Raw genomic sequence first — 923,201 nt, forward strand, 5'->3', positions numbered from 1 at the left:
GTATTTTGCGAAAAGTCCGTATTTCGATTTTTTACAATTTCCCGAAAATCTTGAAATTTCCCTAAAAATGGGGTAATTTTTTTCCTCCAATCTATACCTCGAGCCTATACGTATAATCGCTTGAAAGAAGCCGAATCGCTCCGATGTTGCCAACTTTGAGATATTTAACTTTTAAAATTGCGTTTTTTCGTACCTCGAACAAAACGGCCGCCATGACAGTCGCCATCTTGAATTTTTAAAAACCACTCCCGTTCTGTCAAAATACAGGATAATCATGGGCGAAACAAAAAATAAATAATTATCCTCGATCACTCCGTATCGGATCTGTGGCGCCGCGGTTTGGGGTCGAAAAATCAAAAATTTTAAAACGCTACGGCTCGGCCGCCATCTTGTTTTTCCAATTTTTTTCACATATTCTCTTAACCGTTTACTACATTCTTTGATAATTGCGAGTTTGAACGGAGTCCCTTAAAAAACAAAGGAGCTGCAAAAATCACATCGGCCGCCATCTTGTTTTTCCGAAATGTCATAATTTTTCCCCAGAGGGTTTTGGAAACCAAACACAACTCCCCTACATCATTATATCATTTTCCGTCTCCTTCTAGGAGAACAATTATGTCAATGAGTGAGTGGTAATCGAGCTATATATAGTATAATAACTAGTATTTTGCTCGGTGCGCGAGCTGCTAAAGCAGCTCGCGTGACGTGGTTAGGTTTATGAGTTGTATTAAACCGATTTTTTTTATTAAGATACACAAATTACCCCGAAAACCCCATAAAACGACACTTATATCAATTTTTTTCTTAAAAAGTGCACGCCCGCCATCTTGGATTTAAAAATAAATGTCGTTATCAAAATCAGCACCCTGGAAAACTCTGAAAACAACATCCATATCATTTTTTGTAAAAACGGGGTAGTTGAGGTTAATAAAGTAGGGTGCGTGGGTGCGCGGACCACTAAAGTGGTCCGCGAGCATGCAGAGTTTGTTTCACCGAGTAGACCTTCGGACCCTGATCATCTTTTGCCAAGAAACCACTCTTCCATCTTTTATAGCCTCCGAGATAGACACCGACGAAATTTGTACGGCGGCCATCTTGTTTTTCCAAAATTTTCCACTTTTTCTATTAATCGTTTACTACATTCTTCAAAGATTGCGAGTTTCAACGAAATCGGTTGGAAAACAAAAGAGTCGCAAAAATCATACAGGCCGCCATCTTGTTTTTCTGAAATGTCATAATTTTTGCCCTACTCGCCTCCCCCACCCAAACACATCTCTCCTACATTATTGTATCGTTTTCCGTCTCTTTCTAGGAGAATGAGACATTCAATATTCGCCATACAAAATGTATGTAAAAATAAATTCCGCCATTTTGAATTTTTTTTCTATTAATTGAGTAGACCTTCGGACCCTGATCATCTCTTGCCAAGAAACCACACTTCCATCTTTTATACCCTCCGAGCTGGACGCCGGCAAAATTTGTATGGCGGCCATCTTTTTTTCGCCATTTTGAATTTTTTTTCAGCTTTTTGGCAATTGGATGACGTCATAAATGACATTTGGTCGAGCACCCCCCACCTATCTTCAATACCTTGAGCGGACCCATCACCCGTCTCCGACATCCTCGATCATCAGCTATTTCCAAATTTTTCCTCGATTTTTTTTTTGTTTTCTATACGAAACCATCAGTGGGAAAAAAAATTTCATACAAAATTTTACAGGAGGAGTTTTTGGGGAGAATCTCGAAAATCTCCCCAAATGTGGCAACACTGTTTACATATTTCGATACTGCTGGTTGAGTCACACAATCGATTCATACATGTCGACTTTCCAAAATGTTGCCAACTGCCTCAAAAACGTGATCAAAATTTCGAAAAATTAAAAAAAATACAATATGGCCGCCAACTCGTTTCACAGAAAGATTTTAGACGGTTTCATAATTTTCCTATTAACTACAGGATATACCGCGCCCGATGACGTTTCAATCTTTCCTCTCGCTCGCACCCACGCGAAAGGGGATACCGTGAAAAAGACCGTGTCGAAAATCACTTTTACTTTGATAAATTCCAGTGTTGCCAGCCTCCGGCAGTAAAAATACCCAAATGTCATTTGTACGAGCAAAACACGTAATCACTCATACTTGAGTTTTGCTAAAAGTGCGTATTTCGATTTTTTACAATTTCCCGAAAATCTTGAAATTTCCCTAAAAATGGGGTAATTTTTTCCCACCGATCTATACCTCGAATCTATACGTACAACCGCTTCATAGAAGTCGAATCGCTCCGATGTTGCCAACTTTGAGATATATAACTTTTAAAATTGCATTTTTTCGTACCTCGAACAAAACGGCCGCCATGACAGCCGCCATCTTGAATTTTTTAAAACCACTCCCGTTCTGTCAAAATACAGGATAAACGTGGGCGAAACACGAAAAAATAGTTATCCTCGACTACCCCGTCTTGGATCTGTGGCGCCGCGGTTCGGGGTCGAAAATTCAAAATTTTCAAAACGCTACGGTTCGGCCGCCATCTTGTTTTTCCAATTTTTTTCACATTTTCTATTAACCGTTTAGTACTTTCTTCAAAGATTGCAAAATTCAACGAAATCGGTTGGAAAACAACGGAGCTGCAAAAATCACGTCGGCCGCCATCTTGTTTTTCCGAAATGTCATATTTTTTCCCCAGAGGGTTCCCGAAACCGAACACAACTCCCCTACATCATTATATCATTTTCCGTCTCTTTCTAGGAGAACAATTATGTCAATGAGTCAGTCAGTCAGTGAGTGGTAATCGAGCTATATATAGTATAAAATAACTAGTGTTTCGCTCGGTGCGCGAGCTGCTAAAGCAGCTCTCGTGACGTGGTTAGGTTGAATTTATTATATTTAACCTTTATTTATTAAAGATACACAATTCACCACAAAAACCCACAAAACGACACCCATATCAATTTTTTTCTTAAAAAGTGCATGTCCGCCATCTTGGATTTCAAAATAAATATCGTTATCAAAATCAGCACGCCGGAAAACTCTGAAAACGACATCCATATCATTTTTTGTAAAAACGGGGTAGTTGAGGTTAATAAAGTAGGGTGCGTGGGTGCGCGGACCACTAAAGTGGTCCGCGAGCATGCAGAGTTTGTTCCACCGAGTAGACCTTCGGATCCTGATCATCTTTTGCCGAGAAACCAGTCTTCCATCTTTTATACCCTCCGAGATAGACACCGACGAAGTTTGTGTGGCCGCCATCTTGTTTTTCCAAATTTTTCCACTATTTCCATTAATCGTTTACTACTTATTCCAAGATTGCGAGTTTCAACGAAATCGGTCAAAAAACAATAGAGTTGCAAAAATCATATAGGCCGCCATCTTGTTTTTCTGAAAGATCATAATTTTCCCCTACTCATATCGCGCATCCGAACATATCTCCCATACATCAATGTATCGTTTTCTGTCTCTTTCTAGGAGAATGAGGCATTCAATATTCGCCATACAAAATGTATGGAAAAATAAATTCCGCCATTTTGAATTTTTTTTATATTCATCGAGTAAACCTTTGGATCCTGATCCTCTTTTGCCACGAATCCGCACCTCATTCTTTTATACCCTCCGAGCTGAACGCCAGCGAAATTTGTATGGCGGCCATCTTTTTTTCGCCATTTTGATTTTTTTTTCAGCTTTTTGGCAATTGGATGACGTCATGAATGACATTTGCTCGAGCACCCCCCACTTATCTTCAATACCTTAAGCGGGCCCTCCACCCGTCTCCGAAATCCTCAATCATCAGCTCTCTCCATAATTTTGGCTTACTAACTTTTTGTTTTCTATACGACACCATCAGTGAAAAAAAAATTTTTCATACAAAATTTTACAGGAGTTTCTTAGTTGAAAATCTCGAAAATCTCCCCAAAAGTGGCAACACCGGTTGCATACCTCCATACTGCCAGCCGAGATACACAATCGATTTATACATGTTGACTTTCCAAAATGTTGCCAACTGCCTCAAAAACGTGATCAAAATTTCGAAAAATTCAAAAAAAAATACAAAATGGCCGCCAACTCGTTTTACAGAAATAAATTACAACGTTGTACAACTTTTCCAATAACTACAGGATATACCGCTCCCGATGACGTTGCAATCTCTCCTCTCGCTCGCACCCACGTGAAACGATCGCCCCTGAAAAAACACCACGTCGAAAATCACTTTTTCTTGATAAATTCCAGTGTTGCCAGTCTTCGGCGACAAAAATACCCAAATGTCATTTGTACGAGCAAAACACGTAATCACTCATACTCAGATTTTTCAAAAAGCCCGTATTTCGATTTTTTACAATTTCCCGAAAATCTTGAAATTTCCCCAAAAATGGGGTAATTTTTTTCCTCCAATCTATACCTCGAGCCTATACGTACAATCGCTTCATAGAAGCCGAATCGCTCCAATGTTGCCAGCTTTGGGATATTTAACTTTTAAAACTGCGTTTTTTCGTACCTCTAACATAACGGCCGCCACGACAGCCGCCATCTTGAATTTTTAAAAACCACTCCCGTTCTGTCAAAATACAGGATAATCGTGGGCGAAACCAGAAAAAATAATTATCCTCGATTACCCCGTTTCGGATCTGTGGCGCAGCGGTTCGGGGTCGAAAAATCAAAATTTTGAAAACGCTACGGCTCGGCCGCCATCTTGTTTTTCCAATTTTTTCCACATTTTCTGTTAATCATTTCCTACTTTCTTCAAAGTTTGCAAAATTCAACAAAATCGGTTGGAAAACAACGGAGCTGCAAAAATCACGCCAGCCGCCATCTTGTTTTTCCAAAATGTCATAATTTTTCCCCAGAGGACTCCCGAATGTGACCACATCTCCCCTACATCATTATATCATTTTCCGTCTCTTTCTAGGAGAACAATTATGTCAATGAGTGAGTCAGTCAGTGGTAATCGAGCTATATATAGTATAATAACTAGTGTTTTGCTCGGTGCGCGAGCTGCTAAAGCAGCTCACGTGACGTGGTTAGGTTTATGAGTTGTATTGAACCGATTTTTTTTATTAAGATACACAAATTACCCCGAAAACCCCATAAAACGACACCTATATCAATTTTTTCTTATAAAGTGCACGCCCGCCATCTTGGATTTCAAAATAAATGTCGTTATCAAAATCAGCGCTCTGGAAAACTCTGAAAACGACATCCATATTATTTTTTGTAGATTAGGATTATAATTTAGTAGGGTGCGTGGGTGCGCGGACCACTAAAGTGGTCCGCGAGCATGCAGAGTTTGTTTCACCGAGTAGACCTTCGGACCCTGATCATCTTTTTCCAAGAAACCACTCTTCCATCTTTTATAGCCTCCGAGATAGACATCGACGAAATTTATACGGCGGCCATCTTGTTTTTCCAAAATTTTCCACTTTTCCTATTAATCGTTTACTACATTCTTCAAAGATTGCAAGTTTCAACGAAATCGGTTGGAAAACAAAAGAGTTGCAAAAATCACGTCGGCCGCCATCTTGTTTTTCTGAAATATCATAATTTTTCCCTACTCATATCGTGCACCCGAACATATCTCCCGAACATCATCGTATCGTTTATTGTTTCTTTCTAGGAGAATAAAACATAAAATATTCGCCATACAAAATGTATGGAAAAATAAATTCCGCCATTTTGAATTTTTTTTCTATTCATCGAGTAGACCTTTGGATTCTGATCCTCTTTTGTCAACAAACCACACTTCCATCTTTTATACCCTCCGAGCTGGACGCCGGCAAAATTTGTATGGCGGCCATCTTTTTTTCGCCATTTTGAATTTTTTTTCAGCTTTTTGGCAATTGGATGACGTCATGAATGACATTTGGTCGAGCACCCCCCACCTATCTTCAATACCTTGAGCGGACCCTTCACCCGTCTCCGACATCCTCGATCATCAGCTATTTCCAAATTTTTCCTCGATTTTTTTTTTGTTTTCTATACGAAACCATCAGTGGAAAAAAAAATTTCATACAAAATTTTACAGGAGGAGTTTTTGGGGAGAATCTCGAAAATCTCCCCAAATGTGGCAACACTGTTTACATATTTTGATACTGCTGGTTGAGTCACACAATCGATTGATATATGTCGACTTTCCAAAATGTTGCCAACTGCCTCAAAAACGTGGTCAAAATTTCGAAAAATAAAAAAAATACAAAATGGCCGCCAACTCGTTTCACAGAAAGATTTTACACGGTTTCATAATTTTCCTATTAACTACAGGATATACCGCGCCCGATGACGTTTCAATCTTTCCTCTCGCTCGCACCCACGCGAAAGGGGATACCGTGAAAAAGACCGTGTCGAAAATCACTTTTACTTTGATAAATTCCAATGTTGCCAGTCTCCGGCAACAAAAATACCCAAATGTCATTTGTACGAGCAAAACACGTAATCGCTCATACTCGGATTTTTCAAAAAGCCCGTATTTCAATTTTTTACAATTTCCCGAAAATCTTGAAATTTCCCCAAAAATGGGGTAATTTTTTTCCTCCAATCTATACCTCGAGCCTATACGTACAATCGCTTGATAGAAGCCGAATCGCTCCGATGTTGCCAACTTTGAGATATTTAACTTTTAAAATTGCGTTTTTTCATACCTCTAACATAACGGCCGCCATGACAGCCGCCATCTTGAATTTTTAAAAATCACTCCCATTCTTTCAAAATACAGGATAATTGTGGGCGAAACACGAAAAAATAATTATCCTCGACTACCCCGTCTCGGATCTGTGGCGCCGCGGTTCGGGGTCGAAAAATCAAAATTTTCAAAACGCTGCGGCTCGGCCGCCATCTTGTTTTTCCAATTTTTTCTACATTTTCTATTAACCGTTTACTACTTTCTTCAAAGTTTGCAAAATTCAACGAAATCGGTTGGAAAACAACGGAGGTGCAAAAATCACCTCGGCCGCCATCTTGTTTTTCCGAAATGTCATAATTTTTCCCCAGAGGGTTCCCGAAACCAAACACAACTCCCCTACATCATTATAACATTTTCCGTCTCCTTCTAGGAGAAGAATTATGTCAATGAGTGAGTGAGTCAGTGAGTGGTAATCCAATGGTGATTGCCAACTGCCTCAAAAACGTGATCAAAATTTCGAAAAGTAAAGAAAAATACAAAATGGCCGCCAACTCGTTTCACAGAAAGATTTTACACGGTTTCATAATTTTCCTATTAACTACAGGATATACCGCTTCCGATGACGTTTCAATCTTTCCTCTCGCTCGCACCCACGCGAAAGGGGATACCGTGAAAAAGACTGTGTCGAAAATCACTTTTACTTTGATAAATTCCAGTGTTGCCAGTCTCCGGCGACAAAAATACCCAAATGTCATTTGTACGAGCAAAACACATAATCGCTCATACTCGTATTTTGCGAAAAGTCCGTATTTCGATTTTTTACAATTTCCCGAAAATCTTGAAATTTCCCTAAAAATGGGGTAATTTTTTTCCTCCAATCTATACCTCGAGCCTATACGTATAATCGCTTGAAAGAAGCCGAATCGCTCCGATGTTGCCAACTTTGAGATATTTAACTTTTAAAATTGCGTTTTTTCGTACCTCGAACAAAACGGCCGCCATGACAGTCGCCATCTTGAATTTTTAAAAACCACTCCCGTTCTGTCAAAATACAGGATAATCATGGGCGAAACAAAAAATAAATAATTATCCTCGATCACTCCGTATCGGATCTGTGGCGCCGCGGTTTGGGGTCGAAAAATCAAAAATTTTAAAACGCTACGGCTCGGCCGCCATCTTGTTTTTCCAATTTTTTTCACATATTCTCTTAACCGTTTACTACATTCTTTGATAATTGCGAGTTTGAACGGAGTCCCTTAAAAAACAAAGGAGCTGCAAAAATCACATCGGCCGCCATCTTGTTTTTCCGAAATGTCATAATTTTTCCCCAGAGGGTTTTGGAAACCAAACACAACTCCCCTACATCATTATATCATTTTCCGTCTCCTTCTAGGAGAACAATTATGTCAATGAGTGAGTGGTAATCGAGCTATATATAGTATAATAACTAGTTTTTGCTCGGTGCGCGAGCTGCTAAAGCAGCTCACGTGACGTGGTAAGGTTAACTTTATTATATAAAACCAAATTGATTTATTAAGATACATAATTCACCCCGAACAACCCCATAAAATGACAGGCATTTCTATTTTTTGTAGAAAATGTAAGTCCGCCATCTTGGATTTCAAAATAAATGTCATTATCAAAATCAGCACCCTGGAAAACCCTGAAAACGACATCCATATCATTTTTTGTAAAAACGGGGTGGTTGAGGTTAATAAAGTAGGTTGCGTGGGTGCGCGGACCACTAAAGTGGTCCGCGAGCATGCGGGGTTTGTTCCACCGAGTAGACCTTCGGACTCTGATCATCTTTTGCCAAGAAACCACTCTTCCATCTTTTATAGCCTCCGAGATAGACACCGACGAAATTTGTACGGCGGCCATCTTGTTTTTCCAAAATTTTCCACTTTTTCTATTAATCGTTTACTACATTCTTCAAAGATTGCGAGTTTCAACGAAATCGGTTGGAAAACAAAAGAGTTGCAAAAATCACGTCGGCCGCCATCTTGTTTTTCTGAAACGTCATAATTTTTCCCTACTCATATTGTGCACTTAAATATATCTCTCGAACATCATCGTATCGTTTTCCGTCTCTTTCTAGGAGAATGAGACATTCAATATTCGCCATACATTTTCTATGGGGAAAAAAAATCCGCCATTTTGAATTTTTTTTCTATTCATCGAGTAGACCTTCGGACCCTGATCATCTCTTGCCAAGAAACCAGACTTCCATCTTTTATACCCTCCGAGCTGGACACCGGCGAAATTTGTATGGCGGCCATCTTTTCTTCGCCATTTTGAATTTTTTTTCAGCTTTTTGGCAATTGGATGACGTCACAAATGACATTTGCTCGAGCACCCCCCACCTATCTTCAATACCTTAAGCGGGCTCTCCACCCGTCTCCGAAACCCTCAATCATCAGCTCTCTCCATAATTTTGGCTTACTAAGTTTTTGTTCTCTATACGACACCATCAGTGAAAAAAAAATTTTTCATACAAAATTTTACAGGAGTTTCTTAGTTGAAAATCTCGAAAATCTCCCCTAAAGTGGCAACACCGGTTGCATATCTCCATACTGCAAGCCGAGATACACAATCGATTCATACATACTGACTTTCCAAAATGTTGCCAACTGCTTCAAAAACGTGGTCAAAATTTCGAAAAATAAAAAAAAATACAAAATGGCCGCCAACTCGTTTCACAGAAAGATTTTACACGGTTTCATAATTTTCCTATTAACTACAGGATATACCGCGCCCGATGACGTTTCAATCTCTCCTCTCGCTCGCACCCACACGAAAGGGGATACCGTGAAAAAGACCGTGTCGAAAATCACTTTTTCTTTGATAAATTCCAGTGTTGCCAGTCTTCGGCAAAAAAAATACCCAAATGTCATTTGTACGAGCAAAACACGTAATCACTCATACTCGGATTTTGCTAAAAGTGCGTATTTCGATTTTTTACAATTTCCCGAAAATCTTGAAATTTCCCTAAAAATGGGGTAATTTTTTCCCACCGATCTATACCTCGAGTCTATACGTACAATCGCTTCATAGAAACCGAATCGCTCCGATGTTGCCAACTTTGAGATATTTAACTTTTAAAATTGCGTTTTTTCGTACCTCGAACAAAACGGCCGCCACGACAGCCGCCATCTTGAATTTTTTAAAACCACTCCCGTTCTGTCAAAATACAGGATAATCGTGGGCGAAATCAAAAAAAATAATTATCCTCGATTACCCCGTTTCGGATCTGTGGCGCCGCGGTTCGGGGTCGAAAAATCAAAATTTTCAAAACGCTGCGGCTCGGCCGCCATCTTGTTTTTCCAATTTTTTCTACATTTTCTATTAACCGTTTACTACTTTCTTCAAAGTTTGCAAAATTCAACGAAATCGGTTGGAAAACAACGGAGGTGCAAAAATCACATCGGCCGCCATCTTGTTTTTCCGAAATGTCATAATTTTTCCCCAGAGGGTTCCCGAATCCGAACACATCTTCCCTACATCATTATATCATTTTCCGTCTCTTTCTAGGAGAACAATTATGTCAATGAGTGAGTGAGTCAGTGAGTGGTAATTGAGCTATATATAGTATTATAACTAGTTTTTGCTCGGTGCGCGAGCTGCTAAAGCAGCTCACGTGACGTGGTAAGGTTAACTTTATTATATAAAACCAAATTGATTTATTAAGATACATAATTCACCCCGAACAACCCCATAAAATGACAGGCATTTCTATTTTTTGTAGAAAATGTAAGTCCGCCATCTTGGATTTCAAAATAAATGTCATTATCAAAATCAGCACCCTGGAAAACCCTGAAAACGACATCCATATCATTTTTTGTAAAAACGGGGTGGTTGAGGTTAATAAAGTAGGTTGCGTGGGTGCGCGGACCACTAAAGTGGTCCGCGAGCATGCGGGGTTTGTTCCACCGAGTAGACCTTCGGACTCTGATCATCTTTTGCCAAGAAACCACTCTTCCATCTTTTATAGCCTCCGAGATAGACACCGACGAAATTTGTACGGCGGCCATCTTGTTTTTCCAAAATTTTCCACTTTTTCTATTAATCGTTTACTACATTCTTCAAAGATTGTGAGTTTCAACGAAATCGGTTGGAAAACAAAAGAGTTGCAAAAATCACGTCGGTCGCCATCTTGTTTTTCTGAAATGTCATAATTTTTCCCTACTCGCCTCCCCCACCCGAACACATCTCCCCTACATTATCGTATCGTTTTCCGTCTCTTTCTAGGAGAATGAGACATTCAATATTCGCCATACAAAATGTATGGGAAAAAAAAATCCGCCATTTTGAATTTTTTTTCTATTCATCGAGTAGACCTTCGGATCCTGATCACCTTTTGCCAAGAAACCGCACCTCCATCTTTTATACCCTCCGAGCTGGACGCCGGCGAAATTTGTATGGCGGCCATCTTTTCTTCGCCATTTTGAATTTTTTTTCAGCTTTTTGGCAATTGGATGACGTCATGAATGACATTTGGTCGAGCACCCCCTACCTATCTTCAATACCTTGAGCGGACCCTTCACCCGTCTCCGACATCCTCGATCATCAGCTATTTCCAAATTTTTCCTCGATTTTTTTTTTGTTTCCTATACGAAACCATCAGTGAAAAAAAAAATTTCATACAAAATTTTACAGGAGGAGTTTTTGGGGAAAATCTCGAAAATCTCCCCAAATGTGGCAACACTGTGTACATATTTCGATACTGCTGGTTGAGTCACACAATCGATTGATACATGTCGACTTTCCAAAATGTTGCCAACTGCCTCAAAAACGTGGTCAAAATTTCGAAAAATAAAAAAAAATACAAAATGGCCGCCAACTCGTTTCACAGAAAGATTTTACACGGTTTCATAATTTTCCTATTAACTACAGGATATACCGCGCCCGATGACGTTTCAATCTTTCCTCTCGCTCGCACCCACGCGAAAGGGGATACCGTGAAAAAGACCGTGTCGAAAATCACTTTTACTTTGATAAATTCCAGTGTTGCCAGTCTCCGGCGACAAAAATACCCAAATGTCATTTGTATGATCAAAACACATAATCGCTCATACTCGGATTTTGCGAAAAGTCCGTATTTCGATTTTTTTCAATTTCCCGAAAATCTTGAAATTTCCCCAAAAAATGGGGTAATTTTTTCCCACCGATCTATACCTCGAGTCTATACGTACAACCGCTTCATAGAAGCCGAATCGCTCCGATGTTGCCAACTTTGAGATATTTAACTTTTAAAATTGCGTTTTTTCGTACCTCGAACAAAACAGCCGCCATGACAGCCGCCATTTTGAATTTTTTAAAACCACTCCCATTCTGTCAAAATACAGGATAATCGTGGGCGAAACACGAAAAAATAGTTATCCTCGACTACCCCGTCTCGGATCTGTGGCGCCGCGGTTCGGGGTCGAAAAATCAAAATTTTGAAAACGCTACGGCTCGGCCGCCATCTTGTTTTTCCAATTTTTTCCACATTTTCTGTTAATCGTTTACTACTTTCTTTAAAGATTGCAAAATTCAACAAAATCGGTTGGAAAACAACGGAGCTGCAAAAATCACGTCGGCCGCCATCTTGTTTTTCTGAAATGTCATAATTTTTCCCCAGAGGGTTCCCGAAACCGAACACAACTCCCCTACATCACTATATCATTTTCCTTCTCTTTCTAGGAGAACAATTATGTCAATGAGTGAGTCAGTGAGTGGTAATTGAGCTATATATAGTATAATAACTAGTGTTTTGCTCGGTGCGCGAGCTGCTAAAGCAGCTCGCGTGACGTGGTTGGGTTAACTTTATTATACTAAACCAAATTTATTTATTAAGATACACAATTCACCCCAAAAAACCCCAAAACGACACCCATATAAATTTTTTCTTAAAAAGTGCATGTCCATCATCTTGGATTTTAAAATAAATGTCGTTATCAAAATTAGCACCCTGGAAAACCCTGAAAACGACATCCATATTATTTTTTGTAAAAACGGGGTAGTTAGGGTTAATAAAGTAGGGTGCGTGGGTACGCGGACCACTAAAGTGGTCCGCGAGCATGCAGAGATTATTTCACCGATAGACATTCAGATCCTGATCATCTTTTGCCAATAAACCACTCTTCCATCTTTTATAGCCTCCGAGATAGACACCGACGAAATTTGTACGGCGGCCATCTTGTTTTTCCAAAAAATTCCACTTTTTCTATCAATCGTTTACTACTTTCTTCAAAGATTGTGAGTTTCAACGAAATCGGTTGGAAAACAAAAGAGTTGCAAAAATCACGTCGGTCGCCATCTTGTTTTTCTGAAATGTCATAATTTTTCCCTACTTGCTTCCACCAGCCAAACACATCTGTCCTACATTATCGTATCGTTTTCCGTCTCTTTCTAGGAGAATGAGACATTCAATATTCGCCATACATTTTCTATGGGGAAAAAAAATCCGCCATTTTGAATTTTTTTTCTATTCATCGAGTAGACCTTCGGACCCTGATCATCTCTTGCCAAGAAACCACACTTCCATCTTTTATACCCTCCGAGCTGGACACCGGCGAAATTTGTATGGCGGCCATCTTTTCTTCGCCATTTTGAATTTTTTTCCAGCTTTTTGGCAATTGGATGACGTCATGAATGACATTTGCTCGAGCACCCCCCGCCTATCTTCAATACCTTAAGCGGGCCCTTCACCCGTCTCCGAAACCCTCAATCATCAGCTCTCTCCATAATTTTGGCTTACTAAAATTTTATTTTCTATCTGACACCATCAGTAAAAAAAAAAATTTCATACAAAATTTTACAGGAGTTTCTTAGTTGAAAATCTCGAAAATCTCTCCAAAAGTGGCAGCACCGGTTGCATATCTCCATACTGCCAGCCGAGATACACAATCGATTCATACATACTGACTTTCCAAAATATTGCCAACTGCCTCAAAAACGTGGTCAAAATATCGAAAAATAAAAAAAAATACAAAATGGCCGCCAACTCGTTTCACAGAAAGATTTTACACGGTTTCATAATTTTCCTATTAACTACAGGATATACCGCGCCCGATGACGTTTCAATCTTTCCTCTCGCTCGCACCCACACGAAAGGGGATACCGTGAAAAAGACCGTGTCGAAAATCACTTTTACTTTGATAAATTCCAGTGTTGCCAGTCTCCGGTGACAAAAATACCCAAATGTCATTTGTACGAGCAAAACACGTAATCACTCATACTCGGATTTTGCTAAAAGTGCGTATTTCGATTTTTTACAATTTCCCGAAAATCTTGAAATTTCCCTAAAAATGGGGTAATTTTTTTCCTCCAATCTATACCTCGAGCCTATACGTATAATCGCTTGATAGAAGCCGAATCGCTCCGATGTTGCCAACTTTGAGATATTTAACTTTTAAAATTGCGTTTTTTCGTACCTCGAACAAAACGGCCGCCATGACAGTCGCCATCTTGAATTTTTAAAAACCACTCCCATTCTATCAAAATACAGGATAATCATGGGCGAAACAAAAAAAAAATAATTATCCTCGATCACCCCGTATCGGATCTGTGGCGCCGCGGTTCGGGGTCGAAAAATCAAAAATTTTAAAACGCTACGGCTCGGCCGCCATCTTGTTTTTCCAATTTTTTTCACATATTCTCTTAACCGTTTACTACATTCTTTGATAATTGCGAGTTTGAACGGAGTCCCTTAAAAAACAAAGGAGCTGCAAAAATCACATCGACCGCCATCTTGTTTTTCCGAAATGTCATAATTTTTCCCCAGAGGGTTTTGGAAACCAAACACAACTCCCCTACATCATTATATCATTTTCCGTCTCCTTCTAGGAGAACAATAATGTCAATGAGTCAGTGAGTGGTAATCGAGCTATATATAGTATAACTAGTGTTTTGCTCGGTGCGCGAGCTGCTAAAGCAGCTCGCGTGACGTGGTTATGTTATTTTTTTTTTGTATTAAACCGAATTTATTTATTGAGATAGACAATCCACCCCGAAAAACCCATGAAACGACACCCATGTCAATTTATTCTTAAAAAGTGCATGTCCACCATCTTGGATCTAAAAATGAATGTGATTATCAAAATCAGCACCCTAGAAAACCCTGAAAACGACCTTCACATTACTATTTTTAAAAACAGAGTAGTTGAGGATAATAATTTAATAGGGTGCGTGGGTGCGCAGACCACTAAAGTGGTCCGTGAGCATGCAGAGATTGTTTCACAATTAGACCTTCAGATCCTGATCATCTTTTGCCAAGAAACCACTCTTCCATCTTTTATAGCCTCCGAGATAGACAACGACGAAATTTGTACGGCGGCCATCTTGTTTATCCAAAATTTTCCACTTTTTTTATTAATCGCTTACTACTTTCTCCAAAGGTTGCGAGTTTCAACGAAATCGGTTGGAATACAAAAGAGTTGCAAAAATCACGTCGGTCGCCATCTTGTTTTTCTGAAATGTCATAATTTTTCCCTACTCGCCTCCCCCACCCGAACACATCTCCCCTACATTATCGTATCGTTTTCCGTCTCTTTCTAGGAGAATGAGACATTCAATATTCGCCATACAAAATGTATGGGAAAATAAATTCCGCCATTTTGAATTTTTTTTCTATTCATCGATTAGACCTTTGGATCCTGATCCTCTTTTGCCACGAAACCGCACCTCCATCTTTTATACCCTCCGAGCTGGACGCCGGCGAAATTTGTATGGCGGCCATCTTTTCTTCGCCATTTTGAATTTTTTTTCAGCTTTTTGGCAATTGGATGATGTCATGAATGACATTTGGTCGAGCACCCCCCACCTATCTTCAATACCTTGAGCGGACCCTTCACCCGTCTCCGACATCCTCGATCATCAGCTATTTCCAAATTTTTCCTCGATTTTTTTTTTGTTTTCTATACGAAACCATCAGTGAAAAAAAAAAATTTCATACAAAATTTTACAGGAGGAGTTTTTGGGGAAAATCTCGAAAATCCCCCCAAATGTGGCAACACTCTGTACATATTTCGATACTGCTGGTTGAGTCACACAATCGATTGATACATGTCGACTTTCCAAAATGTTGCCAACTGCCTCAAAAACGTGATCAAAATTTCGGAAAATTTGAAGAAAATACAAAATGGCCACCAACTCTTTTTGCAGAAGCAAATTAGATAATTTTACAACTTTCCTATTAACTACAGGATATACCGCTCCCGATGACGTTTCAATCTCTCCTCTCGCTCGCACCCACGCGAAATGATCGTCCCTGAAAAAAGACAATGTCGAAAATCACTTTTTTTTTGATAAATTCCAGTGTTGCCAGTCTCCGGCGACAAAAATACCCAAATTTCATTTGTACGAGCAAAACACATAATCGCTCATACTCGGATTTTGCGAAAAGTCCGTATTTTGATTTTTTACATTTTCGCAAAAATCTTGAAATTTCCCGAAAAATGGGGTAATTTTTCCCCACCAATCTATACCTCAAGTTCATACGTACAATCGCTTCATAGAAGCCGAACCGCTCCGATGTTGCCAACTTTGACATATTCGAATTTTAAAATTGCGTTTTTTCGTACCTCGAACAAAACGACCGCCATGACAGCCGCCATCTTGAATTTTTAAAAACCACTCCCGTTTTAACAAAATACAGGATAATCGTGGGCGAAACACGAAAAAATAATTATCCTCGACTTCTCCGTCTTGGATCAGTGGCGCCGCGGTTAGGGATCGAAAAATGAAAATTTTGAAAACGCTCCAGCTCGGCCGCCATTTTGTTTTTTCAATTTTTTCTACCTTTTCTATTAACCGTTTACTACTTTCCTAAATAGTTGCGAGTTTAAACAAAATCGGTTGGAAAACAAAAGAGCTGCAAAAATCACGTCAGCCGCCATCTTGTTTTTCCGAAATGTCATAATTTTTCGCCAGTCATCTCCCTCACTCAAACACATCTCCCCTACATCACTATATCATTTTCCTTCTCTTTCTAGGAGAACAATTATGTCAATGAGTCAGTGAGTCAGTCAGTGGTAATTGAGCTATATATAGTATAACTAGTGTTTTGCTCGGTGCGCGAGCTGCTAAAGCAGCTCGCGTGACGTGGTTGGGATGACAAGTATTAAAACGATAGTATTTATTAAGATACAAAATTAACCGCGAAAACACAATAAAACGACACCCATATCGATTTTTTTCTTAAAAAGTGCATGTCCGCCATCTTGAATTTCAAAATAAATGTCGTTATCAGAACCAGCACCCTGGAAAACTCTGAAAACGACATCCATATCATTTTTTGTAAAAACGGGGTAGTTGAGGTTAATAAAGTAGGGTGCGTGGGTGCGCGGACCACTAAAGTGGTCCGCGAGCATGCAGAGTTTGTTTCACCGAGTAGACCTTCGGACCATGATCATCTTTTGCCAAGAAACCACTCTTCCATCTTTTATAGCCTCCGAGATAGACACCGACGAAATTTGTACGGCGGCCATCTTGTTTTTCCAAAATTTTCCACTTTTTCTATTAATCGTTTACTACATTCTTTAAAGGTTGCGAGTTTCAACGAAATCGGTTTGAAAACAAAAGAGTTGCAAAAATCACGTCGGTCGCCATCTTGTTTTTCTGAAATGTCATAATTTTTCCCTACTCGCCTCCCCCACCCGAACACATCTCCCATACATCAATGTATCGTTTTCTGTCTCTTTCTAGGAGAATGAGGCATTCAATATTCGCCATACAAAATGTATGGAAAAAAAAATTCCGCCATTTTGGATTTTTTTTCTATTCATCGAGTAGACCTTCGGATCCTAATTATCTCTTGCCAAGAAACCTCACTTCCATCTTTTATACCCTCCGAGCTGGACACCAGCGAAATTTGTATGGCGGCCATCTTTTCTTCGCCATTTTGAATTTTTTTTCAGCTTTTTGGCAATTGGATGACGTCCTGAATGACATTTGCTCGAGCACCCCCCGCCTATCTTCAATGCCTTAAGCGGGCCCTCCACCCGTCTCCGAAACCCTCAATCATCAGCTCTCTCCATAATTTTGGCTTACTAACTTTTTGTTTTCTATACGACACCATCAGGGAAAAAAAAAATTTTCATACAAAATTTTACAGGAGTTTCTTAGTTGAAAATCTCGAAAATCTCCCCAAAACTGGCAACACCGACTGCATATCTCTATACTGCCAGCCGAGATACACAATCGATTCATACATATTGACTTTCCAAAATGTTGCCAACTGCCTCAAAAACTTGATCAAAATTTCGAAAAGTTAAAAAAAATACAAAATGGCCGCCAGCTCGTTTCACAGAAAGATTTTACACGGTTTCATAATTTTCCTATTAACTACAGGATATACCGCTTCCGATGACGTTTCAATCTTGCCTCTCGCTCGCACCCACGCGAAAGGGGATACCGTGAAAAAGACCGTGTCGAAAATCACTTTTACTTTGATAAATTCCAGTGTTGCCAGTCTCTGGTAACAAAAGTACCTAAATGTCATTTGCACGAGCAAAACACATAATCGCTCATACTCGGATTTTGCTAAAAGTGCGTATTTCGATTTTTTACAATTTCCCGAAAATCTTGAAATTTCCCTAAAAATGGGGTAATTTTTCCCCACCAATCTATACCTCAAGTTCATACGTACAATCGCTTCATAGAAGCCGAACCGCTCCGATGTTGCCAACTTAGACATATTCGAATTTTAAAATTGCGTTTTTTCGTACCTCGAACAAAACGACCGCCATGACAGCCGCCATCTTGAATTTTTAGAAACCACTTCCGTTCTGTCAAAATACAGGATAATCGTGGGCGAAACACGCAAAAATAGTTATCCTCGACTACCCCGTCTTGGATCTGTGGCGCCGCGGTTCGGGGTCGAAAAATGAAAATTTTGAAAACGTTCCATCTCAGCCGCCATTTTGTTTTTTCAATTTTTTCGACATTTCCCATTAATCGTTTACTACTTTCTTCAGAGTTTCCAAAATTCGACGAAATCGGTTGGAAAACAACGGAGCTGCAAAAATCACGTCGGCCGCCATCTTGTTTTTCTGAAATGTCATAATTTTTCCCCAGAGGGTTCCCGAAACCGAACACAACTCCCCCACATCACTATATCATTTTCCGTCTCCTTCTAGGAGAACAATTATGTCAATGAGTCAGTGAGTGAGTGGTAATTGAGCTATATATAGTATAAAATGTATGGTAAGTACTGTTGATTCATCCTCAAAATAAGGAATATTTTATTATTTCAGATGCCACCAAAGAAAAGAACTCGACCAAGTAAAGAAACCACAGAGGCTGCTGTTATGTAAGCAGCTAAGGGAGGTAATAGAAAAGAAGCAAATAATTCGCTCAGTAGCCAAATTTAATGTATCAAAGTCATTGCAGTGATATAGTAAAAAAGCCTAGGAAAGTTCAGAATTGAGAAGCTGGCTGACAAGAAAAGAACTAAAGCTATTATTTAAAAAAAAAATGATTCAGATTTACTCCAGGAATGTGGTGATTCTGAACTAAGGACACTTGATCTTGCCAGGTTTATCGAGGCACATTCACCCATACCAAAGAATACAAATGTGAAGGTTAAGGGAATGAGCAAAGTATGTAAAAAATGATGATATTGTGCTGTATGTAAACAGTTGTGTGTGGATTGATTGAAGTGTGCTATGAGTAGGTACATCTTAAAAGCCTACAAAATTGTTTTTGCAATAATTACAATGAATAAGACCTAATGAAACTAAATTAGTTATAAATTATATGTTGATCTCAGAATATATTTAATTTAAATTTCATTAAATTTTAATTTGTAATTAATATATCACATTTGTTATGAAAATCAAGTCTGTTTCATTGTACCCACTGTGCTTTTCAATGCAAATAGTGTCATGAAACAAATAAAAATGTTTTTTAATAAAGTTTTTTTTTTAATTTCCTGGTATCATTTTCATGAATAAGATAGTAGTATAATTAATTTCATATCTCCCCTTGGAGTAACGTGGTTAATGGAAAGGAGAGTCACCAAGTTGGCTCTAGCCCATGTAGCCCGGATGCAATTAATACCATGGCAATACAAACGGAATACACCTGCACTAGAACCTTAGAGCTAGCTCCAAGCTAACATTGGCAGACAATCACCAGGGCACTAAGTTGCCCTGCGTCCCACCCGGGTAAGGAGGCCCTGCCTCGAGGCCCGTACCCGCACCGCCGGCATGCGGATTGAATTAATTATTAATTTTTAGTTATCTGTTTTAAGGCTGAGTTCACGTTGAAGCAAAAGTCATTGTGTAAAAAGTGAGGAATGCGATTATAAAAATGCACTTACTTCGTTTAGGACTCGGCCTGGTATTGGGAGGGCATTCACAACCAAGCCATGCTGGAGCGAAACAGGTGCTGCATTTGCAGGGTCTAAGCCCATGTTGCATTCGTCCTTTTATTTCTTCATAAAGTCCAGCCATGGAAATGGCGGCAGCCATGGAAATGGCGGCACCCATGCTTGTCAAACTGGCAGCGAAGCCGGGTAGGTTTTGGCTGAAAATGGCCGTAACACATTACTGTTATTGTGCTAAACTACAATTCTTTAACTCTTATTTTATTTTTTCCTTCGTTACAAAGCGCAAGTAACACTCTTTCACTTTTTGTAGAAGCACACATTGTTTGTATTGGCCTGTTTCTGTTTCTATATCACACTCACTTCAAAAACAATATTATGTAGATTATTGTGAAAAACATTTAGTTTTTGTAATCGTGATTGTAAGCCAATCATTACAATCAAATTATTACTTGAAATTATAGGCGACCGATTAAAACGTAATTTTAACCTCGAAACGACTCGCGATTATCAAACTAAATGTATAATTATGAAGTGAATTGACAGACAAATAATTATTTTTTTCAACTACCCTCATTTTGTCCAATAAAATACGCTTTGCATGAACTAAACCTTACGTCTACGAGTTAAGGTTCATATCACAAGCATCCTATTTTTGTATTTGTCATTTTTAAATAGGAACCTGTCAATGTCACTTGTTTTTGTTTGTATAATTTTACCCATCGAGCACCTTACAATTCCAATATATTTTAGTCAATTTCCAAACACTGTTCTTGTATCCGAACTACATACGCTGTTCATTGGTATTTCATAGACATAAAGACGTTGGTCGATTGCGTAAACGCTGCATTTTAGCCAATAGCGACAGAGTTCAACCAATCAGATAGCGATTGTCATGGAAAAAATACCTGAGTACAGATTCATGTGACTGTCACTTGGTATAATTATCTTGCTTTGAAAATTGAAAATACTAATTAAATTATTTATTTGTTCACGAACACATTTTAAGTTTCTAGGGTTCTGTACCTCAAAAGGAATAACTGAACCCTTATAGAATCACTTTGTTTTCTGTCTCTCTGTCTGTCCGTCCGTCCGTCCGTCCGTCCGTCCGTCGTGTCTGACAAGGAAACCTATAGTCTACTTCCCGTTGACCTAGAGTCACAAAATTTGGTAGGTAGGTGGGTCTTATAGCACAGTAAAGGAATAAATCCGAAAACTTAAAATTTGTGGTTTATATCACAAAAAAAATTAAAATGTGTTAAAGAATAAAAATTAATGTACAAAATCACAAATAGATGGCGCTGTTGTCATGAACTTGCTGTGTTGCACATCAAAATATCTTGTACGATGGTATGGAACCCTTCGTATGCGAGCCCAACTCGCACTTGACTATTATTTTTTTTTGGTCATATAACCACAAATTCACGGTTTTCGGATTTTTTCCTTTACTTGTGCTAGGTATAAGACCTTCCCACCTGCTAAAAATTCTAGGTCAACGGAAAGTACCCTATAATTATTTATGTAATAAACAAGATAAAGTTCAAAACTAAAACTTGGCTACTCCTCATAATGAGAACCGGGAGATTGTGCTAGTAGTAGGTATAATAGGTACTATGTATACCTATTTAAGTACATACATACCTACACGCTGAAACATCTACGGTAAAATTGTTTTTCTGTCACTTGATACCTATGTACACCGAAATCTCCAAGATTACAACAGGTAAGTAATAATAATAATCCTTTTATTTAAAGCTACTATGGCTCAATTTGTTAGTATACAGACACTTAAAAACCTAATGTTAGTACCTTAAACTATATGCGTGGCAACAGACAGAATTAATTACAAAGGTGGCCTCACCAACACTTTAACTATGTGTTTAAGCATTGGTGAGTCCATCTTGCTGAGTGCAAACATGTTCAGGATGCTGTTGGAGCCTGAGCGCAGTCTTTTCAGCAGTGATGCTGACTTCTTCCGCATTATTGCAAAGAAGACATCAGTCCGCTCGTCTGCGAACATGCCTGAGGCTAAACAGAACCGCGGCAAGCCCAACAGCATCCTAAAACCATTATTATACTGCACCCTTAGGGTGTCTATGGCCTTTTTTGAAAAGTTGACCCACAAGCTTCCCGAGTTGAAGTTTTGGCAGTATGCCTTGAAAAGCGTGATTTTTGTCTCTTTACTACATCGGGCAAACCTGCGGGCCAACATATTACATTTAACTGCCAAGGCCCTTCTCTCTCTCTCGATGTCGACATGATCTTTAAGGTCCTCCGAAACGTAGTGACCCAAGTATTTAAATTGTTGCACACGTATGAGTGTAGCTCCGTTCAATGTAATTTTTGGTTTGTATGTCACCTGTTTACGAGGGGCCTTAAATATAAGACCTACCTACCTATCAAATTTCATGATTCTAGGTCAACGGGAAGTACCCTATAGGTTTCTTGACAGACAGACAGACAACAAAATGATCCTATAAGGGTTCCGTTTTTCCTTTTGAGGTACGGAACCCTAAAAAAAACAAAATTTCCACAAATATGTTTTTTCATTTAACATAAAAAAGAGTAAATAAAGTATCCTAAATATATAAGAGTAATAATAATATTAGGAATTAACATTAATGTATACTTTAGGATGAACACAATTTCAAGGGCCGGTTTGGAAAGTGCTATTGAAGAACAGCATTCACAAAGCCATCAAGTGGACCAAGGTCTGCTTGAAGGAAGGGCACTGCAGCAGGCTCTCATCAACAGGCGGTGGAGAAATGCATAAAATTAATAAATTAATAATTATTGAAATAAATGATTTTGAATTTTGATTAGACTTTGATTAGATTTTTAAAGAAAAAATTTCTTTTCTATAATCTGCATAACTGTTCAGCGATTAATTTTTCTTTAAATATCATGGAATTCCGCAATGTAATGTTTGTTTCTATTCATTATTTGATTAGTTTAATATTGGAAATTCCAAGCTTAGTTATTGATAATAATAATAATTTGCTGATCTGACACCATTACCAGAGTATTTTCCATTTAATTTCTTTGAACAGACCTAAATGTTAAATTGTACCTAGAATGTAGTTAACAGGGGTCTCTCTGTCACTCGCTTTATACAATCGTAGTTCCAATTTTATTTGAATATTAAGCAACCAAAGTCCATGAAATTTTGCAGACATATTCTAGAAACTAATATCTGTGTCTGTGGTGTTTTAGATTTTTCTAAAAATATGTAGTTTTAAAATTACAGGGGCTCAAAGATTTGTATGTAAATTTTTAAGACCGCGTATTTCTAATTAGAAGTCACATTGTTTAATTTTTCTAAAGTCTATGATAAGAAAAACTGTGTTTGTCTTACAATTTTTTATAGCAATGTTATATAATACTTAATTAAGCATAGTAGTATAGTAAAGCAACATCGTGCATATCAAATTCAGTGCCCAAACCTCCCTCACACCGGGAGGTTTGGGCACTTTGGACATGTGTTCGAAGATCTTTTGTAACTTTGAGATTAATTATAATACCTACCAAAACTTTTCTTAGCAATAATTACTGCCAAATATGTGTGCTTGATATATTTGGAATACAATTTTGATTATAATTTACAAACAACTTTGAAGCCCTAAATCTGTCCTTAGAAATCATCTGATTTACTGGAAAAAAATATTTAAATATTAGAAATATAGTCTTATTTACACATAATGAACTAAAATATGGATTTTTAATCACATTAAGGAGTAAAAATGAACTGTTGCCAATTTTTGCAAATTATATGGCCAGTTTAACACGATTTTTTGTATTGAATAAAGCTGGCATAACTTCATTCAAAAATTTATGTGAAAATAAACTATGTTCTTAACGAATCTCAAGAAGTGCAAGCCCACCTCGCACACGAAGGGTTCCGTACCATCAAACAAGAAATAACATTACTTTTTTGTTTTTTTTTTCATGTCAGCCATTTTGAAATTTTTATTATTTGTTGTTATAACGGCACATTTTGTGAAAATTTCAACTCTCTATCTATTACGGTTCACGAGATACAGCCCGCTGACAGACAAACGGACGGACGAACGGACGGACGGATGACAGCGGAGACTTAGTAATAAGGTCCCGTTGGCATCCTTTGGGTTCGAAACCCAAAAAAGGTCCATATTCACATGAGATCGAAACTGCGATGCAGTATATTTACTCTTATCTCGAGCAGACTTCTGAAGAGTGTTAGTATTCTCTGAACGAAGTGATGGCTTAAATTGAAGGTGACTGACTACCGTCTCCTGGAGATACCATAAAAAAAAATCACGCCACTCACTCTACCGCATGGTGGTGTGGAAATGAGTTATTTAACCAAAACGAGTGTTGGAGTGGGCTTTGTGGCGCTCGTACACTGAAACTATTGAGTCTACAAAAAAAGGTGACTACACAAATTGTAGGAAATTGTCTCTAGTTTAATTGTTACATAGCAATTTTTGTCGTAAAATGAATGGGAAAGAAGTTATCGTGAGAAAACTGTTTTTGGGCGCCATTTTTCCAAGATGGCGGCGCGAGCAGCAAAGGTACGAGGTGGCAAAATAAAAATTCGGAAAGAGCACATCAAAATCTATAAAACCACCAATTTGCATAACATTCTGAAAACTTTCCAGATAAGCCCCTTTTTGACGCCCAAATTACTGGTCTATATACCTATATTCCAAAGCAGCGGTAAAGATAAAAGAGCTAGGGAGAGTCTACCTGTCGCACTTCCCACTGAAATCATAAAATACATCTCGGTCTAAAATAATAATAAAAAATTAATATGTAAATAAAATAATAAAAAAATTAATAAAAGAAAAATGGTTGTAATAAAATATTTTTATTTTCTCTTAATCCTAAATGCTGACAATAATGTTAGTGCGCGAATTAAATTATTTGACAATTTTTCTGGCAGGAAGCGCATACATTTTCAGTTACATTCTGTTGGTCGAGACAACATGTTGCTTCGATCATGCTATTTAAAAAGACTAGTGTAAATTGGACTTAAAAATTAAAATACATTAAAAAAATTACACTATACTTTTCGGTTAAAATAATCTAATTACCAACCTTTTTGGTTACCAAGGAATTTTATATTTAAAAAAAAATTAAATTGTTCCCTCAGGTTGGTAATTAAAGAAATTATTTTCTTTTTAACCCGCGACCCAAAAAGAGGGGTGTTATAAGTTTGACGTGTGTATCTGTGTATCTGTGTGGCATCGTAGCGCCTAAACGAATGAACCGATTTTAATTTACTTTTTTTTGTTTAAAAGGTGGCTCAATCGAGAGTGTTCTTAGCTATACTCCAAAAAAAATGGTTCAGCCGTTTAAGAGTTATCAGCTCTTTTCTAGTTTTCTTGTAGAAAAGAAGGTTAGATAACCGTTAGGTTCTTAATATTATGTCAATTGACAAATTTATGTCAAGCTGTCAAGATGCCTTCACTTGTCGGGGGTGTTATAAATTTTTAATTTACACTTGTCTTGAATTATTTGAGACAAAAAACATTTCGGTGTCATTATCAGTGTTTCAGAAACTGTACGCAATTAGATTGAATAGAACACTCGGTCTCAGCAGATTTAACTTTGCACATCCTGCTTGCTTCGCCATTAGGTAATGGACTAAGAGTACGCGAGGGCCAGACCTTCGTTATTTTATAAAAGCTGAAAGTTTCTCTGCGTATTGTCCCCAACACAGGGAGGAACGATTAGCGACTATGAAGTTTGGATCGTGGTGGCTTAGTGAGATAACAGGTAACAAAGTTGTAAAAAATCTTACGTCAAAGTATTAAGTGTAATTTTGTCATGTTTTGTTCGGAGCAACTTTCAGCTTTTATAAAATAACGAAGGCCTGGCACGCGCTGGCTCTCTCTCTCTTTATCATTATGTGTAACTCATCAATATCCTCCATCCTAATTCCTCCATCTTAGGGAATCTTATGAAAAAGAAATTTCTTTAATTTTTTTTTCATCAAGGTGATTAGAAAGGATCCAAAATCAATAATTATTGTATTTCTATAAGTCAGTGTTGTCCCGTTCAAATGTTGGATTTGTCGTGCCTTTTAAATCTCTCATTCGAGATATTTCAGTGCGGTTATTTTTCTGTAACAGACAATTTTGTGGTTAAATTTTTTTTTTTTTAATAAAAAAGAATATTAGCCACGTTAAATGACTAATATTCCCCTTTCCTCTCCAACTAAGCGTCAGGCTTGTGCCAGAAGTAGGTACGACAATAGTGCAACGGGCGGGGTTTGAACCGTCGACCTTTCGGTTTTCAGTCCACTCCCTTACCGGTTGAGCTATTGAGGCTCTAAATTATTAAAAGTAAGTATTGCTTAAAATACCTACTAACAGTTTAGTTTCATATTTTAAATTCATATTAAATCTGTCAAAGCGATTTGTTGGGATCGAAATTGACCCCTGCTACCTATCTACTACGAAATGTTTGGTTTGCAATTTAATTTAATTTTTCATACCTTGGAGCGGTATACTCCTTTGGTCAGATGTTTAACGCCAGTGAAATGATTTTCAATGTCGTTTAGTTTTTTGCCTTCCGTTTCTGGTAATATGAAATATAAGACTATGCACCCCGTCAAACTGTAAAAAAAAATGTATTATAGTTACTTTTGTTGTTATTAGGTAAGGATAATTTGATTTCTCTTTCTACGCTTAGGTATGTATATTGTATACATCACTAATTTTTAATTAGGTATACATATACCTACTATAAAAGATCTCCTTAGTTTGAATTCGATATAGGTATAACATGTTTAAATGTATTTTAAAAAATAATTCAAGTGTCCAAAAATATCCATTATTTAGTGGCCCCACTGTAACTACTATGCCCAGTTAAAACCCTACTGTTTACTAAGCTATTACACTTATCGCGAGCAATTTGCTCTTAGCCATTGAGGAGTTCTGTTCTCCATCTCCAAGATATTCATCAGATCTTCGCCAAATTTATATGAGATCACCTGCACAATATACCCTTTCAAACGAAAAAAATTCCAAATAGGTCCAGGGGTCTTTGAGTAATCGGGGAACATACATAAAAAAAAAAGATTTTAACGAATAATTGAGAACCTCCTCCTTTTTTTGAAGTCGGTTAAAAAAGAACATAAATTGGTTTCGTTATTCATAGCGTAAGACTACATCTCTTCATATTTTCAAATCAAAATAAACTTTTAACATTGTTCAATTAAAATAAAAAAAATATCTGAATGCATATTATTTAAAAACGTAAACTTTTCGCCTATTCGCCCTTTAAAGTTGTATATGGTTGTATGGTAAGCAATTGAAAAGTACGTAGGTATGTATATTAATTGTCTATCTGTTACCGTTCCACGGTCCATCCGTTTAACCGATTTTGGGCACAGGAGATAACTTGCATCCCGGAGACATTAATTCGCAAGTGGGAATTATCCAGTAAATAATAATCTGAACATAACTTCCTTCGGCGCCTGTTATCACTAGATTTTAACATGGGAATGACATAGACATTTTTATCATTTGTTGTTCAGCAACAGAAATACACATTTTGTAAAAATTTCAACTCTCCAAGAGACACACAGCCCGCTGACAGACAGACGGACGGACAGCGGAGCGGATACAGAAACCTAAAGAGAGAAAAAGTAGAATGATAAAGTACCAAATAAATCCGTAAGAGCCGTATGTGCCCCAAATGGACAGTTTATCCACCATAGTGATGTACATTTTGTTTGTGAGAAACCCAAAGACATAACCGATAGCACTTGATAAGCCTGCTGCACCGGATCTAGTTTTTGCGCTGAATACCTGCAATTAAAAAAAATAAGGATGTGTCTAGATGACCATAAGCGGTTGTTTGATTATTAAAACTATGCGGCCTTAATTAGCTTTTAAAATAAGATTCAATTTTTAATACACGCATGGTAACGAAAGTAAATATAGTATAAATATATAGCGACCGACTATCACATAGTGAGTTTTTGGACAGTGCCCTAAAGGGCTAAATAAAGACCTTTTATATTTTTTGAATTCGTTCATTTGCAATAACGTTAGGCAAGCTTTATTTAAAACAATAATTTTATTTCATGTTGATATTTTAAGCTAATGTAATAGACAGATAGACGGATATTCGGTGGAAACCGCGTCGCATCAAGACTCAAGAGGGTTCCCTCAGGGAGCGAGTCTAAAATCAATGAGAGTTCGTTTAACCGATTCATATGAAATTTGGTTCAGAAATAGCTGCAGTCCCAAAATTGACAAGCTTCCTAAGGGGAAACTCAAAGAGATCCCACAGGATTTTTAAAAAATCTAAATCCACGCGGACGAAGTCGCGGGCGTTATCTAGTTAAATATTACTAAGATTTCTGTGAATTCAATACTTGCCTCTCCAATAAGAATCCATGGTAGAAGTCGTATGCCTGTGTGTGTAACTAAAGCAAGCAACATCAATAATGTCGTGGGAATCCAGGAATAGGGATTGTCCTGAAAGAGAAATATTGAATTTTGTATAGGTAGCGGAAGAAAGAATAAATAGTGCAGTGAATTTTCCTCAAGATTTTCATTTCCAACCAACCCAGCAACAGTGAATGTACGAACCCGTACAAATTTGCATTATACTCGTAGCTGTTAAGTAAATATCAGGGTCGTCGTTCATTGGCTGCAATTGCCAACCTATTATTGGCGTCACTCAGAAAAGCAGGTATTATTTAAATATTTTTATCGAATTATTGGAATGTCTCTCAAAACCAACACAAAAAACACCAGGTTCAATGTGTAGAGGTTATCCGAGAGTTTTAATCTAAACAAATTAATGCCAAAATAAATAATTTAATTAGAGCGTGATTGCTATCACAACATCTAATTATCCAGTTCACAATCCAAATACCGAAAATATGCGATATCGCCCCGAATCTCGGAAGGAGACTAAACTACAACCTTCGAAACACCCGTATTTATGCAAGTTCAATCTTGTTGGCCTCCTAGCAACAGATTGTATGACATCGAATGAGCGAAATATCGATTTTATCAATCTACCTGCATTAGATAAATTAATAATTTTATATTATTTTTGACAACTCAAATCAATTTTTAAAAATAACCTTACAGTTCGGCCGTCCTGAATTTAACACGTCCTCGTGTTTCTAATCAATCTTGTCATGTCAGTCGCGGGCTTCCTTGCCCTAAGTCAAATCCAAATCATGGGCTATCCTGCCCTCCGTCAAATCATTAAAACCTACCCTTGAACTGCCGAACTCTCAGTTTTAATATCCAGTCAACAATAAATTCAAACGACTAACTTCTCATTCGATGTATACAAAATCTGAACCACTTATTGCAAATTACTTTCAACTTCACAAAAGACTAAATTCTTTAAAAAAACTAAAAATTTTAATCACCAAATCAAACTCAATAAAAATTTTAATCAAATGTGGGTTGTTTACAAAAAGATACCAAAGCGAAATTAAGGCAACGTGAGACACGTCCCGCTTCTGAATTATTGGCGTCACTCAGAAAAGCAGGTATTATTTAAATATTTTTATCGAATTATTGGAATGTCTCTCAAAACCAACACAAAAAACACCAGGTTCAATGTGTAGAGGTTATCCGAGAGTTTTAATCTAAACAAATTAATGCCAAAATAAATAATTTAATTAGAGCGTGATTGCTATCACAACATCTAATTATCCAGTTCACAATCCAAATACCGAAAATATGCGATATCGCCCCGAATCTCGGAAGGAGACTAAACTACAACCTTCGAAACACCCGTATTTATGCAAGTTCAATCTTGTTGGCCTCCTAGCAACAGATTGTATGACATCGAATGAGCGAAATATCGATTTTATCAATCTACCTGCATTAGATAAATTAATAATTTTATATTATTTTTGACAACTCAAATCAATTTTTAAAAATAACCTTACACTATGTTGGAAGCTAGGTACTTGATTTTTGTCATTTTGACGCTGATATATGAATATCAACGTGATTATGGCAAAAATCAAGTCGGTAGCTTCAAAAATAGGTCGGCAATCGCGGGCCCAGCGTAAATTTATTGTATGACAGTATTTAAATAACATCGCATAACCATGGAGCAGCTGAGACCCAGAAGAATACTTATGTGTATTTGGAATAAAAACATTAACGGACTTACAAAATTATTACTGTTGACTCCGATAGTTGCATTGTGTACGTTGTCCCAAGTAGTTTTGTTTAAAACATCGTGCTGTAACAGAAGTCTTGTTAAATATCCCGAATGTGAATTAAAAGTGGTACATATTGAGACAGAGTCAGCGCGTGCCGGACCTTTCTGTGTTTCTCTGCGTATTGTCTTGTCCCCAACACAGGCAAAGCACAGGGAGAACGAAAGTTTGTTGGATCATGGTGGCTTTGACAGATAACCGCATGGATAACAGGTGATAAAGGTGTAAAAAAATCTTAGGTCAAAATATAAAGTCTAATTTGTTTTATATTTTCTTCGAAATAGTATTCGAAATCACGTCATGCATCGTCTGGCACTTAGTATCGATCGTGGCAACCCATTGGCAACCCCCTGCCCCCTGCCAGCCACCCACAACCAGCCAGCCGCAACTTTTAAACTAGCTTCGGATTTTTTCTTTACTTGTGCTATAGGATTATTATTGTTATTATTTTTTTTTTAAATTATATAGACTAGCGCTTGGCTGCAATCAGACCTGTGCTGTGCTAGCAAGTGACGCTTGCCTAGAAGTTGCCTATTCACTCTTGACTTGAAGGTACCCATATTATAGGTGGAAGGGAAAACTGATGCCGGAAGGGCGTTCCATATTCTAGCAGTTCGAATTAGGAAAGAGGAAGCAAATCGTTTCGCACGTGTTCGAGGAATTTCGACTACGTACGGATGCAGACCTTGACGATGCCTGGGCCCTGGCAGTACGATGGTAGAAAGGTGAAGGAGGAAACATGTCAAAGAGTTCTTGTGCACACTCTCCGAAATATATCCCGTAGAATACCGATAGACTGGCAACTTTACGCCGATGTTCTAAACTTTGGATACCTGTCAAATTTCATGATTCTAGGTCAACGGGAAGTACCATATAGGTTTTCTTGACAGACAGACAACAAAGTGATCCTAGAAGGGCTCCGATTTCCTTTTGAGGTACGGAATCCTAAAAATTACTTACCGTTTTAAAGTACCCATCGTAACCAGCAACCAGTACACAACACACTCCAGCAGCAGCGGTAGAGAAAAAGGTTAGCGGCCTCTTCCCTGTATAATGGACAAGTACAACACAAACGCCCGACCCAAATATCTGCAGAATGCCTAGAATCAGCGTTGCATAGTACTTGTCAATAGGCGCTTCTAGCATTTGGAAGATTGAAACTGCATATGTCTGGAACAATTGCAAAAATCAATAATTAGGTATAGGTACGTTCTTTCTTTTCTTTCGCCTGTCTGGGTCTATACCTTCCTCTTGAATCATTCTGTCTATTGATGACAACCGCATTAAAATCCATTGCGTAATTTAAAAGATCTAAGCGTGTATAGGGATAGAGGCGGGAAGCCGTTGTTTTATACAATGTAGAGATAAAACGGACCTGTAACGTAGTCATTCCACTGAAGTGGCCGACAAAGAAGGTGTAGGAGACCAGGAAAAAAGGCACCAAAAAACTTCTATCCAGGTACAGTGATATCTTTTCCGATAGAGTTTCTTCTTGATCCCCGGTTTCAGCTAAAAAAAATGAAAATTACTGATAAAGTTGGTTGCACCGTTGTATCATCAAAGTCATGCTAGGACCTACTCGTAGGTACTTACGTAGGAAGAAACAGAATTCTTGAAATGAAAAGAATTTTGTTTCTTCTGTCACATATTCTGCACTACATAGCTTTTCCTTTCAGCAAAGGTTGCCTAGTAAAGATTGCTCTAAGCAATAAGGCCGCCTTTGCTCACAATTGTTTTTTCCGTTTTCTTCTTTCTGTGTTGTGTTCCTTTGCATATGTTTTTTGTGTGTTGGAGAAAACCAGAGCTTAAGTAGTAGGTACCTTTTTTTCGTTTGAACAGTGCTTGGATGTCTTTTAGCTCTCCTGCAACAGCTTCAGGATTTGTCCAACCACGTAACCACTGTAGGCTCTGCAATTAATTAATTAATCATTAATCTTTATTCACCGAATAGCCATTTTAAAATAGCTAGATAACAAATGCATTTCGAGTAAAAGGATTATGTGAGTGATTCGGACGTCAAGATTTGTTCTGTCGGGTTTGAAACTCATTATGTCAGACTATAGCTTACGATACACTTTCCATCAGGTGTGATTGTAGTCATAATTAATGAATTTAAAAAAACAGAATTTGGAACGATCTGGTGTTTAGAATGGCCAAACACAATTAGCTACCTACAATTTTATATTCTGAGTTTTTGTACATACTTACGCGATATTTAAAAACGTTAGTTAAGCATTACCACAATAAGTTACAATAATTTTATAAATCACTATATCATTGACGTAAGTTTCAGAAGTCCAACAGGCTATACCAAAATCAACGATATACCTTTCTTGCATCTTCTATTCTTTTTCTGGACACCAGCCAGTGAGGTGATTCAGGAACAAAGAAGAGTGCCAAGACGGCTATCACCTGAAATTAACGGAATTATTGACAAAATGCAAACAGTCACTAAAAAATCGGTTAAATGCAGTCGGACTCGTACACGAAAGGTTACGTAACATCGTAAAGAAATAAATCTTTGAATTTTATTTTTAACTACATGATGCCCCCGACTTCGTCCGCGTGGATTAATTTTTTTTAAATCCCGTGGGAACTCTTTGATTTTCCGGTATGAAAAAATGCCTATATGTCAATTTCCGGAACGCAAGCTACTTCTGAACCAAAATTCATATAAATCGGGTAAACGGATGGACCTTTAAGAATCCCGTAGGAATTCTTTGATTTTCCGGGATAAAAAGTAGCCTATGTCCGTCCCCGGGATGTAAACAACATTTGTACCAAATTTCATCAAAATCGGTTAAACTGTTGGGCCGTAAAGCTAGCAGACAGACAGACAGACAGACACACTTTCGCATTTATAATATTATTATAAATATTATAAATATGGATATACAAATGAGAAGCTTGGTTTTTTTATAGAATATTAGCCATGCTAATCATAACTTTTACTCGCCTTTGCCCTCCAATTAAGCGTAAATCTGCTAGGAGTGGGTACGACAATAGTACGACGGGTGGGGTTTGAACCGGCGACCTTTCGGAATTCAGTCCGCTCCTCAACAGTTGAGCTATCGAGGCTCTGAGGGTTTATAGGGAGAGTGTGGGAAATTCTCTAGGAAAAGTGTTGTACCACCGAATAAGGTTCATTTTATCATCTTACCGTGAATATAATATTAACCAGTGCCACAGTCCGCCAGTACATAAACAGGCCGAAGAGAAACTGCGTGAAGACACCGATGATTATGCACATGGAGCTGGTGGCAGCGAGCGCGCCGCGGATGTGTGGCTGTGTTATCTCTGCCACATATGTCAGCACCTGCATCATAAGCATAGCACATCACTAGATATATACAGTGTGTTTTTTTTAACTTGGACAGTATGGGGAAATCGGAATCCGTAGAAGATACAGGAAAAGCGTCTTAGGAACCGATTATTTTCTTTCGATACAATGAAATGATCATTACATGAAACTGAGTAGATCGTTAAAAACAAATTTGTCAATTTGATTGATTTTTATGGACAACTCACGCTTGGCCAAAAAATTGACTCCGTCAAAAATGTTTCATAAAAAAAGAGCAAATGGTTCCTAATATGCTTTCCCTGTACCTGCTATGGTTTCAGATTTCCCCATACTGTCCAAGTTAAAAAAAAAACCGGCCAAGTGCGAGTCGGACTCGCGCACCGAGGGTTCCGTACTCGGGTATTTTTTTGACATTTTGCTCGATAAATCAAAAAATATTGTGCATAAAAATAAATAAAAATCTGTTTTAGAATATACAAGTAAAGCCCTTTCATATGATACCCCACTTGGTATAGTTATCTTACTTTGAAAATTTAAACATATTTTAAGTTTTTATGACGTATTAAAAAAAAACTTTTCGGTGGAACTTGCATGGTAATAATGTACATCATATATTTTTTTTAGTTTTATCATTCTCTTATTTTAGAAGTTACGGGGGGGGGGGGGGGGGGGGGACGACGACACACACATTTTACTCCTTTGGTAGAGTCTCTCGCGCAAACTATTCAGTTTAGAAAAAAATGATATTAGAAACCTCAATATCATTTTTAAAGACCTATTCATAAATACCCCACACGTATGGGTTTGATGAAAAAAAATATTTTAAGTTTCAGTTCTACGTATGGGGACCCAAAAAATTTATCGTTTTTTTTTTCTAATTTTGTGTGAAAGTCTTAATGCGGTTCACAGAATACATCTACTTACTAAGTTTTAGCAGTATGGGTCTTATAGTTTCGGAAAAAAGTGGCTGTGACATACGGACGGACAGACAGACAGACATGACGAATTTATAAGGGTTCCGTTTTTTGCCATTTGGCTATGGAACCCTAAAAACTACACTGTATACTTAGCTGTACAGTAGGTCAGCGGTGTAGGTAATTACGTGTCTGATCGAAAGACTTTTTAAGGGTTCTGTCTGTGCCTTAACAGGAACAAGATAAAGTTGAAAACTAAAACCCGACTACGCTATGATCGTCTTAAGAAAAGCTGAAATGTTCACACCTTAATCATCACTGAATCAATTGACACTTCATTCATCAAAATCGGCCCAGTAGTTTAGGCGCTACGGTGGAACACACAGAATCTGTATACAAACATACATACATACTTTTGGCTTTGCCGCAGACGCCGCAGGTAAAAAATGAACCTATAAAGGATCAATTTATTGTCTGTCTGTCGTGTCTGTCAAGGATGAATGTATATACCTACTTGTATTATACACCACAATACAAGTGCCAAATTATAACAGAATAAAAGCACACATAGCAAAATAACCTTTTGTTCCGATCACAGAACACCTCATAATCAAAATAGTTATAAATATCGACGGACAAAGGGTTGTCTTTTATCGCAGTAAGCACATAATGAGATAGAATCTCAATGGCTATAAAGTGATATGCAAAATTGTAACATCCACTTATCCTTTCACTTTTGTCTGAATAAGATATCTTTGTAACAATAAACGGGTAGACCGTGCATGGCTTATCTAAACAAATACGCAGTTTGTATACCTACCTATTTAAGTCAGATACTTGAAGATTCAAGCGCAAGACCGAACAAAGTAGGCTAGAACAAGATTTAGTATAGGTATAGTACGCGACAGGTCGATATGGCAATCGGGGTATGAGGCGAGGGGACGCCCCGCACACCCGCACGTCACCCGCGCCATCGCGCAAACGGCTGTGCGGATGTGTGGGGCAACCCCACCCCATCTCCACCTGTCGCGAATTATAGGTAACTATCTACGCTGGGGTGAATTTCATTTTTAAGACTTGGCGCCCTGGACCCAAAAATTTTGCCAGTCCATAAATTAACGAAAAAACCTAGACCTGATTTTCAGTGTATTAATTTTGGAAATCAATCCAATAATTTCATCAACCAATCAATAATTTTTCAGGAGACGATGTTGTTTCATTTGTATGTTTTTTTGATGAGTTTTCTTTAATTTCACAGAAATACAGACGGACGGATAGACGGACAGCGGAGTCTTAGTAATAGCTGGGTCTCGTTGGCACCCTTCGGGAAAATAGGATCTGGAGCCGCGTCAGCCGCCATTTCAACGCGTACGAACTTACGGGCACCAGCTAGTGTTGCAATATATCAAGCTATATTGCAACACTAACTGATGCCCACAGCTTTGCCCGTGGATTTAGGTTTTTAAAAATGCCTTGGGAACTTTTGATTTTCCAGGACCAAAGTAGCCTCGCCGAATAGCCCATCCCCGGTTAAACGTATGATCTTTAAAACTGCCGCGCGGCAGTGACGTAGGTACGTGCGTCGCGGCTGGAGAGAATATCGTGCGGGGCGCTGACGCGACGCGACGCGCAGTTCCGCTGCAGTGCAGTTGTGGTGCGTGGGCACCTTAAAGAAGCGATATTTAATTACTTAAAACTCTCATAGCTCCAAAAAGTTAGAGGTGCGTGCACGGAATCGAACCCCTGACCTCCGATTAGAATGCCGTCCTTACCACTAGGCTATCACAGCTTATTAGTATTTATGTACCTGATTTCTTAGACGAACTTACTGGTGCCTCAAGCAATCCTCCCGCTAACCCTGTGAGGAACAGTGCACCGTAAAGATGTCCCACGTTGGCTGAGAAGTGGAACATTAGCCAGGCGATGAAGAATGGTACGTTCACCATCTGCATAGCCCGTCGGCGGCCCACCGGTGTCGTAACCACGCCGGACAAAGCGCAGCCAATCGGAACAACGATCAAATTTATCGAACCTGTCAACAAAGACGGATGGGATTGAAACTTGGAAAGGTATGCACTATGCAGATAGGTATTATGACATCCGAAGAAGTCGCAGGCAGGCTTAAGCTAGTACCCATTAGATGCCTGTGGGCATCATCAAAGTTGCGTCATCACCAGCACTATAGGCCCTATACACATAGGTCCTATAGGGGCTCAGGAACTGATGATGATGAAAGAATATTTTAGGGGCCCATAGTAGACTTTATTATTAGAACAGTTGAAAAGAGCAACCGTCGAGTTTCTTGCTGGTTCGTCTCGGTAGGAACGGCATTCCGAACCAGTGGTAAATTATTTTGACGATTCAAAAGCACTTGTAAAAGTCCCAACTCTATCACCCAATGACAACCCAAGTCAATGCTGATGCTGCAGGATTACTGCCCAACTTATTTATGAAGATTTTGATAGTAAATTGATATTCTAAGTACTAAGCAACGACGGCGTGATTGAACTTCAAGTTTCAACTCCTGATTTTTAAAATATGTACTTACTTCCAATCAATCTCTACCTATATGCGAAAGTGTGTCGGTTTGTCCTTCAATCATGCCGCAGCCGATCTACGATGGCGATAATATTACTTATTTCAAGACCTAGTGAATTACATTACTAGTTTTTAAACCGGAAAATCAAAGAGTTCTAACGGGATTAAAAATCTGAATCCACGCGGCGGCCCAAGTCGCGAGCATCAGCTGGTTCATTATGAACCAATGAGCGAAAAATCGGGTACCAAACCGAAAAGTGAAAATACTTACTTAGTAAGTAGATATTTAATAAAATATAGCTATCAGTGTTTCAAATTCAAATTCTAATTCAAAATATTTTTATTCAAATAGACTTTTACAAGTTCTTTTGAATCGTCAAAAGCATCTACCACTGGTTCGGAATGCCTTTCCTAATGATTCGTTTTGTTTTGAAGAGAACACTTCCGTAGAGGTGTAAAACTTCAATTAGCTTTTTTAATACATAGTTAGGTACCTACAAGAACTAAGTACGAAGAAAAATAATAGGAGTCTCTCAAGGTTGAATCTTGGGGCCGAAACCATTATGATCGACTTTTTAACAATAGCTCCATTGGTGGATAAAAAGCAGGTAAGTAGGTGTAGGTATGTACTTAATTAAATAATTTGGCTGTTTGGAATGGTGATAGATTATACCCTGGATTAGCACATAGGCTACTTTTGATCCTGGAAAATCAATGAGAAAATTTAGAAACCTTTGTTCACGGAATGAAGTCGTGGGTATAATATAACTATGACCGAATTTCTTGTTGGATCATTTTGCTGAAGAAGACGTCATAAGCACACTGACTTAAGCAGTTTATCACACTAATATTATAAAGGAGAAAGTTTGTATGTGTGTGTGTGTGTGTGTGTGTGTGTATGTTTGTTACTCCTTCACGCAAAAACTACTGGACGGATTGGGCTGAAATTTAGAATGGAGATAGATTATACCCTGGATTAGCACATAGGCTACTTTTTATCCCGGAAAATCAAAGAGTTCCCACGGGATTTTTAAAATCCTACATCCACGCGAACGAAGTCGCGGGCATCAGCTAGTATGCTATAATAATAATTTGCAATATAATATAAGACACAATCAGAGTTTAGCTGGTACTTACTTATCCATGATATCTCTGAAGCTTGCAAATGTAATATTTCACCTTCTTTAGGACTCTGTACAGCAGGAATGAGGATGGTCGGGAAGCCGAGTGTCATTCCATAGCCTGAAAAACAAACAAGCCTTTAAATGCTTTTTTTGGACATTCCCATAATTAATGTTGGAAGGTAGAATCGCAGACAAAAGGACTCCATGGTTGACGATATAAGGAGGATATACATTCTCCATTACAAGTTTCAGCAATCAGTTAATTACTTGTGGTGTGAAGAAGAAAAAATCCAGTCAAGTGCGAGTCGGGCCTCGCTCTTTTAGAGTTCAGTACATAATTATTATGAACATCATATTTTGGCCGTATGATATACACATTTCTTTTCCGAGCTAGAACATTGCAATTCAAAAAGAATAACCCAATAATAACAAGTGTAAATTGTAACGTATATGATACATATTATTCCGAAATTTCATATTTCTAAATAGTTTAGTTTTTGAGGTAATCCATTGATAGAGCGTAGTGATTATATTCTCTTTGGTAGCCCTCGTCACAAAAACGGCCTAAAGTCTAACATTTTCATGGAAATCATCGTGCCTCTCTCCCAAAACATTCGAATAAACGCGGATGGTGGAGGGAAGAGCCAGCCGGCGCATCTTTATACCAGGGATCTCTTCTCACACAGTGTTAGGTGAAATAGGAAATAGATTACCCACTTGCGCTGTCAATTTCAGTCGAGGGTACTGCATCCCCATTGTAATTAAAATGCTATAAAACATTAATGAATAATTTATATTCTATTCTGAGATAATAATTCCCACATAAACGATTGTTATATTATGATAACCTTATATGTTTTGCTTATCCAGTTAATTATTGTAATTGATATATTAAAAATATAAAGTAATAAATGTTATTTAATCAAAATGTAGCTGTATGTAGATCAAAATCTATTGCATCAGCTCTAGCCTCTGAGTGCAAGTTTTGAAGTCAAACACGATTAGGTAACTACTTAAAGAAGAAAAAGGGTAGGTCTAAGTACCTATCTTGTTCTACTTGTATACTTTTTGACCCAGAAAATCATAGAACTGCGGGATTAAAAAAATCTTAATCCACGCCGTTGAAGTCGTGGGCTTCATCTAGTGTTTTAATACATTAAGTATAAGAAATTTTATTCGAATCGAATTCCTTTTTATTAATGATAGTAATAATAGCAGTCATAATGTAAAATAAAAATAAAACAGTCAAGTACGAATAAGATTCGCAGACGAAGAGTTCCGTATGAATCATACAAGAAATAAATTAATTTGCATCACAAAAAAAGACTAAAATGTGGTCATGAACAAATAATAATTAGTATTTTCAACTTTCAAGGAACCATACCAAAAGGTTGCCAAGACTCACAAGTTCATAATGTTTTCACTGTTAAAAAGTTATGAGATCTCTAGTAGAGCCAAGCCCTTAGCTGAGCTTAGATTTGTGCTGGCCATGGGACCTATCCCAAGTCCAAAGTAATATAGCTCTTAAATGCTCTTGACTATATCACATTTATAACAATAAATAACAAATCACTCTTCTTACAAGCTCTGATTCTACAAACCCTACATCTTGGTAAAAAAAAGTACGGCTTAATCCCAAGGTCATGATTCTATCGACATACCTATAAATGTACTTTGTTAAATATTATGTAATGTAGGTGCCTATCGAATAATACGAGTATAAATTATTATCTCCTATGAACTATTTTTGGTGATTGTTTCATAGGATATAACAATTTAACGTAAAGTTAATTGGGTTTTTAAGTTAGTTAATAATTTTCATAATTTAGGTAGTTTTTAGGATTCCGTAGGTACCTCAAAAGGAAAAACGGAACCTTTATAGGATCACTTTGTTGTCTGTCTGTCTGTCGTGTCTGTCAAGAAAATTTATATATAAGGTACCTACTTCCCGTTGACCTAGGATCGTGAAATTTGGCACGTAGGTACCTAGGTCCTAATTTGTGGTTACATCACAAAAAAAAAATTAAAATGTGTTCACGAACAACTAACAAGCAAAAAGCTAATAAGTATTAAGGTGAATCAGCTCTGTATACCTATTTAATATGAACACACTCCTACAAGGAATGGTTGATATAAGTACCATGTTATTAGTACTTAATTTTTGTTGTAAATATATAACAAATAAAATTAAGTAGAAGCATCATCTGCACTGCACTGGTAACCTACGATTAGGCCGATAGGTACCTAACTGCAAATACTAGAAAGTTTGCTTACGTTACTAATGAAACCATAACAAGCACAAGCAAGAGAGCAATAACCTCTATGGTTTGCCTCCACTGTCGGGATTTGGTAAATGATTCGTGTTATCACGATTTGTGTGACCGGCGGCAATTGCATCGTTCCTCACATTCGCGCTAATCCGAATGGTAGGTTTTTGAAAATCCCGCGGGATATATCTAATCTAATCTAACCCGTCACAGGGAGGTCAATTCGTTGTCACTGAAACCGCATCTGCCGACTGGCTGATTTGCCAAACTTATTAAAAACCCGACCAAGAGCTAATCGGGTATTTTTTCGAAAACTAATATGCATAAAAATAAATAAAAATGTGTTTTAGAATGTACAGGCAAAGCCCTTTCATATGATACCTCACTTGGTATCTAGTTATCTTACTTTGTGATATAAAACTCGCCAAACATACGAGTAAAACATTCGCGATAATATCCCGAATAGTGCGGCCAGTCCAGTTGATTAGCCAAATGCCGAACTATTAGAGCCCGAACTCGAATCATTTAAGTACCGAATCTCGATAGTGGAGCCGTCCCATAGAAATATTTCACACAGCAATAGATACCTATTAGGTAAGTAAACAAAGAATATAGATAAATATATTACCTATGAATAACTGCTACTGTTGTAATTTATTAGCTAATCGGCGTGTCAGCATTTTTTTTATTTTTTTTAAGGTTTAGGATTATTTTGTACTGAAGTCTCGAAACCACAGAGCTCTATACTCTTTAAAATCTCAAAAAAAAAAAAAGTGTTTTTTCCTTACGTAACCCTTCCTGGGCGAGTCCGATTCACACTTGACCGGTTATTTTAATTACGACTTAATTACTTACTTAATAATAGTAGATTCTTTACGCTCACTGCTAGGAACTGAGGAAGAGCCGTCCGGAAGTCCTTCTGGTAGCCGTAGTGGTACATTTGATCTGAAGGATTTTCTTTAGCCGCTGACGCCATCTGAAAAGAAAATATTCTTATTTTTTTATCCCGCGGACGTCCGACACATTATCACGCAAGACGACTTTCACGTCATATCAGTCGCGGCTCTGAGCAGCAGTTAACGGACGCGTCCCATAGTTTGTTCCACGCTATTATCGGATGCGAGCGGACGGACTTGTACATCTGGGTAGTACATTAGTACACTGAACTGTGCAAACTATCGGATGGTTGCGGACGTAATATTGAGCGCTTGGAGATATTTCACAAGCCACGTCCCAAACGACTGTGCACACCTATCAAACATTTGAACTGATTTTTAAACAAGTTCAACAAAGGCAGGAGATCCTTAATTCGACTGTGTGTATTTTTTTTTGGATATTTGTTACGCGATTACTCCAATTATGAACCGATTTTGATGATTCTTATTTTTGTTTGATACATCATACTTCAGAGGTGGTTTCAGTTTAATTTGGTGAAGATCTGATAAGTATCTTCGGCGATGGAGAATGGAACTCCCCAATGGATAAGAGTAAATTGCTCGCAATCAGTGTAGTAGCTTGGCAAACAGTAGCGTTTTAACCAGGCATAGCATATTTTAATACATGACCACTAAAAATGGTACAAGTGTAAATTTAAAAATTTATAACACCCCCGACAAGTGAAGGTTACAGTAACTAGAAAAGACCGAAAAGACCTGATAACTTTCAAACGGCTGAACTGATTTTCTTGGACTATTCCGCGCCTACGATCTAAAGTATCTGAGTTTTCCAAAACATCATTTTCAAATAAATAATTATGTATTTAGGCAACGTCCATCTTGACAGCTTGACATTTGTCAATTGACATAATATTATGAACCTAACAGTTATCTTACCTTCTTTTCTACAAGACAACTAGAAAAGAGCTGATAACTCTTAAACGGCTGAACCAATTTTTTTGGATTATAGCTAAGAACACTCTCGATCAAGCCACCTTTCAAACAAAAAAAGTAAATTAAAATCGGTTCATTCGTTTAGGCGCTACGATGCCACAGACAGATACACAGATACACAGCTATACACACGTCAAACTTATAACACCCCTCTTTTTGGGTCGGGGGTTAAAAATAAAAATAAATAAAAAAAACTGACCCCAAAAAATATTACTATAGAACTATATACTACTCTTGTAACATATTCGGTAATAAATTAAATTATTTTTTAATTCCTAGTTTTTATGGATATTGAAGTTGGTGTTTATTTTTTATAAAGTTAAAAACCCGATTACGAAGCTGAAATATTATGGTAAAATTTCTGTCGCTTGGTATATTTTTATATTTATATCTATGAACTCAGAATATTCTCCTCTTTCATTTGACATCCCATTCGATACAATAGCGAAAAAAATTGTGAAGATCCCCACTTTTTTAGATGTAACATCCGTTAGGTCAACTTTTTGGTATAAAATATAACCTATGTCGCCTGGACCTTTACAATGAATCAATTGACAACTCATATAACAAAATCGGCCCAATTTAGGCACTACGGTGGAACACGCAGAATCTGGATACAAACATACATACGTAGTACATACATACATATTACATACATACATACATAGACTGCTAAAATCATAACCCTTCCTTTGGCTTTGCCGTTGTCGGGTAATAAAAAGGTTTAAACGGTTTAACTTACCACAATATTTTCCACTGACTCTAAGGTTTAAACTAGACATATATTATTATTTTTTTCTACGTTATTTTTGTCAACGATGTGTGCCAGTTTCCGCTGAAGGTATCAACTTGTATACTAAACAGAATCTCAGCTGATGCGTTTGCACAATCCCCTTCACCGCAACCTTTGTAAACATGTATTTAAGTCGATGTTTGCAAAATACCCCGTTATGATGTTAAACATTATTACTATTAATGATCGCGACTTTGTCTGCCTGGATTTAGATTTTACAAAAATTCAAAAGTTTTTTTAACTATACACCCTAATCAGAGAAATACGATTCCTACAAAAACTAGGGTAAGTGGAAAGTGGAAATATTGGGTTTAACAGGGCTCTCTCCGTCACTCGTTTCCACTCGTTTCATACAATCGTAGTTCTAATTTCATTTGAATATTAAGCAACCAAAGTCCATGAAATATTGCAGACATATTCTAGAAACTAATATCTGTGTCTCTGGTGTTTAGGATTTTTCAAAAAATATGTAGTTTTAAAATTACAGGGGCTCAAAGATTTGTATGACAATTTTTAAGACCGCGTAACTTTGAAACCGAATATTTTAACAGAAATCTGGAAAACTACAGACATAGATATTAGTTTCTAGAATATGTCTGCAAAATTTCATGGACTTTGGTTCCTTAATATTCAAATGAAATTGGAACTACGATTGTATGAAACGAGTGACAGAGACAGCCCTCTTAACATTGTCATTCTAAACAAGTGTTTACCACACGAAGTGCAAAGAGGTCATCAATGACTAGGGCTACCACCGTTTTTTAATCAAAATTTAAAGTAGGTATATTTATTTTTAAAAGGTTAACAAGTGTAAATTAAAAATTTATAACACCCCCGACAAGTGAAGGTTACAGTAACTAGAAACGAGCTGATAACTTTCAAACGGCTGAACCTATTTTCTTGGATTGTAGCTAAGAACATTCGTGATCAAACCACCTTATAAACAAAAAAAAACTAAATTAAAATCGGTTCATTAGTTTAGGAGCTAGGATGCCACAGACAGAGACACACGTCAAACTTATTACACCCCTCTTTTGGGTCGGAGGTTAAAAAATAAATTAGGTACATGGCAAGGTGTGATAGTAAAGTATTATTTGTTCATCTTATTTTTCCCATATAAGTATATTTTTATTGCTTTTAGCAACATCTAACAACAATAAAACTGGTGGATGGAAAATAATTAGGTTCTCAACTTCACAAAACAACGACGCACGGATTCGCGGAAAAAAGAATCTTATACCTTACCCTTTTTAGCCTTAGCATAGCCAGAAAGAAACTAACAAATTGACAATTGATACTGGCGTATAAGCTTACGTTCAAAAACCTTAAAGAAATCGGTGCTCATCATTGTTGCCAATGGGCTCTGCTCTGATCCGTTACACGGAAAAAAGCACTAAACACTTTCGTTACTGTGTTATAGAAGCAGCGTTATTTTGCGGAAGTTCATGATATACAAGGGACCAAAAGCTTAATTTGCTATAATCCGCCAAACCAACGAAATCTGTATGGTACGCAGCACCACACAAATTCCAACACCACTCAAAACTAACTTTCGTTACTTTAAGTAAACTATAGAAAAAAACCTTCGAGTACTAAATAATGTATTTTCACGTACTTTAATGCTTTCATTAATGTAAAGTTCGGTTGCCCGAAATGAAGTTGGCACAATACTACAGTATAAAGTACGGGTGACAACCCTAGACAGTGACCTTAACCATAGTACAAACAGAACAGTAGGTTAACTTCATACAAAGTGGCCGCCGCCGGTTTGAATGTATGCGTGAGCAGCGGGCGCCGTGTACGCACGGAAGTTTCACGCACACATTCGCATAGTCTCAACCGGCTCAATCGGCCGGCAGTACGGGCCGCGCCGCCATGCTAATCGCGCGCAATTGCGTATTACGTTGCACGCTCGCTCTTTTTTGTTTTGTTAATAACAATTATGACTTCAAAAAAAGCCAAAATTTATTGTGGTGTCTTCGGGTGTCTCAATAACGACTCCAACAAACCGGACTTATCATTCTTCAATATACCTACTGAATGTACCACCCGATGATTTTGTCGCCAATATCGAAAGGATGGAGCAGTTGTTTTATAATGAGTAAAAAGGACCATGTTAATATTAAAATCGGCTCGTCAATTTACGAACGTCTAAAAGAAGTAGAGTTCAAGATGCCATGCCCATGCTTCCCTAAAAGTTTTTTGCAAAAGTTATACGTTAGGATGAGAATTTATTTTACATTAACGGCGAACAATAAAGCGTTCCGAACATCTCGAAATCGGAGGAAATATTTTTCAGTAACAAATTTATAATTTTTAAAATTTTTCTTTTCTTTTTAAAACGTCTTTTATTTACACCCCATTTATGAATTGGTAAAACATTTCATTATTATTATTACGAAATTAAAAACCTAGTGCTATCATACATAATACGCAAATAATATTTAATTAAAAATAAAAGTGACAACCCTAGGCGTCAACGCAGGAGTAGGTAATTAACTCGCCGATCGGCCTTAGTTAGCCTACTATTCTGTTTGTACACTACAATAGCCGATTGCATAAAGGCACAGAATTGTATATATGTCGCAGTTATATTGTCAAAGCTGTGATATTACAATTTTACTAGTGATATTATAATTAAACGGTAGATTGTCAGTCGACTTCATTTCTTGCAATTTAACGTTCTGATTTTAGTGTCATTATAATGTCACGGGGACACTACAGTGATAGTGTAACGCAATAATACTTTGACAATTTCACTGGTCGTTAGATTATGAGGCCGCCTCTGATTGGTCCTTTTCCGATGTTTAGAACGATGGTTGAAAATGAATTGATCAATCAGAACGCTTGACTTCTCCCACGGTCAACTTCACTCATAATTTACCTAAATTTTTTATAATGTCACTATAAAGACGTGACATTACAATGTCATTAAAACCTGGCCGATAATTTATAAATATAATATCACTAGTGAAATTGTCATATCACGGCTTTGGCAATATACTTGCGACGTATATATATTACAGTGCTACCACAGTTCGCAACAGTTATGAAACTTTAACAAAACCTTTTGGCTTCACCTACGCTAGCAGGCATCAAATTGTAGACACGACTAGGAAGACAACCAGCGACTGCATTGAAAAGCAAAAATTTACTCAATCTAGAAAACAATTTTTATACAATAAAAGAACTCCTTAAATTTAGAACACCGAAAAGGTAAAAACAAAAAATGATTATACCCGATGGAGTGCTTTGACACCCGTACAAGGGAAACCTGCGTTACGGGCACCACAGCCTTCCCTCGTAAAATAAGTTGAAATGACAGAGGCCTGGCAAAGGTGAGGGCAAAATTTACATTAAGTCGGTAACCGATGTTTAGCAGTTCAATGCACGTTAAGTCGCTGGCCGAATTCTTTAATCGATGTTTAACAGTTCAATGCACGTTAAACATCGGTCGACGAATCTAGCCAACCGCCTTAATATAAATGCGCCATTACAGAAGAATAATTTTTGATAACAACACAGATGAGACCGGTTTGACCGATGCGACAGGCGACGAGAGTGGTATAATAATAATCGACTACAATTTTTACTAACAAAAATATTAAAATACAATTGTCTTATAAAACTATTAACATAGACCAGCAATTTTTGATATGTAATTAAAGTCATTTACCTGATTTTGTAACATTTTGTGCCATTTGTAAGAAGAGACTTCATCCGCTAGATAAAAGGTAATCATTGATTTCGGATTTTAGCGAGCATATTTACTTAGTGAATCTTACCCCAGACGTTCGGAAATGTTGAAAAATAACATTAAATGTTTAGACGACGTATAGGTCTACTAAATTGCTACACCAGAAGATTCGCTTCGTCATTCAATCATTCATTCAGCTTTACATTTATAGGATTTTTGTTTGAATTCGAACTATTCCATAATTGAATGTCACTGAAACTTTGACTCCAAACAGTTTTGTCTGCCCTACACTCAAAATGTTTCTAGCTAAAGTGCTTACAAAGAAGCGATCCTTCGAGGCCGACTGGAGCGAAGCGAGCCGTAGCTGCTTAGTCAACGAATAGATTTTGATGACATTTTAAAACGATTGAGCTGTGGCACAGTTCACGACAGTAATGAAACTTGTAACAAAAAATTGTAAAAAAAAAGTCGTGCCTAGAGCGGAATTCACATTACGAAATTAGTGGCACGAAAGTAATTTCACATTAATTATTTTTTTATTTTTTTTTCTTCAAGAATATTAGTCATTTATAATCATGACTAACATTCCCCTTTCCCCTCCAACTAAGCGATGCGGGTATGACAATAGTGCAACGGGTGGGGTTTGAACCGCCGACCTTTCGGATTTCAATCCGCTCCTATACCCGTTGAGCTATTGAGGCTTCATTACCAATTGCACGCGTAATGCATGCATCATGCATTATGAAATTTTTAGGCTTATATGAAAAATAAATTTACTATAGAATAGAGCCTACTAGCCTACTTAGACGTGGACGTGGCATGCGTGCTGAGAGGGTAGGTTAACAGGGCTCTCCCCGTTACTTACTCCATACAATCGTAGTTCCAATTTCATTAGAATATTAAGCAACCAAATTCCATGAAATTTTGCAGACATATCCTTATCTTTGCCTGTGGTGGTTTAGATTTTTAACCCCCGACCCAAAAAGAGGGGTGTTATAAGTTTGACGTGTGTATCTGTGTATCTGTGTGTCTGTGTATCTGTGTATCTGTGTATCTGTGTATCTGTGTATCTGTCTGTGGCATCGTAGCGCCTAAACGAATGAACCGATTTTAATTTAGTTTTTTTTGTTTGAAAGGTGGCTTACTGTGATCACTTAAGGTGATCGAGAGTTTTCTTAGCTATAATCTAAAAAAATCGGTTCATCCGTTTAAGAGTTATCAGCTCTTTTCTAGTTTTCTTGTAGAAAAGAAGGTTAGATAACCGTTAGGTTCATAATATTATGTCAATAGACAAATGTCAAGCTGTCAAGATGGACGTTGCCTAAATACATAATTATTTATTTGAAAATGATGTTTTGGAAAACTCAAATACTTTGGATCGTCGGGGGTGTTATAAATTTTTAATTTACACTTGTTATATGTACAGGTATATTTGTACAGATATTTGATGTATATATAGCGCCGTGTTCTCTACCAGGGTAGTAATAAAAACAAAAGAAATGAACACTAAAAAAAATATATATTATAATTCACAATTTTAAGTTACAATTTGTAAACGTCAACATGATACAACGGGCTAGATGCAACTAACCAAACTTGCTACGGCTCACACGGCGTAGCTCGAAAATGCCTATTTACTAGTGCCTCTACATCACACCACCCCAAATTTTTATCTTAATAAAAATTAAACAAATACAAATTTCCGCAACCTTAATTTTATTTCACAATATTCGTTCTTTATTTTTCGACAACCCTAACAATGTTTCCGATCCGCTTACCCAACAAATCATAATTTAAACACGTCACCCAGTTAAAGTGTTCCTTTGATTCGATGCATGGTACATCTCTTAACACATCATACTTGAGATGAGGTCACTACAACTTGAGCGGGTGGCGACGGGGTCGCTGTGGCAATACCACGTTCAATTGTTGCTATTCCCACGCCATCCAGCCTTCGTTGCACTCAACGCTTCGAATGTTGGTTACATTACATTTTACATTTACACACTATCCAATAAATTATAACAATCGTCAACCACTCTAACACTCTCAATAATAAGGTTTAGTTATGACTTCTAATAAAAAATAATACATGAATAAAATAAAAAATAATATATGCGGATCGGGGCCATTTTACAATACTTATTTCGTAATACTTATTGTTTAATTGCTAGTTGATACTCAAATTATTCTACTGATACCTAACGGGCGTTTTGCTGACTCTCCCACTCCGAGTAGTACGGATTGTATGAGTCGGCAAAACGTCATCGTCGCTAAATCTACATTTTTTCTTACATGTCGTTTCAGCCGGTGTTTGTCGTGGATTTTTGATATCCAAGACAAAAGCCGGTTTTAACCTGTCAATTGAAATAAGTGCTTGTCTATTGGGTAACTGTACTAAGTATGCTTTTTCCAACCGCTTTATGACGTCATAGGGACCGTCATACGGTGGTTGCAGACACTTACGCATTACATCGTTTCTAACAAAAACTTTTTTACAGTCTTTTAAGGCAGGGTGCACAAAAATAGTTCGAGAGTCTCTCTGTGTCTCGGGTTTCGGTCTTAAATTACTAATTACCTGTTTCAACTGCTTTAGGTACTCCTCACCGTCCGTTATCTTACTATCCGATGGTTCGAAAAATTCTCCAGGGAGCCTCAGAGTTCGCCCAAAGGTTAATTCCGCGGCACTTACCCCTGTGTCACTGCGTGGTGCTGCACGTAGTCCCATCATAATGGTGTGCATTTCTTCAACCCACGATCTATTGTCCTTTAATCTCGCCATTAAGGCGGCCTTAAAACTACGATGCCATCGTTCGATCATGCCATTACTTTGTGGATGGTACGGTGTCGTCCTAAACTTATGAACCCCTAAATATTTCATTAACTGTCTAAAGAGACTGCTTTCAAATTGCTTTCCTTGATCTGAGCTCAAATTAATAAAACACCCATGTCTAGTAATCCATCCTTCATACACGAGTTTGGCTACTGTCTTCGCACAAATATCTTTAATTGGAAATGCTTCCGGCCAACCCGTTTCTCTATCGATCATTGTAAGACAATACCTGTAGCCTTCCTCTGAAATAGTGAATGGACCTGTAATGTCAATGTGTAAATGACACATTCTATCTACTTTTGCAAATTGCCCTAAAGGTGACATAGTGTGTCTGTGAACCTTTGCTTTTTGACACTCTATGCACGACCTAGCCCAAATACCTATATCTTTATTCATCCCAGGCCAAAAATAATTATTAGTTACCATTTTCCTTGTTGTTCTAATGCCAGGATGGCTGATGTTATGTATTGCTTCGTATGCGATACGCCTAAACTGTTTTGGTAAGTAAGGCCTAGCCTTATCGCCTCGCAAATTACAAACAATCGGCTTATTTACACTCGGCAAGTCTATTTTTATTAGTCTCGTATTACCGTTTCTTGTTCCTAGCAATTCTGTGAGCTCTTTGTCGTTCGCTTGCGCAATAGCCACTTCTGTGAAGTCAAGTACAGACGGGCACGAAATTGTTTCAACTCGCGATAACGCGTCCGCGGGCGCGTTTTCTTCGCCTTTTGTATAGCGTATATCCGTCGTGAACTCACTAATAAATAATAACTGACGGGTCCTTCGCGGCGTTTCTTTACTACTACTTAGCTTTTTAAACGCAAACGTTAACGGCTTATGATCTGTATACAAAACGAGATCTCTACCTTCGAACATGTTCCTAAAATATTGCACTGACAAATAAAGCGAAAGTAACTCCCTGTCGTAGGTACTGTACTTTTGTTGCGTGTCAGTCAATTTTTTCGAAAAATAACCTAACGGAACCCATTCGTTATTTACTCTTTGTTGCAATGTGCCTCCAACGCAAGTATTTGACGCGTCTGCCATTATAGCAAGCACTTGACCTGTTATCGGATACGCTAACATAGCAGCGTTCTGTAAATTCAACTTGCATTGTTCGAAAGCTTGAACAGCACTTTCTGTCCACACTATACTACTTTTGTCACGTTTCTTTGCTCCGTGAAGATACTTATTTAATTTATTGGTATAAACGAAGAGAGGTTTCTTGAAATAAAATACTTATTTCGTATGCTAGTCTCTGGGCTGACTTGGGCTGACTAATTGGTCTCGGCTCATGGAGTGGTATTTATATCATGAAGCCAGTAAAATATTCCCACACCAATGAGTGAACCCTTCGAGACCCTCTTTATTTCAAGTTAAGTTTCACACACTTCTAAAAATATGTAGTTTCAAAATTATAGGAGCTCAAAGATTTGTATGTGAATTTTTAAGACCGCGTAACTTTGAAACCGAATATTTTAACAGAAATCTGGAAAACCACAGACATAGATATTAGTTTCTAGAATATGTCTGCAAAATTTCATGGACTTTGGTTGCTTAATATTCAAATGAAATTGGAACTACGTTTATATGGAGCGAGTGACGGAGAGACCCCTCTTAAGGGAAAAACTAACACAACTAAAGAAAAAGATAAACTAGAAAATTTCTAAAAAAGAATTGCTGTTAAACAAACTGCTTTACCGTGCAAACCGTGCGTTGTAATGGAACATCTTCTTAATTTTAATGTACTTAGGTAGGTACCTACCTAACTACTTACCTGCCTGCTGTATCTACATAATTTGAACAATGCGCCGTTTCAATGTTATTGTAACTAAATGTGAATAAATTCGCTACACTTATGACTCCAGTCCAAGAACACCAAAACTATGACGTTCCGGAAATGTTCGAATATAATCGAACGTTACAAAAAACATGTGAACAGTTCACACGCAGAAGAAGTGAAACCTTCAAAAGTAACCTGATTAAAAAAACCGGCCAGGTGCGAGTCGGACTCGAGCACTAGGGTTCCGTACTTGGGTATTTTTTTCGACATTTTGCACGATAAATTAAAAAATATTTTGTATAATAATAAATAAAAATCTGTTTTAGAATGTACAGGTTAAGCCCTTTCATATGATACCCCACTTGGTATAGTTATCTTACTTTGAAAATTGAAGCATATTTTTTATTTTTTAATGATATGACCACAAATTCGCGGTTTTCAGATGTATTCCTGTACTTGTGCTATAAGATCTACCTACCTGCCAAGTTTCATGACTCTAGGTCAACGGGAAGTAGCCTATATAGGTTTTCTTGACAGACACGACGGACGGACGGACGGACAGACAGACAGACAGACAACAAAGAGATCCTATAAGGGTTCGGTTTTTCCTTTTGAGGTACGGAACTCTAAAAAGTGACGCATAGCTCCGAAAAGTTAAACCCTGGAACCCTGGACTCCCTGGCTAGGAAGCCGACCGACGTCTTAAACATTATCACTGCATTTGTATTTAGTTTGTAATTTATTTGTATATTAGCTGATGCCCGCGACTTCCTCCGCGTGGATTTAGGGGTTTTAAAAATCTCGTGGGGAACACTTTGATTTTCCGGGATAAAAAGTAGCCTATGTCACTTTTCAGGTTATTAACTGTAACCAGTGTAACCATGCAAAAACCCATCCGTTGCTCCGTTGCGATGTGATTGAAGGACAAACCAACTAACACACTTTTGCATTTATAATATGTGTAGTGACGTAGTGATAGCTATAGTGCAATTGTACTTCCTATTTCTTTAACAAGGGTTACTTTCGAGCGATTAGATAACAAAGACGGCTTGCTCAGATATTTACACAAGATCTTCAGTCTAGAAGATTTATATATTATGTGGAATATCTACGTATCTAATTCATAAAGATTGTTATTAATATTACACTTATGTGTTCAAGGCAAGGTCTCTGTATTTATATTATACTAGCTGATGCCCACGACTTCGTTCGCGTGGATATAGATTTTTTTAAATCCCGTAGGCATTCTTTGACTTTCCGGGATAAAAAGTAGCCTATGTGTTAATCCAGGGTATAATCTATCTCCGATCTAAATTTCAGCCAAATCCGTTTAGTAGTTTGCGTGCAAGAGTAACAAACATACACACAAACTTTCTCCTATAGAAGAATATGTGATTAAATAAAATTATGTCAGTGGTTCACTGCTATTACATAATTATATTATTTACTTACCTACATTTTATATCAAACTAATAGCCACTAATCCTGAAAACTCCATGTTCGCGGATTTGAAATTTTTGATTAAAAAAAAACCGACTTCAAAAACCACTAACACTAAAAAGTAAAAAATAATTTTTGTTTCTACACATGTAATGTATGTATGTAGTCGAGCGAGCATAATAAAAGAAACTAGAAATCCAAGTGTGAAGCTCGACTTCACACGTACATTACACGTGTAGAAACAAAAATTATTTTTTACTTTTTAGTGCTTGTGGTTTTTGAAGTCGGTTTATTTTATGTTTTTTTTTTATTTCTCAACTTTTAGTGGCCCACTGTACTATAATATGCTATGCCCAGTTAAAAAACTACTGTTTAATAAGCTATTACACTGATCGCAAGCAATTTACTACTACTGAAGATATTCATCAGACCTTCACCAAATTTATATGGGACCACCTGCAAACCCTTTCAAACAAAAAAAAATTCCTATCTCGTCCAGGTGTCTTTGAATAATCGGGGAACATACATAAAAAAAAAAGATTCCGACGAATTGAGAATCTCCTCTTTTTTGAAGTCGGTTAAAAATAAAGTTGATAGATAACGAATTAATTATTTTCATACCATGTAAAATGTAATCTTGTATGTAAAGTGAACTCGTTTCATTGTAATAATTAAAACTAAGAACTACTTACGTATTTTATGGTGGGTGATTGTTATACCTTTTCACTAAAAACTTTTAAAATATACATATGGTTGTATGGAGGTTTTCAACTCGTCAGTTTTTTTTATAAGGGATCTCCTCTCCCAATCTTTCAAGTTTTATCTTCGCTTTACTCAGTTGTATTTTCCTAGTATACCGTGTATATTTTCTTAATACCGTTTATCCAACTACCTGGCTCATTTTTAGGGTTCCGTACTTCAAAAGGAAAAACGGAACCCTTATAGGATCACTTTATTGCTGTCTCTCTGTCTGTCCGTCAGTCCGTCTATCCGTCCGTCCGTCGTGTCTGTCAAGAAAACCTATAGAGTACTTCCCGTTGACTTAGAATGACGTTTGGCAGGTAGGTAGCACAAGTAAAGCAATAATATTATATAACTAGTATTTGCTCGGTTCGCGAGCTGCTAAAGCAGCTCGCGTGACGTGGTTAGGTTTTACTTTATTATATTAAACCGAATTTATTTATGAAGATACGCAATTCACCCCGAAAACCCCATGAAACGGCACCCATATCAATTTTTTTCTTAAAAAATGCATGTCCGCCATCTTGGATTTCAAATTAAATGTCGTTATCACAATCAGCACCCTGGGAAAACCCTGAAAACGATATCCATATCGATTTTTGGTGAAAAGTGTAAGTCCGCCATCTTGGATTTTAAAATGAATGTCAGTATTAAAATCAGCACCCTGGAAACCCCTGCAAACAACATCCATATCAATTTTTGTAAAAATGGGGTAGTTGAGGATAATAATTTAGTAGGGTGCGTGGGTGCGCGGACCACTAAAGTGGTCCGCGAGCAAGCAGAGTGTTTATTTTTAGTAAAAAGTATAAGTCCGCCATTTGGGATTTGAAAATGAATGTCATCATCATAATCAGCGCTCTGGAAAACCCTGAAATCGACACCCATATCAATTTTTTTCTTAAAAAGTGCATGTCCGCCATCTTGGATTTCAAAATAAATGTCGTTATCAAAATCAGCGCCCTGGAAAACTCTGAAAACGACATCCATATCATTTTTTGTAAAAACGGGGTAGTTGAGGTTAATAAAGTAGGGTGCGTGGGTGCGCGGACCACTAAAGTGGTCCGCGAGCATGCAGAGTTTGTTCCACCGAGTAGACCTTCGGACCCTGATTATCTTTTGCCCAGAAACCACTCTTCTATCTTTTATAGCCTCCGAGATAGACAACGACGAAATTTGTACGGCGGCCATCTTGTTTTTCCAAAATTTTCCACTTTTTTTATTAATCGTTTACTACTTTCTTCAAAGGTTGCGAGTTTCAACGAAATCGGTTGGAAAACAAAAGAGTTGCAAAAATCACGTCGGTCGCCATCTTGTTTTTCTGAAATGTCATAATTTTTCCCTACTCGCCTCCCCCACCCGAACACATCTCCCCTACATTATCGTATCGTTTTCCGTCTCTTTCTAGGAGAATGAGACATTCAATATTCGCCATACAAAATGTATGGGAAAATAAATTCCGCCATTTTGAATTTTTTTTCTATTCATCGAGTAGACCTTCGGATCCTGATCCTCTTTTGCCAAGAAACCGCACCTCCATCTTTTATACCCTCCGAGCTGGACGCCGGCGAAATTTGTATGGCAGCCATCTTTTCTTCGCCATTTTGAATTTTTTTTCAGCTTTTTGGCAATTGGATGATGTCATGAATGACATTTGGTCGAGCACCCCCCACCTATCTTCAATACCTTGAGCGGACCCTTCACCCGTCTCCGACATCCTCGATCATCAGCTATTTCCAAATTTTTCCTCGATTTTTTTTTTGTTTTCTATACGAAACCATCAGTGAAAAAAAATAATTTCATACAAAATTTTACAGGAGGAGTTTTTGGGGAAAATCTCGAAAATCTCCCCAAATGTGGCAACACTGTTTACATATTTCGATACTGCCGGTTGAGTCACACAATCGATTAATACATGTCGACTTTCCAAAATGTTGCCAACTGCCTCAAAAACGTGATCAAAATTTCGGAAAATTTGAAGAAAATACAAAATGGCCACCAACTCGTTTCACAGAAAGATTTTACACTGTTTCATAATTTTCCTATTAACTACAGGATATACCGCTCCCGATGACGTTTCAATCTCTCATCTCGCTCGCACCCACGCGAAAGGGGATACCGTGAAAAAGACCGTGTCGAAAATCACTTTTTCTTTGATAAATTCCAGTGTTGCCAGTCTCCGGCGACAAAAATACCGAAATGTCATTTGTATGATCAAAACACATAATCGCTCATACTCGGATTTTGCGAAAAGTCCGTATTTCGATTTTTTTCAATTTCCCGAAAATCTTGAAATTTCCCCAAAAAATGGGGTAATTTTTTTCCTCCAATCTATACCTCGAGCCTATACGTACAATCGCTTCATAGAAGCCGAATCGCTCCGATGTTGTCAACCTTGGGATATTTAACTTTAAAAATTGCGTTTTTTCGTACCTCTAACATAATGGCCGCCACGACAGCCGCCATCTTGAATTTTTAAAAACTACCCCCATTCCGTCAAAATTAAGGATAATCGTGGGCGAAACCAGAAAAAAATTATAAGTTTCAATTTCCCGTTTCGGATCTGTGGCGCCGCGGTTAGGGATCGAAAAATGAAAATTTTGAAAACGCTCCAGCTCGGCCGCCATTTTGTTTTTCCAATTTTTTCTACCTTTTCTATTAACCGTTTACTACTTTCCTAAATAGTTGCGAGTTTAAACAAAATCGGTTGGAAAACAACGGAGCTGCAAAAATCACGTCGGCCGCCATCTTGTTTTTCTGAAATGTCATAATTTTTCCCCAGAGGGTTCCCGAAACCAAACACAACTCCCCCACATCATTATATCATTTTCCGTCTCCTTCTAGGAGAACAATTATGTCAATGAGTCAGTCAGTCAGTGAGTGGTAATCGAGCTATATATAGTATAATAACTAGTTTTTGCTCGGTGCGCGAGCTGCTAAAGCAGCTCACGTGACGTGGTAAGGTTAACTTTATTATATAAAACCAAATTGATTTATTAAGATAATTCACCCCGAAAAACCCCATAAAATGACAGGCATTTCTATTTTTTGTAGAAAATGTAAGTCCGCCATCTTGGATTTGAAAATAAATGTCATTATCAAAATCAGCACCCTGGAAACCCTGAAAACGATATCCATATTATTTTTTGTAAATTAGGATAATAATTTAGTAGGGTGCGTGGGTGCGCGGACCACTAAAGTGGTCCGCGAGCATGCAGTGTTTGTTTCACCGAGTAGACCTTCGGACCCTGATCATCTTTTGCCAAGAAACCACTCTTCCATCTTTTATATCCTCCGAGATATACACCGACGAAATTTGTACGGCGGCCATCTTGTTTTTCCAAAATTTTCCACTTTTTCTATTAATCGTTTACTACATTCTTCAAAGATTGCGAGTTTCAACGAAATCGGTTGGAAAACAAAAGAGTTGCAAAAATCACGTCGGTCGCCATCTTGTTTTTCTGAAATGTCATAATTTTTCCCTACTCGCCTCCCCCACCCGAACACATCTCCCCTACATTATCGTATCGTTTTCCGTCTCTTTCTAGGAGAATGAGACATTCAATATTCGCCATACAAAATGTATGGGAAAAAAAATTCCGCCATTTTGAATTTTTTTTCTATTCATCGAGTAGACCTTCGGATCCTGATCACCTTTTGCCAAGAAACCGCACCTCCATCTTTTATACCCTCCGAGCTGGACACCGGCGAAATTTGTATGGCGGCCATCTTTTCTTCGCCATTTTGAATTTTTTTTCAGCTTTTTGGCAATTGGATGACGTCATGAATGACATTTGGTCGAGCACCCCCTACCTATCTTCAATACCTTGAGCGGACCCTTCACCCGTCTCCGACATCCTCGATCATCAGCTATTTCCAAATTTTTCCTCGATTTTTTTTTTGTTTTCTATACGAAACCATCAGTGAAAAAAAATAATTTCATACAAAATTTTACAGGAGGAGTTTTTGGGGAAAATCTCGAAAATCTCCCCAAATGTGGCAACACTGTTTACATATTTCGATACTGCCGGTTGAGTCACACAATCGATTCATACATGTCGACTTTCCAAAATGTTGCCAACTGCCTCAAAAACGTGATCAAAATTTCGAAAAATTAAAAAAAATACAAAATGGCCGCCAACTCGTTTCACAGAAAGATTTTACACGGTTTCATAATTTTCCTATTAACTACAGGATATACCGCTCCCGATGACGTTTCAATCTTTCCTCTCGCTCGCACCCACGCGAAAGGGGATACCGTGAAAAAGACCGTGTCGAAAATCACTTTTACTTTGATAAATTCCAGTGTTGCCAGTCTCCGGTGACAAAAATACCCAAATGTCATTTGTACGAGCAAAACACGTAATCACTCATACTCGGATTTTGCTAAAAGCCCGTATTTCGATTTTTTACAATTTCCCGAAAATCTTGAAATTTCCCGAAAAATGGGGTAATTTTTTCCCACCGATCTATACCTCGAGTCTATAGGTACAATCGCTTGATAGAAGCCCAATCGCTCCGATGTTGCCAACTTTGAGATATTTAACTTTTAAAATTGCGTTTTTTCGTACCTCTAACATAATGGCCGCCACGACAGCCGCCATCTTGAATTTTCAAAAACCACTCCCGTTCTGTCAAAATACAGGATAATCGTAGGCGAAACCAGAAAAAATAATTATCCTCGATCACCCCGTTTCGGATCTGTGGCGCCGCGGTTCGGGGTCGAAAAATCAAAATTTTTAAAACGCTACGGCTCGGCCGCCATCTTGTTTTTCCAATTTTTTCCACATTTTCTGTTAATCATTTACTACTTTCTTCAAAGATTGCAAAATTCAACGAAATCGGTTGGAAAACAACGGAGCTGCAAATATCACCTCGGCCGCCATCTTGTTTTTCTGAAATGTCATAATTTTTCCCCAGAGGGTTCCCGAAACCGAACACAACTCCCTTACATCACTATATCATTTTCCGTCTCCTTCTAGGAGAACAATTATGTCAATGAGTGAGTGAGTCAGTGAGTGGTAATTGAGCTATATATAGTATAATAATAACAAATTAATATTATAAACAAGTGTAAATTAAAAATTTATAACACCCCCGACGATCCAAAGTATTTGAGTTTCCCAAAACATTATTTTCAAATAAATAATTATGTATTTAGGCAACGTCCATCTTGACAGCTTGACATTTGTCAATTGACATAATATTAAGAACCTAACGGTTATCTAACCTTCTTTTCAACAAGAAAACTAGAAAAGAGCTGATAACTCTTAAACGGCTGAACCAATTTTTTTGGATTAAGTATAGCTAAGAACACTCTCGATCAAGCCACCTTTCAAACAAAAAAAAACTAAATTAAAATCGGTTCATTCGTTTAGGCGCTACGATGCCACAGACAGATACACAGATACACAGATACACAGACACACAGATACACACGTCAAACTTATAACACCCCTCTTTTTGGGTCGGGGGTTAAAAGTATATTAAAATTATAATAATATAATAACAAATTGATGGTTTTCGGATGAAAACCGTCAATTTGTGGTTACATCATAGAAAAAAAAATTAAAATGTGTTTCAATTTTCAAAATAAGGTAACTATGCCAAGTGGGGCTTAAATACGAAAGAGTTTTATCTGTATATTCTCTCTTCAATACCTTAAGCAGGCCCTTCACCCGTTTCCGATATCCTCAATCATCAGCTCTCTCCATAATTTTGGCTTACTAAGTTTTTGTTTTCTATCTGACAACATCAGTGAAAAAAAAAAATTTCATACAAAATTTTACAGGAGTTTCTTAGTTGAAAATCTCGAAAATCTCCCCAAAAGTGGCAACACCGGTTGCATATCTCCATACTGCCAGCCGAGATACACAATCGATTCATACATGTCGACTTTCCAAAATGTTGCCAACTGCCTCAAAAACGTGATCAAAATTTCGAAAAATTAAAAAAAATACAAAATGGCCGCCAACTCGTTTCACAGAAAGATTTTACACGGTTTCATAATTTTCCTATTAACTACAGGATATACCGCTCCCGATGACGTTTCAATCTTTCCTCTCGCTCGCACCCACGCGAAAGGGGATACCGTGAAAAAGACCGTGTCGAAAATCACTTTTACTTTGATAAATTCCAGTGTTGCCAGTCTCCGGTGACAAAAATACCCAAATGTCATTTGTACGAGCAAAACACGTAATCACTCATACTCGGATTTTGCTAAAAGCCCGTATTTCGATTTTTTACAATTTCCCGAAAATCTTGAAATTTCCCGAAAAATGGGGTAATTTTTTCCCACCGATCTATACCTCGAGTCTATAGGTACAATCGCTTGATAGAAGCCCAATCGCTCCGATGTTGCCAACTTTGAGATATTTAACTTTTAAAATTGCGTTTTTTCGTACCTCTAACATAATGGCCGCCACGACAGCCGCCATCTTGAATTTTCAAAAACCACTCCCGTTCTGTCAAAATACAGGATAATCGTAGGCGAAACCAGAAAAAATAATTATCCTCGATCACCCCGTTTCGGATCTGTGGCGCCGCGGTTCGGGGTCGAAAAATCAAAATTTTTAAAACGCTACGGCTCGGCCGCCATCTTGTTTTTCCAATTTTTTCCACATTTTCTGTTAATCATTTACTACTTTCTTCAAAGATTGCAAAATTCAACGAAATCGGTTGGAAAACAACGGAGCTGCAAATATCACCTCGGCCGCCATCTTGTTTTTCTGAAATGTCATAATTTTTCCCCAGAGGGTTCCCGAAACCGAACACAACTCCCTTACATCACTATATCATTTTCCGTCTCCTTCTAGGAGAACAATTATGTCAATGAGTGAGTGAGTCAGTGAGTGGTAATTGAGCTATATATAGTATAATAACAAATTAATATTATAAACAAGTGTAAATTAAAAATTTATAACACCCCCGACGATCCAAAGTATTTGAGTTTCCCAAAACATTATTTTCAAATAAATAATTATGTATTTAGGCAACGTCCATCTTGACAGCTTGACATTTGTCAATTGACATAATATTAAGAACCTAACGGTTATCTAACCTTCTTTTCAACAAGAAAACTAGAAAAGAGCTGATAACTCTTAAACGGCTGAACCAATTTTTTTGGATTAAGTATAGCTAAGAACACTCTCGATCAAGCCACCTTTCAAACAAAAAAAAACTAAATTAAAATCGGTTCATTCGTTTAGGCGCTACGATGCCACAGACAGATACACAGATACACAGATACACAGACACACAGATACACACGTCAAACTTATAACACCCCTCTTTTTGGGTCGGGGGTTAAAAGTATATTAAAATTATAATAATATAATAACAAATTGATGGTTTTCGGATGAAAACCGTCAATTTGTGGTTACATCATAGAAAAAAAAATTAAAATGTGTTTCAATTTTCAAAATAAGGTAACTATGCCAAGTGGGGCTTAAATACGAAAGAGTTTTATCTGTATATTCTCTCTTCAATACCTTAAGCAGGCCCTTCACCCGTTTCCGATATCCTCAATCATCAGCTCTCTCCCTAATTTTGGCTTACTAAGTTTTTGTTTTCTATCTGACAACATCAGTGAAAAAAAAAAATTTCATACAAAATTTTACAGGAGTTTCTTAGTTGAAAATCTCGAAAATCTCCCCAAAAGTGGCAACACCGGTTGCATATCTCCATACTGCCAGCCGAGATACACAATCGATTCATACATATTGACTTTCCAAAATGTTGCCAACTGCCTCAAAAACGTGATCAAAATTTCGAAAAATTAAAAAAAATACAAAATGGCCGCCAACTCATTTTGCAGAAATAAATTACATCGTTGTACAACTTTCCCATTAACTACAGGATATACCGCTCCCGATGACGTTTCAATCTCTCATCTCGCTCGCACCCACGCGAAATGATCGTCCCTGAAAAAAGACAATGTCGAAAATAACTTTTGCTTCGATAAATTCCAGTGTTGCCAGTCTCCGGTGACAAAAGTACCTAAATGTCATTTGTACGAGAAAAACACGTAATCGCTCATACTCGGATTTTGCGAAAAGTCCGTATTTCGATTTTTTACATTTTCCCCAAAATCTTGAAATTTCCCGAAAAATGGGATAATTTTTCCCCACCAATCTATACCTCAAGTTCATACGTACAATCGCTTCATAGAAGCCGAACCGCTCCGATGTTGCCAACTTTGACATATTCAACTTTTAAAATTGCATTTTTTCGTACCTCGAACAAAACAGCCGCCATGACAGCCGCCATCTTGAATTTTTAAAAATCACTCCCGTTCTGTCAAAATACAGGATAATCGTGGGCGAAACCAGAAAAAATAATTATCCTCGATTACCCCGTTTCGGATCTGTGGCGCCGCGGTTCGGGGTCGAAAAATCAAAAAATTTAAAACGCTACTGCTCGGCCGCCATCTTGTTTTTCCAATTTTTTCTACATTTTTTGTTAACTGTTTAATACATTCTTTAATAGTTGCGAGTTTGAACGGAATCCCTTAAAAAACAAAGGAGCTGCAAAAATCACCTCGGCCGCCATCTTGTTTTTCCGAAATGTCATAATTTTTCCCTAGTCGAATCCCCCACCCGAACACATTTCCCCTACATCATTATATCATTTTCCTTCTCTTTCTAGGAGAACAATTATGTCAATGAGTCAGTGAGTGAGTGAGTGGTAATCGAGCTATATATAGTATAATAACTAGTGTTTTGCTCGGTGCGCGAGCTGCTAAAGCAGCTCGCGTGACGTGGTTAGGTTGATAAGTATTAAAACGAATTTATTTATAAAGATTCAAAATTCACCCCAAAAACACCATAAAACGACACCCATATCGATTTTTTTCTTAAAAAATGCATGACCGCCATCTTGGATTTCAAAATAAATGTCGTTATCAAAATCAGCACCCTGGGAAACTCTGAAAACGACATCCATATAATTTTTTATAAAAATGGGGTAGTTGAGGTTAATAAAGTAGGGTGCGTGGGTGCGCGGACCACTAAAGTGGTCCGCGAGCATGCAGAGTTTGTTCCATTGAGTAGACCTCCGGACCCTGATCATCTTTTGCGAAGAAACCACTCTTCCATCTTTTATAGCCTCCGAGATAGACAACGACGAAATTTGTACGGCGGCCATCTTGTTTATCCAAAATTTTCCACTTTTTTTATTAATCGTTTACTACTTTCTTCATAGGTTGCGAGTTTCAACGAAATCGGTTGGAAAACAAAAGAGTTGCAAAAATCACGTCGGTCGCCATCTTGTTTTTCTGAAATGTCATAATTTTTCCCTACTCGCCTCCCCCACCCGAACACATCTCTCCTACATTATCGTATCGTTTTCCGTCTCTTTCTAGGAGAATGAGACATTCAATATTCGCCATACAAAATGTATGGGAAAATAAATTCCGCCATTTTGAATTTTTTTTCTATTCATCGAGTAGACCTTTGGATCCTGATCCTCTTTTGCCAAGAAACCACACCTCCATCTTTTATACCCTCCGAGCTGGACGCCGGCGAAATTTGTATGGCGGCCATCTTTTCTTCGCCATTTTGAATTTTTTTTCAGCTTTTTGGCAATTGGATGATGTCATAAATGACATTTGGTCGAGCACCCCCCACCTATCTTCAATACCTTGAGCGGACCCTTCACCCGTCTCCGACATCCTCGATCATCAGCTATTTCCAAATTTTTCCTCGATTTTTTTTTTGTTTTCTATACGAAACCATCAGTGAAAAAAAATAATTTCATACAAAATTTTACAGGAGGAGTTTTTGGGGAAAATCTCGAAAATCTCCCCAAATGTGGCAACACTGTTTACATATTTCGATACTGCTGGTTGAGTCACACAATCGATTCATACATGTCGACTTTCCAAAATGTTGCCAACTGCCTCAAAAACGTGGTCAAAATTTCGAAAAATAAAAAAAAATACAAAATGGCCGCCAACTCGTTTCACAGAAAGATTTTACACGGTTTCATAATTTTCCTATTAACTACAGGATATACCGCGCCCGACGACGTTTCAATCTTTCCTCTCGCTCGCACCCACGCGACAGGGGATACCGTGAAAAAGACCATTTCGAAAATCACTTTTTCTTCAATAAATTCCAGTGTTGCCAGTCTCCGGCGACAAAAATATCCAAATGTCATTTCTACGAGCAAAACACGTAATCACTCATACTCGGATTTTGCGAAAAGTCCGTATTTCGATTTTTTACAATTTCCCGAAAATCTTGAAATTTCCCCAAAAAATGGGGTAATTTTTTCCCACCGATCTATACCTCGAGCCTATACGTACAATCGCTTGATAGAAGCCGAATCGCTCCGATGTTGCCAACTTTGAGATATTTAACTTTTAAAATTGCGTTTTTTCATACCTCTAACATAACGGCCGCCATGACAGCCGCCATCTTGAATTTTTAAAAATCACTCCCATTCTGTCAAAATACAGGATAATTGTGGGCGAAACACGAAAAAATAATTATCCTCGATTACCCCGTTTCGGATCTGTGGCGCCGCGGTTCGGGGTCGAAAAATCAAAATTTTGAAAACGCTACGGTTCGGCCGCCATCTTGTTTTTTCAATTTTTTCGACATTTCCCATTAATCGTTTACTATTTTCTTCAAAGATTGCAAAATTCAACGAAATCGGTTGGAAAACAACGGAGCTGCAAAAATCACGTCGGCCGCCATCTTGTTTTTCTGAAATGTCATAATTTTTCCCCAGAGGGTTCCCGAAACCAAACACAACTCCCCCACATCATTATATCATTTTCCGTCTCCTTCTAGGAGAACAATTATGTCAATGAGTGAGTGAGTGAGTGAGTGGTAATTGAGCTATATATAGTATAACTAGTGTTTTGCTCGGTGCGCGAGCTGCTAAAGCAGCTCGCGTGACGTGGTTAGGTTGAATTTATTTATTAAGATACACAATTCACCCCGAAAACCCCGTAAAACGACACCCATATCGATTTTTTTCTTAAATAGTGCATGTCCGCCATCTTGGATTTAAAAATAAATGTCGTTATCAAAATCAGCACCCTGGAAAACTCTGAAAACGACATCCATATCATTTTTTGTAAAAACGGGGTAGTTGAGGTTAATAAAGTAGGGTGCGTGGGTGCGCGGACCACTAAAGTGGTCCGCGAGCATGCAGAGTTTGTTCCACCGAGTATACCTTCGGACCCTGATCATCTTTTGCCAAGAAACCACTCTTCCATCTTTTATGGCCTCCGAGATAGACACCGACGAAATTTGTACGGTGGCCATCTTGTTTTTCCAAAATTTTCCACTTTTTCTATTAATCGTTTAGTACATTCTTCAAAGATTGCGAGTTTCAACGAAATCGGTTGGAAAACAAAAGAGTTGCAAAAATCACGTCGGTCGCCATCTTGTTTTTCTGAAATGTCATAATTTTTCCCTACTCATATCGCGCATCCGAACATATCTCCCATACATCAATGTATCGTTTTCCGTCTCTTTCTAGGAGAATGAGGTATTCAATATTCGCCATACAAAACGTATGGGAAAATAAATTCCGCCATTTTGAATTTTTTTTCTATTCATCAATTAGACCTTTGGATCCTGATCCTCTTTTGCCAAGAAACCGCACCTCCATCTTTTATACCCTCCGAGCTGGACGCCGGCGAAATTTGTATGGCGGCCATCTTTTCTTCGCCATTTTGAATTTTTTTTCAGCTTTTTGGCAATTGGATGATGTCATGAATGACATTTGGACGAGCACCCCCCACCTATCTTCAATACCTTGAGTGGACCCTTCACCCGTCTCCGACATCCTCGATCATCAGCTATTTCCAAATTTTTCCTCGATTTTTTTTTTGTTTTCTATACGAAACCATCAGTGAAAAAAAAAATTTTCATACAAAATTTTACAGGAGGAGTTTTTGGGGAAAATCTCGAAAATCTCCCCAAATGTGGCAGCACTGTTTACATAATTCGTTACTGCTGGTTGAGTCACACAATCGATTGATACATCTCGACTTTCCAAAATGTTGCCAACTGCCTCAAAAACGTGGTCAAAATTTCGAAAAATAAAAAAAAATACAAAATGGCCGTCAACTCGTTTCACAGAAAGATTTTACACGGTTTCATAATTTTCCTATTAACTACAGGATATACCGCGCCCGATGACGTTTCAATCTTTCCTCTCGCTCGCACCCACGCGAAAGGGGATACCGTGAAAAAGACCGTGTCGAAAATCACTTTTACTTTGATAAATTCCAGTGTTGCCAGTCTCCGGCAACAAAAATACCCAAATGTCATTTGTACGAGCAAAACACATAATCACTCATACTCGGATTTTGCTAAAAGTGCGTATTTCTATTTTTTACAATTTCCCGAAAATCTTGAAATTTCCCTAAAAATGGGGTAATTTTTTCCCACCGATCTATACCTCGAGCCTATACGTACAATCGCTTGATAGAAGCCGAATCGCTCCGATGTTGCCAACTTTGAGATATTTAACTTTTAAAATTGCGTTTTTTCATACCTCTAACATAACGGCCGCCATGACAGTCGCCATCTTGAATTTTTAAAAACCACTCCCGTTCTGTCAAAATTCAGGATCATTGTGAGCGAAACAAGAAAAAAATAATTATTATCGATTTCACGTTTCGGATCTGTGGCGCCGCGGTTCGGGGTCGAAAAATCAAAATTTTGAAAACGCTGCGGTTCGGCCGCCATCTTGTTTTTTCAATTTTTTCGACATTTCCCATTAATCGTTTACTATTTTCTTCAAAGATTGCAAAATTCAACGAAATCGGTTGGAAAACAACGGAGCTGCAAAAATCACGTCGGCCGCCATCTTGTTTTTCTGAAATGTCATAATTTTTCCCCAGAGGGTTCCCGAAACCAAACACAACTCCCCCACATCATTATATCATTTTCCGTCTCCTTCTAGGAGAACAATTATGTCAATGAGTCAGTGAGTCAGTGAGTGGTAATCGAGCTATATATAGTATAAATAATAATAATAACAAATTAATATTATAAACAAGTGTAAATTAAAAATTTATAACACCCCCGACGATCCAAAGTATTTGAGTTTCCCAAAACATTATTTTCAAATAAATAATTATGTATTTAGGCAACGTCCATCTTGACAGCTTGACATTTGTCAATTGACATAATATTAAGAACCTAACGGTTATCTAACCTTCTTTTCAACAAGAAAACTAGAAAAGAGCTGATAACTCTTAAACGGCTGAACCAATTTTTTTGGATTAAGTATAGCTAAGAACACTCTCGATCAAGCCACCTTTCAAACAAAAAAAAACTAAATTAAAATCGGTTCATTCGTTTAGGCGCTACGATGCCACAGACAGATACACAGATACACAGATACACAGACACACAGATACACACGTCAAACTTATAACACCCCTCTTTTTGGGTCGGGGGTTAAAAGTATATTAAAATTATAATAATATAATAACAAATTGATGGTTTTCGGATGAAAACCGTCAATTTGTGGTTACATCATAGAAAAAAAAATTAAAATGTGTTTCAATTTTCAAAATAAGGTAACTATGCCAAGTGGGGCTTAAATACGAAAGAGTTTTATCTGTATATTCTAAAACAGATTTTTAATTATTTTTGTTAACCCCCGACCCAAAAAAAATGGGTGTTATAAGTTTGACGTGTGTATCTGTATTCCTATTATATCCTGTATTGTAGCTCCTGACCTAAACGAATGAACCGATTTTAATTTAGTTTTTTTGTTTGAAAGGTGGCCTGATTGAGAGTGTTCTTAGCTATAATCGAAGAAAATTCAGCCGTTTGAAAGTTGTCAGCTCTTTTCTAGTTTTTTTATAGAGGTTTTTGTGTCGGGGGTTTTTAAAATTTTGAGTTATATTATGCATAATAGTTTTTGATTTATCGTGCAAAAAATCCCCGAGTAGGTACGGGACCCTCAATGCGCTAGCCTAACTCGCACTTGGCCGGTTTTTTATATGTTCCAAAGAATGAAACGCTTTGCTATAATATATATCTAAATGCTAGCAGTACCAGTTTATTGTATTCCCTAGATTCCTCAATTACCTACTTGTTTAACCGTATGTAGTATCTAGGTACATTGCACCCGTGCGAAGCCGAGGCGGTTCTTAGTCTAGCCATCCGCTATATTAAAACTACAAGACATATTTTGTTCCGTTTTATCGAGTATGTAAGTAAAGTAAGTATTCAGATATATGACGCTATTTGCTAAAACTGGGTCAGGGAGGACCGGATTTGATAATATTGAATGGCGAGTTTTAAAATTCTTTCCTCTTCACGAAATATTAAGTTACCTATCTACATACATAATCTTATAAGACTTTTCAACCGAATTCCAAAAAGGAGGTGGTTGAAAAGGTTTTTTTGCGGTTTCTGGACCGATTTACAATTTTTTTTCTTCTAAATCAACAGAAGTTTCTGTGGTGGTCCCATAAAAAATTCTGGATCCAACTCCTTAATCCTGATCACAGAGCAAATGTGATCCTGATGCTGCAGGGTTACTGCCCGCCTAAGTTATCAACACAGGAAGTGTTCCTTGGAAACTAATACTGGAGGCACCGACCAATAAGCACCGACTAACTACCTATTACACACACACGCACACACACACACACACACACACACACACACACACACACAGTTTTAATTTTTGTACATCTCTTTGTTTTTATTGTTATTCTTTATATTATTGTATACTCTGTTAAAATACTTGTCAATTAATTTTAAGTAGGTAATCCCATGTGGCCTTAAGTTTAACTTAGATTTTTTATAATAATTATGTTGTATAACGCTGTTGATTACAATTGAATAATAAAAATAAAAATAAAATAAATTACACTGAAAAGCTTAAAAAAAAGCTTGACGACTACGATCGCCTTAATTAACGCTAAAAGTTTATAGTAAAATTGTTTTTTTGTGGTTTGGTATGTTGTAGTACATTTATATAAACGAATGAACAGAATTTTCTCCTCTTTCATTTGACATTCCAATCGATACAATAGCAAAAAAAAATTTTTTTGGAGACCGCGACTTTTTTGATGTAACAACATCCGTTAAGTCAATTTTTTCATGTAAAATATAGCTTATGTCACCCGGACCTTCACAACGTATAAATTGACACCTCATTCATCAAAACCAGCCCAGTAGTTTAGGCGCTACGGTGGAACACACAGAATCTGGACGCAAACATACATAAATACATAGACTGCTAAAATCATAACCTTCGTTTTGGCTTTGCCGTAGTCGGGTAAAAATATCAGATCATTAAAGGAAATGAAGACGTCTCAGACGCATGCACGAGTGCACTTTAATTGTCTCAACCTGGAAGTGCTTTATATAAAGATTAAACCGACAACCGCTCAAGGACAGTTACAGTTCGTGCGATACCGGATTTACAACACTACTTACAATTAAATAAAACCGGTCAAGTGCGAGTTGGACTCACACAAGAAGGGTTCCGTCACTTCCGGAACCGTACCATCGTACAAGATATATAACACTATGTCTTTTTTATTTTATTTTATTTGCATAATGCTGTAAGGAATTGCATTCCTAAATCCTGGTGATCCCTTGGGATTTTTAAAGGATCATCCGTTTCACCGGGGACAGGCTATTTCGGAGAGACTAGTTTTTGCCTGGGAAATCAAACATTCTCACAGGATTTTTAAAAACCTAAATCCACGCGGACGAAGCTGCGGGCATCAGCTAGTATATAATAATATATTCAGTAATAAATTAAATTATTGTTTACTTTTTAGTGTTTGTGGTTATTGAATTTGGTTCTTTCTTTTTTTAGGGTTCCGTACCTCAAAAGCAAAAACGGAACCCTTACAGGATCACTTTGATGTCTGTCTGTCTGTCTGTCCATCCGTCCGTCCGTTCGTCGTGTCTTTAACAGTGCTCTCTCCGTCACTTACTCCATACAATCGTAGTTCCAATTTCATTTGAATATTAAGCAACCAAAGCACAACCAAAGTCCATGAAATTTTGCAGACATATTCTTGAAAATAATAACTGTGCCTGTGGTGTTTTAGATTTTTCTAAAAATATGTAGTTTTAAAATTATAGGGGCTCAAAGATTAGTATGTAAATTTTTAAGACCGCGTAACTTTGAAACCGAATATTTTAACAGAAATCTGGAAAACCACAAGCATAGATATTAGTTTCTAGAATATGTCTGCAAAATTTCATGGAATTTGGTTGCTTAATATTCAAATTAAATTGGAACTGTGTTTGTATGGAGCGAGTGACGGACAGACCCCTCGTTCCCGTTGACCTAAAATTATCTTTGGCAAGTAGATAGGTCTTATAACTCAAGTACAGCAATAAATCTGAAAACCGCGAATTTGTGGTTACATAATTAAAAAAAAATTAAAATGTTTTTAAATCAAAGTAAGATAACTATACCAAATGGGGTATCATGTGAAAAGGCTTTACCTGTACATTCTAAAACAGATTTTTATTTATTTTTATGCATAATAGTTTTTGATTTATCGTGCAAAATGTCGAAAAAAATACCCGAGTACGGAACCCTCGGTGCTTGAGTCTGAGTCTGTCCGACTCGCACTTGGCCGGGTTTTTTTATATGATTTGAAAAGAGCAACTGCTAAGTTTCTTGCTTGTTCTTCTCAGTAGAAGCTACTTTCTGAACCGGTGGTACAGTCACACATGTAGCATAAAAGACAGTAGCTGTTGTCTATACTAATAAATAAAATTGGAGTGTCTGTCTGTAATTTCGAAATAACTACCACATATTAAGCTCATATGGTTATTTGAAATATACCAACACTGAATCACACGTTTTTAAAATTTTTGTCTGTCTGTCTGTCTGTTTGAAAAGGCTAATCTTTGGAACGGCTGAACCGATTTTGACGGGATTTTCACAGACAAGTAGAGGATTGACCAGAGTGTAACATAGGCTACTTTTTCAACCGACTTTCAAAAAGGGAGTTGTGTTTTTCTACCTATACACACCGAAATCTCCGAGATTTCTGAACCGATTTGCGTCATTTCTTTTTTAATCGATAGAGGAACTTTGCGACATTGTTTCATAAAAAATTTGGAGTCCAACTCCTCAATCCTGATGCTGCAGGGGATCTGACCAATCCACGCGGGCGAAGCTGCGGGCATCAGCTAGTTCTACATAAAATACCTAGATGAATTACGCTGTGTTTATTTTGGAAGTTTTATTATTGAGAAAAATCGCTTGCAAAATACTATTTTAATAGTAAGCAGTATCGATCTACTTAAGTGGACAAAGCGACAAAGTATGGCAATGCTTAACACATAGGTATTAAATTGTTTAGTTTTATAGTCTTCTTCGCAAATGCAATCAAAGAAAAACAATTACCTAAATAGACCGAAAAATATTCGAGCGGCCTGTGGGTCAGATATACAAAGAAAGTATTGAATACACTGAGAGTGCAGTATAATAATGCATTCAGAATGCTGTTGGGGCTGCCGAGGGACTGTAGTGCAAGTGGGATGTTCACAGAGACCAGGATTGATGGCTTTCATGCCATCATCCGTAAAAAGATGGTCTCTCTCCTACAGCGCCTGATGCAATAAGGGATAGGATGGGCTGCCCAATAACTAAACATTGGGTAGCTGTGGCCACCGGGCGACTAGAGATGCCACGGCCGGCTACTTTATTTACTTTGTACTAAACTTACTAACATAAATATAAGGAACTAGATGATACCCGCGACTTCGTTCGCTTGGATGTAGGTTTTTTAAAATTCCCGTGGAAACTCTTTAATTTTCCGGGATAAAAAGTAGCCTATGTGCTAATACAGGGTATAATCTATCTCCAGAGCCTAATCCGTCCAGTAGTTTTTGCGTGAAAGAGTAACAAACATACACACACACACACACACACACACACACACACACACACACACACATACAAACTTTCTCCTTTATAATATTTATACGGAATTATTTCTACTAACACACTAACTTTGTATAATGGACCTATTTGTATAAACATAATATGTGGGGCTGAAATAAAATTTTATTTATTTATTTATTTAAAGAAACCGAAAGTAAATGTATTGTATATGTATTATTATTCATTTTTAAAATTAAGTAGGTACAAATTCGCAATTGTTCTTTTTGTTTAGTATAATTTTTAATTAGTCAAAAAGATCAATAAAACAAAAATGTCTATCGCATACAAATATCATTTTATAATACTATGTGTATTAAATGACCTCTAATACAGTCTATAATCCGTATTATGGTCATTTAATAGCATGTGACCTCCTCTACAGTCCTTTACATCGTGAAGTTTTACCAGTTTCTAACCTTGTGCAGACAGGTTGATACTAAAATAAAAAGTACAAACCCATTTGCCTCAAATACATGTGAATAAGTAATACAAAATAGGAACAAAACTAATCGAGTGGCCTAATTTAAAATGAGACTTGAGCACAAGCCTGGGTAAGATCCGTATTTCATGGTTCCGTACCCGGATTGATGCCAATGGGACCCGATTATTATTAACAGGGCTCTCTCCGTCACTCGCTTCATACAATCGTAGTTCCAATTTCATTTGAATATTAAGCAACCAAAGTCCATGAAATTTTGCAGACATATTCTAGAAACTAATATCTGCGTCTGTGGTGTTTTACATTTTTCTAAAAATATGTAGTTTTAAAATTACAGGGGCTCAAAGATTTGTATGTAAATTTTTAAGACCGCGTAACTTTAAAATTGAATATTTTAACAGAAATCTGGAAAACCACAAACATAGATATTAGTTTCTACAATATCTCTGCAAAAATTTCATGGTTTGTGGACTTTGATTGCTTAATATTCAAATGAAATTGGAACTTCGTTTGTATGAAGCGAGCGACGGAGAGACCCCTCTTAAGCCTCCACTGTCCGTCCATCCATCCGTCCGTCTGTCTGTCAGTGGGCTATCTCGTGAACCGAATACATAAGTAGTATTTCTTTATATTGCCACTATAACAACAAATACTAAAAATTTCAAAATTGCCGCCATGAAAATTAAAAAAAAAAGTGTTGCTTCCTTTTTGATGGTACGGATTCCTTCCTATGCACATTTCGCACTTGACCGATTTTAATTAACCGACTTCCAAAAAAGGAGGAGGTTCTCAATTCGTCGGAATCTTTTATTTTTATTTTTATGTATGTTCCCCTATTACTCAAAAGACCCCTGGACCTTTGAAAGGGTATACTGTGGTCCCATATAAATTTGTTGAAGATCTGATGAATATCTTCGGAGATGGAGAACAGAACTCCTCAATGGATAAGAGCAAATTGCTCGCGATCAGTGTAATAGCTTAGTAAACAGTTGGGTTTTAACTGGGCATAGCATATTATAGTACAGTGGTGCCACTAAAAATTGTAAAATAAAAAATTTTCAAAAAGAAAAATAAAACCGACTTCAAAAACCACAAACACTAAAAAGTAGAAAATAACTTTTGTTTAGCTACACGTGTAATGTACCTAGGTATGAAGTCGGGCGAGCTTCACTCTTGGATTTCTAATTTTGCTCGACTTCATACCGTTTTAGTGTTTGTGGTTTTTGAAGTCGGTTTTATTTTTCTTTTTGAAAATTTTAGAACACACAGTCATACGCCTCGCAATAAATGTTTTTTGGCAAATCCCTTGGACACAAATATCTTTCAAAAATACTATTTTTTAGTTCTGTCACTATTGTATACGTACAATATTTATAGTGGCGTGCGAAATATTAAGGTTGGTGCCTACACAGTTGTTTCCAATGTTGACGTTCGCATGCAATTGAATATTATTTACAAGTACTTACGATTGTACACTAGGAGTTAGGAACCATGAAGGTTTGTTAGCAATTACGTCCGGTGTCCGCGGCAATCTCGTAGATTAAACAAATCGCTTTAAATATAACATCACAGCAAGAACGCAACCGACGACTTGTCGCATCGGAACCAATGCTCTTTTAACAATTCAATTCACACTACCGATGCTTTAAAGGACTTTCCATGCTGAGGAGTGACTTCACATTCACTTAGCAGTGACGTTATTTGAAAAAGATAAGTACCTATTGTGCGCGAATTTATTTTATACTTATCTTACGGCTATCTTACCACAAGCGTTTACCTGCAGTATCATCCGCCGAGCTCAAGGTCTCTAAAATCTCCCTCGAGTTTTTCCTTTTCCCTAAATAAACCGGTCAAGTACGAGTCGGGCCTCGCTCTGTTAGGGTTCCGTACATAATTATGAACACCATAATATTATGGGTGTATTATATATTTCTTTTCCGAGCTAGAACATCGTAACAAATCTGAAAAAAAAACCTAAAAAATGTTCTTTTGGTTTGGTTACAGCTTACAAACTACATATTTTTTTAATCGTTGTTTTCAATAGGAAATTTTGATATTTCTTCAGCCAATTTTCTCCTACATGAATAAATTTAGTTGCCTGATGTTTTTTTATTTTGCTGCTTGACTTCATTCAAGAAGATTAGTGCAAGTATTCAATATTTCAGTTTTCGATTTTGGTTTCAAGCCGGTTTTTATTTAAATAAGGGCCTAATTAAATGATCAAGTGCAAAGGGTTTCATAGTTCGTACACAATGTGGTACAAGATTATGAGTAATTATAGCTCTGTACTTTTAATTTTTTTAATTTACATACATTATATAATATGTCGTTATTTTTATATCAACGCCATCTAGTTTTATGTCTTAGAACTATGTTGGAAACAATACTATTAGCGCCATCTAGCAATATATCCTAGAACTGCGTTGTGAATGCTTTAGGTATTTTTTTTCTTCCTGTACGCTTCAGGTATATCTTGATAGATATATATATTATATAAACCAGTGTTACGAGGTAGTTCATAGTAAACCGTGTAGGTGGCGCTATCACGAATATTGAAAGCAAATTGCGTTTTTATTAATTTTATTTAAACTACCTATTTGTTATAATAATAATAATAAACATTTATTTTCAGATACTTTGCCAGGGTGCTCAATCTTAGTACAGAATGTAGGGAAATGTATTCCATACTATACTGCAAAATTACAAAGTACGCACAATTCTGCGTTGTTACTAAAAAGTAAGAATATTTTTAATTTAGCAGTATTGTAATCAAGTTGTGCAACCTTCCATGTGCAGAGGTCAGTAGTGCTGCGTAGGTTTTCAAAAATCTTCAATAGATGGCGGTATGTGTCACATCGTAGATGTACCAGCTCATGAAAAAAATACTAAAGTGGTAGCTTTTATAAAAAGCTTAATTTCATTTTTAATTTTTCATAAAAGTAATTTTTAATTTTTTTTTAAAGAAATTATTTTCTTTTAAAAAGAATAGATAAAATACTAACTATCACGTTGTTTTCTTCACCAAGTTGATATTGTGGATCACAAAAACCTCAGTATAAATAGCAAAATAGAAGAAAAGAAGAAGAAGTAAAATATTAATATATTTTGTACGGCTATTTCCAGAATTCAATATTATTATATTCAATATTTTTTACTCTGAACCAATTTTTTATTAGTAATATTTCTGTTAAACCATACTGGCAGCACTGGCTATTGTCAAAAACCGAAAACGACAAAAATCTTTTGTTCAATTTTGTTTTTATTAAGTAGGTATAGAAAATATAAAGCATCCTAAAAATAACTTTATTTTATTTAGAGCTGATTTTTTTCAATGGTCAAATAAAATGGACGCATAAACTGTCAAAACATCAAAATTCCTCCGTTAATTGGGCATTGAAAAATCGGCCCAGAACCATAGTGATTAAATACTCTTTGCCCAGAACTTAAGGGGCTTGGGTGAAGGATTATAAAGGGGCATGAGACGGGCCTGCCCGCGAAATTTAAATTTAATTTGGTTTTTCACAATTTGTAAACTAATGCGACAACATGGGCTTATGGTAGTTTAATTGCGACAATGGCAGTATCATCTTTACAGGTTTATATAAAAATCTTTATTTGAAAGGGTCCAGTTTAAAAATTAATTCTAGTACTATTTTCACAAATTAGTCGATACTAGAACTAATTTCTTAAACTGGACCCTTTCAAGTAAAGATTTTTATACTTAACTATCCAAATCCTAAACTATAGAAAAAGTACATAGTATAGTATATGTATATGTTACGGGCAACGTGATTAATTGGTCATTATTAATAAGGACCGGCCATTATTAATAATGCCCAAGAGCGATGGGCAAAGTGATTAATTTATCACTTTGACCGGCCATTATTAATAATGCCCGACGGCCCGTGGTCCATGTAATAAATCAGTGTTCGACATAGCTTGAATTTATCACTTGGACCGGGTTGTATGAATAATTCCCTACTTGTAGCCGGGCAATGTGATAAATTGGACCGCGGCCGTTGGCAGGGGCGCGTACGTGCGGGGGGAGGGCCTTAGGTTAGGTTAGGTTAGGTTAGCTCCTCTTCCATTGGCAGAGGAGGCTCGAGTCACCCACTGCTGGTCATAAGATTATCGAAGCTATCCATCCCATCCTCGAGGATTGGACGAAGAGGAAGCATGGAGCACTCACGTTCCACCTTGTACAGGTTCTTACGGGGCACGGGTGCTTTGGAAGATACCTGTGCAGGGTGGCGCGAAGAGAGCCCACAGAGGAAAGCCACCAGTGCGGTAGTGTCTCAGACACGGCACAACATACGCTGGCAGAGTGCCAGGCGTGGACGAAGCCTCGCCAGTCACTGGTGGATATTATGGGGCAGGAGCTCACATTTCCCGCCGTGATTAAATCCATGGTGGACAGTGACAGAGCCTGGCAAGCGATGGTCTCCTTCAGCGAGGAAGTAATGACGCAGAAGGAGGCAGCGGAGCGGCTGAGAGAGGAAGCCGAAAGCTCTCATCCCATGCGCTGCAAGAGAATCGGGCGCAGGCGAGCTGCACACGACCGTCACTTGCCCCCTTGAGTAGGGCCTCCGGGTAATAGACACGGGGAGTCTGTTACCCGCGGGAGAGTAGGTCCTCGAGTTGGAAGGCAAGCCCTTGTTTCCAGCGAGCCTTAAACGGTGTTGGGGCCCCTTTTAGTCCCAGAGCTGTGCCTGCCTTGGCGGGCACCGTTAGCCGGGTCGCAGTTCAAAACGCTCGTGTCCCTGTGCCCAGCAACAACGATTGAGACGGTAAGCCGTGGGGTTTTAGTCGTTAATAGTCCGACATAACCACCTCGCCTCGCCGAGCACGGTGGTATCCATGAGGATTTTCCCACGTATAAAAAAAAAGCTTAGGTTAGGTTAGGTTCTTTCATTTAATTAACAAAAACACTACAGTTCACCTATTTTATTACTTTGCCCAAGACAGGGTGGGCATTATTCATAATGGCCGGAAAAAGTGATTAATTATGCTGTTTTAATCACATTGCCCAATTGAGTCGGGCATTATTAATACAGACCGGCCCTTATTAATAGTGCCCGGACTTATCAAATTGCCCGTAACATATATATACGTAGGTACTACAGCTATAATACCTATATATATATGTATTACGTAGGTATAGGTTAAACTACCTTAGTTCAAACTTTAAACTATGGAGGCGCTAGTGATGCATTTCGAATTTTAGGGTCGAAGCTCTATTTCCTATATTTACAAAGTACTCAGTGGATACTTGCCTTATATGCCTTGAAGATTATGCTGAGCGTAAGCTAACTATAAATTACGAATCAAAGTTTAAACTTAGCATACGCTCAGCCAAGTTTTTCTTCAGCACTGTACTAAGTCAAAGTACGCTTTATGGATCTCACCAGTCAGGGTCTGAGTGGTTGAAGGCAAAAATGAAAGAAATTTCACACGGGTAAAAAGAAGTTTATTTTCTCTGAATGTTAGAAGTTAAAAAATACTACTTAAAATTTTAAAAAAACATGCCTTAAATTTTAGCAGAACCATAATAATCATCAAAAGAAACAATCTGTTCCTGCACGTCTAGGCTTCATCCATATTCACAATCATTGCAATAACTCACACAAAGGCATAGTGTAGGTTCAGATTATATTCATTAAATAATATCAATGAAGTGCTACATGCGAGACTTCATACTAATAATGATTGTAAATACGAGTTTTAAAATTGCAATATTAATAATAAAATTCATTGATTTTCATTAAAAAATTAAAAATATAAGATCATTTTGGGGCCTCAGGACCTGCATATCATTTCTCATTTTGCCATAAAATAAACAATATAATTTATAAGCTACATGCGAGACTTCATACTAATAATGATTGTAAATACGAGTTTAAAATTGCAAGATTAATAATAATTCATTGATTTTTATTAAAAAATTAAAAATATAAGATCATTTTGGGGCCTCAGGACCTGCATATCATTTCTCATTTCGTCAAAAAATAAACAATATAATTTAACATTGCACATCTTGATTTGATTTAGATTTTATATTATCTTTTTATTTATCCAATAGTTCATTCAAAACATTTTAAATATAAAACGCGCAATAGAGGCAAGGGCGCGCGGCGACCCATAATACATAATATTAAATAGTAAATCATCCTCCCATATTATCGCTCGCCGCCCGGCGGCCATATGGTGCACAATACAACACATTATTTTTAAATAAGAAAAAATATCACATCTCTGATCCATGATACTATGCAGTTCCACTCTCATCACCCCCATTGACATGTACAGATAAATGGTGTATAGTCGATTCAAATAGCACACATGACATGTATGTATGTGTGTGAGTATGCAATGTCACCATTTATTGCATACACCAAAAACAAGTTGTGACAATAGCTGTATACAATACCACTAATTTAAAAAAAATACAATACCACTAATTTTTTTGAAAGAGACAAAAGATCTGTCTGCGTTTTGTATTCTTTAATGTAATCCTTCTTGTGGTTGTGCAAATAAAGTGTATTTATTATTATTATTATAGAATTGGTCTGAAACAATGACAATTGACATTTATCATTTGACATTTTGTCGACAGAGAGTGTGACGTCAACTCGTCAATGTAAAGTAGGGTTTTTAAATGGTTGTGAAAATAGGAAAACCTATTTGTGTGTTTAACATGGCAATACTATGTCAGTTATCTGCTGAAAAACTGAGGCATTGCTATTTGAACCGACAGTACAATGTGTACAATGACCTGATCATCGATCGCCGTGATGCAAGGAAACACTCTTTAGTTGAATAGCTAGAGCAGTGATGGTGCGCGGCACGGCTGGATGCACTACTACTGGGCGTGCCGCGTGTCGCCGGCGGCTCAGGCCTGGCTCTCGTTGGTGGTGACCTCGGTGACGTTGCACGGCGCCGCGGGCTTGGCCTTGCCCTTGGCGGGCGCCGGCGTCGCAGCCGCGGAGGCCTGCGCCTCGCCGTCCGGTCCGTTCTGGCGCGGAGGCTGCCCCTGGCCCGGCGGGTTGTTGCGCGGGCGCACATACCGGTAGCCGCCGCGATACATCGGCCGGGGCCCGCCGCCGCGCCGCCCGCCGCGGAAGTTACGGCGGAAATAGCTACAAGCGAATTGTTTCCCTTTATACAAACTGCTTAGCAATCATCATCATGATTGACGCATCGCTGGCTCACTACACAGCACGGGTCTCCTTTCATTTCACACTTGGCCAAAACCCTTCTCGGTTTTGGCCAAGTGTGAAATGAAAGACACACATCACATTACACATCTTTGAGAATATTATGGAGCGAGCATAATAAAAGAAACTAGAAATCCAGGTGTGAAGCTCGCCTGACTTCATACATACATTACACGTGTAGAAAAAAAAATATTTTTTAGTTTTTAGTGTTTGTGGTTTTTGAAGTCGGTTTTATTTTACTTTTGAAAATTTTTATTTCACAATTTTTAGTGGCCCCACTGTACTATAATATGCTATGCCCAGTTAAAACCCTACTGTTTACTACGCTATTACACTGATCGTGAGCAATTTACTCTTATCCATTGAAGAGTTCTGTTCTCCATCTCCGAAGATATTCATCAGATATTCGCCAAATTTATATGGGACCACCTGCAAAGTATACCCTTTCAAACAAAAAATAATAATTTTCAAATAGGTCCAGGCGTCTTTGAGTAATCGGGGAACATGATTCCAACGAATTGAGAACCTCCTCCTTTTTTGGAAGTCGGTTAAAAAAGTATATAAAACAACATTTTACTTGTAAAAATAATTTTACGTACATGCAATCTTAACACGTGTGAACATGAACTTAGCGAAGTCGAATGATTCTGATGTTATATGTAAATACTGCAGTAAAGTACGTAGATTAAAATGCAGAAGCGATGCGATACTGATTAATCTACACTGTGGCGATTCGCAACCGGTTCAGGGGCGTCTAAGAGAGATGCCGATACAATGTGTATCTCCATCTCTAGATTTGAAATTATGGCTGGTATACCTAGGGGCCTTAAAAAAAAAGAAGATTCCAACGAATTGAGAACCTCCTCCTTTTTTGGAAGTCGGTTAAAAAAGTATATAAAACAACATTTTACTTGTAAAAATAATTTTACGTACATGCAATCTTAACACGTGAACATGAACTTAGCGAAGTCGAATGATTCTGATGTTATATGTAAATACTGCAGTAAAGTACGTAGATTAAAATGCAGAAGCGATGCGATACTGATTAATCTACACTGTGGCGATTCGCAACCGGTTCAGGGGCGTCTAAGAGAGATGCCGATACAATGTGTATCTCCATCTCTAGATTTGAAATTATGGCTGGTATACCTAGGGGCCTTAAAAAAAAAGAAGATTCCAACGAATTGAGAACCTCCTCCTTTTTTGGAAGTCGGTTAAAAAAGTATATAAAACAACATTTTACTTGTAAAAATAATTTTACGTACATGCAATCTTAACACGTGAACATGAACTTAGCGAAGTCGAATGATTCTGATGTTATATGTAAATACTGCAGTAAAGTACGTAGATTAAAATGCAGAAGCGATGCGATACTGATTAATCTACACTGTGGCGATTCGCAACCGGTTCAGGGGCGTCTAAGAGAGATGCCGATACAATGTGTATCTCCATCTCTAGATTTGAAATTATGGCTGGTATACCTAGGGGCCTTAAAAAAAAAAAGATTCCAACGAATTGAGAACCTCCTCCTTTTTTGAAGTCGGTTAAAAAGACCTGTCATTTGTGTGGAAGTGGAAATAGTTACCGCTGCGGCGGCGCCCCGCCGCCGTCCTGTCCCTCGTCTCCCTGCGCGCCCCCCGTGGTGGGCGGGGGCCCGCGCCGTCCCATGCCGCCTCTGCGTGGAGCCCCCTCACCGCCGCGTCCGCTGCCTTGCCGAGGATAGTATCTGCGAACAAACATTGTAGCGTCAATGTGTGTAATTGTCCTACTGCTAATCTAAGGCCTCATTCGCACGAGCGTTAAAAAAGCGATAATTTGTGGTTACATCATTTAAAAAAATTAAAATGTGTTTCTATTTTCAAAGTAAAATAACTATACCAAGTGGGGTATCATATTATGAAAGGGCTTTACCTGTACATTCTAAAACAGATTTTTATGTGTAATAGTTTTTGATTTATAGTGCAAAGTGTTGAAAAAACTACCTGAGTGCGGAACCCTCAGTGCACGAGCTGACTCGCACTTGGCCGGTTTTAATAATAATCAAACAACCGCTTGTGGCCATCTAGACACATCCTTATTTTTTTTGAGTGTTTCAAGGAAAAATACATAATATAGAAAATTTAATCACAGGTAAAAACTGATTGCGATACTCAGGTCTGTCCAAATTGATTTATATTTATGATGGAAAAAACTGTTTCTTTACTAACTGGCGTGGGAATCCTCGCCGCTTGTCGGCAGCATAGGGCGAGCCTTTGACTGGCTCGCCGCCGGGGCCGGTCACTCCGGCTGCCTCGTAGCCTTTCTCGCCGGCCACGACAGCAAACTCCACAGCCTCGCCGTCACCGACCGAGCGCACAGCCTTGCGCGGGTTGTTCCGGGCGATCGCGGTTTGATGTACGAACACATCCTCCTTGGTGTCATTCCTTTTTGATAGCAAATTAAAAATAAAATAAAATTTATAACTTTATAAGGATTTAAAAAAGTTCACATAGGTCTACTTATGGTGCCTACCCCCGATTGAGCAAGCAAATTCTACTATACTAAAGAGGCAGCAAGAAACCATAGTCACTCTTGAACACGAAAAAAAAATGCAAGGTTATTAATGGGAATGAGCATATCTTTAATAATAAAATCCTGAAATCACATTTGAGAGTTGCCTTTTAACAAATTCAAAGATCTATTCGAAGTAATATGCATCTGATAAAAGCATTTATTATTAATTATTATACAATCAAAGAAAAAGTGTGGATTTGATTCGCCCCAGCAAAGAAGAGGCAGACAATTGCAATGTATATTTACCTGTTTATGAAACCATATCCACTCTTGACGTTAAACCATTTGACAGTGCCCGAAACTTTCTCAGCTGAAAAGCAAATTTTCATTTTTTTGACATTTATCTTTAATCAACAAAATAAGAAGCCATTGTGCACTTTGAATCTTGCCTTATTTTTAACAGCCATCATATTCATTTGCCATATAATTTTGCTAAATAAATTTCTAATACATAAGCTACCTATTCAATGTTACGAATGGCAATAACTCTTTCTAACAGTCTAGTATACCTAACAGTAAATGAAATTCAATGTACATGATTCAGAGAGAAACAATTTTGGGACACAGACAATTATTGATGTCATAAAAATTCAGCAGTGCAGCAAACAATTGTTACAAACAATAGTAATGTTTAGCTAAATGACAAATTAGAACACAAAAACAATTCACTAGAAATTAGAATATGATATGTTTGTATAATTGTTTAACTATAACAAAAACACTAGTCCTAAACAAACAGCTAACAATAGTGTGATACAAACAATCACAGGTCTATGATTTGACTGAATTAGATGATGCATATATTTTGCTAACAAAAAAATCCTGAACTTTTTTAGTACCTAAAAATCTTAGGAATAATTAATAGCTTAAGACAGATAAAAAGCACACAATGGATAACCTGATGGAACTTATCAATAAATTCATTTAAGTTTGGGTATGCATTATCGGACAATTTATTGCATAATTTATTGGAAATGCTTTCACATTCATTACAAATCAATATTCCCTGTGCTGTGCCCGAATCAGTGTACAAAATGGCGGTAAGTCATGCTAATGATTCTGCAATTTGTGCACGGTAAGTACCTATAGTAAAACGCAAGCATTTTTTACAGGAGTTTGGAGACTTTACTAGAAAGCTAAAGGAAAAACCAGGCTTTAAATAACCTCAAACACATTCAAGATGAAATTATGTATAGCTCTAAAATAAAATCCGTTCCCTAGTTAATCGCTAGATAGGCAGATAACGGTCTATGAAATTAGACGCCCCTATGCCATGGCCAAAGATCGATATGAACGCTTGGTTAACCTGCATCTAAACCAGAAAAAAAATTCATACAAAATAGATTACTTAGATTGGATCATTTTAGCGCTAAAGTATTATGCAAGTAAATTACTCAAAATAAGTTAAACATTTAGGACCCATGTGCTTTTGAAACACCGGGACACGCGAAACCATTAACCAAGATGGCGGAGCGATACTTACCAATGACCTGCTTTTGTTTTTGCTGGGGTTTTGATGTTGGTTGTTGGTCCTGTTGGGGCTGCGGCTGCGGCGCCTTTTCGCTGTCGGTGTCAGCCATGGTGTTTTTGGCGAACGGCGATGGTGGCTAGATGGTAAATTCCTCCACGACCTCTCCTCGATGTTCACCCGCTTCGATCGTTACAAGTGGACTGACGCAGTGTTGCCAACCAACGTCGTATCAGTCAGGTTTCCATTTCGTTACGTTTGCTACGGATAACTTTAGAAACGTTTCAAAAAAAACATTCTTCGTTTCTTCTTCGTTACAATGTAGCACCGGATTGAGAACAAACAACGAAACGGATTTTTACTTGGGTATATATTAAAGACCTGGAGAGTGACACATGCTACTTTTATCCCAGAAAATCATAAAGGTCCCACGGGATTAAAAAAACTATATTTACGAAATTGTGGGCATTGGCTAGTCTGTAATAAGGCATCGGAGTGTGTGAAATAGTACATTACTGCACGAGACCGGGAAGTTAGCGTTTTCTGGTCGAGTGTGAGTTAGACGGCCGAGCCTTGGCGAGGACGTCCATAACACGAGGCCAGAAAAGCATTCACGGTCGAGGCGTGTACCGTAGCACTTTTCTAAAAAAGGAAACAAATAAATTTAAAAAATATAGATTTTGCTGGAACCTCCGCTCTCAATTAATTAAGTGTGCAATCAAATTCCAAACTATCCTCACTTGAATTCACTTTATCCAGTAGGTAAGTAACTTCTTTGAGAAATAGTCTTAGAATAGAAATAGAAAACGAACAGTCAATTCGCGCCTTTTAATATGAAGAAAAAAAAGATAACTTTTTAAGAAATATTCATACTCGTCCTGGACGAACCGAACGACCGACCAACCGACCGACTGACCAACTGACCGTACGACCGACCGAACGACAGCCCGACCGACTTACACAGTTTTAATACTGTCCAGAAATGAAACTTCATACTTACTTTTCTGGACAGTTGTAATGCCTACTGTCCAGAAAAGTCATACTGTCCGAGAAGTTTAACTTTCGAACCAATCAGGGTATGAAATGTGCACATTTCATATCATTTAAAAAAAAAAGTATTTTCACACCACTCACTCGACGATGTGTACACTACACATGTAATGTATGTATGTATGTATGTATGAAGTCGGGCGAGCTTCACACTTAGATTTCTAGTTAGGGTTCCGTACCTCAAAAGGAAAAACGGAACCATTATAGGATCACTTTACAAAAAAATGTGACTTTATAAATTGTAGGGAATTGTCTCTAGTTTAATTGTTACATAGGTAACCATTTTCATCGTAAAATGAGTCGGAAAAAAGTTATCGTCAAAAACTGTTTTTGGGCGTCATTTTTCCAAGATGGCGGCGCGAGCGGCAAAGATACGAGGTGGCAAAATGAAAATTCGGAAAGGGCACGTCGAAATCTATAAAACCACTAATTTGCAAAACTCCCGGAAAACTTTCCATCTAAAACTACCAAATGACTGGACTATTATTGTAAATAGCGTTTGACCGTTATAATCGAACGATATCTACATCGGTTTCGGTTTCGGCAATTGTACTGTCGATATGGTTATTCTGAATTGAAAATAGGTACATCTTATCGTACGATAACTTATCATATCGATCGATAGTAAATAGTTATCGAAGTGTTCTGAATCACGGCCTGCAAATTGGCCAGGATTCCTCCATCATCACAGCCGTCATTACGATGAGAGCCTCCATAATTAACATGTTCAGGAAAAAATTATGAACGCCTGTCCGCACGTTCATTAGTACCATTTGCACGCTTTGATCCGTTACAACACTAAATAAAATGCAGCGGTGATAAGTAGACCTTGTGACTTATTATCTCACTAGCCGATGCCCGCGACTTCGCCCGCGTGGAGCCCGTTTTTCAAAATCCCTTGGGAACTCTTTGGTTTTCCGGGATAAAAAGTAGCCTATGTGCTAATCCAGGATATTATCTATCTTCATTTCAAATTTCAGCCAAATCCGTCCAGTAGTTTTTGCGTGAAGGAGTAACAAACATACACACACACACACACACACACACACACACACACACACACAAACTTTCGCCTTTATAATATTAGTGTGAAGTGTGATAGGCTGTCTCACCCCGGCTTTGAATTTAAAGAAACGGGCCTCAGACGGAAGTCAGACTCTCGCACCTCTGTGCGCAAATTATCGGGAAAACACCTGAGTACGGAACCCTCTGGTTCCATACTCGGGTGTTTCCCCGATATTTTGCATGATAAATCAAAAACTATTATGCATAAAAATAAATAAAAATCTGTTTTAGGCTGGTTTTACAGTGACGCTTACCGTCCGCGCGGATGGTAAGCGCGGTGGCCGAATAGCCGTCAGCGCGGGCCATCCGCGCGACTAAGTAACGATCCAAGAGACACAAAGCTCGTGGCCCACGACGCTCACCAACCGCGCTGGCGAAAGCGTCACTGTAAATCCACACTTAGAATGTACAGGTAAAGACCTTTTTAACCCCCGACCCAAAAAGAGGGGTGTTATAAGTTTGACGTGTGTATCTGTGTATCTGTCTGTGGCATCGTAGCTCCTAAACTAATGAACCGATTTTAATTTTGTTTTTTTTTTTGTTTGAAAGGTGGCTTGATCGAGAGTGTTCTTAGCTATAATCCAAGAAAATCGGTTCAGCCGTTTGAAAGTTATCAGCTCTTTTCTAGTTCTTACTGTAACTGGGGGTGTTATAAATTTTTAATTTACACTTGTATATAATATCCCACTTGTATAGTGTAAGTACCTACCAACTACCTACCTTTAGTCAAGCACTATAAAAAGCGAATTGTCAATTACTTATTTAAATAAATCAATAAGTAATTAATTAATTAGACCACGTATCGGTATTTAACTAGCCTCTTTTTAATTTACAATAAGACACTTACGTAGTAGGTACGTAGCTGGAACGAACCTAGTACACATAATTTATTTAATTACTAGCTGATGCCCGCAGCTTCGCCCGCGTGGATTGGTCAGATCCCCTGCAGCCTCAGGATTGAGGAGTTGGACTCCAAATTTTTTATGAAACAATGTCGCAAAGTTCCTCTATCGATTAAAAAAGAAATGACGCAAATCGGTTCAAAAATCTCGGAGATTTCAGTGTACATAGGTAGAAAAACACAACTCCCTTTTTGAAAGTCGGTTAAAAAGTAGCCTATGTTACTCCCTGGTCAATTCTCTACTTGTCTGTGAAAATCCTGTCAAAATCGGTTCAGCCGATCCCAAGATTAGCCTTTTCAAACAGACAGACAGACAGACAAAAATTTTAAAAACGTGTGATTCAGTTATAGTATCGTTCAAATAACCATATAATCTTAATATGCGGTAGTTATTTCGACAGACAGACACTCCAATTTTATTTATTAGTATATAGAAATACCGTGTACATGGACCTAAATTAATATGAGTCATACGAACAAAATAATAATATGATTTATTGTGCAATATTTCTAGAATGTAGCAGCTGCAGTGGAAAAATAAGAGGTAAACGTACTTAATACACCTACCTACCTACGTAATTAATTGCTTGTTTCCTTTGATGAGTCTCTTTGTTTTATCATTAATGCGTAGAACCGTAGAACCACAGTTTTACAATGTACTATCAGTTGGGCAACCCTTTGATGTCGAGCGAAGCCGCCGCTCGTGTAGGTCACTGTTGTGTGTTGTGTAGGACACTGTCCTACGCAAATATGCTAGGGTTGTCACAAAATTGGGATTAAAATATATTTTTTTAAAGTAATTTTTGTTGTAATTATTCTCACGTTATTTTTATTAGCACAACTAGCTGATGCCCGCGACTTCGTTCGCGTGGATGTAGGTTTTTAAAATTCCCGTGGGAACTCTTTGATTTTCCGGGATAAAAAGTAGCCTATGTGCTAATGTAGGGTATAATCTATCTCCATTCTAAACAGCCCAATCCGTCCAGTAGTTTTTGCGTGAAGGAGTAACAAACATACACACACACGCACACACACACACATATACAAACTTTCTCCTTTATAATATTAGTGTGATACTCACACAGGTTAAAAAATAATAACTAATCAAAGACAATCTTTTTTGAGTTCAACTCGCAAAGGGTGCCAAACGGGACTTTTTTTCTCTCTCTTCTGGCTTTACAAAGATTAGCCAATGTCAAGTTTGTAGTTATTTGTAACAAGTTAGTTAAAAAATACAAGTATGGACCCCGTCTGTGCCGACACTCGCCGACATACCTACGCACGGCAAGCCTTTAGAGCGCTTTCCAGTCAGTTTTGACAAAAAAAAAAACACTCCGAAAAGGCAGAGCACGCCAGCCAGCTAACACCAACACAGACGAAGTCCAAACGGGACTTAGATATTTAATAAAGTTTTGCATGGGTGTAGTTCAAGATCTGGAGAGCGACATAGGCTACTTTTTATCCCGGAAAATCAAACAGTTCCCACGGGATTTAAATACCATAATCCACGCGGACTAAGTGCGGGCATCAAGTACTTAATTAAATCAATTAATAATCGCTGGAGATAAATTCCGCGAATTCCACTTGAATGTAGTGTATATAAATCTAAGAAAAGTTTTATGCTTATAATAATAACGCCGGCTTTATGTTGTAGCGTCGTGCGGTTGATACTCGTGCAGTGCAGGACATGTAGGACTGCGAAAAAGTTTAGAATGTAGATTAATTTTGGGTGCCTAATAAATAAAATAATAAGGAGAGGTTGCTAGTAGGTATGTGTATAGGTAAGTAATTATACCGAAAACTGAGAAACTTACCTCGCATCGCGGGGAAATCTGTGAAATTTTAGATCCTTGTTCTGTTTACTATTCGTAAAACATCCGTAGACAAAACAATTGATTTTACGACAGAACTTACTAAACGATACTTAAAATATATTTTAAAACCACGCTCACGTAAACCCTAGTCCGGCGGGGCGCCGATCTACGCTAGTGCCCGGTTCCTATAACCTAGTTCGACAAACGCGGGCCGAGCCGCCCGATCCCCCACCGTTGCTCTGTACAAGTACACTCGTTGCTTAACTGATAGTACTTCGTAAAACTGTGGTAGAACCAAGTTTTTAATAAAGGAATAAGATACACTTCCGCTCTTTTCCATACAAACGTAGGTACCTATTACGCCGATTATTCTAAACTAGCTGATGCCCGCAGCTTCGCCCGCGTGGATTGGTCAGATCCCCTGCAGCATCAGGATTGAGGAGTTGGACTCCAAATTTTTTATGAAACAATGTCGCAAAGTTCCTCTATCGATTAAAAAAGAAATGACGCAAATCGGTTCAGAAATCTCGGAGATTTCGGTGTACATAGGTAGAAAAACATAACTCCCTTTTTAAAAGTCGGTTAAAAAAGTAGCCTATTTTACGCCCTGGTCAATCCTCTACTTGCCTGTGAAAGTCCCGTCAAAATCGGTTCAGCCGTTCCAAAGATTAGCCTTTTCAAACAGACAGACAGACAGACAGACAGACAAAAATTTTAAAAACGTATGATTCAGTTATGGTATCGTTCAAATAACCATATGAGCTTAATATGAGGTAGTTATTTCGAAATTACAGACAGACACTCCAATTTTATTTATTAGTATAGATTACATATTTGTAGTTCGAGATATGAAACTAAGCCAAATATCGATTTATCTCTCCGTTATCTAGGTAAGTGTTCTGTGTCAAAGCCCGAAAACATACAATAAAATATACCTACCACTTAAAATTATATTTATTTTTGACCTTATATGACCTTGTTGAAACATCTTTATTTAAAGCAAATGAAACCGTTTGAGCTTTCTTAATTCTTTTGAAGTTTATAACAATTATAACAAAACTAGATGATGCCCGCAGCTTCGCCCGCCTGGATTGGTCAGATCCCCTACAGCATCAGGATTGAGGAGTTGGAATCCAAATTTTATATGGAACAATGTTGCGAAGTTCCCTTAACGTTAAAAAAAATACGCAAATCGGTTCAGAAATCTCGGAGATATCAGTGTGTACATAGTAGGTGGAAAAAACAACTCCATTTATCAAAGTCGATTAAAAAAGACGTAGCCTATGTTACTACTTGCGTAATCCTCTACTTGTCTATGAAAGTCCCGTCAAAATAGGTTTAACCATTCCTATGATTAGCCCGTTCAAACAGACACGACACTTTAATTTTATTTATTAGTATAGATAAGCACACTTACACCACATTATTATAGTATCTACATTGTACCTACCCGTGGTGCAAAGCCAGGGCGGGTCGCTAGTGTATGTACAATATAAGCACGAGTCGCATCACAACCATGCGGCATCAGCTAATTAAGCAAATAATTTTAAAATCCATAAAACCGCAGAACGTACAAAAGGTCACATTTTGTGAATGTCATTGAAGTAAGTATTCTACCTAGGACTTACTTACATAATTATTATCTTCATTATTTTAATCAAAGCCGATTTTTTCACCCAAAGACGTCAATTGATGAATTTAAATGCGACTTGTCGCGAACTACATATAGATACCTAGTGTCCTATAGCAGGTACCGACACAGTTCACGACATGAATTATTGTCAAAACGTCGAGGCTTCGACGTCCGCGTCACTGGCAGGCGTCAAATGTTCCTGTCCATTTGACGCTAGCTAGCCTATGAAATAAATCGCCTATTTTTAAGTTTGACGTGTGTATCTGTCTGTGGGATCGTAGCTCCTAAACTAATGCACCTATTTTAATTTAGTTTATTTTGTTTGAAAGGTGGCTTGATCGAGAGTGTAGCTATAATCCAAGAAAATAGGTTCAGACGTTCCCTTTAATTAGACCGCGGTAGGAACTTTTATTTATTTTTGTGTTAAGTACCTACCTAGTTAGTTATTGTATAGCACGTAGCACATAACGCGTAGTTACTTAGTAGATAGCTAAGTCTAAGTACCTACTTAAATTGGAATAATTTAAAATAATCATAAAATAATCTGACAAGGTTATTATGATAAGTTAATGTTATTGTTAACGTGGTTGTACAGTATTCATATGTCCTAAGTACCTACCAATAATAATTATACATACATAGGTACAGCTACACCTAATTAGTTAATTTTTCAATTTTTCCTTCACCTAGGAATTTATTTTGAAGGTCATCATGTCAATAGAGCCTCAATAGCTCAACCGGTAAAGGAGTGGACTGAAAACCGAAAGGTCGACGGTTCAAATCCCGCCCGTTGCACTATTGTCGTACCTACTCCTAGCACAAGCCTGACGCTTAGTTGGAGAGGAAAGGGGAATATTAGTCATTTAACATGGCTAATATTCTTTCTAAAAAAAAAGAAAAAAATTAATAATGATAAGATGTAAGTAATATTATAATTTTGAACAAGAAAAGTCATTGAGATAACATTTACCTTTTCACTACTTATTTTAAACTTGACTTTCCCTAGCTTATACCTATCTATTCCATAGGCAAAATATAAAAGTGGTAGTTTTATTAAACAAATTACAATACATATAGGTACTTACAACTACTAGAAACTATAAACATTCCTCGTTATAAAATTTCAAAGAAAAATAAATCCGATTTCAGTAGCCACAAACACTAAAAAGCAAAATATAATTTGATTTATAACTGAATATATGTATTATGTATACAAGAGTAATTTAATGCAGTTCTATAATAACATATTTTTTTTGGCCACTCGCACTTGACCTTTTTTTTTTGTCCGTTGTCCGATAGACAAACAGACAAAAATTAAAAAGATACTGTTTTGGGATCGACAATAATAATGTTTTCTACGATTAAAATTTTTGAAAAATTAAATCTTAGATTACAACACTATTATGGATATTATTACAAGGATTGGTCCCCGCAGTTTTATTGTAGGTGGGCAGGTAGGTAAGTACAGATGGATAACACATTCATGTTTATGTGTCTATGGAACAGGGCGAAGCCGGGGCGGGTCAATTAGTTTACTGTAAAACTACGGTAATGGAGAATAAATAGGTATTTAATCCGTAACCCTAAATACATAGCTATACTGCCTACTAACCTACTATAGCTATTTAACCTACACGATATAATTGGTTTACTCATTCGAATAATATCACACACTTTAGTTAGAAGTCGTGATAGCCTAGTGATTATGACGTGCGCTTCCAATTCGGGAGGTCGGAGATTCGATTTCGATCTCGGGCCTATAACATCTCAGAGCTTAATTTATTTTAACCGTGAAGGAAAACATCGTGAGGAAACTGGCACGCCTGTTCTCTATAGTGTGAAAGGCGTGTGAAGTCTCCAATCCGCACTTGGGCATGCAGCTGATGAACTACGGCCAATTCCTTCTCACTCTGAGAGGACTGAGGAAATCCGTGAGCCAGTAAGAGCCGACAAGAGTTGTTCGTGATAGTTAGCTAGGTAAAGTAATACAAAACCGGCCAAGTGCGAGTCAGACTCGCGCACCGAGGGTTCCGTACTCTGATCTTTTTCCGACATTTTGCACGATAAATCAAAAACTATTGTGCTTAAAAATAAATAATAATCTGTTTTAGAATGTACAGGTTAAGGCCTTTCATATGATTCACCCCACTTGATATTAGTTATCTTACTTTGAAAATTGAAACACATTTTAGTAGGTACCTGTCTTTTTTTTGTGATGTAGCCACAAGTTCACGGTTTTCGGATTTTTCCCTTTACTTGTGCTATAAGACCTACCTTAATGCCACATTCATGATTCTGGGTCAACGGGAAGTACCGTATAGGTTTTTACAGACGCGACAGTCGGACAGACAAACAGACAGACAATAAAGTGATCCTATAAGGGTTCCGTTTTTCCTTTAAGAGGGCTCTCTCCGTCACTCGTTTCCACTCGTTTCATACAATCGTAGTTCCAATTTCATTTGAATATTAAGCAACCTAAGTCCATGAAATTTTGCAGACATATTCTAGAAACTAATATCTATGTCTGTGGTTTTCCAGATTTATGTTAAAATATTTGGTTTCAAAGTTACGCGGTCTTAAAAAATTTCATACAAATCTTGGAGCCCCTGTAATTTTAAAACTACATATTTTTAGAAAAATCTAAAACACCACAGACACAGATATTAGTTTCTAGAATATGTCTGCAAAATTTCATGGACTTTGGTTGCTTAATATTCAAATGAAATTGGAACTACGATTGTATGAAACGAGTGGAAACGAGTGACGGAGAGAGCCCTGTTAAGGTACGGAACCGTAATAGGTTTATCAACTATGATATCTATCTCAGCGATACTGCTGACAGATATGTCAGCAGTATCGCGCAGCATACCTACTCAAATCCGTGGGGTATCTACTTACGTACTTACCTAGTACATAATACATACTTATTACTTGTTATCATGATAACATTATCGTGTTTCATGCCATATCTTATTCCAGCTATTTATTGATATAAAAACAAAACACAATTATTTATTTAAAAAATAAAATAAAATGATCCATATGCCAATATACAATCACGTTTTGAAAAAGTACTCTCTACAGATTTGCTTTATTGTGTCAACCGGTGTATTCCCGAAAACCTGCATCAATCATTACTATACAAACGCAATCGTTGTGATTGGCTGAATTTATGGTACTTTAATTGAATCCCGTTGTCCCCGTTAAAGGGGGACACGGTTAACGGGGCCAACGGGGCTACACGTCTATTCGCAACAATACATTGTAGCCAATAGGTGCCAATAGTGAGCGAGCATCAACCAATAGATGATTGCGATCGTGACATTGTACCGCAATCGAGCCGGCCGCGCCGCGTCGGTTTGTGTAGGCATGGCAGGCACGATTTTCACTCGGGCCCGAAAGATTGGATTTAGCAGGATAGATATTTTCTTGCTAAAATTATGTTTTTATCTTAAATTAGCTGGTTATAGTAGGTAAAGTGGGTAAGTACCTACCTACCTTCTAACTTGTTGTTACTGTACTATGTATAACGTGGTATAAGTATTTTCGCTATCGGTCAGTGAACTTTATACCTAATTTACCTACTATCTAATGTTGTACTGAGGAATCTCGAAAAATATAGATGGATATACCTACCTAATTAAGATTGGAATTCGGAACACTAGGGTGGCGGTAAGTAGGTATTTGTATTTTGCACTTTGTAGTCATTGATTAGAACTTGTAGTGCCCATGTAGTGCCTAGTTAAAAATTAACGTTCAATGACCTTTGACGTTAAACCCAAAGGTCATTGCAACAAAACGACCGTGTAAAACTGTCATAGCTGTCCAAGTCATAGTGGTTCCCGTAGACCTATAAATACCGAGATGTTTTTGAATAGATACCTAGGTATATCATTGCCAAAAAATATCGATGTAATAAAAACAGAATATCGATACCTAAATCGGTTATCGGTTTATTTCATGTCCCGTGGAGTCGAATGTCGTTATATTAGGAAAAAAGTGCCAATAAATCACGATATATATTGATATCGATATATAAAAAAATATCAAATATCGACATTAAATCTTCACAAATAGAATAAACACAGACAGAACTTTAGAGTAAAAAAAAAAAAAGGTAGGTTTATAAGTAATTTGTTTGTCGGTCCAAAATAAATATCGATTTTTATACTTTTTCGATAGTTGGTATTTTATATCGTTAGGTATATCGAAATATTTAAATATCGCTCAAAAATATCGATATATCGAATAAATAATACCCATATATCGATGTATCGATGGTTTTTCGACAAGCCTACTTCCTAATCAATGTCAACGTGTCATAGACTAGTATAATAGTGGTCTGTGGTTCCAATCGTTCCAATCTTTGTGCATACAGAGCGACAAGGATCTTTTGGCGCGTGGCCAAAATCGGAATTAACGTCGCCATCTTGTGAAGTGTATCTTTTTGCTTTTTTCTTGTATGTGGTGTTGCTAAGTAAAAAATCTGAATTTCCCTATTTTTTTAATATTGATGTCACTCAATATACATAGATTTACGATAAATCTACATCTTATAATTATATTTAGCACTACGTAAATAGAGTATTTGAGCCGGTCAACGTGATAAGTTGCAAGTCCATGGCATATCAATGATTTTTATTATTCTTTCTCGCTGTAAAAACAGGGATGGCTTCCCCAATTTCTCATATTACAGTTAAAATTAGGTGAAACTTACTCGGTTTTCAACATTTGCCACATATTCCCTAAAATTGAGAAGATTTTATTTGCTGGCAGTCTTTGTTGTACAACTGCGGGCCCCCCCCCCCCCCCCCCCCTCCCCACCGGTCAATGTCACAAATGTGCTAAAACATCCTTGTCGGACTGTATGTACCTACCTACCTATTGAAAACTTATACCTACTTAGTACTTACATACATAATTCATATCTATACCTACTTACTTAATTCATTTCAGAAGAGAAATATCAAGTAGCGGCAAAAAAGATTTTAAAATTAAGATTTACGTAAATGTTGTACAGTATTTGACCATTTAATTGTCCATTGTTTTAGTTAGATAGGAACCTATTACTTGTAAGTAGGTAGGTATGACTTAAATATACTTATTACAGTATCTTTGCAAGGTCTTTGCCTACATATTAGTTATCAATTTTGGCCTTATGTCATCTGATATCTACTTAATTTGTTTGTTAACTTATTATTATTATTAGGTAGGTATATAGTATGTGAGTCCAAGTAATCTACAGCGGTTCGCTGATAGTTGTTTATCGCAAGCGAATCTATATATATGGGTGTGGTGTGTGGATTTTGCAGTATTTGAGAAACGGTGTGCGACGCGGTCACACAGTTCACGCGGGCACAACAAAAACAAAATGGCTTCAAGAGGCGCCGCATCTGATCAACTAGTGGACTTCAAGAAATCAGTTAAGGTACCTACCTACTTAGACCATTTACCTCTATTAGTCCTGATACTCAATCTTGGTAATATTCCCTCATTTGCTCTAGTAGTTTTCCATGTTCAATGTAGGTAACCATTTATATAAACTTTATTAAATTTCAAGCTAGTCATCGTCAACTTAGCTCATTAATATTCTTACAACAATTTGAAACAATTAAATGTACCTACCAATATAATAATGTAGGCAAGATATAGTTTTTGCAGTATCATTGCAAAAATTACTATTATTACTTAGTTAATTCTAATTTTTACTATTGATAAATAACCAGGTCATTACTTACTTTTAATAAGCTTTTAACAATAGGTTGTGTATTTAGGTAGACTTGCAACATCACTAGAGTGAACTTTGACTTTCTTTACTTAAGTAGGTAACTAGATCCTACATTATTATAATTACAATATAGATTGTTTGATCTTTTTAGGTAGGTAAGTAATTAAATATTTAACTAGCAAATACCCGTAGGTAAGTATGTTGCAATGCGACTCGCGCGCCATCTACTGAGCATTGATGATACCTTTGTGTAAATCCCAAAAACAATTGTACAAAGTTTAAACTCAATCAGATGAACAATGTTTTGTTGCAACAGACAGACAAACATTAGTTTTTATATTCATACTAATATTATAAATGCGAAAGTGTGCGTGTCTGTCTGTCTGCTAGCTTTTCACAGCCTATCTATTTAACCAATTTTAACGAAAGGTACAGAGTTAGCTTGCATCCTAGGGCATGGACATAGGTTACTTTTTGTCCCACAAAATTTTTCCTCAGGATTTTTACCTTGAACATCATCTTTTTGGAACTAAAGATAGCTTGCATCCACTATACACTATATATATTAGGCTAGGTACTATTTATTCCAGAAAATCTAAAAGAGTTCCCTTGGGATTTTTTAAAAACCATCCACACAGGCATCATCTATTATTATAAAAAAAGTTACTAGTAGTTATCAGGATTACAATATGTAATACTAATACCTAATCTTTTTTTATGAATGTTGGCTCAGCGGTGTCTCCATATTATTTTACCCCCTTAGGAGTTGAATTTTCAAATTTTATATATTATATATATGTATACAATGTTATATATTTAGATAAATGCAATTCTCATACTTCTAGATATAGGTATTTAATTTTTTGAACTTTGCTATGTGCCATAGTAATATAATGCTTTGCGAATTTATATTCTACTATACTTGCTTTTGTCTATGACTTCACTCACATGGATTTAAAAATCCTATTATAATCCTTATTTTCTGGAATATATATTTTCTATAGATCTAAGTTATTTTTTTGTGACAAGTTTTGTCAAGATGTCAGTAGTTTTATTACAAAAAGGCAACAGAAAGATGTTTACTTGTAAAGTACTTATATAATTATTTGGAACTCAAAACAAATACGAAGTTTTCCTCAAGTTGGTTTACTTAAGGAAATTAATACTAATGAATTATTATTCAAGACAGGTTTGGAGTTTTGAACTGTATTAATATCATAAAAACTTTAGGTAGATTCCTCCTACATCAAAGATAAAAAAAACTAATTAACATTAATATAACTAAACATACATTAACATAACTAGAGGATGCCCGCGACTTCGTCCACGTGGATTGAAGATCCCGTGGGAACTGTTTGGTTTTCCGGGATTAAAAGTTGGCTATGTCAATAACATGGACGCAAGCTACCTCGGTACCGAATTTCATACAAATCGGTTGAGCGGATGTCTTTAGGAATCCCGTGGAAACTCTTTTATTTTCCGGGATGAAAGTAGCCTGTATGTCCCCAGGATATAAGCTAACTCTGTACCGAATTTTGTCAGAATCGGTTAAACTGTTGGGCCGTGAAAAGGTAGCAAACAGACAGACAGACACACTTTCGCATTTATAATATTAGTATGAATTAGGAAATAAGATAAAAAACAAACTCTGTTGTTTCAGGACTCACCGGGGTACATCACCACCAAGTATGGTGCACCGGTTGGCGTGAAGACTGGAGTTCAAACTGTTGGAAAGAATGGACCAGTTCTCCTTCAAGATGTCGAGTTTTTGGATGAGATGTCTTCTTTTGATAGAGAGCGCATCCCAGAAAGAGTCGTACATGCTAAAGGAGCAGGTGCCTTTGGTTATTTTGAGGTGACTCATGATATCACTAAGTACTCTGCAGCTAAGCTCTTTGAGAGCATTGGCAAGAAAACAGATATTGCTGTTAGATTCTCAACTGTCGGAGGTGAGAGTGGTTCAGCTGACACTGTCCGTGACCCCAGAGGATTTGCGGTCAAATTCTACACTGATGATGGAATCTGGGACTTAGTCGGTAATAACACTCCCATCTTCTTTATTAGAGACCCCACACTCTTTGCCAGCTTTATCCATACCCAGAAGAGAAACCCAGCAACTCATTTGAAAGATCCTGACATGTTCTGGGACTTTATGACTCTCAGACCAGAGACCATGCACCAACTGATATACATGTTTGGAGATAGAGGTATTCCTGATGGTTACCGATTCATGAATGGCTATGGTTCTCACACATACAAACTTATTAATGCCCAAGGAGTAGCACACTGGGTTAAATTCCACTACAAGACTGACCAGGGTATCAAAAATTTGCCTGTGGATAAAGCAGGCGAGCTGGCTTCGACAGACCCTGACTATTCTATCAGAGATCTATATAATGCTATTGGAAGAGGAGAATTCCCAACCTGGACTTTTTACATCCAAGTAATGACAATGGCCCAAGCCGAGGGTTGCAAGTTCAATCCGTTCGACTTAACAAAGGTGTGGCCTCACAGTGAGTATCCTCTTATACCTGTTGGAAAACTAACATTGAATAGGAACCCTAAAAACTATTTTGCTGAGGTGGAACAAATAGCCTTCAGCCCATCTAATTTAGTGCCTGGAATTGAACCCTCCCCTGACAAGATGTTGCAAGGACGCTTATTTGCATACAGCGACACCCACCGCCACCGGCTCGGCGCTAACTATCTACAGATACCCGTGAACTGTCCATTCCGGTCCATTAGGATCGCTAACTATCAGCGCGATGGACCACAGACCATAGACAACCAGGACGGAGCTCCTAACTATTTCCCCAATTCATTTTCTGGACCGCAAGAGTGCCCACGCGCCCAGCGTCTTCGAGCGAGGTACAATGTGAGCGGGGACGTCGATAAATATGACAGTGGCCAGACCGAGGACAACTTCTCGCAGGCAACAGTTTTGTACAAACAAGTCTTTAGCGAAGCTGAAAAAGAACGCACTGTAGCCAACCTCGTGGGCAATCTAAAGGACGCTGCGGGCTTCATACAAGAACGTGCTGTCAAGCTGTTGACGCAGGTCCATCCAGACCTGGGCAGCAAGGTCTCCGCTGGACTTGCTCCATTCAAGAAATACCATGCCAATTTGTAAATTTGGATTCGTTTTTATTTTGGAGTCTTTATTATTTGACTGATATAATTATTATGCCTTAAGCTACAGTAAACAAATCGCTGTGTCTGCATATGCTGTTTGTACTTTGTACATTTTATAACCTATTTATTTGGGTGATTTAGAACAACATGACATAACTTTGGGAGTAGGTAAACAGATAATAATATATACATTTTTTTAATCGTTATAAATAAAGTGTTTATTATTTATGTGATTTTTACTAAAATAATTTTATCCCTTGCAAGTCCTAATGTTACTTAGATATATTCATATAGGTGATATTCATCATCATTGTTATCATCAATCCATCGTCGGCTTACTACTGAGCACGGGTTTCGGAATGAGAAGGGTTTGGCCATATGCTGGTCTGTCACGCTGACCAAGTGTGGCTTGGTAGAGTTCACACACCATACGACGAAGCGAGACAGCCATAGCAGCATGGAAACTCCTTGGAGTAATTGTATTCTGTTGACAAGCGTCCTTAAATGCTACATTACACCCCTTAGTTAAAATGGATTTCAGTACAACATTAGAACCCGGCTAAGTCATAAGAATGTTATGACGTACTTGACCTTTAGATAACAGTTAATAAGGCATCGTCGAGCGAGTGGTGTGAAAAATGTATTAAAATAATTATCTGGAATTTTTACATTAATTAGTTAAGTATTGATAATAATACTTAATATCAATAATTAATTAATTATGACCGCCATTTTTCGTGAGAAGTCTATTATAGCTACTTGATCGGGTTGTAGCGGGTCAACATTCCTTATTCTGTGCTCAAAATAGAGTGGAGTCAAAAATGCCTGAAGTTAATAAGAACAGCAAGAAACTAGACGTTTACATGTGCAATTGATAATGAAATTAATGTCGTGAAACTAATTTTCGTGCCACTAATTTCGTACCGTCGTGTCCCGTTACTTCGCCTGGTTTTTGACAGTTTTTGTCTTATTGGATAGAATCAGGCGTAACTTTGCGGAAGTTCATGTTTAGCAAGAAACAGTTAAAAATTATTTTGCTATAATCCGTCTTATAAGTTTTTGTCTTCCCGCCTAGAGAGTGCTTTTTATTTCAAGTCCTGCTTTTAATATATGGTGACCTTTAGACATGACTATAAATTAAGACTTTTACGAAAAGTAATGCAGTTTTTAGAATGCCTCAAAAACTGTTTTGACTGAGCTAGGCGAAGTAAGGGCACAATTCCTAACTTCGCCTAGCAGCGTTTCTATGTTTATTGTCATAATAACTGTCTCCGAAAAAGCGAAAGACCTATAGATTATGCCGCAAAATCATTTTTAAACGTATATGGCAGAAAACAAAGTTCATTTTAGAAAAAAATTATCGGTAGGCGAAGTTAGGAACCCAACTGCCGTTGTTTCCATACATTTGTTCTTTTTTGCTAAGGGTTGTCTAAAGAAAGGAATCATAAAAAATATATATTAATACTGAACATGGTTTTCATTAAAAAAAAAATACAAATCCTTAAAAGTTTTTACATGGTTTTTATGAAATTTTTAATGAGAAAACTAAAACCAAAATTAAATCTAAAAACTAAATCAGTAGAAGCACCATAAAAAATCAGGCTTTTTTAGAAGGTAGGAAAGCGCACAAAACAAAAAGTGTTGCAATAACAAATAGAAACAATAATTTTTGAACAAATTAAGTGTATATAACACAATAAAAGTAAGTAGTAAAAATTTTGATTGCCTATATTTTATATACAAACAGAAATAAATCAATATTTTTTCTTCATGAACAGTACAAAGTACGAACCCACGAGACAGTTTTTTTACAGTTTTTTTTTTAAATTAAGATTTGTTTGTTCAGTTGTGTTGTTGTATTCAGTTGGATAAGTGCCTATTGTTATCTATCTATACTAATAAATAAAATTGAAGTGTCTGTCTGTAATTTCGAAATAACTACCTCATATTAAGCTCATATGATTATTTGAACGATACCATAACTGAATTACAATTTTTGAATTGTCTGTCTGTCGGTTTGAACGGGCTGATCTTCGGAACGGCTGAACCGATTTTGACGGGATTTTCATAGACAAGTTGAGGGTTGACTAGGAAATAACATAGGGAACTTTTTAACAGACTATCAAAAAGGGAGTTTTGTTTTTCTACCTATGTACACCGAAATCTCCAAGATTTCTGAACCGATTTGTGTAATTTTTTTTTTAATCAATAGAGGAACTTTGCGACAATGTTTCTAAAAAATTTGCATTCCAACTCCTCAATCCTGATGCTGCAGGGGACCTGACCACCAAAACTGATAGGTACAAATGAATTCATCAAAGATTAAGTGACAACCCTAGGGTTAGGCGAAGTACGGTACCATCATGGTGGCCGCAGTTACCTTGTTGATAAATCTTGATGTAACTCATTATCTACATAAGATATATTGAAAACAATTTGTTTGTTTGTTTGTTTGAAAAATGTCTTTATTATCAAATATATACACAGTTTATGTCCCGGTAACACACACAGGATAAACACAAAATAATAAATCTAACACAGTTTGACAGGCTATACACGCCCCTTTCAAACTTACCAATATCATAGTTAACACTCCATTCACATCATAAATATCACAATAGGTTAAAATACTAAATATGCAAACCTTAGTACACGGTTAACACTTCTACACATATTTTATTACATTTAAAGCTCTAAATTCTAAATTATCATAAATACAAAACATAGTTAACTTTACTAATCACTATTTTTATTTTTATTCATCGCTAGATGAGGGTAAGGCGCGGGACTAGTGATTCACCGCGCGGTTACTCAAAGATCACGTTCAAGCGTTCAATACATAGTGATGTGGGAGACGGTATCGATTGTACTTATCGATGTATGATAAGTCTTTCGACCGGCTCCTACCAATTGCGTTCACAAGCAAATTTTTATGTTTAATGTTAGTAACAAGATAAAACTTTCTGGATTGCTTTAAAATAAATGTTTTTAATGTAGGTAATTTTATACGGTTATGTAATGAAGAAAGATTTGCGCGAAATGGCGTATTATAAGCTGATTTTAGTCCTTTATTTTGCACTACTTGTAGTTTTGTATAATTCGAGTTACATGTACTGCTCCACACTGGGCACGCGTAAGTAATACAGGGTCTAATCAGAGATGTATAAAGTTTAAGTTTAATGTTAGGACTTAGGTTTGATTTCCGTTTTATTAGTGAATGGATTGCACTCAAAGCTTTGAAACCTTTCACTCTTAGGTTTGCTAGGTGTTCGCTCCAGTTTACTTTTTTTTTTTTTTTTTGTCAAGAGTGACGCCTAAATACTTCACGGATTTAGTCCACGGGATCTCGTGACCGGCAATTTTAATTTTTCTCCTCGGGACCTTACGGCTTCTTGTGAAGAGTATTGCTTCTGTTTTACTGTCGTTTAGTTTCAATTTCCATGTGGTGAAATAATCGCTTAACCCTTGTATGGCCCATTGAAGTCTGCTAATAATTATATCCACATCTTTGGATGATGTGTAAGATGCAGTGTCATCAGCGTAACATGCCAGGTGTGTCCAAGGTTGTATAGGAATATCATTCACATAGATGAGAAAAAGTAAGGGACCGAGGATAGAGCCCTGGGGAACACCAGCCGTTACTATCCTTGGAGTAGAGTGATATCCACCAATATGAACACTAAAACTACGACTGTCGAGGTACGATGACACTAATTTGGTCAGACTAGGTGGAAAACTTTGCATGTGCATCTTATAGAGAAGTCCCTTGTGCCAGACTGTGTCAAAAGCCTTTTCTAGGTCCAAAAGAAGCATTCCAGTTGAACAACCAAGGTTTAAGTTATGAGCTATGTGTTCAGCTACTCTGGCGAGCTGCTGAACAGTAGAGTGGTGTTTTTTAAATCCAAACTGTTCATTAATAATAATGTCTTTAGCAGTACGGCATAATAGCTTATGGATAACTTTTTCAAACAATTTGCCCATAGTAGGAAGTAAGCTAATTGGCCTATAACTAAGCGCTGAGGCGGTATCTTTACCAGGTTTATGTATTGGGATAACTTTAGCACTCTTCCATACTTTGGGGAAATAGGCCATGCGCAAACATTTATTAAATATTTTGGTCAAAAGTACTACAGCTTTTTGTGGCAAATTGCGCAAAAGATAATTATTTATCCCGTCTGCTCTAAAAGACGATAAAGTAGTGATTTTATTTTACAATAAAATTTAGCCATACTTGTCGTAGATTCTTGGCGGCACGTAAAGTTTTTGACCGGTAGAAAAAAACATCTCACTTCCCGCAGCAGATAAATGGCTCTGGTCGCTCTTGTTGTAAAGTTAGTTACAAATGGTCAGGAATAGTATTGCCGTAGATAACACTAGTATTGTATTTGGTAGGTTTTGAGCTGTTCGGTTCCCAACTTTAGCAGATTTTTCGATGTTTTTAAAATTAGGCGAAGTATGGTTTAGCAGGCGAAGTCAAGGGACTCGACGGTAATGTAAATTCCTCTTAATGCAGGTAATTTAAAAGAAAATCTATAGACGTATATCGAAAACAGTTGTTAGAATATATTTTTTGAATCCCGCAGTCCAGCGAACTGGTATTACGTAGTACTGGAGTAGGTAACTAGATAAGTAAATAGAGCAACTTTGGGCCAATGACCTCTACCGTGTATAGTAATATAAATATTATTCTAAAGATAAAATATAACATACCTACCCAAGCATAGAATTAAAGTGCTCAGGAAATGTAATAATTAGTGCTTCAAATAGAAAAAAATGCCAATATGAGGCTTATTTCAAATTACTCTTTTTGACTTTTATTTTATTAACTAGGAATTAGGATAAATATAATATTTTTGTTCTCATTTGAAAACTTCGAATATTTATGACAAGAGCTCTTTTTTAACCCCCGACCCAAAAAGAGGGGTGTTATAAGTTTGACGTGTGTATCTGTGTGTCTGTGTATCTGTGTATCTGTGTATCTGTGTATCTGTCTGTGGCATCGTAGCGCCTAAACGAATGAACCGATTTTAATTTAGTTTTTTTTTGTTTGAAAGGTGGCTTGATCGAGAGTGTTCTTAGCTATAATCTAAAAAAATTGGTTCAGCCGTTTAAGAGTTATCAGCTCTTTTCTAGTTTTCTTGTAGAAAAGAAGGTTAGATAACCGTTAGGTTCATAATATTATGTCAATAGACAAATGTCAAGCTGTCAAGATGGACGTTGCCTAAATACATAATTATTTATTTGAAAATGATGTTTTGGAAATCTCAGATACTTTGGATCGTCGGGGGTGTTATAAATTTTTAATTTACACTTGTTATGTTCAAGTATTAAGGTTTATGATAAACTGAAGTTGAACTTTTATCTATAATTCGTAATGAGACACGCATGTATATAATACTAGCTGATGCCCGCGACTTCGTTCGCGTGGATGTAGTTTTTTAAAAATCCCGTGGGAACTCTTTGATTTTCCGGGATAAAAAGTAGCCTATGTGCTAATCCAGAGTATAATCTATCTCCATTCTAAACAGCCCAATCCGTCCAGTAGTTTTAGCGTGAAGGAGTAACAAACATATACACACACACACACACACACACACACACACATACAAACTTTCGCCTTTATAATATTAGTGTGATGTATGCCTTGGCCCTTGGATGAAATGTGTGCAAATCAGGCAACCAGGGCACTTGAGCTATTTCATATTGTTTGTGAGCCTTCGTCTACACGTACCTACTATTTTAAGTCAATGTACCTGCTACATCTATAAATGTAATCTATAAATCTATGAACATAACATAATATATTACGCAATATTTTTAGGACCCCTGGCTTTATTGACAATAAAGTATCTTTTGTACCACCTATTGTAAAACTTGTATTTGCAACTAGCCGATGCCCGCGACTTCGCCCGCGTGGATTTAGGTTTTTCGAAATCCCGTGGGAACTCTTTGATTTTCCGGGATAAAAAGTAGCCTATGTGCTAATCCAGGATATTATCTATCTCCATTCCAAATTTCAGCCAAACCCGTTAAGTAGTTTTTGCGTGAAGGAGTAACAAACATACACACACACACACACACATACAAACTTTCGCTTTTATAATATTAGTGTGATGAATAAATCAATGATAAATCATGATTATGAAAAAAAAAGTTTTGATAATTTAATCTGTAATTGCAAGTGCTATAAAATAATAATATCCCAGTTGGTATTAGCTGGTGATATTGGGCCAGTTAGGTAGGTACCTACTTGTAGAAATGTGCAGCTGTGAAGTCTACTAGGTAGGCACAAGTTTACCTTGCTTAAAGGACATAATATTATGTAACGTGAGTTTATATGTAGTTCGATATCGGTACTTGCACATGTCTATAGGTGTGGATTTAACATTGAAAGTCGTCGCAATGAATAACCCTGATCTACATTAGGATTTAGGAGTTCTGACCATTCAACAGGTTGAAATATCGGACTCCGGAAATATCATTCAACAGGTTGAAATATCCGATAGAAGAAAGTAGGTAGATAGGTATCTTCATAAGTACCTAGGTGAGTAAGTACTTACATACAAACAAGCCATAATAAACTAGAGGTTCGCCCCGAACTGAGACTTCGCGGTACCGTATCCCATAATTCCCATAAGATAGTTTCAAGTAAATATTTGTTGTACGTGTAATAGTTAACTTTTAACAGTCTCCACTTTTATTTCGTTATGCAATATTCGGCTGAAGGCCATGAATTTACATATTACATTTTAAAGAAGTAATTACGTTCAGTAGTTCAGAAGTTATAAGGCTGTGACAGACGGACGGACGGACACGTGCAATTTCACTCAAGTAGACCAAGAGATCACGCTTCGCTCGGTCAATAATAACTATAATAACTTAATAATTGTTAGTAAAATAATTACCTACTATTTTCAATACATGTAGGTACCTAGTACCCACCTATCTTCGACGTCAACCCGTTCCTAATCGTCAAAAATGGAAAAATGGCTAGATAACATCAAACAGATAGCTTTAAGTACCTACCTACCTAACAATTTGGCCAAACCGTCATGTAATGTTGCTTTATCATGAGAGTAGTTATTATCATTTATCACAGAATAATAATATATTAATATTATTACCATACGAACAGAAGTCTCACTCTTTTGTTAAATAACTTGCGACGATTTAATAGCCTATCAAAATAAAGAATAAAAAAATAAATCGCGCATGCAAGCTAAATTAAACTTTCCTATGACTTAGCCGTGTTGTAATGTTGTATTATAGCTTAAGGAGTGTAATGTAGCTTCCAAAGAGATTTGATATAATATGCTGTTATAATAACTGTCTCGCTTCGACGTATGATGGCGTCCCTCTCAATCGCGTGATTGTTAATTTTCTATTCTATTTCTATTGAAGTTAATAATTACAAAAACCACAAACACTAAAAAGTACAAAATAATTTTTGTTTAGCTACACGTGTATGTACCTAGGTATGAAGTCGAGCGAGCATATTAAAACAAAATTAGAAATCCAAGAGTGAAGCTCGCCCGACTTCATACCTAGGTAACTACATTACACGTGTAGCTAAATAAAAAAATTTCAAAAGAAAAATAAAACCGACTTCAAAAACCACAAACACTAAAAAGTACATTACATGTGTAGCTAAATAAAAGTTATTTTTTACTTTTTAGTGTTTGTGGTTTTTGAAGTCGGTTTTATTTTTCTTTTGAAATTTTTTTTTGGAAGTCGGTTAAAAATGTCGAGTGACGACGATAATGACAGCAGTAATCTAACTCCGGAAACTACTAATGCTCAAAGTGTAATAAACGATTTGCTCCCAGATATTTCTAAAGACAATAGGTAGGTACCTATTTAAGCATACATAAGAATTTGATTTATGAGGGGTCTCTCCGTCATTCGCTTCATACAAACGTAGTTCCAATTTCATTTGAATATTAAGGAACCAAAGTCCATGAAATTTTGCAGACATATTCTAGAAACTAATATCTATTTCAGTGGTTTTCAAGAATTTCTGTTAAAATATTCGGTTTCAAAGTTACGCGGTCTTAAAAATTTACATAGAAATCTTTGAGCCCCTGTAATTTTAAAACTAAATATTTTTAGAAAAATCTTAAATACCACAGACACAGATATTAGTTTCTAGAATATGTCTGCAAAATTTCATGGACTTTGGTTGCTTAATATTCAAATGAAATTGGAACTACGATTGTATGAAGCGAGTGACGGAGAGAGTCCTGTTATTGTCTCGTGAAAAGTGAAAAGCAGAGTATTCAACATGTATCCAGACAAGAAAAAAAAAAAAAAACATGTATCGTATCACGCCCTCTAGTGTACATTATCAAAAATGTGTTGCATGATGAACCCGTGGTCTACATCTTTCTGTCACGTTGAATGCAACGTTGCGTGAGTACTTTATGAAATAGTACAAAGTACAAAAAGTAGATGGCGCTAATTTTTTACAATGTCTATATTCTAATCCAAGTTTCAGGTTTAAATATTTAAATATAATAATAATCAATAAAAATATTAGGTAGGTATCGTAATTCGTAATCACAATACTGTAATAAATAATATTATATTATCTAATATTTATTATCTTAATATTATATATCTCCAAGATGTACGCGTACCTACATCAACTGTTTTTGTCACACGAACTTTGCGATGATTTTTGTTCATGTTGGTGCTTGTTGGTGTTGGTTTTTGTACAGGGTAGAATTTTGTAATGCCACCGGAAGAGAAAGTACCTTAATACTGTAGATCGAAAATTTTACTCAAGGAAAACACCTTTTGTTCACTCCAGCCAGTTGGCATGGGTGAAGGGGTTCGAATCGCTTCCCGATGGACTGTATTTTCGAAACGAATACCTAGTTTTAACGCGACACCAGTGAGGAGAAAATATGAAAACTCGACTCACCAGCGCCGTCGCCGTCTCTCCTCCAGTCGGTACCGACACAATGCACTTCACTGTAGCACTTGGGATGGCCCCAGCGTGATGGATTTAGGGCTTAGAGCGCCGACGACGTGTGTCGTCTGTCTTCACGCGCGAGCGACTCTGCCAATGAGCGGTAACCTATCTACCCTCACTGGCGAATATATTTCTATCAACCCGACGAACGATTCTAACGATATACCTATTGCAGCTAATTGATCTGCCGCTAAATTCAAATGAACCTATCTAAAAACTAAAACTAAATTCTAAAACTAAACGAAATAAGGTTATCTAGTCGATGGGGATTGAACACCTTTATTACCCGACTACGGCAAAGCCGAACACCCTGTATATTACTTCAAAATTTGACAGGTATCAGTTTTCATGTGACAAACTTGTGACAAAATAAAGTTAAAATTTTGTTAACCAGTGTAATTTATAATCTTTAATCACACTAATACCACTTTATACTTATTTAAAACAATTGCGGGATCACGCGGGTGTGCGGGGCGTCCTCCCACCTCAAAGTACCCCTATTGCCATATCGACCCTATCGACCTGTCACGTACTATACCTACCTACTAAGTAGATAATACGGTACCATAGATATGTTACGGTACCAAAGGGGACTCTTCTTACTTCCATGATCTTAAAAAAAAAAACAGTTGGCTCACGGACCATGGACATTATTGAGACCATAGAGATTGACATTTTATATTATTTTTATCCTTTTTTATCATGGAATTTTATATGATTTATTTACTTTTTATTGAGACCATAGAGATTGAGACATTTTATTATTTTTATTTACTTTTTTTACATTTTCTTTATAGGTAATCATAATTATGATTATTTTTTAATGATCGTGTTGATTTAACTTTTCACTCCATTTATATTGTATTACCTACCGAACTTTTATTCAATTTGGGAACTGGATAAATAAAGCGTGAATCTGGCAGACTAGTTTAGCATGCCCAGTTAATGGTTATTATCATGATATGTCACCGCTGTCAGAAATCACTGCGCATCTGCGACGGCATCAGGTGTGAAAAATGCAACTCAGGGTACCACCTTACGTGCGTCGTCGGTGGCCGTACGAATATAGAACTAGAGTCAGGTGACAAGGCTGTCCGCTGGGTTTGCGCCAGTTGCCAAAACCCTACGAACAATAGCAAGCTCGAACTCACCGATGCTAAATCTTTTCTTAAAGCCATCAATGCTATCACAGAAAAATTCGAACTGGTCAACAAAATCCAGCTGCCAAAAATAAACAACGATCTGTTACAGATAAAATCCGTAACGGATCGAATCGTCAAACAAAACGAGGAGATACTGTTGAAAATCGAGGAGGTTAAGAGTAAAAAACGTGGAGAGCAGTCGAACTTCATTCCACCGAATCACTACCGGCGCAGGAATCTGAATTTGTCTCCTAGAACGAGAACTTGTGAAGAACAGGCGCCAATTTTAGGCCCTGATAAAATTGTAAGGTATAAAACACGCAGGAGATCGTATTCTCTACTAAAGATGTTGCTTCAATTAAGTAGAAAATTACACAAAGGGAGGACAACAAGAAGATAGCTGTTAATAAATAAAAGTTTTATTTCTTCTATACCCGTTTTTTGAGTCTATCTTGAGAAGGCCTAGGGCAAAGTTCACTTTAGGTTTTTGAAAATCCCCTGAGAACTCTTTAACTTTCCGGGATAAAAAAATCTACCTATGTTACTCCAAGTCTTTAGCTATACCTACTTATGCAAAAAATCGTGAATGTCAGGATCGCCGCTGAGGTGCTGGAAAACTAATGAAATATCTTCCAAATAATGTACTATTTAGTACCTATATAGAAATAATTAGTACCTTGATCAATTAAATAATAAATAAAGAATCTTATATACCATTCCTACTGAGAAGAACCAGCAAGAAACTCGGCGGTTGCTCTTTTCAAGTATTCAATTTGAACCTCAATAGCTCAACCGGTAAAGGAGTGGACTGAAAACCGAAAGGTCGACGGTTCAAACCCCGCCCGTTGCACTATTGTCGTACCTACTCCTAGCACAAGCCTGACGCTTAGTTGGAGAGGAAAGGGGAATATCAGTCTAAATGACTAATATTCTTTTACAAAAAAAAAAAACACAATAATATGCCATACTGTATACAAGCAATTGCAGCGCCGTGTATTGCTGGAGCGAGTCAAATCTAAGCTTTTTTGTCATTTACATAATCTTCGATTGTATAATAGCTTTTCTCAGGAGCTTACTTTTAATAGATTTTTAACCCCCGACCCAAAAAGAGGGGTGTTATAAGTTTGACGTGTGTATCTGTGTATCTGTGTATCTGTGTATCTGTGTATCTGTCTGTGGCATCGTAGCGCCTAAACGAATGAACCGATTTTAATTTACTTTTTTTTGTTTGAAAGGTGGCTTGATCGAGAGTGTTCTTAGCTATAATCCAAAAAATTTGGTTCAGCCGTTTAAAAGTTATCAGCTATTTTCTAGTTTTCTTGTAGAAAAGAAGGTTAGATAACCCTTAGGTTCATAATATTCAAGTGTCAATTGACAAATGTCAAGCTGTCAAGATGGACATTGCCTAGATATACATAATTATTTATTTGAAAATGATTTGTCGGGGGTGTTGAAAATTTTTAATTTACACTTGTTTAAACTTGTGTAATGGCAAGTCTACAATCAACTGAGGAATCTATAGGTACTTATAATAATTTTATTATAAAAAATATTACACTCATTCCCACAAATTACTTTCCCACTTTCCTGAGGCGGAGCATAGGCTATTATGCGAGCCTATCAGGGGGCACGGCAGTGCCCCCGCCAAGACGAGCCAAACGGCGGCCGGGGCGCTACGTACCTTTTTCTCGAAGTGTTTCGCCGTATTTTCGACCCGTCATAACTTCAGTCTGGATGACGCTAGAAAGCTGAAATTTTCAGTATAAGGTGTCCTTAGCAAATTTACCAAATATACTAAGTATCAAATATCTAGCTTTTATGGTTACAGATTTATTGATACCTAAAATACGCCGTTTTCGTCCCTCACTGATGATCATCACAATTCATAGTCTGTAATTCTAGGGTACTTCCCGAAGTCCTAGAAAGCTGAAATTTGGTATGTAGACTAGAATATGCATACAAACTACAGGAAAATTAAGAAATTGCAATTTCCCCCCCTCTACACCTCTTATGAGAAAAGCAAATCTGTAAATTCTGTCGCTAGAATGCTGATATTTTCAGGATAAGATGTCCTTAGCAGATTGATTAAACGCATTGAGTATCAATTGTCTAGCTTTTATAGTTTCAGATTTATTGACAGTCAAAACTTCTAGTCTGTAATTCTAGGGTACTTCCCGAAGTCCTAGAAGACTGAAATTTGGTATGTAGACTAGAAATTGCATACAAACTACAGAAAAATTGAGAAATTGGAATTTCCCCCCCTCTACGTCTCTTATGAGAAAAGTAAATCTGTAAATTCTGTCGTCCTTTTTTTACCAAGATGTAGGGTTTGTAGAATCAGAGCTTGTAAGTAGAGTGATTTGTTATTTATTGTTATAAATGTGATACAGTCAAGAACATTTAAGAGCTATATGACTTTGGACTTCGGATAGGTCCCATGGCCAGCACAAATCTAAGCTCAGCTAGGGGCTTGGCTCTATTAGAGATCTCATAACTTTTTAACAGTGAAAACATTATGAACTTGTGAGTCTTGGCTATCTTTTTACATGAAATGTTTTTGGTGGGATTACGGTTTCTAAAATATACAATTTTTGCAGTTTCCCTGTCAGCTGTCTGTTTCGTTTGCAGCTTGCCTGTACTCAGTAGATGACATCCATTATTTTTATTATAATCTATTTTATTTTCGTTTATAGAAAGGAGTAATGGGTGTAAGGAAAATAATTAGGCACTGTGACCGCATAAAGTCGGGTCCGCTGCGCCAAGTTATCGTGTTTTGCTAAAAAGGGCTCGTTTTTTTGAGTTACTTATCAATAACGTTTTGTGATTTTCAGAAGACATACGTAAACTTTTTATTTAGTTTCTAAGTGGCAGAGATCTCAATTAATGATTATGAGTACCTACTTAAATAAAAATAATCCCTAACTACTATATTGTTTGATTAGTTTATCTTTCAAACACGCCAGTGAGTTACATAGGCTCTTTTTATACCGGAAAATCAAACTGTAACGTTCAGAGGGCGAAGGGAAATAAATTAGGCACAAACTATATTTCCGTAATCCATTTTACTTCGTGGCGATTACATGACTGACGCGGGTACTCCAGTTTTCTATGTACCCACATTACACCCCCACACTTAATAAATACTTAAAATCTTACATACTAAGCTATAAAAATACTAAACTCTATTCTAAATACAAAATAAAAGCAAATCAAAGTTTATTAAAAGGTTTCCTTATTCTACATTGTCTCAGTGGACGCGGCTCCGGCGTTATTGCGTGAGCCGGTGAGGTACTGCGGCGGCGGGTCTGAGCCGGAGACTCGTTACTCTCCACGGCATCTTGGAACTCCGGTGAAGCCGGAGTATTCGTATGGGCCTTATCTGACCCTGTCGAGCTACCCGGTGTAACTGGCGCTTCAATGTCACCTCGTGTGGACCGCTCCGGCTGGACCTGCTCCGATAAAGCCGCCGGCGATTGAGGATCTGTGCTAGACTCCTGATTTAAGCTTGTAGTAGGACAAGCGAGAGAAAACCTGGTGGACCGTTTCTTAAGCTGATCGATGTGCCTATGAACTAAGTCTCCATCCTGACCTCTGACCTTATAATTGCTTGGACCGGTACATTCCACGACCTGACCCGGGACCCACTTTTCTCTCTTAAGATACTGCCTATACCACACTTCATCCTCTGGTTTTACCTCCCTTCCTACTCCTTTCGCCATTTCTCTTTGATGTTGCTGTACCTTGGCTACTTTCCTCTCCCTATCCGGTTTTAAAGCGTCTAGTTTGGTCCGAAGCCGCCTACCTAACAGCAACATGGCGGGGCACTCCCCGGTGGTCGAATGTTCCGTATTCCTATAATGCATCAAAAAGGTCCAGAGAGCCCTGTCTACGTTCTGTCTCTCTGACACCGCTTTCTTAATCACGCGTTTTAGTGTTCTCACTGCGTTTTCCGCTAAACCGTTCGAGGCGGGGTGGTACGGAGCCGTAAAAATATGCTCGATCCCGTTACTTTGTGTAAAGTTCCTAAACTCCGCGCTGGCGAAATAGCTCGCATTGTCCGTTATTATCTGTTTAGCTAACCCGAATCTACTGAATAACTCCGTAAGTCTGTCAATAACTACCGTAGACGCCGTATTCGGCACCTGGAATACTTCTATCCATTTAGACGTTGCATCTACGATCACTAAATACGTTTTTCCAAAAATAGGGCCCATGAAATCCAGGTGGATCCGTGACCAAGGTCTGTTAGGCCACGGCCACATACGTACGGCTTGCTTCGGCGGCGCGTCCGCCTGCGCCGCGCATACCTCGCATCTTTGGCATACACGTTGTATAGACTCGTCTAACGAAGGCCACCAAACGTAACTGCGTGCTAAAGACTTAGATTTCACTATTCCCATGTGAGGCTCATGAATCATTTTCAACACTCTATCCCTACATGTCTCCGGAACCACTAACCTATGACCCCACATCACGCATCCCAGCTCTTCATATAACTCATTTTTGCGATTAAAATAAGGTTGCAAATTAGTAATACTATTCTCCGTGGGCCAACCGTCCCGTAAGTAACTAAGTATTTTCGATAAATTTGGGTCCCTAGTCGTATGTTTTTTTATCTCATTGTAATCTAACAGCAAAGCTTCCTGGATAAAGTGTAAGTAGGTCTGCTCCGGTACCTGCCGAGCCGCGAGTTGTTTACCTGTCATCGGTAACCTCGACAAACCGTCCGCCCCGTTCTTATCGGTACGCACGTACTCGATATCGAATGTGTACGCGGATAAAATAATAGCCCAGCGCTGCATACGGCTAGCCACCATCGTCGGTATCCCCGTGTGTGGGCCAAAGATCGACACTAAAGGCTTGTGGTCGGTACGCAAGGTAAAATGCCGACCATATAAATATTGATGAAACTTATGAACGGAAAATATAATTGCAAGCGCTTCGCGATGTATTTGGGAATAATTTTTTTCTGCATCATTTAGTGTCCGCGATGCGTAGGCCACCGGTCGCTCACAGTCCCCATTCCGACTCGGTTGAGAGAGGACTGCACCTATGCCCTTCGCGCTCGCGTCGCATGTTACGATAAGTGGCCGCGCGGGATCATAATGCGATAACACCTCTGCACTAGTTAATAAGGTCTTAACTTCTTTGAACGCCCGCTCGCACTCCTTTGACGAAACCCATTTCGTATCTCTTTTCAACAACTCATATAAAGGTACTAGTCTCGCACTCATATTCCTAACGAATTTCGCGTAAAAATTTACCAAACCTAAAAATGAACGTAGTTCAGTTACATTGCTGGGCCTAGGTATCTTTGTTATGGCTTCAATTTTATCTGGGTCCGTTTTTATGCCCTCCTTATTTAATACATAGCCTAAATATTTTATCTCATCTACCAGGAAAACGCACTTATTACTTTTTAATTTTAACCCGTAACGGTGTAACCTACTAAAGACCGACTCGACCGCCCGCAAATGTTCCTGCCTGTTCTTTCCTCCAATTACTACGTCATCCAAGAACACTTCAACATTAGGTATATCCTGTAATAAGTTAGACATTATACGTTGAAAAATTCCCGCACTCGACGCTAGTCCATAAACTAATCTATTATACCGGTATAAACCCCTATGAGTATTTATTACGGTAATATTTTTGGAATCATCCAGTTCAATCTGATTATACGCTTGCGACAGGTCTATCTTCGAAAAGTAATTCGAGCCGCTTAAGCGAACGATTAAATCATCGATCCTAGGCAAAGGGTAACGATCAACTAACAAAACGGGATTCACTGTAGCCTTGTAGTCCGCACAAATCCTCAAAGAACCGTCAGCTTTATTTACCGGTACAAGAGGCGAAGCCCAGTCCGAACAGTCCACAGGCTCGATGACTCCATCCCGCAGCATCGCGTCGAGCTCGGCATCGACGCGATCGCGCAGGGCGTACGGCAGGGCCCGAGCACGGTGGAAGACGGGAGTCGCCCCCTCGCGCACTCTTAGGGTTGCCTTGCCTCCGGAGTACCGACCCAGACCGCCGCTAAACAGTTCTTTATACCTGTCAACCAAATTCCTTAATTCATTATCCAAGCAACCTAATCCACTGGTTTCGCTAATTTTATGACAATTACTAAATAAGGGGATCTTAATTTTTAACTCTGTTAACCATTGCCTACCTAAGAGAGATGTAGTCCCGCCTTCGATAACAAATAATTCTAAGTTCTTCTTTATTTTACCGTAACTCACGACCGGCTTGATAACCCCTACCGGTTTAAGCACTGAGCCATCATAAAAATTAAGTCTTACACTCGTGGGTTCTAATCTTATTTTACTAAAATGTTTCTCATATGTATGATTATTAATACACGAAACCGCAGTTCCCGTATCTACCTCCATCTTGACCTCAACATTATCTATAAGCACTGGCAAACTCACCGCCTTGTAATCGTTCAAACAGAGATGGTGGAAATCACTTTCCATTTCCTCCTCACTGGCTATTCCTTCCGCGTCCCCGTAGTGCACCGCATTGAACCTACCCGAGCCAGCGCCGGCCTTCTGAACGCAGGCGCGCCGAATATGGCCCCGGGATTGACACCGGGAGCACACGTAATCCCGGAATCTACAGGCTTCATAGCTGTGGAGCGTGGACGTGCAACCTTTACAACGGTACCCTGTCCCCTTCACACTGCTCCTGGTTCGCGCTCCCGCGCCGTTCCGCGCCGCACTCTGGTCCTGCACACTTCGGGCGCGCGCGGCCGACCGCCGCCACCGCCCGTTCTCCGTCCCGGCCATCGTATGGAGGGCCGCGGCCGCGGCGCCGTCCGCGCCGCGCGCTGCCCCGGCGGCCTCCGCCGCTCCCGCCGTGTCCACTGCCGCCGCATCCCGTTCCGCAGCCTCTAACGAGTTGGCGAGTTTCACCGCGTTGGCGAAACTAATCGTTTCCTCCTCCGCGAACAACCTTTGTCGGATGAGATCGCTCCTCAATCCGCACACGAACTGGTCTCGCAGGTTCTCGTTCAAATTATCCCCCAGTTTACAATGGCGCGTCAACTTCTTCAACTCGGCGACATAGCTGGCTATATTCTCGTCCGCCGCCTGTCTTCTCTGTCTAAATCTGAATCTCTCTGCCAAAACTGAAGGAGCCGGTTGTAAATGCCGACGTAATAACTCGATTGCGTCCTCATATTTCAACTCTGACGGTTTCTTTGGGCTGGACAGGTTGACTAGAAGCTCGTAAGCCTCATCTCCCATCACCGCTATCAACGTAGGTAGCTTGAGGTCACTCTTAACATTATTAACTGTAAAATACATCTCAAGCCGCTCGACGTATGACGACCACACCCCGCTTTTTATATCGAATTCCTTCACTTTTCCGATCGACATGATGGAGGATAACCCGACACAGACGCACTCCTCGTTTTAAACTAATCCTCGTTCGCCACTGTAACGTTCAGAGGGCGAAGGGAAATAAATTAGGCACAAACTATATTTCCGTAATCCATTTTACTTCGTGGCGATTACATGACTGACGCGGGTACTCCAGTTTTCTATGTACCCACATTACACAAACAGGCAATCAAACAGTTTTTGAAAAATGATAATCCACGCGGATGAAGTCGTGGGCATCAGTTAGCTTATAGTATTAGTATGGTCTAGGTTTGGATTTACATAAGGGCTACTTTGTTGTGCAGCTCAGCCGCGCGTGCTATCTCTTCACTTGGCCGGGGCCTGCATTGCGGTGGTGGCTAGCCCGGGCACATCGCCCGCCGACTACCGCGCAATGGTTTTACGTCTCGTCGACATGCTGCAGGTCTGCACGTTATACATGCGAATCCTGGTAAACGTGATAGTGGAGTGGATACTGCCCCCAGATCCGGCGTGGGAGGGACGCCGCCACCCCATTAATCAGCAACTGTTTAATCAGGAAGAGCCCCAGCCCGGGTCATCCAGGGACCCGTACTAGTTCCACTAAACTACAATACATATATACTATTGATATATATATCAATAATTTGCTTTTAAAGCTCATTTCAAACCACGGAAATATAATCACACTAATATTATAAAGGTGAAAGTTTCTGTATGTGTGTGTGTGTATGGTTGTTACTCCTTCACGCAAAAACTTCTGGACGGGTTGGGCTGAAATTTAGAATGGAGATAGATTATACCCTGGATTAGCACATGGGCTACTTTTTATCCCGGAAAATCAAAGAGTTCCCACGGGATTTTTTAAAAACCTACATCCACGCGAACGAAGTCGCGGGCATCAGCTAGTATAATATACTAGATAACGCCCGCGACTTCGTCCACGTGGATTTAAGTTTTTTGAAATCCCGTGGGAACTCTTTTATTTTCTGAGATAAAAAGTAGCCTATGTGCTAATCCTGGATATTATCCATCTCCATTCCAAATTTCAGCCAAATCCATCCAGTAGTTTTTGCGTGATGGAGTAACAAACATACACACACAAACACACACATATACAAACTTTCACCTTTATAATATTAGTGTGATAAATATCGCTCACCCTACTTTGAAATGTCACTGTCACACACAAACTGTAATACTTATTATCACAGAGTAATATTATATTACATCGCAGTGTGAACAGTGGCATTTCAAAGTAGGGTGAGCGATATTTATATATTATATTATATTATATTTCCGTAGTTCGAAATGGGCTTTAGTAATAATGTTGGCTGTAAAGCACGGCATTCAGTGAATAGGAGTACGGGTAGGAGCGGAGTGTAGACGTGTGTTTTCGACCAATCAGATTTGAGAGATAAGATATGATTATATTTTCTTAAATTCTGATATTTTTAGGGTTCTTGCCCTACCGGTAAAAACTACACATGATAATTTTATAACGTCAACAACCTGATTGGTTTGTTGAACATGTCTTAACTCCGGTCCGTTTCAGTGGAACACACGCTTCACCTGTATAGCTAGTACTGACATTACTGGTTTGTTTAAGAAATTAGCTCTAGTATCGACTATAACTCACAAACTAGTCGATACTAGAACTAACTTCTTAAACTGGACCCTTTCAAGTAAAGATTTTCGTAGATTAAGTTAATGTTGTTACTAACAGATAATTAATTCTGTTGAAATAAAAGTTTATTCAGTTAATTATTTATTTTATTTAAATGGCCTGACCCTATCCAAAAAAAGTATAGGCTGTCGGGATCTGATCTCGTCCTGGTACACTATAGTGGCCAGTTTATTGTATTTTTAACCCCCGACCCAAAAAGAGGGGTGTTATAAGTTTGACGTGTGTATCTGTGTATCTGTGTGTCTGTGTATCTGTATATCTGTGTATCTGTGTATCTGTGTATCTGTCTGTGGCATCGTAGCACCTAAACGAATGAACCGATTTTAATTTAGTTTTTTTTTGTTTGAAAGGTGGCTTGATCGAGAGTGTTCTTAGCTATAATCTAAAAAAATTGGTTCAGCCGTTTAAGAGTTATCAGCTCTTTTCTAGTTTTCTTGTAGTAAAGAAGGTTAGATAACCGTTAGGTTCATAATATTATGTCAATAGACAAATGTCAAGCTGTCAAGATGGACGTTGCCTAAATACATAATTATTTATTTGAAAATGATGTTTTGGAAAACTCAAATACTTTGGATCGTCGGGGGTGTTATAAATTTTTAATTTACACTTGTGTTATTGATTAGAAAGTTGTCATTGTAAGTACTAAGTATTCGTGGATTTGATCCGGCGGCCGACTACTTACAAGTAAACAAATAATTGTTAGAATTGTACCTAAAAATAATCACACTAATATTATAAAGGAGAAAGTTTGTACGTGTGTGTGTGTGTGTGTGTGTGTGTGTGTGTGTGTGTGTGTGTGTGTGTGTGTGTGTGTGTGTGTGTGTGTGTGCGTGCGTGCGTGCGTGCGTGCGTGCGTGCGTGCGTGCGTGCGTGCGTGCGTGCGTGCGTGCGTGCGTGCGTGCGTGCGTGCGTGCGTGCGTGCGTGCGTGCGTGCGTGCGTGCGTGCGTGCGTGCGTGCGTGCGTGCGTGCGTGCGTGCGTGCGTGCGTGCGTGCGTGCGTGCGTGCGTGCGTGCGTGCGTGCGTGCGTGCGTGCGTGCGTGCGTGCGTGCGTGCGTGCGTGCGTGCGTGCGTGCGTGCGTGCGTGCGTGCGTGCGTGCGTGCGTGCGTGCGTGCGTGCGTGCGTGCGTGCGTGCGTGCGTGCGTGCGTGCGTGCGTGCGTGCGTGCGTGCGTGCGTGCGTGCGTGCGTGCGTGCGTGCGTGCGTGCGTGCGTGCGTGCGTGCGTGCGTGCGTGTGTGTGTGTGTGTGTGTGTGTATGTTTGTTACTCCTTCACGCTAAAACTACTGGACGGATTGGGCTGAAATTTAGAATGGAGATAGATTATACCCTGGATTAGCACAGAGGCTACTTTTTATCCCAGAAAATCAAAGAGTTCACACGGGAATTTTACAAAACCTACATCCACGCGAACGAAGTCGCGGGCATCAGCTAGTCATAATTATATTAATAATACCTCCCCCCTCTCCTCAAGGGGAATCTCAGTGCATTCACTCTAAATTAATAAAAAATAAAAAATTGGAAGTTTTTATTCTGGACAAAATATTGGTACTTGGATATAAGTACCTATATTTTAGGCCAGGCTTCAAGATATCGAAGGCGCCGGACGGGGTGAAATTATTGTGTCATACCCAAACATAGAAGTCATTGGTCATACCTGCCTCCTCTTGCCCAATATGGTCAACGCTGCAGTGCCACACTGGTAGGTAAGTACATAACATAAAATATACATAGGCATCCAGCCGATTCGACACCAGCCAGGTGTAATGATTCCGGATTGATAGTATTCCGTAATAGTAAAGGAAACTAATGAAGTAGCTAACTAGTTACCTACTAATATAGTTATGTTTTCTTTCGAAGTAACTAATAATAATTGTTTAGTGGAGAATAATTTATTGTAGCCAAAACCAGAACTTCAACCCTTTTATACTGATGCCAGCCGCTATGTTTGATTTGGTAAGCCTTCTTTTTTAGAGTTCCATACCCCAAAAGAAAAAAAGGAAGCCTTATAGGATCACTGTAAAGTCTGTCGTGTCTGTCAAGACCCGTCAAGGGAATCAAAACGTATAGGATACTTCCCGTTGATCTAGAATCAGAAAATTTGGCAGGTAGCAATGTGTTACAGCACATGTAAAGGGCAAGCTCTGAAAACCGTGAATTTGTGGTTACACCACAAAAATAATTTAAAAGTGCTATTTCTCGTATGATGGCATGGAACCCATCTTATGGCTCTTCACCAGTTTTTTTAAATCTTAGTGTTCTGCATAGTCTATAAATTGAAAATCTCACTTTGCCCTCAGGTGGCCACTTCTACAATGTACATAGGGCTTAACTTAACATATGCGAGCAGCTTCCAAATGTTCCGCGGGTCCGTCATAGTCTTCGTAGCATTGCTGTCTTCAGTTTCCTCGGCAGGATAATCACCAAGAAGCAAGTGCTTGGAATTGGTAAGTTTTTTATAACTCTCACTATAGTAGTATTCCTCATTACTGAAGGTCGTGGACCCTTTCCATTAATCTTATAGTGGTAGTTCTCTTGGGATAAATAATATGGTGGGTTCCCAGATCCCTCTGCATACAACTCGACTAAGAGAATGAGATTTCGACAGGTAAATTATCAGATGTTAGCAATGATAACCGGGACCGACGGTTTAACGTGCTCTCCGAGGCACAGTGACAACGAAAAGGCCAAATTCGGACCTCTGATGTCGGTCACCCATCCAGCTACCGACTTGGGTCCATGTTGCTTAACAATCACAATCGATTACAAGCAATAGGGCCGAATTTTTTTTGTACTTGCTCTGTATGTGCTTTTAAGGTGCTATACCCGAAGGATGTCAATTGCCAACGGTATGCTCTTATTAAGCCTCCGCTGTCCTTTTGTCCGTCTGTGTGTCAGCGGGCTGTATCTCATGAACCGTAATAGAGAGTTAAGATTTTCACAAAATATGTATATCTATTGCCACTGTAACAACAAATGATAAAAAACCGGCCAAGTGGGGTCAGACTCGTGCACTGAGGGTTCCGTGCTCAGGTATTTTTTCCAACATTTTGCACGATAAATCAAGAACTATTATGCATAAAAATAAATAAAAATCTGTTTTAGAATGTACAGGTATAGCCCTTTCATATGATACCCCACTTGGTATAGTTATCTTACTTTGAAAATTGAAACATATTTTAATTTTTTTTTTGAATGATGTGACCACAAATTTACAGTTTTCAAATTTATTCCTGTACTTGTGCTATAATACCTACCTACCTACCAAATTTCATGATTCAAGGTTAACGGGAAGTACCCTATAGGTTTCTTGACAGACAGACAGACAACAAAGTGATCCTATAAAGGTTCCGTTTTTCCTTTTGAGGTACGGAAACCTACAAATCGTGAAACACAAGTTCTTCATTTTAAATTATGAAATTTGGCAGGTAGGTAGGTCTTATACCTACCTACCTGCCAAGTTTCATGATTCTAGGTCAACGAGAAGTACCCTATAGGTTTCTTGACAGACAGACGGACTCCAAAGTGATCATATAAGGTTTCCGTTTTTCCTTTTGAGGTACGGAACCCTAAAAATTGAAAAATGTCCGCCACGAAAAAAAATAAAAGTTGTGTTATTTCTTGTACAATGGTATGGAACCCTTTGTGTGCGAATACGACTTGCACTTGACCTATTTTTGTACTCTTTGGACTTTGAATTAGATTTTTGCGCTGGGGAGGGCGTCAAAATATCATAATACAAGTATAAATTAAAAATTTATAACACACACAAGTGAAGGTTACAGTAACTAGAAAAGAGCAGATAACTTTCAAACGGCTGAACCGATTTTTTTGGATTATAGCTAAAACACTCTCGATCAAGCCACCTTTCAAACAAAAAAAACTAAATTAAAATCGGTTCATTAGTTTAGGAGCTACGATGCCACAGACAGATACACACGTCAAACTTATAACACCCCTCTTTTTGGGTCGGGGGTTAAAAATATCATAATATTCATGTTATGATAATAAGTTCCAAGAGTATATTTTATGAGTCATCTCTGACAAAGGGACATGTTTTGCATATTGGGAATGTGTCGTGTAAACATATCAATTCTCAGTACACAGTACAGTAAAGTACAATCTATGTGTTGCCAGAAGTATGGCAATTTTATTAAACCACTAGAGGATGCCCGCGACTTCGTCCGCATGGATTTACGTTTTTTAAGATCCCGTGTGGCCTATGTCAATTACAGGGACGCAAGCTACCTCGGTACTAAATTTCATACAAATCAGTTTAGCGGATGGGTTTTTGGGAATCCCGTGGGAACTCTTTGATTCTCCGGGATAAAAATTAGCCTATGTCCGTCCCCGGGATATAAGCTAACCCTCTACCGAATTCCGTCAGAATCGGTTAAACTGTTGGGCCGTGAAAAGGTAGCAGACAGACAGACACACACACTTTCGCATTTATAATATTAGTATGGATTATTAATAAATCCACTGGTGGAAGGGCTATGTCGATTTTACTCTTAATGTACGCTTCCATCATAGATTAAATCATGATCACGTCATATTTTTAGTCAGGCGAGATTGCAGTCAAGTTTTAACTATTGCTATCGAATAAAATAAAAATATATTGAGATCGGGGTATGAGGCGGGGGGACGGTCCGCATTCCCGCACTATCCCGCATCGGCTTAGATTGCCATTTCGACCTGTCGCGAACTATAGGTACTTACGTGGTATTTGGCAATTTGGCATAACAATAATAATTAATATAATCGCATGTTGTCATGACACACAGTTCTAATAAGTTGGATCGCTCTGGTTTCATTAGGTATGCATTTGTTCCCAGACTGACGCGATCGTGTTTTATTACCTAAGTGTTATAACTTGCAGAAGTTACCTTGCACAGTTTAAGTGATCATTTGATCAATTTGAATAGCTGAAAATATATCGACCTACTGAAATTTTTTATAATATATACCTACTTGGACATAGGCCTTCCCTATAGAGCGCCACCACACCCGGTCCTCAGCCTTCCTCATCCAGCCACTTCCCGCCAGCCGCTTTATATCGTCGGTCCATCGTGCTGGAGGGCGTCCCACACTACGTTTGCTTAAACGCGGTCTCCACTCAAGGACTTTCCGGCTCCAACGGCCATCGCCTCTACGACAGGCATGGCCTGCCCACTGCCACGTATATAGGGAAGGCCTATGTCCAACAGTGGATGTCCACAGGCTGATGATGATGATGATGATGATGATACCTACTTGTCTTAAACATGTATATTTTATGAAAAAAATTAAAGATTAATACAATTCAAGGAAAGTTTACTTATCGAAAGCAACTTTATGATTATTGACTAGCTGATACCCGTGATTGTATGCGTGGATATCGGTTTTTAAAACCCCATGGGTACGAATGGCTCGTCGAGGCTTCGACGTCATTCGCAGGCGTCAAATGTTATTACTTTTGACGTAAGTAGCCCGAATTTTTCTTTGATTTTACGTCAATATAGCCTAATATTTGACATATCGTCGGTTCAGGTTCAAACCGAGAATTTCTCAGTCTAGTTCATTCTGGCGATGCCATCGAGGCAGGTTGAGCTGTCACATTGTACCTAAAGTGTTTGATATACGAATTACAATGTATTTGCTTACTTGTGATAAGTAACAATACATATGGGGCTCACGCGGTGTCAGCTAATAAATCTACACGTGTATTGTATACATATCGATGAAAGTATGCGATACCTAGATGAAACAATTTATTTTAATAATTATATGTAGGTACCAATGATATCCATACTTAAGAGGGGTCTCTCCGTCACTCGCTTCATACAAACGTAGTTCCAATTTCATTTGAATATTAAGCTGTACTAAAAAATAATTGAACTGAACTGAACTGTATTAAAAAATAATTTTTAATACAGTTGCTCAAAAAGTGACGTATTGCAGGGACGTATAGCGTTCGGGATGTGGGCTATTACATAATCGTGCTTTTTTTTTACCTTTCCCGCACTCGTGCGTTTTCTTTCCCAACTGTCAAAATAATTTCTATTAAAAAGAAAAACCAACCATGAAGTTTTTACTAAAAAAATTCATAGAAGTTTTTATGATTCATGCAAATACGTATATTTCTAAAAAGAAGCTACTAATTTGTTTCAATATCAGATTTAATGATTTGATTGAATGAGTTTGGTTAGGTTTCATTTCATTTCATCTCATTAAATTTCATTTTCATTTCATATCAATAAAAAACTTCTACTGAAGACTTGGCTGTATAGTTCCCTTTGCCTACCAGAATGGGTGAAGAAAAAAAAAACTCTGCTTATATCCTACGGTTGGCGTCATTTTTCAGAAATTTTCTTTGCGTTTGAGTTGTTTGTTGCACAAAATGAGTAATTCCGACCCTAGTTTTTTTCTATCTATTAACAATAAAGTTGTTTTAAATTAAATTAAATTAAGTTAGTTGAGTTCATTGTGTTTTTATTATTTTATTAAATTGCTTCAATTTTTCGCAACTGTATTAAAAATAGTCGTTCAGTACACGTGCGGAACCGTCATTGCAACTTGTTCCGACTGTCAACCCTCGCCTTCGGCTACGCCTCGGCTCGGGTAGACATTTGTCAGAACTCTTTGCAATGACAGCCTTTCCACACTTGTGATGAAATATACTATTTCAGGGCGGCTCGCATACGACGAGACGTAAAAAATACTTTTTTCTTACCTTTTCATTGAGTATGGGGTTTCATTATAATCTTATAATTTCCAGTGAACGTGATACTTGGTCTCGCTATAGTTGGCATCACGGACGCCATCTATCAATCGGACGAGGGAAAAGGCAGAAACAGCCTGATCACGGGGGACCTACTCATCATACTCGCTCAGGTCATCACAGCGTGCTAGATGGTCTATGAAGAGAAATACGTCTCAGGTATGCACATAAAAGACGACGAGAAAGGCAGAAGCAGTGATCACATCTGATTGGCCAACACTCTCTCACTATTGGCTAAAATGCGTGGTAGGAGCAAGAATACCAGTTCAGCCAATAAAAACAATGAAGATTGTAGCATTGATAGATGGAGCTTTGCAGTAATCGACCAGCCGTAGGTACTTAATATTCCTGTTAGTGTCCACTGTCCAGGGACATCCCATCTCTGCACCACCACATCTGATTGACCAATAATTTCTCAGTATTGGCTTTTCATTGTTGGAGCAAGAATACTATAAATTCAGCCAATAGTAGCAATGATGATAATTAATCAGTGCTGTATGCTCTTGTGTATCAAGGCATACAGCATTATGCTGAGCTGGAATCTTTTTTGTTGTGCTAGATATGTCACAGATTGTATCAGTGCTTCTTCTGCTTGAGTCTGTTGATTTTTTTTTCTTTAATGCACAAGCGCCGGAATAGCCAACTCTTATGTACATGTAATGTGTAGCTTAATTTGAGAAATTGATATTGTAGCAATCTATACTAATATGTGTTATAAATGTGAAAGTGTGTCTGTCTGTCTGTCTGCTACCTTTTCACGGTCCAACAGTTGAACCGATTCTGACGAAATTCGTCGCAGGGTTAGCTTATATACCGGGGACGGACATAGGCTATTTTTTATCCCGGAAAATCAAAGAGTTCGCATGGGATTCCCAAAAACCTATCCGTTTAACCGATTTGTATGAAATTTGGTACCGAGGTAGCTTGCGTCCCTGTAATTGACATAGGCAACTTTTTATCCCGGAAAATCAAAGAGTTCCCACGGGATCTTTAAAACCTAAATCCACGCGGACGAAGTCGCGGGCATCCTCTAGTGATTCATATAGCTTTTCCACAATGCAGTCTCTACTACTCTTGTTTGTGTCCAGGGTTGAACATCCCGGCGCTGCAGGCGGTGGGATGAGAGGGAGTGTTTGGGTTCAGCGTGCTCTCGATGCTGCTAGTGGTGTTCTACTGGATCCCCGCGCCTGCGCACTTCGACCAGAACCCACGCGGCACTGTGGAGGACTTCATCGACGGCCTGGTGCAGATCGGTGAGTTTGATCCCTGTATTTGAAGCGAAATTTCTTGCTTCAGAGCTTGAATCACTACTCTATCACTACCACAGTTAGGAAACTTGTAACAAAAGGTCGAGGCTTCACCCACACTAGCAGGCGTTAAATGTTACCTACATTTGACGCTAGGTAGGCTATGAAACGACTAGGTCTGGCGGAAGTGGGACCTTGGATCATTAGGTATGTGGCGTGCGCGACGGCAGCGTGTCAAAGGGCTTTAATTAACATTATAATATTTATAAATCCTTGATTTCACATCACCTCTAGTGTTAAAATACCTAATATTTGTCAAGCGTCGATTGAAGATTCAACCGAGAGCTCACTCACTAGTTCCATAGTGCCCCGTAAACACTTGAGCATTGACGCGAATGGCGGGTGCATGCGATTGGTTGATACGTAGACTTTCGCTTCCCGGATTCGCTAACTTTTTCCACTACGCTGCTTCAGGTCCAAGTTGTTTGTCGGCCACTATATCTGACTTATGTTATTCGTATTTTTACCCGACTACAGCAAAGCCAAAAGGAAGGGTCATGATTTTTGCAGTCTATGTTTGTATGTATGTATGTATGTTTGTATGCAGATTCTGTGTGTTCCACCGAAGCGCCTAAACTACTGGGCTAATTTTGATGAATGAGGTGTCGATAGATTCGTTGTAAAGGGCCGGGTGACATACGATATACGAGTACTTTATACGAAAAAAGTATGAAAAAAATTGACCTCGGTTGTTACATCAAAAAAGTGGGGGTCGCCAAAAACTTTTTTTGCTATTGTATCGAGTGAGGTGTCAAATGAAAGAGTAGATAATTCTGAGTCCATGAATATAGATGTACTATAACATTAAAATATACCAAGCGACAGAAAAACAATTTTAGTATAATGTTTCAGCGTTTATTAAGACGATCGTAGTCGGGTTTTAGTTTTTAACTTTATATGTTACTAGCTGATACCCGCGACTTCGTTCGCGTGGATGAAGGTTTTTTAAAATTCCCGTGGGAACTCTTTGATTTTCCGGGATAAAAAGTAGCCTATGTGCTAATCCAGGGTATAATCTATCTCCATTCTAAATTTCAGCCCAATCCGTCCAGTAGTTTTTGCGTGAAGGAGTAACAAACATACACACACACACACACACACACACACACACATACAAACTTTCTCCTTTATAATATTAGTGTGATGTGTTTCAGGTAACAACTCGCTGTTGTTGCTAGCCATCCTGGGGACGATAGTGTCCATCGCGTTTTTCAACTTCGCGGGTATTAGCGTCACCAAAAAGATGTCCGCCACCACCAGAATGGTTCTGGATTCAGTCAGGTACGAATACAAAACATCCTGAGGTCTATTTGTAGTTTGTAGGCTGGAAAGGACAAAACCGAGATGGACTCGCACACATAGTTCCATACCAACCATCGTAAAAAATTACACTTTATCAGTTTTTTATAACAAAAAGCAAAAAGTCACTGTTTTTGGATTTTTCCCTTTAATTCTGCTATAACCAACCTACCTACCAAATTTCATGATTCTAGGTCAATGGGAAGTACCCTATAGGTTTCTTGACAGACAGACAGACAACAAAGTGATCCTATAAGGTTTCCTTTTTTCTTTTTGAGGTACAAGTAAGTACAGGGTTCCTAAAAAGGAATACTTATAGGATCACTTCATGGTCTGTCTGTCAATTCGGAGGAATCAAAACCTATAGGACAGGAATATTAAACCCATAGGTATTCCCGTTGACCTAGAATCATGAAAATCGGCCTGTAGCAATGTCAATGCAAGTAAAGGCAACAATCCGAAAATCGTGAATTTGTGGTTACTTCACAACAGAAATTAAAGATTTGTGTTCCCGACCACATAATTAGTTTACTCAAGCACATTATAGATGGCGCTGTCCGTTATTAACTTCCAATTTTGTACAGCTATCGGAGTGCAAAATTTTTTTTACTGGTTTAAAATTCCGTGTGAATGATAAAAACGTTTATTTTCAGTCATTTTGTTACATTTTATGTTTTGTAACAGAGAAAGTCAGAATTCCGGAATTAAAAATCTATAGACTGTAAGAAGGGATTTCGGAAATTCCAGCCTAAGGGTTAAATAGATCAAGGTTGAGATGAGATAAATAGATAGATAAAAACTTTATTAAATATACACACAAAACATGAAATAATCAAGACAAAACGAAGGAAACAGAAAAAAAACTATAAACAATTGTATGTAAAGGCGGCCTTATTGCTCAGAGCAATCTCCACCAGGCGACCATTGGTGAAAGGAGAAACTAGGCGTGTTGGATGGTACTTACACGCAATACACAGAATCTTATTTAGTAGTATTATATATTGTGTATGTGATGAGATGAGATGGTGATGATGCGTTTTTAATTTCAGGACGATAGTGATATGGTCTGTGTCGATCGCAGTGGCATGGCAAGCCTTCCATTGGCAACACCTGGTGGGCTTCGCGGTGCTGATATTCGGTCTTTGCGCTTACAACGGTCTGCTTCCACCACTGATTTGCTGCAAAAGGCAACCTGATGAGGACGAACGACGGATCGTCATCGATGAACCGGAGAGCTATGAGGACGCTACGTCAGTAGCAGTAGTAGCACCGTAGACAGAATCCTAAGTTAAACATTATGATAAGGCTACCCGCAACGAACAGCAGATTGTTACTTCTGAACCGGAGGGATATGACAACGCTACGTCAGCAGCAGTAGTTCCTAGTGGTACTTCGACCTACACGACTCCGCTGCCACCCAACCAAAGTATGAGCATTCAAATATGGACTTAACATCGTGCTCTGGAGATGCAATTTACAGTAACAACACAAAATACCAGACAGCGCGCGGTAAGCGAGCTTGCCGAAATCTTGCCACTTAATAGTTGACGTCTTGCGTACTGCACACTTGAAGACAGCGGTCCGCTCGCTGTGAGCACGGCCTCTGCTCGCTTGAAGCGTGCTAAGCTTCAGCGTACTTGCAAGGGTGGAGAGAGGCCGGCCACCGCCACCCGTCCGTCGCACTAGAGGACGGGGGCAGCGAATTGTCTGCCAGCTGTACCTACAGGTAGTGTGTAGGAGCTGTGTAGCAACGGTGTCGTGTAAGTGGGCTACGACCTTTACACAGAATCCTGAGTAAAGTTATAGAATAAGGTAACCCGGCGACGAATAACGGATCGTTACTAATGAATTCGATAGCATTAGTAATAGTACTTTACACTGAATCCTAGGTAAAATTGTAGAGTAAAGAAAGACGGTTACCGTTACTAAAATTTTGAGGTGCCGTAGACTTAATTCACCTGGGTTCACTTGTGAATCAAGCACACTATTTTGTAGACTTCACCTAATGCAACTTTTTTTACTCTGATACAAGTTAGCCCTTGAATGCGATCTCAGCTGTTGGTAAGTGATGCTGCAGTCTAAGTTGGAAGCGCTGACCTGGAAGCAGCTAGGTGAACCAAGTATACTTAGAATTTCTTTAGACGCTTCGACGAATTTCTTTAGGTGATTTTGGAGTCAGTTTGTGCAGTTGATCGATTAACAACGTCCACGAAGCGTTCGAGAAGACGCCAACTTTCAAGCGGTTGATGACTGCTTCAAGCTGCTCGCTCGTGACTGTTTTTACCGTGTATTTACATATTCCACTCGCTGGAAAGTCATTAACATGTTGCAGATAATCTCGTCTCTGTGCGGTTTCGGGACGTTAACAAATAGCTCGCTTGCCTGTGTAAGAAAAACGTAGGTATGATCGGTAGTAAATTCTGCCCCTCGATTGCCTGTGAAAAAATGTAAACAGCGAATCTATCAATCAAAGGGCAGAATTTATTGTCGATTACGATAACGATGAGCATGTTTTTCTTACACAATCGTTGTGCTGTCTTTTACGAATATGTAAATGCACCGTTGAACGATATAGTGCAGTCAGTTGGTGCTCGAAAAGGGGCTTACCTGAAAAGTTTTCCGGGAGTTTTGAAAATTGGTAGTTTTATAGATTTCGATTTCAATGAAATCTATAAAACCACCAATTTTCAAAACTCCCGGAAAACTTTCCGTCCAAAACTACCAAATGACTGGACTAATAGGTTTTGATATCAGTTTGACACAGTTACCATACATTTTTAACCCCCGACCCAAAAAGAGGGGTGTTATAAGTTTGACGTGTGTATCTGTGTATCTGTGTGTCTGTGTATCTGTGTATCTGTGTATCTGTCTGTGGGCATCGTAGCGCCTAAACGAATGAACCGATTTTAATTTAGTTTTTTTTGTTTGAAAGGTGGCTTGATCGAGAGTGTTCTTAGCTATAATCTAAAAAAATTGGTTCAGCCGTTTAAGAGTTATCAGCTCTTTTCTAGTTTTCTTGTAGAAAAGAAGGTTAGATAACCGTTAGGTTCATAATATTATGTCAATAGGCAAATGTCAAGCTGTCAAGATGGACGTTGCCTAAATACATAATTATTTATTTGAAAATGATGTTTTGGAAAACTCAGATACTTTGGATCGTCGGGGGTGTTATAAATTTTTAATTTACACTTGTAAACGTCATACGATCATATCTGTAATCTGTCGGTAAGTCAAAGTCAAATCATTTATTCAAGGTACTATTGCACTTCTTTTGATGGTCAGAATTGTTAGATTTGTAAAATGATATAGTGGTGATAATTAATTATGTAAACTTAAAACTAAAGCTAAGTGATATCCAACGTAGCGCGCTGAGGGACTATAGTTTGTTTAGCAAAGTTGTTATTTTTTAAAAATTGTATTGTTTTTGACAAATAACAATGTTGGTTAGTAAAATATCGACAGATACAGGTTAGACTAATAGATCTCTAACATTTATTTTAATAAGGTATTAGATATTGTAAAACTGGCAATGTTAACCAACCGGTGCCTTAAGTGTATAGAGAGAGCCAGCGCGTGCCAGACCTTCGCTATTTTATAAAAGCTGTTTATCTGCGTATTGTCCCCAGACCAGGGAGGAACGATCAGCGATTATGAAGTTTAGAACATGGTGACTTTGGCATATAAAGGTATAAAAAATCTTACGTCAAAGTATAAAGTCTAAATTTTTTATTTTTTCTTCGGAGTAGTATTTGAAATCACGTCATGCATCGTCAGGCGGGCTGAGATCAATAAAGCGTCCTTTGACTTTGACTTAGTTTCAGTTAGAACGAGACAGATTTATGCCAGCGATATAGCGCTGTCTCGTTTTAACAGTGCCTTAAGTCTGAGCAAAGTCAGAGTGCGCTCTATAGATTACAACCTTAGTTTCGCGGTAATACCACGTAATATTTGTCAGACACCTTTAAATTTTAAACTTTGAATGCACCTGGCAGGCGGTTGCCATGTTATCTCTCAAAGCCACCATAATACAAACTTCATAGTCGCTGATCGTTCCTCCCTATATTGGGGACAATACGCATAAAAAACTTTCAGCTTTTACAAAATAATGAAAGCCTGGCACGCGCTGGCTCTTACTCCAGTAGATTTTATACAAGAATTTTTTATATTGTTTCATTTATTTAACCAACCTTATTGAAAGTGGTTTTATAATTTGACGTAATTTCCTTTTGACTTTGTAATTTTATTTTCTTATCATAATTTAATATGAATTCATCCAAGAATATGAATTAATATTGTGATAAATCTGAATTTCTATTTTAAAAGTAATTTATTACTTATACTTTTATAATAGAAACAGTACATACCTATCTAAGTACATGTAGGGACATATTTAGGGACATATTATTATTTTATACCAGATGTCTATAAGTAGAATATTAAATTTAGTTTAAGTAAGATATTATAATAATTGAAAAACAAAGAATATTATTATTTTAATAAATATAAATAAATAAATCAAAATTGGGAGTTTGATTAATTTACCTTTAAATTGTACGTATTTTCTGAAAAAAATTATTATAAATTAAATATAATTTTTTTTTTATTACGAATTAAAAACCGGTCAAGTGAGATATGGAACCGTAAAAACAGATTAATACGCCTACAATTATTAATTGTAGTCCATACTTCGAAAGTTTGCTGTCTGTCTGTTTGTCCGACTACTAGCCTTTCACGGTCCATCATATTAACGAAATCTGTTACAGGGATAGTTTGCATTCTGATGATGCACATACGCTATTATTTTTTTGTCCCGGAAAATGAAAGAGTCTTCACGGGATTTAAAAAACTCAAATCTACGTGGTTGAGGTCGCGGTCTTCTTAGTTGGTATTTGATAAAGAAAGCTTGCATCTTGGAGACGGATAGGATATATTATATAAGTGGGATACTTTTTATCCCGGAAAATCAACATATCCACGCGGACGAACCGACGAAGTCGCGGGCACCATCACGCGACATGTTGACTTGGCTATCGGGGTATGAGGCGGGGATACGCCCCGCATACCCGCCCGTCACAAGTACTGTCCCGCACCGGCCGGGCGATTCAGAACACTCGATTCGGTAAGTTATCGTTCGATAAGATGTATTTTTCAATGGAAAGTACGTCTTATCGAACGGTAACTTTCCGAATCGAGTGTTCTGAATCGCCCGGCGGGTTAGCGAGGGGGCGTCCCATCGCCGATTGCCATGTCGACCTGTCGCGAACTATCATACCTAGTACTTTAAATTTAACTAGATTATGCCCGCGACATCGTCCGCGTGAATACATGTTTAAAAAACCCCGCAGGAACCATTGACTCCTACGGGATAAAAAGCCGCCTATGTGTTATTCTAAGGCACCTTTAAAACTTTTTTTTTAAATTATATAGACTAGCGCTTGGCTGCAATCAGACCTGCTAGCAAGTGATGATGCAACCTAAGATGGAGCGCGCTTGCCTAGGAGTTGCCTATTCACCCTTGACTTGAAGGTACCCCTATTAATATTAGGTGGAAGGGAAAACTGATGCCGGAAGGGCGTTCCATATCCTAGCGGTTCGGATTAGAAAAGAGGAAGCAAATCTATCTTCATTCTAAGTTTCGGCCAAATCCGTCCAGTAGTTTTGGCGTGAAAGAGTAACAAACATATACACACATACAATCTTTCGCCTTTATAATATTACTAGCTGATTAGGATTATAGTGTGATTATTATTTCGTTATTCAAAAGCCCAATGTACTTAAAATATTCTTACACGATTTTGATTCTCACTTCACGGATCGCTCTGGAAGTTAAATTCTCATTAAAAAAGTGATCCGATAAGGATTCTATTTTTCCTTTCAAAGTCAAAGTGAAAGTTAAACTCCTTTACTCGATTCCAACTCGTCCACTATTTTCGTACGATGTTCTGCTTTTCTTATTAGAAAAGCATGTCAAAAATTATTACAGGTTAAAGATACCTATACTAGAAATTTTGCAATAAGTACGATAGTTGTTGTGTTTACATGACTTTATATTCCGTAAGACCACAAAATAAAGCGCGATAATAAAAGTAACCAGCGCCATCTACCTTACTTTGTACCTACTATGTGTTAATATCACAATTTTTTTCATAATATAAAACTAGGCCGCTTCCCTCTATCTGTTCCTATGTATGCTTAGATCTTTAAAACTACAATATGGATTTTGATGCCGTTTGTTTTAATAGATAGAGTGATTCAAGAGGAAGGTTTATATGTATAATACATGCATAATATACTAGAGAAACACTGATAATTTTAGAGGTTTCTAATGAGATGTAAATAAAAACATTTTTTTGCGCTTACATTGCAAACGCTGGCTGAACCCTACGAGACAGATCAAAGTAATGTACTACAGTATTGTACACCTTAAAAAGGTTTACAAAAAATCTGCGAAAGTTTATGTCTATCTCTTAGGGATAACCCACAATAACCATTTTTTATCCTTTACTTTTTGATAATAATGACTTATTTACGAAGCGATTTTATGCAATACAGCATTAATCCTTATCCAATTAAGTACCTTAAATAAATTGTACATGTAATATAGATCAATATGGTCCTTTACAGCATCTAATTTAAATTAGTATTTTCGAAGATATTACAAATTTAAAATGCAGGGGCATAGCGGTTGCTAAAGAAAATAATATTTATAATATTATTATTATATTATGTTTGTATTGTCTAACTAGTTACCCGCCCCGGCTTCGCACGGGGATCCTATGTATTCCATAGACAAAGTATGGGTATGAATATGGTATACTATATATGTTTGTATTATGACTGAGAGTCTACTTTGTACTAAGCTATTATACTGAACGCGATTGTTTTGCTGTTATCCATTGAGGATTTCCGTAATCTAGTTCCGAAACTGTTCATCAAATCTTCACCAAACTTACATGGTACCAACTGGCAGTACAATCTTTGTGAAGAAAAAATAACTAGAAAACTGGTTCTTTGACGGAGTTATGGAGTAAAATCGATCCCCTTTCCCGAGGAATCCCTAATTTTTTCGGCATAAAACTACACTATATAGGTAATAACCCGGAGTATCAGCTGCTACTGTATTCAGTAGTTTTCGCGTGATATCGATAATAATGTTTTATCCGATTAAAATTTTCAAAATAAGTATTTTAAACTAGAGGGTGCCCGCGACTACGTCCGCGTGGACTTAGGATTTTAAAGATCCCCTGAGAACTGTTTGATTTTCGGGGATAAAAAGTTGCCTATGTCAATTAAATTATCAAACAATAACTTCCAAGTTACAATACTCTGAAAATTGCTTAACAGTTATTAAACATTAAATTAAAAACTCGAAAAGTTATTCTGTTGATGTATCACAAAATTAAGTAATCAGTCTCAAACTACAGGGACGCAGGCTACTTCGGTACCAAATTTCATACAAATCGGTTAAGCGGATGGGTCTTTAGGAATCCCGCGGGAACAGTTTGATTTTCCGGGATAAAAAGTAGCCTATAGCCTCCGGCTTATAAGCTAACTCTGTACCAAATTTCGTCAGAATTGGTTAAACTGTTGGGCCGTGAAAAGGTAGCAGACAGACAGACAGACACACTATCGCATTTATAATATTAGTATGGATGTATTTCTGTACAGTTAAAGTTTTATTATATTGTATAGTGTTTCAGATACTTAATTAGTGTTACATTACATACTAATTAATCCTAATCCTACTAATATTATAAATGTGAAAGTGTGGATGTTTGGATGTTGGATGTTTATTACTCAAACACGCAAAAATGGCTGAACGGATTTGGCTGAATGGAGATAGACGATATCCTGGATTAGCACATAACCTACTTTTTATCCCGGGAAATCAAAGAGTTTCCACGGGGTTTTGAAAATTTAACTAGTGTAATAATAAAATTGACTCTAATATAATAATAAAATTGACTCTAAAATTACTAATTAGTCTTCTCTTTTTCAATTATTTTTGGTTTTTCGCCGTGAGCTGAAAGTAAATTAAAAATATATAACACTATTAGTATGGATAAATTCACTATTTTGCGTCTCACTGAAAGAGATCCTAGCAGAATAACTGATTTTTAAAACAGATTTTTATTTATTTTTATGTATAATAGTTTTTGATTTATCATGCAAAATGTTGGAAAAAATACCCGAGGACGGAACCCTCAGTGTGCGAGTCTGACTCGCACTTGGCCGGTTTTTTTTTGTACTTAGTAGGTTGATAATAATTTGTATAAAGTCAAGGTTTCTGTACTTACGCAGTTGGTTCCCATTGGCCCAATAAAAGTATTTAATGAACGTCTGGTCCCGCTTCAACGCTTCGTCCTTCAAATTGGATTTTAGGGATTTTCTTAACGTTTTCGCCGCTATGTTCGAATAGTTTACGTAACTAGAAAATAAAGCCAGTCAGACTCGCAATACGTTGGAAGAAAACATAACATATACGTACCTATTAAGTTATAGTACGCGACAGGTTTAAAAAAGAATATTAGCCATGCTAATTATGACTAATACTCCCCTTTGCCCTCCAATTAAGCGTAAAGCTTGTGCCAGAAGGGGTACGACAATAGTGCAACGGGTGGGGCTTGAACCGCCGACCTTTCGGAATTCAGTCCGCTCCTCAACCGTTGAGCTATCGAGGTTGAGAAGTCAGCCGGGGCGTCCCTACCCCGGTTGTCATCTCAACCTGTCGCGTATTATAGTTAGTCATCATCATCATCAAACCATCGCCGACAGGTGACCCAAGCGAAGTCAGGGGGGTCGCTAGTTATTTTATTTAAATAAATTAAAAAAATATGCAGAGGAAACTAACTTTAAACCTGCCATTCGCCATGTGCTCATTTTTTGTGGATTTATGGTAACAATCGACTATTAATTAGATAGATTCTTAGGACAACAAATTAAATAACGCAGATTATATTAGTTAGTTTTTTTTAGTAATCAACCATTAATCAACGCAAAAAATAATTTACGTTTATAAATCACTTAATTCGCTACTCTGATAATGACAAAGAGAATTGAAACTCAAAAGTGTCAAATGTCATTTTTTCCATAAACACTGACCTAGGCATTGACTTATATTGGACCTAGGCCTATTTCCTGCCGGGTACTGTATAGTGCGCGACAGGTTGAGATGGCAACCGGGGTTACACCATATAGGGTCACACAGCCTAAACCTGTGCTTATACTACGAATAACAATATATGTATATCATTATGTATATGTACTTATATTGCTTTGATTAAATATTGTTATTTTTAGTAGGTACCTACCATAATTACATAGATATTTTTATGTTCAAATCTCAGTAGCTACCGCTTTTATGACCCCATTTGGGTCATGAATACAGAACCTCAAGATCTGCAGCCGAAAGACCTTAGATAGTTCGCGACAGGTCGAAATGCCAATCGGGGTAGTTATGAAGCGCGGGGACGCCTAATAATTTTAGAAAGAGATTGCGGTTTCGTAGCGCGTTGTCTCTGTCGTTGAGACCGACAAAACGTCACATAGGTATGAGTGACAGAGACAACGCTATACGAAGCCGAAATCCCTTTCTCAATAAAGGTCGATGTACAATACTTCCTGCGCGCTACTGTAGGTAAGAACCGGAGTAACCAGTTTAGTTGCTTCTATTCATTCCTCAGACTTAGGTCGTGACATGACATGAGTCAGTGATTCATTCGGCTACGTGCACCAATGCACGCTTGCAGTACGAATTGCATACGAATACACAGTGTATTTCACTAGGTATATCTTACACATCATAAGACTTGTCTTACTCAAGATGATGATAGCGCTAAGCACCTATCTTGTTTCTTTCTTTTTAGTTTATTTTACTTGTACCAAATCGGGTTCAAGTTGTTTCATTTTCCCGTAGTCGGGTTATAGTTTTTTCAACTTTTTTTGTAATCGATAGAAGAAGTTTTTGTGATGGTCCCATAAAAGAGTCTGGTTCCAACTCATCCCTGATGCTACAGGGGTGCTGCCCACCTAAATTTTGAACCTCTTCTGTGGCAGCGTAGTGAGGAATATCACCGGAGAGTAGAGGTTGCATGCCTCTACTCTTGGAAATTTGGATTGTGAATAAAATTGATATTGTAAGTGCCAAGCATAGACTACATCGTTGAACTTTAGGTCTCAGCTCCTCCATCCTGTTGGTTTCTTGTTTTAAAAAGAGTGTTTGACCTTAATCAGTCAAAAATATACGTATTAATCAAATTAACGATTAACGACAAATGGTTAATTTAATTAATCACGATAAATTTAATTTAGTTTAAATTTTGATTTGCTCATAAAATGAATCGATTAATGCCAACACTGGTGCGGAACGTTTGTCACCTGCCACACAATTCGCCATATCAGGAATCATTAGCTGAATCCCGATAGTGGTGCCGCACAATCATTAATGATAAATTCTTATCAGGAGTACCCATTTCCTATCAGATAAAACTGCAGCGGTCCGATACCAGTGTTAATAACGCATCTATCACATGTGCCTACAACTTTGCAACAAACAATCGGACTTTACTTGTGCTATAAGACCTACCTACCAAACATGATTCTAGGTCAACGGGAAGTACCCTATATGTTTTCTAGACAGATACTACAGATGGACAGACAGAAACAACAACGTGATCCTTTAAGGGTTGCTTTTTCTTTGAGGTTCGGAACCCTAAAAAACCTCCCTGAAAATTTGAGAACCTTTTTTGGAAGTCGGTTAAAAATTATTGCTCTACCTACTTTTAACAACAATATAATATATTTACTTAATCAAATATTTTTTATTGCGATTTACGATCAATGATTAAAATAATTTTAATCGTTAATCGTAATCGTGAAAGTTTAATTAATTCAATTCATTTTAAATTTGATTGATGAAATTAATTAAATTAATCAAACTTTTTAATCGTTAATCAGATTAACTTTTTGCCAACATTTATAGAAACTAATAATTTACAGCCAGCCATTACAAATCTTTTTTTTCAAAAATCAAGTTTTTGAAATTATACATTGTAGTTGCATACGCGATGGAGATTGGGCCACCGCGCCATGGCCGAAAGTTGGTCGGGACAACGGGGCTATCATATAGATGCTCGAAGTCTGCTGACGTTGCAAGAAGTCAGCACGTCTATCAAAGCTGACGACATAGTATGAAACACTTTCGATTTCATACATTACTCACTATGAATTAACGCGCCGCTCCCATTATCCTGTATCAAAATTGCATGGTCAATCTAAATTCGTCTGTTTCTGTACAAGCTAGAGTGGATTTCTGCATGGCTGGTTACATTTTACAAGCATGCGCGATGGCGTGGCTTCTAAAACGAATTTGTTGAAGGTCACCTTGACTGAGCGCCGCCGGTCCGCCATCCATACAACCACCAATCGTCGTTTCTACGTGACCTGTGGCACGGGCGACCATACATTCGACCATACAACCTGTAAGTCGTACACACGTAATATTTACACGCACCGGCGAAATACATTCGATACTTAATACTTGAATTAAATTGTGCAATGGCTTTGTTGCACAATTTTATTTTAATTTTGATTTATTTTTATTGAAGATGAAAATGAAAACTCTTTAGCTAATATGGAGGTATTATTTTACCTTCGAAAAGTTTCGCTCATGCTTGTTACAAAATATTTATCTTTTTAAATTTTATTAAACTCTTTGTTTCATACATTATTTAGTTACAGTACTTTTTGAAAAGTTTCACTTATTATATTAGTATCTAAGTTGTTACAAAATGGTTTTCATTTAAAGTTTCATTGAACTCGTTCTTTGTACTTATATTATATTATTTTACAACACCCAATTTCAAATTATAATTATTTAGTGCAAGAGAGTGTTAAAATAAAATAAGTATCACTAAAATTAATTTCTGCAATAAGGGGTTAAAATAAAAACAACCATATTTATTGTGGTTACACATTTTTGAAAAAGTTTTTTTTTTCAAAATTGTTTTATTTTAGCTTTTAGTTACATAATATCAATTTTAGTAGGTATTTATTCAATAGTCAATATATTAAAATTAAATTTTACCAGAAAAAATAAAATATTCCTAATATTTAAGTATGTAGGTAGGTAGGTACTTATCATTTTACCTCAGAATATATAAGTAGGTACCTAGGAGCATAATGAAAATGAAAATGAAAAATATTTTATTAACAAAATATAGTCTTATACAATAATTTCCCTGTGTCTGGTGGTACCCACACTAGGTAATCCTGTGTCGTTACAATATAATATTACATAGTTAGTTACTGTACCAAAACCCAATTATTAGTCTTGTTACTTCTTCTTCTTCTTCTTCTTCTAGTGCCGTCTCCTATCGGAGGTTGGCAATCATTAAGGCTAACTGGATCTTGTTCACCGCTGCTTACTTATGCTTGTCTTGTTACTTACTTATGCCTATTACTACATCCTTTGAGGAATTTACTCAGTACGTAGACCGTACTACATAATAATTCAAGTACCTACGTTGCTACGTTACTATGGGTACCAATCACATCACATTAGCTACCTATTACCTGAAATATTTTGTTGCTTACGTCGTCTATCACATCGTCTATCGTTTGAGATCAATGTGCTTGACCTTGTCGCGCGAAGTCATTGAGGTCATTGTTTATGAACATCTTTTGGTATGTTTCCTATTGTCCAACTATGTCGATTTCTGGCCTTAGCCAAAGCTAAAGCTATCGCCACAATCTTTGACCAAAGACGAAGCCGAAGCTTTAAATAATCATATTAAAATCAGTTCAAAATTGACTAAAATGCACAAATTAATGTTTTTAAATTTATATTGACTGTTTTTAAGTTATCATAAATATTAACACTTTTGAGTATAATATTTATTAGCTTATTATCAGCGTTTGCTAGAAACCGTCGGCTTTGGCCAAAACTTCGGTCAATTTTGGCAGAAGCCATAGGTAAAGGAATCCTCAGTGTGTTGATGATGAAATGATTAAACGACACGAGTTCCTTCGTAAAAATTAGTTTTTATTTTTCTCACAACATGAAATAAACAACATTAACAAAACCATAGAACAAAACAGTCTTGACGTATATAATCTGAGTGAAGGTTTTTTTCTTTTTTCAAACATTTATTTTTAAATAAGTATGTGTGTACAGTGTAACCTACAATAGGTTTGGCCGGAGGTGGTTTTTTGGGTGGCCAAAACCAAAGGTTCAGTCGGACCATTGTTATTGCTAAAAAACCTAACAAGGTAGGTCTATTTATAACACCGCATATCCGTCGATTGTACTGAAAAGTAACATTGTCCCATGTTGTTAATTGAATGGGTGACCAGTTTTGACTTTTTTGTTTCCTTAGTGACTAGGAGAGCCCATTAAGCCAGCGGCGGCCTCCTTATGAATAGTTAAACCTAAGAGTCAAACCCCTTACTCTTCTTTGAGTCGCATTCAGAAACATATCTACATATAATGGTAGGGTGACCCTCAGAAATGGGTAATACGATGCACACGACGCATTCCCAAAATCTTATATCTAGGTCATGAGTTTATTGGTATTTTGTATTTTGTATTTATTTATTCTTCGTTTCAGACTTATAAAAGCACTAACGAAAGTCAAGATCAGTACAATACACTGAAAAAATAAGTCTACAAAATATGTTGTAGGATCTAAATAATAATATCAAAATGTAACAAATAACAGTAGTAACAATAGTAAATCAAATTTAGTAAATCCTGTAGGTATTTCGTTACCATACAGTTCAAACAATATAGCAATATTATTTTTTATTATTCAAACGTTTTATATTCAAATAAGTATTGTTATCCAGCGTACCTATAAAGCGAAATAAGCATGAATAGGTATTAGTCATAGGTATTGTATAAAAATCTACATGTAACCATAAATACTAAAAAGTAAAAGAATAAATTATTTTATTCCCGAATAGGTATAATTATGTAGGTATAGTACTTGCAAGAGGTACCTAATGTAGTTCTACAAACATTTTTTAATTAGGTATCTCTTGCTTTAATGGTGAAGGAAAACGTGAATAAACTTGCATGCATACCTCATGCATGCAAGTTTATTTAGTTTCTTACATGCTTGCATGTGGTAGGTGTGTGAAGTCTGCCAATCCGCACTTGGCCATCGTAATGGTACCTAATAGTGTTCTCATTCCGAGAAGAGTCTCAGTAGTGGGCCGGCGGATGAGTTGATAATGATGTGTTAAATGGAAGAGATCGCGACCATCAGCAATGGGCACTACAACGTAGAGAAAGAGAGGGCATGACCCCTATTTGATCGCACTTGACCGCACCTACTACTACGCCCTTGACAATGACCTTCAGCGAAGTGCGAGAGCTTTAAGCTTGCACTACATACGCGCTTCTACGTAATAATAACAAAAAGCTTTATTTAATTCCATACAAAATTAATACAAGTGTTCGATAACATATTTAGAGAACTTAAAAATAGTTGTGATTAGTGAGTTAGTATTACAAATTAAATTATGGTTAGCTAGTGCAAATTATTTACATAGGTGACGTGTGTCTACAGTGTAATTTGTTTCTTTGTATGGGACCCCTTTGAGTAAAAGCCTCCTCCAAGGTATTCCACTTGACTCTATCTGTAGCTGAGGCTTGGCTTCCACGTTAAATGTATTATTTTATTCTAGTAAGTATTAACGATATCTCAGGAATAGTGGTTCTTAGAAAAAAAAAGTACTAGACAATGTTTTGTAGATAATTTTATGATCTACAATTTTTGTGACCTATTTTATGATAAAACTTACCATTTAGCTGGAAAATGCAAAAATCCCATTTTTGTGAACTTTGCCTTGAATACATACATTTTTGGCAAATCTGGGATCAATGGGGACTTTTCACAGTTAATTTATACGGGTATTCACAACATTCGTACCAATTTTTACCTCTATGCGAATTATTGTATCCTGGAATGTCTATTTTGACCCGACTATAAATCTATTATATGCCATAGTCTGAAATGAGCTTGATCTTGAGATACCTCCCAGTACTTAATGATACGCGCGCGCTCGATTTGGAGCGACCATAAAGAGCACTCTTAAGCTCCTATTTTCGTATCTGCGTATTTTAAACCGCCCAATTAAAAGAAAATGTCTCTGAATGTCTTTTCTAAAATTTATTTCCACAGCTGCATGCAAAATTATTTTTACTTCCTACGGATTAAAAATCCTACATGTCCTAATTCATTCAGGTCAAACTAAATATAACTTCTGGAAATATGCTGATTTCCTTGGCCTCGAGTCGATTTCCATTTGGGTGTTATATTTTTAGCTGACGATGTTTATTTTGTTGTCCTAAATTAATAAAAGCGGCGAGACCTCTAAGCGATTTAGTGTAGGTACCTACTGGTACGACAGCAAATCATCATCACTAACCCATCACCGGCCCGCGACTTTGTCCGCGTTGATATAGGTTCTTTAAAAATTCTGTAGGAACTCTTTGATAAAAAGTTGTCTAAGTCAGTTTCCCTGATGCAAGCTATCTCTGTACCAAAGAAATTACATATGAATCGGTCAAACGGATGGGCCTTTAAAAATCGCGTGGTAGTCCTTTGATTTACCGGGATAAAAAGTAGCGAATTTGTACCAAAAATCATCAAAATCGGTTAAGCTGTTGGGCCTTGAAAAGCAAGCTAGCAGACAGACAGACACACTTTCGCATTTATAATATTGAGTAGGTATGAATTACACTCATTCCCGCAAATGACTTGCCGATTTTCCTGAGGCGGAGCCTATTACGATTTCTAGTTTGTCTGTCGTGTAAATCGCTGTACTTACTTATTCTAAACCAGATGGTGCCAAATTGCAAACGTGCTTCGCAGCATGTGCAACAATCGAACCCCGGCGTGCCCTGTTAAATTTGGATCATTCGTTGAACTAATATTCCAAGAGCTGGTAGATAGATCGAATAACCACATCCACACTTATTCATCCACAGCTTCAGTTTATGTCAGCAGCATAGTGCTGTCTCGTTTTAACAAGTCTTGTCTAAGCAAAATCAAAGTGCGCTCTATAGATCTCAACCTAAATGAATAAAAGGGAAAACTGACTGACTGACTGATCTATCAACGCACAACTCAAACTACTGGACGGATCGGGCTCAAATTTAGCATGCAGATATCTATTTGATATCAACATCCGCTAAGAAAGGATTTTTGAAAATTCAACCTCTAAAGGGTTAATCAGTGGTCTGTTGAACACGTCCCCGCTCCGTTCCGCTCCACTCTTATCCACTTAAGTGGATACCGTACCCTAGTCGAAGTAGCTGCCAGCTCTTGGAATATAATCTTCACGATCCCCACCACCGAACGAAAGCTGCATTTAACAAAACTGCGCTGTACACTCATCCCCGTATTTGATCCGGCTATTCTTTACTTTCAACACGCATTCAGTGTGCAACACTGCTTTGAATTACTTCAGTCAAGTGTACTTCATGTATATTTTTTTGAAAAATATAAAAGTGTGGTGATTTTAAAATTTAAATTTTTTTTTAAACTGTTTTTTTTAAATTGAAAATATTACCTACTATAAAAATTAAAAAATAACATATAATTATTATAAATATAAATAATAATATAATAAATAATTTAAAATGCCTGCTAATGGTTTAAACAATTGTAATGGTTTTCCTGGCTCTTATAGGGATACAAGTGAGTATTAATTACCAATGTTATTAAAAGTTGAAGTTAGTTTTCCAAGGTTCCGTGCCAATGGGACCCTATTACTAAGCCTCCGCTGTCCGTCCGTCAGTCCGTCTGTCAGCGGGCTGCATCTTGTGAACCGCAATAGTAGAAAGTTGAAAACTTCACAGAATATATTATTGCCGCTATAAAAAATAGTAAAGATTTCAAAAGAGTGAAAATTTTAAAATATTTTTAAGAAAATTAAAAAAATTAAAACGTGTCATTTCTTGTACTTTGTTAACCTTGTACTTGTTTATATATTCATGAACTCAGAATTTTTTCCTCTTTTATTTGATATCCCACTCGATTCAATAGCAAAAAAATTTTTGGAGACCTCCACTTTTTTGGATGTAACATCCGTCAGGTCGCTTTTTTTCGTGTAAAATGTCGCTAATGTCCGATTATTATCTGAACATTTTTTCTGGTCGCAATACAAAGTGGTGATAGCCTAGTGGTTATAACATCGACCACTTAGTTAGGCGTCCGTGGTTCGATTCCGGGCACCTCTAACTTTTCGTTTCTAAAGGTTTTTAAGGAACTCTCGATCGGTAAAGGAAAACTTCGTCAGGAAACCTGCATGCCTGAGAGTCCTCAATAATGTTCTCAAAGTATAATAAGCGCATATATAGTACCCAAATTATATAATGCAATCGGCTGGGCTGAGGAGGACAGCGATGGGCTCAGTGAGGGAGTCCTTAATAAATTACAACCATACTATAAATAATTAAAAATTAAGAAGAGGTTAAAGAAACACCTACTTAGGGACTCCCTAACGGAGTAGGTTCATGCTTCATAATTTGTAATTTGTGTTTTGTGTTTTCTTTGATTTTTATAGTAATGTGTTTTTGTCTGTTTAGTAAAGTAGGTAGGTTTAAATAAATATTTACTCGCAGTATAGTTTATTATAAGTATAGATTAAGGTGTATGGATAAGTTAGTTATGTACGTTAAAATAAGAGCGCCACCTCGCCAACAAACTGGCCCACCAGTTTGGCGAGCTATAATATTATGATTAAATAAATTAAAAAAAAAGTGTGTGTCAGTCAAAACACATACCTGGCCAGCGTGGTGGATCATGGCCAAGCCCTTCTCATTCTTAGAGGGGGCCCGTGCTCATTAGTGAGCCGGCGACGGACGATTATGATAATGATAAGAATGCAATTTTACAATTAAATTTTTTCCTTGTTTTGTGAACGTGCCTTTTAAATAATTATTGTAAAGTGACTAAACATTAAACAACCTTAGCAGATAAAGTAGGTAAATAGGAACATTTTTTTTCTTGTCGCAATCCAATTTCATGATTCCCTGTTTTGTTACTTCATCATTTAATAATTTGATACGCCTTTAGAGCACTAAATTTTATGAGTAACTATCGGCCTTCACAGTAGGTAAATACAGGAAAATATAAAAATTTTTTCTTGTTGCAATCCAATTTCATAATGATTACACCCCTGTTCATTGATCGCGCCTTTATGATAATAATTTGCTACTAAACGCTAAATGAGTATCAGCCAGCAGCTTTAACAGAAGATACAGGAAAATATGATCGAGGGATACTGATTACTGTACATTTATTTTTCCTTGTCAAAATGCAATTTCATAATGATTACACTTAAAAGGTCTTCGCTCACTTACACGACACCGTCCCCGCACGGTAAAAGGATAAACATTCAAATATGGGTTTAAAGTTTACAGTGTCAACATACAATTGCAAATAACGCACAGCAAGCGAACTCGCCGTAATCTAGCCACTTGATTGTTGACGTCTCGCTTACCACACGCTTCCAGCAAGTGGCCCACATGTCAGCGTGCGGGCCACTCGAGCTAGTTGTAACGTGTGCAGTAGAGAGACACCATACCTACTGATGGCTGTCAACGCTTGGACAGCGAGTTTTCTGATAGCTTTCGGCGTGCGGACAGCTAGCAGCCGATTTGAGCCGGAGCCGTGCAAGTGTTGTGCGGGAACGGTATCGTGTAAATGAGCTATGACCTTAAGGCTTTAGGAAAAATGACTAAGCAAACTATAGTATTAACATATACATATGAAAACATTTGTTAGGGTCGTATACCTACGCGATTTTTGTGTAGAACGGGTCCTACCTTGCCACAACATGCAACAGTCGATTCTGTGGATCAATTGTGAATTGATCATGTAATCTAGTCGAATATGACGAATATTCGCTAGATTACATGATCAATTCACATTTGATTTGATTGAGACGCCGTACTGCTAATAGTTGTGCTAAAAAGTTTTATCGTTACTTAGTGTTTGATATTACCACAATGTTCAACATAGTATTGCGTCAGCAGCATCTTAGGATATTGTTTAATAGACAGTATCGAGTTGCGGGTATTTTTTTTATTACTTCTAGATAATAATATGTGTTGTGAGAGCCTAATGGTTAAAATGTTCGCCTCTAGAGTTCGAGGAGTTAGACCTCTAAATTTTCGGAGTTAATATTTGCGTTGAGGGGTCTCTCCGTCACTCGCTCCATACAAACGTAGTTCGTCTCTCATCAGAATACTAACCAATCATACTCAATAGAGCTTTGTAGAAACGTTCCGGGAACTAATATCTATGCCAGATGGTTTTCCAGATTTCCGTTAAAATATCCGGTTTCAAAGTTACGCGGTCTTAAAAATTCACATGCAAATCTTTGTGCCCCTATAATTTTAAAACTACATATTTTTAGAAAAATCTGAAACACCACAGGCACAGATATTAGTTACTAGAATATGTCTGCAAAATTTCATGGACTTTGGTTGCTTATTATTCAAATGAAATTTGGACTACGATTGTATGGAGTAAGTGACGGAGAGAGCCCTGTTAAACGGTGAAGGAAAACATTTTGAGGAAACCTACATACCTGGGAGTTTTCCATAATGTTCTCAAAGGTATGTGATGTCTGCCAAACCGCATTTGACCAGCGTGTTAGACTACGGCCTAAACCCGTCTCATTCTGAGAGGAGACCCGTGCGACCTAGTGGGCCAGCGGTTGGTTGACCATGATGATAATGATGATGAGTTACAATGCTGCTTCAGCCACCTTATTCTGCGTTGATGTGACTATGTCAGAAACCTAACCTTCCGCAAGTCCCAACAATGACTGCACAAACTCAATCAGATCAACGCTAAGTATTCTTACTCATAAATATTTTTTCTGAAATTGCTTACTAGTTACTAACATACCTAGTCCGGGAGGCAGCGATGCAAAAAAAGCACGATCATATTTTCATCCCTCGTGATTCCATCCAGAATTATGGGATACCGCGAGGTCTCAGTTCGGAGCGAACCACTACTAAAAATTATATGTCAGCTTCCCCTACAAACTTGAATAATGGGGGGTTCTGCCAACGTTACGCTTTCCCATCCGTAGGTAGTTTCCATATTAATTATTTTCACCACATTGGCTTTGAGATCTCTTGTGTTAGTGAGAAATTGCCGGAATTCGGTCAATCGAAATGTTATTAGAGTTCCGTACTCGAAAGATGCCAACGGGACCCTATTACTAAGCCTCCGTTATCCGTCCGTCCGTTTGTCTGTCTCCATGTCTGTCAGCGGGCTATATCTCAGGAACCGTAAAAGTAAAAGTAAAGTAAAATATTCTTTATTGTACACCAACAAGACAATAATAATATATAAATAGCATTATAGATTTATGTACAAAAGGCGGCCTTATCGCTAAAATAGCGATCTCTTCCAGGCAAGCTTAGGGTGAGGAGATAATAAAAATTAAAGAAAGTGGAAGGGGTGTACTAATAAAATAAAATAAAGCAAATAAACATAATATATATATATATATATATATATAAAATTTAAAGTAAATAATTAAGAAAATAATAATAATAATACTATAGTAAATAAGAAAGGAATAAGGATAGGAATAGACGACAGATACGAGGAATAAAAAGTAGAAATAAATAAACAAACACATCCGATTGAGGATAAATAGAATAGTTTCAGTTTCGTTTTGAAAATAGCCAGTGATTTAGACTGTTTGATATCTAAGGGGAGAGAGTTCCAGACCGTAATAGGTAGAGAGTTGAAATTTTCATATAGGTAATGTGTATTGCCGCTGTACATTAATTATCTTGTATGGTACGGAGCGGTTGAAGCCTTGACGTGCGTACTACGAGCCCAAATCGCAGTTGACCGTTTTTTTCTTGTTTTCAGCTAAAATGGCGACGTTAGAGCAGCTCTTCCAGCCGGTGCAGCCGAAGGCCGAAGACAAGGGCAACAAAGTGACCGTGGTCGGCACCGGCCAGGTCGGCATGGCGGCCGTGTTCTCCATGCTTACACAGGTAACTATCATCCATACTTTTTTTAATAAAAGAATATTAGTCATGCTAATCATGACCAATATCACAGTTTTACGATATACTACTCCCCTTTCCCCTCCAATTAAGAGGATTCATTAGCCCTGAGTCAATTTTTAGCAATTTTGACCCCTTATAGTTTAGTTAACCTCCCCCCCCCCTTTTAATTTAGTTAAAAACTTATTTATACTGAAAATAAAACCATATTTCCTTTCTCGAGTCAGACTCGCGCACCGAGGGTTCCGTACTCGGGTACTTTTTCCGACATTTTGCAAGATAAATCAAAAACTATTATTCATAAAAATAAATAAAAATATGTTTTAGAATTTACCTACTGGTAAAGCACTTTCATATTATGGTACCCCACGTGCTATACTTATCTTACTCTGAAAGTTGAAACACATTTTTTTTAATGATTTAATTTAATGATGTATGTACTTGTGTTATAAGACCTACCTACCTGCCTAATTTCATGATTCTAGGTCAACTGGAAGTACTCTATAGGTTTTCTTGTCAGACACGACGGACGAACGGACGGACAGACAGACAGACAACAAAGTGATCCTATAAGGATTCCTTTTGGGGTACCCTAAAAAAGCATTTTGAACCACTTCGATGCAAAAGCACTTTATGTTATATTCTAGACTAGAGGATGCCCGCGGCTTCGCCCGTGTGGAGTTCGGTATTTGAAATCCCGTAGGAACTCTTTGATTTTCCGGGATAAAAAGTAGCCTATGTCCTTCCCCGGGATGTATGCCAAGTCTGTACCAAATTTCATTAAAATCGGTTCAGCGGTTGGGCCGTGAAAACGTAGCAGACAGACAGACAGATAGACACACTTTCGCATTTATAATATTAGTATGGATTCTATCGATTTCAAACTCCTCAGGGTGTGACCAACAATATCGCTCTCGTCGACGTGATGGAGGATAAATTGAAAGGAGAGATGATGGACCTGCAGCACGGGTCTGCTTTCATGAAGAACGCGAGGATCCAGGCCAGCACAGGTTAGATATGCGCAAATTATGGCCTAAAGTGGATTGGATAATATGGAAAGGTCTCTTTGTTTATACGAATCATGGCCGGGAACCATGTTCGCGGAACGATTTAGTTTCTCTAGATAAATTTTCAGTTCGGTTAATAGTTCTGCAATTTAAAGAGTTCTCACAGATTTTTTTATGATTAAAAAAAAATTTGCCATGCTAATCATGTCTTATACTCCCCATTCCCCTCCAATTAAGCGTAACGCTTGTGCCAGGAGTGGGTACGACAACAGTGTAACAGGTGGGGTTTGAACCGCCAACCTTTCGGAATTCAGTCCGCTCCTCAACCGTTGAGCTATCGAGGCTCTATGGCTCTACATAATATGAATAAAAGGTTTCAATTGTAGCTACAAAATTTCATTCATAGATATAAAAGTGTAAATTAAAAATTTATAACACCCCCAACGGCTGAACCGAATTTCTTGGATTATACCTAAGAACACTCTCGATCAAGCCAAGCCACCTTTCAAACAAAAAAAAAACTAAATTAAAATCGGTTCTTTAGTTTAGGAGCTACGATGCCACAGACAGATACACAGATACACACGTCAAACTTTTAACACCCCTCTTTTTGGGTCGGAGGTTAATAGAATAGAATAGAATAGATTTTTATTCAAATAAACTTTTACAAGTGCTTTTGAATCGTCAAATAATTTACCACGAACTTTCACTTTATTTTTAAATCATTATATTTTTTTTACGATTTTGAGCCTAGTTTCATGTCCTTTGGATTGATTGCACTAATTTATGATTGGGCTCATGGTATATTGCTCTCCTGCCTTGCATGTTTCAGATTATGCAATCTCTGCTGGCTCCAAGATTTGTGTGGTGACAGCTGGCGTGCGGCAGCGTGAAGGTGAATCTCGGCTGGACCTCGTGCAGAGGAACACTGATGTATTGAAGAATATTATCCCCCAGGTACCTCTTTCTTTTTAATCTATACTCCTATTATACAAGGTGCAACCAGATCGCTATCAAAAACGAATACATGTAAAAGCACTGATGAGCAGGTAGGTACTAATCAAATAAAGTAAATACACAAATAATGTATATTTAATATAATATTATATGTATATAATATAATAATACCCTACTCCCCTTTCCCCTCCAATTAAGCGTAAAGCTTGTGCCAGGAGTGGGTACGACAATAGTGCAACGGGTGGGGCTTGATCCGCCGACCTTTCGGAATTCAGTCCGCTCCTCAACCGTTGAGCTATAGAGGCTCTAAATAGAAGCTGTAATTTTTTTTCTTTAATTTTTGGTGGGGGTTTATTCCAAGATGACTATGTCACCCCCGTAGGTTCAACAATTACAATATATATTACATAAAACAGAAGATAAAAGATAAAAGACGCCATATAAAAAATCGAAAAAAAAAACAAAAACCATATAAACATAACAATATTAACACATTTTAAGAAGCGACCGCACGTCTCTTGCCAGCGGGGCAGCTAGTATGCTATTGCGTAGTTTTATTGATTTTTGGATGTCCTAATAAATACAAATATAAAACATAAATGTTTCAGCTGGTCAAATACAGTCCAGAAGCGGTATTCATAATCGCAAGCAATCCAGTAGACATCCTCACCTACGTCACGTGGAAGATCAGCGGTCTGCCCAAACACCGCGTGATCGGCTCCGGGACTAACCTAGACTCGGCTAGGTTCAGATACCTGCTGTCAGAGAAGCTCTGTGTGGCTGCCACATCCTGCCACGGTTATATCATTGGGGAGCATGGAGATAGTAGTGGTAAGTAAAATAACCGGCCAAGTGCGAGTCTGACTTGTGCAACGAGGGTTCCAAACTCGGGTATTATTCCTACTTTTCGCATGATAAATCAAAAAGTATTATGCATGAAAATAAATAAAACTCTGTTTTAGAATGTACAGCTAAATCCCTTTCATCCGATATCCCACTAGGTATAGTTGTCTTACTTCGAAAATCGAAAATATTAATTATTATGTTTAGTTCATGAACAAATTTTAATTTTTTTGTGATGTGACCACAAATTCACGCTTTTTTTTATGAAATCCAAGCGTAATAAAATTAATCTTCAGCGTCTCTTACCAATTTTGGAGTTGAAATTTTGTGCTCTGCTATTTTACGCGTATATTAATGGAACTTTTCTCTTCAGTACCCGTGTGGTCCGGCGTGAACGTAGCCGGCGTCCGCTTGAGTGATCTCAACCAGAAGATAGGCACAGACACCGATCCTGAGAACTGGCAGGAACTACACGACAACGTTGTGAAGAGTGCCTATGAAGTCATCAAACTGAAGGGCTATACTTCATGGGCTATTGGCCTCTCGCTCTCACAGCTTGCGAGGGCTATCCTGTCCAACGCTAACAGCGTGCATGCTGTCTCCACTTACTTGAAGGTAAGAACTGGCAGGAACTTCAAGACACTGTGGTGAAGAGTACCTACGAGGTCATAAAGTAGTTAAAGGATACTTCATAGGATATTGGCTTCTCGCTCGCACAGCTTGCGATAGCCACACTCGCCATCCTGCTCAACACTAGGGTATATGCTCCACTCCTCCTTAAGTCTTCACTTATAAGAACTGGCAGGGACTCGAGGACAACCTGGTAAAGAGCCTATAAGGTTATTATTAGCCAGGCTGGTAGGAGGCGTGAATGCGTGTCACATGTGTGCCACCAAGTGATTTAGCATTCCAGTAAGATGCTGCTTAAAAATCGATTAGGGGTATAAGTTCAATAAAATTGCCATTGCAGACAACTAATTCTACTCGTCCGTTTCGATCGTTTTAACAAATTATTATTCGTTGCAGGGAGAACACGGCATAGAAGAAGATGTATTCCTCTCCCTTCCGTGCGTGCTGGGCTCCAACGGCGTTTCTGACGTCATCCGCCAGCCCCTCACTGATAAGGAACTCGACCAGCTCCGCAAGTCCGCGCATCTCATGGCCCAAGTGCAAGTCGGCATCAAGTTCTAAGTCAGCAAGAAGTCATACCTGACCGGTTCTTGCCATGGCTGCATGGCGAACTGCGATCTTAGGTTCTGTTCTGCCTGGATGTAGTGGGATCTTAGACCGTTTCATTGTCATATACGAGACCACTTAAGCAGTTGAATACATCCATTGCTTGAGTGGTCCGTGTTTTATTTATTTGTTTACCCAGTTTGTAACCCAGTTTGAAAATGATCAACGGCCTTTAGTAATAAGGCGCCTCGCCCACGTCATACTTTTTGTAGGCTCGATAATCAGGCCACCATAAATTGAGGCATGGAATCAACATTTGGGCTAAGTGCCAAAATACATTTTGATGATAAATAAAATAAAACTGTATTTATTATGGATCAACATTTATTAAGACACATTATTATGTGCAAATGATTACAAATAATACTGTTTATTCACACACCTGTTAAGTATACTAATTTAAAAAACATTTATTTCAAAAAAGACATTATTTAAAAACTAATTTAGAAATGGGTCAAAATGCAAGGTTTTTGTAATTTATAAGGACTTAAGTGCCAATACAGTTTTATTATCATTGGGGCTAAGTGCCATATTAGAATTTTTTTTGTTTATGTTTGTTTTAATTAATAAATGCAATTTTTCCAGGTTTTTTTTTAATGATCAGCACACAAATTCCTGTAGAATTCTTGGCAGTTGTCTGGCAAGTATTCGATCATACTTTCTAGATCCCTCATTTTTTCTTTGCTTATTGTGTTGTGAGTCAAAAGTCTATGTAACTCCACATTTTTTAAATCTGAAATAGATTTTCCTCTTTTGAAAACATTAACTACCTTCCATGGTTCTATGTCTGTGAAATTTTGTTTTATGAGAACTTCACCTGGCTTATCTTTCGTTACTAGCAACCTTGATGCTGTTGAAATATTCAACTTTTTTGTCACAATTATGTCATCTGCAGCAGCTTGGAAGTTGAAAAAACATTCACTTGTCATATCAAGAACTTGGAAAGGTTGTGATGTATTTTTCGCACCGGTAATCACTTTTTTTAGGTCTTCAGGAACATAACTTTTCATAACCTTTTTTCTTTTTTCTATAATTCCGAAATCCCTGTCGCACTGTAAGAAACTGTGGCCTGTTATAAGAAATTTTTGTTCGATTGATTGGAAGTGACCATTTGCTACTAAAAACATCAATAGGAACAGAATCATTCTGTTTTTATTTTGGCCGGCACAGTTATCGCACCAAATTATCAGATGGTCTTTGTTTGTATTTCTTTTATTTACAAAACTCAAAAGGCATGATGCTATTTCATTGCCTCCTCTGCTACAGATTCCTTCGTGCCAAAGACACATGTAAGAGTTCCCAATATCAGCTACATTGATGCACAAGTTATAACAGCTAAGCTGGCGTTTGTAGAACATTTCTGAGTGTGTTAATGTAGGTACAAACAGCACCTGCTGAAGATCAATGGCTATTGTCATAGTATTGCTGCCTGGCAGTTGAGATTGCTCCCTATCTGTGGCCATAATCTGCCGAGATGATTCAGCTTTTCGATGATGTAATTCCAAAGTAGCTTTTGCGGACCGACTTTGTGCATTTTGAGATCGCACTACTGCAGATAAGCGATCACAAACTTTACACGTATCTGTTCTGGGCCTCTTGAACTTTAAATCAGGAAAATATCTCCGAAATACTTTTCTGTAAAATTTATATGTTACTTGTTTACCAGGGTGCAGTTCATTAAAGGCTTTATAACATCTATGTATGTTTAAATCAGGGCTAAGGTATTCTTTTGTGCTTTTTGCTCTTGTGTAATGGCTTTCATCCCTGGGGAACATATTAATATGTTCTTTAACTCTAAGCACATCCTCTTCCGTATACTTTAAACTTTTATGTGAAGTTCTATTATCACGAAAAGACGTATCACCATGTTTTTTTTTGTTTATCAATGTCTCTATTTCTTTTTTAGTAATTGCAAAAATGTCTGAAAATGTTTTCTTGCATACTGGTATTAGTGTACCATCACCTTTAGGCACAACATATGTAATGGTCGTTTGTCGTCTGCTATCAGATGGTACGGTATAATTACCATGTCGACGACGCTTAATATTATGCAATTGAAGCAAACCCATCAAATACGTTCTCTGTGTTTTTAAGTCTTCACGGTAGAACTTTTCAAATAAACTCAACTTCATGTCATGATCTAATTTGTGGCACTGATTTTTACATTTGCATATTTTCTGTAACATAAATATTTATTTAGCGTTGTTGTAAAATCAACTCAAAATGAAACAATAATAAACTACATGGTTACTGAGATACTAACCTCCATAGTCGGTGGCATTTTCGCCGGTATCACTTTTCCTTTCCTGTTCATATAACTTTTTCCCTGTACCTTCAACGATTTTCTTATTATAGTTTTATTTTTTGTTCTTTGTTTTGTGTTATCGTCCATTTTGAGATGCAAATTATTTCAAAGAAACAATAACGCCCATGAAATGACCATTGAACGAATCAACGAATGTTATTTTGACAATTTTGACATTGACATTTCTATGATCGGATACACGCACGACCCATTTGTAAAGAAACAACATTTGGCACTTACTCCTAACGCCATCTACCAAAAACTCTCAAAACTACAATAAATTTTACTGGGCACTTTGCACCTTTGTAACGGAATGGCTAACTAATGTAGCACATTTGACAGGCAAAATTCCAACTTTGATTTTTTTGGCACTTAACCCAAATGTTGATTCCATGCCTCAATTGTTGACAGATTTTTTGTAGGACGTCTGCGTTTCAGTACCTATTGCAATCTGTGTTTCACTTTTTCGAGAAGAAATCAGTCACCCTTTGTCGGATGTGGGCGGTGCGCCTTGTTAATCCGGTCTGTAATCTCTCGATAGGTTGCTTAGCAACGTTATTTGTCTAAAATTGTATGGTTTTTCCGTTAACAACTGATTACGTATTATTAATTTTAAAGTATATTTAATAGTTATCACAACCGCGGCGTGTAATAATTAATTATAGGATCAGTGTTCCAAAATAGTTCAAAAACTGGTAAACGTCATCTTTATAGAAAATTCAAATTTTTATAAACTTTTGCTATGTGCCAACAAAATCCATGAAAATTCACCGAAACGTGCGAGATTTTCAGTGTACTTCACAAAATTCGTTAGGATATAATGATTATAGTAAGGATATTATTAGATATTAATTAACTATTTATTTATTTATGTTACATAAGTTTAAAGCATTTTAAAACGTATTATTTTTGTAATGGATTTAATAACGGATATCACTCACAGTTTAAACGCTAATAAAGAAGATTCTTGCGACAGATAAAATAAATATAGTTACGCATACAGCCCTGCGGCATGCATCAATGTTGCAATATCTTACTCTGGCGTAAAACAGCCTATTTGTCTCTTCGATGTTCGCTTTATTCATGTTTATTCGAGCAATGTTCCTAGTATTTAAAACTTCTTAATATATTAGTATAAAGTTGCATTTGATATGCATTTCAGTTGAGAGGACCATCAGCAAGGTACTTAAGAGGGCTCTCTCCGTCACTCGTTTCATACAATCGTAGTTCCAATTTCATTTGAATATTAAGCTACCAAAGTCCATGAAATTTTGCAGGCAAATTCTAGAAACTAATATCTGTGTCTGTGGTGTTTTAGATTTTTCTAAAAATATGTAGGTACTTTTAAAATTACAGAGGCTCAAAGATTTGTATGTAAACTTTTAAGACCGCGTAACTTTGAAACCGAATATTTTAACAGAAATCTGGAAAACCACAGACATAGATATTAGTTTCTAGAACATGTCTGCAAAATTTCATGGACTTTGGTTGCTTAATATTCAAATGAAATTGGAACTACGATTGTATGAAACGAGTGACGGAGAGAGCCCTGTTAATGCTCGGCTTGGCGTAGGCACCTAAGTACTTACCAGGCAGGTAACCTCCCCGTGTGCCTGAGTGTTGCGGGTAACAGCATCGCTTGCGCCGGTGTATCCTGGTAACATGGTTGACATTTCTCTTCATGGGATATTGTTGGCCACGTCTAACTGACCTGGCAGGGAGGGGGTGTTGTCCGCGCATCCCACTGAGTGTCCCGAGCAGAGGGCGCAGTAGACGCACCCATGGGGCATAGCCTCAGGAGCACAGGGTGTGGCTGTGTTGGGTGGTTGGTGATAGTGTTTCATCACCCATCCAATCACTCCCAATCCCGAGTTTTGTATAATTATCTAAACTAAGAATTTCTTTAAATGTCTAGTAACTACATAATAGTATTAATTTTTTTTATTTGTATCGATTTTTGTACTTTTTAAGAATAGCTAAAGAGTTCTAAAAAATAAAAAATGAATGAAAAAGTTTCAGTTTTTATTTCAATGTTGCATTTATTTCTTCCCTTCACTAAAAAGAATGAATGCACTGTTGCACAAAAAAAAACTAAATCAAAATCATTTTATTTGTTTAGGAGCTACGATGCCACAGACAGATACACAAACACACAGATACACACGTCAAACTTATTACAATCATCTTTATGGGTCGAGGGTTAAAACCGATTATCTTCGGATATTTCAATATACGAGGTGGGCTTAGTTCTAATCGTAAGGGTTCCGTTTTAGGGTTCCGTACGGAAGGGCGCCAACGGGACCCTATTACTAAGACTGCGCTGTCCGTCCGTCCGTCTGATAAGGGTTCTGTTTTTCCTATTGAGGTACGGAACCCTAAAAAAAGTATCAGATGGGGTTAGTGTAATAATTTAGTAATAAAGTAGGTAGTTTAACTGTTGGATCAAGGGTAAGATACAGAAGGCAGTAGGTACTTGAGACGGCACGCATTGTGAGGAGGTTCCAACCCACCTCGCCGCTAGTGGGACCCATCTTACTATATTTTTAATTAATGTTTTTCTTCCGTTACTTTAGTTTTCTGTTGTTTCTGTTATTTTATTTCTCTTTTGTTTCTGTTACTTAATTTTTTGTTGTTTATGTTATTTTTTCTGATAATTCTGTTATTTTATTTTTTATCTAAAGGATAGGTACCTCTAAAGCGTATCCTTACCTGTATCATAAATTCGCCATTTCACATACGCGACCGTGTGGCCTAATGGATAAGGCGTCGGACTTCGGATCCGAAGATTGCAGGTTCGAGTCCTGCCACGGTCTTCCATTTTTTTTATATTGTTACATGTGGATGTAAAAATATAAAAAATGAGTGGATTTTGTAAGTGAAACTAAATGACTACTATGTATGTAAATACTTCTTTGATAAATAAAGATTTGAACTACGAATTTGTCCGCGTGGATTTAGTGTTTAAAAATCTCGTGGGAACTCTTTGCTTTTCCGGGATAAAAAGTTGCCTATATATTTTTTCCTGGACGCAAGCTACTTACCTCTCGACCATATAAATCGGTTAAAGGGTTAATAATCCAAAATCCCGTAAAAAAATTGGGTTGAAAATCCCGTAGGAACGGGATTTTCAGGGATAAAAAGTCTATATCCGTTCTCAGGATGTAAGCTAACTCTGTATCATCAAAATCAGTTAAACTGTTGGGCCGTGAAAAGCCAGCAGACAGACAGACACACTTTGCCAGTCATGTCTAAGCCTCGACGTTTCGTTAGAAGTTCTTTTACTGCCGTAAACCGCGATATTATGTTCTCTGTATTAAAGAGTTAACGTCTCTCAATCGTGGTAGATCAACATTTATACTACTCAGCAATTTACGTACATTTTGATTTCACCTTGTTATCTTTGAGTGCGTCGAAGCCCAAAAGGAGAATTTTGTGTTTGTCCTGCATGTATGTATGCCCGCTCCTATGTCCACTCGTTACTACTCAATTGTTCAACCGATTTTGATAAATGATACGCCATCAGATTCGTCTTCATGATGCAATTGTTATTGGATAAATACAATTCTTACGAAATCAAAATGATGGATTTTATTCGCTTTAATGTGCTGCTGAAAAACCGCAATTGGGGTTTTTTGAAAATCTTTTAACTTACTTGTAGACCCAGCGGTCCAGTACTTTGGTTGTGGGAACTGTTGCGTTCAGCTTCTCTCACTTGTGAAAGTCGTATTTTTTTTGAATAAAAGCCTTTGTTCTAGAAAATCAATTAACTCATACAGGGACGGTATTTATATGGTATATATTATGGCATGGTATCGAACGGCTTGATTTCAACGCGACATCAAAAGACATCAAATCTCGCACCGAGAATTTAATTATACCTATACGATAATAATAGTGGTGATGGTGGTCGACCTGCAGTTTAAAATTCTTGGTAAAATATGCTATGCTATGCTTTAAGGTAATAACTTCATCATGATCAACCCATCGCCAGGTCGCTACTGAGCATGGGTGTTTTCTCAAACGAGAATGATTGGGCCATTGTTCACCACACTGGCCTAGTCCGGATTGGTACACTTCACACACCTTTGAGAACGTTATGGAGAACTCTCAGGCATGCATTTCCTCAGGACGTTTTCAAGAGATTGAAGGCTGCATCGGAGGTAACCAAGCGTGTGTTTTGACTTCTAAATCTAGTTTTGGCACCCAAAGACTTTACTTTTTAACTAAATTAATTAAAAAACCTGCCACAAATTAATTTAATATACCAATTAATTTCTGCACAATCGAAATACATTTACTAGGCCGCCTTTGCATACAATTGTTTTTAGTTTTCTTTCTGTTTCTTCTTTTTGTGTTGTGTTCTTTTTTGTTCATGTTTTGTGTGCAATAAAGTTTTTAGCTATCTATTTATCTCTAATTTATAATAACTATTATGCGGACCACGAATTTTAATGACAACTTATGTATTAGTTATGCAGAATACCTACGATCTTATTTAATTTAACAAGGGACACACCAATCAATGTTGATCAGTCGTTTTCATTTAGAACCTCACAAAATGGACTGTGGAAGTAATTGAGAGGTGTAATTGCATGAAATAAAATTTTACAGGAGGAGGCAAAAAAACTGAAATGACAGAGACAAAAATCTCAGTGGGTGTGACCAACCAATCACAAACATAGGTTGCGTTTGCCGTACTAAGAGTAGTACGGTTTGTGATTGGTTGGTCACTCAATCACTTACCACCAGTTGAGATTGCAGTGTTAAACTGAATAAAAATTAAAAAGTAAAATATTAATAAATCTCTTTGATTTGGCTAGAAAAGTGAAAATATCTGATTTTACTACGGCAGTTTTACTAAACCCATACCCCTGATCCGTTTCTACACCGTCGAAACCGCCCACCAGACCCTGATCGATATTACCCACATTCGTAACATTAAGCGCTGCAAAGTGCTACGAAGTGCTACAAAACGCTACGAAACATTACGTAGGTAGAAAAGGCAATCGACAGACCAGAATTCGTCACATGCTAGTTACAGGGTCGTATATGCATATAAAAAAAAGAATACCCGGCTGAGTTTGTTGTGGGCTCTTCTCAGACTTGGGCGCGTTTGGAGCCCTCGTAGCTTTTAAGTTTACCTAATTAATTATTATCACCACTATATCATCTTTCAAATCTAACAAATCAGACCATACTTTGAATAAATGATTTTGATTTTGACTTTATCGTATACGCAAAGTGCAGAAGTTCTTAGTCGGGTTAAGGAAGTACTTACACGCTTTTTAAATCGCATGATTCGTCGATAAGTCGTCGTGTCTCGCAACGAAACGCCACGAGACCGCAAGGGATCGCTGCGTGCGGTGACAGCAACCTCTAAGTTTGAAATCTATAGGGCGCACTATTTTTTCTCTCTCATCTGGGTTTTACAAAGATTAGCCAATGTCAAGTTCGTAGTTATCTCTTTCGTTCGTAGTTCCCTGCTCAGACGTGCTGGGTATAAATAACGAGTATATAATGCGTAAAAAATGACTTTTCACGCGCCATTTTAACTTTATGTGTCAAATTTTATATGGAAAGTATGACTTCAGTCCTTATATTAAACTTTTATTTATTTATTTATTTAATAATAATATCTCAGCATGCTTACAGTGAAACCAAAACGCATACTGATTCAGACGTTACAATACATACATATTTTGTTGAATTCGACAAACATGATAGACTGATAGTTGATATGAGACTTTTCACATCAGTCTTGGTGGTCAGGTCCCGTGCAGCATCAGGATTGAGGAGTTGGAATCCAAATTTTTTATGGGACAATGTCGCAAAGTTCCTCTGAAGATTAAAGAAAATAACGCAAATCGGTTCAGAAATCTCGGAGATTTTAGTGTATATACTCGTATGTAGTAATCCGTCCGCGTGGATTTAGGTTTATTTAAAAATTCCGTAGGAACTCTTTGCTTTTCCGGGATAAAAAGTTACCAAAGTTTCCGGGACGTAAGCTACCTCTTTTCACATAAATCGGTTTGACGGATAGATTCTTAAGAGTCCCGTAGGAACTCTTTGATTTTCCGGGATAAAAAATAGCCTATGTCCGTCCCCGGGATGTAAGCTAACTCTGTACCTTTCATTAAAATCGGTTCAGCGGTTGAGCCGTGAAAACATAGCAGACAGACAGACAGATACACTTTCGCATTTATAACATTAAAATAATTACCTAATAATATTAGTATGGATAGATTTACGATCTAAACACCGAAGGTATTCCATAATCGTTCCGAGACTCGGAACCATAATTTTTTGCAGCAGATTCTAAAATAATCTGAAAATGACTAAGTTGAATATTTATTTTTATAAATTCTAAATTTTCTCTTTTTAGGGTTCCGTACCTCAAAACGACAAAAAAACCCTTGTAGGATCGTCCCTTCGTTGTCTGTATGTCCGTCAGTGTGTCTGTAAAGAAACCTATTAGGGTACTTCCCGTTGACCTAGAATCATGAAATTTGGCTGGTAGGTAGGTATTATAAGTACAAGTAAAGGAAAAAATCTTAAAAAACGCGAATTTGTGGTTATATCATTAAAAAAAAATGTGTTCCAATTTTCAAAGTAAGATAACTACACCACGTTTAATTTTTTTTTGAAAACTTAAAACGTGTTCTTAAACAAATAATTTGTATTTTGAATTTCAAAAGTGAAGTTATACCAAGTGAATACCAAGTGAAGTGGAGTATCATATGAACATTCTAAACGTTCTAAAACATATTTTTATTTATTTTTACGCATAATAGTTTTTAATTTATCGAGTAAAATGTACAAGAAATACCTGAGTACGGAACCCTCGGTGCACAAGTTGGACTCGCACTTGGCCGGTTATCACTTCTTAGTTCGTTTTTGTTAAGCCCATATCCCTTTGGTTTCTATACAACATCGTACCGGAAAGCTAAACTGCTTTGCGGCACGGCTTCGTTGGTAGGGTGGTAACCACGGCCGAAGCCTCCTAGCTGACAAACCAGTTTTTGTTCCTAAGTATTTAATAAGGTGTGTATAGGGATCTTGGCTTTCTAACCTTATAATATTATGTAAGGTAGGCATATTGTAACTATCAGAACAATAAATTGCTTTAGATAGGTACTTCTCTAAACAAATTTCAACATAATTCAGGCACAAAGCCTTAGTTCTACAAGTAGTAGGGTGTATGCGCACGCAGTGGCTAGTCGCCGCGACTCTATGCGCATACACAGGGAAGTATAGATTCTCACGTTCGCCGCCGACCGAGTCGCCGGGCGACTAGTGAATATTCTAAGGTCGCGATCACATCTATAAGTTTCACTCACGTAAGTAGATTACGTAATTAATTGATAACAAATTTACTAAGGTAAATAAATGTATTTACTAGAGTGTTTACATTAGTAAAGTCGCAAGTTACGTGAGTAAAACTTACTGGTGTAATGCCGGCCTTAGAACATTTAAATATGATATTTTACTACTAAATAAAACAAAATAAGTATATTTAATCAGCAAAAGTTTAATCAGAAAATATACAGGCTTGATTAGCAAACAACATCTGTGAGATTTGACATCCTAGCAACAGACAACATAACTACCTTGGACGCAAGGCTTTTGGTGAAGCATTCCATTTGCATTTATAAATCAATAAAATAAAAATAAAAAACATAGTTAATGAAGTTGCATGATAACTCCACTAATAAATTTAATTTTTGATATGTTTTAATTTTTCAGTACAGTAAAATAACTGAGACTTTCTCATACTTTATAATTATAATGCTTAAAATCTAATGAGATTAATGGCTATTTCGATGAGATTTCGATAGACATCACACTAATATTATAAAGGAGAAAGTTTGTATGTGTGTGTGTGTGTGTGTGTGTGTGTGTGTGTGTGTATGTTTGTTACTTCCTTCACGCAAAAACTACTGGACGGATTGGGCTGAAATTTAGAATGGAGATAGATTATACCCTGGATTAGAACATAGGCTACATTTTATCCCGGAAAATCAAAGAGTTCCCACGGGAATTTTAAAAAACCTACATCCACTAGTTAGCAATATTTCAAAATTTTTATCATACATGTAAAGTTTTTTTTTCTCATGTCATTAGTCTAAACTAATATTGTATAGAGGAAAGATTTGTTTTTTTGTTTGTTTGTAATCGATAAACTCAAAAACTACTGAACCGATTTCTAAATTCTTTCCCCAGTAGAAAGCTACATTATCAGCGAGTAACATAGGCTATATATTTTTTTGGAGTCGCTTAACAAACATACAAAAAAAAACGACATACTGTCGAATTGAGGACCTCCTCCTTTTTTTGAAGTCCGTTAAACTTAGAAATGAAAAAATCAAATTCAAATTGCCCCTAGAACTCCTACTTACCTACATACAGACCTACCTATAGAGACAGTAAGAGTATTTATACCGGCTTCCCACGGTGCGTGATATTGCGGACCAGTTGGCACCGGCGCAGCATGAGAAGTTTATCGTCCGTATGGTATCGCAGACAAGTCGTCGTCCGAGAGTTGTGCGCGGCTGCCCGTGGTCGTTGGCCGCGCGTATTACGCAACCGCAATATCATGTACCGTGGGAAGCTAGTATTATAACTCCAGATAAGTGTATCGCTTGTGTCTGGGAGTATTGGCGACATATTTTTAAGGATATTGCCTAAAATATACGTAAAAATCAGTTTGGAGAATTTACGTGAGGTAAGTAATGGTTTTATGTACCTTGATTATCAGATACCTGAAAATTGGCCGTCTAAGCAAGCTAGCACGTAGGCTAGGCATGCTTTCTTAGTACTTACTAACACTACTCAATCGTACATATTTCCTGTGTCAGAAAATACGTAACCTCTGGTGGTCCTGGGATAAAAGTAATAAGAAAACCAGAAAAGAGCTGATAACTTCCAAACGGCTGAACCGATTTTCTTGGATTATAGCTAAGAACACTCTCGATCAAGCCACCTTTCAAACAAAAAAAACTAAATTAAAATCGGTTCATTAGTTTAGGCGCTACGAGGCCACAGACAGATACACAGATACACAGATACACAGATACACACGTCAAACTTATAACACCCCTCTTTTTGGGTCGGGGGTTAAAAATAGGTTCAGCCGTTTAAAAGTTATTGACAGCTCTTTTCTAGTTACTGCAACCTTCACTTGTCGGGGGTGTTATAAATTTTTAATTTACACTTGTCATACTTTTATCTTAAAAAATAATGTAATGGGGGGCCGTCAAGTTGTCAGTTTTAGACCAGTTTTGGGACTATCTCAAAAACTAAACTAGATAGGAATATGAAATTTTGGTATATGATGTACCATTGTAAGGAAGTGGTGATTAGGTCGTCGGTCTTCTTTATGGGAGGGCGGGGGTTCGATCCCAGACACGCGCCTCTAACTCTTCGGAGTCATGTGCGTTTTAAGCAATTAAATATCATTTGCTTTAACGGTGAAGGAAATATCTCCCGGGCGTTACCCATATCACTAAGGGAGTTGGCTAACTAACGGCTTATGCCATTTCGCTGCGACATCTATACTAATAAATAGAATTGGAGTGTCTGTCTGTAATTTCGAAATAACTACCGCATATTAAGTTCATAATATGGTTATTTAAACGATACCATAACTGAATCAAACGATTTTAAAATTTTTGTCTGTCTGTCTGTTTGAAAAGGCTAATCTTCGGACGGCTGAAACGATTTTGACGGGATTTTCACAAACAAGTAGAAGATTGACCAGGGAGTAACATAGGCTACTTTCAAAAAGGGAGTTGTGTTTTTCTACCTATGTACACCGAAATCTCCGAGATTTCTGAACCAATTTGCGTCATTTCTTTTTTAATCGATAGAGGAACTTTGCGACGTTATTTCATAAAAAATTTGGATTCCAACTCCTCAATCCTGATGCTGCAGGGGACCTGACCACCCAAAAGCGATGGAATTTAGAAACTGTCGGTTATAAATTGATTGATATTGAAGGTATCTGTACCAAATAAAGACTTTGTCGTTGACCTCGAGGACCCAACTCCTCAACCCTGATGCTGTAAGGAATTGCATTCCTAAATCCTGGTGATCCCTCGGGATTTTTAGGGTTCCGTACCTCAAAAGGAAAAACGGAACCCTTATCGGATCACTTTGTCATCTGTCTGTCTGTCTGTCTGTCCTATAGGGTACCTACTTCCCGTTGATCTAGTATCATGAAATTTGGCAGGTAGGTAGGCCTGATAGCACAAGTAAATGAATAAATCTAAAAGTAAGAAAACTATATCAAGTGGGGTATCATATGAAAGGGCTTTACATGGACATTCTAAAACAGATTTTTATTTATTTTTATGCATAATGGTTTTTGATTTATCGTTCAAAATGTCAAAAAAATACCCGAGTCAAAAAAAAACCGTCCGAGTCCGACTCGCACTTGGCCGGTTTTTTTAAAGGATCATCCGTTTAAATGTTTTTACGTGATACAGAAACACGTTGCATCCCGGGGACGGGCTATTAGGTACGGATAGGCTACTTTTGTCCTGGGAAATCAAAAGTTCCCACGGAATTTTCAGAAACCTAAATTAAATCCACGCGGGCGAAGCTGCGGGCATCAGCTAGTATTATATAAGTAACAACCCTGCGAGGCTTCGATTTTTGAGAAATAAACTTGTAGGGGCTGACGAAACCTGTGTCATTTAAAGAGAGAAGCTGGAACATTATGGCGTTATGACGATCATAGCATTCGTAATAATCGGTGCAGCGTGTTTTCTCCTGTTTTGCCGGTTCTGCAGGCGGAAAGTACACGGGAAACTGGTGGAGGACATCATGTCAACCTTGGAACAAGGACGCGGTTCCCAGGCTGGACCAGCTCGTACAGCAGCCCAGCCAACCGCTCAACCAGTGCATTATTAGTAGCAGTGACGAACATTACCTATTTCACTTTTAGTATAATACGATTAGTTATTACAAGTATATATCCAACAATTGAATGTGTTAGAATTAGGCCGTCCCATAAGAGAGACATATGTTAATATTATACAGCGCGAGTAGGTACGCAAAGTGATCAGGTTACGAGTGAACAATGCGCTGACGCTTTGTTTTCTCGTAACGTGCGCACCTACTTGGCGATGTACAAGCGGTATTGTGTATTTAAGTAATGCTGTACCATTTTCGAGACAACTATTGTAAAATTGGTTTTTTTTTTTTTCAAAAAAAAGGGGGGAATATTGTAGGGGCTGACTAAGCAGAAACGCATCGCATGACTTGTGGGCCGATGCGCGACGCTAGCCAGTCCCTACCTACCGGCCGTGGGTCGAACACGTAGAACAGGAATAAAGGAAACACAAGTTCAACAAGTTTTTAATTACCAACCCTGAACATTAACCCCACAAACTCATTAAACCTAAAGCTAACTTCTCAAAGCACATGAATTCTTTAATGAAGTTGTTACGACCCACTTTTGCTCTCTAAAGAAAGTTATCGTTTATAAATTTACAAGTGTAAATTAAAAATTTATAACACCCCCGACAAGTGAAGGTTACAGTAACTATAAAAGAGCTGATAACTTTCAAACGGCTGAACCGATTTTCTTGGATTATAGCTAAGAACACTCTCGATCAAGCCACCTTTCAAACAAAAAAAACTAAATTAAAATCGGTTCATTCGTTTAGGCGCTACAATGCCACAGACAGATACACAGATACACAGATGCACAGATACACACGTCAAACTTATAACACCCCTCTTTTTGGGTCGGGGGTTAAAAATTAAATATGCGCGATAACTCTAAATATATTATTCACTAGATGGTGCCCGCGACACCGTCCGCTCGGATTTTGGTCTTTACAAATCCCGTACGAACTTTTTGATTTTCCGGGATAAAAAGTTGTAGGTATATATCAGTTTCCGGGATGCAAGCTATCTAAGTACCGAATTGCATATAAATCGGTTAAACGGATGGGTCTTTTAGAATTTTGTGGGAAATTTTTGATTTTCCGGGATAAAACGTAGCTGCGTCCTTTTCTGATGTAAGCTAACTTTGTTCCAAATTTTATCAAAACCGTTTAAACTGTTGGGCAGTGAAAAGCTAGCAGACGGATAGACAGACACACAGTATTAATATTATAGTATAATTAATATTATAGTATGGATTTCACGTTATGATATTTAGAGTAGGTAAGTATAAATAGCTTTAGAACCTATAGTCTGTTCTAACTTATCCATGTTCATAGAAATCTGCATCTGAAGCCGATTACGATTCACAGGGATACCGATTTTCGTTGGGTGATTGTTGTTAATATCAAGCGGTATTAATGTCTAGTGGTACATTTATATCGCTGATTTGTTCCAAGTTGAACTAAAAACATAGAAATAGGTCAAGTGCATTGAACTCACAGGGTTACTGGTACGGGATTACCGTAAGTGGCAAGTCTTACAGGTCGCGACCTCATAGGTACAGACCTGCGCGACCAAAGCATCTACGAATAGGGAAGGTCAGACGCTCGGTGATTGCCTCTCACTATAAATCATGAAAGTGCAGGCACGGGTCCAGACCTCAAAAAAGGTTGTGGGTACAGCCACCCGAAAATCGGCCAAGTGTGAGTTGGAGTATGAACTCGCTCATAATCGACACAGTGCATTCCTACAAAGGAGATGTTTACAAAATATGTGAATCGCTGACCAAGATTTTGTACAGTGTATAGTTCCAAGTGGGCAAAGTCGTAGGACGAACACTAGTAAGTTAATAAACCTATAAAAGATTAGTTTTTGTTATTCCCAAAAATTACAAAAATGCTTCCCTGTCCACTCTTTCTTTCTTTTAGAATAGAATAGATATTTATTCAAGTAAACTTTTACAAGTGCTTTTGAATCGTCAAAATAATCTACCACTGGTTCGGAATGCCGTTCCTACCGAAAAGAACCAGCAAGAAACTCGGCGGTTGCTCTTTTCAAGTGTTCAATTTACAATAGTATGCCATGCTATACGAGTAATGGCAGACCCGCGCATTTTTATCATTTACATAATCTTCGATTGTATACTTGTGTATGATTGATATGATTGTGTGCTACTCAAAAATATAGTTTTAATAGATTTTTTAAACTCTTAACTTAACTTTTTTAAACAAAGGCAAGTCCAAAATTGATTGCGCAATTGTTATAAATTATTATAAAGATTATTCGCATTCCCACAAATGACTGAAATAAATAGAATAGGGAAAATATATTGTAGTGATGGCAAAACAAACATGAAAACATATACGCCATATTTGTATTATTACAGAGGCGTAGCCAAGTATGGCCGATTTCCATCCGGCGAGCGAGGTACTCGTAACAGATGTTATTCTACGAGTTCGATGCACTTGACCTGTTTACCTTCAATACCTACTAGAACAGGGATGTATACCTACTGTAACAAATGAGGAATATAGCTTTGGAGTTCTTTATCCCATTACAAGTTAGCTCTTGACTGGGATGTCACCTGGAAGTAAGTTTTTGACGGCCTCCCTATAACACCAAATCATATCATTACATTACACATAGTGCATCAACTATTCTTACTTGAAACATGGGCTTCATTCAAATGTGGTTTTAAAAATATTGCCTAATACACTACCTAGACATACCACGACTTACAAACGAGATTTAAGTATACTGTTGTACAAGATGTGACACTAACAATTTGTTTTTGTCAAAGTTTGAGATCTTGCACACACAACATAGTTTAACCACATAACTTACAGAATAAGAAAATATAAAAAAAATCAGTTCTGATACCACCTTACACTAATGATTAATTATAAGACGTTAATGAATTAAACGCGAGACGAAAAGAAGAGATAGAATTTGTCTATTCGGATTACAAATAATTTATGATTAAAGTTACAACTAAAGCTAATTTAAGCGCGTTCTCCACGGATTCGTCTTGCCAGCTGGATGTCTTTAGGCATGATGGTTACACGCTTGGCATGGATGGCACACAAGTTGGTGTCTTCAAACAGGCCCACGAGGTAAGCCTCACTTGCTTCCTGCAGAGCGCCAATGGCGGCAGACTGGAACCGAAGGTCGGTCTTGAAATCTTGAGCAATTTCTCTCACCAGGCGCTGGAATGGCAGCTTACGGATGAGCAACTCGGTGGACTTCTGGTAACGACGGATTTCTCTGAGCGCCACTGTACCAGGACGATAACGATGGGGCTTCTTTACGCCACCAGTGCTTGGCGCCGATTTTCGCGCTGCTTTTGTGGCCAACTGCTTACGGGGAGCTTTTCCTCCCGTGGATTTACGCGCGGTCTGCTTGGTACGTGCCATTGTTTACTTGGATAGAGGTTTAGCGAAATTACACAGTTCTTAGTAAGAAGTTCGAGGGGAATGTTATTTATTCAAAAATTAAACAGAGATCTAACAACAAAGATCATATGCTCGAGCTCACTTTACTTCAAGATGGCGCCGAGAGATATAGGCGCAGTAGTAAGCGCTGTGGTCTTATTAGTGGGAGGAGACTTTTTCCCGGGGCTTGGAATTTTATAATTTCTAAATTTCTGATCTAGTCTGGTGGTTTTGAAACGCAAGCACCCACTAAGAAAGGATTTTCGGTAGTTCAACAATGAATTGAATCCGTATTGAATTGCACTGAGAAAAGACGCTTAGGCCTACCAATTTTTTTACTGCAATCAAATAACTATGAATTGAAATGGAAATGTTTTGTATGTTATATATTAGGTATTATGGTTAAGAGTCTACTTTTTATCAAGCCATTCCTATACTCATCGCGACCGATTTGCTGTTACCCGTTGAGGAGTTCCATCTTCCATTTCCAAAACTGTTCATCAAATCTTCACCAAATGGTACCAACTTGACAGTACAAGCTTTCAAATAAAAAAAATCAAAAGTCGATAGCAGTCCGTTGTGAGCGCGAGATCGCTAACCAACTGCTTTTTACAGTTTGGCGAGGCATAAATTGAAATATTATTTTTGTTTGCGCATATAAAGATTTAATTGAATTTAAAAAAATAATTGTAATATATCCTGCAGTTTAAACTGTATCCTATGTACTCCTATGTACTATGTACTATATTCATATATTAGTCACTTAAATTCAATTACGTTGAAGGCTTAATACAACAGATGGCACTGTATAACTTTATCCCGCGCTGTCCCATTGAAATCTATCCGTATATTAAAAGGATGCTAACTTTATAATAATTACTTACTTGTATCATAGGAAGTATTACTTACTTTAATTTTTTAAGCGCTTTACTTCTAAAGCGTCAGGTCGACATGGCAATCGGAGTATGAGGCGGGAGGGACTCCGCGCACACCCGCACGTCACTCGCGCTGTCCCGCACCGGGTTATCGCAGGGGCTGTGCCTCCCGCACAGCCCCTGCGATAACCCGGTGCGGGACGGGATAGATATTAAACGTACTCATTTAGGCCTAGCCCGCACTGCGATTTTTATACTCGCGAATTTTATTCGCGCGATTTATTTTACGCCTGCGGAATTCCACCTACTTGCACTGCGAATGCGGTGAGGGTGCACAAAATATTCGCGCGAACTTAACACCGCACCGCGTGAAATTTGTATCAAATCACAGATTTTTTCCCCGCGCGAATTTTATATCGTAAATGCGGGTATCTTCATATGAATTGTAACAAAAAATCGCGCGATTTTTATACGCTATGCGGGCTAGCTCTAATATTTTGGAATTTGGATACTGTGATATCAGGTCACCATAAGCAGTGGGGCAATTCGATAATTCAGTAATTAACACTGAATGGATAGCCATCGAGCTCATTTCACATTTATTTTTAACCTATTGATCGTTTTATAAGAATTATTATTTTAATATCACTCAGGTAGAACTACAGAACCAACCGAACCAACCAATGTCAAATGAGCACGGTGACTATCATAGTGCTGACAAAATGAACTAGAGTGAATAACCATCAACTTTTATAATATAGCACTAGGGTTGAAGTGAATTAAATACTTATTTAGAAATAATAAATATTCAAAATATTTGTACTCTTTTATGTGTAGTAATATTATGTATTTATAAGTTATGACCGTGATCCAATCACTTACATGAGAACTTAACTTTACATTAAAATTAGTAAACCAACTTTGACGTTAGGTGCATTTAATTAAAATTGATTTAAGAGGGCTCTCTCCGTCACTCGTTTCATACAATCGTAGTTCCAATTTCATTTGAATATTAAGCAACCAAAGTCCATGAAATTTTGCAGACATATTCTAGAAACTAATATCTATGTCTGTGGTTTTCCAGACTTCTGTAAAAATATTCAGTTTCAAAGTTACGCGGTCTTAAAAATTTTCATACAAATCTTGGGCCCCCTGTAATTTTAAAACTACATATTTTTAGAAAAATCTAAAACACCACAGACACAGATATTAGTTTCTAGAATATGTCTGCAAAATTTCATGGACTTTGGTTGCTTAATATTCAAATGAAATTGGAACTACGATTGTATGAAGCGAGTGACGGAGAGAGCCCTGTTAATGCAATTATTAATAATTTACGAACAATTTTAGTGAGCAAAATAGTTATTAGAGGTTTTTCACTATTAGAGGTACATTTTTATAGTTATGTTTGAGGTTAGGTATGGTGAGGTTTATTTATTTGTTTTATACAACTTTTGTCATGAACACCAGTTACTGATTGGCACTTTTATTTGCAAAACTATTTTCTAGCGACGCCAATGTATCCGTGACATAGTATGACAGTTACGGAACTTGTGCAAGCGACTTGTAAGGACAGCGGGCAACTGGCGCCCTCTAGGGAGTACAGAGGGAATTTCTTGATCAAAAAATTCCCATTAGATTCTCAATACCTAAATCGATGAAGTTATGGACTTTATTTTTTATTAAAAAAAAAAAGTAATTTAGCCATGCTAATCATAACTAACACTTCCCTTTCTCCTCCAATTAAGCGTAAAGCTTGTGCCAGGAGTGGGTACTACAATAGTGCAACGGGTGGGGTTTGAACCGCCGACCTTTCGGAATTCAGTCCGAAGCTATTTTGATGATTCAAAGTGCTTTATTTAAAATTTTAGTCGACTAATTATGGAAATATTAGCTGATTCGCTCGACTTTGTCGTAAAAAAATATATTTTTAATACAAGAATGCAACAAACTCCTGCATCGCGCTATGAGAGTTTTTACAGTTTTAAGGTATATATACAAGTTTCTCGGCAGTACCCTCGGGTGTCCGACGCCTACGTCGGAAATCAGTTTACGGAAGCTGTTCTAAATTCCGTTGCATGCGCATGCGTGAGACTATTGTAGTCTAATTAGAGTTCTGCATGCGAGCTCGGCCCCACGATCGTAGGCACTTTGACACCCCAATATGGCCAATATGACAGAACAAAGTGATATTGGTCCATATTGCTTTTGTTTTTGGATTTGAATGTCGTTTTTTTACCCGACTGCGGCAAAGCCAAAAGGAAGGGTTATAATTTATTTTTAGCAGTTTATTTAGCGCCTAAACTACTGGGCCGATTTTGATGAATCAAGTGTCAGTTGATTCGTTGTAAAGGTCCGGGTGATAAAGGCTATATTTTATACGAAAAAAATTAACCTAACGCTTGTTACATCAAAAAAATGGATGTCTCCAAAAAATTTTTTTGCTATTGTATCGAGTGGGATGTCAAATGAAAGAGGAGAAAATTCTGAGCTAACGAATATAAATTTACAACAACTTTCTTTACCAAGCGACAGAAAAACAATTTACTACAATTTATTTCAGTATTTATTAAGATGACCTCAGTCGGGTTTTAGTTTTCAACTTTATTTATCACTACCCACAGTATGCATATAAATATGCAAGTGTGTTTCTTTCTTGGTTTGTTGTTTCATTGCTTAGTTGGTTTGTCCTTCAAATCACTTCTTAAAGGACAACGATTTGTACTATTAAAATAGAATCGGCAATATGTTAGGCTAAAAACGTGCAAGTCTAAATTCGTAATGTGAACGGGCCGTATACAAGTATGTAATTACACGGTGCGGGTATTAAATAATTTTCAACATTACAAACCCAAGCTTAGGTATAGCCAGAGAGTTGCGGGCAATTACAGTATCCAAGTGGCCAAGTGCCAGTCAGACTCGCGCACTGAGGGTTCCGTACTCGGGTAATTTTCCGACATTTTGGACGATAAATCAAAAAGTGTCATGCGTAAAAATAAATAAAAATCTGTTTTAGAATATACAGAGAAAGCCCTTTCATATGATACCCCACTTGGTATAGTTATCTTACTTACACATTTTAATTTTTTATGACGTATTAAAAAAAAACTATTTACTGGATCTCGTTCGAACCAATTTTCGTTGAAAGTTTGCATGGTAATGTACATCATTCAGTTTAGAAAAAAATGATATTAGAAACCTCAATATCATTTTTGAAGACCTATCCATAGACCCATACGGGTTTGATGAAAAAAAATATTTTGAGTTTCAGTTCTAAGTATGGGGAACCCCCAAATTTTTTTTTTCTAATTTTGTGTGAAAATCTCAATGCGGTTCACAGAATACATCTACTTACCAAGTTTCAACAGTATAGCCCTTATATTTTTGGAAAAAGTGGCTGTGACATACGGACGGACAGACAGACAGACAGGCAGACAGACAAACAGACATGACGTATCTATAAGGGTTCCGTTTTTTGCCATTTGGCTACGGAACCCTAAAAAGTGTGTATGCTTGTGGGTACATTTTATTTATTTGTTGGTTGATTGGTTTGTCCTTCAATCAACAATAATTTGCATTAGAGCAACCGATTGATTTAATTTTTACATGAACAAGAACTGGAAAGTGGCATAGGGTACTTTTCATCCCGGATAATCAAGGAGTTCTCATGGGATTTTTAAAAATCTTGTATCCACGCGGATGAAGCGTGGGCATCGGCTAGTCCTTTATAGATAGATATAAATAGACTGGTGGATGTGTTAGAATGTATATGAAGAAATAATATGATCAAAAAATTTAAATGTAGGTATGCCGAGATGTTACGCCTAGCCCAATACAAAAGCGTGAACGACAGTGAATGTCATCAGTGAAAAATTACCTCAAAAGTAAAAAAGGAACCCTTATAGGATGACTTCATTGTTTGTCTGTCTGCCTTCCGTCCGTCCGTCTGTTTGTCCGTCCGTCATGCAATTGGGTTTAAATATTCATATATGTATATATGATAATCCAATTATCATCGTACAAATCGTGGTACCTACTACCCGCTTTTTTCAGTATAGGCACACGCTTTACCATCGATCACACTTGATGGGGTCTAACATGGGACGTGCTTGCCTTAAAGGTGCATATTCTTCTATATCACATTATGGTAAGTCGTAAAACCACTAAATAAGCCTAAAATCATTAATACGGTTCGCCCCGAACGTTCCTTTCGGAGAACGTTCGCCTGTTAAAACGCTGAGAGCAATAACGCATGAAATTCACTTCACTATTATTTCTTTAAAGGTTATGTTAGATGAGTATATCTAGTCTGGCGCCCATTAATTAAAAATGAAATAATTTCGTTTCTTTATAATGCTTATCTAATTTTAGTATTGGTTGTTTAAGTGCAGGATATAACTGAAATTATACATAAGTTTCAGTTTCTAATGTGTAGCCATTTTTTCTCAGGAGAGCCCCCTGAAATAAAGCTTTTTAATTTTTTATGCAATGTTCGGCTGAAGGCCATCAATTCACATATTATGTTTACGTTCAGTAATTGAGAAGTTATAAGCTGTAAAAGCTGTGGTAGTTAAACAGGCATCTTCGGCATGTTTTTACCCTAAGTTTTAGTAGTTTTAGTTACAACTTTCTATTTTGTTAACCCCCGACCAAAAAAGAGGGGTGTTATAAGTTTGACGTGTGTATCTGTGTATCTGTCTGTGGCATCATAGCTTCTAAACTAATGAACCGATTTTAATTTAGTTTTTTTTTGTTTGAAAGGTGGCTTTGATCGAGAGTGTTCTTAGCTATAATTCAAGAAAATCGGTTCAGCCGTTTGAAAGTTATCAGCTCTTTTCTAGTTATTACTGTAACCTTCACTTGTCGGGGGTGTTATAAATTTTTAATTTACACTTGTTGTTTAAGTTATTACTTTTATTTTATATCCTTTGGCTTACAAATACAAAATTTTACATTTACTTTATTTTTAGGGTTCCGTACCTCAAAAAGAAAAATGGAACCCGTATAGGATCCCTCACAAATACGAAAAAACAAAAATTTTGTGTCTGTCTGCCTATTTGCCTTTCTGTCTGTCTGTCTGTCTGTCTGTCTTTCCGTCTGTCCGTCTGCCAGTCTGTCCGTCAGTCGTGTCCGTCAAGAAAACCTATAGGATAACTTTCAAACGGCTGAACCGATTTTCTTCGATTATAGCTAAGAACACTCTCGATCAAGCCACCTTTCAAACAACAAAACTAAATTAAAATCGGTTCATTCGTTTAGGAGCTACGATGCCACAGACAGATACACAGATATACACGTCAAACTTATAACACCCCACTTTTTGGGTCGAGGATTAAAATTAGTGTTATACTTTGTTGTTCCGACCTGCACTCGACCGCTTTTTTCCCTGCGGATCGCCTCCTAGTATGCGATGAGCTTAAAGCAAACCAGTTGCATCTGGTTTTGGAGTAGCCAGCCAAAAGTTTCGGCCGCGCCCGGTTCACTGTCCATTAACATTTCGGACTCATGTTTATCCTTCGTCACCGCCCGCGCCCGCTTTTCGTGGTTCCGTACCTCAAAGAAAACCCGGCCAAGTGCGAGTTAGGCTTCGCTCTTTTAGGGTTCCGTCCATAACCATGAATTTAGACATTGATAAAAATTGGGTTGGTGGTTTGGTACTCTCGTAGATTTAGTTTTAAGTTGCGTAATTAATTATTATCATTACTATATCGTACAAATATAACAATTCCGACCATCAAAAGGAGTACAATAGTACTTACATTGAATAAATGATCTTGACTTTAACACATCGATGACTTTAACTTATTTCTGATTTAAAAGTACTAGTTATCAATAAAGTTGATAACAGTTTGACAAATCGCTGCTTCCACTGATTCTATTTGCGTCTATCTCTATGGCGTCCACTCATTTTACCATGGCCGTGAAAAAATGAACAATACGCAACAAAATAATATGTATTACAATTTACAAAATATTATAACGACATTGTGATGATGGAAAATTGCAATAAAACCGTCAAGCTCCCGTGTTGTACTGTAGACAACGCCATTTTATAACCCCCGACCCAAAAAGAGGGGTGTTATATGTTTGACGTGTGTATCTGTGTATCTGTGTTTCTGTGTATCTGTCTGTGGCATCGTAACTCCTACACTAATGAACCGATTTTAATTTAGTTTTTTTTGTTTGAAAGGTGGCTTGATCGAGAGTGTTCTTAGCTATAATCCAAGAAAATTGGTTCAGCCGTTTGAAAGTTATCAGCTCTTTTCTAGTCACTGTAACCTTCACTTGTCAGGGGTGTTATAAATTTTGAATTTGCACTTGTTTAACATCTTAGTGTCGTACTTGCTTACGTCACGTGGAAACTTGTAATATTATTTTGTCTACAGTACAACCACGCGTCTGTGGCACCACCGCCCCCCAGGTCTCAACTTATCGCGCACGGGTAGTAAGTACCTATATCTAATCTATTTTTGAAGTGAAATTTCTTTAGGCGCCTTGGGCGATTTTGGGAAGGGTAACTTTAAGGTTGCGTCACCGACATGACATGACTTTATGGTTGCGACACCGTCATCTATAGACTGCATCATCACTTACCACCAGGTGAGTTAGCGGTCACGGGCTAACTTGTATCTCAATTTAAAAAACAAACATATTTAGTTCAAGGTTCTGATACAGTACAAATCTGTTTAATCAGTTTCAAAATTTACTCTGCACACATTACCTACCTACTTACATAATTATAGAACTATCAAAACTATTGTCAATGTAAAAATATTTCTCTACGAGCTCTATGAGCTCTCAAATGCTTCTAAAAAGGCTTAAGAGAACCTTTAGTTAGGATTCAGAGTAAGGTGTATTAGAGTCCCTACATTAGTAGCTGTTCTCAAACTGGCTAAGGAAGGATAATTTAGGTATATAATTTTTAATTGACACCATTGTAGAATAGAACAAAAAAATTCAAAATTATCATGAGCATACTCGTATAGTAGACGTATGAAGAATTTCTTATTATATGTAATAAGAAATGGAATTCCATGTCACATGGAATTCCCTTCAAGACCACGAATATACCTTCGAAGGACCCAAAAACTCATTCATTCAAAACCACAATACCCATCATGTACCAAAGTCAAAGTCAAAATCATTTATTCAGGTACAATTGTACTCTTTTTGATGGTCGAAATTGTTAATTTTGTACGATATAGTGGTGATAATTAATAACGTAACTTACGTCCTTCCACGAATCTCAAATTTTGCACAGGTGGACGTAACTCTACGCAGTAAGTATATTGCAAACTCTTGAAGCTACAATTACTGGAATTTTTTATGTTTATTATAACTTACAAAAACAATACGTTAGGTGAGAAAATGAAATTGACGCCTGCTGTGCTGACGATTAGCAGAATTACGAGTTCATATTGTCACGTAGGCCCACAAATCAGTAAAATGTCTTAAGAGGGCTCTCTCCGTCACTCGTTTCATACAATCGTAGTTCCAATTTCATTTGAATATTAAGCAACCAAAGTCCATGAAATTTTGCAGACATATTCTAGAAACTAATATATATGTCTGTGGTTTTCCAGATTTCTGTTAAAATATTCGGTTTCAAAGTTACGCGGTCTTGAAAATTTTCATACAAATCTTTGAGCCCCTGTAATTTTAAAACTACATATTTTTAGAAAAATCTAAAACACCACAGACACAGATATTAGTTTCTAGAATGTGTCTGCAAAATTTCATGGACTTTGGTTGCTTAATATTTAAATGAAATTGGAACTACGATTGTATGAAACGAGTGACGGAGAGAGCCCTGTTAAGAAGAGGCCATTCCGATGTAATGAGAATTTAATGAATTTTGACAATTTAACCCCAATTTAAATATAATGATAGGTACTTTTCAAAATTTTACCGAAATTTTATTGTTCTCCAAGGCTTGCTAATATCCATAGCCTCATTACAGGAACACTTACACAAAAATAATCATAAGAAAGAGGCTTCTTTGGAGGAAGACTGAAATGTGTGTTATTCGTATTCAACCTTTATGCAATGCATTAACAGGGCTCTCTCCGTCACTCGTTTCCACTCGTTTCATACAATCGTAGTTCCAATTTCATTTGAATATTAAGCAACCAAAGTCCATAAAATTTTGCAGACATATTCTAGAAACTAATATCCCACAAAAAACATTTCATGTAAAAAAGTGGCCAAGACTCACAAGTTCATAATGTTTTCACTGTTAAAAAGTTATGAGATCTCTAGTAGAGCCAAGCCCCTAGCTGAGCTTAGATTTGTGCTGGCCATGGGATCTATCCCAAGTCCAAAGTAATATAGCTCTTAAATGCTCTTGACTATATCACATTTATAACAATAAATAACAAATCACTCCACTTACAAGCTCTGATTCTACAAACCCTACGTCTTGGTTAAAAAAGTACGGCTTGGCCGTTTAATGTTCGTATAACTATTACATGACATAACATATTTTAAGGCCATAAGGAATAGTTTGTTCGTCAATTACTAATTTGTATTGTACTTCGTGATGGTCGCAGAAGCTATTCCGGGCTTAAATGTCATTTCAGATAAAAAATCCACGAACTGTAAACGGCCAAGCCGTACTTTTTTTACCAAGATGTAGGGTTTGTAGAATCAGAGCTTGTAAGTAGAGTGATTTGTTATTTATTGTTATAAATGTGATATAGTCAAGAGCATTTAAGAGCTATATTACTTTGGACTGGGGATAGATCCCATGGCCAGCACAAATCTAAGCTCAGCTAGGGGCTTGGCTCTACTAGAGATCTCATAACTTTTTAACAGTGAAAACATTATGAACTTGTGAGTCTTGGCCACTTTTTTACATGAAATGTTTTTTGTGGGATTTCATTTCTTTTTGGCAGGTGCCCTAGATTTTTTTGGATATATTTCTTGTAGGTACATCATTTTCATGGCCCACTCTCTATCGTTACCTCTTTTTTAAAAGCTTTTATTAAACTTGCAATGTACTCGTATGTAACTATGTTTGTTCGGGTGGAATCTTGCAACTCAATTTTGAAGCAGATATACCAAATTTCAGTCTTTTAGGACTTCTACAAACACAGATACTTGGTACGTTTGATAAATCTGCCACAGACATCTTATCCTGAAAACTTTAGTATTCGAGCAACAGATTTTACAGATATGCATCTCATATACGAGGGGATGAAGGGGGACCCGATTTCTTAATTTATCTGTTGTTCATAATTCTTGAAATTCCTACTTAATGACTTCGGGAAGTACCCTAGAATTACAAACTAGGAGTTTTGATTGTCAATAAATCTGAAACTATAAAAGCTAGACAATTGATACTCAATGCGTTTAATAAATCTGCCAAGGACATCTTACCCTGAAAAAATCAGCATTCTAGAGACAGAATTTACAGATTTGCTTTTCTCATAAGAGGCGTAGAGGGGGGGAAATTTCCAATTTCTTAATTTTCCTGTAGTTTGTATGCAATTTCTAGTCTACATACCAAATTTCAGTCTTCTAGGGCTTCGGGAAGTACCCTAGAATTACAGACTAGAAGTTTTGACTGTCAATAAATCTGAAACTATAAAAGCTAGACAATTGATACTCAATGCGTTTAATAAATCTGCCAAGGACATCTTACCCTGAAAAAATCAGCATTCTAGCGACAGAATTTACAGATTTGCTTTTCCCATAAGAGGCGTAGAGGGGGGACATTTCCAATTTCTTAATTTTCCTGTAGTTTGTATGCAATTTCTAGTCTACATACCAAATTTCAGTCTTCTAGGACTTCGGGAAGTACCTTATAGGTTTTGATGATCAGCAGTGAGGGACGAAATCGGCGTATTTTAGGTATCAATAAATCTGTAACCATAAAAGCAAGATATTTGATACTTAGTATATTTGGTAAATTTGCTGAGGACACCTTATACTGAAAATTTCAGCTTTCTAGCGTCATCCAGACCGAAGTTATGACGGGTCGAAAATACGGCGAAACACGGCGCCCCGGCCGCCGTTTGGCTCGTCTTGGCGGGGGCACTGCCGTGCCCCCTGATCTGTGTCTGTGGTGTTTTAGATTTTTCTAAAATATGTAGTTTTAAAATTACAGGGGCTTAAAGATTTGTATGTAAATTTTAAAGACCGCATAACTTTGAAACCGAATATTTTAACAGAAATCTGGAAAACCACAGACACAGATATTAGTTTCTAGAATATGTCTGCAAAATTTCATGGACTTTGGTTGCTTAATATTCAAATGAAATTGGAACTACGATTGTATGAAACGAGTGACGGAGAGAGCCCTCTTAAGGTTATGTATGGATACATGATGTCGTCTAAATCGTCCTTTAAAGAAGCCCCTATTCACTCTAAAAAATCAAAATCATACTAATATTATAAAGGCGAAAGTTTGTGTGTGTGTTTGTGTGTGTGTGTGTGTGTGTGTGTGTGTGTGTGTGTGTGTGTGTATGTGTGTGTGTGTGTGTGTGTGTATGTTTGTTACTCCTTCACGCAAAAACTACTGGACGGATTTGGCTGAAATTTGGAATAGAGATAGATAATATCCTGGATTAGCACATAGGCTACTTTTCATCCCGGAAAACCAAAGAGTTCCCACGGGATTTCGGAAAACCTAAATCCACGCGGACGAAGTCGCGGGCGTCAGCTAGTCTGTTATATTTTCAAAATCGAATAGCCAAAAATTCACCTTACTGACACTACCTACACAAACTCACCCAAGATTCCTGAAATTCCTATCGAAAGTTTAATCGCATCACACTAATATTATAAAGGCGAAAGTTTGTATGTGTGTGTGTGTGCGCGTGTGTGTATGTTTGTTACTCCTTCACGCAAAAACTACTGGACGGATTTGGCTGAAATTCGGAATGGAGATAGATAATATCCTGGATTAGCACATAGGCTACTTTTTATCCCGGAAAACCAAAGAGTTCCCACGGGATTTAGAAAAACCTAAATCCACGCGGACGAAGTGGCGGGCGTCAACTAGTAACATAATATAACAATGAAGTTATTATGAAAGCAGACTCATCATTTACAGAATTGAGTCGTAGCCGGTAGTTCGGTTACATTTGATGTAATTTATTAGCTTAGCTAAATCACAATAAGTAACTTAATACTATAAGACTGCACATTTCTTTGACAACCAATTCTAAGAATTTTCTTTACATCGATGCCGAATGCGAAGGTCAATTCTGCAAAAACAGAACTGATCACCGATTACTAGGTACTTATCGGGAGTACACAAGATCTACTAAAATCATACTGGTAGGTACCTATGGAGATAGATGAAACGTGATAATCTACGCATATCTCCCTCTCTAAAGTTGAAATATATAGACTACTAGAGGATGCCCGCGGCTTCGCCCGCGTGGATTTCGGTTTTTTTAATCCCGTAGGAACTCTTCAGTTTTCCGGGATAAGTAGCCTATGTCTTTCCCCGGGATGTATTCTAAGTCTGTACCAAACACTTGAATCGGTTCAGTGGTTGGGCCGTGAAAACGTAGCAGACAGACAGACAGACACACTTTCGCATTTGTAATATTAGTATGGATAGAGCGCACTCCTGATCTTATAATTAGAATCTCATAAAAACTATAAATAGATGCTTAAGTAAATATTTCTAGGTGGAGATGTAAAATTTTCCGTGGTAATTTTCCAGTTTTTTACCCAGGCTGTGTGAGGTTGCAAATATCTAGTAATATTATATGAAGGAAGTAGCGTACACTCGTAACTGCACCAGCGTCATCATCATCATCAGCCTGTGGACATCCACTGTTGGACACAGGCCTTCCCGATACAGCGCCACCACACCCGATCCTCAGCCTTCCCCTTCCAGCCAGTATGATACCAAGAAACCAAAGTGGAATGGATTTAAGGAAAACTGAAATACCCCTTCCAGGTTAGCCCGCTTCCATCTTAGACTGCATCATCACTTACGGCCACCATTACACATACCAACTAAGAGGATTCCTCGCTTTACTAAGGAACTCTAAAACGTAAGAAGAGCGGTATCAATGTCGTTGCCATTGAGACTGTGCGCGTGTAGCGGTTTACAAAAATAACACGCCCAGCAATATAATGTTCCTCTATAAGCGGCGTTTTCAGGGGGCACGGCAGTGCCCCCGCCAAGACGAGCCAAACGGCGGCCGGGGCGCTACGTACCTTTTTCTCGAAGTGTTTCGCCGTATTTTCGACCCGTCATAACTTCGGTCTGGATGACGCTAGAAAGCTGAAATTTTCAGTATAAGGTGTCCTCAGCAAATTTACCAAATATACAAAGTATCAAATATCTAGCTTTTATGGTTACATTACAGATTTATTGATACCTAAAATACGCCGTTTTCGTCCCTCACTGATGATCATCACAATTCATAGTCTGTAATTCTAGGGTACTTTCCGAAGTCCTAGAAGGCTGAAATTTGGTATGTAGACTAGAAATTGCATACAAACTACAGGAAAATTAAGAAATTGGAATTTCCCCCCCTCTACGCCTCTTATGAGAAAAGCAAATCTGTAAATTCTGTCGCTAGAATGCTGATATTTTCAGGATAAGATGTCCTTGACAGATTTATTAAACGCATTGAGTATCGATTGTCTAGCTTTTATAGTTTCAGATTTATTGACAGTCAAAACTTCAAGTCTGTAATTCTAGGGTACTTCCCAAAGTCCTAGAAGACTAAAATTTGGTATGTAGACTAGAAATTGTATACAAACTACAGGAAAATTAAGAAATTGGAATTTCCCCCCCTCTACGCCTCTTATGAGAAAAGCAAATCTGTAAATTCTGTCGCTAGAATGCTGATATTTTCAGGATAAGATGTCCTTGGCAGATTGATTAAACGCACTGAGTATCAATTGTCTAGCTTTTATACTTTCAGATTAATTGACAGTCAAAACTTCTAGTCTGTAATTCTAGGGTACTTCCCGAAGTCCTACTAGACTGAAATTTGGTATGTAGACTAGAAATTGCATACAAACTACAGGAATATTAAGAAATTGGAAATTTCACCCCTCTACGCCTCTTTATGGGGGAAGCAAATCTGTAAATTCTATCGCTAGAATGCTGATATTTTCAGGATAAGATGTCCTTGGCAGATTCATTAAACGCACTGAGTATCAATTGTCTAGCTTTTATAGTTTCAGATTTATCGACATTCAAAACCTCTAGTCACAAATTCTAGGGTACTTTCTGAAGTCCTAGAAGAATGAAATTTGGCATTAAGTAGGAATTTCAAGAATTATGAACAACAGATAAATTAAGAAATCGGGTCCCCCTTCATCCTCTCGTATATGAGATGCATATCTGTAAAATCTGTTGCTCGAATTCTGAAGTTTTCAGGATAAGATGTCCGTGGCAGATTTATCAAACGTACCAAGTATCTGTGTTTCCTGAAGTCCTAAAAGACTGAAATTTGGTATATCTGCTTCAAAATTGAGTTGCAAGATTCCACCCGAACAAACATATTTAAATACGAGTACATTGCAAGTTGAATAAAAGCTTTTAAAAAAAGAGGTAACGATAGAGAGTGGGCCCTGAAAATGGTGTACCTACCTACAAAAAATAGATCCAAAAAAATCTAGGGCACCTGCCAAAAAGAAATGAAATCCCACCAAAAACATTTCATGTAAAAAGGTAGCCAAGACTCACAAGTTCATAATGTTTTCACTGTTAAAAAGTTATGAGATCTTTAATAGAGCCAAGCCCCTAGCTGAGCTTAGATTTGTGCTGGCCATGGGACCTATCCGAAGTCCAAAGTAATATAGCTCTTAAATGTTCTTGACTGTATCACATTTATAACAATAAATAACAAATCACTCTACTTACAAGCTCTGATTCTACAAACCGTACATCTTGCTAAAAAAAGGATGGCTTGGCCGTTTAATGTTCGTAAAACTATTACATGACATAACATATTTTAAGGCCTTAAGGAATAGTTTGTTCGACAATTACTAATTTGTATTGTACTTCGTGATGGTCGCATAAGCTATTCCGGGCTTAAATGTTATTTCAGATAAAAAATCCACGAACTGTAAACGGCCAAGCCGTACTTTTTTACCAAGATATAAGGTTTGTAGAATCAGAGCTTGTAAGTAGAGTGATCTGTTATTTATTGTTATAAATGTGATACAGTCAAGAACATTTAAGAGCTATATGACTTTGGACTTCGGATAGGTCCCATGGCCAGCACAAATCTAAGCTCAGCTAGGGGCTTGGCTCTATTAGAGATCTCATAACTTTTTAACAGTGAAAACATTATGAACTTGTGAGTCTTGGCTACCTTTTTACATGAAATGTTTTTGGTGGGATAGTAACATGTCCCAAAGAACGCATACGTGCGCACTCCTGTCAATCTAATCCGCTAGAATCAGTGAGAATGAACTAGTGATGAAACCATAGGATGACACACTCGGTTTATCCTAAAATCGACATATAGATGTCAAATATTAAGGGGTGTCGTGAAATCAAAGATACCTACCTAATCGTTTCAAAGCCTAGGTAGTGTCAAAAGGTAACATTTGAGGCTTGCCAGTGTAGGTAAAGCCTCGTAGTTTTTGCGTGAAAGAGTAACAAACATACATCCATCCATACATACAAACTTTCGCGTTTATTATTTTAATAGGATCGGATAAAGCTAATTAAATTGAAATGAATTGAATCTCTGTGCCAAATTTCGTCAAAATCAATAATAGGGAATAGGGATAGGGCCGTGACACGGATATGGACACGGATATGGGCTATGGGTTTATGCATGGATATGGCCCAAACCAGTTAGAGAGATGCGCAAGTACATATTAAACAATATGGTCTAATTGTTTCAGGAAGCGGAAGAATGGGCTCGCAGACAGAGTGGGCCCATGGTCAACCCCTCCTTCGAGCCAGACGACTTCCTTCCACAAAGGTATGTAAAGCCCCTGATTGACGAGCGATACAAGCTATAAGCTAGACCCTAGTTGACATACCAGCTAACGCTAATTACGGTTACGAGTTCATCATCATCATCACATTATTGCCAACCCATAGACGTCCACTGCTGGACTTCCACACATCAGGCTCTTGCGCCGCCACCATCCAGCGCTGCTACTCCCTGCGAGTCTTTTAATATCGGCTGTCCACCTATTAGGGGATGGCTTCCAACGCTGCGCTTTCAGGTTCGAAACCGACATTCTGGCACCAGGACTCCAACGTCTTGGCATTTCAAAATTCAAAATTCAAAATTCAAAATGTTTTTATTCAATTAGACTTTTACAAGTTCTGCCATTTCAGCTTCGCAACCCGTTGAGCTATGTCGATTACTTTGATTCTCTTTTCTTGACTTCTTTATAATTGTCTCCATCCACAGAACAGACGGAAACGTTTTAGTGCGGAAACCAGCCCAGAAAGAAGAAAGAAGAATTGTCTCCATCGTCCGCTGAGTACCTAACTCGGAGCTTTTTTATGAGGTCCATAGTTACCGACCATGTCTCGGGTCCATATAACATCAATGTTCACACACACTGTTCGAAGACTTTGACAGTCGTCATGCACTGAGGAATTTAGAATAGATGTTTCGCACTTCTCGCAGCTTCCTGAACGTTGCCCGATCGTGGTCGATATGGCGGGTAATCTATTTCTTTGATTACGTTTTTAAGTGAAAATCATCGCGAGGAAACCTGATGCCTAAGAGTTTTCCATAATGTTTTCAAAGGTGAGTGAACTCTGCTTTTCCACATTAGGGCAGCGTGAAAGACTATAGTCGTAACTCGTACCCTTATCATCCTGAGAGGAGACCAGTGCTCAGTAGTGAGCCGACGACAATAGGTCATGATGATATTATCATAGATACGTGATAGCGATCAGCAGCTGGATCATAATATAAGTAAATGACTGGATAGATGACATTCTGATTACTGACTACTTCATTTATATACTGTCAATACTTTCTATGAATACGTAATGGTTAATAATTATATAGAGGACTAGCTTTTAACCGCAACTTTGTCCGCGTGTCCGCGTGTGCTCCGTGACATAGCCACGGAGCACACGGAGTAATGCGGATATCAGTAAGTATAGGAATTTTAAGAATTGGATTATTAGTTACACACTAAACTAAACTAAATCTAAATTAAAACTATAAAAATAAATATAATTGAAACCTAAAATAAATTAAATTAAATCTAAAACCTCATCGAGACTACAGTTAAGCGAGGCATTGTAATTTGTACCCAAGATGCTGGCAGCATTACCCCTTTGGATGGCTTATTATATTTATTCTTCTGGACAGCTGGATGGTTAACTTATTCTTTGCCCAATGTAGCTGCCAGCTCTCGGGTCCCCGGTTAACTCGATAACCCTTTTCCAAATCTCCTCAAAAAGAGCTCGAAGCCCTAGGTTTGGATAAAGGTTCAATATCTTCTACCCAGATTCTTACCTTGTAACCCAGGCACCTTTTTAGGGTTCCGTACCTCAAAAGGAAAAACGGAACACTTTGTTGTCTGTCTGTCTGTCCGTCGTGTCTGTCAAGAAACCTATAGGGTACTTCCCGTTGACCTACAATCATGAAATTTGGCAGGTAGGTAGGTCTTATAGCACAAGTACAGGAAACCATGAATTTGTGGCCACATCATTTAAAAAAAAATTAAAATATGTTTCAATTATCAAAGTAAGATAACTATACCAAGTGGGGAATCATAATATGAAAGGGCTTTACCTGTAGGTACATTCTAAAACAGATTTTTATTTATTTTTATACATAATAGTTTTTGATTTATCGTGCAAAATGTTGGAAAAAATACCCGAGTGCGGAACCCTCAGTGCGCGAGTCTGACTCGAACTTGACCGTTTTTTATACACAGAGAATGCCTACGCATACACACCTTCGTCATGGGAAACGGAGGGGGTATGCGGAGCTTACACCCACTAAGACCTGTGTTGTGTTTGTCACCTACCTGTAGTATCACTAATTAGTATATTCACTGCGGTTCGCCAGGTTCTGACCTACCATCAACTTAGAGCTCTAGACTTTGTATCTGCAAACATTTACCGTTTCCAAGCAATCATGACTGATGCCGAGTAAGTTGGCCGTCCAAGCGTCCCTTATATTAAAAAAAAAAATCCTAGCTACTAGGTACCTATGCAAAACTTTAACAAATATCCCCTAATTTTTTTCCCGTTATTGCACGTCGGTATTAACTTTTTAACTTTTAATTAACACGATAACTTCTGAATAAGTAGGTACCTACAATAATTTGATTGTTACTGACCTAATTCAAGTGTTATAACTGAATTACTTAACTTATTTAGGCAATTCAAAATGACGAATGAGTTATTTAATTGTGTTAAACTTAAAGTGATATGAATGTTATGAAGTTAATCTTCAGAGTTGTGTTTGTGATGTGATTGGTGATATTTCTAAATATCTTTAGAGGTGTTTTTGTGATATGATTTCTACATAAATAATGTGCAATTTTCCGGAATTTAAAACTAAGTATTACTAGTTATTAACTAAGTATTATTAGTTAACTTACGTAAGCTTTTTAAGTATGAATTTGTAATAATAATACAAACATACCTTCTAAGTTTAAATACAGGTAATGTAAGGACAAATAAAAATACTTAGATATCATTTAGATATATCTATCGGAATTAAATTAAATTAAATTAATTTAAATTAAATTAAATTAAAAATAAAATTAAAGTGAAATGAATGTTATGAAGTTAATCTTCAGAGTTATGTTTGTGATGTGATTGGTGATATTTCTAAATATCTTTAGAGGTGTTTTTGTGATATGATTTCTACATAAATAATGTGCAATTTTCCGGAATTAAAACTAAGTATGTGCATGTTTTAACTTACGTAAGCTTTTTAAGTATGAATTTGTAATAATAATACAAACATACCTTCTAAGTTTAAATACAGGTAATGTAAGGACAAATAAAAATACTTAGATATCATTTAGATATCTATCGGAAAAATTAAATGTTCTTTGAAAATTGCAATTGTAAGAACAGTTGTTGTTATGTGGCCTCAGTTTAGTTTGAAAGCCATAATAAAACAACCTTTCCCATTTTTAGGGCTCCTTACCTAATGGGTAAAAACGGTGCCCTATTAATTTTACTCTGCTGTCTGTCTGTCATCTGTCTGTCCGCGTGTCACAGGTCTCTAGCTCGGAGACGAAATAAGTTACAAATCTGAAATTTTGGTATTTGACTCAAAACCAAATGTTAAATCAAAAATTTAATAATATTATTTTTCAGGGTGGCTCTCTGAAAAATAATATTATTAAATTGTTAGTGTTAGTGTTAATATTTGTTCGCGCGGATTTGAAAAATCCCGCGGGAACTCTGATTTTTTCGAAACAAAATGTAAACGATTGAAATTATAACAATAATACAGCTTTTCCGATCCAGCAAGTATGGACAACATATTATTATAACATACTATACATAAATATCAGTGCTTAGGATTCATGCACGGGCAAATGCAATATTGGCCATCAAATGCCCTCCCCAACCTATAACCTACACCGTAAGTACACGGCATCTATACATATAATATAATTACAAATAAAATCGATAGGTTGTGTTTTCAACATTCCTTATTCACGGCTATTTCATAGCCGCACAGGATATGGACAGCTACTTTTGGTACGTCAGTTCATGATTATCACCATAACCTCTACCCATCACGGTTCACTACTGAGTACGGTCTCCTCTTAGAATGAGAAGGGTTTAGGACTACGCTGGCCAAGTGTAGATTGGCAGACTTCACACACCGCCGAGAAATTTCATGGAAACTCGCAGGTTTCCTCGCGACGTTTTCCTTCACCCGTACATCAAGTAATATTCAATTGCTTCGAATGCACATTTTTCCGAAAATTTAGATGTGCACGCTCAGAAATTCACACCCCCGAATAAGAAGCTGAAATCTAAACCACGAGGCTACTGATTTATTAATTTATTGAAGAATACGAATCCGCCTCCCTGGCGCAGTGGTAATCGCTGTGGTCTTATTAGTGGGAGGTCTCGGGTCCGATTTCTGGCAGGGGTTTGGAATTTTAAAGTTTCTAAATTTCTGATCTGGTAGTCGTGGCTAGTACCCTACCGGCAAAGCCGTGCCTCCAAACGATTAAGCGTTCCGGTACGATGCCGTGTAGAAACCAATGGGGTATGGGTTTAACAAAAACTACCATACCCCTTCCAGGTTAGCCCGCTTCAATTTTAGACTGCATCATTCTTACCACCAAGTGATATTGCAGTCAAGGGGCTTTTGAATATACAAGTGTAAATTAAAAATTTATAACACCCCCGACAAGTGAAGGTTACAGTAACTAGAAAAAAGCTGATAACTTTCAAAAGCCTGAACCCATTTTCTTGAATTATGCCTAAGAACACTCTCGATCAAGCCACCTTTTAAACAAAAAATCTAAATTAAAACCGGTTCATTAGTTTAGGAGCTACGATGCCACAGACAAATACACAGATGATACACACGTCAAATCTTATAACACCCCTCTTTTTGGTCAGGGTTTAAAAAAAAAATACATCGCCGCTTTAAATATGTCAGTTGTTATCAGGTAAAATGAATTCTTACATTGAATCAGCGCAGTAGATTATTTATCGATCTATCTATTATTTATCGGTATGGCTAAAAGGCGGGGGTGGCTCAGGCGCCGTGCCGTGGTGGTGGTTGGTCCTTCTGTTAAATTTTCGCTATATAACTTATAGGGCAATTGTTTCAGCCTGTCACCCGTAAAAGATGAAAAGAAGAAACCCGGCGACAAGAGCATCTTCCTGGTCAACTTGAACGAGAACAACCTTGACCAAATCGAGAACTATGAGCCCTATGACCACCGCGTCATAGGGCACCCTACAACGTAAGTACCCAAGTTGACTTAAGAGGGGTCTCTTCGTCACTCGCTCCATACAAACGTAGTTCCAATTTCATTTGAATATTAAGCAACCAAAGTCCATGAAATTTTGCAGACATATTCTAGAAACTAATATCTACGCCTGTGGTTTTCCAGATTTCTGTTAAAATCTGGAAAACCACAGGCGTGGTTGGTCTATGTTATCAACTCTAGCGGTTGATAAGATAGATATGTGTTGATAATGATGATGGTTGGATACCTAGCTTTATGAGACCAGATAATACATCTAGTGGGAGGCTTTGGCTGTGGCTAGTTACCACTCTACTGGATAATTCACTCTGCTATGAGCAAAGTCCTACAGCTACTCAACTCAGCGCGTAACATACACAAACCGAAATAAAAACATACTAAATAGAATCTAAACAAAAAATATGGCGTCTATATATCGCTAGGCATCTCGAACATAGACAGTATAGACTGAGGCTATGTTGTACTCTTGCCGATAGAAATGAATCGATTCGACTTTCATCGCCTATTTTTAACCGACTTCCAAAAAAGGAGGAGGTTCTCAATTCGTCGGGATCTTTTTTTTTTTTTTTTATGTATGTTCCCCGATTACTCAAAGACCCCTGGACCGATTTGGAAATTTTTTTTTTGTTTGAAAGGGTATACTATGCAGGTGGTCCCATATAAATTTGGTGAAGATCTGATGAATATCTTCGGAGATGGAGAACAGAACTCCTCAATGGATAGGAGCAAATTGCTCGCGATCAGTGTAATAGCTTAGTAAACAGTAGGGTTTTAACTGGGCACAGCATATTATAGTACAGTAGGGCCACTAAAAATTGTGAAATAAAAAATTTTCAAAAGAAAAATAAAACCGACTTCAAAAACGACAAACACTAAAAACTAAAAAGTAAAAAATAACTTTTGTATAGCTACACGTGTAATGCACCTAGGTATGAAGTCGGGCGAGCTTCACTCTTGGATTTCTAATTTTGTTTTAATATGCTCGCTCGACTTCATACCTAGGTGCATTACACGTGTAGCTAAACAAAAGTTATTTTTTACTTTTTAGTTTTTAGTGTTTGTCGTTTTTGAAGTCGGTTTTATTTTTCTTTTGAAAATTTTTCTTCGAATTTTCTAAGTACCTACATTAAAACGTGTTATTAATTACTCCGCATTTGAGTAGCATTATAAGCATGACTACCTTCTTCATGAACTTGACCTTATACCTTCGTATTCTCTGACACGCGCCTAACCAGTTATTCGGTCGGGAGTCAATTCGAGAATGAACAGGCGTCTTCTAGGCAAGCGCTTCATCTTAGGCTGCATCATCACTTGCCAGAAGGTCTGGTTGCAGCCAAGTGAAAGTCAATAAAATTAAATAACGTAAAACAATTCCATTATGTTTGGTTTCAGAAACACAGAAACCTTCCTGCACTTGTTGAAAGGGAGCCTAGGAACTGGCATCCTGGCGATGCCCCACGCTTTCGCCAAGTCAGGCTACGTGGTCGGCACAGTGGGCACTTTGGTGATAGGTGAGTTCTTGCACTCTATTTTCATTCTTGTATGTCTTTTTGACTATGGATTTTTTGTAACTTTATTTTTTTAGGGTTCCATACCTCAAAAGGAAAAACGGAACCCTTATAGGATCACTTTGTTGTCTGTCTGTCTGTCTGTCCATCCGTCCGTCCGTCGTGTCTGTCAAGAAAACTAATAGGGTACTTCCCGTTGACCTAGAATCATGAAATTTGGCAGATAGGTAGGTCTTATAGCACAAGTAAAGGAATAAATCCGGAAACCGTGAATATGTATTTACATCGTTAAAAAAATTTATATGTGTTTAAATTTTCAAAGTAAGATAACTATACCAAGTGGGGTATCATATGGAAGGGCTTTACCTGTACATTCTAAAACAGATTTTTATTTCACCAGTAGATAGCTAATTTATTCCAGGGTGACATAGGCTATACATATTTAATTTTCAAACAAATTAGAGATCCCTACAAAAATTGTAATAAGCTACTCGTGCGAGGCCGGGGCGGGTGGCTGGTCCCGTATAAAATAGAATAGAAACTAGAACACACTCTTAGTTTTTGGGAACCAGTTCTTTTCCTGCAGAACCAGATGGCCATGCGAACGGGTGTTACTTGCATTTTTTTCTTTCGCGTTGAACAGCCATGTTGATTTTAGGTGCATGAATGAGTTGTTTTGTCGCAGGTTTTTTGTGCTCATACTGCATCCATGTGCTGCTGGACTCGTGCTACGAGCTGTGCAAGCGGCGGAAGGTGCCTTCCCTGACCTACACCGGTGCAGCAGTGGCCGCGCTCTCCGAGGGACCTGCTTGGTGCAAGGCATGCGCACCTTATGCTGCGTAAGTTATACAAGTTTGACCTTATAATAATAATAATAAGCCTTTTATTTTTCTCTCTTCATTTCACATTTGGTTATTTTACAATATAATTTATACTAATCGTTACGAACAACATCATATTAAACAATTATAACTAATCAAATGCAATGCAAAGAAAACTAAGTGTGTCGAATTCGCATTGCCCAATACTAAGACGGCAAATGATTTTAATTTAATGGTAAATAATGATATGTTGAAAGTAGAAGAAACTACCGTGTTCCTGGGGATAACTTTAGATGCAAAGCTTCAATGGCACGCCCATATATCAACACTTGCTGGTAAACTCAGCTCTGCTGCTTACGCTGTTAGAAAGATTCGACAGATAACTGATGTGGAAACTGCAAAAATTGTATATTTTGCCTATTTTCACAGTATTATGTCTTACGGAATCTTACTATGGGGTAAAGCGGCGGATATTGGAAAAATTTTCGTAGTACAAAAAAGGGCAATATACGCGCAATCTATAATTTAAAACCGCGCGATTCCCTACGAGAGAAATTTAAGGAAATAGGTATTCTTACAGTAGCTTCTCAATATATTTACGCTAATATAATTTTTGTACGACAAAACATCCATAGTTACAAAAAAATCGGTGATTTCCACGACCGGCAAACTAGAAACCGCACATAGGCTCGCATATCCTACGCTCCGCCTCAGGAAAGTTGGAAAATCGTTTGTGGGAATGAGTGTAATATTTTATAATAAAATTCCACAATCAATTTTAGACTTGCCTTTACACAAGTTTAAAAAATCTATTAAAAGTATGCTCCTGAAAAAAGCTTATTATACAATCGAAGATTATGTAAATGACAAAAAAGCTTGGATTTGATGCGCTCCAGCAATACACGGCGCTGCAATTGCTTGTATACAGTATGGCATATTATTGTAAATTGTACATTTGAAAAGAGCAACCGCCGAGTTTCTTGCTGGTTCTTCTCGGTAGGAACAGCATTCCGAACCAGTGGTAGATTATTTTGACGATTCAAAAGCACTTGTAAAAGTTTAATTGAATAAAAATAATTTGAATTTGAATTTGAATCTTACAGTTCATTATTATTTTTAGATAAACAAAAAATTACAAAAACTAAATTACATTTTTAAAATAGTATAAAGTAGTATACCTAAAGTTATTATAGATATTGTTTAAAATTACATTTTAATTCAATTTATTTTACTAAGTCTTATTAAGTATTCCTATTCAGTAATTACTGTTTATAATATGTACATTAAAATTGATTACTAATCTTACAATAATTTACATTCCTTTTATAAACAAAAAAAAAATTATCTATGTGAAATTACATAACAACAATTCAATTTATCTAGTTATGTCAAATTACATTACAATAATTCAATTCATCTATGTCAAATTACATTAAACATACAATAGAGTAGTATAATAGAGAGTATAATTATTATTTATTATTGAATTTATTTCAAATGATTTTCAATTTAATTTCTTTTACTATTATTCTTATTCTGTAATTTATCGCTCTATTATTCTATCTCTTTCTACTTGATTTTTTTTTCTTTTTTTAATTATGTTTACATGTTTATTAATTTTTAATATACATATATATCTGTTAGTGTGAAGATGAGAAACCCTCTTGGGTGTAGGCCTCCTCCAAAACTGACCAGTTTTTCCTAGTTTTTGCCAACTCCTTCCAGTCTCTGCCCGCAACGGATATGATATCATCTTCCCATCTAGAGTTAGGTCTTCCACGTCTTCTTTTGCCTTGAGGTCCGATCCACGTAGTGACTTTTTGAGTCCATCTCTCGTCCTGCAGTCTCGCAATATGGCCGGCCCATTTCCACTTTAATGAGAGAGCATGTTTTAGGAAATCTATCATATTTGTTTCTTCTCTTATATCTGATGCCTTAAATTTTTGAATTTTTTTAATATTTAAGAGACTGCGCTCCATAGCTCGTTGACATACTCTTATTTTGTTTCTTATATTTTTGGTAAAAACCCAGGTTTGAGCGCCGTAGGTAAGGCACGGAAGCACGCAAGAGTCCATGGCAATTTTTTTGAGAGTTACTGGCAATCGATTTTTAAAAATTTCTTTCATCGACCAGTACTTATTCCAGGCCATTGTTATTCTTCTTTCCACCTCTTCGGCATTACAATGTGGCTTAAAAGATATTTGCTTTCCTAGGTAGATATATTTTTCCACATACTCTAGGATGTTTTCGCCCACATAAATGGGAAATTGGTTTGCGTTTGTCATAACTTTTGTTTTCCCTTCGTTAATTTCCAAGCCGAATCTTAGGCTGGCTTCATGTAGAGTCTTTACCATGTATTGCATGTCCCTACTATTTTCGGCGAAAATCACTAGATCATCTGCAAATCTTAAGTGTGTTAGAGAGGAACCTTTGATTTTTATGCCCAAATTTTCCCAATGTAGAGTTTTGAAAATTGATTCTAATACTGCTATAAATATTTTTGGAGAAAGAGGATCTCCTTGTTTGACGCCTCTATTTATTTCAAATGGCGGTCCAATTGTTTCCAACTTTACTCTACTTTTACTCCTTTTATAAATATCCTTTATTATATTTATATAATTACTATTTATTTTGCAGTCTTTGAGGGCATCCCATATGCATGTATGGAAAATTGTATCGAACGCTTTTTTATAGTCAATAAATGCTACATATAGAGATGCTCTTTTTTCTTTGTATTTTTCTAGTATTTGCTCTACCGTATGGATGTGGTCCATTGTGGAAAAACCCTTGCGGAAGCCAGCTTGTTCCTTGGGTTGGTTTAAGTCAATCTGGTCGCTTATTTTACTGAGCAGACAAGAAGAAAAAAGCTTATAAAGACAGCACATCAAGCTTATTGGGCGGTAATTTTGTACATCTTTAGGATCTCCTTTTTTGTATAGTAGAGTAATGTGTGATTCTACCCATTGATGAGGGACTGACTCTTGAATTATTATTAATTTAAATAGTTTATATATAGGGGTTATCAAGATGTCCGCAGCGTATTTGATGGCCTCATTTGGTATGTTGTCCGGACCTGTGCTTTTTTCGGTTTTCAGGCGTTTAATTGCATTGAGTATGTCAAGTTCGTTCCACTCCTCTCTTATTGTATTCCCTTCATTCTCTATGTTGTGTATGAAGTGCGTTTCCGAATTCATGCTTGTGTCATAGAGCTTTTTATAGAATTTAGATGCTGTCTCTAGAATAGCTTTTCGGTTGGTAGAGATTTTTTGTTTCTCTTGCAAGCTAGGTATCCATGTTTTGTAAATTGCAAGTTCCCTATTGGCTCGCTTCATACCACGTTTCTCTCGAAGGGATTTTTCTATTACCGAAAATCTATAATTTTTATAATCTTCTTTAATTTTATTATTTACAATTTTATAAATTTTTGTCAGTTCTTTTTTTATCTTAGGAGTCTTTGGGTACGTATTCTGAAGCTCTAGGCGCTTGTTTATAAGATTTTTTGTCTCTACCGATATAATATTTTTACCTATACTTCTTACTTCGTTATTCGAGAATTTTATGCCATTTTTAATGTAGTTTTCTATTTTATTGTAATAACTTTGGACTGTGTCTTCATTTTCAAGAGCAACATCTGTACTATGCTCTACAAGATACTTTCTATATGCCTCTATCTCTTCGTCGTGTCTTAATATTTTTTTGTTATTTGAAAAGAGAGCTCTACTTTTTTTGCCGGAATCGAGAGAGACAGTTGCTCTAACTAGCCTGTGATCCGATGGGTATGGTACTTGGTTCAAGATTTCGATGTTATGAATTATCTTTGGAATATCTGTTAAGACAAAGTCAATTTCGTTCCTTGTTTTCCCATCAGGCGAACACCAAGTCCACCTGGAATCAGATCTCATTTCATAAAAGAAATTCATTACTGAGAGATTATTTTCATATGCATAGCTTATCAGAATTTCTCCCCTCTTGTTTCTTTTTCCTACTTTACTTACTTGTAGAAACTTTCTATACCACCCTAAAAAAAGCTCAGAACGAGGCTGGGAAAAAATGTATTATCATGGGAGACTTTAATTCTAAAATTGGAATACCAAGCCAATTAGAACGACGTATACTGGGTAAATATGGACTAAGTTTGACCTTACATGATGATTATTGATGATGCAATCAAACATGGAACGGGTCAACCTGAAATGGGCGTAACAGACCGTCGTCGCAGTCATTAATCGATCGACGTCCATTGCTGGACATTCTCGTAGGTATCTGGAGCGATGTTGCACCACATGAATTCAACAGCTTCCTGCGACTCGTTTGAACTTTGAAGTAGTCTATCCACTTAGTGTGGGGTCTACCAAAACAGCGCTTGTGGCTTTACGGTGGTCGTCTTCCCAGCACCTTCCATTGCCATGTTAAACTTCATGTTAAACCCATATCATACTCTTGATCGATTTCTACTCGCCACGGCCAGCCAAAGCCTCCCACCAGACCAGACGAGAGATCGAATTATTTTCGAGTATATGTGTGAGTGTGTATGTGTGTGTTTGTGTATTTGTGTGTATGTTTGTTACTCTCTCACACAAAAACTACTGGACGGTTTTGGCTGTTTGGAATGGAGATAGATTATACCTTGGATTAACATAATAAACTACTTTTTATCCCGTAAAAATCCATGGTTTCCGCGGGACTTTTCAAACACATTTCCACGCGGACGAAGTAAATAGTCCGCGACAGTTTGAGGTGGCAATCGGGGTATGAGGCAGGGGCACGCCCCGCACACTCGCATGTCACCCGCACTCACCCGCAGCGGGTTAGGGCGGGGGTTGTGCGGGTATGCGCGGTTGCCATCTTAACCTGTCGCGCACTATAGGTAGTCATCATCTATTGTTACAGACACGTCGTAAACGCATTTCTACTCATCTACCAGATCGGCGCGTGCTGCGTGTACGTGGTGTTCGTATCTGAGAACATACAGTACGTTCTGACCAAGCACTTTGAATTAGAGGTCACAGTCATACAGGTTATGACCTACATCCTGATCCCTCTGGTCATGATAAACTGGGTGCGAGACTTGAAGTATTTGGCGCCTTTATCGGCGATCGCGAATGCGGTGACGTTTGTCAGCTTCGGGATCATCATGTACTACATCTTCCGGGAAGCCCCTTCGTTGGAAGGAAAGCACCCAGCTGGGAAGATCAGAGACTTTCCTCTATTTTTCGGAACGGTGTTATTCGCTTTGGAAGCTATTGGTGTGGTAAGTAACTTTAACAACTTGGAACTTTAAATTGCCCTTCCGGTTTCCGTTTTCCTCACCAGTTACAATATTGGGACCTTCAAAAGAAGAGTGAATAGGCAGCTTCTAAGCAGGCGCTCTCTAACTTAGGCTGCATCATCTTCTACTTTTCATTTGGTACGAAAGCTCACAGCAGTTAAGCGCATACTTTATAGAATTGAACTTTTCTTAATACAACACTTTTTCTCACTGAGTGGTTTTAGACAGCAAAGGCGCCCTTGTTGAGCTAGTGAAGTGAAAAATAAATTAACACGTTCACTGCGTAAAAAATAAGAATGACTTTCAGCTGGTGCGGTGGCAGTCCAAAAAAGCCCCCACTTGACTTTCTTGATGTGCGTGGCAGGCCCTTTCGACCCGACAGCTCTGAGAGGTGTTAAAGCTCTATTATCTTCGCCAATCCATAAAGTATATATATTTTTTTAATAGTTTTGAAATCGTGATGAATCATTTGACTTTACATTGACCTGGTGCCTGGATTCTCTAAACAGAAAATGAGAAATTAGCAATCGAAAATGTCAGGTCGATCAGGCCTGATCCCGCACCCAACTGTAATTTTTATAGTGATGGGATAGTGAAAAAAAAAATATCGAGTCATTAATTATTATATTTAATCTTATAAGCACTAAGCCAAACATAATAATAAAAACAAAAAAAAATCTTTTTATATTACGTATTTAACGGGTTCTTACCACGATATTATTCGTAACCAAGTTATCATGGTGCTTGTAACAGGACCAAAACCATGAATATCGCTGTGAAAACCCGCTAAATAATAACAGTTACCTACTTAATTGTAAAAATAATTGCAAAGTAACAAAACAAGTACAATAGTTATTTGTTCAACAAGATAGCAAAATTCATTTTTGCTGCGAGTGCCTAGTTTGAACCCCGAGCGGGCGAAGGATTCTATAATAGAATCACGAGCGTAGCAAGTGATTCTAAGTTAGAATCCTGAGTGTAGCGAGGGGTTCAAAGGCACAAGAAACAAAAAGTTTGCTATCGTGTGATACATACAACTTTTCACCTCAATAGCGAAAAAATACAAGATGTAAGGAAAATAATTATTTATTGAAACACTAAGAAATTTTTACATTCTTGTAAGTATATTACGTGTTTATATTATGATGAAACCAGTTTTTGAGTACGTATTCACAATTTCACACCTTTAGCAAATTTCCAATCGTTAAATAATTCAAAGGCTTTCAAGTATTTTTACGTGACTGTTCCAGAAGAAAGTTTAATTCAGCGTTAGACACTGATGGTGTTAAATTATCACTAGAATCACTCATATTATTATTATTTCTAAAATCAGGGTAATCATTTTTTTTCTTTTGGGGAAAATTTCTTCATCACTTTCACTTTCGTCGTCGATAGTATTTCGACTTTTATAATTTGATAATCTGAACTTGACGAGCGTGGATCCTCCTTCCGTGACTGCACAACACTAGTAGCGGCTCAACGCGTACGCATCTGCACAGTGCGGTAACAGGTTGCTACCGGTCACCCACCGAAACAGGCCCGCCTCCGCACTGAGGTAACTTTTTTAAAGTCCTGTGCGGCGGAGGTCGAAAAGGACCTGCCGCGTAAATAAACTGCCTATATTACTACATTTCTTGTCACAATTCGAAAACTATATTTGTCTCTGTCGTGCTCGTAAAAATGGCCATAAAACGTGTCCCGCACAGGCGAGAAAGACCTGTTTTTTCCGTGCGCACAGTGATTTGGCACAGCACCAGGCCGATTGTGGGTGATCCGCAGTGAACGTGAGTAGGTACATATATTTCGATGACCGGTGTCACAATCCACGACAAGAAAACGTCGAATGAAAAGTAGAGCCAGTAACAAAACTACCCCAACTACATACTCACTTCTCCTTGCTTGACAACTCGTGTTTATAAGATATTGGACGAAGAGACAGATTTTTGTCATAACTGTCTTGTTTTAACCCAAAGTAAAGTCTGGGACTTCGTCTGTGGTGGCGTTTGCTGGCGCGCGTGTTGTGTCTTTTTGGAGTGTTTTTTGTTAGAAGTGGCCGGTTTTTGTGTTCTGCTGGTGTTTATTAGTGGTGGAACTGACTAAGAAGCGCTCTAAAGGGGCGCCGCGCGTATGTCGGCGGGCGCCGGCACAGACGGAGTCCATACTTATACATATAGTTTCCCTAACTTGTGAATAACTACAAACTTTACATTGGCTAATCAGTGTAAAGCCAGACGAGAGAGAGAGAGAGAAGTGAAGTCTGAGTATAGTCGAAATACGCTCTTTAGGTCTGCCGTGTCAGACTCTCTAGTCTCTCTATTATTATTGTCTTGTTTGACAGTAGAGCGCACTTAGACTTTGCTCAGACCTAAGACATTGTTAAAACGAGACAGCGTTATACCGCTGCCATAAATCTGTCTCGTTTGACTTAAGTCTAAGCAAAGTCAAAGTGCGCTCTGTAGATTTTGACCTAAAGTTAGAACCTTGGCCCTCCGGACTAGGAGGCCGACGTCTTAAAACCACTAGACTATCACCGCTGAACATAATATTATACTTACTTGAATATTTACTTTTATTTATCACAGATTCTGCCCCTGGAAAATGAGATGAAGAACCCCAAATCGTTCGTAGGAACGTTCGGAGTTCTGAACCGTGGAATGGTATCCATCATCATCTTGTACGTGGGCATGGGTCTCTTCGGATATCTTCAATATGGGGAGGCGGCAGCTGGCAGTATCACGCTGAACTTGCCTTCACAGACTGAAATGTAAGTTTATTTTATTTTTAGGGTTCCGTACCTCAAAACGAAAAATGGAACTCTTATACCCTTTGTTGTCTGTCTGTCCGTCTGTCGTGTCAGTCAAGAAAACCTATAGAGTAGGTACTTCCCGTTTACCTAGAATCATAAAATTTGCAGGCAGGCAGGTAGGTAGATCTTATAGTACATGTAAAGGAATGAATCCGAGAACCGTTAATTTGTGGTTACATCACAGAAAAAAAAATGTGAAATTGACATCTTTTTATCTCGGGAAATTCAATAGTTCATGCGGGATTTAAAAAAAAACTAAATCCACGCGGGCATCATCTAGTTATATGTAAATATATGTGAAATGGGAATAAATATATAAAATGGGATTTTTCAGTTTGGCGAGCGTGGTTCAATGTCTGTTAGCGTTCGCGATCTTCATAACCCACGCTCTGGTCTGCTACGTCGCCATCGACATCCTGTGGAAGGAGTACGTGGGTGTTCGCCTGCTCAACAGCAACCACAGGTTCCTGTGGGAGTATATGCTAAGGACCGTCATCGTACTCGTCACGTGTAAGTTACATTCCTACCTTTACAGGTTTACTTTGTAGGTTTTACATCATGGTCCAACGGGCGACTTTTTGTGAAAAACTTTGGTGGGTTGGAGGCTTTGATTTGATTTTGGAATTATGATCTCCTTGGTGCTGTAGTGAGCGCTGTGGTCTTCCGAGGGAGGTTCCGGATTCGATTCCTGGTGGACGCAATACTTTGTAAATTGTCTCTGGTCTGGTTTGGTGGGAGGATTCAACGGAGACTGGTTACCATCCTGTCGGCACAGCGTTGCGACTTGCGGCACGAAACCGCGGAGGCTCGCCCACGCACCGAGAATAATGGCGCGTACGTGAGGAGGTCCATGTCCAAAGACAAAAATAGGTTTAACAAAAACTGCCATACTTCATCCAAGTTCCTCACAATGTTTCCTTCACTGTTACAGCAATCTCTCAATATTTAACTGCTTGAAACGCACATGACTCCGTAAAGTAAGAGGTAGCCCCAATATAAGGCCAGAATCTTAACCACTAAGCTATCAGTGTCTTTTCTATTCACTAAGTTATGAACTACGTTTACTCGTCTTATCCAAACCCTTGTTTTACAGTTGGACTGGCAGCAGCAGTACCCGAGCTTGACCTCTTTATCTCACTGTTCGGCGCCCTCTGCTTATCTGCCTTAGGCCTGGTTTTCCCTGCCTTCATCCGAATCTGCACCTACTGGTACTACGTCTCAGACTCGGAAAGAATCCGTATGATCATCAAGAACGCTATAGTCGTAGTTTTTGGAGTCCTTGGCTTAGTTGTAGGAACCTGGACGTCTCTTGAAGGCATTATCGTCAAATTTTCAGCACACTCCGTAGTATTAAATTCTACTGACGCAGGCCAGAGCCTCGCCAACACTACGTCCAGTATAATGCTTTGAAAATAGTTTAAATAATTTTAAAGAATAGGGTCATCTACTGCCTCCGAGAACATACAAAGTTGATGGGCCTTAAAAATATTGGAAAAGTGAAATGGTGAAATGCTCATAATCTTCAAGTTATCGAAAGATAGAGTGGAGCAGGAGTAATGAGTGCGTCTTAGTTTTAAACTGATCGCAAAACTAGTAGTCCAATCTGATGTAGCAAGACCATAGACTAAGGATTAAATAAATAAGCACAGCTGATATCTATTTTTGTACAGCGCGCAATCATTCGCCTCATATTCAGATTAGACTAGTATTTTGCACGCACTAAACAGATGGATTATTTCAAGCATTTCGAGAACCCACAACACAAGGAGACCTGTAAGGACGGCCCTGATCTTGTTATTGTGTCAGTGCCATTTTCTAAAAATATTCCGTGGCATAACTAAGTAAGTACAATAGATCAGACGATTTTGTCGAGATGATCTACACTTATAGGTATATAGACTTCATAGATATTTTAGTAGTTTTTAATTTTAGTCTAAGACTTCTCCGTTCATGGTTGAAAGATAATATTAATAATTTGTGTAAATTACCTATTAAGTGATGAAATAAATAAAATAGTAGATTGTTCAACATGGGGGCAATGTAATGTCTTATATTATATCACGGGCGCCGCGCCGGATAAATGCCAAGCGTACCGAGGATTTTACTTTTAAATTATAAGGCATTACCCCCAAGTTCAATACTCTACTTTCACACCTCGCGAGACAGTAAAATCAAAATCTTCGTATGTTTAAATAGGTACCTACCTATCTGTCTTTAGAAGTTTCTGCGAGCAAATCGTTTATTACTCTTTGAACATTATTAGTTTCCGGAGGTAAATTACTGCTGCCATCATCGTCACCACTCGATATTTTAATTTCAAGTTGAATAAGTAATTAATTTCAATATAACAGATAATTTTTGCAATCTTTGAAAACGGTTTATAGTTGATAAGTTATACTTAGTATTAAGCCACGACCACATATGCGCGTCATGAACGCGGGATGCGGGATCCACGGTGGAATCTTATGTGACTGTTGTAGTCACGTAGAATGTAAATGGCGCCATTACAGTAGACCGCCGCGCGGCTGACGTTCCCGCTTCGTAGTCGCCTTGGTCGCGCAGGTTTGGATGAACTATTAAACTGACAGTGACAATGTCATATTAGGGCATTCGTGAGGGAGAAAACCAGCGCCAAGTTGAAATACGCCATGAAATACGAAAAAATTAGAATAGTTTTACTTTAAACTAGGCTTTGCACGGGGAGCCTGTCTACTCCATAGACAAAATATGGGTATGAATTTTATATCTATGGTATGAATGAATGGTCCTATTAGAATCTATTTACTTAGGTATAAATAACTGCCCCCCACTGTTTTTATACAAATTGAGCAGTGGTGAATTTGATAAATTTATTTGTTCGTTCAATAATATTTAACGCACAGAAGTCCGTTAAATATTAGTCCGTCCGACTAAGGATCCGTTTTTACTACGTCGTGAATATTTTAATTCATTATAAATATCGACACGGCGTGAGTTAGCAACGGAGCGTAGGCAGGGCGCTTTAAAATATGACTTTCCCACCACAAGGCGAAAGATATCCCTACTTGCGAATTAAAACTTAAAACTTATGGTGTTTCTTCCCAAACGAATGAACGCTTAATGTTATGGCATTTTAATAGGTTAAGTAAATAAGTACACTCAGAAGTTGTTTGTTAATGTTGCCGAAGCCGAAATGCCATCATAGTGCGATTGGCCTAGAAAGTGTCCAAAGTCCAAAGCCAAAACGGCTATGCCTGGTGAACTTTTCCTCTCTTCGCGGACTGCCACTCTTCATTTTCTTTTTAACCCCCGACCCAAAAAGAGGGGTGTTATAAGTTTGACGTGTGTATCTGTGTATCTGTGTGTCTGTGTATCTGTGTATCTGTGTATCTGTCTGTGGCATCGTAGCGCCTAAACGAATGAACCGATTTTAATTTAGTTTTTTTTTGTTTGAAATGTGGCTTGATCGAGAGTGTTCTTAGCTATAATCTAAAAAAATTGGTTCAGCCGTTTAAGAGATATCAGCTCTTTTCTAGTTTTCTTGCAGAAAAGAAGGTTAGATAACCGTTAGGTTCATAATATTACCTATGTCAATAGACAAATGTCAAGCTGTCAAGATGGACGTTGCCTAAATACATAATTATTTATTTGAAAATGATGTTTTGGAAAACTCAAATACTTTGGATCGTCGGGGGTGTTATAAATTTTTAATTTACACTTGTTAAAATACTTATTAACTATGCGAAATCGTGTGTTAACAATAAACATGGAATAAAAAACGCATAAACTGCCTAGTTTCAGCTGAATTGAAAATTTTTGACTTCGGTATCGTTGTCGCGTTTAAACTTTAAATAAAACAATCAAGTATTTATTTTCCATGTTAACTATTAATACAAAATTAAACTTAATTAATATTTTTTAAACTGCAGGAAATCCACAAGGCTATTTGGCTAGGCCATAGATTACTTTACTCTATGGACGAGGCCTAATCGTGAATTTGTGACGGTATTTCAGCTTTTAAACTATATTTTGATAGTTTAGTATATTTTTTTTATTATTCGTCTTTTTGTTTGAGCTCTATGCACTAGATGTTTAGTATAACCTCGCCAAATTGGTTACCGTAAATATGTATTATTTACACCCAAATGGTTAAGAGGATCATTGTCAACGATCCCCCGTCGATTTCCTACGTATGATATTATTGTTCTCATCTCTATCTGCCCTGGTTCGTGTATTCTCGGTTCCTAGATCGGTGCATTTGTGATAACCAATTCTAATTGCTGTGATTGGCTGAATTTACCATGTTCTTGCTGCGACAGTGAGTTTGAGCCACTAGCGGAACAATGTTAGCCGGTCAGAAATGATTGCAATTAGTCAACCTGTATGACGTCCGTGTTCTGTTTTTGATTACAAAAAAGAAAAAATTGTTGTTGCAATCATCAATTTTAGCAAATAGTGAAAGAGAGTCGACCAATCAGAGGTCACAACTACCGTCACACTTTCTGTGAAACTATGGCAGTAGGCTTACCGAGTAATGAAAACAATTTTTCATTCTGTAATGTCATGTGGCAAGTAGGGTTGCCACCTGCCTCTTTTTGATTTACAGGCTACCACCATCAAAAATACGGGGTTTAGATTTGAAGAAATTTAAAAATTTGAAGTATTTGAAGAAATAGGCGGTGGTTCTCTCTGAAATGCATGGAAAGCCTATTTAGATATTTCAGTTTATTTGTAAGTTTTGTATTTTTTCTCTGTATGTTGCCGTGTCTTGATTGGTGAACTGTGTTTGCAATGTGATTTTAAATAAAAGATTTATTTATTTAAATAGCTTTTAAAAACTCTAGTTTTGTAAAGCAAAATGTTATACATTTCATGCATACAATCTTTGCATTTTAACTTAAATTTACATTTAACTTGTAATTCCACCTTCACAGTATCAATACTATGGCCGTAGCCAGGAATCGATTTCGGGAGAGGTTTTATCAGGGCCGGAACTGAATGAATCCTGTCATGAGGAAAATAACATTCGCTCAACTTTATGGGCTAATTACCTGGTTAGTGGAATTTCGCCTTTCAATTTGACAGTGAGATAAAATACAACAATAAAAAAGCGCGAGCGCAGTGAGCGTAAGTGTTTTTGGTTCAATTACAGAAAGAATTAAAGTGAAAGGGAAACGAGTTTAGCCATAGCAAGATTTTATTTTTAAAGCTCCCTATCCATACTAATATTACAAATACGACAGTATATCTATTTGCCTATCTATTTGTTACCCTTTCACGGCCCATCTTCTTTACCAAAATTTTGGTACTTACTATTCAGAGGTAACTTGCATCCCAGACATAAACTTTTTAGCCCGGAAAATCCCCCACGGAATTTTTAAAACTCTAAATTCATGCAAACGAAATTGCGGGGCTTACACCAAGTAATACAAATTCAAAGCGCGAGTGAAGTGAGCGCGAAATGTTTGATATATTTCCAAAAAAAAATTGGTAAGCAAATGCAAGAAATAGTGTAAGTATTATTTTAGGCTTAGGTTTTTGACGGCTTCCCAGGCGCAGTCGCCATTTCTAAATTTCTGGTCTGGTGGGAGGCTTCGGTCATGGCTAGTTATATGGTTAGTATGGCCCTAATGGCCAAGAAATTAGACTGCATCATCACTTACCACTAGAAAAGATTAAAGTCACGGGCTAACTTGTATAAAAAAAGGCTAACATCCTCAAACCAAGCCCCGCCGCCTTGGCTACGACCATGATCAATATCGAGTGGGTTTCGGCTACGCATTGCCGCAAAAGGAAAATATTCTTTCTACTGGACATAACGTCAGTGTTCGGTTTCGCCAGCCAAGTGCGAGTCAGACTCACGCACCGAGGGTTCCGATTCGGGTATTTTTTTCGGCATTTTACACGAGAAATCAAAAACTGTTATGCATTAAAAAAAATATGCATAAAAATAAATAAAAATCTGTTTTAGAATGAACAGGTAAAGCCCTTTCATATGATAACCCACTTGATATATGTAGTTATCTTACTTTGAAAATTGAAAATACTAATATTTGTTCATGAACACATGACAGACGGATAGAAGGACAGATGGACAGACGGACAGACGGAAAGACAGACAGACTAATAGACAACGAAGTGATCCTATAAGAGTTCTTTTTGCTTTTGAGTTACGGAACCCTAAAAATATTTAGTTTTATTTGCCCCGTATTTTATTTTCATAATTACCGGTTTCTCTATCCTGACATACGGGGTAACCAGTAAAATACGGGGCCTCTGGCAACCCTATTCGGAAAACACTGTCACATTCAAGTTAATGTCAAATATTTTGTTTTCAATTACAGAAAGCTGCATCAATCATTATTACAATATTTTCTTTGTTGTGATTGGCTGAATTTTTGAGTTTCAGCCAATAAACAGACTGTTTGCCAATTAAACGTCATAACAATATAAATGCCAGAAAGTTTAACCAAATAAAACAAACTTAATGAGAACCTAGTGAGAATGCAAACGGCACACAATTTATAATACATATTATGTTAGTCGTATATAATAGATATTATAGTAGTCGTTCACTTTGGTAATAGTCAGATTGTCATCAGTAAAATTGATATTGGTCGATGTATCGTAAATTATTGTTTCGGTGACAAATATTTTTATTATCTATTTATCTTTGAACAGAATGGAATAGAATGAAATGGAATGGAATACAATGATAAATTTTTATTCCTGTAAACTTTTAGGTAAACTTCAAAGTGTTTTTGGATGGTCAGAAAAATTTACCACTGGTTCGGAATGCCGTTCCTACGTTTTCTAGGGTTTCGTATCTCAAAATGAAAAACGGAACTCTTATAGGATCACTTTGTTGTCTATCTCTCTGTCTGTCGTGTGTGTCAAGAAAACCTCTAGGGTACTTCCCGTTGACTCAAAACCATGAAATTTGGCAGGTAACCTAACTGCGTAATTTTGGGTAGTTTTTTTAATCGATAAAGAAAGTTTGCGACATTGTTCAATAAAAAATTTGGATTCCAACTCCTCAATCCTGATGTTGCAGGGGACCTGACTACTAAAGCTAATGGGATTTAAAAAGTGTCGATTATTAATTGATATTGAAGGTATCTATACCAAGTAAACACTTTGTCGTTGACCTCAACCCTGATGCTGTAAGAAATTGCATTCCTAAATCCTGGTGATCCCTCGGGATTTGAAAAGGATAATCCGTTTAAATATTCTTACGTGATACAGAAACAAGTTGCATCCCGGGGACGGGCTATTACGGAGAGGCAACTTTTGTTCTGGGAAATGAAAGGATCGGGATTTTTAAAAACCTAAATCCACGCGAGCGAAGCTGCGGGCATTAGCTAGTTGTAAATATATTTAGAAGCTACTATAAGATAATAGATAAGGTACTTATTTCCTTATATTTTTATTGTATGGCAGCGCGCGGTTTTAAATTATAAATTGCACGTCCTGTCCTTTTCTGTAATACATTTTTTTCTCAATATCTACCGCTTTATCTCATAGCAAGAGTCCGTAAGACATAATACAGTGAAAATAGGCAAAATATACAATTTTTGCAGTTTCCACGTCAGTACCTGTCGAATTTTTCTAACAGTGTAAGCAGCAGAGCTGAGTTTACCATCAAGTGTTGATATGTGGGTGTTCCATAGAAGCTTTGCATCTAACATTATACCGAGAAACACGGGGTTCTCCTTTATTTTCAACATATGATTATTTATCAATGAATTTATGTCATTTAAGGTCCTGGTATTGGGCAGTGTGAATTCAACACACTTAGATTTCTTTGCATTTGGAAGTAAATTCTTAGCAATAAATCAGAGAGTGACCTGTGATATGGCATTACATATAGTATACATTGTCAAAAATTATAATATTAAAGCTGTGCGTATTGCGTGAGGAATAGGTTGCAAGAGAGTTGCAACTTGCAGGGTTTGATGCATACGCTATTGCCAGCAAACATGAGACATATTTTTATCTACAGGCAACGTCTGAGTAGGTAACGCATACGTCTAACGCAAGTTGAAATGTATTTAGTTAGACCTATCGACAAGTTTGGAGTCGGGTGCAGTCTAAATGTGGCCCGTGTGTTTAGACTGTCCGTTTCTGTCAGTTTCACGTGTCGTCCCCCGCACTTCACCACCCCGCTTGCACAAATCGAGACAGCACGAAATTTTCAAGATTTCTGGGTGTAATTTCTGGTTTTCGTAGTTCCCACATAATTATAACAATATAAAATATATAACGATAATTTTTTTACTACATAATATTCATTAAATTTTCTAGGTCTGTGGTTTTTCCAAATTTCATTAAATTGCTTCGTTGTCTAGAAAAACGAGCACAAAGTTGGGCCTTTTTTTAAAGAAAAATACAAATCTTTGAGCCCCTGTAATTTTAAAACTACATATTTTTAGAAAAATCTAAAACACCACAGACACAGATATTAGTTTCTAGACTATGTCTGCAAAATTTCATGGACTTTGGTTGCTTAATATTCAAATGAAATGGGAACTACGATTGTATGGAGTAAGTGACGGAGAGAGCTCTGTTAATCACCTGATCAATATTTTATAATGTAGGTAACCTAGTATATTATTTCGGGTAGATACCTTAAATAAGTACCTACATACATTATGTATATTAAAATAATAGTTAACCAAATCAAAGATGATTCCTATATATATGTAGACCACCTACATTAAAAAAATATACATAATATATAAATAAATAATAATCTAAATGCAAACATTTTAATGTTTAATGTAATTTTTAAATAAATAGTTTAATGTAACAAACATGTTTAATTTCCTTTCCTCCTGCCCTCCGGTTTAAGCTGTGCATTGATAGACCAGTCAGTTAGCTGTTCCCTTTATATGAATATAAGGATTTTTATTAGGATTTAATAGGAAAGGAACTTATTTAAAAATCAAAATGCTATATTTATTCAAATATTTATTAAAAATATGCATTCAATATAATACCAATTTTTAATTACAAACTTCGAAAAAAGTATTATATCCGCCATTGAAAGAAATTAAATAACAAACTTTACAGTTATAATAATAAAATAACAAAAACATAAATTGGTATTTATTTAAAGGGGCATGAGACGGGCCTGCCCGCGAAATTCAAATTTAATTTGGTTTTTCGCTATTTGTAAACTAATACGACAACGTAGCCTACGTTTGGCCTATGGCATTTTAATTGCGCCAATGGCAGTATCATTCTCACAGGTTTATATAAAAATCTTTACTTGAAAGGGTCAAGTTTAAGAAATTAGCTCTAATATAGACTATAACTCACAAATTAGTCGATACTAGAGCTAAGTTCTTAAACTGGACCCTTTCAAGTAAAGATTTTTATATAAACCTGTGAGAATGATACTGCCATTGGCGCAATTAAAATGCCATAAGCCTACGTTGACGTACTAGTTTACAAATAGCGAAAAACCAAATCAAATTTGAATTTCGCGGGCAGACCCGTCGCATCCACCAAAAGGTCGACGTGCAACCTTTCCTACCGGTCTGTATCCGCCATTGAAATTGGTTCAAACATCTAAAATAATATGTTATCTATAAACGTAGGGGTTCCTGTGCGTATGAGAGCTACACATGCCAACTACGTACGTCACAAACCATGCATTTTGTCTTCAGAGCGACCATCAAGGACCTAGGGCAAGGAGAATTGATGGCCGATTTTTTGTCGACAAAAAATGAAGTATATAGATTGCAATATTGAAACATACATCTTACAAAAAGTCTATGATAAAAGTCGGCGGCCCGATTATATCGGACCAAAAAAAGTGTGAATGGGCGGAGCGCCTTAACGTTAAGCGATACAACAAAGACATAACACTAATATATTAAGTGCTCGTAGCTTCATACGCAACAAAGATAATTTATTATTTATAAACTAAAAAAATACTATCATCTCTCACAATTACTATCACTTCTAAAAGTTATATGCGACTTATAAAATATGTGGTAATACTGTACACGCATATTATTCGGCTCCTGCCAGCCTAACAGAGCCTCTAGTCTATGCTTTGTACTATCAAATGCTTAAAATACGTTATAACAACATAAAACCAAGTTATAAGTTTGAAAAATTATTGCAATAATTAAAACATAAATATCAATATCAATTATTACAGAAATGATAATTATCATTTGTTGAATTCTAACATAATATACTTACATTTATTGCAATACTTAAAACATAAATTATATCATTTTCACCTCACTAGCTCAAAAAGGGCGGCTTTGCTGTGGAAAACCAGTGAGCAAAAGTCGTTTTAATTTTTTAATAAAATGTCTCAAGAAAAGTTCAAAACTTTTTCTCACTGAGAGTGCAAAAACGACTTTTGCTCACTGGTTTTAGACAGCAAAGGTGCCCTTTTTTAACTAGTGAGGTGAAAAGTTGTATGTATCACAAATAGTAAAATTGGAACATAAACAATTGTTTCTATATTAAAAACATAATCATAACTAAGGTAACTTCAATTCAAGTGTCTACTTTGACGGCTAAGTCACGTATAAATAAAATGGAAACAACACAATAAAATTATTAGTTTAGGCCAACGCCCAGTTACACCAGGGTTGTATTATAAGTATAAAGCCTTGTTTCGGCCACGGCGGCACTTGTCCTACTTCTGTCCCGCGTCATAGCCCGGCAGGATGGTGCGGAGCGCGGTCCGGAGCTGCGCGTTGCTAGTGGGCTCGAAGCCGGACAACTTCTGTCGGCAGTACGGACAGGATTTTGAATCCATCACCTTGAATGCCCTCTTCATGCACGACTGTAACAATAATTAATGATTTTAAGCTTAATTCGTGGTTAAACGACATTTTATATTGTGGACTAGATGATGCCCGCAGCTTCACCCGCGTGGATTGGTCAGATCCCGTGCAGCATCAGGATTGAGGAGTTGGAATCCAAATTTTTTATAGAACAACTAGAGAATGCCCGCGGCTTCGCCCGCTTGGATTTTGTTTTTTTTTTAATCCCGTAGGAACTCTTCAATTTTCTGAGTCCGTACCAAATTTCATTAAAATCTGTTCAGTGGTTGGGCCGTGAAAACGTAGCAGACAGACAGACACACTTTCGCATTTATAATATTAAGTATGGATGTCGCAAAGTTAATCACATAATGACAGGAGTTCTCTTGGTATAATAATGCGGTGGGCTCCCAGATCCTTCCGCATACTAGGAGAACGAAATTTCGATTCTTAGGTTTTTACAGTTATTATGAGATGTTAGTGATAATAACCTATAATAACTGCCGCTAGGGGAGAGAAAAATATACTCACCAAACAGAAGTTGTGCAGACACGGTGTGGTGACGGGGGAAACGGCCAGCCCCTGGCAAATGATGCAACGGAACACTTGCATCACATGCTCTATGAGCTCCTGAAACGAACGAATATATTTAGAGCTCAACCGTCGGATAGTGTCTAAGGCGCAATGTACATCGACAGAGCCGAGACGCGACGTCTTCCATAATAATAAAAATTCCTCAGTGGCGTCGATTCTGACGTTTTCACCTTTTACTTTTTAATATAGCTAGAAAGGACGGAAATGAATTTTAAATTCCATTCCATTCCATGCGTCCACTGCTGGACATAAGCCTTTCCAAGAGCGCGCCACCAAACACAGTCCTCCGCTTTGGTCGTATTTTGTTTTAGGGCACTCTACAAAATATTACATCAGCATAAAACATCATGACTGACACCTAATGTCACGAGGTTTGACAGTTCTGGTTCTAGGTTCGTCTGTCCTTTTCTTTATTACATTGGTAAGAAAAAGATGCGAATAACCCTAAAATTTAGTTGCGCTCAGAATCAATAGGTACCAGTATCTGTGTTTGGGTCACAGAATTTTATTTATGTACCTTTCAACTTAATCGATCTTGTAGATTCGGAGTAAATTGGCTGTAACAGACGGAAAGATATACGAGTGATCCTCCATTCCAATTTTTACATTCGAAAGTACGGAATTCTAATTTATTGATAAAATTGTCCTCGGTATTCTTACACTTACGTCAAGTCGCATATTTTACCAAATTCATTAAGACTTATCACTACCCATAACTATTATAAATGCGAAAGTGTGTTTGTCTGTTCATTTGTCCTTCAATGACGTCGCAACGGAGATTTTTAAAAAGATAAATCACAGGCACGGTCTTAGTTACGCGCGTTAACCCCTAACACACTGGGTTACGCATATGTCCATGCTTTACGCAAGCGGTGTACCATGTTTCATACAGTTCTATACATTACAACGCAATGGTACGCGCTACGTTTATGCTTACGCAGCCTGTGTAAACGAGCTATTAATCAAGAAATAAGGGTTGCATTTGTTTGTTCTTATATTTTTATTGAATTTCACTTCTGGTATGTTAATATGTACCTTTTTGGTGTGTTGGTCGCAGATCTCGAGGCACTCTGCCCACAGCTTGGCGTTCTGTTCGTCCGCTCTGATCGCCTTCAGCTCGCTCGCTGTTAGCTTCGTCAGCGCGTTTTCCTTGTCAGAGTTCGAGTTGGAATCTAAAAGCAGTACATCATTGCTCCTTGACATCCCTACTATTACAAATATCTATTCTATTCTAATGTGTTTTGAAACTGTTGAACCACCTATTTCTGTCGTGTATCTAAATACATATATAATAAAAAAAGATTCTGACGAATTGAGAACCTCCTCCTTTTTGAAGTCGGTTAAAAAGAAAGGGTGGCTGAATGACAGATCTATCAACCCACAGCTCAAACTATTGGACGGTTGGGCATTGGGAAATTTGGCACGCAGGTGGCTATTACGAGGTAGTCGCTAAGGATTACCTCATAACAGCATAGAAGTACTCCCAAGGGAGTAAAATAGGAACGGAAAAAGTTGTGGAAATAAGCTACTTTGCAATAAATAAAAATACCTACCTTCATTGAAAGATATCTTGGGCTTTTTCGTGACTGGAGAGAATGTGAGCTTTGTCTGAGTTCGGTTGTCTCCGGGAGAATTTTTTCGTTTCCTCGTTTTCTTCACGCCGCTAACACTTTGCTGCAAACTTTCGTCTGCAGCTTGGCTTACAGCAAAGCCAAGTTTAACTTTCTTTTTACATGAGTCTGAATTCCCATCAGATTTGTCCAGAGAGTTGTCGAGTAATACGTCGATTTTCTTTACAGACTTTTCGTTGCTGTCTATAGTTTCCTTTTTAGGGGATTTCTTGCTAATTTTGATCGAGTCTTCGCTACCTTCAGAACTGTCCGTATCGTCCTCACTAGAGGAAATCTTGCGTCTTTTGCCCGAAGTTTTGCTCGCACCATTTGTCTTCTTGCTTGTCTGTTTGCTTTTGCTTCCATTAATGGATTTTTTGCCTTTGCATATTGGTTGGTGGTTACTTTCGAGCAGTGCCGGTTTTGTTGAACTGGATGGAACATTTTTCATGTCTTTTGGCTTGTTTTTCTGTTGTTTCAGTTTCAGTTTCTGGGCTTCGGCTTCTAAATAGCCATCAGGGTACTGGAATGATAATACTTAATTATTTACACTATATTTTAACAGTAGTTTGTGAAAATGTTGCATAATAGGGGTTATTAAGCGATTTAATGTATTATAGAAGCAGGCGTTATTTTGCGGAAGTCCATGATAGCAGGAGATGTAGAGATTCTCCTGAGGATGTTCCAGTGTCGGTGCGAAACGCGCGTCGAGTGGTGTTGGGATTTGTGTGTGGTGCTGCGTGGTGGTGGTACGTGTGGCTTGCTTGGTGGCTGGCTTTTCCTGCATGTTTATCAGTGGGAGGGCGGGTGGTGCATTTCGCGTGCTGCATGTTGCACCATACAGATTTCGTTGGTTGGCGGATTATAGCAAATTAAGCTTTTGGTTCCTTGTATAAGCGATTTAAATTATATCACATGAGGGTGCAATTTGGCAATGCTGCGCGGTACACTTACGACAATAGTGAACTGTTTCGCGCCTGGCTCCCAGGGCGCGGGGCTGGGGTCATCCCTCCGCAGCAAATACTTGTACACGCGGAACCCTGACAAACCTTTTTCCGGATAGTACTTCACCACTTTGTAGATGCCATCATATCTGAAAACAAAAATTACACATGTTACTCAAACAATCTGAAAAGCTAAAGTTTTCGACCCACTATCAACAGATTAAACATATGTCCTTCCATTTACCCCTGTTTACATTTACCCCAGCGGGCTGGAGTTCGTCCTACACTGCGGTACGCGGTCTCCTCCAGAACATGTCTGCCCCATCGGCCGTCGGTTCTACGACAGACATGAGCTACCCATTGCCACTTCATCTTGCTAATCCTTTGAGCTATTTTGTGGATGAAGTCAACTGTCAGTGTCCACGTTTCCACTCTATACGTCGTTCACAGGTAGAACACACACAATAGTTTTTGATTTATCGTCGAAAATGTCGAAAAAAAAAATCCGAGTACGGAACACTCGGTGCGCGAGTCTGACTCGAACCTGGCCGGTTTTTTATATGTATTTAAAAATATTCAGAACTAGCTAATGCCCGCAGCTTCGCCCGCGTGGATTTAGGATCTGAAATCCCGTGGGAACTTTTGTATTCCCCGGGATGCAACGTGTTTCTGTACCACATAAAAACATTTAAACGGATGATCCTTTAAAAATCCCGAGGGATCACCAGGATTTAGGAATGCAATTCCTTACAGCATCAGGGCAGAGGAGTTGGGTCCTCGAGGTCAACGACAAAGTCTTTACTTGGTACAGATACCTTCAATATCAATCAATTTATAACCGACAGTTTCTAAATCCCATCAGTAGTGATGGTGAGGTCCCCTGCAGCTTCAGGATTGAGGAGTTGGAATCCAATTTTTTTATGAAGCAATGTCACGAAGTTCCTCTATCGATTAAAAATAAATTACGCAAATCGGTTCAGAAATCTCGGAGATTTCGGTGTACATAGGTAGAAAAACACAACTCCCTTTTTGAAAGTCGGTTAAAAAAGTAGCCTATGTTGCCCCCGGTCAATCCTCTACCTACTTGAACCGTCAAAATCGGTTCGAAGATTAGCCTTTTCAAACAGACAGACAGACAGACAAAAATTTTAAAAACGTGGATTCAGTGTTGGTATCGTTCAAATAACCATATGAGCTTAATATGTGGTAGTTATTTCGAAATTACAGACAGACACTCCAATTTTATTTATTAATATATATTATATATATAATATTAGTATAGATATATTTTTTTTTTTCAAAGAATATTAGCCATGTTAAATGACTAATATTCCCCTTTCCTCTCCAACTAAGCGTCAGACTTGTGCTAGGAGTAGGTCCGACAATAGTGCAACGGGCGGGGTTTGAACCGTCGACCTTTCGGTTTTCAGTCCACTCCTTTACCGGTTGAGCTATTGAGGCTCAATAGCTCAACCGGTAAAGATCATATTCACCTTATGCCTTCGAGCGGTGCGTACTTCGGGAACGCCTTGCGCATCTTGTAGGAGCGCATGACCCGCACGGGTTTCCCTTGCCGCCAGTTGTCGCCCGCGTCGCCGCCGTTTTCATTAACTGACTTTGCAGCGCAGTTGCGAGCTAACGCCCTGAAATAATTCAGTTTTATCGTTTGTTTCCTGTCACATAACCTAAATATCTTCATAGAGTACATGGGCCTTTCTAGCCAAGCGCGCTTCTCCCTAGATTTTATGTTTGCTGTTTATTAAGCATCGTCGACAAACGCAAACTACTTAAATCATGAAGACGCCTAATTGCTATATCGGCCGAGATTTGTATAGTAATAATAATAATAATTTCTCAACCTGTCGCCCTGACCCCCGGCCGCTTGGTCTCCCCGCAGGGGTGTAATATGGGTGTAATCCTCCGCCCGGTACAAATATGTATTTATGTAACGTATATGTAGGTTGTGTATGTGTGTAAGTATATTATATCCTTTGGCTTTTATATATATATATATCTCTATTTTGTAACCGGGCGTGAGAGTAAGTTCTATATTAATAATAAATAGGCTTTATTGTTTTCTTATTGCAAGTTACGTAAACATGTGTTATTAATTATATCTATAAAATAAAAAAACTAACAAATAACAATAGGCCGCAAACTCAGCATGACCGAACATTGATAGCAATGCTCAGCGCTGGTTTTCAGTTTGCTCCAAAAAATATTGATTAATAAAATAAAAATAGTACTTTTCTCTCGTTTGTGCGGAAGCAAGTAACAAATGATTACAAGAAAAAGTTACAGACAGCAATATAGCTTTCGCTACCTCGTGAGCTCGTACCCGTTGTCTACGTCGTCTTCGTACCCACTTATTAGCAAACAACAGTCTCACCGGTTCTCGCGGGTGAACTTCTGATCGCAAGACTGCTCCGCTGTGCGCTTGTTGCCGGACAGGTCCCGGCCGCCGCTACCCGTGTATGTGAACTCGACCCCGTGGTCCACGTCGTCTTCGTACCCACCTAATATAAAACAATAGAACTCAGTGTAAGCATCACTCAAAAACGCAGGTATTGAAGTAAACTTGCACGGGGACACAGGCGACGATGCGTAGAGGTTTATGGCCGATTCACACTATTGCGTATGCAGCACGTACACATGCGTAGTGACGCGCGTAAACCCGATGACGTCTACGTGAACGTTCACGCCACGCAAGCGGTATGCCATGTTTCAAACAGTACCATACATTACAGCGCAATTGTACGCGCTACGTCTACGCAACGCTCACGCAGCCTGTGTGAACAGCCTTGATTTTTTTTTCACATCTAATTGGAATGGCAGTGCCACTTACACTAACTAGATGATTAAAATCAATTATTATACAAACGACATGTTGGTAGATGTTCCCTAAATGTCATGAACTGTGCAGTTGTCAATTTTTACAAAACTCTTATAACACAAAAGGCCCGCGCAGACAAGGGTCTTATTGTCCCGGAGGACTAAACCCCTCATATTTTACTACGGTGTTCCGCCGTACTATTAGTCCATCGTATGGCTTATGAGTTGAATAGAATAGAATAGAATATATTTTTATTCAAGTAAACTTTTAAGAGTGCTTTTGAATCGTCAAAATAATTTACCGCTGGTTCGGAATGCCGTTCCTACGGAGAAGAACCAGCAAGAAACTCGGCGGTTGCTCTTTTCAAATGTTCAATTTACAATAAATAGCCATACTATACAAGCAATTGTAGCCCCGCGCATTGCTGGAGCAAATCAAATCCATGCTTTTTTGTCATTTACATAATTATTGTAGTTCTTTGTGACCCATTTTTCAATTTTTGTCCTCCCCGGACAAAAGTCCCTCGTCCACGCAGACTGTACATCAGTACTTACCTGACAATACTATGCTGAAAGCACCGATTGCATCTCGGCCGTGTATTCCGGACACACTGGGTCTGTGCAGTCCAGTTTCTGATAGCTGGCAATACAAGAAATTTCATCATCATCATCATTATAAAGTACGGCCCACTACTAAGAATGAGAAGGGTTTAGCGATAGTACGCCACGTAGGCCAGTGGAAGACATGTCACTTTAGAGCATGCGTTCTGTGAAACCAAACGTCATTTAGTGACTATTTCGAGATGTCAATGTCAATATACTTGTATGATTGTATTACACATTGTCTGTGGTACGTAATATGTGGTGATATGCTTTAACTTTGTGTACAGTGCTGTGCTGGTCTTTTTTGGATGTTATTCCTTTTATTATTCTACATTTACTACAATTCACAGATGTACTCGCTGCTTTAGAGTTACTTTACACACCTTTTCTTCATTTTTTACTAGTTTCATGATAAACTGCATATAACCTAGAATCATTTTGTGACTTAAACTGCGTAGATTTAATGAAAAACCGCATGTTCTAGAGGCGTTAAAGCCTATATTATAAAACAGCAACAAAATGCTGCAAATGCATAGATATGTACAAATGGCATAATAATAACTGTAAACAGACTTTTGATATACGGGTCACAGTTCCATAGACATTTTGATGTTTTTCTTTTTTTCACAGTTTCGCGACCTAAAGTCACGAGGTTTGACAGTTCTAAATTAAATTAGGTTCGTCTGTCCATCTTTTATTACATTGGTAAGAAAGGGATGGGAATACCAGTGCCCTTAAAGCGTCTTACCTGCATGCGGTATCGCCAAATCATTCCCACTTCCATGCCCGGAATGGGACCAAAGTGATCAGCTGGCATATCACTGTCTTTCGTTTTACCTGAAACAATTATTTATTCATTATCAGCATCTCAAGGCTCACGTGGCCGGTCCACTACTGAGCAGTCTAAGTGCTTACCCGGGATCGGTCCTTGTACTTCCCCAACGGGAGGCCGAAGATCCATAGGAGAACCAGACAACGGGGCAAGAAGAAGACGCCTACCGGTTAATGATGATGATGATGTACAATGTACATTGTACATATTAGGGATGTTATGGATATATAATTTCGGATCCGGATATGGATATGGATATTGGTAAAAAATAATATCGGTTTCGGTTACGGTTATGGATATTAAATTATTTCGGATTATCCGATAGTTTCGGTTACGGATATTAATTTTTTAAGGAACTGTAAAATGTGAACTGATGAAGGTGTCGCATTCCAGCGGAGTGCACAGTTAATTCGTACGAGTGTAGTATTTAGTTAGACTCCGCCCTATCCGAAACTATCCAAAACTTTTATTACGGATTCAGTTACGGTTACGGATATTTTTTTATTTCGGATATCTGATAGTTTCGGTTACGGATATGGATATCCATAACAACACTAGTACATATGTCAGTAATAATGCCATTGCCTACCACTATTTTTAAATTTATAGACTCGCGCTTGACTGCAATCAGACCTGATAGCAAGTGATGATGCAGCCTGGTTTTATTATTCACTCTTGACTTGAAGGTACGTATATTAAAAGTGGAGGGGAAACTGACGCCGGAAGGACGTTCTATATACTAGTGGTTCGAATTAGAAACGGGGAGGCAACTCGCTTCGTACTTCGTACTAGGGGGGCAGAGCTTGACGATGCCTTGCGGTACGATAGTAGAAAGGTGAAGGGAGAACCAAGTGAAGTGGAGAAGAAGTACATACCGACACAGGCCATCCCGCGTCCCCAGTCTCGCGTGGTCTCCGAGCCGGTGGTCTTCTTGGCCTGTCTCGCGGCTCCTGGAGCCACCACGTCGTTGGGGTCTCGTCTACACGAGTCGCAGTACCAATCCTCGACTGGTATAGCTTCCAAAGCTGGTTTCAGGCATTTCAGGTGAAATCCGTTGTCACATTCGTCGCAGAGTATTATCTGGACAATCATATTATACTATAATTATATGTAAAAAATAGAGTAAGTAGTTGACGAATTTCTGAATGAAAAGGTTGCATGGAAACAGTCGGCTTTGCGTTCAGCAGCGCTACATTAGGCTTAGTATTAGGATACTACTGGCAACCTGCATGCCCAAGAGTTCTTTATCTGTCTGTCTTTCTGTCTATTGTGATTATTCTGCCTGTTTGTCTGTCTGCTAGCTTTTCACGCCCCAACAGATTTACCGATTTTGATCAAATTTAATACAACTTTAGCTTACATCCCAGGGGCGGATATAGGCTACCTTTATCCCAGAAAATTAAAGAGTTACCATGGAATTTTTAAAAGCCCATAAGTTTATACGAAATTCGGTACAGAGATAGCTTGTATCCGGAAATTGGCATAGGCAACTTTTTATCCCGGTAAGTTAAATACATAGTTCCCACGGCATTATAAAAAATGTAAACCCACGCGGACGAAGTCGCGGGCATCATCTAGTTATAACATGAATTGGAAAGTTGATAATGAAAATATCTTACTTCCCCGGGCGAGTCTTTGGAAGCGCACACATAACAGCCACAACGTCTGCAGGGCCTGCTTTCGTCATCACCACACTTTTTACAATGAATTGGCTGCCTTCCTGTAATACACATAAGGTACCATTATTATTTAGGCAAAGATATTATAAGCGGTGATATCGTAGTGGACAAGACTTGGTCTCCCATTCAGGAGATTGGGGGCTCCATCCTGGGCATGCACACGGATGGATTTTAAGCAATTAAATATCACTTGCTTTAACGGTGAAGGAAAGCATAGTGAGGAAACCTGCATGCCTGGGAGTTCTTCACAACGATCTCAACAGTGTGTGAAGCCTGCCCATCTGCACTGGGGCAGCGTGTGGAAGCTACTGCCAAACCCTTTTTATTCTGAAAGGAGACCCATATTCAGTAGTGAGCCCATGATGAGTTGCTCAGGATAAGGGTATTCCATTTTTCCATATTATTGGATAAGAAGGGTATTCCAAACCATAGTGGTAGATTGAGTGACAATTCAAAGCAGTTGTAAACATTCATTTTCATTGTCTCTATAAAAATAATAAAACTGTACCAAACAATAAATTAAAAAAGATTATAGTCGTACATACTTTTTGGCGGTGGCACTGCAATACTTTGATTATACTCCTCTGTTCTCCTTGACAAAGGCACTGGCTCTTCTATAGCAAATACTTTATCTTTCACTACAGTGCTTGTATTATTTTGAGGCACTGATTCTGGTCCCAAGTATATTGTTCCCGTCAACTCATAGGTTTTTCGATGTTTCTTTATTTCATCTACTTTAAAATCATACCTATGAACAAATTAAGTAACTATTGATAAAATTGAAATAATTAATAAAGGTTAGAATCTCATTGTTAGTTCGCGGTAAGTACTAGCGATGGGCGATTGTGGCAAAAAAATAGTCGAATGAATTGAACAATTAACTGTCAATTTATTCTTTTTTAACCCCCGACCCAAAAAGAGGGGTGTTATAAGTTTGACGTGTGTATCTGTGTATCTGTCTGTGGCATCGTAGCGCCTAAACGAATGAACCAATTTTAATTTACTTTTTTTTGTTTGAAAGGTGGCTTGATCGAGAGTGTTCTTAGCTATAATCCAAAAAAATTGGTTCAGCCGTTTAAAAGTTATCAGCTATTTTCTAGTTTTCTTGTAGAAAAGAAGGTTAGATAACCCTTAGATTCATAATATTCAAGTGTCAATTGACAAATGTCAAGCTGTCAAGATGGACGTTGCCTAGATATACATAATTATTTATTTGAAAATGATTTGTCGGGGGTGTTGAAAATTTTTAATTTACACTTGTTTCTTTATTAATTAATACATATCTGAGGAGACATTACAGTTGCCCAATTCATCTCCCCAGGCTACAAATAAAACCAATTAAAGTTGATACAATCGATTGTTTAATTTTGCACCCCCGACCCAAAAAGAGGGGTGTTATAAGTTTGACCTGTGTATCTGTGTATCTGTCTGTGGCATTGTAGCTCCTAAACTAATGAACCGATTTTAATTTAGTTTTTTTTTTGTTTGAAAGGTGGCTTGATCAAGAGTGTTCTTAGCTACAATCCAAGAAAATCAGTTCAGCCGTTTTAAACTTATCAGCTCTTTTCTAGTTACTGTAACCTTCACTTGTCGGGGGTGCTAAAAAAATTTAATTTACACTTGTTGGATGCCGAAGTATACGAATGTGGAGCGCAAAATCCAAATAATTCGCGCATTCGCATTCGATTTTCGATTCATTTGTCCCAAGCCCGCGGGCTAGTAAGAATTTCCCATCACTAGTAAGAATTACTTGGGCACCTTTTAAGTCACTCAAGAAAAGATACATCAATTTTTAATTAAAAGATAAACAAACAAATTGATGATAGCTTACCAGTTGCCTATTTCGCCAGGATCATCAATATTATAATTTATCATTACAGTTTGTCCTATTTGTATGCTTTCAAGGTTGATTTCATTTCTTGCTCTTGGTCTAACTTCTGTCGGTTTACAAAATATCTCTTCTTCTGTACTGCAATCATTAAATAACCCTCATCATCATCTCAACTTAACACTGAACATGAGTCTCTTCTCAGAATGAGAAGGGTCTAGGACATATCTAACGCCTCAGCTGAGTGGTTCTTGGTAGACTACACACACTGCCAACATTATGGAGAATTCACAAGTATACAGGTTTCCCCACAAAGTTTTCCTTCAGAGTTAAAGCAAGTGACATTTATTGTATCCATTTTTATAAACTTCTGTCATAATACTTGTTACTAACTACATAGTATGATGATGCCAATTGATGTTCTGGTCATGAGATTATAATCTATAAGTAAAAATACTTACTCCTGATCCAATCTAACTTTTAGAAGAATGTTTTCATCAGAAATTATTTCGGGATCATTTTCTGAGAAAATGTTGTCTTTTAGTACTTCGGGATCAAAAACTATCCTCGTTATAGAGCCCTCCAACCAGTATCCACCTTCCTTTTGCTTTGTGTCAATGAAGTCTCCCACTTTATACATTGAACTAATGGCATCTGAAAGTTATATACTTGAGAGTGTTTCTTTAGAGTCACTGTGACTCTCCTAAGCCTACATAATATTATACAAACACAGATTTAAATACTATTTACAAATTATTTTTACAACTTATGTTACTACGGACCATCTTATACGAAACTAACCTTTATATTGGATGTTCTTCTTCTCAACTTGTTGGGAAGCTGTCTCATCCTCCTGACTCTTACTTTCCACATTATCTGTTTTGTCTAATGGCTGTACTCTCTCCATCAGTTGTATGACATCATTCAGTTTTATGTTATAGTCATGGAATGTATAACCATCTTCCAGCTACAAATTTGAAAATGAAGTTACATATATCCAAAATAGTTGTAATTCTATCTTCAAAAAAGGAGATTATGCAATTAACCTATATAGTAATACTATAATACTACTAGAAGTATAATTAGTGCCAGAAACCTGCACCTAGTGGCAACAAACGTTGTACAAAGTTTCAACTCAATCAAATGAAAGATGGTGAACAAATAGATAGTGAACAAACAAAAAGTCCTGTGTCAGTCATGAACAATTCGTTCATTTGACCTAGGTCTCATAAAAGTAGCAGTGATTGCAATCCTTCATTTTGAATGATCAGGTTCAACCAATCACTAAGATTGAAGAACAAAACTAAAACGTCACAGATTACAGATCATTCTAGGTACATACACTATAACAGTGCATACAAACGGTAACAATATTACAATGATTTTGAGCCACCAAATGACCAATGATGAAACGAATACTCGCAATAGAGACTTTAGTCTCATAGTCCCATTCAGGATTAAATCATTATTCATAATGAACCAGGAGCCATCATCATTGATTGAACCAAACGAACCAAATGATCAAATGACCCAAAAGATCCGGGTTGTGGCACTAACCAATACTATATAACATATAACGAATCGTAGACAATGAACGATTGACACAGGACTACAAAATGAAGTATACATATAAAGGAGATATTCTGTCTTTTAGTTCAGGTCATGAGTGTAATAATATCCGGCCAGTGTTAAGGTTATGGTCGTTACGCACAGGACATCATATAGCCGCTTCGATATATCTGACAATGTCGTTAATTTAGTTAAGGAATACATTCCTCGACTTGTCGAGTTAGCACAATTTAGTGTAATAATTGGATAAATAGAAGCGGGAATTTGACTCGAGCATTCTATTATTGCTCTTATTGGTGCTTTTACAATAAACAAATGTTTTGCTTGGTGCCTGCTGAGGAACTCACCAATTTTCCACCGTATATTAACCGTTGTAACTTTGGCTCCACTTTGAATGTTTCTTCAATAACTCTTCTGAATTGCTCGATCTTAGTTAGTTTGGATTCAACCACGAGTATAGCGTCGGGGTATCCGAAAAACCGCACTCGAACATGCATTTTTCTAATATTGAATCAAGATTAAAACTATCTAAGTAACCGTCGTTGTATTTTGCTAATCATTTACCGATGACCAGTGTCTCGAACACCGACCAGAAACAAAAGGTCTCGAAAGCCCGAAACCACCCCGAAACCCCGCCAAAAATCGAAGTCGATATGACATCTGACAGCTGTCACGAAACGACAGACAACAGGCACAGTCACAGAATTAGTGGCGAGGAAGATAGAGTTTGGCCATTATGAAAAAGATGACACTCGGCTTTTTTCCAAACTTTTTAGTGGGCAAACCTAAAACTTCGATCAACGTCAGCCATTTCTTATGTAAGAATGACAATTTAATTTTGATACTTGGTTTAAATTCGTAACAGATATTAATATTAATCATGTTGTCTAAAACCATGTCTCTTATTAGCACATAGTTAGCTCTTATTATATTACGATTGTAAGCGATACGATATTACATCATTGGTTATGATTTGTGATTTTAACACAAAAAATGTTTTCTTTGACTATAAAACTGGAAGATGTATTGATGAGGTCTAAAAACTTAGAGGTTTGTAAAACCGTATATATATGTGAAAACATATTTATGCTGTAAAATGTAAATTAACATTAAAAAAATTAAATAATTGCAAGTATCAAATTGAGTTATTCAAATCTTTCCACTATAAGTTTGGGGATGAATTTGCCAAAATATGAGCCTTGGGTCTTGTCGGACGGGTGATAATTTTTAACCGACTTCCAAAAAAGGAGGAGGTTCTCAATTCGTCGGAATCTTTTTTTTTATGTATGTTCCCCGATTACTCAAAGACCCCTGGACTGATTAGGATTTTTTTTTGTTTGAAAGGGTATACTGTGCAGGTGGTCCCATATAAAGGTGAAGATCTGATGAATATCTTCGGAGATGGAGAACAGAACTCCTCAATGGATAGGAGCAAATTGCTCGCGATCAGTGTAATAGCTTAGTAAACAGTAGGGGTTTAACTGGGCATAAGTTAAAACTCTACTTATTTCACAATTTTTAGTGGCCCCACTGTACAGTGGGGCCACTAAAAATTGTGAAATAAAAAATTTAAAAAAAAATGTACCTAGGTATGAAGTCGAGCGAGCATACTAAAACAAAATTAGAAATCCAAGAGTGAAGCTCGCCCGACTTCGTACCTAGGTACATTACACGTGTAGCTAAACAAAAGTTATTTTTAACTTTTTAGTGTTTGTGGTTTTTGAAGTCGGTTTTATTTTTCTATTGAAATTTTTTTGACGTGACAACGTCTTATAATTCGATAGAGCCGGCTGCACGCACGAAAAAACATGACTCATGCGGCGTTACCTCGCTCTGAGGCGTTCCATGTGCCAACCTGCACAACCTGTACCAACCTGCGATATGGCAAGATTTTTCTTTTGATCCTTTATACACTCAATTCCTTACACTCCCTTTTGTTCATATTGGAAGATAAGGAAAAATTCATAATTAATTGATTATATCATCACCATCCACTTACTCGTTTTGGTGTGACTCGTTGGGAACCCACAATAAATTAAGATAAATCTTCCCAACGAGTCACACCCCGAATAACAGTGTGAGTCGTTGGGAATTACAATGGATAAAAAAGTTGCAACGAGTAACAGTGTGACTCGTTGGGAATTTTTTTCCCAACGAGTCACACTGTTACTCGTTTTGGTGTGACTCGTTGGGAACCCATCGCAGATTTCCTCCAGAGGTTTTCCTTCTCCGCTTTATTAAAAGCAAGTAATATTTTTATGCATAGAACGTAGGTACTTACCTTAACGAACCAATTAATATAACAAAGTTAACTTTTTATTGCAAAGCACTGCTAACTAGGTAACTACAATAATATGTAGGTAACGTAAGTACATTTGTATCAATTTTCTTATCTTAATTGAAAGTGAAATTGTTCGTTCGATTCTACATAATGCGTATTTAAAGTTAAAGTGATTGTACAAATAGACGACCCGTCATGAAAATAAATTTTATTCTCCTGATTGTGCTTGTAAAGCATGTTTGTGCTAGACACGCATCTTTAGTAAGTTTTCTCTATTGTCGTCTTTTATCTTAACTAGTATATATTTTAATTAATTTTTTAATCATTTACCTATCGCATTGTTTCAAGCATCCTGTCTTGGTAGCTCGCTCGTCCTTAGATTGGATGCCGAGCAGAGTCAACTCCCTTTATTCCGATGTGGGCGCTTGGAGTGGTAAATTTGTAAGTTTGATCATCTCAATCCATCGCCGGCCCACTACTGAGCACAATTATTGTCCAGTTCTCTGATGGTATGACTCCACTGTCGAGATTCGGCAAATGATACGTGATATCCCGATTTGTGTGGTCGGGCGCCGGGCGGCAATCGTATCGTTATACACTTACTTAGCGTTATTATTACATCATCTTAGCACAATCCAATACCAATAACCGTTAGTCTGTCATGTAGTTTTAGTAATTTAGTATTTTTTAAACCCGCATTATATAGCGTGCAAAACTTCGAGCGACCTATTTAAAGAACGTTCGTTGACCTCTAGCGTCAGTCAGATGTTTTACTTGCAATATACTGTGAACTTTAAAAATACATGAAATTTTTTCATAGTATTGTTTATGGTGTCTTATCAGTAATCATCAGTAGGTAGGTACCTGTCTTCGTTTTTGCTAGCATTTTGGTTACACCCTGTATTATTCAACACACCACAGGGAGAACTATTTGTTGCAAGAGAAGTATAAGGTACCTAGTTAGTAGTTAGTCCATAGTTCACATACGTTTGAGAACATTACAAGGACCTCATAGGCATGCAGGATTCCTCTCGATGTTATACCTACTTTATCTATAAAGCAACTTGTGATATTATTATATTTTAATAGCTAGAAACGCACATGACTCCAAATAATCAGAAGTGCGATTATTTTGCCAGTATAAGCATTTATGAATAATATGATTAAGTATAATATACTTTAATAAAATTTGCAGAGGCCAGTGATGGATGAAATTGAATCTGATGAAGCCCTAAGATTTTATCAGTTCTTGAATTATTTAGACGGAGGAAGTTTTGGAACTGGTAATGAACGTTGATCGAAATAGAAGTACATATTTTACATTTTCATGGAATTTATCTTTCACTATAACTTGTCCCCTGACGTTATCTTGGCACTTTTGCAAATCACACAATAATAAATCCACAATAAACCCTACAAAGCAATGGTGCCAATATGACGGCAGAAGACAATAAATAGTGAACAGTCTAACTAATTATAATTCCGACAGGGCCAATAGACGAATTTGTAGACGCAATGAATAGACTTGCCACATACATGAAGCAACAAAACAGTCGTGAAACGCAAGTGAGGGGAATGCGTGAGTTAGAAGCGATAAATGGAGAGAAGGGTAACAGTATAAAGACTGTGCTCGAAGTCAGTACAGTGATAATGAGAAAAAAACGCAAGTTCTTTTGCACTGGTGAAGTTAAAGAGCCTATTGTTAATAACAAAATCATATGCAAGGTGAGCTTTTTAATATAGGAATATCAGTACCCAATAGTATATCACTGTCAACTAGGTACCACCTATATTATTGAAAAAAAAAAAGTTGTAAAACTATGACCCGACTACGGAAAAATGAGACAACTTGAACCCGAGTTGGTACAAGTAAAATAAACTAATAAACAAAGTTGAAAAAACTATAATCCGACTACGGAAAAATATTTTCTTTTTGCTGTCGACAACGAGAGCAAAAAGAAAATATTCTAATTTGGTAGACAAATAAAATCATTGGGAATGCCGTCGATCAAGGATAAGAAATACGCTGTCGACAACGCACGACCACGGCATTTGTATTGAATCTCACTCAAGACGATGATAGCACTAAACACCTATCTTGTTTCTTTCTTTTTAGTTTATTTTACTTGTACCAAATCGGGTTCAAGTTGTCTCATTTTTCCGTAGTCGGGTCATAGTTTTTCAACTTTTTTTTATTTGAAACTTTTCTGTTTGATGCGACGACTAACCGAGATCTCGTGAATGGCCAATAGATGGCACTGTATGAGAAATAATAATTATAATAAAATGGGGCTTCTGTAGCTTGGTATATTTTAATAATAACTATATTTATATTTATAAACTCAGAATTTTCTCCTCTTTCGTTGGACATCCCACTCGACACAATAGCAATAAAAAAAAATATAAGACCCTCACTTTTTTGTTGTAACATCCGTCTGGCCAATTTTTTTCGTATAAAATATAGCATATGTCACCCGGGGCTTTACAATGAATCGATTGACACTTCATTCGTCAAAATCGGCCTAGTAGTTTAGGCACTACGGTGGAACACACAGAATCTGGATACAAACATACACACATACATACATACATAAATACATACATACATACATACATAGACTGCTAAAATCATAACCCTTCCTTTCGGCTTTGCCGTAGTCGGGTAAAAACCAGCCAAGTGCGAGTCAGACTCGCGCACCGAGGGTTCCGTACTCGGGTATTTTTCCGACATTTTGCGCGATAAATCAAAAACTATTAAGTATAAAAATAAATAAAAAACTGTTTTAGAATGTACTAGTAAAGCCCTTTCATATGATATCCCACTTTGTATAGATATCTTATTTTGAATTTAAAACACATTTTAAAAATATTTCAGTCAGGGATTTGATTCCGGGCACGCATTTTTCAAAGTTATGCATTTTAAGCAATTAATTAACTTTAACGGTGAAAGAAAACATCTTGAGGAACCTGCTTGCCTGAAAGTTCTCCGTAATCTCAAGGTTGTGTGGAGTCTGGCTATCCGCAGTTGACCAGCGTGGTGGACTATACTAGTGCCTACATTCTGAGAGGAGACCCATGCTCAATACTCAGTAGTGAGCCGGCAATCGGTTTAGGATGACAATGTGCTGCCCGGACTCAGTTGGTTGCATGGGCATCACGAACTGCAATCAGCACATACCGCATATCTAGTGCCACCAGCTGTTCCTGGTTGTGACGTTATGAAGCCGCCAGCCCAACTCATCAGCACTAACTCGCTGGGTCGGCGCTTGTGTGTGTAGTGCTTTTCTTTTCCAGGACAGAATATTACTTCCAATCGCCGGCACATCTTGTAGAGATGCAATCATGTATTGGCATCCAAGTTTGACAGAAGAGCACTACTGTGTTGGCGCTTTGGAGTCGAGGAGTCCAGTTCACATTATGGATATTGAAGGTGGGTAAAAAAGTTAGAGTACTTAAATGTATTATGTCTTTGTAATTAGAAATAGCTTCTTCTGGCTAATGAAAGAAGAGACTGAATCCACCCGGCAATTTAAAAAAAAATCGGAGGGCATCCCCAAAATTATAGTAAAAAAAAAATTGAATAACTCAATTTGATATTTGCAATTATTTAATATTATTTTTTATGTTTCACAGTAATGTTTTCACGAATTTAAACCAAGTATCAAAATTAAATTGTCATACTTACCGACGTCGATCGACGTTTTAGGGTTGCCATCTAAAAAGTTTGGGAAAAAACCGAGTTTCATCTTTCATTATTTATTTATTTATTTATAAAGAAGAATATTAGTTATTTTAATCATGACTAACATTCCCCTTTCCCCTCCGACTAAGCGTAAAGCTTGTGCTAGGAGTGGGTACGACAATAGTGTAACGGGTGGGGTTTGTACCGTCGCCTTCGAATTTCAGTCCGCTCCTGTAACCGTTGAGCTATTGAGGCTTGAATCTCTCCCTCAGTGATATGGCTAACGCTCGGGCTTAGAACGATAACTCAATTAGACTAACTATTTCAATAAACAAATCTACTGATATCATATAGTTAATACTGAGCATCTGATAATATTAATATAATATAACCCGACAGAACCTAAATGAATATTTATGTTTTAACATAACCTAACGAAACTTTAGATTTTGGCGCCCTTCTTCTTCGATTCGATTTTACGATTACATCGAATGTGGTTCCGAATGAAATACCACCAACCAACCAATCATCAAGTAAGGTCAAATTAGATTAGAATATAAATATTCATGTGCCCGGCCGCAGTCGTTTCCCGGGCGTTAGCCATATCACTAAGGAAGTTGGCTAACTCTCGGCTTATGCCATTTCGCTGCGACATATAAATATTATATTCATTTATATCATAAATGTTAAAGGTATTATTTTAATTGCAGGTGAAATGTTTTGCAAAGGAGACGATTATTCGAAGCGTGAATATTTGTTAGCATGTGATTTTTATGAAGATCAAGAAGCGCCTGTTGCAGATTTGCTACAGTATTATCCTGATCCTGATCCAGAAATAGCACCCAAATTGTTTAAAAAATAGATACCTAATTTTTTTTTCAAATACTTACTCAAATAAAGGGATGTGGGACTTGGGAGAGACTTATTTTACGTACAACTGAATCCGTAGTCTGTATTTACATAAATGTTGTAGGGTTTTTTATGCATTTTTATGGGTTTTATCTCTGGGTACCTCCGGGTTACCTAATATAAAATGCAAGTACAAACTTTATTACGTAGTCAAATAAGTCCATTGTAGTCAAGAATAAAATGCGCACTGTGGAGTATTCTCAGTTTAAATTAAAGATTCATAAAAATTTATAAAAGATTCATATTTAAGATAAGTCATGATTAGCATGGCTAATATTCTTTAAAAAAAAATTAAAAGTTCGAAAATTAAAATTCATTAAACTACATTAAATATATCACATGTCAAATTATAATATTACTTATAGTAAATGAACAAGTAATAGTAGATTATGCAACATGGGGATAATGTAATGTCAAGCGTCACGGGCACCTGGATAAATCCCGGGCGTAGCGAGGGTGTTGCATCTAGAATCCTGAGTGAAGCGCGGGGTTTAGGGGCGCCCAAGATAGCAATATCCCCAAGCTGCTTTTCACACCTAGCGAGACAATAAATTCAAAATCTTCGTGTACCTAGTTAGAATTTTCAATTTGAAAAGTAGGATAACGGTATCAAGTGGGGTATCAGTAAGGGTTTTACCTGTACATTCTAGAACATTTCATTTCATTTAGTTTTATATATCATAATAGTTTTTGATTTATGGTGCAAAATGTCGGAAAAAATGCCGAGTCAGAACCCTCGGTGCGCGAGTCTGACTCGCGCTTGACCGGTTTCTATATATTATTATATTAAATCATTAACGCCTGCAACTTTAACTTTATAGGTACATGGCTGCCTAAAAGTGAACGCCCACGCACTTATGTGCCGAAGGCGTCGAACGAAATGGATTTTAGAATTCTATATGAAATCTTCCGGTTCCGACGATTCGACGCGGGGAAGTGTGCGAGGTTTCATGAAATTTCATATACAGAATTCTAAAATTCGTTTCGTTTGACTCGTTCGACGCGTACGGCTCGGTTATGTGCGTGTTTATCTTAAAACATCTCTAGACTGGTGTAATGCACGTGTAATGTAATATTAGTTACCGCCGCAATTTACACATCTAAGTCACCAAAATTATGTAGTGGGGCACGTCATTTCAAAATAGACAAGCTCTACCTGTATTTGTGTTAAAAAATAAAAATTTGCATTGGCAACACTGGTTCTTGCTAACTGTGGCTCATGGAACTAGTTGTACGTAGTACTTATTAGTTCCATGCTGTGGCTTTTTCTAATATTCTGTGCTGGTTCCACAGAGTACACGTAGTGATTATAATGGTTTCATCGAATAGTACCTATGGCGTTATGTTGGCTCCCCTGTCTGTTGGGTGGTCATTGGCACCATATTCGCATGAGAAGACGCAGATTTTGTTTATTTTCATTTGATTTTCATTTCATTCATTCAGGAAAATCAAATAAAAATAAACAAAATCTGCGTCTTCTTATGCAAATATGGTGCCAATGCCAATGACTTGGACAGACAGGGGAGCCAACATAACGCCTTAGGTACTATTCGATGAAACGCACTATAGGTACATACTCTTTGCAGAGTTCATTGAATATAACGTAGTGATTATATTCTCTTTGGTTCTGTCCACATGTTCTGTCGGCTTGTTGCAGCTTGTTGTAGCGAAGTGGGAGCCATCATAACCTCACTCAACAGGATATTTAGAATCTAAATCTAAATTTTAGATTTTCACTTTATTATAATGCCTCGAAACAAACCAATCAACAAAAACGTGACGTGGCTGAGTAAGATAATACCAAATGAACAGAAGTTCACAACCTTTCATTACTACAAGTAAATGCGTTTGTTTATTCATTTACTTACTCAAAATTCCTTCATAAACTTTGAATGTACAAAGTATAAACTATTCTTTTCAGAAAGTTCCAGTTTAAAAAGATAGTTGGAGAAATAGGCGATTTCGTGCTGATATCGAACGCGGATGCTGCAGGACCTGATACCGAAGGTGGTTGTGATGCAGCTAAAATATTGGCGTTATATGAAGACAGTTCAAATAATAACAATCCTTTTAGAGCAAAAGTGCAATGGTATTCAAAGCCTGATGCCTTGCCTAAGGGCTGCTATAACCAAGCTGAACCTATTAATTTTTACTGTAGAGAGGTAAGTAAATTAAACTGTCATCTTTCATCCTTTTGCAAAAAAGTGGCTAAGCCCAAAAATTTGTTTTTAAGTTTTCGCTAAAAAATATGAGAAGAATAACTTTCCTATGTTTCTAAAAAGTTTTCTTTTAGGACTAAATGAAATGCTAACTGAACTCCTATCCCACTTTTTGACAAAATTTTCCTTAAATATGTAATTTAAACTATATGATGTCAGAGACAGTCGGTGGATATAGGTTTTAGTCCTGTGTCAATCGTTCATTCTCTGCGATTCGGTCGTTCAAGTACTGATTACAGCAACGACTGAGATCTTTTCGGTCGTTCATCAGTCATCAGTCATTCGGTACTTCGGTCCAATCAGTCTCTTCGTTCCTCACAAATGTATCGGTATTCGGTACTCAGTCTCAGTCGTCAGTCGTGAATCGGATGATGAGACTCCAAGTCTCGATTGCGCACGCTCGTTTCGTATAGTTTCGCGTTTCGTTATAGGTCGTCCGACGACGCGGGTTCAAAATCGCTGCATTATTGTAATATTTTTCCCGATTGTATGCACTGTTATGATGTAATTACCTATCTTTTTAATTGAGCTTTTATTTTTAAACGTGTTTAATCATTATGTTAAGATTTATACATACTAAAAACCTTATGCATCTCATATACACGTGTTGCCTAAATGAAGTAGGTAGATACCTACGATTTTACAATGAACATAACAACAAGGGTAAATATTGGGAAAATATACCTACCTAGTCCATATCTATATATTATTACTTACTATTACTATTTTACTTTTTCCATTCCATTCCATCAGCCCGTATGCGTCCACTGCTGGACATAGGCCTTTCCAAGAGCGCGCCACCAAACACGGTCCTCCGCCTTCCGCATCCACCCGCTCCCCGCCACCTTCTTCAGGTCATCGGTCCAGCGGGCAGGAGGTCGTCCCACACTGCGCTTACCGGTACGCGGTCTCCACTCCAGAACACGTCTGCCCCAACGGCCGTCGGTTCTGCGACAGACATGACCTGCCCATTGCCACTTCAGCTTGCTAATCCTTTGAGCTATGTCGGTCGCTTTTGTTCTTCTGCGAATTTCCTCGTTCCGGATTTTATCCCTGAGAGTGATACCCAACATAGCTCGCTCCATAGCGCGCTGAGCGACCTTTAGTTTGTGGATGAGGCCAACTGTCAGTGTCCACGTTTCTGCTCCATACGTCATCACAGGTAGGACGCACTGATTGAAGACCTTAGTCTTAAGGCTTTGCGGTATCGACGATTCGAAGACCTGACGTAGCTTTGAAAATGCTGCCCAGCCCAGCTGAATTCTTCTGTCAGCCTCCTTGTCGAAGTTGTTCCTGCCGAGTTGTATAATCTGGCCGAGGTAGTTATATTCTTGAACAACTTCGATGCTAACATTCCCGACGGTTCCCGACTATTTTACTATAAAGTCTAAATTTCGTTTAAAAAGTCAAGACACCGAGACGAACTTGAAAGACGCTTAAAAATCACATGGAACAAATTCTGGGCCTATAAATACATACTCAAGTCAGATTTACCTCTCAATTTAAAAACAAAAATAATGGATTCATGTTTGCTACCTTGCCTTACCTATGCTAGCCAAACCTGGATATTCAACAAATATACAAAAAATAAAATCCCAAACTGCTCAGAGGGCAATGGAACGGAGCATTCTTGGTCTGCGTAGAATACACAAAACTAGAAATGCAGTTATAAGAAAAAAAACGAAAGCTATTGATGCATTAAAACATGCCATGAAGTTAAAGTGGAATTGGGCTGGTCATGTTATTCGACTCACAGATAAAAGATGGACAAAGACTGTGACTGAATGGCGTGGCCCAGTTGGGAAACGAAAGAGAGGTAGACCTGTCGAAAGCTGGGAAAATGAAATCAAAGAAACGGGAGGCATAAATTGGAAAAAAAAGGCCCTAGACAGGAAGACCTGGAGAAATCTGGAGGAGGCCTTTACTCAATGAGAGGTCCTTAATATTAAAATGAAAATTATTATTTTTTTGTCAACCAATTCTTTGTTTAGAAATTTATTAAGGATAAATATAAGGCTTTTTATTATTATATACTATTTTACTATGATCTGTAGACCAATCATTTCTTTCAATATTTTTTAGTTTCATTCTTCGTTCTCGGTTTGTGGCGACTGGTTGAACCGGATCGGTCAAAAACGACTGATTCGTTCATCAGTACTTTTGCGCGACCTCAGTCAAATGACCGAATCGGTCGTGACTGACACAGGACTAATAGGTTTTAATCTCAAAGAAACTCTTCGATTTACAGCATAAAAAGTGGCATAAGTAACATGAACATCCAAACTGTATTAGTAAGTTGTAAGATAAGTATGTACATACCTACCTAATTATTCATATTTTTAAAGGTATTTGAAGACCATCGACCATTTGACACAGATGTATCAATTGAAACATTTTTTAAGAAATGCTCAGTAATATGTACCTTTACAAGAGATACAGATGACATACTGCACAATCAGAAATACGCCTACATCTGCAGATACAGACTAATGCCACTAGGCAGAGGGAAAACTTACTTGGAACCAGTTTTAGAAGAAGAAAGAAAAGCTATAGAACTTTTATGTACTCCTAGGAAAAATATTACACCAAATACCCCTAAAACCCCTAATAGTTTGGTGAAACGTATGAGTCGAGTTTCTATTTCAGACAAAAATTGGAGTGTTCCTAAAAGTGATGGCACTAAACTACTTCATAAAAGAGCTATATCAGCTGACAAGACTGAAAAAGATACACCAAAAGTTACTACCCGAAAAAGGTCCAAATCTACATCCGTAATAGTAGTCACAGCAAGCCCAAAAAGTTCTAAAGAGTCTGTGGAGGCAAAAAGTCCAAAAAAACCTAAAAGATACAGTGTTGAGGAAAAGCTTCGTGGAAATAATAAACCCAAAAACGCTACGCTAAAAATATCAGCTGACAAGACTGAAAAAGATACACCAAAAGTTACTACCCGAAAAAGGTCCAAATCTACATCCGTAATAGTAGTCACAACAAGCCCACAAAGTTCTAAAGAGTCTGTGGAGGCAAAAAGTCCAAAAAAACCTAAAAGAGACAGTGTTGAGGAAAAGCTTCGTGGAAATAATAAACCCAAAAACGCTACGCTAAAAATATCAGCTGACAAGACTGAAAAAGATACACCAAAAGTTACTACCCGAAAAAGGTCCAAATCTACATCCGTAATAGTAGTCACAACAAGCCCACAAAGTTCTAAAGAGTCTGTGGAGGCAAAAAGTCCAAAAAAACCTAAAAGAGACAGTGTTGAGGAAAAGCTTCGTGGAAATAATAAACCCAAAAACGCTACGCTAAAAATATCAGCTGACAAGACTGAAAAAGATACACCAAAAGTTACTACCCGAAAAAGGTCCAAATCTACATCCGTAATAGTAGTCACAACAAGCCCAAAAAGTTTGGAGGCAAAAAGTCCAAAAAAACCTAAAAGATACAGTGTTGAGGAAAAACTTCGTGGAAATAATAAACCCAAAAACGCTACGCTAAAAAGTTTGAAATTAGCAGTAGAGACTCCAAAAAGTTCGAAGAAACTTAATAAAAATAACATTGAAGAAATCCTCTCCATGGAACTAAGAGAAAACTCACTTATTATACAACAAAATGCTGTGACACCAAAAAGAAAGACTCCACAACGTAAGATATGCAATGAAACTCCAAAGAAAGTTCTTGTATTTGAGAATGAGGAAGATACTAATATTCCTCGTGAAACCCCTACAAGAAGATCTGCACAAAAGAGTTCTGAAAGCGAAGATGACTTTAAATCTTTACCAAAAATACCTAAAGTAGCTAAAACGCCCAAAACTCCTAAAACTCCTAAAACATCGATAGCTAAAACCCCTAGGACTCCAAGAACGTCAATTGCTAAAACTCCTAAAAGTGGCACGAGAAGAATAAATATTAGCCAACTTACACCAACATTGCAAAAAAGGGCACATCCTATTGAAAACATTGATAGTAAGTATCATGATATCAAGCAGAAAATGTATCTAATCATTCTGTGCTTAGTACTAACAATCTTCATATATATAAAAATCAATGTTTGTATGTTTGTGTTCTATAGGCGGCTAAACCGCTGATCAGATTGTTATGAAACTTTGGTAGGGTGTTCTGAGGGCGCCCGAGATGGTTCCTGCATCAAAAAACTAGAATAAAATAATATATATATATATATATATATATATATATATATATATATATATATATATTATTTTATTTTATATATATATATATGAATAAAAAAAGTCATGTTTGTTTACGGCATTGCAACGCATGCCGGGTACAGCTAGTAATGAAAATAAATATCAAAGTAATATGTTGTACTTATAATAATTTTTTAATTAATTATATAACAAGAATCGTTTTTATTTTCAGAATTGATAATCGAGAACAAATCATTACCAGGAAGAGAAAGGCACTTGAGGGAAATATTAACATTTGTGAGGATGCAATTGCTGCATGGTAGAAGTGGGTAAGTATTGATTTTTTGCTGTAAATCAAAATAGGAATGTACCTATTCACAAAATAGCAAAAGCCCTTATAAAAGTTTATTTGAATTAAAAATCCATTTCCGTTTATAAAAAACTAGATGATTCATGACTTCATCTGCATGGATTTAGGTTTCTAAAATCCCATAGGAACTCTTTGATTTTCTGAGATAAAAATTAGCCTATGTCTTTAACTAAATCCGTGGCTCTGTTGTGACGTGATTGAAGGACAAACCAATAAACTAATAAACAAACACACTCTCGCATTTATTAACATGGGTAACTAATTGAAGAATTTGTTAAATTTGCATCAAAAATAATAGATAATTTTATTCTTCTTTACTCTTAAAATCGTCATTAGAGCCTTCATAGCTCAATGGTTGAGGGGCAGACTGACTGAAAGGTCGGCGGTTCAAACCCCACCCGTTGCACTATTGTCTTACCCACTCCTGGTACGAGTTTTACGCTTAATTGGAGGGGAAAGGAGAGTATTCGCTATATAAAATAGTCATGATTTGCATGGCTAATATTCTATAAAAAATTCAACATTCTCAACTCATGACTAGTCCTGTTGGAAAAGCTTGTGAAAACAATCTTTCCCAGATTTTAATTTGGTGTATATTTTGTACAGATGCATGTACATATCAGGCGTGCCCGGGACAGGCAAGACTGCGACCGTGGAGTTTGCCCTAAAGGCTCTGAAGGAGGAGCAGGAGGTACCGGAGTTCCAACTAGTAGAAGTGAATGGCATGATGATTGCGGAACCCAGGCAGGCCTATGTGCAGATTTACAAGCAACTCACACACACAGGTTTCAAAAATATTTTTATTATTTTTTAGCTTTCGCTGATGTGTCTATAACAGAAGTGCTTCGAAGAACTTCTTTTTTCTGAAAAAAAGAAAACTTTTTCTTGATCACTACAATGAATCTTAAAATGAATTAAATTAATCTACATAATATACTTATAAGTAAAAATATACTAAATATAGTGTCATTTGTGTGTTTTAGGCAAATCGGTAGGTTGGGAGCGAGCTTGCGCCCTGTTGGAGAAACGTTTTACAAACCCTGGGCCGCGCAGCACACCCACTGTATTAGTTGTCGATGAGGTAAAATTTAATACTACAGTTTTCTTTTATTTTCTTCACTTTGGGCTGGTTTCCGCACTTAAACGTTTCTGTCTTTCCGAGTTGTATGTATGCGAATTTCCGAATGTGTATTGCCCCTATCCACCGAAGTCTTCACTTCAGCCATCCAAGCTCACCCCGGAAGCTGAGGAGACCGCCCAAGTTACCGAGGAGTGACTAAAAGACACGCCGCAAAGGTGCAATGTATCAACGTGATTTTTGCATGAATACAGTAAAAAACTAAAAATCTTAGTACTTGAATCCATACAAAGTCACGAGCAACATTCATGATCAACCCATTTCCGCCCCACTTCTGAGTACGGGTCCTTTCTTAGAATGAGAAGGGTTTAGGCTACCACGCTGGCCCGATGCGGATTGGCAGACTTCACACACCTTTGAGAACATGGAGAACTCTCAAGCATGCAGGTTTCCTCACGATGTTTTCCTTCACCATTAAAGCAAGTGATATTTAACTGCTTAAAACGCACATGACTGAAAAGATAGTGGTGCGTGCCCGGGATCGAACCCCCCATCTCCGATTAGGAGGCGGACGTTCTAACCACTAGGCTACCACAGCATATACATTACGTACAACAATGACTATATTACGCACTTTATAATATTAACATTAGTAATATTGTTTTACAGCTAGACGCGTTGTGCAACAGACGACAAGATGTCCTCTACAGTATAATGGAGTGGGCAACTCACAATACCGCCCTGCTGACCGTGCTAGCTATAGCCAATACTATTGACCTGCCAGAGAGAGTGCTGAAGCCTAATGTGGCCTCCAGACTTGGCATAACACGGCTATCCTTCGGTCCGTACTCGCACAACCAGCTACAGTGCATCGTTGCTACCAGACTAGTCGGGGCTAAAATAATACCAGATGCTCTGCAACTAATAGCCAGGTCTGTATAGCCGATTTGCTTTCTCTTTTCTAATCCGAACCGCTAGGATATGGAATGCTCTTCCGGCATCAGTTATCCCTTCCACCTATAATATGGGTACCTTCAAGTCAAGAGTGAATAGGCAACTTCTAGGCAAGCGCGCTCCATCTTAGGCTGCATCATCACTTGCTAGCAGGTCTGATTGCAGCCAAGCGCTAGTCTGTGTAATTTAAAAAAAAAAAAACATCTAAATGAGTACTCAAAGCAATGATGGCCTTGAGACAGGCTAACAAGGTTAACTTTATAGCACTTACACAGCCAGCTACAGTGCATCGTTGCTATTAGACTAGCCAGAGCAAATGTAACACCAAAATTTTCAAAAGAAAAATAAAACCGACTTCAAAAACCACAAACACTAAAAAGTAGAAAATAATTTTTGTTTAGCTACACGTGTAATGTACCTAGGTATGAAGTCGAGCGAGCATATTAAAACAAAATTAGAAATCCAAGAGTGAAGCTCGCCCGCTCGCACTGACATTTGTAACTAATAGCTAGGTTAGTATAATCAGTGTTAAATAGTAAATACTGTAGCAAGTCCTGGCCACTAGAGTGGACTCCAGACTTGGTGTAACGAGGCTGGCCTTCCCTTCATACTTACATATCTAACAACAGTGCATTGTAGTGTAGCATTATATTTTTTGCAAAAAAACTCCACAAACTTATAAAATTGACAAACAGAATTGTTTACACTTTTTATAGAAATTAGCTTAAGAAATTAGCTCTAGTATCGACTATAACTCACAAATTAGTTGATTCTGAAGCTAATTTCTTAAACTGGACCCTTTCAAGTAAAAATTTTATATAAACTTGTGAAGATGCCAGAAGTCTAAGTTGTCGTATTAGTTTACAAATTGCGAAGAACCAAATTAAATTTGAATTTCGCGGGCAGACCCGTCTCATGCCCCTTAACGCTATCTCTCTGGGCTGGTTTCTGCACTTAAACGTTTCCGTCTGTTGTGCACTTAAACCTATATTTACTTATACAGAAAAGTAGCAGCAGTGTCAGGTGACGCTCGTCGCGCGATTTCTTTATGCGAGCGCGCGTTGGAGTTGGCCGCGCCCAACTGTGCCGGGCTCAGGGAAGTCCAGCTTGCCTTAGAAGAAGCGACCACAAGCGACACTGTGAGGGCTATACGATGCTGCGCCCCCGCTGAGAGACTCATCCTGCGAGCCATGGCGGCTGAGGTAAGTCTTATATACTGTATACTATAAGGATAAAGGGTGCCTGGTGGGATTGCTCTGAGCAATAAGGCCACCTTTTTAACCCCCGACCCAAAAAGAGGGGTGTTATAAGTTTGACGTGTGTATCTGTGTATCTGTGTGTCTGTGTATCTGTGTATCTGTGTCTCTGTGTATCTGTCTGTGGCATCGTAGCGCCTAAACGAATGAACCGATTTTAATTTACTTTTTTTGTTTGAAAGGTGGCTTGATCGAGAGTGTTCTTAGCTATAATCCAAAAAAATTGGTTCAGCCGTTTAAAAGTTATCATCTATTTTCTAGTTTTCTTGTAGAAAAGAAGGTTAGATAACCCTTAGGTTCTTAATATTCAAGTGTCAATTGACAAATGTCAAGCTGTCAAGATGGACGTTGCCTAGATATCTTAGATATACATAATTATTTATTTGAAAATGATGTTTTGGAAAACTCAGATACTTTGGATCGTAGGCGCGAAAGCTTCGAAAGTTATCAGCTCGTTTCTAGTTACTGTAACCTTCACTTGTCGGGGGTGTTGAAAATTTTTAATTTACACTTGTTTTTAGTTTTTTCTGCTTCTTCGTTTTGTCTTATTTCATGTTTTGTGTGCAATAGTTTTTATCCATCTATCTATCTAAAAGCTAAAAATGCTAGGTCTAAAACCTTGAGTTAGTACATGTAAAATGTAGATTCTCTAAAATGTAGACCCAAAATTTGAACATGATTTTTAAATACTAAAACTTAAAAATTTCCTCGGGAACCACGCGGACCAAGTCGCAGGTATCATCAGTCTTGTCTCATATCTATTTTTACCCGACTGCGGCAAAGCCAAAAGGAAGGGTTATGATTTTAGCAGTCTGTATGTAGTATGTATGTATGTATGTGTGTATAATTGTATCCAGATTCTGTGTGTTCCACCGTAGCGCCTAAACCTGTGCCTAAACTACTGGGACGATTTTGATTAATGAGGTGTCAATCAATTCGTCGTAAATGGTCGTAAAGGTCTGGGTGACATAGGCTATATTTTATACCAAAAAATTGACCTAACGTATGTTACATGAAAAAAAGTGGGTTGTCCAAAAATATATTTTTATTTTTTACTATTGTATCGAGTGGGGTGTCGAATGAAAGAGGAAAAAATTCTGAGTTCATAAAAATATAATTGTCCTACAACATTAAAATATAAACCAAGCGACAGAAAAACAATTTTAGTTACTATGATATTTAGCGTTTATTAAGACGATCGCAGTCAGGTTTTAATTTTCAACTTTACCTTGTTTCATTGATAGAGTTTTTTGTCCTAGGTGGAACGAACCGGCTCAGACGAGACAACCATGTCCCGCATGCTAGTGACCGCAGCCACCCTCGCAGCTCTCGACGGCCGACCGTATCGATCTGCTCCCGATAGCCGAGGTCCCACTTGCTCCCAGGCTCACGCTCTATGCGCTAGTCTCTCTGCCATGCAGCTGATACATATGGAGCGTAAGCGATCTGAACCTAGGCTGATGCTCAATTGTAGCGTTGACGATGTTTACTATGCTACTAAAAAGATTACTGTGTGATACGTTCATTATGCTACTTAACAGATCACAGTGTGATATGTTCATTATGCTACTTAACAGATCACCGTGTGATGTGTTCGTTATGCTACTGAACAAATTACTGACAGTGTTATAAGACTGTGTTCATTATACTACCTACCAAGGCTGATTACTGGGTAAGATAAATAAAACACTAGTTTAATTTACAAGCTAAAATTACATTTCGGTTGAGTGAATACAATATTTTTGTCAACATTATCGTGTTTCATTAAATGTCGCCGACTTGTAGTATTTTCACTAGAGCTTCCACGTTGTTGTCGCTTACGGCTTTTCTACACGCTGTCACCACTGCTATATTTTCCCACTGAAAATACTACTATTATAATTTATAATAGTTTCATTGTAGGGTAGGTACCTAACATATTTAGTCGTATTGTAAAAAAAATTTATTAACAGAAGGGCCAGCTCATTTTTTGCGCAATGGATTAATCTGGCTATTCAGTGACGAAGTCGCGTACAAAATGTATACTCTATCCACGAAAAGAAGTTAGTATGCTCTCTCTGTTACGTAATCCCTTACAAATGACAGAGCCAAAAATATTTGAGTTCAGTCTCAAATAAATATTTTATTATTGTTTACCTCTTAGTCTGGCTGCCTGTTGAAGAATCGTGTGTAAGCTTTTGAGTGAAGCCACCGCTTGCTCCTGAGTAGCGCGTCGCACTTGACTAGTAGTAGTAGTAGGAGTAGTAACTCCTCGTTTAGAAGAATCACTTCTTTGTATCTGTTTAACATCTCTTTACTGAAATGTAAGGACAAGCGGTTAGATAGCCTGCGGTCAAAACAACGGCCTTCCATTCGGGGGTGTCATCTAACTTTTCAGATTTATATCTACCTAGGTATAGGTAATATGTGCGTTGTAAGCAATTAAGTATATGTTACTTAGTTTAGCGGTGAAGGAAAATATCGTGAGAAAACCTGCACACGAAAGTTCTCCATAATGTTTTCAAAGGTGTGTCAAGTCTGTCAATCCGCACTTGCCGTGCCTAGACGGTGCCTATTCACTCTTCTTTTGAAGGTCCCAATATTGTAACTGGCAGGGAGAGATTATGTATCCTACCAGTGTATATTAGAAACGAGGAAGCGAATCGCTTCGAATGACTCAGTAGAATTTTGACCACAGTACTCGGACGCCTTTGATCTTGTGGTAAATGACGACCACAACGACTCTAGTCATATAGGTCCCGGAATTACTGGGGCCGTCTCTGGTTGCTCCCTTACCCCAGAATTGCTCTGTCTAGATGGCTTCGTCGAACTTCAGGTAGGTAAAAACATACAAGTTAGCTCAAGATTGCGATCTCACCTGATGGTAAGTGATAATGCAGTCTAATATGGAAGCAAGATAACTTGAACACATATCCCTGATCGGTTTCTACGGCATCGTACCTACCGGAATGCTAAATTGGCCTTGCCGGATAAATATAAAACTAATAAGTACTTTGTGTTTTATTTTGACTCTTTAAAATCCAAAAATGAAATAATCCGATTTGTAATTAAGAGCGATTTTCCATATAATATCTGAAAATCGATCTGAATTATAAAACGGATTATTTTATCCATTGAAGAAAGTTTACTTTAGGTAACTGGCAAGCGCCATCTGTCGGTCAATCGGGTACTGAATCATGGTTCTACAATAACGCCATCTGTCGAAGGTGGAGGGAGGCTTTCAAATAAAATCCAACGCAGTGTTGCCAGATGTACGATTACGAGATTTAGCAGTCTCGAGATACGAGAAAAATAAAATCTCGTACACTTTTGTACGAGTTTTTAACTATGATGACTGCATGCGCCATGTTTTCTAGCCAAAATAATTACAAAATGAAAATAATAAAATAAAAGATCGACTAAGCCCATCACTAGCTTCATTACCTAGATCAACCTTATAGTAACCTTGTTATAGTCAATACTCAATAGTATTAAAATGTCTATTAATTAGATGGCGTATTAATTACTGTACTATTCGTTTCATTTGAAAGCTACGCCTTCAAGGAATGAATATACCTACTCTTTGAGCCCCAATAGCTCAACCGGTAAAGGAGTGAACTGAAAACCGAAAGGTCGACGGTTCAAACCCCGCCCGTTGCACTATTGTCGTACCTACTCCTAGCACAAGCCTGACGCTTAGTTGGAGAGGAAAGGGGAATATTAGTCATTTAACATGGATAATATTCTTTTTAAAAAAGAAAATAAAAATCGAAAGCTAGTAGGACCCACAGATTGCTATTGCGCTGGAACCATATCTCATTAATATCGAAATGACGTCATTTTTACGTCAGCCAAAATAAAAATATAGTTAACTACCATCAGCTCAAAACTTCAGTCTAGTACTGACGTCACTAAAACGGCGGCCAAGCGCAGTAGTAATTTGCGGGACTGTGTAAAATGCAGATATTAGGAGATTTTTAAATTTTAAACTATGATCTTCATTAATAAAGTTGTACGAGATTATCTTCCAAAAGTACGAGATATTTGACATCCATGGTACGAGAAAACACTTTCGACATCTGGCAACACAGGCATTGGCCTACATTCTGCATCACAGACCATAGAGTAGGATGTATATAGGGTATAGAGTTATCGCTCCCACGTAAATGGAGAGATATGGAAACCAGCGCCCCTGGTGGTTCGTTCCTAAACTAATTTTCTTGTGTATATAACTATAGCTATTTATGTATAGCTAGGCAGGCTATCTTTCATTTGAATTTTATTTTTCTATGTAAATGTAAATTTTGCGGATATTTTGAAACACGTTTAAAGCTCTTTTTAGCTTTTAAAAAATATATTTAACTTTCTAAACAAAAGAGCATAAAACGTGTATCAAAACGAAAAGAAAAAACAAAATTCATTTATTTCATTTATTATAATAATCAATACAACTTTTTTGTATAATGTCTTGAACATCTACGTCTTTTTGTAGTTAGATTGAAAATAATGATGACATAGTTACTCTCCGATACTTAAAAATAGTCTTGTTTTCCAATGCCAGTATATCTCCACCAATTGCATAGAGCCAAGTCCGAAACCGGTGTGGTACTTTTTCAGGATTGGGAAAAATGTATAAGATTGTTCCATCCAATCCTATAAAAGAAACATGTCACTTTTGAATAAACTATATTATATTAAAATTTCACAGAAAAATATATGCTCTAAGGTTTTGTAGGTTAGTTAGGTTATGTTTAAGTTTGCATTTAATTTCATTGCATACGTATTGAAATATGAAACGTAGGTGCTAGTGATAGTCACAGACCACGAATCCGGAGATTCTGCATTGAAGACCGGCGAAATCGCATCTTATACAGTAATCTTTTCGCCACCATTCCGCTCCACTTAAGGTACCCGACCTTTGCAATACCTACCTACTTTGGAAGCGAAGCTCAACAGGCGTATTCGATGGGGACCAAACTAACAAAAAGTTAAATGAACGGAAACTGCTCTCATTTAAAAAAAAATACATTTTGATGACAAATTTTTCCGAAAACGTTATGAAGTTGTTTTTTTACAAACTTAATTTGGTTTTTTGCTTCCGTCGGAATCGATTTGTTTTTTGCCATCACTTATGTAGTTGGACGAAAAAGTGGTGGCAAAATAATGAGTCGATACTATACTTCTCACATTTTTACCAATAAATCACTTATAGCACGTTATCTACAGGAAAAACGAGTCTAAACATCTGAAAGTGCTCATACAGTTTAAGAAATAAAAAAAAAACCGGCCAAGTGCAAGACTCGCGCACCGAGGGTTCCGTACACTGGTATTTTTTCCGACATTTTGCACGATAAATAAAAAACTATTATGCATAAAAATAAAGAAAAATCTGTTTTAGAATGTACAGGTAAAGCTCTTTCATACGATACCCCACTTGGTATAGTTATCGTACTTTGAAAATTGAAAATAACAATACCTAATTTTTTTATAAACACAGTTTAATTTTTTTTTGTGTAACCACAAATTCATGGTTTGCGGATTTTTCCCTTGTGCTATAAGACCTACCTACGTTCCAAATTTCATGATTCTAGGCCAACGGAAAGTACCCTATAGGTTTTCTTGACAGATAGACAGACAACAAATTGATCCTATAAAGGTCCGTTTTCCTTTTGAGGTACGGAACCCTAAAAAGCAGGAAAATCGGCACTTTTTGTTAACCGCTCAAAGCAAATTATTGCTTATAAACATCTCTCTTATCGACTCCACCAAATCAACAACATCCTTAACTTAACCAAACAGAAATGTATTTATTCTCTATCACGCCTTTCAAACACATTCGCACACCAACAGTCCACAATGAAATCCGCAAACTTGCTGTTATGCCTAATACAAACAGTAACAGTGTTGTCAGTCAAAGTCAAAGTCATCATGCATTCCGAAGAAGATTCCAGAGTAGAGGACGAAGTACAGACAGAATCCTGGGACTTCAAGAAAAAGGTTGAAGTCACCATGTTACCGTTCCTAAGAAAACGACACGCGGAAAAGCCGATTTTCGAGTATGAAGAAGAGAAGTCTACCACGGAGAAATCGAGACAGCACCCGAATGAGCTGCTGTTCCCACTTATATACCGACAGAGTCATATCAACAGTATGTTCAAGTTTGGTAAAAATTGGTACACTTGGTCCACGGAGAAGAGGGCAGACGGCTCAAAGGCGATCAATTATTATATTTGCTACGACGAGCCGAAGCAGTGTGATGAAATCGGATGGGTAAGTATAGATACATATTTCAAATTCTCTAATTAGATCAGTTAGTTTTCTATATTGTAGTTTTCCTCAGTTTGCTTAAAAGGTAAACAAGTGCGGAGTGCCTAAGTAATGTCTCGCTGAAATGCATAAGAGGGCGCACTACAAGGTAAAACCAGAACGCTCGCTATATATCATTCAAAAGGAAACTGTCATTTTTATTATTAGTTTAAAATCACTACTGTCTCAATGTTAATAATATTAGATGTAATTTTTTGTACTAAAAATCGAAGTTTTAGTTAATTATTACATACTTAATAATAAAATATTATATCCAAGATCGTAATAAAATAAGTAATATAAGCAAAAACTTATACTACCTAAACACAATCCAATGCCAATAACTATTTGTCTTATCTTGTAGTTTTAGTGATTTAGTATTTTTCAAACCCGCATTGTAAAGCGTGCAATACTCGGGTCGATGCCCTACGACGCGGCATTGATATCGAGTGACCTATTTACGTAACGTTCGTTGAATTCCCAGAGTCAGTCAGATGTTTTATTTGCAATAGGTATATTGTGAACTTTTAAAAAATACAGGCCTTTTCAACTTTTTGTTGTTGTTTTTTGTTTTTTTTTTTTTATGGTACCTTATCAGTAATCATCAGTACTATCATGTATCGTTTTTGCTAGCGTTCTGGTTACACCATGTACCTATTATAAAATATTTTCGTTCTGCGTAAGTTCTCAAAGGTATGTGGAATCGGCCAATCCGCACTTGATCAGCGCTGGTTAAGTTTACCTTTATAATTCTTAAAAGAGACGCTTGTTCATTAGTGGCGAAGATTGAGATGATGATAAATATTTTTAATCATATTTCATAGGAGCGCGCAGATACAATACCGAAATGCGCGTTTCAAATAGAATCCCTGACGGCCGACGACCGCGCCTGCATCAATAGCTTCGGCGTTGAAACTCGGCAGAGTTCCACGTGTGACGGCGGGGAGCTCATGAAGGTAAAATACCGAATAACCGGTATTTTTTCATAACGTTACCAAAGTACCCTTAAAAAGTAATGAAAAAAATATTGACATAATCACACACATTCACTAACGTTCTTTATTAATACCGGTAAAAGCGACAATACTATACCAGTAGTCCAATCAGTGACTTTTTATCAAACGTCAAAACGATCGCTTAGTAAGGGAGCTTGTATGAAATTCACAGATGTGACGTCATTGTGACGTCATAGACATTTGACATAATTGGACGTACTTTTTAGTTAAATCGATAGTTTAAAATAATTAGCAAACTTATAACTAACAGCGGACGTGGGTCTTACTAATTTTGGAAGACTCTCTATTTAATAATTCCTAAGAAATTATTTATTTTTCACATAGGCATCATCCCAATTATAAACTTATCTCTAACGACGCTGTGTACGTGACGACAAAAATAAGTATAACATCTATAACATTAACTAATAATGGTATACCGCTTCTATGTAACTAAGTTATTAGCTTGGAACTGTACCACCTTGGCGAGAGAATCGCTTACTTCGTCAAAAGATTTTTAATACTGATTATTTTTAAGTAAAAGTGATATATAATCAACAAACAATACTTTGTCATGATTATGCTTCGCGTGGAGGTAAAGGAGGTCGTTAATATAAATGAGGAACAGAAAAGGTCCTAAGAAGAACCTTGTGGGACAACTATTTTTACTATAGGCGCCTATGTCCTTCCCTGGTATACAAGTTACCTTTGTACAAAACTTCGTCAAAACGGTAAACTATGAGGCCGTGAAAAGCTAGCAGACTGAGAGACAGACACGCTTTCGCATTTATAGTTACCTAAATATTAAGTATGGATATGGAATTTAAGTGAGTGAGTAAGGTATATCAGCTATTCTTATTTTATGCGTGATAGGTATGTGAGCTATTGCTATTTTAGGTGAGCTAGGTAAATTAGCTATCTTTATTTTAGGTTAGCGACATAATCCACGCGTGCGGGCCGCGCGTGCGTTCGTTGTGGCGCTTCGTGCGCGCGGCCCGACGTCCGGTCGCTGCCGTCAAACCGGCCGACGTCAACTCGCTCGTGTGTGAGGACGAGGAAGAGTGCAACCTCACCGTGGAGTACAGGGTGAGTAGCTTTAGTAGTACGTTTAGTAGTAGCTTTAGTAGTAGCACAGAACACAACAGGATAGGAAGGAAGGTTCAGGCTTTAACGTCACAGGCAGGCGTCAAATCTCAGTGGCTAGTTACCACTCAAAGTTGTGCCGCCAAGCGATTTAGCGTTCCAGTACAATGCCGCGTAGAAACCGATAAGGGGTTGGTTTAATGAAACTGCTGTACCCCTTCAAAGTTTTCACATCAAGCAAAAGCCCGCTTCCATCTTAGACTGCCACTCACTCACCACCAGGTGGGATCGTAAGCAAGGGCTCTGACTTGTATCGGAATGAAACAAAATTTTAAAAGTACTTATTCAGTTAAAATAAGTTTAATATCAACAGATACACCATGACCGAATCACCTTCTCCTTATACGAACCGGTACGAGGACAGACGTTCAAGAGCTCCTTAAAACGAGACGTTGACGACGAAGACCGAACTACCACCGAAACACACGCCAAAGTCCGCCGAGGCAAGAAACTCCAAGAAAGGCCAAAAAACAAGAAAAAGAACATGAACACAAGAAAAATTGAAGGCAAAGGCGTTATGAAGGAAATTAATGATTCTGGTTACTCCAAGAGAAGACACGTTAAAAATAATATTAAAGTTAAGGAGGACATTTCCGAAGATGTATCAGGATAATATTTTTATTTTATTTAGACAGTTTACATAGAATAATTATTGCGACTGCTTTTTAAAATAAATTAAATCCAAAACGAAACTTTTTTTAATTAAAGCTTTTTATTGATTTTGATTTCTTTTTAATACTGTACCTATTGCATGGAGTATCGAGAGGCCACTAGTACGCTATAATACCAAAATTTTATCTTCAGGATTGACCGGCTTTCATTATTGGCGAGTCCTTTTACTTTTTTTAACCCCCGACCCAAAAAGAGGAGTGTTATAAGTTTGACGTGTGTATCTGTGTATCTGTGGCATCGTAGCTCCTAAACTAATGAACCGATTTTAATTTAGTTTTATTGTTTGAAAGGTGGCTTGATCGGGAGTGTTCTTAGCTATAATAATAGTTAATTGAAGAAAATCGGTTCAACCGTTTGAAAGTTATCAGCTCTTTTCTAGTTACTGTAACCTTCAGTTGTCGGGGGTGTTATAAATTTTTAATTTACACTTCTTAATAATATATATATAAATTCTTTAAACTAATACTCATTTTTTTTATTTGTATGTATCTCAATGTAATAATCTCAATAAATAAAATATGGTATGATAATATGATTTGCGTGTTATAAATTTTAAATTTACACTTGTTTAGTATTTGTCCTTCAATATTGGGAATTTTGACACGTACGGCAACACCAAATCAGATAATGGCAAGGATAATGGACGTTTAGGGAATGTTGGCCTCTCCTAAGGTGGAAGATATAAAGAATGCTACATCTCCCTTATAATCTCGTTTATTATCAACGCGTGTTACCAATACAGGAACGTAGTACAGACTGTGTTAAAATATATAGAATAAAATTATAATTCCACGGCAGCCGCGGTGGTCCGCTGACTCAGGCGCGGGCATCATGTTACTTGCCAAAAAAAAAATTTTTAAAAGTTAATTTCTCTTTTATACAAAAAAAATTAGTAGGCATCTCCGGGAGACTGCATATGTTACGTGCACAATGCAACACTTCGCTCGCCTGCCGCTACAATCGCTGACACAAAAGTATCACATAACATCTTGGATTAAACTATCTCTATGCATAACATAAAATGAAACATAACAATACACAAAGTAGGTAACATTTAGAATAATGAACATGTAAGTACTCATATTACCGCAAACACACATATCAAAAAATATTATATATTACTATCTATTAAACAATATAAAGAGTTGTGCTGCGTAAGACAATTGCATCGTTCTACTTATGTATACCTATTAGCTAAAATTATGAAACCAATACAACATTATAATACTTATTATATACTGAACACTAACTTTAGAAATTTTAATACTATAATATATAATCGAATCATTACAACTACGTTTCCATGAAACGAATTGGTTTCTTAACTACTCTTCCACTCCGGGTAGTTTTTACCAAATTGTCGTTTTCGGGAATGTCCATACTTACCGATTCATTTTGTAGATACGCCGGTTTTAGTCGATTGATCGATACAGAACTCAACCTGTCACCTATCTGAATAAGAAATACTTTACCACTGCGCTTCGCAACTCGATAAGGACCGTCGTAAGGAGGCTGCAGTGAACGGCGTACGGTGTCATTTCTTAGGAAAACATACTCACACACTTGTAAATCTGGATGAACAAACAACGTTCTACTATTACCGTGCGATTCTGGTTTGGGCTTAATTTTACCAATGGAATCTTTTAACTTATTTAAATATTCTGACTCGGAGATTTTTATTGTGGCGTCATCATAAAAATCTCCTGGTAACCTTAGGGTTCTACCAAACGTAAGTTCAGCTGCACTTATCCCGGTATCACTCCTTGGTGCCGCTCTTAAGCCTAGCAACACTGCGGGTAATTCATCTACCCATGAAGTACCTACCGTAAGACGTGCCATTGCTGTCGATCTATCTCTTTGCTTTGCTTTGCTCAGTTGACCTTCTTATTGATAACTTATCAGATGAAGACAGTACAGTCCTTTACTACGATAACTTTGTCAAAATTTTGAAAGATTCAGCCGACCTCCATATACCACTCAAAACTACTAAACGTGATTTTATGGCATCTCCTCCCTGGTGGGATGAGGAATGCACCAACTTAATAAAAAAACGTAAAGATGCAGAAATTTCCTACACGATGTTAATGTCCCGTGAAAACTTTTTGGAATACCAGCGCACCGATGCCAAAGTCAAGAGATTGGTATCAAAAAAGAAAAAGCGAGGTTGGATTACTTTCTGCGAGTCTCTGGATCCCCGATCCCCATCTACCTTGGTATGGGATAGAATGAAAAGATACCGGCAATCTGTCTCCTCTAGTGACCCAACTTCCAATAACGCATCTGTTTGGTTAGATGCTTTTGCTGACAAACTTGCTCCACCATTTGTTCCATGCGAACATTCCTGTCCTCATCTAACTCCACTTACTTCCTCAGACACTATGGATGCCCCATTCAGTTTCTTGGAGTTGCAGTGTGTTCTCTCGGACCTTAAAGACTCAACTCCAGGGGAAGATGGTATCCCATATTCCTTTATTGTAAAACTTAACAATAAAGCGAAACACTGCTTTCTTAACATGATAAACAGGTTTCTAGAATCAGGAATCATCCCGGGACCTTGGAAAACGCAAGTAATAATCCCCATTAGGAAACCTGGTAAAGATCCTTCTGACCCAAATGCTTACCGCCCGATTGCCCTATCTTCAACTTTGGCCAAAATTATGGAGCACTTGATTAAAAACCGCTTGGAATGGATAATAGAAAGCAGAGGCTTAATTGCCAAGTCTCAATTTGGCTTTAGAAAGGGCCTTGGTACAATGGACAGCCTTGGAGTTCTTTCAACAGACATTCGAATAGCCCTAGCTAAAGGAGAGTACCTTGTGGGTGTATTCCTAGATATTGCAGCAGCATATGATAACGTTCTTCTCCCGGTACTCAGGCAGAAACTGCAACAGCTGAGCATCCCACCGAGATTAACTCAAATAATATGCAATCTTCTCTCATCTAGAACCATTCTGGTGAGAACTAAATCCCTAAATCTTCCCCCCAGAATGGTCTGGAAAGGTCTCCCTCAAGGTTCTGTTCTGAGCCCACTGCTCTACAATATTTATTTTTATTTTTTATTTTTATTTAAAGGTTTACTAGCGATTTAACATAAACTTAATAACTATAATAAATACATTGGTTTTTCTATCATGCTCAACTATGTTAAATCATTTAAAAGTAAACACTACATGCAAATTCCGTACAAATACCACAAAGAGTTACAAAGAGGATATTATGCTAACTAACGATTTTTCTAGTTCAATGCAGTATGAAAGATACATATTATATTTAAAATGAATAAGCAAGATAAAAAATTAAAATTAACTAGGTACATTATCTAATGATACAATTTTTAAAGTTTATACTGTTACAGTTTTCTTATATTTTAAACATACTAAGGTCTTATTTCTAAAATAAGTTTACAATTCATAAAACCTACTTTCATTTTCTAATGGTAGTTAAACAAAATATATACATAAATTTTGAATAGTGACTAAAATAACAATATGAAAAGTTAAAATATAAATTCATTAATTTTAAGAATACAAAAATAAATTAATACCTTATTTACACTATAATATATATGTTCAGTTTCGTGTACATTTACACCTATGATCTTGAAATGTCTGTTGAAAGTTTTTGTAACATCCTGCAATATGCAGATGACATAGCTCTGTACGCCAGCTGCAACTCCATGGACGAAATTTCTACCTGTTTGAACTCTGCTTTGTATTATCTAGGCCAATGGTTGTCAGATCATGGGCTTACACTGTCAATCGATAAGTGCAAGGCAGTCATCTTCACAAGAAGAAGACAAATTTCAATACCCAATGTTATGTTTGAGGATCAACACATTTCTCTTGCATGCAAAACCAAATTTCTTGGCGTGGTTCTAGACTCCAGGCTGAACGGTGTAGCTCACTCCGACTATGTTACCCGTAAATGTGAAAGCAATATTAATATCCTGCGAGCCTTGTCAGGGGTATGGTGGGGTGCCCACCCTTACACCCAAAAGTTATTATATAACGCCATAATCCGTAGTCATATGGACTATGGATTATTTATTTTAGACCCTATAAATAAGTCGGCTTCAGAAAAATTAAATAAAATTCAATATAAATGCCTAAGGCTCATTCTTGGGGCCATGAAATCTTCTCCCACCAATGTATTGCAAGTTGAATGTGTTGACCCTCCTAGACTTCTACGGGCTCAATATCTCAGTGATCACTTTATCTGTAAAGTATTACAACTCTCTTCCCATCCTTTATTGGATAAGCTTCATAAGCTTTCCTCCGTCTTAAGGCCAAACCATACCCGTCCATGCCTTTTAAAAAGTTTTGTCAAATATACTCAACTGCCACATCCACTCTACTCTTCTCCCAAACTCCCCTTGTTCTCCTCTTCATTTGCAGGGTTAACATATAACCCACCGATTGCCAGTCTAGGTCTCCATAAAGACACAAGTGAGGCAAATGCAAAATTTAATGAAATACTTCAAAACAACTGGTCCGATTCCTTAGCAATATATACAGATGCCTCCAAGTTATCCAACAATGGTTGTGTTGGTGCTGCCTGCTGGATTCCAAAATACAAGATAGTCCTTCAATACAAATGCCCCCCTGAAACATCGGTATTTACAGGAGAGTCTATTGCTATATTAGAAGCTACCCTTTTTATAGAGTCCCATAACGTACAACAATCAATTATACTGACCGACTCTTTAAGTTGCCTGCAAGCACTTAAAGGAAATCCCTTCCGTAGTAAAGCTCTGATCTCCATCATCTTTAAAATCAAAGAAACTCTATACTCCTGTCACCAAAAAGGTCTCTCTGTTACATTGGCATGGATCCCAGGTCACTCTGGTATAAAAGGTAATGAGAGTGCAGACTCCTATGCAAAGCTCGCCACTGAATCAGGTTCTCTAACATATTTTAAAAATCACTCGCAGGATCTGCGTGCTCTTGCAAAAACTGACCTTATTAATTCTTGGAACACATTGTGAATTGAATCAAAATCGGTTAAAGGTAAATATTATGCTTCTTTACAATCTGAAATTCCCCGAAGACCGTGGTTCTTTTTTCATCAAAATATGGTTCGTTGGGTTGCTTCAACTATCACCCGGTTACGTATCGGGCACTCTTGCACTCCAGTCCATTTGGCCAAACTGAGAATTAGAGATCACTCTTTGTGCGAATGCGGTTTGGATGAAGGGTCACCCTCCCATATCCTCTTCTCCTGTCCAAGACTTGTATATAAACTTTATGATGTTCTCCCTCCTAAGATCCCTCGTCCCCTAAGTGTTGAATGTCTCTTAATGTTTGTGTTTAGTCCCTATGTAAAATTTTTGTGTAAATATATTAAGTCTAACAAAATAAAATTGTAAATTAATCTATTAAGTTTAAAATATTCTGTATATATTATTGTTTATGTAAGTACATGTACATAATATTTTTTTTTGTGTTGTTGTAGGTTATTTACTAACATCATAACCCATCTAGTCCAGTTACCACAAATCGGACTGGGATTGTCCAGAAAAGACTTGGATGTAAATAAACCGTTCAACCTCCTTTGTGTTTTCTCCAAACAACGCGTCTTTGGCGAAGTGAATTGTGCTGTGTGGCACAACAAAAAGCCACTAAAATAAACAACAACAACAACAACGTGCCATTAAAGCTACTTTTAATGACCTATGCCATCTCTCCACCATACCGTTACCTTCGGGATGGTAGGGAGTAAGTACGTAGTTTTTCTATCCCTAAATATTTCATAAGCTGAGTAAACAAATTGCTCTCAAAAGATTTTCCCTGGTCCGTTGTGACCTTGGAAACTGTTCCGTAACGAGATATCCAGCCAGTAAAAACTACTTCAGCTACCGTCTCTGCTGTCATGTCGCGTGTCGGAAACGCTTCCATCCAGCCTGTGAAACGATCTATCATGGTTACACAATATCTGTAACCGTCTGCAGTGATAGGTAAGGGTCCCACTATATCTATGTGTAGATGCTGAAAACGATCGACTTTCGGAAACTTATTTATCTCAGATTCCGTATGCCGATGAACCTTGACGCGTTGACACTTGGTACAAGATTTCGCCCAACGATTCACGTCCTTGTTCATACTAGGCCAAAAGAATTTTTGTGACATTAATTTTCTACTAGCCCGAATTCCCGGATGACTTAAATTATGCACCGAATCGAAAGCTAAACGTCGAAATTCTTTAGGTAAATATGGTCTCACCTTACTTTCCGATATTTCGCAATAAATAGGTTTACTACACAATGGTAAATAAATCTGCTTAAACTGCAACTTACCGCTGTGTGTGTTCTGCAACACTTGCATTAGATACTCGTCGCTTAGTTGCTGGGTGGCTAATTCTTCGTAATTTATCGAAGTAGGACATGTTATTGTTGTAATCCGAGACAACGTATCCGCTACCACATTGTCTTCCCCACCTATATGCTGAATATCGGTGGTAAACTCGCTGATGAAAGCTAACTGCCTAACTCGCCTAGGGCTGTCAACATTACTATTACTTTAAGTAAATGCGTACACTAAGGGCTTATGATCCGTAAAAATTGTTAGAGGTCTACCTTCATATAGATTCCTGAAATGCCTCATAGCCATAAATATAGCCAAAAGCTCCCTGTCGTACGTACTATATTTTCTCTGAGCTTCCATCAACATTTTGGAAAAATAACCTAATGGTTGCCATGCGTTGTTCACCTTTTGTTGCAAAACGGCTCCGACGCACGTGTTAGAAGCGTCCGTCATCAGAGCCAAAGGTACATCACGTAACGGATACGATAATGTAACCGCGCTTTGTAAGCTGCTTTTACATTTCTCAAATGATTCGATGGCTTTTTCCGTCCATTGAATCGTAGTCTTGTCCTTTTTCTTAGTATTATGTAAGTAAGTATTTAGCTCACCTTGATATTCTATCGCCTTGGGAATGTGTGACCTGTAGAAGTTCAACATACCTAAGAATCTCCTGAGCTGCTCCACCGTTTCCGGTCGGGAAAAATTGACAATAGCCTCAACTTTCTCGCCCAGTGGTCGAATACCTTGAGTGGGAACTTCATAACCTAAAAATTCTAAATTATCTAAACCAAACTTACATTTAGCTACATTAATAGTAATTCCGTACTCATTGAGTCTTGAGAAAACGGCCTAAGATGCATTTCGCCGCTGACTGCACCGCGTCTAGTTATCCGGCGTGTTTTTCTTCCAATTACATGGATCTATGCACTTATTAGCTTTTGCTCCGAATTTGAAATGGTAAAAGCACAGCCATTCAGGGCTTTTACGTGATCTACTTTTCGACCTGCTACGGGGGGTCCGGTCGCGGAACCTTGCTGCTGATGACATGCGACGATAACTCCCGTCGCGCCGTCCTGCGCGGCCTCGTTCCATTGCCTCTACCTTGAGAGTAAGCTTTGCCACCTGTGTCGCCAGGTCCGGTTTCTGGGCGTTATCCGATTGGATCTCACTTATTTCAATCGGTTTTGTTGTCTCCATAATTTTGTCAGCCACCACCGCAAGCGCATTGAGATCAACGTCGGTAACCGCTAGCACAGCCCTAACGGATGACGGCAAATGTCCGATCCACAGCATTCGCAGTGATTCTTCGGCTATCTTTCCTTTGGCTAAGTCTTTCATCCTCCGTAACAGCTGAGATGGTTTTTGTGAGCCCAGTTCCATTTCACTAAGTAGTTGTCGGAATTGGCGCTCTTTGGTTTCTTCAAAAACCTGGAGCAGACGCTCCTTGAGTGCTCCGTATTTATTGTTTTCCGGCGGTTCTAAAATCAAATCACTGATCTGTTCAATGGCACCTTTAGTGAGCTTTGTAACCACTAAATTTTGTTTCGCCGCGTCCCCCAATTTCTGACCATATATAGTGGCTTCGAATTGCGCAAACCACAATTTTGGCTTATCCATCCAAAACTCAGGGATCCTTGAGGATATCGTCACAGCTGCCAATCCATCCTGTTTTTCCGGGGCAATTCGGCTTAGTTGCGCCGCTGCTTTGTGGTCAGCAGGGCTGGGCTGGGCTGGGGACTGCTGCTGTCCGAACATGTTTCTGAGTCCTTGCACTAGTTCACTATTGAGGTTGTCGGGTCACCACTTTAGGGAATGTTGGCCTCTCCTAAGGTGGGAGATATAATATAAGGTGCACTAGACAACTCTGCCCGTGAAATCCAAATTTAATTTGGTTTTTCGCAATTTGTTAACTAATACGACACCGTTTACTCTTACTGTACCGTAAAGCCAACCTCCCTGCCGCCGCCGCCATATGAGCCGCGCCCATCACGTAGACGCATGGACTCAGTAGACGCTATTCCGGGATCTCCTTACGTGAGTGGGTGCTATATGCTTCAGAGTCCCCCATCAGCAGTGGCGCAACAATAGAGTGGCAAGCCAGGCAAAATGCCACGAGCCACAGGCCAGCGAGCGATTTACTCTTATTCGTATAGAAGTTTCTATTCTCTATCTCCGAGGATTTTTTTAATCGCCTTCAACAAAAAAGGAGGTTCTCAATTCGACTGAATGTTTTTTTAATGTTTGTTACGCGATTTCACCGCCAAATGAACCGATTTTGATAATTTGTTTTGTTTTGTCATATTTCAGAGGTGGTATTTTAGTTTCGTGAAGATTTGATGAATATCTTCGGAGACGGAGAACAGAACTCTTCAATGGATAAGAGTAAATTAATCGCGATCAGTGTAATAGCTTATTAAACTGTAGGTTTTTAACCAGGCATATCATATTTTAACACAGTGGGGCCACTAAAAATTGTGAAATCAAAAAAAAAAACCGACTTCAATTACTAAAAACATTATAACATTTTTAGGAGACAGTGCCAATGTGGTGCCAATATTATGGCGTTACAAACAATACGAAGAATAGACAGTTCGTGCTATTTGGCACCGGCTCCAACAAATGTTATTATAGAACTACATTTAACACTTGAACGTAAAGTTTATTAACGATTGTAAAATATTTACATTAATGACCTCTTGTCATCGACAACAAGAAAAATAAGTAAGTACCTACTCGAATTTTTCTGTTGAACTCTATTATGGCAATCCAGCATTTCTTCTTTAGGTTATCTGTGGTCTGCTTGCGTGCAATGCAACCATGTTTTGTCCTGTAAAGTGTCTTTAAATAAGCTGAAGTTTTCCTGGCTGAAGGTGTAATCCTTCAAGTTTACGTATCAACTTGCTTTAACGATGAAAGAAAACATCATGAGGAAACCTGTATGTCTGAGATTTCTCCATGTATAACTGCTCCAAAGGCGTGTGAAGTCTGCCGACCCGCATTGGGCCAGCGTGGCAGACTGGCCCACTCGGAGTGAGCTCCGAGACCCTGCTCACTGGTGGGTCAGCAATTGCTTGATCATGATGATGATGATTTCATTTGATCATTTTATTCCTATTTTGTTACAAGTTTCCTAACTGTCACGAGCTGTATGTATACTCTGTGTGTTGGACGGTGTGGAGATATTATACGACTGCCGCCGTCGTAAGTGCAGTCACGACGCCGCGCTTCGGTACCGGCATCTACTAATAAATCACAAATTCACGGCCTGCGTCACTGCTGTGGACAGGCAGTGCCGGCTGTGCCCCGTAGTTCCAAACCTCATGACAAAGGCCCCTCAGCTCTTTTAGGGTTCTGTACTCAAAGGGTAAAAGCGGAACTGTCTGTCTGTCTGTCCGTCCATCCGTCCGTCGTAGAATCACGAAATTTGTTAGGTAGGTTTTTAAAAAAAATTATTATCACCATTACATCATTGTTTGACAATCAGAAAGTATATAATAGTACCCAATTCGAATAAATAACTTTGACTTTATACAACTCTAAAATCTAGAATAGAATCTTAATTTAGCTGAAAGACATGCCTAAGCCATGTGGATTTGGAATGTTTTGGTGGTTAATTGACATTTTAGGTCAATGTATACCTAGATAGACTGATTACAACATTTGAGTCAGTGCCCTACATACAGTACAACATTACTGCCCGGATAAGTCATAGCAATGTCATGACGTATTTTATCTTTAGATAACAGGTCAGTAATAAGACATTGTGTAGTGTATGAAAAATTTATTTATTTTTTTTATTTTATTTTTTCTCTCGTCTGGCTTTACACTGATTAGCCAATGTCAAATTTGTAGTTGGTACAAGTTATGGAAACTATATGTATAAGTAATCAAAAAAAAAAAAACAATTTTGGACTTCGTCTGTGCCGGCGCCCGCCGACATACACGCCCCTGAAGCGCTCTGAAGCTCTTCCCAGTCAGTTCCACCACCAATAAACACCAGCAGAACAACTTCTCACAAAAAAACACTCCGAAAAAGCACCACACGCGCGCCAGCAAACGCCACCACAGACGAAGTTTAAAATTGATTTATTACACTTATAATACTAAATAACATACTAATTTAAAAAAAAATGGCAGTGTGTGCCAACAGAAAACTTAAAATTATGAATGTACAGTTTTTTTTAAACAACATAATAATTGTAGTATCAAAAATTTATTATCGAACGCGTACATCATACCCGCCTTGCTTATAGCTATAGGTATACATCCACATAATTATATAACATACTGTACATTTCATAACAAAGGTTATTTTTATGAAAACTAAATACATGTATTAACCTCTCGTCTGTAAAAGGTATGAAAAAAAAAGTACCGTCGTCTGTGTGAAATTACGTCACCTGCGCGCGTCTCCAGTGCCTTTTTGTTTGGTTATGAATTTTTCCATAAAAATGTTCTACTCACATGTTTATTTTAATTTATATTGATAGCCAGATAACTAAAGAGTGTTTTTGAATGAATAAAACTAATGATAGATCTTATGAAAGTATTTTATATACACATTGGTTACAAGATTTGATCAACTTTCACCCTACATATGAAATAATGAATTTTTCTACATTGTTTCACTTATTATGTTATATTTATTTATTGTTCCTTGAGCTGTAATATATACTGAATCCAATATCAAAAAGACTTTTAGTTTTACACTAAGAAACACTTCCAAAATCTAGTTCAAAATAAATAAAAATAATCACGAAAACTGTCATCTTGCAACTATAGACCAACGCACTTGTGAAGGTTTTTGACCTATATTTGTAATGTCCAGGATAGTAGGTTTATGGTTTTTCAACAGAAAATATATCATTTGTTACTTATAAACCATGAAATAAACAATAACTGCTCTGAAAATTATTTTAGAAGCCGAAAATACTAGAATACCACAATTTTGGAAGCACTCATGTCATTGCATCTTTTTGACATAATGCTATTGTCTATACCGGAAATAAAGCTATTGATGATAAAATAGATAAAAGAATCTTTCTAGAAAATGTAGCACACATTGACGTCTTCATTAGAAAAAACATAGAAATAAAGCTGTAAAGTTTATACTTCTTCTAAAAAAATATTTATTCGTTTGTAACTATTATTTGCATGTGTGCGAAAATATTTGTATCGGCAGTCTGTGTAGTCACAGATCCATGACAAGAACAATGACGCTCATCTGTGTTGTCAAGGATCCATGCCCACTATACATCATGTTCCAAAATCGATCTCTGATTATTGCAGTAAGCATATCATGAGAATATATTTTTATTTACTATGGTTTTCTATTTTTAGGTACTATGGGGTGAAATAAAAAGCGCTATTACATGAGTATAATTTATTAAAAGTATATACAATAAGTAGTTACCTAACCTAAAACAAAAAAAAAACCTTTATATATATATATATATATATATATATATATATAAATCCTATATATATATACAGGATATATAAGACAATATATATAAAGGAGTGAGGATTTCCCTTTGTGGAGAAGTCTGAGATACCTAGGTCGAATACTTTCAAAATCGATATCTGATCATTACAGCAAGCAAAAAAACCGGCCAAGTGCAAGTCAGACTCGCGCACTGAGGGTTCCGTACTCTGGTATTTTCCGACATTTTGCACGATAAATCAAAAATTATCATGCCTAAAAATAAATAAAAATCCATATCCTATCCATAGATTTCCCACACGTATGGGCTTGATGAAAAAAAATAATTTGAGTTTCAGTTCTAAGTATTGGGACTCCCATTTATTGTTTTTTTTCTATTTTTGTGTGAAAAATCTTAATGCGGTTCACAGAATACATCTACTTGCCAAGTGTCAACAGTATAGTTCTTATAGTTTCGGAAAAAAGTGGCTGTGACATACGGAGGGACAGACAGACAGACAGACAGACAGACAGACAGACAGACAGACGGACAGACAGACAGACAGACAGACAGACAGCCAGACAGACAGACAGATAGACAGACAGACATACAGACAGATAGACAGACAGACAGATAGACATGACGAATCTATAAGGGTTCCGTTTTTTGACATTTGGCTGCGGAACCCTAAAAATGGAATCTGTAGTCAATATATTTTAATAAGTGGCCGCAATTATGAATTTTTTTGATAATAGACCGATTTCTTTCAAAATCGATATCTGACCTAAGCATAAAAATGGAATCTGGTTAAAAATTTAAAAAGTGGGCGCCATTTTGAACTTTTTTGATAATAGCATGGCGCTTGATAGACTTCCACACGCCACGGTCTTGCCGTCTGCGGAGCATATCGCTTGATTTCTATAACTGATATGAGACTAAGAATAAAAGAGAGGCATCAACGCAAGTAATAAAAGTAATAAAATTATGAATGAAAGAAAATAATGCGTGTGTAATTATTGTGTGTATGTAAAAAAATGTGTAGAAAAAAAAAATTATAAATATTATGTTAAACTTTCCAGACTGTGATACTCACGCCAACACGGGCCGACGCACAGAAACACATTGCACTGCGAGCACACTATGTTTGACATCTTACGCACATGTTTTTTTGCGCAACGCGCACACCGTCCGTTTAAAGCGATTTTGCTTTACGGAACGCTCCACCGTGTCAGTAGCCTGATGGTCAGGATAGTGACCCAGTGAAGCGTTTAACCGCGCAATATCAGGAACGGTGTTGCGGTTGCGCGGAGCTGCGTTCACGCCATACGTCTGGATCAGCTCATCGACCAGACGATAGCGGAACATTCTGTGCGTCAGCTTTTGACCTGGACCCGCATTGGCGCAATGTATCACGTAAGCGTTTAATATGCTTACATTTATAAGCCGCCTAAATACTTTTATATACCATTTGATGCCTCTCTTCCTTTCTAATAAGTACATGGATAATTTTTGATCCTTTAGATCAACACCACCCATGTACTTATTGTAGGTGTGCACTAATACGGGCTTTGAACAATCTTGGCCAGCAAGCCGACCTGGTGGTGACTAGTTTTACGTCTTTCCACGCTAAAACTGTAACGTCACCGCAATGTCGGCTCACCAACTCCCCCCTTGCCATATGCCGCTCGTTCACATCTTTGATTGCTTGAGGCGTATCAGTCCTGCGCCTGTTCAAAGTCCCGACTACGTCCGTTTTGTGTAGTTTTAAAAACCTACACAGCTTCACTGAATTATAAAAATTGTCCATAAAAAGGGTGTAACCCTTCCCCAGAAAGCCTTGCATGAGATTTATGACAATTTTTGCAGTGGCGCTGGTAAAACCTAATACAGGTTCTGGGCTGACGAGACCTTTTCCTGTATAAAAAAAGAATTTTACACAGTACCCCGTTAAGGCCTCGCACAGCTCATAGGATTTTAGACCAAACCGAGCCGCTTTAGAACGGATGCACTGTACCCAATTTAGATGTCCTTTCCATAAGAGGAGGGATTCGTCAATGGATATTTCTTGGCTCGGGGTATATATTTCAGAAAATTTACGGTTTAAATGGTTCAGCAGCTTTGCTATTTTTTCTAATTTGCGATCGGGGTGGTCGCGCGGCGATGAGTATTCATTGTTGAAAAAGTGTAAAAATCTCATCATGAGCCAAAATCGGTCCAGAGTCATGAGCTCCTTTTTGGGCATTCTTGTAACCCCTGAAAGCCAATATTCATCGACCCTACCTCTTACGCAAAGGCCCATTAAAACCATCACAGAAATCAAGCGATAAATTTCCGCGACAGACGTTTCGATCCACTTGTTCCATCGGCTTTTTGGGCCGATGCCTACTTCCGCAGCCTTTTCAAGTTCCTGCCTGGCATATCTGTTTGTCTCCTCTACTATTGTGTCCATTATGGGTTGGTCCCAAATTTGAAGGAACAGCTCCATTGGACCCGTTCCTTCAATCTTGGGACCAGGTGTTTCGGAAAACACTTCCCGCTGCCCGCGGAACATATTAAAATCTGCGGTCCATGCGTATTCTTCCGCTTCCGCTTCCTCTTCGACCGCTTCTTCGTCTTCGGAAGCATTGAAAATCTGCCGAAGCTCCTCCAACTCGGCCTCGTCCTCGTCCTCATCCTCACTTGCCGAGTTTGTCGGAAGGGCTTCGGCAGTCGGGGTCTCAAAGTCTATGAATTCTTCTTCATCCTATAATTTCCATGCACATCCAAACCCAAAAAGAGAAAAGCAACACATGCAACCAAAATGTTTAACAGCAGCCCAAATAATAATAATAATGATAAAAACAGTAGGTTGGCATGCTCCTCTGGCATGCTTTCATGCTGACTTATTTCCCCAACCAAATATAACCAAATAATAATATTGCAATCAATAAATACATAACAGTACATATCTCCTCTGGCATGCTTTCATGCTGACTTTCTCCCCCAGGAATTTTACAAAGCACAATAATAGACGGTAAATTTTTTCATCATTATCATATCATGTCTATCATATTAGTATAGATAATAGAGAAAATATGCTGACCACTCATAGCACTGAGCATCATAACGAATTCATTATATTAGTAAAAATAATTCCAAAAATAATTAGTAATACAAATGTTTACACGTTGATCGATGACTTCAATGTTTTCATCTTGTGTCTCTAGGAACTCAGGATCCCATCTCTAAAACAAATTCATAGATTACTTATTATGTTTACAAATTAAAAACTTTATAAGTACCTACATAATATATTGGTGATTACACATACAAGACAATATCTTGAAAAATTTACGTAAACTACATATGCAGTCCTATACAAAATCTAGTATGAACATATTGGCATTTTTATTATCAAACGCAAAGAGGCTGCCAACCCTTGAATGAATTAACAATTTTTGAGGACAGACCTGATGGTAAGTAAAGATGCAGCCGAAGATGTTATCGTACTAACTTAGAAGGGGTTACAATTATTATAAACCCTTATGGTTGCTACCAGCATCGCACCGGAACGCTAAATCGCTTGGCGGAGCGTCTTTGCTCCAGTAACTAGCCATGGCCGAATAAACCTCCCATCACCCTAGACCTGAACCAATTTAAAAATTCTAATGTGGTTCGCGCCAGTATTCGAACCCAGGACCTTCCGCTCGAAACCGAGTGCACTACAACTGCGCCACTGAGGTTGTCGAACAACATCAACATCTAATATATTAAAGATCGAACGAAAATAAACATATATATAGTACAACTTACATGAAGCCGCCCAGACTCGCTCCTAGCCAATAGTGTGCTGTCCAGCACGTTCAGCGCCCCCTCCGCATTCCGCTCAACCGTGAAGGCTACCACAAGTGGCCTGGCGTTTGATGTTGTTGGTTGGCTATTATCCAGATCCATTTTACTAAAAAAATGGTGGGTGTTTATAGAAACTATTTTTTTTTTCATCTACGTGTATTGTAACTAATCTAGACCAGGCATGGGACCATAATGCTGGTCACCACACTTATGACTGTGGAGACGAGTAAAATGAGCCCAAACTCGAGGGGTTTACTATGTGCCGTTGCGGAGTTCCAGTCACCACCTTCCGGCTCCATCATCACACCCTGGTCACCACTTATGACTAATTAAAATAAGTACACAGTGACAGTTTACTTTATGAAAATAAATAGTTATTTTTTTTTCTAATAATAATAAATAATAGGTAACAACTTTCGGTTTCATTTTTCAACATACTGTAGATGTAACGATATTAGAAGCGTTTCTACTTGTATACAGACAATGCAGCGGCCATTTTTTTTTCTATGTGTGCGTATATTATCGGTCCGGTCATACTTTTCTTACTTTTCAGCGAAATATGTGAAAAGAACCATGAAACTGACTATAAATCTAGAAACTCAATAAAATTTCCTTCACAGTGATATAAACTACTATTTTGTTACAATAAATCAAAGTAATAACAAGTTTAAATTAAAAATTTATAACACCCCCGACGATCCAAAGTATCTGAGTTTTCCAAAACATAATTTTCAAATAAATAATTATGTATTTAGGCAACGTCCATCTTGACAGCTTGACATTTGTCTATTGACATAATATTATGAACCTAACGGTTATCTAACCTTCTTTTCTACAAGAAAACTAGAAAAGAGCTGATAACTCTTAAACGGCTGAACCAATTTTTTTAGATTATAGCTAAGAACACTCTCGATCAAGCCACCTTTCAAACAAAAAAAACTAAATTAAAATCGGTTCATTCGTTTAGGCGCTACGATGCCACAGACAGATACACAGATACACAGATACACACGTCAAACTTATAACACCCCTCTTTTTGGGTCGGGGGTTAAAAACAAGATAAATGCTTTCCCAGTATAACGTCAACGAATATTGCTCTTACTTTGAAAGTGGAAATGAAACATTGTTAGATATATTTTCGCTTTTATAGAAGTCAATTTATGTTCTAAACTGAATAATGAATAGCAATACATAAACTTTTACTCACCTTTTTCGGTTTATAATCCTTATATTCACTTATTTACGTGCACTGGTCGAGCGTCGTGTAGCGCGCGCGGGAAGCGAAATTCAAATGGACGTACCAAGCGACGCTTACTTTGAACGAAATGAATAACGGCTGTTTTTTGTTCGTTATTTATCTGTGTATATTATGACATTAGACTTTAAACTCCTTTACAATCGAATAAAGCTTAAAATCGAATAATAGAAGGCAAGGTAGCATAGACATGGATCCATGCCAACACAGACATGCCTACACAGACGAGAGGTTAAGTCTATACACTAATACCCTGCCACATGCCATATTACGAGATCTACAACTCGCCTTCAATATCCATGATTAGGCTCTTGATTTTGTATTTCTTAAAAACTACTCATGAAAACAAATCGAATGTTTCTATTGTCCTATCAAACGCCATTACAATGTCAACTTCCCATCATCAGAGACGGGCGATCGAACCATAATCACCAAACATCACTGTCGTATGCATTTCAACTCATTCGGACAGTTGGATGAGCGAAAAATCACTTACACTACTACCACTTTTATAAGTTGCATCAGCAAACAATTTTACAACCTGATATATACCAAATCAAGACCTTGTTGCTAGACGTTAAGATTTTAAAGACAGAGGCTCTTGCTATCTAATTAATAATATTGCCATTGTCTGCCATTGTCGCAATTAAAGTGCCATAAGCCAACGTTGTCGTATTAATTTACAAATTGCGAAAAACCAAGTTAAATTTGAATTTCGCGGGCAGACCCGTCGCTTTCACTTTAAGACGTCAGCTTGTTAATCGGGGGGCCGGGGTTCTATTCTACGTCTCTAATTTTTCTGAAAATCTCTACTAAATATTGCTGTGCCCAAACGGGGTTCCAATATTGACATTATAGAATAATAATTAGAGGTATCATGATTATTAGTCAAATCAGCGACTTTTTATCAAACGTCAAAACGCTCGCTTAGTAAGGGAGCTTGTATGAAATTCACAGATGTGACGTCATAACATTTGACGTAATTTAACGTACTTTTTAAGTTAAATCGTAAAAAAATGGTTAGCAAACTTATAACAAGCATCGAATGCGAATGTTGAGTTTGACGCTTAGTTAAGGCCGCGCTCTCACAAAAATCAAAAAAATTAAGATTTCAGAGACAGATTTAGGGCTTCAAAATTGGGTCTGTTACTGTTTTTATTAAAACTAGGCGCTGGAGATTGATCACTACAAAATAAATAAAAGTTTTCGCGAAAATGTTACATTAACTGTCAATACGAAAGATTGATTTATTTTAAACATGTATTCAATTATGTGGAAGTCTTTCCTATGATGGTTAATTTTGAGCTCGAAAACTCGCATTTTTTGGTTTAAATGTAAGCGCGCCCTTAATAAAGATTATTTATTAGCCATGCTCTAACCATGACTAATATTCCCCTTTCCCCTCCAACTAAGCACAAAGCTGTGTTAGGAGTGGGTACGACAATAGTGCAATTCAGTCCGCTCCTCAACCGTTGAGCTATTGAGGCTATGTTTGATTTGAAAAAATAACAAAAAAAAGACACTACGTCTTTTTTTTGTTATGCCACTTTTTGTTATTATTTTGCCGATACTGAGCCTGTGGTGGCGTAGCCGATGGCCCGGCGACATTACTTGAAGCCGCCGTCAGTGCTTCCTGTACTTCCTGTACTCGTACTTCGGCATTCCGCCTAAGGAGGGCCGGCTGTAAGAGATTTGTTTTTTAAATATACACGAGAAGATAAATCTTGCTACAGACATAATGCAAAACAGAGGAGGTTCCCGGGGTAGTGGAGAAGTGCGGAAGAATTTTAGGACGTGACGCGAGATCTCAGAATCATCAACTTGTGACATCTGTCACCCCTCCGCGCCGCTCCAATACTGCAGGAGTCTACTCAATCATGCGCTATACCTATAATTTTTTTTTTTTGATGGTGTAAACTAGGTGTGGATCTAGGCTTTTAAAAATCCCATGGGGTTTTTTTGATTTTCCGGGATAAAAAGAACCCTATTTCGCTCTCCAGGTCTTTAACTATATCTATGCAAAAAACACGCCGATTCGTTGCTCCGTTGCCGCGTGCTTGTAGGGCAAACCAAAAACTTCTCACTTAACACTTTCTCATTTAAAATGTAGTAAAGATTTGCGTTCCCGACAAAATTTAGTTTACTAAATCACATCAAGACGGCGCAGTCCGTCATTAACTTGTGAGTTATTGTTAGACTGATTTGAAATTACTTGTAAGATGATGCGGAACCCTTCGTGTGCGGTGCCGCTTCGCACTTGACCGGGTTTTGGACGTACCTGCGCTATAATACGGTAGTTGCTGTGTCGGACGAAGGGCGGCACGAAATAATATGGCATGAAGACCGAAGGTGGTGCCTGAAAGGAAACAGTTTTTGATTAATAACTTTTATTTTTGATTAATTTGTGTTACCGTTGCGTTAAATCTAATATGCGGATTGCGGTCCTACTAATATAATATTATACCTAGTGTATGCAGGGAGAGGGCTGGTTGTCCTTGACACAGATCCTTAAAATCTCTAGCATTATTAAGAAAACTGTTACATCTAACCAAACACTTATTGACGATGTTTTTGGAAATAAATTATTTGATTTCATTTGAAACAAGTTTTGAAATGAAATTATTTATTTAAGATATTATAAAGATATCCCCTCGGGAGCTCGGTCTCGAGCACGAACCTCTAATTTTTCGGAGTTATGGGCGTTCTAAGCAATTAAATGTCATTTGCTAGTGAAGGAAAACATCGTGAAAAACCTGCATGCCTGATAGTTCTCCATAATGTTTTCAGATATATGTATGTATGTATATGCTTTATTGCACCACAAAACATAAATGACAGGTTACAAACAAGTGTAAATTAAAAATTTATAACAACCCCGACAAGTGAAGGTTACAGTAACTAGAAAAGAGCTGATAACTTTCAAACGGCTGAACCGATTTCCTTGGATTATAGCTAAGAACACTCTCGATCAAGCCACCTTTCAAAATCGGTTCATAAGATTAGGAGCTACGATGCCACAGACAGATACAGACGTCAAAATTATAACACCCCTCTTTTTAGGTCCGGGGGATAAAACGAGAACTTAAAATGTAAGCACAAAAAGGTGGTAAAGGTGAAGGTGTATGAAGCCTGCCAATTCGCACTTGGTGATCCAGCGTGGTGGACTACGGCCGAACCCTTCTCATTCTGAGAGGAGATGCGTTCTCAGTACTGCGCCGGCAATGGGTTGATAATGGCGAATGCGGTTATATCTAAAATTTATTAATGTAACATCTTTTGTTGTAATCAGAGGAAAACCGTATTTTTTACTGGCGGATCCTGCTCCATGGTGACGAGTAATCGTTTCATAACTGAACAAAATTCATCAAGCTCATTTGACATTTATTTTTAGTCCATTCCAGGTTTACGAAATACTACTTTTATATCAGATCAGTGAAGCAGCAATGTACAACTAACCAATGTGAAATTATTTAGTGATGATCACTGAGTCACACGTAATTACGTATTTTCCGTTCCTTTGTATGGTGTGAAAACTGTATGTTTTGCTGGCAATCCTCCGACATGGTCATCCGAGACTTTGTATAGCTTAGCACAGCATTTCTTTAACCTTATTCTTTTTAGATTGTCATGAAACTGGTCCATTTATTGTACTGTGTTCATGATTTCTAAGATAAAGCCTTCGTTTTTTACCTATTCAAACTGATTTTTATATGCATTTGTAACTTACTTTGTAATTATTCCAATAATATATTAATGGAATAATATGTCACATAATTTCCTAACCTGGACACTTACGGACACTTTGTGTGAAAAAATTGGAAGCCATTGAAATGTATACAGAATAATGTTGAGAATCTCTTGGGTACAGCGTGTCAAGAATGCAACAGTATTAGAAAGGCTAAGCAAAGTTCTTGAAATCCTGAAGACCTTAAAAAAGTATTAACTAAATTTGAAATTATTATTCAGTAAAGTTTGCCATAAAGGCGATAGCAGAGTGAACTAGAATGAATCAAACTCTCGGTTTGATCCGGAATCGATGATATGTAAAATATTAGGCTATGGGTGACGTGAAATCAAAGGAAAATATAGGCTACCTAGCGTCAAATGTTCCTAACATTTGACGCCTGCCAGAGACGTCGAAGCCTCAACGTTTTGTTACAAGTTCCCTAAGTATCGTGAACTATGCCCATAGTTTTACAATCTTGCATGGTTCATTTAGCATGATGAAGTCCTTGTCTAGCTTTGACAGCAAAAAAATTACTTACATTTTCGCTTTTGTCCTCCATAACAAATATCTTGATATCGGGAAGGCTTACCTATAAACAAACAACGTAAATGTTGGTTAGTCTCTGAATAGGACGGGCGCATATTATCATAAAATGGCGATCCACAGGCAAAACTGAACTCAGAGGGCACCACAAGAGGTTGGGCAATGCAAGCTGTCATCTTCATAATTTCTTACTTAGCCCTAATTCACACGAGCGTTATAAAAGCGTTGCGTTAAAACCCGGCGTTGGGAGGTACTAACGTTGTATGCGTTAATTATTTGAACGTTTAAGCGTCAAAATAGAACAAATGCTTTCCCAAGAATCTTTTTTAACGCGCACTTTATATTGTCAGCGCAACGCAAGGTTGGTTTTAACGCAACGCTTTTTTAAACGCTCGTGCAAATTAGCGCTTAAAATTAGGTTTACGTTTACATGCCAATATTTTTTTAACTATGGCGTTTGACAGTTCAGTATAGCCGACCTCTTAGATGATACTACCTCTATGGATGGTTCGCTTATGCGCCACCTATTGGGATAAATTGGCAGTGTGGATCCCCATTGTCTGTCAGAAAACTTCTGTCGCACTCAGTCTGCTAGCATCAGAAGCGTACGTCCGATCCGGATACATTCTGAGATCTATAGAGCGCGCTTACTTCGCTCAGACTTAAGTCAAAGCTATAACGAGACAGATTCATATCTACCATGGATATAAATAATAATATTATTATTTCTATGGTGGATTTAAATCGATGTAAATCATTGCCCCATTGCGACGTGATTGGAGGACAAACTACAAGCAAACCAAACAAACACACTTTCGCATTTATAATAATATCAGCATGAAGTAAGTGACAACTGCAAGAGACTATAGCATATTATGTAATAGTATTATTATGATATCTACTTGTAAATTTGTCTCGTTTTAACTGTCTTAAGTCAGAACAAAGCAAGAGTGCGCTCTCAACATCTCCAGCCAAAGCGCCCTATACGATCTTGTTACCGCGTACTGACAATGAAATCATGATACAAGTGAAAAACTTAACTCCAGAAGGTCTAAAGCACCGTGAAAATCACGTCGCTTAAGCGTTTCTCCAAGGTTTCTGCGATCTGTTAAGCTTTTAAGCGTATAAGCAAAGTGCCTTCGGTGAGCGTCAGAAATTTTTGTGACAGACATTTCTGATAATAATGCTGGCTAGCCTTACTTATTACTATTATTACTACTATACTATTATTTTTAAAACTAAACCTTAGCGTCTAGATGTTTACATTGGTACTGATTCTGAGCAAAACTAAATTTTAGAGTATTAGCCTCCTCTTCTTACTAATGTAGTATGAAAAGGACAGACACAGTTTAACAATTTTAAATTTAATCTAGAGCAGTCAAACCTCGTGATTTTGCCTGACAGTCTCGAGTCTATTGTTTAAATTTGTAGCGTGCACTAAAATTAACCATTTCAATTTAAAATTCATGTTCCGTCCTTTTTTAGCAATATTAAAAAGAAAAAGATGCAGATACTCTAAATTTAGTTTAGATAAAGACAACAGAATCGGCGCCATTATAGGTATACTAATACTAAAGTTCTAACATACGTGCTTTATGTAGATTCTATTGTGTAATGAATAAATTATTTACTATAGTTAAAAGCGCCTTACACTACTTAAAATCTAGGTACTCAACTACTTTCCAGAATCTCAAAGCTGCCCCGATGGCACCGCTATTTGACGTTACGGAGTCAAACACCTGTCTAGGAACCCACGGCGTCTTGTTCCTAAAGGTAATTCAGGGCCGTCGCTGGACGCTACATTACTGCCGCTATCTGGCGGCACTCTCCTTAGAAACTTACGTTGCAAACGCTATACGTTGCAACGTAGGTATAGCTATACGTTGTGAACGCGGACGTGAAATATACCTCTTCGGGATGGTAAGAATTTATTACTAATGAATAATATTATGTTAATTTTGTTTTAATTTGTAGGAACTCTTTGATTTTTCGGGATAAAAAGTAAACCTTGTACGTCCCCAAAATGAAAGCTACATCTTTATCAAATTTCTTCTAAAACAGCCATGCGGTTAGGCCGTGAAAACAGGAATCAAAGCTTTTACTAATAGGAAAGAAATGGGAATGTTTTAAGCTTTTTACTGATCGGGATCGGTTTGCTGTTACCCATTGAGGAGTTCCATCCTCTATTTCTGTAACTGTTCATCAGATCTTTACGGAAATCGGACTAAACTTATCTGATGTTACACACATTTAAGAATTATTAAAATCAATTCAGATTTGACTAAAATCGATACGAAATTTTATCCCGTATCCCGAACAATCCCTAATTTTATTCGGGATTAAAACTATCCTGTATGTTAGTTATGTTAACCCGGAGTATCATCTACCACTGTACTAAATTCATTTTTTTTTTTTTTATTATTATTTACATTAAAAATATACAGAGAGTTGTTGTTGTTATTATTTAAATCCGTTCAGTACTTTTCGCATGATGCGTGTACATACAGACAGACAAAATTCCAAAAAAAATGTTTTGGGGTCATATCGATAAAATGTTTGCTCCGATTGAAACTTTAAAAAAATATTTAATGTACAGAAATCGTGAAGTTACAGTTTTATTATAAGTATAGATAGCCATCCCAAAAATACATTCTAAGAATGAAAGAATCCTCTAGTTAGAACCATACAAACAAACAATTAAGTTAGCACGAACGTCTTCATAACACTAGTGTAAATGTTCTAAATGACGATAATGTAATGACTGGTATGTTATGTTGTTAAAATTATTTAATAATGGCATGATTTATTTATTTATTATTGACAGTCGAAATAATGTGCAATCTATTTCTATTTTACCTCTGATTTAAGAGGACACTCAAGAGTTAAGTCCAGGGAAACCGTGGTCTGACGGCCAAGGCAGCAATTCCCGGTGGGAAACATATTTAAAAATTCATTAGTTTGAAATAAAAGTTTTTGAGGATGCGTTTCCACCGACGCAGAGCTGGGCGGAGTGGAGCGGAGAAGGGCAGTGAAAAGTGGTAAGTGTTTCTATGAAGTGGAGCGGGACAGAGTGGCGCTCAGCTGAGCAGATTAGAGCTGCTTTGTTCCGATCAGTGAAATATGTCTACCCTATCCACCGCGTCGCAGCGTCCCATCACCCTCCGTTTCTTGCTTCATATATTTTATTTGAAAATCCGCTCAGCTCCACTTACAGATTCATCTGATGAGTAGAGATTTCGAGCACTGGGATTGGCCAATTCACGGTCCGCTCCGTTCCACTCCGCCCAGCTCTGCGTCAATTGGAACGTACTCTTGGGCACGCTTGAGTGTAACTCAGATCTTTTTCGGACCGAAGTATCACTCCAACGACACTACCGCAAAAAAAGTTTGATATTTCATTAATTTTTTTTTTTTACTTTTTTTTATTCAGATACAATTTAGCCCCTGACTGCAATCTTACCTGGTGGTAAGTGATGATCGCTATATTTTACTATTTTGTAGAGTTCCGTACTAAAGGGAACCTTATAGGATCATTTTATTGTCTGTGTGTTTATCTGTCTGTCTGGTGTGTCTGTCAAGAAAACCTATATAGGGTACTTCCCGTTGACCTAGAATGATGAAATTTAGCAGGTAAGTAGGTCTTATAGCACAAATAAAGGAAAAATCCGAAAACCGAGAATTTTTGGTTACATCACTAATGGATAGGTTACACAGTGCGAGGAGCTGATGTGACAGTAGACAGCTACTGTGTCTATGTACTCGTATGACAGTAGCTCGACTCGCCTCGCTCGGTCACACTATGAAAACTGCTGGCGTCGCACAAGACAGCTACTGCATCAGTGTACTCGCATACTTCGTCTGTATCATGTCTCGTGCAATGTTGTTGCAAAATACACGTTTAATAAAATTCAATCGTATTTTGTAAATTACATTCTCAGCGGATGTATTCAAACGACGCTTTACGCAAATCTCTGTTCTTATAATTAGGATCCAAACAATTCCATAAGTTCGTTTGATCCTTGTATAGCTCCACAAACTTAATATTTTGATCGGATGTCCACCTGTCCGCCATTTTGACGCCGAAACAAGAAACACTGCACCTGGGGTGGACCCGAGCGTACGAGCTGCTGTCATTTCGCAAAATCGTGCGAGTTGACGACCGAGCGGCGTGCGAGTGGCGCGGTGGGGGAAGGCGAGTAGCGAGTAAAAACAAAAAATGTTGAAGTAACTCGGACGCGAGCAACTGTCCCACTCGCACATGACAATACTCGATATGATGCGGTCACACGGTGCGAGTAGCTGCACCTCAGTAACTGACTCGGTCAGCTCGCATGCCAGCTCGCACTGTGTAACCTAGGCATAAGTTCTCAAAGTAAGATAACTATACCAAGTGGGGTATCATATGAAAGGGCTTTTTTTACCTATACATTCTAAAACAAATTTTTATTTATTTTTATGTATAATAGTTTTTGATTTATTATGCAAAATGTCGGAAAAAATACCCGAGTACGGAACCCTCGGTGCGCGAGTCTGAATCGCACTTGGCCGGTTTTTTTATCTATCCTTAAAAAGTAAGTAAGAAAGTAATAGAAATACTCACCTGATAATAACAATCCATGCGTCGATGTAGAGCGCCATTTCCGTTTAATGCCACATCAACTCTGTCGTCCCTGTTGATACAACATTTTGATGTATAAGTTCTACTAGCAGATACCCGCGACTTTGTTCGCGTGGATGTAGGTTTTTAAAATTCCCGTGGGAACTCTTTGATTTTCCGGGATAAAAAGTAGCCTATGTGCTAATCCAGGGTATAATCGATCTGATATTCATTAAAAAGAAAGCCGCGAATGATCGCAAGACAACCGCAGAAGCGCAGTTCCTAACCAATCTACTGACCGACAGAGCTTAGGAGGAGTTTATTCGTAGCGCGCCCCACACAAACATAGTTTGGTTCTTAACCAAACTTTAGAATAGTTATATATTTCATTCAGACTAGTTATTTATGTTTATACAAGTACGAGGTGTGACATACGAAGTGATGAGGAAGGCTGAGGACCTCTCTCTTTAGGGAAGGCCTATGTCCAACAGTGTACGTCCACAGGCTGATGATGATGAACTTTAACAAGATAAAGTTGAAAACTAAAAACCAACTGCGATCGTCTTAATAAATGCTGAAATATTAGAGTAAAATTGTTTTTCTGTCGCTTGGTATATTTTAATGTTATTGTACATTTACATACATGTGCTCAGAATTTTTCCCTCTTTTATTTGACATCCCCGTCGATACAATAGCAAAAATAATTTTTGGAGACCTCCACTTTTTTAATGTAACATCTGTTAGGTCAATTTTTTTCGTATAAAATACAGCCTATGTCGGACCTTTACAACGAATCAAGTGACACCTCATTCATCAAAATCGGCCCAGTAGTTTGGCACTACGGTGGAACATAGAGAATCTGGATACAAACATACATACCTTCATACATACATAGACTGCTAAAATCATAACCCTTCCTTTTGGCTTTGCCGCAGTTGGGTAAAAAGAGATAATGGTTTCGCAGAGCGTTGTCTCTGTCGTTGAGACCGACGCAACGTCGCATACTTACTCGTCCTCCTCATGCGGCAAATCGTGGACGGCGTACTCGGGGGCCGGCGGCTCAAGGCGGGCAGCGGTGAACCTGGCGCCGAAGCCATCGTCTAAGTGTACCTGGCGACACTGGAATACGAGACAAGTTCAACAATTAAAACTAACCAAACTCCAACCAACGAGCGCGCTCTAACCTATAGGCTGTTAAAAAGAAAAACGGAACCTTTCACTCTGTTGTCTGTCTGATCGTCCGTCCGTCCGTCCGTCTGTTGCAGCACAGACAGGAAATGATGTATACGCATTTATGACCGATTCACACCAATTGCGTATGCAGCACGTACACGTGACACGTGCGTGGGGTCGCGCGTGAACCCATAAACGTAACTGCACGCATTACGTCTACGTGAACGTTCACGCCACGCAAGCGGTATGCCATGTTTACATTACAACGCTACGTCTACGCTTACGCAACACTTACACAGCCTGCGCGAACGAGCTCTTAATTATGAGAACCTCTTCTAAGTTTCACCATGATATGGCTACGGCCAAGGATACATGGCCGTACCATGTCATAGTGGAACTGACGCTGCCAGCACAGCGGCAGAAGCATGTATATGTGATTACGTGATGAGATATTTGAAAGCTCATATCTCCGAAACGAAATGGTTAGAACTTCTCATTTAGGTAATACATATTAGTATTACTAAAGTAAATATAGATACAAATCTTGGTGGGAGGCCGTGGCTAGTTACCACCGTACCGGCAAAGACGTGCCGCCAAGCGATTAGCGTTCCAGTACGATGCCGTGTAGAAGAAACCGAATGGGATTAGCCCGCTTCCATCTTACCAACAGGTGAGGTTGCAGTAAAAACCTAACTTGCATCGGAATATAAAAATTGAACTCACGGACATCAGTATTTGACAAATTTTTTCGACATTCTGCCGCACAAAAGGCGGCATTGGTTGGCATAAGGCGGTCACGCCTTGTGTGTCTCGCGGGAGGACTTCAGCAAGCGACAAAAGCATATGGTTGGGCAGAAGATACCTGCAACAACATTACACACCCATTAATAAATTTACATCAAGAGAGAAAAAAAATAAAAAATGTATATTGTATAAACAAGATAGTGTTAGCAATACTTAAGCAATCGAAAAATGTTAATTTCAGTTTATAATGTAATGAATTTTATAATTCATGTTAAAGTTTTCCCTTTTTTTTATCTATTCCACAACCAAACGCATAAATATTCAAAACGCACGAAACTATAGCCGCCATGATGAATCCTGACGTCACATGGAAGAATTGTAATGTATGTCACTAACAAATGCCGTCGTTTACCAATCCGTGTGACGTCATGCCTTTACAAAATGGCGGCTACAGATTCCGTGGGGTTTGAAAGACAAAATTTAAATTTTGGTACAGAGGTAGCTTCTGCCCCGGAAATTGACTCTGGCAGCTTTTTATCCCGGAAAAGCCGAGTTTCCAACGGGATTATTAAATATCAAGTGCGAGTCGGACTCGCATACGAAGGGTTCCATACCATCGTACAAAATATCTGAAAATTTTTATATGGAATACTGCAAAATAATGACAACAGCGCCATCTGTATGTGATTTTGTAAATATCATATAGATGGCGCTTTAATAATAGCCACACATTTTAATTTTTTTTTGCGTGTTTTAACCACAAATTCACGGTTTTCGGATTTTTTTCCTTTACATGTGCTACAAGACCTGCCAAATTTCATGATTATATATTCATGATATTGCTCTACTCACGACGTGCTCTCGTCCATTCTTCTCGCTTCCTCATCTCGCCACAGGTATAAACGTTTCAAAGCTTCCATTTGCTGGGCGTTAAATGGTCTACTGTTTTGATACAGCTTTAAGTGACTATTTTGGTCCACAGCAGGTTTGGTGTATGTCTGCGAAAGGGTTTTTTATTTATTAATTTTATTTTATCTATAGAACTCTTATAGATATTTATATAATGTGTTCTTAAACCACCCTTGACCATCTTAAGTCTTGTCGACTGGTCTGGGCGCTGCACATTCCTCTGTATAAATATTTCATGAAATATTATACGGATGACACAACTACACAGAACAATCACATGTCCGTAGGAATAAAATAAATGAATGGCAGTCTATGTGTGTATGTTTCAATGCTATAAGCACAGTTCACGACAGGGGAACTTCTAACAAAAAGCCCAGGCTTCACCTTACACTGGCAGGCGTCAAATGTTACCTACATTAGGCTCTAGGCAGGATATGAAACGACTAGGTATTTTTGATTTCACCTAACCCCTAGCAGAGTGAACTAAAGTGAGGGAACTCTCGGTTTGATCCTGAATCGAAGATATGTCAAATACTAGGGCTATGGGTGACGTGAAATCAAAGACAAGATAAAGTTAAGCAGCACTCAAACCTGACATCGGGTAAAAGAGTTTGGGGTAAAAAGTAAAATGAACCTTATTATCTTTGATTTAAAAAAGATTGAGTACCACAGATTTTAATTTGGCAACGTTTTGCGCTGACTGTAAACCTGGCACTAGGTACTCTATCCCGCACATTTTATTTCTCAGAATATAGGTAACTCTGGCGGTCCTGAGATCCTGTACCATTTATACACCGAGTGTAGTCTTACCCTCCCGGACACTTCTTGGCTTCTCTTAAACACTTTTTCGAGCAGGTGAGGGTCGCCGTTGCCCGCCCTTATTAGATCTGCACGCATTTTCTTACATATATAGGGCAGAAAATGAGTATCAGTTCGCGCATATGTAATAAGTTCGGGCGTCAGCGGACGCAGGCGCCAGTCAGCCATCTGGTGTCTATGGACAATAACAAACCAAATGATTATGCTAAAGTTTTTTATTAAAGGCAAAGAACCCAGTATACTAATGGATATAATAAAAATGTGGACCACCCAAAAAACTCAATCATTTATTTTATTAAATATAATTTAATGTTTATTAGAAAACATACGTTTTACAGCGACAATAGTGAATAGAATGACAGAATGATCCTACAAAAATAGAACATTATTTTCCTTTCTTAACTTTTTCTCGATGTAATGAGATTACATAAAATATGTATTATGTTGTAATAAATAGATACGTCACAAAATATACTATTGTGAAAAATATACTATGTATAAGTAAAATAAAATAAGCTTTAGGTATTAGGTACATAAAACATATAAACTAACTAGGAATGTTAAAAAGCACTTCCCTACAAGTCATGGGCATCTGCTAGGAAATATAAATAAATACATATAGAGGTCCAGCGTGAGTTAAAATATATACTCACGTTTTGTCTGCATCAACTCCGCAGTATCTTTTGAGCAGAGCGGCAAGAGACTTTATGCTGAAATTGAGTACTTGGGCTGCGCGATAAGTGTCGAAGATACCGAGGACATACAGGCCAAAATCTTTCTGCAACCATAGAATGTCGCAGTCGGACCCGTGGAAGATCTGAGTACAACGAGTAATAGCTTGTTAAAAACAATTTATAAACATGAATAGAACCTTAAGCATAAACGACATGAGACTCTTTAAATGCAAGCAAACATTATTGTAGCTAGTTTTGTAATTAATCTAATCTATAACGATACGAAAAATCTATTAAATGTAAAAATAAAAATTTAAAAGCGATTTCAAAACAACACACACACGAACACACGCACGCATGCACACACGCACGCATGCACACACACACGCAGGCACGCACTAACGCACGCACGCGCATATACACACTAATTATTATTATTAAAATACTAATTTAAAGTTTGCTAGTATATATATGTTTGTGACTGAGGAGGAAGAGCGGGGATCCTGAGACACCGGTTTTTTAACACCTACTTCAGGGTTGTCAACACAATTTGTAAAAAGACAACTTTAAAAACCAATAAATTTTCAATTTTCAAACGTGGGGGGTAAATGCAAATATAACTTGAATTTAACTTGTCTGGTGAGAGCCTTCAGCCGTGGCTAGTTACCACCCTGCCGGCAGAGCCGTGCCAGTGAACGACTTAGCGTGCCGGTACGATGCCGTGAGGAAAATGCCAAGGGGTATGGGTTTAATAAAACTGCCATACCTCTTTTTGTTCGTGACTCAAAAATCAAAATGATTAACGCCCATTGAGATCTTTGTGAATTGTATGGGATTACGTAATGTGTTTGGCATTCTAACTTTTTATTTTCAATTTATTTACTATAATGCACAAGGATTCCTTAGAACCTATATCTCGCCAAACTGCACAGCAGTTTGTTGGCGAGTTAGCGCTCACAAACGGTTACACCGTGCATTTATCTGTAGGTAATTACTCTAATATATTTTAAATAATACTTACTCTAATATATTTTAAAACTTTATTAATTTATAACCTACTTAAATTAACCTAGCTTCTTTATCCAATACTAAATATATACTTTAAACTTGTTCTTTTCGTAGAGTATAGGAATCATAAAAGGGGAAAAATTACTCACTTTTAATATATTCGGATTGGTGAATACCTCGTTCAATTTGTATAGATATTCGCGGCAAGCTATGGCGTCTATAATGAAATCGCCAGCTGTTGTTGTTAATTGCACAAGGCATGTGAACCCTGGAAGCAAGACATAGTTTTATAAATTAGATTTGCAACAGTTTCTAAAAACTAAGGTGTATTAACTGATTATGTTGGACTGTGTTCAAATATGTTGCTGTCACCTTTTGTGCAAACGCGGTCACTTGAGCGATGACATTTTGTTCAGGACCTGTTCTATGACTACGATAATTATTATATGGTTTTCGACGTTAAATCCACACTACAATAATATAAATGCGAAAGTGTGTCTGTCTGTCTGTCTGCTACGTTTTCACGGCTCAACCGCTGAACCGATTTTAATGAAATTTGGTACAGAGTTAGCTTACTTCCCGGATGAGTGTAATATTTTATAATAAAATTCCACAGTCAATTTTAGTCTTGACTTCACACAAGTTTAAAAAATCTGTTAGAAGTGTGCTCCTGGAAAAAGCATATTATACAATCGAAGATGATGTAAAATATAACAAGTGTAAATTAAAAATTTATAAAGAGCTGATAACTTTCAAACGGCTGAACCGATATTCTTGGATTATAGCTAAGAACACTCTTGATCAAGCCACCTTCCAAAAGAAAAAAAACGAAATTAAATTAGTTCATTAGTTTAGGAGCTACGATGCCACAGACAAATACACAAGTGCTGCAATTGCTTGTGTAGTATGGCATATAAATGTAAAATAATACCTTGATATGAACGATATGAATGGTGCTCCAAGTCGACACCAAGCTCCTCGACAGTTAGTAGATGCTTGACCAGTTCGTCCAACTGCTTTTCATCTGATACAAATGTAAAATTTGTCTCAGTTACTGCTGGTGGCATAGCAGGCTCTTCATTATCATATGTAAGCCACTCCGGCCTTGGTGTGAACTGGTCTAATTCGATGCGATAAGGATGTTCAAATCTGGAATATGACATAAATAACATTAAATTAATTAATATAGTAATGCACTCTCTATTCCCTCACTCTGATAGCCCGATGGGACAGAAATTCGACACGACCGGAGTACGATCAAGCGCAGGACCGACAGCTTTACGTGCTCTCCGAGGCACGGGGGTAGAACATCGCAAACTTGCTAACACCGGGCTAGTAGTGAGAATTTCTGTACAGTACCTATACTTTTTGGCCCTACCCGGGAATCGAACTCAGGACCTCGTCATCTGCAGTCGAACATGCTAACCATTAGACTAAAGAAGCAGTTAAGACAAGGTCTAAAGTAAATACAAAACCACTCACCCAATATGCCTGCCATCTTCATCGTATATCCTTTCTAATGCCAAAGGTTTAGTATTATTCGGTTTTTCCTTAATTTTTGGCACCCACACAGCAGACGTATTATCAATCTGGTCTTTGAAAAACAGCTGCGGCCGAGTTATGTTTCTGGCGGCCGTAAAAGTCGTATCACCCACCTGAAAGAAACAATATTCTATTCTATCCACTGAAAGGGTTAATACGAGTATAGCGCGCTCTCGGTAACGGTATCTCATACAAATGACATACGAGAATCCCAATGGGCACTAACCATTTTGAATCACCAACCAATCACAAACATTTTACAAAAAATTCAATTCGAAAGTGTTTTCACAACACACACACCACACACGCAAACGCACCTGCGTGCACACACACGTGCGTACACACACACACACACACACACACACAAACACAAATACACGTATATTGATAATGCTGATAATGTTGTAATGGAAGAGCGATATCTTCTGACTAACAGACATAGTTCTCCTACTCCTAAAAGTAGTTTTATTGTATTTTATTCGAAACTTCGAAAATTGGTTGATGTCTCAATATGGTAAACGCCCACTGGGATTTTTGTCTCTGTCATTTGTATGGGATAGTGTAACAGAGAGAGCCCTATACGAACTTATTAATATAGTGCATAAGCAATATCCGAGTTCGGTCCAAGTTTTTTATATCCGTATTTGCACGGATTCGGATCGGATGAGTGCGGAGCCGCTCTTATATTGCCATTTTCCCTCCAATTAAGAGAAGTTTATTCATCACACGCTGCAAATAAAATTAGTTTGGTTTTCATTTCAATATTAACCAATCAACTCAATGAAAATTTGTAGACGCGTAGAAAATTATATTTTAATTTTTATTGTTGCATTAGTTCTGTTTTTACGTATTTTGTCTCTTTGTGTTTGTACAATAATTCATCTTTAATCATCTAGTTAGTGTAAGTGGCACTGCATGCCGTTACAATTAGAAGTAAAATAAATAAATAAATATTTGTCTGTGTTTTCCATCTTTCTTTTCAAATGTAGTTTATTGTGTATTTTAACCGACTTCAAAAAAGGAAGGAAGAAGGAGATTCTAAATTCGTAGGAATCTCTGTTTTTAAGTTTAACAGGCTCAAAATTTACATAGGAATCTTTGAAAGTTACATAACTTTGAAACTATATTTTCACGGAAATCGGGCCAACCACTGACACAAGTTTTTGTTTGTAGAACTTATATAAGTATATCGAGTTTGATTGGTTAATATCGAAAAAGAGAACTAGACAACGTTTGTATAGAAGGGGTAAGCAGCGCGCAAGTTACTTTTCTTAATATAAGCACAATAATTAAAGCTAAACCCCCCGGTTGTGTAAGCGTAGACGTAGCGCATACCATTGCGTAGTAATATATGGAACTATATGAGACATGGCACACCGCTTGCGTAGCGTAAATATATACGTAGACGTAATGCGTGCAGTGATGAAGAGTGTAACGACAAAGAAGAAGAGAAAGCATAATTTAATATAAATATTATGATATTGTTTTCATTCATTTTAATAATATAAAAAAGAACATTAAACAAATTGCTAGTCTTTTTCGTGATCCAATAGCTTTTCTATAGTTGGCGTCCTGTTTAAATATACGTGCTTCACTATATCATGCAATTTGTCAAAAGAACTTCTTGACATGTGGAAATACAAAAAAAGCGATCCTCGTACAGGGCATATAATTATAATATTCACTAGGTAGGTATAATTTATATCATGAACCTATATCTTTTTGCACACAGGAGTATTCTGACACCACAATAGTATGAAATATTGCTTCTTAGTGAACCCGCCAAGTTAGCCCGCTTCCATCTTAGACTGCATTATCACAAGGTGAGATCGCAGTAAAGACTAACATCAGAATAAAAATAAAAAAACTTCTTCATCAGATGAACTACTTGGTCCATTCCCCTAATCTTCGTCAGACGTCGCGCACAAGAGTACCTAACTATGAATAACAAACAGCAATATGGCTGCCGCAGCGGCTAAATACGCAACGGTCGGCCACGTATGCGTAACCTGGTGTGTCAGGGGTTCACGCGCGTCACTACGTATGTGTCGCGTGTACGAGCCGCATACGCAACTGTTGTGAATCAGCTCTTATTCTCCCTTGCATATGATATGTAATATTATGCGTAAGCGTTTCGTGGATGCCTCAAATAATCTTTTCATAAGCGTTAGTCTAGTGTGCTAGTTGGTTAGCAACTGTTTTAAACCGTCAATCTTTTGATTTTAAATAAATAATCTTAAAATCCTGATTATTTAATCAAAATTTATATTGGCCTACGTTATTCACATACATCTATAATATTTAAAAAAAAACATTTTATCACTGTTATGTTAGCAAAATATTGAAAAATAATGCTTTAAAATATATTTTTTCATCATGGTAGAGTTCGAACTCTGGGTTTTTGGCTTTTTATTTGGCTCATGGCTGCCGGCGTATTAACACTACCATAATTGACCATTAACAATAGACTTCTCTTGATGCTGCACGCATATGCGCAGTTGGCAACTGAATTTTGGCGCCATACCCTATATTATTTAACTATTTTATTTAATATTTATTGTTTTTGTTAGTCAAAAGCAAGTAGTTTTTGAGGCTTAATATCGTATAGCAGTGATACTGAAAAGAATTTAATTCCACCTAACATTCTAAAAATATCAACGAAAACGACCAACACTCTTTTTCAAGCAAAAGAAAAACTTATGATAAAATATGTTACCAAGATTTTATGGTTTGGATTTTAAGATACGAGTTTTGTTAAAGTAGAGTTAGTGGCGTGCACAGGGTTTAAAGTCAGGGTAAGCAGTAGTTAGGAGTAGTTAAGTATCCTACTTACTGGCAAGTCAAAAAGGGTAACTAATAGTTTATGACCCCGACTTCACATCGTCCGCGCGTAGGCACACAAAGTACACAAATTTCAAACTCCTCTTTTATCCCCTTAGGGATTGAATTTTCAAAAATCCTTTCTTAAGAGGGCTCTCTCCGTCACTCGTTCCATACAATCGTAGTTCCAATTTCATTTGAATACTAAGCAGCCAAAGTCCATGAAATTTTGCAGACATATTCTAGAAACTAATATCTATGTCTGTGGTTTTCCAGATTTCTGTTAAAATATTCGGTTTTAAAGTTACGCGGTCTTAAAAATTTTCATAGAAATCTTTGAGCCCCTGTAATTTTAAAACTACATATTTAAAAAAAAATCTAAAACACCACAGACACAGATATTAGTTTCTAGAATATGTCTGCAAAATTTCATGGACTTTGGCTGCTTAGTATTCAAATGAAATTGGAACTACGATTGTATGGAACGAGTGACGGATAGAGCCCTGTTAACGCATGTCCACGCCATAATGCAAGCCAAACGGCCCGATCATCCACTAGTTCGAGCTGTGCGTTGATAGATCAGTCAGTCAGTTCGTCAGTCAGCTTTTCCTGTTAGATATTTAGAAGAAAAAGAAGAAGACGAAGCATTGAGTTATTGTCATCAACTAGGGTAACTATTTCTTGGGTAAGCAGTGCTTTTATGCCTATATTAGCTGCATGCCACTGCTGTAGTGTATGAAACTCTACATAATTAGGTATATCACACAAGTGTTTTAAACACTCGTGTGATATACTAAACAACTCGCCTGGCAGCTCGTTTTTAAACCCGCAATTGTGTTTTAATAACCTCTTTTATGCAACCATTTCACAAACTACTATTATTCAGCCAAAAACACCAAGATAATATAAAAAACCAGCCAAGTGCGAGCCAGACTCGCGCACTTTTTCTTTTTGAGGTACGGAACTCTAAAAAAACAACCAGAGCGCCATAGTCGCCATGCATTTCCGCTGAGAGCATAATGAAAAAAACAGCAATACATTTAGAAATTTTAGTTTAGAGATTGTATTCAACAGAATTAGCTACAATAGGTAAAGGGGCATGACACGGGTCTGCCCGCGAAATTCAAATTTAATTAAATTTAAATTTGAATTTCGCGGGCAGACCCATCTCATGCATCTTAATTCAGAATTTTTCTTCGGAAAGAGCAAGTTTAAATACGAAGGCGACAAAATATTCGTGTCTACGTGTAATAATTTGTGCCCAGCCACATTTTTAAATTTGGTTTGTTTGTGGTATGACTGAAAAGACCCTTAGAACTATATTGCCAAATTAAAATAAGCAGCATGCTTTGTAAGATCATGCAAATAAAGTGCATAGCATAGCAAGTGCGGAAACCAGCCCAGAGGGCAGAAAGAAAGAAGCATAGTTAGTGGAAGTTACTACTTATCTGTATACTGAAGGACATCCCTTTTTTCAGCTTCACCTTTTAGTTCTTGATTTCCTTATGGAGGTGATCTTGCGGTTGCACACAAAAAAATCATGATGTTTACGTTTTATTGCCTACACTTACTTGTATTTTAGTTATTTTAGGCCTGTAGTAACCGCCTGGACCTATCACGGCATTATCAGTTGGTCGATTTGGTTCAACTCCTTTGTTAACGCAGTCAATATTATTATATACGCGATCCAGTATACTGTCGTTGGCATCAACGAGCCGTTCCATATTGTATTCAAAGTCATCGCTGTTAGAAACAAAGAAAACATCATCCTATATTTTCGTTATAATAACCGAGAAATAAAAATTAAATTTAAAATTTAAGGAAACACACAACACAAAAACCTCTAAAAAGTAAAAACATAAGTAAGTAGGTATGTATTGGCAATTTAAGTTTAATCTAATTAGTAAAGTTTTTATCAAAGCGTCGGGGGATTGCTAAAGGTAACAGAAACAGCTTTGAAAGCCATCTCTTTTAGAAAGAATAGGTTCTGTTATCTTTAGTGGTCCCCGGACTCAACGAGCACTTGGAGAAAACTTTACTAATTTGATTAAACTTAAATTGCCAATACATATACTTACTTATTATGTTTTCACTTTTTAGAGGTTTTTGTGTCGAGAGTTTTTTAAATTTTTAATTTAAGTAATTTTTATTTCAAGCTTTTTAAACTTTTTATCATGAAATGTGCAATATATACACATTACGCACTACCACTACCATGCCAGTGGGTCGCCTTATTGTCTTTATTAGAATTTGGCTGGATACCAACATATACCTATTGGTCGGATAGTAATACCCGGTCTAATAAGAAAACTAGAAAAGAGCAGATAATCTTCAAACGGCTGAACAGATTTTCTTGGATTTCTAAGAACACTCTCGATCAAGCCACCTTTCAAACAAAAAAAACTAACTCAAAATCGGTTCATTCGTTTAGGAGCTACGATGCCACAGACCGATACACAAACACACAGATACACACGTCAAACCCCCGACCCGAGGGTTCGAGGGTTAAAAAATAAACTAGGTAGAGGATGTAACCTTTCTAGGCATGAAAATACGCAAACATTTAATCTGGAAAGGAAACTGGAAATAGTTGCAAGTCTATAAAAATCGCAAAAAGTAATGTTAGTGGGTAATAATTTAATAAACCATATAGATTAGTTACTAAGGTATGACCTTAAATGTGGAAATTGGGGAAGTGTGACAGAAAAGCATAGCTCAGAAGAAATGCATTGCATGATTCATGCAAACCTTTGTAAAGTTTTAGTTCACCATGCATGCTTTTTGAAATATGTACATATCTCAAAAAGCGGTTTTAGTAAAAAAAAAAACGATGAAATGGAAATTGCACCCGCACATGAGTATAATATTGTTCCATGTACAAGAAATAACAATTTTTTTTTTAATGTTACCACCAATTTACGGTTGTCGGATTTTTCTCTTTACTTGTGCTATAAGGCATTGCTACCTGCCTATTCTAAATCAATGGGAAGTTCCCTATAGATTTTGATTACATTGATGGGTCTTAACAGACACTACAGACAGACAACTAAGTGGTCTTGTAAGTTCTTTTTTTTTTACGGGAACTCTAAAAATATGCACCAATTTAAAAAACCAGCCGAGTGCGAGTCAGACTCGCGCACTGAGGGTTCATACTCAGGTATTCCAACATTTTGCACGATTGTCAAAAACTATGATACATAAAAATAAATAAAAATCTGATTTAGAATGTACAGGTAAAGCCCTTTCATAAGATACCCCACTTGGTATAGTTATCTTACTTTGAAAATTGAAACACATTTTAATTTTTTTTAAATGATATAACCACAAATTCGCGGTTTTTAGATTTATTCCTGTGCTTGTGCTATAAGACCTACCTACCTACCTGCCAAATTTCATGATTCTAGGTCAACGAGAAGTACCCTATAGGTTTCTTGACAGACACGACGGACAGACAGACAACAAAGTGATCCTATAAGGGTTCAAATTGTACTGTGTTACCACAAAAAATAAGATGAACTGATGACTGAATTAATGTTTCAGCAAACAAAAACTATCTAATCCAAAAAGTGCATACTAGATATTTAAATTAAATAAATGAAACTGGCAAAAAAGCAAACCCACTTTTCTAGCAATAAATCATCTACTGGAAAATATCCAATTAACTTACATTCTAAATGTGTAGGGCGCGTTCCCACTATGTCATCACCATAATGTTGTAGTATTGTTGTTGAATAAAAAAAATATTTAAAAAATCGACTTCGAAAACAACTACAAAGTAAAAAAAATATTTTTGTAAACTTCCACTGTCGATTACAAAAAATTTTGCAAATCGGCCCAGAAACCTCGAAAAAATCAGTCTACACACATTAAAAAAAAGGCCTGATGCTGTAAACTTTTTTAACACAATCATTTCTCATCGCGACAGAGTGGGAACGTGCCCTAGAAGAAGGAGGATGTTGAAAAAAAAGGAGAATTTTATGAAAACAAAATTTTATTAATATGATAATAATAATTTAAAAGGAATAAATGAACAAAGGAATAAATTAAATCACTGAGTACATATCATGACCATTTGTACTTACCCCTTTAGCTTGTAGGATGCCAGCTCAGTCATAAATATACTATTCAGCTGGAAGACCACATTATGACTGAACCGCTGTGCCACAACATCAAAGTCGGTAACTGAGCTGCACTGCTTGTACGCCCCACCAACAGGCAGGTTGTTTGATAGTTTTATAGTTTTATTCATTGTCACAAATCCTTTCTAAAAATCAAATAGTTAATTTTTTTTCAATCAAAATAAACCCTTCAGGTCCAAAATGTTGAATCCCAAAATGTTGAATCTTAAAACAAACAAGGGAATCAAAGACTTACTGTCAAAGTTGTCAGTTTAGACCATTTTTGTGACAGGGGATATCTCAAAATCTGAACGCAATAGGAATATCCAATGGTAAAGTTAAGTTTGTTCCTGAATCTAGTTTATCTTTTCGTTAGAGAATCATTTACATACCTAAAACTTTGTATGGAACCCTTGGTGTGAGAGTCTAACTCTCACTTGGCCGACACATTTTGCAAATTCAACATTATGAGAATTCAAGAATTAAATTAAAGAAGAATTCAATTTTAGGAATTCAAAATTTTGAATCTGAAGGAAATAAACAAAACATGCATTTGATTGACAAGTCCATGAGATTTGTACAGTGGATTGTGGAATATCCGCATGTACAAATCTCATGTGGTTTTTAAAAAATCCCGCATGTACAAATCTCATGTGGTTTTTAAAAAATCCCATTCAAACTCTTTGATTTTTTGAGATAAAAACGCTGTCTCCGAGCTGCAAATTGTAATTGTGCGCGACATTATAGTTTATAAGTTATGTTACAAGTTCAGTAGAAGCTTCCTGTATCTTCATAGCTGGATTGTTTGCTTGTTACATTAATGATAAAGAGATAAAATCAAAAATGCTGTTATTTTAGATAAGTTTTTATACTACACTAATAAATTCTGTATGATGTAGCTGACACCACAATGATGCAACACGCAGTGGCAGAACTACTGCTATACACAATAAGTTTGTTCTAGGCTTGCTTTGAATATAATTTTTAAAGATATAATAAAATTCATAGGCATGTATGACTTATGAGTGCCCGTACAGTTATCTTTGTGCCAGACTTAGTAGGTGACAGACAGACAAACATTAAGCGTTCATAAAAACTGTCAAGATACACATAGTAACTTATTGTCAATACCAATTACCAACCTAACCTAACCTATTATTATCACTGTAACCACCCAATACTCACAAATGTGAATGTGTCTTTGTTTGTTAGATTGTCCCCCAATCACACTGCAATGAAGCAATGGATTGACGTGATTATTTGCATGGATATATTTAAATATCTGGAGACAGGTATAACTAACTTTTTATCCCGGAAAATCAAAGAGTTCCCACATGATTAATGTTAACTAAAATATAAACTAACTACTTTATTACTATATTGTATTGTATTATTTCTACTGGCTATCACTATAACTTGGTCGCGCTAAGTTTGCACTTCGCTGGAATGTGGCGCCTTCCCCGGTCACCTCCCCGTGGTCGTCTTGTCGCGTCAGTATGGTTCGCATGCCGTAGGTGCCTAAGAATCAGTGTGGCATCACCGACGCGAGGTGCAAACATAGCTTGACTGAGTAGTAACTACAAAAAAAATTTGTAGTTACTATTTATGTATGGTGTAAGTATAAAAAAAATACAGTTTAGTTTCAGTTTATGACCGTTTATGAAGTACAAGAGTTAATAATGTAATTCCATGCTAACATTCTTTGGAGCCGGTGCCATTTAGCCGCACGAAACGTTTAATATTCAGATGGTTTGAGACTCCACATAGGCACCTCATTGGCACCGACTCTTCTTGAAATACCAGTTTTTGCCAATTGCCATCAATTTAATATCAATTGCCATCGTCATCAAACAAATCTTTACCTGAATGGACGCCATAACCTCCGGCGGCAAAAATCCTGCAGCTGTGGATTGCATTGTCAACTTTAATTTATTTTTCCTCTGAACTTTACTGAACTCACTTTTACGGTTAAATAAGTATCTAATCAGCGGAGACTAGTAAATAGAAATTACGAACACGTGAAAAATTGAGACCTTTAAATTAGACCACATGTACCACATGTAAATCATACACAATAACCGACAAAGCGACAAAGCAGTGTTGCCAGTGGCAGATAGTCAATTGTAACACGAGACATCTCAAAATGTAACATTTTCACGAGAAAAGTAACATTTCCTTATTTTTCGTGGAAAATAAAAGTAATAAGGTACACAGGTTAATATGGCACTTTATTATACAAAAATTTAAACAGTTTTCTTGTCCCATTAGTTAAGCTTAAAAAGAATCGTAATAATAATTGTTGATTGAATAAATTGACTGCTGATCCTAAAAAAGAAAAACAAATCAATATGTAAAATAATAATATACCAATGGATTTAGAAATGTCTTTGAATAGCTATAACTTATTTTGTTAATCAATTTATAATACAAGTGTACTTAAATTAAAAATTTATATCACCCTAACAAGTGAAGGTTACATTAACTAGAAAAGAGCTGATAACTTTCAAACGGCTGAACCGATTTTCTTTGATTATAGCTAAGAACACTCTCCATCAAGCCACTAAATTACAACTAAATTAAAATCGGTTCATTAGTTTGAGAGCTACGATGCCATACACAGATACACACGTCAAACTTATAACACCCCTCTTTTTGGATCGGGGGTTAAAAAGATTAAAATCGTCTTATATCGGGCGATCTGGCAACACAGGACTGTTTGAGTTTGAGAGGCTACGCACTAGGTGGACTTTGTCTGTGTAGCGTTTGATGGCGCGCGTGTGGTGCCTTTTTGGAGCGTTTTTTTTTTTTTTTTTTGTTAAAAGTGGCTGGTTTTTGTGTTTCACTGGCGTTTTTGGTGCTAGAACCATGCTGGAACTAACTGGGAAGCGCTCTAAAGGGGTGCCGTGCGTAAGTCGGCGAGCGCCGGCACAGACGATGTCCTTACTTATATAGTTTCCCTAACCTAAAAATATCTTCAAACTTGACATTGATTAATCTCTGTAAAGCCAGACGAGAGAATAAAAAAAAACGCACTAGGTAGGTACGCAGTGAAGAAAATTACGCGGGAATTTCAAATTCGTTTTGTTAACTGAACAATACTAGGTAGGTACCTAACTACTTACCTTGGTCTCAGCAAAGAGATCGATAGATTCGATAGCAAAACTCAAATTTTAGGTTACGCCGGCCGGTATCTACTCAGCTCGCTCTCATTCCTGTAAAGAAAACCGAAGTTACCTACAACAATAACTAAGTAGTAAATAGCTAAATGAACTTCTGGAAACTAATGTGACTTAATAATAAGATGACAGTCAATACAAAAACGAACTGCTTTCAGTTGCAAATACTATGACTTTGTTTTTGCATTACTGATTCCCTAATTAGTTAACTACTTACTTATTTACTTAAAACTACATTGTATACAACATTTACTTACCAAGCAAGTAGTGTTAGCAACACATATACACAGTCGATAAGGATAACGAACAAACCAATCACTTTCGAATTTTGACGAAATAAAGATACAATTTTTTTTTGTACTTAGATACCTAACTACCTACAATATCACTACCCCGCAACGAATAACTTTTTTTTTTTCTCTCGACTGGCTTTATACTGATTAGCCAATGTCAAGTTTGTAGTTATTTACAAGTTAGGAAAACTATATGTATAAGAATGGACTTCGTCTGTACCGGCGCCCGCCAACATACACGCGGCGCCCCTTTAGAGTGCTTCCCAGTCAGTTCCTTGGTCAGTTCCACCACCAATAAACACTAGCAGAACACAAAAACCGGCCACTTCTAACAAAAAAACACTCCAAAAAGTCACAACACGCGCGCCAGCAAACGCCACCACAGACGAAGTCCACGAATAACTTTATTAGCCAAAACTTGGCCAAAACAAAGTTGAGTCACAGAGAAAAACAAACAAAACACTTTTTTAATCACAGAGTAATTACAAAACAAAGTGAACTTAGACCAATAACTTAGAGAAAGTGAAATAAACTAACAAATGGGCCAATTACGACAAACGAAAACTGTTTTGGATGCGTTCCGTTTCACGATTATTTTTGGTTTGCTGGGAAAAATTTGAATATTTTTATGAAGTCCTAAAAGTAACGTAAAGTAACATTTTGAGTCGTGTAACATAGAGGAAACATGAGGGGGTCAAAAGTAACGTAAAATGTTACAAAAGTAACATTCTGGCAACGCTGCGACAAAGAGAAGAGTATGTAGACGCCAGTGTTGCCATGAAGCAAAGAGAATATATGTATTCTCTATGTGCGACAAGGATCTTTTGGCGCGTATGTGGTATTGCTAAGTAAAATCTGAAAAAAATCTGAATTTCACTGTTTTTTTTAAATAATAGATCCATACCTTATACATAACTTGTCGATAAATATAATAATATCATAGATGTGTCTGCATCTTATAATTATATTTAGCACGACGCAAATATAGTATTAGAGCAGGCAAACATGATAGATTGCAAGTACCTATATCAATGGTTTTTATTATTTTTTTCGCGGTGGAAGTAGGGGTGGCTTTCATAATTTCTCATTCAGTTAAAATAAGATAAAACTTACTCTGTTTTCAAGATTTGTTAGATTTTCAATATATTCTCTAAACTAGAGGATGCCCGCGACTTCGTCAACGTGGATTGAGACTTTTATAGATCCCGTGGAAACTGTTTGATCATCCAAGATAAAGATATGCCTATTTCGATTACAGGGACGCAAGCTACTTCGGTATTAAACATACAAATCGGTTAAGTGGACGGGTCTTTAGGAATCCCGCGAGAACTCTTTGATTTTCCGGGATAAAAAATAGCCTATGTCTGTCCCCGGGATATAAGCTAACCCTGTACCAATTTTCGTCAGAATCGGTTACACTGTTGGGCCGTGAAAAGGTAGCAGACAGACAGACAGACACACTTTCCTATTTATAATATTAATATGGATTTGAGTTTTTTTGCTGGCAACCTTTGTTCTACAACTATGGCCCCTTTTCAATGTCATTCAAGCATTCAAGTTCCAAAAGATCATCAAAAGATCCTTGTCCTTGTCGTACAGTAGAGTTGCCGTATTCGATACTTCAGATTGCCGTATTTACAGACAAAAATCATGAAATTGCAGTGTTACGTATTTTTATTCATTAATGGACTCAGCAGATCCTCATTTCTAGTGCCAAGATGAAGCTATGACCAAAGTTTCATTAATATACATATTTTGTCTCCAAAATATGCTATTTTACCTGTACGTACTATAATAGCAAAGCCATGCCACCAAGCTATTTAGCGTTCTGGTACGATACCGTGTAGTAGCCAAAGGTGTATGGGTTAAATAAAAACTGCCATTCCCCTTCCAGGTTAGCCCGCTTCTATCTTAGACTCCATCATCACTTATCACCAGGTGAGATTGCAGTCACAGGCTAACTTGTAACTGACTTTAAAAAAAATACACTCATCTTTATATAATCAATTATTTATTTTTATATATAATATAGAGCACAAAAAATAAATATAGAAAGAACTTACATATTATAAGTAAAAATTGTAAACATAGCTAAGCATAACATAGCTTAAGTAACACATTAAATTGTGATTAACATTCTTTTCCAATACTCAATCTTTTTATCCTTTGTTTTATTTATGTATAGTGATACTGTGAATCTATACTAATAAAAAAAATTTAAGTGTCTGTCTGCAATTTCGGAATAACTACTTAATGTTAAGCTCATTATTATGGTTATTTGAACTGTATCATAACTGAATTACAGGTTTTTAAAACTGACAGAGAGACAGACACACAAAAAATTTAAAAACGTGATTCAGTTATGGTACAGTTCAAATAACCATACGAGCTGAATATGAAGCAGTTATTTCGAAATTACAGACAGACACTTCAATTTTATTTATTAGTAAGTATTAGTATAGTTTAGTATAGGTAGTGTACCACCCAGGTCTCCAGCAATATTTAGCTCTGTGGCAATTTCTGTTATTTGAAATGTCTTTTTTGACTTTTATTGAATCCAGTAACAGAAACGATAATTTTTTATCTTAACAAAGAATAAGGTTGAGCAGTGGAAAGGTTGGATAAAATATCAGAAATGAATTCCAGTTCGAGTCTCTGAGTATGCCTGGCTTAGGGGGGATAAGTGGAATAACCCCAATGTTATAAAGAAGACAGTCTTGTTTGTAGTTGATAAACTCTCAAGCTACTGAGTCTATTTTAATAATTCTTACACCATTACAAATCTACTTCATCCAGAAGTAACATGAGTTATACACTTTGAATACATAAGTAATAAGTGTACACAGCAATGCACTTTCACACTTACAAGCTATAAAAGAGTAAAAATCTTAAACTATGTTAATATAACTGTGTAAAAAAGGTTCCATTGGACGGAATTGTGAAATTAAGACGGATTAAATATGTGATTATTTATAAATATTATTTAATTTTGGGTACTCATGAAAGTTTACATATTATTATTAAAATAATGAGTAATGTCATCACTTCATACCAACTAATACTCTATCCAAAGAAATAGTATAGGGCTGTCTCTGTTATTGAATTCCATACATATGACAGAGACAAAAATCCTTCTGGCCGTTAACCATTTTGAGTCACCATTAATTTAACAGCCTTTTAAAAATAAGGCAGTAGGTAGTTTTGGACAGTTCACGACCCCAAAATTAATTAATATATTGGTGCCAATTTGGGTGTGGACAATCTCTAAAGTGATTTGGCAGGTTACATACATTATCACATTTGTGCAGGAAACATTGGGTAATACTGTGTATAATTTATACCAAGGTCTATGTAAGCTTATGTAGTATGCATTACTGCCATTTTATTTACACTAAAAACAACTTTTGTGACAGATAAACATAAAACTTGTATTTTTAGCTCTAACTTGCTTAACTATTTTCTAACACAAGGGAGGAAATATGACTGAAGCAATGATAATACATCTTTTGTCAAAAACCAGTATGACAACATGTTTGTTAGCATAAACTAATGATAAGGGACACTACAAAACATTATTTTAGTTTACTTTAGAGATTGTTTACAACGGAATTTGCACCATCATCAACCTAACCTAAAATGCATCAGGCATATGAGACTTTCTGCTCATAAGCTTCCTCCTCATTCCAAATCTCCTGATCTGCGAATGTTGTGTGTCTCAGCCTGCACCAGCGTGAACCAAATCTCAGTATCAGGATGATAACCATCAACACAAACAGAGATAGAATGGCTACAGCTGGGTACATCATGAGGAACGCCATATTGGATTTGTGCAGTCTTTTAGAGTAAAATATTCTAGTGATGTAATCTTTTTGTGCAACTTATTCTACAGTACTTTATGCAGTGGATTTATATGTCGCTCTCTCTTTTATGTAGTTCAAGATATTCCTGTGATGCTGTCAAAGGCTGCCTTGAAACTGAGGCAGGGACCTCGCGATACTCTGTGCGGTCTTCAGGGTAGGAATACTGAACATACTGGTACTGACTTTCAAGTTCTGTGAAGTCCAAGGGTGGCTGCTTGTGTGGTGTCGCTGACCATATCGACACTATCCAGCGGTTCCCTTTTAAAAGAAAATTATGCATAAGTTTTTATACTTTGATGAATAACAGTGGATAGGTATTACGGTGAAATGACAGCTACAATGTCACGGTCGCTATCATTTCTGATTGGTTGAAGCTCTCTCACTATTGGCTACAATGCATTGGTTCAGCAATATCATAAATTCAGCCCATCATAAAAATTGAGAATGTAATAATGATTGATCCAGTTTTTCCACAATCAACCAGCAGGAGCTTATATAGGTTCATAAGCAATTTCTACCGAGAAGAGCCAGTAACTCTTTTTTTTACAAGTGTAAATTAAAAATTTTCAACACCCCCGACAAGTGAAGGTTACAGTAACTAGAAAAGAGCTGATAACTTTCAAACGGCTGAACCGATTTTCTTGGACTATTCCGCGTCTACGATCCAAAGTATCTGAGTTTTCCAAAACATCATTTTCAAATAAATAATTATTATGTATCTAGGTAACGTCCATCTTGACAGCTTGACATTTGTCAATTGACACTTGAATATTATGAACCTAAGGGTTATCTAACCTTCTTTTCTACAAGAAAACTAGAAAAGAGCTGATAACTTTTAAACGGCTGAACCAATTTTTTTGGATTATAGCTAAGAACACTCTCGATCAAGCCACCTTTCAAACAAAAAAAAGTAAATTAAAATCGGTTCATTTGTTTAGGCGCTACGATGCCACAGACAGATACACAGAAACACAGACACACAGATACACACGTCAAACTTATAACACCCCTCTTTTTGGGTCGGGGGTTAAAAACAAAATGTAAGAGTGTAACACACAACCTTGTGGGCTGTTCAAGAAGTTTTACAATATAATGTTTAAGCTTATATACTTTTTGGTGCTGCTGTTAACAAAATAAAGCCAAAGGAACACATTTTTTGTCAGAATGAAAGTTTTCCATTCTGCATTGCATAATTAGTCACTACTAATAAGCTAAAGTAGGGCCAATTTAATAGATCTCATTTGATAATTCTGTCATTTACATATAAATATGAGGGCACACAATATTATTAATATATTTGTACTTTAGACTTGTATTAATTATTCATATATGAGACAGAGATATTATAATTTGAAATTGCAAGAAAACTATGACCAAACATCTTCATGACAAGATTCAAGAGTGAAAGTATATTATAATAATAATAATTATTACTATGCACCCTTAAACTGTATTATGAATTCATTTTTTTAGGGTAATTTGAGACAAATTTCTAAGAAACTAGGGTGAAACATAAATAGTAAGTGGAAACATTGCTATCCATACCTGTATGTCTATCCAGCCAGTATTCAGAATATCTTGAACAGCAGCACACAACGTTCAGTATTATAAGCAGTCCGAGAAAAACAGAGCAGATGGCAATGACTACGTAGAACTTTGTGAAATCTCCCACTTTAGAGAGGATGGGGTTTATTTCTTTGTAGGTCCCATTCCCTGTAAAGTAAGCGAGAGTTTGATTTGCCGACATTTCTTTTTATACCTGCCAAAGAAAAAGGACCCTTCAAATATTTAAATCGCAATAAATCCTATAATCCTCAATAAGTCAACTAAGAACTAGAAAGACTAAATGCACAAGCCTGGCTAAGATCTGGTTTTCAATGTGCTATCATTGGACTAATTATTATTGTTTAGGGGCAAAACTTTTAAAATTCTTACATTTTTACTCAAACCTGACAAACCACATACAGTTTTTAAAGTATCCAAAAAAAAAATCTTTGACTGGTTGTTTAAAAACGAATCAAACTATGTTTGTATACATAACACTCAGAATACACTCATCTATTCTCTGTCCTTTTGCAAACTAGTTTGAATAACAAAATCTTACAAGCTAATGCCAAGAAGTTTGTCTATGTGAATTCAGATTTTTTGATATTCTGACTTAGGCGTAAGTCCTAGTGCCTCACTAGGATAGAGCGAAAGCTGTGCCAAACGTCGTCCGTTAAGCGGTTAAACAGAGAAAACCACCAAACAGAATGCCGTCAGCATTTATGAGTATGGAATGGATATGCCGGATGGATCCATCCCGATAGAAGTAGGGAATAATGGGAGTTAAAGAAGCCGTTTTATTTGATCGTTTTCACCGTTTACATGGGCGTGGTTATCTGATTTTTAGAAATTAGAACGCGTCAAGCAAATTACTTTATTCACAGTACATTAGGTAAAGGTATTAAAATACTAGTTAATATAGCAAAAAATTACCTTTTATGATATAAAACTAATTTTTAACTCCAATTTTCACAGTATAAGTACGTTGGTAAGTAAAACAAAATGAAGTGGCATTACCACAGATTATAGAGGATACACAGACCTGAGACCAATGAACAATTAAATCCATAGATTAAATCTCTATGGGGCAGTATGACATTGACACTTCACAAGATTGCGGCGTTAGTTCTAATTTTGGCCACGCGCCAAGAGAGCCTTGTTGGATCGTAGTGATCGTACGTCATAGGATGACAATGACTATGAAGGTGCATTACACGGTTCGGCCCACGAAATTCAAAAATTTGGTTTTTTGCAATTTATTACAATTTACCATGGTTCCATGCCATTAACCAATTATTATTTAACCGACTTCAAAAAAGGAGGAGGTTCTGAATTCGAAGGTATGTTTTTTTTTGTATGTTTGTTACGCGATTACTCCGCCAAGTATGAACCGATTTAGATAATTGTTTTTTGTTTGGTGAAGACCTAATGACTATCATTTTATCATAGATATGTCATTTTATATAGACATTTCTTAAACTGGACCCTTTCAAGTCAAGATTTTTATATAAACCTGTGAGGATGATACTGCAATTGGCGCAATTAAAATGCCATAAGCCTTCTTTGTCGTAATAGTTTACAAATAGCGAAAAACTAAATTAAAATTGAATTTCGCGGGTAGACCGTGTCATGCACTTTAAAATAAAATAAAACAACAGGTCGTGTTATAGTTTTTATTTGTACAGATATTCCTTTACAAAATGATAAATATCTCAGAAAAAAGAAAGTGAAAAACACAACATACCGACATGTCTCGACACAGTCAAGAGTAGAAAAGTCTTCAGTAGGTATATTTTTGATTCGTTAAACTTAAACAAATATTCACTATACTTATTATAAAGAAATGCGAGCACCTACGACTTCATACGGGTATTAAAAAATCTGTGAAAATCAATTTTCATACAACATTTTGAAAGTGGAACAGTTATTCCTATAATATTAGGATTGTACCGATCTCTTCTAAATTCAACGGTACCGATAAACTTATACGCGCTACATCACTCGAGCGCATCGACAGCGTAGTTTGATGAATTTAAACAGACTCATGTTATTTTATGAATTAAAAAATGTTAACTGTAATTTAAGTTCTAACAGATAGTTTTCCGTACAAAAATATACAAAGTAAGTGTAACAAATTAAAAAGACAAATATAAGCTCAATTGCCGTGATTATTTCGTTCATTTTTCAATCACCATTTTTGAGAACGCACCATACGAAAGCGGTGCTACACCGGTGTGTACCCGTAGGAAAGATTACACATGGAACTTTAGAACGAGATAGTTGGCAGCTTCCTTATCTCTGTCATTGAGATTGACAAGTCAGGAACCATACATTTAAATAGAGTGACAGAGACGACGCTCTACGAAGCAGAAGCTGTCGATAATCTCTTTCTAAAGTTCGATGCGTAATCTTTCCTGTCGAGTACTGGAACTTCTCAAGTTAAAGACACATTACTGCGATGATGTCGCAACGCAATCTGGTGCGAGGAACGACCAATCAAAGCCCGCTTTGAACGTCATTCAGAGCCCCAGAGCACCACGACTTATTAAGTAATATGGACTTCGCACCTTAATTGCATTGGAATTCGGATGAGCAGAATAATATACCTTATTCATATGATGCTAGAAACAAAATGCTACGTCCGAACAAAAAGAGCAACCGCCGAGTTTCTTGCTGGTTCTTCTCGGTAGGAAAGGCATTCCGAACCAGTGGTAGATGCTTTTGACGATTCAAAAGAACTTGTAAAAGTCTAATTGAATAAAAAATATATTTTGGATTTTGAATTTTTGAAAGCTGAGGTCTATACCATAGATCGTTTCTCGTTTTAACTAAAACTTAAGTCTAAGCAAAGAAGTATTTACGCCATAGTTAACTCTGCGTACGCTCTATAACTACACCTCAGCCGAGAAAATCGAATGCGTACCTACGAGTATGTACCGCGTGATTTCAAGATTATTATAAAAACTGATTTTTAGTGCTAGGTAATTAATTGAATACCTAGCTACTTATTAAAGTTCCTAAAAACTGCCATAATTAGTATTGTATTATGTACCAAGTACCTACCTAATGGTTTATGCATAGTTTGGGAGCTTTATTAACTTTTAAATAATTACCAGCTGTACATTGATTGTATACGTTGTACAGGAATATCGTTAACTAAAAAAGTAATAGGTACTTACTTAAGGGTAAATAAAAATTAACTTTTTGTAGGTACGTTCAATTAGGTGCCTAAATACCTACTTTAATGAGATTCGTTATTCGATAACGTAAAATATGATACCTACTTAGGTCAACAAAATTTAATACTAGGTATCTATCTATAATCTTTGTTGCACTTCCTGTGGTGATCTGAAATAGAACAAGTGTAAATTAACAATTTATAACACACCCGACAAGTGAAGGTTACAGTAGGTAACTAGAAAAGAGCTGATAACTTTCAAACGGCTGAACCGATTTTCTTGGATTATAGCTAAGAACACTCTCGATCAAGCCACCTTTCAAACAAAAAAAAAAAACTACATTAAAATCGGTTCATTAGTTTAGGAGCTACGATGCCACAGACAGATACACAATACACACGTCAAACTTATAACACCCCTCTTCTTGGGTCGGGGGTTAAAAACAGACATTATTTTTGACCATATCCCTGGCGCAGCAGTGAGCGCTGTGGACTTATAAGTGGGAGCTCTCGGGTTCTATTCCCAGTAGGGGCAATTTAAATTTATAATTCCGTTTTTCCTTTTTAGGTACGGAACCCTGTTAATTGGTAGTTCACTTACTGATCAGTGGTCTGCGTGCCGGGCCAAGACTGGTGTCCGTCTAGAGTTCGATTCACTGTAAATCAAACGTTAATAATTATTATAGTACTTGTCTTTATTTTCATTTTAAGTGATTATCCTCCTACGTTTGTATGAAGAAAGCACCGATCGAAACATCCTCTTAACCATCTATTTTGTGTCATACATTCTAATACATTTTGTTGATTATACTTAACTAGCCGATGCCCACGACTTCGCCCGCGTGGATTTAGGTTTTTCGAAATCCCGTCGGAACTCTTAGATTTTGCGGGATAAAAAGTAGCCTATGTGCTAATCCAGGATATTATCTATCACCATTCGAAATTTCAGCCAAATCCGTTAAGTGGTTTTTGCGTGAAAGAGTAACAAACATACACACACACACATACACACAAACTTTCGCCTTTATAATATTAGTGTGATAATATAATCATACCTACTTCTAATACATTTTGTTGATATAATAATAATTCGCATAGCATTTTATCAAATCGCCAGAAAAAACATCAAAAGTTGTCAAAGTGTATTGATTTAATCTTAGGTCAGATTTTCTTCGCCGATTTCCCGTGGTGGTGAAACCATTCCCGCCACTATATACTATCTAAGACATACTCTATTAGTTTCTCTTTTGTGGTAATGTGTACTTACAGCTTTTGCGGTCGGCTAGACGGTTGCGGCGACGATCTCGAGCTAACGGCCTTCGTTTGGAAGTGGCGCATCTCACCAGGCTCTCTATGATCTCATCTTCTCCGCTGTAAGAGATAATACATTGTATAGGGTTAGCTCTCCATTGTAAGTTACGATAAGAACTTACTGCATTTCTTTCTACACGAGCAACTTAGCTAAGTGTAAGTAAGCTAAGTTTGCATCTCGCGTCGATTACGTCTCACTGACGCTTAGGTACGGCATGCGAACCGTACTGACGCGACAAGACGACCGCGGGGAAGTGGGTGAGGCGCCGCATTCCAGCGAGGTGCAAACTTAGCGCGATCGAGTTATACAGTGGTCAGTATAATAATGCACTCAAGATGCTGATGGAACTGACAATACTGCAGCGGCGTCGGGTATGTTCGTCGGTGCTCATTAAGGTTACTTGCTACGCGTCAACGGAGCTCATACCTAGTGCGCAGGACCCTGCTGCTACGACCTGGTTTACTGTGCAAAGAGCAGCAAGAATGTCTCTTTCAGTTCCCTCAGGATACGAATCTCACTAACGTTGATAGTATTTGAGAGTCGGAACACTTTAGCGTTAAAGTAAAATGACCCTTAATTACCTCGTTTTAATGCTCAAGTTTGTACATATAAGTACTTAAAGCGCACCAAGCGGAAACGTTGCGAAATTAAAATCAAATGGTACTGAATTTTTGAAAAATCAAGGATCATTAGTTTGCTTTTACTTGGACCTACTTCTACTAACTAGTCCTTTGACGTTATTTTGTTTCGACTCTCGAATACTATCAAAATTGGTGAGGCAAGAAGTCGAATCTCGTACTGAGGGTACTTTCTTATAAGTAGCTCTAGCGTAAGATGGTGCACTAACTTGGGCAGACTAGGCGGTGGCTTGCGTCTATCGGCTAGCAAGTCGGCGTCTGCATCGCTCTTTAATAGTTCTTTCAACGCGCTGTCCGCTGTATGCTCGCCGCTCTTGGTCGAATAATTGCCCACCTGAACAACACAATCATACAATTTACAAGGTAGAAAGAACTTTGATTTATCGATCTATTATCCATTTGATGGAACGAAGTGAGACGGGATCTTTAGTTAAATTTCTCGAATTGTAGAAAAGTATTAAGCACAGAAAGGAACAGTATTGGGCAGATTGCCCTTTAGATGGATATTAGACCTAGTGAGATCTGCGGGGAATGTTCCCACCAGAGCGACGTTAGCGCTATCCACAAAAGGCATTGTCTTCTTGGGAATCGAAATCGGGTTATATGGGATTGTTACTCTCTTTCCACCTTCTTGATCGTCACCCTCAACTCTTGATGAGAGGCTTTGGGCTCAGCAAAGGAATTATCACCAGTAGAAACGATCGGTAAGAATCTCTGGTAAACTCACGTCTATGATCATCTTCCCCCTAGTCTTATTCCTCTCGCGGTGATTGGCTCTCTTCTCCAACTGCTGCAACACTCTCTCCCTCGTAGTACGATACTCCAACGCGAACTCCGCGATGACTTTCAACAGCTCTGCTGGTTTGGTCTTCGGAGCTTCGATTGGAGGCACCCCGAGGTAAAGGAGGAACTTGTTGTATCTGTAACAATGGGAAGAGTTGTTTTTGTGTCACCCGTCACGGTAATGTGACGATATTTGATATACAAAAATAAATATATACTTACAGACTTTATTTACTGAGAGTTCAGTATTTGGTGTATTGTAAACATTCGCTTGCACTTAAAATTAGAACAATTATGCTATCAAACAAATACGCAATGCAAATACACAACCAAAAACATAAAATACAAATATTAATGCGTATAAAGACATCATTCGCATCCGATTTCGCATCGCATATCATGATTTGACAAATATTTTCGAACAAGATCCAATAAAGTGGGTGAATATCAAACTGACAGATCTAAAAGTAGTGATAGTATCTTTATCACGATAAAGTTAGTTTTATGACGATAAAACCGTGAATGCTAGATATGTCGAGTTCCCAGTGAATGGTCAGGTTTATCAGCGCCTCACAGTATAAGAGAGCTTACCTGCTCATGACCCGCTTCTTGATAAGGGTCAGCAATATGATGCGCTCGGCCGCATCTGTCAAAAACTCGTTGATCTTCGTCTTGAAGATCTGAGAGCCGTCGTGTTTGGCGACGCGCTTCATGTGGTCCCAGGATGCCTTGCAGTCCGTCTCCAGTTTCATCAAATTCACGTTCAGGACGTCGAAGTCTACTTTCGATGCCCGGATGACAGGACCCACCTGGAGTTGTACCGAGAAATAATTTAAGTAGAACAAAATAAAAACCGGTCAAGTGCTAGTCAGACTTGCACAAGAAGGGTTCCATGCTATTGTACAAGAAATAACACTTAGAATATTTTTTGTGTTAGATTTTTACAGTTTGTTGTTAAAGCGGCTACAGAAATATACACATTCTGTAAAAATTTCAACTCTCTACCTATTACGGTTCACAAGATGCAGCCCGCTGACAGACGGACGGACGGATAGCGGCACCTATTGGCGGTGAGCCTAATGGTAGGTAATAACTTCGGTCTCTTATTCGGGGAGTCACAGACAGACACCTTTAACTTTTCTGAGATATGTGCATTGCACACCTAAACACAAAAATCGAACTCCAGAAGATCTAAAGCGATGGGCAAATTGCGTCGCTAACGCTTATCTCCAAGGTTTCTGCGATTTGTAGAGCTTTGAAACTGTTCTGTTCTGGTGGCAGGCTTCAGCCCTGGCTAGTTACGACCCTACGGGCAAAGCTGTGCCGCCAAGCGATTTAGCGTTCCGGTACGATGCGTATAGAAACCAAAGGATACCCGTTCTAGGCTAGCCCGCTTCCATCTTAGACTGTGTCATCAATTACCACCAAGTGAGATTGCAGTCAAGGGCTAACTTATACCTGAATTAAAAATAAAAAAAACTAAGGAAATGCGGTAAGATGCTTATTCTGTGGTAGAACTAAATTTACCTCGCTGAAGAAGTCTGTCGTATCTGGAAACTTCTCTATAATCATTTCACAGATGTGGTACAGCAGTGGATGCTTCTGAACCGTATCCTTCACCTCCATGACCTTCGACAGGTATTCCAGACGGAACCCTTTCACCTGGTTGCCGTTTAGGAAACTCCCCACGGATCTCAACGTCGACAGAATCACTTTGAATGTCTTATTGACCTTCAGCAGCTCGATGCCTTGCTTCAGGTCCATCAGAGGTTCTGCTATTTCTTTCTGGAAAGTTCCAAAAAAATTAGATGTATTTCGGTGTACCTACCTAGCTAATAATTTATTAGCGTTAATACTATCCAATGCCAATAACCATCTGCCTTATCTTGTAGTTTTAGTGATTCAGTATTTTTCAAACCCGCAATGAATAGCGTGCAAAACTCCGGTCCCCACCTACGACGCGGCATTGACTTCGAGTAACCTATTTACAGAACGTTCGTTGGCCTCTAGCGTCAGTTAGATATTTTATTTGAAATATATTGTGAGCTTTTAAAAAATAATCGAATTTCTTAATTTTTTTTCGTAATGGGTGTATCTAATAATTGATTACCTCCAAGTTGTCAAAGTCCAACTTGAACACCCACAGCTTCAGTCTCGAAGACAGCTCGTTTATGGAAGCCAGGGTAAGCAGGAACTGTTCCGCGCTACCCAGGGGTAGATCTGGATTAGCATACTGTAAAGAAATTTAAAAAAAGGTAATAGCCTAGTGTTTAAGACGCCAGCCTTTTTTAAAAATTATTGGCACTTGGTCGGTTTTTTATTTTGATACAAGTTAGCCCCTGACAGCGATTTTACCAGATGGTAAGTGATGATACAGTCTAAGATGGAAGGGAGCTAACTTGGAAGGGATATGGAAATTTAATTAAGCTCATAACCCTGATTGGTTTCCAGTTTCTTTGGCGACACGGCTTTACCGCTAGGAAGGTAACTAGCCAAGGCCAAAGCCTTCCACCAAACCCTACCAAATACTATTTAGAAAATATAGATTTCCAACTTGTCCCTGGGGAATTGAATCCGGGACCTCCCAAATTTCACAGCGCTTACCACAGCGCCAGGAGGTCGTCGCCGTAGCTTTAAAATTCAAAATGTTTTTATTCAATTAGACTTTTACAAGTACTGTTGAATCGTCAAAAGCAACCAAATCGTCTTCCACTCTTTTGGAATGCCTTTCCTACCGAGAAGAAGTGAAACATTTCTACAATGTATTTAATAACACCTAACTGTAAACAAAAAATGTTTCTGCAAATAAAAATCTTGTATCTTGTATCTTGTAAGAACCAGCAAGAAACTCGGCGGTTGCTCTTTTCAAAGATTTGATATACAATATTATATGCCATGTATACAAGTGATTGAAGTCCCGCGCATTGCTGGAGCGAGCTGCAGGTAAAATCCACGCTTTTTTATAATTCACATAACCTTCGATTGTAAAATATCCTTTTCCCAGGAGCGTAGTTTTAATCGATTTTTTAAACTTGTGTAAAGGCAAGTCCGAAATTGATTGCGGAATTTGGTTATAACAGATTACTCCGACTGACCTGGGCCTCCTGTATCTTGACCTTCTCCTCTTGGGTAGGCAGCATGGTCAACAGCTTCTCGATACCCTCTCGGCCTATCACCGTTGCGTCCATCTTCATGATGGCCACTTTGATCGTCTGCGGAGTTGGCAGCTTCTTCATTGCTATGTTGATCGCGTTGGAGCGCTTCGTGTCCAAAATTAAGTTTCTCTTTGGTTCCATAAGTTTCTGGAACAAGAAAAATCACGTAAATAAAGGCAAACTCTTTTTCGGTCGGGAGTTAGCAAGAAGGAAAACAATTGTGCTAGGGTGAAAAGGCTGCCTTATGACTGTGGTGATCTTTTAAAGGCAAACCAAGCGTGTATATTAAGATGGCAAAATACAAGAGATTGATGCATGAAGCAGGGTAAAATATGCAGGAAATATAATGATAGTTTTGTTTAACTAATTTTTTTTATGGCAAATCATGTCGAAAAGCTGTGAAATAAAAGATAGATAATGATTATGAAAGACTCCCAAAGTTGACCAAGCGCTGTCTGCCGCCCTGAGTCATGGCCCTTATTGCCGTCATATTCACCCCTTAGGTACCTACGTGTTTATTTTTTGCCTTGGGTCGAACAAAATTGATAAATAGGTAAGAGGTGAGGTACCCTAGGGGTAATAGGGGCTATGGCCCGGGGCACATGACCTCGTCATCCGCAGACGAACGGGTTAACCACTTCAAGGCAGTTACCACACACACATGATTGTGTATTGAAACCAAGAAATCAAAGCGAAAGAGAACACGTGCTAAAATTCATTACTCACTTCCTGTAGAAATCCAATGATGAAAAAACGCCACATGAAACGAAACAATTAAACAAGATTTAGTAATGGTACCTGCACTTAGCCAGATTTTCCAGGATGTCTATTTGACGACATCATATTATATCTTCTGCAGTTGATCAATCTCCAGCCCAAACGTCTCTATAATAGTAGTATGTTAGGGGTTCGAAAATTTTAGTATGTAATCAATGATAGAGCGTGGCCTATGGCCAACCACCATTTTGATTTTTTTCAAAATAAATCTCGCACCTTGAATGCTTTGTAAATTGAAACAGATCACATCGATGCAGATTACAGATGACCACGAAACATAATAAGTAATTTAAGTTTAAATCACCAATTTCGTTAACAATGCTCATAGGATTTTGTTGAAAAGTTATAAAGAAACGGTAAGTATGTAGGTAAGTTAAAATAAAAATATTATAATATTATGATGTAGGTACCTATGATATAACCACTTATTTTATTTTCATTAGTTTAAGTTTCAACACTGTTTTAAACAAGTGTAAATTAAAAATTTTTAACACCCCCGACATGTGAAGGTTACAGTAGCTAGAAAAGAGCTGATAACTTTTAAACGGCTGAACCGATTTTCTTGGATTATAGCTAAGAGCACTCTCAATCAAGCCACCTTTCCAACAAAAAAACTAAATTAAAATCGGTTCATTAGTATAGGAGCTACGATGCCGCAGACAGATGCACAGATACACAGACACACAGATACACACGTCAAACTTATAACACCCCTCTTTTTGGGTCGGGGTTAAAAATAGAAAATCAAGATGGCAGCGTAGCATTATGACGGTACCTATCCATTGAGTAGAGGTATCACAAAAATCAATTAAATAATATATCTTTGTAACCGGCGATGTCACAACCATAGACTTACGATTTTTTCGACAACAATGACTTCTATTTTTGATTATCTAGATATATTCTATTATTGATGTAAACCAAGATGTAAACAGATTCCATCTGCAACATTTTTGTGAAAAATCAAAATGGCAGCCGGACCATAGGGGCATTAATTTTCGAACCCCTTTAAATTATGAGAAATTCAAATCTCCAAATAAATAAAACGTTTACCTTAATAATTAAATCGTTTGTTCTCGATTCAAACAGATGTTCCAAGGAGGCTGTATCGAGATTTACTTCGGGAAGGTCGTCCCATATCGACCCACCAACCTTTGCCTTGACGGGTGTCGGTAAAGGATTCTCATGAATCTCCTTCCAGAATAATTTAACAGTCTTTTTACTCTTCTTTAGCGTGGAGTTAGCTGATTCACACGAGAGTTCCGAAGAAATTGAGGAACTGGGCAAATTTTTTGGTAAACTTAAGAAACATGTGGGTAAAGGAGGAGGAATTCCCAAAGGAGGGAGCATCCCAGGAGGAGGGGGAGGTGGTCCGTTGGAAGCGTTGATTGCTGGAAACACGGCATCGTCATCGGAGTCGTATTTAAGGTCCGAAAAGTCTAAATCGCAAAGGTGGAATTCTCTGTTTAGGCATCCTTTCCTCAATTCTTCCCAGTGTAGATCGTTTTCGGATACTTTGATGTCGTGTATTTTAGGGCTAATTTCAATAGCGGGGCTTTTTATGATTTCTGCAACCAAAATAAATGTGTAAAGTAAATATGTACCTACCTACTTATCATAATTATTTAAAAAAAAATATTTTTTTGCAATCATTACTTTGCTTTTGCAGTTGGATAGCAACAAAACAAATACACGAATTATTTCAAGGTACGGAACCCACCGTACACTAGTCCGACGCGCACTTGGTGGGTTCATTTTATTTGTCTAAACCCTTTTAAAGATTTACCTATTTTTTCCGTAATATCATGAATGACTCTTTAAAAGCTTTTTAGGGTTCCCTATCTCTAGAGAAAAGATTAGGAACACACAGGATAAGGTATCTATCGCTTCGTTGTTTGTTTGTCATGTCTGTCAAACCCGTCAAGAGAATCAAAACCTATAGGGTACTTCCCGTTGACCTAGAATCATGAAATTTGTCAGGTAGGTAAGTAGGTACGTAGGTAGGTACTTATATCAAAAGTAAAGGCAAAAATCCGAAAACCGTGAAAATGTGGTTACATCACAAAAAATATATTAAAATGTGTTTAATTACAAATCAATAATATTTTCAATTTTCAAAGTAAGATAACTATACCAAATAGGGTATCATATTATTATGAAAGGGCTTTATCTTTACATTTTAAAACCGATTTTTATTTATTTTTAGGCATAATAGATTTAGTTTATCGTGCAAAATGTCGGAACAAACCCCGAGTACGGAACCCTCGGTGCACGAGTCTGACTCGCAATTGGCCGGTTTTTTTAAACTTAGGTAGGTAGTTAAGTATAGGCACTGCTAAGTAATACTTGTAATAAATATAAATGTAACTAATCTCTGCTTTTATTAGATTGACCTGCACATCTATATATCGTATGAACACAATAATTTGTCACCAGCATGTCATGTAGCGCCATTGTATTCACAGTTCACACACGTGGCATTCCACAAAAGCGACCTTCCTGGCTTTCACAGGGCAAGAGTCATACCGTCTGATCTCTTGCCATCACTGTGTGTCCAACCATTTGGTTCTTATAGGACAAGGAAGCATGACATGACGGAAGAAGCCACTCGACAAATTCAATTTTTAAAAGTAGTAGGTATACGCACCTGATAGTTCGATGTTTGAAAATCAAAATAAATTGTTAACAATATGCACAATAGATTAACAAAATTTACCTTCCATCTTTGCGTTTTTCGGCAAACCCAATCAGTTTTTACACCACGAACTCAAAAACTTATCTTAAAACACTATATATAAATAATATTGTAATAAATACAATAGTGATTATCACTTCATGATATTTGCATCACGTTAGCCTACGTTACTTTGAGCCGCCGCAAATTATTAACCTACCCAGCGTATTTTCATGTGCCTACTGCCTACCCTCTTTTTAGTTGTAGTACTGTATATTCATAGACCATTGATAAATATTCCGTATATTATGTTCTTATCTTTTTTTGTTTTATGACTTTTGTGTGCTAAACCAAAAATCAGCACTTCACCACTAAAAAGTAGCTTGAAGGAGGCGCGATAGAGATTAGTCGGTAAAAATGTGCCAATTTTGTATGCCATTTATTTAACGTAGGTATGTACTATGTACCTACATAATTATATGACTGCAATAAATGAATTTGAATTTTCTGGATATTGTTCAGTAATAGTCTAAAATTATTCAAACGGAAAGGGATTTCTTGAACTGCTATTGGATAGAGCTGATAATAACAATACGTTACAAGTGTAAATTAAAAATTTATAACACCCCCGACGATCCAAAGTATTTGAGTTTTCCAAAACATCATTTTCAAATAAATAATTATGTATTTAGGCAACGTCCATCTTGACAGCTTGACATTTGTCTATTGACATAATATTATGAACCTAACGGTTATCTAACCTTCTTTTCTACAAGAAAACTAGAAAAGAGCTGATAACTCTTAAACGGCTGAACCAATTTTTTTAGATTATAGCTAAGAACACTCTCGATCAAGCCACCTTTCAAACAAAAAAAACTAAATTAAAATCGGTTCATTCGTTTAGGCGCTACGATGCCACAGACAGATACACAGATACACAGATACACAGATACACAGATACACAGATACACAGATACACAGATACACAGATACACAGATACACAGACACACAGATACACAGATACACACGTCAAACTTATAACACCCCTCTTTTTGGGTCGGGGGTTAAAAAACGGACGTGACGTTATCGCTATACATTTTTTATATGAAACTTTGTCAAGAAGTCGTCCCGTTCCGTCCGGCATGAAAAAAAACTTTCCGTATGTAACGCCCTTTACTTATTTTAGTTTTACAAAATAATTTCTTGAAAATGTTATGTGAAATTATTATTGGAATAATTATCACACTAATATTATAAAGGCGAAAGTTTGTATGTGTGTGTGTGTGTGTGTGTGTGTGTGTGTGTGTGTATGTTTGTTACTCCTTTACGCAAAAACTACTGAACGGATTTGGCTGAAATTTAGAATGTAGATAGATAATATCCAGGATTAGCACATAGGCTACTTTTTATCCCGGAAAATCAAAGAGTTCCCACGGGATTCCAAAAAACCTAAATCCACGCGGACGAAGTCGCGGGCATCGGCTAGTTTATAATAATTACAAAAACAATAATATGTTATAATCTTTTAAAAGTATCATAATCGCAAAATAGTATTTAAAATTACTGAATTCCATATTTTATAAATTACTTAACTTTTTTTGAGCTTACATATTACATATAGATTTCTTAAGAGTCACGTATTTTACTACCCTTTGAGAGATTTTTTTCTATACCATTAAAAGTACATTATTAGCTTGGAGTAAGAAGCGCGAGCGAAGCGAGCGTATAATTTTGAATTATTCATAAGTACCGAAGATGAACGATTGCTTTTTGTTATTTATGCAGGGTGGCGCTTCCAAGATCAATGTTTATACAGAATAGATGCTAAATACCTTAATTTATTATTATGTTTGGAATGAGAAAATCACAGATTCATACATGAACCCTGAAAACATTAAATTCAAAAAACAAAAATTGTGCTTACCTTTAGATTTCGATTTGGCTAATTCTTCTTTGGCTTTCGACACAATACCTGCCATGTCCGACACCCTCAGCGGCTTCTCTTCTGTGGAAGGGCTCACGGAGCTCGTCAACCTCTGCGCTAAGTCTTTGATACTGTGTTCTCTGTGTAACAGTATTTCCCTGTCATCTTTCGGTTCAGCTGCGAAGTCCAGCTGCCTGCCGGCCGCTGCCAAAGCATCAGCTGCGTTGACGCTGTGGCCTAGTGTACCATTCTGCATCCTCTGTTTCAGGCCAGTAGTATATCTTTGGTTGCCTTAACAAAAAAGTGTGTAACTTTAAAAAAGATATTTCAGGTGGAAAAATTATGAAAGCTATGGACATGCATTAACTGACTTTCTTATGGTACGGCCCCATTATCGAGATTCCGCAAACGATTTGAGTTCGGGCAATTTTACGATACAGTTTCTCAAACCCGCAATGTATATCGTGCAAAATTCGTGTCAATTGACTCCAAGTGCCCTACTTATGCAACGTTCGTTCGTACCTCTAGCGTCAGTCAGATGTTTTATTTGCAGTGTATTATAAACTTTCAAAAAATATAGGGTTTTTAATTTTCTTTTTTGTAGCTTTGTAAGGTATTTTATCAGTAATCATCAGTACTTATCACCTGTCTTCGTTTGTGATAGCGTTCTGGTTACATCTGTTTATCCCGGAAAACAATGAGTTCCCGCGGGGATTCATAAAACCTATATTCGCACCAACCATTCGGATTAGCGCGAATGTGCGGTACGATACGATTACCACCGGCCGCACAATTCGCAATATCATGAACTATTTGCCGAATCCCAGAGGCGGTCTTAGCCATTGCGAGGCTCCGGGCGGCAGGTCTTGCGAGGCCCTAGTTTGTTCTTCGTGAAAAGTATGTGATGCGAAAGTAGGTCTGTTTGTTTGTTTAGGTATTTTTCATGTTTGAGGAGAAATGCTAAAGTTATACAAATAAATAGAGTTTTAAAATATTTTACATTGAAAGATTTTCAAAATTAACAAATACAGAGATGATAAATTTTAAAATTGATATAGGTAAATGGCTTTTCCTGGAACTAAAATCTTTAATTAAAGCGCAATAATCTAACGAATGATAAGACGAAAGATCCACGTAGATTTACCTGCTTTCTTTTGATACCTCGTTTCCTTTTTGAACTACCTGACTCAATTTTTCTGCCGGCATCACGATCACGCGAACTCATTTCGTGAATCTTGTTTTGTTTCGCACAAACAGTCAGAAATAATTTTTAAGTATCACACAGTTTTTTTTACTTTTACCTTACTCAATACTTCAAATACTTTAATTTACACATGTCCAGCTCACTCAATACTAGAACGTAATCTTGGATACTTAGAATAAAACTGTAACTGGACGATTTCTGTACATTTGATATATTTTGAAAATTTTAATCGCAGAAAGTATTATTATCGATATAGATCCCAAAACAATTTTTTTTAGAATTTTTGTCTGTCTGTCTATCTGTCAGTCTATCTGTCTGTACGCGCATCATGCGAAAACTACTGAATGGATCTAAATGAAAGGTGCACTGAAAGTGCTCCGGGTTAATATATAGGGTAGTTTTCATTCCAAAAAAATTAAGGATTCTTCGAGATACAGGATCAAACTTTTTATCGATTTTACTCAATGACTCCGTCAAATTTAAACCGATTTTCACAATTCTTTTTTTTTACAAAGGTATAGTACTGTCAGGTTGGTACCATGTAAGGTTGGTGAAGATCTGATGAACAGTTTCGGAAATAGAGGCTGGAACTCCTCAACGGGTAACAGCATAACGATCGCGATCAGTATAATAGCTTAGTAGAAAGTAGACTCTTAGTCATAACTAGTTGACCCGCCCCGGCTTCGCACAGGGAGTCTACCTGTTCCATAATACCACCCATATTTTGTCTATGGAATAGATAGGCTCCCTGTGCGAAGCTGGGGCCGGTCAACTAGTATCTATACTTATAAATAAAATTGGAGTGTCTGTCTGTAATTTCGAAATAACTACCACATATTAAGGTCATATGGTTATTTGAACGATACCATAACTGAATCACACGTTTTTAAAATTTTTGTCTGTCTGTCTGTCTGTCTGTCTGTCTGTCTGTCTGTCTGTCTGTTTGAAAAGGCTAATCTTCGGAACGGCTGAACTGATTTTAACGGGATTTTCACATACAAGTAGAGGATTGACCAGGGTGTAACATAGGCTACTTTTTTAACCGACTTTCAAGAAGGGAGTTGTGTTTTTCTACCTATGTACACCGAAATCTCCGAGATTTCTGAACCGATTTGCGTCATTTATTTTTTAATCGATAGAGGATCTTTGGACATTGTTTCATAAAAAATTTGGATTCCAACTCCTCAATCCTGATGCTGCAGGGGATCTGACCAATCCACGCGGGCGAAGCTGCGGGCATCAGCTAGTATTCAATAAAATTGAAAGATATGTAGCGAGCGCAACTTTTTTGTTTAATACAGATAAAAAAGAGAAATATAAACGAGCTCAGCCATAACAAAATTTTATGTTTCAAAGCACCTCACTCTACTTTTCTCATGTTTTTTATCCCGGGAAGACAAAAGAGTTCCTAGGGGGATTTTCAAAAACTTACCATGTGGATTAAGTTCCGAGTATCAAATAATATACAATAAAAGCGCGAGCGAAGCGAGCGCGAAATTTTTGATATATTATTTACAAAAAAAAACCATATTAATATTAGCCAAAGTCCTTTTCAGGGCCCATCTTCTTAGCTAAAATTTGGTATAATTCAGAGATAGCTTGCGCACAGATACTTTATCCCGAGTTTCCACGACGTTTTTTAAAACCCGAATCGATGGGAGCGAAGTTTCGGGCATCAACTAATACAATATAAAAGCGCGAGCGAAGCGAGCGCAAAATTTTCGATATATTTAAATAAGAGAATGGTAAATTCGAGCCTTCAGGTCCAAAATGTTGAATTCCTAAAATGTTGAATTCTTATAATGTTGAATTTGTTGTGTGAATGTTGAAATATTTGATTTATCGTGCAAAATGTCAGAAAAAAATACCCGAGTATGGAACCCTCGCCTCGGTGCGCGAGTCCGACTCACAATTGGCCGGTTTTTTTTTGTGAATTACGTATAAGCATATGCGAATTAAAAGCTTACTTTTAAGATTCAACATTTAATTTTGGGAATTCAAATTCAACATTTTGCGAATCCAACATTTTGGGATTTAACATTTAGCAACTCCGAAATTCAACATTTTGCAAATTCAACATTTTACGAATTCAACATTTTAAGCCTGAAGGAATTCGAGAATTAGTCTATTTTAAGCTTTCTTTGACTGGGAGTTTGAACCCCCAAAACCTTACCAGTAACAATTTTGTAACTCATACTACAAGCAAAATAATTCTAAGGTGACAAGAACTGACGAACGAAATAAAATACGGGGATTGCCCGAGCGATGAATTAGTTAACTAACTTTATTTTAATTTACCGTTATTTAAAAACCTTAATAAGTAATTAAAGATCAGAATCAAAAGTTTTAATTAAAAAATATGTTTAAAAAATGTATATTTTTTATAATTTGCTTGGGTTGTTGCGCGAGGCCCCTGCAAGAGCGAGGCCCCGGGCGATTGCCCCGTTCGCCACCCCCTAAGACCGCCACTGCCGAATCCTGATAGTGTAGCCGTAGCATTAGGAAAAATGTGATAAGGCGAAATCAGTGGGTTAGTAAAGGCACAAACCATTCAGCAAAATATCTGGAAGGTTCGAAGCTTTCACTCCATTGCTGTCTGCGTGTCCGTTCATATCATTGACATTGTACTTGCTTCCATTGAGATTACCGTTCGGAGTGGAGTATCTATTGGGAGTACCGTTGAAGTTCGAATAATTCCTGGGCGGGTTGGTGTGCCATTCCCCGTTTTTATCATGATTTGCACTTGCGTTCATTAGTTCCTGCTGCTGCATTATATGGTGGGCTTGCCTCGCATACCGATCTCTTCGTCTCTTCAGCGCTGTACTGAGTTCTTTGTTTTCTTTGCTGTCTAATATTGAGGGTAGGTGCGTAGGTCTTGGCTGTGCTATTTTGTCGGGCTCGCTCGGAGTCTTAACTGGCGTCTTCGCTGTTGATTGTTAGTTAAATGCGACGTATAATTGCGGCTTTAGATTTAAAGCAAATGCGAAAAAAAACATTTAGTAGTAAGGCCATGATTAGAGGTGAAATGCCCTTAACGAAAGTAATTGCTCTGATTTTTATTTGATTGAATGTTAGTATTGCAATAAGTAACAGAAATATTAATATAGGTTCCTATATATCTGCTTTTATAGTTCATTTGCATTCTTATCAAATAACCATCATTTAAAATAATTAATTTTGTGTTTTATCCTTCTCTAAGTATGGCCTTAACTGAAGGTTACATAGGAATGGTTCAAAGACAAACTCAATCGTGATGGTGATAAGTAATTCGTTAGTTGACTAGAATAGATGGTTACCGTGAAATCTAAAACTGTCTAGTCAACTACCGAATCTAGATTTTGCATGCATTAAAAAAACCAAAACATAAGGCTAAAACTATTCAGTATCGGAATGCTCGAGGTACCTTTTTCTTTATCTTCTTGTTTTTTGGATTTTCTTCTTTCTGAACCTTTCAAATTGAGACTTCTCCTTCTGACTGAGGTGATGATTGATTCGTCTAATTGTCTAAAATTTAAAATCAAATAAATCAGTACGTAAAAAAAATGCGATCGTCCCCCACCCCGATTGTAATCTCGCGCGTACTATAATTAAATTAGGCATTGTTTTTTTTGTAAATTTTTCAATGTATTTGGTGGGTAGGCGAAAATTATAACTTTATGGTAGATATTTTTATTTATTTATTTGTTTATAAAGAATTTTTAAAACATAAACTCGGTTGAGTTTCGCTGTGCACCATTATATTATAGTGCCTATACTCGTAACTTAGTTAAAGGTAAAATAGGTTACAAGTTAGTCACTTACTTAAGAGCAGTACCACTTTCATCTCCATCCTCATACAACAGCACAGCCTCGAATATCTGCAATTGCCTCAAGAGATCCAAATCCGTACCCTGTTTGGACATGTACAGTTGGACTATATCATCGATCCCTTGCTCTTGCAGAGAATCTACGTGGTCATAGTACATGTCTCTATCAGGCAAGCTGTTCAAGCAACGGTTTATGAGGGTAGTAGCATAAATCAGGAGTTCCGTATCCGAAGCGTCAACGTCTTGGAGGATTTTCATGACGTTGAACCAGAAAGGTCTGCCGTTAGCGCTGTCCACGACTGTTATAGCCTCAATGAGGAGAAGGCAGTTCTTGTCCGTGTACTCCACGAATACTAGTAAGAGTTTGAGCGCTGTTTTGACGACGTGGCGGAAGCGGCTGGATATGAGGGAGTACATCCATTGGATGCAACGCTTATGGTTCATTACGCCATGCATGCCATCCACGTACAGCAGGATCTGTTCGAACAATGTAAATATAAGCGTATGTAAGTATTTTTCTAAATATAACAAGTGTAAATTAAAAATTTATAACACCCCCGACGATCCAAAGTATTTGAGTTTTCCAAAACATCATTTTCAAATAAATAATTATGTATTTAGGCAACGTCCATCTTGACAGCTTGACATTTGTCTATTGACATAATATTATGAACCTAACGGTTATCTAACCTTCTTTTCTACAAGAAAACTAGAAAAGAGCTGATAACTCTTAAACGGCTGAACCAATTTTTTTAGATTATAGCTAAGAACACTCTCGATCAAGCCACCTTTCAAACAAAAAAAAACTAAATTAAAATCGGTTCATTCGTTTAGGCGCTACGATGCCACAGACAGATACACAGATACACACGTCAAACTTATAACACCCCTCTTTTTGGGTCGGGGGTTAAAAAAGGCAAAGTTGACTGACTTACTGACGGATTGATTTATTAACGGATCGGGCTGAAAGGCATTTAGATGGCAATGATGACGTAGACATCCGCTAAGAAAGGATTTTCGAAAATTCAAACGTTAAGCGGGTAAAATAGGGGTTGAAATGGTTCAGTCCACGTTACATTTTATATCCACGATAAGTAGTTAGCTGAGTTCGGGCCTTTTCATTGGCATTCAATTTTCACACATAATATTAGACGCTAGGTATTTAAGTTACATTTTAGTCTTAGGTATGTATATTGTGTCTAATGTCTGATATTGATCAGACAAATAGAAAATAGAATAGAATATGTGTTATTCATTGGAATAACACATATTCTATTCTATTCAATTTATTGGCGCTTTTTAATGTTTAAACTATCGATTCGATAGTTCGAATGATTTCCATTATAAGTATAAAATGTAACGGCTATGCTCACATATAATTAGTCGATGTAAGCCAGAATACTTTCGAAACCATCCGGGGTCCATTTTTCACGCAGCGAACTGATTCACTATGAAGACTCCGGATGGGTCGGGATGAGTTTTATTGTATATTTATTGGTGCTTACTTGTCCTAGAGCTCTCAGGATGTAGTCGAGGTAGTTATGCACAGCGGTGTTGGCCACCTGCATGAGGCAGTCCAGGCCCTTGTTGGCGACGAACTCGTGCACCAGGTCCTTGTCTGACTGCAGGATCTGCTTGAGAGTGAACAGGGCCCGTCGCAGCTCCCGCCCTTGAGAGTGCAGCAGCCTTTCTGAGTTACGAACAGACCAATAAACATACAAGATTGAAAATGTATTACGGCTCAGTGGTGTAATATAGAGGTACGGAACCCTTCGTGTTCGAGCCCGACTCGCAATTGACCGGTCTTTATATAAGTAGGTAAATATTTTTATTGGTCAAAATTATCAACTCACCAATGATGGCGTGTACCCGGACCGACAGCTGTGTGCGTAGAACCAATGCATTTTTGCGACTGAAAAGAAAAAAAACTATTATTAGGTAGTCCAGTCGCGGTCGCGGTTAAAGCGGTGACAGCCTTTGATTAAGCAATCGGCTTCTTATTCGGGGAGTCCGGGGTTCGGTCCCAAGTACGCATGCACCTTTAACTTTTCGGTCTTATGTGAGTTTTAAACAATTACTTAAACATCATCTAAAAGTGAAGGAAAAAAGCTGAGGGAACCGTCATATCTGAGATGTCTCTGTCCACATAGTAATGCGAAAATCGCATTAAAATCAGTCCAGTAGTCTTAAAGAAAATGGTAAGAAAAAACTCCCAAACCTACACATTTTCTAACGCCAAATGCATATTATATACCATGAATATCCCTCACGTTACACGTATCATTTTTTTTGTTTTTTTTTTTTTATTTGTACTAGAAAGTTGTAACAATAAAAATAAATATAATTAAGTGGGCAGGGAAGCACTTATTTCTATTAGAGATCTCTACCAGTGACCCTTGGCAGTGCGAGAGGTTGTAAAGGGAGTAGAATAGGTACAGCAAAGATAGACAGTAATTATAAAAATATTCTTTCGATCCTGAGTTATAGTTACACAAGGACTCCGATTCGAAATCTCTCAACTCAAATCGAAAAGGAACGCTGGCAATATTAAGTACCTATGAAAACATCCCCGGATTCCTCAAACAAGAATCCGAAGTCTTAACCAAGTTTGATGCCCTACGCTACGCGCTAATAACTTCTTTCCGTCACTATTAAATGTACTATTACGAACCCAAGGATTAGTGCGACCATATCCGATATTCATCAATTCTCCTGCTTCGATACACCATCTTCCGAATCCAGCGTGAAGATGATTCTAGCTTCATGACCTTCCACCGCGATCGACTGAGCCCTGTCTGATGATGTTGTCGCCGGAACAACCGGACATACTCACTCATCGAGTTCGTGGATGTAGTCGCACGCGTCCTGGAAGTCCTCCTGCTCCGATATGTCATCTTCCGAATCCAGGGTGAAGATGTCTCTAGCGTCGTGGCCTTCCACCGCGATCCCGGAGTCGACTGAGCCCTGTCTGATGATGTTGTTGCCGTAATGACCGTACATACTCACTCATCGAGCTCGTGGATGTAGTCGCACGCGTCCTGGAAGTCTTCCTGCTCCGATATGTCATCTTCCGAATCCAGGGTGAAGATGTCTCTAGCGTCGTGGCCTTCCACCGCGATCCCGGAGTCGACTGAGCCCTGTCTGATGATGTTGTTGCCGTAATGACCGTACATACTCACTCATCGAGCTCGTGGATGTAGTCGCACGCGTCCTGGAAGTCCTCCTGCTCCGATATGTCATCTTCCGAATCCAGGGTGAAGATGTCTCTAGCGTCGTGGCCTTCCACCGCGATCCCGGAGTCGACTGAGCCCTGTCTGATGATGTTGTCGCCAGAACAATCGCACAGTCTCGCACGGCCACCATGGGAATCGTTCACGTTCGATTGCATCTCGAATCATCACTGGCTATACAGGGTGTAACAGTTCTTTCCCCTGTTTTTATACGTTACTCGCGTTTGAATTTGAAGTAATATGTTTGATGCTCGTTAACTTTTACTTACTAGAAAATATGTCGCTGACAATATTGAGTGGTCTTTAATAATCTTAATCGATCCCAAAATTCAACATAACTGCTTATCAAAAATCATTTATTTAAGTTAACCAGCCAGTTAAAGGAAGCCAGTATTCTTGGCACCATTCCACGCGGGCATGATTTGTATAGTAATTAGATAAGGCTAGCTTTAAGTTTTATTGTAATATTAAAAAAAAAAAAAAAGTTAACCCAATAAACCCAATATGAATTAACTACATAGGTATATTCCGCATGATTAAGTGTTCAAAAACAAGTTGGATAAAAAATACCTACACCTAATGTTGCAAAAAAATACTAAGTAATTCTTACTATCATATAAATTAGGAATATTTATTTTCAGTGATAAATCTTAATTAATTAGCAGGTTAGCACTTTTACCTTCTTGTAAGCACTTTTATCAGTTACATGTTAAAAAAGTTGGAATTTCCGTGAACGATTTGACCTGAACTTGTGCCTGTTCAATAGGTGTTACAAGATTGATAGCCGCGCGAATATAGAGCGGCGCCTGCGCAGGCAGCCGGCGTTGATTCACAACTAACAAGGAACAACCATCCCGCGGGAACGGCCACGCGGGAATTAGGTACACTGATTTTATTGACATTTCCCCATTACTAAATGAAACCGAAGCAGTAAAAACGGTGATAGCTTAGTGTTTAAAACACTTCTCCCTTTTTTGGGGTCCAGGGTTCTTTCCCGGGTACGCGCCTCTTCCGAGATCCTTTATATGATGGTTATAAGCAATTGAATAGGTATATTTGCTTTAACGGTGAAGGCATCGTGAGGAAACCTGCATGCCTGAAGTTCTCAATAATGTTGTCAAGGGTCTATGAAGTCTGCGGATTCACAATTGGTCAGCGTGGTGGACTATGTTGTGAGAGAGACCTTTGCTTAGTGTGAGTGGTCTATCAAATAATATGTGGAGACTTTCAACCTCTTTACCACAGTGGTTTGTGACCTTAATTGTGAAATACTGTCATTGATGCCCGGCTTGGTTTGGTTATTTAATGATGTTGGGTTGACTCGAGGATGGTGGCTGGAGGGAAAGAAAGAACTAAGAGATAGCAGACCTAGTTGGCCAAAGTTATATAATACTAGCTGATGCCCGCAGCTTCGCCCGCGTGGATTGGTCAGATCCCCTGCAGCATCAGGATTGAGGATTTGGACTCCAAATTTTTTATGAAACAATGTCGCAAAGTTCCTCTATCGATTAAAAAAGAAATGACGCAAATCGGTTCAGAAATCTCGGAGATTTCGGTGTACATAGGTAGAAAAACACAACTCCCTTTTTGAAAGTCGGTTAAAAAAGTAGCCTATTTTACGCCCTGGTCAATCCTCTACTTGCCTGTGAAAGTCCCGTCAAAATCGGTTCAGCCGTTCCAAAGATTAGCCTTTTCAAACAGACAGACAGACAGACAGACAGACAGACAAAAATTTTAAAAACGTGTGATTCAGTTATGGTATCGTTCAAATAACCATATGAGCTTAATATGAGGTAGTTATTTCGAAATTACAGACACTCCAATTTTATTTATTAGTATAGATATAGATTACTAGCTGATGTCCGCGATTTCGTTCTCTCATATTGGAACTCTTTAACTTTCCGGGATAAAAAGTAGCCTGTGCGCTAATCCAGAGTGTAATCTATCTCCATTCTAAATTTCAGCCAAATCCGTCCAGTAGTGAAAGAGTAACAAACATACACACAAACTTTCGCCTTTATAATTTTATATAGTTATATATTATAATATTTTTTTTATATTATTTTTGTGATAAGGATTCAACAGCTTTCATTCATTTTTTATTCACATATTTAAAAAATATTTCGTGCAATTACTAACACGGTTTTGTTCACAAGCTCCTCAAGTGATAGTGAAGCAAAATTGTGAGCCCCCTGTATATTGAGTGCATAATCCGTGGTAGTGCAAGTTCATTGTGAACGCTCGCTAGTTTTTATTGGCCTTTAACTTCACCGCGAATGAAATGTTCGTCTAAAAACCTTAGGACACACGGTTTCGCTCGCAGTTGTAGTTTTCTATAGATACTTTCTACACTCATTAGTTCTAAAGTAAAGTCCAAGGGCAGATCCGCAGGATCCCAGCTGTCAGATCTAGTTTTAGGGTGCCGTATCCAACAAAGCAAAGCGTGCCAACGGGTCCCTATTACTAAACTCCATTGTCCGTCTGTCCTTTCGTCTGTGCATCCGTTTGTCTGTCAGTGGGTTGTAGCCTGTGATGAACCGTTATTACGGTTCATCACAGGCTACATATCTATTGATAGAGAGTTGAAATTCTGTATTGTTATTATTTTAATAGTTGGGGGTGGATTTTCTAATTTGTAGGCTTCACAGTTCCTGAGATTTCGCGATAAGTCAGTAGTGAGTAGTATTTCGCTTTTTCTCATTTGCCTAAACTTACCTAAAAGTTAAACTTCGGCTTCAGATTGGGCGCTGAAACTATTGCATGAGAAAATCGGGTAGCAAAGGTCGGCGCACCATTGCCATGGGACAGAAATAATTTAGCCGAATTCTCGCGAACACAATATTTGGGTTACTGTTACGTGTAACCGGGTAAACATAGTACTACTGGGTAATTTGTAACAGATTCGTCGACAAATTTAACTATCAAGTATCGACTTGTTGACATACCTACATCTTCATTCAATCCACCGCGGACTCATACTGAATACGGGTCTACTCTCAAAATTAGAATGGGTAAGATAGGCGGTAAGGATAGCCACCTACAGGAGGTCGGTGGTTCTTTTCAGAGTTATGTGCGTTTTAATTTATTAAATATCACTTGCTTTAACGGTGAAAGAAAACATCGTGAGGGAACAGGGAAGTAACTAAATAGTAAATTGCTTTTATTAAACTGCAGTGGGGGACACGGGATGTGATGAAGGAGGGTGGATTAAACTATTGCATCGAGGTAGGTACCTACTTATTGCGCATAATAACAAAGACTTTAACACTACATATATACTTACTCGTAATATTGACAAACCTACACATCTAGAACATCGTGCGAAATCCTGCATGCCTGAGTTCGCCATAATGTTCTCAAAGGTGTGTGAACTCTGTGAAAAAATGTAAGAGGTGCGTGCCCAGGATCGAGCACCCGACGATGCCTACAGAAACGAACCTGTCTTGGAGGTCTTCCAGCTCTTGGTCCTGTTCGCTCAGTTTAGAGTCCAGCTGAGGTAAGGCTGTAGTTGAGTATTTAGGGTGACTGTTTATAGTTACCCTGAAGACAAAACTCAGTGGTATGCTTATAGACACGCACCTGTCTTGGAGGCCTTCCAGCTCTTCGTCCTGCTCGCCCAGAGTGGAGTCCAGGTCGAGGTACGGCCCGTAGTCGCCATCTTTAAAAACTTGCAACGTTGCATCATCCAACTAAAACAATATTAAGAATTACGTTAAATTACTTAAATTAATTAATTTTATTTGTGACTATTCCCTCTCAACTGTTGATAGGAAGTCTTTGTCAGAGAGAACTAGAGTGAGGGGACTCTGGGGGATGTATGATATGTCAAAATTAGGCTATGGTGACGTAAAATCATAGACAAGTGTAAATTAAAAATTTTCAACACCCCCGACAAATCATTTTCAAATAAATAATTATGTCTATCTAGGCAACGTCAATCTTGACAGCTTGACATTTGTCAATTGACACTTGAATATTATGAACCTAAGGGTTATCTAACCTTCTTTTCTACAAGAAAACTAGAAAATAGCTGATAACTTTTAAACGGCTGAACCGATTTTCTTGGATTATAGCTAAGAACACTCTCGATCAAGCCACCTTTCAAACAAAAAAAAACTAAATTAAAATCGGTTCATTCGTTTAGGCGCTACGATGCCACAGACAGATACACAGATACACAGATACACAGACACACAGACACACAGATACACACGTCAAACTTATAACACCCCTCTTTTTGGGTCGGGGGTTAAAAAATAGGGCTACATTAGGGTTATTGCGGCAAATGTACCTACTAAGCCAATGACGTCAACGTTTTGTTAGAGTTCCTCAACTGTCGGGAACTACGCTGAGACCTGGTAAAACTTTGGCGAGTTCAAGATCGTACTACCTAGTCCAAAAATCGATATTTAAAAGATTAGGTAGGTACCTAACATCTAGAACGTATGTATATTACGCCTATTATTCTACTATTCTAGATCTAAAACTAAAGCAGATAGAATATATAGATCTATCCTTCCATTATCCGATAGCAAAAAATTATATTTAAGTATTTTGAATTTTATGACCCCTGAAACATCTCTGTTTAAATAAATATATAGAAATATTTTTTATTAAATTAAACTTTTACAAGTAGGTAGGTACTTTTGCCACTGGTTTCTAGGCCAAATGAGGCAGTGTATAAATAAACAATCTAAAAACTACGAAATTGCATAAATAATAATTTAAAATGTTTTAAGTTTGTTTAAAAAATAATAACGTCAAAATAACGTATTTGCGTTGTTAAAACATCGTCTATCTCAATGTTGAGTAGGAATGTGCCGCCCATAAATGTTAATTGCAACAGCATTGATGAAAAAAAACATTTAATTAAAACGTTCATTATTTTTTTCGCAATAATATATTAATATTATAAATATTTAAATTTTATTGTTCAATTATTATACCAGCGGCATCTATTTATGCTTACATACACTACGTTGCAGCCTAGTTAAGTTTGAAGTTCTTATCTAGATAATATTTCTGGATGACGCGAACTTACGATGATAGATGGCGTTATTTTTCCCTTTAATTCTATGAGATAATATATTTATATATTACACATACAGCTCCGAGAATATTGTATAATTATGTATTACAAGTGTAAATTAAAAATTTATAACACCCCCAACAAGTGAAGGTTAAAGTAACTAGAACAGAGCTGATAACTTTCAAACGGCTGAACTGATGTTCTTGGATTATAGCTAAGAACACTCGCGATCAAGCCACCTTTCAAACAAAAAAAAGCTAAATTAAAATAGGTTCATTAGTTTAGGAGCTACGATGCCACAGACAGATATAAGATACACACGTCAAACTTATAACACCCCTCTTTTTGGGTCGGGGGTTAAAAAGTACGCTAGGAGCATAAAAACAATAAAAACATAGCCTAAAACATATTATACAATCGAAGATTACGTACCTCTATTTCATTGATAACAAAACCAGACAAGTGTGAGTCAGATTTGCACATGTGGGGTCCGTACCATCGTACAATGAATAAAAGTTTAATAATTTTTTTTCCATGAAATTTTCATTACTTGTTGTTGTAGAAATACAAATTCGGCTAACGAGATAAGACAGCTCGCTGTCAGACAAACGGACGGACGGACAGCAGAGGCTAAGTAGTGGGATCCCGTTGGCACCATTCGGGTACGGTACCCTAAAAAACGTGCTGCAATTGATTGCCCAGTATAACATAAGTACTTATTTATTTTATATTATATTATATTGTCATATATAGCATATACATATATATTTATATATTATATATATATATAATTACTTTTATGTTTATTAGTATATATATAAATCTTTAAAAAAAAATTCCTTGCGACTTGGTACTATCCAACCTCCTTCCTAGAACTTAGCTCCTTTCAGCAAAGGTTGCCTGGTAGAGATTGCTCCAAGCAATAAGGCCGCCTTTGCACACAATTGTTTTTTTCTGTTTTCTTCTTACTGTGTTGTTATCCTTTACATGTGTTTTTGTGTGCAATAAAGAGTTTCTATCTATCTATCTATCTATCTATAAGTACACTATTATTGTAAATTAAACATTTGAAAAGAGCAACCGCCGAGTTTCTTGCTAAAATAAAAATATTGTTCTATGGATTTACATACTGGCGCGCAATCTTCTCGTTAGTTCCGCCGAGCGCTCCAGTGACTAAGGGTTGTCCCAAAACAAGAGTGAATCACACACTCGAATAAAATTAGAAATTAGCCAAGGTGTACACGCAACCGTAAGAATCGCTGTAAATGTCAACACCTGCGAGTTGCGTCCCTGGCGAGCGGCCAACTGCTGCGTGGAAAAATATAAATCCTATTTTTTTAGGGTTCCGTAACTCAGAAGGAAAAATGGAACCCCATTCAGAGGGTTCCGACAGACAACTTTGACGGCCCCCCACTTCCTTATTTTTAAGATAAATTAAAAATAAAAATATATTCGTACTCGACTCAATGAACTCTAAACAATGATACTCCACATGCTAGGGTGAAAAAATTATGGGGGCCTCCCTGAAAAATAATTTAATTGGATTTCTAATTCAATATTTGGTTTTGGGTTAACATTCTACACCAAATACCAAAATTTCAGATTTGTTATTCATTTCGTCTACGAGCTAGAGAGCGACAGGCGGACAGACAGATAGACAGACAGACAGCAGAGTGAGTTTAATAGGGCTTCGTTTTTATTTTGGTAGCGGGACCCTAAAACGCACATAAAGTCCGAAAAGTTAGAGGTGTGGTCCTCGGATGCAACCCCTGATCTCTCGAATAGGACGCGGACGTCTTAACCACTTGGCCATCACGGCTCAAAATCTGCGTAGAGATATCGATATCAATTGAATTTAATTGAATCGAATAGAATCAAAAGGCATTAGTTTCGGGCGGATTAGTGCCGGTCATTGAACGAATCTAAATGGTCAGACGGACACGCGTAGCAAAACTATCAGAAAAAATCAGCCAAGTGCGAGTCAGACTCGTGCACCGAGCGTTCCGTACTCGGGTATTTTTCCGTAATTTTTTTGTACAATAAATTAAAAGATATTATGCATAAAAATATATAAAAATCTGTTTTAGAATGTAAAGGTAAGCCCTTTCATATGATATCCTACTTGGTATTGTCATCTTACTTTGAAAATTGAAAAGACAAATTTAATTTTTCATGAACACTTTTTAATTTTTCGCTCTGGTACTACATATTTACCTCATTTTTAACCCCCGACCCAAAAAGAGGGGTGTTATAAGTTTGACGTGTATCTGTGTGTCTGTGTATTCTGTCTGTGGCACCGTAGCGCCTAAGCTAATGAACCGATTTTAATTTAGTTTTTTTTTTTGTTTGAAAGGTGGCTTGATCGACAGTGTTCTTAGCTATAATCCAAGAAAATCGGTTCAGCCGTTTGAAAGTTATCAGCTATTTTCTAGTTATTGTAACCTTCACTTGTCGGGGGTGTTATACATTTTTAATTTACACTTGTGTCATATATGATTTATCAAGCACGCAGTACCAGTACATCATCATTATCATGATCAACCCATCGCCGGCTCACTACAGAGCACGGGTCTCCTCTCACTATGAGAAGGGAGTCGGCCTTAGTCTACCACGCTGGGAAGCTTTTGAGAACACCATTCGGACCCTCAGGCATACGAGTTTCCTAACAATGTTTTCCTTCACCGTTTTCTTTTTTTTTTTAAAGAATATTAGCCATGACTAATACTCCCTTTTCCCTCCAATTAAGCGAAAAGCTTGTGCCAGGAGTGGGTACGACAATAGTGCAACGGGTGGGGTTTGGACCGCCTACCTTTCGGAATTCAGTCCGCTCCTCAATCGAGGCTCTAAAGTAGTAGTTCTAGTTTTAGAAAGTGATACTTAATTACTTGAAATCGAAACGCACATAGCTCCGAAAAGTTAAAATGCGTGCACGGGAACCCCCGACCTTCGATTAGGAGGCAGACGTCCACCACTAGGCTATCACAGCTTCACGCAGTACCTACTTATTTATTACTAGCTGTGCCCGCGACTTCATTCGCGTGGAATAGTGACTTTTCGGGCAGCATATACTCTGTACGTTAAAAATGTTCGCCGTGATTCTTTAAATTGACATAACTTTTTTATTTATTTATTTATGAACCGATTGACATGAAATAAACACTAAATGTTAATTGAAGCTTACTACAATATATTAGTGAAAACCGTATCTAAATCGAATAAGGCGTTTCTGATATTAGCGTGCACAAACACACAGACAAACAGACAAACAGACAAAAAATAAATAATTACAATTTCGGGTTCGGCATCGATTTAATAACAACCCCTGCTACTTTTTTTTATATATTTCCATTGTACAGACACCACTTTTCTACAATTTTATTATATGTATAGACTAGATGATGCCCGCGTCTCCGTCCGTGTGGATTTAGGTTAGGTCGTTAGTTGGGAAAAATCCCGTGAAGAAGACTTTGCTTTCCCGGGATAAAAAGCTGCCGAAGTCTACCGGGATATAAGTAAGTGTAAGCGCTGTGTAACTACCTCTGTACCAAATTTCATCTAAATCGGTTAAATAGACCCTTAAGAATTCCATGGGAACCCTTTGATTTTCCGGGATAAAAAGTAGCCTATGTCTGTCCCCGGGATGTGCTAACAGCTAACTTTGTACCCATTAAAATCGGTTCAGCGGTTGAGCCGTGAAAACGTAGCAGACAGACAGACAGACAGACACACTTTCGCATTTATAATATTATAGTATGGATCTAAAATGTAAATGGATAAAGATGTAAGTATCTCAAGTGGCCAGAGGAAGCCATGTAACATGACATCATTGCCGTCAAGATCACAACAATAATTCTATTAGCACTTTACATAGCACTATTTGCGGATGAGTGTTATATAAAGATATATTTTGTAAACATGTTATAACTTATAATGCGTACAAAGTAACAATGGGGACGCCATAGTGCTCTATCCGTCAACTCTTAATTGAAAAATACGGTTAAAAATAAATTAATAATAGAAATAACAGAAACAATAGAAAAAAAAAAACGAAAAAAAAAAAAAACAGAAAACTAAAGTGACAGAAAAAACTATGGTAAAAATGGGTCCCACTAGATTCTAGAAGGTATTTATTATTATTACAGTCCCTCACTCTCTACCTACCTCTACCCGTGCAAAGCCGGGTCAAGTCAGCTTATAATAATAATAATAATATGTTGTACCAATTTAATGACGGCAAAAAAAGTCTGGTCGAACATAACGGTACAGACTTGTAGCCGTCGAGAGGCGAGTGGCGACAGGTTGGCATCATTATAATAACTATAACTATTAAGCGCATAACACACATCCAGTTAGGTAGGTCCAATTTCGAGAAAGGTGAACCGCCGATCCCTTAACTTTCTTAACTCTAACGCCGGTTCCATGACGAGGAAATCCGAAGGAGAACCAGAGTGACCAACATAGCTCAACGAATTAGCCAGTTGAAGTGGCAGTAAGCAGGCCACGTCTGCCGCAGAACTGATGGCCGCTGGGGCAGACGTGTTCTGGAGTGGAGACTGCGTATCAACAAGCGCAGAGTGGGACGATTTCCGACTCTCTGGACTGACGACCTTAAGAGGATAGCGGGAAGTGGGTGGATGAAGAAGGCGGAGGATCGTGTGTGGTGGCGCACTCTTGGGAAGGCCTATGTCCAGCGGTGGGCACAAACAGGCTGATTGATTGATTGATAACCACCGATTCCAACTCGGCTGGGCTGCGTTGCAGAAACTTTTAGATATCTTCTTGTCCAAATGATCAGTGCTTGGAGAACAAAGTCTTCGAACATTGCGTGCTACCAGTGATCCCATATGAACATGGTCATGGGCCTCATAAGAAAGCTCAGAGTCACTCAGCAGGCGATGGAGAGAGCTATGATTGGAGTTTCTCTTCATGATCACACTAATATTATAAAGGCGAAAGTTTGTGTGTGTGTGTGTGTGTGTGTGTGTGTGTGAGTGTGTGTGTGTATGTTTGTTACTCCTTCACGCAAAAACCACTGGACGGATTTGGCTGAAATTTGGAATGGAGATAGTTATTATCCTGGATTTGGACATAGACTACTTTTTATCCCGTCAAATCAAAGAGTGCCCACGGGATTTCGAAAAACCTAAATCCACGCGGACGAAGTCGCGGGCGTCAGCTAGTCAAATCATAAATAGCAGATCAGTACGTACGATCAGAGTAACCGACTTAGCTCAACGGGTTGCGAAGCTGAAGTGGCATTGGGCAGAACATATTATAGTTTGAAAAACCGATAGATGTTGGGGTACCAAGGTGTTAGAATGGCTTGGAAGACCTTCCCCTACGGTATACAGACGACATCGCAGCCCGCCACTGGATTCAGGCAACACAAAACCGTCGCGTGCGGAATTCCCTACAAGAGACCTATGTCCAGTAGTGGATGATATTGATTAAGCGCATACACACTAGCGCAGATAAGCTTCGAAATGAAGAGATCCGCAGTAGAACCACGGTCACGGTTGGCACGTGTGTAGATGCCTTATAATATAAGCTGGGCGCACCATACATAGCTACATCGTGGCGTCTCAAAGAACTGGTTACCATTGTGTTTTGCCTCGTCTTGCTCTAATAAAGCCTGGCGCACAATTGATGTTATTACCAACTTATAACAGCCATGTAAATTGTCACACAAGCGTATAATGAGGGATTACTGATCACCTAGAATCTTCTTATTCTTGTCCTTTATCACAAGCAATGTGGCACAACATATTATATTTCTTAACCCCCGACCCAAAAAGAGGGGTATTATAAGTTTGACCACGTATCTGTGTATCTGTCTGTGGCGTCGTAGCTCCTAAGCTAATGAACCGATTTTAATTTAGTTTTTTTTTGTTTGAAAGGTGGCTAATCGAGAGTGTTTCTTAGCTATAATCCAAGAAAATCGGTTCAGCCGGTTGAAAGTTATCAGCTCTTTTCTAGTTACTGTAACCTTTACTTGTCGGGGGTGTTATAAATTTTTAATTTACACTTGTTATCTTCCACTGAGTTCTGTAATACGTCAGCGAATTTTCCACCCCTTTTACACGCATATCCTTTTTCACGCAATCCATCTACCTTTTCTTTGATCGTCCTCTCCTCTTTTTTAGGATCACTTTGTTGTTTGTTGTGGTGTTTTTCTTATAGGATCACTTTGTTGTCTATCTGTATGCTCATCTGTCTTTCCGTCCGTCTGTCCGTCTGTCGTGTCTGTCAAGAAAACCTATAGGGTCCTTCCCGTAGATCTAGAATCATGAATTTGGCAGGTAGGTAGGTCTTATAGAACAAGTAATGGAATGAATCCGAAAACCGTGAATTTGTGGTTACATCACACAAAAATATTTTAAATGTTTCAATTTTCAAAGTAAGATAACTTTACCAAGGCCGGTATCATATTATGAAAGGGCTTTACCGGTTAATTCTAAAACAGATTTTTGTTTATTTTTATCCCTAATATTTTTTCATTTATCGTGCAAAATGTCGGAAAAAATACCCGAGTACGGAACCCTCGGTGCACGAGTTTGACTCGCACTTGGATACATATTTAACATTCTTATAGTGACATGATTTTCTTCCCTCCGCATTACATGCCCATACCATGATAATCTACTACTTACCCCTCATCTTTTCTACCACTGGCGCTACTTTCAAACTTCCCCTTATATATTCATTCCTTATCTTATCCATTCTTGTCATCCTACTCATCCATCTCACTGGTCAGTTGGAATATCGACGCGATATTAGCATTATTGAAGTGAAACCTCTACACGTCAGGAGACAGAAAAACGTATAAATTTGCATAAATTAATATATTATGATCATACACGTTTATTATACATCACCAAAGATACAGAAACAAAGTAGGCAGAGTAAATTAAGAAAAAGTAGCGTTTGGCGATAAATATATGTACTAGTAAGTTTACCTACTATTTATAACTTATTTGATAAATAAACATAATGAGAATGATGCCTATGTCAAAAATAAATTATTTCTTAGTAATTATTAAATAGAGTGTCTTCCAAAATTCGTGAAATCCGCATTCGACGCTAGTTTTAAGTTTGCTGACCATGTTAAAGTACATTAAATTACGTTAAATGTTATGACGTCACATCTGTGTATTTCATACAAGCTCCCTAACTAAGCGAGCGTTTTGACGTATGATAAAAAGTCGCTGATTTGACTAGTAGTCATCATACCTGTTGCGAGACTTGGACAATGCACAAAAGCTCATAAATAAAGTTCGTAATAGTCGTGTTACTCATCACGGTATTTGGCTAAAATTATCCGTTCCAGATATTTGCGCTGCTCAGGTGAGGCGCTGGTATTCTAATCTACATGTAATGTAACTATCTTATGCCCGCGTCTTCGTCCGCGTGGACTACACAAATTTCAACCCCCTATTTTACCCTCTTAGAGGTTGAATTTTCAAGAATCATTTCTTAGCGGATGTCTACGTCATAATCTGCATGCCTTTCAGCCCGATCGGTCCAGTAATTTGAGCTGTCCATTGATAGATCAGTCAGTCAATAAGTCAGTCAGTCATCAGTTTTCTTTTATACATTTAGATGATGGCAAGAATCTCACTAATATAATTATAAACGCGAAAGTTTATGTATATGCATGGATGTATGGATGTTTGTTACTCTTTCACACAAAAACTACTGGACAGATTTGGTTGAAATTTGGAATGGGGATACAATATACCCTGGATTACCACATAAGCTATTTTGACCCGAAAAATCAATGAGTTCCCACGGGATTTTTAAAAACCTATATACACGGGAACAACGTTGCGGGCATCAGCAAGTACATAATATATCTTTCTTATGAGACCCATATCTACTTAGTGACCATATCTCGGATCCCTGATATGTCATCACTAGCAACAAGGTGTATTCAGAGCCTTTGCTTTTCAAGGACTGAGGAACTTTGGACGAAAAGACATTTCGAAGCTTTCCGAACGCTGCCCAACCTTGCAGCCCACCCGCGTTGGACTCGGCGGCTAACCTCTTTCTCGAATTGAGCCTACTTAGCAGAATTATGTGCCCCAAATATACATCCTTCGAGTGTAGAGCTTTCAACGATCACTTAACTGTATGGGACACAGATATACAGACAGAGTCATTCAGCAGGCGAAAAAAATTTTTTGGTTTGAGTCTCTCTACATATACGTGATTACATAAGAAAATGAGGAGAACCAGAGTAACCAACACAGCCCAATAGGTGGCGAAGCTGAAATGCTGAAGGACCGGGCACATAATATTTCGAAAAACCGATAGACGTTAGCTGTTAGTAAGCACCTAAGTAATAACGAATTATATTTATGCCCATCGGTAGGTTGGTAACTGTGGTAGGTAATCAATTCATCGTATAAAATATTATGTCTGCTATATTAACAATAAGTATGTAGGTACATTCTCTGTAATCTGCAGACATGGTGCATTGTTTCAATTATAAAAACATCTTAGGTTTCAATGTTTTTGTTACCGAGCTTTACGCAGAATGCTGACTTGTTAGGCCTTGAGTGCAACTAATATAACTAATTCAATAAACACCCGCGCTTTTGGTATACAAAAACGTTGTGAGGAAATCCGCAATTATTTTGGAACACTGTGTTATGAGTTGTGAACTGTAATCAGACTGTAAGGTGACTTGTAAGCAAAAAATATCCAGAAGGTTTCGAAGGTCTTGTAATTCGGAGCTTTCTTATGAGGTCCATAGTTAGCGACTATATGACTCGGATCTCAAGTTGCTAGCATGGGGACCTCGCACTGGAAAAGCGTTGGAAGACCCAAAGGAGTCGCAGGGAGTTCTGAACTAAGATTCAGGCAGATTCAGACATAGCAAGACCGTGGAGAGTGAAGACAAGTGATCTATGCCCAGCTGTGGACGTATGTAGTTTGATAATGATGATGATTTGTATGATAAACCTTTGTAAGTACAAGTGTAAATTAAAATTTTATAACACCCCCGACATGTGAAGGTTACAGTAACTAGAAAAGAGCTGATAACTTTCAAATGGCTGAACCGATTTCCTTGGATTATAGCTAAGAACACTCTCGATCAAGCCACCTTTCAAACAAAAAAAAAAAAAAATTAAAATCGGTTTATTCGTTTTAGAGCTACGATGCCACAGACAGATACACAGATACACACGTCAAACTTATAACACCCCTTTTTTGGGTCGGGGGTTAGAAAAAATTTACTGGATTGTTACGCAGGCATAGTCAGGCCGCAATGCTAAATGTGACATCGATGTAGATGTGCCTGCTTAGCGTTCCCACGAAACCGACACCTGACGCGGCAGAATTCGCGAGCATCGTGTGCAAGAACTGGCTACCGATATGTCGCAGCGAAATGGCTTATGCCGGGAGTTAGCCAACTGCCCTCAGTGATTTGGTTAACACCCGGGAGATGTTAAAACAACTGCGGCCGGGCACATGAATGTTTATTTTCTAATCTTATTTAACCTTACTGACTTTGGTACTGAGATTTCGTTCTGAAACACATTCGATGTAATCGTAAAATCCAAAGTTTGGTTAGGTTAGAACATAAACATTTAGCACTTAGGTTCTATTGGGTAAAATTTTCTTAATATTATCAGAATATATGCTCAATATCTATATCATTAGGTTTGTTTACTGAAATAGTCTAATTGAGTTGTCTTTTTAACATCTCCCGGGCGTTAGCAATATCCCTAAGGGACTAATATGATAGCAATACAGGCTTTTTTTATATTGCCTCCGCCACAAAACGACGGAGCAATTAGAATAATTTTATGTAATAGTTAGTAATATAGTATATACTATATTTTTTAGCAATAAAATTAGGATTTTCGCACCCCCTACAGTTGTCTCAAATATAACTAGACACATAAATATTATTTAGCAGACCCCGGGGGGTATTGTTCCTTACCCTATAGGCGGATGTAGTAGCCGGTGCTCTGCAGCGATTTGGTACGACAGGGGTACGACCGGATAGTGGTGTTGAACCTTAAAAGGTATTATGGCTTTCGATCCGCTTTGGCAAATACCAAACCTGGTACCAACCACCCATAACGGGCCCCCGAGAAAGACAGTTGAAAAATGTTGTTGCTTACCCTATGCGGCGCTTGCAGGAGCCTGTGCACTGCAGCGATCTGGTACGACAGGGGGATGGTGGTGTTGAAGGTGTGATAGAGAGCGCGGGGCGGCTCCCGCACGTTGTACTCCATGAACGGGTCCAAATCATTCAGGTACTGGACTCGGCACACGAACGAGTCCTCCCCCAGTTCGCGCACTGGCACCCCCACCCTGTTCTCACCCACTTTCACTAATTCGATCATTATTATTTATTTAACACGGATCACAGTTTAATCACTGATTTATTTTATTCATATTTACATTGTTACACTAATTAATTATAGACAACTGGAATTACAGTTACACTATAGAAGTCGTAGGTAGATTTAGGTATTCAATAGCTGGGTCCAAACTCCAGTCGAAATGTGGCAACCTCGTGAGGCTTTGCTTGGATGTGCATTTGCCTCGGTTGAGGCGCGTCCACATCAACCGCGCTGCCACGGAAAAGCCAAAGCTAAGCTTTGCTATATTAGTCATAAATTGAATTATTATATACTAGAATAAATATGTAATTATACAGTGGGTAATAAAAGTTATTTTATGGTGATAAGGGACTCTTTGTAATTAATGTAAGTGTAACAAAAATCATGGAGTTCGTAAAGTGCAAAGCCGATTTTTTTAAATTATAATTCAAAGTAACTATGGAAGTAACAGAGTAATGATGGCGATTCGTGCATATACTGTCTTTATTAGGAAGGACGTATCACTTCGTTTGTTATCTTTTCTTTAGAAAAAATAGATCCCAAAGACTTTGGTCCGTGGCTATTAAGAGCACAAAACCGCTGATTTAGGGACGTGATTTTTTTCCCATGAATATAGATCGGGACCTGGAAAATGACATAGGCTAGGCTACTTTTTATCCCGGAAAATCAAAGAGTTCCCACAGAGTTTTTAAAAATCTAAATCCACGCGGACTGCGTTTCACTGCTAGGGGCATAATAAAACAACATTCCCTGAAATCGTTGCATACTGAAACTCCCATTCACTGACTGAACACGAAATTGTATTTCAGATGACCTTGAAATTAAAAAAAAAATGATAATTCTAAAAATCATTGATTTAAAATTAATTAATAATAATATTATGCAAACCGTAATAGTACGGAACCCTCTTAGGCTGAGAGCCGAACCGCACTTGACTATCGTGTTTTTAATTTGTTATTTTATGTTATTTAACGAAATCGGTCACTCGGACAGACTGGAAGGAACGCGCGAAACCGCAAGCCGCTCGTAGCTAACTGAAGATTCGCGTTGAGTAAACACACGTGTTCCCACCGTTGATATACATCTTACAAACGCAAAGATATACAATAACTATCCACGCGGACAAGTTCTCGGGACTTGACAGCTGATAGATAGAAAACGTTACTAAACTGCACACAAACATGAAATAAACAAGAAAAAACAAAGAAACTAAAAACTAAAAACAGTTGTATGCAAAGGTGGCCTTATTATTCAAAGCAATCTCCACCAGGCAACCTTTGGCGAAAGGAGAAACTAGGTGGATTTAGGTTTTAAAAAATACACATACCTACACTGGTTTGGGATGCCTTTCCTACCGAGAAGAAGCAACGCTTTTTTAACGCTCGTGCGAATTAGGGCTTAAAGCTATAAACATTTCTTTGGTTTTTTTTATATCAATGGTTTTCACATACCTTCGGGAAATTCAAGATAACGTACGTGATGTTATATGAAGTATTTATGATTAGACTTTTAAGAAATATGAATGAAGCAATGCGCGAAATGCCAAAAATACCTATGTTATGATTGCTATGACAAACACTCACACTAATATTATAAAGGTGAAAGTATGTGTGTGTGTGTGTGTGTGTGTGTATGTTTGTTACTCCTTCACGCAAAAACTACTGGACGGATTTGGCTGAAATTTGGAATAGAGATAGATAATATCCTGGATTAGCACATAGGCTACTTTTTATCCCGGAAAATCAAAGAGTTCCCACGGGATTTCGAAAAACCTAAATCCACGCGGGTGAAGTCGCGGGCATCGGCTAGTAATTAATAATAATTTAATGATAATGTCAAAACCACACAGCTACGGCGGCTTTACATAAGATTAGCTATCTGGGTGGAAGATAGGTATTTTAGTGCAGTGTATAGTGTGCACAAGCAAACAAGGTGCACTCTCTATTCCCTCACTCTCATAGCCCGACATACGACTTTATTTCCTAGATCCAATAGATATCGGTTGAAGAGAAAATCCGGTCAAGTGCGTGTCGGATTCGCAGATAAAGGGTTCCGTAGTATCGTAAGGAATAACACCTTTTAATTTTCTTTACATGGCGGTCATTTTTAACCCCCGACCCAAAAAGAGGGGTGTTATAAGTTTGACGTGTGTATCTGTGTATCTGTCTGTCTGTGTATCTGTCTGTGGCATCGTAGCGCCTAAACGAATGATTTAGATATTTTTTTTGGTTGAAAGGTGGCTTGATCTAGACTCTAGAGTGTTATTAGCTATAATCCAAGAAAATCGGTTCAGCCGTTTGAAAGTTATCAGCTCTTTTCTAGTTACTGTAACCTTCACTTGTCGGAGGTGTTATACATTTTTAATTTACACTTGTGTTTGTTGTTATAGCGGCAGTTGAAATACGGATTCTGGTTTAGTTTCAACTCTCTATCTATTACGGTTCATGAGATACAGCCTGCTGACAAACCGACGGACAGCGGAGGCTTAGTAATAGGGGTCCGTTGGCACGGATAAGGAACCTTAAAAAGTGTCATTATTTTAAAGATGTTCGTGACTCGGTAGCGGTAGTCCCTGAACTAAAGGCGTGATAAATTGACCGAAAGGGGACGTGGGTTCGATGACCGAGTCGACCATTTCCCGGCCGCAAAGAATGTTCCAGTGGTCTACAGCTAGGTATCGGTTTTCTGTCAGACCACAATAACACATATTAATATTATAAATGCGAAAGTATGTCTCTCTATTTGTCTCTCTGCCTTTTTACCACTCCCGTAAACCGATTTTAACCTTTGGTACAGAAATAGCTTGTATCCCGGAGAAGGATAGGTATAGGCTAATTTTTATGCCGGAAAATCAAAATTTGCATGCGCCTTATCACTGTCGCTGATAATAATCATTTTAACTACCGAGAAAGGTTAGCCTAGTCGGTACTTAGTGGGCAGTTGTCATTCTGAGAGAAGACCCTATAGGGTCAGTTTAGAGGCCACGCTGACCAAGTGCGGATTAACAGACTTCATACACCTTTGAGAACATTACGGAGAAAACTCAGCATGCAAGTTTCTTCACGATGTTTTCCTTCACCGTTAAAGCAAGTGATATTTAATGGCTGAAAACGCACATAACTCTGATAAGTTAGAGGTGCGTGCCCGGAATCGAACCCCTGACCTCTGGAATAGGAGGCCAACGTTTTAATTACTAGGCTATCACCGCTCTTAGTCGAGACAATTAGTAAAGCATTTGTCGGCACCTATGGTTTGGTGTCGGCGAATACAATAGACCTTTTCGGACGGACACACGCCTTGCGACATCGGCGCACGACCTAACCGCACGGACACCTTTGTGCAATCGACACACGCCTTTATTTATTGGCTTAGGGTCAGCGCATACGCACGGAGTAGAGCCGAGTCTTTTTTTACACAACTGCTCAAGAAACGAAGGATAATGATTCTAGGGTTCATGTGTCTGTATATCAACTAAGTAGCCTGAAGACACGGCCGCGATACCGAATTGTATCCATTTGTCACCCTTCGTTCGATGGCCATATAAACTTTGGGCCAAAAACTGCCGCTACATTGGAAGATTAACAGAATCATTGGCTTATCCTAGGATTAAAATATCAGACACCAGTTGATCACGGATTAATCGCGCTCTGAATATCTGTGTGATTAGTCTTCGAGGCAACGACACTTCATTTATCTAAATCTAAAGAGGCTATTTCAACGTCCTCTCTGTTCCACGCACTACATGGATAAGTTTTTTGATAAATTTCGAAAAAAAACCGGTCAAGTACGAATCAGACTCGCGCACTGAGGAAAAAATAGCCGACGAGGCACTTGTCGGCTATTTTTCCCGACATTTTGCATGATAAATCAAAAACTATTATCCATAAAAAAAGATATAATTCTGTTCTAGAAGAAACAGTAGGTATGTGTGGTAATACGTATTTAATTAGTTTTTAGTTTTAAGGCCAACGGGACTCTATTACCTATTTTAACACAGAAGTAGTTCACCTACTCCTAAAAGAAAGCTCCAAACTCCTAGAAATACTGTAAGATACTTGAAATAAGCGATTTTTTTATTAAAAAACCTTCGCTATCCGTCCTTCCGATTGTCTCTGTCTATCTGTCAGCGGGCTGTATCTCATGAACCGTAATAGGTAAAGAATTAAAATTTTCACAGCATATGTATTTCTATCACCGCTAGAACAACAACAAATAATAAAAAAATCGATGCCGCCATAGAAATTACTAAAACTTAAAAAATGTTATATTCTGGTACGGAACCCTTGGTACGGAGTCTGACTAGCACTTGGCCGTTTTTTAAACTTGAACACTAGGGCCTCAGGCGTTTATAAGAATATGGTCTATAATCTAGATTCTAGACCGTCAGTTAGTAGCACAGAGCAGCAAGGCGGCAGAACTTTCTATTAGTGGAAAATCCGATGGCGGCGACGTGTCGGACTCTCGCAATATCTCTAAATTGGTGTAATGACGTGATATGTGGCACTAGGGACTGGACTTATCGACCTCGACCAACGACTATCGACCGGGAAACTATCGACTAATGAGAGATGTGATGTTGGTGTGATGAATGGGTGGAGTGTACTGTGTACGTAATGTACCTACCTATGAACTTATGAACTATGAATGTAAGGTATAAAGATGAACTCAATATCTCTAATGACGGGTATGTATGTGGCTCTAGAGGCTGGACTTATCGACCTCGACTAACGACTATCACACTAATATTATAAAGGCGAAAGTTTGTGTGTATGTGTGTGTGTGTATGTTCGTAACTCCTTCACGCAAAAACCACTGGACAGATTGGGCTGATATTCGGAATGGAGATAGATAATATTCTGGATTAGCACATAGGCTACTTTTTATCCCTTCCCTAATTCCCTATTGGAAAATCAAAGAGTTCCCACGGGATTTCGAAAAACCTAAATCCACGCGGACGAAGTCGCGAGCGTCTGCTAGTCGACTAATATATTATTATGATAGTGAGAATGGTATGTTAGGTATGTTAGGATGTATATGTGTGAGTTTTCTTTTAGCTATATATAAGAAAAATAATTAAATTTATAAGTAGGTACATCTGGCACCTTCATCTTAAAAAAGATGGCAAAAAAATATATAGGTGGTTGTTAAAATTTAAAAGTAAGAGCGGCCGTACACAGGCATTGCAGTTCAAGATGCGAGTGTTTTTCCCTATTCAATATTCATATATTCAAAATTCTGCAACCTTTTGAAGATTTTTATTTAAAACTATAAATAAGTAACTTACAATATTTAAGTGTTTCAATATATTCCTCATGAAATAGAAACACGATTGGGTACAATGTCTTCTACAGAAAAAAACTAAAAACTGCTCCAGATATCTAGATTTTTAGTTCAATCGCTAACGGTAATTAATTTCACTTAGTTTTTTTTTATTATATGTTTCATAAAGTCGTGTACTAACATGTTATAGTTTATTTTACAACGTTAAATTAATTTTTTTGATCTCGTGGGCGCTAATGTTGATTTATTGCCGTATCTTTCTCGGTGCGTCTCTACAATACAGTGAATAACATAACACATTTTTGCCTAAGTTATAAATAACCTAATCTTTTGTCTTCATTTCACAAGAAACAAAACTAGACGAGTGGTCCAGCTGTCAACTCATCATGATCAACCCTTCGCTGGCTCACTACTGAGCACGGGTCACCTCTCAGAATGAGAAAGATTTGGCCATAATCTACCAAGCTGGCCAGGTGCAGATTGTCAGACTTCAAACACCTTTGAGAACATTATGGAGAACAATATGCAGATTTCTTTACATCGCGAAGTTTTTCTTCAGCGTTAAAGCAAGGGATATATTTTAACTGCTTAAAATGTATATAGCTCAAAAATGATAGAGATGCTTACCCGGGATCAAACCCTGGGCCTCCGGACTGGGATGCCAACGTCTTAAAACCACTAGCTTACATTGCTAAAGCTGTCGACTACTCTGACGCAGTTATCCCTCTCCTAGCAACTCTAGTTGGAATTGTCAACTGCTTGAGTAGTTGACAACGACTGCTCAAGCGGAACTGCCCAAACTGCCCCTGTGCGGCCGCTCTAAGTACCCAAGTAAGTATTTGCGGTATCTATCCGGTCCCACGATAAAATCGACATTCCTACCCGATGGCCGATGGTATTTTTATGTTGATTACCAACATCGACATGTGTTAAACTTGAATTGATAAAACTAAGATTGTCCTTGAGGAATTTCTTTTGTTCTGCAAGCTGTATCGATCCTTTGTGTCCTTGAAAGATGAAAATCAAGTATAAAAATAATACCTTATACTCTTAGTTCCTTACTCTTTAGGCAAGTCTCGTAGGATATAATGAACGGCAGAAATATTACAGACTAGCTGATGCCCGCAGCTTCGCCCGCGTGGATTTAGGTTTTTAGAAATCCCGTGGGAACTCTTTGATTTGCCGGGATAAAAAGTAGCCTATGTGCTAATCCTGGATATAATCTATCTTCATTCCAAATTTCAGCCAAATCCGTCCAGTAGTTTTTGCGTGAAGGAGTAACAAACATACACACACACACACACATACAAACTTTCGCCTTTATAATATTAGTGTGATTCTCTTCATGTACCGGCTCCAAAGCATGGTCGTGAGCTAGGAAGCTCAACACTGGGTCACATCGACCTCACGAGTGATGCGCGTGCGCCGCCAACACACTTTTATGATTTTTAAGGTTCCGTAACAAAATAAGAAAAGCCATGTAGCCTAGTTGTGACATTACATATCAATCAATTATTGTGATGCTAAGCAATGTTGATCCAAGTCATTGACTGGATGGGGGGCCGACTTCGGAGGTCTGAAATTAGACTTTTCGTTTTCTCCCTGCTATGGAGAACAAGGTAAAGCCATCGTTGTCTCATGTCTAATAGGTCTCCGGTTGCCGAAATATTGTCGTCCCTTTGAAAGTGAGGGAATAGAAAGAGCACCTGAGTTTGCGCACACTCTTCCGAGGAATAGCTTTCACGCTGAATGATTTTTTTTAACTAAATAGGCTCGCGCTTGGCTGTTATTACACCAAACTGTAGGTGACTGATGACGCAACCTAAGGTAGAGCGTGCTTGGCTATGTGCCTTATTCACTCTTATTTGAAGGTCCCAATATTGAAATTGGCGGGAAAACGAAAGCCGGAAGAGCATTTCCATTGCAATTCTGTGTATTTCGCTCAATGGGCATATAGGTAGGTAGGTACGCATCAGAACTATAAGCAGGTTAAATAAAAGCCAATTAAGCGTTGCATTCGCTTGATAATCCTTCGAGGAACACTGTCTCAGCGAAATGTTACATGAGAGCTGAATTAGGTTGTAGAAGTGCTTATGCGTTAACCTGAATACCATTCTAAATAAGCATTGATATAAATGTAATATATAAGTCTATGTCTCCGAAATTAAACATTTTGCAAATCCAACATTATGAGAATTCAACATTTTGGACCTGAAGGGTAAATAAGACATATTTTAATACGCACATGGGTATTTTTATGGCTCCGTACCTCAAAAGGAAAAACGGAACCCTTATAGGATCACTTTGTTGTCTGTCTGTCTATCCCTCCGTCGTGTCTGTTAAGAAAATCTATAGGGTACTTCCCGTTGACCTAGAATCATGAAATTTGGCAGGTAGGTAGGTCTTATAGCACAAGTAAAGGAAAAATCCGAAAATCGTGAATTTGTGGTTACATTACAAAAAATATATATATTAAAATGGGTTTCAATTTTCAAAGTAAGCTAAACTATACCAAGTGGGGTATCATATGAAAAGGCTTTACCTGTACATTCTAAAACAGATCTTTATTTATTATTACGCATGATAGTTTTTGATTTATCGCGCAAAACGTCGAAAAAAATACCCGAATACGGAACCCTCGGAACGCGAGTCTGACTCGCACTTGGTTGGTTTTTTTCTTAAGGGACCAATAGTTTAGGGTCTAGGAGTTTATTATGTTTGCCTCCTAACGAATTCAAACCTATATAAGTACTTAGATCAAAAACTGTGCCCCGCTGTGGCCAGAATAATAGGTGCAATAAAGCTCCGAAATGACAGATCTTTTTATGCCGATTCGAAGCTTGCTCAGTTCCGAGTAAGCTCACATGATGCTGACTGTTGCTATTGTATCAGTGATTGACCAATACTTTGGCACTCCAAAAATCTGGCATTGTCTTTCTTGTCAGCAACGTCAGCATACAAGTAACCAGCGCAATCGCTTACATATCGTATAGCTACGTGCGCGGAAATCGTGCGCTTTTATTTCGTCAGCTCTAAGTATCGAGCGGCAAGCGTCTTACTCGACATAAGTTATATCTACAAGTTGGTTGGGTTACAGTTTTTTTTCCGTAGTTGGGTTACAGATTTTAACTTTTATTCTCTTTTTTTTTTCTCTCTCGTCTGGCTTTTACAATGATTAGCCAATGTCAATTTGTAACAAGTTAGCTAAATTATACAAGTATGGACCCCGTCTGTGCCGGCGCTCGCCGACATACGCACGGCACCCCCTTAGAGCGTTTTCCAGTCAGTTTTAACAAAAAAAACACTCCAAAAAGTCACAACACGCGCGCCAGCAAACGCCACCACAGACGAAGTCCACTTTTATTCTTATTTTTAAATTAATAAAAGAAAAAGTGGTTGTTGCAGCGGCTACCAGCGCCGAACGAGCCAAGTGGCGCAAATATGAAAACTTCGGTGGGAATTTCATATTTGTGCCTTTTGGCGTGGAGACCTTGGGGCCATGGGGGAAAAAGGATTATCGAGTCAACCGGGGACCTGAGAGCTGGCAGCTACGGCAAAGAATTAGTTTGGTGATCCAAAAGGGGCCAGCATCTTGGGTACAATGTCCCGCTGCGGTCGTCTCGATGAGGTTTTAGTTGTAATTTAGTTTATTTAAATTTTAATTATCAATTTTTAAATTAATTATGGAAATATCTAAGCCAGTTAAGTTTCTGTTAAGGCACAACCTTAATTTGACAGTGACCACACCATATATAGCGCGGCAACACTGGCGGAATGTTTTTTCTTGAATTTTGTTACTTCGTCTTTCTCTTCTGTCAAAAACTATGTCACGAATTACACCATGCTCAAAAGGACAATCTTTTCACTCCATCTACCTGACTTGCAACATGAAATATTGGCGGAGACAGTTTCTATTTAGGTTATTTTCTAAGATAGACCAATATTGGAGATTTTCAAGTTCATGCTTTTAGTTTCTTGCCGAGTATTATACTTATTAACAAATTAAGTGCATGGGTTGCCTTGAAGAGATCACTATACAGGTCGCCCTTAGTTTGTACTGAAATCTTGCCTGTATGTTATTCTTTGTCATAGTTTTAAGCAATAAAGTTGTAAATCTCGCTATAGCTCGTGACTTGAGGCAGTGTTGCATTAGCATGGCAGCCGTATTCTCGCGTGGTTTGGAGCATCGACAGGCGACAGCGCGGGCGCACGTTCGATACTTCCGCTATTGGATAATAGTCGTTAAATTCACTTTTGGTGGTTATTGGAAACTTGCGCGACTTCGTACGAGTAAAAATTACCCACCAATGTATCAAGAAGTGGTGATAGCCAAGAAGTTAAGTCAGCCTAGTTGGGACACGGCGTTCGATCCGAGTGGACTTAGGTTTCTAAAACTACTGCGGGAACTCTTCGGTTTCTCTCCGTCACTCGTTGTAATATATTGTATTTGTATATTGTAATTGTAAAATATTGTATGGGGTGACGTGACAGTCACTGACTGGCGCGAAACTTAAGAGGGCTCTCTCCGTCACTCGTTTCATACAATCGTAGTTCCAATTTCATTTGAATATTAAGCAACCAAAGTCCATGAAATTTTGCAGACATATTCTAGAAACTAATATCTATGTCTGTGGTTTTCCAGATTTCTGTTAAAATATTCGGTTTCAAAGTTACACGGTCTTAAAAATTTTCATACAAATCTTTGAGCCCCTGTAATTTTAAAACTACATATTTTTAGAAAAATCTAAAACACCACAGACACAGATATTGGTTTCTAGAATAGGTCTGCAAAATTTCATGGACTTTGGTTGCTTAGTATTCAAATGAAATTGGAACTACGATTGTATGAAACGAGTGACGGATAGAGTCCTGTTAACTATTTCCATGTCAAAAATTACGTAACCGCGCCATTGCGATTAAAGAACAAGCAAAAAGCGCTTGCCTATAGTGAATAAAAAAAAACAGTTACTCAAGTAAGCATATAATATACTAGCGATATAATATACTAATAATGTACTAGCGACCCGCCCCGGCTTCGCACGGGTGGACATTTATTTTTTCTATTTTCCGGGATAAAATGTAGCCTATACGGATTCGGAAGAATCCCTCTAAGTAATGGTAAAAGAAATTTTGAAATCGGTCCAGTAGTTTTTGAGCCTATTCAATACAAACATACAAAAATACAAAGGTTTCCTCTTTATAATATTAGTATATTATAAAGAGGAAGTAACATGGTAAATTTTAAATTTTTATTTTGATTTTTACTGTTGCCACCACATATTTATGCTAACAATTAATTTGGTCATGGGCCCTAAATAAGATTACATCGCTAGATATCGCTCATCGTATTAAAATGTTATGCAGATAGAAGATCACTGTGATGATTTCATCCAATGTAGGTTGTGGTTGCATCACATTGCTTTATGAACATAGATATAAATCAAACTAACGATTAAAACTCGACACAAGCGAGTTGAATTTTCAGCAAAAACACATAATAGTTAAACATTTATAACACGTATGAAGACACTACTGAGTAGGGTTGCCAACAATTTGTTTTCATGTTTGTGAAAGACTCATTAATCCATTAATCATCATCATAAAGACCCATCGATCACATAATGGTAGGAGTTCTCTTGGGATAATAATGCGCTGGGTTCCCAAATCCTTCCACATACAACTCATGAGAAGGAGATTTCGTTTCTTAGGTTATACAGTTAATGTCAGACGTAGGTGATAATAACCGGGACCGATGGCTTAACATGCTCTCTGAGACACGGAGGTAACGAAATCGCCAAATTTGGACCTCGAAAGACGGTCACCCATCCAGGTACCGTCTTGAGCCAACGCTGCTTAACATCGATAATCGCAATCGATTGATATGCGTTGTCACAACTAGACCACACGCCCTTCTTATTTTATAATTATAGTTATTTACACGTTACCAAGCACCCACGCCCAAAAAGATGTTATAAAAGATTCTGTTCAAATACTTTTTACGTAAATAGGTATACAAAATCCACCGCGGGTAACACCGCGCAGAGCAGCTAGTACTATAATATTATCTTGCTTATTTTGCTAGTGGTGGCAACCCTAAAACTGCGCGTGAGCTCTGACAATGGGAATATTTTTTAACCGCGCAGGTTCATTGCGCAACTGCGCTTATGTCACGCTCACAGATGATCGTTGATCATTGATCAATCATCAAGAGTACCTAACAATCAAGTCGGTATGCTGCGTGCCTTTTGAACTCGGTAATCACAAAATCAAGTCATTTTTAGGGCCCGTAGTCCGTACATTCTCAACGTTTTCCGGCGTCCGTGTTTCCTACCACGGAAGCAAGAGTGAATACACATCTTCTAGGTTCTAGGCATGTCGCTCCAATTTAGACCTCAATATCATTGCTTGCTCTAATACCTGACTATGTTGAAGCGCCTACAGCTTCATCTCGGCAAATGCACTTTGTTGCGAACAGTTTTAATAATGTTGACAAAGACCATAAATAATTGTTTATCCTATTAGTATTTTTTGTATTGTATATATTTTAAATATAAATTAACTAACTACATAACATATATTTCATGTATTAAATTCAAATCTTACTTATCTAAAATCATACATTTGTTATCTGTTTGAAATGTCAGTTCATACAACATATTTTCTTTAACAACCCTCAATTTTGTATATTTCTAGATTGTCATTTTACGTTTTTATAATTTTCCTTTGTTCTCTTCTCTTTGTTAAAAACCCAAACGGTCTGCGCGCTAATAAATTCATTTTTAGAAGAAATATCTTTAATTTTATCATCCACGCATCAACAGACTAAACTCCCCTTAATTAAGTTTTGTAGGTTTCGTTATTATTTAATAAATAATAATTATATTTTTATTATAATAATACCTATATTATAGCATCTACTATTTATCTATAAATAATTAAAACTAATGGTTAGGCCTGGTCAGTACGAAAAAATAGGTATAAGTACCTACTATTTATAGGAGTAAAAGTGGTAAAAGAAAATTCTTTGCATATATTAAAGACAATTTTCTAAAGTGCATGCATATTTTAGTAGTAACATTATCCAGAGAAGTATGCACTGAGCACATAAGATTTACCTTCGGGCCACGGGTGAGTCGCATAAGCGAGAAGCGAGGGATAATTCTGATATTTCAACGCAGTTCTTTGCACCTACGAGTATTACAAGATCTAGTATACCTACTTGGTAAAAATAATTTGTGAGAAGGTCATAATAAACAAGTGTAAATTAAAAATTTATAACACCCACGACATGTGACGGTTACAGTAACTAGAAAAGAGCTGATAACTTTCAAACGGCTGAATCGATTTTCTTGGACTATAGCTAAGAACACTCTCGATCAAGTCGCCTTTCAAACAAAAAAACTAAATTAAAATCGGTTTATTAGTTTAGGAGCTACGATGCTACAGACAGATACACACGTCAAACTTATAACACTCCTCTTTTTGGGTCGGGAGTTAAAAAGAAGGAATTGTGAACGTTACTTCCCTCCGAAATATTTGATCTGAGTTACTAAATTCATGCCTAAAGAAATTTCACTTGAAAAGGCAACACCAAAAGCCATGGCTCTCTAGTAAGAGCTGTATAGATTGTTTAAAATTCAAAGCGCAGTGTGGTTAATGGTGTAGAGACACTTAATTATGGGCGCAGGAACTTTGCGGTGTCAATTCTTCGCAGAAAGTAGAAACGCGCTGCTAAATACCTAATCGTAGTCCGAATTCTCTATGCGTCGTATTCCTTGCTGAGGGTCGTAACCTCCTTTCCATTAATTACATAGGTAATGGTAGGGGGTTTCTTGGATGTAATAATTCAGTGGATTGAATAATGCGGTGGATTCCCAGATTATTCGCATACGACTAAAACGATCATTACGCACATGACTTAAAGATTTTTGATTTTTATTAACAGGTTCATCATCATGATCAACCCGTCGCCGGCCCACTACTGAGAATAGATTTCCCCTCAGAATCAGAGGGGCATAGGCCACAGTCCGATACGCTGACCAACTCTCAGGCATGCAGGTTTCCTCACGATGTTTTCCTTCGCCGTTAAAACATAATAAGTATATTAAATATCTCAAGTTAGAGGTAAATATGTGATCCACCAATTTACCGTAATGAAGTATTTAAGAAAGTATAGAGTAGGTAGTAGATACTTTTGATGATTCAAAAGTATTTGTAAAAGTTTAATTGAATAAAAATATTTAGCATTTTGAATTTTTTTTAATAGTAGGAAGACGTCTTGTTATCCACTAAGCTATTACGGCTCTTATTAGCAGATCTCTAATATCTGCCGCTGCGCAGGTAAGAGGTCAGAGTTCTTTTTAGATGATGCTAGCAGCTGTCCTATATTAGAATGATACAAAAGTGAAGCCAGCTATTCACGTCCTAAATTACCTAAATATCTCGACTCATTTTCGCGGTAGGTATTTCCCAACGTCGCGAACGAAACGCGTTTTGTGTTACATAACTACATACTTTACAAACCGAATTAGAACAACAATATTATTGTATTTCTAAATTAAAACTAAAATAATAATAATAATAGTAAGTTTATTTATTTTTATGTATGTAGGTATATTATATTCCCATTGGCTTTTATATTAAGTATACCTATCTATTTTGTACCCGGGCGTGAGAGCTAGTAATATATAGGATAATAATAGTTATATTAAAAACTCAAAATGAATTAAATTAAATCTAAAATCTCATCGAGACCACCGCAGCGAGGCATTGTACCCAAGATGCTGGCAGCATTACCCCTTTGGGTGGCCAAACTAATTCATTGCCCAAGTTAGCTGCCAGCACTCGGATCCCCGGTTGACTCGATAACCATTTTTGAAATTTCCTCAAAAAGAGCTCGCCCCGGCGCTCCACGGACCCAAGGTCTCCACGACAAAAGGCACAAATATGAAGCTCCCATCGAGGTTTTCATATTTACTACGCCTCTTGACCCGTTCGGCGCTGGTGGCCGCTGCACCCGCCACAGATGAGGTCGCCTCTGTATTTAGGTAGGTTTAGATAGAAGGTGGTGGTATGTAGGTACGTGCGAGTGCAATGAAACGATCGTATGCCTTCGAAGCTAGTTTATTACTAGCTCACGTGATCCGAGTGCAATCGGGTATACATCAGGTGGTCATTGGAACTCTCTGATGGCGGGATCTGACAGGACAATCGAATAGTTTATTTACATAAACTGTTACCTTTCAAGGAATATAAGTCAAAAGTCTGATGATGTGTTAATGGAGATTGAAGGTGGGTACTGGAATTCCCTAATAGCATATATATATTTGTGTTTAGACCTACATAGTATGTATTTTGTTTTCATGATTAAGTTTGAATTCTTTTTATGTTTTTAATACATTAAGTGATATTTAGGTTAAGGTTTAAACAGTTTATTTTCTCAAAAAAAAACTAAATTTCAATTTAAATATTTATATTTACAGTAGATAACATAACCTTTAAAGGAACGGTGACTTAATACACCACCTTTCTAACAAAAAAAAACTAAATTAAAATCGGTTCATTCGTTTAGGCGCTACGATGTCACAGACAGATACACATATACACAGATACACACGTCAAACTTATAACACCCCTCTTTTTGGGTCGGGGGTTAAAAATAATTCAAAACATATCTTTCGGCTAGTCACTGAATAGTAGCGCTCCCTCAAAAAGCCAGTTTTCGTAAGAGCTACTCAAACTAAAACCGATTATAATCTAATGTGTATCCAGCGTAAAAAAATCATTATTACTCTAAACATCGTTGCAACGGTAATTATTATACCCGTAATTAATTATGATGCAACCTTATTCATAACATAAAGTATAAGTAGATTATATTTTAGTTACGAGTACATTCTGTGTTCGTTACCAAATTAAAATTGCAGAAACATTATTTTGAAAATGTGGAGAAACGGTAAATAATTTATCATACATCACTATGCATGCAAATATGTGTTTGTTTGATGGTTTGCTTTATTTGTTTATCATTCAATCACGCCACAATTGAGCAACGGATCGACGTGATTTTTTGCATAAGTACCTATAGATTTGGAGAATGACATTACGCTACTTTTTATCGCGGGAAATCAAATTCACGGGATTTTCGAAAACCTAAATCCACGCGGACGAAGTCGCGAGCACCAGCTATTTAAAATATATTTAAATCCCCGATATTTTGTCAAATTAACATTTTGATAGGGAAAGTAGTGGGGAAAATAGCCCAGCTTGGAATTTTTGGTGCTTCAGATTAAAATATTTTAATAAATGGCCACTTCAGCTTTGATATGTCGGTCTCTCTGGATCTAATACGGATCTTCTCATTTCTAATTTGATTATATAGAGAAACTACGCCCTGTGCATCGCGAGTGACTCTGACTTTGACTTCGAAGGATATATTTTATTATAGCGATTTAATTAAATCCATACTCTTGATTGGTTTCCACGCGACCGTACCGAAACGCTAAATCGCTTGGCAACAAACCAGACCAGACCAGAGACGATTTACAAATTATAATTTCCAAACTACCTCTGCCAGAATACAACCCAGGACCTTCCACTCATATAAGATCACAGCGCTTACTGCTTCAGGAAGGTTGATATGAAACATATTTTGGGGCGAAACCATGGACGAATTTAATTCACCGAGGGCAAAACTTACCAACACTAAACACTAACATTATGTTTAAGTTAAGTTAGTTTTTAAGTTTTATTTATTTTTTAAGTTTTATATTTTAAGCGTGTTTTGTATTACCTGTGTGTTGATCCAATGAATAAATTTAATTCTATTCTATTCTATTCTAACATGACGCGCAACGGAAAAGATAATCCCGCCACCATCGCCCCTCATTTCGTGATTCCTACCACCAAGTAGGTCGATAGATCGCCCACTGCACAGGTACAGGTCAGAGTTCTTTTATACACGATCGGCTATTTTTTAAAATGCCGTTGTGGTCTGTAAAAGCATTGCATATAAGTTGCAACATGCAGTAAAGTCATTATAATGTAAAACACTTTAATTTCTGCACTATCTGATGCTACTCAAGGACTGTTTATTCGGTTTATCTACAACAATCTAACGGAAACGCTAAAATATAATATACCTACTGTTATGAAAATATAGTTGAAGGTCTAATTAGTCAGCCGATGTTTTTAAAGCAACATATAGTTCAAAAACTATTTAAATATCAGAGATAAACGTTCGTTATTTGATACATATTATACTAGGGACCCGCCCCGGCTTCACACGGGTGCAATGCTGATACTAAATATACTACAGAATGTCCTTATATACGTACAACGTTTGCAGCTTATTACAAAATACAGACATGTTTTCTATAGAGGTTACTCTTGAAAGAGCGACATATAATTAACCATATGAAAAACACACTTTTTGTTTTTGCAAATTATTTACTATCGCGTTATTTATGGATCTTTTTAAGGTGAACAATACTGTGACACATTATATTGATCTACCTCTATCTCGTAGGGTCCAGCCAGCGTCTGCTATTTTATTCTGAATATTATTGTAAACTAGCTGATGCCCGCAGCTTCGCCCGCGTGGATTTAGGGTCTGAAATCCCGTGGGAAAGTTGTCACAAAGTTCCTCTATCGATTAAAAAAAAAATTACGCAAATCGGTTCAGAAATCTCGGAGATTTCGGTGTACATAGGAAGAAAAACACAACTCCCTTTTTGAAAGTCGGTTAAAAAAGTAGCCTATTTTACTCCCTGATCAATCCTCTACTTGTCTGTGAAAACCCCGTCAAAATCGGTCCAGCCGTTCCGAAGATTAGCCTTTTCAAACAGACAGACAGACAGACAGACAGACAGACAGACAGACAGACAGACAGACAGACAGACAGACAAAAATTTTAAAAACGTGTGATTCAGTGTTGGTATCGTTCAAATAACCATATGAGCTTAATATGAGGTAGTTATTTCGAAATTACAGACAGACACTCCAATTTTATTTATTAGTATAGATTGAACAATTGAAAAGAGCAACCGCCGAGTTTCTTGCTGGTTCTTCTCGGTAGGAAGTAGGAACGGCATTCCGAACCAGTGGTAAATTATTTGACGATTCAAAAACACTTGTAAAAGTTTATTTGAATAAAAATCTATTCTATTCTATTCTATTCTGCAATGTAATCTAAAAAAATGTGTTTATATGTGTTGAAATCTCTGAATTGATGTGTTTCTCAACTATATTGTACATGTATTATACATATAAACCGCAAAAAAAACCGCATCAAAATCCGTAGCATAGTTTAAATATTTTAGGACACATAGGGACAGACAGCGGGAAGCGACTTTGTTTTAAACTGACTCTAAAAAACCGGCCAAGTGCGAGTCGGACTCGCGCACTGAGGGTTCCGTACTCGAGTATTTTTCCAACATTTTGCACCATAAATCAAAAACTATTATTATACATAAAAATAAATAAAAATCTGTTTTAGAATATATAGGTAAAGCCCTTTCATATGATACCCCACTTGGTATAGTTATCTTACTTTGAAAATTGAAACACATTTTAATTTTTTTTAATGATGTAACCACAAATTCGCGGTTTTCATATTTATCCCTGTACTTGTGCTATAAGACCTACCTACCTGTCAAATTTCGTGATTCTAGGTCAACGGGAAGTACCCTATAGGTTTCTTGACATACACGACAGACAGACTGACAGACATCGAAGTAATCCTATGAGGGTTCCGTTTTTCCTTTTGAGGTACGGGACCCGAAAAACGAAGAGGTTCTCAATTCATCGGAATCTTTTTTATTAACCCCCGACCCAAAAAGAGGGGTGTTATAAGTTTGACGTGTGTATCTGTGTATCTGTGTATCTGTGTATCTGTGTATCTGTGTGTCTGTGTATCTGTGTATCTGTGTATCTGTGTATCTGTCTGTGGCATCGTAGCGCCTAAACGAATGAACCGATTTTAATTTAGTTTTTTTTATTTGAAAGGTGGCTTGATCGAGAGTGTTCTTAGCTATAATCTAAAAAAATTGGTTCAGCCGTTTAAGAGTTATCAGCTCTTTTCTAGTTTTCTTGTGATAAAGAAGGTTAGATAACCGTTAGGTTCATAATATTATGTCAATAGACAAATGTCAAGCTGTCAAGATGGACGTTGCCTAAATACATAATTATTTATTTGAAAATGATGTTTTGGAAAATTCAAATACTTTGGATCGTCGGGGGTGTTATAAATTTTTAATTTACACTTGTTATATACTATGTAGTGACAGAGAAGTCCCGTATTATGACACGTATTACACGACCCCTAGCCTATTCTACTCGATAGCGTAAAATGTATACGCATGGGAAACGTACGGGAACATGACTCCATAAATGGATACTACATACTGTACTGATATTCTACATTGAATGTTCTGTACCAAATTGTCACAGTTACTAGATGAAGGCCGTCAAGACCATCAGTAGGCAAGTAGGCAAAATATAGTGCGTTTCAACGAATAGTACCTATGGCGTTATGTTGGCTCCCCTGTCTGTCCAAGTCATTGGCACCATATTTGCATGAGAAGACGCAGATTTTGTTTATTTTCATTTGATTTGCCTGAATGAATGAAATGAAAATCAAATGAAAATAAACAAAATCTGCGTCTTCTCATGCCAATATGGTGTCAATGACCACCCAACAGACAGGCGAGCCAACATAACGCAATAGGAACTATTCGATGAAACGATCTATACCTGTCAACTTTGTAAAATGAGCAATAAAATTAGTAGGTGCCTATTAGGTATAGTCGTACCGGCCGGCTAAGGGCTAATAGCAATAAAACTTTTTAACAATAGTGTTTTATATTTTGCACGGTCATAAGTCCATTAGGACTCATTAGCGTGCGAGTTAAATACAACCTAACGACAGCTAAAAATTTATTATATTTCCCGCAAACAAAAAAATCTACGACTGCATAGGGTTGTCAAATATGTAGATGTATTTTTTAAATTGCCTTTTTCATAACTGCGCATAATAACTAATAATAATGACAAGATAAACTTAGTTTAATTATAATTTTTAATTTAAGTTTAGGTAGGTAACGCGTGGTTATTTTACCAGTTCTAAAGAAGGACTGATCGGGATTTTCGAACTTCCGAGTTCCAGTCGCTTGTTGCAAACCTGTTGAAAATATTTGATAAATCTGTTGTGATTATTGACGGCATTTGACTTTGAAACTTAACGTAAACAGTTAAGTTAGCGTTTTGAATGTGTACGTACCTACTTATGATCTTTTGGAATATTAATTAGTTAACTTTTATGGCTTTTAGCTCCGAGCCGGGCGATTTGACTATACCTATACCAGGAACATTATTTTATTCCTCTTGCTTTGAAAAAACAAAATATCAATCGGCTTTTTCCAGCAATTTAACATGACAATTATTATTTAATAGAAATTGCTGGATATTTTCATATTGGCAACGAGGTTTTTCAAATGCACAGTACATGCATGCAACATAAATTAGGTGTTTTTAACCCCTGACCCAAAAAGAGGGGTGTTATAAGTTTGACCTGTGTATCTGTGTATCTGTGTGTGGCATCGTAGCTCCTAAACGAATGAACCGATTTTAATTTAGTTTTTTTTTGTTTAAAAGGTGGCTTGATCGAGAGTGTTCTTAGCTATAATCCCAAAAAAGATATTATTATAAATATGTTATTTTACGTTTCGCAATTTTTTAAATCAATTTTCGTCACTGTGCACTTGAAATTTGAATAAAAATATGATTTTTTAAACTAATAGACAATCTGAGATTATTCCTTTGACCTCGCTCGAAATAATTTTGTAATTTGAATAATTTAGACGTTTCGACAACATTTGGCTACAATGATTTTAGCATGACTGCATTTGACTGCATTATAATATTCGTAACTCCTGAGATAGGTATAATGCGATACATATCATCATTATCAGCAACCAATTGATTGATGGATTTCAGTCGACTATTGCATACAAAAATATGAAAATCTTTATTTCAGGTGGGGGCTTTAAAGTCAATTCAGCGCTATATTATGTCGAAAAGGGCAATTAGAAACTGAACGTGTGTATAATTTCAGTTATATGATGTGCTTGAACAACAGATACTAAAATGAGATATACAGAAACGAAATTATTAAATTTTTATGGGCATAAGTATTATTCACATGACTTCACAAAATGTCGGAAAAAATACCCGAGTACGGAACCCTCGGTGTGCGAGTCTGACTCGCACATGGCCGGTTTTTTTTAAATTAAATCTCAGTTTTCCACCGTGTTGGCACCCTACCCGTGAGTCACGTCGTGGTTCGTGAGGAATGGTCAGAATGGGGATAGGCCATTGCTGCAACTACTTCCCGTGACCGCCTTGTATTGTTTATACCTTGTACTTGTAGGGAGGCACACGTCATCTAAAATTATACTTCACCAATAACTGACTGAAAGAAGCGGTAGTTGTAGTACAGTACTAGTGTGCCAACTACGGACCCCTCGGCAAAGGACCCTATGCAAATAGGTACAGTGGACCCCCGGTAATCTGACAAACATTTCGCAGGGCATTCGAATTTGTCGGATTATAGAGTACTGCCTAAGACCCCCTACAGTCTGGAATTTTTTACAAAAGAGTACCTTGTAATCCGACAAATTACAGATCCGATAAGATTTTATATGTTATGCATAATCTGAAGTACAAATCATGTATGTCAAATTTAGTAAATTCAATAATAATAGACATGTCGGATTACAGGGGGTACCGGATTGGACGGGGCCGGATTACCGGGGGTCCACTGTATTGCGTTCCTGTGCCGTCTCATTATGGTGTAGACGGGTTCGCTGGGTTTTAGTGGGTAGTCCCACATACCTGCCCCGAAAACATTACACTCCTTTTTTGCGCAGTCGTGCAAAGGAAAATACATGACTCTCAGAAGAGAGTCATGCTCAGTAAGGCACCTGCGCAGCGATGGTTTGATCATGACGATGATCGATTAAAATTGCGTGTGGCAAAGGAGATCATTATTTTTGGGCCTTTTCTGAAAGTGCCGGCCAACGAAAAAAAATGGTACGGATCGTTAGAACTAGCCATTTGGAGTAATAGTTAATATGGCAGAAAAGTTGTAGGATTGCTCTGAACCAAGTTATACAAGGTCGAAGATTCGTCATTTTCATACATTTTATTGATTTCTAAAAGTGCTGGGAAACATAAAATAATGTTAGATATTGCTAGAACTAATGATTTGAAGCAATTGTCATTATGACCCGAAGGCTGTGGGGACGTTATATGTCGTGTTATACAAGTTATACAAAAAATTAATATACTTTGTATAATTAATTGTAACCGATTTTAAGATTTTGTTACTGTTCTGATTGTTTTATACGAATTTGAATACACGTACAATTATTTTGACTCCCACGAAGTGCTGGATCAGCTGCAATGTGGACAAAATTCGTTTATACATACCTGGATTGTATGCGGCCTTGTAATACTAGGTGATCTCATCCAGCCATCTCCCAAACTTCTGCCACTGGGATATCTCCGGCGAGCTCTGTGATGAATACACTATTTGGTAATAAGTACTGTTCACCATATAGTAACTACGGGCTTGCTTCAGTCGATAGCTGCCCAAAGCTTCGATTCTTCTGTGAATCTAGGAAAGTCATTGAACGGAGGATGTCGGCTTCCATAGTCTGGAAATGAGCTCTTCTTCTATTATAATTATTGTGTGTGATAACAAGTTCTGCTAAACTGTTTTACTCATTGACCAGTTCATGGATTTTGTCAAGGAAATCACGTTATTGTCTATCAGAACATGATAGCTGTTTAGCGATGTTACCGCGATCATGAAATAATCGATCACGTTACTTAATGCCCGGTCACTCTGATCAATCCTGAGCAAACGAAAATCTCTTTTCAAGCAATTGTTCATCACTTCCACCATCCAGCGGCAAATGGTAACAAGCTTAGATTTATTGGTTTGGTCAGTAATTAGCTGGGTTTCATTTAAATATTTTGTTTCTAGCATTTGTGTCACATAACCGCATGCCTCAAGAAAGAAAGGCTATCTATAAAGGGCATGTACAGACAGATACAGGCGTGTATATATATCTTCAGAAAAGCACTAATTACTTTTTTCAGTGAAAATCATACCCTAACCACAAGTTCCGAAACCACTAAAAGCCTTTATATTTTTTGCGATGGAACAATAATCTACACGCTGCAGCAACTTACAATGCCTAGATTTTAAATGATACTTTAAATGATATAGAAGAGTTTTACTGGATTTTTATCTTAGTCCATGGTTTTAGAGATACCATAAACAATCATGAGGTAATCTTTCTTTCTTGAGGTGTGCGGTTAAGTCCACAAATGCCAGTAACAAAACATCAGTAAAAACCCAGCTAACTACTGACGAAGCCAATAAATCTAGACTTTTTACCATTTGCTGCTGGATAATGTAAATGATTAACGACCGCTTTGGAAGAGATTTTTGTTTACTCAGGGTTATTCAGGATTTGTAACCGGACATTAAGTAACATGATCGATTATTTCAGGATTTTGTCAGCATTGCTGAACGGCTATCATGTTCTGATAGACAACAACGTGCATGCACGTGATTTTCTTGACGTAATCCATGAACGGCCAGTGAGCAAAACAGTTCAGCAGAACTTGTTATCAAAAACAATATGTAATTATAATAGAAGGAGAGCTCATTTCCAGGCTATGGAAGCCAACATCCTCCGTTCACTGACTTTCCTAGATTCACAGAAGAATCGACGCAGGTTGCTTTGGGCAGCTATCGACTGAAGCAAGCCCGTAGTTACTATGGTGAACAGTACTTATAACCAAATAGTGTATTCATCACAGAGCTCGCCGGAGATATCCCAGTGGCAGAAGTTTGGGAGATGGCTGGATGAGATCACCTAGTATTACAAGGCCGCATACAATCCAGGTATGTATAAACGAATTTTGTCCACATTGCAGCTGATCCAGCACTTCGTGGGAGTCAAAATAATTGTACGTGTATTCAAATTCGTATAAAACAATCAGAACAATAACAAAATCATAAAATCGGTTACAATTAATTATACAAAGTGTATTAATTTTTTGTATATCTTGTATAACACGACATATAATGGCCCCACAGCCTTCGGGTCATAATGACAATTGCTTCAAATCATTAGTTCTAGCAATATCTAACATTATTTTATGTTTCCCAGCACTTTTAGAAATCAATAAAATGTATGAAAATGACGAATCTTCGACCTTGTATAACTTGGTTCAGAGCAATCCTACAACTTTTCTGCCATATTAACTATTACTCCAAATGGATAGTTCTAACGATCCGTACTATTTTTTTTCGTTGGCCGGCACTTTCAGAAAAGGCCCAAAAATGTATGGAGCTAGAATGATCTCCTTTCTAAACGAATGTGGACGAAGTCGCGGGAAGAAGCTACTAGATACAATTAAAGCCTCAATAGCTCAACGGTTATAGGAGCGGACTGAAGTCCGAAAGGTCGGCGGTTCAAACCCCACACGTTGCACTATTGTCGTACCCACTCCTAGCACAAGCTTTACGCTTAGTTGGAGGGAAAAGGGGAATGTTAGTCATGATTCACATGGCTAATATTCTTTAAAAAAAAACCATAACCCTTCAGTCTTAGTCGCGGTTGAGTTAGTTAAGCTTAGTAAGCTAATGTTCGAAGCAATATTCGAGGCGCCTACGCATACCCTTTGCGGTATTTTCCCACGTGTATATTGTGTACTTAGGTACGCATAGCCTCATTTACTGTACACGATTACGATGCGACGACGATACGATAATTTTTATTACAGTATTAAATGTATGTCTTGGCCCCCTATCCAAGCGACCGGCGCTAGAAATCGCTCGTTGCGGTCACACACTTGCTCATAACCCAGCCACAAAACTATCCCAACTACACACTCGCTTCTTGTTGCTCGCTAACTCGTTTCAAATTTTAACTCAATTCGTTCTTCGCTAATCGGATTGGCGGTCGGTCAAGTGCCTAGTTAAATAAAATTGATAATATTGATTAAATTTAATTTTTATATAGATTTTTGAATATAAAATTGAAGTTCTGAAAAGAGCAACCGACGAGTGTCTTGCTGGTTCTTTTCGGTAGGAATAAGGCAGGACATTCCAAATCACTGGTAGATTTGGACGATTAGAAAGCACTTGTAAAAGTTTAACTGAATAAAATACCTATGTCTTTTCGTCTAGCCGTGACGTCCGCCTCTTATTCGGGAGCTGGAGGGTTCGATCCCGGGCCCACACTTCTTACGTTTCGGAGCTAGGTACGTGCGTTTTTAGCACTTAAACGTCACTTGCTTTGGCTTAGAAGGAAACATCGTGAGGACACTTAAATGCCTGTGAGTACTATAAAATGTTCTCAAAGATGTTGTTCTGCCAATGATAGCCAAAGCCTTCTCATTCTAAAAGCTCCCGTGCTCCGTGTTCTAGCGATCATGATTTCTGTTAATATTTGTCGTGAGGTGTAAAGGCGTCGAATAAGGCAGTGTTATGTTACTATTAGACGAGCCTTGTAGGTAGGATTTGTGTTGACCTGTTTTTGTATGCACGCGGGCTGCCGTAGGTAGTCTCTCCTTGAATATCATGTGGACATGATATTAGTATGGGAACGTAAAAATATGTGAACTTTTTTTATTCAATCATAAGTTAACCCTTGACTGCAATCTCACCTGGTGGTAAGTGATGATGCAATCTTAAGATGGAAGCGGGCGGATGGAACCTGGAAGGGATATGGCAGTTTTTATTAAACCCTACCCCTTTGTTTCTACACGGCATCGTACCGAAACGCTAAACCGCTTAGCGGCACAGCTTTGCCGGTGGGGTGGTAACTAGCAACGGCCGAAGCCTCCTACCATCATTTGGATTTCTGTGCTCCTACCATTTAGCGAGCCAAGCGATTTAGCGGTTCGGCATGATGCGCGTAGAAACCGATCAGGGGTACGGGTTTAATGAAACTTCCATAGTCCTTCCAAGTTAGCCCGCTTCCGTCTTATACTAGGTACATCATCACTTACCACCAAGTGAGCTTGCAGTCAAGGGCTAACTTGTATCTGAATAAAATAAAAAACAAAAATCCCAAGTGTATCTTCGTTCAATTCTTCAGTATTCGTAATGCTCTGGTTCTGTACATGTGTGGTGAGGAGTCTAAAGACCCTCTCTCTCGGCGAGCAGGGACCACTTAGTGAGATTGCAGTCAAGGGCTAATTTAATGTATAATGGAATAAAAAAGAAAAAACCGTAAGCCATTTTCCAGGTCAAATCCCAGCCCGGCTCTAGTCTGGTAGCTAAAAGGGGCACAGATCATTTGCAAATAATGGAATAAATACATTTGGAGTGGCTCTTAGACAAGGCAGCCTAGATTCATGACTGTGGCTTCGCGGCTCTTGAATAAAATATACCTACTGATATACCGACCAATCGCATACAGTTAGCAACAAAGCTAAGTTTGCAGTTCCATCCATAGTCGCTTGTATTGGCGCGTGTAAACCTAGCATTGTTGTTGACTGTACATAGACGTCACATAAAAAGAGCTCAGAACCTCACAAAGCCGTAATAGCCTATAGTGGTTAACATCCGCCTCCTGTTCGGGATTTGGTGCCGGGCATATCATCAATCAATCAGTCAAACAATCCAGTGTTTGCGTCCACTGCACACGATCCTTCACCTTCCTCATCCCACTACCTTGTTGGAGGTCGTCCCACATTGTGCTTGCTAACGCGCGGTCTCCACTCCAGAACACGTCTGCCCCAGCGACCATCACCTTTTGAGGTGTGGACAAGTTTAAAAAATCTATTAAAAGTATGCTCCTCAAAAAAGCTTATTTTACAATTGAAGATTATGTAAATGACAAAAAAGCTTGGATCTGACGCTCCAGCAATACACGGCGCTGCAATTGCTTGTATACAGTATGGCATATTATTGTAAATTGAATACTTGAAAAGAGCAACCGCCGAGTTTCTTGCTGGTTCTTCTCGGTAGGAACGGCATATCAAACCGTAGATAATTTTGACGATTCGAAAGCACTTGTAAAAGTTTACTTGAATAAAAATAATTTGAATTTGAATTTGAGGCACAAGTGGCCTGCTCACTGTCACTTCGGCTAATTCGCTGAGCTATGTCACTCTAATGACCCGGGCATCTCTAATTTTTCAGAGTTGTGTGCTGTTTAAGCTATTAAATATCACTTGCTAAAACGGTGGAGGAAAACATCGTGAGGAAACCTGCAGGTTGCATTCCTCAGGGTTCTCCACAAAGTTCTCAAAGGTGTGTGAAGTCTGTCAATCCGCACTTGGCCCTCATTCTGAGAGGAGACCCGTGCTCTGTAGTGAGCCGGCGATGGGTTGATCATGATGATAGAATTTGCATTCCACCAGTGCATAGTAGAGTTACCTACAAACAGACACGACAACTTAATTAAACTTAACCGAAGATTTATAACTTTATAAGGCATCTTTCACTTCGTGGTCGTCTCGTAAAAAGTGGAGTTTGTAAGGTTGCAGTTTTCTAAGAACTGTGCAAAAACGATTGAAGTCCTATCGATAATACAGGTGTTGTCGTTTAGTTTTTATACACTGCAGTTTTTAGGGTCACATAGTAGCAGTAATTAAACACCTGTGCACAAATTTCAACCCCTGTCTCATGGCTGTATAAGTCTTTTCTATTTTTAACCCCCGACCAAAAAAGAGGGGTGTTATAAGTTTGACGTGTGTATCTGTGTATCTGTGTATCTGTGTGTCTGTGTATCTGTGTATCTGTGTATCTGTGTATCTGTGTATCTGTCTGTGGCATCGTAGCGCCTAAACGAATGAACCGATTTTAATTTACTTTTTTTTGTTTGAAAGGTGGCTTGATCGAGAGTGTTCTTAGCTATAATCCAAAAAAATTGGTTCAGCCGTTTAAAAGTTATCAGCTATTTTCTAGTTTTCTTGTAGAAAAGAAGGTTAGATAACCCTTAGGTTCATAATATTCAAGTGTCAATTGACAAATGTCAAGCTGTCAAGATGGACGTTGCCTAGATATACATAATTATTTATTTGAAAATGATTTGTCGGGGGTGTTGAAAATTTTTAATTTACACTTGTACACACTGCAGTTTTTAGGGTCACATAGTAGCAGTAATTAAACACCTGTGCACAAACAACCCCTGTCTCATGGCTGTATAAGTCTTTTCTATTTTAAACTATGATCCTGGCGTGTAATTAGATAAATTGAGGATTGGCAAAACAGGGACTCGAATCTGAGACATGCTTGATGCATGTAACTTGGCTGACAGTGTACCGCTGCACTAGAGTGAATAAAAAAAGCAAAAACGAGTAAAGTTGGACAGGTGCGCGGGCGCAGACGAATTGGGTCCATGTTTCGATATCCCAAGCATCAGCGTGAATACACACTAGCGCCTTTTTGTCGTACAACTATTTGTCACAGCGAAATCGTAAAGGAAAGTATACCGACATATATGTATGTTGGCTCGGGTTTGTTCTAGCGAGACGCTTTCGGCTTTAGCCGAGGCTATTTACTACCTTGCCACCAAAGGAAGTATGGTTTCGTATAGAAAGAGAAACGGAGTGTGGATCGACGTAATTTTTTGCGTGGATATAGCCAAAGCCACCAGCCGCTTCATAGTTTCGTGACTGGGCGAGGAAGGCTGATGTCCGGGTGTCTTGGTGCTCTTTAGAGAAGGCCTTTGTTCATCAGTGGAAGTCCACAGGCTGATGATGATGATGACGATAGCAAGAGACCTGGCGAGTGGCATAGGTTACTTATCATACCGGAAATTAAAGAGTTCCTACAGGATTTTTATAAACCTAAATCCACGCGTCTAATATCGTCGATTTTTTTCGTATAAAATATAGGCTATGACATGCGGACCTTTACAACAAATCAATTGACATTAATTCATCAAAATCGACCCAGTAGTTTAGGCGCTACGGTGGAACACGCAGAATCTGGATACAAACATACATACATGCAGACATACATAGACTGCCTAAATCATAACCCTTCTTTTTGCCGTGGTCGGGTAAAAAACAATAAAACATCAGGAAGATGTCGCCGGTGCGGCCTTGCCCTTATAAAGTTAGTGGGCAGGAGAGTGAGGTCAACGCCTGCGCATTCGTCTCTGCCATCTCCACACTCGTTACGTTTCGAATTGATCACGAAACACAACAGTTTTTAGGGTTCCGTAGCTGAAGGCTGCCAACGGGACCCTACTACTAAGCCTCCATCAGTCCGTCCGTATATCTGTCAGCAGACAGTATCAAAATTAGGTCGGGACTTGAAATTTTCTACATACTACATAATTTTCTATATCTAAATTGAACAAAATGCGTATTTATTTCTACTTTCGTTTTTAACAGGGCTCTCTCCGTCACTTACTCCATACAAACGTAGTTCCGATTTCATTTGAATATTAAGCAACCAAGTCCATGAAATTTTGCAGACATATTCTAGCATTTATTTTAACTATTATATTAGCTATTCTATATGTCTGCAAAATTTCATAGACTTTGGTTGCTTAATATTCAAATAAAATAGGAACTACGTTTGTATGGAGCGAGTGACGGAGGGACCCCTCTTTCGTGTACGATGGTACGGAACCCTCCATGTGCGACTCCGACCCGCACTTGACTGGTCTTTATTTTTAATTGCTTATTGTGAATAGCTAGGTAGGTATTACAAAGTTTTTCGGTCAACTAATTAATGCTGCGAAATGCCATCTGTCCGTAAACGACTGTGTACCATTATCATTTCAACTCATCGTCGGTTCACTACCGAGCACGGGTCTCCTATAAAGAAGTAGATTCAAAATTCAAAATATTTTTATTCAATTAGACTTTTACAAGTTCTTTTGAATCGTCAAAAGCATCTACCACTGGTGCGGAATGTCTTTCCTACCGAGAAGAACCAGCAAGAAACTCGGCGGTTGCTCTTTTCAAAGATTTGATATACAATATTATGCCATGTATAAAAGCAATTGAAGTCCTGCGCATTGCTGGAGCGAATTGCAGGTCAAATCCACGCTTTTTTATCATTTGCATAATCTTCGATAGTATAATATGCTTTTCTCAGAAGCATATTTTTAATAGATTTTTTGAACCTGTGTAAAATGTAAAGTTTAAAATAGTTCACCATGCTTCATGTCTTTTGATGCCCTGCCTGACGCAGTGGTGGCTGTGGTATTAGTGGGAGGTCTCGGGTTCGATTCCCGGCAGAGGTATGGAATTTTATAATTTCTAAATCTCTGGTCTAGTCTGGTGGGAGGCTTCGGCCGTGGCTAGTAACCACCCTATCGGCAAAGCCGTGCCGCCAAGCGATTTAGCGTTTCGGTATGATGCCGTGTAGAAACCTTAGGGGTATTTAGTAAAAACTTCCATACCCCTTCCAGGTTAGCCCGCTTCCATCTTAGACTGCATCATAACTTACCACCAGGTGAGATTACGGTCAAGGGCCAAGCTGTACCTACCTGAATTTTAGAAAAAAAACCACACACCTTTGATAACATAATAGAGAACTCTGAAGCGTGATAGCCCAGTGGTTAAGACGTCCGCCTCCTATTCGGAGGGTCGAGGGTTCGATTCCGAGCACGCACTTCTAAATTTTCGAGCTACTTAAGTTAGCTACTTACGTTTTGAGCAATTAAATATCACCAGGTTAAACGATGAATGAAAACATCGTGAGGAAAACTGCTTACCTAAGAGTTCTCCATAATGTTCTCAAATGTGTGTGAGACTTCACACACATTTGAGAACAATGTGCCAATCCGCATTTGACTTTTCATTCTGAAAGTATTCTCAGTAGTGGGCCGGCAATGGGTTAATGATGATGATAGAAAACTCTCAGGCATGCAGGTGATGCCGGTTTTGTCACGATGCTTCCGTTGACTGTTCAAGCAAGTGATATTTAATTGCTTAAATAACAACCTACCAGTCAATAACCTAATTAATTGCTAATATTCCGTTCGTCTTCCAAACAGGATCCTTTGCGAATGCATTCCCATAGTTTTTACGAACAACTATTAATAGCAACAAAAATATACCAAGGACTCAGGTTTGATGAAAAAGTAAACAATTAAAGCTAGTTTTACTGGTCGATTGGTATGACTGCCGGGCCACAACCTCGTCGCATGAGCGACAAAGAATGGACGTATTATATGTGTAACAGCGAAATGGCATAAGCCGAGAGTTAGTCAACTCACTTAGGGATATGGCTAACGCCCGCAACTCAATTAGACTATTTCAATAAACAAATCTAGTGATATCATACAATACTGAGCATCTAATATAATATTAAGATACTACATATACTACTAGATACTATTATTATAGATATTTACGTGGCACGTGAATATTTATTTTATGTTCTAGCGGCTAGCCTAACCTAACCAGACTTTACATTTTGGTGCCCTTCTTCTTCCTCTGGGATTTTACGATTACATCGAATGTGATTCAGAACGAAATCTGAATACCAAAGTCTAAAGTAAGGTTAAATTAGATTAGAACATAAATATTAATGTGCAGGGCCGCAGTCGTTTTAACATCTACCGGGCGATAGCCATATCACTCAGGGAGGTGGCTAACTCCCGACTAAAGGTGCCCACGCACTCGAACTGAACTGCAACTGTACTGCTGCTGAACTGTGCGTCGCGGTAGCGCGCTGCACGATATTCTCTCCAGCCGCGACGTGCGGCAGTGACGCCCTACGCGGTACGCGCGTCGCGGATGGAGAGAATATCGTGCAGCGCGCTGCCGCGACGCGCAGTTCAGCTGCAGTTCAGTTCGAGTGCGTGGGCACCTTTATGCCATTTCTCTGCGACATAATATGTGCGGTGAATCGTGGGCCGTGGCCTTTTAATATTGCTGACTCAATGATCTCGCTTCGTTCAATCTACAAAATGTTCCCACTTGCTGGGCTTCTCCAAAGTTGTGAGGCTTTCGTCAAAGTCGTGGCCCCGTAGAAAAGCTATGAAGCGATAGCAAGCTAAACTTGAAAGTCTGCACATCACTGTGCACATATATTTGAGGTCGCCTGTTGCACAGCACCGCTGTCACTTTTGAAATAGAGTCGTGGCTCTACAGTGACACAGTAGCATTCGAGAGGAAAACCGGCCCCGAGTAGTATCTCTCTGGGGTAACACCGACGGACCGACCCATAGCTCTATTCCTTCACAATCGTGCTACGCCAGGGACTGCCTGGCGTCCCTGACAATGCACCGGCCTTATAACCATAAAGTTGAAACTAAAGCCCGACTACAATCATCTTAGTAAACACTGACATATTATAAAAATCGTTTTTCTTTCGCTTTCTTTATTTTAATGTTTTAGTACATCTATATTCATGAACTCAGAATTTTCTCCTCTTTCATTTGACATCCCAATCGTTACAATAGCAAAAAAAATTTTGGAGACCCTGAAGGTAGTTTCACACCAGGAAGGCGAGGAGTTGATTGGATGTACTAAAATTAAAATCTCACAGGTGGTTTCAGAGGTCACCATAATATTCTTACAGGTGTATGAGGTCTGCCAATTTACACTAAGTAGGCCAGCGTAGTGGACTGTGGCCTAAACTCTTGCTTAGATACAATTGAACGTATTTGTGAAAACTTGTCTTACGAAATAATTTTACAAGGTGTCTATCCAACTATGTTTCCCCCGGCCGGGTCTAATAGAGTTCCGTATTTAATTAAATTAAAGAGTTTGATAAGTCTAATAACTATGGAAGCACCTATTTGTTTATCATAATATTTTAAAAAATACGGCACTAACTCGCTATTAATAGCAACAAAATATCAAGGTCCCATTTTGATAAAAAAGTCAATATAATTAAAGCTTGTCCGACTGGTTTGACACAGTGGCAGTTGAAAAGAAAACCGGCACCGACCGCCTTATTGCTTAGGGTGACCATAACTGCCCATAATACCGATAATGACCGAATTTCGGCCTCGACAGCCGGTCTCCATAGATGTTATACAGATGTCCATGACACACAAGGAAACCAAAGCTCAATTTATAATAATTAATAATTTTGATGTCATTCTCTTACACTCATAGCTCGATGGGACGGAAATCTGACACGACCAGAGAATATCGAGGCAGTTCACTACCTCGATATTCAGATCGACTTATTTTTTGCATGGATATAGTTTACCACCTGTTACTACATAATAATATATTGACTTGGCTTATACTTTGTACAGTTTGCATCCCAGGGAAGGACATGGGCTACTTTTGGTCCAAGAAAATCAAAGAGTGGCATTTTTTTGTGTTTAAACTATCGTGAGAGATTTCCATTATAAATATGTATATAAGAATCCGGCTTTATTCACGTATTTACTCACTAGTCAGGCTTACGTCGACTAAATACGTGAGTAAAGGCTCATTGTTATACATTTATAATATTTTAGTGTGTAGGAGAAAACAAAATTATTTCATTGAATTGCTCCCAATCCCAACCCGTTTCTTGTCATAATTTTGTAATGGGTTGGCTTCATTAACGGGAAACGCGTTAATGGTTGTAGGTATGGCCACTACCTAACGCGTTAATTTTACAACAGCATTCAATTTGCCTTTTGGTGTTAGACGAGTTTAACCCAAACTCATTTGGTATTAACGATTCAAGTGTAGCCACTCAGTTTAACGCGTTGACTATTGTTGGGCATTGACTTTAACCTGAATGTGGCCCTAGTTATAGTTGTCATCTTGTCTCTTACCTACCCAGTCGTCTAAATTGACATCAGCGACAAGATAACTGGTTCTAATGATGACGACGCGATGTCTCTACTGTCTTATATCCTGAATCAATTTACTTTCTTATGGTAATGCTACAACTTTAAGAATTGAGAACAAAACGTTTAAAAAGCGATCGTATCCGCAAAATAAACAGCTTGTTACCCGCTCTGAGATGACGATGGTGCAAGTTTTTAAGGATCCTTATCTCCAGAGAAAACAAGGATCACTTTATTGTCTGTCTGTTGTCGTGTCTGTCAAGACCCGTCAAGAGAATCAAAACCTATAGAATCCGACCCGTTGACCTAGAATCATGAAATTTAGTAGGTAGCAATGTCTTATAGCTCAAATAAAGGGGAAAATCCAAAAACCGTGAAATTGTGGTTACATCACAAAAAAGTGTTGGTTCTTGTACGATAGTGCGGAACCCTTTGTGTACGAGTCCGACTCGAACTTGCCCGGGTTTTTTTCAAATGAATTAGGTATTAACAAGGGAGTAGAAAGCTTGTTAATGAGATTTCACCTTTGGAAAGGTCCAAGGATTATCGTACATCCAATTTATAATGCACATGTGGTTGTTGCATTCGACATGTTTAATTCAGAAGTAAATGAATTAAACGATTGAATTAAATGATTGAAAAAAGTACTATGTTCCCTTTCGTCAATACAGGTAAAACGGATGGGACATGAAAAGCTAGTAGTCAGACAAACACAGACAGACAATTTATAATATTAGTATGGATAGTGGCAATGTTGGTCTGGTTTAGTAACATTCCTGTACTAATAGTCATTTTCCATTTAATCATTTTACAAGTCTATTTCAAGAAAGACAGATTACCTCCATGTTTGGCTCTCAAACAATTGAAATTAATTCGTAGTTTTCGACCGGTTTCTGATACTCTTAACGGTGGTCCCTCCGTCACTCACTCCATACAAACGTAGTTTGGGTTTCATTTGAATACTAACCAATCAAAATGAAGACACGTGATAGGACTGATGACTACTGATAAGGTACCACAAAAAACGTGATAAAAAAAATCCTGTATTTTTCAAGAGTTCACAATATATTGCAAGTAAAACATCTGACTGACGCTAGAGGTCAAATAGTCCACTCGGAGTCAATGCCGCGTCATAAGTGGGGCATTGACCCATTGAGTTTTGCACGCTATACACTGCAGGTTTGAAAAATACAAATCACTAAAACTACAAGGATTAGGTTTATTGCCATTATATTGTGTTTAGGTAGTATAATAATAACCGTAAGTTTTTGCTAGAGTTCTGGTCACATCTTGCTTGTAAATCCATTTCATGAAACTGAAAGTGAATATTTTAACAGAAATGTGGAAAATCATACTTTCATTGAGTTTGATTGTTTAACTTATGCAAATGAAACCCGAATTACGTTTGTGTAGAGGGAGCGACGGAGAGAATCTTAATAATTGGAGTAGCATTACTAATATGGGAGTAGTTAATTGCTACTATTTACTGAATTTTATTGAATTATTCTTTAGAAAAATGTATTTTTTTCATGTATGACAACCTGTGCTACTTTAATTTCAAGACTTTACCATCGCTCGGAAAATAAATTCTTGTGAGAAGAGCCGGTAAATAGGTACCTACCCAAAATTTTATAACCATCTCCTTTCCGAACGGGTGGTAGAGTCTTGATATATGTATTATCATAAGTGGCACACGTTGTCCGAAAGAAATATACAGTGTAAACTCTATATAACGAAATTGAAGGGACCGGGTTTTTTTGCGTTATAAAGAGTTTTCGTTAAACGAAGAGTAAAAGAAAGCGATATAATTTAGCGAATAAGTGGCTGGCAATATGTCTAGTAGGAAGAATAGTAAGAAAACACGTGCTAGGCAATTACAAGAAACAATTTTAATGAACACATTTCTAAGAATTCCATTGTGCGTACGAAATAATTACGTCTCTATAATAAACCTCAAAAAGAGCCACAATAGCTCAACCGGTAAAGGAGTGGACTGAAAACCGAAAGGTCAACAGTTCAAACTCCGCCCGTTGCATTATTGTCGTACCTACTCCTAGCACAAGCCTGACGCTTAGTTGGAGAGGAAAGGGGAATATTAGTCATTTAACATGGCTAATATTCTTTTTATTAAAAAAAACAGTATTTTGTTTGTAGGTCAGTGAAATTAATGTTTAATGGGATCTAAAAATATCGTATTATTTCGCTATTGAGAGAGCTTGCTACGCTATGTATGATATATATGTACATATATAAGGGTAACAATGTAAAGCAAGCAAACCTTAGAAATTACTACGTTTTAAGGAGTTTTCCGTTAAATATAAGTTCGCAATATAGAGTTTAAACACTGTATGCAATTTCAAAAAAAGAAGCTGTAAATCTTTCTCATATCTACCTACTTCATATTATTATTCTTATGACCATTATGAGAGCTGAGGCAGACAAAGTCTGGGTATTTTTTAGGGTTCCCTACCTCAAAAGGAAAAACGGAACCTTTATAGGATCACTTTGTTCCGTCCGTCCGTCTGCCTGTCTGTACGTCTGTCGTGTCTGTTAAGAAACCCATAGGGTACTTCCCATTGTCGTACCGGTTGACGGCACGGCTTTACCGGTGGGTGGTAACTAGCCACGGCCGAACCCTCCGTGGAAGACCAGAAACAGTTTAGAAATTATAAATTCCTGAATTGCCCCTGCCAGGAATTGAACTCGAGACCTCTAACTAATAAGACCACATCGCTCACCACTGCGCCAGGGAGGTCATCAAGATCTAATAGCATGACATGAATATCTTTGTTGACTCCATGATCAACCCGTTGTCGGCCCACTACTGAGCACGGGTCTCTTCTCAGAGTGAGAAGGGGTTAGGCCATAGTCTGCCACCCTGGGCCGATGCGGATTGGCAGACTTCACACACCTTTGAGAACATGGAGAACTCTCAGGCATGCAGATTTCCTCACGATGTTTTCCTTCACCGTTAAAGCAAGGGATATTTAATTGCTACTAGGCTATCACAGCTCCTTGTTGACTCCGAAATTGTAAAATCATGGGTGCCTACCCAAGACGTGGTAAAAAGTTTTGCTCAAAGAACATCCGTTTTAGGGGAGGTAGGAGTTTGTATAAAAACGTCTTTGTGCGTGTTATCTCAAGATGGTCCCAACGGAAGTATGGCGGAAGGACTCAGGTGTTCTGGACTTGACAAAAAAATTATATTGCAGATGTTCGTGTATTAAATTATATTTATGTTCATATAATATCGAATAGTTCGCCTAATCTTATATTATAGTTACTTTCTTTGAAACTTATTTCAAAATTGATTAAAAATACCCAAATAATAAAATATCGGATTAATGGAGTACCTACGTTAAAGTTGCAATCAAGAAAGCCTATAACATAAACAAATATGTAATCATAAAAAATGAACTTTCATGTAGGTTTCAAACTTAAAAGCTCTCATTGAACTGGAAGGCGTTGGAGTTTTGGATGAAAATCCAAAATAAAAGGTAAACTTCCCAGGCACAACAAATCTAAGGATAACACTCTCAACGAATACTGAAAAGCGCCTTGAAAGTTATGAAAGTCTTTCGTTTTATTGGCATTTTATCTGTACAAAAAATGCTGATGCTGAAATACAGTCGCTTAGTAGATACAGATAGGTATTTTAAGCTTTAAACAAGTGTAAATTAAAAATTTTCAACACCCCCGACAAATCATTTTCAAATAAATAATTATGTATATCTAGGCAACGTCCATCTTGACAGCTTGACATTTGTCAATTGACACTTGAATATTATGAACCTAAGGGCCTAAGGGTTATCTAACCTTCTTTTCTACAAGAAAACTAGAAAATAGCTGATAACTTTTAAACGGCTGAACCAATTTTTTTGGATTTTAGCTAAGAACACTCTCGATCAAGCCACCTTTCAAACAAAAAAAAGTAAATTAAAATCGGTTCATTCGTTTAGGCGCTACGATGCCACAGACAGATACACAGATACACAGATACACAGACACACAGATACACACGTCAAACTTATAACACCCCTCTTTTTGGGTCGGGGGTTAATAAAAAACTTTTTATCGCCCAACTTCTCAGTACTCACTATTCGTCGGATAGAATAAAATTTGTCAAAATGGAGTCTGGACTCTATAGTCTCAACATGATTCTATAGGCAAATATCGACGGTCGCTATTTTCAGACATTATGACTATTCCAAAAAACCTTATAGATGTATAGAAATACGTAGACAAATCTTTAGACAATCATAAAACCATTCACAACTCAACACAAGGCATTAATGTTATTATTAACTAAAAACCAAGAAAAAAACAACTAAAAACCGGCTTTGCTCGTAACGTTACTTATTATACCTATCTTAAAATTTCAGCTAATTATATATTATGAATACCTAAAAATACCTTCATGAGATCTTAGTACAGTCTTTGAATCACTATGTTATCACTTTAATTGAACAAAACTTTTTCGAGCTACGTTAACTTGTTAACTTAACGTATGATAATACTACACTTTAGACACGGCCTTCAGCACCGGCTTTGAATGAGGCTTATGTATTACTGAAGAGTGAAGAGGTTGTTGCGAGACAACTTGCCTCAGGTATAATTTTCACGTTTTTATAACCCAACTAATTTCAAAACCAACGTTTTCCTCAAGCTGTTCAGAGCAGTTGGGGATTTTTCATTCGGACGCGTTATATCTCGAGAAGAACATTGTATCATTTCGTTTGGTGTGCAAGAAAGAGACGAAAACTGAATGACTTAAAGCCTTTTACAAAGACTACATTATGCAGAAACGGCGTTAGGTATTACCACAGTTATAAGATTTTCTTTGACGAAATAAATATTTTTTAACTGACTAAAATAAATATAAATAATCTAACTAATCGATGGAAATAAATAATAAAAGTAATCCTAATTAATATGCGCATGAGTGATCCTGACGCTTCTATTACTCTGAACAAAGCATAAGCCAAGAATGGCAGGCCCAGTGGAGGCACTAAGTTGCCCTGCGCTCTTCCAGGGTAAGGAGGCCATGCCCCGAGGCCCCTTACCCCGAAAAGACCTGACATTATGACGTTGTCGTTATAATGTCTATTGGTTGAGACGGCGACGCTAGAGCTTTAAAGTCATCATAACTTAGGTCTTAGTTCAATAACCGTGTGGCGTTTCTTATTCTTTGCCTATGACGTCACCTCGGTACAATGTAAGCAACAGGTAGGTGCATACATCCGTCCCTCTCACCCACTCTCTTCCCATCGAGGAATGATTCAAGGATGTGCTCTCTTCAGTTCAGTGCTCCCTCTCTGGCGCGGAAGCCTTAAGGCCTGCGAGTTACAATATTAGGGCATCGACAACTTTTTAAAACGTGGCTAACTCCAAAAACTAGTTTTTGAGTTATGGCCAAAATACGGATCGGAGTTTTCGAAAACTGATGTTTTAAGGGAGGCTACGGCCGTGGCTATTTACCACTCGATATATATATAGCTATAAGGCGATAGCTCCTAAACTCCTTTTGGGGTTAGCTGCTTTTTAGAAAAAAATGGCAGGACAGTTGGGCTAGCTTTTTGGCAAGTTCTAGATGCGAGTGAACTTATAGCAAGAAAGTTATCTTAATCACATGCAGAAGTCCACTGTTGGACCTTTCGTCTTCCCCCATGACTGTCAATACACTCGGTACTGTCCAGATGGCACTATCCAGCCACTTTCCCCTCTCTGTAGTTGGTCCAACGTCCAAATATCGAAAAATATTACTAACTAAACAATAATAAGTAGTAGTCACGTATCTAGAACTAGATCTTGAAACGGTTGTAGCAATGTCTGCTTTATCTTTATACCTAATCTATTAGTTTTATTCAGAAAAAGTTTACCCTGAGATCGTCTCAAACCGCTATCCCATTTTTAGAAAGATATACAAGTAAATATCCCAAGCGAACATATTATAGGTTCCTAAAATATGTAAATTATTCCGTATACGGTTACATTAGGATATTTATTAGGTTGTTTATTACAGGGAAAATAGACTTACCTGATCTTCGTCTCGGCAATCGATTATTTCACTTCTGCAAACAAAGGAAAATGGGAATAGTTAAAAATCTGATCAAACTGAGATCTATAGTATAATGTTTAAAAAGTAGATGGGTAACATATTATTTTATTAATCTAGGTACAATCACAATAAAAACTGGTAAAACTGTACCATCGTGCAACGTTAAGTACTTTTTTTTAATATTTTAAAGTTTCAACTACAACCTATTATGAGATACAGCCCGCTGACAGACAGACGGCCGGATAGAAAATGGATGGACAGTAGAAGCTTAGTAAAGGGTCCAGTTGGCACCCTTCAGGTACCTATGGAATCCTTAGAACCAATAATGAGGTCCAGGTGCGCTTCTATAGAAGATGCTTATTCACTACACCTCATATTATTATAAATGCGAAAGTGTGTTTGTTTATTGGTTTATTAGTTTGTCCTTCAATCACGTCACAACGGAGCTACGGATCGACGTGATATTTTGCATAGGTACGTATAGTTCAAGAGCTAAAGAGTAACGGCTACTTTTTATCCCAAAAAATCAAATAACTCCTGTTGGATTTTCAAAAACCTAAGTCGCGAACGTCAGATAGACTGGCTGTAAATAATTATTTCACGCGGATGAAGTCGCGAGCAAAAGCTAGTCTAAGATAAAGGGAATCAGTCAGCGAGTGATGTATCAAGTTACCTGCATCGTAGCTTCTTGATAACGGGCATCTGCGCTGTGCTGTCATGGATCCTAACTTGGGTGGGATCTATCTCCTCGCATTCGTCATCGTCAAAAGGTAGCTGACCGGTTCTTCGCGCCAATATGGACTCCATGAATGGGCTGTAAATCTGGCCCGAAGTGCCCAATATGTCGTCGATATCCGTATAGCGTGATATGTATTTCTCGGCCCCTTTCTGATACGGTAAGTTGGTCGATTCGCGCCTGTACTGACGGTTGTTTTCATATGGAGAGCTTCGACCCCTTGTAAACTCCTCGGTATCTTTAGGAGTTTCCAAACCTTCTGGGCTTCGTCTAGCCCCAAGCGGCTCATCGTCAGGCAAGTGTAGTGGAAACGGAGGTATTTGGCTGGGAGGAATATAAACTTCGATTTCCTCCGAGTCAGAAGAGTCGCTGTCTTGTGGAGGTGGTGTCGGTAATTTTTCTATACCTTCGGGAATATTCTGGTCACTTGACAACCACCAAGGGCGCTCTCCAGATTCGATATGGCGTATCCGCCTTATAGGAAAGGTTCGCTGATCAGAACCGGACTTACTGAGACTTAAATTGTTTTGTGATTCTTGTTTATTAACATTAGATGAACTCTCAGTATTTACTACGCGCCAGTCATTTCGTTCCCCAGATTCGATGTGTCGCACTTTAAAGAAGTTGAATTTTTCACTTTTATCACTATCACTTGAGGATTTCTTTGGGGGCGATAACCGTTCTATGCCTTCAGGAATATTAGCATTGCTGTCTAGCCACCAAGGTTTTTCTTCGTCAGCAAAACAATTAGGTTTTAACGATCGCTTCAAATCATTCGAATTATTCCGGTCATTGTATGACTCTTGCTGAAGATCTTTATCATTACTTGCTTTTTTCTGATCGGTGTCTGAATCTAACCACGAAGTGCGATCACCTGATTCAATGTGTCTGATGGCTTTTAATTTTACCACATTATCGTCGTTGGATGCTATAATATTGTAAGTGTTATTTCTACTTCGCGATCCGTTTTCAGTTATGAAGTTCGTATTATCTTTAGCTGAGTCTGAATGTGATATTACAGTTGTGCGATTAATTTCATCATTGTCTTGATGTTTTTGCTTAAAGAGATTAGTAACAGGAGCTAGAGCCCTTATCAAGAACGATTTAGCTTCTTCACATCCTTCATTTTTAATCGATGGGCTCTGCTTTGAAGATTGATCGGAATTTTCATTTATTGTAAGTCTTGGAAGATTGTTAAATTTTGTTTTTGGTACAGTTTCATCTTCACTTATTGATGATTGTGTTGACAATGTTATACTTGATTCTGGGCTGGTGCTTTCTCTCGATTTGGAATATTTTAATTTTGAAGGACCATTTTGTAAACTTGTACTTGAGGAATTCCTACTTAAATTTTTACCTGCAATTTTGCTAGAATCTTTAGGTTTTCCATTTTTGTCGTTGTTTTGGTCGGAATCGGTTGAACTTACAGATTTGCTTCTCTTTTTGACAATTTTTTTTGAAGATGTTGAATCTGAGGATGAGTCAGTACTTGATTTCCGTATTTTTACTTTTCTAACTTTAGTAACACTTTCAGATTTTGGAGGTTGTGGGGGAAGTTGATTATTGCTAGAAATTGTTTTTTCTGAACATGTTATTTCATTCGATGTAGGCGTAGATGGGGGACTTTTAGCTTTTTTCAACTTGAAGTTTACGTTGATTACTATTTCAGAGGGGTCGTCTTCTTGCTTTTCTGCACATAATATTTTACTAGTGTCCTCATTTGGCTCTAAGTTATTATAGTGAAAAGGGTTTTCTTTATTTTCTGTATTAGGACTCAAACCTTTATTTTCTATTGGAGCAGGTTCTTTACTTCGACTTCTACTACTTCTGTCATTGCAGTTAGTGTTGTTTGACAAATTTGAATATTGTGTTAAATGTCTACCTGCATATCCTGTATAACTATTTACATTGGGCGAGTAATAGGTCCAATTTGTCATGCTAGTTCTACTAGTAGTGCCAAACCTACTGGATCGTGTTGGATCATCAAGTCGATCGGATTGCATTTCTTTATCTATCATTTCTGGTCTTTTTCTTGTACGGGTGACTACTTTCTCAATAGTTTTTGCCATATCAGCTCTCCTCATTCGCACATAAGCTGAGGACCCAGGTGGAGTTGGAGACGTATGTCGTGTGACAACTGTGACGGTTTCAATTTCATTATTTTCATCAATGGTGCATTCTGTTCCATTCCCAAAGATTTCTGTTTTATTCTCTTTTTCATTTTTCTCTTCTGCTATGCTATGTGGGATAGTAGGTTTATCATTTTCGGGTTTATTTACGTCGTGGTGAAGAATTGGCGATTCAGTTGATCTTTTGATTGGTGTAGGGCTTCTTAAATAACTTGAGGATGACAGACGATTAGCTATAGCATATCGGTTCACTGTGATCTCTGGTTTGGCATCTACTCTAGGAGTTGGTCGTGAATAACTGGATGTGCGTGGGTATAGTTTGTAGTTTGAGAGACTACTGTAACTAGAAGCCTTATCAGTCTTATTTGGAATGTCTTTGTCACGATCGATAGGGCTTATGTCTTGACATTTTTCTTTGTAACTTTTGGCTGTCCTTCGTTCAGGGCTTGACGTTCTTGCTGTTCGACTAAGGCTATATTTGGATGTCGTTGAGACTGGACTTACATCTCTACTTCTGGTAACTGAAGGGACTGAGAGTTTAGAAAAGTCTTTCTTCTCGTATTTGGATATTGGTTTGTCGGCTTGTTTGTAGCTTGCGTATCGGCTGGCTATTGCGGAGATCGGGGTTTCTTCGCGGGTTGAGCGGTCGTTAAGCACAGGTATGCTGGATGACTTGTAGGATGGGGTCGTGGTGTATTTAGCTGTGACTGTTGACGGTCTTTCTGTGGTGGCTGCAGTTCTTTCTGTACTGCGATTTTTGCTGTACGCAGATGATGGTGAATCATACTGAAATAAAGATAGGGTAAATATTAGCATTTTTTTTAAATACGCCCAATAAACTTGTGCGTGCCCCTTGGGTAGCCTACACAACTGTCGCAGTTATGAAGATAATAACTTTGATATAACTAATCAATGAGATGGTCGCAATCTTCTCATTGGCAGACAGTTCAAACATATAGATAGCAAAAGTGCCATAAATTCTACCAATAACAAGGATTACGATTATATAAATGCCATAAGTATCGAGCTAAGCTCAATTCGTTGAATCGTTTGGACGAAAACCATGAATACAATAAGTACTTAGGTATATTTAGTGACTTTTCCTGACTGACTGATCTAGTTCAAGTTAGGTTAACTTAATAAATTCGCCAATTGCTTCTGACGGGAATCGGATCCGGGACCACCTATTTTTATAAGATCACAGCGCTCACTATTGCAAGGGTGGTCGTCAAAAATAAATTTGTTGTTATCAAAGTACCAGGAGTTCATAGCCAGCACGAAGTATTCAAATCCATAATCCTCATTCAACACTATCAGACATAAAGTTGTTCCTTTCACCGCTTTATAAATAGCAGTCGGAATGCGCGCCCGGAGATAACATACAAGGGTTTTATTGAGCCCTTCGCTTATACAGTGGCTGATTAATAGCAGCTGAAGAATAGAATTCAGCGCCAGCTTTATTTATAATCCCTTCGTTTATGGAAACTACGAAAAATTCCGATTTCAAACGTTAGTCATCATCATCAACATCAACTTACTGAGCAAGGATCTTCTCTTTAGAAGGGTTTGGGTATCTACCATACTGGTCAACTGTAGATTGGCAGACTTCACCTACGTATGGAAATATTATGCAGAACTCTCAAGCGTGTAGATTTCCTCACAATGATTCTCTTCACCGTTAAAGCCAGTTATATTTATTCGCTGATAGGTATCTCAGAAAAGTTAGAAGTGAACGTTGAACCCCTGAACTCCCAAATAGGAGACCGACTATCACGACTCTGAAATGTAGTTACGGTACCCGACAAACAACTTAAGTATGACGCGATTGGCTGGCAAATGACGGGTGCACGCGATTGGCTGATCAGTCGGCGCGAGTGCACGCGATTGGTTGATACGTCGACTTTCGCTTTTCAGATTCGCCAACTGTTTCCCACTACGCTGCTTCAGGTCCAAGTTATTTGCCGGGCACAATATAGTAGGTAGTAAAAATTACTTACATAATTCCTAAATGACATTTTAGCTCCTTGTCACCTATCTTCCATAAGTTTGTGAAATAATTTGGTCCGATGTAGTCCTGAAAGAAAAAAAAAAAACAGTTATTTTCAACATAGGTGAGGTTGATAAATTTGGAATGCACTGACTCTCTCGGCAAAGGAGTGCCGGTAGACTAAACTTAGGTCCTGCGCTTGATCTCTCTCCGATCGTGTCGGATTTCTGTCCAACCGGGCTATGAGAGTGAGGGAATAGAGAAAGCAGATGTATTTGCGCTTTAACGCATGAAGATTGGAATCCGAGGTCGAAATTCAGTCGGGTATTTGCCTATCTTAAAAATAAATTGTTTCTCAGTGACTATTTAATAGAGGATCTTCCGAAATACGCCCTTTGTTAGTTTTAAGTGTAACAAATTATCAATTAAACCAAACGAGCATGTCAAGTCATTGTGACGTCACCTGCCAGTATTTCATAGAAGCTCGCATATTAAGCGCGTGTTTTGACGTTTGATAAAAAGATCTGATTTTACTATCTGTCAAACACCGGATTGTTGAGGTTGTTGACTTCCAGATCGATGTGCCAATATATGCCTACTATTATGAAAATCACTAATCATATTTTATTACCATTATCTACTAGCGTTTCTTAATAGTTCAAAAATAGTCGTAACGATTCGATATTTCCGGACTAACCTATATCGATTGAGCCACAAACCGTGCAATGGAATAAGTTCAGTACCCTTAGTAAAAGTGTTTGAAAAGTAAGTAAATGAACAAGGCTTGAGGAGTCGTGGGACGAGCATGGGTCTCTTCTCAGGGTAACAAAGGTTCGGGTACAGTCTGCTACGGTGACTAAGAGCGGATTGGCAGATTTCACATACTTACCTTTGAAAACTTTATGGAGATCTCTCAGACAAATTTATGGAAAACATCGTAAGGAACCATGAAGGAACCTCACCATGGAAGAAAACTTCGTGAGGTAGAGCAAGTAAAACGTAATTATGTCTTTGTACTATTATATCAACGAAATTTAGGTTACGGTTTTTCATAAGCGTGTCTACGGAACCCTAAAATATGCGTGATCAGATCTTTACCAGTTATTCAAGGAAACGAGCTAAAAGGATTATGGTCTATGAAGTGGGATTGTGTTATAGATTCCGATATCGTCGCAGCCCGCGGCGCGGCGTGTTGGAAAGCGAGTGAAAAGGGCCCAGAGGTCAGCTGCGAACCCTTCCGGCGAACGGTGGCCAACTACCGCTACTATATTGATAACTAGCTGATGCCCGCGACTTCGTCCACATGAATTTCATTTTTCTGAAAATTCCGTGGGAACTCATTGATTTTCCGGGATAGAAGTAGACTATGTCCCTCTCCAGATCTTTAAATATTCATGTCTAACTTTAGTTCTTTAAGGATTGGACCATTTTAGCAGAGTGGACTAGTTTTTACCTCATAATCCATCAACCGATAGAGTCCACTACTGGAAATAGGTCTCTTGTGAACTAGTTTTAACCTCATCATCATCAACCGATAGACGTCATCGTCCACTGCCAGACATAAGTCTCTTGTAGGAACTTTGACACGCCACGATCATGCTTGCCCGGCCTAATCCACCGGCTCCTTGCGCCTCGCTTGATGTCGACCGGCCACCTATTAGGAAGTCTTCCGACGCTACGCTTTGCGGTGTGTGGTTTGCATTTCCAGCATCTTGGGACCCCAACTTCTAGCGGTTTTCTGAACTACGTGTTCTGCCCATTGTCACTTTTTGCGTCACAACCCGCTGAGTTATGTTCACCTTATTTCTGATTTGACCACGTAGACCACCTTTCCATCGCCCGTATTGTTATAGCGTCACTGTACGGTTATCAAACAGTGGCCGTAGAGTGTCGGGAAGCCGTGGCGACCCCATTTCTGCGGAGCGATCAACCCATACCGCGAGTCTTTGACACTTGCCGAGAGTAGGGCATTTATTTTCGTGATGTACCGACGTAAATAAATCTAACGGCTCCTATATCGTGATTGTGTGTCGGAGTCATGGACTTGGAATAGCCTAGACGCTGCATTAAATAGTACGAAAAATTGAAAACCAATCGAGCTTATTTTTTACCCTACTACGGAAAGCCAAATGGTTAATTGACTTTAACCAACAGGTTAAATGATTTTAGCAGTCTATGTATGTATGTTTGTATCAGATTATGTGTGTTCCACCGTAGCGCCCAAATTACTGGGCCGGCTTTCCGGGGCCCGGCACGACTCGCCCGGCAACTCGGATGTCTATGCGCACGAAATTGCGGCGACTGCGCGCGTGTACACACGACTACAGCTTAGCTACATAGTTTACAGATTGTAACGATCGCCGTTGACCGAGTCGCACGGGCGACTAGTCGCCTGGCAACGTAATGGGTCAAAATGTAAAGTAAAATCTTCAAAAGTTTGAGATAGGACGTGTTGCCAGTCCACAGTCGATATACTTGACTCTAAAGACATATTTTTGACTACAGTAGAGAGGAAGTAAGTAATTAACGGTCTAAAAATAACAGGTATTAATATACAAAATACTTCTGTGTTCGTTCGTCAAACGTCATATTTTCGAGTAAGACTTGTATGGTTGACCCCGTTGGCACAGCGTTCTCTTTGCATCTGCCAAGAAAGTCGCTTCTGGGTTCGACTCCCTTCGTGTTTATTTTTTAACCCCCGACCCAAAAAGAGGGGTTGTTATGTGTAAAACTGCATTTATTAATCGTGCATGTCAAATAATGATTCAGTAGCCAATAAACCATGAGTTAAAGTAGACGTGTTTCCTTTCTTCTGAAAGCCAATTCAAGTGAACCTTATTACCACAACATATGGTTGAAATCGAGCCGGATCGAATTCGCGAGTTACGATTCTAAAAATACATTCCTACCGGCGATAATACATTTTTGTTCGAAGCGTGGACATTTACTTACCTACGTAATTCTTACTCACGTTACGTTATTCATTACTTTGCGAAGTTATACAAAAATTATGCTGTTTTAGAAGATAATTTAAAGTGAACGTGTGTTTGTAGTGAAATACAATGAGTGTACCACTAAGTAATGAACAACAACAGTTGGTAAATGCATTGGAAGACACGTATAATTTATTACAAAAAGCACAAACCAACTTAAAGAAATGTTCAAAGCAGAGATTAACGCGAGGATACATTGAGGCGCGTCTGCAAAGTATTGAGGGATACTGGCAAAGTTTTAAGACTACGCATCAAGAACTGGTGAAATGTACACCAAAGTGCAAAAGGAACGAAATTCCGTATTTCCTCAACGAAGATTTCTTTGTCGTCGAAGATTTGTACACTTGCACCGTGGGGGATTTAAGGGATATGCTTTCATCGCCGTCACAGCTCTCACAACCAACAGCAAGTATGAAACACAATGAATCTATTGTGAAATTACCTCGAATAGAAATACCAAAGTTCACCGGATCTTATGAAGACTGGCCTACATTCAGAGACCTATTTACATCATTAGTTCACAATTCATCATTAAGTAAGGTTGAAAAGTTACACTACCTTAAGACAAGTGTCGTCGGTGAACCTGCTGAACTCCTTAAACATGTTTACGTATTGGAGTCAAATTACGAACAGGCTTGGAACATACTGAACCATAGATATGGTAACATAAGATTAATCGTAAATTCCTTACTGCACAAATTATTTAATTTGAAGAAACTCACTTCACCCTCCGCTAACCACTTAAAAAACTTATTGGATACCACCACTCAGTGTCTGAACAATCTTAAAAATCAAGACATACCTACGGACTCCTGGGATCAAATTATTATTTATCTAGTTGTTCAAAAATTAGATACGGACACTCACAAAGATTGGGAAGAGTACTCATTTCGAGAAGACACGAATAGATTACCTGCCTGGGTTGAGCTAAGGACATTTCTGGAGACAAAATTCCGATCATTGGAGATGGTGAACCCCACAACTATTAAGGCGAAATCTTTCCATGTGACCACTTCAGAAGATAACGACTTTGCCTCACCACCAAGAACGTGCTATATGTGTAAAGCTGATCACAATCTATGTCACTGTAAAGAATTTTGTAGCTTACAACCATCAGAACGATGTGAATTTATTAAGAAAAATAGGCTTTGCTACAATTGCATGATGATGGGACATTCAGTGATAAGATGTAGGGTACCGACATCTTGTAAGATATGCCATCGCCGACACCACACATTATTACATACTAGCGACGGAGCAGCTGAAAATGTAGAATTACATCACAGTCTAATAGAAGAAGAAGAAGAAGCAGAAACTAAATCAGAAAAACCAGAGCAATCAGACATTGCAATATCTACACACTTTGCTTCCGGAAAGTCGACATCACTACTACCTACTGCCTTAGTCATAGTAAAGGATGATGAGGGTCATAATACAATTTTACGAGCTTTAGTGGATCAGGGTTCTCAAGCCAATTTTATTACCGAGAGAGCAGCACAACTATTGAAGATAAAAAGAATACAAGCTAAGGGAACAATCACAGGGGTTGGTAATACACAAACAACAGTTAATCACATGGCACAGCTCGAGATCTTATCTAAATATGAGGAGGAATTTAAGCTTAGCATAAATGCGTACATAATGCCGACGCGATTAACGACCCAATTGCCATCAAAACCTATTACAAGTACAGTCTATACGTCACATATACAAGGAATCACTCTAGCTGATCCAAGCTTCAACACACCAGGGCGAATCGACATGTTGTTAGGAGTTGAAGTTTATGCTCAGATATTGAAGGCTGATATTCTGAACGGTCCTCCAGGCTCTCCATGTGCTCAGTATACAAGCCTCGGCTGGATTTTATTCGGAGATATACATGAAGAAACTTCACAAGAACAAATACTTGTAACGCATCATGAATTCAAGGTAGATGACATGAGGGACGGAGATACAGATATAACAAGAATGTACACTAAAGATAAAGAAGATTGTGGAAACATATACAAGGAAACACGTAACAGAAATGAAGATGGGCGATACCGAACAGAAAATCCAAAATCAAAGAGGCTATTACAGCTAGAAAGGTGTTCCAAGAAGGATAAGAAATTAAAGGTTAAATATACACAAATAATGAATGAATACGGTGAAAAGAGACCTAATATAGAACGAAATCCTAAAGACGAAAGAAACAATCCAGGCTTTTATCTAGTTATCTTTTATTTTATTTTTTATCTTTTAATTCATCGTCCAGTTTTTAAATACGATATTCAAACTACGCAGACTAGTTCGATATTCGATACCTCATATATAGGTACAAAATATAATGTAGCATTCAACATCGAATTGCGTTTGAAAAATGTAGAATATGTCTCAGACATACAAAAGATAAATCAACAGTTTCCCCAACCAACCACCAAGGAAGATAAGGATTTTCAACGCATTCTTTGGCACCCTAACAACCAATATCCAGTTAAGGAGCACCGTATCGTTATGGTGACGTTTAGTACTGCATGTGCACCATATCTCGCGGTAAAAACTCTTCACCAAATTCCCAGTGATGAAAAGCAGATTAACTTGGGAGATGACATGCTGAAGTTTCATATAAAATTACCGCCTGTGTTGTTTATCATAACAAAGAGAAAAATATTGTCTGATATACAAACTCGGTTTACTCCTCTTGGTTGTTTGGCTCCTTCACTTGTACCTGCAAAATTAATTATACAAAAGGTATGGCTTCGAGATTTACAGTGGGAAGAAGAACCGGAACCTGAAATTAAAAATGAATGGTTAGAAGTCAGAGAAAGTTTAAATGGCGTTACACATACAAAGGCGAATAGATCGTTAGACACTTTACAAAAAACTTTGAAGGAGGTTACTATACTTGAATATTGTGATGCTTCGATGAAGGCTGAGGAAGCCGTTCTCCTCTTCAAGTCACTGAAACAAATCGGCGAGGCGATGCGAATGTATATGACCCAAATATTCCAACTCTATGATCGTATTATCAGAGCTACAAGGAGACCCTAATAGACGGGCCAGATCTTTGTTAGAAATAGGGCGATCACAATACTCGAGAAAGTTGAAAATAAATGGTACCACATGCAATACCAAAACAGAAGAATTTAGCTGTAGAAAGATTAAATAATGAAGATACCGAACAAGAGAAGGTAAAACCAATGGATACGTACTTGAGCTGAGTGTTAAGGTTGTAGATACCACTTCAGTTTGTAAAAAAAACTGAAGGAAAGCCTCCAGGAAAGGGACATTTAGGACAGATAGTTAATATACATCCTGATCCCGATAGACTCACTAGAGTTTATAGTGTGAAAAGTGGATACAGCAATGTAAACCGATCTATTTCTATGTTTTGTTTTATACCAGTTGATCTAATTAAGTAATGAATTAATGAATTTTGTATACCTATTTGTTTTACACAATTTAAAATTTAATTTGTCTATATTTAAGTATGATGCGAGAAAACCATTTTATTGTCAGCGATAAAATAGTTGCTTAGATGATTTATACATGCTGTAATGGACCTAATTTCGTGAAATCATTTAATATGTTTAAAGAATAATTATTTAATTAAAAGGTCTCTTAGAGCCCTTTTGGCGGGCGGCATGTTATGTGTAAAACTGCATTTATTAATCGTGCATGTCAAATAATGATTCAGTAGCCAATAAACCATGAGTTAAAGTAGACGTGTTTCCTTTCTTCTGAAAGCCAATTCAAGTGAACCTTATTACCACAACAGGGGTGTTATAAGTTTGACGTGTGTATCTGTGTATCTGTGTATCTGTGTATCTGTGTATCTGTGTATCTGTCTGTGGCATCGTAGCGCCTAAACGAATGAACCGATTTTAATTTAGTTTTTTTTGTTTGAAAGGTGGCTTGATCGAGAGTGTTCTTAGCTATAATCCAAAAAAATTGGTGCAGCCGTTTAAGAGTTATCAGCTCTTTTCTAGTATTCTTGTATAAAAGAAGGTTACATAACCGTTAGGTTCATAATATTATGTCAATTGACAAATGTCAAGCTGTCAAGATGGACGTTGCCTAAATACATAATTATTTATTTGAAAATGATGTTTTGGAAAACTCAGATACTTTGGATCGTAGGCGCGGAATAGTCCAAGAAAATCGGTTCAGCCGTTTGAAAGTTATCAGGTCTTTTCGGTCTGTTCTAGTTACTGTAACCTTCACTTGTCGGGGGTGTTATAAATTTTTAATTTACACTTGTCTACTTTTTGTAAAAGGTCACTTTCGTTCACGTAGACAAATTAGCTGTTATTTTAAGGAAGTAAAACTAAATAAAGCAAGTAGAAAGGCTCAAGTGGGCAAAGTTTTGGATACAGTCTTTTCGATAGAATCTGCGCAAAATGAACCTATTAATTATATTCTAGGTACCTACTTAATATTATAAAGAGGTATAAGTTTGTTTGTAAGAGGTAATCTCTGAAACTATTGAACCGATTTTGTGAATTCTTTCACCAGTAGAAAGCTACATTATTCATGAGTGACATAGGCTATATTTTATTTTCCAAAAATCAGAGATCTCTGTGAAAATTGTAAAAAGCTCCCCAAGCGGAGCCGGATCAGGTCCAATTTTTGAACTACAACTTCGTTAACAAAATAGCCGCCAAACAGAACAGCTGTTATGAGGTCGAAAGAAGAGTGAATAGGCACCTTCTGAGCAGGCGCGCTCCACCTTAGGCTGCATCATCTCCTGCTTGGTGTGATTGCAGCCAAGAGCAAGCCCACTTAGTTATTTAAAAACATGTCCAGCTATGGACGTCTATTAGTTGATATGGTGGCGGCTCCCGTTGGTAAATGCAGAGACATTTTCAAAAACAACGCAAAGTCTAGGGTTGCAAAAACACAATAAGCGCATAAATAAGTTGATCATCTTGTCAGCAAGCTTGTTTTTTACTAGACTCGTGTACGAGCTGGTTCGGGCTAAATGCGCGGCGCTTGACACAAATGACAGGGTGAATTAGGGTTGCCATCCTTGCCACAGAGATGGACACGGATAGCAATTAGAATGTTACCGACAAAGCCGAGCCGCTCCGGTATTGCCGTGTAGAAACCGCAGTTGTAAGGATTAAATTAAAACTGCCGTACCCCTTCCAGGTTAGCAAGCTTCCATCTTAGACTGCATCATCACTTACCCTTACTTAGATGAGATTGCAGTCAAGGGCTAACTTGTATCTAAATAAAATAGAATAAATGTCAAAAATCGCGTGAAAACCCATTTTATATGTAACACAGTTTGCTACCTCCCTTGTGAAAAATTACTTATTATGTAAGATGATTCTTCTTTATTGCTTACATTCGCGTGCGCATGGTCATTGACCTGAGCTAAAGACCACGCGACCGAGAACACTCGCATCGCGGTGTTATAATATGATATTATTATATATAATATGATGTAAAGTAATCATTTTATAGGATTATAGGATTTGATCGCGTATCGCACAAAGGCGAAAGTTTGTATTTGTGTGTGTGTGTGTGTCTGTGTGTGTATGTTTGTTACTCCTTCACGCAAAAGCTACTAGACGGATTTGTCTGTAATTTCGAAAAACCTAAATCCACGCGGGCGAAGTCGCGGGCATCGGCTAGTATATAATATGATGTAAAGTAATCATTTTATAAACAAAAGGATTTGATCGCGTATCGCACTTTTCCCGGCGCTTTAGACCTTCTGGAGTTTGATTTTCACCCGTATCATGATATTTTCACTGTCAGTCTGCTGAGCGAGGCCCCATTGGCAACCCTACTTGATAAGTACCTACCTACTTTATTATGTCCTATGAATTACTAATATTTTTGAACTCTATACGTTTAGTAATACAGCTATGAACTCGAACTGTTGTCGTGTGTATACGTGTGTTTGTATGAATGCAAGAATGTATGTATGGAACCGCCGCGTATAGTTAAAAATAGCGAATGCTGCATTCGATGCAATGGGATATCCTGACAAATTATTTATATATAAATAGGTGTGTTACCCGTTTGTCCTTATGTCCGTTTGGTTGGAAGTTGTTCTTATGCACAAATATGGTTTATTAGTTGAAATATCTACTGCCGAACCGCTCTTACCGAGTCACTTTTTAGGGTTCCGTACGTACCCAAAGTGTGAAAACGGAGCTCTATTAATGACACTCTACGGTCTGTCTGTCTGTCCGCCTGTCTGTCTGTCGGTCACAGGTCTCTAGCTCGTATTTAGCTCTAGGGTTGCGAAGCTGAAGTGGCAATGGGCGGGGCGGGACTTAGGCTAAGATCTTAGTGAAATAGTATCTAAAGTTTCAGTTAAAACGAGACAGAATTCTGCCAGTAATATAACACTGTCTCGTTTTAAAATCTAAGATAAGTCAAAGTGTGCTCTATAAACAGCCTTATAGTTCGAGGATAGAAGTTGATATTATGTCAAGTGACAAGGTGCTGGAAGGGCGACCTCACACGGAAATTGCAGCATTGAGAATATCCAGCAGGGGACATAAACATGCCATTTTGATATTTTACAGTAGTGACTAACAAGTGACTCCTAAACTTTAAACGGGTGCGTATTGAACATTTAAAAGATCACTATACAAGTGTAAATTAAAAATTTATAACACCCCCGACGATCCAAAGTATTTGAGTTTTCCAAAACATCATTTTCAAATAAATAATTATGTATTTAGGCAACGTCCATCTTGACAGCTTGACATTTGTCTATTGACATAATATTATGAACCTAACGGTTATCTAACCTTCTTTTCTACAAGAAAACTAGAAAAGAGCTGATAACTCTTAAACGGCTGAACCAATTTTTTTAGATTATAGCTAAGAACACTCTCGATCAAGCCACCTTTCAAACAAAAAAAAAGTAAATTAAAATCGGTTCATTCGTTTAGGCGCTACGATGCCACAGACAGATACACAGATACACAGATACACAGATACACACGTCAAACTTATAACACCCCTCTTTTTGGGTCGGGGGTTAAAAATATGCGAAAGAGTGTTTATCTGTCTGTTAGCTTTTCACGCCCATCCACGTAACTGATTTTGACATTTGGTACGGACAGAGCTTACATCCCGGAAATGGGCGGTAGCTACTTTTTATCCCGGAAAATCAAAGAGTTCCCACGGGATTTTTAAAAACCAATGTCACTCACCAGGTCTTTAATTATACGCATGCAAAAAATCATGTCGACCCGTTGCTCGGATGCGACGTGATTGAAGGACGAACCCACAAACTAACACACGTGTTTTCGCATTATTTATAACAATTAGTACTTACGTATGATTATATGAGCGAAATTTCGTGTTTTTCAATCGATGTCAGTGACGCTCAAATCGACGATTTTTTTTTTGTTTTCCAACTATAAACCTGAACAATTTGTTTTGGACCATAGTTACGTACTAATAGGAGCTATTTTCCTTTAGTTTAAATATTTAAATAATACTTGGTTGGTGTGCGGAAATGGATAATGGCTTCTTTAGCGAATTAAATTAACAACCTTTGTTTAGCTTTGCAGACGATTATTTAGTTATTTATAATTGTTACGCAAACGACGTAAAGCTCTGGTCATACACAACGTACATAATGGAAATGGGATGGAAAAGACTTAAAAATATTAGTTTAAAACATGTTCAAAATTGTTTTTTTAAATAAAGGACATGTTTAAAACGCGAGTGTTAAACGTTTGTTTAAAACAATGCCAACCCCAAATTCAAAGAGTTCCCAGGGAGGCCAAGACGATATATTTTTACCCAACTGCGGCAAAGCCAAAAGGAAGGGTTATGATTTTAGCAGTCTATGTATGTATGTGTGTATGTTTGTATCCAGATTCTGTGTGTTCCACCGTAGCGCCTAAACTACTGGGTCGATTTTGATGAATGAGATGTCAATCGATTCGTCGTAAAGGCCCGGGTGAGATAGGCTACATTTTTTACCAAAAAAATGACCTAACAGATGTTACATGAAAAAAAGTGGGAGTCTCCAAATATTTTTTTTTGCTATTGTATCAAGTGTCAAATGAAAGAAGAGAAAATTCTGAGTTCATAAATATAAATGTACCACAACATTAAAATATACCAAGCGACAGAAAAACAATTTTACTATAATATTTAGCGTTTATTAAGACGATCGCAGTCGGGTTTTAGTTTTCAACTTTATTTATCCAATAAACTTGGAACCTGGATTTTCATCATACATTGGAATTTAGAACCCTTTTGGGCCACAGCCGGACGCGAAAATAGTCGTTTAAAAGGCACGGCATCGTACCGGAACACTAAATCATTTGGCGGTACGGTTTTGCCGGTAGGGTGGTAACTAGCCAGGACCGAAGCCTCCCACCAAACCAGACTAGACTTAGAGACAATTAGAAAACATTTTAATGAACTCATATTAATAACGATATATCCACGATTTGTGAACATACGAAACTAGAAACGTTATGTAGTACTAGCAGCTGATGCCCGCGACTTCGTTCCCGTGCATATTGATTTTTTTTAAATCCCTTGGGAACTCATTAATTTTTCGGGATAAAAGTAGCCTATATGTTAATCCAGGGTATAATTTATCTCCATTCCAAATTTCAGACAAATCCGGTGAGTAGTTTTTGCTTGAAAGAGTAACAAACATCCATACATACAAACTTTCGCGTTTATGATATTAGTAGGTAAGTAGGTATGTACGTATGTTTACGTTATGTGGATTGAGTCACGGTTTTTGCTTGGCATTGAGGGAATTAGCTTTTATTGTTGTAGAGTGTGTCACCAGAAGTGACGACGCCGTCTTTCGGTATACGGAGTAAGTCATTTTACTATTACGTAAAGTTTTGCGGAGTTTCTTGCCGGCTCGTCGCAGTAGGATTTGTTTTCCGAACCGGTAGTGCCGGTAGTATAGTTTGAACGTTGTTGTGGCTCTCTACCACTGTCTAGAAAACACGGTTTTGTGCCCGCCATTTGAGATTTTAGAACCATATCATCATCATCAATGTCAAAGGGGTTTCAGGGACAAATTATATTTTACTGTACCTACCCTTTCATAAAAAAATTCTCGTCAGTAATATTTTGAAAGACATTGGGGTCCCAAGGCGTAAGAATAGCAACCTAACGCCAGAAAACGTTAGAAGACCCACACTAGTAATTGGATAGACGATATCAAACGAGTCGCAAGGACTAAGAAGCCGCTGGATTCGAAAGCGGCGCAAGATCGTAGCATTTAGAAGTCTCTACAAGAGACCTATGTCCAGCAGTGAACGTTTGTCGGTTGACGATGATGATCCACAACAAGATAAAGTTAAACAGTACTAAAACCCGACTACTACCCGCGAACTGCTGATAGACAGCGATAGATAATATAATAAAATTCTGTTTCTTTCACCCGGTGCATTTTAAAACTGTAGGTACTATATTTATATTTATGAAGTCAGTATTTTTTAACCCCCGACCCAAAAAGAGGGGTGTTATAAGTTTGACGTGTATATCTGTGTATCTGTGTGTCTGTGTGTCTGTGGCATCGTAGCGCCTAAACGAATGAACCGATTTTAATTTACTTTTTTTTGTTTGAAAGGTGGCTTGATCGAGAGTGTTCTTAGATATAATCCAAAGAAATTGGTTCAGCTGTTTAAAAGTTATCAGCTCTTTTCTAGTTTTCTTGTAGAAAAGAAGGTTAGATAACCGTTAGGTTTATAATATTATGTCAATTGACAAATGTCAAGCTGTCAAGATGGACGTTGCCTAGATACATAAATAATTATTTATTTGAAAATGATGTTTTGGAAAACTCAGATACCTACTTTGGATCGTAGGCGCGGAATAGTCCAAGAAAATCGGTTCAGACGTTTGAAATCAGCTCTTTTCTAGTTACTGTAATCTTCACTAGTCGGGGGTGTTATAAATTTTTAATTCCTCTTTCATTTGATATCCCACTCGATGCAATAGCAAAAAAAAAATTGCAGACTCTTTTGGATGTAACATCCGTCGGATCAATTTTTTTCGTATATATAACAAAATTCAAAAAAACCAAACAAAAACCTCTATAAGAAAACTTATAGCTAAGAACACTCCCGATCAAGCCACCTTTCAAACAAAGAAAACTAATCTAAATGCCACAGACAGATACACACGTCAAACTTATAACACCCCTCTTTTTGGGTCGGGGTTTAAAAATGTAGTCTTTGTCATCCGGACCATCATAACGAATTGATTGACACCTTAATTATCTAAATCGGCCCAGCTGTAATTTAGACGCTACGGGGGAACACACAGAATCCATACATAGACTGCTAAAATCATAACCCTTCCTTTTGGCTTTGCCGAAGTCAGTGGGGTAAAAAACTACTTATACCACGTAAATCTACAAGTGTAAATTAAAAATTTATAACACCCCCGACAAGTGAAGGTTACAGTAACTAGAAAATATAGCTGATAACTTTCAAACGGCTGAACCGATTTTCTTGGATTATAGCTAAGAACACTCTCGATCAAGCCACGTTTCAAACAAAAAAAAACTAAATTAAAATCGGTTCATTCGTTTAGACGTTACGATGCCACAGACAGATACACAGATACACACGTCAAACTTATAACACCCCTCTTTTTGGGTCGGGGGTTAATAAAGAAGCCGGTAGGAAAAGGCGATAACGTAAAATAATCATTACATTCTACATTACATCGGCGAACTTGACACATATGCCGGCACTAGGTACTGCTTCCTGCCAACTCGCTTTATTTATGATTCTCAAATACAATGAACACGTGAGTTGAAACATAATAATTGAAAGATAAAGTTAATCGGAGCTAAGTATTCGCTTTTATCACAGACATGAATTTTTAACCCCCGACCCAAAAAGAGGGGTGTTATAAGTTTGACGTGTGTATCTGTGTATCTGTGTGTCGGTGTATCTGTGTATCTGTTTGTGGCATCGTAGCTCCTAAAGTAACGAACCGATTTTAATTTAGTTTTTTTTTGTTTGAAAGGTGGCTTGATCGAGAGTGTTCTTAGCTATAATCCAAGAAAATCGGTTCAGCCGTTTGAAAGTTATCAGCTCTTTTCTAGTTATTGTAACTTTCACTTGTGGGGGTGTTATAAATTTTTAATTTACACTTGTTATAACTAAATTATAGCACAAGTACTTAAAGGGGAAAATCCGAGAACCGTGAATTTCTGGTAACATCACAAAACAATTAAAAAAGTTATTTCTTATATACGATGGTACAGAGCCCTTCTTTTTTGACATCGGTCGGAATACAAAACACTCTATTTTAGCTGTGTCTGTAACGGGCCTAAAAACTGCAAAAGCCGCCCGTTTTAGTTAATTACAGTCCCAACATCCAGCGACATGCATTATGAAAATGCACGACAAAAATAGACTGTTGGGCTACACTCTAAAGCGCACTATACTAGAGACTATTGAGTATATGTAATAAAAGTTAAAACCGCTGGCATTTTTATAGTTATATGGTGTAATAGTAAATGGATTTAAATGTAGGCCTAGTATAAGATTTTTCATTTCACCAATGTTGATAGTATTCGAGTTCTGAAACACTTCAGCGTTAAACCAAGATGGATCTTAACTGCCTTAGTTTAATGCTCATACTTGCCCGTATATCTGAAGCCAGCGCTCCAAGCGGAAACGTTGTGAAATTAAAATCAGTAGTACTGAATTCAAAACTTTATATCAATGAGTTTAAGGTCTATTTTTCTTTGACGCTACTTTGATTCAATCTCGCATTCTGTTAACTTTAACTTTATGATCAACCCATCGCGGATCCGTTACTGAGCACGGCCTAACCCTTCTCGTTATCCGCTCATAAGGAGAAGAGTTAGGCCACAGTCTGTCACGCTGGCCCAGTGCGGTTTGGTAGACTTCACACACCTTTAAGAAAAATATGGAGAATTCTCAGACATGCTCTTCAACTTTGGTGAGATGTAAAATCTGATAGTGATCACTAACCTGGTTTGTTGTAGTGCGTGCGCGATGCAGGGCGGGCGGCCGGCGACTGGGCGGGCGGGGATGCGCGGGCGCCGTCTCACGCGTCAATACGTTTATATATGACTACACGGACACGATACGACTTAATGTCGAATGTAATAATTTTTAAATTCGACTACGATAGCAATTTCATAAGCGAACGAAACGCATCGGGTTTCCCGTACAGTTTATATGTAGTTACTAAGTATTATGTTAAAAGTTCAGTTAATAATAATAGTTAGTTAAAGTTCCCCTTAACTTAATATTGCATTAATAAACACTTCTTGTTACGTTAAAACATTGATTTATTCTGCGTTAAAAAGATTAATAAAGAATGTTACTAAGGCGAGTGTTTGTGTTGAACTGAGTAATAAGTTCTGTGATTTAGCCGACAACGCAACGATGCAACGCGCAGTGTCAGCCTTATTACTAAACATATTATAATTTGATAGGATTTGCACTATAATATTATAAAAGCGAAAGTTTGTGTGTATGTAGGTATGTATGTGTGTGTATGCTTGTTACTCTTTCACACAAAAACGAATGGAAATAGATGTTTCCCTGGATTAATACTTAAGCTACTTTTTATCCCCACATATTGGCATTAGACGTTAACCGTTCAAGTATAGCCATTCAGTTTGAAGCGTTGATTATCGCGACAAATTTTTATTTATTTTATTTATTTATTTGAACTTAAAACTATCATTACAGGCTAACCTAATGCGATAGCTAAGTTAACTTAAATTATTTATATCTACTTACTTATATTATAACTAACTGACTTAAACTTAAATAACCTACTTTGTTTAATTATGGCGTTGTTGGGCATTGATGTAGCCGCAACATGATACTTGGGAATTGGGTCAACGTTGGGGCGTCAATTATAAATTGAACTTTACCTCTCTATGTAATAAACATAATGGTTATATCTGTTAGGAACAAATTCAGCAAAACAAAAACAAGACGCATCATTCGCACCTCTTTTTACCTCGAACGAGCGTAACGACCTTGCTTAGACATATTTATTTAGATTGAAACCAGCAACTGGCTCTAGTCTTTGCCTCCTTACTTGATATTCCACGTATATTGATTGCTTTTTAACCCCCGACCCAAAAAAAAAGGGGGGTTGAAAGTTTGACGTGTGTATCTGTGTATCTGTCTGTGGCATCGTAGCTCTTAAACGAATGAACCGATTTTTTAGTTTATTTTTGCTTGAAAGGTGGCTTGATCGAGAGTGTTCTTAGCTATAATCGAAGTGAATCGGTTTAGCCGGTTAAAAGCTCTTTGCTAGTTTTCTCATAAAGGTTTTTGTGTCGGGGGTTTTTAAATTTTGAGTTATATTTGTCAAAGTAAAGCGCGCTGCCCAAGTCTCCAATTAAATGTAGGTAGGTACTTATAGTTCGCGGCAGGTTGAGATGCCAATCGGGGTATGAGGCAGGGGGCCCGCACCGCCCCTAAGCTTTACATTCAAATCATTGAGCCCGTGTGACTTTGTCGTGTGAGGTTTGCCTTCTCTATACTTGCTATTTTCATACGCCTGATATAACTGTTATAGCAAATACGTATATAGCAGATAAAGGTGTCATTAAACAGTGTGGCACAACCTGAAAAACACCGGCCAAGTGCGAGTCAGACTCGCGCACTGAGGGTTCAACGAATAAGTATATTATACTTATACGTAATTTATAGAACTATACCTATCTATTTCTGTAGTTGTATGATTTACATTCAAATCTATGAGCTCGTGTGACTTTGTTGGTCGTGTGTGGTTTTCTTTCTATATACTTACTTGCTATTTGCATACGCCTGATAAAATTGTTATAGCAAATACGTGTATAGCAGATAAAGGTGCCAATAAACAGTGTGGCACAACCTCAAAAATCGTCCAACACGAAAGGTTCCACTCCCACCCTTGATAAAAAATATACCTAATACTTTTAAATAGAACACTGCAGGTTAATGACGGACTGCGCCATGTATATTTGATTTAGTAAATTAATTTTTTCTTTAACACATTTTTTTTGTGATGTAGCGTGAAATACACGGTTTTCGGTTTTTTTAACTGTGCTATAAGAACTACCTATCTGCCAAATTTCATGATTCTAGGTCAACGGGAAGTACCCTAGGTTTTCTTGACAGACACGACAGACAGACAGACAACAAAGTGATCCTACTCATATAGGGGTTCTTTTTTTCCTTTTGTGGTACGGAACCCTAAAAATGTCTCAGCTCAGCATAAATAAAGGTCGCGCTGCGTTGCGGAGCGCTGTGCGAAGCGACATGACGCAGCAGCACATTGCTCCATACATATAAAAAAAAAAGCCTTAGGTATATTTATCCTTAATAAATTACTAAACAAAGAAAATAATTTTTATTTTTATTTTTAAGGACCTCTCATTGAGTAAAGGCCTCCTCCAGATTTTTCCAGGTTTTCCTGTTTAGAGCCTTTTTTTTCCAGTTTATGCCTCCCGTTTCTTTAATTTCATTTTCCCAGCTTTCTACAGGTCTACCTCTCTTTACATAATATATTGTATTTAAATTATATTTGCCGCGCCGCATCGAGCTGCGCAACTCAAGTGGGTTGACCCCTTAATGCTATGCTCTGAATGTATAAACGCAAGAGCATACAGCTTTTCGTCATAAGCTAGCAAGCAAGAAAAAAATCGCAGTCATACATAAAAGAGGGGTGTAAAACTTGACCCGTATCTCTGTCTGTGCCATCATAACAGTCAAACGGATGGACCTGTTCACACGCAGCTTTTATGCGATGGTGGATTCAATTAGGATAGTTCTTATTTATTAACTTCCCCCTCTTCCCAGACCATCCATCGTCTCCACCCATTGCAAGGCCACTAGAAGTATGGGTCTCCTCTCAGAATGAGAAGCGCTTGGAAGGCTATAGTCCACCAGGCTGGCTCAGTGCAGATCGGCAGCCTTCACATTTACACATACTTATTCACGACATACCTACTCGTACATACAGGTTTCCTCACGATGTTTTTCATTCACCATTAGTCTGAGCAAAATTAAAGTACGTTCTGTAGATATCAGGTTAAGATCTATGGAGCGTACCTTCAAACAAGAGATATTAGTCTTGTCTCGTTTATGAGCTGCTATTGCTACTAGCCGATACCCGCGACTTCGTTCGCGTGGATGTAGGTTATTAAAATTAAATTCCCGTGGGAACTCTTTGATTTTCCGGGATAAAAAGTAGCCTATGTGCTAATCCAGGGTATAATCTATCTCCATTCCAAATTTCAGCCCAATCCGTCCAGTAGTTTTTGCGTGAAGGAGTAACAAACACACACACACACACACACACACACACACACACACACACACACACACACATACAAACTTTCTCCTTTATAATATTATTAGTGTGATGTTATGTATGATCAAAGTTCTCTACATCTCAGGCTGGTATCTATAAAGCGTATTTGATTGTGTTAGACTTCTCAAAAAAGACGGATTTGTCTTGTCTCGTTTAAGCTCCTTCGTCTAAGCAAAGTTAAAGTACGTCCTCTGGATCTCAAGTTTCGATCTATGGAGCGTACTTTGACTTTAATTCTATTTAAGACAAAATGAGACAGGTCTCAGGACAGGACATAAATCTGTCTCGTTTTAGCTCTAAGTCTAGGTACAATCTATAGATCTCACACACTAATCGATTTGGTCTTTCTTTAAATGTTTTATGGCCTGTGCAGACGAGAGACTAATGTCTGCGGAGGACAAGAGTGCGCACGATGTACATGATGGACTATAAGTATAGCGGGTAACTGAGTAGGCTCCTGCGGTGGTGAGGCGGTGCGGGAGGGGTGATAGTTGTCACAAGTTGACGAATCACTGAGCTCTCGCGTCCCGTCCTCACACCCCTCCCGCACCAACCCACTACCGCAGGAACAAGACAGGAACCTACTCAGTTATGCGTTATGCCTATAATGGAAAGAAACACCGTAGTAAAAGATGAGGGACTTTTCTCCTCCCTGGAGAATAAATGAACGGGTCATTTGCAGAGTTCCTTAGGATAACAAGTGTAAATTAAAAATTTATAACACCCGCGACGATCCAAAGTATCTGAGTTTTCCAAACATCATTTTCAAATAAATAATTATGTATTTAGGCAACGTCCATCTTGACAGCTTGACATTTGTCTATTGACATAATATTATGAACCCAACGGTTATCTAACCTTCTTTTCTACAAGAAAACTAGAAAAGAGCTGATAACTCTTAAACGGCAGAACCAATTTTTTTAGATTATAGCTAAGAACACTCTCGATCAAGCCACCTTTCAAACAAAAAAAAACTAAATTAAAATCGGTTCATTCGTTTAGGCGCTACGATGCCACAGACAGATACACAGATACACAGATACACAGAAACACAGATACACAGATACACAGACACACAGATACACAGATACACACGTCAAACTTATAACACCCCTCTTTTTGGGTCGGGGGTTAAAAATAAAATCCCATTTTGGTTTTTGAATTTTTATTGCCTTTTTGGTTTTCTTTAACTCTGTAACATACTTAAATAGCATTTATTTTCACATGATCATAAGTTACAGTTACAAACGTACGTTAGATACGCGTTTTACATTATAATATGTAATAAATAATAAGACGTATTATAAAATAGTTCTTTACTTTAAACTACTGCTAATATTACGGCAGGTAATTTCAAACGCCGGTGACCTTAAAACTTAGATTATAAAAAAAGCTTGTTGTAGTTTTGGTTCCTTTATTGATTTGATTTATGTTTAGCATTATATTAATAAAAAAGTGTTAAGGGGACGAACGGTTGGCTTTCGGCACCGAAAGTGTAAAGACACGATACACGGGTTTAGGGCGCGCCAAATGGCGAAGCGCACGTCCCCGAATTGCGATTCCAATTATAATATCTAGATGGCGCCACTGTGCAATCCAACTGAGGTAAACTCAGTAGCGCAATCTAGCTTTTTGTAATTCGTACGCTTTTTTAACCGTTCAACCCACAGAAGACGCAAATTCGATGAACATTTTTTAAAATCACTAGCGGATACCCATAAAAGAATGTGCCTAATGCATTGTTTTAGTGGTCCAAAACCATTGTCGCATTATTACCTTTTTACCGGCTTGGGGCACATCGGTTGGATAGTTTTAAATTCTATAACGGGCATGGGTAAGGACATTTTTGTGATTTATTATATTAAATTATTATGGGGGTAAGGATTATTTACTTTCAATTAATCTTTGTTGTCACGTTATTTGGGTGAGAGCATGCTTTTGCAATCAACATGTATGGACAGGACATACTCAAGAGTGGATGAACGATGTTTTAACAACAAATGAACGTTTGGTAGTACGTTTTTGTTGTCGGGCATTCCTAATAAATAATAGAAAGATTAATTGATATCTGGCTTAGTTGTCTCGAACAATAAGTATTAGAATAATCGTCTTATTCCTTTGAACACTATCACAAATATATTTATGAGCAATTTTTTTAATTATGTTTGTTCAACTTATTTATTTATTTAAATCATACACTTTTACAAAACATATTATGTTCATCGAATCGCGGTAAGTACTGTGGGTTGGATGGGGAAGCTAAATAACTTAACGAACGACTAGGTTTATATAGCTCGTGCCAATATACAATCGAAATGACGCGTCGATTATTCCGTCCTACTCACACATTGTACATAAGTGTAGTGTGTGAGTAAGAGGGGATGATTAACGCCACCATTGTGCAAATAAGCGGTAATCACTCCGTTCTACTCATACACTGCATACAAGTATAGTGTATGAGGGAGAGGGGCTGATAAACGCGGTCATTGTCGATTAACTGGCACGAGTTATACCCGACCGGAATCGCGCCCCGATATCGAATGGAGAGAAATGCTGGTGTTGCGGGGCTTTGGGAGGGTGCCTCACTCCGTGCTGAGCGCGCGGGACTCTTGGACGAGGTATACTTGGGAGCCGGGGACGGTGGAGGTGGTGACGAAGGTGCGGTGCTTGGCGCGAATGAGTGAGAGATTGCTCTCCGCGACGTCTGCGCGGTCTTCGGCGGCCTCGAGCTCTCGCTGGAATCGTCGCACCCGGGTCACGCTCTGCTGCGATACGCCCTCCTGTTGTGAATAAATAAATAAATTAGTACGTGTAACCTTAAGCCTTTTTATAGTTCCGTATATCAAAAGGAAAAAATCAACCCTATAAGGGTTCCTTTTTCACTTCGGTTCCTTTTTTCACTTTAAATGGTTTAGGTACAAGAGTTAGAAGAAAAAATTATTTCATACCTGTTCGTTCAACTGCCTCTTGTAGATGCTCATTTTCTGGGTGCACTTCTCCAACGAGTCCTGAAGAAGCGAGATGTTCTTCTGGTCTTCCTCGCACTGGATGATGATCTCCTTCAGGGAGCGCTCCTTCTTGCGGAGGATCTTGATGGTTTCCGCGTGCCTCCTCTTCTCCTCGTCCAGTTCCAGTTCCATATCCTTGATACGAGCCTCCAGTTTGCTGATGATGCGCTTGCCTCCGACGATCGCGTTTGCCTCAACTTCCTCCAAACGGACTGAAATGTTCTGAAAAAGATTTTATATTTTTAATAAAAAGCTGCGCCCTGTCTTGCTCACTCTTACCCTGTAACACCATGGTATGTTTGCACTAAATCATGTTGTTATCAGTTTTACAACAACAATTAAGGATCCTGATGCTCTGAGGAAATTAAATGAGTTTACGTAGAAAAAGCGTTTCTCAACGTCAAAAAATGTCCATAAAGTCTAGTTTATCCAATACCGCTTCACGACCAGGCAAATCGAAGGCATTTTTACTAGTAACTTTTGTTTTACGCTCCAAATAATCCAAGCTTAGGCTACGAGTAGTTATAGCGATAGTGCAATAATCTGGAATGTAGTGTAAGTTGTAACCACTTAAATAAATAATCTTTTAAATATTGGATAGAATCAGGCGTTACTTTGCGGAAGTTCATGTTTAGCAATAAACAGTTAAAAATTATTTTGCTATAATCCGCCAACAGTACAGTCTGTTGGCGGATTATAGCAAAATAATTTTTAACTGTTTCTTGCTAAATAATCTTTTATTACAAACTAAAGTCAGTTTCAAGTAAACAAAGTAGTAAGTAATATTGCGTTTGTTACCTTGACTTCAATTTCGAGCGACTTCTTGATGGCTTCAATCTTGACGATCCTCTCTTGTTCCTCGTGCAAGTGTTCAACGGTGTGTTTCAGTTCAGTCTGGAAAATTACATATTATTTAAAATTTTATTTTTTATTGTTCTAAAAGATGATGGCTATACCTGGACTCACTGATACCTTTATCAGTGATGCACAGTTCACAGTTCTCTCATCATAGACAGCAGGCGTATTGAGGCAAACATATGGACTAAGAGCCAGCGCTTGCCAGACCTTCGTTATTTTATAAGAAGTTGAAAGTTTCTATGCGTATTATACAACAGGGTCGAAAGATCAGCGAATATGAAATTTGGATATATGGCTTTGGAGATAACAGGTAATAAAGGTGGAAAAAATCTTACGTCAAAGTATAACAAACTTAGTTTAAGGGTGTCTGGTATAATAATAATCTTAAGTTTTTGGTAGCGTTCTAGTCACACCTTGCATGTCAAGCAGAAGATGTCTATCAGTTTACTACGACGATGTAAAGAGGAATATGACTAGAGATAGAGAGATGGTTATACCTGGACTCGCTGGTATCTCTCGTCAGCAATGCGCAGTTCCTTAGTGATCTCGTCGTAGTCAGCAGCGACGGCGCCCAGCTCTTGCTCAATCTTGGCCTTGCTGCTCGACAGGTTGACGTTGATGACTGTAAGCTCGTTGATGCGGGTCTGAGCTTCCTCGAACGACTGTTCCACGGAACGCTTAGCGCGGAGGGCCTGGTGGAAAAAAGTAGTATTATAGTTGAGTCATAACAAAGTGCGAACTGAGACGTAAATCATTTTTATCGGCTCTCTCGCACGCATTATGAAACTGCAACCTAATGCTCTGGTGTTGGGTCTACCTACCCTCAGTATAAGATTTTACTTCTCACCAACGTTGATAGTATTTGGCCCTTAACTATCTTGTTTTAATGCTCAAGTTTGTACATATACAGCCAGCGCTCTATATACTAGCGGTTCGAATAACAAACGGGGAGGCAAATCTCTTCGTACGTGTCCGTGGAATTTTTACTGCGTACGGATGCAGACCTTGGCGATGCCTTGCGGTACAATAGTAGAAAGGTGAAAGAGGGACCAGGTCAAAAAGTTTTTGAGCACACTCTCCCAAATATATCACATACCGATAGACAGGCAACTTTGCGCCAATGATCCAATCGTTGGAAATTAATAATACCTGTTCGTAGTTGCCACGGATCTCCTCAACCTCGCCGGTGAGGGACTGGATCCTGCGCTGCGCGACTCCAAACTGGTCGAGGGTCACTTGCAACTGCCTTTGGACCTCATCGTAATGGGTCTGGATCTCGGTCAGCTGTGAACATGAAGGTTTTACATGAGTATCACTTAACACTTTCATGAACACTGAGTGAACACATGAGTATCACTTAACACTTTCATGAACACTGGTGAGTAACACTTTCATGTCGCAAGTCTGAATCTTCTCTTTCTGAATGTAATTAAGGCAGTGCAGCACGAGACGCTACGCGAATCGCACTCATAATATCAATATAATTTATCATATAAGTATCATATCATTTAGAATCAATACCAATCAGCTATCGAAAGAAAATACAGTGCATTATCGATTTATCAATTTTATCGTTCTCAATAACTCCCACATTTTTTGGTCCTTCGAGCCGGATCTGAACCAGCAATCTATGAACGATGTTGCATTGTTATATTGCACCATGCAGCACTATGGCATGCCGCAATATCGCAATGTGTTGCGGTGTTGTAAGACTGACTTTACGATGTGAGTTTATTGAGTGTGCGATTTGAAACCATTCGAACCTGGAGAGATTGCTTCTTGATGGTCTTCTGCAGATCAATGTTGGTCTTGTTGGCGACGTCAAGCGAAAGCTCGAGCTCCGTGATCTGGATCTGGAGCTTCTTCTTGATGCGGGTCACCTCAGTCTTGAGCCTAGTCTCTGCTTCTACTACTCGAGCGTTCAACTGCTCGATTTCAATGCTGGTCTGCTTGCTGTTGACAAAGGTAAATAAAAAATTAGTGCATATAAACTTTACGCGTAATTGAAGTAAAACTGGATATTTTTTTGGACATTTACAGAGAGGAGGACAATTCCAATTCCCAAGATTAGTGTTGAAGGGAGAATTGCAGGCAAAAGAGCTCAAGATCACCAAAGACGCAAATGGTTGGACGATATAAGGGTGTGGACAGGGATTAGTTACCCGAAGTTGAAAGAAGCGGCTTTAAATAGAGAAGCTTTTCGGAAGATGATCGCCAAACTTCGTTTCGAAGAAGGCACGCGATGATGATGATGAAGTAAAACTAAGGCGATTGTTTCGTTTCTGGTTACGAGACTCCAAAATATTCACCAACACAATAGGCCAGAGGTAAAATAATTGTGAACGACCTGTACTTGGTACTTAAATCTCATCCAGCATCATCTGCATAGAACCGAGATCCTTTTTATATACCTTTCATCTTCCTGCTTGAGAGGAAAGCACTAAATTTACACCCGTCAATCTAATTTAGTTATGATAACTACAGACTTAACCATAATGCTGGCCAAGATGACCCATTAGTTTAATTTTAAGTTTATAAGTGTATAGTCATCAATCAATCTTCACCTACATCCATCATCACAATTTTAATTTAGTTTCGGTTTCATTACCTTTGGTTATATAACAGAGAGGTGTCTAATTGTTCAAACTGTTTTATTGTACTTTTCAGTTCGTTAATTTTTTCTATATAGTCGGTATTTATCGTAGGTATTTCGGTTTCGATTTGTACGACGCACACTTTTGGCGTTTTTCCCGTTTCTATCGCTAATTCGTTTAGCTTGTCTTTGATCATATTCCGTGTTTTGAAATCAGCGATTTCTGACAGTGAATGCCCTGTCACTTTGCCAACAGTTCCATCGAGATTTACTTTACCAACATTCAGTTGCATTTTTTTAATTTTGCCTTCTGCGAGGTTTTTATTGCTCTCTTCTAATAATACTTGGGCGATGGCTTTCGCTGACTTTCCTCTGTACACTTTGGCTTTCCCTTTTAATTCACTTCCCAGTTTTAGATCTGATCCGACAAAATCGGTTTTCCTTTCTAACGCTCGACCTCTGACGCTTTCAACCGTACTAATATTCTCTCTCTCAACTTTTTTCCTTCGAGTTTTGACCGTAATACTCTCTGCTGCGACGTGTTTAGTCAAGTTAGTGGCAGCAGCTGTAGCTACCACTGAAAAGGGGGATCGTTTTGCAACTTCGAAAGTATTGAGATCATTTCTTGCTTTCTCTGCAACTTCTTTCGAGATTTTTAGTAAATCATTTTCAGAGTATGTCTTAACAGGTTTGTCGAATCTGTATTTTTCGAGACCTCTCTCGTTGTTCCACGGTAAATGAGGAGGTTTGACTTCAGCGCCCATTTTTTTCGCTGTAATATAATCGAGCATCGGTTGATAAAAATTGATTCCGTAGCCATAGTTGTTTTCGTAAATGGCAGTTGGAGGTTTACTCCACTTATTGAGGTCAGGAACTTTAACTGGCGCCATATCTTGGTGATTCCTTTTTCTTAATGTAACGAACTAAATTAAATTTTCACCATATCGTTTTTTTACGACCGTTTTCTAGACTTCAACGCGTAGTACTGGCTTGTTAGGGCTTTGATAAACACTAAAAGCGTCGACGTATTCGGTGACGCTCGTCCAATTAGCCAATCAGGAAACCGGATATATTTAAACGAGATGCTTGCCAATAAGTCGAGTTATATTGGGGATGGACGTAATTGTAACGAAATAGAACTATAATGGGTATAGCTATGCTTAGCTTTAACACGTTTAGTTTTGTGACAATTTCTTTTCACTAAACAGGAATTTTCTAATACAAACTGCCGCAAACAGATCAAGTTGAAATACAGTATTGTTCTTGATGGGAATTAGGTATGCTAGCTAGGTGACATCTTGAAGATGATAATTACATAATGCATGAGAGGAAAAGAGAAAGGTAACATTACCTGGAGATTTTTTTAATGCGTGATAAGCTTGCGCTAGATGCTTAAAAAGCAATGCTCAGGGCCAGGATAGAGCACGTTTGCCTAGATGATATCTATTCAATCTTGCCTTGAAGGCATTTATGTTATACGTGATACGCCGGAAAGGTATTTCACACCTTAGCGATCCACATCAGAAATGTTGATTGAAAACGTTCCGTGCGAGTAGATTGGATGTCGGCCACATAGCAATGCCAACGTTCGCGGTTTCTCGCTGTTCTGTTGTAGAATGGTGAACGAGAAACAAGATTGTGAAGTTCCTGAGCAAACTATCCAAAGTATATCGGATAGAAGACTCATAAGCAGACAACATTTTCGGTGCTGTAAGCTGTGTATCCTTCGGGTGCAGCGATCTATTAAATCTAACGCAAGAGTTGGTACTTGACAGAGCCATCCCAAAAGCGGCAGCTATGCCAGACCAAACTTGAGCTTGATATAGAATGAGGCGCTGTTTTGATGTGAAGAATCGCTTCACCTTGTTCAGGATACAGTTTTTGGCAGCTATTTTAACCTTTGATTCGATATATTTTCCGAAATTGAGCTTGGATGAGATTTTGAGGAGAGGAAAAGTATCATTGTCTAGAGATCCTTACCGGATGGCTTCAATTTCTTCCTCCTTTTCTTGGATGCGGCGCTCCGCTTCGTGGCGGAACTGGCCGAGTTCAGCCGTCAGCCTCTGAGCGCGTTGTTCCTCGGCTTTGCGGCCCTGAAGAACAAGAGGTAGATAAGACACTGCAAAGGGTTTTTTTTAATGCGTTACGCTGGCAATCCTCCGACATGGTTATCAGAGACTTAGTATAGCTTAACACGGCATTTTTCGTAACTGTCAACGATTACTGGATATTGTTATAGAGATAACTGCTTCCCTGTCAATTTTTTAGGGTTCTGTACTCGAAGGATACCAACGGGACTCTAAAAACATGTTCCAATGAAGATCGATGTCATCTCCTATAAATCGTAATCCGCTTTAGATGTAGTCCATTTGTAAATTAAACTTGCGCGTTAACTCTAAACTCGCGATATTATTCACGTTATATTTGAGTAGGTATAGACTATAGAATGGCTGATAAAATATGGTCGCCTCGAAACAGCTGTAACGAACGTTACAAACTTAACGTGTGATAAGAACGGAATTAACGTGAACGTTGCTTCCGTGGTCTTGAAATCTTACATGCACAAGTAGGTATCATTTGCTTACATACTTTTTTGAGTATGTAGCTTTATCTTAGTCCTAGGAAAAATCTGCTATTGGACACTGCTCAAATATAATTGTAATTAATACACTTAATGTTTATTTTTAAACAAATCTCAGCTTATTTCTTACTTTGTAACGAATGATTTGGCATACAAAGACACCATTAATGTAACATGTGTGTCATACGTTAAGAAGTTGGCAAAACTCTGCGACGGATCACGATTGATTGATAAAAGTAAATAGAAATTCATAGAATTAGAAGCACTTTAATACAAGAGCCAAAGTGATGATAGCTTGCGTAATTGCTTGTCTGTAGTCTACTATGATTAAGATCATCTAAGACTAACAAAATTTGCAATTTCATGAATATGTTTTGTAGGAGGATACGGATGCATCTGATACAAGGTTATATACGGAATGAGGTGTATCAGCTACGGTGCTCGTATATCATTTAGCACCCAAACTGGTGACAGTGATATACATCGATGCCATCCGATGGAGATCTTGCCCCTCCAATGATAATCATAGATAGATGATGATGGGCGATGAGTCACATGACGATGATAATGATAAAGGAGATCTTGCCCCTCCAATGATAATCATAGATAGATGATGATGGGCGATGAGTCACATGACGATGATAATGATAAAGGAGATCTTGCCCCTCCAATTGTGTTAGAAAAACGTATTCAACGATATCGGTACTTATCGGTAATTTCTGCCCCTTGATTGGCTGTAAATAAAGGTACACACCAAATCAACCAATTAAAGGGCAGAATTTGCTGACGATTACGACAACAGTTAATACGTTTCATACACAATCAGTAGCTGATTTTTCGATCGTCAAATAACTTTTATCTGAGGAATGCATTTGAGGTATTGACACTTTTTGTATAGGAAATCTGTCAAAATGTCAAATTTATTCCCTAGATAAAATTTATTCGGTGGTTGAAAATCGCTTCTAAATCGATATGTGGGCTAAGCGTTCTTCATAGAATGGGTCGCTTCTCTTTTCTAGCATTGGCATAACTTAATCAAATTTCTTTAGTTTTACTTATTCGTATTATTTTAACTTAAATATTATTATCAATTCGTTTGAAGTGTGAATTTTGTCTTTACACATTGCCTATCGTCTTAACTAGAATTCAGGCTTAACTTAAATTAGAGCAAATGTAACAGGGAAGGCACTAACTCCCATGACACAGTTTTTACTTTTTTTAGAAGTTAGGGGTCCAAAGCATACCTATGTCAACATAAGTGTTTGGTAAATAAACATTATTATTTTTATTGGTCTCATCATGAGCGGGCATTCGATACTAGCAGTGGTATACTCACAGCCTCGGCTTCCTTGTAGGCAGCGGTGAGTTCCTCTCGCTCGTTCTCAAGACGGCGCAGCTCGATCTCGAGCTCGTGAAGACGGCGGGTCAACTCCGTGAGATTGGCGCGGGCGTCGTGCAAGTCATCTACCAACAAACATCGAACGTCATTTTTTGTTTTTAATACTAAATAATAATTTTTAGTACTAAATAATAACTCAAAATTTAAAAAATCCACGATACAAAAACCTCTATAAGAAAACTAGAAAAGAGCTTTATAACTTTCAAACGGCTGAACCGATTTTCTTCGATTATAGCTACGAACACTCTCGATCAAGCCACCTTTCAAACGAAAAAACCAAATTAACATCGGTTCATTCGTACTACGATGCCACAGACAGATACACAGATACACACGTCAAACTTATAACGCCCCCTTTTTTTAAGTCGGGGGTTAAAAACATGAGAATACAGAAATATATTTAAAAGATACTTGTGCGAGACATGAGGACTAAAAGGATTAGTTTAAATGCTCACAACAACCCAGCAAAGAGCTGATCGCGGAAATGAAATCGTAAAAAGTTTTTTGTGAACTTGAAGGACCTTTTGAACATTGTCAAGTAACAGAGACAACGAAAGAATCTATATATAGCACTAACGACTACATATTTCATTTGTTATGTTATATTTTTATCAAGCACGCTGTATAATAAGTTTTCTAAAATATCCGTTAACCAGTCTAACAGTCAAGATAATATCTGTTATACCAGTATGCAGATTACCAGATGCAGATTTATTTCAGCTCAGTAAAGGCAAATTGTCGCAGCTAGAATTACAGTGCTTTGCCTTTACACATCGAAAGCGGGTAGTTCGATAACGATCATGAAAGTTCCAACTTCACCCCTATAGTCTCGTCGTGGCCTCTACTGATATAACTGGGTCAAAATATCGATAATTCAGAATCATTGGTATGTACCCGCCATTTACATTGTAATATGATAACTCACCTCCCAGTTTCTTGTTCTCGCGGCCCAGAGCGTCCTTCTGTTCACGGGTCTTGTCAAGCTCGTGCGAAATGCGTTGGATCTCCACGATCTTGATACGTAGGTCACGCTGGGTCTGTTCGTAAAGCTGCACCGTCTCTTCAAGTCGCGATTTGATCTCGATGTTGACGCGCTCCAACTGCTCCGTCCTCTTCTGGAGCTCCCGAGCTGTTCCGTTGGCCTTTTCAAGGTCGATGATGAGGACTTCAACCTAGAATTATTAAAATAATGATTGCCTAGAAGTTAAGACGTCGACCTATTAGGTAGAGCTGCAAGAAAGTCGGAAAATCATTTGTGCTAATGAGTGCAATCGCTACCCATATTATAAATACTAAAGTGTTTATTTGTTTGTTGGTTTCTCCTTTAATCAGGCTGCAATGGAGCAACGGCTCGACGTGGTTTTTCGAACATTTTACAAAGTCAACAGCTGACCATCAAAAAGTGTACAATGGTACCCAATTTGAATAGATGATTTGACTTTGACTCTGATTCGGAGGACCGCGTTAGAAGACTCATTGGTGACGAAGCGCTAGTAAACATCGGCGCTCCATGTGAGGCTGCATCATCACTTCCCAGCTGATTTGATTGCAGCTGAGCTTTTGTGTAAAATTTAAAAAAAGCTTTGCTTACCTCACTCTGCAGGCGGGACTTCTGCTTCTCAACACTGCTGCACTTAGCGATGAGCATCTCAATCTGTTCCTCTTGTTCCTGGATGCGGATGGAGTACTTGCGACGGATCTCTTCGATCTCCTCAGCCCTCGCGGCGGCTTCGGCCTCGAACTTCGAGCGCCAGTGGCCGATTTCACCGTTGGCCTTGACGAGTTGACGTTCAAGGTCCAAGCGGGCCTCGGATTCTTCTTCCAGTTGCACGCGGACAGATTCCAGGTCGATTTCAACCTGAGATTTGATCATTTTTAGTGCAAGACTAAGTAATATGTCAGACGAAATATGAGGAGGGACGACCTCAAACCCGCTGGACTGTAGACCTTAAGAAGATAACGGGAAGTGAGTAGATGAGGAAGGCGGAGGATCGTGTGTGGTGGCGCACTCTTGGGAAAGCCTATGTCCAGCGGTGGGCACAAACAGGCTGATTGATTAATTGAAGTAATATGTCATGTATAATACGGCAAGTTCCGTCGCTTCTTCTGCTTGAGGCATGTTGGCTTTAATGCTCAAGCGAGGAAGCGCTGGGATAACCAACGCTTAGTTATAACATATGATGTGTGATACAATTTAAGAAATAAACGTTTTTCTTTCTTTCAATAAATTTGAAGTAAAGATTAGAACCGTTTTGTTTGAAAATGAGTTAAAATTTGTAGGTATTCAGGGAATGAAATCATGAACTTTAGACTCAATTTTAGTAGTTTTAGGTCGTTTTACTTGGAAATGAGTTCAGATTTGTATTCAGTGGCCTAAAAACATCCAGACTGGAAAAAAAAGTATTTTGATCAGAAGTATGGTCATTACACCGTTTTGTTTAATAGCGCCTCAATTGATGGTTCGTTGTGGATGCCCAAGGTTGTTTTTTAATGTGGAGAATTGAACGTTGTAAGATGATAATGGGACAAGAGGGTTTCCCTCTTGTCCTTAACTATAACTTCAATAAAGAAGCCAAATAACTGTCTGGAAGGAAGCTTCGGCCGTGGCTAGTTACTACCATACTGGCAAAGCCGTGCTGCCAATCGATTTAGCAATCCAGTACGATGCCGTGTAGAAACCAATCAAGGGCATGGCATTGGCTTGGAAGAGTCAACAGGTAGGGCAAAACTGCCGTACTTGTTGAATCTTCCAAGTAAGCCCGCTTCCATTTTAGACTGCACAAGGTGAGGCCGCAGTCAAGGGCTAACTTGTATCTGAAATTAAAAAAATAGTTACCTGGTGAAGGTTGGCCTCAAGGATGGAGCGCCTCCTTTCCTCATCTTCAAGCCTGCGACGCGCGTCCTCGAGCTGCCCAGCCAACTGGCTCTTAAGGTACACAACGTTTTCAATGTTCACCTGGAAATTCACACTGATTTAGTACACTGGTTTAATTATGGCTAAAAATTTTTTTAGGAGGAGGAAAATCACTACGTACTTCTGCCTGTCGTCAGGGTGTATTCGACTCGCACGGACTAAAAGAACCTCCCCCTCTGCGAGATCAGCATGGGACCGTATTATGTTACTTCATGCTTATTCTCTGAGTCTCTACTCGTTCTCTCCTTTTTTTCTTGCCTTTCTTAGCCGTCCTTTCTTATCATTATGACCCTAAGCTCTAAACCTATGATTGCCTAAAATGTTGCGTATGGGGATAATTGGACAATTAGTCTAAAAAAATTTGGAACCAATAATTTTGCGATCTTTCCGTATCATGACTCTTTAGGACATTCTTTGTTCGGTTATATGTATGTTCTCAATCCAATATGTTTTAATATACAACTCGATGAAAATTAAACATGATGGCGAATCCTCTAGTATGCTACCCTCAATACGGAAATTCCTAAAACATTTTTTCTTGTAATGTTGCTTGTAAGGCTGACTCTCAGGTTCAGACTTACGACACTGTTAAAACGAGACAGCGTTATATCGCTGGTACAAATCTGGTTCGTTCTAATTGAAACTTTAACCTGAGCAAAGGCAAAGTACGCTCTATAGATATCTTAGTGTCTCTAAACCCTCACCATACTTTACGCCAACTTTCAACCAAAATTTTTGAGTAAACAAAGGCTTGACTTCACTCACCTTAAGGTCCTGAACTTCCTTAACGAGCTCAACATTCTCCTGAGATAGGCGCTGCTTGTGCGATGTGATGTCAACAATAGTGCGGTTAAGCTCCTCAATCTTAATATGCAACTCGCTGATTGTGATCTCGAGTCTCTCGCAAGTCTTTGAGATTGTGATCTTCTCCTTTGTCACATTCTCCACTTGGGCCAACAGCTCGTAAACTTCGGCTTGGAATTTGGACTTTTCCTTCTCAACTCTGGTGACAAAGAAATGGACTATGCAGTCATAAACAACTCAGGTCTGTTATTCGAGACCAGCTCAGAGGGGGCACCAAAGCTTTGTTAAGAAATCTCGGAGCCTTTGAATATGCACTGTGGGTGGACAACGAGGTGGTTTTAGTAAAAAACCTACATCAAATAAAATTACAGTAGGTATTGTAAGATTTACCCCTCGTTGACACAAAAATCGTGACAATTTCGTAACTATAATTTAAGACTTCAAACTTTACAGATACGATTTGTCACAATTCCAATGTTGATGGAACACCAGGCTCAGGTTTATAGAAACAACTATAGTAATATTTACGTTATAATAACGCACAGCTTAATTCGCATATAATCGCAAAGCACTTAGAACTAATAGTATTAGTTTTACACAAATAAGTTTAATTGTAAGTAACAAGATAAAGTCGAACAATTTATACCCGACTACGGAATTTTTTGGAATCTACTTAATTTCATTCCACATCAAAGATGTTTTTGTTTCTTTATTCCTTACCTTGTTTGCGGATTTTATTTGTCATAGGTGTACTACTTGACTGAAACGGATAGGATGCGGATTGCAGGAGGGCTGTAGTGACGTTATGCCTTGATTTTTACGTCAACTATCACCCTCTGTAAAACCACGCCGTTTCACAAGCTGTCTCAGGAAAACGAGATACCTGTAGATGCTTACTTAACATCAAAGATGGTTTTTATGGTCCAATGCGTTTTCCAAGAGTATTGGAATACCCATGTTTGATCAGTGATACTGGTGGGTAGACGAAGCCAAAAACATCTCATTTGTATAAAGAAAATAAATATGGGGTTAGTGGATTACCTTGGTCCAATCGGGTATACATGCTATTTGGCATTGCTAGTTTCATGTATCTCACCTGACTTTGCTGTGGGTAAGCTTGTCGATCTGGTCCTGGTAATCGACCACGATCTCCTGGTGTTTCTTCTTAAGAAGATGCGCGGTCTCCTCTGACTCCAGGTGTACATCTTCTAGAAGCTTCCGGAGCTTGGTTAGTTCTGTGTCGCGTTTTCTGTTGATCTCGAACTGAAAAATACGGGATTATTTCAAATTGCATCCCCCAAACTGTATTGGGGATCACATTTGAGATTCTTATTCTATTACCAATTAAGTAGACATACTAAACTTTAAAGTTTAAATTAGTTACTTTTACTTTGATGCCATTAGTTATTTATTATTATTATCAGTGTAAAACAGAAATCTACAATTAATATTTATGTAATTGGTAAAATTGTTGCTGAAATAAAAACAGTGTTATAAAAAGTAATTACATAAATATCGCTTCGCATAGATCGCATTAGCATTTTAGAATAATATAAACCATTTTCGCACAGCAATATATCGTTAGTATAGATTTAGCTCTTCTTTATTCAATATTTTTGATTTTTGATTATATTCTTCTTGTTTCTGACTTTAACTGTCCATGATTTTTTCTTGTATTTGATTGCTTGTAGTGGGCACAAAATATTAAACCGTTTGATTTTGCTTTCTTGTATTTTGATTTTATCATACTCTTTTTATCTGTCTTTTTGTGATACTCCTGCGTCTTCTTTTGTTTCTTGTGCTGTAATTTCATGAATTGCTGAATTTTTTCGTGAATTTTCTTCTCCATTCATTCATTTTTCTGCTTCACGAAATTCAGGTAAATCCAAGTTTACGAGTCCATGATTCTTCGTTGACTTTGGATCACTGTTCCAATTCTTGCTGCTTTAGTTCATATTCTTTTTTGGAGGTTCATAGACTGAACTGTGTAACTATGAAGAGGAAAATATCTAAAAATGTACATATTCTGCTTACCTGACTTTCTGCTCCGCCCTCAGCTTCCTCAAGCCTCTCAGAGAGCTGGATAACTTGCACGCTCAGATCTGCCTTCTCCCTTTCGATCTGAAATACAATTCTTGTGTTATTATTATTTACTTCATGAAAGTTATTGATATTAATGATCATAACATCTCCCAAGATTTTTGGTTCAGGGCATAGCGCGGACGAATAAGTTTTGAACATGCATGTAAAACATGTATTGTTTTACATGCATATTCAAAACTTATTCGTATTGAGGATTTGTTGCGTGAATCCGAATTTTTGATGAAATGAATCGTGGCTTTGGGCTAGCGACTGATTCTATAACATAGGGATGTTAGAACTAACTTAAACACTTGAATGCATGTGAATGATTGTCAAGGAGTGATGACAATAGAGAATTTGTGTTTGTCAATACAACAAATATTCAAATATGCATTGAAGAAATGAATAAAGTGGGCAGTTGTGATCTGAATAGCGATCAATCTGTACCTTTATATTCTAGTTATACGAGTATATCTGTCAAATATAATAACTGTAAGAAGGGCTAACAATTGCAAGGGTTGGCAACTTTAAAAGTAATGCGAGAATGGTGTTCAGTTGTGTAACAGCCCCGTTATTCTATAGTACGTCCTTCGCATATTTCAATATTATGCTTGGTTATAATTAGAACGGGTTCGTGTCTCACGGGAGTGACTAAGGCGGATATTTTCGCCACTTTACCACGTTCTATTATTATATTTCAATATTGTGGCATTCTGAGCAGGAACGAGCATCATTTGGCCCAGTTTCAAATGCGGGAGCGAGAAGATTGGTTTCAGGGAATGCTTTTGCTATGAGTCTAAATATATCGCGACTGCGCTCGCGCTCATCTCGAACGGTCGCGCGGGCGTCAGATGCGTCCGTGCGTGCATGCGTGCGGACATGCGGCTCGCGTGCGTGCGATATGCATGCACTCGGCACCGTTCACCGGTGCAACTGACTAAAATAGACCGACATCGTCACTAATCTATGACGATCAAACCCGACCTCGGATAGATAGCGGATTGATCTGATCAAATGGTACATTGATGATGATGACAGATCAATTAAGAAATTGTTGGAAGACTTAATAAAATCCAAAAAAGTCAATTAAATTTTTTTTTTGGATTTTGAATATATTGGTTTATGCATTTTAAATATTCGTCAATAACAATAGATTTTTTTTGGATTATGCCAAATATTAAAAAAATATAAAATGATGATGATTGTATAGGTGTTACATGAAAAAATTTAAATTAGCTGAATAGTAGAATTTTTTAAATATATTTTGAGAATTGCATATTTTTAATTGTTTAGTTGAAGACAGTTATATGTTTGTGTTTTAACAAAATCCAAACGCAGGACAGTTAGCAATATTAGATACGGAGAAGCTTTTCAGACTATTAGTCGTGTTAGGATGAGCTAGAATATGTTATTTTGAAAAATGAAATTGGGAAATTTTCCTTCTTGTGTGAAGGGTGAAGGGAAACTCGGGCGGCGGTATAAATAGAGGCGTGTGCGGCCGCCCGCCCACACGCGCGCCCGCTAAGGCGCGCGGCCGCACAGATCACGTTTCGCACGGTCGCTTACCCTCTGACGTAGCTCCCTTTCGGATTCCAGATCATCGTGGAGGAGACGGATCTTGTCCTGAAAAATACAACATATTGGAATCAAGTCCGCAAACACTTCACAAGCACTGCACTGTAACGGCCGGTACCTCCAGCCTGGAGAGAGCACTCAGGTCGGCGCTGTACTCGATGTTGACGTCGGTGGTGCCGCCGCCGCTGCTGCGGTAGGTGTACTTGGAAGTCTTCGCCATGGCGGACATTGTCGCTGGTTCGTCTTCGGTCGGCAGTCGGCGCTACGTTACCGGTCGGGCACCGTTCGACTAGTGAGAGCGGGAGCGGGCGCCGCCGGCGCTCGAGCACCCCCCCGCCGCGCCCCGCGCCCGCGCCGCCCTCGCCGCCCGCGCTCCAGGGCGGCCGGCCGGCTGGAGCTCGCGGATCGTGTTACCACCCCCGCGCACCCCTCTCGGCCTTTTATAGACACGCCCGCCTTAACGCCGCAGCGTTCTCTTTTATTTGTTTTGTCCAAAAATTTGGCGAATCCCTTCCTGCAGGTACTCCGGTGCTGAACCACTCGGCGTATTCTTGTAGCGGTTGCAGGCCGCCCGGGCGTGCGAGGGCGGTGCACTGGCGGGCAGACGCGGCTACAGACTTGCCAACTGTGAACTCCGACTTGGGTCGGCTGCCTAGTTCTTAGTTCGTCTGCAGGACAGTCGGTAACATTGGAAGGAACTTATCGGCAACCAACATTTCTGCTAGTCCCTCGATCTGTCGGCCTAACTCAGGCGCTGGCTCAACTGTTATTGACCAGTCTCACATGGACAGTCGTAGTCAACTTGTTGGCACCTCTGCGGATGCCAGGAGTCTTGCCACTGGCAGGCGTCAGTGCGGCTGAACTTAACAATGAACTTTCTCCAAACTTTTAATTAAACCCCAGACCGCACTCAGTGCTGGGATGTTTACAAACATCAAATAAATCTAATTATAACCGGACGGCTTGATAGTGACCGCTGCGATAACCTGACAAGCAATAAAGCTTCTAATTTTTTGTCAGTGTCAGTGATCTGATAACCGCCTACTATGAAATTTTGGCTTGAGGTTAGCGCTACCTGGTTGCGACAGCAGTTGATTGAGCTGGTCATGCCCCAATACTTTGTCATCATCAGCCTTATAATCTTCCACGGCTGGGCACTCTCTCTTACAAGAGAAAGAGCTCTCTCTCTCTTACAAGAGGAAGGGCTCTCTCTCTTATAAGAGAAAGAGCTCTCTCTCTGTTACAAAAGGAAGGGCTCTCTCTCTTACAAGAGAAAGGGCTCTCTCTCTTACAAGATAAATGAATAGTCAGCAGTTGACTGCGCTGATTATCACCCAAAATGTCATTTCAAAACTATGTTTTCGCGACAGCTAAGCCATACCACGTATTTCCATTGAGGGTTGACTTTTTACACGTCTCAGCCCTCTAGATTATATTATGTTTGTGCCTAAGAAAGAGCAAGATGTCTGTTACAATTTTTGATATGCAAAAGTAGTTCTTCATTAGGGTCAAATATCAATCAGGATTGAGATTTTTCTTTATTCATATACAAGTTAGCAAGTACGTATACAAGTTAGTCAACTGCAATCTTCCTTTGTGGTAAGTGATGATGCAGTCTAAGGTGGAAGCGGGCTTATAGGAGGCTTAACCTGAAAGGAGTATGGTAGTTTTTATTAAGCCCATACCCCTTTGGTTTCTACACGGCATCGTACCGGAACGCCAAATCGCTTGGCGGCACGGCTTTGCCGGTAGGGTGGTAACTAGCCACGGCTGAAGCCAGACCAGACCAGTGATTTAGAAATTATAAAATTCAAATCTCTGCCGGGAATCGAACCCGGGACCTCCCACTAATAAGACCACAGCGCTTACCACGCACCAGGGAGGCCGTCAAAGTATTATGGGTAGTGATGGTTAGATAGGTAGATGGATAGAGATATATAGGAGAGCTTGTTGTTTATTTAGTCCAGTAGCACCTGCTCACAAATGCAATGGACAGCTCTCGATAGGTACATCGCACTGACTTCGTATCTCGCCCAACGTGCGTTGGTCTTATTAATCATACTTTACATACAGTCGCGCATAATATAGACTTTATTACTGACTAGAGGATACCCGCGACTTCGTCCACGTGGATTTAGGTTTCTAAAGATCTCGTGGAAACTGTTTGATTTTCCGGGATAAAAAGTACTAAGCTTATATCTGTCCCCGGGATATAAGCTAACTTTGTACCGAATTTCGTCAGAATTGGTTAAACTTTGGGCCGTGAAAAGGTAGGATACAGACATACAGACAAACTGACACACCTTCGCATTTATAATATTAGTATGGATTTAAATATACTTTTACAGCTTATTCAGGGTGCTTTGTCCGTACGTTGCACGTTCATCATCATTATCAACCGGTAGACGTCCATTGCTGGACATATTTTGGTCTTTCACGCGGTCTTGCGCCGCGCCGCACGAATCCAGTGACTGGTTTGATGTTGTCGGTCCACCTGGTGGGGGTCTGCTCAGACCTGGGCGCGTTGATGTTGTCTGTCTACCTAGGGGGGCTCTTCTCAGAGCTGTGCGCATTTGGAACCCTCGTAGCTTTAGTTTCAAGTTTATCTAATTAATTATGACCACTGTATCATCATATTTGAACTTAACTCCAACCAAAGGACCGAAGACCTTAAGAAGGTAGTTGGAAGTGGGTGGATGAAATTCCTTTTCATTACATTAAGTATTATCGAAGTAAAAAATACAATTGAAGAGCTTGAATACAATAGCAGAAATGGCAACATACAAACAAGTGCACTTATAAACGATCAAGTGTGAGTCAGACTCGCACACGAAGGAGTAAAGGTGCCCACGCACTCGAACTGAACTGCAGCTGAACTGCGCGTCGCGTCAGCGCCCCGCACGATATTCACTCCAGCCGCGCCGCGCGGCAGTGACGTAGGCGCGTCGCGGCTGGAGAGAATATCGTGCGGGGCGCTGATGCGACGCGCAGTTCAGCTGCAGTTCAGTTCATCAAGTGCGTGGGCACCTTTAGGCCACCATCGTATACCACTATGTACTTTTTATTTTGTATTATTTTCATGGCGGCCATTTTGAAATTTTTATAGCGGCAATAAAAATACACACTCTGTGATTTTAACCCTCTACCAATTACGGTTCATGAGATACAGCACGCTGATAGTCAGACATACACGAACAGACGGACGAAGAGCGGAGGCTTAGTAATCGGGTCTTGTTGGCATCCTTCGAGTAGGTACCTACGTAACTCTTGTACGCTTCTATGATTTACGTGCGCGATTTTCCTCGGTCCAATTTCCTCGCACAGGTGGGAAAATATTCAGTTATATCTGTATCAGCGCGAAGTGGGCCGAACGTTTTCCGTGTAGCCTCCCCCCCCCCCCCCGCTCCTCCCCCTTTTGTCCTCCATCCCCCTCCGCGGGACTGAGTCAGCCGCAGCTGAAATTATAGTGAAACTCATCTGTCGACTGTCTAGATTCCTGATATTGCTCTATAGCCTGCCTACGGCACCACCCGACTGCGGCAAAGTCAAAAGGAAGGGTTATGATCTTAGCAGTCTATGTATTTATGTATGTATCTGTGTATGTTTGTATCCAGATTCTGTGTGTTCCACCGTAGCACCTAAACTACCGAGCCGATTTTGATGAATGAGGTGTCAATCAATTCGTCGCAAAGGTCCGGGTTACATAGGCTACATTTTATACGAAAAAAATTGATCTAACGGATATTAGGTAGGTACATGAAAAAAAGTGGGGAGGTCTCCAAAATTTTTTTTTGCTATTGTATCGAGTGGGATGTCAAATGAAAGAGGAGAAAATTCTGAGTTGATAAATATAAATGTACTACAACATTAAAATATACCAAGCGACAGAAAAACAATTTTACTATAACATTTTCAGCGTTTATTAAGACGATCGCAGTCGGGTTTTAGTTTTGAACTTTATCTTATGTGCATATTAAAAGTCTTATTAAAGTAGCGCCTATTAGAACTTAAACTCTATAATTCTTGCGAACTTCTCTGTAACGAAAAACTCCTGCTAAGGTTATTTAATCATTGTTAATCTTTTACTCTCCGTTTAACGAAAACCCTTTATAAAATACCCGGTTCCTTTCGTTATATATACCTAAACAACTGCCCAAAAAATTGGTCAAGTCTGGCTCTCACACGAAGACCGGAATCCTTCCATCATAGACGGTATAAGAAGAGATAAGTAGGTAGGGGAAGTCCGGGAGACTTGCTCAGGTTGGAGAGTTGAACCACCTTTTAAAATTCAGCTTAAATTTCGCGCTAATGTAACGTCAAGACGGTCATTGGTAAAGCGTGGGAGGCCAATAACCAGCACGCCGCCATTTTTTACAATGGCCGGTTTGTTTGGCTATCAGGCTCGGAAAAGTGTTTTTGTTACGACAGAGTAGATTTTATTAATTTATGTATTTTTGAGATTACGGCCGTGTTTATAGAGTTACGTATTGTGTGTTATTACTATTGTACTGCCTGATTATTGTAGTTTGACATGTGCTAAGTATTTTTTTGCTAAGATTGATTGTTTTTTCTATGAGTAAAATTTAATGTCAAAGTAGTATATGCGGGAGAGTTGAACCATGGCGGGTGCGGGAGATATGACCAGTGGTTCATGTCTTCCTCTACAGTGTTTGCATGCAAAAATTTGAAGTTTTATTTAATAAATTTAGAAATTTAGAAAGAAAACTTTGAAAACTAAACAAGGTTCGAAACAAAAAGCCCAGAGAAAGAAAACTGGAAAAGGCTAAAAAAAATAAAAATGTTAATGATGATAGTGAAACCGAGTGTGAAGACGTATATGAAGATGTTGCCTACGCTGATAGTTCCAGTAATAGTGATTTTGCAGAATTCCTGACGTGAATGATCGTTGGTATTGTTTTGTTTGCACATCAGAAGAAATTATGACTATACGTTTATGTGGTTTATGCCGAAGATATTATGTCTATGAGATAAGCGTAGGAGTTACACAAGATATTGATGAAAAGGTTAAGAAAGACCAACAAATTTGATTAAAGAAACGTTATATATTTAACTACCAACAAAATTGATTAAAGAAACTTTATATATTTAACTTTGTTGGCGAAATGTTTAATAATAATTATGTTGATTGTGGAATGTTAAAGAATATGTTGAAATTTTCTTTTTTTTAGGGTTCCGTACCTCAAAAGGAAAAACGGAACCCTTATAGGTAGGTCTTATAGCACAAGTACAGGAATAAATCTGAAAACCGCGAATTTGTGGTTACATCATTAAAAAAAAAAACTAAAATGTGTTTCAATTTTCAAAATAAGATAACTATACCAAGTGGGGTATCATATGAAAGGGCTTTACCTGCGCATTCTAAAACAGATTTTTATTTATTTTTATGTATAATAGTTTTTGATTTATCGTGCAAAATGTTGGAAAAAATTTCCGAGTGCGCGAGTCTGACTCACATCAGTTTTTTCTTTATTAGAAAAGCAATAGCTATGTTTATTTATGATTTAATTTCATTTTGTGATGTTTTGTTTAGTATATCTGTAATTTAAGCTACAAAATGTTTTTATTTTCCCCTTTAAAATGCTATGTTCAACTCTCCCCAGACCCCGGTTCAAGTGTCCCTCGGGGTGGGGAGAGTTGACCCAAATCCCATTTTTCATTCAAGTATATATAACATATTTCAGTATTATAAGTTCGAAAAAGTAATTATGCATAAGTAATCCTAAATAAATAAGCTACTGTTTATAATTACAATTGAATCACTAAGCCTCATTTATAAGAAAATACGACACTTTAAGCAAAAAGCGGTTCAACTCTCCCGGACTTCCCCTACTTTTTAATTATTTTAATTTGCATGACGGCCATTTTTAAATTTTTATTACTTTGTTGTTATAGCGGCAATTAGAAATACACACTGGAATTTTAAATTCTCCACTTACTACGGTTCATGAAATATAGTCCACTCATGGACAGACTGACAGAGGATGGACAGCAGATGAAAGCTTAATAAGGCTAAGCTAAATAGGCTAAATAAATAAGTTTTGATTCATAATATAACTCGTATGAGCTTATAATTTGTCATGTGGTAAGAAGAATTTTTCACAGATCACATAGCTCAGAATAAGGTGTCTATTTTAGTATGTTTAGTGTGTTTAGGCGGTTGTTTGAATCAATGGTGTATGAATCAGAAGTCTATAAATAAAATGTTGATATTCGAGTGCATAGTGATTCATATGTCTAGCATTACTAGACATAAGACGTGTACGAATTCTTTTTATATTTAAGACCTAGTAACTAGCTGACCCACTCCGACTTCGCACGGGTGGAATTTCTAGAAATCTTACTAAATTGTTGTCTTCTGTGTTAGGACGCTTGTTTCGTCTCTCTCTTGAAACTGCTTAAACCCCCAAGATTTGGTTACAAATATGCAACCAGTACCTTTTTTATTCCATTACAAGTTTGTCTAACAGTGGAGTTCCACAGTTTGATGATGATGATGACAAGTTTGCCCTTGACTGTAATATCACCTGGTGGTAACAAATAAAATTTTAATAGGTTAACATTGAAGCGGTATGGGAGTATGATTCAACCCATAGATAACAGAAACTCTTCTCAGTGGTTTAACCCATACCATGTGGTTTTTACACAGCATCGTACCGGAATCCTAAATCGCTTAGTATCACGGCTTTGCCAGTAGGGTGGTAACTAGCCACAGCCGAAGCCTTGCATCAGACCAGACCAGACTTAAAAAGGGGAGTCGTGCTGATCCAGCTAATTACAGATCAATTGCCATCACGTGATCCTTTGTAAGAGTATGTATATATAAGAGTAGTATATAGTACGTGTACTGGCTACAGGAAAACGATTTTTCTCAGACTATCAGTACGGCTTTCGTGAAAATCGGTCAACAGGTGAACTTCTAGCTCAATTGGGGTACAACCATTGAGAAGCACAGAGATCCAACTTACCACTCGCCATCTCTCTTGACATTTCAAAAGCTTTTGATCGGGTCTGGCACAGCAGTCTTCTCAGTAAGCTCCCAGCATACGGGATACCCAATGACTTTTACAACTAAACTGAATATCTGATTTCTTGAGAGAGGTCTTTACGAGTAGCTCACCTGATCTTAATGGCTGTCAATGCAGGTGTGCTTCAGGGCTTTGTTTTCTCCGCAACACGTTCTCTCAAAACCATTTACTATGTGGTTACTCTGATTCTTCTACGGATCCTCTCATTTCTGATTTAATCACGTAGAGCAACCCCAAGTACTTATAGTTCTTTCTATCGCCCGCTGATTGACTCTGAGAACCCCTCAGATAGGACCATATTTTTGCCGAGAATCGATCGCGGTATCTCCCACCTATAACATCTAAGAACACATCGTAAATCTTTACGCGAGGGGAGTTCGTGAAAAACGACACAGGTCACAGGGCTGATGAGGTGATGATTTTTGATATCAATGAGTTGTTTGTCCGGTATTTTCAATCACATATAGGGTTACCACTTGCCAGGTCTGAAAATACAGACATTTTGCACAAACAGCCGATTTTTGTCAAACAGGTTACTGGGAGCGGAAGAAACAACCTTTATTGGTTAAAGTATATAATAATGTTAGAGAACAGAAAGTTTATTCATGTAACCCTCTTCTAATGTTTTTGTTAAATATTTGGACATCAAAAATTGATACAAGTTTTATAATATTTACGGAAATTGAAGATGTAACAGGCTCTAAGAAAAATAATTGTAGTTATAGTTTAAAATATAAAACGCTAGATATGTTACATTCTAAATATGAGGGGTGGCATAAAATATACATAGACGGGTCTAAAACCGGTAACGGTTTTGGAGCAGCGTTTTTTTGATTCTGGTCACAATGTGAAGGAAATGTTTAAAATAACATCCGATATTACTATTATGTCCACCGAACTCTTTGCAATCTCGGAAGCAATTGCATATGCTACTAAGAGTGCATTGCAGCATATCGCTCGATGCGCCTCCTCTGGTGTAAGAGGTGTTTCGATAGCATATGGTATTATCAGGAAATTTCTTCAACTTTCTAGCAGTGGTCTGTCTATGAGTTTGCAATGGGTTCCGGCTCATACTGATGTGAGCGGTAACGAGGAGGTCGATAGAATAGCCAAATGTGCTACTTTATCCGGAACTGAAGTATTTGTTATTCCAGATCAGACAGAAGTTTTATTAGAATATAGATTAGAGATCTATAATAATTGGAAAAAATATTTTAACGAAACATCGATATCAATGGGAGTATGGCACAAAAGAATACAAAAGGAACCTCCTCGTATACCTTGGTTCTCTAATAAGTTGCGTAGAAAGTTGATAGTGGTGGCTCTCAGACTACGTTCCGGGCACACTCCACTAAATAGTTTTAAATACCTACTTGATGAAAAAATCGGACCCAAAAAATTGTTCAACTTGTTGTTCAATAGAAGATACCCACCATTTATTAGTGGAGTGTGTACGGAGTGAAGAAATGCGAGCCTCAATGAGGACTCAGTATTGCTTAAATTTAACAGATGTGGGTATTTTCCAAAGTGTTCTCGCGGTGCCTTTTTCTTCGGCCGCGAGAACTCTTTTTGAATTAATTATAAGAATTATAGAATCTTAAGAATTTAATTGTATTAAGTTAAGATAGATCGTAGTTTTATTAGGATATTATGGATCTGGCATAATCACATTCGTAAATGATTAAATGATTCCAAAAAAAAAACTGAAACAAAAAAACCTTATTAAAGCCATTTTTGAAACTGAACACAGCTTTTATGAATAACTAACTCAATAAACTCCGTTTCGTATCAGGAGGATTGAGCATTTTCATATCTTTCAAAAGGAATATCAAGTTTTCGGCGTTATTCCAAGCAGCAAAATCGTGCGTCAAGCATTGGAAGGTGCCCAACAAGAAGTGGAAATGATCATGGCATTCAAGCAAGATCGGCTCAACCGTCAGACCTAACAGAATCCAGAAATGTATGGAAGCCATAATTCAAAGAAAGGAGAAGGATGAAAGAGAAGGACAGACAGACAGACAACAAAGTGACCCTATAAGGGTTCCGTTTTTCCGTTTCAGATACAGAACCCTAAAAAAGAGACCTAACAACCCTAGACACACACATAGCTGGGATAGTTGGCAGCGCGCGCGGCGCACGGCGACTCTTTATGACTGTATCGGGAGTAAGCCGTAAACACTCAAAATAAACTTTATCGGCAGCGATCGCGCTGAAAGCTCGCTTGTTATGATTCCAGAGGTATTTTAAAACTACTTGGGAAATACATTTAATTTACGATAACGTTCGAGCTCCATCTATAAAGCCGAATTCACATTATGCATTTAGTGGCACGACATTAGTTTTGCGACATTACTTTCATAACCAATTGCACGTGTAAACGTCTAATTTCGTAATGCATGCATTACTTTCACGACTCTAAAATACTTTCGAGCTCAACGCGATTTTTAGATGAAACTAGGTGTAGTGCAACTAATTTCATAGTATAAACGTGCTGTAAATCTTCGAAGACCTGCCTGGCGCAGTGATGAGTACTCGAGATGTGGTTTATCATAAGTACCTTTTCTAACCGATGCCCGCGACTGCGTTCAGGTTTTTGTAAAACGTTTTTAGGCACAACTTGAAAATCATCATCATGGTCATGATAATAAGCACGGGTCTCTTCTCAGAATGGGAAGGGTGTAGGCCATAGGATTTATGATTGAGTTTTTGATTAAATGTCAGAAAAAATACCCGAGTACGGAACCCTCGGTGCGCGAGTCTGACTCGCACTTGGCCTGTTTTTTCCGACTGAAGTAGCGTTTTGCGTGAAGGAGTAACAAACATACACACACACACACACACACACACACACTTATACACAAACTTTCGCCTTTATAATATTAGTGTGATATATTAATTAAAAATTTCTCTAATTAAATCTGGTTCGCGGTGGCATCAGATGGGAACCGTCATCGAATCCGAGGTATAATCGCATTCCAGGTCGGAAATAGTCGGACGTAGGCGTCGGCGCACCTTTACCTACCGGCCACTGGGTTATTTAGAATTGTGAAAACAGGCCGCCCGCCTTCCCGCCCGCCTAAGGCGCCATCTCCACGGACGAGGGATTCGCTACGAATCCGTCCTATCGTCGGATAATCCGCCTCGTTGGGCCTTTCATCGGCGTGACGGGACGGTACAGCTTGAGGCTTGACAACAAACAGCTGATCTCGAAAATGAACTCGTAAAAACTCGAAGAACCGTTTGAACTTATGTCAAGTAGCAGAGACTACGAAAGAATCTATGGCACTAACTATATACTCATTTGACATAGTAATTATAATATATTTTACTAAACACGCTGTATAACCCTCAGATACGGAATAGCAGTATCTAGATCTTTCGACATTGTTAATGTTACTACATTTTGGGGTGAGTCGATGCAGCTGCTCTGACTCACTATGTTTATATCTACTCCTAAGGCTCGGTGCAAACGGGTAACGTACTCAGTTCCAAATGACCTGACGACTTCAGACAGGTAGGTTTGCCAACTTTTGTACAATAAAGCAACTATCCACAGTAAGAAAGTATACCATCCATCACTGCCCATATTGTAAACTAGCTGATACCCGCGACTTCGTTCGCGTGGATGTAGGTTTTGTTTAAAATTCCCGTGGGAACTCTTTGATTTTCCGGGATAAAAAGTAGCCTATGTGCTAATCCAGGGTATAATCTATCTCCATTCTAAATAACAGCCCAATCCGTCCAGTAGTTCTTGCGTGAAGGAGTAACAAACATACACACACACACACACACACACACACACACATACAAACTTTCTCCTTTATAATATTAAGTGTGATGCGAAAGTGTATTTGTTGGTTTGTCCTTCAATCACGTCGCAACGGAGCAACGGATTGACGTGATTTTTTGCATGGCTAATTTTTTTAAATCTAAATCCACGCGAAGTTAGTTATAAATAATGGTAACTAAAATTAGGTACTTCATTGTAGGAGCTGTCCAACTGTTGATCTACTGTGTTTATCGCCATTATAGCATTGTAATGGTAAAGGAAAACATCACGAAGAAACCAGCAAGCCTAAGAGTTCTCCATAATGGCTAGCTACCATAGCCAAAAGCTATTTTCATTCTGCGAGGAAATCCGTGCTCAGTAGTAGGCCAGTGTACACTTAATATTATAAAGGCGAAAGCTTGTATGTCTGTGTGTGTGTGTGTGTATGTTTGTTACTCCTTCACGCAAAAACCACTGGACGGATTTGGCTGAAATTCGGAATGGAGATAGATAATATCCTGGAATAGCACATAGGCTACTTTTTATCCCGGAAAACCAAAGAGTACCCACGGGATTTCGGAAAACCTAAATCCACGCGGACGAAGTCGCAGGCGTCAGCTAGTGAAACATAAAATAATGGACACGTTGTATGAAATCTAAATAAAAAATATTTGTTCATATTCCAATGTAGGTACTTACTCGAATTCGCTGCAAAATCGGTTTTAAATATAACTAGCCGATGCCCGCGACTTCGCCCGCGTGGATTTAGCTTTTTTGAAATCCCGTGGGAACTCTTTGATTTTCCGGGATAAAAAGTACCCTATGTGCTAATCCAGGACATTATCTATCTTCATTCCAAATTTCAGCCAAATCCGTCCAGTAGTTTTTGCGTGAAGGAGTAACAAACACACACACACACACACACACACACACACATACAAACTTTCGCCTTTATAATATTAGTGTGATTTTCTTGATAAATGTGTCTAGCATTTCGTATAGGAAAATCCAACTAAAAATGCATTACACCAAGTATTCTGGCAGTGCAGTAGGTATTGAGTCTTATTATTGAGGGTATAACTCCTTAGTTATACCCTCAATAATAAGAGTTGAAACTTGAAAGTTAAATCATAAAGTCATTGCGTGGTACTTACAGTATCAATTTATAGCCGAATTTTCCCGAATCCTTACAGCTTAGGAGCTCAGTACTTTGCAGCATCAGCATTGAAGAATTATGACTTGGAGATGAATAATGTATTATGTTTGATACTATAAATATTATTTTACCAGGAGCAGTACCTGAATCCCTAAGGTTTAGGAGTGCTGTATCCTGCATCATCAGAATTACAGAGTTGATATTTGAAAATTTACTCATAAAGTCGTTGCTTGGTACCTACAGTATCAATTTATAACTGGAAATTCCCGAATCCTTGCGGCTTAGGAGGTCAGTACCTTCCAGGATCAGTACTGAAGAATTACGACTTGGAGATGAATGATCACACTAATATTATAAAGCCGAAAGTTTGTATGTGTGTGTGTGTGTGTATGTTTGTTACTCCTTCACGCAAAAACTACCAGAGGGATTTGGCTAAAATTTGGAATGGAGATAGATAATATCCTGGATTAGCACATAGGCTACTTTTTATCCCAGAAAATCAAAGAGTTTCCACGGGATTTCGAAAAACCTAAATCCACGCGGGCGAAGCCGCAGGCATCGGCTAGTATAGTCTATTATTGAGCACTACGTCAGACCCCCTTTCGCGTGTCTCTCGCGCACCTGTAGGTAACTTAAGAGTTCCCTTCCCCCCGCCGCCCTATCCCCCTCTCTGGTGCGGGACCCGCACCAGTTCGTTCCCGACTCTTGCGCATAGCTGCGGCGCTTACGAGGAGTACCTAGTATATTTTTTGCATAAAACGGAAAACCGCCAACATCCAAAATAACAAATTCAAGAGACGTCAAATTGACATAAAACGTCATTTTTAAACACAGACTATAGGTTTTAGATAAAAAATTAACGAAATCGGTGTTGCAACATTAGAATATCGTATGATTTTGTGAAACCGCAACATCGGTTTGTCTACGCGATAAAGTCAAGTCTTCGACGACAAATTTGTCTCTCGTGTCGACCATGTTAGTGTAAACGAGAAAACAGTCGACATCGACAATATGTCTCTCTCTCGTCGCGAGATATCTCGTCGGCCGTATGTTAGCCCAACTGGTGTAACAACATGAATCGTGCTTAAAAAGCTTAGATATGCCAGTTTGTGGTGTTTGGAGCTCTTACTAGTCAAATTAATTAATTTCATTTGAATTGATGTAGTATAGGTACACATTAATAATTATTTTATATGATATTTTGTGTTTATACCTCAGGTGATTAATACCTATTGTCTTTAGTTACTGAATGAAGTCTTATAATAATTATAAATATAAACAATATACTGTTTCTATTCTTTTATTTTAAACCTATTCAATTTCAAAAAAAAAAGTTAGAGCTGCTTGTTTGGTTATGTTGGCAGTACTGTGAACTGTCTTTCTGTCAGTGTGACTGATATAATGTTGGTATTGAAACACTCCATAAACTTCATACATTTTCTTAATTTTCGTTATTGTACTGCTGCCTCTTATATCGTAGTGATTACATACTCTTTGTACGGTTCGCTTGAACAGAATTTGGGCCTCGATGTAAATTTTTTATTTTATAAGTGAATTTTTAAGAATCTCAATAGATGTCGTGAATGTTATTTTATTCTAGATCTTAAAATCCATTTCAATAATTTTCTAGTGCGATACGTGATTATCTAGTTTCGTACACGAGTAAGTCACTACCTACTCTCGCTATGTCTGCTCAAGGGGGCAATATGCAAGGGAAGAAATCTGTTTTTCGTGCGTACGTTTTGTGGATAGTCGGTGGGATATACGGGCTGCATCATTTCTACTTGGGTAGAGATTTCCAAGCGTTTGTTTGGTGGTCCACACTTGGCGGTTTCGGCGGGTGGTTAGCTGACGTGGTGAATCTGCCGCGCTACGTGCGAGACGCAAACGAAGAACCGGGGCATATGCAAGCGCTGGTGAAGAAGATGCGCCAGTGTAAGAAGGTAAGCAAATTATAATTAGTTCACACCTTTTTTTTGTAACCGGGGAGGAAATTATGACAACCTGACATCCTATTTAATGTTTGGAATAAATAATAAATTAAACACTTGGTTCATCATTAGAAATGTATGTAATTGCAACCTTCCCACTTAAATTAACTTTATTCAAACAGCAAAGTAGCATCTACACTAAAACACAAACCTTATAATATGCATAACATTAATAAGGACATCAAGTTATTGTACAATCTATACATACTAAAACCCCCATGGTAGCCACCCTCAGCGTATATTGGGATTATAATTATTTATTGAACTTTGAACTCACACATACATACTACAGTAATTGGGTTACAAGATCTTTTATCACAACACACAGGTGCCTCTCTAGCCCAATGCTCAATAGGCTCAACCCAGACAAAATAGCTACCAAAAATAAGTTTCTCAATTCTGGAATAACCTTAAAAAAATTATTAGCATAGCAAAATTTTACTCATTCAGATTAAGCAGTTTAGTGTCTTAATATCGAAATCTAAATCTAAACTTCCTATTGAATGAGTAGAAGGCTGACACTATGATTTTATAAAGACCAATAGCCGAGTTACTTGCTGATTCCTTTTGATAGGGAAAGCATTCCAAACAAGTGGTTTATTCACGATTTCAAAAGACCTTGTAAAACATTGTTTGAATGAAAATAAACAGTACTTTTTTAGTATCACAATCTCAATAGTACTTCAAACAACTGCTTCTGTATAAGATAAGAGTGATTTATTTTTGATAACCTCAAAGTATCTGTGAGATATTGACTTTTGATTGACTGAGCTCACAGATTGATTGTTGAGTCTTTAGTTATATTTCATATCTTATATGATAAAAATCTTATATTTTTAAGGAGGTTTCCTACCGAGAAGATCCAGCAAGAAACTCGGCGGTTGCTCTTTTCAAAGATTTGATGTACAACATATAGCTGTTGCAACTGTATCACTGTCAAAAGTAGCTGTGGGCGACCTCTAGGGTGGTCCTTATTCCTAAGAAAAAATTTTTTTTTCTTAAATTTCGCGGGGCACCACGTTATTTGATTATATACCATTAGAAAGTATTTCAGTATTTTTTTTGAATTTTTTAAATGACATTTAGAGGTCGCTACCAAGGTTTGAATTTTAAATAAGTAAAAGGTCAAAAAAAATTTTTATATATTTTTTTTTAAATTTATTATTTTAGGGCATAGATAATGGAGAGATATATCGATATGTGGCTTAGTAATAGATCTAGAATAACAAATAATAATAGAATAATAGGCGTAATACGTTAATTTGGAGAAGTGCTTATGGCTTATGATTTTGTTTGTATGATCGGTCCAAATCTCGACGCGTCGGTACAGATGAGAGGTCGAGGGGAGGCAGGGGAAGAACTGATTGTCTATGTGAGCGCGTAAAATGTAAAATAAACACCTAAATGAATCCATAATTTGAGCTGTCCTTCAACGTTTTTGTAAAAATTTTGACAGCTGGTAGCGACCTCTAAATCTTAACAAAACAAAAAAAACTTATTTCATATTTAGAGGTATATAATCAAATGAGAAAGTGCCCCGGGGATAATTCAAAAGTCGAAAAATAAGGACCACCCTAGCGACCTCCCTTAAGATCATACATTTTTTATAAATTGGCAGCTTAGTAAACATTTTCTGCAAGTGTCCAAATGTCATACTCACACATGCAGTTTGAAATACAACGACACTTTATAAAGTGTGTCACACTGCAGATGGATAATTCTTTATTCTTAACTAGCTGACGCCCGCGACTTCGTCCGCGTGGATTTAGGTTTTTCAAAATCCCGTGGGAACTCTTTGGTTTTCCGGGATAAAAAGTAGCCTATGTGCTAATCCAGGATATTATCTATCTCCATTCCGAATTTCAGCCAAATCCGTCCAGTAGTTTTTGCGTGAAGGAGTAACAAACATACACACACACACACACACACACACAAACACACACACACACACACATACAAACTTTCGCCTTTATAATATTAGTGTGATTCTATATGGTACAGAAATGTATGGAGAGAATCTGAGATAAGCGACCACAACAGCATCCCAAGTCGTCACACATTGCAGACCCATGTCACAAAGTCTATTTCAACATGCAATGTGAATGCAGTCTATATCTTGTATTACAACTTTCAGAAGCAATGTTGCCATCACATATTGTGTTTTCACTAATCACCTAGTATTGGCTTTCTACTTATTTAGAATAAGTTTGTTCTGGGTCTTCATGTCTAATACTTTTATTACCTTTTATTGTCAAAAATATCTGTGAAGTCACAGCAAAAGTTAGGCTTAGAGCGATAGGCGATTCATTTAAAAAACTATAGTATTGTTCGATTGTTGCAATTATTTGATAACATTTGATGTCACAATAGTGACGATGGCTTGACACAGGTATTTCTGATTCCTTCCTTAAAAATTATATTATGATAATTGTATATTTTATGTTATATTTATTTATTGCTAACTTATCTTCAATGATTTCTAAGTAATAAGTAAAATAATTGTGTTTCTTTTTCAAAGACTTTCAACTGGGGAAAGGATCTTTTCGGTGAAGGTAAATAAAAACAGCTACAGCATGTTTAGTTTGTATTTATTTATTTGTTTGGTTTTTATATCAATTTCAGTATATCACAATATGTATTAATTGTACATCTTATAGTGTGGTTACTAGTCAAAGTATGTAAATCTAGGCTTACCGGCGTTCACTTAGATTACCCAAGATCTTTGTGTAAAGTAAGAACAATAACTAAATTAGTAACCCAATAATAATAACCCTAAGTTCAGATCAAAATCTGATCACCTGACTCCTTGTCTGCTTATCCCTAAGGTGATTTATAAAGTGCAAAGCCAGAAGCTTGCAAAGGTCTCAGATGAACTGAGTACGAGACTTAGTGGAGTGGTGGAAGAAAGTACCAAGGGAAGTTAGTCGGTGATATCCGCAGCGAAATGAGGATTGAGTATGTGAAAGTGAATGAAGGGATGAGAATGACGGAGCAAAACTGGTGCAGACCATTTAAAAAACATGCTCTAAAATTACACAAAATCTACCACTATCCAACAAGTGTTAGGTAAATCTAAGTGCACTGGATCAAAAAAGAATTTTCACACCACTCACTCGACAATGCCTTATTACTGACGTTATCCAAAGATAAAGTACGTCATAACACTCCTATGACTTAGCCCGGGTTGTAATGTTGTACTGAAATCCATTATAGCTTAAGGGGTGTAATGTAGCTTCCAAGGAGGTTAGAGTTCATGCAGCAACATTAACTAATTAATCAATTCTAACTTAATTTATCAATTATATTATTTTAATTAATCAATTATAGCAATAATTGATGTCTCGCTTCGACGTATAATGGCGTCCCTCTCACTCGCGTGATTGTTAATTTTCTATCTCGCTTTGATAAGTGATGGCGTCTCTTTCACTTGCCAGAAATACGAACCATAGAGTAAGGACTATTGAAACTATTAATGCTCAAAATGTATTAAATGATTTGATATTTTCAAAAGTCTGTTAGGTAGGTACCTATTTAAGCATACGAAGATTTTGATTTTATTGTCTCGCGAGGTGTGAAAAGCAGAGTATTCAACTTGGGGGTAATGCTGTCTTAGTCTTAGGCGCCCCTAAACCCCGCGCTTCACTCAGGATTCAAGATGCAACACCCTCGCTACACTTGGGAGTTACTTTAAAATCCTTCGTTACGCTTGGGATTTATCCAGGTGCCTGTGACGTAAGACTTACATTACCCCATGTTGTATAATCTAGTATTAAAGAATTTAATTTAATTAGGTATTATTCAGACTTTACTCAAAGACCTTGGGCAATGCTAAACTTAAAAGTAAAGGTAGATACCTAGGTATGCCTGTTCTTCTAGCTTTGCCGGTAACTATTCACATATTGGAGCTGATTCTGAGCACAATTACATTTTAGAGTATTCGCGAAATTAAGTCAGTCCAGTTATTAAATCACGATTATAGCTGCCACTCGCGAGCTTCTTGTTTAAATTTGTAGCATGCTCTATTTGAGTATTTAAACGTAAAATTCATGTTACATCCTTTTTTAGCAATAACAAAATGAAAAAGGTGCAGATACTCTAAATTTACTCAAAGTTTAGAGAATCGGCGCCAATATTTGCTTATTTTGTGTATGGTTTAGTAATTGACAACTATTATCAGCTGCTTTAGTTTTAGCTAATGTACTGTCTGCCTAATTAATTTGCATTAATATCATTAAATGTTTATTTAATATGTACGAACAGTAATTATGTATTACTGTGAACTGTCAATATATGTAAAAATACAGATAATAAGTACAGTAGAATCTCAATAATCCAGCACTATTAAAACTAGAGGATGCCGGATTATTGGAATTTTCGAATTACTGGATTGTATAGAAAAAATCGTAATACATAAACAAAATAAAGCATTTCATAAAGGTAAGTTTTTTATAGCTGTAACATATCTCACAATTAACTATTATACTATATATAGCTCGATTACCACTCACTGACTCACTGACTCATTGATACAATTGTTCTCCTAGAAAGAGACAGAAAATGATATAGTGATGTAGGGGAAATGTGTTTGGGTGAGGAAGATGACTGGGGAAAAATTATGACATTTCGGAAAAACAAGATGGCGGCTGACGTGATTTTTGCAGCTCTTTTGTTTTCCAACCGATTTTGTTTAAACTCGCAACTATTTAGGAAAGTAGTAAACGGTTAATGAAAAAGGTAGAAAAAATTGCAAAAACAAGATGGCGGCCGAGCTGGAGCGTTTTCAAAATTTTCATTTTTCGACCCCTAACCGCGGCGCCACAGATCCGAGACGGGATAGTCGAGAATAATTATTTTTTCACGTTTCGCCCACGATTATCCTGTATTTTGACAAAACGGGAGTGGTTTTTAAAAATTCAAGATGGCGGCTGTCATGGCGGCCGCTAAGTTAGAGGTACGAAAAAACGCAATTTTAAAAGTTAAATATCTCAAAGTTGGCAACATCGGAGCGACTCGGCTTCTATCAAGCGATTGTACGTATGAAATTGAGGTATAGATTGGTGGGGAAAAATTACCCCATTTTTCGGGAAATTTCAAGATTTTTGCGAAAATGTAAAAAATCGAAATACGGACTTTTCGCAAAATCCGAGTATGAGCGATTATGCGTTTTGCTCGTACAAATGACATTTGCGTATTTTTGTCGCCGGAGACTGGCAACACTGGAATTTATCAAAAAAAAAGTGATTTTCGACATTGTCTTTTTTCAGGGACGATCATTTCGCGTGGGTGCGAGCGAGAGGAGAGATTGAAACGTCATCGGGAGCGGTATATCCTGTAGTTAATAGGAAAGTTGTAAAATTATCTAATTTGCTTCTGCAAAAAGAGTTGGTGGCCATTTTGTATTTTCTTCAAATTTTCCGAAATTTTGATCACGTTTTTGAGGCAGTTGGCAACATTTTGGAAAGTCGACATGTATCAATCGATTGTGTGACTCAACCGGCAGTATCTAAATATGTAAACAGTGTTGCCACATTTGGGGAGATTTTCGAGATTTTCCCCAAAAACTCCTCCTGTAAAATTTTGTATGAATTTTTTTTTTTCACTGATGGTTTCGTATAGAAAACAAAAAAAAAATCGAGGAAAAATTTGGAAATAGCTGATGATCGAGGATGTCGGAGACGGGTGAAGGGTCCGCTCAAGGTATTGAAGATAGGTGGGGGGTGCTCGACCAAATGTCATTCATGACATCATCCAATTGCCAAAAAGCTGAAAAAAAATTCAAAATGGCGAAGAAAAGATGGCCGCCATACAAATTTCGCCGGCGTCCAGCTCGGAGGGTATAAAAGATGGAGGTGTGGTTTCTTAACAAAAGAGGATCAGGATCCAAAGGTCTACTCGATGAATAGAAAAACAATTCAAAATGGCGGAATTTATTTTCCCATACATTTTGTATGGCGAATATTGAATGTCTCATTCTCCTAGAAAGAGACGGAAAACGATACTATAATGTAGGAGAGATGTGTTTGGGTGGGGGAGGCGAGTAGGGAAAAATTATGACATTTCAGAAAAACAAGATGGCGACCGACGTGATTTTTGCAACTCTTTTGTTTTCCAACCAATTTCGTTGAAACTCGCAATCTTAGAAGAACGTAGTAAACGATTAATAGAAAAAGTGGAAAATTTTGGAAAAACAAGATGGCCGCCGCACAAATTTCGTCGGTGTCTATCTCGGAGGCTATAAAAGATGGAAGAGTGGTTTCTTGGCAAAAGATGATCAGGGTCCGAAAGTCTACTCAGTGGTACAAACTCTGCATGCTCGCGGACCACTTTAGTGGTCCGCGCACCCACGCACCCTACTTTATTAACCTCAACTACCCCGTTTTTACAAAAAACAATATCGATGTCAATTTCAGGGTTTTCCAGGGTGCTGATTTTGGTAATGACATTCATTTCGAAATCCAAGATGGCGGACTTACATTTTCTACAAAAAATTGAAATGGGTGTAATTTTATGGGTTTTTCGGGGTGAATTGTGTATCTTAATAAATAAATTTGGTTTTATATAATAAAGTTAACCTAACCACGTCACGCGAGCTGCTTTAGCAGCTCGCGCACCGAGCGAAACACTAGTTATACTATATATAGCTCGATTACCACTCACTCACTGACTCACTCATTGACATAATTGTTCTCCTAGAAAGAGACGGAAAATGATATAGTGATGTAGGGGAGTTGTGTTTGGATTCGGGAACCCTCTGGGGAAAAATTATGACATTTCAGAAAAACAAGATGGCGGCCGAGGTGATTTTTGCAGCTCCGTTGTTTTCCAACCGATTTCGTTGAATTTTGCAAACTTTGAAGAAAGTAGTAAACGGTTAATAGAAAATGTAGAAAAAATTGGAAAAACAAGATGGCGGCCGAGTCGTAGCGTTTCAAAATTTTTGATTTTTCGACCCCGAACCGCGGCGCCACAGATCCAAGACGGGGTAGTTCAGGATAACTATTTTTTCGTGTTTCGCCCACGAATATCCTGTATTTTGACAGAACGGAAGTGGTTTTAAAAAATTCAAGATGGCGGCTGTCGTGGCGGCCGTTTTGTTCGAGGTACGAAAAAACGCAATTTTAAAATTCGAATATCTCAAAGTTGGCAACATCGGAGCGATTCGGCTTCTATGAAGCGATTGTACGTATTGGCTCGAAGTATAGATTGGAGGAAAAAAATTACCCCATTTTTCGGGAAATTTCGAGATTTTCGGGAAATTGTAAAAAATCGAAATACGCACTTTTCGCAAAATCCCAGTTTGAGCGATTACGTGTTTTGCTCATATAAATGACATTTTGGTATTTTTGTCGCCAGAGACTGGCAACACTGGAATTTATCAAAGAAAAAGTGATTTTCGACATGGTCTTTTTTAGGGGCGATCGATTCGCCTGGGTGCGAGCGAGATCAGAGATTGAAACGTCATCGGGAGCGGTATATCCTGTAGTTAATAGGAAAATTATGAAACCGTGTAAAATCTTTCTGTGAAACGAGTTGGCGGCCATTTTGTATTTTTTTTAATTTTTCGAAATTTTGATCACGTTTTTGAGGCAGTTGGCAACATTTTGGAAAGTCAATATGTATGAATCAATTATGTATCTCGGCTGGCAGTATGGAGATATGCAACCGGTGTTGCCACTTTTGGGGAGATTTTCGAGATTTTCAACTAAGAAACTCCTGTAAAATTTTGTATGAAAAATTTTTTTTTCACTGATGGTGTCGTATAGAAAACAAAAACTTAGTAAGCCAAAATTATGGAGACAGCTGATGATTGAGGATTTCGGAGACGGGTGAAGGGCCCGCTTAAGGTATTGAAGATAGGTGGGGGGTGCTCGAGCAAATGTCATTCATGACGTCATCCAATTGCCAAAAAGCTGAAAAAAAATTCAAAATGGCGAAGAAAAGATGGCCACCATACAAATTTCGCCGGTGTCCAGCTCGGAGGGTATAAGAGATGGAAGTGAGGTTTCCTGGCAAGAGATGATCAGGATCCAAAGGTCTACTCGATGTATAGAAAAAAAATCCAAAATGGCGGAATTTTTTTTTCCATACATTTTGTATGGCGAATATTGAATGCCTCATTCTCCTAGAAAGAGACGGAAAACGATACGATAATGTAGGACAGATGTGTTTGGCTGGTGGAAGCAAGTAGGGAAAAATTATGACATTTCAGAAAAACAAGATGGCGACCGACGTGATTTTTGCAACTCTTTTGTTTTCCAACCGATTTCGTTGAAACTCACAATCTTTGAAGAATGTAGTAAACGATTAATAGAAAAAGTGGAAAATTTCGAAAAAACAAGATGGCCGCCGTACAAATTTCGTCGGTGTCTATCTCGGAGGCTATAAAAGATGGAAGAGTGGTTTCTTGGCAAAAGATGATCAGGGTCCGAAGGTCTACTCGGTGAAACAAACACTGCATGCTCGCGGACCACTTTAGTGGTCCGCGCACCCACGCACCCTACTTAATTATTATCCTAATTTACAAAAAATAATATCGATATCGTTTTCAGGGTTTCCAGGGTGCTGATTTTGATAATGACATTTATTTTCAAATCCAAGATGGCGGACTTACATTTTCTACAAAAAATAGAAATGCCTGTCATTTTATGGGGTTTTTCGGGGTGAATTATCTTAATAAATCAATTTGGTTTTATATAATAAAGTTAACCTTACCACGTCACGTGAGCTGCTTTAGCAGCTCGCGCACCGAGCAAAAACTAGTTATATACTATATATAGCTCGATTACCACTCACTGACTGACTCATTGACATAATTGTTCTCCTAGAAAGAGAAGGAAAATGATATAATGATGTAGGGGAGATGTGGTCGGATTCGGGAACCCTCTGGGGAAAAATTATGACATTTCAGAAAAACAAGATGGCGGCCGACGTGATTTTTGCAGCTCCGTTGTTTTCCAACCGATTTCGTCGAATTTTGGAAACTTTGAAGAAAGTAGTAAACGATTAATGGGAAATGTCGAAAAAATTGAAAAAACAAGATGGCGGCCGAACCGTAGCGTTTTCAAAATTTTGATTTTTCGACCCCGAACCGCGGCGCCACAGATCCGAAACGGGAAATTGAAACTTATAATTTTTTTCTGGTTTCGCCCACGATTATCCTTAATTTTGACGGAATGGGGGTAGTTTTTAAAAATTCAAGATGGCGGCTGTCGTGGCGGCCATTATGTTAGAGGTACGAAAAAACGCAATTTTAAAAGTTAAATATCCCAAGGTTGACAACATCGGAGCGATTCGGCTTCTATGAAGCGATTGTACGTATAGGCTCGAGGTATAGATTGGAGGAAAAAAATTACCCCATTTTTTGGGGAAATTTCAAGATTTTTGGGAAATTGAAAAAAATCGAAATACGCACTTTTAGCAAAATCCGAGTATGAGCGATTATGTGTTTTGATCATACAAATGACATTTCGGTATTTTTGTCGCCGGAGACTGGCAACACTGGAATTTATCAAAGAAAAAGTGATTTACGACACGGTCTTTTTCACGGTATCCCCTTTCGCGTGGGTGCGAGCGAGATGAGAGATTGAAACGTCATCGGGAGCGGTATATCCTGTAGTTAATAGGAAAATTATGAAACAGTGTAAAATCTTTCTGTGAAACGAGTTGGCGGCCATTTTGTATTTTTTTTAATTTTTCGAAATTTTGACCACGTTTTTGAAGCAGTTGGCAACATTTTGGAAAGTCGACATGTATCAATCGATTGTGTGACTCAACCAGCAGTATCGAAATATGTAAACGGTGTTGCCACATTTGGGGAGTTTTTCGAAATTTTCCCCAAAAACTCCTCCTGTAAAATTTTGTATGAAATTTTTTTTTTTCACTGATGGTTTCGTATAGAAAACAAAAAAAAAATCGAGGAAAAATTTGGAAATAGCTGATGATCGAGGATGTCGGAGACGGGTGAAGGGTCCGCTCAAGGTATTGAAGATAGGTGGGGGGAGCTCGACCAAATGTCATTCATGACATCATCCAATTGCCAAAAAGCTGAAAAAAAATTCAAAATGGCGAAGAAAAGATGGCCGCCATACAAATTTCGCCGGCGTCCAGCTCGGAGGGTATAAAAGATGGAGGTGCGGTTTCTTGGCAAAAGAGGATCAGGATCCAAAGGTCTACTCGATGATTAGAAAAAAAATTCAAAATGGCGGAATTTATTTTTCCATACATTTTGTATGGCGATTATGAATGTCTCATTCTCCTAGAAAGAGACGGAAAACGATACATTGATGTATGGGAGATATGTTCGGATGCGCGATATGAGTTGGGAAAAATTATGACATTTCAGAAAAACAAGATGGCGGCCTATATGATTTTTGCGACTCTTTTGTTTTCCAACCGATTTCGTTGAAACTCGCAATCTTTGAAGAATGTAGTAAACGATTAATAGAAAAAGTGGAAAATTTTGGAAAAACAAGATGGCCGCCGTAAAAATTTCGTCGGTGTCTATCTCGGAGGCTATAAAAGATGGAAGAGTGGTTTCTTGGCAAAAGATGATCAGGGTCCGAAGGTCTACTCGGTGAAACAAACTCTGCATGCTCGCGGACCACTTTAGTGGTCCGCGCACCCACGCACCCTACTTTATTAACCTCAACTACCCCGTTTTTACAAAAAATGATATGGATGTTGTTTTCAGAGTTTTCCAGGGTGCTGATTTTGATAACGACATTTATTTTTAAATCCAAGATGGCGGGCGTGCACTTTTTAAGAAAAAAATTGATATAAGTGTCGTTTTATGGGGTTTTCGGGGTAATTTGTGTATCTTAATAAAAAAAATCGGTTTAATACAACTCATAAACCTAACCACGTCACGCGAGCTGCTTTAGCAGCTCGCGCACCGAGCAAAATACTAGTTATACTATATATAGCTCAATTACCACTCACTCACTCATTGACATAATTGTTCTCCTAGAAAGAGAAGGAAAATGATATAATGATGTAGGGGAAATGTGTTCGGGTGGGGGAGTTGACTGGGGAAAAATTATGACATTTCGGAAAAACAAGATGGCGGCCGACGTGATTTTTGCAGCTCCTTTATTTTTTAAGGGATTCCGTTCAAACTCGCAACTATTAAAAAATGTAGTAAACGATTAACAAAAAATGTGGAAAAAATTGGAAAAACAAGATGGCGGCCGAGCCGTAGCGTTTCAAAATTTTTAATTTTTCGACCCCGAACCGCGGCGTCACAGATCCGAAACGGGGTAATCGAGGATAATTATTTTTTCTGGTTTCGCCCACGATTATCCTGTATTTTGACAGAACGGGAGTGGCTTTTAAAAATTCAAGATGGCGGCTGTCATGGCGGCCGTTTTGTTAGAGGTACGAAAAAACGCAATTTTAAAAGTTAAATATCTCAAAGTTGGCAACATCGGAGCGATTCGGCTTCTATGAAGCGGTTGTACGTATAGACTCGAGGTATAGATCGGTGGGAAAAAATTACCACATTTTTAGGGAAATTTCAAGATTTTCGGGAAATTGTAAAAAATCGAAATACGCACTTTTAGCAAAATCCGAGTATGAGTGATTACGTGTTTTTCTCGTACAAATGACATTTGGGTATTTTTGTCACCGGAGACTGGCAACACTGGAATTTATCAAAGTAAAAGTGATTTTCGACACGGTCTTTTTCACGGTATCCCCTTTCGCGTGGGTGCGAGCGAGAGGAAAGATTGAAACGTCATCGGGAGCGGTATATCCTGTAGTTGATAGGAAAAATATGAAACCGTGTAAAATCTTTCTGTGAAACAAGTTGGCGGCCATTTTGTATTTTTTTTAACTTTTCGAAATTTTGATCACGTTTTTGAGGCAGTTGGCAACATTTTGGAAAGTCAGTATGTATGAATCGATTGTGTATCTAGGCTGGCAGTATGGAGATATGCAACCGGTGTTGCCACTTTTGGGGAGATTTTCGAGATTTTCAACTAAGAAACTCCTGTAAAATTTTGTATGAAAATTTTTTTTTTCACTGATGGTGTCGTATAGAAAACAAAAACTTAGTAAGCCAAAATTATGGAGAGAGCTGATGATTGAGGGTTTCGGAGACGGGTGGAGGGCCCGCTTGAGGTATTGAAGATAGGTGGGGGGTGCTCGAGCAAATGTCATTCATGACGTCATCCAATTGCCAAAAAGCTGAAAAAAAATTCAAAATGGCGAAGAAAAGATGGCCGCCATACAAATTTCGCTGGTGTCCAGCTCGGAAGGTATAAAAGATGGAAGTGAGGTTTCTTGGCAAGAGATGATCAGAATCCGAAGGTCTACTCGATGAATAGAAAAAAAATCCAAAATGGCGGAACTTTTTTTTCCATACATTTTATATGGCGAATATTGAATGCCTCATTCTCTTAGAAAGAGACAGAAAACGATACATTGATGTATGGGAGATGTGTTTGGATGGGGGAGGCGAGTAGGGGAAGATTATGACATTTCAGAAAAACAAGATGGCGGCCTATATGATTTTTGCAACTCTTTTGTTTTCCAACCGATTTCGTTGAAACTCGCAATCTTTGAAGAATGTAGTAAACGATTAATAGAAAAAGTGAAAAATTTTGGAAAAACAAGATGGCCGCCGTACAAATTTCGTCGGTGTCTATCTCGGAGGCTATAAAAGATGGAAGTGTGGTTTCTTGGCAAAAGATGATCAGGGTCCGAAGGTCTACTCGGTGGAACAAACTCTGCATGCTCGCGGACCACTTTAGTGGTCCGCGCACCCACGCACCCTACTAAATTAACCTCAACTACCCCGTTTTTACAAAAAATGATATGGATGTCGTTTTTAGAGTTTTCCAGGGTGCTGATTTTGATAATGACATTCATTTTTAGATCCAAGCTGGTGGACATGCACTTTTTAAGAAAAAATTGATATGGGTGTGGGTTTTATGTGTTTTTGTGGTGAATTGTGTATCTTAATAAATAAATTTGGTTAAATATAATAAAGTCAACATAACCACGTCACGCGAGCTGCTTTAGCAGCTCGCGCACCGAGCAAAACACTAGTTTACATATAACTTTAAATCATCCTTAATCGATGTCTTTTTTTGTTTAACTTGTAGTCCTTAGGTAGGCCTTGTAGGTATTGGATTACTAGGCGTGTCAGTCTCTTGAAGTGTTGGATTAGTGAAATACTACTGTAATATTGTTTAGTATACGTATTTTTTTACATTTACCGAATTTGACTCGAATTCGCACATAGTAATCTCGTTAGTCTCGTGTGTTTTAGTTATATAAGAATCTTATTACTTCTCAAAAGTCAATAAAAAGTAACGTGAGTTGCAAGAATCACTATTCATATGTCTATAATTAAAGATAAAATTTTATTCCAAAGTTAGCAAACTTTGACTGTGCATCCATTTTGCATTTACTGACGGTTAAAGTTTACAGTCACTGTAATGTAACTTTAACCACCTGCCATGCTTGTCCAGAAGAAAAATCAAAAGACAATGCGGCTAATTCTTCTAAAACTGTAAACTGACAGGTCTAAATATTATATTGCTTCCTATTGTAAGGAGTAGTAGAATAAAACACTATTGCAACAAAATAGAACATATACACAAAAATAAAACAATTGTGCCATTTGCCAAACGCCTACAGAGACATTTTAAAGGTAATCCAAGGAACAAAAATGCAAGCAGTCAGTTTTGTAAGAATTAGCCATAATGTGTCTAATGTAAGCGTACTTTGAGTTTGCTCAGGCTTAAGACGGCTCTCTCCGTCACTCGTTTCATACAATCGTAGTTTCAATTTCATTTCAATATTAAGCAACCAAAGTCCATGAAATTTTGCAGACATATTCTAGAAACTAATATCTGTAGTACTAGTATCTGTTTTCCAGATTTCTGTTAAAATATTCGGTTTCAAAGTTACGCGGTCTTAAAAATTTTCATACAAATCTTTGAGCCCCTGTAATTTTAAAACTACATATTTTTAGAAAAATCTAAAACACCACAGACACAGATATTAGTTTCTAGAATATGTCTGCAAAATTTCATGGACTTTGGTTGCTTGATATTCAAATGAAATTGGAACTACGATTGTATGAAACGAGTGACCGAGTGAGCCCTGTTAAGACACTGTTGTTATATCACTGACATAAATCTGTCCCCTTTTAACTGAAACTTAAGTATGAGCAAAGTCAGAGCACACTCTACAGATCTCAGACTTAGGCATAACACCTGTGTTTCTTGCAACAATTGCAGCCACCGTTTTCGGTGAATCGTTTCACTGGCATGCTTGCTGTTGGCTACACGTGGGGCTGCTTGATGCAGTCTGCAGTACCCAACGATGAGGTTTGGGGCATAAACTTCAAGTTCCTGAACCTTCTCGTACCCCTGGCTGCTACTTTAGGTGAGTATTAAATTCCACATCATCATCATCATGATAACCGTCGCCGCCGCACTACTGAGCGTGGGTCTCCTCTTACAATCCATCACCCTAATATTATAAAAGAGAACGTTTGTGTGTGTGTGTGTGTGTGTGTGTGTGTGTGTGTGTGTGTGTGTGTGTGTGTGTGTGTGTGTGTGGGTGTGTGTGTGTGTTTGTTACTCCTTCACGCAAAAACTACTGGACGGATTGGGCTGAAAGTTAGAATGGAGATAGATTATACCCTGGATTAGCACATAGGCTACTTTTTATCCCGGAAAATCAAAGAGTTCCCACGGGAATTTTAAAAAACCTACATCCACGCGAACGAAGTCGCGGGTATCAGCTAGTATACATATATAAAAGCAAAAGGTCACTGACTTACTTACTTACTGATTAAACACGAGATCTCAAATACTATTGTACATGTAAAGCTATAATTTAGCAAGTAGGTAGTTGATAGTTAAGAAATGTCAGCTAAGAAAGGATATTTGGAAATTCTACCCCTAAGGGGGTGAAATAGGGATTGGAAGTTTGTATGAAATACCTTTGTTTTTGGAGTTAGGGACCCAAAAATTCGCGTTAAGATTAATAATAATAAATAAAAAACCTATGTCGTATTTCGGCCAATCCAATAATATTATAATTAATTGTTTCTACTGCATGGTTCAGTTCAATTAGATGTTCTAGTGTTGACAGTGATCTTACCATAGGTGTCAAATATGGTTAGACTGCAAAAAAATAATTGTATGCGCTGATAGCACCATAGTGTAGGAAAGCGGACCCTACGGACGGGTGGAAGAAAAATATGCTTAGACCTTTCCGTCTGTATATGTTTCAGGTGTGTGGGCAGTGGGCAATATAGGCCGGGAGCAAGGCAGCCTGAAGTGGCCTCTCCTGGCAGCATACGCTACGTATCCCATCCGCTACTACTACTACGACAAGAGCGTGTGGATTACACTCATGGTTCTCGCTTCGTCACTCGTCTTTGACTCGTACGCCAAGGAGTGGAGGCGAACACCGCCCAAACGCCGTCATGTTGTCAAGTATGATATCCAACGTTATTGCTTTAATTTTAACCAGTACTTACAATTTTAAGGAACTGGTAACCAAAACGCCGTAGCTACGCATCTGATCAAAATACATTTTTTTTCATCTGGATCATTTTTGGCCCTCTGTATACAACTGCTGCTGCTTTTGAGTTCAATTCAAATAGTATTAATTCAAATAAAAATCGTGGTTGGGGAGATTTTTCACGGAGTTGTTTTGACATTTCATCTTAAAAAGCCCAGTTCTTTTTATAATGTAGACAAGGAATAAGGCCGGATTTTGCCAAATCCCCAGGGATAGAGAATAAAGAGGAGATATTTTTACTTATGATTGAAGTGAGAACTGATCAAGCAAAACCAGGCTGGGTTTAGTCCGTACTAATATTATAAATGCAAAAGCGTGTCTGTCTGGCTAGCTTATCATGATCCATTCGTTTAACCGATTTCGACAACATTTTGGTACAGAGATGGATTGCGTCCCGGGGAATGGACTACTTTTTATCCCGGAAAATCAAACAGTTCCCAGGAGATTTTTAAAAACTTAAATCTTTATGCACTAAGTCACAGGCTTCATCTAGTTCTAAATAAGCTTAAAACGTTTTCAAGAGTGACACACATGTTCACAGGCGTCTGGCAGTGCTGGCAATGTGCGCGAGCCTCTACCTGGCACTATGGGGCAGCTCACTGTACTTCAACGACACCTTCACAGACGCCGATGGAGTCAGAATCCCCGTCTTTGAGGCGCTGCAGCAACTCGTCTATGGCGAATGGTAAGCTAAATTCATATTCTTGAGTTTTCCTAGGCTATTAGCAATCCCAGATTATCCTTACCCTAATACATAAAACAAAAACAGTTTCTGCCTATATCCGTAACAGACTTTCAAATCAAACCGGTTCCCCAAACCGTTTTAATTAGAAACGCAATAATGTGAACATGGTTTTAGACCACTAAAACAAGGACTAACAAACATTAGGGCACATTCTTTATTTAGCGGGGTATCCGCGTGTAGACAATAGAATAGAATAAACTTTTATTCGAAAGAAACTTTTGAATCGTAAGAATAATTAATTTACCAATACTTATACTAACCTATACTTATTATGGAAATCACTCACGATAGTTTAAACGTTAAAATTCAGGAGCTCATTGTATCTATTTTGTTATTTATACATTTCCATGTCTTGGTGTACAATAAAGAATATTTTACTTTTTTACTTTACTCACTCCCATATGTGTGTCTTAACTCTATATGTAATACGGCAGGTGGGCGGACGTTCAGCAGTTCCTAGTGGATCTGTACCAGTTCGCGCAGCACCACGGCTGGTACGAGGTGTGGAAGCAGGTCGTGGAGCTCTGCGACCCTGAGGACGAGCAGAACGCGTACAAGGTACGACTGGTCAGGTGGGACGGAGATGTACAAAATATGCGAGTTGGACTCGTTTAGAAAGTGTTCTGTACTGTGAGTATTCAGGTTTGCTCTTACAAGCTGGCAAGCTGCGAAAAGCAACAGTGTAGATAAAGATGACTAGAAAAGTACACACTGAAGTCTTACATTGAAAGATGTTGAATGATTCTTACAATTATTTATAATATTTTAATTTTATTTTCCGTGGGGTATGGCAAATGTACCTGGCTCTTATAAATCCTACTCAATACTACCTCTCTATGTCGTAAATATTGATTGCAGGTGCTAGGAGTTAGCCCGGATGCCAGCCAGCAAGAGATCACCCGTCGTTGGCGTCGTTTATCCCGTGAGAACCACCCGGACAAGGCCAAGTTAGAAGACCGTAGAGCTGCCCAGGAAAAGTTCATGGAGATCCAACAAGCATACGAAATCCTCTCCGTGGGCAAACACCGTCGCTTCTCGCGTAACAAAAAGGACAACTCCGTACCAGACGGACCCATACACGCGTGAACTTAGCCTTAAACAACAACAACAACAACTTAGACAATACACGCCTGAACTCAGTGTAAACGCTTCAAGTTAATACTGACATACACGGTAAAGACATTACTGCACGTGTGAATGTAGACACCTATACATGTGCCAACTTAGACAATACACCTGTGAACTTAGACACCAATACTCGCGTGAACACCAATCATTGTGTCAGCTTAGACAATACACGCTTGAACTTGAAACCGACAAACGTGTAGTTAAGAGCCCAGCGAAGGATGAATTGCCCATACAAACGTAATACTAATTTGTAATTCGAGAATATCTCCACCGTATTATGCGGTTATTTGGGTTCAAATTGTATTTACCTAAACTTTCCTGGATAAATATATTTTCAAAATACTTTACTAAAATGAAATGTAAGCGAATCGCGTTTTGCATATTTTTACGACATAAATGACATGTTTTCTTTCTATTTTTATATTAAAACCAACGATATCTTTGGTGCTAATTGATCAGGAACATAGTTTGTAATGTTAAGTTAATAAGTGAAAAACAACAAGTTTTCATTCACCATTTTTGGTATTCATTCACGGAATTAGACCAAACGCATTACAAATCGTAAACGCTCACACTAGCGCAACGTGTATTTACGTGGGCTCGTATCGTAACTGAAACTCTCGGTTAGATCCTGAATCGATGATATGATATGTCAAATATTAGGCTAGTGACGGAAAATCAAAGGAAAATAGGGCTACTTTAGGGCTACCTGTGTCAAATGTACTAACATTTGACACCTGCCAGTGACGTCGGAGACTCGACGTGGTGTTAGAAGTTCCGCTATCGTAAACTATGTCCTAAGCTTGAGACTAGGCGTAGAGATAGTGTAAAACATAGAGGTAGTCAAAACTTATTGACGCTTTTGTACATCCATGTGTCAACCACGTATTGTTATCTCCTAAAATCGTCAAAGAAACCGATAAGTTATTGTTAAACGGTGTAATAGAGCTGTTTTAGATGAATTATAAGCTGTCAGAGAGTTGGTGTGCGCGGGGCTTAATTTTTCTGATAATGATCAATCAATAAAATAAGGTATAATTTTTTTTTCTGTACCGTGTAATCTAAAAGATTGTCTAGTCATTCGAACCTTCTTTATTTTGAGGTAGAATTCAACTAAGTACTTCACTAATAGTAATAGCCTTTAAAAAATAATAATGTAATTATTATCTCACCTACATTACTAGTTAGTAAAGAATCTCATAATTCGAGTAGAAATCTCAGTGTTGTATATTAACCGGGTTAGAAAACCGCAAGTCTTAGCAAAATTGAAGTAGTATGCCAACTGAAGTCTGATATTGTGATGATAGAATTGGAGCCACATCGACCAAACTACCATATTCATACGACATTCAGATACATTAGCTCAGGATTGTAAAAAAATGTATATGGAAGCTTAGCTCGAAAAATTAGGCACTGTTTATACAGAAGTGAAATTAGCAGAAAATAATTTTGGAAAACTTTGTGTGCCCTTTGCGAATACCAGACTTTGCATATATCAGAGGTGTACGTCTGATCCGGAGACAGTCTACGGCTCTAGGCTTACATTTCACGTCATCCTTGGCCTAATATTTGACAGATGCGATTCAGGATCAAAACCGTTTTACCGATTACTCATTCTAGATCACTCTGGTTGAAGGAAGATTTTAAAGTACAATAAATTAAATTATAACAACAATTGACACCGATGCACGCGTGAACTTAGATACGGATACACGAGTGCACTTAGACACCGATACACGAGTGCACTTAGACACCGATACACGAGTGCACTTAGACACCGATACACGAGTACACTTGGACACCGATACACGAGTGCACTTAGACACCGATACACGAGTGCACTTAGACACCGATACACGAGTACACTTGGACACCGATACACGAGTACACTTGGACACCGATACACGAGTGCACTTAGACACCGATACACGAGTGCACTTAGACACCGATACACGAGTGCACTTAGACACCGATACACGAGTACACTTGGACACCGATACACGAGTACACTTGGACACCGATACACGAGTGCACTTAGACACCGATACACGAGTGCACTTAGACACCGATACACGAGTGCACTTAGACACCGATACACGAGTGCACTTAGACACCGATACACGAGTGCACTTAGACACCGATACACGAGTGCACTTAGACACCGATACACGAGTGCACTTAGACACCGATACACGAGTGCACTTAGACACCGATACACCTACACTTAAACACGATACACGATGTACTAAGACAAGGATCGTGTGCATACCTACATACCGATACACGTGTGAACTTTAACAACAGTACACGCATATTGTGTTCTTAGAATGATGATATTATCACAAATTTCGTGTTAGAGGAGCGTGTTAGTCCTTTGGTGGTTCTATTTTATTGCTCTAAATCAAAACGGCATTTATTATTATAGTGTATTTATTAATATTCATAAGTTAAATCGAATGATTACGTTAAGCAATATATTAGCTTTAAGTTTGCATTTAGATACCTTACACGTATTGAAGGATACCAAATGTTTTTCAAATGAATAAAAAGTTAATTTTATTGTTGTGTTAGAGATAGTTTTATAAAAAAAAAAGTGTTTTATGTTTTTATTGTATAACATATAGTTTATTCATTGTGATGGCAGAATTGGAGTCCAAGCCGTGTGAATTATTCATACAATACGATACGATACGAGACAGAACTAGACACAACTCTTGAAGCAGTATCATGAAGTTTATTCTTGAAATATTGTATTGGGTGATAACGTTTTTACCCCCTTTTTAAAAATTATGAAAATTGGACTACATTGACGGGGAAAAAAACGTTATCGCTTTTTGTATGAAAATTTACAACCAGAGTCTAGAGTGTAGCTAGACGATCCTCTTTATATTTTAATTGTAGTTTAACGGTATAGAGGCAGACTGAAATTCGCATTCAAATGCTGTACTATTTTGTGTCTAGCTTTGTACTATAAATCTTATTTTTTGTTATTTTATCCGTCCATAGCAGATAGGTTCTTTTATAATAATGTATTGAATTGACAGCCCTGTCAACAAATATCTATTAGTTCAATATTAAACCGTCCAACTCCTAAAAATCATGTTTTTAAAATCTTTATGCAGTCTTTATACAGGGTTAAATAAAAAATATCAGAAAGTAATTCTCGGCACGTAATAATTGTTATCATTGAAACTAACAACTTTTGTTCTACGATGTTATAAAGTAGTAGTTACAAGGATAGAATTTATGTAAATTATTGAATATTTGATATGCCACAAAATATCAAGTTTAAAAAGTCGTCCAACAAAAATTGTTACTTTCAATGATAAGAATTACGTACCGTGAGCTTTCTAATATTTTTTATTTAACAATGTATAGGTTCTCGACCACATAGTTTGGCAATATGGGGGAAATTTGAGTCGACTAACATAATAGCCGTGCCATTGTATTCATTTATTTTTTAACTTGGTTTTTCTTTGTTATTTTAATTAATACGGAAGGCAGCCTTGCGTTTTTGATCGTGATTCCATGTCGATTATTTCTTAGTTTGTTACACTATTTTATAATAATAAAATAATAATATTGAAAACACGTCTGCGATGCAGTTTGGTTTTTTTTTTTAAATTATAGCCAATGTCACTCGGGAAAGATTCTACCGATACCAGATACATTTAAATCTGTTTAGTCATTTGTCCTGCAGCTTTGAGACAGAGCGGTTACTCATTCGATCAGAGTCCATAAAAATATGAATATGAAAAACCCGAACCGAACTCGGATATACTGCTTAAGCACTAATCCGACCTCTGATCCAAATCCAAGCTATTCACGGGACATATACGAGGCACATCCGAGATATTCTTTTTTTAGTTAATTATATTTTTTATTCGTTTTGATGCATATAAAGGTAGGTGTAGGCCCAAGAAAACTTTATAATATTAGTAATTATTGATGAAACAACTTTTTCTTATTTGCAAGGCTGCTTCCCGTGCTTAATGAAAGTGTGAATATTATAACTTATGTACTTAATAGTTTATTAAGAGCCTCAATATTTATAAAGAATATTTAGATGCCCATTTTTTTCTACGTCATTTAATAAAAGTTTAAGTGAAGTTTTTTTTATTTTTTTTAACCCTTTTACATACCACTTAGTCTAAAGTTCTAAGGAAAAGTACCTATCACTTGCTTTAACGGTGAAAGAAGCCTGCAGGCCTCCGTAATATTCTGAAAAGAGTGTGAAGTCAATCTGCACTTTGTCAGCATGGTGGACTGTAGCCTATACCATTCTTATTCTGAAAAGAGACCCGGGATAATGTGTTTAGAAGATGATGATGTTCTCTGGCACCGCACCCGCATCCTACACCACGAGCCGTCTCAGTCAAGCGATACACTTATCTGGAGTTATCATACTAGCTTCCCACGGTACATGATACTGCGGTTGCGTGATACGCGCGGCCAACGACCACGGGCAGCCGCGCACAACTCTCGGACGACGACTTGTCTGCGATACCATACGACGATAATCTTCTCATGCTGCGCCGGTGCCAACTGGTCCGCAATATCACGCACCGTGGGAAGCCGGTATAAATACTCTTACTGTCTCTATAGGTAGGTCTGTATGTAGGTAAGTAGGAGTTCTAGGGGCAATTTGAATTTGATTTTTTCATTTCTAAGTTTAACGGACTTCAAAAAAAGGAGGAGGTCCTCAATTCGACAGTATGTCGTTTTTTTTTGTATGTTTGTTAAGCGACTCCAAAAAAATATATAGCCTATGTTACTCGCTGATAATGTAGCTTTCTACTGGGGAAAGAATTTAGAAATCGGTTCAGTAGTTTTTGAGTTTGTCGATTACAAACAAACAAAAAAACAAATCTTTCCTCTATACAATATTAGTTTAGACTAATGACATGAGAAAAAAAAACTTTACATGTATGATAAAAATTTTGAAATATTGCTAACTATGGATGTAGGTTTTTTAAAATTCCCGTGGGAACTCTTTGATTTTCCGGGATAAAAAGTAGCCTATGTGCTAATCCAGGGTATAATCTATCTCCATTCTAAATTTCAGCCCAATCCGTCCAGTAGTTTTTGCATGAAGGAGTAACAAACATATACACACACACACACAAACTTTCTCCTTTATAATATTAGTGTGATATCTATCGAAATCTCATCGAAATAGCCATTAATCTCATTAGATTTTAAGCATTATAATGATAAATCGAGCTATATATAGTATAAAGTATGAAAAAGTCTCAGTTATTTTGCTGTACTGAAAAATTAAAACATATCAAAAATTAAATTTATTAGTGGAGTTATCATGCAACTTCATTAACTATGTTTTTTATTTATTTTTATTTTATTGATTTATAAATGCAAATGGAATGCTTCACCAAAAGCCTTGCGTCCAAGGTAGTTATGTTGTCTGTTGCTAGGATGTCAAATCTCACAGATGTTGTTAGCTATATATCTTCTATATATAGTTGACTGACAAGTCACAAGTGACAACAACAATTTTAATGTACATACAACCTACAAGAAATTAATTCTTTATTACAAGAAAACTGCAGTTTATGAAAATTACTACACATATTATGAGAGAAATACCATAGAAATACTTAGAGCAACATAAGTAAGCTGCTATGAAAAGATTGCAGCACTTAGTATTGTATAAAAGTAATACATTGGTATATAGGTTAATGATAGGTTACCTATTTTTAACTGTCCTTTTGGACCTGGAGGAAAGACTGGCAGTGCCCTGAGTCAGAGGTTAAGAAGACTGTGGTATGCATTGGAGGTCAGCCTTGCACTCAGCTGGGTGATACGAACCATCCGGGGCTATAATATGAATGCAGAAATCTCTTGTCCAGCACTTGTTGATACTGAACCACTGCCTTGCCTCCATCATCCAAAAAAGCCAGGCTGCCCTATACTGAGGCACTGGATACATACACATATGTGTATATGTGTAGGATATATACATACTTAGTCCCTCAGTGCCTACTGGCAAGTATTAAGGTTTTATTTTATTTTTACCCGACTGTGCAAAGCCAAAAGGAAGGGTTATGATTTTAGCAGTCTATGTATGTATGTGTGTATGTATGTTTGTATCCAGATCCTGTCCGTTCCACCGTAGTGCCTAAACTACTAGTTTTCAACTTTATCCTTAATTATTTTTATGTTAAGTTATACTAACATACTATTAAGTAAATATTGTACTAACACCTTAAGAGTCAAGGTCTGAAATAAATAAATTTTACTTTTTAAATTTAGTTTATTGATTATGTAATTTTTTATTATCCTTCGTTTCGGTCTTCGGATTCCTTCTTCATTACGGATTCTTTGTTCATTTCGGATTCTTTATTTGTTTCGGATTCTTTCATAGTTTTGGATTTCTTGGAATCTTCGTGGATTTTCTTGACCTCTTCACTGAAAAAGAAAATAATATTGCAATATTTATTTGGTACATAGTCCACATTTATTTATTTATTTTATTTAAATACTTTATTGCTTAAAAACTATGACACAAAGTAAAGTACAGGAAATATTCGCAAACAAAAGGCGACCTTATCACTGTTAGTGATCTCTACCAGGCAACCCACACTTATGAACTTATAGAACTGTAGGACGGAGAGTCGCATTACAGTAGGTAAGGTATACATAATACACAATATACATACAACATACAATATTAAAAAGAAAGTTTGATTTCAGGCACAGCAGATTGGTCCAGACCCTGTATGCTGTAAAATCCTGTATGCCTGTGTGCGGTTAAATCTTTCAACAAAAAGGTGGCCTTTGAGACGAGTTTACGACGAACGACGTTTTTAGTAGTAAAAATCTTTTAGGGATCTTATTATTATAAAATTCTTACTCTAACGCCCTGGTGAACGAGTCCTCGACTTGGTCTTCTTCCCAGTCGTACACCCACATTTCTTCTTCAACTTCTTGTAAGTCAGGCTGTGAGCCCGCTTCTGTGTCTGATGCTTCTGATAACAAACAAAATGTGATTTTAGGTAAGAGGTAAAAACAACAAGTTTTTCATGCAAAGAAATGATAAAACTTCCATCCATCCATCCATCAGCCTGTATGCGTCCACTGCTGGACATAGGCGCGAGCGCGCCACCAAACACGGTCCTCCGCCTTCCTCATCCACCCGCTCCCCGCCACCTTCTTCAGGTCATCGCTCCAGCGGCTTGGACGTCGTCCCACACTGCGCTTACTTGCACACGGTCTCCACTCCAGAGCACGTGTGCCCCATCGGCCGTCGGTTCTGCGACAGACATGACCTGCCACTTCAGCTTGCTAATCCTTTGAGCTATGTCGGTCGCTTTTGTTCTTCTGCGAATTTCCTCGTTCCGGATTTTATCCCTGAGAGTGTTACCCAACATAGCTCGCTCCATAGCGCGCTGAGTGACCTTTAGATAAAACTTACCTTCCGGGAACTCATCATCGTCTTCTAGAATCTGAGTAATATTTTGTCGCTCAACTTCTTCTTGCTTTTCTGCCATTTTTAAAATTAATTTTTGGTTTTTACTAAGTTTTAAAAAATAGCACGTGAAAATCACAATATGGAAGTTCGAAAGTTTTAAACTCAATGGCGGTGCTACTTAGTGTTGCAAACAGACAAAAGTGTAAAATTAAATATCGTTAAATTGGTCAGCTAAAAATCGGATTAAATCGGAAAATTTTTATTCGGAATAAAACAAAAGAATTGTACTATGATTAATATTATATTTTACGTTGATTAATTATATATGATTATCGATTATTTATTGTACATTGATTGAACGAAAAAACTCGCGCAACAATTACTAGGTAACTAGGTACCTATTAGGCTATGTTCACATGTAACGCGCGTTAACGCGCGTCAATGCGCGATCAAATTTGAAGAGAGTTCAGATGATGAGCGCTCATGCGCGTTGCGAGAGTTCTCGTCAGTCTAGTTCGGTAGAACGTAGAAAATGGACGTAGAAGAGGCTATTATTTTGTGGTTATATTAAAAAGAAAAATATAGACCTTTTTGGCCTGGCCTTTTTTCTACTTCATCGATTAGTAAGCCGATGTCAATATCTTTAATTTCACTCATTTTAAATGCGAAAACAAAATATAATTACGAAAATTAACAAAATTACATTCGATCGCGATGAAAGCGCGCGCTCAACTGAATAGCAAACGGACATTACATTAATATCAAAGCGCGAGTCAACGCGCGATTGTCTGCGTCTAGAAACTTTTCTCTGTGCGCCGCGTTGACGCTCGCTGACGCGCGTTAACGCGCGCGCATTTGAACGGTTGCTAGGTATATATTAGGATGTCTAAGCGCGCGATTTGAAAACGCGCGTCACAATTGAGCCATCTGAACATAGCCTTACAGTCCAGGCCTGAAATAAAGCGAATAATTGCCGAGGCGAGTCTTTTTAAACTGAACGAGGTCGATAATTGCTATTTCGGCCGGGACTTGTATAGTACTTTACCTCTATTTGCGGGTAAACAATAAAAAACTAAACTCTTAAACAACACCCTCTAAAACACACTAATTCAAACGTGATAATCTTGTTCGAAAAAGAAAATTAAAAACAAAATAAAGTATTTAATAATCAAAACGAAAAACAAAAAAAGATTATTATTAAAAAATTAAAAACAAAAAAAAAATTAAAAAAAAATACTTAATTAAAAATAAATAAATTAATAAATCTTTATTGAGAAAGAAACTTAAGTCATTTTGCCATAGTATAAAAATTAAATAAAAAAAAGATAGAATAAATAAATAAATGAAAATAAAAAAATATTAATAGAAACAAAAAAAAATGAAAAAATCAAACATGTTTATTTAAAAATAACTTTAAAATATAATTATTTTACCTTATGAAAAATTATGAAAAAAAGCATAAAATATAATTTAAAATTAAATAAAAATATTGGTAGAAAAATTAAAAAACTCTTAAAATAAGAAAAAGTTAAAATGAAAAAAAAAAATAAGTGAAAAAATTAAAAACAAAAAATATTAGAAACAAATCAGAAAAATAATACTATATAAAAAAAAATGAAAAAAAAAAAAAAAGTTAAAACAAATTAATAATAAAAATGAAGACAATTTTAAAAAATCAATAAAAATTTAAAAAAAAAGTAAAAACAAAAAGGTAAATAGAAATTAATATATAAAAAATAAAAAAAACATTTAAAAAATCAAAATTAAAAATATTTACTAAAAGCAAATTTATAAAAAAAATCCGGCAAGTGCAAGTCAGACCCACGCACTGAGGGTTCCGTAACCGTAAAAAATATTAATATTTTTTTAAAAAAAGAATGAAAAATCATACGCTTTTATTTAAAAATAACTTAAAAAATAATACTTTATAAAAAATAAAGAAAAAAGCAAAAACAAATATTAAAAATAAAAAAATAAAAGAAAACAAAACTCAAAAATACAACCTAACTAACTACAATCCTTCGATTGACCTCGTCATCAGTATGAAACTGTCCAGCAATTTCCATTACCAGTAAATACCCGATTACAATCCTCTATAGTGAAATCCTTTCTTTAGTAAAGTAGCAATTTACGATCAAGTGGAGGTAAAGGTAAAGTACGTCATAACACTATGACTTAGCCGGGTTGTAACGTTGTACTGAAATTCATTACGTCTTAAGGGATGTAATGTACTAAAATCGATTACGTCTTAAGGGATGTAATGTAAACTTACAGGGAGCTTTTAGTGGTCATGCTGCTATTGCTGTCTCACTTCAACGTATGATGGCATCCCTCTCACTCGAATGATTTAATTTTTTTATCTAGCTTAGATGATGCTTTTCTAAGTGACGCCAATAGTTATATTGTAGTGTTATTGAAATTAATTATTTATTTAACTTGAAATTAAAATGTCGAGGGACGACGATGATAAGTAGCAGTAATTTAACGTTGGACACTATTACCAGAAATTTTTCAAGACAGATAGGTAGGTAACTACCTACCTTTTACGGCATATGAGGATTTTGATTTTAATGTCTCGCGAGGTGTTAAAATTAGAGTATTGAGCTTGTATGCTGTCTTTATCTTGGGCGCCCCTAAACCCCGCGCTACACTCAGGATTCTAGATGCAACACCCTCGCTCCGCTCGGGAGTTACTCTAAAATCGCTCGTTACGCTTGGGATTTATCCCAGCGCACGTGACGTAGGACATTACATTACCTCCATGTTGAATAATCTACTAAAATATTAGATTGATAGAATGCTCCAAAAACCTTAGAAACTAATAATTATGTTTTGTTTCACTCATACTTATGTGATGCTAGTGAACAATAATTGAGTAAGATATACGTTTACTCAGTTTTTATTTTAATGTCGGAATTATAATCGTAATTTCGATTGTTCCGATTTTCATTGTTCCGATTCCGAGGTTAAAAATAAAGAAGTTTAACATCCAGTGGCACGGGTAACTTTAGTAAAATTGTGAAAACATCGCGAGTCTATGGTTCAATGGGATAGTGGCACAAAAATGAAAAAAATCGGAAAGTAATTTTAAAATAAGATAAAAGCGTCCTTCTTTTATGCATTTCCACAAAGATTCAAGATTCTTTATTTGCAGAACAACAAGTCACACTGTTACTCGTTTTGCTGTGACTCGGGAACCCATCCACATTGCTGAAGATTTATGAAAAAAGAAAATGAAAATTCAAAAGAAATTAAACCAATAGTTTATATTAACTTGCTTACTTATCGGTCTGTTTGTTTGTTTGTCTGTACGAAACAAATCTTGCAATCGATTTTAAACTAACATCCGATGAGCTAGAGACTTGAAATTTTAAACCTTTTAAACTTAGATGTTGGAACTGGATGACAATGCAACGTTAACTTGATTCTTGTATGTCTGCTTGTTAATTTTTCTTGTCGGTCTGTATGTCGAGAAGTTTGCGATCGAACTTAAACTAACTTCCGGTGAGCTAAAGCCCTGAAACTTTAAACATAGATTGGAATTGGATGATGATACAATATTAACTTTTACTTGCTTACTTTCCAGGACAAAAGTAGCCTTTTACAAATAGGCTACTTTTTAGGCTGGAAAATCAAAAGTGCCGGGTCAACTTTTGATTTTGAATTTTTAAGAATCTAAATCTGAAGATGTGGGCAAGAAAAACATCATTTTAACAGTTTATTTATTTATTAAGGTACATGTACCCATTTCATCACCTGTATCTACACGTCTACACATCCAAAATAAAATTATGTTAGCCACTAAACAAGAGTTGTATAAAAGTTTGTCTTTTTCTTGAAGTAGATAACTAGGTACATCACAATGATATATAAAAGTAATTAAGATAAATAAGTAGTTAAGTAAATTGAAATTGCATTGAAAAAACGATAGTCTGTAACCACCCTTAAGAGACTTTGCGATTAGTACGTACTACATACTATATTTTTACATACAAATGAATTTTATAATTTTAAACATGTTTTGCGCACAACTTACAATTTAATGGCGGTAGGTAGGTACCCACTTGCAATTCATTGATTCATACATAAATAAATTGGTAAAAAAAGTATACAAAAAAGGTAGGTAATTTCATTTAAAAAACTTCGTTTAAAATGATTAAAATAGTACTTAAAGGTAGGTATACATACATTTTCACTAAGACGGCTCATGCAGTAGGGTGCGAGTAGCGGTAGGGTGATAGCTTAAAGGAAAGAATTCAACGTCGCTGTCACCCTTCTATAACAGCACCCTACCTTACTGAGCCGTCTCAGTCAACCCGCACACCCATAGCTGCTTTTACGAAGTACAACGTTGCACGATTTATTTTTGTAAGGTTTTTTTACAAAATGCCTACAAGTATTACATAAAGATCATATAACGTCATGTTAAAAAACATGATTTTGTTTTTACTGTCAAAAAACTAGTTAAGTAATTAATTTTTCATTTATTAAGTAAATAAGTATTTGATGACATCCCCCTGTTAAATAAACAATAATCAAGCTGTATCAATAAAACTTCAAAGTAAAATAAACTTAACAACCTTGTTTTAAGGGGCATGAGATGGGCCTGCCCGCGAAATTCAAATTTAATTTGGTTTTTCGTAATTTGTAAACTAATACGACAACGTAGGCTTATGCAATTTTAATTGCGATAATCGCAGTATCATCCTCACAGGTTTATATAAAAATCTTTACTTAAAAAGGTCCAGTTTAAGAAATTAATTCTAGTATCGACTAATTTGTGAGAATAGTTCATACTAGAGCTAAACTTCTTAAACTGGACCCTAACTGGATATAAACCTGTGAGTATGATACTGCCATTGTCGCAATTATTTAGTTTAAACATGTATTCAATTATGTGGAAATCTTTCCTATGATGGTTAATTTGGAGCTCGAAAACTTGCATTTTTTGGGTTAAATGTAAGCACGCCCTTAAGGGTTGAGTTCGGCCGCATATCCCCACCCGAAGCGGAAAACCAAGTACATATTATTTAATTTAAGATTCTAAAAAATTAAAATGAGCTCACTGAAAAAACGACTTTGAAACCAGGAACATTAGGTTCGTTTTACTTTGCAGCTAGTGTTTCAATATTCGAGATGTGAGAAGTTGTACTAAGGATACTGCAAAATGAATTAAGTAAAAATACCTACTATGAAAAATATTGAGATTAAAAACATTGAATATAAAACAATTTATTATATTAATGGCACAGTGTACAGCTCTTCAGCTCTGCCCTGTATTACGAAACTTCGATGCCAACATTGCAATAATCGCAATCTTATTACAAAAATTAATTACATAACTCGTGCCAGTAAAAAAATGGCAGCGTGGCAATAAAATGTTTAAATTTATACACCCTTTTTTATTTGCTATGATGCCCGAGACTCCGTCCGCTTGGATTAAGGTTTTTAAAAATCCCGTGGAAACTCTTTTCCGGTATAAAAAGTAGCCTATGTCACTTTCCACTTTTTTAACTATTGCTATGCCAAAAATTACGTTGATCCGTTGCTCGATTGTTGATTGAAGGACAAACCATTAAACAAACACACTTTCGCATTTATAATAGATATTGTAGTGTAGTGAAGGGTAGTGATGAAAAATCACTCTATCAATTATTGATGAAACCTGCATTAAAATCCATTGCATGGTTTCAAAGATCTAAGCGTGTAGAGGGACTGCCGGCGGGAAGCGATTTTGCTTTATACTATGTATAAATGATTTAGGTCTATCAACCCACATTTTGCAAGCGTGCGTGGTAAACTATGGTGGTTTATGGTGCGTGTGATTTAGCAAGCAACAAGTTTCGTAATACACCAGCCGATATATCTTTTGTTTTAATAATATTTTGTTATGTACAAAGTTACATACATTGATGCATTATATCTACAGATCGTTTCACGTAATAAGACCGCTCGGCGAAAGTGGAGGAAATCTCTGCACATGGGTACAGTGCTACCATTTTTATAAGTTACGCCGATGTATTTATCCGATCTTATTTCAAAAATCGAAAAGCGTGTCCGTCCGTTGTTGTCTACGCGTCATGTTTTGTACGCGCGAATTATGATTGAGTCTCTATTCTTGCGGTTAAAATCTTAACATCAAACAATAAGGTCTGTAATTCATTGGTGTACTGCTTTTATCTACAGCCCCCTTTAACGAAAGCTTGACCTATTTCCGCAAAAATGATCGATAACTCGCCTACTGCGCTGGTATAAGGCCAGAAGTCTTTTTATTTGAAACGAACTGTATCTATGTTTTGCACTGCTCACATCATAATAATAATAATAATAATATCTTTTAACTTAATCTATTTAATGTACAGTAAGATACATGATAATCATATAAACTATTTACATTTCTCATGGCAAACGAGGGTTTGGTCAAATATTAAATAAAAACTATTAGTACATTTGTCTGTTTGTTTGATTTTGAGTTTTAGTTAGGACGAAATAACAATTAATGGCTTATTCCGTTTATCCACCCTTAAGCAGCTACCATAGGGTGCATACTTGGAAATATGTGACCATCTTGTCCACGACGGAGGTCGAATTTGTATATCATAATTTTTAGTTCGTGGTGGATGTACAGGCACACGTTTCCGAATATTCACCCTAGGTTAATTATATTAGGGTGCATAAACGGAATAAGCCAAAAAATTAAAACAAGCATTCAGATCTGCACCGCGTTTGACGCAAACCGGTCGCGCGATTGTCTGGTGTCTGACCAACGACATATTACATTATGCAGTATTTTGGCACTTGATTTGAACTGTAATGTTGGTATAGAGTCCATTAGGCATCAGGTTCTGCATCAACTTTAATTTTGAAAAAGTTAAACTTTAATCATGAGTGATAAAGCAGAAGGGCATATGGATCATAGAATTATCCAGATAATTGTAATGCAAACACCAGTCATAGAGTATGAGACGGTAGGTTATCGATCAGTCATAACTCTTAAGTACTGGCTAAAGGCTAAACTGACAACAAAATCTATCGTCTTGACGAGGAAACAAACAATTTCATGCTGATTTCTATCGAGCAACAAACGTGCGACATTTACGTCGTATGTGCGTCAGTCGTGCGACAAGTGCAGTTATAGATCTACCGTTCAACTGAGACGGCACGAGGGATAGATACGACTTGCGGGAGGGAGCCAGCGTCTTATTCCGAAAATGCACCCTAAAACAGTCATCCTAGGGTGTATACTCAGAACAGGGTTACCGTCTATGCACTCCCTCCCGCAACCCGCACCCTATGGCACGAGCTGTTTCAGTGAAACAGTATACCTACGTATAACTTTCAAAATGTTATGTTGTAAATCGCAACGCTCGGAACGCTTTTAATAATATACTTAGAGTAGTACATTATTTTGTGCTTAATATAGAAAGTGCCTACTCTCACTTTATAGTAACATTTATTAATAATAATTAATCTGTACACCACAAAATTAGTACAGAAAAACACATACAAAGCTCAACAAAATATAGGTACAATTTGGCGGCCTTATCCGCTACCTAGCGATCTCTTCCAGGCAACCAAAGTCTTATATTTATTATTGTCTTTTATTGTTCCGTATTTGATATTCTTTAATATAATAAAACATTTTCCTGTTGCATATATTCGAAATTAAATATAATATTACAAACTTTTTCTTTGCCCAATACTTATGCCATTCATTATCATGATAAAGAAGTATATGGAATGGCTTTAATCCATGAATTGTTATGTATGTAAATATAAGAAGCACGGATTAACATACGACGTTAACACACGTTTATGAAATAAAAATATAATCGTTGTGGGCAAGATAAAAATATAAATCATTAAAACCATTATAATATAACGGCTAGACAAAATTGGTCCCAAAGTTTGGCAAGATCACACAATATTTTATATATATTGTACAATTTATAATACACATGATTATTGTACAATATTTTGTATATTACAACTCTATTAAAGAGAATTACTATCAAAATATAGTAACTTTATAAAAGCACGTTTCTCAAAGGTTAAACCCCTTTTTTGGCCAAATTAATTCGATTTCGATGTACTGGCAATGGTAGAGTAAATTGTATCTTCAACTTGCCAGTATCAGGCACTAATAGGATTAAAGACGTCACCCACGGCGACTTTATGTACCTAGTGATATCGCACGCATGTATCTTGAACGCGATTTTGAATCACGACAGAAGCGATATAGAATCGTGAGCAAAGATACATGGACCAGGGACGCATCGCTACTGTATAGCGAACCTTTACGCATACAGTATGCTAAAAGTCGCGATGGACGATCTCCTTTGTTTTTTACAAAAAATGCATGTTGTATATGATTTTTTTTGAAAATAACATTAATAATAACAGTGACAGTCGTTTCCGATATTTGTTTCTTTGAGCCAAGAAGCTATTTTCAAGGTATCGTAATTAGGTATTAATCTAATTATCACAGTTTAAAAATTAAAATAACATTCACTTATAATTAAACATTCGGGGAAAACGTAAACATAGCCTTTCTTAAACTAAATTAATAAATAACTTAATATTTTTCAAAGTGCTTCTCGTTATAAGCACCTCAAAAGAATTGAATTTTATACAAAATTATAGTTTTATAACAAGTTTTCTTTTTTACAATAATTAAGTAGAAGAGATAACAAAAATTGTGTAACTATAGATAATAATCTAGTAACTACAATAAATTTTTTAGTCAAAAGTTTGTCAACAAGCTAAAACACTAGCCATCGCATACATGGCACTTTTTAAGTAAAACAGTCATAAGTTGTAAAATATCAGCGTCTATTTCGTCGCTTTAATCACTCACACCGTGGCGTATCTAGCGCAGGTTTATCGCAGCTCGGCAGTCTCTCACACCGTCGTCTCGTTGCGTCGCAGGGGCTGCAATTCTCGCTGCAAGTCGTTGTAGTACTCATGATCTGACATCGACTCCTCCTCCACTGATCGCTGCGGCAAGTACTTGCTCGGTCCCGGCTGCGGCGGCGTCGAGTCCCCGGCACTGCCTTCGCATGTGCTCAAAGACTCAAGCGTCACAGGCTCTGTGGGTATACCAATAGTTTGAGGAGGTACCCCCTGGTCAGACATCAAGTACTCCGGATTGTCAACACATCTCTTAGAAGCAATAAATCCATTGTACCGCGCATCCTTCGCCTCCTGCCCTTCTCCACCTTCGCCTATTAAATCCATATACGCTGACGCGTTCTGATTGTGCTGCGGAGAGGGCATCAGATAGTCATCTTCATCCAACGGCAGGTTCAGTTTTAAGTTGCCTACTTGTGCTTCTTTGACTTTGGACATGCTGTCGAATTTGCTTTCCAAGACGTCCGCTCTGACCTTCATAGGGTCACTGCAATATCGTGAGCTCGAGCTGTCGGAAGCGCACACTCCATTGTTGTAGTAGTGACGTTCCGTGCCATCTGGACTGATCGATGAGTTGTATCTCATGAGATCTGAGTCCCAGTTTTCTGGCCTCGCGCTGTCGGCTGTTGCCCCTTCTTGGCCGTTCGTGTTGTTCACCCAGGAGGATGAAGTCGCAGGTTTTGAGATGCTGGTCTGCATCTCAAGTCCGGGTGTGACTGTGGAGTTCGTCGTAGCTGTTCCGGGAGCTGCTTTAGATTTGGGTTGTAGATATTCATCCGCTTCTATTAATGGCTCTGGGCCGTCCATGGCTGACGATAAATTCCTTATCATTTCCTTTTCATCCTGAAATGCAATAATTTGATTCATCATTCATTAAAATTATGTTGATCAATGGCTATAGATTTTTTGTAGAATGTGGCACAAGTTGTCGTGCCTAGACGCAAGGTACATGACACCAGGAAAGTATACGCCCAATGGGCGTCGCCCAAGTGGAACTGAGGATGGCCACTGAGGGGATTCTAGTGAACAAAAAAGTCCATATAACCTTTTCTGTCCCCAAAAAGAATGCGTATGTTAAGATTTCCCACCGTCAACAAAAAAATATGTACGGCCTGCGTAAGTTGTGCTAGTCATAAAATTGTATTCATAAAATTCTCAATTATAGCGGATAATTGTGTTGTAGATAGACAATCGCATAATCTCTTCAATTGAACTGATAATTGTGTTGAAATAATAAAAAGGAAAATTACCTGAGTTGAATAGGATGGGAGTCGCATAAACTTGTCACCGGGAATGACTAGATATCGTCCAGGGTCTCGAGCCATTTCAGCAAACCTGTCAGCTAGCTGCTTGAACGTCGGTCGACTGTCTGCGTCGAGCATCCAACAGGAAACCATCACGCAATAAATGTCTAACGTGCAAATACTGGGCTGTGGCAGTTTCAACCCGTTCTCTATCAGTTCAGGTACATTTCTCGCTGATATATTGGCATACGGCCTCGCACCATAACTCAATATCTCCCAAATCGTAACTCCGAATGCCCAGACGTCACTTTTATGTGTAAATATCCTATGCTGCACGCATTCCAAGGCTAGCCACTTGATAGGCATTTTACCTCCAGCTGCCTTGTATTCGTCTTCATTTATATCTAATAGTTTCGCTAAACCGAAATCGGTTATTTTCACACAATTCGGAGTTTGTACGAGAACATTTCGAGCTGCCAAGTCCCTGTGAACCAATCTTTTCTCTTCCAAATAGGCCATACCTCGTGCTATTTGTGTGCACCAATTCAAAAAAGCTTTTGATCCTATTTTTTCCTTATGAGTTCTCACGTAGTCCAACAAACACCCGAGAGGCATGAGTTGAGTGATCAGCATCATTTGGTTTGTCATGCAAACTGCGAGCAATTGCAACAAATTCGGATGTTCTACACTGGCCATTATGTATGCTTCTTCCAGAAATTCTTTGCTGGTATTCGCACCGGTTCCCTCTTTTAAAACTTTGATTGCGACTGGAATCTTAACATTTTCACCTTCAGGTACCCAGACACCTTTATATACTTTTCCAAAAGCGCCAAAACCGAGCATTCCACCTCTTCGAAGCTCAGCTTCTTTTACGATCCTCAATTTAGCTAGATTTGGTTTTACATTGGTAGGTCTGAGTGGTTCATTGTCTTCACAACCTGTGAGAACCCTTGTCATTTTGACGGCTTCCTTCTTCGCTTTAGCTTTTTGTCTGCACGTGTATCCAATAATTGCCAGAATGACCAGAAGTATAAAAGCTAATACGAGGATAACTACCAATACGATAGGGATTTTTGCAGTAGCCATGTTAGGGAGGCCACTTGCTAACGCTGAGCAGTATGGCTCATCTATTGTATTTTGAATCTGCTCGTCAAAATAAATTTTATTCGGTATATCATCTGGACAATTTGCTGTACAATTGAACGTTGTGTCACTGAGGAATACCTTCAGATTTTGGCATTTGATGCAGTCTGTTGAGGATGGGCCGGTGCATCCTCTACATTCGTGATGGCATGGTGTGCAGAGGCGATTGACTTCGTCGGTGTAATGATCTCCTGGGCATTCATCTTGGCACTGATCTCCTCTTTTAAATCCGTTGCAAACTTTGCAAACCTGTTCGTGAATGCCGAATCCGATGCATTTGATGCACAATGGGTGGCATTTTCGACAGACAACTTTAACTTTTCCTTCTAATAGTTTAACGTTGCCGACCCACTCGTTGTAGTATCCATCTGGGCAGGGTTCATTTTCTTTGAGGCAGCTTTCGACGGTAGCTTCTACACTGATGATGGCTTTCTTGCATGAGTTGCATCCGCCTTCACCAACGGTGTTGGCAGGGCCCGTGCATCCGTTGAAGCAGTTTTGGTGGCAGGGCAGGCAGGTACCGTTTTCTGAGACGTATCTGGAGTCGGGACATTCCGCCATGCAGTAGGGTCCGTCTCGCACATGCTTGCAGCGGGTACAGTTGCCCCTGCTGGGGCCAGTGCAGCCATCTGCGCACTCCGGGTGGCAATGCTTACACATTTTCGGTCCCGCCTTATATAACCTGTAAAGTAATTTGTTTTTGTTGATCGATTGATGCTTAAACAGTTGAGTTTTGTTATGTCCACTATTAGTAATTACTTTAAAACACCTTTAAAAGCTTTTATGATCACTGTGAGGTCATACAATATGTTTGAATAGGTTTCGATGGCCCTGTGATTTTAATTTTTTTTAGTGAACTTCCGTTAAAAAGTCAGAGGATATAACTAAGGATATAACAATTATTCCTTTTCGGTAGTCAAATTTTCCTTCAAATCAGAAGAAATCAATAACAATACGTTCCTACATGCTGAATTTGGATAAAGACGATAGTTATGACGGCAGCCTAAAAAGTAAGTGCGAGACAGCAAAGAGGTTTGAAGACAACATTGGGCACTGCTTTTTTTATAACTTAGGAATATACTGATCATACTGACCCAGGCAGCACTGTACAATTTTGTATGCAGGTTTCTTCAAGAATATAGTTTTCACATGAGAGGCACTGGTCAGGCCCCGGGCCCCAGCAGCCGTCGGCCGAGCATTGAGGATCACACACCAGATTCTGTTTCTCTGTTAGAAAATAAATCACAGAAAAATGTTACGACAAGTACAGTTTAAGTAATTTCTCTTAAATCCATCGCTTGGCATATAGGGCATATACTTGCGTAGCTGTTTACTGTGGTTAGTGCGTGTGTGTTACTAATCACATAAAATTCGCTTGCAAAATCTTTTACATTAAAGTGATAGTTAGAATTGCATTAAATAACAATCGGAATATTAAGATGATAATGAAAGAAAAGAGAGACATATATAAATAGTTCCGATCAGTAAAGAGCAGCTAAAAATGTAATGAACAAAAATTTCGTGATTTAAATTTCAACGTCGCAAATGCAAGATTAAACTAAAATGAGGATCCCCATAACGTTAAAGCGCACCGCAAAAACTCACCACAAGTTCTTTGGTCTCCGTTCTTTTGGATAATTTGCTTATGGTCTTTCGACTTGACAAGTTTGTGCCAAGCAATCTTTTCAGCGAAACAAAGGTGGCGGTTCTCCATTATCGCAATCGCACCAGACTTCACTCTCTTCAGGGATTTCAATCCGAGCGATTTGAGAGAAGTTTTGACGATGTAAAGAGAGGCGAATAAGTTCTCGACCACTTGGCGTCCTCCTATCACCTCTAGGTTTCTAAAGTAGGAAAGACTGGTGAAGTTCGGATGGTGCGCCTGGACGTTCAGATAGCCGGTCACCTCAGTCACAGTGCTGAACACCTCCAGCGCATCGGGTTCCATTTTCGGGTAACGCTCGCCGAACGAATAATCCGGATTAACGTGTTGAAAGCCTGTGAAAGTCATCTCCAAAATCTCAATCGAACCATCTATTATTGTGCAATCTTTGAAGCTTTCTATATTTCCCGCGTGAATTGGTTTTTCCACGCGGCATTTCTTGGGACACGTTACATTGCAAGGGATGCATTCGCCGTTCACATCGGTTTTGTTTGGCGGACAGCTCCTCACGCACGCTCCGTTATCTTTGAGCAAATGTTCTGGACAGTTGCGGACGCAGGTCGCCCCATACGCGTACTTTCCGTTCGGGTTCGGCTCCCACGAGTAGGTCGTGGGATTGTATTTCTGCATGGGAGGACACTCTTGCGAACAAGTTCCCTCGTCGTAGAAGTTTCGGCAGGCGAGGCACTGGCTCGGCAAGGGCCCCGTGCAGCCGCCGGCGCAGAATGTGTTACAACAATCGCGCGGGTTCGGACCGAAACATCTACCCTGATCACATTGTGGACTACAGTTCGTTTTGGAAAACTTTTGGCAGTTATGTGCGCCATCACCCCAGCAGCCTGCTTCGCAGCTCGGGTGGCACGGCGGACACTCCCGCTCGGGCACGTTGAACGTGTAAACGAAGACGTACGTCGCGTTCACCCCCGTGATTATTTCATCCCAGTTTATTGTTTTAACGTGGCACAGATTGTAGTTATTGTAAATGCCGACACTGCCGCGCAGCACGTCGCGCAAGGCCGGTAGTTCGAGAGTGAACGCCGAAGACATGGTGACCAGAAGCGCGAATTCTTCCTCTCTCACTTTGAGCTTGAACAACGTCCTTCCGCGAATGATTTGCAGCTGGGGTAGCCTGATGTTCTCGACTTGGACGTAGGCGATCAGAACGTAGCCGGTGACCTCCCTGATGTGTTCGAGGAAGGTGAGATCCATTGACTTGTTCTGGAGCCAGGTCAGCTCGAGGTTGCCGTCAACGTAGGTGCAGTTCGTGAAGCGATCGCGAAGGTTCCTATAGTGAGTGTCGCGATTTGACGGCACCGACATCCGCCCGTTGGTGCCGATGCAAACTGGAAACAAAGAAACGGTATTTGTTAGTAAAGATAAGTAAGAAAGAGGCTAAAGGACAAACAAATTGTATAAGTATTAAGAATAGAAAGCTGAATTGGATGTATCAATAGAATATTTAAAGCGAATCTCATATTTGGCTGCGAATGTGGGAAGAAGTGATAATTTTCTGTATTTTAAAGTAGTGACGCAATGAATTATGAATAGCAGTCGGTAGGTGGGTACATCTAAATTATATTAGCATATTTTGAAACATCGGTAGGTAAGTAATGCCTTTAAATACAAAAAACTATTAAAGGTAGGTAGGTTTCTACATACTTAAGTATGCAAGTAGTCGTACACACAAACAATTGTGAGATGTCACGATTCTATATTGAAAAATGTACACATATATGAAACATATTTTAACCCCCGAGCCAAAAAGAGGGGTGTTATAAGTTTGACGTGTGTATCTGTGTATCGGTGTATATGTGTATCGGTGTATCTGTCTGTGGCATCGTAGCTTCTAAATTAATGACCTGATTTTAATTTAGTTCTTTTTTGTTTGAAAGGTGGCTTGATCGAGAGTGTTCTTAGCTATAATCCAAGAAAATTGGTTCAGCCGTTTGAAAGTTATCAGCTCTTTTCTAGTTACTGTAACCTTCACATGTCGGGGGTGTTATAATTTTTTAATTTACACTTGTATAACGTATGTACTTCAATAACGATCGATATTTGATAAATCCTGTTGATGTCTCCTACAAGTTACTTATAGTAATTAAACTTTTACAAGTGCTTTTGAATCGTCAAAATAATCTACCACTCGTTCGGAATGCTGTTCCTACCGAGAAGAACCTCTGTCATAACCCCTTCTAACTGTCATAGACCTGAGGAGTGAAGAAATTATCATTCCATTACTGGAATGCGCCTGTTCTTTTTAAGGTTCCGTACCTGAAAGCTGCCAATGGGACCCTATTACTAAACTTCTGCCGACCGTACTTCTGTCAGTCAGTCAGCAGGCTGTATCTCGTTAACCGTAATTGTAGAGCGATGAAATTTTCAGTGTGTGTATTTCTATCGCCACTTTAACAACAAAAGATGAAAAATTCAAAATGGCCGCCATGTAAATAAAAAAATAATACATAACGCTGTACGATGGTACTGAATCTTTCGTGTACAAGTCCGACTCCACTGGAGTAGTTTTAGACTATTATAGGCTTGTGCTTGAGTGCAGTCACACCAAATAAAGATCATATATGAGTATTTACGCGACAGGTCGAGATGGCAAACGAGGTGGGATCGCAACGAACACCCGCACAGCCCCCGTGCTAACCCAGTGCGGGATGCTACGGGCGACGTACTGGTGTGCAGGGTATCTCAACCTGCCGCGTACTATGACTGGTGACTGATGACACAGCCTAAAACGTGGGATCGTGCCTGCCTAGTAGGTGCTTATTCACACTTACTTGAAGGTACCAAATACCTACTAGCGGAAAGACGGAATTCCGTATTATATAGCAATGCGTATAAGAAACGTGGACGCGAATCGCTTCTTACGAGTCCGTGAAATGTTAAATAACCTGCCAATCTCCATGCAAATAATATCAAACTATACCTAAAGTCAAGTTTAGTGTTCAATCGAAACAACAATGTTATATTTTGAACAGTCATAACTTCAGTAGGAGGCAGCGAGGCTACGGAGAGAGCGCGCGTGGGCGGGCAGGTTGCGCGGCCTGTTCCCTCTACTACGAGGTACGCGCAGCACCGCTACTTGAGATTAACTTAAACGTGAACTTACAGACTTGCTAGATGATGGGGGAGGTCCTTGCCCGCATTTGGGATGACCTCTGAATAAACAGTTTTTACTTAATTTGAAAATAAAATAAAAAACACATCAAAATATATGTACCTACATATACTTAATATTAAGGGAAAAACAAAAAAAAAAGGTACCTATGTAAATGGCAAAAGAGCGTGGATTTGACTTGCAGCTCGCACCAACAACACAAACAATGAGCTTTACTGCAATTACTCCTATATCAAAATGGCATTATACTATGACTTGTGTTTAAATGCGTACCAGAAAAGTACCTATTTTACTGCCAAAAAATTCGAAATACCTGCCAGAATGGATAAATTGCTCACCAAATTGTGTTTCATAAAGTATTTTATAAATTCGTTGGCATTATTCAAACCTAATCTTTGAAAAGAGCAACCGCCGAGTTTCTTGCTGGTTCTTCTCAGTAGGACAGGCATCCGCATACCGCATTTGACGATTGAAAAGTACTTGTAAAAATTGGTTTGAATAAAAAAAACATTCTATTTCTACAAGCGATAATAATCCGAATTTAATCTTTTAAATTTTTTAAATAATTTTTCTCTTGGCATTCCACTTGAAAATATTTCCATCAAGTGGTTGGGTAGGTAAGTATCGTACTATTGAAATTTTACCTGCGTTTTTAACAAAGGGTTTTTTTAGTGAGCATTGTTGAATGCGCCTGCGACGTCATCCGATATGTTTTTGTTTCAAGACGCAGGTTTTTTATAATATTTGAGTTTATTGGCACCTACGTATTGCCTACATAAAGTGGGCTGAATTAATTAAAAAAATCAATATTTCCTATTTCATGTAGGACAATTATTATAGTGTCTCTTATGTTTCGTCGGTGACTCTACTACTGGCTCGGAATGCAGATTCTACTGAGAAGAGCCGGGAAGAGACTCAGCAGAGTTGCTCTATTCAAATCTTAAAAAGCTATAATATGTAACATGCACATACAATGCACTATCCGTCTTGTGGGCATCTAAAAGCTCAGCCGGTTGCTTTGGCAACTCGGTTTTGTTTCAAGTTTCAACCTGTGTTTTTTAACGAATGCTTATATTTCATCTAATCCTCATCGTTGTTCATTGCCGATCCACTTTTAAACATTTCAGAATGAGTATATAGACCATAGTCCACCAAAAAACCTGAGTGCAGATTGGCAGACTTTGCACATCTTTATGATTATTAAGGAGAGCTTTCAGGTATGTTGGATCCATCACGATGTTTTCTTTCACCGCCAAAGCATGTGATATTGAATTGCTTACAAGTGTAAATTAAAAATTTATAACACCCCGAAAAGTGAAGGTTACAGTAACTAGAAAAGAGCTGATAACTTTCAAACGGCTGAGCCAATTTTCTTGAATTATAATATAGCTAAGAACACTCTCGATTAAGCCACCTTTCAAAGAAAAAAAACTAAATTAAAATCGGTTCATTAGTTTAGGAGCTACGATGCCACAGACACACCACAGATACACACGTCAAACTTATAACACGACTCTTTTTGGGTCGGGGGTTAATAATGCACATAACTTCGAAAAGTTAGAGGTGTGTGCGCGGGCTCGAATTGCGACCCCTGGACTGGTGCGTATCATTTTTACATGTCAAATCGACAGCCTTTACCATTCAGATCTCAAATCTTCGAAGTTTCCATGAAAGATATTTAGGCATAGAAGTTATCTTGAAATTACACTAAAATCTCTAATGTTGACTAAGTATAAGTCAGTCATAAATATTTACAGTATCTTTACAGTAACACTCTGGTTATCATAGAAGTATTGGTTATAGTTTGGTTATAGTCTATAGGTAGGTCACTGTAGGTATGTAAAAATTGCAAATTGTCTAACCAGAGCTAGTTGTTATGGCGAATGCGCTAATTTGTGTTACCTACTTTCCCAAGGCCCGTGCCACGGTAGGTATTTGAGATGACGCGATGCTATTGGCAGAATGTTAGAGCTATTAAAACTAGATATTTCTAGATAAGTAAGTTAGAAATTCATCTACACAAAAGATCTTGAGAGAAGTAAAGAAAAGTTCTATGGATGGCTAGACATTCCTACATAAAAGCCTATTGAAGATTCAGCTAGAGATCCCAGAGCTAAATTGGCTCGACACTGTACCGAAGATACGGTCGGATCAGATCAGATCCCGGACATCAATCTATGCCTCCAAGAATAGTATGACTCTCAAGCAACTTAAGAACAACAAGAGACCAGGTGATTACGATTTAGGTTTTTAAAAATTACAAGGGAACTTTTTGATATTCTGGGATAATAAGAACCATAAGTCCGTCTCCAGAGTGCAAACTATCTGTATACCAAATTTCGACAAAATCGGGTAGACAAATGGGCCATGAATAGACAACGACAGGTCACTTTCGCATATTCTTAACCCCCGACCCAAAAAGAGGGGTGTTATAAGTTTGACGTGTGTATCTGTGGCATCGTAGCTCCTTAAGTAATGATCCGATTTTAATTTAGTTTTTTTTGTTTGAAAGGTGGCTTGATCGAGAGTGTTCTTAGCTATAATCCAAGGAAATCGGTTCAGCCGTTTGAAAGTTATCAGCTCTTTTCTAGTTACTGTAACCTTCACTTGTCGGGGGTGTTATAATTTTTTAATTTACACTTGTATAATATTAGAAGGTATGGATTAAAGTCTTATTATATATAAAAATTACTATAAAGTGGAATCACACTAATGTTATAAAGGCGTAAGTTTGTGTGTATGTGTATAATATGCTTGTTATCTTTCTCGCAAAAACTACAGAACAGATTTGACTGTAATTCGGAATGGAGATAGATTATACCCTGGATTATGGACATATGCTACTTTTTATCCCAGAAAACCAAAAAGTTCCTACGGAATTTTGAAAACCTAAATCCACGCGGACGAAGTCGCGGGCGCCAGCTAGTAAACTTATAAATCCAATCATATTCGTATATAACATCGATATTTACGCCATTATTATTTGGCCATGGCGCCCCCCACGTATGAACACAGCCAATTTCAAATGTCACAGAACAGTGTTGATACACACTAAAATAAAGCTTTCGTTACACAAAACGTGGATCGATAGCGGCGCGGGCAAAAATATTAAACTTGCTGATGTCCGCATGGAATTAGGTTTTTAAAAATCCCGTAAGAACTCTTTGAATCTCCTGAATAAACAGTAGACTGTCATTCACCAGGCAAGTTTTTAACCCCCGACCCAAAAAGAGGGGTTTTATAAGTTTGACGTGTGTATCTGTGTATCTGTCTGTCGCATTGTAGCTCCTAACGAAGCTTAGTTTTTTTGTTTGAAAGGTGGCTTGATCGAAAGTGTTCTTAGCTATAATCGAAGAAAATCGGTTCAGCCGTTTGAAAGTTATCAGCTCTTTTCTAGTTTTCTTATAGAGGTTTTTGTGTCGGAAGTTTTTTTAATTTTGAGTTATAATAAATTAATATCTATATGAACGTAACACGTCGATCCGTTGTGGGACAAGGAATATAGGAATGAATTTCCGCATTATAATATCCATGGATACCCATGGATATTGCTGTAGATCTAAATCCCATGCGCAATTGCAAAGTCAACTTTGGAATTCTTTAATATAGATTTGGAAAATCTATATTTCTTGAGAATGCTTCCGTGTCGTGCGCGAGTGTGTTTTGGAGGATTTGTATGGTGTAACGTGGTGGTGGTTCGTATTGCTTGCTTGGTGGTTGGCTTTTCTTGCATGTTTAGCAGTGGGAGAGCGGGCGGTGAGTATCGCATGCTGCTACTTGCATCATATAAATTTGTCTGTTTCAGCGGATGAAGCGAATTAAGCTTTTGGTACCATGCCTTAACAATATGTTAATAATTATATTATCCTCGTAGCTTTAGTTTTAAGTTTCCGTAATTAAAATTATCAGCACTATATCATCTTACAAATCTAACAATTCTGTCAATCAAAAGGTGTAAAATAGTATCTACTTTGAATTATAAATGAGTTTGAGTTTTTGTTTGAGTGTATTCGCGCTCATTCCACACCGCGTTTAGAGTGCCCAAAGCTTGGCATCTGTTTTTGGGTTTATTGTGTGGGCAGTAGAAATCCGGTGTCCGGTCGACCCAGTTGCGGCGATGACACGAACGATAGTATTGACGGTGGATGTGGCGACGCGCTCTCTGCCTCCCAGCTATGTGGACCCAGGTCGATTCCGAAAAACCGGCCAAGTGCGAGTCAGACTCGCGCACCGAGGGTTCCGTACTCGGGTATTTTTTTCACGATAAATCAAAATACCTAATATTTTATGCATAAATTACCCGCTGAGCTATGTCAGCTACTCTGGCTGTCCTACGGATCTCCATGGTTTGACATCGCAGAGAAACTCCAAGCATAGCTCACTCCATCGCCCGCTGAGCGACTCTGAGCTTTCTTATGAGGTCCATAGTTAGCGACCATAATTATTAGGGATACTAATAAAAAATTACGCACTGATTACCTACTATACTAAACTCTATGCACGGAGAGGAATTAGTATAGGACTGTGGCAGTCACATAATCCCATTAAAAACGACAAAGATTAAAAGGTAGTTAAATATTTTGCTAGAATTTTTTTTGCTATATTGGCTAGAATAAACCCGGGAATTAAATCAAAAGAAAGACGAACGTTATGGAAAAGTTACCTTGGGTCCTTTTATTGATCAATGTAAATTCTCGAATCGAATGTGCCAATCCGATTATGTAGCATATAGATATGCATGCTTAGAACTCCCACAAACAAAGAAACAAAGATAATATAATTTATAGGCTGTTTAACTAATATCTACAAGTCTTTAGTGAACGGGACGTTTTTAGTTACGATTCTAACAAGTTGTGTGTCTCAGGTTTTTTGTTAGCAATGTTTAGAAGTCCCGCGAGTATTGAGTCAACTCAATGTTGCTTGGCTCGACGACTGGTTTGTCTTGCCAGTGTTTTATCCACTCACTATTATCACAGTTTAGCGAGCATACAGTTCCGAAATGAACTGTGCAGAGCAACGGCTGTTTGGTTCCCGGAAAGCGGCCACGGGCGTCGTGTTTACGCCGTCCACATATTTTATTAGTCTTAGAGTGTAAATATTTTCATGAAAACTACCAGTTTTATTAGATAAAAAATTGTGGGGTGTAGGAAAATGACCAGTGTCGCTTAGCTTGAAGCCCTGTTAAGCCATAACGATAGACGTAACAATCTATAATCAGACAAATACGACGCAGTGATTTGAAATCTTCATCTACAATCTCTGGCGATACGTTTTTTTATCATGAAACTTACATATACATATATTCTAGGCACTGAAAACTTTAATTCAACTTCGTCCGAATCTGATTCGAAGTCCGACCGGAAAAGGATTGGTGCATTCGAAATGTGGTGCTGTAGACGGATACTCAATATTTCTTGGAAGGAGCACAAGACCAACGTCTCGATTTTAAGCAAATTGAAAATAAAGATGCAGTTATCCAACATCTGTCTTCGACGGATGCTTAATTACTTCAGCCACATTGCTAGGAAAACGCGAGTAGCATAGAGATACTCTTGGCCACTGGGAAGATCGGAGGAAAGAGGCCCCGCGGATGCATGATGCCCGTTGGTCCGACCAGATCAGAGATGCGGTCGAGACACCATTCTGCAATACCTTCCGTAGGGACTCTAACAGGGAAAAATGGCGCAACGTCGTGAAGAAGGTGATATCTCGAGGGAGATCACGATCCTCAAAATTGAGGGACCGACGGAGGATTATTCTTGATGAGTCAAAAAATATTGACCTCTCTTTCATCATCATCATTATCAACTGATAGACATCCACACTTGGACATAGGTCTCTAGGGACTTCGAAATGCCACAGTCTTACGCCACTTTAATCCAGGAACTCCCATGTCTATCGTTTTTAGTGTTCCGTACCTCAAAAGGAAAAACGGAACCCTGATCACTTTGTTGTCTGTCTGTCCGTCCGTCGTGTCTGTCAAGAAAACCTATAGGGTATTTGCCGTTAACATAGAATCATGAAGTTTGGCAGGTAGGTAGGTCCTATAGCATGGCCTGAAAAAACCACAGCTGTTTCGGAGCTGTATGGTAGCTAAACTGTGGTCGCATTCTGTGGCGTTGGAACCAGTTTTGATCCACTAACATTTCGTTACTGCGTTGCTACAGTACTCGGCCTTTCACTACAATCCGTCATTGTGGCTAACTCAAAGTTCAGTTTGACCACAGCATTACCCGACTACGTCAAAACCAAAGAAGGGTTATGAGTTACTAGCTGACGCCCGCGACTTCGTTCGCGTGGATGTAGGTTTTTTAAAATTCCCGTGGGAACTCTTTGATTTTCCGGAATAAAAAGTAGCCTATGTGCTAATCCAGGGTGTAATCTATCTCCATTTTAAATTTCAGCCCAATCCGTCCAGTAGTTTTTGCGTGAAGGAGTAACAAACAAACATACACACACACACACACACACACACACACACACCCACACACACACACACACACACACACACACACACACACACACACACACACAGACAGACACACACACACAGACACACACATACAAACTTTCTCCTTTATAATATTAGTGTGATGCAATTTTTAGGTCGGTAGAAATTAGCTACCAGGAACTCTCGGTTTTATCCTGAATCCACGATATTATGTCAAATATTTAGGCTAGGTGAAGTAATCAAACAAAAATAGGGCTACTTTAATACCTACGTCAAATGCAAGTTTAATTAAATAAGGGGGGAAATCAAGGGGCCTGAAATTTCACAGTAAGACAACTATAGTGAGTGAGGTATGGTATGGTGGTAAAAGAGTACAGTTTAAAACAGGTTTTTATTTATTTTTATTAATTTATCAATTTATCGGGCAAGTTTTTGATTTATCGGACAAAATGTCTAAAAAAATACCAAGCCATCGCCCTTATCTCCGAGTTTACTAATTGAAAAATCGGAAATAATTATGGTCAATAGCAATTTACGTATATTTTACAGAAAAAATAAAACCAATGCTCTAACTAGCATAGTTTTTTTTAATAAACAAAGTTAGTTTTGCAGTTCGTTAAATAAAGGTATTCTTAAAGTTTTACTGCTTTTGTAATACGGAACCCTTGGTGCGCGAGTGTGACTTAGCCTGTTTTTTTACTACCATTAAATTTTAACACATTGATAAGCATACTAGCATTTTCTAGAAACGTCCTGACGGAAGAATGTTCGTAGTTAGGTATTAATGAATCTAGATATGTTAATAATAATTCTTACGAACGCCATTGATGACACTAGTACCTATTAACATTCTCAATCAATTAAAAGTCCGTTGAAATTATAATCTACTAGGGACCAGTCCTGGCTTCGCACGGGTGCAAAGTAGGTACCTGTTAATTTGGTGACAGTCTGGTTATTTTGTTATATCTATACTAATAAATAAAATTGAAGTGTCTGTCTGTAATTTCGAAATAACTACCTCATATTTAGCTCATATGGTTATTTGAAATGTACCATAACTGAATCACACGTTTTTAATTTTTTTTATCTGTCTGTCTGTCTGTTTGAACGGGCTAATCTTCGGAACAGCTGAACCTATTTTGACGGGACAGAAAGTAGAGGATTAACGAAGGAGTAACATAGGTAACTTTGTACAATTTTCAAAAATGGTGGAGTTGTGTTTTTATACCGAAAAATATCCGAGATTTCTGAATCGATTGGCGTAATTTTTTTTAAGATAGAGGAACTTTGCGACATTATTCCATAAAAAAATTGGATTCCAATTTTGATGCTGCAGGGGATCTGACCAATCCACGCGGACGAAGCTGCGGGCATCATCTAGTCTACATCACACTAATATTATAAAGGAGAAAGTTTGTATTTGTGTGTGTATGTTTGTTACTCCTTCACGCAAAAACTACTGGACGGATTGGGCTGAAATTTAGAATGGAGATAGACTATACCCTGGATTAGCACATAGGCTACTTTTTAACCCGGAAAATCAAAGATTTCCCACGGGAATTTTAAAAACCTACATCCACGCGAACGAAGTCGCGGGCATCAGCTAGTAATATATAAAAATAAAAGCTGACTGACTGATCTAATCAACGCACAGTTCAAACCACAGGATGGATTGGGTTATTTGGCATGTAGATAGGGATTACGACATAGACATCCCCTAAGAAAGGATTTTTGAAAATTCAACCCCTAAGGGGTTAAAATAGGGGTTTAAAATTTGTATACCCACGCGAACAAAGTCAAGGGAATAAGCTAGTATTTCAATAAAATAGGAGAGTATTTTCGATGAAAGCTCTCTCAGAACAAGAAAGGGGCCTTAGGGGATAAGGCCATAATCTGCTACGGTGGCCAGGTCTCAACAGACGCTTGAAATCCTAAACATAATATGAAAGGAAAAGCAGACTGACTGACTGACTGACTGATCTATCAACGCACAACTCGAACTACTGGACGGATTGGTCTGTTTGGCACGCAAATAGTTATGAGTATACATCCGCTAAGAAAAGATTTTTGAAAATTTATCTCCTAGGGGGAAAAGTAGGGGTTTGAAATTTGTGTAGTCCACGCGGACGAAGTCGCGGGCATAAACTTTCAACCAATAGATAGGAGAGACGATCAGGTGCGATACCGGTTCCGATTTCGACATTTCGACACTTAACACCAACCTATTCTATTCGGGTCAAAAAACTCTTGGGAGAGAAACATGCATCTCATTATGTGATTGACTGTAAAGTAAGTGGGTAGGTATATATTATGTTAATTCTGAGCACAGTTAACTTAAAACTTAGATATTGAATATAAGTATCTAAGTTTTGAGGTCTATGTTTCCTGACGATGCTCCGGTGTCGGAGCGAAACGTGCATCGAGTGTATTCTGGTGGATTTGTGTGGTGTGTGGTGGTGTGGTGGTGGTGGAAAATCGGTTTGAAAGTTATCTGCTCTTTTCTAGTTTTTTTATAGAGGTTATTGTGTCGGGGGTTTTTTGAATTTTGAGTTATTATTCAGTAATATTATATACAATAAAGTGGTTTAAATAAATAAATAAAGTACCTAGTTAAAAATATACTTAGGTAAGTATGTAACTTAAAACGGTTGCAGGAAAACTCGCAACTACGCTTGTAATAAATTATTTTTATGGCCCGTATAAGGAAAACTGGTAGGAGGCGTAACGTATAAGCAATAATGTAGCTTCGATACCTATATACCTACCCAGTCCACGAATCAGCAATCGAGCTTTGGTATTAAATTGTAACTGCCAGTTGCCATTGATTTCTTATCAAGTAACCCACTAAGTAAGGTTAGGACGGGGGTTAGATCCCGCCCGGGCACGCAATTTTAACTTAGCGGAGTTTAGTAGGTATGTGGGTTTTAAGCAATTAAATATCACTCGCTTTAACGGTGAAGGAAAACATCGTGAGAAAACCTGCATACCTAAGAGTTCTCCATAATATTCTCAATGTTGTGTGAAGTCAGAGAGATCCCCAACATAGCCCGCTCCATAGCACGCTAAGCAACTTTGCTGACCGGTACCTAGCTTATTTTCGCAAAATGTTCATAAATTAGGTATAGTATTTATAATAACCTATTGTAATTTTCTTAGAAAGTTAATCCATCTTTCGGTGCGGTGTCTTCTGACACAGGTAGTTCTCCTACCTCTAAAAGAAGGCTCCAACGTACTACACGAAAATAAACAATTTTGAATTTTGAATTTGAATTTAAAAAAATAACTATGAAAATCCATTCAGTAGGTAGTTTCTAGGTAGTAGGTAGTAGCCCGGAAAAACACGAACTCAGCGCGACGGGGATCTTTAATTTATAAATATGTAGTGATAATAAAATGAAAACCTGTACTAGTATTAAAGTATGCAAATCATTTGATTAATATTTTGTGTTAGCGTTCGACTAACGACTCGCTTCGTCACTAATATCATTTTGATCATCATACTAATATGTCAAACTAGTTTCTGATGACGGTATTTGAATAACTAAATGATCAATTTAAGTTTTCGTACGGTATTTACATACTATCTTGTATTAAAAAGGCGAATGTATGTAATCTTTTAGTAAATTAACCGATATTTGGCACGGATAAAGTTTGAATTTCCAAAGAAGAAAACAAGCTATTTTTAGGGTTCCCTTAAAAGGAACAACGGAACCCTTATAGGATCACTCTGTTGTCTGTCTGTCTGCCCGTCTATCCATCCGTCGTGTCTGTCAAGAAAACCTATAGGGTACGTCCTGTTGACCTAGAACCATGAAATTTGGCAGATAAGTACCTTTATAGCACAAGTAAAGGAAAAAATCCGGAAACCGTGAATAACATGTGGTTACATCACAAAAATAAGAGTTACAATGTGTTTCAATTTTCAAAGTTAAACAACTATACTAAGGGGGGTATCATATGAAAGGGCTTTACTTGTACATTTTAAAACAGATTTATATTTTATTTTTATGTATAATACTTTTTGATTTATCGTGCAAAAAGATGAAAAAACCCGAAAATGGAACCTCGGTGTGTGAGTCTAACTCGCACTTGGCCGGGTTTTTACCTTTTTCATCTCAATCCATCACCAGCCCAATACTGAGCACGTGTCTGGTGTCAGAATAAGAAGGATTTAGGGCTTAGGCCATAGGCATGTGCATAGAAAACGTCCACCACGCTGAGCAGTACAGATTGATAGATTTCACAGACCTTAAGAGGGCTCTCTCCGTCACTCGTTTCCACTCGTTTCATACAATCGTAGTTCCAATTTCATTTGAATATTAAGCAACCTAAGTCCATGAAATTTTGCAGACATATTCTAGAAACTAATATCTATGTCTGTGGTTTTCCAGATTTCTGTTAAAATATTCTGATATTAGTTTCTAGAATATGTCTGCAAAATTTCGTGGACTTCAAATGAAATTGGAACTACGATTGTATGAAACGAGTGGAAACGAGTGACGGAGAGAGCCCTGTTAAAGAATATTTTGGCGAACTGTCAGGCTTGTGGAAACCTGCATGCACCAGCCACACCGGCCCCTTGGGATTTGGGACTTTAAAGCATACTTTTCGTTGAACTATATGCCCGGCCCATTGTCACTTCAGCTTCGCGAAATTAGGATATGTCGGTTCTGCTAGGGATCTCCTCATATGTGGTTTGATCTCTTAGATAAATTCCGAGTTCTCTCCATTGTCCGCTGATTCTAAGCTTTCTTATAAGGCCTACGACTTTCGGATCAGTATGACATCACTGGCAACACTATTCGAAGGCTGTAGGTATGAGCCCGGAAGTCCACAGTTACAAGAACAATAAAATAGAACAATCGAGCTTTCATAACACTATAAACGTATGGGAATCAAGAGCTGATTACACTGTCAGCTTATATTTTTAACCCCGACCCAAAAAGAGGGGTGTTATAAGTTTGACGTGTGTATCTGTGTATCTGTGTGTCTGTGTATCTGTGTATCTGTGTATTTGTATATCTGTCTGTGGCATCGTAGCGCCTAAACGAATGAACCGATTTTAATTTAGTTTTTTTTGTTTGAAAGGTGGCTTGATCGAGAGTGTTCTTAGCTATAATCTAAAAAAATTGGTTCAGCCGTTTAAGAGTTATGAGCTCTTTTCTGGTTTTCTTGTAGAAAAGAAGGTTGGATAACCATTAGGTTCTTAATATTATGTCAATAGACAAATGTCAAGCTGTCAAGATGGACGTTGCCTAAATACATAATTATTTATTTGAAAATGATGTTTTGGAAAACTCAAATACTTTGGATCGTCGGGGGTGTTATAAATTTTTAATTTACACTTGTGATAGTTAAATAAACAATAAGTTCTATGAAACCTCAAAACTCAAAACAAGTTTTATTTAACCGAAATACTAAAGGCCAACTCATACAGACGGAGTAGAGTCGGCGTCAACTAGAGTGAGGGAACTCTCGGTTTGATCGCCATTTTATCGAATATTTGACTATGGTGACGTAAAATCAAAGAAAATTGCGTACTTTAGGGCTACCTACGTCAAATGTAGGAACATTTGACGCCTGCCAGTGACGTCGAAGCCTCGACGTTTTGTTAGAAGTTCCCTAATTGTCGTGAACAATGGTAGAGTCAAGTTAATTAAACAACTTTATGTACTTTGACAAAAAACGGTACAAATTCATCATCATCAACCCATTGCAGTCACACTAGTTGAGCACGGGTCAACTCTCAGAATGTGGCTGTGTTAGACTAGAGACTAAGAAGCAGACTTCACTCACCTTCGAGGACATAATCGAAACCTCTCAGATATGTAGGTTTTCTCACGATGTTTTCCTTCCCCGCTAAGCAACTGATACAAATTAGAGGTGCGTGTCCGGGATTGAAACCCAGACTCTCAGACTAAAGGCAAACGTCTTAACTAACCACCGGTTGGTTCAAATTGGTATACTGATAATAAAACACAGAGGGCGACTACGCCACGGTAATGGTCCGTGACTACGCGCTGCCACTTTAGTAACAAATAAATAAAGCTTCGTTTGAGTTCGAAATAAAGAAAGCTTCTACCCTTGGCTCCACTCCACCCTATCGGTGAGCGTTGCGCTTAAGGCAATTAATCAAACAATGTAGCATAGTGATAAGAGGCAAAGTAGGTACCTAGCTACTTTTTCCCATTGAGATAAAAGATTGTTTACTTTAACGGTCAAGGTAAATATCATAAAGAAACCTGCATGCCTGAGAGTTCTATACCATGTTCGTCAAGGATGTGAGAAGTCTGCCAGTCTGCACTTGGCTTAGTGGACGATGGCCTAAGACCTTATCACTGAGAAGAAATCCGTACTTAGTAGTGGGCCGACGATAGGTTGAGATGATAATTTCGAATGCATCGGTGCAAACACGTAAAGGCAATGGATTCGAGGGCTTCATGACAAAGGAGCGTAAATGCAAAATTCCATTTCACGTTTTTTTGCTGCAATGGATAGAACAAAACAAGCCTTCACATAGTTTACGACTTAGGTCTCATATTTAGCTAGTAAGAGACATGTTCCAAACATAGATTTTAGGTATATTAGATAGATAGATCAGCTAGTTTTGATTTTATTCACTTTTTTGTCCTAGTTGTAAAATGTAAGATAGGAAAGAGACATGATCCAAAATCATCAATCAAGTAGTGAAATATATAAGGCTCATCAGACATTATTTTAACATATTGTATCTACATTTTATTGAATAAATCATTCATTGCTTCATTCATTCGCGACAGCTCGAGACGGCACCCGCACGTCACCCGGGCTTTTACACAAGGGGTTAGTGCGGAGGCATTGCACGCGGGGCGTCCCCACCCCGATTGCCATCACGACCTGTCGCATACCTACTATAGTTTTGATGTAGAACAGCACTTTTGACTATACGCTCTTTCGTTACGAAACCCTCGAATTATTATTTGTTTTCGCGCCAAACGAGTGACAAAACTTGGTTATACAAAGAATTACTTTCATTTTGGAACGTTCCCAAAATTTATGTGTGTGTCTGTAATGTGTATGTGTCTGTAAATCGGCATAAGCGGTACGCCCACGTAGGTACCATATTACATCTCGCTTCTACGTCCTGTTATACCTTTTAAGAGTGGTCTCTCCGTCACTCGCTTCATACAAACGTAGTTCCAATTTCATTTGAATATTAAGCAACCAAAGTCCATGAAATTTTGCACACATATTCTAGAAACTAATATCTATGTCTGTGGTTTTCCAGATTTCTGTTAAAATATTCGGTTTCAAAGTTACGCAGTCTTAAAAATTTACATACAAATCTTTGAGCCCCTGTAATTTTAAAACTACATATTTTTAGAAAAATCTAAAACACGACTGACACAGATATTAGTTTCTAGAATAAGTCTGCGAAATTTCATGGACTTTGGTTGCTTAATATTGAAATGAAATTGGAACTACGATTGTACGAAGCGAGTGACGGAGAGAGCCCTGTTAAGAGTGCTCTCCATGGTACCCGAAGTCAAGCGACGTTTAATCTTTATTGCAATCAACATTTACGGGCGGAACATAGGTACCAAAAGCGAGATGCGTGATGCGAGAACAACGCGAATCAACGTTTGGTATTACTTTAATTTTTTTTCAAATTAGTTAACTATTTAAAAAAAACTAAAGACTGAAATCATTATTAAGTAAAGTAGGTATATCTAAAGCTCAGTTTTGCAATTTTGTAAGTTCTTACATGCGCACGAAGTTGCTTCCTTTGGCTTAAAATGGTTTCAAGGGCTTACCTTTCAAAATAAATGTAATTTTACTGTATTTATTGTTTTTGGAAAAAAAGGAGAGATAAATCGATATCTGGCTTAGTTTTAAATCTAGAACAATAAATAATAGAATAACACCTATACGTAATACGTGTGTATGGAGAAGTACATAAGAAGTGTAATCTTAAGTTAAACTGAAAGAAATGCTCTAAGGTACCTACTTGTATAACTTTTCAAGTTTAAGTTAATTTAAGTTTAAGTTTAAGTTAGTTTAAGTACGTAAATCTGTCATTTAGTATGAATGGGAAAGGGGCATAAAACTTTTCCGTCTATTTTTCATCCATAAGCAATACCTTTAGGGTGTCAAGCTAACATAGTGCGCTCTCTCTTGCACAATTGTATACACGTAAAAAGGACACACTATGATCGCGATTGGTCAATGAGTATGATCATTCCCTAAAAATATAAGGGTACATCTATATTGCTCACCACAAAATATAAGATTGCTAGCTTCTGCTTTTGTCCATATGGCATGAACATGGTCGTATGACAAAATCTCGTACATCATATTCTAGTTAGATTAATATATTATGCACTAGAGTCCGCGACTTCGTCCGCGTGGATTTAGGTTTTTAAATATCCCGTGGGAACTGTTTGGTTTTCCGGGATAAAAGTTGTCTATGTCAATAACATGGACGCAAGCTACCTCGGTGTACCTACCTACCTTTCATACAAATCGATTGAGCGGATGGGTCTTTAGGAATCCCGTGGGAACTCTTTGATTTTCCGGGATAAAAAGTGGCCTATGTCCGTCTCCGGGATATAAGCTAACTCTGTACCAAATTTCGTCAGAATCGGCTAAACTGTTGGGTCGTGAAAAGGTAGCAGACAGACAGACTTCGCATTTATAATATTAGTATGGATAATATGATTTCTGTACATTTGTTCATGTGTGACTGTACTTTAGAAGTATTTTGGCTGTCGAATCAGTACTGTCGAGCTTTACAAAATGTACAAAGAGAGACTGATTGTCTTTCCTGACAATGTACCTACATTGTTCTCACATGCCGGGAGCCCCTATGGCCGCAGCTTTGTAAAATCATAACAAAAATAAAAAATACGGTCAAGTGCGAACTGCATTCGCACGCGAAGGGTTCCGTACCATCGTACTAGATGTTATACCACTTTTTAGGGTTCCGTACTATGTACAATATATACTGTATTTAAACAAGAAAAACTGAAAACATCGATTTATTAAATAGTTTGTAAGTTGTGAGTAAAACAAACGAGTATTTTTTGAGGTTTTCTTTCAATTCATTCTAGCTCGGAAAAGAAATATTTCATACACCCAAATAATAGTTATATACAGAACCCTAAAAGAGCGAGGCCCCACTCGCACTTGACCGGTTTATTTTTTATTTTTCAAGACAGCCATTTTGATTTTTTTACTAAATATTTGTTATTAGGTATAGTGGCAAGGGAAATACACATTCTGCGATAATTCGTTGGACCGTTGCAGCGTGATTGAAGGTCAAACTAACAAACAAACACATTTTCGCTTTTATAATATTAGTATGATTTAGGCTATTTATACCTACTATTACTATTATATAGTTGGCTACCTCTCCTCTAGCTAGCGTAGTTAACTATTTAACGTTTGTTAACCTGAGATAAGCACTGTTTAATCTAGAGATTAGCACATGGCTTGTTGTTTTATACCGTTTTATATCTAACTATTGCTTAGAAAACGTGTTATTTATATTCTATATGTATATAATATAATATAATATAATATAATAAGAAAGTTATCTAATAATAAGAAGTCTATCTATCTGTCTGTCGGCTAGCGTCGTTTCACGACTCCTTTGTTTAACCGATTTTGACGAAAGGTGAAGAGGTAGCTTGCATCCCGTGGGAGTACACGGCTACTTTTTGGCCCGGAAAATCGAAGAGTCAGACACACTTTCATCTTTATAAGGTTAGTATGGAACTAATTTTTCATTATGTGTAGTAGGCCTATTCTGACATCATCTAAAACATGTATGTAGGAGGGTGACCAAGTGTCCGACGACGCAATGCGGGACTTGTCATATTATAAGACCGGATAAATGGATACAATTGGGTCTTAGACTGTAGTGATAAAATGATGTTATGTTTTGTATAACAGTATGAAGCTAGAGTTCATTATTAAAGAGAATAGTTAAATATTTGTCGTTTATCGCCTTGTGACGTCATTGATCGCTTCCGTACAGTGTGACGTTAGTAATTAATTATTTTAAAAATAAATAAACATCATGATTTTAATCTAATTATCCTCTTTAGTAATTAATTGTAGCCCCATAAACTACCGCTATACAAAAGATCACATCATTTTTAACCGCCGACCCAAAAAGAGGGGTGTTATAACTAAGTTTGACGTGTGTATCTGTCTGTGGCATCGTAGCTCCTAAACTAATGAACTGATTTTAATTTAGTTTTTTGTTTGAAAGGTGGCTTGATCGAGAGTGTTCTTAGCTATAATCCAAGAGAATCGGTTCAGCCGTTTGAAAGTTGCCAGCTCTTTTCTAGTTACTGTAACCTTCACTTGTTGGGGGTGTTATAAATTTTTAATTTACACTTGTACAGTCCAAGACCCTATTCTAACAGTAACACAAGTTAACTATGTAAGTACAAATAGTTACATTTTGAGTTATAAATATTAACTTGCCACACATTAAATCTTAAACTTGCTATTCAAAGTAACTGTAAAGTGTGGTCAGGTTAATGAGCAAAGCAATATTAGTGGTGCAAAACATAGGACACTAGTTTAGGCCCTTATATTGATATTAAAATCTTCGATTTGTAATACCGAACTTTAAAATACAGGGTAGGTACAAAATCTTCACTTAAACTGTGTCCGAGCTTAATTATCCCTTAACAAAGGCTTAATTTTGATCAGTATCTTAGCTTACGTTTCTCACTACATACATGGTCGAACTTAATTTTTCATGGTGGATCCTAATTTTTTTATGTCCGAATCAGGTCCGAACTTACTTTACCCCTGACAAACTGTATGGTCACATTAAATGTCAGAAATTCATCACACAATCTATATTTATAAAGACGTAAAGTATGTTAGTTTGTTTGTAGGAAAATTATTTCCTACTCTGAAACTACTGAACCGATTTTGAAAATTCTTTCACTAGTAGTAAGCTACATTATTCCTGAGTGATATGGGCTGTATTTCACTATCTAAAAAAATTGAGATAATAAACTACCCGTGCGAAGCCGGTGCGGGTCGCTAGTATCACACTAATATTACAGAGGCGAAAGTTTATGTGTATGTGTCTATGTTTGTTACTTCTTCACGCTAAAACTATTGGAAGGATTTGGCTAAAATTTGGAGCGGAGATATAAAGGCGGAAGTTTGTGTGTATGTGTGTATGTTTGTTACTCTTTCACGCAAAAACTACTAGATTTGGCTAAAATTTGGGATAGAGATAGATTACACCTGGATTAACAAATAGACTACCTTTTATCCCGGAAAATGAATGAGTTCCCACTGGATTTTGAAAAACCTATATCCACGCGAACGCAGTTGTGGATCAGTTAGTACAATTATACATCACAAAATATTCGAGTTGCGCCAAAAACCAGATAAAAACCTTTTCCAGCGATGAATTACATTATGGTCACGTTAAACATCAGTGAATGGTCACACAATGTTTGAGAGCCGCTAAATATGTGGTACAAAGCCTTAATTTGATCAGGATCCGAGCTTACTTTTTCCTTTGACGAACTCGGAGTGTTTGTGCCTCGCCGGCACTACGTGGTGCAAGCGGTGTCCCCGCGCGGCGCCCGCCGCCTCGAGGCCGAGGCAAAGGCACAGACACCAGAACAAGGCGCGGGCCAACATGCTGCCACATCACTCGCGAGGCCACAACCGAGCGCGGCTAACTTCCATCGTGTACTGGCCCGCCCGGTTTTACGGACTACGGTGCGCGGACGCAGCTACAGACGTCGGAGATGGTTAGAGGTGTCAGTCAAAACCTTTGTTTTTTTTTTTGAAAATTTTCGTGTCCAAAGATGTATTTTGTAGTGTCGTATAAAACCAAGTCCCTATAAATTCTTACGGCCACACACAATTTTCAGAAATAACAGCGTCATGAAGTACCTATTAATCTAATATCTATAGCTACATAGATACATACACCAATTTTGGTTGCCTGGAAGAGATCGTTAGATAGCGATAAGGCCGCCTAATTGTAGCTACCCGCCTATACTTTGTTGAGCTTTGTATGTGTTTTTTCTGTAAGTACCTACTAATTTTGCGGTGTACAAGAACAGTACATTCATTCATTCATACATTCATTCATACCTACCTACTACTTACTAACAGGATTGATTAAGTACATTTATTTTGTCCATTTATAAGGAAGGCGAGCTTCCTTTATAAGGAATCCTCAAGTTCTTTGGACACATCACGAGGAAGAGTGGTACTATCCAATAAGTACCTGGTAGATCGAGTGGAGCACACGTTCACATGATCAATCCCCAACGAGGTGGACGGACTTAATCCAATCCACAACGAACACGCTTGTTTCCATGTGTGCATTTTAATACCACCAAGAGAAGTTGCTGGAGATAGATCGCACAAGCAGCAGTGAAGGAGAATTCACAGTCACGACCACTCTGTCAAGAGTTAACCATTGAGAAGAAGGCCACATTTATTGAAACGGTGATGATGCCTATGTCAAAAATAAATTATTTCTTACTAATTATTATTAAATAGTGTTTTCCAAAATTCGTAAAATCCATGTTAGTTTTAAGGTTGCTAACTATTTTGAATTATCGTTTTGACTAAAAAGTACGTCAAATGTTATGACGTCACATCTATTAATTTCATACATACCTTACTAACCAAGCGTTTTGAATCAAAACTTTTGATGTTTGATAAAAGTTACTGATTTGACTAGTAGTTAACATCCCTATTCCCACGGGAGAGTGGCAGTGGACGGTCGCTTGTATTCAAAAGCTCAACAATTTAGTGTGAAAAGCCAAGTAGGAAATGCATCTATTCTTGTTACCATTCCACGCAAACCCGGCTAGCATACTAATGAATTGTAAATGAATGAGATTTAGCTAATAATTGAATTAACATAGGACTAAGTGGAATCACAAATGGCTATGAAAAATACTAATTCAAAATATCTTTTATAAATAAAAGCTGTAAGTAAATACCATATTTTTTATGACTTTAAAATAGTTAATAGGTGCGATATTCAATTTGTGACGTCGAAGTTGATTTGGTTTTTATTTGAGAACTGTAAATACAATAACTATAGTGTTTCTATAATAAATCGTGATTTTAAGAGTTTTCGTTTCCGTTCCTTCGTGTGCGAATCCGACCTGTACTTGACCAGATTTTAGATATTTAATCTAAATTCTCTGTCTGATATGTCTATTTTACTGAATACTAGAAGACGCCCGCGACTTCGTCCGCGTGGATTTAGATTTTTGTAGATCTCGTGGGAACTGTTTGATTTTCCGGGATATTAAGTTGCCTATTTCGATTATAGGGACGCAAGCTACTGCGATACCAAATTTCATACAGATCGGTTAAGTGGATGTCTCTTTAGGAATCCCGCGGGAATTCTTTGATTTTCCGGGATAAAAAGTAGCCAGTGTCCGTCCCCGGGATATAAGCTAACCCTGTACCAAATTACATCAGAATCTGTTACACTGTTGGGTCGTGAAAAGGTAGCAGACAGATAGACAGATAGACAGACAGACAGACACACTTTCGCATTTATAATATTAGTATGGATTTTTCATAAGTAGAAGATTATAATAAAACGTAAGCTCTCTTACGTTTTATTATTCTTCTCGTTGTTAATTTTACTTAATTTGACATACATAATAAAGTATGATTTGTACTTCAGAGTAGGTATAACATATAGAATCTTATCTTCGGATCTGTAATCTGTCGAAAGGTACTCTTTTGTAAAATAAATCCAGACTATAGGCGGTCTTAGGTAGTGCACTATAATCCGACATATTCGATAGTTCGACAGCCCTGCAAAACGTTTGTCGGATAACCGGGGGTCCACTGTATTTCAAAAATGCCGTGTCTACGCATGCGTCGGTCTACGCGGAGTGGTTTTGCCCTGTTACGAGCACAGGTAAACGCGGAGAAGGCCGCAGGTATGCGCGCCGCCTCGACTCAACTCGGAAAAAAGGTACGCAACAAAAGTTTAATAAGTACGCATTGTAGCCCGTGCTGCCTCGGATACGAATAATAATTGAACTCTGTAAAACTGGAGCTCGCCTTTTCAACCAACTTCCAGAAAAACTTAAGATCACACTAATATTATAAAGGCGAAGTTTGTATGTGTGTGTGTGTGTGTGTGTGTGTGTGTGTGTGTATGTTTGTTACTCCTTCACGCAAAAACTACTGATCGGATTTGGCTGAAATTTGGAATGAAGATAGATAATATCCTGGATTAGCACATAGGCTACTTTTTATCCCGGAAAATCAAAGAGTTCCCACGGGATTTCGGAAAACCTAAATCCACGCGGGCGAAGTCGCGGGCATCGGCTAGTTATTTCAATATCAACACCATACTCGTATTTCAATATCAAACCAGTGCAGCATTTGACGATTCAAAAGTACTTGTAAGAGTTTATTTGAATTTTTTTTAAATAAAAAATAGCGAACCGCTAGATCGCCGCCCATGAATATTTGAAATACCTAAGTATTTCTATTCTATTCTATATATAAGCCTCAGATGCACCCAGCAAGTGATAGAGAGAGCTATACTTGGAGTTTCTCTACGTGATCAAACCAGAAATGAGGGGATCCGTAGGAGATCCAGAGTAACTGATATAACTCAACGTTTAGCAAGAAACAGTTAAAAATTATTTTGCTATAATCCGCCAACAGAAAAAATCTGTATGGTCAAACATGCAGTTACAAGCTAATAGTAGTAGTAATACTTGACAATACAGCATTGTAAAGTCGAAATCTCCTGAGGATGCTCCGGTGTCGGGGCGAAACGTGCGTCGAGAGTAGTGGAAAAGTCTTGTGTGGTGGTGCATGTGAATGGTGGTGGCAGTGCTTGCTTGGGAACTTGGCTTTATTGCTTGGTTGGGGAGGTAAGCGGTGCTTAGCTTGTAACTGCATGTTTGACCATACAGATTTTTTCTGTTGGCGGATTATAGCAAAATAATTTTTTTTAACTGTTTCTTGCTAAACATGAACTTCCGCAAAGTAACGCCTGATTCTATCCAATATAACTCAACGTGTTGAGAAGCTGCAAATCCGAGGTAGTGCACATGCTTAGTTCGATAAATGATAGACTTGGGGTCCTAAGGTGCTGGAATGGCGACCTCACACCAGAAAGCGTAGCATTGGAAGACATAACGGATACTGGATGGCGGCGACGACGCAAGACGTGAGAAGTCCCTAAAAAAGATAAAACTTTCTGATTTTCGTGACTGACTCACTGATTTGTAAAAAATCCACTTAGGCAAAGCTGCGGCAAGTCTATTTGTACTCAAATATAAGCGCAGGGGCTGTGCGGGTGTGTGGGGCGTCCCCATCCCGATTGCCATCTCGATTTGTCGCGTACTATACTAAAAACCGCTCCAACTCAAAATCGAATTCGTAACTGCTTTCTTATAACCGTCTTCGAAAATGACTGCAAACTTATTCAACTCGAAAATTATAATCTTGTTCTTACAGCCTCCTTCAAAAAAAAAAAAAAGAAAAATAAAGAACTATAAATGTTACAAAACCGTATTTACTCTACTATTTATTTTGTGTACTGAAGCTCGCACGCGCGTTGAACTCTATACGAAAGTCGAGTACCTAACCACTACGATCGCGTGACTACGAGACTACGAGATGATTAAACCACCAGTAACAAATCCCTTGCGCGTTCTATACCAAATTCCTAGCTCCAATCTCATACTACGAACGCAATGTAAATGTTGTTATTTCTTGGATCTTACAGAAAGTGGTAAAATAACAAATGTCCGAGCGTAAAAGCCTCAGCTCACCTCGCATTCCAGAAAGCTTCATTAGATTAGAATGTTGTTACGAAGGTCTTAAAATATACGGGGCTTAGGAGAAGTACGTATATTTAGTAATGTGTCAGTTTATGAGTTTAACAGGGCTCTATCCGTCACTCGTTTCATACAATCGTAGTTCCAATTTCATTTGAATATTAAGCAACCAAAGTCCATGAAATTTTGCAGACATATTCTAGAAACTAATATCTGTGTCTGTGGTGTTTTAGATTTTTCTAAAAATATGTAGTTTTAAAATTACAGGGGCTCCAAGATTTGTATGAAAATTTTAAGACCGCGTAACTTTGAAACCGAATATTTTAACAGAAATCTGGAAAACCACAGACATAGATATTAGTTTCTAGAATAATATGTCTGCAAAATTTCATGGACTTAGGTTGCTTAGTATTCAAATGAAATTGGAACTACGATTGTATGAAACGAGTGGAAACGAGTGACGGAGAGAGCCCTCTTAAGTATCTTTTGATTTATTCATTTAACCACTGTTTGGCCAAGACTTTGTTTAACAACTTATTTTGTGACTTGGGAGCGTTTATTTGTGAACTATAAATACAACAAGTATAAATTAAAAATTTATAACACCCCCCGACAAGTGAAGGTTACAGTAACTAGAAAAGAGCTGATAACTTTCAAACGGCTGAACCGATTTTCTTGGATTACTTATAGCTAAGAACACTCTCGATCAAGCCACCTTTCAAACAAAAAAAAAACTAAATTAAAATCGGTTCAATAGTTTAGGAGCTACGATACCACAGACAGATACACAGATACACAAGTCAAACTTATAACACCCCTCTTTTTGGGTCGGGGGTTAAAATACAATACGAAACGTTAATATTTCAATGTATTTTGTGTGTTTTAAGTATTTAAATAGTATCTAGTAGTATCACTTGCTTTAGCAGTGAAAGAAAACATCGTGAGGAAACTTGCATGCCTGGAAGTTCTCCGTATTGTTCTCAAAGGTGTGTGAAGTTTTTCAATCCACACTTGCCAGCCAGCGTGGTAGTCTATAGCCAAAACTCTTCTCACTCTGAGAGAAGGCCCGTGCTCCGTAATGAGCCGGTGACGGGTTGATCATGATGACAAGCGTAAAAGACAGTGTTGTAACGGCGTCGATATGTCCACAACTGGACTGGGCACTTGAGCCCACGCGAACAAAGGGCCTTACAACCACCACTTGAATGCTTTGTGTTTGCCACAATGACGTTTTGATTCCACTATTGTTCCGAACAGGTAGCCGTGCGAGAGCTTTAGGGCCTGCGCAGACGACGGACTATTACCCATACTTATATTATAAACTAGCTTATGTCCGTGACTTCATCCGCGTGAACCACACCAAACCCCTATTTTATCCTCTTAGGGGTAAAATTTTCAAAAATCCTTTCTTAAAGGATGTCTACGTCATAATATCTATTCGCAGACCAGACCAGAAGTTTGAGCTGTGAGATCAGTCAATCAGTCAGTTTTTCCTTTCATTATTTAAATACAAAAGTATGTCTGTCTGTCTGCCTCTGCTTGGAGCTTTTCACGGCCCGTCCGTTAAATCAATTCTGTCTGGTAGTTGGTACAGAGACAAGTTTAAGCTTACCTAGCTTCCATCTTAGACAGCATCATCACTTATCACCGGGTGAGATTGCAGTCAAAGGCTAACTTGTAATTGGATAAAACATAATCCCTTTCTCTTTTACCAAACCCGTGCGTGTTTCAGTTCAGTAGGTGCCTTCTATTACGGAAATGTAATTACACGCCCGGGATCGAACCCCCGACCTCCGATTAGGAGACGGACGGTCTAACTACTAGACTATCACAGCTGTTTTTAACCCCCGACCCAAAAAGAGGGGTGTTATAAGTTTGACGTGTGTATCTGTGTATCTGTGTGTCTGTGTATCTGTCTGTGGCACCGTAGCGCCTAAACTAATGAACCGATTTTAAGTTAGTTTTTTTTGTTTGAAAGGTGGTTTGATCGAGAGTGTTCTTAGCTATAATCCAAGAAAATCGGTTCAGCCGTTTGAAAGTTATCAGCTCTTTTCTAGTTACTGTAACCTTCACTTGTCGGGGGTGTTATAAATTTTTAATTTACACTTGTGTCAAACACAATTTACGCTTGCAGTACAAAATAATAGTAATAGTAGGATAGTAGAAGAAAGGAAACATCGTGAGGAGTCTTGGTACATAACGCTCATGCTACGTCAGTTAAATTTTAAGGACCATATAACTGAAAAGTCATGGGGTCTCAGAGCGCAGAGGAATTGACGTTATTTCAAAGATCATAGAAAGAATATTTATGTTTCTACTCAAAAAAACCAGTTAAGCGCGAGACGGATTTGCACATGAAGGGTTCCGCACCTATTCTTTAGAAGACAAATCTACATACCAACCTAACACTTTTATGTAAAGCAAGTTAATGTAATGTGGTAAATTATTTTTTCATGAACACATTTTAATATTTTTTGTGATGTAACCACAAATTCACATTTCTTCATATATTTTCGTAGTCACGTTTTCGGATTTTTTCCTTTCCTTGTACTTTAAGATCTAAGTACCTTATTTCATTGGTGTGTTACAAATAAAAGATGGATGCTCTTGGATTTGATTTTATTTCCATTCACACGACACAGACAGACATTGTATCAAGACAGCGATAGGTGACAAGTGACAAGTATGTGACAAGTGACAGATGACGTTAGGATATTACACAGACTAATACAATACCGTAACATCTCCCTTTTTTTTTTTTTTAACACTAGGTACTAACTGTTAACAATTTTATTAAATTATGACAACGACAGATTTTTTATATTTTATAAACACAAGTATATACATAGTACAAGTACAACATTATTTTTTATAACACCACAAGAAAATCACTTATGACTATCCAGGCTGCATGGTTTACAACCTTTGCCTTTCTCGATACATTGACAGACTACTACTAAAATTGACATTTGTTTTTGAACCTTTACCTTTCCTGAAAAATAATTTAAATACTAACATTTTGTTTACATCTTTAAATAATTGAAATACTAACAAACTTACTAACAAATAACAATTTCATTTTGTTTACATCTTTATAGGTATACTGACTGTGTTGTGTGCTGTGGAAAATGATATTATGTGTGTACTGACTGTTTAATGATAAACTGACGGTTTCTCCTAAACTGTCCTAGTTCACTATTTATTAGATAACTTCTAGGTTCAGGACCTATCTGGATAATAACTCCAGGAACCCATTTTTTGTGTTCAGGTTTGTGTTTAAATAAGATTTTATCACCTACATGCAATGGTTTAAGAATTTTTGTATGTTTATTATAATAAAATTTTGTGTATGACTTTTGTTTTTCATTTAATTTCTTTATTTTATTCATATCACAAAGCTTAGGTAGCAAGTTTTCTTTTCCAGTAGGAACTACTGTACGCAGTTGTCTAGACATACATAACTCTGCTGGTGAATATTGACTTTGTTTAGGGGTATTTCTGTACAAAAGTAATGCTAAATACATATCAGATTTGTCAGTTTTACACTTAATTAACATATTTTTTATAGTTCCAATAGTCCTTTCAACTAAACCATTTGACCTACTTAAGTATGGACTAGAAGTTATGTGTTCTATGTCCCATTCTTGAGTGAATAACTTAAACTCTTTGCTATTAAACGGGGGGCCATTGTCTGTTATTGCAATCCTGCAAATTCCATGACGGGCCAATATTGACTTTAAATGTGTAATTACTTGGCTAGCTGAATAGCCTGATGTTAACTTGGCAAGTTCTATATACTTTGAATAATAGTCAACTACCATTAAGTATTTAGTTCGTTCAAATTCAAAAATATCTATACCAATTTTGTACCATGGTATGTTTTCATACTCATGTTGCATAATTGGTTCTTTACTATTATTTCGACGGTAAGATAGACAAATGTTACATTGACCTATATATTTTTCTATATCATTTTGCATATTTGGCCAAAAGACTGTAGTTTTTGCTAGACGGATTGAGCTGTTTATACCTTGATGGGCAGAATGAATTAGTTTTAATATATACTCTCTCATTGACTCTGGGATTATAATGCAGTTAGATTTGAAGACAACATTATCAATGACATATATTTGATCTTTGAGACTATAATAAGATTTGACTGACTGACTAACTGAACGCTTATGTTCAGGCCATCCGTTGTGACAATATTGAATTATTTGACTTAATGTTTGATCTTGGACTGTAGACTCTTGAATTTCTTTTAATTTCTCTGGACTGACTGACAAATTAGACATTATTATATTGACATGTAAATCTATATCTTGATCAACTTCTGACAAACAAGTTTCACTTAATGCTGCTCTAGCCAAAGTATCTGCAATATATAAGTAACGACCAGGCTTGTATACAACAGTTAGATCATACGGCTGCAATCTAAGCATGATTCTTTGCAATCTTGGGGGAATGTCATATAGAGCTTTTTTGAAAAGAGTTATGAGAGGTTTGTGGTCTGTCTCCACTGTTATGTTATGACCATATATGTATTGGTGGTACTTAGTACAACCAAAGAGGACAGCTAGTAGTTCTTTCTCTATCTGCGAGTAGGACTGTTGTATTTTACTTAGAGAAGCAGATGCATATGCAATGGGTTGCTTGTCATGGGATAACACTGCACCCATGGCATCCTTCGATGCGTCTACAGATAAAATTATTTCCTTTTTAGGGTCATAGTATGTTAAGACAGGTGTTGAACAAATAACTTTTTTAATATTATTAAATTGAGACTCATGGTGCTCTGACCAATACCATTCAGTATTTTTTGATAAAAGTGCTCGCAAATGACTTATTTGCTGTGACAAATTTTTAATAAATGGACTAAGATAATTGACCATACCTAGGAATCTTTGAAGATCTGTTATATTTTTAGGACTTGGCATGTTACAAATAGCTTTTACTCTAGACTTATCAACTTGTACACCTTCTTCACTAAATATATGGCCTAAATATTTGACTTCTTTTTGACAAAACACAGACTTTTCTTTGTTAAATTTTACATTAATTTGACGTGCTCTTTCTAAGACTTTTTGTAACCGTTGATTATGTTCTTCTACAGTTCTACCATAAATAAGAAAATCATCCATCATAATTTTAACACCTTCAATATCACCAAATCTTTTTATCATTTCTCTATGAAATATTTCTGGAGCTGCATTAATACCAAAGGGTAACCTAGTGAATCTATATCGTCCAAAAGGTGTAATAAATGTACAGAGCTTAGAAGAAGCTTCTGACAACTTGAGCATCCAATAGCCTTTATTGGCATCTAATGTTGAAAAATACTGAGCTCCAGCAAGACTAGATTTAATTTCATCTAAGGTTGGAAATTGGAAATGTGATCTTAAAATTGACTGATTTAGCTTTCTAGGATCAATGCACAGACGTAATTTACCATTCTTTTTTGACGTTAAGACTAGAGCGCTTACCCATTCAGTAGGCTCTTCAACTCGTTGTATGACTCCACTTTTTTCCATAGATTCTAGCTCTTGTTTTAGTGGTTGATGAAGACGGAATGGAACCCTTCTGCATGCCTCTATAGATGGAGTTGCATTAGGCTTCAAGGTTAGTTCGCATTGAAAATCTGTTAGACAACCTAAACCTTCAAACAAGTCCTTATTTGTATCAACTATATCTTGACATGTTAAATTCTGGAAAGAAACACTATTAATTTTTCTTATTAAATTTAAAGTTTTACAGGTATCCCTACCTATAATATTTTGACTTTTCATGTCGACAATATGAAAGTTAACTGTATATGACTTATTTTTATGAATCACTGACAAATTGCATTGACCTACCAGAGCGATAATTTCTCCACTGTATGTAGAAAGTGTGTTCTTACTTTTGTGTATGTTGGAAAGTGGCAGATTTAATGAGTTGTATGTGTGAATGGATAGAATATTTGTGTCTGCTCCAGTATCTAATAAAAAATTTACCTGTATTTGGTTTATACATAGATCAATATTCCAAGGTTTTGACAAATTAGACTTATCATCCTGTATACAGTAGACAGAACCAACATAAAACAAAGATTCATTATTTACAGACTGATTTTCACAATTGACTACTTTTACTTGATGTGAACGGCAAAACTGAGCGAAATGATTGGACTTATTACACTTTCTGCACTTGACACCTTGAGCTGGGCACTTGAATCTATGTACCTGACCGCACCGACCACATGATGTATTCCTCTGACTTGACGTTGATGGTGTGCGTTGACGTGTTTGCTGTGACTGGTGTCTGGACCTGTTTCTATGGGAAGAGTCTCTGCGACTTGGTGATCTTGACACGCGTCCTATGAAATGTAATGATGCGTCTTCCAATGCTTTTGCTTGTTGTTTAGTAGACTCACAGCGCTTGGCTATGTTTATTGCCTCCTCTAGGGTGTTCGGTTTTTCAATTAGAATCCTTTCTTTATAGTAAGTGTTGTTGCAGTTCCAGCTAAATATGTCTCTGAGCAAGCTTTCACGTATGTCACCAAATTCACAAGTGTGACTTAAATTTTTTAGATCCGTGACATAGGTGTCTATAGATTCATTTGGTAGTTGTTTCCTGCTAAATAATTTATGCCTTTCTATCGTGACGTTTATTTTCGGAGTGAAATACTGTGTAAATTTGTTACAGAGATCACCAAAACTAACTTTTTCGATATCTAGATCAAATGAGTAAAAAATTTCCAGACAATCTGATCCGATGAATTGCAAGAGGATGGCTGTTTTACGTGCATCTTCGGCTTCATCTAAATTATTTGCCTTTAAATAGACTTTCAGTCGTGTGAGCCATTTTTTCCATAGCAATGGGACGTTGTTACCTTCAACGATGAACGGCGGCAGGGTCATGCCTACTGGCAATGGCGTCATGGCGTGGCTGGTTGACGACTCGCTGTGACCTGGTGGTCTTCTAGGCTTTGTGTTCACAAAATCTTCGTCCTGCATTGTTTTTCTTTATTGTGATCCCTGTTCTGGCACCATATTTCATTGGTGTGTTACAAATAAAAGATGGATGCTCTTGGATTTGATTTTATTTCCATTCACACGACACAGACAGACATTGTATCAAGACAGCGATAGGTGACAAGTGACAAGTATGTGACAAGTGACAGATGACGTTAGGATATTACACAGACTAATACAATACCGTAACATACCTAACTGCCAAACATGATTCTAGGTCAATGGAAAGTACTCTATAGGTTTTCTTGACAGACAAGACAGACGGACAAATGGACAGACAGCACAGTGATTCTATGTATAAGGGTTCCTTTTTTCTTTTTGAGGTACGGAACCATAACGAGGCTAAAACATGCAAGCAACAGACGCGCCGCCACCTAGGGACATTAAAAAGTTTCTGGTCATTAATATAAAACATATTAAAACTGTTAGTAATTGCGGCGAATCATAAATGGTTAATAAAAAACGCATTCTTGGTTCCCGGCCCGCGGCCCGTAGCTTCGTACCCCGTTGCGATGGTTCGACTCTACATCATCTGGGGCACTGTTTAGCTAACATACAGTTCCAAAACAGCCACATACCACACACCGAGTTATACGTAACGTGCACGGGACGCGACGAGAGGATTTCTTTAACCTCTATATGACAAGCAACCTCTTGGTCACGCAACCCCTGAAATATTTTTCTACGGTAGAGCACCCCTTTGACGGCGCTAACGTAACATATCTCAGAAAGAGAAAAGAACAGTTTAAGCGATAGAAAGAGAGGCTTTTTTAATTTTAAGCTGCAAGCGGTGCGAAATAAATAGCTTTTTATTGCATCGTAACAAGAATCGCTATTTGGCGTTATTTCAGTGGAATTGCACTAAATCAATTTTGTCACTTCAAGCTAGAGCTGTCAAGATCCATTGAAATAGTGATTTTACAGTCGGAGATACGCTCGATTCCACAAACAACGTGTGAAGGATTCGCCCTTATTATTCGACGAAAGGACAGTCAAAGGCCATAAGTCGTTTAACACACTAAAGATTTTAGTACTAATATTCGCGTGGCACGGTTATGCACATACGTTAGATATGTGTGCCGTGTTTCAAGAAAAAGGTCATAAGTGCGACAGGTTTTTGATGCAGTTTCGCGGAATTGCTACTCGAATTCTGAAGCCGACCGCACATTTGTTTCTAAACTGTATGATTGCTAAGCTGTGATAACCCCAACCCGAACATCACAGGTAATTTCGACAGTCCATTGCTATTAATAAGATTGAATTTTATATTGACTATGCTTTGTTATTAAAAAAAAAGAATAAAGGCATATAACGTAATAAAGCCTTTTTTTGTTATCGAAATCCTAGGTGCAGTGGACCAGCAGATGAACCCAACTGAGTGTAAGACAACGATATAAATGTCGGCGCTTCATAGTAAAGACATGTACCAACGAACATTGGTGTTCGCACTCTTGTCATTTTGCCCATTTCTACGAACATAGATAAGATAAGATTCATCATCATCATCATCATCATCATCATCATCATCATCATCATCATCAACAGCCTGTGGACATCAACAGGCGGACATAGCCTTCCCTAAAAAGCGCCACCACACCCGGTCCTCAACCTTCCTCATCCAGCCACTTCCCGCCAGCCTCTTTATATCGTCCATTGTGCTAGAGGGCGTCCCACACTACGCTTGCTTATACGCGGTCTCCACTCAAGGACTTTGCGGCTCCAAAGGCCATCGCCTCTACGACCGGCATGCCCTGCCCACTGCCACTTCATCTTGCTAATAGTTTGGGCTATATCAGTGACCGTGGTTCCGCAGGAGAACCAAGGCCTTTGAAACTACTAACATATACAATACAAACGCAGAGAAACTTTTAGCTTTTATAAAATAACGAAGGTCGGGCACGCGTTGGCTCTTAGTCCATAATATGTACACCTCGGTGTAGTTCAAGCCTAACTTCACCACGAGTCGTACGATTTATCACTCGAGCATCGGCACTCGTTTATTAATATCGATACCTTCAATCCGATAGCGTTCCTTTTTGTTTGTTTGGAAAATGATGTTGCGTGGTTTTTTTACCTCTTTATAATTACAGAATCGTGACGCTGCGTCAACGTATTTGGCGTTTACGAATCAGATGTTGAGATTAGTATACAGTTTAAATGGAAGGCATTGTTGCTTCAAGCTTCGGCGAGACGCTTCGAGAGCTTTTTATTAGGGTTCCGTACCCGAAGGGTACCCAACTAGGCCCTAATACTAAGCCTCCGCTGTCCGTCCGTCCATCTGTCTGTCTGTTTGTCAGCGGTCTGTATCTCGTGAACCGTAATAGGTAAAGAGATGGAATTTTCAGAAAATGTGTATTTCTATTACCGCTGTAACAATAAATAATGAAAAAAAAAGATTCCGACGAATTGAGAACCTCCTCCATTTTTGGAAGTCGGTTAAAAATTGCCACCATGAAAATTAAAAAAGTTGAAAACTAAAACCCGGCTGCGATCGTCTTAATAAACGCTAAATATTATAGTACAATTGTTTTTCTGTCGCTTGGTATATTTCAATGTTGTAGTATTTAAATTTAATTCAAATAGTAATAATACAGATTTTCACAAATATTAAAAATACTCAAATATATAAAAATTATAAAACAAAAATATCATCTAATTCACTGTAACATTGATAAATTTATAATTATGAACTCAGAATTTTCTCCTCTTTCATTTGACACCCCACTTGATACAATAGTAAAAAAAAAAATTTGAAGACCATGGCGGTCTTCAAATTTTTTTTTCATGTAACATCCGTTAGGTCAATTTTTTGGTATAAAACGTAGCCTATGTCACCCGGACCTTTCCGACGAATCGATTGACACCTCATTCATCAAAATGGGCCCAGTAGTTTAGGCGCTACGGTGGAACACATAGAATCTGGATACAAACATACACACATACACAGACTGCTAAAATCATAACCCTTCCTTTTGGCTTTGCCGCAGTCGGGTAATAAAAATAAAAACGTTCTTTCTTGTACGATGGTACGAACTTCTTGGTGTGCGAGTCCAACTTGCCCTTGTATTGACTGGATTTCTATTTTACTTTATTTAGGTGGAAATTCGAAGATAGGATCACTATGTGCCTCATACGATAGCTCAGTTACTCAGTGGGCGATGGAGAGAGCTAGGCTCGGAGTTTCTCTACGTGATCAAATCAGAAATTCGGGGATCCGTAGGAGAACCAGAGTAACTAACATATTAGCTCAGCGATTGCGAAGCTGAAGTAGCAATGCACATGGCACATAATTCGAAAAACCGATAGCCGCTGGGGTCCCAAGGTGCCAGAATAGCGATCAACTTGCATCTTCTAGGCAAATGCGCTCTAGCCTACACCTCATTGTTTTTTGCCGAGCATGATTGTCTTCAAGCGTAAGCCTAGAGTAAAGGTGCCCACGCACTTGAACTGAACTGCAGCTGAACTGCGCGTCGCGTCAGCGCCCCGCACGATATTCTCGTACGTCACTGCCGCGCGGCGCGACAACTTTTTAACAGCGCCATCTGGTGACAAGAAGATGGCGCTGTTTCAATTCCATACAAAACGCAGTTAACTTTTACGCGATCGAATAGGTTAAAAATCTCCCACTAGGCACACAGTTCGAGTGCGTGGGCACCTTAATAGGGAGTTCAGGCAGCTCAAGGCCGTGGCGAGTGGAATCCCATACAAGAGACCTATGTCCAGCCGTGGAAGTCGCTCGGTTCTATCGACAACCACTAACCCTAGTGTCCTAGGAGTATAGCAGAGATAATGTCATCATCAATCTGTCGCCAGCCCACTACTAAGCACAGGTCTCCTCTTAGAATGAGAAGGGTTTGGATAGGGACATCCACTAAGCTGGTCAAGTGGCAGACTCCACACACCTTTGAAAATATTATGGAGAACTCTCAGACATGCAGGTTTCCTCACAATGTTTTCCTTCAAATCAATTCAATTCAAAATATTTTTATTCAATTAGACTTTTACAAGTACTTTTGAATCGTCAAGAGCATCTACTGGTTCGGAATGCCTTTCCTACCGAGAAGAACCAGCAAGAAACTCGACGGTTACTCTTTTTACGTATACAAAAGCATTGCATCGTAACTTCGAAAAGTTAGTGGTGCATGCGTGGGATCGAACCTCGACCTCCCGATATACACTCAATGAGCTGATAAAAACTTAAAGAAATACTTGACAACTGCAACATTGTGTTCACAATAAGGAAGAATGACGTATACACGTATACTTGCATCTTCGTATTGTTGAAAAATGAAAATAATTCTTATGTTATGCTAAATATCTTCGCCCGTCGAGATACTTATACATGCATCCAGCTTTCTTTGAAAAGTAGCTGGTAGCAATTCACATGGTAATGTCTAATCTTTGAAGAAGCGTCTTCTCATAAAATAAAATGAAATGTAAAGTCTGCCAATCTGTACTTGGCCAGTGTGGTGAACTTTATCACCGGTTCGATTCATATGGTTCTCAATCTGAAAGAAGATCCATGATTAGTTATAGCGGCGATATGTTGAGAAGATAAAGCTAAGCGCAGATGTAGTATAGAAGCAGGCGTTATTTTGCGGGAGTCCATGACATACAAGGAACCAAAAGCTTATTTTGCTATAATCCGCCAAACCAAAGAAATCTGTATGGTGCAACATGCAACATGCGACATGCACCGCCCGCCCTCCCACTAAAAAACATGCAGGAAAAGCCAGATGATAACTTGTCTCAGATAAATCAGTACCTACTTATTCAGATCTGAAACATCGAAATAAAAGGTTGTATTGCACTCCAGTGGGGAATTTGGTTTACCCAAAAATTTACATCTAAACAGTGAAAAATCTTCATATCGGATAAAAAGGGAAGAGTCTACGCACTTTTAATAAAGAGTGGGTAACTAGATGCTGAGAATTAGGCGAAAAAATGTGGGAACTCTTTGGCTTTCCGAGATAAAAAGTAGTCTATACCCATCTTCAAGATGCAAGCTATTTCTATAGCTTTCGCCGAAATTATTTTAACAAATGAGCTGTGAAAAACTAGCAAACAGACAGTCAACTTTCGCATTTATTACGAGTATGCATATGGAATAGGTACAGATAGACTACCTAATCGTATTTAGAGAAGAGGAAGAGTAGAAGTTGGAAATCATCGGGTGTCTTATATCGAGACGCTGAAATGATAAAGATCCTTGCAGATGCACTCTCGAAACAGTAGGTGAACAAAAGCCAGGCTCGCAGTCACACGGTCGTCACAAAGGATCGTTTTTTGCGCTCAAAGAATCCCGGACGGAATCTAAGAGCGAATCGCATTGTCGAAGAGGAGGACCGTGTTTCGAGATCAGTGTGCTTAGTACGAGATTTCACATCTCGCAAACGTTGATATAATTCGAACGTCGAAACAAACTGAAATGGTCCTTAACCACGTTCACAAGCCACGACAGTTAGGAAACTTGTAATAATACGTTGAGGTTTTAGCCTCGTCCTACCTTTACGCTGGCAGACGTCAAATGTAGGAACCATTAGGGTATGAAACGACTTGGCATGACTAGGTATTTTTGATTTTACGTCACCCCTACCCTAAAATTTGACAGATATCGATTCAGGATCAACACCGAGAGTTTCCTTACTTTAGTTAGCTCTGTTATCATTTCGATTTGTCGGTAACTGCCTTTCGGCTACTTCCAAAAATTGTCCGATGCTGATGACGAGCAATCCAAGCAGAAACGTTGCGAATGAAAATCATTGACACTGTATTTTTTACTTTAAATCGAGGAATGTTTTCATACTAACCCTACAGTATTTCGACGAGACTCGCCTTGGCTTACATCTTCGCACGATGTGTGGTAACCTAATACCTTCATTTGTACCTTTAACTTTTTCACCATGAAGAACATCTACATCCATCTATACCAATACCTACTCTAAAAGGTGTGTCTGTTTGTGTGTTACCTTTTTACAGATTAGTACAGAGGTAGCTTGCATCAAGGAGACGGATAGGCTACTTTTTATAGCGGCCAATCAAAGCGAAGTCGCAGCAGATAACGTACCTTTCTATAGGTATATAAACGGAGAAACTGACTGACTGTCAAAAAATAAAGTTACAGTCCAAATAGCTCTAGAGATTTTGCAAGTAAATTTTCTCTATAACGAAGAACCTCTCCAGATAAAGAGTTAAGAACAAAAAACAAACAAATCTTTCACCCGATTAAGCTAACCACTAAACCAACGAGACAAACTATCTATAATACCTAAATACATATGTGACAGGAAATATGACTGACTGACTGACAGCTGCCTAATCTATCAACGCACAGCTCAATAATGTACTGGACGGATTGGCCTGAAAGGCATGCAGATATCTATTATGATGTAGACGTCCGCTAAGAAAGGGTTTTTGTAAATTCAACCCCTAAGGGGGTTAAATAGGGGTTTGTAATCTGTGTAGTCCACGCGGACAAAGCCACGGACATAAGCTAGTCAGTATACAATACACATCACACTAATATTATAAAAGAGAAAGTTTGTATGTGTGTGGGTGTGTGTGTGTGTGTGTGTGTGTGTGTGTGTGTATGTTTGTTACTCCTTCACGCAAAAACTACTGGACGGATTGGGCTGAAATTTAGAATGGAGATAGATTATACCCTGGATTAGCACATAGGCTACTTTTTATCCCAGAAAATCAAAGAGTTCCCACGGGAATTTTAAAAAAACCTACATCCACGCGAACGAAGTCGCGGGTATCAGCTAGTAATATATCATTCGACGAAATCAAAAAAGAAACTACACTAAAAATTTCAAAAATGAAAAACACCGCGTCTCTCCGGTACAGAACTACAAAACGACTAAAGTGGGCGATTAAAATCAAAAATAAACTACTGCAAAGGTTGCTTTGTCTCTCGTGTCCACGACAAGACAAGTATAGCGGCCGGCGCGAGCGTCTGACGAAAAACCTTCTAAGGGCCGGTCCACACTTTGCATTTGACGATTGAAAGGGGTTTGAATATTTTAGCATGATGCCTGACCTACACATAAAACCTGCATTAATAATAATCAATAGCTGGCATCAATACAAACAAGTATTTTATGAGACATTAATATAATCCAAAGTCTCACGTTAGACTATTTGTACTGACGACTCCAGCCCGCTTCCATCTTAATTTTTATTTTTATATCTCTAAGCCCAAACAGTTAACAAATTACTTTAAAAAAAAAAACATATAGGAAATACGTACACCAGGTAATCAGGTGTGTGTATTTTCTGTTAAATCTCAGACTGCATCATCACTTACCACAAAGTGAGATTAATCGAGGGCTGACTTGTATCTAAATAAAAAAAGAGTTGTTAGGATGTACAAGTGTAGAATTCCTCAGTCCAGCTCCTCGCTCAGTGTGAACTGGTCCTAAGGTAGAGTGGCGCGCGCAGGTAATACCGGCCATTTTGGTTTGAACTTTTTTACCTTTTCTTGTTCCTTTTCAATAATCCGCATGTTTTACGGCTTGTTAGACAGTTTGTTACGATTAAAGTTCACTAATTAGGCAACTAGCGGGTACCCCGGTGGCAGGAAATGTTAATTATTGGCTGTTTTAAATTGAACTTCAATTTAATATGCTATGTGGATCGAAAAAACGTGTTAATTACATCTAACTAGTTAATTAAGGGTATGATTTATGTCAATTTACATTATATAAGCCTACCTGTAAAAGGAGTAAATGGCTAATATGGATAGTGTAGTTGATAACATATTTACTAATATTTTACGATAGATTTAAGTTATAGTAATATGTAATGTTTATTGTCCCAAATAAATAAAATATGACTGATTCTCTGATAATAGCCCATAAAAAAGTCGTGTCTTTAAGGGCTACGCCAGAATACGCCCTCCAGCGTCCCTTCATTCATCTTCACCTTCTCAACTTAAGTTTCGATGTCGCTGTCCAGCTTATAACTTGCGGTGGAATATCATTATTTCTTAACTCACCACTAGTGGCCGATTATTGATTTTTATTTAACAATCACTTGTGGCCGCCCAGACAGAAAACAGCTCAAACTACCAGATGGATCAGTCTGTTTGTCATGCAGATAGCTATTATGACATAGGCATCTGCTAAGAAAGGTAAAATAGGGGTTCACTTGTATAATCGAAGTCGCAGGAATAAGCTAGTAATTAATATAAGATAGAAACGAAATTATCTACTAATCTTAGTCACGTTCGTCTTAACATATGTTTGTTCACCGCGCGGGTACCTAGTAGTTTGTACTTCTGTCAAGATTACGTTATCTTGAAGATTTAATCCCTCTTCATTTAATGTTTGTCTCTTGATCCTTGAACTTGCACGGAACTTACTCTGAGCGTGGCCGGAGAGGGGTCTCTCCGTCACTCGTTCCATACAAACGTGGTTCCAAATTCATTTGAATATTAAGCAACCAAAGTCCATGAAATTTTGCAGACATATTCTAGAAACTAATATCTATTTCCAGATTTCTGTTAAAATATTCGGTTTCAATGTTACGCGGTCTTGAAAATTCACATACAAATCTTTGAGCCCAGTGTAATTTTAAAACTACATATCTACGTATCTAACTACATAGAAAAATCTAAAACAGCACTGATATTTGATTGCTTAATATTCAAATGAAATTGGAACTACGATTGTATGGAGTCAGTGACGGAGATCGAGCCCTGTTAAACAAAAAATAAATAAATAAATCAGCCATAGCAATAGATTTTATTTTCGTAGTACGCGATTCACAGTCAGATACAACTGTAAATTAAAAACTAGAGTAAACAACATCGGCCGCATTTAATCGCATTCATTTGGTAGTAATTTCCTGTATAGAAGTCAAGAAAAAACGACTTCCCTTCCACGCAATTAATGAGGGAAATAATTATATAAATAAGGATAAAAAAATATACAAACCTGTACCGATGTATGTAAAGTATTCGATTTTTTTATGATGCGAGCACCTGTGATTTTCCTATCGGGTACATACCTGTAAAAAACAAAGACTAACATTAATTGATTAATTATAACATAATACATAATATCTATAAAGCTTTTTTCATGAATACTTTCTATCTTTGTTGTACCTATTCCACTCCTTTCACAACCTCTCGTACTACCAAGGGTCACTGGTAGAGATCTCCTAGATGAGTGCTTCCTCGTCCACTTTTTATTTCCTTTTCTCTTTATTGTTACAACTTTCTAGTACAAATAAAAAATAAATAAATACACATAAAAGTAGTATATAAAATAGTAGTACTAAGCACCACTATAAAATGTTATGTATAATCGTAACTTCCATAAAATATATTTTGTGCTTCTAGGTACTATTTGATAATTATTTAACGTTAATTTCATTGAAAACTAACACAACGTGTTTAGAGTAAGTATGAGTCATGCTAAAACTGTGTCAAAAACCTAAACTAAAGTTAAGTAGGTAACCAAAATATGTAGTAACAATTTTATTGTTTTAGGATAAAATTCTGGTCACATAGGATTCCCAAAAGGCGCAAAACAAAGTTATTCTAAATACTTGAAGAGTAATACAAAATCAGTAGCAAGTACGTGGTAGTGATGAATTTTAATGTTGTATAATTTTATTTGTAGGTACAGTAGGTAAATTATTTTTAGTATCACTAGCTAATGCCTGCAGCTCTAACCACCTTTTTATCGTGAGGAAAATTCATCATGGATACCACCGGCCACGGGGAAACATAGTAGATAAGTCGGACTCCTACCGATTAAAAACCTCACGAAGTTCCATCCCACCGCTGAGGACGGAGCACAAGGGACCGACAACGCCTCGTTACTCCACCAGCGGATGTCCGCCGCAGCAGACCCACCACTGGGACACTACATGCCCCCGAACACTGTTAGAGCCTTGCCGGAACAACAGCACACCAACTAACCCGAGGACCATACGGGAACGACGGACCGCCCCGCGTTTATCATCCACAGGTCCTCCCGAGGGCTAGGGTTCACGGGGAGGGCAATTCCCTTTCCACGTTTCCCATCTTCAACATCTCCCTCGCTCATTACCAAACTGGACAGGCGAGAAATTGGCGCGGTGGGGCAGCCAACAATTGGATAGGTGATGAAACACTCATCAAGTCATCACCAACCACCCGACCCTCCGCTCCTGAGGCTATGCCCCATGGGTGCGTCTACTGCGCCCTCTGCTCAGGACACTCAGGGGGACGCGCGGACAACACCCCCTCCCTGCCAGGTCAATTGGCCATGGTCAGCAATATTCCATGAAGAGAAATTGTTAACTATGTTACTTAGGGTACACCGGCGCAAGCGCTGCTGTTACCCGCAACACTCAGGCACACGGGGAGGTTACCTGGCTGGTACCCACGTCTCTACAAGCCTATATTATGGGTCTCGTGGATTTCAACTCGCACTTGTCCAATTTTTTGACTTTAGCAGTAGCCTTTAGTTTACTCGTAAAGGTCATTGATCGCAAAATTGTGTATGCCAATGAAATAAGTAGGTATAGGTACAATGCTTGGCGCCACCACAGCGCCACTTCGTCAAATGTGACGCAGTGTACCTCTAGAAACAATGGGGGGCAAATGTTAAAGGCCAATGAGAGTACCCACGGTGACATCCACAGCACGTGCTTGTCAACATAAAGGTCCACGCATAACCACGCCTGAACTTATGGTTGTAGGGTTCCGTACCTCAAAAGGAAAAAAGGAACCCTTCGTTGTCTGTCTGTCGTGTCTATCGAGAAACCTATAGGGTACTTCCCCTTGACCTAGAATTATTAAATTTGGCAAGTAGATAAATAGGTCTTAGAGCACACGTAAGGGGAAAAATCCGGAAATCGTGAATTAGTGGTTATATCGTTCAAAGTAAGATAACTTTACTATAATACCAAGTGGGGTATCATATGAAAGGGATTTATCTATACATGTTATAACAGTTTTTATTTATTTTTATGCCAAATCGACATAGTTCTTGATTTATCGTGAAAAATTACGAAAAAATACGACTGTAGAATGGAACCCTCAGTGCGCGAGTCTGACTCGCACTTGGCCGGGTTTTTTTTACTGAATGCGTTGTAATAGAAGCGAGAGAGTGTCAGCCAATCAGAGGTGATTGCCATCGTCACATTGTAGCTGTCAAATGAGCACGGAATTTATGTAGCTTGCCTAAATGTCATACTACATTTATATTGCTCTGGCATAAAACAGGCTTTACCATCTCTTAGATATACCTACCTGCTCAATTTACTCTAGACTCCAGCCATTCAGTATTGCCACTACATGGCGCCATTGCTATTATTTACGTTCATAATACCCCTTATTATTAGCATACCCAATAAATAATTTAATAGGTAGGTATATTGCATAGTTTGCCTCGTTTTTCTACTAAAACGATTCTACATTTAAATATTTGTGACTTATCAAGTTATTAAGCATACATTTCTATTATAATACCTACTATAAAAACTGAGACGGTGTCTTGTCGGTGTATCTCTGTTCTCTAACTTAAAAATTCAGCGATGTAAATGTTCCACTTCAATTATATTTCACTGCAAAAATCGGATCTCATCGGAGATTGTGTCCAAAAATTTTTTGTCCTGGTTCCTCCTTCACCTTTACATTATCGTACCGCAAGGCATCGCCAAGATCTGCACCCATGTAGTCGAAATTCCACGGATACGTACGAAGCGATTTGCCTCCTCGTTTCTGATTTGAATCGCTAGGATATGCACGCTCTTCCGGCATCAGTTTTCCCCTCCACTTTTAATATGGATACCTTCAAGTCAAGAGACATCTTCTAGGCAAGCGCACTCCATCTTAGGCTGGATCATTACTTGCCAGTTGCCAGCATATCTGATTGCAGTCAAGGGCTAGTCTATGTATTAAAAAAAAGTCATTGATGAGTTGTTCATACTTCAATCCGATTCAGGAACTGTTAATGGTGAATTGGCCTTGGGAAATGGGAATTGAACCTGGGCAGTGTGGTGTATGACCTATGCCCTTTCCATTCACACAGGAACAGGGCTTTCCGGACAGGGTTCAGTACTACGCCGGCAATATCTACTGCGCATTTCGTAGAAGTTAGACAAAATGGGTTGTGTAGAGCCCAAAATTGACTGGAATCTCTCACCTACAGATTGACTGGAATCTCACAGGTACAAAGCCGCGGGCAAAAGTTAGTATTTCTGAACACAATAAAAAAAAATCATAATTTATGAGGGAATTCGAATCTTGCCGTGTCTGAGAACCGCAGTATCTTAAAAACTTAGTAATTATTAATAATTTTACATGCCCCATTAAGAGTGGACCGCGGCGTCCCGGGGCCTCTAAAAGTAAAAGAAAAGAAACCACGACTCGCATTCGTTGTGCCACTGTTTAGCTACAATACAGTTCGGAGACGCATACTTCGCATCTTTTCACCTTCGACTCGAAACGACTGCGTTCTTTATTGTAAAATAACATCCCACCAAAAACATTTCATGTAAAAAAGTTGCCAAGACTCACAAGTTCATAATGTTTTCACTGTTAAAAAGTTATGAGATCTCTAGTAGAGCCAAGTCCCTAGCTGAGCTTAGATTTGTGCTGGCCATGGGACCTATCCCAAGTCCAAAGTAATATAGCTCTTAAATGCTCTTGACAAAGAAGAAAGGTGGGATTTCATTTCTTTTTGGCAGGTGCCCTAGATTTATTTTGGATCTATTTCTTGTAGGTACCTACATCATTTTCATGGCCCACTCTCTATCGTTACCTCTTTTTTAAAAAGCTTTTATTCAACTTGCAATGTACTCGTATGTAACTATGTTTGTTCGGGTGGAATCTTGCAACTCAATTTTGAAGCAGATATACCAAATTTCAGTCTTTTAGGACTTCAAGAAACACAGATACTTGGTACGTTCAATGACTTCTATGTATTGGGTACGTTTGATAAATCTGCCAACGACATTTTATCCTAAAAACTTTAGTATTCGAAAATGTGGAACAAATGAGTTTTATGTAAGTATATCATCGAATGTTGTTAAAGAGATGAACTTTTTTAACATTAAATGTGCTTGATAAGACAAACTATGCTGCGACCACTTTTAACTTTTACCTACTGTTCGATTGCTGAGCTGAGGGATTAGCTTTTAAAAATTGTCAGAGGGCACTTCTAAAAGGAGATAAGAGATTTTAGTGTAAAAAAAAATTGGATCCCACTTTGTAAACTGGTTGTAAACGATCTTGTAAAGCGTTGTGTTTTCGTCCCAATGTGCCGAGCTAAGTGGGAGTGAATCACTAAGCAACATTCAAATTATGCCCCGATGCTTTTAAGTTATTTCGTCTCCGTCGTTTCAACCGACAAACATCCACTGTTATCAAAATGAAAAATCACCTTTTCAATACACTAGCGACCGCCCGCGGCTTCGCTCCAGAGGGCATTTCGAAAAATGCAGCCGTATTCCTTGTCTATATTTTGAATGTGCAAAATTACAGCTTTTTATTTTTTTGAATTTCACTGTTCTTTATTATTATATCTTCACTTTCGCATATTTCTAATATGATGTCTGCGACTTGATCTGTGTGGATTAAGGGTTTAAAACTCTTTGATTTCCCAGAATAAAAAAATATTCTATGTCCTTCCCCGGGATTCAATCTGTTTCTGCACCAAATTTTGGCAAAATTGAAGGGATAGATTTTTAAAAATTCTTTGGGAACTCTGATTTTCTGAGACCACAAGTAGTCTAATTTCTATTCTAAGCTAATTTCCTTCCTCGGAAAGCAAACTATGTCTCTACCAAACATCTTAAAGTAAGTTAAACGGATGGTTGACGAAAAAACTAGCAGTTAAATTGGCAGGCATTATTAGGATTGTCAGATGCCCCCTATTTTACGGGTGACACCGTATTTCAGGGTATGATAATACAGAACCCCGTAATTGTGAAAATAAAAAACGGGGTAAATTAAAAAGTAAAGCCCGTATTTTTGATACTGGTAACCCGTGAATCAAGAAGTGGCAACCTTTAGCATTATATTCATCAATGCGTATTGTTAAATCGAACGTAGGTACTGTTTATTTATTCTACGTCTTGAACTGAGGAACTCTTGTTTGGCCCACCCGTCCTTGTAGGTACTAAGTCGCATATAAACACAATGATACACAACATTCAAGATATTGCTTCACGGATAAAGTTCTATTTGAAAAACGGTTAAGTGCGAGTAACACTCGCGCACCGAGAGTTCCGTACTCGCGTATTTTTTCCGACGTTTCGCACGATAAATTAAATACTATCATGCATAAAAATAAATAAAAATCTGTTTTACCATATACAGGTAAAACCCGTTCATATGATACCCCCACTTGGTAAAGTTATCTTAATTCGAAAATTGAAAATACTAATTATTTTTTCATGGACGAATTTTTTTTGTGATACAACCACAAATTCAGGCTTTTCGGACTTATGTGCCAAATTTCATGATTCTAGGTCAACGGTCTAGGGTCAAGTACCCTATAGGTTTTCTTGACAGACACGACAGAGGACAGACAGACCACAAAATGATCTTATAAGGTTTTTTCTTTTTGAGGTACGGTTCCCTAAAAACAAGATAAAGTTGTAAAACCTGAGTACTTCATGAGAAACTGAAATATAGTAAAATTGATTTTCTATAGTAAATAATATTTTCGATTCCGATGTAATCATTCTTGCAAGGAAACTTATTTAGTTACGTTATGTTTTACACGGAATCAGAGATGACTGACGGACGGACGGATCTTTGGTATTTAATATCAATGGTGGCACAGTAAACATGCTGTCCACGTAAATTGGGACGCCAGATTTCTGAAGGCCATCACCCAACGATATAGTATATTAATACTTCATAATAATTTATTATTCCCATATCAAAAATCAATACCTCGATTGTATTTTAACGGATGTCCTGTGTACTTATCAAAATCTTACCTTCCAGATCTCTTATCATTTTCTGTACTTATCTAAAGCTCTATTTACGCCAGAGCAACATAGTCTAGAAACCGATAGAGCTTGGGGTACTGTTGTGGGTATCTAACAATAAAGTTCTGTCATCCGACACGCGTTTCATTAACACAAGTGTAAATTAAAAATTTTCAACACCCCCGACAAATCATTTTCAAATAAATAATTATGTATATCTAGGCAACGTCCATCTTGACAGCTTGACATTTGTCAATTGACACTTGAATATTATGAACCTAAGGGTTATCTAACCTTCTTTTCTACAAGAAAACTAGAAAATAGCTGATAACTTTTAAACGGCTGAACCAATTTTTTTGGATTATAGCTAAGAACACTCTCGATCAAGCCACCTTTCAAACAAAAAAAAGTAAATTAAAATCGGTTCATTCGTTTAGGCGCTACGATGCCACAGACAGATACACAGATACACAGACACACAGATACACACGTCAAACTTATAACACCCCTCTTTTTGGGTCGGGGGTTAAAAACATGGTGACAGCGGTGGGATACCAACCTACGCCCTTTCGGACTGGCGTTAGATGTGAGGTGATAGAATGGCGACCTCGCACGGGAAAGCGCAGCATTGAAAGACCCCCAATAGCCGGACAGACGATATCACCAAGGTATGGTCACCACCGAGGGTTATCACGCTATCACGCTAATATTATAAAGGCTAAAGTTTGTGTGTATGTGTGTATGTTTGTTACTCTTTCATGAAAAAACTACCGTTCAGATTTGGCTGAAATTCGGAATGGAGATAGGTTTGACCCTGGACTTTTTATCCCGGAAAATAAAAGAGTTCCTTTAAAAAACCTAAATCTAGTTTGATATAAACTATACCCACACTGTAGGTATAGCTTACCGACTGAATATTTTTGTATTGAATTTAAACCGCGCCACGCCGGACATTTTCATTAATATTTAGTTGGGTATTGTGATGCAGGTCAATAGACCATGTCCACTAAGTGACATAACTTTCACTGCTTTTTTTTTGACAACAAGGATAACTTACCTATACCTTGTTCACTGAGTCGAGCTAACTAATGGTCGAGGGTTCCAAACGCTCTATACGCAAATATACTCTTCAGCGCTGGAGATCGGAACTCCTCAATGGATAAAAGTAAATTGCTCGCGATCAGTTTAGTAGCTTAGTAAACACTAGGTTTTAACCAGGCATAGCATTTAATACATATAAATCATTAAAAATTATAAAATATTTTTTTTTTAATAAAAAATGAAAATCAATTTCAGTAACCACAATATTTTTTGGAGTCGGTGCCAATGAGGTTCCAATATGGAGGCCCAAAACAATATAAAGAATAAACGATTCCTGTAGCTTATATGTAATAATTGGCATCGACTCCAAAAAAATTTGTGGTTACAGAAGTCGATTTTTATAAGTTATTTCAATTTTTTTTAACCCCCGACCAAGAAAGAGGGGTGTCATAAGTTTGACGTGTGTATCTGTGTATCTGTCTGTGGCATCGTAGCTCCTAAACTAATGAACCGATTTTAATTTAGTTTTTTTTTTTTGTTTGAAAGGTGGCTTGATCGAGAGTGTTTTTAGCTATAACCAAGAAAATCGGTTCGGCCGTTTGAAAGTTATTAGCTCTTTTCTTTCTGTTATTACTGTAACCTTCACTTGTCGGGGGTGTTATAAATTTTTAATTTACACTTGTTTCTTTTTTATTTATTATGCAATTGCTCGAAAAGATACATCAGGGTCATTTCGCACGTACCTACTCATAGACTAGGTCGGCAATCGGCATTATTTTTTAAATTCGACGTGGGTTGCCGCCCACTGGCGACTTTGTTGTGAAAAAACCTAACGTGGGCAACACGGGCATACGAACAAGTTGTAAATATCGTATAGCGACGCCGATGCGACTGGCTCGATGCGTGTGATAAGGCTGCTCGCGTACGGATATTGGTGGAACCCCAATGACCTCTACTAATACAAATACGCTGGAACTGCGATTGTCAACCTATTTTAGAAGCAATTTCATATGCGTCTCTGACCACCACGTCAGGGAAAGCAGCCGCTTCCTGTCATACCGACAAAAGAGAAAAAAAAACAGCAGTGAGTGACCGTATTTGGAGCTAAATGCTAGTGACAAGATATCTGTCAACATAGTGTCAACACGAATACACAACACTTAAACACAATTCAATTTTAACAGTAGTATAGTAGAGGTAGATAGGTACGTTTGGTGTGACGCTTTGAATCGGCACATAATTTAACTGTTTAAATTTTTCGAACCCCTGCTAAGCCGGGGTATCACACTAATATTATACAGGCGACAGTTTGTGTGTGTGTGTGTGTGTGTGTGTGTGTGTGTGTGTGTGTGTGTGTGTGTGTGTGTGCGTGTGTGTGTATGTGTGTGTGTGTGTGTTGTGTGTTGTGTGTGTGTATGTTTGTTACTCCTTCACGCAAAAACCACTAGACGGATTTGGCTGAAATTCAGAATGGAGATGGATAATATCCTGGATTAGCACATAGACTACTTTTTATCCCGGAAAATCAAAGAGTTCCCACGGGATTTCAAAAAACTTAAACCCACGCGAACGAAGTCGCGGGCGTCAGCTAGCTAATAAGCTCGTGTGTAAGAGTCCTTATTTAAGATCGAGCTTAAAATTGGTAAGGCCCTCATTAAGGCGTCCCACGTTACCCTATTCGATATTTTATTTCGTAATTAAAGTGAAGGAGACCTGCTTTCATTTGATACTCAATATCTTTGTAACTTTAATTTAAAAATTCTCCTTATAACACCTTCCTTCAGAGGCTCCATTGAATATTACCTTATTACTTGAGCCCCTAATTTAAATTTTCAAAGTATCCCTAGCGCGCACTCCGGCCCAGTGCTTTTCATACAAACGCAATTTGGTTCTCCTTTGATTTTTAGGGTTCCGTACTTCAAAAAGGAGAAAAGAATCACTCTTCACTTTGTTGTATGTCTATCTGTCCATGTGTCTGTCAAGAAAACCTATAGGGTACTTGATACTTCTCGTTGACCTAGAATCGTGAAATTTGGCAGGTACGTAGGTCATACTTAAAGCACAAATAAAGGCAAAAATCCGAAATCGTGAATTTGTGGTTACATCACAAAAAAAATGAAATGAACAAATTGTCATGTCATGAACAAATTTAGTGTTTAGAATTTTCAAAGTAAGATAACTATACCAATCTATCTATATGAAAGAGCTCTTCACCAGTATAATAGTTTTTTATCTATCGTGCAAAATGTAGTAGTGTCAGTAGTGAGCCAGTGATGATTGTTAGACAATGAACGATGAACAATAATATAATGTGTTAACAGTATAATATTTTGTTGCAGCTTTTTCGCAACCGCCCAGCCGTAGACCGCAGGATTGGAAAGTGAAACTTGTCCAGTGTGTTATGACACTTTCGATTCAGTATTGACTAAATGTGGTTCAAAATTTCGTGGGAAAGTACCTACTGTACTTGATATTAATTGACATAACAGCCGAGCTTTCCGACACCGACGTTTCTTGCTGGTTCTTCTCGGTAGGAAGAGCTTATTAAATTACAAGAGATGCCCGCGACTTCGTCCACGTGGATATAGGTATGTTTAAAAAATCTCGCGGGAATCATGGGTTTTTACGGGATAAAAAGTAGGTTTTATAAACTATCTCCATTTCTTTCAGCCAAATCTGTCCAGCAGTTTTTGTGTTAAAGAGTTACAAACATACACGCACGTACACACACACACACACTTGTATACCAACTTTAACCTTTATAATATTATTAGATTACCAGGCTACTACCAAGTTACGGGCGATGGGACCCTGGAAGGATGGTTTCCCTGGAAGTCCTGGAACCTGGAAACCTGGAAGTCGTGCCTACATGCAAGGTTCATGCGGCCACGGGAGTGCAACCTCCAGGATGAGCCCAATGGGCATCGTGCAAGACAGGCACCGGCGTATGTTCGTTAGAGTTCCCACAGCTTCCTAATATCGTCGCTTTGGTGGTGAAGAGAGTCAAGCCACAACTTGGTTCAAAATGAGATAAGTATTCTATTATAATTAAAACAATATGATTTTTACGGTGGTGAATAGAGCTAACTGCCTGTAGTTTAGTTACAAAAAATAATCAAAAAGGTGAAAAGATGTTAATAGAACTACTATACATTACTTTTTTTATAAAAAAGAATACAATCCGCATAGATTAGTTAACTTCTTGAAATAGTTCAGTGGTTGTAATCAGTAGTGAACAAAGTCAAGCCGCATAAATCATTAGTTTTTGAACGAACTCTGCATTTAAAGCGCCATTATGTATGGCTTGACATCTGTCATGATCTGTCAAAAATGCCTTATATCGCGCGTCGGCGTTCCTTGTAATAAGCATTATGTGCTATGAGTTTGCGATTTTACTGTTTTATGTTGTCTATTTTGCTTGTTAAGTTTCTTGGATTTGTATTAAATCTATTGAACAAAAGACGAGACGGCAAAATGTCCAACTATAATAATTATCGCTCAAAGTTAATATTGAACATGGTAAACAATTCCAAGAACTCGAGTGATCGTGATCAAGTATGTAATCAAGACGGCAAGCATGACTTAAATTTGTGCCTGCAGCTCGATCAGTACCAAGAACATTACATTGAAACCCCTGTCTACATGGATCTGGATGTAATCACAACTGGTGAGATACGTAGACCTTTACGTAATTAGAACTTATAATTGTTATTATGCCTTTCTTTTAGTAGCTACTTACATCCTTTTTTTTTTCAAAACATACCATTCTCTAAAATCAGAATCTCAGTTTTATAATTTCGAGGTAAACCACAAATAATTCAAGAATAATATTTTCACTGCGTCCACCTTGTTCCTGCTAGTATCTTCATGCCATCAAATAAATAAATATATATGTAGTTACATACTTAGTTCAGTTTTAAATTTAAACAGGTAACTGATTGTTTTTCTGTTTTTAGTAAGCGAAGCAGCTTCTTATGAATGTCCTGATACAAAGAAGTCAAGTGACCATGTTCAAGTATGTGATCAAGAAGCCACACATGACTCTTTGTGCCTGAAACTTAGTCAGTGCCAAGAACTTGACGGTGAAACCCCTGTCATGGATCTGAATGTAATTACTACTGGTGAGATTATTACTCTCTTTGAGTGATTATTAAGTTATTATTATTTAAGTATAATAAATAAATTTTGGAAATACTGGTGTGGTTCCAGCTTATTTTAGACCACCCCAAATCTTCTTGTGAGTATTATTTAAGGTGACTAAGGGAATAAAGATTTCTTATGTAGTGTCCTTGTGGGCAAAAAGATAGCTACTTATCTCCACTTGACATGCCATTCCATCCTAATAATTTAATGCTTATTGCATTGCTATAACTTCATTCTTAAACATTGAGCTAGTTGTTGTACCAATGACAAGGGATTACAGTCATGAGTTTATATAATATGCATGTATGTTATTCCGTTAATAAATACTTCATTAATAATTTTATTTTTTGTTTTGTTCTAGCTGCACAGCAGATTGATGTAGATTCAGTTGATCCAGAAACAAAAAGCTCAAACAGACGTAATAATACTCCAGCTTACTCTTTTGTAGATGCTGAACAAGTATTATCAGATTCTGACCCTTTCGCTCAATCAGATTGTTCAGAAAATGATCCATGTTATATACCAGAATCAGAAACTTCACATTACAGTGATAGTGAACCTGAAATAGTACAAAGAGAACAAGAGAATTTAAGAAATAGTAGCCAAGATCTTCAAGAGGTTGAAAATAGTAATAGTGAAACAGTGGAAAACATAAACAGCCAAGAAAATAATACCCTGACACGAAAAAGGAAATGTGAACCTCAAACATGGAAGAGAAACAGAAATAAAATACTGAGACTTGAAGGTAAAGAACATACTTCTCAGTCAGGTAAAAAAGTGAGAGCAAAAGCAGTTAAAGAAGTACTCTGTAAGTGCCATTATAAATGCAATGATACATTTACTTTGAATGATAGACAGAAAATATTTGCAGACTTTTTGACTTTAAAAGAAGATAGAGCCAAATGGGCTTTTATAAACAGCTCAGTTCGTAAAGAGCTACCAAAAAGAAGATACAAGTCAAAAGACTCTAGTTCAATGGCAGTTGATGTTCCCGATAAGAGAAATTATACTCATGTTTACTTTTTGACATTAAATAACAAAGCTCATCAAGTATGCAAGATGTTTTTTCTTGGTACTTTAGACATATCAGCTAAAAAAGTTGAAACTGCTCTCAAAAAGAAAATGGATAGTGGTGTTACTGAGCATGACAAACGTGGATTGAACCCTGCACCAAATAAAATTTCTGAAGAACGTAAGGATATAATCCGTGATCACATCAAGTCCTTACCTGTAGTAGACTCTCACTACTGCCGAAGTTCTTCTATGCGAAAATATCTACCATCTGGCCTGACTGAAAATCGCTTGTATCAAGACTACATCAAGTATTGTGAAGAGAACGGAGCATTACCTGTATCATCTTATTATTATAAACATATTTTTACTACTGAGTTCAATTATGGCTTTCATAGGCCAAAAAAAGACCAATGTGATTACTGCGCCCAATTTAAAAACAAATCACCAGAAGAGAAACTCCAGGAACAAAGTAACTATGACTTACATTTAATCAGAAAAACAGAAGCTAGAGAACAAAAAAGAGAAGACAAGGCAAGAGCTAAGACTGATCCAACGTTTCGTGCTTACACTATGGATTTAGAAAAAATTTTACTTACCCCGCAATTAGAGATTGGTCAACTGTATTATAAGAGAAAATTGAAAACTTATAACTTTACCATATATGATCTTGCTAAAGGCACTGCAATTAACTACATGTGGCATGAAACCAACGGTACAAAAGGAGCATCTGAGATAGCCACATGTATTTGGAATCTTCTTTCTGAACTACCACCAGAGGTGACAGAAGTAACATTTTACTCTGATACTGCTTCAGGACAAAACAGAAACCATATCATTTCTGCCATGTTCATTAGAGCACTTTGTTCATTTCCAAATCTGAAGATTATAAACCAAAAGTTCATGGAATCTGGACATTCCGAAATGGAATGTGACAGTGTTCACTCTGCCATTGAATCAAGGGGTAGAAAGATTAACATTTTTGTCCCAGATGGATGGTATACTGTAGCAAGAACGGCGAAGACCACTCGACCTTCATACGTCGTAAAGGAGATGGAATTTAGTCAATTTCTTGATTTTAAGTCATACAGCCAAAAATTAATAACAAATAAAAATAAAGGAGATAATGGAATCATGAAATGGCTTCTTGTTAAATGGCTGCAATATAGACGTGAAGAGCCCATGCATATTTATTACAAAACTCAGTTAAGCCAAATTGAATTTGAACGACTATTTATTCGCCTCAAATCAACTCGAAATAATGAAGAAATACTAGCCTCTGAAGTAGCTAATCTGTATACGTGTGGCTTAAAAATAGATGCCAAAAAACTAAAAGATTTACAAGATCTTTGTAAAAAAGGTACAATCCCTACCTCTTACCACGAATATTACATGAACCTTATTGCTTCAGGTGATGATATTGATGTTACAGAAGATGATTGAATTTCTTTATTGCAGATTTTTAACAATAGTGTATTATTTCTGATACAAAAATATTTAAAAAATAAAGCTATTAATCTTTTTTTATGTCTACCAATTACTACCAACCAACCCTGAACCTATCAACTATTTGTATATATAAATAGATCTATGACACTTGTATCTTTTTACCTCCCTGTTAGTAGATTATTTTCAAAATATCTAAATGGTGAAAAGAGCCAAGTGCAAAATAACAATTAACAGAAAAACTAGTTTAATAACAAAAACGATTTATGTACTGAAAATACAAGAATCATGTTAAGCAAAACCGATGCCATTCTTATTAAAATCTAACTTACGGTTTGGAAGATATGGACTAATTATTATTTTTTGTTAAACCTTGCCACTTAATTGCTCATTATTTTGGAACTTGTTATGTGTGGGTTGACTCTCTTCACTACCAAAGCGACGATATGAGGATGACCACCGAAACCAAAGATTATATCACTCACATCTAACTATGGTACCCACTTCTTACATCATTTGTTATGTTATACGATTTATCAAACACTCTGTATGTGGTATTTAGTAACTCAAAATATCTATCTACATTTTTCCAACCTAATATAAATCATGTCTTACATACTTAGACATTGTTTTCCATTTATCGTGATAGGTATAGTCATGCAAGCCTATTAAAAAAAATTTCGTCGTTCGCGAACGCGGGCGAGTTCACAAGGGCCGAAAGAGCCGAAAGTGTAAAACACGATGTAAAGCCCGCCTCCCCGCGACGAATTACGGGGAATTATAACGACCGGTCGGACGAGTTTCGTCACCATGATGCGTGTGCCCAACGCCCTAAACGAGGCCTTCGCTTCACGCGCTGATTGATTCAAACATCTGAGTGCAGTATGCAACCTTCTGTACATAATACTATCGGCATAGCACGGGTAACTTATTACATTTTTCATAACACACAGAAGTGATACAAACATACATAGGTACATTATATACAAACATACATAGATTGGTAAAAATCATAACCCTTCCTTTGTGTTTGCTGTAGTCGGGTAAAAACCAATCGTGCAGTAGGTAGGTAGGTATACCTAGTTGGAACATAATTCCAGGCTGTTCTAAAACAAATTCAGAATACGATTCTCATGCGTCGTATCTATAGGTAGTAATTTTTTGCTCGGGTAACGAACCGATTTGATTAATTAGGTATTAAGTTAGGTATTCTAGACTGGTCTGTGGTCAGCTTCAGTTCACATGAGAGGACTCGATTCATTTGCATCTTAGCTCTGATTGGCTCTAACTTATCTATACTAATAGTGTAAAGAGGAAGAATCTGTTTGTTTGTAATCGTAAACTCTGAAACAAATTAAGTAATTTTAATAATTCTTTAACCATTTGCAAGCTACTAAATTGATTTGATTTAAAAGTTTATAAAATAAATAAATAATAATTGGTAAAATTGGTTATTATAACCCTAAGTGCCCTGAGATGCAGGTTTTGCAAATTTAATAATAATAATAATAAATCTTTATTAAGAGCAACCAGGGCTCACTTTTAAGATCAAATTTTTCAAAAAATTATAAAAAAAATTGTTTTTGTTCTAAGTATAGCTCACAACTCAAACGTGTGTTATCATAACATATTAACCGACAATTTACGACCAACGTCGATGCACCTTAAGTAGGTACATAAAATGTCTCTTATGATGGACCTAAAAACTTGAAGCCCGTAATACTAAAATATTCTCGCCGCTCGGGTAACATGAGATTGGGAGATACGAGAAATTATGACTTTTGGATGATATCTCGAGATGTTTTGGTCGAGTATAATTTGAAAATTATAAAAATACTAGCTGAGCCACCCCGGCTTTCTGAAAATGATTTCTTGGTGGGAGTATTCATTATACATAAAAATATATATTTTTTTTAAATATTTGATACTTGACACGTTTATATGCAGCTGCTTACAAAAATTTAAATCGTTGTGTCCTAAAATATCCATGAAAAATAACGATAATTGGTCAATATAATATTTTTAGTACTTATACCTTTAGTATGCGACAGGTCGAGATGGCAACCGGGGTATGAGGCGCAGGACGGTCCCAACCACACAGCTTTCGCGCTAACCCGGTGCGATATTATAGCACAGGCGTGCGGGGCGTCCCCCCGGCTCGTTAAACTTTTCTTGTATCATAATTCATTATTCTTAAAAATATGATAACTAAAAAGTATAAAATAATAAATATGTAAGTATAAAAAACTTACATTAATCTACTGCCAACAGCAACATTTACATAAATATCTTAGAGTATTCTGTATCGATTTACATCAAAAAATGTGGTTTTGATTCTGACCTGCAAGTATACGTAGTATGTGCCTATAAGAAGTTTTGATGAATGATTTTCTTTAAAATCGACGTTATGGTTCCAACCAAATTGGTTGAGATGATGGTGAGATCTCCCACGGTAAAACCCTGCTTTAAGACTTATATAGAACTTCATGGTTTTTGTCTGGTAAAAAAGGCCAGTTTTATTTTGTTTTACCCTTAATTAGAAAAAACGTCAGTACAATCTCTCAGGTTGCATAGCACAAGCTAAAACACTCTAATGCCTCGTTCCCGACTCTCGAAGTGAAGTTACAAATAAGTTGCTCGTGCCGAAGCTTTTAGATAAACGTTAAAGAGTTCTAACGTAAGTAAGTACCACTCTTGTGACCATGAGGCATGAACTTTGGTTTTTTCCCCGCCTTTTTCTTTACTCCTTTTTACCCGACTACCGCAAAACCAAAAAGAAGGGTTATGATTTTAAAAGTCTATGTCGGTTTGTATTTATGTGTGTTCCACCGTAGTGCCAAAACTACTAATCTGACTTTGATCAATGAGGTGTCAATCGATTTGTTATTATGGTCCGGGTGACATAGACTACGTTTTATACGAAAAAATACAATCTGACGGATGTTACATCCAAAAAGTGTGGGGGTTTTGCTATTGTATCGAATGGGATGGGATTTGAAATAAAAGAGGAAAAAATTATGAGTTCAGAAATATTAATGTAGTATAATGTTAAAATATACACCAAGTGACAGCAAAACAAATGCACTATATCTATCGCTATCTATGGGCAGTTCAAGTTTCAGTGCTGTTTAACTTTATCTTGTATAGTGTTGAATACTTGAGAAGGAAAAACAGAAAATTCCGGTGTATGTATGCCTATCACAGCCTATTCTAAAACATTTGTTATGAAGCGCACTTCATACAAACGTAGTTTGTTTCTCTTTTAAAGATTAATCAATCAAACTAATGAAATGCTATAGACACGTTCTAGAACGTTTTTAAAAACCCTTTAAATATAAATACATACATAATTACTGAATTTTAGAAGAAGAAAATCGGTTGCTTCGGTCTTGTAGAGCGCTGAAAACCTAGGTGTGTGTGACAGAGACGACGCTTTACGAAACCACTTTACTCTTTCTTTTTTCGTTATAATAATTTATCTTGACACGACAGTTGACACATAAAGTAAAATGGCGCGTGAGAACTCATTTTGTACACTATTTATAGTATATATATATAGTATAGCTAAATAGTGTACAAAATGAGTTCTCACGCGCCATTTTATATAGTAATTTAGCCGATGGAGAATCAGTTCAGTCAGTATCCGTCCTCAGTCGCGGTAGAGTATGCGCAACCTAGTGGCGAGACAGGAAAAAATACCTCGACCGTTGAGTTGAGTTGATTTACAGCATTCATTCGTTCTCCGATTTCACGCTCGCTCCATACACGTTCTGACCACTGTCGGCCATACTCAGAGACTATTTTAATAAACTACTAGCTGATCCACCCGGCTTCGCTTGGATGGTAACTCTTATAAGTCAGCCCGCTTCCATCTTAGACTGCATCATCACCATCGATGTATATATCTTGGACTGATTCACTTATTTTGGCGACAAAAGCACTTGTAAAAGTTTATTTGAATAAAAATCTATTCTAATCTATTCTATTCTATCACCAGCCTGGCTAGCATGGGCAGTAGATAAAAATTATATCCCCGATTATATCCACTGATTTCTATGACATCAGTGGATATAATCGGGGGATATAATTTTTATCTACTGCCCATGCTAGCCGGGCTGGTGGGGTTGCAGTCAAGGTTTAACTTGTAATGTGATTTTTAAAAAAATGGAATTTAAAAAAATTGCAAACCCCAAACCCGCTAACCCAGTGCGGGTGGTCGCCGATGACGTGCGGGTTTACGGCGTCCGTCCGCCTCATACCCCGATTGCCATCTCAACCTGTCGCGTGCTATACTTACGCTTCAAGCTGAAATTATTAAACGGTTTTGAATGCAACTTGACATCATCGTTATCAATCATATCATAGGGAATAATCATTTTTGTCAAATTTTACCAGATTTTGTGACAATTCTTTCTTTATGCAAAAGCTATCAAGTAAGTCTCGTATTAATTCAATGAAGATTTGATGATTACGTCGCTGAGCTAGTTTTTTTTCATAGATCTTGTCGTTGCGACAAACTAGGGGAGAGAGAGAGCGGTCGCGGCAGTTTGAACAGTGAGTGACATTCAGCGATCAACTTCTTTCGTTGACAGGGAATCATACTGTACGATGGTACGTTTCTTGAGCGAGAAAATAGCTAAGTAGCTTCCTCGTCGGCGGTGGGACAAGTGCTTGAATGACTTCAACAACAACTGTATCTAACAGCTCTATATTTTTCCCGCGTTAATTGTTCGAACACGCACTGGCACCTCTCTGGGTATCCAATTTTAAGCCGCAGACTATAATATATATAGATCATGCATTCACGGTGTGTGCTCATAAAAATGAAGCCAATTCTGCCACGTATAACCTAAATACCTTAAAGGCAAAAGAGAATAGGCATCTTCTTGGCAAGCGCGCAGCAACCTCATCACCTCATCATTGCTTTTTGTCATCCAGCGCAAGCCTATCTTGCAATAAAAAGTTGCGATATAGCTATTTGCATGCCAAATTTCAGCCCGATCCGTCCAGTAGTTTGAGCTGTGCCTGGATAGATCAGTCTGTCAGGCAGTCACTTTTTCTCAAGTCTGTGTTCAATGCTCTTACATTGGTATTCAATCCTGTACGCGTTCCAATCGTAATGTGGAACGTGATGTTTTCGTTAATGCAAATTTGTCAAACTACACCCAAACCGTTTAGTCTACGCGGGGTTCTTACTTCTAGTCGATCGAAATTATATGGATTCACAAGGCTTTGCGGCGAAGGCGCCCTTAATCCTATGTGTAATATGTACATGTGTTTTAATGTCGCTTTTTCGTTTCATCGAGTTTCAAACCACAATGTTAGTAAAAAAGTTTTCACTCCAAACAATGTGTGGCTTTCAACTCGCGCCTCAATAAGTTTTCCTTCGAAACCAGAACCTGTGCCAGAACTATCATAACCTGTACAATAACAGCGTGACTACATCACAGCAGCCTGCAGCATGGCCGTGATTGTCCCGAAAGTGTTGAACGGTCCACAAAGAGAGCTTGTTTGTTTTGTTCATTGTCAGAGCTCGGGCACGGTTCGTTAGAGGCTTAGGGCTCATATACACGAGCAGCACGTTGCCAACGCAAACGCAACTGCAGCTATCGTCGCGTCGTCGCCAGATTGACGCAAGGTACGCGCTGTGGTCGTGTGATGTATTAGTGGAAGGTTCCGAGTCCGATTCCCAGCAGGCGCAATTTGTAATTTTATAATTACCGAATTTTCTCTGGTCTGGTTGGTGGGAGGCTTCGGCTGTGGCTAGATATCAACTCTTTCGTAACGGATAGCTGCAAGCCGCAATGAGTCGCTGCACAGTTGTTTAACAAAAAAAGAAAATGCTGCCAGGAGGTCGCGTTTCGCGGTGAGTGCGTTGCGTGTCACTGACGCTTTGCCGTCATTGTCACTCGTCCCATAGCAGCGGCGATCGCATCGCCGTATGACGACACGTTCATAGTCTTCATTACACGACAAAACTATCGTGTTACACTCGCTCATAGAGACACGGCCTTAGGCGCCATCTCCAAGTACGGGAGGCTTGCTGAGTGACAAAATTCGATACAAACTCTATCGACCAATGTTCATAGGGCGATTGTCACACACACACACACACTTTTGTCACACGGCGACTATCGCCGCGATTCTCTCGTCCGTGGAAACGGCGCCTAAGCGCGTCGAATGTCGAGTGTCGACATCGCGCGTGCCTGCCCACGTGGCACTTTCTCTCCGAATCTATTAATCCGACCCCCTTCTGACCTCTTCGTTATGGGTCGATTTAGTTTAGACGGGGCCCTTGTACGAACGGGGCATCATCTGTACGAAACCTAGCTAAGTCAGCTATTGAACAATAATATACACGGTATATAATGCATACAAAATAAGATCTCACTCGCACTTTTACTTTATGTGTCAACAGCCGTCATGTCAGAAGTACAAGTTCAGTCCTTATTATAAAGGTGGACCTTACTTTTGACAGTTGACTCATTGAGTTAAAATCTTGGCATTTGCCCATCGTCCATTAGTTAGGTAGGAATAGGAACCCATTTACTCTTTAGGTCTTATGAAAAATAAGCATTGAGCATTACAAACAAGGTAAGCAGTCCAGAAAAAGAAACGTTGGAGGACAACCATCTAGATTCTAGTTGATCTGATGACATCACCAAGTTTGCGGGTAATACTAGGGATGTTATGGATGTTACGGATCCGGATATGGATATGGATATTGGTAAAAAATAATATCGGTTTCGGTTACGGTTATGGATATTAAATTATTTCGGATTATCCGATAGTTTCGGTTATGGATATTAATTTTTTAAGGAACTGTAAAATGTGAACTGATGTCGCATTCCAGCGGAGTGCACAGTTAATTCGTACAAGTGTAGTATTTAGTTAGACTCCGCCCTATCCGAAACTATCCAAAACTTTTATTACGGATTCAGTTACGGTTACGGATATTTTTTTATTTCGGATATCCGATAGTTTCGGTTACGGATATGGATATCCATAACAACACTAGGTAATACTCATAGAAGACTAGAAGAATGGCGTGCACTTGAGGAAGCAGGACATAGGCATGTCAGACAATGAAAAAGTAAAGGCTGATAAAAAGAAGTACAAGAAGCAGTGCCTTTGTGCTTCTATGACCTGTACTGGTCGCAATAACATAATATTTTGGGTCACCGGTATTAAGCGATGTCATGATGTTAACTCTTGGTCATTAGTAAACTTATCTAGGAGATAGCAAGCCCGGTGGTAATGACGTCATACTTCCCACATTGCAGCCAACACACTTGCATATACGTTCTTATGTACTTCTATATCAACACCGAAAATATAGCGATGTCTCAAAGGAATTTACACTTTACACTGTACATAATTAAGTTTAATATTTATCATCATCATCACACTTTGGAGTTGGCACGCGTCGGTTTCGACATTGCTAGTCCCAGAGACGGTTGTAAGAATTCACTTTTGAGTGCTGAGTTTCTTGCCCACACATCGGCAACACCCGACGCCACCCACGTCACGCGATTTGATGCATGATGTTGACGAGTGATGACTCTTACAACGCGATGTGTTGTTGAATGTTGACACTTGACAGGGAGTTTCTGAGAATTCAAAACATGCTTAGGTAGGTTACGTAGGTTTTGATTTAGTAAGGTGTTGATAATGTTTGTAATAAGTATTAGTTTTATTAGAATGATAGAATCTGCATTCTATACCAGTGGTAAATACTTTAAATATAGATAACCTTCTGTTGCCTTCAACTGTTGCAACTTTAATTTTGACAAATTATTTATTTTGCACGCACTTACCTACTTATTTTATAATTCATATAGTTCTACTACTACATCAAATTGTAAGGATATCTAGAATCATATTTTCTATTCAATCATCGTTGCGTTAGTTAATGGTAACTTAGCCAATAAATTGTTAATTTTGTTTTGAATGAGGCCTCTCGGTGATCTCTTGGAGTATTCGTTTATAATAGGCTGTAATTCCATTTTCCAAACGGTATACCGATAGCTTCCAAACAAGATTATACTATATACTATTGCGATAAAGTTGACATTTGATTGAGCCTGATTAGGAGAGGATCACCCGGTAACTAACGCAGCCTACATGGTAAGATGTGGTATTAGGCAATTTGGTGTTAACACGTCTGAGTTAGAAGGTCTTAGGATGCTTTGAAGTTGTATGTGCTTAACAACTTTTTTTTTTGGCTGGATTGTATGACATTGCAAAGGCGATGTAGGTGGATTTTGTTTATTAGAGGCTTTAAAGGCTTTTCGGGGCGCGGGGGCGATCTTCATAATGCAACAGTGTCAAAGGCCGATCGATTGACGGCTATTAAAATCTGTCTTTCCCTTTTATGTTTATTAATCTAAATATATAAAGGAAAATATTAATTAAGCTAGTTAATAGTTAACTAGCACGGGCCTGCAACTTTCTGCGCCTTTACACTTACCTAGCCAAATATATACCTTTTAGGATTCTCAGATGCCCCGTATTTTAGCGTTCTTCCGTCTTTCAGCTATGATATTACAGAAACCCGTAATTGCGAAAATAAAATACGGGGTAAATAGGTCAAATTCCGGTGTTTTTATCTCATTTTAGTTGTGCTGATGTTTTGTCTGGCTGGCTAGCGGGTGTTGTGTTTTTGCATCTATCATATTAATCCCGTAAAAATATCTAAAACTCGTATTTTTGATGCTGGTAACTTTTAAATCACAAATTGGCAGGTGGCAAGTGGCAACCCTAGATACCTGTTCGTCTTCCAGACGTATCGGTCGTAGACAAACAGCACTTTGTCCTGAGTCCTGATATATTTGTAGAAAATTTGGTTTCGAATTGTTTCTCAAATCTCAGTACCCAAATTATTCTAAATACTTATTTATTTATTTATTATTTTATTTATTTAGGTAGAGACAATTTCGACGAGAAAGCTGCACCGGTGAATTTACTCTTCTCGTCGTCAACACCTCAATGAAAGACTATACTTGACCAGTGTATTCTACTATTATTTCCTTTTCTAGGCTCCGTTGTGCTTGCCCAGGGAGACTTAGGTTCAAATCCTGCCGGGTCCGCAATTTTTGATATACCTAGTAGGTATTAAAAAAAAATTTAGAAAATGATATAATTATTGGCTTGAAACACATGTAACTTCGAAAAGTGCGTGCCCGGTATCGAACCCCAGATCTCCCTCTACAAGCTCTAAACTATCATCACTACAATCCGCCCCAGCTTCGCACGGGAATATTTTCGTACGGATCTCTATTTTTTATGATAATAAAATATAACCTATGTTACTCGGAAATAATGTAGCTTTCTACTGGTGAAAGAATTTTCAAAGTCGGTTCAGTAGTTCCAGAACTTCCTTATAACAAACTTACGAACTTAACCTGTTTATCACACTAATATTATAAAGGCGAAAGTTTGTATGTGTGTGTGTGTGTGTGTGTGTGTGTTTGTATGTTTGTTACTCCTTCACGCAAAAACTACTGGACGGATTTGGCTGAAATCGGAATGGAGATACGAGTAGATAATATCCTGGATTAGCACATAGGCTACTTTTTATCCCGGAAAACCAAAGAGTTCCCACGGGATTTCGAAAAACCTAAATCCACGCGGACGAAGACGCGGGCGTCAGCTAGTTATTAGTATAGATAGATATACAGGCGTGCGATGCCAGGCGAATCAGCTAGTCAAGATAACAGATAAATAAAACGAGTTCATACAACAGGTGGTCCAGCCACTGGCCAAGTAAATAAATAACACTCTGACCTTAATCAATCCAGTACATAGTGCACACTACTTCTTAGGTAATGCCTTGATCTGTAAACGGATACAGCTTAATGTACTTATTTATCAAAATAAATATAGTAAATAGTAACAGTCTGATGCCCGCTACTTAGGTTAACTACTACTACTACTTACTACTACTAAACTACTACTTAGGTTAGGTTAGGTCTACTTAGGTTTAAGTTTGTATAATGAAAATTCCGTGGGAAGTCATTTATTTTCCAGGGTAAAATGTTCATCAGCAGCATCACACTAATATTATAAAGGCGAAAGTTTGTATGTGTGTGTGTGTGTATGTTTGTTACTCCTTCACGCAAAAACTACTGGACGGATTTGGCTGAAATTTGGAATGGAGAAAGATAATATCCTGGATTAGCACATAGACTACTTTTTATCCCGGAAAATCAAAGAGTTCCCACGGGATTTCGAAAAACCTAAATCCACGCGGGCGAAGTCGCGGGCATCGGCTAGTAATATATAAAAAGAAAAGCTGACTGACTGACTGAATGATTTATCAACGCCACAGACATGGATTTACATAATTTACATCATGCATGAATTTTGGCATGCCGATAGCTACTATGACGTAGACATCCGCTAAGAAAGGATTTTTCAATATTCGAACCGGGGATAAAGTAGGGGTTTGGTGCAGACGAAGTCACGAGCACAAGCTAATAATTACATACATAACTAAGCCGATGAGGAAACTATACCAGCTATCGACTATTTCTTCGCTCAAGAATCTACAATCGATGTATGATTTCATATCAATAAAAGAGATAAATAAATAAATAGTTGATCGCAGTGCCCCGGCGAGAAATCTCTCTCCACTAATTTGTCGCAGCGACAAGTCTGAGTCTAAGAAAAACTCGCTCAGCGACGCTCACACTCGCGCAGTGTAGTTCGCATAGGGATTGTATGAGTCGCCCGTCGCATTCGCAAGTAACCCAGCGACAACTACCACAACTACACACTCGCTTCTCGTTGCTCGCCGACTCGTTTCAACTCCTTTCTAACTAATCTTCGGCGGTCGGACAACTGCCTAAGCTACTACGAATATATCCACTAACACGCTGTCATCGCATGCACATAGTTAGTACCTACTATGTATATTTAGCCGTTTATACTGGATTATTTTTATGGCTGGCGCCGATTATGTTGACAACAAGACAAAAAACACTTAATCATGCAAACTAATTAATATTAGTAGGTGTATAAAATCCTTTGCGACGAGACTGCATTCGAAATAAACGGTTATTATGATAAAAACAAGCAATCTAATAAATATCTATAATAATAAAAGTTGTTTTGGTAGGAGTCAAGTTTTTAAGTACCTAACACTAATTATAAACGTAGTATGGACGATCTCCTCTGCCTTATTTAGGTTACCACCGGATAATCCAAGAAACCCCTACAAATTACGTATTAAAAAAAAAATAAGGATCTTGCACATTGTACATACCTATAATAGAGAGTTTACTATAAAATAAAATATCCGGAAGGAGAGCTGGAGAAAAACAAGAATAGATCTAATCAATACTAATATTAATATATATATAATAATATAATAAATTGAAGGGCACTTTTGGTCCAGGGGCAACCAGGGGTGGTCTTTTTGGCGACTATAACTAATAGGAATATTAATTATTAACTATTTATTATTGGTGTATTAAATGAAAATAATAAAATAAAATACTAATATTATAAATGTGAAAGTGTGTCTGTCTGTCTGCTACCTTTTCATGGCCCAACAGTATAACCGATTATGACGAAATTTGGAAAAATTAAAATTAAAAAAAAACTAAATTAAAATCGGTTCATTCGTTTAGGCGCTACGAGGCCACAGACAGATACACAGATACACAGATACACAGATACACAGACACACAGATACACACGTCAAACTTATAACACCCCTCTTTTTGGGTCGGGGGTTAAAAACATTGATATTATGATATAATGTAAGTGTGATGTTAGTAAGTATTCCCTTATCGTGCAATGACGTTTACAATCGTGTGTGGAAACATTGAGGTGTTTGCGCACTGTTCTGTCTGTATCGCCAGCACTCGTTGTACAGTTATTGAGGTTGCCCGATAACTAGCATTATTTTGTTTACTTTCAATTATAATATTATACTGACTGATGCCTGTGATTTCGTTCCCGTTGATATAGGTTTTTAAATATCCCGGGATAAAAAGTAGCCCATGTGTTAATTCAGGGTATTGGCTATCTTCTTTCCAAATTTCAGCCAGATCCGTTCAATAATTTTTGCGTGAAAGAGTAACAAACATACATACATCCATCAATTCATACAAACTTTCGCGTCTATAATATTAGTAGGATATTACACTCTAAACTCTTATCCGGTCAAAACTACTTATAACTAGACTTACGCACCGAGGGTTCCGTACTCGGGTACTCCGTAGTCCGTACTTTATGAATCTAGCGGTATGAGAGATAAGCTGACCATTTTATAAATTATCGATTTAACTAAAAAAAGTACGGCAAATTACGTCAAATGTATATGACGTCACATCTGTGTATTTCATACAAGCTCTCTCACTAAGAAAGCGTTTTGACGTTTAATAAAAAGTCGCTGATTTGACTAGAAGAACATCATCCCTGTTATCTAATAACAGGTAGGTTATACCTACCTATTCAATAAACAACGCATTTTTCAAGTTTTTGCATTTTAATGGCATCTTCATTCATGAGCTATCTCTAACGAGTTTCTAGCGTTTACGCTGGTGCCAATTAATTAAATGTCATTTTTAATTTATCATAATAGAGAGAGAGACAGCGCGTGCCAGACCTTCGATATTTTATAAAATCTGAAAGTTTATTTGCGTATATTGTCCCCAACACAGGGGGGAACGATCAGCGACTATGAAGTTTGGATATATGACTTTGGGAAATAACTGGTAAAATGTAAAAAATCTTACGTCAAATTATAAATAATTTTTTTTATATTTCATGAAAAATTGGCGGTGGGTGCCCGGAATCAAACCTAGTCAAGGTTTGATGAGGTAGGAGGCCGTTGTCTTCTAGGCTAAACCGCTCATTGTGCATTACAATTACTGTAGATTACGCCTGTATTACTACAGAGCTTGGACTATTTCGGTAGAGTTTACGCTTTCTCAGAATCAATCTTGGAGCCTTCTAGGAGGCTGCGTCAGGTGGGACAAAGAGGGGCACATTTAGCCACCGAGGGAGTAAGCGAGATGCAATACTAGATTGCCTTCACGATTCTCGTATGTACATTAGTGTTATTTAAACACGAACATGGCCAGTCGAGTGTTATTATTACTCGACTATGGAAAAGTTATAATTTGACCACCTCCCTGGCGTAGCGGCGAGGTCGTCTTATAAGCAGGAGGTCCCGGGTTCGATTCCTGTCAGGGGCAGTTTCGGAATTCATAAATTCTAGAATAATAATTTTCTCCAGTCTGTATGGAGGCTATGGCCGTGGGTGGCTAGTCACCACCCTACCGGCAAAGCCATGCCAAACAAAGATATTTATCTATACTAATATTATAAAGGCGAAAGTGTGTCTGTCTGTCTGTCTATCTGTCTGTCTGTCTCTCTGCCTGCTACCTTTTCATTCATTCATTCATTTCATTTATTGCATGATTGTAAGTAAGAAAGATGTTACATAAATTTTAAGTAGGTACGTATCACAATCTGCCATGACATGGCGTGCAAAATTTACTATCTTTACATGGCCCAACAGTGTAACCGATTCTGACGAAATTTGGTACAGGGTTAGGGGACGGACATATTTTATCCCAGAAAATCAAAGAGTTCCCGCGGGATTCTTAAAGACCCATCCTCTTAACCGATTTGTATGTTTGGTACCGAAGTAGCTTGCGTCCCTGTAATCGAAATAGGCAACTTTTTATCCCGGAAAATCAAACAGTTCCCACGGGATCTATTAAAATCTAAATCCACGCGGACGAAGTCGCGGGCATCCTCTAGTTCTAAAAGAAAACTTAACACCTAAGCAATATGTCTAATTTGAGTAATTTGGAACAAACATATTGATTGTTAGTTTTCGCGCCGCATTTGAAGCACTTATACTTATTTCATTTCTTGAGCATTTTATTTCTATGGTTTACGATTTACGTCGAATTTCTGAAGACGTTTATGTAAATCAAGTGGCCGCACAGCCGTAAGCCCATGTTTTCCGCGTAGCCGATATTTTTATCGTAATACAAATACTCAGGTATCATTTAGCCTATGCAAATATTGAATACTTGGAATGTGTTAAGATTGAATGCCACATGAAGCTATAAGACACAGTGCCACCAACTTATCAGTTCAGATAGACAAAATTGGGACTAGAGCCGCGTCAGACGCCAATTCAAAGTCATTGGTATTGTAGAAGGAAATTTATTTCATTTTCTCATCGTAAATTTCTTAAAAGGCGATACCAAATTCGCCACTCTAGCGACGATGTCACCTGAACAGATAAGATTGAAGATGCTTTATTAGCTGAAACATTTGTTACAATGAGATGTTGTTACATATTACTGTCCAGTACAAATGTTTCACCTTAAAGGCATGCAAAATTTTCTTAAATATCTAAAAGGAAAAGCTGACTGACTGATCTATCAACGAACAGCTCAAACTATTCAACGGACCAGGCTGTAATTTGGCCTGCAGATAGCTATTTTGACGTAGACATTCGCTAAGATTTTTTTTTTGTAAATTCAACCCCTAAAAGGATGAAATAGGGGTTTGAAATTAGTGTAGTCCACGACGAAGTCACGGGCATAAGCTAGTTTACTTATAAACAGACTACAGAAGGGATTATGTTAGTTCCGGTCAGTAGATAATGTCATAATATTAAAAAATCATATCTTTGAGTGGAGACCTAGCTTTACGTTGCTTATATTATTATCAAACGGTTAAACGTGTTTATCCCGATTGTCGCCCCATTTCGTGTGTACTTCCAGATAGTACGCTCATCGATAGCCGACATATCGATATTTTTAGAGTTCCGTATCTCCAGAGAGAAAGGAACCTTTACAGGATCACTTCGTTGTCTGTCTGTCTGTCGTGTCTGTCAATACCTGTCAGGGAACAATTCGTGTCAAGGGAATGGAAACCTATAGGTTAGATACCTTGTTAGATACTTGCCATTCCTAGAATCTTGAAATTTGGCAGATAGCAATGACTTATAACACAAGTAAAGGGGACAATCCGATAACTGTTAATTTGTGGTTACATCACAAGAACAACTCAAAATTTAAAAAACCCCCGACACAAAAACCTCTATAAGAAAACTAGAAAAGAGCTGATAACTTTCAAACGGCTGAACCGATTTTCTTCAATTATAACTAAGAACACTCTCGATCAAGCCACCTTTCAAGCAAAAAAACTAAATTAAAATCGGTTCATTCGTTTAGGAGCTACGATGCCACAGACAGATACACAGATACACAGATACACACGTCAAACTTATAACACCCCTCTTTTTGGGTCGTGGGTTAAAAATTGAAGTGTTATTTCTTGTACGATGGAACGGAACCTTTCGTGTGCGAGTCCCACTCGCGCTTGGCCGGTTTTTTAGATAATGCTCCGAATCTTTTATCGATAAACAAACATTGCTCCCGGCTCTGCCGTCCGTATTATTCTTGGCAACAAAATTCAGAAAATGGACTATTATAAAATTGTAAGCATACTTAACATCATCATCATCACCGTCAAGTGTCAATCGATAGATGTCCACTGCAAGCCTGTATCTTTGACGTTTTACGTTATATACTGGACCTATAAGTCTCTTGTAGGGTCTTCCACATCCATGGTCTTCCTGCGCCTGAATTCAGCGCATTTCTTTTTTTTTACTTAACTACGGCAAAGCCAAAAGGAAGGGTTATGATTTTAGCAGTCTATGTATGTACGTTTGTATCCAGATTCTGTGAGTTCCACCGTAGCGCCTTAACTACGTATGAATGAGGTGTCAATTGATTCGTCGTGAAGGTCCAGGTGACATAGGCTACATCTGGGGTATCTACAATTTATTCGATATGTTGCTCCGTTCCGACGTGATTGAAGAACAAACCAACATAGAAACTCTTTCGCGTTTGAAATATTAGTAGGATTCTAGAAACATCGCACATAGATCAAAAACAAGTATTTCTAGTAACTAGGTAGGTATTTCAGGCCATTAGGTTGCCTAGAGTCTAGATTAGGTATACGAGGTACTAGCAGCTAATAACCAGCTGGCGGTTACGTAAAGCATTCTACGGCACGAAGTATATTACACATAAATTGGTATAGACACTACTTAGCTTAGCTGTCTTGAATCTGAATTCTACGACTAGGTATTCAAAGTTTTAACTAAGGAATTCTTATAAGAATTAAAGACTTGTAATTGAAATTAAAAATTGAAATAGGTATGCTTTATTGTACACCATCCTAAAAACAAACGTATACCTAAATAAAACATTGCACTGCAAAAATATGAGTAGTACAATTTGGCGGCCTTATCGCTTTGGCCGCCCGCTAAGTCTTAAGTTGGAGCAAGCTACGTCTGGTTTCTCAACATTCCTGCTTTACCTACCAGGAATCATGGGCCAGGGTATAAACTGTTTTAACTTGATGGCATTACTTCGCGGAACGAACTCGAAGGTGATAAGTTAAGTAAGAGTACTCTAGTACTCCTTGTCGCTAAGGGCCGATTCATATGAGGAGTTTTACGAGCGTTCACAGTTTTATATTTCAAAAAACTTTGTTTAATCACTAGAACCACATGCTTTAGTTTTCCTTAGCTGACTTAAAATATAAACAATTCGCAGAAACCTTCTCGGAGAAACGCGTAAGCGTCGTAATTTGCTCAGCGATTATGACCTTCTGGAGTTAAGTCTTTCATTCATGTCATGATTTTATTCTCAGTTTGCGGCACCAAGATGCTATCGGTCTAGTATAAATAGTGCGCCTCTTGAGTTATATTAATTCTATCAACTCTATCAGCTCTATGAACTCTTTAACCAGCTCTACCAACTCTATGAGCCCTACCAACTCTGTCAGCACTAAGTCTATCAACTCTACCAAGTCTATCAACTCTACAAGCTCTATCAGCTCTACCAACTCTATCAGCTCTACCAACTCTACCAGCTCTACCTACTCTATCAGCTCTAGGCTCTAGAAAGCTGGGAGCTCTAGGAGCTCTAGGAATGGAATAGGTAGACTCCCCGTGCGAAGCCGGGGCGGGTTAACTTGTATTAAAATAAAAACTAAACTTGCGTTTGAATATTTCCATCTAGACAGGCTTTATTCCCGTCTAAACGTCTCTTATATCATTATTTTACTGGTTTAACGATAATTTTTCAAGTCGTTTACTCTTTATGACGCCTAGTTTAACACTTGCCCAAAATTCGTGTAAATGTTTAATGTTACCATTACCAAGGTATTTTTATGACGGTTATGTCCCAGTCACATTAACGTCCAACAACGCGATGTTCAACGGCGTTTCCCGTTAAACGTAGATGTAGCTACGATCAACGTACAAAGGCAATCGCAATGCCATTTGACGTAAGACGATTTTAATTCCAATTCGATTGGCGTTAGACGTTAACCGTTCTAGTGTAGCCACTCAGTTTAACGCGTTGATTATCGCTATAATTATGGCGTTGTTAGGCATTGACATTAACCTTAATGTAGCGCAACATTAGAGTACTAAGTCTGAAACAAACTTGTCCCACGAAGCTTATAGAAGTTGTAATACAAGATACAAAAGCGGTGATGGCTTAGTGCTTAATAAGATGTCGGCCTCCTACTCGGCAGCTCGGCGGTTCTATCCCGAGCACGCACTTAAACTTTTTGGAGTTGTTGTACGTTTGAAACAATTATGTAAATATCACTTGCTTTAACGGTGAAGAAAAACATCTTGAGGAAATCCGCAGGACTGACTCTATAATGTTGTCAAAAATGTGTGAAGTCTGCCAATCCGCACTAAGCCAGTGTGATAGACTATGGCCTAAACCACTATCATTCTTAGAGGTGGCCCGTGTTCAGTAGTGGGCCGGCGATGGGTTGCTCATGAGGATGATGATGATGAAAACAAGATACAAGAATACTTTCTTTGCGACATTCACAATGGAAAGGTTTTTCTGATTTGCCGACACTTTCTCACCATACATTGGCTTAAATGCATTGTTGCAACAAGAATACCACAAATTCAGCCAATCACATCAATTGAGGTTGTAGTACAGAACATCTGTTGCTTGTCGCAATGATTGATGCAGATATTCCGCAATTAACCAGTAGGTTAATGATGAAAGAGTATGCAGGTAACTTTATAACCATAGTTTATAACATTATATTTTTGCAGTTAAAACACTTCAATCACATACCATATCAATAAAAATAAAATTACAATACGTGTGGAAATAAAAATTTATTCGTAAATTCTTGTGAAAGATTGGTAAAAGATGATCACACATCAGTTTCTATAGTCACCGTACGCCGCACGCTCTACTTCAAAGAACTTATGCTGCACGACGATTCCGAAAAAGCTGCTTCAATCATTATTACTGTATTGTGATTGGCTTTTTACTGCCCTATTGGAATTTATAGTATTTTTACTGCCCCAATGCATTTTAGCTCATAATGACAGAGTATCGGCCAATCAGAGGTGATTGCGATCGTCACACGGTTGTCGAACTGTCGAACAACAGCGGTAGGGTTATATTTTAACAGCTACAGTACGACGATTGCTAGATTTTTTCAGAAGCATTTCAGGCACTCATTTATAAAAATTTACTCAGTATTTAGTCCATACATGTCAAATGTATGAGAGAAATGCGATGTGTGCGTAGTATATTAGAGATTTTTAGTAGTAAGACGTACAGAAGTCAGAGTTTAATCAAGAATATAAGTTTATATGAATAAATGTAATTCTATTCTATTCTATTCTATTCTTTATCATAAGAAGTTTATCATTTGAGATGTTCGTAGAAGAGACCGAAAAAAGTTGTTACAGTTTTATCATTGCATATCTTGGCAAGTAGCCTAAGCTGAATAAATCTTTAATCCAAAATACCTAATTCTATAAACTATAATATTCAAATGTAATCATAGGTAAAAGCACTATAAGAAAATCTTAAAAAAATTAAACAGGCTCCTAGACGTGTTGAGGTGAGTTGTTACATCAAGGTAAGTTGTTGCAGAAGTTATTAAAGGCATATAAAAAATTAATTAAATGTAAATGATCGACCTACATTGCACGAGCGGAAATTGCGGATTATGTATGATGTGCGAGCAACCTAATGCATTTCAAGAGCGTTGTACATGTTAAAAGGCATGTTAAGAGAATTGCGTGCACTAAATTGCCGATTTCGATGGAAACGACCGGGCCCGTGCCGAATCGCACGTGAACATTAAAAAATACCTCATGAAAACGATATGAATTTGAAAAATTAACTAACAACATTCCTCGGAGTTTAACGGCCTTATGGTAATCGCTATCAACGAACGTCATTTCGATCATCGCAATTGTTTTTTTCCACCCGACTATGGAGAGTATGGTCCTTCTCTTAGAATGAGAAGGTTAGATACTATATAGTATATACCTACCACCTGACCAAGTGCAAATAAGCAGATTAAACACCTTTGAACACATTACGCATAACTCTCAGGTAAAGAGGTTAACTGATATTAAATATTAATCAACTAGCTGATGCCCGCAGCTTCGCCCGCGTGGATTGGTCAGATCCCCTGCAGCATCAGGATTGAGGAATTGGACTCCAAATTTTTTAATGAAACAATGTCGCAAAGTTCCTCTATCGATTAAAAAAGAAATGACGCAAATCGGTTCAGAAATCTCGGAGATTTCGGTGTACATAGGTAGAAAAACACAACTCCCTTTTTGAAAGTCGGTTAAAAAAGTAGCCTATTTTACGCCCTGGTCAATCCTCTACTTGCCTGTGAAAGTCCCGTCAAAATCGGTTCAGCCGTTCCAAAGATTCAGCCTTTTCAAACAGACAGACAGACAGACAGACAGACAGACAGACAGACAGACAGACAGACAGACAAAAATTTTAAAAACGTGTGATTCAGTTATGGTATCGTTCAAATAACCATATGAGCTTAATATGAGGTAGTTATTTCGAAATTACAGACAGACACTCCAATTTTATTTATTAGTATAGATTCTTTAAACGCATATAACTCTAAGAAAAGTTATTTGAACCTCAGCCACCCCGGAACAGGAGGGAGATCCCACTTATAAGGGAGGTCATCGCAGTAGGTAGTTAGAGCAGTGGAGGGCAATGGTGAGCGAAAAGATGCTGCGATAGGGCAGGCACGATGCGTCGCCCACGACCACCCTATCTGTTATCTGCTCCGGGCATGGGCTAGTAACACCATGAAGACTGATGAACCGGGGAGTCCCACTATAAGACAGCTCCCACCACTGGAACGGGAGATTGTCTCGGTGTGTAGAAAGAGCAATGGTGAGCGAAAAGATGCTGCGATAGGGCTGACACGATGCGCCGCGAGCCCACGACCGTCCTATCTGTTATCTGCTCCTGTGACTGTCACTAGTGACACTATGAAGACTGATGACCCCGAGAGTCTCACTATAAGACTACAGCGCTTACCACAGCTCCAGGAGGTCTAGAGAGAACAGTGGTGAGCGAGAAGAAGCTGCGATAGGGCTCTCACGACCGCCCTATCTGTTAGCTTTTCCTAGGCTAGCACTAGTTTTTTTTTTTTTTTGTTCGAAATAATTTTACACATCTTTTACATTTTGTAGCTCGCCAAACTGGTGGGCCAGTTTGTTGGCGAGGTGGCGCTTTTAATTTTATGTACATAACTTACTAAGTACTATATTTTTTAACTATCCATACGCCTTAATCTATACTTATAATAAACTGTACTAAATATTTATTTAAACCTACCTAGTGATACCATGAAGTGCGGTGCAACTGAGACGTGTCACTTTAAAAGCTGATACTCGCAACTTCGTCCGCGTGGGCTTAGTGAAATCCCGTGGGAATTCTTTGATTTTCCGAAATAAACAAGTGTAAATTAAAAATTTATAACACCCCCGACAAGTGAAGGTTACAGTAATAACTAGAAAAGAGCTGATAACTTTCAAACGGCTGAATGAACGATTTTCTTGAATTATAGCTAAGAACACTCTCGATCAAGCCACCTTTCAAACAAAAAAAATTAAATTAAAATCGGTTCATTAGTTTAGGAGCTACGATGCCACAGACAGATACACAGATACACACGTCAAACTTATAACACCCCTCTTTTTTGGTCGGGGGTTAAAAATAGCGTTTATCACTCTTCAGGTCTTGAACTAACAGATTAAAATGGTAATTTTTTTATTAATTTGTTTGATCCCCAAAGTTTCATAATACATGGTGACCCTACGAAGACCCTGCAGGCTCGGAGTTGTTTTGTTGTTACCGCATAGCGTGCTGCGTGCTCTTTTCATGCTAGCCGGTATAATTAATCATGGCTTGGACTGGCACTGAACGCGCGCGTACGTGTGTATGATTTTTGAAGCGAAACTTTTTCATAATATCTGGGTGAGTGTTTGGTAGATGAGTGTCGGTACCTGGTATCCAGTGGCGTGCAGCTCATATAGGTATAAAAGTACTGCCTACCCTAGTTGTAATGAATCAACACTTATTTTCCATCATGACCTGCCAGAAAATAAGTGCTTACCCTGGCTTTAAACTCTGTGCACGCCATTGCTGGTATCATACTATAAGCGTCAGTCAGAAACAGCAAGTATTATTTAAATATTTTTATTAATACAGTTTTTGTGAATATAATCTACGTATAGTACGCGACAGGTCGAGATGGCAATCCCACGTTACTCACGCTATCCCCGGGTTAGCGTGAGGGCTGTGCGGGTGTGTGGCGCGTCCCCACCACGATTGCCATCTCGACCCGTCCCATGCTGTATCTACCTGGACCTTCAAAAAAACCGATTTGGAAAAACACCAATAAAAAAATATTACGCTATTATTTAGGTTGTGATGATTGTGCAATACGCCTTATATGTAGTTACAATGTGAAATTATTTAAAACCGCAATTGCAGGACTGGTTACTGCGGCGTGGCCGCTGGCGCCACCCTGATGTTAGGCCGGGTACGCACGGGCGAGCCCCGACACCATCATCATTTACAAGGAACCAAAAGCTTAATTTGCTATAATCCGCTTAACCAGACTTTGTATGGTGCGACTAGCGCATGCGATATGCCCCGCCTTCACACTGATACTTGACCGATGTTGCACCATACAGATTTGTCTGGTTTAGCGGATTATAGCAAATTAAGCTTTCAGTTTCTTGTATATCATGGATTTCCGCAAAGTAACGCGCGTTCCTATACAATCATCAACATTATCAACCGAGAAGCGACTACAGCTGGACATAGGTCTCGCAAAGACTTCCACATACGGTCTTAAGCCGCCTGATCCAGCGGCTCCTTGCCACTCGTTTGATGTCCTCTGTCCGCCTAAGGGGGTCCTACTCCTGCGTTTTCCGTGCGAGATCGCCATTGGGAGTTGGGCCCCTCTAACGTTTATTGTTTATGTGCCCTGCCCATTGCTACTTCAGCTTCGTAACGCGTTAAGCACATCGGTTACTCTGTAGACCGAACTATACTCTATCCACGGCGAGAAGTTAGTATGGGGCTCTCTCTGTTACTTAATCCTATACTTGAATGGCATGCATAAAAAACTCAGTGGGCGTTAACCGTTTCGAGTAACCAACCGACCACAAACTCTCTTATGTTTTCGAATTGAATTCCAAATGTTTTTTTTTTTAAATAATGCGGAAAACATTGTTTGGTTACTCAGAACACCATCGATTTTGGAGCGCCACCCGTAGTTAACACCCACTGAGCTTTTTGTCTTTGTCATTTGTAAGGGATTACGGAACAGAGAGAGCCTATACTAACTTCTCTCCGTGAATAAAGTGTAGAAAATTACCGCGATTTAACAACAGTTTGCACGTGTGTATCTCTGCCTTTATACGACACTCGCCGCAACTGAGAGACCGCTGCCATATAAGCGCTTATGATAAAACCTTAGGTAATTTTCTATTTGTATCCATACCCACTAGCAGAACACGATGAGATGTGATTTAACAGCTCGTTCACACAGGGTGCGTAAGCGTAGACGTAGCGCGTACCATTGCGTTGTTACTTGTTATGTATGGAACTGTATGAGACATGGCATACCGCTTGCGTGGTGTGAACGTTCGGGTAGACGTAATGCGTGCAGTTATGTCTACGGATTCACGCGCGTCACTACGCACGTGTCACGTGTACCTACGTGCTGCATACGCAATTGGTGTAAATCGGCCTTAAAAGATGCACCATTTTTTTTAAATAAAGTATAGCGAACATACGAGCAGGCGGGTCTCCTGGTGTTGTGTTAACCGCCGCAGCACCAGAGGTACCGCCGATAAGAGTTTTTTTTTTAATTTGAGTTATTTTAATTTAGTTTTTTTTTTATTGGAAAGGTGGCTTGATCGAGAGTGTTCTTAGCTAAATCCAAGAAAATCGGTTCGGCCGTTTTAAAGTTATCAGCTTATTTCTAGTTACTGTAACCTTCACTTGTCGGGGGTGTTATAAATTTTTAATTTACACTTGCCAATTTAAAAAAAAATCCTTAAAACATAGATGGGTATCTTTCTTTTTGTTTCAGTTTTTATCCAAGGTTTTTTCCAAGTTGGCAGCCCTAGGTCGCAGCGACCTTCACGCAGGCCCGAGGCCGGTAATAACGAGCTATTCGATAACGAAAAAGGGGCAAAAAGAAAGGGATCGTGCGTGAGCGGGACCCATGTTCGGCTCTTACCAATTTGTAGCCCGTCTTGTCCAAACGAATAAAAATCGACACGACCATTAAGCTAGCCGCTGACCAAATCATTTCAAGTGGTGGTCCTGCTGTGTCTGCGATGAAAGTGTCGATGAGTCGATCTTGCATCTACTCATCGATTACCGAATTCGGGAGGACCAACACCTGTAGCGCCTGTTAGCAACAACAACTGTACCAACAAATTCAAATAGAACTGTGCAGGGGCTCAGCTCATTCCCGCCAAAGTGGATCACAACAAATTGGAGCTTAAAATTAATAACCGTATTTATGTCACTGAATGCAGTGTGTTGTTTAGGTTTGAACACGATACTCCATATGACATTGTTATAGTGTTCAAATCTTTACAAAGCAAAAAAACAGGAGATCTATGGGGGATATCGGTAAAAATAATTAACAATATTATTGATATTACTGTGCCATATCTAGCCTTAATTTTTAATGAGTCTGTGGACACAGGATTCTTTCCAGACCTTATGAAATGTTGTAAATTGATACCTCTTTTCAAATCGGGTAGCAAAAGTGACCCAAACAATTACAGACCAATTTCAATTTTGCCAACACCGAGCAAGACATTTGAGAAAAAGAAAAATAAAACCGACTTCAAAAACCAAAAACACTAAAAAGTAGAAAATAATTTTTGTTTAGCTACACATGTAATGTACCTAGGTATGAAGTCGAGCGAGCATATTAAAACAAAATTAGAAATCCAAGAGTGAAGCTCGCCCGACTTCATACCTAGGTACATTACATGTGTAGCTAAACAAAAAATATTTTCTACTTTTTAGTGTTTTTGGTTTTTGAAGTCGGTTTTATTTTTCTTTTGAAAATTTTTTATTTCACAATTTTTAGTGGCCCCACTGTACTATAATATGCTATGCCCAGTTAAAACCCTACTGTTTACTAAGCTATTACACTGATCGCGAGCAATTTGCTCTTATCCATTGAGGAGTTCTGTTCTCCATCTCCGAAGATATTCATCAGATCTTCACCAAATTTATATGGGACCACCTGCACAGTATACCCTTTCAAACAAAAAAAAAAATTCCAAATCGGTTCAGGGGTCTTTGAGTAATCGGGGAACATACATAAAAAATAAAAAAAAAAATAAAAAAAAAAAATAAAAAAAAAAAAGATCCCGACGAATTGAGAACCTCCTCCTTTTTTGGAAGTCGGTTAAAAATCATGCTCAACCAACTGCTTCAGCATTTTAATCTAAATAAGCTACTCCATTCTGTGCAGTATGGTTTCACTACAGGTCGATCAACAACACATAGGTCGTGTCGTGTCGTCACGCATTCTGTCGTTGCGCCGACTGCTCGCCATCGATTGGCCAGAACAGCGGTAGGGGCGGTATTGGGTTATGACGCGACACGACAAGGCAGGCAAATGTGTAAAACGCCTGAAGGTTTCGCGCCAACGGAGCCTGCGCCCGCGCAGCGAATCTCGCACGCGTCATCTTGAAATCGGGTTATAGCAAGCCCTCGACACGTTTAGAAGAAATAATACCCACTAGTCCGAGAGCGTGTAACATGTTCAAGACGTAGGTATCTATCTCCTTTTCTATATAAGTAGGTTTTTTAGTTGTCTTTAGTTTAGGTACCTAAAAGGCAAATAAATAGATTTTCGCTAAAATGTGTCTCCTTTTTTTAAAAAAAGTTTCGGAAGTCCTCGGCTTCGCATCGCCCTTCCAATATTATCCAACAAATTTACAAAGTTATCGCTCAAATTGATTGTCGGTAGAAAAGAAGTGCTTACGTCCCATATTATGTTGTTGTAGAGGCAATAGAAATTTATTTATTTACATCTATACAGTTATGACTATATACCAATTAATTGCAGTATGGTTGTCCATTACAGGTGCACTAATACACATTCTGTGAAAATTTCAAATCTCTATAGATACATGAAATACAGCCCGGTGATAGTCACACGGACGGACGGACGGACAACGGAGGATTCTGTGGTAATATGGTTCCGTTGGCACCTTTCAGTTACAGAACCCTAAAAAATGATGCCGTCTTGTATCAAAACTGTTCTAGGGTCATGAGAGGAGCTCTCTGACTATAAAACCTACGTGCGATACGATAGCTCCGTACAAAACTTATTTGATCGGTCGTTCAACCATGTCGATGCTCCGACTCCCTCTAGGCCGTATGTGCCTCTCGCTCGCTCGTACCGTTAAGGTGGTATCTGAGTTATAGCATTCCGAAGTTGCCACCACCACTCGGAGGCTGCGTTTACCACGTAAGCGTAGTATAGCAAATGTACAGTAAGGCAACGATGGCACTACAGGCAGAGTGAACTAGAGTGAAGAAACTCTCGGTTTTGATCCTGAATCGACATATCTGTCAAATGTTAGGGTAGGGGTGACGTGAAGTCAATGATACCTAGTCGTTTCATAGCCTACCTAGAGTTAAATGTAGGTAACATTTGACGCTTGCCAGTGTAGGTGAAGCCTCGACGTTTTGCTAGAATAAATAAATAAATAAATTGTTTATTGCAGCCAAAATTTTACAAAAGTTACAACTTATTCTAGACAAAATTACAACTAAAACAACTAAAATATAATTTAAAATAATTTAGTATAACCTAATAAAACTGACAAAACTAGCACAAATTATATTGTTGTCCCTAAACTCGGTAAACCTGTATCTTAGGCGACAGTGCTCTCCTTTACTAATTGAGTCATAGTTAATAGTTAATATGTAATACATAATTTACTTTTTTAATTTACATAAAATATTTCAATTTTTTATATTATTTTTGTATACAATACAAGGTGTGCTTGTAGTGTGTAAGTGTGTAAGTGTGTATGTGTGTGCGTGTGTGCGTGTGTGTGTGTGCGTGAGTGCGTGTGTCTGTGTGAAAGTGTGCAAGTGTTATATATATTATATATGTAATACGTTAATTAACGAAGTTCCCTAACTGTTGTGAACTGTGGTATGACAATGGTGCCGATACTCTTGTCTCTTTCTTTTTAATATTACTAAAAAAGGACGGCACAATAATTTTACATTTAAAGACTTAAATCTTAGTACACGCTACAAAAAATAATAGTCTCGCGACTGACAGCTAAAATCACGAGGTTTGACAGCTCTAAATTAAATCTAAAACTGTCAAACTGTGTCAGCCCTTTTCATATCACATTAGTAAGAAGATGCGAATAGGTACTCTAAAATTTAGTTGTCAGAATCAGAACCAATATTGAGTAGAACCAGTATATTTTCTTTAGATTTGTTTAATGGAACTGGCCATGGTTACTAAGGCGCGCGCGGATCACCTGTAAGTTTTACTCGCGCAAGTAGCTTACATGATTAACTTACGACTTTACTAATGTAACACTCTTAAAAGTACACTCACAATTGATTACGTAAGTTACGTACGTGAGTTTACAGTTGTACCTAATCGCCGCCTTATGTAGAGGTGTTCGTGAAATCTGAACTGTATAATAGCTAAACCGCGACGCAAGCTACATGTGGTTATGCCTTCCTTGTTTCTCTGAATAAGTTTCTTGTTACGTGTGAACGCCCTCTTTTGGATTAGAAAATTAATTTCATCGATAGAATGCGCTATTTTTTTATCGCTAGATCGCTGGCGATTAATATTTATTTTTATCGATGCATTCCCGAGGCTCATATTTTGAGGAACCATAGAAAAATTGACGTTTCAGTTTGATAAGTTGAGAGAGAATGCGCAACAGTTCGATCAATTTTTAACCCCCGACCCAAAAAGAGGGGTGTTATAAGTTTGACGTGTGTATCTGTGTATCTGTGTATCTGTCTGTGGCATCGTAGCGCCTAAACGAATGAACCGATTTTAATTTACTTTTTTTTGTTTGAAAGGTGGCTTGATCGAGAGTGTTCTTAGCTATAATCCAAAAAAATTGGTTCAGCCGTTTAGAAGTTATCAGCTATTTTCTAGTTTTCTTGTAGAAAAGAAGGTTAGATAACCCTTAGGTTCACAATATTCAAGTGTCAATTGACAAATGTCAAGCTGTTAAGATGGACGTTGCCTAGATATACATAATTATTTATTTGAAAATGATTTGTCGGGGGTGTTGAAAATTTTTAATTTACACTTGTTAGCCTCTTATGTCTCTATCGTCCAATAAATATACCTATTATTCTTTCACTTTTCTTTCCGTAAAAAGCTCTGCCCAGCCTCTTATATCGTCCAAAAAATCTATTCTTTCAATAAGTAACAAGTTTCATACACTCTGCACCCAAAATATGGTGTTCATAATGATTATGTACGGAATCCTACGGTTTATTTTGAAAACCTACGAGTGAATCCACGCGGATGAAGTCGCGGGTATCATCTAGTGTTAGGCATAGATTTTGATGGTCAAATCGGTAAGCCTACGTAACCTACGCAAAAATGAAAGGAACAGACGAATTACGTCATCTCGACTGATCTCCTCTTATGGAGCGAAGCGATTGCCGTTTTGTTTACCTGCCTTGTTGATTATAATAATATTAATCCTAACCTGACCTTATATGGAAGCAGCTCCAACTATTAGCTGTTAACTATTTATGACCGATGATCTACAATTATTTTATTTTATTTCAAACTATGTATTCTTGAGCTGCGTCTGCTTCTATTTCCTATACATATAAAAGCCGGCCAAGTGCGATTCGCATTCGCACACAAAAGGTTCCGTACAATCGTACAAGAAATAACACTTTTTCGTTTTAATTTTTTTATGGTCACAAGTTCACGATTTTCGGATTTTTTCCTTTACATGTGCTATAAGACATTGCTACCTGCCAAACTTTTTGATTCTAGGACCTAGGTCAACGGCAAATCCCCGATAATTTTTTTTAATAGTCATGGCGATCATTTTGAAATTTTTATTATTGGTTGTCATAGCGGCAATAAATACACATTCTGTGAAAATTTCAACTCTCTATCCATTACGGTTAATGAGATACAGTCCGCTGGCAGACAGACAGATGGACGGATAGCACAGGCTTAGTAGTAAGGTCTCGTGGCACCCTTCTGGTAAGGGACCGTAAAATAGACTTGTTTATGTACCAATATCCTTAGTATAAAGAACTGTGGCTAAGACCGGGCGAAGATTTAAAAAAAAAAGGTTTGGGGGGTCCGGGGCACGCACCTCTAACTTTTCGAAGATAAAAAATAAAATATCACTTGATTAAACGGTGAAGGAAAATGTCGTTAGGAAACCTGCATGCCTGAGAGTTCTCATATTGCTTGTTTGTATGTTCATCCTTTTTCTATGTTGTTAATTATTATTATAGTAAAGAAAAATTTGTACATTTTGTAGTGGTATGCAATAGAGTAACTTTTAAAAACTAAATACCACTATAGTACTTAATAATTTATTATTATTAGTGCTCTACCAATTTCAAAAAAATAAAATAGCTCTAGATTTCGATTTTGAATTTGCATAGTAAGAAATGGCGCCATCTAGGAGATGTACGTAGTACTACGTGAAGACGACGTTAAGCGCCATCTAGCGCAGAACCACATTATCACGTGAAAAGTCACAGCGATGTTACAAAAGTCCGGTAGATGGCGGTAAAAGCTGTAATATTTTCATTGCTCGCTAGGTGGCGCTAATAAATTGAAAAGCAATGAATATTTTTCAAAATATATAGTGTTTTAACTATTTGTTGGGAATGTAGTATGACTACCATTCGAGACGATCTTGTTACAATAAGGTGACACAGAATGACTCGTAGTGTGTGTTTGTATAATACCTATCATTCGAGCTTTTACTCAAGTGTGCTTCATTTTTAATCAAAATGGGAAACCTTTTTCTTTTTTCTTTTTTTTCGTAAGGATAATCCATCATGAATACCACCGGCCGCGGGGGAGCACAGTGGTTATCAATCAATCAATCAATCAATCAATTTATTAACCGGACAACACAAATCCATATTGTGTTAGTAACAATAAAAACTTAAAAACTATGTTAGTACTTAAGAGTGGTCTCTCCGTCACTCGCTTCATACAAACGTAGTTCCAATTTCATTTGAATATTAAGCAACCAAAGTCCATGAAATTTTGCAGACATATTCTAGAAACCATAGATATGTATAGAAACTAATATCTATGCCTGTGGTTTTCCAGATTTCTGTTATATTCGGTTTCAAAGTTACGCGGTCTTAAAAATTTACATACAAATCTTTGAGCCCCTGTAATTTTAAAACTACATATTTTCAGAAAAATCTAAAACACCACAGACACAGATATTAGTTTCTAGAATATGTCTGCCAAATTTCATGGAGTTTGGTTGCTTAATATTCAAATGAAATTGGAACTACGCTTGTATGAAGCGAGTGACGGAGAGAGCCCTGTTAAACACTAAGTAGTTAGTAACAATAAAAAAATTAAAAACTATGTTACTAAGTACTTAATTACTAAAAGGGATTTAGTCCTCTGCATGAGTTTTCCCAGCAAAGGACCATCTATCTTATTACTAATCATGCGCAGGATGCTGTTGCTGCTTCCACGGACTCTGCACAATAGTGAGGCTGTTTTCCTGCGCCAGACGGCATCAAAGCCGTCTGTCCGCGCCTTGGTAAACATAGCCGATGCACTGCAGAACCGAGGTTGCCGCAACAGAATCCTGAACGCATTATTGTATTGGACTCGCAGAGCATTGTAAGCCCTTTGCGTGTAGTGAACCCACAGGCTTGCTGAGTATAAGGATGTACAGTATGCCTTGAACAGTGTGATTTTCACAGTTATGTATGGTTATGTCGGACTCCTACCAACTAAATACCTGACGAAGTTCCATCTCACTCATCATCCCATCACAACACCAACCAACCTGAGGACCACACTGTGAAATACGGACCACCCCGTGTGCATCACTCACAGGTCTTTCGAGGGCTAGGGTTCGCGGGGAGGGCAATTGAATTTCCACGTCCCCATCCTCAACATCTCCCTCGCCCGTCACCAAACTGGACAGGCGAGAGACCGGTGTGGTAGCCAGTGACTGAATGGGTGATAAAACCTCATCAACAACCACCCAACACAGCCACACCCCCCGCTCCTGGGGCTATGCCCCATGGTCTACTGCGCCCTCTGCTCGGGACACTCAGCGGGACGCGCGGACAACACCCTGCAGGTCAATTAGCCATGGCCAACAATATCACATGAAGAGTACGCGGCGCCCGCCGCGACTGATAGGTTCATTAAAAACTAACGTTAAAAATCAGTCTTCGGTTTGAGTTACAAAAACTCTATAAAAAACACCAAAATGTTACCAATCTCCACTTCCGAAGATTATGTAAATGATAAACAAGTGTAAATTAAAAATTTACCCCCGACAAGTGAAGGCATCTTGACAGCTTGACATAAATTTGTCAATTGACATAATATTAAGAACCTAACGGTTATCTAACCTTCTTTTCTACAAGAAAACTAGAAAAGAGCTGATAACTCTTAAACGGCTGAACCAATTTTTTTGGATTATAGCTAAGAACACTCTCGATCAAGCCACCTTTCAAACAAAAAAAAGTAAATTAAAATCGGTTCATTCGTTTAGGCGCTACGATGCCACAGACAGATACACAGATACACACGTCAAACTTATAACACCCCTCTTTTTGGGTCGGGGGTTAAAAAGCATGGATTTGACTCGCTCCAGCAATGCGCGGGGCTGCAATTGCTTGTATAGTATGGAATATCATTGTAAATTGAACAATTGAAAACAGCAACCGCCGAGTTTCTTGCTGGTTCTTCTCGGTAGGAATGACATTCCGAACCAGTGGTAAATTATTTGACGATTCAAAAGCACTTGTAAAAGTTTACTTGAATAAAAATCTATTCTATTCTATTCCAGAACACGTTTGCTCCAGCGACAGACCTCCGATTAGGAGGCGGACGTCCTAACCACTACATTATCACAGCATTTTTTTAGAGACAATTCCATCTTTCGGGCGATAACTCAAAAAAATTAGGGGCTAGCCGCTTTTCAGCAAAAGGACTGGGCTCCGTGTTCCTTATCCCTTTTTTTTTTTTTTTTTTTCTTTAAATCTGGCTTTACTCTGATTAGCCAATGTCAAGTTTGTGATTTTTCAAGTTATTGAATTTATACAAGTATGGACTCCGTCTGCGCCGGCGCCCGCCGACATACGCGCGGCGCCCCTTTAGAGCGCTTCCCAGTCAGTTCCACCACCAAAAACCACCAACTAACACAAAAACCAGCCACTCTTAACAAAAAAACACTCCAAACAAGCACAGCACGCGCGCCAGCAAACGCCATCACAGACGAAGTCCTCCTTATCCCTTTCTCATTCTCAATTATTTAAGTACCTAAGTAGTTTATTTATCTGTGGTAGAAAAATTCGCATAGTTCGCAATGACCTAGTGATAATAAATAGGTACCGACCATTACCTAGGTATGCATTATTATGTAAGTAGATATTATACGATTTGCAAATTATTTTATTAGAAACTAGGTGATGCCCGCGACTCCGTCCGGGTGGATTTAGGTTTATTTAAAAATCCCGTGGGAACTCTTTGCTTTTCCGGGATAAAAAGTTGCCGAAGTTAATTTCCGAGACGTAGGTTATCTCTGTACCAAGAGTCCCGTGGGAACTCTTTGATTTTCCGGGATAAAAAGTAGCCTATGCCCGTCCCCGGGATGTAAGCTAACTCTGTACCAAATATCATTAAAATCGGTTCAGCGGTTGAGCCGTGAAAACGTAGCAGACAGACAGACAGACACACTTTCGCATTTATAATAGGTATTAGTATGGATTTCTGTTTACAGCGTAAGTAGGTACGTAGTGTCTACCTACTTACCTATTTCATGAAAATTGCGCAGTCCGCAGTGACCTTGTAATATTAGTTTACCGATGCTTTTTATTGCAATTTGCAAATATTATTTTTATCTCATTTGTTTTTACGCTCAATAATTTGTATGTTTTTAGGGTTTCATACTCAAAGGGTAAAAACGTAGCCCTTTTAAAGTCACTCTGTTAGTTGTCTGTTTGTCTGTCTGTCTGTCCGCGCGTCACAGGGTTCCGTACCTTAAAAGAAAAAAAGGAACCCTTACGTTATCACTTTGTTGTCTGTCTGTCTATACGTCTGTCATGTCCGTCAAGAAAACCTATAGTGTACTTCCCATTGTCCTAGAATCATGTAATTTGGCAGGTAGGTAGGTCTTATAGCAGAAGTAAAGAAAAAATCCGAAAACCGGTAATTTGTGGTTACATCACAAAATATGTTTCAATTTTCAAAGTAAGATAACTATACCAAGTGGGGTATCATGTGACAGGGCTTTATATTATTATTTACTTGTACATTCTAAAATAGATTTTCATAATAGTTTTAGATTTATCGTGCAAAATGTCGGAAAAAAAATACCCGATTACAGAACTCTCGGTGCGCGAGTCTGACTCGCACTTGGCCGGTATTTTTTTGCTTTGCCGTAGTCGGGTAATGAGTATGCGGTAGGGCTGTACACGTCACATAACTTGTACCTACAAGGCCTGCCAGGGTTGTATGCAGTAATCAAATATCTGACAAGTGAAGCATGAAATGGCAGACGGCCGCCGGGCGATGAACTTCGACGTGCGAGCTACGTGCTGAGATGCGAAGACACTCCTTACTAGTGATGGGACACGTCGCACGGTTGAACCTACACTCTATCCACGGAAAGAAGTTAGCATAGCAAGTAAATAATAAATATCACCTTTAAACGGTGTTAAAGACATCGATATGGGATCTAGTTATCAATCAGCTTAGCTTATACTAATTTCTATTGCGTAGATAGAGACAAATATCTCAGTGGGGGTTAACCAGTTTGATTATCAACCAATCACAAAATTGGTTTCAAAAACATTCGAAAATCGAAAATAGTCGCTTGCTCTGGCGGGTGCAAACCTAGCTTTGGATTTACTTAAACGGCGACAGGTTGAGATGGCAATCGGGGTGGAAATGCCTCGCACACCCGCACAGCCCTCGCGCTAACTCGGTGTGGGGGATAGCGCGCGTTACGTGCGGGTGTACGGGACGTCCGTCCACCTCATACCCTGATTGCCTTCTCGACCTGTCGCGAACTATAATGCCTCGAATGTAGATTGTCTTTTTAACCGACTTCCAAAAAAGGAGGAGGTTCTCAATTCATGGGAATCTTTTTTTTTATGTATGTTCCTCGATTACTCGAAGACCCCTGGATCGATTTGGATTTTTTTTTGTTTGAAAGGGTATACTGTGCAGGTGGTCTCATATAAATTTGGTGAAGATCTGATGAATATCTTCGGAGATGGAGAACAGAACTCCTCAATGGATAAGAGCAAATTGCTCGCGATCAGTGTAATAGCTTAGTAAACAGTAGGGTTTTAACTGGGCATAGCATATTATAGTACAGTGGGGCCACTAAAAATTGTGAAATAAAAAATTTTCAAAAGAAAAATAAAACCGACTTCAAAAACCAAAAACACTAAAAGTAGAAAATAATTTTTGTTTAGCTACACATGTAATGTACCTAAGTATGAAGTCGGGCGAGCTTCACTCTTGGATTTCTAATTTTGTTTTAATATGCTCGCTCGATTTATACCTAGGTACATTACACGTGTAGCTAAACAAAAGTTATTTTTTACTTTTTAGTGTTTGTGGTTTTTGAAGTCGGTTTTATTTTTCTTTTGAAATTTCTTTTCTTTTCTAAAGCCAGCTAGTGTACGCATATTTTGCGAAACATTAATTATTCGCGGTATTATGAACATGGTAGGTACTAGGAAGCGGTACCTATATCAGACTACCGGTTTTACTCGAAGCCATTGCTACCTGCACTACGCAAATAAGGAAGACTAGATAGCAGTTATTAAGGTTCTATTGTAAAATATGGAACCCTTATAGCTTCATTTCGTTTGTCTGTATGATAATCGAGCGGTCAAAACTTTTTTTAACCTCCGACCTAAAAAGAGAGGTGTTATAAGTTTGACGTGTGTATCTGTGTATCTGTCTGTGGCATCGTAGCTCCTAAACTAATGAACCGATTTCAATTTAGTTTTTTTTTGTTTGAAAGGTGGCTTGATCGAGAGTGTTCTTAGCTATAATCCAAGAAAATCGGTTCGGCCGTTTGAAAGTTATCAGCTCTTTTCTAGTTCTTACTGTAGCCTTCACTTGTCGGGGGTGTTATAAATTTTTAATTTACACTTGTTAATTTCTTTTATTCAGATACAAGTTAGCCCGGGACTGCAATCTCACCTGGTGTCAAGTGATGATCCAGTCTAAGATGGAAGCAGGCTAACTTGAAAGGAATATGGCAGTTTCCAGGAATTTAGAAATTATGAAATTCCAAACGCCTGCTTGGGGTCGAACCCGGGACCTCCCGCTAATAAAACCACAGCACTTGTGACTTACCACTGCTTCATGCCAGGGAGTTCGTCGAATAGATAATCTGTTAAAACTTTACTGCTGAAGCGGGCGGTCCAAACTTTAAACTCAGAACTCTCACCCGTTGCATTAGGTACCTACTCCACTCGGTTCGTTCATTGGGGCCCGTATCTCGAGACCTTCATTTAATTATTGCCACACCCCCTCCCGTAACCTGCCCCACCCCCGCCGGCCCCATCATGCATCGCCATGAAAGATAATATAATTGAGGAATGCCATTAGTTTTTGATGTTTGTTATTTGAAAAACTTTCAATGTCTTATCAGAGCGAACTATAGAGCGAGGGAACTGGAATCGACGATATGTCAAATATTAGGCTATGATTACGTGAAATCATTGAAAATAGGGCTAGTTAGGGTTTCCTGCATCAAATGTAGGTACCGGTAGGTGCCGGTCTTCATAATCTCTGACCGCTCCTCCCTGTGTTGAGGACAACACGCAGAGAGACTTTCAGCTTTTATAATAACGAAGGTCTGGCAAGCGCTGTCTTGCTAACTGAAAATTTTTGTCTGTCTATCTGTTTGAACGGCCTAATCTTCGGAACAGCTGAACCGATTTTTACAGACAAGTAGAGGATTGGCCAGGGAGAAACATAGGCTACTTTTTAAGCGACTTTCAAAAATGGAGGAGTTGTAGCTACCTATTCTTCTACCTACCTATATATCTTCGAGATTTCTGAACCGATTTGTGTATTTTTTTTAAAATTCGAGTGTCTGTCTGTAACTTCGAAATAACTACCTACTGTGGTTATTTGAACGATACCATAACTGAATCACACGTTTTTATTGTCTGTCTGTATTGTCTGTCTGTTTGAAAGGGCTAATCTTCAGAACGGCTGGACCTATTTTGCAGGAACTTTCACCGACAAGTAGAAGATTAGTCAAGGAGTAACATAGGCTACTTTTTTAACCAACTTTCAAAAATGGAGGAGTTGTGTTTTCTACCTATGTACCTACACCGATAGCTCCGAGATTTCAGAACCGATTTGCGTATTTTTTTTTAATCGATAAACGAAGTTGGCGACATTGTTCCATAATTTTTTTTTATTCCAACTCTTCAATCCTGATGCTGCAGGGGACCTGACCAGTGACCACCAAAACTGATGGGATTTAGATACTGTCAGATGTAAATTGATATTGGAGGTAGGTACCTGCCAAGTAAATACTTTATCGTTGAACTCGAGGACACAACTCCTCAGCCCTGATGACGATTTATAAAATTAAAAATATACGTATCAAAACCCGATAACATTACCTTAAATCACAATAAATAATAAACAATTATTATGGGCAGAATAATTAAAATTCTTCGGATATTGATATTTAAATGTAACTCTGCCGTAATTAATTCTTATTCCAATCAAAATTTAACCGTACTTAAGAGTATTATCATCCAAATTCTGTAATTATTAGTTCAATGATTTTTGAGTCGTTATAGCCGCAGAGTTGTCAGAGAAAACCAAATAAGAGACCTATTCCTCAATTTACGAGTATGGGAGACTGCCTAAACTTATGCCTACCTCTGTATTCTGAGCCTACCTAGTACCTAAGTTGTGAGCATTAGGAATAGTCGATTGTGAAATAAATATTAATATTGTTGATAGGTGTTCTGGAGTGGAGACCGTGTACCAGTAAGCGTAGTGTGGGACGACCTCCAGCCCGCTGGACCGATGACCTGAAGAAGGTGGCGGGGAGCGGGTGGATGCGGAAGGCGGAGGACCGTGTTTGGTGGCGCGCTCTTGGAAAGGCCTATGTCCAGCAGTGGACACATACAGGCTGATGGATTTTGTGGAATTTCTATTTAAAGAACAGTTGCTATCCTAAGATGTAAGGAGGCTCCGACTGATTAGTACGACACCCGATACCTTTGTCTCTCGAACGTCGGTTTAAGTATTCATTTGACTCTGGGGTTACTAGGCGGTAGACAGCCCTACAGAGAGTGGAGTGAAGCGGAGTGGGCCCGGAAAGCCGGTCCGAGCTTAATACTTCGTGTTCACATGAATGAACACGCTTCTCGATCGCATCGCGTGCAAAATAAGTAAAATAAGGCCTACGCTACGGCGACAAGGAAATCTTTATTGTGAGGCTGTCTCTAAGTACTGGTAAATTATTTTGACGATTCCAAAACACTTGTAAAAGTTTACTTAAATAAAAATATATTCTACTAGCCGACGCCAAACTTCGTTTAGAAGAAGACATACGGTCATGATAATGATGAGAATGATGATTATCACATACTAGCTGACGCCCGCGACTTCGTCTGCGTGGGTTTAGGTTTTTCAAAATCCCGTGGGAATTCGTTGATTTTCCGCGATTAAAAGTAGCCTATGTGCTAATCCAGGATATTATCTATCTCCATTCTGAATTTCAGCCAAATACATCCAGTGGTTTTGCGTGAAGGAGTAACAAACATACACACACACACACACATACACACAAACTTTCGCCTTTATAATATTAGTGTGATTATTGTCATGTCCCGAAATTGATTGAATCATACTTCGTCACCTCGCAAAATAACAAAATGAAACTAAAACCTCGCGAACATAGTGAACGCTTGTTTTATTTGTTCAGGACCTGTTTCGCGGCCATCAACCGACTCCACAAAATAAGGCTTTTAAGAATAAGTACTTTTAACATTTATCATTATTGCATACACGCAAATTACGGGCCTACACTTTGTTTGAAAAGAATCAGGATGTCTTTTCAAAAACAAGAAATGAGTCTTACGAAATATTTGAAAAATATATAAAAGTATAATAGACCATAATATATAAAACTTTGAACTCACTAGACTCTACAGTATACTCTAGGTACCTACTAAGTATAGTCCGCGACAGGCCGAGATGGCAATCGGGGTATGAGGCGGAAGGACGCCTCGCACACCCGCTCGTCACCCGCGGGCCGCGCTATCCTATTTACCGATTATTACCTACATTATTATAGGTAGGTATATTATAGAAGGGATGTACGAGTAATAGGGGGCATTTTTAACCCCCGACCCAAAAACAGGGGTGTTACAAGTTTGACGTGTGTATCTGTCTGTGGAATCGTAGCTCCTAAACTAATGAACCGATTTTAATTTAGGTTTTTGTTTGAAAGGTGGCTTGATGTCGAGTGTTCTTAGCTATAATCCAAGAAAATCGGTTCAGAAGTTTGAAAATTATCAGCTCTTTTCTAGTTACTGTAACCTACACTTGTCGGAGGTGTTATAACTTTTTAACCCCCGACCCAAAAACAGGGGTGTTAAAAGTTTGACGTGTGTATCTGTCTGTGGAATCGTAGCTCCTAAACTAATGAACCGATTTTAATTTAGGTTTTTGTTTGAAAGGTGGCTTGATGTCGAGTGTTCTTAGCTATAATCCAAGAAAATCGGTTCAGAAGTTTGAAAATTATCAGCTCTTTTCTAGTTACTGTAACCTACACTTGTCGGAGGTGTTATAAATTTTTAATTTACACTTGTCTAAATCTGTCAATATTAGTAGAATATTAGTAAGGAAGATTCTTTTACGTTACGAAACCTCAATTCACGTAGATATGGTATACTGCATTATTGTAGGTAGGTATATTATAGAAGGGATGTACGAGTAATAGGAGGCATTTTCATCTAAATGCGGTGTAGGTGCAAAAACTCATTTTAAGTAATTTATTTACTTTTACTAATTTTTTACTCATTTTAAGTAATTTAATTTAGTATTTGATTACTGACCACTCACTTTAATATGCAAAAGATGAATAAATTAGTTTTCTATCATTCTTCTTTCTAATCACGAGTATATTAATATTCACTAGTCAAAGTTAAACATTTTCTTCATGTAGCTGGAAGCCTTCTAAAAGATATTCTAAAAAATTATCCAAAGTAAAAACTTCGGATATCCTCCGAGCTGCGCTTCACTCTTCGCAGCATATTATTGTGGGTACGAAATTTTGTAGAGAGAGATAAATTATTATTATTAATTTCCATCGATCGCTGTGCAACATCTGGTAAGGATATTGGGTGACCCGCGTGTTGAGGTGGTCCTGACTACACAGGCCGCACGATCTTGAGCGTTGTAAGCATTTGCCTACGTCAAAAATAAATTATCCATACTTAATATTATAAATGCGAAAGTGTGTCTGTCTGTCTGTCTGCTACGTTTTCCCGGCCCAACTACTAAACCGATTTTAATGAAATTTCGTACAGACTTGGGATACATCCCGGGGAAGGACATAGGCTACATTTTATCCTATCCTACGGGATTAAAAAAAATCGAAATCCACGCGGGCGAAGCTGCGGGCATCCCATAGTTTTAAATAAAAGATTGATAAAAAATTTGAAATTGAAATTCGAAATGAATTTGAAAGTTTGATAAAAGATTGTAGTAGTATTGTAGTAGTTTATTAGTTTGATGAGAAGATTGTAGTAGTATTTTTATTAGTTTGAAAAAAAAGATACTGCATTGTCATTGTCAAACATCGGATTAAAGTATTATTTATCACATACTAGCGTAACCCAGCGTGTGCTATTACGCTAAAAAAGAATATACCTAATGCATTGTTTTAGTGGTGATGGTTTCAAAGTGTTTAACGGACCTAGGTAAAACATTTTTAGTGTTTTATAATTACCTAGGTATTACCTAGTTGAGTAAATGAGTAATCCCATTGTATTTTACTAGATATTTTTCTGGAAGCTACTTTTAGTTTTCCGGCAGAGAATTTTTTTTAAATCACTAGTTTTAGGTTTAGGTTTTTAAAAATCTTGTGAGAAGTCTTTTATTTTTCGGGATAAAAAATAGCCTATGTCACTCACCAGGTCTTTAACTTGATTCACGAAAAACATTACGTCGATCCGTTGGTACGTTGTGGCGTGATTGAAGGATAAACCAACCAGCAAACACATTTTCGCATTTGTAACATTTGGTAATGATTACCATAACTTAAAATAAACTTGGATGGAGTTAATTTTTTGTAAATATTTAATTTATAAGTTGTTCCGTGTAAAATGTAAATATTATGTTCTGTTGTAAATAAATATACTTACCTACGTCATATAAAATTATATAATAAATGTATAACATATATAATTTTTAATGATACGCTTACCAGTAGATACGATCTGCGACCATAATAATAATTGCTATATGAAATAAACTATTCTAAAACTATACATTCAACTATTCTAAAAGGTATACGTATGAGGTATTTATCAAAGAGTTAATTTAAAACTTAAGAGCCTACTCATAGAGTTTGGAGAGGCTTACCATGTCAAAATTATTTTGTTTATTCTTACTTTTGCTTTAGGAAACTGGGTACTTCAAATTAATGCTTACCTAAAAAAAAAGGTTAATATTAAAAATATAATATTCTTTGTAAATAATAATGAATTTGTGATACAGTTTGTCAATCGAATAATTTAAGAATTAACTAAATTGGAAAATTAGATTACGCTAATAGCAATTAATACAATATTTCTTTCCCGCCCTAGCATTTTACTGGTACGTTACTATTATTTGAAACTCTAGGACTTATAAGTTTTTGTAACTTTATCTATCTAACATAATAATCGCTAAAACATCCATAGAACACAACAGGTTGAGATGGCTATCGGGGTATGAAGCGGAGGGACACCCCGCATTCCCGCACGTCACCCGCGCTAGCCCGCTGTGCGGGTGAGTGGAGTCCGCCGATTGCCATCTTGACCTGTCGCGTACTATAGATAGATAGCTTGATATCTATCCCACATGATAAAGCTTTGTTATCGACTTGGTATTTTAAAAAGATTCACTCATCAGCAAAAATATCAAGACTGCACGGTTGAGCTAGCTTTCAGCGTTCTTAGGTCTCAAATTCACACATCAATAGTTCAGTTTTTTCCAACAGGTTGCTTTTGTGTGTGCGTGTTATTCGATACACGCACGTGTTTGCGTGTAGTGGTGCGCTCAGCAATTGAGTGTCAAGTTTCAAAAGTTGTTCGCATCTAGAGATACAACTTTGTACCTGCGACTTATTTTGTCATCAACATCAACCCATCGCCGACTCACTACAGAGCACGGGTCTCCTCTCAGAAGGGCTGGCTATTTTTTTTCCGCAACGGATCAGCCTGGCTGTCCAGCGCGGTAATCCCACGTGGACATGATTTACAGTAATAAGATTAGACTAGCTTTAAGTTTTATTTTCAATAAAAATGGTTTAAAAACAAATATTTATTTAAATTGGGTATCATTGTACACTTTTTGATTGTGAGACTTGGAATTTGTAAAATAATAACGTAATGCCATAATTATTGTTGTCATAATAACATAAACTAAAAACTAAAGCTACGAGGGTTCCAAACGCGCCCTATCGGTCTAACTCTAGCGGATCCAAGCGTTTCTAGACAATTGACCGCCAACGTGAACCATCGAGGTTTCGCAGAGGCACCTGAAGAAGACCTACGTTCAAGGTCGAGAAAAGTGAAACGCCCATAATATCGCGTGTGAAAAACGGCGGGCGCCCACGCGGGCGGTGAGCGTCGCCCACGGAGCGTGGGCGCGTAGTAAAACGTAAGGTGCGCTCCCTATATGGCGTGGCGAATCCCACATTTGCATATCATCTACTTTACTACGTTGCGATAACATTTTATCAATGAAACTATTTTAGCTTACTCATCTAAGAAGTTAACTTACTTTGAAAATTGAAAGTACCTACTAATCATTATTAGTTTCTGAATACATTTTTTTTTGTGATGTAACCACAATTTCACGTTTTTCAGATTTTTTCCTTTACTTGTGCCATAATACCTACCTACCTGGTCAACGGGAAGTACCCTACAGGTTTTCTTGGCAGTTACGACCAACGGACAGACAGACAGACAGACGACAAAGTGATCCTATTAGGGCTCCATTTTTCCTTTTCAGGTATGGAACCCTAGAATCCTATTACTCACGCGAACGAAGTCGCGAGCATCATCTAGTATATTATGATAATAATGTTTGGGTCACGACTAATCGTATTGATTTCAAAATTAAAATTTCAAGATTCAAATGGTATTATTAAATTTCCAAATTCAAAACGCGTTGCCATCGAGCAAAACCTTGAAATATTGTTTACTTACTCGACCTAGCAAAGCAAAGTTTCGCAAGTGACTGAGAATACATAATTATTGTTTTAATTTAAACAGTTTTTAGGGTTACGTAACAGAAGGATGCCAACGGGACCCTATTACTACGCCTCCGCTGTCCGTCAGTCCGTATGTCTGTCTGTCAGCAGGCTGTATCTCGTGAACCGTATTAGGTAGAGAGTTGAAGTTTTCACAGAATGTGTATTTCTATTGCCGCTAGAAAAACAAATAATGATTTTTTTTAAATGGCCGCTATGAAAATTTTAAAAAAATGTGTTTTATTTCTTATACAATGGTACGGAACCGTTCGTGTGCGAATCCGACTTCCACTTGAACGACTTTTATGTTTACTACTTCATGTTAGGTTACAGTTAACAGTGTCTTAATTCTGGGCAAAGTCAAAGTCAACTCTATAGATTTCAGCCTTATGCATCATCACATTATACATTGCAGTCAAGGGCTAACTTGTATCTTAAAAAGAAAAGAAAAACCCAATGGCTAAGAGAAGTAATTACTTACCTACCTATTTTTGCCCCGACCTGGAAATCGGGCCCAGAAATGAATGAATGAATGAATATACTTTTATTGTACACCACAAAATTAGTATAGAAAAACCGGCCAAGTGCGAGTCAGACTCGCGCACTGAGGGTTTCGTACTTGGGTATTTTTCCCAACATTTTGCTCGATAAATCAAAAACTATTATGCATAAAAATAAATAAAAGTCTGTTTTGTACAGGTAAAGCCCTTTTATATGATACCCCACTTGGTATAGTTATCTTACTGTGAAAATTGAAACACATTTTAATTTTTTTTACATGATATAACCACAAATTCACTCTTTTCAGATTTATTCCTGTATTCGTACTATAAGACATACCTACCTGCCAAATTTCATGAATCTAGGTCAAGGGGAAGTACCCTATAGGTTTCTTGACAAACACGACGGAGAGACAGACAGACAGGCAACAAAGTGATCCTATAAAGGTTTCGTTTTTCCTTCTGAGTTACGGAGCCCTAAAAACACATACAAAACACAACAAAATATAGGCAGGTTGAGCGAACCAACGGGACCGTTATAACCACAGCTGTATTATCATGTACTTACTAAGTTACTACAACACTTACAGACGTGTTATCACTACTAGACGCCCAAGTGGCATCGGCACTTGAATACTAATCGACTACAATTAATATAAAGTATATTATCTAATGGTAATGAATACATGCCGATACATTACATTCATTCCAAAAAGTACGCCTATTAACTTTTATCACCTAAGCCGTGATAAACAATCGGGGCCGGGGTTCGATCCCCGGGCTATAACTTTTCGGTACTATACTTATTTATTTTATGTTTATTTTTCAAATCTTTGAAAAGTGCAACCGCCGAGTTTCTTGCTGGTTCTTCTCGGTAGGAAAGGCATTCCGAATCAGTGGTAGATGCTTTTGACGATTCAAAAGAACTTGTAAAAGTCTAATTGAATAAAAATATTTTGAATTTGAATTTGAATTTCATGTAGCAAAGTTGTAGTTCGGAGGAGCTATGTGCATTTTATAAACAACTAGCGACCCGCCCCGGCTTCGCACGGGTGGACATTTATTTTTTCTATTTTCCGGGATAAAATATAGCCTATATGGATTCGGAAGAATCCCTCTAAGTAATTTTAAAAGAAATTTTGAAATCGGTCCAGTAGTTTTTGAGCCTATTCAATACAAACATACAAAAATACAAAGGTTTCCTCTTTATAATATTAGTATAGATAAGTATTTGCTTTAACGGTAAAGGAAAACATCGTGAGACTTGCATGGCTGAGTTCTCCATAATGTTCTCAAAGGTGCGTGAAGTCTGCCAAACCGCACTTGGCCGGTTTTCTAGATTATGGGTAAACCCTTCTCAAATGATAAGAATGATACAATTCCATTCCATTCCATCAGCCTGTATGCGTCCACTGCTGGACATAGGCCTTTCCAAGAGCGCGCCACCAAACACGGTCCTCCGCCTTCCTCATCCACCCGCTCCCTGCCACCTTCTTCAGGTCATCGGTCCAGTGGTTAAAACAACGCTCGCACTTGACGAATTACACTAATATGTATTACAAAAGCGAAAGTTTGCGTGTATGTATGTGTGTGTGTATGTTTGTTACTCATCCACGCAAAAACTACTGGACGAATTTGGCTGAAAGTTGGAATGGAGGTAAATTATATCTTAGATTAACACATAGGGTACTTTTTATCCCGTAAAATCAAATAGTTCCCACGGGATTTTGAAAATCCTAAATCCACGCGAACGAAGTCGCAGGCATCGTCTAGTATTTAACAAGACATGGATGTTGACAGTATCAGTCTGTATGCAACGCGTAACAAAGAGCGATGTTTTGTAAATCGCTCCGTGTCCAATGCGCTAGGTGCTATACTGTAAATCGTCGCGTTCGTCGCTGAGGTCGCTGTCGAAATTACTTGTATCTATAATTTTTTATTCAATTTCACGGTTAATATTAAGAATCAAATGTTGCTTGTACGAAGCGCGCTCCTGGTCGATTGCGTTGTCAATCATTGAAACAATCACAATTTTTAGGGTTCCGCACCTCAAAGGGAAAAACGGAACCCTTATAGCATCACTTTGTTGTCTGTCTGTCTGTCTGTCAATAAACCTATAGGGTACATCCCGTTGACCTAGAATCATGAAAATTGGCAGGTAGGTAGGTATTATAGCACAAGTACAGGAATAAATCTGACAACTGCGAATTTGTGGTTGCATCATTAAAAAAAACTAAAATATGTTTCAATTTTCAAAGTAAGATAACTATACCAAGTGAGGTATCATATGAAAGGGCTTTACCTGTACATTCTAAAACAGATTTTTATTTATTTTTATGTATTATAGTTTTTGATTTGTCGTGCAAAATGTTGGAAAAAATACCCGAGCATGGAACCCTCAGTGCGCGAGTCTGACTCGCACTCGGCCGGTTTTTGTGATTGGTTTTTGTTGTTTTCTTGCGCAACAATGTATTTCAGTCAAGAGTGAGAGAGTGTCGGGCAATCAGAGGTGATTGCGATCGTCACACTGTAGCTATCAAACTATGGTACTGAACTCTCTGAATACAATCTTCTGATGAGCGTTTGAGAATAGCATTACCCGCTAGCCGACGCATTTGGCATTTGAATAGTATTACGAAATCGATTTGTAGTTTAGTCAAGTTTTATAGCGTTCGGCGATACATGGAAACTTTTGATCGGTGGACTGCTATCCGACCCACATTTTGTCCAAAATATTCACAAGTGTAAATTAAAAATTTATAACACCCCCGACGATCCAAAGTATCTGAGATTTCCAAAACATCATTTTCAAATAAATAATTATGTATTTAGGCAACGTCCATCTTGACAGCTTGACATTTGTCTATTGACATAATATTATGAACCTAACGGTTAGGTATCTAACCTTCTTTTCTACAAGAAAACTAGAAAAGAGCTGATAACTCTTAAACGGCTGAACCAATTTTTTTAGATTATAGCTAAGAACACTCTCGATCAAGCCACCTTTCAAACAAAAAAAACTAAATTAAAATCGGTTCTTTCGTTTAGGCGCTACGATGCCACAGACAGATACACAGATACACAGATACACAGATACACAGACACACAGATACACAGATACACACGTCAAACTTATAACCCCCCTCTTTTTGGGTCGGGGGTTAAAAATACAGTTACACTATGTAATACGTATCTTATCAAGGAATTCAATAAATGTCTTTAATATTAATATTCTATTCAGGTATACAAGTTAACTCTATTACATACCTACCTTTATTTTGTTTTTATGCTATTTGGAGAAAACTTATAAAATATAAAATAAATCCGTACTAATATTATAAGAATGCGAAAGTGTGTTTGTCTGTCTGCTAGCTTTTCACCGACAATCCGTTTAACTGACTTTGACGAAAGGTACTGAGATAGCTTAGGACATATCTGGAAAGGACAGGCTACTTTTTGTCCCGGAAAATCAAAGGAAATACAGAGGTTAGTGTCCCAGAAGTTGACATGGGCAACTTTTTACCCCGAAAAATCAAAGAGTTCCCACGGGATTTTCAAAAAACCTAAATTCAAGCGGACGAAGTCGCGGGCATCATCTAGTAAGTAAATAAAGTTTCTTGTATCTGGACTCTTTCCCATTGGTACTACAGGTAGGTAGGTAGTTAGGTGCAAGATATCCAACAGTAAACATTACTAGTAAGTTAACAACAGGTCATCAAGAACTGAAACTTGATTATTATAGTTCCTTGTATCGCGCATGGGACTGTCAGTTGGAAATTTCTGAGAAGGGAAGGTGTTCATTCATTCCATATTGTCATAACAATACAACATACCTACAAGTACCTACTTACCTATCTACATAGCAAAGATAGAGCCTATAGCAGCGATCGGCAACAGGCGGCGGTCTTAGACCGCTGAATATAATATGTTTAACCAGAAGATGCCCGCGACTACGTGCGCGTGGAATTCGGTTTTCAAAGATCCTGTGGGAACTGTTTGATTTCTTCCAGGATGGGTCTTTAGGAATCCCGTTGGAACTCCTTGATTTTCCGGGATAAAAAGTAGCCTATGTCCGTCCCCGGAATATAAGCTAACCCTGAACCAAATTTCGTCAGAATCGGTTAAACTGTTGGGCCGTGAAAAGGTAGCAGGAAAGGACAGATAGACAGACAGACACACTTTCGCATTTATAATATTAGTATGGATAGTACCTATTCCTAGCTATAGAAGGTACGCGACAGGTCGAGATGACAATTGGGGTATGAGGCGGGGGGATGCTCCGCATACTAAAACGTCACCCGCGCTATCCCGCACCGGACTAGCGCGGGAGCGTGCGAGTGTGCGGTGCGTCCCCATCCTGATTGCCATCTCGACCTGTCACGTACTATATCTATGAATGAATGAATTAAAAAAAATAACTTTTACACAAATTGAATGATAATATGCACTTTAGTTAGATTCCTCGTATGAACCAAACTGTACCTGATGGTAAGTGATGATGCAGTCTCAAATGGAAGCGGGCTAACTCGGAAGAGGTAGGGGTTGCATTAAACCCTTCATACCCCTAATAGGTTTCTAGATGGCATCGTGCCGGAACGCCAAATTGCTTGGCTGAACAGCTTTGCCAGTAGAATGGTATCTAGCCACGGCCAAAGCCTCCCGTGAGACCAGACATTTAGAAATTAAAAAATTCTAAACCCCTGTTGGGAACCGAATCCAGGATCTTCCACTAATATGGGCTCTTCTCAGACTTGGGCGCGTTTGGAACCCTCGTAGCTTTAGTTTTAAGTAACGTAATTAATTATCACCACTATATCGTACAAAGTTTAACAATTTCGACCATCAAAAGGAGTACAATTGTACCTACTTTGAATAAATGATTTTGACTTGACTTTGACTTTGATTTATGACCACATCGTCGTTGGTTGGGTGTCGGTCAAGTCGTCGGTGTAGTAAAAGTAATAGATTATGCGTCGTGTGAACATTGGAAGCACAGTTAGGTCCGTTAGGCGCTGACAGATCGGCATTAAATATAAATAAACGGCTTTTTGTCGATAAGTATTAGCGCCCCAACATATTGCAATTACAAGAGTCGGGCGAGTTCCGTTATAGACGGAGCACACGCGCGACCGTGTCGCTCGACTATTTAACACACGTTCCCTCCGTTATTGTGAGATAGTAGACTGGTGCCATAACACACCCCAGTTCACTCCCCATACAAACAAATGTGTTCTTTTATATTATGAAAGGTACAGTTTGCATTCCATACGGATAAGTACGAGTCATGCATCGCTCTTTTAGGAATTCTCTATTATGAATGACATATTTTGGGCATATAAAATATTTTAATTCCGATCTAGAATCTAGACAACCGTGGAAAATCCCCCCAAAAAATATTTGTTTGTTTACAAACTGCTTTAAATGAATCATTGTTTTCAGTATTTTTTGTATAAAGCTTTAAACACAATAGCTGTACATAATATTATGCCGTAATTTTATATTCGTTTTTGAGATAGACCCCATCACAAAAATGGTCTAAAACTGACTACTGGCCTATAAGGGTTCCTTTTTCCTTCTGCGATACGGTACCCTAAAAATTATACAATATTTACAAATTAGTGTGTAAAGGCAGCCTTATCACTTGGTGATCTCTTCCAGGTAATCTATATGATATGGACTATGGACCCTATAGTAAGACAGGATTTTTAATGGTTACAAGAAAAAGTCTTAAGCCAAACAAAATGTCTACACTTTATAGGTTTATTATAAGATGTTGGCTTTAGCCTGAATATGTTGCAATTACAAGCGGTCAGGCTTGTGCCGTTAGTCAGATAAAAACTAGATGTTGTCTTACGGGACTCGGACCTTTGCGGGAGGCTGCGAAACTCGCGCCGGACCAGTTGCAAGACCTCAACAGCTAGAGAGCAGGGTAACGGTAGAGGGGCAGACGGAATTAATCTCTACTGCATAATACATGCGGCAATAAACTGTGATACCCGCCTTAAGAGACAGTGGTTAAGACCTCGGGCTTCTGTTCGAGTTCGATACCTTTAACTTTTTTAAGTTATCCAAAGCTTTCTTACTTTCTTTGTTCGCTTCATACAACCATAGTTTAGTTCTCATCTGAATATTGACCAATCTAACCAATGAAGTATCCATTGAATTTAATTGGTTAATATCCAACATTTCACCGCGTTTAATAGCCTCATCGGGTGACAGAAGGGCTGGCTCATTTTTTGCGCAACGGATCAGCCTGGCTGTCCAACGCGGAAATGCAGCCAGTATTCTTGGCACCATTCCACGCGGGCATGATTTGTATAGTAATTAGATAAGGCTAGCTTTAAGTTTTATTGTAATATTTTCAATAAAAAATAAAAAATAAAAATGAAAACCTAACTACAATTGTAGAGCGCGCTTAGCAAACTTCTTCGAATTACCAAATACTACGCATAGGTATGATGGGAAAACAATACAAAGTCGTTATAACTAAAATTATGTAACCACTGAGATTTGAATGAAGAGAAAGCTAGATATATCTGCTATGACGTGTTTTATCTCATACTTAATTAACTCCAAAACGAGATATGGTAATAGATATATGCCTGTATGTTTAGTAACAAATTAACGATTGCTAAGAGAACGAGAATCTTGAGAAATCAGCCACCGAATCTAACTCGGCTGCTTTGAGAATCGAGGCATCTCATTATCCATCTTAGTGTATGAAGACCTACGGACAATGTCCTTTACATTGTCCGTAGGACATTGTTGGCAACGCAATGATGCCATGGCATCCGAAACATGGTCGCTAACTAAGAATGGGCTTCATTAAAAAGCTCAGACTAACTCAGCAGGCGATGAAAAGAGTAAGATCAGATCAGAAATGAGGAGATCCGTAGAAGAACCAGAACAACCAATCAGTTTAATTTCAATTTCAATCACACTATCACACTAATATTATAAAGGTGAAAGTTTGTATGTGTGTGTGTGTGTGTGTGTGTGTGTGTGTGTGTGTGTGTGTGTGTGTGTGTGTGTGTGTGTGTGTGTGTGTGTATGTTTGTTACTCCTTCACGCTAAAACCACTGGACGGATTTGGCTGAAATTCAGAATGGAGATAGATAATATCCTGGATTAGCACATAGGCTACTTTTTATCCCGGAAAATCAAAGAGTTCCCACGGGATTTCGAAAAACCTAAATCCACGCGGACGAAGTCGCGGGCGTCACCTAGTGTTTAATAACTTTTCCCCCATCGATTTTGAATCAAATACTTATACATTTATAAGTTCAGAGAGGTTTCAATATATTATTTGATTTAAAACTATTTTGTTTCATATTCGCTAAGGGAATAAATAATGCCCGATTACCGTCGAGAGTAAGTAAGTATTAGGTAAGTACATTGTTTCTGAGGTACCTATAACTGGCATTGTTGACAAAGTGCTCGCCTGCCGCATGCCTCGCTGAGGTCAAAGTGAACGAGACATTCACTTTCACTCCGACTGCCGACCCGAGCCAGACCCTAACAACGAAGCTATAGTGATTGATCGCAATAATCATTGCAATCGTTTTATACAGTACTTACCACCTTTTACGACAGTTATGAAGTTAATCATAAGTAGAAGTTTAAGCTAGAATAAAATTACTAATTAGCCCATAGGCTAGATCGTAGTAGGAATAAAGCTACCATTATATAATGGAGCTTTATGGTAAGAAAAAAAAAAAAAAAGTTATGAAGTTTTTTTTGTGTGATCTACGATCATTCGACAGACTATAAGCAGATTTGTTATGATCAGTTATGACTTTTATAGAGTCTTAGGACCAGTGTCCTTAGATCTGACTTCTTTCAAAAGAAGAGTGAATAGGCATCTTCTGGGCAGGCGCGCTCCACAAGGCTACACTATTTCCTGCATGGCGTGATTGCAGCCAAGCGCAAGCCGTTGTAGTTATTAAAAAAAACGGCCAAGTGCGAGTAAGACTCGCGCACTGAGTTATTTTTATGTACAATAGTTTTTGATTTATCGTGAAAAATGACGGAAAAAATACCCGAGTACGGAACCCTCGGTGCGCGAGTCTGCCCGCCCTTTGCCGGTTTTTTTTAATACAAATAACATAGAAGTATGATTCTGGGAAGAAGTCCACAACAAACTCAGAAATTCTCGGCCCGTAGTTCGTGGTATTCTGTCAGTAGTGCATTACGGGATATCTCATATCTGAAGGTATACGTGTTACGTGGGATCATTGGAGTACCGTAACTCAGTTCGTGACGTATAAGGGACAAAAAGTAACAGAGAGAGCTTGGGAACTGAATTACTGACTGCCTCAGTAACGGGGCGCGACAGGTACAGTGACGGGTTACTTGTTTACTCATTGATTTATTGAATCACAATGCTTGCGATTGTTTATATCGTGAAAATAGGTCATACAGACCGATGGGATCTAGTTATTGAACGGGGCAGGCCTTACCGCAGTCATCAGTCAGTCGTCAGTACAAAATAATTCAGTAACCGTAACGGGCAAAGTTTAGCTGATTTTTCAATCGCCGAAATAGTCTTTATTGCCTTGATTACTTTGTTGCCTGTCTGTCCGTCTGTCGTGTCTGTCAAGAAAACCTATAGGCTACTTCCCGTTAACCTAGAATCATGAAATTTGGCAGGTAGGTAGGTCTTAAAACCGTGAATTTGTGGTAATATCATACAAAAAATTAAATTAAATGTGTTCACGAAACTAAAACTAACTAACTAAATCACATATACATATACCTAGATGGCGCAGACCGTTATCTTGCAGAGTTCTAGATAAAGGTGTTAGGTATATCTTGTACGATACACCGACCGGTTTTTCAGCCTTTTACATGTCTCTAAGGTAAAGTCTTTTTGTCTAGGATTTGCCGAATAAATGCTGGGAAGAGTCCGAAAGTAAAGATAGTCTCAGACCAGTTCGGACTTTACCACTTGGACACATTAAATCCTGGGATTCACTCACCTAGTTCATGCTATTACAGTAAAATGTATATTATATTCGTGTAATATAAATAATATTTTATCTAAATCGTTTTATTTTATTTTAAGTATATTTTAAGCAATTCTTTGAACGTGTAATCTGTTTAAGTGTAGGTTAAAGAAATGATTTTGAAATCTATTTAAATGGAAATAAAACCTTTTTTTGTATGAATATCATAATACACGTTAGTACCTATACTCGTCCGTGACTCGACAACACTAATGTTAAGCGCTGTAGTGTAAGAGAAAGACGTCAAAATAACATACGTACTTAAACCACTTCATATATTTCACCCCCGACCCAAAAAGAGGGTATTATAAGTATGACGTGTGTATCTGTCTGTGGCATCTTAGTTCCTAAACTAATGAACTGATTTTAATTTAGTTTTTTGTTTGAAAGGTGGCTTCATCGAGAGTGTTCTTAGCTATAATCCAAGAAAATCTGTTTAACCGTTTGAAAGTTATCAGCTCTTTTCTAGTTACTGTAACCTTCACTTGGCGGGGGTGTTATAAATTTTTAATTTACACTTGTTTACAATAGTTTCATTTTACAAACGAAATATATTATTCACTGACTGATGCGAGTTTTCCGAATCTAAGGCTGAGATCCATAGAGAGTACCTACCTATTTTGAGATAGCTCAGACCTAAGATGTTAAAATGAGAGAGATTTATGCAGAGATGTCTCGCTTTTCAAAGTCTAAAGGCGCTCTATAAATTTCAACCTAAGTAGGTACTTGGGTTAATTTGTCTTTTTTCCGGCTCTTGTCTTTCCGTAAAAACCTTATTTTGAGAGACAATCAACACAAATACACATATTCACAAATATTATGTAAAGCTATGGCAACAAGCCTGAATAATTTTTTATCATAGAGGCAATGCAATCAATGAGAGCATAAAGGCAAATTCGAATTCTTTACTTATAACGGTTTATGAGGTACATCCCGCTGACAGACAAACGGGCAGCGGAGGCCCAGTAATAGGGTCCCGTTGGCACCCTTAGGCTACGAAGCCCTAAAAATTATGTAGGTATCGAAAATTTACGATTTTCAGTTTTCTATTTCGATCAACCGGGGTAAAAATGTATTGTGATTGTAGCAACTCTCTCCCGGACTATAATAAGTGTATTCTATGGTTATTTATATGTATCTTCTGACTTCCAAAGCATCGCACGGCTACATGGTATTTGAATGGTAAGTATGCGAGATCGTCTCGGGTATCGACTTCATTTACATAATCATGCGCTATTTTCCGAGCTCAGTGCAATATAAAATGAGGTTGTTGCGACAAATCCACAGCTGAAGGTCTGGTTGCCGCGTTCATACTAATATTGCCCGAGCCCAAAGACTAGGAGCTGTCTCTAGACTGTGGTCTTAACCACAAATAGGTAAGTTAAATTTAAAAAGCACTATTTCTAAACTAAACTAAAGGAAATTAAAATAAAAGCGTTTACAAAGTTGCTACGTTGATAGACGCTGTGGTTCCAAGGTACTGCAATGGTGACCTCCCACGGAAACCACAGCATTGGAAGACCCCATAGGTACTAGAACTAGATGGACAGACTATACAAGGAACCACTAGATTCAGGCAGCGCAAAACCGTAAATTGACGAAGTTCCTGCAAGAGGCCTGTGCTCAGCAATGGACCTTAATCGTTTAATTATAATGATGATGATGATAAGACGGGTAAAAATAACTATTTTCAGATCAACCTTAGCGATCTAAATGCAAACATAAAGGGAGTTGAACTCTATGTCGTATTCTATAGACGCGCAATACAAGCCAAGCTGCGCGTGAGTGGAATCTATAACCAGGTTCACAGAATACCTTCAAATGGCATATTTACGTTAAGTCATCGGTTGTCTTATTATAATAGTTTTTAGGGTTCCTTACCTCAAAAGGAAAAAGGAATCCTTACAGTAAAATAGTATTAATTAAATAGTATATACGTAAATAGTATTTTCAACTTTCATAGTAAGATTAATATACTAAGTGGGGTATCTTTTTTTTTTTTCTCTCTCGTCTGGCTTTACAAAGATTAGCCAATGTCAAGTTTGTAGTTATTTGTAACAAGTTAGTTAAACTATACAAGTATGGACCCCGCCTGTGCCGGCGCTCACCGACATACCCACGGCACCCCCTTAGAGCGCTTTCCAGTCAGTTTTAACAAAAAAAAACACTCCAAAAAGGCAGAGCACGCCCGCCAGCCAACACCAACACAGACGAAGTCCGTGGGGTATCTTATCAAAGAAATTTACTCCTACATTCCAAAACAGATTTTTATTTATTTTTATGCATAATAGTTTTTGATTTATCGTGCAAAATGTCAAAAAAATACCCGAGTACGGAACCCTCAGTGCGCGAGTCTGACTTGCACTTGGCCTGTTTTTCATATACGTGCCAGTACATTGGTTTCTGCCTAAATGCTTAAAACTCTGATGATGATAATGGCCATAGGTAGAAATGCGCGGTGGAATCGCTTCCAATGTAGCCGTTCTGATGAAGTACAAGAAGTATGCAGCCGTTCACACACACACTGCTGAAGGTGCGTCGTTGTGTGTGTACAGACCTTTAACAAACCGGTTGGTATCCTATTGAGACAGCCAGGCTCCTTTGCTATCAGCATACCGATATTTGCATACACCTCGGTCAAATAGAAATATCTGATCCGTGTTAAAGAGATATTGAACGGAGCTGACGAACAAAACGGTAAAAATGTTGTTACTTGCTAAGCGACTTATCTGCAAACTAGCTTTAGCCCGCGAATTCGTCCGCGTGGACTCCACAAATTCCAACCCCCTATTTCACCCCCTTAGGAGTTGAATTATCAAAAATCTATGCTAAGACAGGATTTTTGAAAATTCAACCGGTATAGGGGCTTATAATTTGCGTAGTCCAGTGGACGAAGTCGCGGGAATAAGCTAGTAAAGATTATAAATAATTGAAATACTTACTGAGCTTCGTACGTCTCAGGTTCTTAGAAGAACAAAATGATCATCAGTCAATGATAATGAATAATGACTCATGAACAGGAAGTTTGAAGCTTCTTCGCTGGGACAATTTTGATTGTAACTAGCCAATGGGCAGCAGCTTACGTTTACCTAGTTTGCTAGCGATTTTATACAAACTTAATAACCATAGTAAATACATACATGGATTTTTCTATCATGCAGACTCTTTCCACGGTTAACGTTAAAATTTGACCATCAATAATGACAAAGTGGTTTGCACAAGTAAGTAATCATACTTCTATGATTGGAGATAAAGATTATTTAAATTCAAAGTGTTGACGATCGGAGTTTAACGGTAACCGTCAATGAACGACAAAACATGGAAACCGCGTTCTTAACCATTGCCATTTGAAAATTGGAGCTACAAACTCTACATGAGTTAACACAATAACATCTACTCAATACATGATACACATTAATTACGTACAGTTTAATTATTTATTTATAGTAATATCTTACAATTATAATCTATTTTTTGCAAAGTTACAATCGAATTGAAGACTAATGGAATAGATTATACATAATATCTGTGCACCAACATCCACGGTAGAGAGATTTCGTTACACCATAATGAAGCATATGAAATATTTCTATGCATCATCGTTCACTGGTTGAAAACGGTAACAGAACCTATCGTGCATCTATTACTGTGTGATCATTCAAAAAAATGTTTTTAGTCAAAGATTTCTCGTGAGCTATGTCTAGATATAGTTTATTTGATAAACGACATGTACCAAGACTTGTACATAGCAAAAAAAGGTTCTATGAGGATAATATTGTACGATGATTATAGTATTATACTTAGTAATAATTATTTAAACAAAGAATAAGACTACGTAAATAGTCATTTAAATATACATATTGCGGTTTCCTTTGTCCTTATAAGAACCAATGTGTATAAATAGTTATTTATAACTTTTGCCCACAGTGATTAAAATTATATAATTTAACTCTACTGACTGATGAGAAGTGGGCAGGTAGCCCAAATAAAATTTTTCCTCATACAATTATATTTAGCCCTTTACAATTTAACTACATGAGGAAAAATTTGATCTAGCCAAAATTATGTTTTGACCATACAAATGTATTGTTTTCATCAAAATATAATTCTATGGGCCATGAAAAGCTAGCAAACAGACAAACACACTTTCATATTTACCTATTAGGTATATTAGTATAGATTACTTGCGTGAAAAATCGTAGGAAGTAAAAAGAAAATGAACTTGGCACACATTACTGGCAATACCATTTTAAGGTCAGGTCTCTGTTTTCGTTTTTGCCGCAATGTGCATTGAGCCTAAACATTTATAATGATAACGTAAGTGCCATACGCAAAGTTTGTACCGCTTTAACCCAAAATACACAAAATTATAGCCGCCTGTTCTTAGGAACTAAGGCTTTAACGAGCTTTTTCGTGATAATAATAATTACGGGGAACCGTTTGGCGATAAAAGAATGTAGGTGCTTGCAATAAAAATTTAACGGGGAAATATCTTAAGAGTTTAAAATCCAGCTAAGTTAATTATAACTGACCTGAGTAACTGGATTGATAATATTATCCCTCTTTGATTAAAGATTATCTGCTGATTTCAAAGATTGTCGGAGCGTAGCTTCATTAAATCCTTAATCTAAGCTATCCCCATTCAAACGATTGCCTAATAAAAGAAATAACTCTAGACCGTTGCCTAGAGCTTTTCATACAAACTTAAATTGGTTCCCATTTGATTACTAACAGATCGAAAGTCAAGAACTCTTTCCGTATAGGTAACAAAACTTTTTTTTAAACGCGATGTTTTATTTACAGATACTACAGCCGTGACAGACGGACAGACAGACAGACAACAAAGTAATCCTATTAGGGTTCCGCTTTTCCTGTTGATCATGTATTTTATCAAAGTCTCAAGAACGGATACAGAATATTGAGAAAAAAATCCTTTTTCTCAGGAGAACAACAGAAAAAACTACCAACACGTGGGCACCCGCATGTGTTGCTAGTTCTTACTTAATAACCACACATCTGGGAGTACCATTGATATAAGAGAAACAAGATGTAAAGTACAGAGTATCTAGTCCAAAGAGTGTAGATTCACTTGACGATTCAGGAACACTTGTAAATCTTTGCTAAATATTTTGATTGCTATTTCTACTCCATAAATTGTATTATTGGTAGCTACCTATAAAAATTTCTAAGGGCTAAAGTTAGATTTTCAATGGTCAAACAAATATAGAGAAATAGACACTATAGGGATAAGTGTAGAGATTTAGATCTCTATCACACTATCACACTAATATTATAAAGGCGAAAGTTTGTATGTGTGTGTGTGTGGGTATGTTTGTTACTCCTTCACGCAAAAACTACTGGATGGATTGGGCTGAAATTTAGAATGGAGATAGATTATACTCTGGATTAGCACATAGGCTACTTTTTATCCCGGAAAATCAAAGAGTTCCCACGGGATTTTTAAAAAACTACATCCACGCGAACGAAGTCGCGGGCATCAGCTAGTTCTTTATAATTATCTATCTAGATAAATAGATAATAATAGATAGAGAACGAGTATTGATGATAGTTTTATATATCTTTTTCATGAAATCAAAAATGAATTTAAAGTTGAAATTGACGCTTAGTTATGCCCTAAACTTATTTTTTATTCTGGAATTGCAACGATGCGCAAACGTATAAAATACAACGCCGAACGAACAGAATACAAACTTTAATTTTTATATAACTATGTAAGTAAATGTGGATGTATTTAGGAGAAAATTAAAGAGAAGTAGCTACAACATTCACAACAGATTTATCGTTTTTTACATCTTGGTTTTATTTTAATATCAATTTGGGTGTAGGTATGTTTAACAAAATTATCTCGTGGGAATCCTGAAGTCACAACCATACTTGGTATCGCATGGCGTTCTATAGCTCCTAAAATTGGTCGTATATACCACGCCAAGAGCATACCAGTGCGAGATCCCATCACGAAACTGGTACTACGCGACCAGTTTCAAGAGAAGCACTTCTTGAGACTTTGCGACGGTGTTATAGTCCTTAAACTTTAGTCGGGTAATAATTTTAGGGTCAGCACCAATTGACCCTATGCAGCTGCTGCGCGCACGAACCGCTGCCAATGTTTCCAACATCATTTATATTTGTTTTAACTTATTTTTTATTGAAAATTACACTAATATTATAAAGGCGAAAATTTGTTTGCATGTATGTGTGTATGTTTGTTATTCTTTCACGCAAAAACTACTAAATGGATCTAGCTTAAATTCGAAACGGAGATAGAATACCCTGGATAGGCTACTTTTTATCTCGGAAAATCAAAGAGTTCCTAAATCCACACGGACGAAGTCGCGGGCATTAGCTTGTGTTACAATGAAACTTAAAGCTAGGCCTTATCTGATTACTGTATAAAACATGTCCGCGTGGAATGGTGCCAAGAATATTGGCTGCATTTCTGCGCTGGATAGCCAGGCTGATCCTTTACGTAAAAAATAAGCCAGCCCTTTTGTCACCAGATAAGGCTACTAACCACGGTGAAATGTCTCGTATTTTTTTTAGCACTCCATGCGCCAGTGTCTCTACGACAAACGGAATGCAATTTGGCTGGGCAGTCGAAAGCTCCGAGATATCTTCTCCCCCTCATAAGAAAGCTCAGAATTTCTCTACGTGATCAAATCAGAATGCGAAGATGGAGAAAAATTTTGGTTCAGCAATGAGGAGATCTATAAAAGAAGTAACCAACCGCAGCTCGTAGAACCGGTGCTGGGGTCCCAAGACTCCCAAGGTACTGGCATGGCGACTTCGAACCGGAAAGTACAGCATTGGCAGACTACCACTCGATGGACGATGACCGTGGCATTTGAAGAACCTACAACCTTGAAAAAACCGATGTCCAGCATTGGAAATCTATCGGTTGAAAAGGATAAGTTTCAAACCAGTTAAAAGTTTTAACTCGTCTGAAACTAGTATTTACTAGTAAACTAGTATTTAGTAGTAGTTCTTAAAACAAGTGTGATTAGGTATCTTTCAGGAAGATGCGTCCCATCTTAGGCTACGTCATCACTTACCATCAGGTGTGTTTGTGATCCAGCGTAGTGTCAATAGTGACAAAAAATATCCTGGTTCAGTTTTACACACGTATTGCGCAAGCCCATACGCAATGTCTAGTATTAAAATAATGATATCCCAGAGCAGTTCACATCACGACTTAATTTATTGAGCAATCGGCGGAGTAGTACTGGCATAGCCGCACTGTGATTAAAGCCAGTTCGTTTCCTGCCCTTTAGTGCATAGCTTCATGCAACATCATAAGACTATCATTGCAGCTCGGCACTATATTATAATCTGTGCCTTCATGAGTACTTTGCGCAAATGAAGTTCTTTCATAACCTTAATGTGGATATAAATTATAATGTATATATTTTGAGAAGAGATTCACCATTTTTGCTCTACGTGTCAACTATCATGTCAAAAGTAGAGTCAAAAAGTGACACTAGAGCATACAAATCTGTAACTTAGAAAAATGTTCAAAATACAAAAAGTGAAGATTTTAAAACTAATTAAACACAAGGATCATACCAAAATCATGATTCTTACGCACGGTGCAATAGAGCAACGAGTTGACGTAATTTTTTGCACAGATATAATATAAATATTTTAGAAACCTATAGGTACCATCACCTATGGGCTCATCTTGAAGCTACGATAACCTCACGAGGTTATCTCAAGGTTTAAGGTAACCTTAGGAGGTTTAAGACGTCCGCTTCCTATTCCGGTAGCACTTGCTTTAACAGTGACGAAAAACATTGTGAAGAAACCTTCTTGCCTTAGAATTCTCCATAATGTTCTCAAAAGTGTGTGTAGTCTGTCAATTCGCTCTTGGCCAGCGTGGTGGACTATTGCCAAAGCCCTTTTTATTCTAAGATGAGACCCGTTCTCAGTAGTGAGTCGGCGATGGGTCGATCATGATGATCGTAGCAGCCTATCGTAGTTAATGAATTTACCATTGGTTTGGAATGCCGAACGCAGAGCCACATAATTGATATAAAATGCAAGCAGACGCAAATTGGTGACGTTGGTCACTCACTAAGTAGTAGTACCAATTGTGTGGTGACTCAGCCAGTTATTGGTGTTTGACAATCATGGCCACATCTGTTGATATTACTACGGTTCACAATAGTTTATGATTTTTCATACGGCTAAGGTTTCGAATATTCTTCCGCGATCTGTGTTTCCTACCAATTACAATCCGGGTATCTTTAAAACAAGAGTGAAAAGCATCGTCTAGGACCTAGGTTAACGCGTCCCATCTTAGGCCACATCATCACTTTGCATCAGATGTGATTGTGGTCAAGCGCTTGCCAAAGGGTATAACTTTTACGAAACGTCGAGACTTCGACGTCACTGGCAGGCGTCAAATGTTAGTACATTTGAAGCAGGTATCCCTAAAGTAGCCCAATTTTTCTTTGATTTTACGTCACCATAACCTAATATTTGACATATCGTCGATTCAGGATCAAGCCGACAGTTCCCTCACTCTGACATTACTGAGACTTGCAATGCACATTGGAGGAGAATTGATGCAAAAAGACGCTAGGGTCTAGACGCTGTTTTAGCTGTACCAGAAGTTTTATCTTATTACTAAGACTCCTACTGGAGGAGTAGAAGTCTTAGTAATATTCCTTCTGAAGGAGCAAGAGTCTTAGTAATGGGGTCCGGTAGTCTCCCCTACTGTTCTGTATAACAGCTGTAGGTAGCCCCATTAGGACATCCACAGTTCCATACCATTCCATACCTTTCCATACCATATTATAATACGAAAGTGTGTCTATCTTTTACCATTTCACCAATCGCTGATCCGGCGTTAAGTATCGCATTCTAGAGACGGACATAGAACTACTTCATCCTGGAAAATTAAAGAGTTTCAACGGGATTTTTGAAAACATATATCCATGTGGACTGAGTTGCATGCAACGAATTCCTGAAAGGCTGGGAAGTTTCTCTGATGCTACCAATGTTCATGGGCGGCGGTAATCACTTAACATCAGGTGGCTCGCTGGCTCGTTTGCTTGCTATTTCTTATTTAAAAAATCAGCTCGTTGTTCATTCATTGTCGTGACAGTCAATTGCCCAAAGGTTTTGTATGTATTCGTGAATCGATTAGATTTATTTTCGCGACAAAAATAATTTCTTGATGGACGTGCTACGGCGCGCCGGGCAATGTTTACCGAAAATAATAATATTAAAATAATTGCGAGGAGCGAGTCGCACTAACGTGTTGGGGTTCCCTAAAAGCTGTAAGGTATATAGGTCCTATAAAAGCCTTAATTTTAACCCTGCATACTCACAAATACCAAGATCATGCATCATGATCAATGATCAAGAGACGTGTCGTCTATAAATCCCAGAAGAGCAAGTATTTACCTGAAAAAAAAAGGAAAAAATTATTTATTAATTTCCAGATATTTTCATTAAAAGATGTTTTGATGTTTCTGCATTGCTTTTTTATTTTTTAAGAGTTTCTTTTGGACGTTTACTTGTTTCTGACTACTCGAAATGATGTGTCTCTCAATTCTCAGGCGAATGGCTGCGAAAGATTGAAATCGCCAAAAAATTACTTAGAACGTGGTATTAGAATTGATTCGTGACAATCTCGCGCGTTTCTCATTGATTTGCTTCAATGTTCAGCGGGGTGAATCGCTAACTCAGTGTACAACACTGAATGATAGCCATCGAGCTCATTTGCCATTTATTTTTAATCCATTGAAGGTTTTCTCCGAAAATTTATATTAATTTCACTAGTAAAGCAGCAATGTAGAACCAGAATGTCAAATGAGTTCGATGGCTATTATTCAGTGCTGGACATTGCGTTCATCCCACAGCAGCTAACTCATCAAACCATCCCACCAGATCACGTTTAGGCGTACCTACTGACGTTAACTTGAAAAGTTGCACAAGGGTCTCAGTTTAGACCCTTCGTCTACGGAACTCTAAATAAACTAATAACTCCATTAGAAACCCAAAAAAGTTGAGTACAAAAGGAAAAAAAGGGTAACACTATGACCGAGCAGTTGATTGCACTACCATTATTCACTCGCGCCTCAACGAAAATATCTACAGAGTAAAAAATAAATTACCACTATACCTTTTTCTATAGTGCTACGTGATTCGAGCTAAAGTATGTACCGTCTGGTATAATTTACATAGGTATGTAAATATTGCGTCACTATTAAATAAATAAGCTGAAAACCATTCAATAATAAAATAAAAGTACTTTTGTATAATTTTTTGATACTATTTTAGGAATCACAATCATCGGACACCATCTTCAATTTGAACTTTGGCGGCATAGATATGTATGGCGGTCATTATATTATGTGAAAAGCCTTCCGATCTCCTGACAAAAGGAAAGAAAGAAAGAATAAAGTGATACTATAAGGGTTCAGTTTTTCCTTTTGAGATACGGAAGTCGGAACCCTAAAAAGCGTTTAGGTATTTATAAGTGCCACACATCACCTATCTAAAGATAGGTTATCCCGGCGACTCTTCCATTTATGCTCCTGAAAAAAGCATACCTATCATACAATCGAAGATTATGTAAATGATAAACAAGTGTAAATTAAAAATTTATAACACCCCCGACAAGTGAAGGTTACAGTAACTAGAAAAGAGCTGATAACTTTCAAACGGCTGAACCGATTTTCTTGGATTATAGCTAAGAACACTCTCGATCAAGGCACCTTTCAAACAAAAAAAAAAACTAAATTAGAATCAGTTCATTAGTTTAGGAGCTACGATGCCACAGACAGATACACAGATAGATACACACGTCAAACTTATAACACCCCTCTTTTTGGGTCGGGGGTTAATAAATTAAGTACGAAAGTGATAGTAAATAAGTGTAAAACACAAAATTAACGGACAAATGGTTAGAATGATAAATTATAGTCATAGTAGGTATGCGGCCCCATCGCATCGTCACGCTTGCTTGCGCGCTGCCTGAGATGGCCTCAGAGTCATCGCTAACTATGTTTAAATATAAAATTATATGTTGCCTACTATTCGCATATTGTTATATCGTAGGTATTAATATTATACGAAAATAATAACCCAATTCTAACACGGACAGCGCACAGCGAGCCGGCAAATTTAGAAGCACGAAATTTTATGTTTGCATAGGAGATGGAGATCCTTATTACAACGTACTTAAATGAAGAACGAAAAACCTTAAATTCCACACTAATTTCAAACCCCTATTTTACGCTCAAGGGGTTGAATTTTAAAAACTTCTTAGTGAATAATAAAATATCCACCTACGTCATAATAATAATATGTGTATGTCTAGCCCGCCCAGCGGATGATCTGTGGATAGATCAGTCAGACAGTCACCTTTTTTAACCCCCGACCCAAAAAGAGGGGTGTTATAAGTTTGACGTGTGTATCTGTGTATCTGTGTGTCTGTGTATCTGTGTATCTGTGTATCTGTCTGTGGCATCGTAGCGCCTAAACGAATGAACCGATTTTAATTTACTTTTTTTTGTTTGAAAGGTGGCTTGATCGAGAGTGTTCTTAGCTATAATCCAAAAAAATTGGTTCAGCCGTTTAAAAGTTATCAGCTATTTTCTAGTTTTCTTGTAGAAAAGAAGGTTAGATAACCCTTAGGTTCATAATATTCAAGTGTCAATTGACAAATGTCAAGCTGTCAAGATGGACGTTGCCTAGATATACATAATTATTTATTTGAAAATGATTTGTCGGGGGTGTTGAAATTTTTTAATTTACACTTGTCTGCCAATTATAGTGCGCGACAAGTTAAGATGGCAACCGGGGTGGGGACGCCCCGCACATCCGGCACCCTCACTCACCCGCAGCGGGTAATAATGAGTAATATACATAATCGACATACCAGAAATAATTATTTAAGCAAGAAGCATCATAATAATATGACATAAATATAGAAAGAATGGATTGTCTTGAAACTTTTTGTTTACTCTTAGAACGGCTTACATAATACAAAATTTGATGAAGAAAAAACATACACACATCGGTTAGATTTCCCGCGTGCGGAGGCACATGTGCGCCGGGTTCCCACTACGCATGCATGGGAACAGCGCGTCGCCATCTTGCGCCAACGCCATTTTCAGCCGCGTTTTTGTTTTTGTCCGGTAAAAGTGTATTAATATTGTCAACACGCCCTTTGGTACAAGTGCATTTCGTTCTATAAAGGATCAATGGAATTCTCGTAAAAAAGGCCGACAGTCTTGCCTATATGGTATGGCAGAGAATTCCGGCAGGCATAAAGTTCAACATAAGTAGGTACTTAGGTACTACCAGACAATAATCTTCCGTGCACCCACCGGTTTCTCCCACAAGTGGGTGCAAGGGGAATTGTATTTATCCGAACACCCACTGCGCTAGGGTTGAATTATGTTAAAAATCATCACTTTCCATCAGGTGTGATTGTGGTCAAGCGCTTACCTATCTATACTAATAAATAAAATTGGAGTGTCTGTCTGTAATTTCGAAATAACTACCTCATATTAAGCTCATATGGTTATTTGAACGATACCATAACTGAATCACACGTTTTTAAAATTTTTGTCTGTCTGTCTGTCTGTCTGTCTGTCTGTCTGTCTGTCTGTCTGTTTGAAAAGGCTAATCTTTGGAACGGCTGAACCGATTTTGACGGGACTTTCACAGGCAAGTAGAGGATTGACCAGGGCGTAAAATAGGCTACTTTTTTAACCGACTTTCAAAAAGGGAGTTGTGTTTTTCTACCTATGTACACCGAAATCTCCGAGATTTCTGAACCGATTTGCGTCATTTCTTTTTTAATCGATAGAGGAACTTTGCGACATTGTTTCATAAAAAATTTGGAGTCCAACTCCTCAATCCTGATGCTGCAGGGGATCTGACCAATCCACGCGGGCGAAGCTGCGGGCATCAGCTAGTAGTGAATAAAAAAAAAAAAATTTCGATATATCGTATCGATAAATGAATACAAAATAGTTTTTTCAATTGGTAGCGCTTTTTTGGGTTCCATACCCAAAGGATAAAAACAGATCTGTCGGTGATATTACCTTGGGACCCCAAAGTCTATCGGTTTTTAGACCGACCGTATCTCAAAAGGAAAAACACAACCCTTATAGGATCACTTTGTTGTCTGTCTGTCTATCTGTCTGTCTGTTTGTCCGACTGTCCTTGTCATGTCTGTCAAGAAACCCTATAGGGTACCTACTTCCCGTAGACCTAGAATCATGTTTGTCAGGTAAGTAGGTTTTTTAGCTAAGTAAAGGAAAAAATCCAAAAGCCATGAATTTGTGGAGACATCACAAAAAAAATGAAAATGTGTTCATGAACATGAACAAATAAAATATAATAGGTATAATTAGTATTATCAATTTTCAAAGTAGGTAATATAACCATACCAAGTGGCATAATCATATGAAAGGTATACCTGTACAATATAAACCCGATTTTTATTTATTTTTATGTATAGTAATTTTTTATTTATCGTGCAAAATGTCGAAAAAAATACCCGAGTAAGTACGAAACCCTCGGTGCGCGAGTCTGACTCGCACTTGGCGGGTTTTTGAGAGTAAAGGAAGGAAATAGTATAGTTTTTCGCTAATTCAAAGTTAAGCAATTCTCAATAGCTAGGTATACTAGATGTAGATGGTATCCGTCGACTATTTTCGTCAATATAATAACTATGGAGGCTCTTTATTATAATAAGTTATCAAGATAGGAAGTTACGTATTCTACAGTGTTGTATTAGTCTTAAACAGTCTCTAAACTCATTTGGTTATGAAAAGATGGTACCGCTTGGCACTTAGGTAATTTAACTTCTCTTTGAGCTATATTGAATTGCAAGCTTATTCATCAGCTGTTTTATTATTAACTAGCTGATCCGACCCGGCTTCGTGCGAGTGGAATTTTTGGAAACAGGGGGTGGAATTTCCAAAAATCCTGACGCACTTTAATTCCTGCCCAAAAGCCCAAAAACCTGTTTTCATAGAATCTTGAAAAATGACAGACTTTCATACAATTTTTCATTCCCTATTTAACACAGTTTAGGGTAGAATTTCTAAAATCCCTGAAATACATATTTCTTGATTTTTAAACCCCAAACACCAATTTTCATCGATGTAACTTTGAAAATGACGGACTTTCATATAAACTTTCATCCCGTATTTAACCCCCTGCAGGAATTGAATTTCTAAAAATCCGTTCTTTGTGGATGTCTGCGTTATAAAAGAAACCTACTGTTAAAATTTCATGGTTCTAACTCCAACGGTTTAGGCTGTCAGTCTGTCAGTCATTGCAAGCCTTTTTATATTATACTAGCTGATGCCCGCAGCTTCGCCCGCGTGGATTGGTCAGATCCCCTGCAGCATCAGGATTGAGGAGTTGGAATCCAAATTTTTTATGAAACAATGTCGCAAAGTTCCTCTATCGATTAAAAAAAAATACGCAAATCGGTTCAGAAATCTCAGAGATTTCGGTGTATATAGGTAGAAAAACACAACTCCCTTTTTGAAAGTCGGTTAAAAAAGTAGCCTATGTTACACCCTGGTCAATCCTCTACTTGTCTGTGAAAATCCTGTCAAAATCGGTTCAGCCGTTTTAAAGATTAGCCTTTTCAAACAGACAGACAGACAGACAAAAATTTTAAAAACGTGTGATTCAGTTAAGGTATCGTTCAAATAACCCTATGAGCTTAATATGAGGTAGTTATTTCGAAATTACAGACAGACACTCCAATTTTATTTATTAGTATAGATAAGATTTAGGTTAGGCTATAGCGCTTCCAACATCAATGAGCTATTGCAATAGTGCAAGAATGTAATTCAATCGAAATGACGCTATCATTGTAATAGGATAACGAGTAACGACAATATGCGAAAGTGTTTGTATTTCAGAACACCCACGCCGCAACGGATCGACGAGATTTTTGCATAGATAGCCTTTATAGACTTTATACTATCTGGAAAGGTCAAGACTGAATTTAAGGAGTCTATAGATAAATATCCTATATCAACCAAAACATCAAAAGAAACCACAGGGCATCATCTAGTTTAGTAATGAAGTGATAGGCATATGACTCATATATCATCATCATCAACCCATCGTCGGCTCAGTACTAAGCACGGAATCTCTTTCTCTCTCTCTTCTCTCCTCTCAGAATGAGAAGGGTTAGGCCATAGTCTGCCACGCTGGCCAAATGCGGATTGGCAGCCTTCACGCACCTTTGAGAACATTATGGAAAACTCTCAGAGATCCAGGTTTTCTTACGATGTTTTTCTTTACCGGTAACGCAAGTGACAAGTGACACTTAGTGGCTGGCTCATTTTTTCCGCAACGGATCAGCCTGGCTGTCTAGCGCGAGCGTGGAAATGCAGCCGTATTCTTGGCAACATTCCACGCGGCATGGTTTGTATAGTAATTAGATAAGACTAGCTTTAAGTTTTAGTGTAATATTTTCAATAATTAAAAAAAACTTAGTGGCTCAAAACCAAAGTCCGAAAAGTTGGAGGTGTGTGCCCGTGATCGAATCCCTGACTTTCCGACTAGGAGACTGACATTGTAACCATAGGTTAACACCGCTCGCGCTGGTATACTAATATTATTAGCTTGTATAAAATGACAACACTAGTCCTCAACATTTTATAGCACTATGCGGTCTAGCAACAATTTATATGCATAGTGTATGTAATATAAAGGTCTGAATGATCAATAGTCAAAGGCAGGTGTGCCAGGCCACAATAAAATGCAAAGTGTCTTGCTGGAATGAGGCCCTAATTATGTAAACTATGCTCCCAACGAGTGATGCGAACTGGTTATATAACGGTACCTAACAACATACATGCTATACTAGTGATTAAGAGTTTTAGATCGTGAATGTCGCGTCTGGGTTCTAAGTGGACTGGATTGATTCTCACGCCGAACATCGACGCTGACAGATCAATATGTATCATCATCGGCGGCGCACTACTGAACAGTCTCCTCTGAGAACTGGTTTAGCCGTAGTTTGCTATCTGCCAAGTGCAGTTTGGCAGATTTCACACATTTTTGAGAACAGTAGGTCGATGCCGAAAGCCTGCATCAATCATTATTACAATCGCAATCGTTTCGATTGGCTGAATTTATGGTATTCTTGTTGACACATTGCATTGTAGCCAATAGTGAGCGACATTCTACCAATCAGAGGTGATTGCGATCGTGACATTGTAGCTGTCATTCTACCGCAATCGAGCCGCTGTATGTATGTAACTTTCAGGCATGCAGGGTTTCCTTCCATTTTAAAGCAAGTGATATTTAATGGTAACGCAACTCCTAAAATAGCTAAGAGCCTTAATAGCTCAACCGGTAAAGGAGTGGACTGAAAACCGAAAGGTCGACGGTTCTAACCCCGCCCGTTGCACCATTGTCGTACCTACTCCTAGCACAAACCTGACGCTTAGTTGGAGAGGAAAGGGGAATATTAGTCATTTAAGAGGGCTCTCTCCGTCACTCGTTTCCACTCGTTTCATACAATCGTAGTTCCAATTTCATTTGAATATTAAGCAGCCAAAGTCCATGAAATTTTGCAGACATATTCTAGAAACTAATATCTATGTCTGTGGTTTTCCAGATTTCTGTTAAAATATTCGGTTTCAAAGTAACGCGGTCTTAAAAATTTTCATACAAGTCTTTGAGCCCCTCTAATTTTAAAACTACATATTTTTAGAAAAATCTAAAACACCACAGACACAGATATTAGTTTCTAGAATATGTCTGCAAAATTTCATGGACTTTGGTTGCTTAATATTCAAATGATGAAATTGGAACTACGATTGTATGAAACGAGTGACGGAGAGAGCCCTGTTAACATGGCTAATATTCTATTTAAAAAAAAAAATTTGAGGTGCGTGCGTGGATTAACCCTTCAAATCACTGGAACTTGTTGGACTTTGCAAGAGACCCATATCGAACAGTGGAATATTTCCACGTTGTCCCTACCAGGAGTATGCATCAAGACTTTTTGTATTACATGATAGGCTTGCGTTTGACGACAGAAAACAATGACGAGCTAGGTTAGAGCGCGTTTACCTATAAGGTAATTCTTCAATCTTGCCTTGAATATACTTAAGCTATACTTGATTGTACTTAAAAGTTAGCAGGAAGCACGGACGCCGGAAGGGCGTTCCAAACCTTAGCTGTTCTAACGTTCTTCATAACCAGAAACCAGAGAGGTTTTCAAAATCCCAGTACACAAACTACGGCTCGTCTATTAGATTAGTTCGGATATCCTGTGCTGGCACTTCCGACGTGGTACTGTCGCTTTCATACCCACGCTCCAGTGTGAATGGCGAGTGTCGGCCGACATGCACTTTCATTCATGCGCCGCGTCTCTGCAGCCACTCAATAGAGCTAACGCACTTTAATCTTGTGAGACTGCGCCCGCGCACGCAACTTAGTGCTTAACCACAGGGCTGCCACTACATCTCTAATAGAATAAATTTTTCTCACTCATTTATTGCAACATTCTACCTCCTGAAACACAGTTTTCACTTCAATAGGAGGCAGGGCCTTTACGTTTTGTTAAGTTAATAAAGATTTATTTATTTATTTATATCATCATCATCAACATATCACCGACTCACTAATGAGCACGGGTGTCCTCTCAGAATGAAACGGGCTATAGCCACGGGTTAGTAGATTTCACACACCTTTGCGTTACTATTTTGGACCAAACATTAAAACTAGAGAAGCCATACACAAGGACAATTTGTAAAACTTAGCACGTACACGTTTTTGGTTTAGTTGGTAAGCGTATGTTGTTTAAACTGAAATAAAAATAAAATCAACAATCGGCAACCCTAACTGTAAAATAACTCCTGTGCTCACTTAACCGGCGCGGACGCAGTAAAATGATACGTCCTTTCTATGTGTGTGTTTTATGTATCTTCCAGTTAAAGACGACGACCTCCCTTGCGTAGTGAGGAGTTTTGGTCTTAGAAGTAGTTACATATCTATCTAGGTTTTGAGATTGATTCTAACCGATAACGGCCGACTTTTGTGATATTTATAAATAATATTTAGCAAAATAAATGAAGACATCAAAATGGTTAGAAGAAAAATACTTGCCTAGCCTATGAACATAAATATTTCACTTCCTGTATAACATAAAATTCCGGCCACTCACAGAAAGATGCACTAAAATATACGGGGTTATTTGGTACACAATGGCATCTCTGTACGCGTTGAGTGTATTATACATTTTGCCAATTCTTCTGCAATCAAAACAGTGAGTGACTGGGGTTCCGTGGCAAAATGTGAGATGACTGGGGTTCCGTGGCAGTTCACTCGCAGCTAGGATGCAAAAAGCTGTGTTGCTGGACTCGGCTGGATGGTCCGCCGATTTCTCAACCTGTCGCGCTGACCGCCGGCCGTCTGGCCTCCCCTGCCGGGGTGTGATCCTCCGCCCGGTACAAAATACGTATCTAAGTATGTAACGAAAATGCAAGTTTATTTGTTTTCAATCCCCGACCCAAAAAGAGGGGTGTTATAAGTTTGACGTGTGTATCTGTGTATCTGTGTATCCGTGTATTTGTGTATCTGTCTGTGGCATCGTAACTCCTAAACTAATGAACCGATTTTAATTTAGTTTTTTTGGTTTGAAATGTGGCTTGATCGAGAGTGTTCTTAGCTATAATCCAAGAAAATCGGTTCAGCCGTTTGAAAGTTATCAGCTCTTTTTTAGTTACTGTAACCTTCACTTGTCGGGGGTGTTGTAAATTTTTAATTTACACTTGTTATATTTATTATGTAGATGAACGTATTATATTCCTTTTTGGCTTTTATATGTATTAATTTTGTACACGGGCGTGAGAGTAAACCCCCGCGCTCACCCCGTGCCCCACCTCGTATTCTGATTGCCATCTCGACCTGTCGCGTACTCAATCTTTATTTGCAGAACCTCGCAAGTCATCTCTGAAGGCCGCTTTATGGACTCTGTATCGAAATAAAATGGTCGTTTAATAAAACGGTTTAATCACCTCAATATTGCTTAGTATGTTTATATTACGTTTATAATCTGAGCGTGTAATGATCAGCAGATAATTGCTTCCTGGGCAGCCGGAGCCGGCGTCCGGTCCGAGAACTTTCAAATGCGAATCTGCGAAACCACGGACGCAGCCGATTTATCTCCCACACGATAGACAAATAAGACCATAGATATGGTTAAGATGCAGTTTGCGACTGAAGATAGGAAACTTGTAATAAAACGTTGAGGATATACCTCATACACCTACATTGGCTGGCGTCAAATATTGCCTATAGTACGCGACAGGTCGAGATGGCAATCGGAGTGGGGACGTCCCGGTGCGGGACGGCGCGGGTGACGTGCGCGTGTGCAGGGCGTCCCCACGCCTCATACCTCGAGCTTTTTTAACGTCCGTTAAAAAGCTCTCGTGTGTTTTTGTAAAAATTTGTAATTTTTTTTTTTGTAATTTTAATTTTTTTGCTATTATTGAATGGGATATCAAATGAAAGAGGAAATAAATCTGAGTTCATCCATACTTATATTATAAATGCGAAAGTGTGTCAGTCAGTCTGTCTGTCTGTCTGCTTCTTTTTCACGGCCCAACAGTTTAACCGATTCTGACGAAATTTGGTACAGGGCCCAGGGTTGGCTTATATCCCGGGGACGGACATAGGCTACTTTTTATACCGGAAAATCAAAGAGCTCCCACGGGATTTCGAAAAACCTAAATCCACACGGACAAAGTCGCGGGCATCATCTAGTAGATAAATAGATAAAAGATTGATTAAAAGTTTCAATGTGGTTTGTGCAAAAACATAGATTAAGTAATAAGCTTCTCCCTGGGAGGTAGAAAAGTAGGGAAAAAATTGCACATTGCTCTATGGAGACCACGTGTGGAATAACACATGCTAACTTACTCAATACATACTTATTTACAACTAGCTGATGCCCGCAGCTTCGCCCGCGTGGATTGGTCAGATCCCCTGCAGCATCAGGATTGAGGAGTTGGACTCCAAATTTTTTATGAAACAATATCGCAAAGTTCCTCTATCGATTAAAAAAGAAATGACGCAAATCGGTTCAGAAATCTCGGAGATTTCGGTGTACATAGGTAGAAAAACACAACTCCCTTTTTGAAAGTCGGTTAAAAAGTAGGTAGCCTATGTTACTTCCTGGTCAATTCTCTACTTGTCTGTGAAAATCCCGTCAAAATCGGTTCAGCCGTTCCCAAGATTAGCCTTTTCAAACAGACAGACAGACAGACAGACAGACAGACAGACAGACAGACAGACAGACATACAGACAGACAAAAATTTTAAAAACGTGTGATTCAGTTATAGTATCGTTCAAATAACCATATGACCTTAATATGAGGTAGTTATTTCGAAATTACAGACAGACACTCCAATTTTATTTATTAGTATAGATTCACGTACCTACATGTGTTTTACACATCGTGATTATTATAATAAATGGCATAAGTACCTACAACGCTTCAAGTGGGTGCTTATATTATGATCATCATTATTTGTTCTTCTGACTGAATTTCCGCGTTGGACAGCCAGGCTAATCCTTTGCGTAAAAATGAGCCAGCACTTTAGTGACCAGATGAGGCTATTAACCGCGGTGAAATATCTCGTATTTTTTTTTAGCAATAAGACTCCATGGCCCCAGTGTCTCCACAGCAAACGGGACAAAATATTACTTAATGCATCATTTTCATGTTTTATTAATCATAATTTTTTTATTTATAACACTAAATAAAATAAATGACGCTAAAGACCAAGTTTAAAAAATATTCTCTGCGATGAGCCAATAATATAATCAATACCGTATATAAATAGTGAAGTAAAGTTAGTTTTACTAAACCACAGCAGTGTTGCGTCATCATCATAATTATTAACATTACAGTTCTGATAACCAGGTAGGTATAGTCTACTTCAGAATCCATACTAAAATTATATCCATAGGTCCAAATATAAAAAATACGTAAGTGTATCTGTCTGTCTGCTAGATTTTCATGGTCCATGCATTTAACCGGTCGTGACGTTTAGTATCTAAAAATCTATACATATAATAAAATTGTAGAAAAGTGGTGTCTGTACAATGGAAATATATAAAAAAAAGTAGCAGGGGTTGTTATTATATCGATGCCGAACCTGAAATTGTAATTTTTTTTTTTGTCTGTTTGTCTGTTTGTCTGTGTGTTTGTGCACGCTAATATCAGAAACGGCTTATTCGATTTAGATACGGTTTTCACTAATATATTGTAGTAAGCTTCACTTAACATTTAGTGTTTATTTCATGTCAATCGGTTCATAAATAAAAAAGTTATGTCAATTTAAAGAATCACGGCGAACATTTTTAACGTACAGAGTACGTACTACACGCCTCGCGCCCCGAAAAGTCACTATTCCACGCGAACGAAGTCGCGGGCACAGCTAGTCTAATATATAATCTAAAAATACCGCGGGAACTCTTTAATTTTCCAGGATAAAAAGTAGTCTATGTAGTACGTACGTCTCCGAAATGCATCGCATCATGTCGCTTCACTCTTACTGGCAAAGCTAAGGCGTGTAAAAAGTACTATTATTTTACTATCCTTGAACAGCTGTTTGAATGTTCGCATTGTTCTGAATCCACTTTACCTACCAGATATTCTATTCTACAGTATGGGAATATTGGTCACGCCAGGTCACGGTCAGACTTTTTGTTCACTATCATTTCATTAGCCTCGATTGCAATAAATAGCACGCGATCGCCATAGTGGCTCCGAATAAGATAAATAAAAAAACCGGCCAAGTGCGAGTTGGAACTGGCTCTTTTAGGGTTCCGTACTTACATATTATTAAGACCATCATATTTTGGGTGTATGAAATATTTCTTTTCCGAGCTAGAGCATAGCAATAAGTAAATCGAGAAAGAAACCCCAAAAACTGATCGTTAGTTTTGGTCACAGCTGACAAACTATTTTATAAATAAGCAGTTGTTTTCAGTATTTGTAGTTTAAATACAGTATATGGTACATAATATATACCGAAATTTCATATTCCTAACTAGTTTAGTTTTTGAGATAGCCCCCGGGACAAAAATGTCTAAAACTGACAATTTAGACTTCCCCCCATTTCCTTCTTTTTCACCATAAGATGTTTGCTTGTGAGGATTACATGGGATTTACACCATGGAGTGAGTAGGCACAGAGCGGCTGAGGCCCGAGGCTCACGGGTAGGAGACGTCACACTTCGCTGGTATCGTCACGGAACGCCGAGCGCCCCTCTCGGCCCCGCCTTCGGGAACACTCGTTAATCTTCGGACATATTCGGCCCTCAAACATTGATATATCGTAGAGCCATTGCAGAGTGAACTAGAGTAGGTAAGGAAACTCTCGGTTTGATCCTGAATCCCTGTGCAGGATAGCGCGGGTGACGTGCGGGTGTGAAGGGCGTCCCTCGGCCTCATACCTCGATTGCCATCTCGACCTGGCGCGTCCTAAAGCCTCGATGTTTTGTTACAAGTTTCAAAACTGCCATAGTGCAAAAAAAAATTACGAGACACTCCACCGCGCAAAGAATCAGCCTGGCTGCCCAGCACGGAAATGCAGCCAGTATTTTTGGCACTATTCCACGCGGGCATGATTACAGTTATTAGATAAGACATCATTTTCAAATTATCAGTCAACAGGTATCCGTATACCTGATACTCGATAAATAATATTCTTCTAAAGACCTCAAATGTACATTATATAATAATATACCGCTGTTCAGTTATATCAACGCTCTCGATCCCCAATTCCTGAGGTGCGCACGCGCTGACGGCTGACTCAACTAATTTATTAAGATCAATTTGTGTAATGACTAACGATATCACGTTGGTATACTTGTTAGACGATGGTTGTTACAATAGAAGACCCGTATCAAGAAAATTGTGATTGATACGTAATGGAAAGGGAGCTGTTGGCAGAAAAATACCAATCAATAGCTGAAGTGCCATAGTTAGGCTGAGATCCATACAGCGCACTTTGACTTTGTTCAGACTGTTAAAACGAGATAGCAGCGTTATACGACAGCGCTAGTATACACACAGAAACGAGCTGGCGAGCAACGATAAGAATATGTATAGTTGGGATAGTTTTATCGCTGGGCTGTGTGAGAGTTTGCGAGTTGTCGCACTCGCAAACTCTATTAACTATATTGCTTATAATACCTAACGCGATTATATTGCCTATATAAACATATAAAGCTTATATAGACATATATATATTTTAATCCCTGCGCAAACTGCGCGAGTTTTTTGACTGTCAAGAGAGCGTCATTGAGCGAGTTTTTTTCTTTGATAAATGTAGGTAGTTCTTATCGCTGCAACAAACTAGTGGAGAGCGAGTTCTAGCTGATAATCTGCACAGTTCGCGATGAACTATTGCTATATTTATCTCTCTTATGACATGGAATCATAAATCGATTGTACGTTTCTTGAGCGAGAAAATAGTCGATAGCTAGTCGCTTCCTCGTCCTCAGTAGGACAAAAGCCTTGCTCTGTTCTGCAGTTATAAAACTCTATTCGCCACGAACTCCTTAGCTATAAAATAGAGATAGACGCAATCGTTGTCATCTACGTGTTTAACCTACCATAACCAAGTAATCATTCTCATTAGGAACGACGTGCAACGTTTTGTACTATGGTATACTCTATCCACGGAAAAGAGTTAGTATAGGACTCTCTTTGTTACGCAATCCCATACAAATGACAGAGACAAAACTCAGCACGTGTGAACCATGAGTCACCGAGCGCTCACTCTACTTCACTCTAGTATAACGGTAATCGAAATGTAACTTAAATCGCCTGTCATACAACTAGAGCTAAGTAGTAGATTATTTTAACAGTTTTTCTGATCCGTTAAGCAATATTAGTAGGTATTGGTTTACCTATTAACGATAACGACTCGTCGTTATTCCGTCTACGAAAGGCCCTGATAACGAACTAGTTTCCTCTTTATCTAATTTAAATGCCCGCTACATATACCTGCCTATATTACGTATTGCTCAATTTACTTTAAATGAGAGTTCTCCTTGACAGCGGCAAAGTTCACGACTATTATGAAACTTGCCGCTATAACAACTAGTAATAAAAAAACCGGCCAAGTGCGAGTCAGACACGCGCACTGAGGGTTCCATACTCGGGTATTTTTTCTAAACAAAAAAATTAGTAAAAAATCTGTTTTAGGATGTACAGGTAAAGCCCTTTCGTATGATACTCCACTTGGTATACTTATGTTATTTTGAAAATTAAAACATATTTTAATTTTTTTTGAATTATGTAACCACAAATTCGCAGTTTTCAGATTTATTCCTATACTTGTGCATAAGACCTACCAAATTTCAGACAGACAGACGAACGGACGGACGGTCGGACAGACGGACAGACAGACAGACGAACAGACAGACACACAGAAAGACAGACAGACAACATGGTGATCCTATAAGGGTTCCGTTTTTCCTTTTGAGGTACGGAACCCTAAAAATTAAAAGCGCATGGTGGTCTAACTTATAAGATGGTAGGGAATCCTTCGTGTGTGAGTCCCACTCACATTTTTGACCGATTTTTTTAATCATACAAACATGGCATGTACAAAGAACCATGTCTGTCCACGTGTGTAAGATAAGTACTTTAAAAACAAAGCAAAGACATCATTGATACCTACATATTACTTATAATATTCTCATACCTACTGGCGCCAACGGCTGGCCATCTGTTTGTGATATAAAGTCGGCCGCACATTGATCAGCAGTCTTATAACAGCTAATCCCAGTGCACATGTACGTATAATTATCTGTTACAGTGCACTACACAAAAATTTTCAACTACATTTTTACACTGATCGCGAGCAATTTGCTGTTATCCATTGAGGAGTTCTGTTCTCCATCTCCGAAGATATTCATCAGATCTTCACCAAATTTATATGGGACCACTTGCACAGTATACCCTTTCAAACAAAAAAAAATTTCAAATCGGTTCAAGGGTCTTTGAATAATCGGTGAACATACTTACATTTAAAAAAAAAAAAGATTCCGACGAATTGAGAACCTCCCTCTTTTTTTTGAAGTCGGTTAAAAATCACAGAATAGGTACATACATACTTATTATAATACAATAGGCAAAGGTCCAACAAATCCGTCGTATCCTACGAATAATGACAATATTACAAAAGGCTCCTATTACTTTTTTGAATTCTAATACAAGTATACAATGGGTAAATACAATGCGATCTCACCTGATGGTAGGTGGTGAATGATGATGCAGCCTAAGGTAGAAGCGGGGTAACTTGGGAAGCAATTTAACGTGCGACGCACGTGTTTTATGTGACAGTACCCTAACCGTAAATTCAAACAAAGAGTTCTTACACATTTTAAAGCGAGTTCGAGTCAGCTAAAAGGCTTTTATGTTTACATTATGATTAACGTCCTCCACGTAATAGTGTTTATATTCGATTTTCTACTCTGTTTTCTATAGCTTGCCCACGACAAAGGTTCACTCTACAGTCTACACCCACAAAGTAACCGCGACATTCAATAAAATAGATGAGAAAGCCAGAAATCGTCATAAGCTACGTACAGCGTCATATCGTCCATGCAAAATCCTTTGTGGGGTTGAGGATACGCTTTTTTATCATATGACTAGCATATAATAATCCCACGACTTTGTCCTTGTGAACTACACAAATTTCAAACCCCTATTTTACACCCATAGAGGTTGAGTTTTTAAAAACCCTGCATGTCAAACAGCCCGATCCGTCCAATAGATTGAGCTGTGCGTTGATAGATCATTCAGTCAGCTTTTCCTTTTTTAGGGTTCCGTACCTCAAAAGGAAAAACGGAACCCTTATAGGATCACTTTGTTGTCTGTCTGTCTGTCTGTCAAGAAACATAGAAGACTTCCCGTTGACCTAGAATCATGAAATTTGGTAGGTAGGTAGGTATTATAGCACAAGTACAAGAATAAATCTTAAAACCGCGAATTTGTGGTTACATCATTAATTTAAAAAAATATTAAAATGTGTTTTCATTTTCAAAGTAAAATAACTATACCTACCAATTAGGGTATCATATGAAAGGGCTTTACCTGTACATTCTAAAACGGATTTTTATTTATTTTTACGTATAATAGTTTTTGATTTATCGTGCAAAATATTGGAAAAAATACCCGAGCATGGAACCCTCATTGCGCGAGTCCGACTCGCACTTGGCCGGTTTTTTTATTTGTTTTGCGTCACCACACCATAGCCTAATATTTGACATATCGTCAATTCAGCATCAAACCTCAGTTCCCTCACTCTAATACACTCTGGTAGCGTTCTATATGTTCACCTCGAGGGATTTCTAGTACTAGACATTTCTCAGACAATGTTGTTAATGATAACAAGCCACTCGCGGCGAAGCCAGTCAAAACATAGAATATTCAACATTGTAGAGACGTGGCTGTCTAATAAATATAACATCGTACAAAACCAAAGAGATACATATTTTATCATACATCAAAGGATAGAGTGGATATGCAACTTTTAGCTGCGATAGCGAAATTTTTTTGATTTGATACAAGTTAGCCCTTGACTGCAATCTCACCTGGTGGTAAGTGATGGTGCAGTCTAAAATTGAAGCCGGCTAACCTGAAAAGGGTATGACAGTTTTCATTAAACCCTTTGGTTTCTACACGGCATCGTACCGGAGCGCTAAATCGCTATGTATTTATTTTATGATATTTTTATTATTTTTAAATACTGCAGCCTTCTTGCAGTTTAAACGGATAATGGTGGAAGATAGCATCTTTTCACAGATAATAACAAAACAATTGCGATTGTATGATGTTGTATGAAAACAAATAACTTCTTATTCAACCTCATTTAAGTATAGGTAACTGTTAGGGCTCTCTCCGTCACTCGTTTCATACAATCGTAGTTCCAATTTCATTTGAATATTAAGCAACCATGAAATTTTGCAGATATATTCTAGAAACTAATATCTATGCCTGTGGTTTTCCAGATTTCTGTTGAACTATTCGGTTTCAAAGTTACGCGGTCTTAAAAATTTTCATACAAATCTTTGAGCCCCTGTAATTTTAAAACTACATATTTTTAGAAAAATCTAAAACACCACAGACACAGATATTAGTTTTTAGAATATGTCTGCAAAATTTCATGGACTTTGGTTGCTTAATATTCAAATGAAATTGGAACTACGATTGTATGAAACGAGTGACGGAGAGAGCCCTGTTAATTAAAAGCGAATGAGTGTAATCCGTAAGTTAATATAATAGACTAGTTTTTAACCACGACTTCGTCCGCGGTACATACCTAGGTACGTAATTTAGCCTGTGTTACTTCTGGATAAAGTAGCTTTCTGATGATGACCCTAATTTTCTATTTATCATTTTGGTTCAGAGATTTGTATACAACCGAATTAGTACTATTTGTATACCTACGGCCATGAGGCATCCTATTTTATTAGGTTACATGGCTAGCCTAGTAACAAAATAGATATAAAGCTAAGCGCACATTGCCTTGTACAAGACTCTTTCAGTCTCTATAACGTGTGTGCTATAGGATTTATACATACTCCCTGACTCAGTGGTAAGCGCTGTGGTCTTATTAGTGGGAGGTCCCAGGTTTGATTTCCGACAGAGGTTTGGAACCTTATAATTTCTAAATCTCTACTGTGGTTTGGTGGGAGGCTACGGCCACGGCTAGGCACCACCCTACCGACAAAGCCGTGCCATCTAGCGATTTAGCGTTCCGGTAAGATTCCGTGAGGGACGTGTGGCCTAGTTGTGACAGACAACGCATATCAATCAATTGTGATTGTTAAGCAACGCTGACCCAAGTCGGTAACTGGATGGGTGACCGCTTTCAGAGGTCCGAATTCGGTCTATTCGTTTCCTCCGTGCCTCGGAGAGCACGTTAAGCCGTCGGTCCCGGTTATTATCACTAACATCTGATGATAACTGTAAATTAACCTAAGAGTCGAAATCTCGTTCTCTTATTCGAGTTGTATGCGGAAGGATCTGGGAACCCACTACATTATTAGCCCAAGAGAACTCCTACTATTATAGGATTAATGGAAAGGGGTCCCGACGCTCAGTAATGAGGAATACGAGTATAGAGAGAGAGAGAGGAGATTCCGTGTAGAAACTAAAGAGATATGTGTTCAACTGTATTGCCCCTTCAAGTTTAGCTCGCTTCCACTTTCCTTCGTCGCGACCTGAGGTAGAGTAGACATTTGTGTCGAACGTCAGAGTCTTCACTATGAGTCTCCTAGCTCAACGATCAACGGCATCCAGAGGCTGCCAGTGTCATCGATGCTTCGACGTTTTGTTAGAAGTTCCCCAACTGTCGTTAACTGTGGTAGAGTCGACATTTGTGTAGAATTTGTCGTCGTGTATCCTTAGCCTAACGCTCTTCGCTACTCGACAGTCGACACTCGTAGTTTTAATTATTACGACCGTGGCATCACACTCGCGCCCAGCGCCTACTAAGCCCAAAGGAATGTTTGTACCTTGTCACCTTACAAATTACAAGCTTGAGTCGCTTATCAGCGCACTTTGACCAAAACAAAAGATAACTCTAGGTACATGGCTCCACTGAAATGGACCAACGTCGAGGCTTTGTCGTCACTGGCAGACGTCAAATGTTCGTACAGATCCAGCGTACCTACTTGTTTTAGTAGAGGTCAATGACATGGTATGGTACACTAAAAATACAACCAGCCAAGACAGCCGGACAGATAGACAGATAGACAAACAGACAGACAGACAGAAAACAAAGTGATCCTATAAGGGTTCCGTTTTTCCTTTTGAAGTACAGAGCCGTAAAAATAGTACGTGTAATCTTTAAGCCGGCTCTACACTCGCACGCGAAGTCGCGCCGTTATTTCACGCCGTGAATGTATGCCGCGATTCACGCGTGAACTGTGTCCTTCCACACTCGCAAGTTGTTCGTGACGTTGACGATGCGTTCACGTTCGCGCCGCAAACCCTTTGTCGTGGACCAAAAACCGACACTGATCGGGAAAGACGCTAAGCGCGAACGCGAAGGGGTGAGCAACATCTACACTCGTGATTCGCAGTTGTCGCGGGCTTTCGCGGCCGTTCGCGCCGCGAGTGTAGAGCCCACTTACATATAGTTGGTTCACGCGCGCATGATTCTATTTTTGAAAATTAATCGCCAAAAGGTTTTTATTTTTGTATAATATCATGCAGAATAGTAAATATTAAGCTAACAACACAGAATAATAGTCATTCCTTCGCTTTGCGTAATCAGATAAGCGGTTTATTTGGTTCTAGGACAAATAAAGTAGTTGGTAAGAATAACTAGAGCAGCTGATTAGGCAGGTACTTATAAAAGGGATTTTAAAAAGTTATATCCATGCAGACGACATCGAGGAAAAGAGCAGGTCTATACTCGTAAGTAGCTAATCGAATAAAGACGCACTATGATATCCAGTGTTTTAATACATACAAACACTTCAAACAAGCTGTGGAGGTTTTCTCATACCGATACAATCACAATAATAATTATAACCTATTGAGGCTTACTTAAGCTTCCTATAGACGATATGTTTTCTGAGTCTTGCCGGTCAATGCTCGTGAGGCGTATAACATCAGCTGCTCTCAAAGACATTGCTTCGTGATGGCCACTACCGCTCTGCCAAGAATGTTACTACAGAGTAGAAGAATTTTGTTAAGATGTCTTCAAAGAATAACGAAAGATGGCGGCAGCCACTTTTTAGCGTCGAAGCAAGCTTTTCACATTGCCCAATAAAAAGATATCCATATTTTAACGATTGGTTGGTGTAACGGATGCCTTACAAGTCTAAGATCGTGTGGTCAAGGCCACATAATATGCATCTCACTGATCGAGCAAAGCAAGGTCTCCGAGTATACTTGGGTGGACTTGCAGGTATGTCTGTATATGTGTTTGTCTTTCTGTCCACTGAGCTGTATTCAAAATTCAAATTATCATTTCTGATATAAGTTAGGTGTGGCGCGCTATGGAGCAAGCTATGATGGGTATCACTCTCGGGGATAAAATCCGACACGAGGAAATTCGCAGAAGAACAAAAGCAACCGAAAAGAAAAAGCTCAAAGGATTAGCAAGCTGGGCAGGTCATGTCTGTCGCAGAACCGAAGGCCGATGGGGCAGAAGTGTTCTGGAGTGGGGACCGCGTACCGGTAAGCGCAGTGTGGGACGACCTCCAGCCCGCTGGACCGATGACCTGAAGCAGGTAACGGGGAGCAGGTGGATGAGGAAGGCGAAGGAACGTGTTTGGTGGCGCGCTCTTGGTTAGGAGTATATCATATAATATAGTATTATTTGGATTTCTGTGGAGTATGTCCAGCAGTGGACGCATACAGGCTGATGAAATGGAATGGATATAGCTTAATTAACTTAGATGTATCATTTGAAGAAATTGTGCTATTACACAATTTATTCCAATAATTATATTAGGTACTTATACCAGCAGTATCCCGTTCTTTAGCGTAAGTACTAAGTAGTTTAAGATAACATTTTTAACTACTTATGTCATTTTAATCTAAAAGTAAAGCGATTTTTTTCAAAAAATTGAAGTATAACATAGTCTCCTGAAAACTTGTGATTTTCCACATAGCGGAATTTGCATACGCAACAACGATATTTAAACCTGTTTACTCATTCAAGAAATACCTAATGTTATCAACTGTTTTTATCAATGAATGTAAAGCAGTACTTACATTACTTTATCAATGCAAAATGTGTTAACCGATGCACATACGGTTACGGGTACAAATAAATAAGGCGGTGTATCTTATCAGTGTCTGTAGGAATTCATTCTTCAAGTGTTATCAGTTATCACGCTGTTTTTGTTATTTGCGCAGTGTGATAAAATAGTTCTTTATGCTTCAGGTAGGGTTGTCAACCACAGTCAAAGTCAAAGTCAAATAATTTATTTAAATAGGTACTATTGTAAACATCGTGAGAAAACCTAATAAGTGAGAGTTCTCTATAATGTTCTCAAAGGTAAACTTGGCCGGTGTGGTGGATTGTGGTCAAAACCCTTCCCATTCTGAGAGAAGGTCCACCCTCATTAGTAGCTGGCCCGGCAACGGATAGAGATTTGATTTTATTGATTTATTAAATAATACCTCAGTATGCTTACAGTAACGCCAAATCGCATACCGTATCAAAGGTTACATCCATATTACATGGAGGAGTACATCCAATTCTTGGTGCTGAGCAATTAGGTCGTTGAGGAAGGTAAGTGCTCGCAAGGTTGGTGCATTGTTGCCAGATGAAAAAAGGGCAGACATCTGCACGAATGAACAGCCCTATCCGGCGCCCTCATCTCCAATGCACATCTACACAAGGTATCAGGGTTATCAAATGTATTTTTTTTTCTTTGAAATAGTATTAGAAATCATGTCATGTATTGCCAGACATTTAGAGTTATGGCAACAGGCCAGACACCCCTTAAAATTTAAAAGTTTAAGGGTGTCTTGTCTATTGATCCGGGATAAAAAGTAGCCTAGGTACCTATATGTCACCCTACAGGTCTTTATTTATACCCAGGCAAAAATCAATCACGTCAATCCGTTGCGACGTGTTTGAAGGACACTCCAACAAACAAACACACTTTCACATTTATAATATTATTGTGTGGTTGATTCTGTGCTTCACAATATCTTTCATTCTGCTCTAAAAATGAAACGGAAAGCACTACATATTTTAGAGTGTCAATTTAGTTTAGTTTAAAGATTGTGTACCACAGAATCAGCCACCAAGTGATTATATTCAATTATGCTCATTTTTCTCATGAATGTTGGCAACAACTCGTTCTCACGTTCGGTGTTGCTTGGTGTTGGTCGTTATGCTGTGGTCGTGACGTCAGAGCCCCCTCCATCGAGACGGAAAAGATGGCGCTAGGGCGAGGACGTGGCGTGGAACGACAGGCTTCAGTTGCTGTTTGCGCTCCGACCGATTTACATTGCATTATACGGGTTGATTTTACTATCTGAGAGTTTAATTCTTAACATCAGAAGTGTGTAGTAACTTACGCTTTGAGGAAAAATCGGTCGAAACGCAAACGTACTTTTCCACCTAGAGGTCTTCAAGTGCCAGGACACCGTCGGCCGCGATGGAAACGTAATAAGGTATCTCGTAAAGATACCGAAACTGTGAGTACTTTGAATAATTATTAAAGATTAAGTGAATATGGTTTAAATTACTAAATCGTATTCTCAAACTTTTGTATAGTCAGGTGAGATAATTCGTTACTAAACTAAGTTGAAGGTATCAGCTAAAAGTCTGGCACGATTTAATATTGCGTACAGTCTATAAGTGGTCCTCGTGGGAATAGTGATCGGTAAACGAAATTGTCTTTTAGTTCCAAATTCAAGGGAATATGTTTTTAAAATGGTTAATTTTTAGTTTGTTCGAATTTTATTTTGGAACTAAATGTTAAATTCACGTTTGTCTCAACTTTTTTTTTCGAACAAAATATTATTTAAATTATAGTGGGTCAATTATTATAGTAGCATCAGTAATATACGTCCTTAGAAGATAATAATTTAAAAACGTGTGACGATTGAGCTAGTTATTTACATAGAAGTTTTTTATAATAAAAATATTAAACATGTGGGTAGTATACGTGACGAACAAGTTAAAATGTTATAGTGGTAGTGGTAAAAGTAATCGAAGAATGTCTTAGGTTAGTCAAACTTTACAAGTGAAATGTTAGCTCAGATATAAATCATGATAACCAATCCCGAACTCGTATACTGAAATGAAATGAAATTTATTTATTTGCTGAATATCAGTTGTTGAGTTCAAAATTATAACTAAGTAGCGACCTTCATATTCTACTTCATAAGCATGCAAATATTTAATACTCATCAGGAATAATCCGTACAAATAATCCTGATGAGACCAAAAAGTGAATTAATTTCTATGGTAACATGTCTCTTAATTAAATGTCAATATTAATATTATAATAATAAGTAATTATATTAATTATAAGTAAATGTTACATAATATATCGGGTTAAAAAGTGTATATTTTTGATACATGTCACGAGGCGTTTATAGATATCGGAAGTAGTTGTCGGCGCATATCAAAATCGTTAGTAAAGGGATTTCAGTTTAAAAACATTTATTTATCAATAAAGAGCATAACAGTCCTTTTAGATATCAGGAATTACAGCTATTTACATTTACAATGGTAGGTACTTACGCACATGATATCAAGTATCCATTTTAGTACTTCATATTATCTACATTGAATAATTGTGTGGGTAAGTAATAACATCCATACGTTTATAATACTAGTTTTTAGGGAAGTTTTCGTAATTGTTCTTCTTTTAAAGCATAATTGGGAGTGTATATATCCTGTTATTATTTTCCTGATAGGAATACAAGTTTGAAGCGCGTACGAGTGACTTATATTTAGAATTTTCGTATCTTTATAGAGGTAATTCTTTATTCTTTCTTTATTTGCATTCATGTCTTACATCATAAATAAAAAAATATCATAATATTACAACATGAAGCCCCGTTGGGGCGTTGCAAAGTAAAACATATGTAAATAATCAAAGGTAATATTACAATTCTTATGAAATATGAAATATGAATAGCAAAAATTATGAATTAATTATATGGTCATTAAATAAAAATAAAATAAAAAGGTCACATATAAATAAAGATTATGGGAGTTTTCAAATTATGTCCTATTATAACTAATCAGACTTTAAAAAAAAAGTACTTACAAATAAAAAGTGGTTAACAAAGTTATTACAATCTTCTTATATCGTATTATCGTATTATTGAGGTATATTCATTCAATAGTTCATGCACACTGTAGTAACATTTTTGGATTAGCCATTTTTTAGTTTTGTTTAAATATTGTTTCTTTTGTTTCATCTATTATTATTGCTATACAGGTTATTTAAATCAGTAAATATTTAAAAAAGAGCCTTTGTTGCAATTTTAAATAAGTACTGTACAGGTTTACCTTAGTGCTACCTAAGTAAATAATTAATTAGATAGATAATAACTTTAAATTATTACAGTAAAGATTATTTACATATGAAGTTTTAGTTTTATTTTTTATATTCTGCGTGCTCATCGACATAGGCATCCCCTTTTCGATATACTATTCAATATACAATAGAATAGAATAGACTAGACTAGAATAGAATATGATATAATAATTCAAGTAAACTTTTACAAATGCTTTTGAATCGTCAAAATAATTTACCATGCATTACAATATGATGTTTGACTAGATCGTTATAATATTAGGGCGTACTTTTGGCATACAAGATGAATAATTTTACGTAAGGTTTCTATTTAAAGATAAAGCTGAATTTTTTTTTGTTGATACAAGGGTTTTTAGCAGAATTACAAAAAGGTAATAAAAAAAAATGTGTTAACATTCCTTTTGATTCAATTGCGTTCAGCGAATTTATTTTTACGTTATAGGTATGTACCTATTGGGTACTAGGGAGTAATAACTTGCTTGGACGGAATGTAACAGAGTGATCCGATTTGGTTTATCCCCGGGAAAAGTAATGTAATAGTAGTAGACTCGTATACACATTGACCTCTGAAAGCATTTTAGCTATTTTTGTCCATCCAAACAGAGAACCGTTTTGTATACATGTACAAGTCGATTAGATTGAACTAGAACGAAGGTAAAAGGATTGTACATTATATTTTAATAAAATAGACACAGACAGACTAGTAACGATGAAAGTAATATTTCTCTTCAGAGTTAGAACTATTGCCTGTAGTCTGTTCAATTCAAAAGTTTTGTTGCATTTGTTGGGTACCTGCTTCAAAAACAAATAATAATTACGGATTGTGGTGTGTATAATATGATAATGAAGCTTTATTTAGTTTGTAAAGTCATAGTATATCATTAATAATGCAAATTAGAATAATATTTAAAAAAAAAAATAACTATGATTTATGTTGGTAGTTAATACCTAATATTACAAATTTGGGTAAAAGCTTCACATTTGCGTTGAACAAAGAAATATTCTTGTCCGGATAGCTAAGTGGGTATTATTAACTTGAGAAATTCTCATTTAAAAGATTACAATAAGAGGGTAGACAAATGCAACATTTTTATGCTCTCAGTTGCAATTCTGTGCTATAATCAGGACAGGCCGAAAATAATAAAGAGTGACAGTAAGAGTATATTGTGCGAATAGAAATATTAGATAGCATACAGTGGCAGTAGATGAATTCCCTGCGTGAATGGACGGATGAATGAGTTAAAAATAAAGTCTTGGTTTTGGCAGTGGCATGCATCGGTGTCGCTCATAATCCATGACTCTCTGTTTATCATTTTTAATTAGACTAATAATTATTTGAGATAGCGTAATTAATATTTGCATATATGGAATATGAAATACCAATTATTATTATTGTTTGATACTACAGTAATTCATGAATTAAAATAGTTTGTGGGTTATAAGATTATATTTGGTGACCAACCCTCGTAATTAATAATGCAGTGAACTAGTGAAATCATTAATATAACTGCAGTTAAGATATTGATTAGTTTAAAAAGTGATAGTTTTAGTATGATAATAATTATTTAAAGTTAACTTTGATAGCACCAGCTTTACAATCAAATGATCCGTTTATAATAATAAAGCCTTGATAGTTAAAATAAAATGGATGAGATCAAATATGATTCTTATGAGATCAAATACCTTGTATTATGGTGAACTAGGCACCGGTGATCCATTGCGTGGATGCGCGGTAGATAAAGATAGTGTGGTGATTGCATACGTGGATGAATAGTGTCGGAGTACTGTGTGGGTGCACGATGCTATGGCATTGAGTATGTGTTCAGAATTTAGTAAAGAATTTTGAGATTTAGTAAAGAGGTATGATCTGATTTTAATCGTGAGTGCTAATGCATTCTTCTTTAAAGAATATTCATGGAGTATTAAAAACCGTGTTGGCAAGGCTACCTTGTGTATTATGTTGAGTAATCTATTTAAAATTAAGTATGTATAGCAACATAATTGATACAGCGAGCCGTGATAAAATTTTGGAAGATTAATTAGTTGGAATATTGCACCATGGATATAAGATATCACACTGGGATACGAAGTTTGCACTTTGATAAAATATTCGAAAGATAATTGGGAATATTGTACCATGAATATAAAATATCACATTGGAATACGATGCTTAAACTTGAAGGCGAACTTGGTACGCTTAAGTGAGTGAAATGCTCTTTAAGTGCAAGTGGTCTTCAAGTGATCTTCTACGATACTTGACCTTGATGGCGAACTTGGTACGCTTAAGTGAGTGAAATGCTCTTTAAGTGCAAGTAGTCTTCAAGTGGTCTTCTATAATGCTTAGAACTTGATGGCGAACTTGGTACGCTTAAGTGAGTGAAATGCTCTTTAAGTGCAAGTAGTCTTCAAGTGGTCTTCTATAATGCTTAGAACTTGATGGCGAACTTGGTACGCTTAAGTGAGCGAAATGCTCTTTAAGTGCAAGTGGTCTTCAAGTGGTCTTCTATGATGCTTGGAACTTGAAGGTGAACTTGGTACACTTAAGTGAGCGAAATGTTCTTTAAGTGCAAGTGATCTTCAAGTGGTCTTCACCAACTTGGTACGCTTAAGTGAGCGAAATGTTCTTTAAGTGCAAGTGGTCTTGACCAACTTGCTGCATTTAAGTGAGCGAAACGCTCTTTAAGTGCAGTTGGTTTTCAACTACGACAAATCTGGTCCCCTAAGTGTGGCAAAGTCCCTTTAGATGCGGTTGTTTTGTTCTTTAAATTGAAAGCTGTTGTTGTGATGAGTGATAACGAATGGACAATATTCCTGGATCTTACGAGTACATAGTGGAGGTATCTTGTTAAGTTGCGAGCGTCGTATGATTGTTAAGTGATAAGTGACAATGAATGGGCAATATTCCTTAGGAAGTTAGGAAGGATCCTTACAAGTAGGTAATGGGAATCAGGTGTTAACGGTTGTTTATTTTGCAGTAATTTTATCCCGACTCGTGGGGTGCCCGGGGCGGGCACCATGCAGCATGGCCGTGTTGGCAACAACTCGTTCTCACGTTCGGTGTTGCTTGGTGTTGGTCGTTATGCTGTGGTCGTGACGTCAGAGCCCCCTCCATCGAGACGGAAAAGATGGCGCTAGGGCGAGGACGTGGCGTGGAACGACAGGCTTCAGTTGCTGTTTGCGCTCCGACCGATTTACATTGCATTATACGGGTTGATTTTACTATCTGAGAGTTTAATTCTTAACATGAAATATAAATTATATTATAGTCCGGTCAAAATAGACATTAAAGAATAAAATAATTCGCATATAGCTAAAAAGTGGCACGAATGTTGGGAAAGCCAATACAAATGAATTGTCCTAATTCCCCATCGATCGCACATTTACAAAAAAAAAATGTTCAAGCTAAATTCACAAAAATTGGTGTTTTGCATTTTCCAGATAAACGGTAAGTTTTATTATAAAACTAGAGGATGCCCGCGACTTCGTCCGCCTGGATGTTGGTTTTTAAAGATCCCGTGGGAACTGTTTGATTTTCCGGGATAAAAAGTTGCTTATGTCAATAACAGGGACGCAAGCTATCTCGGTACCAAATTTCATACAAATCGGTTAAGCGGGTGGGTTTTTAGTAATCCCGTGGGAACTCTTTCATTTTCCGGGATAAAAAGTAGTCTATGTCCGTTCCCAGGATATAAGCTAACCGTGTACCAAATTTCGTCAGAATCGGTTAAGCTATTGGGCCGTGAAAAGGTAGCAGACAGACAGACAGACAGGCACACTTTCGCATTTTTAATATTAGTATGGATTATCTACAGAAATTTTCTTGGTTTGTATCAATTTTTAGCTCTAAGCGTATTATAATAATTGTAATCTCGAATATCTTATATCAAATCAAATCTAATGATTTATATCCCATAGTGAAAAATGAGCTTTACTTGCAAATTCGCATAGTTTTCATAGCAAGCATGTCACATTTCGCAATGCCCAATAGAAAATCACAGATAAGTTACACATAACCATGGTATGTGTAAATGTATATAGATAATGTATCTAATTACGTGCATACTAGAGCAGGAATGTGGTTGTTACATTCCTGCATCAATGGACACACTATATAACATTTAAAATAGTTAAAAACATTTTGAGATAAGATGTTATACCACCACCCAATACCATCATAACTATACTACATGTATTCAGCAAAGAAGCGAAGATTCATTGATTAGTTCTGTGTATATGTTATAAAACGTTCATATTATTAAATACTTATTATTTTAATGGCATCGAAGTAATTTTTTCACATAATAATGATCAAACTTAATTTAAAGGTTGATCACAAATTGTTAGGTATCTTACGGTACTAACGTGTAAGATGACAAGAAATAAAGTAATTTCATTTCATGTTCATGTTCCATCTGAAGCAAACTAAACGGAAAAATAGTCACATGTTATATTACATTATTATAAGTTTTGTACGGTTATTTAAATTTTTAAGAAATTCATACGTTACAAAATATTACATAACTAGATAAAGCAATGTTTTCTAACAATATATTATACGTAACACGTGTTAAATTTAACTAATAAATCATTTGTAACTTAATCTAGACTTACCCTTAGAATTGCATTTGCTCAAATCAGCAAAAATGTTACGGCGGTAAAATAGAAGTCTATTATATTTTTGATGTTGCCGATTTCTGAATTATGTTAATTAATTTAAAGAGAAAAACATATAATTCCAGCTTTTTGGAAGTGGATAAGTAGGTACTAGGTACCTACGTTTTACCGTTGTACCAAACGCTAAAATTTTAACGAGAAACCCGGAGCTTTTTTAAAAGTGTTTGAGACATTGTGGAGAATGTGAAAAGTACATTATAGACTTTTGGTGGACATTTTGCCTTAGGACTCTACTCGACAAACACGTCTTTAGTGGCGTGGTAACTACCTAGTCACGGCCGAAACGTCCCAGACTAGACCAGATGATTCGCTAATTACTAATTACCTACTCAATAATCATCACTGGACGAAAGCCACCAAACCAAATGTTGACAAAATACCGCCATTGTTTGATTGTCCATACTCCATCGCACAAGTCAATAATGCAGTAACGAAAAAGTAATCAAAAATGTTAACACAATGAAGTATTAAAATCTTTTTACCTGTATACGGCGAAGTAAGGTAGCCCAAGACTACGTTAGTATGTATTACTTAGTATGCAGATCGGAGGTTCGACCTCAGCACAAACCTCTAACATTTCTTTACTAACTCTCTATTAACTTCACAGTAATTAAACAAACATAAAGAAAACATCGTGAGGAATTCTGCATACCTGAGAGTTCTCCACGTTCTCAAAGGTGTGTAAAGTCTACCAATTCAGACCAACCAATTTGGCCAGCGTGGTGGACTATGCCAAGTCCATCTCATTCCGAGATTTTAGTACAGGGCCGGCTATGGGTTGATCATGATGGTGATAATGGTGGTGGAGATACACCCTATTTAAAGCCTCAAATTATTTAGACCCTCAATAGCTCAACCGGTAGAGGAGTGGACTGAAAACCGAAAGGTCGACGGTTCAAACCCTGCCCGTTGCACTATTGTCGTACCTACTCCTAGCACAAGCCTGACGCTTAGTTGGAGAGGAAAGGGGAATATTAGTCATTTAACATGGCTAAAATTCTCTTTTAAATAAATAAAAAATACATATTATAATTCGTCCCGACCGAATTTAGGCCATGGCAACCAATCTCCATAAAGATTAGCCAACTGCGTGGGAGATATTTTAAATTGCTTGTTTTTTCCGGCTCTTCTCAGTGGAATCTGAATTCCAAGCCGCTGGCTGGTAGAGTCACAGAGTTGTTCTACATGAAATAAATAAATTTTGATTTTAATACATTTGTATTTTGTATGGAGAAGCGGGTATTGTAATTAAGTATTTGTTCTTCCATTCCATCCCACTCCATCAGCCTGTATGCGTCCACAGCTGGACAAAGGCCTTTCCAAGAGCGCGCCACACACGGTCCTCCGCCTTCCTCATCCACCCGCACCCCGCGACCTTCTTCAGGTCATCTGTCCAGCGGGCTCGAGGTCGTCCCACACTGCGCTTACCGTGCGCGCTGAACGACTTTTAGTTTGTAGACGAGATTTGTCCTTATAAGTTCATAATAGTTGAGATTAACATAATGCCCATCTGTGTTAATAATAAAAGGTGTTTACTAATTACTGCGCAGGCCAGATGAGTTTAACATTGGGTGCCCCCCCCCCCCCCCCCCCTCCCATTCCCGTCCCTGCACTTCCCCCACCGCAAACAGCCACAAATTATAATAGCAGACACTGATAGTGTGACGAGTGATATGAATACACACACGCACGCGCTTCTTCGTATTTTTACGTTATTATTACTACGTATTTTTTATTATAGTTACTTACTAATATGACAACAAAATAAAATAATAATTGTAACTACTATTTAATTCTTTATCATGACATGGTTCTCCGTAGCTATATAATAATATTATGTAGATCGAAAAACTGTCCAGTTTTTAACCGATTTCAAAAAGAGGAAGAGTCTCTCAATAATTCGGCGCGTATAATATTTTTTATACGCAATTATCTGTTTAAGTGCGTATCCTTCCTGCACTGGGATCGAGTCCGCACAAAAACCCGAACACTTGTGCACGGCCCCGGGATGTGCTGGGGGTGTCTTTTGACTTTTTTCCACTCCACATGCTCAGTGTTTAGGTACCTCGCGTCGACTTCCGTTTTATTCAAATACCGGAAGTTGGTACGAACTACGATATTTCTAGGGTTCCGTATCTCAAAAGGAACCCTTATAGGATCACTTCGTTGTCTGTCTGTCGTGTCTGATGAGAAACCTATGTACTTTTCGAATGAAAGGTACACATGGATATTTATGGTGCGGCTTTGCCGGTGGGCGCTTGGTGGTACGGCTTTGCCGGTAGGATTATAACTAGCCACGACCGGAACGTCCCACCATGTCAATTAAAAAATAATTGATCTAGAATCATGAAATTTTACAGGTACGTAGGTCTTTATAAATTACAAAAGTTAAAGTTACATCACATTATGACACTCACATCACATATCGTGCAAAATGTAAAGCAATCTCTAGAATTCTAGATTACAGAAATATGCACAGCATAGTCACAACTCACAAACTAGTTTCATACCAACATAATGTGTACTAGTCCTAACATATAAGTCGCGCGATAGTAGGGCGGAAGAGAAATTGAGAAAAACTTACTACCGACTTGTTTTATGGCATTAATTTCATCTAACATCTTTCCTTTGCCATATCTTGCCATATCTCGTTAGGATTCCGTAACCTAAGGGTAAAAACGGAGCCCTATTAATATCACTCTGCTGCCTGTCTGTCTGTCTATCCGTCTGTCCGCCGATCACAGGGCTCTAGCTCGAGATATAGAAATTTTGATATTGACCCAAAATCAAATATTGAATCAGAAATTCAATAAAATTATTTTTTATTTGTCATGGTGGGAGGCTTTGGTCCTGGCTAGTTACCACCCTACCGGCAAAACCGTATCACCAAGCGCCCAACGGCAAAGCCGTACCATAAATATCCATGTATAATATCCAAATAAATATCAATAAGCACCTAATGTTTAGATGTAACTAGATACACCTAATCAAAGACGGGTTTTGCTTACAGAAATCTGACTTGGACAGCATTTTCTAAATATCTGCATGCAAAATTATTATTTCTCCACGCCTCTGATCGAGCTTTGAGAATTTTAATTGTTTTTAATGATAATACATTGCCGAAAGTATAAAACGTAATTTAAAACTCTCCTTTCGGAATCCTAGATTTCAAGATACCTATACAGTACCTTTAAAAATTATTTCTTTATTTATATTATTGCTCTTTTGAGAAATAAACTCTTTAAACCTAAGACAGTGGCTTCTTTAGGGGACCTTAGACGATGTGACGTGTCATATTCAAGCTTTTCTTTTTCTTTATATTTTATTTATGAACTTTTATATCGAACTATAAGTCAGCCCCAATATAATCTAAGTATGTACATAAAATCAAAACAAGAAATTCTTAAGCTAACAAAACAATACAAATCGAACAAAAATAAAAACAAAAACAAAATAAAAGTTAGACAGTCTCAATAACAATTAAAACTCTTTTGATTCAGGTCTTAGCTTTATGCATTCCACTGTAATAAATTCAAAGTACGGGCTATATTTTTCTAACTATCCATCACACTAATATTATAAAGGAGAAAGTTTGTATGTGTGTGTGTGTGTAACAAACATACCCACAGTATGTTTGTTACTCCTTCACGCAAAAACTACTGGACGGATTGGGCTGAAATTTAGAATGCAGATAGATTATACCCTGGATTAGCACATAGGCTACTTTTTATCCCGGAAAATCAAAGAGTTCCCACGGGAATTTTAAAAAACCTACATCCACGCGAACGAAGTCGCGGGTATCAGCTAGTAATTGATACATGCCATCTGAATGGCCTAAAGAAGCCTCTATCTTGACTATGAAGCCTATGAATACCAGTGTTAGTCGTCAATGATCAATCGCATTCACAGGGTGGTTTCTTTGACGTTGGTTTCAGAAGGTGCTGGAATGGTAACCTCGCGCCAGAGAGCGCTGCCGCCCGCCAGCCCGCCAGCTGGACAGATGATACCTAACCTAATGTGCGAAAACCAGCCCAGAGAGGGAAAGAAGAAGAGTCGCAGGGCGATGCTGATCCAGAATTCAAATTCAAAGTATTTTTATTCAATTAAACTTTTACAAGTGCTTTTGAATCGTCAAAATAATCTACCACTGGTTCGGAATACCGTTCCTACCGAGGAGAACCAGCAAGAAACTCGGCGGTTGCTCTTTTCATTTTTCAAGTATTCAATATACAATAATATGCCATACTGTATACAAGCAATTGCAGCGCCGTGTATTGCTGAAGCAAGTTAAATCCAAGCTTTTTTGTCATTTACATAATCTTCGATTGTATAATAAGCTTTTTTCAGGAGCATACTTTTAATACATTTTTGTGGAATTTTATTATAAAATATTACACTCAATTTATTACAGGCGGCGCAAGGCCAAGACGTATGAAATCCCTACAAGAGAACTATGTAAGAGTATGTTTGTGAAATTTGTGAAGTGATAAAAAGAATATCCGGCTGAGTTTGTTGTGGGCTCTTCTCAAACCTGGGCGCGTTTGGAACCCTCGAAGCTTTAGTTTTAAGTTTACGCAATTAATTATCACCACTATATCACCTTACAAATCTAACAATTCTGACTAACAAAGGGTGTACAATAGTACCTTCCTACCTACTTTACTTTGAATAAATGATTTTGAGTTTTGAGTTTTTTGCGCCAGAAAGCGCATTGTCGGCAGATCATCCCGCCTGGTGGACAAATGACACCTAGCGAGTCACAGGGGGACGCCGGATTCAGGCGGCGCAAGAAAGCGGCGTATGAAATCCTAACACGAGAGTTATGTAAGAGCGTATATTTTGTAAAAAGACTAAATACGCCCCACTCATGGCCAAATACTTCTTCGTCCCTTTGGCGGTGGAGACGATGGGCTGCTGGGGTGAGGAGGCGCGGGGCTTTGTGCGCGACATTGGCCGTCGTCTAAGAGAAAGAGGCTGCGATCCACGCTCTGGGGCCTACCTGGTCCAAAGGTTGTCCATCGCCATTCAGCGGGGCAATGCTGCCAGCTTGATGGGCACTTTTGGTCCAGGGGCAACCAGGGGTGGTCTTTTTGACGACTAGGTATAACTAGTAGTAATTTTAATTTGGCTAAGTATTTTATTCATTATATTTTTAATTAAATATCTCGCATTATCTAGTTTTGTAAAAGTTCACGTAGACATTCACGACTTATTTATTTACTTTATACGTCAGTAGCAAGAGGATGTCATACCTATAAAATTTACAAACAAATTCGATAACAACTTTGAGGAAAATAAACACACATCGGCGCGGCGGGTGCAGGCCTCAGCCATTATTAATAAGTCAACGTCAGCCATTAATAAAACACAAACTAGGTACTTAGGTACAACATTACCTACCACAACCGCATATGAATTATTTTGTTTTTTACTTATAAATATTCCATTATCTTGCAAACGCTTGTTATTATTATCTATAGCACGCGACAGGTTGAAATGGCAATCAGGATATGAGGCGGGGGGACGCCCCGCACGTCACCCGCGCTCACCCTCAACGGAGGTTAGCGGTTGCCATCTCAACCTGTCGCGCACTATACACTGCAATCGAAATACTTAAATTAGTACTTAGTATCTGAACCATCATCATCACCAACAGCAAAACACTAGTACAGTGGGTGGGCTTTGGCTTGGTCAAGCAAACTCCGCCATCATCGGGGCCTTTGATTTCTGCACGGCATCGTACCGGGATGCTGATTCGCTTGGTGGCACGGCTTTGTCGGTAGGGCGGTAACTAACCGCGGCCGAAGCCTCCCACCTGACCAGACCAGAGATTTATAATTTGTAAAATTCCGAACCCCTGCCGGGAATCGAACCCGGGACCTGCCACTAATAAGACTACAGCGCTTACCACTGTGCCAGGGAGGTCGTCAGGTTATAGATTATTTGATTAAAATAATATGGGTTAAATTAAATACTAAAAGTCAAAGTGGATTTTGCCTGGACAAGAAATAGGTATAAATAATCCAAGCCTCAATAGCTCAACCGGTAAAGGAGTGGACTAATAAAAAATTTTCAAAAGAAAAATAAAACCGACTTCAAAAACGACAAACACTAAAAAGTAAAAAATAACTTTTGTTTAGCTACACGTGTAATGTACCTAGGTATGAAGTCGAGCGATTAGAAATTCAAGAGTGAAGCTCGCCCGACTTCATACCTAGGTACATTACACGTGTAGCTAAACAAAAGTTATTTTTTACTTTTTAGTGTTTGTCGTTTTTGAAGTCGGTTTTATTTTTCTTTTGAAAATTTTTTATTTCACAATTTTTAGTGGCCCCACTGTACTATAATATGCTGTGCCCAGTTAAAACCCTACTGTTTACTAAGCTATTACACTGATCGCGAGCAATTTGCTCCTATCCATTGAGGAGTTCTGTTCTCCATCTCCGAAGATATTCATCAGGTCTTCACCAAATTTATATGGGACCACCTGCACAGTATACCCTTTCAAACAAAAAAAAAATTTTCCAAATCGGTCCAGGGGTTTTTGAGTAATCGGGGAACATACATAAAAAATATAAAAAAAAATAAAAAAAAAAAAAAAAAAAAAAAAAAAAAGATTCCGACGAATTGAGAACCTCCTCCTTTTTTGGAAGTCGGTTAAAAACCGAAAGGTCGACGGTTCAAACCCGGCCCGTTGCACTATTGTCGTACCTACTCCTAGCACAAGCCTGACGCTTAGTTGGAGAGGAAAGGGGAATATTAGTCATTTAACATGACTAATATTCTTTTATAAAAAAAAAAGCCTCTGAAATTACTAGGTTTCAAAGATTCTATCCCTTTATGACGCCTGATAAGGCCGCTATTGCACGATCTAGATTCTAGACTCTACATAGCATGCACTAGGAAAAAAATACGCGCGGACGGCTTCATACAATTTCCACGTCACAGAATTCTGCGGATAAAATCGCGTGATGAAAATCCGCAGTGCGAGCTTGCCCTTAAGCTCAATGTCCAGGCCATTTCAAGTTAACACACCTTGCGATATTCACCCTAACATAGAGTATCTAACTATCTATATACCTGTTTACATAGAAAAGCTGCAGGTGCCTATACCTACTTAGCCAAGTTTATAGCGTCTAAGGTACAACTGCACAACAAGTGATTAACGTTAGGTTAAGGTTAGCATTAAAACTTAAACTCTCAGTAAAATTCAAGTTATTTTTAGTTTGGAATGGCTAAAGCCTCATTAATTTTAGTTAAGTAATTCAAAGTTTTAATAATAATACCATCAAGCAGGTTTGATTTTACAATTCTGTGATCTAGTTATGTGTTAATGACTCTACGGCCATCTCTTCGGCATGCTAAAGCTTTATTTTGTATTTTTAGTTTAGTTTATTTCACTCTACTTCAGAATAATGAATAAGTAGTTTAATACTAACTTATTTTATGAGCTTTTTGGCTCTACTGCCTCTAAAAATTCAAGTAATGCCTTGAAGTCGAGTTTTTGCGACTCTACTATCTCCCTAGCCTGAAAAACTAAAAAGGGCTTTTAAAGTTTTAAGTTTAAGTAAAGTTCATAGATTAGTCACAAGTGAGAAAAGCTGAAGAGACCCTGAGAATGTAAAGTAGGTACAATGTTTGGATACTGAAGATGTTTTTCAGAGCTTTTTCATTGTCACCATTCAAAGTTGGAATGCTAAAATCTAAAATGTTGACTAGATAATTTACATTGGATTGACATACGAAAGAATGATGAGAATATTATATAAACTGCTTCAATATTCGTGAACTAAAGATGTTTTTAGTTTTTACGAGCGTTTTTTGGCTCTGCCGCCTTTCAAAGCCGTAATGTTACAGCCTTATTAATTTGGACTATGTAGTTCAACTTCAGTTTCGTACGCAACAGGCGACAGTTCTGTTACATACAGAATCCGAGGCAAAGATTAAGATTTACGATGTTTTTTTTTTTGTAAGTTTGTAAGTCTCACCTCTTTCTTGGAACTCGGCAGCGCCGGCGGTCGCCAACAAAAGCAGGATAGCCACAATCATTGTCACACAGTCACTTTAACGGCACATACTAGTTAAAAACGGCACGATCACGGCACAGGCACATTTGGAGACCGGTCCACAGCGGCACGTCCGACTCACTGGCAAGCGATATTCGTTTAAAGTAAAGAGAGGCACGATTCGAATCCGCGGCGCGTACGCACCGCTTTGTATCCTCATAGACAGTGCACGTCACAGAGGCGGCGCGTTCAGAACAGCTTTATACCTATAAGCAACGACTTTTTCTAAAAAAGGAAAAGCCTGATTGACTCACTGACTGACTTAGTGAATACAAGAGAAAGCTGACTGATTGATTTACTGACTGACTGACTAATCTGCCGCACAGCTCAAAATACTGGACAGATAGGGTTGGAAAATTATTTTTTACTGAAAACCTTCAATGAATCACACTTCACATCACACTTCACAACTAATATTATAAAGGCGAAAGTTTGTGTGTATGTATGTGTGTGTGTATGTTTGTTACTCTTTCACGCTAAGGCCTAATTTCATCAAACAATTCTAAACAAGGCATTTGCTGATGTCTCTTCAAAAATAACAGAAATGTTATTTTAATATACGTTCCATGAAATATTTTTGACGGAAAATTAATAAATCAAAAATTATCTGAATGACTCACAAAGCATTCACTCACAGTTTAAAACGACCAAAACAAAATATCTATATTTCTAATATGTCGTTGCTTTAAAAATGTACCCATTTTACATAGCCGTATGATATTTCACTTGCTAAGATATACGATTAAATTGAAATCGACTTTCACCCGATGAAATAAGGAATAAAGTGCCTTGTTCTTCATTTTGTTTGTTCTATTTCATGTCAAATTTTGATTTGACATAACTTTTAAAAACCGGGCATGTGCGAGTCTGACTCGCACATGAAGGGATCCGTACAAGATTTATAAATTTGAATCTTTTTCTGTGCTCATTAAGCATCAATCCACACAACAATTATGGTAGCAATATTTTTTGGTCTTTTTGCTATTATCAATAATAATTATAATCAAAACGATGTTAAAATAGTCTTCTAGTTAGTCACGGCTTAAAGTACGTCGTTCGTCTAGAACGCGCCAGCCCTGAAAAATTCATGCCGCTGCTTTGTAGGTACTTTACGTCCCGCAAGTACCTACCAAGAGTGAAATAGGCCTGACAGGATGGAAAATTGACCAACAGAGTATGGTGAAATTAGGTCTAAAACAACAGAACCGATTTGGCTGAAATTTGGAATGGAGATAGATTATATCTTAGATTAGTACATAGGGTACCTATGTACTAATCCAGAAAATTGAAGAGTTCTTACGGATTTTCAAAAAACCTAAATTCAAAGTCCAAAGTCGTGGGCATCAGCTAATTTAAAATAAATGTTCAATGAGCTCAGTTGCTAATTTTGAGTTGAACACTGAGTTAGCTGGACGTTCGCCGCAGAAGACGAAGTTAAACAGCACTAAAACCCGATTACTACTCGCGAACATCGAATAGATAGCAATAGATGTGGTACAAATTTTTTTTTGATGAATGAGGTGCCAATCGGTTTGTAATGACCTGGGTAGCATAGGCTACATTTTATAGGAAAACATAAACACGACGGATGTTACGTCCAAAAAAGTGGAAGTCTCTAAAAAATTTTTTTGGTATTGTATCGAGTGGGACGTCAAATGAAAGAATAGAATATTCTGAGTTCATAAATATATAGTACACTAGCCGATGCCCGCGACTTCGCCCGCGTGGATTAAGGTTTTTCGAAATCCCGTGGGAACTCTTTGATTTTCCGGGATAAAAAGTAGCCTATGTGCTAATCCAGGATATTATCTATCTTCATTCCAAATTTCAGCCAAATCCGTCCAGTAGTTTTTGCGTGAAGGAGTAACAAACATACACACACACACACACACACACACACACACACACATACAAACTTTCGCCTTTATAATATTAGTGTGATTGTTAAAATACACTGGGCGATAGAAAAACAATTTTACTATAAATACAATACAATTAGCGCTATCTATCGGCAGGTCAGGTTTTAGTGCTGTTTAACTTTATCTTGTTTTCATTGTAATTTCCGAATATGAATTTTACTGATTTATTGTTATCTCTTAAAAACAAAGTAGGTATTTTACAACATTACACATCCTGCGAATTCGTGGAACCCATTCTAATTGGAGATTAGATACATAATACCGTTATCATCATTAAATAAATAATACTTACTGAGTAAGAGCTCGTTCACACACGCTGCGTAAGCGTAGACGTAGCGCGTACCATTGCATTGTAATGTATGGAACTGTATGAAACATGACATACTACTTGCGTGGCGTGAACGTTCACGTAGACGTAATGCATGCAGTTACGTCTATGGGTTCACGCGCATCACTACGCACGCGACACGTGCGTAGTGACTGAAAAACTGTACCGCCAGGCGATTTAAGTTTCCACTTCGATGCCCTGTAAAAACTTATAATAGGTATGGGTTCAATAAAACTGTCATAATATCTCTTCCAAGTCAGCTCGCTTCCGTCTTAAACTGCATCATCACTTACCACGTGAAATCGCAGTCAAGGGCTAACTTATAATCGAGTAGAATAAAAACCGATCAAGTGCAAGTTGGATTTGCACACAATGGGTTTTATGCTATCGTACAAGAAATATGTAATATTTTTTTTTGTAATGTAACCACTGTATCACTTCTTTAAAATTTTCCCCTTTACTTGTGTTATAAAACATTGATACCTGTCAGATTTCATTTATTTATTTTACATCTAATTGGAACGGCAGTGCCTCTTACACTAACTAGATGATTAATGATGAATTATTATACAAACACAAAGAGACAAAATACTTGAAGACGAACAAATGCCACAATAAAAGATTTTAAATTTTGAATGTATCTACGCTGAGAGCACTGAATGATCCTGTTCATTCAGTGCTCTCCGCGTACCTCAGTAACTCCTGATTCTAGATCGACGGAAAGAACCCTATAAGATAGAAGAAACCCTAAACCAGACACAAATTAACGGTAGGACTTTGTCTGTGGTGGCGTTTGCTGGCGCGCGTGTTGCAACTTTTTGGAGTGTTTTTTTTTGTTAAAACTGACCGGAAAGCGCTCTAAGGGGGTGCCGTGCGTATGTCGGCGAGCGCCGGCACAGACGGGGTCCATACTTGTATAGTTTAGCTAACTTGTTACAAATAACTACAAACTTAACATTGGCTAATCATTGTAAATGCCAGACGAGAGAGAAAAAAAAAATTAACGGTAATGTATTGACGCATCTGTTTTGTTTACTCTATGACAGCACAGTAGCGGTTTTCTCAGGCTGCGCCGCGGATCGACGCTCGCGCAGGTAAGCCTTCGGGCGCGGAGGGGGAGCGGGGGAAGAGGAGCGGGGGTGAGCGGCCGAGGGGGATGCTTGCACTTGTCGGAGCCGGGATGAAAGGAGGCATTCTTTGCATTGATACAAAAAATACCGAAGATGCACAATGCAGTCTCAATTTATACCTACTCATTTCTTAACATGCTTTTCACTTTATAATTCCACAATCTATTTTAGACTTACCTTTACAGTTTGAAATCTATTGAAAGTTTGTTCCAAAATAATAAATATTAGAGTTCCTAAAAGTCGAGCGAGCATATAGAAATCCAAGTGTGAAGCTCGCGCGACTTCATACCTAGGTACATTACACGTGTAGCTAAACAAAAATTATTTTTAACTTTTTAGTGTTTGTGGTTTTTGAAGTCGGTTTTATTTTCTTTTGAAAAGTTTTTATTTCACAATTTTTAGTGGCCCCACTGTACTATAATATGCTATGCCTAGTTAAAACCCTACTGTTTACTAAGCTATTAAACTGATCGCGAGCAGTTTGCTTTATCCATTGAGGAGTTCTGTTCTCCATCTCCGAACATATTCACCAGATCTTCACCAAGACCACCTGCACAGTATACATTTTCAAACAAAAAAAAAAATCCAAATCGGTCCAGGGGTCTTTGAGTAATCGGGGAACATACATTAAAAAAAAAAGATTCCGACGAATTGAGAACCTCCTCGTTTTTTGGAAGTTGGTTAAAAATTGTTTTCATGCCATGTCACTCGGACCTTTAAAACGAATCCATTGGCACCTCATTCATCCAAATCGGTCCAGTAGTTTAGGCACTACGGTGGAACACACAGAAACTGGATACAAACATACATACATATAACATTATACACAATAAAATTATAACCCTTCCTTTTGGCTATCTGTTTCAGAATGTAAAGATAAAGTTCTCAATATCCCATTATTTAGTATTATTATCTTACCTTGAAAATTGAAAATATTTATTTATTGGTTCATGAACATATTTTTAACCCCCGACCCAAAAAGAGGGCTGTTATAAGTTTGACGTGTGTATCTGTGTATCTGTCTGTGGCATCGTAGCTCCTAAACTAGTGAACCGATTTTAGTGTAGTTTTTTGTTTGAAAGGTGGCTTGATCGAGAGTGTTCTTTGCTATAATCCAAGAAAATCAGTTCAACCGTTTGAAAGTTATCAGCGCTTTTCTAGTTACCTTCACTTGTAGGAGGTGTTATAAATTTTTAATTGTAATTTTTTTCACTTGTGATTTTTTTTGCGATGCATATGTATAACCACAAATTCACGGTTTTCCTTTACTTGTGCTATAAGACTTACCTACCTGCCAATTTCATGATTCTAGGAGAACGGGAAGTACCCTAAGGTTTTCTTGACAGACAGACAGACGGAGAGACAGGGCTCCGTTTTTACCCTTTGGGTACGGAACCCTAAAAAGCATATTGTGCCTACCCATAGTGCGCGACAGGTTGAAATGGCAACCGGGGTGGGGACGCCCCGCACACTGCCGCTGCCCGCTGCGGGTGAGCGCGGGTGGCGGGGCGGGTATGAGGCGGGGGGACAACCAACTCATAAATTAAAGTATCGACTAATTTGTGAGAATAGTCGATACTTTAATTTATTTCTTAAACTGGACCTTTTCAAGTAAAGATTTTTATATAAACCTGCGAGGATGATATTGCCATTGTCGCAAATAAAATAACCATAAGCCTACGTTGTCATTTTAGTTTACAAATTGCGAAAAACCAAATTAAAGTTGAATTTCGCGGGCAGGCCGGTCTCATGACCCTTAATCCTCTACTTGTCTGTGAAAGTCCCGTCAAAATAGGCATGTTATTGGTCTGTGAAAATAGTGTATATCACACTAATATTATAAAGGCGAAAGTTTGTATGTGTGTGTGTGTGTTACTCTTTCACGCAATAACTACTGAATGGATTTGGCTGAAATTTGGAATGGAGATAGATGATAGATAGATAATGAGCCTTGTCGGACTGTATATAGATTACTAAGGTACTAATTGTGTATCGATATCCATACTAATATTATAAATGCGAAAGTGTGTCTGTTTGTCTGCTAGCTTTTCACGGCCCAACAGTGTAACCGATTCTGACGAAATTTGGTACAGAGTTAGCTTATATCCCGGGGACGGACATAGGCTACTTTTTATTCCGGAAAATCAAAAAGTTCCCACGGGATTACTAAAGACCCATCCGCTCAACCGATTTGTATGTTTGGTACCGAAGTAGCTTGCGTCCATGTTATTGACATAGACAACTTTTTATCCCGGAAAACCAAACAGTTTCCACGGGATGTTCAAAAATCAAAGAGTTCCCAGGAGTTTTTTAAAAAACCAAATCCACGCGTACGAAGTCGAAGTCGCGGGCATCCTCTAGTTTTACATAAATGAAACAAAAGATAATAAAGTACAAAAAATATATTTTATTTCAAACAATAGCCACAGCCAACCTTTCTAGCGTCATCCAGACCGAAGTTATGACGGCTCGAAAATACGGAGAAACACTTCGAGAAAAAGGTACGTACCGCCCCGGCCGCCGTTTGGCTCGTCTTGGCGGGAGCACTGCCGTGCCCCCTGATTACAAGTAGTTTATAGTATATTCTCACAAGTTGCGTAAGTTGAAAAAATTATTTACGTGACTAAAACTAAAACTTACGTACTCGCGGCCTTATTCTATTATCTTATCAATATTATCACAATCAACGTAACATAGATGTTTATTTTTAATCATACCTATTCAAGAAAAAAATCGATATAGAAAATAAAAGAGATCCTTCTTCTCAGGCCGCGGATATATCTGTAAGTTTTACTCATGTAAGTAGCTTATATGAGAAATTAATAACTTACGACGAATTCACTAATGTAAACAGTCATAAATACATTTACCTTAGTAAATTTGTTGTCAATCAATGTCAATTAATTACGTAAGCTATTAATTACTTGAGTAATACTTACAGGTGTAATTGTGGCCTTATACTATTAACTTATCAAACTGCTATGTACGAGTAAATCAAAATAACATCTACCTATTTCAAACGTACAAAAATTAATCATAATTTTTAAATGAAAATTTAGAAAGTCTTAAATCTTTTCAACTTACTAAACAACACTGGATATCAAAATATAACACTGGATATCAAAATATAAGAAACAAAAAACGTAAATAATTATCTTTTTGCTTAACAAAGTAATACTGGAACATACCTCTAAAACTTTTTTTTTTTGTGTTTTTTTAAGTATTGCCAAAAACACTTCTCTATATAAATATTTTTAACATTTGCTATTGCAGTGTGATGCACAGAAACTCAATCTAAAACAGCATGCTGTATAGAAACTGCATTGAATGCACGAGTAAATCAACGTACATCTACCTATTTTTAGGGAATTAAGTATAATAACAATATAAAGCAAACGTACAAAAATTAATCATAACTTTTGAATGAAAATTTAGAAAGTCTTATTAAAAGGATACTTTTATCTTTTCAACTTACTAAACAACATTGGATATCAAAATATAACACTGGATATCAAAATATAAGAAACAAAAAACGTAAATAATTATCTTTTCGCTTAACAAAGTAATACTGGAACCTACCTCTAAAACTTTTTTTTTGTGTTTTATTTTATTTCTATATAAATATTTTAAACATTTGCAATTGCAGTGTAATGCACAGAAATTCAATCTAAAACTGCATGCTGTAAAGCAACTGCAGTATAATGCACAAGTAAATCAACTTAACATCTACCTATTTGTCAACTCCAGTTAATTAATTGTAAATGCAGTAATCTAGCTCACTTTTAGAGTTTTGTACTTGAACTAAGTTTGTCTACGTGTCTGTCAGCGGGCCGTATCTCATGAACTACAACAGGTAGAGAGCTGTCAATGTGTATTTTTACTGCCGCTATAATAACTAACTAAAAAAATTCAAAATGGCCTTTATGCAAATAAAAAATTAAAAGTGGATAGGGTTACATCTTAAGGCCGCGCTCTCACAAAAATCAAAAAATTTAAGATTTCAAGTTTAGCACTTGAAATCTTAAATTTTTTGATTTTTGCCAATTACCTATTTACCACAATAGGAAAATCTTTCACATACATAATTGAATACATGTTTAAATGTCAATACGAAAAATTGGTTTATTTTAATGTATCATATTTAAAAAGACTATTTTGTTTATTGCGTGGCTGCTTATTGCAATTTGGAGTGATGTTTATTATTAAACTCCATATAAATAGATTCTTTAAAGAACATAATTTATTTTCACATAAATTTTTGAATGAAGTTATGCTTTATTCAATACAAAAAATCGTGTTAAACTAGCCATATAATTTTTTGGCAACTTGGCAACAGTTATTTTTTTTTACTCATTAATGTGATCAAAAATCCATATTTTAGTTCATTATGTGTCAATAGGACTATATTTCTAATATTTAAATATTTTTTTCCAGTAAATCAGATGATTTATAAGGACAGATTTAGGGCTTCAAAGTTGGGTCTGTTACTGTTTTTATTATTATAAAACTAAGCGCGGGAGATTGATCACTACAAAATAAATAAATAGTTATCGCAAAAATGTTACATTAACTGTCAATACGAAAGAGTGATTTATTTTAAACATGTACCTATTCAATTATGTGGAAGTCTTTCCTATGATGGTTAATTTGGAGCTCGAAAACTCGCCTTTTTGGTTTAAATGAAAGCGCGCCCTTAAAGGGAAGTTTCCTATGTTTTGATTTCCTTAGCGGGTTTCGTAATTAGCCGATTTTTTTTTAACTAAACCTCTCAATTTTTTATCGTAAAAGTAAACTCGTAACAAAAAGTCTACATTAAGTTATCAGGGCCAATCTGTGACAGATACGACAGCAGACAGACAAACAGGCAGACAACAAATTCTATTCTATAATACTATAGACATCACTGTATCGTATCCATTCGTATTCTACCTTATCGTATCCTTTAAAACTAGCTTGGTATGTTAAGACCATTTTCACAGGTAATGTATCTATCTGTGTTGGGAAATAATAGAATGGCGCATCCTGAAAAAAAAGAAAATTGGTTTTGTTACTCTATCTCTCTCTCTCTCTCTCTCTTATATTCGTATAACAGATAAATAAATCGATAGAAGACTTCATTGCATACAAAACATGAAATAACTGAGACAAAACATGGACAAAACAAAGAAACTAAAAACAATTATATGCAAAAGCGGCCTTATTGCTCAGAGCAATCTCCACCAGGCAACTTATGGTGAAAAGAGAAACTAGGTGTTGGATAGTACACACGCTATATATAGATAGTTTGAAGAACCGATTGACATTGAGGTCCAAAGATACTGGAATGTCGACCATGCAACTGAAGACCTCCAAGAAGATCACCTGAAGACTTGGCAGACCTCCAACTAGGTACGCAGACAACATCAAATGAGTCGGGCTCACCCTGGGAAGTCCCTATAAGAGACCTATGTCCAGCAGTGGACGTCTAACGTGGATGACTCTCTAACTTTACTAATCAAACTCCAATATTCAAGCGTGGGGGCTGTGCGGGCGTGCAGGTCGCCCAACCCGATTGTCATCTCGACCAGTCGCGTACTAATACCTACCTGCCAAAAACTATTCTAGGTCAATGGAAAGTACCTTATAAACACTACACGTATGGGACAGACACAACAGACAATGAAGCGATCCTATAAGATATCCTTTTTCCCTTTTGAGGTACAGAACCCTAAAAAATCCATACTAATATTATAAATGCGAAAGTGTGTCTGTCTGTCTGTCTGCTACGTTTTCACAGCCTCACCACTGAGCCGATTTTAATGGGTACAGACTTGGGATACATCCCGGAGAAGGACATAGGCTTTTTATCCCGGAAAATTGAAGTTCCTACGGGATTAAAAAAATCGAAATCCACAGGGGCGAAGCCGCGGGCATCCTCTAGTAACATATATTGTACCTGTACATCTTCATTGAATCTTTTCTCGTTGAAGATAACCCCGCACTTCTGGTACAACTGTAGCCCATAGAACGCACAAGTCCTCTTCACATCCTCGTAGTTACCGAAGTACAGCCAGTCCTGCACTTTTAGCCCGGAGATGGCCTCATGTTGGCTGAATCCGTGGCTCAGATCTTTTAGACCTCGCCTGATAACAAATGTTTGAAATATGCACTTCACACTATCACACTAATATTATAAAGGCGAAAGGTGTATGCATATACCTAGGCGGTCCCATAATGAATTGGCCTAGCTATGAAATAGTCAACAAAATGAAATGAAACCAATTTTATTTTTATATGTAATCTCCACTAATATAAACACACTTTTGACATCTGAGAATTAACACCTCTAAACCTTCATAAAAGTGACTTCAATCTTTGTCTTCAAAATGACTAAAAACGGCCGCCTGCAACTCTTCATCGTTTGAAAATTTCCTTCCTCTTAAGCCCCGCTTTAAATTTGGGAACAAATAATAGTCTGATGGGGCCAGGCCTGGACTATACGGTGGATGTTCCAGTTCCGTGAACCCGCATTCACAAACTGCAGCCTTCGGAACACCGGCAGTGTGAACGGGTGCGTTGTCGTGGAGCAACAGGACGCTTTAAGACAACTTGCCTCTGCGCTTCTCCTTAATCGTGTCTCGCAGTTTATATAGTAATGAAGCATAATATTCGCCGTTTACGATTATATTACGTTTTTTAAATTCTACCATCAAAATCCCTTGAAAATCCCAATAGATTGTACACAAGACATTTTTGTTGGATTTTTGCACCTTTGCCTTACTAGATGGCTTTTCACCCTTGTAACACCATTCCATTGACTCGCGCTTGCTTTCTGGATCATGATATAAGACCATAGTTTCATCACCAGTAACTAGCCGCTCGATTACATTCTTTGGTTTTCGTCACAAAGACCTAAAAACTCGGCTGCACAGCGCACTCGCTCCTGTCTTTGGACAGCTGAAAGAAGTTTCGGAACTCATCTTGCACTAACTTTTTTCATACGAAGATGGTCATGGATTGCACGATGGATGGTACTTTTAGAGAGCCTAAGTCTAGCTGCAATTACTCTAATCTTCAAACGTCGGTCACTTAAAACCTCCTCTTCGATTACAGCAATAGTTTCAGGAGAGAGCACTTCCACCGGTCGACCGTCATGGCCGAAGTCTTCGACCGTTTCTCTCCCGAAGCGAAACTCTTTCACCCAGTTTTTTACTGTGCTATACGAGGGGAAAGACTCCTTGTACACATCATCTAATCATTCTTTTATTTGGGCGGGAGATAAGTCTTCTTTAAACAGAAACTTGTGACGCTTCGATATTCGGTTTTCGACATTTCCAAAAAACACGCGAATCTTGATGTTCAAACCACTGCTGAGCTGAGACTACGCTTTTCATGTCGATGCATGTTAGTATATAAAGTAACAGGATAAACGTACTGTCCGATGTAACATAACATGTATCGATATGTTGCTTAGAACTATATCAGGCGAATTCATTTTGGGACCGCCCACGTACATTACACATATGATTGCATATGTTGTGTGTATTGTGCCTGGTGGTTAGGACGGCTGTTTTCTAATCTGACGTCGGGGGTTCGATCAGGCACGCACCTCTAACTTTTCGGAGTTATGTGCGTTTTAAGTAATAACTAAGTATGCTTAAACAGTGAAGTAAAATATTGTGAGGAAACCTGCGTAGTGTATGGCTAAAACCATTCTCACAGGGAATTGTGTGTCTGTATGTTTGTAACAGTTTCACGCAAAAACTACTCGACTTTAAATTTCAGCCTACACACACACACACACGCACGCACGCACGCACGCACGCACGCACGCACGCACGCACGCACGCACGCACGCACGCACGCACGCACGCACACACACACACACACACACACACACACAAACTTTCTCCTTTATAATATTAGTGTGAAGAGGGCCCGGAGATGATAGCGATTGTCAATGTGTTATGTTATGAATAATTGCAATTGAAGTGCGTAATTGACGTTTTAACATTAAAAATTTTGTAAGGGTATTGCATTATGGTTCAGCTTATTATTATGTAGAACTTGGTCTTGACAAGAACATGTGGTGACGGGACACAAACCTTATGAAATGGCTTACCTTTGAATCTTCGGCAGTTGCCAGATCAGTGCGTAGAAGGTGAGCGGGCATAATTTTTTGCCCAGTTCTATCACTCTTACAAAGTTGCCCATTATGTTTGCCATCGCTATGTCGTACGCTAGTTTCACAGGGGTCGACCTGGAAGTGATCCATTATAAAAAATACATTACAAAATGCTACCACGCTGCAAGATACACGACGCACGTGACAACCGAAGGGTACCAACAAAACCGTATTACTAAGCCTCCTGCCAAAAAATTTATCCTACTTAATATTATATGTGAAAGTGTGGATGTTTGTATGTTGGTCACTCAATCACGCAAAAACTACTGAACGGATTGGGTTGAAATTTGGAATGGAGATAGATTATACCCTGGATTAGCACATAGGCAACTTTTTATCCCGGAAAATCAAAGAGTTCCCGTGGGATTTTCAAAAAACCTATATCCACGCGAACGAAGTCAAGGACATCAGCTTGTATATATTTTAAAAATAGTTATTTCTTGTGCGATCTACGGATTACGGACCTTCGTGTGCGAGTCCGAATCGCACTCAACCGATTTTTCCACGTGTGACGAATCCGCAACCACAACGCAGTTGCGGCTTGTTGTTGTTGATGTGCTAAATATAGATGTCAAGAGTTGTGCAGTGCGTCGTCAGCAAGATTCCTACAGCCGCTAGTGTCACGGTAAAAAGCTCATAACAACATAGTTTGAATAGTAAATTATTACTTACTTTCGTACGAATTCAGGTAGTCTCATATATCTATGCAAGGGTGCATTATCGCCTAAATTAAATATTATATTTAGACTTTCAATCAGCTGTACATCAAATTTCAGTTCTTGCTTGGAATTGTGTTTTTTTATTGCTGGTTCCATATGCCCGGTGTCTTTTTTGTACTGAACATCACAGCAATTAAGGCACCATTGTAAGCAATCTGTAAACACTTTCTTGTTTTGCTCCAGATCAAATTCGTCTCGTGGACGTGTACATAAACTGAAAGAAGAAAGGTGCATTTTTATTTTGGACAAGAAAAGATTAAACTTCTTTGGGCACAGTTTGAGAGTAAAGTGTGAACCAAACTATGGGAAGTGTCTGTAAGCTGCAGTACTTTTAAATTGTCAAATACATCTACCACTGGTTCAGAATACCTTCCCTATATTTATATATATCCAGATTAGAATTTTTTATTCATATACAAGTTAGCCCTTGACTGCAATCTCACCTGGTGCGATGATGCAGTCTGAGATGGAAGCAGGCTAACCTAGAAAGGATGTGGCAGTTTACATTAAATTTATACTCCTTTGGTTTCTACAAGGCATCGTAATGGAATGTTTGGCGGTACTTCTTTGCCAATCTGGTGGTAACTAGCCACGGCCGAAGCCCACCACTGGTCTGTTCACCAGAAATTTACAAATTATAAAATTCCAAACCTCCCACTAATATGACCACAGCGCTTACCACTGCATTAGGGAGGCCATCAAAATACATGACGTTTATTGAGTAATTGGAGCGAGTTGCAAGTCAAATCAAATTAAAAATATAAGAATCTGTCTGTCTGTCTGTTTGAAAAGGCTAATCTTTGGAACGGCTGAACCGATTTTGACGGGATTTTCATAGACAAGTAAAGGGTTGACCAGGGAGTAGCATAGGCTACTTTTTTAACCGACTTTCAAAAAGGGAGTTGTGTTTTTCTACCTATGTACACCGAAATCTCCGAGATTTCTGAATCGGTTTGCGTAATTTTTTTTTAAATCGATAGAGGAACTTTGTGACATTCTTTCATAAAAAATTGGATTCCAACTCCTCAATCCTGATGCTGGAGTGGACCTCACCATCAATACTGATGGGATTTAGAAACTGTTGGTTATAAATTGATTGATATTGAAGGTGGCTGTACTAAGTAAAGACTTTGTCGTTGACCTCGAGGACCCAACTCCTGATCCCTCAGGATTTTCAAAGGATCATCCGTTTAAATGTTTTTATGTGGTACAGCAACACATTGCATCCCGGGGGACGGCTACTTTTGTCCTGGGAAATCAAAAGTTCCCACAGGATTTCAGACCCTGAATCCACACGGGTGAAGCTGCGGCCATCAGCTAGTCTTTTCATAAATTTTGTGGCATACCTACCGGTAACCAAAACAGAGATAGAACCTTATCATAGGTTCAAGCAACAAGACTAACTTCTCCGTTGGAATCCTCTGTTTCATCATGTCATGTCTCATTGCTGTCAGACGGTCGTCCAGGAAGTCATACATAATTGGCAGTTTTCTGCGGTGTGGTACAATACTACTGTCCCACATTTGAAGATTGAAATCTGTGTCAAGTCTTTTTGGTACTCTGAAAATGAACAGCAACTTAGTTTAAGCACAAATACTTGATAGCAGTCAAACACACAAACATAACTGAACCATTACTTACTCCAATAACAAATGGTGTAGTGTTTCATAGAGTATCCTGAAAGGCCTCAACTGCCTTGGCTGGTCGGTGGGACAAGCTACTGTCCAGGCGTGGCACTTCACCATCTTCTTGCCTTTTGGTGTTACCTCAAGTAGATGGACTTGTCCTTGTGCTGTTCGCCTTAAAAATAGATAGGAGACATTTTAAAATCAATCTTCTAGTATTTCAATCACCATGCCCATTCATGACCACTTAGTATAATTTTTAACCCCCGACCCAAAAAGAGAATAGTTTATACTTTTGCTTAGGGAGGTCGCCCATGGCGATTTTTAGGGTTCCGTGCCTCAAAAGGAAAAACGGAACCCTTATAGGATCACTTTGTCTGTCAAGAAACCTATAGGGTACTTCGCGTTGACCTAGAATTATGAAATTTGGTAGGTAGGTAGGTCTTATAGCACAAGTACAGGAATAAATCTGAAAACCCCGAATTTGTGGTTACATCATTGAAAAAAAAGTTAAGATGTGTTTTAATTTTCAAAGTTAGATAACTATACCAAGTGGAGTATCATATGAAAGGGTTTTACCTGTACATTCTAAAACAGATTTTTATTTATTATTATGTAAAATAGTTTTTGATTTATCGTGTAAAATGTTGGAAAAAATACCCGAATACGGAACCCTCAGTGCGCGAGGCCAGTTATTTAAATAAAGTTATTTAAATATAATTATATATTACTATGGATATAGAAGTTTTAAATCTCGAAAAAGTTGATAAAATCAGTAATGTTACACGTACGCAGTAATCTCTTCCTTGGGGCACATGTCCATACAAAGTGGAGGATAACATGATCCGAATTCTCTAGCTTCCAACTCCAACATTTTATAAAAATTATGGTTCATTTTTATTAAAACAAAGTCTTTGGAACTAAAGTTCACAGAAGGATCACTGCTGATAATTAGATTTGCAAATTGCAATTTGCACGTGTTAATTAAGGGTCACAGAATACATATACCATATAATTTTTTACACCCTAAGACTAAGCACCAAGTAAAAAAAAGATTCCGACGAATTGAGAACCTCCTCCTTTTTTGGAAGTCGGTTAAAAATATGAGGCATGGGACGGGCCTGCCCGCGAAATTCAAATTTAATTTGGTTTTTCGCAATTTGTAAACTAATACGACAACGCAGGCTTATGGTATTTTAATTGCGACAATGGCAGTATTATCCTCACAGGTTTATATAAAAACCTTTACTTGAAAGGGTCCAGTCCCCTTAATATCGGATAATCGGTCCCCTTTATTTACTCCCCCTGCAATAAGGCAGAAGTACGTGGAACCACCTTTTGAAGCCAGGAATATACCTGTTGGTGAGAAGAGAAAGAGAGGACGGCCAGCTAAATCTAAAAAAAGCTCTGTTGATCCAATAATTTTTTCTTTTGTTACGTTTGGCCTGAAATTAGCTTTAAAGGCGTTTATAAATTGTTATGGCATAGAATAAAAAGGAAAATAGGTCCATTTCTACAATAGTTACTTTGTGAAACACGATTTGGTGATTTCGGGCGATCTGGCAACACAGGACTGTTTGACTTTGAAAGGTCACGCACTAGCTAAGTACGCAGTGATGAAAATTACGCGGGAATTTCAAATTCGTTTTGTTAACTTAACAATACTAGGTAGGTACCTATTTACCTTGGTCTCAGCAAAGAGATCGATATATTCGATAGTAAAAATCAAATTCTAGACTACTCCGGCCAGTATCTACTCAGCTCACTCTCGTTCCTGTAAAGAAAACCGAAGTTACCTACAACAATACATATTAAGTAGTAAATAGCTACATGAACATCTGGAAACTAATGTCAATTAATAATTAGATGACAATCAATACAAAACCGAACTGCTTTCAGTTGCAAGTATTTGTTTTTGCATTACTGATTCACTAATTACTTACTTAGTTAAAACTACATTATATACAACATTTACTTACCAAGACGTAGTTAAGTGTGAGCAACACATACACAGTCAATATGGATAACGAACAAACTAATCGGTTTCGAGTTTTGACGAAATAACATACATTTTTTTTGTAATTAGACTATCACTACCCCGCAACGAATTTAACTTTATCCAACCATGCGTTCTGTATAGTTTGAAGTGGTATACAGCCCTTCTATGCTTTAGTATTTGGCTGTTCTGTGAGTACGCCTATGGAACAGATAAACATGATAGATTGCAAGTCCCTGGCCTATCAACGGTGTTTATGATTCTTTTTCGAAGCACAAACAGGAACAGCTTTTCTAATTTCTCTTTTAGTTAAAAGTAGATAAAACTAACTCAATTTTCTACCTTAAGATTTTCAAGATATTCCATAAACTTGAGGAGATTTTATTTGCTGGCAGCATTTGCAAAGAGTATGTAATCACTACGTTATAGCTTTTGTACTACAACTGCGCCCCCCTATCGATGTCACTCAAGTGCCAAGAAAGCCTTGTCGGACTGTAGATGGTAGGTAGATAGCTATACCTTACCTACCTATAGAGAAATAGAGTTGTACCCACAGATTAACATGGTGGTAGACAACCATAGATATTAGATATTAGGTGAGTGAGAATATGCTGTGTTGCCAGACGTACGAGAAATCTCGTACGGTTACGAGATTTAGCAGTCCCTGTACGAGATACGAGAAAAATAAAATCTCGTACACTTTTGTACGAGATTTTAGCAATGATAACTGCTTGCGCCATGTTTTCTAGCCAAAATAAAAAAAAAAACAGATCGACTAAGCCCATCACTAGATTCATTACATCAACCTTGTATAATAACCTAGTATAGTCAATACTCAATAGTATTAAAGTAATTAGATGGCGAATTAATTACTGTACTATTCGTTTCATTTGAAAGCCCCGCCTTCAAGGAATGAATATACCTACTCTTTGAGCCTCAATAGCTCGTCCGGTAAAGGAGTGGACTGAAAACCGAAAGGTCGACGGTTCAAACCCCGCCCGTTGCACTATTGTCGTACCTACTCCTAGCACAAATCTGACGCTTAATTGGAGAGGAAAGGGGAATATTAGTCATTTAACATGGCTAATTTTCTTTATAAAAAAGACTAAAAAATCGAAAGCTAGGTCCCACAAATTGCTACTGCGCTGGAACCATATCTCATTAATATCGAAATGACGTCATTTTTACGTCAGCCAAAATGAAAATATAGTTAACTAACTAGTTACCATCAGCTCGAAACTTCAGTCTAGTACTGACGTCACTAAAACGGCGGCCAAGCGCAGTAGTAATTTGCGGGACTGTGTAAAATGCAGATATTAGGACATTTTTAAATTTTAAACTATGATCTTCATTAATAAAGTTGTACGAGATTATCTTCCAAAAGTACGAGATATTTGACATCCATGGTACGAGAAAACACTTTCGGCATCTGGCAACACAGAGAATATGAGACACAGGTTGTGGCATAGAGATAGTATATGGTTGTGGGTTGTACACATACAGCTGAGGGCAGCTGAGGATATGAAAAATACGTCAATCTAATCAAATCAAGTCCAAGAAAAACAAATGGTGTGATCGTAGATTTTATTATTTCGCCTATCTTCCTCTACGTACTTCTAAATCAGCGATACTCTTAATAGTAATCGTAATGCACGTCACAAGGATTTATTGAGATATTTAAACAACAATCGATCGCGTCATTGTGCAATATTGTACACAAAACTACTAATCATGTTTCTGCGTAAAATTCATTAGCTGAATCCAAAAATTACTAAAGCATTTTCGTTGTCACGCTTCCAAGATGAATTTCGACGACAATTCGAGCAGTGGGTACGCGACGGCGGAAACCATATATGGCACGCACGAAGACAGTCATGTAGTGATGTCCGAGAAGGTGCAGTCGCTGGCTGGGAGCATATACCAGGAGTTCGAGAAGATGATCGCGCGCTACGATGAGGATGTGGTCAAGACTCTGATGCCTCTGCTGGTCAACGTGCTGGAGTGCTTAGACTCCGCCTACCAAACCAATCAGGAGCACGAGGTGGAGCTGGAACTGCTACGAGAAGACAACGAGCAGCTGGTCACGCAGTACGAACGAGAAAAATCCGCGAGGAAGCACTCGGAGCAAAAGGCGAGTTGCTAAATATAATTACTTTTTGCATGCATGTACAGACCTTGGTTGCATTTCCTTTGTTGAACAAGGTTACTAGTTATCCTACTTAAGTTTAACTTCAGTTGTTTAGTATTTGTTCTGTTTTGTTTCGTGCTTGTTTACTGTTAGTGTTCAAGTGTATTTTGAAGTTGAAATCCTTAAGCTGAATCTGTGATTTTGCAATTTATGCAAAAGTGCTTTGTAAAGGTTTCTTTGAATATGTATTTAAAGGACAATAGGCATAATACAAGAAACTTGCCCCTCAGACGGGCCACTTCAGAAATGTGTTTTTTAAAACATGTTGAAACATCCAACATCATCAAACCATCTCTGGCACGCTCATCTCAAATCAAATGAGTACCAATCTGCATTTGACCAGCATGGTGGACTGTTGTCAAAAATTCTAAGAGATGAAACTATAATAATAATTAGTTAGTCAGATATAACTTAGTTAGATATAAAGTTAAAACATACCTATTTAGGAAAAGTTATGAACCATGAAAATGTGGCTTAGAGTTATTAGTGTATAGAGAGTTATTAATAATAAGATATGTTCAAAACCATTTCAAAATAGGTTCTATTATTCTGATAGTTCTTTTTTAGAAGTAAACCAGAATTTTGATGTTACAACCTCCATTCTGTGCTCATACACTTTCATTTTGACAATGCTGGTACTTATGTACTTCTGTCTATTATATTCAGTAGAACTTGAAATTGGTCAGTATACTCAATCCACAAAGAGAAGTAAGATATCCATAGGTAGGTATATACCTTATCCAAGGAAAGAAGTTAGTATAGCGCTCTCTCTGTTATGTAATCCCAAACAAATGACAAAAACAAAAGACTCAGTGGGTGTTAACTTTGAGCACGTAGAGAAATCAGAAACGATACCATGTTTTCCAATTGAATTTTGAATGTTTTTTGAAAATATAGTTTCTCTAAATAATAGTATATGATAGATTGGTCACTCAGAATGGTTAACCCCCTCTGCTTGTTTGTCTTTGTCATTCATGTGGGATTGTGTAACAGAGAGAGCCCTATATTAACTTCTCTCAGCATAGTATAGTTAAAATGAGTTGTGAAAGACAGTTCTAGACAATGTGTCATCGGCTGTGTTATCTAAATCTCAAGGTAAACCAGTTACCAGAATTAATGATTATAGTAAAACATCTTTTGTTTGTGGGCAGAACCTGTTTATAGTTTTTATTACATACTTGGTCTAATTCAAATCATCACAACAACATATTTATAAAACTTAATGGGTAAAAAGTCTAAACTTTAGTGTAAGTATTATAAAAGTGAAAGTTTGGTGATTTTCTGGAATTTAAAATGAGGATATGTAAGGTATCCTGAATTAACATATAGGCTACTTTCTATCCCAGAATTAATAAATCTTTATCCACACATGCAAAGTCCGGGCATTGTCTAGTTTTTAAATAATATTATTTTGTGGTGATGTTTCGGTTTACATCAGGCAGCAATAGTTATAATCGCTAAATTGAAATTTAATAATTGCAATGCCCTGCATGGGTTTCATATATTATTAATATTACTTACTAGCTGTGCCCGCGACTTCGTTCGCGTGGAATAGTGACTTTTCGGGCAGTATGTACGTTAAAAATGTTCGCCGTGATTCTTTAAATTGACATACCTTTTTTATTTATGAACCGATTGACATGAAATAAACACTAAATGTTAAGTGAAGCTTACTACAATATATTAGTGAAAACCGTATCTAAATCGAATAAGCCGTTTCTGATATTAGCGTGCACAAACACACAGACAAACAGACAAAAAAAAATCAATTACAATTTCGGGTTCGGCATCGATATAATAACAACCCCTGCTACTTTTTTTTTATATATTTCCATTGTACAGACACCACTTTTCTACAATTTTACTATATGTATATATATACACTTATGATGTACATAAAAACAATTGCAAAACGCAGTCATCCTTTCCTCTGCTGCGGCGTGATTGAAGGACAAATCAAAAAACAAACTTTCACATTTATAATCCTTCCATCCAAGTTGGTAACTGTCAGGGGTATAGATTTTGTTGTTATTTTGGCATCATCCCAATTATAATAATTTTTAATCTAAATAACTAAATTTCCTACAGCTGTTGGAGTCGGAAGACCACTACGAGGGTGAAAGAAAAGACCTGACGGGGCGGCTGGAAGCTCTTGACAGCATCGTTCGTATGCTGGAGCTCAAGCATAAGAACTCCTTAGACCACGCCAGCCGTCTTGAGGAAAGAGAGAATGAACTTAAAAAGGTAAATCACTATGGTTGTTCTATTTCATGTATCTATATATCTGATATCTGACAAGTGCCGCACACACTATAGCAATGTGTATGTGTGCAGTTGCACAAACAGTCAATCTGTCTTCATGAAACAGATTTAAAAATCATCTACACTTAACCTGCGTACTTAACCTATAATGCGTTCTCAAATTGTATGCACTATATTATCTTTTATGTCTTTAAAGGACCGCAGTCAAAAAGGTACCAAAACCATAGTTGTTTTTTTTTTAAAAAATTAAATGATATTTCATTGCTCTGCAATAGTTTTGGTACAACTCTATATAGAAAGCGGCGGTTGTCCTTTGTGTCATTCTGGATGAAAAAATATTTTTATTATTTACTAGCTTATTTACGCGTCTTTGTCCACTTGGACTGCACAAATTTCAAACCCCTATTTTTGTATTTTCAAAAAAATTCAAATAGCCTTTCTTAGCGGATGTCTACATCATAATATGTAGCTATCTGCATGCCATGCATGCCAAATTTCAGCCCGATCGCGATCCGTCCAGTAGTTTGAGCTGTGCGTTGATAGATCAGTCAGTCAGCTTTTCCTTTTATGTAGAAGAAAGAAGACTTTAAAAAATCATTTGTCCATAGGAATATGCGAAACTACACGAGAGATATACTGAGCTGTTCAAAACACACATGGACTACATGGAACGCACCAAGCTACTGCTTAGCACCGCCAGCGATCGCAGTGAAGTTAGGGGCAGGTTGGGCTTGAACCCTGTCGGTCGGTCTAGTGGTAAGGCATTCTGTATTTGTTTATTTAAATCTTTCTTTTTTTACTGTCAGGGCGATTACGCACTGCACCCGATCTGAATCTGTGAAAATACATTCCGGAGTCGTCATAGAACTATTAGTGTGGTAGCTTACGCACTAGCTCCGACTTCTATATCCGAGTTTCTCTCCGTCATCCTTGACAATATCTTGGATGTGCCTTGGATATCAAATCGGATATGTCAAAGATGTTCACTGAATAGCTTCGATTTGGATCAGAAATCACATTAGTGTGTAAGCAATATCCAAGTTGGGTCCGAGTTCCATTACCATCCGGTGGTAGGGCATTCCACACCTTAGCATGGTTCCACACCTTAACATGGTTCACCTTAGCATGGAGCAAAAAAAATTGTTAATTGATTGATTGATCGTATCAGAAATGTTGAGGAAACCCCCTACTCCTCTTCGATTGATATGCGTTTTCACGACTAAGCCACACGTCCGCACGTTTCATATACTAGAACGTAATTTAATACTTAATTGGCTTAAATCGATTAGTTGGTCCCTAATTTTTAGCACTTAGGTTTCCTTCAGGGGGTAGTAAAACCCCCTAGGGGGGGGGGGGGGGGGGTAGTACTTTATAGGTTTATTAATTTACAATTAAAAAGGACCACAAACGAATGTATTGTTAATTTTTTTAATATCTACATATTTCTATTTCCTGCCTAAGTAATGCCTACCTTGGCGTTTAACAGTGCACACCATTGCTTTTAAGCTTTTTTTTTTTATTCACTATGCCTAGCATTTGGCCAGGATGACATCTATGGTTTATCTTTCCAGGGCCAATCTCATTTGGTTTTGCGTCCCTGGAAGGCTCAGTGCATGCGGTGGAGCAAACTGAGAGTATCCCGGGCAGCCCCGAGAGTCTATCGTCATCTCCGCCCTCGCCACCCATCGGTAAGTCAGTTTCATCATTATCAAACCACCGCCGGTGTAGTGTAATTATATTATACTTGAGGGTAGGCATTGGTAAAACAAATCAGTTGTGGGTCGTCGACCTGCCTTGTTTTACTACATGGTGGCAGCGGTGGGACACGAACCATACCCATACCACGCCTCCGAAAAGACTTATGCCTCAAAGCAGTCCAATCTGGCAACAACTTATACCTGGTAAAGGTAGGTTACCTTGAGGGTAGCAGAATCAGAAACCTGGTAAAGGTAGGTAATCAGAAGGTAGCAGGTCTCAGAATGAGATGGGTTTTGGCCATAGTCTCACGCTGGTCAAGTGCGGATTGGCGATTTTGTGAAACACCTTTGAAACCACTATGTGGTACTAGCAGGTTTATATAGGCTGTCGCCAGAACGCAAGCAAAAACTTAGCGGTATCATGTTACTACCTTAACATAATCCAATGTCAATAACCGGTTGCCTTAACTTGTACATAGTTTTAGTGATTTAGTATTCTTCAAATCCGCATTGTATAGCGTTGTATATAGAGCAAAACTCGAATTACTGCTCCACCTACGACGTGGCATTGACTTCGAGTGACCTATTTACGGAACGTTCGTTGACCTCTAGCGTCAGTCAGATGTTCTATTTGCAACTAGCCGATGCCCGCGACTTCGCCCGCGTGAATTTAGGTTTTTTGAAATCCCGTGGGAACTCTTTGATTTTTCGGGATAAAAATAGAGAGGATATTATCTATCTCCATTCTGAATTTCAGCCAAATCCGTCCAGTGGTTTTTGCGTGAAGGAGTAACAAACACACACACACACACACACACACACACACACACACACACACACACACACACACCACACACACACACACACACACACACACACACACACACACACACACACACACACACACACACACACACACACACACACATACAAACTTTCGCCTTTATAATATTAGTGTGATATATTGTGAACTGACAATGTTGTTTATTGTGAAAAAAATATTCGTAGTTTTTGTTACGGTATCATCAGTACTATCACCTGTCTTCGTTTTTGCTTGCGTTCTGATTACTACCTGTATTTTGTAATGACTATTTTAAGTGGAGAAAATAAACTCGTCATCCAACTTACACATGTTATTATTGGCAGGGTCGGAGCTAGCTGCAGCAAGGACGGTAGAGAGGGCTCACCAGACCGATGCAATCTCGCAGCAAAGTCAAGTAAGACTACTCTTCAGTATATCTACTTTTTATGGTAAACTGTCTGATTTCCGCTACTTCTTCCGCGTGGGTTAAGGTTTTTAAAACTGCGTGGGAACTGTTTGATTTCCCTGGCTAAAAAGTAGCCTAGTCACTCTCCAGGTGTTTAACTATACCTATACAAAAAAAATAATCACGTCGATCCGATGCCCCGTTGCGACGTGATTGAAGAACAAACAAATAAACAAACACTTTCGCCTGTACAATATGGGTAGTGATTTGAAATGGTGAATTCTGAAATATTTCCTTTAAGAATACCTTAAATTAATAATTGTTAATAATTGCTTATGTTGAATAAAACACGTTAGCAGGTTTCTCCACGCCTGTTACCATTTGAATAGGGCAATTCATGAATGCAAAAATGTGTATCACCTTTTCACGACCGTCCGATTTGGACGAAATTTGGTACAGACACAACTCGCGTCCTGAAGACGGACAATGACTGCATTTTATCCCCAAAAAAAAGAATTCCCAAGGGATTTTTAACGCAGATGAAGTTCTGAGCATCATCTAGTTTGCCATGCTTGTCTTTGTTTAATCAGTTTTTATAGCGTAACACAGAACTCAAAACCGTGTCTATGGGAATTACTCCTTGAGTGTATTTTTTATACTGATAAAACTTAATTAAAGTAACCCGGAACGCAGGTTTAAATATCAGTTCTGCAACTTGATGTGCTTAAAAAAATCTGATTTCAAAAATGATAAAAATAAAAACACAAGAATCGATATTTATGATAACTCTTATCATAAGTTAAATCATCATGTAATAGCAAATTACGATGATTATGTTCTGAAGTACCCATTAGTAGCTGCAATATCTTAATCAGGTATCATAGTCATATGAATGATCGGGTTATCAAGCAGTCTATGTTTGTTTGTTGGTAAGTTCATAAATTCCATCAAACACCAAAAAACCCGAGCAAGTGCAAGTCCAAAAATATTACATAAAAAAAGTGGGAGTTTTTTTTGCTATTGTATCAAGTGGTATGTCAAATGAAAGAGGAGAAAATTCCGAGTTCATAATATAATTAATGTACTACAGCATAAGACATACCAAGCGGCAGAAAAACAATTTTACGATAATATTTCAGCGTTTATTAAGCCGAGTAGTCGGGTTTTAGTTTTCAACTTTATTAGTAATCGATTTAAATAATTATTGAGTATATTTTTTCAGCGCATCGTGTGAAGCAAGATATTTTTAATTGGACATAGAACTTATATTATAACGTGTTGCGTGTGGAATATGTTTATAGTTTAAATAAAATTACTATAATTCTACAAGAATCTTTTACTGTATGTATAAATTACTAGATATATAATGTCCGGCATGCGTTGCGCCACCTATTGTATTATCAGAAACCCTCCCGCAAGGCCAAGTCTGATGTCTAGTAACTTTGAAATCAATCGGATGCGCAAACGCATTAGTACGGACACTGTACGGATACAAACATAGCAGATACTTTATAATATTTCTATGGTTTATTATAACTCGTCTCCTGCCGTTATGTTGGCACTTGGCACCATTGTTTTGTTTACATTACCCCTTCGAACAAAGGGCCTTTTCAGTGCGACGCGGACGACCCACGCGGACGCCCGCGATGGACGGCAAATGAATGAATGAATGAATGAATATACTTTTATTGTACACCACAAAATTAGTACAGAAAAACACATACAAAGCTCAACAAAATATAGGTACAATTTGGCGGCCTTATCGCTACCTAGCGATCTCTTCCAGGCAACCAAAATGGTCCAAAGGATATAGCTATAGATATTAGAGGTAGGTGGTGTAAGTATACATTTACATTTATATATAATATTAGAATAAATAAATATATAAATAAATAAATAAATACATAGAAACAAGTTAAAATTTAAATAATGTACTAAATAATAAAATACATAATATAGACTAAAAAAATAATAATAAATAAATATGATATATAGATAAATAATAAATCCTCATACTATTATTAAGACTAGTAAAATATGTTCCAATAAATCCGATAATGCTAAAGTGATAGTGACAAATAGTGATCTTTCACCAGCCTCTTAAAGATATTGATGGACTTAGCCTCCCTGATTACGAGAGGCAAGGCATTCCACAATTTAATAGATTGAACTGTGAAGGATTTATTGAAAAAGGAAGAAGAATGTGAAGGCGTCCTTAAAATAAGCTTCCTAGAGGTGCGGAGAACTTGTCCCGGACGCGCTGCAAATTCAAATTTCTCCTTCAAGTAAGGAGGAGAAGAAGGGTGAAACAATACACAGTACAGAATAGAAAGGATATGTAAGTTCCGGCGAAGTCGGATGGGTAACCACTTGAGACGAGACCGAAAATGAGACACATGGTCATATTTGCGCAACCCAAATATGAACCGAATACTAGTGTTTTGAAGTCTCTCAAGCTTGTTTAACTGATCTTCTGTTAAGTTAATATAACTTGCGTCGGCATAATCAAGGATAGGAAGAAGTAAAGTCTGTGCTAACATAATTTTAGTAGGAATTGGAAGAAATGATTGTAGACGACGCAAAGAGCTCAGAGATGCAAAAGTCTTCCTGCTAATCTGTTTTAAGTGATTCGTCCAACCTAAATTGCAATCCATATGTATCCCCAGATTTTTAACGGAATCACAATATGGGATGACAATACCATTGTACTCGATGGGAGGAAGCGTAAACCAATCAATTTTTGAGATAAGGTTCCGACTGCCAATAATTATAGCCTGAGATTTGATCGGATTAACATTGAGGCCATAAAATCGACTCCACTCCAGAATTAGCTCCAGATCATTATTTATTTGAGTAACGGCTGCCGGAAGGTCCACAAGAGTTGCCTGGGTGTAAATTTGGACGTCATCTGCATACATGTGGTACAGAGAAGATAGTTTTTGAGTTAAAGAATTAATGAAAATAGAAAAGAGTAATGGTGACAACACGCCACCCTGAGGCACACCAGCAGTGATATCGCACCAAGACGTATGAGTTTCCTCGACACGAATACGCTGCTGGCGACCGCTTAGGTAACTATGCATCCAGTCAGTTGCTGATGGAGATAAGTTAAGAGAACGCAACATACTCACAAGTATATCATGGTCCACAGTGTTAAAAGCATTACTGAAATCGAGCAAAGTCAATACTGTGAGTTGTTGATTATCCATGCCCCAGCGAATGTCATCAGTAACTTTAATCAGAGCAGTAGCCGTACTATGTCCAGAACGGAAACCAGATTGGAAAGGGTTAAATAGGCAGTGACTATTCAGGAAAAGGTTAAGTTGATAGTGAATTAACTTTTCAAGGACTTTGGAAAGAAACGGTAAGATGGAAATGGGACGGAAATCGGAAAAATACTCAGCATTAGCCTTTTTCGGAAGAGGTACAACATGAGCACTTTTCCAGGCATCAGGAAATTTGGACGTTGTAATCGATTCGTTTAGAATGTGGGTGATTGCAGGAATTACAATATCCGCGATAGGAATTATCATATTACGGCTAATGTCGTCGCTACCAACAGCATTCGAAGAGATGGACAGTATGCTCTTCTTAACATCATCAGTAGAAAACTGGCTGAAATTGAACGGAGGATAGGAAGGGGTAGGAGTCGTTGAAAGAGAATGAATAGTTTGTAATTTATCAGAACTATTAATGGAGTTTAGAGGTGATGAGAAATATTGATTTAGGAGATCAACGTCAACGTTAGGTGGAGATGAATTATGTGACGTTTTACCAACTCCAACCGTCTTTAGAAATTTCCAAACTCTACAAGAGTCACCGTTCTCGACTGATGCATGAATATGGCGTCGCTGTGCATCTCGACACAATGTATTGCAGCGATTCCTGAGTTTGTTGTATTTTCTGTGATTTTCCTCAGATGGATTGCACTTTAGTCTGGTTTTCGCTACACCTTTCTTAAGAATCAGATCTTTTAAATCTTGCGAAAGCCAAGGTGCAGGTAAATGTTTGAGTTTAACAGGCTTAATTGGCGCATGAATGTCATAAAGCTGAGTCAGTAAGGAATTGAAAATGTCAACCTTACGATCGACGTCGGATACAGTTTCAACAACTGACCAGTCAACTTTACAAGCATCTACACACAATCGATCTACATCCATTCCACCAAAATTACGCCGCAGAAGTATTTTAGGTTTAATTTTTGGAGGGCGCAATTTGTACGAGAGAAAAAGTAAATCGTGATGAGAAAAGGCATCCGCAGAGCATTGGCCATGCTTAGATATAAGGTCAGGAGAAGACACTATAATCAAGTCAAGAAGAGAAGGAATGCAGTTAGGAAGGTTATGAGTAGCCGAAAGCGGAAGAATTGTCATGTTACAAGATTCAATAATGGATTCTAGTTTATTAGCCCGATTGTCACCTTTAAGCAAACAAGTATTAAAGTCACCCATTATTATGCTATGAGGCAAAATGTATGAAACCTCAACAACTCCGCGACGCGGACAGCTCCGCGTCGCTCTGAACGCGCTGTTGAGGTTTCATACACTCCACCGTCCGCCGCGGACGTCCGCGCAGGCCATCCGCGTCGCACTGAAAAGGCCCTAAGGATTTTTACTGTGTGATTTGCAATGGTGCCAACATGACGGCAGGGGACAAGTTATAGTGAACGATCTATAATTTTTAAAAGATGTCACCATAGCGCGCTTCCAAGGGCTCTTCATACAAACGTAGTTTGGTTCTCATTTGAATAATAACCCTATACTCATTAAAATTAAATGTAATTTTGTAGACACGTTCTAAAAAGTTATATCTATGTCTGTGGTTTTACAAGGTTCCGTAAAAGCAACTACTTTCAAAGTTACACGGGTTACACTATTACTCAAGTACTAGAGTTATACAATATCATAGCTTGTTGTGATTTGCAATCAACATCAATACATTACTTTATAACCAACCACAATAACACTATACTTAAAAATATCGTGTTCTGTCCAACATTAGCTTTGTTACATCCGTCGACTTCGCACTCGCACCACTGTGAGTAGTGAATCGAACTGAATTTTGATTGCGTGCATGTCAGAGGTCGAGTATACATGTACGCACACTCCCTTATAAAAGCCACCTCTCTATTAGGAGTAAAGTATTGTTCTTGAGACAGTAAACGGCACACTGGCACCAACCCTTCACTAATATTCTTGCATTCTTTCAAAAATCTACTATTCAAGTTATACGCTAAACAGTTGGGAGCGCTCATTGTGGAACATTGGTAGCATTTCAAACTGTAACTGCGTCTTAAAGCGAGTAAAAATACTGTGATAGTCAAGATTAATCTCATTATCAATAACAGACTGAAACAATTATTAAATACTGAATCTTGAATATTTTCAGTATATTTTATGATTATTACAAGCTGTCAAACAATTTGGCAATATCATAATGTCCGATTTTAATTTTCGAAGTTTTATGTAATAAGTTGCGGTTATAATAAAAAGGTTTTATATTTAAAACCCAACAGTAAATTTGGTTTATAATGTATATTATGTGGGCGTGTTTGCTTTATAAAATTATTATATAGAATCTTCTTTAATAATAACCTCTTTCTGTCTAAGATTTATTCATATATAGAACCTCCTTGTTTAAAAACCTCCACGATCCTAACGCCGCCTAGTGAGTTTCCTGAAGATCTCTTTTTCATACTGAATTGGCGCCAATACCATAGAATTATTGTCCTAATAGAATTTATAAGTTGATAACTATGACCTTCTGTTGTTTGTTTTGATATTAATTAAATATCTTATTATTCTTAAGATATTTAATATGTTATTTAACTAGATAATTATTTAATTAAGAAATATAGAAAATGTTAATTGACTCCATTTTCGACAACTCACGTTGGCCACGCCAGAGGGCGTGTCCGGCGGGAAAGGCTAACTTTTGGAAGAAGAGTGGAAGAGTTGACATGTTTCTGAATACTTAATTTTATTAATGTGATTTTAAAGGCTAGAGTGTAAATAATTATCATTGTAACTTGAATTAATGTTTGTTATGATCTATGAATTACAATAATGGCTTTATATTCTGGGATTGTCGCCGACATATACATAATAATTCAGAAAATCTAATGGGAGAGAGAATAGCGGACTCCTCTGTCCAAGTCTAATGTCAAGTGACGAATGTTTTTCTGTTAACCGTAATGTATGGCTTTACAGTGGCCTATACACAGAGCCTATATTTATAGGATAACGTCTCTCTAGAGGGAAAAGGAAACCCTAATATAGGGTCACACCGCTATCTATGTGTCTGTCAAGACCCGTCAATGGAATGTAAACCTATAGGATACTTTTTCACTGTCGAAAATGGTACCCTTCGCGCGTTTAGGTTTCCTTCAACCGCGCGAGGTTACAGGCCTCTTTTTGTTGCAGGCTACGTCGCCCGTAGCGCCTCTAAACTCTAATACGGGCAGGTCTCAGACGAAGAGTGAGAAGCGAAGCGGAAACACCCTTTATCAGGAGCTGGCCTTCCATGATACCGACGTCAGCATCGCTGAAGGGGATGACGGCGCTGATATTACTGGTAAGGTCTCCAAAATTGCTTTTACTTCTCAATCTCGTAAAGTTCTTTATGGCGTGAAGTAGTTATGTTGCATTTAGTGCCTGGCAAACAACTGGACCTGAATAAGCAGAACACTAACAATATATATTAAGATCTGTAAACTAACCCAAATTTGCAATAAAGAAAATTGAATTGAATTGAATTGAAGCGTAGTGGGAGAAAGTTGGCGAATCCGGGAAGCGAAAGTCGACGTATCAACCAATCGCGAGTGTCATATCAAGATAATTTTATGTCTGTATTTATTATGCTAAAATTGACCCAATCGTAAACTTGGAGACGAAACTAAATATTTGTATCTAAACGGTATTTGTATGTATGTAATAATTTAAACGGAAACGTTATTATTCTATGACTGGACCCAATGTCAATGTACTACCAACAAACAGGAACATAATATTATTATAAAATCTTATATTATTTGATCATAGTTTCATTTGGTATCTAGGAATAAGATAATATATAAAATATTACGGTGCAAATTACAAATATATGTCACTAATTATTAATTGTAAATTAAATACTGTCAGTATACTAGGATTGGCATGATACCACTGGATTTAATATACAGTTGTCAATAGTTACTTTGTGAAATAATACGTAAATCATCAATTTATTATATAATTAATAGAGAACTTTAACTACCAATAAAACTTACCTATTATTTTTCCTTGAAATATCTGAAATTTATTGTTTGAGTGTAGCCTCCGTTTTTTTCGTATGTTCCGACTTGGCGATACCCCCGCTTCCGGTCCCACCATATTTCCTTTTCCGCTTTTGATCGTATAATGGCGTCGCAGCGTGTTTGAAGGCGGGAGCACTTTATTTTCTCATTATAGCGTCGTTTTTCGTAGTGTTCAGACGTTTTATCCATAATAATTTTGAGTAAATCTAGAATATTCTAGTATCTAATAAATATCTTCTAAATATAACAAATCAAGTGTTAACGAGTGATAATAATGTTATATTTGAATAAATTCAGTGAAATGTATAAGTATTCCCTCGCTTCTGCAATGAAAGGTGACAACGTGGAACAAAGAGAGGCGGTTGGTGAGTGATTAGAAATTATATCAAGATGAGTTTTTCTTGGCAAATCAATTACGCAATCTTATAACGCGGTAAGTGCTAGTAATAGCAGTGACTCATTTTCCACAACTTTACTACTTAATTTCAAACGATAAAAAATCTTATGAAAAATTTGAAAAAGGACAGGAATATTAGAACTTAGTATATTCAGTTGCATACTAACTAATGTTTCGCGATGTCCTTTTAGAGCTTTATTTGCCTAGAACTCCTAGAAGCATACTTTGTTTTGTATTTTTTGTTCTCTGTACTGATTTTATGGTGTACGATAAAAGTATATTGTGTCATTCAATAATTCCTGATGCAAAGTATGGATGGCGAAACACAACGCAACAATTTTAACGCCACCCTCATTTTTAAATATTTTGATAAGATTCTAGTTGTACGAAAAGCAAGAATATTTGACGAATATAGTAATGCTGCTATGAAATACCATCTAGTTCAGCTACAATCTCAAATGTTCGTTTTTTTTTTTAATTCACTATAGGCAAGCGCTTGACCACGATCACATCTGATAGAAAGTGATGATGTGGTCTAAGATGGGACGCGTTTACCTAGAAGGTAAACGCGTTGCCATAATTCAAATGTGAATGGTTTCTTTTTTAGTATTTTTATATATATTATATAATAGCGAGAGTATCGGCTACTCAAACGTGATTGCAGTCGTCACACTTGCTGTGGTTCTGCTCTAATCGAGTCCCTCATAATTTGTTTGACAGTATATCTACCTAATAGATAGATCCATAATTTCTTTTTAAACCATGAATACGTGTACTAATCATTATTGTAAATTAAATATTGTGTTAGGTTGGTATATTGTACCAACCTTAAAATAAATATTAAGATCACGACACAGTCGATTCCCGCCTTGTTTGTGAAGGCAGTGTTTATAAAAGTACCCTACCTCGACCGAGAGGACACATTCTTGTGTTATAATTCAGTCTAACACAGTCTTTGTGTTATAATTCAAATAGTAAAGTATGTATATCATTGGTTGGTGGAATGCGTCCGATTCCAATCAGGAAGAGACCGTCTAGTTGAATTGTTAAATTTGAACAGATTGCAAGTTGGTGTCTTTAATAGCTTATTAGCTAATCCAAATTCTGACGGAGCTTGCAATCTGTTTAGATGGTTACAGGGTACCTAAGTAACTTGTGGAATTTGTATGATAAGGATAGGTTTGTAGGATAAGATAGGGTACAATTAGGCTGACATGCATAAATGTAAAAGCCTATAAATAAAGGATAAAAAAAAAAAAAGTCAATCTTGTACAAACGTTTAAGTCAATGTTCTTTACGCCAGAGCAAACAATGGCGGCAGGTTATACCAAAGTTAAATATTCTAATATTGTATCATAATGGTATTAGCTGTTCATATGTGTTTTGGGTACCTTCTACTTAATTGAATGTTGTTATAGTTTTAAAAGATGTGTGTCGTGGAGTTTCTTTGCCCTTTCTTCCACACGACTAAACACCTTTGCGAAACGGGTGGTAGATTCTATTTTTAAATAAATAGATCTATGCTGAACAATACAACAAAATACAGATAGATCTATACAGAATAAATTATGAAAGATATTTGAATAAACGATTAATTATTATTCGGCTTGGATGGTTTCATTTGTTTACTACCTACCCTCTTTTGGCAATTAATTACTTTTATCTATTGTGATAAAAATATACATTAGGTTATTGACTTATTCTATTAACCTGTTTAGGAAAGAGCTTTTACAAAATAATACAGTAGTTGATTTGCTTAATTGTTAAATAATTTAATATTTCCGCCTTACCTGACAAAATTATAACTACCTACATTTAAAATAAATGATAGTTAGTAACTTTTATTGGTCATCATCATTTAAGACCACTTTCTAACCCAAAAATTTCACACGTGCACCCACGCCGACTGATCAACCAATCGCGTGCACGCGCCATTCGCCAGCCAATCGCGTCAATGCTCAAGTTGTTTGCCGGGCACTGTATCCATGCGGCAAAAGATAGCATTATATTACAATCAATTTAATTGATGATTTTCTTTTACATTTCGCAGGAAGCTGGGTCCATCCTGGAGAATATGCATCTTCGGGTGAGTATTAATTTTCTCATCCCAGTGTCTTTTAACGTCATCTCATCCCATACTATCATATTTGTATTATTTTGCATACGTTTTACATACGTTTGTGGAAATATCTTAGTAGCAATATAAGTTTAATCATTAAAAACGATAGTTTATGGATTACCTATCTTTGTTTCCCCATTTTGAAAACAATGTTGTAAATTTATCCCCATTTTGAAAATAATTTTGTACATTTTCAAAATAATAGCATTACAAATTGAAAATACATTTATCATAAGAATAATTTTAATTACATTGTTACCATTAACTAAAATACTTTTTTGTAAAATTATGTCCATTGACTAATAATGATGTCTTGTCAAGTAAAGGTCAATTCATACTAGCGCAGAGTCGAAGCGAATCGAAGCGTCAAATTCTTCACAATTAAAGCGAAGTTGCACGAATACGCGCATATTCGCGTGAATTCGTGCGAGTTCGCACGCTTTTACATTTACACGGGTCATTTCCGATTCCGACTGACCAGTGACTTTGCGGCATAGTTGGGTATCAATCAATTAAAAATTCAATCAACTCGTTAGTTGATCAAAAAATTAATTGCAATTAATTTAATTGCAATTGATATTAGTTGCAATGAATGTTTAATTGTACTTTGCAATTAATTTATTTAGATCAACCTATATCAACCGCAAAATTAGATTAAATCAATCACAATTAACTTTTTAGTTGTGATTGATTTAAAACAATTAAAAATAAAAATTAAACTAGTTACATAACTATAAATTATAATGATCAAATAACAATTTATTATCTAATCTCATATCTTAAAATTCTAATTATTAAATCAAAATGTGTCACATAGTGGCACACTTTATTAACTACTAGAGGATGCCCGCGACTTCGTCCGCGTGGATTAAAGTTTTTAAAGATCCCGTGGGAACAGTTTAATTTTCCGGGATGAAAAGTTGCCTATGTCAATAACAGGGACGCACGCTACCTCGGTACCAAATTTCATAGAAATCGGTTAAGCGGATGAGTATTTAAGAATCCCGTGGGAAAATAGCCTATGTCTGTTCCCAGGATATAAGCTAACCCTATACCAAATTTCGTCAGAATCGGTTAAGCTGTTGGGCCGTGAAAAGGTAGCAGACAGACAGACAGACAGACAGACACACTTTCGCATTTATAATATTAGTATGGATTATACTTTAATATTTAAAAAAAATTCATTATAACACTGTTTTGTTAGGAAAATATTGCAAACTAATTGAATAATATAATTTATTTTCATTACGTAACTTATGTACATGTCTATGTTGTCTGTGGCCACCCACTGTGCAGGTATAAGGTTGGAGGCCTTTTTACAAGACGCCAAATATATGTAATTGATGTATTACTCACTGCGCAAGTTCAAATTCGGAGACCTTATGACGTGACACCAACTGTAGCTTACATGAATAAAGTACCAGGAGCGCATAGGAGCTTGGGAGGCTAGGCTTAGGCAGTATATAAATTTTCATACAACACTTATGCACGAGAGCATACAAGGCAGTTTTACTCCGCTTATACTGGGCATAAATACAGTCAATAATTACCAAGATTTTATGGTTTGGATTTTGAGACAATATGAGTTTAGATAAATTAGTGTATGAAACTCTACATAATTAGGTATTAAAACACTCGTGTGATACTATTAAAAAACTCACAGTCATTTTTTAATACCTATCATTATGCAACCGTTTCATAAACTACTATTATACTGTTATGTAGATGTATGTCGCATTTGTCAGTCAGTAGTCAGTCAGTCAGTCAGACTGATCAGTCAGTCAGTGAGTAAGTCCGGCCCGTCAGTCAGTTAGTCAGTCAATCTGATTAGTCCAGTCAGTCAGATAGATAGACAGTCACACAGTCCGGTTAGTCAGTCAGTCAAGTCAGTCAGTCAGTCCGATCAGTCAGTCAGGTCAGTTTGCCAATCAGTCAGTCCGTCAGTCAGTCTCGTTAGTCCAGCCAGTCAGTCCAGCCAGTCAGTCAGTCAGTCAGTCAGCCTGGTCAGTCAGTCTGGTCAGTCCAGTCAGTCCGTCAGTCATTCTGGTCAGTCTAGCCAGTTAGTCAGTCAATCAGTCAGTACGGCCAGTCAGTTCAGACAGTCAGTCAGTCTGGTCAGTCCAGCCAGTCAGTCAGTCAATCAGTCAGTACGGCCAGTCAGTTCAGACAGTCCAGTCAGTCTGGTCAGTCCAGCCAGTCAGTCAGTCAATCAGTCAGTACGGCCAGTCAGTTCAGACAGTCAGACGCGTTTGTTTTGTCAAGCTGACCTAAACCTCACCTAGACCTAGATCTGACCTACTACGATTTAATTGTTAGTTTTTAATCAAAATTTAAAAAAAAGATTGACAATTGATCAATTGTTAATTGTTGAAGTCACAATTAACAATTAGTTAATTGTTAATTGTAGAACTAACAATTAATTAATTGTTAGTTGTAAAATCACAATTGGCAATTAATTAATTGTCAATCTTTAACTGTCAATTGCAGTTAAATTTTGCCCAACACTGCTTTGCGGTGGTCCCCGTGATAGACTATAGACCAATCAGCGTTGGTCTTGCTCAGACGCACGAATTCCGTCGAATGCGCGGGAATTTACCCACCTCAGGAATATGTGCATAATGTTGTAGACATAAGGGTGAATTTGCTATATTGAGTTTCAAATTGATGCTTCGATTCACTTCGACACTGTGCTAGTATGAATTGACCCTAATTGTTCGTTTCTTCTATTTCATGCGTTCTAACCATACGTTGCAACCATGCAGTTAACGATAACTATTTTGGTGAGTAAATAATATTAATTCTTTTATACTTATCTATTTAAAAAAATGTTTTCTCCCGCTTTTGAACCTATGCTACTTTTTCTCCTTCATAAAAATTATAAACATTGCACAATCTGTAAACTGAAATATAAGGGTCTTAATATATTGCTATGGCTTTCATAATGCTCCCTGCAGAAAATAAAAAGCATTTTATTATATAAAATTAGTACCGGATGTAACCAGAACGCTAGCAAAGACGAAGAAAGGTCATAGTACTGATGATTAATAATAAAGACACCATAAAACAACTACGACTGAAATTTAAAAAATCTGTAATTTTTAAAAGTTTACAATGTATGGCAAATAAAACATCCGACTGACGCTAGAGGTCAACGAACGTTCCATAAATAGGCCACTCGAAGTCAATGCCACGTCATAGATGGGGCATTGGCCCGAGTTTTGCACGCTATACGATGCGGGTTTGAAAAGTACTAAATCACTAAAACTACAAGATAAGGCAAATGGTTATTGGCATTGGATTGTGTTAACGCTAAGTTTTTGCTAGTGTTCTGGTTACACCTGTATAACACTAGATTTAGACCTGCCAATAAAGTTTAGGTTAGAGATTGTGTACAGCAATATTTGCCAAATTTTTGCCATAAACATTTTGATCACAAGTAAAATCGTCGGATACTATAACACTGCTTAAAATTTAAGGTGCCCTAATAGCATCACTGACATTTTGTGCATAAAGGAAACGTTAATATTTTTGAGGTACCGTTAAATAGTTATCAGCGTTTAGTATTTGACGGGGAATGCTTTTTATTTTATGTTCATTCATTGTTTCAAAAAGCATCCTCTCTTATATAAAGGTACTCTTATACTCTTACCCCTGTCAATTTCTTTTACCTTTTCACGGCGCATCCGCATACCTGATTTAAACAAAATTGGGTACAGCTATCTCCTTAATTTTTAATTTAATCCTGAAAATTCGAAGAGGTCCGGTGGGGTTTTTAAAAACCAAAACAGGTCGGGAGCATCATCCAGTCTAAAATAATTGATATTCTGTATTTGTTGTCAGGTATGGGCAAAGAGGTAGAAAATCTCATTTTGGAAAACAACGAACTTTTGGCTACGAAGTAAGTTTTCATCTTTGTTAATAATACTTCTAGTTTTCTTGATTTAATCCTATGACTTTGTTTTTATTCCATCACACGTTAGCCCTTGACTGCGATATTACCTGGTGGTAAGCGATATTGTAGTCCAAGATGGTAGCGAGCTAACTTGGAAGGGATATAGCAGTTTTTTTTATTAAACCCATACCTCTTATGGTTTGTACAAAGCATAGTACCAGAACGCTAAATCTTCTTTTAATCGCTTGGCAGCACTTAGGGCGTGGATTCATTAAACGTATGGTTGAATACTAATCATGTGAGTTATTTAGTCAGGACACCTAATATTAAATAAATCTTTTATAATGCCTTGGTTCTTATAAAGGATTGCCTTATGGGGCAATCTTGTTAGTTGGATAGTGTGACTCCTTCGATCATATAGTTTCTTTCGCACACGACCTACCGTCCCCGAAATAGAAGGTGCCACGTGCCTCGCCTAACGCCTCATCCCCCTAAGTTGCCTCCGCCATGCAACTATACGTTTAGTGAGACCGTGGCCTAATTCATTTATTGTAATTTTATTGCGCTAGATTAAAAGAAATACACCCGTCTTACAAGGTTGAGTTTGAGGTTGTGCCTGTGTTGCAGAAACGCTCTCAACGTAGTCAAGGACGATCTGATAGTTAAAGTGGACGAGTTGACCGGCGAGCAGGAGATATTGCGCGAGGAAGTGGCGGCTTTGAGTTCCGCTAGAGAGAAGCTTCGGGAGCGCGTGTCTCAGCTTGAGGAAGAGTTGCGTCAACTCAGAGAGGCGCTGAGCGGCGGCGCGGGCGCCGCGGCCGAGGAAGACGAGGCAGATGTACCGATGGCGCAGCGACGCAAGTTCACGCGGGTTGAAATGGCCAGGGTGCTTATGGAACGCAACCAGTATAAGGTAAACTAAAGGTGTCACAAGATAGGGCTCGTCTTGCTTGAGAAAGAGTTAAGCGGCGGAGTCTTACACACAGTCTGCAGCTTAGAAGATCAGGATCGCGTACGTGTTCGCACGAGTCAAATTCGTACGAGAATGCATCAAAAGTGCGGTCGGCCATAAAAAGGGTATTTGAACCAAAAACTGTTATATAAATGTATCAATATTAGTGTGCCACTCGACATAAATTTGTGAGCCGCTTAAAACGATAATTTTGCAAAAAAAAAAAAAACATTTTGCAGCCCGCATTTTTGTATATTCGTAATGGCCCGTCTTATACGTAGTTCTACATAGAAGTCGGTGCTTTGTTCTATTATATTTGTAATTAAAATATACGAAACGCCTTGTAGAGTAATGTTTGTACGTTTGTGTATCCAGGAACGCTTTATGGAACTGCAAGACGCAGTCCGCTGGACGGAGATGGTACGCGCCAGTCGAGTCGATTCGACCATCGACAAGAAGAGTAAACAGAGCATCTGGAAGTTTTTTAGCAACCTTTTTAGGTAAGACTAAAGGCTGGGCTGCATTACATTGGCGCTACACTTCACTGCAACTTTCACTCTTTTCGTATGGTGCATGTCGCACTAAAGCGCCGCTGAATAGCGTATGGCTTGCGCGTCGCGGTGTATAGACCGTTCACTATAACTTGACCCCCCGCCTTCACGTTAGCACCATTGCTTTGTTTATTTTATACGCGCTCTATTAGAATTTAATGCAATGCGACATCTTAATTATATATGCAAAAGTATGTGTTTGTTAGCTATGCGTCCGGGCACTTTCCATCCAATTGAGTTGAAATTTTATACAATTGTTGTTAGCGTGAAGATTTCTGACATAGTACCTCCCTACACCTTACCCGTCCAATAGTTTAAGCTGTGCGTTGATAGGTCAGTCAGTCAATTATACATTTAGATAATGCTTTAATTTTTATGTGCTCTGGCTCTTCTTCCATCTTCTTTACCACTTGTTAATGTCTTGCTAGTTATACGAATATTATAAATTAAGTGAACGGTCTATTTTTATTATGATGTAATAGAAGTTTTTACTATATGTTTCAACTGTTACGACCATCGACAGTATCACTCCGTTGCCGACATAGTGTCAAAATTGCAGTCCAATGTTAACACGAGACATATATATGACTGCGCATAGTATGAAAACAGATCTCAGCCGGGCTTGCGTATTTAATCAATCTAGTTACGCCCTGTATACATCAAGATATATACAGGCTGTAACCAGAACGCTAGCAAAACTAAGCGTTATTATTATTCTATCTTAACACAATCCAATGCCAATAACCATTTGCCTTGTAGTTTTAGTGATTTAGTATTTTTTAAACCCCGCATTGTATGGCGTTCAAAACTCGGGTCAATGCCCCACCTAAGACGCGGCATTGACTTTGAGTGAACTACTACTACGGAACTATTTACGGAACATTCGTTGATCTCTAGCGTCAGTCAGATGTTTTATTTGCAATATAAAACATGTGACTGACGTATATCTTATCAGTAATCGCAGTATTATATCGCCCGTCTTTGTTTTTGCTAGTGTTCTGGTTGCACCCTGTATTACGCGACGCGAGTATTCGTAGTCTGTAAGGCTGAGCGTGTGCGCTTTTTTTTTTTTTGGATTTTGACGTTTTACAATTTTTTATTTAATATATAATCGTAATAAATATATTATATAAAATATAATAAAAATATGTAATTATTTATTATATTTATTTTCAATATTAATTTATCGTTTACTGGTATTTTTCTGTTGGTCAAACTTTTATTCTGGGTAAAAATATACATATTCGCGAAAAATTTTACACCACTTGACATTCTAAATTTAAAAAACAACAAATATCTTTTACCTTTTACCTGCAATTCATCAAGACAAGCTTACGACAAAATATTTTACGAAAATTTTATGGTTTGGATTTTAAAAAGTGAGTTTAGATAGTGTATGAATCTACATATAATTTAATATCATTGCTATTGTATTTCATTATCCAACAGTCTTATAAACTACTATTTATCACTCATACGCTGCATACTGAAGTTGCATGCGAAATCGGAGCGAAATGTCACTTTTACAATGGTCTTAACAGTTGAAACAGATAATTTAAAATAGGCCAAAACAATCAACAAAGACGATCGCAGTCGCTGAGTAGCTAAGATAAAGTGCTAGTCAGACTCGCGCACCGAGGGTTCCGTAGTCAGGTATTTTTCCGACATTTTGTACGATAAATCAAACACTATTAAGCATAAAAATCTGTTTTAGAATGTACAGGTAAAACCCTTGCATTTGGTACCCTATTTGGTATAGTTATCTTACTTTGAAAATTGAAAATACTAGACACTTTTCAAAAAAGGGGTAAAATATCCTATTATATTTCATGCCATGAGTAACATTATGTGACAAGTAGTGTACTGTTTCGACAGCTCCAGCGAGCGCCCGCAACGGCCGCTGTCGACGCCGCAGCTGCGCGCGGTGACGGCGCCGCAGCCGTCGATGCGGCACTCGCGCACGCAGGCCGACTTCATCGAGACGCAGCTGTCCGACCACCATCACAGGAGACACGACCACACGCGCTCCGAGCAGTTCCGACAGGTAACCAATTAGCTATTATCAAGATCATTATCAACAACCGATAGACGTCCACAACTAGACATAAGTCTCTTGTAGAGACTTCCACATGCCACGGTCTTGCGCCGCCGCATCAATCCAGCGCCTCCTTGCGACTCGCCTGGTGTAGTCTGTCCACCTAATGGGGTTTCTTCCAATGCTGCGCGTTCCGGTGCGAGGTCACCATTCTAGGACATAGTGATTTTTTAGGGGAATTTTGAGAATCCCACATCCCGAAGAAAATTCTATCAATTCTAAAGAGATTGGATATATTGTATGGATTTTAGGTCATTCAGATATTGCTGCCTCCCTTCGATGAACAATGGCGCTCCTCTCACTCGCGTGATTTCAATTTTGCTATTTCGCTTTGATTTTGATTGACTCTACTACGAAAAGGACCATGTTTTAACTGTGGCAAGTTTTGCCTTATGTTAGTGCCGCCTATCTATAGTTCTGTCTCGTTTGATCACAGGTGCGTGCCCACGTGCGTAAAGAGGATGGGCGAACCCAAGCGTATGGTTGGAGTTTGCCATGCAAGAGCGGTCAAGGACCCAAAGGCAATGCCTGCCTTTCGTTATCATCTGGTGGCGTACCGGTACCCGTACCAGTTTTCTGCAGGTAATATAAATTACTGCCTTTTTAACCCCCGACCCAAAAAGAGGGGTGTTATAAGTTTGAAGTGTGTATCTGTGTATCTGTCTGTGGCATCGTAGCTCCTAAACTAATGAACCGATTTTAATTTAGTTTTTTTTGTTTGAAAGGTGGCTTGATCGAGAGTGTTCTTAGCTATAATCCAAGAAAATTGGTTCAGCCGTTTGAAAGTTATCAGCTCTTTTCTAGTTCTTACTGTAACCTTTACTTGTCGGGGGTGTTATAAATTTTTAATTTACACTTGTTTAAATAATAGCAATCAAGCGAGCAGGCAGAAATTGAGCTAGATTTTAATATATTAAATTTTTGGGGCCACAAAATTGATCGATCGTCAGTCGCAGGTAAAAGGACAGGAGTCAAGACAGAACAAAGTGTACTTTAAAAAAACTATCATAGACTACATAAAGCCACAGAAAAACGACTGCTGTTACTGTGTACACAACAATGGTTCGTTTACACTACATTGCCACTTTAATTATTTAATTCCTACATTTATATCGCAAGGCATCGTCAAGATTTGCACCCGTACTAGTCAAAATTCCACGGACACGTCCGAAGCGATCTGCCTCCTTTTTATTCGCGCCGCTTGAGTATGGAACGCCCTTCTGGCATCTGTTTTACCCTCCACTTTGAGTGAATAGGCATCTTTTAAGCAACGCACTACATCTTAGGCTGCATCATCTCTTACCAGCAGGTCTGATTGCAGCCAAGGACTAGTCTATAAATAAAATAAAATAAACTTACAGGCCAATAGCGGAGTCGGAGCCTCAGATGACGCTGCTGTGCGCGGCGGGTGTGGACCGCGGCGGCGGTCGCACGCCTGATGGCGGCTGCATGGTGGGCGAGAGCGTATTCTACGACGACCGCCGCGGCAGGCCCGAGGACGCCGTGTGCCTAGGTACACTTGTTGTTGTTACCTAACATTCATACAAACCTACGTATTTTTACTGTACTGTACTATAAATCAGTATCTTCTCTTACAGCGCACGAGATTAGTGCAGTGACACAAGCAGCACACTCGCCCGAGGTGGAGCAGATCGACGAGCAACTGAGCTCGACGCGAGCTGAGGGCGAGCAACAGAACTTGTCCTCACTGGTGTGGATCTGTGCTAGCACGCAGTCCAAGGGCGTTGTGATGGTGAGTACACTGCCTCGAAAACCAGGGAGAATACTTAGGTGACACAAGCAGTACACCCGCCTGTGGTGAAACAGATCAACGAGCAACTGAGCTGACGCGAGCTGACAGCGAGCAACAGAACCTGCCCTCACTGGTGTGCGCTTTTCGTTGCGAGCTTGTCATTCCAGCACCTTGGGACCCCAATGTCTATTGAAAAGATTATTCAAAAGAACTTGTAAAAGTCTAATTGAATAAAAATATTTTGAATTTTGAAAATTGGTTTTCGAACTGTGATCCCGGCACATAAACACAGGTTGAAATTTATACATTAACATTCTTTGACTTTGCTTAGACTTAAATTACAGTTCTTCTTCTTTTTCTTCTTTCTCTCTGGGCTGGTTTCCGCACTTAAACGTTTCCATCTGTTGTGTGTGCGTTGCGAAGTCTTCACTCCAGCCATCCAAGCTCGCTCCAGAAGCCGAGTAGACCGCCCAGGTTGCCGAGGGCTTCATAAAGTGAGATCGGGGATCCCAAATGGCGTTCTCGTCGTTCTGCCACGCCCGTGCACTCAAGTTACAGTTAAAACGAGACAGATTTATGCCAGCGGTATAACACTGTCTCTTTTTAACCCCTGACCCAAAAAGAGGAGTGTTATAAGTTTGATGATAATGAACCGAATTTTAATTTAGTTTTTTTTTGTTTGAAAGGTGGCTTGGTTACTGTAACCTTCATTTGTCTGGGGTGTTATAAATTTTTAATTTACACTTGTTAACTGTCTTAAGTCTGAGCAAAGTCAAAGTGCAAAAATTATGAATTTTCAGATAATCGACGCGAACAACCCAGCGGACGTGATCGAATCGTTTCCAGTGAGCGACAAGCATATCCTGTGTGTCGCGTCAGTGCCGGGCGCTGTGGAGGAGGACTACAGAGACCATCGTGACCGGGATTTGGAGCGCCTTCCCACCGTCATGCCCAGCGACAGTGAAAACAAAAGGCATTCGGTAAACAACCTCATATATAGTTTTTCATATCCGGGTATCTTTACGGGTTCATATCTTGGTAGGAGAGGCATTCTGAACCAGTGGTAAATTATTTTGAAGATTCAAAAGCACTTATAAAAGTTGACTTGAATAAAAATATATTCAATTCTATTCTATTCTATATCATCAGTAGTTCATATAGTGGTAATGTTACAGCAATCTCTGTTCTGCGTCGGCAAGAGTGACTCAACTGAGAGCCAGAGCAACGGCAGTGTGGCGTCCAGTGGGAACGGGGGCGGAGACAACGGCGAAAAGGAGCTTATAGTCGGCAGTACTAGATTGGTAAGTACATCCTACTGTAGTAACTAGATGAACTTCGTCCATGTGGATTGAGTTTTTTTTTAAATCCCGTAGGATCGCATCGGTGGTACCTCTGGTGCTGCAAATATTCATGGGCAGTCACTCTTGATATCAGGTGACCCGCCTGCTCGTTTGCTCGCTATTTTTAAATTTTAAAACATTCTTTGCTTTTCTGGGATAAAAGTTGTTCCTCTAGTGATGTTGATTGTTTTTGTTAGGTGCAAGCCACTCTCCTTACTCCGCCGAGCACGCCAGTCAAAGAGGTGCCCCCTCAGGAAAACAGTGAAAGCAAGGAACCTAGTCAGCCGGAAACGGAGGCGCAGACAACTGAAAGTCCACCTCTGTCCTCTACGCCAGTCAATTGTAAGCACTCATTTGCTAATAATATAATTTGTTGATAGTTTTTTGATCATTTGCATTCATGTACATTATAAAATAACATTAATAACGAAAACATGAAGCCCCGTCAGGGCATTGCAAAGTACCCATCATTAAGTCTTACGCTCGGCTACACTCACCGTCTTGTCTGCGCAGTTAAAACTGCAAAGACAAGAGCGAGAACAGCGCAGTCCAATCTTTAGCAGCTTTATGAACTGCGCGGGATACCGTCTTGCCTTCCACACACACGCACTTAACTGCGCAAACTGACTTGTACAGGTAAGCTCTCGGGTAAGGCGGAGCGTGTAGCCGGAGCCTTATATGCTAAGTTTAAATTTATATTTACATTATTTTTATATTCAGCTGTAAGCTAATAAAGCGATTTTAAAGTTATTTGTTAGTTGCTCGGATTTGCCTTGTCCTTCCATAATTACTTGGCCGTAAATTTCTTTATTTCTGACTTGCGGGGTGATTCGCAATGACTGATAGCCACCAAGCTCAATTTTTAGTACATTAAAGGTTTTATACAAAACAGTACTTTAAAATTACCAAGTGAACAGCAATGTAGAGCTACACAACCTTGTTCGCTATCCAAGGAATCAAAAGCTTAATTTGCTACAATCCGGTAAACTAAACAAATCTGTATGGTGCAACATGCAGTATACAATTATTTGTCTGGTTGAGCGGATTTTAGCAAATTAATGTTTTGGTTCCTTGTATATCAAGGACTTCCGCAAAGTAACGCCCGCTTCTATACAACATTTTGGTGGCTATCATTGAGTGTTAGATACTTAGCTAGCGGATCACCTAGCTGGACAGTAATGTACGGTTATATTTAGCAGCCGCGGAGGGGAGGAGCTCCCCCGAACGGGGAGTAGACGCGTTCGCAGAGGAGCAAGGCGGCGAGCGAGCCGCGGAAGGACGCGCGATGTCCACTGTGATGGCGACGATGTGGCTGGGCACCAAGAGCGGCAACCTCTACGTGCACTCCGCCATACACAACTACAGCAAGTGCCTGGCGAGGTAACTATACTATATCAGGGTGAACTAGAGTAAGGGAACTCTCGGTTTAATCCTGAATCAATGAAAGGTCAAATATTAGGCTATAGTGACGTGAAATCAAAGAAGAATAGGGCTGTGTCAAATGTACTAAAATTTGACGCGAACTGTGTGTACTCTTTCCGCGGATAGAGGTTTTATAGCGCTCTCTCTGTTGCGCAATCCCATACAATGATGAGACACAATAATTTCAGTGAGTTTTGAAACACCAACCTTCCTCATCCACCCATTGTCTGGGAAAATACACTCGCAATATAAAATGTCGTTAAACCACGAAATAAGCTTAAAACCATTATTCAATCATAATTTTGTATCGCAGGGTGAAACTAAACGACGCCATCTTGTCGATCGTTTGGTGCGCGTCCCGCTGCGTGGTCGCCTTAGCGGACGGTACCATCGCCATATTCGCGCGCCTCGCCGACGGTCAGTGGGACTTCACTCAGTACTGGCTCATGACGCTGGGCGACCCCAAGTGCTCAGGTAATATCATCATCAGCTAGTGTCATTTTTTTTTTTATTTGGAGGAAAAATCCTCATGGATACCGTCTGGCATGCCCGACTTCATTGCATATGTTGCGCAGTGACCTACACACTAAATACCTCCACTCTTCGATATCTCCTCACACGGTTTCCTGGTATTGCAAGAAGCATTGCAGCCAGTATCATTAAATCAAAGATAATGTAAAACTCTAGATAAGATTGACTAGACTGATTGATGAAAAAAATTAAACCTTACAGTGCGTTGCTTGAGTGCGGTCGGGAACACCGTTTGGTGCGGTTACCGCAACCGCGTGCTGGTGGTGGAGCCCCGCGGCCGGCGCCTGCTGCACTCGCTTGAGGCGCATCCGCGACACGAGAGCCAAGTGCGGCAGATGGCGGCACATCGGGACGGCGTGTGGGTAAGTTCCTTTGTTTATCCGTACCAAAAGGGTATCAAAGTCCGTCCGTCTGTCTAGCAGCGGGCTGTGTCTTGTGAACCGTCATAGATGATAGATAGATAGATATTAGATAGATAGATATTAGATAGATAGATATATATTAGATAGATAGATATATATTAGATAGATAGATAGATATTAGATAGAAAGATAGATCTTTATTTGCACACATACACATGAAAGGGAACAACAAAAAGGATGAAACAGAAAAAAAAATGTGTGCAAAGGCGGCCTTATTAAAGACGGGATTAGAGAGATCACCAGGTAACCTTTGCTGAAAGAAAAAGATAGTCATACTTTTTTTTAACCCCCGACCCAAAAAGAGGGGTGTTATAAGTTTGACGTGTGTATCTGTGTATCTGTGTGTCTGTGTATCTGTGTATCTGTCTGTGGCATCGTAGCGCCTAAACGAATTAACCGATTTTAATTTACTTTTTTTTGTTTGAAAGGTGGCTTGATCGAGAGTGTTCTTAGCTATAATCCAAGAAAATTGGTTCAGCCGTTTAAAAGTTATCAGCTCTTTTCTAGTTTTCTTGTAGAAAAGAAGGTTAGATAACCCTTAGGTTCATAATATTATGTCAATTGACAAATCTCAAGCTGTCAAGATCGACGTTGCCTCGATACATGATTATTTATTTAAAAATGATGTTTTGGAAAACTCTGATACTTTGGACTAGTTACTGTAACCTTCACTTGTCGGGGGTGTTATAAATTTTTAATTTACACTTGTTATAATAAAATAACGAGCAGGCGCGTCAGCTGATGTTAAGTGATTACCGCCGCCCATGAACATTTGCAGCGCCAAAGGTACCGTCGATGCGTTGCCGGCCTTTCAATAATTTGTTGGGCTGCCCCTTGAATAACCCCATCTTTCAATCTACTTTGAATACCGCTGATGGGAGTTGATTCCACAGTTTGCATGTGCGTGGAAAAAAGGATCTGGCAAAAGGAATAAATTCTTTATGGTGAAAAGGTCGTCCACACAAAATTGTATTGAATGTGGAAACACACAAGTGGATGACGTTTTTCACCTTTTGATGGAGTGTGCACGGAACGAGTCGGAGCGGCCGCGTGTTCTTAAAAACAACTACAGCGTATGTGCAATTGCATATTAGGTGCCCCGCTGGCAAGGGACGTGCGGTCGCTTCTTAAAATGTGTTAATATTGTTATAATATATATATGATTTGTGTTTTTTTGATTTTTATGTTTCATGTATGCATTGTAATCGTAGAACCTACGGGGGTGACGTAGTTTTCTTAGACTAAACCCCCACCAAAAAAAAAGAGAAAAAAAAAATCTGGCATAATGGGCGGTCGAAGTGCACTAGGCACCCAGGTGGTGAGGGTGAAGTTGCTTGCGGTGGCGTGCGGTGCGGTTGTAGAAAAAGGAGGGTGGAATGAGGTCAAACAGCTCTTCATAGCACTCTCCTTTATAAAGGCGATTCAAAAGTACTTGTAAATTGAATAAAAAATATTTTTATTGGTTTAACTTGCAATATTGCATTTTGCAGGTGTCTATAAAAATGGACTCGGCGTTGCGGTTATACCACGCGCACACGTACAAGCATTTGAGAGACGTTGACATTGAGCCGTACGTGAGCAAGATGCTGGGTACGGGCAAGCTGGGCTTCTCTCTGGTGCGCATCACGGCGCTGCTGATCAGCTCCGGCCGGCTGTGGATAGGCACCAGCAACGGCGTGGTGATCTCCGTGCCGCTGTCCGAGGCCTCGTCCGCCTCCCACTCCAACTCCGCCTCGAGGCTGCCTCTACCCGGTGAGTCTCCAACCAAACCACCCAACACCAGAGGAACCTCTAAAACACCACCTATCTTTTTTACGATTCCGTACCTCAAAAGGAAAAAAAGAACCCTTATCACTTTGCTTCTGTCTGTCTGTCCGTCTGTCTGTCGTGTCTATTAAAAAAACTTATAGGGTACTTCCCGTTGACTAAGAATCATGAAAGGCAGGTAGGCAGATCTTATAGCAAAAGTAAAGAAAAAATCCGAAGAGTGTGAATTCGTGGTACATCACAAAAGACAATTAAAATGTGTTCATAAACAAATAATTAGTATTTTCAATTTTCAAAGTAAGATAACTAGACCATGAGAGGTATCATATGAAAGAGATAAAAATCATATTTCAGATGTTTGGCAAATGAGTATTGGTTGGGGTGTTTGGGACCTTGTACTTCCCATAGCTGGGTAGTGAGATCCATCTCTAATGTTCCCAGGTCACGCATCAGTGGTACGCGCGGGCGCCATTCCGGGTGCCACGAGTAGTCCAGGAGACTGTATCCCATGGTGTTCTATGGCGCACGCTCAACTCAGCTTCCACGGACACCGGGACGCAGTGACCTTCTTCGTGGCCGTTCCAGGAGCCACTGCGCAAACGTCGCCGGACTCTCCTCCTGCACCCCCTGCGACTATTCCCCCTCCCACGCCCATGCTCGTCATATCCGGGGGGGAGGGGTACATCGACTTCAGAATAGGTATGTATCTTACTGACCTAACGTAACTAAACAGGATTAAATATGGGTTAAAACTTATAACTCGGTAAAAGATGTACTCGGTCTGTTCTGTTTGGCGGTCATTTTCTGCGGAAGGAATGTTCGAACGTTACTTCTGTCAGAAAGTATCTGAGTCACTCAAATCGCGCCTAAAGGAGTTTTACTTCAATAATATAATTTTGCTAGTGAGTGTTGAGGTCAAGCTGTGTCAACAAAAGCTGGTACTTACAACAAATTCACACAGTGCTCTTGTGTATTGGTAGTGTCTATGAATAAGCACGTGTCATGAAAAGTCTCTTCTCTTTGGCACGCGGTTAAGCTTGTGAGCGTGACAGAGAAAGTTATTCTCTTGTTTTTACTACTGTTATGAAACAGTGGTTTTAAGAAGAGAAAATTAGGAGAAAATCTCGTGAAACAGTGTGTTATATATTTTTTGAATAAAAACAGTGATAGAAGTAATCTTTTTGAAGGATTTATAATTTAGTGTATCTCAAAAGTCACTGCACGTAGTGCGCCGAAAATTGCTTGGGCGCATCCTCTTTAAAATAATACAGGGTGTAATAAAACATCTGACTGACGCTAGAGGTTAACGAACGTTGCGTAAATAGTCCATTCGGAGTCAATGCCACGTCGTAGGTGCGGCAGTGACCCGAGTTTTGCACGCTATACATTGCGGGTTTGAAAAATACTAAATCACTAAAACTACAAGATAATGCAAATAGTTATTGGCATTTTGGCTAAATTTTTGCTAGCGTTCTGACATCCTGTATAAATAATTTTTTAAGCATGCTGTATAGTAAAATTATGTTAGTGTGAGTACTGTGAACGTGCCAGCTTTTGTTGACCGACCTGAACAACGGCTGTCAGTACATTGTTATTTAGTCAGGAAGTTGTTTTATTAACCCCCGATCCAAAAAGAGGGGTGTTATAAGTTTGACGTGTGTATCTATGTATCTGTGTGTCTGTGTATCTGTCTGTGGCATCGTAGCGCCTAAACGAATGAACCGATTTTAATTTACTTTTTTTTGTTTGTAAGGTGGCTTCATCGAGAGTGTTCTTAGCTATAATCCAAAAAAATTGGTTCAGTCGTTTAAAAGTTATCAGCTCCTTTCTAGTTTTCTTGTAGAAAAGAAGGTTAGATAACCCTTGGGTTCATAATATTCAAGTGTCAATCGACAAATGTCAAGCTGTCAAGATGGACGTTGCCTAGATATACATAATTATTTATTTGAAAATGATGTTTTGGAAAACTCAGATACTTTGCATCGTAGGCGCGGAATAGTCCAAGAAAATCGGTTCGCCGTTTGAAAGTTATCAGCTCTTTTCTAGATACTGTAACCTTCACTGGTCGGGGGTGTTGAAAATTTTTAATTTACACTTGTTTAATTTGATATAATTTATTGGCTAGCACTTGCTTGTAACTAGAATCATTTGCTTGATTTGAAACTGAGAAGAGCGTCTTAACGGCAATTAAATGGCTATTCATTTGATAATTAACACTGGTTGAAATCGCCTAGTTATGAGAAACATTAAATTTATAATATCATATCCAAACATTGCTCTAAAACCATACCAACCAAACCATACTAAAACGCCATGGATGGTCTATAAACGGTCTCAGGCTGATATCTATAGAGTGCACTTTGACTTTGCTCAGACTTAAGACGCTGTTAAAACGGGCGGTCTATAGATTTCAACCTAAGAATACAGTATCTAAGTAACCTGCGCATAGATGAACATACTGGGCAAAATATATAAAACGTAAATATTATAAGAAACTAAAGTCAGTATAAAAAAAGGATTAATTGTAGAAAGAGATGAATAAATAATGATGTGAGAATTGCCGTTTTTACTACATTCATTTTATAAAAGAATACAGCTGTTTAGTACTTTTAGTAGTGCTTATTATGCTTTTAGACGATATTAGAGTTGCATTATTTTGCTATTTATTTTGCCTAGATATTTAAACGTTCTAGTACAAAAAAAAACTTATAGATATAGTTAATTGGAACTTTTATTATAGGTGTACCGCTTGACTGAAGCTGAAATCTATGGAGCGCAATTTGAATTTGCTCAGACTTAAGACACTGTTAAAATGAGACAGCGTTATACCGCTGGCATAAATCTGTCTCGTTTTAACTGAAACTGAAGTCTAAGCAAAGTCAAAGTGCGTTCTATAGATTTCAACCTGAGACGGCTCGTGGGAGCGTGAGTTGCGGGAGGGTGACAGCAACATTGAATTCCTTGACTTTTACGTCAACTGTTCCTCTCCCGCAACCTGCGCCCTACCTAGCCATCTCAGTGAAACGGTATACATACAGTATTTTTTATTTTCGTTTTTAGACACTAAAGATCTACATATCCTGCAATAATAAGCTTTATAACTGACATACTTTAGCTTCAATAAAACCCCATATTAAAAAAGTTCTACTATAGTCTGATTAAATTGGTGGATCCAGATGTCAAACATAAGAATAATGATACCCAACCTTTAGAGTATGTGCATCATTTTCGTTTTGATATTGCTAAAACGGGATGGAACATGAATTTTACATTTTAAAGACTTCTAAACTTTAGTGCACGCTACAAATTTAAACAATAAGACTGGCAGTTAATGTCACGAGGATTGACAGCTCTAAATTAAATTTAAAACTATCAAACTGTGTCTATCTTTTTCATAATACCATCGTAAGAAGAGGATGCCAACACTCTAAAATTTAGTTGTGCTCAGAATCAGTACGAATGTTAGTTATGTGAGAGTGGTATCTTTTTTATTTTTTGACATCTTGACCTACCAGTAATTATCTCCTTTCACAATAATAAGTCAGACTATAGTCAAAATACAAAAATAACAAACTAAAATCTATTTTTCCTTAGCTGACTTATTTGGTAAACAAGTCCGAAGACTCGCATCGACTAAAAAACTGAAAAAGAAAATAACTATAATTCATAATTCATAGTTTAATGCTAGGGAGTAAAATGGGAATAATCGTCACCATCACCGTCATCATCTAACATGATTCTGTGTGATTTTTAAGAAAGCTAAGAAAAAATAGATTATAAGATGTGTCTAATTCTATGGTACACTACCTCTAAACTTTACTTAATTGGCAGGCCTAAGGTTTAAATCTATAGGGCGCGCTTTGACTTTGCTTACACATAAGTTTCAGTTGAAACGAGACAGATTTATACCAGAGGTATAACGCTGTCTCGTTTTAACAGTGTCTTAAGTCTGAGCAAAGTCGAAGTGCGCTCTATAGATCTCAGCCTAAATCTAGTGTTATTGTTTTCTGCATGGAGCATTGTCAAAGGGACAGCATAGCACGTGTCTTTTTAGTTTAGTTTAGAGACTGTGTACAGCGGAATTAGCCACAACATCACCGGTAGCATTTATATTGTTTTTGCCACTAGAAGAGCATGCCGATGACGTTCGAGATACCGCCTCCCACCTCATAGTTTGGCAGATTGTTGAGTCCTGTACCTGAATAGCATATAAGGCAATAGAACTTGTTAAGGTTTATTTACGGTATGTCCTTTCAATTTAAGGCACGACGCTTGGGGACTCTTGTACTATCTTACGCACCCTGCTGTATCTATATGCTAATTCTGTATAATTTTCATCAAAGAGCTCGTAATGCGGTGTTCAGAGACTTTGTTTTAAATCAGTTTGATTTTTTTAAGGCTCGTTTCTGTTGGTTTGCCAGTTATTTCTTTAAGCATAAATTTTTTTGACAGTACAAAAAATAAAATAAAATAGTAAAATTGTTTCGGTATTCTAAAAAGTAACACATTTTTTTTAAATTTAGGCCACAAAACTAACTGCAATTCTATAAATATGCAAAGAACTGGTTGTCAGTTGAGTCACTGGATGTGGACGTGGCATTCGCGATTAAGTGCCACTATCTTTAGCATTTATGTACTGATTTCGCCTCAAATCCTTATGAATCCCTCTTGCTAAGATACTTACCTCCTTTAAACTCTATATTCTATGATTATGGTTCTCTGAACATGACTACCCTTCGAGCTCTTGTTTCTTTGCACTCAAAGCCTCTCGAACAAATCACAGATCTGTCCTCTTCTTACTAACTTGCTATAACAAAGTGTCAAACGTCATCGGTACACTATTAGCACGTTATTCTATTGCTGAGATTTATAGACCGAGATCTATAAAGCGCAGTTTGACTTTGCTCAGACTTAAGACTGTTAAAACGAGACAGCGTTATATCGCCGACATAAATCTATCCCATTTTAACCTAAACTTAAGTCTAATTAAAGCCAAAGTACGCTCTATAGATCTCATCCTTAATCTGTAGAGCGTTATTTGACTTTGCTCATACTTTATGAATTAAAACAAGACAAACTAATGTCTGACAAAATTTTTAACTAGTTCAACTGACTAACACGGTATGTTTTGATTGGATTGGTGCTATCTCTGAAACGGAAATTTAGGGATAACACCTATCTATATAAACTTGACAAAAATACAATCTCAGCCTAAGTATAGTCTGAGCAAAGTCAAAGTACACTCCATAAAACTCAGCCTAAGCTCATTCTCTTGTAAACTAATGTATTAACTTTGCACAATCTATTAAAATACGTAGCTTTATAAGCGTGTGATATCTACTTGTATTTGTAATTCTTGATCATTGAGTTATTCGTTACTATACCCCTCGAAAAAGAAATCCATTTTCAGTCGATGGAGCAAAAGATTTTTTCACGACAATCTGACGTCATGTGAAAAGGATCCAACCTACATAGAGTTAGTTTTTGTCTAGCGACCCGCCCCGGCTTTAAAGTTTAGTTTTCTAAAGGTTCACTTCTACCGCGTGTGAAGTTCACTCATTTTTTAATCACCATAATGGATACATTAATTGTTTCTCTCATGTGAGACGACGAAAAAGTCATAAAGTAACGTGATACGGTTATACCACAGCTGATTCCGTGAATTCACATTTTTTAATTTAATAATATACATTATTTCTCTGATGGAAGACGAAGAAAAAGTCATAAAATAACGCGATATGGTTGTCCCAACAGCTGATTCCGAAATGGAGGAGAGCGTGGTGGCGGCCGAGGACGGCTCGTCCAGCGGCCACAGCTCGCTGGCCGAGCGCGCGGCGCGCAGCCACCTCATCGTGTGGCAGGTCGCCTCGCCGTAGCACGCGCCGCGCCTGCGCCGCCCGCGCCCGCCGTCCGACTGCGACTACGTCTACGTCTGCATGTCCGACAAGCCGGCGGACATCCACTAGAGACCTACGAATAACTGTATCTACAGAAATGTAACTCGTACAATGACGGTTTGTAATGATGGCTTTAAATTTGGAACCATACCATACCGACAATACGATACAGCAACATAAATAAACACACATTTTTTCAACGTCAATTACATTGAGAATTTTCGTCGCTGCATGGTCATATTGGCATCGCTCAAGGTGACCGCCGTGGTGAAGCGACGAAAATTCTCAATATAATTAACGTTGAAAGAGTGTGTTTATTTATGTCGCTGTATTGTTGGTATGGTATGGCTGTGTGGTATGTTTTTAGCCGTAGGTACACGTGTACGTTTCACCCACCTATGTAGCTTACATGATTAACTTACGATAAAGGAGATCATTCTAGCTCCATACATTTTTGGGCCTTTTCTGAAAGTGCCGGCCAACGAAAAAAAATGGTACGGATCGTTAGAACTAGCCATTTGGAGTAATAGTTAATATGGCAGAAAAGTTGTAAGATTGTTCTGAACCAAGTTATACAAGGTCGAAGATTCGTCATTTTCATACATTTTTTTGATTTCTAAAAGTGCTGGGAAACATAAAATAATGTTAGATATTGCTAGAACTAATGATTTGAAGCAATTGTCATTATGGCACGAAGGCTGTGGGGCCATTATATGTCGTGTTATACAAGTCATACAAAAAATGAATATACTTTGTATAATTAATTGTAACCGATTTTATGATTTTGTACCTGTTCTGATTGTTTTATACGAATTTGAATACACATACAATTATTTTGACTCCCACGAAGTGCTGGATCAGCTGCAATGTGGACAAAATTCGTTTATACATACCTGGATTGTACGCGGCCTTGTAATACTAGGTGATCTCATCCAGCCATCTCCCAAACTTCTGCCACTGGGAATTGGGATATCGCCGGCGAGCTCTGTGATGAATGCACCATTTGGTTATACGTACTGTTCACCATAGTAACTACGGGCTTGCTTCAGTCGATAGCTGCCCAAAGCAACCTGCGTCAATTCTTCTGGAACGTGAATCTAGGAAAGTCATTGAACGGAGGATGTCGGCTTCCATGGCCTGGAAATGAGCTCTTCTTCTATTATAATTACATATTGTTTGTGATAACAAGTTCTGCTGAACTGTTTTGCTCATTGATCAGTTCATGGATTTTGTCAAGGAAATCACGTCTGTAGTACACGTTATTGTCTATCAGAACATGGCAGCTGTTTAGCGACGTTACCGCGATCCTGAAATAATCGATCACGTTACTTAATGCCCGGTCACTCTGATCAATCCTGAGCAAACGAAAATCTCTTTTAAAGCAATTGTTCATTACTTCCACCATCCAGCGGCAAATGGTAAAAAGCTTAGATTTATTGATTTGGTCAGTAATTAGCTGGGTTTCATTTAAATGTTTTGTTTCTAGCATTTGTGTCACATAACCACATGCCTCAAGAAAGAAAGGCTATCTATAAAGAGCATGTACAGACAGATACAGGCATGTACACATATCTTCAGAAAAGCACTATTTTCTTTTTTCAGTGAAAATCATACCCTAACCACAAGTTCCGAAACCTCTAAAAGCCTTTATATTTGTTGCGATGGAACAATAATCTACACGCTGCAGCAACTTCTAATGCCCAGATTTAAAATGATACCTTAAATGATATAGAAGATTTTTACTGGATTTTTATCTTAGTCCATGGTTTTAGAGATACCATAAACTATCTTGAGGTAATCTTTCTTTCTTGAGGTGTGCGGTTATGTGGCACAAATGCCAGTAACAAAACCCAGCTAATACTGACCAAACCAATAAATCTAAGCTTGTTACCATTTGCTGCTGGATTGTGGAAGTAATGAACAATTGCTTTAAAAGAGATTTTCGTTTGCTCAGGATTGATCAGAGTGACCGGGCATTAGGTAACGTGATCGATTATTTCAGGATCGCGGTAACGTCGCTAAACAGCTACCATGTTCTGATAGACAATAACGTGTACTACAGACGTGATTTCCTTGACAAAATCCATGAACTGGTCAATGAGCAAAACAGTTCAGCAGAACTTGTTATCACAAACAATATGTAATTATAATAGAAGAAGAGCTCATTTCCAGGATATGGAAGCCGACATCCTCCGTTCAATGACTTTCCTAGATTCACGTTCCAGAAGAATTGACGCAGGTTGCTTTGGGCAGCTATCGACTGAAGCAAGCCCGTAGTTATTATGGTGAACAGTACGTATAACCAAATGGTGCATTCATCACAGAGCTCGCCGGAGATATCCCAATTCCCAGTGGCAGAAGTTTGGGAGATGGCTGGATGAGATCACCTAGTATTACAAGGCCGCATACAATCCAGGTATGTATAAACGAATTTTGTCCACATTGCAGCTGATCCAGCACTTCATGGGAGTCAAAATAATTGTACGTGTATTCAAATTCGTATAAAACAATCAGAACAGTAACAAAATCATAAAATCGGTTACAATTAATTATACAAAGTATATTCATTTTTTGTATAACTTGTATAACACGACATATAATGGCCCCACAGCCTTCGCGTCATAATGACAATTGCTTCAAATCATTAGTTCTAGCAATATCTAACATTATTTTATGTTTCCCAACACTTTTAGAAATCAAAAAAATGTATGAAAATGACGAATCTTCGACCTTGTATAACTTGGTTCAGAACAATCCTACAACTTTTCTGCCATATTAACTATTACTCCAAATGGCTAGTTCTAACGATCCGTACCATTTTTTTTCGTTGGCCGGCACTTTCAGAAAAGGCCCAAAAATAATGATCTCCTTTACTAGTTTAAACACTCAATACATTTACCTTTGTAAATTTGCTGTCAACCGTTATCAATTAATGTCGTAAGCTATTTACGTAAGTAAAACTTACAGGTGTAATTTCGGCTTTTAATAAGCTCCGCCTAACGCGGTAAGTTGTGCATGGTGCCATATTTGGGCTCGATTTACATTTCCTTCGATATTGTTACTCGTCGTTAGTGTCGTACACTTACACCGCACCACTACACACGATTGATCCCCGCACATCACTAGGGTAGGTTAGGCACCTTTTCCAGCGTACTTGTATATGTCCATTTCAGTGATGTTTCGTGAAAACCATAGTATTTGTCTTAGACCTGTCAATTTTTTGGAGATTGCGTACAACCGAAACATCACTAGTGGTACTTTTTTAAAGTGCGGCCCTACATAACCCTATCCCTGCAAGGTCTGGCATCTTCGAATGTATTGATTTTTCGATTCGTTATGTGTGATAACATGCTGGGTTCATATAGTTTTGTTTTATCATATTCATATAGGTTTGTTTAATGTGTATGTCATATTTTAATCAATAATTAACTTTAATTAATTTGTGTTCTTAATATTTGCACGCAAAAATGGCAGAAAGTTTTAGAACGAATCTTTAAGTAATTTTATCTTTTTTGTACCCTTATTCGGGGGAAAAAACTGACTTTTTCTTTTACTCAGTTTGATTTAGTTCATAGATTGGGCACACTCAAACTAGCACCAATATGACCCATATGTACGGAGTACATTAAGACAAGTTATGAACAAGCTTGCCCCCTGAAGAAAATCAACACAAACCGACCGTCAAAAAACAGCTGGTGGGGCCCTGATCTGGAAAGAATGAGGAGAAACCTCAGACATCTTTTCAACAGAGCAAAAAACACCAGACAAGAACAAGATTGGGACAACTACAAGGAAGCCCAATACAAGTACAACAAACGCGTCCGAGAAAAGGAACAAACCTCGTGGCAAAAGTTTTGTACAAGCATAGAGTCGAACGACACTGCAGCTCGCATACGTAAGATTCTAGCAGACGACAACACTCGCACACTCGGTTCGCTGAAGAAAGCTGACGGAACGTACACCAAGGATGACAAAGAGATAAGCGAAACGCTTATTGAAACGCATTTCCCTGGCTGTAGAATTGTAGATTCAACAGACTGGGTACACAACCTAGGAAACCATCCCACAGACGAGGATTGGGATCTTGCCAACAACACAGTCACGCAAGATAGAATCAGCTGGGCTATTGACACCTTTCACCCTTTTAAATCAGGGGGGACCGACAACATTTTCCCTGCACTTCTACAATGGGGAAAACCTCAACTTACACCATGGCTGGAAATAATATACAAGGCCTGTTTAGCATATAAATATATCCCAACAGCCTGGAGAGAAGTAAAGGTGGTCTTTCTACCAAAACCTGGAAAGAGTGACTATACTTTGCCAAAGTCCTTCAGGCCTATCAGCCTTACATCATTTCTATTGAAAACTCTCGAAAGACTGGTTGATCGGTCTCTCAGGGATGGAACCTTAAGACATATACCCCTACACTCACATCAACATGCTTACAGCACTGGCAAATCAACGGAAACCGCTCTGCATTCCGTTGTTGGCAAAATTGAGCACAACCTAGAAAACAAACTATCAACACTGGGTGTCTTCATTGATATCGAAGGAGCTTTCGACAAGACAACCTTTGATAGCATTGACAGAGCCTTGGGACGATACAAGGCGCCAGGAACTATACGCAGCTGGATAAGAGCATTATTAGAACTAAGAATCATACAACTAGACATCAATGGAGTCACAAAAGGTATAGTAGCGAGAGGCTGCCCTCAAGGAGGTGTCCTATCACCAATCTTGTGGAACCTTGTAGTTGACGACTTGATAAACAAACTAAATACAAGCGGTTTTTACACCATTGGTTATGCTGATGATCTCACCATCTTAATCAGTGGCAAACTAGAGAATACACTATATGAAGTCATGCAACGGGCATTGCGCTTAATCGAAAGATGGTGCAATGAAAATGAACTTACTGTAAATCCAAAGAAAACAGAGATGATTCTGTTCACAAACAAAAGGAAAATAGAGCTAACCAAACCACCAACTTTGTTCAACACAAGCCTTAGACTATCCACTGAGGTAAAGTACCTTGGTGTGACTCTTGACAGCAAGCTCAGCTGGAAAAGGCATACAGAAGATAAAATTAATAAATCGCTTACGATACTAAACCAATGCAAACGCATGCTGGGGAAAAAATGGGGGCTCAAACCAAAGATAATGAAATGGTTATACCTAACGGTAGTAAGAAGCTCACTAACATATGCTGCCTTGATATGGTGGCCGAGAACTCTTCTTACGACCGCCCAGCATGAATTACAGAAATTCCAACGACAAGCATGCCTCGCCATTACAGGCTGCATGAGTACCACACCTACAACAGCACTTGAAATTATACTGGGGATCCCGCCCCTGTACTTACAAGTCAGAGAAGAAGCAACGCTCGCAGCCTTGAGACTGAAAACCTCAGGTCTGTGGAAAGAACAGAACACAAGGCACACTAAAATTCTAGTGCAAAGCATAACCAAAGAACCACGCCTGGAGTGGAAATGCGATAGAACCAGGAAAAAATACATACTGGACAAACCATATAGAATAAATCCAGAGATAAACATAGATCCGAAGCCAACACAAGATGCAATAGAAGTGTACACCGACGGATCCAAAACAAAAACTGGCACAGGAGCAGGGGCCTACTGCCAAGAACTAAACATGAGAATAAGTCACGCACTCGGTAAGGACAACTCTGTCTTCCAAGCAGAGTGTGTAGGCATTACAACTGCAGCCATAGCAATGGCAAACCGACAGGTAACAAATTTTAAGATAAACATTAACTCGGATAGCCAAGCTGTTCTTAAAGCCTTGGCTAGATTTTCGACAACCTCTGAACTCATACAAGACTGCCACAAGGCTCTGGAAACACTCGCCATGTCGAATGACATCACCCTACGGTGGGTCAAAGGACATGATGGGGACCAGGGAAACGAGGCAGCGGACGCATTAGCACGCAAGGCTACGACGCTGAAGGTGACAGGGCCAGAGCCTATGGTACCCATACCCTTCAGTGAGTATAAAACTTGGTTACACGAACTAACACTTAAAGAGCATTCTCATCTATGGGCAAACGCAACTGACTGCAGGCAAGCCAAAGAGGCTTTCCCTAACATAGATATACGACAAACTAACAAACTACTCCGCCTGGACAAAGGTAAACTTAGGAAGGTGGTGGGACTCATAACAGGGCATAGCCCACTAAACAAACACCTTTTCGTTATAGGTGTTACCGACAGTCCTCTGTGCAGGGCCTGCATGGAGGTCGATGAAACACCGACGCACGTGCTCCTGGAGTGTGCAAGCGTAGCAGAACATCGAGAACGCCATCTGGGATCCCCAACCTCACTTCATGAAGCCCTCGGCAACCTGGGCGGTCTACTTGGCTTCTGGAGCGAGCTTGGATGGCTGGAGTGAAGACTTCGGCGGGGAGGGGCAACGCACGCACAACAGACGGAAACGTTTAAGTGCGGAAACCAGCCCAGAGAGAAGAAGAAGAAGAAGACCCATATGTATTAGGCACACGTTATTTTTAATTTTAATACATTCGAAGGTGTATAGACTTAAATAAGTTTAGCGGAACAACATTGGATTTTGGAACGTCGATTGAAGTTTGGACTTGAAAGTAACAGAGTGTTCACTTTTCGTAAATTGTGTTCGTTTGTATCATGAAAGCTCTACAAAACGTACGGAATTTCGGCCAGAATATGGCCATTTTTAGAAATACATCGGCCGAAATTTCGCAAATGTTTTAGTAGACCTTGGTTGTTGGTTTTTCAAAATCCACTTCATATTTTCATCATAATGCTCTATTAAATTGTACATAAGTGAACTAATATAAGAAGGTCTTGCCTTAAAGTCGAAAAGTTCGATTCAGATACAATATTGTTAATTCTCTAACTGTTATACTCGATAACTGTACGATAAATGAAAAATCGAATTGAAAATTGATTGATAGTAAAAATCGTTTAATTTCAAAGGTACGATAATTTAAAAATCGAATTGTTAATCGATTATTATTGATACTGTGGTAACGGCATTATATGATGATATTATTTCACTTGTGTGCGAACAACGGGGTTTCAACCATGAATCTATATTTTATGTATGGACAGAGCACTTGTAATACCTACTTAAAGCTAATACCTACTTATCGCTATCCCACTTTGACTGCCAAGCGAGAGTGAGAGGTCGGGCACCACTGGGTCTGACCTCTCGCTTTAATAAAATTTTTGTTTGAAATTGGACAGCGATAAATAGGTTTCCGCTTCAAGTAGGAGGATCCACTTTGACTATAGATTCATGGTGTCAACGCATTTCATATCTGTGTCAATACGTGGCGTGCAACAAATGTGGTTCGGCAAGACACGACAGTCGCGTGGTTTCGCGCGTCAGTCGCAACAAGTAATCTCGCGGGCGACAGCGCACGGCGCAAGGACATTTAAACCATTATCATAATATAGTTTTGTTATATTTAGTGCTGCGTGCTTAATTTTCTACTAATGTGGACCGCATGTTACAGTACGCGTTGTATCCTCCCTCGGTATTAACACTAGTATCAAAACACTGTAATTTTAAAGCGAAATCGCTTAAATTGCCTTTTTTCGTGCAATTTAGTTTCACGACTGGCACCCAAAGTCAGGAGGTTTGACAGTTGTAAACTAACGTAAGTTTGTCTATCCTTTTCTGATTACATTGGTAAGAAAAAGATACGAGTACTCCAAAAATTAGTTGCGATCAGAATCAGTACTAGTTTAAACCATTTCGCTTAAACGTTATAGTGTTTTGATACTCGAATACTATGAACGTTGTCGAGTGCGTCAACACAGCGCAATCGACAATTTTGTTAGATTTGCTCGATGCGTGCTGTAGTATGAGTTCTGTTTAACCCTTCGCTTCATCCCGGCGGCTTATTTTGTATTATATCGCTCATGTTATTAATGTATTGGACTTAGGCTAAAATCTACAGAGCGCACTTAGACTTTGCTTACACTTAAGTCACAGTTAAAACGAGACAGATTTATGCTAACGGTATAACGTTGTCTCGTTTTAACAGTCTCTTAAGTCTGAGCGAAGTCAGTGTTCTCTATAGATCTTAGCTTTAGAGAGAGTGGACGATTTGCACCTTGTAAATACTTGCGAAATTAATGTGTAAAATATTCTCATGATGTTTCTTAGATTTAACATCTTATCGACCTACATACATTATGCCAATAAATAATTGTATTGTATGTTTGCTGGATATTATGGCTATATGATATGTTATAATTCTGTTGTGCACAGTCTCTAAAGTAAATTATTGACGGTTTAGAACAATCCTTTTCCGCAAGGAGCATTATGAGAGAGGTAGCAACACTTTGCAACCTGTCATTCCAATTATGTTTATAGATTGTGTACAATAGTTTTCCACGTTCGTAATCTGACAAATAACAACATTATTGAGATACTTATCGATCGATTATTATTGATTTAACCTGCTAAAAGAGTTTTAGATCAGCTGTCTCAGTAAACAAAAGTAAGATAGTATGTGTCCACTGTCCATGCAAGTTCGTTATAAATACTTTATTCCATTAATTTTCATTGTATAAACAACCACTGTAAACCGTTCACTCGCTCTCACATCGCAGTGATATCGTCTCGACGCGGTCGGTGTACAAAATGCTAACCAGTAGTTGAGAGGTCAAGAGGAAACACTATCTTGTCATTGAAAAATGTATCTACAGAACACGACTACAAAGTCCACATTTGAGTGACGAGATATGTTTCTCCACCTCTTATCTACAGTTTTAGGTTCAAGGCATATTGGCATTAAGGCGTATTTTCTAAAATGGTTTACGCAAAATTTATTTAAACGTTTTAGGGAAGACACTGCGCCGATGTGCCTTGAAGCTATACTACGCTAAATCTCATCTAGATATAATGTACAAGATATAACCACCAAAAATTCTTTTTAGAATCTTTATTAGTAAGTAGCTAGATATCTAGGGTATCGATAGTGAATTTTTTTAATTATAAATTGTAGCGATATGGAGTATATAGAACTTGGACTATAAACGGAAAGATAAAATCGTGAAAAGTTAATGCCTTTTTGACACCATGATAAGTTATGATTTAGATAACGTTTTTTAAAAGTTAAGACCTCTTGGACGCACCCTCCTGACATAACCTTGTTGAAGCAGTTTTATAAGTCATGACTTTGTTGAAAGCGTTTATAAGTCATGACCTTGTAAAAGCCGTTGATAAGTCGTGACCATGTTGATGAACTTCATAAGTTATTTATTTAAAACATTAAGCTGTAATTGATAATTGCATTAACTAAAATCACGTTATTATTATTGTTATTTTTTATTTATATTTTGACATCGTATTTTCAATGAAATTTATGATTTAATCATAATTTTTACATAGAATTCTCTTAAAATTATGAAATTAATTTATTGTGTTTTTATCTTTCGTTTATGGCGTTCAAAAACTGTACAATGGTACTTTGAATAAAATATTTGACGTTTGCCGTATCAGAAGATACTTTTAAATATAATATGACTTAGTTATTATTGATTTATCGATTTAAATTTTCCGATTATAATCTAAGTTATGTTAAGCCTGTATATATATATATTTTTTGTTTTCGACTGATAACTTATGGGCTGTGGTTGTCATCTGTATCACAATATTTTAATATATAAGTTAGATTGTTTAATGATTTAAATGTTTGCTAAGACCTGTTCTTCTCACATTGATGCCGGCGTGAAATACAAATATCAGCTAACAGCGCTCATAGAGTCGCAGTGCGAAAAGTGGGTGATCTTTAGAGCGTACTTTGACTTTGATCAGACTTAAGACACTGTTAAAACGAGACAGCGGTATACAGCTGGCATATATCTGTCTCGTTTTAATAGTGTCTTAATTATGAGCAAAGTCAAACTATTGATTTCGAGCTAAGACTAGATTGGTTCCATGCAGATTTCGATACTTTCAAAAAACTAGTTTCGGAATCAACTAGTCACAGTCTAATGGCCGTTAACTATGCCGCACAATAAAACAGTACTGTAGATACATTTTTCTATGACAACTCAGGGTTATGTTGACATTGAAAAATGTATCTATAGCGCACGGCTTAGAGTTGAAATTTGTATGACACGCTTGTGGTCACGTGCAAACATTCAGTCAGCCGCAGAACGTCCGGTAAGCTGCAAGTCAGTGTTGTGTTTTGTTTATTTATAAATAATGTTTATTTTTGGGAGGTCGCGGGTAGTGTTAGAAACTTGCAATTGCAGTTTATCTGGATCTACATTAATCATGACTGGTGATCCTATTGGCAAAATGGTGGTCAACTTATATAGATGTCTGCTCATAAAATATGAACTTTAACCATATGCGTTTTGCCTGATATTTTATATCTTTACAATAAATTAGTCTTTATATAGTTATTTATAATTTATAATGAATTTTCACAAATAAAGGTTCTATTGCCTGACTATGATATTGATATTTTTCATAGTTACACATTTTTTTTTATTTAATTCAAAATGGCAAATTGAACGGAAAGAAATCATGATAATTTATATATAATAAAATTTAACAAATGTGCAGTTTAGAACACTCCCGCTTTCTCAATGAAATAATGGTGCAAATTTATTTTTATTAAGATTATATTAATTTTATTACCATAAGACAAAATAATAATTAATTACTATTTTATAACAATCACATTTTATTTAGATGTATTTGTGTGTTCTTTAATCATAAGATGATTATGTGATTTTTAACCATTTTTTTTTAATTTACCTACGAACAATGAAATTACTTATTTTAGTGTATCTCGTGCTATTTATTAGTTGTAACAATATATTGTCTAATAGTTTTATTTATTTCGGTGAATGTATAATGTATATAGCATTGTTTTTGTGTCAATTTTAATCATTATGGTGTTTCCCACACAACTCTTAAAATGTATGAAACATAACATTTCAATTATTATTCTATTCAAATGCTAGTAGGGCAATGAACGACAAAGCATAGAAATTTTCATGGCGAAACAAAATCTCTACCGTGGTGGACGGTAGAGTACAATATGCACCATATTGTACTCTACCGCACGCGTCTTCAAAACTGTCACTTAAAGTTGGCCAATCACGTTAGCATGTCGCATGATACACAGTAACTAAAAACCAATCATGAAACAGCTGTTGCGCTTTGATTTTTGGAAGTTACCCGTTTAACAAACGGTGGCTTGTGGACCCTATTCCCCTTTCAAATGACAATAAATAATCATTAGAACATAGTATGGTTTCTACATTTAATCGTTTACTGTAATTGAGACGGTTCGTCATTTCCTGCTAACTTCACTCAAAATATGAAACAATGTAGGTAACTTTACGAAATTATAATTTAACGGGGCCGCGCCTATTAGCATTTGCATAGAGCTGTAAACTCTTACAAGAAGTAACATACTGTACCACGGGGTGTTTTTTTAACGCGATGCTTTTTTGTCGCAGTGTTTCATTTTCAGCGCTTACCGTTTAAGGTCGAAATGGATTGTGTATTTCATTCGAGATTTAAGCAGTGTGGGAGCATCCTTAGATAAATACTTATAATATGGTAATCATGATTGTGGTCTGCGCAGGTAAGGGACTATTGTCCGCGGAGGACAAAAGTTCCTAATCGTTTATTACTTAATTATGCGATGCAGTTCTTATTGCCTTATTTTTGCCCTCCACGGACAATTGTCCGTCGTCTGCGCAGGCCGTTAGGCTAAGCGCACACGGGTCAGCCGCGACAGCCAAGAGTAACTAGCAACCGAAAGCCTGACGGCTTGACCTCAGGTCACACTTTGAGATCTGTAATTTACTTTGAGTGGGATCAAACGAATATGACAAGTCTGCTTTACGCGAAGAGTAATTATTTTTTTAATTAATAAAATTTTAACCGTATGCTAAAGTAAATAAAGCTGACTTGGGTTCGTTATCCATAAAAGAACAACGGTAGATTAGCTGCTTGCACGAATGTTATCAAAGGTGAATCTTTCTTTATGTGCCTCTCCATTACTGAAGGTCAGCAGTCAGTTTTTTAAACTTCTCCTTGTCCATGGCTAGCCGGAATAGTTCTCCTACTAAAGGTGAATCAGGCAGTCCTAAAATAACTATCGCTGTCCCGTTTCGACTAACCCATTAGAGTGAGAGGTCGGACCCCAGTGGTGTTCGACGACTCGCTCTCGAAGTCGAAGGGGGACTGCGATAAGTAGGTATTAGGATTATTCCCTATCCATACCTAGGTATAATATAGATTCATGGCTCCTAGTAACATCGTCGCTAACCACTCGTGGCTGTGGCAAATGGCCCGTTAACATTCAGCCTTAGTGGCCGAGATGGCTGCTGGCGACCGCCCCTAGTCAACACAATCGAGCTAGTGTTATATTATGCTGAACTAATACTGCTAGATTACAGGGCCTCGTTAAACAAAATGGTTTATTTCTTCGGGTTAGTATGTCGGGACATAAAATGTTTATTGAATTAAAAACAAAAAAATTCGCTTATCTATGGCACTATTACAGTAACTTCGTTACACTACAGTGCTTTTTTGGGCAAAAAGTAAGAAAGTTGATTCAAATTATGGTTTTGATTGTCTCATTCAAATAAACTTGCTAAAGCATTTAATTTCTCTTACATACTAATTTTTCAGTGTGATAGCCATTGCCTTCAGCTTAATTTGTTAAAATCGGCTCCGCCCTGTTTACCGTCTACCGTTTTTCTGTAGTCTGAGATACTGAAGCGTTATATTATTCAAAAATTATAAACAATATTATCCCACATCAAGCAATAATAATATATAGTCATAAACACATTTAAAATATTAAATAATATGAATCGTAAATTATGAACCTATAGGCCTAGTGCTGGTCAATGATTTGTTTAAGTATACAAAATATAAATTAATAACCATTGCATATTAATAGTCTGGCGAGGATAGGGAAGGAGCGATGTCGTCCGTGTATACAGCGTAGAGGCACGGGGACAGACAGCTGCCTTGTGGTATAAATGTAAGGAAAAGGTGGATTGCGAATGCGAACCAAACAAGGAGGAGTCGGTGATCCACTTATTGATTGGCCCTAAAGTTATCTGACCCGTAACTCGGAGGGCTCTTTGACAATTAAAAAAACCCAATAAGAGGTGATTGTGACCGTGACATTGTAGCTGTCATTCTACCGCAATCGAACAGCATGGTCACAATGAGGTGCGACGTCATCATTGAGATACTTTGTACCGTAACCCCGACCCTGGTTCTACTTGTCTTGTCTTGGTTCTTGGTTCTACTTTTCTGGTACAGTCTTGTCTGTCCTTCTGCTAGAGTCTAATAGTTTAATAGTTGTACAAGACATATAATAAATCGTCATTCAAGCAAGTTCCGGTCGATTTTAGCGTTTGTTCGATATAGCGATTTGAGGTAGAATAAGGTATATGAAAAGTTAAATAAAATTAGGATATTCTGTAAAATCATCCGTTAGTTTTCGTTCATATACTTTTTGTATAGTATTGCTACCGCGCTCCCGACAGATTTTGACCCGCCACGACTGGCAGGCGGGTCCCATCGCTAGTTGTCCTTATGCGCCCTTCGGCGCTCGGTGTATCGGTTGCTCGCCCCGCACTCTCACTTCCTGAATGCTCCGGTACAAGTTTTTGAGACAAAAACTGTCGCTGCCTGTTTGTGTGATAGGGAAGGAGGGATGTCGTCCGTGTATACCGCGTAGAGGCACCGGGACAGACAGCTGCCTTGTGGTACTCCAGCCCGTATCGGGTGCGGCTGGGTGCCCGTGCCTTCTACGGGCACTCGAAAAGACCTGCCATCTGGAAATGAGGCTAGCAGCCGTACAAATGTAGATTGGTCGTGAGGAGCTTCGCCAGGAGACCAGCATGCCACATACGGTCGAAGGCCTTCTCCATGTCGAGAAGACCCGAAGATTCAGTGCCTTTTGTTCCTCTCACTGGCTATGTAATTGAGTCCTCTCACTAGCTGGAGTGTAACGGGAAAATATATTGTATGTAGAAAATAATGAGGAACTTTCCAGGGTCAAATCCTAAAAAGTGTCATAGATGGTGCTATTCATGCCCTTCCCACGAGATGGGAATAAACCATCATTCAAGCAAGTTCCGGTCGATTTTAGCGTTTGTTTGATATAGCGATTCGAGGTAGATTCTACAATTTAATCAACGTATATGTAGAAGTTAAATAAAATTCGGATATTCTGTAAAATCATCTATTAGTTTTCGTTCATATACTTTTTGTATAGTATTGCTACCGCGCTCCCGACAGATTTTGACCCGCCACGACTGGCAGGCGGGTCCCATCGCTAGTCGTCGTCCTTATGCGCCCTCCGGCGCTCGGTGTATCGGTTGCTCGCCCCGCCCTCTCGCTTCCTGAATGCACCGGTACCAAGGCAGCGAGAGCCTCAAGATCCCATGGCGGAGATTCGACAAGGATCGTAGATTGAGACTCTGGGTGCAACCACCAGTACACCTGACGTCTAGCATGTGCATGACACGCGGCATCGCTGCATTCAAACCTGCGACAACCTCGTCAACGCTGATGGGCCTTCACATACTGCTGAGTAGTTCAATGCAGATTAATTATTTTCCTTCACCTTTTAATATAAATAAAAAATAGTCGCCCTGACCCCCCGGCCTTTTGTTCTTCCTTGCCGGGGTGTAATCCTCCGCCCGGTACAAATATGTATTTATGTAAGGTCTATGTAGGTTTATTTATATATATATATATGTAAGTATATTATGTTCCCGTTGTTATATGTATCTATTTTGTACCCGAGCGTAAGAGTAAGATATATAGTATAATAATAATAGCTCTGGAGGACATTTCCGATAAGAAGTCAACACGGAAAATAATACATGAGTAGCTGGTTTGCCTCAAGATCCCATGGCGGATATCCGGCAAGGATAGCAAATTGAGACTGGGTCAGTGTAGGGGCAAAAGGGCGTAGCTTGCCTCTAAAGGCGCCCCCATGGATTGGTGTCCAGAGTCCCGCTCTCGCGGGCCCTGATTTTGTCCAGTTTGATAACTGACTCGAGAGCCCGCTTTGCCACTTTATATGCCTCTATAGCTGGCCCAAACTGAGTGCGACTGCTTTTGAATATTCTAATGCTGATAGATTATTTTCCCCTAAGAATGTATAAAAAAAGGAAAAAAAGAAAAAAAAGAGCAAACTCAGTATTAATACGATCCAACTGGTATGCTTCAGAGAAAAATCTTTTGTATCCTTTAATTTTTTCATAATAATAATAGACGCCCTGACCTCGCCCGGTACAAATATGTGTTTATGTAATGTCTTATATATATATGGTATATTTATATATATATATGTAAGTATATTATGTTCCCGTTGTTATATGTATTTTTTTTGTACCCGAGCGTGAGAGTAAGATATATAGTATAGTAATAATAGCTCTGGAGGACATTTCCGATAAGAAGTCAACACGGAAAATAATACATGAGTAGCTGGTTTGCCTCAAGATCCCATGGCGGAGATCCGGCAAGGATCGCAAATTGCGACTCTGGGTCAGTGTAGGGGCAAAAGGGCGTAGCTTGCGTTACTTTTGCGTAACCCCGGCCCTGGTCCTCCGCAGTCTTGTCTGTCTTTTCACTAGAATATTTGTGTCGTGCGAAGCCAGAAGCTCGCGAAGGGGGACCTGATCATAGCGAGCCTACGAAAAAAATCTTCCGCGCCAGTTCAATAGTTGTACAAGAAAGACATAATAAATCATCACTTAAACAAGTTCCGGTCTATGTTAGAGTTTGATATAGCGATTCGAGGTAGCTCATTTCTAATTCAGGAGGTTCTACAATTTCTCAAAATAGGATATTCTTTCATCCGTCAGTTTTCCTTCCGATACTTTTTATATTTATACAGTATGGCTATCGCGCTCCTGACAGATTTTGACCCGTCCGACTGCCAGGCGGGTCCCACATACTTGCGGCATCGGTTGATCCAATTTACCTATCTGAAGTTTCATAATACCTTAGTAATACCTATAGCAGTTTTTGTACTGGTATAAATACTTCAAACTTAACATTGACCAGTACTTGGGCCCTTATATTGTAGTTAGCAATAAATTATTGCTGTAAAATGAAAATTTCTCATGCTTCATCAATTTCACTTATATGTATTATTAATTTTATCAATGAGATAATCATAGTAAAGTCGTGTGCAATTGGTTATTTATAAATTATATTATTAAGAAAACATTATAATAATAATAATAATAATAATAACGTTTATTTCAGACCATTATACATAGTCCATATTTATGTGTTAGTAACATTATTTACTTAATCCTATATTAGTAGCTAAACCTAGATCAAAGTGTTAGTAACAATAACTTAAAAACTATGTTAGTACTTACTAGCTATAAAATTAACTACATTTCAAAACCACCTTTTAGGCGCCCTTGTTTCAACATGTGCAGCGTTCCAGGTCCTCCAGAGGGGGCCGTCCAGCTTCCATGCCAACGCGCTGAGGAGGGAGTTGGTACTAGTCACGATTCTGCTTATCATAGACGCCGCACGCTTGCGCATGATCGCGTAGAAATCATCCACGCGCACATCCGCAAACATTGCGGACGCGCTGCAGTGCCGTGGTTTTCCCAGCATCGCCCTCAGCACATTGTTGTATTGAACACGCAAGGCGCTGTAGGACCGCTGCGTATAGTTCGTCCACAGACTGCACGTGTAAAAAGATTGACAGTAGGCTCTGAAAAGGGTCAGTTTTACCTGCGTTGTACAGCGTGCAAATCTGCGAGCCAACATATTGCCGCGGACCGACAGCGCCCTGCGCTCCCGTTCCATGTCTTTGTCGTCATCGAGGCGCTCAGTCACCACGTGGCCGAGGTACTTGAACTCAGCTACTTGCTTCAGAGGGGTACCGCACAGATATATGCTAGGAGTAAAGGTTATAGGTTTGTTCCTCCCTCTGAAGACAAGAAACTCACTCTTTTTTGAGTTGTAGCTGAGTCCGTTCTCCTCTGCATACTCCTCACAAATACGTAACAGCTTTCTGAGGCCACTAACTGAGGGGCTCAGCAACACCATGTCATCTGCATAACTAATATTATTGATGCTTACGCCATCTATTGAGCAGCCAACACCCGCCCTGCTGAGCCTCTCTATCAGTTGGTTCATATAGAGATTGAACAGCCTCGGTGACGACAGCCCCCCCTGCCTCACTCCACAACTCAACCCATATGGGTCACTAAAAGAGTTACCCCATTTAACCACATTTAATTGGTTACTGTACCAATACTTTAACAAGGACAGCAGTTCTGACCTAGCCCCGGTTTCGTATTTGAGTTTGTGCCATAGAACGTCATATGAGACCAAGTCAAATGCTTTAGACAGATCCAAAAAGCAGGCGTACACCTGCGTTTTTCTATCAGTATAATACCGCACAGTTTGCTTGAGGCACAGTATAGCGCTCTCAGTTGATAGATTAGGTCTGAAACCAAATTGCGCGTCATGTATCTTTATAACTTTACTTAGCTGTGCATCAAGCAAACTATCCAGCACCTTTGCTATGATCGTCGCTAGGGAAATAGGCCTGTAATTGGACCTGTCCGCCGCATCGCCTGTTTTATTCTTGATGATAGGCACAACCACTGTCCTTATCATAGCCTCCGGCAAGTAACTGTGGCTAATCGAAAGATTGTAAAGTAACTTGAGTAACCTGGAAAGGTGCACACCCGCAAAACGCAGATGCTCTATGCTTAGCCCATCGTGTCCCGGTGATTTCCCCCGCTTCATACTTTTTAGAGCAGCTGTAACCTCAGAGAGTGTAAATCGAAACGAGGCTTCATCCCCCACCTCAGCTCGCGCATCCGCATCTGTTTTCCGCTTGATCTTTGGGGGCTCTAGCCTAAACTGCGCCTTAAACATATTAGCTATATTTTGACACCCATTTATGCCACCTACTTCTACTGGAAGACTCGCCCGTGCATTCAGCCTATTTGTATGCCTCCAGAAACTACCGAACTGTTTAGTTTCGTATGAAGTAGCCAGAATATCCATTTTTATTTGATCTTCTTTGTCCTGGCACCATTTAAGCTTACTTTTAAATTCCTTTCGTGAGGCGCGCATCTTTTCATAAGTCGCCCCACACGAAGGTCTTCCCGCTAATACCCAAGACTGAAAGCACTGACGAGCCTTAACATGGAACGGCCGTACGTGTCTATTCCAGCCCGTGACATATCCTCTTCTATTTTGTTTGGCTGACTTATAACTGATCCTCGCAGCGTCCTGTAATATACTTGTGATTTCCGAGTACAGTTTATCTAATACTAGCTTATGTTCCGGATTATCACAAAGTCTATCACAGCACTCCGCTAGAGCCGCAGGAAAATCAATCATACTCAACCTACTATTACAAATGTCAGTATAAAGGCTTATCTGCTCACTATCCCTATGCCCCCATATTATACTATTGGTAGTTTTACACTGTGTCGACTCTACCGTCGCCCGTATTAAACTCAGGTTACAATGTACCACTAAGGGATAGTGATCAGACCATGTCACCTCATTTAGGATATTTACATTTTCTATATATTTCCTAGCCATACTTGTTACCAGGCAATGGTCTAGCCAACGGTTGCAGCCATGACTGTCGCTAGTGTATGTATATACATCCCTATTATTTGACAATATCTCCATATCCGCACAATGCCATTCCTGCTCGTCACAAAAGTGTATCAATTCCTTACAAAATAATTGCCCTGGGTGCGCGTTAAAATCGCCTAATATAAACACAATACTAATTCCGCTTTCCTCAATAATTGCATTTATATTACTTAGACAGTCTGTAAATTCTGACAGATTGTCAGGACAGTCCGTTGGCATGTATACAGAGAATATTAACATGGTAGTGTCACGTACCTGGCACCTGACCGCACACAGCCTTACGTTATCACACTGCACTACCGACACGGACGAGAATACACTTTTGCGCCATAATAGCGCGACACCGCCATAGGGACGACCGTACACAATACCTCCGCTCGTATCCATTGCCGACGTTCCCGTGGCCCCGAAATCTTCGTGCATACTACTCAGATATGAGAGATCGTGAGGCTGTAGCCAAGTCTCCTGCAACGCCACAATGTCGGACGTCTTACATAAGCTTCTCACACTGTCTATTGATCGTCCTACCGACTTACAGTTAAAGCTAGCCAGCTTAAGGTTATTATTCTTATCTATAGCTAACTTTTTACCCATTTTAACTATTATTTTTCTCGGTGTCTAATGCAGATGCCTTCCTACCTTTTCTAAAAAATATAAACCTTCTAAAGAAGACGCCCTCTGGCCATAAATCATTATTTTCGAAAAGTGGTAGCTTAGATCTTGGTATGAAGAATTTATAGGATATATAATTTTTGCCAGACTTTAGATCTCCGACTCTTTCGGGTATTATCTCAACGTTTGTCCTTTCAAAGACGTATTCCGCCACATCCCGCTCCGTCGTCTCCTTCGACACATTATAAATAAAAAGCGGTATCTGAACATCCGCTGCTTTAAACTTTCCCGCCGTGTTCGGCGCAGCAGTGCCTCGCATACCTTTAAATCGCGACTTTTTATGCCTTACCACTCGAACCCATTCACCCTCGCAATCATTTTGCATTTCAACAGACGCCGACGTTGTATTTCGTGACGTTACCATATCAGCTGACCGCCGCGCAGGCGCGCCTTCGTTCATATTCAGTGCGAGCGCACTTGCGCCACGGTGGCACTCCCCGGTCGTTGTGTTTACATCATTTGCGCGTGCGACCGGGATAGATGGTCCGGCTATCGATGCCGCAACGCTCGCGTAAGACGGAGATAGGTGATCCGCCACTCGATTATTAACGGCCGTTGGCGGTGACGCATCAACGTTCTCTAGGCCGGCCATTAACCCCTCCGGCCCGCTACTGTTATAGTAACTATCATGCATGCAATATGCGCCTCTCTTAGCATTCACATAAGGTTCCGAGTTTCTTGTCTGTGGTGGAGATTGTTCCTTGCTTTTTTCATTGCCTTTAATATAATTTTCAAAGTCATTTTTTGTAATGAAATCCTCTTGTTTTTCCTGCAAGGCACGAACCTGATTCTGTAAGACTAAAATATCCTTCAATAGACGTGTGGCGTCTATGTGATCAAACGAAATAGGTGGCAACTTTTGAAGGTCCTTCGCCACAAAGGTCGGTAGCTCATCGGGCTCAACACTTTTTAACAGCCCTATAATGTCATCTATATTCTTCTGCTTTCTATCTTCACCTTTTCTTTTCACTAGCCGCTGCGGTACTGCGTCAAATAACAGACACTTCGCTTCAAAAATCTCCTCCTCATCGAAGGACTGCCGACAAATAAGGGCTAGGGACACATTACTCATTATGTCTATTTTGTTCACTATAAAACTTAAAACCTCATTCACCAGCAAATTACAGGATTTACATTGGAGCGTTACACACGACATTTTTTGAAAATCGCAAGAGGTCGGCGACCCCTGACCGACCGCGCGCGCTGTCAGCTGGCGACTGATTATATTTGTAAATGGAAATGTAATCTTTGGAATGGTTAGTTTCATAAAATGTTACATACGATTTGTTTTATTTTTTTTATTTTTTGTATCATAACTACTTATTAAAATGAGTTAACCAATTTGAACCTATAATACATACTTACATTTATCAAAGTGATATTTGTTGTAGATAAAAAGTTTTTTTGCATACTATTGTAAACTAGTATTTAAAAGTTTCTCGTTTATATGATGCAATCAAATAAAAAATGCTGCTGAGTTTGTTGTTTCAATCAAATAATCACTTACCTACCTTTTCTTCGTGAGAAAAGTCCATCATGGGTACCACTGACCACGGCAGAGCATGGTGGTTCTAGGATAAGTCAAAATATTCCTGCCATGGGCCACTGACGGCTCGGCACGGCAGAGGATTTCCGACGTGATTGAAGGACAAACCAACAAACAAACATACTTTCGCATTTATAATATGCGTAGGTAGTGACGGTATGACACGGCGTAGCTAGGAGGGTAAAATATATGAATATTTTTCTCGACCAAAGGTTTTTCTCATGGAGGAGTCCGATTGAGACCCTGATAAAATTCTTGGCTACATCCATGCCTAGTGCCTAGGCTGATTTTTTAACCTATGTTTGGGGTGATTCAATCACTTGAGTGTCTAACGGTGAATGATAGCCTGCGAGTTCATTTGACATTTATTAAACAACTTCTAAAAAGGAGGTGGTTCTTTTTAATTCGTTAAAGGTTTTCCATGAAATTTTTTATCTTAGTATCATCACTCGGTGAAGCAGCAATGTAGTATCAATGAGCTTAGTGGCTATCATTCACTGTTAGACACTGAGTTAGTGAATCATCCTGCAGGAATAGTTTTATAACTCAAATTTGTGTCCGGCCACTGAGTTTTCTGCCTCGTATGCGATGACGTAACAGAGAGAGCGCTATACTAACTTCTGTCCGTGGATAGAGTTTAGGGCTGTGCAATGTGTCGTCACAAAACATTCCTTCTAGGGCTCCGGGTAAACGGGTAGCTGTGATTTCGTGTTCTAAGAATACCTATCAATAGTCTGTGATAGCTTAATTACGACTATCAACTTATTATACTTACATATTATATTTAACTAGTTAATGCCCGCGATTTCATTCCCGTGGATATAAGCTTTTTAAACCCCGTGGGAACTCATTGATTTTCCGGGATATACCTAAGTAGCCTATGTGGTAATCCAGGACATAATCTATCTCCTTTCCGAATTTCAGCCAAATCCGTTCAGTAGGTTTTGCGTGAAAGATTAACAAACATTCATTACTTAGATACTAACTTTCTCGCTTATAATATTAGTAGGAAATAGGATATTATAATAATTGAGCTGACTGTAGAAAAAAACGTTTATTTGACACTATTTTTTGGCACTATTACATATAAATTAGAACCAACGAACAAACACCATTATTAGTTTTACTTAATTTTACATTGAAAATTTTATTTCACTAAAATTTATCTTTTGTTCTTTACTGACGATTCCGGCGACCTGAAATAATATAAAATAACTAATTAACACAATAAAAATCATTTTTATTTCATAACTGTGCAAGTAGGTATAAATAATTCTTTTTCAATACCTAACATAATAAATATCAAAAACAATTTCTTAAGTACCTGGCGTTTACAGAATTCAAAAAATTTAGCAGTTGTAAAGAAGCCTGTTCGCATTACAAAATTGGCTCCCTGGAACTTAGAAGAAACCATAGACTTACGATTACGCTACGGAAGAAACCAAAGTGACATGATGTTGACTTGATGTGACACAGATATTAGTTTCTAGAATATGTCCGCAAAATTTCATGGACTTTGGTTGCTTAATATTCAAATGAAATTGGAACTACGATTGTATGAAACGAGTGGAAACGAGTGACGGAGAGAGCCCTGTTAAGGCCTCATAAACCTCAGCTATTTTGTGTACCGAAATCCAATACAAACTACGCCCAAAACTCCGTACCTACTTCTACGCCTGGCGTAAAAAATAATTAAACTGCATCAGAAAAATAATAATATGTAACTAATAATATTTATGTTAATATCTATCTATAACAGTACTGAAATACATGTACACTCTCTCTCACACGGACACACGCACACACACACACACACACACACACACACACACACACACACACACACACACACACACACACACACACACACACGCACTCATGTTGTGAATCACCTATTGCTACTACTTTACCGAAGCTTCTGTTATAATTTATAATTACTTATAAGTTAACTGTAATCCTATATTGCAATCCCATTTGGCCTTATTTTTATATGTAGTTTAAAATGTAAAATTATACCTATTAGCTGTAACGCTGTTGATTACAAATAAATAGAATAAAATAAAATAAAATAAATATATATAAAAGAAAAAGAAAAAGGCTGACTGATCAATTACGCACCCGAAACTTCTGGACAGATCGGGCTGTTAGACGTCCGCTAAGAAAGAATGTTCGAAATTCTTTGGCCTGTAATTAGATGTGGACTACCTACCTAAGTATTATGGAAAAATACCTAACTCTATAAATAATTATGCCTCACTGGAAGTGCACTAAATAAAATGTTTTCTTCTGTGTAGTTGGCATAACGTATAACTGAGTAGATTCCTGCGGTAGTGGGTTGGTGCGGGAGGGGTGTGAGGACGTGACGCGAGAGCTGAGTGATTCGTCAACTTGTGACAAATATCACCCCTCCCGCACCGCCTCACCACCGCAGGAGCCTACTCAGTTACATAATTCAGATTGAGAAAATACAAGGTGTACCTATAGCAAAAACGAAGACAGGCGATAGTACTGAATGATGATTACTTATGAGATACCATAACAAAAACTACGATAAATAGTAAGTATTTTTTTAAAATTCACAATATATTGCAAATAAAACATCTGACTGACGCTAGAGGTCAACAAACGTTCCGTAAATAGATTACTCAAAGTCAGTGCCGCGTCGTAGGTGGGGCATTGACCCGAGTTTTGCAGGCTATACAATGCGGGTTTGAAAAATACCTAAAACTACAAGATAAGGCAAATGGTTATTGGCATTGGATTGTGTTAAGGTAGTATAATAATAACGCTAAGTTTTTGCTAACATTCTGGTTACACCGTATTTATCAGAGGAATTTCAAAGCAAGGCCTGCTTATAGCATACCCTTGTCTTTAGTGGCTTTGACTTGTTTGTTCTTGTTGCACTTCTTGGTGAGGCGTCTGCTCTGGTCGCAGGTGGGGTCGCTGTTGGCCTTCAGCATGTCCGTCCGCGACATCTCACCGTTGGGGCTGCATTCGCTCCAAGAGGACTTCTCATAACGGCAAGCTAACAAAAAGAGATTGGTTTATCTATACCTACAAGTATACAAAAGGCGACTGACTGACTGACTGATCTAACAACGCATAGCCCAAATTACTAAGCTCCAACTATGTTGTATACGAGTACATCCATCTTTCTTGTACCAAAAAACTCCCTACAAGACCTACGGACTGAGTTGGACAAGTCAGCCCTCTACTGCAGTCGCACCAGATGGAAAGTGATCATGCAGTGTAAGATGGAAGCGGTCTAACTTAGAAGGGGTATAGCAGTTTTATTAAGAGGGGTCACTCGCTCCATACAAACGTAGTTCCAATTTCATTTGAATATTAAGCAACCAAAGTCCATGAAATTTTGCAGAAATATTCTAGAAACTAATATGTATGCCTGTGGTTTTCCAGATTTCTGGTAAAATATTCGGTTTCAAAGTTTCGCGGTCTTAAAAATTCACATACAAATCTTTGAGCCCCTGTAATTTTAAAACTACATATTTTTAGAAATATCTAAAACACCACAGGCACAGATATTAGTTTCTAGAATATGTCGGCAGGACTTTGGTTGCTTAATATTCAAATGAAATTGGAACTACGATTCTATGGAGTAAGTGACGGAGAGAGCCCTGTTAAACCCATATCCCTAAAGGCCGATTCACACCAATCGCGTACACGTGACACGTGCGTAGTGACGCGCGTAAACCACTAACACACCGAGTTACGCATGCCTCCACGCTTTACGCAAGCAGTGTGCCATGTTTCATACAGTTCCATACATTACAACGCAATGGAACGCGCTACGTCTGCGCTTACGCAGCCTGTGTGAACGAGCTATTATTGGTTTCTACACGGTATCGTACCGGAACGCTTTAGTTCCTTGGGGGCACGGTTTTAGCCGGTAGGGTGGTAACTAGCCATGGCCGTAGCTTCACACCAGATCAGACCAGAGGCAATTTAGAAATTATAAATTGTCCTATGGCACCTGCCAAGAATAGAACCTGAAACCTTCCACTTATAAGACCACAGTGTTCATAAACTGCGCCAGGGAGGTCGTCAAAAAGGAGTCCCGAATGCCGCGTGGATTCAGCGGCTCCCCGCGATTCGTTTAATGTCTGTCTACCAAGAGGGGATACTGTGCTAATGTTTTCCAGCAGTGAAGTTAGCAATTTGCACCCACCTTTTTTACACTTTTTCTGAATGGTCTTGGCGCTCTCGCAGCTGGTGGGGTCCCCTCGCTTCAGGGTGAGGGTCCGAGAGCGAATGTTCGTCTTGGGGTCGCATTCTGACCAGGCGCCGCGCACGTAGCGGCATATTTCTGTCAACACACAAATTACCAAAGACTAAACCAATGGTTTGCGCCATAAATCTAAACATATATAAAAAAGTTGAAAAAACTATAACCCAACTACGGAAAAAATGAGACCACTTGAACCCGACTTGGTGCAAGTAAAATAAACTAAAAAGAAAGAAACAAGATAGGTGCTTAGTGCTATCATCGTCTTGAGTAAGATTCAATACAAACGCCGTGGTCGTGCGTTGTCGACAGCGTATTTCTTATCCTTGATTGACGGTATTCCCAATGATTTTATTTGTCTACCAAATTAGAATATATTTTTTTTGCTGTCGACAACGCACGATCACGGCATTTGTATTGAATCTTACTCAAGACGATGATAGCACTAAGCGCTATCTTATTTCTTTCTTTTTAGTTTATTTTACTTGTACCAAGTCGGGTTCAAGTTGTCTCATTTTTAACCCCCGACCCAAAAAGAGGGGTGTTATAAGTTTGACTTGTGTATCTGTGTATCTGTCTGTGGTATCGTAGCTCCTAAACTATTGAACCGATTTTAATTTAGTTTTTTTTTTTGTTTGAAAGGTGGCTTGATCGAGAGTGTTCTTAGCTATAATTCAAAAAAATCGGTTCAGCCGTTTGAAAGTTATCAGCTCTTTTCTGGTTACTGTAACCTTCACTTGGCGGGGGTGTTATAAATTTTTAATTTACACTTGTTTCCGTAGTCGGGTTATAGTTTTTCAACTTTTTTTTATTTGAAACTTTTCCGTTTTAATAAGTCTATGATGCGACGACTAACCGAGGTCTCGTGAATGGCCAATAGGTGGCGCTGCTATATGAGAAATAATAAAATTATAATAAAATGGGGTTTCTGTCGCTTGGTATATTTTTTTAATAATAACTATATTTATATTTATGAACTCAGAATTTTCTCCTCTTTCGTTGGACACCCCACTCGACCCAATAGTAATTTAAAAAATTTAAGACCCTCACTTTTTTTGATGTAACGTCCGTCTGGCTGATTTTTTTCGTAAAAAATATAGCCTATGTCACCCGGGCCTTTACAACGAATCGATTGACACCTCATTCATCAAAATTGGCCCAGTAGTTTAGGCGCTAAGGTGGAACACACATAATCTGGATACAAACATACCCACATACACACATACATACCTACATACATAGACTGCTATAATCATAACCCTTTCTTTCGGCTTTGCCGTAGTCTGCTAAAAAGGAATAGGTGACTGACTGACCTATCAACGCACAGCTCAAACTAATGAACGGGTCGGGCCGGAATTTGGTATGCAGATAGCTTTAAGAGGGCTCTCTCCGTCTCTCGTTTCATACAATCGTAGTTCCAATTTCATTTGAATATTAAGCAACCAAAGTCCATGAAATTTTGCAGACATATTCTAGAAACTAATATCTATGTCTGTGGTTTTCCAGATTTCTGTTAAAATATTCGGTTTCAAAGTTACGCGCTCTTAAAAAATTTCATACAAATCTTTATGCCCCTGTAATTTTAAAACTACATATTTTTAGAAAAATCTAAAACACCACAGACGCAGATATTAGTTTCTAGAATATGTCTGCAAAATTTCATGGAGTTTGGTTGCTTAATATTCAAATGAAATTGGAACTACGATTGTATGAAACGAGTGACGGAGAGAGCCCTGTTAACGACATGACATAGACATCTGCTAGGATGGGACTCGCACAATAAGAGCGATTACGCACTCATCCGATCCGAGTCCGTGAAAATATCTCTCCATCATCCGTGACAATATCTCGGATGTGCCTCGGATTCAAATCGGACATATGACGTAGATATGTCAAAGATGTCTAAATAGCTTTGATTTCGATCAGAGATTGGATTTTTGCATAAGCAATATTCATGTTCGGACTGAGTTTTTAATAAGCGTATTTTCACGGACGCGAATCGGATGAAAGAGTAATAGCTCGAAGGGTTCCGTTCCGAACCAGTTCAAATAACCATATGTGCTTAACATGAGGTAGTTATTTCAAAATTACAGATAGACACTCCAATTTTATTTATTGCCGTTCCGAAGATTAGCTTATTCAAACAGACAGACAAAAGTTTTAAATAGTGTGATTCATTTATGATATCGTTCAAATAACCATATGAGCTTAATATGAGGTAGTTATTTCGAAAATACAGACAGAAACTCCAATTTTATTTATTAGTATAGAAGTTTAAAAGATATCGTTCAAATAACCATATGAGCTTAATATGGGGTAGTTATTTCGAAATAACAGACAGACAGCCCAATTTTATTTATTAGAATATATTATATATGTAAAAATGCGCATATTTAGATAAATAATAAATTGAACAGTTCGCTAATCCATAATATTTAACAACTTAATTCCAGATGGCGCCAGTCGTTCGTTATACTGCGTTTGTGAATAGCATTGTCCTAGACAATAATGGTGCAGTATTGAGAATATTGATTTGAAAGGTGTTGGAGACCTTCATCACCTTCTACAAAAACTAGATCCGACCCTGAAATTGACCTATGCTTTTCCTAGTGTCGGCATGTTAGAGAACACTGTCCCAAATTTTTGAGGAACTGTAAGTTCCATAATTACTTATACTCACATAGAAGCTGGTTAATGTCATCGTGTAACTGCGAGCGGCGCCATCTAGTTGCTAGTTTATTAGTTACTGAGGATAATTATTATTACGGTGTATATTTTTACCCGACTGCGGCAAAGCCAAAATGAAGGGTACTGATTTTGGCAGTCCATGTATGTATGTTATTGTATCCAGATTCTGTGTGTTACACCGTAGCACCTAAACTACTGGGCCGATTTTGACGACGTAAAGGCCCGGCTGACATAGGCTATATTTTATATGAAAAAATTGACCTAACGGATGTTACATCAAAAAAAGTGGGGGTCGCCAGAAATATTTTTTTGCTATTGTATCGAGTGGAATGTCAAATAAAAGAGGAGAAAATTCTGAATTCAAGGGTATAAATTTACAACAACACTAAAATACACCAAGCGACATACAAACAATTTCACTCTAATATTTCAGTGTTTATTAAGACGATCGCAGTCGGGTTTTAGTTTTCAACTTAATCTTGTATAATTATAGATAATTATTGATATCTACGCAATAAAATTAGAAATCTAGCACATGGTCTTAATAATCATCAGTGTAAACATTTTAATTATTATACATGATATGATGTATTTTATTGACTAGCGTCGCACCCGTCTTCCACGCACCAGTGTTTTGAGACTTTCATAAAAAAATATCATCCAAATTAAATAACCGGATTGATGGAATAAAAAAAAATGTGTACCTACCGTCTAAAGCACCCACAACTGGCTTCTGCATCCGGATCTTGGATCTTGATAATATAGATGTTCTATTTCACCAAGACCGTTAGGCTATGTTGAGTAAGTGCATACCTACCTATGTACACATTGTTATAGTGGTTATAGTGTGCGTGGCTTACGTTACGCACACAAATGCGTTAGCGCTTATCGGTACACTCACTACTACAACCAAGGCTGAGCGGTCGTCGTGAAATAGAACAACCAAGCGAAAGCTTCTTAAATAATTTTTTTTTTTAAATTCTATTAAACTTTTTCAAGTACTTTTGAATCGTAAAAATGCATCTACACTGGTTTGGAAAGCCTTTCCTACCGAGAAAGAACCAGCAAGAAACTCGGTGGTTGCTCTTTTCAAAGATTTCATATACTTGGTATATTTGATACTAGATGGTGCCCGCTGCTTCGCCCGCGTAGATTGGTCAGATCTCCTTCAGCATCAGGATTGAGGAGTTGGAATCCAAATTTTTTATGGAACAATGTCTCAAAGTTCCTTTATCGATTAAAAAAAAATACGCAAATCAGTTGAGAAATCTCGGAGATATCAGTGTACCTACATGCATAGGTCCTCCACACAACACAACTCCTCCATTTTTTAAAGTTGGCTAAAAATGTAGCCTATGTTACTCCTTGGTTAATCCTCTACTTGTCTGTGAAAGTCCCGTCAAAATAGGTTTAGCCATTCCGAATATTAGCCCGTTCAAACAGACAGACACTTCAATTTTATTTATTAGTATAGAATATGGATATATAATTATATATTCATCATGATCAACCCATTTCCGCCCCACTACTGAGTACGGGTCTCTTTTCAGAATGAGAAGGGTTTAGGCCATAGTCTGCCACGCTGGCACAATGCGGATTGGCAGACTTCACACACCTTTGAGAACTTTGAGAACTCTCAGGCATGCAGGTTTCCTCACGATGTTTTCCTTCACCGTTAAAGCAAGTGATATTTAATTGCTTAAAACGCACATAACTGAAAAGTTAGTGGTGCGTGCCCGGCTTCGAACCCCCGACCTCCGATTAAGAGGCGGACGTTCTAACCACTAGGCTATCACAGCTTAGCATGGATATAGATTATGCGATGTATAAAAGTAATCCTTTTTTTTTCTCTCTCTCTCTTCTGGCTTTACAAAGATTAGCCAATGTCAAGTTTAGTTATTTGTAACAAGTTAGTTAAAATATACAAGTATGGACCCCGTCTGTGCCGGCACTCGCCGACATACGCACAGCACCCCCTTAGAGCGCTTTCCAGTCAGTTTTAACAAAAAAAAAACACTCCAAAAAGGCAGAGCACGCCCGCCAGCTAACACCAACACAGACGAAGTCCAAAATAATCCTTGTTACCTCTGTTTTTGGCGCCTCGCTCGCTGCGCACTCTCACTTCGCGCGCGTCCTCCTCCCAGGGCTCGTCGGCGGCGGCCAGCGCCAGCGACAGCAGCAGCAGACCCCCAAACAGCCACCAGCAGCGCAAGTGCTGCAACAAAACACACACCACTAAAAACTTTCCCGTTTTATATCTGCAAAGTATATTTTAACTGACTTCAAAAAAGGAGGGGGTTCTCAATTCGACTATAATATGTTTTTTTTGTATGTTTGTTAAGCGATTGCTCCGCCAAAAATGGACCGATTTTGATAATTTTTTTTTGTTTGGTAGGGTAGGTGATATTTCCGAGGTGGTACCATTTTAGTTTGTTGTAGATCTGATCTTTTTCTTCGGAGATAGAAAACAGAACTCCTCAACGGATGCCAATGTGGATTCACAAACAATATGAATAAAAATATGATAAAAAATATTAGTAGACGGTTCGTGCAGCTAATTGGTGCCGGCTGCGAAAAAACGTTTGTATAGAACTACATCAACTCTTGTATACAAAATAATAATATATTCGGTAATAAATTAAATTATATTTTTTTTAAACGCCTTTGCAATTTTCTTCGCACAAAGTGAAATAAGATGTCAAGAGCACTCTACATATAACCTAAGGGTGGCCAATCAGAGATATGGTAGGAAGATACGCGATGAAGAAGGTCGAAAATACACCATTATAGAATGATATTAATCTATACTAATAAATAAAATTGGAGTGTCTGTCTGTAATTTAAGTTATGTTAAGCTCATATGGTTATATGGACGATACCAACACTGAATCACACGTTTTTAAAATTTTTGTCTGTCTGTCTGTCTGTCTGTCTGTTTGAAAAGGCTAATCTTCAGAATGGCTGAACCGATTTTGACGGGATTTTCACAGACAAGTAGAGAATTGACCAGGAAGTAACATAGGCTACTTTTTTAACCGACTTTCAAAAAGGGAGTTGTGTTTTTCTACCTATGTACACCGAAATCTCCGAGATTTCTGAACCGATTTGCGTGATTTCTTTTTTAATCGATAGAGGAACTTTGTGACATTGTTTCATAAAAAATTTGGATTCCAACTCCTCAATCCTGATGCTGCAGGGGATCTGACCAATCCACGCGGGCGAAGCTGCGGGCATAAGTATTAAATACTTAAGCTAAGATCTAGTATTCAGAGCTAAAGTTTACTCATGGAGAAGGGCTAACCGTGCACTATACAGGGTGTAAACAGAACGCTAGCAAAAACGTAGACAGGTGATAGTAATGATGAGTATTGATAAGATACCATAAAGATATTACGAAAAAAAAAACTACAAAAGTCCTGTAAAGAGAACATCTGACTGACGATAGAGGTCAACGAACGTTCCGTAAATAGGCCACTTGGTGTCTATGCCGTGTCGTAGGTGGGACATTGCCCCGTGTTTTGCACACTATACAACGCGCGTTTACAAACCACTAAAACTACAAGTTTAGGCAAATAGTTATTGGCATTGGATTGTGTGGTAGTATTATAATAATATCGCTAAGTTTACAAAAGAAAGAAATACTCCTATTTCAAATGAATAAAAACTTTTTCGGTGAAATCTTAATTACAATTGTCGGCATATTTCAACAAATTAACATACAAGTGTAAATAAAAAAATTATAACACCCCCGACAAGTGAAGGTTACAGTTACTAGAAAAGAGCTGATTAACTTTCAATCGGCAGAACCGATTTTCTTGGATTATAGCTAAGAACACTCGATCAAGCCACCTTTCAAACAAAAAAAAAAACTAAATTAAAATCGCTTCATTAGTTTAGGAGCTACGATGCCACAGACAGATACACAGATATACACATATCAAATTTACAACACTACTTTTTGGGTCGGGGGTTAAAAACAATATTAAATAAACAAGGTTCCTCATGAATAACTCTATTAATTATTAATGAAAAAAGCATCCCAAGAATGTAGTGCAAAACAAAACAAATGCACAACTATGTAATAAAATAGGTTTGTTTTATACCAAAAAAACATTGCGCCAATGTTCACATTAAATATTGATGGAACCAGTCATGCAGTGAACTGTAAAAAAATAATGTTTCCCAAATGGGATATGTATGTTATGTCCGCATTCGATTAACTACTTATTTGTAACAGCGCTATTCTACGAAAAAAACACGAAGTGCGTGTAAAAGTCGGGTTCCTAATATACATTTTGGTTTAGTCCATTTTTCCATAGATTGCTTAAAAGTATTAAATCGCAAATTTCCTCGAAGAAACCTATAAGCGACGCATTTTCCTGGCGCTTCAGACCTTGTAGATTTCACTTACACTAATGCACCTATTCCTTTTGAAAATAAAATTCGCATGGCTACATCAAATTAATTCGCTAGATGCATAGGCACATGCACGTAATAAATTCAAAGGACATGCAAATAAAATAGTTATGTAAATAGATATCCCCTAATACGCAGCTACGTGAATATGACTTCGAAAGAATGTTTACATTTGCCATTACACTTTAAACAATTTATAAAAACCAAATTATTCATACACTTTTTTTATTTCATAAAAAGTTAGCCCTGCATTGCCCTCTCACCCCGTGGTAAGTGATGATGCAGTCCGAGATGGAAATTCAGCCCAATTGGACAATTTCACCCCTGGATGATTTCTACGCAGCGTCGTACCGAAACGCTAAACCGATTGGCAGCACGGTACTTGCTTGCGGTAGTAATTAGCCACGGCCGTGGCCTTCCACTAGACCAGATAATTTGGAAATTATGAATTCCCAAATTACCCCAGCCAGGAACCGAACCCGGGACCTCCCACTCGTAAGACCGGCGCTCACCACTGCTAGGGAGATAGTAATAATACTGATGAATTTGTATAGCTGGACTGCTAGCTTTTCACGGCTCAACAGTTTGACCGATTTTGATGAAATTTGGTACAGAGTTAGCTTTCGTCCTGGGGAAGGACATAAGCTATTTTTTATCCCGAAAAATCAAAGAGTTCCCATGGGGTTCTTAAGGTCCATCCGCTTTACCGATACATGAAAAAAGAGATCAATTTTTCATCCCGGAAAATCAAAGAGATCTCATAGAAACCGAAATCCACGCAGACAAAGTCGCGGGCATCATCTAGTAATATTATAAGTATGGATCATTGGTCGTTCTGCGTATGTTGATCTCTGGCGCCGCACTGAAATAGCCGCCGGGGTCACTCCGAGAGTCAGTCTGATAACAAGTCAGCTGTTTGTGCAGTAACTCAACTGACTCCCATATAATAAGGCTGAGACCACAACACTGCGATGCGGCGTCACGACGCACAATGCACTGTGCTTTCCGATGCGATGCCGCACTGTACAAACTTACGATGGATGGATGGTTGGATGGGTGGATGGATGGATGGATGGATGGATGGATGGATGGATAGATGGATGGATGGACGTATGCCCGTTCAGTCGATGACTTTTAAATTTTTACGCCAAGTACTTTCTTTTCTGTCCTTTCTTGATGCGTCTTAACGCAAGTAGAAGTAGGATACGTGTAGTGCGGTCTATGGCTCACAAGAAAATGATGGTCAGAGTTTTCTCGTATGAAGCCGTAAAGTGATGAAAATTTTTTGTTGCGTCAACGCATCGCGTTACGATGCGGCATCGTTTTTGCGATGCGAAGTCGATTTTGCATCGTAGTGTTGTGGCCTCGCCCTTACTGCGAAGGAAATGACATGTAGGTACGAGCTTGTTTATAAAGGCAATGATATGGCCGAGGAAGTCAGGGCGAAGTTCATCACTTCCGGGGACACTATAGAAGTTTCAATCACTACCCTTATTATATGAATGCGAAAGTGTGCTTGTTTGTTGGTTTGTCCTTCAATCACGTCGCAACGGAGAAACGGATGACGTGATTTTTTACACGGGGTAGGTGTAGTAGGAGACCTGGAGTGGACATGTAGGTACCTTTTATCCCAGAAAATTAATGAGTTACGCAAACGCGCGTACTTCGACATCGAGGGCATCAGGTAGTTTAAGTGCACCAACTTGACCCGCGTAAAGGTTTTCTCAAGTTCATTAAAGTTTTATGGTTACAGTTATAATATAGTTGGACAGATATGTTTGGTGATATTTGTTAACCGTGATAGATAGTTAACAGTTATGTGGCTGGATGAGGAAGGATGAGGATCGGATGTGGTAGCAATTTTTAAAGAAACCTATATCCACGCGAACAAAGTCGCGGGCATCAGCTATAGTACACTATAAATTATATAGGAACCACAAATAAAGTCGCAGGCAAAAGCTAGAACCCCAGAATCCCCGCTTCACCTCATGTAGACCACACTGAAGGAGTCTATTCTACCGTTATTGCTTTGAATTTAGTTTAATATCGTATTACGCTACTCTCACTAAGAGCACTTATACTTAGGTATCTACTTACTGAAGCTTTTACCCGAACAGCAAAATTATGCTTTTAGGTAAACAAGTTGGGAACACTAAAGTTTAATATTGATTTACTTATATAACTTTCTAACTAGGTCATTCCTGGCGTCGCGTCTAATTCAAAACAATTTTCCAATGATTTCAAATACATATTCTATAGGTACTTATTAAGTTGTAGGCCCAACTAGGCTAGGAACGAGTTTTTAGGGATTCGTAGTAGGTAAACAAAGAACTCAATGTAGTTTCATCCAGTCCATCTGTCATCTACTTATTATGTGTCTGTCCGTCTGTCTGTGTGTCTCAGTCACTTTAACCCAAGATCTGTCATAATAAGGTATCTATCTTTAAAGCCCAGATCCACAAAACCTGAATTTATTTGAGATTATTGTTTTAAAACAGCTGGCTGAATAAAGACTTGGACTTAGTAAATTATCGCTTATGCGGAATCTACTACGACACAGCTACAAGAACTGAAAGTATTACTAAAAAATAGAAAAAAAAAACGGCCAAGTGCGAGTCAGACTCGCTCATCGAGGGTATTTTTCCAACATTTTTTACGATAAATCAAAAACTATTATGCTTGAAAATGAATAAAAATCTGTTTTAGAGTGTACAAGTAAAAGCCCTTTCATATATTATGATACCCCACTTAGCATAGTTATTTTACATTGAAAATTGAAACACATATAAATTTTTTTTTTCTCTGATGTAACCATAAATTCGCGGTTTTCAGATTTATTCCTTGTGCTATAAGAGCTACCTGCCTGCCTTTCATGATTCTAGGTCAACGGGAAGTACCCAATAGGATTTCTTGACAGACACGACGGATGGACGGACGGAAAGACAGACAGACAGACAACAAAGTGATCCTATAAGGGTTCCGTTTTTTCCTAAAAACCTACTTCCACGGGAACAAAGTCGCGGGCATCAGCCAGACGCCAGTAATAATAATTTATGCCGGACGGTTGGTAACAATTAGGTAGGTACTACATAATAATATCTTTTTGTAATTTCAGAGTACCGGAACAGTACTCTGTCCAAAAATTAAGTAATTATTTTGCCTATCGCGTAGTCTTCATGCAATGGTGAGGAATTCATTCTTTATACGTAGTTCTCTCACCCCTATCAAAACCGCGACGCAAACGTTAATAGTTGGGAATAACCAAATTGGGAAATTCCTGTACAAATATTTTGGTTGTTAATTATAAATCAAATGATAATCATTATTTCATAAATGATTTTATGTAGTTTTATACATCGATGGTTTATGTATACATGCAGTTTATACGACATGCATTAATTTATTATTAGATACATTCGGATACTATACGATATTATAATACGTAAATTACTATACTATTATAAAAGGGACTTTTAAATATTTACGCATAAATTTTGACATTATTTTATCAATAAATTTTTGACATTATTTCATTAATTTTTAATATGACGATAAATGAATTGATACTGAGAAATGTGAATTGATATATGTTATGATTATGAAGAATTTACAAACAAAAATGACGTTAAAGTAAATAAATTATTGTAACACGAGATAGCTATAAATATATTATTAGGAAAACGTATTAGATAATAAAGGCTTTTTGACTTTTTACTTTTTTTTTTTACTTTTACATTCGGATATAAATTAATCTAGATTTTAACCAAAAAATAAAACAAATCAGATCAGATATTAAAGTTAAAACAAATAAGTAAACATAATATAATGAAGATAATGTCAAATAATTAAAATGTCCGAATAAAAAATGAAAAAGTCAGTCATGAATTATGGATCAATGTCATGAACTCACTAATAAATAAAATGGTGTAAAGATGTCAATCAAATCAAAAATGTTTTTTATCATGTTGGAAATATTCTTCTAAAGAATAATTTTTTTTCCTTGCAGCTCCATTTCTTCAATTTTTGCGTAAATTGTTTTATTGGAAGTGATTGTATGTCTGATGGTAATTTATTAAAGATTTAACTGTGTCTTTGGTGCTCTTGTAAGAATCAGTTTATTTGGATATCTTAAAGATCGAGTTTGATCTTTTTTGATCGAATCGATCGTTTTTGATGAAAAAAAAATTGAGTTTTAGTTCTAAGTATGGGGAGCCCCAAAAATTTATTGATTTTTTTCTATTATTGTGTGAAAATCCTAATGCGGTTCACAGAACAAATATACTTACCAAGTTTCAACAGTATAGTTCTTATAGTTTCGGAAAAAAGTGATATACGGACGGACAGACAGATAGACAGACAGACATGACGAATCTATAAGGGTTCCGTTTTTTGCCATTTGGTTACGGAACCCTAAAAATAGAAAATAGAAAAAAAAAATCAAGGGGCGGACCAACAAATTCCTGAAACTCTGATTCCGTATCGGCTGTTCCTCTGGTGCTGCAAATGTTCATAGCCGGCGATAATCACTTAACCCGCCATCTAATCAAGTGACCCGCCTGCTCGTTTGCTCGTTATTTTTCATTCAAAAAAAGACTTAACGCTTGAATTATTGTTTTTATTTGTCGCATGTTGTTGCTACGACGTAAAACAGCCTTTAATGTAAATACACCTTAATTTGCAATGTTTTTATACAAGTTTATTTCATGTTCGCAAAGAGAGATCCCGGATAATTGTAGCGTGCCCTATATTTAAAGTGAACAAAGAGCTAAAGCTCGGTGCACACTGTGGAGACAGAAGCGTGGAACACAAACACACGTGTTGTGAAACAGGCTTTGCCTTACTTTGCTTTTATGGGCTCGTATTGATTATGTAACGAACATTGATATCAAAATTTTAATAACCAAGATACACAAGTTGAAAAATATAATAGATTAAGCGATCATAACAAATGCTGGTTCATTTTCTGCGCAAGATACAGCTGGCTGTTAAACTCGCCTGGCTATCCTGGCATTCCACACGGACATTATTAATTATACAGTAATAAGAAAAATACTTATACACAAATAATCTTACTTAAAAATAACAGGGACGAGCGATTTGTATTTTCAATAGTAATTTACATAGGTACTATACTTATTATATTCCCGAAACCTACCTAACCTTTCATTAGATACAAACTCTTTTATTTACTTTAATAATAAAACCGGTTAGGTCAATAAATACTTATTAATTGAGCCTAATGCTTAGTCATTAAGGATTTCGTCCCTTCCCTTGATACCTCCATCATTACAGCAGCTCGATGGTCCGCAAAAATAAAATCTGGTCACTTTTATTATTTTCTAGTGTTTCTTTATTTTTCATATCCATGACATTAAAGAAAAAAGAGACCGGGAGATGCGACAAAAAAAAAGATCGTAAATTCTCCTACATATGGCATGGAGCGTATTCAATTCAACGGTTCACTGACGAGAGAGAACGGGATGGGCTGTATCCCTAGTACGAACTTGCATATCTCGAGAACGTTGATAGATTTCGAGTATCAAAGCAAAGTAAAACATACGAGTAGTTACGTAAAAATCGGTGATGTATTTAAAAAAAAACAGTTAAACACAATCACTTTAAATAACATTGATTGGTTGAATAATAATAATTATTATTTTGTCTGAATAAAAGAATTTTATTTCAGTCAAAAAGTCACACCCATACCAAATTAGTAAGTACATATTATTACAAAAAAAAACCATGATGAGTCACGATGAAACAATAATGAGTTTTCATTTATTTCTGGCCGGAATACTGAAACGACTAATGTTATACAATAAGTTTGGGTCCATTTTATTTCTTTACAGGCATCCTTCGTCCAGTCCTTGATTCGCTCAGCTATATTATGCATCCTTTTTAACCCCCGACCCAAAAAGAGGGGTGTTATAAGTTTGACTTGTGTATCTGTGGCATTGTAGCTCCTAAACTTATGAACCGATTTTAATTTAGTTTTTTTTTTTGTTTGAAAGGTGGCTTGATCGAAAATGTTCTTAGATATAATCCAAGTAAATCGGTCCTGCCGTTTGAAAGTTATCAGCTCTTTTCTAGTTACTGTAACCTTTACGTGTCGGGGGTGTTATAAATTTTTAATTTAAACTTGTGCTTATTAATCTCTATTCCGTGGCGAAAAGTCCGACCTTACATTCATTGTCAACAGTATAAACTAAATCTCTATGCATTACAAATTCGGTCCAAGAGTTTGGGCAGTAATAAGTCAATCAGTGAGGTAGGACTTTTATTTTATATAATTAGAAATTCCAATAAAAATACACAAGACAGGCTATAGATACCCAGTTTGCATTTAGCAACATGATCGATTTTATTTGTGATTTCTGTATCGTCAAATAACCATTTAAAAAGTGTAGTGTTTGTTTCCTTAAAGTGTCCCCCTATTTGAAATCTATCACGTTGGCGAGATATTCAAACTTGTACTAAGGATACAGAACTGCATACCGCATAGGAAACGAATACTGGATACTGGGAACCGATATAGCAGGGACACTGGCCGTTGACTGGAGTTTTAACTTTTTACTCAACTACAGTTAATTTGAAGACAGAGTTATAATTTTAGCGGTATACTTAGTTAGCAGTAGGTAGCGGTAGAGCATAGAATTATTAACTATTAAGTTGTATTTCCGAATTCTTTGACTTGCCTTTACACTTATGTTAATGATAAAATGACGTAGATTTGATTGTCAGATCAGATATTCTAATTATGTACATACAAATATGTAGTAAATTAAGGTTTGAAAAGAGCAGCCGCTGAGTTTCTTGCTGATTATTCACGGTAGTATGGGCATTCCAAAGTCCAAAGCAACGGTTGATTCAATAGACTTGTGAAAGTTTACTTAAATAACAATTCTTTCTATTATATTTCTACTTCTTTGCCGGTAGGGTATCCTATCTCACACAAAAATATAAATGCCCAAACTTTAGACGTCCTAATATTAGCAGAGAAATGTATGGTCACCTGCAGGAGCTATATTTATAGATTGTCAACACGACGAGCATAGGAATTACTGGATAAAACGGGAGCACTGCTCTCTCTGAGTAGGGTTACCACATAATATTCAATATATAAAATCCTGACAAAAAGACAGCTGGCCTACCGCCGTAATTTTGTGTCAGATCACAATCACTAACGATGGTTTCTAATAAATACACCACTATTTGGCGCCACTTAAGGATCACCGGCCAATAAGAGTACTAATATTTTGATGGCATTGTTATTCCAAGAAAGCTCCTACCAATATTATGAATAACGGAAAGAAGCACAACACTCAGCAAGAGGAATTGCTCTATCCAAAGATAGGGCAATGCAAACAAATCTATCAGAAAATCCCTAATCCACGCGGACGAAGTCAAAAGAATCAGCTAGTTATTAAATAAAATATTAGACCCTATTGTTTACATTTTCGAAGTCCAGCCTAAATACATATTTTTTCCCTCTCCAGAATAAAAATTGTTTAAAAATCCTGACATAAGTCTAGCTTAATAAATAGTGCCACCTGGTAACCCTATCTACGCGTTCATAAAGGTAATAAGTAATGTTAGGTACATAGTGAGCTCTGTGGCACAGCTGGAAAGTGCCACGTGAATTTCGACAAAAATACCTATACCATGTTTCTCAATATAAGTAAATAAAAACACGCACACACACAACACACACGTCTTCGCAAAAAATTTAAAAATCACTAAAATAAAAAATTTAACAAGTGTACTTAAATTAAAAATTTATTACACCCCCGAAAAGTGAAAAAGAGCTGATAACTTTCAAACGACTGAACCGATTTTCTCGGATTATAGTTAAGAACACTCTCGAATCTCGATCAAGCCACCATTCAAACAAAAAAAAACTAAATTAAAATCGGTTCATCAGCTTAGGAGCTTCGATGCCACAGACAGATACACAAATACACACGTCAAACTTATAACACTCTCTTTTTGGGCGGGGGTTAAAAAATCGCCAATCGATTGGAATATGTACCTACTTCATTATCACAATTTTCGAAATAAATTCATACTTTTAATCAAGTGTACACAAAAAACTAAACTATCAAAGTATTTGCTAAGTCCATGCCTTTGTTAGATCCAGGTCAAAAATTATTATTATCCATCCTCAGAGATAATCAAAAATGATGCCTTGCCTCTGTCTCTACCATCTCTATTCTCTACAGTTCTAAATCTGGACTACCTACTTAGGTATATTAATTTATTTTAGTATGTTTTGTCTGTACTTAATAGTAATGTTTTCCAAAATGGCAAAAAAAACACTTTTGTATAATTATGTATTCCATTGTTTACTTATGCGGAAAAAACGAGCAAAATGGACGCGCAAAGCCAATTTTTTGCAATAAAGTCACAGGGATAACACAAAGAAGGAGTGCTTATGTTAAGTTGAATGGAATAGCAGGGCAGTGTCTGTGTTCTTACCTCCATATCGGTACGGCTGCTTCGACGGTCGGGATGGGCGTGGAGCGTGCGGCAACGGCTCGGTGCGGAGCGCGAATGCCGCACCGCACCGCTACGACGCTCCGCTATCGATCTGTCTACCCAGTACCCGCTCCCAGCAGCCATGACGGTCTTCCTGCACGCATGTACCCCACCCTTAAGCAGCGGCTAGGCAAGATTTATTACTTTTTCCGGAGATGACCGGATTTTCCTTGCGATGTTGCGATGAAGTTGTTTCAGTTTTATTTTTGTTGTCGATACAAACCATCAAAGATACCTATCTATCTCCCTATTTAAGTAGGTAGATGGTACCTACTTAAACTTTTTTAAGAGATTATTGCCTCTAAGATGGTTACAAAAAAATAAGTTTTCACTTCACTAACTTAATCACTATATATTATGTACTTACATACAAAAATTAAGTAGGTGTATACTTCTATACTTCTATACTATGTACTTATACATCACTATACCTACTTACATATAGAAGCTAGATATCTTGACAAATTAGTTAGTAGGGTATGTGGCCTAGTTGTGAGAACGAATATCGATCGTTTGCGATTGTTAAGCAACGTTGACCCAAGTAGGTAACTGGATGGGTGACCGACTTTGAAGGTCCGAATTTGGCCTTTCCGTTTCCTTCGTGCCTTGGAAAATTAATTCCGGTGTATATCCGGTCCACCATGCATAGAGAGGTCATAGAATGTAATAAAGAACTCACTCTACTATCCTTAGCCAAAACCGAGTGAATGGCAGAAACCGGTGGTACTTAGCACCTCTGGCTGGGAGACCGTATGGAAGGAGAAGGAGTTGCACGGACGCTTTTTAAAGCTTTTAATGAGCTGATAATACCGTATAGTGCGCCTCTTACACAAAATACTTGTTTAGCTTTTAAGTAAACTAATAGAAACTAGAAGGTATAATATCGTAGGTTAGGTAGATCAATGGTCTACTCAAGACTCCTTCATACATTGGTACCTACTATTACTACAGATATTACCTACCTACGACGCGTTCTAAGAAAGGCATTCTTTGTCTTTTAATGACTTTAACTAACGACCACAGCCAGATAAATAATGTTTATAGAAAATATGTGTTTCATAATTCATTATCAATTTACCAATAGTATCATATCAATTAGTAAGTGGAAGAAAATAAGTAAGTATATACTAAACCAATAAGTATTTACTCATCGGCTAGTCATCTTTCCATTTATTATTATGTTAAGATATGCGAGTAAGTATCACCAGTGGTAGAAAAAATGAGGGGTGATATTAGGCTGGCATGGTATGGGCATATAATGCGGAGGGAAGAAAGTCATATTAATAGAAGAATGTTAAATATGTGGAAGGAAAAAAGAGGAGAGGACAAAGAAAAAGCGGATGGATCGCGTGAAAGAGGATATGGGTATCATATAAAAGGGGTGGATGATACGTTGACGGTTGACAGAAGGGAGTGGAAGAAGAAGAAGACATGTTGTGCCGACCCCACGTAGCGTGGGATAAGGTCAGGAAAGATATAACAACATAGCTCTAAATAAGGAGAAGACGGGATCCTTTCTCAAACTGGGGGTTGCATCTCGCAAAGGAGACTCTCGGTCTTTGGCTCCATAGAAACGTAGTTGGGATATAAACAATCAAACTCGTGTAATTTGGCGACACGTTTTAGGAGCTAATACCCATCTATGGCTTTGGTTTGGTTATAGGATCACTTCGTTGTCTGTCTGTCTGTCCGACTGTCGTGTCAGTCACGAAAGCCGAAAGGGTAGGGTACTTAAAATCCGAAAACATTGAATTTGTGGTAAAAAAGTAAATGTAATACCAAATGGGGTGTCATATGAAAGGTCTTTACCTGTACATTTTAAAACAGATTTTTATTTATTTTTCATGTATAATAGTTTTTGATTTATCGTGCAAAATGTTGGAAAAAATACGCAACCACGTTAATACAGAACCCTCGGTGCGCGAGTCTGACTGGCCGGTTTTTCATTCCAGAAAATCCTAGAGTTGCCACGAGATTTTTAAAAACCTAAATCTACAAGGATGAAGTCGCCGGCATCAGCTAGTATAGGTACTTATATTTTAACGGAGTGATTTTAATACGGATTTATATTCATTTTTAATCTCGTTCAATAATAACATTTTGGTTAGGAATGAAGCGAAGCGTAACTTCGTGGATTATTGCTCTTGCTTGATACAAAATGACATTATGCAATGACGCTCCGAATAGCGCTATGTGCAAATGGAAATATTTCATTATTTTGGGTACGTATTTAGCTTTGTTCTTTTTAACCGACTTCAAAAAAAGAAGGTTCTCAATTCGTCAGAATCTTTTTTTGTCAACCTAAAAATACTGTTATAATATCCATTGTTCGAACCCGGGCACTCTAATTTTTTGGAGTTATGTGTATTATAAGCAAATGGTGAAGGAAAACATCGTGGAAATCTGTATGCCTGAGAATTTTCCATAGTGACTCAAAGGTGTATGAAGTCTGCCATTACAACTGGGCAAGCGTGGCAGACTACGGCCTAAACAATTCTCAGTCTTCTAAGTTTGAAATCTATTGAGCGCACTTTGACTTTGCTTATTTAAAACGAGACAGATTTATGCCAGCGGTATAACGCTGTCTCGTTTTAACAGTGTCTTAAGTCTGAACAAAGTCAAAGTGCGCTCTATCATCTCAGCCATAGAGGAGATCCATGCTCAGTAGTGGGCTGGCGATGGGTTGATCATTGATGATAATGATGATGAACTGGTCTCTTCTCGCCTATCACCGCTTTAGCTTTATACTTATATTAAATCGAGTATTATAGTAAATTATTTTCTGAATCCAGGTTTCACCATACCATTAAGTTTCGGAGCAGAACCCTTTAGGCCGCGAGATGGTTCCGTACCTTTTTTAGTAAGTATACCTACACCTAATAACACAACAAAATAAAAAGTTCTTGAACTTCTCTTTTATTTATAAATAAAAATAGCGAGCAAACGAGCAGGCGGGTCACTTGATGTTAAATGGTCACCGCCGCCTATGAACATTTGCAGCACCAGAGGAACCGCCAATGCGTTGCCAGCCTTTCAGGAATTAGTTGGTCCACAGCTTGAATAGCCATGAATCTAGTGGCAACACCGCTGAAGGGAGTTAGTTCCACAGTCTCTCTAGATATATTGCAGCGCCATCATTTAAACTTCTTCGGTGTAGACTGTAGACTCTACCGATACTTAGACGTTACTGTTCTAGATCTCTACAAGAGAACTATTTCAAGGCGTGGACGTCTATTAAACTCCATGGGTTTGTGCCTGAGCCCATCGACTCCCTGCTACTCATTTGACGTTAATACCTAGTAGGAGTTCTATTTGTTTCCGTTGAGAGATCTTCAATTCAGTAACTTCGATATTTCCGTTAAAATTTCAACTGTTTGTAGGTATACTTCAGTTCCCGCTACCGTGGCCTGTGCGTGGGTACCTTAGTGTCCCGTACAGCGGTCATCACTGCGATGGTCTGCATCACCGACCCCACCCTCCTAACTCACGACACTCGAGCGATCAACGTGGTCACCGGCACATCATACCGACACCCACGGCGAGGCATACGCGTACAAGTCACTAAGATCATTATACCCAAACGTAAGTATCTCCATCAACGGCCGAATTCACGACCCACGACCCATCAACAATACCACCACAACACCCACAAGTTCAGTCGCTCAGCGTGCTATGGAACGGGTTTTGTTAGCTGCCTCTTTGAGGAACAAAATACGTAACGAGAAAATCCCTAGGAGTACCAAAGCGACTCTGAAGTGGCAGTGGGTAGGGTAGGTCATGTCTGTCGCAGAACCTTTGGCCGCTGGGGCAGACGTGTTCTGGAGTGGAGACCGCGTACCGGTAAGCGTAGTGTGGGATGACCTCCAGCCCGCTGGACCGATGATCTTCAGAGGTAGGAAGTGGCTAGTTGAGAAAGGCAGAGGGCCGTGTGTGGTGGCGCAGTCTTGGGAAGGCCTATGTCTACCAGTGGACGCAAACAGGCAGATTGATTGATTGATTGACCCATCAGCGTAAATCACAGGTACAAGTCACTAAGATCATTATGACACTCAGCCAGAAAAAAACCTTATCTAACTTTTCAAAGAAACACGTGCGCTAGAGTGGTCATGAAAAAGATTTACCTAAATTGAATAATAAACTGGGTGTCAGTGTCAGGGCTAGATCTAACACCTAAATAGGTCTGTCTAACTTCTGAGTGACTAGTCGTCTATTATTCTAAGTGGACCAATTTCAATGAACGCTAGATGCAACCTCAACCGTGGCGTCGCCCGGATCGGGGTCCCGGCTGAAAATCAGTGCTGTATGCTTTTGTGCATGTACAAGGCATACAGCGTTATGATAAGCTGGAACCTTTTTTGGATTTGTGCCACACATGACACAGTTTATACCGGCGTTCCTTCTGCTTGAGGCATTTTGGCTTTAATCCTCAAATAAAGGAAACGCCGGGATAACCAACCCTTAGAGCATAAAGTCATCTGTGGCACAACTTGCAAATATAATATAAATAATAATTTTATTCATGAGAATGCACACGTCAAACTTATAATACCCCTCTTTTTGGGTCGGGGGTTAAAAATTTCAAAATCACCATGAAAATGAAAAAAAATAGAAGGTGTTATTTCTTGTATAAGGAAAGTAGAAATGGAACCTTTTGTGTGTCCGTTCGACTAGCACTCGGCTTTTTTTTGCAGTGAGTAACAATACAGCCGAAAGAACGTACATGATACAGAAGTCGCCAGCCATCTTGCTCCTATACAGGAAGGTGCCCGACGTGTTGGCAGAGGTGCCTCTGCGACCTATAGAGGTCTACTACAAGGGAGAGGAGATGATGAGTCTGCATGAACAGTGCTTGATGGCCGGCTGGCATTTCTTTTACAAAGGGGTAGGTGTACCTTGGCTCCTTTCCAAAATGTATCCGTCGTTAGAGACCACATTGAGCTCTTGAGTATTATTGACATCTTAACCAAAGTCAGTTTTGGGACATGCATCGATTCAATAACAAATACAGCTGCAATAAACTTGATACCCTGAACAAGGTGAAGCGGTAGTTCATACCAAAACAACACGTTATTCTATATCAGGCTTAGGTTTGGTCTGGCATAGAGTAAGTGCTGTCACGGACGGACAAGGGCTACTTTTTAACCGACTTCAAAAAAAGGGGGAGATTCTCAATTCATCGGAATCTTTTTTTTAATGTATGTTCACCGATTACTCAAAGACCCCTAAACCGATTTGAATTTTTTTTTTTTGAAAGGGATATACTGTGCAGGTGGTCCCATATAAATTTGGTGAAGATCTGATGAATATCTTCGGAGATGGAGAATGTCAGAACTCCTCAATGGATAAGAGCAAATTGCTCGCGATCAGTGTAATAGCTTAGTAAACAGTATGGTTTTAACTGGGCATAGCCATAATATAGTACAGTGGGGCCACTAAAAATTGTGAAACAAAAAAAATTCAAAAGAAAAATAAAACCGACTTCAAAAACCACAAGCACTAAAAAGTAATAAATAATTTTTGTTTAGTTACACGTGTGATGTACCTACCTAGGTATGAAGTCGGGCGAGCTTCACATTTGGATTTCTAATTTTGTTTTATTATGCTCGCTCGACTTTATACTTAGGTACATTACACGTGTAACTAAACAAAAATTATTTATTACTTTTTAGTGCTTTTGTGGTTTTTGAAGGCGGTTTTATTTTTCTTTTGAATTTTTTTTTTATTCTAGAAAATCAAAGAGCTCCCACGGGATTCCTAAAGACCCATCCGCTTAACCGATTTGTATGAAAGGTACCGATTGATTGACTTCAGCAATTTTTTATCCAGCAGAGTTCCCACGGGATTTTTAAATACCTAAATCCACGCGGGCGGAGTCGCGTGCGTCGTCTAGTCACACTATAATATTATAAAGGCGAAAGTTTGTGTGTGTGTGTGTGTGTGTGTGTGTGTGTGTGTGTATGTTTGTTACTCCTTCACGCAAAAACTACTGGACGGATTTGGCTGAAATTCGGAATAGAGATAGATAATATCCTGGATTAGCACATAGACTACTTTTTATCCCGGAAAACCAAAGAGTTCCCACGGGATTTCGAAAAACCTAAATCCACGCGGGCAGAGTCGCGTGCATCGTCTAGTAACAAATAAATTCCGGTTGTAGGACAAAATCTACTTGCCCCACAAGTTCTTGCTGCAGCGCAACGTCCGAGTCCAATTCGTCGCCGTAGTGAAGAAGACCCTGTGGTGCGACACCATCACGCTCAAGTTCCAGAAGGCTATGATCAACCGTGGTTACACGGGAGAATTTGACGACGACGACGTCTCTGTATGCGTGCGAGACGTGAGTTTTTAGGGTTCCGTACCTCAAAAGGAAAAACGGAACCCTTATAGCATCACTTTGTTGTCTGTCCGTATATCTGTCCGTCTCTCGTGTCTGTCAAGAAAACCTATATGGTACCTACCTACTTCCCGTTGACCTAGAATCATGAAATTTGGCAGGTAAGTAGATCTTATAGTACGGGAAAAAATCCGAAAACTGTGAATTTGTGGTTACATCACAAAGAAAAATTAAAAGAAAATGTGGTCATGAACAAATAATTAGTAATTTCAATTTTTAAAGTAAGATAACTATACCAAAAGGGTATCCTATAAAAGGGCTTTACCTCTACATTTTAAAACAGATTTTTATTTATTTTTATGCATTATAATTTTTGATTTATAGTGTAAAATGTCGGAAAAAATACCCGAGTACGGAACTCGGATATTTTTTCATGTGAGGGTTCTGTAATCGGTGCGCGAGTCTGTATCGCACTTGGCTCGTTTTTATTCCAGCTGTAGGAGAAAACTTATCAAAACCTATTTTTACAGCCTAATAGAGAAGCTCAACCTTGTCATGTAAGTTACTATTTATCTAAGTAAACAATACCAGTTTATAATAAAATGAATGTATTATGTGTTTCTATATCACTTATCCGACTGCGATGTAACGTTGTAGTTGGGACTTTAGGCACAGTTCACGACAGTTAGAGAACTTGTAACAAAACGTCAAGACGTCACTGGCAGGCGTCAAATGTTCCTACATTTGACGTTGGGTAGCCTATGAATCGACAACTTTTCTTTGATTACTCGTCACCCACAGCTTATATTTGATATATCGTCGATTCAGGATCAAACCGAGAATTCCTTCAATTCCCTCACTCTAATTCACTCTACTTCTGGCATGCTTCAGGAAGTCATAACTATATGTTTGTGTGAGTGACTTATGACAACGCTCGCTTTTATAATATTATGTAGATCATAATTTTAATTTATTGAAGAGCTTATAAATCCCTGTGTTATTAATGAAAGGTGTCGCGACCGTCAGCAATGAGGAATACGACGCACTAGAGATGTTTGTGTTTATTCTAAGCTCATATTGTACGAGTATATCGTCCAGGGTATGTACGGAGCGCCGCTGGTGTGCCGGGGCAAGGCGGTCGGCATGCTGACGGCCCCAGAAGCTCAGTGGTCCAACTGCACCGGCTACTCCAACCTGGTGCAGGTGTTCAATTCCAACAACATACGCCCCTTCATGCACTGTGTGAGCAGGTACAAGCACCCACTCGCTAGCCCAATGCTGAGCAAGGATCTCCTCTCAGAACGAGGAGAGTTCAGGAAACAGTTCACCACGCTGCCCAAGTACAGATTGGTAGACTCCACACACTAGGCCACGGTGGTAGACTGTGGCTTAAGAGGGCTCTCTCCGTCACTCGTTTCATACAATCGTAGTTCCAATTTCATCTGAATATAAAGCAACCAAAATCCATGAAATTTTGCAGACATATTCTAGAAACTAATATCTATGGTAATGTCTGTGGTTTTCAGATTTCTGTTAAAATATTCGGTTTCAAAGTTACGCGGTCTTAAAAATTTTCATACAAATCTTTGAGCCCCTGTAATTTTAAAACTACATATTTTTAGAAAAATCTAAAACACCACAGACAGATATTAGTTTCTAGAATATGTCTGCAAAATTTCATGGACTTTGGTTGCTTAATATTCAAATGAAATTGGAACTACGATTGTATGAAACGAGTGACGGAGAGAGCCCTGTTAACTCTTCTAATTCTGAGAGGAAACTGTGCTTAGTGTTGAATCGGCGATGGGTTGATCATGACGACACACTTTTAAGAAAATCACGGAGAACTCTCACCCATGCAGGTTTTCTTACGATGTTTACCTTCACCGTTAAAGCAAATTATATTTAATTGCTTAGAACACACATAACTGAAAAGTTAGAGGTGCGTGCCCAGAATCAACCCCCGACTTCCGATTATAAGCAGGAGGTTTTAACCGCTGGGCTATCACAGCTTCAAGTATTATACAAACGGTATTATTATATTCATAAGAAATCGTGATGTCATAAACTGAGGTCTAAACATGTGTTGCACATCTGGGCGACGCGATGCACCCCACGACTGCATTTAAATAAAAAATACTTGTTGCTTACTTATTCAGAGCACTGCATCTGGTCACTGGTGACTTTTAGTCCATATGGACATGAATTTATTATACACGGGTAACCAGAAGGTTAGCAAAAACGAAGACAGGCGATAGTAGTGATGATTACTGATAAGATACCATAACAAACTACGAAAAAAAAACTTTTAAAAATCCTGTATTTTTAAATAGTTCACAATATATTGCAAATAAAACGGACTGACGCCGACCGGCTAAAACCATGCTATGACATGATCAACCCATTGCCGGCCCACTACTGAGCACGGGTCTCTTCTCAGAGTGAGCAGGGTTTAGGCCATAGTCTGCCACGCTGGCCCAAGGCGGATTGGCAGACTTCACACACCTTTAAGTACATGGAGAACTCTCAGGCATGCAGGTTTCCTCACGATGTTTTCCTTCACCATTAAAGCAAGTGATATTTAATTGCTTAAAACGCACATAACTGAAAAGTTAGTGGTGCGTGCCCGGCTTCGAACCCCCGACCTCCGATTAAGAGGCGGACGTTCTAACCACTAGGCAATCACAGCTGTTAAACCATGCTATAGTGCCCGGCAACAACTTGGACCTGAAGCAGCGTAGTGGGAGAAAGGTGACGAATCCGGGAAGCGAAAGTCGACGTATCAACCAATCACGTGCACTCGCCCTGACTGATCAACCAATCGCGTGCACTCGCCCTGACTGATCAACCAATTGCGTGCACTCGCCAATCAAGTTGTTTGCCGGGCACTATAGGTGTTTGACGATTCAAAAGCACTTGTAAAAGTTTAATTGAATAAAAAATATTTTTTAGGGTTCCGTACCTCAAAAAAAAACGGAACCCTTATAGGATCACTTTGTTGTCTGTCTCTCTGTCTGTCAAGAAACCTATAGGGAACTTACCGTTGACCTAGAATCATGAAATTTGGCAGGTAGGTAGGTCTTATAGCAAAAGTACAGGAAAAAATCTGAAAACCCCGAATTTGTGGTTACATCATTAAAAAAAATTAAAATGTGTTTTAATTTTCAAAGTAAGATAACTATACCAAGTGGGGTATCATATGAAAGGGCTTTACATTCTAAAACAGATTTTTATTTATTTTCATGTATCATGTATATGTTTTTGATTTATCGCACAAAATGTTGGAAAAAATACTCGAGTACGGAACCCTCAGTGCGCGAGTCTGACTCGCACTTGGCCGGTTTTTTATAGTTAATCATTAATGTTTTCAGTTTGTTCGATCCAGAGTTTACCCTCAGTTGGGAGGAAATGAAGAAGGGGCTGGAGAATGGAAACGGGGAGGAGTTCGACTTCTTGCCGGAAATATACGATGATATGAGATACGACGTGAGCAACTCCGAGGAGGTGTAGCAATGCTTGTCAGGCGCGGTCTTCGGCCGGTTTAGTGCTTTCGGTAGGTACTATACACTATGCGCGGAAAGTCAGTAGGTATAGCACTCTCTCTGTTGCGAAAGCCCACTCAAATTATCTCAGGTATCAGAGAAATTATGTCAGATCTCCGAATCGTCGATGCCGCAAAGACTAGGGTCTTCAATGAGTGCAAACCTCTGATGACGTATGGAGCGGAAACGTGGACACTGACAGTTAGCCTCGTCCACAAACTAATCGTCACTCAGCGCGCTATGAGCGAGCTATGTTGGGTACCACTCTCAGAAATAAAATCCTGAACGAGAAAATTCACTGAAGAACAGAAGCGGTCGATATGGCTCAAAGGATATGCAAGATGAAGTGGCAATGGGCAGAGGTTATGTCTGTGCCAGAACCAACGACCGATGGGGCAGACGTGTTCTGGAGTGGAGACCGAGTGCAGTGTGGGACGACCTCCAGCCCGCTGGACCGATGACCTGACCGGTGGCGGGGAGCGGGTGGATGGGGAAGGCTGAGGATCGTGTTTGGTGGCGCGCTCTTGGAAAAGCCTATGTCCAGCAGTGGATGCATACAGGCTGATTGAAGGGAAAGAAATCCCAGTGGGCGTGGGCGTTAACCATTTTGAGTCACCAACCAATCACAAACATGTTAAATAAACATTCGAAATTCAATTAGAAAATATAGTTTCATGGGATTACGTAACAGAGATCATATCCGCGGAAAGAGTACCTATAGATTAATGCATTTTTTGGATATTCCAGTGTTTGTAATTCGATTTTAGTGCCTAGTGCGTAATCTAGCTTATTTTTAAGAATGCCTTGTATGAGTTAAGCTAAAGAAAGACATACATGGTCCAAGTTCCCAGAACCGCCAGACGTTACTTATTTTCTGAGAATTATATTATGTGGGATAGGGCAAGTGTTAGTATGTACTTTTGACGGTGCCATATGCACTAGTTTGGCCGACGGCCAATTAAAATATATAAGGCACTAAAGGTACGTAAAAACACTTTTCCTAATGTCGAGTGCTGACTTAATATTTGTCATAGTGTTCCGGCGCAGCGCCTCATTGCGATTGTGCACTAACTCTGTATAGATAATTAATTGCATGTACTTTTATGGCAGGCGTTTTTCTTGTGATAACATGTCATAATTGTATGAACTAATCGGTCATTGTTTGCCTAAGAGACATGTACAAAACGATTATTACAGCAGCTAATATCTAAAGTTAGTGTTTTATTTGCCCCAATGGCCCCAATGCATACCTAAATACACACGTAGAATTGTTATTGTTTCGTGGTCAAATAAAAATTGTATCGATCTTGTCTTCGATAACAATAACTAATATCGATAAAATCTATCAGTATTCTTCATTTATGATCCCAACGTTTTGTAAAGGTATGAGGCATTTAAATGAGTAGGTTCCTACGCTAGTGGGTTAGTGCGGGAGGGGTGTGATGACGTGACGCGAGAGCTCAGTGATTGGTCAACTTATGGCAACTGTCACCCTCCCGCAGATGCCTACTCAGTTATGCGATATATCTATAGCTTCACCACCATTGTCGTTTTGGAATTGCATCCATCAGCGACGCACCGCAGTGCCTCGAATCGATTCGCTTGTCATAATTTTAGTCAGCAAGCCAGTGGTTAAGACGGCCTCTTATTCGGGAGGTCGAGGGTTATGCGCATTTTAAGCAATAAAATGCACATATATATAGCAATAAATGCATATAAAGGTGAAAGAAAACTTCGTGAGGAAACCTGCATGTCTGAGTCTCCATAATGCTCTCAAAGGTGTGTAGTAAGGTCTGCCAATCCGCACTTGGCCAGCGTGGCGGATCATCGCCTAAACAATTTCAATTCTGAGAGACTTGTGCTGTGAACCTGGGTCGGTGATGGCTTGATCATGATGATGAGGACTTTCAGTTCGATCAGCTCGATTCAACACACCTCAGGTTGGCGTGGGCCTTTAGCATTCAAAAGGGATGAAGGGATTATTTTCTTCTATCGCCTATTAAAGAAAAACAACGGAAATTATAATAAATAGGTTTTATTGTTTCAAAACATCACGAAAATATTATCAAACAATTTAAACTTAAATCTAAATTTAACCTACGCTGTGTACTTCTTTATAATCAAATGCATCTGGTTTCTACATACATCACTATGCACAAATAGTCATATTACACCACGAAACAGAAAGTCCGTTCATAACAACACGATAACAGACGCACTCACACACATGTCAGCATGCGTGAAGCCAGACGGGCGTAAAGGCTGATGTACATTGGGTCAGTAACAGGCATCAGTGCTTACGTCGGCTACTGACTCACACTGTTTACATGCAGTCACTAGGTTTCACTAATCTTGGTTATTTGTTTACGATTTATGTAAGCCAGTAGGGAACAATGAATTCTCGGAACCGGCACCGCGCTAGTGCGCTATTGCCCTAAGTCAGCAATGACCTGACAGCTTGTAAACTGTTACGGTACTGACTTCAAATCAATCTAACCGATGGCAGTAGCTAGCCTCGAATTTGAAGCCAGTAACTGACCCCATCCAAATCTGCCTTAACTTTTTGAGTTGTGAGTCGCGTAATTTCTGGTACCTACATTGGATTTATACTGCCATGCGTGTGTGTGCAAAAAGTAACATATTTATAATTATATTGCTTACATGAATGACAATAAAAGGAAATTGGAAATTATTATTGTAACAAAGGAACTACATTTGAGGGATTATTATGGCCAACTCTCAAGCATGCAGGTTTCCTGACGATGTTTTCCTTCACCACTTCGTTGTCTGTCTGTTTGTCCATTTGCCGTGCCTTTTAAGAGAACTTAAACCTGTAAAGTAGGATTTACCTAGAATCATGAAATTTAGCATGTAGCAATGTCTTATAGCACAAGCACTCCACTCCTGTGGCACAAGTAAAGAGACTCCGACAACTGTGAATTTCGGTTACAAAAAAAAAACTTGTACGGAACCCTTCATGTGTGACCCGATCTCGCAAGTGGCCGGTTTTCAAAAGTTATGTCAAATCATGACATGAAATAGAACAAACAAAATTTTTTGAAGAGACATCAGCTAATGCCTTGTTTAGAATTGTTTGGCGAAATTGGGCCTTATATTAGAAAAATAAATGTGTAATGTTCCGAGTTGTGAGTCTGAGCATTAGCAATGGTTGTTCTGAGCGGACCTTATGGTCTCTATCCTATGATTATATATACCTTCAGCCCCACAGCAAAAGGATGAAAACCAAAACGCTCCCTCACATTAACGGCCTCCGAAGACGAGGGACTATTGTCCACGTAGGACAAAAACCGATCACTGAAACGCCGTAGTAAAAGATGAGAGTCTTTTGTCTTTTACAGGCAATATCCCTCATCTGCGCAGGCCCCACAGCGAATAAATACCTCGATATGTAAGCAAGAGCATTTTGCAAGAGCTGTGAAGTCAGCAGCAAGATCCCGCAGCGCAATCAATTGCGTCGCAGAACTGCTATTGGCAGTAGAATTACCAACTATCTTGCCGCCGATTTTTTCAATGCTTTTTTTAAATAATAATAATAATACGTAGAACATACAACAATTAGAACGTTCAATCACCGGGAGTACTAATGACACTTAACGTGAGCGCGAGGACCAAGGGCAGTGTGCCTAGTGGGAGATTTTTAACCTATTCGATCGCGTAAAAGTTAACTGCGTTTTGTATGGAATTGAAACAGCGCCATCTTCTTGTCACTAGATGGCGCTGTTTCAACTTTTACGCGACCGAATGAATAGGTTAAAAATCTCCCACTAGGCACACTGGTCCAAGTACGAGTAAAAATTTACCACGAAGCGCGAGCACTAAACGAGCGCTCACATGAGTAAATCATATGGGGTTTGCATCTGTCTGTCAACCGCCAGTCTATCGCTCGACGGACTGGCGGTTGCGCGGGTATCACCTCATCGCTGCTAAGCGAAACATAAAAACACTGATACTGCATCCTCAATCTCAAACCAAACAATATCTCAACCAAATACCTCCCTCAATTCTAACCTGAACAAAGCCTTCAAAGTAATTCATTTCCATGTCTAGTCAGACACACTGGCACATACTTTCCTAATGGACTAAGAGCCCGTGAGGGTCACACCTTTGTTATTTTATAAAAACTAAAAATTTCTGTGCGCATTGTCTTCAACACAGTATTGGCGTCACTCAGAAAAGCAGGTATTATTTAAATATTTTTATCGAATTATTGGAATGTCCTCTCCAAAACCAACACAAAAAAACACAAGTTTAATGTGCAAGGTTATCCGAGAGTTTTAATCTAAACAAACTAATGCCAAAATAAATAATTTAATTAAAGCGTGATTGCTATCACAACATCTAATTATCCAGTTCACAACCCAAATACCGAAAATATGCGATATCGCTCCGAATCTCGGAAGGAGACTGAACTAAAACCTTCAAAACACCCGTATTTATGCAAGTTAAATCTTGTTGGCCTCCTAGTAACAGATTGTATGACATCGAATGAGCCAAATATCGATTTTATCAAACTACCTTCATCAGCTAAATTAATAATTTTATATTATTTTTGACAACTCAAATCAACTTTTTAAAAATAACCTTACAACAGGGAGGAACGATCAGCAATTATGAAGTATGGATCATCGTGGCTTTGGCAGATAAAGTGTAAAGTGATTTATTTTCTTCGGAATAGTAATAGAAATTACGTCAAGCATTGCCAGACACTTCGTATCGTGGCAAACCTCTGCCAGCCCCGCTTAATCTTTATGTCTGGCCCTCACGGTTTCTGTGTAAGAAAGCCTAGCTTATCCGAATTCAACCGGGAACTAATTAAAGCTAAAAGGAGATCATAGAAAATATTTTATAATGAAATAAATAGTTCTTACGACAGACACACTTTTAAAAATAGATAAAATTGAAGAGATATACACATTATAAGTGACGAGTGTGACAAAATGTCGTAACTCAAATAAGAATAGTAAAAGTTAATTCGTAATCATGGTCTTTGACAACCTTTCTTTTATCCGATTACTAATTGGATTTAAAAATAAAAATCATCACATTAACCTACATGTACGTAATAAAATATTTTTCTTCACTACATTACATAAAATTACAATACATAATAATATATACCTACTCGACTGCAGTAGCTGTTAAATTTTATCGCTTATTGACTAATGAAATTCTCAGGATTATTTTTAATATAAAGCGATTTTACTCAGTTCTGATAAAGAAGCTAGCGTGTGTTACTATTGTCCTATTCTAGTTTTAAAACAATCATAATCTAATTTATCCGCAATATACAATAACACATTCGTTTAAAAAACATTTTTAAAATAAAAATAGTATCTTACAATTATACACTAAAATATACCTAAATTAGTTCAATGTAATAAATAACAGAAAAATTAGTAGTATGTGGTATCAGCACTAAAATCAACAATTATTTATCGATTATATAATAATATGTAAATTTAAAGTTAAGGTCCTTGCAGACGTGCCATAATCAAAACCGCACCTCAGCTGCAAAAATCTCGCTGGCATCAAAATTGTATGAATTTTTTACAAGTACTACAACGCGGGGCCTCACTCAACGGCAATCGCGGACGTACGGTCACTAACGATCGTATCTCTGCCACAACACAATCTCGGTCAATGTACCATTCTTAGTACAGTTTTTTTTTTTAATTTATTGCTGCTTCCCCCGATATGATCGCCGGAGACGTTATCTGTTAATAATTTTGATATAAAAAAATCTCCTTTGTTTGTGTGATTTTGAAAAGGGACAGAACCATGCAACTTGCCTATGTTAATTTTTATATTCAATAATATTAAACAACATTGGGTCTATACTATCTGGCGGAGGACCGTGTTTGGTGGCGCGCTCTTGGAAAGGCCTATGTCCAGCAGTGGACGCATACAGGCTGATGGATGGATGGATGGATATCTGGTTCTGTTCCTTTTTATTGTTTGTTTCAAAATAGCAAGAATAGCTCTCTGCTCTCCAGAATGGCGGGAAGAGCCTCTGCGCAGTTCTATTTGAACTTGTTGGTGCGGGTCCTCCCAAATTCGACTGTGTTGCGAGCAATCGAAAAGTAGAAGCAAAGGTCGACTCATCGACACTTTCATTGCAGACACAATGTTTGCACTTGAACTTGTGCAGGTATTCTGAAAAGTACTCTGAAAATCCGCCATTCTTAGTAAAGTTGCAGTTGGCGTCATTTAAAAAGGGCTCCGGACGATACTGAAGATGAGATTCTCGTTAAGAAGCGCATTCTGAACCGGTGGTATTACGATTATAAAGCACTTGTAAAAAAACTTTCTATTCTTGATTATTTTTCCATGAGGTCAACAATCTGTGGTAATGAAAAGTTAAGCAGTAATTGCCGTGAGACCATTCTCTCATGTCCACTGCACTGCCTGTCGAAATTTTGTCACTTTGGCATTGTTCTGATGTGGCCCGACTTTACAAGCAATGATACTTATTCAGCTGTACACAAACCTCTATACTAAAACAAAGGTTGCCTGATTACTATAAGGCTTTACAATTATGTTAGTTTTTAGTTTCCTTGCGTTTTACTTATTTTGTGTGCAATAAAAACTTTCTATCTATCTAAATTGGCAAATCCTGAGGTTTAAAGTTCTTTAAAATTAGTGCCATCTAATGATACTGTAAATATATTATATGTATTTTTTACACCATGTAAATAATATGAACGTAACATATTTATGGTATAGTATCCATAATATTAATGGCATAACATGTTATCTCTTTTGTCATAGTACAGTGTGAAAAGGATGACACCAACAACCTCCATTATTATATTACTGCAAAACTTTTGCTGGCTGCAACTTGTTTTAATTTACAACTTGATGTCCAGTGTCATACTTATTTTGACAGCTTCATACATGATGAAAACTAGCTGATGGCCGCGACTTCATTCGCGTGGATATGGGTTGTTTAAAAATCCTGTAGGAACTCTTTAATTTTCCGGATTAAAAAGTAGCCTGTGTTATTCCAGGGTATAATCTACCTCCATTCTAAATTTCAGCTAAATCCGTTAGTAGTTTTTGCGTGAAAGAGTAACAAACATACACACATACACACAAACTTTCGACTTTATAATATTTTAGTGTGATAGTGTGAAGTGTGATTGCACTATAGATACTAAATTAGCTCAATGGATGACACTAACTTTATGCCTAATCTAATTTAGTTAAGAGTATGTGTACAACCAAATTAGTAACATTGATCTATAATAATATCATGTCAAAGTTTAGAGGTATAATGTATTTACATGATAACAAATAGAATTAATATAATCACTAGAAGAACGATCAGTATGCCAATTGCCATCCATTGTCGTCGATCTGAAAAGAGCATCTGACTCAAATATATGTATGGTAGTATTAAACAAGAGTGAATAGACACCTTCTAGGTAAACGCGTCCCATCTTAGACCACATCCACTCTAAAATTGATCCTTGCACTATAAACAATAGCAAAAGAGTAATCAAACTCCCTACACATTTTACAAATACATGCTTTGCTGGAACACAATTCGAATTTCGCTCATCATATGCATATAATATATTTAACAGGGTTAGCAAAGGTATCAACATAAGCAGAATAAATAAATTCGATCTAACCAGAGCAGTTAAAAGCTGGCTGGTAGCTAAGGGCTATGACGAAACAGAAAATATTTTAAAAGTCAAGAAATAGCGCGCGAGCATACACACTGCACACACACACACACACACACGCCCACACAAACAAACACAAGTGCACACACAAACAAACACAAGTGCACAAATTTTAGCCTAGTTAAGTTATAATTTTAGCCTAGTTTGAATATTAGAAATTAATTACGAAAACAAATAAACTTTGTACTCCTACCTTCTGCAATACAGGTATTTCCTAGTGCAGAAGGTAGGAATCTCAATCTTGATATGTAACCCATGTATAAGTATCAAATAAAATTATTATTATTATTATTATTATTATTACATCATCACTTTCCATCAGGTGTGATTGTGGTCAAGCGCTTGTCTATAGTTAATAATAAAAAAACAAAAAACCTGGATAGTGATGATAGCTTAATGGTTGTGGGGTTCAATCCCAGGCAAGATATTTTATTCCGAGTTATGTGCGTCTTAAGCAATTAAATATCACTTGCTTCAATGGTGAATGTAAACATGGTGAGGACATCTGCATACTGAAATACTCCATATTGTCCTCAAAGGTGTTTGAAGTCCATTCGCACCAGGCCAGCGTGGCGGACTATGCTTTACCGCTTCTGATTCCCGTGAAACCCGTTCTCAGTAGTGAGCCAGTGATGGGGATTACTTGATTTACTTGTAAACGCTTGTGCACTGCGCCTGGTCCCAAACCGAGCCAGTTTTAAGAATACCCGAACAAAATAGACATCCAGATTCTCAGAATCTGAAGATCTGAATTTTCTCGGATTCTGGGTGGGTGCAGTGCGTGTGCAAAGAGCCTATTGCGCCAGGAGAAGTATAGTTTTAATAGTGTACAACATACCATTGTTCATGTGAAGAACTCTTGCCACCTTTTTAAGCGTTGAATCTAACTTGGAGTCCGCGTTTTCTAACTCTGTATTCAAATCATCCAGCATCCTGAAACAGTGATTTAGTTTTCCGATTAGAGCAAGAGCTTGTAAGGGCCCGAGCTTCGTTATTTATGAAAGCTAAAAGTTTCAATGCGCATTGTCTCCAACATGACTATGAAGTTTGGATCGTGACTTTGGCAGATAACAGGTAACAAAGACGTATTAAATCTTTCGTCAAAGTATAAAGTGTATTTTTTTCATATTTTCTTTGGAATAGTCTTTTAAGAGCCGTTTATTCAAAACCATAAGCTTAATCCGCTAAAACAGACAAATCTGTGTGGTACAAAGTGTAGCTATGATATTTACCACCCCATATTAACGGATTATAGCAAAATAAGGTTTAAAGATGAGGAAGAACATTGTAAGGAAACCTGCATGTTTGAGAGGAGACTCATACTCAGTAGTGGGCCAGCAATGGGTGGACCATGGTGATGAAGATGAAGCTTATGGCTCCTTGTATTCTTCTACAAAGCAACTCCTGCTTCTATCAAAAAAGTCATACTCACACAGCCTGCTCATCCAGTTCAATCCCGATTTGTTTGGAGACAGTCTTCAAAGATCCAACTGAGCTGCTGATGACGTGGAGCTGCTCATCCTGGCTCATCAGCATCTTCTCTTGCATGGACATGATGTCACTATCGTAAGCATCGAAGCGGTTGGGGCTGTCGGTCTGGTTCGCTAGTTTGGAGTACTTGGAGTACTTGGGCGTGGAAGTCCAAGTGTTTCCGAAATGCATGGGGCTCTCTTCGCCCAGGAGAGGCTCGCGGGCCGTTCCGTCGTTATCGCGGTGCCTATTGAGGCTCATCTTGCTTTTCATCACCTGTTATTAAGGTTTAGACTTTATTTTTTGATTATTATTTACTGAAAAGCCAGGCCATGAAAAATAACAGTATTTTTTATGCCGATTCTAAGCGCTAGGTAACTAAAATTGAACTATGTGTCAACACAGTGTTGAGGGATGTCTCATCACTAGCATTTAGTTCCGAGTGGAGAACATGACGCTCAGTGCTGCTATCAGCACCAAGATGGCGACAGTGAAGTTGCTTCAAAAACACGTCATCAGTCGCATATCTACCAGACTATGAAAATAACTATATATCCATGACTACAGGACTTAAATGATGGCAGGATGACATACCTTAACTTCTTGCTTGGTGGCTTCTATAAATGTCCTTCGGTCACTAATTTCTTTATTGTCAATCTTAAATTTGGACGAATTCTTCTCAACTATACGTGATTTTAAAGAGTTAAGGAAATAATTTAGTTTAATTGAATTTTTCATACAGGTATTAAATAAATGCACAGTATGTTATCAAGGTCTAATTGCTGAACCAATATACTGTCAAAAATTTGTATACAGATTGCTTCTTTGAGATATTATAGTTACTTGTCCCCGAAGATATCTTACGTCCCACAGGAAAGCAGAAAAAATAAATACATTTTTAGTCTTTTTCAGCAATATTAAAAATGCAGACACATACACTAAATTCAGAGGGAAAACATCATAATAGACACTGTTTTAAAGATTTACAGTTTGTTAGTCCATTTGGAATAATATGTGCCTTTCAATTAATGTTAAAAGATTTTTTTTTAACCTGATGAGTAGTTTCGGAGATTACTGCCTACAGCCAAACTTACAAAACTTTAACCAAAACTAAGCCAGGCGGTTTAGCTATACTTTATTTGCGGAAGAAGTTAGTATAGTATTTTGTGTTACATAATCCCATACAAATGATAAGAGACAAAAATCTCAGTGGGCGTTAACCATTTTGAGTCACCAACCAATCACAAATATGTTTTCAAAAAATATTCCAAATTCAATTAGAAAACACAGTTTTGTTTGTGATTGGTTGGTAACTCAAAATGGTTAGCACCCCCTGTGATTTTAGTCTCTAAAATTTGTATGGAATAACCTAATTGAGAGAGCCATATTAAGAGAATAAGTTGAAAAGGATATTAATAGTGTCTTCAAGGTCTTCCAAGTCCCACTCGATGCTACGGAGTGCATTCCTCAACTCTGTAGATGTCCATTCTGCCTCAGGGCTGTTTGGCGCGACGGGCGCTTTTGAGATCTCTTGCCAGCGCAGGTAAAGACCACGCGTTTTATTCAGTGCTCTGAACACTTCACTGAGAGGACAATACAAATAAATAAAAATTAAAACAGGCTAAGAGCTGCAAATATCGTAAACCTCGATAGGAGCTTCATATTTGTGCCTTTCCATAATTTTTAACCGACTTCCAAAAAAGGAGGAGGTTCTCAATTTGTCGGGATCTTTTTTTTTAATGTATGTTCCCCAATTACTCAAAGACACCTGGATCGATTTGGATTTTTTTTTTTTGTTTGAAAGGATATACTGTGCAGGTGGTCCTATATAAATTTGGTGAAGACCTGATGAATATCTTCGGAAACAGAACTCCTCAATGGATAAGAGCAAATTGCCCGCGATCAGTGTAATAGCTTAGTAAACAGTAGGGTTTTAACTGGGCATAGCATTTTATAGTACAGTGGGGTCACTAAAAATTGTGAAATAAAAAATTTTCAAAAGAAAAATAAAATCAACTTCAAAAACCACAAACACTAAACCTAGGTACTACCTACTACCTAGGTATAAAGTTGAGCAAGCATATTAAAACAAAATTAGAAATCCAAGAGTGAAGCTCGCCCGACTTCATACCCAGGTAGGTACATTACATGTGTAGCTAAACAAAAATTATTTTTTACTTTTTAGTGTTTGGTTTTTGAAGTCGGTTTTATTTTTCTTTTGAAAATATTTTGATGTATATATTTAAAAATGATTCCACACATACTAATTATGTTGTAACTAAGAAGTGCGCCATCCCATTTGAATATTTTAGAAATACAAGGTTTTATAAGTATTCATATTCCGAACCATATATGAATCATAAGAAACAGATGATATCTTAATTTAAATGCATAAGACAAATAAAATTAGCATAGGGCATGAAGACTTATGAAGACTATTTACTTAAGGCAGTGGCTCTGTTAACTGTATATGTGATTATAACAATAACATACAGGCTGTATAACGTTCAGCTGGTTTTTCTCGACTTTGACTGGCCATTAAACAGTGTCCACTTGTCCACAGCCAAATGCTCTGTGAATTTGTGTCCAGATACCGCCTTCGCTGGTCTAAAAATAAGTACAGGGAGGTACTTTGCTCAAGCGCGCAACATAATAACTTAAACTTACTCTTTGACGACGTAAAATGGGTCTTCTAAAGTCATGTCAAATAATAATAACGTATTTGCACAAGCCGACTCATGTGACGCTAACAAACAAAGAATTAAGCAATGACTAACATTATTAAAACAAGAACGAGCAAATAATTCCTGACTTCTTCCCAGTGCCCATCCCACTATAATTCACTATATTATATCGACACCTCGGTACCTACCGCGAAAGTACGCTCGATTCATCCTCTATCCTTTACTTTCACTTGCGCCACTCCTCACCTGCAGCTGCGTATCAGGAACCTTTGGAATGCGCAACCGCTAAGACGAGCTCCAAAGGTACATTAAGTTACGCACAGACCGAGTACGAGGGCACGCTCGGTTCACTCGTCGGCCGTGTTAACCTAGCGAAATTTACAGCAACCACTAGCAGTCCCCTCTTCGAGCAACAAATTTAACCGAATCAAAGACACATATTTTAATAAAATCAAAGGAAAATCACAATAAATTAATTCAATTGAATTTTCATGGACAAAATTCACATTCACATAGATAATATACGAATAACGGGTAGACGTATAACATAAACTCCGACTTGCATGACATTGACAGTGACAGGGGAGGCGTAGTTGTAGTACAAAGGCTGCCAGCAAATAAAATCTTCTCAAGTTTAGGGAATATCTTCAAAATGTCAATGTTGAAAATTGGGTAAGTCTTATCTAATTTTAAACAAAAGAGAAACCAGGAAAGCCGTTTCTCTTTGTACATCGAAAAAGAATCATAAAAACCATTGATAGGCCAGGGACTTGCAACCTATCATGTTTACCTGCTTAATATAACTACTTATTGCTAAATAAAGCTATAAGGTGTAGACACATTTATGCTGTATCTATTATCAGGATATATCGTGATATGATATGGAATGGCTTAAATATTATTAAAAATAAAAATGGTGAATTTCAGATTTTTTTACTTAGCAACACCACGTACAAGGAGACAGCGTGGATGAAGGATTATTTATAAACTATCTCTATGCACCAGATATCACCCTAATATTATAAAGGAGAAAGTTTGTATGTGTGTGTGTATATGTTTGTTACTCCTTCACGCAAAAACTACTGGACGGATTGGGCTGAAATTTAAAATGGAGATAGATTATACCCTAGATTAGCACACAGGCTACTTTTTATCCCGGAAAATCAAAGAGTTCCCACGGGAATTTAAAAAAAAACCTACATCCATGCGAACGAAGTCGCGGGCATCAGCTAGTAATACATATTATTAGAAGATAGAGCGTGACTGTTATTTCTGATTTTCACAGCTGATTTTGGCCACGCGCTAAAAGATCCTTGTCGCATTGAATTTTTTATTTCACTTTTTTTGAAACATAATTCTAAATATTTAGGTGTTCGAGCCTTTAGGCTTGACCCACTTGAGATAACCCTTTAGAACATCAGCGCCATCTAGTAGTTCGTAACGACACAACCCGAGCATTGATCCGTATCGGCTCGGTGATTTGTGGAGGGGAGTCAGCGCACAGGCAGGTGGTGTCGGCCATTTTAATTACAGTACGCTTTTGAATCTCAGCGTCGTCAGTAAGAAATTAATTCCGCAGAATTAATTTCAAATTAATTCAAATTTTTCAAACATTGAATTAAAATTAAATATTATTCAAATGTAAGCATTTACATTAATAACTAACAAATTGTTAATAATAGTCTTACATCGGTGTCCGTAGTTTGATACGGAAATCACTCATGTAAGCTGGTGCTAAAATATGTTGCTCCGGCACATATTATAACTTTTCGTAGTTACGCTACGAACCATTTCATAATGTTATTATGAAATTCTTGTCGTCTCGCAATGAACGACAAACTGTCGGAAAACCTTTCGTAGGTGACGGCAGAATAGCACCATGATAGGCTGGAAAGAATTCCAGTGTCAGTCGTATCAACTGAGACGTTGGGTCGAATCGATTGAGACGTCCAGTCGCATCGATAAAACTCAATCCAACGACCCAGGCGCCCGGTCGTCTCAATTGAGACGCCCGGTCGTATCAATTGAGACGCCCAGTCGTATCAATTGATACGTCGTCACATCAACTAACCAAAAAGTGGTAATTAGCAAAACTCATCTCATATGACGTTTTCGCTACCTTCCCAGATCATGGCATCTACAACTATGGGAGAACTAGGTCTCAGACCAGTCTCACTAGAATAAGAAGGTTCCTTCTCCAGAATAGTTCAAATTATTTATTGAATATACCTACCCCGACGACTAGAGGTCGTGAGAGATCCAAGATCTATCTTACTCACGACTCTATCTCACTAAACAATTACTTGTTTGGGGATAAGATAGAGGCAAAATTAAGAGTCGCAATACCGACGGCCAAGATGGCTACAGCATATTACCCAAATGATCTCTATGGGAAAAGAAATATCGGTGATAAAAAGGAAATTGCTAGAATGACCTCTGGGGAGGGCGTTATTATACTCCCCGCATAGCATTATGGAGAAGATTCATGATAAATCCTACGAGGACTTCATTAAGACAATCAAACTACTGAAACCGCGGCTGATGTCAAGGGATGAAGCCTCGTCTAGCGAAAGCACACTGAGAAAACGGGGTCCCACATCCCCTATCAGCTTGCGCGACAGCAAAACATCACACTATGAATCGTTAGATCCATACATGGCTCCCGTAACAGATTCATTCATGGTGAAAATGATGGATCGCCTTACAAAACAAACCTAAGCGATCGAAAGCGTTGCAAGCTAGGTTTTCAATCTTCGCTTCTAAGAGTGATCAAGGCATTTCTGAACTAGACGAGCCCTTCGAATCAGCACCAGACAGTACTGAACCCAAGGATGAATTTAGAGGTCCCTCTCTGAATGTTCTGCCTCAGGAAAACACCTCATTATTAAGTACCCCAATGAATGCCGATTTCGAAGAAGCTACATTAGTGGCGCAAATCGCCGAGGCTCAGCGAAAACTGGCCTCTATTAATGCAACCGGCAATATTCCGCAGTGTGACTTTTCACCCTGCACCACTGAAGCTGAAACCAAGCTAGCCAAAGCAGATCCAAACCTCGTCGATCAAGATCGGAAGTGTCAACGACTGAATGAAGACGGCTGGAAGAACATAAGATACGCCGATGTTCAAAAATCATTCCACGCCACTCCAGTATTTTTGGCACTTACTGTCAACAGTCATTTGGCAGCAATAACACCTAACTGGAATTCAACAGCACAACTAGAGAAAACAGATATGACCCTGGGTGCTAAAACATATATGGGTTGCTGCCGCAAAGAAAAGCTTTCCAAAAAGCTCACCAAAAAATGGATCCTAACACGTTCAATAGATCCAGATCCAAGATCATAATATGCTTGGCGCACACAGCTCTTTTAGGAAAATTTCTGACGGGCTACTGCAATACTCTTCTGGCAGAAGAGATGAAAGAATCTAAGCCTGAAGAGAGTCCTGTAAGCCAGCGAACAAAGTACTGAGCAATACTCTTCATGACATACCACCCTCTGATACTCATCTCTTTTCTGAAGGAAAATTATCCGAAGTGATAAAGGATCAGGGGGGGGGGGGGGGGGGGGCACATAAGATCTTTTCGAAGAAAACTAGTCCCAATAATAAAACTGGGAAGAAGAACAGCCTCAAAAGAATACAAAAACTTTAAAGAATATAAAGCCACAAAAATAACAGCGTAATTTTCGTGACTCTCGCTCAAAACAAGATAGTGGCACGTCCGGCACTCATAAAGCCAGGACCCCTCAAACCACTACAAAAAAAGCCCTAATTCGCAGTTATTTATACCTGGTCAGCTTGGCTTAAGGTTTGATCTATGGGAATCTTTAGAAGCATCAGAGACAATCTCAAATGTTATAAGAGGTTACTTACAAGGTTTTCTAACTGTAATATCGAATCGTATGAACCCAAAACCTCAGAGGACATGTCTAAACAAAGGAAAAATCTACTACTAAATATTGGTGCAAATACTTGTGGGGTACCGTATGGGTATATGTGGACTCCGTTAGATCGTAAAGGATACACCCAAGTTATGTACAATATTTTTATTTATCCAACTTGTTTTTTTTTTTGTATATAATGAAAAAAAAAAAAAAAAAAACAAGTTACACTAAGAGTTTGTATTTACAGAATGTTATTTACACGGAACAGAAGTGTCCTATTTACTATCGCGAGTCGTCCAAAAGGTGGACGCAACGACCGGCCAAGCAGGCGAATAGAACGAACTGAACACGGGGGATGTGGGAAAAGCCCTTTTATAGCCTTTCCCAATCTATCGTACTTTACCATTACGCTAAACCCAGTAAATACCGGTTCATACCGGTGGCAAGCTCCCAAGAATAGGCACGCAGGTGCACTTCGCAGGTGTTGTTCGCAGGTGTTATTCGCAGGTGTTATTTGCAGGTGCAATTCTTGGAATTGGCTTGCTGCGAATCACCATCGTCTAACAACAAACAGTTGCGCGACGACCTAACGCGGTCTAACCATCCTACAGTAGTCGGTCGCCACATCAGCCCCCCCGGAGACCTTTAGGGTCGATAAAAATCCGGGAACCTACCTTGGCGACCAGAGCGAGAGGTAGTTTGACATGCGGGTGGCCGCTCTGAAATCCTTAATACTCTCTCCAAAGGCAAATGGTGTTGGGTGGACGCTAAGCGATAATTAGGCAAATTAAACTTTGCGGCCAATGTAATCCCACTAGGCTTTCTGTATTACAGACGCATTCAGATTGCAGCAAAATCACTCTCGGACATACGGAGATACAAAAGGTTCCCGTTGCCGGATCAAATAAAGGAAGATCTGGTGGCTCCAAAATACGTATTACGGAAGCATCGAATATTCAAGTCGCCCCAGCATCAATCTTCATAGCCACCGACGCCTCAGACATCGGATGGAGTACTATAATAAACGGCATGGAACAGTCCCGTCACTGGAGTATCTATCAAAATCACTGGCATTGCAAGCAAAAGAAATTATGAACCTTATTCGAAGTGATTCGAATGAACTTAGAAAAGGTCTCGGGGAGAACAATCTTCTTTCGAACAGACAGCAGAACAGCGGCCTCCTACATGAGGAAACAGGGTGGGACGAAATCACAAAAACTCCTTAAGATTGCCCCAAAAATCCTGATTTTAGCACAGCAACTCAAAATCACTATTATTCCGAAATACTTGCCAGGCAGATACAACGGAATAGCTGACTGCCTATCGCGACTAAAAGGTCATCAAGAATGGCACCTCCATCTAACGATACAGAAGAGAATTTTTCAAAAGATGGACACGCCAGAAATCGACCTCTTTGCGAGCAAATCCTCTGCAGTAGTCTCGAGGTATGTGAGCGAAGACCACAAGGAGCTACAAGCAATTACCCGGATGCTTTCAGCAGGCAATGGAATTACAAAGTGGCTTGGATCTTCCCACCACCAGCGCTAATTCCACGTGTGCTGCAATACCTGAATGATTCCCAGGGACACTACCTCTTAGTGATACTGAAGTGGAAGTAAGCTTTTTGGAGGACCGAAGTGAAGAAGAGGGCACAGGCTTCCTACAGAATTCAAAATCTAAATGACCACCTTCTGGACTTACAAACAAACCTACAACCTTGGAACATTCAGAAATCGGAATTTGTTTTTGGAGGTATGGAAAGTACGGGCTGGTCCCATGAGATAACAAATTGGAGCGAATTGAAACGCACTATATTACAATCAGCCTGGAGACACTCCATATTTAGAACCAACAGATCTCTTGGAGAGCATGGTTACAATGGACATTAGACAACAACGTATCTCCAAAGACTCCAAATCCCGGCGACTCAGCCAGATACTTAATTCATCTTTACGAAGTTAAAAAGTTAGCCTCAAGAATTGTACTGGTCCATAAGTCAGAAATCTCTACCTTCACAAAGCCTTGTAACACGTCTCCCCTAAGTGACCATCCATTAGTGAAGAAAACCATTAAAGCAATTTTATTAAAGAATTCTCCTATACGATGTCCTTACATTTTGGAATGGATCTTGTAAATTGGATTGGCAGAGGAAAATCCAGGTTTCCAGTTTATTTAAAATTTCTCAACGCGTGGCAACTTTGCTACTCCTCGCTGCAGGTCGTCGCATTCATGATTTAACTTTGCTCCACATAGACGCGGACCACGGTCAAATTACAAGAGAGCAAATCGTATTCTGGCCCTCTTTTGGGTCAAAAAACGGATAATGCGAATTACCAGCAATCGGATTGTTACCTGTCGAGGAGCGATAAGATTATTTTTGACCTCTGCTATTGGATACCAAAACTGATAAACAAATCAGAACAACAGAGGAAAGCAACCCCAACTTTAACAAACGTATTCATCACTACGCGGAACAGAGTCAAAGCAGCATCTAGATCTGTAATAGCAGGCTGGTTAAGGCTAATTCTGAAAGATGCTAAAGGCTGACAAAAAAGCCTCTCTCGGCAGTTTTAGGTCAGATGTTGCTACAGACAACTGGGTCAACAAAAACCTTGATGTTGATGAGGAACTACGCAAAGGTAATTGGCGTAGAAACTCAACTTTCTTGAAACACTTATTTAAGGAAGTAGAGGTTAGAACAAGAAATGTTATTGTAAATTTAACAATGTGTGATTAATAGTTTTTTTTTCACAATTTAGAATTATTATATCTGTGATTGTGTAAACGAGTACAAGTTAAAACTTATGACATTAACATTATGTTAGTGATTACGATGAAAGAATTGTATTAATCACTAAGAAAATAATATCTTATTTTCTCATTCCTAAATGGAACATAATCTTTAAGTGAATCATACTCCATACATAGTCACAGTACGCTAAGTCAGCGCCGGCAGATATTAAACATCTCAAGTGGGTCAAGCCTAAAGGCTCGAACACCTAAATAGAAACGTTTTTCCCCCGAAGGGTAAAAAACGTATATTTAGGTTTCAGCCGAAAGGCTTGACCCACCATTAAATACCTTACCGGCTTCACCTCGCTTCGATTCCTGAAATCGGTACTGAAATTAAAATGGCCGACACCACCTGCCTGTGCGCTGACTCCCCTCCACAAATCACCGAGCCGATACGGATCAATGCTCGGGTTGTGTCGTTACGAACTACTAGATGGCGCTGATGTTCTAAAGGGTTATCTCAAGTGGGTCAAGCCTTTCGGCTGAAACCTAAATATACGTTTTTTACCCTTCGGGGGAAAAACGTTTCTATTATAAAAGCCATGTTTAAAGCATTACCAACCCAGATGGAAATTTCCCAGTAGTACCACGTAGTACTTAAATACCTTTATTATAATGGAATTAATTATTTAAAATTAAATTAAATGAAACAGCCATATTATAAAAACACTTGATTTATTTAATTTTATTAGACCACTCCATAAACAATTAATAAATCTTAAAATGTATATGTAATGCGACAATTAAATAAAGGCGGAAACAAATTATCGGATGCAGCTGGCGGCCGCGACTTGCAGGAAAAAAAAATCTGGTTGAAATCTATAGAGCGCACTTTGGCTTTGCTTAGACTTATGTTTCAGTTAAAACGAGACAGATTTATGCCAGCAGTGTAACGCTGTCTCGTTTTGACAGTGTCTTAAGTCTGAGCAAAGTCAAAGGGCGCTCTATAGGTAGATCTCAGCGTACGTCGCGGGCGCGGCTGTGCACACCTATGATTCGCGGCTGTCATCCACCTGTCCGCCGTGGCTTACGGACGCGGCCCATAGTTTGTTCACGCTTAATGGTAGGTAGGTACATAATAAACGTTTAACTCATTCATTATAATATGATCGATCGGAAACGACCATGTTTGTGATATGACGCTGCTACAAACCGCGCTGTTTATTGCTAACAAACGAAGTATCGGTATTGCTACGTGAATGCCATCAAACAAATGTATAATGTAAAGTTAAAGCGAAGCAATGCGTCTGTTAATAAGTACATTGAACTTCGCTGTATGTAGGTAGGTACGTATACGAATTTGTGTGAGGCAAAATAAAGAAGATGCGCGATAACGACTCTATCACGATACATATCATACAAAACAATGATTTAAAAGTATATATGTATACAACTATAAGTATAACAATGCAGATTCTGCACGCTGAGTGGACGTCGCTAATTCAGTTTTAACTTTGGCCAAAGTAAAAAAATTTGTCGCACTTAAACGACCACTTAAGTAAGACTCGACTAAAATTTTGTAAATCGGGGTCTGGTAGCATCGCGGATAGAAAACATCTAAAATCTAACTTTAAATGACTAAGATTTGCACACACTAAAATCTAATTAACACGATAAGACGAAGTCTAATTTCAATAAAAAGAAACAATCGATTTACCGACAGATTTTTTTTACTAATACACCATCTTTTACTGCAACTTTGTAGCGCAGATAACTTGATGATGCTACTAATGTAAAGACAATTTAAGGGCCACTTTTAAAAGTAGATAAATTAAAAAGAAAGTAACTACAGACAATCTTGTATAAAAAATAAAAAACTGAATATTGAGGTTTTCGTTATCAAAGATTTGCCAGTATGAAATTAATTGTGGCCACCCATAAAATGTTAAATGTGGTCTTTTAAATGGCTCTATTATGCTCAGTTTTGCCTTAGTTTTGCTCAGTTTATTTATAAGGATAATTTTACTTATCTGTCGATACCTTTTTACACTAGTCCGTGGCGGCCGATTACACATTTGTGGTATTCTTTTTATTAATATTTTTGATAGAGGTTAACTTAAATAATCTTTTACTTCATAACTTTTAAAGTCTCACTGTTACATCTAACATGACTTACCGCCACACCAATTTTTAAATTTTAATATTCAATTAAATAAAGCAAAAAATGTAAAAAAAAAACAAACGGATCATTTCACGCGAGGCAAAATCTAATTTACAAGGCTAACGTACTAAGCGATTGTTGATCCCATCGTGTTGAGAATCACTCGGTACTGGTTTATAAATATACTAGCTGATGCCAGCCGTTCCAAAGATTAGCCTTTTCAAACAGACAGACAGACAAAAATTTTAAAAACGTGTGATTCAGTTATGGTATCCTTCAAATAACCATATGAGCTTAATATAAGGTAGTTATTTCGAAATTACAGACAGACACTTTTACACAGACAATTTTATTTATTAGTATAGATATACATACATAATAACGCGAAACGCAACCAGCATATTTTTTACAAAGCCCATTTAAATTATAACATTGCAGTTGGTGAAACTACGCAGTAACAATAACTTTAAAAGCTGTTAGCGCGCCGACCATCAGCAGTAACTGTCAAACCCGCGGGTACGCAAACGACTAACAGTAACAGTAACAATAAACCCCGCAAACGATGATCGTCAACGCGCTCGCGGATTACAGAATTACTGTTACTGGTGGTCGTTAGCGCATTCGGGGGGCTCATTGTTACTGTTCAAGGTGGTCGTTTGCGCACTCGCGGGTTTTAGAGTCACTGTAAATGGTTGTCGTTTATGCGCCCGCGGTTTCACAGTTACTGTTACTGGTGGACGGTGAATTTCAAGGCACCCTAACAATGAAACCTCCAAGCGCGCAAATTTATCAATTCTGAAAACCGCGAGCGCGCATACGATCACCAGTAACAGTTTTCTGAAACCGCGAGCGTGCAAATGACCACCAGTAACAGTAACTGTGAAACTTGTGAGCGCACAAACAACCATCAGTACCAGTAACTGTGAACACGCGAGCGCGCAAACAAACGCCAATAACAGTAATTGTTACACCCGCGAGTTGGCAAACTACCACTAAAATGATGGGCAATCTGCGTTTATCAACTTTTTCATAAATCTTTTTTAATAATGACAGTCTATCTTCAAACGTGTAGTTGGAACGTGAATTATTTTTATAAATCGCGAGGTGAAACTTTCAAGTTTTTCATAATAGGAATCTACATAAACATGCGTCAAACTATCTAAACGTTTAGCTACATATAAAATAACAGGGATTTCCATGTCAATGTTCGGCAAAAAATTCGTACAATCGAACCTAAACGTAATAGTAGATATAGTTTCTAATTACTAAGGCATAAGTGAAAAAAGTGTTTAAAATTATTTTATATACAATATTTGTATAAACTTAAACTAGCTTTACGTTAATAATACAATAACACACTCCTAAATTTTACTCAAGATATACTATAACTTCAACGTTAGGTCAACGCATATTGACGTAGTAGTAAGAGCAAATTATTCACTTTCAATTATCTCTTGACTTAGATAGTTACAAATTAACAAATTATACATTACTAGAGTAGTACATTTACTACTACTTATGTATTAGTAGATAATACTTTGTCACATTTTAGAACTGGGACAAATGTAAAGAAATTCCACGAGCTAAAAATACATTTCGCTCCTAAATGTCGTACAAATTCTGCGCAGACAAAACTGATCAGCAGATGCAGAATTTGGAACTGAAATCAGGTCGCAAAATTCCGCGAACCAAATATGGAATGCATTTATCCCTAGTCATAAATGGACGCATCGCGTCGCTTTGACTCTAAGTCAATATGCGTTTACCTTTAGCAAATAAAACACGACAATTTAAAATTTCTATGTCAGCATGTGACACTCCAACAAGGAGCCGAATAACTTCCAACAGATACTCAAATATTATTTATCACTAAATGTCATATTGCTTAGCTGTTCATTTCAGGTAGAAAGGGCACATAATTTTAAAATATAACATACTCTATTCAACTACTAACCAGTATCCATGCCCCTCTCTGAAAATAATTTGCGGAGCATTGCTAAATTCACTTCGTGTTCTACAGTCTATAGGCCTAGCAACATAGCTTTACAGCTAGTGTAACGATCGCGATCGCCTCCGATTGGCTAACACTCTCACTATTGGATGAAATGCAAACTGGTAGGAATATTGTATTCGTAAACTTCAGTCAATTACAATAATTACAACAAAAGTGCTCCGAAAATTAGTTTCGAAAAAGGGGCGTAACTAGTTACATGTTACAATTTGGATAGAGTAATAGTAATTTGCAAGTCGAATTCGTTATAAATACCTCCAAAATTTAACCGATTACTTGAACGTCACTGGAGCTAAGAGGTCGGTTGGCATAAATGACACTAATAAAATTCATTACCTACTTTACGCGAAGTGTAATACGAAGTACATATAGCTAAACGTTATTCCAAAGTAAGTGCATTCAAGGGCGGACGAATGATTGATAGATAGAAATGGGTATTAAAAATATATTTTATTTTTGGTCCTAATTTTACTCCTAGATTCAAAAAACGTGTCATTGAAATAAAATGACTCCGCCATTATGTCTGAGAAATAGAGATAAGAAAGCAGTCACAGAGACTCAATCTATAAAAAGTAAGCCCGTGCGCATTTCTAAAGTTATAACCTAGCGTTTTTATAGTTTGAGTTACCTTATTTTTATAAAGCTGCTTAGAAATACATATTGTTAAATGGCTCACCTCTTCATAGTATCTAGTGACGTACTTCAGCGCTTTTTTAATAAAATTATTAGATTAGAATGTCGAAACCGATTATTGAATTTCTTTACTGGAAGACTATATTATATGTGTTTAAAAGTGTCTTCTCACAATTTGAATACTGCCAGCTCGAACATTTGAGAAGGTGCTCCAGAGAAAACTATGCTCCGAATACGTTGCAATGCTCCGAAGTCAATGACCGAGCATTGAAATATATACCTTATTTCGATTGGATAAATATTATATTCAATTGATAAATTTAAAACAGTCTGCCGTTCCTTCCTCCAGTGTGCGCAGGCCCTAGCTATACACCCCGCGAACTCATTAACGACCACCCGTAACAGTAACTGTGAACCCAGAAAACGACCAAACGAATACCAGTTACAGTAACTGTGAAACCCCCGCGAGCTTGCAAAAGAACACCAGTAACAGTAACTATGAACCCCAAAACCGCGACAACTAATACTAGTAACAGTAACTGTGAACCCTGCATAAAATTGCTGCACAAAAATATCACGGTAAGTGATTCTGAGGGTTCCGTACCCGAACGCTGCTAACACAAAAGTCACAAAATGCTTTTAAAGGTTTGTTGCAAAGAATATTACATACACAGTGATCATTGCTAAACGGATCTCAAGGTAAGACAATTTTTATCGTTAACCCTATAATATAATAAATAATGTAAAAAAGAACTTATCCAAACGTATGAAATCTATGTGAATATCAAAAATCCCTTATCCAAATAGAACAATAAGTGTAGACTCTCATAATATTTGATAAATGTTAATATTTACAAAATTTAATATACAATTTAAATTTCTGAGAAAACCTTTTATTTCGAACAAGTAAGAAAATAATATGTCCACCTGACTGATTAAATTTTTTTTTCTTAAATTTCACTCTCTTGATATACTCTAACATTTTACACACTTTACTTTTAAATCTATTCGTATCTACATATTTTTGTTGCAACCCTTTAAATAGAGTACCTCATAACCAGTGACATGATTATGCCATAGACATGTTACGTTCATATTCATAGGTTTATATTGCGTGGCTTCCTATACCCTATCCCCCAAAAGAAGTTAGTATAGCGCTCTACGTCTACGTTTACGCAACGCTTACGCAGCCTGTGTGAACGAGCTCTAAATCTGTGCTTAACGTTCAACCGCGTTTATCGCGTTGGTTCTTATTTTTAAAACCTAAATCCACGTGAACGAAGTCACGAGCAACAGCTAGTAACTACCATAGAAAAAAAGCTTATTTAACAACTAAAATAATATTGGTACTGTGTGGTGCACATACTATATCAGAAACCTTCCAGAATTAAAAGCCCGAATAAAAGAGGAATTCAATCAGCATGTGCCATAGTGCTTGTTTCACTTATGGTGTCAACCCTTTAGCCTACAATTTCTTTCATTGACGTTTCTTGATGATGATGATTCATTTCAAACGTGTTTAAAAAAATTATAGATGTACCTCAATGGAACCTAAGTCCCATCCTATGTAAAGAAATATATGTATAAAATATTAAACTTGCGAGCAAATATCTACAAACTACAATAATCACGCAAATATATACAATTTACATTATAATAAATAAAAAAACAGCGACATTTTCATATCACAAAGTATGTGAAAATATACAATGAACATTAAAAAAAGTAGAAATATAATCACATATTAAAATGGGAAATTCACAATCATCTTGAAGAAAAAATACAAGTCTTAATAATATTATGTATCGTATTTATATATTATTTAATTTTACTTAAATAATATTAATCACTTACTAAGTTATACACCTATGTATAAAATTTATAAATTATTTATGCGAATAATAATAATTAATTTTAATGAAACGAAATCAAACCTTAATATTTTTTTGTTAAAAACTACGTACTTGGTAACGAAAAAATATCACTACAACTTTCAAGTCCATGTAACATTATTATAATAAATGCTCCTTCTGATATTAATCGAATATAATCTAAGAGGTAGGTTCGGGAACCTTTCCGTAACACACAGACAGACAGACGCTTTACAACCTCTTAACATCCAAAGAACGACACAAACAACTTTTATACTCGGTTAAATTTTTAACTCCAATTATTTATATGTCCCAATGTTAATTTTTGTATCAAACTAACTCCAACTATATTATTACAATTATATACATTTTTGTATAATATAACAGATTTTTTCTGGAACAGCTGAAATTTGTTCACTAATACAGATCTTGTATAATTTTAGTTTTTTATTAATCATATAAAGCTAACCAAACTTCGTTGTGTCTTTCAAGCGATATTTACAAATTGCTGACCAGTTAAAAAGAAACATAGGCTGACATACAGAAATGTAAGACCTTGTAAATAAAAGGTTAAAAAAAGGAAACATAAATTTAATTACTATGGTCATAGTTCACAAGTGTAAATTAAAAATTTATAACACCCCCGACAATCCAAAGTATTTGAGTTTTCCAAAACATCATTTTCAAATAAATAATTATGTATTTAGGCAACGTCCATCTTGACAGCTTGACATTTGTCTATTGACATGATATTATGAACCTAACGGTTATCTAACCTTCTTTTCTACAAGAAAACTAGAAAAGAGCTGATAACTCTTAAACGGCTGAACCAATTTTTTTAGATTATAGCTAAGAACACTCTCGATCAAGCCACCTTTCAAACAAAAAAAAAAACTAAATTAAAATCGGTTCATTCGTTTAGGCGCTACGATGCCACAGACAGATACACAGATACACACGTCAAACTTATAACACCCCTCTTTTTGGGTCGGGGGTTAAAAATAGTTATGAAACTTGTAGTAAACCTTAAAGTGCTCGAATACCAAGTATTTGACTCTGTAGAGGCATGCAGCCTCTTTTAAGACCGGCAGCTGCGAAGAAAGCAACACACTTTGCAGCTGTCAGTTAGAGAACACAATTTGAATTCGGAGCGATTCAAATATCTTGCTGGCCTGGACGAACCCCGGGCAGCGAATTCAACCAATTCACTTCTGATTATCAAGACCGAAACACCCATAGACCTATGATTTTTCGCTTCGCTCAAAGACTGACAAAGCGAGGGAGCGAGAGTAGTTAGATAAGACCCACTGCCGCGAGCGAAAGCGAGATAGCGAAACAAGATGCCGATAAGTCATTATTTACGTGAGTGTCGGTCCTTATGAGTTCGGCCTGTTCCAAGTCGAGGTGATTTTTTGCATTTACTAAATAATTTTACGATTAAAACGTAAAATCTATGTTCTGCCACCATGGTGTCTTGTTCAGTGAGCGAATGTGACGTTACAAGACGTTATAATCCGCGTAAATACACGTTTCACAGGTAATTACTGATTATTTATACTTATTGTTTATAATCATTATTTCATCATTTGTTGTTTGAAAATTAGGCAAAATAGCTATTGGAAGCTTAGATAATAGGTTTCCCTTAAGACTTATCATCAAATTACATTGCTAAATGAAGAATTTTTGGATATTTTGTGTAAAATTTAAAAACGTTTGTTTACGATAGGGATTGACAAAGTAATGACGTCACAAGTATCGATAGTCGATAATCGTGTCTACCGGTAGGTTTGATGTGATAGGTTTCATGTGATGTATGTAAAATACAATATAAAACACTACTTTCCAATAAAAGAAAAGAACGAAATAAATATTTATACTAATTTTTATTTTATTTAGCGTGACTTAGATTTCATATACAGGGTTAAGGGTAACCCCGTACATTACTTACTGTATTTAAGTGCTTATCGGGGAGGTCATTAGCTATGAATTGAGCGCCATATATACTATTTATTTTTATTAACTTGTCACTTAGACATTATATCACAGTGTTATTGTAATTAATCAAATTAAATTTACTTGCACCCTTTAAAAAAATAAAGGTGGAAAACCAACAAATTCCGGTAATTTATATGAAAATCCCAAAAATTGCTTTATTTATAATCATTTTATTAATAATCTGTTACCTAGCTTTAGCTTTGTTACTATTTGTGTATTTGAAATGTATTTGACTTTTTTAAAATTATAAGATGCTTTTTACTTCACTTCGTTAAACTAACTCATTAGTGTCCTATGATTTCGCCAGTAAGACTATCGATAATACAAATGCTAAAGTCAGGACAACTCTATTTCACGCACACATTTACGTTTCATTTTTTGTAACACCGGTAATCTGTCATTGTTGATCTAGTACATACTAAATTTATGGAAACACCTCGTTTTTCTACCACAGTTTTAATTGTAACCCAAGCACATATTGTAAATACAGCCCAAGTAATACAAGTTAATATGTAGCGGTATCTTTATTTATCAAGTTATCTATCATACGCTGCATGGCTGCTACATATTCTGGTGACCCACGACAAGAGCACGTAAGCATATACATATTCTGGTGACCGCCGAAAGGAACACGCAAGCATATGGGCTACATATTCTGGTGACCCCGCAAGCATATACATATTTTGATGACCGCCGAGAAGAACACTTAAGCATATGGGTATTGCTGCCATAATAGTTGGCTCGCTACAACTGAACCTTTGAACCCTTTGGACCCGACACGCTGGTTCATACTTCATACATGCCTCGTGAGGACATATCCGAGGCGCTCTAAGGAGGATCCAGGTTCTATAAAAACATTACTTTTTTCTTCTGTGCTGCAAAACATATTCAAGCAATTATTGTGTCATTTATTTTTCATTTTTTTGGTGAAAGACATTTTGGAGTGACAATTGACTTTTTAAATTTTAAATTCCGTATAAGAACTTTTCTTCTTCACGCATAAACAATAGAGACATTAAGTGACTTTGAACTTTCAAAATCTGAAAAATGAATATTTGTAAACATTTAATATTTTATTTTATATTTTATATATTATTCATTTTGTAATTTTTTATGTTGTGATTCTTTTTATTTTGTGTAAGGTTTTCAGCTATTTAAAATGGAACAGAGGGTCCGGCAGCTTAATTATTAATGACGAAGTGCTAGGGAATCGTAAGCCGTCCCAGTTTCTTCGTCATATATGTTCCCTGGCTGGTCACGTACCTACTTACCGACCAGATTTTTGTTTACCTCAGCTTTGGGTGCGCCGCTTGCCACAATATTAGCAAGCCATATTAGCTGCGCAGTCCAAAATTTCATTTGATAAGGTTGCCGAACTGGCAGACTAAATTTTAGAGGTTCCCCCCTGGCATCATGGCACCTTCTACTTATATAGGCACTTTATAATAGGCGATGTTAACACCGCTTTTATAGGGTCCGATTTCTTATCGTATTTTAATTTATTGCCAAATTGCAGAAGCGGTCGGCTGATCGACAACACGACTAGTCTTTCTTATATGGCATCCATAACTACGGATGACCAGGTTAGCGTAAAAACCATAAATGGTAAGCATGAAATATTATTCAAGTTTCCTGCTATTTTAAGGCCTCCAGGCCTGTGCGTGAGATCAAACATACCACGGTGCACCTCATCCGAACGACGGATGGTCCGCCGGTATCGTGTCGTCCACGCCGCCTAGGCCCTCACAAATTAGCCATCAAGGATCTTCAGGAGTTTCCCTTGCCGAAGACGGTACAAGGTCTTCGAAGATTCCTCGGTATGGTGATTATTTATCATAAGTTTTACCGGGCATAGCCCACAGTACCTCTCCACTCATTGATGCTCTGTCAGCCATTCAAGGTAAAGGCGACAAGCCGTTTACTTGGGCACCTGACTTAGAGCGTTGTTTCAACTCGTGCAAGGAGAGTTTAGCTAACGCAACTCTGTTAGCTCATCCAGTCGCCGACGCTCAACTCGGGTTATTTACCGATGCGTCTAGCTCTCATGTCGGCGCTTGTTTACAACAACTTAATAAGGCTTGGCAACCAATTGCATTTTTTAGCTAAAAAAAGCTAAACTGCAATTTGTCCACAAATCCTTATTATATGTTTTCGTATTACGTATTACGGCGTGAGATACTTCCGCCTGTACAATTAAATCAATTAATATATATTTATTCCACATGTTCCAGTCGTACGGTTCGCTTCCTCGTACCCTATCAAGCTGCTTAGCAAATAATTTATTATTTTTTTTTATTTTCTCTTCTTTTTCACTCCGTAGGGGGGTGATGTAGAGGCATGCAGCCTCTTTTAAGACCGGCAGCTGCGAAGAAAGCAACACACTTTGCAGCTGTCAGTTAGAGAACACAATTTGAATTCGGAGCGATTCAAATATCTTGCTGGCCTGGACGAACCCCGGGCAGCGAATTCAACCAATTCACTTCTGATTATCAAGACCGAAACACCTCGTTTTTCTACCACAGTTTTAATTGTAACCCAAGCACATATTGTAAATACAGCCCAAGTAATACAAGTTAATATGTAGCGGTATCTTTATTTATCAAGTTATCTATCATACGCTGCATGGCTGCTACAACTCCAAGAGCTCCCCCGCTCTAGTTTATATGGATATGGTGGTTAAGATACGCGCTTCTCTGTACAAGCGTAATTACGCCTATTATACTATTACTAAACGTAAGCCAGATATCGATTAATCCCTCCTTTATCTATGCATCATCATACAGTAAAATCTATACTAATAATCCTGATTTTCGTTAAAGATAGACACAGCGATGAGTGGTTGCCTTTCTCAGAATGTAAATGTAATATTTCCCTTACTTGCTACATCACTAAATCCATAACGAGTAACAGCCTGTAAAATCTCTCAACACGAATCAAAATTCTAACAACATGTGGTTGTATGTCTGTCTGTGTGTTTGCAGACATCTTGCATACTTCGAATAGCATCTATTTACAGCTACCTGTCCAATTTGTATTGTGAAATCACCATGTCCGTATACAAATTGACAGATCTACGGCTACTCGAGTTGGCGAGTCGCCTATATGTACCAAAAATTATGCTCCAAGCCAACAGGTTCCAACCAAATTGGATTTGCAAGTTGGCATCTGTTATAGATGCCAGTACACTCAGTCGCCTCCAATCGACACCAAATTTGGACGAAATTAATCAATTTGCAATCTGTCGATAAGTTACTTACTCAACATATCAGCGCTATGAATTTTTTATTCAATTTAACTTTTACAAGATTCACAAATACTATAAATACTTAAATATAAAAATTATAAAACAAAAATGTCATCCAAATCACTGTAACAAGGCAAGGTGCCCAGAACGCTGGCTGCGTTACCTCGTTGAATGGCCAGACTAATATGCTGATGGAGGTAACTGCCAGACCTCAGGTCACCCGTGGACTCCACAAGATGGGATGACAGGTCCATAAAAAAGGATTCAGAAGGACATTCTGGCGTTACTCAACATTGTTATTCTGTCATTATGGTCTTTTTTGACAAATAACTTTGCTCAAATATAGTGCTCGGCAAACTTGGTCCTGAAGAGGTGTAGTGAGAGAAAGTTGGCGAATCCGGGAAGCGCAAGTCGATGTATCAACCAATCGCGTGCACCCGCACCAACTGATCAACCAATCGCATGCACGCGCCAGTCGCCAACCAATCGCATCAATGCTCAAGTTATTTGCGAACATAAGTAACTTATCGAGGAATCTAGAATCTATCTGTTAGATTAAGTATTAATTTCGGCTGAACTGCTGAATTTTTTGATATTTTTCATTTTTCTAACAGGTCTTTTTTTAAAGAAGTTTCCTTAGCATGACCTTGTTTGGTTCCAACTCAATGAAACTTTGTAGAGACGTTTTAGAAACCAAAATCTGTGTTTGTTGTTTGCCAGATTTCTGCAAAAATGTGTAGTTTCAAGATTACATCGACTCAAACATTGACAGTATAATTCTGTATAACTTTTAAACTTGGCATTTTTTAGTGCAACATTAACACTGGAATTCATAGTCAAGATAGCGACTCTTTTAGAGTACAACTCAAATGACATGTGTCATATTCAACCTTTATGTAATCCATTAAGGTTGTATGTCATCTAAATCATTCTCTAAAGAAGCTCGTATCTTGACTATGAATTCTGGTGTAAAACTACACATTTTCACAGAAATCTGGCAAACAATGGATACAGGATAAATTTTTAGGACGTGGCTACGAAATTTCATTGTTTTCGATTGATATATTACATTCAAATGAGAACCAAACTTTGTACGGAGCCACTTCCAAATTCGGTTCGTTGGAGGCGTCCAATATGACTAGTACGGCAAGCGGTGTCTTACAGCTTGAAATGGTCTACTGTGGCTATGTTCGCGAGGGTCTTCTTGATTCGAAGAGCTGTCAAGCGAGCTGCGGGATTCTGGTACCAGCATTCTTTCATCACCTTCGATATTGCTGACAGCACCTGAAAAAATGACGGAGTTCATCATCATTACCATCTCCATCCGTCACCGGCACGACCTCCATGTATCGGAGAGTACGTTCAGCTGTTTATTCCGGATATTAACATGTGATTATAATCTTCAAAAAAAACCTAAGAGTTAAAATCTTATAGCCGAGTCGTTTGAGTAAAGATCCAGGAGTTTGCTGCTATAATATATCAAGAAAACTCCTCATCGGTTGATGACGTCCAGCAGTGGGCGTGATCAACCGATTGACTGATGGAATACGACGCGACGCCGACAGATTGGGAATTGTCTGAGAAGGTCCGGTACTGGCTCTGGAACACACTCGCAGATGGTATAACGCCCAGTCGTATAAAGGCTGGTACTTGTCTCATGTCTGGCAGAGCATCCACTCATAGTGTGGAGTCTGGCATTTGTCTAACATAGCATCCATTTGTAGTGTGGAAGCTGGTACTTGTCTAGTAGGGCATTCATTCGTAGCATGGCATCTGGAACTTGTCTGGCATAGCGTCTACTTGTAGAATGGCAGCTGGTACTCGTCTGGTATGGTACCCTACCAAGTATACAGTCTTAAGAGTCTTACCGGGTCCGAATGCCAGCGGTTGGGCAGCACAGGTCTTCGCCGCTCAATGCACACCACGCGCCGCATATCCTCCAGAGCTGGATCTGGGGGCACACACTCGTAGTATGGAGGCTGGTACTCGTCTGGCATAGCGCCGCAGCGCCGCGCAATCTCCCACAGAACCAACCCGAGCGAGTATACATCAGAACGCTTGTATGGGTCGAACTGACGCGAGTCCATGCTTTCGTCTAGTACCTGCGGACAATAAAACTCGTTACAAACATCTATACTTTAGTGTTGGTTAGTTTGTTTAAGATCAAAAACAAGTAGATTCTCGTAATAATGCATAAGGGGCTCCCTATACGCGGTCCACTGCCTATATGACCTTATCACTACCAACTAACAATGAAATCATGACACAAATAAAAAATCTAACTCCAGAAGTTAGACCTTCATCTGCGCCGGGCAAATTGCATCACGTAAGGTCGCTTTACTTCAGTATTTTTTATTCAGATACAAGTTAGCCCTTGACTGCATTCTCACCTGGTGGTAAGTGATGATGCAGTCTAAGATGGAAGCGGGCTAACCTGGAAGGATTAGTTTTTCACTAAACCCACCTGTTGCACTATTGTCGTACCCACTCCTGGCACAAGCTTTACGCTTAATTGGAGGGGAAAGGGAGTATTAGTCATGATTAGCATGGCGGATATTCTTTAAAAAAAATACTTACCTCAGGTGCCATGTAGCGTTTAGTGCCCACACGGTTGGTCGAGGGAACGTCAACACTATCACTGGATACGTTATGCCGCACGGCCAGCCCGAGGTCACCAATCACACAAGTCAAGTTGCTCTTCACAAGGATGTTCTTCGACTTGAGGTCACGATGGGCTATAGCTGGCTTGCCTAAAATGTTACAAATTAATTTTATACAACTATGTATGGCTGTAAATATTAGCAAGCTGAAGTGGCAGTGGGCAGGCCATGCCTGTCGTAGAGGCGATGGCCGTTGGACCCGGAAAGTTCTTGAGTGGGGACCGAGTATAAGCGAGCGTAGTGCGGGACGCCCTCTAGCACAATGGACCGACGATATAAAACGGCTGGCGGAAAGTGGCTGGATGAGGAAGGCTGAGGACCGGGTATGGTGGCGCCCTTTAGAGAAGGCCTATGTCCAACAGTGGACGTTCACAGGCTAATGATGATAATGATTATGTAAACGACGTAACGACGCTGTAAGCGAGTTGATACTATAACATCAGCAGAATAACTTAAAATAATCTCCATTTACTCTTGCAAAGGAGGCGCGCGGTGCCCTGGCGCGCCCAAGCGCGGCCCGTCATAGCCTAGTGATTCACACGTCGGCTTTCCACTCGTGGGGTCTGGCGTTCAATCTCGGGAGTTATGCGTGTTTTAAGCTGTCAATATTACTTGTTTTAACTGTGACGGCAAACATCGTGAGAAAACCTGCACAATGCCTATGCAGGTTAAAAATTCTCCATAATATTCCCAAAGGTGTGTGAAGTCTGCCAATCAGCACTTGACCAGCGTGGTGTGCCAAACCCTTCTCATTCGAGAGGAGACCCGTGCCACACTAGTGAGCTGGCAATGGGTTGATCTTGAAGGGAGATAAACTTGCCTTTAGTGCCAACAATGTCCATATGCAGATGTGCCAGCCCCGTGGCAATAGAGAGCGCCATCTTGACCAGCGTGTTGGCGTCGATCGTTCGCGCGCCGAGGAAGTCAAACAACGAGCCATTTTCATGATAATCCGTGATCAGCCACAACTGAGTCCATGTGCCGTTATCTGAGGGGAGTAAGCAGTTTTTAAAAGCTATTTATTACATATAGGTTGACGTGTTTGTATGTTGTCATCTTTTCGAAATCGGTTTGGAAAAACTGAATTTTTGGTTTTTTCAGATTCCAGAAGTAGATTACAGTTTTTTAGAAATAGATTGGTCTCTGCTGCCTAAATTATGTTACCCTTTACTATAAGGCGCCAGTGATTTTCCCTCTTAGAGAAAAGCGAGAGTAGGAATGTAAGAAACTATTTAACAAAATTCAACCCCAGTAATGACAAATTATGACGGCGCAACGTACCTTTATTATCGGCAGCGATGAACCCTAATATGTTTTCATGGCGCAGCATCACCGTCTGATAGATCTCAGCTTCACGGAACCAGGAGCATTCCTCTCGAGACGAAAAGATCTTCACAGCTACGTTCTCACCCCGCCATCGCCCGCGCCAGACCTCGCCAAATCTGCCCTTGCCGATTATATCCACGAGTTGGATTTGACGAGCTATTGACCTCTGGACCAAGAGCGGCAGCCCTGAAAAAAAATCCTTAACATCATCATCATTATTCTCAAACCGTTAGATGTCCACGGCTGGACATATCTCTTGTGAAGACTTCTATAAGGCAGAATCTTGCGCTGCATGAATCCAGACCCCTGTGACTCGTTTGATTTTATCCGACTACATAGCGGGTGGGCCTTCTAACGCTGCGCTTTCCTGCGAGGTCGCAATTCTAGTACTTTTGGATCCCAACATCTATCGTTTTTTCAAATTGTGTATGCCCTGGCCATTGCCACTTCAGCTTCGCAATTGACGCGACCGAAAAGTGACCACGGTAATTCATTCATTCATCCGATCTAAGCCTGAGATACTTAACACTTCTTAAATTCTAGCATGTACCTGATAGTACCTTTCAGAAGGACCAGAAAGCTCACTCCGTAAAAAAGTTTAACTACATAGCGATTCTTACGATGCGACAAAAGGGCAATTAAGCTTTCTTAATGACCTCAGGAACTCTACGTTTTTCTAAGATATATTTTAAGTGGGATAGAACAACTAAAGTTCGGTCATCTATTCAAGTATGATGCATGGAATCTATATCTATACTAATAATAAATAAAATTGAAGTGTCGTGTCTGTTTGAACGGGCTAATCTTCGGAATGGCTAAAATTATTTTGACGGGACTTTCACAAACAAGTAGAGGATTAACCAAGGAGTAACATAGGCTACTTTTTTCACCGACTTTGAAAAATGGAGCTGTGTTTTTCTAACTATGCACACTGATATCTCCGAGATTTCTGAACCGATTTGCGTAATTTTTTTTATTGTTACTTTGCGACATTGTTTCATAAAAAATTTGGATTCCAACTCCTCAATCCTGATGCTGCAGGGGATCTGAGCAATCCACGCGGGCGAAGCTGCGGGCATCGTCTAGTCTTTACTGTAGCCTAAATCAGACATACTTAACTTTGGTACATCAGGAAGAGAATTGCATATCATGGAAAAGTCCTGAGGTATCACACTAATATTATAAAGGTGAAAGTTTGTATGTGTGTGTGTGTGTGTGTGTGTGTGTGTGTGTGTGTGTGTGTGTATGTTTGTTACTCCTTCACGCAAAAACTACTGGACGGATTTGGCTGAAATTTGGAATGGAGATAGATAATATCCTGGATTAGCACATAGGGATACATTTTGTCCCGGAAAATCAAAGAGTTCCCGCGGGATTTTGAAAAACCTAAATCCACGCGGGCGAAGTCGCGGGCATCGGCTAGTATAACATAATATTTGGTGAGTAAAAAAGATTAGGATGGACTAAAGTAATCCCTTTGCCTCGATACACAAAAACACTTACCAGATCCGGAGCCCGAGGTAGTCAGCTCGATCATGTCTCGAATGGTGGCAGTCATCATAGAGTGGCGGGTCTCGCAGCAAGAGTCCTCTGGCGCGAAGAGAGACCTTGACTCTCGCTTGAGCACCTTGGGCGACCTCCGCGCCCACCACAGACTGATAGCGGCGCATACTCCCAGCACCATAAGCCCCATGATCCATGGTAGCACTTGCCATGCTGTCGCCGATGTGTTCGATTCTTTATAACATCACCAAGTATCATTACATTGGTCACAACGTTGGGTGCCTTTGCACCTGTTCAAGATCGTTACAAGCGAGATTTTTGAAGGTACAGTATCGTATCCGCATTTCACTGTATGTCTGACACGCTTCAAACTGCTTGTGAAAATCTTACAGTGTGCAAAGGCTCTAAACCTACTTAACATTATAGAACGAGCTCTAAACAACGGTTTTTCAGTACTCTAAATCAGCTAAGCGGTGTTAATAGCACTTTCCAGTTCTATTTCTAGTCCCACAGAAAAACGCATAGCTGTCACTGTCAAACGCAATTTAACTAAAGTGAACTTCAGCAGCGTGTTGCTCGCACTTGATCGATTTTTTAGTGGTTTTTTTTTCTTGGAAAATTTTAAAATAAAGTTCAAAGATTTGACCGCCCACTGCCATTAATTGTCCTTCATCCTGTTCCCAGTTCCTAATCGTAACCGTTGTAACCGCATCAAGGTTGGAATAAATAAGGAATTTAGACCGCGTCATTTACATATTAAACGTTTACTACTAGTTTCCGTCCGACCCTACGTTGACAACAAATTAACTTTGAGTCTAAGCCCCCTATTACGAACTTGTCCATGACGTAAACTCCCTATAGCGCGTAAAATTTGAGAAAGGACTCGCCTTAAATGATCTATGTGTCAACTGTTATTCAAAGGTACGGTTTATCGTACTAGTACTTTTGACAAGAGATTATCTTCAGTCGGTTCAGCTCGTAGTTGTATGTGAGACCATGCCATTTCAATCAGTACGGGTGGGACATACTGAAAAGCGAGATGCGTGATGTTTGGAAAACCCTCATCAACGTTCGGTATTACGTCGTCGTTTGCAGAACTAATCAATATATTGAAGAAATTTCAGGCATTTGAAATTATTTTTAAGTAAAATATTATTAGTTTAGCTTTATATTTATTTATTTCAAGCGCATATATTAATATGTATGGAGAAGCGCGTGTGTGACACGTCTTATTAGTCGGGCATCTATTCTATTACAGGTCGAGATTTGTATATAATAGTCAGTCGTCTCTAAAAATTCGTTATCTAGGGATTTGACAGACTAGGGACAGAACTGGCAGATAAATTTTTTTTCTTCCACGGAATTTCGATAGATTTTTAATGTAACTTACATACGTCGAAAGATACTATTTAGACTGTATTTAACTAACCCTTCAACCCCTAGAACCGTCCTTATAAACCTATATAAGTGCTAAGTCAAAAACAAATAAAAAAGTTGTAACATATAAAAAGCCAAGTCAAACATTCCAATACTATTCAAAAAAAAATACAAAGCCACACGAAAAGCGTGTACAAACCAAACATTAGTAGCATTACCACTAAAACAGTGCTAGCAAATTGTCTTACTGATGCACTACGAACTAAAACCAAACCAACGAATACTGGCAACATCGTGCCTTTAAATACTAAGATATTTTCTCTTTAAATAAAAAGGGACGAATATATGGATGGGACCAGAATTATTTGATTAACCCTTGAAAACTCCGACCACTGTATGAATTTTGTTACTGGATCAGCAATGAGGAATACGATCAGATAAAGAGATGACCAGAACCACATCAAAAACCTCGATGCAATGTTGTGTTAAGTGTTTTGATTGCGTCGTCTTTTATTCATATGTTTCTGCCCTTATTATTTAAAGTGTCTTCAACATAATTGAAGTATCAGTATTCAGTGTGTATGCTGACTTTAACATCCAATAGAATGTAATCAGAAAATACTATGCAGGTCAATCAAATGTGCACTTTTCGATGGGGGTTAAAGATCCAACTTATTTATTAGGTTAGGGACCTCGCTCTTGCCCTGTTATCTGATAACCCCTCTGACAGAAAGTGTCCGTCCTCTACGTCAATAGAACATGCGATTAGTAAATACGTAGTAAAAACGTCATGCAAAAATAGAAGGTACCGGCTTGTGATCACTTACGCAACTTGTCTTGTCGATTCTTCGTGACGGCTTCATTACTTTACTACATACTATAAAGTCGGCCCGCTGCGAGTCTGTTTGAAAACGCTTATCTCAAAAAGGTGGAACGGATTTGATTAAATTTTCACCTATAAATAGGGCCGCACAGATTTTTGAAGTAAGAAATTCGTCAGGCGCGTTGGGCAGTTTCTGGATGGGTATTTTCAAGGTCGCGTCAACAACATGCTAATTTTATTAGCTTTTAAAATTTGTTGCCACTGACTGCCAATTCCATTTTAGATAAATACCAAATGATGCAGGAGGCTTTGCTCGCGTTGCTTTATATATTTTAAAATATCTGTGGGAACTCTTTGCTATTCCGGGATAATAAGTAGCAGTTACATCTATCTCCGGGATCCAAGCTGTACATTTAGTTAAATCTTATAAATGGATGGGCCTTGAAAAGATTAAATGGACAGACAGACATTCTTTTGCATTTATAATATTAGTGGATATTATGGATTACCTAATACGGCCGGGTACGAAACCGAGTCTTTTAGTTAGTTTACAGACAAAAAGCCCGTAAACGCCGAGTTAACAAGTCACTCTTTCATCGCATAAGTGGTTATCACGTCTATGAATTTGCAAATATAATGTAACTAGAAAAACAGGATATTTTTTACAGTATAATTACAATATAAAAGATTGACTATGTCTAACCTTTGATTCTCCTTTAAGTAATCTTACGTATACATATTATAAGAATTAATGCTTGCCTGGCTCTTCGTTACCTATGTGTTTGCATATTGTTCATCTGATTAAGTTGAAATGGTTGGCACTTGCGTGAAGGTTTCTAGCATATTTACATCAACACACAGAAGGTGGCGCGGGCGTCGTTCAAATAAAAGATAAACACAGGCCGGGTATTAGTTATCTGCTACAGTATATTAATAATATAAGTTCCCACAGAATATCAAAACGTCTATTCTAGCAGTATTAAATATGTTGCTGCATCATATATATTATCTGCTGTTTATATATCTACGCCGGTGATAGGTATACAAGAATGTATCCTATACGAATAATATAAAGATATTCGGACCGAGTGCGCGAGAATGATCTTTCTTGTTATGAATTATAACTAAAATGAGTCCATGCAGTTTTGAACCATTTCATATACACGATCGTTGATGATTTATATCGAATGTCATCCTTCAGTGCAATGATATATTTGGTAACATGATTACATTCGGAGTAGGTATGCTCGAGACATCACAATACAAAGCTGCCCATACAGATCCCCGACGACACATTCCTTGCGGCCGTACCTGGCAAGTAGTCGCGGTTACAGTAGTCCGTGGCGCAGCAATAAATATCTACCGACTCCTCTTTGCGGCACCATATAGGCTTGTCCCCGGGAGGAAAAATCTTTTCTCGGTCCCAACAGCTACATCAAAAACGGAGTATTAGTTAAACAAGGTCGACACGGAATAACTCTAGTTCTACCAGTACGTGATCAATGCCGGCATATTAACTAAAGAAAAAAAGAAAATTTAGTAATTTTAGAACAAAAAAGAAAGAAAGTGTTATAGACTAGGCATGCAGCAGCAGTGTGCGTCAAGTGGCAAGCTTCTCGCGGAGCGGAGCGGTGCGGAGGCGAGGCACTCCGGCGGGCGCCTACCTTGCGGCTTCTTCTGTATCTCCAGGCGCAGGTCTCGGTTGCACATGTCGTGCGACTTACAACACTGTATCGCCACCGACTCATTTCTAGTTTTCGTGGAGGAGCAACTGAAGGGGTGCTCGATGGGTATCAGTGATTTGAGCTCGATACAACTGCGCCGCAAGTGGAACCACCATACATTATATTAGTATGTTAAAGCAAAACCAATGCACACTCGGAAAATAGTGTTTGTTAAAATTACGGCACATCATTCAAACATACTAATTATAGTCGGACCGCGGTCGGGCCGCATACGCCTCGCGCTTAGTAGGTACATAGTCAAATCAGAAACTCGGAAGCATGTTGTTAGAGTATTGGCATCTCAACACAAAACTTATAAGTCGTAAATGGCAAGGCAATTATAGTCTAAGAGTACATCAAACAAACTCATGTTTCGCATGGCCAAGTCTGCATCACACGGCCACAAGTGCTCAGATCATCTTACCCGTGAAGGAAGCGCGGAGCACTTTTGCAATCTTTTTCCGAGAATCGGCATCAGTATTGCAGAAATCGCTGATACAGCAATAGGAGCGGGGCTCGCGGCATTGCCATGGATACTCGGGTGGTAATAATGTACTGTTTGGCAAACAGCTTAAGACCACCTCACTACACAGGTCAGGTTTAATACAAAATTGGTTAAAATTCGAACCTCGGACCCATCAAAACTAATGGAGATTTGTGTTGATATTTTGTGCCAATTAATTCACTCAGATATTCGACTTGACTACACCAAATATGTACCTCAAAACATGATCAACTATACTTTATCAATACTGTACTTTTTATTACTTGCATAATTTAGTGACATTACTATATACCTATTTCATTAAAAACTATTAAGTAACTATTCTTGTAATTAAAAAAGTTTGCAAAAAGTACAGTAGATAATTTTTTGGAAACCCCCAACTAAAATAAGAATTAAAATATTATTATAATAGTCATAACAACCGGCATGAAGGCTGGTACTCACTGGTATGTGTGCTTCTTGAGTCCATTCTCAAGAGCGGTGGCTGCATAGCAGTAGCCATCTGTCTCACATGTTGAGTTGGGACAACTCTCGAAGTTGCAGTAACACCTCAAACCTACAAACACATATACAAATAATTTTTCTTCCCATTTGTTATGTAATGCAATATAGTAGTTCATAGCAAAATGTCATCTCCAGCATTTGTTAAGTTGCAGTATTATAGTATTGAAGAATTTGATAATAACAAGGTTGCGTAGAAACAGTCAGCTTTGGATTCAGCGGCCCACGAGGAAGTGTTATGGTTGCATCGCTTATGTAACATTTTGCGGTCTAGAAACTAGAGATTTCACTGAATTGAATGATGCCGAATGATGATGCCCGTAACTTTGTTTCCGTAGATTTAAAAATCATGCTTGCTTTGATATTATATATTGCAATATAAAATGGCCTATCTCCATTTCCAGGATGTAAGCTGGCTTTGTATTCATCAGATTGAATGGATAGGCGTGAAATACTAGAAGACAGACAAATACTCTATCAGATTTATAATATTAGTATGGGCAGATTAAGAAAGAAAGAAAGAAAGCTGTGATAGCCTAGTGGTTAGAACATCCGGCTCCTAATCAGAAGTTGGTGGTTTGATCCCGGGCATGCATCTCTAACTTTTCAGTTATGTGTTTTTATAAGCAATTAAATATCACTTGCTTTAACAGTGAAGGAGAAAATAGTGAGGAAACCTGCATGCATGAGAGTTCTCCCCATGTTCTTAAAGGCGTGTGAAGTCTGCCAATCCGCATTGGGCCAGCGAAAGAGACTATGGCCTAAACCCCTCTCACACTGAGCTGAGACCCGTTCTCAGTAGTGGGTCGGCAAAGGGTTGATCATGATTGATCGATGATGATGGGTGGATTCCCAGTCAAATAGGATTTTCAGGAATTCAATTCACTTCAGCTTCAGATCATGTATACATTGTCTATCTGTTTGTTAACTTTTCACAGCCTAACCGCTGAACTGATTTTCATGTATTTAAGCACATGGATAGCTTGCACCACACACTTAATTCATAGGCTACTTTTTATTGAAAACAGAAAATATCAAAGAAAACAGAATTTTTAAAGCAAATACCATTCCATTTAAATAATTTAGATTATTTAATAATGCTGTAGGGAGTCTTCGATTTCTGGCATAAAAAGTTCCTACTTCCATGATATTTTGTATTAATGATTAGTATTGTGTGTGTAAGCATGGTTATAATCTAAGCTATCAACTTGCCATTTATCTAGCATTTGAGCATAAGTACACTTCGCGACCCGTACAACCCCTATGAAGCACTTAATTTGTTTTCGATTTCATGATCTTTGATCTCAAGTTATGATAAACAAGTACTTGCCACATTTGTGAAATAATAAACTAAGATTTCGCGCTTGATAGATTGATTACTCTTTATCTAGCGCTGTTACTATGTGATGCCTGGCTCATCGAGAATGAATGTATAACTGGAGTGTCCACGCTTGTTGCGATACATGTGAGAGCACTTACCGTGCGCGAAATCTAGCCTCCAGAAAATACTGAGTATCAGTATCAAGTATTTACTGCAACGAAAGGCGTCCATAACCACATTCTTGAAGAAAAACATTGCAATTTAATCCCAAAGGCCCAAACACTTAATATTGACACACGCAAGTCAAAAGGTAGGGCCATTGGCTTCTTCTAAAAGGAACATCTATCATTTTTGTTTTAAAAATAATATTATTGTTTTTGATTCATTGTTTGTTTATGCACTCAATATACACTATCAATTAAACACAATTGCAAAGCAATCTAATAAAATAAATTCTCTCCGAAATACTTCGAGCGCCTCGAGTCTCGGAATGTCAATGTGATGTCCAAAGAGTATGTAACTATGAAATCACTACGTTAGTCAATCACATCAATTGATTGACTTTTTTTTACGGCTCTGGATATCACCAATTTGTTCATCTTTGTCACAGATAATAATAATAAAAAGTACACAGGTAACTTTCTGGATCAACCACAGACCTAGTATATAAGGGATCAACTAGATTAAGTATGTACAATCGTCACGGGTAACATTGTAAACTTGTAAAACATTGTAAATTAATATTTGACAATTATTTCGCAATGAGGATTTCTTCATCCAGGTGTCTAACCAGATCTTGATATGCAAGGGTCGGAATCCAAAGTAGTACAGTTCCATGTAAAGCAGAAAGAAATAAAAACGAAAAACTGACGAATGGCTGGCGTAGGAATATGTCCATAGACTAAATATCGTCATATTATTATTATATCATTGATTGACATGACCCAAAAAACCGGCCAAGTGCGAGTCGGACTCGCGCACCGAGGGTTCCGTACTCGGGTATTTTTTGACATTTTGCTCGATAAATCAAAAACTATTATGCATAAAAATAAATAAAAATCTGTTTTAGAATATACAAGTAAAGTCCTTTCTAATGATACCCCACTTGGTATAGTTATCTCACTTTGAAAATTTAAACATATTTTAAGTTTTTATGACGTATTAAAAAAAACTACTGATTAGATCTCGTTCAAACCAATTTTCGGTGAAAGTTTGTATGGTAATGTACATCATATATTTTTTTTAGTTTTATCATTCTCTTATTTTAGAAGTTACAGGGAGGGGGGGACACACACACACACACATTTTACCACTTTGGAAGTGTCTCTCACGCAAACTATTCTTTGCGATATTGTTCCATAAAAACGTGGATTCCGACTCTTCAATCCTGATGCTGTAGGGGATCTGACCAACCCACGAGGGCGAAGCTGCGGGCATCATCTAGCTAGTCCTTGATAATTTTGTAATATTGTAGGTAGGTATAGCAATTAGCAATAGCAAAGATTTTCTAAAAGTTAAAAGAGGTCGAGGAAAAGTAGTTATTATTTTATGCAGGACAGCAATTTTTTAAAGTTAGGTAATGTAGTCCGTTCGTCGCCATTTTAACCGACACGGCAATTTTATTATATTCATAGAAGACTAGTTTTAATTATGCTTTTATATATATGATGATAATATGTTATGCTATTAGGATTTTTTTCTTTTTGTTTCATGCAATGTGCATGAAACAAAAAGAAAAAATCAATGTGCATGCAAATTCCGTACAAACGCCACAAAGAGTTACAAAGAGGATATTATGCTAACTAACAATTTTTCTAGTTCAATGCAGTATGAAAGATACACAGTATAATATATTATAAAATGATTAAGCACGATAAAAAATTAAAATTAACTAGGTACATTATTCTAATGACACAATTTTTAAAGTTTATACTGTTATTTTCTTATATTTTAAACATTCTAATATGACCAGGGCGTCAAACTGTAATTTTTAACCCCCGACCCAAAAAGAGGGGTGTTATAAGTTTGACGTGTGTATCTGTGTATCTGTGTGTCTGTGTGTCTGTGTATCTGTGTATCTGTGTATCTGTCTGTGGCATCGTAGCGCCTAAACGAATGAACCGATTTTAATTTAGTTTTTTTTGTTTGAAAGGTGGCTTGATCGAGAGTGTTCTTAGCTATAATCTAAAAAAATTGGTTCAGCCGTTTAAGAGTTATCAGCTCTTTTCTAGTTTTCTTGTAGAAAAGAAGGTTAGATAACCGTTAGGTTCATAATATTATGTCAATAGACAAATGTCAAGCTGTCAAGATGGACGTTGCCTAAATACATAATTATTTATTTGAAAATGATGTTTTGGAAAACTCAAATACTTTGGATCGTCGGGGGTGTTATAAATTTTTAATTTACACTTGTGGACTTGTGATATGACAGTTGAAACAGAGCAAATCGGCGAATGCTTTTTCAATGCATAATACATATTAAACGATTTACCTGAATCCAAATAATAAAGTCAACTCCACGGGGAACATGCCAGGGTAAATAAAATCAGAGATGAGACAGCAACATTCAAATATTTAATGTGATAATTGCTATAGCCTACTTATACATAAAATAAAATAAATCATAAATGCTGAGTTCTAAATTTCAGAATTACATAGATACCAAAATAAAAACAGAAAATAATTGGCTAGTATTTTGTTATTATTTCAAACAAATAAAAAATCAAATCAATGCGGAGTGAATGACAAAAATGAATTAACTGATACCACCATTAACAGCATTGTTATTTTCTCAAAAACCATGGAATCTTTTCATGGAAATAATAATCGCTAGGTACTAGGACTAGTACTTTCTATGGGTATTTTTTTGAAAAGTAACAATGTTGAATGCTAAATAATTTACATATACCGATTAAATTAAAATACAATAGATAACAGAGCCAGTTTAGAGCACATGAACGCCAGACCTTCGTCATATTATGCTATAAGGTCTGAATTTTTTCTCCACAATTATACTACAGTAGGTAAGAAACTTTGGCTACTAACTTTAACAGATATCAAGTAGGCGCATAAAATTATTCCAAAAAAAGGTGTGATTTTTTTACATTCTATATAAAACTATTACGAATCACGTCATTATTGCCACACTGCTTGGTGGAAAGTGAAAACCCTCCATTCGTATCTGGCATGACGTGTCTGGCTTTCACGGTCTATTGGGCCAATAACATTGAATTATTTATTCAGTAATTTAGGGATTGTGAACACCTGAGTCAGCACCAGTGCGGGAAAATCTTAAACCTATGCATATATTATGAGAACGAGGACGGGAAATTTGAACAATGCCAATATTGTCATCAAAATCGTAAGAAATAAGGTAAAGACTTAATAACGCAATATTTGAGACTTATTTGCTAATACATTAGAAAACACAGATTAAAAATACAACAGCATACAAAATGGGTATTATAAAGTACAATATAAACTTTAGTGTATAGTATTCGACATATAGACTGTCTTAACATTTGTCCAGATAATTTAATATTCAGACTTAAGGCTCCAATGTGAAACTTAAGGCTTCAGTGTGAAAACCTCCTAACAGCTCCTTCTATTATAACTTCTAGTAATAAATATTTTTATTAAATTAATTATCCACCAAAAAGTCTGTATCGTAATTTATTATTACAATTTCTAGTCATATTATTCCATAATGAAATAACGATATAAAATATTTTAAAATGTACTCACTAGAACTAAGAATCGACATTTTACCTTAATTTTTTTATATTCCGAGGCTGTATTTAATAAAAATGTATAGGTATTTTAATTTTTAGCTAGAAGGAAAAATCCCTGACCCTGTGGTTCCAAAAAAATTTTTTTTGTAAAAAAAATTGTTGTTTGTACAAACATTTTTAGTGGATAGTTTTCCAACCATTCTAAAACATTTATGTTATTTGGTCACTTACCTAAAATTGATAATTTATGTAATGTAATTAATTATAATTTAATTATTTTATGTAGGTAATGTATATGTTACCGGAAATGTATGAAATCTAGGAATTGTATACAAATCCTAGGAAATTTATATAATTCCGAAGCTATTTAGGAAATGTATAAAATATTGTTTCAAAAACTATTTAATACATAAATGTCATAGGAAATGTGCACAATTCCTAGGAATTGTATGAAATTCCAATATCGTATTAGGAAATGTATAAAAATCTAACCTAACCTAACCTAACTGATCTGAATAGTCATTAAAAGGAACAGAACCGGACAATAAAGGCCCAATGTTGTTTTGTATTGTCGAATATAAAAATTAACATGGGCAAAAATTACAAGGTTCTGTTCCTTTTAAAACTTAAATAAAAAAAATTAACTACAACAAAATTTTAAAATTTAAAAAACGTCTCTGACATCATGTCAGGGGTTTTTAACCGACTTCAAAAATGAAAAATGAAGTCGGGCGAGCTTCACATTTATTTTCTAATTTTGTTTTATTCTGCTCGCTCGATTTCATACCTAGGTACATTACACGTGTAACTAAACAAAAATTATTTATTACTTTTTAGTGCTTGTGGTTTTTGAAGTCGGTTTTATTTTTCTTTTGATTTTTTTTTATCTTATATTAGATCAAAAAAAAACCTAACTGATCAGACAAAACAATACCCTCCCCCCGCCCCGCTATCCCCACATGCCCATTGATATCTCAAATATTTACATTTCCGACTGCTATTTAGACAATGTACCTATAGATTTCCTAGGAAATGTGTCTAATATAATTTATTTTACACATTTCCGTGCGATTTTAGGAATTACATACATTTCCGGTAACATATATAATAAAAATAATTATCAATATAATGTATAATGTAGATAATAAAAAGTAGATATGTAATGTGTTACATACAAGTCTAATGTGAAGATTGCTAACTACAACATGTGTCGCTTTCTTGTGCGCGTCAGTCTAATTAGATAATCTCTAAATTATTTATATGAAGTCACTCTTTATTTTAGTGTATCCTGTATGTCAGTAAAATTATTAGCAATAATGATATTTAAATGAATAAATAAATAATTTGTAGCAAGATTGGTATTTACATATAATTATGTATTATTAATAACTATTTGTGTCACTCTCCTCATTTCCAAAATCAGTATAATAAGCAATTAGGGTACATTTATGAAATAAGTAAAACAACATTGCGTTATTATATGTTATATAATTTTAAATGTCAAAATACCTAACCCATTTCCAACTGTTTCCTTCAGTTTTCTTTTTTTCTAAAATACTCTTACACAAACGTTATACTCGTATAATGTTATATAATTTAATTTTATAATAATATAATTTAATTTTTAATTTTAATAAATATTATCTTTGTTTCAATTTGAAATGTGATTATTTAAAAATACATTTTTGTTAGATAACTGTATAAAGCATGGTAAGAATGAATAAAATTGTGGCATTTTATGATGTGTAACAAATGTTATTTAACATTTTATAACTGTTATAAATTAGCGCCTTAATGGCATCTACCTATAATATTATGTTTGTTATGTAAAACAACAGTTTTACTGAAAAAATTGTTTTCTACACCAGTTATTATGCTTAGGTAAATTTAGATACATATATAAGGGGTGCCGGGGTGATTCGCTAATTCAGTGATCATCACTGAATGAAAGCCATCAAGCTCCAGTTATTATGCTTAGGTAAATTTAGATACATATATAAGGGGTGCCGGGGTAATTCGCTAATTCCGTGATCATCACTGAATGAAAGCCATCAAGCTCATTTGACATTTATTTTTAAACCATCAAAGGTTTTCTACGTAATATTATTTTGATATCGCTCATTGAAGCAGCACTGTAGAACCAACCAATGTCAAATGAGTTTGATGACTTTCATTTAGTGATGATCACTGAGTTCATCATGAGAATCATCCCGCTGGCCTCTATGACTATGAAACGCTTTTTGTGATCACAAATTCACAAGTCAATATACTATAATAGATATGTCATTTTGAACATCAGTCTGCATATTATAGCCATAATGCACAAGGTGAAAACAAAATGAGTGCAAGGCAATTGTTTTCATACTATATTTCGAAGATAAATGGAAAACTTTAAAACTCGTTTTAGAATAATATGTCTCCTGTTGAATAAAAAAAGTATCGCTAGCATATCATATCTACTAATGTAATGTAATGTAAATAATACTATCATAACATAGTATCATTTTTTATTTCTCAATGAAATCTTCATATAAATTAATATTATATCAATTATATTATAATATATAAAATGTGAAATCAATCGCACATTTTATCATACATTTATGCAGTGATGTGAAAATTGGTGATGATGCATTTCAGCTTAAAAAGTATAATAAGTTAATCTTTTTATAAATAAATCTCACTTTCTCAATACAGAGAATAGCTGGGTCAGTCTGTTCAGTGTAGTAGTAATAAGTATATTTTTAATATTATACAAATGCATGATTCATAAATTAATTTGAAGTGTGAAGGCACATTTGATTAAAAATATTTAAATATAATGTATAAATAATTAAATATAAATATTACAAAATAGTGTCAGTTGTTTTTTTTCCACATAAATATAAGGTTTCAGTAAAGCTCAAGCTCTTGTGAACATACCAAAATATTGGCTCCTAAGAATATTACAGAATAAATAAATTTAAAATTAAAATTTCACAAAAAGTGTAAAGATTTATTTACTATGGAAATATTGCACTGTGATGGTATTGTTTTAATCCTGCAATTATTATATCATAAGATTAACTATAAAACAAAAAAAAAATTGGCACCAACGCCGAAGGGCTCATACTAAGAATGCTGCCATTAGAAATCTTTAAAGCCATTTTCATTTACGTTCCATCGATTATTTAATATTATTATGGAAGTTCTTTCTACTTCACTTATACGAGTAATATATACAATAGTACATATTAATATATATTTAACCATATAGGAAATACCTATCGGTATTTCTTTACTAAATTATTCACTACTTCAGTAAATTATACATTAAATTATTCAAAATACCACATTCCATTTTTTTCTATAATTATTATTGGTTTCAAAAATGGTTACAAAAATATGAGTTTTTTACACGCCATTTTAACTTTTAAGAACAATTTTATTCCTTATTTTAAAGGTGAACCGTACTTTTGACATGACAGTTGACCTATACTGTTAAAATGGCGCGTGAGATGACATTTAGTACGGACTATGTATTTATTTAAATGTGTATAGAAAAATATTGTTGTCAAAACTTGACTATGAAAAAGTTAAATACAATTAAGTCTCTTGAATAAGGAATTGACCGATTGTTATTATGCGTCTCAGAAAATTGACTTAAAAATATTAACCAACGTCACACGTTAACAGTACAGTCAGGAACAAAACTGGGTTTACGTCCGAAGTTGCTTGTACTGGCGGGTACAAACCTAATTTTGACAGGTAATTTTGACAGGTGTGTAGGTGCAGAAAGTTTTGGTTAAATGAAATGGTTTAAAGACATATATAGTTACATGAAATGCAGTTTGCGACGTCGCATCAAAGAGAATTGATAAGAGCAAAAAGTCTAGTAGCAAATGCAAGAGCTACGGCAGCATCGAAAAGTACTCGTAAATGGAAAAACGACGCAAATCAATAACGTAGTCCAACACGCATTGACCGGTTTTTTATTTTTGTCATTCTTTCTGCAATCAATTCTTGGGAGTGTCGGCGAATCAGAGTTGATTACAATAATCATATTGCAGCTATCTTTTGGCGCTAAGCCTTTGAAGAAACTCTTTGACCGCCGCACGTCTTTGCCGCAATATGCAATTCAAGCGTAATCTATTGTCATTTAATGTCCTCGTGTAAAAGATATGTGTACCAATAGAGATGACAACTCAAGTTCTTCAGAATACCCATTGGTTAAGATCACGCTTCGATAACCAGCTCGAAGACACAATAGAGGGTAGGTAGCCTGGCCGATGAAATTAGGGTCTCCAAACATGTCCTCGTCTTGCACCACGAATCTTATCAATGCCATCTCGGGGTTCGCCACTTCAAACTCGCAGATGTCGTTCCAGATCGGGTTTATGCCGTTGTCTGCTGGAAATAAAATGGTATGTCAGCAAGCACAAAACATGTGGAACGGAATTGGGCTTTATGTTGTATGTATTCATACTAATATTAAAAAGTGTGTCTGATTGTCTGTTAGCTTTTCACTGTCCAATCATCATCATCATCATGATCAACCTATTTCCGCCCCACTACTGAGTACGGGTCTCCTCTCAGAATGAGAAGGGTTTAGGCCATAGTCTGCCACGCTGGCCCAATGCGGGTTGGCAGACTTCACACACCTTTGAGAACATGGAGAACTCTCAGGCGTGCAGGTTTCCTCACGATGTTTTCCTTCACCGTCAAAGCAAGTGATATTTAATTGCTTAAAACGCACATAACTGAAAGTTAGTGATGCGTGCCCGGGATCGAACCCCCGACCTCCGATTAGTAGGCGGACGTTCTTACCACTAGGCTATCACAGCTTTTTTACTGTCCAATAGTTTAACCGATTTTGATGAAAGTCACAGAGTTAGCTTACATCTCGTACAAAGGCTACTTTTTATCCCAGAAAACCATAGAGTTCTCACGGATTCTTAAAGCTCCATTTGTTTAGCCGATTTATATGAAATTTGATACAGAGGTATTAGTCATGATTAGTACGGCTAATAATTTCAAACTGAAAAAAAGGTCCCTTATTTGCGCAAGCCCTTAGACTGATGAAGAATCATACTCACTGACTGTCTTTGTGGTAAGCTTGACTCCAGTGTCGTACTCCGCACCGATTATTTCTACCTCGACGAAAGGGCTGGCTGTCCCCCTTCCCGATTTGCACAGATGCCTCGCCGCAATCACACGCAGCATCACAGACATCGGACGAACTTTCTGCTCGATACTCTTCTTATCATACGGATTGTACCCTTCCACAAACATAAACTCCGGCTTCAGAACATATCCGCACCCACCGTTCTCCTTAAACTTGCCCATATTAATCTGCATCGCCTTATCTGGGGTCTGGTAATTCAAAGCGACCATCTGAGATCCAACATTCCAGAACGGTACAGGGTTATAATTGGATGAATCGATTCGTTGTCCTTTCGGGTAAATTCGGCTGAGTTGAACGCTGTGGTATTTCATGAAGAAAGAAGTTTCCTGCTGGCACATCAGACGTTCGGCTTTGGTTTCGGGGAAGGACGACATTTCGTTGCAGATGAAAGCGTTGCGGAGACGTTCTTGGTTGAAGGCGACAGAGCGGCAGTAGACTATGAGGTCGGACATTTCTTTGGCGATCCTCCACGCTCGCTCCATTTTCTTGTGCATGCGAGATTTTTCGCTGGCACTTTGAGCGGCTTCTTTTATCGCCGTGAGCCATTCGAGGGCTATTTCCCTGGTCGGCGCGGCCATGTCGAAGGGCGCACACATAGCGGGGCTCTGTATACGCACGATCCACCGCGCAGTTCCCCCTTCGTCGACCAAAACAAGTTCCACCACTGCTCCCAAAACGTCTACAACTCCCTTTTGTAAGGATCCCAATGCAGCTGATTCGTTCTCCAGGCAAGACTGTCACAGAAAACTTTACATTAGGTATTGTGATAGAATTACTCATGAAAAAATTTTATTGTAATATTTTCTAATTTGGCAGAAATCAACTAAGCAATTAATATCTAAATACAAGTATTACATAATAAATACAATTGACTTAAGATTTTGGCTTTTATATTAATAAACTATTACATAGTTAATATTCCTATTAGTTATAGTCGTCAAAAAGACCACCCCTGGTTGCCCCTGGACCAAGAATGGACCTGGACCTGGACCTGAATTACTCATTTTCAAAATAGCACTTGTTCATTTTTTTTTTGTTTACAGGACCAACTAACTCAAACTGATGTTGTATGAAAAACAAATCAAGCTGTGAAGTGTGATGAAAATCAAATATTTGCATGCCATAAACATTATGATGGTAAACTGAATGTTTAGAAAACAAAAATAATCTATACTAATCTATATTCTAATAAATAAAATTGGAGTGTCTGTCTGTAATTTCGAAATAACTACCACATATTAAGGTCATATGGTTATTTGAACGATACCATAACTGAATCACACGTTTTTAAAATTTTTGTCTGTCTGTCTGTCTGTCTGTCTGTTTGAAAAGGCTAATCTTCGGAACGGCTGAACCGATTTTAACGGGATTTTCACATACAAGTAGAGGATTGACCAGGGTGTAACGTAGGCTACTTTTTTAACCGACTTTCAAGAAGGGAGTTGTGTTTTTCTACCTATGTACACCGAAATCTCCGAGATTTCTGAACCGAATTGCGTCATTTCTTTTTTAATCGATAGAGGAACTTTGCGACATTGTTTCATAAAAAATTTGGATTCCAACTCCTCAATCCTGATGCTGCAGGGGATCTGACCAATCCACGCGGGCGAAGCTGCGGGCATCAGCTAGTTTTAAATATAGGTGATGTTCGATACTAAGCGAGAAAATACAATCGTTATTAAAATATTGGTCATATGGGAGAGGCTAATTGAAAGAAACTGATTGACCGCAGTCTGTATTCCAGTCTCACAAGAAATAGGTTTGAGAAATAGTGGTCAAATTTCTATTGAAAAGTTTCGGACATTTAAATTACTAACATCAAAATACTAATTACCAAATTCTATACTAGGCCCAATGAATGGATCCATAAAATCTTTTGGAGTTATATCTTTTTAACCCCCGACCCAAAAAGAGGGGTGTTATAAGTTTGACGTGTATATCTGTGTGTCTGTGTATCTGTCTGTGGCATCGTAGCGCCTAAACGAATGAACCGATTTTAATTTACTTTTTTTTTGTTTGAAAGGTGGCATGATCGAGAGTGTTCTTAGCTATAATCCAAAAAAATTGGTTCAGTCGTTTAAAAGTTATCAGCTCTTTTCTAGTTTTCTTGTAGAAAAGAAGGTTAGATAACCCTTAGGTTCATAATATTCAAGTGTCAATTGACAAATGTGAAGCTGTCAAGATGGACGTTGCCTAGATACATAATTATTTATTTGAAAATGATGTTTTGGAAAACTCAGATACTTTCGATCGTAGGCGCGGAATAGTCCAAGAAAATCGATTCAGCCGTTTGAAAGTTATCAGTTCTTTTCTAGTTACCGTAACCTTCACTTGTCGGGGGTGTTGAAAATTTTTAATTTACACTTGTTGTCTACAATACCCGTTGTTGACGTTGATAAAATTTTGTGTTCACATTCAGCGAGCACAGCGCTGCCACAGCGTCAGGGAGGTCATCTTGATTCATGTCGTGTCGTATCGTATCGTGTCGTTTGGTGTAGCGTTATGCCGTGTCGTGGAGAGTCCATATACTTACGATATCCGGCATGTGTGGCACCTCGATCTCCTGCACATAGTTGGCGGGGAACCAATGGTGTTTCTTGCCACCGTAGTCGCCGCGCCACCAGCCTTCATCTGGCTTGTCCACATTGGTAATGATGGCATGCTTGCAAAACGACAGCTCATCGTCCTGACGCGCTCGGTAGTCGTACAATGCCTTTACAGTTATCTGAGGATACAAACGATCCAATTTCAGTAAGCATGGACCAAACCGACGTAGCTAGTTCAAAGTTATAGCCACGAATATATTTGAAGGGTGGTGTAGAATATAGAAGGTAACGAAGACACAAACATGTGCATATGGCCACCACCATTTCCTGATAAAACACGTCCTGAGCACGTTTTTAACGACACCGACGATCAAATCATAACCTATAATATGCACCTCATCTTGTAGAGCAATACACATCTACAACCTCTGCACATAGTCTTCGCCGGCGAACACGAGGTCTCTGATTTGTAACATCACTTGCAGGTTAATTCACTAACTCAGTAATTAACACTGAATGATAGCCATCAAGCTCATTTGACCTTGGTTGGTTCTACATTGCTGTTTCATTGAGGGACATTAAAATATTTTTCATAGAAAACCTTTAATGGATTAATTTTAAGTGTGACATAGTTTTAATGCAGAATTCGCTGCATCACTTAGCATCTTACCTTAGAAGTAAAAGATGTAGGATCCATGTACCCCGGCGTCCCATACACTGAGTTATCGTCTGGCTCCTGAAAAAAGAAGTGAAATGAATAACTTTGGAATAGATTGCTCTGAGCAATAAGGCCGCCTTTACATGCAATTGTTTTTAGATTCTTGAAGACATCAGAGTAGAGAGAGTAGCACATGGTAGATCAATCAATCAATCAATCAATTTATTTATTTTATTCATTTATTTTTTTATTTAGATCGCTCATGAGATAGACAGACCAAGCAAGGGCTGCGGTGGACGTCCCATAACATTGCACAAAGAAGGTAGCCGTCAAAGATGAATGGAGACGCACTAAGCGTGCCACAGCCCGGCAGTGGCGACCACGACCGCTCTGTCAGTGTAATGCAAAACGACACCTGCGAACATGCTGCAAAACTTGGCGACCCGTTACCACTTACCGGTCTATCGAAATCGTGCATTTAAGGTGAAATTAATAGAAAGTAGCTCCTTACTGCAATGATTCGCCGCACGATGTCGTCGCTAACTGGGAACCATAGTTTGACTTTCTTGTATAGTGGGTTCTTCTCGTAGTATGACACTAGTTCGACGAGGCTTTCGAATTTGACAGTGCCGATTGTGTATAGACGTCCTTCTTGCTTGATACGGCAATGTTTGATTTCCTTTTCCGTTCTGCAAATAAAATGAAATTGTAAACATTGATGTTAGTGCATACACTCACCAAAGCCTCGATAGCTCAACGGTTGAGGAGCGGACTGAATTCCGAAAGGTCGGCGGTTCAAACCCCACCCATTGCACTATTGTCGTACCCACTCACACAAGCACAAGCTTTACGCTTAATTGGAGGGGAAAGGGGAGTATTAGTCATGATTAGCATGGCTAATATTCTTAAAAAAAGAACCATGAATTTCAGATGGGGATTGAATCTACGTCTCTCTGGCTAGTACTGTCTGTAAGGACCTTTAGTCTGTTTAGAGTTTAGACCATGGTCCCTTCACTATCCTATTGGAATAAAATAAACATTGGTACTGATTCTGAGCACAATTTATAGAGTATCTTTTTCTCACCAATGTAATAAAAAAAGCACAGACAAACCTAATTTAATTTAGAACTGTTAGGTGTCAGTCATGAGCCTATTGTTTAAATTTGTAGAATGCACTAAAATTTACAATCTTTCAATTAAAATTTCATTTTCCGTTCTTTTTAGTCATATTAAAAAGAAAAAGATGCAGATACTCATAAATTCAATTTAGAAAAAAAACATTAGAATGGACGCTTAAAGACTCCTCACCTAAAACTGATAGCATAAGAGCCTTGCTCTTTTTCGCTAGGGCGCACGAGGAAGGCGCCGTCCGCGTTGGCCTTACGCAGCAGTTCCTCGGCGTGCGCGCGCGAGCACGTCGCCTGCCACCACTCCTTGCCCTCGTGTTTGTTGGGCTGAGGCACTGGCTCTTTGAGGGTTATTAGGAACTCCTGTTGAACGACACCGAACACTTCATCATCAACTCTATTACAACTGAACACTGATCTCCTGTCACAATAAGACGGATTTACTGGTCTTGTGCGGTTTGGCTTTGAGATTATAATGGAAAACTTTCAGGTATGCGGGTTTCCTCACGATATTTTCCTTCACCGTCAAAACAAATTTAATTGCTTTAAACGCACCTAACTCCGAAAAGTTAGAGGTGTGTGCCCGGGATCAATCCCTGACTTCCCAAATAGAAGGCATTCTTAACCACTAGTCTGTCACTGCTTTATATATCTTACTTTTTTTGCTTTTTACCATCCAGGTTAAAGATGGCAGGCATATGGTAGTTAGGACAGTAATAAACATATAATGCGTAAAAATTGATTTTCCAGGCGCTATTAACTTTATGTGTCAAATGTCATGTCAAAAGTAAGATTTGAGTCTTTTATTTTAAAAGTGAGTCCTTGAGGGAATCCATTGAATCCATAGAGATAGTATATAAACAATCGTACTTTTGACGTGACAGTTGACCCATAGAGTCAAGAAGGCGCGTGAAAAGTCATTTTTTAGACTAAATCCCAATTTGTGAAACAAGATACAACATGTAAATGTATGGGGCGAAAGGTGCAACACACATCACAATACATACATATACAATGAGGAGTCCGTGAGTCAAATCAGACAAACAACGTATTTGTCTTATAGATTTGCTTTACTGTATCCGTAGATCGAGAGTTCTTAACTGCAGGATGTAACCAGAACGCGAGCAAAAACGAAGACAGGTGATGGTACTGATGATTACTGACAAGATACCGAAAAAATTTCGCTTGAGTCATCATCATCATCATCAGCCTGTGGACGTCCACTGTTGGACATAAGCCTTCCCTATAGAGCGCCACCACACTCGGTCCTCAGCCTTCCTCATCCAGCCACTTCCCGCCAGCCGCTTTATATCGTCGGTCCATCGTGCTGGAGGGCGTCCCACACTTCGCTTGAGTAAAACAAATAAATTAGCTATGTATTACAATGTTATAATAATACAAATTCTCTCACTAGTAGTCTGTTTACAGTTCAGTTGTATTATTTTTCTTATACTCTGTACTTGTGTCTTTATAAATATTTATGAGGTTTTTATTTGGTTTGTCTCGCGTTCAGGTTATGTGTTTTAATGCTGAATAATATGTTATCCTTTACTTTCTACGCAGCTTGTATCATTCATATGATAACATACATATTTTTCTAGTTCCATTTTTGATTAAATCTGTTAGGTCAGTCTGTATATTGAATTATTCCAGCAGCTTTTTCACTTTACAAAACAGTTGGGTCTTTTACTACCAACGAAACTGTGTAATGAAGATATTTGCCTCAAATACACCTAATGACAATGATGATAAAGAACCCAATCAAAACAAACATTAAAACCACTATTTATATATGAAATAAAGTACGATTCCTTTACTTAGACATTCTTTTACCTAAAACTTAGAAAAACGCACCTTTAGATCTTCTTGGCGCCCCAATAATAGTAGCGTTTCGCAAGGAAGCATATTAGGTCCGTTGTTATTTCTACCTGCCAAGTGTAATACCTCACAACTGCATATTATCATCGATGTATATGGATTAGCCTTTCCCATACAATTCCGTCCGCAAAAATACGCTTGAATCTTACGTCATCGTCATTGACAAAGTCAAGAGACTTTTGCAAATTCTATTGACTTTTTGAGCGCGTTTTTTATCTTCGAAGGACCCATCCATATACATCGATGCAAATTATATGCTGAAAATACGATGATTATAATTGAATGCAATGACAAACCCTTCTTGTGCAAATCCGAGTTGCACTTGACCGGTTTTATGTTTAACTCACCTGGCTCCTAAGTGGATGCTGTCTGTAATGAGTGATGAGGCTGTACAGACTATCGAAGCACACCGCATCGATAAGGTAGTACTTAGTGATGCCCCGTTCTTGCTTCAGCTTTATCCGGCAGTGGTTCACTTTGCCTTGCCGCCAGAAAGATAGGCAATAGTCCCCAACGAAGGTTACGCTTTCACGCACTAGAAACGTCCCATCCCCCAAATGGCAATGGGCCCTTAAAAGGTCCTCGGCCTCTTGTCGATTACCAGCCAATTTGCCATGGAACCAGCACTCGGCAAAGTGTAATTCATCTTGGGGTACGCTGGTATTATCTCCTTCTGGCTCCCCGTCGCTATCGTTGTCCGTTTCGCCCGGGGTGTTGTAGTGTTCCGTGTAATACAACTTGTTTTCCGTAAGCACAAACGCGTGTGGATTCCACTCTTTATCCACCGGATCTTCCAGCAATAAAATGCCATTTTTTATGGTGTTGCGCAGGTCTAAGTCCTTGCCTTCTTCCTGACGCACGGCGAAAGAGTTCTCTTCGGCACCTGTATTTAAAAAAAAAAAAAAAACAAAATCGAAAACTCATTATTTGGAACAGTGTCAATTGAATAAAAATTTGCATCTCTACCATTGTACAAGGAATAAGATTTTTTAATTTTTTTTTGTGATGTAACCACAATTTCACGGTTTTCAGATTATTTCCTTTACTTGTGCTATAAGACATTGTTACCTGCCAAATTTCTCTCCTTTGACGAATCTTGACAAACACGACAGTCAGACGACGATGTGAACTTAAAAGATTTTCATTTTTTCTTAGGAAACACAGAATCCTAAAAAGGGAACAGTGTTTTTCATTTACCTTCGGGAAGTTTTTTGTGCTTCAATATAATTTTGCGTTTCAACTCGTGCGGTGACGGTAGCACAGTTTCGTTCTTCTCGTAGGGCTGTACCACCAGCATCTCGCCGAAAACATCTTGGAAAGCGCTCGCCATGCGCCGTTGTTGAGGCAAAGAGCAGTTATCCTCTATCGATAATATCAAAGGGTAATCGGACGCTACGAAAGCGTGCTCCTTTATAGTTCTCAGAACGTCCATAAATTTTATTTTGGTAGTCAATGTGTGTCCGTGGTATATGAAGGGCGTTCCGTCTGGACCATCCCAGCAGTCTAGTTCTATACACCTGCAGCCGGCCCTGAGGCATCGCACGTACGCTTCCACCGATGACTCGCTCGAGAACTGGTCTCCCGTTAGATATCTATAAAAGATTAGCTTGTTCAATGTATCATCTAGTTATGACAACCACTCACTTACACCCGTTGTGGCTCTCTCAGCCATGTTGTTTCCTCACGACGTTTTCCTTCAAGTGTGTTATTTATTTAATTATTAATTATTATTATTTCTTTTTTAAAAGAAAAAAAATTAAGCATAAAGCTTGTGCCAGGCTTGTGACAATAGCGGAATAGCAACGGGAGGGGTTTGAACCGAGCCATTCGGAATTCAGTCAGCTCCTCAACTGTTGGGCTATCGAGGCTTATTTAATTGCTTAAAACGCACATAACTCGGAGAAGTTATATGTGCGTGCCCGGGACCGACACATTGACCTCTCAAATACAAAGCGGACGTCTTAACCACTAAGCTATCACGGCTTTCAAATAAACTGCAATTCTTCAATTATTTCTTTCGCAAGAGATGAGCATACATTTTAGCAGTTAAGCATCTTGTAATTTATATGGGCTCATGTTTATATAGTTGATTGAATTGAATATATGAATTTCAAAACTTACGTATTGTGTGAGGAGGAGATCCAGTAGTGTGACAGAGGTCTCGTCATGTCCTGGGAAACATGATCATGTTTTGTGTCCCAAATAGAGTTCTGCTTGGAAAATAGCATCTCCACAAACTGTAAAGATAATAAAATACTTTAATATTTACTTACACTACACACTTATATTTATTAGAACTATCAAAGCTGTTTGGCAACTCATTCCCAAGCTTTTGTATCATTTAAATAATCCTTTACATAGTAATGGGATTTTTCAATCAGTTTACGTTTTATGAAAACTTTGAATATTATTGAGAGACATCTCCAATATGTTTTCTGGAAGCTTATTATAAAAACGTACACAGTTATCAATGAATGACTTGCTAACTTTACTTAGCCTAGAGGTGGATTTATTACTAGCTGATACCCGTGACTTCATCTACGGGCTTCACACAGGCACTCTCCCCGACCAGAAGTTTCGAGCGCTTTGTATCAAGTTACAGTCCAGTACTGAACTCGGCACTATCAACGTTTCCCCAGCAGTTAACTAAACTAAGATTTTTAAAAATCCTGTGGGAACCCATTGATTTTCCGTGATAAAAAATAGCCTATCTCACTCTGCAGGTCTTTAACTATACTCACGCAAAAAATCACGACAATTCGTTACTCCGTTGTAGTGTGATCGAAGGACAAAGAAACACTTTCGCATTTACAGTATGGGTAGTGATTTTGTACAACTCACCTCATGAAGTGTAAAGTAGGGTTCGTAGATGTCCCTCTGAGGGTCCCTGAGGTAGTCCCTGATGAACTGCGAAACCTTGACTTCATCCTCGCCTATTTGGTCGTGTTGCTCAGTCAATAGAAAGCGTTGGAACTCTCGCAGAGTGATGGTTGTTCCGTTGGAGCAGTAGGCAGAATATTTGTTGAAGATATCACTCACGGACTGAAAGGATTCATGTTTTTATTTTTTAAGTACTTAATACTTCTTTAGGCCGCGCTCACTTTGGATGCGAATTATATCGTACGTAAACGTATGAACACTGTTCGTACGAATTGAGTGCGCACACTGAATACGTTTTTCTCCGTCAAATACACAGAGTACCGGTGTGAACATTATGAACGCACGAACGCGTAATAAAATCCCAACAAGTTCGGATTGGTTTCGGACGTCGGACTTGCACGTACGTATACGTACGACTAACTCGCGCGCAGTGTGAGCGCTTTCATAGTACTCAGAAGGTCGGGAATGTTCGTGCGTGTTCGTACGTTTCTGCACGAATGGAATTCGTACGAAAACGTATCCAAAGTGAGCTCGGCCTTAGGCGCGACTTGAGAGTTACTTTTATATACGTATCAAGAACTGCCGAACCAGCAGGATTCGAACCTGCGTCTGCGTGCCATTCGTGGGTGACAGCTTTCTAGGTCAAAGGGTTAGGGCTGGGTGTTAATGCGTCAGGCAGTGAGTAGTCAGAACTTTTTACTGTATGAGATTTGAAATAGCCACCAAACGGGACAGCTGTTTTGAGACCGCCATCTTTTATTGCGCTATTTCTATAGCTTGAAAGCTCTATATTTTTACAAAATATAACATCGCATCGCTAAGGTTTGCAATATTGTTTTGCAACTGTATTTCCTACCAAATTACAGTTTGGGTATCTTTAAAACGAAAGTGAATCAACATCTTTTAGGTAAATTTGTTGCTCTTAGGCCCCACCAACACTTTCCATCAGGTGTGATTGATATCAAGCGGGCCCCTAAATGTGGTAATGAATAAAACAAAGACATTATAAAAATATATTTCGCCATTGTTATATAGAGGCTCTATTTTGTAATTACATAGGCTTAAGCTTGAATTGCATCGAACAGGGGATGATGCAGCCAAAGGTGGAGCGCGTCTGCCCAAAATTCACCCTTCTTTTGAAGGTACTAATATTATAGCTAGCGGGAAAAGCTGGAAGGGCATGCCATATTCTACCAGTGTGTACTAGAAACGGGGAAGCAAATCGCTTCGTACGAGTACATAGGATTTCAACAATGTAGGGGCGCAGACTTTGACGATGCCTTGCGGTTCGATACTAAAATGGATACTAAACCAAAATAAACTCACATTCTCATCGTAAACCAACTTTTCATAAAACAAATTGAATTCATCAAAGGATAGTTCCCCGGCCTTGTTCACGTCGATTTCCGTGAAGATGTCTCTAAGCCGGTTCGTTGCTATCTTGCAGTTGATCTTTGGTAGAAAGGCTTTTACTTCCTTCAATGATATCCTGCAAATAATTACTTCATTATGACAGTGGCCCAGTCATTCAGCATTTAAGAGGGAATGAAATGGCTATTTTGTGACTATAAACAGGTATACTATATTTTATTGGCAAAACGAATTACCCATTTCTTTGGCGCTATCTACATATGTGCTAATAAATAAAATTGAAGTGTCTGTCTGTAATTTCGAAATATCTAACCCCATATTAAGCTCATATGCCTATTTGAACTGTACCATAATGAATTTTTGTTTGTCTGTCTTTCTGTGGGTCTGTCTGAACGGGCTAAGTTGCCTTCTCTATATAATTAGCATGACAGTCACTCAAGAGTAATTAGGATCATTAGTCCAACTTTCGTGTTAGACCTAAAGCCATTAACTGGATTAGATAAAAATAAAAGTAAAACTCACTTTTCATTCGAATTTTCGATGGAGTAAAACTCTTTTCTCAGCCATCTCTCAATAAGCAGTGGATACGAAGCATTTATGGCCTCCTCTATTAGGAACTTTAGCCCCTGTTTCCAGGCCTCACATTCCTTGTCTGTTGAAGCTATAAAAAACATAAATTTACTTAAGTAAATCAAAAAATAATCTTTTAAAGTACAGTACTAACCAAATGTGTGGTAATATGCCATAATGGTTAAGTATTCCAGTCATTTGGTAGTTTCACCTCGAAAGTTTTCTGGCAGTTTTGAAAATTGGTGGTTTTATAGATTTTGACGCGCTCTTTCAGAATTTTCATTTTGAAATATCCTCGTATCTTTTGCCGGCGGCGCGAGCCATCTTGGGAAAACGGCATCCAAAAACAGTTTTTGATGATAACTTTTGTCCGACTCATTTGACGATAAAAATGGTTATGTAACATTTTTACCCTATAGGTTTTCTTGAGAGACATAACAGACAGACAGACAGAAAACAAAGTGATCCTATAAGGGTTCAGTTTTTCCTTTTAAGGTACGGAACCCTAAAAAATGAGGAAGCCCCTTTTTGAGTACCAAATGACTGGACTAAAAACGTAGCTCTTCTATTTGGGAGGGCAATTATAGTCATATAGAATGGCCATAGTCTGCCACACTGGCCTGTGAACAGAGACTTTACGTATCTTTGAGATCATTATGGGAAAGTCTCAGGCATGCAGGTTTCCTAGAGATGTGTTTCTTCATCGTTAAATATCAAATAAATGTATTGGCTGCTTGGAAGGCACTCAACACTCTCAATAAATAATAAACTTATGCTATACAAGCAAATTCTGATGGCTGTATGGATGTATGGTATACAACTCTGGGGGTGTACTAAATCGACCAATGTACAAGTAATACAGAGATTCCAGAACAAAGTACTCAGGGAAATAACAAATGCACCCTGGTATGTAAGAAATCAATCTTCAACCAGTGTGTCCTTCCCGTCCTCACCTATGGTGCTGAAACGTGGACACTGAAAAATGGCCTTGTTCACAAATTCAAAGTCGCTCAGCGAGCTATGGAGAGGGCTATGTTAGGAGTTTCACTGAGGGATAAGATCCGAAATGAGGAGATCCGCAGGAGAACCAAGGTCACTGACATAGCCCAAACTATTAGCAAGCTGAAGTGGCAGTGGGCAGGCCATGCCTGTCGTAGAGGCGATGGCCGTTTGAGCCGGAAAGTCCTTGAGTGGAGACCGCGTTTAAGCAAACGTAGTGTGGGACGCCCTCCAGCACGATGGACCGACGATATAAAGCGGCTAGCGGGAAGTGGCTGGATGAGGAAGGCTGAGGACCGGGTGTGGTGGCGCTCTATAGGGAAGGCCTATGTCCAACAGTGAAGGCTGAAGATGATGTAAGAAATCACGATCTCCACAGGGACCTTAAGATAGAGTTCGTATACAAAGTCATCCAAAAGTTTGCAGAAGCTCACCAACATCGACTTAATCATCACATAAATTTCTAGGCTGTGAAGCTTCTAGATAATTTGGACATAAAAAGAAGACTCAAAAGAACCAAGCCGTTCGAACTAGTGTTAAAAAGTGCATAAATGCAGTGATTGTGTAATTGTGTTTGTGCTACTTTATTTTTATCTAGGTTGCAATAACATAGTGGACCGTAAGCATATAAGAATAAACTAAGGACAGTTATTGGACTGATATTAGATTTAGAAATTATTCATAAGTAGAAGTTTAAGCTAGAATAAAATTATTTATTAGCCCATAGGCTAGATCATAGTAGGAATAAAGCTACCATTAAATAATGGAGCTTTATGGTAAGGAAAAAAAAATATCAAATAATATTTAATTGCTTAAAGTGTATATGACTCAGAAAAGTTAGAGATGCATGCCCAGGAGCAAACTCCCGACCTGCCGAATCTTCTATTTGGGATGTTGGGGATTGACATTTTAACAACTTTTTAACAATTTAAGCAAAATTTAATGTAATTATTTCCAATGTAATATTTTATAATAAAATTCCACAGTCAATATTAGACTTGCCTTTACCAAAGTTTAAAAAATCCATTAAAAGTATGCTCCTGGCAAAAGCATATTACACAATCGAAGATTATGTAAATGATAAAAAAGCATGGATTTGACTCGCTCCAGCAATGCGCGGGTCTGCAATTGCTTGTATAGTATAGAATATTATTGTAAATTGCACAATTGAAAAGAGCAACCGCCGAGTTTCTTGCTGGTTCTTCTCTTTGGTAGGAACGGCATTCCGAACCAGTGGTAAATTATTTGACGATTCAAAAGCACTTGCAAAAGTTTATTTGAATAAAAATCTATTCTATTCTATTCTATTCTATTCTAATAGCTGCTGTAGATTGTTAGACTAACTATGTCAATAAGGTGTAGTATTATTCGGTACGATTAAGCTTGACTCAGTATTTGGTTTTTGCCAAATGTACACATGTTTGTGAAAACATTCAACAACATTCAACGGAGAATCTAAATCTATTATTAAACTTTGCTTTAACAGGAATTTATTTTAGGTGGGAATTCACAATTACGTTATTATGAGTACTTTTGATAGATCAAAATTTTTGCATAAGTTTCTTGGTTTGGCCTTTTTGGATATAATAAAAGACTTGAAGATCTCGGCTACATTTTATCTTGGAAAAAGAGTTTCCAGTGAATATTAAGACCATAAAACTACACATACATAGTCGCAGGCATCAGCTAATTATGGTTATTATTATCAAATACTTGACTATGTTACTTTACTTACTTTAGAAAGTTATTTAGAAGAAAAAGTACAATGAAACACTGGTGGAGTTTTTTTATTATCACCTCAACTTAATAAGTGTGTTTTTACACAATGACACTAATCACACTTCACACTAATATTATAAAGGCGAAAGTTTGTATGTGTGTGTGTGTTTGTTACTCCTTCACGCAAAAACTACTGGACGGATATTTGGGCTGAAATCTAGAATGGTGATAGATTATACCCTGGATTAGCACACAGTAATCGGCGGGCAACAGTGAAGTTGATGTTGATGAAGTTGATGAGTGAAACTGGTAACGTAACGGGCCATTTATAAGAAATAACTGCAGAATAATTTAGGTTCTTACCTGCAAATGAAGCTGATCGCAATTTGAACTCGCACCCGTAGTAAATGCAGAAACATTTGCTGTTCTCAACCCTCTTGGCTTCCTCGGGCCATCTCTCGAACTCCTTCCCAATTTTCCCGATACGTACTTCTTTTATATCACGTATATCTAATGCACCTTCGAACGCTTGCCGCTGTGGAACTCCAGTCCTGTACCATATGACTTGATGCGTTTCTCGGCGAACGGACAGCATCCGACGCTCCGGTCGCTTCCTGGGATAGAACCTGAGCACCGTAGAGCCCCGTTCGATGTACGATATGAGCTGATCTGCCTCGTGGATCAACCGGTCATTTCCGCCGTTTATAGCCACTGAATTCATCGCAAATTGTCCACAGATTACTGCTTTGTGAATTGAGTAAGATGCGACTACATGAAACGGGCTCCCAGCACTTATTTATTCAAGAGACTACCAAGTTTTCATGGATTATCATAGTATATTTTATGTACTGAATATTTATCACATACACACTTTATTATTTTGTATTGTTTGTCATCTCATTGTGCTCCTTTTCGCGATTTACGTCCGACCTCTAGAGCAGGAACATTATTTAGTGTTTGTTTGTGTATTTGTAAATTAAATGATCACAGGTCTAGCGCTTGATTAATTATTATCAAATCAAATAATTTAATGAAAATAATTGTACCACAGATAAGATTTGAATTGTTAAATCACGTTAAAAAAAACTGTTATTATTATTTCTTTTTCAGTACTTTGTAGTTACCTAGTTTGTGTGTTTTCGTGGTATGGTGGCATAGAGTAATAATTCATCCAAGTATGGTGGATGATGGTATGCTTCTGTCTTCCTTTTTTTTATCTGGCTGTGGCTCTTTCTTTTCCACAGACCAGTAATCCAGAGAGAGAATGCAGTCCACGACGGCCTTGGATAAAATGATGAATGATTACCTCTATGGCCACGGCTCTATATATAATCCATAGATATAATCCATCATCCAAGGCTCTATGGTTCTCTTGGTCTCTTGGCATGACACTTGAGTGACATTGACAGAGGGGCGAAATTATAGCACAGAGGCTGCCAGCAAATAAAATTTCTCAAGTTTAGGGAATATCTTGAAAATGTCAATGTTGAAAATCGAGTAAGTTTATCTAATTTTAACAAAGAGAAATTAGGAAAGCCGTTCCTAGGCCAGGGACTTGCAACCTGTTTTAATTACCTGCTCAAATACTACACTTACCTAGTGCTAAATATAGATATAAGATGCAGACACATTTATGCTGTACTAGAGGATACCCACGGCTTCACCCGCGTGGATTTCGGTTTTTTTAAATCCCGTAGGAACTCTTTGATTTTCCGGGATAAAAAGTAGCCTATGTTTTTTTTTTTTTATTAATTATCAATTATTGAACGTTTTACAAATGCAAAATGTCCTTCCCCGGGATGTATCCCAAGTCTGTACTAATCGGTTCAGCGGTTGGGCCGTGAAAACGTAGCAGACAGACAGACAGATAGACAGACAAACAGACACACTTTCGCATTTATAATATTAGTATGGATTTATTAGCAGAATATTATATCGCAAAGTTATACATATGGAGTGACTATTATTAAAAAAAAACAGTGAGATTTTCTACTTAGCAACACCACATACAAGGGGGGCAGCAAAGAGAATATAATCACTACGTTTTTAAGGAGCATGAGACCGGCCTGCCCGCGAAATTCAAATTTAATTTGGTTTTTCGCAATTTGTAAACTATTACGACAACGTAGTCTTATGGTTATTTTATTTGCGACAATGGCAATATCATTTTCATAGGTTTATATAAAAATCTTTACTTGAAAAGGTCTAGTTTAAGAAATAAATTAACTGCAGGTCGAGTAATGAAACCTATGCTACTTTTAATTAAATATTTACATAGCTTCTATACATAGTACATGAAAAACTAACAAATAGACAGACAAGAAAGCAAGTTGATGTTGCATTGTCATGCAGTTCCAATCTAAGTTTACAAGATTATAGCTCACCGGGAAGTTAGTTTAAAATCGATTGCAAATGCAAAACTTGTACAAAACGATGAACAGGCAAATACACACAGACAAGAAAGGGAGTATTTATTGCAACGTTATCTAATTTCAATTTATGTTTGAAATTTCAAGCTGCTAACTTGTCGGGAAATCCGTAAAATTTGTACCAAACTAATTAACAAACAAACAGACTAACAAGAAAGTATGTATTTGACTAATCTTTATCTTGGATACCGCAAATGATTGAGCTTAGCAGGAAGATGTTTGGTGCAGTCGGCTGCCTCCGAAGATTGCGTAATGTTCTTCCCATACCTACTAAGGTTGCGCTGGCTCAGTCTCTTCTTCTACCAATCCTAGATTACGCTGATACCTGTTATCTTTACCTAACTGAGGAGCAACTGAACAAACTTGAGCGGCTTCAAAATCTGTGTATAAGGTTCATGTTTGGGCTACGAAAGTATGACCACGTTTCAGAGTTCCGCCGAAAGCTCAAGTGGCTCCCGATTATACTTTGTAGGAATACTCACATTCATCATCTTCTTTACTGTATACTCTTCAACCCTTCCACACCTCTTTATCTTAAACTAGCTGATGCCCGCGACTTCGACCGCGTGGATTTAGGTTTTTAGAAATCCCGTGGGAACTCTTTGCAAAGTTTTCCGGGATAAAAGTAGCCTATGTGCTAATCCAGGATATTACCTATCTCCATTCCGAATTTCAGCCAAATCCGTCCAGTAGTTTTTGCGTGAAGGAGTAACAAACATACACACACACACATATAAACTTTCGCCTTTACAATATTAGTGTGATAACGATTTGAGTACCTACTGCAATACACACTCCTTATCTCTTCCTTTTCAAAATAATCTACGGCTGAAAATACCTACACACTCCTCTTCCTATTATGCTAAATCTTTTACTGTTACCACTATACTGATATGGAACTCTCTCCCCTTGGATATCAAGCAGTCTAAATCACTGTCTATTTTCAAAACGAAACTGAAACTATTCGATTTACTTTTTATTCCTCGTATCTGTCGTCTATTCCTATTCTTATTTACTTTATTACTATTTTTTTAACTATTTATTTTCATTTTATATACATAAATTATTTACTTTATTTTATTAGTACACCCCTTCCACTTTCTTTAATTTTTATTATCTCCTCACCCTAAGGTTGGCTGGATGAGATCGCTATTGTAGCGATAAGGCCGCCTATTGTACAAAAATCTATTTTGTTATTTATACATTCTTGTCTTTCATGCCTTGGTGTACAATAAAGAATATTTTACTTTTACTTTACTTTATCCACCCGTCTGCAGGCGGGAAACCCGCATTTCCTATGAACCAGTTACTATGAAATTATACACATCGGAACTGCATTGGCAACAAAGTTCATCTAACATTAATAACTTGAACTAAAGGAAAACAAATGGTGGAATGAAAGAAAACTGCCTTCCCTTCAATGTACGACACAGTTTTATTTAATTATTTAACCCGAGTATTTTAATGTTGCTCTAATACTTAAAAACATGTTTTTAACATACAAATTCAGATCTACGTCGGTAGGTTCTTATATCAAATAACTATAGTGAATAATATCACACAGGGAATCGCAATAAATGCCTGCGCTCCGCCTCGAGAAAGATGGAAAGCCATTTGAAAAAATTAGTGTAAGCTTTTATAATAAAATTCCACAGATAATTTTAGACTTGCTTTACAAAAATTTAAAAATCTATTACAAGTATGCTAATAACGTTATTGGCATAATAAATGCGCGCGTACGAGGGAGACAGCGAGATGTTGCCACTTCCTGTGTGAAAATGGGCTGGAAGAACGCATGTAAGAGTGCGTTTCGATTGTTCAACAGACCAAGCAGGTCTTAGATGACCTGATAATTTGATTAAGTACTCTCTCTCAATAATCTATTTGGTCAAAACCCCACGTTTCCGCTTCAATGGAAACGCACCCTTAAGGAGTACTACAAGACGATCCGCAAGAGTCGTTTGCATTGAAGAAATTACACAATTTTATATATACAATTTTAAAGTGCCCTCGATGTCATAGGCCTCATCCGCCAGTACCAGTACACCATGTACCAATAAAGAAACGAATCGAAGCATCGCAAATCATTTCGTCTCATTCACACTGCGCACATTTATACTGCGTATGTGAGATAGACTGACTACCGTTGCTCATTCCAATTAGTTTCTTTAGTTTTCGCGTTATATTGAAAAATGCAAATCTTGAGACTCTAGCGGATGTTCTCGATTACTTGGTACCGTCGACTTCAAAAATACGATGCGAAAATCTGAAAAAATTGTGTTTATTTCACCAGAATCTTTGAAGTGGAGGGTCACAAGTGTCAGTCACTTGTTATTTAGACAGGCAACAGTTGATAGGTTTGTTTCTTTTCAAACGTATCTCTATATTTTGGAATGTTTGTGGCGCTTATTCAGGCATGGCCTTTTAGAAGCTTCGCGTAGATATAAATGAACACTTAAAGCTTACATTGCCGAATACTGAAACGTTCATTAAAATTTAGGTGCACCTTAAATATCGTTGATTTCTTGACTATACCTCGTACAATCCTTCGTAGCCCGCGGGAACAAAAACTGCAGTCAAAGGTCGAAAAGTTGATTTACACTATATGCCGAACCAGAGGGTTCACGGCCAGGGTTACGAATATTTGTACAAAATGGCATAAAGCCAATCAAAATTCAAGGTGCTCTTAAGTTTTAAGAAGTCCTTTAATATTCGACGGATAGTTGATCTTACGTATCCTTCATAGGGTTACATATAGTGGGAATCAATAAGGATTCGATACAATTTGTCGCATCCTTAAAATGAGATCGCTTTACAAAATAATTTTATCGTATTCACACAATTTCTGTCGGTTCCTTTAATACGAATCATATCGTACCTATTACTAAACGCGTTTCGTAGTATTCGAATAAACATTTATCGTAATCGAACATTTATTTCGTAGTATTACAAAACGCGTTAAGTCGTAAATCCGCTTGGTTTTATTCCTAAACGGGGTTCGTCGTACTCGAATACGCATTTTGTCGTATTCCGTTACATTTTATCGTATTTCTACACGCGACGGCGAGTGCAATAGTTCCCGTCATTCGCTGCAATTCGCACGATTATGTGCGATTATATTGGATTGCAGGAGAGGGAATCATTTAAGAAAAATAAGTTTAAAAAATTAACAAAATACCCAATTTAGAGCTTTTCAATCACCCTACCAGAGCCACATGGTCACACTAGTGACCCAGCTCTTTAAACGAGGAATAAAAAAATAAAAAAATCACCATATAAACTTAAGTGACAAATAAATTTGACATCTCGACATATATGCAATATTAAAACTGTCAAAACGTCTAATTTAATGTTATTGAAAATTAAAAATAATTTGTCGTTTCATAATTGATGATTTGTTGATTGATTGAAATCAGCATTAAAAGTTAAGACATACAAAACACACATAACAATATACATCTACAAACTACACAATGTATCAGTGGATAAATTATTTATTATTATTAGAAAGACTTATTTAAAAAAATAACAAATTAAAAGTGTTCACTTTCACTTATAAATCAATTTCACTGAAATTATGTATTCAATAATCATCTAATCACTTTATTGTATTGCTTTTAATTTAATAATGTCTTTTCTATGATAAATTTGCCTTTGTTTGTAATTGAACAAAATGTAAATAAAGCCGTCTCAGAGTAATGGTGATGTATTGACCGAAATTGATAGTCAATTTATCTGTAATCTGTCGATTAGTTACTTAGCATCATTGTTATTTGTTAAAAAGACATACAATTTTTGACAAATAACAATGTTACTAAGTCATCCACAGATAAAAGATAGGATTGATTATTAAGTCTGGCCGCTAGTGATGTATGCAATGTCATCCACAAGGGCACCCTGTGTAATGGTGTGGTGATTCATTAGTGATGTACATCATAATGTTCGTAATGTCATTGACACGGACACTCGGTGTGATGGTGTCGTCCACGTCACCCCTGGTAATACATGCAGACACAGCAGCACTGCACGGTGTAAGGTGCGTACAGTAGCTAGGGCTGCGGTGAGCTAGCGGCCTGCATCACCTCATCAAACGCCTGGTCGAGACAGTGCTTAAGCTCTGCGTACGACACTACGAGGATGCTCTGCTCGTCCCGCGACATGAGCATCACCTGAAAACCATAACATACACATGTTAATATATAGTCATAGACAAAAGTTACAAGGCTTCCTGTCATAAAGCTGGAGCCGCACTGGTCTTATGCCGCCATTTTATGTAGACTATTTCGAAGTAAAAAATATCGCGGCATCGACGAGGCAGCGATGTGTTGCCGGTAAGCTCATATGCGATTTCAATTTGTGAGAAGAACTTTTGAAGAAGAAGAACATTTCTGGAGGAACAATATCCTGGGTTCATGTAGAAGCTGAATTGCACATTGAGGGGGTAAATTCAGAAAAGCACGACTTTGATAGAAGAATTCAGCTAGGCTAGGCGGCATTTGCAAATCTACGTCAGGTATTCGATTCGTCGACACCACAAAACCTTAGATTTAGATTACCTTAGATTTACAGTATGATTGTTAATTGTAAGAATAAATTAGGTACATGTCATAATCTATAAAATATAAGTATAATCCCACACCACACTATTGCTACAGGAAATATTTACTTCTAAGTTGGATACATATAATATATAAATCTTTATCAATTATCAAAGCTTAATAATTGTTAAATACCAAGTTAAAATCCATTATATTTGCATCATTACATACAATAGTAAAAAAGAAGAAACAAATTGAAGTCATAAGAGTATTTATAGGTCCATGAGTCATAACGAAAAGAAAACTAAACTCAGTAATACCTTACCTTCCAGTCAAATAAAATAAATAAATAAATAAGTCAACATATCACGAGTCACCAAATTAAATAAAAAAAAACAGTCGAATTGAGAATCTCCTCCTTTTTTTGAAGTCGGTTAAAAATGACATATGGTATAATAGTGCGTACATTTTGAGATCTCACTCGCCAATTTAGCTGTATGTGTCATGTCAAAAGTACGCTTTTTTTCTCTCTCTCGTCTGGCTTTACAAAGATTAGCCAATGTCAAGTTTGTAGTTATTTACAAGTTAGGGAAACTATACTATAAGTATGGACTTCGTCTGTGCCGGCGCTCGCCGATACACGCGCGGCACCCCTTTAGAGCGCTTCCCAGTTAGTTCCACCGCCAAAAACACCAGTAAAACACAAATCCCGGCCACTTTTGACAAAAAAAAAAAACACCCCAAAAAAGCAGAGCACGCACGCCAGCAAACACCAACACAGACAAAGTCCAAAAGTACGCTTCACCTTAAAATTAACGGCTAAAATCCTACTTTTGACATGACAGTTGACACATAGCTAAAATTTTTTAGAGGGTGCTGTTTTACCATCAAATACTTTATTTATTACTCTATACACTTCAACATTATAATGAAGAGTTTTGAAAATGTGCGAAAAAGTTGCTTTCTACAAACTTTGCCATCTCCAGAATATATAGTAATGTGTTACTAAATATACAAGGGAGCGGCAATATCTTAAGTTTTTGAAAACCAGACTGACATGAATGATAGGGTGCGAGATTAAGAATAGATCGAATAACATCAACTTCTTGTATTCTTCGAGTTTACTAGCTTCATACGCTAGTTGCCTTTAAAAGCTCAATTTAGTGATAAGGCCACGTTTGCAGCCTAACACAATTGTTTTCCTTTTGTTAGTATTTTTAAATTTGTACTGTGTTTTCATGCAATAAAGCTTTATAGCACTACTTTTTCTGCACTTTTTCTACACTATTCACATCAGTTGAGTTTGCCCAAATTAGCAGGCCCGACAATATACGCATGGTATTCTATAAGAGCAGTTTTGAGACAGCTCAATTTTACAAGTTTACGTAGTAGTCGTATTAACAAGAGCTGGTACGTACAACACACACACACATTACGCTTGTGTAGTATCTATGAATCTGTCACTGTTCTTATAAGATTCTTATTCGAACTTGGCTTGACACACGACCATGTGTCTTGATAAGCGAAAGCGTCGTAAAAAGTTTCTCTATCTTTCTAGTATGGATTCGGCAAAACATTAAGAGGATAATCTGTGAAATAATATAATCGGTTTAACGTTTATTGCTTTTTCATGCATCACAATAATAACAATGATGGATTAGCAGGCGGGCGCATGCGTGAACGCCGCGCGCGCCTGGTGCCATACCGGCGGCAAGTCGATTACCTAACGTCAGCGAGCGTATATGCCGCTTCTCCCTAGTTTCCGTGTAAATATTATGTAGCGGATTCCTAATTTGTGTTTTGTTAGACTTTAGAGGCATTAAACCGATACTTGGACTCGTTGCTGCACCCCAAACCCCATAACATTTTATATATTACAATGATGCAATGGCCATTCCAGCGTATCATAAACATGGTCGGGTTTATCCGTATACCGGCATTTCTTGTGTTCGCTCGTTATATTATAAGTACATCTATACATATAATAAAATTGTAGAAAAGTGGTGTCTGTACAATGGAAATATATAAAAAAAAAGTAGCAGGGGTTGTTATTATATCGATGCCGAACCCGAAATTGTAATTAATTTTTTTTTGTCTGTTTGTCTGTGTGTTTGTGCACGCTAATATCAGAAACGGCTTATTCGATTTAGATCCGTTTTCACTAATATATTGTAGTAAGCTTCACTTAACATTTAGTGTTTATTTCATGTCAATCGGTTCATAAATAAAAAAGTTATGTCAATTTAAAGAATCACGGCGAACATTTTTAACGTACAGAGTACGTACTACACGCCTCGCGCCTGAGCGTCCGTGGCTATATAAAGCGCGCTGAGAGCTATTCCACGCGAACGAAATCGCGGGCACAGCTAGTAATATATACCTTAAAATACACTATATCCTAAACTTAGAAATACATACACTAAAACACTAAAATTGTTTCTTACTAATAACTTCCTAGACCCCTAAGTATAATCTAACAGTCTTAAATACTAATAATTGTATCTACCTATAACTATTTACTTAATACATAATTGAGATATATTTCGTTAAGGAGTGAGTACCGTGAACGTGCCAGCTCTTGTCAACCTGTAACACATAGTTACGCGAGTCCGTTCAGCACGTTACAAACATTTTTTACCCGATATTACAACTGTTGGGGACGCGTGACAGGTGACAATTTGACCATTGTCCGTTTCATAAAACTTTGGGTGCGACATATTTGTAATCAAAAAATTCGACAAGTTAGTCAAATTGTCCCGACCATTTGGCATTTCTGCGTTTCAAAAAAATTTTAACGGTGAAATTGTCGACGATTTTCCGACAGTTGTCATTTATGAAACGGATAATTGTCAACGGACAGCAACGAACTTGTCGGATTGTCGCAATTTTTTGGCACACGCTTTGGAATGTGTAAGAAATAAATCACGCATTACAAGTGACCGAGAAAAAAGTCAGGTATCAACCTATTTTCGTATTAACATCTGGCAAAATGTTTCATTCTAGTCGTAACAACAGTAGTACATATATTGATAATTTTCATTTAAACGAAAGTAATTATTGCAGGAGAGAATTTCGTTAAATCAAAAACCGACCTGTAAGAAATTTGGCGGGAACCTTATGGCGGAGGGTTATTTCAAAAAAGTTTTGATTAGTATCAATGTAATATGTCGCTTGTCACCAATAGGTATCTGTCACGTATACTAATTATTTTTTACCAGAAAATATTAGATCCTGAATCGACGGTATGTCAAATTTTAGGCTATGGTGACGTAAAATCAAAGAAAAATACGGCTAGTGACGTTGATACCTCGACGTTTGTTACAAGTTCCCTTTACAATCGTGAACTGTAATACAAGTAAACAAAAAAAAAAGTGACAATTACCATTACATTCCTGTTTACAACAATGATTAATTTGACAATATTTTTAATTTTACGATGCAAAAAATGTCTTGACAATCGGACAAATTACGTCATTTTTACAAACTGTCTACTTTTGATTTCATTGTTTGATTTGTTGATGAGGGAAGTGGACGTGAAACATTACCATTACTTGTTGATGGGTAGTTAGTCCTGCCCATATTGACCTGCCTGTTGTACCAGGTGTTCCTACGCCGAAACTTGTTCCGTCCGGGACGTATTTTGTGGACCTGTATAAATTAGTAGAAGCGGGAGGATGAGGCAAAGACGTTAAGTAGTTGCATTCAGGCTGATAGATCGGACTGGCCCTCCAGTCCAACCCTCCAGTAACCAAGTGGTAAAAGAAAAACTAGTCAAATGCATGACAGAACACGCGTAAGGCAGAAGAAGAAAGAGAAATTGTTTATTTGCATAGTGTGTTACAAAAGATGATAGTAATTATTACAAAAGGTCAACGCATTAGCATGAGCGGCGTGTTGTGGTTGTTAATAATGCAATTTTATAAATGATTTTTATTACTGTAAGCGTAACTCAGAAAAGGAGTTGCAAGTCCCAAGTGAAGTCCCAAGGTGTTAAAATGGCGAGTTCCCACTAAGTGGACCGACGACATTAAAGCGAGGCGCGGGGAGCCGCTGCATGGCGTTGGCGTATCCCACAAGAGACATAATATGTCCCAACAGTGGGCGTCTATCGATGGATACTAATGATGATGTTGAGTTTTCACCACTTGCAGCGTGCAGCTGCTTCGGGCTCGCAGTGGCCACGGAGATTAGTACATGGCAAGTTAAATCAACGTTTTTAGAGTACAAGGTCTGCACTCGTACGTAGCTGAAATTCCATGGACATGTACGAAGCGACTTACTCCTCGCTTCTAATTCGAACCTAGAAGCTATGCTTTTTCGACATGAGTTTTACCTTCCACTTTTAATGTAACCATCAAGTTAAAAGTGAATAGGCATATTTTAGGTGAGAGCGCTCCACTTCTGGCTGCATTATCACTTGCCAGTCTGATTGCAGCCAAGCGCTAGTATATAAATTAAGAAAAAGGTGACAACAGCTTACCCTGGCCTGCGTGCCGCCGTCGAGGTTGTTGAGCGCGTAGGCGAGGTGCGCCTGGTCGAGCCAGGGCCGGCCGTCCGGCGTCACGCTGTGGAACAAATGATCGCGGAACAGCTTCAGCATGTAGCGGTCGCCGGTCTCCGCCCACGCCGTGTCCATGTTCAACCTGACCAAACACGTCATAATAAATAAGGGTTCCGTTTTTTGTTATTTGGCTACGGAACCCTAAAAACTGGTCGAGTGCGAATCAGACTCGCACACGAAGGGTTCCATACCATCGTACAAGAAATGATACTTTTCAATATTTATTTTTTTGATGTAACCACAAATTCATGGTTTTCGGTTTTTTTCCATTTACTTGTGCTATAAGACATTGCTGTCTGCCCAATTTCATGATCATAGATCACCGGGAAGTATTAAGAATGTTAATGATGACTATTGATACTCCCCTTTCCCCTCCAATTAAGCGAAAAGCTACGACGTAGAAAAGGAGTAGGTACGACAATAGTGCAACCGCCGACCTTCCGGAATTCAATCAGCTCCTTAACTCTCTCTTTTACTTTCTTTCTTTTTGGAATACTCTTCCGCGATCGGTGTTTCCTACCAATTACAATCCGGGTATCTTTAAAACAAGAGTGAATACTTTCTTGGTAAACGCGTCCCATCTTAGGCCACATCATCACTTTCCATCAGGTGTGATTGTGGTCAAGCGCTTGCCTATAATGAATTAAAAAAAAAACCATAGAGCTATTGAGGTAAAATCCACTTCCGTTGTTAGTTTTAAGTTTGCTAACCATTGAAATTATCGATTTAACTTTTTTTTAACAGTCAAATTACGTCAAATGTTTATGACGTCACACCTGTGTCACACTAATATTATAAAGGCGAAAGTTTGTATGTGTGTGTGTGTGTGTGTGTGTGTGCGTGTGCGTGTGTGTGTGTGTGTGTGTGTGTTTGTTACTCCTTCACGCAAAAACTACTGGACGGATTTGGCTGAAAAACCAAAGAGTTCCCACGGGATTTTGAAAAACCTAAATCCACGCGGACGAAGTCGCGGGCGTCAGCTAGTATTTCATACAAGTTCTTTTACTAATTCATTTAAAAAATGGAAATTTCTCAATGGACAATCAAATAGTGTGTGTGTGACGTTTGCCACATATTTGACACTATACGAACTTAAGACGTACACAGCTGATTTTACTGAAACCCCAGGTATCTTCAATGGCTCACTATGAAGGTTGAATCCTTTTAGCCAGTCGTGTAATCTATACTTATATATAATAATAATAAAACTGTAACTGGACGATTTCTTTACATTAAACTGGAAATTAAACTAATTTAATCATGAGAATTCTATGGAGTCTCGTGGTTAAATCATATTAATCTCCACTTACATTTTTGAATTTGTTTAGAATCTGTGCTGTTCAAACGAAAATTGAAAAGCAAGTGACATTTAAATGTTCGTTTTAAACATTTAAATGTCATTTTAACTTCGCCAAGTGACATATAAATGTTTAAACTTAACATAACTTCCGAAAAGTTTGAGGTTCGTGCGTGCGAATAAACTTGCATGCCTGAGCGGTCTCCAAAATGTTCTCAAAGATGTGCGAAGCCTGCCAATCCACACTTGGCCAGCGTGGTAGACTATGACCCAATCCTTATCATTGTGAGAGGAAGCATTAGGAGTGATGATGAATGACTTTGATTTGATTTAAGGCTTATTTCGTGGTTTAACGGCATATTATAAGGTAGGTAACGGGTACAGTTCATATATTTTGGGATATTACCTGCCATTTCAGCTCAATGCAATAAAAAAAGTATGGTTCCTTTAAATTAAGGACTAAAATCGTACTTTTTACCCAACTGCAGCAAAGCCAATAGGAAGGGTTATGATTTTAGCAATCTATGTGTGCATGTATGTGGGTATGTATATTTGTATCCAGATTCTGTGTGTTCCACCGTAGCGCCTAAACTACTGGCCGATTTTGATGAGGTGTCAATGGATTCGTCTTAAAGGTCAAGGTGACATAGGCTATATTTGATACGAAAAAAATTGACCTAACGGATGTTACATGAAAAAAATTGGGGGGTCTCCAAAATTTTTTTGTTGCTATTGTATGGAGTGGGATGTCAAATGAAAGAGGAGAAAATTCTGAGTTCATAAATACAGTGTGTTTTTTTTAACTTCCAATACAATGAAATGATCCCTACATGAAACTGAGTCGATTAGCATTAAAAAAAATTGTCAATTTCATTGATTTTTATGGACAACTCACGCTTGACCAAAAAATTGACTCTGCCAAAATTGTTTGCATAAAAAAAGAGCAAATGGTACCTAAGACGTTTTCCCTGTATCTTCTATGGTTTCAGATTTCCCCATACTGTCCAAGTCAAAAAAAACACACTATAAATCTACTACAACATTAAAATATACCAAGCGACAAATTTACTATAATATTTCAGCGTTTATTAAGACGATCGCAGTCGGGTTTTAGTTTTCAACTTTATGACATGACAGTTGATACATAGAGCTAAGATGGCGAGTGAGACCTCGAAATATGTGCACTATAACCGTCACCTACATCATAATATGACTGGTTAGTGATTACATTCGAATGTTACAGTGCTAGGTGCACTTGTCTGCGCAACATCGACACAACAACAAGTGCACTAGCCATCCTATATACAACTCACTCGGGACGCTCGTTGACGGCGCCCAGCTTCATGAGCATCCGCAGCAGGCGTCCGTTGTCCGCCTCGCGCGCCAAATGCTCCTCGAGTGCGTCCGTGCGCCGCTCTAGCGCCTCCACCTAGGCGCGGACAGAGAGCCGTGAATAGTAGAAGAGTTGATGAGAGAGCATAATGCTCAATTAGATAGGTAACATGTGACGCCTGCTAGTGTAGCTGAAGCCTCGGCGTTTTGACACTAGTTGAACTGGCTGTGGTTTGGACATACCTGCGTGTAGAATCGAGCTCCGATCATCGGCATGATGTCAACGACCGATCGCCGCGTTGTCCCCGCCAGCAAGTACCTGCCGGAATCACGTCAATCATTAACATTTCTGCTTTTAGTGACGCGCAATTTCAAAGTCAAAGTCAAATAATAACTTGTTCAAACACTATTCTATTAAAGGGAACTCTCGGTTTGATCCTGAATCGACGATATGTCAAATATTAGGCTATGGGTGACATGAAATCAAAGAAACATCATCGTTTCATAGGTTACCTAGCGTCAATTGTAGGCAACGTTAGGTAACATTTGACACCTGCCAGTGACGTAGAAGCCTCGAGGTTTGGTTATAACTTCCCTAACTGTCGTGAGCTGTGATAGTGTTGAGGTCTTACAGAATGAGGTTTTTGAGGTCCGACGAGTAGCTCCGGGCGACAAGGTCCATGCAAGCAGCCAAGTTGTCCACTTGCACGGTCCGGCAAGCCAGTGCTAGCGCCAGTCGACCCAGTGCCGTTAAATCGTCCTGTTGCGCCTACAATGTAAATTCCAACTAAGTCATGTGGAACATAAAATATTATACATATTTTTGTATAGGGCTCTATACCTTAAAAGGAAAAAACATCCTTATAGGAAAGTACTGTAAAAAAAGAAAGAATTATAGGAAAGAAACAAAATACCTGAGCAACATCCATGGTGTTGTTCTGAAGGTCACCAATGCCGCACCAAGCGATGCGAATGCGGCAACCGTTCATCACCACCTTTGTCGGGTCGAGACTCCTGCAAGCGATAACCAAGAATGTGATATTTGAAACCAAGCAAGAAAAACCTAAAATGTATAAACAAGATAATAAGCAATCGAAAAATGTTAGTTTCAATTGATGAAGTTTTATAATGAATTTTAAAAATTTCATTTTTTATCTGTTCTACAAATATTCGAAACGCACAAGACTGTAGCCAATCAATGTTGACAATCAAAAAGTGTACAATGTTACCTATGTTGAATAAATGATTTGAGTTTGACTTCGACTTTGATACCTGCAGGCGAGGCCGGCGGCGTGCACGGCGCGCAGGGCGGCCGTCAGCTGTACCAGCATGCTCCACAGCACCGCCTCGGGCAGCAGGGCTCCGCACGCCACCGCGCGAAGCATCGCGTTTTTCTACGCACACATTCAATTTCATTTATTTTATTTTATTTGACTAACAACTTTTATACATACAAATAAAAAAATTTCAACTAAAAGACACACAGTATAAACTTTAATAAATGGCTAGTACAGAGGATTTAGGTACAATGATATTATAAAAATTATTAATGAAAAGTTGAAAACTAAAACCCGATTGACGAAAAAATATATTTATAAAAATCCTGTATTTTTAAAAGTCCGCAATGTATTTTTATATTAACAAAATATAAAAATTTTGTATTATTAACAAAATATCTGGCTAGAGATCAACGAACATTGCGTAGACAAGGGCCGCGACATAGGCCGGGGTATTGACCCCGAGTTTTGCACGCTACACATTGCGGGATAGTCAATGGAGCGTATGGAATATGTCTATGCTTTGGCGCTCAATAGTTTATGCTTGATATAATAATTGAACTTCGTAAAACACATAGGACTCACCTGGTGGGTATATGGCCGGGGCGCATCCGGATCGGCCGAGAACGGGTCGTGGAATGCTCCATTAGGATCGGGCCCCGAGCCCGGAGGTCCGCCCGACAGGTACTTGTTCATTAGAGTCACGCACGCTGGATGATAGTCGTACACCAGCACCAACGCTACACGCAACAAGCCATAATTAAAAACTGGTCAAGTGCGAGTTCGACACGCACACTAAGGTCTCCGTGGGATCTCACAACAGAGAGGTTCACAATCTTTCGACCGTTTACAATCTCACGAAATTGATTCTGTTATATTATAATCTAATGGTATTTACAATTTCACATTGACATATACAACGGAATTGCCACATTCAGTTTCTCTAGCCTTGAAATTTTAAACAGCTATGTTTTTTCAGCAGAATTGGATTAAAATGCATTATTATTAACATGCTATAAAGAAAATTAAAAAAAATTAGCACAATGTTACGCATTTTTGAGGTAGGTTTAGTGAGTTTTTATGAAATGGCAAGATCCTACCTATCATTCTGTTTTTCGTTTTGGTTCCTATGCGTACCCAATTCATTATTCACGGGAAAATATCCGGCAGTAGACCACTACACTACACTAAGCTATTACATTGATCGCGAGCAATTTACTCTTATCCATTGAGGAGTTCTATTCTCCATCGCCGAAGATATTCATCAGATCTTCACCAAATTTATATGGGACCACCTGCAAAGTATACCCTTCAAACAAAAAAAATTCCAAATCGGTCTAGGACTCTTTGAGTAATCGGGAAACATACATTAAAAAAAAAAGATTCCAACGAATTGAGAACCACCTACTTTTTTGAAGTCGGTTAAAAATAGTAGCCAGTAGTACTGTGACTCACAGTGGTCCCCGAAGGCACGCGTGGGGAAGGCGCGGTGCAGGCGGACGATGTTGGGGTGGTCCAGGTGGCGCCACGCATCGAGGCGCGCGGGCGGCGGCAGCGCGCACGAGTGCAGGCGCCGCAGCGCGAACAGCTCGCCGCTGTGACGGTGCGACGCGCGGAACGCCGTCGCCATGCTGTGCCCGCTGCCCTCCAGTGGCATCAGCTCCGTGTACATGTCCAATACTTCGGGGATATCTGGGTGTGGACAATTCGGTTACAGACCTCCAAAACACACCAGAATATTACCATCCAATTTTACCAAGTCTTTAATAGTAGATTTATTCAACATGGAGGTGCAACGCAATGTTTTACTTTACAGATTTACGTAAGGAGGGATTTTAGAGTAACTCCCGATCGTAGCGAGGGGATGCATTTACAACCCTGAGTGAAGCGCGGAGTTTAAAGGTAGCCAAGACGAAGACATTACCCTTGCACTGAGTACTATACGTTTCACAACTCACGACACAATAAAGACATATTTCTTTGCAATTGTGCATTGCAATTGTGTATTTGTCTTTGCAATGGTGTAAGACATATTTTTCTTTGCAATTATGAATTGTATGGTCTACATATCCTGAGGATGCTCTTGTGTAGGGGCGAAACGTGCGTCGAGTGTTTTGGGATTTGTGTGGTGCTGCGTGGTGGTAGTGCGTATTGTTAGCTTGGCGGTTGGCTTTTACTGCACTTTTAGCAGTGGGAGGGCAGGAGGACAAGAGTGCAGAATATTAAACGAGTGAAAGATACCTGGATACTGTCGCATGTCAGGCTGCATGAATACATTATCATTTCTATGATAAATATCTTCTTTTATGGTTTCCGGCATGTAAAAGGTCTGGGCCAGTCCTGTGAAATAAGGCAAAACGCAAAACGTTTAATTCGTATGATGTGCATGATAATTGAATTGACTTTATGTAAGACGTCGACTTGTTTTTTAAAAGTCGCCTGCAAAGCCGCCTTGCACGAGTGTACCAGGCTGTCAGCCAGCAGGGTGAAGTGGCGAATGCTCGTGAGGTGTAAAACATCTGCCCTCAAACACATTACTTCGTGATGACCACGACCGCTCTGCCAAGAGTGATACGACAAAAAAGAAGAAGATTCAGTACAACTTGTGCCACTTATGCTATGTCAGTCTACTACGTTAGAATAAGGGTGTTGCTTGTGTGAAAAATAAATTATTTATTAGTGGTTATAGAGACTGAGATTTGAACTCAGGGACCGCTATTAGTTTGCGGTTTCATGGTGTAAGTGCGAAAATTGACTATGGCATATATAAGTTGTTCGCGTTATATGACCACACAGAATTTGAAATAACAATTTTCAGATTATATTTTTATCAAGAAAGAAAAGTCATACCAAACTTCAAAATCGTGGATGGACTTTTTTAGTAAATTTAAATTTTTTACAGCAATTAGCAGCCATTGACTTTTCGAATTGATTCCTATGAATGTGATTAGTCGGTGCCTCGAAATGGTTAACGCCCACTGAGATTTTTGTCTCTGTCATTTGTATGCGAGTACGTAACAGAGAGAGCGCTATACTACATACATTACTGGACACTTTCACACTTCACTGTACGATATATATTAATATTATTTTAGCCTCGATAGTTCAATGGTTGAGGAGAGGAATGAATTCCGAAAGGTCGGCGGTTCAAAACCCACCCATTGCGCAATTATCGTACCCACTTCTGGCACAAGCTTTACGGTTAATTGGACGGGAAAGGGGAGTCATGATTAGCATGACTAATATTCTTTTTTTTTTTTAAAGAATATTCTTTTTTTTAAAAAAAGAATATTAGCTATGCCAAAGAATGTTAGCCAAGCATATTTTTTTTAAAAAAAGCTTACCTGGTTTGGCCTGGACGGTGGGCATGTATGGGGGGGCGGCATACATCTGCGGCGCGAAGCTGGACGACGACGCCACGGCAGGCAGGCAGGGTTCCGGACCTACTACCCAAACATACTAATTTCATACCCATACGTTACTACTACACTATACTGTATGGTACCTCAGACAAAGAATCAAGGTGAACTTGTCATCAAAATTACAATACTTTTTTTTAGAGCAATCTTTTTTTTTTTTTTTTTGATATTTCTAGGCTATCTGCAATCAGTCATTTGCCGACTATAATCAGATTGTATGAGTGCGTTGCGGGTTTGGAGAAGGTCACTCCATCAAGAGACTCTTCTCATAGGGCTATCCCTGGCTTTATTGTCCACAAGACAGTTCTTCTATTGTGGCTCGTTTTAGCCTATTTACTCTGCTGCATGTGGTAAGTGATACTGCCAGACTATTCGCATGGACTTCTAGCTTGGCTTTGTGTTTTTTAGCATTATTATTAATTTCTTCTTTGACTGTGGGCATAGCAAGATACTCATGTGTTTCACTTGTTTTAGTAAACCATGGAGCATTCAGTATTGTGCGAAAGACTGAGTTTTGATAGCGCTGTAGTATTTCTATGTTAGAATTGCTGGCTGTGCCCCACAACTCCAAGCCATATGTCCATACGGGTTTTAAAAAGCTCTTGTATATGAGTACTTTGTTATTAAGTGATAGTCGGGAGTGTCTGCCAAGTAACCACATTAGCGATCTCGTGCGTACACGCAGCTCTTCTCTCTTTTTTTTTATATGTGTTTGCCATGTTTGTCTTCTATCAAGATGCATACCAAGATATTTGGCTACATTACCATGTGGCAGAGTTTCGTTGCCAAGTTTCACCTCTGGGCAATCGCCGGGCCTAAGTGTAAAGGTTACGTGGGTTGATTTGGATGCACTAGCCTTGATTCTCCACTTTCGCATCCATTTATCAATATTATCCAAGTGGCCCTGTAGTCGCTGGGATGCTACCGTTGGATTTGAGTGAGTACTCAGTGCCGCTGTGTCGTCAGCAAACGTTGCGGTGAGGATACTTGGTGTCTCGGGTAAGTCGGCTGTGTATAGGGTATAAAGGGTCGGCCCTAGCACTGATCCCTGTGGAACACCAGCTTTGATATCGTAGAACTGGGAACAATGCTCTCCTACTACGACTTGGAATATCCTGTCTTGTAAATACGACTTCAGCAGAGTATAAATATTATGAGGAAAGTTAATCTTTATTTTGTACAAAAGGCCTTTGTGCCAAACCCTGTCAAAGGCCTGCTGAACATCCAAAAATGCGGCTGAGCAATATTCTTTTCTTTCTAGGGATTGCCTTATTTTGTTAACTACTCTATGGATTTGTTCTATGGTTGAGTGACCTTGTCGAAAGCCAAACTGGTGATCTGGTATAAGAGTTTCTTTCGTGATAATAGCTTTTAAACGACTTAGAAGAAGTTTTTCGAAGAGTTTTGATATGACAGGTAGTAGGCTGATGGGTCTATATGATGAGACAATAAGGGGGTCTTACCCAGGTTTTGGTATCATAATTATATGGGAAACTTTCCATACTTGTGGAAAATATGATGTCCTGAGTATACAGTTGAAAAGTGTTGTGAGAAATACGATAGCTTTCTTTGGGAGTTGCTTAAGAACTTCTCCAGTTATAAGGTCAAATCCTGGTGCTTTTTTGTTATCAAGGCGTTTTATTGCTCGCGAGACTTCTGCTGGGGTAAAGCACTTGATAGGAAGACTAAGTTGGAGATCGCTGTTCAGGTAATCGTCAATTTCTTTTTCATTATTGTAGGTTTCATCCCTTGTGTTCGGGGTAAAAATTGTATTGAGAAATTGTGCATACACTTCTGCCTTATGAGAGTCAGTTTTTGCCCATGTGTTATCATCTAGTTTCAACGGATGTGACTGAATCAGCGGGCCAGTAGTCGACTTAATAGCCTTCCATAAGGAATGTTCTTTATTGCCTGTTGGAGACATATTTTCTAATCTGTTTTGAAGGGTTTCATCTTCTACTTCTCTCAGATATGCTTTTAGGTCATGAATGGCTTTATTAAGTTGCGATTTGTCTTTTGCTCTTCTTTGTGTTTGCCATATTCTTCTTAGGCGTCTTTTCTCCAACACTTTTTCTTTAGTCAAAAGAGGTACATTTTGGAACGCAATTGGCTTGGCTGATTCTTGAGGTGTACTCAACCAACAAGCTTTTTGAACCAAGTTTGTGAAATTGACCGTCGCTATTTCGATTTCTTCCTCTGTCTTAAGAGATACGTTGAGGTTAATGAGTTCAGTAATAAACTCGCTAAATGCATACCAGTCAGTTCTTTTATTGTATAGATGTTGTTTAGGGCTTTTCTCAATTATAGTAGTGCTGATAGTAGCGATAATAGGCGAGTGGTCATCTGACGTATCGAAACAACTTTCTATCTTCAGGTAGTGCTCTGTGAAACCTTTGTAAAGGAAGAAATCTAGAAGATCTGGCCTTCTGTTCGGATCTGCAGAAAAGTATGTTGGTTGTCCTGTACTGAGCGCTTTAGTATTGTTCTTGTCCATCGCATTTTTTAGTTCCCTGCCCCTGGTTAAAGTAAGCCTAGAACCCCAGCATTCATTTTTTGCGTTCCAATCTCCACCTGCTAGGAATCTTGGGCCCAGAGATTTGATAAAATTGGTAATGGTAGCTTCATCTATCTTATGCTTTGGAGGGCAGTATACAGCAGTCACATTAAATAAGCTAATAATAAATAACTTAGAGCAATCTAAGTACATGGAAAAGCTCTGTGATAGAAACAAAAACAATTTTTTTGTCTGTGTCATAGTTTAGCTTTTTTTTTGTTGGGCACAGACAACAACTGTGCGCACCAAGCCTCTGTGATATCAATTTATTGCGAACATTACGAGTTTTTATTGAGTTTCTGTTAATTTAGTGTTTTATTTAGTTTAATTTAGAGTTGAAGGTGTATAGAAAGCCATCTATGGTGCATTGCTGTGTGATCGGCTGTAACAGTCTTAGCGAGCACAAATTAAGAAACATAACTTTTCATTCGTAAGTATGGTTTGTTCTGTTGTTTTGTGTCTTTCGGATATACGCGTCTGACAAGTCCACCTTGATTATTTTCTGAGGGTACTACAAAGTTTGTTGTGCGCTATTCTAAGGCATGAATTTTCTGATTCGCTCGGTGGTCTACGATGAATGATAGCCATCGAGATCTTTTGACACTAGTTGGTTTTACATTGCTGCGTGATTAAAAAATGACAAATGAGCTCGCTGGCTGTCATTTGTCGTTGAGTTCGAGTTAGCGAATCACCCGCCTAGGTATAATAAACCCAGTGAAGTGCGAGTTGGACCACACACAAAGTGTTCCATACTATCATACAAAATAATAACACTTTTTTTCATAATGTTACCACAAAGTCATGATTTTCGGATTTTTTGCCTTCACTTGTACTATGAGACCTAGCTACTTACCTTTCATAATTCTAGGTCAACGGGAAGTACCCCATAGGTTTTGATCTTGACAGACAACGAAGTGATCCTATAAGGGTTCCATTTTTCCTTTTGAGGTACAAAACCCTAATAATACTGGGTCTTTGCCCAGGGTAGCATTAGCAGTATGCTTACTCACCCATGCCGCCAGGTGCTCCCGGAGGATTGTGGCTGTCCGTATTTGTCGAATAGAAGTATGTTGTCCCACCCACATTCTCCTGCCAGGGCAAAACGACAGTTGTAAAACATCTGGTGGCCCGCCCCGGCATGTAGTATCAGTGTAGATCTCCACGGACGAGAGAATTACGCCGTGTGACAAAATTCGATATAAACTCTATCCTCTAAACTCTCTCTAATCACGGTATAAAGTACCGCAATTCTCTCGTCCGTGGAGATGGCGCCTAGACAGTATATCCGATAAAAGCTATGTCAGCTTCATTTCTTCCGACATCCTGAACAATCATTATATTTCAACAAATTAACACAAAACAGTATTAAACTAAATGTATAAACGTTTCTCTTGAATCACTCTATCTATTGAAGAAAACTGCATTAAAATCCGTTGCAAAGTTGAAAAGATCTAAACATACAGAGGGACAGACGGGGAAGCAACTTTGTTTTTAACCCCCAACCCAAAAAGAGTGGTGTTATAAGTTTAACGTGTGTATCTGTGTATCTGTCTGTGCAACCAGAACGCTAGCAAAAACGAAGACAGCTGATAGTACTGATGATCACTGATAACATACCACATAAAAAAAGCGAAAATAATGAATAAAAAAATGTAAATTTCAAAAGTTTTTTTTTAATTTATAGACTAGCGTTTGGCTGCAATCAGACCTGCTAGCAAGTGATGATGCAGCCTAAGATGTAGCGCGCTTGCCTAGAAGTTGCCTATTCACTCTTGACTTGAAGTTCTCAATATATGGCAATTAAAAAGTATGGCAAAGAGTTCCCACAGGATTTTTAAAAAACTAAATCAACGCGAACGAAGTCATGGACATCAGCTAGCAGTGAATAAAAAAAATTGTCACCTGGTGGATTGTGCCGCCCACCGGCGTCAACGTGACCGGAGGAGAGTTATCCGAAGGTTCTGACAGGATTCCCGGAGGACTGAAGTAATTGATAGGCAAATATTCACCTATCAGTACCTGCTGATACATCTGATATTAGCTCATTATGTATCCACTCACCAGACTATCAAATTATAGTAAAAAACTAGTAACAGTTATAGTAAAAAAAATGATATAGTATAAAATATCAATAATAGTTAAAGAAAAAGTCAAAACTTTGCCGCTTCTATGTTGTTTATCATCAAGAGATCTTATGAAAAGGCTTTTTAAAGAACAGATATTGAGGGTGCAGGTTCCATCGTTTAAACATCCTTATAATATTTTGAATTTGGAATTTTGACTCTCGTGTTAGTCTGTCTGTCTGTCGTGTTGTTCTGACTTTAATTATAAGATACAGACTAGTTACAATTACATACACTATGTGGTTCATATTATCATATATTGTGTTCAATGCATTTTTGGAATCTAAACAATGATACCCTTTCATTTGCTACATTAAAATGTTGAAAGTTTGATATCAAATGAAAGGTTCTTGTATTTTCAGAATCTATACAATCAGACCTTTTATAAAATAAATCCCCTAGTGTAGAGAAAAAGTTTTCGCAGTAGTTTTCAATCATTGTCAAGTAGAATAATAATAATGTGATGACTATGATTTAAGCCATACCTACCGGCGGCGGAATGTGCGTGATGATCTGCAGCGGCCCAAAGGGAAAATAATATCATAATAAAGAGCCAAATAAAACTATTGTATTAAACTCCTGAAACCTACCCCTGGTTTAAGAAAAAACTAAGCAGTCTAAAATCTAAAAGTGCATTTAACAAATCAATGGAGCCTTGAGATAAATCTCTCTGCACAATTATTTCTTCTAGCCAAACAAATAAGCGCACCTCTTTGGAGAAACATTTTAAATAACTATAATTGTTACATAATAAATAATTAATATGTAGTATTTTACCTGTGGCGGTGGATGGCGAGTTGTGGCGATAGGCTGCAGACAAAAGCAAAATGTCAAACCACACTTTAAGCATTAATACTTACTCCAAAATACATCTTGCTACGCTTACTTAATAATAATAAATAATTATAATGATTACTATTCAGAAAGGAGATTTAATGCTACCGCAGATTACCAATTTTCTGTGCGACTAGTTTTATTTATGCATAGTCCAACGGCAAGGTGTCTGAATTTAGGCAGACTTTGTACTAGTAATGAACAGGACTGTAAATCTCTCTGGCAAATTATTTCCTCATTTTGAACGTCTAGCCAAACAAACAAGCGCACAGTTTTGGAGAAATATTTTGACTAATTGTTACATAATAAACAAAATAGTAAATAAGTAATACGCAGTATTTTACCTGTGGGGGTGGATGGTGGTGAATGGAGAGTGTCTGGAGAGACAAAAGCAAAATGTCAAACCACACTTTAATATAAGCATCAATACTTACTTCAAAATGCACACGTTTACTTACTAGTAATTATTAAACTAATTACAATGATTACAATTCAGAATATAGGCTACCGCAGACAACCGATTTTCTGTGTGACTAATTTTTACGTTCTATTAACACTATTTTTATTTACGTTCGACAATGGCCGATGGCGAGGTGTCTAAGTTGGCTGTAATATGCGTTATCAGTTTTATTACAAGTATATAGCTTTGTCATTAAAACTGAAATAAATTTTTGTTTTGAATTTTTACCCCCAAAAACCTGTATATGTGAGAGAGTAAAAAAACCTTAATTGTGTCACCTTGTGTCAGTTCAGAACAAGTTTTGCTATTGATTTTAAACTAATTTGCAATTTTTTAATTTTTTTAATTTTTTGTGCAACTGTTCCTGAATAGACTTGAAATTTTAAACATGACTAATGGGGGGGGGGAGAGATAAATAACTACTAATAAAGGCAATAGACCGGTTAAGGGTAAGTCAGAATCTCACACAAAGGGTTCAGTACCATCATACAAGTTATAACACAGTATACTTTATTATACACAATATATTTTTTAATTTCCATGGCAGCCATTTATTTATTATTATTTTTACCTCTGTGTGAACAGATCTATATAAGTCAATTTTTATAAGTGAGCATTCACATACCTTTGTAAACAAGAAAAACAATCTGGTTGGATACTCGCTTATCCAGTTAAGTGTGCAACTATTTAGACAGCCTACCCTATTAGCTGAAACAACATCAAAACTTAAACTTAGCATGTTGTCTTACCTTTTTGACTGCATTTGGTGTGGAATCAAGAGTCAGGTTGCTGATTCCTTGTTCAATAGTACGGTTTGGAGTGGATGGCGATCGATTCTGAAATATGGATTCAATGAGAACTGATTTTGGACCAATTAAGGAACTGGCAAACAAGAACTTAAATAAAATATGTTTATATACTCTACCATGTAAGTTGCTAATTTTGACTCTTGTGGTAGTCCGTTGGGGGGAGAATATTGCAAGTACATCGCCGGATCCATATTGGTTGAATTTGGCTCCAACTATCTGAGACAAGCAGAACAGATACATTAACAAACTTCCTAAACACAATCTCACTCTCAATTGTCTTGTAGTATTAAGTACACCACTAAACAGGAGTGGAGAAGTTTACTCTTCTACCAAATCTATGAGACTGCCAGTCATAATTATTATTATACAAAATGACATGATGTCATTGTGAATGTCTGACTGTGAAGTGTGTGGATATAGTACTAATTAATTATAAAATTTTCATTTTGAGAACCAAAATTATGTTTACGGTAATGAATGAGAATGTTGATCTTTTAGAGGAATGTGCAGCGCCCAGACAAGTCGCCAAGACTTCAGGGCGCTAAGAATACAATGTAAATAGTTGTAAGAATTATGTAAATACAATAAATAAATAAATAAAATGTAATATTTTTCTATTTGGCGCAAACCTTATTCCTTCTTTTTTCATTGCATGAACTACCTACTTATTTAATTTAAATCGGGAGTTAAAAATACAAGACAAAGGGGTACTGCAACTTTATAAGATCGATGACGCGGCACTCTCACTTACCGGAAATATATTACACCTTACTGGGGAATATTGAGAGAAATCATCTCCCAGACTACACAGGACATCGTCCAGCTCTGCAGCTTGGTTCTGGATCACATTAATTTCGCAATAATAAGTCAGTCGCAATATTGTTCTTAATACACACGTAGTTCAACAAAATGTAGCAATCGGTTTTTCATTAGTCCGTCAATCACGAAAAAATATTGAAAGCCGAATAAGTACATTTGTTAATTTTGCTCAAATTTACTATTGAATTCACTGAATTCGTAAAGCGGATCGCGGACACCGGATTATTAGCAATCGCCCATGATCGCCCATACCAAAACCAAAACCAAAAACCATTCGTTAAAAAAAAAACACACAATTACGTACCACAGACTTTTACAAAACCATAGACAAATACCACAAGAGAATAGAGTAAAGCTTCTATCTAGGTAGGCTTCTTCTTCATGCTCATACCTCAGGTGCGCTTCGAAAATCAATGATCTATTATAGTAAAACCGGACGATTTCTGTACATTTATGTAGATATTTTGAATATTTTAATATACTTACCTCTATGGAGGAAACATTATTATCGAATAGACCGCAAAACATTTTTTTTTTGGATTTTTTGTCTGACTGTCGTCTATGGCTGTGCCCTCATCATACCAAATTACTGAACAGATTTGAATGAAATTTTGTACATTGGGGATTGATGTTATTAACTAGTGTAGTTTTGTCCCGAAAAAAATTAGGGATTTTTCGGGATACAGGATCAATTTTTTTTCGATTTTACACCATAATATGCAAAAAATCACGTCAATCCGTTGCGTCGCGATGTGATTGAAGGACAAACCAATACACCAACAAACAAACACACTAATTTCGCATTGAGATAATGCTAGTTTGAACTTGGAGATGCCGAAATTTTCAGCAGAACAGTTTCATAAAGTTACCAAATACTTATTTATTTACCTAATCTTAAAAGCTCACTTAAACTTTTGAATTCAAACTAGGTCTGTCTGTCTGTCTGTCCGTCCGTCCGTCCGTCCGTCCGTCCGTACGTTCGTCCGTTCGTCCGTCCGTCCATCCGTCTGTCTGTCAGTCTGTCAGTCAAAATTTCAGGTCTGTAATTCATTTCATCTACGAGCTATAGACCTGTGACCGACGGACAGACAGACAGACACAGCATAGAAAGATCCCTTTGGATACTTGGAGAAATATAAAACTACTGGCATAAACAAATGATTGGTCTTCCGCATGTCTTCCGTCGCATAGCAAAGACCGTCAATGGTGCTCTGTGCATGTGGACCAGAGGCATGGGCCATGGACGCGCTCCACAGTATTAGCATTTAGTGTATTATCTATGGACCACGAATCAATAACATAATCAGCGTTGCCAGAATGTTACTTTTGTAACATTTTACGTTACTTTTGACCCCCTCATGTTTCCTCCATGTTACACGACTCAAAATGTTACTTTACGTTACTTTTAGGACTTCATAAAAATATTCAATTTTTTCCCAGCAAACCAAAAATAATCGTGAAACGGAACGCATCCAAAACAGTTTTCGTTTGTCGTAATTGGCCCATTTGTTAGTTTATTTCACTTTCTCTAAGTTATTGGTCTAAGTTCACTTTGTTTTGTAATTACTCTGTGATTAAAAAAGTGTTCTGTTTGTTTTTCTCTGTGACTCAACTTTGTTTTGGCTAATAAAGTTATTCGTGGACTTCGTCTGTGGTGGCGTTTGCTGGCGCGCGTGTTGTGACTTGTGTTTATTGGAACTTTGTGTTCTGCTAGTGTTTATTGGTGGTGGAACTGACCAAGGAACTGACTGGGAAGCACTCTAAAGGGGCGCCACGTGTATGTCGGCGGGCGCCGGTACAGACGAAGTCCATTCTTATACATATAGTTTTCCTAACTTGTAAATAACTACAAACTTGACATTGGCTAATCAGTATAAAGCCAGTCGAGAGAAAAAAAAAAGTTATTCGTTGCGGGGCAGTGATATTGTAGGTAGTTAGATATCTAAGTACAAAAAAAAATTGTATCTTTATTTCGTCAAAATTCGAAAGTGATTGGTTTGTTCGTTATCCTTATCGACTGTGTATATGTGTTGCTAACACTACTTGCTTGCTAAGTAAATGTTGTATACAATGTAGTTTTAAGTAAATAAGTAAGTAGTTAACTAATTAGGGAATCAGTAATGCAAAAACAAAGTCATAGTATTTGCAACTGAAAGCAGTTCGTTTTTGTATTGACTGTCATCTTATTATTAAGTCACATTAGTTTCCAGAAGTTCATTTAGCTATTTACTACTTAGTTATTGTTGTAGGTAACTTCGGTTTTCTTTACAGGAATGAGAACGAGCTGAGTAGATACCGGCCGGCGTAACCTAAAATTTGAGTTTTGCTATCAAATCTATTCATCTCTTTGCTGAGACCAAGATAAGTAGTTAGGTACCTACCTAGTATTGTTCAGTTAACAAAACGAATTTGAAATTCCCGCGTAATTTTCTTCACTGCGTACCTACCTAGTGCGTTTTTTTTATTCTCTCGTCTGGCTTTACAAAGATTAGCCAATGTCAAGTTTGTAGATATTTTTAAGTTAGGGAAACTACATAAGTAAGGACATCGTCTGTGCCGGCGCTCGCCGACATACGCACGGCGCCCCTTTAGAGCGCTTCCCAGTTAGTTCCAGCATGGTTCTAGCACCAAAAACGCCAGTGAAACACAAAAACCAGCCACTTTTAACAAAAAAAAAAAAAACGCTTTAAAAAGGCACCACACGCGCGCCATCAAACGCTACACAGAGAAAGTCCACCTAGTGCGTAGCCTCTCAAACTCAAACAGTCCTGTGTTGCCAGATCGCCCGATATAAGACGATTTTAATCTTTTTAACCCCCGATCCAAAAAGAGGGGTGTTATAAGTTTGACGTATGTATCTGTGTATGGCATCGTAGCTCTCAAACTAATGAACCGATTTTAATTTAGTTTTTTTGTTTGAAAGGTGGCTTGATGGAGAGTGTTCTTAGCTATAATCAAAGAAAATCGGTTCAGCCGTTTGAAAGTTATCAGCTCTTTTCTAGTTAATGTAACCTTCACTTGTTGGGGTGATATAAATTTTTAATTTACACTTGTATTATAAATTGATTAACAAAATAAGTTATAGCTATTCAAAGACATTTCTAAATCCGTTGGTATATTATTATTTTACATATTGATTTGTTTTCCTTTTTGAGGATCAGCAGTCAATTTATTCAATCAACAATTATTATTACGATTCTTTTTAAGCTTAACTAATGGGACAAGAAAACTGTTTAAATTTTTGTATAATAAAGTGCCATATTAACCTGTGTACCTTATTACTTTTATTTTCCACGAAAAATAAGGAAATGTTACTTTTCTCGTGAAAATGTTACATTTTGAGATGTCTCGTGTTACAATTGACTATCTGCCACTGGCAACACTGAACATAATATCATCACAGTGTATTGAGTGTACTGACGCGCAGCAAACATTAAACAACAAACAACAATTTTTCTGTATTCCTTGCTGACAAGTTTTTAACTTCGGAATTGATCTTGCTTAAAATTAATTAATAAAGACCTCTTAACTATTACTGCTGGTCACATATAAATAAAATATAGTGTCGTGATATTCCCAAGTGCAGGAAACTTCGCATATAAAAATGAATAAATTTATACTTCTTATGTTATTTTTTTCGGCATTTTTTTGCCAAAACCTGGGCGATACATTTGTAGCCGGTAAGTGATTGCTTAAAACAGCTATTATCTAAAAATATAATAAGCATAGGTGTCGTGATTTGTACCATATTCAATATTATATAACTTGGGTAGTAGATACAAGTCTGGATTATATAACAGCAGTCAATACCATCCTTAATCAATCCTTACGCCTGCGCCTTTAAATGCGCAACTGCAGCTGCATCCTGCTATGCTATTTTTATTTTCACTGTCCTATCCTGTATGGATTGCGAATGTACTGGTAATTAGTTACACAGGTCGCTGCTTAGCATGAATAATCACACAATCAAACAATAAATTAATTTTCTTTCTTTTCTTTCCTTCTTTCAATCTAAAATTATCGAATTTTAAGTTAATGACAGCAAAATCCAAAATATCCCATATTTTGGACTAGCTGATACCCGCGACTTCGTTCGCGTGGATGTATGTTTTTTAAAATTCCCATGGGAACTCTTTAATTTTCCGGGATAAAAAGTAGCCTATGTGCTAATCCAGGGTATAATTTATCTCTATTCTAAATTTCATCCCAATCCGTCCAGTAGTTTTTGCGTGAAGGCGTAATAAACATACACACACACACACACACACACACACACACACACGCATACAAACTTTCTCCTTTATAATATTAGTGTGATTTCCATATTTTATTGTGTAAAAACAAATCTATGGTAAAAACTCATATTCATATCAGCTACAAGTGTAAATTAAAAATTTATAACACCCCCGACAAGTGAAGGTTACAGTAATTAGAAAAGAGCTGATAACTTTCAAACGGCTGAACCGATTTTCTCGGATTATAGCTAAGAACACTCTCGATCAAGCCATCTTTCAAACAAAAAAAAACTAAATTAAAATCGGTTCATTAGTTTAGGAGCTACGATGCCACAGACAGATACACAGATACACACGTCAAACTTATAACACCCCTCTTTTTGGGTCGGGGGTTAAAAATGACAGAGCTATACCATAAACTGTCATTATGTCATTGGTTGGTTTTTGGCATTGAAATTTCAACTGCGGTTTATACAAAGTTTTGCTAAAATTTAAAAACACATTATTTTTTCATGTTTTTACTGTAGTCATAACCATTCAACTCAATTTCCTGTTTGCATCTTATAATGATTATTGCCCTAGCCTAGAAATCCAAGAATCTGATTTTTTCCAGGTGGAAATAGTCATTGATTACCAGTATCAAAATTTGAAAGCATTCCTTCTAAACTTTTCTCTTAATTATTATAATCATGCCAACCATGATATCAAAATACAAGTGTTACTTTCAGATGATTACAAATGTTCCCTGCCCGACGTCACCTCGATAGACAAAAAGTTGGACGTTGGCCGATTTCGTGCAGACTTTGCCCGAGTTTCTGAAGTAAGCATGAATACAGAATAATAGTATGACAAGTGTTATAGTTCGGAAAGAATTAGTTCGGTCTGTCCCCTCGTCCGTGGCAGGGGGACAAATCGAACTTTTTATTCCAATCTGTCCCCCTAAGAAAGCAGTGGGGGGACAGACTGGAAATAATTAGTTCGATCTGTCCCCTCGTCGCGTGTAGGGGGACAGATCGAACTTTTTATTCCTATCTGTCCCCCCGAGGGGACAGATTAGGGGGACGGATAGGAACAATTCGTTTTCTCTGCCTGACATCACCTCGATTAATTACATGATGGACTATTGAGAATGAACTTGAGGAATGTGTGGCCTAGCTGCAACAGTGCATATTAGTCCATAGTTTGGAAGATCTAATACAACATGATGAAATTGTGAATGAAAAAATTGAGGTTAGGACCAATGTGTAAGTGCACTACCAAAAAAATAATAAGCCTCACCCCTGTGACATTGAGGACTTCAAGAATTTGTTCAAAACTCCTATCTGACAACCCTGCATATGGCTGATCGCTGATTGCGGAAATGATCTCATAAAAAACTTCTGTGCACTTGAAGGATGTTTGAACATTTGTCAAGTATCAGAGATAATAAAATCTATGGCACTATTTGGCATATATAGGTACCTCATTTGCCATGATACCATGATGATTGTGTTTTATCGAACATACTTTTGTTGACAGGTTAAATTCCCTGGCCTCATTGGACCACTGAATGAGAGGCTCATTTGCAAGATCAAGTGCATTGATGGAAACTGGGTTGGACCATTATGCTCTCCAACACAAAGTAAGCTAGTCCTGCTTTTTTTTAACACATTATGAATTTTGTCTGCTCCTATGCAGCAGTGGTGATAATCTAATGGACTTTGGACTTATATTTGCGGTCCATTGCTTGCTTCTGGCATGTGTGGCAGCGTGGTGAAGACTCCAATAAAACGCCGCTCCATTTATGAATGCTTATATTCACAAGATACTATTTAAAATATTTATACAGTATTTATAACAATGGTTCGACCAGACGAGGTAAGTACATCGCCTTGCGGTGGTGCGGAATGTAACGAGACTGGAGCACCTTGCTCGACTGTTGTTGATGAGGGTCTCAGTGAGAGTGTAGCTCTCGGAGGTCCACGAGAGCTCCAGGATTTTCAAATCGTTCTGAATTTGATTTCTTTGTTCCAACTGGCAGCGGTGTAAAAGTTTTTTTAATATGTAGATAGATATCTGCCAGCCAACATCCTCGGCGAGTAGAGCTTCCATGCCTCTACATCTGCACCTCTTACTTTCGGAGTCGTGTGCGTTTAAACAATAGAATATCACATGCAGGAAAACATCGCAAAGAGATCTGCATGCCTGAGAGTTCTCCATGATGTTCTCAAAGGTATATGAAGTCTGCCATTCCGCACTTGGCTGGTGTGGTGGACTGCAGCCTAAACATTTTCATTCTAATAGAAGACCCGTGCTCAGTGGGAAGTTGGCGAGGTGATGATGATGTTGAGGAGAAAAGTAGATGAAATTGAAAATCCCGCACTCTTATTAGAGTTGTGAGGTTAAGGTTCAGGGTTGGTAATTAAAAACTTGTTGAACTTGTGTTTCCTTTATTCCTGTTCTACGTGTTCGACCCACGGCCGGTAGGTAGGGACTGGCTAGCGTCGCGCATCGGCCCACAAGTCATGCGATGCGTTTCTGCTTAGTCAGCCCCTACAATATTCCCCCCTTTTTTTGAAAGAAAAAAAAAAAAACGTCACGTCAAAAATCACGTCGGGGTCACCACTGTGAGGTTTAGGTTCACTGTGAGGTTAAGGTTCAGGGTTGGTAATTAAAAACTTGTTGAACTTGTGTTTCCTTTATTCCTGTTCTACGTGTTCGACCCACGGCCGGTAGGTAGGGACTGGCTAGCGTCGCGCATCGGCCCACAAGTCATGCGATGCGTTTCTGCTTAGTCAGCCCCTACAATATTCCCCCCTTTTTTTGAAAGAAAAAAAAAAACGTCACGTCAAAAATCACGTCGGGGTCACCACTGTGAGGTTTAGGTTCACTGTGAGGTTAAGGTTCAGGGTTGGTAATTAAAAACTTGTTGAACTTGTGTTTCCTTTATTCCTGTTCTACGTGTTCGACCCACGGCCGGTAGGTAGGGACTGGCTAGCGTCGCGCATCGGCCCACAAGTCATGCGATGCGTTTCTGCTTAGTCAGCCCCTACAATATTCCCCCCTTTTTTTGAAAGAAAAAAAAAAAACGTCACGTCAAAAATCACGTCGGGGTCACCACTGTGAGGTTTAGGTTCACTGTGAGGTTAAGGTTCAGGGTTGGTAATTAAAAACTTGTTGAACTTGTGTTTCCTTTATTCCTGTTCTACGTGTTCGACCCACGGCCGGTAGGTAGGGACTGGCTAGCGTCGCGCATCGGCCCACAAGTCATGCGATGCGTTTCTGCTTAGTCAGCCCCTACAATATTCCCCCCTTTTTTTGAAAGAAAAAAAAAAAACGTCACGTCAAAAATCACGTCGGGGTCACCACTGTGAGGTTTAGGTTCACTGTGAGGTTAAGGTTCAGGGTTGGTAATTAAAAACTTGTTGAACTTGTGTTTCCTTTATTCCTGTTCTACGTGTTCGACCCACGGCCGGTAGGTAGGGACTGGCTAGCGTCGCGCATCGGAAGTCATGCGATGCGTTTCTGCTTAGTCAGCCCCTACAGAGTCGCCTTCGTAAAGATCTGGTAGTCCACCGTATTAGTAATCCGAAAAAAATCCTACCATTATGTGATTAATGAAAAAATGAGGTCCGTCAGCAATCTGTATCTAATATTATAAGAGTACTACATCATTCCAAACAAAAAAAATTATAGGCTGCAAATCCTTTGCTACCTTGGTTTCCAATCTCATACTAGTTTTGATGGCTTCATAGAGCATGATTTATGTTCAAAACCTTTGATAGGTACCAATTAAGTTCAATTATTACAGATGGCAGGTTTCAACCGATTCTTCGAGAATGCCTCTACCGCAACCAAAATCCCCTTCTCGCTGTCACTTTCAAAAATGACTCTATTTTGGTAAGTTTTATTATCAATAGAAACTTAGTCTTTTCACCCAACGTTTCGTGTAATTTGTAACTTGAGTGTCTTTAAGGCTCCTGCCTTAAAGATACTCAAGATAGACCGAATACTGAATTACAAATTCAAGTAAATAATTTTCCAGGGAGCTCCCATAAATGAAAAAGGAGCCGAAAAACCATTTTTTTCTTACTCTAGCACGTGGGGTATCATTTTCTAGAGCTCATTGAGCAGAGTACGAAAATATTTTTTACTAGCTTATTCCCGTGACTTCATCCGCGTGGTTTAAGCTGTGCGTTGATAGATCCGTCAGTGAGTCAGCTTTTACTTTTATATATTTAGATTATTTTTATTTAATATTTCAGAAACGATAGCATTGGCAGGCGCGATCCGTCGTTTGGTTAGTCTATTAGTATGTATATTGAAACCGGTTGGTTTTCTGATACTAATTTCTAGATACTAACAATATAAGTAGCTAATCACTGATTGGTGACGGTTTCTGCGATTGTTTTGTTTACTCTAGTGAGCGTATTGAATGCATTCGGTCTGTGACCAATATGGGCGCCCGGTATATGCCCCCCACTTCGTGCGGTAGCTTGGAACGCGTCCAAATGATCACACGCCGATCATGCATTCTCTGTCTGCAGTGGTAGATATATAGGCCAGTTGTTAAAGCCAAAACCCGAAAGTAATTAGTAACTTGATAAAATTTTAGGGGGTTTTTAAAGAAGACAAAATAATTTACCGTGTGATTTTGCAGCGTTGTGGGGTGTTGAAAAGGGGTGAAAAGGGTTTTTTGTTAATAACATTGCCAAAAAAATTAGTAACACGCTGCAAATTTATAATAAGGTTGTTTTTACCGTTTTGTAACGTTTCTTAAATTTGCAGCGTTTTGCAACATTTGGAACATTGTTAACAACAACAACAACAACAACAACAAATTTAATATAATTCAAAAAAAACGCTGCTGGCCTAATAGTAGATATCGCATAGTTTCATTTGCTTTGTTCATCAATATAGTTGTTCTGTTTCATGATGACCGTTCAGCCTTGGTTGTAGTAGTGAGTGTATCAACAAGCGTTTACGCATTTGTTGCGGAAAGTTAACTGTCGCGGCCGAGCTGAGCGCGACGCACACTCTAACAATGTATAAGTGTACACTCACACAAACAGCCAAACGGTCATCGTGAAATAGACCAATAGTCAGTAGTATTTCTCCACTGAATTCACACACACGTATAATGGTATCGCCGAACGGATCGCAGTGTAAGGCGCCGTCCTATTGATGCGATGAAAAACAATATGAACGCATTGCATGATCGCGCGATCTTCAATAGGACATTCAGTAGAACACAGTATGTTTGAACGCACGGACGCGCAATCTGTTTCGTCGGACGCATCGCATCATCGCACGAGCGATGACAATAGGCCTTGCAATCCGATTTGGCGATCCGTTCTGCATATGAGTTCTGGAATCGTATGGGTAGGATGAATGTGAGCTGTCAGTGATTCAAAATTCAAAATGTTTTTATTCAATTAGACTTTTACAAGTTCTTTCGAATCGTCAAAAGCATCTACCACTGGTTCGGAATGCCTTTCCTACCGAGAAGAACCAGCAAGAAACTCGGCGGTTGCTCTTTTCAAAGATTTGATATACAATATTATGCCATGTATAAAAGCAATTGAAGTCCTGCGCATTGCTGGAGCGAATCGAAGTTCAAATCCACGCTTTTTTATCATTTACATAATCTTCGATATTATAATATGCTTTTCTCAAGAGCATATTTTTAATAGATTTTTTGAACCTGTGTAAAGGCAAGTCCAAAATTGACTGAGGAATTTTGTTATAGAAGATTATACCCATTCCCACAAATGACTTTTGGACCTTCCTGAGACGGAGCGTAGGAGTCGCAAGCCTGTTACGGTGTCTAGTCAGCCTGTTGTGTAGATCGCCAACCTTCTTGTAACTAAGAATATTTTGTCTTACAAAAATTATGTTGTTGTAAATATATTGAGAGGCTACGGTAAGGATACCTATTTCCTTAAATTTTTCTCGAAGTGAATCGCGTGGTTTTAAGTTATAAATTGCGCGTATTGCCCTTTTTTGTAATACAAAAATTCTCCCAATATCTGCCGCTCTACCCCATATTAAGATTCCATAAGACATAATACTATGAAAATAAGCAAAATATACTATCTTTGCGGTCTCCACGTCAGTTAATTGTCGAATCTTTCTAACCGCGTAAGCAGCAGAGCTTAGTTTGCCAGCAAGAGTTGATATATGGGTGCCCCATTGCAGCTTCGCATCTAAGGTTATCCCCAAAAATGTAGTAGTCTCTTCAATTTTCAAAATATCATTATTTATCATTAAATTAATGTTACTTGTGTTCTTGGTATTGGGCAGTGCGAATTCAATACACTTAGTTTTTTTTGCATTTAAAAGTAGATTATTTACAGTAAACCAGTGAGTTACCTGAGATATGGCACCATTTATATCGTCAAAATTGTCCTTATTTCTATCGACTTTAAAAATCAAAGACGTATCGTCAGCAAATAGTACGATATCGCAAATATTTTGGACTACATATGGTAAATCGTTTATGTATACTAAGAACATGAAAGGACCTAGAATAGAGCCTTGAGGAACACCCATTAGTGAGGCTGATCCGGATGACTTCACATCATTCACACATACTGTTTGAATACGATCACTAAGATAGGACGCAATGAGACCAAGCGCAGTGTCTTTGATTCCATAGTGGCTCAATTTAACTAAAAGAGTCTCGTGCTCAACGCAATCAAATGCCTTGGATAAATCACAGAAAATACCAATGGCATTCTGTGACCCCTCCCACGCATTGAATATATGCTTTAACAGCATTGCGGCCGCGTCGGTTGTTGATCGACCTTTAGTGAAGCCATACTGTTCAGAATGGAGTAGCTTATTTAAATTGAAATGCTGAAGCAGTTGGTTGAGCATGATTTTCTCAAATATCTTGCTCAGTGTTGGCAAAATTGATATTGGCCTGTAATTGTTTGGGTCACTTTTGCTACCCGATTTAAAAAGAGGTATCAATTTACTACATTTCATGAGATCTGGAAAAGCGCCTGTATCCACAGACTCATTAAAAATTAAGGCTAGATATGGCGCAATAATATCAATAATATTGTTAATTATTTTTACTGATATTCCCCACAGATCTCCGGTTTTTTTGCTTTGTAAAGATTTGAACACTTTAACAATGTCATATGGAGTAACGTATTCAAAACTAAACAACACACCGCATTCAGTGACATTGGCCCTGAGAAGATCATAGGCTTCTGTTGGTGAAGAGCTAATGGAACTAGTAGTGATGACTGGAATGTTCTGGAAAAAATTCTCAAATGTATTTGCAATTTCAATATTGGAGTCAATAATACGGTTATTAATTTTTAGCTCCAATTTATTGTTATGCACTTTTTGTTTCCCAGTTTCATCCGTGATGATATCCCAAGCTGCTTTAATTTTATTATCAGAATTAATAATTTTTTGCTTTATGCAGAGTGACTTTGCTTGTATGCAAACCTTTTTGAATAATTTTGAATAATTTTTTACATATTCAACAAATGTGGGAGTGTAGTTATATTGTTTTTCTGCATACAAGTCGAACAACTTATTTCTACTTTTATAGATGCCAACAGTAGCCCAGTCACTAAATTTAAGATTTTTAAACAGTTTTTTTTCTACAATTTTAAAGGTAGAATTAAATTGAGAGTTTATGAGATCAAAAAAAGCATTATAGTGTTCATCCGGACCACCCTGAGTAAAGTCAAGTTTAGGTAAAGCAGTTAAAACCTTTAGTTTGAACTGCTTTACCTTTTTAGTGGTTACTGGCCTATACTTTATTAACTTTGTTATGTCTTGATTATCACTGGGAACAGATATCATTTGTCCACAGTGATCGGATCTTAGATTCGTCATGATCGATTTTGCGACAATCTTACAGTCACAGAAAATGTTATCTATACAAGTGGCTGAATTTGCAGTTATCCGTGTTGGTTCATTGAAAATTTTCTGTAAATTAAAGCTTTTAAATAAATTGAGTAATCTGTCAGTAAAAGAAGTGTGAAGCAAAATATCAATATTGAAGTCTCCACAAACTAATATCTTTTTTGATGACCTACATATCCGCCTCAAGGCCTCTTCCATAACGTCCTCAAACAGAACAAAGTCACCTGAGGGGGGTCGGTACACGCAGACGACAATATAGCGCTCCAGCTCAACACAGGACAGCTCAATAGTGCGTTCCAATGAAAGATTAACAATGTCTTTCCGTTCTTTATAATTGATATTGTTGCGGGTTAATATTAAAGACCCTCCGCGTATAGCTTTCTTTCTAGAGAACGCACTTGACAATTGATAATGTTTTAAATTTACTATTAATTGATAACTATTGAGCCAATGCTCAGTGAGGCATAAGATGTCAATATCAAATTTTTTAATAAATAGTTCTATCTCATGTTCCTTGCCAGATAAGCCCTGAATATTTTGGTGTACAAGATTGATTTTACATAGCTTATCTGTTGTCGCACAATGATGGATTAGATACACCCTGTACATATCCTTGCATAATCAACAAGCCTCTCTCAGTCACTTTGTAATTTAGTTGTACACAAACTGCCAAACTTCTAGATTGTTATTAAAGGTATCATCATCATCATCATCATGATCAACCCATTTCCGCCCCACTACTGAGTACGGGTCTCCTCTCAGAATGAGAAGGGTTTAGGCCATAGTCTGCCACGCTGGCCCAATGCGGATTGGCAGACTTCACACACCTTTGAGAACATGGAGAACTCTCAGGCATGCAGGTTTCCTCACGATGTTTTCCTTCACCGTTAAAGCAAGTGATATTTAATTGCTTAAAACGCACATAACTGAAAAGTTAGTGGTGCGTGCCCGGGATCGAACCCCCGACCTCCGGTTAGGAGGCGGACGTTCTAACCACTAGGCTATCACAGCTTAAAGGTATAGCGCATATATATGAGTAGGCTCCTGCGGTGGTGGAGCGGTGCGGGAGGGTGATAGTTGTCACAAGTTGACGAATCACTGAGCTCTCGCGTCACGTCCTCACACCCCTCCCGCACCAACCCACTACCGCAAGAACCTGGGTGTTTAAATTAATAACGATTAAAATCACGATTTTAACTAATCAAATTAACTAACCAATAATGCCAACACGCTGCAAATCAATCGAATCGTGTATTCTAAATAGTGTATTTTCTCACCCAGATTGACACGTACTTTCCTCACGGTTCGGTGCTGGCGGTGCGCTGCAAGCACTTCGGGCTTTACAAGTTCGTGGGCGAGAGCTTGCTTCGCTGCGACAACGGCGAGTGGTCTCACAAGATGCCCAGCTGTGTGCCGACCTCCCTCATCACCAACTATACAGGTGCCTATCGACCCTCTGGAGTACATAATGCAGGTTTACCAGCCAATACCGTAACTCAATGACCCAGGCCTTGTCTTGCCTTGCCTTGCTTGGAAGATGTTTTAGTTTCTAGGCAGTTGTTAAAGAGCTTAATTTTCTTACGTGCATAGAAAATTTCGTCGAGTTAGATAGGTTCATATTCAAGTGAAAACCAAACTACGTGCTAGTTACTTCTCTTAAAGCGAAGATCATATACTCATATATAAACAATCGTTACTATTGGCGTGAGAGGGAGAGAGACTATCATTTCCGGCGCTTTTTTTTCGGTACAGGTGGTGCCCCTCCTACCATCCAGTACGTAACAGTGACAGGGTCTGCCGTGGTTGAGAATAGAGGCGAGCTGTTGGTGTTCCCTGGCAGCACCCTGTGGCTCGACTGCCTGTGGCCGCGCGCGCCGGAACAGACGCCTGAATGGAGCTGGAGTCACTCGGGGAGGCATACCGCTGGTAAGTTGGGTTCACACATGGGATACACAAACATGTCAGCACAAACAGGTGGTAAACCTTATATGTATAGGGCCGTCCATTAATCACGTGATGTTTTTTAATCCCCCCCCCCCTCCCCTCCCCTTCGTGATACATCATCATCATCATCATCATCAGCCTGTGGACGTCCACTGCTGGACATAGGCCTTCCCTATAGAGCGCCACCACACCCGGTCCTCAGCCTTCCTCATCCAGCCACTTCCCGCCAGCCGCTTTATATCGTCGGTCCATCGTGCTGGAGGGCGTCCCACACTACGTTTGCTCAAACGCGATACATGGTGAGGTTTAAAACTAAAAGGTTTAAAATCACGGTTGCACGGTGTTTGCCATTCCGTCGCCGCCCACCACTTTACCTCTGCTAAATTTTAGGCCCTCACCATCAGGTGCTGATCCACATCCCAAAAAAGGTTGTGGGCACAGCCACCTGGAAATCGGCCAAGTGCGAGTTGGAGTATAAACTCGCTCATGATCGACATAATGCATTCTCGCAAAGGAGATGTTTATACTATACAACGCCCTGACAAAGATCCTGTACAGTGTACAGATCCACGTGGGCAAATCCGTGGGAGGCGTACTAGTATAAATTAATAGACCTGTAAAATGTTAGTTTGTTAGCTCATGAAAATTACAAAAGAAAATTTGTCACATATTTTAGCCTCTTTTCTAATTATTTCAATAGACCGTGAAAATGAGACGTCACAACTCACAAGTCTGTTGGGGTTGCATGCCCATCGTGCCCACGACTGTGGATCCGCGCTTGCTCAGCAAAAGCTAGTGTAATAGTTCTGTCTCTGTTACAGCATGGGCATCCCACGAAGGCGAGAATGAGCTGCACTACCGGCTGGTACTGCCGCGCGTCACGCCGCGTCAGAGCGGCAACTACACGTGCACCTCGCCCGCCGGTTCAACTAACACCGTCTCCGTTAAAGTTGTTAGTGAGTTGCGTAGTTATCCACACACGCGACACAACAGCAACACACCCGCAACACACGAGCACCACGCATGATACACGTCACATGATTCAAAATAGCAGGTTATTCAAAAAAGGGTAATGCACTGTCTTAAATAACGGGTGCCTGGACAAATCTCAAGCATAACAACTGGCCGTGGTCACGCCCTGATTGCCATGTCGACCTGTCGCGACCTATAGGTTGAAGCACGCTTGCCTAGAAGATTCAGTTCCATTTTTTGTATGCAAGAGTGAATACTCTTGCTTTGAAGGGTTATACGTGACAGAAATACACTCACAATACACAAGGGCATTCAAATGTGGCGTTCAGATATAGTTTGGAACAAACCCATAACTTGAGGCCAAGCATTGATGTAGGATAGTAGGTATAGATGACAGATCACAAACAAAATGACATCGCTCAAGTAGCCAGGTTTGCACATATACACATCTCTGTTTATTACGAAATGTAGAAAAAAGTTTTACAATATCAACCACTTCAGTTTATTATAAAGCTTAACACTTGAACATAAAGTTTAATAAAGATTGCAAAATATTTATATTTAAGACCTCTTGTCATCAATGGTAAAAATACTGAACCTTAAAAAGATTCGTTTTTTTTTTTTAAATAACCATAATATTTATTCTAAAATAAAACTTAACACCCAAGCAATAAGTCTTTTGACTAATTTGAAATAAGGCCATTGCCAAGGCTTATTTTTCGGGCCATATTTGGAGCACTTATTTTAAATCTTGTCAATTGCTGTAAGAACACTGTACCCTCTGTACAAGATTTGACTTCTCACCGACGTTGATAGTATTAGAGAGTCGGAACACTTTAGCGTTAAAGTAAAACGGCCCTTAACTGCCTTGTTTCCATGCTATATTTACAGCCGAGCGGACACATTGCGAAATTAAAATCAATGGTATTGAATTTTTGACTTTAAATCAAGAGTCTTTAGGTCCATTCTACTTTGATGTTTTGTTTCGACTCTTGAATACTATCAGAAAATCTCGTACTGAGGGTATTGATTGTATGATGTTGTCGCAGATATAGTGTGCCCGCCCATTAACGTGTCGTCGCCACACGTTAACCAGTTCGCGCAGGGCTCGCGACTTGGGAATGCCGTCCACTTCAGCTGCCAGCCGGGCTACCATATCAATGGGTCCGCCATTATCAGTTGTATGGGCGACGGTGAGTGTTTGTCATGCTCTATTGTGGAATATGTAGCGTGGATACATCGGCGGGAGCCCGGCGTAATGTGTGGATCCATCATTAGATGACCGATCTAATTTGAGCTATTCTTCACCGTGATGTGCTCAGCTAAGCTAAATTTCTGGTGCTATGATTTTCTTCAAACAACATTAAGCTGCACGGTGTGCTGTGCGACTGTGACAGCGCGACACGTATGCGCGATAGTCGGAAGATTGGGCGAGATGGGTAATCAGGCATGTATCGCGTCATTATTGCTATGTTTAACGCAGCACAGCCGTAGAAAGCGTAGCGCAGCAGGGTTTGTTTGTATCTTCATTATAATGTAAGAGAAGCGATAGAGCACAGCACAGCGTAGCATAGCGCAGTATTGACTATGCCGCCGTCGCCGGCCGCTGGTCTTTTGCTGCCAGGCATTAATAGATCGCAAGAACTAGCCGCAGAAGCCGGCATAGGTTCGACCGGCGGGTTGAATGAAAGGTTTTGACTTTAACTTCGAATAGGGATGATGACTACTAGTCAAATCAGTGACTTTTTATCAAACGTCAAAACTCTCGCTTAGTATAGGAGCTTGTATGAATACACAGATGTGACGTACTTTTTTAGTTAAATCGATAATTTAAAATGATGGTTAGCAAACTTAAAATTAGCAGCGAATGTGGATCTAACAAATTTTGGAAGACCCTCTATTTAATAATAATTAATAAGAAATGATTTATTTTTGACCAGGCATCATCCCCATTGTAAGTACTTGTGTTGCAGGTCGCTGGTCATCCGCGCCCCCCACTTGCGAGGAGACCCTGTGCCCCGGCCTGCGAGCGCCGGGCCCCCACGCAGCGCTTCTGGAGTACAACGCGTCGCTGGGCGGCCGCGCCGTCTTCGCCTGCGCCTGGGGCTACCGGCTCGTCGGCGCGCCGGGCCTCGAGTGCGAGCCCGGCGGACGCTGGTCGGCCGACGCCCCGCGCTGTTTGCGTGAGTACAGTACTACCATCGGCATTGGTGACATTCGATCCCGATTTTAAAAACTTCAGACGAAGCCGTGGCCACAGCTAGCTAATCCATATTTCAATATTTTTTTCCATTCCATTCCATCAGCCTGTAAGCGTCCACTGCTGGACAAAACCCTTTCCAAGAGCGCGCCGCCAAACACGTCGGTCTTCCGCCTTCCTCATCCACCCGCTCCCCGCCACCTTCTTCAGGTCATCGATCCAGCGGGCTGGAGGTCGGCCCACACTGCGCGGTCTCCACTCCAGAACACGTCTGCCCCAACGGCCGTCGGTACTGCGACAGACAGAGCCTGCCCATTTGCAGTATTATAAATGCGAAAGTGTGTCTTTCTGTCTGTCTGCTACCTTTTCACGGCCCAACAGTGTAACCGATTCTGGCGAAACTTGGTACAGAGTTAGCTTATATCCCGGGGACCGACATAGGCTGCTTTTTATCGCGAAAAATCAAAGAGTTCCCACAGGATTCTTAAAGACCCATCCGCTCAACCGATTTGTATAAAATTTGGTACCGAGGTAGCTTCCGTCCCTGTATAAGACACAGGCATTTTATCCCAGAAAATCAAACAGTTCCCACGGCATTTTTAAAAACCTAAATCCACGCGGACGAAGTCGAGGGCATCCTCTAGTTATAAATAAAGTAAAAAGAAGATTGATTATAATCCACAAATAAATAATCATTATCAATAATCATTATTTAATGTAATGAAATGTTCTGCAGCGATCTACTGCCCGGACCCCTTGGTCCCCGCTCGCGGCCGTCTCGTCAAGGCGGCGGCCACCAGGGACGGCAAATTCCCCGTCGGCGACCTGGTCGTCTACTCCTGCGAGGACGGGTACCAGGTGGAGGGAGAGAGCTCCATCGTCTGCACCGAGAGCGGCTTCTGGTCGCACCCTCCCCCCTTCTGCCTGCCCCCCTCAGAGATCCGGAAGGCTGACACCATCTACGTTGATAACACTACTCTCGTCAATTTTGACGAGTCTTAATGCGAACATTCTAAACTAGCTAGTACGAAAACTGTTTTCTATTTAAAATTTATGTAAACAACGGATGCAATGAACGTGGCCTAAGGGTTCCTTTTTTACCATTTTGGTACTGAGCCCTAAATCCACATTTTATCGTACAATTCTATATGTATGTATTTAGAAGTAGCAAGAAAAGCCTTTGGCAAACAGTTTTAGATTAATTAAAAATATCTCATTCTATATGTGGTTCTTGTAGTTTGTAAGGTCTTGATTAATATATACCAAATATTTACTATAGATATTAATATATACTAAAATAATTATATTATATTTTATCATCATCATCATCATTATCAACCGATAGACGTCGATTGCTGGATTGGATTGTCTCTTGGAGGAATTTCCACACGCCACGGTTTTGCACCGCCCTGAATTCAGTGTCTCGCTGTGACTCTTTGGAGTACTCTGTCCACTTAATCGCGGGTCTTCCTCGTACCAGCGACATCAAACGATTCGCAGGGAGCACGCAAGACTGGCGTATGAAACTCCTATGTCCAGCCGTGTACGTCTATTGGTTGACGATGTTGTCTACTGATGCAAACAACGGACGCTGTGAATGAATTCTAAAAACTTGATTGTACTGAAGTAACTGATATTCTAAAATAGGATATAGGTATATTTTAAAAAACTTATATAAATAACTAACTTGAAAAGATAAGCTTTATTAAAGTAAACAAATGTTTTAATGTTTAATAAATTGAGAGCGATATATGAATTGTTATTTGTAGCTAATACTGAGTGGTATATTTTAAAGACAATGACAGAAAACAATTGAGACTTAAAATGCTTTATTAAAGTGAATAAAATATTTTAGTGTTTATTGTGAGCTATATTCATTATAACTAATACCAGCAGGACTCATTATAACTAATAGCAGCAGGAATAAGGACCTCTGCTAGAAGGTCTTACTATCAAAATTCAAAATGTTTTTTGAAGTGCTTTTGAATTGTCAAAAAAATCTATCACATCAGTCCAGCTTGTATTAGTTATATTAATATTATTTATATAATATTACGAAGACGGTGTATCCACAATTTCTACTTACAAAATGATATGATATACAGAATTATGTGTAACACACTATTCTTCTTCTTTGTCGTAACACTCTTGGCAGAGCGGTCGTGTTCATCATGAAGTGACGTTTTGGGGGGCAGATGTTACACGCCTCACGAGCATTCGCCACTTCTCCCTGCTGGTCGACATTCTGGTACACTCGTGCACGGCACCGCCCACAGCGCACTTAATTTGATCGGTCCATCGCGTAGACGACCTTCCTCGCCCTCTGGTACCCTCCACCTTGTCCTGCGCCACAAGACGCTCAATGGAGGCACTCTCACGCCGGGAGACATGTCCGAAGAACTTTAGTATGCGACCCTGTACTAACGCCGAAAGATGTTTTTTAATGCCGAGTTCTTGGAGTATAGAGACGTTTATTATAAATCCTTGGCGAACGCCTGCGTTACGCCGCACACACTATTATGTAATCGATATTGAGAATGAAGATTTTATGATGATTGTGCCAAAGATTATATTGAGTACTAGAGAATAATTGTTTAAGTGCATAAGTGAAAAGAGTTTTATTCAAATAAATTAGGTGGAATCTTTATCATTGGAACAGTTATTATATGTAACACACTATTATTTAGTTGATATTGAGAACGAACATTTTTTGATGATTGTGCCAAAGATTATATTGAGTACTAGAGAATAATTTATTAAGTATGTAAGTGAAAAGAGCTTTATTGAAATAAATTAGTTGAACCTTTATCATTCGAACAGTATTATATGTAACACACTATGTAGTTGATTGAGAACGAACATTTTTTGATGATTGTGCCAAAGATTATATTGAGTACTAGAGAATAATTTATTAAGTATGTAAGTGAAAAGAGCTTTATTGAAATAAATTAGTTGAACCTTTATCATTCGAACAGTATTATATGTAACACACTATGTAGTTGATTGAGAACGAACATTTTTTGATGATTGTGCCAAAGATTATATTGAGTACTAGAGAATAATTTATTAAGTATGTAAGTGAAAAGAGCTTTATTGAAATAAATTAGTTGAACCTTTATCATTCGAACAGTATTATATGTAACACACTATGTAGTTGATTGAGAACGAACATTTTTTGATGATTGTGCCAAAGATTATATACCTAAGTACTAGAGAATAATTGATTAAGTATGTGTTAAAAGAGTTTTATTGAAATAAATTAGTAGAACTATCAATCTTTTTTCTTTTAATTAAAATGACCTTATGATCACATTAATCATAATCACACTGTAAAGGCGAAAGTTTGCGCGTATGTTTGTTACTCTTTGTACAAATTTGTTGAAAGATTGAAATCTGCACAGATTTGTTGAAATTTGGAATGTAGATAGACATCGATGTAGATAGATTATACCCTGGATTTAAACATTGGCTACTTTTATCCCGGAATATCAATGAGTTCCCACTGGATTTTTAAAAAACCCGTATCAACGTGAACGAAGTCGCGGGCATCAACTAGTCACATCACACTAATATTATAAAGGGGAAAAATTGTATGTATGTGTGTGTATGTGTGTGTGTGTGTATGTTTGTTACTCCTTCACGCAAAAACTACTGGACGGATTGGGCTGAAATTTAGAATGGAGATAGAGAATACTCTGGATTAGCACATAGGCTACTTTTTATCCCGGAAAATCAAAGAGTTTCCACGGGATTTTTAAAAAACTACATCCACGCGAACGAAGTCGCGGGCATCAGCTAGTTAATAATATTTCTTGTATTCTAATTGGAAATCGGAATTTATCGTAAAGGCTCTAACAAGTACAAAGTAAAGTTTTACTTTCCATCCTCTTATTTTCCACTCATTTTATTGAGTGGGATAATTATCATCCCCGAGAAATCCATAATGCTGTAGAAGATTTCTATGATTTGGCAGGATTCTGAGATGTGAGGTCGGGTGAAATGTCATTATTTCCACTTATGATAATTATATCAAGACTTCACCTAAACAAGAGCTAACGGCTAGTTTATAATATAATGGTTTTTGAAGTGAATCCTTTTATTTATTTCATCCCAACTTGTTACATACCTACCTACTTACTTACATAATATTATAGTCATGTATCAGAAATTAATATGTACTCATATTATAATTAATGTGAATGTTTGGATGTTTTTTATTCCTTCATGCCACAATAACTGAACCGATTATAATTACGTAATAGCCAAGTGCGAATAGACTTCACACATCTTTGAGAACATTTTGGAGAACTCTCAGGCATTCAGGTTTCATCACAATGTCTTACTTCATCGCTAAAGTAATAATGATTTTAAATTTTATAGATAGAAATTCTTTATTTGTATCATGTGTGTTACAAAAGATGATAGTATATCATTACAAAAGTTCAACATTTTTGCTGTAGCAGTATACAAATATTGTGGGAGTTACTATTGGTTAAAAACGCACCAAACTCTGAAAAGTTAAAAGGCGTGCCTGGAATTGAGCCTTGGACCTCCTAATAAGAGGCGGAACGGCGTCTTAATGACTAGGCCATCACCACTTAGCTAATAACATAATCTATACTTGTAATAATATACAGTATAATTCATTATTTGTGTAGGTACTAGGTACTTATGGGGAAAGATTAATAAAAACACGTTGATTATTTGGTATCTGAATGAAAATATAATAATTAGGTAAACAAACCATAATAATATAACCATCAATCCGTATTAAGTACCTATTGTAATATTATTATATTTCGTTAAAAGTGAATAAAAAAATAATTATTGCAGTTGTGCTGTTTCTTTATTTCATGATAAGATAAGTTGGTCTGCCCGATTTACATATTATATAAAACACAAAAAATATTTCTACCTATGTCTGTTAATAGACTTGACCTATTGTTTGACCTTGACCTTGACAACCATCCAATTGATGTGCTTCAAACCAGTTTCATTAGAAAGACAATAATGCGAAGATATTTTAGACCACTAATACAATGCATTAGGCACATTCTTTTTTTAGCGTAGTATTACACGCCGGATACCTTCTAGTTTGGTATACCTAAGTATGCATGATATAGCCAAAATGTCTCCATCTGGAACGATGTACTTTTCAAAACGGTGAACCAATTTTTCAAATAGATTCAGTCGTTCTAGAGTTTGGCCTCCACATAATATATCGATTCAGAAATTTGCACTTTTTCTTTATGATATTAATATAGACAGATAGACCTGTAATAAGATCATCAATTTATGATGATAGAATCTAAATTGGACACAGCAACACTGCTTTTACTAGAGGTATTTAACATAAAATATGTTTGTAAAAAATATGCATTAAATAATAGACAATGAATATTATTATTCTGAAACTATAGTACAGACTATAGTTATATATTATACGTACAAAATATTATTATAATATTAAGCTGCAAAGTGCAAACACATGACTGTGTTCTGGCATGCGCATGTCACAGATGTAATTTATGGGAAGTCATCAGAACGTCATAAAATACCTACCCCAACAAAATGATGTGTTTGCACCATTATCATGTAACTTTAATATACCTATAATATACCTAATAATAATAGCTATAAGTCAAAAAAAATATTTAAGTAGGTATATATAAAACGCGCCGAAATATTTTCAATTGTACAAAAGATACATTTAAGTAAGTAAATATCATTACAAAGTACCTATCTTAATATTAATATTTATATGATCAACAGAATTCATAACAGGTATAGAAGTGCCGTGGATTATTTTTGTAAGAGTGAGTTGTTAATAACTGGCGACAACACATGATACAATTTCTCAACCTTGGTAGGACCACCATTTTTGAAGCACGATCGAAGGTGTGAAAAGATATGTAGGTAAATCCTGCGCCAATATCTAGACATGTAATCTGTATTGCTACGCCTATGTCTCACACACAAACTTACGAATTTGTCCTCAGTTTTCAAAAATATTAAATAATTATATGAGCTTTGCCTATCTGGAGTTTTATAATATCTTTGCCATTTCTATATTTTGAATTCCGTGTTATAATCCAACAGGCTTATCGATACAAGTTACGACAAACAAAACATAGACTAAGTACAAAACGACCCAACAAAACGACACGCACTCCTTTCACAAAGCTTTATTATAGTGAGTGAAATTAAACACGGATTAGATTCGAAAAGGGCCGAGCGCGCAAATTCGAAACTAAACAATTAAAGTTAAAAGTACATTCTTCATAACCGCTCAGTTTGGGGCGCCAGCACACTCAACACTATTAGCATCAGCGATAGTAGATTTTGCAATTGGTGTCGCGTAAAAAAACTCTGGACGCCAAATAACGGGAATGTGTTTGAAAGAATTTTCAAACTAGGATATATAAAACAAGAGCGTGAGCGCAGCAAGCGTTGATTTTATATATTTTTACCAAAAACAAGCTATAATTACGGCCCTGGCACGACCAAATGCATCATCATCAGCATTATCAAGCGATAGACGTCCTCCACTGGACATACATAGGTCTCTTCCAAGCTGAACTCTATCGTCCACTGAGTGACTGAGCTTTCTTATGAAGCTTTCTCTGAGCTTTTCATTTACAAAGCGATAAAATACAGCTGAAAAATCGCTATCGGGTTGTTAAGCGATAAAATCTGCAAACGCTAATGCTAACACTGCTGAAGTGAATAGCAGACCTTTATTTACAAAATGTGCTTAGGTAATTAAAATATTATGATATGATTACAGAACACTAGGTTATTACAACGCTTCCAATGTTATGTTTCTTATTTAAGCTTAGGAGAGCGGATTGTCATGAGGCCATACTAACGACACCGTATTTTGATAAAATGTACTAGGTATGGACCTATACGATAAAAAAGGTCGTTTAGGGCTAAATCTAAGGAAAATAAGCAGTGTAACAAACAATCCACAAAAGATCCATGTCTGCGTTCAAGCAGTATCACATTCCGCCTTAATAGATAGTGGTTAATGCTATTTAAAATATATGTTCCACCAGAAAATAACATTTACAAAGTCGCTAGTATGACCTTTGCTTAGAATGTATTAAGTAGTTAAGAGTTTAGAGTTCGTCGTGTTTTGGTCCAGAAAACTCTTCGTGGCTGATGAATCCGTTCTTGTCCTTGTCCTCGTGCTGGAAGATCTCTTCGACGAGCTTGTCGTGGCTTTCGAGCATCTGCTTGATGTCCTCGCTCACTTCCGCGCCGTCTTCTGGTACCATCTGCTTCTTCAGGTAATCGCTGACCTGAGAGAAGAGGAGCATTTCATTTCATGAAGGAGAGGCTTTATATCTTAGTAACTGAGAGAGAAACATTGCAGTCAAATTATTTAGTCCAGTATCGATATTTATGAGGACTTAGGTGTGGATTTAGGTTTTTGAAATATCCCGTAGGAACTTTTTGATTTTCCGGGATAAAAAGTTGCCTATGTCAATTTCCGGGATGCAAGCTTCCTCTGTACCAAATTTTATATAAATCAGTCAAACCGATGGGTCTTTGAGAACCCTGAGGGAACTCTTCAATTTTACGGAATAAAAAGTCAATGTCCGTCCCCGGGATACAAGCTAAGTCTGTACCAAATTTCATCAAAATCGGTAAAACTGTTGGGCCGCAAAAAGCTGGCAGACAGATAGACACACTTTCGCATTCATAATATTAGTATGGATGTGCAACATCCACATAAACTCAACAAAGTTTCAGGATGTCAAGCTGAAAAATGTACACCTATTATTTGGCCCAAATAAAAAAATAATAAAGAATAATAATTCAATCGTTTCCGATTGAAGCTTGCACAGACAGACAAAATAAAAAAAACCTGTTTTGGGTTCTTTATCGATATAATCATTAGATTAAAATTTCCAAAATATATATTTAATGTACAGTAATCGTCCAGCTTGTCGTCCAGTTACAGTTTTGGTATAAGTATACTGTTACTTTGTCATTCACTCCGGGTGAGTGGTGATGATTTAACAATTAGCATTCTACTGACAATGAAGTGCCGCGAAGCGATAGAGCTCCGGGACAATGCCTCGTAGAAACTGATTAGGGCTATGGGTTTAATAAAAACTATCATTCGATTTCCAAAAATGACCCGATGCCATCTTTCATTGCATCATCCCTAACCACCAGGAGAGATACCAGTCCAAGTTATCGAATTAAAGAAAATTAGTTACAGCAAAAAGGACATGAGAATTATAAATATAATAATTAAAAACCAGCCAAGTGCGAGTCAGACTCGCACACCGAGGGTTTCGTACTAGTCGTATTTTTCGCCATTTTGCACGATAATTCAAAAACTAGTATGCATAAAAATAAATAAAAATCTGTTTTAGGATGTACAGATAAAGCCCTTTTACATATATGATACCCCACTTGTTATAAGATCTACCTACCTGCCAAATTTCATGAAACTAGGTCAACGGGAAAATATCCTATAAGTTTTTTGACAGACACGACAGACAGACAACGAAGTGATCCTATAAAAGTTCCTTTTTTCCTTTTGAGATACTGAACCCTAAAAAGTAATATAAGAAAAACAAAGAAGAAAATTTACTCTAAAGAAAGGTCAAAGAAAAGCTTTAGGCTATCTAGTAGAATAGAAAGTTCATGTGACTGCTGTGATGCGGATGTACAGTACAGGGCGTTGTATTGAGAGCGCCAGTACCTTACGCTGGAGTAATAATGTTGCAGCCGGCGGCACTCTGTTTTATATCAATACATCGTCAGAGTGAACTAGAGTGTATAACAGTATAACATGCAAGAGTTGATGTAGCGCCACCACCAGCAGCAGGCAAAACCAACATAAACTGACCTCTTTCCGCAACAGCTCGCTATTGCCATCACGGCCCATCGCCAGGAATGCTAACGCTATACTTACTTCTTCGTAAGACAGCATGTTGTCTTTATCGACGTCGATCTCTTTGAACACGTTGGCAAGTGTAACATGCAGGAGTTTGATGTAACGCCACCACCAGCCGTAGGTATACAAAAACCATCATAAACTGACCTCCTCCCGCGACAGCTCGCTATCGCTATCAGAGTTCATCGCCCGGAATGCTAACTGTATACTCACTTCTTCGCGAGACAGCATGTTGTCTTTATCGACATCCATCTCTTTGAACACGTTGGCAAGTGTAACATGCAAGAGTTTGATGTAGCGCCACCACCAGCAGTATACGAAAACCAACATAAACTGACCTCCTCCCGCGACAGCTCGCTATCGCCGTCAGAGTCCATCGCCCGGAATGCTAACTCTATACTCACTTCTTCGCGAGACAGCATGTTGTCTTTATCGACATCCATCTCTTTGAACACGTTGGCAAGTGTAACATGCAAGAGTTTGATGTAGCGCCACCACCAGCAGTATACGAAAACCAACATAAACTGACCTCCTCCCGCGACAGCTCGCTATCGCCGTCAGAGTCCATCGCCCGGAATGCTAACTCTATACTCACTTCTTCGCGAGACAGCATGTTGTCTTTATCAACGTCGATCTCTTTGAACACGTTGGCAAGTGTAACATGCAAGAGTTTGATGTAGCGCCACCACCAGCAGTATACGAAAACCAACATAAACTGACCTCCTCCCGCGACAGCTCGCTATCGCCGTCAGAGTCCATCGCCCGGAATGCTAACTCTATACTCACTTCTTCGCGAGACAGCATGTTGTCTTTGTCGGCGTCGATCTCCTTGAACACGTTGGTGGTGGGCGGTGAATCGCCGATGTTGATGAGCTCCACTTCGAAGTGGAGGGTGGCGTGGGGTGGAATGACGTTGCCGGCCCCACGCTCGCCGTAGCCGAGCGACGCTGGGATCGTCAGCTTGCGTTTTTCACCTGAAAATATGAACATACGAATAAATTATTACTTTATTAGCCACCTGATACAAAGATCAGACGTCTGTATTATCGATCTACTCCTCATAGTAAAGACTCGTAACGTTTAAAGTTTACCTAATTAATTTATATTAAAAAAAACACCACTAATATCACCTTACAAATCTAACAATTCTGACTATCAACAAGTGTAAATTAATAACTTTTGTTTAGCTACACGTGTAATGTACCTAGGTATGAAGTCGAGCGAGCATATTAAAACAAAATTTGAAATCCAAGAGTGAAGCTCGCCCGACTTCATACCTAGGTACGTTACACGTGTAGCTAAACAAAAGTTATTTTTTACTTTTTAGTGTTTGTGGTTTTTGAAGTCGGTTTTATTTTTCTTTTGAAATTTTTTTATTTCACAATTTTTACTGGCCCTACTGTACTATAATATGCTATGCCCAGTTAAAACCCTACTGTTTACTAAGCTATTACACTGATCGCGAGCAATTTGCTCCTATCCATTGAGGAGTCCTGTTCTCCATCTCCGAAGATATTCATCAGATCTTCACCAAATTTATATGGGACCACCTGCACAGTATACCCTTTCAAACAAAAAAAAATCCAAATCGGTCCAGGGGTCTTTGAGTAATCGGGGAACATACATAAAAAAAAAGATTCCGACGAATTGAGAACCTCCTCCTTTTTTGGAAGTCGGTTAAAAATTTATAACACTCCCGACATGTGCAGGTTACAGTAACTTGAAAAGAGCTGATAAATTTCAAACGGCTGAACTGATTCTTTTTGGATTATAGCTAAGAACACTCTCGATCAAGCCACCTTTCAAACAAAAAAGAAACTAAATTTAAATCGGTTCATTAGTTTAGGAGCTACGATGCCACAGACAGATACACAGACACACACATCAAACTAATAACACCACTCTTTTTGGGTCGGCGGTTAAAAAGAGAACAATGTTACCTGTTTTGAATAATTGACTTGACTTTTGACTTGACTGCCTCGTAAAATGGTTGGGATTTTTTTGGGGTTTTTGGTTGCGGTGGATTCCCAGATCCTTCCGCATATAAGCAAAAAATTTATGAGGGTTTTAGAAATGATATTTTTATATTTACAAGTCGAGAAGGTGTTAAACTAATCTTAAAGCAATCAGTGTTTATTAGATGTAGAATCAACATAGAGTAGGTAGTAGCAAACGACAGGGCTCAAGTTGCGCGACCTGATTAGAGGATGTTCCTCTATTACTTGTGACAATAAGCCACTTGCACCTAAGGCATTTAACTGTACTATAAACATAAAGAAATTAGTCCAACAGCAAGTTAGCTTGAGAGGTTGTAGAGCGGATCTGTGTGCCTAGTGGGAGATTTTTAACCTATTCGATCGCGTAAAAGTTAACTGCGTTTTGTATGGAATTGAAACAGCGCCATCTAGTGACAAGAAGATGGCGCTGTTTCAATTCCATACAAAACGCAGTTCGTTACCGGGGAAGTGTTCTTCCCCGCGCCACACCCGGGCAAGGAGGCCACGCCTCGAGGCCCGTACCCCCGTCTTGACATAGGTCAGATGGAGAAGACCCCGCTGCAAAACGCAGTTAACTTTTACGCGATCGAATAGGTTAAAAATCTCCCACTAGGCACCCTGGAGGTTTCAGCTTGGCAGGATGTTATAGACACTTTTTTGCTAAAGAATATTAGCCATGCTAAACATGACTAATACTCCCCTTTCCCCTCCAATTAAGCGTAAAGCTTGTGCCAGGAGTGGGTACGACGATGTGCAACGGGTGGGGTTTGAACCGCCGACCTTTTGGAATCCAGTCCGCTCCTCAACCGTTGAGCTATTGAGGCTCTGAATGCAACACCCTGTAAATCAACTTTGTAAGATACCTTCCAAATATTTGCCGCCAGCTCTCAGGTCCACGTGATTCTTGAAGTTGAACACGAAGCAATGGAGTAGGTATACCGAACCAGTGAACACTTGATACTTAACAGAATTTATTCAATGTTGTTCAGCGAACTAAACAGGCAGAATGTGTTAGAAAAGTTGAAGCGGTTTTTCAGCGTTTTCAGAAACCAAGAACAATCTAACTTGTTGTTTTTATGGTTTTGATAATTAGATTTATTTATTAATCCATTTTTCACTCAATAAAAATTCTCAGGATTTTTATTTAACAAAAATGGCAGGTACTGATTCTGATCGCAACTAAAGAGTAAGTGTTCGCATCTTTTTTAACCCCCGACCCAAAAAGAGGGAGGTAATTTTGACGTGTGTATCTGTGTATCTGTCTGTGGCATCGTAGCTTCTAAACTAATGAACCGGTTTAAAAAAATGGGGGGTGTTATAAATTTTTAATTTACACTTGTCTTGTACCAATGTAATAAGAATACAAGAGGAGATCCGATTGTATTTTGTCCATATACAAATAACAATAATCGCTCGCGTCAAACATAGAAGTTATATCCTACTTCCTACTTTAGAAATATTATCACACTAATATTATAAAGGCGAAAGTTTGTATGTGTGTGTGTGTGTGTGTGCGTGTGTGTGTGTATGTGTATGTTTGTTGCTCCTTCACGCAAAAACCACTGGACGGATTTGGCTGAAATTCGGAATGGAGATAGATATTATCCTGGATTAGCACATAGGCTAATTTTTATCCCGGAAAACCAAAGAGTTCCCACGGGATTTCGAAAAACCTAAATCCACGCGGACGAAGTCGCGGGCGTCAGCTAGTGAAGTATAAACGTGAAAGTTTGTATGTATGTATGGATGTTAGTTAGTTACTCTTTCACGCAAAAACTACTGGAAGGATTTGGCTGAAATTTGGAATGGCGATAGATTATACCCTGGATTAACACTTAGGCTACTTTTTATCCCGGAAAATCCATGAGTTCCCAAGAGATTTTTAAAAACTTATATCCACGGAAACGAAGTCGCGAGCATCAGCTAGTAATAAGCTAGTAATATTATAATTTGTATGGCGTTGAGTTTATAAAGACAATTATTATCGCCTACTTTCTATTTCGCTTGGAGTGTCTGCCTTTCTAGATCTTATGTAACTTATGTTACCTGGGTCAGGGAGTCAGAGAGCACAGTGCAGAGACCATCAGTGTTTTCCGGTGTATTCATTTGCTTAGATTAGTACCTAGGTATTCTGTGATGCAAGATGCGTACAGTATGAAGTTAAATAAACCCCGACTACTACCCGCGAACTGCCGATAGATAGCGACAGATATAGAAAATCGTTTTTCTGTCGCTCGGTGCATATTAACATTATACGATATTTATATTTATGAACTCAGAATTTTTTCCTCTTTCATTTGCTAACTAACTCGATACAATAGCAAAAAAAATCTTGGGAACCCCCACTTTTTTGAATATAACACCCGGCAGGTCGACTTTTTTCGTATAAAATGTAGGCTATGTCACCCGGACCGGACAACGAATCGATTGCCACCTCATTCATCAAATTCGGCTCAGTAGTTTAGGCGCTATGGTAGAACACAATAAATACAAACCTACATACATAGACTGCTAAGATCATAACTCTTCGTTTTGGCTTTGCAATCGTCGGGTAAAAATAGAGCGGTGAAAGCCTAGTGGTTAAAACATCGGCCTTCTATTTGGGAGGTCGGGGATCGATTCGGGGCACGAATCTTCCACGAAAGTTATTGTATTTATGGGTTTCAAATACAAAAGCTTCTAAAAGTGGTAAAATTTTGTGCATGGGCCGTTAAAATGATTTCTTGGTAGATTGTAGGTACATTGCGCAACAATTTTATTTAACTAGCTTCTTAGGCGTTGACGCGCATTGTAGGAAGTTTTGTGAGCGCTAGTGAGCGGGGCCAGGCATACAACGCGGTATTGCTCAACTTTATAATTACTTATTCCTATTTCCTACCACGGAATACTTATACTTAGTACCTTTATTTATTTTTTCGTGGGGAAATCCTCATGGAGTCACGGAGATTATGTCGGACTCTTACCGACTAAAACCTCACGGTGTTCCACGCATCGCCTGGTGGCCGGGCTACGGGGCCAAACACGTTCGCGCAACCCAGCCAGCGGCGCCTGCCAAAGACCCTCCTCAGGGGACCAACATAGTCCCTACACACCGTCTGAGGCACAACACGAACACAAAGGTGCGCCTCCCGACTCCAGGACTGGTTTCTTTTCGGACGATAGACTCCCCGTGTCTAGGTATCGCCCGAGAATACTGAAGTCGGTTTTTATTTTTCAATAAATTTATACTTAGGTAATAACTAATATTACTTCAGCTAAATGAGCTTCAAGGTAGTCATCAAAAACATATATAACCGACTGATGGGGTTTTTAATTATAAAATCCATTAGCCTTTTTGTAAAAATCTGTTCTTTTTAATACCTGTGTGTACTTAACTCCTTACGAATATTTATTACTTATCTGTTAACCCGTAAAAATGCGCTATCCACTTTTTGTTATCAAACGCCTGCAATTGGTGTAAATCGGCTCTTAATTGTCTTATATTATATTGCACTGCGTCACTTCTGCATTTTTGTTTAAAACCCTATTTATATACAATACCTACTTATCAAAACGAATATCTAAGTACCACTCACTCACTGATTAATCACGAAATCAAGAACACAATTTTGTGTTACGGGGCAAGCGTGGTGTTACACAACTTGAAGAAGAGGAAGAGGTTTCTTGTACTCACCGACACACATGTCCAGTAGACCTTGGTCCCAGCCCTTGATAACTTGGCCCGCGCCGATCTGGAATGTGAACGGCTGCTCGCGGTCGAAGCTGTAACAATGGAAAACGCCTTTAGTTTGATAAGTTTTTAGGGTTTCGTAACGGAAGGGTGCCAACAGGCGGAACCCTATTACTAATTCCACGCTACGTTCGTCCGCTGTCTATCAGCGGGATCTTATCAGATACAAGTTAGCCCTTTGACTGCAATCTCACCTGGTGGTAAATGATGATGCAGTCTAAGATGGAAGCGGACTAACCTGGGAAGGTTGTAACAGTTTTTATTAAACCCATACTCCTTTAGTTTCTACATGGCATCGTACCGGAACGATAAATCGCATTGTGTCACGACTTTGCCGGTGGGGTGGTAACTAGTCAATGCCGAAAACTCCCACCAGACCAGACCAGAGGAAATGGTGAAACTAAATAATCCCCAGCCGGGCATCGAACCTGGGTCCTTTTACTGATACGAGCACAGAGCTCACCACTATGCTTCACTTGTTTTGTCTAGGTGCCCGTTTTTTGCAAAGGAGTGTATTTTTCAGATCGTTAAGCCTGTACCGACTATGTGTGAATGTAGATATGCGTTAGCAAATTAGTTATGTATGTGATAAGCGTAATGGCGCGGCGTGGTACTTGGGAACAAAGGCCTCTATAATAGTGTTATTTCGCGGCCGATTTATCTGATGTCTGCCCGCACCGGCCGGCAATATACGGATATACATAATATCCGTAATATACTGTAATGCAGATGCCCATTAAAATAATATTGTTCGTTTTCTCCCTAGCGTTAAGGTTGTCTGGAAGAGATCGCTATTTAGCGATAAGGCCGCCTTTTTGTACCTACATTTAAGTTTTCTTTTTAAGGATTCGTACCTAAAAAGGAAAAACGGAACCCTTATAGGATCACTTTGTTAACAGTCTGTCTGTCGTGTATGTCAAGAAAACCTATAAGGTACTTCCCTACAGGTTTTCTAGGGGTCTTATTAGCACAAATAAAAGAAAAAATCCGAAAACTGTGAATTCGTGGTAAAATCACAAAAAATAATTAAAATGTGTTTCAATTTTCAAAGTAAGATAACTATACCAAGTGGGGTATCATATGGAAGGGCTTTACCTGTACCTACATTCATTTATGCATTATCTTGCAAAATGTTGCAAAAAATACCCGAGTACGGAACCCTCGGTGCACGAGTCTGACGTTCGCATTTGGCTGGATTTTTAACCCCCGACCCAAAAAGAGGGGTGTTATAAGTTTGACGTGTGTATCTGTGTATCTGTGTATCTGTCTGTGGCATCGTAGCGCCTAAACGAATGAACCGATTTTAATTTAGTTTTTTTTGTTTGAAAGGTGGCTTGATCGAGAGTGTTCTTAGCTATAATCTAAAAAAATTGGTTCAGCCGTTTAAGAGTTATCAGCTCTTTTCTAGTTTTCTTGTAGAAAAGAAGGTTAGATAACCGTTAGGTTCATAATATTATGTCAATAGACAAATGTCAAGCTGTCAAGATGGACGTTGCCTAAATACGTAATTATTTATTTGAAAATGATGTTTTGGAAAACTCAAATACTTTGGATCGTCGGGGGTGTTATAAATTTTTAATTTACACTTGTTTAACATGTTATTTTTGTTTAATGGTGCAATAAAGTATATACATACATACATACATTGGACTTTGAAGTCGGTCGTTTCAAGAAAAGTAGGCACATGCTGGATTTACCTAGCTCTGTTGCATGGATTTCTACAGTACACGGTTTTTTGCCGTTTGTCGCCCAGTAGAGATTTTGATTACGTAAGTAGCGTGATAGCCTAGTGGTTAACACGTCCGCCTCATATTCAGGAGGTCGAGAGTTCAATCTCGGGCACGCACCACTAATTTGTCGGAGTTATATGCGTTTTAAGTAATTAAATATTCCTTGTGAGGTAAATATCGTGCGGAAACCTGCATTCAAAATATTCTCAAACGTGTGGGAAGCCTGCCAATCCACACTTGGCCAGCGTGGCGGACTGAGGCTCAATCTTTTTGGGGAAAACTTGTGCTCTGTAGTGGGCCAGCGATGGGTTATATTTATTCAAAAAATTTATAGAGGGTTAGTTCACAGAATGAACATGTCATCCTCATGGGAGCAAAACGATTAACTTACAGCCTACGGTTAACATGTTTTCACACTATTTCATATTATAAAGGCGAAAGTTTGTGTGCATGTGTGTGTTTGTTACTCTTTCACGCAAAAACTACTAGATGGATTTGGCTGAAATTTGGAATGGAGATAGATTATACCCTGGATTACCACATAGGCTACTTTTTAACTCGGGAAATCAATTAGTTCCCACGGGGTTTTTTAAATACCTATATCCACGCGAACGAAGTCGCCGGCAGCAGCTAGTAGCGTATAAAGTTCGTACAATGCTCTAGCCTGCTTAGCTTAGAGCCTTAGACAAAGGCTGGGCCAGAAGTCAGAACCCTGCTGTGTACTTTAATATCTCCCGCGCAGTTGGCTAATCCCTATGGCGATTCGCCGCCGGGCATTATTATTACAAGTAGCTAACTTCTTCAAATAGGCCACTATCATGAATTCTCAGGTAGGTAGCAATAAATTGAAATTCCACACTTCTCAAATCAGCGTGCGCATTTTCTCCTTGTAATTGCAAGAACAAGATTAAGCGCAACAATAGAAATTATTTGATTGTTATAAAACATTGTTGAGAACGGAAGGCCTGATGGTTTTGACAAACAATAATTATTACAAACAATTATGTGGACAATGGCGGCCTGAGCTGGTTATTATAAGCAATGCCTGGTTATTGTAACTCATTGTTGCAGCCTTCATTAGCCCGGCCGCTGCTCGTCTTCGCCAGTTATGTAAAGGTCGTCACTGACTGCACACATTTGCACCTGTGACTACTATGGATGAATAAATAAAAATTCAACAAAAAATAAAAACTGAAAAATATATAAAATTAATTTAATTTATACCGACTATATTATGTATACCCCGACTCAAAAATGACAATATCAAACTATATTAACTCTTTTATTCTTCCTAGAGTCTAACAAAAAGTGAGATAAAGTTGTATTTAAGAACTACAGAATCGATCCTTCGCTAACTTTATGAGCCTTTTTTACCCGACTACGGCAAAGCCGAAAGGAAGGGTTATGATTTTAGCAGTCTATGTATGTATGTATGTATATATGTAATTCATGTGCGTAGGGACGGTGCTGAAGTGGTGCGATATAAGCATAATAATACCAACCTACTAATTATTCTTTACTTTCCTCAGTTAACCCAAGAGAATAATAATACCTACCTACTAATTCTTTACTTTCCTTAGTTAACCTAAAAGGTAAGCAAGTAGCTTCTCGCTGAAAAGCGCGACAGGCGCACTGTACGCGGTCCATATGATCTTGTTACCGCGAACAATGATATTATGATACGAGTGAAAAACCTAACTCCAGAAGGTCCAAAGCGCCGGGCGAATCGCGTTGCTGACGCGTTTTTGAAATAAAATTAATTTTTAGGCTGAGATCTATAGTGCACACTTTGGCTTTGCTCAGATTTAAGACAGTGTTAAAACGAGACAGCGTTATATCGCTGCCATAAATCTATCTCAAAGTCAAAGTGCGTATAGATTTCAACCGTAGAGTTCGATGCGGTGTAAGTGAGTGACGATCATTATTATTGGTTAATTGAAACAATAGCCAATTAAAAAACGAGATTTTCTCTTAGCGCCAATTTCACTAACGGTCGCGCTATCCGAGATTAGGTAACTACTAACTATTAATACCAAGAACAATTACCAAACATACAAGCATTTTAATGACATATGTAGATTACTCAATACGGACCTACTATATTTTTGGATCTACAAGCGGTTTTAAAAATTCTTTCACTGATAGTATAATTATAGAATGTACCTACTTTAAGGTTGGTTATATAGGCATTGGTGTAAGTTCAAGAATGTCAGGAATTGAAGATTACAAAACTCATTAAAAGTCACACTACGTAGGTAATGTGGGTAGGTATGTTGTATTCGTACACAACTAAATGTACGTAACATAAAGAAGGACCATGTTATGAAAGTCCAAAGAGAAAGTTAATGTCTAATGTCACCACTGAATACATAATACGTATAGAAGTAATATAGGTATAGAAGTAGTATAGAATAGCGTGAGGTTGTCACCACGCATGACTATTGAACCATCAGTGCGCGTTATTCTAAAAACAGATGCGGACGATATGACGGCAAGAAAATCTGTAGGGTACTTCCCGTTGACCAAGAATCATGAAAGGCTGATAGGTAGGTCTTATATAGCACAAGTAAAGGAAATATCCGAAAACCGTGAACTTATGGTTACATCACAAAAAAAAAAAAAATGTGTTTCAATTTTCAAAATAAGATAACTATACCAAGTGGGCTATCATAATATGAAAGGGCTTTACCTGTACATTCTAATACAGAATTTTTTATTTATTTTTATGCATAATAGTTTTTGATTTATTGTGCAAAAAGTCGGAAAAATACCCGAGTACGGGACCGTCGGTGCGCGAGTTTGACTCACACTTGGCTGGTTTTTGTTTAATTAAGTATGATGGCCTCTTAATTACACCGCGGCCAAAGTTCAAGAATATATACTTCTGGTGAAAGTGAAGAGAAAAGTAAACCCCTTCCAATCGCAAGACACCATTGTTTACAACTCTCTCCAGATCATTATGATAATTGTGCTTGTAAACTTGCATCTAATTGTTTTAATGTTGTGAAAGAACTACGTGTATGTTTTTTTATGACAAGATAAAGTTTTTTTTAAACCTTTATATTTAAATGTTGTTGTATATTTATATTCATGAACTCAGAATTTTCTCTTGTTTCATTTGGCATCCCACTCGATACAATAGCAAAATAATTTTTTTTGGAGACCCCCACTTTTTTAGATGTTACATCCGTCAGGTCGATTTTTTCGTATAAAATGTAACCGGTCACCTGGACCATAATAACTAATCGATTGACACCTCATTCATCGAAATCGGCTCAGTAGTTTAGGCACCACGGTGGAACACGTATACATACAAACTTACATACATACATAGACTGCTGAAATCATAAACCTTTTGGCTTTGTCGTAGTCGGGTAATAGCGGCATTCCGAACCAGTGGTAAATTATTTGACGATTCAAAAGCACTTGTAAAAGTTTAAATTTGAATAAAAATCTATTCTATTCTATTCTATAAACGTTACGAACATTAATACCTAGCTCTAAATCCCAGGTTAAATCTTTTAATGCATTTACCTGAATAGACGAGCAAATGGATCATGGTCACACATATGATTCGTGATCGCTCATACGATCCGAGATCGTGATCCAGCATAAGCGATCGGAAGGAATGTAGTCGCTCATGTACGTATACGTACTAGGTACGAACATAGCTGCAATCAAAGAGCCGATGGTAACATTTTCTCGACTAGTTTTTCGTTTAGTTTTACTTACTTAATTTCTACTTACTTAATATTATAAATGTATGAGTGTGTTTGTTTGCATGGTTTTCGATGAATGAGGTATCAATTGATTTGTTGTAAAGGTCCGGGTGACATAGGCTATATTTTATACGACAAAAATTATTGACCTAACGGATATTACATACAAACAGTGGGGGTATCCAAAATTTTTTTTTTGCCACTGTATCGAGGGGGGTGTCAAATGAAAGAGGAGAAACTTCTGAGTTCGTGAATATAAATGTACAATAACATTAAAATATACAAAGCGATAGAAAAACAATTTTACTCTAATATTCCAGCGTTTATTAAAACGATTGCAATCGAGTTTTGGTTTTCAACTTTATCTTGATACAATTCCCGACCAGCTCTTGAAACCAATAAGCGCTATGGGTATGTTCAATACATTTGTGGGTCCACATCTTTGCCTCCGTACAGAAATTTCCAATTTGCAAGGAACTTTAGCAGCTACAGCGTCATACGGCACGGAATCCGATAATATGTAAGTGAAAGTGGTGGATCCGGTTCGGAGACGAGTTAGCGAATATCCTTATTGATGTAGAATTTATAATGTTCTTCCTCAGATTACGACACTACGACCACCTAGAAATCCAGTTTATAAAGATTCTTGCATCTGTTATTGCGTCAGCAAAAGGGTGAGGAAGGCGCGTAGTTCAGGTCCTCCCACATCTTTATTGTACTTTATTTTATTATATACCTACTTTATCATTAAATTATTGTACTAACCTTATATCTACTAACCACATTATTTATTTTGTATTCCATATATTCCATTTTGTATTCCATATATGTATATTATATTGCATCCTATAGTTACCGTCGGAAACTTCTGGCTTCACGGAAGACCAGCGCTGTGCCTGCGTTCCCGACACAGACGCAGCAAATGCTGAGTGGAGTCCATTTTGGCACCACACACCACGCGTCCCATTTCATATTTTATTTATTTTAATTTTTTCTTTCTTTCTTTCTTTTGCATACTTTAGCCCAACATAAACCACTTGTCTTGGATGACTCTTCTTAACGAAATGATAATAAAGTGTAATAAAAATAATTCGTGATCGCTCATACGATCCGAGATCGTGAGCCAGCATAAGCGATCGGAAAGAATGTTGTATTTCTTTTCGGTTTTTATATGTATTTATTTTATACGCGGGCGTGAGAGCAAAAAATATACGGATAATAATAATTTATTGAACTTAAATACAAGATCGAGGTTCCTATCCTCTGCACTAGGAAAGACCTGTATTGCAGGATAATGGTGCCGGGTAAAAACACAAATAAACGAAATGAAATGGCCGCCGCACATCATCTAGTATTTATTAATTACTAGGTATTTTACGGGGTGCATAATAGCCCTGCCGTAGTCGTTTAGTAAATAATAGTTGTCGTATCAACTATCGAGGAACATTACTCAAATGGCATTTCCTTTATAGGTTACTTGTTTGTTCGCTGCAATTATTTCCTACTTTCAAGTTTCAATTAACTTAAAAGTCGAGATAAAATTGGTTAAAATTTACTGCATAAGATGGATTTATTGACCAAGGTAAACTGCTTATTTAGCAAAATTCAGAAAGAAATTTAGTTGTTTATATTCGCTATAATTTTTTGTATAATTTCATAAATAAGAAATATAATATTACTTAACGTATAACTCGATGCTTGTACCTGCCAACTTGTGGCGCCCGCTATGTCATAGTCACTATTAAACTACCACCCACTGGTTTGGAAATTAGCTTATTATTATTTCGGTATAAGATTGGTTCGGAAGAGCCAATTTAGAAATTATTTTCCAAATTTGCGTGATCAAGAATCGAACCCGGGGCCATCCACTTATATACTAGCCACTGACTACTGGCTATTGGCAAATGGCGAGCGGCAATGTCACCCAGTGGGTGCAAATAAGTATTTTCATTTCGTACAAACTGCATCACGTCTTGCAGGGAGCGCGGTTGTGAGCGCTGAATTTTTCACAACTTCTACCCTCTAGACCCCCTCAAGGTTGGGGGGTCTAGGCTGTATGGGTATATAGCCTCTCCGCCCCCACTTAATAATACATCAAGCAGACTTCGACACATCTCAAAAATATAAACTTCACTTTATACATGCCGTCGTCCTAATATAATATGTGATAATCGTAATTTCGTTATCATTCAAACCTTCTATCATGACGAACATCGACGTTATCTTCCCAACTGAGGAAGCCCATTGATGGACATATCATCATCATTATGATTAGCCCATTACCGACCCACTACTGAACCTGGGGCTCCTTCAGCACACCTCCTTCAGAAAACCTGCATGCCTGCGAGTTCAAAATAATGTTCTTAAAGTTGTGTGAAGTTTGCCAATCCGTATTGGACTAGGTGGCAAACTATGGCCTAAAACCTGCTCAAGGGAAACAATCCCACCATACATTGTTTTTGTGTAACTGTAACGATTTACGCAGCGCACGCCATAGCTCTTAGAAACAATTTTTCCCAACTTAACTCACATTATTAAAATTTTCGTAGAGATCTCTAATTTAAAAAAAAATCTTTTTAACTTAGGTTACTCAGGAATAATGTAGCATTCAACGGGTGAAAGAATTTTCAAAATCGGTTCAGTAGTTCCAGAGATTACCCCCTCTACAAACAAATTTACAAACTTTAGCTCTTTATATAATAGTGTAGAGTGTAGATGTAGATTCCCTGAATCGCCTCGTACGACACCCGCGAGAAGTGGTGACTACTGTATTTTGATCTGCCGTCACCACAGGCACCCCTCAGAACCGCAAACAGAATACCTAATAGATAAAGAGAATCATGCCACTAGAAGAATTAATGTTAAATATGCCTGTGGAAGAAAAAAAGAGGAGAGGAAGACCAAAGAAAAGGTGGATGGATTGCGTGAAAGAAGATATGTGTGTAAAAGGGGTGGAAAATGCGTTGACGTATGATAGAAGTGAGTGGAAGAAAAAGACATGCTGTACCGAACCGTGGGATAAAGAACAAGAAAAAGAAATCAATACTAACATTATAAATGCGAAAGTGTGTCTGTCTGTCTGTCTGCTACCTTTTCACGACCCAACAGTTTAACCGATTCTGACGAAATTTGGTACAGGGTTAGTTTATACCCCGGGGACGGACATTTGCTACTTTTTATTCAGGAAAATCAAAGAGTTCCCACGGGATTCCTAAAAACCCATCCGCTTAACCGATTTGTATGAAATTTGGTACCGAGGCAGCTTGCGTCCCTGTAATTGATATAGGCAACTTTTTATCCCGGAAAATCAGACAGTTCCCAAGGGATCTTCAAAAACCTAAATCCACGCGAACAAAGTCGCGGGCATCCTCAAGTAATAGATAAAGTCAAGCGGCGACCGAAGCGACAAACTAAAGGTAAAATATTTATCCTGGTGCGCGACATCGCGGAATGCGACATCATCTCGCGAAATTTATGAATTACGAATGTAAAGCATTCCATATCAAACCAACCTCGGGATACAGTATATCGCGTGTGAATAATGGCTTATATATAGTTTACTTTATAGATGAACCCACTTGAGAAATCTATGTATTTTTTTTGATAGCAGGAAAGGCATTCCGAACAAGGCATTCCGTACTTTATTTTGATTTGATTTAATTGATAACCGATTTTGTAGAAATGTGGCACAGAGTAAGGTTACATCCCGGGGAAGGACATAGACCACTTTTTATCCCGGAAAATCAGAGTTCCCACGGGATTTTTAAAAACCTAAATCCACGTGGACGAAGTCGCGGGCATCATCTAGTTTTATATATAAGAGGAAAGTAGATATGGTAGGTAGAATTCACCACGGGGTGTTAAATATGTAGATGATTAATAGAGGCGGGGCGAAACGCAAGATGCAACGTGCATAAAAAACTGCATATTTAAACTTGCATTAGTATATTCACGAAAGAAAGAAAGAAAGAAAGAAAACTTTTTTATTAGGTCACTGTAACACTACAATGTATCTTAAAACTAATCGAGTTATACTACATAATATTATACTTATGAGCTAAAATATGCTAAAATGAATGTGTCACATGTGACCAAACAGAGGTCTCCCACTCAGCATAATGCTGCAGCAAGCTGCAGCGCTGGTTTTCAGTGAGAGCCTAAAAAAGTGAGGTCACGGACCATGAGATACTTAAATACAAATAATTTAGTTTCGACAATATGTAAAATAAAGCAAGGATTAAACAAAACACTTAAAACAAAACAAAAAGACTAGCAATATGAAAATTAAGGTATATTAAAAAATTAAAACACGAGAAGAGGCAGGTATACCGGTATTATCCGGGCAAGTAAGAAAAATAATGAAAGTAATCTAATAATAATTTATAATTAATGTGCGGCTTAATGTGCTGTAACGATGCTATGCCGATCCAAATAGTAAAGCAAATATTTAATATAATAATTAATTTTAAGTTCACGAGTGTTGTACACTTCGCCAAATAATTCATATTATACCTATTTAACCCTAAGTTCCGCACGTGAAGAGTGCCAACGAGACTCTATTTCTAAGCCTCCGTTGTCCATCCATCCGTCTGGCTGTATATCATGAACCACCACCTACCTACATGGCCCCACCATGCCTAGCCTATTTACGTAACGTTCGTTGACCTCTAGCGTCAGTCAGATGTTTTATTTGCAACATTTGAACTTTTAAAATACAGATTTTTTTAATTTTTTTAATTTAACTTAGGCCGCTTCCATCTTAGACTGCATCACCACACCATCATCGGGTGTGATCGCAGTCAAGGACTGTAGAAGTATGAGAATTTAAAAAAAAATTGTTATTTTGACCGCATAGTAAAACCGATTACGTAGTTCTATTCAAGACGGTTTGACTACAAAACAACTTACGTTAAAAGTAACGTCATATTACATCCGTTACAAAAGAAGGTGTGTTCAGTGTTGCCAGCTATAAATATTAAATTGGGCGTATTCTGAGAGTTCGCTACACATCTGTGCGTCACTAACCACCGCGTTAAAAATTCAGAGCGGCGTTATCGCCACGGCAGCCATTGTCCTCGATTCGATCGCCGTTTTTCAGCACAAGTTTGTCTTTAAGCTTTAATAGGTTTTAGCCACGCTTCTCCAGCACTACTGCTTACTATCTGCCTATGCTTACTTACATTTTTACATGACTGCCCAAAAAGGGAGTGTACACTGTGTTGCTCTCAGAATTCGTAAAACTAAGTATGTATAATCCGCGACAGGTTTATGCATTTATAATTATACTTTTGACGATATTGAAGGTCCGTTCGCACTAAAGAAAATTGGATAAACTCTTCGACTTTGAATTTAAAATTTTTCAAAAGCCACGAAAAGTCAAACAAGTTTTTCTTCAATTAATTATTACATGACAATGCAAACGTAGTTCGATAATGGAAAATAGAGTTTTCAATGTGTTATTATGTAAAAGTTTCATCAGTGCAAACTCACAGTTTAATTGACATATAATCAAATGGTATTTCGTGAATTCCATATGAATTAAAATGGTGATACGGTATTCAAAAGCTCGGACACACTTTGTGTTATTATAATACCGTGATGATTGAAAACGACAAAAATACCTACAGGTAGGAACATAATACGAAAATGTAGTTTGATTTTCCGAAATGACAAATTCCGTCGTGAAAAGCCAAAACACAGGAGGCCGTGTTCGGAGATAATTTAAAATGTATATGTAGTGAAAATGTTGCACTATTCAGTGGAAACGCGCGCTGGCATGTGACGCGCCAAGAACTGGTGGGGTATATAGAGATACACAGTAAATCCAACTACTACCCGCGAACAGCCGATAGATAGCGATGGATAAGTAAAAAATAGTTTTTCTGTTTTTGTGAATTTTTTGGATGTAACAACCAACAGGAAGATTTTTCCATATAAAATGTAGCCTATGTCAGCCGGACTATAATAACGAATTGATTGACAACTCGTTCATAAAATCGGTCCAGTAATTTAGACACTACGGTAAAACACACAAAATCTGATACAAACATACATACATAGACTGCTAAAATCATAACCCTTCATTTTGGCTTTGCCGCTGTCGGGTAAAAAGGTGCGTGTAGTTCGGCAATCTGCGCTTGACTAAGAGGCGGATACGGCTTAAACCCTTCTCAATCTGAGATGAGACCTGTACTCAGTAGTGAGCCGACGATGGGTTGATCATGGTAATGATGATTAGGGCAGAAGCATGGATTGAGATCTGAGACAAGTGTAAATTAAAAATTTTCAACACCCCCGACAAATCATTTTCAAATAAATAATTATGTATATCTAGGCAATGTCCATCTTGACAGCTTGACATTTGTCAATTGACACTTGAATATTATGAACCTAAGGGTTATCTAACCTTCTTTTCTACAAGAAAACTAGAAAATAGCTGATAACTTTTAAACGGCTGAACCAATTTTTTTGGATTATAGCTAAGAACACTCTCGATCAAGCCACCTTTCAAACAAAAAAAAGTAAATTAAAATCGGTTCATTCGTTTAGGCGCTACGATGCCACAGACAGATACACAGATACACAGATACACACGTCAAACTTATAACACCCCTCTTTTTGGGTCGGGGGTTAAAAATTAACCACTAGCTCTCAAAGTATGACGTCATAACCGCGACATGAACGACTTTATGAAACTGAAAATCAATTTGTGATTGAATTTTAAGAAACTCGGACTCCATTGTGGGAAATTGGAACGGAGTGTCCGCTTTAATATTTTGTTAGCAGTTCCTCTATTGTCGTTCGGAACACTGTCGAATACCTACCTGCGTTCATTTATTTGAAAAAACCGCCTAAGTGCGAGTCAGACTCGCGCATCGAGGGTTCCGTACTCAGGTATTTTTTCCGACATTTTGTATGATAAATGAAAAAGTATTATGCATAAAAATAAATAAAAAAACCTTTTTTTGAATTTACAGGCAAGGAACATATATAGTTATCTTAATTTGAAAATTGAAAATACTAATTATTTGTTCATGAACATATTTTAATTTTATTTTGGTGACGTAACCACAAAGTCACGGTTTTCGGATTTTTTCCTTTACTTCTCCTATAAGACAAGCAAGCCTGCCTTTCATGATTCTAGGTCAACGGGAAGTACTCTACAGATTTCCTTGACAGACGCGACAGATGGTCAGACGGACAGATAGACAGACAGACAACGAAGTTATCCTTTATGGGTTTCTTTTTGATTTTGAGGTATTTTTTGAATAATCGGTGCACACGAGGACGTCCACCTGATAGCCCTTATTATAACTGACGTAACGACATCAATAAAGCGACAAATTGGTTTCTGTTGACTTTTTCAATAGAAATACATGCGATGCATAATCTGCATCAACCTATAGGATGCAGATAGGTCATATCTCAGTGTCAATTAAGCGGCCCCTTGAAGTGGATACAGGTCGGTTAGTTGTTTTTATTTTTTTCCGAGTCTGCTGGCGCTTGCATCAATAATGCATCCATCCATATATAAGGATCTTAACTGAATTGAAGAAACAACGGTTTGCTTAGTTTTGCCCATATATATCTTCACTAATATTATAAACAAGTAAAGCTTATTCGTTTGGATGCCGTGTGTAATCTCTGGAACTAATGATTCAATTCTGAATATTCTTTCATTGATAGATGGCTACGTTATCCCCACTTACACAAATTGTTAATTTTTTCGAGAAAATATGTAATTGGCCATTATTCTGTGATTAGCGTTTAAGAAACTTTTTCTATAGTAAATAAAATAAAACAAAAAATAAAATCACGAGGACGAATTTTCGTTGAAAAACTGTTATTTATAATATAAATCAATTTAAATATTACAATGTTGTTACTGTTTTGTATATGGAAAAGTAGGAACATAAACATATGTATTGTAAGCAGATTGTAAGTAAGCAAGGATGTACTTAATCGGGCCATAAGTTTAGTTACAAATGAAAATGCACTTTTTTGGTAGAGTAATGTAATTGGATGTAAAATTAAGTTTAGATAGAAAATGTATATCTCGTTGTCAATTAGAGGACCACCTGATACCTGGCGAGTGGCGGTTTTAGTACTAATGTCGGTTAGTTGTTTTTGTTTATTCCGAGTGTGCTGGCGCTTGAATCAATTATGCATCCGTCCATAAATAAGCTGCTTAACTAACGGTTTGCTTTGTTTTGTCCACAGTCTACTATTTTTTTTTTAACTTTAAAAAACTGTTTTAACAATCGAATTATTTGATACCATCTAGCATGCGACTTCATCCGCATGCTATAAATATGAAGTCTACTAGATAATCTAACGACTTCACACATCCAGGCGCATGGATTTTGATTTTTAGGTAAAAATTCAAAGGGAACTCGCTGACTTACCTATAGGGACAAAACTTAGCCTATGTTCGTCTCCAGGATGCTAAATTTCGTCAGAATCAGTCAAACGAAAGGAACGTGAAAACCGAGCAGACAAACAGAGAGACAGAAGATACACATTTGCATGATTACGATGATGAATGTAGGTACGCCCCACTCAGCAGACCGGAAATTAAAATTGACAGCTTGTATCAAATAGCCTTCGTTTTGACACTTTTTTATTTTATTTTATTTTTTGAAGAATATTAGCCACGTTAGTCATTGACTAATATTTCCCCTTTTCCCTCCAAATAAGCGTAAAGCTTGTGCTAGGAGTAGGTACGACAATAGTGCAACGAGTGGGATTTGAACCGGTGACCTTTCGGTTTTCAGCCCGCTTCTTTAACCGTTGAGCTATCGAGGCTATGACAGATACTAAACATTTAGTTCTGAATATGCTCACATGACCTCACTGCTACTATTAGTGCTAAAATGGCGAAAATAAGTTGCATTAAAAACAGGTCGGCAATCGCAGGTCCAGCGTGTATAGAGGTCAGTGCCTATAGTCTAACATTATAATGTCAGTCGTTTAGAAGTATTTTAAAAGTAAAGTGGAATGAGGCGTGCGTCGTTCGGAAACCGCTTTCAGTCACTAACAGGGTTACTGCAGGTCGGCACAAAGAGTTTCAAACAGGCCCGATAAGCTTTGAGAGCGTCCTCGACATGCCACTCGTAGCTGCTACTATGCTACTGTAAAGCGTGAAACAAACACAGCGCGCGGCGAAAATAGACAGCGAGGACGTAAAATCCGCACCTAATATTATCTAGTTGTCTAGCTAGCTTTGCCCTCTTGCCCATTGTTCTCATTCTGAGAGGAGACCCGTGTTCAGTAGTGAGCTGGCAATGGATTGTTGTTGATGATGATGATAAATATTTACCGTACAGCAATCTGTAGTAATATCGTACCTGAAACAAATAAAATGTTTAATTAATTTGATTATTATCAAATGAAACAAGTGTAAATTAAAAATGTATAACACCCCCGACAAGTGAAGGTTACAGTAACTAGAAAAGAGCTGATAACTTTCAAAAGGCTGAACCGATTTTCTTGGATTGAGAACACTCTTGATCAAGCCACCTTTCAAACAAAAAAAACTAAATTAAAATCGGTTCATTAGTTTAGGAGCTACGATGCCACAGACAGATACACAGATACACACGTCAAACTTATAACACCCCTCTTTTTGGGTCAGGGGTTAAAAATTGACTGACAAAATATAAACGTGCAGCTTGAGTACAGCTAAAACCTGAGTACTTGAGATTTTGCATGTAGATAAGTTTGTTCTTATTAATCGTATCCTAGACTAAGGAAGTATTTTAAGAAACTCTACGCAAGCAAATCCCCGGAGCGGATTGCTATATTTTATAAACACTCCATATAAACAGATCACAATTTTGTATGGAGGTTTACGCTTGATGAACGTCCAGGAGCCGCGTTGCGTGTGCCCAGGCCTTTATTTAGCTAGTAGCTGCAGCAAGACAATAGGAGTAGGCAGACTATGGACAAATAAGTTAGGCCTACTTGCAGCTTGTGTATCCGATATAATTTGAATTTTAATGCCTTGGAAGTCTTATACAGAAAATCATCTTAAAGTTGCTTTTTGTTCGGCTTTATCCTCGTTTAATAAACTAGTTAACCCATCCCGACATCACTCGGGTAGAAATAATTAATCCTTACTTATATTATAAATGCGAAAGTAACTCTGTCTGTCTGTGTGTTATGCAATCTCGCCTAAACTACAGAACCCATTTAAATGAAATTTGGTACAGAGATATTCTAGAGCCTGAAAAAAGACAAAAGCTACTTTTTCATGCGAATGAAGGGCTGTAAGGGTTTGAAATATTGGATGAAAGTTTGTATGCAACTTTTTTAATGCTTCTAGCTTGAAATTTATTTTTTAGGCCTTTGATTAGATATAAATAAATACGACATTCAAAGTTTGTAAAAATTTTACCCTAAAGGGGGCAAAAAAGCTAACGGCCCAAGAATAAAAATATAGAAGAAAAAAGCTATTTGCAGTAAAATACCGTAAATAGCTTATTTTATTTTTGGATAGCGAAAAATTATTCCTATTAATACTTAACATAATTTAGCATATCGATCGTACCTATCTCGTTATCGATATGAAGTATGCACCTCTACAATTCTTACGCACATCACTACACACCTACCGCACCTCTCTATAAGACCTGTACCTAAGTGCGAGCGAAACATACAGATAAATATGATTTATGACCCGAAGCCTCAGTTTAAAAATTTTCAAAAGAAAAATAAAACCGACTTCAAAAACCAAAAACACTAAAAAGTAGAAAATAATTTTTGTTTAGCTACACATGTAATGTACCTAGGTATGAAGTCGAGCGAGCATATCAAAACAAAATTAGAAATCCAAGAGTGAAGCTCGCCCGACTTCATACCTAGGTACATTACATGTGTAGCTAAACAAAAATTATTTTCTACTTTTTAGTGTTTTTGGTTTTTGAAGTCGGTTTTATTTTTCTTTTGAAATTTTTTTATTTTACAATTTTTAGTGGCCCCACTGTACTATAATATGCTATGCCCAGTTAAAACCCTACTGTTTACTAAGCTATTACAGTGATCGCGAGCAATTTGCTCTTATCCATTGAGGAGTTCTGTTCTCCATCTCCGAAGATATTCATCAGATCTTCACCAAATTTATATGCGACCACCTGCACAGTATACCCTTTCAAACAAAAAAAAAATTCCAAATCGGTCCAGGGGTCTTTGAGTAATCGGGGAACATACATAAAAAAAAAAAAAAAAAAGATCCCGACGAATTGAGAACCTCCTCCTTTTTTGGAAGTCGGTTAAAAATGCGTCGACTATAGTGGATATCTATGTCATACCTACTATCTGTATACCAAATTCAGTCCAGTAGTTAGAGTTGTGCGTTGATAGTTAGTCAGTTAGCTTTTCCTTTTTACCTGACTAATTCATAATATGTATTTAGATTGTAATTAGTGATCTACGATCTGTATAACCATCTCTTCCATATTTTTGGAGTTGGTTAAAAGGTGGCTTTTCCAAGAACCCTTCTGTTAATTGGATGCCTCCCTAAATGGGTTGAACGGTGGAAAACAACGTAAGTAGGTGAAATATGAAAGAGCTCGCTAAGTTTTAATTCTGTCGATTCAACTTCTTGGATGGCTCGTGTTAATAATTCAGCGGAGGCGGCGCGGGGCGAGGCGCACCGCATCGTTACTGCTCTGGAGCCCGCGAGGGGTGCAAGATCTGCTGGAAAAGACATTTTTCACCTTAATAGCTCAAAAAGAGCGCCTTTGCTATCTAAAACCAGTGAGCTAAAATCGTTTTTACTCACTCAGTGAGAAAAAGTGTTGTCTCAAGAAAAGTTCGAAATCTTCTACGCCTGTTTTTATACGCCAATATTTTTATTCCATAAAAACTTTTTAAATTCTCTATTTTATTATTTAAAAACTATTTACTTTCAATGATTAAAATCTGTTTTTACATCTTCTGCTTTTTCGCTATTTATGTGAAAAGTTGTATGGATCCCACGAACGCAAAGTTTTTGTTTCTTGTGCCTTTGAATTCCTTGCTACACTCAGGATTCTAAATTATAAACAATACACGTATTGTCATTTTTCATTACTTCGATATTAGTAACAGTTTAAAATTATAGATACGAGGAGGCTCTGCGAGCTGGTACCGCTCTTCTAAGAACCCGTAGCTTAAGCGCTTGACCACAATCTTAACTAAAATATTGTGAACTAGCTGGTGCCCGCGACTTCGTTCGCGTGTATGTGGGTTTTTTAAAATTCCCGTGGGAACTTTTTGATTTTCCGGGATAAAAAGTAGCCTATGTGCTAATCCAGGGTATACTCTATCTCCATTCTAAATTTCAGCCCAATCCGTCCATTAGTTTTTGCGTGAAGGAGTAACAAACATACACACACACACACACACACACACATACAAACTTTCTCCTTTATAATATTAGTGTGATGTCACATCTTGCTTGTCTATCTCTGTGGGGCAGTGTAGGCGCCGCTTTACGACTGTTCCGCGGAGTTGTTGCGCGGCGCAGCGGCCTCAATCACCGACATTATTAGTAAATACACCTCTCTACCTCTACCACAAGCTCAAAGTATGGAGCAGGCTATGTTGGATGCCTCATAAGTTATAACATACAGAATTCTTAAGGTTAACTTCTAATGCGCTTGTCCATACAGACGTATTACGCTTATTATTGTATTTTTTGTTATTCCCATAGGAATAACACAAGCCTAAATCCACGTCGATGAAGTCGCGGGCATCATCTAGTTTTTGACATTAGTAGGTTGTAAAAAGTTGTGCGGAGAAAAATACATATTTTCTAAAACTCTACTAAAAGCGTAGGGGCATCGGGTTTCCCGAACGATCCGGGATAAGAAATAAATAAGTTCCGATTTAGACGAATGGATTGGTTGTATTTTTTGTATATTAAATATTAAAGGGCGGTAAACCTCGCCCGGGCCGTAAAGTTTGCCCGCCATGGATCAAACGCCCGCCCGCCCGGCGCCCTGCAAACCCGTAGCCACGCACGCTTCACCTACAATCCTGTTTTATGGACTGCTTTCGGGTTAATCGATTAAATATATCGATAGTTATTATGCTTAGAGGGATATTATTCCGGGATCAATAAATAGCCTATGTCGGCATAATTGTAGATAACGGGCACATACCACGACTAATTTGGTGTTTTAACTGACGATATTTCAATACCAATTTAATCGTGCTATGTACAGAAATGTTCAAATGTTCAAGAATCAGCGCGTGCCAGACCTTCGTTATTTTATAAAAGCTGAAAGTTTCTCTGCGTATTGTCCCCAACACGGGTAGGAACATCAGCGACTATGAAGTTTGGATCATGATGACTTTGGGAGGTAAAAGGTGTAAAAATCTAATTTTTTCACATATACTTCGGAATAGTATAAGATCTGATCGTTCCTCCCTACGATGGGGCTAATACGCCGAGAAACTTTCAGCTTTTGTAGAAAAACGAAGGTCTGGCACGCGCTGGCTCTCTTTCTATTATGAAAACGTTCACTGCATGATATTTTGAAAGTGTTAAGATGGAAACGTTGCGAGTTCAAGCGCTCGCTTACATATTAGTTTTTCTTACATTCAAACTCCTCGAGTTTCCTCTAAGTTATTCAACAAGTTCACAACTAAGATGATATTAAACTACGTCAGTGTGCAAAACGCCTTAAGAAGTTATATTTATAACTACATGATGCCCGCAGCATAATCATAACCATACTAACACCAAATTTGTATCTACGAGTACATTGCACCCGTGCGAGGTGGTGTTGTGACCCGTGCGAAGTTGTGAATATGTTTAGAAGCTTAAATTCTATGGTAGGCACCTACAGCTCAGCGTATTCCGCGAGTGCCGTCTGATTGATCGCGCTTCTTTTTCCAATAAATATTAAATTTGATCGAGCAATTTGTCTGTCTCAGTTAGTTGCGATGAAATGATGTATTAATACAGAGGAAGATGCATCGCTTCGTTGAGGAGGCGCGCTCACTGTCCAACACAGGAATTAATCTATAAATATATCACACTAATATTACAAAGCCGAAAGTTTGTACTTTGTGTGTATGTAAGTGCGTATGTGTGTGAGTATGTTTGTTACTCTTTCACGAAAAACTACTGGACGGATTTGCCTGAAATTTAGAATGGAGATAGATTACACCCTTTTTGTTTGATTTGTTGTTTCTTGGCTGCATAAAGGAAATTTATTTATGTATTTAAATGGGACAGCATCCGATACGACCGGGGCGCGGGGAGAGAAAGCGTTGGATCAAGTGTTACTGCACTAATTCTAACTCGGTGGGCGGTCAACTTAGGCCACAGTCGGGTACGTGACGATTGGCTCGCGATCTCCGCAAACCAAGCAAACAGCGAGCACGTTATTTGAAATAGAAATTCCAGCTGCTCTTATTTAATGGAATATTTCATTAGATTCACAACTAACCATAATGGAGTCGGTATTTCCAGCGGTTTATAATTGATTAAAGTGGGTTTACTTTGAAGGTGGTGCGCTCGATAGCTTCGGGCAGCTGCTTTGTTACATCACATACACCCAGTGTAAGTTAAAAGGAAGACTGTACTAATGGTTATTGCTTATTCACTATTTTGTCTGTTGTTTTAGGGCATACCTGAAGCGTGCAAACGAAACCCTATGACAAAGCCTCCGACCGTCAATTTGTTAACAGGGCTCTCTCCGTCACTCGTTTCATACAATCGTAGTTCCAATTTCATTTGAATATTAAGCAACCAAAGTCCATGAAATTTTGCAGACATATTTTAGAAACTAATATCTGTGTCTTATAAGTAGAGTTGAAATTTTCACAGAGTGTGTATGTATTTCTATTACCGCTATAAGTAACAGCAAGGCGAATTTTAAAATGGCCGCCATGCAATCATCTAGTATAGTAAAAGAAACCCGAAAGAAGTTGGTTTTTGCAGAATATATCAAAACATTCCGTGCGTAAGCCACAACAATACATCTCAGTATATCTCAAAAAGCAATGTGCGGGAGAGGACAATTTTTCGTAAACAAAATATAAAAAACAAAACACAAACAGCGTGCAAAATAACCGTTCATCCTGAGCATTTGTCAAGAGCGGCTTATGTGAACTTAGCAGGAGCCTGTATGAGCTGAAAAAATGTCGACCCGTGCCTTTCGCGAGGCATAACGCGTTAAACATATGCATGAATGTGAATGTTTCACACCCGTCACAACACGAGGCGGCGGGATAACTAGGACGCTTTCCGTGTATATAATGGTCTTCTAACCGAATTTACATGGTTGCTAACTATGGGCCTCATAAGAAAAGTCAGAGTCACTCAACGGGCGAAGGCTCAAAAGTGCTAGAGCCCATAGCAGTTTAAAAAAAATCAACGAGCGATGGAGAGAGATTTGATTGGAGTTTCTCTACATGAACAAATCAGAAATGTGGAGATCGTAGGAAAACCAAAGTATCCGACGTAGCTAACCTGGTTGCGAAGATGACGTGGCATTGGGCAGGGCACATAGTTCGAAGGAAAGATAAACGTGGGATCCTAAGGAGCTGGAATGGGTATACGACTAGTACGAAACCCTCGGTGCGCGAGTCTGACTCGCACTTGGCCAGTTTTTAAATAGGTTGGAGAAAATGTGGAGTGTTTAGTTTTCAGGCGTGTTTCTATCAGCCTAGGCAGAAAGGCGGCGCAACCACGCGGCGCGAAGTGCCTCGCCCGTTGCGTTAATAATTAAGAGCACTTTTCCGCGCGGCGGAAGATCGTTCAGCTTCACCTCGAGACATGCTAACTCTTTGCCACAAACGTATCTCGTTAAGTTTTAACCTGCAGAAACGTTCAAACAACGCGACGGTATACAGGGTGTGACCAGAAAACTAGCAAAAACGAAGACAGGTAATAAATACTGATGATTATAATTGTACAATTTAGTTATTAAAGTTACTAGCATTGGATTGAGTTTAGTTAGTATAATAGTGATATAACTTATAAGCCACTTTCGTCCCGGAAAATCAATTTCCACGGGATTTTTAATGACCTAAATCCACGCGGATGAAGTCGCGGGCATCAGCTATCTTTAGCATCTGTTATACAATATACATATGTTTACATCAGTTTGGTTAGTTTATATTTAAAAAGCTAGACGCACGGCGTGCAGGGGCTTCCGTAGCCAATCGTCCGCAATAAAACGTGCGAAGATCTCGACCCCGAAGCCGTTCGTGTATTATTCAGGCAGAGACTCGACCGCATATGTGTCCGCTGACAATTCATGCGCCGCCACTCTCACAACTATTCGTTTATAAGACCACCGCCAAGGTTCACGACAGTTAGGAAACTTGTAACAGAACGTCGAGGCTTCACCTACACAGGCGTCAAACTATGTTATCTAGTGATTAAAAAAAAAAGAATTTTAGCCATGTTAATCGTCACTAATACCAATCCAATAAGCGTAAAGCTTGTGCCAAGAGTGGGTACGACAATAGTGCAACGGGTGGGGTTTGAACCTCCGACCTTTCGGAATTCAGTCCACCCCTCAACCGTTGAGCTATCGAGGCTGTAGCTTTTGACGCTAGGTAGACTATGAAATGACTAAGTACCTTTTCTTTTAAACTTCTAATATTTGACAGAGTTTCTTCACTCTTGTTCACTCTACCACCGCCAATGACATTGTACCATAGACAACCGTACGTGCACTCTACTGTACAGTGCACGTACTGACGGACTGTATCAAAGTTCACGACAGCTTATAACATAACATATTTTCAATTTTAAAAACCCCTGACACAAAACCTCTAATGACTTTCAAACAGCTGAACCGATTTTCTTGGATTATAGCTAAGAACACTCTCGATTAAGCCACCTTTCAAACAAAAAAAAAAAAAATTAAAATGGGTTCATTCGTTTAGGAGCTACGACGCCACAAACAGATACACAGATACACATGTCAAACTTATAACACCCCTCTTTTTGGGTCGGGAGTTAAAAACGTCAACGAGCGACCAATGTTAGTATACATTTGACGCAGGTAGCTCTATTTTTAACCCCCGACCCAAAAAGAGGGGTGTTATAAGTTTGCCGTGTGTATCTGTGTATCTGTCTGTGGCACCGTAGCGCCTAAACTAATGAACCGATTTTAATTTAGTTTTTTTTTGTTTGAAAGGTGGCTTGATCGAGAGTGTTCTTAGCTATAATCCACGAAAATCGGTTCAGCCGTTTGAAAGTTATCTGCTCTTTTCTAGTTACTGTAACCTTCACTTGTCGGGGGTGTTATAAATTTTTAATTTACACTTGTTCCTCACTGTAGTTCACTCTGACAGTACTGATATATAAGACGGAAGGTACCATTTCTATTACCTTATTTACAAGTCTGTGCCCATTACCTATGTATTACAGTTGGGGCACACTCTCGAATTGGAAACATCGAAACACGTATAAAATATATCGGGCTATAACGCATTCATAGCGTGGTCCATCGAATCTCAATAACCTGAAATACAGCCCCATTGAGAGGAATCATTTTTGGGGTTACGTATCTGAATCTACAGAGAAAAAAGACCGGTCAAGTGCGAGTTGCAGTCGCACATGAAGGGTTCCGTACCGGCATACAAGAAATAACACTTTTAACATTATTTTTGTGATGTAACTACATATTCATGGGTTTCAGATTTTCCCCTTTAGATACCTGCCGAATTTCATGATTCTCGATCAACGGAAAGTAGGTTTTTAGGGTTCCGTGTCACTAGAGAAAAAAGGAACCTTATAGGATCACTTTGTTGTCTGTTTGTCTGTGTATCTGTCAAGATTTGTTAAGGAAATCGAAACCTATAGGGTACTTCCTGATGACCTAGAATTATGAAAGGCAGGTAGCAATGTCTTATAGTAACAGTAAAGGGAAAATCAGAGAATTGTGAATTCGTGGTATGTTTATGTTATATTTGTTGATGATCCAAAATACGGAAACCTTCGAGTGCAATTCCGACTCGCACTTGGCCGGTTTTTGTGAAATACGTTGCGTTCCAGCAAAGCTCAGTCGGAATGAGGTGAAGTAATGCATCGACCGCCCGTGCTTGTATCTGTAAAGGCTGTTTTACGCCAGAGCAACACCGGTCGACATTGAGCCATGCCAAAGGGCCGCGTCACTACCCTTAACATAAATGCGAATGTGTGTTTGTCTGTTGATTTGTCAGTAGAAAATTTTAGGAAAATCAAAGAGTTCCCACGCAATTTCTAAAAGACGACAGATAACAGATAGACAAATATAATCGTATACGAATATTTTGTACCTCCCGAAATTAATTACACATTTTCAATTTAGTAAAAACACGGAATTCCTAGAAAATGTGTATAGTAAAATTTGGTTCACACATTTTCTACTGATACTAGGAACTTTTTTATTATTCAAGTCACGGGCATCAGCTAGTTTCCTATGAAGAGATACAATCAAAACATGGTGTTTTAAAATAGCTCTACAGGCTTCTCGTAGCGTCGTACATTCACAAAATATTATATTCTCGTAGCAAAGTTTTGGTGCCAGTTACTCTACCGTTCTTTTCCACCGTAATGAGAGAAACCTGTTTGCTCCTAAATTTACACCTCAGTCGTCAAAGCACAACCACACTGATTACATTACAAACTATCCAGATTTCGTCCAAATCGGTTAAACAGAGGGGTTGTCCAAAAGTACCTCAAAAGGAAAAACGGAACCCTTATAGGATCACTTTGTTGTCTGTCTGTCTGTCTGTCCGTCTGTCTGTCTGTCTGTCTGTCTGTCTGTCTGTCTGTCTGTCCGTCCGTCCGTCCGTCCGTCCGTCCATCCGTCCGTCCGTCTGTCCGTCCGTCTGTCCGTCCATCCATCCGTCGTGTTTGTCAAGAAAACTTATAGGGTACTTCCCGTTGATCTAGAATCATGAAATTTGGCAGGATGGTAGGTCTTATAGCACAAGTAAAGGAATAAATCTGAAAACCGTGAATTTGTGGTTACATCATTAAAAAATATTAAAATGTGTTTCAATTTTCAAAGTAAGATAACTGTACCAAGTGGGGTATCATAAGAAAGAGATTTACCTGTACATTCTAAAACAGATTTTTATTTATTTTTATTCATAAAAGTTTTTGATTTATCGTGCAAAATGTTGGAAAAAATACGCGAGTACGGAACCCTCGGGGCGCGAGTCTGACTCGCACTTGGCCAGTTTTTTTATGATAAGGATTATTTCAGTAGTGGTTTATTCGGGCTTTATTCAGTGTCACAATCAGAAGGATTAACATGCCTTCGCTTTCTCTGACGACGCCCAGAACTGGATGTGATACATAATTGCATATTTTAACATGGAAGTTGACGTCACACTAGGCTTGTGCGATTAACCGTTGAATCTTTTGTTAAAGGGATTCAACGACTTTTATCGATAGTGACTACGAGTAAGCTCTGCTGTTATCTGTTATGCGTTATAATTTTTTGGGATTTTCTCGAATCACGGAGACTTTAAAAGTAGATACATTTTTATTTTTCACTCGGCGGATGTGGAGGAGTATCGAGTGGGATTTTAAATGAAACAGTCGAGAAAATTTCGAGTTCAAAAATAAAAACATAGTACAAAGTATTAAGATATACCAAGCGACAGAAAAAACAATGTTTTTGTCAATGAGGAGTAATCGATTTGTGTTTAACTTTAATTTGTATATTTTAAACTAAAAAAATTACAGTTACACCTTTTAAACGACCATAAAATATCTGACAAGTTGAAATGTCTATGTTTTGTTAGATATCATAATATTTTATTGCAACAATGATATAATGCAACAATTATATTATATGTTTGTTAGCATCTGTACATACATCATAATGCGCGTGTTCGAGTGTGTGTCTATCTGTCTGTTACCTTTTCATAGCTCGTCCATTTAATCAATTTGACGAAAATCACAGTAAACGTACTTTACCTTACTTAAGTACTTTTTATCCCAAAAATCAAAGAGTTACCCGGAACTTTAAAACCTAAATCCGCGCGGGCGATATAAACCTCATTATTTTTGTTTCGCAAAATTTTCCGGAGTGTATTAAAAATTGACAGCAAAAAAGAAAAAGTAGGTACCCACCTCTTTTGGTTCCGGTCGGTGGGCCCTCAGCTCCGGCAGCTTCTAACAAGAAGCATACGTTAGGATATATCCTTTATAGTATATGTATTACATGAAATCGCTAAGCCTTTCAATTCGCAGTGCAGCCTTCGCAACGCGCGGTCGTATGCTTTTTGCTAGAGGCATAGCATCTATAGACATGCCAAGTTGTAGTCCAACAGATCCGTGTATAATTTTATCGTAAGGTCCTACAGTGTGATTTTTAATTCTGTGAAATTCTGACGTTACTCAAAGTCTCCAGAGATAAAACCGTACCCACAAAAAAGATATTAAATTCAAAGCATTAAAAAGCTATGGATTCTAAGATTTCTAAGGATTTATTATTTTCAAGTCTGTCAGTCGACATCCTGTTATCAGAATTCCATCGAATTAAAAATCAGACTATAATTAACTAAGTAAAAATTTTAACACCAATTGAGGTGGGATCTATTATCGGAAAGTTTTCTAGATTCAATTAAAGACATTCTGGCCACAACTAGTAAGGTAATGTAGCTAATTCTGTTGTTCACGGTCTCTAAACTAATTGACAAGTCTAAATCTAGTACTATTATTTTTCGTTGTGAGATTCCACATTGCAAAAGGTAGGTATTTCATTTTTAGTCCCTTTATCATGTCGACATAATAATATTAAGTATGTATTTTAGATAATATTTTTATAGATGATAAACTTCCGGCAGCGAATTTTACTAAGCGTTTAGGGTTGGCAAATCAGCCCGACTTTACCCCTAAATATGACTATAGAACTTAATTATATTAACAGGTTAGAAATCGTTATATCAGCAGCAGACTTGTTGGTAGTCGGCACGTCTGTAGATGCTATTACGGGCGTTTGAAAAGGCGTGGTTTCGGCAAAAAAGAAAAACACATGGAGTACCTATATAGATGGATGTAGATATTCGGTGAAATATACATAAGAGCTTTAAATAAGGACGGACGCTTGGCGGTTGCTTTCGTATTCGAGTAACGAAAGAAAATAATATTATACTTAATAATATAGATGATCAGTATCTTCATACACTATGTTACGGAGCCTCAGTGCATATAATTTAGGCGTAGAATACTCTTCATTTAAATAAGCAAAAGAAATCTATTCTATTAGGTAAAAAACTCCCACTGAAAATATAAATTCATTACTGACAGATTCTTAATTTAGCTGGTGTACCAATATGTGTACTCCAAGGTGTACTCATGCAAAATCAAGGTAGAGAGGTTTGAAGTATTTAACAAGACGTGTTAATTAAAAATTTATAACACCCCCGACAAAGTATCCTGAGTTTTCCAAAACATGATTTTCAAATAAATAATTATGTATCAAGGCAACGTCCATCTTGACAGCTAGTCATTTGGCAATTGACATAGTGTTATGAACCTAACGGTCTGTTACAAAGTTACAAGAAAACTAGAAAAGAGCTGATAACTTTTAAACGGCTGAACCAATTTTTTGGATTATAGCTAAGAACACTCTCGATCAAGCCAACTTTCAAATAAAAAAAACTAAAATAAAATCGGTTCATTCGTTTAGGCGCTACGATGCCACAGACAGATACACAGATACACAGATACACACGTCAAACTTATAACACCCCTCTTTTTGGGTCGGAAGTTAAAAAATAACAGTACGTATAAAATAAATAGCTTGTAAGCATGATAGGTAGACTACACAAAATAAATTCGCGTAGCTTGTATCAATAACTTAACATACTAATAAGTAGGTACCTACCTAAATAAATCTATGTAACTACCGCAAACAATTGTATAAAACTCAAAAGGTAATGAATTATGAACTGACTATCACTGTATGGTTGGAAATTAAAGCCAGCGAGTGAGCCTATACTTCGATCTAAAAGTTTACCTACGCTGTTTGAAACAAAAATTTTAAGTTTCTTTTTCGTCTTCAACTGGGTGTGTAACTTATTAAAATTATTCTAAAACTAGCTTTTGTTCACGTTAGAAATGTAATTTATAGCCAATAATACTCGAGGTTAATGTAGCTATCTCTCAGTAAAAGAATTTTTGATATTGGTAGAGCAGTTTCGGAGATTACCAACCCGTACCTATCGTACAGCCAAAAACAGAAACTTAACTAACCAAACTAAACTTAGAAATAGTAGAACCTCAGATTCGTACCTACCTACCTATACTCATTACATTGTTCAAAATTATTGTTTAAAAGTTATTGCAATGTCGAATCACGCGTTATCTCAGTTATTAAAATGATAAAAAGTAAAAGGTATTGATTTTTTAACGTGCGTGAACATTTTTAATGATATCTATTTGTGCCAAATTCTCTGATAAGCATACCCTTCACGGGTCGGGTATGTTATCGGGCTATCACCTTATCTTTTGACTACTACAAAAAATTAAAAACTGGACAAGTACCTGTCAGGTTACGTAGTCAAGCTATCTTCTTGCTAAAAACTTTGCTCACGGTCATTATTTCTCAAACAGGTAGTTTTTAGGGTTGCGTACTTCAAAAGGAAAAACTAACCCGTATAATATAAGGGTTCAGATAAACAGAAAAGTGATCTTATAAGGCTGAGAGGATCACTTTTTTGTCTGTCTGTCTGTCGGCTACGTTTTCACGGCCCATGGACAGAGGTTACTTTTTCCCTGGAAAATCTAAATCTCCACGGGATTTTGAAAAAAATCAAGGTATAGACTATAGATATCCACGTGGAAGAAGTCGTGTCAATGTTCCTGCGGAATTTTTGAAAAACCTATATCGATACAGACGAAGTGTCGTGCATCATCTACTGAAAAAATTATACAAGTGTAAATTAAAAATTTAAAACACCCCCGACAAGTGAAGGTTACAGTAACTAGAAAAGAGCTGATAACTTTCAAACGGCTGAACCGATTTTCTTGGATTATAGCTAAGAACACTCTTGATCAAGCCACCTGTCAAACAAAAAAAACTAAATTAAAATCGGTTTATTCGTTTAGGCGCTACGATGCCACAGACAGATACACAGATACACAGACACACAGATACACACGTCAAACTTATAACACCCCTCTTTTTGGGTCGGGGGTTAAAAACATATCTAAGTAGGTATCTACCTATTGTAGTCAAACTTCAATGACAAATAAAAGTTTATCGATTGTGACCTCTTAATTTATGAAGTCGGTCAGTCGAAATTATCTGTTAATTACATCGCTGTAGCAACGTGATATCGTTGTGGAGGTTACGATCGGCCCGGGTGAGATCAATTCACCACAGGCACCTATTAATTTTGTCACCAGGCACCGATTTTGACCCACTGTATATCCATTTTCCATGTACTAATTATTACAACATGGGGTCATTCAGGGGACGGATCAACAAATTCTTAAAAGGCCGGCAACACATAGGCGGTTACTCTGGTGCTGCAAATGTTCATGGGCGGCGGTAATCAAGTGACCCTCCTGCTCGTTTGCTCGCTATTTTTATTTAAAAAAAAACCAGTCAAGTGCGAGTTGGACTCGCGCACCGAGGGTTCCATACTCGGGTATTTTTTTCATAAATAAAAATCTATTTTAGAATGTACAGGTAAAGCCCTTTCATATTATACCCCACTTGGTATAGTTATCTTCCTTTGAAAATTTACACACATTTTAATTTTTTTTTTCAATGATGAAACCACAAATTCATGGTTTTCAGATTTATTCCTTTACTTGTGCTATAAGGCATACCTACTTGCCAAAATTCATGATTCTAGGTCAACGGGAAGTGCCCTATAGGTTTTCTTGAGAGACACGACGGACAGACAGACAGACAGACAACAAAGTGATCCTATAAGGGTTCCATTTTTCCTTTTTAGGTACGGAACCCTAAAAAGATAATTTCATATCCCGCGTGGCAAACTAATTTTACGATATTTATAATTAATCTCTAATTAAAAAAAAAAAAAACGATATCTATTTTCGTCGATTTCCCCCAATCAATCGATTATTATTTTTAACGACGTAGAACAGTTTACAGGTCTCAAAGTTTTAAACGCGTAAACATCCCGTGTTATGTAGAACAAATAGGTAGGTACAGCTATCGAGTTAGATCGTAGAGTGGCAGATCTCATACATTAGAACCGTCAGAAAATGCTCCTCCTTATCATAATCATTACCTCTTCATGAACGGCTCACTACTGAGTACAGGTCTCCTCTCAGAATGAGAAGGGCTTAGACTATAGTCGCCAAGTGTGCGGGCCACGCTGGCCAAGTGCGAATCGGCAGACTTCACACACCTTTTAGAACATAGAGAACTCATTTTGCTGCAGGTTTTCGGTCTTTCCCTCCACCGTTAAAGCAACTGACATTTATTTGCTTAATGCATATAGCTCCTTAAAGTTAGAGGTGCGTGCCCGGAGTCGAACCCCCAACCTTCCTAATAGGAGGCAGATGTCTAAACCACTAGGCTATCACGGCCCACTTTATTATGCAGAGATAAATATATTTTTAAGCTGACTAAATAATTATTATCTATGTTACTCCTTGTATGTTACTACTATTTTACTACTGATTCATCGCAGAACATCGTGGCTCAAAATATTACGCCAATGGAAGAGTACCCGATTTTTTTCCACGCAGTAGCGTTAAAGGCATATTAATGTTGTTAAAACCTCCGATAGGGATGGCACTTCAAGAAGAAGACTCCTACAGCTGCTCGACTTCGTAAAACCTTCATCAATTATTATTACAATCGCAATTGTTGTTATTGGTTTTTATGCTATTCTTGTTGCAACAATGCATTGTAGCCAATAGTGAGCGAGCGTCAACCAATCAGAGGTGATTGCGATCGTGACATTGTAGCTGTCATTCTACGCAATCGAGCTGCTGGTTCAGCGAGTGCAGTTCACAAGTTGAGGGGGTTTGTCGGGACATCACAGACCTATTATAGAAGGTAAGTATAAGTATTATGGTACCTCTATGAGTATGTATAGGTAATTGATTTTAAACGCGTGGCGAACATACTCAAGCTATGACTAATGTCGTTGGACACACATTTTGCTTTGGATTACGTGTAACTCATAAAACTAATAATTAAATTCTTATCTGCAGAAATAGTTAACCTTTATAATAAATACCTATTAGGTAGATATTGTTTTGATAATTGAAGATACTTCTCTAGTCTCTAGTATTTATAGTACTCGGTCAACGCTTTAATTTTCTTTTATCACGTGTGAAACAAGTGTAAATTAAAAATTTATAACACCCCCGACAAGTGAAGGTTACAGTAACTAGAAAAGAGCTGATAACTTTCAAACGGCTGAACCGATTTTTTTGAATTATAGCTAAGAACCCCCTCGATTAAACTACTTTTCAAACAAAAAAAAACTAAATTAAAATCGTTTCATTAGTTTAGGAGCTACGATGCTACAGATAGATACACAGATACACACGTCAAACTTATAACACCCCTCTTTTTGGGTCGGTGGTTAAAAATCGAACAGTATGCGAGGCATGGTCGCTAATTATGGGCCTCATAAGAAAGTTAACAGTCACTCAGCGGGTGATGGAGAGGAGGAGGAGGAGATGGAGGATGAGATGGAGGTGCTTGGAGTTTCTCTACGTGATAAATTGAGGAAGTTCGTTGGGGATCCAGAGTAACCGACTTAGATCAACGAGTTGCGAAGCTGAAGGGCAATGGGGAGGTCATATAATTCGGAGGACCGTTAGGCGTTGGGGTCTCAAGACGAAGGAAGACCTTCCATTAAGCGGTGCAGGACCGTAGCGTGTGGAAGCCCCTACTAGAGACCTATGTCCAGCAGTGGACGGCTATCGGTTGACAATGATGATGATGAACCTAGTACGACTAATATACTGACTATTAAATATATTTAAAGGAAAGTCCTTTCGCCCGGACTAAATGTTGATTTGTTGGTTTGTCCTTCAATCAGGCCGTAACGGAGCAACAACGGTTCGATTTTTGTTTGGATATAGTTAACTAGCTACTTTTTAACCCGGAAAACCAAAGGTTCCCATGGGACTTTTACAAAGCTAAATCCACGCGGACGAAGTCGTGGGCTTCAGCTAGTGAAGAATATATACACCTAAGAGAAAAGCAAAGTAACACGATGCTTTCAATTGAACTCTGTGAAATGTCATGAACTTGGAATTTAATAAATACTTGTTTAAAACTTCTAATGCTGCGGCTACATTAACAGGGCTCTCTCCGTCACTCGTTTCATACAATCGTAGTTCCAATTTCATTTGAATAATAAGCAACCAAAGTCCATGAAATTTTGCAGACATATTCTAGAAACTAATATCTGTGTCTGTGGTGTTTTAGATTTTTCTAAAAATATGTAGTTTTAAAATTACAGGGACTCAAAGATTTGTATTTTTCTTTAAAAAAAGGCCCAACTTTGTGCTCGTTTTTCTACCGCATATCCCGATTGCCATGTCAATTTGTCGCGTACTGTTATAGGTACCCATTGAAGTGTAGGTATCAAATATTTATTACAGGCTGCAGCAAAACTATTCACAGAACTTTTCATTCGCAAGTATTTCATAGGCTTCAATGCTTCGACTCAACTTATCGAAGAAGTGGAAAGTCATATAAAATATCTAGATTTTTCTCTACAAATATATAGGTATTTAATCTTGGAGCGAGAAACCTTTTTTATTGATAAAACTTACATTATAATATAATAATAGCTCATGTTCACGTAAATTTTTAAAAATTAAGTGGGAACTCTTCGATTCTTCAAAAAAAAAAATATAGCAGGAAAAGTAGTCTATATGTTTCTGTTCACTGTTTCTAAATAAAAGGCTGTGACGGACAGACAGACGGATAGATCGGAACTATAGGGATTCCTCGGTTTGCTTCCGCCTTAAATAACATGAAAATTTGATCCTACAAAACCTTTTATCACACTACTATTATAAAGGCAAAAGTTTGTGTGTATGTGTGTGTGTGTTTGTTACTCTTTCATCCAAAAAATATTCGACGGATTTTCGACCCTGGCATAACCCATAGGCTACTTTTCATCCCGGAAAATTAAAGAGTTCCTACGTGATTTTTAAAAACCTACATCCACGCGATGGGAGTCGCGGGCATCAGCTAGTTAAATCTATTTATTGGATTCATCGACGACACAAGTAGGTATCTAGGTAACTAAATCACTTACATCGCAATGCTACGATCCGTACTAGATATTATACTGTGTAATAAGCAAAACGTTTGCTGAAACAACTATAGTCAGGTTACTAAAGAGAATACAATCTCTAGTTTAGCTAACGATGCGTTTTAACCCGCATTTAAGCAAATAAAATAATTTGATTTGATTTGATTTGATTTAAATGAGAACATGTTTTGAGTACCTTCCTACCTACCAGTATGTAAAATGTACATAGAAATTGTTGAACAGGTTGTCACCAAGCAGCATACATATATCGATGCCAAACAGTGGTAGCCTTATTATAATTTAGTCTCCTTTTGATTGGGTTGATTGGATTCGATTCTGGGCACATACCTCTAGTTTTTAGAGTTATAGAAAACTGGCTGATGCCCGCGACTTCTTTCGCGTGGATGTAGGTTTTTTAAAAATCCCGTGGTAACTCTTTGATTTTCCGGGATATAAAGTAGCCTATGTGCTAATCCAGGGTATAATCTACAGTAATGTGTGTAATGTTTGAGGCCCACTGCTCTAGCGCGCAGCTCTTTTGAGCTCGTCTCTCCTCTCAGAATGAGAAGGGTTTAGGTCATAGTCTACTACGCTGGCCCAGTGCGGATTAGCAGACTTCGCATACCTTTGAGAACATTACGAAGAACTCTCAGGCATGCAGGTTTACCCAATGTTTTATTTCACCGTTAAAGCAAGTGATAATTATTTAATAGTTTTAAAAAAACGCACACTCTGGCCGTCTGTGTAGACTCTAATATCTCAGGGAATTTAGTACAGTCGTCCAGACGGATGTATGTGGCCGTAAATACACGTAAGGCCGCAATCGCCGCAAGCCTACACCCACCCAGCGATCGCCACAACTTCACCCACCAATCACCCATAATTCCACCCAGCAATGAGCAATCAATCCGGGCTTCCGTCCGTCCCGGCTTCATTAACAATTTTGATTACTTTGTATTTGTGTTGTCCGACTGTCGCCGATAGAAAATTAATAGGAAACTTTTCAATTGCTCAAGAAAATTAAGTTTCTGATGTGAGGGATTTGGCGCGAGCCGATAATTAAATGGGTAAAGCTTGAAACAAACAGAACGCGTTACGATACCGTGTCAAACGCTACCATCCTTTTTTTAAAGCAGCTAACTATTTATTGTACTCAAATTATCACCGATAACGGAGCAAGCATCGTTTTTTAGATTTTTCAAAACAAAATTCCGCAATCAATTTTAGATTTTTCACAGGCACATTTTTTTAAATAAAAGTATACTCCTGAAAAAAGGTATATTACATAATTGAAAACTGTGTAAAAGATATAAGAGCATGGAATTGACTCGCAGCTCGCTCCAACAACGCGCAAGACTGCAATATTTTAAGGCATAATATAAATCGGGTCTTTGAAAAGAGCAACTGCCGAGTTTCATCTTGGTGCTTCTCGGCATTCCAAACAGTGGTACCTAGGTGCATTTGAAGATTCAAAAGTACTTGTACAAATTAATTGAAAAAAAATGGAATTTTGGAATTCTCGTATTATTAATTATCTCGGCTTAACTTTTTAAGATTAAGTTTAGAAAAAGGGCAACAGGACGGAGTATCTAGAGGTGGTTATATAAGAAATACAGAAAAAACTGTAAAGTTTTAACTGTATGAACCGTTCTATTCGGAAGATTTATCTTGCAAATAAACTTGCGGTGTTAATGCTATGTGAACGGGTTTTAACTTCTTGCCGTACCGCGTTCTGTTTTTTCCAAGCCTTCACACGCTTCGGCATCGCTGCGCTAGTACTGTACCCGGTTTCCGATACCGGTACCCGGTTCCTGATACCCGGTTCTCAATACCCGGTATTCACGGCATTGAGCGGCGTCACACCGTAGACATAACAACATTAATTTGGAAAGGGAGGGAGCATGCTTTAATTTGCAAGAGCGTGTATTTTAATTAATTTATTATTATTATTTTACTGAAACTCCATACACGTGTGCGACGTGCCATGCTGGTGGCTATAAACTGCTTTTGAAATTATTAATTAACTAAATGTACCTACACTATTAAGTGGGCAGGCCACGTCTGCCGCAGAACTGATGGCCGCTGGAGCAGATGTGTTCTGGAGTGGAGTCCGCGTATCAGCAAGCGCAGAGTGGAACGATCTCCAAGTCGCTGGATTGACGACCGGGAAGTGGGTGGATGAGGAAAGCGGAGGATCGTATGTAGTAGCGCGCACTTGTGAAGGCTTACGCCCAGCAGTGAATTGTTACACTGTGGCCATGTACGGATTGACAGATTTCAACACAATTTTGAGAACATTATGGAGAACTCTCAGGCGTGTGTTTTAAACATATTTCCAGCCTAAAATATACTTAACACTAAAGCTTTATATGCAAACACTAAAGCAATTAAGACAACGTGTGAAATACGTGTAACAGCAACGTCGATTGTTAGGAGAACGCCATTGTCAGTTGAGAGAGCCAGTGTTCCCTCAAGATGGCATCGGCTATTGTGCCACTGTTTATACAATTATCTGATTTGACACGGCACTTGACTGTAATAATTAACCTCGGGACGTTGCAACTAAGTCCAGCCTTGCAGAATTCAGAGGCCAATAATAATTAATTACAATGATAGTAATTATAGAACGGTGATGTAGTTCAGGGAGCTGGGTCGTGTAAGTGAGCTACAATCTTTAGCCGTATAGTAATAAAATTATACGATTGTTGGCTGTGATCGTGTTTTAGCCATTTACCTTCCGAGGCAAACGATTTGATTTACCGTCAAAAACATCTTCAGTAGGATTTTGACAATTATTATCATTTTTAACCCCCGACCAAAAAAGAGGGGTGTTATAAGTTTAACGTGTCTATCTGTGTATCGGTCTGTGGCATCGTAGCTCCTAAACTAATGAACCGATTTTAATTTAGTTTTTTTTTGTTTGAAAAGTAGTATAATTGAGGGTGTTCTTAGCTATAATTCAAAAAAATCGGTTCAGACGTTTGAAAGTTATCAGCTCTTTTCTAGTTACAGTAACCTTCACTTGTCGGGGGTGTTATAAATTTTTAATTTACACGTCTTGTAAATTATATCATAGACATATTATATTACGGGTTACGTTAAAGTTTCATTTGAATAAATGTGTGATCAGCATTAAACTCTATTTTATTTCAAGATAATGTGATCAGAAAGTTGGTAAAAGCCCGCGAACATAGTTTCTCGCTGCCTCAACGCTGGCGTAACTTCTACTGGATGCTAGGGAGTTTAGGGGCATTAAAATTTTATAGAGATTACAATTTTATTCATGCTTACATAATATACCTTCCCACTTGAGTATTTAAATTATTTTGATGTCTTTAAAACTTTTAAAGTGACGTTTCCCTACTGGTAACCTTGCTGCCACCGTGCGAACTAGTTTTTAGGTGAAAACCGATTCAAGGTATACTTTTAATGAAACTGTCCTTCCAGAAAAGGCCGCAAGCATATCTTTAAAAAAATGCTGCAGACAACATTATAAAATCATAATGAAAGACGCTATATAGGTACTTACTTAATCGTGGGTATTTACAAAGTTTCATATATGTCATTAAGTTCTTTCTTAGTTACTGAGAACGCCTTGTTAACAATGAATAGGTACACGGAGAAAAGAAATTTTATAGCTCTTTAACTCGTAGAAAATTTTGAAGAGGTGTTTGACAAAAGTCGAAAGTTGGTAATTAAGGCTATGTCGCTCTTCTAGTATATCTATACAAAAGACCACATCAATAAAGATCTTCAAATATCCCAAAACAAATTGTTAAAAGTGTTAGTTCAACTCTTTCGCTTCCCGACTAAAGAACTACATTAAAAAAACTATCTGTAATAAATAACAAGTGAATTATACAAATACAAATCTTGCATACTAGTTAGGTAAATACCTATTCAGAGTCTATGTATCTACATACACAAATTACTTTTAAAAGAAAATCACTTTTAAATATTGTACATGACACAAACATAAACTGCAGTTGACTAAATAAATAAAATAAAAAAATATTTTACTTTCTATTTATAGACCTAAACTTTGATCTTTTGTTCCGTTGCAGCGTGATTGACAGACAAACAACAAATAAACTATTAAAATATTCCACAGGTTCTCGGTTTATACGTGTTCAGACTTTTTTTCACTATCCAAGCAGAAGACTAAGTATCTTCAAAAGAAAACTTCTATTAATTAAACAAGAGTAACTCCGTTTAGATTCCTTTCTAGAAGCACTTCACAATATGTCCGAAACGTAACTCCAACTTACTCGTAGGTCGTATACCAACATGCCAACCTTAGTTGATGTTATAATACAGATTTCAATGTGATGAAGTCCAGATATGAAATTATGTATCATAATATTAGAAGCTAGAGGCGAAGCCGAGGACTTCTAAAGTAATTTTGAAAGAACTAAGCGAAAAATAAGAAGAAAAATAAAAAATAATAAAAAAGGATCAAAACATATTTTTTTAAATTTAAGTATTAAAAATAATACAAATATCAATCAATGAAAATATTATATTATGTAGGTACGAGTGTCTACTCCATAGAAGCGTATGTGCTACAAAAATACAAGTGGCTATGCAGAAGCGAGAGGGTCCAAAGCGGAAATAAAGTTAAGAACCGTGACAAAGTCATAGAGTCGAGTGCGTTTGAACGAGCATCGTGTTCATCCGCCATGTTTAGCTATATGTGACTTTCTCCATATTGCTGCAGTCACAAATTGATATTTCTCGAAGCTCAAGTGCTTTCAAGCGTAGTATTGGCAGACTCCCCCAAAAGGTGGGCCGAAGGCACAAAACAAGTTACAAGGAGCCACTGGATTCATGTAGTTCAGAACGACGCGGCGTGGGGTGTGGACTATGGAAGTCCCTACAAGAGACCTATGTCCAACTATGGACCTCTATAAATTGATGACTACGAGGATAGCTTAGGCACAGTTGCATGACAGGCGGTTAAGTTACCTTACAGTTATCGCTGATTTTTGACCACCAATAAAAATCTAAGTGGTAGGTACTAACTACATGCTAACCTCGGAAAGTAAGTAAGAATAGCCTGTGGTACAGGGCTCTCTCTATAACGTAATCCTATACAAATGATAGTACGATGCGATGATCGTGAATAACATCAAATATGTATAAAAAAACCAAGATAGCGAACTTAACAATGGCCGCTGTTCTGTTCTCGGTAGGAACAGCATTCCGAACCAGTGGTAGATTATTTTGACGATTCGAAAGCACTTGTAAAAGTTTACTTGAATAAAAATGATTTGAATTTGAATTTGAATTTGCCGCCACGCAAATTATTTTTTTTAAGTAAGTACCTACGTTGTATGGTATGGTACGGAACCCTTTGTGTGCGAATCCAATTTGCGCTTGACAGGGTTGTCTTATTCCGGGAAAACAAAAGGTTCCGGAAATTTTAAATAACTTAGTGTAGCTATAAAAATTTAATATTAGTTAATCTAGGAAGAATTTTTAATATCTGAAGAGTAGACTTTACCTATAATTCAGTTAAAACCTAGATAAAAGATTTATTAAATTAAGTAGATACGCACGTAGTTTTAAAGGGTTCCCTACATTAAAAGGAAAAAGGAACCCTTATAGGATAACTGCGTTGTGAGTCTGTCTTGCAGTCTGTCTGTTAGTTTTTGATTTATCATGCAAAATGCCCGAATTGTCGTGAAAAAATTCCCGAGTACGGAACCCTTGGTGCGCGAGACTCACACTTAACCGGTTTTTTTATATTTTTTTTTTAAGTCAACTAAGGAAAACTAAGATATACTTTAATAGTATCAACCCAGGCAGTAAGAAATCTGTAAGCACAAAGATGTGTTATTAGGTTACTATCCCGCTTGACTTACTGAAACTTTGACTTCAAAACTTTAGTTATTAGAATGTATATGAATGTACGAAATTCAGCTTCACAATTCTTAATTTTATACCCTCGAGACAACTTTCGTATAAATTTCCTATAAAGGCTAGCGCACATTGCTGTCGCGGCGGGCCGTCGCATATGGCATTGCAAAATTCAGCCAAAGCACGTCATCACGGTGTGGCCGCCTATCAGAGCGATGGTTCATACAAAATGTACGAAAGCAATACAAGGTTTTGCAATGCAAGGCGTTGTGGTGCGGTCCGCCCTTATGTGTGCAAGCTTTTAGGGTGTGAAAAGATGAGCGACGTAGTCTTCGCAACAGTTTCATCTGCCACGTACGTACTACGCACACGTATTGGCACCTATTAGCAGATGAAAAGTTGCTTGTGTGAGTGCACCCTAAGATTACCTCTAAAGAACCTCGCATGAGCGGTTTGGAACAGTGAAAAAAGTTTCGTTTAGGCAGCCACTAGATGATCAATTTTATATTCTTCTGACATTAGATAAATCTGCAAAATAGGAACTCCCTCCGACCTCCCTGGAGGTCCCGCGCTCGATTCCAGGAAGGGTTTAGAAATTTATAATTTCTAAATTTCTAGTCTGGGAGGCTTTGGCCGTGGCTAGTGTCACCCTACCGGCCAAGATTTAGCGTTGCGGTACGATGCCGTGCACCAACCAAAGGGGTGGGTATGGGTTTGATTAAAACTGTCGTACCTACCCCTTCCAGATTAGCCCGCTTCCATCTTACACTGTATCATCGCTTACCACCAGGTGAGATTGCAGTCAAGTGCTAACTTGTATCTGAACAAGTGTAAATTAAAAAATTATAACAACCCCGACAAGTGAAGGTTACAGTAACTAGTAAAAGAGCTGATAACTTTCAAACGAATGAACTGATTTTCTTGGATTATAGCTAAGTATACTCTTAAGCCACCTTTCAAACAAAAAAAACTAAATTAAAATCGGTTCATTAGTTTAGGAGCTACGATGCCATAGACAGATACACAGATACATACGTCAAACTTATAACACCCCCGCTTTTTGGATCGGGGGTTAATAAAATAAAACAAAAAACTGATCATGCGTGGACTGTAGGAGGAGAACACAGACAATAAATTTTGGATCTACTAAAAATTACGAAATATTAAAATTAATTTCTGATTTTTTTTTATCTGTGGCACCAACAACAGATAAATGCATTTCTTTCTTACTTTCAAATAATGACATGGCAGTAACTCTGCCCGTGTGAATGAGGCTTATATATTCATACTTCTTTAGAAGTAATTAATTTTTTAATCAACACCCTGAATTAGGCGCGTTTAAGAAAGTCGGGAGCAGTTTTACAACTCTTATTAAATTCAACCTCAAAACCTCTACCTACTTCAATGTGGTTCCTTAGACGCCCGGTGCTTTTAAGTTCGTCTCTATTAATTAAATAATTTCACGACAACTTTGTTGTGACCTTAAAATATAAATATAACTAGCTGATGCCCGCGCTGATGTTTACGTGGATATAGGTTTTAAAAATCCCGTGGGAACTCTTTAATTTTCCGGAATAAAAAGTAGCCTATGTAATAATAATTAGTCCAAAGTCTAATCTATCTCCATTCTAAATTTCAGCCAAATCTGTCTGGTAGGTTTTCCGTGAAAGAGTAACAAACATACACACATACACACAAACTTTAACCTTTAGGTATAATATTGTACGTACGTGTGGAACTGTTCTGTTAAAATAAAAAAAGAAGGGCTTTTGTGAAAATCCAAAGATTAATTAATAAATCATAAGAATAAATTATAATAATCTGAAGAGATTGCGGGCAGTTCCTGCCTTTTTATAAGTTTTGCAATACAAATCCTTACGAACTAGATTAAAGAGCGAAGCGAGCGCAAATTTTTCATTTAATTTAACAGAGACGATTCATATTATTTCTTATATATTATTTCTTAGGTACTTAGGACCTCGAACTAAAGAGTGACGCGTGGTAGAAAGAAAAGGCGGAGTACACTGCTTCCTTACGGAAGGATCAGCAAGAATATTGATTGTTAGCATTTTTCAAGCGCCAAGGATGTCGCCTTTGAGATAAAACAAGAATAGAAGAAGAATCAAGGTTTAATTTCGAAGTTCCAACTATCTTTTTCATAAAATATTAGTAAGTGGGAGGAAATGGTGTATGACTCGCGTGGTGGCAAATAATAATGATTTGTGGTCGGCCGTACTTACTAAGGATCGTTTAAATCACAGAATTCAAAATGGGTATAGAAGTGGTAAATAGTTGTGATAACCTAGAGATTGACACTTCAGCCTCCTATTCGAATCGGGAGTTCGAGTTCTGTCCTTGACTCTGTCCGGTACTCACCGCTGATTTCCCGAAAATGTGTGCGTTTTAAGCAATTAAATATCACCTGCTGTAAAAGTGAACGATGATTTCTTAAGGAATCCAGCATGCATGAGAGTTCTTAACAATGTTCTCAAAAGTGTGTGAAGTCTGCCAACCCGTATCTTGCCAGCCACCTTTTTGACGACCTCCTTGGCGGAGTGGTAAGCGCAGTGGTTTCATTAGTGGGATGTCCCGGGTTCGATTCCCGGCAGGGGTTTAGAATTTTATAATTTCTATATTTCTGGTCTGGTGAGCGGCTTTGGCCGTGGCTAGTTACCACCCGACTGGCAAAGCCGTGCCGCCAAGCGATTTCGCGTTCCGGTACGATGCCGTGTAGAAACCAAAGTTTAGGTTTAATAAAAAACTGCCATATCCCTTCTAGCTTAGCCCGCTTCCATCTTATATTGCATCATCACTTACCACCAGGTGGGATTGCAGTCAAGGGCTAACTTGTATCTGAATTAAATTAAAACCTTTTTACTAGATAATATCCGTCTCCGTGATCCACGCTATGCCTGTCTAAATGAATGATGCCCGCGACGTCATAATGTACGTCAATTCAGCTTTTTTAACATTCCCGTGGGAACTCTGTAATTTTCCGGGACAAAATTTTCAAAGACGGTTTTAAACTTTGTCAAATCGTTTAAATGAATGGCTCGTGAAAAGGAAGGTGACAGACAGACACACTTTCGCTTTTATAGTATTAGTCTGGATTGCTTGTACTCCAAATAAATGTTTTTCTCTTCATCTTCTATTAAGTTATTTACAATTCTGCGGCCTAGATGCATAGTGCGATATAATGTACGGGAATGCTTAAATTATTTACATGATCGCGGAAAAGTGTTCCGTGCTTACGAGGTTCGCCGCGTATGAAACGGTGAGGGCATTTTTCTTTTTTTAGAAGTCCGTCGTAAAATAAGGATTTATATATATTTTCTTCCAATCCATCTATCTGTCTGTGTGTTATAGCCATTTTTAAATGACAGTCCAAAAAAAGGAGTGTTATGTTTTCAGTGTTCATGTATGTATGTGATTTTCGAATAAATAAAGAAACAAACACAATTTTGCAAATATTATAATACTAGCTGATGCCCGCGACTTCGTCCGCGTGGATTTAGGTTTTCAAAGATCCCGTGGGAACTGTTTGATTTTCCGGGATAAAAAGTTGTCTATGTCAATTACAGGGCCGCAAGCTACCTCGGTACCACATACGAGTACATACAAATCGGTTAAGCGGTTGGGTTTTTGGGAATCCCGTGGGAACTGTTTGATTTTCTGTGATAAAAAGTAGCATATGCTTGTCCCCGGGATGTAAGCTAACCATGTACCAAATTTCGTCAGAAATGGTTAAACTGATGGGCCGTGAAAAGGTAGCAGACAGACAGACAGACAGACACACTTTCGCATTTATAATAATTTATTAAGTAGATAAGGATAAACAAACAAATCAATAAAGTACAAACCAAAAGTGAATAATGTGGATAGGCATGGGGGATTCCTACTTCCTTGGAAGGGCCCTCTATGAAGCTTTTACGGAACTGGCCTGGAAAGTTCCTATACTTAGCTAGTTCCAGTGAGGAAGTAAGCTAGTAGGTACGGCGGCGTCTCCTTGCTCTACCACATTTACGTCATTAGATCGCTATGCTAAGGCAGGCGTTCAGGCAGATTCGGTGAATTCAATTTAGAACTCATTAACAAACGCGACTTACGTAATCAATAAATTATTTAGAAATAGGAACCTATCGGGAAAGACTAATGAACCTACGTACTAACAATCGTAAAAAGGCGGTATATTTAATAAATCCATACTAATATTATAAATGCGAAAGTGTGTCCGTCTGTCTGTCTGTCTACGTTTTCACGGCCCAACCGCTGAACCGATTTTAATGAAATTTGGTACAGACTTGGGGTACATCCCGGGGAAGGACATAGGCTACTTTCATTCTTCATAGGCATCCTCTAGTAAATATATAAAACGTTTATTTTCAGTATTGAGTACTTATTGGCCTTGGATGAATTAATTATTACATATATTTATTTACTGGCGCAAGTACCTATTATACAATTTTAAAATGTTGCAAGATCAAGAACTGGCTATCCTAGCTAGATTTTTAGATCTGTGTAGATGACCAGCCCTCTCCCTAGGTTCAACACAAAGTAACTTATTACGTGATGATGATGCCCGCGGCTTCACCCGCGTGGATTTAGGGTTTTTGAAATCCTGTGGGGACTCTTTAATTTTCCGGGATAAAAGTTGCCTAATTCCGTCTCCGGGATGGAAGCTATCTCTGTACCGAATTTCGTCAAATCGGTTAAACAGATGCGACGTGAAAAGCTAGCAGACAGGCAGACAGACACACTTTCACATTTATAATATTACACTCTTAGCTTATTACACTTTTCGAACGGATCTCTAATTTTTCTAAAATAAAATACAGTTCCGTAGTTCCAGAGATTACTTCCTACAAACTAACGTACAAACTGTACCTCTTTATAATATTAGTATAGATTGGTGTAGCTTGATCTGCATAGATTTGGGTTTTTAAAAAACCCCTAGGAACTCTTTGATTTTCCGAGATAAAAAGTAGCCTTTCCAGGTCTTTACCTAAATAATATATGCATCCAAATATTCATGTCTTTATATTGCCCCGTTTCGGCTTGATTGAACGACAAATAATAAACGAACACACTTTATAATATTACTAATAATATTTACTTAGTAAGTTTTATATATTACTAGCTGATGCCCGCGACTTCGTCCGCGTGGATTTGAACTCTTTGACTTTCCGGGATAAAAAGTAGCATATGTGCTAATTCAGGATATTATCTGTCTCCATTCAGCCAAATTTGTGCAGTACTTTTTACGCATGTGTAAATTAAAAAATAATAACACCCCCGACAAGTGAAGGTTGCAGTAAGTAACTAGAAAAGAGCTGATAACTTTCAAACGGCTGAACCGATTTTCTTGGATTATAGCTAAGAACACTGTCTATCAAGCCACCTTTCAAACGAAAAAAACTAAATTAAAATCGGTTCATTAGTTTAGGAGCTACGATGCACAGACAGATACACAGATACGTTAAACTTATAACACCCCTCTTTTTGGGTCGGGGGTTAGGATACAGTAACAAACATACACACAAACTTTCGCCTTTATAATATTAGTGTGATTCAGAGAAGAGATACCTAAGTAGGTAGGTAAGTACAAATAAATAAGTAGGTCAGCTAAAAACGTGAGTTAGGCAAACAGCAATTTGATTGTCAAATAACGTGCTCAGTGTATAGTTTAGTAGGTATAAAAGTACCGTTATCTTTTACTTGAACGTCCTTTCCAGCGGTTTCAAACCGGATTTGAACTCCGGTCACCGGTACAACTAAATACTTCGCTCGCAAAAATACTATTAACATAGATAACCATAACGTAAATGAATTTTCCTGTTTGCGGGTACAACGTGTTATTTCAAAAACTTGATATTTGAGAAGAACAGATTTTGCAACGGGTGTAAATTGGTTTCTATCGAGTTTAGAAGGATGGTGTGTCTGTGGAATTAACCGTCCAGTATCATAGACTAAAAAACAATATGAATTGAATGTATTATTTACGATAAATACTAAATAGGTTTGAACATTGTTAGTTAAAAATTACGCTTTTTTAAAACAATACGTTGTAGTCGCAAACAGGGGAATTATTATTAAAATCTTCTTTAAAATTATCTTTTCCGATGTTATTCGCAACTTTTAGTTCCTTTTACTCTATAAAGAAACCATATAAATAGAATAGGAAACCAAGTTTTTGAAATCAATTAAAATATAATAAAGAAATCATCATAAACTATAAAAAAATCACATTATGTTTTTTCGCAATAGTTTTATTAGTAGTTCAATAGGTTCTACCTCAAAAACAATAGAGTTAGTAAGTATAGCGAGTGTAACGAGAAGTTTTTTTCAAGTTCTTTTTTTTCTCATCATAGAACCGAATTATACACGTACACCTTGAGAATAATTGACCTGTTAGTGAAACGTCACATAACATTTAAGCATTTCTTAAAAATTAAGTTGATACATGACATTAGGCAATACTTGACGTCAACGTACGTGATGTACAAAAAGCAGGTCAATTAATATTTGATGTGCTGTCGAATCTTCAGTAGCGTTATTTTAGCAGTAGTTATTTAATTTTATCAAAACTTTTCCGATATGAAATGAAATGAAATTTGGTTACAACTTACATATAACTTTCCTAGTCCTTGCCCCTAAACTAAGAAAGCACGCATCGTAAAGGCCAGTGCCGTCCCAAGATAGGAGTAAAAGTAATCAGGTAGGTACCAATATAATAGGTGCACATACTTTATATATCATTAATCATATATAATGTCATGGTCAAACTTAATTTAAGCCTTGTTGTAAAGGACGTACCTGGAGTCGAACTTTTTCCCATCATCAAGCGTGCCCGTATAGTGCATGGTGAGCATATCGCCATTTTTCGACTTGGCGGTGCATCCTTCTGGCACGCTGACGACTTCAACCTTAAGTTCGGTGACCTCAGGGCTCGCGAACGTGGCTCCGGCGATTGCCAACAATGCAAGCACGCATCGCAACGTCATTTTGAACTTACGAAAAGTTAACTTAGGAAAATGGGTTCTCTAGAGACGTGCGCTCGACGCGTCTGTTCGGTTTGAACTGAGCGGCAAGGCAACAACTGTGAACTGAGTTGGTTTTGAGTTGGAAACACTTTGCTGGTCCGTTGGTTTTCCATGAGTCTGATAAGTTGATAACCCAATATCACCCTCTCGCTCCGACGCTTCCTATCCATATACAGTGTGTTTGTTTTCAGGTACGGGGTAATTTCAACCGCAAGAAAAACTTTAAGTAAATTATTGAAGCGATAAAGCCTTTGCTGACATAACAATCAAAATTATAAAAAGAAGTTCCCAAGTTCAAACAAGATAGCTTGTCTAAACTTCAGTGTTATTTTTTTCGCTGTACGTAATGACCGGAACATAAAAAAAGTCACGGTTTATTGTATATCCATAACATGGAATGGATATTGGATTATCTAATATCTATAAAATAGTAATCTATAATATCAATAATATCTAATAATAGAATAGAGTATATTTTTATTCAAGTAAACTTTGACAGGTGTTTTGAATCGTCAAAATAATTTACTGTTTCGGAATATTTCTGATGCTTTGACGGTGAAGGAAAACATCGTGAGATAACCTACATGCCAGAAAGTTTTCAATACTTAGTGGGTCTGTGATAGGTTAATCATGTTGACCAACGAAGGGGGTTCATACAACAAATCTATCTAAGATTGCTCCCTGCGACATTCATTTTTGTCAAACGATGACAGGTGTAGAGCATCCTGTATATAAGAGTGAGACGGGTATATTTCTGTCAGTTCAGCGCCTGCAGGTTTGACCGCTTCGCGATCGCCACGCAAGAGATGACGTGATTTTGTTCGGTCAACGTGTACTATTTACACAAAACTCAGTTAGGAAAACAATTAGGGCGATTACGCACTCATCCGATCCGAGTCCGTGAAAATACGTTCCGAAGTAGTCGTAGAACTATTTGTATGGTAGCTTACGGACTAGATCCGACTTCCGTCATACGATTTATCTCCGTTATCCGTGAGAATATCTCGGATGTGCCTCGGATTCAAATCAGATGTATGACATAGACATGTATGTCAAAGATGTTCACTGAATAGCTTGGATTTGGATCAGAGTTCAGATTAGAACGTAAGCAATATCCAAGTTCGGTCCGAGTTTTTCATATCCGTATATTCACGGACTCGGATGGGATGAGTGCGTTACCAGCCTTAGGTTGGTTTTGATAACAACTTTTTATTGTTTTTATGTATGTTATTACTTTGTAAAAAACATAATTATGAATATCAAGGTTCTTAAGTTTTTATATACCTGATTGCATTTGTCTTATTCCAATACTAGCGACACGCCCGGCTTCGCTCAAGTGCAATTTACTATAATAGGAGAAAATAAAAAGTGTATTGAGATTTTCATACATAAATACATAGGCTGCACTAAAAATATCGGGAATGGAATATTTCCACTGTCCCTGTCATATTAAAATCTTTTTAATTGAAAACTCCTTGGTTTTAAAAATCGAATACCATTTATTTATTTAAAAAAAGATTCTCGGTCTTTTCACAATGTCTTGTCAAACTTGTTTAGTCGTTGAGAAAATGGAATTGACTCGAGAAAATTCTAGAGAGATGATTTATTATGACTTTCGAAGTGGTTTAACACAAAAATAGTGTGTTGACCGGATGATTTCTGCATTTGGTGATGAAGCCCCATCTAAAACCACAATTTATCGCTGGTTTGCTGAATTTCAACGTGGACGTGTCAAGCTCAGTGATGATCCCCGTCAAGGTCGTCCAAAAACTGCAGTCACCCAAGAAAACGTTGATGCTGTGCGTAAGCTGATTGAGGAAGATCGACATGTGACATACCGCGAAATTCAGGCAACTTTAGACATTGGCATGAGTCAAATACAAATAATCTTGCATGAACAATTAGGTGTAAAAAAGTTGTTTTCCCGATGGATACCGCATAAGTGAAGAGCAAAAAGCGGCTCGCGTTACTTGGTGCGTCAGAACTCTCGAAAGATTCCACGCAGGATCCTCAAATGCTGTATACAACATCGTATCAGGTGACGAATCCTGGATACGCGTACGAACCCGAAACAAAAAACCAGTCACGAGTTTGGGTGTTCGAAAATGAGTTAAAGCCAACAAAAATTGTTCGTTCACGAAGTGTTGCAAAAAAATGGTGGCCACGTTTGTCTCCAAAACCGGCCATGTTGCGACTATTCCTCTTGAGGGACAAAGAACGGTTAATGCAGAATGGTATGCTAGCATTTGTTTGCCACAGGTCGTTTCTGAACTCCGTAAAGAGAACTGCAACCGCCGCATCATCCTCCATCACGACAATGCGAGTTCTCACACCGCGCACAGAACAAAAGAGTTTTTAGAGCAAGAAAACATAGAATTATTAGACCATCCGCCGTACAGCCCCGACCTAAGCCCTAATGATTTCTGTACTATCCCTAAAATAAAGAATACATTGCGTGGTCAGAGATTTTCATCACCTGAAGAAGCTGTGGACGCCTACAAAACGGCCATTTTGAAGACCCCAACTTCCGAATGGAATGGTTGCTTCAATATTGGTTCCATCGTATGAAAAAATGTGTCAAATTTCGCGGAGAATACTTCGAAAAGCAATAAATACATTTTTAAATAGTAATGTTGTGTCACTTCCTTGATTCCCGAAATTTTCAGTGCCGCCCTCGTACCAACCTTTCAATGGACTTTTCCGGTGGATTAAAAAAAAAATACTTTCATATAAACTGATCCTGGTTGTATCTATATCCAGCGGTGGGTGTCTTTCGAATGATGAGGATAAATGCCCGCGACTTCGTCCGCTTTAATTTGTCTCTTCTCGTTCTGAAAGGAAACCCGTCCTCAGTAGTGAGCCAGCGAAGGGTTGATATGATGATGATGATGATTAATGTCTATTGTTCTGACTTCTGTACGATTAATTACAATTTATGAACAACTTTTGTTGTGCAATTTTTCCTTGACTCGATATTGTACCAAAGGTAAGAGAATGGCGGACCAGTATTTTCACAACCTTGTTTATTTCCGATGGTTGTTTACTGTAGGATAAGTTAAGTACTTCTAAGTACCTATATTTTATAACACTAGATGTTTCTGCGATAGCCCAGAGGTGAAGACGACCGCCTCCTAATCGGGCGATCGGGGGTTCGATCCCGGGCAACTTCTCTAACTTTTCGGAGTTACCTTGATGTGAACACATGCTCAATCCAGCACCTGCCCACTAGTGACCATGGATCTCCTCTCAGAATAAGAAGGGCTTTGGCCATATTGTACCACGCTGGTCATTGCGAATTGGCTTTCACACTCCTTTGAAAAAACTATGAAGAACTCTTAGGCATAGGTACAGATTTCACAAACTAGGATACACGATATTTAAGGATCCTGAAATACCCTGGGCGTTTCTGGAAAAAACCGGCCAAGTGCGAGTCAGACTCGCGCACTGAGGTCTCCATAAGTACTACAGTCCTCTTTTTCGGCATTTTGCGCGATAAATCAAAAACTTTTATGCGTAAAAATATATAAAAATCTGTTTAGAATGTACAGGTAAAGTCTTTTCACATCATACCCCATTTGGTATATGTATTAGGTACTTAATCTTACTTTGAAAGTTGAAAATACTAATTATTTATTCATAAACACTTTTTTTTGTGATGTAACCACAAATTCAATTCACTACCTACCTGCTAAATTTTATGATTCTAGGTCAACGGGAAGTACCCTATAGGTTTCTTAACACCTATAGGGTACACACCTATAGGTTAGACATGATAAACAAACAGACAACAAAGTGATCCTATAAGGGTTCCTTTTTTCCTTTTGAGGTACGGAGCCCTAAAATGTAACTATAATATCACCCGATCAAAAGTTTATTCGTTGCAAGATTTTTGCTGTCATCATTGGCATGTGATTGTTTTTTTACTCTACAACTAGCTGATGCCCGCGACTTCGTTCCCGTGGATATAGGCTTTTAAAAATCACGTGGGAACTCATTAATTTTCCGGGATAAAAAGTAGCCTGTGTGTTAATCCAGGGTATAACCTATTTCCAATCCAAATTGCAGCCAAATCCGTCCATGTAGTTTTTGCGTGAAAGAGTAACAAACATCCATAGATCCATCCATCCATACATACAAACTTTCGCGTTTATAAGATAAGTAGAATAGTAATGATGTGACGACTTGATGAGACCACGCTAATTTCTACTTCTATACGTGTTTAGATTAGAGACATGTTAGAAAGCATGTGATAGTTACGTGAACGACTCTTACACCTAATTCATAGACATGATAGAGCTTCTTTAGAGCACAACTCAAACAACATTGTGTCATAACATAATATTCAACTTTTATGGGCATCATAGGTGGGGTTATCATTGATCCGAGTTTTGCACGCTATACAATGCGGGTTTGAAAAATACTGATTTACTAAAACTACAAGATAAGGCAAATGGTCATTGGCATTGGCATTGGATAATTGCTAAGTTTTTTCTAGCGTTCTGTTTACACCCTGTAGGTACCAAAAAAATCATAGCGTAGCACCGGTGGGAGATATGAAATATGAAGACAAAAAAAAATTGGTTTCAAACTCCAACGTGACAACCCTGCAAACAGCTGATCGTAAAAAATCTATAAACTTGTAGGACCGTTTGTACTTTGCCAAGTAGAGACAACGGCGATGGATTGATGATGATCGCTGGGTTTTACACACATCCGTATCTTGGCCATGTAGTACCTTCATATCTGATGGAAAGGCACCGTAACGATACTGTGACGTTTACTTACCTACTACTACTAATTACTTACCTATCTAACTTCAAAAATCAGGTTGCAACTCTTATCTAAATAATCACACTAATATTATAAAGGCGAAAGTTTGTATGTGTGTATGTGTGTGTGTATGTTTGTTACTCCTTCACGCAAAAACTACTGGACGGATTGGGCTGAAATTTAGAATGGAGATAGATTATACTCTGGATTAGCACATAGGCTAATTTTTATCCCGGAAAATCAAAGAGTTCCCACGGGATTTTTAAAAAACTACATCAGCTAGTTAAGTAATAAGGAAGGAGTACCAAGTAGATAGTTTCAGTCAATGGTTGACTTCCTTTGAATTGAAATTCCCTTTGGTATTTCCTGGCACAGTTGTAGGAACCTGGATCTCTAATAAGACTCACTGTTGCGTTAAAGGTAGTTTTAAACGCAACACTGGGTCTTCTAGTTGCTCTAGGATCTATATGTAGCCATCTATCCAAGTTTATCCGTTGTATTTATTTGTGCATCCATTTTGGGTCTTGCATTCGTTCCTATAATCCTTACACTTTAGTATTTCTAAGGTAAACAAGCCCTCTAAAATGCTCTAAAGCGCTTTATACGCAGCTCATATGAACTTTTTAACGAAATGACAATGAAATTATGATACAAGGGAAGTACCTAAATCAAAAAGGTCAAAACGCCAGACAAATCGTGTCGCTTACACGTTTCTTCGCCTTGTTTATCTTTTAAGCTTACTAAGGAAAACGAATACTAAGCAATTTTTTTATTTTTTTTATTTAAACAGAATGGCTCTGATATATTATGTCAGAGTCTTTTTCTAAGCAATATAATAAATGTGAAGCTTGTTTGTCTTTGACCATTTTGTCTTTGCGCACTCATGTAAGAGGACGTCCTTCGCAGCACTCACTTGGTTTATCCATCTCATGGGCGATTTGTCATGTGTTCTTAGACTCTGGTTCCCTCTACTCTTCCTTGAACTACTAGATCCTGAATTGAGCGGATATCGTCGCGATATGTATGACCCTAGCAAAAGTAAGTGAGCTCCTACAGTGAAGGAAAGACGCTTCTGCAGGGTATTCCATGCCGATAATGTGGTAGATACATCAGCGACATAGGGACATGATCGAGTACCATCTATTGTAACATTATTATTAAGTTGTACCTGCTCCGGTAGAAAGCTTAGTATTTTTTGCTCTCGAAACTCTTACTGCGCTTAAACTCGATAGATAAGATTAATAGTTGAACTCAAGAGTAAGGATAGTTTATACTGTGCCACCATGCCATTGTCCGTTGTCATCGCTATATCGGCATATTATATTTTCGGCGTGAACCAAGAGTTCAAATTAGAAAGTAGGTACGCGGCGAAAGCAAACCTACCTAATCGCACTAACACAGAGAAGTACCTGGTAGAGCGGCTAAACAATAAACCCGACCACTACCCGCCAACGGTAAATAGATAGCGATAGATGTACTAAAATTGTTACTCGATACAACAGTAAAAAAAAATTTTTGGAGACCCCAATTTTTTTTGAATGTAACATCTGTCAGGTCGATTTTTTCGTATAAAATCTAGATGTCACCCGAACCATATTTAACTAATCAATTAACACCTCATCTATCAAAATCAGCCTCGTAATTTTGGCGCTATGCTGGAACACACAGAATCTGACACAAACATACATACATAGACTGCTAAAATCATAATTCTTGCTTTTGGCATACAATAAGAGAATGCAATGTGATTAAAATCGTAAGTACTCGTGCACAATCATTCGAAAATTCTAGCACTAACTGGTTTTCTATCCAGCGGGAAATAATCAGCATTAAATAACGGCAATACAGACCTAATACTAAGACTTAAAAGGACTAAGCCTTTTGAGCTAGTGAAGTATTAGTGAAAGTGTAGTGCTAGTGCAATTCAAAGAACACAAGAACAAAGTGAAAGTATAGTGCTAGTGCAAAAAGAACAAAGTGTCTGCTAATAGAAACTCTTAATCATAAACTAAGATAGTCAATGGACCAAGATGGAGAAAAAAAAAATTGAATAACGGACGCTCTTTGAAACCAATTAGCTCCTTTTCTTTCGACTTTTACCCTATCTATTACCAAGATAACTTTAAATATCTCAGCTAAAGAGAGATATCAAAAGAATTAAAATCACACACAATCCCTCACATATATGAGTTTATGACCCGTGTTAGTTTCACTTATGGACGCAAATTATATCTTTTGGGTGTCAATAGAGACAGATAATAGACGCAGTGAATATTAACTATGGCTTTCTATTTTAGCATCGTTTTGCATACAGCACTCCACATGTGTTTTGTGCCTTGGTTGTGCCATATTTTTAGGGTTCCGTACCTCAAAAGGAGAAACGGAACCCTTATAGGAACACTTTGTTGTCTGTCTGTCCGTCCGTATGTTTGTAAAAAAAACCTATAGGGTACTTCCCGTTGATCTAGAATCATGAAGTTTGGCAGGTAAGTAGGTTTTATAGCATAAGTAAAGGAAAAAATCCGAAAACCGTGAATTTGTGGCTAAATCACAAAAAAAATTGTGTTCATGAATATTTTTTATTTATATATATTAATAATATTAATTATTAGTATTTTCAATTTACAAAGTCAGATAACTATTACCAAGTGGAGTATCATATGAAAGGGATTAACATTTTAAAACATATTACAGACTATTTATTTTTGTGCATAACAGTTTATGATTTATCGTGTAAAATGTCGAATAAATACCCGAGTACGGAACCCTGGGTGTGCGAGTCTGACTCGCACTTGGCCGGATTTTTTTTATTTTATTTTTAATTTTAAAGTTTTCTTTATTGATATCTAGTTGTCACATTGTATGGTTCAGAATGTTGGGCGGTAAAAGGGAAGGATGAAAGACGAGTAGGTACATGCAACCGAAATGCGAATGTTGAGATGGATGTGTGGTTTGACAAGAATGGATATGATTTAAAGGAATGAATATATAAGGGGAAGTTTAAAAGTAGCACCAGTGGTAGAAAAGATGAGGGGTAATAGGCTGGCATGGTATGGGCATGTAATGCGGAGGGAAGAGAGTCATATTACTAGAAGAATGTTAAATATGCATGTGGAAGGAAAAAAGAGAAGAGGACGACCAAAGAAAAGGTGGATAGATTGCGTGAAAGAAGATATGCGTATAAAAGGGGTAGATGATACGTTGATGGATGACAGAAGAGAGTGGAAGAGGAAGACATGTTGTGCCGACCCAGTAGCACGTAGCATGGGAAGCAGTGGGCTGGAAGAAGAAGAAAAGTTTTCTATATCTGAATTCTGAATTTCCGCGGATTTGCGTAAAGTTTCTATACACACGAGTCAAAAAAAAAACAGAACAAACGTTAATGATTTTCATATTGCTTATATGCTTATTTCGAGATAATCATAACATGTCAGTCACGCGACGAATTTTCCCCGTCGCGCGTCCGTCTCGCGTCACCCGTCATGTCGCCTCTAAGTCCCTTAACAGGATTAACAACGACGGAATTCTTTATAAAACATCTCTGTGTACCTTTGACTCATATATTTTGCGTATAGGTACCAACAGTAAATATTGCATATCGAGCTTTAGAAAGAGATTTCTGCTTCATAGAGCGTCGTCTCTATCACTCATAGCTATATGACATTTGGTCGATCTCAACGGCATATTTTTATTTTTAGTTTATTATTGTGACACATTTTCTAAAGTTCTTTCATTTCATTTCATTTCATTTCATTTATTGCAAGATTGTAAGTAAAAAAGATGTTACATAAATTTTAAGTAGGTACGTATCACAATCTGCCATGACATGGCGTGCAAAATTTACTATCTTTACATATATTTTCAATAAGTACATAAAATATCATTTTTAATCAATAGAAAATTTAACAATTCAATATATAAATTAGCAAAAGAAGTTACAGTCATATTCAAAGAAAATTAAACATTAATAGGTAGGTACTCCTGGAGTCACAATTATAAAATAAATATATGTCACAATGTTACAAGCCAAAAAATTTAAATATAGAAATATAGATGTATTTCTTCAGGTGATAATATAAGAGAGACCTAATTCCGGACAAGTAGAATCACATCAAGTCAAATCATTAAATATAATGTCAAAAAACTAACATATTTTAAAATTATAATTTTATTCATTCTTTATATTCAAAAAATTCATCAATAAATTCAAAAAATTCTTGGTTCAAGAGGCTACTCTACACTTTGGTTCTCTCCGGGAAACTCTAGTTTAACTGAATAATGGATCAACAGCGAGCGCGATGGAGGCGCGACCGCGTCGTCATATCGAAACTTTGTGTTGTTAATACTTTTAACACTTGCGCTTTACAGCTTCCTTATACCCAAGAGTTTTCACTTCAAACAAATGAGTTTTTCAGCAGAGTTTATTTATATTTATTTATACCAGTTTAGTTGCAAGCTGACGTACCTAAATAATAATCAATTTACTATAACCACTTACTTTTTAACATCCAAAAAGTGTAAATGTACCTTTAGCATTGAAACAAAGTTTAGGAAATTAAAGACAACGGGATCCAACACCATATTTATGTATAATATACAAATGTTGTCAAGCTGTCTTTCAATCACGTCGCAACGGAATAACGGATAGACCTGATTTTTTGCACGGCTTAAGTTAAAGACCTGGACAGTTACACAAGCTACTTTTTATCCCGCAAAATTAAAGAGTTCATACGGGATATTAAAAAAACCTAAATCCACACGGACGAAGTCGCGGGCATCAGCTAGTAATTAATAAATAATACCTACCTAAGCCTGAAAACAAGCGCTGCAATCGACTGACTGCCGCATCAAGCGAAAATAAATTAGCTAAGCTAGTGGGTGTCTCGGGGAACTAGGAAGCACAAACATTGAGCGGCCCCTTGGTTCCCCGGGGACTATGGCACCCTATCTGTTTATATTATCATTATATTTATTTGAAAACTTTTGACTGAGTAAAAGATATTATTATTACTAATTATTTTATATATTATTATTCAAGCATTCACGGTATGCGGGCTGATAGGAACAAAGCAGTTAAATTACTATCAGGTCTGAGAGCTGCGACATCGATGTCGGGGTGTCAGCGACAGCTCTATTGACCGCCGAGCGCGTACAAAGGCCGTATTGTTGTTGCGTTTTAATAAAAAGCCTGGTCAAGTGCAGTCGGACACCACGTGAAGGGTTCCGTACCGTACCATTCGTACAATAAATAACACTTATTAATTTTTTGTAATGTAACAACAAATTCACGGTTTTCGGACATAAAATGTCATCCGAATTACTTCATTTGTCTTGGCTCGGTTATAAGTTATAACGTAGATGCACTTGTATTTTTTTTAACCTCCGACCCAAAAAGAGGGGTTCAGGCGGTGAACGCGGTAACGCGCGTTCACCGCCTGATCAGCGCGTGTCATGTGAACACCGTAAGAAAAATTAACGCGCGTTCAACGCACGTTGAACGCTTGTCATCTGAATTAAGATAGTAAACAGTAAACACATAGTTCCCTAGGCCTTACTGAGCACAGGTCTCCTTTCCGAAAGGGAAGGGCTTAGGGCCCCAGTGCGGATTGGGTCTTCACACACCTTTGAGAACATTATAAGGCAAGCAGGTTTCCTCACGATGTTTTCCTTGATCGATGAAACAAGTGATATTTAATTGATTAAAACGCACGTAGCTCCGAAAACGTCCTCCCAATAGGAGGCCCATCTAAATCACTACTCTATTTAATTATATTTATGTTGCGCCTCCGTAATTTATAGGAGCACAAAAACTATTTTATCAATATTAAAAATTGCGTTACATAAATTGTAAGGCGCATGGGCGCAGATAGCATGAAATATACACCGGTCTTGCTTCTTATAAAACAACTACTTACAGTTTATTTTTTTTTTATTAAGAAAAAGTTAGCGCTTGACTGCAATCTCATCTGGTGGTAAGTGATGATGCGATTTACTGCGGCTAACCTGGCGCTCCCATAAATGAAAAAGCCAAAAAAAAAAATATTTTTTCATATCTTAGCATGTCGGGTATCATTGTTTAGAGCTCATTGAGTAGATAAAACAACTTTCTTTCTGTCCTGAGGCATTCATAATTAGAAATTCCTAGTGAAACTGTCCTAAGCCTCATTCTGATACCTAAACTAGGAAATCCCGTATCTTAGGAGCCAACTGCTTTCCTAAACATTATCTGACGCTCATAAATAATGTTTACAATAATTATAATCTTACTTACAGTATTTCTTTACATTTTAAGTTAAGTTTTACAATGTAAATTGTAAATATTATAATATGTATGTACATATAAAAGTAAAAGCTGTCCGACTGACTGACTGATCTATCAACGTACAGCTCAGTTACTAGACGGATCGGGCTAGAATTCAACATGCAGATAGCTATTATGACGTAGATATCCGCTAAGAAAGGATTTTTGAAAATTCAACCCTTAACAGGGCTCTCTCCGTCACTCGTTTCTGCTCGTTTCATACAATCGTAGTTCCAATTTCATTTGAATATTAAGCAACCAAAGTCCATGAAATTTTGCAGACATATTCTAGAAACTAATATCTGTGTCTGTGGTGTTTTAGATTTTTCTAAAAATATGTAGTTTTAAAATTACAGGGGCTCAAAGATTTGTATGAAAATTTTTGAGACCGCGTAACTTCGAAACCGAATATTCTAACAGAAATCTGGAAAACCACAGACATAGATATTAGTTTCTAGAATATGTCTGCAAAATTTCATAGACTTTGCTTGCTTAATATTCAAATGAAATTGGAACTACGATTGTATGAAACGACTGACGGAGAGAGCCCTCTTAAGGGGATAAAATAGGGGTTTGAAATTTGTGTAGTCCACGCGGACGATGTCGCAGGAATAAGCTAGTTTATTATAAAAATAAGACCAGTTAAAATATTAATAGCTATGGATATGGACTTAATGCGTCAAGGAGATCATCAAAAACCTTCGACCTTGAAACTTTTGAAAAAAAAACGGCCAAGTGCGAGTCAGAGTCGCGCACTGAGGGTTCCGTACTCAGGTATTTTTTCCAACATTTTGCACGATAAATCAAAAACTATTATACATAAAAATAAATAAAAATCTGTTTTAGGATGTACAGATAAAGCCATTTCATATGATATCCCACTTGGTATAGTTGTTTATTTTATTTTGAAAATTGAAACACATTTTTTTTTAAATGATGTAACCACAAATTCGCGGTTTTCAGATTTATTCCTGTACTTGTGCTATAAGACCTACCTACCTACCAAACATGATTCTAGGTCAATGCTAGGATTGGTTTTCTTGACAGATACAGGACGGACGGACTGACAGACAGACTGACAGACAGACAACAAAGTGATCCTATATGGGTTCCATTTTTCCTTTAGAGGTACGGAACCCTAAAAATGTCGTACAAAGAATAAACCGAGAGTGCCCCGGATACAGAGCCTTCAGAACTAGCATTACAACAATATTTCACCGTAACATATTCAGCAAATAGAGGGCAAAGAGAAAAGTTTATGAAACAAATTTATGAAATGGATCAAATGGCTCGGAGGCCAAGTAAGGAAGCATTCAGCTTGTGCCCTGAGCCATAAGCTTGGCGAGAGAAAAGAAAAATAAGTCAAAGTAAAATCATTTATTTATTTAGAAAATTTTATTGCACACACAAACATATTATATACAGAAATCATTAGAAGAAACTATACTAGATGGTGCAAAGGCAGCCTTAGTGTATAGATTTAGTGACCAGATAGTATTTGATATATCGTGTAAAATGTCAGCACAAATACCCGTCTACGGAACCCTAGGTGCGCGAGTCTGACTCGCTCTTGGCCGGTTTTTTAAGTTAGTTGATTATAAAATAATTCCAATAATAACAAGTATAAATTAAAAATATATAACACCCCCGACGAGTGAAGGTTACAGTAACTAGAAAAGAGCTGATAACTTCCAAACGGCTGAACCAATTTTCTTGGATAAAATAGCTACCTTCAAGAAACCTTTCAAACAAAAAAAAAAACTAAATTAAAATCGGTTCATTTGTTTAGGAGCTCCGATGCACAGATACACACGTCAAAGTTATAACACCCCTCTTTTTGGGTCGGGGGTTAATAAAAAGTGTATTCTTTTCTTTAGGGATGTCTCAACGAGTGCAGACCTCATAAATCTGATCTAAGTACAAAAAATTCCAAGACAGGTATCGAATTCGGGCCTCCCATTCATTACGACCACAGCGCTCATCTCTAAACCAGAAGGTCGTCAGAAGTTGTTGAATTTCATAATATTGTTTATTAAACACTAGAGAATGCCCAGACTTCGTCCGCGTGGATTTAGGTTTTTAAAGATCCCTAGGAACTATTTGTTTTTTCGGGATAAAAAGTTGCCTATGTCAATTACAGGGACGCAAGCTACCTCGGTACCAAACATACAAATCGGTTAAGCGAATGGGTTTTTGGGAATCCCGTGGGATCTCTTTGATTTTCCGGGATAAAAAATAGTCTATGTCCGTCCCCGGGATATAAGCTAAACCTGTACCAAATTTCGTCAGAATCGGTTAAACTGTTGGGCCGTGAAAAGGTAGCAGACAGACAGACACATTTTCGCATTTATAATATTAAGTATGGAAGCATGGATAATATTGTAACATTGTTTATTTAAGTCGTAGGTATAATACCGAGGCAGGTACGTAGAAGCGTTCCCGAGTAAGTAGATATATTTATCTATACAATATATTGGTAGTTCATAAATATTTATAGAATTGACTTCATGGATAAGTTTATTATAAAATGATGGAATTTATTTATATCTTACATAGGTCTATGTATCTTAATAAGTATTACCAACACTAATGTGCGATCTTAGAATGGTCATTATCTGATACCTATACTTAAGAGCTATAAAATAATAATTTATTGTTAATAAAGGTGTAAAAAATCTGACGTTTAAGTATAGAGTCTTACTTTTTTGATATTTTCTTCGAAAAAGTATTACGAATCACGTCATGCATTGCCAGACACAGGGTCTTGGCAACTCCCTGCCAGAAGTTTAAGGGTGTCTGGCAGGGGATTACCCGTTGCCACGGTACTTTTACGTAAGATTTTTTATACCTGTTATCTACCAAAGCCACCTTGATCCAAACTTCATAGTTGCTGATAGTTCCTCATGTGTTGGGAACAATACGTAGAGTAACTTACAGCTTTCATAAAATAACGAAGGTCTGGCACGCGCTGGCTCTTAATACATTACTGTACTTACACTTAGGTATTAAATACTTAGAATAAATTATTATTGTTAGTAAAATGTAAATAATATAGGTATGATGCTGTATGATATTGCTTACATTACGTTGCTGTAAAGAGTAAGTAAACAATATTTTAGGGTTCCGCAATCCGAACCCGAAGGGTGCTAACGGGACCCTACTACTAAGCCTCCGCTGTCCGTCTGTCAGCGGGCTGTATCTCAGGAATCGTAATAATAGAGAGTTGAAATTTCACAGAGTGTCTATTTCTATTACCGCTATAATAACAAATAATAAACAACTAAGATGGTGAATTTCAAAATGGCCCCCATGCAAATAAAGTTTAGTTATCAAATTGTAACTAGAGCCACGATTCATTCAGCTGATGACAACACCACAACTAAATGACAAAGAATGTCCTACATCCAGAACATTGGATATAAATACAATACAAGGCAGGTTCTTTTATAAAGTTTAGGGTCAAATCTCAATGTGTTAGGCGCAACGCACACCTACAGAATGGAGCCGAGGCAGGCCGAGCCGAGCCGAGCAGCATTTTTGCTTAGCTTTATTTACCTTATTTAACCTTTATAGCGGCACTCTATTGCAAAGTATAAAGTAAATAACTGAGTGTTAGTTAATTTATTTTATTTTTTTAGAATTAGAAAAATCTTTATACTTACTTAAGTGAAAATCGGTAGGTGCAGTGCAGCACAATACATTGAAATCCTGATCTTAAAACTGGGAAAGGCCGTACATAGTGGTCAGTGCCCTCCCAAATATTGATAATAATTATTGTCTAACTTCTAGATCACTAACTATAACAAATTAAAATAGTTCAGTAATGTGTTGAGTTCTTCAATGATTAAGTACTTTATAGACTTTTTAACACGACTGAAAGACGGACAATAAAGTGATGCTAAAAGGATTCCTTTTTTCCGAAGATACAGAACCCTAAAAAAGAACTATGTTAGTTCTTTTTTAGGGTTCTGTATCTTCGGATTAAGGATTTTTAAGACATAGTTAACGAGTTAAAAATATTGCTTTCTGAATTTAGTGACTAACTCTGTAGGGTGTACTCTGTAGATGTGCGCGAACCTTAGGTTTTAGCAACAGATTTAGAATTTCGGTTAGGTACATTGTTCATGTGAAGTAGGGAGAGACTGATGATGGATCAGAAACTATTAGAAAGGTCTTCTAGGCAAACGCGCATCATTACAAAGCCAACAAGTCGACTCGTCCATGAAGGGTTCCGTACCGTCATTCAATCAAAAAATAACACTTTTTTACAGATTTAATTTTCGTGGCGGTCATTTTGATTTTTATTTTTATTTTAGAAATACATATTCTGTGAAAATCTCAACTCCCTACCTATCGGTTTGAGATACAACCCGCTGAATAGACGGACGGACAGCGTAGGCTTAGTAATAAGGTCTTCTTGGTGTACGGAACCCTGAATTAGTTAGTCCATGCCGTAATATACTTAAGAAAGTAGGTATCCACTTATTATATCATGTTATTAAAACAACATCCTTTGCAACCTGACTCTAAGAGTCAGGGTTGTTTATACGGTTTTATAAAATGATTCCAAAGAGTTCTTAGATTTACTACTACATTAAACAAACATAATATGATAACACAATAGGGATGTTGCCTATGCCAAAAATAAATTATTACTCAGTAGGTAAAATCCACGTCTTTTTTTAGTTTTAAGTGTAGTATAGGTAACCATTTTTAACCGACTTCCAAAAAAGGAGGATTTTTTTTTATTTTTTATTTTTTTTTATGTATGTTCCCCGATTACTCAAAGACCCCTGGACCGATTTGGATTTTTTTATTTGAAAGGGTATACTGTGCAGTTGGTCCCATATAAATTTGGTGAAGATCTGATGAATATCTTCGGAAATGGAGAACAAAACTCCTCAATGGATAAGAGCAAATTGCTCGCGATCAGTGTAATAGCTTAGTAAACAGTAGGGTTTTAACTGGGCATAGCATATTATAGTACAGTGGGGCCACTAAAAATTGTAAAATAAAAAAATTTCAAAGAAAAATAAAACCGACTTCAAAAACCAAAAACACTAAAAAGTAGAAAATAATTTTTGTTTAGCTACACGTGTAATGTACCTAGGTATGAAGTCGGCGAGCTTCACTCTTGGATTTCTAATTTTGTTTTAATATGCTCGCTCGACTTCATACCTAAAAAATATTTTCTACTTTTTAGTGTTTTTGGTTTTTGAAGTCGGTTTTATTTTTCTTTTGATTTTTTTTTATAAATTAAGCTCGCATAATATGCGCGTGTTTTGACATTCGATAAAAAGTTTCTGATTTGTTAGACACATCCCTATTGACGAATTTCATAATGACAAAGTTGCATGATTAAACAATCTGTTTTGTATTCAGCAGCCAACAAGGTAGGTATAGTATAGTGTATTAATTACATTACTTAGGTACCTATTGTACTAGCTTTTTGCCTGCGACTTCGTCCTCGAAAATATCATGAAAAATATTGAATATCGCGTAAGATCTGCGGCATCTCTACAATGTTACTCACAAGGAAAATATATCTAGCTAAGAAGATCTAAAAATTTTGCTGTAGGTAGGTACCTATATCTACTTTGGCACAGCAAAAATTTCAAATCCAGAAAGCTAAAAAGGAGCAAGACGAATTACTGAAACACGCTAGTATTATCAAGTGAACAAGGAATAAATTAGGACTCACTACTTACCTCACAGAATTGAAAATAAATGTAGAAGTGGTAGGAGTATGAGCTTGTCACCGCGCAGAATATGATGAGTGAATCATCAGTAAACATATATGTAGAAACAGAAATAATAAAATACTGGCTGATGCCCGCGACGTCGCATAAATATCATATGCTGAATATGAAATCTGTTTATAGTTTTCAAAGTCTGCCAATCTGCATTTGGCCAGCGTTGTTACTGAGATTTCTTATTCTGAGAGAAGACCCCGTGCTCAGAAGTGGGCCGGACTATACTTTTACGAAAAAGTGAAGTTTGCGATACCTTGACTCGATCCTAATGAACAGCAGATTCTATTTCTATTACTATTTATGATTCCATGGTTACCAGGCACCATGCAACTCGGTCCGCGTTTTCTTGGCCAAGAAATCTCCAAGAAAGCATGCGCTTTTAGAATGTCCTTAATACTAGCTTTTATCCAACTTCACATCTCTTAAATAACTTTAAAACTATTAGATATTTAATTTAAAAAATATAATATCAACAAACCCTTTTATTTGATATCACATGCTATAGCACAACGATATCAGAAACGTCAAAAAAAGCCTATTCAACTACATATTAGTTTTCAGTAAAACCTACAGGTATCTAATTATTGTATAAATCGTGCAAGGCATACTGGCTGCACTTCTGCACTGGACAGCCGGGCTATGCCGAGAGTTGGCCATATCCCTAAGGGATAACTCCCGGGAGATGTTAATACGACAGCTCAATTAGACCATTTCACTTAACAAATCTAGTGATATCATAGAATACTGAGCATACTTTATGAAATGTAACGACAGGCCGAATGACCGACTTATTTCTTCACGAAAATACTCTAGCGGTAAGTAGGATAAATATAAGTCTGCATGGGGTCGGGATGATCAGGATATCGCCAACTCCCGGTTTATGACATTTCCCTGCGACATATATATTATTTATACGTAGCTAGACTACATAGTAGTAGTTTTTCAAGGTCTCGCGTGGTCTTAACAAAAATATATGTAGTAAGTAATGTGTGACAAAGTAAACAATTGAACATACACATGATCGTCAAGTTATTGCTATAAATCTAAGTTAATTGCCGCTTAATGCCGACTTATGAAACAAGATCTCTACGACTATTCGGCCACGACTATATGTGACTACACCGAGCGCAAGTGCAGGTATAGAGCGTACGATTGTCGGATCCTACAATCGTATATGTTTGTGTGAACGCGTACGTTGAAATACTTACTGTTGCTTCCGAATCAGATCTTACAAGAATCAGTGGTGGCTCGCTTGGTGGCTTGCTTTTCCTGCATGTTTAGCAGTAGGAGGGCGGGCGGTCGAATGCTGCATGTTGCACTATACAGATTTGTCTGGTTTAGCGGATTATAGCAAATTAAGCTTTTGGTTCCTTGTATAAAAATCAGTTTCCGGCAGTGTGGACTTAGCCCCCCTAAGTCCACACTGCCGGAAACTGATTACTCCTTAACGCCAAATGACAACCGATTTGGTTGAAATTAGAAATGGAGATAGCTTATACTTACCCTGATTCCAAAAAAAGCCGCATCAATCATTATGACCATCTCAATTGCTGCGTTTGGCTGAATTTATGGATTTTTTTTGCTCCAATGCGTTAGCAAATTTAATAGCGACAGAGTGTTGGCCAATCCGAGTTAATTGTGATCGTCCCACTGTAGCTGTCAAACTACCGCGATGGAAGGAAAATCAAATTCTAAAGTGTAAAGCCGATTGCTTCCATCTTGGATGAATGATTACCATATCTCTATGGCTTCCATGCAACTTTGTCACTAAGGAATTCCTCAATTGTTTATATCTGACTCAAATGTTTATTCAGTGGCAACTCTGAGAACTCTTTACTAACTATACCTATTACATTCCATTTCCAACTAGCTGATGCCTGAGACTTCGTCCGTGTAGATTTAAGTTTTTAAAAATTCCACGGAAACTCTTTGATTTCCCTAAGTCCTAACACCACTTTTAAGTAGTTTTTGGCTTTAACATTTCGAAGCTCAGATAATCTAGATACGCGTCATTTCGACCAGTCAGAAACAGGAAAATATTCAAAAGAAATTCATGAAGGAATGAAAAGTAAGAGCATGTCCATCCAACAACCCAAACCACTGGAAACAGAGGCTTTTTTATTCAGACACAAGGTAGCCCTTGGCTGCAATCTCACCTGGTGATAAGTGATGATGCAGTCTAAGATGGAAGCGGGCTAACTTGGAAGGGCTATAGCAGTTCAATCTCCTGTAAAGTTGCTAATTTTGACTTAAAAGTAGGTAAGTAGGACTTGATGTAAAAACTTAAGTGATGGTATGTTACTTGCCTACACCCATACAAAGAATCACGTCTATTCAACGTTGCGGCGTGATTGAAGGACAGACTAACAAGCAACTAACAAACACACCTTCGCATTTGTAATATGGGTGGTGATTTTTATGAATTAACGCGAGGGCCCATGCGCTTGGTGTGCACATACCCATTCACAAATCACTGACTTAACAATGACTTGGCTGACTATCATCAACGGTCAATGCTCAATAGAAATATATCAGAATCAGTCGCCCACTGTGCTTTATCCTCGCTAGTTGATAGTTGATACACCTCTGGTACAGGACGCCATTATAAAATAATATTTACAGAAAATCGCGAATACAGTGTCAATAGGTACCTACTCTACTAACGGTTGTTCGTAAAATCGTAACGCAGTGTACTTATCGCGACACTGATCAATTTTTTTTTTATATTTCGATGAACTGACGTCATTTTTAACAGGTAAATAGATTTAATGCTACATCGATCAGATAAAATAATTGAGATTTAAAAGATGCGGTGAAGTTACTAATTAATTAATTAATTTTGGTGATTCGATTTAAGGACATAATAGGTATAGCTATTATGTCCTTACTTATTATATACATATACTAAGTATCACCACCGAATTAATTAAGTAGCTAACATTTCACTTTCAGGATTCAAGTGATTAAAGTGAGTGAACTTTTAAAAAATTATATAAAAGAAGAAGCTTCAACTCTTTGTTATTTACGTACTTAATAATTACCACGATGGACAACCTTGGTTTCGACTGGGACGAGTTACTGCCGAAGATTTATGTAAGGGACGAGGAGGATACGCCAATGGAAGTTGACGAAGAAACCGACTACACAAGAAACGTTAGAAGGTAAAAAATACTACTTTTCTATATTATTCTCTGATCGTGTGGATTTAGGTTTTTTCTTTGATTTTTCGAGTTAAAAGTAGCCTATGCCCGTCTCTAGAATGCAAGCCATCTCTGTAGCAAATAGATGATGCCCGCGATATTTAGATTTTTCTAAAAATATCTAGTTTTAAAATTACAGGGGCTTAAAGATTTGTATGAAAATTTTTAAGACCGCGTAACTTTGAAACCGAATATTTTAACAGAAATCTGGAAACCCACAGACATAGAAATTAGTTTCTAGAATATGTCTGCAAAATTTCATGGACTTTGGTTGCTTAATATTAAAATGAAATTGGAACTACGATTGTATGAAACGAGTGACGGAGAGAGTCCTCTTAATGTCGGAACCGTCGACTTAATTCAGGCTGTCACATAAGAGCGGTTACGCACTGCATCCGATCCGAATCCGTGAAAATGGGGATAAGTATAAAACTCGGACGCAATAAAGGTGATCGCACACCTGCCCGAGCCGAACCCTTCGAAGTTCGAACGAGTCGGACGCAACGAATTTTAGAATTCTGTATATGAAATCTCATGAAACCTCGCACACTTTCGATTCGGACGATTCGACGCGGAGAAGTGTGCGTAGTTTCATGAGATTCTATAATACACATGTAATTCAAAAATTTCGTTTCTTTCGGCTCGGATAAGTAGGCGTTCATCTTTATTCGATGTCTGATCCTAATCCAAGCTATTCAGAGGACAGCTTTGGCATATCTACCTCCGTTCTTCCGATGTTTTTCCGAATTGGAGACTCGCGGATGATGGACAGAAATTGGATAACGGAAGTTGGGTCTAATGCGTAAACTACTCGTATCATACAGATAATAGGTACCTACTACTTCGAATCGTATTTTCATGGATCCGGAGACCGGATCAGAAGCAGTGCGTAACCTAGCATTTTTTTTTGAAAGATTTAACTTGCAAAAAACTTACGGTTAATTAGATTTAACTCCATCTTTGTAACACTGCTACAACTACTTAAGTTTGTATCGTGTTCTGGAAAACTCACTTTTCCACTTTTCTCACCATTTTGTTGTACGTAATATTACATACGTACATGAAATAATATTGCCGCTTTCACTAGATGGCGTTAGATACTTAGTTTTAGAAAAAAATTAAACCAACGCGGCAAAGCCACATTATATCATCTGAAAATAAATATAGTTAATAATTTTTAATTGACATAATTAATTGACTATTAGCGCTATTTTTAAAGATTTAAGTTGGAAGTCAAACTTTTGACATTCGAATGCAACGAAGTGAAAATCATAAAAAATTAGCAGCCTAATCATTAAATTAGTAATAGAGTCTAGAGTCACTAACTCATAACTTTTGTGGGCATCATCAGTCTAAATCAGAGAATTTGAGGTGAATTCTAAAATGTGATTCTAATTTTAAAATAACAGGTGACATTTTTCGGTGTCGCAGATTTTGAAAAATTTACCACAGATTATATTATGATATAGATAGAATATTATGAAATTCAGTACAGACTCTAACTACTCAATCTACAGTTTTGGTAATTACTATGCTTTACCTTACTTACCAGTCACAGCATATAAGTAACTAATATTATAATAAAGAGCATATTATTCCTGATTTCTTGCTCTGTACTCACTCTAGAGTTTTTTGTACCGTGCTCTACTAGGCACGGAGTTAGGAATTCATAGAGCATTATAATTCTTGGTTTTGTAGCCCGTTCTACTCACTTGACAGTTTTTGGACCATACTATAATACCAGTCACACAGTGAGGAATATTAAAAAGTATATAATTCGTGGCCCGACGCGGCTACGACTGGACAGTTTTTTGTACCGTACTCTACCAGCCACAGAGTGAAGAATATAATATAGAGCATATTAATCCTGATTCTTTTGCCCTCTGTACTCACTCTACGGTTTCATACCGTGCTCTACAAAGGCTCTACTAGTCATGGAGTAAAGGATTTATAAAGCATTATTATTCCTGATTCTGTGGCTCGTTCTACTCACTCGACAGTTTTTGTACCATGCTCTACCAGCCACAGAGTGAGGAATATAATAGCATATTAATCCTGATTCTAAGGCCATCTGTACTCACTCTACAGTTTTTGTAACATGCTTTACAAAGGCTCTACTAGTCATGGAGTAAAGGATTTATAAAGCATTATTATTCTTGATTCTGTGGCCCTTTCTACTCACTTGACTGTTTTTGTACCATGCTCTAACAGCCACAGAGTGAGGAATATTACAGACTATATTACTCCTGATTCGTGGCCCGTTCTACGCACTCGACAGTTTTTTGTACCATGCTCTACCAGCCACAGAGAGAGGAATATTACAGACTATATTACTCCTGATTCGTGGCCGTTTCGTGGCCCGTTTTACGCACTCGACAGTTTTTTATATCATTCTCTACCAGCGACAGAGTGAGGAATATTACAGAGTACCTACATTACTCCTGATTCGTGGCAACACTGCCTGCGTGTTCACTACTCTGTACAGCATTCGCGCATGCGTCGTGAAAACGGCCGGAAGTTATTCTATGAAGTTCGCTCTGAGAGCTGATTCTATCATACGACGTCGAGCTCCGCAGAAGTCAATGTTTATGTTGAGTGAACAGTGAAGTGTACAGTGTCTGTTTTCTCAAGAATCCCTTAAAACGTGCAGTTTTCCAAAACATTAGGACTGTGATTGAACTCTAGGTAAGTTTCTCTCAAGTTTGTCTAAGTTTCTGATACTTTTGTCCGCCTGCATCGAACTGCATAACGATTTAAGTGTTCACGTAACTTACTGTAACTATATAGAGATTTGCAAACTTTATATTTTTATGATTTTTGTTGCCTTGCTTTTTTAATCACCCTGAGCCGAATTAATCTATGTAGCAGCTCCTAGTCAAGTATACATGCCCCTTTTCCCCTTTTTTATCTTCCTAAAACAGATTTCTTTTAACTTTCATTACAACTAGCTGTGCCTGCGAATTCGTGTGGATAAAAGATTTTAAAATCCTGCAGGAACTCTTTTCCAGGATAAAAAGGAGCCTATGTCTTAATTCAGAGTTTAGGCCATCTTTATTCCTTTCAGCCAAATCTGTTCAGTCATTGTAACAAATATTAAAATGTAATATATTGGATTTAATGGGTTTTAATTTTTTTGCGCAGTATCCTAATTCTTTTTCTAAAATTGAAGTAGCCTAAATTATTCCTTTTAACATTAGCTATCTGCCAGTGAAAGTCAAAATTGGCCCAACTGTTTCAGAGATTAGCCGAAATAAACAGACAGACATACCAAATTTTAACAAACCAGAGATGGACATTAGCTACTTTTTGTCCAGATGAATCAGACAGTTCCCACAGGATTTAAAAAGAACCTTAAATCATCGAATAAGAATGAGACCATATTTTAGCGGGCCGCCTAATTTGGTTTAGATTAACAGTAATAATCAAACTTTAATATATTTTCCATCTCTACATTTTTCCTTTGCAGTATATAATATTTACTAGTTAGTTTAGTATTAAAAAAGCTGTGCTAGCCTAGTCGTTAGGCCTTCCCACCGGTCGGTCGGGGGTTCAATCATTTTTCAGAGTTATGTTGCGTTTTAAGTAATTAGATATAACTTGCTATATTGGCGAAAGAAATAAGAGGCACAAGGCATAAGCCAAACTTGTATGCCTGAGAGTTTTCCATTGTTCTCAAAGGTGTGTAAAGTCTGGCAATCTGCACTTGCCTTTCCCATTCACTTGGCAAACCCTTCTCATTCTGAGGAGACTCGTGCTCAATAGTGAGTTAGTGTGATGGGTTGGTATATTAACTAACTTCATGCAGTATTTAGTTAGTCAGTTTAGTAAATAGATTCAACATCAGTGTTAGTTTGGTTTGGATCCTATCTGGCATCTTCTTGCATGGCATTTTTTTCTTCTTGGTGTGGCGGCTGTGCAGAGCTTGTCCAGACTCTATATCAGTTTGACCGCTGCCAATATATTGTGATCACCCCCATTTTACAGTTCTCTCCATCACTTATTGCCGCCAGGAACAGTAGCAGTTTAAAATATGGATCCCATGATCTATGCTTTGACCATTTCATCTTCAACTAAACTAAAGCAGAACCCTATAAGTAACACAACGTTTCCGACCACAACATTGGAGGCCCCTTTGATTTATAATTTAAAAAATATGGATCCCATAGTCTAGGCGAAAGCCTCCGCCATCTCTTTCTACTTCTTACATACTTCATACTTCTAGCATACTCGTATATCCATTCTTTTGCATCCTGTCACTGGCGTAGTGGTGTGCACTGGTCTTATAAGTGGCAGGAAAACGATTTGGGAATTTATTATATTTGATCTGGTGGGGGCCACAGCCATGTCTGCGACTTTGTCTGAGTGAATTTTTTAATCCCCCTTCCTGGGGAATTAAAAAAAAACTCTATTCCTATATATAAAGTCTATGTCTTAAATCTGAGTTTAAGCTACCTGCACTCCAATTTTCAGCCAAATCGGTTTAGTTGTTCATGTCACCAAGCGAAGCATTCCTCTACATGCCTTTAGAAACCATTAAGGTGTGTGTCGTGTGGATTTAATACAATTATCATACCCCTTCCAAGTTAGCCCGCATCCATCTTAGACTGCATCGTTACTTACCACCAGGTGAGAGCGCAGTCAAGGGCTAATTTTAATGGAATTCTGTAGTAGTTCTTAGGTCCGTTCATATTCCTTTTGCCTTATGGTCTAGTCTGTTTCGTGACTCCATTCAACTCTTATCCCTGCACTTAGAAATGGTCCACCCATTTTTTTTTTTCAAAGAATATTATTAGCCATGCTAATCATGACTTCCCCTCCAATTAAGCGTAAAGCTAGGCTCTAATTTGCCATTGCCATTTTAATTTTTAAACATTTTCCAAGACTTTCAGGATATTAGCCCTCTTAGATTAATCTGGCTCTGAAATCACCAAACTAACAAATTAACTGCTTTTTAAGCAATTTTTAGCAATTAATTTTGCTTTTCTTTAAGAGCTCCGTTCACGTCCGACAATGGATGACCGATTTGTTTCGGCAAAAAATGAAACATACATATTTACAATATTGAAACGCACACGTCCTAGAAAAAGTCGGTCAAAAAATGTATGACAAAAGTCGATTATCGGACTTACAAAAAGTCTGACGTGGGCGGAGCGCCTTATGCACGCCTTACGCCTAATATTGCACTTTTGTTTGGGGCCGTTCCTATAAGCCAATGCATTTTATATAGTACACGACACGACAGACGTGCTGGTGTGCGGGGCGGCCCCCTTAATACCCGGATTGCCATTTAGACCTGTCGTGTACTATACATACAAATAAGAAAGTACCTATATAATATCATAATGTATACATATAATATATTATACTGGTGGTTTTGTACATCTAGTGTACTCTTTCAGATCAGAAGCAGAAGAGTCGAACGCGGAGAGTAATAACGGTAATCCTATAAGTATGCCGACCACCAACTCAGAAGAAACAGCTCTACTAAGGTAAGTTTCTTCTTAGCCTTCGGATGGAAGAAACGTTTGTGTCACTCGTCGCGAGAAAGAATTTAGGCAATAGCTGTTCTATTTGGCGGCCAAAACAGAACAGCTGTTGGCCGCCATCTTTTATCGAGGTCGTCAAATTCAGAGAAAATGGCTCTATTGAGGCATAGTTCACTCTGATTGATCTCAAGTAAAACTGCCGGATTTTACAGTACATATGAAGTGTATAACAATTTAGTGGAATATATTATATATTTGACACGAAAATACGAAAACTAAACGGCTTTTATTTCTATAGAATTTTATGCTGAATATAAAATCCTTTACTATATTAAGGGTACTCGTAAGTCGTAATAAATGCGGAATATTTTTATTTTGAACATTTTATTTCAAAAAGTATTTTCAAACATACTTGTGAGCAAAATCTAACGTACCTATTACGTTTGTGATATACAGTTATGAAAGTACTTACATACTTCTTTTTTTTATTTACTATAGGCAAGCGCTTGACCACAATCACACCTGATGGAAAGTGATGATGAAGCTGTCAATCTAGGACTTCTAAACAATCTAAGCGCCTGTAGTTATTATATCGTTTTGAAGTTGTCTGTAGTTATTAAATCCCAAACTTTGAAGTTTTGCTCGAAAATGAGTTCAAAATCGTATTTATTATGAACTTTAGACAATTTCAGACAGTTTCAGTCCATTTTGCTTGGAAATTTCAGATTTGTATCCATCATTATCATTATCTCAACCCATCGCCAGTCCACTCACTCAGGTCTCTCAGAATGAGATGGATTTAGGTCATGGTGTACCACGGTAGCCACATATAAAACACATAGTGTTATAGTATGTGACCAGCGCGGACATATATCTTGTACTAGCCGATGCCCGCGACTTCGCCCGCGTGGATTTAGGTTTTTTTGAAATCCCGTGGGAACTCTTTGATTTTCCGGGATAAAAAGTAGCCTATGTGCTAATCCAGGATATTATCTATCTCCATTGCAAATTTCAGCCAAATCCGTCCAGTAGTTTTTGCGTGAAGGAGTAACAAACATACACACACACACACACATACACACACATACAAACTTTCGCCTTTATAATATTAGTGTGATGATGGTATGGAACCCTTCGTGTGCGAGTCTGATTCGCACTTGACCGGTTTTTCCGTTTTGATGCAGAACCCTAGAAAGCAATCAGAGATAATTACAAATAGCGGACAGTGAGTGAGGTGTACACGACACACGTACTTACCTAATTGCATTATCCGTCCATCGGTAATGCAATTGCTATTGTTTTGTTAACCCCCGACCCAAAAAGAGGGGTGTTATAAGTTTGACGTGTGTATCTGTGTGTCTGTGTATCTGTGTATCTGTCTGTGGCATCGTAGTGCCTAAACGAATGAACCGATTTTAATTTAGTTTTTTTTGTTTGAAAGGTGGCTTGATCGAGAGTGTTCTTAGCTATAATCCAAAAAAAATTGGTTCAGCCGTTTAAGAGTTATCAGCTCTTTTCTAGTTTTCTTGTAGAAAAGAAGGTTAGATAACCGTTAGGTTCTTAATATTATGTCAATTGACAAATGTCAAGCTGTCAAGATGGACGTTGCCTAAATACATAATTATTTATTTGAAAATGATGTTTTGGAAAACTCAAATACTTTGGATCGTCGGGGGTGTTATAAATTTTTAATTTACACTTGTTTTAGTACCTACCTACTGTAGTTAGAAATTTTCTAGGAAGTAATTCAGAATAGTAGAACCTTCATCATCTCCATCGTCAACCCAACGCCGAACACTACTGAGCACGGGTCTCTAATGCTTAGGCCACATTAAGGTTAACGTCAATGCCAACAACGCCATAACTATCGCGATAATCAACGCGTTAAACTGAGTGGCCACACTTCAACGGTTAACGTCTAATGCCGATTGAATTGTGGTTAAAATCGTCTAACGCCAAACGGCACTGAATGCCGTTGTAAGTTGATCGTGACTACACCTACGGGAAACGCCGTTGAACATCACGTTGCTGGCCGACCGAGACAACAGAATGAAAAGGATTTGGCTATAGTCTACGGCCAAGTACCATTATGGAGAACTCTCAGGTATGCAGGTTTCCACTCGATGTTTTCCTTCACCCTTAACAGGGCTCTCTCCGTCACTCGTTTCATACAATCGTAGTTCCAATTTCATTTGAATATTAAGCAACCAAAGTCCATGAAATTTTGCAGACATATTCTAGAAACTAATATCTGTGTCTGTGGTGTTTTAGATTTTTCTAAAAATATGTAGTTTTAAAATTACAGGGGCTCAAAGATTTGTATGAAAATTTTTAAGACCGCGTAACTTTGAAACCTAATATTTTAACAGAAATCTGGAAAACCACAGACACAGATATTAGTTTCTAGAATATGTCTGCAAAATTGAATTGGACTTTGGTAGCTTAATATTCAAATGAAATTGGAACTACGATTGCATGAAACGAGTGACGGAGAGAGCCCTCTTAAGACAAGTAATATTTAAAAGCTTAAAACACACATAACTCCGAAAAGAGGATAGAACCCGTGACCCGAATATGAGGAGCACGTCTTTAACCACTAGGCCACTAATGTCACGGCTCGTACTTAGCTAATTGCATTATCCGTCCGCTATTGTTTTGTGCTAACTTCTAGGACTGTAGTTGTAAATGTTCTGAGAAACAATTCTGAATATACTCTACCCACGGAGAGCAGTCAGTATAAAGCTCTGTCTTTTACGTAATCCCATTGATAGAAACTATTAATTGGTTGGCCACTCAAAATGGTTAACGCCCACTGAATTATTATGAACTAGCCGATGCCCGCGACTTCGCCCGCGTGGATTTAGGTTTTTGGAAATCCCGTGGGAACTCTTTGATTTTCCGGGATAAAAAGTAGCCTATGTGCTAATCCAAGATACTATCTATCTCCATTCCGAATTTCAGCCAAATCCGTCCAGTGGTTTTAGCGTGATGGAGTAACAAACATACACACACACACACACACACACACACACACACACACACACACACACACACACACACACACACACACACACACACACACACACACACACCCCACACACACACACACACACACACACACACACACACACACATACAAACTTTCGCTTTTATAATATTAGTGTGATGTGATATGGAGGAATTATGGATATGGATAATATACAGGTATATTAAACAGGAGGCGCTCTTCTTAACCACTAGGCGAAGTGGTTAAGAAGACCGCCTCCTATTCGGGAGATCGGGGTTTGATCCCAGGCACGTACCTTTAAATTTTCGGAGTCATGAGCTTTTTAAGCTATTAAACATCATTTGTTTTAATGGTGAAGGAAAACATCGTCAGGAAACCTGCATGCCTGAGAGTTCTCCATGATATTCTCAAAGGTGTGCGAAATCTGCCAATTCACACTTGACCAGCACGGTGGAGCTATGGCCAAATGATTCTAATACTAGAATAGAATAGAATAGAATAGATTTTTATTCAAATAAACTTTTACAAGTGCTTTTGAATCGTCAAATAATTTACCACTGGTTCGGAATGCCGTTCCTACCGAGAAGAACCAGCAAGAAACTCGGCGGTTGCTCTTTTCAATTGTTCAATTTACAATAATATTAATAATAATATTAATACTAGATAATATTATAGAGGCGACTAAGGGAACTGGGGAACTGATCAACATCCAAGTTCCCCAAAGCTCGGCGCGCTGGCCGCAAACAGCCTCCTCGGGGACCTGAGTGGACCCCGAGTGATGTAACCACCACTCACCCCCCCCCCCCCCCCCCCCTTTTATATGATGGATAATGGAACAAGGAATAAGCGAATAGGGCCGCTGCCTGGGGGTCGCCAGGGCGCGCCTGGAGCTGGCGCTGGGCGTGGCAGCATGCGGGCCGCCAGTGCCACCAGTCGACCGGCGCTGTCACCTA

General features: G+C 38.1%; 36 protein-coding genes, 9 long non-coding RNA genes, 1 other non-coding gene and 1 pseudogene across 94 annotated transcripts in view; 20 read left to right on the top strand and 27 right to left on the bottom strand.

The window, feature by feature from the left end:
- Positions 1-25,408: 25,408 nt before the first annotated feature.
- Positions 25,409-73,482, bottom strand: LOC123880260 (facilitated trehalose transporter Tret1). Of its 5 annotated transcripts, none has more exons than XM_045928290.1 (14): positions 73,238-73,482; positions 41,105-41,225; positions 37,996-38,100; positions 36,150-36,352; positions 33,266-33,421; positions 32,434-32,517; positions 31,926-32,013; positions 31,481-31,614; positions 31,066-31,275; positions 30,057-30,128; positions 28,286-28,384; positions 27,564-27,709; positions 26,392-26,512; positions 25,409-26,017 (listed from the first exon to the last, which is right to left on the bottom strand). In XM_045928290.1, exons 2-14 carry the CDS (start codon positions 41,223-41,225, stop codon positions 25,931-25,933), a joined length of 1,626 nt encoding a protein of 541 aa, XP_045784246.1. In that variant the 5' UTR covers positions 73,238-73,482; the 3' UTR covers positions 25,409-25,930. The 5 variants fall into 5 exon arrangements, with proteins under 5 accessions (XP_045784246.1, XP_045784248.1, XP_045784249.1 ...); XM_045928292.1 differs by lacking the exon at positions 73,238-73,482 and adding an exon at positions 52,697-52,779; XM_045928293.1 differs by lacking the exon at positions 73,238-73,482 and adding an exon at positions 52,701-52,720.
- A 3,739-nt stretch (positions 73,483-77,221) lies between these two features.
- Positions 77,222-83,224, bottom strand: LOC123880274 (Y-box factor homolog). Its single transcript, XM_045928320.1, has 5 exons — positions 83,022-83,224; positions 81,785-81,848; positions 81,193-81,408; positions 80,571-80,711; positions 77,222-78,907 (listed from the first exon to the last, which is right to left on the bottom strand). The coding sequence occupies exons 1-5, from the start codon at positions 83,116-83,118 to the stop codon at positions 78,661-78,663; spliced, it is 765 nt and encodes a 254-aa protein (XP_045784276.1). The 5' UTR covers positions 83,119-83,224; the 3' UTR covers positions 77,222-78,660.
- A 9,624-nt stretch (positions 83,225-92,848) lies between these two features.
- On the top strand, positions 92,849-98,555 carry LOC123880263 (catalase). The gene is made up of 3 exons (XM_045928300.1): positions 92,849-93,141; positions 94,782-94,897; positions 96,858-98,555. The coding sequence occupies exons 2-3, from the start codon at positions 94,841-94,843 to the stop codon at positions 98,325-98,327; spliced, it is 1,527 nt and encodes a 508-aa protein (XP_045784256.1). The 5' UTR covers positions 92,849-93,141; positions 94,782-94,840; the 3' UTR covers positions 98,328-98,555.
- A 9,517-nt stretch (positions 98,556-108,072) lies between these two features.
- Positions 108,073-108,876, top strand: LOC123880278. The gene has a single exon (XM_045928325.1). It carries the CDS (start codon positions 108,249-108,251, stop codon positions 108,843-108,845), a length of 597 nt encoding a protein of 198 aa, XP_045784281.1. The 5' UTR covers positions 108,073-108,248; the 3' UTR covers positions 108,846-108,876.
- Positions 108,877-111,654: 2,778 nt separating this feature from the next.
- LOC123880523 (uncharacterized protein K02A2.6-like) lies at positions 111,655-115,998 on the bottom strand. Its single transcript, XM_045928671.1, has one exon. It carries the CDS (start codon positions 115,819-115,821, stop codon positions 111,655-111,657), a length of 4,167 nt encoding a protein of 1,388 aa, XP_045784627.1. The 5' UTR covers positions 115,822-115,998.
- Positions 115,999-116,218: 220 nt separating this feature from the next.
- LOC123880524 lies at positions 116,219-129,629 on the top strand (annotated as a pseudogene).
- An 8,429-nt stretch (positions 129,630-138,058) lies between these two features.
- Positions 138,059-152,056, top strand: LOC123880271 (L-lactate dehydrogenase). Its single transcript, XM_045928313.1, has 7 exons — positions 138,059-138,333; positions 147,766-147,893; positions 148,798-148,915; positions 149,745-149,869; positions 150,478-150,700; positions 151,086-151,327; positions 151,739-152,056. Exons 1-7 carry the CDS (start codon positions 138,192-138,194, stop codon positions 151,901-151,903), a joined length of 1,143 nt encoding a protein of 380 aa, XP_045784269.1. The 5' UTR covers positions 138,059-138,191; the 3' UTR covers positions 151,904-152,056.
- A 123-nt stretch (positions 152,057-152,179) lies between these two features.
- Positions 152,180-154,665, bottom strand: LOC123880257. Its single transcript, XM_045928287.1, has 2 exons — positions 154,212-154,665; positions 152,180-154,125 (listed from the first exon to the last, which is right to left on the bottom strand). Exons 1-2 carry the CDS (start codon positions 154,338-154,340, stop codon positions 152,542-152,544), a joined length of 1,713 nt encoding a protein of 570 aa, XP_045784243.1. The 5' UTR covers positions 154,341-154,665; the 3' UTR covers positions 152,180-152,541.
- A 2,328-nt stretch (positions 154,666-156,993) lies between these two features.
- Positions 156,994-157,066, top strand: Trnar-ucg. The gene has a single exon. It is a non-coding gene; the product is annotated as a tRNA-Arg (tRNA).
- Positions 157,067-167,940: 10,874 nt separating this feature from the next.
- Positions 167,941-168,707, bottom strand: LOC123880280 (histone H3.3A). Its single transcript, XM_045928327.1, has one exon. It carries the CDS (start codon positions 168,557-168,559, stop codon positions 168,149-168,151), a length of 411 nt encoding a protein of 136 aa, XP_045784283.1. The 5' UTR covers positions 168,560-168,707; the 3' UTR covers positions 167,941-168,148.
- Positions 168,708-184,294: 15,587 nt separating this feature from the next.
- Positions 184,295-202,912, top strand: LOC123880699 (proton-coupled amino acid transporter-like protein CG1139). 3 transcript variants are annotated; one of them, XM_045928980.1, is made up of 9 exons: positions 184,321-184,370; positions 184,812-185,070; positions 189,190-189,324; positions 190,741-190,859; positions 191,542-191,695; positions 196,568-196,928; positions 199,529-199,710; positions 200,087-200,262; positions 200,846-202,912. In XM_045928980.1, exons 4-9 carry the CDS (start codon positions 190,799-190,801, stop codon positions 201,160-201,162), a joined length of 1,251 nt encoding a protein of 416 aa, XP_045784936.1. In that variant the 5' UTR covers positions 184,321-184,370; positions 184,812-185,070; positions 189,190-189,324; positions 190,741-190,798; the 3' UTR covers positions 201,163-202,912. The 3 variants fall into 3 exon arrangements, with proteins under 3 accessions (XP_045784934.1, XP_045784936.1, XP_045784935.1); XM_045928978.1 differs by lacking the exon at positions 184,812-185,070 and having other exon boundaries at positions 184,295-184,370; XM_045928979.1 differs by lacking the exons at positions 184,321-184,370; positions 184,812-185,070 and adding an exon at positions 186,412-186,520.
- A 6,214-nt stretch (positions 202,913-209,126) lies between these two features.
- LOC123880691 (E3 ubiquitin-protein ligase UHRF1-like) lies at positions 209,127-225,357 on the bottom strand. Its single transcript, XM_045928951.1, has 18 exons — positions 225,186-225,357; positions 225,015-225,028; positions 223,363-223,516; positions 222,248-222,413; positions 221,908-222,100; positions 221,450-221,587; positions 220,164-220,366; positions 219,559-219,659; positions 218,815-219,019; positions 217,856-217,944; positions 217,060-217,144; positions 216,062-216,188; positions 215,166-215,315; positions 213,683-213,821; positions 212,672-213,251; positions 212,154-212,290; positions 211,056-211,154; positions 209,127-210,544 (listed from the first exon to the last, which is right to left on the bottom strand). The coding sequence occupies exons 1-18, from the start codon at positions 225,213-225,215 to the stop codon at positions 210,395-210,397; spliced, it is 2,760 nt and encodes a 919-aa protein (XP_045784907.1). The 5' UTR covers positions 225,216-225,357; the 3' UTR covers positions 209,127-210,394.
- Positions 225,358-225,405: 48 nt separating this feature from the next.
- Positions 225,406-229,895, top strand: LOC123880710. The gene is made up of 6 exons (XM_045928997.1): positions 225,406-225,557; positions 225,645-225,737; positions 226,492-226,579; positions 226,786-227,021; positions 228,591-228,726; positions 229,689-229,895. The coding sequence occupies exons 1-6, from the start codon at positions 225,492-225,494 to the stop codon at positions 229,838-229,840; spliced, it is 771 nt and encodes a 256-aa protein (XP_045784953.1). The 5' UTR covers positions 225,406-225,491; the 3' UTR covers positions 229,841-229,895.
- Positions 229,896-231,513: 1,618 nt separating this feature from the next.
- LOC123880689 (origin recognition complex subunit 1-like) lies at positions 231,514-241,660 on the top strand. 2 transcript variants are annotated; one of them, XM_045928950.1, is made up of 10 exons: positions 231,514-231,725; positions 231,809-232,049; positions 234,452-234,833; positions 235,035-236,066; positions 236,484-236,580; positions 237,228-237,406; positions 237,605-237,702; positions 238,369-238,631; positions 239,657-239,855; positions 241,169-241,660. In XM_045928950.1, the coding sequence occupies exons 1-10, from the start codon at positions 231,634-231,636 to the stop codon at positions 241,424-241,426; spliced, it is 2,841 nt and encodes a 946-aa protein (XP_045784906.1). In that variant the 5' UTR covers positions 231,514-231,633; the 3' UTR covers positions 241,427-241,660. The 2 variants fall into 2 exon arrangements, with proteins under 2 accessions (XP_045784906.1, XP_045784905.1); XM_045928949.1 differs by having other exon boundaries at positions 234,452-236,066.
- A 3,114-nt stretch (positions 241,661-244,774) lies between these two features.
- On the bottom strand, positions 244,775-250,860 carry LOC123880719. Its single transcript, XR_006799320.1, has 3 exons — positions 250,139-250,860; positions 247,920-247,925; positions 244,775-244,784 (listed from the first exon to the last, which is right to left on the bottom strand). It is a non-coding gene; the product is annotated as an uncharacterized LOC123880719 (long non-coding RNA).
- On the top strand, positions 245,662-249,052 carry LOC123880707. The gene is made up of 4 exons (XM_045928993.1): positions 245,662-246,158; positions 247,019-247,150; positions 248,120-248,275; positions 248,646-249,052. The coding sequence occupies exons 1-4, from the start codon at positions 245,745-245,747 to the stop codon at positions 248,943-248,945; spliced, it is 1,002 nt and encodes a 333-aa protein (XP_045784949.1). The 5' UTR covers positions 245,662-245,744; the 3' UTR covers positions 248,946-249,052.
- A 5,325-nt stretch (positions 250,861-256,185) lies between the features above and the next one.
- LOC123880525 lies at positions 256,186-257,058 on the bottom strand. Its single transcript, XM_045928673.1, has one exon. It carries the CDS (start codon positions 257,056-257,058, stop codon positions 256,186-256,188), a length of 873 nt encoding a protein of 290 aa, XP_045784629.1.
- Positions 257,059-261,390: 4,332 nt separating this feature from the next.
- Positions 261,391-265,773, bottom strand: LOC123880702 (piggyBac transposable element-derived protein 4-like). Its single transcript, XM_045928982.1, has 4 exons — positions 265,765-265,773; positions 264,519-264,663; positions 263,891-263,950; positions 261,391-263,469 (listed from the first exon to the last, which is right to left on the bottom strand). Exons 2-4 carry the CDS (start codon positions 264,657-264,659, stop codon positions 262,267-262,269), a joined length of 1,404 nt encoding a protein of 467 aa, XP_045784938.1. The 5' UTR covers positions 264,660-264,663; positions 265,765-265,773; the 3' UTR covers positions 261,391-262,266.
- A 1,521-nt stretch (positions 265,774-267,294) lies between these two features.
- LOC123880694 (exosome component 10) lies at positions 267,295-290,563 on the bottom strand. 3 transcript variants are annotated; one of them, XM_045928955.1, is made up of 15 exons: positions 290,349-290,563; positions 288,451-288,632; positions 285,940-286,111; positions 281,489-281,661; positions 280,938-281,155; positions 280,156-280,274; positions 278,978-279,141; positions 278,316-278,499; positions 277,449-277,594; positions 276,576-276,714; positions 275,689-275,798; positions 274,683-274,752; positions 270,078-270,128; positions 268,091-268,168; positions 267,295-267,493 (listed from the first exon to the last, which is right to left on the bottom strand). In XM_045928955.1, the coding sequence occupies exons 1-15, from the start codon at positions 290,400-290,402 to the stop codon at positions 267,335-267,337; spliced, it is 2,019 nt and encodes a 672-aa protein (XP_045784911.1). In that variant the 5' UTR covers positions 290,403-290,563; the 3' UTR covers positions 267,295-267,334. The 3 variants fall into 3 exon arrangements, with proteins under 3 accessions (XP_045784911.1, XP_045784912.1, XP_045784913.1); XM_045928956.1 differs by lacking the exon at positions 270,078-270,128; XM_045928957.1 differs by lacking the exons at positions 285,940-286,111; positions 288,451-288,632.
- A 4,192-nt stretch (positions 290,564-294,755) lies between these two features.
- On the bottom strand, positions 294,756-295,773 carry LOC123880715. The gene has a single exon (XM_045929005.1). It carries the CDS (start codon positions 295,771-295,773, stop codon positions 295,597-295,599), a length of 177 nt encoding a protein of 58 aa, XP_045784961.1. The 3' UTR covers positions 294,756-295,596.
- Positions 295,774-295,861: 88 nt separating this feature from the next.
- LOC123880713 lies at positions 295,862-298,377 on the bottom strand. The gene is made up of 3 exons (XM_045929000.1): positions 298,294-298,377; positions 297,361-297,574; positions 295,862-296,073 (listed from the first exon to the last, which is right to left on the bottom strand). The coding sequence occupies exons 2-3, from the start codon at positions 297,560-297,562 to the stop codon at positions 295,862-295,864; spliced, it is 414 nt and encodes a 137-aa protein (XP_045784956.1). The 5' UTR covers positions 297,563-297,574; positions 298,294-298,377.
- A 642-nt stretch (positions 298,378-299,019) lies between these two features.
- LOC123880684 (FH1/FH2 domain-containing protein 3) lies at positions 299,020-394,456 on the bottom strand. Of its 12 annotated transcripts, XM_045928925.1 has the most exons (22): positions 394,361-394,456; positions 379,427-379,503; positions 375,238-378,215; positions 374,544-374,577; positions 323,622-323,731; positions 318,666-318,724; positions 318,318-318,502; positions 316,808-317,289; positions 316,410-316,510; positions 315,555-315,932; positions 311,803-312,093; positions 308,257-308,771; positions 307,153-307,155; positions 306,367-306,573; positions 305,382-305,504; positions 304,799-305,056; positions 303,863-304,080; positions 303,216-303,408; positions 302,698-302,822; positions 301,806-301,909; positions 301,140-301,194; positions 299,020-300,708 (listed from the first exon to the last, which is right to left on the bottom strand). In XM_045928925.1, the coding sequence occupies exons 2-22, from the start codon at positions 379,442-379,444 to the stop codon at positions 300,678-300,680; spliced, it is 6,468 nt and encodes a 2,155-aa protein (XP_045784881.1). In that variant the 5' UTR covers positions 379,445-379,503; positions 394,361-394,456; the 3' UTR covers positions 299,020-300,677. The 12 variants fall into 12 exon arrangements, with proteins under 12 accessions (XP_045784881.1, XP_045784883.1, XP_045784882.1 ...); XM_045928927.1 differs by lacking the exon at positions 315,555-315,932; XM_045928926.1 differs by lacking the exon at positions 307,153-307,155.
- On the top strand, positions 343,368-366,234 carry LOC123880722. Its single transcript, XR_006799323.1, has 3 exons — positions 343,368-343,378; positions 344,417-344,421; positions 366,150-366,234. It is a non-coding gene; the product is annotated as an uncharacterized LOC123880722 (long non-coding RNA).
- LOC123880718 lies at positions 357,186-366,287 on the bottom strand. Its single transcript, XR_006799319.1, has 4 exons — positions 366,163-366,287; positions 365,557-365,564; positions 361,971-361,973; positions 357,186-357,197 (listed from the first exon to the last, which is right to left on the bottom strand). It is a non-coding gene; the product is annotated as an uncharacterized LOC123880718 (long non-coding RNA).
- LOC123880693 lies at positions 383,086-396,380 on the top strand. The gene is made up of 3 exons (XM_045928954.1): positions 383,086-385,826; positions 394,599-394,602; positions 396,370-396,380. Exon 1 carries the CDS (start codon positions 383,376-383,378, stop codon positions 385,437-385,439), a length of 2,064 nt encoding a protein of 687 aa, XP_045784910.1. The 5' UTR covers positions 383,086-383,375; the 3' UTR covers positions 385,440-385,826; positions 394,599-394,602; positions 396,370-396,380.
- Positions 396,381-398,860: 2,480 nt separating this feature from the next.
- LOC123880692 (paramyosin, long form) lies at positions 398,861-415,837 on the bottom strand. The gene is made up of 16 exons (XM_045928952.1): positions 415,645-415,837; positions 415,518-415,574; positions 413,904-413,990; positions 412,966-413,132; positions 411,831-412,068; positions 410,988-411,107; positions 409,743-410,009; positions 409,077-409,323; positions 408,089-408,216; positions 406,152-406,264; positions 403,342-403,531; positions 402,728-402,862; positions 402,076-402,270; positions 401,519-401,614; positions 400,661-400,942; positions 398,861-400,492 (listed from the first exon to the last, which is right to left on the bottom strand). The coding sequence occupies exons 1-16, from the start codon at positions 415,753-415,755 to the stop codon at positions 400,295-400,297; spliced, it is 2,631 nt and encodes an 876-aa protein (XP_045784908.1). The 5' UTR covers positions 415,756-415,837; the 3' UTR covers positions 398,861-400,294.
- On the top strand, positions 411,162-422,313 carry LOC123880723. Its single transcript, XR_006799324.1, has 3 exons — positions 411,162-411,269; positions 414,306-414,310; positions 422,302-422,313. It is a non-coding gene; the product is annotated as an uncharacterized LOC123880723 (long non-coding RNA).
- A 6,006-nt stretch (positions 422,314-428,319) lies between these two features.
- Positions 428,320-433,232, bottom strand: LOC123880720. The gene is made up of 3 exons (XR_006799321.1): positions 433,016-433,232; positions 431,222-431,224; positions 428,320-428,332 (listed from the first exon to the last, which is right to left on the bottom strand). It is a non-coding gene; the product is annotated as an uncharacterized LOC123880720 (long non-coding RNA).
- On the top strand, positions 428,951-447,257 carry LOC123880705 (dnaJ homolog subfamily C member 22). Of its 2 annotated transcripts, XM_045928991.1 has the most exons (7): positions 428,951-429,440; positions 443,735-443,882; positions 444,739-444,943; positions 445,573-445,716; positions 446,211-446,334; positions 446,635-446,864; positions 446,977-447,257. In XM_045928991.1, the coding sequence occupies exons 1-6, from the start codon at positions 429,183-429,185 to the stop codon at positions 446,860-446,862; spliced, it is 1,107 nt and encodes a 368-aa protein (XP_045784947.1). In that variant the 5' UTR covers positions 428,951-429,182; the 3' UTR covers positions 446,863-446,864; positions 446,977-447,257. The 2 variants fall into 2 exon arrangements, with proteins under 2 accessions (XP_045784947.1, XP_045784946.1); XM_045928990.1 differs by having other exon boundaries at positions 446,635-447,257.
- On the bottom strand, positions 433,465-447,212 carry LOC123880724. Its single transcript, XR_006799325.1, has 2 exons — positions 447,099-447,212; positions 433,465-433,811 (listed from the first exon to the last, which is right to left on the bottom strand). It is a non-coding gene; the product is annotated as an uncharacterized LOC123880724 (long non-coding RNA).
- A 5,898-nt stretch (positions 447,258-453,155) lies between the features above and the next one.
- On the bottom strand, positions 453,156-455,081 carry LOC123880714 (26S proteasome complex subunit SEM1-like). 3 transcript variants are annotated; one of them, XM_045929004.1, is made up of 4 exons: positions 454,337-454,815; positions 453,776-453,890; positions 453,324-453,330; positions 453,156-453,293 (listed from the first exon to the last, which is right to left on the bottom strand). In XM_045929004.1, the coding sequence occupies exons 1-4, from the start codon at positions 454,410-454,412 to the stop codon at positions 453,198-453,200; spliced, it is 294 nt and encodes a 97-aa protein (XP_045784960.1). In that variant the 5' UTR covers positions 454,413-454,815; the 3' UTR covers positions 453,156-453,197. The 3 variants fall into 3 exon arrangements, with proteins under 3 accessions (XP_045784960.1, XP_045784959.1, XP_045784958.1); XM_045929003.1 differs by having other exon boundaries at positions 453,156-453,330; positions 453,776-453,887; positions 454,337-455,081; XM_045929002.1 differs by having other exon boundaries at positions 453,156-453,330; positions 454,337-454,741.
- A 1,321-nt stretch (positions 455,082-456,402) lies between these two features.
- Positions 456,403-461,593, top strand: LOC123880717. The gene is made up of 3 exons (XR_006799318.1): positions 456,403-456,561; positions 456,608-457,242; positions 461,583-461,593. It is a non-coding gene; the product is annotated as an uncharacterized LOC123880717 (long non-coding RNA).
- A 1,555-nt stretch (positions 461,594-463,148) lies between these two features.
- LOC123880685 (epidermal growth factor receptor) lies at positions 463,149-620,865 on the bottom strand. 2 transcript variants are annotated; one of them, XM_045928939.1, is made up of 5 exons: positions 620,676-620,865; positions 467,236-468,636; positions 466,725-466,857; positions 464,494-466,312; positions 463,149-464,086 (listed from the first exon to the last, which is right to left on the bottom strand). In XM_045928939.1, the coding sequence occupies exons 1-5, from the start codon at positions 620,734-620,736 to the stop codon at positions 463,235-463,237; spliced, it is 4,266 nt and encodes a 1,421-aa protein (XP_045784895.1). In that variant the 5' UTR covers positions 620,737-620,865; the 3' UTR covers positions 463,149-463,234. The 2 variants fall into 2 exon arrangements, with proteins under 2 accessions (XP_045784895.1, XP_045784894.1); XM_045928938.1 differs by lacking the exon at positions 620,676-620,865 and adding an exon at positions 488,400-488,573.
- Positions 478,478-479,098, top strand: LOC123880716. Its single transcript, XR_006799317.1, has 2 exons — positions 478,478-478,624; positions 478,958-479,098. It is a non-coding gene; the product is annotated as an uncharacterized LOC123880716 (long non-coding RNA).
- On the top strand, positions 519,025-522,274 carry LOC123880147. Its single transcript, XM_045928094.1, has 3 exons — positions 519,025-519,344; positions 519,634-519,798; positions 520,182-522,274. Exons 1-3 carry the CDS (start codon positions 519,056-519,058, stop codon positions 522,272-522,274), a joined length of 2,547 nt encoding a protein of 848 aa, XP_045784050.1. The 5' UTR covers positions 519,025-519,055.
- LOC123880721 lies at positions 527,254-551,102 on the bottom strand. The gene is made up of 4 exons (XR_006799322.1): positions 551,091-551,102; positions 549,256-549,259; positions 537,205-537,215; positions 527,254-527,336 (listed from the first exon to the last, which is right to left on the bottom strand). It is a non-coding gene; the product is annotated as an uncharacterized LOC123880721 (long non-coding RNA).
- Positions 620,866-628,375: 7,510 nt separating the features above from the next.
- Positions 628,376-635,702, bottom strand: LOC123880703. Of its 2 annotated transcripts, none has more exons than XM_045928984.1 (7): positions 635,430-635,702; positions 634,655-634,813; positions 634,418-634,573; positions 632,967-633,227; positions 632,232-632,369; positions 630,066-630,252; positions 628,376-629,152 (listed from the first exon to the last, which is right to left on the bottom strand). In XM_045928984.1, exons 1-7 carry the CDS (start codon positions 635,531-635,533, stop codon positions 629,009-629,011), a joined length of 1,149 nt encoding a protein of 382 aa, XP_045784940.1. In that variant the 5' UTR covers positions 635,534-635,702; the 3' UTR covers positions 628,376-629,008. The 2 variants fall into 2 exon arrangements, with proteins under 2 accessions (XP_045784940.1, XP_045784939.1); XM_045928983.1 differs by having other exon boundaries at positions 634,364-634,573.
- Positions 635,703-638,106: 2,404 nt separating this feature from the next.
- On the top strand, positions 638,107-674,843 carry LOC123880686 (JNK-interacting protein 3). 5 transcript variants are annotated; one of them, XM_045928944.1, is made up of 25 exons: positions 638,107-638,765; positions 640,911-641,066; positions 641,693-641,840; positions 642,656-642,772; positions 643,928-643,998; positions 650,412-650,562; positions 653,731-653,766; positions 656,562-656,579; positions 657,640-657,697; positions 658,319-658,604; positions 659,019-659,143; positions 661,070-661,238; positions 661,726-661,871; positions 662,651-662,802; positions 662,888-663,042; positions 663,843-664,022; positions 664,218-664,343; positions 664,580-664,724; positions 665,579-665,762; positions 666,118-666,278; positions 666,537-666,697; positions 668,248-668,509; positions 668,966-669,223; positions 672,653-672,767; positions 674,279-674,403. In XM_045928944.1, exons 1-24 carry the CDS (start codon positions 638,436-638,438, stop codon positions 672,724-672,726), a joined length of 3,669 nt encoding a protein of 1,222 aa, XP_045784900.1. In that variant the 5' UTR covers positions 638,107-638,435; the 3' UTR covers positions 672,727-672,767; positions 674,279-674,403. The 5 variants fall into 5 exon arrangements, with proteins under 5 accessions (XP_045784900.1, XP_045784897.1, XP_045784898.1 ...); XM_045928941.1 differs by lacking the exon at positions 672,653-672,767 and having other exon boundaries at positions 674,279-674,843; XM_045928942.1 differs by lacking the exon at positions 672,653-672,767 and having other exon boundaries at positions 665,582-665,762; positions 674,279-674,843.
- Positions 674,844-696,347: 21,504 nt separating this feature from the next.
- On the bottom strand, positions 696,348-715,289 carry LOC123880712. Its single transcript, XM_045928999.1, has 5 exons — positions 715,131-715,289; positions 704,325-704,454; positions 699,495-699,632; positions 698,172-698,333; positions 696,348-696,504 (listed from the first exon to the last, which is right to left on the bottom strand). The coding sequence occupies exons 1-5, from the start codon at positions 715,272-715,274 to the stop codon at positions 696,485-696,487; spliced, it is 594 nt and encodes a 197-aa protein (XP_045784955.1). The 5' UTR covers positions 715,275-715,289; the 3' UTR covers positions 696,348-696,484.
- Positions 715,290-717,295: 2,006 nt separating this feature from the next.
- Positions 717,296-725,499, top strand: LOC123880706. Its single transcript, XM_045928992.1, has 8 exons — positions 717,296-717,412; positions 717,983-718,050; positions 718,571-718,772; positions 719,882-720,072; positions 721,348-721,527; positions 722,055-722,081; positions 722,623-722,774; positions 724,896-725,499. The coding sequence occupies exons 1-8, from the start codon at positions 717,349-717,351 to the stop codon at positions 725,032-725,034; spliced, it is 1,023 nt and encodes a 340-aa protein (XP_045784948.1). The 5' UTR covers positions 717,296-717,348; the 3' UTR covers positions 725,035-725,499.
- Positions 725,500-732,135: 6,636 nt separating this feature from the next.
- On the bottom strand, positions 732,136-737,098 carry LOC123880708 (syntaxin-6). The gene is made up of 6 exons (XM_045928995.1): positions 736,913-737,098; positions 735,659-735,828; positions 734,840-734,934; positions 734,208-734,521; positions 733,614-733,708; positions 732,136-732,443 (listed from the first exon to the last, which is right to left on the bottom strand). The coding sequence occupies exons 1-6, from the start codon at positions 736,945-736,947 to the stop codon at positions 732,367-732,369; spliced, it is 786 nt and encodes a 261-aa protein (XP_045784951.1). The 5' UTR covers positions 736,948-737,098; the 3' UTR covers positions 732,136-732,366.
- An 18,484-nt stretch (positions 737,099-755,582) lies between these two features.
- On the bottom strand, positions 755,583-767,706 carry LOC123880698 (TGF-beta receptor type-1). Of its 3 annotated transcripts, none has more exons than XM_045928977.1 (9): positions 767,361-767,706; positions 765,825-765,936; positions 764,463-764,581; positions 760,952-761,185; positions 759,404-759,634; positions 758,943-759,110; positions 758,040-758,212; positions 757,331-757,564; positions 755,583-756,746 (listed from the first exon to the last, which is right to left on the bottom strand). In XM_045928977.1, the coding sequence occupies exons 1-9, from the start codon at positions 767,455-767,457 to the stop codon at positions 756,621-756,623; spliced, it is 1,494 nt and encodes a 497-aa protein (XP_045784933.1). In that variant the 5' UTR covers positions 767,458-767,706; the 3' UTR covers positions 755,583-756,620. The 3 variants fall into 3 exon arrangements, with proteins under 3 accessions (XP_045784933.1, XP_045784932.1, XP_045784931.1); XM_045928976.1 differs by lacking the exon at positions 764,463-764,581 and adding an exon at positions 764,816-764,967; XM_045928975.1 differs by lacking the exon at positions 764,463-764,581 and adding an exon at positions 765,300-765,460.
- A 7,104-nt stretch (positions 767,707-774,810) lies between these two features.
- LOC123880687 (1-phosphatidylinositol 4,5-bisphosphate phosphodiesterase gamma-1) lies at positions 774,811-791,117 on the bottom strand. 2 transcript variants are annotated; one of them, XM_045928947.1, is made up of 13 exons: positions 790,209-791,117; positions 787,080-787,218; positions 786,513-786,675; positions 785,148-785,348; positions 784,428-784,543; positions 783,504-783,898; positions 782,654-783,189; positions 780,610-780,791; positions 779,813-779,990; positions 779,314-779,379; positions 778,631-778,822; positions 776,009-776,831; positions 774,811-775,319 (listed from the first exon to the last, which is right to left on the bottom strand). In XM_045928947.1, exons 1-13 carry the CDS (start codon positions 790,564-790,566, stop codon positions 775,072-775,074), a joined length of 3,597 nt encoding a protein of 1,198 aa, XP_045784903.1. In that variant the 5' UTR covers positions 790,567-791,117; the 3' UTR covers positions 774,811-775,071. The 2 variants fall into 2 exon arrangements, with proteins under 2 accessions (XP_045784903.1, XP_045784902.1); XM_045928946.1 differs by having other exon boundaries at positions 774,811-775,322.
- A 2,573-nt stretch (positions 791,118-793,690) lies between these two features.
- On the bottom strand, positions 793,691-816,556 carry LOC123880695 (PAN2-PAN3 deadenylation complex subunit PAN3). Of its 13 annotated transcripts, none has more exons than XM_045928959.1 (19): positions 816,230-816,556; positions 815,595-815,690; positions 815,419-815,505; positions 814,554-814,586; positions 814,153-814,185; positions 813,865-813,888; positions 813,155-813,283; positions 812,263-812,341; positions 808,624-808,725; positions 807,521-807,619; positions 806,735-806,971; positions 805,865-806,019; positions 805,275-805,396; positions 804,917-805,016; positions 804,635-804,771; positions 804,246-804,321; positions 803,984-804,099; positions 801,293-801,455; positions 793,691-796,443 (listed from the first exon to the last, which is right to left on the bottom strand). In XM_045928959.1, exons 2-19 carry the CDS (start codon positions 815,667-815,669, stop codon positions 796,324-796,326), a joined length of 1,887 nt encoding a protein of 628 aa, XP_045784915.1. In that variant the 5' UTR covers positions 815,670-815,690; positions 816,230-816,556; the 3' UTR covers positions 793,691-796,323. The 13 variants fall into 13 exon arrangements, with proteins under 13 accessions (XP_045784915.1, XP_045784919.1, XP_045784918.1 ...); XM_045928963.1 differs by having other exon boundaries at positions 813,155-813,271; positions 815,595-815,694; XM_045928962.1 differs by having other exon boundaries at positions 813,155-813,274; positions 815,595-815,694.
- A 3,135-nt stretch (positions 816,557-819,691) lies between these two features.
- On the top strand, positions 819,692-836,792 carry LOC123880701 (locomotion-related protein Hikaru genki). Its single transcript, XM_045928981.1, has 10 exons — positions 819,692-819,977; positions 821,261-821,352; positions 822,051-822,153; positions 824,323-824,411; positions 829,683-829,842; positions 830,154-830,327; positions 831,167-831,301; positions 832,367-832,510; positions 833,291-833,500; positions 834,254-836,792. Exons 1-10 carry the CDS (start codon positions 819,902-819,904, stop codon positions 834,517-834,519), a joined length of 1,449 nt encoding a protein of 482 aa, XP_045784937.1. The 5' UTR covers positions 819,692-819,901; the 3' UTR covers positions 834,520-836,792.
- A 1,549-nt stretch (positions 836,793-838,341) lies between these two features.
- Positions 838,342-893,807, bottom strand: LOC123880711 (FK506-binding protein 2). Of its 2 annotated transcripts, XR_006799316.1 has the most exons (5): positions 893,505-893,807; positions 848,105-848,193; positions 843,221-843,408; positions 840,582-840,821; positions 838,342-840,541 (listed from the first exon to the last, which is right to left on the bottom strand). XR_006799316.1 is itself a non-coding variant. In XM_045928998.1 (4 exons), exons 1-4 carry the CDS (start codon positions 893,690-893,692, stop codon positions 840,639-840,641), a joined length of 648 nt encoding a protein of 215 aa, XP_045784954.1. In that variant the 5' UTR covers positions 893,693-893,807; the 3' UTR covers positions 838,342-840,638. The 2 variants fall into 2 exon arrangements, 1 of the variants encoding a protein (XP_045784954.1); XM_045928998.1 differs by having other exon boundaries at positions 838,342-840,821.
- Positions 893,808-913,113: 19,306 nt separating this feature from the next.
- Positions 913,114-923,201, top strand: part of LOC123880704 (protein NDRG3-like) — a 73,594-nt gene continuing 63,506 nt past the window's right edge. For 3 of the 4 annotated variants that reach the window (XM_045928986.1, XM_045928987.1, XM_045928988.1), the window contains exons 1-2: positions 913,114-913,310; positions 913,508-913,716. In XM_045928986.1, coding sequence (XP_045784942.1) covers positions 913,601-913,716 — 116 coding nt within the window. In that variant the 5' untranslated portion in view covers positions 913,114-913,310; positions 913,508-913,600. Of the gene's footprint in view, positions 913,311-913,507; positions 913,717-916,262; positions 916,441-919,154; positions 919,245-923,201 lie in introns of those variants that run through there. The other variant, XM_045928989.1, reaches the window with a different exon arrangement.

Source organism: Maniola jurtina, chromosome Z (genome assembly GCF_905333055.1).
Source record: "Maniola jurtina chromosome Z, ilManJurt1.1, whole genome shotgun sequence".
NCBI lineage: Eukaryota > Metazoa > Arthropoda > Insecta > Lepidoptera > Nymphalidae > Maniola > Maniola jurtina.

Excerpts from the sequence above, each read along its gene's own strand:
- LOC123880260 (XM_045928289.1), bottom strand. Across the intron at positions 32,014-32,433 it reads GAATAGAAGATGCAAGAAAG|AGCCTACAGTGGTTACGTGG; the intron begins GTATATCGTTGA and ends AATTAATTGCAG. Across the intron at positions 26,513-27,563 it reads GGCTCTTACGGATTTATTTG|TTTGACGGGGTGCATAGTCT; the intron begins GTACTTTATCAT and ends TTTTTTTTACAG.
- LOC123880274 (XM_045928320.1), bottom strand. The coding sequence starts at position 83,118 with ATGGCTGACACCGACAGCGAAAAGGCGCCGCAGCCGCAGCCCCAACAG. Across the intron at positions 81,409-81,784 it reads GGATATGGTTTCATAAACAG|GAATGACACCAAGGAGGATG; the intron begins GTAAATATACAT and ends GCTATCAAAAAG. Across the intron at positions 80,712-81,192 it reads CGGCGAGGATTCCCACGCCA|ATACTATCCTCGGCAAGGCA; the intron begins GTTAGTAAAGAA and ends GTTTGTTCGCAG.
- LOC123880263 (XM_045928300.1), top strand. The coding sequence starts at position 94,841 with ATGGCTTCAAGAGGCGCCGCATCTGATCAACTAGTGGACTTCAAGAAA. Across the intron at positions 94,898-96,857 it reads ACTTCAAGAAATCAGTTAAG|GACTCACCGGGGTACATCAC; the intron begins GTACCTACCTAC and ends CTGTTGTTTCAG.
- LOC123880278 (XM_045928325.1), top strand. The coding sequence starts at position 108,249 with ATGGTTATTATCATGATATGTCACCGCTGTCAGAAATCACTGCGCATC.
- LOC123880523 (XM_045928671.1), bottom strand. The coding sequence starts at position 115,821 with ATGTCGATCGGAAAAGTGAAGGAATTCGATATAAAAAGCGGGGTGTGG.
- LOC123880271 (XM_045928313.1), top strand. The coding sequence starts at position 138,192 with ATGCGCGATGGCGTGGCTTCTAAAACGAATTTGTTGAAGGTCACCTTG. Across the intron at positions 138,334-147,765 it reads TACATTCGACCATACAACCT|CTAAAATGGCGACGTTAGAG; the intron begins GTAAGTCGTACA and ends TCTTGTTTTCAG. Across the intron at positions 149,870-150,477 it reads TGAAGAATATTATCCCCCAG|CTGGTCAAATACAGTCCAGA; the intron begins GTACCTCTTTCT and ends TAAATGTTTCAG.
- LOC123880257 (XM_045928287.1), bottom strand. The coding sequence starts at position 154,340 with ATGGACGATAACACAAAACAAAGAACAAAAAATAAAACTATAATAAGA. Across the intron at positions 154,126-154,211 it reads AAATGCCACCGACTATGGAG|AAAATATGCAAATGTAAAAA; the intron begins GTTAGTATCTCA and ends TTTATGTTACAG.
- LOC123880280 (XM_045928327.1), bottom strand. The coding sequence starts at position 168,559 with ATGGCACGTACCAAGCAGACCGCGCGTAAATCCACGGGAGGAAAAGCT.
- LOC123880699 (XM_045928978.1), top strand. The coding sequence starts at position 184,327 with ATGGTCAACCCCTCCTTCGAGCCAGACGACTTCCTTCCACAAAG. Across the intron at positions 189,325-190,740 it reads GTCATAGGGCACCCTACAAC|AAACACAGAAACCTTCCTGC; the intron begins GTAAGTACCCAA and ends GTTTGGTTTCAG. Across the intron at positions 190,860-191,541 it reads AGTGGGCACTTTGGTGATAG|GTTTTTTGTGCTCATACTGC; the intron begins GTGAGTTCTTGC and ends GTTTTGTCGCAG.
- LOC123880691 (XM_045928951.1), bottom strand. The coding sequence starts at position 225,215 with ATGGGTTCCCAACGAGTCACACCAAAACGA. Across the intron at positions 213,822-215,165 it reads GCACCGCTCGAAGGCATAAG|ATATGATGGCATCTACAAAG; the intron begins GTGAATATGATC and ends TTTTGTTTTCAG. Across the intron at positions 211,155-212,153 it reads GCGACCAACACACCAAAAAG|GAGCTCATAGAGCATGTGAT; the intron begins GTACATATTAAC and ends CGTTCGTTTCAG.
- LOC123880710 (XM_045928997.1), top strand. The coding sequence starts at position 225,492 with ATGAAAATAAATTTTATTCTCCTGATTGTGCTTGTAAAGCATGTTTGT. Across the intron at positions 225,558-225,644 it reads GTGCTAGACACGCATCTTTA|CATCCTGTCTTGGTAGCTCG; the intron begins GTAAGTTTTCTC and ends CATTGTTTCAAG. Across the intron at positions 226,580-226,785 it reads CGGAGGAAGTTTTGGAACTG|GGCCAATAGACGAATTTGTA; the intron begins GTAATGAACGTT and ends TAATTCCGACAG.
- LOC123880689 (XM_045928949.1), top strand. The coding sequence starts at position 231,634 with ATGCCTCGAAACAAACCAATCAACAAAAACGTGACGTGGCTGAGTAAG. Across the intron at positions 231,726-231,808 it reads ACAACCTTTCATTACTACAA|AAAGTTCCAGTTTAAAAAGA; the intron begins GTAAATGCGTTT and ends TATTCTTTTCAG. Across the intron at positions 232,050-234,451 it reads TTAATTTTTACTGTAGAGAG|GTATTTGAAGACCATCGACC; the intron begins GTAAGTAAATTA and ends ATATTTTTAAAG.
- LOC123880707 (XM_045928993.1), top strand. The coding sequence starts at position 245,745 with ATGAAATCCGCAAACTTGCTGTTATGCCTAATACAAACAGTAACAGTG. Across the intron at positions 246,159-247,018 it reads AGTGTGATGAAATCGGATGG|GAGCGCGCAGATACAATACC; the intron begins GTAAGTATAGAT and ends CATATTTCATAG. Across the intron at positions 247,151-248,119 it reads ACGGCGGGGAGCTCATGAAG|GTTAGCGACATAATCCACGC; the intron begins GTAAAATACCGA and ends TCTTTATTTTAG.
- LOC123880525 (XM_045928673.1), bottom strand. The coding sequence starts at position 257,058 with ATGTTCGGACAGCAGCAGTCCCCAGCCCAGCCCAGCCCTGCTGACCAC.
- LOC123880702 (XM_045928982.1), bottom strand. The coding sequence starts at position 264,659 with ATGGATCTGGATAATAGCCAACCAACAACATCAAACGCCAGGCCACTT. Across the intron at positions 263,951-264,518 it reads GCGAGTCTGGGCGGCTTCAT|AGATGGGATCCTGAGTTCCT; the intron begins GTAAGTTGTACT and ends AATTTGTTTTAG. Across the intron at positions 263,470-263,890 it reads TTGAAGTCATCGATCAACGT|GATGAAGAAGAATTCATAGA; the intron begins GTAAACATTTGT and ends TGGAAATTATAG.
- LOC123880694 (XM_045928955.1), bottom strand. The coding sequence starts at position 290,402 with ATGCAATCCACAGCTGCAGGATTTTTGCCGCCGGAGGTTATGGCGTCC. Across the intron at positions 286,112-288,450 it reads GCATCCTACAAGCTAAAGGG|CGATGACTTTGAATACAATA; the intron begins GTAAGTACAAAT and ends TGTTTCTAACAG. Across the intron at positions 277,595-278,315 it reads GCCAAGAAGTGTCCGGGAGG|ACATACACCAAACCTGCTGT; the intron begins GTAAGACTACAC and ends ACCCTTTCGCAG.
- LOC123880715 (XM_045929005.1), bottom strand. The coding sequence starts at position 295,773 with ATGGCGTTCCTCATGATGTACCCAGCTGTAGCCATTCTATCTCTGTTT.
- LOC123880713 (XM_045929000.1), bottom strand. The coding sequence starts at position 297,562 with ATGTCGGCAAATCAAACTCTCGCTTACTTTACAGGGAATGGGACCTAC. Across the intron at positions 296,074-297,360 it reads CTGGCTGGATAGACATACAG|GGAACCGCTGGATAGTGTCG; the intron begins GTATGGATAGCA and ends TTCTTTTAAAAG.
- LOC123880684 (XM_045928925.1), bottom strand. Across the intron at positions 305,505-306,366 it reads TCAAGATACAGGAGGCCCAG|TATGCTAATCCAGATCTACC; the intron begins GTCAGTCGGAGT and ends ATTTCTTTACAG. Across the intron at positions 305,057-305,381 it reads TGGACTTTGACAACTTGGAG|AAAGAAATAGCAGAACCTCT; the intron begins GTAATCAATTAT and ends GGAACTTTCCAG.
- LOC123880693 (XM_045928954.1), top strand. The coding sequence starts at position 383,376 with ATGGTGAACCCCACAACTATTAAGGCGAAATCTTTCCATGTGACCACT.
- LOC123880692 (XM_045928952.1), bottom strand. The coding sequence starts at position 415,755 with ATGTCCGCCATGGCGAAGACTTCCAAGTACACCTACCGCAGCAGCGGC. Across the intron at positions 415,575-415,644 it reads GTGCTCTCTCCAGGCTGGAG|GACAAGATCCGTCTCCTCCA; the intron begins GTACCGGCCGTT and ends TGTATTTTTCAG. Across the intron at positions 410,010-410,987 it reads TTGAGGCCAACCTTCACCAG|GTTGAAATCGACCTGGAATC; the intron begins GTAACTATTTTT and ends ATCAAATCTCAG.
- LOC123880705 (XM_045928990.1), top strand. The coding sequence starts at position 429,183 with ATGTCTGCTCAAGGGGGCAATATGCAAGGGAAGAAATCTGTTTTTCGT. Across the intron at positions 443,883-444,738 it reads ACCCCTGGCTGCTACTTTAG|GTGTGTGGGCAGTGGGCAAT; the intron begins GTGAGTATTAAA and ends TATATGTTTCAG. Across the intron at positions 446,335-446,634 it reads ACGAGCAGAACGCGTACAAG|GTGCTAGGAGTTAGCCCGGA; the intron begins GTACGACTGGTC and ends TATTGATTGCAG.
- LOC123880714 (XM_045929002.1), bottom strand. The coding sequence starts at position 454,412 with ATGGCAGAAAAGCAAGAAGAAGTTGAGCGACAAAATATTACTCAGATT. Across the intron at positions 453,891-454,336 it reads CGATGATGAGTTCCCGGAAG|AAGCATCAGACACAGAAGCG; the intron begins GTAAGTTTTATC and ends GTTTGTTATCAG. Across the intron at positions 453,331-453,775 it reads TCGTTCACCAGGGCGTTAGA|TGAAGAGGTCAAGAAAATCC; the intron begins GTAAGAATTTTA and ends TTTCTTTTTCAG.
- LOC123880685 (XM_045928938.1), bottom strand. The coding sequence starts at position 488,532 with ATGTTGGCCCGCGCCTTGTTCTGGTGTCTGTGCCTTTGCCTCGGCCTC. Across the intron at positions 468,637-488,399 it reads CGAGTTCGTCAAAGGAAAAA|TTTGCATCGGCACCAACGGG; the intron begins GTAAGCTCGGAT and ends CTTTGTTTCCAG. Across the intron at positions 464,087-464,493 it reads TCCCATCCTATTCAACTCAG|GATGAAAAGGAAATGATAAG; the intron begins GTAATTTTCCTT and ends ATTGCATTTCAG.
- LOC123880147 (XM_045928094.1), top strand. The coding sequence starts at position 519,056 with ATGAGTTTGCGATTTTACTGTTTTATGTTGTCTATTTTGCTTGTTAAG. Across the intron at positions 519,345-519,633 it reads TCTGGATGTAATCACAACTG|TAAGCGAAGCAGCTTCTTAT; the intron begins GTGAGATACGTA and ends TTCTGTTTTTAG. Across the intron at positions 519,799-520,181 it reads TCTGAATGTAATTACTACTG|CTGCACAGCAGATTGATGTA; the intron begins GTGAGATTATTA and ends GTTTTGTTCTAG.
- LOC123880703 (XM_045928983.1), bottom strand. The coding sequence starts at position 635,533 with ATGAACCATAATTTTTATAAAATGTTGGAGTTGGAAGCTAGAGAATTC. Across the intron at positions 634,574-634,654 it reads CTACACCATTTGTTATTGGA|AGTACCAAAAAGACTTGACA; the intron begins GTAAGTAATGGT and ends GTTCATTTTCAG. Across the intron at positions 632,370-632,966 it reads CTACCTGAATTCGTACGAAA|GTCGACCCCTGTGAAACTAG; the intron begins GTAAGTAATAAT and ends GATCACTTCCAG.
- LOC123880686 (XM_045928941.1), top strand. The coding sequence starts at position 638,436 with ATGAATTTCGACGACAATTCGAGCAGTGGGTACGCGACGGCGGAAACC. Across the intron at positions 638,766-640,910 it reads GGAAGCACTCGGAGCAAAAG|CTGTTGGAGTCGGAAGACCA; the intron begins GCGAGTTGCTAA and ends AATTTCCTACAG. Across the intron at positions 658,605-659,018 it reads TGGAACGCAACCAGTATAAG|GAACGCTTTATGGAACTGCA; the intron begins GTAAACTAAAGG and ends TTGTGTATCCAG.
- LOC123880712 (XM_045928999.1), bottom strand. The coding sequence starts at position 715,274 with ATGGCTGCTGGGAGCGGGTACTGGGTAGACAGATCGATAGCGGAGCGT. Across the intron at positions 704,455-715,130 it reads GCAGCCGTACCGATATGGAG|CACTTGCGCTGCTGGTGGCT; the intron begins GTAAGAACACAG and ends GTTTTGTTGCAG. Across the intron at positions 699,633-704,324 it reads GCGAGGCGCCAAAAACAGAG|AAATATGCCGCTACGTGCGC; the intron begins GTAACAAGGATT and ends GTGTGTTGACAG.
- LOC123880706 (XM_045928992.1), top strand. The coding sequence starts at position 717,349 with ATGACATTATGCAATGACGCTCCGAATAGCGCTATGTGCAAATGGAAA. Across the intron at positions 722,082-722,622 it reads GAGAAGCTCAACCTTGTCAT|GGTATGTACGGAGCGCCGCT; the intron begins GTAAGTTACTAT and ends TATATCGTCCAG. Across the intron at positions 722,775-724,895 it reads TTCATGCACTGTGTGAGCAG|TTTGTTCGATCCAGAGTTTA; the intron begins GTACAAGCACCC and ends TAATGTTTTCAG.
- LOC123880708 (XM_045928995.1), bottom strand. The coding sequence starts at position 736,947 with ATGACTTTAGAAGACCCATTTTACGTCGTCAAAGA. Across the intron at positions 733,709-734,207 it reads GAACTGGATGAGCAGGCTGT|GATGCTGGATGATTTGAATA; the intron begins GTGAGTATGACT and ends TCACTGTTTCAG. Across the intron at positions 732,444-733,613 it reads AGTTCTTCACATGAACAATG|ATCGACGACAATGGATGGCA; the intron begins GTATGTTGTACA and ends TGCTCTTTTCAG.
- LOC123880698 (XM_045928975.1), bottom strand. The coding sequence starts at position 767,457 with ATGTTTTTCTTCAAGAATGTGGTTATGGACGCCTTTCGTTGCAGTAAA. Across the intron at positions 761,186-765,299 it reads GCTCCGCGCTTCCTTCACGG|AATCGAACACATCGGCGACA; the intron begins GTAAGATGATCT and ends GATGTTATAAAG. Across the intron at positions 759,111-759,403 it reads CATCGCTGCCGATAATAAAG|ATAACGGCACATGGACTCAG; the intron begins GTACGTTGCGCC and ends TACTCCCCTCAG.
- LOC123880687 (XM_045928946.1), bottom strand. The coding sequence starts at position 790,566 with ATGAATTCAGTGGCTATAAACGGCGGAAATGACCGGTTGATCCACGAG. Across the intron at positions 784,544-785,147 it reads CCTACTTTACACTTCATGAG|TTTGTGGAGATGCTATTTTC; the intron begins GTGAGTTGTACA and ends TTATCTTTACAG. Across the intron at positions 778,823-779,313 it reads CTACATCTTTTACTTCTAAG|ATAACTGTAAAGGCATTGTA; the intron begins GTAAGATGCTAA and ends TTGTATCCTCAG.
- LOC123880695 (XM_045928959.1), bottom strand. The coding sequence starts at position 815,669 with ATGGATCCGGCGATGTACTTGCAATATTCTCCCCCCAACGGACTACCA. Across the intron at positions 814,186-814,553 it reads ACCACCATCCACCCCCACAG|CCTATCGCCACAACTCGCCA; the intron begins GTAAAATACTGC and ends TTTTGTCTGCAG. Across the intron at positions 807,620-808,623 it reads CACCGTCCAGGCCAAACCAG|GACTGGCCCAGACCTTTTAC; the intron begins GTAAGCTTTTTT and ends CTTATTTCACAG.
- LOC123880701 (XM_045928981.1), top strand. The coding sequence starts at position 819,902 with ATGAATAAATTTATACTTCTTATGTTATTTTTTTCGGCATTTTTTTGC. Across the intron at positions 824,412-829,682 it reads TCAAAAATGACTCTATTTTG|ATTGACACGTACTTTCCTCA; the intron begins GTAAGTTTTATT and ends TTTCTCACCCAG. Across the intron at positions 833,501-834,253 it reads CGACGCCCCGCGCTGTTTGC|CGATCTACTGCCCGGACCCC; the intron begins GTGAGTACAGTA and ends AATGTTCTGCAG.
- LOC123880711 (XM_045928998.1), bottom strand. The coding sequence starts at position 893,692 with ATGACGTTGCGATGCGTGCTTGCATTGTTGGCAATCGCCGGAGCCACG. Across the intron at positions 843,409-848,104 it reads TCTACTGGACATGTGTGTCG|GTGAAAAACGCAAGCTGACG; the intron begins GTGAGTACAAGA and ends TCATATTTTCAG. Across the intron at positions 840,822-843,220 it reads ACATGCTGTCTCGCGAAGAA|GTCAGCGATTACCTGAAGAA; the intron begins GTGAGTATAGAG and ends CTCTTCTCTCAG.